Consider the following 1,113,629-nt stretch of genomic DNA (forward strand, 5'->3'; position numbering starts at 1 on the left):
ATCTCTCCATCTGCTTTCTTTTGTCTTTGATGACCTCGCCTGTCCTGGATTTCAGTGGAGCTGTCTTGCTCTGGGTTGGACCGATGGCTTTCTCGATCCCCTCATACATTCTGCGAATGTTGCCTGTGTCGACTGATAACTGGATACTTTCGCATAGTTGTAGCCAGTAGCCATTTGCACAGCATCTGGCTGTCTTCTGTGCGTTGTTCCTAGCTGTCCTCAACGCTTGCAACGTTGCCTGAGTGGGTTGGTGTTTGTGCTTCAACAGCGCAGCACGCTTCTCCTCGATGGTCGCATTGAGCTCATTCGCGCTGGCCTCGAACCAATCCTGTGTCTTGCTCCGCTTCCTCCCGAAGGTCTCCAATGCAGTGCTGTGGATGGTGTCCCTGAGAGAATCCCATCTCTGCTGAACGGCTCCTCCTGGTGGGTCTGCAAGGAGGGCGTCCTCCAGTGACTTGATGAATACCTCCGCTTTGGTTAAGTTTTGGATCCGAGTAGCATTGATACGCTGTTTGCCTAGAGGCTTGACGCAGTGGAGTCTGAGTTTGCAGCAAACCAGGGAGTGATCCGTGTCACAGTCAGCACTTTGAAAGGACCGAGTCATGAGCACGTTTTTCAGGTGGTTGCGTCTTGTGCGGATCAGGTCCAGCTGATGCCAGTGTTTGGAGCGGGGATGTCGCCAGGAAACTTTGGCCTGGAAGTAGGTGTTGGTGACACATAGTCCGTGGAGCACGCAAAGCTCGAGCAGTCGTTGTCCATTGTCATTCAAGTTACCGATCCCATACCGTCCCAGACAGCTTGGCCAGGAGTCGTGGTCGGCACCCACTCTTGCGTTGAAGTCGCCAAGTAGCAGCAACTGTTCCTGTTTCGGGATCGCCTGTATCTGCCTTGAAAGTTGATCATAGAACTCATCTTTTGCGTCTTGTGTGGAATATGGGGTTGGGGCATAAGCGCTAATAAGGTTGACAGGCCCATCGGAGGTGTGCAGCCGCAGTAAGTAGATCCGCTCCGATCCATCCTTGCTGGGTTCCACCATCTTCAGCAGCGAGTTTTTCACAGCAAAGCCAACACCATGCTCTCTGGTCTCGTCCTTGCCTTGCCCCTGCCAGAAGAAGGTGTACTCTCTCTCACGAAGGGTCCCCGATTCTGGAAGCCGTGTCTCTTGGAGCGCTGTGATGCCCACTTGAAGACGAAGCAGTTCGTTGTTAATCACTGCTGTTTTGCGGGTGTCAGTGATCTCGCGAAGGTCGTCTGATAGACCGGTTGTCATAGTCCGTACGATCCAACATCCGAGTCTGAATGCTGGCTTCTTGCCTTGTTTCCTTGTTGTTTGCTTGGTGCAGTGTTTACAAACCGCGATTCAGGATATTGGTATCCCTAAGCCCCACGCACCCAGTGAAGCAGGCGGACTGTGGCAGGACAGCACCTTATTGGCTGGGGGCTGCCCAGCTTGAGGCGGGCGGTAGCTGTCCAGTGAGGCACGATGGCCTCTCCCTCCGTCGAAAGCAACCCCTGACGCCTTGCTCTACGCCAATCGAGCACAGGCTCATAACCGGTAGGCTGCTGCTTTCCGTGTTTTGCCGCCGCGGTGAGGCGACGCTGGAGTGTCCTCTCCAGGGCGCAGGCCTGGGCAAGGTTTTATGAGAGATCGGTAGTTGCCCATGCAGTCTTCCCTCTCCACGCCACCGATGCTGTCCAAGGGAAAGGCAGGGGCTGATACAGCTTGACACCGGCGTCATCGCAGGAGTTGCCAGAACGAGGTTGAATGTAACGTCAGACTGCCTTAGGGACTCCTGCTCCGGATTTGTCCTCAGGGTTTACTCCCGAAGCCTTTCCCATGATTGGGTATGGCCGCAAGGCAGTGGAGGTTTAAAATCAGAGTTTTCCCTCTCTTAGGTGGACTGCCTTCCCAGGCTGACGAGCTCCATCTACCCGAAGCACTGGTTTTAAGGCACCAGGACCTGCCTTCGCCCCTTCTCCTGTCAGTAGAAATAGTTCCGCCGGGCTTGCAGGCTAAGCCACACGAGAAGGCCAGGAGTTGGACTTGGTTGCCAGAGGCTATTTGAGGCGCATGCCGTGAGGAGCACTTCTTAAGCAGTGGGAGCTTGTCCCCACTACCACTCCTCGGCTTGGCAACCTTGGAACCAACTGTAGAGATAAAGAAGCAGGAAGTTGAAAGGGGAGAGAGGCAGAGAGGGACCTGGGATAGGGGGAGGGGGAGGGAATTACCGGAAGTTGGGGAATTCAATGTTCATACCACCAGGCTGGAGGCTACCCAGACGGTAGATGAGGTGTTGCTCCTCCAACCTGAGTTTGGACTCATCATGGCAGTAGAGGAGGCCATGTATGGACATATCTAGATGGGAATGAATAGTGAAATGTAGCCTCAACTGAAAGGACTGTCCAGGGACCTGAATGGTAGTGAGTGAGGAAGTGTAAGGGAGGGAGTAGCACTTGCCTCGCTTGCCAAGAGGGAGATCAGTGGGAGGGATGAATGGACCAAGGAGTCATGTAGAGAGTCTTCCTGAAGGAAAGTGGATGGGAGGAGGAGGAGGGAATTAATTGTAGGATTCTGTTGGAGATGTTGGAAGTTACGGAGGATGGTGTGCTGGATACAGAGTTTGTGGAGTGGTAGGTAAGGCCAAGGGGAGGTCTATCCCGATTATGATGGTGGGGAGGACGGGGTGAAGCCCATAAAGGAGCAAGAAGCCTGCATAGTCGTAGTATTGCTGAACTGAGATAGTGAATAGGGTTGTGCAGGCTGCTTCAATAACTGAATGTTTGAAAAAAAGTAATGTTCTTCAACCTGGTAGTGTGGGACTTAACGCTTCTGACCTTTCTGTCTTACGGTAGCTGGGCTGGATTGGAGATTCTTGCTGATATACGTTGCCTTCGTGAGGCAGTGCTTCATATTTACAGCTGATGGTGGGAAGTGATGTGCCATGATGAATTAGGGAAATCCACTCCTTTGCGGGTTTTTTGTGTTCCTGAGCGTTCACATTGCTGAACCAGACCATGATGTATTTAGTCAGATATTTTCAAGAGTACATCAGTAGAATGAATAAGCTCTACTCGGGTTTCCAACTAGGTACAGGTATCAATTTTAACCGATGTTTATATGATAAACTACCATCTCCGTCAGGGATGATGCCTAGACATGTCTGGTCCAGTGGTATACAGTGGCGCTAAAAGGTTTGTGAAACCTGTGGAATTTTCTCTATTTGTGCATAAATATGACCTAAAATGTGATCAGGTCTTCATGTAAGTCTTAAAACTAGACAAGGAGTAGTCTAGATTTTAACACAAAAAGAACAGTATACTTGTTCATTTATTTATTGAGAAAAATGATCCAATATTACATGTATTTGTTAGAAAAAGTATGTGAACCTCTGGGGTAACATCTTCTACAAAAAGCTATTTGGAGTCAGGTATTCCAATCAATGAGATCAGATTGGAGGTGTGGGTTATAGAGGAGCCCTGCCCTATATTTAAAAAAAAAGACACACAAAGTCAGGTTACTGTCAGAGCTTGCTCTTCTCAAGAAAGATCTGTTTATGTGTGCCATGCCTCAATCAAAGCAACCATCAGAGGACCTTAGAAGAAGAATTGTAGAGATGCATGAAGTTGGAAAAGGCTACAAAAGCATTTCTAAAGATCTGAGTGTTCATCAGTCCACAGTAAGAGAAATTGTCTGCAAATAAGGGAAGCTCAGCATTGTTGCTACTCTCCCAAGGGGTGGGCATCCTGCAAAGGTCACAGCAGGAGCACAATGTGCAGTGCTGAAGGAGGTGAAAAAGAACCCAAGGGTGGCAACAAAAGATATGCAAAAATCTCTGGAACTTGCTAAAGTCTCCATTCTTGTGTCCACTGTAAGAAAAACACTGAACAGGAATGGTGTTCGTGAAAGACGTCACTGAGAAAAACCACTGCTTTCCAACAAAAACATTGCTACTCATCTCAAATTTGCAAAGGACTACTTGGGTATTATACAATGGTTCTGGGACAATTTTCTGTTGCCAGATGAGACAAAAGTTGAACTTTAGGACAGAAATGCACATTGCTATGTTTGGAGGAAAAGGGCACTGCACGCCAACACCAAAACCTCAACCCAACTGTGAAGCATGTTAGAAGTAGCTTCATGGTTTGGGGCTGCTTTACTGCCTCAGGGCCTGGACAGTTTGCAATCGTTAAGGGAACACTGGATACAAAATTGTTTCAAGACATTTTACAGCAGAATGTCAGGGTAGCAGTCTGTCACCTAAAGCTTAATAGAAGTTGGATAATGCAACAAGACAGTAATCTGAAAGACCAGAATAAATCAACAATGGAATAGTTTAAAAAGAAGAAAATTTGTGTTTTGGAATGGTGGAGTCAAAGTCCTGACTTTAATCCTATAGAAATGTCGTGGAAAGACCTGAAGCAAGTAGTTCATGCAAGGAAGCCCACCAACACCCCAGAGTTGAAGCAGTTTTGTCAGGAGGAATGGCCTGAAATTCCACTAAGCCGATTTGCAGGACTGATCAACAGTTACTGGAAACATTTGGTTGATGTTAGTGCTGTACATGGGGGTCATATCAGTTATTGAAAGCAAACATTCACATACTTCTCCCAAGAAATAGATGTGATATTGGATAATATTTCTCAATAAATAACTGAACAGGTATAATGTTTGTTGTGTTATTTATTTAATTGTGTTCTGTTTATCTCGTTTTAGTACTGGGGTGAAGATCTGATCACATTTTAAGTCATGTTTATGGAGAAATAGAGAAGATTTATAGAGAAGATCTCTATTTCTGCATAAATATGACTTAAAATTTCTAGCATCACTGTATATGCCCTCATTGTCCATCCCTCCTGATTGGTTAGCCCTTATCTTTTTCTCTAGCTTTATTTCAATGGCTTCCTTTACTAGGCGGTCCCAAAAGCCACTGGCATGGCACAGTAGTTTTGTGCCATCGAAGTCAATCCTGTGGCTGTAGCGAATGTAGTGTTCTGCTCCTGCCAATTTCTCCATGTACCCCAAACAGACACAACCTCCTGTGCTCCTTGATGCGGGCCTGACTGGATGAGGACTAACCAATCAGGAGCGAGAGATGACGGGAGTGTAAATACCACTGGACTAGGCATGCCTCGGCATCATCCCTGATGAAGATGGCAGAGTCTGTCATCGAAACATCGGTTAAAATCGATACCTCTACCCAGCTGGAAGCCCAAGAAGAATTTATTTGTCGTACATGCCAGGAAAGCATTAGATCCTTTTTCACATCAGTAGAAGCTTGTTAGAGTGTTTGATTACGTGATATGCTTCTAAGAAAGTAGGGATGCTGGTTATGGTAGAGGTGTGAACCCAGAGGGCTGACGGACTTGTTTCCATGCTGATTAGCTCCAAGACTCTATACGGAGCATTACAGTGTTCTGGACCAAAGTTATAGATGAGACCTGGTGGAAGATCTCAGTTTTTGGAGTCGCTCTCTGGCATGTCTGGTTCACATTTGAATCAATGCCAAGCACAGGGAGATGAGGCACTACCTTTATCATTATCGCCCTTTCAGCTGGAGGTGGAAGATGTACGGTGTAATTCAAAGAAGTGATGAATTCTGTTTCCTGATGAATTTCCTGATGAATTTTTATCTTTCAATAAATCTGAAGTGGGTGGTCTGATGTGGCTCATAGTATTTGCAGTGTGTAAGTTAGCCCTTGCATTCCCTGTGATTCAGCAGCAACTACAGTGCTCTGATTGTGGTAGGTTAAGTACAAGTTCTAACATATTTTGGGGCCTGGTTACCAGCAAGGTATATTATTGAAATCCGAGAGAAGTAGGAATTGAGAAGATTTTGTCCATGATGGAAAATAAACTTTTTCTACTTCAGCAGAAGCTGCTGTAGATTGTCCCAAAAGTGGAACTTTTCACTGATTAACTGTTAAGAATGTTATAAACAGACAATATTATGTCCAAACATGAGAAGTTCTACGGATGCTGGAAATCCAAACAACACACACAAAATGCTGGAGGAACTCAGCAGTAAGGGTTGCAGCCCGAAATATCGACTATTTATTCCTTTCCATAGATGATGCCTTCAATATTATGTCTATCCTGCAATATGTTCCCTACTTATTATAGTACAAAGTGAGTCTATTCAGTCCATCAGTCCAATAGTCCAATTCCCCCTTATTTCCCTCATACCTTTCACACATGCCCTTCAACTACACTTACAATCAGTGGCCACTTCAGTAGGTGCACCTGCTTGTTAATGCAAATATCTAATTAGCCAATCACGTGGGATTTTCATGCACAACAATCTCTAGAATCTACAGGGAGCAACAGTTCTGTGGGCAAAAATGCCTTGTTAAGGAGCGAGGTCAGAAGAGAACAGCCCGACTGGTTCAAGCTGACAAGAAGGCGACAGTAACTCAAATAAACGCATATCAACAACTTTGTGCAGAAGAGCATCAACACATCAAACCTTAAAGTGGATAGGGCTACAGCGACTGAAGTCCACAAACATACACAATAGGGTCTTATTAACCTTCTAGCCTGTCCTTAGGTTGTGAGAATGAAACCAGAACGTCTGGGGGGTGGGGGGGGGGGGGGGGGGGAGGGAGGTAGGAATCCACACAAACTTTGGGAAATTGAAACACTGCACAGGTAGCATCCGGGTTCAGGATCATACTCGGGTTCTAGGAATCACAAGGCAGCAGCAGTAACTGCTGTGCCATAATGCAATCCCTCAATAATCGGAGACAAGATGCTGAGGGGGGGGGGTAATTGGATTTGGGGTATGGAATGTACTCCATTTGTTATTGGGGTTGATCCCATCAAAGTTGATTGTATCCTTTGAAGGTAACACCAGTCTTTACTAAGCCTGGAACTTGTCATCCAGGAGATCAATATTAATGGGCAAAAGTGGGCAATCAATCGTCTCTGCAATCGTGGTCCTGCTCTCTGGACACATTTGGGTGGTAAATTCTGTGATTTCTTTGCTGTAAAAGCAAGAGCTGACCAGTTGATTTGCAACTTACTTTTCTTGGCTTCTCCAGAATTCCCGGGAGCACATACTTCCATTCGATGACCTTTCATTGTAAGCACCTTTGATCATCGGCTTTGCTTGCTCCATTCAAAGGAATGCCTATCAGAAAATTTGCTCACCTATTTCATGTGTGTAGAAATTCAGTTGCAAAATGAACTAGATTTTAGTTGGTAAGGATGGTATATTTTGGGGAAATACGGCATTTGCAATTTGTAGCAATGGATGATTTCTCCCATGTTTTCCTGATGCTTGGGTGCAATAGTGCTTTCTACCTTTGTCATATCATAGTTAATTGTGTGTCAACTAGTTAATTAGTTGGTATCCTCAGACTGTCGATCACTTTGCTTAGGAAAGGGCCTCTTTGTATAGTTGCTTCAACACCTCAAGAAGGCAGGGCTTTGAATGCAAATGGCATTTGTTGCACCTGAATCAGTGCAACAAATTGGTTCTCAAGTAAATTTTACTATCATCCAACTGTCCTGAAGACGAGTCTCAGCCCGAAACGTAGACTGTTTACTGTTTTCCACAGATGCTGCCTGACCTGCTGAGTTCATCCAGCATTTTGTATGTGTAGTTTCTCATCTAACTAAATTTTCACTAGAAAAGTGCTTCCGTTCTTCTTCCCCACTCCTTCCTGCTTAGTCAGCATGTTTATCCAGTAAGGAACTGAGCCAGTCAAAGAAGAACTATGTCAGAATCGATGCCCATTTTTACCTTGGGGCATAGACCCATAGAACATTACAGCACAGAAACAGGCCCTTCGGCCCTTCTTGGCTGTGCCGAACCATTTTTCTGCCTAGTCCCACTGACCTGCACCTGGACCATATCCCTCCATACACCTCTCATCCATGTACCTGTCCAAGTTTTTCTTAAATGTTGAAAGTGAGCCCGCATTCACCACTTCATCTGGCAGCTCATTCCACACTCTCACCACTCTCTGTGCGAAGAAGCCCCCCCCCCCCATGTTCCCTTTAAACTTTTCCCCCTTCACCCTTAACCCATGTCCTCTAGATTTTTTTCTCCCCTAGCCTCAGTGGAAAAAGCCTGCTTGCATTCACTCTATCTATACCCATCATAATTTTATACACCTCTATCAAATCACCCCTCATTCTCCTACGCTCCAGGGATTCTATGCATTTGAAATGTTCACCTCTGCCCAAGCTCCACTGAATTGAGATGAGAAAGCTTTTACCTTTAAATGCTCCTTAATGACTACCTCTCCCAACCACGTGGGCAGGTGTGAGAATATTGGGTGAGTTTGTCTGTTATCTAAATAAAACCCAGTGCCAAAGTAGGAACCAGGTTTATTATCACTTTCTTACATGATGCAAAGTTTATTGTTTTGTGGCAGCAATACAGTGCATAAATTAAAAAATACTATAAATTACCAAAAAAATCATGCAAAATAATGAGTTGGTGCTCATGGGTTTATAAACCATTCGAAACCTGTTGATGAAGGGGAAGAAGCTGCTTCTAAATTGTTGAGTGTGTGTTTTCCTTTCCGATGGTAGTATTGTATTGTGAAGAGGGAATGTACTGAATGATGAGGGTCCTTGCATCAATGTGTTGGTCTAGGGATGATCCTTTGAGATGTTGACATCCAGTCATGGGCTAACTTATCCCAATACCCAATAGAAGCGGAAAGATTGGGAAAATTAACCATATCTAGATGACACACACAAAATGCTCAAGGAGCTCAGTAGGTCTGGGAGCATCTATGGAAAAGAGTACAGTCAAAGCTTTGGGCCAAAACCCTTCAGCAGGAATGCTCAAGAGTCTCAGCCTGAAACGTCATCTGTACTCTTTTCCACAGATGTTTCCAGGCCTGCTGAGTTCCTCCAGCATTTTGTGTGTGTTGCTTGGATTTCCAGCATCTATAGATTTTCTCTTGTTTGTACCTAGATGAGAAAGTTGGGATAGGAACTATGTGCAGGAATTTCACAGAACAGCTCGATATTCTCTTAGTGGTCATGAGCATTGTAACACCCTGTTTATTTTAATTAAAATATATCTAAAGGGTGTGCACTCCTAACTGAAAACCCCCCGTAAGTTCAGAACATTTAGTTTCCATGTGGGTACTGTGTGGGTGTTGTGACAAACAAAAGCTGATACAACCTTTGATATAGATGGTAGGCTTTTGCACCTTCCTTCTATTGCTGGGGAATTTTTTTTTTCTTCCATTGATCAACCAATTTCCCCCTCCTTTCTACATTTTCCATAATTATATCTAATGATTCTCCAAGGTCACTGTTAACTAATAATTTTTCAACAGAATTTGCTCATACATGTTTTCTTGTTGCACTCCTATAAGCTTTAACTTCCAGAAATTTGTTTTAACTATCTTATTGTATCATTCTGCTTTAAGTTTCATCATTTTTTGAAGAACCTTCAAAAAGTGGATGATATTGTTACAAAATTTCAAACATAGACTGTGATTTTGTTGCAAAGAGTCTTGCTGTATGTTTACTGGGGTGACTAAATATGCCTTAGTGCATCTTAAAAAATTGAATCAAGACTTGCATTTCTGCTATGCTCAAAAATCTGCATGGAATAGTACCTTATGAGCAGCCACTGGTTAACAGTGACTAACAAAATGGAATTTCAATTTAATTGCATGTCATTCTCTGTTACTGTGATTTGATCTCATCAGTTTTACTGGTGTGAGCTTACTTTCAGGGACTTGCTATGTGTAGAAGTTCGTAGGTCAGCAATCACTGGAAATACTGATGTGTTCTGATGAAGGGTTTCAGCCCGAAACGTGAAACGTTTACTCTTTTCCATAGATGCTGCCTGGCCTCCTGAGTTCCTCCAGCATTTTGTGTGTGTTACTGGAAATACTAGACAGATCAGGTAGCACCTATGGAAAGAAAATAACAAAATCCTTCAGGTAACCTTTGTCAGAACTTGGAAAGAGACATAAAAAATGGTAATTCCCACTTGGATTTCAACTCAAATTATTTCCTTCTCAACTTTGCCCCACTCAAGATCTAAGCTAATTCTTTGTGAATTTTGACTGAAATCCCCGACGCCTCACCATTTGCACTCACCCTTTATATCTTTTCCTGACAAATATCCAGATAATAGTCATGCTTCTCGGTGCCCTGTGCAGATCCATCAAACACACCAAAGGTCTTTCTGGAGCCGGCAGTAACAATCAAGACTCAGCTCGAACATTTCTGCAAAGGATGATTCTCCAGTCAGGAAATCCCAGATCTCTGCTTACCTTATACAATTCCTTCACCGTATGGACTACAGCAGTTTAAAGAAAAAAGTGGCTCACATAGAATCTAGAGGCTATTTGAGCCTATCTAGTGTTTGGTGGATTTGCATGTTCAGACATATCCATAAATTTAACTTCAAGGGACCATACTGTAAAGTCCTCGATGTTATCTTCATTTATTTCTGGAACTCCTGAGTAATTCAGCCACGCTGCGCTGTCGTGTTTCTGATATTTAGAAACATACTGAGAAACCTTTTGCTTGCAATCAACCACTTTCCTCCAGTCACTGCATTGGGGCCTGTTCTTCCACCCACCTCTCAATAGCATCCCAACCGCCTCGTATATTTTGTTTATCATCTCCCATGTTGCGGTCAACTCTCCAAGTCAATTGACCGGTTTGCCGAGAAGGCAATATAGTTGCCAAAATTTGGATGCCATCATACGGGTGCCATTTATATATGTTTCTAATATGTTGAAGTTCAGCCCAGGTCCTTAAACTTTCTTTTTTAGAATGTGCAATTTCTTTGGACTACTTATCAATTTTCTCCTGTTCAGATGGTTGATGAAAAGCCATCAATCTCCATTCATAGGTTTCATCTTCAGTTCTGTGTGTCTTCACTTCCTTGGTCTTTATTGTAGCAAGCAATGACACTGCTGGCAATCCTATTGTTTCATCACTGTCATCCTCACTTGAGTTACTGGAGATCTCTGTAGAGTCCTGGTGACAATTCCTCGGCGTTCAGATGGTGGCGCTGTCTTGGAGGACTGTCCAGCTTAGGGGATGTTTCTCAAGGAGAAGCGCCACTGGTAGGACTGCCCACTTGAGGCCCCTGCTGGGATTTCTGATACTGCTTCAGTACACTGCAAAGCTCTGTACGATGCACTTCGTTTCGATTACACTTGTCAAGTTCTTCCACTCGTTTTGTTAAAGCAAAGATTTTCTACTGTCTCTGTCATACTGTTCTTGTAACTAATCATAGTTCTCCCTTTTCCACTTGTACAGTTAACTTCTTCACTCATTTCAGCAGGTTTTCTAACCGACCACGTGTTCAATTAAACGCACAATCTATTTTTAACCCAGCACGCTTCCTTAACTGTGGTGAGACTGTTAATGCCCAACCTGTCTTTTCCTTTCCCAAAGACATCCTCTTGGATCTTCTCCCATGCCTCTACAAGATTGTGTAGGAGCCACATTTCATTAGACTCAACATTGATGGTATATTGTTTTCAGGATTTTTTCTCGAATTGAAATGTTTTATTCAGGTAAGATCTCATCCCTCGGTTATCTGTTCACACATAACAACTGGAAATTCAGCTCCCTCTTTTTCTGTAGTAGGTTTCACAACTTTGGCCATTGTCTTAACTTAATCTTGTTTAGCACATCATTTTATCGTGAACTGCAATCGAAATACCATTGAATTGCATTGTAATATTATTTATCGCAATTGGAATTTGTAGGATTGCAGCAGAATTAATTTAAGATTGCAATTGGAATTTTCTAGGATTGCAATCGGAATATTACTGCTTTGCAAACAACAAATATTTTCTCATTAGATTGCAATCTAAATGTTTATCTTTAACCACTAGATTACAATTGAAGGTTTCTTAGGTACTCCTAGGCATGAATGTTATCATAGTTGGGGATTTATTTCGTATTTATGCATTTCTTGTGATGTGGGATTTAGTGACAAGACTATATTTAGTTCCTTTCCCTAATTGCCCTTCCAGAGGCAATGAAGAGCTGCCTTCTTGACCATTTGCTCAAGCTGCTGTCTTGGTATTAATGGAAAGGGAGTTCTAGTAACAATGAAAGGCCAGTGTATTCAGGATGGTCAACAACTTAAGGCTGATTTATACTTGTGCATACGGGCTAAGCCGTAGGCCTGATTTTCACTTCTGCATAGGCTCTATACTGTAGCGAGCATGTATTGGTATGCGCCAAAACGCTAGATGGCGGTGGGGTTTCTGTGCCACTGTGTTGAGTTTCTTCGTGAGAGACATGGATGAGGAAATGCATTTCAAAGATTTTTGCATGTCGGCAGGTAGATTTGACGACTTGGTTCATCTATTTTGCATCGGTGTACAGACATGGTGGAGAAGAAGCAATCGGAAATGCGTAGGAGGAAATGGGATGCTACCAAGCGGGTCAATCACAGTTGCAGCGGTCTGCGTCGGCATGACGCGCGTGTTACTTTTGGGGGAGGTGCACGTCACCTTACGGCGTAGGTACGGCATAGGGTACGCGGTACCTATGGGGTAGATGCGACGCAGAAGTATAAATCAAGCTTCAGAGGGGATCCTGAAAGAGGTGATTGAATCTGAAAGTTAAAAGGGCTCTTTTGGCTATATTTATAGAATTTTGAGAGGAATTGGTGGGATAAATTGAAGGAGTATTTTTCCCCTTGCTGCCCTAAATACTAATGGCATAATGAGCAGTAAGTAATTTTTCCACTGGTTGGTGTAGCAAAGGGGCATAGACTAGATTATGCAAAAAGATTTATGTATAGGCAACACACAAAATGCTGGAGGAACTCAGCAGACCTGGCAGCATCGATGGAAAAGAGTACAGTCGATGTTTCGGGCCGAGACCCTTCAGCAGGATTCTAGATGCCGAAGGAACCCAGTCCTGCTGGAGGTCTCGGCCCAAAACATCGACTGTTTACTCTTTCCTAGGTGCTGCCTGGCCTTCTGAGTTCCTCCAGCATTTTGTGAGCGTTGCTTGGATTTCCAGCATTTGCAGATTTTCTCTTGTGAGAAATATGTGCACAGTGGATTCTTGTTAATTGGGTAGCCACATATCTGGGACAACTCTGAAACAGCAAAATCTAATCAAGAAAGTAGCCAGGATTCCCTTCATTTATTTGAGACACTATGCCACTTAATTGGGGCAGGAGACAGTTGCTCAGCAGTTTCTAACTAGTGTCAGTCATATATGCTTGCCTGGTCATTAGACGTAACATCTGCTTCGAGTGACCATTGTAGGAGCAGAACTAGGCCATTTGGTCCATCGAGTCTGCTCTGTTATTTCATCATGGCTGATCGAAATGTCCTCTCAGCCCCAATCTCCTGCCTTCTGCCCATGTCCCTTCATGACCTGACCAATCAAGAAAAATATACATAAAGACTTGGCCTCCACAGCTGCCTGTGGCAACGAATTCCACAGATTCACCACTCTCTGTTTAAAGAAATTCCTCCTCAGCTCCATTCTAAAAAAAGTTAAAGTCTGTCTGGAACCTTATAGGCTACTTATGCCGGTTTCCGTGGCGTGAAGCGACTGAGACTCCCCCACCCCGGATAGGACGCTGGTCTATCCGCGAGGTTAACCCCCAGCATTTTGCCAGTACCCATTTTCAGCTGGGTGGACTGGAGCAATGTGTGGTTAAGTGCCTTGCCCAAGGACATGACACGCTGCCTCGGCTGGGGCTCGAACTCACAACCTTCAGATTGCTAGTCCAACGCCTTAACCACTTGGCCACGTGCCACATTCCATTCTAAAAGGACACCCTTCTATTCTAAGGCTGTGTCCTCCAGCCTTAGATTCTCCCACCATAGAGAAGGGAGAGTAGTGGGAGTGGGAAACATCCTCTCCACATCCACTCTATAAAGGCCTTTCACCATTCGGTAGGTTTGAATGAAGTCATCCGTCAGTCTTCTGAATTCCAGTGAATACAGGCCCAGAGCCATCAAACGCTCTTCATATGACAAGCCTGGAATCATTTTCGTGAACCTCCTTTGAACCTGCTACGGTTTTTAAAGAGCATCAGTTGTGTATGTTTGTGTTCAGAAAAAGACAGTGACATTTATCACTGATAGTGGCAGGAAATAAACAGTGAGACAATTCAGAACTGTTTTGCTCACTGCCGTTTCCAAACATTCAGGCTTGGAGATGCCAGAAATGGCTGGGAGTTAAAATGAGGTGAACTCACTACTTCGACAAGTTAGAATATGAAGATATCGACAGTCATCTTGAATGCAAATGACGATTTGGAGGATACAAATGTCAGCAGCATTCTATGAAGGCAGCCCACTGTCTGTACTGGTGTTTGCATTGATTTTGTTCATTTATAGTCAAAAGAATGTGATGTGGATGAATTCCTCCACCAATAACTATTAGGAACTAAGATACAGTTTTATTGTACTGCAGTAGTATTGGTTGTGTTCTACTTTGTTTTGTATTTCATTTAAATACATAATTTGTTAGTTTGTCTTTTTATAGCTTTTAAACTATTTCCATGAAACTTTGGCTAACGGGAGCAGCCACTTAATTTGGTCAAAATGACCTGGTCCAAATGTTTCCCAATTAATTGGAATCCACTGTATATTTAATTGTTTCATGCCATTAATAAATTCACTGATGTTGACAGAATTTGGAGTACTGTGCTCAGTTCTGGTTGCCTCACTACAGGAAGGATGTGGAAACCATAGAAAGGGTGCTGAGGAGATTTACAAGGATGTTGCCTGGATTGGGGAGTGTGCCTTATGAAAACAGGTTGAGTGAACTCGGCCTTTTCTCCTTGGAGCGATGGAGGGTAAAAGGTGACCTGATAGAGGTGTACAAGATGATGAGAGGCATTGATCGTGTGGATAGTCAGAGGCTTTTTTCCAATGCTGAAATGGCTAGCACAAGAGGACAGTGTTTTAAGGGAAGTAGGTACAGAGGAGATGTCAGGGGTAAGTTTTTTACGCAGAGAGTGGTGAGTGCGTGGAATGGGCTGCCAGCGACGGTGGTGGAGGCGGATACAATAGGGTCTTTTAAGACACTCCTGGATAGGTACATGGAGCTTAGAACAATAGAGGGCTATGGGTAACCCTAGGTAATTTCTAAGGTAAGGACATGTTCGGCACAGCTTTGTGGCCCGAAGGGCCTGTATTGTGCTGTAGGTTTTCTATGTTTCTAATTTCAGAGGGCAATTAGGATTGAGACACGGTATTGTATGGATTGTACGATATTGAGACACATTACCTGGTTGATATATGTATATATAGTTGTGGGCTAAGCGTGGTAAGGGGGCAGGGAAAGGGAAATTTTGTTTGGAAAAATGGGAAGGGAGAGGGGAGGAAGTGGGAAGCACTAGAGAGACATTCCTAATATTCAATAAACCAGTTGTTTGGAATCAAGTGACCTTGTCTGGTATCTCAGAGCTAGCTGGGTGTGTCATACCCTACCCCAGGCACTCCTCCTCTGCCACCTGTCCCACACCCCTCCCACGGCACTCCACCCTCCCCAACACCTTTTGCTCCCGCCAGATTTACAGAGCGCTCCGCTCCACGCTGACAAATCCAGTACTGTGCAACAGTAGCCGCAGTCATACTGAACGGTGAAGCAGTTGTCAGTGGTTGAGTCATCAGCTTCTGCCATTTATTTATTTTTCTTGTTGAGGACTCGGAAGTGAGAAGTAAGATCTGTGTGCGTAGCTATTTTGGTGATTGTTGTGTATTGTGTATTAGTTGGCCAAATATCCTCGTTATGTGTGATAAAATTCTAATTTCTGTTCACTGTGTATTTCTGTTGTGGAAGGTTGAAATAAAAGTCTGAGTTTGCAGAAGGGGATTTTGCTTGAGAGTAAATATTCATAATTTGAACACCCCTTCTTACCACCCAAGAAGGGTTATACCAGTTTTATAATTATCCAGTTCTTTCACAATTTTGTAATGGTAATACCCAAATAATGAACTCTTGTCACAGGACAACTACTTCAGAGATAAGTCCTTAACATTAACAAATTGAAATATATTCGGCTAGGATTTGCTGTCTAGAAATTATTGCTAAGGTAACAGATACACTGTGGGTAAATACTGTGGTTCCTTCGGATAAACATATCTGAAGCTACTCAATTAAGATTTCTACAAGACTCCCAAAGGTTATAAACGCCTGTCATATGGTCTGAGTCCAAGGCCTCCATTGGTCAGAGTTGACCATGGATATTGAGTCCTAGCTTTCTAGATATGCAAGCTTGGGCAGTACGATATGGTGAGCAAACTGTTGCCCATGTAGCAAGCTCCCCCTCTCCACGCATCTGATGAACCCAAAGGAACGGCAGAGACTGATAACAGTTGGGTACCAGCAACGTCGCAGGAGTTGCCAGTCAGTATTGAACTCAATGTTGGACTGCCTTGAAGGCTCCAGCTCCGGACTTTTCCTTTGGGGGTTTACTCCTGAAGCCTTCCCCAATGAGTGGGTATAGCTGCAAGGCAGCGGAGGTTTGAGATCAGAGTTTTCCTTCTCCTAGATGAGCTGCCAACCACAGCTGACAAACCCATCTGCCAGAACTGGTTTTAAGGCGCCAGTAACCCGTCTTTGCCCCTTCTCCTGTCAGTAGAAACAGTTCCACTGGGCTTAGTTGCTAAGCCACATGTGAAGGCCAAGAGCTGGACTTGGTATTTAGACACCCCTATATACAAATAAAGTTCGATAATATTAAATTCTGAAGTGCAATGTAATGCATACGTTTGTTTCTATGAAGGGCAGAACTTATTCCACCTCTCACTCAACTATTAATAATTGTTCTTTGAACATAAAACAGGAATAGGCCCTTGGCCTACAATGTTGTGTTGAACTAATGTAAATTAGTAATCAAATGTGCAACTAAACTAGTCCCACCTGCTGCACAATGTCCATATCCTTCCACACCATGCACACTCACGTGTTGATCTCGGTGCCTGTTCAACGCCTCTGTCGTATTTGCCTGCACCATCACGGCAGGCAGCATATTCCAGGCACCCATCATTGTCTGTGCAAATTGACCTGCCCCACGCATCTCCTTTGAACCTACCCTTGTCCTCTGGTATTAGACAGTTCAACCCTGGGAATAAGGTACTGCCTGTCTACTTTATCTGTGCCTCTCATAATCTTATAAACCTCTATCAGATCAGCTTCCACCCCTCCAGAGAAAACAACCCAAGTTTGTCCACCCTCTCCTTATAGCACGCGCCCTCAATTCCAGGCAACATCCCGGTAAAGCTGTTCTGCACCCTCTCCAAAACCTCGCCATCCTTCTGAAAATGAGATGAACAGAACTGAAGACAATGCTCCAGCTGTGTCCTAGCCAGAGCTTTATGAAGCTCCAATATAATTTCTCGACTCTTGAACTCAGTCTTTTGACAAATGAGGTAAGCATGCCTTGTGATGATATTGGGTTCACCGTCCACAAAGCACTATCTGATAGAGGTATCTATGGGTACCCTCACTACAGAGTGGTTATACTGTATCAAAGACCGGCTTACTTCCCTGTCTAGTCTCTGCGGTGAGGTCTCGCTGCCAATACTCGCTGTTTGAGTCATGGTCCACCCACCCCCCCCCCCCCAACACTTCCTGCTAACAAAGTAGATAAACACAAGTTTATTTTATTTTTATTGATAGTTTATATTTAGACATGGTTTTTAACACAAATTTCACACGGAGGATTTCTGATTTATAAAAGACTTCTGAATTACAAAATATTTATAAACTACAAAGGATTTCCCAAATACAGGTACAACTCTTATGAACTAAACATACCAAAGAGTTACAGATGTCTCAAGTCTCAGAAACCAGAAGTTGGGGAATAACTTTGAGTTCTTCTTCCTGTCATTCTCCTTGTCATTCCTAATAATCCCAGTGTTTTTCCGATACTAACGCTATTCTGCTACTTGTTGGCATAATTTGCATGTGATGTTTTTCTGATACCTTTGCATGGACAGAGTAATTCATGCAGATGGTCTAAAAGCTTCTGGGGACAGAGATCCCAGACACACAAAAATTAATGCTGTAAGCGCTGACTCTCTGAGTACACAAATATCCCAACTGTTGATGGATTAATTATACCTATGACCATGTTTGATGTGCTAATTGACAAAATCAGTCTGGTCTGCAAGCTTTCTTGAACTCAATCACAATGATGCAAATAACCTGGCCTGTGTTGTCTATTTTGATGTAGGCCAATTAGCATAACCCCGTTGTCTTTTATTGATTAAACATGGGCTTACAAGACCTCATTTCTTAGAACAAGAAGCTGGCAAGGAATATTGGTTAGAAGTTTAACTTTGTCACAAAAAACTCTGGTTCCTTTGGGAAGATCATGCTGCTGTGCTAGAAAGCTGAGGTTGGCAATAAGCCTCTCAGGCTCTGGAAAGTAACTATCCATCACAGGCTGATGTTTTCTTTACCATCCAGTCAACCTGTGTCGCCAGTTTCAGAGAGTTAAGGGCTTAGATCCCAAGATCATTCTGTATATCAATGCTGGTACTATATCTTTACACTTGATGTCTTAAAGTGCAACACTATACACTTGTCCAGGTTAAACTCAATCTGCCATTTCAATAGGTACATTTAATGTCGGAGAAATGTATACAATATACATCCTGAAATTCTTTTCCTTTGAAAACACCCACGAAAACAGAGGAGTGCCCCAAAGAATGAATGACAGTTAAATGTTAGAACCCCAAAGCCCCCCCAGCTCCCCCCCACACACAAGCAGCAGCAAAGCAACCCCCCCCCCCCCACCAGCAAAAAAGCATCGGCACCCTCCCTCCACCAAGCACTCAAGCGTGCAGCAAAGCATCAATAAAGACACAGACTTGCAGTACCCCAAAGACTAGTTGACATACCACAGGCTCTCTCTCTCTCCCTCATATGGGGAAAAGAGGTGTCTTCATTTCACAGTGACAAAACAACTTGCTGATTTATGGTTGCTTTGCTTTTTCTGAGCTCTGTGCCCAAAGATCTTGGGTCTCTGGGCACACAGCCACCAGCCAGCTTGCCGCCGTCGATCTTCCATGTACTCCCGCAACTCACCAGGTGACGGCACCAACGTCATGTCCCCTTGCCTCCAGAGCAACGAAAATCCTTGGCTCGCTGGTTTTCTGGGCTGCGTCCTTGGCATATCGAAAAGCGGCTGGTCATGAGGCCCTGAGAGTGGGTCCCATTTCTGTAAAGAACCGAAGTCAGCACGTGACTCCAGGTCAGTGTCTTCAAAAGAACTCAGAAAAGGGGAAAAAAAAGAGATATTAAAATTAGAAATAGAGCTGTTTCCGAAGATGCAAGCAAAGGAGTCTCCTCCCGTATCTGTAGTTGATCTACAATACTGCGCAAAAGTCTTAGGCACATGTAAGAACATTCTGTAAAGGTTTCAAAAGTAACGAAAGTTTCTAAATATGAAAAGTTTTACTATAAAGTACAGTAAACGCTAAAAAAAAATTGAAATTCAATATTTGGTGTGATCATCCTTTGTCTTTAAAACTGCATCAATTCTCTTCGGTACACTCTAGTGCAGTTTTATTAGAAAGTCAGCTGGTAGTTTGTTCCAATCATATTAGAGAACGTACCACAATTCTGCAGACTTAAGCTCTCTCGCTTGCTTCTGTTTGCCAAGATAATCGCAGACAGCCTTGATGATGTTGAGATCAGGACTTTGTGGGGGCTGTATAACCCTCAAGGGTACTCTTTGATTTTAACTAGCTAAACCTTACATAGGTGTCCTTATACTTCTTGATTAAATTCACTATCTTTTTTGATATCCAATGTTCCCTTACCTTGCCATTGTTGTCCTTTCTTTTTCCTGGAACTTACCTGTCCTGTATTCAGTACATTTGGTCTTTAAACACCCTCCATATGTCAAATGTGGACTTTCCCAAAAGACATCAGTTCCCAACTAACTCTTTCTACTTTCTGCTGTCCTGCCCTTGTAACTTGTCCTGCTCCAGCTAAATACTCTCAGACGAGGTCAATATTTATCTTTTTCTGGAGCTATCAGAACACCATAGGAGTTGTGGCCATTGCTCTGTAGCTATTCTCCCACTGAAAGGTCAATCACCTGGCCTGGCTCATTACCTCACACCAAGGTCAATATGGTCCCTCCTCTTGGTGGACTTTCTACTAAGAAACTCCAGGATGGACCTCACAAATCTTGCCCTTCTACCTCACTTGCACTAAGGAGGTCCAAGCTATATTAGGGAAGTTGAAGTCACTCATTACAGCAACTGTGTGGTTTTTTACAAATTTCTCTAGACTGTCTGAACATCTGTTTCTCAATATCCAAGAGACTATTGAGCAGTATGTCATTTAACCTATCAGAGTGTTTATACCTTTCTTATTTTTGAGTTCTATCCATTTCGACTCAGTGGATGGGCCCTCAAATATTGAAACCCTGGAACATTAAGCATCCATTCCCATTCCTCTCTTAACCAATTCTCAGTTATAGCCACATCATTTATCAGTCTTGTGTGCTTCTGATGCCATTCATTGCAAAATTATGTAAGTTTGATTACCCTGTATACTTTCTGACTAAATTGACATACGGAACATCTGTAAAAAAAAAAAGGAACCCATTCATTATTGAGGTGTGACCTACATCTGCTTTGCTCCCCGTTGTTAAGTTTTGTGAGCATGAACAAGCCCGGAATGGTGGGAAATCGCTGTCTTTGCACAGCAGGTGTGTTTTACCCTGGCACAGGATAGTGCTTATATATTTAGTGTTAATGATGTGATCATTGCTAATTGCTTCCTGTTGATTGCTTGCATTTAAAATTTGCATGCAAGGGAAAGAGTCTTAATACATCTTGTTTTCGGTTTTTTGGAGGCAAATTGGAATTTTGTTGAATTTTTGAGTGAATTCTTTTTTCTTATTGTATCTTCTTTTTCTTTCAGTGCAGTCTTTGGCTTTCCTTCATTCTCCGGCTTTCCATATGCTTATTTCATAGTTCTTCATTCCGCACTTTTAAGGAGAAGTCCTGTTGCCCTCATTTCCCAGGTAGTTGCTGTTGCTCCTTTATCAGTAACTTTGTGGCCTGACATCTGTTGAGTTGAAGGATGCGAGGCCAAGTCCAGCCATTTACAGATGCACTTCTTCATCATCATCATGTGCTGTGTCATATGATGTGGGTGATCATGGCCTATGACCATGATTGTTCTTGGCAGATTTTTCTGCAGTGGTTGTTTGCCATTGTCATCTTCTGGGCAGTGTCTTTACGAGATGGGTGACCCCAGCCATTATCAGTACTCTTCAGAGATTGTCTGTCTGTCGTCAGTGGTCACATAACCAGGACTTGTGATATGCACCGCCTCTAATACGACTATCCACCACCTGCTCCCGTGGCTCCACATGGCCCTGACTGGGGCTAAGCAGGTGCTACACCTTGCCCAAGGGTGACCTGCAGGCTAGCGGAGGGAAGGAGTGCATTACACCTCCTTTGGTAGAGAAGTATCTCCACCCCACCACCCAGCTTGCTGCACTTAACTGTTTAGATAAAATTGCAAAATCATTTAATTTATTTTACCATTAGATTGTGTCAGCTTTTCTCAGTACAGTAGGCCTCTTAGCCACATCTACGTTGAGAGTAAAACATTCCAACTCTAGAGTACAAGGGTAAATGAGGCTTCCAGTGGTTAAGGAGTTAAACAGTTTCTTCTGGTTAAATCTTAAAGAGAAGTGTTGCTGTCTGTGCTATCATCCAGATGGAAATCTGGCTTCTTGAACCACAGCATTTTGAATGTTGTATTGGTATCATTAGTTCCACAGTTTTTTTTCCTTAGCTTGACTGAATGTTGGTGTCTCCTTTCTGTAACTGCTCCAACATCAACAAGCACCTCTGAACAATAAACAGATTAAGTGCAAAGTGGGGAGTCTCCATCACCTCTCTGTTTTTTGCCCATTATGCTGATGGTGATTAGGGTAGCAATGAAGGTCCTCTGTCTCACGGTTTCCTTCATCATGTCAGTATCTTCCTCCATCACTTCAATCACATCCAATCACCTTTCCCTGATTACCTTATTTTCACTATGGATGTCCAGAAACTATATACTTCCATCCTCCGTCAGGAAGTCCTTAAGTTCTCTACTTCTTTCTAGACAGCCAACCCGACCAATTCCCCTCCACCTCCACCACCACCACCCTTCTCCATGTGACAGAACTGGTCCTCACCCTCAGCAGTTTCTCCTTTGGCTCCTCCCACTGTCTCCAAGCCAAAGGTGTAGCCATGGGCATCCCCATGGGCATCCGCATGGGCCCCATCTATGCCTACCTTTTCATCAGCTACATGAACAATCCAGTTTCCAAGCCTACACTCCCCAGATCTCTCTCCACTACATTGATGACTGCACTGGTGCTACATTCTGTACCAATTCAATCAATTTTAATCAAATTTAATCAATTTTATCTGCAGCTTCCATCTTGCCCTAAAATTTGCTTGGTTCATCTCTCATACCTCTCTTCCCTTTACTGTTCTCGCTAAATTAATCTCCGGAGGCAGACAATCCATTGACCTCTTTTAAAAGCTTTCTGACAATACCTTTTCCAATCTGACACTTGTAGAAATGCTGTTCCCTTCTCTCGGTTCTGCAGTCTTTGCCACATCTGTTCTCAGGATGAAGCTTTCCATTCTAGAGCATCTGAGACATCCTCACTTTTCACAGAATGGGGTTTCCCTTCCACTTCCCTCACCCCATCCACCCATTGTTCTAACAGGGATACCCTTGTCAACACTGCCTGCCCCTCCACCCATCTTTGCAGCATCCACAAACTTGGCCACAAGGCCATCAACTTTGCCATCCAAATCATTGAAATATAATGTGAAAAGAAGCGGTCCCAACAGCGAGACACCCCTGCAGAACACCCCTAGTCATGGAATGCTTAACAGGAGAGGACAGTAGACCTTATGAGCCTCTGCATCCAACACATCGTTCTCTGTAATTTCCGCCATCTCCAACAGAGGCCAACCATTAGGCTCATCTTTTTCTCTTGCCACCTCTCCATCATCTTCTGCAGGGTTTGCTCTCAACATGACTCGCTTGTCCACTTGTCCCTCCCTACTGATCTCTCTCCTGCCAATTATCACTGTGAGTGCTACTAGTGCCACACCCGCCCCTGCACCTCCACCCCCATTCAAGGCCCTAAACAATCCTGCCAAGTGAGGCAACACTTCCTCTGCAAGCCTGTTGGGGTCATCAGTTGTATCTGGTGGTCCTGGAATGGCCTGCTCGACATCTGGGAGACCGGACTTGGATTAGGAGACAGCTTCGTTGAGCACCTTCACTGCATGCGCCACATAAGGCAGGATCTCCTGGTGGCTACCCGTTCCTCTTTCACTTCCCATTCACTTTGTGACATGTCCGTCCATGGCTTCCTTTACTGCCACAATGAGACCAGACTCTGTCATATTCTGTCTGGTTAGCCTCCAATCTGTTGGCATAAACGTCAATTGTTCTAACTTCTGGTAATTTTATCCCCCCACTACCCCTTCTCTCTTTTTTCATTCCCTTATACTGATTAACCTCTTGCCCCTTCCCTTCTCCTCACCTGCCCATCACCTCTCCTCTAGCTAGCCTTTTCCTTCCCCTGCTTCCATGGTCCACTGTCCTTTCCTGTTGATCATCCATGACTAATGGTGTTCTGCAGGGTGTCTCGCTGTTGGAAACTCTTCTTTTCACGTTATATTTTAATGATTTGGATGATAAAATTGATGGCTTTGCGGCCACGTTTGTGGATGACGCAAAGATGGGTGGAGGGACACGCGGTGTTGAAACAGGGAGTCTGCAGAAGGGACTTGGACAGAATGGGAGAATGGGCAAAGAAGTGGCAGATGGAACATAGTGTAGGGAAGCGAACGGCCATGCACTCTGGTAGAAGGAATAAAGTTGTAGGCTGTTTTCTAAATGGGGAGAAAATTCAAATATCAGAGGTGCAAAGGGACGTGGAAGTCCTTGAGCAGGATTCCCTACAAGTTATCTCGCAGATTGAGTTGGTAGTAAGGAAGGTAATTACAGTGTTAGCATTCATTTTGAGAGTTCTAGAATATCAAAGCAAGGATATAATGATGAGGCTTTGTAGGGCATTAGTCAGACTGCACTTGGAGTATTGAGAGCAGTTTTGAGTTCCTCATCCAAGGAACGGTATGCTGGCATTAGAGAGGGTCCAGAAGAATGATTATGGGAATAAAAGAGTTAACATATGAGGAGTCTCTGGCCTGTACTCGCTGGAGTTTAGAGAAATGACAGAGGGTCTCATTGATACCAATCTAATATTGCAAATTCCAGAGAGATTGAACAGAGAGGTGATGTTTCCTGTAATGGCGGAGTCTTGGACCAGAGGGCACAGCCTCAGATTACAAGGATGTTCCTTTAGGTCAGAAATGAGGAAAGATCTCTTTAGTCTGAGGGTAGTGAATCTGTGGAATTCATTGCCACGGACAGCTGTGGAGGCCATGTCATTGGGTATATTTAAAGCAGGGGCTGGTAGGTTCTTGAGTAGTAAAGGCTTCAAAGTTTAGGAGAAATGGCAGGAGAATGGGGTTGAGACAGATAACAAATCAGCTATGATGGAATGGCAGAGCAGACTCGATGGGCTTGATGGCCTAGTTCTCCTCCTCTTCCTATGTTTTATGGTTGCATGGTCTTAGTTTCCTTTTTCTTCAGCCCTGTACCTTTATCCTCTATCACCACCCAGCTTCCACTCCTTCCTCTCCTCCAACTGCTTATTCTGGCTTTGTCCCTTACCAGCCCTGAGCGTCAATCGTTCACTTCCCTCCGTAGTTGCTGCCTGACTTGCTGAATTCTTTGACACTTTATGTGTATTGCAACAGATTAACTAGGTGCTGCATTTGCCTATGCAATGTCAGGTTTTGAACCTGACAATAAGCTCTTTTTTATTAATTCATGGATGAAACTGAGATTAGAGAGTGCCGTGTTCATATTCTAGGGCATGATTATATTAAGAAGGAGGAAGTGTGTGTATTGAAAAATATTGAGGGTCCAAGGCCTGGTGGATTTATAGAACATAGACTGCTTCAGCACAGGAGCATGTCGTTCAACCCCCAGTGTTGCGCTGAATTAATCAAATACGCAATTAAACTAATCTCTTCCACCTACACTGTCCTTCTATCCCAGGATACTGAGGTAGGCAGGGAAGGAGACATCTGGGGGCTTGACAGTAATCTTTTGGGCTACAACCAAGGTCACAGAAGACTAGAGAATTCCCAGTGTTGTCTATTTGTTTAAGAAATGCACCGTGGAAGACCAGAAATTCTTAGACAAGTGAGCCTTACATCACTGGTGGGGAAGTAAGCGGAGAAAGCTCTTAGGGACTAAACTTACTTGTATTTGAAAAAGCCTGGACATATAGGGGCGCGGCCTTATGCAGAGGAGGTCCTATATTCATAAATTTGGTAAGAGTTTTTTGAGGAAACAACAAAGATGATTGGTGAGAATAGGGCAGTGGACATTGTCAAAAGTCCTTTGTGGTTAGATGGTCCAGAAGATTAAGGCAATGGTGAGTAGGTAAATTGGATCCATAGTTGGTTTGGTCATAGAAGATGTGGGTGGTGGAGTATATAGTGTTGAAGGGGGTTTTCACTGATTGGATGTCTAGGACCACGGCTGGAAAATAATCCATCAGAATATGGATTGGTTTGAAATTTGAATGGGGGAGTGGCAGATCCAGACACTCCAGGTATTTTGGTAGGCCAGATGCAAGGGGGAAGCATACAATAAATGTCAAGACTCGTAGGAACAATGATGTATCGCGGGTTCTAGGAATAAAAGTCCGTAGTTGCATGAAAGAGGGAACACAAATATATAGGATGGTGAAGAAGTCGTACAGCGTATTTGCTGGGACATATAGTACCCAAGTTCGGGAAGTTACGTTACAGCTGTATAAAACTTCGTTGGGGCTGTTTTTGGAGTATTGTGCACAATTTTGGTCTCCATATCTTAGGACGGATGTGCATGTTTTTTCCAAGGATGCAGCAGGCAGGGGTTTTTAACCTGGGGTCCATTGACCCCTCCATTAATGGTAGGGGCCCATGGCATAAAAAAGGTTGGTAACCCCTGCAGTAGAGGTTTTCTGAGTTTTTGCATGGAGTGGATAGGAGAGTATTAGATATGAGGCAAGGTTAGACACAGTTGGATTATTTTCTCTGGAATAATATTAGAAAAATAAGGTGGATGGGTGACCTTAAAAATGCATATAAAATTGTGAGAGATGCTTGGGTAAGCAGTCAGAGTTTAGGGAGGAAAGATAAAATATAGAGCACACATGTCTAAAGTAGGAGGTGGAAAGTTTAAAGGAGATTTGTGAGACAGGGTTTTTTATGTTGTAGGTTCCTGGAGATGGTGAAAGTAGATATATTGCTACCCTTTAAAAGGGATTTAGGTAGACACATGAACAGGCAGTGAACGGAGCTACTGTACACAGGCCGTGTGAAGGAAGATGGGTTTAGATTAGATTGGCATCATGGTAATTGCAGACATTGTGTGTGAAGGGCTTGTTCCTGTGGGCTTTGTCAGCCAGTTTGGCATTTGTAACTCACTCCCAGAGCCCTTGAACTGAATGGCTGTTTCAAAAGTCAGTGAAGAATCAACCAGATTGCTCAACCTGGAGTTGTATATGGGCCAGACCATTTAAGGACTGCAGATTTTCTTCTCCGAAGGACATTGGTGAGCCAGATCTTTCTCATTCAGTGTCACAAGCTGTATTACTGGTTAGTAATTCTTGCCATTTTCTATCTTGCAGGCACTGGAGAGTAGTTGTGCATGTGAAAGTCTAACCAGGCACAAATATTCTTTTCAAAATTATGATAGTTATAATTTAAGGCTTTTATTCCAGTGTAGTCAACAAATATGCCGGGCCACTGATTATTACTCCGCACTTTGGTGACTCATTCAAAGTAAATGAAATAAAGTTGAGATTGCTGGCACTTTGAACGATTCTTTACTGTAAAATCACTTGTGTACTTGGGTTTTCAAAGAACTTTATCCTTTGTTAAGAAAGGTAATGTTGTAGAGGCAGTTGCAGGTGCTAGAATCTTGTGGTGTCGAGCTACATTTGTCATTTACCTTACAACTTGCTGACAGCCACATGTCTTTTTAGTTTTAAAGGCCCTATAAGCAATACGGTAAATAGGAGAGGATGTTTATAACCAAATTTAAGAGTTCAAAGTCATTGCCTGGTTCTTTAGGGATAGATCATGTCATGTAATTTTCCATTGACGTTTATATAGTCTCCTATCCCCAAAAAAAAATCATTTTAAGATTAAATTTCTCATCAAGTATAAACCCAGCAGAAGGTTTACAGATTTGCTATATTGAAAAGTTGGGAGTACTTTATGCTTTGTTATCACATGTAGGTTTTTAAAATATTTTGATTAATTTAAAACAGGGGCCCCCAACCTTTTAGTGCAATGGACCCCTACCATTCACCGAGGGGGTCTGTGGGCCCCAGGTTTGGGAACCCCTGATTTAAATGCGTATTGCTGAATTACTGTGTGAAAACACGGCAAGGCCCTGGAATGGTTCCAGGGAAGAAGGGGTTCCTGCTGTAAGTTTAGAGTGGGGAAGCTGGGCTTGTTCTGCTTGGGAGCAAAAATGATTGCGAAGAAATTTGACAAGATATACCTGATCGTGACAGGTTTGGAATTGGGTATATAGAGGAAAGCTGTTCCCATAGGTTCAAATGCAAGGGCATAGTTTTAAATATTTGGGTATAGGATACCATGATATTTTTTTTTGAGGAAAACTGCTTTCACTCGGAGGGTAACTATGGGGTGGAATACATTGCTTGTAGTGAATTCCTTTCTGAATAAAAGGGGCCTCAGGTTCAACGGTTCATTTTTTTGTCAAAGTATATATGTACAATAGAACTCTGATATTAGTCTTCTCCAGACAGCCATGAAATACAGAAAAAAACTCCACGGGAGTCGTTGTCCATGGGAGTGAATAATTTCCGGGACTGTAACAAGAAAGTGCGTAGGGATGGGGCTTCTCTCCTATGAGGTGGAGTAGAACTGTGGACTGTAACAAGTCTGAGTGTAAAGTGCCACCCACAAATAATTTACCATCTTGTACTATATTCTGTGTTGCTCTGTTTTGTGACTTTAGCTGGGTGTACCACAGGGCTCTGTGACTGGGCTTGACATCTCTACAGAGGCTGGGAAGGTGTTGCTAGATGTGTCCCGCAGCTTGATGTAGACAATGAAGGATGCCTGGCTAGACAGAAATGACTGCAACCTACCCCCACACAAAAAATAAAAATAGAACTGCTTCTAATGATCTGCAGTGCCGGATGAATGAGATCTCCACTGTTGCTTCTGGTGTTTAGCAAAGCCACAGTCCTTGGATTGGGTTTAATAGGCTTGATGTAGAGTGAAGACCTTGTAAAGTTGATGTTTTCTGTCTGGCTGTGTTATGCTGATGAGCCAGTGTTGTAAACAGGGCCATATGTGCTGGATGAGGTCCCTGCACACACAAAAAAAAGCCAGATGTTGTTTGAATTGGAGTTCTTTAGTTAGAGGCAGGGGTCGGATAGGTTGGAGAGTGTGGATGATGGTGGGTGACCCAATAGGAAGCGTATACGTTAAGCGAGGCACAGATAGACGACATGATCAAAGTCTTTTTCACACGGTAGGGATATCAAAACCAAGAAAGCATAGATTAAGTGGGAGAAGAGAGCAGTTTTAAAGGAGTTCTGAGATGTAATTTATTTTTCACAGGGCGTGGTTGATATCTGGAACTTGCTGCCAGAGCGGGTAGTACATTCAGGCACAGTTACCACTTTTAGATTACGGCTAGACAGACTTCAGTAGCTGAGGCATAGAATATGAGTTTCAAAGCGTCGTGTAGATGTGCAGAACTGTGAGAACTGTAAGACTGCCCCGGCTGCTATGCTTCATAGCGATTTGCCCCGCTAGTGCGAGGAACTGTGACCGAGGCTTTGAACCTGTGCTGGCTGCTCTGAAGATCTGAATCTATGGACTCAAATTGGTTCAAAATGCTGTTGCTTGCATGATTTGTGTTTTTTTTCCCCTCCTCTTCCTCTGCGCATTGGATGTTGGTCTTTCATTTTTTCATTGTGTTCTTCCGGGTTTCCTGTTTCCTGGCTGCCTGTAAACAGACAAATCTCAAAGTTGCATACTCTATACATACTTTGATAATAAATGCACTTTGAGTCCTGGAAAGGGTGGCATGGATGTGTTGGGCTGAAGGGGGCCATTTCTGTGTTGTACAACTCTATGACTCTTAGGATTGTTGTCAGAGATGTTGGGAGAAAGGGTGCTGATTGGTGTTGGGATGGGGTTTTTGGAATGAGTACTGGGTGCCTAAGTAGTGGGGAAATGTGAGAATCCATTATTGTGTTGATTATCCAGCTTCCTGTTGAATACTGAACCTGGATGTGCACCCGCCACACTGGACAGGAATAAGTACAGAGCTGTTATTGTGTTTTCTTGCAGATATCTCTTTGTAAATGTTGGCATTTTGCATTGAATCCTAATGGCGGAACACAAACCCGCGGCCAGCTCCATCACAGCGTGTCAATTAAAGCATCAAGCACGATTAAAATTGAGGAGGGTGGGAGTGGAAAACGGTGTTGAGTGCCGTCTGCCTGTGTTTGACCGGTCTCCCTCTCACTCCTGCGGAGGTCAGGTGCTGGAGTCTTGGGTCCAGTGCTGCAAGGTTATGACCTTTAATTTTACCAAGGAAAAGATGGCTGGAGTCACTTAACTCTTTCGTGCAAGGGTGTTTATTGGGGGGGGTGTCAAAAATCAAACAGTGAAAATAATAGCAATGCCTGTTAAAAGTTATCTACAAGAAACACAGTAATAACTCCGTAATTATTGTCCTTTGTGGTGGGAGCACATCAGTTGCAGTATTCAGAAGAAGGCTGGATAAAGAAAGAATGTGACGTGGTGTGAAGTGAGGACAAGGAGTGGGACTAATCTGGTTGTTCTTACATCGAGATGGTGTGGACTTCATTATCCAAATGGCTTCCTGCCATGATGTAAGCAGTCTGTGATTTTCATTTCATTCTCTCGCTCTCTCTCTCCTGATGTTGTCTGACTTGTTCTATTTCTAGGCACTGAAAAGGACATAAAGCATTTCCTCCCAACTTCAAACAGCCTTCACTGTCTGGGAGAATCCAGTCCTCCCTCCTTAAGAAAGAAGCTTGCATTAGTCAGACAGGTTGCACTGACTTGGCTTTTGACTTTAATTTTTGTGGGATGGCAGAACTGCAAGGCGGATCCTGATGATGGGAAACTGGCAAATAAACTTTCTTTCGGTTGCAGAATTTCTCCCTGACACGAGATTTGGAATTCTAAGTTTTAAACTGTGCTCTCTGTGCAGTATGCACAGCAACAGCCTGAGAGCTTGAAATATTGCTTCAAAAATTTGAAATAGATTTTCCGGCTTACTTTATCTGCACAAATCTTCTGTCTTGTACATTTCATTTGGGTCCTCTCTCAAGTCGATGACTATGGATCAAAACTGAGAATTCGGAGAAGATAGGGATTTTTAAAAAAGGTTTGCCTTCTGCAATTTATATCTGGCCCAGACATGCCTTTTATTATTCATTAGCTTTTGCCATCCACCTTTCAAGACTGAATCAGCAATTTCCTTGCTCCTGTATATTATTTCTGGAACTCAGAAGTAAATTTTTGTGTTAACAGTTGTTCCCTGGATATGTTCTATGGACTGAGCTTTCATTGCTGTCGGGTCATTTTAATTCGATAGGTGCCTATCCTTTCTTCCTTCACTAGATTTCAGTGAGCACTGTGTACCGTTCGTACTTGCTTCCTCTTCATCTTGACTGTCTTATCTCCACTCGACTTTGAAAAAAAAAACCCTTGAGAAGAAGTAACCCCTTTTCTTGGAAGCAATGATTCATTATGGGTGCAGTCTGTGGGTGTTTGTAGTCTTCCAGTGCCTTCCCCAGTTGGCTGTCCTTCACATTTGAGTGGGCTGTTACAACAGTGGAGAGTAAGCTGTTCCGAGCTTAACCTTGTCTATATTTGATGACCCAGCATGAATTCCCACGCCCCCACCTCATTTCCATTCCTTTATTATTCCCACTTCCTGTCCTTTCATTGGCTTGTTAGTTGAGTGATTAATATTTCTGCATTTGCCTTTGATTTTGTGGCTGATGGTTAGACTTTATTATATAGAGTAGTTAGCCTAAGGTGTTGTGGTTAAGTCAGAACTAAAAACAGAAAATGCTAGAAAAAAAATACAACAGGTCAGGCAGCATCTGTGGAGAGAGAATGAGAGTTTATATTTCAGATCGAAAACCCTTTGTCAGAACTGGCAAAAAAAAAAGAAATGGTTAAGTTACTTTAACAGTAATGCAGAGGCCTGAATTAACAATCTAACTCAGTTCCCAGCAGTATGGAAGTGGAATTCAGTTAATTAGCCTAAGTTGGACATTTGAGAAATCTCAGTCTTAGTTGTGATTATCATGAAATTGCAAGATTGTTATAAAAATCCTTTTAGGTCACAAGTGTCCTTAGAAGAATGTCTTCTCTTGCCTGGTCTAATGTACTCGAAGTTCAAAGCTTCATTTTATTATTGAAGTTTGTATGGAGAATACAACTCTGAGATTTGTCTTCTCCAGATAGCCACGAAATACAGAAAACCGTAGAAGTAGTTGAAAGAAAAAAATTAATCACCACCCCCGCACTCTATTTGTAATCCCCTGACATGAAAAGAAAAAGAAACAAAAGCTCGCAAACCCCAATCCCTCCCTCGCACAAAAACAAACAAGTCACCCACATGGAGAAACAACAGCAAGAACATCAAACCCCAAACCCCCAGCTCACCAATCGGCAACAAGCAAGAATGGGTGAGAATGCAAAAAGAAAAGATAGAACTGAAAAGAGAGCAATATGAACTACAGTTAGTTTGAACTATAGTCCAACCTGTAAATCTCAGAATTTCAGTAACATCTCTGAAATCATCAGGAACCAGCAGCCCCTCCAGGGGTAATGTTCAAAGTACATTTATTATCAAAGTATGTATACATTATACAACCTTGAGATTTGTCTCCTTATAGGCAGCTACAAAACAAAAAAAACCCTCAAAAGAGCCCGTTTAAAAACAGAGACTTCCAAATGCACCATGTGCAGAGACAAAAAAAAATTGTGCAAGCACTATCAGTAAGCAAATAGCATTCAGAACTGAAGTTTTATGAGAGACACGAAATCAGGCATCACTGCATCTGGAGCAGGCCACATCCTTAGTTCATCACAGAGTCGAGTAAATGTCACAGATCCATGGATATGTGACTCCTGGCTTTAACTGCCCTCTGAAGCACAGGTTTTCCCAACCAAGGATCCAGTTTCATCATGACTATTAGGCTGAAACAGCAGTTCAAGAAGAACAGTACACTATCCCTTCTCCAATACAGTTCAGGAAGAGTAAGAAATTCTGGCCTTGCCAGTGACACTCAGAACACAGGGAGAAAAAAAATAGAAAGAACACTTGGAAAAAAATTTATTAGGGGACTATCTGCACTTGGCTGCACCAAAATCTTGTGCTGACAATTTCAGCAGGCATCATAGAGATCAGGGATGTGGTGGGTGTGGTTCAGTGAAGATCCAGTAATCTATTGTCCTGGATATTTTGATATCCTGACGGTTCAGCATCTGTGGGCTCCAGCTTGTGTCCTTGTGAAACTCACAGGGGCCCCGGTTCCTGTGGTGTCTCTCAGACGCTCTGCTCTGGTTCCCAAGTTCCCCTTGAACTCAACTGGCTCTCTTTCCTGAGTTCCTTTTACTGGTGTCTTGTTTTCCCATGCTCCTTTTTAAGCTTACTGGGTCGACTGGAAAACTCATTGTACTACATCTGAGGGTCTGTTTATGTATCCGATGTACCTACTTATAAGTGAACAACTGGGGGAATTGCCATATACAATGTTTATAGCCAATCAGATACTTACAGTCAAGATGGCACCTGCGTACAACTCTACTTCGGCCAACGTCTTCTGGATAGATCATGAAACCATATATTTTCACTTCTTTTATGTCTTTAACTTTTTTTTTGTCTTGAATGTGATTCTAGAACTGTTAGGGCCTGTGATTTGTAGTTTGGAGACTGAGTGTTCCAGTGTGCTTGGACTTGGACCGTGGACTTTTTACAGTCTCATGGTTTTTTTTTTTTGTAATCCGTGCTTTTCTCCTGATCTTTTTCTTTTTTGTGTGTGTGTGGGGAAGGGGGGATTTGGGGGTCGATGTGCCTGTTCAGCTTTTGTTCATTTTTTTGTGTGCAGGGAAGAGGGAATTGGGGGCTGATGATTGTGCTGCCATCCTCTTCCTTCTTGGTTTTGTGGCTGTCTGGAGAAGAGAAGTTTCAGAGTTGTATGCTTGGAACCTTTCAACCTTTTTGAACCTTTTACTAGAGGACAAAGCTTTAAGATGATATGGGGAAAGTAAAAGGGAAATTTATGAGGCAAGTTTTTAATGAAGAGAGTGGTAGGTATCAGGAATGCACTGAGGGAGAAATGGTGGCAGATATGAGAGCAACGTTTGAGCGGCATTTAGGCAGATACATGAACAGGCAGGGAATGAATGAATATAGACCGTGTATCCATATTCATGGACATACGGAAGGTGGGTTTAGTTTAAACTGGCCTCATGGTGGCCACTGACATTGTGGGCCGAGGGGCCTGTTCTTGTGCTGTACTGTTCTATTTTTAAATAAAATGCAGAATGATTAGAAGCACAAATGCTGGAATTCTGGAGTAAATTATTAGAAATAAAAGTAGATCGAGCAGTTATTTGATAGTCATTGCCCTTAAAGATGAACTGTACCTTGTCTCCCCACAAATACTGTCTAAATGGTTTCTATTACAGTAGATTAATCGAGCGCACAGATGAATTAATGTTGTAGCTGTGGATCCCTCCTCTCCATTACAGTAGCATAGCGGTTAGCATAACGTTTTACAGTAACAGCGACCCGGGGTTCAATTCACACTGCTGCTTGTAAGGAGCTTGTACGTTCTCCCCGTGACTGTGTGTTCCGGTTTCCTCCCACAGTCCAAAGACATACCATTATGGTTAATTAGTCATTGTGAATTGTCTTGTGATTAGGCTAGTGTTAAATGCGGGGGTGGGGGTTGCTGGGCAGCGCATCTTGAAGGGGCGGAAGGGTGCACTCTGTGCTGTATCTCAATAAATAAATAAAATTCATGACTGACCTGAAGTAATGAGGAAAGCAGCTGTTATTTATTCGGTATTCAGACTGCGTTTGGTGGGATCAGACTTTACCAGATCATTACGAACATCTGGCGAGCCTAAAAAGAGACCACTGCTCAGGGACGTTCCCGCCTGACTGATATAATTTTTACTAAAGAACCACAAAAATTATTGGGAAAGCAATGTCAGTTTTCTGGAATTCTTGGGATGCCTCATCCGTCTTTATGCCAGATGAGAGAGATTTCCTGTTCACTCGATTTACAGTTCAGCCTGTTAGGTAACTGTTAGGTAAAGATATTGATTAATCTGTTAAATCTCCTATCGCCCATCCTTCCTCGGCGAAGGAAAATGCCTTATTGTGCCATTTATCAGTCACTTCTCATCAACTTTACCCAGAACTTATAACAGTACGTTTGAGTACTGGATGGGTGATCTGAAGCTGTTGAAGCTACAATAAAGTTCTTTGATTTCTGGCATTGGTCTACCACAGTGTTGTAGTTTCAGAGTGGGAGAGACAAAGGAAACTCTTCATTAACCCTCAGTTGGAAATCTAAATAACTGATGAAATATAGTATTTGGACAGTTTTGTGGTTTGTTATTATCTGATGTACTTAGTGAAATATACAATAAATGATTCTTTTGTCATTTTCCAAATCTCTCTCTGGCTCTTGTTCAACTACGTGCTCAAGGTGTTAGCTGGCACCAATAGTTTTGTCTTGGTGTTTTGAGGTGATCGTAATAATAATAATTTATACCTGTTGCGCAAACAGACGCTCATTTCAGATGCCTTCTGCGCAATTTGACTTCAATGGGATGTGGTACAAAATCATAATTTCTTATTTTCAGAATTCTGGCTTTTCAGGCTTCACTGAGTGATACATTGCGGCAGAAGGTGCCATTCATTGTGTCCTTGCCAGCTCTTTAAAAGAACTATCCATTGTAATAAGAAGACCACGCTCCACTGATTTTATTTGTACCCTGCACAAAAGAAAATGGTTATAGTTATTGACGATCAATCATGAAGCCATAGTCATAAGGTAATATAGCAAGCAAACAGATCCTTTTGACCCAACCCATCCATGCTAACCTAAATGCTCATCTAAGCTAGTCCCATTTGGCCCACATCCCAATTTGCAAATTTTCATTTACTATAATAAATATCTGCTTTGAATGCATTCTAATATTCAGTCCCCCAGAGTTCCCTGTACTAGAGAATTTCAAAGGTTCATGATGTTCTGAGAGGTGAGATTCCTCCTTATCGTCGAGCTAAATGGGCAACCCTTTGCTCTGAAGCTACACGCCCTGTCTGGTAAAATTTCCTCCTGGTATCGAGCTTGTCAAGAGCCGTCTGAATCTAATATGTTTCTGTAAGATTCACCTTCTGAACTTCAATGAGTATAGGCATAATCTGTTCCTCTCCATGCCTTGTGGTGCACTGGGTGGCAACTTTGCCGTCACTTTAGCATTTTTGTATGTTTTTTACGAGGCCGAGTTGCTAGCTCAACACACAACCCAAAAGGGATGGAAAGCTTGCAAGGAGCTGGCCAGATTCAAAGCCGGGACCACTCGCCTCGAGGTCTGGTGCAGGTGCCACTAAACCACTGGCCGGAAATTGGCAAGATCTGCTGGTACTTTGCTCTCTGGTCAACCCCTTCATCTGTGAAATGAATCTAGTGAACTTCTCCAAACTTCCTGCAAGTGCGGGTCTAGCCTTGCTTCAAGATGGAGGCTAAGACCAGTGCACTAATCCAGGTATGCTCCAGGTATCAGTTGCATCAAGACTTTCTCGCTTTTATACTCCACCCCCTTTGCCATAAGCATTCAAAATGTTCAACATCCTTCCTAATTGCTTACCGTGCCTGCTTGCTGACTTTGGGTGCCATATCCCTCTGTACAGCAGCATTCTGTCATGCACACAGAATGCAGGAGGATCTCCTTACCCCGCATCTGCCTCATTGTGACAGTCGAGGAGGCAATGGACAGACGTGGTCGGTGTGGGGATGGGAGGTGTAAGTGAAGTGGGTGGCCTCCATTGCAGCGGAAGGAGTGAAGGTGCCAGACGAAGTGATTCTTCCTATCTGCGTTGGGAGCAACGCCTCATGTTTCTTCTTGATGGTCGTCAACCTGATGCCGGGAACATTGATCTCTCTAACTTCTTGTAGCCACTCCTGTCTGTTTACACCCTCCACACACTTTGCTTCCACTCACTCTGGTGGCCTTCTCGCCCTGTTTAGAGATACAGCACAGTAACAGACCCTTCTGGCCCAGTGAATCCACGCCGCCCAGTTACACCCATGTGACCAATTAGCCTACTAACCCGTATGTCTTAGGAACGTGGGAGGAAACCGTAGCACCCAGAGAAAGCATACACAGGGAGAATATGCAAACCCCTTACAGGCAGGGGGGAAATTGAACCCAGGTCACAGGTGCATTACACTAACTGTTGTAATACCATGCCTTCTCTTCCACTCTCCCGTCCTCGTGACCAGCTCAACACCTCCCTCCAGTTTCCCACCTCCTTCCCTTTATTCCATGGTCTATTGTCGAGGTCTCTTATCAGATTCCTTCCTCAACCGTTCATTTCCCTCCATAGACGCTGCCTGAGCTGCTGAGTTCCCCTCCAGCATTTTGTACGTGTTGCTCAAGATTTCCAGCATCTGCAAGATCTCTCATGTCAGCATTCTGTTATACCCGTGCACCTAAATATTTCTGACTTTCAGTACTTCCTCTTCCAAACTGAAGAACTTCAATATTTCCACACGTTATACTCCTAAAGCAAATTGTTTGCCCTCTCAGTTAAAGAGTTAGCAAAATTACATCCTCTTTACTTTCATACCTATCTTTCTGTTGCCAGAAAATTTGTTTACAGTACTCTCAGCTCTTTAATCTAAGTCTAGTATGGATTGTAGATAGTTGAGTCCCAGCACTGATCCCTGTGACACTCCATAGCTTACTCACTGAAATTTATCTGAACTTTTGTTTTTGCTAACCATGAACAATATAACCCCAGATGTTGTGACTTTTTACCTTATGTGGCATTTTATTGAATGCCTTCTTGAAATAAAAACTCTCATAATTTGTCAGACACATTTTTCCTTTAATAAAATCATGCTTGATTATTTTAACATTCAAGAATAATGAATCAGGTTTTTATTAAATGAAAACTGTGATTTGACCTGCTTCATTCAACAGCAATTTTCTAAAACATCTAAGTACTTTCTTGATAATAGAATCCTGCATTTTCCCAGTGACAGGTTTCAGTTTCAAATAAAAACGAGCAAAGTAACCACTCTGCAGGTCAAACATCAGAGAAAACATGTCTGCTCTGGAACCCTTTGTTAGAACACTCTTTCCTGAGTGTTCCAACCTTTTCTATATTTATTTCCAACAGCTGCAGGGTTTTAAATATTCATGTGTTCTGGTTTGCAGTTTCCAGATTTCCCTCTGTTTTTCTTGCGTAGAGGAGTTGCATTTTTTGCTTTTCCAAAACCCTCGTACCTTTCTGGAGTCCAGGGAATTTCAGAAGATCACAGCCAATGGATCCACCATCCCGGTAGCTATCTACCATCCAAAGAGAAGTCTGCCTAATATGTCTCCCTAGTGATTGTTTAAAGTTACCATTGTCCTCAAATTTTTTGCTATTATTGGAAAGTGGGTACCAAATAATTTTTCAAAGACTCTGCCATGTCCTTATTTTTCATATGTAAACTTAGTCCCTTGGACTCTACGTTTTCCCAGTCTTCTGACCTCCAATAATCTTCATAACATTATACGTCTCATTTTCCAGTGTGATACCATGCCTAGCTTTCTTTGTTATCCACAGATGGATTATCCTTGTTATTTCTTAAATGGAATAAATCTTCATGAAGAATTTAGGATTTTATCATGATTAAATATTTGCTGCTGCACACCCATCGCCTCTCTTTTCCAGTCTACTTCAGCCAACTATGCCTTCATATCTTTATAAATTCCTTTTATTTGCAGATATTATTTTCATCCCCAAGTTTCTTACCCTCACTGGCAAATATGAAATTCTAGCATGTTGCACTTCGTGGCGATCTGCCCCACTAATATGATGAAATGAGGCCGAGGCTTTGGGCCCACTCTTGGGATTCAGATCTAAGGACTCGATTTGGTTCGGAACGCTGTGCTCGCTACTATTGTTTGCACCATCTGTGTTTTCTCTGCACATTGGGCGTTGGTCTTTATTTTTTTTAAATTGGGTTCTTTTGGGTTTCTTGCTTTGTGGCTGCCTGTGAGCAGACAAATTCCAAGGTTGTATAATTTACACATCCTTTGATAATAAATGTTCTTAAATCTTGAATCTTATGATTGCTCTTCCCCACATCGTCCTTTACAATAAGAATGATAATTAACTGGCTCATTATATATATCCAGAAATATTTGATGGTTTGCTTTGTTCCACAACTTATTGTTCTGTCCCAACTGTACTCTCCCTCAGAGCTGCCTTTACATATTTAATGTTTCTAATCTATGCAAAGATTAAAGTTTCCCAGGATTATTGCAATATCTTTCTTGCAAGCCTTCATTATTTTGATTCATATTCTTGCCTCCCATGTCGTCACTGTTTAAGGGATGAAAGGCTTGTACTTAGTAATGAATCCTCTCACTTGCTGTCTTACCCAGACTGATTCCATGCTGAACCAAGATCATTTTTCACTCCTGCACTGGTCTCATCTTACATTAACAGAGCTACCCTGTTTTTGCCTATCTTTTTGAAATGTCATTGCTGAAATAATATGATTTCAGCCATCACCACTGTCAATTACTTTTCTCCAAAATTGGTCAGGTTATTCAAATGGTTCAATTTAATACCGGAGAATGTGTACAGTATGCAACCTGAAATCTTTACTCTTCGCAGAGACATCCACGAAACAAGAAATCCCAAAGAATGGATGATAGGAACATCAGAACCCCAAAGACCCCCTCTCCCCTCCCATGCACAAGCAGCAGAAGCCTCGATCCACCCCTTCCCCCACTTACACTGGCAGAAGCACCCCCGCCCCCCCCCCCCCCCACTATGCAAGTGATAGCAAAAGCTCCCAAAGAGAATTTGATCTAGAGTCCATCTGGAGTGGACTGCAGGAAACTACAGTCCACAACCCAGTACTTTGGTGTCTCAGGCAGGCTCTCTCTCACCAGCGATGCAGAGAGAGATCCCTCCTGCAACAGCAAGAACAGAGACCAGCAGCTTGCTGTTCCGATGTTACAATCTTCTGCGTCGCTTCACCAAGCCACTTGGCTGGGGACCGACAGGTTCTCAATCGCCATTGAAAGAGAGAGAGAGAGAGAGAGAGAGGTATTCATGCAACAGTGAGAATAGGAATAGAATGAGGTGGAGGATAAATGCTGAGGGATTGAAACAGAGGGCAGGGATTCAGATTTCTGAATCATTGGGACCTCTTTTGGGGCAGGTGTGACCTGTACAAAAAGGATGGGTTGCACTTGAATCGCAGAGGGACCAATATCCTAGCGGGGAGGTTTAGTAAGGCTACTGGGGAGAATTTAAACTAGAATTGTTGTGGGGTGGGAACCAAACTGAAGAGACTGGGGAAGAGGCAGCTGGCTCACAAATAGAGAAAGCTAGGAGACAGTGTGTGAGGGAGGATAGGCAGGTGATAGACAAGGGACGCGCTCAGACCGAAGGTTTGAGATGTGTCTATTTTAACGCAAGGAGTATTGAGAACAAAGCGGATGAGCTTAGAGCATGGAGCAGTACTTGGAGATATGATGTGGTGGCCATTACAGAGACTTGGATGGCTCGGGGACAGGAATGGTTACTTCAAGTGCCGGGTTTTAGATGTTTCAGAAAGGACAGTGAGGGAGGCAAAAGAGGTGGAGGCGTGGCACTATTGATCAGAGATAGTGTCATGGCTGCAGAAAAGGTGGACGTCATGGAAGGAATTGTCTATGGAGTCTCTGTGGGTGGAGGTTAGGAAGAGGAAGGGGTCAATAACTTTACTGGGTGTTTTTTATAGGCCACACAATAGTAACAGGGATATCGAGGAGCAGATAGGGAAACAGATCCTGGAAAGGTGTAATAATATCAGTGTTGTCAGATGGGAGATTTTAATTTCCCAAATATCGATTGGCATCTCTCTAGAGCAAGGGGTTTAGATGGGGTGGAGTTTGTTAGGTGTATTCAGGAAGAAGATTTCTTGTAGATAAGCCTACAAGAGGAGAGGCTGTACTTGATTTGGTATTGGGAAATTAACCTGGTCAGGTGTGAGATCTCTGTGTGGGAGAGCATTTTGGAGATAGTGATCACAATTCTATCTCCTTTACCATAGCAGTGGAGAGAGATAGGAAGAGACAAATTAGAAAAGCGTTTAATTGGAGTAAGGGGAATTATGAGGCTATCAGGCAGGAAATTGGAAGCTTAAATTGGAAACAGATGTTCTCAGGGAAAAGTACGGAAGAAATGTAACAAATGTTCAGGGGATATTTGTGTGGAGTTCTGCATAGGTATGTTCCAATGAGACAGGGAAGTTATGTTGGTGTAAAGGAAGTGTGGTGTACAAAGGCTGTAATAAATCTAGTCAAGAAGAAAAGCTTACAAAAGGTTCAGAGAGCTAGGTAATGTTAAAGATCTAGAAGAGTATAAGGCTAACAGGAAGGAGCTTAAGAAGGAAATTAGGAGAGCCAGAAGGGGCCATGAGAAGGCCTTGGCGGGCAGGATTAAGGAAAACCCAAAGGATTCTACAAGTATATGAAGAGCAAGAGGATAAGACGTGAAAGAATAGGACCTATCAAATGTGACAGTGGGAAAGTGTGATGGAACCAGAGGAAATAGCAGAGGTGCATAATGAATACTTTACTTCAATATTCACTATGGAAAAGGATCTTAGTGATTGTAGTGATGACTTGCAGCAGACTGAAAAGCTTGAGCATGTAGATATTAAGAAAGGGGCTGTGCTGGAGCTTTTGGAAAGCATCAAGTTGGATAAGTCGCCGGGACCAGATGAGATGTACCCCAAGCTACTGTGGGAGGCAAGGGAGGAGATTGCTGAGCCTATGGCGATGATCTTTTCATCTTCAATGGGGACGGGAGAGGTTCCAGAGGATTGGAAGATTGCGAAAGTTGTTCCTTTATTCAAGAAAGGGAGTAGAGGTAGCCCAGGAAATTATAGACCAATGAGTCTTACCTGTGGTTGGTAAGTTGATGGAGAAGGTCCTGAGAGGCAGGATTTATGAACATTTGGGGAGGTATACCGTGATTACGAGTAGTCAGCATGTCTTTGTCAAGGGCAGGTTGTGCCTTATGAGCCTGATTGAATTTTTTGAGGATGTGACTAAACACATTGATGAAGGAAGAGTAGTAGATGTAATGTATATGGATTTCAGCAAGGCATTTGATAAGGTACCCCATGCAAGGCTTACTGAGAAAGTAAGGAGGCATGGGATCCAAGGGGACATTGCTTTGTGGATCCAGAACTGGCTTGCCCACAGAAAGAAAAGTGTGGTTATAGAAGGGTCATATTCTGCATGGAGGTCAGTCACCAGTGGAGTACCTCGGATCTGTTCTGGGACCCTTACTCCTCATGATTTTTATAAATAACCTGGATGAGGAAGTGGAGGGATGGGTTAGTAAGTTTGCTGATGACACAAAGGTTGGAGGTGTTATGGATAGTGTGGAGGGCTGTCAGAGGTTACAGTGGACATTGATAGGATGCAAAACTGGCCTGAGAAGTGACAGATGGAGTTCAACCCAGATAAGTGTGAAGTGGTTCATTTTGGTAGGTCAAATATGATGCAGAATATAGTATTAATGGTACGTCTCTTGGCAGTGTGGAGGATCAGAGGGATTTTGGGGTCAGAGTCCATAGGACACTCAAAACAGCTGCACAGGTTAAGAAGGCATACGGTGTATTGGCCTTCAGCGATTGTGGAATTGAATTAAGGAGCTGAGAGGTAATGTTGCAGCTATTTAGGACTCTGCTCAGACCCCACGGAGTACTGTGCTCAGTTCTGGTCGCCTCACTCCAGGAAAGATGTGGAAGCCGTAGAAAGTATGCAGGGGAGATTTACGAGGATGTTGCCTGGATTGGGGAGCATGCCTTATGAGAATAGGTTGAGTGAACTCGGCCTTTTTCTCCTTGGAGCGATGGAGGATGAGAGCTGACCTGATAGAGGTGTACAAGATGATGAGAGGCATTGATCGTGTGGATAGTCAGAGGCTTTTTCCCAGGGCTGAAATGGTTGCCACAAGAGGACACAGGTTTAAGGTGCCGGGAAGTAGATACAGAGGAGATGTCAGGGGTAAGTTTTTTACTCAGAAAGTGGTGAATGCGTGGAATGGGCTCTCAGCACTGGTGGTGGAGGCGGATACAATAGCGTGTTTTAAGAAGTGGTCCCCAACCACCAGGCCACAAAGCATGAGCTACTGGGCCACAAGGAAACGATATGATTTGGCGATATGAAACGATACGAGTCAGCTGCACCTTTCCTCATTTCCTGTCACGCCCACTGTTAAACTTGAGCGCACGCAAGGTCATTACCCACGCAAGGTCATCAGTTGGTTATTAACCTACAACTACTCGATGAGTGAAAAACAAACATCGCTGGAGAGTTTCTTTGGAAGAGGTGGTAGGGGTCATAAAAGGCCTAATGATGGTGATAACGCAGAGACAGCTGAGGCTGAGTTTGGAAAAAAAAAAGAAAGCTTCCTTCAGCAGAAGGTACGAGTTGTACATAAAATATCCAAGCCCCCTGTGTGTGATATGTGGAGACAAGCTGTCTAATGAGGCAATGAAGCCCTCAAAACTGCTTCGGTATCTTGAGTCCAAGCACCCTGCACTTAAAGACAAACCCGTTGAGTTTTGTGAGCGAAAAGACGTGAGCAAGCGGGACAGAAGCAAGTGCTGAGAGCCACCACCTCCACAAACGCTGCTGCTCTGAGAGCATTGTACTTGGTGACTAGCCGTATTGCTAAGGCTAAGAAGTCTTTCACTGCTGGTGAAGAATTGATTCTGCCTGCTGCCGTGAACTGTTGGGAGAAGCTGCAGCTAACAAGATGGCACAGGTTTCTCTTTCGGCTACCACAGTTTCAAGGAGAATCGATGACATAGCGGAGGACATCGATGCACAGCTGTTGGAACGGCTTAACGAGTCACCATGGTATGCCATCCAGGTCAACGCGTCTACCAATGTTGACAACAAGGCAATACTGCTGGCTTATGTGCGATATATATTTCAAGAAGATATGCATGAGGATGTGTAGTGTGTACTGCCGCTGTCAACTAACACAACTGGGGCAGAACTATTCAAGTCTTTGAATGACTACATGTCAGGCAAACTGGACTGGTCATTCTGTGTTGGTATTTGCACAGATGAGGCTGCAGCTATGACTGGACAGCTAACTGGTTTCACTACCCGAGTCAAAGAGGTTGCTCCTGAATGCCAGTCTACACACTGTGTCATACACAGGGAAATGCTGGCTAGCCGAAAATTGTCACCTGATCTTAACAGAGTATTGAGTGACTTTGAAGTTATCAATCACATCAAAGCAAGGCCCTTAACTCACGTCTGTTTGAGCAGCTTTGCGAGGAAATGGATGCAGAACACAAATGCCTTTTCTTACACACTGAAGTCAGGTGGCTATCAAGGGGGAGAGTCCTGGCCAGGGTTTTTGATTTAAGAGAGCCACGACAGAGATTTCTTTCCGGAAAAAAGTCACCTCTGGCAGCACACTTCAGTGACGAGAAATGGATAGCAAAACTCGCTTATCTGTGTGACATCTTCAACCTGCTCAATGAACTCAATTTGTCACTTCAGGGGAGAATGCCAACTGTCTTCAAGTTGGCAGATAAAGTGTCTGCTTTCAAAGCCAAACTGGAACTGTGGGGACGGCAAGTGGACAGGGGCATATTTGACATGTTTCCAACATTAGCTGGGATTTTGGGAGAGACTGAAGCTGCACCGTCCTTCTCACAGCTGGTACGCGATCACCTGTCTTCACTGTCGACAGAATTCGAGCGTTACTTCCCAACCACAAATGCCTCAAGGCGTGCAAAGGAATGGGTCCGTGACCCATTTGTGAATGTCCCCGGTGAATCATCCATGTCAGCGTGGGAAGAAGATCAACTCCTCAAGCTGGTAAATGACAGTGGGCTGAAAAGTATGTTTGACATGACATCTCTGCCAGCATTCTGGATCAAAGCCAAGGCTGAATATCCTGAGATAGCCATGAAAGCACTGAAAATGTTGATTCCATTTCCAACATCGTATCTCTGTGAACCGGGGTTTTCTGCAACGAATGCAATGGAAACTAAAATGCGGAATAGACTGGACATAAGGAACCCCCTTTGAGTATTGCTGTCTCCCATCACCCCTCGATGAGACCATCTTGTTGCAGGGAAACAAGCCTAGGGCTCCCACTGATTCAGCGATATTGGTGCGTTGCAATGATTTTATATGTTCAAATGAGGAAAATATGCACTGTGTGTTTAATATCCAAACATTGCTTAAAATATGATGCTATTGACTTATAAGTGACATCACTATATTCATGCGAGGAAAATATGTGCTGTGTGTTTAATATTAAATTCATTAGATAAACCCTTTTAGAAACGAAATTGAGTGTATTAGCCACTTATAAGTGACTTATAGTTGACTTATCACCTACATTCCAGTTGTGATTAACACCCCCCCCCCCCCGCAAGAATATTGTCAATATTACACTGGTCCACGGTGCAAAAAATGTTGGTGACCCCTGTTTTAAGAGACTTTTGGATAGGTCCATGGAGCTTAGAAAAATAGAGGGCTATGGGTAAGCCTAGTAATTTTGTAAGGTAGGGACATGTTTGGCACAACTTTGTGGGCCAAAGGCCTGTATTGTGCTGTAGGTTTTCTATGTTTCTATGTTTCATCTAGTACAGGGGCCTTCTTCTGACAACAGTGTGCACAACCTGCTTTCTTGATGTTTTGATCTCCCCCAAGGAAATCAACAAGGAGTCGGGCCACCCTCCCAGGCAGCTCCTGGACGATTTGAAACACTAGACCACACAGCTGGTGCAAAAACCCACCACTTGCAGAGAACCGGAGTTTGAACTGTAGATCACGGGCTCCGACAGAATCCCAGTCTCCTTGAAGATAAAGGAAAGACATAGGAAAGGAAAAATAGGCCGTTCCGTGGCAAAAGTTACCTGGGTCTAGAAAAACCTCTGGCACCATCTTTCATAGCACCACCCACTCACCATTAATTTTGTTTATACCAGCAATTCAACTGTTTTTACAAATGCTACATGTAATGCGGTGCTTTGGTAATTTTACACTTCCTTGACTTTCATTTGCAAGTACAACACAAGCTTTGTATGCTCCGTGCCTTCTATTCGCACGTTAATTACATATTACTTGACTCCACACTATTGCCCTGGTCCTTTCTCTTTAAGTTTCCAATCTAAACACTTGCAACAACAATCCCTCTCCCATTGCTACCACCACAACTTCCAAGGTTTTTAATTTAAAACCTTATCTCCAGTTTAGTTATTCAATTCACTCAGACACTGGCCCTAGCCCATTTCAAGTGAAGCTTATCCCAAATGTAACTCCAGTATTGGGGCTAGTGCCCAGTGAATTTAAATCTCCTCCTGCCACATCAGATTATGAGACACACACTCAACTTTCTGATATTAATGGTCCCTACATTAATCTGAATATAACCGAGATGGTAATCCAGAGATTGTAACTTTTGCATTCTGATCTTTACGTAGACACTAACTGTTCTTTCTCCCTCATTGGAACCTTTATCTGAGGCCCACTTGCATATACAATACTTTGCAAAAGGCTTAGGCATTTACATATAACTAGGGTGTGCACAGTGCTGTATTTGTCAATGTGGAGCAGAGAACAAGTTTTTAAGTCGGTTGGGAATGGCGACAATGGAGTCCCGTGGGAGGAGTGTGGGACAGCTGGCCGAGAAGGAGCGCCGTGATGAGGGGGTGGTGTGGGTCCAGATGCTGAAATGTTATGCAAGGCCATTTGATTCCAAACAATTGGTGTATTGATAGTACCGAATATCTCTTTGGTGCTTCCTGCTCCCTCTCCCCTCCCCTTTTTCCCAACCACAATTCCTCTCTCCCTGTCCCCTTCCCACTCTCAGTCCCCAACAGGCCCATATCAGAATCAGGTTTATCATCACTCACATGTCATGAACTTTCTTTGCGGCAGCAATACAGTGCAATACATAAAATTACTACAGTACTGTGAAAAGTCTTAGACACCCTAGCTATGAATATGTGTCAAAGACTTTTGCATAGTACAGTAGGTCAGACATGTTTCAGTAGTGAGAAGGAGTGATCCAGGAACCTATAGGCCAGTGAGCCTCACATCAGTGGTAGGGGCAGGATTTTCTCAACTTTGGAAGAACAGTCAGCATAGCAATATGTGGGGCAATCAGGTATTACAATTTTGACTGTGTTCTTTGAGGAGGTGACAAAGGTGACTGACAAGGGTAGGGCAGTGAATGTTGTGTTAGTGGATTTTGGTAAGGCATTTGTCAAGGTCCCCCATGGTTATTTGATCAGGAAGATTAAGAAGCACAGGATCCACAGTGAATTGATTGTTTGGATCCAGCATTGGCTTTCCCATAGAACAGGAGTTCCCAGCCTTTTTTATGCCATAGTGTCCCTGCCATTTACCGAGGGGTTCGTGGAACCCCTGCCACAGAAGAACAAAGGACAGTGTGGAAGGGTGTTACCCTGGCTGGAGGTTTCCGACTGGTGGTGTGCCACAAGGATCAGTGCTGGGACCTCTGTTGTTTGTGGTATATCTAAAGTGCCTTGGACGAAAACATTGACAGGTTGGCTGGTACGTTTTGCGGTCGACACAGAAACCAGCAGAGCTGTGGACAGCGAAGAAGGCCGCCAAAGGCCACAGCAAGGTTTAGATTAGTTTTAGTTATGGGTGGAGAAATGGCAGGTGGAGTTTAATCAAGCATGAGGCGTTGCACTTTTGTAGAAAGTATATAATTAATGGGAGAACCCTTTGGAGCACTGATAGTCAGAGGGATGTTGGGGTGCAAGTCCACTTCTCCCTGAAGGTGGCAAAGCAAGTAGATAGAGTGGCAAGGAAGACAGAGTCCTGGAAGCTTAAATTTCTTGTTCCTCAAGCACTTACAGGAGGTGTGGATCATAATGGTCTTCTCCAATCCCCATGGGCTAAAGTGGCATCATGTGACTGACTCTGCTATGTCTGTCATATTTACTCCTGATATAATAATTGTTTTCCAGTGGTTATTTGCTTCTTTTAATAATTTAGTCTAGTTAACTATCTTTAAGCTAGAGTGAGAAGAAGCTTCTGTACTCAGCAGCCAATTAGTCTATTGCCCTCCTGTGACGGTAGTCTTCAACTCTTTTCCAAAGTTTTTCAAACTCTGATCTGGGTTGCTACCGCTTCTGTCTTTTATTAATTCCGTTCTGATGTTTCCTTAAAATAAAAACCCTGAATCTCTTGCCACCAATCTCGCTAAAATGTCAGATTCCATTTGTTGTGGACTAGACCCTGTGCTGCTCCCTTCCCATTGTAAGGGCTGTGTGCGAGGTTTAGCTTTGCATCAGCTTTCTCAGCCTGAATCCCCGTGAAAACCTGAAATGAATGGTTGATCACTGGACGACCTCCTGAGTTTGTCCAAAGCGTCACAATTGCTACCCCTTTTCAGTCTCTGGATCTAATGAAATAAATTTATGTACCAGAGTTCTTCAAGGCACCTCAGATTGGTTCCTTGCTGTAACTCAGGAATATGATTAATTTTGTATGTGCAATTCAATAAATTGGTTGTAGTCTGCTCAATTTAGAATATTTGCAAACTATATTTTCACTCCATGTAGGTCAAAATTTCATTTCAATGATGTAAATTCATGAAATGTCTCATTCTCTTCTTACATCTAACTTTGACAATGATATAAAGCCAGAAACCACATTCAACTCTCACATCTGATATTCTTTTGATGCTAAATACCATTTGTAACAACCAAAACTGTGTAGGTGTAGGCAAGGCGAGGGAATCCTGCCAGAAGGAGCGTAGTATCAGATATGACAACTGTTATCTAGATGTTTTTGTTCTGAGGGTTGTAAGGTGGGGTGCCTTTGCTATTTTAAACAAACATGCTTTGCATCCCATTCAGAATTGCATTGTTTGCAAAAAAAAGCTCTTAGATCTTGAGTAAAAGGGAAAAAAGAGGTAAATTCATAGTTAAATTTATGCAGCAAGTCTTTAGAAGCAGCGCAGAAAACTGTCAAAAGGAAGGAGGTAGGATTTAAAAAAAACTTTAAATCAATTAGCGGTGAAAGCACTTTGTTTTTTTCTGTGGTTTTTAGGAACGTTCATGGTGTGCTGAGAGCTATCTCCAGGCTCTCAGCCCATTAATCTTGTCTCCTATCAAAATGGTTGTGCTGGACAGTTGTCGTTCTGTTTAAGGGACCTCCAATCCAGACATCATCATTGCTAAAGATCCCACAAAGAAATGCAAGAGATTTTCCAGACCAGCATTTGTTTCACTCACCACCCACTGGTACGTTCATCTTAGCACCATGTTAGCACATCTTAGCACAACACCCACTGCAGGACGGCAGGAACTTTACCAACACAAGAGTCACTAACCTTACAACTAATTAGTTCCGTGCAGAGCCATTTGAGTAATATGTAAGTTAAAATGTATATTTGGCAAATTTACATATTTTGTAATCATGTAATTAATTCAGTCCCAAAACATTTATTTGCCAAAGGCGAGACAAGCTGTATTGATTCCCTTTGTATGCTCATTGTGCATTGCATAAAGTCATTTAGACAAGGAATGCCAGGAAAACATGTTGGTTTATCACAGCAGACTCTACACAACTGCTGGAAACTCGGTATACAGTGTTGTGATAGTTGACTTGTAAGACACGGTGTCTTAAGGTAATACCATCCTTGTAGCAAGACTTGCTCTCCAAACTAGGATATACCAGCATGCTTCTCTCAATAAAGAGTGAATAACTGTACAACTAGTGAACATGTTGCATGTAAAATGTGTGTGTGAGACGGGTTTTCTCATTCTCTGAGAACTTTTTAGTATTTCCTGTGCATCTGTTCTGTATGCTGGTGACATCAAACGTTCTCCTTGGGATTTCCCAAAGCTCTTTTGGGTTGTGTGTCTTGACCTCTTCTGCTTTTCAAGGGTGATCTCTGTGTGCACGTCTCACACCTCATCTCTCTTGACTGGTATCTGCTTTTGTACTGTTTGACATCTTGGCTTGACACCATGTTGCCCGTGTGAACCGTCCTGCGTTTGCACCCAAGCACTTCTATAATTACTGCAGCTTCTAGATGGAGCACCCTCAACTGGAAAATGCTTTCTGGCCTCTTGAGTTCAACACACTCAAAATGTCTGAGGAACCAAACGGGCCAGGAGATCCCTCATCAGAGGAGGAAAGGAATGGAGCAGAAGCTAGATGGAATATGAGGTGTTGCTCCTCTACCCTGAGAGAGGCCTCATCACGGCAGATGATTGACCGACATGTAGTAACGGGAAGGAAGATCAAAATTAAAATGTTTGCAACTGGGATTTTCCGCTGGTGTCGGATGAAGCAGAGGTGCTCGACAAAGCGGTCACCCAGTTTACATCATGTCTCACCAGTGTAGGGGAGGCTGCATCAAGAGTACTGGATAGAATAGACGATCCCAACAAATTCACAGGTGAAGTGTTGCCACACCTGAAAGGACTGTTTGGGGCTCTGAATGGAGTTGTGGGTGGAGGAGGAACACCTCATATTCTGTCAAGGAAGCTCCAACCTGATAACATGAACATTGATTTCTCCTTCTGGTAATTCTTTTTCTTTTTTTCTTTTCCCCTCCCTCTTCTCTCTTCTTCTATTCCCTACTCGGGCCTCTTACCTCTTCTGCTCATCTGCCTCTCACCTCCCCCGGAGTCCCTCCTTTTTCCTTTTCTCCTATAGTCCACTCTCCTCTCCTATCAGATTTCTTCTTTTCCAGCCCTTATCCTTTACCATTACCTGGCTTCACCTATCATCTTCTAGCTATCCTCCTTCTCCACCCCCCCCCCCACCTTTTTACTCTGGCATCTTCCCCCTTCCTTTCCAGACCCGAAGAAAGGTCTCGACCTGAAACATCGACTGCTTATTAATTTTCAAAGATGCCGCCTGACCTGCTGAGTTCCTCCAGATTTTTGTGTGCGATGTAAAGAAACTTTTTGAACGTAGCCTTCCCACAAGGCACTGTCCACGAACATTGATGGCAACGCAACCTGCAATGCCTTCGAAAGAGACAGCTGGTGGCCCCAGTTCAGACTGTCTTCCAGTGTTTTGTTTGTGCCACCTTCTCCAGAGTGCCCAGCTGTGCTTGCCAGCGCCTTCTTTACAGAAATGCATTGGTAATGTTGAGTAAAGGTGGCAGGCGGAGATACATCTCTACCCAAGGAGGTGTCAGGCACTCCTCCCTCTGATAGCCTGCAGGTCACCCTTAGGCAAGGTGTAGCTCCTGTCACCCCCCCCCCCCCCCCCAACCAAACAGGGTCACGTGAAGCCATGGGAGTAGGTGGTGAATGGTCGTACGAGCAGCCGGTGCATGTCACAAGTCCTGCTTATGCGGCCACTCTGTGCCAGGCAGACAATCTTTGAAGATTGTTGATAATGGCAGGGGCCACCTGTCTTGTAAATACACTGACAATAGCACTTCTGTAGAAAAATTTGCCAGAAACAGGAAGAGCATGATCACCCATGTCATACGACACAGCACAGAATGATGATGAGTAAATGTATGTTATTGATGACCTTGCAGTTTCTTTAGCATTTTTGTCTGTTTTTTTTTTAAGAGGCTGAATTGCTTGACACTCAGCCCAGCATGGATGGAGAGTGTGCAAGGGGCCGGCTAGATTTGAACCTGAAACCACTCGCCTCGAAGTCCAGTGCAATTTCCACTACACCACCATCACTGTCATTGTAATTTAGGTTGCTATGGTTTGAAATCCCTTGCAACATACTCTTCTGCAAATTAAACTGCAGTATGAGGTTATAATGACATACTTAGCAGCACCATGTAACATTGCAAAGATTAGACACAGTTTTCGATGTAAACATTGAGTCGAAACGAAGGAAGTTGCTGGTATCTGGGGGCAGGAGTGGTGACAGAGCAGGCCACAGAAGAAGGTTACCCAGTGCAGAGAGAGGAAATTGATGGTCTGTACTTTGCCTTGAGGGGTCCCAGACCCTGCCTACATGTAACTGTGTGCTTGAAGTAACATGACTACATCAACGAAACTCAGTAATGTGGTTAAGATAATTAGCAATAATGCAACTCTGAAACAAACGTCTGTCATAATTTCAAAATTTTCAATTTCACCTTATTACTCTTTAAAAAAAAAAAATTAAGTTGCAGTATTACCAAAAAGGAGTGCAAGCGATTCTTGAATGTTATATTTATGGTCACAGTTTTTTTTGTTGGAAGCCTGAACTTGCACTTCATAAGACAAAGCCACTTGGTAACCCTAAGGAACAAAGGTTTGAGTGGTCACTGGCAGTGGAGTAGGGTGGTTAGTTGAAGTACCTGTTACAGCATGTGTAACAGTAGTTTGCAGATGCAAAGATTTTGTTCTTTTCCTAGCCCCAAATCTTTTACCCCTTCTTACAGTTTCAGATATTTAGCATCAGACGTCCTGATTTGTCCTGGTTTCAACTATCCTACATTAAAAAGGCGAGACCGTGTGTTGCTTGTCACTTATATTGCATTGGAAAACCTTGTAGTCCTACAGCACAGAAACAGGCCCTTGGGCCCTCCATCTCTATGGCAACTATTCACGGTAATCCTATTTCCCAAAACTGCTTCAAAGTTAGCATACCTTGAAGAGACCTTGCAGTGGAGACACAAGGCACTGCAAATGCTGGTTCTGGAGCAAGAGTCAATCTGCAGGAGGAACTCAACAGGTTCAACAGCATCTGTGGGTGCATATAGTCAACATTTTGGGCTGAAGGCCAAACTGCCAAAGGTGGCCAATTTCCCTTCCTGAAGGACGTTCTTGAGCCAGAAGGGTTTTTAAGCTCCAGTATCATTCTTATAAACATATATTTCAAAGATCTCTTTCTTGGGAGTTGCTCCCTATAACTGAGTACCTGACTCTAGGCCAGGGGTTACCAGCCTTTTTCCTATCATTAACTGAGGCATCTGTGGACCCCAGTTTGGGAACCTTTGCACTACACACAGCCTAACTAAAACTTTGTATGGCCAAAATGTTTCTCTACCTTTTGACTCTGCAGATAAAGGCCAACATTTAATTTCCCTCTGATTTTTATCTGAATGTTCATTAGCTTTAAGTGACATGCTGTATCTACATTTGTAGATACTGTCATAATCAGAATCAGGTTTACGATCATTGGCATATGTTGTGAAATTCATTGTTATGCGGCAGCAGTACATTGCAATGCATTATATTACAACTGTGAATTACACTGTGTGTGTGTATATGTCAAAAAGTTAAACGGGCAAAAAAAAGTAGCAATGTTGTGTTCATGGGTTCAATGTCCATTCAGAAATCTAATTACAGAGGAGAAGAAGCTACTCCTGAATCGTTGAAATTGTGACTTCAGGCTACTGTACCTCCTCCCTGATTGTAGCAACGAGAAGAGGGCATGCCAGGGGTGATGGGGGTCTTTAATGATGGACTCTGCATGTCCTGGATGTTAGTGCCTGTGATGGAGCTGTCTGAGTTTACAATTTTCTGCAGCTTATTTCAATCCTGCGCAGTGCCCTCTCCCCCCACCCACCCTACATACCAGACAGTGATGTAACCAGTCAGAATGCTCTCCATGGTGCATCCCTCTTACCATTAAGAGTATTTCCTTTGATTTATCCCCATAATCATGTCAGAAGATAAGTTAAATTCTGAAGATGGGTTGCATGAACTTGATTAATATTTCTTTTTTTTCTGTCGCATAGAAACTATAGGGTAGCCATTAAAAAGGAAATTAGGAAGTCTACGAGAGGTAATGAAAAATCATAGACAGGCTTATGGCAAACCCAAAGACATATTAAAAGTAAAAACATAACCGGGAAAATGCAGGCCCACTGGGGACAACATGGGCATTCTGTGCGTGGTGCCAGAAAGCATGGGAGAGGTCCTGAATAACTACTTTTCATTGGTGCTCACAAAGGAACCAGACCTTGTCGTTAGAGATGTCTCTAAGGGTAGTGAAGGGTGAAGCTCTCCGTAAATAAAGAGGACACTCTCAATGTCATAGTGGATTAAAAAATAGAGCTGTTTGGTTATGGGAGAAGCTGGAGAAGCTCGGTTGTTCTTCCTGGATGGAGGAGGTAAAGGACATGATTGAGACACAGTGTACTGGAATTGCTTTATTATTGTTATGGGTACAGCGGTTCAGTGAAAAGATTTTGCATACTGTTCATACAGATCAATTCATTGCCCAGTGCATTGAAGTAGCTGAAACAATAACAATACATAAAAACTGTAATGGCCACAGAGGAAGTGTGATGCAAGATCATAATGTGGCAGATAGTGGGGTTAAGGGTACATCTTATCGTTCTAGAGAACCGTTCGATAGTCTCTTAACAGCAGGTTAGAAGCTGCCCTTGAGCCTGGTGGTATGTGCTTTCAGGCTTTTGTGCCTTTTGCCTGATGGGAAAGGGGAATAGAGAATGTCTGGGGTAAGTGGGGTCTTTTCTTCTGCTGGTTTCTTTACTGAGGCAGCGACAAGTATAGATAGAGTCCATGGATGGAACGTTGTGATGAGTATACAGAGGGTAAATTTTGCCCTATATTAAAGGCAGATAAACTAGAGGGCATAGATTTAGGGTAAGGAGGAAGGGATTAGGTATGAATCAGAATCAGGTTTAATATCAGCATATTGTATGCCATGATTTTTTTTTGCAGCAGTACATTACAATACATAATAATTTTTTTAAACTATAAATTACTGTAAGAAATGTATGTAAAGATTAAATTAATTAGTGCAAAAAGAGAGCAAAAAATAGTGAGGTGCAGTAGTGTTCATGGGTTCACTGTCCATTCAGAAATCTGATGGTGGAGGGGACAAAGCTGTTCCTGAAATGTTGAGTGTGTGTCTTCAGGCTCCTGTACCTCCTCCCTCCTGTACGCCTCCTCATCCCCATCTGAAGTTCTGCCAACTATAGTTGTGTCATCAGCAAATTTATAGATGGTATTTGTGCTGTGTCTAGCCACACAGTCGTGGATGTAGAGAGAGTAGAGCAGTGGGCTAAGCATGCATTGTTGATGGTAGCAATGAGAAGAGGGCATGTCCTAGGTGATGGGGTCCTTAATGATGGATGTCACCTTCTTGAGGCACTGCCTTTTAAAGATGTCCTGAATGCTGGGGAGGCTAATGTCTATGATAGAGCTAGCTGAGTTTATACCTTTTTGCAGCATTTTCTGATCCTTTGAAGTGGCCCCTCCTTATCTGATGGTGATTCAACCAGTTAGAATGCCCTTCATGGTACACCTGTAAAAGTTTGCAAGTTTTTGGTGACATGCCAAGTCTCCTCAAGCTCCAAGTGAAATATAGCCACTCTCGTCTTTGTAATTACATCAATATTTTGGACAGGGGATAGGTTTTCAAAGATGTTGATGCCCAGGAGCTTGAAACTGCTCATTCTGTCCACTACTGATCCCGCAATGAGGACTGATGTGCAGTCCCTCTTCCTCTTCCTGATGTCCACAGTCAATTCCTTGGTCTTGCTGATGTTCAGTGCAAGGTTGTTGCAACACCACTCAACCAACTGATCTTTCTCATTCCTGTACGCCTCCTCATCCCCAACTGTAATTCTGCCAACTATAGTTGTGTCATCAGCATACTTATAGATGGCGTTTGAGCTGTGCCTAGCCACACAGTCATGGGTGTAGAGAGAGAAGAGCAGTGGACTAAGCATGCATTGCTGAGGTGCAACAGTGTTGATTGTGGCAAAGTTATTTCCAATCTGCACAGACTGCCGGTGAGTAAGTCAAGGATCCAGTTTCAGAGGGAGCTATAGAGAGAGGCTCAGGAATGGGAGCTTGTTGATTAGAGCTGAGGGTATGATTGTACTGAATGCTGAGATGTAATCAATGAACAGTGGCCTGATGTACGTATTGCTATTGTCCAGGTGATCCAAAGCCGAGTGGGGAGCCAGTGAAATTGCATCCACTGTAGACCTATTGTGCTGATACGAGAATTACAGTGGATCCAGGTCCTTGCTGAGGGAGGAGTTGATTCTGGTCATAACCAACCTCTCAAAGCACTTCATCACAGTAGATGTGAGTGCCACTGGGTGATGAGTCACGGAAGTAGCTCACCCTTTTCTTGTTGGGCACTGGTATGATTGTTGTATAGTCAATCATTGTTGTATGATTTTTCGTATAGTTCCAGATCACTGGTCTTGAATACCACCGTACATCCGGCCCTCAGCAGACTATTAATCTCCTGGTTTATCCACAGCATTTGGTTTTGGCATGAACGCTATATTTTCGAAGGTATACCCTCGTCCACACAGGTTTTAATGAAGTCAGTGACAACTAATGCATATTCATTCAGATTCAAAGGATCAGTCCCTGAATATTATCCAGTCCACTGAAACAAAGCCGTTCTGTAGGTGCTCCAGCTGCTCCCTTGACCATACCTTCTTGGTCCTCACCACTGGTGCTGTGGTCTTTAGTCTCTGCCTATATGCTGGGAGTAGAAGTACAGCCAGGTGATCGGACTTTACAAAGTGTGGGAAGGCGTGGTAAATGTTCTTGCTGGTGGTATAACAGTGGTGAAGTGTTTTGGCTCCTCAGGTGATATGTTGGTGATAGTTGTTCAGAGACTTTTTCAAGCTGGCCTGGTTGAAACCTCCTGCAATGTAGGGAAGTCATGCAGGTGTGCTGTTTTGTGACTACTGATTACAATGTTCAGCTCCTCCAGAGCCTGTCTGACATTAGCCTGAGGTGGAGTGTACACCGCTGCCAAGATGATGGCGATAAACTACCTTGTCAGATAAAATGGATGACAAAACCGAGGTTTGGCTGATTTAAGCGCAGAGCCGGATTGAAAAGGTCAGGGTGTTGGGGCCGAAGGCAAGGGATGGCCGGTGTTTAGCTCACCGCTCGGTAAGGTTTACTCATCTCTCCGCTGAACTGAGGCTGTGGCCTGCAGCTGATGGGTCTTGGATCGGGACTGGGTTCATGGCTGTAGATTCACTTTTGTGAACTTCAGTTCTGAATGTTACATAGAATATAGAATCTACAGCACTTTACAGGCCCTTTGGCCCACAGTGTTGTGCCGATCATGTTATCTACTCTAGAAACTGCCTAAAATTTCCCTACCACATAGCCCTCTGTTTTTCTAAGCTCCATGTATCTATCTAAGAGTCTCTTAAAAGACCCTGTTGTATCTGCCTCTACCACCTTCACTGGCAGTGCATTCCACACATTCACCACTCTCTGTGTGAAAAACTTACCCCTGACATCCCCTCTGTACCTACTTCCAAGCACCTAAAAACTATGCCCCCTCGTGTTAGCCATTTCAGCCCTGGGAAAAATCCTCTATTTGCTTGCTTTTATTGTTTGCACGACTTTTTTTTGCTCTATATTGGGTGTTTGACAGTTCTGCTGAAGGGTCTCGGCCTGAAACGTCGACTGTTCTTTATTCCATAGATGCTACCTGGCCTGCTGAGTTCCTCCAGTATTTTGTGTGTGTTGCTTGACAGTCTTCTTTTTTTAATAGGTTATATGGGATTTCTTTTTTTTTGTGTGTGGCTGCCTGTAAGGAGATGAATCTCAAGGTTATATATAGTATACAGGCTTCAATAATAAACATACTTTGAACTTTGAGCATTGCCTCAGAATAGAAGTGCATCCCTTTAGAACGGAGATGAGGAGGAATTCCTTTTACCAGATGGGGATGAATCTGCAGAATTCATTGCCACAGGTGGCTGTGGTGGCCAAATCTTTGGGTATATTTAAAAACGAAGTTGATAGGTTCTTGACCAGTAAGGGTGTCAAATGTTATGAGGAAAGTGGGATTGAGAAGGATGATAAATCAGCCATGATGGAATGGCAGAACAGACTTGATGGGCCAAATGTCTTAATTCTGCTTCTATATCTTTACAGTCTTATGGTCTTATATTTGCTCCCATTCTGACTTCTGTAAGGATTCCTTTTCTTTTTCCCAGCTCCTCCCAATCATGTCTGCAACTGAAAACTAAGCTGCATTCCTTCATATTCAGTGCTGTTGAACCTGAAACATTAACTGTTTTTCTCTCCACAGATGCCGCCTGACCTTTTGAGTGTTTCCACCATTTTCTATTTTTGTTTCAGGTTCCCAGCATCTGCAGTTATTCTTTTTAAATTTAGGTTTGTACTCCCAATATTTTTGAAGATTGCTGGCTGAGTTAATCAAATCATTTAAAAGTAATACAGGGAATCAGTAGGATAAAAGGAAAACTTATACCTGCTAAAATCTTGAACGGGGCATAATTTAAAAAGTATTAAAAGTTAAAAGTAAATTTTATTATCAAAGTAAATATATGTCACCATATGCAACCCTGAGATTTGTTTTCTTGTGGGCATACTCAGCAAATCTATAAAATAGTAACTATAACAGGATCAATGGGTGCAGAAGACAATCAACAGTGCCAGGAATCAGGAAGTACTTTTCGTGGAAATGGAAGTCAAAGCTCGGAAGTCCATGGATCAATTAAAGAACAGTAGGTTTTTGATTTATTTATTTATTGAGATGCAGCGCGGAGAAGGCCTGTTTGGCCCTTCGAGCAATGCTGCCCAGCAAACCCCTGGTTGAATCCTAACCTAATCATGGGAGAAGTTACAATGACCAATGAACCTACCAACCAGTGCGTATTTAGACTGTGGGAGGAAACCAGAGCACCTGGTGGAAACCCATGCAGTCAGGTGGAGCCCAGTGTAATAAATGGGTGGTGGGGTGAAGATATGTCTCTAACAAAGGAGGTGGAAGGTGCAGGTCACCTTTGGGCAAGGTGGGGCATCTGCTTAACACCCCCTCCCCCCCCCCACGGATCAGGGTCACATGAAGCCATGGGAGCAAGTGGTGGATGGTCGTACGAGCAGCTGGTACATATCACAAGTCCTGGATATGCGACAACCGACGCCAGGCAGACAATCTCTGAAGAGTGTTGATAATGGCTGGGGTCACCCATCTTGTAAAGACACTGCCCAGAAGAAGCCAATGGCAAACCACTTCTGTAGGAAAATTCGCTGAGAACAATCATGGTCAGGAGTAGAGAAAGGAACAACAGACGGAAAGACAGATTCAAGTCAGATGGAAGATCATGATCACCCACATCATACGACATGGCACATAATTAATAATTTTTTCCGCTACTTATTTTAACTTAGCTATTTAATAGACATATATATACTTATTGTAACACAGTTTGTATCTGTATATTTATTTATCATGTATTCCATTGTGCTGCTGCCATAAAGTTAAAGAATTTCACGACATATATAAAACCTGATTCTGATGAGATGGTGACAAAAAAGTGAGACACATTACAATAGCTCGTCAGGCTGGCCCAATAGAGAGGAAAAAAATCTGAGCTGGTGTAACTGATGACCTGCAAACAAGAACTGCTAGCTTTGATACAGACAGGGAAAGTGAGAGACATGCAATTGCAGAAATAGGTATTAATCCAGAAGGCTGCAACATACCTAGAAGATGCTGCACTGATCTTCATGCCCGTGCCGGGCCTTCTGTAACACTGCAGAAGGTCACAGGCCGATGAGTCAGTGTGGGAGTGGGATGGTGAATTAAAGTGACAGGGAGCCAGAAGCTCAGGGTCACCCCTGTCGTTTGAATGCAGATGTTTCACTAAATCAGGGTTCCCAACCTGGGGTCCACGGACCCCTTGGTTATTGGTAGGGGTCCATGCCATAAAAAAAGGTTGGAAACCCCCCTGCACTAAATGATCAAATTCTCTGCCTTTGATTTCTCTTTTGCAGCAGAGAGCACATCGTAAGCATCCGATCCAGTGCACTAGCTTGGAAGAACTGGATGTGAGTACATTCGAAACGGCTGCAGGACAAGGAGTAATTGGTGGCCAAAGGAGAGTGGACTGAGTTGCAAGGGGGGCGGTTTCATTGAAAATCTGAAAGGGGAGAGGAGCAGAATGTATCTCTGGTGGTGGAATCCAGTTGGAGCGGATGGACAATGTGAAGGATTATCCAGTGAATGAGGGGATAAAAAAAAGTACATTCCCCTCTGCGTCCAACTTTTTAGAAGGATGGAGACATTAAAGTCATTCGAGTGCTTTCATTCTGTGATGAGATAAGGTTCAAAAGAGGGTAAGAGAACAAATGTAGAAACCAGGGGTTTCCAAACTTTTTTCTGCATTTTACCCTTACCATTACAGGTTGGGAACCCCTGGTATAAGCAGAGACTGAAAGAAATACTCAGCTGGTCACTCAGTTTTTCTGGAGATGAAAGAAGAATTGATGTGTCAGGTTGATTGCAGAGAAGGGGGAGGGTTAGGCAAAACAAAAAGTCTACTCGTGATATGGGAGAAAGTAAGAGAGACTGAAGTGTATAAATGGTGGTGATGGGTTCTGAAGGTGGTAATGTATCTGGAGAAGGAATAAATAGACGAAAAGGTGATTGAGAATTGGGGCTGAGAGGAAATTAGATTAGCCATGATAAAATGGCAGAGCAGACTCGATGGGCCAAATGGCCTAATTCTGCTCCTATATCTTATGGTCTCATAAGTGCAGAAGGCAGAGGAACAATAAACGAATCCAGGATTTTGTGACTTACAGTTGTGCATTTGTGGAAAATCTGTATGTTGGAAAATGTTCAACAGGTCTGCATCTGCGGAAAGAGACAAAGCTAATGAGTAGATGGTTCAGATTTAATCGTGATTAGTAGTTGTGATAGAATCATTGTAATGACAGAAATATTCAGTCGTCCCAATTAACATCTATGGAAAGAGGGGAGGGGCAGGGGAAGAGTGATAACTTCTCATATTAGTGATCATACTTATGGAAGCCCATCAGCCTAAAACATTCACTCTGGTTCTCTCTCCACTTACCTGCTGAGCATGCTTATTTTTATTTCAGATCAGTAGCACCTGCAATATTTCAATTTTATATAATGTTCTTTTGTCCTGGAAATGAGAATATGTCAGCAAATTTTAGAAGCACAGCTTTTTCAGAAAAAAAACTGAGGAGACCTAGTGGCATATTGTACATTTTTAAGATTTGTGAATGCCTGGATAGGATATAGTTTCCCCTGCTACAAGCCTATTCAAGTGTTCAAAGATTGGAACATGTGGCTTGCTGTAGTCAGTGGTGGCAAAGAATTACGGATAGCAGAGTTCAATCACCAGTAGTTGCATCTCCTGATCAGTGCAGGATTACTCCTTTTAGGATCCAACACATTGTGCTTCCTACTTTTAACTAACTTAACCTACTTTTATCGTGAAACATCATGATAGCATAGTGATTAGCACAACGCTTTACAGTACAGGCGACCTGGGTTCAATTCCTGCCGCTGCCTGTAAGGAGTTTGTACGTTCTTCCCGTGACCGTGTGGGTTTCCTCTGGGTGCAACAACATACTGGTTGGCAGGTTAATTGGTCGTTGTAAGTAATCCTAGGGTTAAGTCGCGGATTGCTGGCCAGCGTGGCGCGAAGGGCTGGAAGGACCTATTCTGCACTGCTTCTCAATAAATAAGTGAAGAAACTTGTCAAGTGTTCCATCAGCACTCATAATCAGGCTGTGTTTCTGCTTCTGAATGCATCTGAAGTGTTGTCATTCTTGTATGTTCTCAGACAAGACGAATGAGAGCGTTGAGATAAGAAATCTCGAGGTGATTAAGAATGTTTGTAAGAAGTCTGTTAATATAAAAGAAGGAGCCTTCATTGTATATCCATATTATTTGGCCTTCTTGCAAGTGATCTGGATACTCTTTGGAATAGAAACCCTTGACTCCTGTTTCTCTCTCCATTCTTTAACCTGCTATACCTGGCTCCTCCATTTCTGGGCAATTAGTCTTTTCCCTCCATAGATGCCACCTGACCTGCTGAGTTCCACCTGCGTTTTATGCACTGCTCCAGAATCCAGCATCTTCAGACTTGGCATCTCCAAAATGTTCATTGGCTCATATGCCACTCACTGTGTAGGCCCTTAACTCTGGGACTCAGACTAACCTCGCCATTCACGTGCTCTAGATTTTGCATGGGGTGCTGCTGTATGGGACGTTGCCGACATTGCAGTTGCTGTATTCACCCGAGTTGTTAGTGCTGACACTGTAAATTGTGACATCCAGTTTTCTGCCACACTTGACATCAAGCACCACCACCAGCGCACGCACACAATGCTCGTAAGAATGCTACTTTTGCTTCTAAGCCTGCTTGCTGTGAAGTTATCTTCTGCTGCAATCAATTGCCATTTGAAATTGAATGTTTACTTCCTTTTGAGAGAAAAATAGCATTTGTAGCTTTCAGAACACATTTGTGTTTCCTATTATATAATGTCTGCACAATAATTTCCTGCATATTTCTGATGTAAAAATCAGAGCACAGAAATAGGAGCATATAGAACATTGCCGACCTCCAAGAGGACCACAACCTCTCGTTGGGTTTGGAGGCTTGCGTCCCTCAATGACCCAGAGAGCTATGCTGGCTGCAGTCAGGGCTTTATGACTTGGCTCTTGGCAGGGTCACCCATGCCAAACAGGTCAAAGGGCAGAGGACAGACTAAGAATGGTCCACTGGTCTACCAGGTTCAGCTCATGGCTAGCCACCTTGACAGGTAAAACAAAACTGTTACGAGAACAGCAGTGGAAAATCTTTCTCCATCCGAGTGCAACGGTATTCCTGAGTCTCCACCCGGGACTTGCGTGACTGACAGTCATGAAAACTGAGAAGAAGCTACTGACCTAACCCTGAACACCGCCAGAGATGGAGGACGTTCATTGCTGCCCTAATTGCCTGCGTGTAACGGGCAGTAAAGGAGCATTGCAGAAGTTGAATAAGTCTGTGAAATATTTTACTTCTTGCTTTGTTTCTCAGGTATAGCATCAGGACTAGTTGAAATGTGGGTTCTTCGATTCAGTAGATGTGAAGTATCGGTCTGGTTTATTCGTAGCATTCTAGCCTCTGAACCAAAGTCTAAAGATTCAAATGCATGTTCTGTGATTGCCCTATTCTTTATGGATTACACAATAAATAAAAACTCTGTTCAAAGGGGGGGAAAGGTGCGCATTTTCAAAGGAGCACAAAGATGTTCTTCCTGGATTCTGGCCACCATTAATCTGTCAATTATTGACAACTTAAAATCAGTTCAACAAATCCTTTGTGACTGCTGTGTTATTTTCAAATTAGCAGCCATGTTTGTCTAAAATATGGTATACCAACCGTATCAACTGATCATATAGGGAATTGATGGTGCAATAAAGGTACTGGGCCGATTGCTGGAGCTCTGTACCATTCTCGTTGACTTCAGGAAGCAGGTTGCATCTGTTGACCTGAAGTGGAGATGGTTGAGAGCTTCAAGATCCAAGGTGAAAACAATAGCTACCAATGTGTCCTGGTCCAGCCATGTGGATGCTACAGCTGATAAGGCATAACTGTGTCTCTTGTTCCTCAGAAGGCTAAAGAAATTCACCATATCCCTATTAACTACAGATGACCATAGAAGGTGTCCTATCCCCTTGGTACGGCAACTGGTACAGCTTGGTACGGCAACTGCTCTGCTTAAGACTGAGAAATTTCATAGAGTTGTAAACACATCTCAGTCCATCGCACAAACCAGCCTCTTTTCAATTGATTCCATCTAAACTTCTTGCTGCCTTTAGGAAAACAGCCAACATAATTGACCAGCCTCCTCATTCCAGTCATTCTCTCTTCTCATCTCTCCATTAGGCAGAAGATAAAAAAAGCTTGAGAGTGTGTACACCAAGGTCAAGGACAGATCCTGTCCCACTGCTGTCAAACTCTTCAATGGACCTCTCATATGCTAAAATATCTCCCAGCCTACCTCACCACTGGCCTTGCACTTTATTTCTCCATCTGCATTGTGCTTTCCTTGTAACCACGGTGTCACCGGGAAGTGGGGAGAAGGGTGGCTGGTGTGCTCCCTCCACTGACAGCAGCATGGCGTGACATCCAGGCAGGAGTTGATGCTACCCCCCCCCCCCATGTTTGCTTGACAGGATACAGGCTCTATTGTGGTCGACTGCGGACTGATGGCGTGCATTTTGGTCTCTCTTATTGTGTGATTCTGATGCCATTTGTGTTTCCTATCTTGTGTGCTGTGTGTGACTTTTGGTACTGTGTTTTGCACCTTGACCTGGAGTAGCACTGTTTCGTTTGGTTGTATCCATGAGAATTCATGTATGGTTGAATGACAATTAAACTTGAAGTGAATTGAATTGATATTCTGTTTTCTTTTAATGACCTCAATATAATTAATTATGTATGGCATGATCTGCATGGATGGTGTGGAGAGCAATGTTTCGCGGTAGATGTAACAATAATAAACCAATACCAATACTAATACCAGAGCTCGAATCCTAGTGTCGTACCTGAGAGAATTGAAAACAAAAAGCTAATCTGAGTAACAGTACCCGTGAAACTCTGAAGCTACTAGTTTGTTATTTTAAAAAAAAAGCATCTAATGTTCTTCAGGGAAAGAAGTCTGCAGATCTCTTTGTTCATCCAGGGCTTCTGGTTCGGGAAGACAATGCATGAATTTGTTTGACAGACTCATCTATGACTAACATTATAAAGTACATGACAACAGCGGCATATTTGTTCAGATCCTCTGATGAGTCCTTGAATGTGGCCCAGTCCACTGACTTGAAGTAATCCCGTAGCTGCTCCTCTCCTTCCCACGACCATCTCTTTGTTGTCCTCACCTCTGGAGCCTTGCTCTTGCCTCTGCCTCTTTGTAGGAAGCAGGAGAACAGCTAGATGATCAGATTTCCCAAAATGTAGTCTAGGGATCAAATGGTAGGCATTCCTAATCGTAGTATAACCGTGGTCGGGTGTCTTGGGACCCCTGGTGCTGCAGGTGATATGTTGATGATAACTGGGCAGAGATTTCTTCAAACAAGCCTGATTGAAGACCCCAGCAATGATTTGAAAGTTGTTAGTGTAGGCTGTTTTTGTGTTTGCTATTCATGGCATTGAATACACTGAGTGCTTGCTGAACATCGGCCTTTGGTGGTGGGTAAATTGCAGTCAGGATCACAGAGGAGAACTCTCTTGCTAAGTGAAACAGACAGCACTTAATCATCAGATGTTCCAGGTTTCGGAGAACAAGACCATTGACTCTGAGCACCATGAAGTGTTTATCATGAAACACAAAGCCCCCCACCTTTAGCCTTCCTCGAATGTTCTGCAGATCGATCCATCTAGAAGATCAAAAACCCTCAGTCATATTCATAAACCCCCACCATATTCATCATGTCATGAGCAAGCAATGTCTCCATGAAACACAGACTACAGCAATCCCTCATTTCCCTCAGATACAGCAATCTTGCCCTTCATTCCTCGGTCTTCTCTAGTGACTGTACGTTTGCCACAGGGTTGAGGAATTTTTACATCCCAACGTTTTAGTCTGGCTCAGAATCCTCCCCTCCTCCCTCTCTTATGGCCATGGCATTGTTCGCTTAAAGGTGCCGTAACTCCATCCTTGAAAGTTAAAACTGCTGATTCCTTCAGAAGATCATGAAATTGCTATTTTGTTTAGACGGCTTCAAAGTACGTTACTTAAAGGGAAATTACAGACTGCAGATCGCAGTGAGAGTAGTTCAGAAGAAGTACATTTAGCAACCTCGTGCGGCACCGACTCTCTGTATTTTCTTCAAAGAATTTAACAGATTTGTCAGGCAAGATTTCCCCTTAAGGAAACCATGCTGCTTGGTCTGTTTTCTCATGTGAATCCAAGTACCCTGAAGCCATAAGACATGGGAGCAGAAATAGGCCAGTTGGCCCATCGAGTCTGATCCAGGCTGATCCATTTTTCCTCTCAGCCCCAATCTCCTGCCTTCCTCCTGTATCCCTTCATGCCCTGACCAATCAAGAATCTATCAAACTCTGCCCTAAATATACATAAAGACTTGGCCTCCATAGCCGTCTGTGGCAACAAATTCCACAGATTCACCACACTCTGGCTAAAGAAATTCCTCCTCATCTCCCTTCTAAAAGAACAACCCTCTATTCTGAGGCTGTGTCTTCTGGTCCTAGACTCTCCCACTGGAGGAAACATCCTCTCCACATCCACTCTATTTGAGGCCTTTCAACATTCAATGGGTTTCAATGAGGTCACCCCTCATGCTTCTAATTTCTAATGAATACAGGCCCAGAGCCGTCAAACACTCTTCAGGTGACAAGCCTTTCAATCCTGGAATCATTTTTGTGAACCTCCTTTGAACCCTCTCCAGTGTCAGCGCATCCTTTCCGAGAGAAGAGGGTCAAAACTGCTCACAGTACTCCAAGTGAGACCTCAACAGTGCTTTATAAAGTTTCAACATTACATCCTTGCTTTTATGTTGTAGTCTTCTTGAAGTGAATGCTAACATTGCACTTGCCTTCCTCACCACTGACTCAACCTGTAAATTAACCTTTAGGGAATCCTGCACAAGGACTCCCACGTACCTTTGACCTCAGAGTTTTGAATTTTCTCTTCATTTAGAAAATAGTCAACCCTTTTATTTCTTCTTCCTAAATGCATGACTCTACACTTCCCAACACTGTATTCCATCTGCCACTTCTTTGCCCATTCTGCTAAACTGTCTACGTCCTTCTGTAGCCTCTCTACTTCCTCAAAGCTACCTGCCCCTCCACCTATCTTTGTATTTTCTGCAAAATTTGGAACAAAGCCATCAATTCCATCATCCAAGTCATTGACATATAAAAAGAAGTGGTCCCAACACAGATCTCAAGTGGAACACCACTTGTTATCGGTAACCAACCAGAAAAGGCTCTTTGCCTCCTGCCAATCAGCCACTGCTTTATCCATGCTAGAATCTTTCCTGTAATACCATGGACTTGTGGCTTGTGAAGTAACCCCATGAGTGGCACCTTGTCAAAGGCCTTCCGAAAATCGAAGTACACAACATCATCCGATCCCCCTTTGTCTTTCCTGCTTGTTATTTCTTCAAAGAATTTCAACAGATTTGCCAGGCAAGATTTACCTAGAGGAAACATTGCAAAAAAAAACTATCATGTGCTTCCAAGTACCCTGAAACCAGATCCTTTACAATTGAATCTAACATCTTCCCAGACACTGAGATCAGACCCAACCCAACTCACTTATAATTTCTTTTCTTCTGCCTCTCTCCTTCTTGAAAAGTGGAGTGACGTTTGTAATTTTCCAGTCTTCCAGAACCATTCCAGAATGTAATGATTCTTGAAAGATCATTGCTAATGTCTCAGCAATCTCTTCAGCCACCTCTTCCAGAACCCTGGTTTGTAGCCCATCTGATCCAGGTGACTTATCTACCTTCAGACCTTTCAGTTTCCCAACAACCTTTTTCCTGGTAATGGTAACTTCACGCACTTCATGACCAGTGTTACCTCTTTGTGTGTGTGTGTGTGTGTGTGTGTGTGTGTGTGTGTGTGTGTGTGTGTGTGTGTGTGTGTGTGTGTGTGTGTGTGTGTGACTGTTTTGCCACACACACTTCTTTTGCTACTAGCACACAAAGAAATTTGAACTGCACACAAAAGTTTGTCACCCTCTATCTTATTGGCATGTAAAGTATATTTCATGATCGTACACAATTACCTTTCCTTCTCTGGTTTCTGATGTAGATAGTGTTGACAATGTGGACTTTGCAATGATTTATACTGTTGTTACTGAAGAAATTATTCAGTCCACACATGTTTTTCTCATTTGGCAAAAAATTGCGCAGCACAAGATTTTTGTGCATGCTGGCCATTACAAATTAAAGAGAACTTTGTTCATGGCCCCTGACACTCTGGAACTTCCAATATACTGCTAGTGTCTTCCACAGTGAAAACTTTTGCAAAATACTTATTCAGTTCATCCACCATTTCCTTATCCCCAATTACTATCTCTCCAGCATTCCTTTCCAGCAGTCTGATGTCCACTCTCGCCCCTCTTTTACACTTTATGTATCTGAAGAAACTTTTGGTATCCTCTTTAATATTATTGGCTAGCCTACTTTCATATTCCCTCCTTTTCTTCTTGATGACATTTTTAGTTGCCTTCTGTTGGTTTTTTAAAACTTCCCCCAATCCTCCAACTTCCCATGAATCTTTGCCCTCTTATACGCCCTCTGCTTGGCTTTTATGTTGGCTTTGACTTCTCTTGTTAGCCGCGGTTGTGTCATCTTGCCTTTAGAATACTGCTTCCTCTTTGGGATGCCTATATCCTGTGCCTTCTGATTGCTTCCCCCAGAAATTCCACCCATTGCTGCTCTGTCATCATCCCTGCCAGTGTTCTCTTCCAATCAATTTTGTCCAAGTTCTCTCTCTGATGCCTCTGTAATTCCATTTACTCCACTGTAATACTGATACATCTGACTTTAGCTTCTTCTTTTCAGATTGCAGAGTGAATTCTGTCATACTATGATCACTTTCCCCTCAGGGTTCTTTCATCTTAAGCTCTCTAATCAATTCCGGTTCATTTCACAGCACCCAATCAGCAGCCTGTCCTTGCTGGGAGTCTCACTGCACGTTGCCTTTGTTTGAAATCCAGCTACTTCATCCTCGGCACTATAATTCTGGTTCCCCCCCCCCCCCCCCCCCACCAGCAAGTTAACTTAAACCCTCCTGAACAGCTCTAGCCAACCTGCGCACAAGGATATTGGATGTCCTCAGGTCCAGGTGCAGCCCATCCTTTTTGTACCTTCACCAGAAGAAATCCCAAAGATCCATAATTCTGAATTGCTGCCCCCTACTGCAGAAGCCACATCCTTAACAATGGACTCTTATGGATTCCTTAACCTGAAGCTACCTATTCAAATCCAATTCATTACACAACACTGAATTCAGAATTGCCTTTCTGCTAGTGGGCTCAACCACAAGCTGCTCCAGAAAGGCATCTAATAAGCATTCTACAAACTCCTTCTCTTGGGATCCAACACCAACTTGATTTTCCCAATCTACCTGACGGTCATAACATTGCCCTTTTTACATGCCTTTTCTATCTCCCGTTATAATTTATATCTAACATCCTGTTTGGAGATCTGTATCTAACACCCATCAGGGTCTTTTTACCCTTGCAGTTTCTGAACTCTACCCACCAGGTTTCTGCACCTCCTGACCTTATTTCACCTCTTTCTAAGAATTTGATTTCAGTATTTTACCTACAGAGCTAGCCCACCTCCTCTGCCTGCCTGTCTGGCCTGACGAAGAGTGTCGGCCCGAAACGTCGACTGTACTTCTTCCTATAGATGCTGCCTGGCCTGCTGCGTTCCACCAGCATTTTGTGTGTGTTGCTTGAATTTCCAGCATCTACAGATTTTCTCGTGCTTGTGTCATTTAAACACGATGTGTCCGAATATTAAGCTCCTGTGATTTTTCTTTCAGCCACGAATCAGTGATGCCCACAATATCATACCTACCATTCTTTAACTGAGCTACGAAATTGTCTAGCTTATTCCATGTGCTACGTGCATTTAAGTATAACACCTTCTGCCCTATATTCAACCATTTTCAATTTTGTCCCCCGTAACACTTTAACTCATCCCACTGACTGCAATTTTGTCCTATCATCTGCCTGTCTTTCCTCACAGTCTCACTACACACTGCCTCTCAAGATTCAAGATTGTTTGATGTCATTTCCGGTACACAAGTGTGAAGGAGAACAAAATAATTGTTACTCTGGATCCAATGCAGCACAAAGAAAAAACACATTAAGACAAAGAATGCGATAATTTAAGAAAACATAATAAATATAAGTACATGAGATAGCTTATACAGTATACATATATTTATTGCATGTATATAAGGAGACACTATGTACTGGAGTGTCTGTAAAGTAGGTGTGGTTGGTGGTGTGGATGGTGAGTTAAGTGGGTGGAGGTGTTGATCAGCCTTACTGCTTGGGGAAAGTACCGTAACTGTTTTTGAGTCTGGTGGTCCTGGTGTGGATGGTACATAGCCTGCTCCCTGATGGGAGTGGGACAAACAGTCCGTGAGCAGTTTGGCGAAGGGGGGGGGGGGGGTCCATAATGATGTCACTGGCCTTTTCCTGGCACCTTTCTGTATGTATGTCCTTGATGGTGGGCAGGCTGGTGCTGGCGATGCGCTGGGCAGCTCTAACTACCCTGCTGTAGAGGCTTCCTGTCCAGCGCACTGCAGTTTCCGTACTACGCAGTGTTGCAGCCTGCTAGATCTGCATCTGTAGAAAGTTGTGAATATTGATGTGCAAAGTCCCAGTGCTCTTTGACAAATATGCTACTTGTAAAACAACCGCTCCATCCTCAGCCCAGTTCTGTTGTAACGCGTCCTTTTCGTACGGGTCATACCTTTCCCAGAAGAGATTCCAATTCTTCAGCCTCCACTCATCTGCCAGGTCATTCTGTTCTTACCCTCACTGGTGCATGGCCCAGGCAGCAATCCAGAGATGACTACCCTGGTGGTTCTTTTCAGCTTTCTACTGAACTCCCTATATACTCTCTTCAGGATCTCCTCCCTTTTCCTATCTATGTTGTTGGTACCAATGTGTACCGTGACTTCTGGTTGTTCCCTCTGCCACATTTAGAATGCAGTGGACTCAATCCGAGATGTCCCTGACCCTGGGTCCTGGGAGGCAATATACCATATGGGTGTCTCAACCACAGAGTCTCCTGCCTGCTTCTCTAACTATGGAATCCCCTATCGTTACTGCGCTCCTCTTCTCCTTCCTTACCTTCTGAGCCACAGAGCCAGACTCAGTGCCAGAGACCTGGTCACTGTGGCTTTCTCCTGGTAGGTCATCGCCACCCCCAACAGTATCAACGCGCTATACTTGCTATTGAGGGGAACCTTCACGGGGTACTCTGCACCGTCTCCCTATTCCCTTTCCCATTCCTGACACTCACCCAGCTACCTCCCTCCTGCATCTGCCTCCTCTGTCCTGCGAATAATGACCGGGGGAGAGTTTCATGGACTAAAAAAAAATGCACCAATGCTGTTTGCAGCCATTTCTGAGCTATGGTTCCTTCATGTAGTCCCTCTGATGAAATAACATTGCTCTCACTTCCCCCCACTGTTATAAAAGGTCCAGAGCATCAATGGATCAATGTGGTTTCTCTAGTGCATCAACCCATACTAGACATCTGGTTTGAGGTTTCAGAAATTACTCTTTGACAAATACATTTAGCTGATCAATATATAAAAATATTTGTCCTTACACAAATTGCGATGACTGTCAGAGATATGCACTAATGAGCACAATCAGCAATCTTTTGTTAACCATGTACTTTAATGCACCTTCTGGCTGGTGAAGCTGCTGTTTCTAAAGAGGTGTTTTCCAGGTGTCCAGTGAATATGCAGAAAGTGTTAGGACCCTGGAACATGCTACTGCTAGTGGTGAAGGCATTTTGATGGAAACATGAATGGGTAAGGAATGGAGGGATACAGATCATGTGCAGGCAGAGGGATTAGTTTGGGTTGGCATCGTGATCAGTATAGACATAATGATCAAAGGGACTTTTCCTGTGCTGCACTGTCCTTTGTTCTATGTTTATTCTTGGTCTTTGTTGACTCAGCGGTGGTGTCTAGAGAGTTCAGCACACCAGTCTTGGTGTGCTGGCCCAGCAATTTATGAGCGCTGCATCTCCTGATGTTAACTGAAAGCCCCGCCTTATTTCATAAGTTGATGTAAAAGATTCCAGGCTCTGTTCTAAAGGAGAACAAGGGAATTAATCCAAGTGACCCCCATCCAATATTTATCTGCCAGTCAACATTTTGAAACAGCATTATCATTCCTTTCTGTGCACAGACTATTCCATTGCATAACAACTGGAGCAGTGTTTCTGAAGCACCACTGTGGCTGTAAAGCACTTGGCAAGTTGAAGGGTGCGGTATAAACGCACACTTCTTTCCATATTCTCAGGAATGCAGCATTTTATTGCAGTGCCAAAAAGGAATTTCAGGCGAGGCTTCTTCCTCCTAATTAGCTTTTTACTTCAGCGACTGCTGCTTAAAATTTGAGGACGGTGTTGACCTTAGTTGTGCTGACAGAGTCTGGCAGAATTTAGTTCTTTGAAGTACTCTTAGAAGCTGGAAAATCCCCTGTGAATTGGAGATGGGGTAGAAGTGGTGATAGCTTTATGGCTTTTCTAACATAGGGACAAGAATAGGGCCCTTTCGACCTGCTCCACAGTTCCATAAGATTTGACTGTTTTGATTTTGACCTCAGCTTCGCTCTCTACTTGATCTCTGTAACCCGTAATTTCTTGTAGATTCCAATAACTGATCTACCTCGGCTTTGGATATCCTTCCCAGCCCCTCACGTAAACAGAGGGGGAAAAAAAAACCCCTCCTCATCTTGGTCTTCAGAGGCTGACCTCTAACCCTGAGTCTAGTTTTCTGCCAGTGGAAACATTGCCATGCTGCCCTGACCACCATAACCCTTCTGTTCTTCCAAGCTGCTCCATCTTTCTTTAAACTCAGGAGTCTTTACTGCACTGTCTTTAAGGCATTGAATACGGAAACCAAAACCGGGTGGTTGTTAAGGTATCCACTATTTATACACCAGCAGTTAGAAAAAGAAGATTAAAAGAACAATGGAACTGTAACGGAGGTACACGATATGCCAGGTGCTGGAATCAGGGGCAAGAAACAGTACGCCAGAGGAACTGCTCAACCTGAGGAGTTCCTGTGTTCCTCTGTAGCAGATTGTTTTAATCTAGTGAAACTGAAGTTTGCAGGAAAAGCAAGAGCTGGTTAGCTGAATCAGCCATCAATCCTTCAGGTCCCATTTTGCTCAGATGGAAGATGAGTCAGTTTCTGGAGTACAGTAGACTCCAGTTAACTGGGCCTTGCGTTAATTGGGGCAGCTGCATATCCGGGATAAGGAACAAAAATAAATCGGTATTGCGAGTGTTCTAATTTGTGTAGTATTTCGCTTAAATACATCTGTTTGTTACTGTTTGTCTTTTTTATATACCTTGTTACGCCCGTGGCCCCCTCCTTTTTGAGAATGGCAGGATCGCTATTGATTCGAGTCAGGAGACCCAGGAAATGAGAGAAAGACATGCAGAATCCACAAAGAGTTTGGAATGTGTCCTGGCCTCCGAAAGGCAGAACCATTGATAACGGCTATTGTCTCTTGGAGACAGACTTGTGTATTGAATCCTGTACGATGCATCGAAGCCCCCAGGCAATGAACCGAGGTGGGGGTTGGTGGAGGAATTGCATCACCCCACCCTGATTGACATCTGAGACCCTGTGAATCAGGATAAAAGAGAGTCTGAGGAACAGCCCCTTCAGACGCACCAGAAGAAACGCTAGAACTCCTGTAACAGCGTAACAGCGAAAGCCGGTGGAACCAGCCCACGTGCGTCCTTTTCCATTTGCCTCAGAATTGGTGGGTCTTGCCACGGAAGCACGGCTTTAGCTAACCTCGAAGGGGAAATCAGTCCCCCAACGACTCTTGAAGGATTGACATCATAAAAGGAATGGGCAAGTTAAACCTCCGTCTTTCTCTCCAACCAAAAAGGCTGCAGCCTACAGCTTGGCTGAACTAAAGTGACTTTTATATTTCCATCGGACAATACATTATCCCCTAGACAACGATAGAGCTATTTCTTATTGATTATTATTATACCCGCGCTTTTAGATTTAGTATTGACGAAGTATATTATCTGTATGTTTGCATTGATATTATTTTGTGTATATTTATCAATAAATACTGTTAAAAATAGTACCATCAGACTTCAGCGGACCTCTCTATCTTTGCTGGTAAGTGACCCAGTTACGGGGTTCGTAACAACCTCTTTGAGTATTTCCAGGAAACTTTGGATAATTGGGCCAAAATGTACTGGTCCTGGTGTGTCCTAATTAACCGGAATTGACTGATCTGGACGTTGTTGGGAGAGTGTAGAAGTCCAAAATCAGAAGTCAGAATGGGCGTGGGTTGGGGAATTCCAGTATCAGGCAGCTGGAAGCACGCGGTCTCACGTGTTCACTGACTGGGGGCATTCTGCAAAGTAGTTGTCCAATCTGCGTTTGTTTTCTAATGAAGAGAGTGCGAGAAACCGCCAAGAAAAGACAGCTTCTAGTACAAATGAAGTAAAGTAATATGTCTTGGTAAAGAAATAGCAGCTTTCCACCGTCCCACACAGGAGGCTGTTGATTAGAGTTACAGCTCATGGAATTGTGGGGATGTTCTAGAGTAGTGGTCACCAACCTTTTTAAGCCCAAGTTCCCTTACCTTGGCCTTAGTGAAAGGCAAGATCTACCTACTAAATCGTTCAGAGAAAAAACAGCTCAGATTGTGCTTCCAACTTGAGGTCCTTTATTTGGGCTAATTGTATTTAATTACATAAAATGCTTTTGTCAAACTTTCAAATTAATTCAACCAAGAAAACACTGTAACTAGCATATCAAACAGGCCGTGCTGGCATCGAGCTCATCCAATAACGCCTTGAATAAGCGGTGCTGAAGCGCTTTTGCTTGAATCAAGTTTATCGGTTTGACCACCAGTGTCGTTACATGAGAAAAGTCCACGACCTTCCCAGCCAAGGCCTGCTGATGAATCCAGGAAGTCGGCAAAATCAGGGTCATTACGGCACAGTGCTATAAAACCAACACACACACACCGCATTGCTAGGGCCCCATCAGTAGTCATTGCCACCAGTTTATGAATGGGGATGTCATTTTCATGGATATTTTTATTAACTCATTGTAAACATCCTCACCTCTCATTCTCTCCTTTAAGTGCAAAAGAGTGAGGAAGTCCTCCTTTGTTGTAAAATCCTGAAAAGCCATTCTGACGAATACAAGCTGAGCTGTCTGCAATACATCCAGTGATTCATCTAACTGTCGTGAAAAATATTCAGTGACAAATCCTTTAACACTTGTCGATCCACGTCCTCTGAGCCTTCAACCCCGATTTCAGCTCCTCAACTTTCCTAGTATTGGTAAACTGTTACTGAGACACTAATATAAGTTTCAGAGGTACGCAAGCTAATGACACCACTGTTTTTGTTTCCCATTTCTTTTACATTTGGGGAACATTGGAATTTAAAGGGGGAGAAGTGTTGTAATGTGAGCATTATAAATATAAATTAATACCAATTAGGATTATGGTAATATAGCAATACTCCCGCTACGAAAACTGTTTGTAAAGAGAGATTGTTTCCGGGGTTGTGGGGTTTTACTTCCGGTCTTTTCTGTGTGGAAAGCTCTGTATGCGAATATCGTTTTACCGTCCTAAATAAAACTGTTCCTTTTGGGCATGAAGTTGTTGAGTGGTCCTTTTTCAAAGTAGAAGTTACTACATATTTGCATCAAAAGGTTTATCAAGCATAATGTATTTGTGTATTTATTTTTCTTTTTTTTTGGGATCTACTGGGAATGTCTCAAAGATCGACCGGTCAATCGCAATTGACTGGTTGGCGACCACCATTCTAGTGCAAATGGAGAGAAAGGGAGCAATAAGTGTGGACCTTCTTTGGTCAGTAGGCTGTTTCTAGTGCCATACCTCAAGGGCTGGTCCTCAGACATCCACAGTCTACAACAACAATTTAGCTGAGGCAATCATGTATAATATATCCAAGTTCGCTGATCAGACAATACCAAGTAGGAACATGAGGATTGATGGGGATGCTAAGAGACGGCAGGAGAATATAGAAAAGCTGAGTGAGTGGACAACAATTTGGAAAATAAAGTATAGTATGATAAAGACAGAGTTAACTGCTTAAGTAGGAAAAAAATTGAGTATTTTTATAGGATGGAAGATAGGAAACATTGATGCTCAAAACCACCAGGATATCCTTCTGCATATTATTTAAAACTATTATGCCAGTGCAGCAGGCTGTTAGGAAGGGCAGGTAAATTTTGATTTTTATTTCTGGAGGACCTGAATATGAGTAAGATTTATACAGAGCCGTGGTGAGACCACACCAAGTATTATTGACAATTTTGGACTCCTTAAAAAGTATGTACTGTCCTACAGGGAGTGCAGTGAAGATTCACAGGGGGTTCCCTAGGTTGACAGATTTGCCATGAGGTGAGATTGTGCAGGCTATTTAGAGGTGATTTAATTGAAATATGAAAAAGTCTTAAAGGATGTAATAGGATAGATATGTGGAGAATGTTTCTCTTAGATAGGGAATCTTGAACTATGGCTCAGTTTCAGAAAGATTTGGCCAGGCAGGGCAGAGGTGAAGGAAAATTTCTTCACTCAAGTAGTGGCTGGATCATTGGAATTTTCTAACCTGGAGGGCTGTGGCGGCTCACTCACTGAGTTCATTCAAAACAGGGATTAATAGATTTCTGAATATATCAAAGGCGTCAGTAGATCTGGGAAAAGACTGGGAAAATGATGCCGGGGTAGAAGATCAGCTACAATCTTATTCAAAGGGCCGAATAGCCTTTTCCCTCTTTTATTTCTAATGTTCTTATGTGCACCTATCTATTAACTTTCTCCTTTTTTTGCACAGAATCCCCAGATCTTTCTTTAGATAGCAGTGTGCAGAACTCTTACACCATCTAAATAAAATAGTGCTTCTCAACTCTACTTGCCAAGTGGTTAACCTCACGTGTGCCCACATTATGTTCCATTTGCCATCTTTTTGCCCACTCAATCTGCCCATATCCCTTTGCAGACTTTTTGTGTCCTCTGCTACTGTTGTGTTGTCTGCAAACTTGAATACATAACAAACACCTCTGATCTCTACACAATTGCATATTTAATTTGCCCTTTTCTATGGCTCTTAATATTTTATGGTGACCAAAATTCTGCCAGTCTCATGGCTTTAATAATTAACATAGCAGCAGTTGCCCTATGTAGAAGGATATTCCAAATTCCTGTAACCCTTTGCTTCATCTTGTAGCTTCATTTCTGAAAAATATGACTCTATAGAGTTTAGATCTCTCAACCAGTGGAAATAGTTTTTTCTTCCTGTTTTGTGATCTGTGCTCAGTCAGTTCCAGGCAGTTAAAGCAATGTGAGCTCCTTGTTATTAATAAGGGGATTACCCTGTTAGCTCAACATAATTTGCATTTAAATACCATTGTACGATCTCCAAGGCTGCATACCAATTTAGGACACAAAAAGAGACGTGGCTTAGCATGTGGCCAACCCCCCACTGAGCAATCCCACTATCGTATCCCGCTCTCCTGATTCCCCGTAACTCATCCGACCAATTTTTCTCATTTGCCCTTTAACTTCCCTTTGACTCTTTTTGCCTCTTATCTATGCTGAGGGTTGATTAATCTACCATCATGCATCTGGAATGTAGGAGGAAATCAGCAACATCTCCTCAGACTGTGAGATCTTCACACAGGTGGCACCCCAGAGCAGAATACAATACAGGTCCACAGAGCCGAGAGCCCTTGCTGAATGCCACCGTGCCACCTCAGAGCAGCACAGTGAACTACAGAGCTCTGTTCTGGCTAGGACTGTTTTTAAGAAAAAGTTTTTTGTGTCAGATAGTATGTGGACTGTATTTTTCTCAATGTCACCTGGTAGGTGTGCGCCATCTTTGGATTGCTTGCTGTCTTAATTGTTTGTCTTCGCTCTAGGTTTGTCTTTTCTCTTTGCAGTTGTCTCATTTGTGCTCATGGGGATTGCTAAACTAAAGACAAAAGAGTTTAGCAATCCCCATGGAGCACAAATGAGACAAGTGTATTTATCACTTTTCTTTAATTTAGGATAATTTAATTAGCACGGTAACGTTAATGTCGGGAATTCCTACATGTTCCAAGGTGTATTTCATGGGGGGGGCATGTCAACCCCTCTTTGTTAGGTCACCGTGGCTCCTTGTCAGCTGAAACTCAGACCCGAGTCCTTCTGTGTATCAGGAGTGATTTCAGTTCATCAACATTCTGTACAGCTTATCTCAGCTCCATTTTTTTCTAGTTAATTTCTGTAAACTTCTATAGTTGTACCATGGAGAGCATTCTGACAGGCTGCATCGCTGTCTGTTATGGAGGGGCTACTGCACAGGACCGAAAGAAGCTGTGGAAGGTTGTAAATTTAGTCGGCTCTATCTTGGGCACTAGCCTACAAAGTACCCAGGACATCTTTAGGGAGCGGTGTCTCAGAAAGGCAGCGTCCATTATTAAGGACCTCCAGCACCCAGTGCATGCCCTTTTCTCACTGTTACCATCAGGTAGGAGGTACAGAAACCTGAAGGCACACACTCAGCGATTCAGGGACAGCTTCTTCCACTCTACCATCCAATTCCTAAATGGACATTAAAGCTTTGGACACTACCTCACTTTTTTTAATATACAGTATTTCTGTTTTAGTACATTTTAAAAAATCTATTCAATATACGTAATTGATTTTCTTGTTTATTTATTATTATGTTTTGTTTATTATTGTTATTTTTTTCTCTACTAGATGATGTATTGCATTGAACTGCTGCTGCTAAGTTAACAAATTTCACGTCACATGCCGGTGATAATAAACCCAAGTCTGATTCTGATAGTAAATCTTTAGTTTTGTTTTAATCCGAAGTCTCTGTGATTGCCGCACTTGAGTTCGCTAGAGACCCTCACACATCCACTCTCTGTGGAGTGTTATGTGGGGGGAGTATGTAATTAATGGCAGGTGTGGGCAGAAGGGATTAGTTTAACTTCCAATCATGTTGTGTTTAGCTACCAGAACTTCTCTCACATCCTTTGCTAATGAATTTCTCCTACTTCCATTGTTAGCCGCCGGCAGTTTGGACCCAAAGACAAAGAAGAAGTGAAAATCATCGAGCACCAGACCCAGTACCTTCGCCTTATGCCTCACCTTGCTGCCTCCCTCGCTCTGACCTTTACAAGCAGGTAGGGGAAAAAATCAAGTTCTGACCAGAAACCAGATGGTTCAAATTGTACAGTCGATGTTTCAGGCCGAGACCCTTCGGCAGGACCGAACCGTTGACTGTACATTTTACCGTAGATGCTGTCTGGCCTGCTGAGTTCCTCCAGCATTTTGTGTGTATTGCTCAGATTTCCAGCATCTGCAGATTTTCTCTTATTGTGTTTAGTCCAATTTCTAGTCGGCCAAGATGGCCTGTTTCCGTGCTGTAATTGTTATACGGTTATATGGTATGAGGACTCCTAACAGGCCCTAATATCCCTGGGTCACCCTTGCTGTTCCATTAGTCCCTTGGTGGTTGACCATACTCAATTGGACCCCGTAAAACAGAGATGTAATTCCATTTCCCCTGCCCAATTTTGATATTTACTGAGCCACTTACAAATATTAAAATTTCAAGACCCACTGACAGTGTAATATTCTAGTCATAGCAGGACAGATCACGAAGCACTCCAATGGGTGATTAGGATGGCTCAGCACATCATTGGGACTCAACTATCGGACCTGGAGACAATCCACAACTCTCGAGGCCCATGGTGCGCTCGTAACGTCATTGAAGACCCATCCCATCCCGGGCACTGTCTATCCAATCTGGTAGGAGATACAGAAACGTCTTAGCCAAGGCAGTAAGGCTGAAAGGTGGAAATATTACTGTAGGAAAGTGAAGTGCACTTTCCTTTTTGAGCATTGATCTGCTGCTGGCTCCTCCGTTGTTATCTTTCCAGTGTCTGGGCTACTCAATGTAAATGGTTTCTTATTTCAAAAATAGACTTTATTCAGGAAACCAGGTATGCAAAGGAAGAAACAGTGCAAGAAAACGCCTTTACATCTGTGGTTGGTGCACTCAGTAGGGTAAAGTTTAAAAGGAGAAGAAGACCGCAAACAAGTATAGCATCATTGCCTCTCGCGTGGCTTCCTAGGGTAATACATCACTTGATTGTTTGAGGGGCTTCCACCACCCATTTTTGCCCTTCCACGTGTAGTAGTGGAAGGAGCCTATACTCTGGTTCCCGACAGAGCTTTAGTTGCATTGAACTCAGTGCATTCCTCAGCACGCCCTCCAGCTGCCTGGACTGAGTGAGCCTGTAGCATTCCCGTACAGACATTTCACTGTGCTGGAAGGCCAATAGGTTTCGGACATCTTTCACCCAGCTGATGACCTCCCAGCAGCACCTGATGTCTGTCCTCGGGAACAGCCCGTAGATCAGAGGGTGCTCCGGAGCTGCTGGCAATGAACTTGGACGTGGGCCCTTGCGTCCACCTCCACACCCTCTTAGCAAATCCAGTCTGCTGAGAGGAGGATGACCGTCTCTTCCCCAACTGCAGCTCTGCTGGGCATACCATGCATTGGTGGGGTGGGGGGTGGCAGTGATATGTCATCTGCTCAGGAAAGCTCTGACTGTGAGGGCACCTGCTCGATACGAACAATGTGAGTGGGACCCAGGGAGCACCGGTGATACCACATTTTTGTGGATCATGACCAGTTCAGTCAGGCCCCCTGTGCCCACCCCATAATAGTTCTGAACTATTTAGCGTCATGAGAATAAGGTATGTCTCTACCAAAGGAGGTGTAAGACACTCCTTCCCTCTGCTGGCTTGCAGGTCACCCTTGGCAAGGTGTAGCACCAACTAAGCACCCCACCGCCCCCCGATCAGGGTCACAGGAAGCCATGGGTTGCTGGTGGCGGACAGCCGTATGAGCAGCTGGTGCACATCACAAGTCCTGGTTATGCGACCACTGATACCAGGCAGACAATCTCTGAGGAGTGTTGATAATGGCTGGGGTCACCCGTCTTGTAAAGACACTGCCCAGAAGAAGGCAATGGCAAACCACTTCTGCAGAAAAAGTAGCCAGGAACAGTCATGGTCATGGAAAGACCATGATCACCCACATCATATGACGTGGCACAGAATGAACACACAAACTATAATACCAAAGGATGACTGTTAACTGTATTAGACCTATTCTTGATCATCATTATGTCAATCAATCAGTAAAACAATACAATGCAATACTTGGAGGGAATTGCTATGGCATTAGCAAGTAGATTTTGGAACAGAGATGTCATAAGGTTTTGTCCTCACATATACCTGTGATCTCAAGTAAATACAACACATAAAAGTCTATGATTGTCAATTGTTCTTTGCAGAGAGCTTAAAAGGTAAAACAGAAAGCTATCAAATAGATTTCATTGGTTTGATTTCTCATCATAGACATTAATAACGTGTGTTCCATATACTACTCTTGGTAAAATGTTTACTAAAAGAGGTGTGTGAACCTTTGAAGGAAAGGGGTTGACCACTAACACCTCACTTTGTTCAGCTGTGTCACGCCACTCCCTCAAGAGTATTTTTTCCCCTCCCTTGATGGAGATGCTCCTGTCGCCTGTTACACCGCTTAGCTGAAAGATTTTCTTACCAATAATTTTTTCTATAAAGCTGGTGACTTGCTGACCAAGAGGAAGGCTTACTGCAATAAGAAAATCATTCCTGCTGCATTACTGTTTCCAGCTGGCAGCCTCTTTAACTATTACACTCATAATTAATAACCTGTTTCATAAATCATTTACCCTTTGAACTAAAGCCTAACATCAGGCCCTAATTCAAAATTCCTAATCTTTAAACTCTGGGTGGTGGGGTGGAGATGTGTCTGTACCAAAAGAGGTGTAAGGCAGTCTTTCCCTCCGCTAGCCTTCAGGTCACCCTTGGGCAAGGTGTAGTACCTGCTTAGCCGCTCCCCACCCCACTGATCAGGGTCACATGAAGCCATGGGAGCAGCCGGTGCGCATCACAAGGCCTGGTTATGCGACCACTGACACTAAGGCAGACAATATCTGAAGAGTATTGATAATGGCTGGGGTCACCCAACTTGTAAAAGACACTGCCCAGAAGAAGGCAATGGCAAACCTCTTCTGTAGAAAAATTTGCCACGAACAATCATGGTCATGGAACGATCATGATCGTCCACGTCATATAACTCGGTACATAATGCTGATGATGAATTTTCAAACTACTTTGAACTCTGCTCTGTAGTGATTATATTTTCCCACATAACACAAAAAAAGTCGATGCTGTAAATCTAAAATTAAAACAGAAAATGCTGGAAATATTCTGAGTCGGGAAACAGCTGATGTTTTAGGTGGATGACCCTCTGTCAGATCTGGGAAGGAAATAAAAGAAGCTAATAAACCTGCAGGGGTCGTCTCTGATGGGGTAAAACTGGAGTGGACCAAGGGTTAAGCTGTAACCAGGGTTGAAAATCGATTTTCCTACTGGTAAAAACATTCCCTACTCCGACCTTTCACCTCTTCTTACCTAGCTATCACCTCTCCCTGGGCCCCCTTCTCCTTCCCATTCTCCCATGGTCCACCCTCCTCTCCTACCAGCTTCCTTCTTATCCAGCCCTTTTTCTTTCCCACCCGTCTACCTGTCTTCACTCATCACCTTCTAGCTTGTCCTCACTCCTCTTCCCCCCCCCCACCCTTTTATTCTGACGTCTTCCCCGTTCCTTTCCAGTCCTAAAGAAGGGTCTTGACCTGAACTGTCGACTGTCTATTAATTTCCACAGAGTTTACAGAGGAATCACTGGTAAAGGTGTTTGTGAACTAGGTAAAGTCTCCAAAGGTCCCCTGGTTTTATAGACCTCATTTGTAACACTGGCTTTTCTTAAAAGTACTCAGATTAAGTGAATTTGCTGCATTGGGAGTTCAGTTCATGGCCATTGGGTCACTGAAGCTGGCAAAAGGCCCTTCAGCCGCAAATGCTTTTACCGACCGTCAAAAAGCCACCCATATTGATCCCATTTTTCTTATAGCATCCTCAGCAACAATTTTCATGCTACTGATCTACATCAGGAGACACGAGAGTCTGCAGGTGCTGGAATCTGGAGCAGCAAGCAATTGGTTGGAGAAATTCAGTGGGTCAGCGGCGTCTGAGGGAGGAGAGGAACTGTTTTAATCCGAAATGCCAATAGCTCCTCTCCTTCCGGAGCTGCTGCTTGACCCACTGAGCTCCTCCAGCAGATTATATGTTGAATCTGCAGAGAGGTTAAGTGAGTGGGCAAGGGTCTGGCATATGGAGTACCATGTTGGTAAATGCGAGGTCAACCACTTGGGAAGGAAAAATAGGAGAGCAGATTGTTATTTAAATGGTAAAAAGATTGCAGCATGCTGCTGTGCAGAGGGACTTGGGAGTGCTTGTGCATGAATCGCTGAAGGTTGGTTTTCAAGAAGGCAAATGGGATGTTGGCCTTCATTGCTAGAGGGATTGAATTTAAGAGCAGGGAGGTTACGCTGCAACTGTACAGGGTACTGGGGACCCCACACCTGGAGTACTGTGTGCAGTTCTGGTCTCCTACCTTGAGGAAGGATATACTGGCTTTGGAGGCAGTGCAGAGGAGGTTCACCAGGTTGATTCCAGGGATGAGGGGTTAGAGTATGAGGAGAGATTGGGTCACCCGGGACTGTACTCACTGGAATTTAGAAGGATGAGAGGAGATCTTACAGAAACATATAAAATTATGAAAGGGGTAGGTAAGATAGGGGCAGGCAAGATTCAGGGGAGTAGATTTAGGAGGAGATATGGAGGAACAGCTTTTCCCAGAGAGTGGTAAATCTGTGGAATCCTCTGCCCAATGAAGCAGTGGAGGCCACCGCAGTAAATATGTTTAAGACAAGGTTGGATAGGTTTCTGCATAGCAGGGGAATCAGGGGTAATGGGGGAAAGGCAGGTAGGTGGAGATGAGTCTGTGGCCAAATCAGCCATGATCTTATTGAATGGCAGAGCAGGCTCAATGGGCCAGATGGCCTATTCCTGCTTCTATTTCATATATTCTTACGTAACCTGCCAATTAGTGTCACTGCACCACCTGTAACACTCACTAGTTCAGGCCTTGGGGTCATTTGGCGTATGAAATAGAAGCAGGGGCAGATCGTTCAGTCCCTCATGCTAGTTCCAATCGGTCATCAAGATCAAGGCTGACTGCTTATCTCTGTGCCACTTTCCTGAGATAAATCCTAGTTCCATAGTATTTAAAAATCTATCAATCTCTTCCTTAAATCAAAATCAAATCAAGTTTAATTATTATTCAGACCATACATGGATACATTTGAATGAGACAGCTTCCCTCTGGGTCCCAGGTGCATAATATACATTCAAAATCAAAATAGCCAGAGAGAGAAGAAAAACACACACATCGTTATGCAAGGAAACCCATCTATAGTCCAAGACTCTGAGCAACAGGCAAATTGATAGTACAGCTCCTGGCAATCCATTCTGTCAATCTACCGGTCAAACACTGGAGGGCAGCTCTAATGGAAGAGGCCAGGCCCCACTGAGCATGGATGACATGCTACACTGCATCTGGTGTCTCCTCACCTGGACTGCAGCAGCAGGCGAACCAGAGGCCTGAGGCCTAGTCCTTGCTGCAACTGATACCACGCCGCTGCCTCATCACCTGTCTCTCCACCAAACAAAGGAAACAGGCCTGAGGCATCTTACGTTGTCAATGTCCAACAAAATATGCTGAGCCTCCCCAGTCCACGTGGGGAGAAAGTTCTAAAGATTCACTACCCTCTGAGTGAAGACATTCTTCTCACATGTGGACCGGATGAAAGAAGTTTTACTTTGAGATTGTGACATAAGCCTTGGAAAACATCAGCAACACATTGGCCCTGTTGGGCCCCTTAAGAATTTTATATACTTTGATGAGATCATCTCTCTTTTTTTAATCTCAATGTCGGCCCATTCTTAGTGCTTCTAAATTTAACTCTGCCACCATTTGCAAGGGTCATGGCTTTACCTTTTCTCTTGTTGTCCTTTCAGTCACATTCTTGGAATTGAGTTGTGCTGCCTTGCAACAAAGAAACTGTGGTCCCTAAAGACATGGCTCTAAATTGCTGTGGTTTTGAAAGCTTCATAAAACATTAACTAACAGGACATGAAAGGTTGGGTTCTTCTTAAACGTTTCTATTATGTTTAATGAGAACACTACAGAGGTGATGGAAACTGAAGTTATTAATACTTCCCATAACGATAGTGAACACTAACACAGTTCCTCAAAATACTTGAAATGTTTTTATTCAACGGTTACTTTTTTATGACCAAACTTCTCCCAGAAAATTTCCCATCTCTGAAAGTGACGTTGCAGGGTAGACAGGGTGGTGAAGAAGACTCTTGGCCCACTGGTCTTCATCAGTCAGGGCACTGAATACAGAAGTTGCGATGTTTTACTGCTGTTGCACAAGACATTGATGAGACCCCATTTGGAATATAGTGTTCAGTTTTGGTCACCCTGCTGTAAGGAATGTGCAATTAAGCTGGAAGGAGTACAGAGGAATTTGCAAGGTTGTTGCCAGACTCAAGGGACTGAGTTATGGAGAGAGACTGAGCAGTTTGGGTCTTTTATCATTGGAGAGTAAAATGAGATCTGATAAAGGTGTACAAAATCATGAGGGATATAGATAGTGTCTTTTTTTCAGGTTTGGAGAATCAAGAACTAGATGACATAGGTTTTCTGAAACGGGGGAAACTTAATAGAAACTGAGAGGCAACTTTTTCACCCAGAAGATGTTCAGTATTTGGAAGGAGCTCCCAAGTGAAACAGTTGAGGCACATACATTAACCACATTCTAAAGGTCAGGTACAGTACTATGCAAAAGAGCAGGGTTTTCAAATCTTTTTTATGCCCTGGACCTCTACTGTTAACCAAGCGGTCTGTGGACCCCACATTGGGAACTCTTGATTTAAAGGGACATGGGGCAAATGGATCGAGCTTAGATGGGAATCTTGGTCAGCATAGAGCAGATGGGCCAAAGGGCACTTTCCATGCTAAATGATTCTATGATAGAATATGATATTCTATGATATCATAGATCATATGACAGATTCATTGATAGAGTCTGTGAGACTCTATTCCAATTTTGTTTTGTTTTCCTGTGTGTCACTTTCTTCTTGTGACTTATTTTCTCTTGAGTGGTGACTTTCAGATTACGTCTGAACTGCCGTCAATTGCACTGATCAGGTCTGTCGGCAAGTGGTAAGGAAGTTCCTTTTGTATCTTCTGCCTGTCACAAGAGGGTTGAAGAGGGAATGACCAGGGTGGGAGCGGTACTTGATTATGCTGGCTGCTTTTCCATGGCAGCAGGAAGAAGAAGGAAGCCACAAATAATTTGCTGGAGGAATTTGACGGGTCAAGGAGCGTCATTGGGAGGAAAGGAACTGTCAAAGTTTCAGATAGGAACCCTGCATCAGGAGGTGATGTGGGGCTGTTTCCTCTCCAGTGAGGAATACTGGAGCTTCCAGCTCATGAATTCCTCACATTAAAACTTCTTATTATCTTCTCAGTCTTCAATCATTATCATCAGGCCAGTTCTGATTATTCTTTGGTAGAGAAGTCAAGGAAGTCGAGCAAACAAGATGCCACCATCAAACAACGATTCCATGGGCAACATCTTTCAGATAGCAAAAACTGTCCAATGATTTCACTTTTTCTGCACCTTCTGCTCATTCTTTTTGTTTTGTTTGTGTTATGGAAGCTGTTGGGAGCCTGTATAACATGCAGTTTGAATCTCTATCGAAGGATCCAGCACTGTGCTATGTCATGGCGATCAGAGACGGGGTGGGGGGGGGGGGGTGGGTGCTGACAAGGCCCGAGAACACAAGCTGACTCGTGGAAAAGATCAGAGATGAGGCGCAGGCTCATGAATGACCTCATCTGGAAGCGGTCAGGAAGATTGTAGCATCGAGGTGAATGCCGAGGGTGTCAGCGATGGCTCGGCGTGTCTGGCCCCTGGTCGGCGTTCAGACTCAGTTCAGCACATTTGGCCCCGAGTAGGCAGTGCTCAGCCCTGGATCGTCAGCATTAGGACCGTGTCAGTGGCCACCCTGTAGGGAGGATTAAGCTTGTGCGGCCACTCTCCTTGTATGCAGAGAAACGATGTTTCCCATTCTCTGAGATTTATGAGATAATTGGACTGTACTTGATATTGGTTTCCCTCAGTATTTCGATGTTGTCTTTCTTGTGGCCGATTGGCGGGCAGGTGATCTGTTAATTTTGTGTGTGTGTGTGGGGGGTGGTGGTTGGAGGTTTGGTGCTACTGTCGCTGTTCTTTTCTGCGGGTGAGGGGGTCGGGGATTGTTACGTGTAGAGGATCGCTGACTGTTTTTGTCGCTGTTTTTTTGCTGCGGGCGAGAGGGGGGATTTTGGGCTCTTTTTCAAGCTGGTTGAGGGGGAGTTGATGTCTTTTCGCTCATCAACACCTGTGCTCTTTCTATGTTTAATAGCTATATAGAGTAGACAAATATCAGAGTTATATGGTACACGCATACTTTGACAGTAAAATGAACTTTGAAGGCTCCCTAAATGGCTCACAACAGTCTTCAGGATGGATCATAGGCCATCGATACCTGTGGGCTGGAATATCTTTCTGTGAGGCACCTTTTGAGAAGAGTCACCTCAGTGGGGTCCTTGAAGGGTTTGGATTGCATCTCCCTGCTCCTTTCCAGTTGTCATTGTACCGGCCACGACCACATTCTGTGACAGCTTGTAACAATCTGGCCACGGTCAGAGTTAAATCCTTGCCCCCACCCCTGGATCTCCTGTTCTGGGGAGTTGGAAATCATTCACAAGTTCAGTGGGTGAGTTGATGAGTCACAGGGCTCGCTCACTCTGTCTACGTAGACTGTGTTCCCTTTCTCAAAAAGCAGACGACTTTGTGGAATGCATTACTGGAAGACTCCGTCAGATATTTTCTTTCCGCTTTGATGCCAATTGATGCTTTGTTCATGCTTGTCGGAAAGTTTGGCCTATTAATTCCATGTAGTTTCCGCAACCTTCTATAAAGCCGTGGGGCTTGTTGTGGCTCTACACACAATGCAGTGTGTGGATTTTATTACAGCACTAGTCTGGGGCTCCAGAATGAATTCACCGTCAGGGTTTGGCAGAGTGAGAAGAGAGTGAACTCATTCCAGTACAGATGGCCAAGGGAGTGGGACCATTCAAAATTAATCTGATAGTGGGAGTCACTGGTGTCGATGGAGAAGGCAGAAGAAGGGGGAGTCTCACACTAGGGGATGTTCACCGACCCCGTTCCGCAACAAGCTGGCGGAGGGAGTGAACACACTGTCAGGAAGCTGAGAGACGGTGCGATTGACCCTAATGGAGCAGAGACAGGGAGCCATTTCATTCGTACGGATTTGACAGACAGAGTGTTTGCTCTGTATGGGAATGGATAGGAGTGACTTTGAACTGAAGGAGCCGATATAGGAGGTGTTTGGGTTGTGAGAGAGCTGATAGAGGGAGTGACTCTGCTGGGAGGCGGCTGATTGAGGGAGAGTGTGCAGTGGGAGGGAGCTGACAGGAAGCGTTTGTACTGCGGAGGATCGGACAGTGAGAGTGTTTGCATTGTGCAGAAGATGATAGAGGAGGTGTAATTCAGGGAGTGATTGCACTGTCGGAGCTGATTGAGGGAGTGTTTACACTGTGAGGGAGCTGATTGAGGGAGTGTTTACACTGTGAGGGAGCTGATTGAGGGAGTGTTTACACTGTGAGGGAGCTGACTGAGGGAGTGTTTGCACTGTGAGGGAGCTGATTGTGGGAGTGTTCGCACTGCGAGGGAGTAGATTGTGGGAGTGTTCGCACTGTGAGGGAGCTGACTGATGGAGTGTTTGCACTGTGAGGGAGCTGATTGAGGGAGTATTTGCACTGTGAGGGAGCTGATTGAGGGAGAATTTGGACTGTGAAGGAGCTAACTGAAGGAGTGTTTGCACTGTGAGGGAGTGTTCGCAGCGTGAGGGAGCTGATTGAGGGAGTGTTTGCAGTGTGAAGGAGTTGACTGAGGGAGTGTTTGCACTGTGAGGGAGTTGATTGAGGGAGTGTTTGCACTGTGAGGAAGCTAATTGAGGGAGTGATTGCACTGAGGGAGCTGATTGAGGGAGTGTTTACACTGTGAGGGAGCTGATTGAGGGAGTGTTTGCAGTGTGAGGGAGCTGATTGAGGGAGTGTTTGCAGTTTGAGTGAGCTGACTGAAGGTGTGTTTGCACTGTCAGGAAGCTAATTGAGGGAGTGATTGCACTGAGGGAGCTGATTGAGGGAGTGCTTGCACTGTGAGGGAGCTGATTGAGGGAGTATTTGGATTGTGAGGGAGCTGATTGTGGGAGTGTTGGCACTGTGAGGGAGTGTTTGCAGTGAGAGACAGCTGATTGAGGGAGTGTTTGCAGTGTGAGGGAGTTGATTGAGGGAGTGTTTGCACTGTGCGGGAGTTGATTGAGGGAGTGTTCGCACTGTGAGGAAGCTAATTGAGGGAGTGTTTGAACTGTGAGGGAACTGATTGTGGGAGTGTTTACACTGTGAGATGGTTGCTTGAGGGAGTGTTTGCAGTGTGAGGGAGCTGATTGAGGGAGTGTTTTCACTGTGCGGGAGCTGACTGAGGGTGTGTTTGCACTGTGAGGAAGCTAATTGAGGGAGTGATTGCACTGAGGGAGCTGATTGAGTGAGTGTTTTCACTGTGAGGGAGCTGACTGAGGGAGTGTTTGCACTGTGAGGAGTTGATTGAGGGAGTGTTTGCACTGTGAGGAAGCTAATTGAGGGAGTGATTGCATTGTGAGGAAGCTGATTGAGGGATTGTTTTCACAGTGAGGGAGCTGATTGAGGGAGTGTTTGCACTGTGAGGTAGCTAATTGAGGGAGTGATTGCACTGAGGGAGCTGAATGAGGGAGTGTTTTCACTGTGGGAGTTGATTGAGGGAGTGTTCGCACTGTGAGGGAGCTGATTGAGGGACTGTTTGCACTGTGAGGAAGCTAATTGAGGGAGTGTTTGAACTGTGAGGGAACTGATTGTGGGAGTGTTTACACAGTGAGATGGTTGATTGAGGGAGTGTTTGCACTGTGAGGGAGCTGATTGAGGGAGTGTTTGCAGTGTGAGGGAGCTGACTGAGGGAGTGTTTGCAGCGTGAGGGTGCTGACTGAGGAAGCGTCTGCAGTGTGAGGGAGCTGACTGAGGGAGTGTTCGCACTGTGAGGGAGCTGACTGAGGGAGTGTTCGCACTGTGAGGGAGCTGACTGAGGGAGTGTTTGCAGTGTGAGGGAGTTGATTGAGGGAGTGTTTGCAGTATGAGGGAGTTGATTGAGCGAGAGTTTGCAGTGTGAGGGAGCTGACTGAGGGAGTGTTCGCACTGTGAGGGAGCTGACTGAGGGAGTGTTTGCAGTGTCAGGGAGCTGATTGTGGGAGTGTTCGCACTGTCAGGGAGTGTTTGCAGTGAGAGACAGCTGATTGAGGGAGTGTTTGCAGTGTGAGGGAGTTGATTTAGGGAGTGTTTGCAGTGTGAGGGAGTTGATTGAGGGAGTGTTTGCACTGTGAGGGAGCTGACTGAGGGAGTGTTTGCAGTGTGAGGGAGTTGATTGAGGGAGTGTTTGCACTGTGTGGGAGTTGATTGAGGGAGTGTTCGCACTGTGAGGGAGCTGATTGAGGGACTGTTTGCACTGTGAGGGAGCTGATTGAGGGAGTGTTTACACTGTGAGGGAGCTGATTGAGGGAGTGTTTACACTGTGAGGGAGCTGACTGAGGGAGTGTTTGCACTGTGAGGGAGCTGATTGTGGGAGTGTTCGCACTGCGAGGGAGTAGATTGTGGGAGTGTTCGCACTGTGAGGGAGCTGACTGATGGAGTGTTTGCACTGTGAGGGAGCTGATTGAGGGAGTATTTGCACTGTGAGGGAGCTGATTGAGGGAGAATTTGGACTGTGAAGGAGCTAACTGAAGGAGTGTTTGCACTGTGAGGGAGTGTTCGCAGCGTGAGGGAGCTGATTGAGGGAGTGTTTGCAGTGTGAAGGAGTTGACTGAGGGAGTGTTTGCACTGTGAGGGAGTTGATTGAGGGAGTGTTTGCACTGTGAGGTAGCTAATTGAGGGAGTGATTGCACTGAGGGAGCTGAATGAGGGAGTGTTTTCACTGTGGGAGTTGATTGAGGGAGTGTTCGCACTGTGAGGGAGCTGATTGAGGGACTGTTTGCACTGTGAGGAAGCTAATTGAGGGAGTGTTTGAACTGTGAGGGAACTGATTGTGGGAGTGTTTACACAGTGAGATGGTTGATTGAGGGAGTGTTTGCACTGTGAGGGAGCTGATTGAGGGAGTGTTTGCAGTGTGAGGGAGCTGACTGAGGGAGTGTTTGCAGCGTGAGGGTGCTGACTGAGGAAGCGTCTGCAGTGTGAGGGAGCTGACTGAGGGAGTGTTCGCACTGTGAGGGAGCTGACTGAGGGAGTGTTCGCACTGTGAGGGAGCTGACTGAGGGAGTGTTTGCACTGTGAGGGAGCTGATTGAGGGAGTGTTTGCAGTGTGAGGGAGCTGACTGAGGGAGTGTTTGCAGCGTGAGGGTGCTGACTGAGGAAGCGTCTGCAGTGTGAGGGAGCTGACTGAGGGAGTATTTGGATTGTGAGGGAGCTGATTGTGGGAGTGTTGGCACTGTGAGGGAGTGTTTGCAGTGAGAGACAGCTGATTGAGGGAGTGTTTGCAGTGTGAGGGAGTTGATTGAGGGAGTGTTTGCACTGTGCGGGAGTTGATTGAGGGAGTGTTCGCACTGTGAGGAAGCTAATTGAGGGAGTGTTTGAACTGTGAGGGAACTGATTGTGGGAGTGTTTACACTGTGAGATGGTTGCTTGAGGGAGTGTTTGCAGTGTGAGGGAGCTGATTGAGGGAGTGTTTTCACTGTGCGGGAGCTGACTGAGGGTGTGTTTGCACTGTGAGGAAGCTAATTGAGGGAGTGATTGCACTGAGGGAGCTGATTGAGTGAGTGTTTTCACTGTGAGGGAGCTGACTGAGGGAGTGTTTGCACTGTGAGGAGTTGATTGAGGGAGTGTTTGCACTGTGAGGAAGCTAATTGAGGGAGTGATTGCATTGTGAGGAAGCTGATTGAGGGATTGTTTTCACAGTGAGGGAGCTGATTGAGGGAGTGTTTGCACTGTGAGGTAGCTAATTGAGGGAGTGATTGCACTGAGGGAGCTGAATGAGGGAGTGTTTTCACTGTGGGAGTTGATTGAGGGAGTGTTCGCACTGTGAGGGAGCTGATTGAGGGACTGTTTGCACTGTGGGAGTTGATTGAGGGAGTGTTCGCACTGTGAGGGAGCTGATTGAGGGACTGTTTGCACTGTGAGGAAGCTAATTGAGGGAGTGTTTGAACTGTGAGGGAGCTGACTGAGGGAGTGTTTGCAGTGTGAGGGAGTTGATTGAGGGAGTGTTTGCACTGTGAGGGAGCTGACTGAGGGAGTGTTTGCAGTGTGAGGGAGTTGATTGAGGGAGTGTTTGCACTGTGTGGGAGTTGATTGAGGGAGTGTTCGCACTGTGAGGGAGCTGATTGAGGGACTGTTTGCACTGTGAGGGAGCTGATTGAGGGAGTGTTTACACTGTGAGGGAGCTGATTGAGGGAGTGTTTACACTGTGAGGGAGCTGACTGAGGGAGTGTTTGCACTGTGAGGGAGCTGATTGTGGGAGTGTTCGCACTGCGAGGGAGTAGATTGTGGGAGTGTTCGCACTGTGAGGGAGCTGACTGATGGAGTGTTTGCACTGTGAGGGAGCTGATTGAGGGAGTATTTGCACTGTGAGGGAGCTGATTGAGGGAGAATTTGGACTGTGAAGGAGCTAACTGAAGGAGTGTTTGCACTGTGAGGGAGTGTTCGCAGCGTGAGGGAGCTGATTGAGGGAGTGTTTGCAGTGTGAAGGAGTTGACTGAGGGAGTGTTTGCACTGTGAGGGAGTTGATTGAGGGAGTGTTTGCACTGTGAGGTAGCTAATTGAGGGAGTGATTGCACTGAGGGAGCTGAATGAGGGAGTGTTTTCACTGTGGGAGTTGATTGAGGGAGTGTTCGCACTGTGAGGGAGCTGATTGAGGGACTGTTTGCACTGTGAGGAAGCTAATTGAGGGAGTGTTTGAACTGTGAGGGAACTGATTGTGGGAGTGTTTACACAGTGAGATGGTTGATTGAGGGAGTGTTTGCACTGTGAGGGAGCTGATTGAGGGAGTGTTTGCAGTGTGAGGGAGCTGACTGAGGGAGTGTTTGCAGCGTGAGGGTGCTGACTGAGGAAGCGTCTGCAGTGTGAGGGAGCTGACTGAGGGAGTGTTCGCACTGTGAGGGAGCTGACTGAGGGAGTGTTCGCACTGTGAGGGAGCTGACTGAGGGAGTGTTTGCACTGTGAGGGAGCTGATTGAGGGAGTGTTTGCAGTGTGAGGGAGCTGACTGAGGGAGTGTTTGCAGCGTGAGGGTGCTGACTGAGGAAGCGTCTGCAGTGTGAGGGAGCTGATTGAGGGAGTATTTGGATTGTGAGGGAGCTGATTGTGGGAGTGTTGGCACTGTGAGGGAGTGTTTGCAGTGAGAGACAGCTGATTGAGGGAGTGTTTGCAGTGTGAGGGAGTTGATTGAGGGAGTGTTTGCACTGTGCGGGAGTTGATTGAGGGAGTGTTCGCACTGTGAGGAAGCTAATTGAGGGAGTGTTTGAACTGTGAGGGAACTGATTGTGGGAGTGTTTACACTGTGAGATGGTTGCTTGAGGGAGTGTTTGCAGTGTGAGGGAGCTGATTGAGGGAGTGTTTTCACTGTGCGGGAGCTGACTGAGGGTGTGTTTGCACTGTGAGGAAGCTAATTGAGGGAGTGATTGCACTGAGGGAGCTGATTGAGTGAGTGTTTTCACTGTGAGGGAGCTGACTGAGGGAGTGTTTGCACTGTGAGGAGTTGATTGAGGGAGTGTTTGCACTGTGAGGAAGCTAATTGAGGGAGTGATTGCATTGTGAGGAAGCTGATTGAGGGATTGTTTTCACAGTGAGGGAGCTGATTGAGGGAGTGTTTGCACTGTGAGGTAGCTAATTGAGGGAGTGATTGCACTGAGGGAGCTGAATGAGGGAGTGTTTTCACTGTGGGAGTTGATTGAGGGAGTGTTCGCACTGTGAGGGAGCTGATTGAGGGACTGTTTGCACTGTGAGGAAGCTAATTGAGGGAGTGTTTGAACTGTGAGGGAACTGATTGTGGGAGTGTTTACACAGTGAGATGGTTGATTGAGGGAGTGTTTGCACTGTGAGGGAGCTGATTGAGGGAGTGTTTGCAGTGTGAGGGAGCTGACTGAGGGAGTGTTTGCAGCGTGAGGGTGCTGACTGAGGAAGCGTCTGCAGTGTGAGGGAGCTGACTGAGGGAGTGTTCGCACTGTGAGGGAGCTGACTGAGGGAGTGTTCGCACTGTGAGGGAGCTGACTGAGGGAGTGTTTGCAGTGTGAGGGAGTTGATTGAGGGAGTGTTTGCAGTATGAGGGAGTTGATTGAGCGAGAGTTTGCAGTGTGAGGGAGCTGACTGAGGGAGTGTTCGCACTGTGAGGGAGCTGACTGAGGGAGTGTTTGCAGTGTCAGGGAGCTGATTGTGGGAGTGTTCGCACTGTCAGGGAGTGTTTGCAGTGAGAGACAGCTGATTGAGGGAGTGTTTGCAGTGTGAGGGAGTTGATTTAGGGAGTGTTTGCAGTGTGAGGGAGTTGATTGAGGGAGTGTTTGCACTGTGAGGGAGCTGACTGAGGGAGTGTTTGCAGTGTGAGGGAGTTGATTGAGGGAGTGTTTGCACTGTGTGGGAGTTGATTGAGGGAGTGTTCGCACTGTGAGGGAGCTGATTGAGGGACTGTTTGCACTGTGAGGGAGCTGATTGAGGGAGTGTTTACACTGTGAGGGAGCTGATTGAGGGAGTGTTTACACTGTGAGGGAGCTGACTGAGGGAGTGTTTGCACTGTGAGGGAGCTGATTGTGGGAGTGTTCGCACTGCGAGGGAGTAGATTGTGGGAGTGTTCGCACTGTGAGGGAGCTGACTGATGGAGTGTTTGCACTGTGAGGGAGCTGATTGAGGGAGTATTTGCACTGTGAGGGAGCTGATTGAGGGAGAATTTGGACTGTGAAGGAGCTAACTGAAGGAGTGTTTGCACTGTGAGGGAGTGTTCGCAGCGTGAGGGAGCTGATTGAGGGAGTGTTTGCAGTGTGAAGGAGTTGACTGAGGGAGTGTTTGCACTGTGAGGGAGTTGATTGAGGGAGTGTTTGCACTGTGAGGAAGCTAATTGAGGGAGTGATTGCACTGAGGGAGCTGATTGAGGGAGTGTTTACACTGTGAGGGAGCTGATTGAGGGAGTGTTTGCAGTGTGAGGGAGCTGATTGAGGGAGTGTTTGCAGTTTGAGTGAGCTGACTGAAGGTGTGTTTGCACTGTCAGGAAGCTAATTGAGGGAGTGATTGCACTGAGGGAGCTGATTGAGGGAGTGCTTGCACTGTGAGGGAGCTGATTGAGGGAGTATTTGGATTGTGAGGGAGCTGATTGTGGGAGTGTTGGCACTGTGAGGGAGTGTTTGCAGTGAGAGACAGCTGATTGAGGGAGTGTTTGCAGTGTGAGGGAGTTGATTGAGGGAGTGTTTGCACTGTGCGGGAGTTGATTGAGGGAGTGTTCGCACTGTGAGGAAGCTAATTGAGGGAGTGTTTGAACTGTGAGGGAACTGATTGTGGGAGTGTTTACACTGTGAGATGGTTGCTTGAGGGAGTGTTTGCAGTGTGAGGGAGCTGATTGAGGGAGTGTTTTCACTGTGCGGGAGCTGACTGAGGGTGTGTTTGCACTGTGAGGAAGCTAATTGAGGGAGTGATTGCACTGAGGGAGCTGATTGAGTGAGTGTTTTCACTGTGAGGGAGCTGACTGAGGGAGTGTTTGCACTGTGAGGAGTTGATTGAGGGAGTGTTTGCACTGTGAGGAAGCTAATTGAGGGAGTGATTGCATTGTGAGGAAGCTGATTGAGGGATTGTTTTCACAGTGAGGGAGCTGATTGAGGGAGTGTTTGCACTGTGAGGTAGCTAATTGAGGGAGTGATTGCACTGAGGGAGCTGAATGAGGGAGTGTTTTCACTGTGGGAGTTGATTGAGGGAGTGTTCGCACTGTGAGGGAGCTGATTGAGGGACTGTTTGCACTGTGAGGAAGCTAATTGAGGGAGTGTTTGAACTGTGAGGGAACTGATTGTGGGAGTGTTTACACAGTGAGATGGTTGATTGAGGGAGTGTTTGCACTGTGAGGGAGCTGATTGAGGGAGTGTTTGCAGTGTGAGGGAGCTGACTGAGGGAGTGTTTGCAGCGTGAGGGTGCTGACTGAGGAAGCGTCTGCAGTGTGAGGGAGCTGACTGAGGGAGTGTTCGCACTGTGAGGGAGCTGACTGAGGGAGTGTTCGCACTGTGAGGGAGCTGACTGAGGGAGTGTTTGCACTGTGAGGGAGCTGATTGAGGGAGTGTTTGCAGTGTGAGGGAGCTGACTGAGGGAGTGTTTGCAGCGTGAGGGTGCTGACTGAGGAAGCGTCTGCAGTGTGAGGGAGCTGACTGAGGGAGTGTTCGCACTGTGAGGGAGCTGACTGAGGGAGTGTTCGCACTGTGAGGGAGCTGACTGAGGGAGTGTTTGCAGTGTGAGGGAGTTGATTGAGGGAGTGTTTGCAGTATGAGGGAGTTGATTGAGCGAGAGTTTGCAGTGTGAGGGAGCTGACTGAGGGAGTGTTCGCACTGTGAGGGAGCTGACTGAGGGAGTGTTTGCAGTGTCAGGGAGCTGATTGTGGGAGTGTTCGCACTGTCAGGGAGTGTTTGCAGTGAGAGACAGCTGATTGAGGGAGTGTTTGCAGTGTGAGGGAGTTGATTTAGGGAGTGTTTGCAGTGTGAGGGAGTTGATTGAGGGAGTGTTTGCACTGTGAGGGAGCTGACTGAGGGAGTGTTTGCAGTGTGAGGGAGTTGATTGAGGGAGTGTTTGCACTGTGTGGGAGTTGATTGAGGGAGTGTTCGCACTGTGAGGGAGCTGATTGAGGGACTGTTTGCACTGTGAGGAAGCTAATTGAGGGAGTGTTTGAACTGTGAGGGAACTGATTGTGGGAGTGTTTACACTGTGAGATGGTTGATTGAGGGAGTGTTTGCACTGTGAGGGAGCTGATTGAGGGAGTGTTTGCAGTGTGAGGGAGCTGACTGAGGGAGTGTTTGCAGCGTGAGGGTGCTGACTGAGGGAGTGTTTGCAGTGTGAGGGAGCTGACTGAGGGAGTGTTCGCACTGTGAGGGAGCTGACTGAGGGAGTGTTCGCACTGTGAGGGAGCTGACTGAGGGAGTGTTTGCAGTGTGAGGGAGTTGATTGAGGGAGTGTTTGCAGTATGAGGGAGTTGATTGAGCGAGAGTTTGCAGTGTGAGGGAGCTGACTGAGGGAGTGTTCGCACTGTGAGGGAGCTGACTGAGGGAGTGTTTGCAGTGTGAGGAAGCTAATTGAGGGAGTGATTGCACTGAGGGAGCTGATTGAGGGAGTGTTTTCACAGTGAGGGAGCTGACTGAGGGTGTGTTTGCACTGTGAGGAAGCTAATTGAGGGAGTGATTGCACTGAGGGAGCTGATTGAGGGAGTGTTTTCACTGTGTGGGAGTTGATTGAGGGAGTGTTCGCACTGTGAGGGAGCTGAATGAGGGAGTGTTTTCACTGTGTGGGAGTTGATTGAGGGAGTGTTCGCAATGTGGGATAGTTGATTGAGGGAGTGTTTGCACTGTGAGGGAGTGATTGCACTGAGGGAGCTGATTGAGGGAGTGTTTTCACTGTGAGGGAGCTGTTTGAGGGAGTATTCGCACTGTGAGGGAGTTGATTGAAGGAGTGCTCGCACTGTGAGGGAGCTGATTGAGGGAGTGTTTGCACTGTGAGGGAGTTGATTGAGGGAGTGTTTGCAATGTGAGGAAGCTAATTGAGGGAGTGATTGCACTGAGGGAGCTGATTGAGGGAGTGTTTTCACTGTGAGGGAGTTGATTGAGGGAGTGTTTGCAATGTGAGGAAGCTAATTGAGGGAGTGTTTGTACTGTGATGGAGCTGACTGAGGGAGTGTTTGCAGTGTGAGGGAGCTGACTGAGGGAGTGTTTGCAGTGAGAGGGAGCTGACTGAGGGAGTGTTCGCACTGTGAGGGAGCTGACTGAGGGAGTGTTTGCAGTCTGAGGGAGTTGATTGATGGTGTGTTTGCACTGTGAGGAAGCTAATTGAGGGAGTGATTGCACTGAGGGAGCTGATTGAGGGAGTGTTTTCGCTGTGAGGGAGCTGATTGTGGGAGTGTTCGCACTGTGAGGGAGCTGATTGAGGGAGTGATTGCACTGAGGGAGCTGATTGAGGGAGTATTTGGACTGTGAGGGAGGGTTTGCAGTGTGAGGGAGTGTTTGCACTGTGAGGGAGTGTTTGCAGTGTGAGGGAGCTGATTGAGGGAGTATTTGGACTGTGAGGGAGCTGATTGAGGGAGTGATTGCACTGAGGGAGCTGATTGTGAGAGTGTTCGCACTGTGAGGGAGCTGACTGAGGGAGTGTTTGCACTGTGAGGGAGCTGATTGAGGAAGTCTTTGCACTGAGATAGTTGATAGAGGGAGTGTTCCCACTGTGAGGGAGCTGACTGAGGGAGTGTTTGCAGTGTCAGGGAGCTGATTGTGGGAGTGTTCGCACTGTGAGGGAGTGTTTGCAGTGAGAGACAGCTGATTGAGGGAGTGTTTGCAGTGTGAGGGAGTTGATTGAGGGAGTGTTTGCACTGTGTGGGAGTTGATTGAGGGAGTGTTCGCACTGTAAGGGAGCTGATTGAGGGACTGTTTGCACTGTGAGGAAGCTAATTGAGGGAGTGTTTGAACTGTGAGGGAACTGATTGTGGGAGTGTTTACACTGTGAGATGGTTGATTGAGGGAGTGTTTGCAGTGTGAGGGAGCTGATTGTGGGAGTGTTTTCACTGTGCGGGAGCTGACTGAGGGTGTGTTTGCACTGTGAGGAAGCTAATTGAGGGAGTGATTGCACTGAGGGAGCTGATTGAGTGAGTGTTTTCACTGTGTGGGAGTTGATTGAGGGAGTGTTCGCACTGTGAGGGAGCTGGTTGAGGGAGTGTTTTCACTGTGTGGGTGTTGATTGAGGGAGTGTTCGCACTGTGAGGGAGCTGATTGAGGGAGTGTTTGAACTGTGAGGGAACTGATTGTGGGAGTGTTTGCAGTGTGAGGGAGCTGACTGAGGGAGTGTTCGCACTGTGAGGGAGCTGATTGAGGGAGTGTTTTCACAGTGAGGGTGCTGACTGAGGGTGTGTTTGCACTGTGAGGAAGCTAATTGAGGGAGTGATTGCATTGTGAGGAAGCTGATTGAGGGAGTGATTGCACTGAGGGAGCTGATTGTGGGAGTGTTCGCACTGTGAGGGAGCTGACTGAGGGAGTGTTTGCACTGTGAGGGAGCTGATTGAGGAAGTCTTTGCACTGAGATAGTTGATAGAGGGAGTGTTCCCACTGTGAGGGAGCTGACTGAGGGAGTGTTTGCAGTGTCAGGGAGCTGATTGTGGGAGTGTTCGCACTGTGAGGGAGTGTTTGCAGTGAGAGACAGCTGATTGAGGGAGTGTTTGCAGTGTGAGGGAGTTGATTGAGGGAGTGTTTGCACTGTGTGGGAGTTGATTGAGGGAGTGTTTGCACTGTGAGGGAGCTGATTGGGGGACTGTTTGCACTGTGAGGAAGCTAATTGAGGGAGTGTTTGAACTGTGAGGGAACTGATTGTGGGAGTGTTTACACTGTGAGATGGTTGATTGAGGGAGTGTTTGCAGTGTGAGGGAGCTGATTGTGGGAGTGTTTTCACTGTGCGGGAGCTGACTGAGGGTGTGTTTGCTCTGTGCGGAAGCTAATTGAGGGAGTGATTGCACTGAGGGAGCTGATTGAGTGAGTGTTTTCACTGTGTGGGAGTTGATTGAGGGAGTGTTCGCACTGTGAGGGAGCTGGTTGAGGGAGTGTTTGCACTGTGAGGTAGCTAATTGAGGGAGTGATTGCACTGAGGGAGCTGAATGAGGGAGTGTTTTCACTGTGTGGGAGTTGATTGAGGGAGTGTTCGCACTGTGAGGGAGCTGATTGAGGGAGTGCTTGAACTGTGAGGGAACTGATTGTGGGAGTGTTTACACTGTGAGATGGTTGATTGAGGGAGTGTTTGCACTGTGAAGGAGCTGATTGAGGGAGTGTTTGCAGTGTGAGGGAGCTGACTGAGGGAGTGTTTGCAGCGTGAGGGTGCTGACTGAGGGAGTGTTTGCAGTGTGAGGGAGCTGACTGAGGGAGTGTTCGCACTGTGAGGGAGCTGACTGAGGGAGTGTTCGCACTGTGAGGGAGCTGACTGAGGGAATGTTTGCAGCGTGAGGGTGCTGACTGAGGGAGTGTTTGCAGTGTGAGGGAGCTGACTGAGGGAGTGTTCGCACTGTGAGGGAGCTGACTGAGGGATTGTTCGCACTATGAGGGAGCTGACTGAGGGAGTGTTTGCAGCGTGAGGGAGTTGATTGAGGGAGTGTTTGCAGTGTGAGGGAGCTGACTGAGGGAGTGTTTGCAGTGAGAGGGAGCTGACTGAGGGAGTGTTTGCAGTGTCAGGGAGCTGATTGTGGGAGTGTTCGCACTGTGAGGGAGTGTTTGCAGTGAGAGACAGCTGATTGAGGGAGTGTTTGCAGTGTGAGGGAGTTGATTGAGGGAGTGTTTGCAGTGTGACGGAGTTGATTGAGGGAGTGTTTGCACTGTGTGGGAGTTGATTGAGGGAGTGTTCGCACTGTGAGGGAGCTGATTGAGGGACTGTTTGCACTGTGAGGAAGCTAATTGAGGGAGTGTTTGAACTGTGAGGGAACTGATTGTGGGAGTGTTTACACTGTGAGATGGTTGATTGAGGGAGTGTTTGCACTGTGAGGGAGCTGATTGAGGGAGTGTTTGCAGTGTGAGGGAGCTGACTGAGGGAGTGTTTGCAGTGTGAGGGTGCTGACTGAGGGAGTGTTTGCAGCGTGAGGGTGCTGACTGAGGAAGCGTCTGCAGTGTGAGGGAGCTGACTGAGGGAGTGTTTGCACTGTGAGGGAGCTGACTGAGGGAGTGTTCGCACTGTGAGGGAGCTGACTGAGGGAGTGTTCGCACTGTGAGGGAGCTGACTGAGGGAGTGTTTGCAGTGTGAGGAAGCTAATTGAGGGAGTGATTGCACTGAGGGAGCTGATTGAGGGAGTGTTTTCACTGTGTGGGAGTTGATTGAGGGAGTGTTCGCACTGTGAGGGAGCTGAATGAGGGAGTGTTTTCACTGTGTGGGAGTTGATTGAGGGAGTGTTCGCAATGTGGGATAGTTGATTGAGGGAGTGTTTGCACTGTGAGGGAGTGATTGCACTGAGGGAGCTGATTGTGGGAGTGTTTTCACTGTGAGAGAGCTGATTGAGGGAGTATTCGCACTGTGAGGGAGTTGATTGAAGGAGTGCTCGCACTGTGAGGGAGCTGATTGAGGGAGTGTTTGCACTGTGAGGGAGTTGATTGAGGGAGTGTTTGCAATGTGAGGAAGCTAATTGAGGGAGTGATTGCACTGAGGGAGCTGATTGAGGGAGTGTTTTCACTGTGAGGGAGTTGATTGAGGGAGTGTTTGCAATGTGAGGAAGCTAATTGAGGGAGTGTTTGTACTGTGATGGAGCTGACTGAGGGAGTGTTTGCAGTGTGAGGGAGCAGACTGAGGGAGTGTTTGCAGAGAGAGGGAGCTGACTGAGGGAGTGTTTGCAGTGAGAGGGAGCTGACTGAGGGAGTGTTCGCACTGTGAGGGAGCTGGTTGAGGGAGTGTTTTCACTGTGTGGGAGTTGATTGAGGGAGTGTTCGCACTGTGAGGGAGCTGATTGAGGGAGTGTTTGAACTGTGAGGGAACTGATTGTGGGAGTGTTTGCAGTGTGAGGGAGCTGACTGAGGGAGTGTTCGCACTGTGAGGGAGCTGATTGAGGGAGTGTTTTCACAGTGAGGGAGCTGACTGAGGGTGTGTTTGCACTGTGAGGAAGCTAATTGAGGGAGTGATTGCATTGTGAGGAAGCTGATTGAGGGAGTGATTGCACTGAGGGAGCTGATTGTGGGGCTGTTCGCACTGTGAGGGAGCTGACTGAGGGAGTGTTTGCACTGTGAGGGAGCTGATTGAGGAAGTCTTTGCACTGAGATAGTTGATAGAGGGAGTGTTCCCACTGTGAGGGAGCTGACTGAGGGAGTGTTTGCAGTGTCAGGGAGCTGATTGTGGGAGTGTTCGCACTGTGAGGGAGTGTTTGCAGTGAGAGACAGCTGATTGAGGGAGTGTTTGCAGTGTGAGGGAGTTGATTGAGGGAGTGTTTGCACTGTGTGGGAGTTGATTGAGGGAGTGTTTGCACTGTGAGGGAGCTGATTGAGGGACTGTTTGCACTGTGAGGAAGCTAATTGAGGGAGTGTTTGAACTGTGAGGGAACTGATTGTGGGAGTGTTTACACTGTGAGATGGTTGATTGAGGGAGTGTTTGCAGTGTGAGGGAGCTAATTGAGGGAGTGTTTGAACTGTGAGGGAACTGATTGTGGGAGTGTTTACACTGTGAGATGGTTGATTGAGGGAGTGTTTGCAGTGTGAGGGAGCTGATTGTGGGAGTGTTTTCACTGTGCGGGAGCTGACTGAGGGTGTGTTTGCTCTGTGTGGAAGCTAATTGAGGGAGTGATTGCACTGAGGGAGCTGATTGAGTGAGTGTTTTCACTGTGTGGGAGTTGATTGAGGGAGTGTTCGCACTGTGAGGGAGCTGGTTGAGGGAGTGTTTGCACTGTGAGGTAGCTAATTGAGGGAGTGATTGCACTGAGGGAGCTGAATGAGGGAGTGTTTTCACTGTGTGGGAGTTGATTGAGGGAGTGTTCGCACTGTGAGGGAGCTGATTGAGGGAGTGCTTGAACTGTGAGGGAACTGATTGTGGGAGTGTTTACACTGTGAGATGGTTGATTGAGGGAGTGTTTGCACTGTGAGGGAGCTGATTGAGGGAGTGTTTGCAGTGTGAGGGAGCTGACTGAGGGAGTGTTTGCAGCGTGAGGGTGCTGACTGAGGGAGTGTTTGCAGTGTGAGGGAGCTGACTGAGGGAGTGTTCGCACTGTGAGGGAGCTGACTGAGGGAGTGTTCGCACTGTGAGGGAGCTGACTGAGGGAGTGTTTGCAGTGTGAGGAGTTGATTGAGGGAGTGTTTGCAGTGTGAGGGAGCTGACTGAGGGAGTGTTCGCACTGTGAGGGAGCTGACTGAGGGAGTGTTTGCAGTGTGAGGGAGTTGATTGAGGGAGTGTTTGCACTGTGAGGAAGCTAATTGAGGGAGCGATTGCACTGAGGGAGCTGATTGAGGGAGTGTTTTCACAGTGAGAGAGCTGACTGAGGGTGTGTTTGCACTGTGAGGAAGCTAATTGAGGGAGTGATTGCATTGTGAGGAAGCTGATTGAGGGAGTGTTTTCACAGTGAGGGAGCTGACTGAGGGTGTGTTTGCACGGTGAGGAAGCTAATTGAGGGAGTGATTGCACTGAGGGAGCTGATTGAGGGAGTGTTTTCACTGTGTGGGAGTTGATTGAGGGAGTGTTCGCACTGTGGGATAGTTGATTGAGGGAGTGTTTGCAATGTGAGGAAGCTAATTGAGGGAGTGTTCGCACTGTGAGGGAGCTGACTGAGGGAGTGTTTGCAGCGTGAGGGTGCTGACTGAGGGAGTGTTTGCAGTGTGAGGGAGCTGACTGAGGGAGTGTTCGCACTGTGAGGGAGCTGACTGAGGGATTGTTCGCACTATGAGGGAGCTGACTGAGGGAATGTTTGCAGTGTGAGGGAGTTGATTGAGGGAGTGTTTGCAGTGTGAGGGAGCTGACTGAGGGAGTGTTCGCACTGTGAGGGAGCTGACTGAGGGAGTGTTTGCAGTGTGAGGGAGTTGATTGAGGGAGTGTTTGCACTGTGAGGAAGCTAATTGAGGGAGTGATTGCACTGAGGGAGCTGATTGAGGGAGTGATTGCACTGAGGGAGCGGAATGAGGGAGTGTTCCCACTGTGAGGGAGCTGACTGAGGGAGTGTTTGCAGCGTGAGGGTGCTGACTGAGGGAGTGTTTGCAGTGTGAGGGAGCTGACTGAGGGAGTGTTCGAACTGTGAGGGAGCTGACTGAGGGATTGTTCGCACTATGAGGGAGCTGACTGAGGGAATGTTTGCAGTGTGAGGGAGTTGATTGAGGGAGTGTTTGCAGTGAGAGGGAGCTGATTGAGGGAGTGTTTGCAGTGTGAGGGAGCTGACTGAGGGAGTGTTTGCAGTGAGAGGGAGCTGACTGAGGGAGTGTTTGCAGTGTCAGGGAGCTGATTGTGGGAGTGTTCGCACTGTGAGGGAGTGTTTGCAGTGAGAGACAGCTGATTGAGGGAGTGTTTGCAGTGAGAGGGAGCTGACTGAGGGAGTGTTTGCAGTGTCAGGGAGCTGATTGTGGGAGTGTTCGCACTGTGAGGGAGTGTTTGCAGTGAGAGACAGCTGATTGAGGGAGTGTTTGCAGTGTGAGGGAGTTGATTGAGGGAGTGTTTGCAGTGTGACGGAGTTGATTGAGGGAGTGTTTGCACTGTGTGGGAGTTGATTGAGGGAGTGTTCGCACTGTGAGGGAGCTGATTGAGGGACTGTTTGCACTGTAAGGAAGCTAATTGAGGGAGTGTTTGAACTGTGAGGGAACTGATTGTGGGAGTGTTTACACTGTGAGATGGTTGATTGAGGGAGTGTTTGCACTGTGAGGGAGCTGATTGAGGGAGTGTTTGCAGTGTGAGGGAGCTGACTGAGGAAGCGTCTGCAGTGTGAGGGAGCTGACTGAGGGAGTGTTCGCACTGTGAGGGAGCTGACTGAGGGAGTGTTCGCACTGTGAGGGAGCTGACTGAGGGAGTGTTTGCAGTGTGAGGGAGTTGATTGAGGGAGTGTTTGCAGTATGAGGGAGTTGATTGAGCGAGAGTTTGCAGTGTGAGGGAGCTGACTGAGGGAGTGTTCGCACTGTGAGGGAGCTGACTGAGGGAGTGTTTGCAGTGTGAGGAAGCTAATTGAGGGAGTGATTGCACTGAGGGAGCTGATTGAGGGAGTGTTTTCACAGTGAGGGAGCTGACTGAGGGTGTGTTTGCACTGTGAGGAAGCTAATTGAGGGAGTGATTGCACTGAGGGAGCTGATTGAGGGAGTGTTTTCACTGTGTGGGAGTTGATTGAGGGAGTGTTCGCACTGTGAGGGAGCTGAATGAGGGAGTGTTTTCACTGTGAGGGAGCTGAATGAGGGAGTGTTTTCACTGTGAGGGAGCTGAATGAGGGAGTGTTTTCACTGTGAGGGAGCTGAATGAGGGAGTGTTTTCACTGTGAGGGAGCTGAATGAGGGAGTGTTTTCACTGTGTGGGAGTTGATTGAGGGATTGTTCGCACTGTGAGGGAGCTGAATGAGGGAGTGTTCGCACTGTGAGGGAGCTGACTGAGGGATTGTTCGCACTGTGAGGGAGCTGACTGAGGGAATGTTTGCAGTGTGAGGGAGCTGACTGAGGGAGTGTTCGCAATGTGGGATAGCTGATTGAGGGAGTGTTTGCACTGTGTGGGAGTTGATTGAGGGAGTGTTCGCACTGTGAGGGAGCTGAATGAGGGAGTGTTTTCACTGTGTGGGAGTTGATTGAGGGAGTGTTCGCAATGTGGGATAGTTGATTGAGGGAGTGTTCGCACTGTGAGGGAGTGATTGCACTGAGGGATCTGATTGAGGGAGTGTTTTCACTGTGAGGGAGCTGATTGAGGGAGTATTCGCACTGTGAGGGAGTTGATTGAAGGTGTCCTCGCACTGTGAGGGAGCTGATTGAGGGAGTGTTTGCACTGTGAGGGAGTTGATTGAGGGAGTGTTTGCAATGTGAGGAAGCTAATTGAGGGAGTGATTGCACTGAGGGAGCTGATTGAGGGAGTGTTTTCACTGTGAGGGAGTTGATTGAGGGAGTGTTTGCAATGTCAGGAAGCTAATTGAGGGAGTGTTTGTACTGTGATGGAGCTGACTGAGGGAGTGTTTGCAGTGTGAGGGAGCTGACTGAGGGAGTGTTTGCAGTGAGAGGGAGCTGACTGAGGGAGTGTTTGCAGTGAGAGGGAGCTGACTGAGGGAGTGTTCGCACTGTGAGGGAGCTGACTGAGGGAGTGTTTGCAGTCTGAGGGAGTTGATTGAGGGTGTGTTTGCACTGTGAGGAAGCTAATTGAGGGAGTGATTGCACTGAGGGAGCTGATTGAGGGAGTGTTTTCGCTGTGAGGGAGCTGATTGTGGGAGTGTTCGCACTGTGAGGGAGCTGATTGAGGGAGTGATTGCACTGTGAGGGAGCTGATTGAGGGAGTGATTGCACTGAGGGAGCTTATTGAGGGAGTATTTGGACTGTGAGGGAGGGTTTGCAGTGTGAGGGAGTGTTTGCACTGTGAGGGAGTGTTTGCAGTGTGAGGGAGCTGATTGAGGGAGTATTTGGACTGTGAGGGAGCTGATTGAGGGAGTGATTGCACTGAGGGAGCTGATTGTGGGAGTGTTCGCACTGTGAGGGAGCTGACTGAGGGAGTGTTTGCACTGTGAGGGAGCTGATTGAGGAAGTCTTTGCACTGAGATAGTTGATAGAGGGAGTGTTCCCACTGTGAGGGAGCTGACTGAGGGAGTGTTTGCAGTGTCAGGGAGCTGATTGTGGGAGTGTTCGCACTGTGAGGGAGTGTTTGCAGTGAGAGACAGCTGATTGAGGGAGTGTTTGCAGTGTGAGGGAGTTGATTGAGGGAGTGTTTGCACTGTGTGGGAGTTGATTGAGGGAGTGTTCGCACTGTGAGGGAGCTGATTGAGGGACTGTTTGCACTGTGAGGAAGCTAATTGAGGGAGTGTTTGAACTGTGAGGGAACTGATTGTGGGAGTGTTTACACTGTGAGATGGTTGATTGAGGGAGTGTTTTCACTGTGCGGGAGCTGACTGAGGGTGTGTTTGCACTGTGAGGAAGCTAATTGAGGGAGTGATTGCACTGAGGGAGCTGATTGAGTGAGTGTTTTCACTGTGTGGGAGTTGATTGAGGGAGTGTTCGCACTGTGAGGGAGCTGGTTGAGGGAGTGTTTTCACTGTGTGGGAGTTGATTGAGGGAGTGTTCGCACTGTGAGGGAGCTGATTGAGGGAGTGTTTGAACTGTGAGGGAACTGATTGTGGGAGTGTTTGCAGTGTGAGGGAGCTGACTGAGGGAGTGTTCGCACTGTGAGGGAGCTGATTGAGGGAGTGTTTTCACAGTGAGGGAGCTGACTGAGGGTGTGTTTGCACTGTGAGGAAGCTAATTGAGGGAGTGATTGCATTGTGAGGAAGCTGATTGAGGGAGTGATTGCACTGAGGGAGCTGATTGTGGGAGTGTTCGCACTGTGAGGGAGCTGACTGAGGGAGTGTTTGCACTGTGAGGGAGCTGATTGAGGAAGTCTTTGCACTGAGATAGTTGATAGAGGGAGTGTTCCCACTGTGAGGGAGCTGACTGAGGGAGTGTTTGCAGTGTCAGGGAGCTGATTGTGGGAGTGTTCGCACTGTGAGGGAGTGTTTGCAGTGAGAGACAGCTGATTGAGGGAGTGTTTGCAGTGTGAGGGAGTTGATTGAGGGAGTGTTTGCACTGTGTGGGAGTTGATTGAGGGAGTGTTTGCACTGTGAGGGAGCTGATTGAGGGACTGTTTGCACTGTGAGGAAGCTAATTGAGGGAGTGTTTGAACTGTGAGGGAACTGATTGTGGGAGTGTTTACACTGTGAGATGGTTGATTGAGGGAGTGTTTGCAGTGTGAGGGAGCTGATTGTGGGAGTGTTTTCACTGTGCGGGAGCTGACTGAGGGTGTGTTTGCTCTGTGTGGAAGCTAATTGAGGGAGTGATTGCACTGAGGGAGCTGATTGAGTGAGTGTTTTCACTGTGTGGGAGTTGATTGAGGGAGTGTTCGCACTGTGAGGGAGCTGGTTGAGGGAGTGTTTGCACTGTGAGGTAGCTAATTGAGGGAGTGATTGCACTGAGGGAGCTGAATGAGGGAGTGTTTTCACTGTGTGGGAGTTGATTGAGGGAGTGTTCGCACTGTGAGGGAGCTGATTGAGGGAGTGCTTGAACTGTGAGGGAACTGATTGTGGGTGTGTTTACACTGTGAGATGGTTGATTGAGGGAGTGTTTGCACTGTGAGGGAGCTGATTGAGGGAGTGTTTGCAGTGTGAGGGAGCTGACTGAGGGAGTGTTTGCAGCGTGAGGGTGCTGACTGAGGGAGTGTTTGCAGTGTGAGGGAGCTGACTGAGGGAGTGTTCGCACTGTGAGGGAGCTGACTGAGGGAGTGTTCGCACTGTGAGGGAGCTGACTGAGGGAGTGTTTGCAGTGTGAGGGAGCTGACTGAGGGAGTGTTTGCAGCGTGAGGGTGCTGACTGAGGGAGTGTTCGCACTGTGAGGGAGCTGACTGAGGGAGTGTTCGCACTGTGAGGGAGCTGACTGAGGGAGTGTTCGCACTGTGAGGGAGCTGACTGAGGGAGTGTTTGCAGTGTGAGGAGTTGATTGAGGGAGTGTTTGCAGTGTGAGGGAGCTGACTGAGGGAGTGTTCGCACTGTGAGGGAGCTGACTGAGGGAGTGTTTGCACTGTGAGGAAGCTAATTGAGGGAGCGATTGCACTGAGGGAGCTGATTGAGGGAGTGTTTTCACAGTGAGAGAGCTGACTGAGGGTGTGTTTGCACTGTGAGGAAGCTAATTGAGGGAGTGATTGCATTGTGAGGAAGCTGATTGAGGGAGTGTTTTCACAGTGAGGGAGCTGACTGAGGGTGTGTTTGCACTGTGAGGAAGCTAATTGAGGGAGTGATTGCACTGAGGGAGCTGATTGAGGGAGTGTTTTCACTGTGTGGGAGTTGATTGAGGGAGTGTTCGCACTGTGGGATAGTTTATTGAGGGAGTGTTTGCAATGTGAGGAAGCTAATTGAGGGAGTGTTCGCACTGTGAGGGAGCTGACTGAGGGAGTGTTTGCAGCGTGAGGGTGCTGACTGAGGGAGTGTTTGCAGTGTGAGGGAGCTGACTGAGGGAGTGTTCGCACTGTGAGGGAGCTGACTGAGGGATTGTTCGCACTATGAGGGAGCTGACTGAGGGAATGTTTGCAGTGTGAGGGAGTTGATTGAGGGAGTGTTTGCAGTGTGAGGGAGCTGACTGAGGGAGTGTTCGCACTGTCAGGGAGCTGACTGAGGGAGTGTTTGCAGTGTGAGGGAGTTGATTGAGGGAGTGTTTGCACTGTGAGGAAGCTAATTGAGGGAGTGATTGCACTGAGGGAGCTGATTGAGGGAGTGATTGCACTGAGGGAGCGGAATGAGGGAGTGTTCCCACTGTGAGGGAGCTGACTGAGGGAGTGTTTGCAGCGTGAGGGTGCTGACTGAGGGAGTGTTTGCAGTGTGAGGGAGCTGACTGAGGGATTGTTTGCACTATGAGGGAGCTGACTGATGGAGTGTTCGCACTGTGAGGGAGCTGACTGAGGGATTGTTCGCCCTATGAGGGAGCTGACTGAGGGAATGTTTGCAGTGTGAGGGAGTTGATTGAGGGAGTGTTTGCAGTGTGAGGGAGCTGACTGAGGGTGTGTTTGCACTGTGAGGAAGCTAATTGAGGGAGTGATTGCACTGAGGGAGCTGATTGAGGGAGTGTTTTCGCTGTGAGGGAGCTGATTGTGGGAGTGTTCGCACTGTGAGGGAGCTGATTGAGGGAGTGATTGCACTGAGGGAGCTGATTGAGGGAGTATTTGGACTGTGAGGGAGTGTTTGCAGTGTGAGGGAGTGTTTGCAGTGTGAGGGAGCTGATTGAGGGAGTATTTGGACTGTGAGGGAGCTGATTGAGGGAGTGATTGCACTGAGGGAGCTGATTGTGGGAGTGTTCGCACTGTGAGGGAGCTGACTGAGGGAGTGTTTGCACTGTGAGGGAGCTGATTGAGGAAGTCTTTGCACTGAGATAGTTGATAGAGGGAGTGTTCCCACTGTGAGGGAGCTGACTGAGGGAGTGTTTGCAGTGTCAGGGAGCTGATTGTGGGAGTGTTCGCACTGTGAGGGAGTGTTTGCAGTGAGAGACAGCTGATTGAGGGAGTGTTTGCAGTGTGAGGGAGTTGATTGAGGGAGTGTTTGCAGTGTGAGGGAGTTGATTGAGGGAGTGTTTGCACTGTGTGGGAGTTGATTGAGGGAGTGTTTGCACTGTGAGGGAGCTGATTGAGGGACTGTTTGCACTGTGAGGAAGCTAATTGAGGGAGCGTTTGAACTGTGAGGGAACTGATTGTGGGAGTGTTTACACTGTGAGATGGTTGATTGAGGGAGTGTTTGCAGTGTGAGGGAGCTGATTGTGGGAGTGTTTTCACTGTGCGGGAGCTGACTGAGGGTGTGTTTGCACTGTGTGGAAGCTAATTGAGGGAGTGATTGCACTGAGGGAGCTGATTGAGTGAGTGTTTTCACTGTGTGGGAGTTGATTGAGGGAGTGTTCGCACTGTGAGGGAGCTGGTTGAGGGAGTGTTCGCACTGTGTGGGAGCTGATTGAGGGAGTGTTTGAACTGTGAGGGAACTGATTGTGGGAGTGTTTACACTGTGAGATGGTTGATTGAGGGAGTGTTTGCACTGTGAGGGAGCTGATTGAGGGAGTGTTTGCAGTGTGAGGGAGCTGACTGAGGGAGTGTTTGCAGCGTGAGGGTGCTGACTGAGGGAGTGTTTGCAGTGTGAGGGAGCTGACTGAGGGAGTGTTCGCACTGTGAGGGAGCTGACTGAGGGAGTGTTCGCACTGTGAGGGAGCTGACTGAGGGAGTGTTTGCAGTGTGAGGGAGTTGATTGAGGGAGTGTTTGCAGTGTGAGGGAGCTGACTGAGGGAGTGTTCGCACTGTGAGGGAGCTGACTGAGGGAGTGTTTGCAGTGTGAGGGAGTTGATTGAGGGAGTGTTTGCACTGTGAGGAAGCTAATTGAGGGAGTGATTGCACTGAGGGAGCTGATTGAGGGAGTGTTTTCACAGTGAGGGAGCTGACTGAGGGTGTGTTTGCACTGTGAGGAAGCTAATTGAGGGAGTGATTGCATTGTGAGGAAGCTGATTGAGGGATTGTTTTCACAGTGAGGGAGCTGACTGAGGGTGTGTTTGCACTGTGAGGAAGCTAATTGAGGGAGTGATTGCACTGAGGGAGCTGATTGAGGGAGTGTTTTCACTGTGTGGGAGTTGATTGAGGGAGTGTTCGCACTGTGGGATAGTTGATTGAGGGAGTGTTTGCAAGGTGAGGAAGCTAATTGAGGGAGTGTTCGCACTGTGAGGGAGCTGACTGAGGGAGTGTTTGCAGCGTGAGGGTGCTGACTGAGGGAGTGATTGCATTGTGAGGAAGCTGATTGAGGGAGTGATTGCACTGAGGGAGCTGATTGTGGGAGTGTTCGCACTGTGAGGGAGCTGACTGAGGGAGTGTTTGCACTGTGAGGGAGCTGATTCAGGAAGTCTTTGCACTGAGATAGTTGATAGAGGGAGTGTTCCCACTGTGAGGGAGCTGACTGAGGGAGTGTTTGCAGTGTCAGGGAGCTGATTGTGGGAGTGTTCGCACTGTGAGGGAGTGTTTGCAGTGAGAGACAGCTGATTGTGGGAGTGTTTGCAGTGTGAGGGAGTTGATTGAGGGAGTGTTTGCACTGTGTGGGAGTTGATTGAGGGAGTGTTTGCACTGTGAGGGAGCTGATTGAGGGACTGTTTGCACTGTGAGGAAGCTAATTGAGGGAGTGTTTGAACTGTGAGGGAACTGATTGTGGGAGTGTTTACACTGTGAGATGGTTGATTGAGGGAGTGTTTGCAGTGTGAGGGAGCTGATTGTGGCAGTGTTTTCACTGTGCGGGAGCTGACTGAGGGTGTGTTTGCTCTGTGTGGAAGCTAATTGAGGGAGTGATTGCACTGAGGGAGCTGATTGAGTGAGTGTTTTCACTGTGTGGGAGTTGATTGAGGGAGTGTTCGCACTGTGAGGGAGCTGGTTGAGGGAGTGTTTGCACTGTGAGGTAGCTAATTGAGGGAGTGATTGCACTGAGGGAGCTGAATGAGGGAGTGTTTTCACTGTGTGGGAGTTGATTGAGGGAGTGTTCGCACTGTGAGGGAGCTGATTGAGGGAGTGCTTGAACTGTGAGGGAACTGATTGTGGGTGTGTTTACACTGTGAGATGGTTGATTGAGGGAGTGTTTGCACTGTGAGGGAGCTGATTGAGGGAGTGTTTGCAGTGTGAGGGAGCTGACTGAGGGAGTGTTTGCAGCGTGAGGGTGCTGACTGAGGGAGTGTTTGCAGTGTGAGGGAGCTGACTGAGGGAGTGTTCGCACTGTGAGGGAGCTGACTGAGGGAGTGTTCGCACTGTGAGGGAGCTGACTGAGGGAGTGTTTGCAGTGTGAGGAGTTGATTGAGGGAGTGTTTGCAGTGTGAGGGAGCTGACTGAGGGAGTGTTCGCACTGTGAGGGAGCTGACTGAGGGAGTGTTTGCACTGTGAGGAAGCTAATTGAGGGAGCGATTGCACTGAGGGAGCTGATTGAGGGAGTGTTTTCACAGTGAGAGAGCTGACTGAGGGTGTGTTTGCACTGTGAGGAAGCTAATTGAGGGAGTGATTGCATTGTGAGGAAGCTGATTGAGGGAGTGTTTTCACAGTGAGGGAGCTGACTGAGGGTGTGTTTGCACTGTGAGGAAGCTAATTGAGGGAGTGATTGCACTGAGGGAGCTGATTGAGGGAGTGTTTTCACTGTGTGGGAGTTGATTGAGGGAGTGTTCGCACTGTGGGATAGTTGATTGAGGGAGTGTTTGCACTGTGGGATAGTTGATTGAGGGAGTGTTTGCAATGTGAGGAAGCTAATTGAGGGAGTGTTCGCACTGTGAGGGAGCTGACTGAGGGAGTGTTTGCAGCGTGAGGGTGCTGACTGAGGGAGTGTTTGCAGTGTGAGGGAGCTGACTGAGGGAGTGTTCGCACTGTGAGGGAGCTGACTGAGGGATTGTTCGCACTATGAGGGAGCTGACTGAGGGAATGTTTGCAGTGTGAGGGAGTTGATTGAGGGAGTGTTTGCAGTGTGAGGGAGCTGACTGAGGGAGTGTTCGCACTGTCATGGAGCTGACTGAGGGAGTGTTTGCAGTGTGAGGGAGTTGATTGAGGGAGTGTTTGCACTGTGAGGAAGCTAATTGAGGGAGTGATTGCACTGAGGGAGCTGATTGAGGGAGTGATTGCACTGAGGGAGCGGAATGAGGGAGTGTTCCCACTGTGAGGGAGCTGACTGAGGGAGTGTTTGCAGCGTGAGGGTGCTGACTGAGGGAGTGTTTGCAGTGTGAGGGCGCTGACTGAGGGAGTGTTCGCACTGTGAGGGAGCTGACTGAGGGATTGTTCGCACTATGAGGGAGCTGACTGAGGGAATGTTTGCAGTGTGAGGGAGTTGATTGAGGGAGTGTTTGCAGTGTGAGGGAGCTGACTGAGGGTGTGTTTGCACTGTGAGGAAGCTAATTGAGGGAGTGATTGCACTGAGGGAGCTGATTGAGGGAGTGTTTTCGCTGTGAGGGAGCTGATTGTGGGAGTGTTCGCACTGTGAGGGAGCTGATTGAGGGAGTGATTGCACTGAGGGAGCTGATTGAGGGAGTATTTGGACTGTGAGGGAGTGTTTGCAGTGTGAGGGAGTGTTTGCACTGTGAGGGAGTGTTTGCAGTGTGAGGGAGCTGATTGAGGGAGTATTTGGACTGTGAGGGAGCTGATTGAGGGAGTGATTGCACTGAGGGAGCTGATTGTGGGAGTGTTCGCACTGTGAGGGAGCTGACTGAGGGAGTGTTTGCACTGTGAGGGAGCTGATTGAGGAAGTCTTTGCACTGAGATAGTTGATAGAGGGAGTGTTCCCACTGTGAGGGAGCTGACTGAGGGAGTGTTTGCAGTGTCAGGGAGCTGATTGTGGGAGTGTTCGCACTGTGAGGGAGTGTTTGCAGTGAGAGACAGCTGATTGAGGGAGTGTTTGCAGTGTGAGGGAGTTGATTGAGGGAGTGTTTGCACTGTGAGGGAGCTGATTGAGGGACTGTTTGCACTGTGAGGAAGCTAATTGAGGGAGCGTTTGAACTGTGAGGGAACTGATTGTGGGAGTGTTTACACTGTGAGATGGTTGATTGAGGGAGTGTTTGCAGTGTGAGGGAGCTGATTGTGGGAGTGTTTGCAAGGTGAGGAAGCTAATTGAGGGAGTGTTCGCACTGTGAGGGAGCTGACTGAGGGAGTGTTTGCAGCGTGAGGGTGCTGACTGAGGGAGTGATTGCATTGTGAGGAAGCTGATTGAGGGAGTGATTGCACTGAGGGAGCTGATTGTGGGAGTGTTCGCACTGTGAGGGAGCTGACTGAGGGAGTGTTTGCACTGTGAGGGAGCTGATTGAGGAAGTCTTTGCACTGAGATAGTTGATAGAGGGAGTGTTCCCACTGTGAGGGAGCTGACTGAGGGAGTGTTTGCAGTGTCAGGGAGCTGATTGTGGGAGTGTTTGCACTGTGAGGGAGTGTTTGCAGTGAGAGACAGCTGATTGAGGGAGTGTTTGCAGTGTGAGGGAGTTGATTGAGGGAGTGTTTGCACTGTGTGGGAGTTGATTGAGGGAGTGTTTGCACTGTGAGGGAGCTGATTGAGGGACTGTTTGCACTGTGAGGAAGCTAATTGAGGGAGTGTTTGAACTGTGAGGGAACTGATTGTGGGAGTGTTTACACTGTGAGATGGTTGATTGAGGGAGTGTTTGCAGTGTGAGGGAGCTGATTGTGGCAGTGTTTTCACTGTGCGGGAGCTGACTGAGGGTGTGTTTGCTCTGTGTGGAAGCTAATTGAGGGAGTGATTGCACTGAGGGAGCTGATTGAGTGAGTGTTTTCACTGTGTGGGAGTTGATTGAGGGAGTGTTCGCACTGTGAGGGAGCTGGTTGAGGGAGTGTTTGCACTGTGAGGTAGCTAATTGAGGGAGTGATTGCACTGAGGGAGCTGAATGAGGGAGTGTTTTCACTGTGTGGGAGTTGATTGAGGGAGTGTTCGCACTGTGAGGGAGCTGATTGAGGGAGTGCTTGAACTGTGAGGGAACTGATTGTGGGTGTGTTTACACTGTGAGATGGTTGATTGAGGGAGTGTTTGCACTGTGAGGGAGCTGATTGAGGGAGTGTTTGCAGTGTGAGGGAGCTGACTGAGGGAGTGTTTGCAGCGTGAGGGTGCTGACTGAGGGAGTGTTTGCAGTGTGAGGGAGCTGACTGAGGGAGTGTTCGCACTGTGAGGGAGCTGACTGAGGGAGTGTTCGCACTGTGAGGGAGCTGACTGAGGGAGTGTTTGCAGTGTGAGGAGTTGATTGAGGGAGTGTTTGCAGTGTGAGGGAGCTGACTGAGGGAGTGTTCGCACTGTGAGGGAGCTGACTGAGGGAGTGTTTGCACTGTGAGGAAGCTAATTGAGGGAGCGATTGCACTGAGGGAGCTGATTGAGGGAGTGTTTTCACAGTGAGAGAGCTGACTGAGGGTGTGTTTGCACTGTGAGGAAGCTAATTGAGGGAGTGATTGCATTGTGAGGAAGCTGATTGAGGGAGTGTTTTCACAGTGAGGGAGCTGACTGAGGGTGTGTTTGCACTGTGAGGAAGCTAATTGAGGGAGTGATTGCACTGAGGGAGCTGATTGAGGGAGTGTTTTCACTGTGTGGGAGTTGATTGAGGGAGTGTTCGCACTGTGGGATAGTTGATTGAGGGAGTGTTTGCACTGTGGGATAGTTGATTGAGGGAGTGTTTGCAATGTGAGGAAGCTAATTGAGGGAGTGTTCGCACTGTGAGGGAGCTGACTGAGGGAGTGTTTGCAGCGTGAGGGTGCTGACTGAGGGAGTGTTTGCAGTGTGAGGGAGCTGACTGAGGGAGTGTTCGCACTGTGAGGGAGCTGACTGAGGGATTGTTCGCACTATGAGGGAGCTGACTGAGGGAATGTTTGCAGTGTGAGGGAGTTGATTGAGGGAGTGTTTGCAGTGTGAGGGAGCTGACTGAGGGAGTGTTCGCACTGTCAGGGAGCTGACTGAGGGAGTGTTTGCAGTGTGAGGGAGTTGATTGAGGGAGTGTTTGCACTGTGAGGAAGCTAATTGAGGGAGTGATTGCACTGAGGGAGCTGATTGAGGGAGTGATTGCACTGAGGGAGCGGAATGAGGGAGTGTTCCCACTGTGAGGGAGCTGACTGAGGGAGTGTTTGCAGCGTGAGGGTGCTGACTGAGGGAGTGTTTGCAGTGTGAGGGCGCTGACTGAGGGAGTGTTCGCACTGTGAGGGAGCTGACTGAGGGATTGTTCGCACTATGAGGGAGCTGACTGAGGGAATGTTTGCAGTGTGAGGGAGTTGATTGAGGGAGTGTTTGCAGTGTGAGGGAGCTGACTGAGGGTGTGTTTGCACTGTGAGGAAGCTAATTGAGGGAGTGATTGCACTGAGGGAGCTGATTGAGGGAGTGTTTTCGCTGTGAGGGAGCTGATTGTGGGAGTGTTCGCACTGTGAGGGAGCTGATTGAGGGAGTGATTGCACTGAGGGAGCTGATTGAGGGAGTATTTGGACTGTGAGGGAGTGTTTGCAGTGTGAGGGAGTGTTTGCACTGTGAGGGAGTGTTTGCAGTGTGAGGGAGCTGATTGAGGGAGTATTTGGACTGTGAGGGAGCTGATTGAGGGAGTGATTGCACTGAGGGAGCTGATTGTGGGAGTGTTCGCACTGTGAGGGAGCTGACTGAGGGAGTGTTTGCACTGTGAGGGAGCTGATTGAGGAAGTCTTTGCACTGAGATAGTTGATAGAGGGAGTGTTCCCACTGTGAGGGAGCTGACTGAGGGAGTGTTTGCAGTGTCAGGGAGCTGATTGTGGGAGTGTTCGCACTGTGAGGGAGTGTTTGCAGTGAGAGACAGCTGATTGAGGGAGTGTTTGCAGTGTGAGGGAGTTGATTGAGGGAGTGTTTGCACTGTGAGGGAGCTGATTGAGGGACTGTTTGCACTGTGAGGAAGCTAATTGAGGGAGCGTTTGAACTGTGAGGGAACTGATTGTGGGAGTGTTTACACTGTGAGATGGTTGATTGAGGGAGTGTTTGCAGTGTGAGGGAGCTGATTGTGGGAGTGTTTTCACTGTGCGGGAGCTGACTGAGGGTGTGTTTGCACTGTGTGGAAGCTAATTGAGGGAGTGATTGCACTGAGGGAGCTGATTGAGTGAGTGTTTTCACTGTGTGGGAGTTGATTGAGGGAGTGTTCGCACTGTGAGGGAGCTGGTTGAGGGAGTGTTCGCACTGTGTGGGAGCTGATTGAGGGAGTGTTTGAACTGTGAGGGAACTGATTGTGGGAGTGTTTACACTGTGAGATGGTTGATTGAGGGAGTGTTTGCACTGTGAGGGAGCTGATTGAGGGAGTGTTTGCAGTGTGAGGGAGCTGACTGAGGGAGTGTTTGCAGCGTGAGGGTGCTGACTGAGGGAGTGTTTGCAGTGTGAGGGAGCTGACTGAGGGAGTGTTCGCACTGTGAGGGAGCTGACTGAGGGAGTGTTCGCACTGTGAGGGAGCTGACTGAGGGAGTGTTTGCAGTGTGAGGGAGTTGATTGAGGGAGTGTTTGCAGTGTGAGGGAGCTGACTGAGGGAGTGTTCGCACTGTGAGGGAGCTGACTGAGGGAGTGTTTGCAGTGTGAGGGAGTTGATTGAGGGAGTGTTTGCACTGTGAGGAAGCTAATTGAGGGAGTGATTGCATTGTGAGGAAGCTGATTGAGGGATTGTTTTCACAGTGAGGGAGCTGACTGAGGGTGTGTTTGCACTGTGAGGAAGCTAATTGAGGGAGTGATTGCACTGAGGGAGCTGATTGAGGGAGTGTTTTCACTGTGTGGGAGTTGATTGAGGGAGTGTTTGCAAGGTGAGGAAGCTAATTGAGGGAGTGTTCGCACTGTGAGGGAGCTGACTGAGGGAGTGTTTGCAGCGTGAGGGTGCTGACTGAGGGAGTGTTTGCAGTGTGAGGGAGCTGACTGAGGGAGTGTTCGCACTGTGAGGGAGCTGACTGAGGGAATGTTTGCAGTGTGAGGGAGATGATTGAGGGAGTGTTTGCAGTGTGAGTGAGCTGACTGAGGGAGTGTTCGCACTGTGAGGGAGCTGACTGAGGGAGTGTTTGCAGTGTGAGGGAGTTGATTGAGGGAGTGTTTGCACTGTGAGGAAGCTAATTGAGGGAGTGATTGCACTGAGGGAGCTGATTGAGGGAGTGATTGCACTGAGGGAGCGGAATGAGGGAGTGTTTTCACTGTGTGGGAGTTGATTGAGGGAGTGTTCGCACTGTGGGATAGTTGATTGAGGGAGTGTTTGCAATGTGAGGAAGCTAATTGAGGGAGTGTTTGCACTGTGAGGGAGCTGACTGAGGGAGTGTTTGCAGCGTGAGGGTGCTGACTGAGGGAGTGTTTGCAGTGTCAGGGAGCTGATTGTGGGAGTGTTCACACTGTGAGGGAGCTGACTGAGGGAGAGTTTGCACTGTGAGGGAGTGTTTGCAGTGTGAGGGAGCTGACTGAGGGAGTGTTCGCACCGTGAGGGAGCTGACTGAGGGAGTGTTTGCAGTGTGAGGGAGTTGATTGAGGGTGTGTTTGCACTGTGAGGAAGATAATTGAGGGAGTGATTGCACTGAGGGAGCTGATTGAGGGAGTGTTTTCACTGTGTGGGAGTTGATTGAGGGAGTGTTCGCACTGTGAGGGAGCTGAATGAGGGAGTGTTTTCACTGTGTGGGAGTTGATTGAGGGAGTGTTCGCACTGTGGGATAGTTGATTGAGGGAGTGTTTGCACTGTGAGGGAGTGATTGCACTGAGGGAGCTGATTGAGGGTGTGTTTGCACTGTGAGGGAGTTGATTGAGGGAGTGTTTGCAATGTGAGGAAGCTAATTGAGGGAGTGATTGCACTGAGGGAGCTGATTGAGGGAGTGTTTTCACTATGAGGGAGTTGATTGAGGGAGTGTTTGCAATGTGAGGAAGCTAATTGAGGGAGTGTTTGTACTGTGATGGAGCTGACTGAGGGAGTGTTTGCAGTGTGAGGGAGCTGACTGAGGGTGTGTTTGCAGTGAGAGGGAGCTGACTGAGGGAGTGTTTGCATTGAGAGGGAGCTGACTGAGGGAGTGTTTTCGCTGTGAGGGAGCTGATTGTGGGAGTGTTCGCACTGTGAGGGAGCTGATTGAGGGAGTGATTGCACTGAGGGAGCTGATTGAGGGAGTATTTGAACTGTGAGGGAGGGTTTGCAGTGTGAGGGAGTGTTTGCACTGTGAGGGAGTGTTTGCAGTGTGAGGGAGCTGATTGAGGGAGTATTTGGACTGTGAGGGAGCTGATTGAGGGAGTGATTGCACTGAGGGAGCTGATTGTGAGAGTGTTCGCACTGTGAGGGAGCTGACTGAGGGAGTGTTTGCACTGTGAGGGAGCTGATTGAGGAAGTCTTTGCACTGAGATAGTTGATAGAGGGAGTGTTCCCACTGTGAGGGAGCTGACTGAGGGAGTGTTTGCAGTGTCAGGGAGCTGATTGTGGGAGTGTTCGCACTCTGAGGGAGTGTTTGCAGTGAGAGACAGCTGATTGAGGGAGTGTTTGCAGTGTGAGGGAGTTGATTGAGGGAGTGTTTGCACTGTGTGGGAGTTGATTGAGGGAGTGTTTGCACTGTGAGGGAGCTGATTGAGGGACTGTTTGCACTGTGAGGAAGCTAATTGAGGGAGTGTTTGAACTGTGAGGGAACTGATTGTGGGAGTGTTTACACTGTGAGATGGTTGATTGAGGGAGTGTTTGCCGTGTGAGGGAGCTGATTGTGGGAGTGTTTTCACTGTGCGGGAGCTGACTGAGGGTGTGTTTGCACTGTGAGGAAGCTAATTGAGGGAGTGATTGCACTGAGGGAGCTGATTGAGTGAGTGTTTTCACTGTGTGGGAGTTGATTGAGGGAGTGTTCGCACTGTGAGGGAGCTGGTTGAGGGAGTGTTTTCACTGTGTGGGAGTTGATTGAGGGAGTGTTCGCACTGTGAGGGAGCTGATTGAGGGAGTGTTTGAACTGTGAGGGAACTGATTGTGGGAGTGTTTGCAGTGTGAGGGAGCTGACTGAGGGAGTGTTTGCAGCGTGAGGGTGCTGACTGAGGGAGTGTTTGCAGTGTGAGGGAGCTGACTGAGGGAGTGTTCGCACTGTGAGGGAGCTGACTGAGGGAGTGTTCGCACTGTGAGGGAGCTGACTGAGGGAGTGTTTGCAGTGTGAGGAGTTGATTGAGGGAGTGTTTGCAGTGTGAGGGAGCTGACTGAGGGAGTGTTCGCACTGTGAGGGAGCTGACTGAGGGAGTGTTTGCACTGTGAGGAAGCTAATTGAGGGAGCGATTGCACTGAGGGAGCTGATTGAGGGAGTGTTTTCACAGTGAGAGAGCTGACTGAGGGTGTGTTTGCACTGTGAGGAAGCTAATTGAGGGAGTGATTGCATTGTGAGGAAGCTGATTGAGGGAGTGTTTTCACAGTGAGGGAGCTGACTGAGGGTGTGTTTGCACTGTGAGGAAGCTAATTGAGGGAGTGATTGCACTGAGGGAGCTGATTGAGGGAGTGTTTTCACTGTGTGGGAGTTGATTGAGGGAGTGTTCGCACTGTGGGATAGTTGATTGAGGGAGTGTTTGCACTGTGGGATAGTTGATTGAGGGAGTGTTTGCAATGTGAGGAAGCTAATTGAGGGAGTGTTCGCACTGTGAGGGAGCTGACTGAGGGAGTGTTTGCAGCGTGAGGGTGCTGACTGAGGGAGTGTTTGCAGTGTGAGGGAGCTGACTGAGGGAGTGTTCGCACTGTGAGGGAGCTGACTGAGGGATTGTTCGCACTATGAGGGAGCTGACTGAGGGAATGTTTGCAGTGTGAGGGAGTTGATTGAGGGAGTGTTTGCAGTGTGAGGGAGCTGACTGAGGGAGTGTTCGCACTGTCAGGGAGCTGACTGAGGGAGTGTTTGCAGTGTGAGGGAGTTGATTGAGGGAGTGTTTGCACTGTGAGGAAGCTAATTGAGGGAGTGATTGCACTGAGGGAGCTGATTGAGGGAGTGATTGCACTGAGGGAGCGGAATGAGGGAGTGTTCCCACTGTGAGGGAGCTGACTGAGGGAGTGTTTGCAGCGTGAGGGTGCTGACTGAGGGAGTGTTTGCAGTGTGAGGGCGCTGACTGAGGGAGTGTTCGCACTGTGAGGGAGCTGACTGAGGGATTGTTCGCACTATGAGGGAGCTGACTGAGGGAATGTTTGCAGTGTGAGGGAGTTGATTGAGGGAGTGTTTGCAGTGTGAGGGAGCTGACTGAGGGTGTGTTTGCACTGTGAGGAAGCTAATTGAGGGAGTGATTGCACTGAGGGAGCTGATTGAGGGAGTGTTTTCGCTGTGAGGGAGCTGATTGTGGGAGTGTTCGCACTGTGAGGGAGCTGATTGAGGGAGTGATTGCACTGAGGGAGCTGATTGAGGGAGTATTTGGACTGTGAGGGAGTGTTTGCAGTGTGAGGGAGTGTTTGCACTGTGAGGGAGTGTTTGCAGTGTGAGGGAGCTGATTGAGGGAGTATTTGGACTGTGAGGGAGCTGATTGAGGGAGTGATTGCACTGAGGGAGCTGATTGTGGGAGTGTTCGCACTGTGAGGGAGCTGACTGAGGGAGTGTTTGCACTGTGAGGGAGCTGATTGAGGAAGTCTTTGCACTGAGATAGTTGATAGAGGGAGTGTTCCCACTGTGAGGGAGCTGACTGAGGGAGTGTTTGCAGTGTCAGGGAGCTGATTGTGGGAGTGTTCGCACTGTGAGGGAGTGTTTGCAGTGAGAGACAGCTGATTGAGGGAGTGTTTGCAGTGTGAGGGAGTTGATTGAGGGAGTGTTTGCACTGTGAGGGAGCTGATTGAGGGACTGTTTGCACTGTGAGGAAGCTAATTGAGGGAGCGTTTGAACTGTGAGGGAACTGATTGTGGGAGTGTTTACACTGTGAGATGGTTGATTGAGGGAGTGTTTGCAGTGTGAGGGAGCTGATTGTGGGAGTGTTTTCACTGTGCGGGAGCTGACTGAGGGTGTGTTTGCACTGTGTGGAAGCTAATTGAGGGAGTGATTGCACTGAGGGAGCTGATTGAGTGAGTGTTTTCACTGTGTGGGAGTTGATTGAGGGAGTGTTCGCACTGTGAGGGAGCTGGTTGAGGGAGTGTTCGCACTGTGTGGGAGCTGATTGAGGGAGTGTTTGAACTGTGAGGGAACTGATTGTGGGAGTGTTTACACTGTGAGATGGTTGATTGAGGGAGTGTTTGCACTGTGAGGGAGCTGATTGAGGGAGTGTTTGCAGTGTGAGGGAGCTGACTGAGGGAGTGTTTGCAGCGTGAGGGTGCTGACTGAGGGAGTGTTTGCAGTGTGAGGGAGCTGACTGAGGGAGTGTTCGCACTGTGAGGGAGCTGACTGAGGGAGTGTTCGCACTGTGAGGGAGCTGACTGAGGGAGTGTTTGCAGTGTGAGGGAGTTGATTGAGGGAGTGTTTGCAGTGTGAGGGAGCTGACTGAGGGAGTGTTCGCACTGTGAGGGAGCTGACTGAGGGAGTGTTTGCAGTGTGAGGGAGTTGATTGAGGGAGTGTTTGCACTGTGAGGAAGCTAATTGAGGGAGTGATTGCATTGTGAGGAAGCTGATTGAGGGATTGTTTTCACAGTGAGGGAGCTGACTGAGGGTGTGTTTGCACTGTGAGGAAGCTAATTGAGGGAGTGATTGCACTGAGGGAGCTGATTGAGGGAGTGTTTTCACTGTGTGGGAGTTGATTGAGGGAGTGTTTGCAAGGTGAGGAAGCTAATTGAGGGAGTGTTCGCACTGTGAGGGAGCTGACTGAGGGAGTGTTTGCAGCGTGAGGGTGCTGACTGAGGGAGTGTTTGCAGTGTGAGGGAGCTGACTGAGGGAGTGTTCGCACTGTGAGGGAGCTGACTGAGGGAATGTTTGCAGTGTGAGGGAGATGATTGAGGGAGTGTTTGCAGTGTGAGTGAGCTGACTGAGGGAGTGTTCGCACTGTGAGGGAGCTGACTGAGGGAGTGTTTGCAGTGTGAGGGAGTTGATTGAGGGAGTGTTTGCACTGTGAGGAAGCTAATTGAGGGAGTGATTGCACTGAGGGAGCTGATTGAGGGAGTGATTGCACTGAGGGAGCGGAATGAGGGAGTGTTTTCACTGTGTGGGAGTTGATTGAGGGAGTGTTCGCACTGTGGGATAGTTGATTGAGGGAGTGTTTGCAATGTGAGGAAGCTAATTGAGGGAGTGTTTGCACTGTGAGGGAGCTGACTGAGGGAGTGTTTGCAGCGTGAGGGTGCTGACTGAGGGAGTGTTTGCAGTGTCAGGGAGCTGATTGTGGGAGTGTTCACACTGTGAGGGAGCTGACTGAGGGAGAGTTTGCACTGTGAGGGAGTGTTTGCAGTGTGAGGGAGCTGACTGAGGGAGTGTTCGCACCGTGAGGGAGCTGACTGAGGGAGTGTTTGCAGTGTGAGGGAGTTGATTGAGGGTGTGTTTGCACTGTGAGGAAGATAATTGAGGGAGTGATTGCACTGAGGGAGCTGATTGAGGGAGTGTTTTCACTGTGTGGGAGTTGATTGAGGGAGTGTTCGCACTGTGAGGGAGCTGAATGAGGGAGTGTTTTCACTGTGTGGGAGTTGATTGAGGGAGTGTTCGCACTGTGGGATAGTTGATTGAGGGAGTGTTTGCACTGTGAGGGAGTGATTGCACTGAGGGAGCTGATTGAGGGTGTGTTTGCACTGTGAGGGAGTTGATTGAGGGAGTGTTTGCAATGTGAGGAAGCTAATTGAGGGAGTGATTGCACTGAGGGAGCTGATTGAGGGAGTGTTTTCACTATGAGGGAGTTGATTGAGGGAGTGTTTGCAATGTGAGGAAGCTAATTGAGGGAGTGTTTGTACTGTGATGGAGCTGACTGAGGGAGTGTTTGCAGTGTGAGGGAGCTGACTGAGGGTGTGTTTGCAGTGAGAGGGAGCTGACTGAGGGAGTGTTTGCATTGAGAGGGAGCTGACTGAGGGAGTGTTTTCGCTGTGAGGGAGCTGATTGTGGGAGTGTTCGCACTGTGAGGGAGCTGATTGAGGGAGTGATTGCACTGAGGGAGCTGATTGAGGGAGTATTTGAACTGTGAGGGAGGGTTTGCAGTGTGAGGGAGTGTTTGCACTGTGAGGGAGTGTTTGCAGTGTGAGGGAGCTGATTGAGGGAGTATTTGGACTGTGAGGGAGCTGATTGAGGGAGTGATTGCACTGAGGGAGCTGATTGTGAGAGTGTTCGCACTGTGAGGGAGCTGACTGAGGGAGTGTTTGCACTGTGAGGGAGCTGATTGAGGAAGTCTTTGCACTGAGATAGTTGATAGAGGGAGTGTTCCCACTGTGAGGGAGCTGACTGAGGGAGTGTTTGCAGTGTCAGGGAGCTGATTGTGGGAGTGTTCGCACTCTGAGGGAGTGTTTGCAGTGAGAGACAGCTGATTGAGGGAGTGTTTGCAGTGTGAGGGAGTTGATTGAGGGAGTGTTTGCACTGTGTGGGAGTTGATTGAGGGAGTGTTTGCACTGTGAGGGAGCTGATTGAGGGACTGTTTGCACTGTGAGGAAGCTAATTGAGGGAGTGTTTGAACTGTGAGGGAACTGATTGTGGGAGTGTTTACACTGTGAGATGGTTGATTGAGGGAGTGTTTGCCGTGTGAGGGAGCTGATTGTGGGAGTGTTTTCACTGTGCGGGAGCTGACTGAGGGTGTGTTTGCACTGTGAGGAAGCTAATTGAGGGAGTGATTGCACTGAGGGAGCTGATTGAGTGAGTGTTTTCACTGTGTGGGAGTTGATTGAGGGAGTGTTCGCACTGTGAGGGAGCTGGTTGAGGGAGTGTTTTCACTGTGTGGGAGTTGATTGAGGGAGTGTTCGCACTGTGAGGGAGCTGATTGAGGGAGTGTTTGAACTGTGAGGGAACTGATTGTGGGAGTGTTTGCAGTGTGAGGGAGCTGACTGAGGGAGTGTTCGCAGTGTGAGGGAGCTGATTGTGGGAGTGTTTTCACAGTGAGGGAGCTGACTGAGGGTGTGTTTGCACTGTGAGGAAGCTAATTGAGGGAGTGATTGCATTGTGAGGAAGCTGATTGAGGGAGTGTTTTCACAGTGAGGGAGCTGACTGAGGGTGTGTTTGCACTGTGAGGAAGCTAATTGAGGGAGTGATTGCACTGAGGGAGCTGATTGAGGGAGTGTTTTCACTGTGTGGGAGTTCATTGAGGGAGTGTTCGCACTGTGGAATAGTTGATTGAGGGAGTGTTTGCAATGTGAGGAAGCTAATTGAGGGAGTGTTCGCACTGTGAGGGAGCTGACTGAGGGAGTGTTTGCAGCGTGATGGTGCTGACTGAGGGAGTGTTTGCAGTGTGAGGGAGCTGACTGAGGGAGTGTTCACACTCTGAGGGAGCTGACTGAGGGATTGTTCGCACTATGAGGGAGCTAATTGAGGGAGTGTTTGCACTGTGATGGAGCTGACTGAGGGAGTGTTTGCAGTGTGAGGGAGCTGACTGAGGGAGTGTTTGCAGTGAGAGGGAGCTGACTGAGGGAGTGTTTGCAGTGAGAGGGAGCTGACTGAGGGAGTGTTCGCACTGTGAGGGAGCTGACTGAGGGAGTGTTTGCAGTCTGAGGGAGTTGATTGAGGGTGTGTTTGCACTGTGAGGAAGCTAATTGAGGGAGTGATTGCACTGAGGGAGCTGATTGAGGGAGTGTTTTTGCTGTGAGGGAGCTGATTGTGGGAGTGTTCGCACTGTGAGGGAGCTGATTGAGGGAGTGATTGCACTGAGGGAGTATTTGGACTGTGAGGGAGGGTTTGCAGTGTGAGGGAGTGTTTGCACTGTGAGGGAGTGTTTGCACTGTGAGGGAGTGTTTGCAGTGTGAGGGAGCTGATTGAGGGAGTATTTGGACTGTGAGGGAGCTGATTGAGGGAGTGATTGCACTGAGGGAGCTGATTGTGGGAGTGTTCGCACTGTGAGGGAGCTGATGGAGGGAGTGTTTGAACTGTGAGGGAACTGATTGTGGGAGTGTTTGGACTGTGAGGGAGCTGATTGAGGGAGTGATTGCACTGAGGGAGCTGTTTGTGGGAGTGTTCGCACTGTGAGGGAGCTGACTGAGGGAGTGTTTGCACTGTGAGGGAGCTGATTGAGGAAGTCTTTGCACTGAGATAGTTGATAGAGGGAGTGTTCCCACTGTGAGGGAGCTGACTGAGGGAGTGTTTGCAGTGTCAGGGAGCTGATTGTGGGAGTGTTCGCACTGTGAGGGAGTGTTTGCAGTGAGAGACAGCTGATTGAGGGAGTGTTTGCAGTGTGAGGGAGTTGATTGAGGGAGTGTTTGCACTGTGTGGGAGTTGATTGAGGGAGTGTTTGCACTGTGAGGGAGCTGATTGAGGGACTGTTTGCACTGTGAGGAAGCTAATTGAGGGAGTGTTTGAACTGTGAGGGAACTGATTGTGGGAGTGTTTACACTGTGAGATGGTTGATTGAGGGAGTGTTTGCAGTGTGAGGGAGCTGATTGTGGGAGTGTTTTCACTGTGTGGGAGCTGACTGAGGGTGTGTTTGCACTGTGTGGAAGCTAATTGAGGGAGTGATTGCACTGAGGGAGCTGATTGAGTGAGTGTTTTCACTGTGTGGGAGTTGATTGAGGGAGTGTTCGCACTGTGAGGGAGCTGGTTGAGGGAGTGTTTGCACTGTGAGGTAGCTAATTGAGGGAGTGATTGCACTGAGGGAGCTGAATGAGGGAGTGTTTTCACTGTGTGGGAGTTGATTGAGGGAGTGTTCGCACTGTGAGGGAGCTGATTGAGGGAGTGTTTGAACTGTGAGGGAACTGATTGTGGGAGTGTTTACACTGTGAGATGGTTGATTGAGGGAGTGTTTGCACTGTGAGGGAGCTGATTGAGGGAGTGTTTGCAGTGTGTGGGAGCTGACTGAGGGAGTGTTTGCAGCGTGAGGGTGCTGACTGAGGGAGTGTTTGCAGTGTGAGGGAGCTGACTGAGGGAGTGTTCGCACTGTGAGGGAGCTGACTGAGGGAGTGTTCGCACTGTGAGGGAGCTGACTGAGGGAGTGTTTGCAGTGTGAGGGAGTTGATTGAGGGAGTGTTTGCAGTGTGAGGGAGCTGACTGAGGGAGTGTTCGCACTGTGAGGGAGCTGACTGAGGGAGTGTTTGCAGTGTGAGGGAGTTGATTGAGGGAGTGTTTGCACTGTGAGGAAGCTAATTGAGGGAGTGATTGCACTGAGGGAGCTGATTGAGGGAGTGTTTTCACAGTGAGGGAGCTGACTGAGGGTGTGTTTGCACTGTGAGGAAGCTAATTGAGGGAGTGATTGCATTGTGAGGAAGCTGATTGAGGGAGTGTTTTCACAGTGAGGGAGCTGACTGAGGGTGTGTTTGCACTGTGAGGAAGCTAATTGAGGGAGTGATTGCACTGAGGGAGCTGATTGAGGGAGTGTTTTCACTGTGTGGGAGTTGATTGAGGGAGTGTTCGCACTGTGGGATAGTTGATTGAGGGAGTGTTTGCAATGTGAGGAAGCTAATTGAGGGAGTGTTTGCACTGTGAGGGAGCTGACTGAGGGAGTGTTTGCAGCGTGAGGGTGCTGACTGAGGGAGTGTTTGCAGTGTCAGGGAGCTGATTGTGGGAGTGTTCACACTGTGAGGGAGCTGACTGAGGGAGAGTTTGCACTGTGAGGGAGTGTTTGCAGTGTGAGGGAGCTGACTGAGGGAGTGTTCGCACCGTGAGGGAGCTGACTGAGGGAGTGTTTGCAGTGTGAGGGAGTTGATTGAGGGTGTGTTTGCACTGTGAGGAAGCTAATTGAGGGAGTGATTGCACTGAGGGAGCTGATTGAGGGAGTGTTTTCACTGTGTGGGAGTTGATTGAGGGAGTGTTCGCACTGTGAGGGAGCTGAATGAGGGAGTGTTTTCACTGTGTGGGAGTTGATTGAGGGAGTGTTCGCACTGTGGGATAGTTGATTGAGGGAGTGTTTGCACTGTGAGGGAGTGATTGCACTGAGGGAGCTGATTGAGGGTGTGTTTGCACTGTGAGGGAGTTGATTGAGGGAGTGTTTGCAATGTGAGGAAGCTAATTGAGGGAGTGATTGCACTGAGGGAGCTGATTGAGGGAGTGTTTTCACTATGAGGGAGTTGATTGAGGGAGTGTTTGCAATGTGAGGAAGCTGACTGAGGGAGTGTTTGCAGTGTGAGGGAGCTGACTGAGGGTGTGTTTGCAGTGAGAGGGAGCTGACTGAGGGAGTGTTTGCATTGAGAGGGAGCTGACTGAGGGAGTGTTCGCACTGTGAGGGAGCTGATTGAGGGAGTGATTGCACTGAGGGAGCTGATTGAGGGAGTATTTGAACTGTGAGGGAGGGTTTGCAGTGTGAGGGAGTGTTTGCACTGTGAGGGAGTGTTTGCAGTGTGAGGGAGCTGATTGAGGATTTGGACTGTGAGGGAGCTGATTGAGGGAGTGATTGCACTGAGGGAGCTGATTGTGGGAGTGTTCGCACTGTGAGGGAGCTGACTGAGGGAGTGTTTGCACTGTGAGGGAGCTGATTGAGGAAGTCTTTGCACTGAGATAGTTGATAGAGGGAGTGTTCCCACTGTGAGGGAGCTGACTGAGGGAGTGTTTGCAGTGTCAGGGAGCTGATTGTGGGAGTGTTCGCACTGTGAGGGAGTGTTTGCAGTGAGAGACAGCTGATTGAGGGAGTGTTTGCAGTGTGAGGGAGTTGATTGAGGGAGTGTTTGCACTGTGTGGGAGTTGATTGAGGGAGTGTTTGCACTGTGAGGGAGCTGATTGAGGGACTGTTTGCACTGTGAGGAAGCTAATTGAGGGAGTGTTTGAACTGTGAGGGAACTGATTGTGGGAGTGTTTACACTGTGAGATGGTTGATTGAGGGAGTGTTTGCAGTGTGAGGGAGCTGATTGTGGGAGTGTTTTCACTGTGCGGGAGCTGACTGAGGGTGTGTTTGCACTGTGAGGAAGCTAATTGAGGGAGTGATTGCACTGAGGGAGCTGATTGAGTGAGTGTTTTCACTGTGTGGGAGTTGATTGAGGGAGTGTTCGCACTGTGAGGGAGCTGGTTGAGGGAGTGTTTTCACTGTGTGGGAGTTGATTGAGGGAGTGTTCGCACTGTGAGGGAGCTGATTGAGGGAGTGTTTGAACTGTGAGGGAACTGATTGTGGGAGTGTTTGCAGTGTGAGGGAGCTGACTGAGGGAGTGTTCGCACTGTGAGGGAGCTGATTGAGGGAGTGTTTTCACAGTGAGGGAGCTGACTGAGGGTGTGTTTGCACTGTGAGGAAGCTAATTGAGGGAGTGATTGCATTGTGAGGAAGCTGATTGAGGGAGTGTTTTCACAGTGAGGGAGCTGACTGAGGGTGTGTTTGCACTGTGAGGAAGCTAATTGAGGGAGTGATTGCACTGAGGGAGCTGATTGAGGGAGTGTTTTCACTGTGTGGGAGTTGATTGAGGGAGTGTTCGCACTGTGGAATAGTTGATTGAGGGAGTGTTTGCAATGTGAGGAAGCTAATTGAGGGAGTGTTCGCACTGTGAGGGAGCTGACTGAGGGAGTGTTTGCAGCGTGAGGGTGCTGACTGAGGGAGTGTTCGCACTGTGAGGGAGCTGGTTGAGGGAGTGTTTTCACTGTGTGGGAGTTGATTGAGGGAGTGTTCGCACTGTGAGGGAGCTGATTGAGGAAGTCTTTGCACTGAGATAGTTGATAGAGGGAGTGTTCCCACTGTGAGGGAGCTGACTGAGGGAGTGTTTGCAGTGTCAGGGAGCTGATTGTGGGAGTGTTCGCACTGTGAGGGAGTGTTTGCAGTGAGAGACAGCTGATTGAGGGAGTGTTTGCAGTGTGAGGGAGTTGATTGAGGGAGTGTTTGCACTGTGTGGGAGTTGATTGAGGGAGTGTTTGCACTGTGAGGGAGCTGATTGAGGGACTGTTTGCACTGTGAGGAAGCTAATTGAGGGAGTGTTTGAACTGTGAGGGAACTGATTGTGGGAGTGTTTACACTGTGAGATGGTTGCTTGAGGGAGTGTTTGCAGTGTGAGGGAGCTGATTGTGGGAGTGTTTTCACTGTGCGGGAGCTGACTGAGGGTGTGTTTGCACTGTGTGGAAGCTAATTGAGGGAGTGATTGCACTGAGGGAGCTGATTGAGGGAGTGTTTTCACTGTGTGGGAGTTGATTGAGGGAGTGTTCGCACTGTGGGATAGTTGATTGAGGGAGTGTTTGCAATGTGAGGAAGCTAATTGAGGGAGTGTTTGCACTGTGAGGGAGCTGACTGAGGGAGTGTTTGCAGCGTGAGGGTGCTGACTGAGGGAGTGTTTGCAGTGTCAGGGAGCTGATTGTGGGAGTGTTCACACTGTGAGGGAGCTGACTGAGGGAGAGTTTGCACTGTGAGGGAGTGTTTGCAGTGTGAGGGAGCTGACTGAGGGAGTGTTCGCACCGTGAGGGAGCTGACTGAGGGAGTGTTTGCAGTGTGAGGGAGTTGATTGAGGGTGTGTTTGCACTGTGAGGAAGCTAATTGAGGGAGTGATTGCACTGAGGGAGCTGATTGAGGGAGTGTTTTCACTGTGTGGGAGTTGATTGAGGGAGTGTTCGCACTGTGAGGGAGCTGAATGAGGGAGTGTTTTCACTGTGTGGGAGTTGATTGAGGGAGTGTTCGCACTGTGGGATAGTTGATTGAGGGAGTGTTTGCACTGTGAGGGAGTGATTGCACTGAGGGAGCTGATTGAGGGTGTGTTTGCACTGTGAGGGAGTTGATTGAGGGAGTGTTTGCAATGTGAGGAAGCTAATTGAGGGAGTGATTGCACTGAGGGAGCTGATTGAGGGAGTGTTTTCACTATGAGGGAGTTGATTGAGGGAGTGTTTGCAATGTGAGGAAGCTGACTGAGGGAGTGTTTGCAGTGTGAGGGAGCTGACTGAGGGTGTGTTTGCAGTGAGAGGGAGCTGACTGAGGGAGTGTTTGCATTGAGAGGGAGCTGACTGAGGGAGTGTTCGCACTGTGAGGGAGCTGATTGAGGGAGTGATTGCACTGAGGGAGCTGATTGAGGGAGTATTTGAACTGTGAGGGAGGGTTTGCAGTGTGAGGGAGTGTTTGCACTGTGAGGGAGTGTTTGCAGTGTGAGGGAGCTGATTGAGGATTTGGACTGTGAGGGAGCTGATTGAGGGAGTGATTGCACTGAGGGAGCTGATTGTGGGAGTGTTCGCACTGTGAGGGAGCTGACTGAGGGAGTGTTTGCACTGTGAGGGAGCTGATTGAGGAAGTCTTTGCACTGAGATAGTTGATAGAGGGAGTGTTCCCACTGTGAGGGAGCTGACTGAGGGAGTGTTTGCAGTGTCAGGGAGCTGATTGTGGGAGTGTTCGCACTGTGAGGGAGTGTTTGCAGTGAGAGACAGCTGATTGAGGGAGTGTTTGCAGTGTGAGGGAGTTGATTGAGGGAGTGTTTGCACTGTGTGGGAGTTGATTGAGGGAGTGTTTGCACTGTGAGGGAGCTGATTGAGGGACTGTTTGCACTGTGAGGAAGCTAATTGAGGGAGTGTTTGAACTGTGAGGGAACTGATTGTGGGAGTGTTTACACTGTGAGATGGTTGATTGAGGGAGTGTTTGCAGTGTGAGGGAGCTGATTGTGGGAGTGTTTTCACTGTGCGGGAGCTGACTGAGGGTGTGTTTGCACTGTGAGGAAGCTAATTGAGGGAGTGATTGCACTGAGGGAGCTGATTGAGTGAGTGTTTTCACTGTGTGGGAGTTGATTGAGGGAGTGTTCGCACTGTGAGGGAGCTGGTTGAGGGAGTGTTTTCACTGTGTGGGAGTTGATTGAGGGAGTGTTCGCACTGTGAGGGAGCTGATTGAGGGAGTGTTTGAACTGTGAGGGAACTGATTGTGGGAGTGTTTGCAGTGTGAGGGAGCTGACTGAGGGAGTGTTCGCACTGTGAGGGAGCTGATTGAGGGAGTGTTTTCACAGTGAGGGAGCTGACTGAGGGTGTGTTTGCACTGTGAGGAAGCTAATTGAGGGAGTGATTGCATTGTGAGGAAGCTGATTGAGGGAGTGTTTTCACAGTGAGGGAGCTGACTGAGGGTGTGTTTGCACTGTGAGGAAGCTAATTGAGGGAGTGATTGCACTGAGGGAGCTGATTGAGGGAGTGTTTTCACTGTGTGGGAGTTGATTGAGGGAGTGTTCGCACTGTGGAATAGTTGATTGAGGGAGTGTTTGCAATGTGAGGAAGCTAATTGAGGGAGTGTTCGCACTGTGAGGGAGCTGACTGAGGGAGTGTTTGCAGCGTGAGGGTGCTGACTGAGGGAGTGTTCGCACTGTGAGGGAGCTGGTTGAGGGAGTGTTTTCACTGTGTGGGAGTTGATTGAGGGAGTGTTCGCACTGTGAGGGAGCTGATTGAGGAAGTCTTTGCACTGAGATAGTTGATAGAGGGAGTGTTCCCACTGTGAGGGAGCTGACTGAGGGAGTGTTTGCAGTGTCAGGGAGCTGATTGTGGGAGTGTTCGCACTGTGAGGGAGTGTTTGCAGTGAGAGACAGCTGATTGAGGGAGTGTTTGCAGTGTGAGGGAGTTGATTGAGGGAGTGTTTGCACTGTGTGGGAGTTGATTGAGGGAGTGTTTGCACTGTGAGGGAGCTGATTGAGGGACTGTTTGCACTGTGAGGAAGCTAATTGAGGGAGTGTTTGAACTGTGAGGGAACTGATTGTGGGAGTGTTTACACTGTGAGATGGTTGCTTGAGGGAGTGTTTGCAGTGTGAGGGAGCTGATTGTGGGAGTGTTTTCACTGTGCGGGAGCTGACTGAGGGTGTGTTTGCACTGTGTGGAAGCTAATTGAGGGAGTGATTGCACTGAGGGAGCTGATTGAGTGAGTGTTTTCACTGTGTGGGAGTTGATTGAGGGAGTGTTCGCACTGTGAGGGAGCTGGTTGAGGGAGTGTTTGCACTGTGAGGTAGCTAATTGAGGGAGTGATTGCACTGAGGGAGCTGAATGAGGGAGTGTTTTCACTGTGTGGGAGTTGATTGAGGGAGTGTTCGCACTGTGAGGGAGCTGATTGAGGGAGTGTTTGAACTGTGAGGGAACTGATTGTGGGAGTGTTTACACTGTGAGATGGTTGATTGAGGGAGTGTTTGCACTGTGAGGGAGCTGATTGAGGGAGTGTTTGCAGTGTCAGGGAGCTGATTGTGGGAGTGTTCGCACTGTGAGGGAGTGTTTGCAGTGAGAGACAGCTGATTGAGGGAGTGTTTGCAGTGTGAGGGAGTTGATTGAGGGAGTGTTTGCACTGTGTGGGAGTTGATTGAGGGAGTGTTTGCACTGTGAGGGAGCTGATTGAGGGACTGTTTGCACTGTGAGGAAGCTAATTGAGGGAGTGTTTGAACTGTGAGGGAACTGATTGTGGGAGTGTTTACACTGTGAGATGGTTGATTGAGGGAGTGTTTGCAGTGTGAGGGAGCTGATTGTGGGAGTGTTTTCACTGTGCGGGAGCTGACTGAGGGTGTGTTTGCACTGTGAGGAAGCTAATTGAGGGAGTGATTGCACTGAGGGAGCTGATTGAGTGAGTGTTTTCACTGTGTGGGAGTTGATTGAGGGAGTGTTCGCACTGTGAGGGAGCTGGTTGAGGGAGTGTTTTCACTGTGTGGGAGTTGATTGAGGGAGTGTTCGCACTGTGAGGGAGCTGATTGAGGGAGTGTTTGAACTGTGAGGGAACTGATTGTGGGAGTGTTTGCAGTGTGAGGGAGCTGACTGAGGGAGTGTTCGCACTGTGAGGGAGCTGATTGAGGGAGTGTTTTCACAGTGAGGGAGCTGACTGAGGGTGTGTTTGCACTGTGAGGAAGCTAATTGAGGGAGTGATTGCATTGTGAGGAAGCTGATTGAGGGAGTGTTTTCACAGTGAGGGAGCTGACTGAGGGTGTGTTTGCACTGTGAGGAAGCTAATTGAGGGAGTGATTGCACTGAGGGAGCTGATTGAGGGAGTGTTTTCACTGTGTGGGAGTTGATTGAGGGAGTGTTCGCACTGTGGGATAGTTGATTGAGGGAGTGTTTGCAATGTGAGGAAGCTAATTGAGGGAGTGTTCGCACTGTGAGGGAGCTGACTGAGGGAGTGTTTGCAGCGTGAGGGTGCTGACTGAGGGAGTGTTTGCAGTGTGAGGGAGCTGACTGAGGGAGTGTTCGCACTGTGAGGGAGCTGGCTGAGGGATTGTTCGCACTATGAGGGAGCTGACTGAGGGAATGTTTGCAGTGTGAGGGAGTTGATTGAGGGAGTGTTTGCAGTGTGAGGGAGCTGACTGAGGGAGTGTTCACATTGTGAGGGAGCTGACTGAGGGAGTGTTTGCAGTGTGAGGGAGTTGATTGAGGGAGTGTTTGCACTGTGAGGAAGCTAATTGAGGGAGCGATTGCACTGAGGGAGCTGATTGAGGGAGTGATTGCACTGAGGGAGCGGAATGAGGGAGTGTTTTCACTGTGTGGGAGTTGATTGAGGGAGTGTTCGCACTGTGAGAGAGTTGATTGAGGGAGTGTTTGCACTGTGAGGGAGCTGATTGAGGGAGTGTTTTCACTGTGTGGGAGTTGATTGAGGGAGTGTTCGCACTGTGAGGGAGCTGATTGAGGGAGTGTTTGCTCTGTGAGGAAGCTAATTGAGGGAGTGATTGCACTGAGGGAGCTGATTGAGGGAGTGTTTGAACTGTGAGGGAGCTGATTGTGGGAGTGTTTAGACTGTGAGATAGTTTGATTGAGGGAGTGTTCGAACTGTGAGGGAGCTGATTGAGGGAGTGTTTACACTGTGAGGGAGTTGATTGAGGGAGTGTTCGCACTGTGAGATATTTAATTGAGGGAGTGTTCGCACTGTGAGATTGTTGATTGAGGGAGTGTTCGCACTGAGATGGTTGATTGAGGGAGTGTTCGCAGTGTGAGGGAGCTGACTGAGGGAGTGTTCGCACTGTGAGATTGTTGATTGAGGGAGTGTTCGCACTGAGATGGTTGATTGAGGGAGTGTTCGCAGTGTGAGGGAGCTGACTGAGGGAGTGTTCGCACTGTGAGATTGTTGATTGAGGGAGTGTTTGCACTGTGAGATAGTTGATTGAGGGAGTGTTCGCACTGAGATGGTTGATTGAGGGAGTGTTCGCAGTGTGAGGGAGCTGATTAAGGGAGTGTTCGCAATGTGAGATTGTTGATTGAGGGAGTGTTCGCACTGTGAGATAGTTGATTGAGGGAGTGTTTGCACTGTGTGGGAGCTGATTAAGGGAGTGTTCGCAATGTGAGATTGTTGATTGAGGGAGTGTTCGCACTGTGAGATAGTTGATTGAGGGAGTGTTTGCACTGTGTGGGAGCTGATTAAGGGAGTGTTCGCAATGTGAGATTGTTGATTGAGGGAGTGTTCGCACTGTGAGATAGTTGATTGAGGGAGTGTTTGCACTGTGTGGGAGCTGATTAAGGGAGTGTTCGCAATGTGAGATTGTTGATTGAGGGAGTGTTCGCACTGTGAGATAGTTGATTGAGGGAGTGTTTGCACTGTGTGGGAGCTGATTAAGGGAGTGTTCGCAATGTGAGATAGTTGATTGAGGGAGTGTTCGCACTGTGAGATAGTTGATTGAGGGAGTGTTTGCACTGTGTGGGAGCTGATTAAGGGAGTGTTCGCAATGTGAGATTGTTGATTGAGGGAGTGTTCGCACTGTGAGATAGTTGATTGAGGGAGTGTTCGCACTGTGAGGGAGCTGATTGAGGGAGTGTTCGCACTGTGAGGGAGCTGATTGAGGGAGTGTTCGCACTGTGAGATAGTTGATTGAGGGAGTGTTCGCACTGTGAGATAGTTGATTGAGGGAGTGTTTGCACTGTGTGGGAGCTGATTAAGGGAGTGTTTGCAATGTGAGATTGTTGATTGAGGGAGTGTTCGCACTGTGAGATAGTTGATTGAGGGAGTGTTCGCACTGTGAGATTGTTGATTGAGGGATTGTTCGCACTGTGAGATAGTTGATTAAGGGAGTGTTCGCACTGTGAGATTGTTGATTGAGGGAGTGTTCGCACTGTGAGATTGTTGATTGAGGGATTGTTCGCACTGTGAGATAGTTGATTAAGGGAGTGTTCGCACTGTGAGATTGTTGATTGAGGGAGTGTTCGCACTGTGAGGGAGCTGATTGAGGGAGTGTTCGCACTGTGAGATTGTTGATTGAGGGAGTGTTCGCACTGTGAGATAGTTGATTGAGGGAGTGTTTGCACTGTGTGGGAGCTGATTAAGGGAGTGTTTGGACTGTGAGGAGCTCAAGCTCATCGTGTATCTCTACCTTCAATGCTGGTGGGGAACATGAACTAAATGCTAACCATTTGCATCCAGCTTCAGCAAGAAGTGTCAGAGAAATGATCCATCTCAATTTCGTTCTGAGACCCACCATCACAGAACCCAACCTTCATCAGGATGTGGACAGAGCTCTGCCTACAGCAGCGCCATGAGTCTGGACAACTTTCCAGTGTAGCACTGAGGACCAGAGCTCTCGCCAGACAGTTTCCATTTATTTACAGCTGAAAACTGTTCCAACTCTACGGAAAATTGAAAGCTGAGAGTACCTTCACGTTTCTGGCTGTTAACACGCTAGGGTCTGAGAGTCATATTGGTTGACATTTTCTTTCTTTGGAAGGTTTAAGGAGTTTCACCTCTCACCAAACACTCTTCACCAACTTCTACAGATGACTGGGTCACATCACAGTCTAGTACGGCAATCCGAGTGCTCAGAAATGTAAGTGGCTGCAGAGAGTACGTCAATTGGTCATTGAAAATAATCCCGTGATTAGGTTTAGGTTAGTAGCTGTTTGCTGGGGCGGCGTTGCTGGGAATCTGGAAGGACCTAACCCGTGCAATGTTACTAAAAAATAAATCAGCAAACAGACAGATAAATAAATAAATAGACAGATAGATAGATAAATAATGACGTCATTGGGTATCTAGGGGAAGATACTCCAGTGGTGAAGTCATATCTTGTACAGAGGAGACTGTCGATGCTTTAGCAGTTCAATCATCCCAGTCTCGGGACATTATTTTAGGAATTCCTTAGCTGAAGAGCAGGAGTGGGGATGCTGGGTGGTAATCGTACCATGTTTACTTCCTTTTGCAACTTTTCAGCAAGTGAAGCCGCCCATGCCAGCAGAGGAAAGAGTTCGATAATGTCCAGGCATTGGTTGATAAATGGTACGTGTCACAAAAGTGGCAGGCAGTGATCATCTCCAACACAAGAGAGACTAACCACCTATCACTGCCCCCCACTATGCCTGTCCTTGAAGGCCCATCGTCGACTGGAACCTCAATACTGTGGCTCCAATGGCAAGTCACTCTACTGTGAGTGCCTCCTCTTCCGAACATCTGCGTGGCACAATTCAGGCGTGTGATGGAATCCTCCGCACTTGCCTGGGTGAGTGCAGCTCCGAGAGATGACAAGAAACTCAAGAGGGCAGCACAATGGCATAGCTGGTGGAGTCAGTGCCTCAGAACACCGGGGAACTTGGCTTCCATCTCCGGACTGTGTGGAGATTGCATGTGCTCCCTGTGACCTCAGTGATTCCTCCCTCTTCCCAAAGTCACGTGGGCTGGCAGGTTAATTTGTCGCAGTAAATTATTCGTAGTGTGTAGGAGATCGGTAGAACCTGGGAAGAGTGTTGTCAGAACGTAGAGAGAATGGAATTAACGTAGTATTAGTGAAAAGGCTGATTTATACTTCTGCAAATGGGCTACGCCGTAGGCCTGAGTTTTACTTCTGCATAGGCTCTACGCCATAGCGAGCATGCGTTGGTGTGCGCCAAAATGCTAGTTGGCGGTGGGGTTTCTATTGCACTGTGTTGAGTTTCTTCGTGAGAGACATGGACGAGGAAATGCATTTCAAACATTTTCGCATGTCGGCAGGTAGATTTGACGATTTTGTTTGTCTATTCCGCATCGGTGTACAGACATGGCAGAGAAAAAGCAACTGGAAATGTGTAGTAGGAAATGTGATCTACCAAGCGGACCAGTCACAGTTGTTGCGGTCTGCGTCGCTGCGATGCCTGAGTTACCTTTTTGGGGAGGTGCATGTCACCCCACAGCATAGGGTATGACATAGGTACGGTGTAGATGTGATGCAGAAGTATAAATCAGGCTTAAATAGGAGGTTGATATTTGACATGGATTTGATGGACTAAAGGTTCTGCTTCTGTCTGTATCTCTGTATAACCCTATGACCATTCAGGATGAAGAACCCACTTGATTGACACCCCACCAACCATCCTAAACTTTCAATTGCTCCACCTCTTGCAAACAATGTTTGCTATTTGTACCACCTGCAAAATGCGGTGCGATTACTCACACAGGTCTCTCTGTCAGCACCTCTGCCAGGAGAGAATAATCGCCAACTCCAGTCCTGCCTCCACCCAACGCCGGGAAGCCACAGATCCAGCTGGAGTGAAAGGCTGATCCTTCATCATGGTTGGATCTTACTCCTGGAACTCCACGTCACTGCCGAGGAACAGCTTCACTGGAAGGATTACAGAGGTTCAGGAAGGCAATTCATTGCCACCCCTCTCAAGGGCAGATAGGCAATAAATGCTGATCCAGCCAGCATGCCTGGATTCTGCAAAATGAGTGATTTAAAAAAAATAATAATTCTGTGCTAATGTTAACAGGTGCTTGTATCAAAATACCTTGAGTATGCATGTACTTCACTTGTTGATATTACCATGTACTTGAGAACGACCCACGGAGATAGGAGTCTGATTTGCCGTAGGACGAGTCATGGTTACAGTGCAATTACTAATGAGGCTGTGGTGTACAGTATTTCAAAGATCTCTGACTGCATGGCTCAGCTTTCATTATCCCTCATTTTGGGTAAATATACTGAATTGATGTAGAACTTGTTGTAAACTCTTAGCAAAATTTCTCTTAATTAATTTCCCTGAACTGGCACCCCTATGGAATGTTGGCAGATTAAGGCCTTGCAGGCCTGGCAAAGTAACGTGACTGTGGTACTTGGCACAAGGTGAGCTGTTTCAATGCCGCGCATGGAGATTATAGAAGTGCACTGTGCAGCTGAATGATCACTGAGAACCAGTACTGCTGCTACATCGCATATGACTTTGGAGCGCAGTTGGAGAGCCTGTTTGTGTTTAGCAACTACAATTAGTAATTTTCATTTGCTTCATCAATTCTGAAATTAATATGTTGCTATTCCTAACAAGTGGTGAGGAGACTTCAGATTAACTTTTCTATTGAGGCCGTACATTAACCATATGAGGAAGATGCCAAAGTCTTAGGCATATATGTATATAAAGCTAGGTTGCCCAAGACTTCTGCACAGTGCCGTATATCACGTGTTTCCATTTTCTGAGTTAATACAAAGCTAAGTACTCTTATCTCTGTTTGGCAACCACCTTCCTATTTTAACCAATATGCAGTACTCTATCTATCTATCAATCCATCAATCAATCAATCAATCAATCAATCAGACTTTTGCACAGTTCTGTATTTCTTACTGATGAAGGCTTATGGGGAAAAGATGAGAACAGGAGACTGAAGTAGATGGTTGATAGTGATGTGTTGAATGGTGGAGCAGGTCTGATAAGCTGATTAGCCTCCTTCTCAAAGTTTAAAGTAATTTTTAGAGCAAAAAACAGTACCACACAGGAACAGGCCTTTTGGCCTACGATATTGTGCTGAACTAGCTAAAAAGCAAATCAAAAGCACCCAAACACGAATTCCTTCTACATACTCCATGTCCGTATCCCTCCATCTTCCTCACCTTCATGTGCCTATCTAAAGTCTCTTAAAAACCTCATCCTTCCTATAGTGGTGCAACCAAACTGGATGGTACTCCAGATGTGGCCTAACTAGAGCTTTATAAAGCTGCAACATTACTTCTTGACTTTTGAACTCACTGCCTCGACTAATAAAAGTAAGCATTGCATTAACCTTAACAAGCTGTGTAGACACTTCGAAGGAACTTGGATCCCAAGATCTCTCTGCTCAGCAACACTGTTAATTAAGGATCTTGCCCTTAACCGTGTACTGTCTCATTGAATTTGCCCCACCAAGGTGCAACACCACAGGTTTATCTTGGTTAAACTCCATCTGTCTTTTCTCTGCCCATATCTGCAATTGGTCTATACTGTGCTGTATTCTTTGTCAGTCTTCTACACTACCCCTAACTCTACCAATCTTGGTATCATCCACAAACATACTAATCCCACACATCTATATTTTTATCCAGGTAATTTATATACTGTACATTACAAACCGCAAAGGTCCCAGCTCAGATCTCTGCAGAACTCCACTAATTTCAGACCTCCAGCTCGAAAAGTCCCTTCAATCACCATCCCTCGTCTTCTCAGCACAAGCCAGTTCTGAATTCAAACAGTCAATTTAGACCCACACATCTTAATCTTCTGGATTAGCCTTCCATGAGGGGCTTTGTTAAACTCCTTACTAAAATCCATGTAGACAGCATCCACTGCCCTACCCTCATCAATCTTTCTCGTCACCTTGTCAAGAAACTCAGTCAAGTTGATAAAGCACGACCTGCCACGCACAAAGCCATGCTGGCTCTCCCTAATTAGGCCATGGGTTTCTAAATGCTCGTATATCCTATCCCTCAGAATTTACTCCAGAATTTTCCTACAACTGATATGAGACTTACTGGTCTATAGTTCCCAGGATTTTCCCTTGTTCACTTCTGAAGTAAAAATACATTTGCTACTTGCCTGTGGCTAGAGAGGGCATGAAGGTACCTCTCCATAGGTATCTTCTTGCTCTTGATATACTCCATGTATAGAATGACTCGGGATTTACCTTAATCCTACAGCATGGACTTTTCATGGTCCCTCCTGGCTTTCCTGATTCCCTTCTTTAATTCTTTATACTCCTTATGTGCTTTGTTTGATCCTAACTTCTGACATTTCACATCCTCTTGCTTTCTCTTCTTGACTAAATTCATCATCTCTCTGGACTTCAAAAGTTCTCTTATTTTTGCATCCCTGTCCATCCTTCTAACAGGGGCATATTTTTCATGTACTCTGTACAGTTGATCTTTAAACACTCTCCACATGCCTGATGTGGACTTGCCAGAGAAAAGGTGTTCCCAATTAATGCTTCTTAGTTCCTGCCCAATGCCCTCATAGTTTGCTCTACTCCAATTTTAAACTCTCCCACAAGGACCATACCTATCCTTATCTATAGCTATCCTGAAAGTGAAGGAGTTGTGCTCACAGTTCCCTAACTGTTCACCCTTTGAAAGGTCAGTCACGTGGCCAGGCTCATTACCCAACACCAGGTCCAGTACGGCCCCTCCTCTCATTGCACCATTCACATATTAATTTCAGAAACCTTCCTGGATACACTTAACAAATTCTGCCCCATCTGAACCTCTTACAGTAAGAAGGTCCTGGTTTATATTAGGGAAGTTGAAATCCCCTGTGATGACAACCCTATGATTTTTACACATTTTCTTAATCTGATTATAATATCTGCTCTTCTTTTATTGTCAAATTACATTTATGTCACCAGATTCAAGCCCGAGAGTCACTTTCTTGTGAGATATAACAGGATCAATGAGAGATCAACCAGAGTGCAGAAGACAACAAACTGTGCAAATGTGAATATAAATAAATAGCAATAAGTAATGACAACTTGAGATAATGAGATAAAGAGTCCTTAAAGTGAGACCATTTCAATGGGAACAAGTTGAGTTGATTGTTGTTATCCGCTTTTATTCAAAGTCTGATGGTTGAGGGGCAGTAACTGTGCTTGAACCTGGTGTTGCGAGTCCTGAGGCCCCTGTACCTTCCTCCTGATGGCAGCAGCGAGAAGAGAGCATGGCCTGAGTGGGTGGGAATCCCTGATGATGGGTGCTGCTTTCCTATGGCAACTTTTCTTGTAGACGTGCTCAGTAGCTGGGAGGACTCATCCAGGATGAAATGCTGTCTGATAAGCTGAAAGCCCTGTCCTCCAATTTTCAATTTTTCAAATCACATCTCTGAGCCCATCAAAGCAATTTGCAAATAAAGGAGACTAGTTCAGTTTACAAGAACTGGAAGAACATGCTGAGCTTCTGTTTGAGTGGGGTAGATAAGGGGTTCAAACCTTCAAGTCAAGTCAAGTCAACTTTTCCTGTCATTTCGACCATAACTGCTGATAGAGTGCATAGTAAAAATGAGACAACATTTTTCAGGAACATGGTGTTACATGACACTGTACAAAAAACTAGACTGAACTACGTAATAAAAAAAAACACAGAGAAAGCTATACTACAGACTTACACTGGACTGCATAAAGTGCACAAAAACAGTGCAGACATTACGATAAATAAAAAACAATAAATAAATAAAAAACAATAAACAAACAAATAAATAAATAAATACACAGACAGATAAATAGACCTTGGTGCTGACATCAAATTATATAGGTGAAGAAAAGGCAGGTTAAATACCAAATAACCCATGTTATCTGTCAGCCCACACCTCAAACAAATTTATTCTCATGGTTAGTCCTGACGAAGGGTCTCGGCCCGAAACGTCGACTGTACTTCTTCCTATAGATGCTGCCTGGCCTACTGCATTCCACCAGCATTTTGTGTGTGTTGCTATTCTCATGTTCATATGGTTTCGAGGATTTTATTATGCATGAATTTACACAAACCTTCCATTATTCTAGTTACAAGACTTCAAAAATACTTTATTAGCTGTGTAAGTGCTCTGGGGCATGGCACTCTGTTGATGCAAGCTTTTCTTCACTTATAGTCTTCAGTATACCTCTTTCTCATCGCTGGATAACTACTTTTTGTGGCACATGTGACACTTTTTCCTTTATCCAGAAGAGATATTTTGTGAACAGATAGAAACTAATTCCCTGATGGGAGAATTCAAGTTAAATAATTTTAAAGCTATTGCCAGGTAATACCGAGAAATACTTCTTCAGAAAAAGAGCAGTCAAATTCTCCAGTCCTGCTGAAGGGTCTTGGCCCAAAATGTCAACTGTACTCCTTTGCATAGGTGTTGCCTGGCCTGCTGAGTTCCTCCAGCATTCTCTGTGTGTTGCTTAGTCAAATTCTTGAGCTCTTTCCTTAAAAGCCTGTTATCGCAAGGTGTCATTCAAAATTTTAAAACTGAAATTAGCTAAATGGGTTAAGGGTGAAAGGTGAAAAGTCTAAGGGGGAACATGAGGGGAAACTTCTTCACTCAGAGAGTCGTGAGAGTGTGGAATGAGCTGCCAGCACAAGTGGTGCTCGTGAGCTTGATTTCAATGTTTAAGAGAAGTCTGGATAGGTACGTGGCTGGTAGAGGTATGGAGGGCTAAGGTCTAGGTGCAGGGTAATGGGACTAGGCAGTTTGAATAGTTTAGCACAGACTAGATGGGCTGGAGGGCCTATTTCTGTGCTGTACTTTTCTATGACTCTATGGTAGAATTTAGTTAGTCAAGGATTTTAAGGATATCAGACCAAAGTCACTGATGGTACCAAACAGTCAAGAACTAATATTTTAGAACAGACCTTTCAATATAAAGTTGTCTCATTGTGTGATGCAGCCTAGTATCTTGATCCTGAATGCTCTTCAAAGTTATTTGTGGCAGGAAGTTTAGTGCCTACAGCCACAGATGACTTTCAAGATGAGCAGATTTTATAATAACAGTGCCAAGAACACCAGAAACTGAACGAGTAACCAGCGCAGGACAGATATCAGAAAGTTCCAACACTGGATTTAAAAAATTTTTTTTTGAATTTCTGAGAAATGAAAATAAAACTATAGTGTGTGAAGAATTCCAGCAGATGACACTTGAAGCCAAACTGGATTTGTGTTTTGGGGTTGCCTGCGAAAAAAAAAGCTTGGGACATGCATTTTAAGATGTGAATTGATTTAAAACCTCTAACATATCCTTGATCGGCACCTGTGCAGCTGATTACAGCTAGGATATTACTGGGAGCTGTTTCAACTGGATGCAGGTGAGAGTCTCACCACTGGTTATTGTCTTCACACCTTGAGTTATACTTGCTGCTTTCCAACCCGACTGAGAGGTTATAATTTACAATTACATCCCCTCAAGCCTGCTGTAACATTTTAATTCATGGCTGCTCGGTGCTGCCTGTTACCCTGATCTAGTGCCCTTAAAACCATGTTAAGGGCACTCAATCAGGGTAGAAGCTCAATTTCCATTTTAATATTTTGAATAACCATAATATCCTTTAAGGAAAGAGTTCCAGATACTAACTACCCTACTTGTGAAGAAATGTTGCTGAGCATCACCCTGCGTTAATTTTCATAGTGATCACACCCACGAGGGATTTTGACATCCAAGTACGGACTTGCAAGTGGCAATGCAGGTAGACAGAGTGGCAAAGAAGGCAGATGGCACACTTACCTTCATCACCAGGAGCATAAAGCATAAGAGTCAGGAAGTCCAACTGCAGTTATATAAAACTTTTTGTTAGCCTCACTTGGAGGTTTGTGTGCAGTTCTGGTCACCTCATTTGAGAGAGGGTTGAGGAGGGAGTTACCAGCGTGCTGCCTGGATTAGGGGATATTAGCTGTAAGGGGAGGATAGACAAACTTGGGTTGTTTTCTCTGGAGCATCAGAGGTTGAGAGAAATTCTGACTGAAATTTATAAAGTTATGAAAGACCTCGGTGTAAAAATGGCGAGGACGTGGATTTAAGGTGAGAGGGGAAAGTTTATTGGGGGTGTGCGGGGCAATTTTTTTTTTGAACAGTGAGTGGTAGGTGCCTGGCACCTGCTGCCAGGGGTGGTAGTGGAAGCAGATATGAAAGTGGTGTACAAAGGGTTTTAATGTAGGCACATGAACATGCAGGGAATGGAGGGTATGGAACATGTGCAAGCAGAAAGGATTAGTTTAATTTGGCATCATGCTGGCCCGAAGGCCTGCTCCTCTTCTGTACTGTTCCACAATTTATGTTCTGAGTTTCCCACACAGAGTCTAGTTTCGATCTAATGTTTGAAGTTCATATATTATTTCCCATTTTTTTTTTATACGACACATAGAGAGAAACCAAGCAGCTGCTCCAGCCTGTGTGGTCTGTTGGAACAGTCATCCGTTGTCTCATCAGCCACCTTCTGATTCACCCATCCAACGTGCACGTCTTTGGAATGTGGGAGCCTCTGGGGAGAGGTCCACATTCTGTGCAACCTCCAAGCAGACTGCGCTTCAGGCCAGGGTTGAAATTCAGTCACAGGAACTGTGAGGCGACAGCACTGCCTGCCGCGGTGCTGACCCTTAGTCACGATCATCCCTTTAGCTTCTCTGATGTGGCTCACCATGAAATGAGATGAATAGAAATTAAAAGACAGTGTTTGCAGTAAAAGGGGGCTGGAACACTTGCATCGTATGGCAACAGACATGCTGGGGCTTACTGGGGCATCACTGCAGGAAAGCCAGGCCTGAGGATTAGATGCTGCAGAGTCTTAACAATCTTATAATGATAAGAGAGATGAAGTGGAGAAGGACTAGTTTAGTTGGGAAGATGATCAAATGTGGATCTTGGAATGCTTTTGGATGTTGTTCTTTTTCATCCCCAGAAGGCCCGAGACTGTTTCAGAGAGGGAGATAGAGACAAGGAAAAGTTCCTTCCTTGAGGTATATCAGTGAATGCACTGGGACTTTACAATATGATAGTGTCGCAATTACTGAAATTATATGCCTTTTCCACATTCACTAATGCCTTGAATTCAAATTCCCTGGCTAACATTGACAGAGTTTCAGTGCACGCTTCTGGGTCTGTAGGCCAGACCTTGAGATACCCGTCCAATCACTTAATGTGTTCCATTTCTGAATCAGAATTAATGTGAATACATAAATGTATTTATTTATTTAGATACAGCAAGGAGTTCGTCTTTCTGGCCCTCTGAGTCACACCACCCAGCAATCCCCGATTTAATCCTAGCCTAATCACGGGACAATTTACAATGACCAATTAACCTACCAACCAGTACATCTTTAGACGGTGGGAGGAAACCCACGCGGTCACGGGGCAGTGGCGGGAATTGAAGCTGGGTCGCCCGTACCGTAAAGCATTGTGCTCACCACTGCACTGCCGTCCCACCCCAAATGATAACAGTAAATTAACTTGACCGTTGTGCTGGTCAACGATTGGTAGAAGGATGCAATAGTTGGAGAAGTGAGTGAAAGAAAACATTGATTCATGGCAGTACATATTTTTACCTTCTTTGCTGTCAAGCTTGAAGCTGATTTTCACTTTCTTACTTTACCCCCATATTCCTTATCACACGTTTCCTTTGCTACCTAAACAGACACTTTTTAAATAAATCAGCTGGGCTTAGTTTGGGCTCAGACAATTGATCTGCTCAACTCCAAATTACTGGCTGTCGTACTGTTGGTCAGTGGACACCATTGAGTTAAAAGCAGTAATCCTTGACCTGAATATATGGTGACACATTTGGACCCAACTGGGGTAGAGAAGTACAACGATTTATAACTCTGAGTGAAAGTATTTTTACCTCACCTCTATCCTACTTCTAGACGACCCATCCAAAGCTAATCTCCAGTGTCTCTACCAAGCTCCTTAAAAATTGTATGTTTCAGTTTGATCACCTGTAATTCCAAAGAATTCCACAGATGAATAAAATATGGGGGGCAAGGAAAGAGAATGCTACATTCAGCGAGGAGCACAAGGCTGTCCGGATGGATGCCAGCAGAACAACCACTGATGGTAATACTAAGTTATCAAAGAACATTTTGAAATAGTCCACAGACACACAAAAAATAAAAAGTAAGACCATAGTTATGGGATAGAATCACAGCCAGAGTGGGAAAGTGGTTGAAGTTTTACTAATTGTGTTTAAATATTTAAAAATAAGATGGTGTGAGTTAGAATCAGAAATTATATGATCACATTATTAAAAAAAATAGCTCTTTATCAACATCAAATCTGGAAGATAATGTCCCCACGCTGAAAATATTGCAACTGCTCAATTTAAAAGGCTGCAGAAAAGAGATAACAAAAGCGTGATTGCACATTTAATAATTCATCAGAGATGGGTATTGTGACTGCAGACTGAAGGTGATAGACGAGGCAGTTTAGAAACAGTAAAAAAAGGGGAGAATAATGGAATCCCTACTAAAAAAAAAACAAACAACGTCTAGAAATCAGAAAATGATTTTGTTTTGTGATAAGGAAAATAAGGCTGTGTTAAATTAACAAAACAGGAATCTAAATGGCATTGAGAATTAAGGCAATGGGGTGTGCAAATGCTCAATGCACACATAAATAAGGCAGAACAGAAGAAACCAAACTAGATTTAAGTGAAAAATAGAGAAATTTGGAATACTTGGTTCAGGACACCATAAAGGATATGGAAGTGCTGGTAAAGGTGCCAAAAGAAAGCAGTAGAGAGGTTGATACTGTAAGGTTACGCGCATGACGAGGATTGGTTGTTCTGAGTTCCTTTTGGAAGGTGAAAGCTGAGGTGTGACCTAAAACCAGGCCTTCAAAATTGTGGAAGGTCTTGTTCGTGTAGATACAGAGCGTAATCACTTGTGGTAAAGAACAAAACTAGAACTCACCATAATGTGATATAAACCAGGCAATCAAATATGCAAATGAGAGAGGAAAAAACAATTCTTAATGCAGAGAGTGGTGAGAGTGTGGGATTTATGGCCAGAAGGAGAAGTAAAGGCAAATACTTTGATGTTTTAATGGGAAACAATGTAGAGCAGACAGGGTTCCAATGGTATCTTTCATAGGCGGTATGAGCAATAACAGCTGTGAGCTCAGGCAAACTTGAATTGTTTAGGACAAACGTGTTGTGTCCTTGAGCAAGGCACTTAACAGCACATTGCTCTGCGACGACACCGGTGCCAAGCTGCATGGGTCCTAGTGCCCTTCCCTTGGGCAACATCAGTGGCATGGAGAGGGGAAGGCTTGCTGCTTGGGCAACTGCCGGTCTCCCATACAACACTGCCCAGGCCTGCGCCCTGGAAAACCTTCCAAGACGCAAATCCATGGTCTCACGAGACTAACGGATGCCTATTACTATTATTAAAGATGGAATTGAGCATTTTTCAGTCATCTGTGATTATTCCCACTTGAGATGGAAGAGTGGTGAGTCTTCACTTAGCTGAAGAAGATTAGACTTATTGTCCTGCCCTAAGGAACTCCTGTAATGAAGTTTTGTTTTTATTATTTATTGGGATACAGTGCTGAAGAAGCCCTTCTGGCCCTTTGAGCCGTGTCACTCAGCAATCCTCCAATTTAATCCTTATGGTGCTGAGATGATTGGCTTACAGCCAAGGTATAACTCTAGTTAGTGCAACTTTTCCTTTGATACCAGTTGTCTTCATTTTTAACCAGGAACGCTTGATACCACCTTAACCTGTTCTTCTCATCTTACCTTTGTTCAGTTGTTTCACACGTGTTTAAGTTGAGGCAGTTTGTGCCGTCAAATCTCAAACTGAGTATTGGTGAGAAGGTTATCAGTAAACCCAAGAAAGCCTGCAGATGCTGGAAATCCAGAACAACACACACAAAATGTTGGAGGGACTCATCAAGTCGGGCAGTGTCTATGGAAAAGAGTAAACAGTTGATATTTCGGGCCGAGACCCTTCATCAGGATTATTGTATGTGTCACTTAGGTTACCAGGACAAGTTGTCTGGAAGCATTGTTGATAACATCTTTCATAATTTCACTGATGATTAAGATGTCCATGTGAAAACATGGGGGATCCCATTTAGATCATTGTTTTTAGCCGATTCAGTCTGGTTACAAACGTTTTCATTCATGTGACTTTTGCAACCACAACTTCCATTTCTATCCGGACTTGAACTTGGGGGAAAAGATCTCAAGGCCCTTCTCAGGTACGTTATCCAACAAAAGATTGATATGGCCATAGAGAAACACGAGACAATTTGCACTCAATTTATTCCAACTTGTTAATGCTTTCACCAATAACGACAGAAAAAAATCTTAAAACTTTGTGGTTATTCAACACTTAGAGGTTACTCTGTGTCTTAATTATCAGATAGTTTACATTTCTCTCTCTGTCTCTGCCTTGATATGAATCAGAAAATGTTGATTCCAACAAGATAGTTACACCTACATGCTTTGGTGAGATGCAGTATCTTTCATTTGAGTCAGAGAACTGTGGGTTTAAGACCCACTCCAGAGATGAATACAAAAATTTAGATGTTGTTCCAGTGGAACTCTATATTGTCTGAGATGCCCGTGTTTGGAGTTCGAAGTTAAACCAAGGCTGGATATATTTTCTCATCTGTCAGAAAAGTCCCATGAGCAGTATTTTGAGGTACCCTGGCCAATATTCATCCCTCATGATTATCATCAAAACACATCATGTGGTTTATCATGTTGTTGTTTACGAAAGGTTGTTGTATATAGAAACAGCAAATTAGAACAGTGACAGCACTTTATTAGCTGTTTTGAAACTTCTGACATTTACAAATCAACATTTTAGTGTAAGTATGAATGTATTATCAAGCAGGAGTTTTCATTACAGCCACTAGTGTCAAACTGGAATTTTGTATTTCTTGGGTAATTGAACTCCATGATACCCAATTTATTAGAAACCTAAACTTATGTAGTGTCTCAAGACCTTGGCATATCCATTGAGGCAAGAATGGTCCATACGGTGATGAGACATTGACTGGAGTTTTTAATCTCAATCTTTAAGTAACAATTTTGGCTTAATTGCTGGGAATGCAGACTGATAAACAGTGCAGCAAGGTCAATGTCTCATCTGATGCCTTTTCAGCACTATCTGGTTAGCTAACGGGGTTTAAATGTAAGGAAATAGCTTGAGTGATGGATGGGGAATGAGTTCGTGTCAATTTAGAAAAGCAAAACTGTGGGGGGGAAAGGGTATTCAGATAAAAATGAGGAAGCAAAAAGGAAATAAAGCCTAAAATAGGTAAGAACAAAACATTTTAACCCTGTGCTGCATTGATTGTTGCGTTTGTCCTTGAGAAGTTAACAAGTGACGAGCAGTTTAAGTGTGTGAAGTATGTTCACTAACATTCTTTTACTTATTGCAATACAGCGTGGAGTAGGCTCTTGTGGCCCTTCGAGCTGCGCCACCCAGTGATCCTCCAATTTTAACCCTTGCCTAATCACAGGACTATTTACGGTGACCAAATAGCCTACCAACTGGTAGGTCTATGGACTGTGGGAGGAAACTGGAGCACCCAGAGGAAGGAGGACAAAACTAGAGCACCCAGAGGAAACCCATGAGGTCACAGGGAAAAGCACTTTGCAGTCAAGAAGCATGCAAAAAAAAATTTTGATAGAAGTCAGGACCTTTGGAGCCATAGCTGACTTTTTACACACAAGATTTTTCCTTCACTAAAACCTGTCACTTTCTTTAAGGACACGCCTTGCCCTTAAAAACTAATGTTTTACTTTGCTCCTGCGATAGTTACTTTTTGGAATTTGGCATTTATTTAGCTCCATGTGTGTCTTCATGATAATTATTGAGGTAATTTTTTTTACATTGAAACATTTAACATAGAGCAGTACAGCACAGTATAGGCCCTTTGACCCAAGATGTTATGCTGTCCTTGTAATCTCTTTTAAGATCAATCTAACACTTCCCTCCCACATAGCCCTCCAATTTTCTTTCATTCATGTGCCTACCTAAGAGCCTCTACTGTATCTGTCCCTACTCCCACCCCTGGCAGCGCGTTCCACACGACTAGCACTTTGTGTGAAAAAACAGCTTACAGAGAAATGGAATTTTATAAATCCAGTTTCTGCTGGTTCAATATTCTTGAAATGGTAGCAAACTCTACTGCTCCAGGGAGGGCAATGTACGCAGATTGGTTCTGTTCAGCTCCAAGTAAAAGGCCAGTGGATCTCCAGAGGAGTTGGGTGTGCCTCCATCTTTCTGATTGAGAGGATGGAGCGCCACTACCGAACCAGACTGGAAAGAGGGAATAGCGTAACAACTCTGTTCCAGTCCTTCTTGGGAGTACACTAATTGAGCATTGGAATAGGGTAAATATGGGTGGTGACCATAGTTGTTTCCAGTGATGGCATGGTAGCTTTGAAAGAACTTAAAAGACCACCTTTCACGACTTCGGGATTCTGCAGGTCTGCGAGCTAATTCAATTATTTTGAAATGTAATCTTTGCTACAATATAATGTGGTTGACAGTTTGCTGCAGTAAGGTACCACAAACAAGACAGTAATAATGAATAAAGTCAGGACATGATGAGACCAGATAAGGCAAAAAAAAGACCCTGTGTGCTCAACTAAAGATGTTTTATTCTCAGTCGTGTGGCAGACTGCCAAAGTATACTAACCTCAGCCAGCAGACACACTATATATTAAAAGTGATTTTCTTTTAGAACAGATCGCTTGTTGTAATGCAAACATCTATTCTCCCTTGGCCTCTCCATTTGTACTGGTTCCCCCCAATGCATTTTCTTTCTTCCTTCCCCAAAGGCAGGCATCTTTGTTGATGCTACACTTTCTTCACTGCCTCACCCAAAACAGCACATTGTAGTATGGGAGGAGTGGTTTTGAGTTTATAAGAGTCAGGGAATTGTTTAGCACAGAAATGGGCCTTTCAGCCCATTCCTTTCATCATGGCCGTCATGCATATCTATACTAATCCCGTTTGCCTTCCTTAGTTCCATATCCTTTTGTGCTTTTTTGTCAAGTAACCACATCCAGATGCCTCTTAAATGTCGTTCTTGTTTCTGTCTTCACCACCTCCAGATACCAGATACTCTTTGTGTGCGATATCTACCCCTCAGATGCCCCATAATCCTGCTCCCTCTCCCCTTAAACCTTTTACCATTTGAAAGGGACTCTGACTGTCTCCCCTGTATACCCCTCATAACTTTACAGATCTCTGTCATGTCACCTTTCAGCCTCTTTTGCTTTTGGGGGAAGTTACACGAATTCCCAGTGGAGCATCTGTGCCAGTCTTGTTCCCTGTTGTTTCTTGAAGCCCTGCAAGTTCCCTCACGCGCTAATCTAGTTACCGTTGTGTAGTCTCTTCCATCTCCCTTTTTGTAGATACTCGTTCATCTTTCCAGCACCCTTAAATACAGTGGATTAGTGGCATACATTTATACTCTGATGGGAAGCTCAAATGCTGTGTCGGTCCGTGGCTGCCTCTTGTGCCTCATGTTCCACCTGGATAGCCTCCAACCTGATGGCATGAATATCAATTCCTGCTTCCAGTAAAAATATTTTCCCTCACCCTCCACCTCTTATTCTATTCCCCACTCTGGCCTCTTACCTCTTCTCACCTGCCTATCACCTCCCCCTGGGTCCCCTCCTCTTTCCCTTTCTCCCATCGTCCACTCTCCTCTCCTGTAAGATTCCTTCATCTCCAGTCCTTTATTTTTCCTACCTGCCTGGCTTCACCTGTCAGCTTCTAGCTATCCTCCTTACCCTCCTCCCCTACCCCCCGCCCCAACTTGTTTTTGTTTCTGGCATCTTCCATCGTCCTTTCCAGTCCTGCAGAAGGACCTCAGCCTGAAATGTCAGTGTGTATTCATTTCCGTAGATGCTGCCTGACCTGCAGGGTTCCTCCAGCATTTTGTGTGTGTTGCTTTGGATTTCCAACATCTGCAGACTTTCTCACGTTTAAGGTAAAGGTTGGGTTTATTTGTCCCATGTACATCGAAACACACAGTGAAATGGGTCGTTTGCGTCAATGACCAGCACAGTCCCTGGTACCAACGTGGCATGCCCACAATTTACCAACCCTGAAGTCCTCGGAATGCGGGAGGAGACCGAGGCATCCGGGGAAAGCTCACGCAGCCATGGCGGGAATGCGCGAACTCCTAACAGACAGCAGCGGGAATTCAGTCCCTATCGGTGGCACTGCAAACCATTGCCCTGACCACTTACACTATCACGCCGCAGTCAGAAGTCTGCGTGGAGTTGAATCCTTACAAGTGTTAAGTGTTTTCTCTCTCTCTAAAGGGCATTGGTCTGCCAGATGGGGTTTTATGACAATCTGGTAATCTTGTGGTTACCATTATAACGTACAGGCGCTTCGCTGCTAGATCTTCCGTTTAAACTATGGGAAGGGGTGAGCAGTAGGGAAGGGGGAGGATATTAAAAATACACTGTAAGTCAGTGCCTGATTTGAGGTTCACGTAAAGGACAGGAAGTTCATGGAAGATGTAAATAATTTGCATCAATTATAATTAAGATACAAATGCAGTAGATGACATGAAAGGATAGAACTGTCACTGTGGAAAAATAGGTATGTTCTTTGAGAATAAAAAAGTATTTTTGTGCTGGCGTTGTCCGTAGTATTAGCACTACACCTCCAGCCAGAAGAACACTGTTTAAGTTTTTGTTCCACAGACATATAGTTGTCATTTTGCATCTTGTAAACAGGGTTTGAGTTCCCCTTTGTTGCCGGAGTAATTCCTATTGTACTTTTGTGGTGACGTCATTGGTTACTTAATACCGAAACACGCAATCTGTTCTTATGGCATCTGGAGTTGTGTGTTTTTTTTTCACAAATTTGCTGCTGTTTCATGGCACTTTTAAAGGAAACCACAATATCTTTTTAAATGCTCTGCCTCGTTAACTGTTGACTTACCAAGTGCTGATTGCAGGCCTTGGACAATATTAGTGTGTAATAGGATCTTGTAGGGGGTAAAACTAAATGTCATATTCTAATTATAATGTGATTAAATTTGTGAAATAGTGAATTTATTTGCCCATTAATTAATTAGTACTGGCCAATGGAAATATTGTCCAGCACGTGGAATTTATGCCTCAGGCATAATTTATGCATTGTCGTTCCTCTCCGCACCTTGTGGCACATCAGGCAGCACTGTCACTGTTTCTTTATCATTTGTCTGTTTCTATGAGGCTGAGTCCCTAACTTGACACTCAACCCAGCACGGATGGAAAGTGTCCAAGGAGCCAGCTGGACTCGAACCCAGGACCACTCACCTCAGCGTCTGGTGCAGATGCCACTATACCACCCGCCAGCTATAGGCATGTGCATTCAATAACCATAGTTACATACCAATGGCAACTTCACATTGTCTAGTCTGATCTTATTAACGTCACCTTTCCTTGTGCACTTCGTTGAGTTGGATGCCATTTATAGTTTGGTTCAGATTAAGTAAATATCAATAAGATTAAAAGAGTGCAGAGAAAATTTGCAAAGATATTGCCAGGACTTGAGGACCTCAGTTATAGGGAAAGGTTTAACAGGTGAGGGCTTTATTCCCTGGAGCGTAGGAGAATGAGGGAAGTTTGATAGAGGTTTATAAAATTATGAGGGGTATAAATAGGGTAAATACAAGCAGAAGGTGGGGTGAGACTGGAACTAGAGGTCATGGATTAAGGGTGAAAGGTGAAATGTTTAAGAAGAATATGAGAGGGATTCTTCTTCATGCAGAAGATTGTGAGAGTGTAAATTGAGCTGCCAGCAGAAGTGGTCGATGCAGGGTCAATTTCAACATTTACGAGAAGTTTGGATAAGTACTGTACGTGGACCGGAGGGGTATGGAGGCCTGCAGTCCCGTTGCAGGTCAATGGGAACAAGCCAGAACAATAGTTTGGCACAGGCTAGATGGGCCAAACGGTTGTGTTTCTGTGCTGTAGTGCTCTACGAGTCTAAACATTTTCATCTCTGAGCCAAAGGTTTGTGGATTCAAACCGCACTACAAAGACATAGCATGTTGACGTGTTGCACTGTTGAAGGGGCATTTTTTTTTTGGGATGTGTCTTTGCCTGAGGTCCGGGTAGCTAGATGCAAAACATTCTGCTCTGCTGGTTCACAGATCAGGTCCTTCTGTTGGAGTGCGTAGTCACCGGGTTCCCTGCCTTCCTTGCTACATTACAACAGTGACAAAACTTTGAGAATATGTTGTGAACTGTAAAGCACATTGGGATTTTCTGATGTCTTGACAAACATCATATAAAAGCAGGTCTTTCCTACCCTTAAATGTCTCGAGTGACTTTGGTTAACTGTGGCAATGTGTCTCATGGTATCCATGAAATAAAACTTAATACTTTGCATACAAATAGTTTCATATTACTTTGAAAGTCATACATTCCACAGTAACAACAGGAAGCAGTCCACTCAAAAATGCAGAAACAAAGAACTTGCCCAAAAATAGAACCTTATTTTGGTCTTGAGAAGTCCCAGTGAACTTCCAATTAATTATCTTTTGAAAAGAAGTCACGCATGAGTTTGCAAAGCCTGAAAATTCAATCAGATGAACTTGAGTTTAGAAAGGAAAGGAAGTGTTAGCAATTTTGCCGTAGAAATGATTGCTTGTTTGCCTTGCAAACGTTGCAATTTGGCAACTTTCAATCTATTTATTTATTTAGAGATACAATGCGGAGTAGGCCTTTATGGCCCTTTGAGCCACGTGACCCCAGCAACCCCCGCCAAACTTGATGAACCTAACCTTATCATGGGACAATTTATAATGACCATGTAACCTCCCCCGGTACGTCTTCGGACTGTGGGAGGAAACTGGAGGACCCGGGGAAAAACCCACGCATTCCACGGGGAGACTCCTTTCAGAATGGTGCCGGAATTGAACTTCAAACTCCAGAACGCCCCAAGCTGTATAACAGCGTCACACTAACTGCAATGCTACCATAGCACCCATATATTGATCATGTTGTCAACACGAAATAAGACAAATATTTCTTTGATTATCAGCACATTGATAAGTAACCTCATTGATCTAATACCTATTTTACCGAATGTTGGGAATCAATGCCAGTGGTAAATGTTTTTTGCCCATCCTTCACTGGCTTGGTGAGCTATTTTCTCTAACCAAGTTAGTCTTTCTGGCAATGGTGTTTGCAGGGCGCTCTTGGGTAGGAGTTGCCAAAATTTAGACCACGGATGATAAAAGAATGTTGTCAAATGCATACGAAGGTTATTTTTCCATTTGTTTCAAGATGTAGAGTCACGGTGACACTAACTATTTAGATTGACAGAGTGGGTGAGTAGAAGAGAAAGGAAGTCAGAATCAGAATTAAGTATAGCAACAAATTTCACGACATATGCCGGTGATATTAAACCTGATTCTGATTCGAACCTCCTTTTCCTTCTACTCACTCACTCGTGACAATCCAAGTCGTGTCACCATGACTTTACATCTTGAAGCAAATGGAAGAATAAGTGAGGGGAAAGTCAGAATTTGGGTCAGGCCAGAATCTAGAGCAGGGTTTCCCAGCCCGGTGTCCACAGACCCATAGGTTAATGGTAGGGGTCCATGCATAAAAGAGGTTGGGAACCCTTGATCTAGAGAGTTTGGGTGTGTGGAATCAGCTGAAAGGGGCCCACCACCAAAACACTGACAAAAAACCATATCCAATTCCTTTTTAGAGGCTGTAATGGAGCCCACCTCAATCACATCTGCAGACAACACATTCAAGATACCTACCTTAATCTGTGTAGAAATGTTCTTGCTAATGTCTCTGTTAATTCTCTTCCCCTTTATTCTATTCCCTTGACCTCTAATCCTTGACTCTTCGGTGAATGGGAACAAGCTACCACCAGCCACTCTTATCAAACTGCTTATCATTATACACGTATCCTCATACTGTACTATGACTTCCTGTGATAGAGTGAATAGGTAATAATACCTGTTATTTATAAGAGTGGCTTCTCTTTAAAGAAAAGTTACTATTTCTGCAATCCTTTTATTTGTCCATCATCCCAGGAGCCATTCTAATAAATCTCTTCTGGCCCATTTCCAATGCTTCTCACATACTTCCAATAATGAAACAACCAGAACTGGATATTGTGCTTCACTTATGGATGGATCAGTGTTTTACAAAGTTTCAGTAAGAAAATTTTTATATGTAGTTTTTTTGGGGTGGTGGGATTGAGGGACACTACATCTCTACCAAAGGAGGTGTAAGGCACTTCTTCCGTCTGCGAGCCTGCAGGTCACCATTGGGCAAGGAGTAACAACTGCCTTGGCCTCCCCCCACCCCACCAATCACTGTCATGTGAAGCCATGGGAGCACATGGTGGATGGTTGTATGAGCAGCTGGTGTATGTCACAAGTTCTGGTATGTGACTACTGATGCCAGGCAAACAATCTCTGAAGAGTATTGACGATGGCTGTGGTCACCCATCTTGTAAGGACACTGTCCAAAAGAAGGGCAGTGTAGAAAAACTTGCCAAGAACAATCATGGCCATGAGACCATGATCACCCAAGTCATATAGCACAGCGCAAAATGATGATACATATGTCTCATTGTAATTTAGAGTTTTTAAAATTATGTATTGCAATGTACTGCTGCCACAAAGCAACAAATTTCACAACATATGTCAGTGATATTAAACCTGATTCTGAGAAATCTGTGTGCCATATTAATAATTTTCTCAATCAGCTCTGCTGCTTCGACTAACTATTGCTCCTGTGTGAGGAGTTTCCTTTTTTCTGGCGTGCCCTTCTAGAAGAGTTTGTTTCAGCCGACATTGCCTCTGCTCATTCTCCCTCACAGTTCTCTGCATTGACATGCCTCTCGTCTGCTCATTCTATCAGCTTTTGTGTCCCCCGCTGCAGTTCACCTCTGTACTTTTCACAGCTCACTGTCACCTGTAAATTTAAAAATTGTGGCTTGCACCTTCAAATCAAGGCTATTATTATAAGTGGGGGAAAAGCAAACACTCTAGCGCCAATTACCCGCAGTCTGAAAAGCAACCATTCGCCTTGACCCTCTGCTGTCTATTAGTTAGTCAACTCCATATTTACATATCAGTTCCTTTTGGCACCACGTGCTTCAAGTTTGCTGATAAACTTGTTTTGTGGTATCTTACACAAAAAAATCTTTCTGGATAAGTAGAAAGACTCTGTAAGCTCTGGCTAGGCAACAGTTAGAGTACTCTGCTGTTTTCACCAATCATTTACTGAGTGCAAATAATATAGATCCAATAGGATCATGCCAAATTCAAAAACAAATTTACAGTTGTTCTTGAAGTCAGTTAATGGCATTGTTGAATAAATATGGTTAATCAAATGCCTATTTATTAGCATTAACCTGCTAATTGTTACCTGTCAGTTTCAGTACCTTGACATAACTCGGCCTTAAAATTCTCTTAAGCTTTCATCATATTCCTGCCGCTGCCTGTAAGGAGTTTGTATGTTCTCCCCGTGACCACATGGGTTTCCTCCAAGTGCTCCAGTTTCCATCCCACAGTCTAAAGATGTACCAGTCGGTGGGTTAGTTGGTCACCGTAAATTATCCCCGTGATTGCTTCTGCTGCTGGGGCCTCCATCGGTCAGAGTTGACCATGGATATTGCATCCTGGGCAGTATGATATGGAGATCACGCTGTTGCCCATGCAGCAAGCTCCCCCTCTACATGCATCTGATGAACACAAAGGAATGGCAGACATTGATGCAGTTTGGCACCAGCAGCGTCGCAGGACTTACCGGTCAGCATTGAACCCAAACCTTTGGTGACTCCAGCTCTGGATTTTTCCCTTGGGGTTTATTCCTGAAACCTTCCCCATGAATGGGTATGACCGCAAGGCAGCGGAGGTTTGAGACCAGAGCTTTCTTCCTCCTGCATGAGCTGCCAACCACGATTGATATGCCCCATCTGCCCGAAGTGACTGCTTTTAAGGCTTCGTCCCTTCTCCTGTCAGTACAAAAGTTTCCGACGGGCTTAGTGGCTAAGCCACACGTGAAGACCAGGAGCTGGACTTGGTTGTCAGAGGCTATTTGAAGCACACGCCATTGGGGGCATTTAATGGCTAGTGAGAGCTTGTCCCCATCTCCACCCCCCAGCTATAACAACCTTAAGGAGCCATGATTAGATTAGGCTTAAATTGGGGTGGCTGGGCGACATGGCTTGAAAGACCTATTCTGTGCTGTCTGTATGTATCATAAAGGAAGGAAGAAAGATATATATTTAAATATCCTGTAAACCAGTGCACCCAAATCTTCCTGTTCATTCACATCACTGTGCCTGCTTCTTTTCAGCATGTCACTGCTGTTTCTTTCACTAAAAGACATAATTATTTCCCCTGTTTTGATATCATCTGAAAATTTCAATACCACTTCCTCTAGGCCCATATCCAAACCATTGAGGTGCACGAAGAACACACTCAAAATTTATGTTGTGCAACAATCCTCAATTCATTGTATCTTTCAGGTAAAATGTGGAGTGCATTTGTATTGGGAATTTTCTCCTTTTGTCTCTCAAGTGTTCTTTCGTAAGTCTTTGAATTCACGTTTAATTAATCAGGGGAGTCCTGCCGCAGGGATTGTGACAATTGGAGACTGGTCCTTTCCTCCCACAAATGCTGCTTGACCTGCTGAGTTCCCCCAGCAAGATTATTTGTTGCTTTAAATAAACCCGTGTTGGAGAAGGAGGTGAACATCCAAAAAAATACTGCAGTTGCTGAAATACTGAAATAAAAACTAGAACTGCTAAAAGCACCCAACAGGTCAGGCAGCAACTGTGGAAAGAGAAACAAGAGTGAAGGGTTCAGGTCTGAAACGTTAGCTATTCTTCTTCCCGCAGATGCTGCCCGACGTGCAGTGTATGTCCAGCATTCTGAGATTTTAGTTCTGGATAAATGGCAATTGTTTGCTGCAAAGTCAGTCTTCAGTGCTGCCTGCCTCGTTGACAATGGTAGCAGCACGTATGTGGTGGCCTAGAACTTTGGATGCATGGAGAAGTAGTTTAGTGTGCTGCACGGCAGAATTTGTGATGCAAGTCGACCATACTTATTTTGGGTAAGTAGGTCACCCCTTTGGGGTCCGGGTCCTTTCTTTGTTTGACATGGTAGCATAGTGGTTCACTCATACTTTACAGTGCAGAGGACCCCGGCTCCCTCTGCTGCCTGTAAGGGGTTTGTATGTTCTCCCGTCTTTCCTCTGGGTATTTCGGTTTCCTCCCACGGTCCAAAGACCGCTGGTAGGTTAATTGAGTCATTGTTAAATGGCCCTGTGATTAGACTTGGACTAAATCGAGGAGTTGCTGGGCCGTGTGGCACCAAGGGCAAGAAGAGCCTATTCTGTGCTGTATCTCAATAACAAAAATATCAATGGAGAGCAGACACTGGGCACAAACAGCAGTATGGAGCAGAATTTAACCGTAACTCGCTTGAGTCTAATTCACCAATCCTGAAGCAGCTTACTGCAGTGATCTTTACTTCTGCCCAAGTGAGCAGGGAGTGGGTTTACCTGGTCAAGTGTCGGGCAGTTCCATTTGCTGCTCTGCCTCCTCTTAAGGCTTTACAAAATGGTAGCTCGGTACGAGTAACCAGGGTTCAGTCCTAGCCTCAAGTGTCGAGGGTGTGAGGAGTTTCACTTTCCTGTTGCTACTGCGTGGGCTTCCCCAGATATTCTGGTTTTCTTCCAAGTCCCAAAGACTTGCAGGTGGCAGGTTAATTCCTCCCGGTGTGCAGCAGAGTTTAGTGGAATCTGGGGGGAGCTGATGAGCTTGTGCTGGGAAATTAAAAATGGGATTGTTGTAGGATTAGTGTAACTGGGTGGTTGATGGATGGCATGGATTTGATAGGCTGGTACCTCTCAACGGTTATTTTACACATATCTCAATGCCAGCCAGCTCCCCCTTTTCTTCCACTTCCCCCATCGTTGCAGGGCTCTCTTGGATTTTACAGCACCACCCCACGCACAGTCCCTGATGTTAGCTTAACCCTAATCTCCAGGTTCTGCTTCTCCAGACTGGTGAACTTTCCCTCCTCCTTCCTTGCCCTCCAGCATCCTCACTTCTCCCCCACAACCCCACCAGCCTCTGTCAAACCTGCCCCTACAATCAGCAGTCCACCGAGTTCCTCTGCCAGCTCCGTAGTGGTGGAGCTCAGCAGAGAAGAGGTCTGCCTGGTGGATTTAGCAGTGCACCTTGTGTCGTGCACAAATCATACATCAGCCCATCAGTGATGGGTGGTTTAACACACTTTTGAGGTGTAAAACCATTTCTACATCTTAAAATTGTGTGAAGTTATGCCAAGTCTCGTGTTACTTCTGGATTGCAGATGCTAGCGATAGAACCTAGATGGTATGTAACATATTGTTCAATCTTTCCTGGTGTCTGCTCTTCCACAGTTCTACCCTTATGTTCTCTCTGCCCCAGCCCATTTCTCTGAACTTCAAACTTCTCCCATGCTGCTGAAACAGATCTGAAACATCAGCTCTGTTTCTTTCTCTCCATGAATGCTTCCTGAGATACTGAATGTGCCCAACATTCTCTGTTTCTATTTTATATTTGACTCCCTGGGGGGAAAAATCTAATTAAGCCCTTATTTATAAGAAATAAACAATGTACCACATTCTCCAGATGGAAGCCTTTGAACCACCCTTTGAAAAATTCAACAATTTTAAGATGAATCAGCTGCTTTACTGTAACTGTAGATAAAGCTTCTGCATTTCTGTTTCATCTCTGTAGTTCCTTAATTTTCTCATATTTTTAAACGTTTTATCAACTGGAAATTCTCAAAAATCTCCCTGTCTTATTCTCAGCCTGAACTGACAGGACCTCACTGAAATGTAACTTGTTACATGTGACTCTAATCGATTACTCAGTGAACTTTATGATTCTCGTTCTTCCGATGCTGGTATTAATTGGTTAGATCAAGGAGCAACTGGAGAAATATAGACATGAGTTTTGGATTTGCAGTAAAACCGCTGTCTAGTCACAGTGAGGGTGAAGTTAGTGACAGGACCCTTAATAGTAATGATGTACAGGGGTGTCCATACCAGCCTGAGAGTGGCAACACAAGTTGCCAGGGTGCTAAAGCTGGCATATGGCATTTTTGCCTTCATTACTCGTGGCATAGAAGATAAGAGTCAGGAAGCCACTTTGCAGGTGTACTAAACTTTGGTAGGCTGCACTCGGAGTATTGCGTGCATTTCTGGCTTCCCCATTACAGGAAGGATGCCGAGGTTCTGGAGAGCATTTAGAAATTTCCAGAGATGCCACCTGGATTGGAGGGTTCTAACTATAAGGAGAGGTTTGAAAAAATGTATTTTTTTTCTCTCTCTTGAGAGGCAGATATAGGAGCAGCCTTAGGCCACTTGGCCCATCAAGCCAGCTCTGCCATTTCATCACGGCTGATCCATTTTTCCTCTCAGCCCCAATCTCCTCCCTTCTCCCTGTATCCCTTCATGTCTTGACCAATAAAGAATCTATCAACCTCTGCCTTAAGTATATTGTACGTAATGACTTGGCCTCCACAGCTGCCTCTGCCACAGATTCACCAACTCTCTGGCTAAAAAAAATAATAATTCCTCCTCATCTTCGTTCTTAAAGGATGCCCCACTATTCTGAGGCTGTGTCCTCTGGTCCTAGGCTCTCCCACCACAGGAAACATCCTCTCCACACCCACTCTATCCAGACCTGTCATCATTCTCTTGCTTTCAATAGTGAATTCCAGTGAATTCAGGCCCAGAGCCATCAAATGCTCTTCATATGATGAGCCATTCAGTCCTGGAATAATTTTCATGAAGCATTTATGTGAGAGTCAGAGGCTGGGCAGAGGCTTGATAGAAGTTTATGAAATTGAGAGAGGTATAGCGTGCACAGAGAGAATATTTTTCTCGGGTAAGAAGTGTCAAGTACTAGAAATGCATTTGAAGTGAGAGTGGTAAAATTTAAAGGAGGTAGTGGAGCACGTTTTTGTTTCTTCACAGAGAGTGCTGGGTGCCTAGAATAAGCTACCATTGGTGGTAGGGGAAATGGTAGGCATTCAAGAAGTCGTAATATAGGCACATGAATATTCAGAGAATGAAGAGATACAGACCGTGTGCAGGCAGAAGGCATTAGTTTATTTTGGCGTTATGTTCGGCATGGACATTGTTGGGCTGTTGGGCTTGTTCCTGTGCTGTACTGTTCTACGTTTTCTGAGTCAGATCTCGTCTTTATTATGTCCTAAGTCGTGACTCACTACATGGCAAGTTTGAGGTGCGTGTAAGTAGATCTTGGGTGGCAGGGTGGAGATGAGTCGCTACCAAAGAAGGTGTAAGGTGCTCTTTCCCTCCGCTAGCTTGCGGGTTACTCTTAGGCAAGGTGAAGCTCCTGTTTAGCCTCCCTCACCACTCACCCCTACTCCCAGCAGATCAGGATCATGTGAAGCCAAGGGAGCAGATGGAGGATAAATGCCTTGTTCATGAGAAAGATCAGAAGAGATTGGTTCGAGGTGACAGGAAGGCGAAAGTTACTCAAATAACCGCTGGTGTTACGACAGCGGTGCGCAGAGGAGCATCTCTGAACGCACAACATGTCGAACCTTGAAGTGGATGGGCTACAGCAGCAGAAGACCACGAACATACACTCAAGGGTCACTTTATTATGTACAAGATGTGCCTAATAAAGTGGCCACTGAGTGTTAAGCAAGTAAGCAAATCTGATATTGAAGTTTGTGGGTGTCATGGAAACCATGAAAGTACGGAATTATCCGATTCCTTTGGAGAAGCAAGTCCATTATCCTTACCCAGTCTAACTTCTGTGTGAATCCTGACCTTCCAGTGTGGTTGGTTTTTATGTGCTGCTTCAGTTCAGAGCAATCAGGGATAGAAAATAAGCTGCTGGCATTGTCAGCGATGCCTAAATCCTTTCAACGTATACATTTAAAGCACTAATATTCCTATGGTTGTAAATTAATCAGTCATTTCTCTGGTTCAATTGCACTGAAACCTGAGCAGACATCTTTTCAAAGTTCAAAGTAAAGTTTATCATCAGAGTATGTACAACCCTGAGGTTCTTTTTCCTGCGGGCATACTCAACAAATTCTATAGAATAGTAACTGTAAACAGGATCAAAAGAAGAGCGGGAGCATAGGACACCCAAGAAATAAATAACCAGACAAAGAGTCCCTGAGGTGAGAGCATCTCACTAGATGAGTGTAGTTATCCTCTTTTTGTTCAAGAGCCTGACGGCTGAGGGGTAGTAACTGCTCTTGAACCTGCTGGTGTGAGACCTGAGGCACTTGTACCTCCTACCTGATGGCAGCTGCGAGAAGAGAGAATGACGTGGGTGGTGAGGATCTCTGATGATGGATACTGCTTTCTTACGATGTGCTCAATGGTTGGGAGGGCTTTACCGGTGATGTACTGGACCAAATCTACCAGCTTTTGTAGAATTTTCTGTTCAAAGGCTGTAAAATGAGTTGCTACTAGATTGGATTTTTATCTAGAGCAGGGGTTCCCAACCTATTTTATGCCATGGACCCATACCGTTAACCGAGGGGTTTATGGACCTCAGGTTGGGAACCCTTTCTTTTGAACGTTTATCCTGTTTTAATTTTGCTCACTAATACTATCGATGCCCTTATCTTTACACCATCATCATGTGTTTTATTTTCGTTTTCAAACCTTCTTTTGTCTTTCCTAGTTATCTAGTCAATCCAGAACTCCTGTGCTATAATTATACAATTCCTCCAGCAGCAGAGTAGGCCATCTGGCCTACTGTCTGCATCATAAAAACTGTTTCCTTGCATTCCATGTGAAGGTTTCACTCAACTCTTGAAATTCATGCATTCTTTAATTAATCAGCAGATGGGCATAACTTCTCTCAAATTCCCTGCATCTAACATATGTATTTATGAGCAGGAAATATGGCCATTTAAAATTTCCATTTTTACCAGCCTTAAAGTTTTGGAGATGATGTTATGAATGTTTATAATTTATTAGCAAAAGATTCCAGTGAATCACTGCACATTCTCAAAGCCTGAGCCTGAATCACATCCATTTTCCTTATAAGAGACCTAGCTGCTGATCCATATGCTACACTTCCATAGTCCCAACACATATCTTACTAAAGACACATACATTCTCTTCAACGCTGAACAACTTGCTCCCCATTCCCTACCAGTGAAACATCTCATCACATTTATTACTTTTTTACATTTCTTCTCAACTTTTCTGATATGGTCTGCCCATGTAAACCGTGAATCAAATACAACTCCCAGAAATTTAAATGATCCAACCCTTTCTAATTCGATCCCATACATCCTTAACTGCTTCCCTACCTTAATTCTTTTCCTGGTGAAACATACAGTTTGAGTTTTTTCTACTGAAAGTCTACATCCCCAATCATAACCCCACTCTACCACTTCATCAACTGTATGGGATACAGAGAGAGATGATGAGAATTAATCTGAGGGAATTGGGGGTGCAGGAATTCACATTAAAAGGGTTACTGGGCATCGGAGAGAGAGCACAGGTCAGGGTACTTTTAGCTTTCTTAAGGGATACAGGGTTTTTTATAGGATATGATGGATAAGCAGGAATAGGGTACTAGGATGGCCAAAGAAGAAAAGTGTAGATTAGGGTGGGTGTGTGTGTGCGAATGGGTGAAGGGACTTAGAATGTAAGTCTATCATCTGATCCACACTCTGGAGCAGAAGGTGGCGGTAATGTACCATTAAGCTGGGTGCCAACTGCCATAAAACAAGAAGGAAGGAATCACGCTTTTGACAGAGGATGCAAATATGTTGCACATTATAATTTGAAGCTCTGTAGTCTGGCATTGTGTGGTCCATCATGTCTTGGTTCAATAGTACAGATCAATATTAATTAACTAATTCTAACCAAGTTCTCATTAAGATTTATTATCGCTGACTGAGATCTCGTAAACATTGTGAAAATAGTGCAAAGGCATAAAGTTACTGTAAATCACTAAATATGTAGATATAATTGTTTGTTATGTACCATGTTGATGATGTGGGCGATCACGGTCTTTCCATGACCATGATTGTTCTTGGCAAATTTTTCTACAGAGGTGGTTTGCTATTGCCTTCTTCTGGGCAGTGTCTTTACAAGATGGGTGACCCCAGCCATTATCGATACTCTTCAGAGATTGTCTGCCTGGCGTCAATGGTCGCATTGTGGTGACCCACTTTCTGCGCAGGCGAACCGGATCACAAATAGCCAGCGCGCGGGGAGAGACTTTGGTAATGCACCTCTGATGTCATTGCCGCCTGGAGAGGGCGGGCGCTAGGGATTAAATGCCAGTGCCGCGAAGTTTGAATAAACTAATCTCGAAACGGCTTACCAACTGCGTGTCGTTATTTCAGCGCTGTGTGTAGCACGTTGCTACATTGGTGACCCTGATGGTCCAAATGGGATTTGGACCAAAGATGACCGACTCTTCATCTGTTCACGCAGTTTCGCTAAAACTGCCGACTTTCTGGACGCTGCGACCACGCGTGTGGTTTAGCCAAGCAGAAGCCCAGTTCCAGATTCGGCAGATATCCTCTGATTCCACACGTTACTACCACGTGGTGAGCGCCCTTGACCAGGAGACGGCCACCCAGGTTGCAGATTTCATACAGTCGCCCCCGGAAGAAGGCAAATATGAAGCATTCAAAGCGCTGCTCATTGGGACCTTTGGCCTCTCACGGTGTGAGCGGGGTGCCCGCCTGCTTCACCTGGACGGTTTGGGAGACAGACTGCCGTCAGCATTGATGAACGAGATGCTGGCCCGGGCTGACGGACACAAGCCCTGCCTCATGTTCGAGCAAGCGTTCCTAGAGCAACTGCCTGAGGACATACATCAGCTGCTGGCCGACGCAGATTTCAACGACCCCCGGAAGGTGGCGGCCCAGGCAGTCGTGCTGTGGAAAGCCAAGAGGGAGAGTGTGGCGTCCGTCGGTCAGATTACCAGGCCACACGCCCAACAGCAGATCAGACCAGGCCTGGCAGGGGGGCGCACACAACACAGAGGCAGGAATGAGGAGGCCAGTGAACAGTGGTGTTTCTACCACCAGCGGTGGGGCACAAAAGCCCGCCGTTGTTGCCCGGCCTGCAAGGGCCAGGGCCAGGGCCAACTGCTACTAATGACTATGGCGGCTGGCCACCAGGACAGCCTCTTTTACGTCTGGGACAAACAGTCGCGACGCCGCTTCTTGGTCGACACCGGAGCGGATATCAGCGTCTTGCCCCTGATGGAGTACGACACCTGCAACAGGAAGCCAGGACCCACCCTGAGGGCCACAAACGGCAGCACGATACGGACCTATGGCACCCGCACAGTGCAGCTGCAGTTCGGCACCAGCCAGTTCACGTGGGACTTCACACTGGCCGCAGTGGCCCAACCACTCCTGGGGGCGGACTTCTTGCGAATTCACAGCCTGCTGGTCGACTTGAAAGGGAAAAGACAGGTACATGTCGAGACTTTCCAGACGTTCTCCCTGGGTGAAGCCAAGTTGCCGGCCCCACACCTGGACTCCATCACACTGTCGGACAACGAATTCACCAGAATCCTGGCGGACTTTCCATCGATTCTGGCACCACAGTTCACGGCAGCCATGCCCAGACACGGGGTACAGCATCACATCCCGACCCAGGGACCACCCCTCCACACCCGCGCATGAAGGCTCCCTCTGGAAAAGCTCCGCCTGGTGAAGGAGGAGTTCAAGAGGATGGAGGAATTGGGGATCGTCCGACAGCCCATGGGCCTCCCCCCTGCACATGGTGCCCAAAGCAGCCGGGGGTTGGAGACCATGCGGCGACTACCGCAGACTGAACAAGGCTACAACACCGGACCGTTACCCCGTGCCGCACATACAGGACTTTGCAGCAAACCTGCACAGGGCAAGAATCTTTTCCAAAGTAGACCTCGTCCAGGGATACCATCAGATCCTGGTGCACCCTGAAGACATCCCCAAAACAGCACTCATCACCCCGTTCGGCTTGTTTGAGTTCCTCCGAATGCCGTTCGGCCTGAAGAATGCCGCACAGACGTTCCAGCGGCAAATGGATGCGGTGGGATGCGACCTGGACTTTGTGTTTATCTATTTGGATGACATCCTTATAGCCAGCAGTTGTCGTCAGGAGATCTGTCCCATCTCCGCCAGCTCTACTCCCGCCTGAGTGATTTCGGCCTCACGATCAACCCGGCCAAATGCCAGTTCGGTCTCGATACCATCGACTTCCTGGGCCACAGGATTACCAAAGACGGGGCAACACCTCTGCCCGCCAAGGTAGACGCGATCCGCCACTTTGCCCGGCCCAACACGGTCAAAGGCCTGCAGGAGTTCGTTGGTATGGTGAACTTCTACCACCGTTTCCTCCCCTCAGCAGCCCATATCATGTGCCCTTTGTATGCCCTGATGTCGGGTAAAGGCAAGGACATTACTTGGGATGAGGAGGCCACGTCTGCTTTCGTTAAAGCCAAGGAAGCCTTGGCAGATGCCGCGATGCTTGTGCACCCCAGAACAGACGGTCTGACCGCCCTCACGGTGGACGCATCCGACACAGCAGTTGGTGGGGTGCTGGAGCAGCTCATCGAGGGGCACTGGCAACCCCTGGCATTCTTCCAGTTGACCACCACCTACGACCACCTGAACTCAAGTACAGTGCTTTCGACCGGGAGCTGTTGGCACTGTATCTGGCAATCCGGCATTTCAGGTACTTCTTGGAAGGCAGGCCGTTCACCGCGTTCACGGACCACAAACCGTTGACCTTCGCGTTCATGAAGGTGTCCGATCCCTGGTCGGCTCGCCAGCAGCGACATCTGTCCTACATCTCCGAGTACACAACGGACATCCAGCATGTCTCGGGAAAGGACAACGTCGTGGCGGACGCACTCTCTAGACCAGCTGTCCAGGCCCTGTCCCTGGGGGTGGACTATGCAGCACTGGGGGAGGCGCAGCAGGCAGACGACGAGATGCCCAGCTACAGGACCGCAGTCTCGGGATTTGCAGCTGCAAGACTTTCTCGTAGGCCCAGGTGAGAGGACCCTCCTGTGCGACGTGGTGCATCGCTACAGCATAACCAGAACTTGAGATATGCACCAACTGCTCACACGACCATTCACCACCTGCTTCCGTGGCTTCTCATGACTCTGATTGCGGGGCTAAATGGGTGCTACCCTTTGCCCAAGGGTGACCTGCAGGTAGTGGAGGGTAGGAGTGCTTTACACCTCCTTTGGTATAGACATATCTCCACCACACCATCCAAAACATGTCATACTAAAATCAATTAAATTCAAATTTAACCAGTTTTAGTCCTGATGCAGGATCCTGAAATGTCGACAAATCCTTCCCTCCTGCGGATGCTTCTCAACCTGCTGACTTCCTCCAGCAGATGGTTTGTTGCTTCAGATTCTAGCTCCTGCAGTCTCTTGCAAATTTAAAATTATCTAATATCTTTTCTAATCTGTACCTGATTAACCTACCAGTGCAACTTTTGCAGTCTCAGCTAACAGCGTTTCTAATTTACCGAACTTTTGAGTTACAAATGGTTTTCAGAAATTGAACCCTTGGACAACCTGTGGAGTGCTGTGTACTTTAGAAAAGAACAGATCTCCCGCTCAGAGGAACATGGTTAGGGCTTTTGTGGTCTAGCACTGGTCAGCTCCCAAGGGTGCTGAATTAGAGTTCCAACCTGTATTATGTGCGGAATCAGATTTATTGTGTTTTGCCCCCTCACAGATATGCAGGAGAGATTCTGGATGAAGATATGTACCAAGGCAGGAACCTGATCAATAATCGCTCATTGCAGGCGTTGGTGGCAGGCCTGAAAGCTTACAGCACCTGGGAAAACCTAGCTTGTTTGCAGGATTGTCGCGAGTGCACTGGTGGTATGGTGAGTAAATAATGATTTTTATCTATCCTCTTCCAAACCATATTATCAAGAAGGTCAGCTCTTGAGACCTGACCTGCAGAAAGAACATTTCAATCAGCAGGTCAGACAGCGTCTGCTCCCTTCTCGCCTCCCTGTTCTCCCACCAGAGGATGGTACTGGAGTCCTGGGTCTCGGGCAAGGTTTAATCGATGTGGTTTATGGATTGGACTCCATAGTTCATGTTCTGATGTGTTTCTGGTTTCTCATCGCTCCTTTTTGCGTTGCTATTTTGTGCGATATTTGATCTGGGCAGACCAACTCTGTGGCCTGCAGATAACGGACGAAACAGTGCTAGATTGAGCTGAACTGATGCTACGTCCACACTAGACTGAATAAGTCCATAACTGAAGCTTTTTCTCTTCGTTTTGACCCTCTGTCCATACTGAAATGGCGTTTTTCTCCCCCGAAAACTGAGCTTTTCTAAAACGCCCTCCAGAGTGTTTAAATTTGAAATCGCCACTTGGGCAGAGTAGTGTGGACGGGGTAACCGGAGATTTCTAGAGATGCTGTCATGACGTGTTGGAACAGATGGTGGCGGCAGTGCGGCATTTCATTGTTTTCCTGAACGCAACCCCCCACACAACCTAACAATTTCAGAACAGACGGCAACGAGACTGAAGCCAGAAGAGTTAGAAATGTACTCACCAAATACTTTGACCCATAACTTACTGAGTAAATAAGTATACTCACCTTGTCCTGTTTTCTGTCCTTGCTTGTATGAAGGTGGTTTACCTATTTATGCAAGTACATCTCTGACAATAGATGTATAATAGCCTACTGTAAAATTGTATGGAAATACAAGATAACACTGATGCAGACATGTTTTATACATTTAACAAGTGCTTTATTAATGCAACAGAGTTAGTCAGTTTTTCAATGTTCATCGTCAGCCGGGTCATATTGCCCGTGAACTCCCTGTCGGTTGCCTCCATACGCTCCAGTATTTGTTTTTTTTTTTAGTTTTAAGTCCTCCTGCGCGAGAGCCAACAGCTGTCCGTCGTTTGGCAATTTCCTTTTAAGTTTTTCTAGTCTGTAACTGCACAAACGTGCACTTTCGCAGTGAGATTCGACACCAAACATGTCGCTTGTTTTCTGTAGACGTGTCCTGCGCATGCCCAGTAGGGGGAGATTCGCCCAAATACCCGCTTTAGTGTGGGCGGAACCATTTTCAAAACGCTTGGTGTGGACGCCTATCGTCTTTACGTGAAACCGGCGTTTTCGGAATTATCCTGTCTAGTGTGGACGTAGCCTGAATATGCCTGAATTTTCCAGCGTCTTTTGTTTTTATTTCAGATCTCCAGCATATGCAGTTTTATTTTGATTTTCAATGTACTTTTCACCACTCGTTTATTTGATGTGCTTCATCCCAATAGTCGAAAGATTTGAGCTCAATTTCTAGGCTTTACTGTATGTTGAAAGAGATCCATTGTTGAGTATATCATATTTAAACTAAGGCCCTATTCATTATCTTTGGCCAATGGAAAAGATTCCATGACGCTGACGAACAAAGCTGGTATCCTCTCTGGTATCCCGAGGCCTCTGAAACAGAGCTGACTGCCAGGAGCCGAATGCCCGCTGACAAATGGAAAAGCTATGGGCATGTGCTTTGCAGATCTGCCTGTGTAAGCCTGCCAACCTGCTCTCAGCAGAATGGCCCTAGTGTGCCAGTGCACTTTGACACTTGCATGCACCACCCATGGAGAAAGATGATAGAAGCTTAAAGCTGATGAAACAATCCCCAAGGCTTTGCCATCTGTCAAAGTGTCAAGAACTGGGAATGTTTCTAATGTCACTGACATTCAGAAACATTCATAAGTCATTAAGGATCAAATAAACCGCATAATTAAATCTTATTTTTAAAAAATTAAATACTAAAAATGGCCTAAAGCACATTAACGATTAAGAACATGAAATGTTAACACAGCTCAATTAGTTTAAAGAATTAAATTAAGTTAAAAAAAACTTACTCATAATAATCATTATTCTGGACTTTGATTCAACAGGCAGGTTCTGTGGGGGTGACTTCAGGGTCACACTTTGCCCTTGAATGATGAGCCTTGCCACTGTGTTTGGGATTTTTGCACTCAAGTGGGATTCCTGTACTTCCTGATGTACTTCTCTTTAGCCGGAGACTGGCAAATCTGTGGAATTCGTTGCCCCTGGCAGCTGTGCGCGCCAAATCTTCATGTATATTTAAGGCAGAGGTTGTTAGGTTCTTGATCGGTCAGGGCATGAAAGGGTACCGGGGGGAAGGCAGGAGATTGGGGCCGAGAGGGAAATGGATCAGCCATGATGAAATAGTGGAGCAGTCTCGATGGGCCAATTCTGCTCCTATATCTCATGGTCTTATGTTTACCGAGGTTAAATGCTGCCATAGTAATGCAAGAACTGCCAGCCTTTCTCAGCAGGTTTTGTCCCATTGTGAAGGTTAGCCGAAAAGATCCCCAAAAAGGAACAATGTGTTCAAGAGATGTAGATCAGTTTTATGGTAAGGTCATGAATCTTTGAACCATATGCAGTAATCCCTAACTTCAACAGACAACACTCACCTGGTGTGCCGCTGACAGTGAAAACAGGATTCTATAATGAGGATTATAATGCGAGCTGTATTATGAATAAACTGCAGGTCTTCCCCAAGTTTATGAGTGCCCCAACTTATATAAAGCCAGTATGTTTGAATGAACATTTTGGAGACCAGCTGCCGTGGAGCTGCAGGCACAGTGCTTTACATTGCAGGTGACCCAGGTTCAATTCCCACCACTGTCTGTAAGGAGTCTGTATGTTCTGCACGTGACCACACGGGTTTCCTCCCACAGTCCAAAGACATACCCATCGGTAGGTTAATTACTCATTGTAAATTGTCCTGTGATTAGGCCAGGGTTAAATCGGGGCATTGCCTGCTGGCTTGGCTCAAAGAGCTGAAAGGGCCTGTTCCGTGCAGCATCTCAGTAAATAAATCAATCAATCTGCTGCCATATGGGAACTGGGCACCGGCTGCAGTTCAAAAGTTCGTGTTAGAATGGATCCCTCCCATAATGTGGAGTGGACCTGTAATAGCAGCACTGGCTATGGCTTTGGGATTTGTAATGCATGAGGTAGGGAGAAGGAAGAGATGGTACTGGGATTGGAAATGAGAATGGAGACTAGTGACCTGAAGAACTGCAGCAGCAAGGGCTGGCATCTTAAGTTTCTGTAAAACCTGGACAGGGAGGCTTGGAGAACAACTGACAGGTTCTCGAGTGACAAAGTCAGGTATAGTATCACTGACGTATGGTGTGAAATTTGTTGTTGTGTGGCACTAGTGGAGTGCAAGTCATAAAAGTTACTGTAAGCTATAATAGCTAAATAAATAGTGCAAAAGAAGATGAGTGGTGTTCATGGACTTTTCAGAGATCTGATGACAGAGGGGCAGAAGCTGATCCTAAAACGTTGAACATGTACTTCTTCCCTGGTGGTAGTAACGAGAAGGGGGCATGCCCCAGATGGTGAAGGTCTTCAATGATGAATGCTGCCTTCTTGAGGCATCACCTTTTGATATGTCCTTGATGGTGGATCTGGCGGAGCCTACAGTCCTCTGCAGCCTCTTTCGATCCTGTGCAGTGGAGCCTCCAGACCAGACGAGATGCAACCAGTCAGAATGCTGTGTAGAAACTTGCTAGAGTCTTTAGTGACATACCAGGTCTACTCAAACTCCTATCAACATACAGCCACAATTGTCAACAGATAAATTGAAATCACCAAGCTAAGGGTATTTGTGGAGTGCAAAGTGGGGTGGGAAGCTGCGGAGATACCTTGCTGACAACGCCTCTATTAACATGGGTGAATAGCAGAGAACAAAAATTTTAATTAGGTGGAGGAACAAGAGGCGTTGCAAGAAGTATCAAGTTGCAAGTGTCGTTCCAAAACTGCGGCCCTCTCGTTTGGGCAAGTGGGGGAACGTGAAGTCAGGCGGAGAGGCTTTTCATTGCCCTGTTAAGGCTGTTTCGGTGTAATGATCGGCAAAGAGCAAGAGCCTTGTTCGCCAATGATCTGGAGAGTCTAGAGCAGGGGTTCCCACCCTGGGGTCCACGGACCCCTCGGTTAACAGTAGGGGTCCATGGCATAAAAAAGGTTGGGAACCCCTGGTCAAGAGGGAGGCAGCAGTGAAGGCTGATCTGCAGGCTTTGTCCACTGACCATCAGAGCTGAGGAATTGGACAAGGGGGTAAAAGAGGGCATATTGCAACAGAAGGAGTGATTGTAAATTGTCAATGATAGGGGAGGGGATGAAGAAGAAAAGGGGATAGAAGTATAGGACAAGGTGTGGGATAGGAAAAAATTAGAATGTATTGTGAGGAAATCTGATTACGTAGGCTTGGTTATATAGAATACATTAGCTGTTAAAGATCGTGGTAGTACATAGAAATCTACAGTACATTTCAGACCCTTCAGCCCACAAAGTTGTGCCCTCCAGGTAACCTACTCTAGAAGCTGCCTAGACTTTCCCTAGCGCATACCCCTCTATCTTTCTGAGCTCTAGGTACCTATCTGAGTCTCCCAGAAGACACTCTTGTATCTGCCTCTACCACCTTCACTGGCAGTGCATTCCACACACCCATCACTCTTTGAGTGAAAAACTTACCTCTGACATCCCCCTTGTACCTGTTACCAAGCACCTTAAAACTACATCCCCTCATGCTAGCCATTTCAGCCCTGGGAAAAAGCCTCTGACTACCCACACGATCAGTGACTCTCATCATCTTATACACCTCTATCAGATCACTTCTCATCCTCCGTTGCTCCAAGGAGAAAAGGCCAAGTTCACCCAACCTATTCTCATAAGGCATGCTCCCCAATCCGGGCAACCTCATTGCAAATCTCCTCTGCACTCTCTATAGCATCCACATTCTTCCTGTAATTGGGAGTAATGGGTATCAGAGGGAAGGTCAGAGGAGAGAAGTCCTTTTAAGAGATACAGAAGAAGTGACATCGAACATCTACGCATTGTTCAACTTCAAAGTCAAAATGCCATGGTGAGTAACGTCCAGAAGCAGTTTGAAGTATTGGAATGTGTTCTGTTGGAAACATCTCAGTGAGATTCACGATCCAGAAGCCTCCAGGGACAGATAAGGTAGAGTTTTGTTGGAAGTCACATTGAGCTGCAGGAGCTGTGGTGAAGTATATTTCAGACCCAGAGTATGATATCCTGATGTGGAATTAGACTGCAACTAGAGCTGAGATCCCAGAGGACCTGGCAGGTCAGCTACACCAATGTAGAATTAAGTGAGCAGCAGAATAGAGACATAACACTTAAAGATAGTGGATATAGCTGACTGCAGATATCTTGCTGTCCATGTCTTCGTAACATGAAATTTTGGGAAAGGATCCAGGACTTTTTGAGTGGGGCCAAGGACCTCAGATTGAAAGTTTAGGGCAAAAGTTATGGGGGCTATGAATAAGTAAGTTTGTTGTGCAGTCTCTGTGTTTAGTGTGGTGTAAATGGAAATTTTCAGAGCTCTCCGAAGAGAATTGGATGGACAGTTTGCAGGGCTATATGGAAGGGGTCAGGATAAAGGCCCCAACTAGATTGCCATACTAGTATCTGGTACAGGCTCGATGGACTAAAAGGGCCAAAGGATTGCAGCAGACGCGAGGTGCACAATAAGCAGCTGAGTGGGGAGCTGACTGCTCAGGAGTCGATTTCCTGGCAAAGAACTGTAACAAAAATAGCTGAATGGTTTTATGAGTAATGGCAAAATCCCCAGTTTGTGGAACAAGGGCCAGAGGTTTGGGATTTGCACTAGGAGTGGGATTCAGTTCAGATGAGTTGCACCTCGAAGAGGGGGCCATGTTTCCGTGATGTGGCTGTGTAGGGGGTGGAATAAAAGGGAGGAACCCCTTTTATCACCATGTTCCCAGCAATATTTTTTCACAAAGCATCTACTCATCTGCAAATATCCTACTTAAAAATCGACGTAGAGGTGGGTGTGCAGATAACCAGTACTGACTCAGACAATCTTTAATAAAAAGTAAATGTTCATAAACCAACAGAATTACCTGATAAAGCAATGAAGCAAATCCAGTAGGAGCTTGTTTTTGGACAATTTGAATTACAGATTTGGTGAGGGAGTGAATAGTACGTTGAGAAAACAGCATGTTCTTTTTTTTGTATATTAAGACCTGTGAAATTTTTCACTGTTGCACGCTTGGATCGCTCCAAGTGCGGAGCCGATTTGGTGAGATCGCGAACGGTTTTGGGCTGCGCCGGGGCCCATGTCCCAGAGCGAGGCACTACCCAGTGCTGGGGCAATTTAAACGCTGGCTCAGATAGACTGGGAAGCTCATGTGTGGAGGGAAAGGGTTGGGCTGGTTTCCCGTCTCTGCGAGTTTTGCAGTGTTCCTGCCCTGCTGAAATGATCAGCCGAGATGGGATCTTGGGCCTTCTACTCCAGTTGCTCCAGATCTAAGGATTCAATCCAGTTTGGAATGCAGCTGTTTCCATTTGATTTTTGCATGATATGCCTGTGTGTTTTTCCTCATTCTCTACCCAGTGGTTACAGTCTTTCTTTTCTTGTTAATTGGGTTCTTTGAGTTTCTTGCTTGGTGGCTGTCTGTAGGCAAACAAATCTCAAGGTTGTTTGCTTTATACACGCTTTAATAATAAATGTACTTTGATTTTGATTTGATTTGAAATAAAAATATCAGATGAAAGCGTTACCAGAAGGTAGTTTGAATGATCCGGTTGGACTGTGACAGCAAAGGATTTGTTTGAATTCAGACTAAAACTACATAAGACATTCGTTCCCCCATTGTGGCATTGTTCTGGCTGGCACACTTCAGGAAGGATGTTATAGCACAAGAGGGGGTGCCAAGGAGGCACTTGAGAATGTTGTCATGCTTGAAGCTGTTTTTTATCTAGTTAATAATTAATAGTTCATATTATCTAGTTAATAATTCATCTATCTGTGCACGCCATTCCTTAATTCAGTTTAAGATAGTACACAGGGCCCACATGTCAAAAGATAAATTGGCGCATATTTTTCCTAATATAAGCCCTATTTGTGACAGATGTAATGCAGAGGTGGCTACTCTAACTCTCATGTTTTGGTCCTGTGTAAGCTTAAATAATTTTTGGAGGGATGTGTTTAGAATACTATCCAAAGTTATAGATGTGGATGTTCAACCCAATTCACTTTTGGCAATTTTTGGGATTATTCCAGAGGAAGCAGGTAGAGTTTCTGCTTCCGCTCAACATGTGATAGCTTTTTCAACTTGACCGGCTAGGAGAGCTATCTTGTTATACTGGAAAGATCTAATCCGCCTACCGTTTTTTATTGGCTCTCCTCCATTATGTCATGTTTAAGTTTGGAGAAAATTAGAAGCCGGACGTTTGATACATCTTTCAATTTTGAGCAAGTCTGGCGACCCTTTATTCAATATTTTCATATGATTTAATTTATTTTTTTAAATTTATTTTTCTTTAGTTTCTTTAGGGAAAATCTTTCCTTATCCGCGAAGGTTTGGAAGTGACTGGAAGGATGTTTTCTCTTTTTTTTCCTTCTAATTTTATCCTCAAATGGACTGCCCAATCTTTCTTTTTTTTTCTTTTTTTTTGTTTCAGTTTAGTTTAGTGGGGTTTTTTTCCTTTTATTAAATAAAATTTCCAATTTTTTTAACAATTTGTTAAGAGTTGTGGTTTCTTGATTATATTATATGTGTATATATATATAACAGCGTAACATTATACTTATCTGATTTTGACAATATATACTTTTTTGCTGTTTATACGTCTTTTGTATTATCTGTTTGCTAAAACTTCTCCTCTGATTTGTATATTTTTTATTGGAAAATCAATAAAAAGATTGAAAAATGAAATGAAGCTGTTTTTTCTTTATAACAAGGGAAACCAAGGAGAAATTAAATTGTGTATTAAACTGAGGAGCTTAGATGGGGCATGTGATAAGGATGCCCCCATGTCGGCTACCCCGCAGAGTGTTATACGGCCAGCTACATCATGGTAGATGCTCAGCTGGAGGGCCAAAAAAGCGCTACAAGGATCAGATGAAGAATGCTTTAAGGAAGTGCAAGATCAGACCCAAGGACCCGGAGGATGTTGCTGCTGACCATAACACTTGGCGACAGTTGTGTAGAGATGGGGTTCGTATTCTGGAGATGGAAAGAACAACCAGAAGACAGCAGAAGAGAGCCAGGAGAAATGCAGCCATGGTTGCTATCACAACCACCACTACCACATGTACATGTCCCACCTGCAATAGAGCTTGTGGGTCCAGGATAGGACTGTATAGTCATCAAAGATCTCACCGTTAAAGGAGTGGACATCGTCATCGGATTTCGATGGACAACCAAAGAGAGAGATGGAATAAATAGGAACAGCAATGATAATGAGGGTAAATTGATTTGTTAATGTTTGTTGAGACATAGAGTTATATAGCACCGAAATGCTATATGCTCCTTTGGCCCACCTTGTCCATGCTAATTGTTTTGCCTGTCTGCAGTACATTAGGTCTGTATCCTGAGATGCCTTTTCTATTCAAGTGGCTGTTTAAATGCCTCTTAAACGTATGGATTATGTCTCCACCACCATCTGTAGTAGTAAGTTCCAGATATCAATCACTTGTATGAAAAATTTTCCCTTCAGGCCTCCTCCCTCTTGACTTAAACCTTTTCCCTCTTGTTTTTGATCAGCTACCTTAGGATAAGGGTGGCAGGGTGAAGGTACGCTTCTACCAAAGGAGGTGTAAGGTGCTCCTTCCCTCTGCTAGCCCAGGTCACCCTTTGGCAAGTTATAGCACCTGCTTAGCCCCCCACCCCACAGTTATGTGAAGCCAAGGGAGCAGCTGGAGGTCGGTCGGGTGAGTCGCCGGTGCATATTGCAAGTCCTGATTATGCAACCACTGATGTCAAGCAGACAGTCTTTGAAGAGTATCGATAATGGCTGGGGTCACCGATCTTGAAAAGACACTGCTCAGAAGAATGTAACGGCAAACCACTTCAGTAGAATATTTGCCAAGAACAATCACAGCTCTGGAAAGATCCGGATGGCCTACATCATACGACAAGGCACATAAAGAACCGAACGAACCATAGGATGAAGACGCTTACTAGCTACCCTATCTATATCTCTCATAATTTTCTCAGACAAACTTCCAGTCTTCTTCAGTCCAGGAAAAATCAACCCAGCCAATCCAGTCCCCCTTATAACAAAGCTCCTCCAAACCAGGCAGTGTCCTGGTGAATCTCTTCCTCGCTCCAATGCAATCCATGCTTCCTAAAATCCAGAATTCTACACAGTGCTCCCATGTGTGCCCTCACCGGCAAAGCTGTAACATGAAGTCCTGCCTTGTTCTGGTCACGTTCTGCCTTTCGTGGGCAGGGCCTACCTGGGCAGTTGTTCACGATGTTGGACTGCAGTCAGTGTTGAAGCTGTTTGATAGAAGCTTGGCTGAAATCAGGTTCCGTGGCTTAGAAAGCAATTCTTCAGGACCGTGGCAGCGATGTTGTTCAGTCTTTTGCTGTATCCAGTGGATTCTGCAATTTCTTGGTATATTGGAGTAAACTGAATTGATTGTAGATTGGCCTTGTGATGATGAAGACTCCAGATTGGCTACAGCGATAAATTGAACTGAACTAGAGTGAACATTCCTAGACTGTTTGAAGGACTCTGCGGTTTGATGTTTAATATTCTGTGTGTTATTCGCTTGTTTTTTGCTGTTTGCACAACTTGTTCTTTTTGTGCACTGGGTGTTTGATTTTTTTTCAAATGCTGTTTCCTTGTTTCACGGCTTCCTGCAGGAGGACGAATCTCAGCGCTGTATACTGCAAACGTACGTCGAATAGAAGTATACAGTGAATCTTTAAAGACTGAAATAGATAAACACTTCGATAATTCTGTCAAGAGATTGCTGCAGTCTGGAGAACAGTTGAAGGCTCGGAACTTGCTTTTCCTTCCCCGCTGTGTTTCTTTAGTCTTTAGCTTTACTTCCTGTGCGAACGTTTTTCAAAATGACAATGCCTTGGCGATCTACTGTGATGTTTTAAGTCCCTAAAAAAAAAAAGGAGGATACTCTTTTCCTGCATTTTATTAAAATAATTTGTTTGGTCTGTTGCTGGATGCTACATGCTCTGGAGTACTAAGGCAGATTGAAGGGGAAATAGGAATTTCAGCAAAGCGATCATAGTGTTGTCAGCTTATTTAGTTGTGGGTATCAGGGGCTGCTACCGTTTACATCTCAGGTGTTGTACCTAAATGATAAAGGTGTGCATTTCAAGGCGTGACTGGACGAAACAGCTCATTTGATGTTACATGAAGAGCCTCGCATTCTTTATTTAGTTCTGTTAAGAGTTTTTTTTTCTAAACTCCAGAAGGCAAGGAATCTAAAAGGGCTGCAGAAAAAGACCTTGCGGCATTGTGTGCATCATTCATTCATGGCAGACTGAGTAAGGGAACAAAGATCCTGGACGTATAATACCAGGAAGAAGTCATGATGAATCTGTACAAAACAGCAGTTTGGCCACAACTGGAGTATTATTGAGAGCAAGCTCCTCACTTACTGTAGTACTTAATAGAAAACCCCAAAGTGCCTTCTGAGTGTCAGCAGTGTGGAAACCTCTGACCTTGTGTGTAAGGAATGGAACTGTTTGTCCTTGCAAATTTTTAAAATTGTGATTAACGTCTATTTTGTTGGGGAAAATATATGGCCAGTCCCACACTCAGAGATTCAGAAACAGTTGCTTCCCGTCCACCATCAGCTTGTTGAATGGTCCGCGATCCCGTGAATGCTACCTGGACATTCATTCTTTTAATTTGTATAATTTATAGTAATTCTATTATTTTGTAATATGTTGCAAAACGACGAATGTGTCATTTGCAATTGTGACTATCAAAAGGGAACTGGGAAATACTTGAAAGAGAAAAAAAGTTTTGGAGCTGTGGGATATGGGATTAGTTGGATTGATAATACATACAGCTGATAAGGACTGTGTAGGCTTAGTAGCCGACTTCCATGCCGAGATTTAACTATTTATGACTTTAACCTTTATTTTATTTCTGCGATTTTCTGGCTTGAATTAGAGCTGCGTGAAGCTTTGGCCAGATTTCCTAAGGATTGGCAATGCACTGAGGGAGATACTTACTATCAGGGGTCATCACACGCAACATGCGCCACTGACGTTCCTTCCAGAAACAATGTAGCAACTATATAACAATCCACAGTCGCACTGTTACTGTTTCTGTCCTTTATCTCGGTAGTTCTCGTGCTTTGTGAAGCTAACAGTTTTATTTCGGGTGGTGGGGTTCGGATTTCTCAGAACTGTTGCAATGTAGCACAGTAGTGTCCTTTCTTTTCCTCATTGATTGAGATACAGCGTGAAAACATGATGCCAAACAAACTAATGTCTTCTCCCTGCACCAGATCTACAGCGGCATGCAAAAGTTTGGGCACCCCTGGTCAAAATTTCTGTTACTGTGATTAGCTAAGCGAGTAAAAGATGACCTGATTTCCAAAAGGCATAAAGTTAAAGATGACACGTTTCTTTTTCCATCTTTTACAGTTTCAAAGTGACAAAAAAGGAAAAGGGCCCGAAACAAAAGTTTGGGCACCCTGCATGGTCAGTACTTAGTAACACCCCCTTTGGCAAGTATCACAGCTTGTAAATGCTTTCTGTAGCCAGCTAAGAGTCTTTCAATTCTTGTTTGGGGGATTTTCACCCATTCTTCCTTGCAAAAGGCTTCTAGTTCTGTGAGATTCTTGGGCCGTCTTGCATGCACTGCTCTTTTGAGGTCTATCCACAGATTTTCGATGATGTTTAGGTTGGGGGACTGTGAGGACCATGGCAAAACCTTCAGCTTGTGCCTCTTGAGGTAGTCCATTGTGGATTTTGAGGTGTGTTTAGGATCATTATCCTGTTGTAGAAGCCATCCTCTCTTCATCTTCAGCTTTTTTACAGACAGTGTGATGTTTGCTTTCAGAATTTGCTGGTATTTAATTGAATTCATTCTTCCCTCTACCAGTGAAATGTTCCCCTGTGCCACTGGCTGCAACACAAGCCCAAAGCATGATCGATCCACCCCCGTGCTTAACAGTTGGAGAGGTGTTCTTTTCATGAAATTCTGCACCCTTTTTCTCTCTAAACGTACCTTTGCTCATTGCGGCCAAGATGTTCTATTTTAACTTCGTCAGTCCATAGAACTTGTTTCCAAAATGCATCAGGCTTGTTTAGATGTTCCTTTGCAAACTTCTGAAGGTCATATTTGTGCAGGTGTCACTGCACAGTAGAACAGTGCACCACCACTCCAGAGTCTGTTAAATCTTCCTGAAGGTCTTTTGCAGTCAAACAGGGGTTTTGATTTGCTTTTCTAGCAATCATACGAGCGGTTCTCTCGGGAAGTTTTCTTGGTCTTCCAGACCTCAACTTGACCCCACTGTTCTTGTTAACTGCCATTTCTTAATTACATTACGAACTGAGGAAACGGCTACCTGAAAACGCTTTGCTATTTTCTTATAGCCTTCTCCTGCTGTGTGGGCATCATTTATTTTAATTTTCAGAGTGTTAGGCAGCTGCTTAGAGGAACCCAGGGCTACTGATTGTTGGGACAAGGTTTGAGGAGTCAGGGTATTTATAAAGCTTTGAAATTTGCATCACCTGGCCTTTCCTAACGATGACTGTGAACAAGTCCATAGTCCTAACAAGCTAATTAAATTCTGAGACCTTGGTAAAAGTTATCTGAGAGCTCAAATCTCTTGGGGTGTCCAAACTTTTGCATGGTGCTCCCTTCCTTTTTTTCATTCTAAAATTGTACAAAACAAAAATAATACACTGATCTTGTTTAAAATGTTAAAAAGAATGTTTCATCTTTAACTTTATGACTTTTGGAGATCAGTTCATCTTCTACTCACTTAACTATTCACAGTAACAGAAATTTTGACCAGGGGTACCCAACTTTTTGTATGCCACTGTGTATCCTTCTGTTTCTTGTTATATATTAATCTAAAAGCCTCTGGAAAGTCTCTATTTTCACTACTGAAGTTTCAAGGCAGGGATCCTCTTGCTGCAAGTTCCCACATCTGGAGGGGTGGGTGGCCCAGCTGTAGGTTTGTGTCTAGCTGCACCAAAGTAAGAAAGAATTTATTTGCAGGTTTGCAAGCTGAGCTGTGCGCTGCCAGAGTTGAGGTGGGGTTTAGCTGGAGGGGAAAGGAAGGTCGTTAGAGGACGAGTGGCAGGAGTGCAAGGAAAGGGTTTTCCAGAACAAGGTAGTAGTTGGCACTCTTGAAGATCAATTTATACTTCTCAAGGAGCAAGGGGAAGTGTTTGATTTTAAGCCATTGCCATTCAATGGATCCCCAGCCCTGTGCATTCGCACTGAGTACGTTTACCGAATTGGAGTCAGTGGTGGAGAATATGAAGATTCACAAATGCAGCACCATTTGCTTGGTGTCTGGTCTGGAGTATTTGGAAGTTTTCGGTTCATATTAAGGTGGGGTGATTGGGCTGTGTTATTTGGAGATACAGTGTGGAATAGCCCCCTCTGGCCCTTCGAGCCAAGCCGCCCCAGCAAGATCAACCCTGATTTAATCCTAACGTAACAGTACAGTTTACAATGCCCAATTAACCGACCCAGTAGGTTTTTGGATTGTATGAGGTGACCGGAGGACCCAAGGAAAGCCCACACTTTCCATGGGGTGGGGGGGGGGCATGTATGGTGACCCCTTCCAGAGGTTGTTGGGAGTGAACTCTGAACTCCCACACCCGAAGCTGCAATCGTGCTGCCCCAACCACCACCCTATCGTGGTGCCCACCCATGCTGTTGCAGAGGTGTTGTCTTTAGCAGCCTGTGAAGGGTGATTTTATATTTTTGTAGAAATCATTAGGATGATGTGCTGAGCGAAAGGTAATTATTAAATGGGGTAGGGGTAACTCTACTGCCCTTTGTAATAGATAGATAGATACTTTATTCATCCCCATGGGGAAATTCAACTTTTTTTCCAATGTCCCATACACTTGTTGTAGCAAAACTAATAACATACAATACTTAACTCAGTAAAAAATATGATATGCATCTAAATCACTATCTCAAAAAGCATTAATAATAGCTTTTAAAAAGTTCTTAAGTCCTGGCGGTTGAATTGTAAAGCCTAATGGCATTGGGGAGTATTGACCTCTTCATCCTGTCTGAGGAGCATTGCATCGACAGTAACCTGTCGCTGAAACTGCTTCTCTGTCTCTGGATGGTGCTATGTAGAGGATGTTCAGATGTTTCCTCAGTCCCGCAACTCATCCAGCTGTGAGTATGGCATCCTGCCACTACTGTATTAGTTAAACACATTGTAAGTTACAAAGTATAAGTTTTTGTGCTTAACTTTCAAAAGTGGTAGACGAACCCACAATGTTCTCACTCAGAGGCGAAAGGGCTGCCCATCGAACCACATGAGGACATTAGCTGCAGGTCCTTAATGTCAAGACAAATGTGAATTATGCACATATGAATTAAGTATTTGAAACTAGTTGGCATCTTTGGAAACAATTCCAACAAGGAGGCTAAAAGTATTCCAAAAAGAGCAAGTTTATTACATAACACTGCACTGTAACTCTACCTTTGTCACTTGGAGAGGACAGAAAATATTTAAAAGAAAAACGGTATTGCAATGTGAATTTCAACACAGTTCCCTGTATCGTGGGAATGTAACCTCTGCACGGTAACTTTAGCAAAGAATTTGGAATAAGACGTTGTCCACTTTTCCTTGCTAGTCAGTAAAAATGCTTGAATTTAAAGCATCGTATGTAGACTCCTTCAAGATCAGCCCAAGTGATGGCTTGGTTGTCATGTTTGGCAAAGCTCATTATCGGTGGGGGACTCAGCCAATGGACTGTGATTCTCTCAGATGTTTCTGCAGGCTAAACTTTCACCTTAATTCCTGTTCATCTTGCGCTGAAATCTGTGGACTCGAGGCTCATACAGCAACAAAGTAAAAGAGATACAGATTAGCATTGTGGCATTGTGCGCTGCCCTTTACTGCACAGTGGAAGGCTGATAACATGGCTTGATCAGTTTCCAGTCTGAACCACATCAAGCAGGGGAGGTGGCTGGTGCAGCCTGTGGTAAGCTCAGGCGAATCAGAAGGAGAGGGAGATGGAGAGAGTGCAGTCAGTGGCAGTGTCCATCATTGCGACAGCCTGGGGATTTTTCTGCATATTCTGAAAGAGCCTCGGGGGAGATAAAGGAGTTCTCTCCTAGAACCCTGGGTAATGAATGTGTTCTGATTTTGCAGAGATCCGTAAATCAATTTCGTCCCCAAGTTGGAAAGTACATAAAACTCGCTCACTGAGGTAACCACACCTCCACAGTAATGTAATGAAGCCAGTCCTACCATTTATGGGAACAAATGTACAAGCGTGTTTGTCGGACTTTTGAATTAAGTAGTAATTTGGGTACTGATTCATATATAGGAGTGTTCATAACTTGAACTTCGTAACCTGGGTACTGCCGGAAAAGACAAACTAGTGGGGGACAATAAACATGTCAACCGGGAAGATCATGGCTGACCTTTAACCTCAGTTTAATTTCCTGCACTAACCCCATGTCCATTGATTCTGTTAATATCTGAAAACCTATCTGTCTTTACAATGAGCATATTTAACAACTTAACAGGCAGAGTACACAAAGGAGAGTCAGGATGTTGTTTAATTGGATTTTGAGAGGGCATTTGACAAAGTGCCACATATGAGCATGATAAACAAGACTAGAACCCATGGGAAGATACTAGCATGGATAGAAGATTGGCTGACTGGCAGGAGGCAAAGAGTACAAATAAAAGTTGGCTGCCGGTGATTAGTGGTATTCTGTAGGGGTCAGTATTAGAACTACTTCTTTTCACGGTATATGTTAATGATCTGGATGACAAAATTGATGGATTTGTGGCCAGATTTGCAGAAGATACGAAGGTGGGTGAAAGATCAAGTAACATTAAGGAATTTGAGTTTGCGGAAGGACATGGACAAATTAGGAGAATGGGCAAAGAAATGGCAGATGGAATATTGTGTGGGGAAGTGTATGGTCATGCACCTTAGTAGAAGGAATAAAGGCACAGAATATTTTCTCAATGGGGAATGAATTCAGAAATCAGAGGTGAAAAGGGACTTGGAAGGATTATTGCAGGATTTCCTAAAGGCTAGCTTGTAGATCGAGCCAGTAGTAAGGAAGGCAAATCCGATGTTAGCTGCTAAGGCTTTATAAGGCTTTGGTTAGGCCACATTTGGAGTATAGTGAGCAGTTTTGGATCCCATATCTACAAAAGGATGTGCTGGCATTGGAGAGGGACAAGAGGGACATGAGAGTGGTCCTGGGAATGAAAGGGTTAACGTATGAGGAGCAATTGATGTCTCTGGGCCTATACTTGCTGGAGTTTTGAAGAATGAGGGGGATCTCATGGAAACCTACCAAATACTGAAACACCTAGAGAGAGTTGTTGTAGAGATGATGTTTCCTATTGTGGGGGAGTTCAGAACCAGAGGGCACAGCCTCAGAATAGAAGTGTGCCTCTTTAGAACAGGGACGAGGAGAAATTTCTTCAACCAGAGGGTGGTTATTCTGTGGAATTCGTTGCCACAGACTACTATGGAGGCCAGGTTATTTGGATGTATTTAAAGCTGTTGATTGATTCTTGATAAGGACATCAAAGGTTACGCGGAGAAGGCAGGAGAATGGATTTGAAAGGGAAAATAGATGAGCCATGATGGAATGACAGAGCAGACTGAATGACCTAATTTTTCTCTTATGTCTTACCTTAGCCACCACAGCCAGCATGGGTAGAGTACACCGTATTCTAAAAGTTTGGCAACCTCTAGCACCCCAGCCAGCAGAAACATCATTACTCCAACAAACAACATAATAATTTTACTTTACAATAGGATCTCCTCTCATTCTTCCAAGCACTCTGAGTATAAACTCAGTGTGCTTAACCACTCCTCTTGGGACAAATTTTATGTCTGAAAGGTGGGTATTGGTTCAGCTCATATATTATTGCTTGGTAGAATCAATGGAACTTTTTTTTAGTTCATTTCATACTGCGAAGATAAAAGCAATGACTTGTGGTTTCTGTCCGTAATTCTTGATACTAGCTAACACTTCAATGTAAAATTTGTTTCCTGCCACTTATGTAACCGTGCCATTAATCCGCTCATTTACTATAAGCATTACTTGATTTGGGTAATAAAGCTAATTCACCGTGGGCAATGCTGATCTATTCCAGTCTTTGGCCATACAGTATGTGTCTGCAGTGCAAAAACAAGTTCACTGACTCAGACTGGAATATGTTCAAAATGAGAGAGAGAGAGGGAGAAGATAAATGGTGAGGGTAAAATACAAGAAGAGAGAACAAATGTTTTGTTAAGTGCATGAAAACCAAGAGAGCGAATCAAATTCTGGTCCACCAGAGAGTTAGGATGGGGAAATCGTTGTGTTGAACAGGGAAATGGCAGAGGAGACATGTTATATTTTGCAAAGACTGCATTCAAAGACTTTACCAGCCCTAAATTAGTAACTGAGACAATGAATTCTGGTTAATTGGGCAATCGGTTAATCAGGGTAGGCACTTAGTTAGGACACCTCTTGAACTAAAACTAATCATGGAAGTAGCCAGGATTCCCTTAGTTTATTTGGGACACTATGCCATTTAATTGGGCTGGAGCAGGAGACTGTTGTCGAGTAGCTTCTAACTAGCATCAGATACATGTGCTTGCGTGACCATTAAATGCTACACCACGCTCAGAGCGAACACTTTTTAAATAGCATCAGTTGAATGTGCTGTTGTTTTTATTTAAGATACGTAATTTTTGTCACTGATAGTTGACGAGAAATAAGTAGTAAGACGATTCAGAACTGCTTTTCTCCCTGCAGTTTCATGCTTCAGGTTTGGAGATGTCAGAAATGGTTGGTAGCAAAAATGGAACTATTTCACTGCTTCAACAAGTTAGGGACTATGAAGAATCTGAAAGTATTGACAATTATTTTGAATGTTACGATAAAAATGAAGACTTGGAGGATGCATTTGTTGATAGCATTATATGAAGGCAATTCATTATCTACACGAGATGTCTACACTGATTTTGGTTCATTTAAAGTCAATCTCAAGAACATGTATTCTAGGTGACTTTCCCTGTCGATAGCTATAAGGAATTAATACACAGTATTACAGTAGTTTTGATAGTGTTCCAATTTGTTCTATATTTTATTTAAATACGTAATTTGTTATTCAGTTAAATGGTAGTTTGTCTTTTTTATACCCTTTTAACTATATCCATGAAACTTTGCTTAACTGGGACAAAATACACTGGTCCTGATGTGTCCCAATTAACCAGAATCCACCGTATTGTGAATATTTGAGAGGCTGCTACTGAACCTCTTGGCAACTCACTGGTAAAAAATGCCATCTAGTAAATAACTGGTTGATTCCTACCTGGGTTTTTTTGTAGATAAATCATTACCAATGTGAACTTAACAGCAGTTTCATGAACCCGCTCTTTGAGTTACAACTTTTTAAGTCACACCTTACCAAACATCTCCTAAAAATGTTGAGCTACTGCATCCACTTTTTTTCCCTTCATTTACTGTTGGTAACATCCTCAAAAACTTGAAGACTCTTTTCCTTTTAGAGAACTGTCTCTACCTGACAGTATCTTGATTTCTCTTAAGTGGACAGCTATCACATCCTCATGAAAGCCCCTTGTCTTGCATCTGCCATACAGAACGGAGGAGGCTGCAGAGATGTGGATTCCGATTAAGTTTCCATTTATTATTTGTATTTATTGCTTTACACCCATGGTCTGAATTCAACTGAGTCACTGGGCAGATCAAATCAATAAAGTATGAACTAAAGGTGACCTCAAAGACCAATGTTTCATTGGGGAAACCTAGCAATTACATGGGTCTTATTCGTCAATTCGTGTGCACATACTGTATGGGTGTGTGTGTGCGTGTGTGATGTTGGTTGAGGGGAAGGGTGGGAGGTGGTTGATGGTAATGTATGTTAAAATAATTTGTAAAAATGGTTTTACTCATTCAGAAGTAATCGCATTTGTCACCCTGATTTGCATTAGAATGCACTGCAGATGAGCTGGGTACTACAGGTTTGACATCATTGATATTGCTACCAATACTGATTTTCCACAATGCACCCTGCCCCCACAACCACATACATTTCTTTCACCTCCAGTACCGCATGCTGATTACAGCTTGGAAATAAAGCCTGACCTGTGTCAACCAAGTACCTGCATTGAACGTAAATAACCACAGTTTCAATGTCTATGGTTTCGTCTTAGTATTGCTAATCATAAAAAAGAAGTATTTCACTGGTGTACTGGGGGGGATGAAATCTTATGTGTGAATTCAGACCCACCACTGTGGTTGAGTTTTAAATGCCTCCCCGTTTGCACTATTCTCATTGGATTTGAATGGAGGAACAATAAAATCCTGTTGGCCACTAGCTTTGGCCTTGCGAATGAAATCCGACACAATGAAGTTGCTTCCGGCAGAATCAACCTTGTAAAGTCTTCCTCACATGTCTCTTCAAGAACACAAGAAACTGGGAGCAAGCCTGGCCCACCATTATCTTGGGTGACCTTTCCCAGGCCTCAGCTATTCTTCTGTGCAAGATTCTCAAAGTTCTCAATAACCTGATCATTCAATAAGTTATCTTCCTGCAGTGAAAATAATTCTTATGATCTACCTTCCAAACTCTCTTGGGCAGATAGTGCCAGAGATTTATCCTCTGTAAGAAGAAATGTCTGCAAACCTTGGTTTTAAAGGATTATTCACTTCTCTTGAAACTATGTCTCCTCATGCTAGTACTCTAACTAGTACTAGTGAAAACTTCTTGACAACTACCCTGAGGATCTCATATAATTCATATGTCAATCACCTCTCATTCTTCTAAACTCTGCCTAAGCCTGTTTAGTTTAGTCTTTCTCATACTTTGGACCAAAATTCTTCACTGTTTTCTAGATGTCTGAAGTGTTAGATCAGGGGTTCCCAGCCTTTATTATGCCATGGACCCCTACCATTAACCCCTATCGCAGATGGTCCCATGAGTGACTTGTGAAATTAGTGTAAGATTTACAGATTTTTAAACTCCAACCCCCCTCCCTTGAAATAAGATGCAACATTCCCTTAACCTTCATAAACAAGAGAAAATCTGCAGATGCTGGAAATCCAAGCAACTCACACAAAATGCTGGAGGAACTCAGCAGGCCAGATAGCGTCTGTGGACAAGAGTAAACAGTCAACATTTCGGTCATGTCCGTAGAATCTGCCTGGCCTGCTGACTTCTTCCAGCACTCGGCGTGTGATGAGCCCACTAACCTTCTCTAATACCCGCTTGTATGCTAGCTTTCAGTGTTTGGTACAGAAAGACCCTGTGAATCCCTTTGTACGGCAGCTTTCTGCTGTTTTCTCCATTTAAATAGTATTCTTTTGCTCTTTAAGAATGAGTGACTTCAAATTTTCCACGTTATACTTCATTTTCCAACCTCTTAGTCACTCACCTATTTTGTCAATGTCTCACTGCCACTCAATGTCACTCTCCTCTCAAAATTCCTCCTCCACTAATTTGACTAACATACATTTACTTCCTTCCTCCAGGTCATTAATATGTACTGTAAAGAGCTTTGTGTTCTGTGTTCTAGATAGATAGATAGATACTTTATTCATCCCCATGGGGAAATTCAACATTTTTTCCAATGTCCCATACACTTGTTGTAGCAAAAACTCCTTACATACAATACTTAACTCAGTAATAATATGATATGCATCTAAATCACTAACTCAAAAAGCATTAATAATAGCTTTAAAAAAAAAAAAAAAAAAGTTCTTAAGTCCTGGCAGTTGAATTGTAAAGCCTAATGGCATTGGGGAGTATTGACCTCTTCATCCTGTCTGAGGAGCATTGCATCGACAGTAACCTGTCGCTGAAACTGCTTCTCTGTCTCTGGATGGTGCTATGTAGAGGATGTTCAAGGTTTTCCATAATTGACCGTAGCCTACTCAGCGCCCTTCGCTCAGCTACCGATGTTAAACTCTCCAGTACTTTGCCCACGACAGAGCCCGCCTTCCTTATCAGCTTATTAAGACGTGAGGCGTCCTTCTTCTTAATGCTTCCTCCCCAACACGCCACCACAAAGAAGAGGGCGCTCTCAACAACTGACCTATAGAACATCATCAGCATCTCACTGCAGACATTGAATGACGCCAACCTTCTAAGGAAGTACAGTCGACTCTGTGCCTTCCTGCACAAGGCATCTGTGTTGGCAGATTTCTATAAGAAATTAGTCTAGTTAGCCATTTCATTACCAGTGTAATTGGCTCAGTGCAATGCTGTGGGCCAAAGGGTCTGTACCTGTGCTGACTCTTTTAATGTTCAATGTAGTCACCTTGCTCCCTCCTGTTGTTTTCTGCCTAGTAACCAGTCCTCTATCCATGCCAAGATGTCGCTATGAGTTGTGATTTAATCTTGCATGAGACACCTTGTCCAAACTTTCTGGAAGTCCAGTTATAATACATCTATTGGGTCCTTCTCTCCACACTGGCCAAAGCTTCCTGAAGCAAAACTGGAATGTTTATCAAATCAGACTTCCCCTTCATGAGGCCTGATGAGATAATGATTTTCTGAATGTGCTGATAATAATCTTTAATAATCAGTTCTCGCATTTTTCCAGCAGTAGATGTCAGGCATATTCAGCTGATAATTAATTCCATTATGATTTCTTCCATTTTTGAATAGGGGTGGCACTTTGCCATTTTCCAGCCCTCTGGCATTTCTCCAGCATCTAAAGATTTTTGGAGGACTATGAACCTGTATCGACAGTGGCCACTTATTTTAGATCCTGGATGCAGTTCATCCAGGCGAAAGAATTTATCGGCCCCGTTGGTTTGCCTAATACATGCAGGCCCATGGTTACATTTGGGTCCCTTATCTAAGAAAGAGTGTGCTGACCTTGGAGAGAGTTCAGAGGAGGTTCACAAAATTGATTCTGGGATTGAAAAGCTTGTCATATGAAAAGCATTTGATGGCTCTAGGCCAATACTTACTGGAATGCTGAAGAATGAGGGGTGACCTAATTGAAAAGTATTGAATGGTGAATGATAGAGTGGATGTGGAGAGGATGTTTCCTATGGTGGGAGAGTCTCAGCCTCAGAGAGGCGTACTTTTAGAACAGAAATGAGGAGGAATTTCTTTAGCCAGATGGTACTGAATCTGTGGAATTCTTTGCCACAGGCCGCTGTGGAGGCCAAGTCTTTATGTATATTTAAGGCAGAGGTTGATAGATTCTTGATTGGTCAGAGCATGAAGGGATACAGGGAGAAGGCAGGAGCCTGGGGCTGAGAGGAAAATTGGATCGGCATGATGAAATGGCAGAGCAGTCCCGATGGGGCCAAATGGTTTATATGGACTCTGCTCTTGGGAACTGTCCATAAATCAGAAATATTGGTGTCTTGCTCTACATACACTTACAATAGTTTATTGCATATACACCCTAACACCACCCATATTTAAACTAATGGAATATACACGTTATCCAATCATTAATTAAAGACTTCATTATTATGAGCACTAGCTTGAAAAATGCTGCAGAAATATATGGGAGAATTTACATAAATCTTGGTGTTCAATAGTAATCTGAAGGGGAGCCTCAGTACCAATTCCCTTATGTGATGGTACTTAGTCATTCTACATTGTTATTCAGTCTTAGTGGTTTAAAACAAAACGAGGACAAAAAAGTATCTTGGCTGGCTGTGACAAGCTGGGCGGCTGAGTGATGAAGGTGAAAGGAATCTGCATAGGCTCTGGGTAAGGCTGAATGGCTGGATAATAATGTGGGAACAATTTGGGAAAGTGTGAACTCATTCACTTTGGCACCTACTAGAGAAAAAAGCAGTGTCATAAACATTTGCAAAAACCCCACAAGTTAAAATCCAGATTTGGTTCAGTAGTTTAAAAACGTATGATTGCAAAAGTGAAAGTCTGTTGATAACACAAAATTAATCCTAGCACTATGTCAGTGATGTAAAGTTGAAACTGAAAACAAATTGAAATTGGAGGGGGGTGGGTGCGCACACAGAAATGAAATGTGCTGCCACTAAACAGGGTTTTGCATAATCCAAGTCAGTTGGACCAGATTTAGGACTGCCGACACCGAAGTGCAGTGTGCTTTCTTTCTAAAAGTGGTGGTGGGGGGAGGGAAGAAGGGAACATTGTTTTTGTTTCCAAATGTTCTGCTGATAAGTTCTGATCTGCTCCAAAGGTCTCATTACCTCATTTTTCATATTTTTGCTGCTCGCTGAGATTAATAAAATGACAGTCAGCAAAATCAAATAAATATCCTTTTGTTGGTGGCCAGCTAACTGCTGCAAGGAGCAATCTGATAAAGGTGTCCTGGGGTGGGGGAGTAGAGCTGACTGCATCATTACGATGGTTCAAGTTAAATTGCCAGCTGGAGAGACGACCTTTTTTTTTCAGATGTATAATCTTGCGGGACCTTTATCAATCAAATCCAAAGATTGGCGTCCCCTATCTTTCGTCAGAAGCTTGGCTCCGATTGCCAGTCTTTTGCTGAACCTGCCGAATTTGTTCTCGTGTGTAAGAGGGTCAGCAGAGACCCTCCGCAGGTACAGGCAGCAGCGACTTGTTAGGAATGATGAATCCTCTTCAAAGTCTCTACGCAGGTTAGGCACGATCTAGCACTCGCTGTGCCAGTGGAACGGTTCGACTCTTAACTTGGTAAATTGGTTTATTACTGCCACCTGTACCAAGGTAAAGTGAAAAGCTTGATTTTGCATGTCATGCAGACAGATCATCTCATCATATCAGTACATAGAGATAGCAGAAGAGAAAAGCAATAAAATAATGCAAAATAGAGTGTTACAGTTACAGAGAAAGTTCGCTGCAGGCAGACAGTAAGGTTAAGGGCCATGATGAGGTAGATTACCGCAAGTTGGCTGAAGAGGCAGGAAAGGGCAGCTTTTGGCCGTGGCTGAGGAGGAAGGACAGAAATTGGGGAACTGACTAACCCCACTGGAAGCTACAGAGAATGGCAGGGAGATGTCTCTGCCTCTGCTCCACCACCAGGAGATGTACCAGAGCTAAGGGAGTGAGACAATGAGCGGTGGTCCCTGGACCTAAGGGCACTGTTGGAGGTGCGGCAGCAAGCAATGCCAAGTAGGAAACAACATCTTCCTGTAAATCTCATTGAGGCCAAGAATCCATCTTATCGTGCGGGTGACTGTTCAAGAGCAGGATAGGCACTGCCCTTGAGCCTAGTGGTGTGCGTTTTCAGGTTTTTTTTAATCTTCTGCCCAATGGGAGGAGCGGAGGAGAAGAGAGAAATGTCTGGGTGGGAAGGGTCTTTGACTTTGTTGGCTGACTTACCAAGGCAGCAAGAATTGTAGATGGAGTTTATGGAAGGGAGGCTGGTTTTCATTCTAGACCGAACTGTATCCTCTACTCTGTGCAGTTTCTTGCTGCCTCAGGTGGAGCAGTTCCCATACCAAGCCGTGAATCGTCCCTGCAGGATGCTTCATCCGATACGTCTATTTGGTGAGGTCACGCCACATGCCGGTGATGATAAAACTGACTCTGATTCAATGGGGACATGCTAAATTTATTTTACCTCCTGAGGAAGTAGAAGCTCTTGTCAACGTAGGCGGTGGAATCCACCTTAGTCGAGCAAAAATGCAGGGAATACTCACCTGATCTATTGAGGCTAATGGAGCAAAATTAGTTTGCGGTCACCAGTGATAAATGTACGCCAGTAGATGTACTTGTTACCCACATTTTAGAAGGACATAGAACATTATGACACTGGAACAGGCATTTTGGCCACGCCATCTCTATCGATCAGATCCCAATCTAAAGTACCCCTATCTGCCTGCACGTGCCTTATGTCCCTCCATTCCCTGCCCGTTTCTATCAAAGTCAGCGGATCCAGCTACGCAGAGCAGAGTGTCGCTGAGACCTGCACCCGAGTGTGCTTTTAACGCCGAGAGCCAGTGGCAGGCTTCTACCCCGATGTTTCAGCTCATAGTCTTTTCAAAGTAAGAAACGTGTAGAGATCTGGCAGGTTTTAATCAACAACACAGGCAGAGGAAGGAGTTGGGGGGCAATGACGGAGCAAAAGGTAGAGATTAATTGAAGACAAAAGGGAAAGTGAAGAAACTGGATGTGGCAGAGCTGTGATTGGCAACAAAAGACCCGTTACCAATAGATCCGGTCTGAAAATGCAGGTGCAATGGCCAGGATGAAATTTACACAAGCTCGTAAACTTCACCCGAGAGCAATAGCTTAATTATGTGATACACCATTTTGTGAATGACAGTTCAACTGTTGTCCAGCGGTTCTGAAGCTGTGGGTGAAAACAATAGTAAATAATAGGCACAGGAGGTGCTGCAGATGCTGGAGATCCAGAACAGTACACACGATGTGCTTTAGGAGCTCAACAGCTCAGGCAGCATCTATGGAAAGGAGCAAGTGGTCAGCCTTTCCGGCCGAGACCCTTCATCAGGGAGGGGAGAAGTCAGAATAAGGAGATGAGAGGAGGGGAAGAAGAAGCAGTACAAGGTGGCAGGTGATAGGTGAAACCGGGAGAGGGGGAGGAGGGTGAAATAACGAGCTGAGGAGTTGATTAGAGGAAGAGATCGGTTACCCTGACAGACACTAACCAGCATTTAGAGCATAATGCCTGGTGATCTGTTCAAGACGTGCTGACTGAGTGATCAGTATTCGTCAGGACAGTGGAGATAGTAGAATAGGGTTGGAGTTAGGCTTCAACTAAGTACGAATGTCATTGAGAACGGGCCCTTCTGCTCAACTCATCCATGCCAACCAAGATGTCCACCTAATCCCATTTAACTATCTAACCAAACTCATCCCATTTGTCCATATCCTTCTAAAGTCTTTCTCTCCATGTGCCTGTTCAAGCTTCCTTTGGATACTGTTTTTGCCCCCACCTCAACCACATCCTCTGGCAGTGTGTTTAGTCTGTACACCACCCTCTCTATGTGAAGCTCCCTCTCAGGTCTGTTTAGATCTTTCCCCTCTCATCTTAACTTATGCCCTCTGGTTTTACTAATTCCCTTTCCTTAGAAAAAAGCCTCTGCCTTCACCTTATCTATGCCCATCATGATTTATATATTTCCATAAAGACGCCCCCCCCCAAAAAAAATCCTCCTCAGTCTCCGGTGTTCCAGTGAATGAAGCCTAGCTTGCCTAACAGTTAGGCCCTTTGGTCCTGGCAACGTTCTCTTTCCAGTTTAATCGCTTATTTACGGGGAAATCAAAACTGTGTCGAGGCTCCTAACCTGGGGTCCACGGACTCCTTGGTTAACGCAGGGGGTCTGTGGCACGAGAAAAGGTAGGGAACCCCTGCCGTACATGATACCCCAGGTGCTGAATTATGACGGCAGCGGAACATCCCAACTCCTGTGCTCAGTGCTTTGACTGATGAAGGCCACATTCCAAGCACCTTCTTTGCCACCCTGTCTACCAGTGGCAGCTCTTTCAGGGAATCGTGTACCTGCACTCCAAGACCTTCCAGTTCTACGGTGCTTCCCAGGGCCTGACCATTCACTGTGAAAGGCCTATCCTGGTTTGAAAGCACACCCAAGTGACAGTTTAACCTTTGTCCAAAAGATGGCACCATTCACAAGAACGCATTCCCTCTTATGTTCAGGCCACCTCCGTTTAACTGACTCACGCAATGGATCTGGGCCAAGACTTAAACATCTTTATTACTTTTGCATTGAGCTATTTAAAACGTATTATCATTCAATAAAAAAGGGTATTTATTTAATTGGAATAACTTGTTTCTTTTGTTAAAGGTCATGCTCTGATAAAATAGATCCATATTTTGTAACATCTTGTGAATAGAGAATTAACCACAGTGAATATGCTTGCAGGTGTCTGATGCCCTCAGTGGTGATGACACACTCTATACGCCTGCTCCTAGGCAATTCTAAAGGTAGCATCCACCAGCACAAGTCAAACACGAGTAATTCTGCAGATGCAACATACACAAAATGCTGTAGGAACTCAGTATCTTTGGAAATGAATAAACTTTTGACATTTTGGGCCGAGACCCTTCTTCAGGACTGGGAAAGGGCCTCAGCCTGAAGCATTGACTGTTCATTCATTTCGATAGATGCTGCCTGACCTGCTGAGTTCCTCCAGCATTCTGAAGGAGAGGCATCATTCTCTCATGAGTGACTGTAATGCAGTGAAACGTCAGAGACTGGCTGGATTAACAAATTGTTAATCAAACAAATGGCTGGGAGCTGTTTTAAATAACTGAGTGGATGGAGTGAGTAATCTTAGAAACGAGAAGGGCTATGTGGTGGGCCAGGGCCAGAAGTAACCTCACGTTACCTTAACCCATCCTAAAGCCCCTCCCTCTCCTTCCTGGCATCAATAAATGGATTATCTGAGTATCCTGAAGCTTCTGCAGCTGGCTAAACATAAAGAGTAACTCAATCCTTAGGTCTCCTTTACCTTCAACTCTCAACAAAACTCATAAAATAGGTTTGTCATCCCTTCTCATTCCCGTGGGATATAGCTTAAACTGTTTTGCTACTATTTCTTTAATCGATTCCTATCTTCTGCCCTAAATTCTGATAAGCTTGAGCTTATCTGCAGCGTTCTTTTCATATGGAAAGGTAATTTGCATCACCTTTCTTGAAACCAATTGCTAGGGTTGCGTTCAACAAAGTGCTAAGCAATGTGCCCTCTAAAGTGGGTGTGTGTGTGTGCGCACACTTATCTTTTGCTACTAGCGCACAAAAGAATCTAACCTGTGCACAAAAGGTTGGACGTTGGCGGAACCTTCCTTGCATAGTGAAAAAAGTTTTAGCCTAATGAATCAAAACAAAAACAAGCTGAGAAACCGTTTGAGTGTTATTTGGATATTCAAAGCTAGAAGGAGGATTTATTAGTCTTGGCAGAGTCCACAAAGAGTGGGTAAATGCCAAAGACAGGAGGGAGAAGAAATGACCAAGCAACTTAAATTGTTCATTTATTTCTTCAACTTTATGTCTCATGTAATTAACCTCCAAAATTTGTGTTGCATGCAATAATTTCCAAATAAAATACCTATCTGGATATTTTGTCAACTAGCTTTGTAATTTCATAAATTTTGTTTGACCATTGCAAACAACTTTGATAACGTGAAAAGTTTGAAAGAAATAAGTGTTGTTGATGTGTATTATTTTATTTCTTTTAGACAATGAACAACAAACTGGAGTTGGTAGCTAATTATCCTCAGAATGTTTACTTACACTTAAAAATTCAGTGCACACATGTTGTCACTGAGCAAAAAAACTGCACGTCACAAGATTTTTGCACACACTGGTCATTCCAAATTAGAGGGAGCATTGGTTCAAAAAAGTGCCAGAAACACTCGGGAAGTCAGGCAGCATTTGTTGGGAGATGAACAGAGTTAAATTTTAAGCTAAACATTTTTGTACTCAGATTCCGTTTGCCTTCCCAATTTGTCTGCTGCATATTAGCTTTCAGTGATCTCTGTCCAGGGGCACTCGGGCATTTTGAATTTCAGCTTGCTCAGCAGAACCTACTCTCTCCTTGGCTGGAAAGAAAAGAGCCATCGGGACCATCACAGCGGCTGCCAAACGGGCTTCCAGAGGGCTGTGGGTCAAGAGGAGTGACCTGCGGACCAGTGTGGCTGAGACACAAACCGGGCCTGAGCAACCCTTTGCTGGGTCACCTCGGTGATGGTGTCTGATGTTGAAAGACCCGGAACAAACACCCTGTGACCCCAGGTTACATCACTGATGATGAAGATTCAAAGTACATTTATTATCAAAGAATGTATAAGTTATACACCCTCAAGGTTTGTTTGCTTACAGGCAGTTGCAAAGCAAGAAACCCGAAAGAACCCAAAAAATGGCCAACCCCCAGTGCACACAGAGAAAGAGGAAAAGAAAGCAAAACAAATCAAGCCAACGATAGAAATGAGCAGCAGCATTCCAAACCAATTTGAGTCCTTGGATCCAAATCCCCGGAGGAGCTCAGAGTAGACCCAGAGCTTCGGTATTTAGTACATCATACTAGCGGGGTAAATGGCCGCAAAGTTTGCAGGCACGAAGCACAGCAGCCGGGGGCAGCCTCACAGCCTCAGTGTCGCGGAGAGAGGAGCCCCCAGCCTACCTGGGCTGGCATTTAAATTGTCCGGACTGTGGATCGTACCTCGCGTTATCTCAGCATTCAATCTCTCGGGTTTTAGAGCAATACTCAGAATTTCTGCCAATATGGATAGCTCCACATTTTTCCACGCTGTTCTCTGTTTGCAGTGCGGTTTCCCACTCACTTAACTTGCCTGTATCCTCTTGAAACTTCTTTACATTCTTGTTACTACTCACAGTCCCACTATGTTTTGTCTGAGGAACAAACTTGAAAGTGGTATATTTGGCCCCTCAAACAGATTGTTGATGTAGATTATGCGTAGCTGGGATCATAACTGATTGTGGTACCCCACTGGTCACAGCCTGCCGCACAAGAAGAAGCTGTTTGTTCCCGCTTCTAATTTTCTCAGAGATTCTTCCTCACCTTGTGACCACCCCTTTATCCTGTAACTTTGCGTGCTTGCTCGGTGGGTGGTGAGTGCTTCCTGCTGAAACACAGTAAGTGGAGGAGGGGGTAGGGGTGATGCTTTGCTACTGCTGTGCATGGGAGTGGGGAGAGGAGGCTTTGGCATTCTGGCATTTTTACTGTCACTTATTCTTTGGGGTTTTCTTCTGTTTTTGTGGATGTTTGCGAAGAGTAAGAATTTCAGTTTGTATAATGTAAATATTCTCTGATATTAAATTAAACCATTGAACTATGCCACCTGGTTCTAGACTCCCCCATCAGGAGAAACACTCTCAAAGCATCCAGTTTATGAAATCCCCTCAGAACACTGTGTGCAATAGTTGTATGGTCTGTCATTTCTCTGACCATAATTCTGCTTAAATTGGCTTTGAATTAAAAGTATCAATAGTGCAATTTAATATCTTCCCAGATATTAAATTGTGTCATTTTAAAGCATCAACTCTGTTTCTCTTTCTGCAGTTGCTGACCAACCTGCTGAGTATTTTCAGCATTTTCTGTTTTTATATCAGATTTGCAATATCTAATCAATTTATCCTTCCGCTGGAAAGCAATTGATGATCTTGCCATTGTCATGGTGTTGTCAATGGGTTCTCAAGTACACAAACTGTTTGCTACAGTGATCCAGCCACTGAAGTATTTAATTGGTTGTCAGATGGTTTGGAGCATTACACTGCTTTGGAAGACAGGATCGTGAATAATAAATGATCATTTCACTCCGTTTTTTGTTAATGAGTATGACTCCAGTCTGCCCCAAACACTTGCTCTCAGAATAAGAATCAGGTTTAATATCACTGGAATATAAATAGATAATTTATTAATCCCAGAGGAATTACAGTGGCACAGTAACATTACAGGTGCACAGATAAACAAATATTAGAAGAGAAGTAAAAAAAAATAAAAAAAATAAGTTACCTCAAACAGTCTAATGGGAGGGGGGTCATCACTTCCCTGCCTATTGGTTGACTCATTACACAGCCTTATGGCCAAGGGTAAGAATGACCTCATATAGCATGCCACCACATAGAAGATTGTACTGGCAACAACAGACTGGTAGAACATGTGAAGGAGAGGCCTGCATACTCCAAAGGACCTCAGTCTCCTCAGGAAGTAGAGACAACTCTGGCCCATCTTGTACACAGCCTCTGTTGGTGTTCCACTCAAGTCTGTCATCCAGGTGCTTGTAGGTCCTCACCACATCCACACCCTCACCATCAATAGTAACAGGGAGCAGTGCGGGCTTAGTCTTCCTAAAGTCCATCACCATCTCCTTTGTCTTACTGATGTTGAGCTGCAGATGATTCAGCTTGCACCAGTTGACAAGGGCCCTGTATTCATCCTCCCACCCTCCCTTTACACACCCAACTATTGCTGAGTCATCTAAGAATTTCTGCAGATTACATGACTCAGTGTTGAATCTAAAGACTGAGGTATACGGGGTAAACAGGAAGCGACCCAATACAGCCCTCTGTGGGGCCCCAGTGCTGCTTATACCCATGTCTGACACACGGCTCTGAAGCCACACAAACTCTGTTCTGCCAGTCAAGTAGTCCATTATCCAGAATACAATGGAAGTCCAATCTGCATTGAACGGAGCATTTCACCCTGCATGGAGGGCTGTATGGTATTGAAGGCACTTAAAAAATCAAAAAATGTGGTCGTCACAGTGCTGTCCTGCTTATCCAAATGGGAGTAGGCTCTGTTCAGCAGGTAGATGACAGCATCATCGACTCCAGCGTGCTCCTGGTAGGCAGACTGCAGGGGATCGAGGGCTCACCTGACCAGGGGTCGGAGGTGAGCTACGACCAGCCTCTCTGGGTCTTCATGATGTGTGAGGTCAGGGCCACTGAACGGTAGTCAGTCATGACTTTCGGTCGGCCCTTCTTGGGTACTGTTGTGAAACGTTGACTTTACAGCAGTAGTACACTGTAATACGTGATGAATATAAAAAATACTGAATTATTACAGTAATTATATCTGTGTGTGTGTCCTTAATGATGGATGTCACCTTCATGAGGCATTGCTCCTTGAAGATGTCTTGGATATTACGGAGGTTAGTACTCATGATGGAGCTAACTAATTTTACAAGTTTCTGCAGCTTATTTTGATCCTGTTTAGTTTCCCCCCCCCCCCCCATACCAGACAGCGATGCTGCCTGTCAGAAAGCTCTCCATGGTACATCAGTTGAAGCTTTTGAGTATTTTAGACCTGATGCACCATCAGTAACTCACTCTGAGACGTAAGAAGCGAGATATCGGCTTTTATTGACTGGAAGAATGAACAACACTACATCCTGGAGAATGAGTCCGGGCTCAGGCCTCAATCGCCTTTATACAGGGGTCTGTGGGAGGAGCCACAGGAGCAGTCAGCAGGGGTCTGTGGGAGGAGCCACAGGAGCAGTCCAGACAGGTATATGTAGTTCACCACAAGACTATAAGACACAGGAGCAGAATTAGGCCATCTGGCCCATCGAGTCTGCTCCACCATTCAATCATGGCTGATCCTTCTTTTCCATCTCCTCCTCAACCCCAGTTCCCAGCCTTCTCCCCATAACCTTTGATACCGTGTCCAATCAAGAACCTATCAATCTCTGCCTTAAATACACCCAAAGCTGGTTTGATGACAAACCAAATCTCCTCAGACTCCTAATAAAATATAGCCGCTGCTTTGCCTTCTTTGTAGCTGCATCAATATGTGCTGAAATTTCCTGCAGGGCGTCACCAAAGTGTTAAGTCTTTATCTGAAGCTGAGACCCATATCAATATGTTGTAATTCTGTAGATGACTCAGTAAACCAATTATCAATTCTGTGATGATTTATCAGGCCCCACAGACTTGGAGAGGAAGCAAGGAATCCTTGATCCCAAGGACGAGGAAGTCTGAAGATGCTGGAAATCTTGAGCAACACAAACAAAACGCAGGAAGAACTCAACAGGTCAGGCAGCATCTATGGAGGGAGATGAACGGTTGATGTTTCGGCCTGAGACCCTTGTCCTGATGAAGGATCTTGGCCTGAAGCATCAAATGCTTATTCCCTCCAAAGATGTTGTTTAATCTGCTGAGTCCCTCTGGCATTTAGTGTATCTCCCATTCATCCCTCACTTCCAGCAGGGGCCAGTAGACATCCATCTTCACTGCTGCAGAGATCAACTCACCTAAAATGAATAGCCCAGGGATCACACCAAGATTTTGTTTGATACTGATCATTGGACAAGCTGATTCTGCTATTAAGAAAGTTCCCAATTTGAGCTTGTTGTGACACAAGAGATTGCATTTGCTGGAATCTGGAGCAATTAACAAAAGCAGGTCAGAAATCATCTCTGGGAGTTGACGTTTGGGTCCAGTAACTTTGCCCTCAGAGCTGCTACCATTTGGACCTTGGGGGCACAAGTGACTACAGATGATGGAAGGAGGAGGAAGAAGCAGAATGCTGGAGGAACTCAATGGTTTTGGGCTTCAATCCAGATGAAGGTTCTTCACCCAAAACATTGACTATTCATCTCTCCCTCACTTCTATTCAGGGCTTCAAACAGTCCTTCCAAGTAAGCAACGCTTCACCTGCGGATCTGCTGGGGCTGTCCGTTGTGTCTGGTGCTGTCGATGCAGCCTCCTCTATGTTGGTGAGACCTATCGCAAGTTAGGGGACTTGCTCCTGTTGAGTGCCTTCACTCCAGCTGGCAAAAGTGGAGCTTCCCAGTGGCCCAGTATTTTAATTCCAATTCCCACTCCCGTTATGACGTGCCAGTCCGTGGCCTCCTCTTGTGGCAAGATGAGGTCACTCTCAGTGTGGAGGAGCAACACTTTATATTTCATCTGGGTAGCCTCCAACCTGATGGCATGAATATCGATTTCTCTTTCCTGTTAAAAAAACATTCCCTCCCACTTCCCACTTCTTTTATTCCTCTCTCTGGCCTCTTCCCTTTTCTCTCCTGCCTATCACCTCCTCTGGGTCCCTTCCTCCTTCCCTTTCTCCAATGGTCCACTCTCTATCCTATCTTATTCCTTCCTCTCCCGTCCTTTACCTTTCCTACCCACCTGGCTTCACCTATCACCATCTAGCTAGTCCTCCACCCCCTTTCCCCCTTCCTTTCCAGTCCTGAAGAAAGGTCTTGGCCTGAAACGTTGACTGTTTGTTCATTTCCATAGTTGCTGCCTAACCTGCTGAGTTCCTCCAGCATTTTGTGTGTTCTTTCCATAGATGCTGGCTCACTCAGGAAGTTCCTCCATCCCTTTGTGTGTTGCTCCAGATTTGAGCATCTGCAGTCTCTTATGAATCCATAGATGTGACTCAATGTCTTTTTCAGGCTTTGGCCATGTTATTTATGCTAGGGGAGTCTTACATCATCCACAAAACAGACTTCACTTAATGCAGTAGAGATTATGCGAAAGGATTTAACTTCAGTGAGAAATGGGTCAAATTTCCTCAGGAGGTTAAGGAGAGATAACATTGAGGAGCTTAATTTTTTTCACTTAAGTATGGCATCTTCTGCCAACTAAATTGAATCCAATTAAACTGGGGATTTGAAGCATTTAACTGTTTTCCCTCCTTTTAATCTCTTTATCAATTCTGACAAAGGATGTTTAACCTGAAACGTTCACTCTGTTTCCTTTATCATGTATGCTACCTAACCCGCTGAATGTTTACAGAGTTATTTTGGATTTCCGGTGTCTGCAGTGTTTTGCAGGATCTACAGTGCTGTGAGATAAATACTGAGTAAGCCTGAGTATTAGACACAAAGTTTCCCTTATTTTCCCAAAGTAATATATATAGCTCATTCATATTAACTTGCGAGGGACGCTGGATGCTTGGGTCGACTTCCAATCAGAGAAAGACTCCTCTAACAATCAGCACGCCTTCAGAGCTGAGCTTTCCTTTGAGGTTTTCTGCTCAGACCAGAGGTTTGACTCCAGAAGTGGGACTTCTCAGGAGGTTAAGGAGAGATCCTCCAGTGGCACTCCAGAAGTGACTGTGCTGCCGGTGAGCGACAGCAAGGAGTCATGGACAGGATGAGCCAACCCAACGTCAGCATCCTCTCCTCAGACAAGCCGCATAGATAGACTGAGCTCTGTCGGGTAGGGCAGAGGAAATAAGACCGCAAGACATGGGAGCAGAATTAGGCCATTCAGCCCATCAGTTCTGCTCCACCATTCCATCATGGCTGATCCCAGATCCCACTCAAACCTACACACCTGCCTTCTCGCCATATCCTTTGATGCCTTGACCAATCAGGAAACTATCAACTTCTGCCTTAAGTATACCCCACAGGCTTGGCCTCCACCACAGCCTGTGGCAGAGCATTCCACAAATTCACTACTCTCTGGTTAAAAAAGATTTCCTCCTTACCTCTGTTCTGAAGGGTCACCCGTCAATTCTGAGGCTGTGCTCTTTAGTTCTGGATACCCCCAAAATTGGAAACATCCTCTCCACATCCACCCTATCTAGTCCTTTCAACATTTGGTAGGTTACAATGAGATCCTCCTGCGTTCTTCTAAAATCCAGTGAGTACAGGCCCCAAGCTGCCAAATGCTCCTCATATGTTAACCCCTTCCTTCCCAGAATCATCCTCGTGAACCTCCTCTGAACTCTCCCCAATGACCAACACATCCTTTCTGAGATATGGGGCCCAAAACTGTTGACAACACTCCAATAAGTAAAGGATCTTTTTGCCTAATTGTTACATTGAGAATATGTAATGTCTCCACTGACTTTGGGGAATCCGCAGTCCAACACTGCCCAGAGTGAACAAAAATAAATTTGCTTCAGGGAAGGCCAAACTTTAAGGAGAACCTAATCAAATAGGGCAACAGAAATGTACTTCGGAGGCCCTCCCCCAGTTACCTATAATTTCCCTCTGTGCATCTACAGTATACCTACACTATCGCCCATAATGGCTACCTATGAGAATCATTCTCATGAACCTTCTATGGGCCGTCTCCAATACCAGCACATATTTTCTGTTATATTATGGGCCCAAAACGGCACACTATACTCCCAAGTGCAGTCTCATCAATGCCTTAAAAAGCTTCAACATGTATATCCATGCTTTTATATTCTAGTTCTCTTGAAATGAATGCTAACATTGCATCTAACATCCTTAGCACTGACTCAAATTGTAAGTTAAACTTACGGAGTCCTTCATGAGACTCTCAAGTCCCTTTGCACCACTGATTCCTGAATTTTCTCCCCGTTTAGAAAATAGTCTACCCTTCTCTTCTTTCTAGCAAAGTGCACGACCATGCACCTTACTACACTGCGTTCCATCTCCACTGCTTTGTCCATTCTCCAAATTTGTCTAAGTTCTTTTCCTTCCTTGAAATTACTTGCCCCCTCCACCTTTCTTTTTATCATCCACCATCTTAGCCACAAAGCCATCAATCCCTTCATCCACATCATTGACATAAGATGTGAATAGAAGCAGTGACAAAACCAAAGTCCACAGAATTCCTTTCATCTCTGGCAGCCCACCAGCAAAGACAAAAGGGTTGCTGCTGAAATAATTATTTGTTCTAAAACCCAACTCCAGAATATGCCCCAACAGTCCCTCCTCTTGGCCCTCCTCGACAAAAAGAGTGTGTGGGATAGCACGGAGAATTTTGAACCTGTTCGTAGGAGCATGTGGAAGTCCAACTGAAGGGAAGGACCACCTCCCAACATAACCACCAATCTGCCCCATCAAACACCACATGTCCCAGCATCTCGGGGTTCCACATTGACAGGAACGGCTACCACACACCCTGGAGAACTGGAGACGAAGTAAGTCAGCCTCAATCCCAAGTGCCTGCCTAAAAGGAAGAGGAGCTAGCTTGCCTACCAGGAGCACATTGGAGTCGACAATCCTGTCATCTACCTGTTAACAGAGCCTACTCTCTGGGCAGTACTGTTTTTTGATTTCTCAAGTGCTTTCAATTCCATACAGCCCTCATTTCTGGGGGGATAAACTCCGTTCAATGCAGTTTGGCACTTCCATTGTATCCTAGGTAATGGACTACCCAACTGACAGGCTACAATTTGTGAGGCTTCAGAGTTGTGTGTCAGATATAAACAGCACTGGGGCCCAATGGGAGACTGTATTGGCTCCCTTCCTATTTACCCTGTATACTTTGGACGTCAGATACAACACTGAGTCATGTCATCTACGCAAATTCTCTGATGACTCAGCAACAGTTGGCTGTGCAAAGGGAGGACAGGAGGATGAATACAGGGCCCTGGTGGAGGACTTTGTCAAATGGTGCAAGCTGAATCATCCGCAGCTCATTATCAGTAAGACAAAGGAGATGATGATGGACTTTAGGAAGACTAAGCCCGCACTGCTCCCTGTTACTATTGATGGTGAGGGTGTGGATGTGGTGAGGACCTACAAGCACCTGGATGACAGACTTGAGTGGAGCACTAACACAGAGACTGTGCACAAGAAGGGCCAGAGTTGTCTCTACTACCTGAGAAGACTGAGATCCTTTGGAGTATGCAGGCCTCTCCTTCACATGTTCTACCAGTCTGTTGTCACCAGTACAATCTTCTATGTGGTTGAATTCAACAAGGGAGATGCCAACAAGCTCAATAAACTGATTAGAAAGGCTGGCTCTGTTTTGGCAGTTAAGCTGGACACACTGGAGGCTGTGATAGAACAAAGGACACTCCAGAAAATCCTGGCAATTCTGGACAATGTTTCTCACCCTCTGCATACCACTGTTGCTGAACAGAGGAGCACTTTTAGTAATAGACTAAGACAACCTTGCTGCTCCAAAGAGAGCTATATGAGGTCATTCTTACCCTCGGCCATTATAATGAGTCAACCTATAGCCAGGGAAGTGATGACCCTCTCCTGTTAGATTGTTAGAAGTAGCTGATTTTTTAAAGTTCTTTCTTACTTATAATATTTGTATAGCTGTGCACTTGTAATGCTATTGTGACAGTGTAATTTCCTTTGGGATCAATAAAGTATCCATCTATCTATAATGTAGCTGCGCAGTTGGTTGTAATGATTTTCTTTCATCAAAGTAGTTTACATGGGAAGTGTAATCCATTTACAATAATTGTGCGGTTTTGGTATAAACGTCAGGTTCAAAACATTCATTGTACTTTTTCCCTGCACAAAGGTCATGGCTTCTGTGCATCTGCTGCTGTAAAACTTAGCATCATATTAAATCATTAAGTGGCCTTGTGGCTCTGACTCATTCTTCTGTGAGTGATTAAAAATTGTCTGCTGTATTAGGCTGCACTTTTCAACTTGTCACCAGCCCCCTGTAACACACAGTAAAAGTAATTGATCCCAGATAGGGTGATTTTCTTTTGCCTGAAAATCACACTGTCCCAAGTTTAGTTTGCAGAGGTGGTAATATGTTAAATCCCTTTTCCAGCTGTAATTAACATAATTATTAGATAGATAGATAGATAGATAGATAGATAGATACTTTATTCATCCCCATGGGGAAATTCAACTTTTTTCCAATGTCCCATACACTTGTTGTAGCAAAACTAATTACATACAATACTTAACTCAGTAAAAAAAAAATGATATGCATCTAAATCACTATCTCAAAAAGCATTAATAATAGCTTTTAAAAAGTTCTTAAGTCCTGGCGGTAGAATTGTAAAGCCTAATGGCATTGGGGAGTATTGACCTCTTCATCCTGTCTGAGGAGCATTGCATCGATAGTAACCTGTCGCTGAAACTGCTTCTCTGTCTCTGGATGGTGCTATGTAGAGGATGTTCAGAGTTATCCATAATTGACCGTAGCCTACTCAGCGCCCTTCGCTCAGCTAAATAGTCTTAACGCTGTCATTAAAAAGGGGCAATATAGGAGTTCACTTAAGGGAGGTGATTGTTGCTGGGAGTGTCTTTGAAATCTCCTATATCAGTAAATATTGATACACTGGTGATAGTGCACATCATTTACAAGGGCCTGATGCCTCTTGACTTCAGGCAGTTAGTGATGGACAGTGATTTGCCTGCTATTTCTAAGTTTTCTGATGAAATAGTAAAAAAAGGCCATTTTGACCGAGCTCACGCCGAGAAATTCAGGAGTCTTGCGGTGGAAGGCTGCTGGCCCATTACCATCACGGCCTCTCAAAGCACTTGAAAGACAAGTCGTCTGCCCTGGAGCTGCCCATTGACCTCGATAGCCTCATCACTCTGGCGCTTCATATTGACAAACGTCTTATGGAACGAACCTTCAGAGCATCAGCCAGACCCCCAGCTCTATTTCCAGAACTATTTCAGGCTGCAGGACCCTCCTCAGTAATGCCTTCATAACCCTTGCAGTTAGGGAGAGCTCCCTTTAACCCCCCCCTTCCCTCCCTCCCCCCCCCCCCCCCCCCCGAGCAGGAGCGTGGGTGGAGAAGCAACTTGTGAGTGGACTGAGGAGCAGCCAACGCATCAAATGCCCTGTACGTCCAGGAAACGGCACCACCAGGTAGAGACGAGGGGCTTTCTGTCTGGTTAACTGCCCCCAGCCTCTCATTCCAGCACCATAGCCCAACTACCCCTCTCTGTCCTTCTCCACACCCCAGCAGCTCTCTGATAGATAGATAGATAGATAGATAGATAGATAGATACTTTATTCATCCCCATGGGGAAATTCAACTTTTTTCCAATGTCCCATACACTTGTTGTAGCAAAACTAATTACATACAATACTTAACTCAGTAAAGAATATGATATACATCTAAATCACTATCTCAAAAAGCATTAATAATAGCTTTTAAAAAGTTCTTAAGTCCTGGCGGTAGAATTGTAAAGCCTAATGGCATTGGGGAGTATTGACCTCTTCATCCTGTCTGAGGAGCATTGCATCGATAGTAACCTGTCGCTGAAACTGCTTCTCTGTCTCTGGATGGTGCTATGTAGAGGATGTTCAGAGTTATCCATAATTGACCGTAGCCTACTCAGCGCCCTTCGCTCAGCTACCGATGTTAAACTCTCGAGTACTTTGCCCACGACAGAGCCCGCCTTCCTTACCAGCTTATTAAGACGTGAGGCGTCCCTCTTCTTAATGCTTCCTCCCCAACACGCCACCACAAAGAAGAGGGCGCTCTCCACAACTGACCTATAGAACATCTTCAGCATCTCACTACAGACATTGAATGACGCCAACCTTCTTAGGAAGTACAGTCGACTCTGTGCCTTCCTGCACAAGGCATCTGTGTTGGCAGTCCAGTCTAGCTTCTCGTCTAACTGTACTCCCAGATACTTGTAGGTCTTAACCTGCTCCACACATTCTCCATTAATGATCACTGGCTCCATATGAGGCCTAGATCTGCACATGGGAAGCTGTGGCGCAGCAGGCACCGGACTCTCTGTGTGCAGCTTGGACTCCCTACTGAGCTTATCTCTCACCCCTCCTGCATTATAACCATTGACAGGTGTCCCGTGGCGCCTAGGGTGGTCAGAGTATGCACACGGCCTGTGCACATGAGCATCGTGAGTCCGTCCAGTTCTTCCTGATCGACTCACCCAACTCGCCTCTCACCTTGGGTTACCCCTGGCTCTCCACCTCACTTCGCCTGGTCATCCAACTCACTGCGGTGTTGGGGACCCAGCTGCCTGCAACCTTGGCTGACTTCCTGGTAAATCAGTGGAGATGGAGGAAACCCTTGACCTCACTGAGCTCCTGTGGGAATACCACGTCCTTGCCATTGCCTTCAGTAAGAGAGAAGCCAGCACCCTGCTGCCTCACAGACCATGCAACTGCGCAATTGACCTTCTCCCGGGCACCACCCCTCCCAAGTTCGTCTGTTCTCCCTCTCCCCTACTGAGACCCAAGTCATGAGCGACTACATCACTTAAGCTTTACAGCACCGCTTTATTTGACCATCCCAGTCAACAACATCCACTGACTCTCCTTTGTCTATCCCACTTGTTATTTCCACAAGGAATTCCAACAGATTTGTCAGGCGAGATTTTCTCTTGAGGAAACCATGCTGACTATGGTCTATTTTATTACGTGCCTCCAAGAACCCTGAAACCTCATTCTTAACAATCGACTCCAACATCTTCCCAACCACTGAATCCAGGCTAACGGGCCTATAATTTCTACCTCCCTCCCTTCCTAAAGAATGGAGTGACATTTGCAATTTTACTGACTTACGGAACCATTACAGAATCCAGTGATTCTTGAAAGATCATTACTAAAGATAATTACTAATTACTAATACAAAGATCTCCGTTTGTGAAAAGGATATTGAGCTGATCGCTGTGAGTATGAGGCCATATTACCTGCCTCGAGAATTCGCAAGCGTCATTGTGGTGAATGTGTATGTCCCACCGCGTGCCGACGCAACGGTAGCGTGTGACGTCATCAGCTCCGCTGTTGCTAGGCTGCAGACACAGCACCCTGAGGCACTGGTGATAATTACAGGGGACTTCAACCATGTGACTTTGGACAAGACACTACCTGCTTTCTCCCAGTACGTGGATTGTTACACCAGGGGTAACAGGACTATTGACCTGCTGTATGCAAACGTACAGGATGCATATAGTGCATCCCCGCTGCCTGCACTGGGGAAAGCTGATCACAACCTGGTTTTGTTACAGCCCAGATATAAATCAATTGTGATGAGGCATCCCACTACCACACGCTCTTTTAGAAAGTGGACTCCTGAAGCTGAACAGGCCCTGAGAGACTGCTTCGGTACTACTAACTGGGATGTACTGCAAGGGGGGCTCTGTGGGGGCGTTGAGGAGGTCACTGAATGCACAACGGACTATATTAATTTTTGTGTGGATGCCGTTGTTCCTGTTAGAACTGTTCGCTGCTATCCCAATAATAAGCCCTGGATCACTAGTCACATCAAAGGCCTCCTAAACCAGAAGAAGAGGGCCTTTAAAGATGGTGATCGGTTGGAGCTTAAAAGAGTTCAGAAGGAACTCAGAGTACAGATTAGGGGGGCAAAGGAGCAGTATAGGAGAAAGTTAGAACAAAAGCTGCAGAAAAAAAGCATGAAGGAGGTGTGGGATGGGATGAAGATCATCACCGGATGTGGTGCAAAGCGGGGGGCAAACATAAGTGGAGATGTGGAGAAAGCGAACCAGCTGAACAACTTCTTCAATAGGTTCGACAGCACAATCTCACCCTCACTGCAGAACTCCACACCAGGCTTACTTCCCTCACAGGAAAATAGCCACTCACAGGAGACCTGGCCCACGCCCAGGTTTACGGCTGCACAGGTGGAAGGTCAACTGAGGAAGATCTGTACCAGCAAGGCGGCTGGACCGGATGGAGTTTCCCCACGATTACTGAGGGCCTGTGCGACTGAACTGGGAGAACCACTACAGCGCATCTTCAACATGAGTCTAGATCAGAGAAGAGTACCCAGACAGTGGAAAACATCCTGTATTGTCCCGGTACCAAAGAAACCACAACCAAAGGAGTTGAATGACTTCAGACCTGTTGCCTTGACGTCGCACGTGATGAAGACCATGGAGCGGCTGATAATACAGAATCTGAGGCCACAAACCAGGCACGCCCGGGATCCGCTTCAGTTTGCGTATAAGGAGAAGGTGGGAGTGGAGGATGCTATCACGTATTTGCTGCACAAATCACTCTCTCACCTAGATGGGGTCAGTTGTGCTGTGAGGATTACATTCCTTGACTTCTCTAGTGCCTTTAACACCATCCAGCCCAAGATCTTAAAGCACAAACTAACGGAGATGGGAGTAGACTCTCACATGGTGGATTGAATAGTGGACTACTTGACAGATAGACCTCAGTATGTGCGGTTGGGAGACTGTAGGTCTGACACGGTGGTCAGCAGCACAGGAGCGCCACAGGGAACCGTACTCTCTCCGGTCCTGTTCACCCTGTACACATCTGACTTCCAATATAACTCGGAGTCCTGCCATGTGCAGAAGTTCGCTGATGACACGGCCATAGTGGGGTGTGTCAGGAATGGACAGGAGAAGGAGTATAGGAAACTGATACAGGACTTTGTGATATGGTGCAACTCAAACTACCTGCGTCTCAATGTCACCAAGACCAAGGAGATGGTGGTGGACTTTAGGAGATCTAGGCCTCATATGGAGCCAGTGATCATTAATGGAGAATGTGTGGAGCAGGTTAAGACCTACAAGTATCTGGGAGTACAGTTGGACGAGAAGCTAGACTGGACTGCCAACACAGATGCCTTGTGCAGGAAGGCACAGAGTCGACTGTACTTCCTTAGAAGGTTGGCGTCATTCAATGTCTGCAGTGAGATGCTGAAGATGTTCTATAGGTCAGTTGTTGAGAGCGCCCTCTTCTTTGTGGTGGCGTGTTGGGGAGGAAGCATTAAGAAGAAGGACGCCTCACGTCTTAATAAGCTGATAAGGAAGGCGGGCTCTGTCGTGGGCAAAGTACTGGAGAGTTTAACATCGGTAGCTGAGCGAAGGGCGCTGAGTAGGCTACGGTCAATTATGGAAAACCCTGAACATCCTCTACATAGCACCATCCAGAGACAGAGAAGCAGTTTCAGCGACAGGTTACTGTCGATGCAATGCTCCTCAGACAGGATGAAGAGGTCAATACTCCCCAATGCCATTAGGCTTTACAATTCAACTGCCAGGACTTAAGAACTTTTTTTTTAAAGCTATTATTAATGCTTTTTGAGTTAGTGATTTAGATGCATATCATATTATTACTGAGTTAAGTATTGTATGTAATGAGTTTTTGCTACAACAAGTGTATGGGACATTGGAAAAAATGTTGAATTTCCCCATGGGGATGAATAAAGTATCTATCTATCTATCTATCTATCTATCTATCTATCTATCTATCTATCTATCTATCTATCTATCTATCTATCTATCTATCTATCTATCTATCTATCTATCTATCTATCTATCTATCTATCTATCTATCTATCTATCTATCTATCTATCTATCTATCTCCCTGATCTCTAGAGCTACCTCTTTCAGAACCCTGGGGTGTAGTCCATGTGGACCAGGTGACATATGTCTTCTCACCTTTCACCTTCCCAAGCATATCCTCCTTAGTAATAGCAACTACCTTCCCTTCTGCCTTCTGATACTCTTGAATTTCTGCTATACTGCTAGTGTCTTCCACAGTGAAGGCTGATGCACAATACTTAACAAATCAATCTGCCATTTCTTTGTCCCCCATTGCTAGACCTGCCCAGCATCATTTTCCAGTGATCCATTATCCATTCTCAACTCTCCATTATTCTTTCTGTCTGAAAAACCTTTGTATCCTCCTTTATATTATTGGCTAGCTCACCTTCATATTTCATCTTTTCACTCCTTATGGGTTCTTCGTTGCTAGTTGTTGATCTCTAAAAGCTTCTGGCGAATTTTTGCTAAATTTGAGAGCTCAGGGCATAGACAGCTGAAGGCATGGCCTCCTGTTTTGGAAGTGAAGCAAGCTGATAAGATGCAAGAAGCCAGAATGGTTGCAACTTTGAAATCTCTGAGAATGGGGAGCTGACGGAGGTTACAGAAATGAGGACTATTTGTTCGTCTAATTGAAAAGTCAGTGCATTTTGCTCTTGCTCAATCAACAATGTTGAGAATGTTAAATTGGACAGTAACAAATGTAGCTTCTTTACTTAAAAAGAGGTGGGTGTTCACAGGATAGCAGGGGGCAGACTGAGGGGCTGGATATAAAAACAGAAATAAGGATTTAAAATTGAGGCCTGACAGACTGGGAGCCTATCCACAGTGCTGAGCAGAGAGGTGATAGGTGAGCTCTGTGCTCAGACACTGGATATGATACCTCACTACTGATTATGTTAACAAAAACATCACCAGTTTTCCTAGCTAAACCCTACTCCCATCTAATATAATCAATCCTTTTTGATTTTTTTCCTAACATCTTAAAACTGATTGGGTAGAAATTCACCCTTGGCCATCTTTGTTACACCTATGATATTACTAGTCAATACATGTTGTATTCTATTTCCAAATACTGGCATTTTCACCACCAGTACACATTTCAAGCCCAGTTGTGATCAAAGCTCATTGACCTGAAATGTCACTTATTTTTCTTCCTCACCAGACCGAACCTGGCCTGCTTGGGTATTTGTAGCATTTCTAACCTTTATTACACATTGTTGTTATGGATAGGACTTTTCATTTGTTCAGGACCAGTGACCTAGATCAATGATCCAGAAGCATGTTCCGATCCATAGCAGTTGGCAAATTGTAGTTCCGTTTATTAAGTATCTGGTATAGGTCTGGTCATAAAACAATAAAATCACAATTTTTGTCTTTTGGGGAAGGAAATCTGTTACCTTCACCTGGTGATGTGATTCCAGTCCAAAAGTAACGTGGTTGAGTCTTAACTGCTTTCTAAAATGAGCGAGCAAGCAACCCTTTTGTACCGGGGACATTTAGCGGAAGATAATGGCCCAGTTTAGTGGGTACGTTGCCCGACCAGAAATGTGAGTTTGAATCCCACCCTCCCAGTGCAGGAAGTCAAATCAAGCACCTAACAGATCTGGAATATTTAGGGAAAGAAATCTTGCCTGAATAATGGTAACAGATTGTCATAAAACTTATTGGTGTTCTTCCAGGATCCTTAGATTGCCCTACACGTGACTCAGACACACTAGTGTGACCGACTGTTAAGACTGCCTTAATTCAGTGCGACAGGAATAAACCCTCAATGCTAGTGTCACCAGTGTCATTTGCATCATGTCATAACTAAACAGACATCCATCCGGGCCATGTTTTCTTCTGACTGCTGCCACCAGGAAGAAGGTACAGGAGCCTCAGGACCTACACCACCAGGTACAGAAACAGTTTTTACCCCTCAACCATCAGGCTCTTGAACCAGAGGGAATAACGTCACTCAGCTTCACTTGCCCCATCACTGAATTGTTTCCACAATCCATGGGCTCACTTTCAAGTATTCTTCATCTCCTGTTCTCAATATTTATTGCTTATTTATTTACTTATTCTCAGCTCCAGCTGGTGAAATCTGATGTACAGGCATAGCTAAACAAGCTCATTTCTCAATTGTTAGGAAATTTTGGACTACTCTAGGGTGTTTAGTATTGTGGCTTTCTGAAGATTTACATAGATATTACTGTGTATGCCCAGTTGTTTAATGCTATTGTGTAGTGCCTTTTGGATTATACCAGTGGTAGATATTACTATCAGGATAATGTATACCCTGATCATGTTCCAAAGCCTTTCAATTTCCTCTTTTAATTCAGCATATTTCTGGTGTTTTTCACGTATTGATTTCTGTTAGTTGTGTGTGTGTTTGGAGTGGCTATCTCTATAAAATAAATTGTTCTTGCTTATTTATTCTGTATTATTGTATCCAGACGGTTATTGTGGATTGTTCAATCTGTAATAACTGATTGGTCATAATGTAGTTTGTGGTATTCTGACTCTAAAACTGGATCAGGTTTGTATTTATAGTAAAGTGTGATTTCATTTATGAGTTTGTATTTTAAAGCAAGCTTTTGATGAATGATGTTTGTTGTTATCTATATACTACTAAAACTCTCATGCTCTGTTTGTGACCTCCAATTAGCGCAGACGGTGCATTACAGCAGCATTATTTTTGGCTAAACCGACTTAAAATGTGCTAACTTACAGAATGCAGGCAAGGTTCAGGGTTATATATTCGTATAAGATTGCTCACTCGCCTAAATCAACAGCCTTGCTTTCAGCCGAGAGCCAGTGTCAGCCATGATGGAAACTGCGATGCAACACCACGACACGTGCGCACGGTCAGCCTCAGCAGCGACACCAACCGGAGCAAAAGGGCAGGGCAGCTCTATTTCGATCGGTCACATATCACCATCAGCATGTGCAGGATTGGGACAGATCTAACTGCCACCCATCAATAAGAGATCATTAAATCTTACTGTAATGACGTACTTTGAGACACCCATCAACCCCTGTGCTGCAGTCGAAGGACAGCGGTGACTATATCACGTCCACTTGGGAGAGCGCCAACCACATCATCAAGAATAATCAGCATCCTGGAGGCTTTGGTGTTACTGCTTCGTATCTTCTATCCAGCATTAGGGTAAAAAAATATATGGTCAGCCTAATTATGCCGCGTGGAAAGAGAAGGGGGACATTATGGTCAAGAGATGATGCCAGACGTCGTCGGGAAGCGGCAAGGAGAGGGAGGGAACAAGACTCGGATGAGGCCAGGGCCGCACGTCTCCAGGATCAGAGACAAAGCAATATAAAACCATAAATAATAATAGGTAAATTATGCCAAGTGGAAATAAGTCCAGGACCAGCCTATTGGCTCAGGGTGTCTGACACTCTGAGGGAGGAGTTGTAAAGTTTGATGGCCACAGGCAGGAATGACTTCCTATGCCACTCAGTGTTACATCTCGATGGAATGAGTCTCTGGCTGAATGCACTCCTGTGCCTAACTAGTACATTATGGAGCGGATGGGAGACATTGTCCAAGATGGCATGCAACCTGGTCAGCATCCTCTTTCCAGACTAAGTGATTTTATAGAGTTGGAAGAAAAAAAGTTTTCCTGATGTTGCATTCATCAGAACTGATGTAAGGATAGAACTGAACTAGTTCAGCTTTAGACGAAGAAATGCTGAGTAACTAAGGAATGAAACTTCTGAATAAAATAACTTTGCTCTTCTTAACATTTACTGGGAGGGGCTGAATGGGTTATTACCATTCCTCGCCTTTATGGTCTTAATTAATTGGAGGAATTTTCTGTTTGTTCGTGGATTTTGTATGAGTGCTATCACAGACTAGAAGCAATATCTGAAACAGAATGATGGAAACATCACCAGATCAGGTGTGTGTGGAAACAAAAGCAATTTTAGTCCCATTTTAATTCCCAGGTTAGATCACGCTTGCTCTTATTTCCTTTGAAATCGGGCCTAAGGGGAATTTGACGCAGGATCTTCCATCTACAATTCGCTTTATCACTGCTGGAGTTTCCTCGGCATTGCTCTTGATCCTGATGGAGTCATTGGTTGTGCAGCAAATATGTTCCTCATTGCCAGCTGGAACTAGAGTTTTGAAGGAGATTTTCAATCTTATAACAGTACAGAAGGAAGTCGTTGAACCTGTTGTTTCCATGGCATGGTCGCTTCATGACTCCTGGTCTGGTCATCCCTCCACCACCCCCACACCCACAACCCCCACAACTGCAGGAGGTATAACGCCTGTCCCTTTGCTCTCCCATCAGCCCCCCTCCCCCCCAAACACTATTCAAGGACTAAATGGCCATTTTAGATGAGACAAGAAATTCAACTGCACCTCTTCCAATCTGGTCCACTGCATTCAATGCTTACAATGTGATCTTTGTGGATTGCTTGCTCTTTGTCCACAACAACTGGTCTGGAGTTTCTGGTTGCATGTCACTTTAACTCTCCTCCTCACTCTGATACTGACCTACTGTCCCTACTCTCCTCTACTGATGCAGAGAGGCCAGACTCAAATTGGAAGAATACCATCTCATATTTCCACTTGGATAGTTCACAACCCAGTGGTATGGATGTCACATTTTCCAATATTAGATGACCCACACCCCCAGTGTTCTCCCACACTCACCCATTCTCCAAGTTTTCCTCTTCCTTTGTTCATGGTTCCTATCCGTTCCCTGCACCTGGTTCCATCTGTCCATCATCCCCACTCTGTCTGTTCCACCAACACACTGGCAATCCTTCCTCTTCCCTCTCAGTCCCGATGTAGGGTCTTGACACAAATCATCGACATATGTCTTGTGCCTCCAGAGACACTGCCTGACCAGCTTAGTTCGTCCAATGATCTGTTTTTAAATTCATAAAGCCCAACCACCTCTCCTTATTTCTCTCAATCCAACATTCTCCTTCGACTTTGTTGTCCCATTAAAGGGCAATTTGCAATGGGATGAACTATCCAGCTCACCTTCAGCATGTAGGGGAAGACTGGACGGACACACACACACACACACACACGCACGCACGCGTATTCTGAATTGGACTGCAGCTGTCATCAGGAACACTTTTTAAGCAGTAGCTTGCTTTCCCGCAGTCAGCACTGTAATCTGTATTCTGTGGGTAATGTAGGCAGCTTTCCCATGGCCCTGACTTATTGCATAAATCACTGTACTGCTTTTAATAATTTTGGTCAAATTAGCTAATGTTGAGTCGGCTACAGTGCACCATGGCAACAATTTCACAACCTAAAGAGGTGAAGCCTCAAATTCTAGACAATAATATTGTTTAAAAATGCCATATTTAAGGGGAATCTTTTATTCAAATTTGGAAACATTCTATATTTCCTTACATTGGCCACCACATGGGTGTAGTCTTGAAAAATGCAAATGAATCAGATATTTCATGAGAGGAATATTGCTGCTTTTACATATTTTTACAATGCCCTTTCACAGTTGCAAAAATAGAAAAAATTGAACCTTTGGTTTCAATGCACATCTTAGTTAAATGTCAAACCATCATCTCCTCATTAAGAAGATTGGTTTTCTGCTTCTAAATTGGTCCTTACCTCATTTGAATTATTTGCTTAGCTATTTGATCATGGGACCCATTCAGTACATAAGTTCATGCTCGCACCTCATCAGAATGACAGAGATGTACAGTCAGCTACTGTCTGGTTGTGGGCGAGGGAGAAGTGTGGTGTAGTAACCATGTGTGCGTCAAGTTGCTGTGCTACAGGTGCTGTAAATATCGAAATTGTTGTCACATCTGCAGAGGTTTCTGTGCAGGAAAAACATCCTTCAAGATTGAAATCAATAAGACAAATCTTTGTCAATACATTTTTGGATTTCTGTTATTTTTGGTCCAAATCTAAAATGGCTGCTTTTTTTTAAACAGAAGACAAGGAGGTTTATAGAAATGTAATTGTTTTCCTCTTTGCCACACTGAGCTTATTGGTGGTAACTCATTTTGTGAAGTTTCAGGGTTGCTTTGAATGTCTGTACATGTTTTTTTTTGTTCATGTTGTGATTGGTTCATTGAGTGACAAAGCTTATTTTATCATGGAAGGGAAAAGGGGAGGCAATGGACAACCAAGGCATATCTGGTTCCCAGTTGAGGTACATATTCAACAAGTATTGGACAATATTCCTTCCCCACCCCCCTCAAGTTAGGGATTGGAAGCATGAATAGGTTCTGTCAAACCAGTTTCACCACTCAGCGCAATATTGACTGATCTTCAAAGTTCAAAGCAAATGTATTATCCAAGTACATAAATGTCACCATATACAACCCTGAGATTCATTTTATTGCAGGCACACTCAATAAATTCAAAATAGAATAATAACCATAATAGAATTAATGAAAGACCGCACCAACTTGGGTGTTCAGCCAGTGTGCAAAAGACAACAAACTGTGCAAATATAAAAAGAATTAAATAATAATAATAATAAATAAGCAATAAATATCGAGAACATGAGATAAAAAGTCCATAGGTTGTGGGAGCATTTCAATGATGGGACAAGTAAAGTTGAGTGAAATTGTTCCTTTCGGTTCAAGAGCCTGATGGTTGAGGGGTAATAACTGTTCCTGAACCTGGTGATGTGGGTTCTGAGGCTCCTGTACCTTCTTCCTGATGGCAGCAGAGAGAGGAGAGCATGGCCTGGGTGATGAGGGTCCCTGCTGATGGACGCTGCTTTCCTGCAACAGTGTTTAATGTAGATGTGCTCAGTGGTGGGGAGGGCTTTACCCATCATGGACTGGGCCATATCCACTGCTTTTTGTAGGATTTTCCGTTGAGGAGAAGTATTGTACGTAGCCTGCAGAACGTTGTTGTGGTTCACTGGCTTGATCTTGTAGCTTACATTGCATTTTTCTGTCTGGAACTGAGTGATACTGGTTAATTCAATGGATTCCATGCCATGTCAAGACTGGATAGGCTTTTGTCCTTGGAGAATAGAAAGCTGAGGGATGCCCTTAGGAATTTATAAAAAATAATGAGAATAGAAAAGTCATAGAAAAGTGAACAGCCTTTTATCCCCCCCAGAGTAGGTAATCTCAAAATAGAGACCTAAGGTGAGAAGGGACAATTTAAAGGGATCTCAGAGCCAACTGTTTCATGCAAATGGCTGTGGGTGTATGGAACAGAGGAAGTTGTCGAGGCAGATACAATTCAGTTTAAAAGATATTGGTTCAGATACATGAATAGCAAAGATTTAGAACAGGGGTTCCCAACCTGGAGTCCTTGCTTAATGGTATTGGTCTATGGCACAAAAAAAGGTTGGGAACCCCTGGTTCAGAGGGATATTGGCCAAACACAGGCAAATGACACTAGCTCAGGTAGGAAACCGGGTTGCTTTGGGCAAGTTTCATTGTCCAACACTAGCTCAGGTAGGAAACTGGGTTGCTTTGGGCAAGTTTCATTTTCCAACACTAGCTCAGGTAGGAAACTTAGCCATTTTGGACAAGTCGGACCAGAGGACTCAAGCACTCCATGATATCTATGCAGACACTGTCACTCTGTGATTTCATGACCCAATGAATCAAAAGAGTGAAAAGGTCTTCTGCTGTTGAATAGCATTCAGTTTTTTGTTTTTTTTTAGTTTTTCAAAACATTTTACAAAATTAAAAACCCCAAATCCCAATGAGGAGCATTAATACAGAGCAAGGTTAGGCATACAATAACAATATGCTACAGAGGAAGAGAATTTAACAAAAAAGCACCTAAATGAAAGACAAGTGAGCTTAGTGTCCTCCCCAAATCCCACAACACAAGAAAAAAAAACAATTCCAGACCAACCACCACACAATATAGAGAGTATAAGTCCGGACAGTCAAACTCCCAGACTGTAAATACACTTAGCAACAGAGGATAATAATGCCTACTACCAGAAAAAAAAGGGAGCTGAAAGCAAGGGACCGAAAAGAAAAAAAAACCCTAGTCAAGAGGAAGGTTATGAAAGTACTCGATAAAAGGCCCCCAGATCTTATGGAACTTTAAATCCGAATTGAGAACTGAATAATGAATTTTTTCGAGGTCCAAGCAGGCCATGATGTCGTTAAGCCATTGCGCATGAGTGGGCGGGGCAACATCTCTTCATCTAAGGAGGATCAAGCGTCTCGCCAGGAGAGAGGCAAAGGATAGTATTCGGCATTTGGTCGGACCCAGACATAAATCTGTCTCGCCCCAAAAACCGAACAGAGCAATTAAGGGGTTAGGTTCTAGGTGCTGATTCAGAATACCCGATAGTGTAGTGAAGACATCTTTCCAGAATTTCTCCAAGCTAGGACAGAGCCAGTACATATGGATGAGAGAGGCCACGCCCCTCTTGCATTTATCACAGAGCAGACTAATGCCAGGGTAGAATCGAGATAGTTTAGATTTAGACATATGGGCTCTATGAACAATCTTAAACTGTAAGAGGCAATGGCAAGCACAAAGGGAGGTTGAGTTAACCGATTTGAGAACTGAGTCCCAGCTCTCCTCGGATAAGGAGATATTTAAATCCTGCTCCCAGGCCATTTTAATTTTATCCACAGGGGCCCGTCGTAAGGCTGCTAGTTTATCTTGGATAATTGAAATTAACCCTTTACCTAGTGGATTAATGGAGAGAAATAGGTCCATAGCATTTTTCGCAGGCATTTCAGGAAAGTTAGGAATTAAAGGAGCAGTAAAGTGTCGGATTTGGAGATATCTGAAAAAGTGAGCATTCAGTTTGTTGGTAGATGATTTACCACTGCTATGCAGTGAAGAATTAATAGCTTTCAGGAGAAGGAGTTCTGTGGAACAATGGATCTTTAAAAGACGATAGACATTTCAGAGATTGTTCAGAAGTTACAATCCTGTGAACTGCATAACCCCCATCAAAGCCATGTGCAGGTTGGGCTCAGCTGCACTTCCTCTTTTCCTTTAGCAACCACCCTTACATTTTATGCGTATTTTGCCTTTGATTTATTTGTGTTCTCGCTGGCATTAAACTTCATTAGAAAATATCAACTGAGTCACGCTTTGCAGCATCTCTCATGGAAAAATCCCGCTGCTAATCTGTCAGAAGGTCTAAGAAGTTGATAACCAGGGCACACTGCTCCATCTGAATGGGTATCACAGTGGTTTCCTGGAAATTGCTTATGTTTCAGTAAAACTTAACGTGACCTTTGAGCAGATACTCTGAGTCAAAGATGTTCTCTTCTGGGAAAACTTGTGGTTCTTGAGGATGGTAGAATATGTGTAGCTGTTTGAAGCCTTAACCTTGTCTATCAGGTTGCACTGAGAAACGATAAAGACACACCAAGCACAAATAGATTTTTTCACAAAATCAGTACAATGTATTGCAGATTTTTGTTGAGTGGAGTCATTTAATAAGCTGGTAAGAAGGCGGGCTCTGTCGTGGGCAAAGTACTGGAGAGTTTAACATCGGTAGCTGAGCGAAGGGCGCTGAGTAGGCTACGGTCAATTATGGATAACTCTGAACATCCTCTACATAGCACCATCCAGAGACAGAGAAGCAGTTTCAGCGACAGGTTAATATCGATGCAATGCTCCTCAGACAGGATGAAGAGGTCAATACTCCCCAACGCCATTAGGCTTTACAATTCTTCCGCCAGGACTTAAGAACTTTTTAAAAGCTATTATTAATGCTTTTTTGAGATAGTGATTTAGATGCATATCATATTTTTTACTGAGTTAAGTATTGTATGTAATTAGTTTTGCTACAACAAGTGTATGGGACATTGGAAAAAAGTTGAATTTCCCCATGGGGATGAATAAAGTATCTATCTATCTATCTATCTATCTATTTCTCCCCATGCATTTTACTTTTTTTTACTGTGAATTTGTCCATGATCAAAACCAAGAAAACTGACTGGACTAAATACTTCCAAATGATTCAGTGTAAACAACACACACTCAAAATGCTGGAGAAACTCAGCAGGCCAGGCAGCATCTCTGGAAAAGAGAAAACAGTCAACGTTTTGGCCGAACCCTAAACTCCTTTCCATAGACGCTGCCTGACCTGCTGATTTCTTCCAGCGTTTTGTGTGCGTTGTTTGGATTTCCAGCATCTGCAGATTTTCTCTTGTTTGTGATTCAATGCAAATGTTGTCCAGCTCCATCTTATCAATATTTCACACTCTTTTGTTACCCTGAAATCTGACAGGAGGTGGACTGAAGTTGACGAACCACAAACCAGTCTGAGACGACCCTAGGCAATTGCATGTAATTCTTATTCCCATTTCAACCAGACAATTTCAGTGTCTGGGGGCTTGTAGGACCTTCTGATGCTCAGAAAGTACTGGAAAGTAACATTTTTAACTGTCAAGAGACGTGGGATTTTGGGGGGGGGGGGGGGAGTGCATCTGATCAAACTCGACCTCACTGAATGATGAAGTGCAGACTTCCAGAATTTCCTACGTAGGTGCATACAACACTGACCTTTTCTACGTCCAGGTTTACATTCTGTTGATCCCCTGTTGAGAGCATTCTGCAAGGTGCTCCATTCTTCAATGGCAATATTTCAACATTGATGAAGCAATGGCTATAAGAAACAGAGGCTGAATAAATAGAGCAAACACGAGGAAATCTACAGATGCTGGAAATTCAAACAATGAATAAATAGAGTTTGCTTTCCTCTGAGGAGAGGAAGCTAAGGGAGGAGTGCTGATTACGTTTATGAGAGCCATAGATTGCATGGATGGTAAGAAATATTTCCCCATTGCAGAGTTGTCGAAGACAAGAAGGCAAAAGATTAAGTTGTGGAGTATTAGTTTTGGAGAGTGTCTGAGGAAGAAATAGTTTCACCCAGAGAGTGATTGGAGCCTGGAGCACACGGCCTGAGAAAGTGGTTGAGGCAGGTACTCTGACAGCATTTAAGAACACTTGAGTTCACAAGGCACGATAGGCCATGGAACAAGTGTTGGGACATCACGTTAGTATGGAGAGGCATTTATGATCAGCATGGACTTGGTGGGCTGCAGGATCTTGGCTGAGCTGAATGAATCTTTGACTAAGCAGGAAAAGACTATTCAGTTCTTCATGCTTGTTCTGTCATTCAACGAGACATGAATGATCATTTCACTTCAGTGCCGCTTTCCTGGAACAACCATTTATCCATTGATTCCCTTAAAATCCAAAGATGTATCTCACTCTGTCTTGAACGTGCATACTCAGTGGCTGATGCTCCACGATTCTCTTAGCTAGTGAGCTGCAAAGATCCAGTAACCTCAGGATGAAGAGCTTCCTTCTCAAATCTGATTGGCCAAGCCCTTGTTTTTAGAATGTTGATGCTTAGCTCTAGTTTCTCATCCAGGGAAAACATGAATTCTGTAAAACTTCAATGAGATCATTTTTCATTCGTCTAAACTCAAGAGCAATGTTTCCTCTAAGGTGCCTTTTGCTACTAGTGCACAAAGGAATTTAAATTGCACACAGAATGTTGGCACCCTTTACCTTGTTTTCATGTTAGGTATATTTCACATTCATACGCAATCACATTTCCTGTTCCACTTTCTGATTTGGACAGTGTTGACAACATGGAGTTTGCGATGATTTCTCTGCAGGTTTTAGAACTGGCTTATTTATACTGTTTTTATTCAAGAAATTATTCAGTGCACACTTGTTGTTGTCTCTGGGCAAAAAAAATTGCACAGAACAAGATTTTGTTCACACTGGTCATTGCAAGTTAGGGGGAATATTGCTCAAGAGGTTACAGGCTAAGTCAGCTAAATCATAAGAAAGGTCCACTCTCTACGTAATCAGTCTGGTGAGCGTCCACTGCACTCCTTCAACTACAAGTAGATCCTTCTTTGGGTAGACAAAGGAGAACGTACAGTTGCAATTCCACCAAGGGGCTAGGTACATGGAGTAAACCTCCACAAGCCTTACAATAGTGGTCGCCAACCCGTCGATTGTGATCGACTGGTCAATCTTTGAGACTTTCCCAGTAGATCCCAAAAAAAAAGAAAAATAAATACACAAATACTGTTGAGAGATTGTTTCCGGGTTGCGGGGTTTTAGTTCCGTTCTTTCTGCGAGTGCGCATGTGTGTAGCTCCCCCACCACGCACTACAGTGTACTTCAGTGGTTCCCAACCACTGAAGAGGGAACAATATGAGTCGTTAAATATTAAACCCGTCCGTGGTGCAAAAAAAGGGTGGTGACCCCTAGTGTACATACATTGTTTCTACTTCCGGGTTATGGGGTTTTACTTCTGGTCTTTTTTTTTTGGCCCAGTGTGCATGCGTGTGACTAATCGATTTAGTAGGGTCGATCTTGCCTTTCACTAAGGCCGAGGTAGGGGATCTTGGGCTTAAAAAGGTTGGTGACCACTACCTTACAATCTGTGAGCCACGGAGAGATGAGGCACCGAAGCAGGCCCTGTGGCCTTCCAAGTCTGAGCCAAACATTCACCACCCATTTACACTAATCCACTAATTTTTTAATTTTCTCTGAATTCCTATTGCATCTTCTACCCACTCACGTATATGATCGGGGTAATTTACACTGGCCACCAACTGGGAACTCTCTGGAACGTGGAAGGAAACCAGAGAACCGGGTGAAAACGCCGTGGAGGTGGGGAGAACGTCCACCGAAGCTCAGGACTATGCCCCTGTCTCCAGCACTTTGAGGCAGAAGCTCCACTGAATGCATGACCATTCCATCTCTATTTTTTTACAATAAAGACGAACATAGTGCTGGCTTCCAAGTTACTTACCGAACTTGCATATTACCATCAAGTGATTGCTATACAGGGTCACTGATGTCCCTCTAAACCCTAACACCTTTCAGTCCCTCAAGTATAAAAAATAGTCCACTTTTCTCTTTTGGCTGATAATGATAAACCCTGGTGTCACATCTGCCAAAATATTTAATATTCAGAAACAATTAACGACTGAATGGGGAGCAAATTCAGAAACCTGAGGTGCAAAGGGACTGGGGGTCCTAGTGCAGGATCCCCTAAAGGTTAACTTGCAATTTGAGTCGGTAGTAAGAAAGGCAAATGCAATGATAGCATTCATTTCGAGAAGCCTGGAATATAGAAACAAGGAACAAGAAATATCGACTGTTTACTCTTTTCCATAGATGCTGCCTGGCCTGCTGAGTTCCTCCAGGATTTTGTGTGTGTTGCGATAAAAGCGAGGAGGTAGTGCTGAGGATTTTTAACGCTTGGAGCATTGTGAGCAGTTTTGGGTCCCATTTGTAAGTAAAGATGTGTGGGCATTGGAGAGGATCAAGAGGAGGTTCATGAGAATGATTCTGGGAATGAAAGGTTTGATGTATGAGGAGCGTTGGATGGTTCTAGGCTTATATTCACTGGAATTTAGAAGAATAGGTGCAGAGGGATCTCATTGAAACCTACTGAATATTGAAAGGCCCAGATATAGTCAATGCAGAGAGGATGTTTCTAAAAGTAGGAGTCTCTATGAACAGAGGGCACAGACTCAGAATAGAAGGGCGTTCCTTTAGAACAGATATAAGAAGGAATTTCTTTAGCCAGAGGGTGGTGAATCTGTGGAATTCACTGCCAGACAGCTGTGGAAGACAAGACCATTGGGTATGTCTAAAATGGAGGCTGACAGGTTCTTGATTAGTAAGGTTATGGGGAGAGGTTGAAGAATGGGGTTGAGGAAAAATAAATCAGCCATGATGGAAAGGGAGAGCAGACTTCTAATTCTGCTCCCGTGTCTTGTGGTCTTAAAAATCACCCCGTGTTCTGTGAAATATAAATATTATATATAAACCAAAGCACAGCATACAATTAGTTCAAAAATGGTCAAATTACTTGATACTCTCTGTCCTTTTGATTGGAAAGGCTCAAGTTCTGCAGGATTTGCTTGTGGAGTTCTGGGAAATGTTTCCGGAATAGAACCGGAAAAAGGCTGTGGATAAACAGTCAGCAAGATTCCTACTTCTGTGTTCACCTATGAGAATCTGAAATTTGGTGGCATTGGTGAGGGGAGATACTGGCATTCCTGTAGGGAACTCCTGGAATTCTGAACCATATCTGAACCACTGATCTCGACAATTTCAATCAATGAACAGCAAAGTGATTTTTTTTAAAATCGGAATTCTACAGGTGTGCACATTTCTCATCACCAAACTATAGGAAGGGTGTGTTTGCACTGGAGAGGTTGCAAAGGAAATTCACAAGGCTGTCTCAAACAAAAATAAGCATTGATAGAAATATTAAAGGTCAGGTTGCATCTGTAGGAAGAGAAACTGAATCAGTGCTTCAGGACAGACGCAAGAGTACTTGTAAAGCAGCAGGGAAGACGGGAGGGGGGTTACCCAGGTTTTACCCTCAGAGAGACATACCCTCGCCCACTCTTTACCAGCTTCTTTTGTCTCCTTTACAGTTCTGATGAGGGGAACTCCAACCTGAAACATTGACTCTATTTCTATCCACACAGATGCCACCTGACCTGCTGAGTATTTCCTGGATTCTGTGTCTTTGTTTTAGATTTTCTGCATCTGCAGTTTATTTTAAATTTCAGTCAGATACTGCCTGGGATTGAGTGCTGTGGTAATGAGGAGAATCTGAATAGGCTGGGGTCTGCTTTCCCTGGATTAGAGGAGCTCAAGGTGCAGCTAAAAGAGGGCCAAAGGCAGGTGTGATAAGTAATAAACAAAATGGATTCTGCAGATGCTGGAAATCCAGAGCAACACACAAAATGCTGGAGAAACTCAGCAAGTCAGGTAGCATCTTTGGAGAAGAATAAGCAGTCAACATTTAGGGCCAAGACGCTCCATCAGTACAGGAAGTGAAAGGGGAAGAAGGCAGAATAAGAAGGTGAGAAGAGGGGAAGGGGTACAAGTTGGCAGATGATGGGTGAAGCCTGGTGAGAGGGAAGTTGAGAGGGTTGAGGAGGGGGAATAGGTGGCAAAGGTAATGGGCTAAAGAAGAACAAATCTGATAGAGGAGAAGGCCGGACCATAGGAGAAAGGAAAGGAGGAGGGGCATCAGAGGGAGTGAAAGGCAAGTGAGTTGAAGAGGAGGAATAAGGGGGAAGCAGATGAGGAATGGAAAAAAGGGAAGGGGGAGAAATTACCGGAAATTAGAGAAAACAATGTGCATTCCATCAGGTTGGAGACTACTCAGACAGAATATGGTATATTGTTCCTCCAACTTGATAGTGGCTTCATCACGGCAGTAGAGGAGGCCTCATTATTCACTGAGTTCCAGAGGTTCATTAAATTGCATGTAATTTAACGATCAATACACATCAATTTATTTATTCTAAGACTGCATTTTATTGAACTAAATGCCAGCCAGTGTATGGGTTTCAAGATCTCCTTAAGCATGGAAGATTGGCATTGGTGTGTTGTCATCCTCTCTTTTGGGAACTAGTTCTTAATCAAGCACCCACAGTACATTTGGCAACAACATTTCAGCAACAAGAATGAAAATAAATCTAAGTAGCTTTCTTTGATTTAAACCTTATTTTTCCAGTTAACAGGAGATATCATGTTGTTTCTGAGGGAGTTGCTGATGCATGATGACTCAGGTAGATAATGGTCAATGCAGAGAAAGAGCTGGTGAAATTTCCAAGACGCAGCAGGTGGGGTTGAGGGTGGTGTTGGTAATTATAGTTCTTATGGTCACAAGAAGGAAGTTCACCAGAAATGGTTCACGCAATGCGGAGTCGCTTGCTTAGGTTTCTTGGGGAGTTTATGTAATGCGCTGTACACATTTTCAACTGATAAGTTGGTATACGTCCTCTCTCCCTAAATTTGTGCTTACATTAAGTTCTGTCTAGTTATGTTTGGATTGATGGAAAATCATGCTCTATTCTGTCTTCTGTATAATTAACTCCAATGCCGCAGAATTTGCTTGCTGTCTGTCTCACCTCTGCTCTGGAATCAAAACCAAAAAGTGTGGGATTATTCAACCTAGGCAACATCTGTGGAGAGAGGAATAGTCTTAATGTCTCTGGTTAACAACCTTACATCAGAGCTGAAACAAGCTGACAATATAACAAGTTCTCCACAAGTTACTGAGCTGTGTCAAATATGCAACTGTTTAACTGTGCCCCTAGGAAAATTCCGCTCCCAGTGTACTTTGAATTGCACTTTCAAAACTCGATTGTCTAGACTTCAATCTGCCATTCACCATTGCTTTTCTGCTCAAACTAATTCTCAGAAAAGCCTCTGACGTCCATCAAGGCCTTTGCTCTCTATCACATCTGTCTCCAACCAACCCCACCCCAAAGAACCGCAGCCTTGAATGTAGAAAAGATGTTCCTCAGCCACAGGTATCCTGTAAGGACAACCTTCTATTAATCACAGACCATCTCCTTAAAATACCCCCTTGTTTAAATCCTCTGCTCTTTTTTAAACTTTGTCCAGATACAGGACTCACACCACCGGCTTCTCACCCCTCAAACAAAAGGGAATAATTTCACTCAACTTCACTTGACCCATCATTAATATGTTCCCACAACCTATGGATTCACTTTAAAGAACTGTTCATCTCATGTTCTCAATATTTATTGCTTATTTATTGATTATTATTATGTATTTATTTTTGTATTTAGATAGATTCGGGTCGTCATCATTAAGGCAGGTCCATTTGCGCCATTTGTAAAGCATTTGTCCAGGAAGTGTTAAGAGGCATACAGGGCAAACACAGGCAAATGAAGTTAGCTCAGTTAGGCGAATTGAACAGCATTAATAAGTTGGGCTGAAGGGCCTTATTCCCTGCTGCGTAGGTGTATGACTCAATGATTGCCAGTGCAGGAACTTAGTCACTACCCTGCAGTATTTCAGTGACAAAGTGGTGAAGTCATGGAGATGGTTGTCATAAGGATCAATGTTGTTTGCTTTAGGTTCTCCACTGTTCCTCCCTTTTCCTTGATCAATTGGTCAAACTTCTCTCAAAAGAAATAACATGACAACCTGCTGGAAACAATTCAGAAGATGCGTAGCTCGGGTGGTCGACGGTTGGGTTGAGTTAATCTCCACTCTTGGCAATTTGCTTGCAAACGTTCCATCACCAGGTGAGGAGATGGCGTCAGTGCCCCGTTGATTGTGGTGTGTCCTCAGAAAGGCCGAGCATTCGGAGCACACACCACAATCAATGGCACACTGGCGGCGCCTCCTCACATGGTGACGAAACGTTTGCGAGTAAATTGCCAAGATGGGAGAGCATCCCAACCCACCCATGAGTACTTATGCATATGCTGTGTAATACAATAGTAAATTTTATGAAGCAAGTAAATTTTTAGAAAGAAATTAAGCAAAATGAAGACTTAAAGTAACAAAATAAATCTTAATTTCTGTACCTGGGTTCCTCCTCGACAAAAGTTTGCTTTTCGAGATTTTTAGATTCATTTTGATTGTGCGTTTTCCAGTAAGATTAGATTATTTACGATAAATGGCCATTGTTTTATTGTTATAAACTCCTGTTATTACTTTCAGGGTTATATGATGGAGAATCGAATTCCAGGACTGAAGTGTGACTCAGATGTTTTTGTAACCTTTGAGGGAGACAATGTCGTCATGCTACAGGTATTTGAACTATTCCTCTACATGAAAAGAAATTAGATTGTACCTCTTTTGCACCAGTAAGATATCAGGTTTCCCAGAAAGATGACAAAACTGGTTAAAAACTATGGCGTTAGTGTGTCTTCAACCTCAAGAGCTGCATTGAACAGTGATCTGTATTGTACACACAATGAAAATGCATAATGTAGTTTTGCCACTTTGATCCAGCAGTCAGAAGGGATTGTCAGCACTTAAAAGCACAATCCACAAAGTAGTTACATGACTTTTATTTCCACACATGGAAAGGTACCATTTCAGCACATCAAATCTGTGCCAGATCACAGAGCAATCCCTTTTCGCCCTGTTTATAATCTATTCTCCCCATGTTCCTATCAACTACCTCCAGATTCAACCGCTCATCGATACACTGGAGCAGAGGTTCTCATTCTGAGGTCAATGGACTCCTTGCTTAATGGTGTTGGTCCATGGCATAAAAAAGGTTGGGAACCCCTGGTCTCGAGGCTAATTAACCTATCAATCTGCACATTTTCTGAGTCCAGGAGGAAACTGGAAAACTCAACAGAAATCCACGTGGTCAGAGGGTGAACTTGCAAACTCTCTGTAGACCACACACAAGGAGAGCTTCCTCATTTCCACCCACCCATTCCTCTGAGCCCTCATCTTCCTCCCATCCCACTTTCCCTGAACACCTCAACGCTCCTCTCTCCTCTGACCCTTCCAGCCGTCCGTCCTCCTCTGAATCCAACTCCACTCCTCCTTGCCTTTACCATCTCCTCTTTGAGGTGGAGTGTTCTCTCCACAGCAAGGGCCTTACTTTCATCTCCCTGCGCCCACACCTCATGAGTTCTGTGCTCACCATGAAGCCAAGTTCTTCTGTCACCTCCTCTTCAAGCCTACTGCTTTGGCCAGGATTCCTCATCCCCAACGGTGACCCCTTCACCACCCTTTGACTCTCCTCCTCTTCTTTGACACCTCTCTTGGCCTTCTGCCCACTCTGGACCTTTTCATCTCTAACTTGAGACATCAACCATCTCAGTTTCCTCTCTCCTGTTCAAATCTCACCCCATATGAATGCATTCCCCTATACTCTCTCCACACCAATCCCAACCTCACCATCAAACCCACTGACAAGAGTGGTGCTGATGTAGGCTGGTCGACTGTCTTCTACCTGACAGGCCAAAGGGCAGCTCTCAGACACTTTCTCTTACTTACCCCTTGTGCAGGACCCCACAAAGGCCATTGTCCCCCCGCGCTATCACCAACCTCATCAACTCTGGAAATCTTCCATCATACTTCCCATACGCAGCTCTGCCCCTTTCCATCTCCTATCGAAGATCTACAAACCCGGGAGACGCATTGTTTCTGCCTGCTCCTGCCGTACCGAACTTCAGTCCACGTAACTCCACTCCATTTTGTCCTCCTTGGTACATTCCCTTCTTCCCTACATGCTTGACATTTCACAAGCTTCAATCACTTTCAGTTCCCTGGCTGTGATTGCCTTATTTTCACTATGGACTCCCAGTCCCTGTACGCTTTCATCCCCCTTCAGGTAAGCTTCAAAGCTCTCAGCTTCTTTCTGGACAACAGACAGAAACAGATCCCCTCCACCACCACTCTCCTCTGTCTGGCGGAACTGGTCCTCACCCTCAAAAAGTTCTTTTTTGGCTTCTCCTACTTTCTCCAAACCCAAGGTGTAGACATGGGCACTCACGTTAGCCCCAGCTATGCCTGCCTTTTTGTCGGCCTCATGGGACAATCCACGTTCCAGGCCTACACTGGTAATTCTCCCCAACTCTTTCTGTGCTACATCAATGACTGAATTGGTGCTGCTTCCTACACCCATGCTGAGTTTGTCAATTTCATCCAACTTCCTTCCACCCTGCCCTCAAACTGGTCCATCTCTGACACCTCCCTCCCCATTTTTGATCTCTTTGTTTCCATCTCTGGAGACATGCTATCTAATGATGTCTTTTACAAGCTACAGTTATCTTGACCATACCTCTTCCCGCCCTGTCACTTGCGAAAATGCTATTTCCTTCTCTCAGTTCCTCCATCTCTGCTGCAGATGTTCTCAGAAGGAGGCTTTCCATTCTAGAACATCTGATATTCTTCATTTTTCAAAGAACAGGGCTTCACTTCCACCACCATTGCCATTGCACTTTCCCCAGCCTCCCACTGCTGTAACAGAGAATCGGGTTCCCCTTGTCCTTAACTACCCCACAATTCTCTTTATCCAGCACATCACTCTCGGTAACTTCTGCCATCTCTGCTGATCCCAGCACAAAGCACATCTATTCTGCCCACCCCTCCACCTTTTCATAGGGATTGCTCTGTACATGACTTCCTTGTCCTCCCATCCTTCCCTGGTGATCTCCTTGTTGGCACATCACTGTGAGCGGAACAAGTGCTGCACCTGCATCTGCTCCTCCTATGTCTAATGGTCTTATGTTACCTCACTACCATTCAAGGCCCTTAACAGTCCTTTCAGGTGAGGTGACTGTATACCTGTGAGTCTGTTGGGGTCATCTATTGTGTTTGGGGCTTTCCTCTACATCAGTGAGACCTGATGTAGATTGGAGGACTACTTTGTCAAGGACCTTCACTCCATCTGCCACTAAAGGCGTGATTTCCCAGCGATCTCCCGTTTGAATGCAACTTTATATTCCCATTCCGACATGTCTTTCCGTGGCTTCCTCTACTGCCTAGATGAAGCCACACTCAGGTTGGAGGAACAACACCTCATATTCCATCAGGGTAGCCTCCAACCTGATAGCATGAACGCTGATTTTTCGAATTTCAAGTAATCTCTCCCCCCTTCCCCCTTCTCTTTTTTTCCATTCCCCTCTTCTTGTAACCCTCTTGCCCCTTCTCCTTACCTGCCCATTACATCCCTTTGGTTCCCCTCCTCCTTCACTTTCTCCCATGGTCTTCTGTCCTCACCTATTAGATTCCTTCTTCTTCAGCCCTTAACCTCTTCCACCAATCCCTCCTGGTTTCATCTATCACCTAACAGCTCATACCTTTCCCTCTCCCCTCATTCTGACTTCAACCCTCTTCCTTTCCAGTCCGAATGAAGGGTTTCCGCCTGTAACATTGACTGGTTATTCCCTTCCACAGATTCTGCCTGACCTGCTTTGTTCTTCCTCCACTTTGTTTACGTTGCCCGAGGTCAGGATTGAACCTAGGTCACTGGGGCTGTGAAGCAGCTTTACCATTATGACACACGGGCAACAGCTCAGCCCGAAACTTTGACTGTTCATTTCCATCCATAGATGCAGCCTAAGTTGCTAAGTTCCTCACCTACTAGGATTCTCACCTGGTCCCTTAATATCACCTCCCTGAGCAAAGAGGCACAGCACCATCTCCACTTCCTCAGGAGATTGAAGAAAGTGATACTCCCCTAACTCCCTCCCCATTGGAAACGCATTTTACAGGAGCAGCATTGAGAGCGTCCTGACAAGTTGCATCGCCATCTGGTACGGGACCAGCCGAGCATCGGACCAGAAGTCCCTACAAAGGACTGTGAGAATGGCCGAGAGGATCATAGAGGTCATCCCTCTTGCATCCATCAGGGACATGTACCAGGAGCACTGCATACGGAGCGCACTTAGTATGATTAAGGATCCCACCCATCCATCCAACATCTTCTTTGTCTTTCTACCATCAGGCAGGAGACTACGGTGCATAAAAACAAGAATAGTCAGGATGAGAAACAGTTTCTTTCCCTAGGCCATTAGGCTTCTGAACTCCCTGCCACATTGCATGAGAAGTGTCACTGGTTAATCAGATCTGTACCTTACAATGTTTAATTTATGCACTTTAGTTTGTTTTTTTTTATGAAATCCGTCTGTAGAATTCATCCTTACTTTCATAAGTTATTGTGTGTTATGTATACTAGCGTGCTTTACACCAATTCAGAGAAACGTCGTCTCGTTCGACAGATTAAGTGTATGTATTTAAATGACAATAAACTTGACTTGATTTGGTGCGTGTAGCACACAGGCTGTTGTGGGGAAGAGAGGGTGCTGGAGGAAAGAGGATTTTGTATTTGTGAGCGTCCTCGCCTCAGGCTAGCTGCTTCCCCAGAATGGCCTGCCAAACAGCCCCAGAGCTCTGCTAGCTGGAGGATCATCACTGAGTCCATGTGTAATATTCACATCCTTCAGAACGCACTTGTTAGAGTGAGCACTTTGGAATACTTCTAAGCATCTTCAGTGAATAATGGCGCAGCCTTGTGAGGTATTACCGTGTCAGCAGTGTGAATGGCACTAAACTGAAGAACGTGTGCTGTGCTTCCTACGATTTTCTGTGGCTGTTAAACAAGTTTGTTTCTTGACTTAGCAGCTCTAACCTATACAGGCAGTCCCTGGGTTACATACGAATTCTGTTCATGAGTCCGTCTTTAAGTCGGATTTGTACGTTAAGTCGGAACAAGTTCATCGGGTATTACTTAGCGTCAGTTAGTCAAACGTTTGTCTTAGTATTGTTACGTATCCCCGTAACTGGGTCACTTACCAGCAAAGATAGAGAGGTCCGCTGAAGTCTGATGGTACTATTTTTAAACGTTTTATTTTTAAAGGGGCACAAAAGTAAGGTTAATACAAACGTTCAGATAATATACGTCGTCAATACTCAATCTAAAGCGCAGGTATAGTAGTAATCAACAATAAGAAGTAGCTCTATCGTTTGTCTAGGGGTTAAACTATTGTCCGATGGAAATATAAAAGTCTCGCCAGTTCATGAAGGCTTTTAGCCGTTTGAGGGACTGCTGGGTGTTCACGGGTTGGAGAGAGAAAATAAACTTGCCAGCCTTCTGAACTCAAAGCATGGAATCGGGAACGGGAGTTCCCCGTTGTCAGTTCGGAATCCTTTTTGGGGTTATTAGCCACTCGATTCCCTAGCTAGGGGATCCAAATCACACGTGGCTCCCGAGCAGCTTCCCGTTCTTACGGGAGCGATGAGCGATGGTCTCCGTCTGGTGCGTCGCTGGAGTACCGCCTCCTGCAGTCTCCTTTTTATCATGACTGGCAGATTTGTAAATGTCAATCAAGGTAGGGTGATACAATCCCCACCCCACATTGCCCGAGGGTGTCCATGTCCCTGATAGCTGGCACGTACTATAGAGTTGTAATTCACACAGGTGCCTCTAAGAACAATGGTCAAATCCGTTGCATTGTCTCTCATTTCCTGGGTCCAAGACCTGAATTAATAGCGATCTTGCGATTCTCGAGGGGGCTGGTCCCGCACCCTTCGGCCCCTCAGAGCTGTGGTACATTCATAACACCCCCTTTCTTCAAAGCATTTTCACCAGCGGTGAAAACAAAGTGGTACAGAGTCTTACAGGATTTTAGAATCTAACACAATACACAAGCTTTCCGTGTCACTACAGAGCTATACAGTCATACATTTAATTCAGCATCTAAACAGGTAACGAGTACAGTGGCACTTCCTTTAATTTTTTTTTCTCTTGTGCCTGACTGAAAGCTGGTAGCATCAGATTTCAACTTAACAGGCAGGTTCCAAGAGGGTTGTCTTTGTTATTCACATGCTTTGTCAAAATCCCGTACAGCCAGTTTTCCTATTTAAAATGGCGCCCCCATTAACCATCACCTTTTTTCCGGTGAGTTTCTACAGGAGGAACTCGAGTAGTTTGGCAGGGTAAACTCCCGTCCGCCTTATTCATAGGAGTTCTCGTATTAACACTGGATCCCAGACCTAATTCATTCCTACTCAATTCTTTAGTTTTAAGCAAGTTGCTATTTTTCTCTTCAGGACCCGTCATGCTATTAGTTTCCAATTTAAGATCTGCAAGCGATCCCGCTTTTTCCAACAGCCTGTCAAGTGCTGCCTGTTCACTCCACATCCTTGAATAACAATAGCGTGTGGGGCCCCGGCAGCTCTCGACTTACTCTGTAAGCGAGCTGCCAGGTTTTAAATTTTTTCATTCGATTTGGGAACTACAAACTTTCCGTTCCCTTCAATAATAATGTTTATCTCCCCATGGTCGAGTTCCACTTTAAGGTTCACCACCCCTTCGTGTACAAACACCGGGGAACCCTCCCTTCCCCCAATTACCAGGGTTAACCCTTTCTTCACTGAACCCAGTCCATCTGACCCACAGGGACTGCATTCCTTTTCAACTGAATCAAATACCTCAGACTTTTTCTGAGCTCCATTACTAGGTTCAGTACCACGTGCATCCACATCTTGGACGCACTCAAACGGGACATCTGCCTCTTCCAGGCTTTCAATACCCATACCCTTTTCAAATTCTAAATTCCCCTGATCCTCCCAGTTCCTCTCTGGGCAACTCCCTTCCGGAGTAAACTCAACCCCGCAGGCTGAAACAACCTCATCTGCCAACCCAGCAGACTTCTTCAAGGTAGTGGCATCCTTTTCATCTAGGACTGCCTTCATCTCATTATCGGGAACACCTTGATAACTCTCAACTTCTTCAAACAGGGCTGCCACCCCCGACAGATCATCCATGTCCAACTCTGGACCTTTTAACAGCTTTTTCCGTTTCTCATCTTTATTTCCTACCTCTAGGACCTTTCTCTTCGCTAAGGGAAGATCTGTCTCCTCTCCCTTACCCCCTTTTACATTACTATTCCTCGTTTTACCACCCTCTAAACCCTCGTGGCACAGGGTCGGTAAAGACGTCTCGGCCAAATCAAAACTGGCCAATTTTAAACTGCTCCCGTTCTCAGCTGCCGTTTTCGACAGGCTGCGAGTGACCACGCATGCGGTATAGCTCGGGGACGCTTTGGGCGGGGCCTCAACATGCACCGGTCGGCGGGTCATCGTCATGGTTGACCAAATCCTACCCCCCCCCCGCTAAATCGTTCCCAAGGAGGACGTCCACGTCAGTTCTCGGGAATTCTGGTGGCAGCCCTATTTCAACTGATCCATACACCAGCTCACAATCCAAAATGACCCTACGTAAGGACACCATTTCTGTCCATTTTCCTATTCCTCTCAGGGCTACCTCGCCCATCTGAGGTCCGAATTGTAATACGTTACGGCTAATTAATGATAGCTCAGCCCCCGTGTCTCTCCAAATCCGTACGGGAATTGGTGGGTCCCCCTCCCTCACAGACACGGTTCCGTGTGACAGATAAATCTCAGACCCCTCGCGCTCTCTGCTTATCTGGGACCCTCTTGCCGATTTTCTGACTACCACTGCACACCCAATAGGGACTGCTGCTTTCCCTTTTTCTGGCTCCTTTCTCGGAGCAAAGCACCTAGATGCAATATGTCCTCCCTTCCCACAATTAAAACAGGTCAAGCCCGGAAATCTCGGACCGCCTGGCCTTTCCCCCTCAACCTTACCACTAGCTCCCAGCGGAACCTCTGCCTCAGCCGGCGGACTTTCTCGGTCGTTCCCACAGTCTCTCGGGGTACTTTTATTCGAGGGAAACTTTGTCTTGTGGGTTAGGGCATATTCATCTGCGAACCTAGCAATTTCTGAGATGGACTTATTCGACTTTTCATTCAAATACATCCGGATCTCCTCTGGAACACACCCTTTTAATTCCTCAATCAGAAATAACTCCCTGATACGCCCATAATCCCCGTCCACCTGTTCCGCGGTGCACCAACGGTCCAAGAGCACACCCTTCTCATGGGCTAGCTCGGTATACGTTTGATTCCACCCTTTCCGTAAATTTCTGAACCTTTGTCTATAAGCTTCAGGTACTAGCTCGTAACTCCGGAGAATGGCCTCCTTTACTTTGGCATAATTCTCCGCTTCCCCTTCCTCGACGGACAATGCCACATATGCTCGTTGTGCCTTCCCTTTTAACACACTTTGTAACAATGCCACCCACTGCTCTTTGGGCCACTTCTGATTTACTGTCACCTTTTCAAAAAGCAAGAAATAACTATCAACATCCGACTCTTCGAATGGAGGTACTACCCTCAACTCCCGACTAACATTAAACCTCTCCTCTCGATCTAACCCTTGAGCTCTTCGCTCTTGCCTTAACTTCTCCATCTCTAAGTCATGTTCCCTCTGTTTCTCTTTCTCCTCATACTCTCTTTGCTTTTCAGCTCGGTCCTTCTCTTTCTCGGCTGCTTCTAGCTCTTTTAGCTGAATTTCATGCTGTCTTTGCCTCTCAGCTTGGTCCTGCTCTTTATCCTTCTCAGCTGCTTCCAGCTGCTTTATTTTAAATTCATGTTCCAACCTTAATTTCTCCAACTCTAGCTGATGCATCCCACTAGCTGGTACTTTTTCAGGGATATTTTCCAATACCTCAGCTTCGAACACATTCTTCCCAATGTAATACCGAGTTATGGCCCCTCGCACCTCCCGCTTTTTCATGGACGACCTCACTTCTGTGAGGTTCAATCCCTTCACCAAATTTAACAAGTCTGATTTGGTGGCCGCCTTTAGCGCCTCCACAGTCGGATTTTTCATAAATTCACCCACGTTCATCTTTGCTGGTTTCCCATCTGGCTACCTGTGTAACCAGATTCAAGTTTGGACTTACAAGCCCGATTCACTGGCCTCCCAATTTGGTGTCAAATCCCGGATGAGCCCCCAAGTTGTTACGTATCCCCGTAACTGGGTCACTTACCAGCAAAGATAGAGAGGTCCGTTGAAGTCTGATGGTACTATTTTTAAATGTTTTATTTTTAAAGGGGCACAAAAGTAAGGTTAATACAAACGTTCAGATAATATACGTCGTCAATACTCAATCTAAAGCGCGGGTATAGTAGTAATCAACAATAAGAAGTAGCTCTATCGTTTGTCTAGGGGTTAAACTATTGTCCGATGGAAATATAAAAGTCTCGCCAGTTCATGAAGGCTTTTAACCGTTTGAGGGACCACTGGGTGTTCACGGGTTGGAGAGAGAAAATAAACTTGCCAGCCTTCTGAACTCAAAGCGTGGAATTGGGAACGGGAGTTCCCCGTTGTCAGTTCGGAATCCTTTTTGGGGTTATTAGCCACTCGATTCCCTAGCTAGGGGATCCAAATCACACGTGGCTCCCAAGCAGCTTCCCGTTCTTACGGGAATGATGAGCGATGGTCTCCGTCTGGTGCGTCGCTGGAGTACCGCCTCCTGCAGTCTCCTTTTTATCATGACTGGCAGATTTGTAAATGTCAATCAAGGTAGGGTGATACAATCCCCACCCCCACATTGCCCGAGGGTGTCCATGTCCCTGATAGCTGGCACGTACTATAGAGTTGTAATTCACACAGGTGCCTCTAAGAACAATGGTCAAATCCGTTGCATTGTCTCTCATTTCCTGGGTCCAAGACCCAAATTAATAGCGATCTTGCGATTCTCCGGAAGGAGGGGGCTGGTCCCGCACCCTTCGGCCCCTCAGAGCTGTGGTATATTCATAACAGTATATAGTATATATTTTACCTTTCTATGCATATTCAAAAACACTTAAGAAATGTATGTATTCCAATAATTAAACCACTGCGTTGCTTAGTAATAATTGTAGCTTTCATCGGGGCAGGGCCTTTCACATGCTCCATTATTCTCACTTTATCCGTTATCCTTTAAAATTGTTCCAATCGTTGACTGACTGTAGCCTAACGCTTTTCCAATGACCGATGGCGTTTCACCTCTTTCCAAACGCTTTATTATTTCCACTTTATTTTCAATCACGATCGCTTCCCGTCAATGGAACAGAAACACTGCGGGCAGTGGGTCCCGACCTGCACCGGCTCCCGAGGTCCGCTGTGTCCTAAAGACCACAGCACTGATTTCCCCAGGTCCTAAACTGCACCTCAGTGAGACAGGTTAAATGGGACAAGTGGGGGCTGTGCTGGGTTTGGGTATTTGATCCTCCACAATATTCCGCATGGGAATTTAAACTGGAGGTGGCAGTGTTTTTTTTTACGAAGTCAAGTTGCGAGCTCGACATCAACCAGGCACGGATGGTACGGGAGTCACTGGATCGACATCAACCCGGCACAGGAGCGGTCTGTCACTAAATCGAACTCAGGAACTTCCATTCTCTGGCCCGGTGCTGATCTGACTGTGACACCAGCCGACCAGAACGGGGGGGGGGGGGGGGGTGGTCAGGGTGAATCTTACTAAGAAAATTTTAAGCCAAATACAAAGTTAAACACTCAACACAGTGTCAACGGCAATGATTTAAAATGGCGGACGGCGTCATGATCCGACTTAAAATGGCAGATGGCGTTCTCCTTCCTCGGTTCGTAAGTACGAGTTGTTCGTAAGTCGGATGTTTGTAACTCGGGGTCTACCTGTACTGCAAGAAGATAAACATGCATAGTACAGGGGATGAACTCTGTAAGTGCATTTTTGTTTCTTAGGAAACATTAGATGCACTAGCAAATATTTTTCAACAAGTGCCAAGCTCAACTTTTTAATTTGTGTGATTTCATGAAGAAACAGTCACCAACATTGCTTTGGACTGTGTAAAATTAAAAGGAGGAGCGTTTCCTGATCCATTTTCTAGCCACAAGCATTTAGTGCAATAAAACTCCAGTTCTGATTTCTAGAAAGAGGTAAATCACAGCAAATATTCTTACTAGTGCTCCTGGGTGCTGTTTTAAGTAACTTCTGCTCTTGTCCGAAAAACTTTTCTCTTGCCCCTGTGCTGGGGTTGCTGTTGGGTTTGAGATGACAGTAGCCCATCATTCAGCTAACCACTCCAGCCTCCTTTGATCCTCTCTCAACTGTGGCTGATTATGTAAACCACAATGGGCGGTTAAAATAATTTGTGGTGAGGATCGTTGCTGTGAAAGTCGTACATTTTCCAAAGAATTTCCTGACAGAGAAGCCATTCATCCATGAACCATTGCATTGTGTTTCAAGTAGGTGCTTTTTAATCAAACAAATATTTTCAATAATCACAAGCATGGACGCACGTAATCTACAGATGCTGGATGGATGCTGGATTTCATTAATGCCACAGTTGCAGTACTAATTTTCTGTCATCTTTCTTTTATCTATTTCAGTCCGCCAGTGACTGGGTCACTACAGAATTACTATATCCTAATTTGCAGGTCAGGATGTTGGTGTACATTAAAGCATGTCGAGAAAGTCATTTCTTTTTTATTTTGGCAGCTTGCTTCTCAATGCCCGCCATGTCGGTGCGAAATTTGTAAACATTGATCTTCAGAGGCGTTTGGGAGGCAGTTGCCGCGAGCAGTTAAGAAAACAAATCGCTTGAGGGCCTCCTTTTGCAACGAAGTCACGATAAATGCAAATTCTGTAGCAACTGTAGAGGAATTTTTTAGTGTAGTGTTATTCTGTCGAGCGGAAGAAGGACACACGATATGTGCCTTGGAAGTAGTGCAGCCTAGCTTGACTCCTAGGCAGGAGGGATACTCATTAAAAATAGTGAATATTACAGTCCTATGCTCACTACCATGGGTGACAAGGTGGAGATACATCTCTATCAAAGGGGATGTAACACGCTTCTTCCCTCTGCTAACCTGCAGGTTCTGTCCTGGGCGAGGAGTAGCACCTGCTTAGCTCCCCCCACCCCCCGTGAAGCCATGGGAGCAGATGGTGGATGGTCGTATGAGCAACTGATGCTTATCACAAGTCCTGGTAATGTGGCACAGATGCCAGGCAGACACTCTCTGAAGAGTATTGATAATGGCTGGGGTCTCTCGTCTTGCTAAGACACTGGCCAGAAGAAAGCAATGGCAAATCAGTTCTGTAGAAAATTTGCCAAGAACAATCATGGTCAAGAGACCATGATCGTCCACATTATGGCATAGCACACGATGATGATGATATTCACTGCTAGTTGGAAGGACGAGAGAGGTTTCTTTGAGGAATTTCACTCTGAAAGGGATTGAAGCGGCTCTCCAGTGATCGGCTCTCTCCTATGGCTTGAGATTCTTGAACAAGGGTACAATGGACCAATATTTAGGCTGCAGATCTTCAAGATTCTTTACCTCAGTTGACCGTGCCTACTCGTTTAGCGGGATAGTTCAAAGAAAGTAGTAAGTTCAACAAGAGTTCTCAGAACCAACATATTCCTGTATGATTTAACGGCTTGGCTAACCAGATTAGGGAACTCTGCTTGATGAGGGATGTTGAAGCTCTGGTCAGGAAAAAGGTGGCATATGTCAGGCTGAGGCAGCTGGGATCAAGTGAATCCCTCGAGGAGTATGTTGGATTAGAGGACACTTAAAGAATTCAGGAGGAGATGAAAGAGAACATGAGAAATCCTTAGGGGATGAGGTAAGTCAAGTCAAGTTAAGACAAGTCAACTTTTATTGTCATTTCGACCATAACTGCTGGTACAGTGCATAGTAAAAATGAGACAACGTTTTTCAGGACCATGGTTTACATGACACAGTACAAAAAACTAGACTGAACTACATAATAAAAAAAAACACAGAGAAAGCTATACTAGACTACAGACCTACACTGGACTGCATGAAGTGCACAAAAACAGTGCAGGCATTACAATAAATAATAAACAGGACAGTAGGGCAAGGTGTCAGTCCAGGCTTTGGGTATTGAGGAGTCTGATAGCTTGGGGGAAGAAACTGTTACACAGTCTGGTCGTGAGAGCCCGAATACTTCGGAGCCTTTTCCCAGACGGCAGGAGGAAGAAGAGTTTGTATGAGGGGTGCGTGGGGTCCTTCGTAATGCTGTTTCCTTTGCGGATGCAGCGTGTAGTGTAAATGTCCGTGATGGCGGGAAGAGAGACCCCGGTGATCTTCTCAGCTGACCTCACTATCCGCTGCAGGGTCTTGCGATCTGAGATGGTGCAATTTCTGAAACAGGCAGTGATGCAGCTGCTCAGGATGCTCTCAATACAACCCCTGTAGAATGTGATGAGGATGGGGAGTGGGAGATGGACTTTCCTCAGCCTTCGCAGAAAGTAGAGACGCTGCTGTGCTTTCTTTGCTATGGAGCTGGTGTTGAGGGACCAGGTGAGATTCTCCGTCAGGTGAACACCAAGAAATTTGGTGCTCTTTACGATCTCTACCGAGGAGCCGTTGATGTTCAGCGGGGAGTGGTCGCTCCCTGCCCTCCTGAAGTCAACAACCATCTCTTTTGTTTTGTTCACATTAAGAGACAGGTTGTTGGCTCTGCACCAGTCCGTTAGCCGCTACACCTCCTCTCTGTAAGCTGACTCGTCGTTCTTGCTGATGAGACCCACCACGGTCGTGTCATCAGTGAACTTGATGATATGGTTCGAGCTGTGTGTTGCAGCACAATTGTGGGTCAGCAGAGTGAACAGCAGTGGACTGAGCACGCTGCCTGGGGAGCCCCCGTGCTCAGTGTGATGGTGTTGGAGATGCTGCTCCCGATCCAGACTGACTGAGGTCTCCCAGTCAGGAAGTCTAGGATCCAGTTGCAGAGGGAGGTGTTCAGGCCCAGTAGGCTCAGCTTTCCAATCAGTTTCTGAGGGATGATTGTGTTGAATGCTGAACTGAAGTCTATGAACAGCATCCGAACGTATGTGCCTTTTTTGTCTGGGTGGGTTAGGGCCAGGTGGAGGGTGGTGGCAATGGCGTCATCTGTTGAGCGGTTGGGATGGTACACAAACTGCAGGGGGTCCAGTGAGGGGGGCAGCAGGGTCTTGATATGCCTCATGACGAGCCTTTCAAAATACTTCATGATGATGGATGTAAGTGTAACGGGACAGTAGTCATCTAGCCAGGACACTGAAGACTTCTTCGGCACGGGGACGATGGTGACGGCCTTGAAGCACGTTGGAATGGTGGCGCTGCTCAGGGAGATGTTGAAGATGTCAGTGAGAACATCTGCTAGCTGGTCTGCACATCCTCTGTGCACTCTACCAGGGATGTTGTCTGGTCCAGCAGCCTTCCGTGGGTTGACCCTGCACAGGGTTCTTCTCACATCGGCCACGGAGAGACACAGCTCCTGGTCATTCGCAGGAGGGTTGGACTTCCTTGCCGCCACGTCATTTTCTGCCTCAAACCGGGCATAGAAGTTATTCAGCGCATTCGAGAGGGAGGCATCACCTGCATAGTCAGGTGATGTTGTCTTGTAATTGGTGATGTCCTGGATGCCCTTCCTCATGCGCCACGTATCGCCGCTGTCCTGGAAGTAACTGTGGATTAGCTGGGCATGTGCCCGCTTTGCCCCTCTGATGGCTCGGGACAGTTTGGCCCTTGCTGTTGTTAAAGCTGCCTTGTCGTCTGCTCTGAAGGCGGAGTCACGGGACCTCAGCAGTGCACGCACCTCTGCGGTCATCCATGGCTTCTGGTTGGCACGTATAGTGATAGTCTTGGACAGAGTAACATCATCAATGCACTTGCTGATGTAGCTGGTCACTGATGCTGTGTACTCCTCTAAGTTGGTAGAGTCGCCATCGGTTGCAGCCTCCCTGAACATGTGCCAGTCAGTGTGCTCAAAGCAGTCTTGAAGAGCAGAGATGGCTCCTGCTGGCAAGGTTTTCACCTGCTTCTGAACTGGTCTGGAGTGCCTGACGAGCGGTCTGTATGCTGGGATTAGCATAACAGAGATGTGGTCTGAGTATCCGAGGTGGGGGCGGGGCTCTGCCCGGTACGCATCGGGAATGTTTGTGTAAACCAGGTCCAATGCGTTCTTCCCCCCTCGTTGCAAAGTCCACATACTGATGGAATTTGGGGAGCACTGACTTAAGGTTCATGTGGTTAAAATCACCGGCGACAATAAACAGACCATCAGGGTGTGCGTTCTGCAGTTCGCTAATAGCCTTGTACAGTTCACAGAGCGACTCCTTAGCATTAGCGCTGGGGGGAATGTAGACACCGAATATAAGGACAGAGGTGAATTCCCGTGGCAAATAAAATGGTCTGCATCAAACTGCTACAAACTCCACTAACGATGAGCAGTGTCTGGAAACCAGCACAGAGTTCTTACACCATTCCGTGTCGATATAAACACAGACACCGCCACCGCGAGCCTTACCGGAGACAGCTGCATCTCTGTCCGAATGAAACAAAGCTAGCCCGTCTAGCTGGATGGCAGCATCTGAAATCTCATCAGTGAGCCACGTCTCTGTGAAGACATACGTGGAGCAAACTCTGTACTCCCGCTGAGTATTACGTTGGAGTCGGATGTAGTCCATTTTGTTGTCCAGGGAGCGGACATTGGAGAGCAGAATGGACGGGAGAGCCGGTCGGCTAGGGTTTGCTTTTAGCCTGGCACGGACCCCTGCCCGTTTACCTTGCTTCTGCTTCCTTGTACATCGCTTTCGACGTCTCCATCTCCGGCTCCCAGCATCAGGCGAGTCCGAGGATTGTAGGCCCGTTCCCCTCAGCAAGCCGAGGTTGCGTAATTCAGCCAGCAGATCTTTGTGAAGGTTTGTTTTTGGGTGATCTCTGTATTGTAGTAGTATCTGGTGATGGTAGATAGCCGCTCTGTTATCCATGTGCCCTAATCGAAAATTGTGTATCAAACTTAACATAGAAAATTAAATTAAAGTAACACCAGGTCTGAAAGGCCGCTGCTGCCGTGCTGCGCCGCCTCATGGGAAAATGAGAATTCTAGAGGATTCTCTAAGTATATTAAAGCAAAAGAGTAACTAGTGAGAGAATAAGTTCCCTGAGGAATCAGTGTGGTTATCCATATGTGGAGCTGCAGAAGATGGCTGAGGTCTTAAATGAATGCTTCTCATCTGTATTACCATTGAGAAATTCATGGAAGCTTGAAAGTTCAGAAAAGAATAGTGTATAGGCATTACGAAATAAGAGGTGTACTGGTCTACAAGCACATACAGTACTGTGGAAAAGTCTGAAGCACACATATATATAAGTGCCTATATATATATATAGCTATGGTGTCTAAGATGTTTGCACAACACTGTAATAATTTTATATATTGCGCTGTACCTTTGCTGCTAAAAGATCATGGCATGTGAGTGATGATAAACCTGATTCAGATATGGGTCTCTATTGTGGACTGAGAGTGGTACGGGGGTAAGGCGAGAGGAATCATGGTTGGGAAAAGGATAAGAGAGAGGAGAGGGAGCAGGAAGCACTGGAGAGATATTTTGTAATGATCAATAAACCAATTGTTTGGAATCAAATGATCTTGCCTGGTGTCTCAGGGCTGGGTGTGTCTGCACCCACACCATCCCTACATCTGGTGCTTCTCTGCCACCCATTCCACACCCCTCCCGCGACACTCCACACTCACCATTCCCAATATCCTTTGCTCCCGCCAGATTTACAAACTCGCTCTCCGCTCCAAGTTGACAATAGCAATACTGTACAAAAGTCTTAGGCACTCAAGCTATAAATATGTGCCTAAGACCTTTGCACAGTACTGTTAGAAGAGGATAAGTCCCTGCAGCCTGACCAATTGTATCCTCAGACGTTGTGGGAAGGAAGGGAGGAAATTGCTTGAGGTTAATGTTGCTCGTTTACTTAAGAAAGACTGCAAGGACAAGAATGGAAGTTTGGGCATGTGTGCCTAATGTCAGTTGTGGGGAAGTTCTGAGAGACAGGATCTATCTGCATTTGGAAACATAAGGACTGATTTGGGATAATTAGCACTGTGCATGGGAAATCACTTCTCGTGAATTTGATCAACACACTCAAAATGCTGGAGGAACTCAGCAGACCAGGCGGCATCTATTGGAAAAAAGTAGTCGATGTTTTGGGCCGAGACTCTTCGGCAGGACTGGCTTGTGAATTTGATTAAGCTTTTTGAAGAGGAAACCCAGGATGATTGATGAGGGCAGGGTAATAGACGTTATCGACAAAGATCTGAACAAGGCTCTGCATGACAGTCTAGTCCGGAAGATGAGGTTCAGGCACTAACCAATTGGATGCAGAAGTTGGCTTGTTGGAAGTGATTAGAGTGTGATAGTGGAGGGTTTTTTTTTTTGAGTTTTGGAGGCTTTTGACCAGCAGTGTGTTACAGGGGCTACTGTTGTTTGTCACGTACACTCAATGGTCACTTTACTAGGTACAGCAATACACCTGTACACCTGTTGGTTAATGAAAACATCTAATCCGTCTATCATGTTGCATTAATCCAACGCATAAAAGCATGCAGACATGGTCAAGAAGTTCAGTTGTTGTTCAGATTAAAAATCAGAATGGGGAAGAAATGTGATTTAAGTGACTGTGGAATGATTGTTGGTGCCAGATGGGGTGGTTTCAGCGTGTCAGAAACTGCTCATCTCCTGGGATTTTCACAAACAGTCTCTACAGTTTACAGAGAATGGTGCAAAAAAAAAACCCAAAATAAAACATTCAGTGAGTGGCAGTTCTGTGGGCAAGAATGCCTTGTTAATGGGAGACGTCAGAGAAGAATGGGCAGGCGGATTCAAGCTGAGAGGAAGGCGACAGTAACTGGATGAACCATACATTGCAACTGTGGTGTTCAGAAGGGCACCTCTGAACTCTCAACACATCAATGCTTGAAGTTGATGGGCTACAGCAGCAGAAGACCATAAACATACACTCAGTTGCCTTTTTATTGGGTACAGGGGGTACCTAATAAAGTGGCCATTGAGTGTATATTCACAATTTGGATGAAAATATAGGTGGAATGGTTGGATGCGGATGATATCAGAATCGATGGTATAGGGGGAAATAAAGGAGATTGCCTAGGGTTACAACAAGATTTAGATCAAAAGGGAAGGTGGGCAAGGAAATGGCAGAGGAATTTCACTCAGACAAATGCAAAGCAATTAAGTTAATCTACAGCAGTATACACACAGTGAATGTTAGGGTTCTGGAGTGTGTTGTAGAACAGACCTGAATGTGGCAAAGAGGTGGTGAAGAGGCCATATTTCATTGATGGAGTCACTGAGTACAAGAGTTAGCGTGTCCTCTCGCGTTAGGCCACATAGAGTATTATTGATACAGGGAAGATGCCATTAAACTAGAGAAAATGAAGTGAAGATTCACAATGAATCTGCCTGGATTGGAGGGGTTGGATAAGTTAGTCTGCTTTCCCTGGACCAATGGAGGCTGACATGTGACGTGATTGTCCTTTCGTTATGTGCCATGTCATATGACATGGGCAATCATGGACTTTCCATGACCATGATTGTTTCTGGTATTTTTCTTTACAGCAGTAGTTTGCTATTACCCTCTTTGGGACAGTGTCTTTTCAAGATGGGTGACCCCAGCCATTATCAATACTCTTCAGGGATTGTCTCTCTGACATCAGTGGTTGCATACCCAGGACTTGTGATGTGCACCAGCAGCTCATACAACCATCCCCCACCTGCTCCTGTGGCTTCATATGACCCTGGTCAGGAGGGGGCAGGGGTAAGCAGGTGCTACACCTTGCCCAAGGGTGGCGTACAGGCTAGCAGAGGGAAGGAGCACCTTACACCTCCTTTGGTAGAGAGGTATCTCCACCCCGCACCTAGTGGAATAATAGAGGTCCATAAAAGTATGAAGGAATGGAAAGGAATGGTAGACATAACCTGTTTTCCATAAGGCCCAGGCAATGTCAAGAAACAATCTTGAATTGTGAATGAGCAGGGGAAAGAGGGATATGGATTAATGCAGGTAAGTGCGATTAGTATCGAGTCCCCACCATAAACATCCTCGATGTTCAAAGTAAATTTATTATGAAAGAAAATATACGTCACCATATACAACCCTCAGATTCATTTTCTTCTGGGCATAAATCCATAATAGAATAATGATCATAATAGAATCAATGAAGGACTTGGCCATTTAATCGGTGTTCAGAAGACAATAAATATTGACAACATGAGATGAAGAGTCCTTGAAAGTGAGTCCATAGGTCATGGGAACAACCTATGGGGCAAGTGAAGTTATCCCCTTTGGTTCAAGAGCCTGATGATTGAGGGGTAGTAACTGTTCTTGAACCTGGTGGTGTGAGTCCTGAGGCTCTTATACCTTCTCCCTGATGACAGCAGCAAGGGGAGAGCATGTCCTGGGTGGTGGGGTCCCTGATGATGGATGCTGCTTTCCTGTGACAGTGCAAATGTCATCATTAACCAGTAATTTGGTGAATCAACCACATAAATATAGTGACTACAAAACAGGGCAGAGGATGTTGAAGGCAAGAAAATATATGCCCAAGTTATTTTCTGTTTACACCATCTCAAACATACAAATTACAGATATTTCTTATGTCAATGACTGAATTATGTTCCTACTTTTCAAAAGGTTATCATTACTTGCAAAGCCTGGAATCATTAATACATTATATTTTTTTCACTAACGTGGTTTATCAGTGTAGTAACCAGATAATTAATTATGGTTTGTCAGAAGTCTTAAATCATTGCATGCCATTGGAATTCTATTCCATGCATATAACAGCAACTTTATCATTATGTGCAACAAATCCAGTTCCCCACCATGACAGTAACAAATGAGATTTTTTTTTAAAGCAGATTAGTATGAACATGGATTAGATTTCTGTTAGTTACCAGTGTTTTGATTAATGTCTTCGGTAAAAGAGCCAACTGGCTATCTGATGTTGGGCAGGTTTGCACTGATTTTTCTGTTTGTCCAATTATCTTCCCTCCCCCCTAAATATGCCGCCATGTTGATTCTGTGTTATGTTCACACAACCATGCAGCAAATCTTGCCACACGTTGGATGCCATGTTAAACTCCACGGCTACCCACTATGAATTTGGTGGGTCGGAGTTCCGGCATTTGGGAGAGTATATGGAGAATTTGGGAGATGGAGGCTTGTTGCACCTCCATTCATCTGTGGATCTATTGACATTGACCACTCGAATTCCTGGCATTCTCCTGGCAGGGAGCCAAGGGGAGAGAGTTAGCGAAAGCTCATGGAGGATCAGCAGCAATCTTAGTGAATGATTGAATAGACTTGATGTGCCAAATGACTTGCTACTCCTCAGTTTTGTTTGTGTATCCAACAAGGAAACCACTGTGCAATCATTTTATTGAACTGGCCTTCAAAATGTTTTAATTTTAGCTGTTCAATTTTGAATCGTTCCCCAATGGACTTCTAGTTTGTCTATTAGTAATGACCTGCTTCTTGAAATATAACTATATTAAAACACAAATTCAACAGGACTTCAATCTGCATGATATCAGTGTCTAGGGTAGAGAAGTGAACTTTGTAACACCAGAATAGTTTCCTGAATTCTTGCTTGATTTCCTAGAAGCCCAAGACAAAATAGGAACCACCTGTTCACTGGCTAATAATATTGAGTAACTTGACAATGGTAAAATTAGCATCTAATCGGTTAGGAGGAACAGAGCTACTAAATTACCTTATTTCATTCTGTACTTTCGCCAGTCCTAGAGGGTTATTTGGAATTCACACAATTTCCCAACCTCTCTTCTATCTCCATCTCCTCTTCGCTTAACCCTCTACTTGAAGGCTCTTTGATAGTATGCAGTGTTAAGCACTCTTGTTACAAGCTAATAGTAGGAAGCATTGACCATCGCAGGACACTTCTTCCCCTCCCCCTCATGGTACCAGGCTCCTCAAGGAACCGACCACAAAATTCACCCACCGTGGCCCTGGAAATAGTATTAACAAAGCAAGAAAGAAGGGAGATACACTGAGACCCAAGCCGGAATCCTGTCAATAGTTCAAAGTTCCATTTCATATCAGAGAATGTTCCAAGGTTCATTTTATTATCAAAGTATGTACACAGAATACAACTCTGTGATTTATCTTCTCCAGATAACCAGAAAATACAGAAATCATAGAAGTAGGTGGAAGAAAGACATCAATCTCTCCCCTACGCGAGAAAAACGATAAGCAAAAACTTGCTAACCCCAAGCCCCGCCAACCCCTGCCTCGCACAAAAAACTGACAGATCACCCAAACCTCAGCCCACCAGTCGGCAACAAGAAAGAAAGTGCAAGAACACAAAAAAAATAGAACTGAAAGAGGCCAATATGAGCTTCAGTTAGTTTGAACGACAGTCCAATCCATAAATTGATAACATCTCCGAGAGCATCTGGGCCCAGTGGCCCTGCCAAGGGCAGTGATTCGAACCAGCAGCCCCTCTGTGGGAAGCGGCTCGAACCAGCAGCTCCTCCGAGGGCAGCAACTCAAACCGGCAGCTCCTCCGAAAGTATCAGGACCCAGTGGCCCCTCCGAGGGAATGTATACAACCTGAAATTCTTGTTCTTCGCAGACATCCACAAAAACCGAAGAGTACAGTTGGCCCTCCTTATCCGCGGATTCCATATGCGCGGATTCAACCAACCGCGGATCGGGAAAACCCGGAAGTTCTCTCTCCAGCACTCGTTGCTTGAGCATGTACAGACTATTTTTTTCTTGCCATTATTCCCTAAACAATACAGTATACCAACTATTTACACAGCATTTCAATCGCGATCGTGATTATTTTTGTGAACAGAAACACTGCGGATTCAGAGCTGCGCCGCCAGATCCTAATGTCCACCGCACGGAGACATGTTAAATAAAGTCCGAGATTCCGCTGGGTCCTAAAGACTACAGCACTGATACATGTTAAATAAGGGACTTGAGCATCCGCGAATTTTGGTATCCACGGGGGGGTCCCAGAACCAATCCCCCGCAGATAAGGAGGGCCGACTGTACCCCAGAGAATGAGTGACAGTAAAAACGTGAGAACCTCAAAGCTTCCTTCCCCCCCCACACACAAGCAGCAGTGAAACATCAACCCTCCCCCTTCCCCACTTACTTCAGCAAAAAGCATCAGCACCCTCCACCCAGCAAGCAAGCCCCCAAGAGAGACCGTGATCTGCAGAACAGAAAAGCTAATCGTTCACCCAAAATTCAACATGCCTCAGGCGCTCTCTCTCCCTAATAAAGGGGCAGAGAGGTGTTACACCGTGAGAGGGGAGACCAACAACTTGCCGATTATGATGTTAAAGTCTGCCTCATCACCATTTGTATACGACATACAGAGCCAGTGTAACAAAGGGAAGAACGGCGGCAGTGAATCCCATCTGATTTCCTGGCATAGCGATAAGTATTACCATCCTACATCCTCACAAATATTTCATTAGAGCTGCAGTATTCTGACTTTCCCACCTTCGGCTCCAAGAGAACAGGGAGTTGATAGGTGAGGTGTCTCAGCTCATTCTTGTTTTCATTTGGCATCAAAACACAATCACTGAATTGCAAAAATAGAACATCGCAGTAAGGTAACATTGCAACAATCCCCCCCCCCCCCCAACCCGGCATGGTTAACGCTTTTCCTTCATTTCCCACACATCTGCTCTGAGTCCTGTCCCCAGAAAGAATAATAGAGTAGGCCCTCATCTTTCCCCCTCCATCCTCCGCATCCAGCACATCACGCTTGCCAGCTCCAGCGTGATACCACCAGCAGACATACCCTCCCTCTCGTCTCCCCCTCCCAAACTTTTTGCTTTCTGTAGAATCACCCTCTTTGTGATTCCTTTAACCGCTCTAATCTTCCCACTCACCCTTGCCCATCCCCCAGCACTTCACCCTGGAGCCCGAGGAGGTGTAATACCTACCCCTTCACCTCCTCCCATCCAGTGACTTAAGCAGCCCACTAGATGAGACGGAGACCTACCAACATGGTCTACTGCATTCAGTACTTGTAATGTTGCTTCCTCTGCATTGATGCAACCAATGTAGACTGAGCAGCCATTTTGTGAAGCAGCAGTCCTTCACCTCAACTGCAATGGTCATATCGAGCTTCTGTTTGCATGCCTTTTTAACTGTTTTCCCCAATGCCACGCCACCTGGCTGCTGCTGCTACAGAAGGGCCTAATGTAAATTGTAAAAATAACACCCTTTTCTGGAATGGAGGTAATATTGAATTGTCCAGTTTCTGATCATCTCCCACCACTCTTCCTTCACACACACTTTCCTATTCACTACTTCTTCTACCCTTGCTTTCGTCATCCTCTCCCCATCTGTCACGTGCTATCTATCGGCCTTTCTGTCGCTATCTGCTTGAGATCTCCTCCTTATCTGGTTCCACTGATCACTCTCCGGCCTCTATCACATTCCCCTCCCCCCGCCCCCAGGCCCCCATGTTGCAATATACTGGCAATCTTTCCTCGTCCCTTTCAGCTCTGATTCAAGGTCTTCAACATCAAGTTCAAGTTCAGTTGTCATTCAGTCTATGAACACAGCCAAACAAAACAGAGCACAAGCACAATAGCAATAAAATACAGTCATACACAAAAAAATATAGACCAAGTCACTGAGTCCATGAACGTTGCAGCAGCCTGCAGTCAATCATAATGCAACTTGTATTCTGCCGAGCGAACACTGGAGGGCAGCATGGATGCCACGCCGCACCGCCTCAGGCACTGACTGTTGCCGCTCTCCTGGGTGGCTGCAAACAGGTAACACCCGGATTGAGGTGTAGTCTGCGGCTGAGCAAACACTGGATGGCAACACTGATGCTTGAATGAATGACACACCACACCACCTCTAGCACTGACTCCGACAGCTATTTCCTGGACGGCTGCAAACAGGCGACGTCACAGCTCGAGGCCTAGTCCTCTATACAACTGAGGCCACACAGCTCTCCTGCCATTGATCCCGCCGATAAAACAGACTTGCAGAATTCCAACATTTCCAATGGCCAGCAGGGTCTTGCGAACAAACAAAAAAAAAGACTAAGGCTATCACACTAGATTGCACACCACCTTCGCTCACCAACTCTGACCCCTCTCTGCAGCAGTCAGCAATATGGTCCACACCAAGTCCAGCTCCCTCGGTCTCTCCACTAAAGAACAACTTGTTGATGGGGTAGACCTGCAGTACTTTAAGTTTTTAATGTCCAATAGGGTCCTGCGATCATAAAAAACATGTTTAAAAAAGACAATAACACCTTTGGTTGGTCCCGTAGAAGCCGCTGCATCTTATTGGAGATGTTTTGGGTCTTGACCGAAAATGCTAACACCTTTTACTTCCATAGATGATGTTTTAATGCTAAGTTCTTGCATTTTCCCATATCTTTTTGTTCCAGATTCCAGCATCTGCTATCTCCTTTGCCCTGCCATATTAGGTGGTGTCCGCCATCTCCTGATAGAGCAACATGAATTCTGCTTACAACAACCTGTTGTATTAATATTACGCAGCTCCAATGTTCATTGCTAGTTTGCTCACGAGGAATCTAAGAGAACTTCTTTCCTTGGAATATTTTCTCACTACTTATTACCCTAAATCTTTGACATCCATGATATTCTCCGTAGTAAACATCGAGGAGAAACAGGCATGAAAAATCTCCGTATGCACATTGAGGTGTACGTGATCAACAACCTGACTGGTTGAACCTCTCACGGGATTCTAGACTCTTTACCTTCACTGAATGAAAATAAATATTTTAAAAAGTCCTGCAGACGCTAGAAATCCAAAATTAAAATTAGAAACAAAAAATCTGGAAATGCTCGGCCAGCATGTCAGGCATCATCTGTGGGAAGAGAAACAGGTACTACCTTCTGCTTAATGACTCTTTATTCTTTTTTTGAGATTGGGACATCTCTGGCAAGACTTGCATTCATTGCCCGTGTTTAATTGCCCTAAGAAGACGTACTGTCTTCCTGAACCAATGGAGTCCTTTAAGTGAAGATACTTTCACATTGCTCTTAACAGTTTGTTCCATGAATTAGACCCGGTGACAATAAAGGAAAGGTGTTATATTTGCAAGTTACGCTGGTGTATGGCTTGATGAAAATGGAGCAAGCAGTACAGGAAGGAGATAGAGAACCTTTTGGCGTGGAGTCATGACGTCAACCTTTCCCTCAGTGTCAGCAAAACAACAAAGCTGGTCATTGTGGAAGAAAGTGGAGTGGTACACAAACTCATCTTTACCTCACCAAGATGTAGGTGCAGTTCAGCACATCATAAAAACTGGCCTTCTCTCCATGGGCTCTGTCTGCTCTCCTTGCTGCCTCATAAAAGCAGCTGATATAATCAGATACACTAACCAACCTGGACGTTCTCTCTTTTCCCCACCCACCCTACAAAAACCTGAATGCACATAGCCCCATGCTCAAAGGAAAGCTTCTGTCCCACCGTTGTAAGACAATTGTACAATAAAATAGACTCTTAAACTCACAAACTTGTCATGGTCTTGCATCTAAGTGCCTGCCTGCACTGCACTCACTTCCTCTAACAGTAGCACTTCATTCTGCTTGTTCCTTGGAATACCTTGAAGTCTTGAGGCGATGAAATGATCTATATGGATGGCTGGTAAAACTCAGTGTTTCACTGTACTTCAGTAAAAGTGACAATAATTTCTTGGTGTTCACCTGACGGAGAATCTCACCTGGTCCCTCAACACCAGCTCCACAGCAAAGAAAGCCCTGCAGCATCTCTGCTTTCTGCGAAGGCTGAGGAAAGTCCATCTCCCACCCCCCATCCTCATCACATTCTACTGGGGTTGTATTGAGAGCATCCTGAGCAGCTGCACCACTGCCTGGTTCGGAAATTGCACCATCTCGGATCGCAAGACCCTGCAGCGGATAGTGAGGTCAGCTGAGAAGATCATCGGGGTCTCTCTTCCCGCCATCACGGACATTTACACTACACGCTGCATCCACAAAGGAAACAGCATTATGAAGGACCCCATGCAGCTGTCATACAATCTCTTCTCCCTCCTGCCGTCTGGGAAAAGGCTCCGAAGCATTCGGGCTCTCACGACCAGACTGTGTAACAGTTTCTTCCCCCAAGCTATCAGACTCCTCAATACCCGAAGCCTGGACTGACACCTTGCCCTATTGTCCTGTTTATTATTTATTGTAATGCCTGCACTGTTTTTGTGCACTTTATGCAGTCCTGTGTAGGTCTGTAGTCTAGTGTAGCTTTCTCCGTGTTGTTTTTTTTGTGTAGTTCAGTCTAGTTTTTGAACTGTGTCATGTAACACCATGGTCCTGAAAAACGTTGTCTCATTTTTACTATGTACTTACTGTACCAGCAGTTATGTCGAAATGATAATAAAAGTGACTTGACTTAAATAAATCAGCTAGCAGCCAATGATCAAGTACCTCATTTTATGAAAATACCTCATACACTTTGGAGGTACTGTGCGTAGGTGCCCTCAAGCTCCAGGATCAACATACCAGCTGTGGTAGGGTAGTACGTACCACATCGTATTCCATTATATTTACATTTTGTTTTCAACTGCCTGGGGCAATGGAATCAGCTATAGATAATCCTGGAGACACAGAAGACGACAGATGCTGGAATCTGGATGAAAAAAAAGACAGACTGCTGGAGGACCTCACTGGGTTGAGCAGCGACTGATAGGGAAAGGAACTGCTGATGTTTTGGGTCAAGGTCCTGCATCCAAACAGGTCCTAGCGACAAACAGCTTGTTTAATGCTCTCGGCAGAACAACCATGCAAGTCCCATTAGCCCACTCAGTGAGTTCCTCCCTCAGATTGTTTCTTACTCCAGATTCAAAATTCTATAATCTTTTGTTTGGTCTATTAACCTGTTTTCTCCATATTCCTACAGAAAATAATCTAACATGAGTCTTTCCAAGTTCCCCTTATGGAGGTACTGACTCTGTTCCAAGATGTTTACAGGAATGCCAGATCCCGACTACTGTCCGAGTAAAAACTGCTCTCTCTCTCACATCATCTTTGTGTGTTCTGTCTAAAATTTTAAATATTGAGCCCCGATCCTTGAATAATCTCTGATGGAACTTTCCCCCACCCTCTATTTACCCATTTTAAATCAGTTATAATCCTCTCTGCCCCTTTCTTATCTCTCAATTTTCTTTGCAGAGCTTCTTCAAACAAGCCTTTTAGCTGAAATTATCATGAAAAAAAGCTTAAATTGGCAGCAGACATTGCTGGACAATCACCCTCTGTTGCAACTAAATTGCTGCTTTTGTTCATGTGCCTTCTTCATTCATATTCACTGAACTCCAGTATCTCTGAAGTAGCAGTTCACACCTTTTGCGAGGATTCTGTTTAAATCTGTGAAGTTTTGAACTTCGGGTTTAATGATTTGCATGCACTGTCACAGAGAGGAGGGAAAAGCCATTGAATATGCAAAACTATAAACCAGAAGAATGCTGTTAAACCACTTCTTAGCTGTATCTAAGCATTATTGTTAGTGTTTTAAATTACCTTAGAATTTTGAAAATTTCTAAAAAAAACTATAAGCAAGAGTAAAACACCAGCTTTTAATTTCCTTCAAGCTCGCAAAGGGAATAATCCCAGTTTCTCTACTCGCTCGACATCACCAGTTGCTTATTCTCGTACCTTTGCAACGTTGATCAAAAACAGCAAATATATCTGGTTTATATTGCTCTTCTAGCAGACTTCTTCCTGCATGTGGTCTGTGAACTTCTACCCGAAACATAGTGCATCTGGAGACACAGTAGATGTGACCTTCACCTCTGATCAACCTTGAGAGAAATGGGGTCAGTGTAGAGAGGCTAAAAGGTCAGCACGCACATAATGGGCTGAAGGGCCTGTTTCTGTGTTGTACAACTCTGACTCCGTGAAATGCACCAACGACGACTCAGTGGCCTCTAATGGAGTCAATGGGGAGCAGCTGCAGTTTGAGGAGTTTTGGTTTGTCATCTAAAACACTCGAAAACTTCTACAGACGTACCATGGAGAGCGTTCTGACAGGCTGCATCACTGTCTAATATGGGGGATGGGGTGGTGCTACTGCACAGGATCGAAAGAAGCTACAGAAAGTTGTAAAATTAGTTAGCTCCGTAATGGGTGCTAGCCTCTGCAGTATCCAGGACATATTCAAGGAGAGGTGCCTCAGAAAGGCGATGTCCATTATTAAGGAACCCCCCCCCCCCACCTCACAGGACATGCCCTTTTCTCATGAGGGGGACAGATTTATTGTGCTGTTACTGTTGTGCTGGTGGTGCACGTTGCGAGTGATTTTGTTGGACGTTTTTATTATGATCGCAAACCCCTCTTTGACATTGGTAATGTAGAATAGATAGATAGATAGATAGATAGATAGATACTTTATTCATCCCCATGGGGAAATTCAACTTTTTTTTTCCAATGTCCCATACACTTGTTGTAGCAAAACTAATTACATACAATACTTAACTCAGTAAAAAAATATGATATGCATCTAAATCACTATCTCAAAAAGCATTAATAATAGCTTTTAAAAAGTTCTTAAGTCCTGGCAGTTGAATTGTAAAGCCTAATGGCATTGGGGAGTATTGACCTCTTCATCCTGTCTGAGGAGCATTGCATCGATAGTAACCTGTCGCTGAAACTGCTTCTCTGTCTCTGGATGGTGCTATGTAGAGGATGTTCAGAGTTTTCCATAATTGACCGTAGCCTACTCAGCGTCCTTCGCTCAGCTACCGATGTTAAACTCTCCAGTACTTTGCCCACGACAGAGCCCGCCTTCCTTACCAGCTTATTAAGACGTGAGGCGTCCCTCTTCTTAATGCTTCCTCCCCAACACACCACCACAAAGAAGAGGGCGCTCTCCACAACTGACCTATAGAACATCTTCAGCATCTCACTACAGACATTGAATGACGCCAACCTTCTAAGGAAGTACAGTCGACTCTGTGCCTTCCTGCACAAGGCATCTGTGTTGGCAGTCCAGTCTAGCTTCTCATCTAACTGTACTCCCAGATACTTGTAGGTCTTAACCTGCTCCACACATTCTCCATTAATGATCACTGGCTCCATATGAGGCCTAGATCTCCTAAAGTCCACCACCATCTCCTTGGTCTTGGTGATATTGAGACGCAGGTAGTTTGAGTTGCACCATATCACAAAGTCCTCTATCAGTTTCCTATACTCCTCCTCCTGTCCATTCCTGACACACCCCACTATGGCCGTGTCATCAGCGAACTTCTGCACATGGCAGGACTCCGAGTTATATTGGAAGTCTGATGTGTACAGGGTGAACAGGACCGAAGAGAGTACGGTTCCCTGCGGCGCTCCTGTGCTGCTGACCACCGTGTCAGACCTACAGTCTCCCAACCGCACATACTGAGGTCTATCTGTCAAGTAGTCCACTATCCAATCCACCATGTGAGAGTCTACTCCCATCTCCGTTAGTTTGTGCCTTAAGATCTTGGGCTGGATGGTGTTAAAGGCACTAGAGAAGTCAAGGAATGTAATCCTCACAGCACAACTGACCCCATCTAGGTGAGAGAGTGATTTGTGCAGCAAATACGTGATAGCATCCTCCACTCCCACCTTCTCCTTATACGCAAACTGAAGAGGATCCTGGGCGTGCCTGGTTTGTGGCCTCAGATTCTGTATTATCAGCCGCTCCATGGTCTTCATCACGTGCGACGTCAAGGCAACAGGTCTGAAGTCATTCAACTCCTTTGGTTGTGGTTTCTTCGGTACCGGGACAATACAGGATGTTTTCCACTGTCTGGGTACTCTTCTCTGCTCCAGGCTCATGTTGAAGATGCGCTGTAGTGGTTCTCCCAGCTCAGTCGCACAGGCCCTCAGTAATCGTGGGGAAACTCCATCCAGTCCAGCCGCCTTGCTGGTACAGATCTTCCTCAGTTGACCTTCCACCTGTGCAGCCGTAATCCTGGGCGTGGGCAAGGACTCCTGTGAGTGGCTATTTTCCTGTGAGGGAAGTAAGCCTGGTGTGGATTTCTGCGGTGAGGATGAGATTGTGCTGTCGAACCTGTTGAAGAAGTTGTTCAGCTGGTTCGCTTTCTCCACATCTCCACTGCGGGTCTGGTTCGCTGGTTCATCGGTGAGACCGACAGCGGGGGAGTCGCATTGCCTCGGTTGTGGTGAGGACTAGGTCCTTGTGCCACGGGGTTGCCTGTTGCAGCCGCTCAGGGGAGGAGATGTCAGAGGCGGTGTGGGAGAGAGCAGAGGCTTCTGTGGGCTCGCTGGAATCTGTACTGGGTTGTGTGCTGGCCCCCCCGCCCCCCCCCCCCACCATCGGTGCTGCATTCCAATGTTTGCTTGGTAGAAGAACAAGCTGGACTTGGGCTATGCTGTTTTTTCCTTCTTTGTGACTATTGTAACCACTTGTGCTATGTACATTGTGCTGTGTGCTGCTGGTAATGTGTATTGCACCTTGGCCCCAGAGGAACACTTTTGTTTGGGTATATACATTCATGGTTGAATGAGCCACTTCTCAGCCCATCCTGTCAATGTCCCGTTGTAACATACAACAACCACCTACACAATTCATAATTCTCCCGACATTCATGTCATTGTGACCTGATCCTTCCACTTCCTCATCCAAGCCATTTCCCAGAACAGAACCCTGCGGTACACCACTGGTCACTGGCCTCCAGACAGAATTATGCTCCATCTATAACCAACCTCTGCCTTCTGTGGGTAAGCCAATTTTGAATCTACACAGTCAAGTTTCCCTGGATCCCACGTTTCCTGACTTTCTGAATGAGCCTATCATGCGAACCAGATCAAGTGCCATACTAATATCTATATACACCACATCCATTGCTCTCCCTCGTTCAGTGTGCTTTGTCACATCCTCAACAAATTCAATCAGGCTCATGAGGCATGACCTGCTCTCATAAAACCATACTGACTATCCCTAATATGGCTATGCTTCTTCAAATGCTCATAAATCTTGTCTCAAAGAATCTTCTCTAATAATTTTCCCACCACTGAAGTAAGATTCCCTGGTCTATAGTTCACAGGATTATCCCTACTTCCTTTCTTGAACAAAGGAATGACATTTTCCACCCTCCTATTATCTGGTACGACTCCTATGGCCAGTGGAGATGCAAAGATCATTGCCAAGGGTACAGAGGTCTCTTCCCTTGCTTCCCACAGTAACCTGGGTATAACCCACCTGGTCCCGGAGACTTATCTGTCCTAATGTTTTTCAAATGTTTCAGCACACCCTCTATCTTAACATTGACGTATTCCAGCATATCAGCCTGTTTTATACTGTCCTCACAAATGTCATGTTCCTTCTCACTGGCCAGTACTGAACCAAAGTATTCCACTATCTCCTCCAATTCCATGCACATTCTTTTTTTTTAATTGGTAAATGGACTTATTATTGACATGGAGAATGAGATGGAGTGAAAAACTTAGTTTTGCTTACCATTCATACAGATCACTTCAAAACAGGTTAATCAAGATAGTACAAATGAAAAATCAATGCCAGAATGCAGAATACATTGTTACAATTACAGAAAAAGTAGACAATAGAAAGTTTAAGGAGAAGGTAAATTGATAGATAGATAGATACTTTATTCATCCCCATGGGGAAATTCAACTTTTTTTCCAATGTCCCATACACTTGTTGTAGCAAAACTAATTACATACAATACTTAACTCAGTAAAAAAAATATGATATGCATCTAAATCACCATCTCAAAAAGAATTAATAATAGCTTTAAAAAGTTCTTAAGTCCTGGCGGTAGAATTGTAAAGCCTAATGGCATTGGGGAGTATTGACCTCTTCATCCTGTCTGAGGAGCATTGCATTGATAGTAACCTGTCGCTGAAACTGCTTCTCTGTCTCTGGATGGTGCTATGTAGAGGATGTTCAGAGTTATCCATAATTGACCGTAGCCTACTCAGCGCCCTTCGCTCAGCTAACGATGTTAAACTCTCCAGTACTTTGCCCACGACAGAGCCCGCCTTCCTTACCAGCTTATTAAGACGTGAGGCGTCCCTCTTCTTAATGCTTCCTCCCCAACATGCCACCACAATGAAGAGGGCGCTCTCCACAACTGACCTATAGAACATCTTCAGCATCTCACTACAGACATTGAATGACGCCAACCTTCTTAGGAAGTACATTCGACTCTGTGCCTTCCTGCACAAGGCATCTGTGTTGGCAGTCCAGTCTAGCTTCTCGTCTAACTGTACTCCCAGATACTTGTAGGTCTTAACCTGCTCCACACATTCTCCATTAATGATCACTGGCTCCATATGAGGCCTAGATCTCCTAAAGTCCACCACCATCTCCTTGGTCTTGGTGATATTGAGACGCAGGTAGTTTGAGTTGCACCATATCACAAAGTCCTCTATCAGTTTCCTATACTCCTCCTCCTGTCCATTCCTGACACACCCCACTATGGCCGTGTCATCAGCGAACTTCTGCACATGGCAGGACTCTGAGTTATATTGGAAGTCTGATGTGTACAGGGTGAACAGGACCGGAGAGAGTACGGTTCCCTGCGGCGCCCCTGTGCTGCTGACCACCGTGTCAGACCTACAGTCTCTCAACCGCACATATTGTACAATTGTAAGGTCATACAAGGGATCTGTTCAAAAAGTCTGATTAATAGTGGGATAGAAGGTGTTCTCGAGATTGATGGTGCATGTTTTCAAGATCTTGAGCCTTCATGGAGATTAAAGAGAGAATGCCTGAGAAGGCTGTGGTCTTTTATTATTTTGACTGCTTTCCAGAAGAAGTGGGAACTATACACAGGCTCCATGGTGGGAAGTTTGATTTTCATGATGACCTGAGCTGGCAACTGTAACTCTTCAATATCTTCTGGATTTGGGCAGAGCAGTTGTCATAGCAAGTCATGATGCATCCAGATAGGATGCACCTCTAGACATTGGTGATGTTCAAAATGGACAAAATGAATTCCTGTAGACTTCTGAAGAAGTCATACTTCCTGTCATACTGTCATATGAGTAGAATGTCATCCTGTCATATGAGTAGAATGCCTTAGGATTTTGCTTAATCATGCTTGACACAATCTTCTCATGCCCCTTTCTAGCTCTCTTAGGTCCATTTTTCAGCTCCTTCCTGACTATCTTGTAATTCTCTAGAGCCCTGTTTGATCCTTGCTTTCTAAACCTTAAGTAAGTTTCTTTCTTCCCCTTGACTAGATGTTCCACTTCTCTTGTCAGCCATGGTTCCTTCACCCTACCATCTTTTTCTGCCTCAATGGGACAAACCTATCTAGGAGCCCATGCAAGTGCTCCCAAAACAACATCCATATTTCTGTTTCACATTTCTCTGTGTACAATCCACTCCCAGTTTATGTTCCTAAGTTCCTGCATGATAGCATGATTATTCCCCCTCCCCCAATGAAGTATTTTTCCATATGATATGTTCCTGTCTGTCCTTCTCAAAGGCTATAGTAAAGGCCAGACTGGAAATTAGATAAGACACTGCTCCGAATTCTGACATAGCAAGAGGTTAGCATGAACACAAGAAATTCTGCAGATGCTGCAAATCTGAAGCAACGCACACAAAATGCTGGAGGACCTCAGCAGGTCAGGCAGCATCCATGGCAATGAACAAGCAGTCGACATATTGGGCTGCGACTCTTCAGGACTGGGAAGGAAGGTGGACAGGAGGCAGGGAGACTCAGAATAAAATGGTCTTGGGAGGGGAAGGAGGATAGTTAGAAAGTGATCGGTGAAGCCAGGCAGGTGGAAAAGGGCTGGAGATGAAGGAATCTGATTGAAGAAAGGGAAGGATAGAGGCACCAGGGGGAGGTGATTGGCAGGTAAGAAGAAGCACGAGGCCAGAGTGAGAGTAGGAGAAGAGGAGACAGGGAGGGGGAGGGAATTTTTTTTACCGGAGGGAGAAATCGATATTCATGCCATCACTTTGGAGGCGACCCAGACAGAATATAAAATACCCTGAGGCACAAGAGGAGGCCATGGATTGACATGTCAGGAATGAGAATCGGAATTAAATTGGAGGTTGGCAAGTTATCAGAGGAACTGATGCAAGATTCTTTTCAAAACCCTCTTAAATAGTGTAATAACTGCACCAAATCATGGGACAATGAAGAAGACTGTGGGTCCCTTTTACTGGGAGAACTCAGAATCCCAGCATGGCCAATAAAAGAAGTGTCTGATTTCAATAACTATCCATCCTCCTACCACTTCTGGCACCTTGTAATCCACCTGCGGCCTCGTACACAGGACACAACTTGGCCTGAACAGACACTCCAGAGCAACAGAGCGGGAGATGTGATAACAAGTCATGAAGGATGGTACCAGGAGCATATGAAGAAGAATCTCTTCAATCTCCACTCCTCACCCCAACCAACATATATCTCATTCCCCCTCAGTTCATCATCAGCAATTTTTTTTGTATGTTGGATTTTCTCCTTTCTCTATATAACTACAATCTCACTCAATGACTTCCCTTTCTTTAATATGTTGTCACTGTTCAAACTTTTGACTGCCTTGCACAGCTTCCTGTTGGAATCCTCCAATCAGATTTTCTGCCCCATTCTAAGCACAGCAACAGGCCTGACAGGAACCAAGGATTTTCTTTCATCGTTGCCATGACAAATTACTCCACCTCATCATTTCACATATTTTTTTCCATGACTTTATGGCATTCCAAGGATGTCATCACTGGTGAAATGTTGTTAACACTTTCCTCACTTCTAAATCATCCTTGCGAAAGGTCTTGGCTGTTGTTTCCCTCCAAAGATGCTGCCTGACCTGCTGAGTTCCTCCTGCATTTTGTGCCCGTTAATACTCTTTAATGTGGGGAATCATTTGTCTAATGTATGTGTAGCAGAGTCCCACAACCACAAAACAAACAATTGTAAGCACATCGGTTTTAATTCTTTTGGGTGAAGGATAGCTCTTGGGTAAAGGAAGGCTCCCTCACTTTGTTAGGATACTGATATGTACCACTTGATAGTACTAATATTGATACCTTCCATCAGTTTTTTCCTAATTGCTGACTCAAATCAGTTGCAGTATTAAGTGAGGTACATTTGCATTGATTTTTATGGTGTGGAAATAAACTAGGGAAACCTATTTTATTGGGTAAATGTTGATGCTGTATTTCTACTGGAATAGTATAGCTGGTGTCTATTCTAGTATCTTCCCCCTTCCTCTCAGTTCTGAAGAAGGGTCTTGGCCCAAAATATCAACTGTTTAATTTCCATAGATGTTGCCTGACCTGCTGAGATCCTCCAGCATTTTGCGTACGTTGCTTTAGCAGAGCTGGAATTGTGATCTGTCTGGGCCGTGTCCACACAGTGCAGCCACGCTGTTGTCAGAGCTCGCAGAAATTGCCGAAACCAGACTTACAATTGGCTTTTGCTATTGTACATCTGGAATATTATCTTCTGTGATAGTGGGATCTTCACAGGGAAGGCAAATGATTAATCAATTGGCAACTCAAACTGAAGACAATTGCGATCATTTCAGCCTAGTAGTTTTTGTAGAACTCTGCTTTCATCACTGGATTTTAAAAGAATGGGGGTGGGGTGGGCTACTAAATACTAAAAAGCTTAAGTAGAGTGGACATGGGGTGGAATTTTCCTATAGTGGGAGAGTCTAGGACCAGAGGGCACAACCTCAGATAAAAGGATATCCGTGTAGAACAGAGTTGAGGAGAAACTTCTTTAGCCAGAGGGTAGTGAATCTGTGGAACTCATTGTCACAGACACCCGTGGAGGCTGTCACTGGGTATATTTAAGTTGAGGTTGCTAGTTTCCTAATTAGTAAGGGCATCAAAGTTTATGGGGAAAAGACAGGAGAATGGGGTTGGGAGGGGAAATAAATCAGCCATGATGAAAAGGAGGAGAAGATCGATGGGTTGAATGGCCTAATTCTGCTCCTATGTTTTATGGTCAAAAGTGACAATGTTCATGGGGTTTCCTTCTGTCACTGGTTGCTTAATTGTACAATGCTATTCATGACTGGATGTGGGAGGACTGCAGACAACGGCCAGTCAGCGATGGCTTTGCTCCATTAACTGCATGTTGAACCAGGGCAAGTGATAGCTTTGTCCAGATGACATCAGATATCCCAGACCTATCACAGCCATCACTGCAAAGAGCAGTCATCAAAGCAAGGGAAATATGCCCGTGGAGGACGACTGGAGGTTATTGTGGGTGATTACTGCCCAAACCAATTGGGAGCTCCGGGACGTGGGATTGGAAGAGGCAAGGCAGTGAAGGGTTGGCTCCAACTCTTGGTTCACTCTCTCAGCCTGGCCATTGAATTAGGGGTGGAACTAGATGGGAGACTTGCCATGGCTCCTGCAAGAGAGCAGAAAGCCTTCCAAAAATGGGAAGTGAACTGTAGTCCATGATCGGACACTATGTCTGGAAGGAAGCCATGGAGACTGAACACATGTTGAACTATGAGTGTGGCAGTCTCACGAGCCGATGGGAGCTTAGGGAGGCCAATGAAGGGGGCAGCTTTGGAAAATCGATCCATAGCGACCAAAATGGTGGTGCTTCTATTAGATGGGGGCAGCTCAATGATGAGAGATGAGACCTGGAGCGGTGGGGCACCGGCAGTGGACATAGCAGAGCCGCAAGACGCTGGTGTATCGTCTTCTTCTGAGTGCAGGTGTGACAGGCAGATACAAATTCATGGACAGCCTGGGACATAGATGGTCTCTTAATAAACTCATGGGTCTGTTGAATTCTTGGATGTCCAGCCCGATGGGAGGAGTGACCCCACTCCTACACTTTGTAGTACACTGTAGCAGGGACAAATAGCTGGTTGGGATGTTCTCTATTCCCCCCCACCCCCACCCCAGGCCTGGGTCCGACTGTTGGGCGGCCCTCACTCTATTCTTTAGATCACTGGAGCAGCAATACACGAGCGAGGAAGAATGGCCTCTGGATTGGCGTTGCCCTCAGGTCAGTCAAACTGATGGGGGAGAATGCCGGCCTTGGTTTTCTTGCTACTGGGATAATAGGTGAGGATGAAATTAAACCATGTGAAAAAGAGAGCCCACTGGAGCCCAGTGTGGAAAGGATGTTTCCCATGGTGGCGAGTCTAGGACAAGAGGACATTGCCTCAGGATAGAGGGGCGTCCATTTAAAGCACAGATGCGGAGAAATTTACTTAGCCAAAGGGTGGTTAATTTGTGGAATTTATTAGCACAGGCAGCTGTAGAGTCCAGGTATTTGTGTGTATTTAAGGCAGAGATTCATAGGTTCTTGATTGGACACGGCATCAAAGGTTATGGAGAGAAGGCCAGGAAGTGGGACTGAGGAGGGGAAAAAATGGATCAGCTAAGATTGAATGGTGGAGCAGACTCAATGGGCCAAATAGCCTAATTCTGCTCCTATGTCTAATGGTATTATGGACCAGAGGGCGCATCCTCCAAATAGAAGGATGTCCCTTTAGAACAAAGGTGAGGAGGAATTTCTATAGGCAGAGGGTGATGAATTTGTGGAATTCATTACCACAGTGGCTGTGGAGGCCCAAGACCTCAGGTGTATTCGAAGCAGAAGTTAATAAGGCTCTTAATTAGTAAGGGTATCAAAGGTTCGAGGGACAAGGCAGGAGAATGGGTTGAGAGTGATAACAAATCAGCCATGATGGAATGGCAGAGCAGACTCGATCGACCAAGTGCCCTAATTTTGTTCCTAAGTCTTATGGTCTTATCAAAGAAAGTTCATGGCAGTGCAAGAGGTGATCTGTTTCTGAGGTAGAATTAAGGTTGTGAAACTGTATGATGGATTTTCAATGTGAAGTCAGGAATTTGTTTCCACGAGGTTTTGGACAGATGCAGGTGGATTAGTGAGGTATATTCCTCACCATTACCTGCTGCAAATCCATGTTGGCAGCTATAACCTAGCAGGTGCCACCAAGCCTTTTGTGATGGACTTTGAAATCCTCCACCTTCAGTAATAAGTCATGGAGTCATACAGAAACAAGCTGTTCAGCCCACTTGGACCATGGTGGCCAAGATGCATCTTCCAAGCTCACCCATGCGCCAGCATTTGGCCCATAACTGTGTACGTTATGTGGAATAGTCTCTTGTGCGCCATGGTAAGGTAGCGGTTAGTGCAAAGCTATCGCAGCTCGGGACATGGGCAGTTTTTGTTTCAATTCCAACATCATCTGTAAGGAGTTTGTACATCTTCTGCATGAACATGTGGGTTTCCTCTGGTGTGCACTGGTTTCCTCACACAGTCCAAAGACCTGCCGGCTGGCAGGTTAATTGTTCATTGGAAGTTGTCCTGTGATTAGGCTCGGATTAACTCGGTTGATTGCTGTGTGGCGTGACACGAAGGGCTCGGAAGGGTCTATTCTGCGCTGTATCTCAATAAAGAAAAAAAATAAATAAGTAGATAGAGAAATTAGGCTAGGGTTAAATCAGCAGGTTGCTGGCAGCACAGCTCGAATGGCCAGAAGGGCTGTATCTGTGCTGTATCTCAAATTGAAAATAAATAGCTCTTCTTCAATAACATTCCACGTATAAAGTTACATTCTGAGCCGTTACTAATTTTAGAGCTTCTTTCTTCCACTGATAAAGACAAAGAGAAAATCTTAAATCTTTGCTGTCAGAACAAAGAACACTACTGTACATGATTGCCAACAATCGCATAAATCAGTGTTAACTTACTTTAACTCTTTAAACCTTAGCAGGTGTCAGTGTTGTTAATAAAATAATGTCATTTAAGGTCATTGACAATTTGATTGCTTTTTTGTTTGTATTGCCTTTTTTTTGCAAATCTCCCCTCTCTCCCCCAATAGGTGTAAATTGCTGAAATGGAAATCTGCTCTTACATCTGAATAGGTGAGCAGTTTAAAGCAAAAGATATAAGCACTTCAAATAGTGACACTTTTTGCACATCAATGGTAATGAATCTTTTCCATCTTGCATTCTGTGCCTGTCTGTCAAACACCACAAAATAGATTGAGGCTACATCTACACTACGCCAGATAAATCTGTAACCGAAGCTTTTTCTCTTCGTTTTCACCCTCTGTCCACACTAAAACGGCGTTTTCTTCCACTGAAAACAGAGCTTTTCAGAAATGCTTTCCAGGGTGGGTATTTTTGAAAACGCTGCTCGGGCAGATCAGTGTGGACGGGGTAACCGGAGACTTTTGAAAACACTGTCAGACGGCAGCGCGCTATTTCATTGTTTTCTTGAACGCAACCTAACAATTTCAGAACAGACGGCAAAGAGACTGAAGCCAGAAGAGTTGGAAATGTACTCACCAAATACTTTGACCTATAACTTACTGAATAAATAAGTATACTCACTTTGCCCTGTTTTCTGTCCTTGCTCGCATGAAGGTGGTTTACCTATTTATGCAAGTACTTCTCTGACAATAGATGTGTAATAGCCTACTGTAAAATTATATGGAAATACAAGATAACACTGATGCAGACATGTTTTATACACTTAACAAGGTGCTTTATTAATGCAACAGAGTTAGTCAGTTTTTCAATATTTGTCGTCAGCCGGGTCAATCTGTCCGTGAACTCTCTGTCGGTTGCCACCGTACGCCCCAGTAGTTGTATTTTTTTAGTTTTAAGTTCTCCTGTGTGAAAGCCAACAGCTGTCCGTCGTTTTAAGTTTTTCTAGTCTGTAACTCCACAAATGCCCACTTTTATGGTGAGATTTGACACCAAACATGTCGCTTGTTTTTGGTAGATGTGTCCTGCGCATGCGCAGGAGGAGGAGATTCGCCGAAATCTCCGTTTCAATGTGGACAGTGATATTTTCAAAAACGCATAGTGTGGACGTCTATCGTTTTTATGCGAAACTGGCGTTTTCAAAATTATCTGGTCTAGTGTGGATGTAGTCTGAAGATCTCCTGATTATAAATTGTGGGCTTGAGTTTCCCCAACAACTAAATTAATCTAACCAAACAGATGAGCCAAACAGGGAGATATCTCGGCTGCTAGACTGGTATCCAGTGGAAATATAAAATCAAATGTTTAGATTGACAATCTCAAAGCAGAGGCTGATATCAGAACAACATTCAGGAGGGTGGACCTTTGCAAGGCACCAGGTCATACGTTTTGTACCTGCCCAGGTATTGAAAGTGCAAGAAATTCTGCAGATGCTGGAAATCCAGAGCAACGTGCACAAGATGCTGGATGAAATCAGCAGGTCAGGCAGCATCTATGGAGATGAATTAAACAGTCGACGTTTCAGGCTAACCTGTGCTTACCAGCTGACTGGAGTGTAGAAGGACATCTTCAATCTCTCTTGCTGTGTTCAGTGGTTCAAGATTCAAGATTGTTTGATGTCATTTCCAGTACACAAGTGTAAAGGAGAACAAAATAATTGTTACTCTGGATCCTATGCCACACAAAAATAAAGCACAATAAGATAAATAACACAATTAATTTTTAAAAAACAACAAAAATTTAAGTACATAAGATAGCTTATATACATATAATGGGTTGATTGTATGTCCATCAAGTGCAGTAGGCACACGAATGTCTGTACATATGGTGATTCTGACAGGAACTAATAAAATAGTGGTGGTGGGTGTGTGCAGGAGCGAGTTAGTAGGTGAAGATGTTGGATCAGCCTTACCTCTTGGGGAAAGTATCTATATTTGAGTCTAGTATTCCAGCCGTGAATGCTACATAGACTCGTCACTGATGAGAGTTGGATAGACAGGGTGGGTGGGATCTTTCATGATGTTACAGGTCCTTTTCCAGCATCTTTCTGAATACACCTATGTCCATCCAAGTTTCTGGGAGTGCGCATAATGGACGATGCCACCTGGTCCCTCAACGCCATCTGTTTGGTCAAGAAAGCACAGCAGCGTTTCCACTTCCTGAGGAAATCGAGGCGAGTGAGGCTGCTTCACTCCAACCCCATTCAAACCAATTTTTACAGGAGTACCACCAAGATGCCGTCAGCAGCTGGATCAGTATCAGGCATGGGAATTGTAAGTTTCTAGGGACTTAAGCATTGCAAGAATTGCTGAGAGCATCATCATCTTCCAGCTGTCAGCGATACTTATCAGAAGCACTGCGTACGCAGGGCCCTTAGCATTGTCAAAGATCTTTCCCATCATCCAACAATCTCTTTGACCTCCCACCAGCAGGCAGGAGGTATGGTATTATTAAAGCAAGAACTGTTGGGATGTGAAATAGCTTCTTCCCCGAGCAGTTAGACGTTTGAATTCTCTGCCAACACCCAACTCTCATCGTGCATGAAGCGCCAGGCATGTTAAATGTTTACTTTTTGACTTGTGTCGCAAATGCACCTTATTATTTGTAATATTACTTTGTGTGTGTGTGTGTGTGTTGTTCAGCTTGTTCTGTTTGGCAGTGTGCATGTGTACAAGTGAATGGCAATAAACTTGAACTTGATGGTGGGTAGGCTGGTGCCAGTGATGCATTGGGTAGTTTTGCTACCCGTTGTGGAGCCCTCCTGTCCGCCGCGGTGCAGTTTCCGTACCGAGCAGTGAAGCAGCTTGTTGGGAAGCTCTCTATTGTGCATAGTCCAGCTCTCTTCAGCCTCCTCCGAAAGTAGAGGCATTGGTGAGCTTTCCTGAGAGTGTAAAATGTGATCTGGGACAATGAGAGGTTGGGTGAGATGTGTTTGTACCTGCTACAAATGAGCAGCTTTTGTTCCAGTGCTCAAGAAGAGCAGGGTGAGCTGTATCTGACTATCACTCAGCAGCATTCACATCTACCGTAATGAAGTGCTTCGAGAGAATTAACCTAGACCCCCTGCAGTTTGTCTACCGGTACAACAGGAATACAGCGGATGCAATCTCTCTGGCGCTCAACTCTGCTTAGGAGCACCTAGACAGCAGTAAGACATACATCAACACACATAAGATTCTGGAGGAACTCAGCAGGCCAGGCAGCACGCTTGGAAAAGAGTAAACAGTCAATGTTTCGGGCCGAGATCAGGACATGAGTCCTGATGAAGGGTTTTGTCCCAAAACGTCGACCGTTTACTCTTTTCCGCAGATGCTGCCTGGCTTGCTGAGTTCCTCCAGCATTTTGTGTGTGCTGCTTGGATTTACAGCATCTGCAGATTTTCTCTTGTTTGTGATAAGACATACACTGGTCCACCTTTCCTTGATTATAGTTTGCCGTTCAGCACCATTATTCCCTCAATACTCTTAACCAAGCTTCAAAGCCCAGGCATCTGTATCTCCCTCGTCAACTGGACCCTCACCTTCCACATTGGGAGACCACAGTCAGTGGAGGTCGATAATAACATCACCTTATCATTGACAACAGGGACGCACCTCAAGGATGTGTGCCGAGCCTACTGATCAACTCTCTCTGCTCTCATGAATGTGTAGCTAGGTATGGATCAAATGGGATCTATAAATTTGCCAATGGCAGAATCTCAGATGCCAATGAGGAGGCATACAGGAGAAGGATAAATCTATTTATCTATTTATGTATTTATTGTTATTTAATTTTCTTTTTGTATTTGCACAGTTTGTTTTCTTTTACTCATTGGCCATTTTTCAATCTTTGTGTGTTATTTTTAATTGATTCTATTGCACTTCTTTGTTCTACTGCAAATGCCTGCAAAAAAATGAATCTCAGGGCGGTAGGTGGTGCATACTTTTAATAATAAATTTACTTTGAACTAAAATGTGGATGAAGTGTTTATTCCTCATCAAGAGGAATCTGGGTTCAAGTCATGAGCATTGTGCGTTGACTATTCACATTATGCAATACTGACTGTCCCAAAGGATGAAGGGAAGTTGGTCAACATTTATAGCGTCACGTCAGACAAATCGTAGTTCAGCTGTACACTTCCAACAACAAGGGAGGGTGAGTGACTCAACCCAAGCTGTTGCCACAAATGATTCTTGGCATTGAATTAAAGTAGGTTTGTGGGAAAACCAGAAAAAGATGAAGTTTCTTTTTCCTGTAATGTTTGCTTAGAATTCCTCCTGAATTCTCATATAGATTGACCTACCTCCTGGGTAAATCTCAGAAGTTACATTATCCTTTAGTAGATAGAAGTTTAAAGCATGGATTCAGGGTGAGCTAAACAATTGGAGACATGATAGGTTTGGCGGAAGGAGACCTAAAGTTGGTGAAAGAAGGGTTGGTTTTAAGATTAGTGGCCTCGGTAGTGACCCTCATGATTGGTGCTTGTTCCAGAGTTGTTTTTCATATATGCAGTATTATCAATTTGGATAAGAACATAAGTGGCATGACAGGTAAGTTTGCAGAGAACATTAAAGTTGGTGGTATGCTGGACAGTAGAAAAGATTGTCTAAGGTTGTCCCATACTGACATAGGGACTCAACCCAAAACGTCGACCATCTGTTTGCCTCCTCAGATGTTGCCTGACTCACTGAGTTCCTCCAACAGTTTGGGTGTGTTTTGCTCAGAACATTTGAATGTTCAGTCTCTTCAGAATAGCAATGTGGGACTTCTGTCCCAGCAGAGTAACTGTACAGGTATCTACTTGCTCAGATGGACATTGAAGATTGAGTTGCACAAATTGAATTGAGAAGATGTATGACTTTCCTCTCCAAGTCAGTGAATCAGGAAGTTTCTGTTTTGCAACATTTCTTAGATGCCCCTCAGCCCTTGAGGCCATTCAACCCTTCAAATGTATTCTACCATTTATTGCAATCTTGCCTGATCCTCTGTTTCAATATTATATTGCTGCCCTCATCTTTTACCCTTTGTTGACTTTTGTGCCTGAGAATATATGTATCTCTTTCTTAAATATATTCAGCGATGTGGTATTTGTAACAAAGAACTTCAGGATTAACTACCGTAGATTCCGGACTACAGAGCGCACCTGATTAAAAGCCGCTGGCTCTAATTTTAGAAATAAAATCAATTTTTTACTTGTAAAGGCCGCACCGGATTTTCGGCCGCAGGTGTCCCACGTTGTAATATGAGATATTTACACAGAAAGATATTACACGTGAGGATTTTTTAACTTTTAATTAAATCCATATGGTAACAAAAACAAATACATATTGCAAATGCTTTTTTTCGAACCGTGCCCGTAACGCGGCTACTTTTAAATATACGTTGCATATACTTCTTTACTGAACAACATTCCAATATCTCCTAATGACTGGTAAAAAATATATATACTGCAGCCTACCAGGAAAAGTTATTGATCGCCTTTAACTTAAAAGCAGCGTTTTGGCTCCGCCGCTCCCCCCCCCCCCCCCGCCGTCCCGTTTATCGCAAACTGGTATCCCACAAGACGCGGCGAAACCGGGTGTGACGTCATAGCATCCCGCGATGTAGTACAGAAAACAAATATAGTTAAAACTCTTCTAACTTTAACTAGAAAATGAATTACTAAGCGAAAATATTATAAACTAAATAACTGCCATAAAGGCAGCACAATGCTTTTCTTCGAGTGTTTTCCATGTTGATGAGGGTGAGTACAAATGACTGATTTACAATAATTTAATTGTGAAAGTGCGCTTGATTTATCGTACAATTTCATTGGACCTCTGTGAACTACTCATCAATTTTATTGGTCTACTGTTACGAGGCAAAATGTTTTCGGCGGCATGAAAAAAATAATACATTAGCCGCTCCGTTTTAAAGGCCGCAAAGTTCAAAGCTGTTCAAAATGTGGGAAAAAAGTAGCGGCTTAAAATCCGGAATCTACGGTAACTGCTTAGTGAAACCATTTCTCCTCATCACAGGCCTGAATAAATTAAAGGATCCTGAGATTGGCCCACTGGTTTTAGACCAGCCTATCCCCACTCTACTCCAATCCAGGAAAAAATATTCGGCCTCATTAACCCTTTCAGCATTTTGTATATTCCGTTGAAATGTGTTTATTGATTGGGATATGGCATGAATAGGTCCTTCCGGCCATGCCACCCAGTAATCTCCCAATTTAACCCTCGCCTGATCACATGGCAATTTACAATGACCAATTAACCTACCAACCAGTATGTCTTTAGACTGTAGGAGGAAACCCGGGTGGGTCATGGGGGGGGGGGGGGGGAGAATGTCCAAACTTCTTACAGGCAGCAGTGGGAGTTGAACCTGGATCACCTGTACAGTAAAGCATTGTGCTAACAACTACATTACTGTGCCCTCCTCTTGTCCCCCTCTACATTCTATTAAATACAGGTCTAGCCAACTCTGTCCCTCCTCATGCAACAGTCCTACCATATGAGGAATTAATCAGGTTAAACTCCCTTTCATTCATTCTCAGGTAAGGAGATGAAAACTGCATCATATATTCTGGGTGTGGTTTCACCAACCTCCTGTTTAATTACTGTAAGAGGCCCCTGGCTGGGATTTAAAACCTTTTGCATTCAATGTCTTCTTAACATCTACGTAGAACTTAACTCCATCCTGAAATTCCGCTGCATCCAATGGTATCCCCTTTTCCTTTCTATGGTTGCATTCTCAATAAGCTCCAGAAGGTTTATGAAAAACGATTTCTCTTGCTTAAACACATATCTACTTAATTAGCTGATATTTTCTGAAACAACACAGGTTCTTTTCTGCAAAGAAACCGAGGTGGTCAGTAACAGGCTGGGGGCATTTTCAGGAAGGAAGGCAGAGGAAGATTGCTAGTATTTTGGGGTCACTTCCAGCTTTATTCAGTTAGTCAGAAGTATTGTGCTTACGACCCGTCCTGGATCAGCTGAAACCCAGGTCACTTTTAGTGTCGGAAACACTTTCAAAAACTCTTTACATCTAATTTTCCCAGAAGGGTTGAGCTTTCTGTTCTTATTTGGGCCCAGAGGTTTTTAGTAGGGACTTTCCTGCATTGTGTGTCCTTAAAGATGGCAAGCTAAAAAAACAATCTTCTGTCCCTCTTCGTGTTCCACCTGCTGGGGCAGTGAGGAGCTGAGTCATACAGTCAGGGAAATTCCCTCCATTCTGAATCACCGGCAAGATACTTCAGTGGGCCAAGGGTTATCCTGGGATAAGGCAGAGAAAGACAACCAGTGTTCCTGCCAAATTCAAGGCAATCAATTCATGAATATTTATAATGCTCCAAGTTCAAATTACATTTACTATCAAAGTATGTATACATTATGCAACCTTAAGATTCACCTCCTTGCAGGCAGCCAGAAAACAAACCCAAAGGAACCCATAAAAAAGGAAAAGCGGTAAACACTCCAGTGACCAGAGTGAAAAAAAACCAAATTGTGCAAACAATAAAAGTTAGTAAATAGCATTCAGAACAACAACGAGTCTATAGACACGAAGCCTGGAGCAGGCCACAGCCTTAGCGTCAGTTCAATGCAGAGCCGATTAAAGTTTGTGGAACAGCTAGCAAAACCAGCCCACCCTCACCTCTAGTCCCGATACCCTGCCTTTTCAATCTAACTGGCATTTAAATTGTCTAAACATCGGGGTGTTCCTCGCACTAGGACCTGGGACCTGTTGCGTCAATGCGCTCTGGGCCTGGACGTTTTGGCCTGTTTCCCACCTTTCCAAATCAGCCTGGTGATCGATCAAACTTCGGTCTCGGTTTAGGCAGACGGGCCTCGAATCTGCCTCTTCGTGCTCCGACTTTCCTCTACTCCGTTCGCCCCAACCTTGCCTAATATTCCATTGTTAGCGGTGATCGTTCCCCATAAACTCTACAACGAAAAGTGTTATTAATAAAGTACTTAGTTGTTTCACCAGCACCATCTTAAACCGGAAAACAGAAAGTGGACCCTGCTTTATTCACAAGGTTTGGGGAACTGAAGTCCACAGCTCATTATCCTGAGTTGGCTGATTAGGTTAAATTTTCATTGGGTTATGGGTTCCACCATTTGTTTACAATGAATGTATCAAATCACATGTCATGGAAGCTGCGCTGATAAATTCACATTTGCTTGTGTTGGCCGAGAGCAGTTTTCAGACGGTAAATTGTCAGTATCAGGCAGAATCTGAGAAAAGTGAAACAGAGTTAAGATTTCATGTCAATGATTTGAAATGACTGTTGTTTCGGATGAGTGATTTCAATTGCTGAACCCCATGTCATGGAATTCACAGACCAAACCTCTTTGACTTCTGCCTCTTTTTTTTTAAAGACATTACTGGATTTATGACCAAGCTTCAGGTCTTCTATTCTAACAAGTCTTTGTGTCGCTTAGTGTCAGATTTTCATATACTTTTGGCCATCTTAAGACTTTTAATGTTACTACAGAAGACAAAATGCTTTTTTGAGCAGATACAATTTGCTATTGTATTTGTTTACAGTGACTTTATCAGTGTTGAACATAGATCTACTTCATTTTTAAGCGAATCAGTGTTGTCCTGTAGCCTTACATTGTAAGCTCAGATGATGTGTTGGGATGGTTCACTTTGAAGGTTATGGCAATGGCCAATCTTAGTGTCTCAGTCTCAGGATTATTCCAGGGCATTGATACTGATCCCTGCAAACCTTACAATTTGCTGCTCACTGCTGCAGTACAGAAGTGACCAAACCTCCACATTCAAGGAGAGATAACCTTTTCTTTAGCCAAATGGAGCAGATAAAACAACCACGGGCAATTACAGTGCTGTGCAAAAATCTGAGGCACATACATATATGGCTAGGGTGCCAAAGCCTCTCGCACAGTACCGTACTTGTCAACGCGGAGCGGACGGAGAGCTTGTAAATCTTGCGGGAGCAAAGGATGTTGGGGATGTTGAGGGTGGAGTGCCGTGGGAGGATTGTGGGTAAGGTGACAGAGGAGGCGTGCCAGGGGCAGGCGTTTTGCGCAGTTGCAGACACACCCAGCCCTGAGACACCAGGCAAGGTAATTTGATTCCAAACAGTAGGTTTTTTGTTTTTCATTTGTTGCCTGTTGCACATTGGACGTTTGTCTTAAATCTATCCCCTCTGGTTTTAGACTCCCCAATCCTGGGAAAAGACTATGAGCTTTCATTATACCTCTATAAGAACAATTCTTCAGCCATTACACTCCAGGGGGAAAAAGGTCCTTCCTACCCAGTCTCTCCTCGTAGCTCAAGCTCCCCAGTCCCAATAGCAGTTAAAAGAAGGAAAGCAAGTATGATGCCAGCTTCCAGCAGTTGATACATATCCCTGTAGGTCATGGCTCCTGAAGCTTCCCCGTTTTTATGGAGTGCTGAAGGGCTTTGTCTAGGCCATCCTTTGAAGTAGTGAATCCCAGACCCTCTGCTACATTCTAAGTGAAGGAAACCTTTCTTCATCTAACCTTTAATATTCTTACAGTTACATTAAACATGATCCCCGATGTGTTCTGCTTCTGGCATGTCACTTCTCAACCTGTTAGAATAGGCCTTACCAAAATCTGGAACTGCCCCTCCATTTTTATCTCTACTCTATCTAATAACAATGGCGAATGAATTACAAGCGATAAAACATATTTGTTCTCCCGATGACGCAACCTTTACTGGCCCAGCTTTATTTACTAACACTATATTCAGAATTGCACACCATATTGTTGAGCTAGCTGTGTACTGGCCGAAAAATGTCCTCCATTAGAGGAAATCTGCACTCACTATGCCAACTATATCCCATTTACTGTTAAGGTCGCTGATATCCCCCATTATTCCTATTCCAGTTTTCTTTTGCTCAGCAAACATTTTCCTGCATTTTGCCCTTGTACTACCTTAGAAAGTCTACAGTTTGGAATTGGAATTGGTTTGCTATTGTCACAAGTAGTGAGATACAGTGGAAAAACTTGTCTTGTGTGCTGTTTGTGCCTTTCCCTTCCACCTAGCTTCACCTCTGTTGGGATCATCTACTGTATCTGGTGTTCGGTGAGATCTGATGTAGATTGGGAGACCACTTCACCGAGCACCTTCGCTCCATCTGCCACAAAAAGCAGGATCTCCCAGTAGCCACCCATTTCAATTCCACTTCCCATTCCTGTTCTGATATGCCAATCCACGGCCTCCTCTACTTCCACTCAGGTTGGTGGAGCAACACCTCCTTCAGTCATTGATTCAGATCAATGTTCAGAACATTGATTTCATGAACTTTTGGTCATTGCCCTCGCCCCCCCCCCACCCCATTTCTGTTTCCCTTTCTTACCATATCTCCTTACCTGCCCATCACCTCCATTTGGAGCTCTTCCCTCTTCCCTTTCTGCCGTGGCCTTCTGTCCTCTCCTATCAGATTCGCCCTTCTCCAGCCTGTATCTCGTTCACCAATAGACTTCCCAGCTCATTACTTCACTCCTCCCCATCACCTTCGACCTAGTACTTCTTCCTCCCCTACCCCATCTGACCTCCCCTCTTCCTCTCCAGTCCTGATGAAGGGTCTTGGCCTGACTGTTAAATCTTTTCCATAGATACTACCTGACCTGCTGAGTTCCTTCAGCATTTTGTGTGTGTTGCTCTGGATTTTCAGCACCTGCAGATCTTCTGATGTTTGTAGCTTCACCTATCACCTTCTGGCTAGTCCTCCTCTCCTCCCCCCTGCCCACCATCTTTTTACTCTGGTATCTTCCGCCCTCTTTCTCAATCCCAAAGAAGGGTCTCAGCTGGAAACGCCAACTGCTTATTCACTTCCATGAATGCTGCCTGACCTGCTGAGTTCCTCCAGCATTTTGTGCATGTTGCTCTGGATTTCCAGCATCTGCAGAATTTCTTGTGTTTATTATTAGTTAAACTGCTGCATTTTATTAAGAATATAGTGGATCCCAATCTGTGTAACAAAGAACAAATTTGAGCTTTAGTATTGTTAGGAGCGCCTTATAAACCATAGCTTCCTCAACTTCACTTCTCAGATCCAATTAGTCAACACCATTTAGTTTAAAGCTTGAGAAGACAAAACATTAGACCTGAGAACCTTGTATTCTCAATTCCCCACCAAAGCCTCTATCAAACCAGACGTTGGCAATGCGGTAAAAAGTGTTAGAGAGAGCACACATCTTGTCTGCTCTCTCTGCACACGTGGGCAGTTTTACCACCGTGACTGGACAGCTCCTAATGCTCTTGGGCACTGCATTTCAAGCCTCTGTCTTTCAGACCAGCAGAAATGTATTGACTCATCTTGGGTCGCCATCTTTCTGTACTCCATAACCCCATTCCCGCATCTCTTCACCCATCACCCTGTAGTGTTTGAATAGAACCGGAAAAGGTGATAACTTGAAATATGTCAGAAGACCTCAAGATGGAAGACTTCTTCAACTCTTTACTAGTGTCTTAGAAGTTTCCAGTGAGCCTAAATAAAGAGCCTGCAGAATAATCCAAAACCGCATGAATCAAAAACCCAGACTCTGGGATAAGGGCAGGTTCTCACTTGTTTCCCTGTAGGCATTACTGAAAAGGTGTTACCAGGATGGAGGGCTTGAGTTATGAGGAGAAAATGGACAGGGAGGGGACTATTCTTCTTGGAGTGTAGGACATTGAGAAGTGACCTTATCGAGCTTTATAAAATTGTGAGGAATGTGGATAAGTTGGATTGTTACTGTCCGTTTCCCTGGGTAGAAGAACGTAAACCTAGCGGGAACAGGATTAAGGTGAGAAGGGAATGATTTGAAAGAGAGCTGAAGGGCAAGCTCTGCACACAGAAGGTGGTGAGTATGTGGAATGAGTTGCCAGAGAAGTAGAGGGATATGGACCAAATGCAGGCAAACAGGGTCAGTACATAAAAAATGGACAAGAGGGGCTAAAGAGCTTTTCGTCATGCTGCATAATTCTATGACATTAGTTTTACCTGTGGAATTTTTGGCCGGCAGAGTAGCATAGTGGTTAGCAAAACGTTTTACAGTACAGGTGACCCAGGTGCAATTCCCGCAACTGCCTGTATGAAGTTAGTACATTCCCCTCTGTGACTGCGTGGGTTTCCTCCGGGTGCTCCGATTTCCTGCCACAGTCCAAAGACGGTACTGGTTGGTAAGTTAATTGGTCATTGTAAGTTACCATTTTCAGACTCAGATTAAACTGAGGGATTGCTGGGCGGTACGACTTGAAGGGATTGAAGGGCCTATTCCGCGCTGTATTTCAAAAAAAATTTAAAAAATTAAAAAGGTTACTGCCAGTCACCCTGCACCTGGAAATGCAGTACAAACCACAGGCACTGGCCTTGTGTTTAGCACTGCTTCATATTAAGGTTATTTCATTTCCTCAAGATGAGATAATTTAACCTAATTTGCAAGTAAAAATGTTGGCATTTCATCCATAGGTGGTGGTCCGTGAACTTTTAGCTCAGTATGCAAGACAGTACGAAGAAAGACCAGTTACTGGATTGCTGAGAAACTGGATTGCAGCCACAACTGATAGCTTACGGACCAGGTACCATTCTATTTAATTACAGGAAAGGAAAGAGATTCATTTTATTTGCATTAGATTTCTATTTAAGTTGAGAAGGGTCTGTTTCAATTGGCATCCAACGGGACATTTTCCTTATGTTCTTCATACTTAACATGAATTTTGAAGAGTAACAAGACCATAAGATATAGGAGCAGAATTAGACCATTTGGCTCATCGAACCTGCTCCACCAGGCAGTGCTCATGACCACAGTTCACTAATGTTATCTATGTGGACTTTGATGAGGTGTTTGACAGTTTCCCATAGGACAAGCTGATTGGTGACATCCATCATTAAGGACCCCCATCACCCAGCCCTGTTCTCATCAAGGAGGAGGTACAGGAGCCTGAAAAACCACACTCAGTGTTTCAGGACTAGCTTTTTCCCCTGTGTCATCAGACTTCTGAATGGATAATGGACCATGAGCACAACCTCACTATTTTTGGCACTACTTGTTTAATTTATTTTTTATATTTATCTCTTACTGTAATTTAAAGTTTTTATTATTAAGTATGCAATGTACTGCTGAAGTGAAACAACAAATTTCATGACATCAGCCGGTGGTATTAATTCTGATTCTGATTTTGAAAGTAAAACCCTGTAGGATCTAAAAATAGTGACTGAGTACAAGAACTATTGTCTTGTGTGTTGTACAAAGGTGACTGTAGGTGTGGATTCTGGGACAAAAGCAGATCATTGGAAAAGCTCAACTTTTACCTCCACAGATGCTGCTTGACCCACTGACTGACAACTTTTGCCTCTGTAGATGCTGTCGAGCTCCTGCTCTCCATCTGCCAAAAGCGGAACTTCCCATTAGCCAAACATTTTAATTCCCATTCCCATCCCAACATGTCAGTCCTTGGCTTCCTCTTATGCCACAATGAAGTCATCATCAGGGTGGAGGAGTAGCACCTTATATTACCTCCCCATCCCTTCTTCTACCCCCACTCTGGCCTCTTCCCTCTTCTCACCTCCCTATCACCTCCCCCTGGTGCCCCTCCTTTTTCCCTGTCTCCAATGGTCCACTCTCCCCTCTTATCAGCACTTCTTCTCCAGCCCTTTATCTTTCCAACCCACCTGGCTTCACCTATCACCTTCCAGCTATCGTCCTTTCCCTCCTCCCACCTTTCCATTCTGGCATCTTCCCCCTTCTTTTCCAGTCCTGAAGAAGAGTCTCGGCCTGAAACATTGCCCATCTATTCATTTCCACAGATGCTGTCTGACTTGCTGAGTTCCAACAGCGTTTTGTGTTGCTGAAGATTATGAGAAGCCCCAGAACTTAGAACATTGGAGGCAGCACAATAGCGTAGCGGTTAGCGTAACACAAATACAGTACAGGTGACCCAGGTTCAATTCCGCTGCTGTCTGTAAGGAGTTTGTATGTTCTGCCCGTGACTGTACGTGTTTCCTTTGGGTGCTCGGGATTCCTTCCGCATTCCAACAATGTATGGGTTAGTAGGTTAATTGGTCACGTGTGTACTCACTGGGTCAGAAGGGCCTGTTACCATGCTGTGTCTCTGAATAAATAAAATAAGGTAAAAATAGAAATTGGACTAGGAGTAGGCTGTTCATTCTGTAGTGCTTGCTCTGCTATTCAATACCTCCATAGGTGATCTTTTTACTCTAGTTTTGCTTTCCTGCGCTAATCCATTAACTCCCTTGGTTAGCAAAAGTCATTTGAAAATACTCAAGAGCTTGAATGTCCCGGCCCATATGAGTAGAGAGTTCCATGAACTGACAACTCACTTTTCAGGTCATTCTTGAGCGGTAGATTCCTTCAGTTGGAAATATGATCCAAGTTCTGGACCCCACTGCCAGGGAGAACTTCAACCCAATGTTGAGCTCTTCGATCCCCAGTAGAATGTTGCCCGTTTCATTGAGGTCAGATTAAGCAGGGAGGCCCATGATAAAGAGATCAGTATCCAGCAGGCACAAATTTAAGGAGACTCTTCAAAGGATTGGAGAAGAACTGACGGAAAATAATTTTCATCCACTGATGAGAGGCTGAATGAAGGTGGAGACAGGAATCCTCATCTAAAGAGTACCTGGTTTGGCACTGTAACACATTAGACTCTACTCCAAGATCTGGCATTCAAGAAAATTCTGAAGACTCCAAACAATTATTTATCTTGTCTGGTGCAGACAGAGTGGGATAAATAAACTTTTCCAGTGGCATAAAATATCCATGTTTCTACAATCAAATTTTGAACGAGAAAGCCATCAGTAATTGAATCGAGGGTACCTCATAACTGTTCTTCATTCTGTCCTCAATTAATGCTCATTTGCTCAAGATAGTTGTTTGGCTTGAATTGGCTTCAGTTGCTTGAACCTGGAATCTGAAGTAAAAACTTATTTGGTTCATCTTTCCTCTCCCCTTCCCCACCTGGTTCCATCTGATAATCATCCCTCCCCTTATCAGGTTCCACCTATCATCTGGCAGCCTCTGTCTTAAACTCAGCCACCCAGTTCCCTCTGTCTATTCTTTTTCCTTCTCTGTTCTTCCACCTATCACCAACAAGCCTCAGTCTGAAATCACCCCTCTTCCACTTCTGCTGCCCATTATCACTCCACAACCCCAAAATGTCCACCTCATCTGGTTCCCCCATCAGCTACCTGTCTCCGCCTCACTCCTCCCTCTCTCTTCTATATATTGGATACCTTCCCTCTACATTCTCAGAGTAATGATTTTCTCATTCACTTTGTGGTTAGTGAACATTTCTGCCAAAGCCAGCATTCATTATCCTCCCCGAGTTGCCCTTCAGAAGATGCGGGTGAACTGCTGGTGAAGGTGCTTGCTGCTGCGTGGAAAGGTTTTAGGCCCCAAGGCTACGAAGGACAAGCAATATATTGCCGATCAAGGTGGTCTGCGAGTCAGTGGGGAACCTGCTCTTGCCTCTCTCGGTGGAAGAGGTTGCATGTTTATGAGAAGCTGTTAAGAGTAGGCTGGGTGAGTTAATGTGATGCCTTTTGTAGATTTCGTAAAATGAAGCCACATTGAGCAAGTAGTGAAGAGAATGAATGTTCTGTGATTTTGTATTGATGCCAGTCGAGATGTCTGCTTTGTCCTGTCTGTGTTAAGTTTCTTGAGGTTTGTTGGAGGTGTGTTAAACAACTGCTAGGTGTACATTTTGCCCCATCTCCAGCATTCTTTCTCTTATTTCTCATATTTTCTTATAGCACAGAAGGAGGCCATTTGGCCTATCTAATCTCTGCTGACTCTCAGAGCAATTCCATCATTGCCATTTCTGCATGGGACTCCCACCACCCACCTGCACCAGCTGCAACTTACTAATTTACCAGCACATCTTTGGGTTATGGGAGGAAGTCCAAGCCCCCAGAGGAAAACAACATAGTTACGGAGGGGGGGGGGGGCTGCTAAATCCACACAGATAACACCTTTCGTCAGGGTTGAACCTGCGTCAGTGGAGTCCGGAGGCAGCGGTACTTAACTCTAGCAGTTCACGCCAAATATGCACCACCCTTTGTGTGTGTGAAGAAGTTGCCCTTTCAAATCTCTCGCCTCTGGTCGTAAACCCATGCCCTCTTGATTTCAGCATCCCCTCCCTAGGAAAAAGATTATGTGCGTTTGACCTGTTTATGTCCCTCATAATTTGATCTACGGGACTGTGCAAAAGTCTTAGGCATGTACTGTATATATAGTTAAAGTGCCTTAGACTTTTGAACAGGACTATAATAATTTTATGTAGCGCACTGTTCTGCTGCAAAAAAACCCCCCCGAATTTCACAACATATGTCAGTGATGATAAACCTGATTCTGATAGAGGTCTGTATTGCAAATTGAAGGGGACAGTGAGAGGGGAATCATGGTTGGGAAAAGGGAAAGGAAATGGGGAGGGAGTGGGAAGCACCAGAGGGACATTCTGTAATGATCAATAAGCCAATTCTTTGGAATCAGATGACCTTGCCTGGTGCCTCAGGGATGGGTGTGTCTGCACCCCCACCACCTTCTGCTCCTGGCATTCATTCTCTGCCACCCTGTCCCATGGCGCTCCACCCTCGCTATTTCCAACATCCTTTGCTCCCGCCAGATTTACAAACTCACTCTCCACTCCACATTGACAAATACAGTACTGTGCAAAGGTCTCAGGCATCCTAGCTGTAAATAAGACTTTTGCACAGTACTGTACCTCTATCTGATCACCCATGTTCTAGTCTATGTAATCTCTCCTTGAAAATCGGGCGCCCAAGTCCAGGCAACATCCTGGAAAGTATTTTCTGCGCTCTTTCTATGTTAAATTTAGGGTGGAATCCCACGGAACAACTAGATATTTTTAAAACCAAGTCAGTTGCTTGGTTATTATCACTATATTAGTGATATATTTATACTTCTGAGGTGTGGGGCAGTCTTTTACCGTCAGATTCAGGAGTTAGAAAAACACTTCCCAACATGCAAGTCAATTCTGGCAACCTTTTTGAAGTTGGTTTGCTGGAATTCAGATTGCTGCTGCCTGTCGTGAACCTTACAAGCGTATGTTTACCAGAAGACAAGTCTATCTATATCGGGATGTTTGCATGCAGAACAAGAAACAGGGTAATGATAGGAACCAGACGGAAGAACTGTGATACTTGTGTGTCACCACAAAAGATCAAAGGTTGAGAATTATCTTTGAAGAGATCTCGGGAGGAGCTGTTTTAGTTAGTTTTCCCTAGAACCTTAAAAATACAATTTAAATATGCTCTGTCTTGATGCCAAGGGAGCAGGAAAACTTCCATACTTCATGGAATCTTCACTCCCATCCCAACAGCTTGAATGCCAGATTTACCATCTGGCTTGTATTTTGCCATTGCAGCCAACCAATCTATGTGTGTGCTTCCATGCTTTTGTTGGATGCAGATTAGATTGTTCCAAGAGGCTGACCTCTCCCATTCCATCCTCAGTCTTATATAAGACAGCTGTCCATTTCCCATGAAAACCAGACTCCCCTCCATAGACTCTGTCTAAGCTATTTGCTACCATCAAAGATCTCACTCACACCAAATATTTTCCCTTCTCCCCCCCCACCATCGGACAGAAATTACAAAAGCCTGAAAGCACATGCATCTCTCCTCTCTCACTTCTAATGCAGGGTTTCACTGTGAAATGTCGGTAATTCCTCTCCCCACCCCGCACCTGCTTAACCCACTGAGTTCCCCTAACAGATAGTTTGTTGCTTCAGATTCCAGAAGTCTATTGTGTCTCCATTGCTAGACTGTGGGGCTGTGGTGGGCTAATAAAGGGAGGAAGGGTGGGACCGTAACGTTTGGATGTTTTAAAACTGAAGGACTGCTTCAGTGGGAGACAATGTAAGTGAGCACCACAGTGGAGAGAGAGACTGAAAGTAAATCGGCAAGTTAATTTATTATTGTCACTTACAACAGTACGTTAAGGTGGTGGGGTGGAGATACGTCTCTACCAAAGGAGGTGTAATGCACTCCTTCCCTCCGCTAGCCTGCAGGTCACCCTTGGGCAAGGTGTAGTACCTACTTAGCCCCCTCCCCCTCCCCTCCCCATCCCAATCAGGGTCACGAGAAGCCATGGGAGCAGGTGGTGGACGGTTACATGAGCTGCTGGTGTACATTACAAATCCTGGTTATGCGACCACCAACCCCAGGCAGGCAATCTCTGAAGAGTATTGATAATGGCCGGGGTCACCTGCCTTGCAGAGGCACTGTCCAAAAGAAGGCAACGGCAAACCACTTCTGTAGAAAAAAATTGCCAAGAACAATCATGGTCATGGATAGAGAAAAGAATAAAAACAACAGATGGAAAGACAGATTGATGACCATGATCGTCATGTCATATGACACGGCATGTAATGATGATGGTAATGTTGAAGTAGTACAAGGGAAAAGTGATAACAGACTGCGGAATGAAGTAAAACAGTTACAGAAAATGTGCACTACAGGCAGACAATTAGGTGTAAGGCCATAACAAGGTAGATTGTGAGGTCAGGAGTAAATCTTGCTGCACTACAGCGGACTGTTCATTAGTCTTGGAACAGCAGCATAAAAGCTGCCTTGGAGTTTGTATAGCCTTCCATCTTATTGTCGTGCCTGCACTGCACTTTCCTCTGGTCTTTCCCTGTTGTCCCACCCATTTCTCTCCTTCTATATGTATCCAGATGTCTTTTGATAGTTGCGATTCAACCTACTTTCACTGCTCATTCAGACAGCACAAACCAGATCATCATAGTTCATTGAAAAGAAAAGCATTCCCTTTCCCCCCCTGCATCACCAAAAACCGACCTCGTTAGATCAGGGAAATGATGATACACTGACAGGAATTTCCACTTTGAAGGGTTGAGAATATAACAGTAGGGAGGCCAGATCTCTCACCATCAGCTGGATTAGCGTTAAACAGTTAACTTCAGTACACCCACATTCACAGCACTGAGTTCAATGTAGCTGTTACAAGAAGGGATGGTCTACCTAAATGTCTGAGAAAACTGATTTTTGAAAGAGATATTTGAGGCACATTAAGATACAAGCACATATTATGTATTGCTTTGCAATCATTTGTTATCTCATTGGTGGTTTGATTATGTTGCCCCCTGGTATCAAGGAAAGCTTCTCTGTGGCTGTTATAAGACAATTGAACAACCGTCTTGTATGATAAGACAGACACTTGAACTCACAATCCACCTTGTCATGGCCGTGTACTATATTATCTCCCCATACTACACTTCCACTGTAACTTCTGAATTCTGTACTGCTTTTCCCTTGTACTACCTCGATGCACCGTCGTAATGAAATGATCCGCTTGGATGGCATGCAAAACAGTCTTTCGCCGTACCTCAATACATGTGACAATAATAAAACCAATTAACCAATTTAACCAGTGTTCCATACGCATGGCTGACTTTAAGTGTGCAGACCCCTGTATGTCCTTCTTGACATTGTGAGAACAATTTGGTAGTCAACCACTTGTGGTGCAGTCTGCAGTATCCTGTATGCAGCAGTGTCGCATAAGACGCTACAAAACAGAAGCAGGCTTAGGCTGTTTAATCCCTCACGTCTGCTCCACGTTTCAATAAAATCATAGCTCTTCTTTTCCCTTTGTGTCACTTTATTGAAATAACAGGAGTACCACTTGTTCACCATACAAAAGGGATTACATTTCAGAACTGACTTAGGACCTTAAGACGTCCCAGATAGTGAAAAATGCTTAAACATGCAATCCATTCCTTCTTTAAAGATCATTGTATCCAAGATCATTGACCCTTCAATAACTGAGGTTTTAGTGCACAGTCAGAAACACTAAATATATATCCCTATACAGACCAACTGATCTAGAATTGGCCATCTGGTTCCTAAAAATTGCTCCACCATTTAGTAAGATTGTAGCTAACTACTTCAGATCTAGTGTATATTCTGTCTGTCTTGACCCTTGGTAAACCACCTTGTTTATCAAGGATCTATCTACCTTACAGGTTTCTGTTTCTGTTTCCAGACGTCACTGCTTCTCCACCTCCATTCTGTGAAGGTTTCTCAGAATCTGTTATAATCAAGTTCTCTCGCAATCTTCTAAACATAAGTGGATATAATATGAAATTGTGTACTTTTTTCTAATAAGACATCTGACTCATTCCAGATATTATTCTACTAAAACTTCTGTTAGTTTACAGGAGCTTAGTTTGACAAAAATGTACAGAACAGGGAGAGGTAGAAAATAATTACACCAACAGCTTTAGAATGAAGTAATAGATTTTTTTTGGAGATACAACATGGAACAGGCCCTGCTCACCCTTTGAGTCACACCACCAGCAAACCGCCAAATTACCCCTTGCCTAATCATGGGACAATTTACAAAGACTAATTAAACTACTAATGGGTGTGTCATCGGACAGTGGGGGAAACCACTGGAAACCAGGTGGAAACGCATGCTCCCAGGAAGAAATACATACACAATTGCTTACAGAAGATCTCAGAAATTCAACTCTAAAGTCCAACACCCCAAGCTGTCATAGCATCACGCCACCATGGCAGCAACCCAAGTAAATTTAAGTAGATAGGTCCGTGATAAGCAAGGTTACTGTAGGTAGATGTGACTGTGAAACTCTTAATTCGAATGTCATATAGGCATATCATGTACTTTTTCTAAACCTCAAGATACTTCCTTCATTGCTGAAATCCCCAGCAGTGATGATTACCTGTGCACTTGTCTCTGCAATTTGGCTTTTACCTTGCATCTCGTGGGATAAAATTATTTACACTTTTTGAATGTTTCTACACTTAATAGTCTGTGAGACTGAACCTTGCCCAATTCTTTGCTCGGAGGTATGAGGGAACTTGAGCATGAGTATGGAAGAGAACTAAAGATCACATTGGCATTGGGCAGCTACCCCAGTGGGTTCCATGACAACAGCATGGGGAGCCTGGTGGGTAGGTTCCACTGAAATTCCGCCTCTAGTAAAGAGAAAGAAAAGAATAAATGGGATGTCAGTGAATCGTTTTCATTAAACTTTATTGACTTCTGGAACTGCATACACTGAAGCATAGAAATATGAGCTAGCTATTTGAATGCTGTTATTGAATTACAAAGCAGTGCATTCTGGAAGTGGCTAATATTTGTAGATCATATTTGCAATTCATTAAACTTTGGAACTGGCCAGATGGACTTCTGTGGATGCTTTTAGACTTTTAGTACTGTGTAGACACACGTTAATTCAGTCAAATTGTTGTTTTGATTTCTTAACTTTTAAAACAAGCAGTGTTACTATTGTTTCAAATGTTGAGACACATTTCACCGTCCATTAATTTCCCAATAGTGTCTTCGCATTCAATACAGACACAGTGGGCAGCCTGAGCTTCTTGCTGAAAGCCCTGAATTATCGGGAGAGAGTGCTTCAACGCAGCTTGGCAGCTAGACTCTACAGCAAGGTAAAGCCAGAATCCAGTGAGATCATTGGTTGATAATAATTTTATTGTTACTCATAAGCTCATTATCCTAATTCCAGTTCAAGCTGAAATTCAAGGTTATTGTCATCGTAGGCATACATAAACAGGGCATAAATGCCATGAAAATGAGCTTCTTGTAGCAGCAGCAGAGAACATTGAAAATATAATTTAACATAAACTTAAATTCAAATAAATTATACATAATGTGCATGTGATAACCACAAAAAAAAAATCGAAACCAGCGGATTGGAGATGAGTTGAAATGAAATGTGCTCCTGAATGGGAAGGTGAATTCCTCTTGTCTGCTTTCTTGTGACCATATATGGAGATGCATGGCAAGATGCTCAGTAGCAAGCTTAGCACGTTCCTCGTTGAACAGAAAACAGTGCTGCTCTGATCTGGAGGGAGGAGACCTAAATCGAAGGAGAGAAAAATGTCAGAGTAATTTCAGTCACTGTGTAGTTAACCAGAATAGTAGAACAGTTTGACTCCATGGATAATGCACAATGCATTAAAACGCATTGAAGATGTTACACAATTCCGTGGGCTCTTAAAATACTCATCATTACTTAAGAAATAGAAGCAGGAAGAAGTCATTTGGCCCATCATGCCTGCTCTGCCTTTCAGAAAAATGTGACTGATATTTTAACTTGGTGTGACTTTCCTGCACTAACCCCAAATCCACTGATTCCCTTAATAGCTAAAGATCCATCAATTGCCAAATTAACCAACCACACCCCTCCAAAAATCCTTAACCTTCTGCATGAAGAAATTACTTCTCACCTCTATCCAGCCTCTTATTTTGAGACCATGACCCCTTGGCTATGGAAACACCAGCCAGGAGAGATCCAACTTTTCTGTCCACTTTGTCAAACCCTATTCTTACATTTCAAAGAGATTATTGTTCTTCTAAATAAAAAAGAATACCCAAATTGTTTAATCTCTGAGTATGCAATCCCAGGTACCAATGTACTGTACCTTTGCCAAGCCCGTCTATCTCAAGCATATCCTTCTATATACAGAGAGACCAGATCTGGTATACAGTATATCTGGATGGTGTCTCACCAGCACCCCGTATATTTAGAGCAAGACATCTCCACTCTCAATCTCAAATCCTCTTGTAATAAAGGAAGCCATACCATCTGTCTATAGGAATAAGTACAGTCGACGTTTCGGGTCGAGACCCTTCGTCAGGATGAAGGCTCTCGGCCCAAAACATCGTCAGTGCTTCTCCCTATAGATGCTGCCTGACCTGCTGCATTCCACCAGCATTTTGTGTGTGTTGCTTGAATTCCCAGCATCTGCAGATTTCCTCGTGTTTGCCATACCATCTGTCTTGCTGCACTGGCATGTGTATTTGTTTGAAAATTGTTTTACAGTGCTAGTTTCTTAATCTTCACAAAGACTCCAAGTTTCTTTTCAATGGTCAAAGCCACTTATTTTCTTTTGCAGAGGTTCACAAATATATTTGGAGTCATACTAACTCAATTATTTTCTCTCCACAGATACTAAGTTATCTGCTAGCTATCTTCAGTATTTTCCTTTTGGGTTCAGGTTTCGACATCAGTCCTGACAAGTTTTTCACAGTTTTAATCTGTCCTTTTTGTGAACTCTATCTATAACTGCCTTCATTAATATGACTCCTAAATGTCACCCAAACAATCCCAACATCACCCTATCAGAGGAATTCCCTTTGTCCTATCCATCCCCCACGATTCCAATTTACAACAGGCTTGTTTTTCCACTTCCCCACTTCTGATGAAGGGCGCTTAACATACAATGTAAAGTTTGTTTCTCTTTCTGGCATTTTCATATTTCTAGTATGATTTGACTTTCAGATATGTTGTACAACCTAATATAAAAGCTAGAATGGTTTAATTCTCCTGAAGAAGGGTCTCAGCCCAAAGCGTCAAGTGTTTATTCATTTCCATAGATGCTGCCTGACCGGCTGAGTTCCTCCAGCATTGTGTGTGTGTGTTGCTTTGGATTTCCAGCATCTGGAGAATTTCTCATATTTATGCTTTAACTGTGTTTTTTTAGTGATTTAACTCTAGTTATTACACTTCCACTGAAAACACTGTAGTTATCAACCTTAATTGGTTAATACATTATTACTGAATTCTTATTGTAGTTAATATATCTATTCTATATTCTGCATTTGTCTATTAATCCTGGAATTGCCATTATGGACTTGTGAAACCTCACACACTTAACCCCTGCAAACCTATAAGTCAGTTGTTAGTTAACTGATGGACCACTGTAGAGAGAAGAGCTGCATTATTTTTAAAGTAGTTGTGACTCACAGATCTGTGTTTCAAAACTACTTACTGTGTTTCTGAACACCACCAATTTTTTCTTCTCCTTCCTAGGTAATCCCTCACTATTGAGGAAGACCCCAGTATCTTGAGGAGTACAAGTCCGTTGGGCGTGATTTTTGTTAATGGGGGAATGATCCTTATGGACTTGACTGCCACTAAGGCTTGACAGAACACAGTCTTGATCTAATGGCAAACAGGCAATAGCAATGAGGATCAACCTCCGTAGGCCAAATTTACCTCGCATCACAGTGTTCCATGCGTGTTGTAGACACCAAAATCATTATAAAATAAAACTTCTCAAACTGCTGTCTGTATCTGGTTATAATGAACCAGCTTTACAAAGACATTTTTATAACTCCCATACTTCACATTCCAGACAGGGGCCTTCCACCCAGCAACACAAGTTATCCAGTTTATGTCGGTAGAATTGCATCCATAGTTGCCAGGGGATGGGGTGAATAGTCCTGATAACTTGAGACACCGGAGACTTGTTTAAATTTGGAGCAAAAGAAATCTGCTGCAAGAACTCAGCGGATGGTGCAGCATTTGTAGGGGAAGGAATTGTTAACATTTCATGTCAATAAGTCTGATCGCAGTCCGAAATATCAACCACTCCCGCAAGTGCTGCTTGATCTGCAGATTTCTTCCAACAAGCTGTCTGTTAGTCCTGATGACTAATCTTAAATCTTCCCTGTCCATTGTCAGCTCTGGCTCTAGCCACTGTGAGTCAAAGGGAATTGCACACGAGCATTTCCACTGACAATTTCACACAGTGATGCAGAAGTGCTACATTGTTAGATGGCTCATTCTTCATGGGAAAGTTTAAATCAAGCTTCATTTGGCATTTAAGGATGGAAATGTAATATTATCAAAAAAAAAGCAAGAATCCCAAGGTTCCTGGCTAATACTTATCCCTCTTCACTAAAACGGATTGAATGGTAAACCTACAGGTGCTGGCAATCCAAAGCCTTTGCTTTAATGGTCATTATCACATTGTTGATGTCTCGTTAACATGCACGACCTGGCTACTTTATTTCCTTCATCAGAGAAGTGTTCTCTAAAAGTCGAAACTCTGAAGTATTTTAAATACTCTGATCGCAAAAGATGTTAAATAAATAAAAGTCCTTTGTTATTATTGAATCAATAATTTATCATTGGAGAATTATGTTACTAAGAAGTTTGAATTTGTAATTTGCACGACTTCAGATGCTGATATTATTCAATCCTAAACGTAGGTGTTAAAGCAGTCAGTAATTCCCAACTGTGTGGTATTGCACATTCTCCCTCTTTTCATCAGGTACTAGGTTAATTGCCTGTCGTAAATGACCCCTAGTGTAGGTAAGAGAATTTGAGGTGGAACTTCTGGTTGTCGCCTCCCCTCACCCTCTGCATTCCCCCATCTCCTTATCCACCCATCACCTCCCACGGGTGCTCCACCTCTTTCTTCCCTTTCTTCTGTGGTCTTCAGCCCTCCCCTATCAGATTCCCTTTTCTCCAGCCCTGAATCTCTTTCAACAATCTACTTCCCAGTTACTTCACCCCTCCCATGCCATGCCCCCCACCTCCGGTTTCACCTATCATCTGCCACTTTGTACTTCTACCTCCCTCCCACCACCTTCTTACTCTGACTTCTCATCTTTTTTCCCAGTCCTGATGAAGGGTCTTGGCCCGAAACATCAACTGTTTGCTCTTTTTCATGGATGCTGCCTGGCCTGTTGAGTTCCTCCTGCATTTTGTGTGGGTTGCTTGGATTTCTTGCATCTGCAGATTTTCTCGTCTTTGAGGTGGAATTGTTAGGCGTGGGGGCAAGTAGGTTACATATGATGGGTGGGATAGGGCATTCATGGGATTGTTTTGTGCGGTGGCATGGACATTGTTTCGAACTGTTTGGGTACAAATTGGCAACCAGTTTTCCCATTGCAAGTTTACATGTACAACAATATGATAATGACTGGATAGTCTTTTTTAATGATTATGCACAAAGAATAAATTTTGGTCAGTACATGAGGAATAATGTCCATCCCTTCTTCAACTCTTCCATGATCTCAGGTCCCAAAGGTTGCTGACTGGATCTCTCCGAGCACTCCCCACCCTCTTTTGCTCATCTACTCCCCTCACCCAACAATGGCTGAGTCACATACAAGATCACCTATTGCCATGATCCCTGACTCACTGGTCCTTATGCACCTCAAGATCTTGATCCTCCGTATCTTCTTCATGCTCTCCCCATGTCCCTGCTCTCCCTGAGTCCCTGCTCTCCCCGTGTCCCTGCTCTCCCCGTGTCCCTGCTCTCCCCGAGTCCCTGCTCTCTCCAAGGCTAGAGTCACAAGCCTATGTTAATGCCAGTGGCCCTGAAGATAATGGACAGAGAACAGTTTGTTTTCAAGCACTTTACAGTTAATTTTTTGTATCATTTTTTGATTGTTCATGTGCTTCTTTTCCTAGGTAGTGAAAAATAAAGAGGAACCCTTCAGTGCATGGAACTCATGCCTCCAGCACGTTACCTGCCTTGCTCTGGCACATATTCATCGAGGTCAGTGGGAAGATCTATTACATTGATGCAATTGTTTCTCATCCTTTGATTTTCAGGCATTTCACCACCCCGGCACACAAACTGCTCAGGGAACTCACCAGGCAACAGAAGATATGTAGGCCTAACCCTGTTTAATCATTTGCCTGAATCTCTGATTCACTCTTTCCATTCCTGAAATATTTTACAGCTCAAGTTAAATGTGAGCCATACTCATGACACAGGGTGTGATATCACTGGATTAGAGTCTCAGAGCTTTGCCCAGTGTTTACAGTTAAACGCAGACTGACCCCTTGCCCCACCAACCTCGGATATCACAGCATTCAAATTCAGATCCCGACTAAGGTTAGTATATTGTCACATGAAATTCCTCGCTCGCTTGAAGCTCGTGGAGTAAATGGTACAAAACAAGAGAACAGGCAGAGGGTAATAGTACAAACTGTTAATAACGGAAGAATGAAGGCTTTGAGAGTGACACAGCTCAACTGGGAAGGGGATGTTTGGTTTTCAAGTCTGACAGCAGTGGGAGAGAAACTCTTCTGGGCTTTCAAGCTCCTGTGTTTCCCCTACAAGGCAGGCAAAGTTCAAAGTACATATGTCACCATATACAATCTTGAGATTCATTTTCTTGTGGGCATACTCAATAAATCCATAATGGAATCAATGAAAGACCACGCCAACTTGGGCATCCAACCAGTGCGCAAAAGACAACAAACTGTGCAAATACAAAAAGAAAGAAATAATAACCATAAGTAAATAAGTAATAACTATTGAGAACATGAGATGAAGAGTCTTTGATAGTGAGTCCATAGGTTGTGGTTACAACCTATGGGGCAAGTATAGTTATCCCCTTTGGTTCAAGAGCCTGATGGTTGAGGGGCATTAACTGTTCCTGAACCTGGTGGTGTGAGTCCTGAGGCTCCTGTAGCTTCTCCCTGACGGCAGCAGCGAGAAGAGAGCACGTCCTGGGTGATGGGAGGGGGTCCCTGATGACGGATGTTGCTTTCCTGCAACAATGCTCCATGTAATTTTGCTCAGTGCTGGAGAGGGCTTTACCTGTGATGGACTGGGCTGTATCCACTACTTCTTACAGAATTTTCCATTCAAGAGCATTGGTGTTTCCAGACCAGGCTGTGATGCAACCAGTCAATATACTCTTCACTGCATGTCATAGAAGTTTGCAAAAGATATCATCCCAAATCTTCACAAATTCCTGAAGGGGTAGAGGCACTGCCATGCTTTCTTTGTTATTGCATTTACGTGCTGGGCACAGGACAGGTCCTCCGAAATAATAAATCCCTCCTTTCTACTGATTCTCTCTCCCCTCCTGTCATCCTAACTGACATTCCAACAGGAGGTGAATCTTGTTACTACTGCAGCATGATGGTTGTAAGGACTGTGAGCTCAGGGAGTGGGGTGTTCATGATGCACCATCAATAACTCACTCTGAGACATAGGAAGCGAGGTATCGGCTTTTATTGACTGGAAGAATGAACAACACTACATCCTGGGGAATGAGGCTGGGCAACAGGCCTCAGTCGCCTTTATACAGGGGTCTGTGGGAGGAGCCACAGGAGCAGTCAGCAGGGTCTGTGGGAGGAGCCACAGGAGCAGTCAGCAGGGTATGTGGGAGGAGCCACAGGAGCAGTCAGCAGGGGTCTGTGGGAGGAGTCAGCAGGGGTCTGTGGGAGGAGCCACAGGAGCAGTCAGCAGGGTCTGTGGGAGGAGCCACAGGAGCAGTCAGCAGGGTCTGTGGGAGGAGCCACAGGAGCAGTCAGCAGGGGTCTGTGGGAGGAGTCACAGGGGCAGTCAGCAGGGTCTGTGGGAGGAGCCACAGGAGCAGTCAGCAGGGTCTGTGGGAGGAGCCACAGGAGCAGTCAGACAGGGGTCTGTGGGAGGAGCCACAGGGGCAGTCAGCAGGGTCTGTGGGAGGAGCCACAGGAGCAGTCAGCAGGGTCTGTGGGAGGAGCCACAGGAGCAGTCAGCAGGGGTCTGTGGGAGGAGCCACAGGAGCAGTCAGCAGGGGTCTGTGGGAGGAGCCACAGGAGCAGTCAGCAGGGGTCTGTGGGAGGAGCCACAGGAGCAGTCAGCAGGGGTCGGTGGGAGGAGCCACAGGAGCAGTCAGCGGGGGGGGGGAGGAGCCACAGGAGCAGTCAGCAGGGGGTCTGTGGGAGGAGCCACAGGAGCAGTCAGCAGGGGTCTGTGGGAGGAGCCACAGGAGCAGTCAGCAGGGGTCAGTGGGAGGAGCCACAGGAGCAGTCAGCAGGGGGTCTGTGGGAGGAGCCACAGGAGCAGTCAGCAGGGGTCTGTGGGAGGAGCCACAGGAGCAGTCAGCAGGGTCTGTGGGAGGAGTCAGCAGGGGTCTGTGGGAGGAGTCAGCAGGGGTCTGTGGGAGGAGTCAGCAGGGGTCTGTGGGAGGAGCCACAGGAGCAGTCAGCGGGGGTCTGTGGGAGGAGCCACAGGAGCAGTCAGCAGGGGTCTGTGGGAGGAGCCACAGGAGCAGTCAGCAGGGGGTCTGTGGGAGGAGCCACAGGAGCAGTCAGCAGGGGTCTGTGGGAGGAGCCACAGGATCAGTCAGCAGGGTCTGTGGGAGGAGCCACAGGAGCTGTCAGCAGGGTCTGTGGGAGGAGCCACAGGATCAGTCAGCAGGGGTCTGTGGGAGGAGCCACAGGAGCAGTCAGCAGGGGTCTGTGGGAGGAGCCACAGGAGCAGTCAGCAGGGGTCTGTGGGAGGAGCCACAGGAGCAGTCAGCAGGGGTCTGTGGGAGGAGCCACAGGAGCAGTCAGCAGGGGGGGGTCTGTGGGAGGAGCCACAGGAGCAGTCAGCAGGGGTCAGTGGGAGGAGCCACAGGAGCAGTCAGCAGGGTCTGTGGGAGGAGCCACAGGAGCAGTCAGCAGGGTCTGTGGGAGGAGCCACAGGAACAGTCAGCAGGGGTCTGTGGGAGGAGCCACAGGAGCTGTCAGCAGGGGTCTGTGGGAGGAGTCAGCGGGGTGTCTGTGGGAGGAGCCACAGGAGCAGTCCAGACAGGTATATGTAGTTCACCACAGTTCAGCAGGAGGGAAGTTCACCCTAGCTCCTGCTGGTGCACTTGCTGATGACTCGTGTTGGCATCTGGCTTCGACTACTTGCTTGGGAATAACTCTGTTTCTGCTGACCCCTAAGGAATCTGAGCACATTCATTCACAACCATCTGTTAATCTAATTGCCTGATTTGCAACAGGACAGAACATTTGATTCATTTTGTATCTTCTCGAGTCATTATGTAGGCCAGTGTCCTGAAGACTATTTGCTTGTTTGTTTAATTTCTAAGTCTTGAAATAGGGTGCTCCATAATAGTCCACACTCTGTGCAAAGGCCTGCAATTATGTTCAGAATTCATTATCGTTGCAAAGCAATTCCACATGTTGTGCTGTGTGTTTTCAAAGCGATGCTGCATAAAACTTTAATGCCAAAGCATGAAGGAGTGTATTTAGGGTTAGTCATGTCCCACTGTCTTCACATATCTGCAACAATTAGAAAGCTATGTCAAAGCTTTATTGAAGTCGAAATGAACACATTTTTAGATTCAGAATAAGATTTAATATCACCAGCATGTGTTGTGAAATTTGTTACCTTTATGGCAGCAGTACAATGAAATACATAATAAATAAATACAGAGAAAAAAACTGAGGTATATTAGTCTATATCTATTAAATAGTTAAAATAAGTGCAAAAAAAAAAGAAATAAAAATTAGTGAGGTAATGTTGATGGGATCAGTGGCCATTTAGAAATTGGATGGTAGAGGGGAAGAAGCTGTTCCTGAATCACTGAGTATGTGCCTTCAGGCTTCTGTACCTCCTTCCCAAAGGTAACATTGTGAAGAGAGCATGTCCTGGGTGGTGTAGATCATTAATGGTGGACGCTGCCTTCCTAAGGCACCACTCCTTGAAGATGTCTTGGATACTATGGAGTCTAGTACTCAAGATGGAGCTGACTAATTTTACAACTTACTTCGATCTTGTGCAGTAGCCCCCCCCATACCAGATGGTGATGCAGCCAGTCAGAATGTTGTCCACAGTGCAGTTGTAGAAGTTTTAAATTGTTTTATTTGACAAACCAAATCTCCTCAAACTCCTAATGAACTACAGTTGCCGTTTTGCCTTCTTTATAACTGCATTGATATGTTGGGAGCAGGTTAAGTCCTCAGAGATATTGGCATCCAGGAACTCGAAATTGCTCACTCTTTCCACTTCTGATCCCTCTCTGAGGATTGGTTTGTGTTCCCTCTTCTTACCCTTCCTGAAATCCACAATCAGCTCTTTGGTCTTGCTGACGTTGAGTGCAAGGTTGTTGCTGCGACACCACTCCACTAACTGGTATATCTCGCACCTAAACACCCTTTCATCACCGTCTGAAATTCTGCCAACAGTGGTTGTATCATCAGCAAATTTATAGATGGTATTTGAGCTGTGCCTAGCCACATAGTCATGGGCATAGAGCGTGTAGAGCAGTGGGCTAGCACGCATCTCTGAGGTGCACCAGAGTTGATTGTCAACGAGGTGAAGATGTTAATTCCAATCTCCACAGGCTGTGGTCTTTCAGTTAGGGAGTTGAGGATCCATTTGCAGAGGGAGATACAGAGGCCTGGATTCTGGAGCTTTCTGATCAGGACTGTAGGAATGATGGTGTTAAATGCTGAGCTATAGTCAATAAACAGCATCCTGACAGAGGTATTTGCATTGTTCCTAATGATCCTGAACAAACTGAGAGAAAAAACTCTCAGTTATGCTTAGGTACGTGGAACAGGAGGAATCCTGGCCTCTGTTAAAATGGCAAATCTCCTCCATCCCCAGCAATAGGTTCAATGGTCTCGGTACTTCGGGTGAACAAGTCAAACATTGACTAGAGTACGCGTTTTTCCTTTGATGAAATTGGGTGTGATTGGATGAGTGTTGGTGCAAAAACAATGCTATCTTCAAAAAGCACAGCAGCATTTATCATTTTAGGTAAAGACCCCACCCCCTCCCACCTCCCACTCTAGGAAGCTTATCTCATGAAAGAATCAGTCTTCAAAATGAAAGAGTCCAGGGAAAAGAACGTTGAGATAAAAAGGCCACCATCAGCATTAATGCACAAAAGCTGTGGTAATGTTTTCTTTCAAGTCTTCATTATCTCACCAATGCCCATGCTATGTTCTGATTTATGAGTGCTTCTGTTTGTAGAATCAGTATTAGTGGACTTCCTCAGGCAGATCCATGCTTGGGTGAATTGTTAATGAATTTAGTTTTCACAAGCAAAAATCTTACTCCTTAGTTGGTGGCCCTGTATTTTTTTTTTTTTTTTGCTTTGTTTTTCTCACTAGTTTCCGTTACTGCTCTTTCTTTGAAGTTGCTGTGATATGGTACTAAACCCCTCTTGCAACTCACCCACACTTGTCAGCCAACAACTGCAAAGTGTATTGTATAGCATCTTTAACAAAGCAATATGTCCCAATGTGCTTCAAAGTTCAAAGTACATTTATTATCAAAGTATGTATACTATATACACTTTTGAGATTCATCTCCCTACAGGCAGCCACAAAACAAAGAAACTCAATAATACCCATTAAAAAATAAGACCATCAAACACCCAATGTGTAGAGAGAAAAACAAATCATGCTAACAATAAAGGTAAGGAAGTAACATTCAGAACTGTGTTTCACAAAAGTGAGCCCACAACTACGAAGCCTGTTATCACTGCAGCCAATTCAGGAGCCCGTTATCTGCAGGCCACAGCCTCAGTTCAGCGCAGAGACGAGTAAGCCTCGTGGAGCAGTGAGCCGAACACCGGCCCGCTCTCACCTCTGGCCCTGACAGCCCGACCTTTACAGTCTGGCCTGGCACTTAAATTGGCCAAACTACATCAGCAAATTGTTGGCACCAAACTGCATTGGAAGGTGTTAAGGTTAGGCACCACATATCCGATCAAAGATGGAGCTTTCCAGGAGCATGTTTAGGGAGGATTGAAGGTAGAGAGGCATTGAGAGGTTAAGAGTCCAGGACTTTTGGAGCAGATGATAGTCTTGCACTTGGTGGATTGGTTAAGTTTGAAAATGGTCAGAGGCCAGAGGTTTAGAAGAGTAGATACTTTAGAGGGCTGAACACCTGGAAGAATTTGCAACGTTACTGAGGAGTGGGGATATGGAGAAATTGGAAAACAAAATGAGAACTCTGAGCACAAGATGTTGCATACTGGATTTCCAGAGTCAGAGACTACAGGCATGATGTGTTAGTAGGTTTTGATGCAAAACTACCCTTAATTATATTCCTTCCTGCCTAACCTGCAACATCCAGCCTCTAAACTGTGAAACGTTTTAATGATGGTGCAAGGTTCAAGGTTCATCTGTGTCGAGAACGTCACTGTGGTTAGCAGCAGTGTGGTTTCAGCTGCAGAGAGTGGTCAGGGAAAAGGAAAGAGTGGGTTGCAAGGGGAGCAGAATTTGTGGCGCTGTCTGGAGATGTAGGGGAGATTTCCCACTATTAGCATCTATGCCCCTCACAATCTTATGCACTTCTATCAAATCAGCTGTTTACTCACCTTCTCTTCAAGGAAAACAAATGCAGGCAAGCCAGTCTCTGCTGATAACTGAAACTTTCAACACCAGTCAACATCCTGTGAATCTCCTCTGCACTCTCTCTGGTGTAATATTTACATGCTACATGCTATCCAGAACTGCACACAATGCTCCAACCCAAACAGTATTATATAAAGTTGTTCTCCAACTCCCTAAATCTTATCTACACTCTGGCAAATGAAGGCATATATCCTCTATGCACCCTCAGCACCTTTTCTATCTGTGCCATCACCTTTGCAAAGCCTTTTTGCCCTCAAATACTCTTACTATTGTTTGCCTATGTTCTAGTTACTTTAATCCATCTCAGTGCAACATTTCACACTTGTCAGGATTAACTTCCATTTTTCATTGCTGTGGTCCTCTTTTACCAACTCATCAAGGTCACCCTGTAGGCTACAATCATCCCCCTCGTGATCAGCAACTGCAACTGTGTTAGACTAATGATATCTGTTATGTTCACATCCAAATAGATAATATACAGAGGAAACAGTAGCAGCCCTAGCAACAATGTCCATGATACATTACTCATCAGAGGCTTCCAATAACAAAAACCCTTTGTCTCCTATTACCCAAGCAATGTTGGATACGGTTTGCCAACTTGTCCTAAATCCCATGGCCTCCAATCTTTTTAAACAGTCTCCCATGTGAGATCTTGTCAGTGACGGTATTGAAGACCTTCTTTAATACACACTGTTATCTTCTAAAAAAATTCAAACTGGTCACATAGATCTTTCCCCCAAAAAAGCCATGCTGACTACCTCCGACTAATCTCTTCCTTTTATTAATCTTTGCCCCAAAATACCCCCCTTGCCTTCCATTTAGGCTGGTCAAAGTTTAAAGTACATTTATTATCATAGTCTGCGTACTACATACAATCTTGAGATCCATCTCCTCACAGGCAGCCACAAAACAAAACAAAGAAACCCAATATAACCCAGTAAAAATGAGTGTCAAGCACTCAGCATGCAGGGGAAAAAAACAAATTGTGCAAACAATAAAAGTAAGCAAGTAACATTCAAAACTGAGGTTTATGAAAGTCAGTTCAAAGCCATGAAGCCAATCACTGCAGCCAGTCCAAGAACCCATTGGTTGCAGGCCACAGCCTCAGTTCAGTGCAGAGATGAGTAAACCTTGTGGAGCAGCGAGCTGAAGACCAGCCCATTCCTCGCTTCAGGCCCTGACACCCTGACCTTTCCAATCAGGCCTAGTGCTTAATTTGACCAGACCGTGGGTCGTTTCTCACTCTTGGACTTGGGCCCTGCCACTTCAACTTGGCCCATACCCGATCTTTTCATTTGGGCCCAGCACTCAAGTTTCAGGCCTTCCTTCACTTTCGGGCCTAGGCCCGGGCCCCACCACTTTGATTCCTAGGGATGTATCCACTTTTAAGCCCACAAAGATATCCACAGTGCCCACACACACTGACCTATCCACCATGTTTTCTCACAAAATGAGAAAATCTGCAGATGCTGGAAATCCAAGGCAACACATGTAAAATGGTAGAGGAACTCAACAGGCCAGGCAGCATCTATGGAAATGGATAACAGTCGACAATTTGGGCCGAGAGTCATTTTGTGCTCCCATTGTTCACTGTTCCCATCCCCCTCCCCCACCTGGTTCCACCTGGCCATTCTCCCTTCCCCATCTGATTCGACTTGCCACCTACCAGTCTCTGCCCCTCTTGCTGCTGATGCAGGGTCTTGAGCCAAAACATAGAATAACATGTTTTCCCTCTGCAGATGTTGTTTGTGCACTGAGTTCTTCCAGCTTATCATTGTTTTGTGTCCAATAATCCTTCCTTCCTACTGGCTCCCTTCTATAAATTCTGTCAATGCATGAACCTCCTTCTTCTTAGTGAGTACAGATGAGATTCATTATTGATAGCAGAAACGGAGATGTTACAACATGGAAGGAAAGCATTCAGCCCATGGTGTCTGTACTGGTAGAGAAAGAGCCCGATCCAAGATTTTGATGGTGGGTCCATAATCCTATAAATTACAGCTCTTCGAGTTCCTGGATTGTCAATATCTCTGAGGCTCTAACGTGGACCTAACACATCAATGCAGCTACAAAGAAGTCGAGATGTTGGCTATATTTCATTAGGAGTTTGAGGAGATTTGGTTTGTCACCAAAGACACTCATCAATTTCTACTGATGTACCGTGGAGAGAATTCTAACTGGCTGCATCACCATCTAGTTGTGGCCTGATGGGTGGGGAGGGGGAGGGAGTCACTGCACAAGATCAAAATAAACTTCAGGAAGTTGTAAACTTAGTCAGCTCCACCATGGATACTAGCCTCCATAGTATTCAGGACATCTTCAAAGAGCAAGGCCTCAAAATCGCGGCATCCATCATTAAGGACCCCTATCACCCAGGCCATGCCTTGTTCTCATTGCTACCATCAGGAAGGAGGTACAGAAGCCTGAAGACATACACACTCAACGATTCAGGAACAGTCTTTTTCCCCTCTGCCATCCAATTTCAGACTGGACCTTGAACCCATGAACACTACCTCACTACTTTTTATTGCTATTTTTGTACCACTTGTTTAATTTAACTAGTTAACATATATTTGCAGTAGTTCATGGGTTTTTTTCTATTATGTACTGCATGTACTGTTGCTGCAAAGACAACAAATTTCACTGCGTATGCTGGTGGAATTAAACCTGGTTTTGATTCTGAGCCACACAACCAAGTACTTCTTAGTTACCGTGTGGCTTTCTGCTTCTGTCACACTTTTAGCCAATGGGTTTAAAATTCTAACCCCTACATGTCCAGTGAAAAGATTTGTTGGCCATCAAACAGATTATTCTGTGGTTAAGAGATAATGTAAAAAGAAAATCAGTAACAGAACGCAGAATATAGTCTATTTCTGCATCTCCCCTCTGAACCTTCTGCCAATGACTTCAAATGTGTGACCTCACTGCCACAGCAAAGAGGTCCTTCCTATTTACTCTGTCTAAACTCTTCACATTTATACACCTCAGTGATCCTCCCCTCAGCCTCCTTGGTCTCAGAGCAGGATATCACAAATAACAGCTCAGCAGAACCGTGGGAAGACAAACAGACTTAATGCTTCAGGTAAATGACCCATCATCTGAACTGGGGAAGTGAGTAAAGAAGATGTTGAAATTTGCAGATATTTCCACGAGTTCAATGCCAAGAGCTTGCTGTAGTATACCGACACAGGGACATGTATTAATCAGATGTTCCTTCCTCCCTCACCATTGAAGCAGGTTTTAATCTTTCTGGTGAATGAATAACACCAATTGTTTACAACATTTTATTTACCTTTTTCCTAGGGACTTTCAAAGGGGTTTTTAACATGAGAACTGGGCCCTGGCTATGCATCTTTTCAACAATCACTCACACGAGCCATTTAAATGTCGCTGAAGGATACAAGCCAACAAAAGGCCCTTTATCCCACTGAGTCTATGCTGACCATCAAGTATGCATTTACACTCATGCTATACTAATTCAATTTTATTCTCCCTAGATTCCCATCAGCTCCCTCTAGATTCTATCAGTAGGGGCAATTCAGAGTGGACAATTCAACCCGGCGACCCGCTTGCTTTTGCAAAGTGGGAGGAAATCAGTGCCCTCGGAGGAAACCTGTGCGGCTGCAGGGAGATAGTGCAAACTCCACAAAGCCAGCACCAGGGAGCAGGATTAAACCCTGGGTCCACTTTTCAAAAATTCATTTATGAGTTGTAGACGTGCCAACATTTATTGTCTACCCTTGAGTCCCCCTGAACGGAGGTGAGAGACGGGGGTGAATTACGTTGGTAAGTGTGGAGTCGTGCACCCCGGACTGGGTAGAACAGCAGATTTCTGTTGGTTTATTTATTTATTGAGATACAGCACAGAACAGGCTCTTCTGGCCCTTTGAGCCACGCAACCCAGCAACCCCTGATTTAACCCTGGCCTAGTCACAGGAACATTTACAGAGACCAATTAACCAGTACGACTTTGGACTGTGGGAGGAAACCAGAGCACCTGGAGGAAACCCACACAGTCACGGGGAGAACATAGTAAAGCTTGATAAAGAATTATTAATGAGCAAGGGAGAGTCTGAAGCAGTTTTCAAGATTATTGTTTTTATATGAAAAGAAGAAAAACAGAAACAAGAATAGACCATTCAGCCCATTGACTCTGCTGTACCATTCATTGAGCCTGTGGCTTTTTTTTAGTTTAATACTACTTCCTAGTGCTAACTCCACATCTCTCGGTTATTTAAAGTCTAAAAAAATCCGTTGATGTCCACTTTGAATATACCGAGCAGTTAAACCTCTACAGCCCTGGGCTGGGTGGAGAATTCCAAAAATTCACCACCCTCATGTGGGGAAGGAAATTCTTCTGCTTTGAATGCCCAATGGTGGACTGCTTATGAAAATGTGAGATCAAAAGGAATAGCAGGGGACAAGTTATTAGACACCCTCCCTCGTGTAGGCTCAGCATTTATAGAGTCATCGAAAAATACAGCACAGAAACAGGCCCCTTGACCCATCTAGTTTGTGCCAAACCATTTAAACTGCTTACTCCCTTCGAACTATATCAGGACTATCGCCCTCCATACCCCTACCATCCATGTACCTATCCAAACTTCTCTTAAATGTTGAAGTCGAGCTTGTATGCACCGCTTGCACAGGTAGCTCGTTCCACACTCTCACCACCCTCTGAGTGAGGAAGCTTCCCTTCATTTTCCCCTTAAACTTTTCATCTCTCACTCTTAACCCATGACCTCTGATTGTAGTCTCACCCAACCCCAGCGGAAAACATACAGTCATACAACATGGAAACAGGCGTTTTGGCCCAGATCCTGCATGCTGACGCAAGTGTCCCGAAGAAGAGTCTCAGCCCAAAAAAGCCGATTGTTTATTTCTTTCCATAAATGCTGCCTGACTTGCTGAGTTATTTTGGGAGTATTGCTCTGGATTTCCAGCACCTGCAGACTATTTTTATGTTTACCACCTAAACCAGTGCTGTTTACCTGCACTTGGCTGATATCCTTCCGTATCTTTTCTATCCATATACTTATTCAAATGTCTTAAATGTTGTTATTGTACCTGCCTCAACTACTTTCTCCAGCAGCTCGTTCTTTATGCACATCGCCTTCTGTGTGAAGAAGTTGCTCCTTGGGTCCCGTTTAAATCTTTCTCTCCCTGAGTCCTGTTTAAATCTTTTCCCCCTCACCTTAATCCAACGTGCTCCAGTTTTTGGCTCCCTTTCCCAGGGAAAAAGCCTGCCCAATCCTCCTATCTTTGCTGCTCCTGATGTCACACCTCAAGAAAGTCTGCCAACCTCTCCCTAAAACTCAGGCCCTCGCATCCTGGCAACATTCCCGTAAATAAGCTAATATTTTTTTTGGATGGCAGCCACTCTATTGATTTTAACTCCCCACAATAATTAAAATGGAGGGGAACGAGACTGCAATTTAAAAGATAACTTGAAGGCTGTTTGCGGATAATTAAATTTGAAATTGGAATCCCCCAACCTGGTCTGTGAAGTTTAAGCTTTATCTGTGAGATACGTTTGGTATACTATTCACTGTGTTTCAGTGGTGACTCTATCAGTGAACCGCAGAATCAAAGGAAGGAGGCAGCACAGAGGAAGGTTATTCAGGTCATTGAGTCCATGTCGGTTCAATGCAAGAGCAAATCGACTGGTCTTCCTCCCACAGCCTCTCCCCGCAACCCTGAGTCTGTATTCCCTATTGAATGCGTTCCCAGTTCTGTGAATGAATCTGCCGTCATTACCACAGCAACAGCTGACCTACTACCAGCCCCACCTTCCCCAATTCCCAGCAATGCATTTCCAATCCTAACTACTTGCTGTGTTAAAATTTCAGCCACATATCACCTTGGTTTCCCCCCCCCCCCCACACATAAGATGCTATTATTACAAGCCTTTTGAACAGTCGGGTATTCACACACCAGCTTTCTGGTTTCTGCATTTCAGAATCAGGTTTAATATCACCAGCATACGTAGTGGAATTATTTATGAGGCAATATATAATAATAAAATTACAGTGAGAAAAAAAAATATAAAGTTAAATTACATAGGTAGTGCAAAAAAAAGTAGATGTGGTGTTCATGGGTTCAGTGTCCATTCATAAATCTGATGGCAGAGGGGAAGAAGCCGTTTCCGAATTGCTGAGTGTGTGTCTTCAGACTCCTGTACCTCCTTCTTGATGGTAGCAATGAGAAGAGGGCATCTAGGTGATGTGGGTGTCCTTAATGATGGATGTCACCTTTTTGAGGCATCGTTCCTTGTCCTGGATGCTGGGGGAGGCTAGTGCTCATGATGGGGGCTAACTGAATTCATAACTTACTGCATTTTATCTCGATCTTGTGCAGTGCCCCTCCCCACCATATTAGACGGGCGATGCAGCCAGTCGGAATGCTCTTCACGGTACATCTGTAGAAATTTGTGAGTGTCTTTGGTGACGTGCCATATCTCCTCAAACTCCCAAGGAAATATAGGTGTGAATATAGGCAGGCATAGTGGTTAGCACCACGCTCTGCAGTACAGACAGACTGGGGTTCAGTTCCCACTGCCGCCTGTAAGGAGTTTGTACGTTCTCCCTGTGACCGCATGGGTTTCCTCCCACAGTCCAGTTGATAGGTTAATTGCTCATTGTACATTGTCCCATGATCAGAGATTCCTGGGTGGTGTGGCTCTAAAGGCCGGAAGCGTCTATTCTGCACTGTGTCTACATAAATAATTTTCCGGGGCACCCTTAAGAAGCCGTCTCATACGAGCAGCTGTGATGTAACACTGTACATGTGAGTCATAGAGTGTAAAAGCATGGAACCACCGAGTCCTTGCTGACCATCAGACACCCCGTCATATACAAACACTGCTCTCGACCATTGTATTCTCCACACGTTCCCTTCGAAGACTGCACCCCCCTTCCCGTATTCTGCCACTCATCCACACACGGGGACAAACTTAGAGTGATCAGTTAACCTCCCACCACACACACAAACACACACACATGCACGCACAGACACGCACACACACATACACACACACATATACACACGCACACGCACACACAGACACACACACGCACACACACAGACACACACGCACACACACATACACACACACACATATACACACGCACACACACACAGACACACACACGCACACACAGACACGCACACACACATACACACACATACACACACACACATATACACACGCAGACACACACAGACACACACGCACACAGTCACGCACACACACAGACACACATGCACACACACACAGACACGCACACACACATACACACGCACACACACAGTCACGCACACACACATGCACATGCACACACAGACACACATGCACACGCACACACAGACACACACATGCACACACACAGACACACATGCACACACACGCACACACAGACACGCATGCACACACGCACACACACTCACACACGCACATACACACACATACACACACACACACAGACACACACACCCGCACACACAGACACACACACTCACACACACACATGCACACACAGACACGCACACACACACACGCAGACACACATGCACGCACACACACATACACATATACACACACACACACACACACACACACACACACACACACACACACACTTATGGGATGTGGAAGGAATTCATGGGTTTCAGTTTCCTCCCTCGTCCCAGATATGTGCGGGTTGGTGTGTTAATTGGCCAGTGTACATTGCAGGTGAGCAGCAGAAACTGAGGGAAGTTGATAAATGTTTGGGAAGGATCAAAAACAAAGTAGATTTGATGTAGGATTGGTGTAAATGGGTGCTTGATGGTGGGTGTTGATTCAGTGGGCTGAAGGGCCTGTTCCTGTGCAGTATCTCACTATGAAACCAGAGCACGTACAGGAAGCCGACACAGTCACACAGGAGAATGCGCAAATTCCACACAGACAGCACCGTAGGAAGGGATTAACCATGGATTGCTGAAACTCTACGGCAGCAGCTTTTCTAGTTGCACCACACTGGAATGTTGAAATGGATGTTTGGTTTCCATGTGAATTACAATGCATGTTATAAACTTCATTGTTATTTCATCATCTATAGCAGCTTCAATGGCGTCAACTCTTTGCAAGCTGTTCTCTGCAAATCTAATGATAAACATTCATAGTTTTTTAAAAACTACAGCGCAGAAACAGGCCATTCGGCCCATCTAGTCTATGCCAAATCATTTAAACTGCCTAGTCCATAACTTTCATTGTAAATATTCTCTTTTAAATCTAGATTCTGTGTCTCTAAGAATTGTTAATAATGTTATTTTCGAAGTATTTTCTCTGTAACACTTTATTCTGCATTTTGTTAATTGCTTTTCCCTCTCTGCGTGTAACATTAATCCATGATTTATCAATTTAAACTGTGCAAGTTAACACCAGTATTACCTCCCACTCCACCTTGTCAAATAGACTCAAGGGTGATATCATCTGAGTGTGCTTAATATTCAGTCTGCAAAATCAATGATAGAGAAATATTGTGAAAGTAATCACCACTTATCAGTTCTTACTTTCAGATGTTAATCAAGCTAAATTCCTTTCCAAAGGTACACAGAGACTACTGGTGAAAATTTAAATTTAAAGAATTAATTCCATAGATGATTATTTAAGGTGTGAAACAATATATTAAGCTCCTGCTTACATAGATCAAAGTAAAAAATTCTCAGCAGAAAAGAATACTTTTGTCTTCAAAGGTCCTGTTACATTTTCGAAAGTACTGAAGAGCATTCTACATTATGTTTCAAAATTGCCATCAGGTGGGGGAACCACAGGCGTTGATGCAAACTTATGTGCTGCTCAGTCTATTGGTGACGCAACGTACAGTGCATGACAATATAAGAATGTTTTCCAAAAACAGACCTTATATACAGATCTTTAATCATCTTCATTCACAATACCAAGCAAATCAATACATTTACTTACAGTACATCCATATGTCCGTTAAACATTGTATTTGTGAAACGTTTGAGAAGCTGTTACTCTGGCCCATTTCTTTAGTGTCCAGTGCCAGCAAGAATACAGAATGTTTGTTGCCTTTGCAAAGATGACTCTGAGCTTCATTGCATTACTCAGCACGTAACCCTGTGCTTGGATTTTTTTTTCTAATTGGCATTAGTCACTTGTTGACATCTTCACTTGCAGACCAACCGTTTCAGGCAGATCAAAGTGCATCTTTCGCCGAGATTACGATCCTCCAGCAGCAGTGTGTGTCCTCAGGAACCACCCAGAGTCTCGTGTTACACAGCTGCTCTTAAATACCACTGCACCTCTTTCCAGACCACCGTGGCAAACGCACGGCCCACAAGGAGGGGGTGACCATTTCATCCGCACCACAGCCACCCAGAAGGCAGTGTGTGGTGGGACTAAGACTAGACTCTGGCTCCTCAAGAAAGATCCGACAGAGAGGGCCATTCTGACCACCACCCAAGTGAGGTCAGGGTGCTTATTTTAGAATGTTCCAGATGATGCCAAATGACTGATGGAACTATCCCACAAGAGCTAACAAGGCCTCCAGGACATTTGGTGCAAACCTGCCCTACTGACTTGTGCTCAAAAGTGTTTCACCACAGGAAGTTCTTAAAGTAAGTGGATAGCTGGTACAGCATCATCCAATATAAGGATATTGTCAATACTTTAGGCTTACTCAAAATACGTTCATTGTAAGCACTATCCAATCTGCAGTGGGTTGATCTGTGAGTGCTAAAATCATTTTTAAAAAAGCATGAACTGCTTACATTAAGTTCCTAACAAATTTAAATGATGTGGGTCAGACAGTATTGTCTGTCACAATTTTCTGTAGGTAGCAGATAACCTTTTCTCTTCTTTTAGCCACCCACACAAGTAAAAAAAAGCTTTAAAAATGTGCATTTGCATGCAACAGTAGTTCTGCTTTTCTTTCAAATTTAGTATAAACATAAATGTTTGCATACAATAAAATGTCAGATATTTAGATTTCAGAATTTTAGATTTTGTGTAATAGTGCTTGGATTAAAAATTAAAGTTTTCCATGGGACTAATCAATTGCAGCTAAATAGGACAATGCACATGTTCAAGACCTGGGTGTAAATCTGCTTCAGCCTGCTAATTCAATGTTGGGTGTAACTTCAGTGAAACTCAGCAACCAGTTTTTGATTGCTGTGTATTTTTTTATATCCCAAACTGCGTAACTTTATTCCACAAGACACTGGCAAAGTTCCTGCATCCAATCGTTGTCGCCAGACAATTCAACAAAATGGGAAATACATTCCAGCGGAAACACTCCTGAGCATTGACATCCTGAAGAATCTCAACTGTGCTGTTAACTTTCCGTCCTAACTAGAACAGAACAAAAAAATCAATAACCTACTTTTTGATATTGCTTCATGATAACTGACATGCCAAAACACTTCACAGCTATTCAAGTGTTCTTAAGTGTAGCAACTGTTGCAATGTAGGAAAATATGGCACCGACTTATGTACACAGCAAAGTCCCACAGAGAACAGTGAGATAAATATCTACTTGGCATTTTGCAGTGACATTGATAAACAAGCTCCTCACTGAACAGAGACTTGCTTACTTCTTTCCTGTCCACCTGAAAGGGTAGATGGGGCCATTTCGGTACAGTGCTGAGAGTGTGCTGCACAGCTGGGGCTCCCTCTTTCCAAGGTGCCCTCCCCACCCTCTGAAAGTTAAGTTTATTGTCATTAAACTATATACATATACTGTGGCATGCAAAAGTTTGGGCACCCCGGTCAAAATTTCTGTTACTGTGAATAGTTAAGTGAGTAGAACATGAGCTGATCTCCAAAAGTCATAAAGTTAAAGAGGAACATTCTTTTCAACATTTTAAGATAAGTGTGTTATTTTTGTTTTGTACAATTTTAGAGTGAAAAAAGGGAAAGGAGCACCATGCAAAAGTTTGGGCACCCCAAAAGATTTGAGCTCTCAGATAACTTTGACCAAGGTCTCAGACCTTAATTAGCTTGTTAGGGCTATGGCTTGTTCACAGTCATCGTTAGGAAAGGCTAGGCTATGCAAATTTCAAAGCTTTATAAATACCCTGACTCCTCAAACCTTGTCCCAGCAATCAGTACCCATGGGCTCCTCTAAGCAGCTGCCTAGCACTCTGAAAATTAAAATAATTGATGCCCACAAAGCAGGAGAAGGCTATAAGAAGATAGCAAAGCATTTTCAGGTAGCCGTTTCCTCAGTTCGTAATGTAACCTAAGAAATGGCAGTTAGCAGGAATGGTGGAAGTCAAGTTGAGGTCTGAAAGATTAAGAAAACTTTCCGAGAGAACTGTTCGCAAGATTGATGGAAAGGTTGCAAAACACCTTCAGGAAGATTTGGCAGACTCTGGAGTGGTGGTGCACTGTTCTACTGTGCAGCGACACCTGCACAAATATGACCTTCAGGGAGAGTTATCAGAAGAAAACCTTCCCTGCATCCTCACCACAAAATTCAGCGTCAGAAGTTTGCAAAGGAACATCTAAACAAGCCTGATGCATTTTTTAAACAAGTCCTGTGGACTGATGAAGTTAAAATTGAACTTTTTGGCTGCAATGAGCAAAGGTATGTTTGGAGAGAAAAAGGGTGCAGAATTTCATGAAAAGAACACCTCTCCAACTGTTAAACACGGGGGTGGATTGATCTTGCTTTGGGCTTGTGTTGCAGCCAGTGGCACGTGGAACATTTCACTGGTAGGGGGAAGAATGAATTCAATTAAATACCAGCAAATTCTGGAATCAAACATCATACCGTCTGTAAAAAAGCTGAAGATGAAAAGAGGATGGCTTCTACAACAGGATAATGATCCTAAAAACACCTCAAAATCCACAAATGACTCGCAAGAAGGTTTTGCCATGGCCCTCACAGTCCCCCGAACTAAACATCATCGAAAATCTGTGGATAGACATCAAAAGAGCAGTACATGCAAGACGACCCAAGAATCTCATAGAACTTGAAGCCTTTTGCAAGGAAGAATGGACGAAAATCCCCCAAACAAGAATTGAAAGACTCTTAGCTGGCTACAAAATGCGTTTACAAGCTGTGATACTTGCCAAAGGGGGTGTTACTAAGTACTGACCATACAGGGTGCCCAAACTTTTGCTTTGGGCCCTTTTCCTTTTTTTGTTATTTTGAAACTGTAAAAGATGGAAATAAAAAAGTAATCTTGCTTAAAATATTAAAGAAATGAGTCATTATTAACTTTATGCCTTTTGGAAATCAGGTCATCTTTTACTCGCTTAACTATTCACAGTAACAGAAATTTTGACCGGGGTGCCCAAACTTCTGCATGCCACTGTATATATATATATATATATATATAAAATGCATTTAACCATATGATGTATATAGAAATGAGACATTTCTTTGACCAGGGTGTAAAGCACAGTAGTACACATAACACACAATAACTTAGAAAGGTAAGAATAAAATCTACAGATGATTTGCACATAAATAACAAACTAAAGTGCATTAATATTAAATATTGTAAGGTACGGTACAGATTAACCAGTGATATTTCGAATGTGATGTGGTAGGGAGTTCAGAAGCCTAATGGCCTGGGGGAAGAAATTGTTTCTCATCCTAACTGCTTTTGCTTTTATACAACGTAGTCTCTTGCCTAATGGTAGAAAGTCAACGAAGAGGCTGGATGGATGGTTGGGATCCTTAATAATTCTAAGGACCCTCCTGATAAGTGTCTCTAACGGATGATAGGGATAGTAGATAACATACATAAAATACAAGGAGAAGAATAACTCCCAAAGAACTGGGGTAAGGTGGAGTGGAAATGGAGAAGATTGGAAATAGAAAGGATCAAATTTCTTTATGCTGTGTGGAAGTTTAGGCAGATAATTGAAAGTGTTGGAGAGAGCGACTTGAGTGAAGTTTACAGCTAGACCAGGCTGCAAACACTCTCAATTACAGGATCTCAGAGGAAAAAAGAATGGAGAGAAAAAAAAATCCCAAAGATATGAAACTCTTTCATCTTTTTTTTTGCTTGGTTGCAGTGACATTAGACCAGTTCTGGAAAGCAGTGGAAGAATGTCCAGTTGCTGAAGACCAGGCTTTACTGAAGAAGGTGAGATTATAAATTGAAGTCTTTCCCCACCCCCTCCCCCTCCAGTGGTACATTGGATGCATCATGCTAATCGCTGCCGTCCATTACTCATCTTTTCAGCTGCTAATAACCGAGCAGGGAGGGACACAAATATCATCACTGAGTAGGTGGGCTGCATAATATCAACCACCCTTGGCTAAGAGCTGGAACCTATTTGCAAGGCTGACAGGAAAGTGGGTGTTGAGTGTTAGTTGGAATTTATTTCAGTTTTAAATAGAATTCAATTAGCTCAACTCAACCCTATCTATCAACAGCACTTATTTAAGCAAACTTATCTGAGTTGGTTTGCTGAGGGGATGCCTAATTACTGAGCAAACCTGGCTTATCAGGGTTGAAGCACAAGAGAAGTTAAAGCTGCACTTGTTTCATGCCAGAATTTGTTGGCCGAGACAAAATAAACTGTGCTTGCTCAGCAATGCAAGGTATTCTCTCTTCAGGCCCCTCTCCCCTCACCCCCCAGCCGGAGCCTCCAGCTCCCCACCTGGGTCCCGTAGAGGTTTGACAGAACGTAGATGGGTAACCATTAAACAGTGGTCGCCGTCACTGACAGTCCCCATCTACAATGGACGACATGAGATGGGTGGCATGATGAAATGAGACATGGGGCCGGAGAGGGGTTATAAGGAGAAACTGGACAGGCTGGGGTCCTTTACCTGTGCGTAAGAGGCTGAGTGGGGACCTTACAGAAGTTTATAATATGATGAGGCGTGTAGATCAGGTGGATGGTCACATTCTTTTTTCCCCAGGGTAGGGCAGTCTAAAACTAGAGGACATGGATTTTAAAGTGAGAGGAGGACAATTTAAAGAGAGGACTCTTTCAGTTTGAGATGATGCTACTGAATCCATGTGACAACTCACTAGTAGTTCAAAAGGCAAGAAATGTGACAAAAAACATTATTGATAGCACCTTTTCTGAAGTAAATTGAGGTAAACTATCACAGCGAACAACGAAGGAGTGAGCGAAGGTGAAGCGAATTCGAGGGATGAGCCACGCTGGTGCATTGCAAAATCGACGCAGGTGGAGTTGGAGTGAGTGATTCGGAGAGGAGGAGTCGTGGCAGAGGAGTTTCAATGCCCCTCCAGCAACTGACCCAGGTGCAAGGTTGGATCGCTCTGGGCTGATTTGGAGAGGTTGAGAATGGCGTTGGCCCGGGCAACGAGGTTGTGGCCCAGAGCGGGTCACTGAGTGGCATGGTCTAGGCCGGGAGCAGTCCTAACACACAGTGCGATCCACTCTTGGGACAAGTTAAACACTGGGCCAAGTAGTCTGGAAAGGCACGGTGTCGAGATCAGAGGTGAGAATTGTGCTGATTTCGCTCACTCTCCTGCAATGTTTACTCCCCGCTCTGCCACGCCAAGGCTGGAAGACTGTTCCAGCTGCTGCGGTTCGTGTCTGTGAGCTTTGCAGCAATTTACCCCACTAATATGATGAACTGAGACCAAAGCTTGGGCCTGCTCCCTGGATTCCGATCTAAGGACTCCATTTGGTTCAGAATGTTGACTCTTGCTTCTATTGTTTCGGCATGATAAGTGTTTTTTCTCCTCTCTTTCTCTGCGCATTGAGTTTTGGTTTTATTTTTTTTAATTGACTTCTTTCGGGTTTCTTGCTTTATGGCTGCCCGTAAGCAGACAAATCTCAAGGTTGATTAATTTATACATTCTTTGATAATAAATGCACTTTGTTGAGGGTCAAGATTCTCACACAGAGCATGGTGGGTATCTGGAACGAACTGCCAGAGGAAGTGATAGAGTCAGGTACAATGTAGTATTTAATAGACACTTACTTGGAAAGTACAAGGACAGAATAGGTTAAGAGGGATATGGGCTAAACGCAGGCAAGTAGGATTAGTTTGGTTGGCATGGATGTGTTTGGGCCAAAATTCCTGTTTCCATGCAGCAGAATTTGATGACTCCATGTCCATCTGCATTTTCTCCTCATGATCTTGACTTGGTGATGTTCCTTCAATCTCAGCAACAGAGAAGAACTTCTACCAAAAGGTGACTCAGTACCAGTTTGAGAATTAAATGGTAGCCTTGCCATTAATGGCCAGGATAAAATATGTGTATTTCCCCCCATCAGATACTGGAACGATTGGTGCACAATGTGCTAAAGGCAAGTCCCACCTAATTGCTTCACAGAAGCTGGTGGTGTGGGAGGACTTCAATGCAACACATACAAATAATTCACCCAACATTAACCCCCTGAGGGTTCAGTTCTGCCAATGTGTGTAAGGAGCTTGTACATTCTCCCCATGACAGTGTAGGTTTCCTCCCATATTCCAAAGATGTGCAAGTTGGTCGGTTAATTGGTCACATGGGTGTAATTTGGCAGCATGGGCTCATGGGCTGGAAGAGATGCAGTGCTGTATCTTTAAATAAAAGATGCAAAGTAGGATGCTTGATTTCAATGAGTGGACTTCACTATTGCCATGAACATTGTTTGATTGTGGGAGAAGAGGAAAGGAAGAAAAATGACATCAGTTTCACATTTATTGCAGAGTTTTGTGCTGTTACCACATTTGCTGTCTGTTCTAGACTCCAGCTAATATCTGCAGGCTGCATTATAAGTGTTCGGCTTTCCCCGCACAGTCACTATTGAGAAAGTGGGCAGATTTTGAAATTGAATGAGTGAACTTGAAACCCTAATTTGCCTTTGGTGTTAAACTTTGTTTTGGTCAATTTCAAATTCTCTTGAATGGTTAGCTTCTTGTCAGCACAATGAAAGCTGGTTAAGATTTCCATTTAAAACTTTAGTTTTATGGAAGAACTGTGAATGCAGGCAAACAGAATTGTACCACAGAGAATTTGTTTCACTAATACTGTAAATTTAGTCATTTAGATTATTAAATGTGGGTGGCAAGGTGGAGATACGAATCTAACAAAAGAGGTGTAAGGCACGCCTTCCTTCCACTAGCCTGCAGGTCACCCTTGGGCAAGGTCTAGCACCCGTTTAGCCCCATGCTTAGGGTCACAGGAAGCCATGGGAGCAGGTGGTGGATGGTCGCATGAGTAGCTGGTACATATCACAAGTCCTGGTTATCCAACCACTGATACCCGGCAGACAATCTCTGAAGAGTATTGATAATGGATGGGATCATCTGTCTCGTAAGACACGGCCTAGAAGAAGCCAATGGCAAACTATCATACACCATGGCATATAATGATGACAAATTTAGATAAACTGATAGTTGGGAATTTGGCAAATGTTGGAAAATAGGACTTTAAAAAGTAGTGAGGTCACAAGATTTGGCAGACTGTTTGTCCTGACCAATACCAGGCAGGAATTGATAAGGGCCCGATTTCCGAATCTCCCGATCCCTGTAGTGTTTAAAAGATGTTTTAGTTTCAACCTTGAAAAGTCCCAACAGCTGAAAGCGGCAATCCCTGGAAAAGAAGAATTACAATCCCTTGACTGAAGAAATATCTCCCTTCTGAGCCCTAACTGGCTGACCTCGTATCCTCCTGATTCCATCCAGTGAGGCAACCTCAAAGTCAGTTGCTCAATGCATCATACATTTCCAAGAGCAATCCTTCATCTTATCACATGGTAGAAGGGGCCTCGGCTGGTAAAAAGATTTTTCAATCAAATTAATGTTTCTTTTGCCCTGTTGCATTACATAAAACACTTACATTACAAGAAGGTTGGACTAAGACTAAGTGCTGGGAATTGCTTCGCAGTTTAGTATCTGTGGTGGGAGGGAAGCAAAGTTAAACTGTTCAGGTTAATGGCCTTTTGTTATTGCTCATGATAAAGGTCATTGGACCAGAAATATTAACTGTTTATCTGCCCACAGATGCAGCTGACCTTCATACTTGTGCACCCAGTTTTCGATTTATACTTGCACTTTGCTTTTGTATTGCTTGGAAGGACAGATAAGCACAATTTACACTATTTCCTTTCTCTTTTGAGGCAGTCCCTTGGGATCAAAGTAGCACACACAAAATGCTGGAGACCCTCAGCAAGCCAGGCAGCATCTATGGAAAAGAGTAAACAGTCCTGTGTGGGTGCCACACAGCTGTGCTGAGGAGATACTTCCCTTGTGACAAGCACAAGCTGGAGGCAAATATGATGAGGCATTGAGGAGGCTCCTGGACGGGCTCGGGAACGTGCATGAAATGGAAGGACATGGATTATATAGAGAGATGAGATTGGATTAGTCAGCACCCAGCAAGCTATATCTTGATGTTTACCCATGCACACTTTCCTGTGTTTTAGAGTGGTGCCTGCTCACTAAGACCTGCGAGGGGCACCAGTCGAAGTCGAGTTTATTGTCAAATGCACAGGTGCAATGAAGTGCTTAGCGTTGCAGGCACAGAGCGTCAGATAAGCAGCGTTCGTAAGAAAAACTAAAACGAGCAATATATTACACAAAATCTTCACAAGAACACAATCAGAACAAAAATAGTCCATTGTGGTGGTTATAGTAGGAGTTTATGGTGTAGCTATACTGTGTTAGTGACAAGGGTTGTGCAGGTTGGTTCAAGAATTGTATGGTTGAAGGGAAGTTGAACCTGATGACGTGGGACTTCAGCATTCTGTACCTACTGCTCGATGGAAGCTGTGAGTAGGTGGTTTGGGCTGTGTGGTGGGGATTTTTGATGGTAGATGCTGCCTTCCTGAGGCAGAACCTCAAGTAGATACCTTCGAAGGTGGGAGGGATGTGCCCGTGTTCTCAAACCCACTTGCTTCCAGAACTCGTCAGTGTCTGCTCTAAACTTGCTGAAATGTGAGATTCATCTCACATCAAGGCAGAATGTGACCAAATGCAGCATCAGATTGCTGTGGTGATATATGGGGGTACTCTGATACTGAGCTCCAGCTGTGCTGGCATCGGTGAGGGTCCATGAGACATTCAAGTTCAGGTTCAGCTTCAAGTTTAGTTGTCATTCAACCATACATACGAATACAGCCAAACAAAGCAGCGTTACTCCAGGGCCAAGATGCAAAAACAAGAAGTACCAATAGTCATACAGCACGTAAAGTTACATAAACAAAATAAAGCACATAATGAAAAATATACAGTTGCAAAAAGAGTTAAACTAGTAATATAATCTGAATCCCTGAGTGTAATGGCCTGTAGGCTGATGTCCTGGATGGATGTTATCCTGGAGCCATGTTCCTGCAAGAACAAGCCCGCAGCAGTTCCTCATCTTGTGCAAGTGCAGCCACAGACGAACGCAATCCATCTTGTCTTTCACCGCGTGAACACTGAAGGGCAGCACTGCTGGGGGTGGCCAGGCCCCCAACCCAGCGCAGAATCCACAGCACACAACCAGTTCCAGCATCTCCTTCCCCGGGTGGCCACAACAGGCGACCGCACGGCATGAGGGCCGTATCCATGCGACAACAGAGGCCACGCAACTCTCTCATTGTTGGTCTTGCAAACGAACCAGTGAATCAGACTCGCAGTATTCTACATTACCAATGTCCAACAGGGTCTTGAAATCATAAAAAAGACATAAAGGTTGAACAATTACGCCTTTGTTTGGACTCAGAGTAGACACTGTGACAAGCGCGGCGCCATCTTACTGAATGAGACTAATCCCTGGAATGACTCAGTTAATTAATGTTTGAAGAGCATTTGACAGCTCCAGGCCTGTATTTGCTAGAGTTTAGAAGAATGAGGGGGATGTTACTGAACCTAGCAAAAATTAAAAAGTCTAGGTAGAGCAGACGTAGAGACAATGTTTCCTAGAGTGGGGAAGACTAGGACCAGAGGGCACAGCCTCAGAATACAAGAACATCCCTTTAGAACAGAGATAAAGAAGGAATTTCTTTAGTCAGAGGTTTGTGAATCTGTGGAATTCATTGCCATTGACAGCTGTGGTGGCTGTGTCATTGGGTATATTTAAAGCAGGGGCTGGTAGGTTCTTAATTAGTCAGGGTGTCAAAGGTTATGGGGAGAAGGCAGGAGAATGGGGTTGAGAGGGGTAAGAAGTCAGCCACAAAGTGATGGCAGAGCAGACTTGATGGGCCGAATGGCCTAATTCTGCTTATGGAAAAGGAAGGGGAGGAGAAAGGAAGGGAAAAGAAAGTGGCGAGAGCGATGCCAACCCCGAAGAAATTTAAATCTTCCCTTCCACAGGAGTTCAGTGAATCCCTCTCTCACTGCTCCCTTTCCCTGATCTCTGCTGCCCTCTGACCCCCTCCCCCCACCTTCTCACTCTGACTTCCCCCCTTCCTTTCCAGTCCGGATGAAGGGTCTCAGCCCAAAATATCGGCTGTTTATTCTTTTCTATAGATGCTGCCCGGCCTGCTGAGTTCCTCTAGCATTTTGTGTGTGTTGCTTTGGATTTCCTTTCCCGTCCTTAAATCAAGGATCACTTGCTTCTTCTCCAATTCTGTGAGGCCTAATCAGTCAACATAAAATTGGTAGTTGGTTTATGATTGTTGCATCTACTGAAGTACAGTGAGAAGTTTTTGTTTAGCATGCTATCTAAACAGATCATTCCATACGTAAGTACAAAAGGAAAAAGAAATGCAGAATGCAGAACTTAAGTGTTGCGGTTCAGAGAACATACAGTGGAGGTAGGCAGATAGGGTATGAGGGTGATGACAATGGAAATTGAGAGATCAAGAGTTTAGTGTATAAGAGGTCCGTTCAAATGTCTGATTTTGCAGTGGGAAAGAGCCTGTCCTTCAGCCTGGTGATGCTGATCTCTGTCTTCTGTATCTTCCGCCCAACTAGTGGAGTGGGAGGAGTCTTTAATTATGTTGGCTGAATTCCCAAGTCAGCAGGAAGTGTTGTTTTGGGGGGGGGGGGGCATTGCTGGTTTGCGTTATGAACGGAGCTGTGTCCATAACTGTCTGCAGTTTCCTGTGGTCTCGGGTAGAGCTGTTGCCATACCATATATCAATCATATTGTGAAAACCTGTGTAGGATGCTTCCTCTGGTGCATTTGTGAAAATTGGTATGAGTCCTTAGGGACAAGCTGAATTTCCTTAGCCTACTGAGGAATTAGAAGTACCGATGTGCTTTTTCGGCTGCAGCATCCAAGTAGGTAGACCAGGATGATTAGTTGGTGATATTTACACTCGGGAGCTGAAATGGGGCTGAGGTGGCTCCTGGAGTGGGCGGGTGTGTAGTTTGTGTGCTGGTACTTTCCTTCCACTGTTCGTGCTGGGCATCTGTGCGCCCCCATTGCATGACCTCCAGGTACGTCAGTATCGTCCCCGATCTCCTCCATTGGGTTTGTTGGAGGTGAGGTGAAAAAGACTGAGAAAAACGTTGGGTTAATGACACAGATTTTCTCCGGGCTTCACTGAGATTGGTTCTGCTTTAGACCCATTGGTTAGTATCATGGCTTGCATGCCAACTCTGGTTAGACCTTCACCACCTTCCTCACAGTGCACCAGTCCCATCTCAATCTGCTTCCCTCTTTACCCCTAACCAACGTTTGGCATCTGTGGCTCTTTAACATAGTCAAGATATGTTTGTTTGTACACAACTGCTAAAATGTCAAAGTCAAATTCAACTCTGTTGTAAATGCAAATGTACGTGTATGCACAGGTGCTATGAAAAACTTGAAGCAGTGTCACATGCACACAGCGTCATATAAGTCGCATTCGCAAGAACGAACATTAATTGTATACATTTTTCATAATTTCATGCTGAGTAAAACAGAATCAGTTTTCCAATACTGGGAAGTTTAGCAAATACAAATCATAGAAACAGTCAGCACAAGAGGTGGCCATTTGTTCAATGTGTTTGTGCTGCCCTTGTAACAAACTATCCTATTAACCCATCTCTTTCCCCACCATTTTTCCACAGCCCCGCAAGTATTTTCTCTTTCATATATGATTCACTTTTAAGAGTTCAATTTTAAATCCGTTTTCACCGTGAGATATTGCTTCAAGGATATAAGAGGTTAATTACCTAGACTTTTGTTGCCTTTCTCTTTTGACTGGTTTGCTTTTATGAGCTTTGCCTTTCAAAGGTTAAATTGCATAGAACTTGATACTGCCACTGACCACAAGCCTGACATCAAATAGTCTCTGAAGTGACTCATTCCTTGCTGCAACTCATTGTCAGATGCAGCTTGATGCTGCCAGAACAAGGTAACATCAATTTTATACACAGCTGTAGAAAGAGATGGTATAGGCAGCCACAAGATAAAAGACCATTCGATCTATGAGGAGATACAATAAAGTTCATCTTGATGCAATGGTAACAAGGGATGTAATCTGCAACAGGGAACATTTAATAGGATAGAGAAATTAAATCTGAAACAGTGCTTCCAGATGTGGTAGAACCCAGAATAAGAACGTTCAGGGAAGTAACAATTCAGATAGCAGGAGGTACTCCCTTAAAGGATGACTGGTATTGAGAATATTATTGGAAATTTCAGAGTTTGAGGAGATTTGGTATGTCACTTAAAACACTCAAAATTTTCTACATTTGTACCGTGGAGAGCATTCTTAGTGGCTGCATCACCGTCTGGTGTGGGGGTGGGGGTGGCTACTGCACAGGACCAAAGTAAGCTGCAGAGAGTGGTTAAATAAGTCTGCTCCATCATGTATACTAGCCTTTATAGTTTCCAAGACATCTTCAAGGAGCGGTGCCTCAAAAAGGCGATGTCCATTATTAAGGACCCCCACCAACCAGGACATGCCTTCTTCTCACTATTAGCATCAGGAAGGAGGTACAGAAGCCTGAAGGCACAGACTCAGTGATTCAGGAGCAGCTTCTTCCCCTCTGCCACCTGATTTCTAAATGGACATTCAACCCAAGAACACTATCTTACTACTTTCATATTTATGTTTCTGCACTACTTATTTAGTTTAACTATTTGATATACAGTGTATATATACATATATACTTACTGTAATTCAGTTTTTTTTCTATTTTATCATGTATTGCTTTGTACTGTTGCTGCAAAGTTAGCAAATTTCACAACATATGCCAGTGATATTAAACCTGATTCTGATTCTGATTCTGAGTAATAAAGTTTCACAAGAGTGTCAGTTTATCACCAGATCTTGAGATGCTAGGGAAACTGAGCTAAAGGTACTTGATTAAAGTAATAGATCTTTAAAAATGCCTTTGAGTATAAAGTTGGTGACAAAATTGAAATACACTGATTTCTTTTACGATGGAGAATATTACAGGGCTAGGAAGGCGCGGTGGCATGTTGGAACGTGAACTCAAGGATTAGACTCCGTAGAAGAAATAAGGAAGATTTGTCTGTCATGAGGTGAGGCTATCTAAGCAATCTATGATTACTAAAACACATTCGAAGTGTAGTTACTGTTCCAAAGTAGCAAACACAATTTGCACACAGCATGATACCTCAAACATGATTCAAATGAATCATGTCATCTGGTTTATATGTATGTTGAGGGTTAGCAGTTGGTCTGGACATATTTGAAATAATGCCATGGTGCTTGTCCTGTTTGCCTGAGAAGGCACTCAGAGAGGACTAACTCCAACAAGGCAGTATTCCCTCAGAATTTTGGAAGGATAGGCAAAAGAAGGAGGCTGTTGATATCTAATGTGATTATTCAGCAATGAGGAACGATATTGGATTCATTATTCATACGTACATGACTGTCCTTTATGGGTGGATTTGGAGAAAAACTCAGTGAAGGGGTATTCTTTGGCCTCTTTACTGGGAGCTCCTCTTCCTTTTTTGCTTTCTAAGATTGGTAGTCGAGACCTCAATCCTATTATTAAACATACATTAAGAATTTGGTTTCAGTTTCATAGATTTTTTGAGTTTAATAACTTTGTTCTTTCTAGTAAAATCCATCTTAACTATTTTCTTAAACCATCAGTCATGGAGGAACTATCACAAACTCCCACATTCCCCTATGATCCTGAGGTCAACATGCGAGCAGCCTTCAGGAGGGTGAGCCCACGAAAAGCATTCGGCCCAGACGCACTACCTGACCAAGTACTAAAGACCTGTGCTGACAACTGGCTGGAGTGTTCAATAGGACTTGCATCTATAGTGATGAAATGCGAGAGGATGGTAATGAAACATATCAACTCTTGCCTGAGAAGCAACTTGGATCTGGTCCAATTTGCCTACCAGACCAACAGGTCCACAGCAAATGTGATCTCATTGGCTCTTCACTCAACCCTGGAACATCCAGACAGTAAAGCTGCATACATCAGGATGTTCTTTATCGACTGTAGCTCAGCATTCAATACCAACATCTCCTCAAAACTAATCAATAAGCTTCAATGCCTCCTTGTGCTATTGTCCTCAACTTCCTCACATGCAGAACCAGTCAGTTCAGATTGGCAAAAACATCTTTTCCATGATATCTATCAGCACAGGTGCACCACAAGGCTGCATGCTTATCCCCCTGTTCTACTTACTTTACACGATGACTATGTGTCTAAGCACAGCTTCAATGCCATATTCAAGTTTGCTGACAACACCATTGTCGTAGACCGAATCGAAGGTGGTGATGAATCAGTGTTTAGGGGGAGATTGAAAATCTGGCTGAGTGGTGCCACAACAATAATCTCTTACTCAATGTCAGCATGGGCCAAGGAGCTGATTATTGAATTCAGGAGGAAACCAGAGGTCTATGAGCCAGTCCTCATCAGAGAATCAGAGGTGGCGAGGGCCAGCAACTTTAAATTTGTCGATGTTATTATTCATCCGTGTTATTAATGCCCTTGAATAGAAAAATCTCCAAAAAAGTAGTGGATATGACCCATTCCATCACAAGTAAAGCCCTCCCTACCACTGACCACATCTCCATGAAGCATTGTCACAGGAAAGCAGCATCCATCATCAGGGACCCCACCGCTCAGCACGTGCTCTTGCTGCTGCCATCAGGAAGAAGCTACAGGAGCCTCAGGACCCATATCACCAGGTTCAGGAACAGTTAATCATCAGGCTCTTGTACCAAAGGGGACAACTTCACTCAACATCACTTGGTCAATCATTGAAATGTTCCCACAACCTACGGACTCACCTTCAAGGACTCTGCTTCTCATGTTCTCGATATTTGTTGCTTATTTATTTATCATTATTATTTCTTTTTGTATTTGCACAGTTTGTTGTATTTTGCACACTGATTGAACGTCCAAGTTGGTGCAGTCTTTCATCGATTCTATTGTGGGTATTATTCTATTATGGATTTATCGAGTATGCCTGCAAGAAAGTGAATCTGAGGATTGTATGTGGTAACATATATGTTCTTTGATAATAAACTTACTTTGAACTTTGAAATGATTAAGTGACAGGCAATAATAATAATGTGATGAAAAAGGAAATTACCTCTTGAATTATTTTTTCCTGAGATGTTCTGAAGTAAATCATTGGAAAGCCAAGTTCTGAAACTGCTGTCCACTCTAAAATTGCTCTCAATTTGGAATCAACACATTCAAGGCGTAGGTCAAAGTTCAGCACAAGAAAAGTCCATAAGGCAGTTGATCATGCCAATTGCAATCTGTAATATATTTTCTGGAAAAAAACAAGATTTGATATGTTTACAGGTTGATAGAATGTGTTGTTTCATCACTGAACAAACTATAATGAAAACAGCCTCTCCATGTCCAATCTATCCAGGCCCTTCAATATACGATAGGTTTCAATTCCAACCACCGTTATCCTTCTAAGCTTCGTTGAATACTGGCTCAGAGACATCAAATGTTCTTCATGTTGAGCCTTTCATTCTTAGTATCGTTCTTATGTTAAAGTCAAAATATGTTTATTATCAAAGTATGTGTCACCTTGAGATTCATTTTCTTGCAGGCATTTACAATTTCCTTGAAATTGAGTCTGTAGGTTCTCTTATCAGTTGCGGTAAGTGAAGTTGGTCACACCAGTTCAGGAGTTTGATGTTTGTAGGGTAATAACTGTTCTTGAACCTGGTGGGGTGGGACCTAAGGCATCTGTGCCTCCCTGGTGATTGTAGTGAAAGGAGATCATAGCCTGGATGGGGGGGGTTCCTCGATGGTGGATGTTGCTTTCGTGTGGCAGCACTCTTTGTAAATTTGCGCAGTGGTGTGGGGACGGTTTTTCCTGTGATGGACTAGGTTGTATCCACCACTTGCTGTAGACTTTAACGTTCCTGGGACCCCCAACCCCAAGACCCTGTCCAGATCCAGCACACCCTTCCTTAGATTGGGCCCAAAATTACCAATAATATTCTAAATACATGCTGACCAATGTCTTATAAAGCCTCAGCAGTCCATCCTTGGCGTACCAAATCTGTCCCAATTATTGAGTAGCTATTTACACTAATCCTTCACCACTCCCATTAATTCTCTCTACATTCCCATGAGCTTCCCTCTCCCCCCCCCCCCCCCATTCTACCCACTTGCCTAAACTCTGGGCAAGTTTCAGTGCCCATTTAGCCTCCTAACTCATTCACCTTCAGGACGTGGGAGGAACCCAGAGCACCCAGAGGAAGCCTGCACGGTCACAGTGCAAGTTGTGAGGTCAGGATTGAACCCAGTTATCTGAAGCTGTGAAGCAGCAACTTTGCTGGTCGCACACTGTGCAGTCTGTTGTGTGCAATGGCAGTCGGATCCTGCGGTAGAGAAAAGGAGGGATTTGTATTTTGGAAAAGTGTTATTAAATGTGTCAGAACACTCTAAACCTGTGATCTGGTATGTACACCATCATCTGAGCTGAGTTTAGGGAAGTGTTGGAAAACCAAACTGGTTTATTAGAAACTACATTGAGAAAGTTACAGACCTTGTCTTTAATGTTAGAAGGAAAGAAATAACTACATTTGAAAGCATTTTTTGTGTCCTTTTCAGAACATCCCAAACCATATCGCAGCCAATGGAGCACACTGAATTGTAGTCACATTTAAAGCCTAACAATCATAATGTTGTGATATAGCAAATCCAGTAAAGTCAGAAAGTCTGGTCTGGTTGGTTGGCATCCATCTGTCTCAAAGAACAATCGGTGGATGATGATCATCATCACAAGCCTGGGTGGAAGGTATGGAGATCCTGAGATGCCCAGTCATCAAGATACCCCTTTTGGCCTCACCAGAGTACTCCAAAGGAAAGCTTGTGAAGCAATAGGTTTGGCACCAGCTTGGCTGCAGGAGCTGACGGAAGGATGTCCAATGAGTCCAGCTGCTTTAGGGGCTGCACTCCAGACTTACTGTCTGGGTTTACTCCCACAGCCTTTATCTCTCCTGAGGCTGCCCACAAGGCAGTGGGGCTACTTACCCATAGCTGGGGATCTGGTTCAGGAGCACCAGGGCGTGTCCACACACCGGTGGGCCTGGGTGCTGTGTCTGCAGGGGCCAGACCTCCTCCCCGTCCTCTGTGGTTCAGCCTGAGTCTGAAAGGAGTTCAGTTTATGTGTGTCACCGGTGAGGAGGCACTACACAAGGCTTGCTGTTGCTATGTACTAGCAGGGAGAAACTTGCACATACTTTTCGCAACACTGCTAGTCAGTGGTGGAAGTTGAAAGTGAGAGCAACAAGTACTACCCACTACATTAGAAAGTAATAATGTGGTAAACTTGTATTCAAGTAGGTGGGGCCCAGACTGCCACCTTCTTTCTTGCCACTCGTTTTGTTCTCATTTTCCTGGCACAGCCTGCCTTTTATTTGGCTGGTAGTGTGCGACTGGAGTCTTCAGTACTTCCTACCCAATGGTAGAAGTGAGAAGGGGGAATGGCCTGAATGGAGGGGGGGGGGGGGGGATGTTCTTTGATGATCGATGCTGCTTTCTCATGGCAGTGCTCAATGTAAATGTACTCAGTGGTGGAGAGGACATTGCCTGTAAAGGACTGGATTGTATCCACACTTTCTGCAGCCTTTTCTGTTCATGGGCATTGGTGCCTCCATACCAGTCAGGATACTCTACATTTTGCATCTTCAGAAGTTTATAAGTTTTTGGTGACGTGCTGAATCCACACAAACTTTTAAGAAAGTAGAGGTGCTGCCGTACCTTCTCTGTAATGGCACTTAAAAGCTGGTCCCAGGACAGATCCTCAATACATTAACACCAAGGAACTTAAAGCTACTGACATTCTCTACCTCCAATCCTCTATTGAGGATTCACTCAAGTACCTCCAGCTTCTTCCTACTATAGTCGATAATCAGCCCTTCGGTTTTGCTGACATTGCGTGAGATGTTGTTTCTGTGGCACCGCTCAATCAGATTTTCAGTCGCCTCCTATATGCCAATTCATCACCACCTTTGATTCAGCCAACAACAATGGTGTTGTCAACAGGTTAAATATGATATTGGAGCTGTCTTAGTATAAGTATAAAATGAATAGAGCATGGGGCTAAGCATGCAGCCCTGTTCTGCACTGTAATAATGGTGAGTTTGGAGAAGATGGTATTGCTAGTCCACACAAACTGGGGTCTACCAGTGATGAAATTGAAGATCCATTTCACAGGAAGGTACTGAGGACCAGGCCCTGGAGCTTATTGATGACTTGTGAGGGGATGATAGTATTGAATGCTGATCAGTAGTCAATGAAGAGCATCCTGATGTATGCATCTTCATTGTGGAAGTGTTTCAGAGCTGAGTAAGAGTCAATGAAATGGCCTTTGCTGTTGTTGGACTTGTGATGGTAAGCAAATTAGAAAGGAACCCGATTGTTCTATAAGGCAGAAGTTGATAAGCTTCATGACCAGCCTCTCAAAGCACTTCAACACAGTGGATGTAATATGATAATTGACGCAGATTATCACGTACTTCGTGGCCAGTGCGACTGATGCAGATGTGAACCTCAGACTACTGAAGGGAGATGTTGATCATGTCAGCACACAGTCAAGCCAGTGGATTAGCACGTCTTCAGCACTCAGTCAGGTATGCTGTCTAGGCCAGATACCTTCTGTGGATTCATCCTCCTGAAGGATGCTGTCACATGGCCTCAAAGACTGAGATCACAGGTTCGTCGGGGGCTGTAGGGTTTGTGAAGGTGCCTCCGTGCTCTGTCAGGCAAAGAGAGCATAAAAGGCATCGAGCTCATCTGGGAAACCTCATTGCCATTTACTCTCGGTAGCCACTTTATTAGGTCATTGTTCGTTAATGCAAATATCTAATTAGCCGATCATGTGGCAGCAACTCAGTGCATAAAAGCATGCAGGTGTGGACAAAAGGTTCAGTTGTTGTTCAGGCTAAACGTCAGAATGGGGAAGAAATGTGATCTAAGTGACTTTGACCGTGGAATGATTGTTGGTGCCGGATGGGGTGGTTTGAGTATCTCAGATATTGCTGGTCTCCTGGGATTTTCATGCACAACAGTCTCTAGAGTTTACAGAGAATGGTGTGAAAAACAAAAAAAAAATCCAGTAAGTGGCATTCCTGTGGGCAAAAACGCCTTGTTAATGAGAAAGGTCAGAGGGTAATGGCCACACTGGTTCAAGATGACAGGAAGGCGACACTAAATGAAATAACCTCGTGTTACGACAGTGGTGTGCGGAAGAGCATCTCTGAACGCACAACATGTCGAACCTTGCAGCGGATGGCCTACAGCAGCAGAAGACCACAAACATACACTCAGGGACCACTCTATTAAGTACCTCCTGTGCCTAATAAAGTGGCCACTGCGTGTTTGTTGTTTGGATTTTCTTCGTAGGAGGTGATGACATTTAAGCCCTGCCACAAGTGTGATTTGCTTAGTCTGGAATTGCCACTTTGCATGTGAGATGGCCTTCTGACAATCGTTTCTGAACCTCTTCTACTTCCCTGGACAGCAAGTTCTGAACACTACTGCTCTAGCCCTCAGCAGGTGGTTCATAAGACCAGACGACACTGGAGCAGAATTAGGCCATTCAGCCCATCAAGTCTACCCCACTATTCATAGAACAGTACAGCACAGGGACAGGCCCTTTGGCCCACAATTCAATCATGACTCATTTACTTTCTCTTTCAAACCAATCTTCCTGCCTTCACCCTGTAGCCTTTGACATTATTTCTAATCAATCTCCACTTCAAGTATACTCGATGACTTTTCTCCACAGTTGTCTGTGGGAATGAATTCCACAGATTCACCACTCTCTGGCTAAAGAAATTCCTCCTCACCAACACCCTCTGACTGAAGAAATTCTTCATCTCTGCTCTAAAGGGACGTCCTTCAATTCTGAGGCTGTGCCGTCTGGTCCTAGGCTCTCTCATTATTGGAAACATCCTCTCCACATCCACTCTGTCAAGGCCTTTTAATGTTTGGTTGGTTTCAATGAGATCTCTCTCTTTCTTCTAACCTCCAGTGAGTACAGGCCCAGAGCCACATGAGACCCCGAGGCACATGAGCCTAGTTAATGCTGAGGCCACACAGCCCCACTCATCACCCAACTTTGCCATTGGTTTCACCAATGAAACAGTGAATGCAGTATTCTACACTACCAACGTCCAACAAGGTTTTGTGATCACAATAAGAACGACTAAGCCAATCAATTCCACCATTTTGCTGGATTGCGCACTGCCTCTGATGCCCTGGATCATGGTACGTGACAAGTCCAGCTCCACTGCTATCAAGCAACACGCTAGTGGGGTACACCTACAGTACTCGATAACCAGCAGTGCCTGGCAATTGTGAAAAAGATGTAAAGGACAAACAATTACACCTTTGTTTGTGTCTGAGTGCACCGCCAACTCACTAGAATGCTAACCTTTTAATTTTTGTCAACCTCCTTGGGACCCTTTCTAATCCAGGTCTTCATGTCGGGAAGACTCTTGTACTTTCCTTAAGTAAGTCCTAAACACTACTGATCTAGATCTCAGCAGATGGTGAATCTCTTGGTTCATAAGACCATATGTGGCGTATTCACTCAGGTCCCCTTATGAGTCCTTTAACAAGGCCCAGTCCACCAACTCAAAGCAGCCCTGTAGCCATTCCTGTCATCGCTCTTTGTTGCCCTTACCCCTGATGACTTGCTCTTTCGTCTCTGTGTGTGTAGGAGGAGGACAGCCAGGTGGTCAGATTTCATAAAGTGCAGTTCAGGGACAAAGTGGTAAGCATTGTTAATGGGAATGTAGCTCTGGTTGATTGCGTTGAGTACTGTGGCACTGCAGGTACTGTGCTGGTGGTAGTTGAGCAGAGATTTCTTCAAGCTAGCCTGACTGAAGTCCCCAGCAAGGATGTGAATAGTTTACGGGTAGGCCATTTCTCATTTGTTAATCATGGCACCCAATACATTGAGTGCCAGCTTGGTGGTATGTAAGCAGCAATCAGGGTGAAGGCAGAGAATTATCTTGGTAAATAGAACGGTTAGCACTTGATCAGTGGATATTCTAGGTTGGGAGAGCAAGAGTGAGACAAGACCGTGATGTCCAAACACCTTGACGAGTTCATCATGAAGAAGACGCTGTGGCCTCTGCCTCCTCCTGAGCCGTTGTTTGAACCATCTGCTGGATTGAGAACCTCAGGCTGGACTGCGATGTCCAGAGACTTAAAACCACGATGAACTTTTTACTTTACTCCAAATTTACTATTTTTGTAGTAGGTTTCAAAAGATAGCCACTCTTCGAATGGCAATATTTCTTTAGTGCAGTGGTTATTACATTTGCCTGAGACACTGAAGTTCCCTGGTTCAAAACCAACCAGAAAGATCCGATATCCTTTGAGGGCAGCACAGTAATGCAACCGTTGGCGTAACATCTTACATTGCCAGCAATCGAAGATGGGGATTTCAATTCTCGCTGCTGTACACTCTCCCCATGATCACATGGGTTTCTCCGGGTTCTCCCGCATTCCAGAGATGTACAGGTTAGGATTAGCAAGTCGTGGTGATGCTACGTTAGCAGCAGGAACTTGGCAACACTTGCACACTGCCCCCACCCCCCAGTACATCCCTGGACTGCATTAGTCATTGAGGCAAATTGCGCATTTTACTGTATGTTTCGATTTTTTGATATACATGTGACAAACAAAGCTAATCTCTAAATTCCTATGTATCCAAATCGTGAAAATTTGCTGCACCTTTTCAGAAAACGATTATTAGCGTGTAGTTATCAGTCATGAGCAAGAACTGCGATGATTTACTTCTTTTTCACCAATGTTCTTACTCACACTGGCCTGTAATCGTGCCATTGATGTATTTCAGTTACATATTAATGTTACCAGCTGAGCCAGCGTTGGGAGGCTGGGTGGAGTTGGGAGGCTAGTTGAACTCTTGAAACTTTTTCACAACAGAAGTCTGACCATAAAAACTTAGATTGTTGCAACAAGGCACAAAGAGAACAAAAGAGCTGATCATTAACTTGAGGAAGCAGGGACAGTGTCCCCACACCCATTTGCTGTGCATCAACGGTGCTAAAGACGAGAAGGTTGAAAGCTTCAAGTTCCTAGGTGTGGACATCAGAAATGGCCTGCCCTGGTCTGAGCACATAGATGTCATGGACAAGAAAGCTCTTCAGTGCCTCTAGTTCCTCAGGAGGCTAAAGAAAATTGACCTGCTGTCATCAAGCCTCACCAGTTTTTATTAATGCACCATAGAAAGCATCCTGTCCAGATACATTATAACTTAGTATAGCAGCTGCTTTGTCCATGACAGCAAGAATCTGCAGAGAGCTGTGGACAGAACATCATGGAAACCACACGTTCCTCTCAGTGCCTTAATAAAGCACCCAACATAATCAAAGACCCCACCCACCCCCAGACATTCTCTCTTCTCCCTCCTCCCATCACCCAGAAGATACAAAAGCCTGAAAGTATATGCCACCAGGCTCAAGGAGAGCTTTTATCCCACTGTAGTAAGACTATTGAATGGTCCTCTGGTACGTTTGCTTGCTTATTTTAATTATTTATTTATCTATCTATCTATTTATTTATTGAGTGAGTTACATCGTGGATTAGGCCCTTCTAGCCCTGTGAGCCCAGCAACTCCCAACTTAACCCTAGGCTAATCAAGGGACAATTTACAATGACCAATTAACCTACCAACCAGTAGCCTTTGGACTATAGGAGAAAACCCAAGCGGTCATGGGGAGAACAGACAAACAGCGGCAGGAGTTGAACTTGGGTTGCTTATACTGTAAAGCTTTGGGCTAACCACTCTGATACTGTGACTCTTGATCTCACAATGTCCCTTGTTATGGCCTTGCGCCTTATTCTGTGCCTGCCCTGCATTTTCCATGCAACTGTAACACTTTGACCTACAGTCTGTTACTTTTTTTCTCTTGCACTACCACAGTGTAATGAAATGATCTGTATGTACATCATGCAAACCAGTTCTTTACTGTACCTCGGTACACGTGACAGTGATAAACCTGTTTGCCAACCTGAAGAATGAGACTACGTCCACTGGAAATCTGCAACTACACACAAAGGAACTGGAAGAACTCAGCGGGACCTATTGACTATGGAACAAAATGGATAATTGAACCGAAATGTCAGCTACCCATTTTCGTCCGGAGATTCTGCCTGAACCGCTAAGTTCCTCCAGCTCCTTTTTGTGTTGTACCATGCTGAAGAAACTGTGAAGATGTCCTGATCCGGTTGTTTTGAATCAGCCCTGATACAGAATCTCAAACCAAAACACGGACTCCACCTTCGCCCCATAGATTCTGCTTGACCTTCTGAGTTCTTCGAACTGTTTGTTCTTTTTTCTAAAACAACTGAGGTATTGCACTGGAAGAACTGCTATTTTATAGATAAGATATTAAACTGAGTAAACTCCCTTTGATATACAGGATCCCTCATCCTGTAAGGAGCAACAGAGAGGTTCTCAGTGTAATCATGTAACAATCAACATAGCTAAAAATTGCGTAGAGTGGAGAAACTGTATGCTGGAACTGAGATGTAATTTTTGGAAATCTAAACTAAAAGAGAAAGCATTGGACCTCCTCTGAGCAAATTGATAACCACAATTCCCACATGACAACGGTGTTACTCTACAAAGATACTTGTTGGCTTTAAACTGTTTTATAAAACATGTAACATAAACCAGAAAAGCCCAAATGTGGGACAAGTAAGCTCATCAAATAACATGAAAAAAGCCTAAAGTGTACTGAAATGCTTTCAAATTAACATGACTTTTGAAAGAGTATGCATGTTTGACATTGCAGAACGACATAATTTGTTTGCCGTATTGCCTATTGTGGCACTGCAGTAGACTGTAATACAGGATTAGCTTCAAAACAGTACCAATTAAACACAGAGAACAAAATATTGATTGGGTTCCTGTGTCTTCATATTAGTCAGAGTTTGACCAAAGTGGTGCAGCAAATGATGTGGGTTCGAGATTCAGTTCGTCTCACAAAATGACAAAGCATTTTGCTATTTAATGCTCTTCTTTGTGTTTGGATTATTTACCAAAAAGAGCATTACCTCAAAGCCATAAAAGACTGTTTCCAAGAGACAGATTTGTATTTATTTATTTGTTCTCTTTCAGTTTTGCCTTTTACATGGAACTAGTCTCCTTTACCAGGAACGAGCCTGGTATCTGGAACACAGATACCTGACGCCAGCAACTAGTGTGCAGATAAGGAACCAGGTGAGCCTAATTCTGATGGGGGGGGGGGGCGGTGGAGTGGGGGGGGGGGGGGTTGGGGAGTGCCATTCACAGCAGATAGCCCAGCAACGCTCTTGCAAAACATTTAAAATGCGCAGAAAAATGAAGAAAGAAATCTGAGTCAGTCCAGAAACTGGCTGGTTAGACTACTCTATTAACTCTGCAATAATCTATGTATGTTTCCTGTTAAATCTTCTAGACACCCTAAACACCTTCATAAATAGGAAGGCCTTTATATCGAATAGACTCGATTACTGCAATGCACTTTTTTACTGGCCTTCCAAAGCAATCTATTGACAAACTTCAACTCATTCAGAACAGCGCTGCTAGACTTCTAACCAAAACCTGGATGAGGGAACCTATCACTCCTGTACGAGATACTCTGCATTGGCTTCCTGTATATTTTAGAATTGTTTTTAACATTCTCTTACTTGTTTTTAAAACTCCTAATGGTCTGGGACTGGAGTACACCACAGAATCATTTTCATTTTACAGTCCTGCTCAAGCTCTCAGATTTTCTTCTGCCAGTCTCTTAACTTAAGCAACCTCCTTTGAAAGATAATTGTCAGGTTAGTTTTCTTGAACTATGCTGCTAAATTGTGGAACTCAATACCTAAAACTATAAGACTCAGCTGACACCTTTAAACACCAGCTCAAAACCTATTTATTTAACCTTACTTTTAACTAACATCTTTTTGTCTTCTTTTTTCATGTTAATTTTTATGTTTACTTTTTTATTTTTGTATTTGTATTTTTATCCCATTGTAAAACATTTTGAAATACATCATCTGTATGAAAAATGCTCCATAAGTAAAGTTATTATTATTACCGTGAAACCACACTAATGACATTTGCAATCCAATTGCAATACAATGAGCTACTGGATTTTAGGGGGGAGTGTGGTTGTGAGGGAAAAAGAGGAGGTCTTCTACAGTAAATCAAATTTTTAGTTAAAGCAGTTAGAAAGAGTCTCCAATTCTTCAAGGAAAGTCTAGACCTCAGCTGTCTGGCCCCATATCTCTCCCTTCAGGCAATCCCTACTCAGCCTGTTGATTTACTGTTATACTGGCAATGCACTTCAGTTTTGTCCTACTCAATCCCTGCCAACTGCCTCTTCCTATCACTGCTTATTTTAGGTAGACAGCTGGCCAGTGGTACGTAGACAAAGAGTCCAGGACTTAAAATAGCTTAGGCAGCATTTAGAACACAGAACTTAGAACAGCACAGAACAGGCCCTTCAGCCCACGATGTTGTGCAACTCTTTAATCTATTCTTTGATCAATCTAGCCTTTCCCTCCCACATAACCCTCCATTTTTCTTTAATCCATTTGCCTATCTACGAGTCTCTTGAAAGTCTCTAACGTATCTGCTTCTACCACCACCCTTGTTCCATGCATCTATTACACACTGTATAAAAAATCTACCTCTGACATCCCCCTCTATACTTTCCTTCAAACATCTTGAAATTACCCCCCCCCCCCCCCCCATATCTGTCCTGGGCTATATCCGCCCTGGGGGAAAAAGTCCCTAGCTATCCACTCTGTCTTACCACCTTTTACAGCAAGTTGTGTTTAGGTGAGTGACTAGACTATGGAAGGAGCTGATAGGAGTTTAGGAAGAATGAAATTAAATTAATATAGGGATGTAAGAATAAAACAGGATTAGTGTAAATAGGTGTTTGATGGTCAGTGTGCATTTGGTGGGTAAAGGCCTGTTTTTGTGTCATACAACTTCATGAAGATTGGGTGGAAATCAAGGTTTTCCAGGTGACACAATTTGCTTTACCGCCATCAAAGAGAGGGTGATAAACTAAGCAAAGCAGCCTGGAGAAGTAGAGAGAAAAGATTCAAAGTGCCTTTATTATCAAAGTATGCGTACAGAATACAACTCAGTGATTCATTCTCCCATAGGCAGCCACAAAACAAAGCAACACCATGGAACCCGTTCAAGGAAACATTAAACACCCCCAACACATGAAAAAAGAACAAATTGCAAAAAGCGAGCGAACAGCACATGGAATATCAAACATCAAACCAGGAGTCCGGTAGCATTCAGTTTAGTTCAGTTCAGCGTGGCGCTGTTAGCCCGCTGCAGGGCAAAGCATCCTTCACAGTGCTCACCCCAGTCAAACCGCTCAGAAACAGTACAATAAAAGCAAGTAACCAGAATCCAGAAACGCATGCAACATGAACCTCGAAGTCCATCCAAAATGAGGAAACGTGGAACAGAGAGAGGCAGTATGCAGCAGTTGCTGGCATTCTGAAATAATGCTGGAAATACCCTATAGATCAGGAGGAGAGAGAAAAGCAACTTTCATAATCTTTAAGGATACGTTTGATTCACATCCAGGAAAGATTAGACTTGTTCAGGATAATCATTATGACTTTGTGCAGGGGGAGTTAGTTCTTACAAATGACTAAATTTTTTGAGGAGGTGACAATAATTTTTGATAAGGTAGGGCAGTGGATGCTGTATAAGTGGACCCCAGTAATGCTTTTGACAAGGTCCCTCATGATCCAAAAGATTAAGGCAGGTGGGATCCATGAAGACTTGCTACATTGAATTCAAAATTAGTTTGACCATTGGAAACAGTGGCAGAGGCTGTTGAAATGTGGTATTCCACAAGGGTTAGTGCTGGGATCTCTCTTGTGATTTGGACTGATTAGACAATAAACCATACGATATAGGAGCAGAATTAGACCATTTAGTTCACCGAGTCTGCTTCGCCATTTCATCGTGGCTGATCCATTTTTTCTCTCGTCTCCAATCTCCTGCCTTCTCCCTGTATCTCTTCATGCCCTGACCAATCAAGAATCTATCAACCTCTGCCTTAAATATACATAAAGACTTGGCCTCTTCAGCTGCCTGTGGTAACGAATTCCACAGGTTTACCACTCTCTGGCTAAAGAAATTCCTCCTTATTTCCATTCTGAAAGGATTCCCTTCTGTTTTGAGGCTCTGCCCTCTGGTCTTAGACACTCCCTCCATAAGAAAGGTCCTTTCCACATCCACTCTATTAAGGCCTTTCACCATTCAGTAGGTGTCAATTAGGTCACCCCTAAATTCCAGTGAATACAGGCCCTGATTACTAAATTTGCAGTAAATCTCCTCAGTGTATAGTGAAAAAGGTTGCCAAAGGATTTATGAGATTATGCTGGAAATGTAGGCAGTGAAATGGTAGGTGGAATTTAATCCAGACGTGTAAGGTGGTGCACTTTGGGAAGTCAAATTTAAGAGAACCATATACAGCAAATGACAGGACTCTTTGTAATATTGATATACAGAGCAATCTTGGGGTACAAGTAGATTGCTTTCTGATAATGGCAATACAGGTTGATTGGGTGTTAAGGAAGGTGAATGGCATACTTGGCTTAAGCATAAAAGTCAGGAAATAGTATTGTAGCTGCAGAAAACATTTGGAGTACTGTTTACAGTTTGTGCCACTGCATTACAGGAAGGATTGTATTGGGTGTAGAAGAGGTTCACTGGGACGTGTGACGTAAAGAGTATCAGCCATAAGATGAGGATGGACAAGCTTGGATTTTTTTTTGGAGTAGCAGAGGCTGTTGGGGGGGCAACTTAATTGAAGTATATAAATTATGAGAGCCACAGGTAGGTTAAGTAGTCAGAATCTTTGTCCTAAGACACTCAAGGGCAGAGATTTAAGGTGAGATGAGGAAAATGTAAAGGAGATTTACATGGGAAGATTTTGTGAGGGCGGGAGATAGGACATTAACATTCAGAGGCATTCAGACAAAATGTGAACAAGCAGGGAATTAAGGATTATGGACCACTTCCAAGCATATATATCCATTTTAAATTAACATCATAGCCAGCACAGACCTTGTGGGCTGAACGACCTTTTCCTGTGCAGTGCTCTTCTAAACTTTATGTATGGCTATGGGTTATTGAATGACATATTACTACAAAAGATGTTTGTTATTTTTGACAGTAAACGCTTTCCAATCTCACAAGATTCTCTTTAGTATTGAATTAAGGGTACAGCTCTTGTGTTGTACTGTATTTTAAGCCACTTTAGTTCAGTTGATATACTAGACTCATAGGGGTTCCCAACCTGGGACCGTGGACCACTCAGTTAATGGTATGTGGGTCCAGGGCTCAAAAAAGTTTTGGAACCACAGTAGAGCAATCAACAACATGCTAGTTGACTCTGAAAGGCATCACTTCTGAATCTAATACCGTCCTAATGCTATTTCCACCTGACATCCACACAAGCAGGTATATTTCTGTAGTCCATCTGAATAATTACCTGGACCCATTATCATCACACTAAATCAACAACACTAACGCTGATTGCAACATGCCAAGTACCAGACAAAAGCAGCCAATGCCAGTCAGGGAGCAGAGCAGTGTAAAGTTCATTAATACCAACAACACAATATATTCACCCATTAGGACGTTTCCCTGAAATACTGTCAAAACTAAATATGCTGCTGAAATTGAAAAGAGGTACTGACAACAGTTTGAAAACAAGTTGTGGTCAGTGACTACGCAGCTTTAATTTCTGAGTAATATCGAAGCTTTGCTTATTTCTGTTTCCTGAAATATATCTCTGGAAATGATGTATGTTTGTGTGCCTGTGTGTAAATGTGTTTCTCTTCTCCCTCATTCTTTATAGCACACAGAGTTGTTTATGTATTAGTGAAACTCACTCTGCAAATGGATTTGCATATATTCTGATTAATTATATCTGAAATGTTTTGTGCACAGCAATTCTACTTAACACATTCATCTGCAAGTTGTGTTACCTGTTTCTTGTATTAGGTGTAATTTTTGACCTTGTATAACTGATGGGTGACCACTGAAAATTTTCTTCACATTGCAGGTTTCTGGTCATTTAGGTGAAAAGTTGACTTTCTGATTTATGCTGCTAATAGACCAGCCTAGGAGCTTGAGGTAGTTTAATTACAAGTAAAGATTTGGGTTCGAACATTTAAACAAGCAAAATAGCCATTGGTAAGCCATTCAAAAATTAGTTGGCAATGTACCAGAAAATCCTCTGGACCAGTGGCCTTATGAGTAGACAAAATGTGGACACCAAGGCTGCTGTAGAAGTTCTCAATGTTTCCTTCCATCAAGTTTGACAAAAAGGGAAATGGGTGTCCAGCTACTAACCATATTCCACTGGCATCCTACTCTGTGAAGATAAAAGTTCGTTTGCAGTGAGTGATAGGATTATCCCAAGTCATTTCCCCACTTCTTCTCAAATGAATCCTATTTGGATTCACTCCAGAATGATGCACCTGCCAGTTGTGGAACTAGACCACCACAGCAATATGACATTGGAGCAGAACCAGGCCATTCGGCCCATCAGTTCTGCTCTACTACTCCATCACAGCTGATTTATTATCCCTCTAATTTGGCATCAGTAGAGAAATGGAGGAGGGAAGGTTAGCAAGGATTATATTTTATAACAATAGTGCTTTTCTTTAGCTGTTTACTAGGCACATACTACCTTGAAAGCTGATGTACAACTTCTTTTGATTCATCTTATAACCAAGCAAAGATAGTAATCAGAACTTTTATTCTTCAAAATGTAAAAGTGAGACATCACCAAGTTTGAAAAGCCCTCAGTTCACTTCTGTCTTTGTTTAGAAAATACCTGTTTTAATTAAGTTTTTTGTTTTAGCTAGAGGCATTGAAACAGGAGCTCCAGTTAACTTATCTCATTACCTTATTAAAAATCTCATTCCTCATCTACCCCGTTCTTTTACCACCCCTTTGAGAGGAGTTAGATCATAGTGCAGGCTCTTGCTCCAGAGCACCGTCTGAAACTCATCACTGGAAGGTTCATTATTGGTGTGTTGATAGGGCTAGGTTCTCTTCTGAGGCAAACCCTTTGGCTTGAGTGTGACTCGCTTCCACAGAGTGAATAATGACTGTCTCTGCATTCCTTGAACATGAGGTGGCCACTGTTAGAAGGTCTAATAACATTGTTTTTAAGGTTCACACGTGACAAACAATGATGTCTTGTATCAGTTGATCTATGTTATGTCTTCACGTGAAATCTCGTGGGAAACTAATCTGAACTTGGGGGTAAGAGGGGAAAGAATTACTATGGGAAACTTTTGATGAAGAGGTTGTTGAATATGTGGGATGACTTGCCAGAGGAAGTGGTTGAGGCAAGTACAATAATATCACTTAAGAAGCATTTGAATAGGTACATAGCGGGGAGGGGCTTGGTGGGATATGGGCTGACCATAGGAAATTGGGACTAGCTGGGTGGCCACTGTAGTTGAGCCAAGGGACCTCTATCTGTTCTGTATTCCTTCATGCTCTCTATGACTCTGTAATGCTGTTGTAATATACATGCCATTTGATAAATATTTCAACTTGAAATTCTCTCTCTCCCTCTCCCTCTCACCCTCTCTCCCTCTCTCTCATGGGAACTAGTTTTTGTTGGACTCTAGATCATGGACTCTGGGTGTTTTGCTGTGCTTGTATGTGGGCAGTGGTGCTGAAGCTCTTTGCTGAGTTAAGCGGGGCAGGGTTGATGCTTTGCTGAGTTAAGCGGGGCAGGGTTGATGCTTTGCTGAGTTAAGCGGGGCAGGGTTGATGCTTTGCTGCTGACAGTACATGGGAGAGGGGAGGGGGAGCTTTGGGGTTCTTAAGTTTTTTCTGTCATTTGTTCTTTGAGGTTTTCTTCTGTTTCGTGGATGTCTGCAGAGAGTAAGAATTTCAAGTTGTATATTGTATACATTCTCTGATACTAAATGAGGTCATTGAATTTAATACTGGTTCCATTTCTCACCTATTTAGTTTTTATTATGTATTGCAATGTACTGCTGCCACATAACAAAAGAATTCATGACATATGCCAGTGATATTAAACCTGATTCTGATTCTACCAGCTTCTATTCCCTTCCCAGCCGTCCTCCCTGTACTGCTATACACTGACAATCTTTCCTCTTCTCTCTCAGTCTGGAGCAGTTTCTCAACCTGAAACATCATCACGGGCATTCTGCCTCCACAGATGCTGCTTGTCTCACTGAGTTCTCCCAGGGTTCTGTTTTCTGTCCCCGATTCCAGTATCTGCAGTCTCTTTTGTCTTCATAACACAATAACATCACCTTCTCCAGTGTGAGGGGTGTAGATAGGGGGTAGATAGCAGATAACTTTCCCCATGTCATTTGTTCGTTATGCGCTGTGTCGTATGACGTGGGTGATCATGGTCTTTCCATGATCATGATTGTTCATAGGAAATGTTTCCATGGAAGTGGTTTTCCATTGCTTTCTTCTTTACAAGACAGGTGACCCCAGGCATTATCAATGCTCTTCAGAGATTGTCTGCCTGGGGTCAGTGGTCACATAACCAGGAATTGTGACATGCACCGGCTGCTCATACGACCATCCACCACCTGCTCCCATGGCTTCAAGTGACCCTGATCGGGGGGCTAAGCAGGTGCCACACCTTACCCGAGGGTGACCTGCAGGCTAGCAGAGGGAAGGAGCACCTTACGCCTCCTTTGAGTAGAGACGTATCTCTACCTGCCACCCATACCCCATATCAGATGTGTGTAAAATCAGAGAGCATGGGTTTAAGTAGGAGGTTTTGAGGTGATCTGATTTGTTTTTTGTCTGGAGGGTGGTTGGAATCTGGAGCACACCGCTAAGTGGGTGGTGGATGCAAGTGCTTGCCTATTGAATCATGAAGGCATAAAAGCCTCTTCTGACCATTGTGGTTCAGAAGACGTGCTGAAAAATGGGATTAGTATAGACGATTACTTGACAGTTGGCATAGGTATGGTGGGCCAAGGACCCTGTTTCTGTGATCGGTGACTCTGAACTGCACTCTGGCGTGTTTTAGATGAAGCAAGCCTCACCAGTTACTAGGTCACGGCCAGTGTTTTTATTATATAGGTGTATCTCTTTTGGAATTGCCCTTTGCTCATGACTTTTTACTGACAAAAACTCCTTGAAACTAATAAATATTTGTTCACTGGCTAACTTAGTGCCAGAGTTTAAAGGTTAAAAGTTGTACAAAGTAATTTTTTTTGTGTGCTACAGAACCCTTCACAAGTGCTCTGCAGTAGTCTAAGGGAGATAATCTCTTCTGATCATTGTGGTTCAGCGTCCTATGCAGCATAATCCTGCACACATTCAGACAGATTTTGTGAATTTTACACAGAAACCCATGACGTTTCTGAAACCTGACCTGCTAAACCTCAAATGGCACAGATCATTGTGCGTAGAGATTTTAGATTGTAGTGTGAAGGTACAGTATTACAAGTAAAGCAGGATAAACATACCCCTGCATATGTATTCCAGGCAGTAAGGAAGAGTCAGTGTGTAATGGAAGGCAGGAGATGAGGGGTAGGATAGAGTGAAAGGGTGGGATGTGAGGTGGGGAAGCAAGACGTGTTTATATGAACTATTTTCAGTCCATTTACAGAGTTACATAAGGATTAGCAATTCACAAATTAATCTTTGCACTGCATCAATTAACGAGATAAAAATTAAAAGTGAAGTGGGAAGTATTTATTTGAGAACGGAATCCCTAAGCCACCGCTACAGAAACTGATCGCTGAGATGATATCGCAGAGCGGAGTCAGTTCTCGTTGGTTTGGTTCCAACTCTCCTCAGGCCAGGTATGTGTTGCAACAGGTCAAGCACTTGCCGTTCTTTCTTACCCCTTAACAATAATGCACATCACTAGCTGTGAAGTCCTTTGGAATGTCGTGAGGTCATGAAAGACGGGCTCTACCTCTGTGTTGCAAAAGTAGAACATGGTGCCAAAACTAATAACCGTGATCATTCTGGAACTGAAGATAGATACATACTTCATTGATCCCAAAAGAAATTACAGTGTCACAGTAGCATTACAAGTGCACAGATATAAATATTAGAAGAGAAGTAGAGAGAATAAGAAATTAGTTACCACAAACAGGAGGTGGTCATCTGGCTAAATATTGACACATTATAGAGCCTAATGGCCAAGGGAAAGAATGACCTCATATAGCGCTCTTTAGAGCAGCACAGTTGTCCTCATCTGTTACTAAAAATGCTCCTCTGTTCAGCCAAGGTGGCATGCAGAGGGTGAGACACATTGTCCAGAATTGCCAGGATTTTCCCTAGGGTCCTTTGTTCTACCACAACCTCCAGTGTGCCCAGTTTGACTCTTATAACAGAACCAGCCTTTCTAATCAGTTTATTGAGCCTGTTGGCATCTCCTGCTTTGATGCCATTGCCCCAGCACACCACTGCATAGGAAATTGTAAATTGTACTGGCAACAACAGACTGGTAGAACATGTGAAGGAGAGGCCTGCTTACTCCAAAGGACCTCAGTCTCCTCAGGAAGTAGAGGCGACTCTGGCTCTTCTTGTATGCAGCCTCTGTGTTAGTGCTCCACTCAAGTCTGTCATCCAGATACTTGTCGGTCTCCATCACATCCATGCCCTCACCACCAATAGTGCTGCATTGTCAGAATTGTAGAGTGAGCAAGCCTAGAAACAGGCCATTTAACCCAGCAATACCAATTAGCACTCATAATAGACTAATCCCATTTAGTTCTTCCCACATTTCCATCAAACTTCTAGATCCTCACCTACACACTAGGGACAACTTACAGTGGCCAATTAAGCTACTTTGGAGTTTGGGACAAAACCAGAGAGCCTGGAAGAAACACAGGGAGAATATGTCATCTCCACACAGACAGCACCTGAGGTCAGGATTAAATCCAGTTTGCTACAGCTGTTTGGCAGTAACTTTACTAGCTGTGCCTCTGTGCTATCTGGAGGTGCATATAAGTGCAGTCTTTGGTTGATGTAAAACACTATTTTGATGAGCAGAATTGTTCTCCATCTTAAGCCGGTCCGTACGATCAAAGTTACTCAAGCAAATTTATTCCTCCGGCAGTGACCAGAGCCCATTGGTGCTGGTCTGCAGGTCTTCCATTTCCCATAATCACCATGGAAAATGGGGAAGAGGAGAATCTCAAACATGAGAAAATCTGCAGACGCCGGAAATACAAAAGCGACTCACACAAAATGCTGGAAGAAATCAGCAGGTTGGGCAGCATCTATGGAAAAGAGTAAAGAGTCAATGTTTCGGGATGAGACACTTCTTCAGCACCCCCACCCACGCATATAAACAGTCCTCCAAACCGAGGATAGGCAGTCTTCAGCCTCCAGCCTCTAGTGGACTCGGACTCAGACTTTCAGCGTTGGGCCTTCAACTTCCCCAGAGGACTCGCAAAGACTCACAAGGGCTCCAGCCAAATGATCCTCAACTTCCAGACTTCTGATTCGAGCTCCGGGCCTCAGTCGTCAGCATTGACCCCAGGACCTGCCAATCACCAAACACTAGGCATCAAATCCAGACTCACCGATTACAGGACCCCAAACACTAGGCCTTGAACTCCGGTCTCACTGATTTGTGAACCCAGAGGGTCATTGGACATTGTTCCACCTGCCAGCATAGAACTCCAACACCAGAACCCACAACTCATCAACCCAGAGTGTATCACTGCGACAGGACCCGAGGAACAATCTGATATTTGGACAATTTTAACGCTGGACTGGATGGATTGAAAAGGCTGGGTGTTGGGACCGGGGGCAAAGGTCAAGCCAGTTCTGTCTGCTGCTTCGCGACGTTTACTCCGCTCTCCGCGGCACTGAGGCTGAGTTTGGGGCCTGCTCTGGGCTTCGCGTCCGCAGGCTCCGCTGTGTGATGAACTGAGGCAGAGGCTGTGAGCCAGTTCCACTGCTCTGGGTTTTGTGCCTGTGGACTCACTTTAGTTCTGAATGCTGTTGCTTGTGTTTATTGTTTGCACGATTTGTGTTTTCTTTCTCTCTCTTTGTGCATTGGGTGTTTATTAGTCTTTTTTATGGTTTCTTTTGGGTTTCTTGTTTTGTGGCTGCCTGTAAGAAAGCTAATCTCCAGGTTGTATAATTTATACATACGTTGACAATAAATCAGAATCAGGTTTAATACCGCCGGCACATGTCATGAAATTTGTTAACTTTGCAGCAGCTGTACAGTGCAGTACATGATAAATATAGAAAAGTCAAATAAATAAGTAAATCAATTGCAGTACCTATATATGTATACTAATGTGGCGATCCAATTACTAGCACACTCGAACCGGCTGACAATTAGCCAGAGCGCAGAGACAAAGGAAGAAAGCCTGAGGGGGTTTCAGTACGTGCCTCTCAAGGTATCTGGTGGGAGAGACAGGCTTTAAAGCAAGACTGTGGAGTTGAAATAAACTTAGTCTTTGGCTGCAGTTTACCGACTCCGTGTCGTTATTTTAGCGCTGCGTGTAGCACACCGCTACAATTGGTGACCCCGACGGTCCAAACGTTTTTGGACCGGAGATGGCAGACGCTGCATTTGTTAATGCGGTTTCCTTGAAGCTGCTAAGCTTCTGGACGCTACAACCTCACCTATGGTTTCAGCAAGCAGAAGCCCAATTCCACGTTCGGCAGATAACCTCAGAGGACACCCGTTACTACTACGTGGTGAGCTCCCTCGACCAGGACACAGCGGCCCAGGTCACGGAGTTCGTACAGTCTCCCCCGGCGGACGGCAAGTACACGGAATTCAAAGCCCTGCTCATAGGGACTTTCGGGCTCTCCCGCCGCGAGCGAGCTGCCCGTTTACTGCACCTGGAAGGCTTGGGAGACAGGCCCCCATCAGCTTTAATGAATGAGATGTTGTCTCTGGCTGACGGACACACACCCTGCCTCATGTTTGAGCAGGCATTCCTGGAGCAGCTGCCCGAGGACATACGCCTGCTGCTGTCCGACGCGGATTTCAGCGACCCCTGGAAAGTGGCAACCCGGGCAGACTTGCTGTGGAACGCCAAGAAGGTGAGTGGGGTGTCCATCGCACAGATCACCGGGCCACGCTCCCAGCAGCAAACCAGTCCAGGCCCGGCCGCAGAGCCCGCTAAACCCAGAGGCCGGGGTGTGGAGCCCAACGAGCAATGGTGTTTCTACCACCAGCGGTGGGGCGCAGAAGCCCGCTGTTGTCGCCCGCCCTGCCAGTTCCCGGGAAACGCCAGGGCCAGCCGTCGCTGATGGCTATGACGGCTGGCCATCGGGATAGCCTCCTGTATGTCTGGGACAAGCAGTCGGGACGCCGGTTTTTGGTCGACACCGGTGCCGAGATCAGCGTCTTACCTCCGACGAGTTACGACACCCGCAGCAGGGCGCCGGGTCCCCCCCTGCGGGCCGCGAACGGCAGCACTATAAGGACTTATGGCACCCGTCAGGTGCAGCTACGGTTCGACCTCAGCCAGTTTACGTGGGACTTCACACTGGCCGACGTAGCCCAACCGCTGCTGGGTGCGGATTTCTTGCGGGCTCACAGCCTACTGGTCGACCTGCCCAGGAAGAGACTGGTTCACACCGAGACCTTTCAGACGTTCTCCCTGGGTGCAGCCCAGTTGCCAGCCCCTCACCTCGGCTCCATCACGCTGTCCGGCAACGACTTCACCAGGGTCCTGGCGGATTTCCCATCGGTTCTGGCACCAGTTCTTGGCTGCAGTTTACCGACTCCGTGTCGTTATTTTAGCGCTGCGTGTAGCACACCGCTACACTAAGTAGTTAGATTTAAAATAGTAAAAAATAGAAATAATAAAAACATGAGTTAGTGTTCACAGTTTCAATGTCCATTTAGGAATCAGGTGGCAGAGGGGAAGAAGCTGTTCCTGAATCACTGAGTGTGTGCCTTCAAGCTTCTGTACCTCCTTCCTGATGGTAACAGTGAGAAATGTACTTTGAACTTTAAACTTTGCTGAGCTGCTCCACTGACAAATGCACCTGCACAATATGGGACTACCAGTTTGATGAGGGATTATCACATGGTTGCAATTTGTGTTCAAAGCCAGCAGTGCATTTCCTGCGTTACAAAGATGATCACATTTCCAAAAGAGAGTACTTTATTGGCTATAGAGCGGTTTAGGGAATCCTGAAGTTGTAGTTGGTGCCAAGCAAGTGCAAACCTTTCCAACCATCTTTGTGGTCACTCACTGCCTGAACACGTGGAATACAAAGTACTAACAAAGGTGCTAAATTATACAAACTAATCCCATTAATCTGTACATGGTCCTTATCCTTCCATTCGCAGACCATTCACGTACCTGTCTAAGTGACACTTGAACATACAGTACTTAATATATCTGCTTCCAGGCGCCTGCCTCTTTCTGTGTAAAAAAACTTGCCTGGCATATCTCCTTGAAATATCCTCATCTCACCTAAACCTTTGCCCTCTACTATGTCTCTGCCCATCTATGCCTCTCATATTTTTATATATTTCTAACAGGTTGTCCCTCAGCTTCTAAGGCTCCACAGAAAACAATCCAGGTTTGTCCAAACTCTTCTTATGGCTAATAGTCTCCAATCCAGGCAAAATCCCATTGAGCCTTTACCATAGCCTCTCCAAAACCTCCACATCCTGCACGCAGTACTCCGAATGCGGCCTGTCCAAATATTTTATACAACTGCTGCATGACATCCGGACCTTTCTACTCAACACCCTGACTGATGAAGACAAATAATTTTCCAGGTAAATGTTATAAAATTTGTTCAGGTGGATGTAAAGAGATATGAGACCACTTAAAATTAGCAGGGGTGTTCTCTCAACAACACACAAAAAATGCCAGAGGAACTCAGCAGGCCAGGCAGCATCTATGGAAAAAAGTACAGTTGACGTTTCGAACCAAGACCCTGCAGCAGGACCCTTCTTCCAGTCTATCGTCTGATCCACACCCTGGAGCAGAAGGTAGCAGTAATGCACCATTAAGCTGAGTGCCAACCTCCGTAAAACAAGAAGAAGAAGAAGACTGTACGCTTTTCTATAGATACTGCCTGGCCTGCTGAGTTCCTCCAGATTTTGTGTGTGTTGCTTGGACTTCCAACATCCGCAGATTTTTTCTTGTTTGTTTTAGGGGTGTTCTCCCAATGTGATTGTCGGCATTTAGCCCACAATTGAATCTTCGCCCTTCTTGCCAATTACAAAAATTAATTACCTAGTCATTTGCTTTGGGCAAATTTCAGCATTTCCGCCAGAAGCTATATGGACCATTAGTTATATAAGTAATTCATAGATTATGAACCCGCCAGGAGGACCACAACTTGGCGTAGGGTTTGGAGGCTTGCGTACCTCAGTGACCTGGAGAGCTATGTTGCCTTGAGTCAGGGCTTTATGCTTTGGCTCTTAGTAGGGTCACCCATGCCAAACAGGTCAAAGGGTAGAGGCCAGACTAAGAGTGGTCCATCGGTCCTCTGGGTTCAGGAATTCAGCTTCAGGGCTAATGACCCTGACAGGTTAAAATAAAATTGTAACAGAAACGGCAATGAAGATGGAGGACCCTCATTACTATCCTAAGACTGTGAAGTACTTTGGATATTCTGACATAAATTCAAGTTTGTTTCTCTATCCCAGATTCAGGACCTCTCTGTGTACGCTGTTCATGCATGGTTTTCAGAACTTATTGACAATTAACCATACACAACTTTGACATAAGGGTGCAGAAAATGGTTTCAGCATCATATTTTTTTTCAAAAGACAATCTTGTGAATACCTTTGCAATAAAATAACCCACTGATATTTGTTCTCTAAACTGACCCTTATACAAAATACTTGGAATTATATACTGTAGAGCAGAGGTTCTCAACCTGCGGTCTATGGACCCCTTGGTTAATGGTGGGTTCATGGCACAGAACAGGTTGGGAGCCCCTGCCGTTAAGCTTCAGCCTGATGCTACTGATGGGGCTGTAGAGATTGCAGATGGAAAATTACAGGCTCCTTTCAAACAAAGATGTAAATTTGGAACTCTATTCTACACCGGCTATTGATGCTTGGTCAATTATTCATTTTAGGAGAGATTTTGTTAAATATAAGCTATTAGGACAATAGGACAAAGGCAGCATATGGAGTTGGATCTCAAGTCCACTGTGAACTTATTGAATGGAAGAACAGGGCTGAGAGAAATTCCTTTTCCCAAATACTTCAAACGCAGTATATCTGTAAACCACCATTCATAGGATTGTATTTATTTTGTACAATTGTGGCACACTGGAGTGCCTTGTTTCGCACAAAATTAACTTGACATCAGAAAGACATAAATTATTTCCTGCAATGTATTCCATGGCAAAAAGCCTGTAGATATTTTTCCACACGTCCCAGCACTTCATTGCCACTGACAAGAGGACCATAAACTAACCATTCCAAGCTTGATGGACTTTATGGCGTAATCTTTTTTAAGGTTATTTTTAACCTAGGAGCACTGTAAAGAAGGGGGAAATTTTCACACTACAGTTATGTAAGAGTAAAAACATTTGTACACAAAATGGTTGAAATGATTCAATTTATTATTGCAATTAGTTCAGTGACTGACTTGCAGTTTACCCTAATTGGCGCCCTTGAGAATATTGTTTTTTTAGAGTTCTGTATCATTTAATTAACTACTGCCATCAAGTAAACTTGCATGTTCCTGCTACCCAATAAGCTCCTATTGACAGCATATAGATTGCAATCTGTGAGTCACTGAAGACTCATTAACCAAGTGGACATTTCTTCATCGTGAATTGCCACTGCAGCCTTTTATTTGCACGCAGCCAGAGTGAAACCACATTTTGAACCTATCTGTATGCTGTACAAAGAAAATGTGTCTCCTTCCACCGGTGAAGTCAGTGCTGTTTAGAAGTAAAGGTTTTAACAGCTGTTCGCAACTGGGTGTCACAAAACAATTATTTAACAAGTAATGGTTGTTGACTCATTAAACAGTGTATCTTGTTTTTTACATATTTATGCACTTGAAACAGAATCCCAACTAGAGGATTGATGGATGCAGGTGGCTCACTAAACTCCTGTATGTTTGTTTTTTCTTTCTCCCACTGGCTTCGGCCTCTGACCCAGTCTAGTTTCAAATCCCATTTTACTGCCTAAGAGGTGAATAGGATTTTCTGGGCAATAAACTTGTTGGTGATGAGAATGTGTCAGCTGTTCACTGTAATTCTCAGTAACGCTGATGAGCACTGATAGACTAAACCCGAACCTGGAGAACAGAACCTTGTCAATAATTGCACTTGCTTCCGGAGTTATAATAATGGCATTTTTGGAACACGGTGACTCATCGAACTGTGTTATCAAAAAAAAATCTAAGCAAGCCTGACCAGAGATACTTTAAGGAGAACTTTTAAAATTGGAACTTTTAAAAGGTTCAGGACTTAGTCACCTGAAACAGAGCACTGCTGATAGTGCAGTGGAAACTGGGGGGCTGGGACGTATGAAGGACCTGAATGGGAAGAATTACACTCTAATTACACAGAAGTTCATTGCAACTGCAGTCAGCAAAGCATAGATCTGATATAAATCAGTGCTTTGGAGAAATCTGGCAAGCAGTCCTTCTGATGGGTTCTCTTTATTCCTCAACTTAAGCGAAAGAATGGAAAGAGCAGAAAATAAGGGTATAACTGCAGTTGTTTAAAAGCTGAACTTAGCCAGTGCAGAGAAAGAAGAGATTTTTTTTAAAAATTGTCTGAATAAAATTGACCTTCTGGGAACCAGAGTGTGTGGGGAAGACGGTCACATTATCTAGAATTATAACAGGAGCTTCCTCCAATTAATTTTCAGCCTAGAGTTAGCAGAGCCCCCGAGAAATGGATGAACAGATTTTAATGCCCTTTCTCCAGCAGGAATTTAAGTAAACAACGCCCCCTTTTAAGCATTTCTGCACTGTTTGGATTCAATGTTCAACATAACTGTAAAGTCTGTAGTGACAAGGAGTCGATTTGCATTGTAAACTGAGCTCAGTAAAATGCAAAAATAACATTTCTATGTCTCAGTTGCTTCCTCACTCTCTCACCTGTTTTAGGTAAATATTATTTTTTAATACTTCAAAAATAAACTTTATTCATAATAGAAATGTACATTATATACAATGCAAGAAACCACAAAACATACTAGCTCCTTAGCACATTATAAATACTGTGTGCTTAATTCAGTTATGCCCCATCAAAAGTTGAAAGGCACTAGAAAAAAACAATCTATAGATTGCCTTTCTTTTTATCAAAGTTCAAAGTAAATGTTATTATCAGAGTACATATACAGTATGTCACCATGTACAACCCTGAGATTCTTTGTCCTGTGGGCATACTCAGCAAATCTATAGAATAGTAGCTATAACAGGATCAATGAAAGATCAAGTAGAGCATAGTAGACAACAAACTGTGCAAATGCAAGTATAAGTAAATAGCAATTAATAATGAGAGCATGAAATAACAAGATAAAAGTCCTTAACTTGAGTTAATTGGTTATGGGAGTATCTCATGTGGCTATCCTCTTTGGTTCAAGAGCCTGATGGTTGATGGGTAGTAACTGTTCTTGAACCTGGTGGTGTGAGTCCTGAGGCTGTTGTACTTTCTACCTGATGGCAGCAGTGAGAAAAGGGCATGGTCTTATGCGAGAGTTCTGTACTTGAAGCCATTTGCGTGCAGTTTTTAGAAGTTACAAGTGAACATCATCAGATATATAAGGTGCTCATTATTAACAGAAGCTTAGGATCAGTTTATGGAAATTGTTGAAGCTTCAGCTTTCTAGGTGCCTTTGATTCTAGGATCTGACTTTCGATGGGAGGTTTAGCAAGTGGCGTTTCCATCGTAGTGCCAAGTCCATGCTCTTCTCACTGTAGAAACTGGGCAGGAGTGAACAAGCTCTGGAATTTGACAAGTGCCACCATCATCTTTTTTTCTGCAGAATGCACTAGGAAAAATAGATCAAGAAGAAAAATATAATCGCAGTTCCAATTATTAATTTCCAATTCCTGTTCCAATTTTCTAATCTTCTGTTCACAAATCCCTTGTCCTTGCAAACATTCAGCAATCTCTTTGCCTTTTTACATCCTTCTCAAACTTCTCAAAGTATGGTGATCAAGCTGGACTCAATGTATTCTAATAAATGTTTCATAAAGATTCAGCATCAATTCTCTAGTTTCAACTAGTTTCAGCATCAATTCTAGTTTCCTGTGCTTATAACTTCTCTGTTTTGTTCTTTATTCTTCTGTTTATATCTCACAGAATTACATTTGCTTTGCTAGATTCTCTCTCAGCATGTCTGGTCACTTTCAAAGATCCATTCTGGTGTTTCTGTCTGTCTTGAAAGCTCCAATTGAACCTCCATATACAGCTTTTGGGAGAAGTGAATTCTAGTTTTGTTCACATTTCAAGATTATCTAGAGCACTACATATTTAAACATTGGATGGTAAGTAAACTACATATTAACTATACGCTTTGGGGAAGATCTGCTGGAGACACAAGATGGCTGCAGATGCTGGAATCTCAAGCAATGAACAATCTGCTGGAGGAACTCAGCAGGTCGAGCAGCATCTGTGGGGGGAGGGGGGGGGAAGAAATTGTTGACGTTTTTAGGCCAAACCTCTGCAACAAGTCCTGCTGTAAGGTTTTGATCCAAAACATCAACGGTTCCCGCCCCTCCACTGAAGCTGCTTGGCCCACTGAGTTTCTCCGGCAGATTGTTTATTGCTTGGGGAATGATTTTCTGCCTGGCATCATCCCTTCTCCTGAGACATGCACATCCCTCCACATTAGTTCAGTTGCCAGGAACTAGCCTGGGTATAAGTCAGCAGCAGCATTTTCCATGCTTCTAACTATCCTAGAGATACACAAGTGTATTCTTCATGGAGTCCAACAGCCCAGTGCATAGACTTTCCAATTCTGAGGCATAGAATCTGTCCACATAGCCTGGGATCATACAGCAGTCGCATTGAAACAAAGTAGATTGTCGGGCTGCTTAAAGAACAGTAAGTAGAACTTTTTTTATTTCATTAAGAGTTTAACTGCTTTTTTTTAATGAATTTGAGGTTTGTGTTCCATTTCTTTTAAATTTTCTTAACATTATTCTGACTTTTTAATGGCTTCCAGGTGTTTCAGAAATTTTGTTAATGTTAAATACTTCTGGTAGCAGCTTTAACACTGGTTAGTGAGGGTGAACTGGACCTCATGAGCTGTGAATCCCTCCTGGTGAGTGCCACTGGATGCTTGCACTGTGAGCAACGTCATGCTAGAAGCAATAGCGTACAAGTCTGGCAACACTGGAGGACAGGAAGATCCTCCCCAGAAAATATGCCTCATAATTGATATGTAACATCAAGCTAATTGTCAAATAAAATCACTTATCTATAGTGTCCTTATATTGATTATAGAACAGGGTTTATTCTCGCAGCCCTGATTTTCCTCAGGCTACGAATGGATAGCAACGAAAATTGGCACACTTTCTTCGACAGGTGGCCATTATTTTTATTGGCCTTTTGTCTTATAGGACGGAGAATACAGCTTGTGCCTTATCTTTGGGGAATTGAAACAAACCTCCTGCCCTGTCACTGGCATGTGCATTTTAAACACTTTAGAACACACCTGTTGTTTCATGATGACTTCATTACATAATGGACTAATGTCATGAGGCAAATCTATTGTGCCTGAGCAGCAGCCAATTTATTGGCATTCACTTCCTTCCAACGGCCAAGACCTTGCATGTGAGTACCAGGAACCTTTATTAATGTAAGCTAAGTATGTTAGCAGAGTACATAGGAAGCAGATGAAGTAAATACTGTTCACAATACTGCAAGATTATAAAACTGATTGTAATAGACTTTTCCAACAAGAAAACAAATCTTACTGTTTTCTTTTACGGCCTTAGTCCAAGATAAGGCAACCAACAAAGTATCATTGCTATAATCATCTGTAATGCATAGAATCAACAGACGAAGAATTATTATAGTCACCTTATAAAGCAGATTGTGAAGTTTGCTACTTGAAGGATACACCACGGGATCTTTTCAAAGTTCAAAGTAAACTTTATTATTAAAGTACATAAATGTCACCGTATACAACCCTGAGATTCATTTTCCTGTGAGCATACTCAGCAAATCTATAGAATAGTAACTATAATGGGAGCAATGAAAGATCAACCAGAGTGCAGAAGACAACAAATTGTGCAAATGCAAATATAAATAACAAGAACATGAAATAACAAAATAAAGAGTCCATAAAATGAGTTTATTGGTTGTGGGAACATCTCAATGATGGGGCAAGTGAGTGTGGTTATCCCCTTTGTTCAAGAGTCTGATGATAACTGTTCTCGAACTTGGCAACACGAGTCCTGAGGCTCTTGTACCTTTTACCTGAAGGCAGCAGCAAGAACAGAGCATGGCCTAGGTGGTGAGGATCTCTGATGATGGATGCTGCTTTCCTACAACAGCATTTTATGTAGATGTGCTCAATGGATGGGAGGATTTTACCCATGATGTACTGAACCAAATCCACTACCTTTTGTAGGATATTCTGTTCAAAGGCATTGGTGTTTCAATAACAGGCTGTGATGCAACCAGTGGATACACTCTCCACTGCACATCTATAGAAGTCTGTAAAAGTTTTAGATATCATGCTGAATCTCTGAGTAAGTTTGTGAAATACATCCACAAACTTACTCAAAATATTAAATATGGAAATAATGTCACAACTCGAAAGGAACTTACTTGTGTACTCTCTCCCAAATTTTAGATGGAAGCATTGAGGTTTATTGAATAGTTTAATAAAACAAATCTTCCGGGACAGTTGTCATCCTGATTTCAAGGTATTTTATTGCTTTTTCTCTGGTTACTTGCGTAATTGGTCTGTTCTGAGATAAGGGAGTCTACAAGCTACTCTCCGAGCCCCATTTCTGTAATTATTAGCTTGTCTACTTCTGGCCCTATTAAGGTAAGTGTGTCTCTGGAGACGTCATGCTGAGTGTACAGACCGAGCAGGTCTGTGTGCCTGAGGCCTCTGGGGCCTGATCAGATAAAGGCACCTCTCCCAAAGGTCTGGTTACACAACAAAGCAGTCTGCATCATAGGCAAATGTGTGCGAATTTTCTCAGTGTGGTTACAGTCCATCACAGTCACATTGCCATTGTACTGCGCAGTTTCTCATTCCAGTTTTCAATATTAGCACCAGAAGTTACTTTTGGATGTATTGGGACTGCAAAGGCAGATGGATGAGTCAGTCTGTATAGTGGAAAGTTAAAACAACTGTACCTTTGAAGCTGGGTGACTGAGATGAAGAAACCCTCTGATCATGTGAGAAAAGCAATGACTAACAAACAGAAGAGTGTATTTAAGACAAGGTAGATGGTTGGGAGAGGGGAGATCCGTTCTAATGGTCCCTGACCTTCTGTAGCCTGAGCTATTTGGCAAAGTCCTTTGAAGTTTAATGGAGCACTGCATTTGTTTTACTGGTGTATTTTAGTTTTCTAAAATAACTGTGCTTCACTCTGTCAGAAACGTAACCAAATGATGACTCAGTTTAAATCACAGGGTGAAAAAAGGCAATTCACTATTATGACCACAAATATTAGAGCAAGAAGACAGTAATATTACATAATATCTGAAATGCATATCAAGTCAACTGGTTTCTTTAAAAATACCATTTCAGATAAAACTTTTCCCAATTGTAATAAAGGCGAGAAGAGTTCTATTACAATGTAGTGAAATCATTAACAGATCATTTTTAAAAATAGTCTTAATTTTATTGTACTTCCTGTGTGTAAATACACCCCAAAGAACGTCATTTTTTTACTCCAGGAAGAAGCAGAGGCACATTTTCACTTCCAAGGGACATATTAGATAATTATTCTCATTTGCAATTGATATTGTTTATCAAGAATCAGAATCAGATTTAATATCATCGGCATATATCGTGAAATTTGTTAAGTTTGTGGCAGTAGAACAATGCAATACATGATAAATATAGAAAAAATAATTACAGTAAGCGTGTGTGTATATATACATATTAGTTCAGCTAAAATTAGAGCAAAAACAGATATTTAAAAAAAAAATGAGGTAGTGTTCATGGGTTGAATGTCCATTTAGAAGTCGGATGGCAGAGGGGAAGAAGCTGTTCCTGAATTGCTGAGTGTGTGCCTTCAGACTTCTGTATCTCCTCCCTGATGGTACCAATGAGAAGAGGGTATGTCCTGAGTGATGGGGTCTTTAATGATGGACTCGGTCTTCCTGAGGCACCACTCCTTGAAGATGTTTTGGATACTATGGAGGCTAGTATCCATGATGGAGCTGACTAATATTACAACTTTCTGGAACTTGCTTCAATCTTGTGCAGTAGCCTCCAACCCCCCCACCCCCCATACCAAACAGTGACACAGTCAGAATGCTCTCCACGGTATATCTATAGAAGTTTTTGAATGTTTCAGGTGACATATCAAATCTCCTCAAACCCCTAATGAAATATTGCCACTGTCTTGCCTTCTTTATAGCTGCATCGATATGCTGGACCAGGTTAGGTCCTCAGAGATATTGACACCTAGGAACTTAAATTGCTCACTCTCTCCACTCCTGATCCCTCTATGAGGATAGATTTGTTTTCCCTTCTCTTAACCTTTTTGAAGTCCACAATCCGTTCTTTAGTCTTGCTTACATTGAAACATAGAAAACCTACAAGACAATACAGGCCCTTTGGCCCACAAAGTTGTGCCGAACATATCCCTACCTTAGAATTTGCTAGGCTTACCTATAGCCCTCTACTTTTCTAAGCTCCATCTACCTATCCAAAAGTCTCTTAAAAGACCCTATCAAATCCAACTCCACCACCGTTGCCGGCAGCCCATTCCACGCACTCACCACTCTCTAAGTAAAAAACTTACCCCTGACATCTCCTCTGTACCTACTCCCCAGCACCTTAAACCTGTGTTCTCTTGTGGCAACCATTTCAGCCCTGGGAAAAAGCCTCTGACTATCCACATGATCAATGCCTCTCATCATCTTATGCACCTCTATCAGGTCAACTCTATCACTCCAAAGAGAAAAGGCTGAGTTCACTCAACCTATTCTCACAAGGCATGCTCCCCAATTCAGGCAACATCCTTGTAAATCTCCTCTGCACCCTTTCTATGGCTTCCACATCCTTCCTGCAGTGAGGCAACCAGAACTGAGCACAGTACTCCAAGTGGGATCTGACCAGGGTCCTATATAACGGCAACATTACCTCTCGGCTCCTAAATTCAATTCCACAATTGATGAAGCCCAATACATCGTACACCTTCTTAACCACAGAGTCAACCTGCACAGCTGCTTTGAGTGTCCTATGGACTCGGACCGCAAGATCCCTCTGATACTCCACACTGCCAAGAGTCTTACCATTAATACTATATTCTGCCATCATATTTGACCTACCAAAATGAACCACTTCATACTTAATTGGGTTGAACTCCATCTGCCACTTCTCAGCCCAGTTTTGCATCCTATCAATGTCCCAATGCAACCTCTGACAGCCCTCCACACTATCCACAACACCTCCAACCTTTGTGTCGTAGCAAGGTTTCATTGCATTGACTCCACTCAACAAGCTGGTATATCTCGCTCCAATACGCCCTCTCAACACCATCTGAGATTCTGCCAGCAATGTTTGTATCATAAAGTATCATCAAGTTTTGTCATAATGTAATCGTTGTATTAAGGTGCCTCACACAACATTTTATGGGCTCCAACTTCATAGTTCCCCTACCCCGTAATGCCCATTGCTACCTCCTCCCCAAGATCGACAAGCCTAACTGCCTCAGTAGGCCCATTATTTCTGCCTGCTCCGGCTGCACTGAACACGTGTGCACATATCTCAATTCGATTTTGTTCCCCCCTTCTCAGCTACATCTCTGACACTTCGCATGCTCTTCATCACTTCGAGAATGTTTAGTTCCCTGACCCGACCATTTTATTTTCACCATGATCATGCAGTACCTGTACACTTCTGCCACCCATCGGGAAGGCATTAATGCTCCCTGTTTCTTTCTTGACAACAGGCCTAACCAGTTTCCCTCTGCCACCACCCTCCCCTGTTTGGCAGAACTGGTGCTTGCCCTCAGCAACTTCTTTTTTGGTTCCTCCCATTTTCTCCAAACCGAAGGTGTAACCATGGCAATCACTTGGGCCCCAGCTTTACCTGCTTTTTTGTCAGCTACATGGAACACTGCCAAAGTCTTTCTATGCTAGGTCAGCAACTGCATTGGTGCTGCTTCCTGCACCCATGCTGAACAGGTCAATTTTATTAACTTTGCCTCTTAGTTCCACACTGCCCTCAAATTTACTCAATCCATCTATAACGCCTCATTCCTTTCTTGCTGTCTCTATCTCCAACTCTGGAGACAGATGCTCTACCAACATCTTTTGCAAACCCACTGACTCCCACATTTACCTTGATTACATTTCTTTGCACCCCATCACTTGTAAGAGTGTATTTCCTTATCTCAGTTCCTGCACCTGCACCACATCTGTTCTCAGTATGAGGGTTTCCACTCCAGGATATCTATCCTCTTATTTTCAGAAAACGAGGCTTCCCTCCCACCACTATCACTGCTACCCTCACCCATATCTCTTCCATTTCCCACCCCAACATTGTCCTCAACTACCATCCCACAAGCCTCTGCATTCAACACATCATGTTTCTCAATTTTTGCCACCTTCAATGGGATCCTACCACCAAGCACGTCTTTCCCTCTCCAACTCTGGTTTCTGCAGGGTCACTCTCCATGTCTCCCTTCTCTATTCGTCCCTCCTCACTGATCTTCTTCTCGGCATTTATCACTGCAAGAAAGACATGGTACACCTCATCTCTCACCATCATTTAGGGCACCAAACAGGTGAGTCAGCACTTCACATGCAAATCTATCAGCATCATCTATTGCCTCCAGTGCTCATGGTGGGGCCTTCTCCACATTGGTGAAACCTGATGCAGATTGGGGGACTGCTTCATTGTGCACCTTTGCTCCATCTGCCACAACAGGCAAGATCTCAATTCCACTTCCCATTCCCCACCAACAAGTCTGTCCACAGCCTCCTCAAGTGCCACGATATGCCAGTTGGAGAAGAAACATGTCATGTTCTATCTTAGTAATCTCCAACCAGACAGCATCAATATCAAATTCTCTTATTTCCGGTAGCCACTTACCCCACTTTGTTTTCCCTTATTCCAGTGGCCCTCTCACCCCATCTCTTCCTCTCCCTTGCCCCCTCCAACTTGCCTATTGCCATGCTCCGGTTCTTCCCCTCCTTCCCTTTATTCCTTGGGCTATTGTCTTCTCCTATCATATTAGTCTTCTTCAGCCCTTTGCCTCTTCCACCTTTCACCTCTCATCTTCTAAGATCATTCCCTTTCACCATACCCACCCCCCACCTATCTTCTCCTCTCACCTGGACCAAATGCATTCCCTGAATTTTTATTCTGGCTTCTGCCCCGTTCCTTTCCAATCCTGATGAGGGGTCTTGGCCCAATATGTCAATTGTTCATTTCCCTCCATAGATGCCACCTGTGTGTCATTCATAAGCTGTGACAAGTCTTAATATTGACTATGCAGTATATAGTATAGTCTTGCTTGATACCGACCTGCACTGAGATGGGGAACAGGAAAACGAGACTGCAGAAGGTGGATGCTCAAATTGTGAATTGTGAGTATTGGTTGAACCAATGTGGCAGAAATTTGTTGAAGGGAAACTTCTGTAGGTGGCCAAATTTGAGCAGGGTCCTTCATAACATGATCTGAATGGTTCATACATGTCCTTTTTTTGTCTCACAAACACTTTTGACTCTTTAGCAGACTCAAAGGTTTTTTGCAAACTCAAAAAAATGACCATATATAATTATTGGTTTTGCTCTCTACAATTCACATGCAATGAAGATCATATCACTTGTTCCTCTGGGTGGATGCTGAGCCACAGGGTGGTTCTGCAGCCATTGAGAGGAGGGAGTTGAGGGGAGTTTATTATGACTTTTCCTGCACCTCTGTAGGTTCCCCACCTGGATTTATGTTGTTTTGTGAAGATCTGTTGTCCCCTGGCATGCTCTCCTCTTCCCACCTGGGCATACTCACACTCCACTCATTCACTTCTTCCCACTAGAGTCACAAAAGGTGATGCGAAGAGCAAACCCTCACTAGTTTCTCTCCCGGCTAGCCAATTGTGGTGGCTTTCAGTACCATTTTAAGTGAAGCTACTTACCTCATTAGTGAACCAGAACTGCATCGAAGCAACTTAAAGAATCATTCATTGATTATCTTGTGTTGATATAACAGGACATAAAATAGTAGCGTAGTTAGTAGAATTCTGTTAACATTCGATGAGGGATATACTGTTCAGATTCATTTTGGGTAGATCTAGTAGGACAAATTACGGAGGGACCTAGACTTAATTATCAATAGCATAATATATGGTTGAATATTATAATTAATTCAGTTTCATTTTGCATTCTCAGACAATTATTTTCCCTCTGAATGTACAGTGGCTATTTTGAAGTGTGATTATGCTTGAAGTTATTGAAGCTTTTAACCCACATTGGTTGGACTCAGATACAATTGGTCCAGGTAAAGATGACAATATCGTTCAAACCCAGGCTACCTCAGACTAAGAGACTGTGTAACAAGCTGCTTCCTGGGATCCCCTTTGCTATCTTTCATGCAAACATTTGGACTTGAACCAATACTTTTGTTCAATAAACAAGCTAAATTTAGATTATATTCTATTGAGATAAGTGGAACATTTCAATACCTTTGCATTTGTCATCAGTAAACACTCAAGCATTATGACTAGATTGATGTGGCAGAAGTAGATATGTAGATCTTATACACTACAGTAACACACACAAAATGCCGGAGGAACTCAGCAAGTCAGGCAGCATCTATGGAAATGAATAAACAGTCGACGTTTCAGTCCAAGACCCTTCTTCAGGACTGGAAAGGAGGGGTGAAGCACTAGAAACTATTTGCACATCTTTAGACCGATACAAGTTCTTCAATATTAAGTTGATGGTGAGGATTTCACAAATCCTGGCCCGTTTCATCTTCAGCTAGGAATAGAAATCAGGCAAAGTTTCTGCTGCTTATAGTCAATAAACTGTGCTGAAAGTATATATTGCTGTGGGACATTGAGCAAGGACTGGTAGGGCTCAATAACAATTGGCTTGCACCTGCAGTCAAATAAGCCATAATATTGATCATAGAGTATCAGAGTTCAGAGACCAACCATTGAATATGATCTCAGCACAGAGTCAATAACCAGTGATATTGGTGAGGAATAAATGTTTGTCACATTGTCTACTCTCCTGGAAAAACAAGAAATTCAGAAACTGTCAACACATCTACAAAACCTTCTGAGAATTTCTCAAAGGACAAAGATACCTTTTAACTCCTAGGTAGCTAAACCTAGATAAAGCGTCTCTTTATTTGTTTGTCTGTGTAAACAGTTCCTTCCCCACTCCCTCCACCCCCCCCCCCCAACTTTATGGAAATCAACAGAATTACCTAACTGCAGCTATTTGTAACAAAGAAGAGAACTAATAGAAAAGTTGCGAGCCTGCCATGTCAGGAGAAAATAATGACCGAACGAAAATGATTCTTCCTTCTCCACAATGTAGTAAATAGCTGCATTTCTTAAATCATTTCAATGCAATATTTGGAGAACCATCTTATAAAAATTATCAGCATTGTTTTTTCCCTGTGGACCCACCCCATCCCCTCAAGGTACAGGATTCTGTCTTTCCCATTTCTGTGTTCTTTGCTCCCATTTTACCGCCTTCCTAAGAATTTTTTTTACAAATCATGTATCCGCAAAACGCATTCCAGCCCAGTGTTTATCAATTTGCTGGGAGCCAATTCCCTCCTTTTGCTTGGGTTCGGATTTTGGTACCGTCGTGGTTTTGAGACAGTTTACTGTTGCAAATTGTAGAAGAAAAACCTTGCATATCTTAAGACACATCAGAGCGTGGATTACTTTGAAGTGCGTTCGCTGTTCTGCGTGCACATTTATCAGAAGTAGTGATTCATTCGTGTTTGTTTTTTTAATCGAAGCAAGAGGCAAACGATACTAAAAACGCTTCCTTTCACGCAAACCATCAACACAAAAAATGCTCGCTGTATGAATAATCTTTAGTAACTAGAGTGCGTTCATTAGATAGCGCATGGTTATTGTATGCATCCACAAACAGTTAACGCTGTAGATGTAAGTTCTGTTTTTATTTATTTCGATAATAAACTTTCGAAATCTTATATAAAGAAGTTGCGTTTTGTTGCTCTTTATAGGAGAAATCAAAGCCTCAAAATAGGTGAATAATTTGATTTATTTTAACTTTGAAAGCAGCAGCCCAACTGAAACAGTTTTGTGTCATTTTTTAAAAAATGCCGACAGTCTGTGGATATTTAGCGGGGTGATAAATCGTGCTTTAAAGGCTTGTCTAGTCTATATTTGGATGGTATTTTATTGTGTTACTGACTGGCTCAGAGATATCCGAAAGGTTTATATACTTCACATTTATACAACATGAATTATCGGACCATTTCACAAGCCCGCGGTTTATAAACTGTCCGACAGTTTTTAAACCCAAGGCGCATCTGGCCGTGTCCTGGCCAGGAAGAAAACTAAATTCAACTTGATTTTTTTTAAATTAAAAAAAAAACTTTTCATAAACGAGAGCTAGAGTTCAAGAACAATACAGATGAAATTTGATGCAACCACAACCTGAATCATTTCGAAACAATCTGCCTACACTATCGATATAAGGCTACAATTTAGTGCAACTTCTATACACACGAATAACAGCGGAGAGGAATGAAATTCTCTCTGCGACGATGGACAGGCGCCGCAACTTTGCTGGATGTTTTAAGCAGAGGTGTTTACTCGGGCTTTCGGTAAACTTTTAAGTTCGCACCGATGTCAAGTAGCACCTTCAGTTCTGGGTTACGCAGAGGCCGAGTGGAAAGGACAATAACAACACAAGGTATGTTTAACGAGTCGGAGTGCATCGCGAGTTAAATCATTCTCCCGGGGACGACTTAGTCAACTGTTGCGGGTGTCTTATGAGAAATTTAGGGGGAAGGAGAAGCAGCCTGTTTAAATCTTTATTAAGGCAAAGAAATTACTTCACAGCGGAAAGATTCACGTTCAGCTCTTTTAGGGCGAAGTGTTTTAATACAGCTTGCAGTTCATATTCATTAGCACTACACTAGCCGGGCGGAACCGCCGGGAGTTAGGTAACTTCGGCTCGCAGTACCGTTTCGAGCGGGTGTCTAGTTTTTTATTATTTTGCTGATAATATCCCAGCTTCGCTCTCCATCTGATATAACTGTTTGTTTGTTTCAGCTAACCGAGCTGTGCAGGTCGGTGAAGGACGACGCTCTGACAGTGCTCTCGGCTTTCAATATCCCCTCGGTGACGGTCCACGCTCCGATAGCCGGAGTAGCCAACCCCCGAGCAACCTGGGCTTTCTATCCCAAACCTCACTTGGATCGCCCCGGCTTCGTCAAAGCCCGCGCCAAACTATAAACCCTGCCGCGGTTGCAGGACCATGCTAACCATGGCATTTAATCTACGCTACTTTCAAGATCACGGAACCAATAACTACTATTGTTTTGTGTTGGGCAAAGTAGCATGAAATTTATTGATTTTCACGGACATTACCGAAAAAAATCGATATATATATTGGGAATGAATATATAGATATATATACGTGTATATACATATCAAAATAAACACATTTTCATTCCAAACGGGTCGGTTGTATTTTTGTTCCCTAGTCTTGTAATCGTGCGGGTTTTGACTTGGCTGGTTCGTGTGGGTGGACAGCGCTACTTTCTCAGTTGATAACTATCTTTTTCAGACCGAAAGTCTCTCTTGAATGTAAACCAAAAAAAAACACCTCCTCTGCGCAAGAACCGATGTATACACACAAGCATTCAGAAGGAAAGACTTTATAGGAATGAGAAGAAGGCTTCAAATAGTTTTTTAAATTCTCTTTTTGAAAATGAAACTTGCGGTTTTGTTCAAATGTATCGATATTTTTTCTTCTTTCGGTGTCTACAAAATTTCAAGGCATCTCGTATGATTGCTATACGCACTGTATTATATTCGTTTAGTGATTTGTTGTTGTTGGTCGGTTCCCCGCTAAGTCCGACTGGCAAGTCATTTCACAGTACCGCATATTGGGAGTAAAAAGGCTCTTATACGTAAGTACTAACCACGGTGCTGGAATTACCGAGTTAAACAAGAGCACAACGAAATCTCGCTATTAATTTTATGTACACAAATATTCTCCACAATAACTAACTTCTAATGTATCGAGTAATTCCCACCGCGCGAATTCTGAGTGGTATATACCTCGTATGCGAAGAAATAAAGCATAATTGCAAACCGTCATTTTCTACAAATATAATGAACAGAATCCCATTCTCTCTTCTAGGGATGAGGGCTTAAAAACAGTGCAGGCGTTTTTTCTCCATATAGTTTTATTTTCATACACGGTAATTGCTAAATGTGCTAACTTTAAATAACTATATTCATTTAGCATTTTCTGACTTTTTGCTCTATTGCTCTTTTTTAAATATATTGCTCAAATTTCCATCCATGGTTAATGTTTTCATATCAGGAGTGTCCGCCGCTCTCGGTTTGAAGGGTTATTTGTGAAAAGATTCTAGTCGAGAGGGGAGATTAGCGGCGGCATTTTGGCTCTCTAGAAATACTTGTGAGTTGACTCGTCGGATCTAATACCTTTGCCTTCAAAGTTCCAATAATGACCAGCATCCTATCTAAAATTCCCCCACCTAAAAAGCCATTTTTTTATTTTAACTTAGCGATGACAAAGTAATGGAAGGAACCCTCCCACCCGATCAACCTACAGGCCATTGCTATTTGATTAATTGCAAACATCCTATGAAGCCAAAGAGCGCATCTTTATTGACCTGACAAAGCGCGGATTTCCCCGCCTGGTTTCAGTCCTATTCGTTTTTTTCCTCCCTGAGATAAATTTGCCGGAGCTCGCCCAGTTTAATAACTCCCGATCGATTTAAATCTAATGGAGTCTTGCGGAAGTACCGATCCAAGGGTCTCCCTAAGTTTAAAATGTCTGGACCTTCCTTGCATCCCTCCTCTCACCGGGGGCTGTGCCTTCTTTCTGACCCTCTCTCCACATTCAAGGTTAAACCTTGCCGCTTTTTTTTAAAGAAACGAGTCAGTCTAAGTCGTTGGGCTTATTAAGCACCCACCCACTCCAAGATTCCCCGCTATCGTACGCTGCCTAGAATTCTTCTGAACTTTTTTTTATTACTACGTGTAGTGTTCTGTTGTCAAACTCATCTCATGGAGGTGTCCCGAACCCATCTACTGTGTTTTCCCATGCGCACGGAAACTACTGGCCCCTGCTTTGCTGTACAATAGTTTAGTAATATCAACGCTAAAATAAAAAAAAAGTCCATAAAATTATATATACATCGATCGTTTCCTGGACTTGCCTCCGTAGGTGGGTGTTGAATTCCTCAACTCACTGCCTTTCCATCTCTCCACCAACAACCCTGCCCCCTTCAACCCAACCCTCCGACATAAATAAATCCAAAACGCCACCAAAATCTCCGTCTCTCTGTCCTGACTTGCACCCTTCTTAAAGGCGGAGCTTGGTTTTAAGTGTATTATATAAATTAGTGCGTACAAGCATATGTGTGTATTATGTTCAGCCTCTCACTGGGCGTGACCGGGGGGGGGGGGGTGGGGGGGAGGCGGCAGAGGGAGGAGGGAGGAGGAAGGAGGAAGGAGGAGAGTCGGCTCATTGGAGCATTGCTGATACCCGAGGCGATCAGTGCGGCACTCGCACACACATACACGCACACGCAGACACCCGCGGCAGCCGCTGTAAAGTGATCTCAAGTCTACGAGCCTTCGTGAGTTTGAAAACAAAGGCGAATGAGAAACTTAAACAAGCAGGTGAGCCCACTTGCAGCCAGATACTTTTATCTATGCATTCGCTTCAGACTGGCGGGGTGAGAAAGAAAATCACTTTCGGTAAAAAAAAATACGACGCCGTACAGAAATAGGATTGTGTGAAAACTGCTGTTAGAATTTGTTCTGATGCATTTCATCCTTTGCGGACTTTGATCATTTAAAAAATAGGGTAATGTTTTGATTGGCGTAATGAGCGCAGCTTTTGGAGAGGGATGGGGGCGGACTTGTGCCTGTTTATTGTCCGGCGACTGCAAAATTCGCTGTACGGCAGAATAACAAAACCACATGTGGTTTACGTAGGCGACAGACCAAAAGTTGGAGAGTCGGGACTCTTTCTTCACACGCACCTATAAGTCTATGTCCATACTACTAGATATAATAACAATTGCACAAAGCCGCTGTAGGCGCAATAACGCCGTTTGACTTTTTAATTGTCTTTTGAACCCACAGTGCGTTTAAACTCTGAATCACTCCCACTTCAAGTAAAATTCTTTTAAGCCTAACTTCCCCGTTTGCTTTTGAACTGCGATTGAAACATTGTCACTAAATCCATTTGTTTTTGTTTGGTTAACTGCGGTGTCCGAGTGTGCGCGTTAACAATGCACATTGAAAAATCAGGACTTACGCTGCCGTACCCAGCGTCATTATTGCCTGGATGAGAGAGAAGTGAGAAAAGGAAATCTGAGTTTGTGTTTTAAGAACTTTGTTAAAATATGGAAATTGACTAATTTTGATTACATGCAATGCGTGAAGCGAGGATAGATTTAGTATAACAATGCGTATCATGTATAGTCATGTTGAGTGCCGGGTTATGGGCGTTGACGCTGTTTGGAGTAAACTGGCTGTAAGTAGCAGCGCCGTAAACTGACTCTCTCTCTCTCTCTCTCTCTTTCGTTGTGTTCGCCCCATGACCGTGTGACTCCCGCGAGCTCGTTTTGCGCATGTGACAGAACGCTGTGTGTAAACAAGCAACAAAAAAAAAGAAATGCGTGCGGCCAATGGCGAGCGCCAGCATCACGCCCGCGGGGTTTGCGCTGCCGGCCGGTGTGGGCGGTGCGCCGAGCGCTGATTGGCCCCGGAGCCGCCATCCAGACCTGTCAATCAAGCGCCGCCTTCGGTCTGCCGGACCCGGCGTGCTGTTTTGGAGAGATTGCGGTCTCCCCGGAGGCGTCTGAAACTCGCAGACCAGACGACTGACGTGTACTGAACTCTGGGATTTAGAGTGTCTCACTTTAGTTTGAATCGTAACCCCTTCCTCTCGAAAACTAAGCCTCAAACAATGTGCACTGTTTGGGACACAGAGCGCAGAACTAATCTCTGCTGTAATAGGAATGGAAAAGGTTGTTACAGTTGCGACGTTATGCGTTACAGAAGGTATGTCGAAGAGATTTCGCGAGGGGTGTGGAGCAGGAACATTGTGTGCGTGTTGCTCGGTTGGAGTCCGGGGACGTGTTTTCATTCGAGCCACCGGAGTGCTCTAGCAGCGCGGGGTCAGAGAGCGGCGCACAGGCCGTCTTTGTTGACAGTGTGGAAGCTGGTGACGCACATGCTGGAGCCGCTGCCAGTTCCCGAAAACGCTGAGCTCAGCGCTTTGGCGAGAACAATGGGATCCGTAGTAAGGAAAAAGCACCCGCCGCTGGTGCTCCCTCGCATCTATTGAGCCGAGATTTCATCAGCACGGCGGGACAGGCGATGTTCCTGCCGGAGGAAGGGATTTCACTTCACAAATGTCTTGAATTGTAGAAAGCGAATAGTTGATACAGCCCCCCCCCCCCCCTCAAATGCCCTGCGGCAGTCAACACTGTTTGAAGTTAGTTAGGTTAATTAATTAAAAGGTGATAAATACTAATGTTACTTAACGCATGTTGCAAGTTAACAGACCATTGCTGCTGATCTGGGCGTGCCTTGTAGCTCCTCAACCACAACAGCTAGGATTTTAATTTTATTCCGTTTTAACTCAAGTTAAGCTTTTCATTTGTTGTGATTTGTGATCCGGTCTGATCCGCGAAGAATCATTCGCGTCAAACGCAGAATAACATACACAGATCTTCAGTGTGCATTTAGAACGAGCTAGGGATAATGTTGCCGGACGCGAGTGGAAGGGAATTCTGCAGTTTTATATTCTGCGAGTAAGTTAAATGACCAGAAGTAGACCAGAGGGATCATTACATGTAAAGATGGCGAATGATGTTCAGGACACGGCTTGTCAGGAGCGGGACATCATATTCTTTTTAATTGCAGACGTCTATATTTGTGGATGGTTTCAAATTTTATTTGGATCTTGCTGACTTTCATTAAGTCTGGAATACTTTTAATACATTTTCTTCATTTCTGGCCTATTTCTGAAGGGCCTGTTCCCGTGCTCCACGTTTTTAAAAAAAACTTTAAAAGTTATTGGGAATAACTATGTAACAATAAAACTACAAGAAACAACACAGCATATATACTTAAAACCACGAAGAAAGCAGGGAAGAGCAGTGGAGCTGGACAACTTCTTGAGCTATCATGTTCTAAGGTTCAGATCTGTGTAAGTCACTAAGTTGTTCAATAGGTGTTTTCACTCTTAAGACCAGGTGGTGCTGGCCGTTAAAGATTTGTGTTTGCCAAGCAACTTTTGAGACCTTATGGTTAAAATATAGTTTAATGGCAATACCCCAAAGCTTGTTTAAGTTTGACCAAACTGACAAATCAGTCACCGAAGGCATTCATCTGAAGCAATCTTGGCAAGTGTACACATTAAACTTGGCATCGGGATCAGCTACAAAATTAGTGCAGAAGCAGTTCTAATTTTCTCCCACCTGCTATGACGCTAATCCCAGCATGTCTAATCCTACCATTTTTTAACCTACCGGTATGTTTAAAGTCAGTACCTAACCTGTTGGCTCTGGTCTCCATGGTAACTACAATTAATGGCTTCTAAAATAAAATGAGAACATGTCTTTTCCAGAAAAAAAAAGGAATGGATGATATTTATAATGCTGCACCTGTTTGCAGACCAGAGTATTTGAAAAGTTCTGATCATAACTGTATGTGATTCTTGAGGATTTTTGAAACAAAAATTGAAAAAAATTATTCTGAATTGTCAAGTTGCTCAGGGAAATTAAGTTGTCGGTTCTTCTCTCTTAATCTGTGTGTGACTCTTAATGGAATCAAAAATGGCCCATTCCGGTCAAAAGATTTAAGATTGTTTAATGTCATTTCCAGTACTCAAGTGTAAAGGAGAACAAAACTCAGGATCTGATGTGTACAAAAAAACGCAATAATATAAAGAACACAATTTAAAAAACACAGTAAATATAAATGCATAACTTAGTTTATGTACACAGACTGATTAAAGTGATAGTGCCTGTATATAGGGTGACACACAGAAAAAAGGTATTGCGGAGGGGTGGGTTAGTGGGTGGAGGTGTTAATCAGCCTTACTGTTTGGGGAAAGTAACTGTTTTTTGAGTCTAATGGTCCCGATGCTGTGTAGCCTCCTCCCTGATGGGAGTGGGCAAGACAGTTCCTGAGCAGGCCGGGTGGGATCCTTCGTCATGTTTGGCAGCTTTCTGGATATAGAGTATATGCCCTTGATGGTGGGTAGGCAGGTGTCGTGATGCAGTGGCCAGATTTGACGACCTGTTACCTGCCCACCACAATGCAGTTTGTGCACCATGGAATGATGCAACTTGGTAGGATGCTTAAGTATAAAGTATTAATTCTTGCTTTCTTTCCTAAAACAGGGGAAGATGCAACCGTGTTCCGAGAAGTGAGTGTTCATCCGACTGTGTCCAAACAACATTCACATTCCAAATATAGCATGTCAAGAGGTGAGCTTTCTGATCAAGGGAATACCCCTACTAGCACACGGTGTGGAAGTGTTGAGTTCTCTTCAAACTTTGTTATGACATGTCCACTCTTTAATTCAAATTTCTTGCGTGGACCACATTCCTCTGTTGCCCCATCACTGCGATACTCCAGTAGGTTGTCAAGTGGATGCTATTCTCTTGACGCGGACATCGGAGAGATGACCAAGCCTATAGGCTGTGACAAGTCCACGCAGACTCCAAGCCCGGCTTGCCAAGCCATCCACCATGCGCAGGTCGCCTTGGCACAGCTACAGCATTTGCAGAATTGTGGTAAGAGATTACTTATTTGGTCTTGCACAGAGAGGCAGGCAGAAATTCTGCTGAACTTAAAATCACTGTTCAGATGAATGTCACCGTTATTTCAAAATATCCTTTGTATTTGCAGTACTGTGTTCCTGAAATAACTTCTTGCAGCAATTAGTGTTTGATTTGACTGACATGATCTAAGTGGATGTTCATTTATAAAACAGGCACTATAAAATAATCTGGTCTTTAAAAGAATACCCAACTAATTTATAGCTACTTGCAAAGTTTAGTTATTGTTTTCAGCTAGAGAGGTGGTTGAGGTTTCAGTGTAGAACTTGGGCACAAGTAATAACTTATCAATTTGTGAGTGTAAAGCGAGGAAACCTGCAGATGCTGGAAATCCCAGCAACACACACAAAATGCTGGAGGAATTCAGCAGGCCAGGCAGAGGCAGCATCTACGGAAAAGAGTAAACAGTTGACGTACATTTTTGATCTTTACATCAATGGAACAGTGAACAAAAGATTTCAGTGTAGTCAAAATCAGAAGTTGGAGGATCTCAGCAGGTCAGGCAGCATCTATGTTGCGGGCTGACACCCTTCATCAGGACCTTTGTTTTTCCTGCCGATGACCGTCAAACAGTGGGGGGAAAAGATTGCAGTGTCGTCAATATCAAGGTGAGGACTGTTTGTGCCATGTAGAAGGTAGCACCATCTCATTCATTCATCTGCACTGCCCGCACCTTTGACTGCTTTTGTCAGTAATTCCTCTGTTGTAGATGATCAGAATCGATCTGTAATTAACATTCACAGTTTTTCAACTATAATTTCAAAGGGAATAGATAATAAAATACTTTGTTTACATAATTGGTTTGCAATTACAAAACATTGTTAAATTATAAGTGAGTTGGAAAAGTTGAAAGAAACGTCTTCAAGGCAACCGTGATTAAATTATAGTAAATAAAGGGTTGGCTGGTTGCAAAGGTCGACCTTTGATTTTTAAAAAAAGTGTCTGAATAATGCCACGTGGGTTTTGTAGGGTCTTAAATTTATTTTGCACAGATCATTTCTACCAGTCACCGCGCTCCCTTTAAATTACTGCTTGAGGCTTTTAATTGTTCATTCCCAACCGACACATTGGTTGTACACACCTGTTTTGCATTTCCATTATAGCTATATTGTGATGTTGGTGCCCAAGGACAAATATAAAGACAATCCGTGAAGTTGTCCAGACTGTTTGGAGTCACTTTTGGAATCACAGCCAATTTCACCAGTAATGAATTTGTCTATTAAAAGACAGGAGGCTGGAAATACATTTATCTGTTTTGCAGGACTCTGAATACTCTTGCGTATTTAAAACTTTGCTTAATGCAAACATCTATATGATTGACGAAATGTGAATGATAGTTTATTATTATGGCATCAGCTGAATGAAGCACTGGACTAAAATGTGCAAATTCTTGCTGAACGGAAATACACTCATCTTTCACCCAGTTATTGAGAAGCATTTAGAGCTTTGTTGCATCATTCTTTGGCTGGAATGAAGACGGGCCTGAAACAACTGACATGCAGGACTAATTTTATCTTGAAGCATGCCTTTTTGGTAATTGGTAAAGGCTGATGCTCTCTGACATCATTTATGCCCTGCCAATGCTGAATATTTGTGGCTGTTTGTATTTAATGCACTGTGTGGCAAAACAAGCACAACAGTGTCTCTTCCACCTCAGGCGACTGAAGAAGTTTGGCACGGGCCCCCAAATCCTCAAGATCTTCTATAGGGACACCATTGAGAGCATCCTCACTGGCTGTAATACTGCCTGGTACAGGAACTGCACCAACCTTGATTGCTGGGCACTGCAGTGAGTAGTCTGTGGACGTGAACTTCCCCCTATTGAGGACATTTACAGCAGCAGGTGCAAAAAGAAGGCCTGGAAGATCATCGGGGACACCCGTCACCCCAACCATGTCTCAGCTGCTTCCACCTGGCTAAAAGTATTGCAGCATTAAAGCCAGGACCAACAGGCTACGGGACAGCTTCTTTGACTTACAAATTCACATAACTGTACATTGCGATGGAGTCATAACATAAAAGATTTTTTACTTCCTCACATTGTGGAATGGCCGTAAGATTTAAATAAATAAATTCAGTTGAAGTTGCATGTTTTGAATTATTTACTTGCCATGTGTCACAGTGTTTTCTGTAATTGTAGTCAGCAAACAGCAAACCAGTCACTTCTTTAATGGTGATGAAGGCAAGTGATGAAGCCTTTCTTTAATTGCATTAATTAGTTTTTACTTTTTTAAACTAATTCAGGCTATTTGATATTTTTCTGATATAATTCAGCCTTCTTCAGGCCATCTGATATTTTTCTCTGGAGATTTATGGATAATATTACTTCGGGCTTTTTAAAGTTTTGGGCATTTTTGACCTCTGGAAACTCCATTAAGTTGTATTAATTAGTCAATAATGAAATAGATCTCCAACCACTAGTCCTGGGCATGAGCTATAATAAAGCTGATACTTAAGAAACTGCAGTTGAAGTCTGGGTTGCCTTACTGGATTTCTGTGTTGTTCCTTTCAGTGCCTTGTGGTGCGTCGAGTGGCAATCTTGCTATTTCTTTAGCATTTTTGTCTGGTTTTTTTTAACAAGGCCGAGTTGTTAGCTTGATGCTTAACCCAGCACGGATGGAAAACATGCAAGGAGCCGGCTGGGTTCAAACCTGGCACCACTCACCCCAAAGTCCGGTGTGGATACCACCACACCATTGGCTGGCTACTGAGTTTCTATGGGCAAAACTAAAGAGAACAGGAGCTGAATATTTGATTGTCTTTTTTAGCCTCGGGTGTTGTCTGTGTGAAGTTAGCACTTTCTTTTTCTCTGTGATTACCTGTTTGCTCCAGGTGCTCCAGATTCCTCTCATATCCCCAAGGCCTACTGGTCTGTGCCGTCTGATGGTAAATGAGCCCCTGGTGTAGTTTAATGGCAGAGAGAGGGGAAAGAAATGAAAGGGAGTTGATGCTCGTGTGAGAAAGGATACGTTGTGAGGGAAATAAGGATGGGGAATAGTGATCAATAGCCATTGGATCGAGTAGCCTCCATTATATGACTGATAGGTTGAAGGAAAACAAACCACTGTGTGAATGGGGTATCATTATTGGCCATGCCTCCCTCATATTATACTTTACTTTAATAGAGATCTTTATCTTATCCTGTCAGCAGACATATATTTAAAAGTATCATGATAAGAAAGCGAAAGAGTGAGTTTTCTACACAGTATGAGATAATACACTTTTCTCAACTTTCTGTGAGTCTATATTTCATCTCTTTCCTGGCATGAGGCTCATGAATAAACCTGTACAACATGTTGCACCATCACAAATAAAGTGCGCGTGTGTGTGTTACTAATTCAGTTTGGATTCCACCAAGAACCTACTTTAGTAATAGTTGCTGCCACAGAAAGACCTATCTGAAAGCCCCAGATTAATTTCACTATTAACCACTTAACCACAGTATTAATTTCTTGAATTGCTAAATCTTCACAATTAAAGCGTTAGCAAGGGCTGGAAAACTGTTAGCATAAGTGCATGGATCAAGTGATAAAAGTTCAACTCCATTCTGCTAGTCGCATTACCCGGTTTCAGCCACAGCTTGTGCTGTTTGGGTTCATTCTGCTATATTTTGATTGCCTTAGAGCTAGCCCGCTAACCATAATTTGAATCTGTCTGCAACAGTCTTCCTTAAAGCAGCTTTCTTGCAAACAGTCGTTCCCAACTTGGGGCCCAAGGACCCCTCGATTCACGGTAAGGGTTCAGAGCATTTTAAAAAAAAAGTTAGGAACCGTGCTTTGATAGGCTAGCTGTGTTCAAGCGAAAATGAATTTGTAAACTAAACTCAAGCCTTTTGCTCAATTGATTAGAAAGATAACCAGTTCTTTGCTTGCGGAGACTGTGCCAGCATCCACCTGCTTTGAGTCAAAGTTCTGAACTGAGCACACACTTTCATCACAGCCGACCACCACAGTGCAATTCAGGTTCTTCTTGTAGTGCACCACAGCAGGTCTTCTTTATCGTCAGTGTTGGGTTGTTCCACTGTATGTATTTTTTCACCACTAGCTACCTCATTCTGACACCTTGAACTATGCCCTATGGGTTACCGTCCCATCCATTACAGCTAATGCGGTGCTATAGCTGTCTCTGCGGAGTACAGTTGGTAATCTTATGCATTCACATAAAATAAAAGATGTTTGGGTTGCTGTCAGTGTGCAGTATGTTCAGGATAACTGTAAATGAGGCTCAGTAGACAAGAGGTGGGATGATTTAATCAGTGGGACTTTTTTTCTGTGGTTGAGTTTTTACCTATCTGATAGTCTGTTTACTTGTTCCTGTTCATCATTACAAAACAGGTGTTGTTTATTTATCCAAGGCAAACTAAAACGATTTTGGGATTTTACTACTACTATTTATTTATTGATTGATTGATCGGTTGGGATACAGTGCTGAGCAGGTCCTTCCAGCCTTTTGAGCCAGACCGCCCAGCAACCCCCGATTTAACCCTCGCCTGATCACGGGACAATGACCAATTAACCTTCCAACTCGAACTGTGAACTGTGGGAGGAAACCCATGGAAAGAACGGATAAACTTCTTGCAGACGGTGGTGGAGAATGAACCTGGGTCACTGATACTTTAAAGCGTGGTGCTAACCACTTTGCTATCGTGACACCCTTGGTGATTTTGCTGTTTTCTACCACACATTGTGAACTTCATTAAAACGGTTAGGAATACAAGAAACATGCCAAAGTAACTACTTTTACAAAACACATCTTTGAAAGCACTTGCTTGTCTTTTATGCCACATAAATTAATAGCAACCACTGTGGCATTATGTAAGTAAGCAGAATTTGTGCTTGCATTCTCTTTTGTCACTCAACAGTATCATGTTTGCAATGGTGCTAAGTGATTGCATGCTGAAGTTGCATCAATATGAGCTGCATACTGTTACATACTTGAATTTTCAGCTGATGTTTTATTTTATTTATTAGTACCTAGGTGACCACTGCCCACTTGGTAAAGTAGGACTATTAACTTGTCAAAATAGCCCAAGGCAGTTGGCAGAAGTTTAATGAGATAAAAACCTGATTCCAAGCCAAGAAAGATTAGCACAGGTGAATAAAGTTGATAAACTAGATTTTAGGAAGAATTTTTAAAAAGGACAGAGTACTGAGGAAGGAGTTCCAGAGTCCTTAGCGGGGCTAAGAAGAGTGTGAGAAGGAGGAATCAAACAAAAGTTCAGCTTCGAAGGGACACATAGGTTACAAGAGTACCAAATTCATAAGCCCATAGGGGGAGTATGTATTGTACATGAGGGGGAGAATTTTAAAATTAGAGTTGGGCGAGGCAATATACACCTCAACACACACTAAATGCTGGAGGAACTCAGCAGGCCAGGCAGCATCCATGGAAAAAAGTACAGTCAACGTTTTGGACCAAGACCCTTCTTCAGGACCTTTGTCACTGTTTACTTTTTGCCATAGATGGTGCCTGGCCTGCTGAGTTCCCCCAGCATTTTGTGTGTGTTGCTTTACATGTCCAGAATCTGCAGATTTTCGAATGTTTGCGATATATACACTGCAGTGCAGGCTATCACCCTGCAGAGGTTAACATGGGGTGGACTGACGCTCGGTGTCAATTTCAGCACCAATTTACAATATAACAGTGTATGTTTTTACCAGGGACTTGTACTGGAATCTGCAATTGGGAATAAATCAAAGGCTTGATTTTACTTCAGCAGAAACCATCAGTTCGAGATAATACATGATGAGCTGGAAAAATCTGACGAAAGGGGATACTTTCCACAGCAATCACTCATCACCCATTCACAGTAGTCTCACTACTCTTTTATGCTTCCTACATTCCCATCAACTCCCCACCCTCTCCAGATTCTACCACTCACTACACCAGGAGCAATTTAAAGTGGCCAGTTAACCTACATCTCTGGGATGTAGGAGAAAATAAGAATACTTGGAGGAAACCCATATGCCCACATGGAGAACAGGCAAACTCCATCCACACAGGTAGCACTGCAGTTCAAGATTGAGTCCAGGCAAAGCTCTACTACCTTTGTCACCGAGTCACCCAAAAGGAGACACTTTAAACTACTTTTCCAGGATTATTACGTGCAGTTACTGGTCTGAATTTTCCTATGGGGAGCTGTGCTTTGACTCTGCAATTAGAGTCCGATATCGCACTGGAGGTCCAGTAGTGAAGCATTAATTTTTTGCAGTGTTTAGCGAGTTGGGAAAGCTTCTGGCTTAACCTGCTTCAGGGCTGAACTGAAGCACAAGAGATTCAAGGCACACCAGCCATGACTGGACGGCAGAGCAGATTTAATGGGTCAAATTCTGCTCCCATATCTCATGATATTCACAGGCAACCAAGGAGAAGAGGCTTTACTGGCTCTCAAAACATTACTCTGGTTTTGCAATTGCAAGGCCCTGTAGGGATTAGGGCATTTTTGATTAGGGTCGGTATTAGCTTACTTGTACAAATTCTTGCAAGGTAATGCACTCAAGATTAGGATTGGATTTTTGTGTGGGTGAGCTGTTAGTTGTTTTAAGGTGATTCCAGTCCAATATCTTGGTAGTGCTTATTTAATGGAAATAAAAATACTTTAGAAGATGTATTATATCAAACTTTGATTTCTGAAATGTTAGTATGGCTACTTGTACAATTGAGGTGATGTTAGAAAGCTTAACACTGCTTTTACTGGATCAAGTAATACTTTAATTCAAAGCTTTCTCTCAAGAATTTGATTGTTCTTTATTCAGATGCTGATCTGTGCACTTAGGCTGATGAAATTTTAAATGACTGTTCTCTTTGGTGTTGCAGGGCAGATGGAAATCCATGAAATATCCCAGCCTGTGGGAATGGACGTCGCACCTGAGGTATTGATCGGTCAAGAGTTGAGGAGGATTGCAGACAGTTTTAATCTCTCTTACCAGGTAATTGATCTAATAACCTCCCGACGCTGTTTATAGCTATCTAGTGATAGGTAACCATGTCCCACCTATCATAGCTAAGTACTACTCTTGAGCGAAGCTTCATCGATATCAGCTTACAGATTTTTTGACATAGGGAGTACTCAGTGAACCACATTAATTCCTATTTGGTAAAATTAAGTACAGTTGCATCAGAGTGTTGTATTTTGCCTCTAAATTTCATTCCAGTGCCTTGTAGTTATATCCTTGCAGAGCATTGACATCACTAAGGAGCCTAGTCATTACTGTAGTGTAGAAAATCTGATAGTCACGTTGTTCAAAGTAAGCTTCTGCTAATGACAACAGTGATTGTGACCAGATAATTTATTTTTGGGATGCTCTGTGAGAGCTTAACATTGACCAGGACAATGTGCTCTGAAGGGAATTACTAACAAACCTATCAGCTTGTGACAAGGGAATAACTGATTCTACTTCTCTTGGTAATGTCTAATGCTGTGTGACCGTGGTAAAAGACTATTATCAAGAGTATTTATTATCTTCGGCTGGAGCTCTGATCTAGCCATGACATCAGACCAGCATCCCTTTCAGTGCCTTTACTTTGATTCAACTAACAATAAACATAGACAGTGCTCCCCATAGTGGGATAGATAGGCCATACTGGCTAGTACAATTGAAATGTTATGTCTATATTGTAAGGGGAATATTAAGGCATTTCCTGTACTATTTTAGAATACCATAGGTCATGGCAGTGCACTTTACAACCAGTGAATTAATTTTAAAGTGCAGTCATCTGTGCAACATTGTAAATATAGTGGTCTATGTACAAACAGGAAGGTGATAGCCATCAGATAGTCTGCTTTTGTGCTGATTAAGTATTAACCAGGACAGCAGGGACAATTGCTTTCGCTTTTTGTCATGGGATTTCAGAAACTCCTTGGACTGCCCAAGCTAACAAATACTCCCCGAGCTGGCTGGTCGCCAGACTTGGAGGCGAGTGGTGCTGGCTTTGAATCTGGTCGGCTCCTGGCATGCTTTCCATCCGTGCTGGTTGAGTGTCAAGCTTGCAACTTGGCCTCGTTTTTTAAAAAAAGAGCAGGCAAAAATGGCTAAAGGAGCAGCAAGGTGCCACATGGCACAGAAAGGAGCAACACTGGGGTGTCATTTTAGAGGTGTGTTAAGTTCTATAGAGTAGGACAAAATTGGTTTCAGTAGCACACAGTGGACTTGTTCTGTTCAGGTTTGATGATAACATCATGATTTTGATCACATTCATTCTGCTTATTTATTTTTGGGGATGTGGGCCTTGCTGATCAGAACAGCATTTATTGCCATCCCTAATGAGTGGAGAGTGATTTGTTGAATTACTGCTGTCCTTCCGTGAAGCTACAACAGAGGCATTGTTAGGTGGTGGTGGGGTGGTCCAGCATTTGGACTCAGTAACAGTGAAGGTCCGACATCAAATTTCCGAATCTTAACTCAGAGGACAACCTGCAAGTTTCCCCTTTGTCTGGTGTCTTAAAAACCCTGCTGGTAAATGCTACAAAGCGTGAGTGTGCTGGAACACCAGGGTTCAAGCAGTATCTGTAGGAGGAATAGAATTGTCAATGTTTCACATTGAAACCTGCAACAAGACCTTAATTCCTCCAGATTCCTGCATATTCAGTCTGTTGTGTCTCATTGTTGGTAACTGCCATTAGTAAGGAAGGTGCCATGGAAATAGCCTGTGTGCGTAACTGTGATGTATTTTGTAGTTGGCACACTTTGCAGGCAAAGTGCATTCTGCATATGGTCACTTCTCTAAAATAACATAAGTGATTGGTTACCCGTTGTATCCGATGATGACAGAAGGACCTGTGCGGGAGAGCTTTTAAAGTGGAAAACCTGTTGCATTGGGGCAGTTCCACTCTCTTGACCCTGGGGGTCCAGTTCCAGAGGGATGAGTAGTCATCACAACTGGGGTCTTCCTTGGTTGCAGTGGATGACCATGACTACTTCTATGCCTTGTCATGCCCCTCACTCTCCACAAAGTGTTGCCGTAGCTGTCTTCGCATGCTAGGACAGGCATGTCCCTATTGCACCAGGGTACGAGGTCCACCAGTTACCCTCGCCTGTCAAAGTGATGTACCGGGCTGCTGTCGCATGCAAACATAAATACTGCTTTTTAAAAATGTAATTATCTAAAGGGTAGGTTTTATTTTAAACTTCTTTCATAATAAGGACTTTCTCCTCTACCTTCTCCTCATTTTAGGTTTCATAATATAGCAGGTCAAAAGCTTATCTAATGGCTTTTATGTACAATTGAGATTTGAATGTCCAGCGTATGGAGGCACCACAGATAAGAGTATCCGAAGAGCTGAGTCCTTTATTAACAATCAGCAAACACATAATAATGCTGAGCTAATGCTCACTAATGCTTAATTATATGTTTACCAATAGGTAATACAGGATCCAGATAAATAATTCAACTCTTTGGAACAATTATTTCATTGGAGCTGAGGGTACATCATGCAAGTATGACAGCTCTGTGGCGGTTGCAGGCTAGCGGCAATTGTTCCCTTTTGATTTTGGATTAGTTTTGCCACTACAGGTTGGATGTTGTAATACTCTCTACGGTGGAAATTGTGGGGCTTGAGATAAAGGGCTGTAACATCTAAGGTTATTAAGAGGGAGGTATATATTTGGGTCTGGTAAATCTTTGGTATTCTCTGGATTTTGAGTAATTAAGTACATTCAGGGGGCTGCCACAATATCACAGCGGTTAGGGCGATGTAATTACAGCTTGCGGTATCAAAGTTTCAAGTTCAATTCCGGGTCCTCTTTAAGGAATCTCTGTACATCTTCCCTGTGGATGTGTGGGTTTTTACCCGGGTGCTCTGGTCTCCTACCATTGTTCAAAGACGTACTGGGAAGGTTAATTGATCATTGTAAATTGTCATGTGGTTAGGTTAGGGTTAAATCGGGGTTGTCGGGGGGTTGCTAGGGTGGAGTGGCTCAAAGGGCCAGAAAGGCCTACTCCGTGCTGTATCTGTAATTAAATAAATAAGATTTTCAGATTATAGGGAATATCGAGTTATTGGGATTGAGCAGGAAAAAAGAATGGAATTGGCCATGATTTCATGAAATGGCCCAGCAGACTTGACAAGAGGGGTTGAATGGCCTTCTGCTGTCTTTTTATTTTTTGTCATGGAACTAAATTATTCAGAACAGAAACTGATAGTGTGCACCAGTGAGTTATCTTGAAGTAAGTCATCTTTTCATGATGGATTACTGTAAGTTGCATTTTGTTTAAGTTTAGCCTCATGAACAAAGTAAAGGTTTCTTTTTCCCAGAAGTTAGTTTGTTCCTTTGTCTGAGCAGAGTGGCCGCAGTTGGCTTTAGGAACATAGTTTAGCAGAGTCAGTTAGTATTGGTGTCTTTTTGTCCAAATCTGCCACCCCTTATTGGACAAAATAAATGTTTGAAAATCAGCTTGTATGGTCAAATGAGCTGCAAGTTTTCTGAAATCAGAGTCAAGTAGAACGTAAACAGGCCCTCGGGTCACTGGAGCTGCGCACTCCTATTTGCACGTCCCATTTGTTGTGTTTATATTCAAAAGTTCATTTAATATCAGAGTACGTGTACATCGTACAGCCTGAAATTCATATTCTTCACAGACATCCACCAAACAAGAAACCCCAAAGAATGACTGGTAGAAAATCGATGCTCCAAAGCACCCCTTCCCTTCCCTTCGCACAAGCAGCACCTCCTCCTACCTTACTCCCCCAACCCCCAATATTTGCACTTACCTACACCAGTTTATAGTGGCCAGTTAACTCACAGTTTGGATAGACATCTTCAGGGTGTAGGAGGAAAATGGAGCATCCAGAGGGAGAGCGTGCAAAGTGGAGGTCAGGATGCTTGAGTTATGAGACTGGTGTGCTGGAATTAATGAGGTTGATCTGAAGAACAGGTATTGAGGCACATGATTTTGGAATTGTTTTGTTGAACAAGTGTTAATAAAACTGGATGCAAAGTTGGATCATACTGTCTTTCAATGAAATTTAACATCTAAATAAAAAATTGTAGGTGGCTCTGAACTAAAGACATATATCACATAAAGCAATTATTTTACCCTCTCTGTTTACAAGAATCACTAAACACCATGAATTAATTATTTTATGCAGTTTTGAAATTGGATATTCCCTTATTCGTAAATAGTGTTCTGATTCGGTCATGAATTTCTGTGAACTGATGCGATTTCTCCAAACACAAGTATATGTTGGTTAACCACATGGGTTGTCCAGCTGTTGTCATTTTACAGTTTGCTTGCAATTTGACAGTGGCTCTGCAACTGGGGAGGGGAGCTTTTAAACCATGGAACAGTTTAAACAAGCAGCAAGCCTGTCAGAGTTTGGACACCTGATTGGACAGTTTAGATTTGCATAACCAATTGTACGATTAGATATTTTCACTCTCAGAGGGAAGTTTTGTGGTGTTAGTATAAGAAGTCACAGGGTTTAAGAAATTGTTGAAAATTGTCCATGGAAGGGGATGTGGAGTTGTCTTTGCTGCAGACAAACAGAGCATGAAGGGAAAGCAGAAGTATAAATGTAAGAAGAGGGTGAAAAAATAGATTTAAACAAAACAAGGAACATATTTCTAAAATGTTAACAAAAGCAAGCAAGATGTATTTTAGAGGTTCTATACTTTGTTGTCTTGTCCTACCCACTAAGTTCTTAATTACCTGTCATACAGTATTAGTGATTAATTCTTGAATACTTGTAGCACTAACCTGCCCAAGCTTGGGTCCATGCGGACCATAGACATGACAGTGCCTTTCAGTTATATTTGGTTTAGTGACATATAAAATAGTTTGGCTTCGTTGCCTTAGAACATAATGACTTTGCGATGCAATTTATTTATGTAGTCGGTTTGGTAACATTTGTACCAGGGATTAGCTGGTGAGCTTGCGATCAAGGATTTGTAACAGAGGCTTGTTTAAGTTTCTAGACAAGGAAAATAATCTCAGCTGCACTCTCTTGTATTGTTATAGAGGAGGGAGCAAGTCATTTAATTTTGCTCTTAGCCATGGAACGATGAAGCACAGCCCGATTTAAGTAGTTTCCGGAGGCTGTGGCAAAATTGCACCCAACATCAAAATAACAGAGGCAGTATGTAAGCAAGCAAGTGCACTATTGTACTGCACTTCCAAATCCAAATCTTGGATCTCAAGGATTTCCCTTTGTGTACTTCCAGCTAGAAGGAAAGGCCAACCTCAAATCTCAAAGGGCATTTGGAGAATCAGATAACCCAGCTGTTTGCTCAGAAGGCTCCAATTTTGGAATAGTTTGCCTGCCAAGCCTCTAGATCAGGGAGGGCTGAACTGGAGACAGTCTAAATTTTAAAAAAAGTGCGCTGTGAGTGATTAAGCAAAAACTAATTTTAAAAAGAAATAATGACTGACACAAACATGAGGAAATCTGCAGATGCTGGAAATTCAAACAACACACACAAAATGCTGGTGGAACACAGCAGGCCAGGCAGCATCTAGAAGGAGAAGCACTGTCGACGTTTCGGGCTGAGACCCTTTGTCAGAGTCTCGGCCCGAAACGTCAACAGTGCTTCTCCTTATAGATGCTGCCTGGCCTGCTGTGTCCCACCAGCATTTTGTGAATGACTGACGCAGTTCAGAACCAACCATATCTGGGCACGTATTTGTTAATGCCTTTGTCATTACTCCCGGCTTAAGACGGCACTGGTGAAACACAGGGACGACTTGCTGGCAGCAAACAAAGCTGGTAACTACTTTATTCATTAAACCTTTTGTCGGAAACGATCACTGCAATCAGTAGCCTGTAACTTCTCTTTTGGAGTTGAGCTTTAAAACAGCCTGTATGACCTGGCATTTCTGTGGTGTGAACTGAAGTCTTGAAGGTGCAGGACGGTTGTAGCCTGGCAGGCCTGAGAGCCAAGAGTGAGTCAAATCTGCTGCAGACTTGGAGGTGATTCAAAGCAGCAGAATGGAGGTGAGGCGGGGCTGGGCCTGACAGTGAAGAACACGTCGATGTTTGATTAATTTAAATGCTGGTTTAGCTTTGTTAGGTCAGGTACAGGCTGAATCAGGGCGCAGGCCTGTGAGCATATTGAAGCGGCAGGGCCCGGGTCTGAGAATGAGGAAAGCCCTGCTATTTGGGTGATTTAAGCGCTGGGCCAGATTGGAAAGGATGGGTATGGGCTTAATCAATGTGTCGGGGCCTGGGCCCCAAGTGTGTATTGAAGAAGTAGGGCTGGTTTCCGACAGCAAGTTTGGCCGATTTAAGCAGCAAGCCAGATTGCAAAGATCAGGTGTTGGAGTTGGAGGTGAAAAACAGGCCTGTGTCAGCTTGCTCATCTGCGAGGTTTACTTGACTGTGCGCTGAACTGAGGATGTGGCCTGCAACTAACAGGTTCCTGGCCCGGCTGCAGTAATGACTGGCTTCATGGCTGTGAACTCACTCTCATGAACTTCAGTTCTGAATGTTATTTGCTTACTTCTATTTGCACAATTAGTGCTTTTTCCCCCTGCACTTTGGATGTTTGATGGTCCTCTTTTAATGGGTTTTATTGGGCTTCTTTGCTTTGTGGCTGTCTGTAAGGAAACAGATCTCAAGGTTGTGTATAGAATACAAATTTTGATGTACTTTGAACTTAAAACTGCTCTGAAAGTTGGAATAGTGGCGAATCATTACACTAATAATGACATTGATGGCCCAGTTTAGGGAATGTCCCAAATTTTAAGTCTTGTCTTAGATTACCAGTAACACCTACTTCCTAAAGTTGAATCGCCTCAAACTGTTCTTGCCTTGATTTAAAGAGGAATTAACACCATTTTTCAAAACAGGTTTAAAGAAACTTAATCAAAGCAAATTGAATATAGATATTTTAAACTGTACATGGCAGAAGAGCATCACAATTTTGAATTGAACAACAGTCAGCAATCTGGCAATTCCTGTCATGCTCATTGCTCACCTTGTTAACAAGCGCTCCTGTCAGTTTTTCAAACTGTTCTTTTTGTTATATGTATTGTACAAACCCCCACAAGATGCTGGATTAAGAGCATTTCAGTCAGTGTTACAGTTAACTTCAGCCTTCTGGAGAACCTTTGAAAAAGGCGTATGGTATATTAGTAATGGCATTGTCTTCTGTGTGTAACCTGTATCTGAGTTTAGTGTTACTTGCATTACAGTTAACTTCTCATGCTACCTTCTCCTGTATGAGTGGTGATTTGTGCTTAAAAGGACCATTGTTATAACTTGGAATTGCCAGTGATCAGATTTTCAAGAGCCATAATGACGGTTTCTTCCGAAGTATAGAGCTGTGCTTTTGTCTTTTTACCCAATAACGCTTTTTTGTGAAGTTTAGCCAACCTGTGGGATGCAAGCAGCATGGTAATGATGAAGTTTTGTGATGGGAATGTCCTTGGTAAAATTTTATTACCACATCATATTCAAGGTAGACTAATACCTTGTTAATTTGCTATAGTTCAACATTTTTTAACATTTTAAAATGTTGATGTATGTATTTTGTCATAAGGTATGACAATTGAGAATGGCAAACCTAAGATTTGGAGGGAGGGTGTGGGGGAGAGAATCTTTTTCTTTCAAAAATAATATTTTTACCAAAGGTGTCTTCCTTTGAAATGATACTAGGTGGTAGTTTCAAGCCAGTGATGAAATCTGATGGGGGGGAAGCATGGGATTGGATGGAGGCATTTGGTGTTCATCTTGCAAAATGGCAGAGGAGAGCAAGATGCGCCGATGGCGATTGGGACTACAGTGAGGCAGGGGTTCGTTGTGAGGGGCTTGTGGGCTATTTATTTGTGATTGGATTTCCCTAAAGGAACCTGGGAAAATGCTCTGTGATCTCTGCATGAGTGGCTTGTATGCACAGAGATGCTGGAAGCAATATTGCAAACTTCATGATTGATTCACGGTACTGCTGTAATAACTGGTATTGTGAAGCTCACAGAAATGATTAACTATACAACAGAATTTCTGGCTGTTGACCTATAGGTAAGAACAACCACTAAAATTGCTCAAAGTTCGTTTCCAGAGTCTTAAGAGTGTCTGTGGAGCTCTCGTTTGGTATTTGTTTGATGTAGCTGAGGCAATAGTGAGGCGAGGCAAAGGAGGGGAGGGGAGGATGAGACCTGCATATAGGAGAATTGGAAAAGATCGAAGCCAGTGAACACATAGTTAAAAATTATTAGCAATGTAGGGTTATAAGGTATTTGAAAAGTTAGTGTACTGTGCCATCACAGAGATTCATGGCTGTCTGCTGATTTTGGAAATTCTTTATATGATGAGTTCAACCCTAGAGGATCGCAAGTTTAATAGTAAATTGTTGCTCAATGTCCACAAGCCCCCTGATGATGCAGTGGAAGATGTAGAGAAGAGATTAAACTTTCCCAGAAGGAGAGATGACTGTTGTACAAACTGTACTTAAAAAAACTTACCAGGGACAGGTCTTGGGTTGGTTAGGGTGAAACAGTTGACTTATTGGGTTAAGACAGAAGGAAGTGCACTGAAGAAAGGAAATATGCTTTTCCAAAAAAAAGGTATTTTTTTCCCCCTTTTACAAGCTCGTCAGGTTTGGTGTATCATGTCAACATGTATTTCATTAAGTTAGTCACTGTCTTATTGTGAACCCTATGGTAAGCTGTATATTTAAATAGAATAATACTTATGTTGTGACTTGAAATGTGGTGAATAGTCTGGAAAAACTAATATGGTTTATAGATGCTTTCATGCATTGTAAAAAGCTGTACCTAAAAGTGGACAAATAGATTTTGCAAAAGTGGTGTAGGATGCTATGATGTAGAATTTGCCGTGTTTAATTCTCAAGTCCCCAATTCCATATTATACTTGTTATATGCTGCAAGAAATGTATGTATTTGTTTTTCTTTGTTGACTTTCCCTGTTCTTTGACCAGACTTCTGTCCATCAAAGTTTCACTGTACTTGTCATTACTTGTCTTGCCGGTGAACAGCAGTTGGCATTTGACTTGGTGGGGCATCAGAATTGAGCCCAACACAAAATACAGAGAGGTAGCAGAACCTTAGCCAGTTTCCTTCTCTTCAGAGTTGTTAAGGCCTATAAACGTGCCTGTAAACCTGCACGTATTGCAGGTTAGCTAAGTCGGTATATGGATGGTGGGGTGGAGATGTAAGGCACTCCTTTGCTCCACTAGCCCGTAGCACCTTTGAGCAAGGTGTAGCACCTGCTTAAGATCACATGAAGCCATGAGAGCAAGTGGTGGATGGTCATATGAGCAGCCGGTGCATGTCACGTCCTGATTATGCAACCACTGTCACCAGGCAGGCAATCTCTGAAGAGTATTGATAATGGCTGGGGTCACCCCTATTGTAAAGGCTCTGCCCAGAAGAAGGCAATGGCATACTGCTTCTGTCGAAAATTTGCCAAGAACAATTACGGTTATGGAAAGAAAAAAGAATGGGAACTTCAGCATGAGGGAGGTCTGTGTTCCCGCACAGATTGGGGCAGATAGAAGACCAGGATCGCCTATGTCATACGACCTGGCACAGCACATGATGATGATGACATCGGTACAGTCAATACCACAAGCTATAAACTAATACCAGGTAGAGTAAACATTCAGATCACTGGTTTTCCTTTTCTATAAAGTAGGAATTCATCTGGGGTAATTGAATCCAGTGCAGTTCCAGAGCCTCCGTTTTCATTCCTGTTACTGAGCAAGAAGAAATTGACTCAATTGTGTCAGCGTAATTTTCAGTCACATTGCCAGTAATCTCAGTTATACAAATCTAGTCCCTCATTCTTGCCAGGTGTAATTGTAATCAGTATGTGTTTGAAATGAGATAAGGCAATGTTCAGAATTAGATAACACCAGAGAACAGCGAATCATTTTGAAAGAGAATCCTAGAACAGAACATTGATAATGGAAGACTATTGGAAATCATGATATCATGGTTTATAATATTGCTTTCTTTTGCAGTGTTAATATGAGGGGAGAAACGTTATTCTGGTTTCATAGGTGTTTACAATTGGAACCATTCTAAAACCAATCCTACTTCCCCAAACGTCTTTTCTCTTAAAATGGTAGAGGTATCTGCCAACATCAGTTCACACTGCAAAGTATTGTATCTTGTCTCATGGTCATAATATTCCACATTGCTGACTAAACTACTTTCCCTATTTACCCTGTTAAGAAGCTTGATTGAATCTGCCCATCAGAATCTGGTTTAACACCAGATGTTGTGAAATTTGTTAGCTTTGCAGTAGCTGTACAGTGCAGTACATGATAAATGTACAAAAATAAAACTATTACAGTAAGATATATAATGTGTGTTAAATAGTTAAGTTTAAATAAGAAGTGCAGAAACAGAAATAAATTATAAAAAATGAGGTTAAAAAGTAGTGTTCATGGGTTCAGTGTCCATTTAGAAATTGGATGGTATAACTGCATACTCCTGTTTCTAGCAAATCTCCACTTTGGCCTCTCCATGGCATCAATGGAAGGCATCTAAGTAAGTGTCCTATGATCCAAAAATGCACCCATGTTCCTAACAATTCATTATATCACTTCAAAGCAATTAGCAGTTGACTCTGTACATCCACATTTTTCTGTTGTTAATTTCCTCCTGTGTTTTTCCTACTAAAATGTATTATATTGCTCAAATTTATACTGAATTGCCTGATCATTCAGAGCTCTCTCCTGTTTGCAAATCACTTACTTTTACATTAGTGGTGTATTTATAGGAAAACCTAATTCAGAATTAGATTCATGTCTATTATCACTGACATATGTCATGAAATTTGTGGTTTTGTAGCAGCAGTACAGTGCAAAACTTCAAAATAAAAACTAAACATTAAATAACTGCGAAAGAGGATTGCTGAGGTGGAGGAGGAGAAAATTTGATGTATACAGACAACTCGTAAAATGGACTACGATTCAGGCAGGAGAGCCAGGAACTGCAAGAGTGTAAAGGGGGAGAAGTGAGTGTAGTTGTTATTACTACAACTGGTTGAGAAGCTGGAAGATCTGAAGGTAGATAAGTCACTTGAACCAGATGGACTAAACATGAAAGGGGTCACTGAAGAAATTATGGAGCCATGAGCAATGATCTTTCAAGAATCACTAGATTCTGGAATAGTTCTGGAGGACTGGAAAATTGCAAATATCACACCACTCTTAAGAAGGGAGGGAGGCAGAAGAAAGAAAATTACAGGCCACTGACTTCAGAGGTTGAGAAGATGTTGAAGTTCATTATTATGGATGAGAATTCGGGGTGCTGGCAGCTACACGATAAAAAATGCCAAAGTCAGCATTGTTTCCTTATGGAGAAATCTTGCCTGACAAATCTGTTGGAATTCTTTGAGGAAATAGCAAAAGCAGGATTGACAAAGGAGAGTCAGTGGATGGTGTTTACTTGGATTTTCATAAGTCCTTTAATGAGGTGCTGCACCTGAGGCTGCTTACCATGGCGACAGCCCATGGTATCTACAGGAAAGATACCCGCATGGATAGAAGATTGGCTGACTGGGAGGAAGCAATGTTGGAATAAAGGAGGCCGATTCTGGTTGGCTGCTCAGGTGGTGTTCCACAGGCATTGGTGTTGGGACTACTTATTTTCACGTCATATGTCAACAATTTGGATTATGGAGTTAATGGCTTTGTGGCTAAGTGTGCAGATACGATACAGAGATGTATAGAGGGGCAGGTACTGTTGAAGCAGGGAGTCTGCAGAGGGACTTGGACAGATTGGGAGGATGGGCAAAGAAGTGGCAGATGGAATACAGTGTCGGGAACAGTATGGTCACGAACTTTGGTAGAAAGAATAAAAGTCGTAGGCTGTTTTCTAAACAGGGAGAAAATCTAAAAATCGGATGCAAAAGCCTCGGGAGTCCTTGTGCTTTACAGAAGTAAAGGTTAATTTGCAGGTTCAGTCGATGGTAAGGAAGGCCAATGCAACGTTAGCATTTGTTTCCAGTGGACGAGAATATAAGAGCAAGAGTGTAATGCTGAGGCTTTATAAGGTATTGGTCAGATTACACTAAGAGCACTGTGAGCAGTTTTGGGTCCCTTATCTAAGAAAAGAGGTGTTTGCACTGAAAAAGTTCCAGAGGAGGTTCACAAGAATAATTCCAGGAATGAAAGGGTTAACGTATGAGTGAGGCACCCCTTCGACTAGGTTTGGATCTCTCCTAAGTGGACATACTTCATTTGGAGCAGGTATGAAAGCAGACTCCTGGGATCTCTCACGAGCTGGGAATGATACTGAGCTGTTCAGATGAAAGAGCCAAGATTGCCCATTTTGGCTGCTTTCCAACAACCTAACTGAAGGTCAGCATTCTTGTCTCTATCTGCTGTTCAAATCCAAGCCAAAGTGTCCCAGTTCCTTGGGTTCAGCTCCTGACAGAAAGATGAATTACGTGCATTTTCTTTACTCTTAGGTGACGGTGGGTAAATAATGGGATTTTTATATTATGATCCCTTACACATCCCTTCCTCACCAGGCCTCCTCTTGTAGTCTAGGAAACAAAAATCAGTGAAAATACTGGCCACACTTGGGTGTTTCGGCAGCCTTTTGTGGCGGGAGAATGAGCTGCTGAACATTTCCCGTCACTTCAGCTTTCCAGCATCTGTAATATTTTGCTTTGTAATTTTAAGTTTGGCAGGATGTTTTTGTTTTATAGTACTTGAATGTTAGTTCCTTCTTTGATATTTGAAGCCTGCTGCATAAGGAAGCTTCAGAGGGCGCTTGTGTTTTCTAAACAGTGTTTTAAATTTTTTTTTGATGTGGTCTTTACTATTTTTCTTCTTTGCACAACCACACACACACATGTGCATACGCATGCATATGCACGACATAACACGGACACACAGACTACCCACCACTATCTCCCTTAGTCATCATGACAGGATGACTAATATTTGTTGATGTTCCTTGTATTACAATTCCTCTTTTTGTTTTGTGTAGTTAGCATTTAATATTAGTCATGATGTTTTACAGTGAGGTATCAGAGGATCTATATCCCATGAAACCTATTATTAAATCTGCAATAGCAAGTAAGACTTCTTCAAATGGGGAAACAGCTGGCCCTGGTGAAAGGAATCATAAAGTTGATGGTTGGCACAAAACCCAAGCAGTTTACTTGTGGTCTTTTATTGAAGGGAACTAGCTGTCCTATTCAGACTAGTTCATGTGATGTGTTTCAAGATGATATAACAGTTTAATGAAGTAGATCAGGACAAGATAACTGTACTTGGGAGACAAGAACAAATGACCACAAATATAAGGCAGTCTCAAGTATATCCAACAGGGAATTCATAAAGAACTTTCTTAACCAAGTGGATGCTGTAAATGGCAAGCTCCTTGACTACAAGTGGCAAATGTGGATAGGATTATTATTGCACAAAGTCAAAGAAACCAGGCTCTTTGGTCCAATATGTCCATCCCAGCCATCAAGTACCTTTCCATGTTAATCCCATTTACCAGCTCTTCATCTGTAGCCTCACAGTGCCTTGGCAATTCACATACTCGTCAAGGTGCTTCCAAAATATAAGAGTACTTCAAGAGATGAATCAATAGAAATGTAAAGCAGAGCATGCCAGCCATTTCAGTCTAATTTGATCCTTTTATAATTCTGCATCATGGCTCTTGTTACGATGCATGAAGGAGAAAGGAATAGTATCTGTTAAAAGTTAGGAAGCACTGCAGATGCTGGGAACTAAAAAGAAAAGCAGAAAATGCTGCAGACACTGAGAAGGTCCGAACATATATAAGGAAAGAGAAATGATGTTTCAAACTAGGATTTTTTTTTGTCAGAAGTGGGAAAGGGAGAAGCAAGTTGATCTTTTGACGTAGGTCTTGACTATTTCAGAATCTTAACTTGTTTCTCTGCGTTTTAGGCTGACTAGCCTGATTCTGCATAATTATGAAAGCTAAGTAATACTGTTCACATGCAGTGTAATACCACGCGTGTCACCAATCTCTTCATCTCAAAGATTTTGTTTTTTTTCCTTCTTGTTTATAATGTAATATTTTTCACTGAATAACAATGGCCCTGGGATTTATGTTAAGTTGCCTTAAACAATGTAAGCACAGTGCTAGTGAAGGGCTACTTCCAGGAAGTTGTAATTTGTTTAAAACATAGAGAGCTTTAGAGGTTATAAGAGCTTCAAACTGCATTCTTAAATGAATGATAACAGAAGCACTGGGGGAGTTTTCATTTGAACTTTCTCATTCTTTGCCATTCTTCATTGTCTTCCTAAATTGTGGCGATCAATGGAAATCACCTCCATACTGTATGCCTGTTTTTCTTTCACTGCCAAGTTTGCATTATGGTGGTGCGTACCATTGCTGATAACTGCATCTCATGCTTGATGACATTTAATTATTTCCCCCTGTGCCCAAGTGATTTCTTTTTGGCTTTTGTACTTTTCAGGTTTTCTACCTGCATGGATTTGTAAAAATAAAATTCAGAACAGCTTTGCTTAATGTTGCAATACATTTGTTGGGAGTTTGAGTGATTGTTGTTATGTGGGAGAGAGAGGATGGGGGTGCATTTAGTCCAAATAAAAACCACAGACACTAAAGATTTTTTGCTTTAAAACAGTAATTTTATATGTTATAACTCATGTTATGTTACAAATTTATTTAAGATGGTCTAATGATGTGGTGGAATGTGATTATAAATAAAGACACATAAGGTAGTTGGCCAGAAATGTAAATGGTTGATAGGTTTAACCCTAATAAAGAGTAACTTGTGCGTGCGTGTGTGTGTGTGTTACGTTTGGAAAAGCACCTTGTCTCCAGTGACAGGATGTATCTTCTCTGGTCATGAGCCAAAACATTCCCAATAATGAAATAAAACCCAAGGAAGTCTGCTTTTTTTTTGTAACGAAAATTAAATGGAAGTTTTTCTTTTGATTCTCAACAAAAGTCTGTAACTGCTACCCTGTGTGCCTGCTGGGTTAGTCTGCATATTCAGAGAATTGCTCAGGTTTAATAACCACTTTGATTTAATGGGATCCACCCTGACTCAGATATTGTAACCAGTACCTTGTACTGTTATTCTGCAAGTGAGTCACTTGGATTCCCCATTTCTGGCCTCGGGCATTATCTTTACTGAGACAAGATATTCACATCCGTGCTGTGTAAGGTTTGAATTATTGGTACCTTCATAGCTTGAGGCTATATCAATGTGCTGTTTGCCTAATTTAAGTTTAATTTTGTCTTGAGGTGAACACTTCCACAACTCTGAAACACAAGAAGCTGCTATAGTTCGATTACAATAAGCATTTTCTTGTAAATTTTGCTTGTGGTTTACTACTGAATCTGCAGCTGAAGAGGAAACCTTTAGAGCCACCCAGTGTCTTATAGGGCTGTACATTCCTAGGAAAATAATTTAGCTGACTGCTGTTGATTAGATACGGAGGCAGGAAAATTAACCAGCATTCATAATTCTACATACTGTGTTCTGGGTCCTCGTGGAAATATACCTCTGTACAGGTGTCAAGTTTTGAATATGGATGTTCATCTCTCCTCACCTTCCTTGTCCAAGTAAACTGCCAGAAATCTTCCAAGCCAACACCAATCACTTGGATAGTAAAGTATTGCTGGTTTATATTTGAAGCTGTGAGCGGAAAATTTATTTTTTTATATATATATTTTTGTTTTGAATGAAATGGGGGGGTGCGAGATAACTCAAAAAAAATTCTTCAAGCTCAATTCATCCCCATTTATTGATGAATACAACAAATAACTTATTTACAAGTTGTAAATATTTATTGACAATGTTCCAATACTATTGATCATTTTGCATAATAGTAAAGGTATGTGCATATGCTAGTAGAACTAAATCATCGACAAAGGCAATATATTTGCCAATCATTGGTTCTGTTTGTTTTGAATATTAACAACCTGTGTATTTGTACAGAAAATGCACAAAACTATCATTAAATCAGGAAGTTGCACTTGTGTTTTTTATATAACATTGTAATGCTTCTGAAATATTTTGGTAATTTCCATAACTTGGCAAAATATTTGACAGCTGGAACAGGTGTAATCCAGTCTCAGACTGTGAGACATATCCGTGAATATAAATAGATAAGCTGGCTGAGACCCAAAAGTCTGACACAACCACACTGCCACCCCCCCCCCCCCCCCCCCCCGTTCTGGAATGGAGAATATGACTCATCTGTGCAGACGTTTAGTCCTCATAAATAAACGTGAGGAATGGTAGACAATGGTGAACACGTTAATTATTTGTTACTGGAGCAAACAGTTTATTCAGGCATCTTCCCCTTCTTTCTGTCCTGAAGAAAGGTTTCAGCTTGAAATGTTGTCTGTTTATTCATTTCTGTAGACGCTGCCTGACCTGCTGAGTTCCTCCAGCATTTTCTTTGTGTTGCTCTGGATTTCCAGGACCTGCAGAATCTCATGTTTGATCTGTCCTTTGCCTCTTCCTGTTTCTCAGTATGTACCAAATAGTTATATTTCTCAGATACTCTGCTGCCTTTCCTTCCAATAGAAGTAAGCCAACTTTGTCCTGTGGCATTGAAACTACTTGATTATCTTGAGAGCAATCGGATTTAAACAATGCCTTCCATTCTTTGTGTACCTCAGAATCGGGTTTGTTATCACTGGCATACATCATGTAGTTTGTTAACTTTGTGGTAGGAGTACAATGCAATGCATGATATATATATATATATATATAGGGAAAATGATTTACAGTGGCGCACCTCAGGGGTGTGTGCTTAGCCCGCTGCTCTACTTTCTATATACTTCAGGCAGGCTAAGACGAAGGAACACATACTAATCCTCATAGAGGGATCAGAAGTGGAGAAAGTGAGCAGCTTCAAGTTCCTGGGTGTCAAGAACTCTTGAGGATCTAACCTGGTCCCAACATATCGATGTAGTTATAAAGAAGGCAAGACAGCGGCTATACTTTATTAGGAGTTTGAAGAGATTTGGCATGTCAACAAATACACTCAAAAACTTCTATAGTTGTACCGTGGAGAGCATTCTGACAGGCTGCATCACTGTCTGGTATGTGGGGGGGCTACTGCACAGGACCGAAAGAAGTTGCAGAAGGTTGTAAATCTAGTCATCTCCATCTTGGGCACTAGCCTACAAAGCACCCAGGACAGCTTCAGGGAGCGGTGTCTCAGAAAGGCAGCGTCCATTATTAAGGACCTCCAGCACCCAGGGCATGCCCTTTTCTCACTGTTACTATCAGGTGGGAGGTACAGAAGCCTGAAGGCACACACTCAGCAATTCAGGAACAGCTTCTTCCCCTCTGCCATCCGATTCCTAAATGGACATTGAATCTTTGGACACTACCTCACTTTTTAAAAAATATACATTATTTCTGTTTTTGCATGTATTTTTAAAAAATCTATTCAATATATATACCGTAATTGATTTATTTGATTATTTAGTATTTTTTATTTTATTATTATTATTTTTCTCTTCTATATTATGTATTGCATTGAACTGCTGCTGCTAAGTTAACAAATTTCACATCACATGCCGGTGATAATAAACCTGATTCTGATTCAGTAAGTGTGTGTGTTTAAGATATGTAGAGCAAAACAGAATTAAAAAAAAAATGTAGTGAGGTAATGTTCAAAGGTTCGATGTCCATTTAGAAATGGGATGGCAGAGGGGAAGAAGCTGCCCCTGAATTGCTGAGTGTGTACCTTCAGGCTTCTGTACGTCCTTCCGAATGGTAACAATGAGAAGAGGGCATGTCCTGAGTGGTGGGGATTCTTAATGATGGAAGCCACTTTTCCGAGGCACCGCTCCTTGAAGATGTCTTGGATACATCGATGCTGGTACCCATGATGGAGCTGACTAATTTTATAACTCTCTGCAGATAACTCCCTGTAATAACCTATTAGTAAACCTTTGACTTGCTTGGTTTCAGATTTCTAATGGAATCTTGTATGTTGAGTGCTCTGGATATGAAGAGAATAATTGGAGTGGTTCCTTACTTACAGAGTTTAGGCTTAACTTTATCTCTGACCATGTGTGTTTCTCTTGAAGTCTGTCACCAAATCAGGGGAAGGTGAATAAGTCTGTAATCAGAATATTTTTTTCAAGACAGAATATAGTGCGCAGAAGGCAGAATTGTCAGTACCTTTAATTTAAAATTGATATGCTGAGAAGAAAAATTGTTGAAAAGATTTTTATTTTCTTTGAGGTAATATTTCCTCTTTCACTGTAAAATAGTAGAATCGCCTGGACTGATTTGTAATTGATGATGTACTGTTAGAAAAACCACAAGACTCAGGCTCTTGAGGTGTAGCAGATTAATAGTTTTGTTTCTGGTCTACAATTCCAGAGGGATGAATTAAGTGATGTGGAAACGTGAGATCAAATCCAGCAGCAACTGGGAATTTTAAATATTCAATTAAGTCCAGAGTAAAAGATTGTATTACAGAAGATGACTATAAAACTAATGGGCTATTAATGAAAATTTGACTCTCTGATGATCTGTAAAGAAGGATGTCTACATTGCTTGTCTTATCTGTCCAAAATATGACTTTCGATTGATATGAAATAGTATAGTATATTTAAGGGCAATCAAAATGGGCAGTAGTACTGGCCTTGCCAATGACACCCACATACGCTGTGTGAATAAAAACAAAATTGTTGATGTTACTCACTGATTGTTACTTCAGAAGTAATTGTTTCTTTGCAATGAGATTGGAGGTGGTGGTGGGTTTGGTCAGTGACCCACAAAAGGCTTGTGGACCTGTTTCATGTGCCATGAGACCGAATAATAAAACTGTTGTTGAAAATGGAGAGTTCAGGGTCATGAATAAACAGACTTCCTTAGTCCTTGTTCCCAGGACAGATAAAGGACTTTAACAATGGATTTGTTTTGTTGCTGTCACTTTACCGTCTGTCCTTTGTTGGAAACAGACAAGAATGAAACATCTGAGAGCCTGAAACTTTTAGTTGAAAACTTTTTGTGGTGAATGAGATATTTTACTCATTTCCTGCACGTCCCATTCAAATTCAGGCTGTGAGTTTATGTCTGTAAGTTGCAAGTTAGACCTGCCAGCAATATTTTCTGGCTCTCTGGCAAGGAAGTGATGGGCTGAATGGCTTCCTTCAGTGCTATAAAATTCTAAGGTTTGGTGTTTGATTTAAGACTGTGCTTTACACTGTGTCCCTGAACAAACTACTTCACTCTATAATTTTTATCAGTTAATAGGAGGAATGGTACTGTTGACTTGCATCCTGTGGCATTTGCATTGCCAACTGCATCAGCAGAGTAAATTTACCAGGTTCATTTAGGAATGCACTACAATTGTAAGAAGATTCTTCTTGACCGCCAACTTTGATGTTGCTGCAGCAAGTACCAAACCTTGCCTCTTGCTTTGCCCCATACCTGTTCCAATCCCAATATACATTTACTATGCTTCTTGTTCTGCCGAAGTCCCGCTCTTTGTTGAAGCACCAGTCCAGAGCTTTGGTGGTATTCTCCCTCCTTCACACTTCCTGCTTCCTCATTGAGGTGGATGATTGATTTTAGTCATGCCACTCGGGACAGCTTGCAGCCTCTGACAGATTCAAGATTGTTCAATGCCCTTTCCAGTACATAAGTGTAAAGGAGAATGAAATAATTGTCAATCTGGATTTGGTGCAGCACCACAAAAATTCACAAAAGATACTGGACACAGTAATATAAAAAACACAATAAATAAATATAGATACATAAGATTGCTTTCATACATAGATAGTATGTCCATATAGTGAGAATAGACTCTACATGAGGTGACTGATGGGAAATAATAGTGGTGGAGTTAGTGAATGTTGCTGCTTGAGGAAAGTAACTGTTTTTGAGGCAGGGATGTTACATAGCCTCCTTCCTGATGGGAGTGGGACCAACAGTCCATGAGCAGGGTGAGTGGGATCCTTCATGATGTTACTGGCCCTTTTCCGGCACCTTTCTGTGTGCATGACCTTGATGGCGGGTAGGCTGGTGCCAGTGAAGCGTTGGGCAGTTTTGACTCCCCGTTGTGGAGCCCTCCTTTCTGCCACAGTGCAGTTTCCTTACCAAGCTGTGATGCATTTTGTCAGGATGTTCTCTATGCATAGCTGTAGCATGATGTGCATCGTCCAGCTCTCTCTCTTGACTGTGTAGGATGCCTTCTGTGACCATGGGAGCTTAGGTGTGATGTACATTCCCAAAGAGTTTGAAACTGAAACCGCTTGCAGTTTCCACTATGTTGCTGATGTAAACTGGGGATGGAGCTGTTGCGAGTTTTCCTTAAGTCAATAACCATCTCCTTTGTCTTCTTGGCATTGAGGAAGAGGTTAATTGCCTGGCACCAGGTCACGAGCTCTTCCACCTCCCTCTGTAGGCCGTCTCATCATTGTTGGTGATGAGCCCCACTGTTGTCCTGTCATCAGTGCCTTGATGTGATTGCCCAGGTGTTTGGCTGTGCAATCAAGTGTGAGCAGAGATAACGGTCAGGAAAACTTAATCCACTCAATCCGAGATAGATGCAGGAGATGGAATACTAACAAAGAAAAAGTGCAACTGCACAATACGAAGAGAATCCAACAGTTTATTTTCAGTAGTAGTAAAATAGAATTTTACCTTTAGATTTGTTGTTCATGAATTATGAATAGATAAGAATTTAGTTTACAATTTAAACAATACCAATAAAAGCAAAGCTTCTCAATTGAGTGAACAGTGCAATATTTCCCCTGACAAGGTGCAAGTGTAATTTAAAAGCTTGTTTTACACCCCATATCTTTGCTGAGCTGGATTTAATGCCTTCAGTTATTTGCCTCATGAGTTCAAAGCAAATTGTCATGTTGGACATTTTCATTGGTTTTTGTATATATTGAAATGCTAATAACTGCTTTAACACCACAGTATACAGGTATTTTATCAGTATGAGCTACAGTTCAGTTGCTCATCTCTGGAATTGACCATATTGACTAAGGACCTGATTTTGGATGATATGTTAAAATGAAGTCTTGTCGTTTCTCCCAAGTGGATGCAAGATGTGCAAGGCAAGGGTTAAAGAGCACAGGTGCTCCCCGGGTTACAGGACACCTGACTCATGCTCCCCTGTGCATATGAAGGAGTATTTGGGAGACCAGATGAGTGGGGACGGATTTGCCAGCTGCTAAGGCACTGCAGTCATCTTCTGCCGAGTTGGAATGTGAGACTTCTGCGTATCCCCCACCCTGAAAGCCATAGCAACTGTGGGCTGGGTCAAGCAGATTCACTCTGAGTCAGTGAGGCTGGCTGATGGTCACTCTTCCTGCACCTGCTCGCTTGCTGTCCCGGCTCCCGACACAGCTGCTAATGTCATCCTCTCCCACACACTGTTTTTGTTCTCATGATGTATGAGCAGTCTTCAGGAATGCATCCCTGCCATAACCTGAGGACTGCCCGCAGTAGAATTAATCCCAGTGAATTGACCAATATTTTGTTCCTTCGCCAGTATTATGTTAAAAATATATCATTATCAGGTGCTTACTGTTTCCTACCCAACACAGTAAGTGTACTTCAAAAGTACTTAATTGACTGTAATCTGCTGTGAAAGATCTTGAGATTGTGGAATGGGCTACAGGATATGCAGTTCTTCCAGTTTCTTCGTGTTTTTTTTCTGTTTAATGTGGATATGTAACTGGAGCCTTGCAAGAGAATTAGGAAGGCCAGGCAGTTTTTAGAGTTGTAAGTGCAGTAAAGAAAGAAATACATAAAATTGTAAAATGTTTATTATTTCCTATGGTAGGAAATCTGAATGATCTTTAAGTACCCTCATTTATTGCTCTGTTTCACTGCAGTTCAATAAATCTGCTTGGCACTTAAAGCTCAAAAGGCAGTCTGGTGCAGTGTGATATTGCCACCTTTGAAAATGAGAACACAAAATAGAAAACAAATAACCTGTTAACACTCTGACAATTTGTTTAAATTCAGATGGAAAATGGGCCTGTTAGGGGTCTTGGTTTCTATGTCCTTGGCATGCTGACTTTGCAGTAGCTGGTAGAACTGCTGCCTAAGCTCCAGTGACCCAGGTTCAGTCCCGACCCAGGTCCAGTTGCTGTCCGTATGGCGCTTGCCTTGTAATGTGGGTTTCCTCTGGGCGTGCCAAAGATTTGCAGGTTGGTAGGTTAATTGAGCACAGTAAACGGCCCCCTTTAGGGATAGAATCTGGAAGGAGCTGATGGGACTATGGGGTAAATGTGGAATGTGTGAAAAGAGGGCAATCCACAGGACTCAGCGGCTGAAAGGCTTGATTCGTGTTGTGGAACTCCATAAGCCCAGTATGAATGTGCTGAAATAAGTGACAAGATAAAATATCTAACATTGAAGCCAGTTCCCTTTTTAAACACCACAGGATTTGGGATTGTGTTTGGATCATGTTGGGTTTGGATTGCCTGTTGTTCATTTAAGTTTTAATTAAAGTTTAAAAGACTAACTTTATTTGTCACATGTAGATCGAAACATACAATGACTTGCATTGTTTGCGTCAGTGACCAACACAGGCTGAGGAATGTGCTGGGGGAAGCTCACATGCTTCCACTGCTAACATGGGTGCCCTCAACTTACTGACCCGTACATCTTTGAAATGTGGAAGGAAATGAGGGTGCCTGGAGGAGACCCGCACGGTCACGGGGAGAAGGTACAAATTCCTTACGAGCAGTGGTGGGAATTGAACCCCAATCACTGGTGCCGTTAAGTGTAACACTAACTGCTACACTACTGTGCCACCTAATTTTATACCCTGTTATATCCCTAATGTGGAACAAATAAAACTTTATCAATCTCTGGCTACTTTCCAGCTGGGATATTTCTGGCCATGGCACCTCAGGAAGAAGAGGACCCAAAATTTAACAGAATAATGGTGGAATTTGATTAAAAAGTGGAGCGGCTGGTGTTGGTTTCCTCAGTGCAAATGGCTAAGGAGACATTTAAGACATTGTTCAGGTTTGAGAGCTGCTTATGGATTGGATAGAGAGGAATTGAATGGCATTAGAATTCATCATGACAGATTTAAAATGATTGCCAAAAAAAGTTGGGGAGAGCTACCCTTTAACCTACAATTCATTTACCAAAAGGGTGGTTAAGGAGTAATGGCAAAGTAACATTGGATAATTACTTAAGTAAATTTATAGCTTTTTTTTAGTGTCTATTATGCTGCTGGCAATTAGGACTGCAATGAAGGTCCTCCATCTCTGTCTGTCCATACCATCACACACAGATGTAGAAAGATTCCTCATCACTGTTTCTGTTACAATTGTTTTTTGACCAGTCAGGGTTGTTAGCCCTGAGCTGAACCTGGAGGACCGGTGGACCACTCTTAGTCTGGCCTCTACCCTTTGACCTGTTTGGCATGGGTGACCCTACCAAGAGCCAAAGCACAAGGCCCTGACTCCAGCCAACATAGCTCTCCGGGTCATTGAGGCACGCAAGCCTCCAAACCCTACGGCAAGGTTGTGGTCCTCTTGGAGGTTAGAGCTCTGTGGAGATGGTGTAGTTGGTGGCTCAGTTAGGGAACTGGAACAGGCTGAATAGTCGACTTCTCTGCAAGAAACGATAGAGCATATTTAAAGTATACTTTACAGCTGCACCACACTATCAAATCATAGCAATATGTCTGCTGTGGATTTAGTATGAGGGTACTTGGAGAACAATGCCGGACTTTTTAAACATTAATGTATTATTTAAAGAGATAAAAATCTGCCATTGTGGTTGGACTGCACATAACTGCTTCCACAGGAATCACGCACACGGAGTATGTTTCCCCTCTGCTTCTGCAGGGGAAAAGCCCAGTTGTTATCACAATCCCTTTGTGCCAAACAAATCTTGCTCACAGCCAATACCACAGAGCCACAAACACCAGCTGCTGTTGCACTCCATGCTCCCTAGCGAGAGATAGAGAAGCTGTCCGTTCCTTCCCCTCCCACACACTGTGATTGCTGAGTTGGCTTTGCAAGATATAATCACATGAAATGGGCAGGTATCATAAAACATAGACATATATTTTAGAATATCGTTATAGAATGTAATTGGTTAGCGCCAATTCTGAAAACTGCTTTAGGACGATTGGATCTCAAGTCGTTATGGATATCTGAACATCCTCTACATAGCACCATCCAGAGACAGAGAAGCAGTTTCAGCGACAGGTTACTATCGATACAATGCTCCTCAGACAGGATGAAGAGGTCAATACTCCCCAATGCCATTAGGCTTTACAATTCTACCGCCAGGACTTAAGAACTTTTTAAAAGCTATTATTAATGCTTTTTGAGATAGTGATTTAGATGCATATCATATTTTTTACTGAGTTAAGTATTGTATGTAATTAGTTTTGCTACAACAAGTGTATGGGACATTGGAAAAAAAGTTGAATTTCCCCATGGGGATGAATAAAGTATCTATCTATCTATCTATCTAATTACATGAGTTAAGGTTAACAGAGTTGAATAAGATTTTGGCCAGTGATTTAGGATTTTGTAACTCGTCTTTCCCTCACCTGAAGTACAGTTGGCCCCCGTTTTTCAAACGTTCACTTTACGACAGCTCGCTGTTACAAAAGACCTACATTAGTACCTGTTTTTGCTAACCAAAGAGGATTTTCACTTTTACGAAAAAAAGACGCCCGTTTTATACGAGTGTTACCCCAAGAAAGTCTACCATGACCGTGAAGCCTTGTGCGTGTGTACGTGCATAGGCATGTACATGCGTTTGTGTGTACGTGCCTTTTTTTTCTCCACATCCATTTTGGCTCGCTGTCTTCCCGATCTTGACAAGTGAAACTACACCGTACATACAATATTTCTATTTTATTTATCATGTCATTCCTGCTTTTACTATATGTTGGTGTTATTTGGTTTGATTTGGTAGGTTATTTTTTGGGTCTGGGAACGCTCAAGAATTTTTCCCATATAAATTAGTGGTAGCTACTTCTTCGCGTTACAACATTTCGGCTTACAAACGATTTCATAGGAACGCACTACCTTCGGATAGCGGGGAAAACCTGTACTATGTACTTCTAATATCTGTGCCAAATGAATGATATACTTCTCTTAGAGGTGGTTTAGCATACTTTTCTTATAAGGAGAGCTTGATTAGTGGAAGGATAGAATTTTACTTGTTGAGTTTAGAACAAAGAAATCTCATTGAAACCCTACAAAGACTCTTGAGGGCAGTGAGTAGGGTAGATGTTGAGGGTTTTTTTAAAACCCCTGTTCGGAGATGAGAATTAAGCTCACAAGGTATGACTAAGATGAGAATATTTCTGTTTGCACAGATGGTTGTGGGCCTTATCATTACGATGCTTGTTATTGTGTGATTTCAAGGCTGAGATGAACAGATGTTTGGAAATCAGGAGATGCTGAGAGTGAGCTGGATTGTTGTAGTGCAGCATTCATGATCTTACTGAACTCAGGAATAAGGACAATTGCCTCTTGCCCTTGCTTTACTTATGCTTATAGCTATTCTCTCAACAGCCTCCACCTCAATACAACAGTATCTTTCAGAGCTATTTAAGTTTTATCCTACATGGACCTTCTGAGATTGGGGAATACAGCATTGCTGGGATTTATTGCCAATCCCTTGCTTTGTTTGAGTTGGTGGTTGAGCCACTTTTAACTGCTGCATATCATAATGCTTTTTGATAGGGAATTCACAATGGAGAGCATTCCAACTGGTATGGAGGGGCCACATTAAGGACTCCTATCACCCAGGACATACCCTCTTCTCATTGCTACAATCAGGGAGGAGGTACAAGAGCCGAAAGACACACGCTCAGTGATTCAGGAACATCTTCTTCCCCTCTATCATCCAGTTTCTGAATGGACTTTGAACCCATGAACACTACTCCACTACTTTTATTTCTATTTTTGCACTACTAATTTAAATTAACTATTATATACATGTATTTACTGTAATTCATTTTTATTTCTATTATTATGTATTGCATTGTGCTGCTGCAGCAAAGTCAACATATTTCATGACACGTGCCAGTGATATTAAATCTGATTCTGACTTGTTCCTATAGGCAGAGCATTTGTGTGTGGCTGTCCAGTCAGCGGTAACCGTACCCCTCACCAGGGTAGTGAGATAGTGAGAGATTTGCCAGTGGTAGTGCTGTTTAATGTTAAGGGTAGGTGTTAAGACTTTGCTTGCTTTGGAGTTAGTAGTTAGTTCTGAGATGCAAGTGTTACTTGCTGCTCACCAGCCCTTGCCAGAAAGTTGTTGAGATGTTGCAGTGTGCGGGCATGGACTGTCTTCATATACCGAAGAAGGAATGGAATTGACCATGGTATAATCATCAATAAGTATCCCCTCTGACTGTAACTCATTGATAAAGTAGCTGACGGTGGTTGGGTGTCAGACCGTCTTCAGCTGTTTCATGCAATAGTGTCCAGTTGTTGAGATTATGAGCTCCAACAGCCATGGTGCTTCTGGTTGAGAATCGAGCTGCAGGCAGCACGGTTTTGGATATATTGGTTTCTAGAGGATAGAAGCACCGCATGAAGAATGTTTGAATTATTGAGTCTGGAAATGACATTGGTCACATTTGAAGAAATGCAAGTTGATGCTTCAATCATTACAGCACAGGCGCACAACAATTTACCAAATCTATGTGTCTGTTTTTTTCATTTATCAATGTTTATTGTCAATGTTGACTCTAGCTACTGGTAGGGGATTGATGTTATAGTCCATCTGATCTAATTTATTTCATGATCAGAATATTACTGGCGACTAATGGTATTTTTTCATTGCATTTCCCTTGTATTCTCTTCTCTCCTACATGCCCATCAGCTTTTTCCCCAATTTTCCTGCCACCCATCTACATTAGGGACAATTGGTGCATCAGCTGGCTTGTCATTGGGATGTGGCGAGGGAATAGGAACACCTGGGTGGAGGCCATGTTGTCACACAGACAGCACTGCAGGGTCGTGGTCACTGCAACTGTGCTGCCAAACAGAATAAGCTTTCTGCAATTAAATCTATTTATTGTCATCCAAATTGCAACAATGGAAAATATTGCAAGCTAGCTGTGCGGAAGAATCTTAGAATAATAAAGGTCGTACGTTACCATCCTGCCCAGTTAGTTCCTGTCACCACAATCCTGCACATGTCAGCTTTCTTCAATACTGTTTTTGAATGCGAGGGAATTATTAATTTTGCCTCTTGTTCTTTGACAATAATGGTAAATGGGTCTCTGATTAAAACTGTCCATTTTGCCCAATCCCTTTTAATCAATTGCCAATTGAAAGATATTATTGAATCTCTTTCATTGCCCATCAGGAAGTGTGCTCCTGATTGTAAGATAAACTGCACCAGACATTTATTTCCTTAACTCAGCTCAACTATTTTTGCATTCGTCTGAAATCTGTTTGTTTTGGTTACAAGCTTTCCATGCATATAGTTTCCCTTTATTTTGCTTTCTTGATAGCCAACATAATTTTATACGTCTATGTGGAATCTCCCCTTCATCTTTACTGATTAGTCCAAGCATCCTTGATACCAGTCTAGTAAATCACCTCTGTACGCTCTTGAGGGTTTGTTATTGTTCCTGAAGTGCGGGGCCTATGTATGCGACACCAAGACAAACAAAAGCTTTTATTCAACAAAAACACAGAAGCACAACTTATTGATTTATACTGCTTCAGTCTCTAAAGCCAAGGATTCCTTATTACTTAGCCTTCAGATTTTGTCCTGCTGTCTTCAGAGATTTAACACAAATCCGAAGTCTCTGATCCTGTAGCTGTTTTAAAACTGTACGATTTAGGTGATCACATTGCTGAAGGAGAAAGAGAGGGCTAGATTGATGTTAGTGCAGATTACAAGGTGGGCTGAATGAAGGACCTGTTCTTTACTGTACTGTTCCATATTCTTTCGGGCAAATCATACTGCACTGGGTTAACTACTTTCACAGTATGTCACAAGACTGAAGTCCTTTGCTCTGCTCTGTATACTAAATTGCTAAGTTTAGTGTCTTCAGCATAATTTGAAATATATCCCCATTCCTAATAGACCCCAGGCAACACAACTAAATACGATAGAGCTGTTTTGTACACATTATTGTTAAATAAATTATAAGGTGGACACTGAGTCATTGTTGGGCCATTGAGTGTCAATGGCACAGTTGTTTGTCAAGCCCTGCACTGAAGTTTAACTTGATATGGTGGTGCTTACTGTTAACTCGGCAATTCCTTTGAATGTAGGACTTAAGATGAGGTTCTGTCTGTTCTTAAAGATTCTCTAATGCTGGGAATAACAGTTTTTCTGGCAGACATTTAACCCGCCATATTTTTTTAAATGGACATCAATTACTCCCCCCTCCAGTAGAAGTTGTGTACAAGATAGTTGCTATATTCACCTTAATAGATGTGAGCATATGCATAATTTATTTTGCATGCAGAGTCCTTGAGCTTGTAAATGGTGTAGGTATAGGAGGCCAGCAGCTTGAGTATTACAGTGGCATGCAGAAGTTTGGGCACCCCTGGTCAAAATTTCTGTTACTGTGAATAGCTAAGCAAGTAAAAGATTACCTGATTTCCAAAATGCATAAAGTTAAAGATGCCACATTTCTTTAATATTTTAAGCAAGATTATTTTTTTCAATTTCCATCTTTTACAATTTCAAAATAACAAAAAAGGAAAAGGGCCCAAAGTAAAAGTTTGGGCACCCTGTATGGTCATTACTTAGTAACACCCCCTTTGGCAAGTATCACAGCTTGTAAACGCTTTCTGTAGCCAGCTAAGAGTCTTTTAATTCTTGTTTGCGGGTTTTTTGCCCATTCTTCCTTGCAAATTCTAGTTCTGTGAGATTCTTGGGCCGTCTTGCATGTACCGTTCTTTTGAGGTCTATCCACAGATTTTCGATGATGTTTAGGTTGGGGGACAGTGAGGGCTATGGCAAAACCTTCAGCTTGCGCCTCTTGAGGTAGTCCGTTTAGGATCATTATCCTGTTGTAGAAGCCATCCTCTTTTCCTCTTCAGCTTTTTTACAGACGGTGTGATGTTTGCTTCCAGAATTTGCTGGTATTTAATTGAATTCATTCTTCCCTCTACCAGTGAAATGTTCCCCGTGCCACTGGCTGCAACACAAGCCCAGAGCATGATCGATCCACCCCCGTGCTTAACAGTTGGAGAGGTGTTCTTTTCATGAAATTCTGCACCCTTTTTTCTCCAATCACACCTTTGCTCATTGGGGCCAAAAAGTTCTATTTTAACTTCATCAGTCCACAGTACTTGTTTCCAAAATGCATCAGGCTTGTTCAGATGTTCTTTTGCAAACTTATGACGCTGAATTTTGTGATGAGGACGCAGGAAAGGTTTTCTTCTGATGACTCTTCCATGAAGGTCATATTTGTGCAGGTGTCACTGCACAGTAGAACAGTGCACCACCACTCCAGAGTCTGCTAAATCTTCCTGAAGGTCTTTTGCAGTCAAACGGGGGTTTTGATTTGCCTTTCCAGCAATCCTACGAGCAGTTCTCTCGGAAAGTTTTCTTGGCTTTCTTGACCTCACCATTCCTGTTAACTGCCATTTCTTAATTACATTACGAACTGAGGAAACAGCTACCTGAAAACGCTTTGCTATCTTCTTATAGCCTTCTCCTGCTTTGTGGGCATCATTTATTTCAATTTTCAGAGTGCTAGGCAGCTGCTTAGAGGAGCCCATGGCTGCTGATTGTTGGGACAAGGTTTGAGGAGTCAGGGTATTTAAAGCTTTGAAATTTGGCCTTTCCTAACAATGACTGTCACAAGCCATAGCCCTAACAAGCTAATTAAGGTCTGAGACCTTGGTAAAAGTTTTCTGAGAGCTCAAATCTCTTGGGGTGCTTGAACTTTTGCATGGTGCTCCTTTCCTTTTTTCACTCTAAAATTGTACAAAATAAAAATAATACACTAATCTTGCTTAAAATGTTGAAAAGAATGTTTCATTTTTAACTTTTGGAGATCAGTTCATCTTCTACTGACTTAACTATTCACAGTAATGGAAATTTTGACCAGGGGTGCCCAAACGTCTGCAGGCCACTGTACTCTTAAATAACCATTGGCTCCAATTATATTGCCTGTCTCGCTAAAACCTTTCTGCCCTGGGGAGGGCTGTCTGTTTCTACACAATTGAACTCTTAATGTAACACTCATCGTACCACATGCAACAAAGAACCCCGACCTCCTCAATCTTTTTTTTCGGAAGACAGGCCAGCCCCCTCACACCAGAACTACTTTTAACCTGAGCATGACAACAAAGTGAAAACTAAAATTAAATTAAATTTAGTAGAACCTGAAAGGATGATACAATTTGCAAGGCACTTCTGTATAACAAAAAAACAGATTGCCAAAAATGGTGACCTGGAAAGTCAAAGTTGAGTTTATTATGTTAACAAGTTCATGTATGTACAAGTGTAATGAAAAACTTTCTTGAAGCAACACATCACAGGAACATAATGTCCTTTAAGCAGAAAAGGGATGAGGTGGTGTTGGTGAGCAAGGTTTGGATTGTGAATGAGGAAAATTAGATACTTTTTCTGTGATTGGGGAGAGTGAGGCGGGGTTGAGTTCCTATGGGCTCTGACTGAAATGGAGACCCCAGCTTGACGTAAGCATTGATCAGTGGGTATGGGGTCAGGTTTTGTGATATGCTGAGATAACCTTGAAGTAAAAAAGATGAGATACGCCTTTAGCATAGCGGGATCTGCTGCTGCACTTTGAAAATGTGGTGGCCCTGGAAATGCCTAGCAGTGGAGCCTCAGGAGTTTGCACTACACACGCTGTGCTTGACCAGACAAGAAATCATGTTCTGATTATGACACGTGCTAAGTTGGTATTTCTGAGTTGGGGTTGGGGTTGGGGTGGACATTGATGTTCAGAAGTGTGTCACACACCAGAAATTCGGTCCCATTTATTCCTCATTTGCTTTTCCCTAGTAGTGTATGATTTATAATCAAGGCTCAGAGAAGTTGCCAAAACTATCTTCTCCCTCGTTCAGAAATTTGCCTGACACATGCTCTTGAGATTTATTTTGACATACTTTGCTTGTTAAATGCATGTATCTGTCATTTCTCAAGTATTTTAGAACAGCAGTACTTTGATATCAGGGTGAAAAGGGAATGAATGCATTTTAAAGGCAGTATGTTCAGAGAAAACCTGAACTCTGTGGTTGGTGACCAAACATTAACAATGAAAATTCTCATTTTTATGATAAAGGGTCTGCCAAAAAACACAGCTGGAAACTGCTGTGCTGAAATTATTGGATTGGTGTCTCAAAGGGAAACTGATTGTATAACATTGTTGGGGAGAAAGTAGTGGGGGTTGTTCATGATTATTTGCCAGAATTGTTGCCCCAATGCCCAGCTACTAACTTCATCCCGACCTCCTGTGACATTGTGAGATATAATACTTATACCAAGCTCATCTGACAAAAACCTTAGTCTTAGTTATAAAACAAGCTGACTTCAAAAGCCATCAAATAAGATGTAAACAAATCCAGTAAACTAATTCCCCATCCTCTATTCCCCACTCTGAACTTTTACCCTCTTCTCACCTGCCTGTTACTTACCTCTGGGACCCACCCTCCCTCCCTTTCTCCTATCAGATTCCTCCTTTTCCAACTCTTGACATTTTCCATCTATCTGGTTTCACCTATCACCTTATAATTAGTCTCCTTTCCCTTTTTATTCTGGTATCTTCCTCCCTTCCTCCTTAGACCTGAAGACGAGTCTCAGCACAAAGCATCAACTTCCATTAATACTGCCTGACCTGTTGTTCTTCCACCAGTTTGTGTGTGTGTTGCTAAGTAAGATGTAAATTATTTCATATCATTGCTGTATTTTTATGCTTATACATTGTTTGATGTTTAATTTCTATTCACTATTTTTAGTTTTAACAAAGGCTCTGGGCCTGTACTCACTGAATTCAGAAGAATGAGGGGTGACCTCATTGAAACTTACCGAACGTTAAGGGCCTTGGTGAGGGAGTCCAGGACCAGAGGACACAGCCTCAGATTAAAAGTTCACCCTTTTCAAACAGAGATGAGGAGGAGGAATTTCTTCAGCCAGAGAGTAGTAATTCTGTGGGATTCGGCACCACAGATGGCTTTGGAGGCCAAGTCATTGGGTACAATTAAGGCAGAGGTTGATAGATTCTTGGTTAGTCAGGGCATGAAGGGATATGGAGAGAAGGCAGGAGAGTGGGGCTGAGAGGGAAAGTAGATCAGCCTTGATGAAATGGTGGAGCAGACTCAATGGACTGAATGAAGTAATTCTTCTTTATCTTATGGTCTAAAAAAATATGGCAAGAGTTGCTTAAATGCTTTGTGTGCTGGTGTCTCTAGTAAGATAACCTTTCAGCTTGGGTCATCCTTGTGTTTGATCCAGCCTATTTCAGGGATTGAACACATAATTTGTGTTGAAACTAGTGGTCCAAAGAGAGGGCTGTACAATGTTTGATGTGCTGTTGAGGTGGACATGAAAAGTTAATTTGCTTTGCTCATTAACATTTAGTCATCCCTCAAACCACATGACTAGGAATGGGTCAGTCTGTATTCTCCTGTCTGCAGTACCTACCATGTTGTACACTAATTGAAAACTGTTTTTGCCTTCATGACAAGGATTCAATGCCAGCAGTAAGCTAATTAGCGCTGAAATTTAGGACATCTGATTTGTGTGAAAAGCACTGCATGAAAGCAAATTAAGTCTCTAATTTCCAACTTTTGAAGTAATGGTTCAAAGATTTATTTACAACCTGAAAATTGCACTCTTCAGACATCCACAAAACAAACCTCAAAGAATGAAAGATAGAAACATCAAAGCCCCCTCCCCAACACTTCGCACAAGCAGCAGCAAAAGCATCAAATCTCCCCCCCCCCCCCACCAACTCGTGCCAGCAGGAGCCCCACCCCACCAAAGAGGCCTTGATCAAGAGTCCTTCCTAGCTGCAGGTCCAGAAGGAAGGCTAATCTCAGGGTTGTATACATACTTGGATAATAAATGTACTTTGAATTAAAATGCATCAGGCCAAAATTAAGCCACAGTTGGTTTGAGATGTCGTTGAATATGCCCATTAGAAATCTCCTTCTGAGGTCTCACTGAAACGTGGGATTGTGAAATGGAGGGACAGGGTTCTTTCTGCTGGGATCTCTAGAACGTGGGGTTGGAAGTCTGTTTATTCAGAAATTAAATAATGTGATATCTTCACTAGGGGTTGAAATTCTCCTATCTTGTACACCTGTAAGTACATGGTCATTGGGTATATTCTAAACTGACATCAACAGATTTTTGCTGAATAAGGGAACTGGGGGGTTATGGGAGCAGTGACATTACTGAATGGTTCAAGTAGCTATTCAGCATACTGTTTTAATTTCTTGTAAATACACTTTCAAAATGCTTAAATAAACTTGATGACTATGAACTGGTAATATTTTAAAGAACTGAGAATACTTAAACGAAAAATAGGTTGACTATTCCTTTGGGGTGAGGGTGGAGAAATTGCAGTGGCTGGGGTAACTTTTCAGAAGTTTAATATTAAAACTTTGACTCCCTTGTGATTGCAGGCACCTAATCGCAGACGTGCGAGGGCCCATCGACCACCTAATAACCAGATCACAAGTATTCGGCACTGGATAAGCATATTGTTCAGGCGGTGAATCAACAGCGTATGAAGTACGCCAACTCAAAAACAAATGACAGATTTGTTCTGACAATTTCAATCTTTGCTTTTTCCCTTTGGAAAATTAAAGCTTTCTGTCTTGACTTGCATACATCCTGGCATCAAACTGCGGTATTCTGATGGGACAGAGTTAAACTGTGGCGCTAAGAGCACGTCATTTTACCGCACTGGAAGGCATCAACCTTTTCGTCTAAGTGACGTTGTGAGAAGGTGGTGGATTAATTTTGAGCACATGCATTGTGCAAATGTTTCCTGCAATTAGTGGAACCTGAGCCAACAAATATCAAGAGTATTCGTACGTTTCCCCCAAAACAATCAAATACAATCTGAATTGTTTTTATAATATACTCTTTTCTTATGTAACTGAAAATGATCCAGCCTTGAGATGCCTAGAAATGTAATAATTGTAAGTTATTTGAACTATTTATTAGACGTAGAAAGTCTTTGTGTTTTTCTACTTTGTTTCCCCATTCCCTCTTTTCTCCACCATATTCCTACTTCACCACTTCTGCTGCAGTTTTTAGTGATTTGTTTCTGCTTGTAATTTAATTTCTTGTATTTTCAAACATTATGTTCGATGACCCAGTCTAAATGTAGCAAAATGTTAAACAATTCCCTACCCCCTGGCTTTTACCCGTCCTTCAGCCTGCAAAAACGTACTTGTTTTTTTTTTGCCCTGCATTTTAATTTTATTTTCCTTCCTTGCACTGATGACTTGCCAAATATCTGAAGGGGAATTAACATTTTTAACTGTGCAATAATGTTGTACGTACCTGCATCTTCGGAAAGTATGTTTAACAATGAAGTCAGGGTTTTCTTACAATAAATTGAATTTTCGATATAGCTTTGCATTTAATCCTCTGTAGTTTTATTAGCATCAGACACTGGTGTGAACAATACTAGCAGAGTTCGGGGCCTTCAGCACTCATTTGCACTAAGCTGTGTCAAGGCAATGGGGAAAATGTATGAATGGACCAAGAACAACTATCTATAATAATTTGATTCTTATTTCTATTTTGTATCAAAAAGCTTCTGTTTTCAGCCACAGGGGAAAAAAATTCTTCCATTTCCTAGACTCTAAAAATTTTATCCTGCAAGAAGAGTAATAATCCAAAAGCAGAAAGTTTGCAGATGCTAAAAAGCTAAAGTAGAAACATTTTGGAAACACTCAGAAGATCAGTCAGCATCTGCCAAGAGGGGGAAGAACAAGACTACTACTGTCTCTGGTTGACCTTTCATCAGATGTGATACATGCTATTTGCACATGCTGCTGTTTAATTAATGACTAATATGCCCCACCACTTGTGTTTTTTCCCCTAAGACATAGGAACAAAGTCAGCCAATTTGGCCCATTGAGTCTACTTTATCTTTCCATCATGGCTGCTTTAATATCACTCTCAACTCCATTTGCTTGCCTTATCCCCTTAACCTTTCACTCCCTGATTTACCAGGAACCTGTCAACCTCTGCCTTTAAATATATCCGATGACCTGGCCTCCACAGCTGCTTCTGGCAACATCCCAGATTCACTACCCTCTGTCTAAAGAAATTTCTCCTCATCTGTGTTTTAAATGGATGTCCCCCTATACTGAGGTCATGCCCTCTAGTCCTAGATTCATAATCCTTACCAATCTCATTTGCATTTGTAGGCAGAGACTGGCCAATTCTGCTACCAAAAGAGGTTCCTAGATCACCAATTTGGCTGCATTTTTCATTTATACTCTCCTATACTTGCAGCAGACAATGCAGTTTCTTTGCGTTAGTCTCACTAACGCCTTTTAAACATTTCTTGCCCATCCCTCAACCTTTGGTCCTCAACTCATTTGTCTTAATACAAGCCAGTAAGCTTGTAGAAGCTTTAAAGCACGTGGGCAAGGCAGTCACACCCATTATGCAGTGTCAATACTGTTTCTGACTATAACACAAACCTTCGATCTTCCAGCCTTTTGGAATTCCAACAGCCTCACAGATAAACCTACTTGCATCCTGTCCACAGATTTTCAGACTGCAGTTCCTAATTTCATCTCACTTCAGAAAATATACCTTATTGTCTACCTGTACTGCACTTCCTCTAACTGTAACACTTACATCGTTACTGTTTCCCTTGCACTACTGCTATGCATTGGTGCAATGGAATTTTCTATATGGATGGCATACAAAATAAATATAATGTTTAAATCAATTTACATACACACACATTGTTCAGAGATCTTAATGTTAAACTTTGATTTAATTTTCTATATTATGGAGCACTTGCTCAATATGTACTTGTGGCAACATTAACTTCCCATTCCATCTCAATCAATAGTCTCTATAAACTTGGCTGAACTGCCCTCATCTTTCATGGTGGACGTTGAAGGTCCAGAACCAATCCCTGGATATAGTACTTATTACTTCCAAGCACAGTATTTACCTTCCTTTATTTTCAATCAAACTCTTCTGTTGCAGTCAAACACCAAACCATTGCTGAGTACCACTGCCCATTCTGTGCAGAATCATGTTCGTTAATAATGCCTTATATGAGACTTTGTTATGTTTCTCCAGGAATTGCACTCAGATTTTGGTAAGATAACTTTGTGGAACAAGTAGCTGTTCCTAGATCTTAACCATCAATAGATTACATATGACACATTGCCTATCTAACAGATTTACAGAACAGTACAGCATAGGAACAGGCCCTTTGATCCGCAATGTGGGGCTGAACCAGCTAAAAAGTAAATCAAAAACAAATACCCCTCCCCTACAAAATGTCCATATCCCTCCATCTCCCTCCCATTCATGTGCCTATCTAAACACCTCTTAAAAGCCTCTGATGTATTTGCCTCCACCACCATATCATCTAAAGAAGAGATGACTTCAGGAAGGACATTTACTTCTGAAAGATGATGGATGTGTTGATAGCTCTAGATCAGGGGTTCCCAACCTGGGGTCTGCGGACCCCCTGGTTAATGGTAGGGTTCCATGGCATAAAGAAAAAGGTTAGGATCCCCCGCTCTTGAGGATGTTTTTCTTTCCATGGTCAATTGTTCCAAGTGGAATACTGTCATCCACATATTATTTACTTGAAAGTGGGTTTCAGTGTATTTTTGAACAAAACCATTATTCACTAAAAGCTTCAAAGTTAAGTTGGGAACTGAATAATTGTGCACAACTTGTGACCAAATGTACTTTTTATTGCAGACATCATGTGAGTCTTATTTCTGTTTATTTTAAGGTGCATAACCTTTAATATCTTAGATTGTCTATACAAAAACTATTTTAAACTGCAAAGGGAAACAAAAACATGACAGCTTGAAACTGAATTGGGTTAAATTTCATCCGAGTGGGTGGAAAGTACTTTCAGTTCCAAATCAATGTTTTTGAATGCATTACACTGTGGTTGTACTAAAGAATGCAATAAGGATTTGAAATATGGATTTACTCCCAAGTATTCAGTGATGCATTTATTGCAATAGTGTCTTGTTAAATGTACATTGTGTACTGTTGCACTTGCACAACCAACAAAGTTGGCATTTTGATAGTTCCCTGGAGGAAAAAGTTCAGAATAAATTGTTGATAAGAATAATGCACCTCACTGAGGGTGTATTTAGAGTACTGCAATCTCAAGTTATTGATCTGCTGAATACATCCCCAGCTATGTGTTGAGTTTTCATGATCACATGGATATCACCCATCAAAAATCAAAACTACAGTTCATTTTGGGTTTATTTTGTCCTAATGACGTGTACTCAGATTATGTGTACCTTGAGAAGCCGTGCGTAAAAATGTCTCTGGAGTCCTCTTGGAGATAATATTGTCCTGATGAAAGGCAGTGTCTTTCTCCATAAATGTTGCTTGACCTGCTACAGATTTTCAGCTTTTTATGATTTATGACATCTGGCTTTAATGGCTCAGCTCCAGTTCAGAAGTAGGCAAGACTTCTTTTTTGAATATTGGCTTTAAAACAAAATCCCAAGCTTAGTTGCCCAATTCTTGGTTCCTGTAGACAGAAGTTTAGCTTTCTGAATCGATATTCCAAAAAGTCTCATTCACGTCCACCTTGCATAAGAGACAAACCTACTTCCTTCTGTGCCTTCCTTTATCGGCAATGTAATTTTATCACAAATATCAGTTTGGTGTCATTTTAAGTCAGAATCTGCCATTTCTATATTGATGCAGTCTACAGAGTTGAAATTGAGGTCAGAGTTGCCTATTTGCTCTTTAGAAAACAATTATGGTGTAAAGGCCTGGGAAATTGATTGGTTAAAGAGATACAGGGCTGGAGAAGGGGAAGTCTGATAGGAGAGAACAGAAGACCCTGGAAGAACGAAAAGGGAGCAGCACAAGTGGGAGGTGATAGGTGGGCAAGGAGACAAGTTGAGAGAAGGAATGGGGAGGGGTATTACCGGAAGTTTGAGAAATTGATGTTCATGTCATCAGGTTGGAGGCTACCCAGACAGAATACGAGGTGGTGTTCCTCCAACCTAAGTGTGGCCTCATCATGACAGTGGAGGAAGCCATGGATAGACATCCTGGAATGGGAATGGGAAGTGGAATTAAAGTGAGTGGCCACTGGGAGATCCCGCTTTTTCTGCAGTCTCCCAATCTATGTTGGGTCTCACCGATACACAAGAGGCCACACTGAGAGCACCGGACATAGTATATGACCCCAACTGGCTCATGGGTGAAGTGTTGCCTCACCTGGAAGGACTGTTTGGGGCCCTGAATGGTAGAGAGGGTGGAGTTATAGGGGCAGATGTATCCTTGCAAGTGGAACAAATGCTAAGATCAGTGGGGAGGGACAAATGGAATCACTCCGATCCTTGCAGTAAGCAGGAAGTGGAGGTATGGGAAGGGAAAGATGTGCTTGGTGGTGGGATCCTGTTGGAGATGGCAGAAGTTGCGGAGAATTATGCGCTGGACGTGGAGGCTGGAGGGGTGGTAGGTGAGGGCAAGATGAATCCTATCTGTGAGGGTGGCAGGAGGATAGGGTAAACACAGACGTGCACGAAGTCGAAGCGATGCAGTTGAGGGCAGCCTTGATGATGGAGGAAGGGAAGGCCCTTTCTTTGAAGGAGGAGGACATCTTTGTTCTGGAATGAAAAGCCTCAACCTGGGAGTAGATGCAGCAGAGACGTAGGAATGTAAGTTACAGCCTGCAGGAAGAGCACACAGGTTCATTTGTTGCTCCAGATTCTAGCATCTGCAGTCATTGTGTCTCCATAAATGTAAATTATTCTTGGTCAGGGAAGCCTGAACAATCGCCACTAGTCATTACAGGAACACTACAACAAAACAATTCTAACCTATGATTTACCCTCCCAATCAGAGGAAAGGGAAGCATGCTTCAATGTTTCTCATCTCCAAATGCCAGTTGGAGCTTTGCGGTCAGTAGCAGGGTTTACATATCCAAGCTCAACTGTCTAACAACCAAATTTTGGCTCTAATAGTCTTAACAATTTGACTGTTTTATGGAGAACCTCACTGACTGGATAACTTGTGAGGATCTCAAATGAAACTTTGTATAATTGTTTGTGAGCACAGGGGTAGGGGTGATGGTTGAACCCATTGCAGACGTCAAAACTTTGGCTTATGGTCTCCGTGGGCTGTAGTAGACATAGATATTCCTCTGGATTTGGTCCGTACAACAGTAGAATTTCCACTGCTATCTCCAACACTCCACTGAGAAGTGAGAAGCTGGCAAGTGATAGGTGGTAAAGGGCTGAAAAAAAATCCAATGGATGTGGACCATGGGAGAAAGGGAAGGAAGAGGGGCATAAGAGAGTGAGGAGAAGAGGTAAGGGGGAAGACAGAATGGGGAATGGAAGTAGATGGGGGAGAATTTACCGCAAGTTAGAGAAATTAATGTTTATACTGTCAGGTTGGAGGCTACCCAGATGACATGAGGTGTTGCTCCTCCAACTTGAGAGTGGCCTCATTGTGGCAGACCATGGACTGACATGTAAGAATGGAAAAAGAGAGTGTAATTAAAATTGTTGGCACTGGGAAATCCTGCTCATTGCGGATGGAGTGAAGGTGCTTGACAAAACAGTCCCCCAATCTACGTCGGGTCTACTGATACAGAGGAGACCGTACAGGGAGCACCGGATATGGTAGATGACCTGACAGACTAACAGGTGAAATACTAACTCATGTGGAAGGACTGTTTGGGGCCCTGAATGGAGGAGAGGGAGGAGGTGAATGGGCAGGTGTAGCATGACTTCCACTTATAGGGATAAGTACCAGGAAGGAGATCAATGGGGAGGGATGAATGGATGAAGGAATCACAGAGAGAGCGATCCCTGTGAAAAGCCATGAGTATGGGGGGGGGGGGGGGGGAGAGGGTAAAGATGTTTAATGGTAGGATCCCTTTGAAGATGAGAAGATAGAGGCAAAAAGATCGAGAAAGGGGAGAGGAGTGTCATAAACGGATCAAGTGAATTGACGGCAGGGTGGAAGTTGGAGACAGTTGATTAAATTGACAGGCTCAGCATGGGTGCTTGAAGCAGCACCAATGCTGTCAATGTAGTGCAGGAGGAGTTGAGAGTGTTATCCTTCTCACATAGCCAACGAGAAGGCAGGGATAGCTGGGGTCCGTGTGGATGCCCGTGGCTGCACTTTAGATTTGGAGAAAGCGGGAGAGGCTGAAAGAAATCGTTGAGTGTGAGGACCAGTTTTGCCGATGGAGGAACGTGTAGTGAAAGAAGCGGAGAGTTTTAAGACTTTTTGATGGGTATAGGGACTGGACATCTAGCGTGAAAATGAGACGATCAGGGACCTGGCAAAGTTGAAGAGATAGAGAACACATGAAGTGTCATGGATGTAGGTGGGAAGAGGGAGTTGAGGTGTACGGATACATCAGTCAGACGGGAGCAGGCAGAAGCAATGGGGTACCTGGACAGTCAGGTTTGTGGATCTTGGGGAGGAGATAGAAAGTAGCAGTAGGGGGTAAGGGAACTATGAGGTTGGTGGCTATGAATTGGAGATCTTGTGAGTTGATGAGATTGGTGGTGGTGTGGGACACAGTGGCTTGTTTGTCCTGCGTGCGGTTCTCTTCAAGGGGTGAGTAAGAGGAGGTATCTGAGAGCTGCTGCCTGACCTCAGCAAGGGAGAGGTCAAACCACCAGGCTACAGGAGCACCCTCCTTATCTGCAGGTATGATGGTGAGGTTAGGATTAGTGTGAAGAGAGTGAAGTGCAGTCAGTTCAAAGAGTTAGACATCAGCAGTTTCAACTTCAGCACTCCTCTCTCCTACTTGAACCTTACCCCTCACCTCCATTCAGGTTCCCAAACAGTTCTTCCAGGTGAGACAACACTTCACCTGCGAGTCTGTCAGGGTCATCTACTGTATCTGTGTACTTCCAGTTCACTGAGTCCTGATATAGATTGGGGGACTGCTTTGTCAAGCATCTTCACTCCATCCACAACAAGCAGGATTTCCCGGTAGCCATCCATTTTAATTCCAATCCCCATTTCCACTCTGGACATGTCAGAACATTATAGAACAGAAACAGGCCCTTCAACACATCTAGTCGTCCATGGCCTCCTCTACTACCACAATAAGGCCACTCTCAAGTTTGAGGAGCAACACTTCCTATTCCATCTGGTTAGCTTCCAACCTGATGGCATAAACATTGATTTCTCTAACTTCTGGCAATTTCTCCCTTCCCCTTCTCTCTTCTTCCTTTCCCCATTGTCTATCTTCTTACCTCTTCTCCTGTCATCTCCCTCTGATACCCCACCATGGTCCACTCTCCTCTCCTCTAGCCCTTTTCCACCCATCACCTCTCAGTTTCTCACTTCAGCTCCCCTCCCCCACCCACCTACCTCGCCCCTCACAGAGTAACACCCAAACAATACTGGAGGAACTCAAGCAGGTCATGCAGCATCTATGGAAAGGAACAAGTTGACTTTTAAGTGCCAAGACTCTTCATCAGGCCCTCCTCACCTGTCTTCACCTATCTCTTTCTAGCTTATACTCCTCCTCCTCCCCCCATCATCTTATTTTGGATTGTGCCCCCTTCCTTTGCAGTCTGTTAAAGGGTTTTGGCCCAAAACATCAACTCTTTGTTCATCTCTATGGATACTTACTGACTTGCTGAGTTCCTCCAGCATTTTGTATGTATTCCTAATGCTTCAGATTCTCCAGCAATGGCCCAGATAATGTAAAGCTTTTAACACAAAAGCAAGTCCCAACTTGGTCAAGTTTTCATCGGACATTAAATACCAAGCAAATATCTCAAACCAACAGTGTTGTCTGCTTGTTGTTACTAAATTTTTAGAATTTTCCTGCATAAGTACATCATGTAGATGAAAATGCTGGCCAGAATTTCATCTATTTTCTGTTTGGAAATGGTCCTCAAAGTCCAATGATTTAGATAACGCCTAATCCACTGTGAGATAGCATGGTGGAAAGTGTGCTTTATGGCCTGGTATGGGAACTGCAATGCCTTTAAGTGGAAAATCCTACGTAAGGTAGAGGATTTGGCCCAGTATATAACCCTCCCAACCATTGAGACATTACTGTAGAAAAGCATTTAAGGACTCTTCTATCTCGTTATTTCATGTTTGTAATTTATTGCTATTTATTTATTATCTGCACTTGCACAGTTAGTTTGCAGTTTACACTTCCTGATGTTTACAGTTACTGTTATATAGATTTGCTAAGTATGCCCACAGGAAAAGAATCTTGGGGTTATAACCAAATTTCTCTTAAAACATTGAAATCAAAATTGTGTCCGTCACTTGCACTGGCAGCTCATTCCACACTCTCACCACCCTCTGAGTGAAGAAATTTCCCCTCATGTTCCTCTTAAATATTTCACCCTTCACCCTTAACCTATGACCTCTAGTTTCACCCAACCTCAGTGGAAAAAGTCTGCTTGCATGTATCCTATCTATAACCCTCATAACTTTGTATACCTCTATCAAATTTCCCCTCAATCTTCTTCATTCTAGGTGATAAAGTTTAACTTATTCAACCTTTCCTTTGAACTTAGGCCCTCCTGTGCTGGCAACATCCTTGTAATTTTCTCTGTACTCTTTCAATATTATTCATATCCTTCCTGCAGGTAGGTGACCAAAACTGCGCACAATACTACAAATTAGTCCTCACCAATGTCTTTGGCTGTTTTGTAGTTTCTAACAATAGTTTCTATGGAAGAGGAGCTGGGTGAACCTTTATTTTTGCTTTAAACTTTGAGATATTATAGTAATTTAAGTTGTTCCTAACTCAGGATTTCCTAGTCATCATCCTTAAAATCTCATAGCTTGAATTGCTTTGAGCAGGCTGTCAACACAAGGACAACAATGATTCAGTGTGGTCCACCACCAACTCTGAACCAAACCACCAGTGTCAAATTCAATATTTTCTACTTGGTTTCATTATTAGTTCCTGTTATTTAGTTTTGCAATACATTCTAACAATAGGCTTGACATTTGAAATTGCTACATGAATTAGTGGAGTTTTATGCAATAATTAGTCTTCTCTACTCACATGCTTGGTGGAAACTAACATTTATAATTCATCTGCACTCCAATTAAGATCTTCAAGTACCTAGGTAAGATACTATGTTCCACCTGGTGTCTCACAAGTGCTTTGGAGATCTTTAATACAACTCAATGGTGGCAGAGTGGTGCAACTGGTAGAGCAGCTGCCTCACAGTTCCATTCACTTGGGTTCAATCCTCACCCTCTGTTTATGAATGAAGAATTTGGCTGTTACTCCTGTAACCCCGTGAATTTTGCCCATGTGCTCTGCTGTTGCCTCACATGCTAAAAACATACTGATTGGTAGGTTAATTAGCAAATACTAGGACATGTTGAGTACCCCTTATCTGAAATTCCAAGATCAGAAACCACCAAAATTCAAAATGTCGTTGAGTGCTGATGTGACACCACAAATTGAAAATTCCTGGGAAGGTTCCCCGGCAATGTGCAGGTCTCTGAAGAGACCTCACATACATAATGAAGAGAAGTTTATGAAAAATAGAAAAACAATGCAAAATTGAAAAATGAAGATCTCGATTCCTCAGCGTCGGAGTGAAAATATGCTGCTTAACGGTTTGCTGATCATGAAATAAACAAAGATATGGACTTGTTTTCAAAATGCATCATGCTTGTTTAGATTTTAACTGATGAAGTTAAAATAGAACTATTTGGTTGCAAAAGTATGTTTGGAGAAAAAAGGGTGCAGAATTTCATGAAAAGAATACCTCCCCAAATGTTAAGCATGAGAGTGGATCAATCATGCTTTGGGCTTGTGTTGCAACCAGTGGCACAGGGGAACATTTCACTGGTAGAGGGAAGAATGAATTCAATTAAATACCAGCAAATTCTGGAAGCAAACATCACACCGTCTGTTAAAAAGCTGAAGATGAAAAGAGGATAGATTCTACAACAGGATAATGATCCTAAACACACCTCAAAATCCACAATGGACTTCCTCAAGAGGCACAAGCTGAAGGTTTTGCCATGGCCCTCACAGTCCCCCAACCTAAACATCATCGAAAACCTGTGGATAGACCTCAAAAGAGCAGTGCATGCAAGACGGCCCAAGAATCTCACTGAACTAGAAGCCTTTTGCAAGGAAGAGTGGGTGAAAGTGCCCCAAACAAGAATTAAAAGACTCTTAGCTGGCTACAGAAAGTGTTTATAAGCTGTGATACTTGCCAAAGGGCAAGTACTGACTATGCAGGGTACCCAAACTTTTGCTTTGGGCCCTTTTACTTTTTTGTTGTTTTGAAACTGCAAAATATGTAAATAAAAAAGTAATCCTGCTTAAAACATTAAAGGAATGTGTCATCTTTAACTTTATGCCTTGTGGAAATCAGGTCATCTTTTACTTGCTTAGCTATTCACAGTAAGAGAAATTTTGACCAGGTGTGCCCAAACTTTTGCATGCCACTGTATGTGAAGAACAAGTGTAAGACAAGGATACAAAGACTGCTTTACCAGTAGCACATAAATTCAGAGTTGGAAATTATGATAATCCTAAACTATCTCATTCTAGTTCAAAAATCAGAAAAAATCCAAAAATTGAAATACTTCTGGGCTCAAGCATTTTGGAAATAAGTGCGCATGTGTGTGTTGTGGGGGGGGGGGGGTGCACAGTTGATTGCCATGTGAAAGAGAATAGGTTGTAGGAAAATAAATGGAGGTATTGGATTTTGAACTCTTCCCTCAAATTTCGTCTTGAAGCACAGCTGTCCCAAGGAGAACATTTGAAATGGGAAAGATTGAAATAATTAAATCTTTTTAACCTAAGTAGCTGAGAGGAGAATGAGAGGAGACATGATAACCATATAACCATATAACAATTACAGCACTGAAACAGCCCATCTCGGCCCTTCTAGTCCCTGCCGAACGCTTACTCTCACCCAGTCCCACTGACCCGCACTCAGCCCATAACCCTCCATTCCTTTCCTGTCCATATACCTATCCAATTTTACTTTAAGTGACAATACTGAACCTGCCTCTACCACTTCTACTGGAAGCTCGTTCCACAGAGCTACCACTCTCTGAGTAAAGAAATTCCCCCTCGTGTTACCCTTAAACTGTTGCCCCCAACTCTCAACTCATGTCCTCTTGTTTGTATCTCCCCTACTCTCAATGGAAAAATCCTATCCATGTCAACTCTATCTATCCTCCTCAAAATTTTAAATACCTCTATCAAGTCCCCCCTCAACCTTCTACGCTCCAAAGAATAAAGACCTAACTTGTTCAACCTTTCCCTGTAACTTAGGTGCTGGAACCCAGGTAACATTCTAGTAAATGATAGAAGTGTTCAAAATCATTGAGGGTATAAGTAAGGTGGATTCTTCAAAACTAATCCAGCAGTGAGGAGGACCCAGGGTCATAGGTGGAGACTGGTTAAAGGGAGATTTCAGACTAACATCAGGAAGCATTTCTTTACACAGCGAGTTGTGGACACATGGAACAAACTACCTAGTTGTGCAGTTGAGAGTAGTACTGTAGAGACTTTCAAATCCAAACTCGATTGTTATTTCAATACACTATGTGAATAGGAATTTGGGAAACTTTGTTGGGCCAAATGGCCTGTTCTTGTAAAAAAGCTTTCTAATGTTTTAATGTTCTCTGAGAGTCAGCATAGACTAGATGGACTAAAAGACCTCACATGAAGTGAGAAGCATAACATTGAAAGTTCCTTGCTTCTGTATTCTGCCAAGGACCCCAATATTCTTCATAATAATATTCTTATGAATAGTTTTAGAAGAAAGACTATAACAACACAGACAAAATGGTATGACTCTCAAGGAGGCACAAGACTAAGGGTTTAAGATTGAGCAGATAATTACAACTCAAAGAACAGAGGGGATGAAAGGAAATGGTGCTCAAATTTTTTAAAAAGGATTCATTAAAGCCCAGTGAGAGCAAATTTTGGGCAGACAGATGACATAAGTAATAGAGTCTGCATCTCTGAGTTCCAATGAGCTCAATCCTGACCTTTGGTGCTGTCAGTGCAGTTTACATATTTTCCCTATCATACCTGGGTTTCCCAAGTTGCTCTGTTTTCCTCCCACATTCCACACACTGGCAGGTTGGTAGGTTAATTCAGCCACTAGAAATTATCCATAGTGTATACGTGAGTGTAGAATCTAGCAGAGAGGGAATGGGAGGAAAATAATCCACAGGTAAAAGTTACGCAGTGAGGAAAAATGGCCGCCTATATTGTAAGGAAAAATTGAATTTCTAAGCCGCACAAGGATAACAAGGCCTGAGAGAAAATGCAAATGTGCAAAATACTAGTGTGGTATCAGGACAAGAAGTGGAGAGACTGGTTATTCCCCTTGGAGCAGCTGTGCTTAGGAAGACATTTAAGATGGGAGCTCAAAATCAAAAGGGTATGAGAATAATAACAATATTAGGAAATGCTTAATCTGACGGAAGAAGCAAACACAGTAGCAATTTCCAAAAGGAACTGGATCAATAACTAAAGAGGGTTGCAATGAACTGAATAATAAAGACAATGTCTCTCCTTCTTCATGGTTCAATAACTTAAATTTTAAAACTTTTTCTTTTGGAGGACAAGAGGAACACAATCCTCTGACCTGAATATTTCCACTCTCTCTTTTCACTACTTTCAAATACCTCATCAAAACATGACCTTTGATCATCGCTAACTCCTTTGCCATAACCTGGTGTCCATTGAAATGTTTCCCGCTCAGGGAATGCTGCTTGCGGTAAACAGGGTGGCTCGAGCAGGCAATACATAATGTGAACACAGCTTTACAGTAAGGATTCAGCCTGCAGCATGAAGAGGAAGAGGAAGATTTGCCACAAAATTGGATCCTTTTATCCAGGTTTCTTTTAATGTGTAGTCTTTCATTGATTCTGTTATGGTTATTATTCTATAGATCTATTGAGTATGCACACAAGAAAATGAATCTGGCTTGTATATAATGAAATATATAATAAATTTACTTCGAACTTTGAGCATAAAAGCAATCTCCACTGGTTTGATCATGGTGATCTTTTCCAGGAAGAGTGGAATCCATTGAGAAATAGGCTGGGGGCTTCTGCACTTGAAACCCACTTAGTGCAAGTGACATTTTCCCAGCACCTTTTGCACAGATAACACTGTCATCACCTGCACAGTAGCCCTCCATGATTATCAGAGTTAATTGGTGCATTAAAGTACCAGCTACAACTTTCATTTAATGAAATGCACAGAAAATAAAAACAAGGAGCAAATCTGCAGCAAATTGGCAAAGAGACATGAACTAAAGGATGTCATTATGTGATACTGACTTAACATCTTCTGGACTTGCTTCATTCATGATCAGAAACATTACTGTCTGTTCCCTTTAGGGGTTCCAAACTTTTGTTTCATACCATTATTAAGCAAGAGGTCCACGGAGCCCAGGTTGGAAACCCCTGGATGGTCTATGCCACAATGTCTGTCAGGCTCAAACTCTCAATCTACCCCATCACGGTCCTTGCACTTTGTCTACCAGCACAGCACCTTTTCCCGGAACTGTAGCACTGCCTTCTGCATATTACATAGAATCATAGAAACCTACAGCACACTACAGGCCCTTCGGTCCACAATGTAGTGCCTATTCTATGTCACCTACTCTAGAAACTGCTGTTCACTCTGCTGACCCACGACTGTGCTGCAACACACAACTCGAACCACATCATCAAGTTCGCCGATGACACGACCGTGGTGGGTCTCATCAGCAAGACCAACGAGTCAGCTTACAGAGAGGAGGTGCAGCGGCTAACGGACTGGTGCAGAGCCAACAATCTGTCTCTGAATGTGAACAAAACAAAAGAGATGGTTGTTGACTTCAGGAGGGCACGGAGCGACCACTCCCCGCTGAACATCAACGGCTCCTTGGTAGAGACCGTTAAGAGCATCAAATTTCTTAGTGTTCACCTGGCGGAGAATCTCACCTGGTCCCTCAATACCAGCTCCATAGCAAAGAAAGCCCAGTAGCGTCTCTACTTGCTGCGAAGGCTGAGGAAAGCCCATCTCCCACACCCTCATCCTCATCACATTCTACAGGGGTTGTATTGAGAGCATCCTGAGCAGCTGCATCACTGCCTGGTTCAGAACTTACACCGCCTCAGATCGCAAGACCCTGCAGTGGATAGTGAGGTCAGCTGAGAAGATCATCGGGGTCTCTCTTCCCACCATCATAGGCATTTACACTACACACTGCTTCCGCAAAGCAAACAGCATTATAAAGGACCCCACGCACCCCTCATACCCCTCCTGTCGTCTGGGAAAAGGCACCGAAGCATTCTGGCTCTCACGATCAGACTATGTAACAGTTTCTTCCCCCAAGCTATCAGACTCCTCAATACCCAGAGCCTGGACTGACACCTTACTGCCCTATTGTCCTGTTTATTATTTATTGTAATGCCTGCACTGTTTTGTGCACTTTATGCAGTCCTGGGTAGGTCTGTAGTCTACTTAGTTGTTTTTTTTTGTTTTTTACGTAGTTCAGTCTAGTTTTTGTACTGTGTCATGTAACACCATGGTCCTGAAAAACGTTGTCTCATTTTTACTATGTACTGTACCAGCAGTTATGGTCGAAATGACAATAAAAGTGACTTGACTTGACTTGACTTGAGAATTACCCTACCACATAGCCCTCTATTTTTCTAAGCTCCATGTACCTATCTGCCTCCACTACTATCGCCAGCAGTGCATTCCACACATCCACCACTCTCTGTGTGAAAAACTTACCCCTGACATCCCCTTTGTACCTATTTCCAAGCACCTTAAAACTATGCCCCTTTGTGTTAGCCATTTCAGCCCTGGGAAAAAGCCTCTGGCTATCCACACAATGAATGCCATGAATTATTTTGGTTTTACTACCTTGATGTGCTTAGTACACAATGGCATTGTCTTCCTGGGTGACATGCAAATAAAAGCTTAACATTGTATTCAGTACGCAGGTCAATAATACAAACCAACCTGTCTGTGTCTGACAATAGTATGGGATCGCTCACGGATCACTGGAATTACACTGCATGCAAACACTGGAAATTACTCTTTGACACCCTCCTCCAAGAATGGTAATACAGATAAACCTGGGAAAGTGTTGTGGGGCTAATGTGGATGGTGCAGAAAACAACAGGACATTGACAGGAGCAGAGCTGAGTTGAGAAGTGGCAGATGGAGTCCAACCTCAAAAAGTGTGAGATTATTCACTTTGGAAGGATAAACTTGAAGACAGAAATACAGGGTTAACAGCAGGATTCTTAACAGTATGGAGGAACAGAGAGCTCTTAGAGTTCACGTCCAAAGATCGTTCAAAGTTACAGCACAAGTAGACAGGGTGGTTAAGGAGTACAGTATTTTGGTCTTCATTAGTTGGGAATTAAAGAGCCACGAGGTAATGTTCCAGTGCTATAAAACTCTGGTTAGGTCACACTTGGAGTTTTGTGTTCAGTTCTGCTCATTATCGAAAAAAGATATGGAAGCTTTCAGAGAGGGCGCAGAGGAGATTTGCCAGGATAATGGCTAGATTAAACAGCAGATCTTATCAAGATAGGTTGAGCGAGCTAGGGCTTTTTTCTTTGGAGAGAAAGAGGATGAGAAAAAAAGACTTGATAGTTGTGTAACAAATACAAAATGCCGGAGGAATTCAGCAGGCCAGGCAGCATCTATGGAAAAAAGTACAGGCAACGTTTTGGGCCAGAACCCTTTGGCAGGACTGGAGTAGATATTAAAGGTGGGGGAAGGGACAGAAAAACACTAGGTGATAGGTGAAACCTGGTGGGGGAGCGATGAAGTAAAGAGCTAGGAAGTTAATTGGTGAAAGAGATGGAAGGCCTTGGAAGAAAGAAAGACAGGGGAGGGGAGGAGCACCAGAGGGAGGTGATGGGAGGCAAGAAGGTAAGGCAAGAGAGGGAAGAGGGGATGGGGAATGGTGAAGGGAGAGGGTGGCATTATGGGAAATTTGAGAAATTGATGTTCACGTCATCAGGTTGGAAGCTACCCAAACGAAATATAAGGTGTTGTTCCTCCAACCTAAATGTGGCCTCATCACAACAGTGAAGGAGGCTAGACATGTACAAGATTATACAAGGCATGGATCAGGTGAACAGCCGGAGACTTTTTCTAGGGTGGAAGTGCAGATGATAGGATGACATACAAGGGGGAATAACTTCAAGGTGTTGAAAGAAAGAATAGGAGAGGTGTCTGAGGTGTTTTTTTTACACACAGAAAGTGGTAGATGCATGCAATGTGCTACCAGGGGTGCTGGTAGAGGCAGAAACATTTGGGACATTTAAGAGGCTCTTAGATAAGCGCATGGATGAAAGAAAACTGGAGGGCAATGTGGAAGGGAAGGGTGGATTGATCCTGAAAATTAAAGGGTCGGCAAAACACTGTGGGTGAAAGGGACTGTACTGTGTGGTATTGTTCCATGCTCCACATTTTTTTCTCAGTTCTATAGCAAGCTTTTCTGCAGTTGCTCTGTGCTACCAGGTGAAAGGCTCTTTAAGGTCTGAAAATTGAGATCTAGATGATGGTCAACACAGCAGATGAAAACCGTATAGAAACTCTCAGTGGGAACTGCATTGGCCCTTTTCAAAATGCCACTGAGCCCCTATTGATAGCTTTAATTTTATAATCTTTTTCCAGGAAAATTCATGCAGATCAGAAAAATTGGTGTTTGATGTTTCAATTCCAATGTAATACTGTATCCATTAATTTAATATGAAATCAAAAGAATGGTGCACAGCTCTCCCTCCCTAACTTCAGCTGTTATATGGGACTTGGTTTCCCCTTGACTGTCCATGTAAATGCAGGACAGAGAGTGAGTTAAGTATTATCTCTGTGCATATATCTACTTCAGATCTAAAGCAGAAGTTGCAGGTTTCTATTTTCATCTATGCACATCTCATTTCACCTCATTATTCCCCAATGTAATGTTCATCCTTCTTTGACAAGTATCATTAGAGTGTTCGGGTATATACCAAATATTAATTTCACTAACAACCAGTCTCCAGACCTGCATGTGGATTATAGATTGAATTTAAAATGCAGCCCTGAACAATAGTGCACTGGAGCTGCAGACTGGAGTTGATTAAAAACCAAACAATGCCGATTAATATTCATTTTGGGTGTCTAGAGTGTGGGTACAAAGAAGGAGGAGGTATATGAAAACTATATGTAATTCAAAGGAGGTATTGTAGAAACACTGTAATGGTCCTGCTGTTACCGTTGACCTTTAGCATATAAAATGTCATGTAATATTGGGTTGAATGGGCCCCTTCTTACAAGAGTGTTTCAATATGATCCCCCACTGCTCTTTTTGTTAAACAAATCATTTCTATATAACATGAGTTCAGTGCCTCTCCATGAGTTCATTCATGCCACAAACAGATTGTCTCTAGTCATTTTTACCTCTCTGCTTATTACTTGTTTATTGCTTACATAACTATGGAATAATTTAAGTTCCCTTTTTATTTTTGCTGCCAACCATTTCTGTCACTCTCTTTGTTCTACATATTTCTACTTTTTAAGCCTCTCTCTGAACTTTCTATAAATACACATTTCCCATTTGTGTTGACACCTTACAATTAACACATGTCCCCTTTCTGCTTTTGTAGACTATCTGTAGCCAGCTAGAGAATGCTACGCTTTGATTTCCCTATCTTTTTCTTTTGTGGGGAAAAACAGCAAGATGATATCTGAAACAGGCAGTTCTTGGGCCTCCTATTATTCAATGACAGATTAGAACATTGAACACAGAACATAGAACAGTACAGCAATGGGTAGGACTACAACTAGAGTTCATGGGTTAAAGGTGAAAGGTGGACAGTTTAAGGGGAACGAGGGGAAACTGCTTCACTCAGAGGGTGATGAGAGTGTGGAATGAACTGCCAACACAAGTGGTGCATGCAAGTTTGATTTCAATGTTTACAAGAAGTTTGGATATGTACATGGGTGGTAGGGGCATGGAGGTCTGTGACCTGGGTTCAGCTCAATGGGAGTAGGCAATTTAAATGGCTCGGCATGAACTAGATGGGCTGAAGAGCCTGTTTCTGTGCTGTACTTTTTTATGACTCTAGGATACTGTACCAAACAAAACTAGTAATTAAATGCGTATCTAAACTAATTGATTCTTCCATATCCTTCTCCAGTTATTTTGCCTTTTGCCCTGGCATCCATCACTGTGTAAAAAGCTTGACCTGCACAACCCCTTTGAAATATCCCTGTGAATCTTTGATTCCAATTTATCAAAGCAAAATTTGTTCTTACCATAATGAAATTGGCTTCACGCTCGAAGATTATTTTTACTGTCGTACACAACTTCATATGGCTAACTATTTAACCCATACTTTCTGAACACTTTCTTTGTCTGGAATGATTTAAATGATTTTCTTGCTCAAGTATTACCCATTCCTCCTGATCTCTTTTGACCTTTTTCAGTACCTTGCTCATCCGCTTTCCAAATTAGTTTAAACCCCTCCTCCCTCACTATTCTCAACAGCATAGAAACTTTCCCTCAGGGAGATTTATCCTAATTATTGAAATGCAGAAATAAAAACAAAACATGCTGGAAACATCTATCGGGTCAACCAGTCTCTGTGGCAATGTTAATGTTCCTGAAACATAAACTGTTTCTTTTTTCATGGTTTCTGCCTGACCTACTGAGCATTTGCAGCATTTTCTCCTTTCACTTAAAATTTCACCATCTGCAGTCTTGATTTCCATTGAAATGCAATTCATCAGGTGTGAAAAAGTCTCACCTCCCTTGGGAGTGTTCCAATGCCTCAGGGATCTGAAGTCCTCCTGCTCCATCTATCCAGCCACACATTTATTTGCACTATTTTCCTATTTCTCTGCTTGCCAGCAACGATACTAACATTGGAGGGATTTGGGTATTCATGCCTTAGTGATTTTACTTTTTAATGTTTACAGGACCACACACATTTCTCTATTATTTGTGCCAAAATATACTGCAGCTATTGACTGACTCCCCATTTACAAAAATACTTTGAACTCTTTTTCAGTGAGATTGTTTATCCAGCCACTGAAGAAACAATACACTATAGGCACTCCTGATGACAATGACAGAAAAGCCTAAGCTATGTTCTGCACTGCGTGCTTTCAACATGCTGTTCCCACCACCCTTCCAAAATGTTGACAACAGATTTGCCAGCGGCACACTCTGAATGCTTCTGCTTTGCCTCCCTTGTAGTTGGTCACCCAGTGGCTGAATGGAGGTCTCAGTGTGTGGGAGAGGGTGCAGAGAAGATTGGCTAGGACGTTCCTTGGGATGGCACGTTGCAATTAGGAGAGGTTGGATGGGATCTTAATGGAAACAAAGAGACTGAGGGGGTGGGCTTGCGGGATGACGGTGGAATCTGATGAGGGTGCACAGAAAGGGTAGATGGAAACCTCCCTCATCTCAGAGTTGTCTCGCCTAGTGAACACATTTAGATTTAGAGGGGATCTGAAGAAAAAACTTCTCACAAGGTGGTCAAAATCTGGAACAATCTGCCTGAGAGTTGGTAGATGGAGGTATTCTTGGAACATTTAAAAATTATCTAGATAAATACTTGAATCAACAATGAATAAAAAGCTACATACAGACCAACTGCTGATCAATGGGATCCATAAATGAGTTCTTGATGGTTAGCATGGGCATGGTGGGCCGAAGAGCCTGTTTCTTCACCATATGACTATTTTGCAAGGTGCACTTGGGCAAAATGAGGCAGCCCAGTGGAAAAGAATACCCCTAGCAACTCAACTCTTGCTTAGAAGAACCACTGTGAAGTATAAATATCATCATGTCACTTTGTCTACAACAAATACTTGTTGGGACTCCTCCAGCCACCAACATTTGTTTGATATAGTGAACATTCTAGCTTGCCAACTGTTAGGGTAAGTAATCAATTAACTTGCTGTCCCATCAATGACAGCTATTCTCTGATAGTTCACACAATTAGGCATCCTTTACTAGCTCTGAAGGTGCATATATGTGGACTTTTCAGAAGGATCTGATTCCATGGCAATTGAAGCTAATTATTTTTTCATACTTAAAAAAATAAGAACACACTTCCAAGTACCATTAGAAACGGGCATGAATGCTGACCCTACCATGAGTAAGTAATGAAGTCCATCCTTTGCCTTCAGTTGCCAGATATAATACTTGTATGAGGTTCTGGATAGGTTTCTCCCATTGTGGCAGAGAAAGGATGATAGAGTGAAGGAACCATGGTTGACAAGAGATCTAGAATATTTAGTCAGAAGGAAGAAAGAAGCTGACTTCAGGTTTAGGAAGCAAGGATCAGACAGGGCTCTAGAGAATTACAAGGTAGCCAGGATGGAGCTGAAGAATTTACTTAAGAGAGTTGGAAGAGGGGCATCAGAAAGTCTTGGTGAGTAGGATTACAGAAAACTCTAAGGCTTTGTACACATATGCGAAGAAAAGGAGAGTGACTAGAGTGAGAGTAGGACTGATCATGAATGGAAGAGGAATTGTGCCTGGAGATGGAGGAAGTAAGGGAGGTGCATAATGAATAGTTTGCTTCAATATTCACGAGCGAGAGGGATCTTGAAGTTTATGAGGACAACATAAAACAAGTTGACTTGCTAGAACATGTCAACATTGAGAAAGAGAATGTGTTTTTGAAAAACATTAGGATAGATAAGTCCCTGTGGCTGTATGGGTTATAATCCCAGGTTACTATAGAAAGGGAGGGAAGAGATTCTTGTTCCTTTGGTGATGATCTTTACATCCTCATTGGATACAGGAGTTGTACCAGATGATTGGAGGATGCTAAATGTTATTCCTTTGTTCAAGAAAGGGAGTAGGGATAACCCGGAAATTATAGACCAGTGAGTTTTACTTCAGTGGTGGGTAAGTTATTGGAGTGGATTTTTAGAGATGGGATTTATGAAAATTTGGAGAAGCATAGTCCAATTAGGGATAGTCAGCATGACTTTGTGAAGCGCAGATCATGCCTCATGAGCTCGATTGAATTCTTTGAGGATGTGACAAAGCACATTGATGAAGGTAGAGTAGTTGATGTGGTGTATATGGATTTTAGAAAAACATTTGACCAAGTTCCCAATGGTAGGCTCATTCAGAAAGTTGGGAGGGGTGGGATGCAGGGAAACCTGGCTGCATGGATTCAGATAAAAACACAAAATGCTGGCAGAACTCAACAGGCCAGACAGCATCTATGGAAGGAGGTAGTGCTGAAGGGTTCACTCCTGATGAAGGGTTTCGGCCCAAAACGTCGTCACTACCTCCTCCCATAGATGCTGTCTGGCCTGCTGAGTTCTGCCAGCATTTTGTGTTTTTATTTATTTCCAGCATCTGCAGATTCACTCGTGTTGCATGGATTCAGAACTGGTTTGCTCATAGAAGGCAGAAGATGGTTGTAGAGGGAGCATATTTTGTGTAGTGATTGGTGATCAGTGGTGTTCTTCAGGGATTTGACCTGGGACTCCTGCTCTTTGAGATTTTAATAAATGTCTTGGATGTGAAAGTGGAAGGGTGAGTTAGTAAGTTTGCAGCTGACATGAAGGTTGGTAGTGTTGTGGATAGTGTAGAAGATCGTACATTACAATGGGACATTGACATGATACAGAGTTGGGCTGAAAAGTGGCAAATGGAGTTCAACCCAGAAAAGCATGAAGTGATTCACTTTGGAAGTTTGAATTTGAAGGGAGAATACAGAGTTACTGGCAGGATTCTTAGCAGTGTGGAGGAGCAGAGGAGCTAGGGGTAAATATCCATAGATCTCTCAAAGTTGTCCTGCAAATTGACAGCTTTGCAACTTCTGTTAAGGCAGGGGTGTCAAACTCATTTTAGGTCACGGGCCGGATTGAGCAAAATGCAGCTTTATGCGGGCCGGATCAGTCGGACGGGTGCGAACGCAGCTTTCGTTGCCTCCGTTTTTTCAGCCTGCTCTCATGTGTCTCAGTCTCTGCTATAACTACAAAGTGTTTCACTTTACAAATTCCGTTTCTTATGAAGAAGACTGCCGAATAAACACTAAAAACCCTGAAAACCTGGTACCTGAATAAACTCAGCATTAGCCATATCATACGCCATAGGCGCTTCGATTACTGGGGCCAGCTTTAATGGTAATTAGATATTATCTCGCGGGCCAAAGATAATACCACTGCGGGCCCGATTTGGCCCGCGGGCCTTGAGTTTGACATATATGTGTTAAGGTATATGGTGCGTTGGCCTTCATTAGTTGGGGATTGGTTTCAAGAGCCACAAAGTAATATTGCAGCTCTATAACACCCTGGTTAGACCACACTAGGATTATTGTGTTGAGGTCTGGTCGCCTCATTATAGGAAAGATGTGGAAGCTTTTGAGAGCATGCAAAGGAAATTTACCAAGATGTTGCCTGGAACAGAAAGCATGTCTTATGAGGATAAGCTGAATTAATTTATTCCTTTTTGGAGTGAAGCAGGATGAGAAATGTCCTGATAGAAGAGTACAAGATGATAAAAAGCATGGATCAAGTAAATAGCTAGTCTTTTTTCCAAGACGGTAGCAGTTAACATAAGGAGGCATAATTTTAAAGTGATTAAAGGCAAGTATGGGGGGATTTCAGAGGCAAGTTTTTTTTTAACACAGAGTGGTGGATACGTGGAACATCCTGCCAGGGGTGGTAGAAGAGGGACCTTTTATAAGCTTTTACATAGACACTTGGATGATAGGAAGATAGAGGGCTTATGTGGGAGGGAAGGATTAGATTGATCTTAAAGTTGGCATGACATTATGAGAGCCTATATTGCACTGTGTTCTATGCTCTATATTCTATGTCAGCTCAAACAGCAGATGCTTTGCCACAGTCATCTTCGACTCTCCTCAGTTAGATGACAGCATTCATTCAGAAGTCCAACTCAGAACCCTGTCCAGTTACCACAGCTTTTTGGAAATGGTTTCAGGGCAAGGGCAGCTGTGATACATTGCCTCCTCACCATTCCTGTGATTTAGACACTGCCTAACATGTTGACAAATATTAGAAACCTGTTAAGTTATTGCACCTCAATTAAAAAGAGGAAGAAAACAATATTGGCTAAGGATTCTGGAGCTGTGACCAGCTTACCAAACATGATGTAGGGCAGTCAAACAAAGGTGAGTGTGTCAGCGAATCACTGCTATCAAAATCTGTTTCTATTTAACTGTGTAAAGATTGCTTTAAATAGCCACTTCCTAATTTGCACTCAGCCTTACTCATTGAAATACTACTGTTCTGACTGGGAGGACTGTCTACATTGATGATATCCTGATAAAGTGTCATGTACTGTAAAAAACCATCACTGGACAAATCCCTGTCAACATCTCACACACAGTCTTGCATATTTGACCGTCACTTCGGCAAACAGAAGACAGCAGAGATGTGGAAATCTCTCAAGCATTTGGTTATTTTCACAAGAAACACCTCCACTTTCCTTCATCTTTTTCAACTTCAAACCACATTATAGAAAAGAAAATATAGAGTTGCTAATAAATTCACCTATAAAGGGAGACAGAGACCAACATAATGGATGTTTCCGATCAGCTCATAACTTCTGCACCAGTGGAGTGCAAAGGATCTGTCAGCATCCAACTTTTTTTTAAACCAAATTCCATCCAATCTTGAGAAACCATTCTTTCTCATTTTCCTGTCCTCTTCTATTGAGAACGTTGGTATATTTTTGGGTACAATATGTTACTCCAGTTGCTATCATTTGCAAGCATGCTAGAAAGCAGAGGGGAGGAGGGTTTTGGAGGACACTAGCCCTGCTATCCTGCTAGTCTAAGTACACATAGGGATGACTGGATACTGTCATGAAGTGGACTTCTGCCAGTGCACCACTGGGTAACTGGGAAAGGCTAAAGCTGATTGCAGCAAAGCAACTACTGTATTAGTTGACATCCACCATTCAGCACAGAAGGTGGACCTCATTGATATATTGCCTTCCCCACCATTGAGTTACAAGGAGAGCTGTCGCAGGAAAGTAGCTTCCATCATCAAAGACCCTCCACCACCAGGTTCAGGAATCGTTATTACCCCTCAACCATCAGGCTCTTGACCCAGAGGGGATAACTTCACACACCCCAACAGTGAACTGATTCCACAATCTATGGACTCACTTTTAAGGACTCTAGAACTCGTGTTCTTCAAGTTCATTTATTTGTACTTACACAATTTGTTGCCTTTTTGCACATTGGCTGTTTGGCTCTCTTGGTCATGTGCAGCTTTCCATCGATCCTATTGTGCTTCTTTCTATTTACTGTGAATGCCCGCAAGAAAATGGATCTCAGGATAGTGAATGTTGATATATATGTTCTTTGATAATAAATTTACTTTGAACTTTGAATGTTTTCCTTCTTCCTTGAACTGATGTTGTTTTCATTCTGGAGGTATTTCCCCCAACAACATTAGATTGCAGTTTAAGTGGACAGCAGTGAGCTGCTTTTGAATGCTCAAGTCAGGACGTTGGTGGAACTGGCGAATTGTGGTGTTCACAGAAACCTGCCACTCTTCTTGTTCTGGTGGCTTTAGGAAGGCTATCACAGAAGCCTCTCTGAGTTTCATGCAATGCATCCTTTCAACACCCAGTCTACAAAACATCTGAGCTATGAATAACTTAATGTTCATTTAAGTTTATGTTAATTTATGTTTCAAATGTATCATGCTCCTGCAGCAGAATGCTTATTCTCATTGGCATTTACATCCTGGATATGTGTAACCTATGACAACAAACTTAAACCTGAAGCAGTAAAAGTTTAAAAAAAAATACTGCTGAAATAAAAGCAGAAAACCCTGGAAACACTCAACAGCAAGACAAACAGTTAACATTTCGGGTCCCAGTGAACTACTTCTTCCACAGATGCTGCCTGATCTGCTGAACATTTCCTCTATTTCGTTTTTATTTGTCAGCAGCCCATTACAGTAAAGCAACAATGAAAATTAACAATGGGTTCTCTCTTCGCATTCAGAGTGACCCATCTGCTTCGATGCACAGTGATGATATCAACCATCTTAAATATCCTTATTCACCACCCCCCTCCCTAAACCTCAGCAAAGAACACTGCACAACAGCTGGCCAATTAAATTTGCCAGCTGCTGCAGCCATAACAACTGCAGGTTAGGCCAAGAAACATATTGTCACTGGCTGTCAAGGTGAACACGGCAACATACTTTCACACATTAGACTCCTGGTGCAATCGAGCAAGATGGCTTACATAGTGACGTAGTCCACAAAACCCTAGTGACCCAGGTTCAACCTGAGCTCTGTTGTATTCCAGCTTACTCCCACACCCCGAAGAAGTGTGGGCTCGCAAGCTAATTGACTACTGTAAGCACCCTGGATGCTTTGGTGGGTGAGTGGGTGAACACTTGAATGTGTCAAGAGCAAAATGGGATTTATGTAAGGTTAGTGTGAATGGTCGGTGTGAACTCAGTGCGACAAAGGACCTGTGCTGTATAACTTTATGATTCTATGGCCAGTGTCCTGCAGTTTGCTATCGCTGTTACATAAAGGAGGTCACTGAAGCTTGTATTCATAAGCAGCTGATTTACATTTTGTTCCTGCTGACCGAAGCCCAACTGAAGGAGACACGATACTGCTTAGTTGGCATTTCAGCTTTCTACTGATTGGATATGACTGCTGCTCCATAATATCATACGATGTAGCAGTATTCTACTGTGGAGAGCATTCTAACCGGCTGCATTGCCATATGGTATGGTGGAGGGTGGGCGGTGGGGGGAGAGGCAACTGCACAGGAGAGGCAACTAAGCAGCACAAAGTAAGCTCCGTCATTGGCACTAGCCTCCTCAGCATCTAGGACATCTTCAAGGAGCGATGCCTCAAAAAAGGTGGCATCCATGATTAAGGACCCCCATCACCCAGGACATGCCCTCTTCTTATTTTTACCTTCAGGGAGGAGGTACAGGAGCCTGAAGGCATGCATTCAGTGGTTCAGGAACAGATTCTTCCCCTCCGCCATCTGATTTCTGAATGGACACTGAGCTCATGAACACTACTTCACTACTTCTTTTTCTCCTTTTGCACTACTTATTTAGCTTAGCTTCTTGAAATATTTACTTTGTACTGTAATCTGCAATTTTTATTATGTATTGCAATGTACTGCTACAACAAATTTCATGACATATACCAGTGATGTTAAGCAACACACACAAAATGCTGGAGGAACTCAGCAGGCCAGGCAGTGTCTATGAAAAAGAGAAAACAGTCAACATTTTGGGCTGAGGCCCTGAAACCTGACTCTGATTCTGACACCTCATCCCTTAACAGAACTGAAAGATATTTCACTTCCACTACGTTCAGTTGGTCTGTGACCATTAGCAGTCAGTGATGAAAGTCGATGATAAGTTTTCTTCCACATGGTCCCCAGTTCCATGTGCAGCAAACCAATAGATCACATGGCCTAGGTACCGATGGCTTTGAAGTACATAAACAAATAAATTAGGTGTGGTTGTGAGTCATTTCACCCCTCAAGCATGGTCTGCTGTTCAATAAGATTATGGTTTATCTGATTATCTTCCCCATGTGCTGTTCCTTATCGTGGTGGGGAGGTTTGTGTGCCTTAATGATCCTGTGAGCTATACCAGCTGGGACTTCAGTCCCTGGTAGGTTCAACCTTGCTAGGCAGATTCCAGGTGAAGGGCCAGACGAATACAGCACCTGGTCCTCCAGGTTGGGGGTTGGGTGTAGGGCCAGCAACCCTACCCTGTAAAATCTTTACCGCTACAGAAACCGAAACAAGGAAATTTATTGATGCCGGTGAGAGGAGTGATGCAGAACTGGGAACAGAAATTATGATGGACGGAGATCAAAGCCACCAGGACATCTTCGGACTGACAGCTAATCTTCTTTCACCCAAAGAAACTATCCATAGTAGATGCTGCAATATTCGAACTTCACGACGTATCAAGAAGATCTTCTGGCCTGAGAAGATCAGAAACCAAGACTTGCTTAACACCTTGCAATACGGAATCAATCTCAGTTTGTGTGAAAAGAAGACGATGGAGATGGCTGGGCCATATAATGAGAATGCCAAATGATCGAAGTAGGGGCAGGCCCAAAATGACTTGGTGAAGATCTGTGGAAGCAGAACTGAAAGAAGTAGGCACAAACTGGGTAACAGCGAGCAGCAGAGCGAAAGACCGGCAGAAATGGAAGAACCCTATTAGGTTCTTCTACCCTAATAGAAGAACCTGGGCACTAAGGATTCAGACGACAACGGCATTATCTGATTATAACCACAACTCCTCATCCCCTTCTACACATAGCAAGTCTTCAGTTCCTTTTGGAGGCAGATCATGCATCTGTCTCAAAAATATTCAAATTCTCAACTTTACTGTCCTTTCAGGAAGAGAGTTCCAAGGCACTCAGTAGAATCAGCCAGGATCTTCCAGGCCAGATCTCCTCTCCAAACCAATGCCTCTATTTCCTCAGAAGGCCTAGGAATTTTGGTTTATCCTTATGACTTTTACCAATTTTTATACATGCACCATCAGTGCCTCTCTCCCTGTTGCTCGCGGCTCCCGATGTTAGCCCCTGTGTTCAAATGGTCTCTCTCTTCCTTCATGCTTTTGGAGGGTGGTACTGAAGTTCGGGCTCTGTGGTTTGTGGACCGGACTGCAGCTCCTTTTCCTGTCACTATCGAGCTATTTCGGGCAACTTTGAATCGGGGCAGCCTGTAGTCTGAGCTGCACTGAATACAGACTCTTTCGAATTTGTGCTTTTATATCCTGTGTTTTCACTTGTCCTTTCTTGTTGCTGTTTGCGTGATTAGTTTTCTGCATGTGTGGGGGTGGGGGTGGGGAGTGGTTTGATGCTTTGCTTTGAACGGGTTCCACGGTTTTCTTTGTTTTGTGGCTGTCTGTGGAGAACATGAATCCCAGGGTTGTATATTGCATACACAGCTTGAGAATAAATATACTTTGAATCCTTTGGATAGAAAACATCTCATATGGATGCATTACAGTTTGGTATGGCAACTGCTTTGCTCCAGACCACAAGGAATTGCAGCGATTTGGGAATGCTATCCAGGCCATCATACTAAACCAGCCTCCCCTTCACTGATTCCATCTACATTTCTTACTACCTCATGAAAGCAACCAACATAACCAAGAATCCCACCCACTGCTGGCATTCTTTCTCCTCCCCTCTCCCATCAGGCAGAAAGTACAAAAGCCTGAGAGTACATACCACCAAGGACAAATTCTATTCTGCTGTTAGCAGACTCTTGAATGGACCTCGCTTATACTAAAAGGTGAACACTTCACCTCTCAATCCACCTTGTCGTGTCCTTTGCACTTCCTTTATCTTCCCGTACCTCGGTTTCTCTGTAATTGTAACGTTATGTTCTGCATTCTGCTATTTTTATGACCTACATGTATGCCAAACATTTCCTCAGCCCCCCACCACCAAATGCACAAAACAAAAAAGTGTTTGTGTAACATTTAGAAACAGAAAATGTGAGAAATACTAAGCAAGAGAGGTGGCATCTGTGGCGAAGAAAGTATTCTAAGCTGATGACCTTTCACTGGAACAAGGAAATGATAGAAAACAAACGCATTTTGAATTGGCGAAGGGCGTGGTGGAAGGTGTCACTAACAAAGGGAATCTCTGTGGCAGGGCAAGGACTGGGAGAGATTGATCAATTGACACAAGTGGTGGTGATGCCTGCTGAGAGAGACTGATGTGAGAATCAGAATCAGGCTTAATATCACTGACATATGTCTTAAAATCTGTTGTCTTTGTGCCAGCATTCAATGCAAAACATAATAATTAAAAAAAAACAAGCCATGAATTACAGTAAGTATATATATTAAATATATATATATATATATATATATATACACACACATACATACATATAAAATAATTAAATTAAATAATTAGTGAAAAAATAAAAAAATGATGAGGTAGTGTTCATGGGTTTAATGTCCATTCAGAATTTGGATGGCAGAGAGGAAGAAGCTCTTTCTGAATTATTAAGTGCGTGCCTTTGGGCTTCTGTACCTCCTCCCTGATGGTAACAGTGAGAACAAAGCATGCCCTGGGTGTTGGGGGTCCTTATTGCTGATCTGTCTTGATGAGATGCAGCTGAATGTGAAGCAAGGGAAGCAGAAAGAACATTGATGCTGGAACTATGAGACACTGAACACTGAAGGTGCTGGAAAACACATTTCTTGTTAGACAGAAGGATGATTGAAGATCAACATTAAGATAGGAGATAAGCATTTCTAGATGTATAGTTCTTTGCCTTATTGAAAGGCTGTTATGCTGATGAATTTCTTGGCCAAAAGTAGACCCATAGTTTATTTTCCATGTATTTTTTTTAAATGGAACAGAAAGAGGCGTTTTGGCCCATTAAATCAATGCTGGTTCTCACAGCAATCCCAGTACCCTAACTTATTTCCTCTCACACCCCCATCATCTAACCTTAGATTTCCCTGCGAACCACCTTCAGTAGGATAATTTACAGTGGTCAATAAACTTATCAGCAAACAGTACTGTGGAAAAGTCTTTGATATCTGAGAGAGAGAGGGAGGAGGGAGAGGGAGAGGGAGAGGGAGAGGGAGAGGGAGAGGGAGAGGGAGAGGGAGAGGGAGAGGGAGAGGGAGAGAGAGAGAGAGAGAGAGAGAGAGAGAGAGAGAGAGAGAGAGAGAGAGAGAGAGAGAGAGAGAGAGAGAGAGAGAGAGAGAGAGAGAGAGAGAGAGAGAGAGAGAGAGAGAGAGAGAGAGAGAGAGAGAGAGAGAGAGAGGAAGAGGGAGGGGGAGAGGGAGGGTGAGGGGGAGAGGGAGGGGGAGGGGGAGAGGGGAGGGGGAGGGGGAGGGGGAGGGGGAGAGGGAGAGGGAGAGGGAGAGGGAGGGAGGAGAGAGAGGGAGGAGAGAGAGAGAGAGTCTAAGACTCTATAGGATTGAATTTGAATTGAAGGGGTTAGGATTGAATTGACATCACTAAAACTGTGTGGCAGCAACAGTAAACACTACCCTTCTATGCCATGTCACCCAGGGTCCCATGGCATTGTTTTATAGGACAATATTCCCATTTCATTAAAGGTGCTGTCAAGGCACACAGAAACACAAGCATGGGCTATTGAATCCTTGAGTCTGATCCCGCTCCTTGTCCACTTTCCCATCCAACCACCATACTCCAGGTCCCTTAGTGAGGTAAGCAGCATCCATGGGAAGAAAAAAATTGTCAATGTTTTGAGTCGAACCCCTCCCGTGGGGCTGGTGATTGTGTGCTGCTCCAGATTCCAGCATCTGCAGTCTCCCCAATTCCCTAAATGCTCACAACCTATTATCTTAGCACTGCAAATACTCAATGACATGTACATCTGCAGTCCACAAATAAGTGGTAGAAGAAAAGTAAAGAAGTCCACACAGCTACAAACTTCTTACTTACTTACTGCCCATTACGTCACTGGTGTTTAGGGCAGATCTTCCATTGATAAAAGGATTCTTCATTGCTGTTCCTGTAACATTTTTCTTTGACCAGTCAGGGTCTGAGCTGAGCTGAACCCCTGGACCTGGAGGTCCGATGGACCACTCTTAGTCTAGATTCTACCATTTGACCTGTCAAGAGCCAAAGCATGAAGCCCTGACTCTCCAGGTCATTGAGCCTCCAAACTATGACAAAGTTGTAGTTCTTTTGGAGGTACAGCCTTCTGCATATTGAAAACTCTTCACAACATAGTCCTGGCTAATCCCTTATTAACAGCAAAGCACCCCTCCTTCTACAATATTCTGCTTGCTCCCACCATATGGCTTTGGGTTTCTCAAAAGCATCCCAAATGCTCCTATAACAATTTGAATGGTCATGTCCAGTGATCCCCAGGAGTCCTTGAGGATGCTTTTGCTTATTCTCGGTCTGTCTGGTAATTTTGTCCCTTGACAGGTCAGAATAAGGTATCATTTTCAGAACTGTGACAGCCTAGACTACCAAGAGCTGGCATTTCAGGACACTGCAAAAGTACCACCAATATCTTGTCAAAATCCTCCAAATCCTCAAAAACAATTGCTTTCTTTATCCACTGAGGGATAATTCAATCTCATTCACTACATTTCAAGAATAATATTCTGAGATTGAGGAAACTAGGGGAATGTGTGGTTAATGCAGGAAAATTGGGATGACAGGGTAGAGATACCCTGTAGGTCACCCTTGAGCAATGGTAGCATCTGCTTAGCAACCCCCCCCCCCCCCCACACCACCCAATCAGGGTCACATGAAGCCATGGGAGCAGGCGGTGGATGGTCGTACGAGCAGCTTGGTGCCTATCACAAGTCCTGGTTATGTGACCACTGATGCCAGGCAGACAATCTCTGAAGAGTATTGATAATGGATGGGGTCACCTGGCTTGTAACTGCCCAGAAGAAGGCAATGGCACCACTTCTGTAGAAAAATTTCCCAAGACCAATCATGGTCATGGAAAGACCATGGTCGTCCACTTCACATGACACAATACACAACGAACAAACAAGGAGGAAAATTGCATTGAATTAAAAGGTCAGTCATGTGCCAAGGCCAAATGGCCAACTCCAGCTTCTGTTGCATACTTTGCAACATCCCTGTGAAGACAGATGGAGATACACACACACACACACACACACACACACACACACACACACATCCCCCCCCCCACCAACCTACCTTTTAATCTTAAGAGCCAGAGTCCTGAGGATCTATATGCACTGATTAATTATTATATTTCGATCTGACTTTAACCATCCGTTCAGATTGCAGCATCATGTTACCGCAACTTGTGTGTAGTAACATTTTCCTAAAGTTGTTGTCACAGGATACAAAATGTCATGCATCTCACCTTCAGTCCAACTTAGTAAATTCAACCCTTTTATGTTGGAATGTTTCATATTCCAACACATGAAGAGGACTTGTTTTTGCTATTTTACTAAATTTTAATTGAATTGATCTGCAGTTTGAAATTGGAAAATGTTAAGGTACTTCATCTATATGTTCGTCACACAGATAGAACCATCCTCATTACAAAGAGAGCTTCACAGACATTAGTGTGAACAAGCTTGGTTGTACTGCATATGTGGGGGGGGGGGGGGGTTCCCGACCAGGGATCCCGGACCCATTGGTTAATGGTAGGGGTCCATGGCATAAAAAAGGTTGGGAACCCTTGCTTTACCGGGAAATTCACAGACTATTTATTGTATATCATGAGATGAAGCAAATGAGTCCATGGTGTTCTTTATCAACTCTCAAATCATACCCAAAGCAGTGGTACTGCACAATGCAACCCTCAGCATATTTAGCAGGTGGGGCGATATGGTTCCAGAGCAAAAGCTTTGTGGCTTCACTGCTTTAGGGACCTGGGCTGGATTCTGACCTCTGCTGTTGCATAAATGATGTTTACATCTCTTCTCTGACTATGTAGGTAACCTTTCACATCCCAAAGACATGTTTGTAAATTATCTGGCTGCTTTAACAGACAGACAGACAGACAGACATAAATTATTCTATGATGTAATGCCACAAAAGTTAAAGTGGACTGTTTAATGCATGTGTGAGAGAGTTCAAGATCCAGGAGTACTTGGAAATAAGGAGAGGGTGGTGGGACTAATCCTCCAAGAGGTCCACAACCTAGCCGTGGTTTGGAGGCTTGCGTGCTTCAATGACCCAGAGAGCTATGTTGGCTAGAGTCAAGCCTTTATGTTTTTGCTCTTGGCAGGGTCTCCCATGCCAAACAGGTCCAAGGGTAGAGGCCAGACTAAGAGAGGTCCACTGGGTCTCCAGTTTCAGGGGTTTAGCTTAGAGCTAACAACCCTGACTGGTAAAACAAAATAGTCATGGAAAGAGTAATGAAGAATCCCTTCTATATCTGAGCAAAACGATATTCCTGCCACCTAGAACGAGTGAGCAGCAGTAGTGAAAGCCAAGGAACTATGCGAAGAGGGAAACCTTCTGAGATGTCGGACCTTCATTGCTGCCCTAAACACTAACAGCATAGTGGGTAGTCGGTAGGGTGGGACTATTCCTAATGGCATTTTTCAGTGAGCCAGCATAGACCCACTGGACTAAACATTACCATGTGTCATTTTAAGGATAAGTAATGAGGTTTAATTTATACAGCACTCCTCAATCACCCAAGATGCCCTAACGCAATTAACAATTTAATTTGTTTGGAAATGTTGTCATTATTTATAGCCAAATGGAGCACAGCAGATTCCCAGAAAGTGCTATTAAATAAATCTATTTTGATTACATTGCTTCAGGAATAAATATTGGGCCAGGGTAACTCCCTTGTTTGACTTTTGAGTGTAGCTGTGAAGCCTGTCTCCTTCTCTTGGATAGGTCAACAAGATTTTGGCTTATACGATAGGGTCTTTTTATAGACTTCTGGATAGGTACATGAACCTGAGAAAAATAGAGGACTATGGGTAACCCTAGGTAATTTCTAAAGAACGTGTTTAACACAGCATTGTGAGCTGAAGGGTCTGTATTGTGCTGTAGGTTTTCTGTTTCTAATCTCTCATCTGAAGGAAAAGTCCTGTGATATTGTTGCATCCCTCTCTGTCAATCAAAGAGTGCAGCAATCATTCATGCCAACTAGTATCAGTCCCCCTCCGCAACTTTTTCAAGTCTACAGCAATTTGAAAATGATCTCTGAAACTACATTTATCACCCTCTCAAGGCAGCACATCCCACATCACAAACCTGATGGGTTTCAAAGACTATCTGTGGTGCTTTAAGTGAGGGCATCAACTGGCCAACATAAGAATATATAGCACCAGGTTCAAGGAGAGCTCTTGTGCAACAAAGACAAACTCCTGAACTCTCAAACTACCTTGCCATGGCCCTTGCTCCTTATATGCCTACCTGCAATACATTTTTCTCTGTAAATGGAACAGTGTATTTTGCATTCTGTTATTCTTTTCCTTTCGTACTACAGTAGATTTTGGTTAATTGGGGTAGCCCCATATCTGAGACAACTCTTAAAGAACAAAAATTAATCGAGAAAATAGCCAGGATTCCCTTGGTCTATTTGGGATACTATGCCACTTAATTGGGAGGAGCAACTTGCCCAACAATTCCTAACTGGTGTCAGTCACGTACATTTGTGTGCCTGTTAAACACTACACCGACCTTGCAGCAAACAGCTTTTAAATTGTGTCAGTTACGTGATTTTGTGTTCAATAACAATGATTTTTGTCACTGATAGTTGGTGAGAAATAAACTGTAATTCAGAACTGTTTTGCTCACTGCAGTTTCAAGCATTCAGGCTTGGAGATGCCAGAAACGGCCAGGTATGAGAATAAAGCAATTTCACTCCTTCAAGAAAATAGGACCTACAAAGAATTTGAAGGCATCGACAATCATCTTGAATGTTACAATACAAATGAAGATTTGGAGGATGCAATCATTGACAGCATTGTTTGAAGGCAGCCCGTTTTCTGCATTAGGCGCATGTACCAATTTTGTTCATTTACAGATAATCAAAAAAACACGTCAGTGTACACTAGATGAATTCCCCTGTTGATAACTATTAGGAACTAATACTCAGTTTTATGGTAGTATTGGTCGTTTTCTAATTTGTTCTGTATTTCATTTAAATACATATGGTAATTTGTTACTCAGTTACGTAAATGGTATTTTGTCTTTTTTAATACCTTTTTAACTATTTCCATGAAACTTCTGCTAATCAGGGCCACCTGATTAATTGGGCCAAAGTGTACTGGTTCCAATGTGTCCCAATTAGCTGGAATCCACTGAACTTTAATGTACTTAGGTATGGAATGATCTGACTGGATGGCATGCAAAGAACAAAAGAGGCATATGGCATGCCTGCAAGGCAATGAGCTAAAGAGTCAGGAAGTTATGCTGACTCTCGTTTCGTTTGATCTGGAGTATTACATTCACATCTGGTTACCCCATTGTAGGAAGGATGCGGAGATTTCCGAGAGAGGAACAAAAGATGTTTCCTAAAATGGAGCCTGGATTAAAGGGCATGTGCGACATGGAGTGGTTGGACAGATTTGGGTTGTTTTCCCTAGTGTGGTGGAGGCTGAAGGGAGACCTGGTAGAAGTTAATAAAATTATAAGAGGCAAAGATAGAGAAGACACCCTCTGTCTACTATCTGCAGTTCTTTGAAAACTTTCTTCAGCTTTTTCCCCTACCCTGTGCAGTAGCCCCTCCATACCAGATGGTGACGTAACCAGTTAGAATGCTCTCCACAGTACATCTGCAGAAATTTGTGAGTGTCTTTGGTGACATACCGAATCTCCTCAAACTCCAAAAGAAATATAGGAATCAGATGACCTGCTTTTAGGCATCTGCCTTCTTTTTCAAAGTTATGCCATTTTGCATTCACCTAAAAGAGCAAAGAGGGTTTTGATTAAGATGGAAGTGTAACATTCCCTCCGTACTGCACCAGAGTGTCAGCCTAGATTTTGATGCTCAAATTTCTGGAAAGGATCTTTGGAGTAAAATAAGATAATTGCTGATTGATGACCAAGAGGCTGAGTTGAGTTAAGGTACATTATGCTTGAAAGTGTTACAGATGAATGAGGAGACTTTTTCTTTAAAAAGAGTTCTGGTGCATACTCTTAGGCTGTTGCAAGTGAGGCTATTTCATTCAATGCACCTTGTTTACATGCCTGCAAATAAAAATAGGCTTTGTCACCGAGGGAGTTAATCATTGCTGTACCTAGCAACCACACCCAGGAATAAATGAGTTCATGATAGCATTAGTCACTATACCAGTACTTCCAGTTGTTTCAGACACAGTATAAATACAAACTGTATGCAGCAAACATATTCAAGTATCAGATACTCATCACAGGTAAAAGACATGCATCTTGTGTACACAGTTCACTGAACAGTCTAGACGGCTCATTCATTATATTGTACCGTTTATCATTGGTACATGCGATCTTTGCCAAAAGGCACATGTGGAATTTCTGACTTCAAGACAACATTTAACCAGTAGCTCTCAAAACATTTTGCCCAGATATCAACCAGAGATGATCAAAAGCAACACACGCACAAAATGCTGGAGGAACTCAGCAGGTCAGGCAGCATCCATGGAAATGAAAGAACAGTCGACGTTTTGGGCCGAGACTCTTCTTCAGAGCTGGAAAGGAAGGGGGGAGACTCCAGAATGAAAAGGTGGGGGAGGGGAAAGCTAGAAGGTGGGTGAGAAAGATAAAGGGCTGGAGAGAAGGGGATCAAGTAGGAGAGGAGAGTGGACCATAGGAGAATGGGAAGGAGGAGGTGATAGGCAGGCGAGAAGAGGTCAGAGGCTAGAGCTGGGAATAGAAAAGATCAGAGGCTAGAGTGGGGAATAGAAGAGGAGGGGAAGGGGAGGGACCCCTCTTGTGTCACAATGAGGCCACCTTCAGGGTGGAGGAGCAACACTGTCTGGGGGTTGCCTCCAACCTGATGGCATGAATATCGATTTCTCCTTCCAGTAAAATAAAAATTCCTCCCCCTCCCCTCTTCAGCTTCTTAACTCTTCTATTACCCCTGCCTATTACCTCCCTGTGTCCCCTCCTCCTTCTCTTTCTCCTATTGTCCATTCTCCTCTCCTATCAGATGCCTTCCTCTTCAGCCCTTGACCTTTCACATATCACCTTCTAGCTATCCTCCTTCCCCTCCCCCCACCTTTTTATTCTGGCGCCTTTCCAACTCTGAAGAAGGTCCAAAACGTTGACTGTTTGTTCAGTTCCATGGATCTCCGGCCTGCAGAGTTCCTCCAGCATTTTGTGTGTGTTGCCCTGGATTTCCAGCATCTGTAGACTTTCTCAAGTTTAAGAAATTATCAACACATACAGCATCAGCAGCACAAACAATAAACAAAGTCAATCACTTAATTGCCTTTCTCCCCTCAACTCTTACATATTAGTTGCTATAGATTGGAACACAATGGAATTCAGGAAACCTAAGATTAAAGTAAAATGCAAGAAATTCTCAGTTTCTGTGGAGAGAGAAGCAGAGTTAACATTTCAAGTCAGTATCTTTCATCAGAATTGGGAATAGTTAGAGACACAAGGGCTTTTAACTGAGCAGTGACTGAGAAACAGGTAGAACAGAGACAGAAACAAAAATAGAGGCCTGTGACAGGATGTATGGAGAAACATGTGAATGACCAGGTCTCCATTTATCTTGGGCGCACTTGCCACCAAAGACCTTGCTCTGCTGGTACCATTCCGTAGCTGAAATGAAATAAGCACCCCACCTTTAAAAATAAATAAAGTACAGGCATCTTCCACTCTTCAGTTTGAAGTCTGGCACCTGGAACATCAGGGTTCTTATGGTCGGCCCCAATAGCAACCGATCTCTATTCCTCCATGATAATAGCCCAGGAACTGTGACTGTCATAACTCTGAGATCACTTTTTGGAAGGCCAGGTTGGAAGAGAAACACCATCTTCACAAGGTGAGCTTTGTCATGAAGAATATGCTTTTGTGACACTTCCACTGGAGTAGGAGAATGATTCTCCTGCTCTTTCACTGTGTTATTGGCGGTCATTCTCCAATTCTGTGAGCTGCAGATGAAGCCAAGGAAGAACTTTATTCTGACCTTGAACAATCCCTAGCTCGAGAGTGTGACCAACTTGTAACATGACAAGTGCCGGTGACCATAGTCAGATCCGTTTGGGCACTCCCATCATCTTGTTTCTAAACTCTGATAGGTAATCACATTTTGCACATCATAATACTAGATATCCTATTAGGCAACAAGACAGGATAGGTGACAGAAGCTTGTGTAGGGGAACACACTGCATCTAGTGGTCATAATACCATCAGTTCCAAGGCAGTTATGTAAAAGGATAGGTCTGGTCCTTGGTTTGAAATTCTAAATTGGAGAGAGGCCAATTGTGATGGTTTCAGAAAGGAACCAGCAAGTGTGGATTGGGTCAAGTTGTTACTGGAAAAGGTGTACTTGGTAAGTGGGAGGCTTTCAAAAATGAAATTCTGCTAGTACAGAGTTTGTATGTTCCTGTCAGAATAAAAGGCACAGCAGGTTCAAGTAACCTTGGTTTTGGAGAGATATTGAAGCCCTGGTTAGGGAAAAGGAAGAGTTGCGTAGCAGGATTAGGCAGGCAGAAACAAATCAGATACTTGAGGAGTACAAGGAATGTAAGAAACAATTCAGAATGAAATCACGAGGTCATGAGATTGCGAAGTCACGAGGTCACGAAGGCATGTGATTGCCCTAGCAGAAAACGTGAAGGAGAATCCTAAGGGCTTTTACAGATATGTTAAGAGCAAAAGGTTTGCAAGGAACAAAATTGGTCCTCTAGTAGTGATCTATGTGTGAAGCTAAAACACATGGGGGGAGATCTTAAACAGAATTTTTGAGCCTTTATTTACTCGGGAAACGGAGACAGAGTCTATAGAAATGAGGCAAAGCAGCAGCGAGGTCCTGGTCCCTATACAGGTTACAGAGGTGAAAGTGTTTGCTGCCTTGAGGCAAATTAGGGTGGACAAATCCCCAGGGCCTTACAATATGTTAAAACACTTTTAGCCACAGGTGAGGTGCCACAGGATAGCTAATGTTGCTCTGTTGTTTAAGAAAGGCTCTAAGAATAAGCCAGAAAATTATAAACCGATGAGCCTGACACCAATAATGGAAAAGTTACTCTAAGGACCTGGATATATAAGTATTTCATCAGACAGGGACTGATTTGGGATCAGCAACATGGCTTTGGTCATGTCTAACCTGTCTTATACAGTTGATAGCTGATGAAGGCAAGGTGGTGAATGTTATCTACAAGGACTTTAGCAAGGCATTTGACAAAGTCTCACATGGGATATTGGTCAAGAAGGTTCAGACGATTGGCATTCAAGATGAGGTGATAAATTGGATTTGATACTGGCTTTGCGGAAGATGCCAGAGAATATGGTTGCTTCTCTGACTTGGAGGCCTGTGACTGGTGGTGTGCCACAGGGATTGGTGCTTGGTCCATTATTGTTTGTCATCTATATCAGTGATCTGGTTGTTTATTCAGTAAACTGGATGAGCAAATGTGCGGATGACACCAAGACTGGGGGCTGTGGTGGAACTGTGAGCAGAATCTCGACCAGTTGGAAAAATGGGCTGCAAAGTGACAGATGTAATTAAACGCAGACAAGTGTGAGGACCAATCAGGACAGGTCTTACATCATGCACAAAAGAGAACTGAGGAGTGCTGTAGATAGGGATCTGGGAATACGGATCCATAACTTCTTGAAAGTGGTGTCACAGGTAGATAGGGTCAAATTCTTCAGAAATATCAAGACTATCCACAGCCCAAATACCCAAGGGACAATCTCTCTCAGAGCCAAGGAAGACAAGGGCTTATGAAGGATACACAACAGTGAGAAGACACTAGATGAAGAGCTTTAAATACCTCCATAACCACTACCATGTTCTAATACAGTATACTGTCTTAACTTGTTTTCAAAAGAAAGACCATATATTAACTGGAAATGAAGGAGACCTCCAGAGCTACCTAATCCAAAGGAGATCCAAAGGAGATGTGAGTTGGTAACAGCTTTGTGATTCCCATTCAGTGCCTTCAACACCCATCTCTTGCTTCTTTATTCGTTGTTTATGATTACTCTTTTGTCCTTTATTCTTTTCTTTGTTAAATCACCTGTTCTGATCTACCTTCTGCTTCACCACATTTCTTGCTTTGTACCACCTTAAATCTGTTAACTATTGAATCTTTTTTTAGCTTTGATTAAAGATCAATGACTTGAAACATTAATTTCATTTCTCTCTCCACAGTTGCTGCTTGTCTTGCTGAGTATTTCAAGCAATTTCATTTTTTAAGTAATCAATTTGATCAAAATAACTTGATGCCACTTAAATCTGTTGGCAAAGGGGATTATGTTTTTTTTAAAGAAAAGCTTAACAATAAACTCTTCTAAAATTACTTATTTCAATATTTTTGCAATTCCTTTGAATGTCACTACTGACAATATATGACCTTGATAAACATTAACAACCCTTCATAAACAAAACAACATCAACATCAATGCTTGGAAAGTAAAAAACTGAGTACTGTAGTTTACAAAAAACAGTTTCTAGATAAAATACAACACTGCTGTCGGAGTGTTCAGATTCAAACTGTACAACCATATCTAAGCCAGAGTCCCTATATTCAGATCCAATGCTACACAACACACTTCAACTGCACTCTCCAGATTATGAATTACCAATCTACAGGTCAGGCAGCAAGTCACATTTACATCACAAATCAACCACATACTCAAACTGATTTTCTCTTAAAGCTTTACAATTCTTTTTAAATAAAATGAAATTTAGCATATATGAAGTAAAATACAAAATAACTGGAAAACAGTGTACTTCAATGACAAACTCTAAATATACACTTTCTGAACATTTTCCTATGTTGTTTTATTAGGCATTCATGGAATAAACCTCTAAAGTATGAATACCATTGCAACAATCTTTGGGCAGCATTAACAATCATTCTCCTCACCTTAGAACTTTAACTTCACAATCTTGATTCCAGGCCCACTTGGCATATCTTTGGCCGAATCTGTAAAAACAAATTGAAATTATGATGTCAGTGTGGAACACCTGACAGAAGACCTTATTTCCTCTTTCTGTGCATAATAGCATAAGACACAGAAGCAAATTAGCCTTTCAGCCAATTGAATCTGCTCCACCATTCTATCATTGCTTAATTATTATCCCTCTCAACTCCATTGTCCTGATTTCTCCCTGTAACTTTTGACACCCTTACTAATTAAGAACCTATCAAACTATGCTTTAAATATACCCAATGACTTGGCCTCCACAGAAATCTGTGGCAATGAATCCCACAGATTCACCACACTTTGGCTAAAAATTCTTCCTCACTTCTGTTCTAAATTGACATCCTTGCATTCTGAGGCTGTGCCCGCTGATCCTAGACTCGTCCACTATGGAGAACATCCTCTCGACATCCGCTCTACCTAGGCCTTTCAATATCCGAAAGGTTTCAATGAGATCCCCCCCTTATTCCTTCTTCTCGAACAAATCTCATAGCATTAGTTATCTATGGTACCTGATTTGGAAAAGGAGATACATAGATTGATAACAGAAAGGGATGTTTAATTCTAAATGTTAATTGATTTAAACTTTGTCTTTTTAAGTACAGAGAGGGCAATATTTCAGAAGTGTTTAATTTTGTACACAGTGACAAAATTCTCCTTTAAGTATTTATTTTCTGTAAGATGCAAGAATTGTACCACAGTTCTAAATTCAACAATGCAGTTGAATCTTAAATAGTATCTGAAGTGACCTAGAGAGCCACTGGGATTTGCAGAGATGATACTTGTTCTTTGTTGTATTAAGTGAGTAGTAATGCCTGCATGTGGATCTCAGTAAGGTCAATGGCAACAAACCTCAGAAGCAGAGTTCATATTATGGAGAACATCATAGATTTAGAACTGCGAAGAAGCAAACAATCTCAACTCAAAGACTAATTTTAAAAAGACTCATCAGCAGCTCCTCAGAATGATGATGGGTGAACCATAAATGGTAGCCTCAAAATAAGGTAAAGGCCAAGCAGAAACTAGATAGCCCTACAAAATGGGTCAAGTTACATGGCTGGCCTGTGTCTGTTGACTAGTGCCCTTACAGTTCATGTTCTCGCCTCATTATTGTGATAGTGATGTACAGCCAGCACTGACCATGCTGCTCACTGCATGAACACATTTTCAATTTCATGAGTGGCCAGCACTGACTAAAGCCACGCTAACATCACTGAAAGGCCATCTGCTTAACATGTGACAGATGGTGAAAGTCATCCCATCCAAAGGTTGGGTGGATGACTACAAATTATTGCATGAAATCCTTAATTTTCAGACATGCCTCTCAAGTACTTGGTTGACAAGGTAGAATGGAACTCAAAGTCAATGCCAAGTGCAAGATGCAAGGTCATCAATGCAGTATCAGAAATACATTGGTGGCAAGGTTATCAGTGCAGAAATTACTGAGTCCCATTGCCCAAGAACCTGCTGTCCAACCTCAAACACCACTCTATGCCTCACAGCCATCACTGACCAAGCAACAAACTCCATTGATCATGGCCAACCTCAATCTAACTCCACCAAGGTCATATCTACTCAAAGCCTGAAACACGCACTGGACCACTTGCACACACAGTCAGCTATGTGCAAAACATAGACACCCATCCTTCTCACTCCCAGGAGAAGGTGACTCCTGCAATGATTCCCCACTGGTCCGCAATATGGTGGGCTCAACTGACTGCCAATGTAAATAGTGGTGGGTTCAATCTCGTGACCCTCAGCTCAGTGGCTCGGTGCCAAGGAATTCCTATTCTGCAGTGGTGGTGGTGCTTACTTCCAAATCACCTTCTTACACCCATATTTGCTCCTCATCCTACAACCTTTCTGATTTTTAAGCTGTGGGTGATGCCACTATGCAGTTCTTGCTCGCTCCCTTACTTCACAGTAAAAGTACTGGAGTTGTCAAATAAGACAGGAAAGTTTTCTCCCATCAGTTGACTTCACTTTTGCAACCTTGGCTGTACCACTTGTTCCCCATTAGACTGGGTGCTTTGAGTATTGTATTGAGTAATCCGGGTCTGGATTGAGTACTTTCTGGGTGCTGCACATAATTTAGGTGTAAATGGAGTGAATCCGAAAGGTTCAGAGGAAAGTCCCTTGTCACTGAGTTGAGTCCTTAACACAGGCAGGAGGCACGGTAAATCATTCACCACAGGGAAGCAGGCCATCTTACAAAGACCTCAATGGCTGCTTTGACCAATTCTGAACTCGGGGTGGACTGCCCTCTACCTGCATTGCGCAGGTAGATGACAAAAACAGAGACAGCAGAGACACAAGAGATTGCGGATGACATTATAGACTACAGAGGCATCACTTACTTGTGGATGATGGAGGAAAGAAAATTTAACCTTCATCATGAACTTGCCTTGACAGTGTGTAGCAGATATGACAGCATCCCAAAGAATGGTCTCTGTAGGTGTTGTTCTTTAAAAATAAAACTGGCTCTCCTAACCATAGCCCATCTCTCTTTCACTCACTCTTACAACAGTCTGACTTGGGTTTTTAAGCTTTATCCTCCTGGTCACACAATAGGCTCTACAGAACAGCGGAACAGTCACAAGCCTTTTACTTGTAAGCACCACTGTGGTTCACCTCAAGTCCACCTGTGGTTTTACATGTCAAGCACAGTGGTGGGTGCAGCAGGTAGAGATGCTGCCCCACAACTCCAATGCCTGGATTTGATCCTGACTTCGGGTGTGGTCTGTGTTGCCCTCAGTTCACACTGGTAAGTTAATTGTGCCCCTGTAAATTGCCCTTAGTGTGTAGATAATTGGGAGAATCGAAGGAATGTTAGGAATGCAGGGCCTTGACCCAAAAGACCAACAATTTCTTGCCCCCCCTCCACAGATTCTGGCCAACCCGCTGTGTTCTTCTAGCAGTTTGTTTTTGCAACATTGGATTGGTGTAGAATTATTGTAAAAGGGAGTTTGATGGTTGGCACAGACACAGTGGATTGAAAGCCTTGGTTCCATGTTGTATAACTCAATGACTCAGCACAATTCTGTAAAGCCCACCAACTTGTAAACACAAAGGGAGGGACTGGAAGGGAGGTGGAGTGAGGTAGAGAGGGTTGGAAGGGGGTGGAGGAGGGAGGAGGGCGGTAGAGGGTGGTGGATGGGGTAGACAGGGGTAAGGACGTAGAGGGCAGAGGGGATGGGAGGGGGATGGAACATGAGTGTCAGCACGAGTGAGAGTTCATTCCTGAACTGGAAGACCATGTTTATTGCGCCTCTAAATCAAATCAGTGTTGCATTAGGTTTGACATCACCAGCCACTTACTCATCATTACTTTTTCGGTATCCAAAGAAAAGTAATTATGGAACATAAACAATGTTGGAATTATGTTTTTGTATTTCACAAATGATTTTATTTTTGCAAAAAGGCACCTGCAATTCATGGATGTCACTCAGGCACCTCTGTGTTATGAGCAAACTCCCAAACCCTCATGGCATGTTAAAATTATATGACCCAGAGTTACTACAAATAGGGAAATGATTTTTTAAAAGCAGATCATATAACAAAAACAAGTTGTTCGATGCTTGAAACATGACTCAAGATCTGTATTTCCTCTCTGCTCCTTTCCTGTTTTGAACAAATGGGAACTCCAGTCAAATTGTTTGACGTTTTGAGGACTAATACAAGATTACATAAAACATTATGATTTTCAACCAGTGTCATCAATTACACTCCCACTACTTACTAAATGCTCCCAATGGCATGCATCTCAAAAAGCGTCTGACAACCAAGTCCAGCGCCTGGTCATCACGTAATAGCTTAGCTACTAAGCCCAGCAGAATCATTTTTTCTGGCAGGAGAAGGAGCAAAGACAGGTCACTGGCACCCTAACACCAGTTGCGCTGGGCAGATAGGGCTTGTCAGCCAGGTTGGCAGTGCACCCAGGAGAAGAAAAACTCTGATCTCAAACCTCTGCTGCTTTGCGTCTGTACCCACTCAAGGGGAAGGCTTTGGGAGTAAATCCAATGAAAATTCTGGAGCTGGAGTCCCTAAGGCAGTCCATCGCTGAGTTCAGCCCTGACTGGCAACTCCTGCAACACCGCTGGTATGAAACTATATCAGTCTCAGCAGTTCTTTTGGATTCATCAGTTGTGTGGAGAGGTGGAGTCTGCTGTTTGGGCAACAGCTTGCTCTCCATATCTTACTGCCCTGACTTGTGTATCTTCTGACATTGCTGCCACTACCTATTAAATGCTCCCAATTCAGTTAGATGACTTAGATTTTTCTTTTGCAATGGTCTCTATTCCAGTTTCCTTTGAACGCGCTCCCACTATGCTACGTTTCATCATGTACCTTCTTAAATGCTTCCATTACTTTCCCCACTCCCCCAATTATTTCAGCAAGAACAAGTACTGCTACCCATTCATTTCTGGCTCCCATCTGTCCAAGGAGGAAGATTAGACTCAGGAATGTCAACTGAAATTGGTACATTCTGATAATCTATCACCTTCAGGACTATAACGATGATGCTGATCAGGCAGACTTAGCAGTCAAGGTACAGGAGCTGAATTAGACCAATCAGATAAGTAAATTCTATCACATGGGTAATGATTTTTTAGATGTCCCTAACGTATCATAGCTGCCTCCACCACCAACCCTAGTAGTGTGCTCCAAGCACTGACCACTCTCTATATAAAATGCTTAACTCAGACATCCCCCCCCCTATTCTTTCCTCCGATCACTTTAAAATTATGTCCCCTTGTGTTAGCCATTTATACCTTGGGAGAAGTCCATTAAAACCTGTGTCTCTTATCATATTGTATACCTCTATCATCATCTCACATCCCCCTTAGCTCCAAAGGGAAAGACCTTAGCTTGGTCAACCTGTCCTCATAAGGCATTGTCTCTAAAACCTTCTCTGCACCTTCTTTAAAGCTTCCATATACTTCCTATAATGAGACCACCAGAAATGAACACAGTATTTCAAGTGTGTTCTAATAGGGTTTTATAGAGCTGCAACATTACATTGTGAAGGCCAATGCATCATTTGCCTTCTCAACAAACCTATCAGCTTTTTTATTTACTTATTGAGATACAACACGGAAAAGGCCTTTCTGGCCCTGTGAGCCATGCCGTTCAGCAACCCCTGATTTAACCTGAGCCTAATCATGGGAAAATTTACAGTGACCTATTAGCTTATCAACCGGTAAGTCTTTGGACTGTGGAGGAAACCCATGCTGTCATGACAGGAACGTATTAACTCCTTACAGGGAGCAGTGGGAATTGAAACCAGGTCACCTGTACGGTAAAGCATTGTGCAAACCGCTACGCTAACATGCCGCCCTTGTGCAGCAACTTTGAGGGATCCATGAATGTGGACCCCAGAATCCCTCGTTCCTCCACACTGTTAAGAATCCTGCTGTAAACCCTGGATTCTGCCTTCAAATTTGACCTTCCAAAGTGAATCATTTCACACTTTCTAGGCTGAGTTGCATCTGCCACTTCTCAGCCCAGCTCTGCATCCTATTAATGTCCCATTGTTACTGACAACAGAAGGTTCCCAACCTCTTTTATGCCCTGGACCAACACCATTAAGCAAAGGGTCTGTGGACCCAGGCTGGGAACCCGGTTCTACACTATCCACAACACCACCGACCTTCATGTCATCTGCAGACTTACTAATCCACCCTTTCAGTTCCTCATCCAATTCATTTATATATTTAAAGAATCATAAGGAGTAGGGATCCCAGAAATGATCCCTGTGGAACACCACTGGTCACCAACCTCTAGGCAGAATATGGTGCATCTACAACCACCTTCAGAGGGCAAGCAAATTTTGAATCCACACAGCCTGGATCCATGCCTCCTGACTTTCTCAATGAAGTTACCATGGGGAATCTTTTCAAACACCTTATTAAAATCCAAGTCCACTGGATCCACTACTCTACCTCCATCAACGTGCTTTGTCACTTTCTCAAAGAATTCAATCAGGCTCGTGAGGCATGATGTGCCCCTCGCAAAGCCCTGCTGACTACTTGCTTTCTTTACTGTCAACTCAACCTGCGAGGTAACTTTAAGGAAATCCTGAATGTGGGTTTCCAAGTCCCTTTGCACCTCCATTATCTGATTTTTTCCCCCACGTAAAAAGTAGCCTGCGCCTTTATTCTTCCTACCAAAGTGCATACCACCACACTTCCCTATGCTATATTCCATCAGTCACTTTTTTTGCCCACTCTCCCAACCTGCCCAAGTCCATCCTCGGATTCTCTCCCTCTGAGGCACCATCTGTCCCTCCACTTAATCAGCTGTCTGCAGATTTGCTCAAAGTGCCGTCAGTTCGTTCATCCAGATATTAACGCATAAAGCAAAAAGTTGCAGTCCTAATGGCAACTCACGCGGAACAGCACTGTCAACAGCAGCTAACCTGAAAACCTGCCAGTCAGTCAATTTCCCATTCATTGTAGAGCCTTGTCTTTAGCACCACAGGCTTGACCAAGGCATGTTTATTGTCAAGTGCATAAGTTTGGTGAAGTACAGGTCCACTGCACATCATCACAGACATATAGATTTAGTCAGGAGATAATAAAAATTATACAACAGTGAAGAAAAAGACTCCCATAAAGTAATTAAACAGCATAATTAATCAATTAACTATGTAGCCGATAATCTATTAACCATATAATGTAGCTACTAACTATAACATCTGCTGTTTTAATTAATAGAGTTGTCCATTAATGCTTCATTAACAATACTAGAGCAGTATAAATTAGCAGAATGGAAAACAAAGGGTTGATCAAAGCTTCAAGTCTTCCTTACAACACACTACACAAATCAAGAAGCTTAATATTCTTGTATGTCATATCTACCACATCTTAATCTCTTTGCTCTACACATTCCTCTTAACCTAAGTAACACACATAAAATGTTACAGGAACTTAGTGGTTTAGGTTCAATCTGAAGAAAGGAATTAACAGTTGACATTTTGGGCTGAGACTTTTCATCATGAGGTATGCCAGTGCTGAAGAGGTTGCAATCGCCTCTCCAATGGGAGTTCTACAAAGCCCACTTTTACTGCCCATACCACCCCTATCCCATGATCTCTGCCGCTCATCGACTCTTTTTCCCTAAGTCCTAATGAAAAATCTCAGCCTGAGACATTGACTGATAATTCCCCTCCTTGGAGGCTGCCTGACCTGCTGGGTTCCTCCAGCAATTTTCTCATTCTCAGTTCTGACAAAGGGTTGCAGAACTGAAATGTTGACTGTCGCTTCCTCCAGAGATGCTGCCTGACTTGTTGACTTTAAGCAGCATTTTCTGTTTTTCTCTCAAATTTCAGATTTCTATCTTCAGTTTTGATTTTCAGTATTTTTTATCTCAGCTTCCTCAACCAAGCCAAATGGTTGCATTGCTGGACACCTGCTTGAGTTTGTGCGTATAATTTGTACACAGGCATCCTTCAATCATTGCTCAACACCACCTTCTCAAGGATAAAGGAGTATAGAAATAAATGCTGGGTTTGCTAGTATCTGCATATCATACAAAATTAATTTTAAAAGAAGTCATCAATCAATAAGGAAGGCCCTTTATTCCAAGAGTTTAAGTATAAGAGTAGAGATATTTGCTCCAAAAATGGGATCCAAGTACTGAGATCCAGGTGATACCTCACTTAGAATACAGGCCAAATCTCTCTACCTAAGAAAGAATATGCCTTGAATATGTCAAAGCGAATTGAGCAAAGGTCCTGCAGATTGAGTCATTTGATGGTGTATTTGTTTTAAAGGCAGGAATGATACATTCTTCTGAGTTTATAAGAATGAGATGTCAGCTTAATGAAATGAATATAATTGTTAAAGGGCAGCTGCAGGGAAGAAGCGTTCCCTAAGTAAGTTTAGAACTGAAGATACAGTTTGAGAATAAGAGATAGATGGCTGTTTAATGAAGAAGTTAGAAGAAATTTCTTCAGTAAATGAAAACCAATATGAAGTAGTTTCTTCACGCAGAGGTTAGTAATCTCCAACATTATGTGCCAAAGAGAGCTTTGAAGGCTCATTTGATTATATATGTACTATGGAGATCAAATGATTTTTAACTATTAAGATAATCAAGGGATGTGGGATTGGTACAGAAAGATAACACTGAGAAAGGGAGTCAGCCAGGGTAGGTATGAGGGCCAGTGGTACAATTCTTGTTTTACTTTTATGTTTGACCATTCAGGCTAATTATCTGACCCCCCCCCCCCCCCCAGCCTCTCTCTCCCTCTCACTTGCTGCTGACGGAGGAAGGTGTCTACTTTTGACCAATTGCTCTCTCACTCTTGCTTGCTGCTGCCGGAGGAAGATGCCTGCATTTGACCAGTCTCTTTTTCGCCCTTGCTGCCTGACGAAGGTGCCCGTGTTTGACTGATCTCTCTCTGTCCCTCTCGCTTTATGTTGCTGGACGATGGTGGCATACTCTTGGGCCTTGGCCAAGGTTTAATTGACACAGTTTCTGCTTTGCACTCTAGTTAAGGTTATGATGGGTTTCTGGTCTCTGGCTACTCCTTTTTTTTAATTGCTATTTTGTGCAATTTTGATTGGTTTACGGCCAACAAGCACCAGAATGCTAAATTGAACTGAACTAAACCGAACATTCCTAGATTGTTTCAACGACTTTGTGGTTTGATGTTTTATATTTTGTGCTTTTCATTCATTTTCTGTCGTTAGTGCAATTTGTTATTTTTTTTGCATTGGGTGTTTGATGTTTTTTATGAACAGGTTCCATGGTGTTTCTTTGCTCTCTGGCTTGACTGTGGGGAGGATAAATCTTAGGGTTGTATACTGCACACATACTTTGATAATAAAGGTACATGGAACATAGAAATTTACCTCGATTCTTTGCGGGGGAACTAGAGACAACAAGGCGGCACAAAGTTTTTTGACTTTTGAGAGATACAAGTAAATAAAAGAAAGCCTGCAAGTATTTCTTTGAGCAAGCTAGGTCAAGTTTGTTAATGAAATAATGTAGTTGGGTTGATGTTGTATTTATGGACTTCCAAACTAATTTGACAGAGTATTTAGATATCAATGTGGGAAACATTAAAATCCATGCACTGGAGAAAACACAGTATATTAGAGAATTGCTATTTCTTGGACAGTGCCATATCTACTGGCATTTCATACGGGATGGTATGGGGCTCGTTATTATTTATAATATAGATAAGTCAACACGATGGGATAAGTTGAAGGTCTTTTGGCTTTTACAAAATTTGATAATGTGAACAGCAAAGAGGAATAACAAGGTGATTGGTAAATTAGGCAGCGGAAATTTAACCTAGAGGTTAAAAATCACACACTTTGGTGTGCAATTTAATTAACTGGAGAGACATTATAAACCAAACTGTGCATATCTGAAGGGGCTACAGGAACAGGATGATTAAGAAATGCAAATATATAAGTAGAGAAGACTATTAACAGACATATGCAAGTCATGTGCATATTTATTAATAGAAAATTTGTTCACAAGAATAAAGAATTCATTTAAATATTTATGAAACACTCCCTAGGCTTTAGTTGGGGAACAATCTCTTCAATTCTGGGCACCATATTTAAGAAAGAACATCAAGGTCTTGGAGAGGTTTACTACAATTGTATAGGGAATGACGGGAATTGATGCAGTTACATATGAAGATGAACTTTGACTGAGCTGTTCAAAATTGTGAATTGCAGTGAATGAGAAAATATTTCCAGTATTTGTGGAGTTATACTCCAAAGTTCACAGAATTAGGGTTACAGGCAACATAGGATTATTTTTTACGAGTTATTTGTAATCTGGAATGCACTTCCTGAAGAAAATTCAATAAAGGTATTCAAGCAAAACATAAATGTGAGGGTAATTGATGTGGCCTCTGTCAGTCAGGATCAGCCATGGATATTGTGTCCTAGCTGTCTATGTGATATGCAAGCCTAGGCAGTACAACATAGAGAGCAAGCTGTTACCCATGGAAACAGCTCCCCTCTACTCATCTGATGAGCCCAAAGGAACAGCAGAGATGAATACAGTTTGGCACCAGCAGCATTACAGGAGTTGCCAGTCAATGCTGAACTCAACATAGGACTGCCTTAGGGACTCCAGCTCTGGAACTGTCCCTCAGGGTTTTCTCCCGAAGCCTTCCAGATGAGTGGGTATAGCTGCAAGGCAGTGGAGATTTGAGATCAGAATTTTCCTTTTCTTAGGTGAGCTGCCAACCATGGCTGATGAGCCCCATCTGCCTGAAGTGACTGGTTTTAAGGCAACGATAACCCTCCTTCGCCCCTTCTCCTGTCAAGAGAAACTGTTCCACTCGGCTTAGGAGCTAAGCCACACATGATGGTCAGGAGCTGGACTTGGTTGCCAGAGGCTATTTGAAGTGCACGCCAATGGGGGCATTTAATAGGTAGTGGGAGCTTGTCCCTATTATCAGCCCTGGTTATAACAACCATAAGGAACCAGGAAAAAAATTACATGTACAGAAATGACAGACCAAGTGACCTCCTTCTGTGCTGTACCTTGAGCACTGTTCTAAGATGTTTTGCCTGAAGTCAAGCTCGAAACCTGTGAGAGGCAGTTTCTACTTGTTGTGACATTTGTGGGACTGACAGCTGATGTGCTGAAAAAAAAAATCAATAACATAAACATACCACATCAAACGTAGCAGAGCTGATAGCTTACTCAAAGCTAGCACTCTCTGTACTTTTTGACAGATCAAGGGCTTTATGTTTATTCTTATCGTCACATTCTCACTTCTCTACCTGCAATGGCCCAACTTTCCAATCATGTTCAACTGTTTCAATCAAGGTTGTGGTGTTTTACCAGGCATGGAGAAAAATAAATGTACCAGGACTGTGCATCACTACCTAAATTAAAAAGAGAATAAACGCTGAAAATTCTTAGCAGGACAGACAGCACCTGTAATTTTAAGATTCTGAGAAATTGGGGAAGTGGAGAACAGAAGGTTAAATGCAAGAGATTCTACAGCTGCTGAAATTCAAAGCAACACAAAAAATGCTGGAGTAACTCAGCAAGTCAGGCAGCATCTATGGAGGGGAATAAACAGTTGATGCTTCAGAGAACCTCCCTCAGGATGAGAAAGGAAGGGGGAAGTGTGTATTTCATATTTCAGTAGTATTTGAATAATATTGTAAATATATTGCTTGAGTCAAACAATATTCTTTGGATGCTTGGTGGGTGGTGGCACTGACGCTATTTGCTGGGGTGAGGGGGAGGTTGATGCTTCGCTGCTGCTTGTGCAGGGGAGGTGGGAAGAGGGGGCTTTGGGGTTTTAATCTTTTTCTGTTGTTCGTCTTTTGGTGTTCTGTTTTTTCGCAGATGTTCACAAAGACTAAAATTTTCAGGTTATATACTGTATACATTCTCTGCTAATAAACAGAGCCATTTGAACCATTTGAGTAAGTATTCTTGTTCTTTAAATAATTCATTACAATTTATATGTATAAATACATGAATTGCATACATCATCACGCTACCTGTGACACGTGCGCACCTCACTTAAAGTACAGAATAAAGTTTGACTCACACATTTTGAACTCCTGTGTCTTCCTTTGAATTAGCTTAATGTTTTGAAGTTACAAAACAAAACATGAAGGAACCAGAATAAGAAGGTGAGGGAGGGGAAGGAGTATAAGCTGGCAGGTGATAGGTGAAATCAGGTGAGGAGGAAGTTGGGTGGGTGAGGGAAGGAGGATGAAGTGAGAAGCTTGGGAGGTGATAGGTGGAAGGGGAAGAGGCTGAGAATAAGGAATGTGATAAAAGAGGAGAGTGGACCATGGGAGAAAGGTAAGGAAAGTGGGAGGTGATGGGCAGGTGAGGAGAAGAGAGGGGTAAAAAGGGGAGTCAGAATGGGGAATGCAGAAAGGAGAAGGGGGCTGGGAGAAATTACCGTAAGTTAGAGAAATCATGTCCTTATAGTCAGGTTTGAGGCTACCCAGCAGGAAACTGAAGTGTTGCTCCTCCAACATCATCGTGGCAATAGAGGAGGCAATGAAGTGACATGTCAGAATAGGAATGAGAAATAGAATTAAAATGGGAAAAAAATAAGGTTTGTGACTGAACAAGACATAATTAAACATGGTAAAAGTGGGACAAGCAAATTGGACCAGAGGAGGTATAAATGGGATAAGCAAAATTGTTAGGGGAAATTCCTGAACAATGAGGGAAAGCTTCAAGTTGGTGTTTTCAGTGTTTTGTCAATTCAAACTTGCCTTTCGTCTTGGCATCTCTCCTGCGTTTACAGATCAGTTCATTCCCCATTATCAGGAAGAACTTTTAATTTGGTCAAATATTCTTATCAAGGACAATCTGAAAGGAAAAATCTAAGAGAGGCTTAAGACATTAAACTACTTGACTTAGAGAACACAGAGAAAGAAATACATTTGTTTGGATTTTGTTTCTGGATTCTCAGCTGAAAGGAAGCCTTCACTTCATTGGATACTAGCAGCATTAAGTCAGGTGATTTGATAGCAATGAGCTGCAAGAGGCACCAGACATTTATACTGACTGATGGAAAACTGTATTCCTGGGTTATAAATGAGAGGAAAAAAAACATTTTACTGTCTTGAAAGGCCATTGTTTCCTTGAAAGTTTTCCTAGCCTGTAAGCTCTAGTTTCATGAGGTATTGCTTTGAGGTCCACAATTGGACTCAAAGGTTCATGAACGAAGGGAAAATTGTCTGGCAGTCTTGGCCCATACTGCAGTCTCTTTTCTGCCCATTCATCCAAAATAGGATCAGTATGCCTAACATATGAGTCAGGAATTGTTAAATTATACAAATCAAATTTATTTCTCTGACTTCTTGATAGTTGCCTCTTACAATGACAATTGAATTAACCAAAGCAATGATCACTATCAGTTTGTCAATAAGTCTTCCAAATATTTTATGAGAGATGGTGAAGAGATTTGGGAAACAAAGGTTTAGAACTGCATTTCTCTCATAAGCTCACACCCTCCGAAAATTCAGGCAGAGAGCAATAAGAGTTTCTTATCTAGTCTTGTCAGTTTCCCACCAAGCAGGTTAACATCACCCCACAAAAAATGTTGGAGGAACTCAGCAGGTCATGCAACATCTATGGAGAGGAATAAACAATTGACATTTTGGGTTGAGACCCTTCATCAGGACTGGAAAGGAAGAGGGAAGAAGCCAGAATAAGAAGCTGTGGAGGTGGGAAAGGAGTGCAAGTTGGAAGACTGCATTGCTGTCCACTTAGTTGAGAGCCTTCGTTCTGTCTATAACAGACAGGATTTCCTGGTAGATACCATTTTAATTCCACTCTCCAGTCCCATTCTGACATGTAGGTTCATGGGCTCCTCTATAACTATATAACATATAACCATATAACAATTATAGCACCGAGACAGGCCATCTCGGCCCTTGTAGTCCGTACCGAACGCTTACTCTCACCTAGTCCCACCTACCTGCACTCAGCCCATAACCCTCCATTCCTTTCCTGTCCATATACCTATCCAATTTTATTTAAATGACAAAATTGAACCTGCCTCTACCACTTCTACTGGAAGCTCGTTCCACACAGCTACCACTCTCTGAGTAAAGAAGTTCCCCCTCGTGTTACCCCTAAAGTTTTGCCCCTTAACTCTCAACTCATGTCCTCTTGTTTGAATCTCCCCTACTCTCAATGGAAAAAGCCGATCCACGTCAACTCTATCTATCCCCCTCATAATTTTAAATACCTCTATCAAGTCTCCTCTCAACCTTCTACGCTCCAAAGAATAAAGACCTAACTTGTTCAACCTTTCTCTGTAACTTAGGTGCTGAAACCCAGGTAACATGCTAGTAAATCTCCTCTCTACTCTCTCTATTTTGTTGACATCTTTCCTATAATTCGATGACCAGAACTATACACAATACTCCAAATTTGGCCTCACCAATGCCTTGTACAATTTTAACATTACATCTCAACTCCTATACTCAATGCCCTGATTTATAAAGGCCAGCATACCAAAAGCTTTTTTCACCACCCTATCCACATGAGATTCCACCTTCAGGGAACTATGCACCGTTATTCCTAGATCACTCTGTTCTACTGCATTCCTCAATGCCTTACTGCTATGATGAGAGCACTCTCAGGTTGGAGATGCAACATCTCATATTCCATCTATATAGGCTCTAACCTGATGGCATGGCCATTGATTTCTCCAACTTCTAGTAATTACTCTCTCCCTTTCTTTCTTTTTCCATTCCCCATTCTGGCTTCCCTCTTATACTTTCTCTTCTCTTCACCACTCCCCTCCCCTTGGTGCCTCTCTTCCTTCCCTTTCTCTCATGGTCCACTCTCCTCTCCTATCAAATTCCTTCTTCTTTAGCCCTTTACCTTTTCCACCCATCACCTCCCAGCTTCTCACTTCATCCCACTTCCCCCACCCCTCAAACTGGTTCAGCTTTTACCTTCCAACTCTTACTCATTCCCTTCTTCCTCACCTTCTTACAGTGGCTTCTTCCCCCTTCCTTTCCAGTCCTCTCCATAGATGCTGCCTGACTTGCTGAGTTCCTCCAGCATTTTGCGTATGTTATTCTGAATTTCCAGCATCTTCGGAATCCCTTGTGTTTAACATCACCCCAATAGCCAACAGTGCTGCCTGCTTCTGGGCGTGAGGAGATTCTGATGATGGCTGGTTCTTGTACAGCAATATCAAGGACTAATGAAGGAAGATTTTGAACCCCCCCCCCCCCCAAAGAGCCAAGAATTGTAAGGGGTGGAGCCTTGAAATAGAAAAAGTGCAAGTCAAAGGAAGAGCAACTTTCTAAAACTCAAAACTTTAATGCTCAATATTTGTGTCAGCAAACAACATTCCTTCATATGGTGTTATCCCCTGTATTTTCTCAATAAAGTGATGTCCTACACTATGGCCTTGTGTGAACAGTGTAAAAATAAACAGGTCAACCAGCTTACAAAAACAACTATATAGGGTTTAAAATTCCATACATAGAAGTTAATAGGAAACTCTATACAGAAATTGGTCAATTACATTCAAGCCTGTTCTGTTTTCTTAACTAGAACTGTCTACTTATCTCAAATTGCAAAATAAATCTACATGAATCAGAACGGAGAGCACACTTTACCAAAGTGATTAAGGAAATTATTGAAAGTGCTTGAATCCGAGTGGATGGCCGTGCCAAATAGAAGACAATAGTCAAGGGATGATACTAGATGAACAATCTAATTGTCTAGCTTGATAATCATGAGAGTATAAATTGTAACATCGTTCAGGCAACTCTTACCAAATTTGTTGAGGTAGAGGCCCAAGACTAGCTCAATCACCCATTCTCAGCACCAAACAGATCAGTGGAACAAGTAAAGAGACAAAAAGTTAACTCACTCTTCAAGTGTCACCGTCCTTTTCCTTCTCCCTAACCCAAGAGTGTTCACATGAATTGTACAACTGTAATTGCTGCTCTGGTGAAGTTAGCTGATACTGATGCCTCTCTGTATGCCTTAATCATCCTTCACATTTCATCCACCTAACCAATGGAACAACTCCAGTAGAACCTTCACAATGTGCATTTAAGCTCTTCAGATAGACATCTTTTCCAGAAAACAACAAGGTTATTTAAATCCTTGGTTAGATCCAAATTCTAAGATCACTATAACACGCTTAGCTGTAAATGGAAACCACAACTGGTTTGGGGCATGGCATGGCAAAATGGTAAAATAGCAGTGATCTATTCTATCAATTACTAACCTCAAATCTTCAAGCAGACACTAATGTATCTTCTGTTTCTTCCTGGGGGAGGGTGATGGTATTGGGGGGGTGCATTTCTGGAGTGGGTTGGGATTATAGGCGGGTGTGTTGTGGTAAGGTCAGAAACAAAGTATAAAAATGGAGTACTCTGGACACTGTTGATGCTACAACCAGGACCAAAAATAAAACAACCCCCTGAAAGTCCTGATGCAGCATCTTGACACAAAATGTGTACTACCCCTCTGTCTCCACAGATACTGCTTGTCCTGCAGTTTTAAAAAAATATATAAATTCCATTGTTCCAGTTGAATCTTACATGCTCTTAGAGCAGGAGTTCCCAACTTGGGTTCCAAGGACCCCTTGGTTAATGGTAGGGGCTCATGGCATTGGACACCCCTGTCCTAGATATTACACGATGATCAACTCTTGCAAAACCTTGGAGCAGTTTGTAAGCCGGAGCTCTCCAGACCATGGAATATATTTTTGGTTGGCGTCTACATCCAGTGATATGGATATCCCTGGAGCAGAGGTATTGGTATTGGTTTATTATTGCCTCATACAGTAGAAAAGTTTTTGCCATCCAGGCCGATCATGCAAGACATAATTGCATTGAAATAGTAAAAAAGAAAACAGAATGCAGAATATAAGGAGACAATGTGAAAGTGCAATGCAGATAGTCAAGTAATGTGCAAAGGCCACAGCAAAGTAGATTGGGAGATTAAGGGATTAAGAATTCATTTTTCAGTATACGAGCAGTGATTGATAGTTTGTGGCCTAAGGTAGAAGGAGTCAATTTTAGAAAACCTAGCACATTTATTTTTCAAAATAGTCCCCTCCCACATTTACATAGTTAGTCCAGTGGTCGTGGAGCATACGGATCTTGGACCTCCAAGAAGTGTCCACAGCAGGGGTGATTGATATATTCATGGCCTAAGGCAGAAGGAGATGAGTTATACAGCTCTCGTTATATGCACATGCAGTTCAACTCTTTGAGTGATTATGCAGAAAGTTTGAAGTTAATAACTCATCTCCTTCTACCTTAGGCCACAAACTTATCAATCACCCCCCCTCCCCCATATGAGAGGTCATTCAAGTGTCTGATAACAATGAGACAGAAGCTGTCCTCGAGTGGGTGATACGTGTTCTCAGGCTTTTGTATCTTTTTCCTGATGGGTAAGGGGGAAAGAGGGATTGACCGGTGTGCAAATGGTTCTTGATTATGTTGGCTGTTTATTCAAGGCAATTGGAAGTGTAGACAGAATCGATGGAGGGAATGTGGGTTTGTGTGATAGACTAGTCTGTGATCACAACTGCAAGAAATTGTACAGAATAACCACAAAGTCTACTGAATATTGGAAGGATAAAATGATGAACTTTTTCACAAGACCCTACATGAAGTTCTCAAGGAGAAGTTCTAGAGGAGAGGACAGAGATTAAGTAACAAAACAATACACAAAAACCTACACGGTCAATAAACATACAGTTTTTCCCATGTTTAGGTGTTGCAAAACCGAGGCACCAAACTTACATGGATATCATTACAAATTTCAGCAAGATTAGTAAACAAAACAGCCAATATAGTCAAACACTGACAGAACTTGGCCACCATTTGGCTCTCACAGCCCTTATTTTACCCAATTCCTATCTTCAAAAATAAACAAAATTTGCTGTTATCCCTTGCAGTTAAATATAAACTTGAACCAGCCAGCTACACAATTGTATTTCATTTCCCTTTTGTTATGTGAGTCATCAGGTCAGCCGATTCCAATCCAACAAGACTCGATAATGATCTTCAGGAAATAAGACAAGTTTCAGGCACCAGACAGAAAGCAGTTGTTATAGCAACATACCTACGAAATTCACAGCAAAGTATCATTTTCACCTTAATTAATTCTTTATCCCACACTTAAAGTCTTTGTTAGGTTTAAAAATATTAATTGCATGAAGTATATATGTATGCTGTCAGTTTAGAAAAGAATTTTTTTTGTATATTCACCACTATACTATCATTCATTTGTTATTTGCCATATCCTATGACGTGGGTGATCATGGTCTTTCCATGACCATGATTGTTCTTGGCAATTTTTTTTTTACAGAAGTGGTTTGCTATTGCCTTCTTCTGGGCAGTGTCTTTACAAGACAGGTGACCCTAGCCATTATCAATACTTTGCAGAGTTTGTCTGCCTGGTGTCAGTGGCCACATAACCAGGACTTGTGATATGCACCAGCTGCTCATACAACCATCCACCACTTGCTCCCATGGCTTCATGTCACCATGATTTGGGGGGTGGGGGGGGGGACTAAGCAGGTGCTACACCTTGCCCAAGGGTGACTTGCAGGCTAGTGGAGGGAAATTGTGCCTTATACCTCCTTTGGTAGAGATGTATCACCTCCCACCATGGTATAACCATATTAAATAATATTTCAATAGTTGGGCTGATAATTGCCTTGATTGTCTCATGCAAGTGCATGGCATAACAATCTCCCAGTGGAGAGTCTTTCCACTGAGCAGGACATTGGCACAGCAGTAGTGATCCAGGTTCAGTCCTAATCTCCATTATTTTTTGTGTCTCCTTGTTATCGCATCTGTTTCCCTGGGTGCTCTGGGTTCCCAAAGAGGTGCAGGTCGATAGGTTAATTGATCACTGTAAGTTGTGCCTAGTGTGTAGGTGAGTGGTAGAGCACTGGGGAGAGTTGATGTGAATGTGGAGAGAATAAATGAATTACGATAGCATTCATATAAAAGAAAATGATGGTTGACAGTTGCCTCAAATGTGGTGGGCCTGGCTTCTACATTGTATCTCTTGATGACTCAATGCTTCCTCTTTATAATAGCATTAATGTCACCACGTCCTTTACCATAAACAACTGGGAGTAACCAATGCCCAGAATCTCCATGGACAAGGTCAGAAAAGTATGCAACATCAGCAATAATAAGCCAGCTGGTGGTGTAGTGGCATCACCATCAGACTTCGAGGCAAGTGGTCCCAAGTGCGAATCTGGCTGGTTCCTTGCACACTTTCCATCCATGCAGGGCTGAATGTCAAGCTAGCAAGTCAGCCTCACAAATAGGCTGTCAAATGCTACAGAGATAGCAAAAATGCCACCCGATGTACCATAAGGTGCAAAAAAGAACAACCGTAAGCAACAATAAGAGGTCAGAAGCTGTGTATCTTCCTCTTTGTGCTATACTTCCCAACCCTCCACATTTTACCACTTATAAGACAACAGTGTGTACTTGCACGGATGAGTGGAGCTCCAACAATACTAAAAGGTTTGGTACTAACCCAAAGTAACTCCTGACTGATTCTCATTCACACCCACCATCAACATGGCTGCAACCTGTAACTTTCATTATAATTCACTGAGGCAATGCACCAAGGACAAGCTTTAAGAATTGTCTTAAGGAAAGGTAGAGAGGTTTAGATCCTAGAGGGCCAAAGCAGTGACAGGATAGTTTGGTGAGACAAGGAGGAGTGAAAGGAAGAAAGCAGAATGGACAAAGTTGGGCAAGATAGAGCTCCTAGACCAGGGGTTCCCAATCTTGTTTTATGCCATGGACCCCTACCATTAACCAAAGGGTCCATGGACCCCAGGCTGGAGTCCCTACCCTCGACCATGAGAGAACTGGAGGAGAACACAGAGATAAGAAGGGAAGACACAACGGACAAAACTTAACAGCAGGTCAAGAGTGCTGAAACTCCAAATTGATTCTACTGTGTAGGTGAGTGTAGAATCTGGGGGAGGAGAGTTGACAAGACTACAGTGAGAATAAAAATTGGATTAAGGTAGGATTAATGTAAATGGGTGATTGATGGCCATCATGGACTAGATGGCTCCAAGGGCCTGTTTCCATGCTGTATCTCTCTATAAAATGCCCAAGGCTGGCAAACAATGTAGCATGATCAGCAAAAGGAGAATGGCAACTCTACCTTCCCCAACGTAAAGATTAGGTATGTGTTAACTATTGTATTTATGTTAATTATGTATTTAAATTCTCTGTAATATTGTAAGTACATTGTTTGTTCATTGAAATAATTCATTACAAGTAATATAAAAGTAATTGAATGACATACATCATCATGCCACCATGCCATATGGATACACCTCATTAAAGTATAAAACAAAACAAAGACATGCATTCTGGACTCCCCGTGTTTTTCCTTAAAGTAGTTTTATGTTTTGGAGTTACAAAACATAACAGTGGCAACCATGAAGTTTTAAATGAACCTGAAATTACTACCTTCCTGTTGAAGTGCAGCAAGACATTTAAGTTTTTTAAAAAAGCATACAATGTTTTCTTCACAAGAGGAGTAGATGCTTGAGTTTTTTTTAAAAAAGGAAGGAAATGGACAAAATTCAAGGGTTCATAAACAGTGAGTACTGGTGATTATTATGATTATATAATAATCATAAATTTAAAAAAGCAGAAACAGCTGGCTGCATCAGAAAGATAGATGCATTTGATTATAGAATGGATCACTGGCTCTTGTACAGTATACTCTATACAGTATGCCTAGTATTTTAAAGCAAATGAAAAAGCCAATGAGAAATCAGTGCCAGTTTTGCTGAGTGCATTGGGATTAAAGGCAGACAGTTTGCTTAGAAGTTCAACTGCTCCAACTAGAATCAAAAGGAAGCAGATTCCATTTCAGCATATGTGACTGAATTGAAGCAAGGCTTTGAGTTGTCAGTTTAGTGAGTTGCACCGAGAGATCATTTAATTTGTGAAATCTTACTAAAAAGCATTCAAAAACAGCTCCTAACTGAAGCACAACTTACATTTAAAAGAGCAGTTGAAATCACTGTTTCAATGGGAACTCCAGACAGTGACATAGTGAGTTGCAGACAGGAATGAAAGTGAGTGCAAAGAAAATTGCAGCATCTAAACAGAGGCCCGCCTGGCCAAACAAATTATCTTACTATTGTGCCAAGGGCTTACATACACCACACCAATGCAGGTTCAAAGGCAAAACTTACAGAAAATACAACAAAGTAGGACACATACATACTAAGAGCATGTTGGTCACACAAAAACAAATGGACTGCAATGGAAAGAGCAAAAGGTAAAAAGTCAAGTTGTAGTTTCAAAAAGAGAACGAATCAACATGCTGTTGATGAAAAATCTGACAATGATGAGAGTGACACAGGACTGAGTAGCCTTAAGATTTAAAATGTGAAAACTAACAATGCACAAGCAATATGGCTTACAGCAGAAGTGAACAGCAAATTAATTAAAATGTAATTAGCCACTGGCTCAGCTATTTCATTCATTCCACAAAAAGTGTTTGAGAGGCATTTCAAAGATACTGAACAGAAGCCTGCAGATATCCAACTAAGAATTTATATTGGAGAAAATAAACTTTTTGTGGAAATAACATTCATAACAGTGAGATACAACAACCAAAAAGCAACAGTGGATTTGTATGTGGTAAAAACAGGAAGGCTAGCATTGTGGGGTCATGATTGGCTGAAACAACTACAACTTGAATGGAGATCCTGCCACCATTTACATGCCACATCCCCTGCAATAGTGTCAACTGAAGGTGAATTTAAAAAGATACTGGACGATGTCACAGCAGTGTTCAAGGATGGCATTGGAAAACTTAAACATATCAAGTGTAAAATAGTGTTAAATGAAATGCCACACCCAAGACTTGCAAAACCTGTCTGGTTCCTTATACCATCCGAGATAATGTAGCCAGTGAGCTAGATCACATGGAAGCTGAAGCAATTCCTTTCAAATTTGAGTGGAGCACAGGGATAATGCCAATTTGTGTCAGTAGCCAAGCAGAAGAGGTCTGTCAGGATCTGTGGTGATATTAAGGTCACCATCAACCCAGCACTGCTCAAGATAGAGGATATCTTTGCAAATTTTTCTGGAGGAAAACACTTCAGCAATGTGGACGTAGCTGAGACCAACCTACTGATGGAGATGGAAAAAGAGTCCAAAGTGTTTCTCACCATCAACACTCACAAAGGGTGAGTGTCACTGTAAAAATGTTATTTTTGGAGTAGCACCTGCACCTGCACTCTGGCAGAAAGCCATGGACCCGGTGCTGCAAGGCTGCCCAGGCACTCAGTGTTAACCTGGAATGACATCATTGTTACTGGTGAGGATACAAAGAACATCCCCAGAACCTCAAGCCAGTGCTAAAAAGATCAGAAGATTATAGGCTCAGAGCACGACATGACAAATGTGAATTCTTTAAACAAGCGTCACTTGCTGTGGTTACAGCATTGATGCACAACGATGATACAAGTGTGCTGAGAAAATTCAAGCGGTGGATGCCCCAAGACCAAAGGGCATGGCACAGTCGTGGTCTTTTTTAGGATTTGTCAATTGCTACAACAGATTACTGTTAAACCTGGTTACTTATGCTCCACCCCTTGAACTCATTAAAACAGATCAGGAAGAAATGACAATGGACAAAGCAGTGTGAATTTACTTTTGAAAAGATAAATGAACTGGTGACATCAGACACTGTGATCACAAATTAGGATCCACATTGTCTGGTGAAGCTTGCCTGAAATACCTTGCCTTATGGTGTAGGTGCAGTCATGTCACATGTTATGAGTCATGGAAGTGAACGCCCCCTAGCCTTTCCATCATGTCCCTTACTGCTGCAGAGAAAAGCTACACACAGATTAACAGGGAGACCTTGAATCTGGTTTGAGGTGTAAAATGTTTCAACCAGTTCTTGTATGGGAGAAGGTTTACCCTCATTACTGATCATCAACCGCTCGTATTCATTTTCAATCCACAGAATGACTTCCACTAATAGCAGGAGCATTAATGCAGAGATGGGCTCTGTTTCTTGGAAGACACAATTATAAGAATAAGTTCAAAAGGATGAATAACCATGGGAATGCTGATGGATTGTCCCATTTACCCTTGGAAAAGGGAATACCTGAAAAATTTACGAAGAAGAACAGAATTGGACCACTCTCCTACACAGAGGAGATTCCGTCTGATATTATCTGGAGATGGCCCATCGATCCATTGAGGACAGCAGGGTCAATTGTTAGAGAAGGAGAGCTGTCAGAGTTTCAGAGACAACTCCTGCAAGCACCATGGAGGAAGCCCCAGAACCTGAGATTGTTTCACAGCCACAAGTCTCACCTGCCAAGCAGAGTGACTCCCCTTGTCAGGAAAGACTATTCCACAAAAGTAAGAAATCCTCCACAATGATTAAATCTTTAGGCCTGAATGGAACAATTTAAAATTTGCAATGCTGTCGATGTCTAGATAGTAGTTGTATTATATCATACACTGTGTATACGTATATATTATGTAAGTGGGATGCATTCTATATTGCATTGGAGTTTATAACTAAGCAGAGTATTTAATATTTCAGTAATACTCGAGTGATATTGTAAATAAATTGTTTGATTAAGCTTTCTTTTTCATTGAACTAATTCTTTACTTATATGTAAAAATACATGAATGGCATATGTATTTACCCCACCACATCACCTGTGCGTGCCTTGCTCAAGTAAAAAACAAAAATAAGAAGCACATTCTGGACTCTCGCTGTGTTTGTGTTTCTTTAAGTTAGTTTTATGTTTTGGAGGTACAAACCATAACATATCAACCAGTGAAAATGTGATTGTGAAGCAACAGAAGACTAGATTTTCTCTTCCACCCCTCCTCTCAACTGTATCATTTCCACTAAGCACTCCCAGATAACAACTAACTGAAATGCACTCTCTGTTTATGAAGTCAATTGGAAACTAGACATGTTGGCTTCCCACCTGCCTGCTTGCAGTTTGCATAACTCTGACAAAGGACATAGTCAAAGCAGAAGGACAATAATGAAAAACAATACAACTGGCTTATGTCACCACGGCAGTAAATACTCTGCTACCAATCCAGGGAAGTTGGAATTATTAAAATATGCAGGTTTTATTTAATTAGTTTGCAAATAACAAGCTGCATCGTCAGTGAGGTGATGAATTTCCGTCTATCTTTAACAGTTGCATCTCAACTCAGACAGCAGGCACTGAATGCTGGCTAAGCTCACAGACAGACAATGCACTTGAAATGAAGCACCAATGGTTACTATGTAAGCAGGATTCTGTCTGTCCATAAATATTTTCATCACTATGAGCACAGCCGTTTCTCCCTGCCGTTACACTGCTCAGTGGGATTTGTTGACCTTTGTTCGGCTACTTTGGAAATACGTCTTTTTATAATAGTTCCTTTCCTGCTGCTGCTCACAAACACATCTTCCTTCTATTCACTTCTTCAGAATATGTTATTTGTTGCTTACCACTTCAAATTCTAACCAATCATTCTACCTTTGCTCTGAAGGAGTGTCGGAGCAGTGAGAAATACCAGCATCTTATTATTCACGCAATATGCTCTGGAATAAGAAGTAAGTGAATCATACTTCTATATTTCCTTCTGGGAAATGAGCAAATTCACTCACGGGTTTCCTCACCTCAGTTTGATATTCCAACATGCGTCAGAGATAAGCCTAACGTAATCGTGCCTGTTATCTGCGTATAATCAACTGGAAAACTCCCACGTTAGCTGGTCTCCACACGTTCAAAATTAATCTGCGAAATATATAGGAAAACCAATAAAACAGCTGGGGGGAATACTTCAGTATGGCAAATGGGTTGATGAAATGAAGACACAAAGTGATAGCAGAAATCAGAAGTTTTGATGGGTTTTATGTGTGAATTATGTTCATTTAAGTTGATGCAGTTTATGTTTTCATGTTTTTAACGTACTGTGCTGTTGCAGCAAATAACAAACTTTCATGATTTTCATACCCTGGATATCTATGCCCATGTCATTAAACTTGAAATTGAACCTGAGCAGGCAAACTATTGTTTTTGTTTTGCCAAGGAACTAATAATTGGGAATGCGCATTTAAGCAATGAATACAAAAATAGTTGTTTTATGGACTGAGTTATAGAGCTGTGTTGAAGGGATAGTGAAAGGAGAGGCAGTGTAAGTTCAACCAGGTTAAGGCTTGAAGGGGGAATACTTCAGAGTTACTGGGAATGGGAAAGAAGCAAATAGGTCAAATCTTTCAAAGACACAGCACAAACTGTTTTCTTTTTGTGGTATATGATTTACTCAAGGGGGATACCCCAGCATCTCCAGTTCCAGGGGAAAAAAATAACAGTGTCAGCCTTCCAGAGAACTATGATGACCCACTCACAGCAGTCTGATTTTCAAGAATTTTGGCTCATTCAAGTCATGTTGCTCAGTTTTAAAATTTCATTCTTCCCCACTGACCACACTCTTTCAGAAATGCTTCACTCAGTGGATCAATGGAAAGGGGAATGAGGAAAGAAAATGAACTTGTTCAACATGATCTTCCTGAATAGTGGGGATGACATATCCCTCAAGTACCTACAAAGCGTGCTGCCTCAAGAAGGCACCATGCATCATCAAAGATCCCCACCACCCAGGCAATACCATCTTTTCACAGCTACCACAGGGCAGGAGGTACAGAAGCCTGAGGTCCCTAGGTGTACAAACAGTTACTATTTTTGTTCATGAATCAGCTGACACAACCTAATCATTACACCATGACCTGCTTTGCACTAACATGGACTTTGCTTTCTCTATTCTAATTGTGTTCTTTCTTGAAAAATTGTGTATAATTTATGTTTTTCTTGAGAATGATGTTTTTGTGATGCTGTGATACTGCTGTGAGATGGTTTATCATAGCATCTGTGCATACACGTACTTGTGAATATGAAAATAAGCTGAACTTTGACTTTGAAAGAAGGCTCAGATGTGAAGGCCCATGTGATCTACTACCACTCCTACATTATCCATTAAGCGAGACTTTGGAAGACTGCCCCTTTATTTTTTAAAGCTATGGTGTAGAAAGAAAAAGAGCTGATTTAAAGTAATTGGCCTAAATGCTAAATGCTTGTCTTCCTCTGTGGATGCTGCCTGACCTTCTGAGTATTCCTATCAGTTGTCCCCTTTACTTCAGGACTCTAGTATGCACTTTTGAACTAAAACTCTGGTTATACTTTCAAAATTAATTTCAAAATGTTACTAGCATTTCTGGTACATTCATAAAACAACTATTTTAAGATCCATCAATTTTAAGTTGCATTGCAAAATTTGAGTACTAGATACAAAAACAGTTTTGAGTCTGATCTTATTTTAGAAATAAAAACTTAAGGTGGTTTTCATCAGTAATGTACAGATTCTGAAAGGTAATTAAAGATTTTTATACATTTGCTATTATAGTTTATTTTGTGTAACTAACATCATTTCAAAGCCACACAAGCATTCGTCATTTTCAGGGAAATCACTGATCCTCTCAACAGACTCATTAAAATATTAGTCATTAAAGAGAACCAGCTAATCTGTTCTCTGAAGTTAGTAACTATTTCATTATGTCATTTCCAATGTTTTACACACCTTCAAGAGGACTACAACTTTGTTGTGGTTTGGAGGCTTGCATGCCTCAATGAACCAGAGATCCACGTTGGCTAGACTCAAGGCTTTATGCATTGGTTCTTGGTAGGGTCACCCATGCCTAACAAGTTAAAGGGTAGAGGACAGGCTAAGAGTGGTCCACCAGTTCTGCAGGTTCAGGACACCAGCTCAGAGCTAACAACCTTGATTGGTAAAACACAATTGTTATGGAAACAGCAATGAAGAATCTTTCTATATCTGAGTGCAATGGTATTCCTGAGTCTCCACCTGGGACTTGCATAACTGAAAGTGGTGAAAACTGAGAGGAAGCTATTGACATGATGAAGGATGCCCTGAACACCACCAGAGGTGGAGGGCCTTCATTGCTGCACTAAACGCCAGGCAGTAAGTAATATTTCACACAATGTAGTCTATAATCCCAACTTGAATATTTATTCCTACAATTATTTTGAGCCCTAGGCTCTGCTTGAGGGAGTTCAACATTGCCCAATGATAGCTGGTGAACTGCCAATGTACACAATCATTTTCCATATGGACTATTACACAAATTGACTTAATCTAGTGACCCAAAACATGACAGCAAATTAAAAACTGCAGCAGAATAAAAAGAACCATCATTTTAGAAAAACACCCCAGTAGAATTAGCAAACAGCACAAATTAAAACATTCCTAAAGTGAATTCAATGTGGCTCAGAAGATATTCTTTGTTCATTAGAATATTTTTTCATCAGTATGGTTTAAAGTAAAACTTTAAAAAAAACTTTGTATTCTAAAGAACCTGCAAGTAATGCTTGCTAATCACTAGTTCAAAACCAGCTTTCTACTTTCAGGAATTACAATATAATTACAACTAGTCTTCTCTCTGGTTTAACACACACACTAAAAGCATCTTCAAAAACCTGTCCTACTCTGACTTAATGAAGACATCTAGAATACTTGCAGCATGGAGATCAGGCTGCAAGGCCTCCAGGATTTCCACTGGGGATCACTTCCTACGACATACCCTTGTTTAGATGTTCCCCAATTAATGGCTGCCCTGGACCTCAGCTCTGAAATTCCCTCTGCTCCTCCCTTAAGATCTAGTTCATTTGGCACCAAGTTCAATTCAGTTGGGTACCGATGAAGCACCTTGTGATGTTTAGTCACATAAAGCTGGTAATATAAATGCACGTGGGTTTGCACTGGATGTTTCCTTCAGATGCACGTCGCCAAACTTCAATATGAACATGATGGGAACACAAAAACAGAATTCGTCAAAGAGTCAACAATTTTTTGCCAGTATTATGCTCCCAGAATTTTTCTCCCAACTACTTTCACCCAACATTGTCATTGGGTTCTTTTAAACTAGAGGCTCCCAACCTTTTTTATGGCATGGACCCCTAACATCAACCCAGTTTTTGTTCCGCTTCCATGGAACACCAATGCATCCTTCCCTCGACCATTCATTCCACCTGTTAGCAACTTCCTCTCCTGATGCAGGGTTTTGACCTGAAATGTCAACAGTTCCTTCCCTTGGCCCCCCACCCCTGACAGTGGCTGCATGACCACTGAGCTCCTCCAGCAGATTGCTTGTTGCTCCAAATTCCAGTATCTGCCGTCTCTTGTCTGCTCACCCTTCATTTTACAATTTTTTCTTACATTCTTTGTCTACTCATTACTTCATATTCATTAGATTGGGTTATATTTGTTACCTGTTAACAACCCCTAACTTTGCATACCCTAACAATAGAAACATTTTCTTTACTACTACTCATCAAAGCTGTTCAGTTTTTTTCCCCTCATAGGAAACACCTGTCATTAGTTTTTCCTATAGGTTCTTGGAAGATGTATTTTAAAATCAAACCATAATATAGAGCAGAATTAGGCCAATTTGTCCTTTGACCTGCTCCACCATTTGATCATGGCTGATTTATTTTCCCTCTCAACCCCATTTTCCTGCCATCTCCCTGTAAATTCTTGCTAATCAAGAATGTATCAACATTTGCTTTACATATACCTAATAACCTGGCTGCCACAGCCATCTGTGGCAATAAACTCCTCAGGTACACCACCCTCTGGCTAAAGAAATTCCTCCTTCTCTCGGTGTTAAAGGGATCTCCTGCTATTCGGAGGCTGTGCCCTCAGGTCCTAGACACTCCCACTATTGGGAAAATCCTCTCCATGTCTACTCTATCAAAGCCTTTCAATATTTGGTAGATTTTAATGAGACCCCACTCATTCTTCGCCAGTGTGTCTGTATTCTTTTTGTAATAGACCTACAATGTGCACAATACTTCTAGCAGGGTCTACATCATTGTAACATAACTTCACTATTCCTTAATCTGTTATTAAACTGCTGAACAATTTTTAATGGACTGTGCCTTCAGATGAATAATTGCAGTAAAGTATATAAAGCAATGCCTTGGTATTTCTCCCACTGATTATCTCTAACTAAAGTAGTTCCTCAAAGGTTAACAATATTAAGCAAAACATAATTCAAACTGGTTGCATAATCCTGGCCTCTTAACCTTTTAAAAAACGGCTGCATCACTGTTGATATTTGTTTACAATTCTGTAACTAGTGCCAGATAATGACAAAATCTTTCACAGCTTTCTGTCGGCTGTGAGCATTAAGAGTCAGCATGTATGTGTGTGGTTGGTATCATAAACACACAAAAGTTGGTGCACAGCAATACATTTTTGAAGAACTGTGGTAATAGGTTTACCCTTTCAGCCAGGGGTGACCAACTTTTATTAAGCCATGGACCCCTACCGTTAACTGAGGGGTCCGTGGATCCCAGGTTGGGAACCCCTGTTTTTGACAGAAGAGACTATAGATGCTGGAATCTGGAACAATGGTATGAACACTGAATTTTCCAATTTTAATTAACCCTTATTTCCTGTGTTCCCCTCTCATTCCCTTCCAATCCATCTCAGGTTCTCCCACTTTCATTCTCTTCCCCATTCCATCCTCCTTATCACTCAATGTCATCTCTTAGCTCTCCCCTGGTTCTATACAAGTACAAACCACAAACTTCACCTGCCAGACCCCATTTGGCCTTCACCTCTCCCATAATGATCACTTTCACTTTCCTAACATGTCACATTCCAACACAAGTAGCCTTTGCATTCCTACTTATCACCCTCCAGCAGCTATCTCCAAATTCGCCCTCCGCTTCACCTCAGCCCCACCTGCTTCCTTCTACCTGTCGCCCACCTGACTCTGTCTCCCTCTACCCCCACCTCATTTCTATCTGCTTATTCTTCACCCCTTCTTGGTCTACTTCAGCAACAGGCTCTCGCTTCACCCCTTCTTCTCTCTTCTTTATACTGGCTATCTTCCTTCTCTACTCTCTGTGCTGATGCAGGGGTTTTGACCTGAAACTTTGACATTTTCTACCCCTCCCCACCTCCCACCAACAGACACTGCCCAACCCAGTGAGTTCCACCAGCAGTTTTTCTTTATTGTCGGGTTTACCTAAAAGTTCAAAAGTTCAAAGTAAATGTTATTATCAAAGTATATATATGTCACCACATACAACCTTGAGATTCATTTTCCTGTGGGCATACTCAGCAAGTCTACAGAATTGTAACCATAACAGGACCAATGAACATCAGTCAGAGTGCAGAAAACAATAAACTGTGCAAATGTAATTATAAATAAATAACAATAAATAATGAGAACATGAGATAATGAGATAAGAGTCCTTAAAATGAGATCATTGTTTGTGGAAACAGCTCAATGATGGGGCAAGTGAGTTTAGTTATCTCTTTTTATTCAAGAGCTTGATGATTGAGGGGTAGTAACTGTTCTTGAACCTGGTGGTCCGAGTCCTGAGGCTCCTGTACCTTCTACCTGATGGAGGCAGTGAGAAAAGAACATGGCCTGGGTGGTGGGGATCTCTGGTAATGGATGCTGCTTTCCCAAGACAGCATTTCATGTGGATGTGCTCAGTGGCTGGGAAGGCTTTACCCATGATGCACTGGGCTGAGTCCATTACCTTTTATAGGATTTTCCCTTCAAAGGCATTGGTGTTTCTATACCAGGCCATGATGCAGCCAGTAAACACATTCTCCACTACACATCTAAAGAAGTATATCAAAGTTTTAGATGTCATGCCAAATCTCCGCAGACTACTAAGAAAGTAGAGGAACTGCATGTTTTCCTCGCAATTCCTCTACTTAAAAGTCCAGGAGTGAATGCTGTTTGAATTATAGACTGGTCTTAAACCCAGTACTGCAAATGTCTATACTACAGCTGTATGAACGAGTGCGGTTACAAATTGACAGCGCTAACTGTGACAAGCAGGTATTTAACTGGCATAGCTTTGGCAACAGGAAATGGCAGAATGACAGCTGAAAATGTCACCACGCTGCTCGAAGTTGGGTCAGAGTAAAGGGTACGTTGTTTTGCATCCTGTCCACACTTTATGATTGAAGCAAGAATGATCATACTATGCAAACAGAAAAAGCTGGGAATGCACAAGGAAGGAAAACTAATGGATTGGGTTAATGGTCTTACACAGTGAAAGCTCATCAGCCCACAACTTTGGTTCAACTGAGCTGACCATCAGCAGCAAGCAGTCTTCAGGAGGAGTACCAGAGTATCCTTCTATTCCCAGTGCCTTAGACAGGAAGCAAGGTAGTGGGTAGAGCCACATGCCCTCAGAGCTGTCAAGGTTTTGTAAAGTGCTTTATATGTGTATTGCTAAGATTGCAGTAAGAAATAAAACCTAAATAACTTACAAAATCAATTAGACATATAAAGAAATGATTTGAAATGTTAAAATAAGCTAAGTTAATAAATTAATCATGGTTTTCTTCAGGCCAGCAAAACCCATTCAAGTGAAGTGGGGCTCTGATGTAATGCAGAGGAATGCTGGGAGATCTCTGTCCAATTGGTCATGGTCACTGGATTCCAAATAGAGGCCAGCAACAGACAATACGAGTCAGCTTGTCCCAGATTTACACTGCGCCTGAGTACATCCAAGGCATATTTACCTGGTACTGTGCCTTTGGATCTTGTCTTCTACTGTGCAGTGTAGCATGGCTCATACTGGCTTGGAATATCAACACGTCTGTTTATTGTGGCAATCAACACTCAGTTCGAAGCATGGTACACACAATCCTGCATTAGCTAACCAAGTGGCAAGGTGCCTTAAGGGAATAGCAACTCTACCAACCTTCAAGCAAAATTTACATTTCACAGTATCATGCACATATCACACTTGGGAACAGCTGAACTTGCAGACAGCATAACTAAATCAATTAACACAGGCTGTTTTCTAGGCTTCTCTGTTTTTATTTCAGATTTACTTCATCTGCAGCGGTTCAGCTTTAATTTCATATGACGAATACAGCTGGCAAAAGGCAATACATTTTATAGTCTAAATTGACATCTCCCTTCTGAATGAATACAAGATGCATCTTAACAGCAGGGTTTAAATCTCTTTTTACTGTTTGTCCTAAGGAAGTCTCCTTCACAGCTAAATAACTGGTTATTGCAGTCAGACATCCTGGGGCAGGTTCCTGAGCAATATACACTTATTGTTCCTGTCCAACTTAAAAGGGAGAGAGACAGCTTTTTCTCAGGAATGGAACCCTTACGTTGCCTTGGACTGCCTGTACTTTGCAATACCTCCACAAGGTATTGAAGCTTATGTCAATTGTGTATCACCTTTCGGACAGCTTTAATTAGCACCAAGTAACTTCTCACTAAAGCAAGCTACTGTGGATGCGAGAAATGCAAAGTATAAGCAGAAAATTCCTGGAAATAGTCACCAAATCAGACAACGTCCGTGATGAGAAGAAACAGAATCCTGATCCGGAACAGCTCTGATGCAAGGTCAAATACCTTAAACATGATCTTGATTCATTGTTGCTCTCAACCGGCTGAGTCCTTCAATGTGAGCCCTCCATTGGTTGAGGTTGATGTTGCGTCCTAGTTGTCTGCATGATATGCAATGTGATCTGGAGAGCAAGCTGTTGCTCGTGCAACAGGCTCCCCCTCTCCATGCAGGAACGGTAGAGACTGATACAGTTTGGCACCAGCAGTGTCGCAGTTGTCAGTCAGACCGTAGGACTGCCTTCGGGACTCCAGCTCTGGATTTTTCCTCGGGGTTTACTCCCGAAGCCTTCCTCATGAGTGGGTATGGCTGCAAGGCAGCGGAGGCTTGAGCTCCGAGTTTTCCTCCTCCTGGATGAGCTGCCAACCACAGCCGACGTGCCCCATCCGTCTGAAAGAGTTCTTCAATAATTTCTGCCTGAAGTTTAACAAGTTCTTCCCTACTGTTGAATTCCTCATAGAAATTGCTGAGAACGGTGGGAATAATGCAGAAAACATAAAGTGGAATAATAAGGAATGAAAGAGAAAAGAGAAAAAGAAAGAAGAAAGAAAGAAAAAGAGTGAAGGAAGGATAGAAAATGAAAAAAGGTGCAGTTAACGAGTGGCACATAAATTGTCACCTCAGCATGCCGGTACAGCAATTGAAGTTATTTTGAACTGCAGCTACTATTGTAATGACTATGAAAGGGTGACAGTAAGGTCATGCTCGAGAAAGAAACGTTCAAAGGCTCTTTTCAAGGGAGAGAAACCACAAAATAGAAACACCAAATGTAAAAATAGTGTTCTTCATTATATGACTATCTTGCACACAGCATCCACATCAGCTCGTTATTAAAATTCTTACCAGAGAAAGAGCCACTGGAAGTTTGAGCACAAAATCTAGGCTGAGACTCATGTAGCAACACACACAGAACGCTGGAGGAACTCAGGTCAGGCAGCATCTATAGATATGAATAAACAGTTGACGTTTCAGGCCTAGAGCCTTCTTCAGGACTGGAAAGGAAGAGGGAAGACGCCAGAATTAAAAGATGTGGGGCAGAGAAGGAGGATAGTGAGAAGTGGGTGGAAAAGTGACTGGAGAGGAAGGAATCTGATAAGGCAGTGGATAAAGAGAAGGAGGAGGGGCACCAAGGGGAGGTGATAGACAGGTGGGAAGAGGCAAGAGGCCAGAGTGGGGAGTAGAAAAAGGTGTGGGGGGGGGGGGTATTGAGGGGAAATTTTTTTACCGGAAGGAGAAATCAATATTCATGCCATCAAGATGGAGGCTAACCAGATAGAATATATGATGTTGTTCCTACAGCGAGCATGGCCTCATAGTGGCACAAGAGGAGGCCATGGACTCACTGACTTGTCGGAACAGAGATGGGAATTAAAATGTTTGAACAGTGGGAAGTTCTGCTTCATATGGATGGAGTGGAGGTGCCCGATGAAGTGCTCCTCCAATTTACGACGGGTTTCACCAATATGGAGGAGGCCCTATCGGGATCACTGGACACAATAGATGATCCCAGCAGATTTGCAGGTGAAGGGTTGCCTCACCTGAAAGGACTACTCAGGGCCCTGAATGGAGGTGAGGAAGGAGGTGAATGGGGACGTGTAGCACTTGTGCCGCATGCAGAGACTCTTGTACTATGCTTCTGAGGTCTAGTGATCCCTTAGAACACATGCCTTTATTGACCGTAGGATATAGAACCTAGAACCGTATAAATCAACAGTTGTGCCACAGCTTGACAGCACCATGTACTGGTGTGGTCACAGCACAAGCTCCACATAATAGCACTGGGGATGGTGCAGAGGAGATTTACAAGGTTACTAAGACTGAATGATTATATTTATAGGTCAACAGCAGATGCCATTGCATCTCAACTCTGGAATATCTGGACAGTGAAGATGCATATTTCAGGATGTTCTTCAGTGACTCTGTCTTTGCATTCAAACCCATCATCCCCTCAACACTAAACAATAAACTCCAAGTCCTAGGCCTCAGTACCTCCTTGGCAAATGGATCCTTGATTTCTGCACTCACGGATCCTAGTCAGTATGGATTGGCAACAACATCTCTTCCACAATCTCCATCAACACAGGTGCACCGCGAGGCGGTGTCCTTAGCCCTCTGCTCTACTCGCTTTATACTTTTGATTGTGTGGCTAGGTACAGCTCCAATGCTACATTTAAGTTTGCTGCTGACACCGCTGTTGTTGGCTGAAACAATGGTGGTGACTAATCAGCATATGGGAGGGAGATTTAAAGCCTAACTGAGTGATGCCATAACAACAACCTCTTAATCAATCTCAGCAAGACCAAAGAGCTGATTATTGACTGCAGGGGGAGGAAACCGGAGGTTATTGAGCCAGTACTCACCAGGGGATCAGAAATGGAGAGGGTCAGTAACTTTAAATTCCTCGGCGTTAACATTACACAGGACCTGTCCTTGGTCCAGTATGCACCTGTCATCACAAAGAAGGTACAACAGCAGCTCTACTTTCTTAAAAGTTTATGCAGATTCCACATGTCATTGAAAACTCTGATGAACTTCTATAGATGTGCAGTGGCTGGTATGGGGACACTTAATACATTTGAATGGGAAAAACATAAAAACTAGTGGATTCAGCCCAGTCCATCAGAGGTAAAGGCCTCCACATCACTGAGCACGTTTACAAGGAGCGTTGTCTCAAGAAAGCATATTCTATCATCAAGGACCCCCACCATCCATGCCATGCTTTCTTCTCATTGCTGCCATCAGGAAGGAACTACAGGAGCCTCAAGTTACCACCAGGTTCAAGAACAGTTATTACTCATCAACTACAGTATAAGGCTCTTGAACCAGAGGGGTAACTTCACTCATCCCAACATTGAACTGATTCCACAATCTATGGACAAACAAGAGAAAATCTGCGGATGCCGGAAATTGGAACAAAATGCACAAAGTTCTGGAGAAACTCAGCAGGCAGGTAGCATTTATAGAAAAAAAGTACAGTCGACGTTTCAGCCAAAACCCCTCGGCAGGAAGGGTTTCAGCCTGAAACATTGACTGCACTTTTTTCCATTGATGCTGCCTGGCCTGCTGAGTTCCTCCAGCATTTTGTGTATGTTGCCCACAATCTATGGACTCACTCCCAAGGATTCTACAACTCAAGTTCAATATTTATTGCTTATTTATTACTTTTTTCTTTTTTAATATTTGCACAGTCTGTTGTCTTTTGCACATTGGTTGTTTGTCTGTCTTTGTTGTGCATTTTTTCTTTGACTCTATTGTGTTTCTTTGTACCTATTGTGAATGCCTGCAAGAATATGAACCTTAGGGTTGTATATGGTGACATATACAGTACGTACTTGGATAACAAATGTACTTTCTACTTTGAACTTCGTTATGTGGAGGCGTTACTAGAGTGGGATTGTTTTCTTTGAAAAAAAGGGAGGCTGAGAGGTGTGATTGAGTTGTATAAAATGACATGATAGCATGGCAGGATGAACCAAGTGAAGGCTATTTCACTTAGCAGAGTCATTGGAAGGATTACTGGATTAATTCATTAAAAGAAGAACAAAAAGGGTATCTGAGAAACTCTTTCTAATGAGTAGTGATGGGATTGAGCTCAATGCATGAGTAGATGGTAAAGTCCCTCACCATGTTTTAAAAATTACCACAACGAGCACTTGGAATTGCTGTATTCTGCAGCCTGTGTATGAGGATAGCCTGATAGCGGGTTAGCTCGACACTATTATAGCCCAGGGCATCGGAGTTCAAGAGTTCAACTGTGAAGTCATCTGTAAGGAGTCTCTGTGTCCAGCCTGTAGAATGTGTGGGTTTTCTCTGCGTGCTCTTGTGTCCTCCCACAGTACAAAGACATACCATTTAGAAGGGGAATTGGTCATTATAAATTGTCCTGAAATTTGTCTGGGGTTAAATGAGAGGTAGCTGGGCAGCGTGGCTCAAAGTGTCAGAGGGTCATATTCTGCACTGTAACTCAATAAATCAGACGTCCCACCTCTCCCAGAAGTTCCAGGAGTCTCCCACATATTGATAGTGGCTCCCTGACACCCGCAAATTATATACAATATCTCGGAAATTGATTTTTTTGAGAGCAAGCAAGCGGTGGGGGGGGGGGGAAGAGAAGGGAAGGGGGGAGGGGGAGAAGGGGAGAATGGGTAGGGAGAGAGGGAGGGAGGGAGAGGAAGGGGGAGGGGAGGGGGGGAGAGAGAGAATGAATCCTGATTGGTCTCTCTTCGTGCTAAGTAGACCTATCAGTTTTCTCTGTGGGCGGGCTTTACAGTCAACCTCTCTCTCTTTCATTGTCCGTCAGTTCAGTTTAGTGTCCTGCAGCGCCATGGCAGAGTGATCCAAAAAAAGAAAATATAAAACGTACTTCACCCAAATAATGGCAGTGTTCTTTCATAATCAAATGTTCTGTATACGTACAGCCTTGGAGGTCAACCAGGGGTGGGGGGATACGGGGTTGCGGGGGGCAGGGGGTGGTGGTGCTACCCCCCTGAAATGAGTTTTTGCAGGGTGGGATGTCTGATAAATATACATCAAATAGCATTTTTGCCCAACACATATAATAATTCACTTTCTATGCTGTAAATGTCGATTATTTCTATGATCTGTCCTCTCAGTGCAGATAAAAGATCACATGGCTTTCAAAGAAAAGCAGAGGATCTATTAATTATGCTAGGTCTCCATTTGTTCCTCAAACAATGAACCTGATTATATGTTATAATTTATACCCATTTTTGGGATTGAATTGCAAACACATTTTCTACAGTACAACAGTGACCAGAAGTCACTTTTTTATTTAGTAAGAACTTTAAGACCTTATAGAATCAGACAGACTTATGAAATAGAGAATGACCATTCGATCCATCATGTTCATGCAGGTTATTAGTGGACTACTTAGGCTCACTAATCAAATCTCCTTTGGTTTGTTTTACCTGGATTTTGGAAGATCGATGCTTCCTTACAGCCTTAAACCACTTCAAACCAACCTTAGTAGAAATGATCAAAAGGTTGGTGGGTTTTTAAGTAGGGCCAAAGGAATCATGGGAAATAAAATGGAAGAGGTCTTGCTGAAGAAACTACACAGATCACTGGGTATGAACAGCAGATGGCATGGCTTCCAAATATTAGTAATTAGTTAACCAGTTTATTATCATATGTAACCAGAGAGAGTGAAAAGCTTTATTTTGCATGCTATCTAGACAGATCATTCTGAAGTCAAATTTGACTTTTTTTGACCTATGCACTAAGAGATTTAAGTCTGGCTGTAATGAAAAATTTACTTGCAAAAGCATCTCAGGCAGATTGCATTACAGATGCATTTCCAGGAAAAAAAACATAGTTATAACAAAATATACATTAAAGGACACAATTCAAACAAACAAAATTCCAGCATGGTCATAATGTTGGTACACTGAGGTAGTGATTAAGGTTGTGCAGGTTAGTCCAAGAACCAGGTAGTTGAAGGGAAGTAGCTGTTCTTGAACCTGGTGTGTGAGACTTCAGACTTCCGTACAATGGAAGCTGTGACATCAAAATAGTAAAAATGGAAGATAATAATGTAAAAGTGAATATAATGCTACAGTTTCATGGGAAGTGCAGTGCAGATAGACAGATAAGGTCTAAGGGCCATTATAGTACAGTAGATTGGGAGATCAAGAGTTCATTTTTATTGTACAAAATTCTTTTAACAGTGAAACAAAAAGAAGGGTAAAAGCACAAAATGCAGAGTGAGATGATGGAGGATCTGAAAGAGAGAAAGCTGAAGGTTATGGGGTGGGAGTGCAAAGGTTAAGTAAAAAAGCAATATGAAGACTTTTAAACACAAGGATGGAGATTTTTAATGAGAAGAGGGAGGAGGGGGAAAGCAGGCTTGTTTGTTATACTGTATATATTCTCTAAGAAATATGTATTGGTTAACATTTTCCTCCCTCCCTAATAGCCTATTAAACTCAAGTGATTTCTAGACAATTTCAGAGAAAAACTGAGAATCACTGGGCACCCGAGCTCATACTGATTAGAGTGGATGAAGGCAGTGATACCCCTTTCAGAAAGAGCCATCACTGAATTAGTTGGGCTTTATTAACAATTAGTCAATTAGTTTTACAATCATATGCCACAATGGAGGTTGAACTTGTGATGTCAAACCAAATGCCTACAAGCTATCAGCACAACAGTATTTCCTCACAAGGTTGGCATTTTGGGTGATAAGGGAGCAAACTGCAGTGGTGGAAGTGAGATAAAGCTTAAAACAACTGAAAATGTTAAATTAGCTAATGATCTAAGTACCACCAAATTAGCAAGCAAACCTCTTTACAAAATCCTAGCTAGCCTGCATGGAGTACGTGCGTAGTTTCAGTTGCCATGCTATAGAAAGCATATGGTTGTGCTGGAGAGAGTTCAGAGGAGATTCACCAGGATGTTGCCTGGGGTTGGACGGTATTAGCTATGGGGAAAGATTGGATAGAGTGGCCTTGCATTCTCTGGAGAAAAGGATAGAAGTATGCAAATTTGTGAAAGGTATTGATAGCATGGCTAGTCAAAATTTTATCACCACGGTAGGGGTATCTGTTATGTCTTGTAACTTCAAAATATTAAACTAATTCAAAGGAAGACATGGGAGATCAAAATGTGGGTACATGGAACTTAGTAAAATAGAGGGTTATAGATAAGCCTTGTAGTTTCTAAGGTAGGGACATGTTCGGCACAACTTTGTGGGCCGAAGGACCTGTACTGTGTTGTAGGTCTTGTGTTTCTATAACCCTTAATGAATTATTTAAACAATTTATTTAATCAAGCTATATATATATATATATATATATAAACAAGATTACTCAAATATTACTTAAATATTAAATACACAACAGTATTAAAAACAAGAGGGCATAGGTATAAGATGAGATGAAAATGTTTGAAAGATCTATGAAGTAATTTTATTTGTGTACGCAGAAAGTGCTTGATATCTGGAATGGTTTGCCAGAGAAGGTGTTTGCATCAGATATAATTACTATGTTTAATGGGCATTTAATCAGTTACTGAAAAAGGCATAGAGGGATAAGAGATAATGTAAGCAGATGGCATTAGTGTAGATGCGTATAGGCTGGCAATGCACTGGGGAGTGATTGTGATTCAGTGCTGCACAATTCTAGGACTCTGTAAGGGTTTCTGAGCCAATGCTACTCCCCAAGGATCAATCAAAGGTGAGCCATAAATCTGTCCTGAGTATCAGCTGGGTAAGCAGAGGAAAAGCTAGACACACTTGGACTATTCAGCCAGGCAAAAGGGTATCTGGGAAAACTTGATAAAGCTACAGTACACAATGATGGAGAAGGTTAACTGGAATGCTAATTTAATGAGGCTAAAAACAGACAGGAAAATTCGTTAAAGATAATTTTTGGATAGGCATGAAGAAGTTCTTTTTTTCTCAAGATAGTTATCTCATGGAATAAGAGCTCGTGCAGAGTACAAAAGATAGAAAATGAAGATTTTATATAAAGTAGTGGTATGGATTAGGGTGGAGGGCAGTTGAGTGGGAAAATACTGTGGTACAATAGAATTAACTTTTTAAAATATTTATTTATTGGGATACAGTGTGGAATAGGCCCTTCCAGCCTTTTGAGCCATGCTACCCAGCAACCCTCCAATTAACCCTAGCCTAGTCTAATTTACAATGACCAATCAATCTACCAACCAGTAATCTTTGGACTGTGGGAGGTAACCGGAGAACCCAGAGGAAACCTACGGGGTCATGGGGAGAACGTACAAACACCTTACAGGCAGCGGTGGGAATTGAACCCCAGTCGCCTGTACTGTAAAGTGTGGCGCTAACCAGTGAGTAATGGGTTAAAATAAAAGTTCAAAGTAAAATATATTATCAGAGTACATACATGGCACCACATACAACCCTGAGTTTTTTTTGTGGGCATACTTAGCAAATCTATACAACAGTAACTGTAAATAGGATCTGCAAACTATAGATTGTAAAATGTAAACAAACTGTGCAAATGCAGATAATAAATAAATAGCAATAAATAACGAGCATGAAATAACAAGATAAAAGAGTCTGTAACTAAGTGTAATTATCCCCTTTTCTTCAAGAGCCTGATGGTTGAGTGGTGGTGACTGTTCTTGAACCTGGTGGTGAGAGTCCTGAGGTACCAGAACCTTCTACCTAATGACAGCAGCAAGAAAAGTGCATGGCCTGGGTGGTGGGGATCTTTGATGATGGACGCTGCTTTCTATGGCAACGTTTCATGTAGATGTGCTCAGTGGTTGGGAGGGCTTTACCTGTGATGAACTGGACTGAATCCACTACCTTTTGTAGGATTGTCCGCTTGAAGGCATTGGTGTTTCCATACCAGGCTGTGATGCAGCCAATTAGCACACTTTCCACCACATATCTATAGAAGTTTGCCAAGGCTTTTGATAACATGCCAAATCTCCACAGACTCCAGAGGATGTAGAGGCATTGGCATGCTTTCTTTGCAATTATATTTATATGATGGGTCCAGATCAGGCCCTCTGAGATAGTGGCAGCCAGGAATTTAAAGTTACTGACCCTCTCCACCTCTGATCCTCCAATGATTACTGGCTCACGGACCTCTGGTTTCCCTTTTCTGAAGTCTACAATTAGTTTCTTGGTCTTATTGACGTTGAGTGAGAGGTTGTTGTTATTACACCACTCAGTCAAGTTTTCAATCTCCCTCCTGTATGCTGAATCATCAACACCTTTGATACAACCCACAACAGTGGTGTCATCAGCAAACTTGTACATGGCATTGGAGCTGTACATATCCACACAGGTCAAATTAGGCTAAAATAGGTTGAATTTGTCAGCATCCAAGCACCAGGTTAATCTGGCATAAGTAATTTTCATTTATTGGCATTCCACTTGTTTTTTTCTTCCTCCAGTCTCAGCATTTTCAGTGCCCTTTGCAAGTCTAAGATAGACAGTGGCTTTGTCAGGATCCGTCCAAATCATTTTGCAACAATTAAACGTCCAGAAATGTTATGTAATCTTTGAAGAAAATGAGGATGAAAAGGTTCCTAACACATACATGCTTAAAAGCTTAATTAAAGCGACCAAGAAGTGCTTTACCTCCAATCTCTTGTCAGTAGACAGAAGGCACATCTACCCACTCAGAGTGGAGCTGGATGCAGATGAAAGGACTTTGTGTTCTTTCACTGTCTCCCCATTGGCGACTCAACAATAACCCACAAACCCAGTCCCCATGACTACTATCCCCCCCCCCTTTCTTCAAAAATTATAGAAAATCTCTAAATGTTTAATTTATTCCCATCCAGGTTGTTTTGAGCCTCTCTCCTACTGATGGGATTCACGTCCATTTCAGGGAAAAGCACAGGAAACATTAGCAGCTGTGTTTATGTGTGCTGAACCTTTTTGAGGATACTTTAAAAAGACTTGCTTCACTTGTCTGGAGGCAACAAAAAGCCACATCCTCTCTGCTACCCACCCGCTGTTTCCACCTCTGGAGGGTGGAAATGTGCCTTTATCAATACAGTATGGACAATAATGAAGTCATCCAGCAGCACAGCATATTGGAATCTTTAGATATCCCTTGTTTTGAGTTACCACTAAAAGTATTTTTCTGCCAGCCCACTGTAATGTGTCCCTTTGGCAGCAGGCTAGGGATATGAATCTAGAACATCATGGTGGTGGTAATATTGTAATGGGACACTTCATTTCATCAGTAAACAGTGCTCAAACGTATTCTATCACCATTCCTCTATCACACCCAAATCCAATTTGGAGCCTCTCTCAATTTAATTGTGCATCTTATTCAGGTATAAAGGAAAAATATTTTGAGGTGTTATGACATTCCTATAATGGCAGCAACTGCCACACCAGGAGCAGGCAGAGAGGCTAATACACAGAAACAACTGATAGGGCGCCAGATTATATTCCTGTCCCAACACATTGTGGGTCACATTACACTCATTGTGATTTATAATTTGTCTCAAAAAGTGAAACTTTAGCAATGGATCCTTGTGTGGGGCAGCTGCAAATGAGCATAAATCTAATTGTGTGTCAATCATTTTGTAAGTCAATCGCTTGATAAATTTAAGTTATTGCTTTGGGCTTTGGGATAATTAATCAGAAAAGCAGCATGTGCATTTCTTATTAAAATGACTTTTCTCTCAGATTAACTAACTCTCCCATTGAAGGGATAATTGTTTCAAAACTCCCGAAGTCAGGAAATGCATCTATAAGCTTGGAAGAGGTGTGTCAAGCACTCTCCAGCAGGATGATTCTGGACGGCCAACAAGAAGCAACAGCAAATCAAATTTTGAAACCGCCTCCAGTCCAGAGACACTGTAACATCCTCAGTGTGGTTTCAACTGAGATTAGACTTTGAACCTAATGTTAATGACTCAAAGTTGCCTCACAGAGTAATCACATGAATTTATTTTTAAAGATGGAGTACTTTCTACGCACCTTTCACTTGGTTCCCCATAACACATAATAACAAACATGAATAAGACTACAGGTTAGTTGACTTTCTGGTTGACCATCATTTGGCCTATTTCCACCAACACTGTTTCTTAAGGTATAATGCTCAATAGTTAGTTTCATCCCTTATTTGTCTGTTCCAGTCAGTCCAGTCCAATGAAATCCAATTCCCCCTATCTGAGAACAAGTTTGTCTCTATCTGAGACAATATCCCTAGTGTCTGTTAAGGCATATTCTGGAGTTAGGGTGTATAGCAAATATTAATTTCACCAGCAATTTATCTTCAGATTTGAATGTGGATTGCAGATTGGATTTAAAATGCAGCCCTAACAATTAGAATTCAGGTGCCTGCATATGCATGAATGCAGCCTAGAGTCAGTGGAGATTAACATTTATTTTGGATTTCTGGAATGTGGGTGCAAAGAAGGGGGTGCTTATGTAACTCTAAGGAAGTACTGAAGATGCGCTGTAACTATAGAATTGTCCTGTTATTACGTTTGACCTTTAGCATCTCAAAATGTCTTGTAATATTGGGTTGAGCAGGCCTCTTCTTCCAAGAGTGTCTTAATATGACATCTGTAGCTTGTTTTTGTTGAATAAACACTTTGTTTTCCACTAGCTTCAGTATCTCTCTGGTGACTTTGTTCACAGATACTACAATATCCACCAGCTATCTGATAATGGCCCAAATTGATGACACATTCCACTGCCCAACAGCCTACCACAGTTAAGAGCTAATACCAAATGGAGGTTGATTCATCCACCTGCAATCTCCACACATTCATGTTCATGTGAGATGGAACTAGAGGACAAGCTCCCTGTCCCTTTACACTCTGGGCAGGTAGTACAATCTTAGCAGCGATTAGGTCTGAGATGGTGTAATACAGAGGTGTCATCCCTGACAGAAAATGAAACTGGACAAGGAGCTTTGTCTTTCAGCAAACAGTCAAGGAATTTAGCATTTTGTAAGTGACCTTAAAATGCATTAACACTGAAATAATCAATTTGAAATTAAAATGGTTAACTCAAAGCACTTAATTTCATGCAGAAACAATAATAAAAACTAAAGTCAAAGCATTACAATTTTAAATTTTGCCTCCTACTTTCCTGACATGGAATCCAAATGGAAATCAACTGAGTTTCTAATCCTCCTTCAGATCTGACCTGGCATAAAATTAGAGGGACAAGTTCCAGCAGGGTCAAGTTCTGACATTGGACTCCACACTGTGACAGTTTTAGCACCATGTGTCACTTAGCAAGTCATGGATTTCTGCGTTCAACGGTACGTGTAAACAAGGCTGAGATATCCTGAAATTCAAAGCCTCACCCCATTGATGCCTATTAACAAACTGGCATAAGAAGCAAATTACAAAACACAGCCACACTAAACAACTTCAAATACATTTTTCTTTTTGGTTTGGGCAAGAATAATATGTGCAGAATTTAGCTGTCTTTTAAACAGAAACTAATTTAATATATTTACAAATTAGATTTATTGGCTATGTCTATAGATATTTCATCATCTAACCACACAGTTGCAACAAAGAACTTTCCTTTAGCAGCAGTTCAGTAGTGTCACACCAGCTTTGCACAGCTCCTCCGATAGCACCTTATTTTGCATGGGTCCAGCAGACAAAAATATTAAAAGATATTTTAGCAGAGTTACCAACTTTCCATGACAAGTTATAATTTAGGAAGTTCTAAAACTGCTGACTTAACAGTTCCATTAGTACACGACACATTTATCATTAAGCTTTGTGCAGGCAGAACAAAAGGCATCCACATGTGCCAATGCCGAGATGACTCTAGTATTCCTGGTTTAGTTTCAGGTTTCCAGCATCTGCAGCATAGTATCACCTGCTTCTTTTATACCTGCAATATACTAAGTGCCACATCCAGGCCCTCCTCCTCTGCCTAAACATTTATAACTTAAAAATTTTGGGCATTGAGAAAAGACATTATATGAAAAGTAGAATGGCTACAGAGCCAAGCTCTGTCTCTCCTGATAAAAATGTCAAGAGTTTATGTTGCAACTTTTTAAAACTCTGGTTAGGTCACATCTAGACTATTGCATACAGTTTTGTTTGCCCCACTATTGGAAGGATGTTGAAGCTTTGGAGAGGGTGCAGGTGAGGATTACTGCCTGGTTTAGAGAGCATGTCCTATCATGAGAGGTCGGACAAACTTGGATTGTTTTCTGTGGAGCGGCAGAGGCTGAGGGGAGATCTGATAGAGGTTTATAAAATTATGAGATATAGATAGAGTAGCCAGGGAGTATTTGTTTCCCAGGGTAGAAATGTCTAATACATTGAAGGTGAGAGGGAGTAGGTTCAAGGGGGATGTGAGGGGTAAGGTTTTATTTTAACTCAGAGAGTGGTGGATGCCTGAAAAGCACTGCACGGTATGGTGGGAGAGGCAAATACATTAGAGACTCTGAAGAGATTTTTAAGCAGGGTCTTGAATGTGAGGAAGATGGAGGGATATCGACACTGTAGGAAGGAGGGATTAGTTTTTGGGGTTTTTTGATTTACTCTTTAGCTGGTTTGGCACAACTGTCGGCTGAAGGGTCTGTTCCTGTGCTGTACTGTTCTATGTTCAGTGCTGATGAGGAGGTGAAGGAGAGAAAGCTACAGCATAATTTGAGCCATGGTATCTATAACATTGCCTGCTTTGGTTTCTGCCAGAGCTTCTCTGCTACTGACACCCTCTCATTACATCCAGATTCCATTGGTCAAGGCACTAAAATTACCCATAGCATGCAGTTGAGTGGTAGCATGTGGGAGGAGCTGCTGGGAATACACGAAGAAAAAAAATAGAATTAGAGTAACTAGGTGCTCAATGGTGAGCATAGGCTTGTAGGCCGAAGGCTATTTTCAATGCTGTTTAATTCTACTTTCCATCCTTATTTTCCTTAATTAGTATCAAGTTTGGCTCACCCATTAATACTCTATTCTCAGGGTTACACTGGCTCACGTTAAGTACTGGCCCCATGGTTAATATTGTTTTTCCACCTCCATGAGGCCTCTTCCAACCCACATGCTAATTTTGGCCTAATTTTAACTGCTTCACTATTGACTGCCTGACTGAGGCCACACACACCCTCAAAACTGAAAACAGAACAAACATGCAGATGCTAAAAATCTGGAATTAACATGGAAAATGCTGGTGACACTCAGGTAGCATCCATAGAGAGTGACAATGAGTTAACACTTCAGGTCATATAAATGGCATCTATGTAGTTGACATGGCACTGTTTCTTTTCTCAAGCTCCAAAATTTGCTCATTAAACTGCTTCATCTCTTTCTACCTCACTCCTCCTTTAAGAAGACCCTTAAGAAGTAGCACTGTGAACATGGATCACTCTCTCTCAAATAGCCATACACAGTTGTTTCAAATTATGTTTGATAATACCACTGTAAAGAGGCATGTGGCATTTCATTGCATTAAATGCACAAGTTGCACGTGTTAATGCATATCATAATCTGCACTTAATGTCTTTTTACTCTCTTACATTAACTACTGAGGAAGGAAAGGAAATGAGGTTGCCTATATACAAAAGAAATTACACTCTGCTATCGAATAAATTATGTCTATCCACTTGAAGTTCTGCATTTGACTGGTTTCTACTTCTCTAACTTCCAAATATATAGAAGATATACAGAACTATGATGTGCTAAAATTAAATACTATAATTTAACTTTGAGAGGGATAAAAAAATCTTCAAAGTTCAAAGTAAATTTGTTATCAAAGGACAGATACGTTACCATATCTTACTTTGACAGTCATTTTCTTGCAGGTATTTACAGAGTAAAAAAAGAAATACGACAAATTAAAAAAAGAACTATCCATAGCAGACCAAGACAGACAAACCACCAAATGTGCAAAAGAAGACAAACTGTGCAAATAATAACCAAGACCGTGAGTCATAAAGAATCTTTGAAAGTGAGTCTATAGGTCACAGAATCAGTTCACAGTAATGAGGACAGAAGTTACCCATACCGGATCAGTAGCCTGACGGTTGAAGGGTAGTAACTATTCCTGAACCTGATGGAACGAGACTTAAGGCTTCTGTACCTTCTGCCTGGTGGTAGCAACGAGAAGAAGGTATGGCCTGGATGATGAGTGTCTTTGATTATAGATGCTGCTTTTTTGTATCAGTGCTCCATGTAAATGTACTCAATGGTGGGGAGTGCTTTGCATGTGTTGGACTAGGAAAGCTGTGTGCACCACTTTCTGAAGCCTTATCCATTCTTGGGCATTGGTGTTTCCACACCAGGCAGTCTTGCAACCAGTTATAATACTCTCTCCTGTGCATCAACAAATCACATGTGAAACCGGAGGAGCCAACACACTTGACTACTGTTATACCATCATCAAGAACACTTACTGTATCATTCCATGCCTGCACTTTGGAAAGTCCAGCCACCTGGCTGTACTTCTATAGTGGTGTACAAGCAAAGACCAAAAAAGGTACGGTCAAGGGAGGTGGAGGAGCACTTACAGGACTGTTTTCAATCAGTGGAAAACATTCAGACATTCATCTTAGAATCTGAGTGAGTATGTCAAAGTTCACCAAAATCATCAAGACCTGCGTGGATGAGTTGTGCCTTTGAGAACATACTGGACATTCCCACACCAAAATCCGTGAATGAACCATGAAGTTTGTAGTCTGCTGAGGGCTATATTTGTGGTATTCAAGACTGGTGATCCAGAACTATACAAGACATCCAGACACCTTATATTCTTGTCTTGGTAGCCTCCAACCTGATGGTATGAATATCAATTTCTCGAACTTTCGAAAATGGCCTCCCCCCACTTCACCATTCCCCATTTCCTTTTCCCTCTCTCTCACCTTATCTCACAACCTGCCCATTACCTCCCTCTACTGCTTCTCCCCCTTTTCTTTCTTCCATGGCCTTCTGTCCTCTGTGATCAGATTTCTGCCTACTCCAGCCCTTTATCTCTTTCACCAATTAACTTCCTAACTCTTTACTTCATCCCGCCCCAACCCCACCTTCTAACTCTGACTGCACTTCTTTTTCCTCCCGTCCAAAACATTGACTACACTCTTGTCCATAGATGTTGCCTGGCCTGCTAAGTTCCTCCAGCAGTTTGGGTATGTTGCTTGGATTTCCAGCATCTGCAGATTTTCTCTTGTTTGTGATCGGACTACCTTTTACGCACGCTCTGAAAGGGAGAATAAAACTACCCCTGTGCGAATCCCTGCAGAATCTGGTGACCCTGTGATCCTTGTCTTGGAGGCTAACGTTAGAACATCTTTCATGAGGGTGAACCCACACAAGGTGTCAAACCCTGACAGTGTACCCTGAAAACGTGTGCCAATCAACTGGCAGGAGTGTTCAAGGACATCTTCCATCTCCCTGCTGCAATTGAAGGTTCCCACCTGCTTCAAAAGGGTGGCAATCATACCAGTGCCCAAGAAGAGTAGGGTGAACTGCCTCAATGGCTATTACCCAATTGCACTCACATCAACTGTGAGGAAGTGTTTTGAGAGGTTGGCCATGGCCAGAATCAACTCCTACCTAAGCAAGGACATGGACCTGCTGCAATCTGCATATCTACTGCGGATGCTATCTCACTAGCATTTAATCACCTGGACAACAGAATAGATCACCAATATCAGGCTGCTGTTTATTGATCATGGCACAGTGTTGAACATAATCACACCCTCAATACTAATCAACAAGCTCCAAAACCTCAGCCTCAGCACCTCCCTCTGCAACTGGATCCCTGACTTCCTCATTGGGAGACCAGCAGTCAGTGTGGATCAGAAATTACACCTTTTCCTTGCCGACAATCAACGCAGACTCACGTCAATGATGGGCGCTTAGCCCACTGCACTACTCTCTGTACTCCCATGACCATGTAGCTAGGCACAGTTCAAAAGCCAACTAGAAATTTACCGATGACACAACTGTTGTGGCAGACTTGCAGATGGCGACAAGGAGGAGAATAGGACTGAGACTGAATGGTGGCTGAATGGTGTCAAAACAACCTTGCACTTAATGTCAGTAAGATCAAGGAACTGATTGTGGACTTCAGGAAGGGGAAGTCGAGGGAACACACACCAGTCCGCATTGAGGGATCAGCAGTGGAAAGAGTGAGCAGCTTCAACTTCTTGGGTGTCTACATCTCTGAAAATCTATCCTGGGCCCATCATATTGATGCAATTACAAAGGCTGCATAACAGCGGCTATATTTTCTTAGGAGTTTGAGGAGATTTGGTATGTCACCAAAGACTCTCACAAATTTCTGCAGATGTACTGTGAAGAGCAGTGCAATTGGTCGTATCACCATCTGGTACGAAGGGGCCACTGCACAGGATCAGATAAAGCTGCAGAAAATTGTAAACTCAGCCAGCTCCATTATGGGTACTAGCCTCCCCACCATTGAGGACAGCTTCAAATAGATGAAAACCCCCACATTCCACAGAGAGGAGGTAGACACTTTACCAGTGACATCAGAATTAAATTGCAAACTCCAATGCACTGATCCTACGATACTGAAATACACACACACACACACACTATATGTACAGTGTGTGTGTGTTGGCACAGAGATATATGGTATGGTTGAGTATCTCCAAAACTGTTGATCTCCTGGGATTTTCATGAACAAGTTTTTAAGGTTTACAGAGAATGGTGAAAATAACCCCAAAAATACATCCTGTGAGCAAAAACACCTTGTTAATGAGAAGGGTTAAAGAACGGTCAGACTGGTTCAAGTTGATAGGAAGGTGACATTAACTCAAATAACCACACATTACAACAGTGGTGTGCAGAAGAGCATGTCTGAGCGCACAACACATTAAAGAAGCGGAAGACTACAAACATACACTCAGTGACCCTTTGAAGGGGTACCTAATAAAGTGGCCAGTGAATACAGTGTATAATGTGCAGGGTATGGGGAAAATTCTGGTTAAGAGGTTATCATAACCCCATATTAATTTTGTGCATTTAGTAAACATACGAATTAGATCACAGCTGCAGTCATTGACTCTCCCTCAGATCTTGTCTTTGACCTGAAACATTAATTTTGATTCTCTTCCCACAGACGGGCTTCACCTGTTGAGTATTTACAGTATCTTTTGACTTAGTTTTAGATATCCCATATATGAGGGATTTAAGAAAAAAATTAATTTTTAGATCTTGGTTACCATGTGCATAAAAAGCTTCTAAATTTATTGGTACTGAAACACAACTACCTATTTATTGTTTTTCCTTCAACCCTCCTTCACTTAAACACGAAGCATATTCTGGATTTACTGTGAGGGTACAGTCCACTATATGAAAGCACTCACTAAATATCCCCACTAGTGTACATTTCTATGATTTTCTGATGATTTTATAATCTGCAAAGTAGTGACTAGGTTTGGGGGGGGGAGGGGAAATCAGTGGAGGCAAAAGTAAGTACAAATTAAAATTGAGAAGGGAACCACAGTGGAAACAGGAGAATTACACTGGTGGATATACAGCAGAACACATGGGAATCAATAGATCAGAATGACAGACAGCAAGGCTCAAGGGATCAGGTTTTTGATTGTAAAATCTGGTAACTAGAGAAGTTAAACTGATTCCTCAGGTCATATGGAATGAAGAATGGCAGTTTGAGAGCCAGGTGGCGTGACTCAACTACATTCACCAGAATTATTGATGTTAGAAGATGCCAACTTTCCCATTACGTTAGGGTAATGCTGAGAGATGAGTGGAGGAGTAGAAATAGGTCTCTACCAAGGAGCTATAAGGCGCTCCTTCCCTCTGCTGGCTTGCAGGTCACCCTTGCACAAGGTGTGGCACCTGCTTAGCACCCCCTCCCCCAATCAGGGTCATGTGAAGCCATGGGAGCAGGTGGTGGATGGTCGTATGAGCAGCTGGTGCATATCACAAGTCCTGGTTATGTGACCACTGACGCCAGGCAGACAATCTCTAAAGAGCATTGATAATGGCTGGGGTCACCCGTCTTGTAGAGACGCTGCTAGAAGGCGGCAATGGCAAGCCACTTCTGTAGAAAAATTTGCTAGAACAATCATGGTTAGGAAAGACCATGATTGCCCACATCATACGACATGGCACATAACAAATGAACCAACACTGAGAGTACGAGATTTGAACAGGGCTACACACTGTGTACATGCAAAGGCAGTGAGAGCTCAATTCACAGGGCTCTGCAGATGCATGGGGAAGGTGGTTGTATTTTCCTTCATAATTATAGAAACAAAATGGTTTGGTGGCTGAAGTAGACGAGGGTAGAATTAAGTCACAGTCCAGAAAATTGAAATTTCAGTCCCTGATCTTTATTGAGCTGGTTAGGAGTGAACTAATATAATGTGCCACATTATTTCTACTATTAATTGGCCAGCAATGTGGTATTAATATATATTTTAATATCTCTGGTCTGAAGTTTCTTGGTTCCTGCACGTAAGCTCTACGAACAAGTGCCCTGTTCAGTGCAGAACATGAAATTTCTTCGCTTCAGCCACCCCTCCACCACTTTATACTAGTTATCTTCCCTCTATCTTTCAGTCCAGATGAAGGGTCTCAACCCGAAATGTTGACTGTCCATTTCCCTTCATAGATGTTGCCTGACCCACTGAGTTCCTCCAGCATATCAGGTGTTGATGCAGATTCCACTATCCCCAGCCTTTTGTGTCTCCATTAGGTCTGTAGAGAATTTGTTAAACTTTGCACACTTGGTTTCAGCTCCATCTAGTTCACCATCATTACCATGTGCTATGTCGTATGACGTGGGCAATCATGGTCTTTAACCAAAATTGTTCTTGGCAAATTTTTCTACAAAAGAAGTTTGCCATTACCATCTTCTGGGCAGTGTCTTTAGAAATCAGGTGACCCTAGCTATTATCAATACTCTTCAGAGATTGTCTGCTTGGCGTCAATGGTCGCATAACCAGAACTTGTGATATGCACCAGCAGGTTGTATCACCATCCAGCACCTGCTCCCATGGCTTCATGTGACCCTGATTGGGGTTTGGTGGTGGGGAGGGGTCTAAGCAGGTGCTACACCTTGCCCAAGGATGTCCTGCAGGCTAGCAGAGGGAAAGAGCACCTTACACTTCCTTCAGTAGAGACGTTTCTTCACCCTGCCAACCAGTTGAATGGGGAAAATGAACCATAGTTGTCCATCTTCAGAGATGCATAAATACATACATACACATAACAGCATAAGAAAGCAAGAATAGCAGTAAGCCACTCGGTCCCTGAAGTCTGCCCCAGCATTCAATAGGATCACAACTATTATTTCCCAGTCCACATCTGCTCTCCATACACTTTGATAGCTTGTTCTTTCAAAGTGCATCTACACTCTTCAATACTCTATTATCCAGCTTCCACATTCCTTTGGGTTAGAAAATTCCAGAGATGCATCTCAGTCGACAAGAAGGCCTCCTAATTTTGTAACTATGTCCCCTCATTCAAGACTTTCCCATTAGTGGAAACATCTCAACACCTATCACGTCATGCCACTTAATATTTCAATAAGAAACATTCTTCTAAACCCCAAAGAAAAGAGAGATTGCTCAATACAGATACTACAGCACAAGGAGACAAAAACAAAAGGACAGACTGTAAAAGGCTTCACAGAAACACAGGGTAGAGATTCTGCGGCATGACATGAGAGGAACATACTTAGAATGGAGAGTGCACTCAGTAGAAACTGCTGCAAGGTATAGAGAAACAGAAATAGCTGGAGGTTCAAATCCATAATCCCTTTTACGTGTAAACACAGTCAGATAAAAGGAAACTAAATTGTTCTAAGTATGTCATGTTCAAAAACTGAATTGGAGTAATTTCACCTGCCCTGATATCTTTACAGGCAATGATTCCAAGAAGTTTGAATTGTTAAGAGAGAGCTTATGGAAGAAGTAGGGACAGGGAGTTCAAGACCAGACTGAGGTCACTGAATCAAGTTCAAATTTGGGCATTTCCACTGTTAGAGACTCTGGAAGATTCACAACGACAGCAACCAGTGGAAAATTGAACTTGAGAAGAGAAAGTTGAGAGACCATCTTTGAGACAAACAAGGTTAGATTTAATAGAAGCAACACACACAAAATGCTGGTGGAACGCAGCAGGCCAGGCAGCATCTAAAGGGAGAAACGCTGTCAACGTTTCTTACCATCTTTCCTTTCAGTTAATCCTGATGAAGGGTCTCGGCCCGAAACGTCAACAGTGCTTCTCCCTATAGATGCTGCCTGGCCTGCTGCGTTTCTCCAGCATTTTGTGTGTTGCCTGAATTTCCAGCATCTGCAGATTTCCTTGTGTTTAGATTTAATAGAAGATCATTAAGGGTTTAATAATTGAAAATATCATACCTCTTTCAATCTATGTTAATGACTCAGAGGGTGGATGCACTGTCACCGAATGACACTCCACCCCGGGGAAAAAAGACAATCAAACAAACCACTCCATTATCCCTCCCTCACCTGCCTTCCTCCTTTGGGGAGACATACTGTTTAGTAAATATTTAATCATGATTTAGAAGCAAATACACAATGATAACTACAACTAAAGTAAGGAAGAAACAATGCAAAAATAACAATTAAAATTACGAACTGTGGAATATGTCACATGCTGAAGATTCATGTTTAATTAACAAAGCTAACAAATTGTGAATATAAATAATTCTAAAAACAACTATATCATGAGCCCCCAACCTTTTTTTTGCTGTGGACTAATATCATTAAGCAAGCAGTCCTTGGACCCCAGATTGGGAACCCCTGTTTTAAATGACTACTCTCAAAAACACAAGAATATAGGTGTCCCTCAAGCCAGCCCCCTTCACTGAATGATTTTGGCTTATTTATTCCATGCCTCAAATTTTCTATGGCTGATCCCCATAATCCTTAATCCCCCAATCTATCACAAATATAATCTACCTCTACGTTTAATACTTTGATGAGCTACTTTCTGGGCAAGAAACCACCACAGATCTATCAGATTCTGCATTAAGAATTTATATATACCTCGCTCTTAAATGACCTGTACCCTGATACCGAAACCATATCCATCCATTCAAAACTCTCTTACCAATGTGCCTTAGTGTCTTATCTTGGTGTCTACCTTGTGCTCCCTTAGGCTCTTATATGTTTCAATAATATCACTGCTCATCCTTGTAATTTTCAAGAATATAGACTTAACAAATATGATAGGATTAAAGTAGAACACAAGAGGAGGCCCTTAGGTCAATGGCAGCTCCCAGTAATGCAATCCCATTGTTACTTTCCTGGGACATTGTAATTTGCTGATCGATTCTCTATTGGTTCTTTAGACATTGACACCAGCCAATCAGATCTTGCTGAAGATGTGACAGGAACCCAGAGTACCTGGGATGGGGAGCCAATGCAGTCACAAGGAGAACATCCAAACTCCACAAAGTCAGCATTAAGGCCAAGACTAAACCTTGGTCACAGAAGCTATCCACCCTGAATTGTGTTTAGTTCATGGAAAAGTTATGGGAGATGACTTTGTTATATAGATGTTACATTTATAATTACATAATTACTTATGACTATAATGTTTAATTTATTCAATGATAGATTAGACATTGAAACTAAATAAACAGTTATTTATCAAGTTGTACTATTGTTTGATGATTGGGATCTCAGATAAGTACAGATTCCAAACTAACAATAACAAAAAAATAATGTAATGTGGTAAATGTAGTGCATTATTTAAACTGCACAAAGATAGAATCAAAAGTTCTGTAAGTGCAATAGAAAATACGCCTGAAATATATGCCGACATTCACAGGTTAAAAGCATGTTACAAAGGTGAAGACTTCAGATGTTGTACGAAATGAAAACAACAACTTGAAGTCCAAGTCCCTAGTCAACAAAAGACATTCAACATGCATTATACACTTGTAGGATATCTGCTTCACTTTTACAAAAGAACCCCACTTGTTTTCCCTGCCTTGCGGTAAAATGTCTGTCCTTTACCTGCTCTCACTGCCCATGATCTCACGCAGAATATTCACAATTTGCATCAGAATCAGGTTTAATATCACTGGCTTAATTTCAGGTTTAATATCACATTGGGAAATGTGTTGACTTTGTGGCAGCAGTAAAATTAAATACATGTTGTAGAAAATAACTAAACTACTGTAAGTATATATATTAAATAGTTAGTGCAAAAATAGAAATAAAAGAGCAGTGTGGTAGTGCTCATGGGTTCAGTCCATTCAGAAATCAGATGGTGGAGGGTAGAGCTGTTCCTGAATCGCTGAGTGTGTGCCTTCAGGCTTCTGTACCTCCTTCCTAATGGTAGCATGAGAAGAAGGCATGATGGGGGCCCCTAATGATGGACGCCACCTTTATGAGGCATCACTCCTTGAAGATGTGGATATGTCGGAAGCTGGTGCCCATGATGGAGCTAAGTTTACAACTTCCTGCAGCTTACTCCTCCCCCACCCCATCACACCAGACAGTGATACAACCGGGAAGAATGCTCTCCACGGTACATCTCGGAACTCACTGTTTAATGAATCGAGTACAGTGAGCTGTGATCATCATCCCAAACCACAGTGAACAGACAGCTGCAACACTTCCTTTTAGCAATGAAAGCTGTGAAGCAAAGATACTCTCAGTGCACCTTGTTCTATCACCAGCAAAGACTACAGAGAAAATAACTACTTGCTGTAAAACTGCTTTGCTCATGAAACACAAGTTGTTTGCCCAATAAGAAGAGGTTCTTAGGAGCAAAGTGAAAGGCAATAGGGGCCTCAACATGTGAAAAACACGGAATGTTTATGATAACTTTTGGGACCTTTAGGATATTGTTCTTTGCAGGCAATGTTGCAAGATAAAATACAAAAGCTAATTTATGTGCAGCATGGTCCCACAAACAGAATTAAGATAATGACTAGATAATTTGTTTTAATGATGCTGACTGAGGATAAATGGTAGACACAAGAAATCCCCAGGCATGAGATCTTTTACAATTACTTGAGAGGCAGCCAAGGCAGTTTAAACCCCAGAGAGAAGCTGTGAGTCTTGTAGATAACAAAATCAGATGACGGATCATGAACTTCAACTGCATTGCAGAAAATTCTGCTCATTCTCTGGTTATGTTGGTACACAAGTATTAGGGAAACACACAAGATAATAAATTAATTGATGCTTTGGATAAAGTGAGGCCACGGCACTTGTCAGAGAAAACATGACTGATCTTAATTAAATATTTAAGATCACGTGGGATTCAGCATTATTGAAATCTTATAATGGTGTGACAGCAATCTTCATTTATACAAAACATTTAACAGAAATAAAATGCTTCGGGGATATCTTAAAAAAAGGAGACTGATGTCAAGTCACCTGTGATATGAATTAACTACAGATTTTGCCAAAGAAATTGGTTTCAAAGTGTCCTAAAGGAAGGAGATCTAGTGAAGTGGACAGGTTCAGATAGGAAATTTCAGAGCCAAGAATTAAATTAGGGACATATAATTTACTTATTTATTGAGATACAGAGCAGAATAGTTCCTTCTAGCCCTTAAAGCCACACCATCTAGCAATCCCCTGATTTAATCTTAGCCTAATCACAGGACAATTTACAATGACCAATTAACCTACCAACCAGTAGGTCTTTGGACTGTGGGAGGAAATCGGAGCACCTGGAGGAATCCCACGCAGTCAGGTGGAGAACTTACAAACTCCTTATAGGTTGCACTGGGAATTGAACCCGGGTTGTTGATAATGCATGGTACTGTGCTAACCACTATGCTACCAGCCACCATAATGGTCCTGTATTAATAGCACAGATATTCTGGCGATTAACAGGGTGTGAGAAGGATGTTCATTTGGAGAGCAGAAAGCTTGGGGAAGGATCTAAAAACAATGATGGGAATATTAAAACGCTTAGCATAATTTTGCAGGACCAGTTTAAGGCAGCAAGCAAAAGGGTGGTGGGTACCTGGGATTGGATATGAGTTAGAACATAGATGAACTTGACCTTTCAGAGTAGAGCGAGATAGGCTGAAGGGGTGGAGGAGAACTTCAACAGAGATGAACAAAGGGTGGCCTTATCACAGAGGTGGCCCCATCAGAAACTCAAAAGAAGGTCAAATAACATTAAGCTTGCAAACCGTCTGGTTTAGTGTCAGACAGATGTCAGGGAGAGGGATGGATGAATGGAAGGAGAATGGAGCTTGTGATGAGACTCCAACATTTGCCTTTGGTATTCTCTGTTTTTAATTACAAGACATTTCTAGTTATTTGATCTTGGACGATGGCCAATGGTCTGATTGCTTAGTGACAAAGGAGGGGTCATAAAAGGGATGGCTGAGGAAAAAGCATTTCTTTGAAAACTGATAGTATGTTTTTTGAATTGTTGTCGTTGTGTGGCATGAAGCAGGTGAGATGTCAAGACAAGATTCCTGGGGGATATCAGAGGTAACACTGTAGGCACAAGAAATGATCCGACTGTTGGTAATCAGAAACTCTATCCAAAATACAGCACTTCAAAAAGGAAAGGTGGGTGACCAGCTTACATATACACAACTTCAGAGAGAATGTATGTAATTACATGAAAACAGATATTATCAGCTATAGCAACAAATTGCTGGAGGAATTCACTTTGTCAGGCAGCATCTGTGGAGGGAAATGGGCTTTTGATTTTTTTCAACTCTAGACCCTTCATCTGGACAGAATTAGGGGTCCAAGACAATTATCAAGCTATTTTTAGTCCCGTATTTTGTTGTGTACCAATTGGTAGCCATGTTTCAAAAGCACTTGATGATTGTAAAGCTCCTGGGGATATCGTGAATGGGATGACAAAGGCTCTATACAAATGAAACTCTTCCCTTTAGACAATGAAGTGGAGATGCAAGTGGAAAGTAGCCACAGAGGAAAAACAGTAAGTGAGAATTGGCGTTCTTCAAAGCATTCAATCTGCTTTTGGTCTTGCAGCAATGTGCCATAAGACTGGCAAAAAAATATCAGTTACACTTTGTATATGTTCAAAGGAAACTACAGATGATCAGCAAATTTTGATTGTGCCAACAATACCCAAGTGTTGTGCGTAAGTAATGGAAAGTCATCAAAGAATTAATCAGTATTGTCTACTGTCCTGTTTTTAAACCAGGAACAAAGCATAATTAGACTTAAAGTAAATGTAGATAGACTTTAAAAAAACATTCTTTGATAATTAATGTTGACTTTAACTTGACTTTTGCTTGAGGGAGCAATAAAAGGAGAGATAGTGAAATTGGTAGCCATGCTACTGTTATGAAGGATGAACAACTCTGATGGGCAGAAGGGTGCAGAGTGGCCCATGCCCCTCCCCCCTTTTTGGAGAATTGCAAATTGCTACCATTTTGATGCTGCTAACAAGGAAGTAAGAGAGACAAAAGGAACTCTGCCAGGGCAGTTGTTATTGATAACAGCTCATGAAAGAGAATGAGAGAGAGAGACACATAGCTCAAAGGTACACAAGGTGGAACGTCTCCTACTGACAAAAGAGGAGATTTACTGCTATTGTCTTTTGGAGAAGGATTGTTTACTTGGTACTGTTCTATTCATTGAAATCCCTCAGGGGACAGCCAGAGTGGGCTGGTTTGATGGGTTAAGTCATTCAAACCTGATTGACACCTGAGACCCCGTGAGTGGGGATAAAATTGAGGTCTGGGGTGACACCCCTGAGACGCACCAGGAGAAACGCTAGTGAGCAGCAGAAACCCACAAGACAGTGTGAGACATCGGAGACCGAACGAAGGGTCGGTAAATTTTAACTCACAGTGTTTATAGCGAGACCAGCGGGGGCTTGTGTGTGTGTCCACCCTTGCCTGGGTGACGAGCCCACCACGGAAGAACGGTCTAGCTAAAGGACAGAGGGGTCACACTTGATTGGCCACAACAACGACACGTCGATGGATCGAAATCGTAAAGGAAGGTTAGATAGATAGATAGATAGATAGATAGATAGATACTTTATTCATCCCCATGGGGAAATTCAACATTTTTTCCAATGTCCCATACACTTGTTGTAGCAAAACTAATTACATACAATACTTAACTCAGTAAAAATATGATATGCATCTAAATCACTCTCTCAAAAAGCATTAATAATAGCTTTTAAAAAGTTCTTAAGTAGTTTACTTAAATACATTGAGTCCTAACCCCGGCACTTTAACATATCTTACTCCTGGCGGTTGAATTGTAAAGCCTAATGGCATTGGGGAGTATTGACCTCTTCATCCTGTCTGAGGAGCATTGCAAAGACCATTGCTGTTACTGTTTGCGCGCTCTTTTTCTCTCGTCTCTCTCTCTCTCCAACAATTGCAACACATCGACCGACAACTACTGCAGCCTGCATGAACTGAACTGAACTTTATATTTCCATCTGACAATTCATTATCCTCTAGACAATGATAGAGCTTGTTTTATTATTGATTATTATTATACCCGCACCTTTAGGTTTAGTATTGCTAACGTATATTATCTGTATATTTGCATTGATATTGTTTGGTATATTTTTACAAATAAATACTGTTGAAAATAGCATCACCAGACTCCAACGGACACTTCTATCTTTGCTGGTAAGACACCCAGTTACGGGGTACGTAACACTACCAAATACTTCAATAGTTGTAAAACTCTTTGGGATACGATGAACAGGAAGCTGAAGCCCTGTAAAAATGCAAGTCATCTTCTTTATTTCTCTCTATTCACTGGAATTCAGAAGAATGAGGAATGACCTCATTGAAATCTACCAAATGTTGAAAGGCCTTGATAGAGTGGTTGCGGTGGTTTCCTATGTTGGGGGAGTCTAACCAGAGGGCACAGCCTCAGAATACAGGATCTTCCTTTTAGAACAGAGATGAGGAGGAATTGCTTCAGTCAGAGAGTGGTGAATATGTGGAATTCGTTGTCACAGGTGCCAGTGCAGGCACTCCAGTGAGTGTGCCAGCTTCCTTTCAAAGCAACATGCATTGGTAGGTTATCTGACCACCATAAATTGACCTTCATGTGTGGGCGAGTGGGGTAAACCTGGGGCTAATTCCAAGGAAATGTGGACAGAATAAAATGGGTGCTTTTTGTAAGCCCAAAGGACCTGTTCCTATTTAATCATTGCTGTATGAGAAGGAAAAGACTATACAGGATATCAGGAGAGACGGTGATGTATATTTGCAACAAACAGGAACACTGCCGCTTTGTGTGTGTGTGTGTGTGTGTGTGTGTGTGTGTGTGTGTGTGTGTGTGTGTGTGTGTGTGTGTGTGTGTGTGTGTGTGTGTGTGTGTGTGTGTGTGTGTATGAGAGAGAGAGAGAGAGAGAGAGAGAGAGAGAGACCTGTGAATATGAACAAATGAGGGATGCATTTGATTTTTCATAACTTTTGTAAGATCCTGTGCACCACTCTATTTCTCAATCTATTATTACAGCTGCATACCAACAAATAATGAAATCAGTTTCCTTAAATAAAACATAGGAGAAAAGCAACCCAAAACCACAGAATTGAAACAAAAGAATTACCCCACACTTTAGTAAATGGGAAAAATTGAACATGAGCATACTGGCCTGTTGGGAACAGACAGATGATGCATTAGAGAAAAAAAACACCCAAGTACGAAATAAAGGGAGTGAGTGGAGAATAAGTACATTGCAACATTTCTAATATTTGTTTACTGATCATATAGCTGAACTTAATACTAAGGTTGGAAGCATTTGGCTGACTTAAGTTGGCAGATAATCTGAGAAGTTCAGATGCTTTGCACCTCTGTCCCCAGAAGTTTCTGGCAGCTTACAAAGTTAATAGGAACCAGATGTGCGTGATTCAAAGCCCGTCTGAGAGATGAGTCTCCCGACTAGACTGGAGGACACAGGGGGATAACCAGATTGGTAAGAACTAGCTTCAGAGTCAAATTGATTCAAACATCCAGCCAAGCAGCAGAACCACATAAGACTGTCATTGTGTGGTTACTTACCTGCGTCAGCAGGAATTGGACCAGAAGATGAGTGGAAGCCCAACAAAGATGGAAGGAAAGATTTATATTTACATAATGCATTACTTGATCTCAAAACAATTAATGATCAATATCTTACTTTTTTATATATATAATTTTGGGAAATTTTTGGGATTTCATGTGGATAGGGTGGTGAAGAAAGCTTTTGGTATGCTGGCCTTTATAAATCGAACCATTGAGTATAGGAGTTGGGATGTAATGTTAAAATTGTACAAGGCATTTGTGAGGCTGAATTTGGAGTATTGTGTACAGTTCTGGTCACCGAATTATAGGAAAGATGTCAACAAAATAGAGAAAGTACAGAGATTTACTAGAATGTTATCTGGGTTTCAGCACTTAAGTTACAGGGAAAGGTTGGACAAGTTAGGTCTTTATTCTTTGGAGCGTAGAAGGTTGAGGGGGCGATTTGATAGAGGTATTTAAAATTATGAGGGGGATAGATAGAGTTGACATGGATAGGCTTTTTCTATTGAGAGTAGGGGAGATTCAAACAAGAGGACATGATTTGAGAGTTGGGGTCAAAAGTTTAAGGGTAACACGAGGTAACACGAATTTCTTTACTCAGAGAGTGGTAGCTGTGTGGAACGAGCTTCCAGTAGAAGTGGTAGAGGCAGGTTCGGTACTGTCATTTAAAGTAAAATTGGATAGGTACATGGACAGGAAAGGAATGGAGGGTTATGGGCTGAGTGCGGGCCAGTGGGACTAGGTGAGAGTAAATGTTCGGCACGGACTAGAAGGGCCGAGATGGCCTGTTTCCGTGCTGTAATTGTTATATGGTTATCTCAACACTGCTGGCAAGGTCAGCATTTATTGTGCATCACTAATATCCAAGGTGAGCCACCTTCTTGCAGTCTTTCTAGTGAAGATATTGCCACACTGCTGTTAGGTGGGAGAGTTCAACATTTAAGCCTAGTGATCATGAAGGGGCAGCAATATACTTCCAAGTCAACTTGGGGACTGGTGGTGAAAGTTGAGAGTCGGGCTTATGCCATCACAGGGTCTTGATCTGAAATGTCAACTGTTTATTCATTTCCATGGATGCTGCTTGACCTAAGTTTCTACAGCATTTTATGTATATTGCTATGGATTTCCAGTGTCTGCAGGCTTTCTTGTATTTATGCCGTCAGAGTAGTCTGGGTATACAACCATGGGGCATTTTGCCTTGGATACCATGCTATTGGACCTGACCCTGATCTGTCAAGGTGTGGTGGCTGTCTGTGCCCATGTTAAATGAAGTCATGCACTAAGGGAATAACCTCTCGGGAGAACATCTTACTCAACTCAAGATCGCACTACAACCACACACTGTCGCCACTCTGTGTTGGAAGTGGAGAAAAAGAACGTAGAGCGAGATGGATGCTGTGATATCAGAAACACTGTCGTCAAGTAATGCACAATAAATTTTTCATTAATATTAATATAATGATGACAAGAAAATCTATTTTTAGATGTTGGTCAAGGAGTAAATATTGGTCTATACAGCAGTGAGATCTACCCTATTCTTCTTTGAAATTGGACCAGAGGGTCTTTTGTATCCACCTGACAGGTCATTGATTTACTGACTCACCTGAAACTGATACTGTGCAGAGCTCTCTCAGTGCTGTGCTACAGCATCAGTCTAAATTGTGAGCTCAAGTCCGAAGAATGGAATTTGATGTAGCAACTATTCAGAACCGGAGATAAGGGTTCTAACACCAGTACCGATTTTAGTACATAGAGAGAATATTAATGGATAGAGAGACTTTGTATTGGACATTACCATGATCGGAGTGCATAGAAAATTATGGTACTGTATAGGTTATGTCGGAAATTCATGGAGTAATTTAGCATAGAAATAGCCACCTCAGCTCATCTTGCTGTGTTCCTCCAGCAGATTGTTTGTTACTACATGGTAGAGGTTGCCCATTATGTCCAACAATGACAGGAAACCTGTGTGGGAGAGCTTTTAAAGTGGAAAAGCCATTACACTGGGGAAGTTCCACTCTCTTGACCTCAGAAGTCCGAGTCCAGTGGTACCAACAGCGTCACAAACTGGACTCTTCCTTGGTTGCAGTGGATGACCATGACGTCTTCTGGGCCTTGTCACATGCTTCACTCTCCACAGGAAGCTGCAGTATCAGCTTCCTGGCCATTGGATCTCACTGTTGATCTCATCTGTGCAGTCTGCCGGAGTTGGCTCTACATCAGGGGTTCCACAGACCTCTCAGTTAATGGTAGGGGTCCAAGGTATAAAAACATGGGGAACCCCTACTCCACATGATAAGTTAGTTCAAATGGCACTTTTAATTAACCAGCCTCATAGGGACTCTGGTCCCTTTTACATTACAGCTGCTAAAGATCTGCAACTTGGCTAGGCGATGGAAGAATAGAAAGGAGGCAGTGATGATGAAGAAACCGCATCATTCATTGTCAGAGCAAAGCGATGGACACAATTCAGAGATTGATGTACAGTCCGAACAATTTGCTCGGAGTCGCATGGCATGGGTGGCCGCAGACGTGGCAGGATGCCAAGACAGTGTAGTATTCTGCTCAAATTTTGATGAGTAGACGAGCAGAACTGAGACAGAAAATGACCCTAACAAACACACAGTTTTCCAAAGAAGGTTCACTGATGTCTGGGAGCAGGGAAATCTAGACATCAGGAACAATTCTTGCAGCACTGTTAAAACCTGAGACAACTATAAACACTTAGAGAATCATAGCAGCAGCCAGAGAAAACTCCACTAGCAACTAAACAAAAAGTGGTTGATGGTCTTTTTAAATAGCACTGACAGTGGGTGCTTTGCTGTTGCTGATTGCAAGGCTGACAGGGTTGCTGAAGAGGTTCATGTAGAATGTCAAACTTCTCACCTGGATCAAGATATCAGCCTGAGATATTGACTATCCATTTCCCCTCAGCAAATGCTGCCTGACCCATTGGCTCATATTTGCTACAGATTCCAGCATCCACAGCCTCGTGTCTTCACCACGATATCACCTGTATTACAATAAACAATGCACTGCTGGAGGCTGAAGGGAAACTCAGTGGAAGTTTATAAGGTTATCAGAGTAGACCAGGGGTTTCCAACCTGTGGTCCATGGACCCCTTGCTTAATGGTATTGGTCCAGGGCGTAAAAAAAATTTGGGAAACCCTGGATTAGACAGTCTGAAGCATCTGCAAATATCTCGTCTTTATAGTCTGAATCTTTTTCCGCAAGGTTGAAATGTCTAACACCACGGAGCTTTCATCTGAGGTGAGAAGGGGAACGTTTGAAGGAGTTGTGTGCGGCAAATTTATTTTTACGCAGAGAGAGGTGGGTGGTTTGCTATGGATGGTGGTGTAGGTAGAAATGACAGAGGTGTTTAAAATGCTCTTAGAAAAGCACACAAATAGGTAGGGAATAGAGGGATTATGCATCATGGGCTGGCAGAAGAATTAGTTTAGTTAGATATCAATTGCTAAGTATTGGTTAGGCACAAGATAGTGGGCTGAAAGGCCTGTTCCTGTGAACACAGCAGGCCAAGCAGCATCTGGGGAAGCAGAAGGATGATCAACATTTCAGGTTGAGACGTTGTTTTCAGGAACCTTGCACAGACAAGGAAGGGCAGAAGGGACTGTTTCTATACTGTTCTATTTTCAAATTGGACATTAAAATCAAACAATTGCAGATACTGGAAATCTGAATCTTAAAAAAGAAAACAAACTGATCCAAAAGCTGCACAGTTATCACCTCAGTTCATATTAGAATTATGCCCTTTTGGGCACACTATCTACTAATGTAGAGTCAGTCAACAGGATTATAATGTATTTATGACCGCGTCTCCTTTTTCAGCTCCTTCTCATGCTGCCTTTAATTCTTCCTATTTTAAAATGCTTTGATATGATTTCCCCCACAGAAAAAGCCTGTAAATAATGCAATACTCGTTTAAATTTGGCATTGTTGAGATTCCAGAAGCCCTGGATAGTCTTGTCATCACCAAATCAGCAGGCATTTTCAAATTTTTCCCCTTGCAGTTCCATTCACACTGTTGCTTTATTGAATTACATTTCAAGAATGCTTTGCAGTTGCTAATTTTGACAAGTTCCAGTTGCTTTACTTCACAAGGCAATACAAAGGCAGTGTGTCCTTCAATTGCAAGCTGGATGATAATTATGACCGGTCCTAAATTATCCAGTGGCTGTTCTGTTGCCTAGAGTCAAAACAAGATCACAATATCTCAGAGACAATTTAGTGATACATGTCATTAGGAAGCTTCAGGTTTTCAGAGGACTCATTGTGTGGCAATTAACCCTATTAGGCAGTAACAGTGACCATATTTTTTATGTTACGACTAGTTAATAATTGTTGACTCTCATCTGGTTAAAGCAGGAAGGCTGTTTGTCTCCTTGGTCACCCTATATTTTAACCTGGTTGCTTTTCCCAGAGACACATAATCAGGATAAATAACCCTGAAAGATTACCAATGGGTTTCCAAGAATTTATGGTTACTCTCCAGGACACTGCATTGAGAAATTTAGGAGATAAATGACACTTCTCTACCTTTGTTGAATGTTTTCATTGGTTGTAAAAATACTTGAGGTGGAAATATCTGATAGACCACTAACAATCCAGGATCACATAGCTGAACAATAAAAAGCCAATTGGTTTTCAGTTGCTGTTTGTGAAGGCAGTGTCCCGCAGAGTAATCATAAATTCTTGGAAACCCATTGCAACCAAAAGCAGGGGCTGTGGGTCAGGCAAACGGTCATTTGACAAACCGTCCAGAAATATGCCCAAAGAGATATGGCAAAAGTTCTATGTCCTTGACTTGTTATTCAAATTAGAAGGAATACGATAGCAGTTCGAAGTGCAAAATTCTTTTCTGGAGAGTGTACTGTGACATTAATTACACCTTTGTCATCTATAATGACAAAATTGAGCAGTTACTGCCTCCTAGTCTCTGAGCAGGGCTGATCAAACTGATACTTGCACATTGAGTCATCTGATCAACCATGCAGATTAAGATCTACAACTCTCCAGTCACTCCAATGTTGCAATGACGATCTCCCATTAAAAACAGGAAAGCCTTACAAAGATACCATTTCCTTGTGCCAAAATACAGGCACTAACTTATTAGAAGCTAGTCCATAAAATAATTGGAGCATTAGCTCAGCAATAAATTTCTCTTTGTGTAAGTGGGAATAAATATAATAAATTACAATGTTATTTTTGGAGGTGACTGCACACGACTGCAAATGTTATTAAAACTATCAGAAACATAGCAACGATAGCACAGTGTTTAGCACACCACTTTACTGTATCAGTGACGCAGGTTCAATTCCTGCCGCTGCCTGCGTGGAGTTTGTACGTTCTTCCCATTACCGTGTGGGTCTCCTCCGGTGCTCCGGTTTCCTTCAAGTTGGTAGGTTGATTAGTTATTGCAAATTGTCCTGTGATTAGGCTAGGATGAAATCAGGGTATTGCTGGGTGGTGCTGTGTGAGGGGTGGGAAGGGCCTGTTCTGCGCTGCAACTCAATAAACTAAAAGAAAATTAAAATAAATGGTCATTCGGACTCTTATAGCTCTTTCACTCATCAATGAGATATGCCCTCTTCTGTGCAATAACATCCAATTGCCTCAGCTTTGTTTCCCATGTTCTCCTTAGTTATTAAAAATGCATCAACCTTGTGACTTAAAAATTAATAGCTCAGGTGTTTATGTTTTAGAATCACAGAGATATACAGCATAGAAAAAAAAGCCCTTTGGTCCTTCAAGTCTGGGCCATTCATCAGCCACATACTTTTACTAATTCTACATGAATCCTCTTTAGTATTCTCCCCACATTTTCATTACTCCCTCCCATCATGCTTTATGATTCTCCTGTCATAGACTCAACTACATACAAGAAACAATTTACAGTGACCAATAAGCCTACCAACCCACAAGTATTTGGAATATGGTTGGAAACTGGAACACCTGGAGGAAATCCATGCAGCCAGCCAGTAAAAATATGGAACACACACAACACGCTGGAGGAACTTGGCAGGTTGGGCAGCATCGGTGGAAACGAGCAGTCAACGTTTTGGGCCGAGACCCTTCGTCGGGACTGAAGAGGGAGGGGGCAGGGGCCCTATAAAGAAGGTGGGGGGAGGGTGGGAAGGAGAAGGCTGGTGGGTGTCTGGTTAAAAACCAATCAGAGTAAAGATCAAGGGTGGGGGAGGGGAAGCAGGAAAGGGATAGGCAGGAAAGGTGAAGGAGGAATGTAAGATGAAAGCACTGTGTAGTAGAAGGAGGCAGAATCATGAGAGAGGTGATAAGCAGCTGGAGGAGGCAGAGTGAAACTGGGATGGGGGAAGGGAGGGGGAGGGAATTACCGGAAGTTGGAGAATTCAATGTTCATGCCAAGGGGCTGGAGACTACCCAGACGGTATATGAGGTGTTGCTCCAACCTGAGTAAAAATATGGAAACTCTTCACAAAGACAGCCCTGGAGGACAGGATTGAAACTGGGATAGAAGTAACATGTGGCTGCAGCTCTACCAGTTGGGCCATTTTGGTGCTGGAAGGAAGTGATTCTACCAGCAGCACCACTGAGCTACCAAGAGGAGCACTAATGCTAGCACTTTTAATTTGAAGAGGTCTGATGTTGTTCTGTCTTCTAGTTCTGAACTCACTCACCAATAGAAAATTTTCTCTGTTTACCCAAATATTTCCCCTTTCACTATCCTAAAAATTTCAACGAAATTAACTTTTAAATTCCTTTGAATAAAAGGTTTAATTCATATAATCACTCCTTGTAATTTAACTCAGGGAGCCCAGGAAACATTTTAAAAGACCTCAACTACACTTCCTTCAAAGGATCCTTTCTAAAGCAACACACACAAAATGCAGGAGGTACTCAAAAGGCCAGGCATCTATGGAAAAGAGTGAACAGTTGACATTTCAGGTTGAGACCTTTCATCAGGATTCCCAGTATCTGCAGATTTTCTCGTGTTAAGGATCCTTTCCACATTGCGCTGCCCGATCTGTGCACTGCACCCCGGATGTGGTCCGACAAGGTGTTCCACAGCTGCAGCCAACGTACCGTATAACTTCATTCTTCCCAGTTTTGGTCACCAAAAGAAAATACTGATCCCTTTCTGAGATTCAAAATTGATTATCCCAGCATTAGAGATATATTGTCCACAGTTTGTCCACTCATCTCTTGCAATTTATATTCTATCTTCTGTATCAAAATACTAACCTTTCCCTAGAGCAGGGATTCCCAATCATTTTTATGCCATTGACCCCTACCATTAACTGAGGAGTCCGTGGACCCCAGGTTGGGAACCCCTGCTCTAGAGAGTATTCACTGAGATGAGAGCTATCCTCCATGTGGAAGGTGGGGTTTATTGCAGATTAAAACCAATTTACTTCAATAATAAAGGTTGTTTAACAAGTAACAAACCACAACAATTTTTTTTTGCAAAAGAAGTCCTGTGAGGGTTGACTAATCAGTGGTAAAATACTGTATAGGCATAAAATCAGTTTGTCACTGGCAGCAGTGAGGTCACCAAGCTTGATTGATGGCAGAACTAGGCATTGTCATTGGATACAACCTTTATCTGTAACTTGCCATTGGGTGTTAGTGATTTTACAAGGACTTTTCATCCTTTATGGTCCTGCACTCTTCCCCAGGTTTTAGTCACAGCAGCAAAATCCTCATTTCTTTCTGCAGTCCAAAACAGGCGATCCTGCAGTCAGCTGGACTGTAATCCATCTGCCACTGTTTGCCCACTTAATTCTACAAAGTTTACACGTGTCGAAGTTACATAATAGGCCAGCTATCTTTCAGGCATCAGTAAACAAGAATATTGCTGAAGTCATCACCAGAAGCAGTGAATTTTAGGTACACAGCTACTCCAGTAACTTTTACTTTGGGAAAGCAACACAAATTTTCAATGGAACACCGATTCTTGAAAGTGGTAACAAAATATTGTAAGGCATGGAATTACAAGACTTCAATGTGTTGTTATAAGAACATGATGCAAAACAGGACAATAAGTGAATGATGAATAATAAAACTAAAATTCAAAATAGACATTTCAGCTACAATTCAATATTTTAGTCCTAGATTTCTCTTTCACTTGTCTCTATATCTCACTTACATTTTTATAGATATACACTGTCTGAGATACCAAAGTGCTGGTCTATGCACTGTAGTTTTGATGGACTCCGGATCAAGGACTCTTTCAGGGGGTTCTGGTGTTGCTTGTGAGGTGGGGGTGGTGCTTCTGCTGATGCAGTGGGGGGGGGGGGTCGATGCTTTTGCTGCTGTTTGTGCAAAGGGAGGAGGAGGGGACTTCTAGGCTTCAGGCTTCCATCATTCATTCTATGTGGTTTCTTGTTTCATGGATGTCTGTGAAGAGTATGAAATTTTAAAACTGTATACATACTCTGATATTAAATGAACTTTTGGTTGCATAACAGGCTGGTACAGAGTCTCCAATGCACAGGATCACAAGAGGCTGCAGAGAGATGTAGACTCAACCAGCTCCATTATGGGTACACCTTCCCCACTGCCAAGGACATCTTCCAGCCTCCAGTGGCTGCATTTATTGGCAAGGGCATTCACCCCCACACCCTCCTCAGAACATGCCCTCTTCTCATTACTACCATCAGGGAGAAGGTGCGTGAACTTGAAGTGAACTCAATAATTTAGGAACAGCATCTTTCTCTTTGCCGTTAAGTTTCTGAATGGTCCATGAACTCATGAACACAACTTCAATATTCCTTTCTTTGTGCTATTTATTTATACATTCTGTAATTTACACTTTATAACATCATTGCACTGGGCTGCTGCTGCAAAACAACAAATTTCATATCATAAAAGTCAGTGATAATAAACCTGATTCTGATTTTTATGGAATCCTCCCAACCGCTTCAGTAGTTATGGCAGCATGCAACCGCTTTAAAACATGGGGACAAGAAATAGTTTAGTTTCTCAGTGATCAAATTGACGGTGCAGCATTAAGGCTGATTAGCCAGGTGGGGAAAGTCACGCAGTGGTTTCCATTAAAATATCTGTGCAGAAAGATTTGCTCAGGCACAGCAAACTGTGAACAGTAAAACAGTTGCTGAACATAATGTACAGAGCTATTTACCGCATCCCACCAAAATAACAAAAGATGTGAGATGGGTGAGGTTACTGCTGGAAATATTTATAAGGCCTGGCAGTGCCAATAGAGTCAATGAAGTGTAATCAACCCATGTTAACCACCCTGGATGAGATCAGATAAACCAAAATAAGATTAGGATTTAACCCAAGATCGTCCTGGTGCAAATTGTCTCAAAGCAAATCAGCAGTAGTGGAACAATGAAAGAGCAGTTTCTTGCCTTCTCTCATCAGATTTCTCAACTATTTGTTGTCATGTGACAACCAGAGAGAAGGGCCGGTAGATATGAAAGTTTCCTTTTTCAACAAAATGAAACAGTACTGGCATCATATTGAGACCCCTTTTGGAGGAAAAGAGGCCTGCTTGACCCAGCACTACACAACATTTTATATGCTAAAGACCAAAGGACAATTCAGGACAATTCCATATTTACAATGCATCCACAATGCTTCCTTTGAACGACGCACAACCCTCACACCCCCCTCTTCGCACCCACACTACAGAAACCCAAATGAATCCAAATAATGAATTTAAATCAGCATTGTCTGGTCTTCCAATTAACTGTGGTTCATGGTTCTCAGGAACTCATTGTTCAGAGCTGGATTTTAAATTTAATTTACTGTCTACTTTCACATTTGACGATTGGTGCCTGAAGTCAGTTGTTGAAGTTATTTGCTATATGTGCTAACCCCAAAAATCCCCTAACTCTGTCCATGAACACCTCTTTGTCCTAGCTTTTATTTTGCATGGTTTATTTACTTTTGTACCCTATATTAGTAATTTAATGTCTTTGCACAGTACTGCTGTTGCAACTGAATACATTTCACATCATATAAGTCACTGCTAACAAATCTGCTTGATTCAGGTAGAAAATGCAGTATTAAGTAATGATAAACCAACATGAAATATAGGTTATAAGAGCTTCTTCAAATCTGTGCAAGGAAATGACAGAAAGTCAACCTAGATGTTTTAAGGAACAAGAACACGGTAGAAACATTTAAGGATTATTTTGTGTTCATCTTCACAGTACAGAATTACCACAGGTTTTGGGAAATATATGCCCTAATGGGAGAGTAGAAGAAAACAATACTAATAAAAGTAAGGTTTTGGAGAAATAAGTGAGAGCAGAAATCAACAGATCCACTGGATCTCTTGGTCTAGCTTTTATGAAAACAGGTACAGAAATACATCGATTGTCCAGAATTTCCTAGATTCTGGTCATGTCTCAAAGGAGTGGAAAGTAGTACATGGAGACACTACAGTAAGAAATGAAACCCTCATAAAAACAGAAGAAATGGGAGCAGAGTAGGCCACCTGGCCTGTCAAGCCTGCCCCACCACTCAATAAGATAATGTCTGATCTGGCCAGTGTCTCTCATCCACCAACCTGATATCTCCAGATTCTACTGATTCACTCTCTGGGGAAAAGCAGTTCCTCCTCATCTTGGGCCTATTTTGTTTCCTAATATAGTTTCCTGTTTTTTTCTCTCCTCAATACAAGGAGAGAGAAAACAGGAAACTCTAGGCCAGATAGCTTGCAGCTGCAGTAACCAACTTGGAAAATTTCACAAAATGTACCGTACTCGGGCACATATATAAATAGCTATGGTGCCTAAGACTTCTGCACAATACTGTAGTAATTTTATCTATTGCACTGTACTGCTGCAAAAAAAAAAACCATGAGATATGTGAGTGCAGATAAACCTGATTTTGAATTGGGTCTCTATAGCAGACTGAGAGTGGGAAGGGGGTAGGGAGAGGCAAGTGAGCATCAGGGAGACATTCGGTAATGATCAATAAACCAATTGCTTGGAATCAAATGACCTTGTCTGGTGTCTCAGGACAGGGTGTGTCTGCACCCCCACCACCCCACCCCCCCACCCCCCCTGCCCCTAGCACTCCTCCTCTGTCAACACCCTCACCATTCCCAACATCTTTTGCTCTTGCCAGATTTATTTTCTTTTTATTTATATATATAAGAATTCTGCACAGTACTGCATGAACATTTTCAGAATTCTTTACCACTTCCAGAAATTCTTTTCCTCAGCTGTATCAGTTCATCTTTCCTACTATAGCAAATTACTGCTGTTGCAATCCTTTATTGATCATGTTTGCAGGCAACAGGAGGCCATTCTTTGATGGATTTGCCCAACACACATACATACATACACACACACACACATATAATACACTTTACTAGTAGCAAGACATGCAATACACTGAATCAATTGACACGCTATTTAACACTTAAATGCTCTCTGATATCCAAGTTGATTTTGTTTGGTCACCAGCGTGGGGTCTTAATATTGTTATCAGCTGATGTTTAGTCAAGTTTAATAAATTTCTTTCAGATATTATAATTGTTTTACATATGATGGAATTCACCCTACAGTTTGACAGGAAGAAGATAAAGTCAGATATATCATTATTTCAGTGAAGTAAAGGGAGTTACGGCAACAAGAGAGTTGCTGGTCAAAGTTGGAAGGGGACACTAACAGAGATGACGGCAGAAGAGCAATATCTGGAGTTTCTGGGGGCAGGATACTTACATCCCAAAGATAAAGCGGTACTCTAAAGGGAGGATACCACAACCATGGCTGACAAGGGAAATCAAAGATATCATAAAAGCAAAAGAGCGGGCATATAATGCAGCAAGAATTAGTGGGAAGTTAGAGTATTGGGAATCTTTTAAAAATAAACAATGGAACTAAAAAGCCATAAGGAGGGGAAAAATGAAATATAAACATAATCTAGCTATTAATATAAAAGAGGATATCAAAATATTTTTTCAGAGTAAAAGAGAGGCGAGAATGGATATTGGACAATTGGAGAATAATGCCAGAAACGTAGTAATGGGGGGGGGGGGGCAAAGAAATTGCAGATGAACTGAATAAGTATTTAACATCAATTTTCACTGTGGAAGACACCAGAAGTATGTCAAACATTTGAGAGTGTCAGGGAGCAACAGTGAGTGTAGTTGCTATTACTAAGGACAAAGTGCTTGGGAAGCTGAAAGTTCTGAAGGTAGATAAAGTCACCTGGATTAGATGGACTGCACTCCAGGATTCTGAGAAAAAAGTGGTTGAGGAGATTGTGGAGGCAATAGAAATGATCTTTCAAGAATCACTGGATTCTGGAATGATTCGGAAGGACTGGAAATTTGCAGATGTCACTCCATTCTTTAAGAAAGGAGGGAAGCAAAGAAAGGAAATTATAGGCCAGTTAGCCTGACTTCAATGGTTGGGAAGATGTTGGAAGTCATTATTAAGGATGAGGTTTCGAGGTACCTGGAGGCAAATAATAAAATAAGCAAAAGTCAGCATGGTTTCCTTAAGGGAAAACCTTGCCTGACAAACCTAGTGGAATTCTTTGAGAAAATAACAGGTAGAATAGAAAAAGATGCTATTTACTTGGATTTTCAGAAGGCCTTTGACATGACACTGCTTAATAAAAGAGAAGCCCATGGTATTATAGGAAAGATACAAACATAGGTATTGGCTGACTGGCAGGAGTTAAAGAGTGGGAATAAAGGGGGTGTACTTTGATTGGCTGCTGGTGACTAGTGGCAGGCCACAGGGGTCAGTGTCGGGACCACTTATTTTCATATTATATATCAATAATTTGGAAGACTGAATTGATAGCTTTCTGGGCAAGTTTGCAGATGATACCAATATAGGTGGAAAGGCATGTCATATTGAGGAAGCAGAAAGTCTGCAGAAGGACTTAAAAAGGTTGGGATAATGGGCAAAAAAGTGACAGTTGGAAAGTGCATAGATACACACTTTTAGTAGAAGGAATAAAGGTACAGACTATTTCTTTAAATGGGGAGAAAATTCAAAAACCATGTCTTAAGGTCTTACATCCATTATATTTCTTTCTATTTCCATTCCTAATCCATTGCATAAATTTTCATCAAGATGGTTTGGAAGCAGACTAGTTAATTCACTGGATTTGTCCCAGGAGTCTTGAATCATTGATCTGAGTTTGAATCCCAACAGAGAAACTTTGCAGGTTAACTTCACATAATCTGAAATGAACAGCCCATATCTGTACTGATGACAACAAACCTACCAGGTTGCTGTAAACTCTCATCTAGTTCTCTATCTTTTTCAAGGAAATCTGCCACCTTTACCCGGTCTACTTGCTAACCAAAAGACATCAACTCAACTCCGTTTAAGATAAATAGGGGTGGGTCAATAAGTAGCAGCCTTTTTCAGGCTTATGGTCTTTATTTATTCTCGTTGCTTTTTTGTGTGGGGGAGAGCTTTGGGGGGTCAATGTTCTTGTTGCATTTTGTGAGGGGGGAGCTTGCTGTTTCCCTTTGAACAGACTTCCATGCTTTTTCTTTGTTTCGTGGCTATCTAGAGAAGAAGTATCTCAGAGTTGTATATTGCATACATACTTTGATAATAAAATGAACCTTTGAACATAAGAGCGAATAAGAGCAGCATGAAAGAGAAGAGCAAGATAACAGCCAAAGTGGTTTATAAAATATTTTGGGAAGTTTTGAACCACTCATTTTCTCTTTTCTTTTCGTGTTGTCTGATTGCCGCCCATGCACATGTAGTTTTCGGAATTTCATGAATGTGATTTTCACTCTTGTTCACTGCCTGCTGTTCAGCTGAGATTTAATGCTTTACGAACATGAAGTTTGAACATAAAAAGTGGCACATTTAAATATAAACAAAGTGCAAAACCTGTGGAAAGGATGCAATGTTTTGAAGAAACACGAGCATATTTCATATGAAGTAAGTTCACATTAGATAAATTAGCAGGCTACAGACATTGCAATTTTAAAATCTTAAATCAAGTTAATTAAAGTTCATTGTCATTTAACTATATACATGTATATATACATATATAACCACCTCATGTATACAGAAACAAAACATTTCTCCGAACCAGGGTGTAAAGCATAGTAATACACACATCACACACTATACACAATAACTTATGAAGGTAAGGATATAAACTACAGATAAATCATACATAAACAACAAACTAAAGTGCATAAATTAAATACTGTAAGGTACAGAACAAATTAACCAATGACACGTTGAATACGATGTGGCAGGGAGTTCTGAAGCCTAGGGGAAGAGACCGCTGAAGTCAAAGAAAATGTTGGATGAATGGGTGGGATCCTTAAGAATACAAATGGCCCTGCATATGCAGTGCTCCTTATAAATATCCTGCTAAATGGTATTCAACATGAAAGTTATTTTCTTTCAATGTATTACCACCGCCCAACCCTCTGCACCCTGATGCAAACTCTATCACCAATTGTCACCAAAACTGTAAACTGTAACTGATAAATTTACATTAGATGCTTTGGAAAGATGGGTAGATGTATGAAATAAGGGATAATTTAAAGATAACCTGCTTGAGGGGGAGGGTGGGTGGGGGAGAAGAGAGATTGTGAAGTTAATGAGATTTCAAATGGTGACAGTTTTACAACCTACCCAACTTTGTCATCCATTAAAGTAAAATATTCAATTTTCACTTTGAAGTTGCCGTGTTGCGAAATAAGGCTCAGTTTGATTCCCTCAGTTTCACTCTGGAATGGACATGTTAAAATTACCCTTGTGATAGTTAATAGGAAAGTGGTCAGATCAAAACGCATCAACAAAGGCATTCCGATGAAACAGCTCAGCCAGAAGGGCTTGGTGTAGGCTTTGGCAAATTTCCAGCTATCATTGAAAGAAAAATGATGACCAATGTTCGCTGCAAATTTAGAAACATGTTAAGGTGCTCCTAGGTGAGATATTCATCACCGCCTAAGCTGAAGGCAAAGATTTATCTTGGCTTTACTTCCTGGTAGTTGAGTAGTTAAATGGAATAAACCCTGTCACTTATCTTTCTAAATTACATCTTTTGACACTTCTCTAATTGATTTCTGGCTAGTTGAAACCCCACAGTCCAACAATTTTGCCTGCCACATTTATATCACCAGACAGCAATAACTACAGACGACAGCCTGGACTTCATACCACAAAAGGTTTAATTGCTGTATTCATGACTATTTTCAAAGGTCTCTTAAAGCAATCATCAGAATGAGCTATTGAGTGGACAAAGTGAATTACAGGCGTTGATTGCATTATTGAGTATTTATTAAAATATTTGTGTGCACACTTGATACATCGTGATATGGTGTTCCTGAGTCTTTGCAGGCGTACTTGGGGAAAAACTGAGGATAGTGCCAACAAAAAGCTCACCTTTTAGACCAGAGGTTCCCAACCTGGAGTTCACTGACCACCTCGGTTAATGGTAGGAGCGCATGGCATTAAAAAGTTGGGAAGATCTGTTTTCGACACTGCCTCTTACTATAACAACTATAAAATCTAGGGGAATTAAGGAGGATACTACTTGAAAGGTATTCAGTCTTGGGACACAAGTTTCCAGAAGGTAAGCATCTGTTTCAGTATCTTTTTCCATTCATTGTCCGAAGATGTTGAAAATAACCAAATATTTAAATTAACGAACATGAAAATAAGTTATTTATAAACAAAGTTACAGAGACATATAAACCATGTGTCTGTTGTCTGCCAACCATAGAAGTCAGCAAGCTCTAGATTTAGAAGTCAATCAACAATACTAAGAGTTGTGGTTACCTTAGCATTCTAAGAGTGGAACAAAACAATCTTATTTAAAATACATCTCCTTTAAAGAGATCACAACTAAACACCATTGTTTTACCTTACACACATTTATTTTGGCTTTAGTCTCAAAATACCTTAGTCATAAAATTGCTCTTGGGCAGGAGGAAGCATTTGATCAATTGAGTCCACCTAAAACATTAGGGGTATTCAAGAGCCTCTTGGACAGGCACATGGATGAAAGAAAAATAAAGGGTTATGGGGTAGTGTGGGTTTAGTACGGTACTTTTTTTTTAAAGGAATGTATGGGTTGGCACAACATCAAGGGCTGAAGGGCCTGTACTGTGCTGTAGTATTCTAGTATCTCATGTCTAGAGGTTTGCAGTCTATTCCACATTGCTGCTCTTTCCCAAAGTCCCGCAAATTATCTTCCCTCACCAGTTTATCCAATTCCTTGAATAACTGTACTGCCACCACCCTTAACTGTGAGCTCCAGATCATATCTGCTCTCTGTGTAAAAACAACTATGCTCACATTTCCACCCTCATCACAAAACCCACAATCCACCTCACATGTGCCTTCCGTTTCAGCCGTGTCTCCTGGTTCCCATCATAATTTAGTCACTTCCATCTAATCTTCTCTCAACTATCTTTATTCCATTAGAAAGAGCCTCAGTATCTACAATCTCATTTTGGAGGGGGAGTCTTTCATCCCCAGAATCTTTGTAGTAACCTTGAAACTTCAGTTTAAAATACTGCTGCAAGGAAGTAACATACGACAGGTGATTGATATGTTTACGGCCTAAGGTAGACAGAGTCAATTTTAGAAAGCCTAGCACATTTATTTTTCAACATAGTCCCCTCCTACGTTTACACACTTAGTCCAGCGGTCGTGGAGCATATGGATCTTGGACCTCCAGATCCAAGGACCTTCAGAAAGTTTGAAGTTAATAACTCATCTCCTTCTACCTTAGGCCACCCTAATGCTGTGGACACTTTCTGGACGTCCAAGATCCATATGCTCCACGACCGCTGGACTAAGTGTGTAAATGTAGGAGGGGACGATGTTGAAAAATAAACGTGCTAGGTTTTCTAAAATCGACTCATTCTACCTTAGGCCACAAACTTATCAATCACCCCTCGTATATCCTCCATGGTGAAGACCAATGAAAAATACCTATTCAATTCAGCTCCCTTCTCAACACGCACAAAATGTTGGAGGAACTTAAAAGGTCAGGCAGCATCTATGGAAAAGAGTAAACAATTGGCTTTTCAGACCGAGACCTTTCATCAGGACTAGTCAGACTAAGAAGATGGGAGGAGGGGTAGAAGGAGTACAAGGTGGTAGGTGATAGATGAAACCGGGAGAGGGGGAGGGGGTGAAGTAAAGAGCTAGGAAGTTGAGTGGTGAAGGAGATAAAGGGCTGGAGAAGGGGGAATCTGATAGGAGAGGACAGAAGACCATGGAAGAAAGGGAATGGGTAGGATCATCAGAGGGAGGTGATGGGCAGGTAAAAAGATAGAGTGAGAGAGGGTAACTGGAATGGGAATGGTGAATTTCTCCCACTGGGCACCTTTGCCCTTGTTTCATGACTTCAGGATATCCTGAGCACTTCACAACCCCAGAATTACTTTTCAAGGTGTCGTTAGAGAATGTGAAATCTGACAGCAAACAATGTCAAAGAAAAATAAAACAAAGTGCTGGAGGAGCCTCAGTGAGTCGAGCAGCATCTGCGGAGGAAAATGGACCTTTTGGGTCGAGACCCTTCATCTGAAACATCAATTGCTCATTTCCCTTCTGACATGCACAAAGCACAAGGCTGGAATTTGAACCCACAGCCTTTGGAACCAGAAGTGACAATACTATCGCAGAGCCACATCTGACACGAACAGATGGACAGACCTAGATTCTTGGAAAAATCATTTGGCTTCTCAGCAATGCAATCAATGGAGCTGTAAGCATGCAATGGGATTCTCACCCAGAGGAGCAGAATAATCCAACAGTACAAAAATTTCAGTGGGAAGGCAGACATAGAGCAAAATTGCAGACATTGCTGGTGAAGTTGGCAACAGTACTGCAGGAATTGTGAGAAGATTGAAAATTTGTTAAAAAAAAGGATCAGGAAAAGCTAAGAAAGATTACCTAATTCTGAGCAGTGCGAACAAATTCGTGGAGAACAGATTACCTGTATAATTAATGTGCACACCCAACAATTTGTCAGATCTTGCATCATATCTAATTAACTGTTAAGGCAGATACAATTTGTTCCACGTGAATAAATATTCCAGAGTATAGATATATTCACTGGGCATTATCTCGTATTAAGTCAAGGCTCTGATCAGGAGCTCATTTAGTAATGCTCAGTTTCCTCAGTGGCATTAGAATCTTCAGAGACCACTCTACCTATCACTCTCCTGCCTGGAACTTGATTTGTATATCAAGGTCAAATCTATCCTGACAAGAGGGGCACATGAAGATTGCTACCATCTTGCTACATAGGCAGCAAGATAAAAATGCCCTCTCTCTGGAAGAAAGTTTTCCAAACACTAGTCATGCAGCATTTCAGTATATCCTGCTTTGTTGCATTCAGCTTGCACAACAACTGTATGCTAGATTTCTGCAGCTAGGACAGCAGAACAAGGGACATCCAATAAAGAGGAAGAAATGCACTCAGAACTAATCGTCATAGGGTTGTACTGCACAGAGACAGGGCCTTCGTCCCACAACGTCCATGCCGACCTTTGACTGATCTCTGCTAATTTAATTCGTCTGCATTGGGACTGTGCCCTTCTGCACCTTGTCTCATTAAGTCTCTAGCAAAACGCCTCCTAAACACAGAGATTGCATCTGATTTCGTCACTTCTCCTGGCAGTACATTCTAGAAATCAATCGCAAGACTTTCTTGTTCTCTCTTCTGGCATTTCAGATTTCATGCCTTTGTATTCACAGCTCTGGACACCCACCATTATCACCTCGCTGGCACAAACAGTAAATCCAAACACAAAGCAGTCTTCAGATGCTGGAAATCCAAAGCAATACACACAGAATGCTGGAGGAAATCAGCAGGTCAGGCAGCATCAATGGGAAAGAGTAAACAGTCGACATTTCGTGCTGAGACCCTTCTTCAGAACAGAGGAAGGAAGGGGGAAGGCACCAGAATAAAAAGGTGGGGGGGGGGGAAGAGGAAGGAGGCTAGCTGGAAGGTGAAGTCAAGTGGGTGGATAAGGTCAAGGGCTGGAGAAGAAAGAATCTGATATGAGAGGAGAGTGGACAACAGGAGAAAGGAAAGGAGGAAAGGACCTGGGAGAAGTAATAGGCAGGTGAGAAGTGAAGGATCAGATTGGGGAATAGAGGGAACTAGTGTTACTGAGTTTCTCCTGGTCTCCTGCCTTTCACTGACTTTCTATACACTCTCCATGCAATCCCTCCACCCCCATCTGCCCTATGCCTACCTCCACCTTCTCTCCACCCCATCTTTATATCGAAGTGTGCCCAACTCTTAACGTAAACTCTCTTTCTCTTTCCACAGAAACTGCGTAACTTTGAGGCATTCCAGAATGATTTTCAGTCAAAAAGCTTGTGGGAGGTGGGACTGGAATCAGAGCAAAGGGTAAAGTTAAAATGCACACACTTGCAGTTGCCAAATTGCAGTTCATTATTTAAACAAGTGAGAGTCAAAGAGGAGTCTGCATGAGGCCTGAACGGCCAAGACAACTAAGTCAACAGAGTGAAGAATATCAAGCAAAGCAGAAAGCTTGAGGTACTCAGCAGGTCAGGCAGAATCCATGGAGGGAAATGGACAGTCATCGTCTCATCTAGATTGACCAGAGGTCTTGACCTGAAATGTTGACTGTCCATTCCTCTCCTCCATAGATGCTGCATGATGTTCTGAGTTTCTTCTGCTTTTTGTGTGTTGCTCAACTCATCCGTGTGACGCATGCAGCTCGTGTGTTCACTGATGAGTGAGATAAGTTCCGCTTAGTTCCGGCCAAGATGGCTCAGACTCAGTTGTTTTTCTTTAAGTTTGTAGGGATGGTTTGAGGCACAGAGAGGGGAGTTAGGAGTCAGGGTAGGGTTTAGGGACAGGGATGTGGAGGAGACAGAGGTCAGGCCTCTGCTCTGTGTTTGTAGGTCAGCGATATGGACTGGCAACTAGGGATATCCGCAGTCCAGGCCTCCAGTGCACGTCCGAAAGGCCAGCAATATGGACATGGGATGAAGGACCCTCAGGGTCCAGACCACTGTTGCGTGCTCAAAGGCCAGCGATGCAGACGGGGGATAAAGGACGTCAGGCTGTCCCAGGTCAGTGACGTCCATGCAAGCATGAGGGCTGGACAGTTGGGACACTCAGAGTTGGAGCCTGGAGTTTAGGGTACCAAAGATCAATGCCTGAAGTTCCATTGGAGGCCTGTCCTGGAGCTGGAGGCCAGTCTGTATGGGTGCATATAAGTTGGAAGAGAGGAAGAGGGCTTGTTTTGTTGTTGTTGTTGTTGTTTTGTTGCTCATTGTGTTCTATTTTGTTGTGTTCTGTGTTGTTCTAAGAAACATTGTGGCCATGCTACATTAGCACCAAAAAATGTGGTGACACTTGCGGGCTGCAACTCAGCATATGTTGGTTGCTAATGCAAACAACGCATTTCACAGTATATATCGATGTACATTTGACAAGTAAATTCAAATCTGGTGTCCGAGGTTCTGTCCCTACTAGTTACGGGTGGTTTATGAATAGAGGATACTGCATCAATTGCACAGGTCTGATTAATAAACATGGGGGTTGACTTTCTCGTTGTTTATGCCAGTTGCTGCCAGCTTTTTGCTGCTGCATTTCTGAGCATTGTTCAACAGTGTAAAGTTACTGCACCTCGCGCGCGTACTCACACACAGAAAAAAATCGTTGATTGAGTGCTCACATTCACGTGGTGACAATGGCTGTTTTGTGGAAACTGCCAACAGAAAATCAACAGTTCCTTAGATTACTGTTATCTTTGTCACCGAATCTTGGAACAGGCTGCCAAAGTCGACATCAGGCTTGGAAATTGAATCCTTTGAGTTTATATGCAGCAGCAGAGCCCTGCAGTAACACTGCGGGAAACTAGAACCTTTCAGCAGACAGGGTTTCAACCTCTTCCACTTTCTGTAATGTTATACCCGGTTGCTCATTAATGCTCTTTATATTGATGTAGCTTTACTAATATTACAAAATGAATTGGATAGTTATCAGAGCTTAAGCTGGATTTTTTGAGTGGTTTTAGATTTACACTCATTTACTAGCTTAACCCTCAACTGTTAGAAAGCTACAGGGTCAAGATGAGGAATTCCCTGCCTGACAGCAACATGAGTGAATGTCCACCACATGGATCGAATGGTTCAAGATCAAAGTCAAACTTTGTATCCTTCTCAACAGCAATGAGGATTGGACAGTAAATATTGGCAATGCCCAGATTCTGGGGAAGAACTAGGGTCAAAGACGGTTTTCAAAACAAACCTTTTTTTTAAAAAAATGAGGTTATAGTTGAGGATGGTAATGCCAATGCAATAGCAAAACTTGCAGTACTAAAGCCATGCAAAAACTGGCAGCAACGCCCTTGTAATGATATTAACTTTGCACAACCATTCTAATCACTGAAAATTATTTTTTGTTCAGCTTCATTCCCTGAGTACATTTTGCCATTACTTTACAATCTAACCAAAAGAGGAAACTAAAGTAGGAAAATCTCCTATTGAGTTTACATGACAATAACTACATACAAGAAGACACGTGAACTTGGAAGATATTATAGCCCATGGAGGGACAGCAGTGTAAACTTTCAGTTTAATCAGTTGACTCCTCGGGCTAAATTATAATTATCAGGAATCTGAGAAGAATTGATCAATTTTTAAGATATTTATGTAAAGTTGATTATTTTCAGAGGAGAATTCTGTTGACAATAGATTTTTAGCAAGAATAGGGTAAAAAAAATACAGAAAGGCCTTTCAGAAATTGTTAGGAATGAAGAGTAATAATGTTTATAATTACTTTCTACATGTCAAGTTCCACGAAGAAAATTGATGAATAAAGATCTCAAATTGAAAATTCCAAAGGTAAAAGATATGGAGAAAAGGTAGTGTTTGTTTATTTAAGCTGCAAAATCAATCATTATCTCTTTGATTAACAAGTCAGGTCAAATGGGGTAAATGATCCAATATTCTATGCCTTTTTTTCTGTGTACAAATCCCAATTCATATTGTGCCAGATGAGATATTTATAACAGGACAATTATTGATACCAATGCCCTTGATAACAAGGTTGAAAATTACCAAATACTGCTCAAACACCATTATATGCTAACATTAGAGCAGCAGAGGGGTGAGTCTGCCAGTGATGTGGTGATCTTAAGGTTACAATTACAACTTACAAAAGTAAAGTACTTAAATTAATGGAAATCTGTAATGAAGACATAGAGGTTCAGCAGGTCAGATAGGATTTGTGGAAAGCATTTTCTATGCCTCATATTAGAAATCTAATATAGCAAAATCATTTGCAACACACACAAAATGCTGGAGGAACTCAGCAGGTAGAGCTTCTATGCAAAAGAGTAAATAGTCAATGTTTTGGCCAGAGACCCTTCTTCAGGACTGCAAATGAAGGGGGAAGACACCAGAATAAAAAGGTGGAGGGAAGGTGGGGAAGCCAGCTGGAAGGTGATAGGTGAAGCCAAGTGGGTGGGAAAGGTTAAGTGCAGGTGGAAAGGGAAAGAGGAGGGGATACCAGGGTAAGTAACAGGCAGATGAGGAAAAAGTGAGTGTCAGAGTGGTGAATAGAGGAAGGGTGAGGTGGGGGGGGTTGGAATTTGTTCACTGGGAAGGAGAAATCAATATTCAGGTTGGAGGGTACAGACGGAATACAAGATGTTGCTCCTCCACCCTGAGGGTGGATTTAATGTGATCACAGGAGTGTTGATGAACAAAATTCAAAACTGAACCACATTGAAGAGATATTAAATGGCCAAAACTTGTTCTCAAACCCTTCCCCGGGATCCTTTCCCCATCCAATGTACTACAGTCTTACAAACTTTCGAGGTGTAGGCTCAGTTCAGACCATGATGTTAAATACTCCCCTGTGGGCCACCTGTGCCTTTAGCTATCAAGGCTTTAAGATCTTACATTACTTCCATAAACCTACCTCTTCCTTTCATGATCTTCCTTAAACCTATTTCTTTCGCTAAGGGCTGGAGTGCTGAAGCAAGCCATTGCTTCTTTGTTGCAAGGCTCCTTTATCCTCGTTGAGAGGTCAGCAGTTGAAAGGGTGAGAAGCTTTAGGTTCCTGGGCGTCACCTCATCACCTGCCCATCACCTTTACATTCCCCACCTCCCTCTCTCTATTCCATGGTCTATTCTCCTCTTCTATCAGATTCATCCTTCTTTAGCTCTTTGCCTCTTCCACCGATCACTTTTGTACTATTTATTTATCATGACTTGCAGTAATTTCCATGTCTTGTACTGTACTGCAGCTACAAAATAACAAAATTCCACACATGTCACGGACAATAAGCCTGATTCTGATTCATTTGCAAGGATGACGTCATACTGGAGCTGGAATAAAGAGCAGCCACACCTGTGCTTAGTCATCCATTAGTTACAAGGCCCTGTAAACAGCCAGTTATTAGAAGCCTCCTGTCCCACCAGCAGAGGAAAAACTGCAGGTGAAAGACCAAATACAGAGTTTTGGAAAAGGAGAGAATCGTCAAGTGTTTGGAAAGTAACAAACAAAAGATGCTGAAGGAACTCAGCAGGTCAAGCAGCAGCTATGGAGGAAAATGAGCACCTGTAGAGGGCCTGAATGTAGATAAGCCCCCTGGTCCTGATGGGATGCATCCCAGGGTGCTGAGGGAATTGGTGAAGGTTATAATAGATGCATTGGTAATCTTTTGTCAAAACTCCCTAGACTCTGGGCAGATCCCGGTGGATTGGAAGATAGCAAATGTCACGTCACTTTTTAAAAAAGGATGTAGGCAAAAGACAGGCAACTATAGGCCAGTTAGCTTCACATCTGTAGTCAGGAAAATGCTTGAAGTTGTCATTAAGGGAGAAATAGCAAAACATTTAGAAAGGAGTGGTTCCATTGGACAGACTCAGCATGGATTCAGAAAGGGCAGGTCCTGTTTGACAAACTTACTGGAGTTCTTTGAGGACATAATGAGTGCAGTGGATAGAGGGGAACAGGTGGATGTCATATACTTGGATTTCCAGAAGGCGCTCGATAAGGTGCTGCACAAGAGACTTGTAAGTAAGATACGGATGCATGGAGTCAGAGGAAGTGTATTGACATGGATAGTGGATAGATTAACCAATAGAAGGCAGAGAGCTGGTATAAATGGGTGTTTCTCTGGTTGGCAGTCTGTGGTGAGTGGGGTCCCGCAGGGGTCGGTGCTGGGCCAGCAGTTGTTTACCATTTACATTGATGATTTGGAAGGGGGACTGAGCGTAGCGTAGCAAAATTTGCTGATGACGCTAAGCTGAGTGGAAAAGCAAATTGTACAGTGGATGTGGAGAGTCTGCAGAGGGATATAGATAGGTTAAGTGAGTGGGTGGGCCAAGGTCTGACAGATGGAATACAACACCGATAAATGCGAGATCATCCACTTTGGAAGGAATAATGGAAGAGCAGATTATTATTTAAATGGTGAAAGATTGCAGCATGCTGTTTTGCAAAGGGACTTGGGAGTGCTTGTTCATGAATCGTGAGAAGTTGGCTTGCAGGCACAACAGGCTATTAAGAAGGCAAACGGACTGTTGGCCTTTATTGCTAGAGGGATTGAATTCAAGAGCAGGGAGGTCACGCTACAACTATACAGGGGACTGGTGAGGCCACACCTGGAGTACTGTGTGTAGTTCCGGTCTCCGTACTTGAGGAAGGATATACTGGCTTTGGAGGCAGTGCAGAAGAGGTTCACCAGGTTGATTCCAGGGATGAAGGGGTTAACCTATGAGGAGAGATTGAGTCACCTGGGACTATACTCTCTGGAATTCAGAAGAATGAGAGGGGATCTTATAGAAACATTAAAATGTTGAAAGGGATAGATAAGATAGAAGTAGGAAAGTTGTTTCCATTGGTAGGTGAGACTAGAACAAGGGGACATTGCCTCAAGATTCGGGGAGAAGATTTAGGATGGAGATGAGGAGAAACTTTTTTCCTAGAGAGTGGTGGATCTGTGGAATTCTCTGCCCAGGGAAGCAGTTGAGGCTTCTTCACTAAATATATTTCAGATACAGTTAGATAGATTTTTACATAGTAAGGGAATTAAGGGTTATGGGGAAAAGGCAGGTAGATGGAGCTGAGTTTACGGACAGATCAGCCATGATCTTATTGAATGGCTGGGTAGGCTTGATGGGCCGGATGGCCTACTCTTATCCTATTTTTTATGTTCTCATGAACAGTTAATGTTCTGAGACAAGGATCTTCAACTGGACTGTAGAGGAGGGCAGAGGCCAGAATAAGGGGGTTTGGGGAGGGAGATAAGCATGGGCTGGCAAGTGATAAGTGAGTCTAGGTGATTGGGGGAGGGAAAGGAAGGGGATGATGTGAGAAAGCTGGGAGGTGACAGGTATAAGATTTAATGCACTATTGGAGGAGGCATTCAATAGGACAATGGGCCATGGAACAAAGGGAAGGAGATGGGGAACCAAAGTACGGAGGGTGAAGGTAATGGGCAGTGGAGGGGAAAGAGAAGGGATAATGGGGCCAAAGGGATAAGAGAAAACAAAGGGAACAGGGGAATGGAGAGCAGTGCTCCCACAAGGTGATATGGAAAAATCAATATTCATGCCAACAGGTTGAAGGATACGAAGACTTCTGGCCTTAATGGGGCAGTAGAAAAGTCTGCAGTCAGACATGTTGGTGTGGGAATAGGAAGTGGAATTAAAATGGCTGTGGCCACCAGGAGATCCTGGCTATAGTGGCAACCAGGATCCCCTCCTTGCTTTCCCTTATCCATTTTCCTCTTCCATCTATCATCGCCCAGTTTCTCACATCATTTTCTTTCCTCCCTTTTCCAAATCCTCCTGTCTTCCCCTCTCAACAAGATTTACCTATCACCTGCCAGTTCATGCTACTCCCTTCCCAGTACCCTTTATTCTGGTATCCGCCCTCCTCCCTTCCAGCCCTGATGAAGGGTCTCAGCCTGAAATGTCGACTGTTCATCCTCTCTATAGAAGCTGTCTGTCCTGCCGAGTCTCTCCAGCATCTTACGTTTGTTGCTCCGGATTTCCAGTATACGCAGTCTCTTACGTCTCAAGTATTTGAGAAGGGCAGAGACTGCATTGCCAATAAAGGTAACTCTCCCAGTTGTGGCCAAGTATATTCACATTTAAACAAATTATCTCGTGGCTGTTGTTTATGGGACTGAAACATTTCCCATTTTATGACAGTGACAATGCTTCAGAAAAGAACACATTGAATTTGGAGTCCTCTAGTCATGAAAGTGGGTGATGGAGTGGAGATACATCTCTACCAAAGGACATGTGAGGAGCTCCTTCCCTCCACCAGCCTGCAAATCACCCTTGGGGAAGGTGTGGCACCTGCTTAGCACCGCCCACCCCCCCACCCCCGATCAGGGTCACATGAAGCCATGGGAGCAGGCGGTGGATGGTCATATGAGCAGTTGGTGCATATCTCAGGTCTTGGTTATGCAACCACTGACACCAGGCAGACAATCTCTGAAGCGTATTGGTAAAGACAAACCACTTCTGAAGAAAAACTCACCAAGAACTATCACAGTTGCGGAAAGACCATGATCACCTGTGTCATACAATACGGCACATAATGATGATGATGAGTTGTGAAAGAGGTTTTGATAATGCATTTCAAAAAATACTATGTAGTAAATCTGGATATTCCTTAAGAAATTAACGAATTATTCTGTCAGGACTGGAATTCCGGTTTAAGATGCACTTCTGTTTTAAGATGTGCCGCTACTTAACACCTGTGATGGCTCACTGGTAGCTCGAAATGTAAGTAGTTCAACTAAAAACATTATTAATAGCACTTTGTTTGAAGTAAATTGTGGTAAACTATCACTGTGGCATAGGAGTGAAGGCAAAGCAAATTTACAGGATGTGCCCTGCCGGTCCACTGCAAAATTGACGCACTTGGAGTTGGGGTCATGCTGGTTGGAGTGAATGATTTGGAGAGGCGAAGATGAGACAGGAGCTCCAATGCCTAACTAACTAACCTGGGGCATGATGGCGGATTGCTCTAAATGCTGAGCCAGTTTGGAGAGGTCAAGAACAGCTCCTTCAGCAGCGAAATCCAGGTCTGAAACCAATCAATGGGCAGTGTGTTCAAGGCCCGGAGTGATTCGCTGTGGCATGGCGTGTGTCCTAATATGAGGTACAATCTACAGTTTGGACAATATAAATGCAGCCCATATAGACTGGAAAGGCAGGGTGCCAAGAGTCAGACAAGGTTGGATTGCTCAGGGCTCTGAGCCAATTTGGAGAGCTTAAGAATAACTCCTTCGGCAGCAAAATCTAGGCCCAGAGCCATTTGCTGGCGGTGGGGCCCAGGTCCTAATCCGAGGTTTGGACAATTTAAATGCCAGCTCAGATACTCTGGGGGCTTCCCTCTCCACGACGCTAAGGCTGTGAGACTGACCTGGCTGCAGTGCTTCATGTCTGTGAACTTCATGACAATCTGCCCTGCTAATATGATGAAGTGAATACCGAGGCTTTGGGCCTACTCCAGGCTGCTCTGGAGCTCTGGGCCTACTCCAGGCTGCTGCAGGGATTTGGATATAAGGACTCAATTTGGTTTGGAATACTGTTGTTGCCACTTGGTTTCATTGTTTACATGATTTGTTTAGTGTTTTTTTGTCCTCTCTTTTTCTGTGGGAACTGGGGGTTGGTCTTATTTTTAATTGAATTCTTTCAGGTTCCTTACTTTGCGACTGCCTGTAAGCAAACAAATCTTAAGGTTGTATAATTTATACATTCTTTGATAATGAATGTACTTTGAAATTCCTCCTGTGCCGTGCAACATTTCATGCTCTGTGTGGTCAAACTTCAGCAGGGTGGGTGATAGTGCTCAGTGCATTTTTGTGGTTCCACTTACTCCCTTAATGGCAGCAGGGCCCAAAAGAAGGTGGTGCCTGAACGCCTTCCGCTGTATTCAAAAGTGTGCAGTATACATCTGAATACCACCTTGGGGTTGCTCGTGATGAAAGGGAGGCTTGTTTTGGTAAAGTACATGATGGATATGCTTCAGCTCTGACCACATGATGAATATCAAAAAAATTGCAAATGCTGGAAATCTTAGATTTTAAAAAAAGTGCTGAAAACAATCAGTGGGTCAGGCAGCATCCATGAAAAGAGAAATGGTTTACAATGAACTAGAACTGGACGTAAAACACTTTATTGCGATACATTTTGGAACAGGCCCTTACGGCCCTTTGATCCACGTCACCAAGCAATCCACCTGACTTAACCCGAGCCTTATCACAGGACAATTTACAATGACCAATTAATCTACCACCTAGTATGTCTTTAGACTGTGGGAGGAATCCAGAACACCCGGAGGAAACCCATGTGGTCAAGGTGAGAACACACAACTCCTCACAGAGAGCAGCGGGCATTGAACCCAGATCGCTTCTACTGTAAAGCATTGTGCTAAGCACTATGCTACTTCTTGTGAAGGAATTTACTAACTTATTTGAAACTACAGCACTCCCTCATTGCTATATTATTGTGTTGGATAGATTTTTGTGTACAAGTCCACAAAGTGGAATTTGAATCCTGAAGTGTGTTTAAAGTGAGCCACAGCTGATGTCGAGCATAAATTACATAGGCGTTTCAGTAGAGGAAACTGGAGCATCGATCTCTTCATGACAGCATAACAGCAGCACAATATACCTCAATTTTACATTACTGTATACAATGCTTATAATAGTATTCTGTTTTAAGAATAAATGGGTTGGCAGAGAGGTGGGGGAGCAATAAAGACTGAATTATTTCAGATAGCACCACACAAAGAGGCATTGGTTAACTGTGTCTTTGCTGAGTTTCTGAAAGAAACACACAGTTGATCTCACACCAATGTGGTGCCTTCATATCTCTGAAGATCTTCATTAAGTTTTTATTGAATCCATGTTTGAAACTCATGATTAAAACTCTGCCTTTAGTACTAAATCTGTGGTGAGATGCTAAAGATGTTCTATAGGTCAGTTGTGGAGAGCGCCCTCTTCTTCGTGGTGGCGTGTTGGGGAGGAAGCATTAAGAAGAGGGACGCCTCACGTCTTAATAAGCTGGTAAGGAAGGCGGGCTCTGTCGTGGGCAAAGTACTGGAGAGTTTAACATTGGTAGCTGAGCGAAGGGCGCTGAGTAGGCTACGGTCAATTATGGAAAACTCTGAACATCCTCTACATAGCACCATCCAGAGACAGAGAAGCAGTTTCAGCGACAGGTTACTGTCGATGCAATGCTCCTCAGACAGGATGAAGAGGTCAATATTCCCCAATGCCATTAGGCTTTACAATTCTACCGCCAGGACTTAAGAACTTTTTAAAAGCTATTATTAATGCTTTGAGATAGTGATTTAGATGCATATCATATTTTTTTTTACTGAGTTAAGTATTGTATGTAATTAGTTTTGCTACAACAAGTGTATGGGACATTGGAAAAAAGTTGGAATTTCCCCATGGGGATGAATAAAGTATCTATCTATCTATCTATCTAAATCTTCCTTCAGGCAGCAACTAACAACATTTAGTGACAATACATGTTAAAATATTTGGGCAGACTCTGGTGGCACATGGGTTTGGACTTTACAGTCACTACTGAAGTGGAAACGCTGGCTGTTAACGTCAAAGAAGTTCCCCATAAACATCTAATGATTTCTGTGGTAAGAAGTTCCTCTTTTCCAATGTCTGCTGCTGGTAGGTGTCAAATCCTAGCGGTTTGGAATGGTGTTGTCATCAAAAATAATAAAAAAAAACAAAAAAAAGTGATGGGAAAAGTCAGCAGGTCTGGTAGCCTAAATCGACTGGCTACTGTTAATTTCTCTGAGTACGGAGAAGAGGGGCTGAATCTGAAAAGTTGATGTAGATGTGAGGAAAATGAAATAGGATTAGTGTAGGTTTAATATAACTAGGGACATGAGGGTTTGCATGGACTAGGGGACTGAAGGGCTTGTCTCTGTACTGTATGACGATGTTTCACATGCCCATAGATTAGCTTCTTATTTACAGTGTCTCTGTTTCTGAGGTGAATTGTTAGACCATAATATACAGGACCAGAATTTGGCCATTTGTTCCATTGAGTCTGGTCTGTCCTTTCATGATGGCTGATCTCAGCCCCAAACTCTTCTCCCATACCTCTACGTGCCCTGACTAATCAAGAATCTATCAACCTCTGCCTTAACTTTACCCATTTTGCCTGAGATATTTGCAATTTAGCAGTGGAATATTTCTGGCAAAAGTAATTGCATGACCACACTTACCGACATTTACTAAAGAATTCGTGCTAAGAACCTGTGGTTAAGGCCTACCATTCATCACAAGATACAAGAAACAGGAGATGTTGTAATCTGGAATGAAAAGAAAACAGCTCCTCGAGGAACTAAATGGGCCAAGCAGCATTTGTGGTGGAAAATGGACATTCAATCTGGACTAGAAGGTAGAAAGCAGAAAGGCAGTGTAACTCCCACTGCTTCTCTCCCATCCCCTTGCTTAGTGATGATACTGTTTAATGACTGTGAAGTTCTAAACTCAAAGACCTTCAACGCTTTCCAATATAAATAGCCACAAGTACCCTCACTGAAGTTCAAAGTAAACTTATTATCGAAGTATACATATGCACGTCATCATATACAACCCTGCGATTCATTTTCTTGTGGACATACTCAATAAATCCATAATGGAATCAATGAAAGACCACGCCAACTCTGGCTTTCAACCACTTTGTAAAAGACAACAAATTGTGCAAATACAAAAGGGAAGAAATAATGATAATAAATAAATAAGCAGTAAATATTGAGAACATGAGATGAAGAGTCTTTGAAAGTGAGTCCACAGGTTGTGGGAACATTTCAATAATGGGGCAAGTGAAGTTATTTCCTTTGGCTCAAGAGCTTGATGAGGGTGAGGGGTAGTAACTATTCCTTAGCCTGCTGCAGTGGGTCCTAAGGCTCCTGTACCTTCTTCCTGATGGCAGCAATGAGAAGAGAGCATGATCTGGGTGGAAGGGATCCTTGACGATGGATGCTACTTTCCTGTGACAGCATTCCATGCAGATGTGTTCAGCTGTGGGGAGGGCTTTACCTGTGATAGGCTGGGCTGTATCCACTATTTTTTGTCATGGATGTTATATTATAACTGCTGAATCTTCAAAGACTAGTTCACTTCCCTGTTTATTCTCCTCGGTAAGTTTAGCTGCCAATAGCCACTATATGTGCAGTGGGATCCCCCTCCCTAACAAGGAGAAGATACCTCCAGTTAACAAACTAGTTTAAACATTTCATTTATTTTTAGTGATACAGGTCCACAATTCCTTATCCAAAATTCTGAAATCCGAAAAGCTCCGAAAACTGAAGTTTTTTTGGTGGAGTGTGGAGCGTGTTGTAACAAGGCTTGTTTGGCTCGCCGACAGCTGACGTCACTCAGGCCGCCAGACGTCATTTGTGGCTCGGCGCTCATACTGGTTACATGTGCATTTGCTGTTTGCTGATATTTTGTGTTCACTGTGAAGATGTCAAAAAGAGCTGCAGATACCCCTATGGGTAACAATGAGAAAAAGAGAAGGAAGCATCTATGAATAACGCAGAAAGTGGAGTTACTGCAGAAGCTTGATCACGGTGTGTCTGTGTGGCGTCTTACTGAAGAATATGGTGTCGGAACTACCACTGTATATGATTTAAAGAAACAGTCACACACTAGGTGAAGTTGGCAGTGATTGGAAAAAGCCAACATCCGAGATGTCTGAAAGCTGTACGCAGTTTACCTGTGCATTATTATGTAAACAAGAAAGCATGGATAACCCGAGAAATGTCTTCTGACTGGTTCAGTAACCACTTTGTACCAGTGGCACGAGTTCACTGCAGGCAAGCTGGACTGGAAGAAAGCTGTAAAATCTTATTGTTCCTGGACAACTGCTCCACACATCCCCCTGCCGAACTTCTTGTGTAAAGTACCGGTAATGTTTTCGCAATTTACTTGCCCCCCAATGTGACATCTATATTACAGCCTTGTGACCAAGGAATTTTACGCTCCATGAAGAGCAAGTATAAAGACTATTTTTTGAATTGTATGCTTTCTGCAGTCAATAGGAGCAGGAATCCAAGCCTTCCTGAAAGAGTCCAATGTTAAGGATGCCATTTACACAGTTGCTAATGCTTGGAATGATGTTGATAAATTAACATTAACAAATGCTTGGCACAGACTTTGGCCTACAATGATGTTTGATGTAAATGAACCTACAGATGAAGACTTTGAAGGATTTAATGTCACTAATGAGAAGATGATGATATCAAACCTCGTAATTTACGCTAAAATGTTATCGAATAAAAGCTTAACTAAGTTAGAGGAAGCTGACATCGAAAAAATGCTGAATACTGACAACCTGTTGTGCATTCCTTGAGTGATGGGGAAATTGCTGAAATGGTGTTAAATACAGATAAGCATGAAGATAGCAGTGATGATGATGACATAGAGAACAACGGTGAAAAAGTCCCATAGAGATATGGTGAAAATGTGTGATCAATTAATTGCTGGCCTTGAACAACATGCATTTATCAATGAGCAAGATACTATGGCAGTTTACTCAGTTAAAGAGAGATTGCTTAGACACAAACCTATGTTAATGAGACAGATGACAGTTGAAGAAGTCTTTAAAAACGCCGTCTGTTATAGTGCTGCTTCATAACTTGAGAATCCTGTTCCTGGCCCATCAGGTACCAGTAGAGTATTTAGCTTTGTTTGCCAGAAGTAATGCAACTTAACCAGAGGTACTTGTATGTATTTAGCTTAGTTTGAACCTGTATATGTCCTAGAGTATTTATGTTCTACATTTATTCTAATAAGTCATTTACCATGTGTTTGATTCAGTTCATTTGAAGCTGTATACTTTTATGTTTTATTGAATGTTTTTGTTGGAAATAAAATGTACTAGTGTATTTACGGTCTATAATTATCTCTCTATTTCATTTATCAGTATATTACTCTATAAATACACTGTAATAATATTTGTAAAAGAGCGTGGATCAGGAAAATCCAGAAGTTCTCTCTCCAGCACTCATTATTTAAGCACGTACAGATTTTTTCTTGTCATTATTCCCTAAACAATACAGTATAACAACTATTTACATAGCATTTACATTGTTTTAGGTATTATAAGTAATCTAGAGTATACGGGAGGACGAGCGTAGGTCCGGAGCTCCCCCAGGTCCTAAAATCCACCCGCACTGAGACAGGTTAATTATCAATATAATTATCAATTTTCTGAAATCCGAAAAATTCTGAATTCCGAAATGCAATTGGCCCCAAGGATTTCAGATAAGGGACTGTGGACCTGTGCACGCTTAAATCCAAACAACATTTAAAACTCGGAGATTTCTATCTTTTAAAAGTTACAAACCATTTTGAAAACACAAAGGATTTCCAAAACTCAGGTACAGTTACTACAAGTTTAAAAGACAAACCAACGACACAAACAAATCATCCCTCACAGACATCGAAGACAGAGGAAAGGATTCTAGTCACCCTGTCTTCTTAATCATTCTTCCTGATGACCTCTAACCATTCCTAATAAGGCTGAACTGCTCCCGACATATACATGTTTTTTTTGCCGCTTGGATGACTTAGAACACGTGTGATATTTCCGCAGATGCTCCTTTTACACACATGGTCTAAAAGCTTCTGGGACACAGTTCCCAGGTACCCATAATCAGTGATAGGAAGCTGACGCCTTAAGTGCACAAACCTTCCCACATCAGCCATTTGATATGCTAACTGATACTATCCATCTGGTCTGCAAGCTTCCTTGAACTAAACAACTCAGCCAGCGTTGCCGGTTTGAAACAAGAACGATTAAATAACCAACTGTATTACAGTGCACCTCTTGAGAAGTCAGTCCAGGTGCCTTGATTCATATTTAGCAAGTTGTTCAAAGAGTGTAGACATAAGCCACAGGCATTCATGGTGGATCAAAAGATGCCTTACCTCTAGAGCACAGTAAGTATGCAATGAGCAAACAAAAGTGAAATCAACTCATAGCTCAAGTACGACACTGACTTTTTAAATATATATTTGACACATTGGATATTCCTAGATATTAGTGACCTCAATATTGCAGGAGTAATCATTACAATACATACAGTGATCTGTAGATGAGAAACCGCAGCTGTTCACCTCTGGTACCTTGGCTTAAAATTCAGCCCATTCTGATGAGCTAAGTACCTGCTCCTGATTATATATTAGCATCAAGCTGCATTTGATATAACACTATTCTACAAGTTCCCTCTAGAATGGCTGGCTTGGAAAATGGAACAATCATGGCAGATTGTGTGAGAGTGAGAGAGAGAGTGAGAGAGAGAGAGAGAGATGTTTTGATCACCAGGCAAATCACTGTGGCAGAGCAGATTCACCTTTACTGAGCATCTAATTACGGTACATCAACCAAGATAAAAATGCTCGAGATTGATGTTGAATACCTTACACTCCCCAGAACTAACTTGCTGTACCTTAAATGCACTGAAATTCACCGTGTAAACATGCAGAAGTTTTATTGTACACGTTATGTTTGTGCCAAAAAGACCAAAGTTGTAAGCTGAACTACTTTAAGTATTTTAAGAAACTGCTTACAGGATGCGATTATTCTTAGAGACTCCTGTGAAACCAGTATAAGGGCTGTAAGAAACAATCACAGCATTGTAAAACCCCTGGTATACTCCCTCAGAAAACTTACTTTCAGATCTGTAATGCTGTGCCCTAGTCACACAAGTTGTGAAAACAGTTCATTTGGTGCTGATTCACAGCTCTCATCACAAATCAAAGAAGATGCTGCAAACATAACGCACGTGTAGAGCCAGTTATTGGGTACATCAAATCTGACAAGGCTAGGTGCAAAAGTTGAAGGGTTGGGCTTTTCAGTAACCCCGTCTAAGCTGGCATGAGTTGAAGCAGAACGTTGGGACCAGCAGCTATTATAATTCAACTTCTTTAGACAAGTAGGCTTGACACTTCAGGATGACACATCAAACTGCAAGCAAATAATTCAAAGCAAGACAATTCTAATTTGGGCTTTATTTGCTGCACCTCACACTTCAAGCATTAACTTGCATGCTTATTTCCAGTAAATATCCTTGGATTTCCACTCGACGTATATGAGTTAGAGATATTTAGTACTCAAAAACTCCCTACCGTCCTCAATTTAATTTCTCTCCTGACAATTATTGGTCATGTCCTTGGCAGCTAAAATAGAACTAGTGGTGAATTTGATTGGTATGGCTCTGCTTTTGAATTTTACAAAATAAAAACAAGATGCTGGAGGAACTATCAGTGGTTAGGCAGCATCCATGGAGGGAAAAGGACAGTCAGCGATTCTGGACTGAAAGATGGAAGAGAAGTAGTCAGTGAGAAGAGGTGGAGCAAAAGCTAGCAATCAGGAGAATGAGGGGTGATTTGGCAATGGTGATGATAGGGTTGACAATGATGGATAGCAGAGGAAGATGGTGCATGGAATCAAGTAAGGGAGTTGGAGAGGCCAAGTGGGAACAGTGGGGGGAGGGTAAGCTACACAGTGGGGGGAGTGGGAGTGGGGTGCAAGAGTGGGGGGGCGAGAGCGGGGGGCGAGTGGGCAAGAGTGCAGGTGTGAGGGAGCGCGGGTGTGAGGGCGTGGGGGAGTGTGGCCATGAGGGAGCGGAGGTGTGAGGGCATGAGTGAGCGTGGGAGTGTGGGTGTGAGGGAGTGATGGTGTGAGGGCGTCAGGGAGCGTGGAAGTGAGGGTGTGGGGGAGCGTGGGCGTGAGGGTGTGGGGGAGCGTGGGGGTGAGGGGGAGCGTGGGGGAGTGGGGAGTGAGGGCGTGAGGGAGCGTGGGTGTGAGGACGTGGGGGAGCGTGGGAGTGAGGGTGTGGGGAAGCGTGGGTGTGAGGGCGTGGGGGTGTGGGCGTGAGGGCGTGGGGGAGCGTGGGCGTGAGGGAGCATGGGTGTGAGGGTGTGGGGGAGCGGGGAGTGAGGGCGTGAGGGTGTGGGGGAGCGTGGGTGTGAGGACGTGGGGGAGTGTGGTCATGAGGGTGTGGGGGAGCGTGGGTGTGAGGACGTGGGGAAGCGGGGAGTGAGGGCGTGAGGGTGTGGGGGAGTGTGGTCATGAGGGTGTGGGGGAGCGTGGGCGTGAGGACGTGGGGGAGTGTGGTCATTAGGGTGTGGGGGAGCGGGAAGTGAGGGCCTGGGGGAGTGTGGGCATGAGGGTGTGGGGGAGTGTGGTCATGAGGGTGTGGGGGAGCGGGAAGTGAGGGCCTGGGGGAGTGTGGGCATGAGGGTGTGGGGGAGTGTGGGCATGAGGGCGTGGGGGAGCATGGGCATGAGGGTGTGGGGGTGCGGGGAGTGAGGGTGTGGGGGAGCGTGGGTATGAGGGTGTGGGGGTGCGGGGAGTGAGGGCGTGGGGGAGCGTGGGCATGAGGGTGTGGGGGTGCGGGGAGTGAGGGCCTGGGGGAGTGTGGGCATGAGGGTGTGGGGGTGCGGGGAGTGAGGGTGTGGGGGAGTGTGGGCATGAGGGTGTGGGGGTGCGGGGAGTGAGGGCCTGGGGGAGTGTGGGCATGAGGGTGTGGGGGTGCGGGGAGTGAGGGTGTGGGGGAGTGTGGGCATGAGGGTGTGGGGGTGCGGGGAGTGAGGGCGTGGGGGGAGCGTGGGCATGAGGGTGTGGGGGTGCGGGGAGTGAGGGCGTGGGAGTGCGGGGAGTGAGGGCGTGGGGGAGCGTGGGCATGAGGGTGTGGGGGTGCGGGGAGTGAGGGCGTGGGAGTGCGGGGAGTGAGGGCCTGGGGGAGCGTGGGCATGAGGGTGTGGGGGTGCGGGGAGTGAGGGCATGGGGGAGCGTGGGCTTGAGGTTGTGGGGGTGCGGGGAGTGAGGGCCTGGGGGAGTGTGGGCATGAGGGCCTGGGGGAGTGTGGGCATGAGGGCGTGGAATTGCTTCTAATTCCAACACCTGTACTCTCTCGTGTCTCTATTTTGAACTTCACATTTTTTATTTACACCATTAAAAGAGACGGGGCACTTGGCTCCACCAGATCCTCTTTAAATTATCTAGGTTACCGAGGAGCCTTTTCCATGTTGCTTCTCTCAGAAATGCCCAGAAAGCCAAACAAAACAGATAGATCACCTGAGACCATTAGAACACTAGATATAATGTGTTTGCCACGCAACTGAGCAGAGTGCGAGTTCACAAGATTTTTGAATGATGAAATGAAGTTAATTTTTCTCCCCCACAGACAAGCTAAATAAAACTTACTTTGTAGAATCAGCTCAAGCTTCATTTAGTTAGCTTAGCAAACTGGGGGAAAAAATTACAAAGCTCAAGCATCTGAAGATTTAAATTTCAATTGTTAATCTGGAGCAGCAAATGAACAATTGCATAACTTTGTGTCTTCCAAAAGGCTAAATGCCTATTATTCTAAGTGTCATTCTCAGCTTGAGATGTACTATGTCACACCTCTCAAGCAGGGCTGCTTGCAAAAACTGGTCAGATTTCAATGATACCTGTACTTTTTCTTGCTGCAGCATCATTAAATTTTAGTTTTTGCCATTTTCTGCTGTTGATTTAAAATCATGGACAATACTGACCAAAATAATTGCCTTTTACCAAAGACAGAAGTAAACAGTATCTGATACAGAAGATGGGTTTCGGCCCGAAACATCAATTGTTTATTCATTTCCACTGATGCTCCCTTATCTGCTGAGTTCCTCCAGCACTTAGTATGTGCATCTCTGATAAAGACATTTTTTTAAAAAATTGTGCAGAAGTACTAAAGTATACCCTCGAGCCTACAGAGATGATTTTGCATGAGCAATGTATGCATGAAGTCAGAATCAGAATCAAAGTTAATATCACCGGCGTATGTCATGAAATTTGTTGACTTTGCTGCAGTAGTACAGCACATAGTGCAAAAATAAAAATAAATAAAGTAGTGAGGTAGTGTTCATGGGTTAAATATTAATTCAGAAATCTGTTGGCAAAGAGAAAGAACCTTTTCCCGAGTCATTCAGTGTGTGCCTTCAGGTTCCTGTATCTCCTTCCTGATGGTAGCTATGAGCAGAGTGCATGACCTGGGTGATGGGGGTCCTTAATGATGGATGCTGCATTTTTGAGGTAATGCTCCTTGAAAATGTCCTGGATACTAGGAAGGCTAGTGCCCATGATGGAGTTGACTAAGTTTACAATTTTGCAGCTTATTTTGATCCTGTGCAGTATCACACCGCCCTCCCCACCCCCCCCCCACCCAGTACCAGGCAATGTAGCCAGTTAAAATGCTCTCCACAGTACATCTGCAGAAGTCTGAGTGTGTCTTTGGTGACATACCAAATCTCCTCAAACCCCTAGTGAAATATAGTCACTGTCATGCCTTCTTCGTAGCTGCATCGATATATTGGGCCAAGGATAGATCCTTAGAGATGATGACACCCAGGAACTTGAAATTGCTCACTCCTTCCATTTCTGATCCCTTATGAGGGAGGACTGGTGCACGTTCCCGCATCTTGCTCTTTCTGAAGACAACGATTACTTCTTTGGTCTTACTGACATTGAATGCAAGGTCGCTGCTGCGATACCAGTCAACTAGCGGATACATCGCGCTCCTGTACACCCTCTTGTCACCATCTGAAATTTTGCCAACAACAGTTGTGTTGTCAGCAAATTTATAGATGGCCTTTGACCTGAGCATTTCTGAAATCTGTTGATTAACAGTTTATAGCAACATCACTTGTCTGAATCAATGTTCAGCAGAGCAACAACTGCACTGGGTTATTACACTGGGCAGGAACTGGCTCCAGTGCATTCACATGTCAGAAGGTAATTCGGTTCTATTTCCCCTGAATGAACAGCAGTGGCCAGTAGTGTTTGGCCAGCACTATGAACAGAATTGATAACAAAGCTCCTGTCCCCACAAGGCAAGAGCTCAAACTTAAATGAGTAAAAAAAAAAGTTTCTATCTCACCAATAACTTTCTCACTCTTTCAATTTCTACTCATCTCAAGATTCTTGTCTGAGTAGTTCACAGTATAAAGTACTCATCTTCGAGAAAGTAAAAAAAATTGGCTTTTGATTATTTCCAAAACAAATTATTCAAACAAGTATGTGTAGACAATCAGCTGTTACCTTGAGCAGCAATAAGTAATGCGCAAGCAAGGGGGATCTTCAGTGGTAAGGCCAACTGTTATTTGCATAACTAGTGCACGGGAGGAATAATCAGCACTGTTGGATCTAGATTATACTAGTCATTAAAGCAAATAGTTGCAAAATAATTATCTACTCAAGAATTAAAGTGCTAAAGAGAAACTCACACCAAGCTATGACCCAATAATCTGTTGTATATATCTGGGGATAGCAAGAACTTCAGCTGCTGTAAGTGGTCCACTGAACGGTCAATCAGCTGTGCATAAAAAGACACCACTCACATATGTTGTGCAACTGACGTTGGACTAGAAAGGTCTCTGGATCACCACCACACAGAAGTACAGTACACCATGTTCGGTAAACAGCACGATCCTGCTTCCTGTTTCAAGTAATTCTGAAACATAAACAAAAGACAAAAAAACTGACCAATATAGCATCTAAAAAAAGTCATGCACATTATTTTAAGCAATAACAGATATCATAATTCACACAGCAAGGCAAATGGTTGGGCATTTAGAAACCAGGAGCATTGCTTTTTTTTTTAAAAAAAGTGTTTACAATGCTACAATATATTGATGGTTCTTATTTGTCAAGTGGAACTTTTAAAAAACATATAGGACTCTGTTGTAATCAAGATAAAAGAGGGTGAATTCATGATGATGCATAGAGCATAACAGCAGAATACAGGCCTTTCAGTTCACAATGTTGTGCCGATTTTTAAAATCTACTCTGTCAATCTAATCTTTCCCTCCTACATGGCCTTCCATTTATCTTTCACCCATTTTATCTACACATGTGCCTATCTAAGAGGTACTTAAATGTCCCTATGTATCTTCCTCCACTACCAATCTGGCAGGATGTTCCACAAACCCACCACACTGTGCAAATAATTTATCTCTTACATCCACCCCCCTCCTCAATACTTTTCTTCAATCACCTTAAAATTATGCCCCTTGTATTAGCCATAATGTTGGCTAATGCTGTTAGCAAACTTGCTGAATTCTGGCACAGAAGGCTGTACAGTCCAAGTATCTGAGTATATAGACAACACAGAAACTGACGGATTTCTTGACAAAGCATCTCTTGCTCTGCAAAATCATTGACTTGAAAATACCTATTTATCTCTCTTTGGAATGCTACAATTGAATCTGCCTCCAAAATTAACTCTGGAATTCCTTTCCAGATCCTTAATATTAGCTGTTTAAAAACTGTTTTTTCTGTGCCATTTTCCAGTTTTTGTCAAGCACCACAATTATGTGTCCCCTAATTCTTGATCTCTCTGCCAGTAAGGAAACACTTTCTCTATCAATTGTTTGTACCCTTCATAATTTAAAATATCTTTTCCAGGTTACCTCACAACCTTCTCCATTCCAAAGGGGGCAACCTGAGACAACTAAAACCCATTATCTCTGGAAACATGGTCAATCTTTTCTGCATTCTCTCTAAAGCCCCTTACCTCATTACTAAAAGCAGGTGTCAAGAATTAGATACAGTTCTCTAGATGTGGCTGAACAAATGTATGATGTCATTTTGGTTAGAGATTTCATCAAAGAAAAAATATATTTTTCTAGCGTATTCCTTTCTCACTGGCATTTAAATGTTAACCTGTAACTTAACTGTGCTTTTCAAAGCAATTAAAAACTGCTGCAAAATGGCCAAAAAATTATTTCAATTTAAATTTGAATAATCAAATGAATAGCTCCAAATATTTGGGATCATTTGAACAATTCTCCAGAAATGTAATTAATAATATGTACTGAAGTGGTAGAAATGTATTCCAAAGCAAAATAATGACACAAACCAATTTGCAATCCCCCCTCTCTCTCTCTTTCTCTCTCTCTCTCTCTATATATATATATCATGATAGTCTGCTGCCTCAGATATTTGACATTTGTCTACTACAGGAAACACATCATGAATAATCTTTCTGAAAAAACACTGAGCATTTTGCACTCTGTTCAATTAGAAAAGTTATATTTTTAAATTGCACCCTTTTTCATTAAAACTTTTTTTTCTGTCCTAAATTTGGTTGAGTGTTGGTTTTGTATGCCGAATTGACAAGGAAATAACAGGCTCAGCTGACAAACCACGGTCAAAGAAAACAACTTGCGTCAGAAATCATCTGTAGCGCATAGATTTTAAAACCCAGCTAGTGTACAAATGCACACTTCTGAAAACTTTCAAATCTAACCACTATTAAAATTTGTGCGTCTACATTTGTCTTGTCCTCAGAGAGCTATGTTGGTTTAGCTGAGAAAACTACCCACACACAACAGTGATATTTTCCATTTTTCTGCAATTCGTTTACAGTGCAGGAGCAGCAACTTACATGTGGTTTTCTCTATTGGGAACGAAAATGACTGAGCTAAATCATACTAAATGCTAGTAATGGAAAAAACAGAACGTGGCAACAAAGGCAACATTCAACATAAAACATGTTAATAGCTTAATACTAAAATTAATATGAATGATATTTTGATTCGTTTCCATCTGACTTTTTCCCAAGCATATTAAAGAAGTAGTGGTGCACTCTGTTTTGCAGTGGTTATTTCAAATGCACAATTAATATTGCAGGTTTTTATTTCAATTGTAATTAAATTGTAAAAACGGAACCTAGAGGTTTAGTTGAAGCTTCTCCAAAAATCAACTTAATTTTAATTAACAAATTATATGGGGTTTCTTTAAAAACAAGAGAGACCAGATAAGTCTCATTTTTGCAATGCACAGTTTAATCAAAAAGCAACGATAATTTGTTTTTTTTTGTTTGGTTAAAGGAGGAGGATGATGGCTGGAGACTGCCAATAAACTAGATCAGTTTGTGAGATTTTCCTTACGTTTAATGTAGGCAGTGAAACAAAGCTATACCTATCAAAATTTCCCTGCGGGTGATTACACAGAATAATCAGCAAAGCCATCAAGTTTCAGTTTGACTTATTTATATATGTATATTGTATACAAACGTACACATACACTTGACTACATAAAGTAGAACATAACCTTACTTTGTCCCACATTCTAATTGCTGCTTACTTAATGCTCCATCGGTGGCTTATCCTAAATGCGAACTTACAAGCTAGATGATTAGCCATTTTAAAGCATGCTACTTTTAAAGTATCGAGTACAATATTAGTGTATCTGAATGGACTAATCTCATCATACTCAGCTGAAAATCTAAATAAACTGATTTAATTGTATGAAAACTTTACAGAAAGTTAATACCATAACATTCTGATTGATTTGTTTTCTTTGTGAGTAATCCATGTCCCAAACACACACAATCAAAGAGTTTGGTGGTGGTCTGTCTTTGCACTTGCTATTTTTTAAATGTTTTTGTGTGCTTTGTTATCAGTCTTGTTTATCAGTACTTGTGGCCAGATCTTATGCTTTGTAGAGAGCTTTTTTTGTTCGCAGAGAACTATTACACATAGGCTAAACGAGTTCTGCGAACAGCCTGATCCTGTGCTTAGTAAGTCGTAGCCAATTTCAAGAAAACAATTTTCATCGAGTAACTACCAACATTTCATTCCACACAGCTTTCAACCTGTGACTTCATATTAGTTTTCACCCTTATCAATAAAGCAGATCAAAGAAGTCTACTCTGACCTTCACAGAAATTATTTCTACATTTACAAGGCTCAACAGGTTGCAGAAGAGCAGTAATATTTACAGCACATACACCCACAATTATACAGATTATAATGTATACAAAAATTCGAGCTCTTGCACATCACTTTAGTCTAGCTGGAAGAAGGCTGCAGTGCATTTTACATAAGTCGCTCAACCTGATATTCTAAAAAATAATTTGTGTCTTTTTTGGCATGTTAAATTCAGGAGTAACACAGCATGTAAACTGTAAAAGTGTCTCTAATTCAAATTGTGGTTAGAGATGTCAATGTCTTAGTACCGATATAGAATGCTGAAACTGCTTAAAATATGTTTCCACCTTTTTACCCAATATAGTTTAGCTAATGTGCCCACACAGTGCATGAATGAAGGAGTTTAGAGTCATGACACATTCTGAAACTACCGACTATATAGCTTTTATTCTTCATTAAATTTTTGCACTCAAAATATCAAATGTATCTGTTCCTCAAAAGCCGGATACCCCTAAGGTGGGCCATTGTGAGCACAACATGTAGGTCTCCACATTTTCCAAAAAGCAACATTCTTGAATATGATTTCTAAAATATAATTAATATTCAAGCACCCGAATTAAAACAGCCAACTATACCTATGTGTATTCATATAGAAAAAATGGTGCTATTATAATTAAATCTTTATACTGAGAAGAAAACCTTGAAATAAATTCTGTTTACGACATACAGCTAAGCTATTTACAACCACTAAGAAATTGAAATGGAGTACTGTAGAGCTAAACCAATTCAGCAGTCAGACACAACAACTTTTTGTGAAACAGTTAGACAAAGAATGCAATAACAAGTTGTCAATAAGGGCAATCTTTATCTTTTGACAACAGCATGGACACTACAATACTTCAAAATTACAACTTATAAAAAAAAAGTTATACTACACCCACACCATCTACCCAATACAATGATTTGATGTTTCAATTTGTATATTGAGATGGAAAAACCTGCAGATTATTGGTGCATGAGAAAACTTAAATGTTTTAATTCAACCGCAACAAGTAATAGATTGTATGCATTCACTGGTATTGAACAAATAAAGAACAGGTGCCATATAGCTGTCTGATATCCAAATACGTGGAAAGTTTACTACAGAAAAATTCTAACAAGGTCTCAATAAATTGGAAGTATATCAGCTCACTATTAATGCCTTTAAAAATCATTCCTTTCATTAGGCTGAGTTCAATTAACCATTTAGAGGGTGGACATGATCTTGGTTTTACTAAAGTAGGTAGTCAACTGCATATATTTGTTTTCTACATGAGAGCTTTACATTCCTTATTGAAAATGTATTCCACCATCATGAAAAGGAAACTATTTAAGAATATTGAAATTTCAACTATAAAAATTAAGGGTTTATTGCTGATACTAACATACAAAATTGTAATAATTTTCTGTAGCAATGTAAATAAAATTCATTATTCTACAGAGTTAGGTAAGTCCTTGATTGTAGCGTACTTTACATATAAAATGTAATGGAGCAGTCCTTTCTGTAAAAATGACTACATTGTAATGATTCTGGATTTTTTAACATTTTTTTAGTTGAACAGTTCTCTGATGACTGGTGGAGAAATTACCACAGAAATACTGTACGTCTTAATTTAAATGAAATGAAAGAGTTTCAAAAATTACAATGGAAGCAAGATGCAATAGGTTAAAAAATTATGAAGGTAAAATTTGAGGATAAAATTGAGAGGATTAAAATTGAGAAAATAAAAATTGAGAGGATAAAATCTGACATAGTCAGTCATGTCCAAGAGTTGCATTTTCAACCAGCCTACCTTTGTGTCATATTTCAAGCTTCAGAAAACATACTAATTTCACCAAAAAATATCAATCATCACACCCACTGAAAAAATATGAAGAGCAGTTCAGGTTGAAGATGGTTTTGCAGTTTTACCAAGCCCACACATGATAAATTTATGAAACTTTAAGCTTCTGTGCGATGCAGTTAATATGACACAAAACAGTTTCGCAATGACAATAATTAGGTCATTGTTGTTGGGTGTTTTTCCAAACTGATTTCACATTAAAATGCCATGGCATTTCCTTGTTTTAGTTTCTTTGATACCATAGCATTGAAGCAGATGCGGCTGTTAAAGTTTTAAGTTACAGATAGCCTACGGCTGCTATCAATCATCAAACCTCCCTACATTTAGGGACTAATTTTAGTTTCAGCAAAAAGCACAATTTGTGGGTTTTTAATTACCGTGTAAAAAGCAAAAAACCTTTCACCTTTGTCCCTTTGGTGAAGAACAGAAAAGTGCAACTCAAATGGTTACCAAATACATCGCAAATATAAATCCAGCCTCTCCACATGAGACTACCTGCTATACAACAGACCATTTTTATCCACAGCCTTTCTTTGTCACAGTAATTGCTTGGCAAAATTAGACTCACTGATTTTGAAAAATAAGCAAATAAGTAAATAAAAATCAATTTTATTTTTTTAAAGAGAAGTGCCATGCTTTGGAAATTTGTTTTAATCGTACAATTTGCAAGAAGAAAGGAAGTAAGCTGAAGCACACAATAAATTTTCCTTATCATCATTACTCTCAGAGTGAAATAAAATTCCTAACCACATAATTTATGCAGTATTGAAAAAAACTTCCCTTCCAAAAAAAACACATATGCTTTAGTTACAAATCGTATTTAGTAAAAATCAAATAGTATTAAGTGTTCTACTGATAGAAAATGTTAGAGACTGCAATTTGAATTGCCGTTAATTCAGTTATCAGCTTTCAGTCGCAATGACCTTTCAAGGGATACCTAAACTAGTAGTTGCTACACCCAATGATTAAAAGGACTAATTGGTATTATCTTGCATCTATTTCAGTTTCATAGTAACAACTTGAAATACATTGCAAAGATATGCAAAACAAGTAATTACAATTTTAAGACTGGTGTCTTGATAATTCTGCCTGGTTTGCATTGCTGTTAAATTCTGTTTAAGGTAGGTAGATTGACGTCTTAGAGTGGGTTTGGGTTGAAGGCAGTGTTGGGGTGGGGGGTTCACAGTGCTGGAGAAAATGCTTCAACTGAGTGAAAGTTGAGCTGTAAATAAAGCAATGCAAAAATATCCACAGATACCCACGTATTGAAGCAACTTAACCATCAGAAAATTAAGAAAATTTTCCCCATTCCTGATGAAGGGACTCGGCCCAAAAATAACGACTGTTTATTCTTTTCCATAGATGCTGCCTGGCCTGCTGAGGTCCTACAGCAATTTGTGTGTTGTTTATCAGAAATATAAATTTGATGATACCTGCAAATACTGCAGCAAATTTGTATTCTAAATTCTTATTTCTACAAAAATTCTAGGGGAGTCTAGAAGGGGAGTCTAGAATAAGGAAAATATCTGTGAATTTGATATTAATTTTTCAGACAGTTTGGTACCCAATACTTTTGAATCCCACAATGTCTGTGTCTCCATTGCCTGGCAGAATTATTATCCTTTGATTGCAGCAGTTCTTCTTGAATACAAGTTTCTCATTTACCTTGAGTCATTTAAAAGTTTGTTTAGAAATTCACCTCATTACACACAGTTCCCACGAGAACTTCCCAAGTGAGCTCCCTTAATTGCTACTTCCCAGGTGACATGCCAGATATATTTAGTGAGCCAGCAAGATAAATATTATTAAAGTCTAAGAAACACACTCTGCTGCACGGCAGTAACCATGCACGCAACAGACAAATCCTGCAATTTGTTATCTACCATAAAATAAAATTTGCCACACAATAAATGATACTGTAAAGGTCATATAATACTAGGTGATTTCACATTGAAGCAAATGCTAACCTTACAGCCACAATCGAAGGCAAGTAAATGTTATAGGTACTTTAGTTTTCAGTGCTTGCGTGGTTATTTGTGACTCATTGCACAGTGTCTGATAACCTTTATTCATTTAGTTATCACTCATCTCTCAGTACTATTTTCAATAGAAAATTTAAGAAAAATAAAAAAAAATCTAGTTGTGTTTGTTTAAAATTGAGCTTGATGCAAGGTGGTTTCAAGTGCTCATGATGTAACCTATTGAGTGTCAAGTGTGCAAAACAGGATAGGAATTTGAAAAAAAACATGCACCTAAGACTTACTGCTTTTAGCTGTTAAGACAGCAGTGCAGATGACAAATGTTTTCTGCATGGAGTCACATTCACAGCTGCAGAAATTAAAGTGTACACTGCTTTCTTTAATTCGATTCATGCCAGGCAAAATATGCAGTGAACTAATAAAATTTTAATGCTTTTAAGGAAAATTATTTTCTTCTCATAAATAACCAGAATAGCCAATAATGCCTAATTACATATATGTTGCAAGGGTTGTATACAAGTCGCTATGTTCATGTATAGATGGTCAGTGTTGGCAGGACCTTTGACTAAGATAAGCCTGGATTGTTCATGACCAGAGATTAAGTAACTGGTTGGCAGTCCACTTATGAGCCATCTCAAGAGTTTTTTTTAATCCCCATTCCCCAAGCTTCATGAACTGAGGCTAAATCCAGTATATCCGAGAGTTATCCCCTGACAGCCAATGTGTCCTCCTAGCTGCTTCTTACTGGCAGTGAAAGAAGCCTGACAACAAGGTGTTTGCTTTCTTCACTTGGGTGAAGAAAGACAGCATCAAAACTTGCTTTAAAAATGAAAAGGGAAGATAAAACTTCCACTTTCACAAGAAATTGGCTCATGTGCACACCTCCCCCTCCCCGAGTGACAAGTTGATTCAAATATTCAATTGAAGGTGATTTAGACCTTTAAATATACACAAATTGCCATGATCTAGAATGTTAGAAGAGGAAGCAGAAACTGTTGCAACTTTCTAAAGGGAATTATATAAATATCTGTAAAAGCAAAACTTACACAGGGGATTGGAGAAAACACTGGGAAGTTGGACAAATCTTGCTTCAAGAATTAGCACAGGCGCATGACCTCCTGTGTAGTAGGATTTAATGATTCTGTGTAAATGTTTTTCCAAACCTTCATTGAGCTATTCAAATATGTATATTTATAAGACCAAGAGCACTGCAAAAGTTTGGTTCTTTATGAAATGTGCTGTGAAATCATGACGCTTATGAAATGCACAGTAAAAGAATATTGTACAGGTACAAAGCAGTTGAGAATGAGATTGTACAAAAAAAAATTCAACAGTCCCAAAGCTTTGTCCGTCCACAGATTCAACAAATTGTGATCTGTACAGGAAATGCCAAGAGATAAGCAAGATGGATGATGGAGGAGGGGATTGAGGTGGGTGACTGGTGAGGACCTAAAGGGGAAAAAAAATCAGGTTACACTCGAGTTCTTCAAATAGATATTTAGCTCCACCTGGCTGACACATACCACAGTCTAACCCAAATGGCACGCCACATCACATTAAAAATAGAATTGTAATGGTTTCCCCCAATAGAAATATGAGAATACTTATCATAGAGTATAATAAAATATTTGGCCAAACAGGACCAGAAGCTGAATGAACTACGTCTGAAGTAGCTGTCTTAAGTCTCAGCAGGTTTAATGTCAAGAGCTTAGGGAGTTTAATACCATAACTCAAGGCAATTTTTCCCCACCTTTCCAGGAATGTCAGCAAAAAGCTTACATTTCACTGGTACTTTAAAAATTATCACAAGACATCTCTCAAGTCAATCAGAAAAAACTGGCATTGCATTAAGTGAAACTCAAAAAGTTGATCAAGGAGGTGAAGTGAGATTTAAGTAATACCTTAAAGGAGAGAAAGTGATGCAAGGTAAAATGGTTTGGATTAGCAGCTCCAGACCCCATCGGAAGCACAGATGTCAATGGTCGGTTAAAAATGCATTACAGGAGAGGCCAGAATTTCAGGAGCGCAGATTTCTCCAGGATTGTAAGGCTGGGTAAGGTTATGAAGGATAAAAGAGCCCGAGTTCATAAAAAGGTTTGGGCAGAAGGACATGCTGCTGCAGATTTGTAGATTATGGGTGATGTAAATCATGGATTTTTGCGCATGTGAGATCCAGGTAACAGGGAGTACTGCCAATCGAGCAAGTTGACGGTAATTTGGTACAGTGGTTCCAAGAACTATGTTGCAGAAACAGACATTCATGTGGTTCTGACAGAAGGGCTCAGAGAGTTATGTTATGTGGTAGAGACTCCAGGGATTTCACTCCCAGTGGGGGCAATGTATAAGTAAGTGAGGGATAACACAGACAGTGAATGTAATCCAGAAAAAGAACACTCCACAAAGTGAAAAAAACTAAGACAAGTGTGCATTTACTTATTTCTAATCAACCACTAAACTTAAATTAATTAAACTATTACATTTACATTTCCTTCTTACTCCAAAACAAAGAGTGAATAGAACAACCACCGTGAGACCATTTAGCGACTTTCTATTGACCTAGTAAGAAAATACAAGCTTCATTTTTCCTGGGACAGAGTTAAAACACCAAATCCCCCCCATAATGCATACTTTCAGAGATTTATGAAAAATTTGTTGTAAGAGATAGTTTTACTTAATTCTTCAGTACAAAAACTATTAACCTATGTCACGTACTGCCTGCCATACAGTTTGGTCAGAACTATAGCTCTAACAGGGAAAACTTGACGCAAAGCTACTGCGTAAACTTTGTAACTAGCATTGGATAATTATCTCTCGCCCATTTAGTGTGTTTCACGATCACTTTCTAAGTCACATTTTCAAGCATAATTCAGATAGATAATGGAAGCAAGGAGTGTATCACTATGTTAGTGTATCACTGGTTACTTAATGAATTTAATTTGGTTTGAAGCTTGGAAGTAATCTTCCTTTACACTAGAGAAGAAAGGAACAGAAGTTTACAGCAATAGACACAACTTGCTTGAGGAATTGCGCAGACCAGTAAACAGCTGATGTTTTGGACCAAGACCCTTCACCAGTTCTGATGAAAGGTCCCAGCCTGAAATGTCAACTGTTTATTCTTTTCTATAGATGCTGCCTGGCCTGCTGAGTTCCTCAAGCAATTTGTGTCTATTGCTTTGATTTCCAGCATCAGCAGGTTTCTCTCGTTTGAAGTTTACAGCAAGGCTCATTGCTCCAGATCACGTTCACACATACATGCTCTTTTTATGTAATTGTTATTAATTTTGAGTAAAGCTTCAGCACTAACTGGATGTCATTTTTCAAAAGATTTATTTCTGGTTGGCTGAACAAATTTCTAACCTGCTGAATTGTCCTTGACAATCACATTGTTCCAACTTAACCCAAAAAGGTTTAAGTGTAAAAGTACGAAGGTGGAGCAAGGATATTAAAAAAGCATTTTATAAATATCCCACAAAGTAAAGCAGTCGCATTCCTGTACCATCAAGTAATGGGAGATCCCCATTCTCCCATGCTCAGCCTTTTCATAGCACAACCTAATTACTAATTTTTTTTTCCTTTTAAGTATTACTGCAGGTTATTTGCACAGACTTCCCTCCATGGTTTTCTTTCGAAAACAAACAACAATTTAAGGCATAGGAAGAGAACTCTGCACAAGAGCTTAAACGGAAATAGATAGCATGTGAATTATTTTAATAGCAAATGAAAATAGTTTACATATGTGCCTTATTTTGAAAGTCATATTTTAAAATTAAGAGCCAACCTAATAGTTACAAGGTATCAACTTTAGAGCAGGTATTATATAAAGGACATGGGTTACTTGCAAATTAGGTAGTACAGAGTCTTCTGGAGAGGAATGCTCACAATTTGGTAGAACTTCACATTAAGTTTGAAAGTGGTGTGGTTAAACCTGAAACTAGGGCCTTAAATTTAAACAAAGTCAGTAATGGAGGTATGAGTGGTGAGCTGACCGAAACGGATTAGGAAATTAGATTAAAAGAAACAATGGTAGATAAATAATGAAAGTGTTTAACAAAATACTTCTTAGTTCCAACGAACCTATATCTCTTTGAGTAACAAAATTTCTATTGCAAAAGCAACATTGCTGTGACTCACTATGGTTTATGCTGGTTCCGATGTGAAGACAAGAAATAGTAGGCCACAGGGATCTATCTGTACATGGCTCTAGTTAGCAGTTCACAATCTGTATCAGTGATCTGCATGAGGGAATCAAGTGTGATATATACAGGTTTGCTGATGATACTAACTTGGGTGGCAATGAGCTGCAAGAAGGATGCAGAGAGGTTTCAGGAGGAAGTGAGTGGGAGAGAACGTGGCAAATGGAAAATAATGTGGGAAAAATAAGGTCATCAATTTTGATCAAGAAAAAAGAAATGTACGTTTTAAAAAGCAAGAGCAAGAATAGTGCTGGGATGCAGAGGGTATAGATTTACACAAATTAAACATTCAGGTACAACAAAGCAAAGCAGTATAGAATATAGAAAGGCACAGCTGAGGAACAGACCCTTTGGCCCAGGGTGTTGTGCTTAACTAACTAATTAAGCTAATGGCATCTGATATCACCTTCTGTCCACACATGGTCCATATCAATGGCTCAGTGGTTCCATTTAATATCAGAGAATATATACAATATACAACTTCAAATGCTTACCTCCACAGACATCCTTGAAAAGAAAACCCATAAAGAATGACAGCAAAAAATTTGAGAACCCCAAAGCCTCCTGCCCCCTCCCACACACAAGCAGCAGCAAAGCAGCATTACCCTCCCCTCCTCCCGCTTATTCTAACACAAAGCATCAGCACTCCCACCACCCACCATACAAACAACGGCAAAGCCCCCGAAGAGAGATCGTGGTCTATAGTCCTTCAAAAACAGTTCCAACAGTTCTACATCCCTCAGGCTCTCTCTCTCTCTCTCTCTCTCTCTCTCTCTCTCCCTCTCTCTCTCTCTCTCACTAATATATTCTTGCACGTAGACATCTAAAATGCTTCCATCATATTAGTTTCCACCACCACTCCTGGCAGTGCAGTATGTAGATCTTTATTATAAGATGATTTAAAGTACAGGAGCCGAGACACCCTGCTATAATTATAGAGATGCTGGTTGGACTGCACCTGGAATATTATGTCTGCTCTTCTTATCCATGTCTGATAGAAAGAATGCCATGAAGGGTCAACAGACTGGTGGCTGGGATGGGAGGTTGTGGTTAGTGGGTTGGATCTGTGTGCTTTTGCGTTTATAATAATGTGAAGTAATTTGAATGAAAATATACAAAATCCTTACAGGATTTGATATTGTAGATACAAGATGGCATCTCCTCTCAATGCACTGCCTTGAAACAGTCTCAAAATGAAGGGTCAGCCATTTAGATGAGATGAGAACAACTTTCTTAAGCCTTGGAGTTCTCTGCTCAAGAGGACAGTCGAGGCTTGGTCTTTGATTATATTTAAGGCACAGACTGATAGATATTTTAATTTTAGGGACTCAGAGGCTATGGTGTTAGTGCAGGAAGCTGGTGAGGAAAAAGATCAGCATGATGTTGAGAAGTGGAGCAGGCTTACGGGTTCAGTGGCCTACTCCTGGTTCTTCATTCTCAAGACAAAGGTAGCTTAAAAAAATCAGCAAAGAATGAGAAGGCAGAATACAAGAGAACAGCAAACATGCAAAAAAACAGATGCTGGAGCTTCGAAAAGTAGACTATTAAAGGCGGATACAGGAGGAAGTTATGCAATATAATCCAGAAATGTTATTAACTAAGAATATCCTAAATTTATAACTCTGAAGCATCACTTTGATGTTGAGTATTGTTATTAAAGGCTGGAGATATTTTAATGTTTCCCTCGTGTGCAGTTTGGTTTACACTTGGAATTTCAGCAGTAAGGTGCTAGATAATTAATCCATGGTAGGAACCATAACCAAAATTTGAGTATCTAAGTTGTCACTTGCCAAAATAATTCAAATTGAATATCTCTTTAGTTGTTTAAAATATCTAAATAAATCAGTTTTTTTTTTAAATTTAAAAGTAAGCTTTGAAAGTAGGATACTGAGATATGACCCAGAAAAAGTGCAAAAATAGAACTTATATTCATAACAGTTGTGATAAACCATATAAAAGATAAATGCTGAGAAGATAATTTTTTAATGTAAAGATGAACTTATGTAGAGAAAACCAGTGGAAAGCCTTACTTTAAATAAAACTATTACACAGTTGTGGGTGTGTTTGGAAAGAAAACTGCATATTTGTTCCAGTTAGAATTGTTGCATAGGATAGATATTTAATAGCCTAAACCCTTAGATTCTACACTGGAAAGTATAGAACTCATCTTTCACATTACACAACATTCATATTGGCAGCCCTGAGTTACCCAGGTTTGAATTTTGAACAGTTCACCACTATTTCACCATCTATCACTATTAGTAAGAGTTACAGCGACACAATCCAACAAGGAGGTAGAATACAAGTAACAAGAACAGGAACAGCAAGCAAAATCTAACATAGGTCGCCCATTGGGAAATTGACAAGAGTGCACATGCAACTGCTTTTATAGCCTGACCATTTTACTTTGCAGTGAAGTCTTGTTCAGTACTTATCCAAGGTACTTGCCCAGTGGGGCCAACCAAATCCTCAGTTTCGTTACCCCGTTATGTACCTACTTTCTAATGAAGGGCAAGCAAGGACTAATTGTCAGACTTACTGCTTTCTGTAAATAACCAGACATTATAAACAATATTGGTTTACACCTATGAACTGTTGCAGGGGCTTCCTGGACCCCTCGATTAATGGTAGGGCATGAAAAAGGTTGGGAACCCCTGAGCTATTGTGTTGGCTATGATTGGTTATTCTATGCTGAATCACCAATGGTCAACCATTCAAACCAAATTAATTGTCAGAATTTAGCATGCACTCTGTGGAAGATGGAATCAGGAGAATCAGCTGCTTTGGGAAGCTAAAACCTTCAAAGGGGTTGAGGAGGCCAAACTAAAATTTATAACGTACTTTGATTTAGAATAGAATTTCTAATATTTATAAATGATGGTAGTTTATGTAGACTTGGTTTTTAAATGCTACCATTTGAATAACATTACAATATTTTTGAATGTTAGAGATATTTAAAAACTATTACTTTGACAGTCAGCTATCCTAGATGGTAAAGCAATGCCATCTCCATTGCTACAGCTTTGCATCTGTGGCAAAATAAAATCCTGAAAGTAGGTACCACTAACGTCAAGAACAAGAACACTGTAATCGGACTACTGAGCAGTCCCTGAGATCCATAATATAGCAATAAGGGATAAAATAACACAATCTTCCCCCTTATGACTTTGGCCCCTTATTGTATGCCTGCAATGTAACTCTAATACTTAATTCTGCACTCTGTTATTGTTTCACCTTCTGCTACCTCAAAGCCAGTTTAATGAATTGATCTGTATGAAGAGCATACAAAGGCAAGTTTTTCACTGAGCTTTAGTAAATGTGGCAATCGTAAACCAATTTACCATCTGTCAAGACATCCAAAGGTGGACTGCCCACATGATTCCACATGATCTGATCACTTCACTGGTTAAGAGTGGAGAGGAGAGCATGCCTACTTGATCCATGCCCAACAATATATGCAGAGTATTGAAGAAATTACGTCCTAGAGTCAGATCAGGCAGGATTTAAATTCATAAAACATTGGTCCAAAACTCAGTACCGTGAGAAATGATGGGATGTGTCTGATGAGCTCAAATAATCAAGGGACAGACAGCAGTTACTTCTCAATCAGTGGCTTCATTGGAGCTTAGCCATCTGTCACATCCTGATGGAACCTTACCATGTGTTGAGTGTCAAAAGGATTTTATCCTCAAGATTACGTTAGGTTCGAAATGAATGAACTTATTCTGGTTGGGTTTGGATTGGCCAGGCTGGGTTTGGACTTCATCTAAATAATGACGTATACCATCCTTCAAGATTTTTCTCTACCAGCTTGGCTGTCACCAGCTTGTATTCTGTTTGTCCACTTCCTGTTTTATAAATAGTAACGCCATATTTGCAGTCTACCATTTCTCTGTCACCAGGGAGGACTGAAAAAAGGCCAGACCAGCAGTAACTAACAACAAAATGAACAAACCTCGAATTTCTGCGTGGACCGTTGTTTCGATCTACTATGTAAATACAGCAGCTCACAGCATTTAATCCATTTCAACAGAAACTCAACAAGAAGATGCTACTTTGTCATTAACAAAGGAGAGCAACAAAAATTAAGACTGCAAAGTTCAAACGTCTGCACTCAACTTCAAATCTCTCCTCGTCTGAAGTTAATCTTGTAAATTATTTATAATTTGTAAAATTTTGTAAAATTATTTATAACAGTATCACGGGACACCTCATTAGCCAGTTAATTTGACTCCAATTTTGTGATCTATTATGAATATTATTGCACACATTTCTTAAATGCGTGTTAGTCATCCAAAACAATGCTGGCCTGTAGTGATCCTCAACCTACATCACTGAAACTGATAAGATATTACCAATTTGTAGGTTGTAAAATAGCTGCTGAGTTTCACACATTACAGCAGTGAGCACACTTGAAATTTAATTCACTGAATGTAAAGTGTGTCATTGTGCCCTTAATTCATGAAATATGCTGTATAAATACAAGTCCTCTTTCTTTATGTTGTAAGGAATCGTTGGATATATTGGAGAGCAAACTTCAGCATAATTATTTACTCCTTGCTGTGTCTCGAGAAAAAAATACTATTTATTGTCTCATTTTCTTCAGAGAATGCCGTATTTCCCACTGATTAAGAACGAAATCAGTGAAAAGGATCTGAAATATATTGTGGTGCATCTATGAATCATCAAAGAGACGCAAATAGACTTAAATCTAACCGATCCACTCCACAGGGTTACAATAGATGTTCATAAAATATTGCATTTAATGTGCATCACCCTTAATTAATTTGAAGTATCCTTTTGAACAGCTTCTCTGTCTAATATGCCTCAAGTTTCCCAGGAAATTTGGGGTACAGCATTTTGGCATGTTACTGGGCTAGCAATGTACGGGCATGGACTAATGACCTGGACAAGAATTCCAAGCCCACCATGGCAAGTTATGAATTTAATTTTCATTAATTAAATAATTAGGACTGTAAAGCCTTCATCAACAATTAGGATAATAAAAGGAGTGGATTATTTTAAATGTTCTTGAAAGTAAGAAATCTGCCACCCTCAATAATCTGTCCTATGTGTGGTTCCAGATTCACAACAAAGCTATTGCCTCGTAACTGCTTGCTTACTTGTCCACCGCCACACTCAGCACAAGAGTCATTAGAAGCGTATAGAAAGTGATGGGGTAACCAGCAATGCCTACTCATCCAAAATGAATTTACAAAAAAACAAGCATCAAACAGCTGAGCAAATCATCGTCACTCACCAACTTTAACCATATCTGTTAATCAGTGGTCCTTAGCATTGCCGCTAATACGCAGTGGCTCATATCAGAAATGTTTTGAAGTATCTACCTAATCATTTTAAAATTCAAACACTATTTTAGATTTTGTTAGGAAACAAGAACTAAGATAAACAATAATAAAGTAAATAGCCAGAACATCTACTTTTATTTCCTTAGGACATATTTAGCTGGGGGGGATAAACACCAACTGGGTTACCAGGGAGGACTTGTCTGCTCTTTTTTGGAAAAATGAGGATAATTGCCTCATTTGAGAAGTGGCAACTCCAATGACACAGCAACTAGATGGTGTGAGCAAGCCTCCAGAGCCAGGATTAGCGATTGTAATCTTTTGAACTTGCACTTTCACAAAGTTCACTACATTTGGAGCAGAATAATCAGAATCAGAATCTGAATAATCAGTTGCCAAAAGATCGATGATCAGAGAGAAAATATTTAATACAGATATTCATTATTTGACCATTGTGTCCGCACTACACAGCCTCATCCCACCATCTAGCATTCAGTCTGTGACCTTGCAGATCAATCCAAGTACATTTGAAATACGTGCAAGTTTCTGTTTCTATCATCTTTTTGTGCAGTGAATGCCAGCCTCCTACGACTATAGGTGAAAATACACTTTCTCATCTTAGCTCTTCTCTATCTCCTCTATTCCACAGAAGACAAGCCCAATTTGTCCACACTATTGTCACAGTTACGATTTTCCGGTTCTGGTAACATCCCTTTAAACATCATCTGCACCCTCACCAGCGCAATCGAATATTTCCTGTTATGTGGTGACCAGAACTGTATGAAGTACTCAAGCTGTGGTCTAACTTGTGTTGTAAACATCCAGCACAACTCTGCTGCATGTTTTTTTTTCCTTTGCTTTGGATATAAAAGAAATAACCTCGTATGTCTTTTTAAATCCTGTTATTCACAGATTCATAAACAAAGCTGATGTTCTCCAAGGCCCCTGTTACTCCCCACTTTCGATGTCCTTCCTTTCACAGGTATTCCACAAAGATGTGAAAGTTCAATCTATTCTTACTATAATGATTAATACTCCACTCTCTGCTCATCGCACCATGCATTCTCCGTTTATGAAATTTCAGTTAATGAACCACTTTCCAGGAAGCCAGCCTGCTTCTTAGTGGCACGTACCTCCATGGATGCATTACCTCATTCCATTTCTGAATTCCATTTCTCACTGTTCCAAACCACCTGGACCTTCCTAAATTCTAAAGCTTTAAAGGTCTATATTATATTTATATTTTATGTCCTATATTCTAAAGGTTATCTCATTACAGGAACGATATAGATGCTGTAGAGAGAATGCAGAGGAGATTTACGAGGATGTTGCCTGGATTGGAAAGCATGCCTCATGAGAATATGTTGAGTGAACTTGGCCTTCTCTCCTTGGAGCAACGGAGGATGAGAAGTGACTTGATAGAGGTGTATAAGATTATGAGAGGCATTGATCGTGTGGATGGCCAGAGGCTTTTTCCCTAGGGCTGAAATGGCTAACACGAGGGGACAGTTTTAAGGTGTTTGGAAGTAGGTACAAGGTCAGACGTAAGATTTTCACACAGAGTGTGGTGGGTGCGTGGAATGCACTGCCAGTGACGGTAGTAGAGGTGGATGCAATAGGGTCTTTTAAGAGACTCTTAGATAGGCACATAGAGCTTAGAAAAATAGAGGGTTATGCAGCAGGGAAATACCAGACAGCTTCTAGAGTAGGTTACAGGGTCGGTACAACATTGTGGGCTGAAAGGCCTGTAACGTGCTGTAGATTTTCTACGTTCTATTCCACTGTCAAGCACACTGCTGATTTTTTTTTTTAATATGCAGACTTGTTTCTCATGGCCACTGCAATTAAAAAGAAATCTTGGCGTCATAGCAGCACAGAAAGAGGTCTTTTGCCCCAGCATCACATCAGGTCTCTGGAAGATCAATTAAGCCAATCTTATTTCCTACTCTTTCTTTGAAGCCCTACAAATTATTTTTCAGCAAGCACTGAGTTCCAGTTAGAAATTTGTGATCAAGTCTATTTGACTCTTAGAGATGGAGCTGTACCTCTTAATCCAGACAAAATCTCTCCTTATTTTCTCTTCACTTTGAACCCTTCAAATCTTCTGCTGACGGGAACACTAATGGGATAACTTCACTTGCCCCATCACTGAAATGTTCCCACAACCAATGGACTCACTTTAAAGGACTCTTCATCTCTGGTTGGTTGGATTCATGGAAAATAGATACACTGTGTTTAAATTACCTTGCAACACACACAAAATGCTGGAAGAACTCAGCAAGTCAGGCAGCATCTATGGAAAAGAGTAAACAGTCGATGCAGGTTTAAATTACTTTGTTAGCTGGAAGTATCATTTTCTTGGTAGAAAGGGAGGGCCTACTGCTCAAAGAGTGGGTATTGGCAGCTAAACCTGCCATGAAGAATAAACAGGGAAGTAAACTAGTTTTTGAAGATTGGACAATTATAATATAACATCCACTACAAAAATTAGTGGGTACCGTCCAGTCCATCAGGGGTAAAGGCCTCCCCACCACTAAGCACATCTACCCAGGAAAGCAGCATCCATCAACAGGGACCTTCACCACACAGGTCATGCTCACTTCTTGCTGCGGCCATCAGCAAAAAGGTACAGGAGCCTCAGGACTCACCATCACCAGGTTCAGGAACAGTTACCACCTCTCAACCATCAGTCTCTTGAACCAAAGAGGATAACTTCACTTGCCCCATCATTAAAATGTTCCCACAACCTGTGGATTCACTTTCAAGGACTCTTCATCTCATGTTCTTGATATTGAATATCCAGGAAAGGAAAGGAGTTGGGTTGTTTGAAGTTCTTGGTTGAGAGTAGATACAAAACTAAAGGTGGGGGTGTGGGGAGTAGTGTATTGATCGGAGCCTTGAGTTATGGGATGTAGTCCAGTAGTTAACAAAGGAGACAAGGAAGTGTAGAATTAAAGTTGGCATGAAGGGCAGAAGATTGCTAAATGCGAAGGGTCATCAGCAGATTGTGTTGGGGTGGGGGATGGTTTCAGAGAATGTGTGGAGTTTGCCAAGAGTGCAAGTATAGTGAGTGACCTCAAACTGCGTGGTATTAGGGTGCTGATGGCTGGAACCGGATCACCAGAAGGTTGATTGGTGCTGTCTCAGAACTGAGAGGGGTAGAACTACGACCAGAGAAAGTGCAGACTAGTGCTGGAGAAGTGGGGTAGGCAAAGTGGGCAGTGGGTGGTTTGGACCTCAGCAAGCTTGCAGAGGTAAGGAGATTGGAGAAGGTTCTGGTAGAAGCACCTTCACTTCATAAGCAGAGTTGGTGAACTTCTCAAGTGCTGAATCCAGAACTTATAGCTGGGTTTCCTAGATACCTATAAAGAGGCTGGTGATATTAAAACCAGATGGTGTTCAAGGTCTCATTAATATATATGATCAGTAAGTTGGCGCCCATGAAAAGACCATTGTATTCCTTCACCCTTCCATCCCAATAAACCCCTCCCACTCTAATTTGTCCCAACTAATCCTGACACAAACATACCCGAAGACTCAACCCTTTTGCATACACAGTCCATATTATCCAGACATAGGGAGAAAGTTAAATTTAATTGCATAATAAAATTACTTAGTTCTATTCACATGTTGTAAACTTTCCAAGGATAGTAACATGGCTGTTTCAAACTTTTTAACCTCACCAATCCCTGTTAAAATGGTGGAAAATGTGAGTCATATCAATGTGTTAACCATTGACACTCTCATATTGCATGCATTCATCTGCAGTCTTGCTGCTCAGAGGAGGGAACTATATATTGCAAGTACAAAATGATATTTGTAATATAATACTCAGACAAATGCAAACACTAAGAAATTGCCCACGCATTTGTCTACATTCTCTGCACAGATTAGTGAAAGTATGTAACCTTACAAAAGGCTAAATATAAGAGAGATGGGAAACAATACATAAGAGAGCAGGCAGCAGAATGTGGTTTGCAAATCAATGTTCTCAAACTGTACATAAGAGAATCATTTATGCAAGTCGAGCATATATCCCGTGCAGGCATAAATCCATTTGTGACAAACAGCCGTGAAACTCACAACATGCCAGACACTGGCTCATATCTCACACAAGTCAAGAGGTCATGCAGTAGAACGACTCGGCAGTCATTGTCTGCACAAGATCTATTTAAAACAATTTCCATTCCCTTTGTTTTATCAGTAGCAAATTAATGCAAAGGGAGTGAACACTGCTCTTTGTCCGTAACCAAGAGACTTTCAGTTTAAAATGATGCTGGTGAATCTCAGCGACTTCTGGCAGGTGACTAACGAGATGAAGAAAATAACAAAATACTTTGTTAATCACACTTTTTCTGGCAAACGATCATCGCAAGTAATAGTCTTAACTTCCCTTTGGATTTGGAGGCAATTTGGTATGGCAGAACCAAGGTGAGCCAGTGGGCCTGTCACCGAGAGCAAGGAACACCTGAGGCTTGATCAATTTAGGTGCTGAGCCGAATTGGAAGGGTCGGATACAGGCCGAATCATGGCAGTGGGGTGCAGGCCCCAGAGTGTACTGAGGCGATTGAACCAGAAGTTTGGATGAAGATTTAAGCATTGAGCTGAGTGGAAAGGTCACGTACAGGCCAAATCGAGGCAGCGGGGTGCAGGCCCCAGAGTGTACTGAGGCGACTGAATCTAATGTTTGGACGTTAATTTTGGTGCAGGGCCAGGGTGTCAGGGCCTGAGGCAAGGGATGGGGAAGTTCAGCTCACTCCTCTGCAGCATTTATTTGGCTCTGCGCTGAACTATGGGTCTCCGACTCTCTTTGTGGACTTCAGTTCAGAACGCCATTTGCATGATTTGTTTCTTTTGTCTCTGCACGCTGGGCATTCGACGGTCATTTTTTATATGGGTTCTTTTGGGTTTCTTTGTTTCATTGCTGCCTGTTAGGAGACAAGTTTCAAATACGTCTAATATAGACAATACTTTGATAATAAATATACTTTGGAATAAATAACCAAAATGGTCAATTTATCAGCTTATATTAGAAGTTTTAGAATTTACAATTGATATTGGCACAATATGCCAGACAGGAGTTGCTCTTTATGGATTTCGCTGTAACACATAAAAAAATCATTCATGCAGTGACTCATCACAACAAAATGCTCAAAGGACTTCATATGCTTTGAAGACTACTGCTCTTCAGGGAACTACAACCGGCAGCCTACCCCAGCAAAGTCTCAGAAACAGCAGGGAATTAAACGTAGTTTAAACAAGAACATCCAACACTACTTTCCAATCAGTGCTGTGGATTAGTACCTTGAGGGCAAGCTGTTTTTTTTTCTGTTCTGCAATTTACTAGATAGGCTGCTAATTGAAGCGGATGAAAATGGTATAGCTTTGCAGAGGTAAAATTTACAGGTGCCTCCTGGAACCTGCTAAAAAGAGCAGTTAGCACAGAGTTAAGATCCAAAGTCATTAGAAGCAATGATATGCCACAGTGCGCACATTCACAGCAAGTGGGCTGTTTAACCCATCGAGACTACTCTGCTATCAGCTGCAATGGTTACTCCACCCAGTGAGACTGTGCTTACTCTTTCAAAGGAGAAAAATAAACAACTAGTGCCATAAAAAAAAGTTTGAACATTGCGGCAGTCCACGGCCTACTCTACTGTTGTGATGAGGCCACACTCAGGCTGGAGGAGCAACTCCTTATATTCCGTCTGGGTACCTGATGTCATGAACATCGATTTCCCAAATTTCTGGTAACGCCTACGGCCTTCACCATTCCCTTTTCCCTCTCCTTACCTATCCATTATCTCCCTCTGGTGCTCCTCCCCCTTTTCTTTCTTCCATGGCATCCTGTCCTTTCCTATCAGATTCCCCCTTCTCCAGCCCTGCATCTCTTTCAACTTTCCAGCTCTTTACTTCACCCTTCCAAGTTTCACCTATCACATTTCCATGGATGCTGCCTGATCTGCTGAGTTCCTCCAGCATGTTGTGCATGTTGCTTCACCTATCACCTTGTCTTTCTTCCTCCCCTCCCCCATCTTTACACTCTGACTCATCATTCTTTTTCTCTGGTCCTAATGAAAGGTCTCTGTAGAAAATGTCCTTTGAAGGCTGAAGACTATACTCTTTTCCATAGCTTCTGCCTGGCCTGCTGAATTCCTCCAGCATTTTGTGTGCATTGCTTGGATCTCCAGCATCTGCAGATTTTCTCTTGTTTATGCTTGAACTTCAAAGTGTCTTTTGTACAAGTGTCAAAATGCTCTTTAGATTGCTAAACTTAAAATCATTGACACACAAAGTGATGTGTGTCGTCTGCCCGAGGCAAGGTCTTGAAAGCCAAAAATCTACATCTATCAATTGTGAACATTTTTTCAATTATGTTCCAGTAATATATTTGAGCTGAAGAGAAGTTGGGGGCCAAAGCTCAAGTCATTTGATAGTCGCCAACATCACATTATGTCTGGTGGTCAAAAAAGTTAGGAAGACATTTACATTTCTGACAGAATCCATTGAACAAAAATACATTGGAATAACAGGAAACAAATATGCTCCATTTCACAACACGAAAACATTTAATAAGGCTACCAGAACTAGAGAAAATAAAAGATTCTTAAACAGAAGGGGCTAGCTAAATTATTTTTTCCTGCTTCCTTGGTTCAATATATCGTACACATGGAATACATCCCAAGCTTTTTCCTCTGTTTAACATGCTACCAATATACTGAGTGTCTCAACACACTGTGCATTCTAAATGTTTCCCTTATAAATTATCATGACTATGTTTATTGATATAATTTAAAAATCATTATCAGTCCTTGCAATTTCCCCATCACAACATCAACTATAGTTACTTGTTTCCTCCATACATACACCAGCAAAGCTTCTGACCAGTATTCTCTGTAATTAGCTTTGAACTATCTGTATACTTCCCTTTCCTTCAACAAAAGGTCTCTCACTTTCATCTCCTCCCTTGATTTTTCATCCACCTTCTGTTTAGTCTAAATGCACATCTTGCCATCACTCTCCCTGATCGAATGAGGGACTTTGGTATGGTCTACCAAATATACAGGACCCTTTGAAGCTTTGGGAGCAGAAGATACTGTCACATGCTGAGTGGGGGGTGTGGGAACCAAATTCAGTGGTCATAAATACATGACCATCATTAACATAATCTCCTTTAACCAGAATATGTTGACATTGTGGATTTAACATGGAGTGCTGAGATGAATAGGTCATTAATGAGTCATGAAAGGCACAGGGGAAGAAACAAAGAACTGACAGCAAGCAGATGGAAAGAGGTTTTGAGCCACATAAATGGGCAGATTTACCTCACTCCTCCAGACTCTGTGTTCAACTCCTGAGTAAAAACAGATGCAAACAATTTATTTAAGATCTCCTCCATCTCTTTTGGCTCCACACATGGATTACCATTCTGACCTTCCAGAGGACCAATTTTGTCTCTTGCAATCCTTTTGCTCTTAACATATCTGTAGAATCTCTGAGCATTCTCCTTCTCCTTGTTTACTAGAGCAACCTCATGCCTTCTTTTAATATTGATGGACTGACAAAGGCAGATGGAAGGAGGTTATGAACCATATAAACAGGAAGAGATGAGATGGACCTTATGGACTGTTTCATTGCTGTAAATTATATATATTGCAAAGTGGAAAGAAGAGAAATGTAAATAATAAGTATACAATACAAAAGACAATGAGAAAATACAAATGACTGAGTGTTAACTAAGTTGCTAAGATGTTAACTAAGCTTGCCTTACACCTGTACGGTAAGCCTAAATTACTTAGGGAGCACGAAGTTCCAGTTTCAATATCCAGTCTCTAATTTTCTATAGGTAATTGTTATTGAGAAAGTTTTGCTTTTGGACTCGACAAAAAATAGATTGCATTCAGCTGACCTGGGGTCATTTGAATTTTTCATGCTATATTAAAAACATGATATAGCCAAATGAAATCTTTCAGAAAAAAAAATGAAGGAGAAGTAGCTTAGGAGATGGGAGACCTGATGGTTTTGGTCCTGTAATATTGAACTCTTACTTCCTGGCCACGCAGTTAAGTTTCAAAATGTTATCCTTTAGGCTTTGAAGGTCTACCAGAAGAGTTTGACATGCTGCCACTATAAAAACAGAAAGAGCCACAGAGATGGGAGCAGAGGAAAGAATTTGACAGGTTCTTTCCAGTACCCTTAGTGTACCATGGTAGTGTACTGGTTAGCACAATGCTATTATAACTCAGGGTGTTGGAGTTCAAAGTTCAGTTACGGTGCCATCTGTAAGAAGTTTGTACGTCCTTCCTATGAGCAGTGGGCAAATTGTCCAGGTCTTTGATTAGGTAGGAGTTGATTCTGGCCATGACCAACCTCTCAAAGCACTTCATCACAGTAGATGTGAGTGCCACTAGGCAACAGTCATTGAGGCAGCTCACCCTGCTTTTGTTGAAACAAAGAACTGACAGCAAGGTACAATTGTCACCCTTTTGAAGCAGGTGGCAACCTCTGACTGCAACAGTGAGAGAATGAAGATGCCCTTGAACACTCCCAGCAGTTGGTTGGCACAGGTTTTCAGTGCCCTACTAGGTACACCATCAGGGTCTGCTACCATGCAAAGTCTCACACTCTTGAAAGATGTTCTGACATTGACATCTGAGAGAGATCACAGGGTTACCATACGCTGCAGGGTTTCGTGCAGGTGTAATTTTATTCTCCCTTTCAAAATGTGCATAAAAGGCATTGAGCTCACCTCGGAGTGAAGTATCACACCCATTTATGATGTTAGGTTCCACTTTGCAGCAAGTAATTGTCTGCAAACCCTGTCAATGCTGATGTGCATCTGGTTCCATTTCCAGCTTCAATTGGAGAATTGCTTTCTCGCTCTTAAAATAGCCTTCTGGTTCACTGGTTCTGACTGCCTCAGGTCTAGCCCTCAGCAGACTCTGATTCTCCTGGTTCATCCACAGGTTTTGGTTTGGGTATGTCCGGTATGTTTTCAAAGGCATACACTCATGCACATAGGTCTTGATGAACTCAGTGACGACCGAGGTGTATTCATTCAGATTTGAAGATGAATCCCTAAATATTGCACATTCCACCGACTCAAAGCAGTCCTGTAAGCACTGCTCCGCCTTCCTTGACCATACCTTCCTGGTCCTCACCAGTCATATGGCAGTCTTTAACCTCTGTCTATATACTGGAAGTAGAAGTACATCCAGGTGATCAGACTTGTCAAAGTGTGAATAATGTGTGGAAAGTGTGTTCAAAAGGTAGAATCTGGGATGAGGTGGGGAAGGAGGGGAAGTGTGTGGGGAGAATTTTAAATAATGAGATTAACATTGGACCAGTGTAAATGGGTGATTGCCGGTCAGTATAGACTCAGTGGGATGAAGGAATAATTTCTGTGCTGTACCTCTCTAGTACTCTGTGACAGCTCCCATGAGGCACAGACCAACCTTCCAAATCAGCTAGAAACTTCACACGCTATTTGCAGAGCTGGTTACCTGGCCAGTAGTCACAATCTGACAGGAATGGAAAGCCTCCTACAAGAGGTTGCCAACTGACTCCATGTGCTCAGTTATCTCCTGCATTTGTTACCCAACTCATTGTGCATCCACTTCCATGTTGTTATGACTGCAACCCAATAGGTTGCATGGGTGTGCGTGGGTAAGACATCAAAGGGTCTCTGCAATCTGCAAGGGTGCAGAGTGCAGTTGGAAAGGGTGGGGCTGGGTGGATGGGGTAATTAACATTGTATGCATGCATGCACACACACAAGACAACTTTCTGTTGCTCTTCAACTTGTATTGGCTTCTCTTGCAAAAACCGTGAAATTTCATCAGTTGTTCCTTCGAGCAGGAATTCTGTACTTGCCAAACTCTTCCAACAGCAAACCTTGGTGCACCGGAGTTTTCTTGTCACCCTTTCCTCTGTGAAACTAGTGGAATGCCCTGCCCTCGGCTCCTTTGTGGTGTGCACAATGCCAATGTAAAATCCAATTTCATTGCATTAGAACATCTTACACAGGCAGGCTGAAGCATTTTAAGTCTGATTACTGTCGGTTCCTAAGGTTGTCATAGCCGGGGGTGACAGTGGGGATAAGCTCCCACTAACTATAAAGTGCTCCAAGTGGCTGTGCCTCTACAGCCTCTGACAACCAAGTCCAACTCTTGGTCTTCACATGTAACTTAGCTACTAGGCCCAGCAGAACTGTTTCTACTGACAAGAAAAGGGGCAAAGGCAGGCCACTGGCGCCTTAAAACCAGTTGCTTCGAGCAGGTGGGGCTCGTCAGACTTGGACGACAGTCCACTTAGGAGAAGGAAAACTCTGATTTTAAACCTCCGCTGCCTTGCGGCCAGACTCGCCCACGGGAAAGGCTTTGGGACAAAACCTCAAGGAAGAAATCCAGAGCCGGGGTCCCTAAGGCATTTTGAAGTTATTTACAACTTCACTCTGGCAACCTCTGACTGCAGCCAAGCTCTATCGGCGCTTGTCTTTCCCTTGGACTGCATAAGTAACATGGAGAGGGGCAACAGCCAGTTCTTCAAATCTTCCCACCCAGGATTGCGCCATGGACAGGACACAGTCCACCAGAGGCACAAACCCATGCTCCCCTGGGATCGACGGCTGCCTACTGTACTATACTGTACTGTCAGAATATAGGAAATAAAATTATGAAATTAGTCAGCAGGGGATATCCTTGGGTTTCAAGAGTGTAGCTTGTGCAATGCAACGGTGTTGAGGGATACAGCAAGAATACGGGTAGATGGTGGAATTAATCTCAGAGGAAAGAATATGTACACTAACTTGACTTTCACCTAACTCAAAAGTTCCTATGTTCATGCTACTTAATTGCAAAATTTGTTTTGCAAAGAAAACATATTTTAAGTGCAGTTGATTCTCTCAATTGTTTGTTTTTCCTTATACAAGGAAAAATCGTGACTATTCTCACTCAGTTTATGCATAACTGTATCACCAACACCCCATTTCAACACATTCATACTTTGGTCGCGGCAAGTCATAAATGCCAAGAATTATACCATACAAGCTGCTTTGACTGCATTCCAGCACGCCAACAATAGAAGAGCATTGAGAAATATGGTTACAAAGACACAATAAATTTCATGTAAAATACATCAATTTTCACCTTGTGAACCACCCAATTTTACGCAAGAACACCAGTTATAATGTACTGGGGGTTAAATAGACGATTACAATCAAGGTCAATGAAGGAGAAGTGACAGTGGAATTTTTGACTTTCTCATTTGTTGCACTCTTCTTGGTTCTTGTCTAAATACAAAAAAAAAAGCATACCCCTTACTGCAACCACCCTTTCCCTGGGCTCCAGCTCCCTGCTAGAGATGTGAAAAAAAGAGAGGTTCACCTATCTTCTACACTCAGCCCAAAACAGCAGTTACTGTTATTCATGGCTGCAAAGCAATGAAAAGAATAAGGCATCTTGCATCATGAGTAGAACTCAAAGACTCACTCAGTGAGCTATACCAAGCTATGAAGTGGATTATGCTGACCCTATGAGCTCTGGCAATTCTGACTGTGTCTGTGTCTGAGTTGACACATTTTCCCAGTGAATGCATGGGTTTCCTCTGGTGTCTTTACCCGTCCCAAAGACCAGCAGGTTGGTAGGTAAATTGGTTGATATAAATTACCCCTTGTAAAATCTGACAAAAAAATAAAATAGGATTAGTGTAAATGGGTGTTTTGATAATCAGCAGAAACACAGTTGGCTAACAAACCAGTTCCATGCTTAATGATTCTACGCTAACACTTTCTTAATGTCTAGTCGTTTTAAGAGTGAAAGTCACCTCTATCCTGAAAACCACTAAGATTAAATTAGCTATATCATTTAGAAATACAATAGTTATTTCCAGTTCTGAAATGATTAAAAAATCAGTTCCCCAGTTCATTATTAGAGTCGTCTTCCCCAAACTAGAATACATAGTCTTATGTGGTTTATGACACTTGGTCAGGTAGAGTGCATCACCTGTTCGAGATTTGTTCTCTAGTGACAATTCACATAGATCACACAAATGTGGGAATTAAAAGCCATGCTTAAACCAAGGCCCTTGATGTCTGCTCTTGATGTCTACTAGTGCAATCACTGAGGAATAGTTCAATTTGGAGGAATTGATTGGGTAGCAGAGGACAAAGGAGAGGGATTAAAATAGTTCAAATTAAAAACAGAATTTTTTCTTGACTGCGGAAGGACAGACAGGAAATGTATATCAATTATGAAAGATATTGGATCTACTTTTTCCCCACAATGGGGCATGTTGGTATTACTGGCAAGACCAGCATGCACCTGTAATTGCCCTTGAGGTGGTGGTGGCAGTGTGTCACTTTCTTGAATTGTTGCCATCCTCATGGAGATGGTATTCTAAAGAGGTTATTGGGTGGGAACTTGCAGGATTCAGACGCAGCAAAATTGCTATGTAGTTCCAAGAGAGAGGAGTGGACACAGCCCAGTCCATCTCAGGCACAGTCGTCCCCAAAATTGACAGCATCTAGATAAGGCACTGACTCAAGAAGGCAGCATCTATATTCAAGAATACCCACCATCTGGATCAGGGCCTCTACTTGCTGCTACCGCAAGGCAAGAGGTACAGAATCATAAACACGAGGAAGTCTGCAGATGCTGAAAATCCAAAGCAATGCACGCAAAATGCTGGAGCAACCTGACCTTCAGCAGGCCAGGCACTATCTATGACAATGAATAAGGTCTGGTCAGATTCAGGACAGCTACCTTTCAGCAATTACCAGATTCTTGAATTAACTTACACAACCAAAATTCTATCTCAGCAACAGAACACTATGGACCACCTCTTGCATTACCATGAATTTCTTCTGATAAGACATTGGAGCACAAGTAGGCCATTCAGCCTATTGAGACTGCTCTGACATTACATTATGGCTGATTATCCCTCTCAACCCCATTCTCTGCCTCTCCCCGTAACTTTGATGTCATGACTAATCGAGAACCTAATAATCCCCGCTTTAAAACTATCCATTCTTTACTTCCTATCAGTCAACCAATCTTCTATCCATGCTCGTTTCTTTCCTATGGGCTCTAATCTTGTTAAGCTGCCTCATGTGTGGCACCTTGTCACAGGCCTTCTGAAAATCCAAGTAAATAACATCTACTGACTCTCCTTTGTCTCTCCCGCCTGTTATTTCCTCCAAAAATTCCAACAAATTTATCAGACGAGATTTCCTGTTAAGGAAACTATGCTAACTTTGGCCTATTTTTATCATGCGTCTCCAAGTGCCCCGAAACCTCATCCTTATGAATGGACTCCAACATTTTCCCAGCCACTGAAGTCAGGCTAACTGGCTTACAATCTCCTTTTTTTCCCTGCCTCCCTCCTTGAAGAGTGGAGTGACATTTGCAATTTTTCAGTCCTCCAGAACTATTCCAGAATCTAGTGATTCTTGAAAGATCAATCTCTTCAGCTCCCTTCTTCAGAACCCTGGGTTGTAATCCATCTGGTCCCTGTCACATATCTACCTTCAGACCTTCCAGCTTCCCAAGCACCCTCTCCTTCGTAATATCAACATTCACTTCTGCCCTGGGCATATGTGACTTGAGCTTCTCCCTTTCAAACAGAAGGGTGAATTCTATCATCTTATGATCATCGCCTTGTAAGTGTTCCTTTAGTTTAAGCTCCCTGATCAAATTTGATTCATTACACAATACCCAATCCAGAATTTCTCCTAGTGGGCTCAACCACAAGTTGCTCAAAAAAGCCATCTTGCAGACATTTCACAAATGCCATCCCTTGGGATCCAGCACCAACCTACTTTTCCCAATCCACCTGCATATTGAAATCCCCAAATACTATCATAACATTGGCCTTTTAACATACCTTTTCTATTTCCAATTGTAATTTGTACCACATCCTGGCTACTATTCAGAAGCCTGTATATAATTCCCATCAGGATATTTTTAGCCTTGCAGTTTCTTAACTCTATCCACAAGGACTCTACATCTTCTGATCCTATGTCACCTCTTTCTAAGGATTTGATTTCATTTTTTAACCAACAGAAGCACCCCACCCCCTCTGCCTACCTGCCTGTCATTTTGATACAAGGTGCATCTATGGATGTTAAGCTCCTTTCAGCCATGACTCAGCGATGCCCACAACAGCATACCTCCCAATCTCTAACTGCACTACAGGATCACTTCCTCAGCTATCTTATTCCCTATACTATGTGCATTCAAATACAACTCCTTCAGTCTTCTATTCGTCATCCTTTTAGAGTTTGCTCCCATGTTACACTTCATCTCATCCCACTGACTGTAATTTTGCCCACATCATCTACCTGTCCTTCCTCACAATTTCAATACACACTGCATCTACTTGCATACCAACTGCCCCATCACTCCAGTTCCCACTCCCCTGCTAAATTAGTTTAAACCTTCCCAACAACTCTCACAAACCTGCCCGCAAGGATATTGGTCCTTCTTGGGTTCAGGTGTAACCTCATCCTCTAACTAGACATACTGCAGGTTTCCAGATTCAGATCAGTTTGGTATTTTCAGACAAATGGCATTTCTGGCATCCTTATGTTGGACTTTCAGCACTTCCTCCACATTGACGATTTTACATCTGCGTCTACAGCTCCTTGTTTCTCTCTCTCCACCTTCTTTCATCTTGTACCATGATTTCTTTGTCATTCAGTCTCACTTTCCTTCAGCATTCCTATTATTTTTCCCTTTTCCCCTTTCTTTACTCTGCATTTTATCTCTTTTATCCATTTTCAGAGTTTTCAGAGGTCACTGACCTTAAGTATAGACTCTGTAGAACACAACCGGGCTTTTGCTTTTATCAGCCAGGAATAGAGCCATCTGGTGTACAGGCAGAGGAATAGACTGAACATACTGTATGTAAAGATACAAGATGATTCAGCAGTAGTCTTCATAATATAAACAGTAAGTTTCTCAAGGGGTGAGATATTGATAAGGTGAGTGCTGTAAGGTGGAATACGCAAGATGAAAATTCTCTAGAAGGGGATATGGTCTAGCCATTTGGGACAGAATGGAGGGGGAATTTCTTCAAGCAAACCCAATAAATCCTCAGAATTCCCTACCTCAGAGAGTTATGCATGTTAAGCCATTGAGTGCATTGAAGGGTAAGGTAGACAGGAATCAAGGGATATGGAAACTGGGGACAAGGAAATGAACTTAAGGCACAGAACCACCCAATATCTTATTCAAAAGTGGAACAAGCTCGAAGTGCCTACTTCTGCTCTTTTTTTGTTTCCATTCTTGTGTTTTGGCTAGAGATGGGGGAGAAATGTCCTTAACACCTACTTTTTTTTATATAAACACATAACACGCATCTGCATATTATCACACTTTTTTTTTTAGTTACAATCGAAGTTTTACAAAACATTAAACTTCAGCCAGTTAAGATCAACCCAAGGAGACAACTGAACAAACTGAGTTGCCAGAACCAATAAATCAGCCCTTTCTGATAATACAAACCTGAGCTCCATTCTCCGTCTGTATTTGACCACAGGTTATGCACCAAAGGATAATCATAATCGCAATGAAGTCTGATCATGGCACAAAGGAGGTGCATGGCATTGAAGTAGTGACATCAGAGTATATGGCTACAATATGCACTCTGGCAAGTTTGGGATTTAGTGCAATTAACCTGATCATTTTTTGGCCAGCATCAGAACAAATACAGAGGCTTCAGCCATTCCTATTTGATCCAGCATGTCCAGCACTCTATACTTTGAAAAGTGGTAAATATATCTAATCAGTGAAATGAAGAATTATTATCAAGAAGCCCAACAGGATGATGAAGATGTTCCAGCTGGATTACATACACACACATATTGTCCTTGTGTAGGATTCTCTAAAGGTAACTTAGAGGTTGAGCCTATGGTAAAGGCTGCAAATGGAATGTTCGCATTAATTTCGAGAACACTATTATTTAATACCAAGGATGCATTGCTGAGGCTTTATAAGGCACTGGTAAGGTCTCACTTGGAGTATTGTGAGCACTTTTAGGCCCCTTTTCTAAGAAAAGATTTGCTAGCATTGGAGAGGGTCCAAGGAGATTCACAACAATGATTCTGGGAATGAAAGGGTTAACACGTGAGGTGGATTTGATGGCTCCAGGTCTGTACTCACTGGAGTTTAGAAGAACGTGGGGGGGGGGGGGGGGGCAGGGGGAACCTCATTGAAACCTATCAAATATTGAAAGGCTTAGATAGAGTGGAAATGCAGAGTATGTTTCGTATAGTGAGTATAGGACTAGAAAGCACAGCTTCCAATCAGAGGGACACCAATCCAGAACAGAGATGAGGAGGAACTTATTTTGCCAGAGGGTTGTGAATCTGTGAAATTCATTGCCACAGAAGACTGTGGAGGTCAAGACATTAAGTATATTTAAATGTTCTTGCGTAGTCAGGATGTCAAAGGTTACTGGGAGAAGGCAAGAGAATGGGGCTGAGAAGCATAAATAATCAATTGATGGAATGGCAGAGCAGATGCGATGGGCTAAATGTCCTAATTCTACTCCTACTCTATGTTTTCTGGTTTTATGGTCTAATCTGGTACTGCATGCTTGAAAGGGTAATGAAGCAAGATTCAATAGAAAGCTTCAGCAGGTAATTATATAAATTACCAAGCGGGAGAATTGACAGGTCCATATGAAAGGGAGAAGATGACAATTAGTTTGCTCTGCTAGACATAGCACAGGAATGATGGTTGTATATGGTCCCATTCTCTGTTGAAAGGCTCTATAAAAATTTCCAGTGGAATTAAAAATGGATTTGCACAGCATGGGAGAGAAGCCAGCCATAATTTATGTCAGCAAGGACACTCACCCAACATCATCTGATCAGTTTCAAAGTTTTCTCTGCCTCCTGAGTTTTTGAGGGAAAATATTTGGAATATGAATTTCTATCAGTGCAGGGAAGGGATCTATGGCAACTAGGCTTTATTTTTAAGAGTAATAATTATTACTCTGTTAGCAATTGAATCCTTTATGGAGAAAACTGCAAGCACCACACAAACACAGTACTTTAGATTAGTGAGTCACGTGATCAGGGACTCACTGTGAGAACAATAGACAAAATGGATAAACTATACTACACCACTATTGGCATGATACCATTGCTCTTACAAACATACAACATTCTGATTCAATACAAATTACAAATTAAGTGAAAATAATATTGCCCAAAAGTGATTACTAATGATGACTTAGCCATTCTTATTGACTGCACAAAGAATACAAACTTTCTACCGCACTACAACTTCAGAAGAGGTGCAGGCACAGCTCTGCTGCTGGCAGACCTTCTGTCTCATAGCTCCAATGACCTACAGCATTGTGCAAAAGTCTTGCCTAGGGCGCCTAAGACTTTTGCACAGTACAGTATTTGTCAACACGGAGCGGAGAGCGAATTTGTTAATCTGGTGGGAGCAAAGGATGTTGGGAATGGCGAGGGTGGAGTGCCATGGGAGGGGTGTGGGACAGGTGGCAGAGAAGGAGTGTCAGGGGCCGGGGGGAGGGGGGGGGTATGGCATAGGTGCAGACACACCCAGCCCTGAGACACCAGGCAAGGTCATTTGACTCCAAACAATTGGTTTATTGATAATTACAGAAGGTTTCTCTGGTGCCTCTCACTCCCTTCCCCTTTTCCCAACCATGGTTCCCCTCTTCTTGCCCCCTTCCCATTCAGTCTGCAATAGAGACCCACATCAGAATCAGGTTTATCGTCACTCACATATGTCATAAAATTTGCTTTCTTGAAGCAACAATGCAGTACAAGACATAAAATTACTCAAGTACTGTGTCTTAGGCGCCCTAGCTATATATATATATGAGCTCAGACTTCTGCACAGTACTATAATTCAATACTGATCTCCACAGCTGTTTGCATGGAGTTTGCAGATTCATCTTGTGACCATGTTGCTTCCTCTGTGCTCTGGCTTCCTCCCACATCTCACAATAAAAGTGGTTTAGCAGGCTAATTGGCCACTGTAAATGGTACCTGGTGTGCAGATGGGTAGTAGAATTTGGACAAAGCTCATAAGCAAAACATTGTGGGATCGGAGGTGGAGAGGGTCAGTACCTTTAAATTTCTTGACATTATCATATCAGAGGATCTGTCCTGGGAACAGCATGTAACTGCCATCACAAAGAAGGCACAACAGCACCTCTACTTTTCTTTTCAAAGTTTACGTAGATTCTACATATCATCTTAAACACTGACAACCTTCTACAGATGTGCAGTGGAGAGCATCCTCACTGATTGCATCATGGCCTGGGTTGGAAACACTAATGCCCAGGAATGCAGAAGTTTGCACAAAGTCATGGATAAAACCCAGTCTATTACATGCAAAACTTTCCCTGTTACTGAGCACGTTTACATGAATCGTTGGCACAAGAAAGCAGCATCCATCACTAAGGAACCCCACCATCCAGGCCATGCTCTCTTCCTGCTGCTACCATCGGGCAAGAGGTACAGGAGGCATAGGTCCTACAGCTCCCAGTTCAGGAACAGTTGTTCCCCTACAAAACATCAGGCACCTGATGCCTGATGTGAATAACTTCACTCACCCCAGTTCTGAATTGATTCCACACACTACAGCTCTCTGGCACTGGGTCTGGCTTCGTGGCTTCGAAGGGGGAGGAGGAAGAAAAGGAGTGCAGTGGTGAGAGGGAATTCAAGTGAGCAGAGCAGACAGCTGATTCTATGGATGCGAATGAGACAACTGGACATGCTGCCTCACAGATGTCAGGATCAGGTCCACAGCATTCTAAAAGGGGAGGATAAGCAGCCAGAAGTCTTGGTACATATTGAAAGGAAAAGGGATGAGGTCCTGAAGAGGGAATATAGGGACCTTGGTAGGAAGCTGAAAAGCAGGACCTTAAGGGTAGCAACATCTGGATTGCTGCTTATGCCATGTGTCATTGAGGCTAATAATAGAATAATTTGGCAGATGAACGTGTGGCTAAGGAATTGGTGCAAGGGGAAGGGTTTCATATATCTGGATCATTGCAACGTCTTCTGTGATGAGATGATAATGATATGATCTGCACAAAAGGGGTAGGTTACATCTGAACTTGAAGGGGACCAATGCCCTTGTGGATAGGTTTGCTACAGCTGTTGGGGAGGGGGGTGGTGGTATTACAGTAGTTTGGCAGGGCATTGGAAACCAGAGTAATAGGTCAGCAGAGGGGGCAGTTAGTGTACAGGTAGCTGCAGTGTGCCAAGAGCTTGTGGGAAGGATATGCAGTTGATAGGGCAAAACTGCAGTCAATGAGATAGGTTGGAGTGTGTCTATTTGTCAGAGCATGGCTCAGTACATGGAATTACGATGTTGTAGCCATTACAGAACCTTCGTTGGGCTGGAGTGGCTGTTAGATATACCGAGCTTCAGATGTTTCAAAAGGAACAGAGGGGGAGGTTAAGGAGGTGGAGGAGTGGCACTGCAAATCAGGCAGAGCATCACAGCTGCAGAGGGGCAGGTCATACCTCATGAGGCTGATTGAGGATGTGACAAAGCACATTGATGAAGGATGTAGCATACATAGATTTTAGTAAGGTATTTGATGAGGTCCCCCATTGCAGGCTCATTCAGAAAGTTATGAAGCATGCGATCCATGGAAACTTGGCTGTGTGGAGATAGCATTGCCTTGCCCAGAGAATGGAGAGGGCAGCAGTAGATGGAATGTATTCTGTCTGGAGGCCAGTGATCAGTTGTGTTCTGCAGCAATTTGTCCTGCTCTTTGCCATTTTTATAAATGACTTGGATGAGGAAGTGGGTTCGTAAGTTTACAGATGACACAGGGGGTGGAGGAGTTGTGGATATTGTGGAGAGTTGCTGTAGGATGCAATGGGACATTGACTGGATGCAAAACTGGACTGAGAGGTGGCAGATGAAATTTAACACAGAAAAGCCTAAAGTGATTCATTTCAGAAGGTCGAATTTGAAGGCAGAATACATTTAATGGCTGCAGATGGCTTTGTTGCCAAGTTTGCAGATGATATGAAGATTGGTGAAAGGGCAGGTAGTGTTGAGGAAACAGGTAGGATGCAGAAGGACTTAGACAGATTAGGAGAATGGGCAAGAAAGTGGCAAACAGAATACAATGCTGGAAAATCCATGTTCATGCACTTTGGTAGTAGAAATAAATGTGTGGACTATTTTCTGAACAGGGAGAAAATCCAGGAATCTGAGATGCAGAGGGACTTGGGAGCCCTTGTGTAGAACACCCTGAAGGTTGACTTGCAGGTTGAGTCGGTGGTGAGGAAGGCAAATACCATGCATTCATTTTAAGAGGTCTTGAATACAAGAGCAGGGACGTGATGCTGAGACTTTATAGGGCACTGGCAAGGCCTCAGCTTGAGTATTGTGAAGAGTTTTGGGCCCCTCATCTTAGAAAATATGTGCTGGCATTGGAAAGGGTCCGGAGGAGGTTCACAAGGATGATTCCAGGAATGAAAGGGTATGAAAGGGTATTCCTGATTCCAGGAATGAAATACGAGGAATGTTTGATGGCTCTGAGTCTGCACTTGCTAAAAATCAGAAGGATGAGGGGGGATCTCATTGAAACCTGTCAAATGTTGAAAGGCCTAGACATAGTACGCGTGAAAAGGATGTTTCCCATGGTGGGAGAGTCTAGGACAAGAAGGCACAGCACCTTTACAAAACAGAGATGCAGAGTAATTTCTTTAGTGAAAGGGCGGTGAATTTGTGATATTTGTTGCCACATGCAGCTGTGGAGACCAGGTCATTGGGTGTATTTAAGGCAGAGATTGATAGATTCTTGATTGAACATAGCATCAAAGGTTACGGGGAGAAGGCCGGGAACAGGAGTTGAGGAGGAGATAAAAAAAAGGATCAGCCATGATTGAATGGCAGAACAGATTTGATGGGCCAGGTGGCCTAATTCTGCTCCTATGTCTTACGGCAGGATCCTCGACTGTGTGAAAGAATAGAGAAATCTTGGGATACATATCCATAGATCCCTCAAGAAGGCATATGGTGCGTTGGACTTCATTAGTCAGGGGATTGAGTTTAAGAGCTGCGAGGTACTGTTGGAGCTCAATAAAACTCGGCTGAGGCCACACTTGGGAGTATTGTGTTCAGTTTTGGTTGCCTCATTTTAGGAAGGATCTGGAAGCTTTAGAGAAAACATAGAGAAAATTTACTAAGATGCTGCTGGACTAGACAGCATGTCTTATGAAGATAGGTTGAGTGAGCTAGGGCTTTTCTCTTTAGAGCAAAGGAAGATGAGAGCCGACTTGATGGAGGGGTACAAGAGGATTACAGACATAGAAAGAGTGGCTGGCCAGAGATTTTTTCCCAAGGCGGAAGTAGTTAGTATGATGGAACATAATTTTATGGTAATTGGAGAAAATTTCAAAGGGGGATATCAGAAGTAAGTTCTTTGCACAGAGAATGCTGAGTGCGTGGAATCCTCTGCCAGGAATGGTGGTAGAGGCAGATACATTAAGGGCATTTAAGAAAATCTTAGATAGGATAATGGATGACAGACTATGGAGGGCTACGTAGAAGCAAAGGTCTAGATTAATATTAACATTAAAAAGTCAGTACATCATCATATGAGCCAAAGTGCCAGTACTGTGCTATGAAGTTCTATGCTCCATGTTCTATATAACCTACATACTACTCCCAAGGACTCTACAACTCATGTTATCAATATTACTTATTTTTTAATTGCAGAATTTATCTTCTTTTGCACATTGGTTGCTTGTCAGTCTTTATGTATAGTTTTTCATACACTCAACTGGAAAATTTTCTTGCAGGTCATTTTGCTGTAAATGCCTGCAAGAAAATGAATCTCAAGGTAGTATGTGGTAATATACAAGTACTTTAATAAAATATTTAATTTGACTTTGATCTGAGGGTACAATCTGTGTAAAAATGGAGTGCTCGTTGATTGGCGTGGGCTCAGTGAGTCAAAGGGCCAGCTTCCAAGCTACATCACTGTGACTCAATGCTCTGCTACTTCTGGTGGTTTGATGGCCTGATTTAAATATTGTTTGCCCCCTGGCTAAGAGGATCTGTGACACAAAATACTATGCTTTATTACTCTCAATGTGATGGTTCAGATTGAGTTTATCTGACCCACCCCAGATTCCTTTTCATTGCTTTACCAAAATCTATCAATCATTCTCTTATCAGCCAATTAAATATTTGCTTGAAAAAGGAAGTCAGGATGTATTTGAGTAGTTCAAATCCTACTTACTGGTATCATCATCAGTCCAAGTTGGTAAGTGGGATATTAAAGTATTAAAGCAATAGTTTGTTTATTCATACCAGTTGTTCAAAACTTTATAAAGCACTGACGAGGCCTCACTGGGATAGTATCAGCAGACTTTGGCCCCTTATCTTAGAGAGGATGTGCTGAAACTGGAAAGGGTTCAAAGGAGGTTCACTAAATGATTCTAGGATTGAATAGCTTGTCACATGAAGAGCGTTTGATGGCTCTGGGCCTGTATTCACTACAATTCAGAAGAATAAGAGGTGACCAAATCGAATTCTATCGAATGGTGAGAGGCCTTGATAGTGTGGATGTGGAGAGGATGTTTCCAATGGTGGGAGAGTCTAAGACCAGAGAACATAGCCTCAGAATAGAGGGGTGTCCCTTTAGAACAGGGATGAGGAAGAATTTCCTGAGCCAGAGAATGGTGACTCTGTGGAATTCTTTGCCACAGGCAGCCGTCAGGTAATCATTACGTATATTTAAGGCAGAGGTTGATGGATTCTTGATTGACCAAGGGATGAAGGGATACGGGGGGGGGGGGGGTGAGGGAGGAGGGTGGAAGGCAGGAGATTGGGGCTGAGACGAAAATTGGATCAGCCACGATGAAATGGCGGAGCAGACTCAATGGCCTAATTCTGCTCTTCTGCCCTGTGGTCTTAAAACACATTGTAGACATTTCATATTCTAAATCTTATTTGGTCAACAATAAGATACAAGGCCTTGCACCAGACAGCATCGTAAACCTTTTTCTTTAAATTTCTACTTTTAATCCCTTTCTTTCAGGCATATTCCTTCTCTAGACAATTCTCACTTCTTATCATTTTTAAAAGCATTATAGTCCTATTATGTATTTCTATTCTTGTCCAGCTCAGTAGACTAATGGAAAGAAAAATGCATAGTTATAATCTGTCAGGAAAACTGCAGGAGCTTTATTGAGGAGTGTTTGTGTGCAGTCCCATAAACAATAATTTTCCTGCATCATTGCAGTAACGTTACATTTTAAAAGTCTTACGTGTTAATGAAATGAATTATTGTAGGTGGCAGTCAAAGCCTAAAATACTTTAGGGGAGATTAGATAAACACAGACTAAAAGTTTAGAAAAGATAGGGGGAAGGTATATTGCTCTGATGTGGTGGAGTAACTCTATATTTGAGTATGTGGCCAAATAATCTCCAAAATGGAGACAGAAGATTGAAGAGGTTGGGATATGGAATACTCCAGGTGAAAACTATTGGCATAAATGTCAACTGTGTTTCTCTGCACCCACTGTGTTCATTCAGCATTCTATTTGCTGCTCTTTCAAAATGAAAATTCGTACAAGTAAAATTAAGCAGTTAGTGGATACAATATTGAAAATTGTTCTTGACATTCCATCTTCAATTCCATATCAGAACCAAAGTGGGCAATTTGGTTGAGATGACAGTGTTATTTACCTGCCTAGAAATTGAATAGCTCCTATAACAGGATTTTAATAGGTTGCTTCACAATGAGTCAGCTAGTGCTTAGATCAAAAATTAATTATTGCACAATCATCGGCCACTCAAGGCCAAAGGCATTGCATCACGATCAATGGATTTTGTGTGCAGCTCCACGACTGGGTTTAAATTATGGGATGATTAGGAACCAGATTATGAAGACCTGTGGAGAAAATGGTAGAAGGACAGAGCTCCAACAGTTTAATATCATCAACTGGGACTGGAAGTGAGGTTGCATTCATGGGGATCTGTCTCCCACCTCCAAGGGACAGCTATTTTGACAAGTAAACAGATTTAAAGAGCTGGGCTCCCAGTGCCTGACTTCAAGACCTGGTTCCTGCTCAGAAAATTCTCCTTTAAGTTGTGGCAAAGCAAACTTCCCAAGCATTATGCAGGTCTACTTCTGCACAGCTGAGGCATGACACACCTGTGATCAACTGCAGAAAATAAATCAAGAATCTGAATGAATTATTGATTTTGTGGAGCAAGTCCAGGATTTTGGATTTTTTAAAAAAAGATACAACACATTTAACAGGCCTGTGCCAACCAATTGGACTCATGTTATTAATTAACTTACTAACCCATATGTCTTTGTGATGTGAGAGGAAACCAATGCGGTCAAGGGAAGAACGTACAAACTCCTTACCGGCCGTGGAGGGAACTAAACCCTGGTGCTGGCGTTGCAAAGCACTATGCTAACCATAATGCTACCTTACCCACCTGAGACTGTAATCATTTTAAAAATTTACATTTTATCACTTTGCTACGAGCTTCAATTTTTAAAGCACTGAGCTCTCTGGCTAAAAGAAAACTCAGCAGAGGGAGATGGGATATAATCAGCCAACTGCTCTTGTCTGCCATCTGGTGATTTCTTTTGGAGATACACCCGCATGGATACTATCTGAGAGGTCTTGTTGTACCAGGGCATTATATTAATAAGCTGACATTAACACCCAGACCCACACAAACAGGTCTCTGGCGTTTATCAGCAAGAGCAATTGTAACTGTAGAACAATACAGCTGCAGTGACTTCACCTTCAGTCAGATGGGATGACATTATTGAATACAGTGGTTGTTGCTAAATGGGATTATGTGAGGCAAGTAACTTACATGCATTTTTAAAGAGATTATATTTATATTGACACTGAGAGGAGGAAGGAAGAGGATGGTATATTGATAGCACGTCAAGAAACATTCCTTGTGTAGCATAGCATCGATCTTGCAAAGACATTGACAGATTTTAGACTTGTAAATTGCTGCTCTGTTGCAAAGTGAGAAGAGCTCACGTGAATAATTAATACAAAGGTAAAGAACATGCATCCATTAGGCTATCTACGGGGGACTTTAGATGGGGAAGTGAGAATGCAGTTCAAATTGTAGACAGAGGGCAAGCATTGAGAGGAACGTGATTTTTCTCAAAATGCCTCTGCGCAATTCTTCTGTTTTTCTCTCTCTCTCTCTCTCCATACTTGGAGCTGCCTCCAGTGTCCAACATACTAGCTTTGTCTCGGATTTCGGATCCTCAAGTTCAAATTTAATTGCCATTCAGCTATGCACATGAATACAGCTAAATGAAATAGCATTTCTCTGGGACCAAGGTGCAAAATACAGTCACACACAGCATATATAATTAACAATTTTGCCCAAGTCCCTGAGTGTCATGCCCTGCTGATTGATGGTACATTCATGTTGTCCTGGAGTCATGTTTTTGCAAAAACAAGCCCGCAGCAGGTCCTCACACCAGGCAGTGCACCTGCAGATGAATGCAATGTAGCTTATCTTCCACTAAGTGAACACTGGAAAGCAATACCAACAGACGGGGCCAGCCCCCAACCCAGTAGTGCACAGCCAGCTCCAGTGTCTCCTTCCTTAGTGGCGTCAACAGGCGACCCTGAGGCATGAAGGCCTGGTCTGCGCCACAACTGAGATTACGCAGCTCCCAGGCCATCAGTCTTCCAATGAGCCAGTGAACTGGACTCGCAGAATTCTAACATTACCAATGTCCAACAGGGTCTTGAGATCACAACAAAATTGTCCAAGACAATGATCTACACTGTCTGTTGGACCACGCACCATCCCTGACAACTTCTTCTGAAGGTGAAACTGGCTGCAACACGGCAACCAACAAGTCCAGCTGCATCACTACTGAGCAACTCGCTACTGGGGTGGGACTGTAGTACTTGATGTTCTTGATAACCAGAGCAGTGTCTTGCCATCATGAAAAAGATGTAAAGGACAAACAATTACACCATTAGTTGGACCCAGAGAGGCCTTTGCGTCTGACTACACCACCATCTTACCAGAAGCCCAGAACTTACACACCAGAGAATGTGATATGTACTTGGGCATCAATGAATCAAGAACTTAGTAAAATAGCAGGAGTCAACTACCTGCCCCTCACAATCCTTTCAGCATGATCATGGTTGATCTACCACAGATCTCAATTCCTCTTGTATTTCAGATCCTCATAACTGTCAACTCCCTGATCTTACAAAAATGGGTTTTCCTCCACAACTTATTTATTTATTGAGATAGTGTGGAATTGGCCCTTCCAACCCTTTGAGACACGCTGCCCAACAATCATTTATCCTAATCACGGGAGAATTTACAATGAGCAATTAACCTACCAGCTGAGGAAACTGGAGCACCCAGAGGGCACAGGTAGAACATACAAACTCCTTACAGGCAGCCGCGGGAATTGAACCCAGGTCGCATGTACCGGAAAGTGTTGTGCTAGCCACGATGCCACCATGCTGCTCAAGGTAGAGACTTCCAGAGATTCACTACCCTCTGCAAAAAGAAATTTCTATGTACTTCAGTCTTAAATGAGCAGCCTCTTATGTTGAACCCATGCCCCGTCATTGAAGACTCTCCCAGCAGTGAAAATATTTACCCCGCCAACCCTCTGTTAGGATCTTATACTTTTCAACAAGACCATCTGCATTTTTCTAAACTCCAAAGAGTTTTTCTATTTCCCTGCACCTTAACTAATAGCCCACGGGCTGTAACTAGAATTGTACATCAAAGAACTATGACAAACATTTGTCACAAAATAGTTCAGAAAGGACACTAAGGAAAGACTACTATTTGGACAAATACCGTTCCATTATAAGTCTGAACTAATTAGTAATAATAAAGAACCAAGAGCCAAGAATATTAACTCAAAGCACGTTGACAGTCTTCCTGTACATTTCCAGGTTTTTATTGAGGATTTTTTTTTCAGGGGAAACACAAATAAATGGCAAATAATTTGAAGAAATTTCTGAGGGACAATGCTTTTAGGAGATATTTCAAAATTTGGTGTCTGGCTGTTGGAAGACCTTTGAAAACTTACTGAGAAATGAGACATGAGAAATATTACTGCCTTGCCACTAAGACAGGGGCAGGGCAGCATCAGACATTATTTTGGTAAAAGTAACCTGTAGCATGGTGTAGATGACTTTAGGCTCTTGGCTGAGAGTTTCTGCTATTTTGATTATCATCCAGCTGGCTGCAGGTGGCGTTTAAGGACTATATGGGGGTGGGGGATCAGCTTGGGATTCAGACTGACGTAGGAAGACAAGTCCCCACCTACGTAGTCCCAGTTTCAGTTTCCACATTTTGCAAATAAACATTGTAAATGTCTTGATGGTGCGTACATGACACAAGCCTGCAGGCCACAACATCTATCGAATACTAACATTTTCACTTTAGAACTTGTGGGTTTTTTTTGCAGTGGCTGCAGCCCAGTGGCACCATTTCCATTGAGACCAAAGGTGCAGATTCAAGCCCCCAATCCAGCCACTCAACCAGCCAAGCAAGGGTAACAGTGTAATGCATTACCAGAGAAGTGCTGCATTCTCAGAGGTGATGTCCATTGATGAAACACTAAACCAAGGTCCTCTCAGCTAGAAAAGGATCCCATGGAATCATTTGTACAAAAGCTTTGACAGTATTCTGGCGAATAGTTACCCCTAAACCAATATCACATGAACTGTTACCTGGAACAAGAGAAAATCTGAAGATGCTGGAAATCTGGGCAACACACACAAAACGCTGGAGGAACTCAGCAGGCCAGGCAGCATCTATGGAACAAAGTACAGCCGACGTTTCGGGCCGAAACCCTTCGGCAGGAACTCATCTGCTTACGGGAGTTTTTTCAACTCATTAGCTGCTGGGTTTCCTACCTCCTTTTGAAATGTATGAAGATAGATGAAAGTAATCATCTTGTACAAAAGGATTTTTTCTCTCTTCCTTCTCCCTTCCAGTTACTAATACCTCAAAAATTAACACCTCCTATGTAAACTACCAAAACTGAAAAATAGTGTATCCTGGATGGGTAATTGGATTGTCCTGAAATAAAGCTAAGATTAAATAGGGGGATTACTATGCGGTGTGGCTGAAAAGGTCGAAAGAGTCTATTCCACGCTGTATCTCAATAAATAAATAAATCATCTAAGTATGTATGCAGTATCCAACCCTGAGACTACTCATCTCTACTGACAACCACAAAACAAAGGAAAACAAAGGAAACCAAAGAAAAAACATCAACCTCCACACACACAAAAAACAAATCGGGCCAACAACAAGAACATCAACCTTAATTATCCTATGAACTGCACAGCAACTTTGAGACCCAATTAGATTATCCCATTTTACATACTATAGCTGACAAATCTGCACACATCATACACACTGCCTCAGTCCACCATTTGAGACTGTTCAGCAGAGGAGTCTATGAACATTTCAAGACCAACTGAACAAATGTTGCAAACTAAATTCATGCAAACACAGAAAACCTACAGCACAATACAGGCCCTTCGGCCCACAATGCTGTACTGAACATGTACTTACTTTAGAAATTACCTAATTGACCTCTATTTTTCTAAGCTCCATGTACCTATCCAGGAGTCTCTTAAAAGATCCTATTGTATCCTCCTTCACCACTGTCGCCAGCAGCCCATTCCACGCACTCACCAATCACTGATTAAAAAAACTCACCCAATATCTCCTCTGTACCTATTTCCAAGCACCTTAAAACTATGCCCTCTAATGTTAGCCATTTCAGCCCTGGGAAAAAGCCTCTGACTATCCACGCAATCAATACCTCTCATCACCTTGTACACCTCTATCAAGTCACCTCTCATCCTCTGTTGCTCCAAGGAGAAAAATTCAGACATGAAGCTACAAATTATTGTTCTATTTTGCTACACTTTAATAATTACAAATCAGTGAGTTCATGTGAGTTGAGAGAACAGAATGTGAAAATGGGGTGGGCTTGGTTCTGAGAATGGTGGGTAAGAGGCTATGTGTAAACAAAAATCAAATACATTACTGTTGTGTGTATTGAGTGGTGTAGGCTGACTGCACTTGCACATTGAGAGGGAACTGTATGTGTGACTGAGTGCCCAGCTAATATCTCTGGATGTAACAGAAATGCAGTTGATTTTGACGTGGGACCATACCAATGCAACTAAAGTGAAGTTAATCAATGCTGAATCCAGGCAGAGGTATGTCAACGGAATAAAAATTCAGCCTATTTTTCAGTTTAGAAAGAGATCATTCAGCCTATCATATTCATGCTGGTTGAAAAGCAGCTACCCACCTCTCACACTGGGTCCAAAGTCTTGTAGGTACACACCCATGTGCATCTTAAATTAGATAAGCCTCTCACCCTCTGAGCAGAGTCATCTCCCCCATTACCCTCCCCCCACCCCCAATTATCTAAAGTCTTTACATTGTTTTTTTTTTGCTTCTTTTCCTGACAGTTAACAGGAAGGACCTACTGTATTTCCCTAACTGGGCCTCTAACATTTTATCCTTTATGGAGGTATCCTGCCCAGCTTCTGTTGTTCCAGACAAAACAATGCTCGCCTCTCCAATATTTTCTCACACTTCAAATTTTCCTGTTGTGGCACCATCCCCAGAATTCCTCTGTGCCCTCTTAAGTATCTGTCATGCAGTGACCAGAACAAGCAGTATTTTTCCAGGACAAATGTAGAACATGCCATGGCATTCATTTTGAACATAGCAAGTGTGTTATTGCTGGTGCTCTGGCCTATCTTTATCCCTCAAACAATACAACTAAAACAGATGTGTTGCACATGTTTACTCTGCACAACCAAGTTGCTGCCACACTGACAACATATCAAAATCGATTCATTAATTTAATTTGGGATGATCTGAAATCACGTAAGGCGTAGTATAAGCATAGATCTTTCTTTCTGATTCCTTGTTCCAATGTCATCCAGAAGAAGAGCGAAGACACAATAATGACTCAGGTTTTGAATAGATGGTGGGCAAACTGACATAAAAACCACATTCTGCAGAAAGGCAACCCGCATTACTTGGGTGTCATAAGTAAGAAGCTAGTCTCCTTCTCCCAACTTGGCTGCATAGAAAATTGACAGGAAATTAGTCAGCCTTAAACCCACAGGGCCAAAAGCAGGATCACTCTCCCAGGATATCTCACATTCCAGATGGCTGAAAGTGGTGGAGTTTTGACAAGGGAAAGGAAATCCACAATGACTCAGTATGAATCGTACTCAGAACCAAGTTTGAATTGTAAAGGGGGTCCAATACTATCATCATGGGCCATGGGGCTCGGGTGATAATGTCTCCGCTGGCTGAGGAGTTTAGAATTAGGGATGTCTCAGAGTATTTATCCACGATATGAGGAGATGTTTTCTCAGAGGATGGTGAACCTTGGGAATTCTCTTCTGTAGAGATTCAGTCAGAGTTCATTCAAAACAGAGATCAATAGATTTCTGAAGATTAATAGAATCATGGGGTGTGGGAATAGTCCTGGAAAATGGATCTGAGAGTGGAGAATAATCATGACCTTGATGAATGGTGGAATAGATCTGAAAATACAGGTAGTCAACACCCAGTCCTATTTTATATGTTATTACGTAAGATGTCCTTGTCACTCATGCAAAGTTCATGTTAAGGCAGGATGCTGGTGTCTTTCCTTTAATTGTTGCGGGCGACTCTTTCCAAGAAATGTCTAGAATGGGGATCCATTAATACCATTTCATGTTAGTCTACCCAAAACATCAACCATTATTTTCATTTTTCACAATGGTGACAGATCAGCAGTTCCAAAATTTTAATTTCAGACATTCTTTCCCACACTTTAAGTCTTTGTATCAGGGGTCCATTAAAACAGAGTGAATATAGGAATGACTGAGTCATCCTGCCTTAACAGTCTGTCTAATGAAAGGTCAGAACATCTCAATAACGGCAAGCTGGAAAATGGCATAAATGGGAATCTGATGCACCATCAACCACAAGAAACAATAACAATGTTTCATGAGACTCTATTAAACTACAAACATATTTCTAGATGAACTGACTTGCTCTGGAATTGTAACCAGAAAGAGAGCAGCACAGACTACAGACAGTAGCACAGCTATGTTATTATAAGTATTTAAGGTGAATGAGCTATGTTCTTACATAGGTGTCCTGGCCCCTTTGTCTCAAGCAGAGTTAATTGAAACACAGCCCTTCAAACAATTTCCATGGAGAATCTTACTGTAGTCGGCCAACAAGTTGGTGCCGGAAGGGAGGAATATGCCATGTAGACTGGACAGCTGCCACAACACAATTTGCTTGTGGAATGAAAATGACTCCTGAACTCACAACAGCAGAAAGTAGAGCTCTGCTGAGAAACTGAGAAAAATTAGGCTGACAGTCAAGACTCAAATATAGTTGATGGCAAAGCCAAGACAAAGAAAACAGTAAGAAAGTTAGCAACAGGATGATAATTAGAGTGTGAATCATATCCATAACCAGGATACGAACAAAGCCACCTTTCTGGAGTTGAAAGCTGAACCGTATGACTAAGGCACAAATTCCTGAAGATAAGAACATCAAGGCAGTAATCGACAGACAGGACAGACCAGAACACACACCAGGAAGGGTAAACCACATCTGACTGCTGGGATACAATGCAACTGGGGACATCAAAACATAGTTTATCTCATACACACAATCTATTATCTGACTTCTAGCTGTATAAAATGCATATGGACAAACAAGTTTGGAGAAGGAAGTCCTGATGAAGGTTCTTGGCCTGAAACATTAACTCCTTATTCCTTTCCATAGATGTTGCCAGCATTTTGTGTGCATTACTCAGGAGAAGAAAGAAGTTGGCCCCTTAAGCATACTCTGCCATTCAGTAAAATAATGGCCGATCTTAATGCAACCCTAGCTCCACGTTCCTGCCAATCCCAGAAAACCTTTCACATCCTTGGTTATCAAGAATCCACCACAGCTTTAACAAAAAAGTAAAATCTCTGCTTCCACCATTCTTTGGTGAAGCCAGCTACAGTCATAGATTCATACAAAATAGAAAAACAGGCCCTTTGGCCTAACTCGGTCATGCCATCCACAGTGTCTGTCTAAGCTAGTCGCATTTGACTGCATTTGGTCTATATCTCTTTAAACTTTTCCTACCCACAGACCAGTTTAAATGTCTTTTAAACATTCCAATTATACCCACCTCTAAGCTTCCTTTAGTAGCTCATTTCATACACCCACTACCCTGTGTGTGGAAAGGTTTCCCTTCAGGTTCCTTTTACATAGAAACATAGAAAATAGGTGCAGGAGTAGGCCACTCGGCCCTTCGAGCCTGCACCGCCATTCAGTATGATCATGGCTGATCATTCAACTCAGAACCCTGTTCCTGCCTTCTCTCCATACCCCCGATCCCTTTAGCCACAAGGGCCATATCTAACTCCCTCTTAAATATAGCCAATGAACTGGCCTCAACTGTTTCCTGTGGCAGAGAATTCCACAGATTCACCACTCTCCGCGTGAAGAAGTTTCTCCTCATCTCGGTCCTAAAAGGCTTTCCCTTTATCCTTAAACTGTGACCCCTCATTCTGGACTTCCCCAACATCGGGAACAATCTTCCTGCATCTAGCCTGTCCAATACCTTTAGAATTTTATACGTTTCAATAAGATCCCCCCTCAATCTTCTAAATTCCAGCGAGTATAAGCCCAGTCTATCCAGCCTTTCTTCATATGAAAGTCCTGCCATCCCAGGAATCAATCTGGTGAACCTTCTTTGTACTCCCTCTATGGCAAGAATGTCTTTCCTCAGATTAGGGGACCAAAACTGCACACAAGGCTCCAGTTGTGGTCTCACCAAGGCCTTGTACAACTGCAGTAGAACCTCCCTGCTCCTGTACTCAAATCCTCTTGCTATGAATGTCAACATACCATTCGCCTTTTTCACCGCCTGCTGTACCTGCATGCCCACTACCTTTTACCTTAAATCTGTATTCTCTAGTTTTAGACTCTCCTAAGCTGGGGTAAAAAAGACTGTGACCATCTACGCTCTTCAAAAACTCAGAAGATCAGAGCCATAACCCACATTTAACAAAAAGTCTGATGAACCACATCAAGCCATGTCATAACCCTCATAGAAGGTTACATGGAAACATGCCCTATAGCACAACGGATCCATTATCAACCAAGATTCTCTTCTAAGATAGTCCCATTTACACACATCCCTCTGAACCTTTACCACCCATGTACTTGTCCAAGTGCCTTTTAAATGTTGTCAATGTATCTGCCTCAACCACTTCCTCTGGCAGTTCATTTCATATACTGATTATCCTGTGGGTGAAAAGTTTGCCCCTGTCAGGTTCCAATTAAATCTTTCCTCTCTCATCTTAAACCTATGCCCTCTGGACCTTTATTCCCTAGCCCCAAGAAAAAGACAGTGCACATTTACCCTATCAACATCCCACTTCATGCAGATCTTGTGCACCTCTGTAAGATCACCCTTCATTTTCCTACGTTTTAGTCAATTAAGTCCCAACCTGTTCAACCTCTTTCCATAACCTAGTCCCAAGTCCTGACAAAATGCTCATCAATCTTTTCTGCATCCTTTCCAGCTCAATCAACTTTCCCCTAGCTTAACATATACAAGCCACATCTGGTGTAATGAACCATTCTTCACAACCTTTCAGTAACTTTCAGTAACTGCTAGCATTGCTAAAAGATAAAAATGAAATAGCTTGGACTACGGGAAAAAAGTAAATTCTTAGTTCACATGATTTTTTTTTGGCTGTATGTTCCAGATTGGATCTTGATACAAACAAGTTTAACACACTAGCAGAAACCTACCTCTAGCAAAAATAACATTATTGGTGTAAAATGTATTGCGGGTGTAATTCTGCTCCTGCCATACTGAACGTTACTATTACTTAGAAATTGAATATGTCTTTGCTTGACTTCTAGAACAGATGTCTGCAAAGCTTTATTTTTCTTGTCTGCCTCTGAGTCACCATTTCTTACTTTCAGTCCTGCGCAGAGCGAGATTACCAATTACACCCACAGATGACGGATCCCCATACTTACTGCAAATGTCGCCACAGTCAGCTGATGGGGTAGTTATTGAAAATGAGGCATGCACTATATTTAAAACCTGACTGAGCCTCCATACTTGAAGAAAGAATCTCAAGATGAATAGTGGTGGCACGAGGTGACAAGATGTGCATCGACCTCTGACCATTTCGTCAGCTGCCTGACCAGCCTACACTTGTATGCAACAAATAAAATGGCACATCTGCTGGAGATGAAGAGTGGAAAGATGCAGCTCAGGGCTGGGAGATAAGGTGGCTGCTACAGTGGGCACGAAGTGACAGCAAGAAGAAGAAAGAACTTATCACAGAGGATAACATTATTCAGTTCACCAGAGTTACCCAAGGCAATCCTGCTTCCCTCACACTTTCATTCACATTGCTCCTCAGGTGCTCATTTAACTCTTCCGTGTGAGTGTGCTGACAGGTGCACTACAACAGCCACTGATTAAAATATATTGCACATTTCAATCATCCTTTGCTACAGAAAGAGAAATTCTTGCAATATCTCAAGAAAATAATGTTGCAAGGCTAAAAAAAAAAACCCAATACGCAACATATATGCATTTGACTTGAAAACCCAGAGTCTTACACAGCAGTTACAGGCTTTCCAGCATTGCATTGCATTGTAAAACAACATCTAGGCCAACATAAAAGAATCTTATATTTTCATTATTGGTTCAAGACTGGAGCAAAGAGGAAATCAATCATCAAAGACGATACTTGCACTAATGTTTATATTTTATCATGACACAAGGAGGCTATTTGTACCATCAAGTCTATTGTACTTCTTAATGGCAGAGGTTCCAATCATAGATTTTTTTTAAAAAATTAGTAACTCTGCAGGCATCTGCTTCTTCACCATCCCTTAACACACTGAATTCACAAACTGGCTGATTCCACAGCTAACCAATGTGCTCTTCTTCAGTCTTCATGCCACAGCCACACTGTTCGTGGCAGAGGAGGACATTCAACCCAACAAGTCTATGACAGCCCTCTGTAGATCACTTCTGCTTCCAATACCATTGGACAACATCCCAGATCATTAAAATTTGTTGCATAAAAGAGCAGCTATTCCACACAAAGCCCAGTTTCTTATGCCTGAAACTGCCTTCTTTGGTCTTTATACCATAGGAACAGCTCTGTCAACCTTATATAAATCTTGGACACTTTTATCCCAACTTACCCTAACTTTATTTTTACTCCAAGAGCGACTACAGCTTCTGCAAACTCATTGAGTCCTGAGGTCATTCTTCTCTGAAATGTCTCCATGTCCTTTGCACCCTTTGCAAAGTGTGATGACCAGAAGCAGGTAATGTGCTCTAACTGTGATATAACCGGAGCTTTATAAAAGTTTAGCACAACTTCTGCTTTTCTATTCAATGCCTCCATTTATGAAACTCTTTATCCCACAACTTTGCAAAGTGCAATCTCAAAATGTTCTCTCACCTTCAAAGATCACTGAAGTCTCTGCTCTCTGCTACTGTCCTCTCTTCAGAATTATGCTGTAGCTCTGTAATGTCTTTCCACCCACCAGCTGGTACTTTTGTTGAGGATTATCACAATCAAGTATCGCCTGCCACCCACATAGAGGTTACTGGGAAGTGATCAGTGGCTTGAAGAAACTCACAGGTTTACAGACATGGTGACTGATGATGATAATTTTAGCATTATATTCACTGAAGTCAGCATTTCCCTCTGTATTTATTGATCATAGTTTAAAAAATAGGGACAAATTTCCTGTGCCTCATGCCTCTTTCCCTGAACCAACCCCAACCTTCTGAAACGACATGTTCTATCGTATACATCAGACTCAGAATCAAATTTAATATCACCAGCAAATGTCATGAAATTTGTTGCAATGTGGCAACAGTACAATGCAATAATAAGTTTAGTCCATCATCATCGATGAAGACCATTTTTACTTTTTACAAGGTCGAGTTGCTGGCTTGACGCTCAACCCAGCACCGATGGAAAGCGTGCACAAGAGCCGGCCAGATTCGAACTCGGGACCTCTCGTCCCGAAGTCCAGCACTGATGCCACTAAGCCACCAGCCAGCTTATTGATGATGATAATGTCGAGACTGGCACTTGATTTGGATTTAAGTGAGGGAGAGTTACGGCAGCCTCACTCTCTCTTCCTAATTCCCATCTGGATCCAGTGGCAAGACACTGCTGAAGATGGGACTAGGTGCAGTGGATGACCAGGACATCATCTGTGTCTTGTCGTGCTCTACGCATTCCACAATGCTTGCAGAGACATCCTTCTTGACCGTTGGACCTTCCATTGGTTTCAGCCGCTCAATCCGCCGGAATCTGTCTTCACATGCTGGGATAGACAACTCCCTATCTCACCGAGGGTTTGAGACCCGTTAGTCTCCATAGCCCATGGATTTGCACCTTGGTAAGTTTTCAGGGCGCAAGCCTGGGCAAGGTTTTTTTTAATGGAAGACCGGCAGTTGCCCATGCTGCAAGTCTCCCCTCTCCATACCACCGATGTTGTCCAAGGGAAGGGCATTAGGACCCATACAGCTTGGCACCGGTGTCGTCGCAGAGCAATGTGTGGTTAAGTGCCTTGCTCAAGGACACACACACTGCCTCAACCAAGGCTCGAACTAGCGACCTTCAGGTCACTAGATGAACGCTTTAACCACTTGGCCATGCGCCTCACCTCATACATAGTAATTAAAAACACAAATTAAAGTATATATACATTTAAAAGTTAAATTAAATAAACAGAGCCAAAAGAGAGGAAAAAAAGTAAGGAGGCGGTGTTCATGGGTTTAACATCCACTCAGAAATCTGATGGCAGAGAGGAAGAAGCTCTTTCTGAATGGTTGAATGTGTACCTTCAGGCTCCTGATGGTAGCAATGAGATTCACAAGTAGCAGTCTTTAATTCAGTTATAGAAGAGAAACACGATCAAAGGAAGCCAGGGCATTCAATTGTTAGAGGTAATGTAAAGCAAGATAAAATTATAGAAAACCTACACCACAATTAATTACTTGAATCCTTGATTCCTCCTGCATAATGAAGCAGCAGATCTAAAAAATTCTGTTTTTAAATGCACACCAACTATATCCAATTGCATGAAGGCATCCAATTCTTTGCAATTCTGCAAATAACAAAAATCTACTTCAATTTAATACAAAATACTGGCTTAACCACAGTCTACAAACATCAAAGGACAGAAAATCATTTGGAAACAAAAATAGGATGATTATTAAACCTTCTACTGATTTTATTATTGTAACCTGCATTGTTTATACTGAGATGCAAGCTTATCTATGCAACTGAAAATAAGACAAATTGCCTAGTACAAACCTGCATAAGGATCATATCCAAGCCAAACATTGTTATAAACAATATTTTGACATTAACTTAATTTGCTGTAACAAAAGACATTGGAGAAAATTGATTTCTATTTTCTTTCTGATTCAAAGTCCAACCAGTGCTCAGGCTTTTGAGTCATTAGTGAATTACATTTAACCCCACTCACCAGGAGTACAGCTTAAGTTTGCAAGTATTGAGTCACATAATTACTATAATTAGCTTGAGTTTTTGTAAATATGGTAGGAGTTAAGCCAAGAAACTGCACTTACTGCAAATGATTTTGGAAATAAAGAACATCCCTTATGTTAGTGCAATCCATCAAGTTCATGTGTCCCCTTTCTAGGGCTAGCTAGAAAACTGCAAGAACATTGCTAAATATCCGAGTCATTAAAATATATAGCTTTACAGTAGTAATTTTCCATTTTATCATCTGCAAAAATTGGAGTGAATTAAAGATAACAGAGTTTTCAGCTGCTGAAGGCGTTAATCAAATAATAGCTTGCTTGCTTCAGATGCAGCAATTCTATATTGTTTGAGCTTGAACTGATTAAAAACTGAGGGATAACGCTACACCAAGGCAAACCATTTTAAAAAATTATTTTCACCGATCAAAGTCTGTTTCAACAAAACTGTTGTACAGGCAGAATTTAAATTTTAAAATGCTCTTAGACCTATCCAGTTTATTCAGGGAATGCACTGATCAGGGTCATGATGACAGTAAGAAAGTGCAAACAGTAAAACTGAAGCTGGAAATAGTGGGAAAGATAACAAAAGTTTGTACTTTCAAGAAAGAAAATTTTAAAATTTTCAAAACTTTGTTAAAATGCTAATTACCTTAACTGACTTCCACTTGGTTTCAATTTATCTGAAAATATTCACTCACCTGCTTAAAATAGTTAATTTAGTCAGAAAACAAAATTTTCCCCAGAACTCTCAAATTAAATCAAAAATAGAAAATGCAAAAGTCAAACTATTACATAATATGAACGAGGAAAGACTGTTTTAAATGTAATCAATTATTACTGTCACTTACTTACTTAAGCCCATCACCTACATATAGAAGCTATAGATCTCAGTCAGCATTTCCCCACATTTTATGGCATGGACCCTTACCGTTAACCATAAGGGTCCATGGGTCCCAGGCTGGGGACTCTTGAATTTTCAGTAGAGGTGGATGAATTAACAGGGCAGATATTACGCTGATGACACAGGAAGGGAATCTCAATACTTCAATAATTGCCATGCAGTCAATTCCTCACTTAGTTCTGGCATCAAAGGAAAGCACCAACAAATATTTCTTACCATAACATTTTCTGATACTGTAGTGCCTCAATACGTGAAGCTGCATGTTATTTCATGCAATAGACTCATTATCAGAATCAGGTTTAATATCACTGGCATATGTCATTAAATTTGTTAACTTTATGCCCACAGTACAATGAAATACATGATAAATATAATTAAAATAAATGAAATTAAATATGTATATAATAGTTAAGTTAAAGCAACTAGTGCAAAATGAAACAGAAATTAAAAATTAGTGAGGTAGTGTTCATAGGTTCAAAGTCCATTTAGAAATCAGATGGCAGAGGGGAAGAATCTGTTCCTGAATCACTGAGTGTGTGCCTTCATGATTCGGTACTTCTTTCCCAATGGTAACAATGAGAAGAGAGCATGTCCTGGGTGGTGAGGGTCCTTAATAATGGAGCTGCTTCCTAAGGCACTGCTCTTTGAAGATGTCTTGGATACAGTACTAGAGAGGCTAGTTACCATGTTGGAACTGACTAATTTTATAAGTTACAAGCTGACTGGCCTGTGAGTTCTTCCCATGTTCTGTGTGTTTCTGGGATTTTACGGTACTGTATTGTCACAAACACAAAATTGTTGCTTTGAAACCAGCAGGAAGGTAGAAATGGATTGCTTTTTGGGGGGAAAAAACAAGGTTCGCATTCCAGTGTTTGGAATGTCACAAACAATGAATTGTAATTGCTCATCTTGTATTAAGATTTGTCCATTATAAAATTGGTTTTGATTTGCTATAATATGGACTGTGCTCTTCAATAATTTGATTTGTCAAGGTATGGAAATTTGTTCTCAACTGGATTAACCAATTGGTAATTCACAAGTGATTATCAGCAAATTAAGGCCATCAGCCTCACATGCCACCAACCAGTGGAAGCTTTCAGCTGCCTTTTACTGCCTCACATTGTGGTCAGCTCAGCACAAGCGAGTGTCAATGGAACAAGACAGGACACTTTATCCTGGAAGGCCTTCTTGTCAAATTACAATAGCTTGCCATGAATTGGCACTGGATGATTCTCAAACAGAGAAGGATGAATCACCTTTCAGTGATTCCTGACAGATAATTCTAAAAAAATAGTAGTAGATGACACCAAAAGGAAATAGTAAACGTCTATTGGAAAGAAACCTATCCATGAAGCACAGGTGACGAGTTAGATAGAGAATTCCTGCATAAGCACAGCTTCAACAATATTCAAGGAGCTTGCCACCATCCTAGACAAATTAACCAACTTAATCAGCTGACCATCTTAAATGATAATTCTCTGATACCAGCACATGCACAAAGTGTTACTTGCCTGGGCTCCTTCTGCAGCATCTCCCGAGCCCATAGAAGCCAAGTCCTTCAGGTACATGGGATTGTCATCTTTGCAGGTTCCAGAATGGTGACCACTCTGACTTGTAAATATATTTATCACTTTTTTTTATTTGGCAATAAATGGGGCTTCCCAATGATGCTCAGATCCCCGATAATAGGTAAGTTAAAAAAAGTGGCAATAAAGTACTGAAAGTTGAATAAAAGCAGGAAGGATTGAGAAAAGTAATTCAGCTGAATTTTTTGGGAAAAATAAAATTAAGTTTTGACTGGATTGGATGATTAAGAGTACTTGAGATACTAACTTGCCCTCTATATTTTTAGAAGCTGGGAGATCAAATTATTTTGTAGCCTTTGTGATTTTACAAAAGAAGGTGTACTTAATTTTAATAACTCCAGTCAAAAAGTTTAGCCTTTTACTGCACTACCTACTTTATGGTAGCAATGAGAAGAGGGCATGCCCTGGGTGATGGGAGTCATTAATGACGGATGCCACCTTTTTGAGGCATCATCTTTTGAAGGTGCATTCGATGCTGAGGAGGCTAGTGCCTATAATGGAGCTGACTAAGTTTACAGCTTTCCATCAACAGGCACAAAATGCTGGAGGAACTCAGCAGGCCAGGCAACATCTATGGAAAAGAGTACAGACGACAGCTTGGGCCGAGACCCTCCATTAGGACTGCCCTCTTCTCATTACTATCATAAAGGACGTGGTGCCATTAAATTTATGAATGGACAATGAACACATAAACCCTTCTTCAATATTTTTCCCTCTTTTTACACTAATTAATTCTTTGGTCTTACTGACATTGAGTGCAAAATTATTGCTGTAACACCACTCAATTAGCTGATCTAACTCACTCCTGTACACCTCCTGTCACCATCTAAAATTCTTCCATCAATATTTGTGTCACTTTGTGTCATCCTCAAATTTACGGATAGCTTTTGAGCTATGCCTAGCCATACAGTCATGGGTGTAGAGAGAGTAGAGCAGTGGGCTAAGCACGCACCCTTGAGGTATTATTTTCTGTCTGCACAGACTGTGGTTCAGAGTGAGGATGTCAAGGACCCATTTGAAGAGGGAGGAACAGAGGTCAGGTTTAAAACTTTTTGATTAAAACTGAGGGCATGGTTGTGTTTAACGTTGAGCTGTACTCAATAAACAGCAGCCTAACATAAGTATTACTATTGGCCAGGTGATCCAAGGCCAAGTGGAAAGCCAGTAAGATTGCTTTTTTATTAACCTATTGTGGTGATAGGCATATTGCAGCAGGTCCAGATCCTTGCTGAGGGAGGAATTAGTTCTCACCATAAACAACTTTTCAAAGCACTTCATCACAGTAGATGTGAGTGCCACTGGGTGACCGTCGTTGAGGCACTTCACCTTGCTTTTCTTGGGTACTGGTATGATTGTCACCCTTTTGAAGCAGGTGGCAACCTCCAACTGCAGCAATGAGATTGAAGATGTCCTTGAACACTCCTGCTAGTTGATTGGCACAGGTTTCTGGAGCCATACCAGATACACCATCAGGACCTAATGACTTTCAACCCTCTTGAAAGACATTCTGACATCATCCTCCAAGACAGAGGTCACAGGGTCACCAGGTGCTGCAGGGATTCGCATAGCTGTAGCTTTCCTCTCCCTTTCAAAGCATGCATAAAAGGTACTGAGCTCATTTGGTTGTAAAGCATCACACCCATTCATGGTGGTACATTTTGCTTTGTAGGAAGTAATGACCTGCAAACCCTACCAGTGCTGATATGCATCTGATTCTATTTCTAATCTCAGATGGAATTGTTTTCCCACTCTTAAGGTAGCCTTCCATAGGCCATACCTGGACTTCTTGTATAGTTCTGGAACACTGGTCTTGAATGCCACAGATCTCACCCTCAGCAGACTACAAATCTCCTGCTTCATCTACAGCTTTGATGTGGGTATGTCCAGTATATTCTCGAAGGTACACCCTCAGTCACACAGGTTTCGATAAAGTTGGTGACAACTGTAGCATATTCATTCAGACATGAAGACAATCCTCAAATATTGTTCACTCCACCAACTGGACAATATTCAGGGACTTGGCCCTCACCACTGGTAATTGAGCCATGGAATATAATACATGACCTAAAGTGAAACATGCTCTTATTATAATAGCTATCAAAGTAGTGTTGATCTTAAATTTCCCAAAATGAATCAAACAATGTTCACTTTACAAATTAAATGTCAAATCGAGCGTCTGACTTTTATCTTATTGATAAATTTGTCAAACTCAGATTTAGAAAAGCTTCTTTAAAAAAGATTTTATGTTGAGCTTACTAAATCAGGCTGCTTTACTAATTTACAAACTTGCCTTATTACCCATTTAAGGATATACTGAAAAGGTCTTTCAAAAAAAATTAAAGCAGTGTCATAAAAAGCGAAATGGGCCATGACCTAAGATTATTGAAGCTGCAGAAGAGCAGAGTACTTGCTATTTTCATTTTGTTGCACAAGGTAGATAACACATGGACACAGAAATAGGAAGAAAATACATTCTTCTTGCTTTCAAGAGAAGGCACCTAGAAAACTAAAGTGTTTAAAATATGGTGGAGCTGGGTCTGCTGTTTCAACGGCGTCTGCTAACTGCAGCATCGGGATTGCTCAGAATAGGTTTGTTGTTCAAAATTTTTAAAAAAACACGCACATCTGCCAGTATGTCCCATCAAAAGAAGTGGTGGCTGAAACATGATACATCAGATGAGAAGAAGAGACTTACCAAAGAGAATCAAGTGTAGAGCAATGCAGGAGTGGCAATCAAACGAATTGAAACAAGTGAACTCCACTGTTTTTAAACGGGCCAACTAAGACACCTCATTTGGTGTAAGACCACAACAGTAAATTATCTCTCAGGCAACAGTTGAACAACTCCAATATTCTTCTGAATAAAATCAGTACAGATTGTAAGCTGCTGAGGCAATTCTGCTGTAGTAATGATTCATTATAGACTCATCAATATACTGTATATTGCATTCATATGGTGGCTGCTTTCTCATCACAGACTCAGCGATAATACTATAACTGCATCCACTGTTCTCTCTAAACTGCGCGAGTGCGCAGCCACGCAGCAACTGAGATGCTCCTGTGCGCATAGTCTTAGTTGCCATGCAGCTGGAATAAAGAGAGACAAGAAAAGTTTACAAAATATGAGAGACTTTCTTTGTTGTTTTGCATTTCATTATACCGATCAATTAATAAAATCAAAAGTACGTGATATTTTTCAATTTTCATTCTAAATACTCATAGTATGTGTAATACAAAAGAAAACTAAGCACTGAACAGTTTTCAGACCGTGTAGAAATTTCCGGCTCAGAGCAATTGTTCGTGCAGCTGTAAAAAAAAACTGGAGGGAATGCTGATTGCATCATGTTGTGGCTGCATTCCTGAATCCGATCAGGCAGTGACTCTGGGTGCACTCTTCAGAATTGTCTCTTTGCAGTCTTGCATTTGAAAAGAACTTGCAGTTACATACTCAAAATGAGATTTCGAAAGAGTGTAATTGTTTGAAAAATGTTTATGTTCAGTCATGTACTTCTTAAATGTGGTCATTATTGCAGCTAATTGCACTAAACAAATATCATTCAACCCTACAAGTATCATTGTGACTTCCTTAATGACTTTGTTGAAAGGATGAATATAAATCAGACACAGTGGATCACTTGTTTTCTAAATGTTGCAAGGCAGTTTTTCTGTCCACCCAAGAAGTAGACTGATCTTCACTTTAACAGCATTTGGTCTCCCAAGTTGACATTGAAGTGTCCAGATCATGGCTGGTTGACTTATGTGCATCTGATACTTCTATTTTAAAAGTAAATCCACTTAGCTCTTGAATTTAGGTTTTAATTAAAACTGGTTATAGCTATGTCACTCTTTTCAGTGAAAACAGTGAGATTTGACATTATCAACCATATTTCTTCTGCGCAATTCACAACTTTTGAGATTACAAAATAGCACTTTGGTAATCATCTCTATCTTTAAGCCTGGCAATTGTCTGAAATTCATCCAAATGGTTTGCATTAGTGTGTTATATTTGATCTCAAACTGAATTTTAGCCATGTGTTAATGTTTCACTGAGACTACCTATTTTTATCAAAGTAACAATAACCAATTCTGCTTTGTTTCATTCACAGAGGAAGCTTGGTTTCCAATATATGCTCACCACTCTCGATAAAGAGGTAATTCAATACAGCTGCCCTTGTTCTAATCTGTACAATCCTTGATCACTCATCACTCCTGTGCTTACTAACTGACACTGGTCCAAGATTAAGCAATGATTCGATTTTAAAACTCTTATCTGCATTTCCCAAATCTGCCTCCCCTTCCATTTCCAAAATCACTTCTAGCACTCTGAAACATCAACTATTCCCCTTACAACTGGCAGTGGTGGCATCCGTCGGTCTTGAGAGACCATGGATCTCCGCCTGGAGTTTCCAGGGCGTAGGCCTGGGCAGGGTTGTATGGGAGACCAGCAGTTGCCCAAGCTGCAGGCCTTCCCCTCTCCACGCCACCGATGTTGTCCAAGGGAAGGGCACTAGGACCCATGCAGCTTGGCACCGGTGACGTCGCAGAGCAATGTGTTGTTAAGTGCCTTGCTCAAGGACACAAACACACTGCCTCAAGCTGAGGCTCGAACCAGTGACCTTCAGGTTACTAGTCTGATGCCTTGCCCACTAGGCCACGCGCCTTACAACTAATCACTTATTTATCTTCACTGTCCTTTGAAGTTGTGGTATACAAAAATTTTTACAAAACAATCAATGTACTTGAATTTTGTGTTTTTTTGTGGGTTCAGTAACAGCAATAAATCATCACCAAGAAGAATTGTACAATTCCTCTGATGTAATGAAGTTCATATAACTATAATTGATCTATAATTCAGGACTGAACCTGACTATCATTAATGAGACCTCCCTGGGGCATGGCAAGTTTCTAGTAGTGGTGCAGCTGGAATAGCAGGGCATTTTCCATGTAAGTACCTCCACAACAAAGCAGATTCAAGGACCTTTAAATGGTCAGAGGAAGACAAGCAACTTGAAGCGATTGTGATGCCACATTAAAGTAGGAATAGAAATACAAATAAAATGACAAAGACTGGATTAAAAGTAAGAAGAAAATGAGGCGACATCTTTCATCTTCAATAATGACCAATACTACTTAAGGGAAGTATGACAGTAAATGAAATAATCCCAGTGCAAAAGTGGTTGGCTCTCCATTGCTATTACTCAGCACAAGGCTGCCTAGCCTAAAATAGTTAAGACTTAATTTCCTGTAGCAAATTTCGCTCTAATCACATTGAGCAACTGTGACATCTTCACTTCATTCAATATGTTTCAATGCTGAGGAAAGCAATGCTTTACTGTGGCTTGTTTCCCAGCAGCATTGGTTCACATGTTTGTCAGCTCTGGGGATCGCCCATCCACTGCCACCAACCTCACAGTTCCCACACCCTGCACTTCCCGTTTCTACCTCTTACCCAAGATCCACAAACCTGCCTGTCCAGGTAGACATATTGTCTCAGCTTGCTCCTGCCCCACCGAACTCATTTCTGCATACGTCAACACTGTTTTATCCCCCCTTGTTCAATCCCTTCCCACCTATGTTCGTGACACTTCTCACGCTTTGAATTTTTTCAATGATTTTAAGCTCCCTTGCCCCCACCACCTTATTTTCACTATGGACGTCCAGTCCCCATATACCTCCATCCCCCACCAGGAAGGTCTCAAAGTTCTCCACTTCATTTTGGATTCCAGACCTAACCAATTTCCCTCTACCACCACTCTCCTCCGTCTAGCGGAATTAGTTCTCTCAATAACTTTCTCCTTTGGCTCCTCCCACTTCCTCCAAACCAAGGGTGCAGCCATGGGCACCCGCATGGGTCCCAGTTATGCCTGCCTTTTCGTTAGCTTTGTGGAACAGTCCATGTTCCAAGCCTATACGGGTATCCGTCCCCCTCTTTTCCTTCGCTACATTGACAACTGCATTGGCGCTGCCTCCTGCACGCATGCTGAGCTCGTTGACTTCATTAACTTTGCCTCCAACTTTCACTATGCCCTCAAATTTACCTGATCCATTTCTGACACCTCCCTCCCCTTTCTTGATCTTTCTGTCTCCATCTCTGGAGACAGCTTATCTACTGCTATCTACTATAATCCTACAGACTCTCACAGCTACCTGGACTATTCCTCTTCCCACCCTGTCTCTTGCAAGAATGCTATCCCCTTCTCACAATTCCTCCACCTCTGCCGCATCTGCTCGCAGGATGAGGCTTTTCATTCCAGGACAAAGGAGATATCTTCCTTTTTTAAACTGTTATGAATGTGAAGCAACTCTGAGGGACCGAAGGGTACAAAGTCACCCCCTCCTTTTTGAGAATCGCAAGATCGCTATTAATTCGGGTCTGGGACCCAGGAAATGAGAGAGAGACATGCAGAATCCACAAGGTTTGGAATGTGTCCTGGCCTCAGCGGAACGGAACCACTGATAATGGCCATTGTCTCTTGGAGACGGAATTGTGTATTGAGTACTGTACTATTCATTGAAAACCCTCAGGGGACAACCAGAGTGGTCTGGTTGAGGGATTGCATCATCCCAACCTGATTGACATCTGAGACCCCGTGAGTAAGGATAAAAGAGGGTCTGGGGAACAACCCCTTTAGACGCACCAGGAGAAACGCTAGAAATCCCGTGACAGCGTTTTATAGCAAAAGTCAGTGGGGCTCGTGTGCGTCCTCCCTTGCCTGGGTGGTGGGCTCACCACGGAAGAACAGTTTAGCTAAAGGAGAGGCCTCAAGTGAACGGCCACGACACGAGACTCCTGACGAATCGAAATCATTAAGGAAAGCCGGTAAGTTTTTTTCCAAATCTCTCTCTCTCTCCAACAAATTGCAGCACAGCGGTCCCCAACGGCTGCAGCCTGCATGAACTGAGTGAACTTTATATTTCCATCGGACAATACATTATCCCCTAGACAACGATAGAGCTTATTTCTTATTGATTATTATTATACCCGCACTTTTAGATTTAGTATTGACGACGTATATAATCTGTATATTTGCATTGATATTAATTTTGTGTATTTTTACTAATAAATACTGTTAAAAATAGTATCATCAGACTTCAATGGACGTCTCCATCTTTGCTGGGAAGTTACCCAGTTATGGGGTTCGTAACAAAACAAAGGGGCTTCCCTTCTTCTGCCATCAACTCTGCTCTCAAACACATCTCTCCCATTTCCCACACATCTGCCCTCACCCCATCCGCCCACCACCCCACTCGGGATAGGGTTCCCCTTGTCCTCACCTACCACCCCACCAGCCTCCGGGTCCAACGTATAATTCTCCGTAACTTCCGCCACCTCCAATGGGATCCCACTACCAAGCACATCTTTTCCTCCACCCCACCTCGCTTTTTGCAGGGATCACTCCCTACGCGACTCCCTTGTCCATTCGTCGTCCCCCCCATCCCTTCCCACCAATCTCCCTCCTGGCTGGGTAGCCTCCAACTTGATGGTATGAACATTGACTTCTCTAACTTCCGTTATACCCCATCCTTGATATATTTAGTTTTCCCCCCCCCTCCTTTTTTCCTCTCTTTCTGCCCATCGCTCTCCCTATTCTCCATCTCCCTCTGGTGCTCCCCTCCCTCTTTCTTTCTCCCTAGGCCTCCCGTCCCATGATCCTTTCCCTTCTCCAGCTCTGTATCCCTTTTGCCAATCACCTTTCCAGCTCTTAGCTTCATCCCACCCCCTCCGGTCTTCTCCTATCATTTCGCATTTTCCCCTCCCCCTCCTACTTTCAAATCTCTTACTATCGTTCCTTTCAGTTAGTCCTGACGAAGGGTCTCTGCCCGAAACGTCAACAGTGCTTCTCCCTATAGATGCTGCCTGGCCTGCTGCGTTCCACAAGCATTTTGTGTGTGTTGCTTGAATTTCCAGCATCTGCAGATTTCCTCGTGTTTGGTTCACAGGTCACCCCTTTTGATCTATTCAACACCGGATGGTTCGCCTGGGTGAGGGTGTCTGAGGTTAAAGGACATGAAACACCAAATGACCCCAGGTTGCATCATTGATAATGTGCCCCAGCATACCTCTTAGGCTGTATCTCAACAACAACACTTACAACTCACGTAGAGACTTCTGCATTCAACCTCTCAGCCCTCCTCACCTGAGGTACCTTTACACATATTCACACAAAATACCAAACACTAATAACCATCAACTTGCTCATTGCTTTTACAGTTTACAGTAGAAGTACAAAGAACTTAAGAACAAGAAGTAGGAGTGCTCAACAAGGCCATGACAGAACAATCACCTTAGTGCTCCTTCCCTGCATGAGCTCCATGTCCCTCGATCTCTTTAGTTTCCAAAAAATATATTCATCTCTGGTTCACATTGTATTATGAAATTTAATATAAGCTAAATTTCTTTGCAAATGAGAGGCAGTAAATTGGCCCATTGAGTTCATCCAGCTCTCAGAATCCTATTCTTCCACTTACTTCTCCATGATCTGTTCTCTCTTTGGCCTGTACTGTGCTGTACATTCTCTGTTCTACAGTCCTTTATGCCTATTAACTCTCCCCTGATGCTCCTAACACTAACCTATGCTAGGTATTATTAAACTACCAATAAGCAAGTTTTTGGGATGAGAGACAATATTCAGTCCTCATTCAGAACTGTAGGCTAGGATTTTTGTCGCAAAATCTTTGCTGACTACTCCTATGGCACATGCATTTACTTTATTTTTAGGTCAGGTGATCAAATCCGCAATAGTCTGGATGCAGTCTTCCTAATGCCCCACACAAATACAATTAATTGTTTAAAAACTCACACCATCTATGATGCTTTAAAACAAGGGTTCCCAACCTTTTTATGCCATGAACCCCCAACCATTAACAGAGGGGTCCATGGACCCCAGGTTGGGAACCCCTGGTTTAAATGATATAAAATGATTCAGATGAATATGCAGGTGGTTTGATTGGTAAGTTTGAAAATGACATGAAAGTTGATGGAGCATGGAAGGTTGACAAAGGATACAGCAGGATATAGACCTACTGGAAATCTTGAGTGGAGAAATGGCAGATAAAATATAATTGGCATGTGTCTGAGGTGATGCATTGTGCAGGAGAAAAACAATAGGATGTTTGGAGCAGAGGAATCTCAGTGTGCAAGTTCATAGCTTAAGAGAAGTGGCAAAACATGTGGATATGGTGATGCAGAAGGTGTACCACATGCTTGCCTTCATTGGTTAGGGCACTGAGAATAATAGTCACGCGGCAGGTGTATGAAACAGGTTCGGCAACATCTGTAGTGTTATGTGCAGTTCTGGTTTCCACACGATAGGACACACATTGAGGCTTTGAAGAGAGTACAGAAGAGGCTCAACATCACATCACCTGGATTGCTTGATGGAGAGGTTGGACAAGTTTGGATAATTTACCCTGGAGCGTAGGAGGTTAAAGGGGGGGGGGGGGGGAAGATCAGATGCTAGTACATAATAAAATTATGAGAGGCCCAGGTAGGGTAGATAGTCAGATTCATTTTCCTACCAGAGTGGAAATGGTCTAATACTAGAAGGCATTTAAGATGAAAGGGAGAAAGTTTAAAGATGATGAGTAAGGTGAAGTTTTACACAGAGAGTTGTAAAGTGTCTGCTATGCACTGCCTGGGGAAGTGGTAGAAGCAGATACGTTAAAGATTCATTTAAATAAACCTATGAACAGGCAGGGAATTGTACAGATACAGACCATGTGCTGGCAGGTGGCATTAGCTGGACTGGCATCATGGTTAGCACAGACATGGTGGGCCAAAGAGCCAACTCTTATGCTGTACTGTTCTATGTTCTATTCAATGGAAAAACAGTTATCACTGATGAACTGAGGACTCCCACATGCATGGGCAGCTTGGTTTCACATTGCAATGATGGTGAATGCTGACAGTCTAGCTGCCAGCTATCACTGCAGCTGCATAATTTGGGTTTTCGGTTATTCCTCCCATCAGCTTTTAGGAAAATGAGAGAACAGTGTCACTTTCAAAAAGCAAAAACCAGAGAGAAATGCTCCTTGTGCTGCTTCACTGGCTTGTGCTGCTTCACAGAACTCCCCAACCATTCCAGCTTTAATAACCCTATGCAGCAGATGGAATTACTGCCTCCAACGACTCGGCTTCAATGTTGTCTCCAAGGAGATTGCATGTTCTCCCCCTGACCTCATGGGTTTCCTTTGAGTGCTCTGGTTTCCTCCCACATCCCCACCTCACCTCCTTCCCCCAAAAGAATGGTGCCTGCTGGTAGGTTAGTTTACTAGTGTAAGATTGCCCCCAGTGCAAGGATTCCCAACCTGGGGTCCATGGATCCCTTGGTTAATAGTGGGGGGGTCCACGCCATAAAAGAGGTTGGGAACCCTTGCCCTAGTGTATGGGTGAACAGAGGAATCTGGAATGGAAGGGAAAATATAATGTATTTATTTATTTAGAGGTACAGGCCCTTCCAGCCCAACAAGACGCACTGCCCAACAACCTACCTATTTAATCATAGCCTGAACACAGGAGAACTTACAATGACCAATTAACCTACCAAACAGTAGGTCTTTGGACCGTGGGAGGAAACCAGAGCACCTAGAGGAAACCCACTTGCTCATGTGAAGGACGTACAAGCTTCTTACAGACGGCACTGGAATTGAACTCTGAACTCCAATGCTCCGAGCTATAATAGTGTCGCACTAACTGACACGCTACATTAGCGCTCTAGATAGGATAGGATTAATGTAAAAAAAGCAGTGCCCCACCCGCTCACACTCATTGGCTTAGAGACATTATGTCCTGCTTAGACATTGAAAAGATTCATTACTCACTTCTTAATTCAGACATAAAGTTTCATAAGGTGTGTGGACCTTTTCTTGAATATTTTCATAATTCCTTTCCAGATTAAAGGTTTATCCCTTTTTTTGTACTACAATCCCTTACTTACAGGTTCTTTTTCTGGTTAAGTTTTACGGTTTTTTTTTATGTGAAATACATTATAGTTTAGGTAGTAGGCATTATACTTCTTTCATATTTACAGCTTTGTGGTGACAAAAGCTCTGATTAACTTTTCTTTACATTGTAATGGTTGGCTTGGAGTTTTGTAGTGGGAGGGTGGGAAGGATACTAACTTCATATGATTTCATTTTGGGTGCTTTTTCTGTTTTGTTATGAAAAGTATATTAGACATGCTTGTAGAAACTCATAAAAAATAAAAAACAGTGCATGATGGACCATATGACTGAGTGGGCTAATAGACCTGCTTTCATGCAGAGTCTCTCTCTTGACTATAACTGACAGCAACAAGGCACGGCCATGAAACAGTATTTTGCTTCTCTCCATCTGGACATTATGCCTAAGCAATTAACTACACGTTTTGTTAACGCACACACTCTGTTCACTTGTTCTGGTTCAGGTGATGATGGCTCCCAAGTTAAAAAACTTCAAAGTTCAAAGTAAATTTATTATCAAAGTACATATATGTCACCATATACAAGCCTTAGATTCTTTTTCTTTCAAAATAGAATAATAACCATAATATAATCAGTGGAAGACTACACCAACTTAGGTGTTCAACCAATGTGCAAAAGACAAACTGTGCAAATACAAAAATAAATAAGTAATAATAAAAAATAAATAAGGAATAAATATCGAGAATGTGAGATGAAGTGTCCTTGAAAACAAGTCCGTAGGTTGTGGGACCATTTAATGATGGGGCAAGTGAAGTTGAGTGAAGTTATCCCCTTTGTTTAAAGAGCCTTACAGGTTGAGGGGCAATAACTGTTCCTGCAACTGGTGGTGAGTCATGAGGCTTCTGTACCTTCTTCGTGATGGCAGCAGTGAGAAGAGCGTGTGGCCTGGGTGGTGAGCATCCTTGATGCTGCTTTCTTGTGACAATATTTCATGTAGTTGTGCTTAATGGTGGGGAGGACTTTACCCATGATGGGCCGTATTCTGTACATTTTGTAGGATCTTCCATTCAAAGGCATTGGTGCTTCCATACCAGGATGCGATGCAGCCAGTCAATATACTCTCCACCACACATATATAGAGGTTTGTCAAAGTTTTAGATGTCATACTGAATCTACGCAAACTCCCAAGTGGAAGCACTATTCAAGCAGCATCTTACATACCAAGGCTACAATAAAAAAAAAGAAAATCTAATTTTGCCCTTCAGAATATCATTTGTTTGTGAATTTCCCTCTACGTAGATATAAACAGAATAATCTAGTGCTTTTTCCACTTCATTTCAAGCTTAATTACCAGAAAAATACCATTTGTTCTTCAGCTTTCAAATAGCAGCATTTCTCTTTTTAGGCAAATTTGGACAAAGTAGGTAGAACTTTCTTAGACAGCAGTTTCAGTCACCTTTTATAATTTCTGTTGTTTCTTGGGGATGTTTTTGCATTACATGATTTGGGGAATCAAATGAAGTCAAAACCAGAAATTTCATAGCTGAATGAGTCAAAGTAATCTAATATGCTTGAGATCAAATTTTCACAATGTGTGTCTATATCTGTGTGCATGTTTATATGTGTGATCACACATCTGTGTATACCGTCATACGTGCCCACAAGTCTGCACTCACTAACACACTAGGGCAGGGATTCCCAACCATATTTATGCCATGAACCAATACCATTAAGGGGTCTGTGGAGACCAGGTTGGGAACCCCTGCACTAGGCAATTTACCAAGCTCTAAGACTTTGGGACATGGGAAAAAAACCAGAGTCACAGGGAGAGCATACAAATTCCACACAGACAGTATCTATGGTCAGCATTGGTACCGTGAGCAACAGTTTGTCTCACTGTTCCACTGTGCAGCAATTGAGACTTACCAAGAAAAATTTCACCAGAAGCCAAGTATGGCAAGGCTTCTGGTTTAAGATGGTGTTAGTAAAGATTGGTGACAGCTTACTGATGGTTCATAAAGCAAAAAATACAACTAAATACTTTATTAATAACACTTTTTCTATGGTAAATTATCACCACAAACAAAGAAGAGGCAAGTGAAGGAGAGGCTGACTCAAGGGTTGGGGCATGTGGGCGCGATGCAAAGTCGGAGCGTGGCATGTTTGGGGAGAAGTGGTTGCAGCAAAGTCAAGGCATGTTCGAGACGGAGTCAGAGGAGCCAGAGAATTGGAGAAAAGTCAGAGCAGAGGAGTTTTGGAGCCCATCCGTCTAAACTGGGAGCGAGGTTGGATCTATCTAAGGCCGATTTGGAAAGGTCTAGTACGAGCCAGAAGGTGTCAGTGGGGTCCAGGCCCAGAGTGCATCACTGCAGCAGGGCCCAGGTCCTAGTGCGTGGGACCATCCACTGTTTGGACAATTTAAACACCAGCCCAGATGGACTGATCAGGCAGGGTGTTGGGACTGGAGGCAAGGATTGGGGGGATTCTGCTCGCTCTTCCACAACATTTGATCTCTCCGCTGCACTGGGACTATGAGACTGCTCCGGGCTTCGTGCTTGCAAACTTTGCGGCTACTTGCCCCGCTGTGTGATGAACTGACAAGGCTCTCGGCCTGCTCCCGTTGCTCCAGGCTTCGTGCCTTTCATTCTTAATGTTGTTGCTTGCTTTTATTATTTGCATGATTTGTGTTTTTTTTCTCTCTGCGCAATGGGTGTTGGTCTTTCTTTTTTAAATTGGGTTCTTTTGGGCTTCTTGTCTTGTGGCTGCTTGTAAGCAGACGAATTGCAAGGTTACATAATTTATATATACTTTAATAATAAAAGTACTTTGAACTTTGAGTAGATGACAAAAAACTTGGTCAAACTAACAAAAGTTAAACACCAGCACCATGTAGTATACTCTCTCTGTGGATTCTTAATTTCCTTTGAAGTTCACCTCCAGTGTTTTCAAAGACATGGAGCTCAAATACAATAGACAGTAGGTGCAGGAGTAGGCCATTCGGCCCTTCTAGCCAGCACCGCCATTCACTGTGATCATGGCTGATCATACACAATCAGTACCCCGTTCCTGTCTTCTCCCCATATCCCTTGACCCCGCTATCTATAAGAGCTCTATCTAACTCTCTCTTGAATGCATCCAGAGACTTGGCCTCCACTGCCTTCTGGGGCAGAGCATTCCACATATCCACCACTCTCTGGGTGAAAAAGTTTTTCCACATCTCTGTTCTAAATGGCCTACCCCTTATTCTTAAACTGTGGCCTCTAGTTCTGGACTCACCCATCAGCGGGAACATGCTTCCTGCCTCCAGTGTGTCCAATCCCTTAATAATCTTATATGTTTCAATCAGATCCCCTCTCATCCTTCTAAATTCCAGTGTATACAAGCCCAGTCGTTCCAATCTTTCAACATATGACAGTCCTGCCATTCCGGGAATTAACCTTGTGAACCTACGCTGCACTCCCTCAATAGCAAGAATGTCCTTCCTTGGACAAGTTGTGTCCTATTTTACAAAGCTTCCACACAGACTGTTTCACAAGACCTTTCTATGACCAATGTTGGAACTCACAGCACTCAGTCACATGGCACAGTCCCTAAAGAAGCAACAGATCTAGAATAATAATTACTGTTCTCAACTAATATTCCATATATGACTGATAGAAAAAGAGCAGACAAGCATCTTTGTACTGGTCCCTGCTGTTTAGAGATGGAATTCTGGCACTTCAACTCCACGCAGAAAGCACAAGCACCAATCATGGAACCCAGTGTGAGTCTGGGAATCTGTTTGCCACCTTTTGAAGGGATCCATGCGGACATCCTTAATTTTATGGGATGTGCAAGTGTATTCAGAAGCTCATAAAAACTGAGGATTACTTGGACGGTGCTTGCTTATGGGATGATCAGATTCAGAGATGAACAATCTTAAAAAGAGATTGTCCAGGCAGCTCCATTGTCAGCTCTTGCCAAGTACAACGACATTGCAAAGATTTGATTTTCTAAGGGCAGGCCACAAGCTGTCATCTGTTTCCAAAGAATACGAGATTTAATTTTCACTTCAATAATCAATATTCTGTAGGTGTCACAGGAAGACATGGGAAAATTACTATGTACTTGCAAAAGGAAATGTTGTGCTATGACTTGCTTAACCACTGTTGTTCCATCATGTATCACAAGCAATGGTGCGCTTTCTAAAAGAGTGGTTGAAGCTAATTAAATAAAAACTTACGAGAGGGAACTGGATAACTACTTGAGGCCTCATCACTCAGCCTCAGTTGGGGGAAAGAGCAAGGGGATGGGAGTAATTGGAGAGATGGTCCAGAGAGACACACAGAGATGTAATAAACGCAGATGCAATGAGCTGTATGGCCTACCTATATTGTATGACTAATTCCAGAGCTCTCCCTTTCAGCCGCAGATTCACAATAGCAAACTACAATTACATTAGATGAGTATTTACGGGATGCTGTCTTGTATATTTCACTTTCATGAAAGATTATCTTTATACATTAAATTTCACTAAGAATGCTAAAGGAAGGAGTTGCACCTTTTTGTTGATTGACTGACCTCAGTTTTTCTGCTGTCCTACAGAGTGATGGGCAGAAAGGGGCATCTCATCCATCAGTCAGTCTTTCTGCTCAGTCCAAAACCTTAAGTTGAACTCCTACATATAATGCAACCTGTTATATTATTCCCCCAATGATCCCAAACTGTAATAAGATGCCTTTAGGCATCTTAATATCTTGCCAATCCACATTTTTTGGTCTACAAATGTGTAGCTATTGCAAAGTGGAACTGAGAAACTCAAGTCATTACTGAAGTTGCACCCTGGCCAAAGTGAGAGTTCTTTGAAATATAACCGGAATCAATGCGGCATTCTGGTCAGTGGTCAGAACCAGACACTGTTGTGTAGAAGGTCATTTCTGCGCATCCATGCATGGATAGGGACCTGGCCATGATTATAACCGTTTTAATAGCTTGTTGGGAGAACTTACAATGCAATAAACACTTCACAAATAGACAGCAAATCATAAACACAAGAAAGTCTACAGATGCGAGAAATACAAAGCAACACACACACACACACACACACACACACACACACACACACACACACACACACACACACACACACACACACACACACACACACACACACACACACACACACACACACACACACACACACACACACACACAAAATGCTGGAGGAACCCAGCAGTATCTATGAAAATGAATAAACAGTCGACATTTTGGGCTGAGACCCTTCTTCGGGACTGCAAAGGAAGAGGGAAGATGCCAGCATTGAACATTGGTGGGGTAAGAGGCTAGCTGAAGCTGTTAGGTGAAGCTGGGTGGATGGGAAAGGTCAATGGCTGGAGGAAAAAGGAATCTGATAGGAGAGGAGAGTGGACAATTCAAGAAAGGGAAGGAGGAGTGGACCCAGGGGTAAGGAATAGGCAGGTGAGAAGAGGTAAAAGGTCAGAGTGGGGATCAGAAGAAGAGGGAAGGGAGGAATTGGGGGGAAAATCTTTTTACTTTTGTACAGTACTGTACATAGAGAAGTAATGAAAACTATGAATACAGGGAAATGGGTTGATGTACCTAGGTTTTTAGAAGAAATTTAAAAGCTGATTGTATCAAAGGCTGTTCCAGCAAGTAAACCATCCGATAGGAGGAGGTAAAATGTTGGCTGACTGACAGCAGACAGAGCGGATATCAATGAGTCTTTGTCCAGGTAGCAAGCTGTTACAGGTAGACGGGGCTGAGTGATGAGGCTCAACTTTTGCAATTTATATAAATGACTTGGATGAAGCAACCAAAGGTATGGTTACATGAGTGGGCAAAGATCCGACAAATGAAGTAGCATATGAGAAAATGTGAAATTCTCCATTTTGCCAGGAAGGATTAAAAAAAAAATCTAAATAATGTGAGATTGCAGAGTTCTGAGATGTAAAGAGATATGGTGCAGCTTTGGTAAAATGCTGGTATGCAGGTGCAGTTAGTAATTAGGAGGTTAAACACACACAAGACACAACAGATTCTCAGTGGGCCAAGCAGCATCTAAGGAGGAAAATGGACAGTCAACATTTCAAGCTGAAGATGCTTCATCTGAATATTGTGTAGAGGGGAGATAGCCAATATAAAAGAGTAGGGGGAGGAGCAGATCAAGAACTAGTGAATGCAGATGCTAGAAATCAAACTAAAACAGAAAATGTTGAGAACACTCAGGTTAGGAAGCATCTTATTAAAGAGACAGAGTTAACATTTCGATTTGATCGTCCTTTGTCACATTTGTTGATTTTAATTAACTTGCTTTAGGTTCTGATGATCCCATGGAATAAATTAGTACATACAACACGGAAACAGGCCATTTAGCCCATCAACTTTTTCTTCCTGTTAAGTACACTGATAAGATTCAGTTCAACCACTTCCTGTGTTTCCAAGTTCTACACATTAACCTCCTTTAGGGCAAAAAAGATGCTGCATTTCCTACTTGCATCATGCAATAAATCTGCATGATGGGGCAGCAGGTAGTACTGCTGCTGCAGAGTTCAGTGAACTAGTTTCAGTCCTGACCCCCAGTGCTCCCTTTGTGGAGTTTTCCTTTTTTGACCACATAAGTTTCTCTCAAATGCTTCAGTTTCCTTCCACATCTCAGATACTTGCAGGTAAGTCAATTGGCTGCGGTAGTGTAGAGAGGAATACAAGGAGACATATTAAAAAGAATCCAATGAATGGAAAAAAGTGGGGAACTAGAAGTGAGCTGTATGCTCTGGGAACTAGTGTACATTTATTGAGGTAAAGGGAAAAGTTCAGGTTTAGACATAGCAAAAAGGAATAAAGGCAACACACACAAAATGCTGGTGGAACGCAACAGGCCAGGCAGCATCTATAGGGAGAAGCGCTGTCGACGTTTCGGGCCGAGACCCTTCGTCAGGACCTCTGTCAAGGAATAAAGGCTTTTGTTTTCCCTCCACCTCCTCCCTCTCCAAGTCCAGGTTGCAGCAAGTGGTCCACTCTGCAGAGAAGATCATTAGCTGTCAGCTAACACCATCAAAAGACGTGTTCATTGCCAGAGTGAAGAAGAGCTGGAAAAATTCCTGCTGACTCCACCCATCCTAGCAGTCATGTATTCACCAAATTTCTATCAGAGAGATGCTACAGGTCCATCACCACCAGGACTCCACATCATCTCCAAAGCTTCTTTCCTTGAGCTATCAAGGTCTCAACAAAACTCACGCAGGTGTAATACCCTCACTGTCCCTGCAAAACATCCAGTAAATGGTCCTTCCTGCTCTCCCTGTTCTGTTGATAACTACTGAGTTTGTACACATCTTCACATTTATTTGTTTGATTATCAACATTTGCACATGTGGCCATTCTACTAATTGTTGATTGCTCTTAGCTGTTCACACTATTGCCTTGTAAACTGCTGATTTTATTGTGTTGTTTGTGATTGCATTGTCTTAGTTTATGCTTGGCACAGAACCACAATCAATTCCGGCATGTTTCATATTCTGCCAATAGAGTAATTCTGATTCCGATGCAATCTAGTACCTTGTTTCCAGAAATAGGAACAGCCTATCAATAGTGATAAACACAAGAGATGCTGCAGATGCTGGAAATCTTAAGCAACATACATAAGCTTCTGGAAGACCTCTTTCTGTGTCAGTGAATCTAACACGTTTTATGAATGTCCATTGCCAGTCAGGTCAGGCAACATCTATGAAGGGGAATAAAGTGTTCATGTTTCAGACTGAGATTCTTCATCAGGACTGGAAAGGAAAGGAAAAGAAGCCAGAATAAGGAGTCTGGGGGATGGGAAGTAGTACAAGCTGGCAGGTGATAGGAGAGACCAGGTGAGGGGGAAGGGGTGGGGAAGGATGAAGTAAGAAACTGGGAGGTAATAGTTGAAAGAAGTGATACCTTTGAGGTCCATGTCATGCATTTAGTTGATAATGGTCTGAAGGCACAGATCTCCACTTAATCAGAATTTTTCATAACCCCCGGATTTGCCAGTATAGTCCATTTGAGATATAGTTACATCCGATGTAAGAAATGAATAGCCACTTTACTTCAATGAAGGAGCAATGTAATAATGACCATATCATCTTATTCAGATCTATTGGTTAAGGGATAAATGTTCTATGTGATGTGAAATGGGGAAGAAGCCTTAATGCTTTATCTGAACTAAGACAGCAGTAGACTCCTTCAGTGCTGCACTGAAATGATCATCTGGATTATCTCTTGGATTCTCAGTTTGTGTTGCTTACGACATACTGGTCAGGAGAAAGAATTCTTGTATTCCTTTCTCTAAAACAAATACAGCTGCTACGAGAGAAAAAATTCCGGCCAAGGGTTGTGGCACAGAATAATTTGCACTAAGTGTTCTCAATAGTCTTCGCAATGTATTTTGGAGCAAGAGAACTGGCCCAGAGGGTAACCTCAGCAGTAAGGATCCTTGTTCTCACTGTACTCATTTGACTGATTTTAGCAAATGCATCTGCATGCTGCTACTTCAGATGTCTGTAGACCTGTGATTTGTAAACTTCTAGATTTCTTGATTTAAAGCACTACACACATTAGTTTGTGAATACTAATCTCAAGCTCTTGCACAGATCAAAAACCGATAGAAACAGAGATAAAACCTATTAAACATTACAGAACATGGCCACTATTCAATTTTCTATGTCAGTGAATCAAACTGGTTTTATCAATGCCCATTGCTGGACTTGGCTTGTTCAGGCAATATAATTCCACTGAGTTCCAAAAGAAACACATGCAGGTGTTAAGGGGACAGCAGTTAATGCACTTATCTCGCTGCTTGTGGTTAGGATCTGTCATGCTTCCAATGCAGTCTGGTTTTCAAATGATAATAAAATGCCAAAATAACTCTTGTGAAATGAAGCAGTGTAAACTCCAGCACACCTGCTTCCTCAAGTAGCCTGAAGAACTGTGTCACAAAATGAAGCCTGACTGCTCCAATACATACAAAAAGAGCAACAGTTGCCTCAGGTTTGAGTTGAGAGGCATTCTCCTTGCCAACAGCACAGCAAAGCACTGAGCTCAGTTTCAGTGCTAAACCAATTGCTCATGGGAGCCAAGAGTAAGCAGGCAGCACTTAGCCAAGGCTTCTTTAGCAGCATCCCCATCTCCACAACCTCACAACCTACAGCGTATAGAAGAACTTTTGCAGCAGATGTATGGGAACCTGCCAACTCCAACTGTGCAAATCACGTAACACCATAAGTTGGAATTATATTACTGAGTTAGTTATATGGAACAGAAACAGACCCCCTGAAAGGCATGGTTAGAACAGATGTAGAGAGAATGTTTCCATTACCAGCAGAGTTTAAGATCAGAGTGCAGAGCTCAAAATAATAGGATGCCCATTTAAAACTGAGATGAGGAGGAACTTCTTCAGCCAGAGGGTGGTGAATCGGTGGAATTCATTGCTACAGAAGCCAAGTCATTGGGTGTATTTAAGGCAGAGATTGATAGGTCCTTGCTGGCACGGAGTTAAGGGTTATGAGGAGAAATCAAGAGAATGGGTTTGAAAAATATGAACCATGATTGAATGGTGGAGTAGATTTGATGGACAGAATGGCCTAATTCTACTCCTCTTTCTTATGGTCTTTGGCCCATTATATGCATGGTGACTACTGTACTTACTGTTTCTATACCAGATCCATTTACTCACATTTGACCTGTCATTTTCTATTACTTGGCATTTCAAGCTCATATCTAAACACTTCTCCACCGTTCTGAGAGTCTCTGTCTCCATCACCTCCTCAGGCAGTATATTCCAAGTTCCAACCACTCTATGGTGTTAAAAAAAAATCAGTTTCAGATCCCTTCTAAATCTCCTAATAACTATGTCCATTTCTTTCAGACATTCCCACCTTGGTAATAAAGATTCCTACTTGATCTATCCCCATCGTATCTTTGTATACCATCACTTTTTGAAATGCAGTTATTACAACATGCACAATCAGCTATCTGGAAGCAACCCCTGGGATGTTAATTGAGGGGAAGTTAATGAACATTTTCTCTAAAACACTAAGAGTTCTAACAACGCTATGGTGCTATCTCACAGAAGAGTAGGAGTTCAACCCTGGATGGCCAGTGACAAACACATTAGATGTGAGACACCAGTAATAACCATTATGCCGCCAGTATTTTAATGGAATGCCAGTATAGTTTATAAAAATAAGAACACTAGAAAATGAAGGCCACCTAGTCCCTACACTGGTGCACCACACAATGAATTCAAGATTCATCATCCAGCTCTGCACCTGCTCTTGCTCAATCCCCATACGAGGTCAAGTGCCTGAGGAGTCCTTGAACTTTCAGTTTTAGAGACACAAGTTGATCATTTCACTGAAGTTATCACAGAGTGGCAGCTGCCTGGAATGCATTGCTAGCGTTGGTGGTGGAAGTAGATGGAACAGCATTCAAAATTGGCATAGAAATATGTAGGGAATGGAGGGATAGAGATAATGTAAGGGCAGAAGGGATGAGTTTAACTTGGCATCACAGTCAACAAAGGCATTGTGGGCCAAAAGCCTTTTCCTGTGCTGTACTCTTCGATGCTTCATCTCTGCCTTAAATGAAAAAGCCCATTTGAGATTGTTCTGGGCAGCCTACACCAAGCCTGTCTAGCCCTAGAAGAATTCTGCGCAGTTTAGTGAAATTGCCTCCTGATCTCTGAAACTCAGTCTGATTAACCTCTGTCCACAAGACAACACTGTCATCTTATCCTTTCGACAATGTAACACCACGACAAAGCACAATCTCCAATATTGGACAAGTGTGCTTTTCAACTACAGTAACATAAAGAGTGAGATGAAAAAGGATTAGTTATTCTGTTGCCAACCCCAGTAGAAAGAAGACATACCTAGGCCTTATTCTTATTGAAGGTGGGAGGGAAGATCAGAGTGGTGGAAAGACTACAGGTTAGAAGGGAAACTGGGACAATTTGCGATGGAGATGTAATAGGGGTAGGTCATAAGTGTCTGGTCCAGATTAACATTGGGACCTTCAGAAGATATTATCTGTTCATGGGGCTAAAGAGAGAAGTGGGGTGAAGAAGTTAGACCAGGTGCATATGGGTTAGTAAGGTGGTGTAGTAGCGCCCGCACTGGACTTCGAGATGAGTGGTCCCGATTTCAAATCCAGGTGGCCCCTTGCACACTTTCCATCCATGCTGGGTCGAGCTAGCAACTCAGCCTTGTAAAAAAAAAATACAAAGGCTAAAGAAATGGCAAGTTTGCCACACAATGCATGGAGAGGACAATAAATATGGATTAGTGACTACTCAAATTCCCCATCCCTCTTCTTCTGAAACAAGACAAACGAATTGTAAAGATAATGTTTCTGTGACATTGAATTTTCCTAGATAAATATTAGACATGTCAGAACCCAACAAGTCTACTGCTATTCGCTGTTCAAAAATGAGTCAAATCAACAAGGTATAGGGTTCAAATGTTTGGAGTAGCTTTCTGCCACAAGTAGACACCACACTGTTTGCATATTAGTACAGAAGTGCATACCCTGCCATAATAGACTGGTGCTGTCAATGTGCAAACTGTATGTTGGAGCTTGTACATTCTCCCTGGAACTGCATGGAGAATACCTCTGGGTATTCTGGGTTCCTCCACATCCTAAACATGTGTGGGTTTGTAGATTAACCAGCCACCTTAAATTGGTCTGTGTGCCTAGGAGAGTGGTAGAATCTGATGAAAGCTGATGAGAATGAGGGGAGTTACTTCTTTAAAAATGGGATTAATACAGGATTACTTTCAATTGGTAATTGATGATCAGTAGGAGGGACTCAGTGGGCAAAGGACCTATCTCTGAGCTCTATCTGACACTCTATATCTTTATCAAATAGCAGAGCCTGGAGTGATATTTCAAACCTGCCATAATATGACCAGCCAGCTGGAAACAGGCTAAAGTACCCCTTGGGAATCCTTCCGAGTGTATTTTCCCACTCAATATATATGTGCTGCTAGCTTCTTCTCAATAGCCTAGTTGTCATTTACCTTAAAATGAAATATACCTTCAATCCAACAAACACTAATCTTGTTGCTGCTTGGGAAGACAAAACCATTGTACCAATGAATAAATTCACTTCTTTTTACAAAACATTCTTCAAACAACATAATAAAATATTACTTAAACTGTAAAAGCAATGATCATGTTTGAAAAGTCAGATTAATTTTACACTGATATGAAGAGCATGTTTCATTTTTAATGAGTTATTACATACCCATCTTACGTCAAAGTACAGTAGTACAGTAGACCAACATTTACGATATGCTCATGACCAGTATCCAATATGCCCCTCTATAAAGTTGACCTCAGTGGAACAGTTTAAGCAGCAGTACCCAGAATCTATTTGCCACGTAAGATTCAACATTGTCTGATTAATACTGCATCCTCAGCAGTAGTTCTGTCAACACAGTGCCAAACTCACTGATTAGTTTCTTAACAACAAAGCACTTGTGGTACTGGTGACTCAAATGAAACAAGATGGCCCACGCAGAACAAATGACTAGACTGAGAAGACAGTGCAGAACACCCAGCATATTTTTCCACCATAAAAGAAATTAAACAAAAATATCTGCATCATTAAGTACACATGTCAAAATGATCAAATTAGTATGCTCACTTCTCTAAGTGCAGAGAAACACAAATGTATTTCAATGGTGACATATCAGAACAACTAAGAATTTTCGGACATGGACAACATGCTAGATATTTTATGTTCTGTATCGGTGTATTCGTTTTCCAATGCAGTAACAGTGATGGCATAGAAGAGAACAAAATGTAGCTCAATGACTTGATATGCTGAATTAACCCTTTCCCCTTCTTTACTCTGGAGCTCTGAATCTCAAACTTGCTGTTGTGCAATTAGCTGATCCTCGCAGCAGATAACGTTAGAGATGTTGCATGGTGCTCAGTAACTACCCCATTCCAGAATTGAGGGACGAGGGGAGAACGCCCGAACTTGCAACCAAACATATGCTTTCTAAAAGACAACTGGATAGGCTCACTGAGTTATGCAAACTCTTACTTGGAGTCCAGCATGGAGAACAAAAAGAGGGACTTCATACCTCTCAAAGCACAATGAATGTTTAATTACATTAAAGACAGATCATCAGTAACCACCACGTAACTATAATAAAACAGACTTAATTACATTGTCATCAGCAAGCACTACAATCAGCTTTTTAAATGTGCTGAACATATTTGAAACAAGAATTCAGGCTCAAATTGCATAACTAGCAAGAAAAGTGAAGATAAACTGTCTCAATGCACAGCACACCAGCACACAGTTCAGGATAAAACTTTCAGATGTATATGTAAGCCCTTTGCACTAAGTGACGTTCAAAAGCTTTCTCAGTCATCACTGTACAAAGCAATTTTAAAACGTCCAAAAAAAATGACTGCATGAATGAAAAACTCCAGAATGAGACCATAAGACATATCAAACTACTTCCAACCAATCAATCTACTGCAGAACATTTTAAGTCATTCACAAAATGCTTACCCAAAGTCCATGGTGGTTCTCATCAACTGCACAATTGGGTTTCATTTTAGGCAAACACTAACAACAGTGCCTACACATAAGAACAACCTCTCCCCCTTAGGTCCACTAATGCCCAGATGAGTCGGCGAAGCAGTCTTGATGTTCATTGTATGCTGACTCACTAACCACAGCTTCCTTTAGTTACATTTTCTAAATTCCTCTATATGACTGGTCAATTTCTCAGGGTCATGGTATCTGGAGTACTTCAATTCCTGGAAGAGGAATCTTGACTGATACTATGAGTGGGAAGAGAACTCTTTAGTCATATAAACGACCCACCCACTGCCACCCAACCAAGATGTGATACCTGTTGGGGGGAATACCCAAAGAAAGCAATAATGAACTACATTGTCCTTATACAGAAGTACAAAGACAGCTTATAAAAGCAAAAAAATATAACATCCTTTTGCTTTTGATTGTGACATTAATGTATCACAGACTAAGAACTAACCATGATATTCTGCAAAAATAGTTCATATTTTTTAGCAATCATTTCCCAGAGAAATACAGAATTTTGCAATTATTTCTGCAGGGTTCCTTTAAAAAACAGCTTCAGTTTAAAATATGTTCTGTATATGTATTTAATATCAATACACACTGTATTTAATAAAAACATCTCTGCACAAATTGCTGAAGAATAAAGAGCACATTTCAACAGAGTTTGGGGACACTCTCAAAACAAAGTATAGTGACAAGAAGGCAAGTCTTTTTCTGGAGTTGAAAGCATTCACCACTGTCTCAGATGATGAAATCCTTGGTCAAGTGTAAAATCTAAATGGGATGGTTCTCACACTTTCAGCATGTGCAAGTTCTTTGAAAGGAATGTACCCCAAGCCACCACTTTTACCACATTGGTTATTATGCTGATTTCTGACCATTTTGTCAGCATGGCTTGACTATCCTAGCACTGATCTACTTAACCAGCAACTATTATAAGTTCTCTGTGCACTGCAGAAAGTTCCACTTGTGACTTTCATTGCCTTGCAATAATTCTCACTTAGAACCCCAACAAGGTGTAACGCATCTGCAAACACAGCCACATAGAAACATTATTGAAAGAGAATTTGTCCAAGGCAGCTTGCTCTAGGTAAAGTAGCACAGACAAGGAGTCATAGCCTAGTTTTTGGGTTTTCAAGGTATAGTTTCATGCTTGATACCATGTTCCCACAGTGGCCCACCAACAGAACCCACTGAACTCTGTTTAGTAGATCCTGAGCCATAAACTGTCACAGGGCTCATCACCCACACTAGCATTCTACAGTGGGAAACAACTGGCAAGTGGCTAACAAATGTACAACCTCACCCACTTGTTATGGCTTGGGCCCAGTGATATAAGTGAGCACCTTCAGTAACATCAAGCTCACCTTGAACATTTTCCTGAATATTCCCAACAAACTAAATCTTCTCAAAACAAGAGTCATTATATTTCTGTCTGTTAAAAGAGTACTGTGTTTTATTCTTAGAACAAGAGATCTTCACAGGCATCATCATTGAAAAAAAAACAGCATCGCTCATTTGACTTCCAAGGCCAATCTACCCAACCAAATCCCTCTTCAGACACTTTTTACCAACCTCACCATAACCAGCAGCCACCTTTCTGTTGCCCTCTTCTTTACTGAATCCATTCAATGACTTCTCTGTGTGCGTTACTCTGGGAACATGGGGTCAATCATGAAACCAATTCATGAAAACTCAAAACAGAACAGAATAAAAGAGCCCAGAAACAGAGCATTTGGCTCACTGTCAAAATGCTGGAAGATCTCTGCCAGGACAGGCAGCATCGATGGAAAAGGGTAAGCAGCAGAGATCACGGAGGAGGAGCAGTGACAGAGGATTTCATTGAACTTCTGCCAAAGGGAAGGTTTAAACTTTTTCAGGGAAGGCATTCCTGGAAGAGACTTCGCAGTGCAGTCGTCCAATTACAACCAAGAGAAAATCAGTCCTGATGAAGGGTCTCATCCCAAAACATTGGCTTTACTCTTTTCCATGGATGCTGCCTGGCCTGCTGAGTTACTCCAGCATTTTGTGTGTGTTTCTTGGATTTCCAGCATCTGCAGATTTTCTTTTGTTTGTGATTTGGCTCACCATGTCTACACCAACCAAAATCCCTCCCTCATGGGCCGTATCCCTCCTGGCTATTAGGTGTCTTCTAAATGCCTTTTCCTAACGTATCTGTTTCTTCCTTTCTCCTGGCAGCATGTACCAGGCATCTATCACTGTAAAAAAAACACTTTGTGCAGATCTTCTTCCAGTCGGCAAAGGTTCAAGGTGAGAAGTTTTCCCCTTCTCGCCTTAAACATATGCCTTCCAATATTTGATATTTTCCATGGTGGTGAAGAAGACTGAGAATCTATCCTTTCTACAGCTTTCATATTATCAGGTCACCCTTCAGCTTTTGATGCTCCAGAGAAAACAATCCCAGTTTGTCCAATCTTTCCTGATAGTTAAAACATTTCAATCCAAACCATATTCTGGTGAACCTCTTCTGCATTTTCTCCAAGACTTCCACATTGTTTAATTCCTGGTCTGTGCTAAATTTCTGACAGTGACTGAGGGATAAATTGAAAATTGGTCACTGATTCATATTCCTGTGAGTTTCAGTGGAAATCAAGTATATATGAATGAAGCCATGAATGAGCCAAACAACGTTCTTTATTTCTTTTGGATAGCTGGAGGAACTCAGCAGGTCAGCAAGCATCTGCGGAGGGGAATGGACAGTCAACGTTTTGGATTCAGACCAAACATCGGAGAGCAATAGAATAACACAGCACAGAAACAGGCCCTTCAGCCCAAATGGTCCATGCCACCACAACGTCCTCCCCACTAGTCCCAGTTGCCCATGATTCTCATAATCCTCCATGCTGCTCCCATGAATGTACTTGTCCAAATATCTCTTAGATGTTGCAACTAGATTGCCTCAAACACTTCTTCTGGCAGCTTATTCCAGGTACTCAATATCCTCTGTGTTAAGAAGTTACCTCTAAGTCTCTGTTAAATCTCTCCCTTTATAACCTCTATCTGTGCAATCTTGCTTTGGACTCTCTAACCCTGGAGAAAAAGCTTCATCTCTTTTCTAAAGGACTATCCTGGTATGCTGAGGCTGTGCCCTTTGGTCCCAGACTCTACGTAAATAATGAACATCAGACTTTTCATCACTGACCCCAGAGTACCGCTCAAGTCACAGGCCAGTAGTCAGAAAAACGAACTTGCTTCAACCTCTGCTTCCTATCATTGAGCCAATTTTGAATCCACCTGACTAGCTCCTACTGAATCCCTTGTGACCTAACCTTCAAGATCAGCCTGCCATTCAGGACCTTGTCAATGTCCCTACTAAAATTCATACAGACAGCACCCCCTGCCCTTCCTTCATTCATCCCCTAAGTTACTTCTTCAAGGAACTCCAAAAGGTTTATCAGATATGACTTCACACTCAAAAGTCATGCTGACTATTCCTTTTCAAGCATTGATCATTCAAACGATGGTAAGTGTTGTACCTCAGAATTCCTTTCAGTAACTTCCCTACAACTGAAATCAGGCTCACCAACCTGTTGCTCCCTGATCTTCCCTTGCTACTCCTCTTAGACATTTAAATAACATTAGCTACTCGCCAGTCTTCTACTTTCCAGGTCTGTTTTTGAGCTGCATTACTCTATGACTCTAGCATTTGGTCAGAACCCAAAACGTCAACAGTCCATTCCCCAACCTCCCTCCCTACAGATGCTGCCTGATTCCTGACTTCCTCCCACTGCTTTTTGCTTCATCTTTCTTTTCACTATGTTGATGCTTGTTGGCTCGTGTGGAGTTAAATTTCATTTCTTGCTCATCAACTGCAAGCCGTATGACTGTCATTGGTGAACCAATGCTTCACCTCAAAACCCTTTTCCTTTGTAATAATCTCCCTAACTGCCAGAGTAAACACTGCACAGCCATTCCTATAAGGCCACCTCAGCAATGGCCCTTGCACTGAAAGGAAGGGAAATGGTAATGTTTGATGCAAAGGTTTTAATTAACAATGTTTGTTTTTGCACTCCCTGAACTGCCAAAAACAATCGAATACACATCCATTATCCCCAGCTGTGATCAGGATATTCCTGCCAATTGGCAATGGGTGCAGTGTTTTACAAAGAACTATAAAGAATGTCTTAACAACATTTTAATATCACTGGATTAGTTCTCATCTAGCTACTATCGCGGGAAGAACTGCGTTGATCCATTCAGTCATGCATATCGAACTTCTGGACCTGCCTTAACCTCGGGTCTCACTAAGTGACAGATGCTGTGCATTTCATCACCGCATGCTCCAGCTGGACCACACATGGTGTCTCTCTGATGGTGCCAGTCTTGCTGGGACTCCCCAGCACCACAAGGGGAAAATCTCCTCTCCAATCATGTTAGACCACATCTGGTGTTACACCAGAGCATCTCTGTATTACATTGCGGAATCCCAACTTGGAAGGGAGATGAGATTTTAAAAAGTTACACCTCAGGTGTTTTAATGAAGTTCAATTTTGGTTCCTAAATTTATATATAATAATCTTCATAATTTTCATTTAAAAGTCTCTGGAGAAGTTTGAAAATTAGCTAATGAAGTCATCAAAAAGCTAATATTGCTGGAGATCTGAAATAAAATAGGAAACACAAGATGTGGATACCACACAGCGCATCATAGAAACCAGATTCTGTCCACACTTCTTGCTGCCTCAGTAAAGCAACCAACATGATCAAATACACCACCAACGCTGGACACTTTCGCACCCCCCTTCAATCAGGCAAAAAATAGAAAAGAAAGCGCATCCCACCAGGCTCGAGGACAAATACTATCCTGCTGTACTAATCTATTTAATAGTCTCCTAATACGATAAGGCTTGCTCTTGAACTCACAATCTACCTTGTTATGACCTTGAAACTTATTAAGTGCAGAGCCGGCAGCACTTTCTCCGTAACTCTTCACTCTATTATTGGTTTATCCTGTGCCACCTCAGTGCACTGATATATTGAAATAATCTAATAGATGGCAAGCTTTTCCACTATGCCTCAGTACAGTGCACCTGGATGACCAACTTTAGTGAAGCACCACAGGCTGTGTACAAGAAGGGCCAGAATCGCTTGTACTTTCTGAGGAGACTGAGGTCGTTTTGAGTAAGCAGGCCTCTCCTTCACATGCTCTACCAGTCTGTTGTTGCCAGTACAATCTTCTATGCGGTGGTGTGCTGGGGCAATGGCTTCAACATAGGAGATACCAACAGGCTCAATAAACTGATAAGAAAGGCTGGTTCTGTTATAGGAGTTAAACCAGACACACTGAAGGCTGTGGTAGAACAAAGGGGACCCTAAAGAAAATCCTGACAATTCTGGCATATGTGTCTCACCCTCTGAATGCCACCTTGGTTGAACAGAGGAGTGCTTTTAGTAAAAGACTAAGACAACAGTGCTGCTCCAAAGAGTGCTATATGAGGTCATTCTTACCCTCTGCCATTAGGCTCTATAATGAGTCAACCTATAGTCGGGGAAGTGATGAATCCTCCTGTGAGACTATTTGTTGTAATTTTGTTTTATTCTTTCTACTTCTCTTCTAATACTTATATCTGTGCATTTGTAATGTTACTGTGATTTCTTTTGGGATCAATAAAGTATCTATCTATCTACATATGATAAGAATAAACCAATTTACCAATTTAGAGTGCAGATGCTGGAATGTGTAGCAACAAAGGATAAATTCCCACAGCTACTGTTCGACCTGCTGACCTCCCCAGATGATCGCTGCTGCAGAAAATGCCGGAGACACTCAAATTGCATCAAAATCGAGCTAACATTTGAGGTCTGGGATCCTGCTGTCAAAACCAAAACTGGTAATTGAAACACTTAGATAATTTAACCAAATATTTAAATTTCACCAGGGGCTTTTACAGAAGTTAAGGTCCATCACCCTTTCTTCTGCTGAAGCCTAGGGACCGGTTCTCTATTCTACACTGAGGTCTTTCCAAAATAGCTAAGGTTCACCTAACCATCAATTAGTACATAGGTAGAGCACAGGTAGCAAGTCCAGGAGATTGCTGTAACTAGTTCATTAAAATAGTTCAAAGCACATTTATTATCAAAGTATGTATACATTATACAAACTTGCAATTCAGCTCCTTATATGTAGTCACAAAACAAGAACCTATAAAAGAAAACCAACAAACACCCAATGTGAATGTGACAGAGAGAAAAGGAGCACATTGTGCAAACAATAAAAGGAAGCAAGTCACATTTAGAACAAATGGGAGTGCTCAGATATGAAGCCTGGAGCAGGCCCATGGCCTCAGCGCATCGAAGAGTGGAGTAAACATCACGGAGCAGGGAACAGAACTGGCCCAACCCTTGCCTCTGGAACTGACACATGCCGTCTTTAATCCATCTGAAATGGTCAGTTACTTTGTACACAACAAATAAATAAATTGTTGGAGGAACAAGCATTGGCCAGGCTACCAACAGAATTTCTATTAGTAGCACTACACCAAGCAGTAAGCAACAATTCACTCCATTATTTATGTTGCAGTCTTCAAAAGAGAAATTCCCTCCTAAAGGCTGCTTTATACTTGTGCGTACCGATTTTCACTTCTCACTCTACGCCATAACGAGCATGCGTTGGTGTGCGCCAAAACGTTAGTTGGCAGTGGGGTTTCTATGCTACTATGTTGAGTTTCTTCATGAAAGACATGGACGAGGAAATGCTTTTCAAACATTTTCGCATGTTGGCAGGTAGATTTGATGATTTGGTTCATCCATTTCACATCAGTGTACAGACATGGCGGAGAAGAAGCAACCGGAAATGCGATGCTACCAAGCGGACCAATCACAGTTGTTGTGGTCTGTGTCACCGCAACACTTGAGTTACTTTTCTGGGGAGGTGCACGTCACCCTACAGCGTAGGTACAGTGTAGGGTATGCAGTACCTACGGCATAGATGCGGCGCACAAGTTTAAACCAGCCTTAAGTCCTCTCCCTATAGCCTTCTGAGCTTTTGCACTTCTAACCATTTATCATAACAGGGGCTAAATCTCCATTACTGGAGTACTTACACCAGCTGACCAAAGCAATCTTTTTTGTTTCTCTCTTTCCATTAGCTTGTTCTTTGGGGACCAGGGCTTTACTGGCACCACAAGATATTGCCTGTCCCTATTTTGGCCTGGACTGGATAGCTGGTTTGCCCATCTCAGAGGGGAGATTAAACCCCACCAGATTATGCGGATTTAATGGATAGAAGGCCGCCCTCATTTCTTCACGGCCATTGTTTCCGTGCCAACTACTGGTAATGAAGTTTTTGGCCTGCCCTGAAGATGCAGTCTAGCATGTGGAATACTTTAGATGTCCTCATGATATTGTGGACATCTCAGACACTGAAATGACCAGAGTCTTTGGTCTAAGTTCAAAGTTCAAATCTTTTATCAAAGCACATGTCTGTCACCATATACAACTCCAAGATTCAATTTTTTTGGCAGGGAATCACAGTAAATACAAGAAACGCAATAAAATCACACTTTCAAGATATTACCAATGCTTTGCAAAGGCCAAAGTTTTGCAGAAAGTCTTTCGACATTTATCACTACCTATAAATTGGTGGCAGGGTGGAGATACGTCTCTACCAAAGGAGGTGAAGGCGCTGTGCTAGCCTTGGGCAAGGTGTAAAATATGTTTAGCACCCCCCATCCCCTCACTGCACTCAAGGTCACGTGAAGCCATAGGAGCATGTCCTAGTTATGCGACCACTGATGCCAAACAGACAAATTCTGAAGAGTATTAATAATGACTGGGGTCACTTGTCTTGTAAAGACACTGTCCAGAAGAAAGCAAAGTCAAACCACTTCTGTAGAAAAAAATTGCCAAGAACAATCATGGTCATGAAACCATGATCACCTATGACAGATGACACCACACAATACAATGATAAACTGATAGAATTACACCAATTCTTGAAAGTGTCAGCCTGCAGAATTACAGCAACAAAAGCATGTATAGTTACTTAAATGGTGGTGGAAGCTGCTTAGTATTATTGAAGATTTATTTGAATGTGTGTTTAATAAAGTGCGTTAGCTGAGGCAAAGACATCCAAAATGAGAGCAGTGGGTATTGTCGGTCACTGATTAAATTACCTATGAAAAGTCACACTTGTTCCTCAATCGTACTTTATTTAATTATACATACAAAGGATAGCACGGCTTCTGTCGCCATATTGTTCTTAAGTTTGACCCAAGAAATACAATTGATATACAGAATTCACAAGCAGCTACAGATATTGACCATCTGGTAAACTATGCATGTTCAAACTCCTTTTTTGCGTGATCAACTTTCACAATACAGGTGTTGAAAGTCAATAGAAACTACAAGCTAATAACCCATGCTACTTTGAAGTGAGTAAAGTAATTGTCCCCTGGTTGGTGTGCCACGCATCCTTCAAATACATACTTCCTCATCTTCTCTTCACATGTCACATGGCTCCTGTCACCGACTGTGCAAAGGGAAGCTATGCTGTTCAAAGACCTTTCTTCAAGTACTTCTCTTGCCTGGGCTGACTTGCACACTATCCATAAACTATCCTTGCCTGGATATTACCTTAACGCTTGCCTTGCTGCAACTGGCATAATATCAAATCTCCAATGCATGATGTTTAATATCGCTATCTGCCCCCTCTGTGTAGTCCTTCATGGATGACCTAACAATCTTATTAACACAGCCTCCTGTGCAATTCATGCCATACTTGTGCTTGGATGCTACATATGTCATTTAGGACCTGCAAGAACTCTCACAAAAAAAACCGCAAAACAAAATCACATGGTGCCTCAAAAACAATCTAAATTTACAATGTAAAGTCTTTTCTAGTTTAGTTCTTCAACAGAAATTTAAGATACTGGAAACATTGAAATAGAGGATCACCTACCACTGAAGCCCCTATTCTAACCATGAACCACCCACATTAAAGCCTCCACATTCCATAATCTGGGGATTATTTCAGTCCCTCTGGTAGTTGTGCTATTGTAGATCCAATAAAGGAAGCCCTTTATGTGCATCAAGTATTCAAGATCAACTCAATTGTGCAAAAAGCTATCGGTATTGTATGCAAATGAATCTAATGATAGGGATTGTCGCACAAAATGTGTTGACTCACATGCAGTTTGACATGCATTTCAAAATGGAGATCAATACATAACCCTCAACAGGAGAGAAGCAAATCCCAAGGCAAGCTGCACACAAGCAAAACAAAACACTTCACTACTAACAAAGGGCCAAATATGTTATTACATACAGGTGAAGGAACAGGGTAAATGTGAGAGTATTGCAGTGGGTGAACATCAGGTCAATGGGGATCACATAAAACAAATGAGCTATGAAGAGGGGCTTAGCACAGTCGAAATGGAAATACCAAACTAGAAAACAGCCAGTTTTCAGATAGACTGAAAGCAAAGACTGACCTAGACACAGTAATTTTGTAAGGGTGTCATGTGGAGATGCTTAGAGAGAATCCAAGGCTAGAATCCTGGAAAAGAGGCAAATTAGAAAAAGACCTATCTGCTTCTATGTAAAGTTGAAAGCTCAACTTCCAAGGATGCACAAAGCATTATCAGCATACTCTAACATGTCTGCTGAGTTTTACGTAACTTTGGTTCTTGTGTACATTCACAATAGCTTGCTCTCCATTCCCAAGAGAAGTTTTTTTAGAGATGGGTTTGCCTTCTTTTGATATTTCTTCTTCAGTAAGCCAATTGATTACTGTTAGAATGATGGGTCATAAAAAGAGCTTTTGGCACATCGATTTTCATAAATTAGGGTATTGACTACAGGAGCTGGGATGTTATGTTGAAGTTGTAAAAGACTTTGGTGAAACCAAATTGTGTGCAGTTCTGTCACCTACCTGGAGGAAAGCTATCAATAAGCTTGAAAGAGTACAAAGAAAATTTACAAGGACAGTGCCAGGACACGAAGACCTGAGTTTTCAGGAAAGGTTGATTAGATTAACAACCCCTCCCCTTCCCAGAGTATAGGAGAATAAGGGGAGATTTGATAGAGATATACAAAATTATGAGGGGCTTTTCCATGGAGGTTGGGTGAAACAAGAACTAGAGGTTAAGAGTGAAAGGTGAAATATTTAAAGTGAATTTCACTCAGGGTGGTGAGAGTATAGAATGAGCTGCCAGTGGGTTTGAGTGTAACATTTAACAGAAGCTTGGATAAGTATATAGATGGGAGGGATATGGTCCATGTGCTGCTTGATGGGACAAGGCAGTATGACAATTTGACAAGGAATAGATGGGCTGAAGGGCCTGATTTGGTGCAGTAGTGCTCCCAGACTCTATGACTTGAAGAGCAGGGTGAGGTGCTTCAATGACAATCAATCAGGTACATAAACATTTACCATAAAGTGCTTCTAGAGGTCAGTTATGACCAGAGTCAATTCCTGCCTAAGCAAGGACGTGGACCCATAGCGATTTGCCTACTGTCACAATAGGCCTATAGCAGATACAACCTCAATGGTTCTCTACTCTGCTTTGGAACACATAGACAAAGGTAGACAGGCTGCGCAGGTTGATGGGGTGGTAAAGAAGTAGTATGACTCATTTACCTTCAGTAATCAAGGTAGGATGGAGGTACTTCCATTGCCCAATCACAAACGTGGGTTTTATCACTGGAAAAGCTCTTACTCCTATATCAGTGGCTACATTGCTAACATTTTACTGAGTGCAGCTATCATTTATCTTGAACTTCAAAATCTTCAATCTTACAGTACTCTTGACACTTGCAAACCTCTCGAACGTGCATGTATCTCAGTCTGCATGCACAAAAATGCCACTTCTCTGATTTTAGTAAATTCTGCAACCCTCAATCCTTTTGATCATAATTTAGTAACACTGTTAGCTGTCTCACTCTAGAATTTGCCCTTTCAATTTGATCAACATGCCAGACCTTCAGGAAGACACTTTCTATTACAGGTTACATCATCCTTTTTTACTAATTGCTGTCAAGTTTTAAGGTATATACTGTCTGACTGATATAAAAGGTTATTTATCTGATCTTCTCAATGAGCTGTTAACATGAATGAGCAGATAATCATGTTTCATTGTCTGATTGTGACCTCTCATGTACAGTCCCATTCTCATCCATTGTTGAACCCACTACATCAATTTCATCATCCATCTTTAAACCCCTCCCTTCTATTTCTCACCTACATACTCAAAAACATCATATCCATAAAGACAATGCCCTTTCTTCACCTTCTCTTTAACTATACCTAAATTATTAGGACACTTTTCAGACTAAATATTGGGAAGATTGTATTTTTTTCTTAACAAACTCCTTTCCTAGTTACTCACTGCCATCACATTGGGGTGAAATTCCATTCCAGGGAAGAACCAAAAAATCCATACTGATTGGTCTAGAACTAATGTAGTGCAACAGAGTAAGGAGACAATGTGTCTGAAAACATTTTTGAGACCTGGGTGCCATAAGTAAAGCTAGAATTTGTTGTCTATCCATGAAACTGATGTTTTTATTAAACACAAGTCTTGCTCAAAGACAATAGAGACTGCAGACAATGGAATCTGAAACTAAGCTAAAACAGAACACTGGAAGAACTCAGTGGGTCAGGTAACATTCACGGAAGCAAAAGGTGTTTGTTGTTATTTCAAGTCAAGACATTGAATCAGGACTGAGAAGAGGAGAAAAGGTAGCCATTTAGCAGTATAAGGGAGGGCTGCAACAGAGGCTGGTAAATGATAAGTGGAACCAGATGGGAAGAGATGATGGGCAAAGTGAATAAAGAGAAAAAAGCTAGGTGCACAGGTGAGTGCACGTGGGAGAAAAACACCAGGACTGTGGGTTATATGAAATTGGAAAATTCAATATCCATACCATTGGGTTGTAAGCTACCCAAAGGAAATATGAGGTGTAGTTCTTCCAATTTATGTTTGGCCTCTATATAGCAGTGGAGCAGACAAACTGGTGTGGAAGTGGGAAGGAGAGTTAAAATGCAGATGCACATCAAAGAATCCACAGTACTGCTTCACTAAATATAACAGGACAGTGGGAATCCTGCCCACTATCTGGTCAATTGCCATTGCAATTTGTAGACTCACATTGTTTGCAAATTGGCTGCTGCAGTTTGTATGGTATAACAATGATTTCACTTCACTGGCAGATTCTTTGGGATATTGGCACTACAGAAATACAAGTTGCTTGTCCAATCCTTTACTTAAAAAGTAGCTACTACAATATAAAATATATCTAAGAATGTGAGGTGCTATATAATGTATACAGAATAAATCCAAAGATCCTTAGAATATATAGGACAGGACTCATGAAGTCTGTGATGACCATGATGGCAATTTAAACCAGTCCCATCTGTGTGCACATGGCCAATATTCCCTGATCCCCTGCATGCCACAGTAGCGCACGGGTCGACACAACACTATTATAGCTTGGAGCGTTCTGGAGTTCGGAAGGGCCTGTTCCATGCAGTTTGGGAATAAAATGTTCACGTGTCTGTCTAAGTGCCTCGTAAATGTTGCTATCATACCTGCTTCCACCACCATCCCCGGCGGTGCAGTCCAGACACCTCCCACTCTGTACAAAAGAAACCTGCTTCACAGTGGCACGGTAGCATAGTGATTAGCACAACGCTTTATAGTACAGGAGACCCGGGTTCAATTCCTGCCGCTTACTCTGTAAAGAGTTTGTACGTTCTCCCCGTGACTGTCGGGGTGCTTCGGTTTCCTTCCACAGTCCAAAGATTGGTAGATAGGTTGGTAGGTTGGTTGGTCATTATTAATTGTCCCAAGCCTAGGTTCAGATTAAATTGGGGGATTGCTGGGTGACATGGCTCAAAGGGCTGGTAGAGCCTATTCTAAAGCGCATCTTAATAAACAAGTAAATAATAAATCTCTTAAACACTATTCTCCTTTGCCTCTCATACCTTTCAGTGATATAACTATTCTCATGCGCTTTGATTGAAAATACCTATATTACACACAGAAAAACAAATAACTATTGAATGGAGGCCAGTGACTTTCAGTAAAGGTTACAGTAATTTTACTGGAACTATCCATTTAGAGACTGAATTCAAATTTTAGTCATCGGTATTTTGGCAAATTTGGTTATTACTCATACCTGTCAACCAAGCCTCCGATTTGAAAAGAAAAATATTTTTTTAAAAGTCTGTTTCAATTTCAAAAGTAAAACCTCATTGCCCGCAGAACATCTGCCACTGAATGAGGTGCGGTGGGGTACGCTGCCTGCCACCATTACTTAATTAGCATTCACATATGCAACACAACAGCCAAACGTCAAGGGCTACTTTCTGAGCAGGTTATATTTCTAAGTAATGAAAATTCACCGAAGAGTGCAGTCTAGAATTTACAGGCTCGGCACAATCCTGATTTTAAAAAAGACAATAAATGGTCATTTTCCCACTAAGATATCCGGTTATGTGGAACCACTTCAAATGTGATTACTGCATTAGAAAGACACCTTTATCAAAGGAAGGTCCACAGAAATCAATATATATCTTCCTGTCTTGCCATCTACATAATTGGAATAATAATCAGGTGTACTACTTTCAACAGAATTAAAGACTTACCTATGCATTAGCCCCTCCTTCCCCCATTATTCTTTCAGGACCAGGACGTTGTCTACAAAAGTGACATCTTCAGTTGTACTTTGTCTTGGTCTGCAGAGAAAAAAAAACTTGAATTTAATGCACCATCTGAATGTATTGCAAATTGGATGATGAACTCTCACTCTCATTTTGAGTCATAGGGATTAGCTATAACAATCCTTGAGCCCATCTGTCGCACAGCTGTGAGTGAGAGGTGGTACCACGTGTTGCTGGCCAACATGCCGTGTCTGTCTACAGAACATAGGCAGATTCTTGTACAATTCTGGTGTAGCTATTGCATTCCTTAACTACTGAGTGCTTGGCATGACCTGGTCACTGAATGTACTGAAGGCTGGTAAAGATTATACAGTATTCAAGAGATGAATCAAATATTTATGGAGGTCAGGCAGGAAAGTAGAATCAGTGCGAAGATTAGGTTAACCATTTCTTTTTGAATGATTTAGGAAGTCTGATATGCCATTTGTTTTATTCTCATCGAAACCTTTGCAGACCTAGTGCATTACAATCTGTATGAATGATTGAGATTTTACAGAACATTTGTTCAACTTAACACTATAAAAGTTCAAAGCAATGTTAATTGGGGTGGTGAAGAGAAAGAGTTCTTTGTGCAAACAGCAACTGATACACAGTATACTGTAATGTAAAACAAAACATATACAGCATTTTACACCTTTAACATAACTGCTTCTGCATCTGCTTCTATTCCTGTACTATAATGTGACAATAAACTTCTTATGGGTAATCAATTCCTAGGTTGCAGATTGTTTGCACCTTTCTGTGAAAAGACTTTCTTAAATTATAAAGCTGTAATTATTGAAATTTTTCCAAATGAACCAGCTTTTTAAAAATTGTATTAACCACATTTTACTCGCAATTGTCCCAATAATATAAAGTTAATCAAACTCACTTTTCATGAACTGAATATGTACCTTCAACCAAAACACACTTGCCTTAAAATTGCACTGTGTCAACACAAAACAAATGAAATCTGAGCTGGAGCACACCGCATTTGTATACACTTGCGGGTTGAATAATATCAGGTCGGGAAATTTGACAGGGCCCTCATTGTCATGAGTCACCCTTGTGACCCCAATCTATTTCCATACAGGGGGCATATGCAATGGTGCCATTCTCATCCAATGCTACTTTTCTGAGGGGGGCTCAAATCACATCCCAGTACTCTGATCTGAATCCTACAAAGCTTACATGAGAGGCCAAAAATTAAATGACTTGCTTAAATATTTGGCACGATCCACTATTATGCTCACTGACATTTCAAGAAACCATGCCTAACACCTTGATCCTGTCCTTTTACTGCTAACTCCCACCCCACAGTACTGTTATCTAAAATCTCCCATACCATTTAAACAACAACCTAGCAGTTCTGTTCCACTGCACCCTCATATTTACAGCACACTCTCAGACTGCACTAGAATTTCTGACTTCTTTTTATTTTCCCTTGTTTAATGTACTGCTTCCATGGGTGGTGGGTACCTTCTGGAACTCCTGCCTATCCAGTATGGAAAAGACAACAAACCATGCAAATACAAAAAAGAAAGAAAGAATAATAAGTAGGCGCTTCAGATCCCTCCAGACTAAGACTAATAGGCACTGGAGAAGTTTTTTCCCTACTGCGGTCACTAAGCTGAACAGTTAACTGCTGGTTAACTGTCGGCTAACTATTACTTGGATTGCACTACCTGTATGTATAACCTATATTTTCATTTATATTTATCATTATTATTGTTATGAGCAGAGAGACAACATCTGCCGGAAGTAAATTCCTTGTATGTGCATAGGTACTTGGCGATTAAAGTCTGATTCTGATTCTGATAAATGAGCAGTAAATTTTGAGAACATGAGATGAAGAGTCTTTGTAAGTGAATCCGTAGGTTGCGGGAACAGTTCAATGATGGGGTGAGTGAAGTTATCCCCACTGGTTCAAGAGATTGATGGTTGAGGGGTAGTAACTGTTATTGAACCTGGCAATGTGAGTCTGGAGGCTCCTGATGGCAGTAGTGAAAGCAGAACATGATATGGATGGCGGGAGTCCCGTATGATGGATACTGCTTTCCTGCATCAATGCTCTGTGTAGACGTCCTCAATGGTGGAGAGGACTTTACCCAAGATGGACTAGGACATAGCCACTACATTTTGTAGGGAAGTAGTCCTGAAGAATGATCTCAACCTGAAACATTAACTACCTACTCTTTTCCATAGATGTTGCCTGACCTGCTGAGTTCCTCCAGCATTTTGTGTGTGTGTGTGTTGCTTTGGATTTCCAGCATCTGCAGACTTTCTCATGTTTGTGACATTTTGTAGGATTTTCTGGTGAAGGGCATACCAGAGTGTGATGCAGCCAGTCAATATACTCTCTACCACACATCTATTGAATTTTGTCAAAGATTTAGATGTCAGGCCAAATCTTCACAAACTCCAAAGGAAGTGGGGGCACTGCCATGCTTTCTTCACAATTGCACAGGGCCTAAGACAGGTCCTTTGAAATTATAACACCAAAGAATTTAAAGTTGCCAACCCTCTCTACCTCTGATCTTCCAATGAAGACTGGCTCATGGATCTCTGGTTTCCTCCTCCTGAAGTCAATAAGCAGCTCCTTGCTTTTGCTGATATTGAGTAAGAGGTTGTTGTTGTGGCACCGCTCTACCAGATTTTCAATCTCCTTCCTAAATGCTGATTCATCATCAGCTTTGGTTTGGCCTTTAACAGTGGGGCCGATAGAAAAGTTAAATTTAGCATTGGAATTGTGCTTAGCCACACACAGTCATAAGTGTTAGACAAGTAGAGCACAGCATTGAGGTGTACCTGTACTGATGGAGACTGTGGAGGAGATGTTGTTGTCAATCCAAACTGATTGGTGGCTGCAAGTGAAGAAATTGAGGATTCAGTTTCAGGAGGTAATTTTCAACATCCTTAAGAGCCTTCCATGTGATTTTCTCCGGTCCCACTAGAAGTTCTTCGAATTGCCTGTCATTGATGATCTGCTTGATTTGTGGACCAACAAAGGTTCCTTCCTTAATCTTGGCATCAGTTTTTCCGATGAATTGTGAATTGAAATAACAAATACAGGTGATTTTTTTTAAAATGGGCACAATAGGGAAATTTCATGGTGACTTTCAAGATCAACAGCCAAAAATCCATAAGATGTCTCCAAAAGTATTTAGGAAGCAATATATTTGTTGTCCAGTTTAGTCATTGAGGCAGTTGCCTCGTTATCCTTATCCTCAGGCACTGAGAAAAATTGAAACCTGCTTGAAGCAGGTGGGTTCCTCAGACTGCTGAAGCAAGAGGTTAAAGATCTCAGTAAATTTGAGGAAGGACATTCTTGCTATTGAGTATGCGCAGCGTAGGTTCACAAGGTTAATTCCCAGGAGGGCGGGACTGTCATATGTTGAAAGATTGGAGCGACTGGGCTTGTATACACTGGAATTTAGAAGGATGAGAGGGGATCTGATTGAAACATATAATATTATTAAGGGATTGGACGCGCTAGAGGCAGGAAACATGTTCCCGATGTTGGGGGAGTCCAGAACCAGAGGCCACAGTTTAAGAATAAGGGGTAGGCCATTTAGAATGGAGTTCAGGAAAAAAAATTTCACCCAAAGAGTTGTGGATCTATCAAATGTTCTGCCTCAGAAGGCAGTGGAGGCCAATTCTCGGGATGCTTTCAAGAAAGAGTTAGATAGAGCTCTTAAAGATAGCGGAGTCAAGGGATATGGGGAGAAGGCAGGAATGGGGTGCTGATTGTGGATGATCAGCCATGATCACATTGAATGGCAGTGCTGGCTCAAAGAGCCGAATGGCCTACTCCTGCACCTACTGTCTATTGTCTATCTAACCAATATTTACAAGCATATCTCAGAAATATAGGCCTGTCGACTCTTCCAGCACATGAACAATGCAAACTGATCATGACCCAGTCTACATCTGGCATCCGTTTTTTTGTTCTTCCTGCAGGAACTCTTCATTACTTGCAGATGTTAGTTCATCTCTAATAATCCATCTAATACACACCCTTGTAATGTCAAATCAGCTGATTGAGTAAAACTTATGCACTATATAATTATCACCCAGCTGTGAAAAATTGGTTTAACCTTATACAAACACTTCAAGAGTAATTCTCTTCAATATCACCTAGTAAAAGTAATATTGGATTATGTGGAAGTTGTATTCCAGTAATTTGTTCCAATAAAACTCTTAAATTTGTCCAAAAAGGTTGAATTTTAGAACAAGACCAAGTAGAATGTAAAAAAGTACCAATTTCTTGGTTACATCAGAAACACTGATCAGATAAATTTGGATTTATTTATTTTTTGTGGTGTAATATATAATTGATGTAAAAAATTATATTGCACTAATCTTAATCGTCATTTATTGTATTTGTCATAGTCTTGACCAATTTTTTCTTCAATTTTAATATTCAAATCCCTTTATTGAAGGGATAAAACCGATATCCAAATTGAATAAATATCAGAAAGAATTTATAAAAATTGCATTGGCCGTAGCCAAAAAGGCTATTGCAGTTACTTGGAAATCGGATACATATTTAAGTATAGATTGTTGGAAGAAAGAAATTTATGGCTGTATTCCACTTGAAAAAATTACTTATAATTTAAGAGATAAATATGAAACATTTTTGAAAATTTGGCACCTTTATTTACAAAAGATAGGATTAAATATATAGGTGCTCCGAAGATGAAATAATTGGTTACTTGGGGAAAGAAATAAATATATATACTAAAGTTATTACGAACTCCATGGACCATGTGGGGATCCTCCAATATCCAGGCATTCCTTTTTTTTTCTTTCTTTCTTTCTTCTTTTTTTTCTATAGGGATGTTAGGGGGGAGGGGTCAAGGGGAGGGGGGATGGGTAACATACATTTTCTTTTTCATACACTTTTATTCTGTAACTACTTGAAAACACAATTAAAAAAAAGTTTTTAAAAAAAGAGTAATTCTCTGTATATCTGAGAACTCTTAATTTGAAAGCAAATGCTGCTCAGAGTACAGAAACTATCCAAAAGTCTAATATACCAGCAGGCTCAAGAAAAGCTTCTACCCCATTGTTTGAATATTGAATGGTTCCCTCGTATGATAAATTAGACTCTTCCAACAAATTTCTCAATGATCCATGAACAATATCTTGTTACTCCTCTATTGCCCTTTTTTATTCTAACATAGTGATTCTTTTGTGATTTGCACTGTACAAATCGGCAAATTTCATGACATCAGTACGTTAGTGATAACAAATCTGATTCCTGGCCTCAGTACTGCAAAAGTCCTAGGCATATCTATATAGCTAGGGTGCTGAAAACATTTGCACAGTACTTTAGTAATTTCATGGATTGCATTGTACTGCTGCCACAAAAAAATCATGACAGATGCGAGGGATGATAACCTGATTCTGATGTGGGTCTTTGTTGTGGACTGAGAGCCGGAAGTGGGTAGGGAGAAGGGAATCATGGTTAGGAAAAGGGGAAGAGAGATGGGAGGGAATGGGGAGCACCAGAGAGACAAATATTAAAATTTATTTGGATATATATATTATATATGGAAAAGAAATATAAATATATATAAATATATTAACATTTAGAAAATGAGGCAATGCCTTGAAAACGTATTCAGCCCCCACAACTATTTTCACATTTTACTCTTTCATTTTCTAAATTTTAAATATATTGAAGTAGGATTTTTTGAGCTAATCAACAAAATATAGTCAAATAAAATAATCCAAAACTTGTGAAAAATTTATGAAAAGTTAAAACCTAAAAATTTTGAGGCTGAAAGGTATTCATCCCCTTTGTACATAAATACAAAGGTGCAATACTGTATATTACCTTACCAACTCAACCAATTTGTTGATGCAGAAAATTGGAAGATTTTTTGAATGAATTCATAAGGATAAATACCCCCTCTCTCTGTAAGAGCCAACAACATGGTAGATTTTCAACAGGTCAAACCAAAAAGACAAAAGAGCATTCAAGACAAGTCAGGGAAATGATAATAGAGAAGCACAAATTTGGGGAAGGGTACAAAACCATCTCAAAGGCAGTGAACATACCTCAGAGCTTCGTGTGGTCCATTGTAGAAAAACTGGAAAAAATATGAAACCACAGCCACACTGCCTAGGTCGGGCTGCCCCTCTTAAACTTAATTCCCAAAGAAAAATGGCACTTGTAAGAGAGGCTACTGTGATGCCAACAGTCACTCTGAGTGAGCTGAAGTCAATGGCTGCAACTGGAGATGAAGTTCATGGCTCTACAATCTCCAAGGCCTTGCACAAAAAGGCTATTTATGCAAAAGTGGCAAGGAAGATGCCCTGGTTTTTAAAAAAATGCATATCCTTGCCCCTCAAGACTTTGCAAAGCACCACCAGAAGATACTGTAAAGATGTGCAAGAAGGTCTTATGGTCTGATGAGAGTAAAGTGAACATTTTTGGCCTCAACACTAAATGGTACATGTGGCGTAAACGAAGTACTGCACATCAGCCAGGTAACACCATCCCTACTGTAAAATTTTGGAGGTAGCATCATGCTATGGGGATGCTTTCCAGTAGCAGTAACTGGAAATCAGATTAGTATTGATGGGAAGATGAATGCTGCTAAATACAGAGAGATCCTGGATAAAATCCTGCTATCTTCTGCTAGAAAGCTTAAGCTGGGGAAGAAGGTCATCTTTCAGCAGGACAATGACACAAAACAACCGGAGCAACCATAGAGTGACTTCAGATAAAAAAATTTGATGTTCTTGAGTGGCCCAGTCAGAGTCCTGACCTTAATCTAATCGAGTATCTCTGGCAAAGCCTCAAGATTGCTATCTACTGTCACTCTCTAACTAACTGGGCACGGCTTGAGCAATTTTACAAGGAAGAATGAGCAAATCTTGCTCCATCACATTATGCAAAAAGACTGTAACAGCTGCGAGAGGCATTTCAGCTAAGTATGGAGCAAAATGGGCTGAACGCTTTTGAAATGCTGACATTTCAGTTTTTGAATTTTTAGCTTTTCACACTTTACAATTTTCCCTGTTTTGTGGGCTCAGCTGTGGGGGGAAATAAAAAGAGCGTGTGACTCACAAACCCAATTTCTCAATTAAATTGATCAAAATCTCTGGTTGTAAAACTCATTTATGTGAACAGAAGGGTTGTGGCCTGAATACCTTTACAAGGCATTGTATTATGCAGTTGAACATTGGGACAGTGAAATACATAATCATGGAAGGAGTGCATCACTGAGTATCCTTCCCCTTTAAATGAAAGTGACGAAGCTCAAGGATTTTTTAATGTTCAACAATCCAACAACAAAATATTAAGTTTACCGTTTCCATATCAGATAACAATCCAGAATGAGAGCTCATTATTATTAAAGAAAGCAATTTTCCAATATAACAACAGGCATAAAGTGAACCATTGCAGAGTTCAAGATTTATGCAGTTGCACTCAGCACCTATGACAGAATGGCAATTTCTTCTTTACTCATGTCTCTATCTCTGGGAATGAGTCCAAAGCTCACCAGTCCAGGAACTTTGTAAGACTTGCCTTTAGTAAAGACAAATACAGAAGGTAAAGCAAGAACAAAAAGAAATTGGGTTATGGAGGGAATGGGGTTGTTGCCATAGGAGGGGGTGGGGAAGAAGAAGAGAAGCAGAATTAGAATCCGGTTTAATCTCACCAGCATATGTTGTGAGACTTGTTAACCTAGCTGCAGCAGTAGAATGCAATACATGATAAATACAGAGAAAAAAATCAATTACAGTTAGCATATGTATATTAAATAGTTAAAATAAAAATAACGCAAAAACAGAAATAGTAATATAAAAGTGAGGTAGCATTCATGGGTTCATTGTCCATTTAGAAATCAAATGGCAGAGGGGAAGAAGCTGTTCCTAAATCATCTTTAGGCTTCAGTACCTCCCCTTCCTGATGGTAACAATGAGAAGAGGGCATGTCCTGAGTGAATGGTAGTCCTTAATAATGGATGCTGCCTTTCTGAGGCACCACTCTGTGGTAACTTCTACTTTACAAAAAGACCACTCGACAACTTGATGGCCAAAAGAGCATCTTTATCGGGGACGGCAAATGATATTTACAATACAGAGGCTTCCAGGTACCTCGTGCGGCATGGGTGGAAGAACTATATACAATGCATACTAGGAGTAAAAAGAGCGGAAGGAAAGACCCTGCCAACCCCGGATCCCGCCTCTTGCTACCAACAGCTCCATGATTAGTATTAATTTACTTTTAATAATACTCACATTACAACACACTCCTTGACAATGTCTTGGATACTATGGAGGCCAGTACCCATGATGGAGCTGATTAATTTTACAACTTACTGTAGCTTCTTTTGATCCTGTTCAGTAGTGCCCCCCACCCCATACCAAATGGTAGACAGTCAGAATACTCTCCATGGTACATCTGTAGAAGTTTTCAAGTGTTTTAGATGACAAACAAAATCTCCTCAAACTCCTAATGAAATATAGCTACTGCTTGCCTTCTTTACAGCTGCATAAATATGTTGGGACCAGGTTAGATCCTCAGAGACCTTGACACTGAGGAACTTGAATTTGCTCACTCTCTCCACTTTTGATTTATCTATGAGGATTCGTTGATGTTTCCTCACCTTACCTTTCCTGAAGTCCACAATCAGCTCTTCGGTCTTACTGACATTGAGTGCCAGGTTGTTGCTGTGGCACCACTCAACCAGTTGATATATCTTGCTCGTGTATGCCCTGTCGTCTCCATCTGAGATTCTACCAACAATGGTTGTATCATCAGCAAATTTATAGATGGCATTTGAGCTATGCCTAGCAACACAGTCATGGGTATAGAGTAGAGCAGTGGGCTAAGCACACATCCCTGAGGTGAGCCAGTGTTGAACATCAGCAAGGAGGAGTTATTAATATCAATCCACACAGATTGTGGTCTTCTGGTTAGGAAGACCAGGATCCAATTGTAGAGGGAGATACAAAGGCCCATATTCGGTAGCTTTACAATCAAGACTGTAAGAATGATGGTGTTAAACCCTAAGCCATAGTCAATGAATAGCATCCTGAAATAGGTGTTTGTATTGTCCAGGTGATCCAAGGCTATGTGAAGAGCTATTGAGATTACGTTTGCTGTAGACCTACTGTGGTGATAGGCAAGTTGCAGTGGGTCCAGGTCTGAGCTGAAGCAGGAGCTGATTCTAGCCATAACCAACCATCACTGTAAATGTGAGTGCCATTGGATGATAGTTGTTAAGGCAGATCACATTACTCTTCTTGGGCACTGGTATTACTATTGCCCTTTTGAAGCAGGTAGGAACTTCAAACTGTGGCACTACAAGATTGAAAACATCTTTGATTAAAAAGTTTTTATAGGCACTTTTTCGACTTTGAGGACTGTTGGAATCTAATGTACTGTAATTGATTTGGCTGTTACATTTTATTTTACAACACTGCCAGCTGACCACAACTACATAATCCTTTCAATACAATGACTGAAGTCACTGAAATGAAATATCACAATAAAGGACTAGTTCTGGACTGTGGGTTTCAGTGGTAATGAATTCCATCAACCTCCAACACAAGAATGATTGGTGTGATGTTCCAAGGTACCTCATAGCCAAGGAAGCATAGTCATTTTTGTAAAGTCATCACCATTATTTGTTCACAGCAAGCTCCCACAAAGAGCAAAACTACTTTAATAGTTTTGATTAAAGATAGGTATCTCCATATCACAAAATTGTTCTTTGAAATAGTATGAAGGACTTCGTTATCTCATCATGAGAGATAGATCTCGGTTCAAGATTTCACTGTAAAAGCAATACTATCTCAATAATACTAAAAAAAACCTGACACGTTGGGCTACATTTTTGTGCACCAGACTAGAGTCGGTCTCTTCCCCATAATCTTCCAATTCAGAGACAGGACTGCTACTAACAGACACAGTTAAACCACAGAACCAGAATTAATATCAGTTTACTGAAAGATTCATGGCTTGAAAAGCAATTTCAGGTAAGTAACATGTTTCAAGATAAACCTTAAAAGAAAACCTCTTTGACAGAAGATCACAGTGATAACATAATCTTATCTATCCACAATTATGTTGAAAAATACGACATTTGCCAATTAAGTTGAACATTCGTTAGATTAAATTATACAACCTGAGAATGCATTACAATTCTGGACAGCTTTACACATCAAGAGTCAGAGCACCCTTCTTAACTAAATCTAACATATACTTCATTCTTATTTTCCCTTTAAATATGTGGATGTTTGTTGACAGAGTGGTTTCAAGTTTCCTATTATAACTTCTCACTGGTTAAGTAATTCTTCTGAGCTTCTTATTAGATTTATTATTAATACTCTTGTGGGTCATTAGCTCAGGCCTTCCCTGAAAGTGCATACACTTTCCTCTAAATTTACTTGATGAAACTCTTACCTTGTTGTCTCGACTGGCCATTTTTAAGACCACTAGAAAATGAGGTCATAAATAGGCTCCCATAAGGGGCGAAGATAGGGTGAATCCACAGTCTTTCTCCCCAGGGAGAGGGAAAACTAAAAACAAGAGGGAGGGGGTTTAAGATGAGAAGGAAAAGTTTTAAAGAGATGTGTGGAGCAACTTCTTCATGCAGAGCGTGGTGTGTAGCAGGAATGAACTGTCAGTGAAAATGGTTGAAGCAGGTACAATAAAAGCATTGAAAATATATTTGGATAAATTCATAGACAGGACGGATTTATAAGGATCTGGGCCAAACATGGCACAATGGAATTAGCTCAGAGGGCACCATGGTCAGCATAGATGAGATGCACAGAAGGTGCTTGATTCCATCCTGTATTTTTCTACAACTATACTAGTCTGGTCAATATTCTCTGACTGTATTCACTCCTGGCATCATGCTGTGCAAATATTCATACACCTTCTTCAATACCTATATATTCACTTCATATACTACACAACGCTCCATATGTGGTTTAACCATGGCATGCAGATGATATAAAATTTGATTGCTTTTGGAGGTAGGTGTGAGAAAGTCTGCAGGCGAATGTATGTGCAAGTGCGGTGTGTCTGCAAGTGCCTGGGTGCACACACATTTTAACCATGCATACAAGAGATGACAATTAAGCTGAACTGTGGTCCCACATGTACATATCCTTGGTGTAACCAATTTAACAAAAGATCGCTATATCATTGCTAAGATTCAATTTCTAGGTATCGACTCTGATTCTCTTTTCACAGATACTGCCTGATTCAGGCATTTCCAGCACTTGGCTTTAATTACAAAAATACTAACCACATCTAGGATGCATATATTAACAGCGTTTCTAATGTGACAAAAATTCCAAAAGCCCCCACTACACTGCTAACATTAGAAACATTGTGAAAAAGCAAAACCAATTTTTCTGATTTTCTAATTCTTCGATTCTGAAGTCAGCCACATTTTACTTCCTGTCTGATCAGAAACAGTAGCTCATTATCAAGAATATGCATTTATTTGTCATCTTTCACACAGAAAAATAAAATCCCAACCTGTTGAGAAGAAACACAATGATTTGACAATATATACAGAACAAAAGGAGAGATGAAGGCAGCTAATGACAAGCCTGGTCAAAGACAGACCTGAAGAGGAGGTCCCACTGAAGAAGGTGCAGAGATGCTGAAGTGGAAATAAATGGCTATCAAAATTGACAGAAAATATAAAGATGCAGATTATTTCTATTAAGTGGCAAGAGATTTATAAGTGTTTTGTGGGATCTAGATATCTTTGTACATACATTGCTAAAAGTGAGTATGTAGGCCCATCAATAAATTAAGGTGGCAAGTGGTAGCTTGGGCTTAATTGCAAGAGGGTTTGAGTATAAGAGTAGAGATGCCCTTCTCCAATTTTATACAGCCTGGGTGAGACTGAAATTAGAATAGTGTAGTTCCAGTCACTCCACTGAAGGAGAGATTCATGCCATGCAGTGAAGGTTCACCAGACTGATCCTTGTTTGATGAAGTAGACTAGGCTTTATATTCTCTAGAATGCAAGGTTACCTTATTTAAATGTATATGTTTTTTGAAGGAACCTGATCAGGTAAATGCAGAATTGATGCTTCCTCTAGCTGTGAGGTCTAGAACTATCTCAAATAAGGGCATAGATGGGGAGAAGAGCAGAGTCAGAATCGGTTTATTATCACCTGCATGTGTCATGAAATTTGTTAACTTAGCAGCAGCAGTTCAATGCAATACATAATATAGAAAATAATAAGTAAATTAATTACAGTATACATATATTGAATACATTAAAATCATGCAAAAAACAGAAATAATCTGTTAAAAAGTGAGGCAGTGTTCATGGGTTCAATATCCAGTTAGGGATCGGATGGCAGAAGGCACTGAGGCAGAAAATTACCCATGATCTTACTAAAGAGGACAGCAGGCAAAAGGATTAAGTAGCCTATTTCTGTTCTAATTTCTATTGTTATACTTTAGAGGGTGAAAAGATTTCTTGAAGAGTTGTATTGGAATTGAAAATTATAAAATTGAAGGAACAAAAGTCCATTGAGAAGTATGAGTGGGTGGATGAGAATTCTAAATTTGAAGCAGTGGATGTTTGCCTTCGGGGGTGTTGGATAAATTTCTCCAGAGGAAAGATTAAAGACACCAATGCTCTCAAAAACAAAACAAAACAAACAAAAGTTATGGAGGGTAATAAGCAGAGAGGTGACAATGAAAGGAGAAAGGTTGAAATAGCAAATCGGCTGACATAGAAGGCCAGTTGGGTGTTCTAAACAGCTGATCTGAGTGAGAAAATTGAATGTGAGGTTCCATACCCACCTCAGGGTTTAAAGAAGATTCTGAAATTGCAAAGAATCTGACTAAACCACAGACTGTGAACAGCACAGGGGATGGAATCAATGTCTGACAATGTAAACGTTGCATAGGTAGTTTCCTTCTTTCAAATGTTCCACTGGAGGAAACCAAAGCTAAGATGAGGATAAGGAAACTGGCAATACAGAGGCAGAAAGGAGAGGAGAGATAATTAAGTATTGGGTCTATGCAGTGTTGATGCACATCTGGAAGCTCACCAGCCATTCAAGCTAAACACACAGGAGAGCAAAAGTTGCAGATTGGACACCACTTCCAAAATTCAGTACCACAGAAATGACTGGAGTCTTTGACCAATGCATTTCGGAGTTAAGAGAAGCCATTACTGGTGATGCTCTGACAGAATACTATCTAATCACTCATCTGGCACTGCAGGAGCACGATGCTGGGTAAGAATTGTGTACCAAAACACCAAAGCCAGCAGATAGTGCACGATCAGGAGAATAAGAACACAGCAGAGTTCCCATCTCAGCAAGTGGATTAAATTACATTTGATTTGGATGTCAAATCCACATATTTTAAAATAATATTAATATGCAATATTAGTAATAAAATCCATCTTCCTTCCAAAAAGTTTCGTTGTTAGCCTTTCCTTATAGTTTTCCATTCAACTTCCTGAATTACTTGAGTAAATATGGTTTATATATAGGAAAACTCGGCAGGGTGTAAAACACCAGTGAGGTCTACTTGGCTGTATGTGGATGTTGTAAAATCATGCATAATCACAGAAAGTTGTTAGAAACACTCAGCAGGTCAGGCAGCATCTGTGGAAAATAAACAGGGCTAACATTTCAGATCAAGAACCCTTCTTCATTAATATTACCTCTGTTTCTCCCTCCAGATGTGTCTGATCCACTCAGTGTTTCCAGCATTATCTACTAATTGCAGATTTCCAGCATCAGCAGGTTTTTTTGATTTTCATAAAATCACATAGCATGTAAGGTCATTACGCTAGCAATCAATCAAACTAAGTGCAAATTATATGTGAAACATTAATAAACAATAATTAATAAAGGATTTATCATTCCCATGGTGTTCAAAGTTCTGTTCTCCCTGTCATTTCACACCTTAGCATAACTCAGTTTGCATTTGACTTAACTTTTAGCTTTCAGCATTTGTTTTGTTCCCTCTTTCTACTCTTTTTCCTATTGTTTATTCTATAACACTAAACCACAAACTACAAGTTCTCACAACCCCCTTAACCCCACACCTCCACCCCACCTAGTCTCTTAGAACTTTATCCAAAACGTGCCTCTGAACAACCAAAAAAGCTGCTCGATATCCAAGACATTCTGCCATACTTGGGCTGGCAATTTCTGAAAATAAATATTTAGATGAACATGTTTGTGGAGGGTCCCACTAAAGGTGGGACTTCTCTTAAAAATAAGTATAGCTGACTTGGCAGAACATACCACAATTCTGATTCATAATGGGGGTCCAAAACTAATCATAAGGGCAAAACACATAAAATAGACAATACACTGCACTTAGCTGCAATGTCAAATTTACTTTTTTGTAACTAATTTTATTATATTGCTCACATCTTTATATAGAAATGTGGGCACTTTATATCCCAATTACACTATTTTCACACATTTTCATAGCTGCTTTAGATAAGTAAAATAGAGGAAAACTATTTCCGTTAGTGGATGGTTCAAGAACAAGTGGGCGAGATTTAAGAGTTCTGAGCAAAAAATACTAGGGGTGTGCGAGAAAAAAACTTAATAAATGTACTGAATGATTATGATCTGAAACCTACTGCTTGTAAAAGCAAGGCTTTTGAAAGAAAATTGGAGAGGGACTTCAGGGAAGATAATTTGCAGGGTTTCAGGGAAAGTACGTGACCAGAAATGATGGGATTGCTCTACCGCAGGTGGTCACATGTCCGAAGGGGCATCAGGGGAAATAGAAGTTGTCAGGGGTTGTTCAAGATTCCTGGGGTGGGGGGTGGGGCGCGGTAAGCGGAACACTAACATGAGGCACAAGACCTGACTGCCTGTTAGTAGCGCAGACGCTTCCAAAATTAAAAAAAGGATGCGGCACTGGAACACAGGAAGAACCATAGCTCTACAGGCAGTGAATACTCGTTGCTACAACATGTCTGAAACTCAGCAATCTCATCCAATCTTACCAACCAAACAGACATTATTGGAGATGCATAAATTAGCAACCAGGGTGCCGCTTGACTCACGGCACAAAGTAGTTCATGCAATTTAACAGTTGATAAATCAATTATACCCTCAAAAACTTTCTCTACAAATCTATGGAAAATGGGTTACACAACAATACACAGCTGGTGGGAAACAAACGGTGAAACAGAGCCTATCAGTGAACCTGCCATCTCCGAGGATTCCTCTTGAGGTGTTCAATGCAACTTCAGTTTCATATGTGCAGTCAAGAACCACCTTTGGGGATTATGAGACCTTACATGATTGGTCAATTGGGCTAATTGGAATAGTATAAAGGTAGCTTGCTGAACATCAGCTCTATCCTAATAAACATTCAGATTCCAATCTAAACCCTTGTCAACATATTTTTCACTGTTGTGATCATCTTCATCTTTGCCTCGCTGTTCCTTGCATGCCACTACCATCGCTCCATCCGTGTCAACTTACTGCCATGGTCAACATCCAGTAGGCATTCCCAGTTTGTGTTAATTTTTGATTTCAATTTAGTGACATTAATGATGGATAAATACAAACGCCTCTATGAGTCTAAAGGTGGTGGAGCCTTAAATTCTAATCCTGCTAAGAAACAGAAACTACATTGTATTGAGTCAATATAATGTTACACACCTGGAGTATGACTTTATTCCATTCCCATTATATCAGCGACGCCCCATGTGTTTTATTTGTAATACTGTACTGTCTAATGAAGCCATGAAACCATCAGGATTGCAGGAACATTTTCGTAAAAGGCACCCTGAAAAGGCTATTTATGGTATTACTCAGTTCCAGAAGATGAAAGAAGCATTTGAAAAGCATTGCACACTCAAGTCACTTGCCAAGCGAAAAATGACTTTGAGAGTGGTCTCTTTCCTTCTTATAACATTTCCAAAATGATAGCAAAGTGTAGCAATCTCATACAATTGCTGAACGATTAATAACACCTGCTGCATCAGAAGTGCTCACCACTCCTCTCAAAATGGATACGGTACCAGTATTTTAAAATCAATTCCACTGAGTAATAACTGTAGCTCAGCATATTGACAAAATGAGTGAAGACACTGAGTATCAACTATGCACAGAGCTACAAAAAAAGCAGAATCTGGGATATGACTGGATGAGTGAATAGTGTGAGTCAAAGAGGCATTGCTAATGGCATATATATGGATTATCAAAAAATGGAAAAATTTATGAAGAGATTCTCTTTTGCAAAAAGTTAAAAACATCAGAGAATCAATTTACAGCGAGCTCAAGATGTATATTGAGGATAAAGGTATTCCAATTGGGAACATAATTTCTTGTGCAACAGATGCAGCACCATATATGACAGTTGTCATGCTGGTTTAGTGGCATTGAAGAAAAAAAAATTCCAAGTCTATTTGCAATTCATTGCGTAATTCATCAACAACATCTTGCAGCCAGCAACTATTTTCAGGCATGACTCTCGTAATATCTGCTATCAACAATATTAAAGCTCATCCATTAAATAGCAGAATATTTTGCCAGTTATGCCAAGTTAATGATTAAGTGTTTGAATGCTTACTTCTTCACACTGAAATGCGTTGGCCATCAAAAGGCTGCTACTTAAAATATTTCTTTGATCTTTTTGACACTGTGGTTGAATTTTTGCTCAAAGTTGACAAGAGCTTGGGAAACAACATTGAACTTCTACGTGGAGATGTGGCATACCTTGCTGATCTGTATGACAAAATGAACATTCTAACTTTGAAACTGCAGGGTGAGAATTTCAACTTAATCCAGGAAAAAAGTGCAGTCTACTCTTAATGGAAAACTGTAAATAAGTAAGCAAAAGACTGGGAGAAGAATGTTCTCACAACTTCCCTGCATGAAAAGTGGCACCGTCTTTCATAGATAGTGATTTGCAAGAGTACTGCTTACACCTGCAGTCACTGAAGAAGGATTTTTAAGAATCGATTCAAGGAGTTGAATGATCTTTAAATTCCAGACTGGGTAATTAACCCAGTTCTTTTCAAGGTGGAAGAGGAGGAAGAGAGATTTCAATACGAAATAATCAAAATTCATAATGATGAAGAAGCAAAATTGCTTTTCAAAAATTTTACAAAGTTTCCTGGTTTTTGGAGAAGAGGCAAACTGCTCTTCATTGCATTTCCATCCTCCTACCTTGTTGAAAGAGGGTTCAGTGCAGTGAGCCACATACCCACAAAAAAACAGAAGCTACTTGGACATTGTTACACATGGGAACTTGAGGCTTTTGCTGTAACAGCTTTAACCAGATATTTCAACTCTTGCTAAAAGTCATCAAACTCAAGGTCCCATTGATTTTAAAGTTGGTATACAGTGCACAGGTACTGTGTAACCTAGGTTTAAAGACAAAGTTAAATTTAAAGAGAATAATTTCTCTCACGTTAGCATATGGTAGATAAGTTTTTACACTATGGGAGCACCAGAAAGCATATTGTGCCTAAAAGGGGCATTGGTAAGTACGAAGGTGCTTTAGGGGGCTAAAACAGGTTGGGAAACACTGCTCTCCACAATGCTGCTCAAAAAAAGGCTGTCAAAATCATTCAATTAATTTCTTCCCCAGAAGGAAGCAAAAATAGATCCATGGGTGCAAAATGCCTCCTCCAATTTCCTTTACCTCAAAGCCCAAGCCTGGCACATATCAATTTATAAAGTTTCACTGGTTAATACTGGATGGCATAGGAGAGTACAGTTGTTGATGCGAGACTTGATATAATGATCAACTCAGAAAGCACAAATCTTGCTCAAATCTCGTCTATCAAATACTCTTTCCCTGGACATGTGCATATTTTGCCCTGGTTTGGAGCAGAATGGTTAACTCCACATTTGCAACGCTGTACACATTGATTCATTGTACAGAATTGAATGGATTCTTTTACATGAGGTGCTGAATGCAAGGGTGTTTATTGACAGCTCTCATTGTCTCAGTTGTGCAGAGTGTTGACCTTTAAACACAAGTAACAAGAAACAAGAAGTTTGCACGTCATCTAAAACTTTGATAAACTTCTATAGATGCACAGTGGAGAGTATCCGGACTGGTTACATCACAGCCTGGCGTAGAAATACCAATGCCCAGGAACAGCAAAACCTACAAAAAATGGTGGAAACAGTCCTGTCCATCACAGGAAAAACCCACCCAAGCATTCAGCACATCTACAAGGAGCGCTGCCACACAAAAGCAGCATCTATCATCAAGGACACCCCCCCACCCCCAATCCAGGACATGCTCTCTTCTCACAGCTGCCATCAGGAAGTAGCTACAGTAGTCTTGGGTCCCACTCCACCAGGTTCAGAAGCAGTTATTACCCTTCAACCATCAGCTCTTGAACCAGTGTGGATAATTGCACTCAGCTCAACAATGAAGTGATAACTAAAGAGTTACTTTTAAGGACTTTAATATTTCTCAGTACTGTCTTTTTTTATTATATTTTTGGATTTGCACAGTTTGTCTTCTTTTGCAGTTAGTCTCTGTGTGCAGTGTTTCATTGATTCTATTGTATTTCTTTGTTCTACTGTGAATGCCTGCAAGAAAATGAATCTCAGAGTAGTCATGTAGTAACATATGCACTTTAATAATAAATTTTAAACTTTGAACTTCTGAAAATCATCCATGCAGGTTTAAGAAGCCAAATGGCCCCCTCAACTTTCCTTTTGTTATCTTCCTATATCTAATGTGCTGCCCTTGCATTGGCCCCAAGCATATCTTTGAGCTAAATGGACACATCAGCAAACTTCAACACGTTCTAGATAATATACCCACTTATTGTTCTGCATATAATTTAACATGACCCTGTCTCAAACATTATCCCTCAACTATTAACTTCATCACTCTGAGGCAGCTGCTTCTGATCACCTACATCTGCCTCCATAATGTCACCCATCTGTGGCATTCATTTCCTTCTCTTAGACAGCACTAAAAATGTCAGGTGGATAACTTTTATCTCCATCCTATCGCAGACATTTCTTTTGTTCTCTTTGGTCCTCCTTTCTTTTTATCTTAAAACAAGCTTGTTTTCTTTCTTTTGCAGCTCTGATAAGGGGTCATTGACCTGAAATGCTAAGTGTTTCACTTTCCGCAGAAGTTGCCTGACCTTTTGAGAATAATCAGTATTTACTCCTTTTTATATCTAGTCAGAATATTCCAGATGACATCCAATCAAGGTCTTAGAGAAGGAATAATTTTTTCTGCTCTGCACCTGAGGAACGAGAACTGTTTGCTTGTCATTTCTACTGAATGCCCTTCACCCCTTCTCTTTCTGCAACCATGAAACTACGTAAAACTTCATGCAGCTCCTGTAACTCTTGCAGATATTTGAACTTGAATTATGGAAAAACATTTTTAAAAACTACACAGGATTATTTCAAGAGCAATAAGAAATCAACAAGCAACTAAACTGTAAGTAAATACCAGCTTGTTGCAGACAATATTTAGACCATTAGACATAGCAGCAGATATTAAGCCATTTGACCCATCGAGTCTTCTCCGCCAATTCATGATGGCTGATCCATTTCCCTCTTAACCCATCCTCCAGCTTTCTCCCCATAGCCATTCATCCTGACAAATCAAGAACCTATCAATGTCCACCATGCTGCCTGTGACAATGAATTTCACAGATTCACCACCCTCTGGCTAAAGAAATTCCTCATCTCTGTTCTAAATGGCCCTCTCTCTATTTTGAGGCTGTGCCCTCTGGTCCTAGAATCCCACATGAAAGGAAACACCCTCTTCACATCCATTCCATCTAGGTCTTTCAACTTTCGATAGGTTTCAATGAGATAATGCCACCCCCCCCCCCCCCCACCCCAACAACCTTTCTTCTAAATTCCAGTGAGTAAAAGCCCAGAGCCTTTAATCTTTTCATTCCTGGACTCATTCTCGTGAACATCTTCTGGACCCTCTCCAATGTCAGCACATCCTTTCTTAAACAAGGGGCCTAAAACTGCCCATAATACTCCAACTGAGATCCCATCAGTATTTTTTTTAAAAGCCTCAGCATTACATCCTTGCTTTTATATTCTAGTCCTCTTGAAATGAATACTAACATTGCATTTGCCTTCCTCGTCACTGACTCAACCTACAAATTAACCTTTAGGGAATCCTGCTCAGGGACTCCCAAATCCATTTGCACCTTGGAGTTGTTTTTAATTTTCTGTTTAGAAATTGGAACAAAACCTCTAGCCCCCAAAGTAAGGTTTGTTAACCCAACTGCTCTTCCATATTAATTAAAAAATGAATATAGTCCCAATGCCAATGATGTCAGAGGGAAGTGCACTACAAAATGTAGTAATGGGCTGTAAAAATCAAGGTGATCCTATAATTATTCTGAGCCTCTGTTAACCTAAACTTTTTAATCCATGCCAACTATACATAGAGGGGGAGTGAGTTTCCACACTGGGCTGCAGTGTTGGGATAAGACTAAGGGTTGATCTCAACTTCCGCATCTAAAATGACAAAGCTAGTAAAATCAGATCAACTCAAGCGGAGAGATAAAACATATTAGGCACAAATAATCAATCTTCAACACAGATTTAAAAACAAATTAAATACCCAACATTAAATGATGGACTCGGTAAGATTTTCACCTCAAAGACAAGGATTTATATTTTTTTTTAAAGTGAAGGGATATAATCTGAAAAGATGCCAGCATGAAGTTGGTTGACAGCACTGCCAATCCTCATTTATTGTTACTCCAGGGCATGAAAGCAAGTTTTGTTCTCTAGCAGTATTATTCCAGACTATTAATAACATTGGACAATTACTACAGTATCTACAATTCTCACATTCATGTATGGAAGGTAGTAATAAATGCCAGAAATTGGTCTAATGAACATGGACTGTAATCTGATACCTCAGTCCAATGTCCATTATTCTAAAATAATTTTCACTTGTATGATGATTATGGAGGAGGAGGAGGAGGAGGAAGTGGAAAGGTAATTGCCAGCTTACTCCAACCTCATTTTTATTGGAACGCCCTGTGGGAAAGTTCCTTTTATTTCTCCCCTGCCTACCGTACACAAGCCCAGATATGCTAGCACATTAATGCTTTGTCTCTCATTCTCGGGGTGTAATCTCTTCCAGGTAGCTAATATACTTGCTTATTATGACACAGAATGATGCCATTCAGATATCATTCATCAGTTCCCAGGGAGCAATCCCATTAGTTGCAATCTTCCTTTATTTCCCTGGACCTTGAAAATCCATTCTCTGTCACATATTTACATATTCATTATATTAATGGGGAGTCAATATTTAAAATTGCAATATTAGCTTCATTCAATCAGAACAAATGCAAGAAATCAGCCAGCATTTATCAGACTTTGGGGATGAAATATTTCACATGAACAAAAGAAATTGCTATTCACACAGTCCTCAAAAAATGCCTTCAAACATCTTTTTTTTTAAAAAATGGGAGAAGTGACAGGAAGCACATTCACTGTCAATCCTTAATTGTCCTTGAGGACGCATCAGCGAGAAACCTTCTTGAATTGTTGCGATCTGTGTGGTCAAAATAGTTTCGTACTGTCATTGGGCATGGCGTTCCTCGATTGAGATTTGGAAACTCTTGCGGTATTTCTTAGTCAGGATGGTGTGGGGCTTGGAAAGGAATTCTCAGTGATGCTGCAGCCCTCGTCCGTCAGGATCACGGGTGTCACAGGTTCGAGATTGCTGTCCAGTGGACTCTTAGAAACTGTAGTACATAGCGTGGCTGGTGCACAAGCAGCAACAGTGTACTGGTAAAGATCAACTTTTCAATAAAGCAGAAGTAACTTTGGTAAGACCAGTAACTATTAACCAGCTTCCCTTCCCACAGATCACAGCAAAAGAAGCTGCTATAATACCACAAACGCAGACAGAGTGGCAACCAGCATGACCCAAAAATAAAGCTCTACAAGAACTATGTATCATCAGTGGCATCAGATTGGCATCCCCTGCTCTGTATAAGCAAGAAACTCTGCTGTCTCTCACACTTCTAGCGCACATCAACTCATAACAAGATAAAACCTGTAGGCGGGAGAAGCAGGTTTCTATGCCGGTATGATTCAATTTTTAATTTTGAAACTGAATCTGCATATCATTCAATCTGAAGCCAAACATTTGGCGGATTTATAATCCAAGGGTGACATGGGACATCGAGGATGTTGATTTCATATATGTCAAAATGAAATGCCCCCAGATTCTGTCTGATATTACTTTTAAAGAGAACCATTTTAACTGAGTAAGATAAAATAAACATCACAGACAAAATATTTTATTTTCATCACAAATGGCACATTGTTGATGAACTCATAATAAATAGCCATGATACAGTTTTACTGACAGATAACATCAGTCTGCTTTACATCAGTGATTACAAATTGCCCATGCTTTACTTGGAAAATTGTCTGGATTGCGGTCCTTTTCAGCTGGCTAATAGCACTGCACAGTGCAGTGACTTCTTGACCTCTGTGCCTGCACTTTGCAGTCTGGAAGCACAGGTCTGACCTTCTCCTGTGCTTGTTTCTGCATGAAATGGAGTGGGAAAACTCTGTCATGCTGAATGGAGAAGCCTGTTACACTTTATACCCAGACCCAGAGCCTTACACTAGCCGTGGCTTGTTTATCTAGCATGAGCCCATCCATTTGGCAGGTTGGCAGTGTGGCTCCAGTTCTGATTCCTCTGATTTCTGTTAGATCCACAGGGCTACAAAAGTTTAATGCAGCCATTGGGTTCTTCTGGGATTGAGTGCAGATACAACTGGATCAAACATAATCTGAATTAAAGTATTTATAATCAGATAACGGAAAAAAAATCTTGCTCATTAGATCAGCTCTTTGCAACACTGACCATCTTATTTCACCATGACCACCATTTCATCATGGCTGATCCAATTTTCTTCTTCGCCCCAATCTCCTGCCTTCACCCCACCCCCGCCACCATGTACCTTCATGCCCTGACCAATCAAGAATCTATCAACCTTTGCCTTAAATATACATAGACTCTGCCTCCACAGCTGCCACTGGCAACAAATTACATAGATTCACCACTCTCTGGCTAAAGAAATAGTGAGACCTTTCCCTCCAAGGTGGGAATATCATACAGCTTTAAGCCGAGAAGGGGAAAACTTTGAAAGAGATTGCTGGGTAAGTTTTAGATACAGGAGATTCTGCAGATGCTGGAAATCTTGAGCAACACACACACACACACACACACACATACAAAATACTGGAGGAGCTCAGCAGATCAGGCAGCATCAATAGTGGGGAATAAATAGTCAACATTTCAAGCCAAGACCTTTCATTAGAGCCAGCAGTTCCTTCGTGTTGCGATACGAATTTTGTTTCTACACAGAGAGTACTAAATGGCTGGAGTGGCAGCCAGGTTGACTGTGGACGTCGACAGGATAGTCGCATTTCAAAGGCATTTAGACGGGCACATGAACACAGAAGGAATGAAAGGATATTGATGCTGAGATACATCCTGCAATGCGCTGAGACCACAATCTTTAGGCCCCGGCTTGTATCTCAGCTGCATTGGTCCACGGTCACATCTCTTAATCCAGAGCCGTCTGGAGGCATGCATAGCAGCCTCTGGGATGGTTCTTCTCTCTGTAGCCCCCATCATACCAAGGAGAGGGGAAAAATAATGTGAGGCAGAGAAGCTTAGTTTAATTTGGCATTGTGGTGTGAAGGGCCTGTTCCTGCACCATACTGTTCTATGCGGCATAAATAATTATTGAACAGAGAAATACAATTAAAACTGATCTGTTTGACAAAATATAAGTATTAATGAGGTTGTGTAGGAAGTGAGAGTCTTTCATGAAGAGAGCTTGTTCTTAAACTACAGGAAGTTAGAGAGTTTTAAAGTTGTGCTAGTTTCAATAAATTAACTAAAAGAATGCTTATATTGTCAAGCAGATTAAAAAACACAGATTAAATATAAATAGAGAGCCAAGGTGGAGGAAATTTATTTGTATCCTACAATTAGATATATGATATAAAATGGGCCACCTGACAAGGCAGTGGAACTAGATTCAGCCACAAAATACACAACTAAATTTATAAATAATTGAAACTAAAAAGTCTACAAGGATTGAGGGAACTGCTGTAGAGAAGTGGCATAGGCATGATGGAAGAGTTGTCTCCTCCACTTTATTTCATCCATGTTTGGTCTTGAATTTGGGCTCACGAATCATGGTCCTACAATGCTGGCAAAATCAGAGAGGTTGCTGATAATAATTTTGCTCTCTGTTGTTTAAATCTCCACTCTCTAAATGCAGCCACACAGCATCTAATGAAAAGTGAAGTGTGCCTGCCATTACTGCTATCCAAGTGGAGTATACCTGTCAGCATTGCTATCTTGGTGAATACCCAGAAGTGTTTAAGTATTTATAAGACACGGGAATACTTGTAAACACATCTTCTATCTTCACAAAAGCTGCCAACCTTACTCAAGGTAAGCAATATTTCACAAGTTAGCAGCTAATATTTCAACTTCACTGTTACTTTGGTGTTTTCTACCCTCCATATAGATTGGTTTGTTGGCCAGAAAGAACTGCAATCTACAAACGGTAGTGGAAACAGAAGGAGCAAAAGTCTTTGTGCTTGCCAGGAATGGAGGTGGCCATTTTGTGAGGCTATCCTTATAGCTGCTACTTTGTGAACTGTTGGGTGAATTGATTCTTGTCCGGGATAACTTAATCAGAGCAGCTGAATGTGGGCACGAGGAGTTCCTGCTAATGATCTGTAAAATCTGAGATCATTCTCAGATAGACAACTGTTCATTAAGTAAAACGGCAGGTTTGCTGAAGGAACAGCCTGTGATCTGGCCGGCTGGGCCCAGTGTTTGAGTGACCTGGTTAGACTGGTTCAAACTAAGGAAAAACACAAAGGAGATCACCTACAGCCAGAAAGTAATCCTGCCTGTAGCCCTAGGCTACATTCAACAAGACCTGACGCATGTCAGATGACCTCAATCCAATGAAATTGAAACATTATAGACTGATCTGGTAAGGAATAAGAATGGAGGGTTTTGGGAGCTCCAGGGACTAGCCATCGTGGATATGGAGGACCCCATGTTGGACACACAGAGATTATATCCAGACCACAAGGAATGCCTGGCTCGTATAGGCTCTTTTCCTGGGTATTTCTTTTCTATTCTTTGACTGTTCTTGGACTGTAATCAGAAACTTAGTAGGTGTGCAACCAGGTAGTCGGTTGTGCAACTTCATGTTTTTGCAGACTGAGCCAATAAAGGTACCTCTCAATAAATACAGATTCTCCCTATGCCTAACTGATCATTATTACTAAGGGGTAATCCTTGTAGCAGATTGTTTAGACAAAACAAGAAATCACACAGCAGTTGGCTCATAACCTTACTAAAATTATAGACATGGTAAGAATGATCTACTTAAAGTATTTCTACAGAAGTACCAGTGGAAGAATAAACAATGTCTGTACAGTCTGATCAGAAGACATAAAAAGGCCATTCAGACAACTAAGATAATTTATCCCAGGGGTTCCCAACCTTTTATTATGCCATGGACTAACACCATTAAGGGGGCTGTGGACCCCAGGTTGGAAACCCCCTGATCAATATGGAATTTCTTTCATCCAAATGATTTCACCATCTTGTTCCAACATTTAAGTAAAGACACTTCTCCCATATTGATTTTAACTTTCATGAATTTATTGTTTTTCTTGGGAGAAAATAATTCTGGCTTTACAGTATTTCATACTCAAGGAACATTTCCTCCTTATATAGGTTAGCTGCTCTAACCTACATAATACTATTCTCAGTCCTCCTGTCTTTTTCTATAGCATTACCAATGTGTACATTTATTCTAAGTGTTTTGAATGAAATATGTAAATACAGTATTTCAAGTCCTGTCTAATATATTTCTGTTCCTGAGAACTAGGTTTACCAACATTCATGTTTTAAAGAAAGCACTTCTGCAAGCAGTGAAGTCATTAAAACAATGTCTGCAATTCCTCAGGCAGCTTTTCAAAGTCTCGCTGCGCTAATTTTACTCCAAGTCAATAATGGATTTTTTTCCACCCAACAGAGACAGCAATAACCAAGGGACATACAGTGCCTATAAAAAGTTTTCATCTTTTATTGTTTTACAACATTGAATCACAGTGGATTTAATTTGTCTTTTTTGACACTGATTAATAGAAAAAGACTGTGTTTTTGTCAAAGTCATGACAAAGTGAAAACAGATCTCTACAAAGTGATTTAAATGAATTACAAATATAAAACACAAAATAATCGATTGCATAAGTATTCAATCTCTATAACATAATACACCAAATCAGCACAGGTGCAGCCAATTGGTTTTCTAGATAACATAATTAATTAAATGGATATCTATTTTTGGAGACCGGTGTGCAGTCAATGTGTGTCAATTGATTATAGTAAAAATACACCTGTATCTGGAAGGTCCAACTGCTAGTGAGTCAGTATCCTGGCAAAAACTAGACCATGAAGACAAAAGAACACTCCAAGCAACTCCGCAAAAAGGTCTCGAGATGGATTCTAGAACATTTCCAAGTCACTGAATATCCCTTGGAGTACAGTTAAGTCAATAATTAAGAATGGAAAGAATATGGCACAGCTGTAAATCTGCCTAGAGCAGACTATCTTCAAAAACTGAGTGACTGTGCAAGGAGGGGAATAGCGAGGGAGGCTACCAAGAGACTAATGACAACCCTGAAGGAGTTAAAAGCTTCAGTGGCTGAGATGGGAGTGACAGCGCATACTACAACTGTTGTCTGGTGCTTCACCAATCGCAGCTTTATGGGAGAAAAGAGAAAACCACTGTTGAAAAAAAACACATGAAATCTCAGCTAGAGTTTAAACATTAAAACATAAGAAATAGGAGCAGGAGTAGGCATCTGGCCTGTTGAGCCTGCTCTGCCTGCCATTCAATAAGATCATGGCTGATCTGGCTATGAACTCATCTCCACCTACCTGCCTTTTTGTCATAACCCTTAATTCCCCTATGATGGAAAAATCTATCCAACCTTGTCTTAAATATAGTTACTGAGGAAGCCTCCACTGCTTCATTGGGCAGAGAATTCCATGGATTCACCACTCTCTTGGAAAAGCAGTTCCTCTTTTATCTAAATCTACTCCCCCTGAATCATGAGGCTGTGTCCCCTCGCTGTACTCTCACCTACCAGTGGAAACAACTTCCCTGCTTCTACCTTATCTTCCCCTTTCATCATTTTATATGTTTCTATAAGATCTCCTCCCATCCTTCTGAATTCTCAGGCGACTCAATCTCTCCTCACAGTCTAACCACCTCATCTCTGGCATCAACCTGGTGAACGTCCTCTGCATTGCCTCCAAAGCCAGTATATCCTCCCTCAAGTAAGGAAACAAGAACTGCACACAGTACTCCAGGTTCTGCTTTTAATTTAGTCCCTAAGCTGCACAAATTCCCTCAGCAGAACCTCTTTCCTCATTCTACCTATGTCATTGGTACCCACATGGCCCATGACAACTGGATCTTTCTCCTCCCACTGTAAATTCCTCTGAAGGTCAGATAAGATGTCCTGAATCTGGGCACCAGGCAGGCAACACAGCCTTCAGGATACTCTTATCCTTGCAACAGAGAACTCTGTCTTTTCCCCCACTATACTATCCCCTATTACCACTACATTTCTCTTCTCTCCCCCCTCTTGAATGGCTCCCTGAACTACAGTGCCACAGTTAGGTTGCTCATCCTTCCTACAGCCCCCACTCTCGTCCACACAGGGAGCAAGAATCTCAGACCTGTTGGACAGGCTCAAGGGTTGAGGCTCCTCCAGCATTGTCTCTTGGATGCCACTACCTGCTTCACTCGCAGTCACACCCTCTTGTCCCTGACCACAGACTGAATTTAAGGCAGCTAATCTAATGGGTGTGACTCCCCCCTGAAACAGAGTATCCAGGTAACTCTCCCCCTCCCTGACGTGCCACAGTGTTTGAAGCTCAGATTCCAGGTCATCATCTTTGAGCCTGAGTTCCTCGAGCAGCTGACACTTGCTGCAGATGTGGTCACCAGGAACCACAATGGGGTTCACCAGTTCCCACACCATGTAACTACAGCACATCACCTAATCCTTCATCATCCCTACATTATATAATTAGCTGTACTTTAGAGACTTTTTATTCAATCACTACAAAAGCCCTACCTGCTACTTACCTCTGCCTCCTCAAGCTCCCAAGCCTACACTGGTCCCAAGCCACTCACACAATGGCCACTCTGCTTTGCTTTTATTAGCTCCTACTAATGAATCACAAATTGATTGGTCCGTTGCTGATGTGTCTAGTCCTGTGAAACACTCCTGTTTTAAACTCTTCTCCTCAAGTTGTTCTAAGCTCTCTTTGCAAATTGATTGGTCCATTGCTGATGTGTCTAGTCCTGTGAAACACTCATTTTTAAAACTCTTCTCCTCAAGCTGTTCAAAGCTCTCTTTGGAAATTGATTGGTCAGCCACTGAGCCCCATGGAAGACTCTTTTTTTAAACACTTCGCCCTGACCTGTGTGAAGCTCTCACTCTCTGCAAATTGTTTGGCTGCTGCTGAACACTATGACTAAACTATATATATGGCGTGAGCTAACCAAACCACATAATCAAAAACACACCATCCCTAACGTGAAGCATGGTGGTGGCAGCGGGGATGCTTCACTGCAGCAGGCCCCGGAATGCTTGTGAAGATGGAGGGTAAAATGGATGCAGCAAAATATAGGGAAATACTGATGCAGTCTGCAAGAGAACGGCGACTTGGGAGATTTGTTTTCCAGCAAGACAATGACCCCAAGCATAAACCCAAAGCTACACAGGAATGACTTAAAAACAACAAAGTTAATGTTGAGGAGTGGCCAAGTCAGAGTCCAGACCTCAATCTGATTGAGAATTTGTGGCTGGACTTGAAAAGGCCAGAGCTTGACCAGTTTAGTAAAGAAGAATGGGGGAATGTGCAAAGCTTATAGAGACCTTTCCACACAGACTCAAGGCTGTAATCATTGCATCTACTAAGTACTGACTTGAAGGGTGTGAGAAATTATGCAATTATTTTGTGTTTAATAATCGTAATAAATTCAGACCAATTTGAAAAATTCTGTTTTTACTTTGGCATGGTTTTTACATGATCAGTGCCAAAAAAGCCAAATTAAATCTACTGTGATTCAATGTTGTTGTAAAACAATGAAACACGAAAACTTCCAAGAAGTGGGGGGGCGGGGGCAGGTTGAATGCTTTTTATTTGCACTTTAAATTGAAAATAATTAGAGAGATTACAGCAGCAATGAGGTGAAATTTTCATCAAGGATAGTGTGATCTTTGTACACGCTACCTGATAGGATGCAGGAATCTTGATTGCATTTATAAGTACCTGTATGAACAGTTGAAGAGACAAATCTTAAGAGCTTGGTAAGCTGGACTAGGCTGGAAAGTTCATCTTTAGAGATGGTTGAATTGCATGATCTCTTTCTGTGTCATAAAATCTATGTTTATCTATGTTGCATTTTTCTTCCAATTTAAAACACCCCACTTGATCAATAAAAACATTGATTACATTCTAAGCAATGCTGAAAATCAGTAACAGCACAGATATAATCAAAGCAATTCAATTTGTACTGGCAGCATGCAACTACAGTACGTCCTATGCTTTGAACATGCTGAACCAAAGAAATGTCTTGCTGCACGGAAAAACTGAGGTTAGGACACTCCAACTGGCTTTGCTAGCACTGTGTTCGGAAGTCACCCAATTGTGATGGCCATCGACCACCTTTCCTTGCAACATTTCATCATTTTATGGTATATCTAGTTAATTAGAAAGATACCACTAACAACAAGTAACAGACTAGTTTTAATCATCTGTTTCATTCCAAAATTTCTGCAGCCCAGTTGTACTATTGACTAAAATTACATCAAAAGCCTTGCAACATTTTTAAAATAACCCATACTTCCAGAGTCTCAGAAGCATATTCAATTTTGTCCATGTGTACACTAGCAAAATCTTTCATGCTGTGGTAGCATGAGGTTCATTGTCTGCAAAATGCTGAACTCAAAAGGATATTTAAAACCCTATCAAATACATTGTAGGTATCAACAGGAACCCTCATTATAGGGTGGCTATACTATAAAGTCTAGTTTACTTCTCTGTCTCAAACAAGAGAAAATCTCAGATGCTGGAAATCCAAGCAACACACACAAAATGCTGGAGGAACTCAGCAGGCTGGGCAGCATCTATGGAAAACAGTACAGTCGACGTTTTGGGCCGAAACCCTTCAGCAGGACTGATTTCCATGGCAAGGTTTAGCAGCCAATACCCACTGCCTGAGTGGTGGGCTCCCCCTTCTCGGCCAAGGAGGAGATACTTCCAACAAATAAAGGAGTCTAAAAAAAGTCTATTTTATTTTTAATCATGTTTAAGTTTAGACAAACAGTTCTTTACATGCATTTACAACCCTCAGAGGATTTCTTACTTACAAAAGACTTGTGAATTACAAAATATTTCTAAACTACAAAGGATTTCCCAGCACGGGTACAATTCTTATGAACTAAACATACCAATCAGCTGTAGATGAATAAATTGTCCATCGCAGAAACTGAAGGTTGAGGATTGAATTCTAGTTCTTTCTGTCATTCTTAATAATCCCCAATGCTTCCTAACCAATGTATTAGTACTGTTTTGCTACTAGTTGACATAATTTGCATGTTGTTTCTCTGATACCTTTGCTGCGACAAAATAATTCATACAGTTGGTCTAAAATCTTCTGGGGACAGAGATCCCAGACACCCAAATTTAATGCGCGAGGGCCAGTTTTCTGAGTACACAAATATCCCAAAAATTGATTGATTATACCTGTGACCATGTTGATATGCTAAACACAAAATATGATCTGCAAACTTCCTTGACCTAAATCACAATGGTGCAAATAACTTAGCTGTAGTTGCTTGGTTTGATGTAGGCCAATTAACATAACCCCATTGTCTCATGGTCACTTTACTTTGCAAATCATATCTCATAACAGCTAGCCTTCCTGCTGTGGGTCAGCTGCCAGTACTTTAAAACACTACTTGTAAAGCTGTACTTTTAAGTTCAGACTGATTATTGCTTGCAATTTACATTAAGAACTAGCGAGTAGTTATTGTTTTCAAAATGAAGATGAGCAAAGAATATTCCACAGAAGCTTAAGTCTGTCACTAATAATGCTAATCTTTTGTAAAGGTCATGCTGCTGTGCTAGAAAGCTGAGGTTCGCAATGAGCCTCAAAGGATCTGGAAAGTGAATATCCATCACAATGCAAACACAACGTAGACATTCACATGATGCATTGATCCAATTTCATTACAGCAGATGCTGGGAAAATATGCTGAGAATATATCAAAAGTATCAGAATTACAGAACAGTCAGGTACAGGCAGGTTGTAGTTGAGGCCACTAGGGGAAAGGCTATTCTGGATTGGGTGTTTTGTAATGAATCGGATTTGATTAGAGAGCTTAAGTTAAAGGAACCCTGAGGAAGCAGTGATCATAATATGATAGCATTCACCCTGCAATTTGAGAGGGAGAAGCTAAAGTCAGATGTATTAGTATTAGAGTGACGGGAATTATAGAGACATGAGAGAGAAGCTGGACAAAGTTGATTGGAAGGGGACACTAGCAGGGATGACAACAGAGCAGCAGGCTGGAGTTTCAGGGAGCAATTTAGAAGGTGCAGCCTAGTAGTATTCTAATCCCAAAGTAGTATTCTAATGACAGGATAACAGAGCTGTGACTGATAAGGGAACTCAAAACCAACATAATAGAGTGCATATAATAGAGCAAAAATTAGTGGGAAGATAAGAGGATTGAAAAGCTTTTTAAAAACAAAAGGTAACTAATAAAAGCCATAAAGGGGGAAAAGGTGAAATATGAAGGTAAGCTAGCTATGAAAATTAAATAGAATACCAAAGTTTTTTTCAGATATGTAGAGTAAAAGAGGAGAAAGTAGATATCAGACTGCTGGAAAATGATGGTAGAGAGGTTGTAAAGGGGTCAGGGAAATGGCAGAAGAGCTAAATAAGTATTTTGCATCCATCTGCACTTTGGAAGACACTAGTAGTATACTGGAAATTGAAGAGTGTCAGGGGTCAGAAATGAGTGTAGTTGCTTTTACTAGTGAGAAGGTGCTTGGCAAGCTGAAAGGATTGAAGGTAGACAAGTCTCCTGGACCAAATGGACTGCACCCCAGGGTTCTGAAAGAGGAAGCCAAAGAGATTGTGGATGCATTAGTCACTAGATTCTGGCACTGTTCCAGAGGACTGGAAAATTGCAAATGTCACTCCACTCTTCAAAAAAGGAGTGAGGCAGAAGGAGGGTAATTATAGGCCAGTTAGCTTGACATTAGTGGTTAGAAAGATGTTGAAGTCCATTATTAAGGACGAGATTTTGGGGTACTCAGAGGCACATGACACAAAAGCTAAAAGTCAACATAGTTTACTTAAGAAAAAAATCTTGCCTGACAAATCTGTTAGAATCCTTTGAGGAAAGAACAAGCAAGACAAAGGAGAATTGGTAGATGTTGGGTATTTGGATTTTTAGAAGGCCTTTGACAAGGTGTCGCACATGAGGCTGCCTACAGGAAGGATACTAGCATGGATAGATGATTGGCTGATTGGCGGGAGGTAAAGAGTGGGAATAAAGGGGACCTTTTCTGGTTGCCTGCCGGTGACTAGTGGTGTTCCACAGGGGTCGGTGTAGAGACCACTTCTTCTGACATTATATGTCAATCAACTGGATGATGAAGTTGATGGCTTTGTGGCCAAGTTTGCAGACATTACGAAGATAGATGGAAAGGCAGATAGTGTTGTGGAGATAGGGAGGCTGCAGAAGGATTTAGTTTAGGAGAAGGGGTAAATAAGTGGCAGATGTATTATAGTGTCAGGAAGTGTATGCTCATGAACTTCGGCAGAAAGAATAAAAATGCATTTTCCAAACAGGCAAAAAACTCAAAAATCCAAGGTGCAAAGGGAATTGAGTGTCCTTGTGCAGGATTCCCTAACGTTTAACTTGCAGGTTGAGTCGGTGTGAAGAAGGCAAATGCAATGCGAACATTCATTTCATAAGAACTGGAATATAAAAGCAAGGATGTAATGCTGAGGCTCTAGTAAGGCCCGGATGAGGCCTCAACTGGAGTATTGCAATCGGTTTTGGGCCCCCTATCAAAGAAAGGATGTGCTGACATTGGAGAGGGTGCAGAGGAGGTTCATGAGAATGATTCCAGGAATGAAAGGGTTATCTCATGAGGATCATTTGATGGCTCTAGGCCTGCACTCACTGGAATTTAGAAGAATAAGAGGGAATCTCATTGAAACCTATAAAAATGTTGAAACGGCTAGACAGAGTGGCAGTGAAGATGAAATTTCATATGGTGGGGGCGTTTAGGACCAGAAGGTACAGCTTAGTATAGAGGGACATCCATTTGGAATGGAGAGGAGGAAGAATTTCTTTAGCAGAGGGTGGTGAATCTGGAATTCATTGCTACAAGTGGCTGTGGAGGCCAGGATATTGGGTGTATTTAACGCAGAGGTTGATAGGTTCTCGACTAATCTGGGCATGAAAGGTTACGGGGAGAAGGCAGGAGAATGAGGTTGAGAGGGACAGCAGATTAACCATGATGAAATTGTGGAGCAGACTCAATGGGCCAAATGGCCTACTTCTGCTCCTCTCTCTAATAGTGATTACTTAAGTAATTTCCCTCATTTTGCAATGGGAGTATTTGATTAAACTGCATTCATAGGCCCATTGCCTACTTCCCTGCTTTTCAAATACACATCCATTTTCTTTCGGTAGGATATTGTAGTTTCTAATATCAATCACTACTCCTAGTATATAGTAGATGCTATTTTTTTCTTTCCAGTGATAATTTGAAACTGATGTTAATTGGTACGTGATTTATCAGCAAATGGAATCAGCTTTTCCCTATCAAACTTTTGAAAAGTCATTCACAATTTTCAACCTTGTAATAGATCTCAAATTTTCCTCCTTCAATAAAAGAATTCTCCTGTTCTTGTACCAAATGACAAAGAACAGCAAAGATTAGCATTGGTTTGACTGTGAAGGTCACCAACCAAAACCACTCACACAATTAAATTCTTGCTGACTCATCATTGCAAGGAGCAGGTACAACAGTAGGTACATAAGATACCAAGGAAGCAGGCTGTCTGACTGCTCCACCATCCAATAAGATCATCATTGATCTTTCACCACTCTCTTCTCCACTCCCCCACCGAGTGGAAGATACAATAGCTAGAAGATATGTATCACCAGACTCAAGGACAGCTTCTACCCTCCTGTTATGACACTACTGAACAACTCCCTGGAATGATAAGATGGATTCTTGGCCTCACAATCTACCTTGTTATATGACCTTGCACCTTACTGCCTATTGTGCTGCACTTTCTCTGTAGCGGTTAGACTTTATTCTGCATTGTTACTTGTTTTAGCTTGTACTACCTCAATGTGCCATATCATGAATAATCTGCATGAAGAGTTTGAAAGACAAGCTTTTCACTGTACTTAAATATACTACAAATGACAATAATAAACCAATTTCAGTAACATCCCTCAGTGCCTATCATATTGAAGCTAATGCAGTCTTGAATGTGCTCATCTACTGATCCTTACAAGTCCACTTGGGCAGAGGACTCCGAAGGTTCTTCAATCTCTGGGGAAAGAAATTTCTTCCCATTTGATTCCTGAGTGGCTATCATCTACCGTAGATTCCGGACTACAGAGCGCACCTGATTAAAAGCCGCTGGCTCTAATTTTAGAAATAAAATCAATTTTTTACTTGTAAAGGCCGCACCGGATTTTAGGCCGCACCGGATTTTCGGCCGCAGGTGTCCCACGTTGTAATATGAGATATTTACACAGAAAGATATTACACGTGAGGATTTTTTAACTTTTAATTAAATCCATATGGTAACAAAAACAAATACATATTGCAAATGCTTTTTTTCGAACCGTGCCCGTAACGCGGCTACTTTTAAATATACGTTGCGTATACTTCTTTACTGAACAACATTCCAATATCTCCTAACAACTGGTAAAAAATATATATACTGCAGCCTACCAGGAAAAGTTATTGATCGCCTTTAACTTAAAAGCAGCGTTTTCGCTCCGCCGCTCGACCCCCCTCCTTTCCGTTTATCGCAAACGGCATTTTTCCCACAAGACGCGGCGAAACCGGGTGTGACGTCATAGCATCCCGCGATGTAGTACAGAAAACAAATATAGTTAAAACTCTTCTAACTTTAACTAGAAAATGAATTACTAAGCGAAAATATTATAAACTAAATAACTGCCATAAGGCAGCACAATGCTTCGAGTGTTTTCCATGTTGATGAGGGTGAGTACAAATGACTGATTTACAATAATTTAATTGTGAAAGTGCGCTTGATTTATCATACAATTTCATTGGACCTCTGTGAACTACTCATCAATTTTATTGGTCTACTGTTATTAGGCAAAATGTTTACGAGGCGGCATGAAAAAAATCATGTATTAGCCGCTCCGTATTAAAGACCGCAAAGTTCAAAGCTGTTCAAAATGTGGGAAAAAAGTAGCGGCTTAAAATCCGGAATCTACGGTAATTTAGAGAGTTGAGACCCCTAGATTGAAGCAACCCAGGCACAGGAGGTCAAATTTACATCTATCCTGACAAGCCCCAGAAGAAATGTACATTTTTTATTGAGACAATTTTCATCACATTTCCAGGCTGCTGAAGGAAGAAAGGAGAGTTGGACAAAAAAAATGTGCCTTGGGTAGACTGCTGAACTCATTTGTAATTCACACATCTTCTGTCAATCTTTTACATATTGTACACAACTTAGTTGGAGTGACAGGAGATTGAAGAAAAAATTTAGGAGGTACTTGTTCAGCACACAGAGATTGCTAAAACCTACAATTCTCACCCTTAGAAATTAAGACGGACAATTTGTTAGGAATAGGTATTAAGGGGTATAGTTAAAGGCAGATAAGCCAAAAAGGGATATTCATGTTAGAACCAACCTGATAGGCACAGTAGCCTTGAGGGACCAGACCAGTTTCTGGTTTTCCTGTGATCCTGTTCGAATTTCTTTCACATGACGCATTAGACCAAGGCCTTTCCTCACATGGATGCAAGAGCTCTCATGGTACCATTTAGAAGAGGAGCTGGGGTGTACTAACAGTGTCCTAGCCTACACTATTCCTCATAATAATTATCTGATCATTAATACATTGCTGTTTGAAGTATCGGATGGCTACATCATCATTCTGTGCCATTGTTACTGGCTTCGTTCAGGTGGACCAAGATGCCTATTTAAGCCAGTTCCAGTTGCCTGCATTTGACCCCCTTCCATTGAAGTCCTTCCATGTACCTGTCCAAATATCTTTTAAATATTGTTATTGAACCTTCCTTAGCCACTTCATCTGGCAGCTCATTCCATATATGTAGTAATGTTTTGAAAGTACTCAATTATTCACTTAAAAAGTGATTTTAAGCAGACTGAAGTTGTGAAAGGCGCAATGTAAATGCAAGCAATTAGAACACGTTAGACTTCTGCATTGTTTTGAAAGAAATGCAATGATTTGGAATTTCTGCTCCACTGGCATAGAAAGAAAACCAGAGAAAATAAATTAAGAAATTTGTTTCTGAGGTCAGGGTTTATTTTATGACTGGGCACATGGGCATATTTTTATTTTATTGAGATACAGCACAGATTAAGCCTTCCGATCCTTCAAGCCGCGCCATTCAGTAACCTCCAGTTATGCTTAGTCTAATCATATGACAATTTACAATGACTAATTAACGTAACAACCGGTACATCACTGAACTGTGGGAGGAAACCGGAGCACCCAGAGGAAACCCACACAGTCACGGGGAGAAAGTTAAAAACTCCTTACAGGCATCGGGCAGGAATTGAACCCGGGTCACTGGTACTGTAAAGCGTTGTGCTAACCATTATGCTGCCTTAACTGTGTTGGGTGAAGCTTTGATGTGCAGGTTCAGCAGAGAGATCAATACCTGAAGTTTGGAATGTAAATACAGAAGGGAGGTTCAAAGCAACTGATTATAGCCACATGGATCAACCGGATCATCTATCAATAATACAATTTAATTTATAATGCTAACTCATTCGTCAGAATGTTAAAAAACCAGGAGGTCAGAAAGCAATCCTAGTTAGAGAAACAGTTGGTATTTCAAGACAAGATAGTTCACCTTAACGATATAACATTTTTTGTTTTTTTTATTTCAATGTTGTTATTCACTGGGAATCAAGCCACTCCACTCTCCTCTCTTTATTAGGCAAAGTCACACTCCAAGTCAGGATATTAACCACATTGTCTTGACTCCAGATTAGGGTACTCAGGTTGTGCAAACTTCTGTCCCAGTACCACAATGGAATGTCAGTATAAATTTCTAAAGAAGTGAGAACAGCAGAACTGAGACTAAGCTGGCATAGTGTTATTCAGCATTATTAACATAAACAGATATGACAAAATGGCTCAGAAATTGTTATTCGTTAGGCTAACTGAGACTAGCAATAGCTGGCACAGAATAAATGCAGCTGACAATGATTTATTCTAATGGAAGGTCATTTGATTTCCCCTTTCCATTGAAGCTGCCTGGCCCAATGACTAGTTTCAGCGCCATGCTAACACAGTGGTTACCATGGCCGTATCACAGTTCGGGACGTCAGAGCTCAAACCTGGCATCCTCTGCCAGGAGCTCGTACATCCTCCCTGTGGAATACCTTGATTTTCTCCAGGTGCTCTAGCTTCCTCCCACCGTCCACAGACGTACCAGTTAGCATTGTAAATTGTTTCATGATTAGGGTAGGGTTAAGTTGGGGGTTGCTGAACTATGTGGTTTGAAGGGCTGGAATGGCCTATTCTGCACCGTATTGTCAAATAAATAAATACATACATACATATATACATAAATAAATAAATGTGTTTTAAATGCGAGATCAGTAACAAAATACTCAAGCAAAACTGAGCAAGACTTGATCTAGTCATTTACTCAGTGTGCCATTCAAATACTAATGAAGTCAGGATGCCAGATGTACTTTTCTATGTATAATTATAATTGCTCTTCCTTTTCTAATGACTCAATACTTCCATTTCTAGACAGGAAAAATCTGGCTCAACTGAACAATCTGTTCCAGATAGTGTGACAACTGATTAAGCATGTAGAAGACATCTTCCTTCAAACTATGTTCTCAAGGGTACTCCTCTTAACCTTTTCATGACAGTCTACAAAATTCATGGAAAAATACAGAATAAAATTTAAACTTTAAAACAGAGTCAGTATGTTCTTATTATGTTCCAGCTCTTTCTTTCGAACACCAATGTACAAGCATCAGGAGTTATAGCAATTCAATGTGAAGATTATGATACAGCCAATAGTTAACTTTACAATTAAATATAATTTTCTGATTTTGGGGTAGTGCTATAACAGAAAGTACATGAATGTGTAGGAGGAGAACAAGTCATGGACTAAAAGGAAATGAATCAGTGAGGAAGAAGCATTCTTTATGGGAAAAATGCATAGTTGTTCTATCAGAAAAGTCTCCTTATGAATAACATCACAGAACAACCATGAACAGTTGTCTGTTCAGGCTGTTGAATAAAGCACATTAACCACATGAAAAAAATCTGATCAAGTAGTAATATTTCAGCTCTCAAGACACAGTGTCATTTCCACTTAAAGGTCTAAAGCAACTTGAGGTGAAAATTTTCCAATCAATTAGCAAATTATATTCTTCCATGTGCTCATTTCACATATTCCTCAATGTATTTAAAGCAATCTGTATGTTGCACAGCTTTGCAAGTGTTTTAATTGAAGTCTTTAAGAATATTGAGGGAAGCCCATGGACTGCAAGGAGAGAGAAACTGTTTTTGTTGTTTGGAGAACCTGTGAAAAGTGAAGCTTGGAAACACTCGCACAACACAGGATGGGACAAGTCTTTTTGCACCTTTCCACAAACAGAAATTGATGATAGGCCAATTGTTGAATCTTGGGTTGTAAGTTATGAGGCAAAGGGATGGATCTGGAGTTAGAAGTGAAACGTCGACCATAAGAGAGTAGAGGAAACATATAGTCCGTTTCTGTTCCGATATTTCTGTAGTTTCTATGAACATAAGAATGCCTCTGTTGTACAATATGGTGAAAGCAGTTCCAATCTTAAAAGTCTATTTTAAGAAATTCTTATTACCGTAGATTCCGGATTTTAAGCCGCTACTTTTTTCCCACATTTTGAACAGCTTTGAACTTTGCGGCCAATAATCCGAAGCGGCGAATGCATGGTTTTTTTTCATGCCGCCTCGTAAACATTTTGCCTCGTAATTGTACGATAAATCAAGCGCACTTTCACAATTAAATTATTGTAAATCAGTCATTTGTACTCACCCTCATCAACATGGAAAACACTCGAAGCATTGTGCTGACTATTTAGTTTAAACTATATTTGTTTTCTGTACTACATCGCGGGATGCTATGACGTCACACCCGGTTTCGCGGTGTCTTGTGGGAAAATGCCGGTTTGCGATGAAACGGAAAGGAGGGGGGAGCGCATTACGCGAGCGGCTTTGGATCCGAGCGAACGCTGCTTTTAAGTTAAAGGTATCAATAACTTTTCCTGGTAGGCTGCAATATATATATTTTTTTACCAGTCGTTAGGAGATATTGGAATGTTGTTCAGTAAAGAAGTATACGCAACGTATATTTAAAAGTAGCCGCGTACGGGCACGGTTCGAAAAAAAGCATTTGCAATATGTATTTGTTTTTGTTACCATATGGATTTAATTAAAAGTTAAAAAAATCCTCACGTGTAATATCTTTCTGTGTAAATATCTCATATTACAACGTGGGACACCTGCGGCCGAAAATCCGGTGCGGCCTTTACAATTAAAAAAATGATTTTATTTCTAAAATTAGAGCCAGCGGCTTAAAATCAGGTGCGCTCTGTAGTCCGGAATCTACGGTATATACAAATGAGTTGCTTTAGTAAATTCATATGATGATTTGGACATTGATTGAAGTTCTATACAGAGATGAATCCTTCAATAGATAATGATACTTGCTTTTTGGAATTTATTCCCACACAGGACACACTCTCCACAGAAGCTCAGCGAGAAAGACCTGGAACCATCCTTTTGTCACACAGGTCAAGACTGTCAAGAAGTTAAGTCCACACACCATCAATAGAATTACACGGCCTCGAAAAAGCTTTACATAGTACCAGCAGTTATCAACTGCATATTATTGTTCAGCAGTTACTGAAGTGATCCAAAAGTGCATTTTCCTCCAGGGAAGTGTAATGGAAGGTCTTTATTTTTTTCCAAAACTATAATTTCTAACAATATCATTTAAAAATGATTTTTTAAAATGTAAAGTTCGGATTCTAACAATATCATTTAAAATTGCTTGGTAAGTTTCTTTAAGATACTTTTGAAATCTGAACAAATGTAATTCTCACTTACTCATCCAGTGAAACAATGAAGTTCTAATTATTAGTGTCCTAACTGAATTGTATTTTGATCCTCTTCCTTCTCACTGCATCAATTATGTTACAGAATTAACATCAGGACTGGAAATAGTTCTTAAAAGGCAGAGTCAAATATAATTTTAATCCATAATGGATTTACAATGCCTGTATCTCAGCAAAGGTGTCGAATTTAACTGAATACACCAGTACATCATTCAAACTACTGTTTCACAAGTGGAAACCTTGATATTACAAGGATGACTTAACTTTTTGTGGAGAGACTCCAATTTGCATTCAATCAAATTTTTCAGCACTGTGATCAGATATGGATATCTGACTGATTGCTTTCCTCTCTGGTTGGGGATGACAATTAAATTCAACAAATTTAACACTGTGTATTCTTTCAACTTTAAACTGAATACACATGCATGACATCAGTGTGCAACAATGAACATTTAACAGGAGGAAGCGCCTAAAGGGATTAGTAATCTGATTTCTTCATTGTTTACTGAGGAAGGAATGTTGGTCTTCCACAGTAGTTAGCACTTGCATGAAGAAGCTGAAGATTTAATTTGGAAGATGATATATCAACAATATTAAACTTCTTTCTTTCAGAAAGGGTTGTTAGGTCCTGAAACTGTGAAGTGAAATTTAAAATCATGAACTCTTGTTTCAAAATAATATAAACTAGGGTTCTTGGTAAGAATTTCTGGATATTGATGGAATATTTGCTGGAAGTGAATTATCTGGAGTTTAGCTTCTTTGCAGGTGATAGTACAGATGATTTTTTTTAAATCTCATGCAATTAGAATCAAAGCATTAGATGCCAAAGCAGGATGTTAACAGTTTCAAGTAGTTCAAAATGAATGATTCATGCAGTACGTACATAGATCTGGTCAGTTAATAAGTTAAGGGCTATAGTACATCTGATACCATAACTTTGGTTATCAAGTGATGACAGCAACTTTATGCTTCATGAGAAAATAGGATGATGATAGCTGCTCATCAGGTAAATGCTCTTAAGAATGAATTGTTATGCAGATATGCTGACTGTTAGAGAGAAGACCAGATGACTCTGCCATCTAAGGAAGCCCTTGGTGTTGGGGAAAACTATGCTCCAGTCTCAGAATTCAACCCGAGAATGCAATATTACACAGTGACCAGAGATGGATTACACTAACCTCCATTAAAAAGAGAATTACATCACAGAGATGGGCTTGATTTAATTTGGTCGTCATCCATCAAAATAATGGAGAACAAAACAACTAGGGCATCCATTTATCGAAAAGTCTTCCACACCTACCTAGGTTAAAACAAAAAAAAAGTTAGAAATGCTGGGCTTTCTTTGAGAAACAAAGAAATTTCAAATACACTAACAGTAGCTTTACAAAACCATCTGAGCCAAACCACGAAGAGCCAATTTCCAGAATCAGAATTAGTATCACGGGCATATGTTGTGAAATTTGTTGCTTTACAGCAGCAGTACATTGCAATACATATTAAAAACTACAAATTACGATATGCAGCATTGTGCAAAAGTCTTAGACATACATACATAGATAGGGTGCCTAAGACTTTTACACTGAACTGTATTAGTCAACATGGAGTGGAGAGTCAATTGTAAATCTGGCAAGAACAAAAGATGATGGAAATGGAGAGGTGGAGCACAGCAGGAGGGGTGTACAAGTGGCAGAGAGGAGTGCCAGGGTGCAGACACACCCATCCCTGAGACACCAGGCAAGGTAATTTGAATCCAAACAATTGCAATTGTCTTATTGATCATTACAGAATGTCTCTCTGGTGCCTCCCACTCCCTCCCCCTTTTCACAACCACGATTCCCCTCTCACTGTCCCTTTTTTAAATACACACACACACACAGAAATAAAAAACAATCAGGGTAACGACTCAAAGTCCTTGACATCCACAAGCCAGCAGTTCTTAAATTTGACCAACACAGAAAATCTGCACCGAGCCCAGGTCTAGGCACTTTAGCCAGGACGGAGTTCCATATGTAACTTCACCCACCGAAGCAGAGCGTCGTCACCAGTTGTGTCCCGCAAGTCTGGATCTTGCTACCGTTGCTGGCCTCCAGCAAGGTTTCATCGCTCTTTGCCATCTCATCAATAGGCAATGCTGGCAGCACACTCACTTGAGCACCCTGAAGCATCACCCTGAACAGTAAATGACCCTGGCAGCTGAAACCCAAGGTGTTCACAGACCTCTGATGTCCCAATGCACTGGCAATGTCGAAGCTGCAAAGGGGTCAGTGCTTCCTCACGTTCCTACCAAAGCGAGCATGGAAAAAGCACAGGCCCGGCATCATCTGTTTCGCAGCCAAAGGCATCCCTATGTTGGAGGCCTTGCTGATGATGCACCATCAATAACTCACGCCGAGACTTAGGAAGTGAGATATCGGCTTTTATTGACTGAAGAACACTACATCCTGGGGAAATGAGGGAGAGCAGCAGGCCACAGTCGCCTTTATACAGGGGTCTGTGGGAGGAGCCACAGGGGTAGTCAGCAGGGTCTTGGGAGGAGCCACAGGAGCAGTCAGACAGGTATATCTAGTTCACCACAGCTGACCTGGCTTATTGAGGTAGAGAAAGGAAGAGGAATGCTGCATTTCTGCCTGGAAGACCATCAGCTATCTTAGCAAGCTCCCTATAGCCCACCACTGGTGCATTAGCAAGGGATCTGTGAACTTGATCAGGCATTTGCTGCATAAATAGTTCTTTAAAAATAAAACAAGGATGGTGATATCCCTGGAGAGACAGCATGTGGTCCATTAACTCTGAAGGCCTAGCATCGCTGAGACTGGACAAGGAGAGCAACTGTTTGGTGTGCTCAGACTCTGTTAGTCCAAAAGTCTGCAACAAGTGAGTTTTCAGCAATCTGTATTCATCATATTCAGGCGGGTGCTCAAGCAGACTCATCACTCTCGCAGCTGTGGAGTTGCTGAGCAATGCTACTACATAGAAATATTTGGTGTAGTAGGCAAAAGTTTCTCAAAGTACGAACTGGGCCTCAGCTTGTCCAAACCAAGCAACTGCATTTTGCTTCCAAAGCTCCAGAAGTTTCAAAATGACTGCATTGGTCAACATATTCAATAACTCTGGAATCCTCCTAAAGCATCGAGGTCACCAATGTAGGTTTTCACAAATAAAAGAAAGTGATGTGTTTTATGTGTAACGAAACCTGTGACACATTTTATTGAACTCAAAAAACTTAACACAAAAGCATGGTAAATGGTCTTTACGTAACAACATCATCATGACAGACCAGGTTCTTAAAGCAAAACCCCAAATTAATGCCAGTGGTTGTGAATAATGTAAATTTCTCCTAACTACTTTACCCTCAAGGACCTGAATTGTAATGCTGTCTGTCCTGACAATCTCCAACATTTTCTGGGCTTTTCTTCATTTTGAATCTCCAGTATCTCCAGCTTTTATAACTTATTACTAGTGCAAAAACGGTAGGATATTCTATTTTAGTAATGTTGATTGAGAGATCTTTGTTGTCTAGGATGCTAGAACAACTCCCTCATTTTTCTCATTTTTCTTCAAAAAGTGCCAAGGATTTTTTCTTTTGTATTTCACCCAAAAGGAGAATAAGGCATCTCCTCTGACACTTCTTCTAGTTTTTTGTGTGTGTTCTTCTCCATCACATGATAATAAAATATAACATCTCAGATGCAGGGAGTCTCAACGCCACCAACCACACATTGGCAAGTCAAGAAGTTATACATGCAATATGCTGAAAATTGTGACTACAGTACACTTAAAATGCAGTGACATTTGCCAATACCTGCTCAGGAGCATAGGTTTTTGAAAGGAAACTGAAACCACTGGAGCTCAAGGCAAATGAGTACCGAAAGCATTAAAGGGTAAAATTTGTTGAAATTATTGCTGGTGCTTCAAACCTGAAAAAGATGTTATCTGAAGTTAAGATAAAGAAAGAAATGCTAACACTGGGAAATCAACTAAATAAGACAAATTTAAACTACATGGCACATCAATGATAGAATCTTTCAATTACCCAGGAACCTTAAAGTGGTTGATCAACTTAAACAGCAATTCACAACAAAAAAAAAAGCAAATAACATTTCCCACTAAGCCACATAATGGACCATTGAGCAAAAGGAGGAAAATAAGGTCGAAGGCCAGAAAGGTTTGGGCCATTTAAGAATTTCAGGACTAGAAAGCCAAAAGTACAGTCACGAAGAATTCTAGTTAGTCTTCTAAACCATGGAAGGGACTCTGAGGAAACTAATAGGCTAAAACACTATTGAGCAATGTAGCAAAGGCCAAATAGCCTAGAGATGCTATTTCTTGTTATATTCTCATTGTTCCTGTACTGAGGAGGCAATTACGAATCCATCACATATGTATGTTTGGAGTTACATATAACGCTGAGTGGGTAAACAGAACAGATTTCATGATGAATGTTAGTGAAACAGAAGGATTTTTTAAAAAGGGAAATCCAGTTGCTTCATGGTTGCAGTTATCAACTAGCTTCATTGATTTCAACATTTCAACAATTCCCAGCTCCCACTGTGGGGCTCAAATATATCTGTGTCCAGACCAAATGGTCCACAACTCCGGTTACTATTAATTTAGCTTAACCACAACACTACCTCACCCTAACAAGGAATGCCATTATAAAGACTAAGTGGCTAGTCTGTTATTGGAGATAATTATTGTCTGGTTCGCCAGTGGAACAAGTGTTACTTGCCACGAATCAGCAGATGTCTGAATGCCGTCTAGGTCTCACTTATTGCAGACAAGTTACTCATCATTTGCTGAGAAGTTATGAAAGGAGATACTAACATTTAACAGGTAACTGTGGTTATAAGATAGAGGTGTTAACTGCATTTTTAATATTTCACAGTATCACAGAATATTTCACTGTGTTCTACATGAAGGAATGATAAAGCAACTTGAATAATATTTCTCAGGCCTTTATTTTTAAATATGCTGTGATTACTTTGCTATAATAATAGTCAATGAAGAAAACCATTGGAAGTGAAGAAAATAATATAATACTTAATAGGGACGATTTTATAAACCCAGGAAGTAATCTTATTTTGATTCATTGTTCTATTTTTCTAGAGATTCTTTGAGGTGTAATATTGTAGGTTTCTGAAGTTTGTGCCATAAACTATTTGCTAATGATTACTCTTGGGAGCTTTGGCCCCATTTCAAGATTTTCGATTGTTTAATGTCATTTCCTGTACACAGGTGTCAGGAGAACAAAGTAATTGCTACCCCGGATCTAATGCAGCACAAGAACAAGCACAAAAGACAAGGAATACAATAATAAGCAGAATGATAATAAAAACACAATAAATATAAATATTTAAGATACATAGATTGATTGTTTGTCCATAAAGTGACACTAGGCTGTATATAAGGTGATTGATGGGAAATAATAAAGTACTGGAGGATTTGTCAGTCTAGATCATGAAAGCCACTGGACTAAACTTTTTCATGCAGCTTAGATTGTTCCCTTAAATTACAAAATATGAGTGATTTGTAAGTACTGCACTGAGCTGGAAGAGGGATTCTTTGCATACCAACACAGAATCCTACAAGCTAATGCTGCACCTGTTATGTTTTCATAACTTCAAAACATTAAACTAATTTAAAAGAAAGACAATGGAGTCTAAAATACCAGTCTAACTTCATTTTTACTTTACGTGAGGCTTGCACATGTCATGTGATAGTATGATGATGCATGCAATTCACATATTTATACATATAACCAATAATGAATTAGTTGAACAAACAAGAATGCTTAATCAAAAATTTTATAATATAAATAAATTTTGATTAAGCATTCTTGTTCGTTAAATTTTCACACACTCTTCCCTATGTTCCTGGACTCTTAATTTGTTGTCCTTCATTTATTCCATTCTTGTCATGTTAGTATTAATTTTTGCACTATAACCTTTGCACCATTGCACATTGCTGTATTTAGCATTGTCCTTATTACCACCATGTACATTGTTCATTCTATGAGCTTCATGCAATCAAAGATTCTCATTGCACCCTGGTGTATATAATAGTCAGAAATATAGTTGGTTTCCAATAAGTTGGGCCATCGGTTAATTGGGGCAGCCACTTATTTGGGCCAACTCTTAAAGAACAAAATTGAATCATGAAAATAGCTGGGATTTCCTTTGTTTATTTGGGACAATATGCCATTTAATTGAGAAAGGAGACTGGAAACAGTTTCTAATTCCCATCAGTCATGTAATTTTGAACAATGCTTAGAGCATTTTCTAAAAAGTGTCAGTTCCATATGTTTGTGTTCAAAAAGGAGTGTTTTTTGTCACTGATAGTTGGTGAGAAATAATGAGACAATTCAGAACAGTTTTACTCACTCTGGTTTCAAGCATTCAGGCTTGGAGATGCCAGAAATAGCCGGAAGTGAAAATGAAATAATTTCACTACTTCAATGAAGAATCTGAAGGTATGGGCAATCATCTTGAATGTTACAATGAAAAAGAAGATTTGGAGGATGTAATCATCAGAAGGACTGTTGAAGACAGTCCATTATCTGCACTGATTTTGATCATTTACAATACAAAAAAAAATCAAAGGAACACGGCAGTGTATATTGGCTTAATTCTTCCATCGATAACGTAATACAGTTTTATAATGCAGTACTAGTATTGGTAGTGTTCTAATTTGTTTTTTTAAAAATTTAGTTTGAATACATAACTTGTAACTCAGATAAAGAGTAGTGTGTCTTTTTTTCATACCCATTTAACAATTTCCATGAAACTTCAGCTAATTGGAGCAGCTGCATAATTGGGTCAAAATGTACAAGTTCCAATGTGCCCCAATTAACTGAAATTCACTGAATTTGTTCTGAGATTGTTTTCTTTCCAAAAGCAAACAACTTTCTTGCCTGCTATGCCATAAATACTGAGGAGGAAAGGCATAGACCACAAGACCTGAGAGATAAAACAGAAGGCGAGAACATGAAGCAGGTGTTGCTCTGTCCATATTTGAACTGAGGACGACCCAAAAAGAGTAGCATTACTGGGCTGGAAACGCAGGAGGATAAGGTTAACCTTGAAGTCTGCAGCCAGATCGAGCTGGTGATGGCTAATACTTAACCTGCAGCTAACACCAAATCACAAACCACAGGTCTCACCACACTGCTGCTTGTGGAACCATACTAGGCTTAAATTGGTGCCCTGTGTTCCCAACATTAGCAAAGTGGGTTTTTTTGTATTTTGGAGAATCAGCACAGTAACAGGCCCTTCCAGCCCAACGAGCCCTCACAGCCCAATTTCACCTATGTGACTAATTAATCTACTAACCCACGTCTTTGGACTGTGGGAAGAAGCTGAAGCACTTGGAAGAACCCCACATCGTCACTGAGGGAACCAGACAGCAGCAGAAATGAACCTTGATCACTGGCACTATAAAAACACGACACTAACCACTACATTACCATGATGCCCAAGTACTACTTTATTAAATAATTAGTTGGCTGCAAAGTGCTTCAGTTTATATACATGAACTGAGCTTGTACAAATACATCTTGGACTTATGATGCAGTGGCTGTTCACATCCACTTTACGCGCAGAGTTACATAGAATCAATCTTCATTCAAATATTTCTAATCCAACACATACAACTTCCTAAGGGGTACATAACTGCTTTACCTCAGCACATTGCAGCTCATTTACCAGTGACAGCATAATAAGCTGTTATTGCACTGGGTTGGGTCTTCATTCATTTGAAGACCACAAGCCTACTCAAATTCAACATCTGCAAATGATTAAAAAAGGAAGAGCGCTCAGTTGATCTAATATATCTTGCAGATTGACTAATAAATTGTAGGAGGTTTCTTTAGATTAGTGATGAAGATAGTGCTTCAGGCACAGTTTTCAGTTCTTATTTCTAAGCTTAGTCTGAATTCCTCTGAGGGTTCTGAAAGTGGGTATCAACTATGGCTCAGTTGGTAGAAGACTTATTCCTGTGTCATATACTTGAAGGTCTGGGTCTCATGGTTTGAGAAGGGTGTTGAATGTCAACCTTGCTATCTGTTGAGTCCTTCCTGCTGTTGATCTGTGCATCTTCAGGAGAGCACTAGGCTTTGCAAAACGAAAAGGCTGCTGTCGCATCAGTGACACTTGCTGAGTGATGTCATGCTCTGCCTACTCTTCATACTACTCACAGCTATAAACTGTAAATTTGTGAACTGGTTTATAATCTCACCCACCCACCCACCCACCCCTCCATAGCCCCCACCCCCACTACTTTATCATTTCCTGACAGAGTCACCCTTTTTTTTCAGATGCTTCATAAATGCACAGTCAATGTGTATAAGCCACTTTATGTATTTATATGTACTTCAAAAAAATTATGTTATCTTACTGAGCTTTTTTTTGGTCCAGCATTGGACCCAGATTATTTCATTCTCCTTTACGCCCGTGTACTGGAAATGTCATTAAACAATCTTGGATCTTGATGTACCAAGGTACTTTTCTTTTGCATGCCGACTATACAGATCATTTCATCATATCAGTACACTGAGGTAGTGTAAGGAAAAGCAATAACAGAATGAAGAATATAGCTTTACAGCAACAGAAAATTACAGTATAGACTGACAATAATATTTCTCGTAGCTCATCAAATTTATGCTGGGTCAGAGCATCCCATCAATCCACTTCCCCACTTATTTCCTGGGAAACCCACTCACTCCCTCATATCCTTTCTAACAGACCATCTATCTACTAACAGTAACTCAGTAATCTGCTTTTGCACTATTTAATTTTAACTTATGGCAATGGTTATATCTCACAACAAACAGTTGTGTCAGTTACATGTGCTTGTGTTATGTTATTCCTTTGGGCAGATGGACGCTGATTCAAAAAGCATTGGTAATTGATCATTTTTAAATTTTTTCTTAAAAATAGTTTCTGGGACCCTGCCAAGATGCCATGCCATGAGAAGATTTGACACAAGCCGAAAAAAATTATCCTACTGCACCAAATCAAAAGCTGTCTACCGAATACCACTCATCATCAGCTAGCAGAGTGCTGAAATCTACAATTGGACGCTTGACATATCAGCAACATAAACTGCGAGAAGAATGGGCATTTCGCAAGAGATAACAGGGAACATCCTAAAAAAGGGCCTCAATACCCATTTGTGCAGCCTGATCCTGAATTTCCTCACTTGTAGACCCCAGTTAGTTTGGATTGGCAAGAACATCTGCTCCACAATCTTCATCAGCACAGGTGCACCACAGGGATGCCCACCTTAGCCCACCGCTCCACTCACTTTACACCTATGACTGTGTTGTTAAGTACGGCTCCAAAACCATACACAAGTTTACTGATGACACCACTGTTGTGGTCTGTATCACAGGTGGTAACGAATCAGCATACAGGAGGGAGATCGAAAATTGGCTGAGTGAGGTAAATAACAACAACCTCTCACTCAATGTCAATAAGACCAAGGAATTGATTGTAGACTTCAAGAGAGGGAAACCAGAGAGGTCTATGAGCCAGTATTCAGAGGATCAGAGGTGGATAGGGTCAGTAACTTTAAATTCCTGGGTATTACAGCATGGCTAAAGTCTTCCCAACCATTGAGTACATCTTTATAAAATGTTGCCATAGAAAAGCAGCATTCATCAACAAAAGTTTTCACCACCAGGCCATGCACTTTTCTCACTGCTGCCATTAATAGAGGTACAAGAACCTCAGGACTCATATCACCAGGTTCAGGAACGGTTACTACCCCTCAACAATTAGTCTCTTGAACAAAAGGGGATAACTGCACTCATTCTATTTCTGATGTTCCCACCACTGATGGTATCACTTTAAAGATTCATCTTATTATTTCAGATTCTTGTTAAGATTCTTTTATCTTGTTCGTTATTGTTATTTATTGATATTTGTGCTTGCAAATATAAATACATCCTGTTTATAGTTACTGTCTGATAGATTCGCTAAGTACACCTGCAGAAAAAAAACCTCAGGGTTGTATGTGGTGACATAAATGTACTCTGATGATAAATTTTACTTTGAACTTTGAACAAAAGCGTAACGGTACGGATCCAAATGTTAAAGAAGCCCTCTATCAATGGTTTTCCATTGTGACTGGATGATGGAGACATAAGAACCATATTAAGTTCAAGAATTTGGAGAAGGAAGTCTGAGAATCAGAGCAGGAGTGCTGCGGGAGCCATTTTGATTTTTTCTCCTCATCGGGGTTAAGCAAGGCGGGACTGCGCAGGCGTGTGACGCCGGGCAGTGAAGCGCGGAGGATTTAAAAGGACAGAAATCCTGATTCAGGTTTAATTTGCAGAAGGAAGTCTGAGAATCGGAGCGGGAGTGCTGCAGGAGCCATTTTGATTTTTTTCTTCTTATTGGGATTAAGAGAGGCGGGACTGCGCAGGCGTGTGATGTCGGGCAGTGAAGCATGGAAGATTTAAAAGGAACACAGCCTTATACCTCGGGCAGCGGAGTGGGCTAGGAGCAGAGTGAAGGCTTAAGGGCTTGGGCTCAATGGGCTTAGGCGGAAACGGGCAAGGCAAGGTAGGTTTAGTTTTCAATTTTTCCTGTTATTTGAGGAAAGGGGGAATTATGAGTGTGAGGGCAACTTGTTCTCGGTGTCAGACGTGGGAGGTACTGGAGTCTCCTAGCCACCCGGATGTCCATATCTGCGCCAGGTGTGCTGAGCTGCAGCTCCTAAGGAACCATGTTAGGGAACTGGAGCTGCAGCTCGATGACCTTCGTCTGGTCAGGGAGAGTGAGGAGTTAATAGAGAGGAGTTACAGGCAAGTGGTCACACCGGGGCCACGGGAGGCAGACAAGTGGGTCACGGTTAGGAGAGGGAAGGGGAAGAGTCAGGTACTAGAGAGAACCCCACTGCCTGTACCCCCTGACAATAAGTACTCCTGTTTGAGTACTGTTGGGGGGGGACAGCCTACCTGGGGGAAGCAGCAGTGGCCGTGCCTCTGGCACAGAGTCCGGCCCTGTAGCTCAGAAGGGTAGGGAAAGGAAGAGGAAGGCAGTAGTAATAGGGGACTCGATAGTTAGGGGGTCAGATAGGCGATTCTGTGGATGCAGTCAGGAGACCCGGATGGTAGTTTGCCTCCCTGGTGCCAGGGTCCGAGATGTTTCTGATCGTGTCCAAGATATCCTGAAGTGGGAGGGTGAGGAACCACAGGTCGTGGTACATACAGGTACCAATGACATAGGTAGGAAAAAGGAAGAGGTTCTGAAAGGAGAATATAGGGAGTTAGGAAGAAGGACCGCAACGGTAGTAATCTCAGGATTATTGCCTGTGCCACACAACAGTGAGAGTAGGAATGGAATGAGGTGGAGGATAAATGCGTGGCTGAGGGATTGGAGCAGGGGGCAGTGATTCAAGTTTCTGGATCATTGGGACCTCTTTTGAGGCAGGTGTGACCTGTACAAAAACGACAGGTTGCACTTGAATCCTAGGGGGACCAATATCCTGGCGGGGAGATTTGCTAAGGCTACTGGGGAGACTTTAAGAATGGTTGGGGGGTGGGAATCAAATTGAAGAGTCTAGGAGAGAGGAGGTTAGTTCACAAATAGAGAAAGCTTGTAGACAGTGCATGAAGGAGGATAGGCAGGTGATAGAGAAGGGGAGCACTCAGACCGATGATGTAGGGGAGAATAAAGAAAAAGAAGATAATAAAGTTATTTGCACTGTTACGGATAAACAGAGAGTAAGAAGTGGAGAATTTCTTAAATGCATTTATTTTAATGCTAGAAGCATTGTAAGAAAGGTGGATGAGCTTAGAACATGGATTGATACCTGGAAATATGATGTTGTAGCTATTAATGAAACATGGTTGCAGGAGGGGTGTGATTGGCAACTAATTGCTCCTGGATTTCATTGCTTCAGGTATGATAGAATCGGAGGGGCAAGAGGGGGAGGTGTTGCATTGTTTGTCAGAGAAAATATTACAGTGGTGCTTTGGCAGGATAGATTAGAGGGCTCATCTAGGGAGCCTATTCAGATGGAATTGAGGAATGGGTAAGGTGTAGTAACACTTATAGGGGTCTACTATAGACCACCTAATGGGGAGCGAGAATTGGAGGAGCAAATTTGTAAGGAGATAGCATATACTTGTAGTAAGCACAAGGTTGTGATTGTGGGAGATTTTAATTTCCCACACATAGACTGGGAAGCCCATTCTGTAAAAGGGATGCATGGTTTGGAGTTTGTAAAATGTGTGCAGGATAGTTTTTTGCAGCAATACATAGAAGTACCAACTAGAGAAGGGGCAGTGTTGGATCTTCTGTTAGGGAATGAAATAGGTCAGGTGACGGAGGTATGTGTTGGGGAGCACTTCGGTTCCAGTGATCACAATGCCATTAGTTTCAATATAATTATGGAGAAGGATAGGTCTGGACCCAGGGTTGAGATTTTTGATTGGAGGAAGGCTAACTGAGGAGATGCGAAAGGATTTAGAAGGAATGGATTGGGACAATTTGTTTTATGGGAAGGATGTAATAGAGAAATGGAGGTCATTTAAAGGTGAAATTTTGAGGGTACAGAATCTTTATGTTCCTGTTAGGTTGAAAGGAAAGGTTAACAGTTTGAGAGAGCCATGGTTTTCAAGGGATATTGGAAACTTGGTTCGGAAAAAGAGAGAGATCTACAATAAATATAAACAGCATGGAGTAAATGAGGTGTTCAAGGAATATAAAGAACATAAAAAGAATCTTAAGAAAGAAATTAGAAAAGCTAAAAGAAGATATGAGGTTGCTTTGGCTAGTAAGGTGAAATTGTTCAAAATCTCCCCCATCTCTTTTGGCTCCACACATAGCTGTCCACTCTGATTCTCTAAGGGACCAATTTTATCCCTCACTACCCTTTTGCTATTAATATAACCGTAGAGACCCTTTGGATTTATATTCCCTAGGACCTTGAGGGAAATTAGTGTAGGAATAGCAGGGGCTCTGACAGAAATATTTCAAATGTCATTAGAAACGGGGATGGTGCCGGAGGATTGGCGTATTGCTCATGTGGTTCCATTGTTTAAAAAGGGTTCTAAGAGTAAACCTAGCAATTATTGGCCTGTAAGTTTGACATCAGTGGTGGGTAAATTAATGGAAAATATTCTTAGAGATGGTATATACAATTATCTGGATAGACAAGGTCTGATTAGGAATAGTCAACATGGATTTGTGCATGGGAGGTCATGTTTGACAAATCTTATTGAATTTTTTGAAGAGGTTACTAGGAAAGTTGACGAGGGTAAAGCAGTGGATGTTGTCTATATGGACATCAGTAAGGCCTTTGACAAGGTTCCACACAGAAGGTTAGTTAGGAAGGCTCAATCATTAGGTATTAATATTGAAGTAGTAAAATGGATTCAACAGTGGCTGGATGGGAGATGCCAGAGAGTAGTGGTGGATAACTGTTTGTCAGGTTGGAGGCCGGTGACTAGTGGTGTGCCTTAGAGATCTGTACTGGGTCCAATGTTGTTTGTCATATACATTAATGATCTGGATGATGTGGTGGTAAATTGGATTAGTAGGTATGCAGATGTTACTAAGATAGGTGGCGTTGTGGATAATGAAGTAGGTTTTCAAAGCTTGCAGAGAGATTTAGGCCAGTTAGGAGAGTGGGCTGAAAGATGGCAGATGGAGTTTAATGCTGATAAGTGTGAGGTGCTACATTTTGGTAGGAATAATCAAAATAGGACATACATGGTAAATGGTAGGGCATTGAGGAATGCAGTAGAACAGAGTGATCTAGGAATAATGGTGCATAGTTCCCTGAAAGTGGAATCTCATGTGGATAGGGTGGTGAAGAAAGCTTTTGGTATGCTGGCCTTTATAAATCAGAGCATTGAGTATAGGAGTTGGGATGTAATGTTAAAATTGTACAAGGCATTGGTGAGGCCAAATTTGGATTATTGTGTACAGTTCTGGTCACCGAATTATAGGAAAGATGTCAACAAAATAGAGAGAGTACAGAGATTTACTAGAATGTTACCTAGGTTTCAGCACCTAAGTTACAGAGAAAGGTTGAACAAGTTAGGTCTTTATTCTTTGGAGAGTAGAAGGTTGAGGGGGGACTTGATAGAGGTATTTAAAATTATGAGGAAGATGGATAGAGTTGACGTGGATAGGCTTTTTCCATTGAGAGTAGGGGAGATTCAAACAAGAGGACATGAGTTGAGAGTTAGGGGGCAAAAGCTCAGGAGTAACACGAGGGGGAACTTCTTTACTCAGAGAGTGGTAGCTGTGTGGAACGAGCTTCCAGTAGAAGTGGTAGAGGCAGGTTCGATATTGTCATTAAAAAAAAAATTTAAAAAAGGAATGGAGGGTTATGGGCTGAGTGCAGGTCGATGGGACTAGGTGAGCGTAAGCGTTCGGCATGGACTAGAAGGGCCGAGATGGCATGTTTCTGTGCTGTAATTGTTATATAGCTAAAGCACATAGCGAGAAAGGTAGTGCTGATGTTGTAAGTGCAGAAACATAGAACTCTACAAAAACTCCCTGCCTTGCTTCAAACATTTTGTACAGTTGATATCTACGTGCAGATGAAACAGACCTTTTTCTTTAAATCATGCCACACTGAATGGTTCCCTTTGCTACAAACACTCACCACCATCAGGTTCCAACAAAGCAATGGATCACATAACTGTGCTGTTCAAATATTTCAGGAACTGATAAAAAAAATAAATTGTTGGTTATCTGGAAAAGCGTTAAACCTTGATGCTTTCAGGGGCTAAGAATAGATAATCTACCAATTGAATACTATGTTAATAAGAATGTGTGGATGCATTTTGAATTTTTTAAGAAATGGCTAATGAGTTGAAGTTTGCAGCTACGGCAGAAATCAAGCAAAATTCTTCTGCATATTGACAATTGAGCAGCACACCCGGATATTAAATGTCTGAGAAACATCCAGCTGGAATTTCTGCCTGCCAATACAACATCCTTGCTGCAGCCAATGGATATGGAAATCATAAAGAAAATTAATTACATTGCATCATGGAAACTGGCAAATTACATTCTTCAAGCAATTGAAGAAAACCTGCTGACATCATCTTCAACAGCCTAGGAAATGAGTGGAACGGTTAACCTTTTACAAGCAGTATAGTTGGTCAGTGATAGCTGGTGAGAAGTAAGCAGCAAGACAATTCAGAACTGTTTACTCCTTGTGGTTTCAAACATTCAGGCTTGGAGACACCGGAAACAGCCAGGAGTGAAAATGAAACGACTTCACTACCTCATCAAGGTAGGAACTAAACAGAATTTGAAAGTATCAATATTCATCCTGAATGTTAAAATGAAAGCGAAGATTTGAGGGATGCAATCATTGAAAGCATTGTATCAAAACACCAAGGCGGGGAATATGAAAACGTGGCAAGTGATGAGGTTGACACAACCGAACCTGAGCTAGTGGGATGCTAGGAAATTTAATTGTTGGATTATGATATTACTTCATCTAGAAAGGCAGTGAAGGTAGTCCAGTATCTGCACTGGGAATCTGCATTGATGTTGTTCATTTACAGCCAGTCAGAAGAACACGCCAGCATATACTTGATGAATTTCTCCATCGGTAACCATTACGAAATAATACACAGCTTTATAGTACTATAGTGATATTGGCAGTGCTCTACGTAGTTCTGCTTTTCATTTAAATACATAATTTGTTACTCAGTTAAATGATAGTTTGTCTTTATTTTTTATATACCTTTTAAACTATTTCCATGAAATTTGGGATAATTGGGGCAGCCATTCAATTGGGCCAAAATGTAATGGTGCTCATGTGTCCCAATTAACTGGAATCTACTGCATTTCCATCCTGGTAATATGAATGTTCTCCAAAACATCTCCACTTATTTTCCTTACCCTGATTTTCTCTTCCAGAAATCAAGGACAAATAGTGTTCTTCTGGGGTTCGAGACATAGGCAACCCTGCTGATCGTAAAGGGGACCTCTCTCTTATAAATCACTAAGAAATACAGTGGTTTTTATAACAGCTTGCTGATGAGATTGCTATTCAAATGTGTATTCATTACAAACTATTCTGGCAGTAACTGGCCACTGTTCGTTCTCCAAAAATTAACATAATTAACAAAAACTAAATTGTAGACGTTGGAAATCCAAAATATAAAAAAGAAAGAACTACAAGAAAAACTCAGCAAGTCAAGCACCATTTGTGGACAAAGCAGAAACCAACTTTTAAAGTCTGGAATCCTTCATCAGAATTTTTAAAAGTGAGATTAAATTAACCTAGGTAATAGGGAAGATAGGAGAGGGTGGTGTGTGGGAACAAAAGAAATGCTTCTGATTGGGTGAAATAACATCATTTAAGGGACAGTTAAAATGAGATTAAGCTTCTTTGTCTGTACTGGCCAAAATTAAGATACAAAACATTAATTAATTAGACTACAATTAAATGATGAACTGAAACAAATTATTAGAAGATATTAGGAAAATCTAGGTGGTTCATTATTACACACCCTTCAATGATTTTACTGCTAGAAGAGGAACCTTTCTACAGTGACACAAACCATGCATTTTAAAAAATTATTTTGCGGTCCTTCTCGCTCTCTAGAGTTCAACATAAAAATGTGACATTTTCCATGCAAAAAAGTTTTTCCAAAGATAAATTTTCTGAGGTTTGCTTGTGGTCTGTTGCTTGTGTGTCATTTGCAAATGAAGGGTCTCTTGCAGCCCTTCTCTAATGTTTTGGACCAGAGTCTGAATGTTTAAATCACAATCAAGACCTGAACAGAAAATCCAGGACAGCACATGGGAGTACATTGCTGTGGGGGTGTAGCATTGGGAAAACATCAGGTCCAAAGCCCTGTATATTCTCTCAATAGGGCATGAACAATCCTACTGTTGGAGGTAAAGTAGAACATTTCTCCAATGTTTTGGCCAGTATTTATAGTCAATAGCATTAAACCAGAGTTATATGGTGACTGTCACATTGTTTACACAAATTGGTGCCAGCTTCCCCACATTAAAATGATGGCTACACTTTTTTTAAAAAAATGCACTTGGCTGCAAAGCTCTAAGGACGGGCTGTGGTTTGACAGGAGCTATAAATCTATGAGAATCAGCATGAATTCAACAACTCAATCAGCATTCAATTTCTTCCTCCTCATTCTTGTTAATTTTGTGTTTACTTCACCTTTTTCTCCAACATACCTTTTGTTACTCACTCGCCTTTAGCACCCTTTTTCAGACAGCACCACTCAAACTCTCCAGCATCCACTCTATTACAGGCATTCTTTTTCATTCTCTGCCCCCTTCTCCTCTTTATGCAGCTTATTTACTTCTAACCTGAACACAGCTTTGATAAAGGGAGATTGACCTGATATTAAACATGAGGAAATCTGCAGATGCTGGAAGTTCAAGCAACACACACACACAAAATGCTGGTGGAACACAGTAGGCCAGGCAGCATCTATAGGGAGAAGCACTGTCAATGTTTTGGGCAGAGACCCTTCGTCAGGACTAACTGAAAGGAAAGACAGTAAGAGATCTGAAAGTAGGAGGGGGAGGGGGAAAATGCGAAATGATAGAAGACAGGAGGGGGTGGGACCCGAAATTATGTCAATTGTGCTTCACTCTCTCTCCACAGATGATATCTAACCTGCTGAGTGTTTTCAGCATTTTTTTTCGTTTTTGTATAAATCCCAGACCTAGTCAATAAGACTTAGAAGCAGAATTAGGTCATTTGGCCCATCAAGTCTGCTCCACCATTCCATCATGGCTGATTTATTATTCCTCTCAATCCCATTCTTCTGCCTTCTCTCCATAACTTTTGACATCCTGATTAATCAAGAACCAGTCAACCTCTGTGTTAAATACATTCAATGACTTGGACTCCACAGGTATTCATGACAATGAACTCTACAGATTCACAAAATACTAAGTAAATATATTATCAGAGCGCATTCATGTCACCATATGTTAATTATTAATTACTCTCACCATCCAGAAAGTACCCTCTTCTAATTACTGCCAAAGAGGTGGTACAGGAGTTTTAAAGTTCAAAGTTCAAAATTTATTATCAGAGTACATATATGTCATCATATATAACCTTGAGATTTATTTTCCTGTGGGCACACTCAGTAAATCCATAATAGAATAATAACAAATAGAATCAATATAAGACTGCGCCAACTTAGGTGTTCAACCAGTGTGGAAAAGACAACAAATTGTGCAAATACAAAAAGAAATGATAATAATAAATAAATAAGCAACTAAGCAATAAATATCGAGAGCATGACATCAAGAGTCCTTGAAAGTCAGTACATAGGCTGTGAGAATAGTTCAGAGGTGGGGCAAGTGAAGTTACCATCTTTGGTTCAAGAGCCTGATGGATGAGGGGTAATAGCTGTTTATGAACCTGGTGGTGCAAGTCCTGAGGCTCCTGTACCTTCCTCCTGATGGGAGCAACAAAAAGAGAGATTGGTCTGGGTGGTGGGGGTCCTTGATGATGGATGCTGCTTTCCTGCAATGGTACTCTATTTAGATATGCTCAATGGTGGGGGAAGGCTTTACCTGTGATGGACTGGGCCACATCCACTACTTTTTGTAAGATTTTCCATTCAAGGGCATTGGTATTTCCATACCAGACCTTGATGCAATCAGTTAATATACTCTTCGGCAACACACATCTATAGTAGTTTGTCGAAGTTCCTGATGTCATGCTGAATCTTTGCAAACTCCTAAGCAGGAGAGGTGCTACCATGCTTTCTTCATAATGGCACTTACATGCTGGACCCAGGACAGATCTTCTGAAATGATAACACTGAGAAATTTAAAGTCGCTGATCCTTTCCACCTCTGATTCTCCATTGACGACTGGTTCCTTATCTCCGGTTTCCTCCTCCTGAAGTCGATGGTCATCTCCTTGCTCTTGCTGACATTGAGTGAGGTTGCTTATTGTGCTACCATTCAGCCACGTTTTCAGTCTCCCTCCTACATGCAGATTCATCACCACCTTTGATTCAGCTAACGGCAGTGGTATCATCAGCAAACTTAAATATGGCATTGGAGCTGTGTTTACCAACAGTATAAACTAAAAAGCAAGTCGAGCGGGGGGGCAAAGCACACAGCCTATTGGTTCACCTGTGCTGATGAAGATTGTGGAGGAGATGTTTTTGTCAGTCTACCAACTAGAAGCAATCTCGTTGGCATTCCTCTGCCTTCCACGATTACCTCTTTGGTGTCCTTTATCTCTGGAGTCTATCTCTTTAACCTCTGCTTGTATTCAGGTAGGAAAAGGACAGCCACGTGATCAGATTTCCTGAAATGTGGTCCAGACATGAAATGGTAGGCATTCCTAATCGTAGCATTGCAGTGGTTGAGTGTGGTGAGGCTCCTGGTTCTACAAGTTATATGTTGATGATAGCTGAGAAGAGATTTCTTCAAACAACCTGACTGAAGTCCCGATTAATATTTGAAAGGTGTCAGGGTAGGCTGTTACTTGCTTGGCGATGGCAGCATTCAATATCTTGAGTATCTGATTAACATCAGGTAAAATATGGTCAGGATCACAGAGGAGAGCTCTCCTGACAAGTAGAGTGGTTGGCGCTTTATCGTTAGATGTTCCAGATCGGGTGAACAAGACCACTACACTCAAACACCACAAAGAGTTTATCATGAAACACAGACCCACTCCTCCCATTAACTTCACCTTCTTACAATCCTCTGGCTAAAGATCTACCACTCATCTCTGTTCTAAATAGATATCCCTCTGGGCCTAGATTCCTCCACTATAGGGAACATCCTCTCTGTGCCCACTTTATCTAGACCTTTCAATATTTGACAGGTTTCACTGAGATCCCCTTCATTTTTCTAAACTCCAGTGAGTACAAGCCCAGAGCCATCAAATGTTTCTCATATGTTATCCCTTTCATTCCCAGGATCCCACTTTTTAACTTCCTCCAGACCCTCTGCAATGCTAACACGTCTGTTCTTAGATAACTGGCCTAAAACTGCTCACAATACTCCAAGTGTGGTCTGACCAATGCCGTATCAAGCCTCAGCATTATACCCTTGCTCCTATAGTCTCAGCCTCTCAAAATGAATGCCAATATTGCCTTTGCTTTCCTTGTCACTGACTAAGCTTGCAAGTTAACCTTTAGGAAATTCTTTGCACCTCCGATTTTTGAATTCTTTTCACCCTATTTAGAAAATAGTCTATGCCTTTACTCCATCTACAAAAATGCATGACCATATATTTCCTTACATTATATTCCATCTGTCAATTCTTTGTCTATTCTCCCCATCTATCTAAATCCTTCTGCGGACTCCCTGCTTCCTCAACACTACCTGTCCCCAAACCCGTTCTTTGATCATCTGCAAACTTGGCCACAAACCCATAAATTTTGTCATCCAAATCATACATCACAGACATTTATCACAAACATAAAACTTGAAAAGAAATGGTCCCCACACTGACCACTGCGGAACACCACCTATCACCAGCAGCCAACCAGAAAATACCCCCCTTATTCCAAATCTTCGCCTCCTGCCAATTTTCTATCCATGCTAGTATCTTTCCTGTAATACCATGAGCTCTCATCTTGTTAAGAAGCCACATGTGGGTGTCTTGTCAAAGACATTCTGAAAATCCAAGTAAACAACATTCACTGACTGTCCTTTGTCTATCCTGCCTATTATTTCCTCAAAGAATTCAAAAGATTAGCACAGGAATGTGGAGCTCAGTGAAAAGATCAGCTATGATTCCACCGAATGGCAGAGTAAAGAGCTGGTCCAAAGAGACAAATAGTTAACTCCTTCTTTTGCATCTCAAGGTTAACAAGCATGACTAACCTCCCAAAGTGATTTGTTGCTGCATAGGTCTAGTCTATAATGCCATTCAAATAAAATAAATACACTCCTTCCTGGTCTCAGCATTGAAGTTGGAACATGACAGCTTAACTTGACGTAAGCCTTTGTTCATCTACTTAAAAACATCAACACCATCATACATCTTGACACAGCTATTTTTGAATGGCAGCAATGCTTCGGTTAACAATTAAAAGCCTCTCTCATGAATACTTTTTAGCCTTGGCTTAGAACACCTTGATCAGTATGCCAATTATTTGGCAGCCACTTTTTCCAGATCAAGTTATAAATTAGAATCAGAATCAAGTTTATTGTCACTGACGTATGTCGTGAACTTTGTTGCTTTGTGGCAGCGGAACAGTGCAAGACAGGCAAAGTTACCATAAGTTGAAATAAATAAATGAATGGTCAAAAGAAGAATAGTGAGGTAGTGTGAATGGACAATTTAAAGTCAGGTGACAGAGGGGAAGAAGCTGTTCCTAAAATGTTGAGTATGCATCTTCAAGCACCTACAGAAAAATAGCAAAATAAAGAAAATCTACAAAAAGTAGTGCATGTGGCCCAGTCCATCATGGGTAAAGCCCCCCCCCCCCCACTATTGCGCACATCTACATGAAGTGATGTCAAAGGAAAGCATCATCCATCATCAAGGATCCTCACCATACAGGACATGCATTCTTCTCACTCTTGACATCAGGGAGGTGGTACAGGAGCCTCAGGAATCACACCACCAGGATCAGGAACAGTTATTACCACTCAACCATCAGGATCCTGAACCAAAGGGAATAACTTCAATTGCCCCATTACTGAAATGTTCCCACTACCTATGGACTCATTTTCAAGGACTCTATCTCATTTTCTTGATTTATTATTTACTTATTATTAATTTATGTTTGTATTTGCAGTTTGTTGTCTTTCGCACACTGGTTGAAAGCCCAAATTGGTGCCGTCTTTCATTGATTCTGTTAATTATTATTCTATTATGGACTTATTGAGTATGCTGGCAGGAAATTGAATCACAAGGTTGTATATGGTGGCATACACTGTATGTACTCTGAAAGTTCAAAGTTCAATTTTTTTAAAAATCAAGCTCCTGTACCTTCTTTTTGGTGGCAGTATTTGGAAGAGACTACATTCTGGGTGTTGAGAGTCATTAATGATAGATACCACTTCTTGAGGAACCACTTTTGGAAGATGCCCTCAATGGTGGGAGGATTGTGCCTGTTCATGACGTTGGCTAAGTTTACAACCCTCTGAAGCATCTTTCAATCCTGTGCATTGAAGCCCCCATAGCAGGCAGCAATGCAACCAGACAGCATGCTCTCCACTGTATATCTGTAGAAATTTGCTAGTGTCTTTGGTGACGTACCAGATCTCCTCTAACTCCTAACGAAGTATAGTCAAATTCTTCGTGATTACATCAGTGCATGCATGATAGGATTTTACACCAAAGGTGAGCACTTTTGGAAGCCTTTTGTTAGTAATTGAAGATAGCAAACTACATTCGTTTGTTGATCTACAGCACAGTTAAAATGAAACTGTCAAGAGGGGGATAAAAGCACTATTGCATGCAAATCAGAAGAACCATAAAGAGGGGTAGAGTATGATGTGGAATATAACCGGGGGTGTCAAAGCAAATTAACTGAGTCTGGGAGATTTGCAAGAGGAATGGAGACCAAGTCATTTGGCTTAAGCTTGATACAAGTTGAGCAAAAGTAGGAGCAGTACTCAAAACCACACCTGTGCTGATGTGATAGCAACATTATAAATGTTTCTTAAAAACACAAATACATTTGCAAAAGGCATTAAGTTCGATTTAATGCTGGCAGAGTTTATTGAATCAAGTCAGTTTGCAAAATTAAAGGTGAAGTTTAGCTCAAAGGCTGGGAGCTTGCAAGCCTCTGACCATTATATGTTACTTGGTAAAAGTGGACTCATTATCCAGTCCTTCTCTGCAATAGCTTGGGCCGCATTTTGAGATTTGGTTTTAAATTGTTGAGAAAATAATTCTTACCTCTGAGGTTCTGGGAAATTATTTGGTCACACCCTTGGACTGTACCAAGGGATGGCAGCACCGTCAGAGATGCTGCCTTACGTTGAGTCATATGGCATGGAAATGGACCCATCTGGTTTAGGGCATTGAGGGTTAAGGATTCCCATCAAAGTTAGTCCTATTTGGCCCATATCCTTCTGAACCTTTCCTATCCATGTACCTGTCCAAGAAACTTATAGATATTGTTAATGTACAGTACCTGGCACTTCGTCAGGCAGCTCATTCCACATATCAACCACTCTGTGAAAAATTGTTCCTCAGGTTCCTACTGTCTTCCCTCTTGCCTTTCTACACCTCTAGTTCCTGATTTACCAACCTTGAGAGGAGAAAAGACAGTGTGCAGTGAACCTATCTTTGCCCCTTATAAGATGATAAACAAGGCCCACCCTGACCTCTTATGTGGATCTGAAAGATCTTATCGCACTATTGCCAAGAGCAGGGGCATTATACCAGGTGTATTTGTCAAACCTTAGTCTTCAAACAACATGAGTAAAATGGGTCGTCCAATCATTATTGTGCTGTGTTTCCCTCTGTATAGACAATATCTAGTTAGGTGGACATTTCTAATCTGTTCAGATTTCCAGCTTCTGAATTTTATTGTTTGATTTTGGCACTCCTTTTGTACAAGTTTGCTGTGTGCAATTCAGAAATAACTAACTGGCAGTAAACTCTGAGCCATTCTTCATTAGAAAGGACATGAGCAGAATATCACAACCTAATTTTATTAACTGACTTCTAAAGCAAAAGCATGTGGCTTTGTTGCTCAGGGAATTGTATTTGCATGCAAGTCTTTATCCTCTCAGATGGTTCATAGAAATGGTAATGTGGCCCATTCCATGGCTAACAAATATCTGGCCAGTTCCACTCAAGGTATTCCCTGTTCTACCTCCACTTGAATAATTATAAAGCTATATTTATTCTGTCATTTTCGTACTCGTCCTACTTTTGAGTTTTCCACCCACTGAAAATGAACTTTCTTTCTTTATTCTATTAAGTGTTAGTAACGATCTGCTCAGCATCTCAGTAACATCTCTGACACTAGAGGATAGCCAGATATTTACATTGCAATGTTTTATTAAATAAAATATTCAAGAGACTAGCAGAAATTCTTTATTGCATGCTCACTTCCACAAAGACCTGGTTTAAGCTATAACTGAAAGAGTATTTAGTCCCTAAAACTCCTCATGACACCATCAAACATTACATTGATACACACACTGACCCCAAGAGAGATCGACTACATGTGGAAGGAATGTACAAAAGTTTTAGCAAGGGTGTAACTGGAGTACTGTATACAGTTTTAATCTTATTTAAGGAGGATAGACCTTAGAGGTAAAATGGCTAAGACTCATCAGATTCATAGTACGAGTGGGCAAGATTCTGGACCAAAGTAGAGCCTGGAGATAAGGTCATAAATGAATACTCCTCATTTTAGAGGCAGGCAATGTTGGTAAAGAGTACACAGAGGGGAAAAGTGGCATTGTAGAATGAAGGGGAACTACTAGCAATCTCAATGGTCTTAAATATGGTTAAGTCCCTTCATATTGGTGAGACACATTCAAGCCTATGACAGAGGCCAGAGAGAAATTGTTCTGACAGAAATTTTCAAATCTTTTGTGGCCAAAAAGGAAACACCATATTATGATGGTACCTTTATTCAAATACAACAGGAATAAGCAGGTAGTTACAAACCAGTAAATAACATTACAGTAGGGAACTTATTGGGAAAAAAATCTGAAGAACAGGATTAGTCTGCACTCGGCAAGATGGGGATTAATGAAGGATATCACCAAGGCTTGGTTAAGGAGAGGTCCTGTCTGTCTAATTTAATCTAATTTTTTCAGGGAGATTACCAAGTGCATTGTTTGAGCTAATTTACATGGACCTCAGTAAGGCGTTTGACAAGGTCCAAAAGATGGGACACCATGGGAATTAAAGAGCAAAATGGAAAATTGAATTTGAAATTAGTTTGGCCATAGGAGCCAGCGGTTGGAGTTTAAGGGCTGTTTTTTTGAAGAGAAGCCTGTGAGCAGTTCCACAGGGACCCTTACACTATTAATGGTCTTCATGTGAATGTAGGAGGCATGACGGAAGTACATACGATGAAGAGGCAAAATAGGTTAGAACGATCCATCTTTCTTCAGGATGGAAATATCAAATATTAGAGCATTGATTTAAGTGAGGAGGGACAAGTTTAAAGGACAATAACAAGGCAAGTTTTGCTTTTTATACACAAAGGCCTGTAGGCTTCTGAAACGTGCTGTCGGGGAAGTGACAGATGTTGATATGACAGCAAAGATTAAATAGTATTTAGATAGACATAGGAATGGAAGGATGCAGACCACATGCAAGAAGATGGGATCAGTCTAATTTGGCACCCTGGATGGCGCAGACAAAGTGGGCTGAAGAATCTTTGCATTGCTCTATGATCTATAGTCCATTATTAAGTTTCAGATGGTACGAAACTTGGCAGTGTTGGTGCTGGTGAGAGGGTAATCTTGGGAAATTGGTTTGTTGTCACAGCTGCTGAGGTACAAGGAAAAATTTGCCTTTATTACAACAGAGCCTTGAGGTAGTATAAAATTAGCAAATAGTTACAGTTCCAAAGTGCTGTCAGGTAGACAGTACAGAGTGGATTGAGAGTTCATAAGTCTGCTCTATCAAACTGGGGGAAGCTTTCAAGAACAGGATAGAACCTGTCCTCCAACCTTGTGATACGTGCTTTCAGGTTTTTGTATTTTCTGTCCTATGGAGGGGTTGAGAAGAGACAATGATCAGGGAGGGTGGAGTCTTTCATTGTGTTGGCTGTTTTACTGAGGCAAAAAGATCTGTAGACAGAAACCATGGAGGGGAAGCTGGATTCCATGATATGTTGAGGTGTACCTACATTTTCTGCAGCACATAACAGTCATGGGCAGAGCAGTTACCATACCAAACTATGACATACACATACATAATAAATGACAGAACTCTAGGAAGTTTTGAGAAACAAAGGAAATCTTGGTACATCTTTCTAATGATTCCTGAAGGCAGAAACACAAGTATTAAAAAGGCTTATGATACACTTATCTGAATTGGAAATAATCAGCAATTCAGATGGCAACTGTCCAGAGAAAAAAAACTGAGTTATTGTTATAGATCAATTTTAAGAACTTGGTAATTCTGATACTTACTAAAAAGGTTGTTTAATTTTTTTCGGTTCCAATGAATAGAGTCAGAAGATAATCCTGTTGCTCATGCTTATAATGTGGTTCATCAAATCAGAAAAAACATGCTAAAGACTGGTCAGAATGGGAATGGTACAAAGAATTAAAATGACTTTTAAGTTTAGCGTCATTGCTGCAGACTGAATCGTGCAGCTCTCAAAGTTATCACCCAATTTGCATTTGGTTCTCCACTGTAGAGAAGACCACGTAAAGAATGCTGAGTGTAGTGCAGGACTGCCCAACACACCACCAGCACCAGCCTACCTGCATTCACGGGCATACATACAGAAAGGTGCCAGAAAGAGACCAGCGATATCATGAACGATCCCACCCACCCCGCTCATGGATTGCTTTCCCATTCCCATCAGGACCACCAGTTGTTTTCTCCAAGCTGCAAGGCTGATCAACAGCTACACCCTTTCACAACCTCACCCCGCTATCACTAATTTATTACAAATACTCCTGTGCCTAGCGTCACTTTCTGGATACACGAACAATGTATATAAGCTATCCTATGTTTTTATTTTTGTGCTCCTTATCATGCTGTGTTTTATTTTTGGTGCTGCATCATATCTGGAGTAACAATTATTTAGTTCTCCTTTGCAATTGTGTACTGGAAATGACACAAAACAATCTTGCATCTTGAATTTTGAACTGAAGCCGTAACTGAATCACACCATCTGCAATGAAGGCTTGAGTCAATGAATGGTGGAAAGGGATAATTTTCTTTATTTTAGACAGAGACAGATGGGTGCCTGGAACACACTGCCTGGGCTAGTGGAATGCAGACATGATAGTGGCATTTGAAAGGCATCTAGAAACACAGGGAATGTAAGGATATGGATCACATGCAGGCAGATGGGATTATTTTCACTTGACATCATGGTTGGCATAGGTATTATGGGCTGAAGGGCCTGTTCCTGTGCTGTACTGTTCTATGTTCTATTAGTCAATCGAGAAATTATTGGTATAGATAAGGTGGATGATAACAGTCTTTCCCAAGGTCAGAGTGTCCAAAACTAGGGGACATGGGCTTATGGTGAGACAGGAAAGATTTAAGAGAGACCCAAGGGACAACCTCTTCACCGAGTGTGCTGAAGATATGGAACAATTTGCTGGAGAAAGTTGATGAGGTTGGTACAACAGTATCATTTAAGAAGCACTTGATAGGTACATGGAGGGGTAGTGCCTGGAGGAATATGGGAAACCGAGGACTAGTTAAGTAGACACCACGGTCAGCATGGACTGGTTGGTCTGTATCTGTGCTGGACTGCTCTGTGACTATAACATTAACCAGCAGATGCTGCACCTCCTTCAGATGTATGAAATGCTCAGAGAATGGGAGCTGATATTGGTCAAGTTGGAAAAATGAATGAGACCATTACTGAAGAAATGCTTTCTTTAAAATTCTTAAGTGGGCTGCTGGAATGGAACATCTGTCGGTCACTCTGGTAGATGGTCTTACGGTGCACTGGAAGGTAATTGAATGATTTTGCTCTTTACACAGCACAAGGTCAAAAAGAAAGTTCTCTCCCTTTGAATCTGGAAGTATGAAGATGGTTTCGGTTGGTTTTATAATTTCTAAATTACAGCTGTCACATCCCAAAAGGTACAGGTACGTGGCCAATGTACCTGTTAGCAAGCCAGCTATTAGTTTCTGGGAGGGATGGTGAGAGGCGAGTGAAAGAAGGAAAATTTACCATTTTCTTCTTCCAAAAACAAGACAAATTGCCCTGCTCTGCGCTTGGTATAAAAATTGCTTTGACTATAGCAACACTCATAGCAAATTATATTATCACATGCAAAACATCAGTTTCTTTCAAGGAAAAGAGCTATGAAGTATTACAGTGGTAAAACCATTTATTGAAAACTGTTCAATTAGTGCTAAGCCCTTGTAAGATTAAGAGTATAGTTGCATGTCAGGATAGCGCAACAGGGTCAGGCTTCGGGGGGGTAGTAACAAGCAGCTGCAGATCCCAGAGTTGGCTCTCCGCCAAAATGGTGGGCTTGGCAATGGTTCAACAGAGAGAGAGGCTTGGTTTTTGATGCGCTTTAGAGAAAATTAGATCAAAAGTGCTACTTCAACCAGCAGCGGATTCGCTGAGTCAGCTGTGTTACCAATGAACTTAATCTTGCCGGGACGATTCCTTTTAAGTAAGAGTTCAAAACAACTCATGTCATAGTGAGGTCGATAAATGCACAAAGGGACATAAAAGAAAATCAAAGGGATCAAAAAGGATCAGTCAAGTAGATACCTACCTAAAATACTGTGTTAAAATAAAATAAATGAAGGCAGTGTTAAGCACAGCAAGACAACAGTTTGTCCCGTAAAACGGCATAAGGCTTGTTGCTGAACTCAACTGGAATGACTAGGAGTGCATTAGGTTTAGGGCTTGCTTCATGTTGTGAGATAGGAAAGCATACAGACAGGCAACGTGTCAATTACCCCAAGTTTCCACACATCTCCTTGTTTGTTGCTTGGATTTCTAGAGGCAACTTATCTCAAGAAATAGAAAGAAGAGGTGACTCGGTCTCTCATGCTTGATCTATAGGATGTATAAGCACTCACACCTCTTCAATTTCAGTTGAATTGATTTCAACACACTTGTGATTTTGCTTCTCATTAATCTTTCCATTTACTCAAATTACTGACAAGTTACTCAAGTTACCAGCAGGGCCAATGCTTACTGTTTGTCCTTTTGCTCTCTGGTTAATGCGGCTGAAAACAGTTTCCAAAACTAGATCTAGTGTTACCCAGTTGGTTAAATAAAGTGGGTAATTCAGCCCATTACACACACGTACCAGAGCTTGCTTCAAATGAGCCTTACTTCATATAACACTGAAATAAAGTGCTATTTCTTTCTTCCTCCTGAGCTACTGTAGTGTCTACCTAAACTTATCTGAGCAATTTTCTTTAATTAGTCACCACACCAGCATATTCATGGTCTACCTCTTTGCCAGAAAGATTTTGTGTGTTCTACCTTATGATAAAGAAGAATCTTGAGTTTCCAGTGGATTTGTCAATGAACAACTTATATTTAAAACCCCAACCTTGAACTCATCTGATTGTTCTTTCATCCAATCATATTCAGCAATGTCAGGAATGCCTTGAGAGCCAGCAAAAATTTGATGGGCCAGATGTTGTAAGATCTACTTATTTATTTTTGAGTACCCATCCTATGAAATTCATCAAAATGAAAGAAGATAGCACATTTATCAGTGGGTTATAAATGCTGGCCTTGCTGATACCATCTCTGTGGAGAATAAATGGTGAGCTCTTCACAGCAATATGCACAGTCCATTTTCACTGCCCTCGCAATGTGTACATGAAAAAAAAAACTATATAGTGAATTAAACACTTTCTTTAAAATCATCCCAACTGGAAGCTCCTTCAGGGTTTTTAAATGAGATTTTACTTGTGAAAAAATATTGCTGTTTCAAGGGCAAATAAAGAGTGGATGGAGATGGAAGTCTTTCTATCGTGTGCTTCTAGTCAAAATCCAAATTAACCCGTGCAGGGAAATGATGTTTAATTAAAAAAAGAACAGCTTATGTACAGGAAGTGGTATTTGTTCAAAATGAACTGCATACAAAACAAACAGCACCTCTAAAGGCCAGAACCCTCCTCGCCTGACAACCATAAGATGTCAAACTTAACTGCTGAAACTAAAAGTCAAATGATCATTTCATTAAGTCATTGAATAAAGAAGGATAGTCTCAGAGACTGGTCTTGAAAATAGTCTTACTACACAGTCTAACAGTTCTCACCTTGAAAATGTTGGCCTTGATGACCATACTTGCTTGTGGTACTGTCTAAAGAGCAGAGGGTAACGTAGTACTTACCCATAATGACAATTGGGTGAGAGTTACCTCTGAAGTGAGCTTTGCTTTGCCCCAGATGAATCCAACTTCACAATGTCAAGCAGCATCTGTTGCCTTCAGTCCCAAACTCCTCCTCTCTGCCAAGCAACAGTAGAATCTCAGCAGAAGAGCCAAGTGGGGGAATCTTGTCAGCTATGTCTTTAAAGCTATGAATGACCTCATGCAGCTTCAGGAACTGAGATGTCATCCCTGTTGTTGGGAATATGGTTGCACTCTATGAGGGTTGGCAAGGGTAAGCAGACCTCCCCTCCTGTTGGCTCCATGTCAAATCCATGGCTGTTTTTCTGGTAACTTCTGATGTTCCAGAAGATGTTTTTAGTGTACAGGGAAGAGAAACTTTGAATACTGAATGTGTCAAAGAATGTCGATTTTACCAATGACACATTGCTCGGATCATCTAATATCACACGTCTTTTTTTTTGTGCTCAGGATGTCACTCTGGGTAGATACTAACAGAACATGTTTTAGAGCAGGATTTGCCTTGGAAGCCTCTGTGCATGAGGAAGTAGCTACTGTATATCTGAAAGATACTCAGCGGGCTCTCCGCTGTGCTCTGCTGTGGGTGTGCTGCAACCAGTAGTAGCCCAAAGTGCTGACCTGAATAAAGTGCTGATATCACACTCAGTGCTGTGTACGAAGCACAAAGTTTGAAACGTATTGAGTGCTCCTTTAGAAAGCACCTCCACTTTGCAGTCAGTGTGTGTTGCTCCAGCCTGCAATTAGTTTTTCTCTGAATCCTCTGTATTTCCTTCAGAGCTGAGGATTCTTATGGACTGGGTATTGTCTATTAGAGTTCATGATAGTTTTCTACTTCAGTTTTGTTGACTGTGACAGGAGTTATGGCTTTCCATGCTTTTGTTGGAGACCTCTCTTTGAATGATGTGTAACTGGAAGTTGAGATCATAAAACTAGGGTCAGTTCGCATTTCTTTGTTGTGGCAGACAAAAACCACAGGGATTGAAAATGGCGGATAGTGGGCATGATGCTTTGTTTTATACTTGAACCCTTCAGTTATCTATTGTCTCGTTCTTGCATGCTGTTTTGTTGTTTCTCCACTACTGGATTTATTCTTCTTGCAGTGTCCAAGAAACTCAGCCCACGTAGGTAACCCTAGCTTTCTTGTGGCTTTCAGTTCTGGCAACAGATCTGCAAACTCCAGTAGCTTCTGCGGTTTTTTGGGTGAGAGCTTGGGACAGTTAGTCTGCGGAAGAGAGATTCTTTGATTGCCTCTGGAGAGCCATAGCATTTGTCCATCCTCTGCCACGCATTTATAAACCCATAGCTGCATTACTGACGAGCACTGCCCTAACCCTTGGCGTATGTTGCAATGACTCCCCATCAAGCCACATACAGAGAAAATCTAACTCTTCCCTAGGTTTGAAACTCGGTTGTTCTACAGCATTGAGAAAGCTTGACTTCCCAGACAGATAACTGGCAGACTGGTTGTCGAACACTTAGTTCTGCTGTGACTATGTGTTGACGAGCTAGACATCAAAGCAAACCTAATGTACGTACAGCTCCTGAATAAGTGCACTGTGGGGACAGGTTTGCCAAACGTGTCCAGGGATGGATGGAAGTTCAGTCCATACCTGTGCAGATAGGGTTGTTTCAATAGCAACTCAAGACTGAGATTTGTGCTGTGATGGAACTACAGAAGGGGGTCTTTGCTCCTGTGGACCTTGGCTGTCAATACCGGGATGATGTGAAAGGCATGTTGGATGCACGGTGTGGACAGCTTCTCCTTGTAAAGCTGGTGCACTGCCATTTTTATAGCCAAAATGCTTTTGGACATATTCTTTAGTAAGCTTATTTAGCTGTTGTGATAGCAGAGCATGAGTGACCCTGGTGCAGACTCACCACTGTCTACGTCAGCCACTGTTTCATACACCTTTGCTAAGGCAGCCTCAGCTACATGCTCTTCCTTGAGTGTACTTAATATGGCCTCTACCCACATTCTCTGCTCATCTATACAAGTTTTCTCCATTTCCATCTCAACTTTGTGCTCAGCATAAGCCACTCTCATTCTTGCTACTTAAGCTCTGCTGTGAGTTCATGCTGCGGTGATGCTCATTATGGATTCATTTGAGCATTGTGACAATACAATCAATATGCCACATTCTGATCTGAATTCCAAGTCTCAGCGATTGACAATGCTTGGATCAGAAGCTGACGTTGTCGTGTATGGCGTTTAGACGCCTTCAGTCTGCCAGCGATTCCTTTGAAGACAAGTCATCTTTTCACTCTACTGCCCTTGCAGTGCATATATGCAAAACTATGCAGTGAGTTGAACACCTTCTCATAAATCACCCAAAGTGGAAGCTTCCTTCAGGGTTTTTACTTATGAAAAGATATTGCTGTTTCAAGAGCTAATAAAGAAGGGATGGAGATAGATGTCTTTCCACCATGTGCTTCAAAATGAAATCCAGATGAACCCGCACAGAAAATGATATAAAAACACTTTACATAAAGGTAGTGATGTCCTTACAAAACGAATAGTACCTCTAGAATCCAGAGCACAATCTGTCAGCAATGTCTGCTGTACCAGTACAGTCCTTTCCAGTAGGTACAGAAATGAGAAACAAGTCTAGTCCTGTGACCAGCTAGCTTACCACTAATAAACCAATGCACGCCTGACTAATGAAAAGAATTTTGGCATTAACAAGATGATTCTTCCAGGTTTTGATTTTATTCATACGGTGATAAGCGTCACTTTCGTTTAAAGAGTGAAATGATATCATGCACTGCACTAAAGCAAATCATTCATTGAAAGTCATCTTGCGTGGGCTTTCCATACATGACCATCAAGTTAGAAACCCAAACTGTTTTGACTGCTCAGCTGAAACTCTTACCAGCAAGTCCAGTGATATCATCCTACAATATGCTTTGCTTTCACAATTTGCTTAATCCTGCCATTAACAGATTGAACACATCTCTTAAAGCATTTTGAGGCAGTAAGCTACTACACCAATGGGAAATTTTTAGCCCAGTTCACCACATCACCACACACAGATCAAAAAATTAAAACAGACTGCGAAATGAAGGAGGTGATAAGAAATTGATACAACATAGATAGGGATAAATTAGTCTCAGATGTCTGATATGAACATCCTTACTTTCCAGTGCCAACAGAAAATAATTGGTAAAGTGCAGTACGACCAAGCACAGCCATGAGCTCTGAGCAAGGTTAAATTTAACCAAAAGAAGAAAATCATTATTAATTATCCTTGAACATCTACAAAATGCTCATATTTTCTTACACAGGCATTGCTCTGTTAACATAAACACACTACAACAATGCCTTGGAGGTATTTACAATACTCCATACTGACAATATAAAACAATATCCAGGAGGAATTATGGACTAAAATAAATTCTTACGTTGAGTAGATGTGTCCAAAATGGCAAATCCATCTTGTGATTTATAGTATCGCTCATATCTTACAACCAGCACCTTACATGTTTACTTCACTTCCTCCTTGGAACCTTCCATTTCAGCACAAATCCTGCTTCACTCTTCTCATTCGGTGTGGCAATGACATTTACCTTTCCAGCATGATTCTGCTTTGGGTTTCTGGTTCACTACTTCTCAGGTCAATTATTCTCACTACTGAGCACCTTCTTGTTGGGAAATGATTGTAGAATCAGAATGCATTAGCTAAATATCCAATGCTAGACCTGTTCACGAAGCATGTGCCCAAACACAAGGTCTAGTCAAGGGCCATATTCAGGGATTCATCTTCAGATCTGAATGAACATGTGATGGCTGTTATCAACTTCATCAAGATCTGTGTGGATGTTACCAAAGTTTGTACTTTGGGAAGTTACCAAGTTTTTCTAAAACAGAAGCCCTGGATGAATCTGGATATTCATAGTCTGCCTGGCTAGATCTGTGGCGCTTAAGGTCAGTGATCTAGAACCTACAAGAAATCCAGGTACAACCTATGAATGGCCATTGTGAGAAAAAAAGGTCAACCTCATGTAAAATTACAGAAACAATTGGATGCACAACAGCTGTGGCTGGGTTTTAATGCCATTACATCCAGTAAGACGAAATCTATCAGCTAAAACAGCAGTGATGCATCACTACCTGGTGAGCGCAACAACTTTTATGCAAAGCTTTGAAAGGGAGAAAGTGTTGAGGAGAAGAGAACATGATCTGGGTGGTGGGGATCTCTGAGGATGGATGCTGCTTCATGTATGATTAATGGTGTTAATCATACTGGTGCCCAAGAAGAGAAGGATGAGCTGTCTCGATGACCATCTCCTGGTAGCACTCATATCTACTCTGGTGAAGTGCTTTGAGAGGCTAGAATTAACTCCTTCTTCAGGAATGGACCCACAGCAATTTGTCCATCATCACAACGAGTCTACAGTGGATACAATCTCACTGGATCTCCACTCTGCTTTAGTGTACCTAAACAACATGCAGGCAGCTGTTCATCATTTACAGCTGGCCACTCAACACCATCGCCCCCTCAGTACTTATCAGCCTGCAACATCTGAAGAGCAAAGATGCATATGCATATCAGGATGCTCTTTATCAACTACAACTCTGCATTCAATATCCCCTCAAAACTAATAAATGAGCTTCAACATCTTGGCCACAATACCTCCCTATCTATCTGAATCCTCAATTTTCTCACTTGCACACCCCAGTCAGCTTGAATTAGCCACAACTCCTCCACAATCTCCATCAGCAGAGGTGCACCACAAGGCTGTATGCTCAGCTCCCTGCTCTAATTGCATTATGCTTATGACAGCTCCAAAGGAATATTCGAGTTTGCTGACAACATCACTCTCATAGGCCAAATCAAAGGTGGAAATGAATCAACATATAGGAGGGAGATGGAAAATTTGGCTGAGTGGTACCATGACAACAACTTCTCACTCAAATGATGATGTACAGTGTTTGGCTTACCCCAAACATAGCATTTAGACTAATGGCCAAAAAAGCTTAATGTTGGTTTCATCAGTCTACAGAACCTTCTTCCTGCTGATTTCAGTCTCCCACATGCCTTCTGACAAACTCTAGTTGAGATTTCATGTGAGTTTTCTTCAACAGTGGCTTTCTCTTTGCCACCCTCCCTTAAAGCTGCGACTGGTGAAGCACCCAGGCAACAGTTGTTGTATGTGCAGTCTCACCCACCTCAGTCACTGAAGCTTGTAACTCCTCCAGAGTTGTCATAGGTCTCTTGCTGGCCTCCCACACTAGTCCCTTTCTTGCATGATCACTCAGTTTTTGAGGATGGCCTGCTCTAGGCAGATTTACAGCTGTGCCATATTCTTTCCATTTCTTAATGATTGATTTAACTGTACTCCAAGGGATATCCAGTCACTTGGAAATCTTCTTGTATCCATTTTCTGACTTGTACTTTTTCATAACCTTTTCATGGAGTTGCTTCAAGTGTTCTTTTGTCTTCATGGTGTAGCTTTGTCTGGATACTAACTCACCAGCAGTTACAGATACAGTTGTATTCTTACTACAATCAATTGAAACACCTCGACTGCACACCGTGATCTCCATTTAATTATGTGACATCCAAAACCAGTGATGATTTGGTGCGTCATATTAAAGGGGGAGTGGATATTTACACAATCAATTATTTGTGCTTTATATTTGTAATTCATTTAGATCACTTTGCAGAGATCTGTTTTCACTTTGACATGGAAGAGTCTTTTTCTGTTCATCAGTGTCAAAAAAAGCCAAATTAAATCCACCGTGACTCAATGTTCTAAAGCAATAAAACATGAAAACTTCCCAGGAAGCGGGGTGAATACTTCTTACAGACACCGAATATGTACTTTGATAATAAATTTAACTTCGAACAAGTCTCAAAACGTGTGCTTGTGTACTCTTCCTTCCATTGAATACTTGACTTCCTTTTCATGAGACCCGCAGTCAGTGCAGATCAATAACAACATCTCCTCACTGACAATCAACCCAAGCTGACCTCAAGGATACTTGCTTGGCCCATTGCTTTACTCCCTCTACAGCAGGGGTTCCCAACCTGGTGTCCACTGACCGCTCGGTTAATGGTAGGGGTCCATATCATAAAAAAGGTTGGGATCACATGCTCTACAGTCACGACTGTGTGGATAGGCACACCTCAGGTGCCTTCTATAATTTTGCCAATGACAACACTGTTGACAGAATCTCAGGTGGCAATAAGGAGACATACAGTAATTTTTTTTTACACTAGCGCCGCAGAACAATCAATTTCACAACGTATGTCAGTGATTAAAAAAATCTGATTCTGATTTCAGCTCCGTCTTCACCTACTTGAAGTGCTGACAGGTCTCACAGTGCTTCAGATTTGAAATCCTGAACGCTGTTAATAAAGTGCTCCGGGCTCGGTTTTACTCCTTCACTGCTGGGTGACAGAGCATTGCATCAGGTAGTGCCGCTACCTCAATTCCTGCAGCTCTGGTTCAAACCTGATGACTGGCGCTCTCTGTATGGAGGTTGCACTTTCTCCCCGTGACTGCGTGAACTTCCCCGTAGCGTGCTCCAAACTCCTGCCATAACCCCAAAAGGATGCTGTGGTGAATGGGCCTACGGCAAATTGCCCCCCAGGGGTGGGTAGGAGAATCAAGAAAGTGTTGATGGGCATGTGTGAGAGAACAGGTTAGAGGGAAGGTGAATGGGATTGAAGCATAGACATGCTAGTCACTTTCTGTTCAATAGGACAATAAAAGAAATAAAGTTATCTGTTCTGTTTCCTGACATCATGAGAATCTAACTTCCATTCATTATTAATAAGAAGCCAAAGGTGCACCATTTCTTAACCTCCAGGACACTTCATAAAATCATCAACTCAGTTTTGGGTCACTGTCTTCCCAGCACTACAACCCACACACTAATCCTGCTACCTACTTCAAAATCCACTGCAGGTGTTGCAATATTAAAGGCTAGATACCCACCAATTATTTTATTGTTATTATTGTCATGGTCCTGCAGTGTATGCCAGAATAAAGCACGGTTACGCATCCAACAAAGCTAATGATTAAACAACTTCACTCAGGTCCAATTCAGTCTCCATCTGAAAAATACATGAATTTCCACCTTTAACCAGTAAATTCCTATTCTGGGAACGTCTGCTGTATTCAAATGGAAAAGTACAGCACAGAAACAGGCCCTTTGGCCCATCTAGTCTGGGTCAAAAATTTAAATGCCTACTCTCATCAATCTACATGGAGACTATAGCCCTCCAAATAACCTACTCCTATGTACAATTCATATGTCTGAGCATAGTATATCAATTAATAGTCCAAAGACAGAGGCAAAAAAGCTTTCTTCAAAACAATACTCAAGTATTAAGACCAGTCTGAAAAAAGTGTTAAATATAACATAAAACATAGAAATTTACAGCACATTACAGGCCCTTTGCCCCAATGTTGTGCCGACCATGTAACCTACTCTAAAAACTGCCTAGAATTACCCTACTACATAGCCCTCTAATCTTCTAAGTTCCACGTACCCATCTAAGTGTCTCTTAAAAGACTCTATAATATCTGCTGTTAAATGCTGAGAATGAACATAATTTAATTTCAACTTCAACTATTCAATATCCATGTTGATTTACTTACAGTTAACAAAAAACCTATTAGTAATCCTCATTTCAACATACCTACAATGGATTTTAATCAATGAATACCCTAAGTGAACGAGCTGCCCATTGGTAAGCAAGTGACATGCACGATTATCATTCTGTTAAGTACTGCATCCAATTACTATGATTGCGAACACAGAATGAGCATCTACTAAATGAGATACTCCACCATTTTTAGAAGCTAGTTTTTCATAGTTTTTCCTTCTCCAAGTTCCTCCCTGTTTCAGGGGTAGGTAATAGTAGCCAGTGACACCCACCACCCTAGTTACTGAGGTCAGAGGTCCGTGCGAGGTCTGGAGGTGGAGGCCTTGGTTTTTGATGCAGTGCAAAACCAGGTCCCCAAGTAATCCTACTTCTGCAACTGAGCTAAAATGACACAATAAGAAACCAACATATACAGATGGACAGGAGGTCACTAACACATGGTTACACCCTGTGCAAAGTTGCGAGAAGAGCTCAGAAGGTCACACAGCACCTGTGGAGAGAAATAGACAGCTGACATTACAGAAGTCTCTGGATAGCTCCTGTATACACCTTTCAGGCAGCCATTTCAAACTGGTCAACTGTGGGAAAACATGACCAAAATTTCACAAATCCATGTAAGACCATAAGATACAGGAGCAGAAGTAGGCCGTTTGGCCCATCGAGTCTGCTCTGCCATTCAATCATGGGCTGATCCAATTCTTCCAGTCATCCCACTCCCCTTGCCTTCTCCCCATACCCTTTGATGCCCTGGCTTATCAAGAATCTATCTATCTCTGCCTTAAATGCACCCAATAACTTGGCCTCCACAGCCGCTCGTGGCAACAAATTCCCCAGATTTACCACACTCTGACGAAAGTAATTTCATCGCATCTCCATTCTAAATGGACGTCCTTCAAGCCTGAAGTCATGCCCTCTTGTCCTAGACTCCCCAACCATTCAAAGTAATCTGGTCAGGCCTTTTAAAATTTGGAACGTTTCTATGAGATCCCCCCTTATTCTCACGCATTCCAGGGAATACAGCCCAAGAGCTGCCGGACGTTCCTCAGACAGTAACTCTTTCATTCCTGAAATCATTCTTGTGAATCCTCTCTGAACCCTCTCCAACGTCAGTATATCCTTTCTAAAATAAGGAGCCCAAAACTGCACACAATATTCCAAGTGTGGTCTCATGAGTACCTTATAGATCCTCCACATCACATCCCTGCTCTTATATTTTATACCTCTAGAAATGAATGCCAACATTGCATTCACCTTCTTCCCCACCGACTCAACCTGGAGGATAACCTTTAGGGTATCCTGCACAAGGACTCCCAAGTCCTTTTGCCTCTCTGCATTTTGAATTCTCTCCCCATCTAAATAATAGTCTGCCCGTTTGTTTCTTCCACCAAAGTGCATGACCATAAACTTTCCAACATTGTATTTCATTTGCCAGTTCTTTGCCCATTCCCCTAAACTATCTAAGTCTTTCTGCAGGTTCTCTACTTCCTCAACACCACCCGCTCCTCCACCTATCTTTGTATCATCGGCAAATTTAGCCACAAATCCATTAATCCCATAGTCCAAATTATTGACATACATCATAAAAAAAACAGGGCTCCCAACACCGACCCCTGTGGAACTCCACAGGTAACCAGCAGCCAGCCAGAATAGGATCCCTTTATTCCCACTCTCTGTTTTCTGCCGATGAGCCAATGCTCCACCCATGCTAGTAACTTCCCTGTAATTCCATGGGCTCTTACCTTGCTAAGCACCTTCATGTGTGGTACCTTGTCAGAGGCCTTCTGAAAATCCAAGTACACCACATCTATTATATCTCCTTTGCCTACCCTGCTTATAATTTCCTCAAAAAACTGCAGTAGGTTAGTCAAGCAGGATTTTCCTTTCAGGAAACCGTGCTGGCTTTGGCCTATCTTGTCATGTGCCTCCAGGTATTCTCTCATCCCTAATAATCGATTCCAACAACCTCCCAACCATTGATGTCAGGCTAACAGGTCTATAGTTCTCTTTCTGCTGCCTCCCACCCTTCTTAAACAGTAGAATAACATTTGCAATTTCCCAGTCATTCGGTAAAAGGACAGAATCTATCGACTCTTGAAAGATCATTGTTAATGCCTCCACAATCTCTCTAGCTTCTTCCTTCAGAGCCTGAGGATCCATTCCATCAGGTCCAGGAGATTTATCCACCTTCAGACCATTAAGCTTCCTGAGCACCTCCTCAGTCATAATTTTCACTGCACATAATGAGGGGTGATAGATAAGTTTGTGGCCTAAAGTAGGAGTCAATTTTAGAAAACATAGCACATTTATTTTTCAACATAGACCCCTCCTACACTTACACACTTAATCCAGCGGAGCATATAGATCTTGGACTTCCAGGAAGTATCCACAGCAGGGATGATTGATTGATTGATAAGTTTGTGGCCTAGGGTGGAAGGAGATGAGTTATACAGCTCTCGTTACATCCACATGCAGTTCAACTCTGAGTGATTATGCAGAAAGTTTGAAGTTAATATCTCATCGGGTGATTGATAAGTTCATGGCCTAAGGTAGAAAGAGATGAGTTATTAACTTCAAACTTTGCTGCTCTGCTGCCCTTCCTGCTCACGTCCCTTTCCAGTCACCTTTGGCCTGTTCCCCTCTCATGCCATTGTAATTTCCTTTATTCCACTGAAATACTGACACATTGGAATTTAGTTTCTCCTTCTCAAATTTCAAAGTAAACTTGATCATATTGTGATCACTGTTCCCCAAGGGTTCCTTGATCTTAAACTCTCTTATCACCTCCGTATCATTGCACAACATCCAATCCAGCACAGGTGATCCCCCAGTGGGCTTAACAACAAGCTGTTCCAAAAAGCCATCCTGTAAACATTTTACAAATTCTCTCTCGAAGTCCAATACTGGCCTGGTTTTCCCAATCCACTTTCATGTTAAAATCCCCAATGATTATCATGACATTGCCCTTCTGACAAGTCTTTTCTATCTCCTGCTGTAATATGTAATCCACATCCTAGCTGCTGAATGTACTTCGCTCAGCTTCTCTGCTAAATCACATTGTCCACATTGACAACTGTAAAAAAAAGACATATGATACTAAACTGCAGGTCATAATTCTGTATAATGAATTATCATCTTAAAGTGAATAGAAATTTTTTATCCTCTGTTATCCCATATGACCACAAAGTTAAACAATATTATCTAGTTACCTACAAAATGATATTCAGCAAAAAAATGTTGAAAAGCAATGAAAACAAAACTAACCCTGACAACTGTAGGGATTTGCATTCATGATCATTTAACTTGCAAATCCCAAAGCTGCTGTCAGTGATTTTGCTCTCCCCTTGAATTCAGTCTTTTCCATCAGAGCCAAGACAGTGCAGTTGAAATGTTAACTTCAAATATTTACACACTTTTCCTCAATGTAAAATATCCTGGAAATCCCAGTCTTTCCAAGGATGTATGCCTTTAAATGCATTCCAAACCATAATTACTGCTTACAACACCAGCTCAAAAAATCTAATTGTAAAGATACATTTTAAAACACTGTATTTTTAACAGGTCCATTTATTATATTTTGCTTTCTGTGTTGAACTAGAATACCTCAATATTTATTCAGTGCTCTATAGAATGCTAGTAATGCAACTTTTGCTTCCTGAACACTGTAGCTGAGTGATCACTATCCAGATAACGCAACATCACAATTACTAGAAGCTAAAGAACCTCGAAACCAGGGGTTCTTAACCTGGAGTTCTGAACCAGGAGTCTGTGAACGTGGATGGGAAAACTGACATCTTTAGTTTCACTAACCCCTTTTTGAAATTTAGCATTTCGTTCAATGATGAACGTAGGCAACAAACCACAGTTGTATTGGCTGTACCTGTGACTTTGTCACCAATAGAAATCTCAGACAATTTCATATCACATTAGTGTTGTTACAAATATCACAACCTATTGTTTATGGCAAGTTCATTACGACTTTGATATTTCAATATAATCTGTTTATTTTGTAATCCTATGCATTTTATTTTACATATTTAACTATATTATTCCATCAGCTTCACTGGACTGCCAAAGGGGTCCATGGCATAATAAAGGTTAAGAACCCCTGCTCTAAACTGACAGACAGTTGCGGTCATCAGAAGGAGAAGGTACACCCAAAACAATGTGCTAATTTATTACAAGGAGCCTTTTTGAATGCCAGTTATTAGCATCAATTTTTCACCCTTGACTATAAATCTTGGGAAAATATTTCTAATGTCAAATATGAGTGCTATTTTCCCCCTTTATTGAAATTCTTTGCACCTTCAAGTCTAAATCAGGGTTTATATACCTGAGACAGGAGACTGAGGATGCTGGAATTTAGAGTAAAATAAAGCACGATGCTGGAGGGACACAGTGGGTTGGGAAGCATCTCCTTATACATCTCGGGTGAGGAGTTTAGATTAAAAACGTCAACTGTCTGTTTTGCTCCACAGAAGCTGCACAGAACCCATTGAGTTCTTCCAGCAGATTGTTTTCTTGCATTATATTCCTATGGCCCTCTCAAATCAGAATTCAGTTTAACCAGTTTGTCATATTGCCTGCCTTGACAGCCAATACAACAAGGTCACCAAACAAGTTCTACAGTGTCCAAATAATTAATTCATCACTTACACACTTTGACTCCTTTTCCTATTGACAGGCTTCCAAGCACAAGTTATTTTTGTCTTTATTGTTACAAATAAGAAAATTTAAACTAGACATATAATGTTTCCAATGTCCAGTTACTTCCAGTACCATTAAGATTTATATCATAAGTCCATGTTTTTATAATTTTCATTAATTTTGCACAAGAAGTCATCTTCATCAAACTTGATCGTAAAGGCCAAGAACACTTGGGAAATATTAAAGCCTGACATCCACTTGTTAACATTAGGCAGGGATCGCAAGTGTAATATTTACTAAAACCACTAAAAGGGTGGAATTCATCCACTTTCACACACTTGGTGGCGCATTAAAGTTCTGAATATTTACTTCTGGATGTGGGTTTCAAAGATTTATGCAGAATCAAATTTGAGGAACGAGATTGAATCTGCATACATTGCCCAAGAGGCTGAGATATTTTCACGTTTTGTTTGGAACCATGGCTTTACATGGAGCCACAGAAGGCAATCTTCACCTTGATCGGTAGTTACTCATGCCCAAGAAAATGCTATCAAGTAAAAACAAATTGGACATTCAGCCTTCATTCCTTGTTTTCACAAAGTCAAGTAACTTCAACTCCAGAAGCTTTATTTGCAAAATGACAATCTTCACACTATGCTTGAAACAAATTAATCAGCAAAGATCTTGTACTGAGTAACACCAATAAAATTCATGAGGTACTGGCAACTATAATGATGTAAATGAATACTATTGAGGCACCAGCAGCTTAAAGGTGGTTAATATAATGAAAAAAGGCATTAAGGAGATACAAAGTTCAAGTTCAAAGTAAATGTATTATCAATATACCACATGTTACCATATACTAATTTGAGATTCAATATCTTGCAGGAATTTACAGGGGAAAAACACTGGAATTTGACAAAAAACTATATACAAAGACTGAAAAGCGCTGATGTGCAAAAGACTAATTGTGCAATTTAAAAATAATACTGAGAGCATGAGTTGTAAAGGACCCTTGATAGAGAGTTTGTAGGTCATAGAACCAGAGAAGTTGTAAATAGTTATCCATGCCATCAGGAACCTAATGGATGTAAGTTAATAACTGTTCCTAAACTGTTCCAAACTTCTGAGAAAGTAGAAATGTTCTTGTTTTCATTGTGAGTACAGTTATGTGCTGGTCTCAGGGCAAACCCTCTAATATATTACCACCAATGAACTTAAAACTACTGACCCTCTTCACCTCCATTTCCCTGTTGAGGATTGGCTCATGGACCTGCAGCTTCTTCTTCTTGTAGCCAACAACTAGCTCCATTAGTCTTTCATCTATTTCATGTAGAATGTCAGCAATACGTTCAAGGATTATTGAATCACAGAAAGATGCTCGACAACTGTGGCAGGGCTTGAATACCATCACCGCCTACAGAGCAAAAACAAGCTTCATTAATGGTTTCACTCCAAGATGAGCTCAATGTCTTTTATGCTCACTTTGACTAACCAAACATGGAGCCGCCTACACAAACTCCCACAGCCCCGAACAACCCTTTGATTTCAGTCTCTGAGGCCAACATGAGAGCATCCATCAGGAGGGGTAATCCACGGAAAGCATCTGGCCCAGGTGGTGAACCTGGCTGAGAACTGAAGACTTGTGCTATCAACTGGCTGGAGTGTTTACAGACATCATCAACAGCTTGCTTCAGCAGTCTCAGGTATCCACCTACCTCAAGCAGGCATTAATCACACCAGTACCGAAGAGTAGCATGGTAACCTGCCTCTGCGACCATCATTCAGAAGCAAGTACATCCACCTTTTGGGAATCCTGCACAGGCCTATCAACTCCCTTTGCACTTCTGATATTTGAATGTTCTGCCCATTTAGAAAATAGTCTATGCCTTCAGTCATTCTACCAAAGTGCATGACCACACATCCCTACACTACATTTCATCTGCCACTTCTTTGCCCATTCTCCCAATCTGTCCAAGTCCTTCTGCAGACTCCCTGCTTCCTCAATACTACCTGTCCCTCCATCTACCTTCACATTGCCTGCAAACTTAGCTACAAAGACATCAATTCAGTCATCCAAATCATTGACATAACACAAAAAGCTGTCCCATTACCGACCCGTAGTCACTGGCAGCCAACCAAAATAGGCCTCCTTTATTCACACTCTTTGCTTCCTGCAGTCAGTCAACCTTCTATCCATGCTAGTATCTTTCCTGTTCTACCATGAGCTCTTATCTTGTTAAAGTGACACACAAGGCTGCATCAGAAAGGCCTTCTGAAAATCCAAATAAACACCCACTGACTCCCCTTTGTCTATTCCACCTGTTATTTCCTCAAAGAATTCAAAAGATTTGTCAAGCAAGATTTCTCCTTGAGGAAACCACACTGACTTTGGCCTAGTTTATCATGTGCCTCCACGTACCCCAAAACCCCAAATAAAGGACTCCAACAGCTTACAAACCAATAAAAATAGCCTAACTGGCCTATAATTTCCTTTATTCTGCCTCCCTTCTTCTTAAAGAGTGGAGTGACATTTGTAAATTTCCAGTCCTCCAGTACCATTCCAGAATCTATTGATTCTTGAAAGATCATTATCATTGTCTCCACAATTTCTTCAACTACCTCTTTCAGAACACTGAGGTGCAGTCCAATCTGATCCAGGTGACTAATCAGACCTTTTAGCTTCCCAAATACCTTATTCTTAGTAATAGCAACTACACTCATTTCTGCTTCTGATGGTCAATTTTCGGGCATGCTGCTAGCTTCTTCCACAGTGGCAAACTACTTATTCAGTTCCTCTACCATGTCTTTGTTCCCCATCTCTCCACTGGCATTTTCCATTAGTCCAATATACACTTTTACTCTATATATACTGTACCTGAAAAAACTTTTGGTACCTTCTTTATATTATTGGTCAGCTGACCTTCATATCTCATCTTTTCTCTCCTTATGGTTTTATATCAGAGGATCTAATATAAAATCTGATCAATTGATAGATCAGAGGTTCTGTCCTGGGATTGGCATGTAAAGCTCCACACATGTCACCAAAAATTTTGATAAATTTCTACAGACGCTCAGCCAAGAATATCCTAAACCAGAGGTGTCAAACTCATTTTAGGTCACGGGCCGGATTGAGCAAAAAGCAGCTTCATGTGGGCCGGATCAGTCGGACACGTGCGAACGCAGCTTTCGTTGCCTCCGTTTTTTCAGCCTGCTCTCATGTGTCTCAGTCTCTGCTATAACTACAAAGTGTTTCACTTTACAAATTCCGTTTCTTATGAAGAAGACTGCCGAATAAACACTAAAAACCCTGAAAACCTGGTACCTGAATAAACTCAGCATTAGCCATATCATACGCCATAGGCGCTTCGATTACTGGGGCCAGCTTTAATAGTAATTAGATATTATCTCGCGGGCCAAAGATAATTCCACTGTGGGCCTTGAGTTTGACATATATGTCCTAAACTGTTGCAGCACAGCCTGGTATGGAAATACCTATGCCCAGGAATGGAAAAGGCTAGAGCAAGTCATGGATGCAGAAAAAGCCCTCCACACCATATAGTATATCTATATGGAATGCTGCCACAAGCAATTAATATCCAGGCCATGCCTTCTCCTTGCTGTATCTATCAAGAAGGAGGGACAAAAGCCTTAGGTCCCATACCACCAGGTTCAGAAAGTTATTATACTACAACCATCAGGTTCCTGAACTGACATGGAAAATTTCATTCACCACTGCTCTAAACTGATTCTATGAGCTTTAGACTCACTTTCGAAATCTCTACAACTCATATTCTTAGTACTGTACTATTTTTATTTGCACAGATTGTCTTTTTTTGCCACATTTGTTGTTTTTCAGTCCTTGTCTGGTCATGTATAGCTTTTTATAAAAATCTATTGTTTCTCTTTTTCCTGTAAATTTCTACAGAAAATGAATCTCAAGGTTGTAAATGGTAATATATGCTTATTTTGATAATACATTTAATTAGAATTTTGAAATGTAACCAAATTAAAATTAACATTGATTAGAATAGGAAGAAAGGAGAGAAAAAGGCAATGATAAACACATGTAAATCTGCAAATGCAAAAGGAACTCAGCAGGTCTGGCAGTATATATAGAGATGAACAAACGGTCGATGTTTTGGTCCAAGACCTGAAACATCAACTATTTGTTCATTTCCATTGATGCGTCCTGACCTGCTGAGCTCCTCCAGCACGTGTGTGTGTGTGTGTGTGTGTGTGTGTGTGTGTGTGTGTGTGTGTGTGTGTGTGTGTGTGTGTGTGTGTGTGTGTGTGTGTGTGTGTGTGTGTGTGTGTGTGTGTGTGTGTGTGTGTGTGTGTGTGTGTGTGTGTGTTGACTAAGGCAATGATCAGCTTTGATATTTGGTTTATAAGAGGCATCACATCAGGTTGAGGGAGATAGAGAGCATGGAAAGGACTGAGCTCAGTGCTGGAACCACTTCTGCTTCTCACTGCCAAAGTGAAGAGGCCGTTCAGAAATTCCAGACTGACCCAAAAATTAGTAAGATAGCAGAATAAAAATAGCAGAGATAAATCCTGAGGGGTATAAGGCAATGAAAGAAAGGAAATGAAATTATAACTGGATGACAGCAGAGACAGTACTTTTAATCTTGAAAACTCTCCTGGCCCAGTAATCCCAATTAATGCTGAGAAGCAATTAATGTCAAAGGAATGCAACACCACACCAAAAATGCAATGAAATGCAAAAAACAAAACTCCGTAGTCAAACTTTATAATCCCTGGTTGGAATGCGTCCCAACGAAAGCTGTGGTTGTCAAGACACACTGGAGGAATTCAAGCACTAGAATTCATGCAACCCCTCATGACCAAGATCTACTTTGCTCAGGAAGCCCGGTGTAAATGATCCTATCAGCCAAGCATGGAGGCATCTGAGAGATCATCTTAATACTTAAGCAACAACAAATAAGGAATTTAAAGGCTTGTTCCTGAACCCGAGTCAATATTCACCTCATCCTAACTAAAATGGATGACCATACGGCCATCACATTCTTTTTTAGTGAAGCTCACTGTGCACCTCATTTCCTTCAGTACAACAGTGACATTTTAAAATTATTTTGCTGCCTGCAAAGTGCATTAATTCACATTTTTTAAAATCACAACAAAGAAACATTTGTTCAAAACACATCAGAAAATTTTTTCACCCTAAAGCTGATCAATGCAGGGCAGGGACTTCTCAGAATAGTAGTGATCATGACAACCCTGGAATCTGTTGCAAAAGAATTAACTGTAGTAATGCAGACAACTGAACAGTCTCTGGTGAGAGACTAGAAGTAAATATAATTGCTTCTCTCATCTCGACACTCTGGTGCCATCTGGCTTCATGAAACTCCACCTAACCACCGGCAATGACCACAAGGCAAACAAAACCTGACCACTCCTGTAGAGGACTGTCAAAAAAGTTCCATACAACATTGGTAACCAAAGAGAAAATCAAAGTGACTTTAATTTGCCTTCAAGTTTTTGTGTTTATTTCTCAAAACAGCCAACTTAACTTCAATTTCCCTTTTCATCTGCAAATTGGTCATTGTTTATATATATGTGGGGAGGGGGTGGAGGGATGTCAATTCTGTTGGCAAAGCAAGGAATATGGAGTGCAGACTATATTCTCAGCAATACCCATATGACGGACAGTAGCCTCAAAAGTAAACAAAGCAACAGACATGACATTATCTCACGCCTTTGTAATTAAAACCAAATTGCAGGCTGGCATTTTTTCCAATTGGGGTTCTTTTGGGAAGTATTTTGAAACGAAAGAAAATAAACAGCTTTAACTACAAGCATAACAATGAAATGAAATCACAGTACAACCAAATGTAATAGCAAGCCCCAGGTAGATGATTCAGAACATAGAAAAGGCTTTTCTGATTAAAGAAGTATAGTTATAGCGTACACTGAAACCATTAAACATTTGAGAAATATTTCCAAACTTTTATTACATGTGGATCAGTCTCCAAACCTAGATTTAATTACTACATGAATGTCTAATAGTTATGGTTTTCCATTGAGCAGTCTGTATGCTACAACAAATAATCCATCTGTTCAATGGAGAATGAGACTTTTCTCCTGTAAGCAACTACAGCAAAATGGTTAAATTACAGTATAGCAACGCAGATTTCTCCTTCTGTTAACAAAATTCCTCCCCCCCCCATTCCTCACTCTGACCTTTTACCTCTTCTCATCCGCCTATCACCTCTCCTGAGTCCCCTCCTCCTTCCCTTTTTCCTATGGTCCACTCACCTCTCCTATTAGATTCCATCACCAGCCTTTTACTTTTTCCTCACCAATCTGGCTTCACCCATCACCTTCCAGCTATCCTCCTCCCCCCTCTCCACCATTTATTCTGGCGTCTTCCCCCCCTCCCCTTCTCAGTCTTGAAGGAGTGTCTCGGCCCAAAATGTTGACTATTTATTCATTTCCACAGATGCTGCCTGACCTACTGAGTTCCTCCAGCACTGTGTTTGCGTTGCTTTGTATTTCCAGCATCTGCAGACTTCCTTGTGTTTATAGTTTTGCAGAGGCCTGGATTGTTGAACCAAAGGCAAGAAAGCTGATAGCTAAAATACAGTAAATTCTTTTTCAATCTTTTTATTAATATCAACATGATAAGATTAGTACATAGATAATGGGATTACAAACTTACAAAATTAAAATGAACATAAAAGGATACACAAGCAATAAGTACAATATAGTTAAGTCTTCCCAAATCATGAATGATATAAATGTCATATAAATGAAACAAAAAAAAAACTAGGTAAATCATGTTGGGGAAAAAAACAGAAAAGAGAAAAAGAAAAAAATATTAGCCAGCAATGAGAGTTAAGCAGAGGATACCATTTATAGCAAATTAAATTAATTTACTGGAGGAAATCAGCACGTTGCTTGTTAAGTCTCCCCTCTCACTGTGAAATGGGGACACCTCTTTTTCCTTTAAAAGGAAGGAAGAGCACTTGCGGTATGTCAAATGACCGGGTGAACGAGTAGTCTTTGTCTTTATTGATGCTTTGCTGTATGCTTGAATGCTCAGTGGGGGTCCTTGCTTTAATCACTGTGCCCAAGGGCTATGGGGGATCTGTGGGTTAGTATACTCAAGAGACATTGATAGTTTTTTTTGGGGGGGGGGGCATCAATGCAATGGAGGAATACAAAGCTAGTGCAGGAATGTGGTACTAGCATAGATCAGCCACAGTCCTTCTGAAGAGCAGAGTAAGCACAATTCCCAACTAGCCTTCTCCTGCTTTTCTCTTTCATGTTCCTGCTCACTGCAGCTATCATATTTAAGTTAATGTAAGATAATATTTTCTTAAATATGTTGCTAGATTCCATACATTAAAATACATCTTTCTTAGTTTGGATTCCTTTTCATTTCTCGTTTTCCTTTTTTTCTCTGTCAGCCCACGTTCAGGAACTTAATTTCGATGCTACAGCTCTGAATTTAATCCACCTACTCCAGTACATTTAACCCATGATTCAACCTACATGCTATTTTTATCCAATCTTCTACAGCATTATGTTGACTTCTCTCCTCTGGCTCAATCAGACCCTATGCCACCCTGACCCAAAGATGTTGTTTCAAGCTCCAACTAGGTACAGATTACAGGGTCTCAGCCCGAAACACCAACTGTTTATTGCCCTTCATAGATGCTGCCTGATTTGCAGAATTCCTCCTTCATTTGTACATGTTGGTTAAGATTTTCAGCATTTGCGAATTTCTTGCGTTTAGAGTTAATCAAACATTACTCTATAACACAAAAGGGTCACTAACAGGCAGTGACATTGGGAGTCTCCGAGAACAGGATTCTGTCTTGTTCAACAAAGGAAACTTGAGTTTAGCTCTTTACAAGTGTAAACTAATCCCCTCACTCACAGCTGACTTAATGACATACTTTTAAATTTATCTTTTACACATTTAATTATTACTCTATTTCATCCCCAGGGCGGTCTTATTTTGCCAGTGGAAGAATTGTTCACTGGGATAATTGCTGGGGTGATAAACAAAGGGACCATTAATAGCCTTTGATGCAAAACTTTATGTTTTGTGTGTTGTAAGGAAGTAGCTGGGAATGATATATTCACAGGTTTGACGTCATCAGGGTCATGTTTTAAACTTTGTTTACTATTGTAATCTAATTTAGCTTCAAAATAGACTATTTTATTTTTACTTCCTGATTTGTTTATTGGTTTCATTAAACAAGACAAAAGGCTTGGAACTGTATGAACAGATGGTAGTTGGTACTGCCAGAACGTCCTGCATATAGTAACACTGACACCCATCTTTCACTCACTGCAATGCAGGACTATCAGCTACTGAGCACCAGTTTGCATAACTGCTACTAGTCATGCGTCATGCAAACCTCCAATGTGTTTATAATACATGTTGACTTCAAAACAGTAAGTAACCAGAATTCACAAAGCCACTCACATTTTTGTGTGATCTCTTCCCAAAATGTCTTCAAGTTTCCAAAAAACTAACCATGTGTGTGTAAATAATCTTACTCTTTTCATGTTATTGAAGGTTTATTTAAAAGCATGAAATTGTCATTCAATTTTCAAGATTACTCAGCAGCCTTCCTAACCTGCAGACAGCCACATCTGAATTCAGGGTGTCCAGACAGACATGCTCACTCAAATCTGGAGGTCTTACATTTCTGGCACCAAACAGCATACCAAGTACGTTCGATTATACCAGACTTGGAGGCCTACTTCTGATCACCAGCACGGTGGCCTCCCTGTTAGTTTCCCCTGCCCTCCTTTAAAAGTGCTTTAAAAGGGATGGGGGGGGAAGGGGAGGAAGGGTGGCATTACTGGTCAGGGATACTATTACAGCTGCAGAAAGAGTGGGTAATGTAGCAGGATCCTCTTTTGAGTCAGTATGGGTGGAAGTCAGGAACAGGAAGGGAGCAGTTACTCTACTGGGGGTATTCTATAGGCCCTCTGGTAGCAGCAGAGATACCGAGGAGCAGATTGGGAGGCAGATTTTGGAAAGGTGCAAAAATAACAGGGTTGTTATCATGGGTGACTTTAACTTCCCTAATATTGATTGGCACTTGATTAGTTCCAAGGGTTTAGATGGGGCAGAGTTTGTTAAGTGTGTCCAGGATGGATTCTTGTCACAGTATGTTGACAAGCTGACTAGGGGGAATGCCATACTAGATCTAGTATTAGGTAACGAACCGGGTCAGGTCACAGATCTGTCAGTGGGTGTGCATCTGGGGAACAGTGATCACAGCTCCCTGACCTTTAGCATTATCATGGAAAAGGATAGAATCAGAGAGGTCAGGAAAATTTTTAATTGGGGAAGGGCAAATTATGAGGCTATAAGGCTAGAACTTGCGGGTGTGAATTGGGATGATGTTTTTGCAGGGAAATGTACTATGGACATGTGGTCAATGTTTAGGGATATCTTGCAGGATGTCAGGGATAAATTTGTCCCGGTGAGGAAGATAAAGAATGGTAGGGTGAAGGAACCATGGGTGACAAGTGAAGTGGAAAATCTAGTCAGGTGGAAGAAGGCAACATACACGAGGTTTAGGAAGCAAGGATCAGATGGGTCTATTGAGGAATATAGGGTAGCAAGAAAGGAGCTTAAGAAGGGGCTGAGAAAAGCAAGAAGGGGGCATGAGAAGGCCTTGGCGAGTAGGGTAAATGAAAACCCCAAGGCATTCTTCAATTATGTGAAGAACAAAAGGATGACAGGAGTGAAGGTAGGACCGATTACAGATAAAAGTGGGAAGATGTGCCTGGAGGCTGTGGAAGTGAGCAAGGTCCTCGATGAATACTTCTCTTCGGTATTCACCACTGAGAGGGAACTTGATGATGGTGAGCACAATATGAGTGAGGTTGATGTTCTGGAGCATGTTGATATTAAGGGAGAGGAGGTGTTGGAGTTGTTAAAATACATTAGGACGGATAAGTCCCCGGGGCCTGACGGAATATTCCCCAGGCTGCTCCACGAGGCAAGGGAAGAGATTGCTGAACCTCTGGCTAGGATCTTTATGTCCTCGTTGTCCACGGGAATGGTACCGGAGGATTGGAGGGAGGCGCATGTTGTCCCATTGTTCAAAAAAGGTAGTAGGGATAGTCCAGGTAATTATAGACCAGTGAGCCTTACGTCTGTGGTGGGAAAGCTGTTGGAAAAGATTCTTAGAGATAGGATCTATGGGCATTTAGAGAATCATGGTCTGATCAAGGACAGTCAACAAGGCTTTGTGAAGGGCAGATCGTGCCTAACAAGCCTGATAGAGTTCTTTGAGGAGGTGACCAGGCATATAGATGAGGGTAGTGCAGTGGATGTGATCTACATGGATTTTAGTAAGGCATTTGACAAGGTTCCACACAGTAGGCTTATTCAGAAAGTCAGAAGGCATGGGATCCAGGGAAGTTTGGCCAGGTGGATTCAGAATTGGCTTGCCTGTAGAAGGCAGAGGGTCATGGTGGAGGGAGTACATTCAGATTGGAGGGTTGTGACTAGTGGTGTCCCACAAGGATCTGTTCTGGGACCTCTACTTTTTGTGATTGTTATTAACGACCTGGATGTGGGGGTAGAAGGGTGGGTTGGCAAGTTTGCAGACAACACAAAGGTTGGTGGTGTTGTAGATAATGTAGAGGATTGTCAAAGATTGCAGAGAGACATTGATAGGATGCAGAAGTGGACTGAGAAGTGGCAGATGGAGTTCAACCCAGAGAAGAGTGAGGAGGTACACTTTGGAAGGACAAACTCCAAGGCAGAGTACAAAGTAAATGGCAGGATACATGGAAGTGTGGAGGAGCAGAGGGATCTAGGGGTACATGTCCACAGATCCCGGAAAGTTGCCTCACAGGTAGATAGGGTAGTTAAGAAAGCTTATGGGGTGTTAGCTTTCATAAGTCGAGGGACAGAGTTTAAGAGTCACAATGTAATGATGCAGCTGCATAAAACTCTAGTTAGGCCACACTTGGAGTACTGTGTCTATTTCTGGTCGCTTCACTATAGGAAGGATGTGGAAGCATTGGAAAGGGTACAGAGGAGATTTACCAGGATGCTGCCTGGTTTAGAGAGTATGGATTATGATCAGAGATTAAGGGAGCTAGGGCTTTACTCCTTGGAGAGAAGGAGGATGAGAGGAGACATGATAGAGGTATACAAGATATTAAGAGGAATAGACAGAGTGGCCAGCCAGCGCCTCTTCCCCAGGGCACCACTGCTCAGTACAAGAGGACATGGCTTTAAGGTAAGGGGTGGAATATTCAAGGGGGATATTAGAGGAAGGTTTTTTACTCAGAGAGTGGTTGGTGCGTGGAATGCACTGCCTGAGTCAGTGGTGGAGGCAGATACACTAGTGAAGTTTAAGAGACTACTAGACAGGTATATGGAGGAATTTAAGGTGGGGGGTTATATGGGAGGCAGGGTTTGAAGGTCGGCACAACATTGTGGGCCAAAGGGCCTGTAACGTGCTGTACTATTCTATGTTCTATGTTCCTCCCAGCTCCTGTTAGTGCCCAGGTTTGACTAAATGAGCACGAAAAGTAACCCTGTACAGCTCCACTGAAAAGCTCTAGAAACATTTAGCTGCACTTTTCTTTTCATGAGCATATCTCCGGCATTAGGTCAGATAGCTTCCGATTGATTGCCTTTCGTAAAGCTATTGTCACAAAATATTAGCCTTATTTTTCTCTCTCCACAGATGCAACCTGACCTGCTGGGTATTTCTAGCATCCTCTGCTTCTATTTCAGCTATCTTGCACCTGCAAAACCATTGCCAACAGAGCCACAGTTGACATTTTTGTCTGAGGAATACTATTTTTATTCACATTTTCATCAGCGTTTATTTTGGGAACTACTTGTGATAGCTTTGGGTTTGCAGACTGCAAAGTTTTAAATTTAAACGACGACCTTAAACCCCAGCTGATATAGATTATTACGGGTACCCACACTAAAGGGAGGTTCTACAGTAACTATCCAATCTTTGAAGACCAGATCATTTTCCATCTTTATCATCCATGGTGAGCTTAGCTGCCAACACTTACTATTTGAGTGGTACCCCCTTCCCCTCAACAAGGAGCAGATACTTCTAGCTAACAAAGTAGTATAAACACTAATTTTAGTGATACATGCTTAAATCCAGATGAAATTCTTAAAACTCATTTAAAACTCAGAGGCTTTCTATCTTACAAAAGATTGCCAAATTACAAACCATTTCCAAAACACAAAGGATTTCCAAGACATCGGTACAATTCCTATAAGCTAAAAAGACATACCAATAAGTCACAGACGAACGAAATGTCTGTCGCAGAAATCAAAGGCAGAGGAATGGATTCTAGTCTCCAGTCTTTCTGTTATTCTTCTTGATGATTTTGGACCATTCCTAATAACCCTGCTATTCTTTAGATCAGGGGTTCCCAACCTTTTCTTATGCCATGGACCCCTATCAATAACTGAGGGGTTCACAGACCCGAGGTTGGGAATCTCTGCTTTAGCTTGATACTGTTTCTCTGCCACAAAAATATATTTTTTCCATATATATTATTAAATAAAAGGCCCAAAAGCTTATAGAGACAGAATTCCCAGTTATCCACAATTAATGTTGTGAAGATGACTGTCTAGGCACACAAATCTTCTAACTATTAACATATCAGCTATTTGATGTGCTAAGTAACAGTATCAATCTGGTCTGCAAGCTTTCTTTAACTAAATAATTTAGCCAGTGTTATTTAGTTTGAAACAACCCCAATTAAATAATCCCATTGTCTTACTTTTCAACACTTGAGCAATTAGCCTAGATGCTATGAACCAGCACCTGTGTTCTACAGACAGTGTACTTGTTTGCAAAGCAATCTTTTTAACTTCAAACTGATTAGATAGATAGATAGATAGATAGATAGATAGATAGATAGATAGATAGATAGATAGATAGATAGATAGATAGATAGATAGATAGATAGATAGATAGATAGATAGATAGATAGATAGATAGATAGATAGATAGATAGATAGATAGATACTTTATTCATCCCCATGGGGAAATTCAACTTTTTTTCCAATGTCCCATACACTTGTTGTAGCAAAACTAATTACATACAATACTTAACTCAGTAAAAAAAAATATGATATGCATCTAAATCACTATCTCAAAAAGCATTAATAATAGCTTTTAAAAAGTTCTTAAGTCCTGGCAGTTGAATTGTAAAGCCTAATGGCATTGGGGAGTATTGACCTCTTCATCCTGTCTGAGGAGCATTGCATCGATAGTAACCTGTCGCTGAAACTGCTTCTCTGTCTCTGGATGGTGCTATGTAGAGGATGTTCAGAGTTATCCATAATTGACCGTAGCCTACTCAGCGCCCTTCGCTCAGCTACCGATGTTAAACTCTCCAGTACTTTGCCCACGACAGAGCCCGCCTTCCTTACCAGCTTATTAAGACGTGAGGCGTCCCTCTTCTTAATGCTTCCTCCCCAACACGCCACCACAAAGAAGAGGGCGCTCTCCACAACTGACCTATAGAACATCTTCAGCATCTCACTACAGACATTGAATGACGCCAACCTTCTTAGGAAGTACAGTCGACTCTGTGCCTTCCTGCACAAGGCATCTGTGTTGGCAGTCCAGTCTAGCTTCTCGTCTAACTGTACTCCCAGATACTTGTAGGTCTTAACCTGCTCCACACATTCTCCATTAATGATCACTGGCTCCATATGAGGCCTAGATCTCCTAAAGTCCACCACCATCTCCTTGGTCTTGGTGATATTGAGACGCAGGTAGTTTGAGTTGCACCATATCACAAAGTCCTGTATCAGTTTCCTATACTCCTCCTCCTGTCCATTCCTGACACACCCCACTATGGCCGTGTCATCAGCGAACTTCTGCACATGGCAGGACTCTGAGTTATATTGGAAGTCTGATGTGTACAGGGTGAACAGGACTGGAGAGAGTACGGTTCCCTGCGGCGCTCCTGTGCTGCTTACCACCGTGTCAGACCTACAGTCTCCCAACCGCACATACTGAGGTCTATCTGTCAAGTAGTCCACTTAATTAATGCTTTACATGTACATTAACTGAAGACTGGTGCACATTTACAACAAGAGGCAGGACAAAAAATATTGGTTGGAAGTTTATCTGACTGAAAAACAACCCTGTGACCTCTAGAAGCTTTGGCTGCTACATTAGGGAACTGAGCTTGGCAAAAAAGAAAGGCTCCCTGCCTTTAGGCAGTGAACATGCATCACATACTAAGCTACTTGTCTTTGTTAGTTATGCTGTTCTTTAAACACTCAGTATTATCATTTTACGGATTCACATTTTACCCATTCCTTAGTAATTTTAACAGCTCTGATGTTCTTAAATTTGTGCTTTTTAAAATACCACACATACATCTAGAAAACTGGCTACTTGGAGGAATGAAGAAAGCTAATGGATCCATATCACAGGTATGTTCAGGGGAGAAGTGGTAAAGAAATAGACATGGCTAAACAACTTGTCCTGGTGCAACATATCATGAATTTGTACTTAGTCGATAAGGAAATCACTTAGGTGACAAGCCATTGTTCTTGTACCAGTTTTTGTGATCTAGCAAGTCAACTGCCATTTGGGTAGGGACTAACTATACAAAGTTATTAAACAATCTCCATTTCTTTCAAATTAAAACAATTCAGATGAACAACAGAAAACTTCAGAATTATAAGTCTATCTTTTACATAACCAAATATCTTTTTATACATCTGTATATTAATAATGACCTTTGCAGAGCCTAAAAATGTTGGTATTTCTGATTAAAGACTGCTGCTATCAAGTTTCACAAATATGCAAATATGAAAGATACATCTCAGTTCTGAAAAGCTCCAAAAATAAGTATGATAAACCAATGTAAACAGATGTCTATAGCAATAAACAGCAGTTTAGCACTTACATCATTCCTGATATGAAGCTGAATATTTTTGTTTATTTCATTTTTATTAAAGTTAAGCTACTAAATTCAAACTGCACTGCAAAATCCACATCTGCTACGATGTGGCATATTTCAGCATCCCGATCTACCAATGCAATTGAAGCAACTGACTGCAATTAAATTACTGTACAAATGGGACAAACACAAATGCTGGCTTTGCCAACAACACCCACAAACCATGATGAATAGAAAATTAAAATTAATTTATTAACCAAGTGAGAGGGAAATAATTTAAGGAGAGGTAAATGACATAATAACTTGAGTGGCATTTTTTTAAAAAAGCACATTCACACCCAGAAGGTGGTCTGTACATAGAATAAGCAAAAGAAGTGGTTGACGCAGAATGCATTAACAGCATTTAGAAAGCAATTGGGCATGTACACTAATACAAAAGGTTCAGAGCAGGGGTTCTAACCTTTCTTATGCCATGGACCCTTACTATTAACCAAGGTGTCTGAGGACCCCAGATTGAGAACCTCTGGTTTAGAAGGATATCGGCCAAACATGAGACAATGTGACTAACTCCCATCTTGGTCTGCATGGATCATTTGAGCTGAAGGACCTGCTTCCATGCTGTATGACTCTAGTTATGTCATCTTTCAGGAAAAAAGCAGATGGCATTACAACAGGCAGGAATAACTTGCCTGTCTTTTATCTGAAGTGACGTTTTGCAGATAGAAACAGCCAGCTACAAAAGGTAGGATGTAGGTCTAGACATTCCTTCCCATAAATCCAAACAAAATCCTGCGGTGTAGTTAAAAACTCTTGTGACTGAACAATATTGAACATATTTGAGGGTGTCTTAAACCTAATGGGAAGTTTGATTCTGACTTCTCGATCTAACTTTTATTTGTCCTGGCACTACCTTTCGTGCAGTTTGACAAATAACATCAACTCCAGTGCAACTCATATAATACTTCAGCTGTGCAGTTTTCAGCCCGGCAGTTCTTATTTATTCACAGAACACAAGGTTCTAATAATCCCATTTCCCTTGGAATTGTGCTACTTAAAAAAGACCCAAACTCAACCTCATCCCAGCTTTCATCAAGACCTGTCACCTCCTGCACCTTTCTATGTTGCTTGGGGAAGTCAAGGCCACACAGTCACTCTCAGTTTCCTAGTCTCAGGACCAATCCAGTCTGCTGCTAAGATATAAATGGAGGTTAAAAAAAACCCAATAAAATTGTCAAGAGAGGGCATATAATACAGCAACAATTAGTGGGAAGTTAAAAGATTGAGAAGCTTGTAAGAACCAAAATCAGGCAACTAAAAAGCCATACAGAGAGAAAACAAATGAAATATGAAGTTAAATTAGCCAATAATATAAGAGTATACTAAAAATATTTTTAGATATATAATGAGTTTAAGAGAGATGAGAGTGGATATCGGACCACTGGAAAATTACACCAGAGAGGTAGCAATGGAAAACAAAGAAAGGACAGACAAACTTAGTAAATATTTTGCATCAGTCTTCACTGTGGAAGACACCAGTAGAATGCCAGAAATTTGACTGTTGGGACAGAAGTGAGTGTAATTGCTATTACTAAGGACAATGTGCATGGGAAGCTGAAAGGTCTGAAGGTAGACAAGTCATCTGGACCAGATGGACACACCCCAGGATTCCTTAAGAGGTGTCAGAGAAGATTATGAATGAATTAGCAATGATCTCTTAAGAATCACTAGATTCTGAAGAGCTGGAAAATTACAAATGTCACTCCACTCTTTAAGAAAGGAGGGAGGTAGAAGAAATGAAATTATAGGCCAGTTAGCCTGACTTCGGTGGTTGGGAAGATGTTGGAATCCATTATTAAGGATGAGGTTTTGGGATACTTGGACAAATAAAAGGCCAAAGTCAGCATGGTTTCCTTAAGGAGAAATCTTGCCCAACAAATCTGTTGGAATTCTTTGAGAAAATAAAGGCAGGATAGACAAAGGGAGACAGTGGATGTTGTTTACTTAGATTTTCAGAAGGCCTTTAACTGAGGGTCACACAAGAGGCTGCTTAACAAGAGCCCATCGTATTAGAGGAAAGATACTAGCACGGATAGAAAATTGCCTCCTGCCAGTCAGCCAAAGAGTAGGAATAAGGAAGGCCTATACTGGTTGGCTTCTGATGCCCAGTGGTGTACTGCAGTGACCAGTATTGGGATAATTTCTTTTCACATTATATGTCAATGATCTGGATTACAGAATTGATGGCTTTGTGGCCAGGTTTGCAGACAATAAGAAGATAGGCAAAGGGGCAGGTAGTGTTGAAGAAGCAGAGAAACTGCAGAAGGAGTTTAACAGATGGGAGAATGTGCAAAGAAGTGGCAGATGGAATATAGTGTAGGGAAGTGCATGTTCATGCACTTTGGTAGAACAAATAAAAGCATAGGTTATTTTTTTAATTAGGGAGAAAATTCAAAAATTAGAGATGCAAATAGACTTGGGAGTCTTTGTGCAGGATTCCTTAAAGGTTAACTTACAGGTCAAGTCAGTGGTATGGAAAGCAAATGCAATATTAGCATTCATTTCAAGAGGACTATAATATAGGAGCATGGATGTAAAGCTTTGTAAGGCATTGGTTAGACTGCACTTGGAATACTGTGAAAGGCAGTCTTGGGCCCTTCATCTAAAAAAATGTTCTGGCATTGCAGTGAGTTCAGAGGAGGTTCATGAGAATGATTATGGGAATGAAAGGATTAATGTATAAGGAATGTTTGATGGCCTGCGGCCTATATTCACTGGAGTTTAAGAGAATGAGGGGAATCTCATTGAAAACTATTGATCAGAAGATAGTGGGACAGTCTAGGACCAGAGGGGTATCCATTTATAACTGAGACGAGGAGGAATTTCTTTAGCCAGAGTGTGGTGGATCTGTAGAAATCATTGGCATAGTCAACTGTGGAGGCCAGGTCATTGAGTAAGTTTAAAGCGGGGGTTGATAGGTTCTTGATTAGTTAGATATCAAAAGGTTATGGGAAGAAAGCAGGAGAATGGGGTTGAGAGGTATAATAATCAAGCCATGATGGATGACTGATCAGACTCAATTAGCTAAATGGCTTAATTCTGCTCCTAATTCTGTTTTCTGGCCTTTTGGGTAAATATCTTCACAATTTTTCCTCACAGTTGATACCCTCTTGAGAAAGTGGTTGAAGAAAGCACCTTTTTAATTGCATGCTGATCTATAACTTAACTGGGCATCGATCACTTTTTACTAATCCAGTAGCTGAGTCCATTTGTTATGTTTTTGCTGACATGCTGAATTTTAATAGTTCTCTAACCATGCTCGAGTTCCTCCTTTTGCTAGTTGCGGACCAATGTTCAGATGCCAATAAGCTAGGTCAGCTGACCTACACGTGTGTTGCTTAGGTTAATACTAGAAATTCCAGAAGCAAAGATTTTTGACATAAACTTGGTATTTGGAAGTGGTTGAAAGAATTACTACATTTCTGTTATGTTGTGCAAGGTGGCATAAGGATATAGAACTGAGTAAGTAAACCAATTGTAACAGTTTATTGGCTTCTGGCACAATTTGAAGTGACTGCTTGTTCATTTATATACAAGCTAACTATACTTTGCAAGTTCCTTTGTAGTTGAAATAATGAAAACAAACTTATTCTAATCAATTAGGTTACTTGTTTGCAAACTAATAACCCGAAGAGCAAAGTGTGTAGAACAGCCACGTGATATATCACCTTTAGGACTTTTCAGAGCTCATCTCTACTTAATCACTTTGAAATGCAAGAAAGAATAAAACTGATACATATACTAACTTTGTAACCATAAGACTTCCAGAAATTCTTTACTGTCAACAATGTGCTTTTATTACACAAGAGAATGCAGATATAAGGATCTGGAGCAACAATGATCTACTGGAAGATGTCAATGGATTGAGCAATGTCTATGGGAAGGAAAGGAACTGGTGATGTTTTGGGTCAGAACCGTGCATCAGGGCAGTGAAGAGATGAGATGGCCAGTATAACGATGAGAAACAACTGAGGAGTTTCAGTTCAACCTCAATATTGCTCTGGGAAGGTCAGCCTACATTTTGTGCTTTAAGATTTGGAGTGAATTGAATTGACTTTATTTCTTGCATCCTTTACATACATGAGTAGTAAAAATCTTTATGTTATGTCTCCGTCTGAATGTGCAATATGCAATATAGTAATTTGTAATACATAGTATGTACAATAAGACATACAACTGAACCGTCAATATAGCTTAGAAATATTATTGTGTCAGCACAAATTAATCAGTCTGATGGCCTGGTGGAAGAAGCTGTCCTGGAGCCTGTTAGTCCTGGCTTTAATGCTGTGGTACTGTTTCCCAGATGGTAGCAGCTGGAACAGTTTATGGTTGGGGTGACTTGGCTCTCCAGTGATCCTCCGGGCCCTTTTTATACACCTGTTACTGTAAATATCCTGAATAGTGGGAAGTTCACATCCACAGATGAACTGGGCTGTCCGCACCACTCTCTGCAGAGTCCTTTGATTGAGGAAGTACAGTTCCCATACCAAGCAGTGATGCAGCCAGTCAGGAGGCCTCTGTAGGAAGTTCTTAGGATTTGGGGACTCAGGCCAAACTTTCTCAGCCATCTGAGGTGAAAGAGGTGCTGTTGTGCTTTATTCCACCACACAGCCGGTACGTACAGGCCAAGTGAGATCCTTTGTGATGTGTATACCGAGGAAATTAAAGCTGTTTACCCTCTCAACCCCAGATCCACTGATGTCCATAGGGGTTAGCCAGTCTCCATTCCTTCTGTAATCCACAACTAACTCCTTTGTTTTTGTGACATTGAGAGAGAGGTTGTTTTCTTGACACCACTGTGTCAGAGAGATGACTTCTTCCCTGTAGGCTGCTTTGTTATTATTTGAGATAAGACCAATGTAGTATCAAAAGCAAATTTAATTAGCAGATTGGAGCTGTGGGTGGCAACACAGTCATGGGTGTGCAGAGAGTGAAGGCAGGTGCTTAGGACTCAGCTCTGAAGGGCTCCTGTGTTGAGGGTCAAAGGGTTGGAGGTGAGGAAGCCCACTCTCACCACCTGCTGGTGATCTGACAGGAAGTCCAGGATCCAGCTGCCTTGCAGTCTGAGGTCTCTGAGCTTCTTGTCAAGCCTGGAGAGAATTATAGTGTTGAATGCTGAACTGTAGTCCAAGAACAGCATTCTCACATAGGTATCCATCCTCTCCAGATATGCAAGGACAGTGCGTAGAGCTGTGGCTATTGCGTCATCTGCCAATCGATTGTGTCGATACACAAATTGTAGGGGATCTAGTGTGAGTGCTAGCAAGCTGCAGATGTAGTCCTTGACCAGCCTCTCAAAGTATTGAGTCAGCAGTCTTGAACCTGCAACATTCCAACTTAGCTAACAATGCTATCAACTGACACTGGTGAAGGAAAGTGGTCAGAAATGTTGAGGTTAAATGGTTGGGCAGGAGAAATTGTCTTCAGACTTGTCTGTTTAGGGCAATAAGTTTAATGTTTCTTTTCAAAACCAGCAGGTTAGATGGTACAATGACTCTCTTATCGCACCTCAACCAAGTGGCAGAATAGAGTTAAATTTCCACACATCTCACGTAAGCAAGTATACTACTAACTGAGCCAAGCTATCTTTCCCATTCCAAGAGTGGGACACATGTTGCAAAGAACAAAAACACACATTAAACAGTTGAGTTTTCAACAACAAGGAACAGCTTCTTGCCCTCTTCCATCAAGTTTCTTCATGGACAATGAACCCATGCACACTACCTCAATTTTTATTTAATTTCTTTGCTCTCTTTTTGCATTACTTATTTTTTAAATACATTTCTTATTGTAATTTAGTTTTATTATAATACATTGCGATGTACTATTGCCACAAAACAACAAATTTCATGACGTACACCAGTGTATTAAACCTGATTCTGATTTATTCTGTTAGTGACTGGTAGAGTCTGACGAGAATATACTTAAGTATACTTAAGATATGTATTTAAACCAATAATGTGCACCTTAGAGCCTCAACTGTTTAAAATTTTATCAAATATTACACAGTCATGAGAGGGCAATATGATGTCAGCTGAGCAAATATTAAATTAACTAAATCTTCAAAAGGGTGTGTATGGGAGTTATATATTTGGAATAATTCGAGTCACCTGTGATGGAACTTGTAATTGCTTCAATAAATTGGTCCTGAATACGAGTCCTGAAGGAGAGTCTCGGCCCAAAATGTCAACTGTTTATTTATTTCCATAGATGCTGTATGACCTGCTGAATTCTTTCAGCATTTTATATGTTGCTTTTGATAAATTAGGATATCAGAAGGAATTGCCCCATTTTATTGCCTTTTGTTCTTCAATTGTCATAATTTGTTAATTATTCAGTTGATCTCTGATCCCTTAACAAGAGCAGAAATCACAGACACAGTGTTTAATAAATGTACACATAACTTTGTAACAATCATACAGCACTGTGCCAAAGTCTTAGTCTTAGGGTGCCCAAGACTTTTGCACAGTACTTGTCAATGTGGAGTGGACAGCAAGTCTGTAAATCTGGCTGGAGCAAAGGGATATTGGGAATGGCGAGATGGAGCACCACAGTGGGGGTGTGGGACAGGTGGCAGAAGAGTGCCAGGGGTTGGGGTGGAGGGGGGAGTGGCACAAGTGCAGACACACCCAGCCCAGGGACACCAGGCAAGGTAACTTGATGTCAAACAATTGGTCTATTGATCATTAGAGAATGTCTTGCTGGTGCTTTCCACTCCCTCACCTCTCCCTCCCCCTTTTCCCAACCATAATTCCCCTCTACTTGCCCCCTTCCCAACCTTAGTCCGCAATTGAGACCCATATCAGAATCAGGTTTATCATCACTCAGATAATACTATGGAATGGATTTCTTTTTGCTGCAGCAGTGCACAAAATTACTACAGTACTGTGCAAAAGTTTTGAGCACCCTACCTATATACATGTGCCTAAGCTTTTGCAGTTTTCAATAGAGGAGGCAGGGCGAAGTTAAGATGGTGCTAAACAGCAACTCCTTTGCTTGCATCCTCAGAAAAAGCTCTATTTTCATCTTTAATATCTTTATTTTTCTCTTTCAGGGTTCTTTTGAAGACCCTGACCTGGAGTTACACACTGAATTTGGTTCTTTGCGGGAATGGGATCTGTTCTTGGGGTTTCAGGACTGGCCATTGCTTGGCATGGTAAGGGTTCGGCCTGAGAGTCTGGCTGAGAATTCGGAAGCCCAAGATCTCAGGGCTCTGGAGACGGGTGGATCGAGGGTCGGTGTCATGACAGGAGAACTGTGTGTCATCGGGAGAGTCAGGATATCAGCTATGGGGCCGAAGACTCGGGATCTCTGCGACCTTCAGACACAGAGCTCAAAAAAAGCAACATAACAGACTTTTTAACATTGTAAACCAGTGAGTTGTTATGTCTCCCCGTTCGCTGGGAAAATGGAGACACCTTTTTCTCCATTATTAGGGAGACAGAGAATCTGCAGTACATCAGATGCCAGGTGTAATGTGAGGGCTTTGGAGTAACTGCACATCTGTGTCTTTGCTATTGCTTTGCTCATGCTCCAGTGCTTGGTGATGGTGCCAATGCTTGCTTCTTTTTGCCGGTGGGAGGAGAGGGGTTAGGTTGCTCGCTGCCGCTTCCGTACAGGAGGGGGAGAGCTGAGGGGGACTTTGGGGGTTTCTTATGTTTATCTATCGTTCATTCTTTGGGGCACTTCTGTTGTTGTGGATGTATGCGAAGAAAAAGCATTTTAGGATGTATATTGTATACATTTCTCTGACATTAAATTGGACCTTTGAACATAGAAATCCGCAGCACATTACAGGCCCGTCAGTCCACAATGTTGTAACAACCGTTTAATCTACTATAGAAACTGCCTAGAATTACCCTACTGCATAGCCCTTTATTTGACCTCCTTAAGCATCGTAACTGTTTTATGATCCTTTCGATGTGACACTTCTGTTGGTGTGAGGCAGAGTATTTGGGTTTTAAGTCAAACATTTAAGTAATCATGTTTGAAACACAAATAGAAACAGGAAATACTGAAAATACTCAAACAGGAGAAAGATTATCAACCTGAAATATTAATCACAGATGCTGATTATTTCTGCTATTTCCAGCAGATTTACATTTTTTTTGCTTTTTCATCCAAGCTGTTAAACTACCCTTGCAAATAATGCATTAATAATTACAAAAGGAACAATTCTGTTTCTGTACATATTCACCTATGTTCAATGTACTTTCTGCTTTATTATATGAGATGCCATTGAAGGAGACATGAGAGATAGCAGATGGTGGATATTTGGAGCACCATACAAAACCCTGGAGGAAGCAACATCAGTGCAGAGATAAGGATAGTCAAAATTTTGGGTTGATACCTTTCAACAGAATTCCATCCAGCTCTTTGCAAGACGCACTAACAAATTGTTTGACTGTGCATATGTGCACAATTGTGCTTTAAAAGAAGCTCAGTAACTTCTATGTACTGTACTCCAACAAATGCTGGAGTATAAAGGAGTTTCTGAGCTTTGGAGAACTACAGTAATTACATGCACAGTAAACCTGAGCCAGCCAAACATTAGTATTTAATAAATTCAAGAGGCAAAGTCCCCTCTATGATCCAGCCCAAAGAGTTTTGTTTTGCAAATAATCATGGCATTTTCAGAATTTCCCTTTTTTAAAAAAAACATTACAAAGCGTGAAAGTTTAATTTTTGTACAATGAATTGTCCAATTTGAGATTCACAATATATTTGAAATAAAAATATAAATTATAACAAAGTATTCATTTTCACTCAGTTTAAAATGTCTAAGTTCAGGATAGTGTAGTTTGAAGCAAATAGTTTTATTGCTTTTATAGCCTCCTGCATCAGTTCAGCACTGCGATTACTGTATCTGAATTTCTGAAATGGATTACGAAGTTGCAATCTTCTAACCATTGAGATGAATATTACCATGTTTTAAGGAGTGTTTGAGGGCACACAATGTATTTGAAGTAAAATATGAATCACATATTACAATGGAAAACAATCCACTATGATACAATACAATGATGCTTTTGAAACCAGTGAAAATATCTAAGAATACCTTTGCTGCAAAGAGTAAATCTTTGATCTCTGGTCTGTACAGAATAAGTTGATCACTGTTTAGGCTGTGGTTATGATGCTGTTGCAATTTCCCACCATCAGGAGAAAATTTAAGTTTAATTAAAAAAATTTAACTAAGTGTTAACAGAAGAATTAAGCTTATTTTTGGTGAACAATGTTTCAATGAAGTTTTTTTCATCTGTCAAGTGCTGAATGTGAGAGAAGTTGTCAGGATAATTATAGATTAACCTGTCAATTGGAATAGTGACAATCGATTGGATTACTTGTTTCCTACTCTGCCCTATTTATTCTCCACTGCTGTTGGCAAAATGAAGCTGAATGTAAAACTAGTGGTGTGATATTGATTCAATTTTCTTTAAAAATTCTTTATAATATACATAAACTTGCAAAGGATTTATGAAGAGACAATTATAGGCAATCTTAACAGGGAGGTCGGTGCACTCTACAATGAGTTATCTTTACTGGGTTTTCAAACGCTAAATGTGGCAGATCCAGAAATGTGAAGTAGATGGAAAATGCTGAAAAGCCCTATGTTGGTCACATGCTATCGGTAGAGAGGGTGATGACCTTTCATTTAGTCAGTGTGAGTAAGAAGCAACATCACTGAAATCTAAGTTAAATCCAGAAGGATGATTGCATTTGGGAATGCAATAAAACACCAATAATCCAGTATTTCATTGTTTGGCAATCCTAATGGATCAATCTCTGGCTGATTCATTCAAACAATAAGTCTTTGTCATCTATGAGCTTCTTATCCACACACTTGTGAGGTTGGCTGTGTGTTTCTGGGAGTGTGGGATGGCCATGCATTTGGGGTCAGAAGCATCAGTGGTCCTGGATGTGTGACTAGAGCTGGGTCCAGAGCCTTGGCTAGCTTCCAGAATGCTTGCATATGTCACTTCATTAGATCATAAGATAAAGGAGCAGAAGCAGGCCATTTAGCCCATTGAGTCTGCTCTGCCATTTAATCATGGGCTGATCCAATTCTTCCAGTCATCCCCACTCCCCTGCCTCCTCCCCATACCCTTTGATGCCCTGGCTAATCAAGAACCTATCTTTCTGCCTTAAATGCACCCAATGACTTGGTGTCCACAGCCGCTCGTGGCAACAAATTACACAGATTTACCACCAACTAACTAAAGTAATTTCTCTGCATCTCTGTTCTAAATGGATGTCCTTCAATCCTGAAGTCGTGCTCTCTTGTCCTAGACTTCCCTGCCACAGGAAATAACTTTGCCATAAATAATCTGTCCAGCCCTTTTAACATTCGGGTTGACACTTCACAAACCAGCTGAAAAGCATGGGCAAAAACTCACTGGAGTCTGTATCTTGCACTCTCATTAAACTCCCTAGACTCACTAGAAAATGTATTATGAGTGTGTAACTTTTAAAATTAAAAGCAACACAAGTAAATCACCAAGTGGTCCAGAAAAGTTGCTTAAACAACACCAAAGTCATAGATCAGGATCAGGTTTATTACCACCTGAACGTGTTATGAAATTTGTTAACTTATTAGCAGCAATACAATGCAATACATGATAACATAGAAAGAAAGAGTAAAAGTAAATAAGTTAAAGTATACCTGTATATTAAATAGATGAAAAGTAGTGCAAAAACAGAAATAATACATTCTAAAAAGTGAGGTAGTATTCCTGAGTTTAATGCCCACTTAGGCATTGTATGGCGGAGAAAAAGAAGCTGTTCCTGAACCACAGAGTGTGCCTTCAGGATTCTATACCTCCTCCTTGACGGTACAATAAGAAGAGGGCATGTCCTGGGTGATTGGGGTCTTTGATAATGGATGCCGCCTTTCTGAGGCACCACTCCTCAGATCTCCAAGATGATGTCTTGGATACTACAGAGGCTAGTACCCAAGATGCAGCTACAGTCATCCCTCCTTATCCTCGAGTTCTGCATGCACGGATTCAACCAACCGCGGATCAGGAAAACCCAGAAGTTCTCTCTCCAGCACTCGTTGTTTGAGCATTGTTCGCCTCACGTCTCGTGTACAGACTTTTTGTTCTTGTCGTTATTCCTAAACAATACAGTATAACAACTACTTACATAGCATTTACATTGTATTGGGTATTATAAGTAATCTAGAGATGATTTAAAGTATACGGGAGGATGTGCGTATGTTATATGCAAATACTTTGCCATTTTATATAAGTGACTTGAGCATCAGCATTTTTTTGGTATCCGCCGGGGGTCCCGGAACCAATCCCCAGCGGACAAGGAAGGCTGACTGTATATAATTTTGCAACTTATTGTAGCTTCTTTCAATCTTGTGCAGTAGCACCCCCCCCCGCCCCCCAACCATACTGGACAGTGGTGCAGCCTGTCAGAATGCTCTCCGCAGTACATCTGTAGAAGTTTGAGTGTTTTAGATGACATAACAAATCTCTTCAGCCTCCTAATGAAATATAGTCGCTGTCTTACATTCTTTACTGCTACATCAATATGTTGTGTCCACGTTAGGTCCTCAGGAGATCTTGACACCCAGGAACTTGAAATTGCTCACTCTCCCCACTTCTGATCCCTCTATAAGGATTGGTTCGTGTTCCCTCGTCTTACCCTTCCTAAAGCCTACAATCAGCTCTTTCATCGTGCTGACATTGAATGCAAGGTTGTTGCCCTGACACCATTCCACAAGCTGGTATATCTCACTCCTGGATGCCCCCTCGTCTCCATCTGAGATTCTACCAACAATAGTTTTATTATCAAATTTATAGATGGTATTTGAGCTATAACTGGGCACACACCCCTGAGGTGTGCCGGTCTTGCTTGTCAGCGAGGAGAATATATTAACACTAATCCACACAGATTGTGGTCTTCTGGTTAGGAAGTTAAAGATCCAATTGCAGAGGGAAGTACATAGACCTAGGTTCTGTAGCTTATCAATCAGGACTCTGGGAATGATGGTGTTAAATGCTAAGCTATAGTCAATGAACAACATCCTGGCATAGGTATTTGTATTGTCCAGCTGATCCAAGTCCTGACAATGCTGTATTTTCCTTTAATGCTGTACTTGACTTCCCTGGTCAGCCACAGTTGCCTCATCCCCTCTTCAGAAATCTTCATCTTTGGGATGCATCTGAATTGCGCCCAGAAACTCCAGCTACTGCGGCTCATGCTCTCATCTCTGGTAGTGTCCCCTTCCAATCAACTTTGGCCAGCTCCTCTCTCACATCTCTGTAAATTCTCTTTACTCTGCTTTAATATTGATACATCTGACTTTATCTTCTCCCTCTCAAACTGCAAGGTGAATTCTTTCATATTACGATCACTTCCTCCTAGGGGCTCCTTTACCTTAAACTCCCTAATCAAATCTGGTTCATTATGCAACACCCAGTCGAAAATTGCCTTCCAAGGAAGGATGAATTAATATTTGGTCATGGCTTATTATGGGTACATACCCATGGGTAGTATTCATTAGGCAATGATCAAATGTAGAAATCCTGTTTGGTTATGTTCATTCCAACCCAGTGATGACAAATATGGTGCATGATTAATGTAAAAGCTGACATTGTAGAACCACAGAGGATAGATGCCCATTAGATCCACCGTGCCCCCGCCAGCTCTGATCCAAGAGATTAGCTAACACATTGACACCTTCCCCCTATCCCCCAGCCCCCACTGCCTACACTGTTCGTCACTGGATAAAGATCAACAAGAACAGCATGATGTAAAGTTTTCTTTAACCAACATCCTAGGGTAAAGTGTCATTTAATTGTCCGCGGGAGAGCTCTTACTATATTTGAGTTGATATCCAGATTATTTTAAAGTTTGAAATCTGGAACAAAATGAAAGGTGCCACCGACCTGAGGAATCTTATTAACTGGAGGAGCATTAGGCTGCAGCTGATGGTACATCTCACATTTAGACCAACTTGTTAAAAGGTTTCCAAGGACAACAGTAACTATGATTACCAGAACACCACAGAAGGAACATTCACTTTGAAGTTTAAGCTGGCTCTGCCAATTTAGCCTCTCTGCTTAAATACAGGAGCTATGGGGAAAACTGAAAGGAAGCTAGTGGTGGGGGGCAGTGGGGGCGGTGCGGTTGGAGGTGGAAGGGGGGGAAAATGTGGTCACAGTGAAACTCAAATGTTATGAGTCAGGGCAGACATGGAAATTATGCAGTGTTATCTCTATAATTGCACTACATTGCTGGTAAGTGTTAAATGTCAATAGAAACCATGAACGACCCAGCAAATCAGCTGAAGTGTACTCTACGCAAATACTAATGCACTGAGTCCTTTGCAAGTCATGTTGTTTTTGTCTTTTATCAAAACCTCTGGATCATCTCGGTTACGAATGACTCTAATACGATTTATAAACCACGCAGATATAAATCCAAAACTGACAATTCTCTATTACCTAAACATGCCCTAAAAGCATTACATGAAAGAGGTTCACTTAGTAAACCCCTGAAGTGAATGTTTATAGATGCACTTAATATAGAGTTACAATTGGGGGGAATAATACTGGGATTTGGGGAGTTAACACCAGGTGAGTTGACCAAATATTTAATATTATGCACAGCAAACATTCCACTAGGCTATTGGGAGTATTCAGGAGAGCAAGACCAGGTCAGGTACTGAAATATTACAATCACACCTTTCATTCTGTTAATCAGGTGAAAGGCATGTTGAACAGGCAACTCAATCTCCAATACAAAATGTTCAATTGCTTATTTCATTGATTGCATGTAAATACATCAAGTAGGGGGGAGGTTGGGGTTGTACAATGTAATGATATACAGAAGAATATCCGTAAACAAGTGTTACGCTAATTCAGACTGGGAGCAGTTGATCTTGGGCCACACTAATGTGCCCTGTAATTACATTTCTGTTTCTTTTTGTGGGATAGCTGCCACTAACAGTTTCTCACAATTAGCAATTTCTAAAGAGATCTAACACAGCATTCTAGAAATCTGTCACTACAGAGCCATCAAAAGACTCCCCACTGTTAACCAACATCACCAATGGCCAATTTGCTGCCAGGGATCTTTCAACCAAGACTAACTCCAGGATTATGGTCAATAATAGTGTGCATCACTTCACAGCATCAAACTGTTGTGAAAGCATACCTTTGTTTTCACATCTTCATGCTTATTAACTACTCACAGAACACAGACCTCAATTTAGCTTTCAGTTTTTCGAATAGCTTCCATTACATGTTATTAGTAAATTAACTGTTCAAAATTCCAACAATAGAATTAAACGTCAATATATCCCCTTTCAGGTGACTTTGTTTGAACTAAATCTGTGACACATTTTACAATCATTCTATCCTCATCCATCTACTTCAGATCCGATCCTACCCTACCTTTATCTTCTGCAAGCTCTACCACCTTCCAAGGACCCTTGAGCTCTTCCACCATTCTGAATTTTCACCAGCCCCCACCATTTATTTCTACCTTGTATATTGACCACTCTTCTTCAATCATATTTTCATGCCAACTCTTTGGTCAAGTTTTTGGCTATTCACCCTCATACCTTCCATGACAAATTTCCTGCGGATGCATCTCGTTATCAAGATAATATGCAAATTTAACAGCACAGCAGTAGAATTACTGCCTCGCAGGTTCAGAGCTGACCCAAGTGCCTCTTGTTTGGACTCCGTGCATTCTCCCTGTGACTGAATGAGTTTATTCTGCCTACTTCAGTTTCCACACATGCACCAAAGGCATACTGGTTTGTAGGGTTTTTGTAGCACTGTAAAGAACCCACAGTGTGTAGGTAAGTGGTATAAACCAGTATGATTCGATGAGAATATGGGTACAATAAAAACAGGAATTAACGTGGGATTAGTATAAATTGGTAGTCGATGGCCTGCATTGACTCAGTGGGCCAAAGGGCCTGTTTCCATGTCTTATCTCACAATGACTCTATATGCAAGATGTTTTCTTACTGATAGTAGGATTACAGCAAATTGTCTAAACTCACTGAAACCATAAATCTTAGCTGTGCCAACCATGTTTTGAAAGCCCTCATATAGTCAGAAGTTTGGGCTGGTTGACCTCTGACTCCAATTTCAGTCTGTACAACTCTAACCTGGGAGCGCAGTGCACCACTGATTTAATGCACAAGTACACAGACTGAAATCTCACAAGTCATTAAACTGTGGCATGATGTAATCTTCCTGTTGAACACAAAAGATCCTGTGCTACTTTTTGAAGATCTAAAACTTACTCCCGAATTAAATCACAAATATAATTTATCTGGTCCCTTGATTATGGGGCTTGCTGTGTTCAGATTGATTGTCATACTTAATGTATTATAACAGTGACTTCTCTACAAAAAAATTTTTGTGATGCCTTGATATTATAGGGATTTGTAAAGTGCCACATAAATGCTGGCCGTTCTTTTCTTCCTCTTTCCTTAAAGGATATGACGCAGTCTATAGCAGATTATTAAAACAGGTATTACCCAGCCTACAACAGGAAGTGGACTAGGCCCTTTGGTTCTACATGACAATTTGAGCCTCAAAATATATTCACCGTCTTTGATTTATACCTGCAGCACAAAGACTTCCCATCTCGGCTGTTGGTCCAAACATCCACAGCAGCTGTATAATACATCTGTTGATTTCACTAAAAGTTTGGATTTACCTTAAATATTATGCCCACTTGTTCTTGATATAATGAAATATCAAAGGAAGCAATTTCACCATCTATCTTACTGAAACTATCATATTCAACACCTCAGTAAACTCAGCCCAAGATGTTCATACAACTTACATTAATGATTTGTCCCCAAAACAGTATCTTTCTAGAGTACCCAATATTGAAATCAGTCTACCGCCACAGATATAATTTCTTGCAACATAGGATAAAGCTATTCGGCCCATTAAATCTACAGAACTATATTAATCCCATTACCCTATCATAATAAAGAGTGGGAGATGAGGCGGGCGAGGAGGAGGTCTGAATCTATCTGTGCGTGTTTGGGAGATCTGTCTTGAAAAACAGCATAAAAACAGCTATTCAGGCTGCTTGGCTAAGGTTGAGCAGACTCATCATAGAATTTGAACTCCAAGATGCATAGATTTACTTTGTTAGGTGTGTCCAGGGTGGATTCCTGTCTCATTATGTAGACAGGTGACTAGAGGAGAGGGAATACTGGATCTGGTACTAGGCGATGAACCAGGTCAGGTGTCAGATCTGTGTTTTGGAGACAGTGACCACAATTCCCTAACCTTCACTGTAGCCTTCGACAGTAGACAGTATGGGAACATATTTAATTGGGGGGGGGGAGAATTATGATGGAATTAGGCAGGAACTTGAGCATAAACTGGCAACAGATGTACTCAGGGAAATGCACAACAGAAACGTGGAGGTTGTTTAGAGGGCACTTACAGGGGCTTCAGGGTAGGTTTATTCTACTGAAGTAGGGAAAGGAAGGTAGGGTGAAGGAACTATGGTTGACAGAGAATGCGACATCTAGTCAACAGGAAGAAGGAAGCATACTTAAGGGTGAGGAAGCAAGGATCAGACAGGCAGCCAGGAAGGAGCTAAATAATAGACTTAGGAAAGCTAGAAGGGGGCATAAGGTGGCCTTAGTGAGTAGGATTAAGAAGATAACCACGAGGCATTCTACTTCAATTTGAAGATGAGGAGGAGAGCCAGAGTAAGGGTAGGTCTGATCAGCAGTGGCAGAGGAAACATGTGTCTCGAGTCAGTAGAGGTAGGGGAGGTCCTTAATAAATACTTTGCTTTGGTATTCACCAGTGAGAGGGACTTTGACACTTGTGACGACAAGGTAAAACAAGCTGATATACTTAGGCATGCAGAGGTTAAGAATGAGCTGGAACTTCTGAAAAGCATTAGGATAGCTAAGTTCCTGGGACCTGAAGGGATACACCTAGGTTACTATGGGAAACAAAGCAAGAGATTGCAGCATCTTCAGCAATAATCTTTCCATCTTCACTGGCTACAAGAGTAGTACTAGATGATTGGAAGGTGGCAAATGTTATTCCTTTGTTCAAGGATAGGAATAAAGCTGGGAATTATAGAGCACGAGTCTTACTTTAATGGTGGGCAGATTATTTTGAAAAATGCCTTGGAGGCAGGATTTACAAGCATTTGGAGAAGTATAGTTCGATTAGGGATCATCAGTATGGATTTGAGAGAGGCATTCATATCAGATGAGCTTGATTGAAATCTCTGACGATGTGACAAAGCACACTGAAGGTAGAACAGTAAGTATAGTGTATATGAATTTTAGTAAAATATTTAATAAGGTACATACAGGAAGTCAGGAGGCATGGGATCCAGGAAAACCTGGCTGTATGGATACAGAATCAGCTTTCCCATCGAAGGAACAGGGTGGTAGTAGATGGAGTATATTCTCCCTGGAATGTGGTAACCAGTGGTGTTCTACAGGGATGTGTTCTGGGACCCTTGCTCCTTATGATTTTTATAAATGACTTGGATGAAGAAGTGGAGGAATGAAACAGCAAGCTTGCAGATGGCACAAAGGTTGTGGAGTTCTGGATAGTGGGAAGGGTTGTTGTAGGTTGCAGTGGGACAGTGACAGGATGCAGAGCTGGGCTAAAAGTGGCAAATAGAGTTTCAACCATAAAAATGTGAAATTATTCAGTTTGGAAGGTCAAATTTGAAGGCACAATACAGGGTTAACGGCAGGATTCTTGGCAGTGTGGAGAAACAGAGGAATCTTGGGGTCCACATCCATAGATTCCTCAAAGCTGCCATGCAATTTGATAGGGGTATTAAGAAGGCTATCGGTGTGTTGGCCAAAATTAGTCGGGGGATTGACTTCAAGAGCCACGAGGTAATGCTGCAGCTCTACAAAGCCCTGCTCAGACTACACTTGGAGTATTGTGTTCAGTTCTGGTCACCTCATTATAGGAAGAATGTGCAAGCTTTAGAGAGAGAGAGTGCATAGGAGATTTACCAGGATGCTGCCTGGACTAGAAAGCATGTTTTATGAAGGTAGATTGAGCGAGCTAGGGAGGATGAGAGAAGACTTTGCAGAGGTGTATACGATGGTAAGAGGACAGTGGAGACTTTTTCCAAGGGTGGAAATTGCTAATACAAGGGGGATAATTTTAAGGTGATTGGAGCAATGTACAGGGGGAAGCATCAGAGTGAAGTTCTTTACATAGAGTGTTGGGTGGATAGAACACACTTCTGCAGGTGGTGGTTGAAGTAGAAACATTCAGGCCATTTGTGAAATTTTTGGATAGGCACATGAATGATAGAAAAATGGAGGGCTGTGTAGGAGGCAAGGATTAAATTAATCTTAGAAAAGATTTGAAGGTTGGCACAACATCGTGGGCCAATAGGCCTGCACTCAATCAGCTGATTGGTCATTTCGGAAACTCAACTGCGATGTGGGGATAAGCTGATTTAAAAGTATATAAAAGTATATAAAGGCCACACATTTGGAGGACACACCACAATCAACAGCACACTGATGATGTCTCCTTGCACGGTGAAGAAACTTTTGCAAGTAGATTGCCAAGACTGGAGAACAACTCAACTTAACCAACCACAGAATGCATTGTTTGGAACTTCCCCACCCGAGCCAAGGGATAATCTTAAAACAAGAGCTGGGTCATTGAGAAAGTAAAATCATTCACACAAGGGGTAGGTAAAATCTGGGACTCTTTCCACAGAAGTTGGGGATACCGGAATAACTGAGATTCAATCTATTAGATGCAAGCATCAAAAAATAAACTACAGCTTTAAGACAGGCTAGCTGAGTTTGATATCCAAACAGTCCAGCACTAACACTGACAAAATAGGCTTGATGGGCTGAATGGCCTACTTGTAACTGGCTTGATTCAATGGCCTTTTGTAACTACCACGGAAATCATATTTGAGCACTCCTTCCATCTACAAAATCGAGTCCTGTCTTGGCGTACCTGATAATGTCAGCAGTTCAGCAATTGACTGTGCATATTGAAATAAACTTCCTCCAATGGTAAGATAGCTTACATTTAGGAGATTTCAGAACATTGGCAAAATAGTGCAAATAGAGTGGAGGAGGTAATTTTTCTGTCAAAGTGAGCGATGACTACCTGGAATCCACTCACTAGCAGTAGTTGAAACAGATTCAAAAGCATTTCAGGAGGGTACTGCATATTGAAATAGAAAACACTTTAATCTATGGAGAAATAGAAGGGTGAGTGAGTTTACTTGGGTAGCTCTTTCACAGTGTCAGCACTGGCGATATGGGATAAGGTATCTTCTGTGGTGCTGGGTTCTTTCCTGCTCAAGTTCTGATGATGAAGTTGACAGGACAAGGAAAAGAATTAAACAGCCATTCAGATTATGGCTGTCAGGGAGAGTAGATGTATTGTTTTGAATGGATATGTTAATGGAAACAAAAAAATGTGTTTTGCAACTACAAAGGAGACCATGAATAAAGGAGAGAAGCAGTTTGAATTATGTAGGTGGAAGGCTAACGCAACAGATAAAAAGCATATCCACTTCCATATTCCAGTTATAAACAAGACAGTTGTACAAAAGCAACACTGCAAAAATATCAGAACTGTTGCTCTCAGCAGCAGAGTCACAGCTTCAATCCTGGCATTGGGTGCTGTCTGCGTGGAGTTTACACGTTCTCCGTGACAACAGCTCCTTCTGTGTGCTCCGGTTTCATATCCCACCGAAGTGTGGGTTGGTAGGTTAATTGGCCACTGTAAGACACTCCTCATGTGTTGGCGAGTAGTAGACTCTGAGAATGAAGAGTTGCACAGCTAGCAAAGCTGCTGTCTCGTGGTACCAAAGGCCCAGTTTTAATCTTGGCCTCAAGCACTGTTGTCGTGGAGCTTACAAGCTCTTCCTGTGACCCTGTGGGTTTCCTCCAGGACTCCAGTACCTCCACCTTCTAAAGACCTGTGGGTTGGTAGGTTAATTGTTTACTGTAAGGTATCCTAGAATATAGGTGAATGGTAGAATGTGGGAGAATAAAACAAAATGGGTATAATGTAGAATTAATGTAAATGAGTGTTTGGTGGTCAGCATAGACTCTATGGACTGAAGGGCGGCAATTCTCGACTTAAACTTACCACTCTCATAAAGATGGAGTGTTGTGCTGACAAGTCTTTCAATCATACTTATCACACCATGGATTGAGACCATTCAGCCTTTGGGTCAAAGTCAGCTTCCAGCAGAGCGATCTCATTCCATCTCCGCACCCACCTTCTGCAATATTGCCCTCAGAGCTGGGGAATCAAGAGCCGAAGTGAGTAGGTTGAAGGTGAAAGGAGAGAGGTTTAATAGGAATCTAATGGCATTTTTTTCCACCCAGAGGGTTGCCCTTATATGAATGAGCTGCCAAAGGAAATGGGCGAGGCAGATACCACACATTAACAACTTTATTTAAAAAGCATTTGGACAAGAGCATGGATGGAAACGTTTGGTAGGTAATGTGTCAAGTGTGAGCAAATAGGACTAGAATTTTGGTCAGCATGGAGCAGTTGGGCAGAAGGGCTTGTTTCCACACTGTATGACCCTTGGACTCTTAAAAAAAATAAAGTTAAATTAAATACAAATGCAGCCTCTGTAAGGATTGGTAAAACAACAGATAGCAATGATGCAGATTAATCCTTTATGATCATTGATGTTCACCTCCACCCAAGCATTCTAACTTATCTTAAAAATTCCTGTTTGTGCAAATACGATTTTTTTTTTAAAAAATCATCTATTTGAGATGTCAATAAAATACTGAACGAGTCCACCGTATAATATGTATGTGGCCCACAGGTTGAGCAAAGAGATAGTCAGCAAAGAGGCTTGAGCTGCAAATGTTCTTTTTAAAATCAATGCTGACATGTTCCAAAGGTTTCTGCCGGTTGAAGGTGGTGAACATAACCAGTTTATTAAAAAACATCAAAATACATTTCATTCCATTATTACTATGTTAAAACAGCAATTATACTTCAAAGGTAATTCAGTGGCTGTAAAATATTGCAGGATATGTCGACATTAGGAAAAGAAATAAATAAATCCAAAATGTGTGTTGATCTTAAGAAACCATTTTTCTAATAACATCTTTACAATGCAGTTTAGTGTTAAGGTCAGTTTCACAAATAAATTGTGCATACTCAACTATATTTCTGCAAGTTGAACTTCAAAACAAATCTCACTGCTAAAACGCAGCTATAGGGAAATTGGCTGGGTGAGTGAGCTTATTTAAGCAAATCATTCAAAGTGACAGTAGTGGAATAAATGGGTCAAGTACCTTCTGTGCTGTTGGATTTTTTCTGTTCATGGTTTGAAGATCAGGTTAACAAGACAAGAAGAAGAATTAACAAGCCATTCAGATTTCGGTTATCACGGAGAATCTATGTATTGTTTCAAATGGAGAAGTTAACAGAAAGAGTGGTGACCATCAACAGAAATAATGTGCCAAGGTGACAGGGACACATAAAATCCACAACAAATGAGATAGGCAGGTGGAAGGCAAACCAAACAGGCAGAAAGCAAGTCTGTCTCCACATTTCATTTGTAAATCATACAGTTTCACCACTAATGCTCGAGTCACTGCAGTCTAACATTAACCAGACCAATTGATTTCTTAATCATGCCGCAAATGAAAATATTACTTTTATTGCAACTTTAACTTGCATTGGGTGAAAATTACAGTGTACCTATTGTAACTTGTATTTATCCCTTTATTCCCTGCATGGTGGGAAAAGTAATGGTAAAGAGGTTTTCTAAACACAAAACCGGAAAAGAATCAACCTAAAAAATGAAATTTTCATTCAAGGGGAGGACAAGTTAATAAAGTAATTTTGTGCAGATGAGAATGGGACTGCAGAGATACAAGGTTGGCAGTGTTTTCAGGTGTGGATGTTGGGAACTGCGGAAGTTGCTGATATAAGGAACACGCTCAGGTGACTTCAAGCACGCAGCTTAATGGACAAATCATTGAGATATTCCTAGAAGATTAGGCCAAGGAAAGACCATTAAGACTCAAGAGTATTAAGAGCAAAAGAGTAGCCAGGGAGTGAGGAGGTCTCCTTAAGGATCAGTCTGGTAATCCTCTGTTGCTTGACATATGCAGTGATGATTTGGATGAAAGTATAGATGCTACAATTAGTAAATCAGCAGATGATACCAAAATTGGTAGTCTAGCGGACAGCAAAGATTGCCTCAGGTTAAAACAAGCTTGAGTTCAACTATGAAAATGGACACGAGAATGGCAAATGCAATTTAACACAGACAATTGTGAAGTGACATATTTTGGGAAGTTAAACCAGGACAGGACATAAATAGTGGATGCCATGGTACTGGAGAGTGTTGCTGACAAATTGAAAAATGTTATTCTTGTCACTTAATTTTTAATGAATTGTTAAAGTAATGTTCATCTGACAATAACTTCTCTGCATGAGAATTTCATAAAGTACAACTTAACAATACACACATTGCTTGGAACTCGCTCTTCAACATCAGTTACAGGAGATTATCAGATGCGAGTTGCGGTGATCTATTGTGCCCATGTAGTATTAGACTCGGAAAGGATCTGTCTGCTCCAGATCCCATTCCCTGAGCTTTCCCATATTCTTCATCAGTGAATCAAATACCAATTCTGGGCCTGTTTTCCTAACAATTATTACTTACATTCTTGAAACAGCTTAAATCAGCTTCAAAATCCAGTATATAGCAAAGTATTCCATATTTTAATAGTATTTCCAAAAGAGCATCTTTTCCAGCCTACTCTTTTTCATTTAGTCTATCTTAAATTTAGTTCAGCATCCTCTGGAACTGGAGGAGTTCCCCAGGAACCCCTCCCATTAATTAAAGGGGCCATCGACTGGAAAGTAGAAAATAACTCACTATTTACTTTTAAACCATCACTTAATCTTGAAGATCTGTACTACGCTCCTTTAAGCTTCTCTTCTCTAGCAAAACAAGACCAATAAACATAAGCCAGAGGAGCTCAGTAGATAACGCAGCATCTGTGGAGGGGAATAGCAGTTGACGTTTCAGCCCAATACTCTTCATCAGGACAGGAAGGGAAAGGACAGAGCCAAAATAAGGGGGAAGAAGAGGTACAGCTGGCAGGAGATGGGCGAGACCTGGAGAGGGAAAGGTGGATGGGTGGGTGGGAGGAGGTTGATATGAGAAGCTGGCAGATGACAAAGTGGAAAAGGTAAAGGGCTGAAGTATGAATCTGATAGGAGAGGACAGTGGAATAAACGGGATCTCCTGGTGGCCACCCACGTCAATTTGACTTCTCAATCCCACACTAATGTGTCTGTCCAAGGCCGCCTCTCCTCCTTGATGAGACTAAACACAAGGGGCAGAAGTAACATTTCATAGTCTGCCAGGGTAGTTTCCAAGCTGATTGTAAGAATGTTGATTTCTCTAACAGGTATCTGCTCCCCTTCCCCACTGTTTTTGCTTGCTTCCCGTCTCACCCTTTCTCTTCTCATCTCCCACTCTCATGACCTGCCCATCACCTCTTCCCTTTATCCCACTGCCCTCTCTTATCAGATTCCTTTCTCTTCAGCCCTTTACCTCTTCCACTTATCACCTACCAGCTTCTCACATCAATCATCCCTCACCCATCGACCCAACTGACCCTTCTCTATCACCTGCTAGCTTGTACTCCTTCCCCTCCCGCCCCCACCTTCTCATTCTGACTTCTGCCTCCTTCCCTTCCACTCCTAAGGAAGAGCCTCAGCCTGAAATGTCAACAGTTTATCTTTCTCCATAGATGCTGCCTGACCTTCTGAGCTCCCATAGTCTTCACTGTGTTCAAATTTTCCAGCACCTGCAGAATCTCTTGTGTCTCCAACTTTACTGGAGTGGTATTATGGAGACTGCTTGTTGTGGGAAGGGCCAGTTGAGCAACCTCCTTGTGCAACTGCTGTTCATGGTAATTCAACAGTTCAAGCACTGGATCATCAGAGGCCTGCTGCTCCTGACTGCCCAGCCCTCTTTCAAGACCACATTCTTGCTCGAGTGTCTCCAAAGAGAGAGCATTAATACAATTAAGAACTTTCTCAACTGATGGATCCCTCAAGAGATTGGAGTGTATTCAGGTGATGAAGATCATACTTACATTTTACTTTTATTTTGTGCAATAAGATTATCTTTTCAGAAAGAAGGCTTTCATAAAAGCTTTCAAACTATATCACCTAAAACAACATGAGTCAAATAGAGGAACGATTCCTCAGAATTTTCCCAAAAATAAAAACAAAAAAAAAATTGTGCAACCTGCTCTCAAAAAAAATTTGAGCTCTAATTTAAAACCATTAACACCTCTACAAAATAATGACTGCTGCATGATTTAAACGTGGATGTTTTAACATTTTCCAAGCGCAATTTCAAAAGTGATATATTTCCATGCAAAACAAACACATAGGCACACAAACTTTAAAGATGACTACTATATTAGTAATTTTGCCACACATGCTGCAGGTACCTGGCTCTTTATTTAAGTAACTTCAGGAACTAGATATCAATATTCAACTCTTAAACCATCAAAGCAACCACAAGTGGCCCAAGTCTCAGTGGTTCTCCCTGACAACATGCTTACTTTCCTCTGAAACTGTCAACCACCTGCAGTTCTCCAGAAGTGCTGATAAGCAATCCTTTTCTCTCTGCAATTACAAGAACACCATCGTGCATGCATACACAGCCCAGATGGCCACTTCTTCCTCATGGGGCACAAGGGCAGGAAGTGGGTTACATGGGTGGAGTGGTACATAGAGTACTAATGAGCAAAAGGAAAGGGCAAATCTAAAGTCTTGGCAGTTGATCTCTTTGACAGGAATGATTGAAAATACAAAAGTGGAAAACACACAAGAATGGAATGAGGTAAAAAGAATTTAAAAAGCATTAAAAAAAATAGAATAATAGAGAACTTGTGACACAAGCTGTTCTGCCTCCTTACAATAAGGAACAAAGAACAATTAGTGGTAGCTGCTCTGTATGTGGAAGCCATTTCAGAGTTCAAAGTAAATTTACTAACCAAGTCCATATACATTACCATATTGATCCGTTTTCTTGAGGACATAAACAACAAATCCAATACCCAGAAAAGAATCAATGAAATACCACACTCAACAGGGTAGACAACTAGTGTGCAAAAGACAAAGCTGTGCAAATGTAAAAGAAAAACATAAATAAATAAGCAATAAATATTGAGAACATGAGAAGGGTCTTTGGAAGTGAGTCCAACGGTTGTGCTGGAGTCCATAGTTCAGTGATGTGGCAAGTGAAGTTACCTTCTGTGGTTCAAGAGCCTGATGCCTGAGGGGTAATAACTGTTCCTGAACCTGGTAGTGTGTGTCCTGAGGCTCCTGTACCTTTTTCCTGATGGCAGCAGGAAGAAAAGAGCATGACCTGACTGGTGGGAGTCCCTAATGATGGATTCTGCTTTCATGTGACAACATTCTGTGCAGATGGGCTCAGTGGTGGGGAAGGCTTTACCCGTGATGGACTGGGCTGTATCCACTACTTCCTGTGGGATTTTTTGTTCAAGAGCTTTGGCATTTCCACACCAACCTGTGATGCAGCCAGTTAACATACTCTCCACTACACATCTATAGAAGTTTGTCAAAGTTCTAGATGTCATGCAGAAACTTTGTAAACTTCTAAGTAGAGACATTACTGTGTTTTCTTCATAACTCTGAAATGATAATGCCAAGGAATTTAAAGCTGCTAACCCTCTCCACTTTTGGCACCCCAATGAGGACTGGCTCATGGACCTCCAGTTTCCAAATCCTTAAATCAATAACCAGTCCCATGGTCTTGTTGATATTGGGTGAGTGGTTTTTGTCATGGCACCACTCATCCAGATTTTCGATCTCCCTCCTATATGCTGATTCATCACCACATTAGATTTGGCCTACGACAGTGGTGTAATCGGCAAATTTAAATATGACATTGGAGCTGTGCTTTGCCATGCAATCGTAAGTGTAAAACAAGTAAAGCAGAGGGCTATGCACACAACCTCGTGGTGCACCTGTGGTGATGGAGATTGTGGAGGAGATGTTGTTGCCAATCCAAGCTGACTGGTGTCTGCAAGTGAGCAAAATCAAGGATCAGTTGCACAAGGAGGTATTGACACCAAAGTCTTGAAGCTTATTGATCAGTTTTGAGGAGATGATATTATTGAATGCCAAGCTGTAATCAATGGAGAGTATCCTGATATATGAATCTTCGCTGTCCAGATGTTCCAGGGTTGAGTGAAGAGCCAATGAGATGGCATCTGTTGTGGACCTTTTGTGCCAGTTGGCAGATTAGAGTGGATCCAAGTCATTCCTCAAACAGGAGTTGATAGGTTTCATCACCAACCTCTCAAAACACTTCATCACTGTGGATGTAAGTGCTACCGGACAATAGTCATTGAGGCAGGTTACCACATGAAGTCTGCTTGAAGCAGGTGGATACCTCAGACTGCCAAAGTGAGAGGTTAAAGATCTCAATGAACACTCCAGCCAGTTGATTAGCGCAGGTCTTTAGTACTCATCCAGTCTAGACTGAGTACCTGGCCGCTTTCTGTGGGTTCACCCACCTGCTGGTGAAAATGGACAGGCAAAAAAAAACAGAACTTTGCGGTCTATGCAGTTTATTCTTTGAATTCATATATTTTTGATAACAACTCGGTCCAGTTACACATGAGTACCACACAAGACAACTCTGGACTTCTTTCACCCTCAGAACATATACCCACACTCGGCAGCCTTAACGATCTATAAAGTTGCAAAACCAACACTGTTTCATCTACAAAGGGAGGCAACCAGTGATGTTAATAATCTTAACACATCATCTTTTCAATTGTTTCCTCCTACAATTCAAGAATGAAGCAAGAAGACCACAAGCAAATTCTTTCAAAACAAATGTCCAATTTACAGTATGTGGGTTGTTTAAACTTGCTCTGCGTTTTCTTCATCACCACTTCAGTAGAGCAGAGTACAAAGATAGCAGCAGTGGTATTTCTATATATGTATGAAGATAGACACAAGCATTTCAAACTGTTTGTTATATAAAACTACCAATCCTTTATCTAAACTGAAGCTTCAGGCTCTTGGCTTTTATAGGGAGTACTTTTCACCATATGAAACACTTCACAGGTTTGCAATTATGTTATTGCTGATCAAGCAGTCTATTAAGAAAATAAACACTGGAGGTGGTAATTCAGGCTCTTGTATCTAATTTGTGATTTAAAAGATCATAATTGATCATTTAACTAATTTTCCTGCATTAACCACATATCCTATGATTCCTTTAGTATCAAAAAATCTATCAATTGTTGCCTCGAGGATTCTCAGTGACTGATCTTCCACTGCCTTTTTATGTGGAGAACGCCAAAGGATTCACAATACTTTGAAAATGTTTCTTCTCATCTCTGCTTTCACTGAGTGACTTAATTTCCACCTACTTCAAAAGGTCAATCGTACCGTTGTCCAAGAAGTGCAGGGTGAGCTGCCTTAAAAACTATCACCCAGTTGCATTCAGATCTACTGTGATGAACTGCTCTGAGAGGTTGATCATGGCTACAATTAACTCTTGCCTGACGCAAGGTCCTGGATCAGTTGCAATTTACCTACTACCACAATAAGTCTGCAGTGTATGCAATCTCACAGGCTTTCCATTCAGTCTTTGAGTGCCTAGACAATAGCAATACCCATGTCAGGTTGCTGTTAATTGATTACAGGTCAGCATTCAACATCATCATCACTTTAGTATGAATCAATAAGCTTCAAAAACCGGGCCTCTGTACCCGACTCTGCAAATGGATCCTTGACCTCCACATTAAGACCACAGTCAGTGCAGATTGGAAATAAGATCTATTGTGGGCCCAACAGATTGATACAATTGCAAATACGGCATGGCAGTGACTACCTTTCATTAGGAGTTTGTGGAGATTTCGTTTGTCACCAAAGTCTGTAGCAAATTTCTACAGATGTATCATGGAGAACATTATAACTGTTTGGTATGGAGGGGTCACTGCACAGGATCTGAAAACTCAGGTTGTGAACTCAACCAGCTCCATTATTGGCACTTGCCTCCCCACCAGCTTGAACATCTTCAAAAGGTAATACCTCAAAAAGGCAGTGTCCATTATTAAGAACCCCCCCCCCCAAATCGCCTAGCTTGCGCCCTATTCCCATTACTACCATCAGAGAGGAGGTACAGTATCCTGAGGACAATCAGTTTTTCCAGGAACCGTTTCTTCCCCTCCCCCATCAGACTTCTGAACAGACAATGAACCCATGAATACTACCTCTTCTTTGCACTATTTATATATATATATATACACATATACACACACACACACACACAAACATACACATACACAAAACAGTGGCCACTTAATTAGGTACACCTGTTCATTAATGAAAATATTTATTCAGCCAATCATGTATCAGCAACTTCACTGCTGAACAAACCCATCTTTCTACGAATCAATGTTATGAACCTTCACTGCTCCACATCAATAATAACCTTTCTCATACAGGATGATCAAGCACATACACACAATATTCCAGGTATGATCCCATCAGCATTCTCCTGGGAACAAACCCCATCTTCCTAGGAATCAGCCTTGTAAAACTTCACTGCTCTTCCTTTAACACCATAATAACAACCTTCCTTATATAGGATGATCATACATGTACACACAATATTGTAGGTGTGGTCTCATCAGGGCCACATATAACTAGAGCAAGATGTCTTTACTTGCTTACCTCAATCCTCTAGGAATAAAAACAATCATACAATTTGGCTTTGTGCATTAATTTTTTAAGTGATTCGCAAAGAAGGTTATCCTCTGAACACAAAACACCATTCAGTCCCTCAGCATTTAATGAAAGTATATTGTCTTTTTATATATACACATCAAAAGAGGTAAGTTCACAATTTTTATATTATGTTCAATCTACCATATCATGACTACTTATTTAATCTGTATATACCCCTGCCTCACACTATCATCCATCTTCAGTGATCTCAGATCTATTACACTTGATCACAATCTAACTCTTTGGAATACCTAATGAATGGATGGAGTCTCACAGAACAGTACAGTGGAAGTACAGAACACAAATTTGTTCTTTGGCCTTCCTTGTCTGTGATGACCATACCAATCTAACTGATTCCATCTGCCTACACAAGGGCCATATCGTGCTATTCACTGCCTGTTCATCTGCCTCAAACATTACTGCTTCTACCACCTACCCTACCAGGTTCTAGTCCACTGTGTGTGTAAAAAAAAACACTAACATGTAAATCTCCTCTTCTCACCATAACGCCACGGCCTTCAAACAGAGGATCTCTTTATCATCGATGGTGACCACAGTTATTCTCAGTTGATGATAACTATTTAGATGATTGGAATCAAGAACAAGCTATCCAAGTTTGCTGATAATAGACTGTGTGGGCTGTTGAGAATGAGGCTAGAGACAGATTAAGTAATGCGTGAAGAAAGAACATTACATGGAAAGCAATGAAGCCATCCACTTTGGCGTGAAGATAAAAAGTTTCTAAGTAGAGCATGTTGGTGTTCAAGAGACCTCAATGTATATCTACATAAATTGCTGAAAGCTAACATCTTCTTTCCATCCTCTCTGCCAGCTTCACCTCTCCTGGTCTCCAGCCTCTCTCAATCCGCCTCTTTTGTACTTTTCGCTCATTGGCAGCTCAAATTTTGTTTTACATCTCACTTTTCCTTGTACTGATGTATGACCATTTATCTGAAAAGTTATCTCAGCTTCTGTCTCCCTGATGATGCCTGACACACTGAGGGTTTTCACAGGCTTTTCTATTTTAATTTCTGATTTTCAGTATTTGCCCATGGGTTCCTATTTGTTTCTTCTTTTCCTGGAGATACTTTACAAGACAAGGCTAATACTGGCATGGAGTGTAGAAGCACCTTTCTCAGTTCAGTGACTGATAACGGATGTGAGATTAGGAATAGGACAGGGAAATTGAAGTTCAGGGTCACCCTTTTCGCTGAATGGAGGTATCCTGCAAAACAATTTGTGTTTGGTTTCCCAATACAGAGAGGCCACATTGTGAGCAGCATATCCAATGGACAAAATTTACTAGTGATATAAGTGAATTGCTGCTTCATCTAAAAGGACCATTTGTATCCCTGGATAAGGAGAACAGAGAAGGAGAAAAAGATTAGTCCAAAAATAAAATACTGAAGATGCTGGAAATGGGAAACAAAGTGGGTGTGCTGAAATTATTAGCAGGTGAAAAAGCATCAGTGGAGAAAGAAATATAGTTTACACTTTGGTAAAAGAAATTTCAAGAACATTATTATGTCACATGGTGCTTTACAGCCAACTGTGCCCTCTGATCCTAGACTCTTCTACTAATGGAAACATCCTGTCCATGTCACTCTATACAGCCTTTGAGCATCCAGAAAGTTTCAATGAGATCCCTTTATCCTTCTGAACTCTGGTGAGTACAAAGTTCAAAGTACATTATCAAAATATGTACACCATATATAACCTTAAGATTCATCTTCTTGCAGACAGCCACAGAACAAAGAAACAAACAGAATCCATGAAAAACCCCACACAATGAAAACTGTCAGACATCCATTGTGTGAAAAAAGAACAAATCTTGCAAACAAAAAAACAGTAAACAAATAATACACAGAACATGAACTGCAGTGCTCAGATGAAAACTTCAGATCAGCAACTTGCAGTGGTATAATGCCTTCACCTCAAGTCAAAATCCTCTAGTTACTAAGACTCCTTTAGCAAAACTTTATTCTTATTGATCTTTTCAAAGCTCCTCATTCTTTCATTGTTGTGAACCACCTCTACATCATCATCCTTCTTTAGATAACCCTCACCCTGACCCAAAATTGCTCACAATATTCCATATGCAGTCTGGCCACCACAATTATTCTGACATTACATGAAGAACAAGTATTAACCATATTATCAAGTACAATGTTAGGAAATCTCATTTGCTCTTCCAGTAATTTTAATGTCTCATTAAAAGGACAGGGAGGAACAAAGTTTCAGGAAACACTCACACCCATTAGATTAACTGTTTTCAATTTCTGTCAGGGACAAAAGGGTGTGACTGTGAATGAGTCAGGTAGGGGGATCTAGCAGGTGGTGCTCAAGAAGACTCAGCCTTTGAGCTTCTCTAAAAGGTCAGAAACTTTTGTTCCCTGCCTGGGAGAGTGGGCACCATAGAAAGGATAAGCTACCCAACCATGGCTGAGAGCCATTGATGAAGGGGTGTGGATGAAGAATTCTTTGAGGAAATAAAAAGCAGGATAGACAAAGGTGAGTCAGTGGATGTTGTTTACTTGGATTTTCAGAAGGTGCTGCACACGAGGCCTCTAAACAAGATAGGAGTCCATCATATTATAGGGAAGGTACTAGCAAGAACAGAAGATGGGCTGGCTGGCATAAGAATGGGAATAAAAGGGCCTTTTTCTGCTTGTCTGGTGGTAATTAGTAGCATTTTTCTTCTGTTATATGTAAATGATCTGGATGACAGTATTGATGGCTTTATGACCAAGTGAGTGGAGGGCACAAAGATAGGCAGAGTTACAGGCAGTTTAGAGAAAACAGGAAGTCTGCAGGAGGAGACTTGGGCGAATTGGGAGAATGGACAAAGAAATGACAGATGGAATACTGCATAGGGAAGTGCACAATCATGTGTTTTGGAAGAAGGAATAAAGGTGTAGACAATTTTCTAAACGGGAAGCAAATTCAGAAATCAAAACTGCAAAGGGACTTAGCAGTCTTAGTGCAGGATCAAAATATGGTTCAATCTTATAATGTGCGACTTGATAAATTTGTAATTCAAAGTAGAAGTAGTACTCTAGTACAAGTAACTTTAGTGCACAGGAATATTTGGAGGATCTTATCAAGCTAAAAAAGCTAATAAACATTTAAAAAAACTAATAAACACCAGGAAAACGGTCACCTTTAGTGAAGATGTAATGATGAACTGGGCTCACAGCACAAGAAGCTCATTAGGATTTGAGGGGACATGATGCAGATACCATGACATAAAACTTAGTACAAGCTCAAACCTTGCATAAAACTCATTCTACAGGGCAGCAATGATCTCTGCCTGCCTCTATTTTTCTGAGATATGTTTTACTTCCTGCAAGCAAATCAAGAATACAAAATAAGAGCACAATTAGGCAGCCAGGTCTTAAAGGCCTGTCCTGTCATTCAATATTATGACTGATCTATGCTGGGGCCTCAGTCCCTCTTCAGTGCCAGTTCCCTATAGACCTCAATACTCCAAGTTTTCAAACATTTATGTCCATTTTAAATACATCTTAGATCTGATCTCTACCACTCTCTGGGCCAGAGAATTCTAGAGGTATCTCAAGGCATTACAAAAATACTAATACTGCCTGCAAAAAAAAAATCCTCCAAATTTTGTGAAGGGATCAGGGATGGGAACCAACATCAACATCTTGTCCAAACCAACATTCCCTTCACTGAGACTCTGGTTCTTCTCAGTCAAGTAGGTAGACTTGACAATAGAACACTTTATTCTAAGTTCTGTCCGGGAAGGAGATCACCAGGTGAAGGTTCAAGACTCAAAGCTTCATCGAAGAAATGTAACATCCATATCAATACCTGGGAGTCACTGGTAGTGATCAAGCAAAGTGGAGAAGGAGCATTAGGGATGACATTTTGTAATTTAAAGGCATATTGAGAGCACAAAGACCATGTGTAAACCACAGAACAGCACCCCCCTTAGAAACTACCCACTCACCAACCCCACCAGCCTTTTCATGTCTCTTCTGCAGAACAGTTGCAGTCTCAGTTTAGCTTCATTATCCACTCCAGAACTCATAAAACTCGAATGGAAGTGGCTACTCTCAATTCCACGGAGTTACACAAAAGGACAAGGTGGGGAAATAACGATTTGTAAAACTGGATTTTATTCACTAGAGTGGGATTGTGAGTGCAATAATAGATGGATGAGATTATAGAAGCTGGCTGTTTGCCATTGTTGAGATATCTAGAATCAGGGGTAGTGCAAGAGAACTAGAACAGATAGCAACAGAATTATCTCAAGAGACCATGGAATTTGCTTGCAGTAGCTACTGAGGCAAACTATGAAAAATTTCAAGATTAGGTTGGATGGATTAAGGGAAAGAATTTGAAGATTCTGAGAACTGTGTGGAAAACATGATTAGAAGTTTTCTATTCAAAGAAAAATATTAAATAACAAAATTGATGGCTTGAGCTAAATGGCAATAGCTATGCTGGAGATTCTATTTAAAGCTTCAATTAACCTTCACACATCACAAAATTCTAGTCTTCAATTCACCCAAAATTTGCATACACTGCAGAGATAGCCTTGTAGACTGCAAAGATAACCTTGTAGACTGAGGTTATAGCATTTCCTATCAATGAGATGCCCATCTTTTCTACTGAATCAATGTAGCCAGAGGTTCCTCCAGGGTAATTGTATCCCAGATAGCATCAAAAGCTGCCAAAACTGAGCCGTAAATTAACAAGGGGAGGGCAGGGAAAAATCAGAGCACCTTGTTATGTAGGGTGGTAGAGTTTGTTTTCACTGCTTGCAGTAGCCAGGACTGAGCTCACCCAGGCTGGAAAGAAGTGTGTGGGTTAAGGTTTGTTAAGGTAATGGTTAAGGTTTAAGGTAATGGAAGCTGTGAACACCACCAGTGGTGGAGAACTTTCATCACTGCCCTAAATGCCAGCAGTGTAACAGGCAAAAGAAGAAAAAAATGGGGTAATGGATAAAAGCCAGACTTCCAGATGCCGGTACATGTCCAGCAGCATTAACTGAGTGCTTACTTCAGAACAGATTGTTCAATTTGTGCACTGAGCTACCCACTACTTAACATAAAAAATGGTCAAGTTTCAAAGCCAAAGATGTAATCACCATCCTGAGGACAGTGAACATTGAAGGAAAGTTAAAATTACGAAGCAAGAGCAAAAATGCACAGACAATTGTTATTGCAGTTATCCATGTCATTAAAACATAAACATGGAAAATACATTTCAAAGACCAAGTTCAAATTCATCACTTTGACCTTTCACTACCAGCTGTGGCTTCAAGATTACAAGATGTATACATATTGGTATAAGCATGCTGTAAATACCATTATGAAATAACAGCAAACATTACCCAACAAAAATCTATACTGAAGATATCAGATTTCAAAATTCCACCACAAAATGAGGAAATTAATAATGAATTAATAATAGCACGTCACTTACTTTTTGTTGCGTCATTATCATCTGTTCATTGCTATCTCACCCAAGATGGTAGGTCTAAACCCTACTCCAGCATTTGGCCATCAGGCCTCAACCGTTACTAGAATGTAGGTTCAAGAAAGCATCAGTGTCCAAAGTAAGAAGAGATGTAAACCAAGGTCCTGTCTCTCTCTGCTGTTCGAATAGACTTCTAAAAACAATCTTACTGAACAGACAGAAAACTCCCCAGCATTCCTCCCTCAATAACACAAAATAAGTAATTCTTATTGCAAAGCATGTGATATACAGCATACAAACATATCACATGACATTACAGAAGTTGTCACTTCAATCACGGCCTTTTGAAGTTATATCCTCAGACAAAGAATAAGTCACGTGAAATCCAATAGGCCACATAATAATCCTTTTACTCAATATGATCATGGTTAATCATGTATCTCATCAACTATCCTTCCCAAATAAGATTCCCAAGATTCTGAAGTCCAATAATTTCACCCTTAAATACACTATGTCTGAACTCTAAGAATCCCAAGAATCTGGAACCCTCCGAGTGAAACTTGATCTTCATCCTGATATCAACATCAAACATGTATCTTATTTAAGAATGAACTGTCTGCCATTAGTTTTTTACCTAACAGTCTGTCAACAGACATTATATCACTGTTCTTTCATTTTTGCTGGAACTTCCTTCCGAAGAGCATTGTGGGAACACCTACATCTCAAGCACTGCAGTGATTCAAGAAGGCAACTTGAGTCAGGCAGTTAAATACTAGCTCTGTTTGCAGAGCCCACATCCTTTGAATGATTTGTTTTAAAAAAGGACCTCCAAATGAGGATAGCTTATGTATGGTCAATCTTTACACTGTAGCTGTGCAAAATGCAAACTATATTAATGATTGCTTATTAAGTTCAACTATGGTGCACAATAATTGCATACATTGCAAAGATGCAGTGATTACCAAGGATACCATTTTGAGGCTGGATAATTGTACGAACATTGACTGAGTGAACCCTCAACTCATTCCGAAATGGTTGAACCTTACCCTCAGACTATACAGCTAGTACAAGAAAGTTCAGCCCTTTAAAACGATCTCTTGGCATCTACCCTGTTTACCTCTTGAAGTCTTATACTTCTCATTGAGATCTCTACTTTCTTCTGTCAATATGGGTCAATCTTGTTCACTTGCTCCTCAAGACAACCCCTTGCTCCAATTTTATCTGGTCTTCAAAGAACAATCAATTCAGGTTTTGGTAATCATATTATGACTCTTAAACACAATATCTTGACAGCTAAACATTTCCATAGCAATACAAACAGCATACTTCTTGTTGCTTTACACCTAATCTGAACCATATAATGAAGGAATTAACATTTTAGGAAACCTGTAGCACTTCATATAAAAGTACTGGTTGACGGGATTAAATTGATCATTGGTCTTGTGAAGGTCATGGAAGAAGATGTTGCCTTCCTCAGGGGTCAGGTAACCATCGGCAGTGCAAAGAATTTAATTGGAGTGCAAACGCAAGCTCAGAGGTCTCCAAGAATTAGATATCTTCACATCAGAGAGCTGTAGATGGAAGACTAAGATCAACCAATTTTTCAAGACTAAAAATCAACCAATTGGTGGACACCAAGTTAATCACAGTCTATGAGGACTGGCGTGAAGTGGAGGATTTGAAAAAAAATGTGTTTAGTTTAAAATATATACTGGAGCAATTAATGGACCTGACAGGGTGTACCAGTTTCAAAGGCTGCGGCTACAGAAATAATGGACAAACGGCTGCCATCTGGAATCTGTGGAATTTTTGGAAGATAGTGTCCCACAGCAGGAAATGCAATGCCGTGACTTTAAAATGTGACCAAATTCAACAGCAAGGCTCTGTCCAGAAGCAGGTAGCAGCAAGCATGGCTCTTCCAAAATAATAACAAGATTGGGCAACGATCTTATTATTATGTAAAGGAAAATCATGTTTTATGAAACACCTGAAATGTCAACTCTTTATTCCTTTCCACTGGTGTTGCCTGACCTGCTGAGTTCCTCCAGCATTTTGTGTGTTACTCTTTAAACTGTAGACCCTTTAAGTTTGTATCTAGCAGGACAGATAAAAAAGCAACATTGATAAGGGTGTACTTGGGCTATGGGGAGGCCTTTGTTAAGGAGTCACACAAAAATCAGAATATACTGTAACAATTAGGGGATTGATTAGCAGACAGAAAACAGTAATTAATCTATGGAACTTTGGGTTCTGGAAGTAGTACAGTATTACTAAGAAGCTTCAAGGCAGATCATTAGTCTTTAAAGGCATTGACAAATCAATGTATAGGTTTGTGCAGACAAGTGGCACTGAATTAAAGCCTAGCTATCATTTAGAATGGTCTAAGGCTGTATGATCTAATCCTCATGCTATTTCATAATATCTTTAATAGCTATCCCACTCTCCATTCGATGGAAACGATGGTTCAACGTCAGGAAGCGAGAAAGGAAGTGAGCTACAGTATTTCTCTTTCAGAATGAGCAAAGCAGAGATTACATCAAACAGAATCTAAATTAAATCTCACGGGATCGATATAAAAAAAACTTTTGAAGCAGCAGGCTGAATGGAATCCTGATTATCTCACATTAGTCACAGTAGGGGATATTCAGTCAAAAACAGGGCTTACTGAAAAAACATTCACTGCTTCTTTAATTATATGTTCAACACCTTTTTGTAAGTGAATTACAATTTCAAATGAGTTGCTAACCTGCAGCTGGATGACAAAGAGAAAATCTGCAGATCCTGGAAATCAAAGTAATACATACAAAATGCTGGAGGAAATTCAGCAGGCCAGGCAGCATCTATGAAAAAGAGCAAACAGTCAACTTTTCTGGCCAAAACTCTTCATCAGGACTGGTTCGAGCCTGATGGTTGAGGGGTAATAACTGTTCCTGAACCTGGTGGTGAGTCCTGAGGTTCTGTACCTTCTTCCTATTGGCAACAGCAAGAACAGAACATGACCTGGATGGTGGGGGTCCCTGAGGATGGATGCGGTTTTCCTGTGACAATGCTGAGGAGATGGTTTCCAGACTGTAGAATTCCATGAATATTTGGCAATAAGAAAGGACAACACCCTAAGGCATCATGGCTGCAAACTACAAGCAATAGTTCTGTAGGGCTGTATGAAAACATTGTGGTAGTGGTAAGAAAGAACATACAATCAGATTTGGTTAATATATTGTTACAGTGAGTTCTTGGATGTGTCCCTGAGAGACAACAAAGAAACAAGCCTGGACATGCCCAGCCTGAGTGACGTGCATTACTTTAAATAAAAGTTGTTTACTCTTTATAGCAAACCTCTCCACTTTTTATTGATTGCAGAGAAATTCCTACAGGATGGCAACAGGTGGGTGATAGCTTAAAGTAACTCTTGCTTTCTTTTCATGGAAATCATGGAGCCATTCATAATACTTACAAGTTAATTGAAATTCATAAGAACATAGGAAGAGTGCAATAACATAGGAATATACTGTATTACCCAAACCTTTGATCCTGCTTTGTCAATGAATAAGAACATGACTAAACTTCTATCTTACTACCATTTTCCAGAACTATCCCTCATCTTCCTTAATATCCAGAAATCTACCAAACCCTTTTGAATTAATACATTGATGAAGTCCCACAACTCTTTGGAGTAAAGAATTCTAAGCATTCACTACACATCTTTCTCCATTTTTCTAACCTTCAGTATGGCCTAAGCAATCTCTGTTCTGGCTCCAGAGGTGATAGATTATAAAAATAATCAATCTACTGAAAATGCTCGAAACACTCAACAGGTCAGCAGCACCGATGGACAATGAAAACTTGGTTAATGGTTTAGGCCAAAGCAAACTGAATATTATATCAAAAGGCAAGACAGGTTTGGAAGGGTCAGTTGGCAATACCCGTGCCCTCATTTTCTTGTGGCATAAGATGATAACCACGTGCCATCTTAATCATTAGTTACATTTGCACGTTTGTCTTCACTTACTTACACCAAGATCCCTGTGAGCATCAACAATCCTTCACCATATAATACATACCCTGACACTTGCACCAAAGTAGACAACTTTACATTTCAGTTTCCTGCCGTGCTTCAGCCCACCCACTCACATTTTCCATGTTAGCCTTAAACCCTGCTACATCCTTCTCTACAATCAAATCCCAACAATTTTAGAATTTGGAAATGTGGCAACTTAGCCAAATTGCTGATATAGAACATCAAGGGTTGGGACCCACGCACTAATCTCTGCAGAATCCCACCTTACTGACCCATGAACAGTCTATATAATCCCTGTTTTTCCTTTGTTTGATAACTAATTCTCTATCCAACTCATTTATTACCCTGAAAGTCCAGGAGTTAAGACCTTGTTGGTCAACTGGGTGTTAGTGAACACTTTCAGAAAATACAATTACACCACACTTAGTTCTCCCTTACACATTTAACTAGTCACTTCCTCTAAGAGCTCCGCAAACTTACTCTTTGTTAAATTTGTATCGAGTCTACTCACTCCTATTATTTTTTTCAAGGTATTATTACACCCTTCAATAGAGATTGCAGTATCTTCCCTCTTACTAATATCAGGCTAACAGGCTGGTAGCTTCCTATCTATTTTCATCTTCCCTTCTTAAATAAGGAGTTAACATTTGCTACTCTCCAGGCCCTGAACTTATTTCATAATCTATAGAACTTTTGAAAGTGTAAACCAGAGTGTCCATCATCCCTAAGGTCACTTGATTCAAAATTTCAGGATGGTCACCTTGGCTTCCTGGGACTTGTCAGCTTTCAAGTATCTGTCAAAATAATACCAAAGTTACTTTTAAAGTCCCTATTGAAGTAATGTCTCTGGATCTGTACTTGGAGTTCAGAATGATGAGGACAGAGGTTATTCAAATCTAATAGCTACTGAAATGCCTGTATAGAGTGAGGATGGAAGATGTTTTCATTTGTAAGAGAGTATAGGATCTGGGGGCACAACCTCAGAATAAAGGGATGACCCTTTAAAACTGAAGTGAGAAAGAATTTCTTCAGTGAAGAATCAATGGAGGATGTTACCATGGAGGCCGTGTTATTAGATGTATTTTTTTCAAGAGATTGACAAGTTCAAGTGACTGTCTTGGATATTTTTCTTGTGATCGCAAGACCCTATTGGACATTGGTAATGTAGAATACTGCAAGCCTGTTTTACTGGTGAGACTGATGGCAGGGAAGCTTTGTGGCCTCATTTGTTGGGTGGACCAGACCCTCATGCTGTGGGGTCACCTGTTGTAGCCAGAGACACCAGAGGCAGGGAGGCTGAGAACAGAGGTACGGTGGGCACGCTGGAGTCCATACTGAATTAGGGTCTGGCTCTTGCCATTGGTGCTGTTGCCAGTGTTGACTTGGGGGAAGACAAGTTGGATTGTGTTCATTTGTGGCTGCATAGAGACATAAAGAACCTACAACACAATACAGGCCCTTCGGCCCACAAAGCTGTTCTGAACATGTCCTTACATTAGAAATTACTCATAGCCCTCTATTTTCTTTAAACTCCAGGTACCTATCCAGGAGTCTCTTAAAAGACCCTATCCGCCTTCACCACAGTTGCCAGCAGCCCATTCCACGCACTCACCACTCTGCATAAAAAGCTTAACCCCTGACATCTCCTCTGTACCTACTTCCAAGCACCTTAAAACTGTGCCCTCTCATGCTAGTCACTTCAGCCCTGGGAAAATGCCTCTCATCATCTTATACATCTCTATCAGGTCACCTCTCACTAGCACATGATGAAGAACTGCTGCAGGCTTATTCTTGCAGACAGCATTGCACACACCAAACTTCAGGCCATGCTACTGAGGGACTAATATTATTTTGTGACTATGTTATTGTTAATATATTTCCTGTGTACTCTGTTACATTTGACTGTATGTACCGTGTTTTGCACTTTGGCCCTGGAAGAATGCTGTTTTGTTTGTATGTTTGAATGACAATTAAATTTGAACTTCCTGATTGATGTGTGGGTGGGGGGGGGGGGGGTTAAGGGTATACAGGGAGAAGATGGATGAATTGGGTTGCAAAAACATTGATTGAATGGTGGAACAGACATGATGGGCTGAATGGCCTAATTCTACTCTATATTTTATGGTCTTATTCACATTGGACTCAATTCTCTAATATATGGCAGGCTTTGTGTGTATTCTTCTGCAAATATAATCAACCATAGCACTAGCGCATATAGTGGTTGAGGTGCTCCTTGCCCTCATTAGCTGAGGTATAGAATATGAGAGTAGGGAAACACTAGTACAACTTTATAAAAGTTTCTTTAGGCCTTAGGCAGAGTCTTGTTTGCAGTTCTGGTCACTGACCACACTACAGGATGGCTCTGGAGAGGGTGCAGAGGAGATTTACCTGAAAAGGCCTCAGGATGAAGAGTTTCAATTATGAGGAGAGATTGGGTAGGCTAGGTTTGTTTATTTTAGAGCAGAGATAGCTGAGTGGGGACCTGAGGTATACACAATTATGAAGCACTTCCATTGACTAAATAGTGGGAAACTTTTCCCTATATCAGAGGGTATAGGTTTAAAGTAAGGGGCGGCAGGTTTAAAAGGCATCTCAGGAAGAACATTTTTCCACCAAGAAATAAATCTGGAACACACTTAAGTGGGTGACGGAGGCAGAGCATCTCAGAATATCTTAGAAGCATCTAGTAAATTACTGAATCACCAAGTCAGAGGTGGTTAAGGATCAAGTGCTGCAACACGAGTTAGCAGAGATGGGCACAGGGTGATCGATGTGGACTGGTGGGCCAGCGAGTGCATTCCTCACTGCATGACTCTAAGATTCATGATAAATTAACAGCTGAATTTTCTTTCTCTTCCATTTCTAATTCCCCATTATTCAGCCTCCTGTCTATGGCTATAATTGATCCATATTTCACTAGTCTTTTACTTGAAAGACTACAAAAGCTTTTACAATCCAAGCTTCTTAACAGTACATTCATATTTCTTTGCCTTTCCTTGTATTTCTCAGTCTTTCTTTGCCACGTTCAAGGTGCTCCCAATCCTTATGCCATTTGCTATTTCTGTCAACTTAAGAATTTTCCTTTGATTTCATTATCTTTTATTTCTCCAGTCAATAACAAAATTCTATTGGATTCTTTTGTACTTTAAAAAAAATAAGCTTTCTTTCCTAAATTATGTAGTTATATACTAACCATTGCCTGTTCATTATCAATGTGTTCTCCTAATCAACCATAATCAACTCTCATGTTGCAAAAGTATTCTTTAGTTAGGTTAAGACCATAGTTTGTACTGAAGTACATAAACTGTAATGTCATTCTGTCACATAATGGCAATTCTCTTTTAAAGGTCCCTTAATAACAAATGAGATTTAGACTCTTACCATGATTGGCTCTTCAAAATATTGATTGAGGAAAGCAACTTGTACACATTCCATGACTATACCATCCACCTTATTATAGCAAATTTAATTCTATGTTGGTTAAAGTGTTGCATGATTACTGCATTATCCTTGAACATACACCTTAATTCCTTGACTTTTCCACACCCAGTATTACAACTGCTAACGATGGCCTATAAACAACTCCTACCGCTCTTACTTGCTCTTTGCTATTTCTTAGCTAAACTGATATAATCTATGTGCTACCTATCAAGCCAAATATCATTTCTCATGATTGCACTGATCTCCCCCCTTGTTGCTAGTGCTACACCACCTCCTTTTCCTTGTTATCTCTCCATCCCGAATGTGAATATTTCACTCTCAGCTTCAGTCAACCCATAACCATGTTTCTATACTGGTGATGAGATCACAACCATTTATCTCTATTTGTGCTATTAATTATTCACTTTGCTGTAAATGTAGGAATTCAAATATAGTGTCTTAATCTGATCGCTACATTTTTCCGTACATTGAACCATTTGCTGCTTGACTTTTTAATTTTTAACATCTATTTATTTTACTATTTTGAGTACTTTTTTTTTTAAATTTCCCCTTCCTCTTTTTCTTCCCTTCTTCCAGAAATCCCTTTGTGATTACCTCCAGACCAGGGGTTTCCAACCTTTTTTAAGCCACGGACCCCTACCATTAACTGAGGGGTCCATGGACCCTAGGTTGGGGACCCCTGCTCTAGACAGATATTGTTTGCGGGGTGGAAAGTGGTAATTGCTAGTGCAATTGAGGATGGCTTAAATTACCTTAATCTGTGAATTGAAATCATTCCTAATAGGACCAGCAAGTTTCTCCACGAGGATATCCATTCCTATTCTGCTGAAGTACAACCTAAGGTCGGATCACTTTGGGAAGTGCTCCCCAGCATCAAAACATTGGTAATGTTGGCGAGCAGTGGAGGATATTTGAGTCAACAAGATAAGCCTACTCTGTGGCAATGGAAGCCGGAGCAATAGATTCACACAAGAGGATGACCAGAGCCTGGAATGGGCTGCCTGTAGAGTTGGTGGAAGCAGATGCTGTGACAACATCTGAGCATTGAGACAACTATCTGAATTGCCAACACAGAGAAGGTTATGGACCTAACACAGGTAAATGAGATTAATGATGATAAGTACCATATCCAGGATAGACAGGATGAGATGAATGGCCCGTTTCTGTGGAGGCAAATAGACAGTTGATTTTTCAGGCCAAGACCTGCATAGACTAAACCAAAGAGGTGGAGGTCAATACAAGTTGATTCCTGAACTGAAACCCATGCACAAGACAATGCCTCTGGGAGATACAATTTTAACAGGAACTAGCATGACGAGACTTGTTTTGTTGCTGTCTCACAGAGTCCCACCCAGGAACTCTGTAACAAGTACCAAATCTGATCATTCAACCTAAATACCACTGCAGTATTTGCTCAGTAATGTCACTCCTCATTATAACCGTGACACCCAAAAACCACTTACTTTAGTGCATGGCACAAAATACTCATCATGTGATAGTTATGTTAGAGAAACCCAATACACTTTGCACAAAACCTCTATTCAATACAGTAACCTAACCCTCAATTTCAATTCTGTGCTTTTTCCATCCCACTCCTACTCTGATCCCACTTTGTAAAAAAAAGCCTCTGGCGCCACTTCATTGATAGCCAAATAATTAAAAAAAAAATCAAGGAACAGCATCTTCTGGAGCTGCATCACAGCTCCACAGCCTCAGGCTCAATGCTACCCTCAGATGCCATCTCTGTGCAGTACCACCATCACTGTGGGTTTCTCCATTCACCTCCCTACCCCAAGATGTGCCATTGGTTAATAAACAACTAAGTTACAGTGTGGTACAAGTTAATAGCAAAATCAAAAATGGAAACCAATGAGAGAATGGTAGAATTAAAAGACCATAACACAATAAGACATAGAAGCAGAATTAGGCCATTTGGCCCATCGAGTCTGCTCCCCATTTCATTGTGGTTGATCCAATTTTCCTCTCAGCCCCAGTCTCCTGCCTTCTTCCCATATCCCTTCGTACCCTGACCAATCAAGAATCTATTAACCTCTACCTTGAATACACAAACATACATAAAGATGGCCTCCACAGCTGCCTGTGGTAAAGAATTCCACGGATTCACCACTCTCCCCATCTACTCTGTCAAGGCCTTACACCATGCAATAGGTTTCAATGAGGTCACCCCTCATTCTTTTGAACTCTAGTGAATGCAGGCCCAGAGCCATCAAACATTCTTCATATGACAAACCACTCAGTCCTGGAATCATTTGTGAACCTCCTTTGAACCCTCTCCAGTTTCAGCACATCCTTTCTAAGACAAGTGGCCCAAAACTGTTCAAAATACTCCAAGTGAGGCCTCACTATTGCTTCATAAAGACTCAACATTACATCCTTGCATTTATATTCTAGTCCTCTTGAAATGAATGCTAACACCACATTTGCCTTCCTCACCACAGACTCAAACCTGCAAAATAATCTTTAGGGAATCCTGCCCAAGGACTCCCAAGTCCCTTTGCACCTCAGATTTTTGAATTTTCTCTCCATTTACAAATAGTCGGCCCTTTCATTTCATCTAACAAACTGCATGACCATACACTCCCCAACAATGTACTCCATCTGCCACTGCCTAATCTGTTCAAGTCCTTCTGTAGCCTCCTCAAAATTACCTGCCCCTTCACCTAGCTTCATGTCATCTGCAATCCTTCCAGCAAAGCCACCAATTCCACCATCCAAATCACTGACATGCAATGTAAAAAGAAGCAGTCCTAACACAGACCCCTACGGGACACCACTAGTCACCAGCAGCCAACCAGAAAAGGCTCCCTTTATTCTCACTCTTTGTCTCCTGCCAATCAGCCACTGCTTAATCATGTCAGAATCTTCCCTGTAATACCAAAGGCTTGTAGCTTGTTAAGCAGCCCCATGTGTGGCACCTTGTCAAAGGCCTTCTGAAAATCAAAGTAGGTAACATCAACCAATTCTCCTTTGTCTATCCTGCTTGTTATTTCTTCAACTAATTCCAACAGATTTGTTGGATTCCAACAGGCAAGATTTTCCCTTGAGAAAACCATGCTAAGTACAGCCTATTTTATCATGTGCCTTCAAGTACCCAGTCACCTCATTGTTAATAATCAAATCCAACATCTTCCCAAACACTGAGGTCCTGACCCTGGAACTTCCACATACTGTTAGGGGTTTCCACAGTGAAGACTGATGCAAAATACTTCTTCAGCTCATCTGCCATTTCCTTGTCCCCCATTACTACCTCTCCAGCTCTGTTTCCCAGTGGTCTAAATATCTATTCTCTCCTTTCTTTTACACTTTGAATCTGAAATTAAAAACTTTTGTATCCTCTTTAATATAATTGGCCAGCTTACTTTCGTATTCCATTTTTTTCTTCTTAATTACTTTTTTTAGTCACCTCCTGTTGGGTTTCAAAAGCTTCCTAGTCCTCTAACTTCCCACGAATATTTGCTCTACATGATTTCACTTTGGCTTTTATGTTTTCTATGACTTCTCTCATCAGCCACAGTTGCATCATCCTGCCTTTAGTATACCTCTTCTGCTTTGAGATGTATACGTGCTGTGCCTTCTGAATTGTTTCCCGAAACTCCAGCCATTGCTGCTCTGCCGTCATCCCTGCTAGAGTTCTTTTCTAATCAATCCTGGCCAACTCCTCTCTCATGTGTCTATAATTCCCTTTACTCCACTGTAATACTCATACATTTGAGTTCAGCTTCTCCTTCAAGTTCAGGACAATTTTGATCATATTATGATCACTAATCCCTAAGGGTTCTCTTACTTTAAGCTCTCTAATCAACTCCGGTTTATTACACAATACCCAATCCAGAATGGATTACTCCATACTGGGTCAACCATGAGCTGTTCTAAAAGCCATTGTGTAGGCATTCTAGAAATCCTCCCATTTGGAATCCAGCACCAACCTGACTTTCCCCAATCTACCTACAGATTGAAATCCCATGTCACTATTATAACATTGCCCTTTTGGCAGGCATTTCTATCTCCCATTGTAATTTGTAGGCCACATCCTTACTACTGTTTGGGGGTTTGTATACAACTCTCTTCAGGGTCCTTTTACCCTTGCAATTCCTTAGCTCTATCCACAATGATTCTCCGGAAAAGCAAGTTATTTTGTAGATTAATCTAAATGATTGCCCTTGTTCAGGAATGACAGATAGTTGCAGGTGCAGGGCTGTATAAAGCTGGAACATTTACTCATCTTGATTACATGTTAAACATTGGCAGGAACAAAAAAAACACTAAGAATCAGATTTCCAACGTTCAATGCAATCCTTTCACCACCTCTAGGAAGATGATCGTGAATTATTGTGCTGAACCATAGGAAATTTACAAGAGCAAATAAATTGCAATAAAAGTTGTAACATAGGGTAAACAAAACTCCACATAAACAGACAAGATGAAAGCAGACAACCAAGTGGCTTAGAAGCCACACTTGATCCATGTTTACTCAACAAATACAGACAAAACCACAACTTGTATTAAAGTTCAAAGTAAATTTATTATCCAAGTACATATATGTCACCATATACAACTCAGATTCATCTTCTTGGAGGCATACTCAATAAATCCAATATCCATAATAGAATCAATATAGAACCTCATTAAAAGGGTGGGCAATCAGTGTGCAAAAGGCAACAAACTGTGAAAATACAAAAAGGAAAATAAATAATATTATAAATAAGCAATAGAGAACTATTCAATAAATAGAAATAGACAGTAGAGTCCTTGAAAGTGAGTCCATAGTAAGTGAGAACAGTTCAATGATAGGGCAAGTAAAGTTATTGATCCCCTTTGGTTCAAGAGCTTGATGGTTGAGGAGAAATAACTGTCCCTGAACCTGGTGGTGAGAGTCCTGGGGCTCCTGTACCTTCTCCTGATGGCAGCAACAAGAAAAGAGGATGACCTGGGTGGTGGTGGTCCCTGATGATGGATGCTGCTTCCCTGCAACGATGTTTTGTGTAGATGTGCTCAATGGTGAGGAAGCTTTACCCATGATGGACTGGGCCATATCCACTACTCTTTGTATGATTTTCCATTCTAGGCCATTGGTCATACTAGCCTGTGATGCAGCCAGTCAATATACTCTCCACCATACATCTACAGAAATTTGTCAAAATTTTAGATGTCACGCCAAATCTTCACAAGCTTCTCAGGAAGTAAAATAAGGAAGTAAAGAAAATCTAGCTAAGTTTTTTAAAAATACAGAAGTGTTATTTATTTATTGAGGATACAGCGCAGGATAGGCCTTTCTGGCCGTTTAAGACACGCCACCCAGCAATCCCCCAATTTAATCATGGGACAACTTACAATGATCAATTCACCTACCAACCAGTATGTTCATGGACTGTGGGAGGAAACCAGAGCACAAAGAGGAAGCTCCCGCAGTTTACAGGAAGTGGGGGGATTGTACCCAACAAAACAGCACATGTAATGTTTCTCCATTATAATACTGAATAACATCCATATAATAAGCTGCCAACACCAAATGACAGAATGGAGCTTGAACAGATCGTTTGTGAACCTGCTGCTTCCAACAGTCATTTCACTGCAAAATATATTGTTACTAATAAAACAATCAAACACCCTTACCGTAACTTGTAAGAGTATGCATAGAGATAAATTTATGCCTTGCCTGTAAAACAAATTAATACCTGATTTGTTTATTCATGGCAAATTCTGTATTTACTTTTAGCCCTAAATTCCCTCAAACTTCTACCCATTTCAAACACAAGTTCAGAGTCAACCTGGTAAAGGTGACGTATTTCCTTTTCCAAGGGTTGTAATGACAACCCTTCGCTGTTACCAACAGCATCTAAGCATTAGTGGGAACAAAGATCACACTCATAATCCAAGGATGCAGTAGCTTCTTCAAAATTCTAAGCTCTTGACTTGGTTTTTAGGTTGACAGAGGGGAAAAAAATGACATCACTCATGGCTGTGTCTTCCAATAGGCAGGGCAGAGTTTAAGCACCATTCCTGCTCCACACAAGATCAGTCATTGTGCAAGGATCCTGATTGGGGGTTACCAGCCTGTAAAATTAACTCTACCCTCCTTCCTTCTCAGACGCTGCCCGAACGGCTGAGTGTTTTCATAAGTAGAAATTGCTGGAAGTACTTGTCAGGTCAGACAGCATATGTGGAAAGAAAAACAGTTAATCTTTCAGGTCAGACCTCCTTTGTCAAAAGGTCTGTTAACTCTGCAGAGGCCCACGTGTTCTGAAGCAAATGGAAGATTGTGGTTATTGTGCATAATTATTCATTTCATAGGAGAAAAATCACTTGGCCTATCAAGTCTATGCTGCTTCCCATTAATACTAATCACCCACTATTTCCTTGTAACGTAACCACAATTCCAATGGCCATAGAACCTACCAGAACATCTTTGGGATGCAGTAAGAAATTGAAGCAGTCAGAGGAAACCTAGTGATAACAGCAAAATCCATACAGGCAGCAGCCAAGGTTTGTTACCGTTATAGAAAAGGTATAGTGTAGGCAGACAATGAAGTGCAAAGGTAGATTGTGAAATCAAGAATCTATCTTATCAAAGGGACCATTCAATAGTCTTCTCACAGTGGGACTGTGGTGAACTACATATACCTGTCTGGACACGCCCCCTGATGACTGCTCCTGTGGCTCCTCCCACAGACCCCTGTATAAAGGTGATGGAGGTCTGAGCCCGGCCTCTCTGTCTCCAGGATGTAGTATAGTGGTCACTCACTGCTTGTTCCTTCTTCCAGTCAATAAAAGCCGATATCTCGCCTTTACGTCTCAGAGTGAGTTATTGATGGTGCATCAGGGACAGTGAGAAAGAACCTGTCCTTGAGCCCGGTGGTATGTACGTGCTTTCAGACTTTTGTTTTCTGCCTGATTGAGGGGAGGGGAAAGAGAAGAGAGAATGTTGAGATGGGTGTGGTCTTTGACTATATGCTGGATGCTTTACCAAAGCAGCAAGTGTAGATAGAGTCAATGGAACAGTAGATTACTTGAAATTGAAAAATTCAGTGTTCATACCATTAGTTGCAGGTTTATTCATTTGTTATGTGCCGTGTGGCGATCATGGTCTTTCCATGACCAGGATTGCAAATTTTTCTACAGAAGTGTCTTTACAAGATGGGTGACCCCAACCATTATCAATACACTATGTGGTCACATAACTAGGACTTGTGATACGCACCAGATGCTCCTACAACTATTCACCACTGGCTCCTATGGCTTCATGTGACCCTGATCAGAGGGGGGAGAAGGGGATTAGGAGGTGCTACACCTTGCCCAACGGTGATCAGCAGACAAGCAGAGGGAAGGAGTGCCTTACACCTCCTTTGGTAATGCTGTACCTCCACCGCTCAAGGACAACTTAGCTGCTGGCTACTCAAGTGAAACATGACGAGTTGTTCTAGTTTGCACTTAGCCCCACTGAGGAAGCGAAGGAGGCCAAGGACAGGCAGGCTGGAATAAGAGGAACTGAAACAGCATGCAACCAAGTTCAAGTTTAATTGTCATTCAACTATACACATGTATACTGCTAAATGAAACATTGTTCCTCCAGGGCCAAGGTGCAAAATAGACTATATACAGTCATAAATCATTATGATAGCATATACAGTCACAAAATAACATTAGTACAAGTCCCTGAGTGGTATGGCCTGAAAATTGATAGTGCATGGATGTTGTCCAAGAGCCACTTTTCCACAAGACCAAGCACCGAGCAGTTTCTCATCTCACACTGAATCAGCTGCAGATGAAACCAATCCAGCTGGTCTTCCATGGAGGGAACATTGGAGAACACCATCAAAAGGAGAGCCCGCCTACAGTGGCTAGCCCCCAACCCAGTAGAGATTCCAACCGGGCTTCTGTTCTCTCCCACACTGCCTCCTCCCCTGAGCAGCTTTAACAGGTGATGCCACTGCATGATGGCCTGGAGAGCACGACCAGAGAGGCCACACAACTCCTCTGTCATTGGTCTCGACGATGAACTGGACATAAAGCATTTTTCATTACCGTTGTCCAACAGAGTCTTGCAATCACAACAAAAAACACATTTAGGTCAAAAATTTGTACCATTTGCTGGACCCAGGGAGGCTGCTGCTATCGAGCGTGCCACCATCTTACTGGAAACACAAAACTGTTGTTACAGAGGGAGCACTGGTGCTCCACAAAGCCATTGCCTAGTCTACGTTCGGTCTCACCGATATAGACGAGGCCACAGAAAATGCAATGGATGAAGCTGAAGGAGGTCCACGTAAACCTCTGTCTCACCTGGAAGGGCAGTTTAAGTCCCTGGATAGTGGGGGAAGGAGTGTGGGGACAAGTGCTGCATTACCTATGTTTAGCAGGGAAAGTGCTGGGGACAGAGATGGGTTGCAGGGGAGGAATAAGCCATTAAGGGAGCATCGGAAAGTGTTTTTTGTTGAAAGCTGAGATAAAAGGTAGGGTGTTGAAGGATGATATGCTGGATGTAAGTAACCATCTTCAGCTGCTCCAACTACAACTTCCTTGCATCACAAGGTTGGAAGTGAGAATGCTTCCTCTCATTGTATAATACTCAAGTGCATTCACAACTCCTCATCAAATTAACTCACCTTTGTCTCCATACAACAAAACCTACACACATATCAACAGTACTGTAGTAATTTTATGTATTGCACTGTACTGCTGCCGCAAGAAAAAGAAATTTCATAACATGTGAGTGATGAAAAACCTTTCTGATATGGGTTGCTAGGGAGAAGGGAATCATGGTTGGGAAAAGGGAAATGGAGTGGGAAAGCACTAGAGAGACATTCTGTAATGATCAATAAACCAATTGTTTGGAATCAAATGATCTTACCTAGTGTCTCAGGGCTAAATATGTTTGCACCCGCACCACCCCTCACCCTCAGCACTCCTTGCATGCCACCTGTCCCACACCCTCACCATTCCCAATATCCTTTGCTCCTGCCACATTTACAAACTCTCTCTCTCTCCACTCCAAGTTTGCAAAGGTCTCAGGCACCACAGCACAGTATTGTATGTCAAAAAACTTAAAAAATTAAACTGATCACCAATTCTAGACTTCAGAAGCAATCTTACTGAATATGCTGTGTTAAACATTTTGTATTTTATATATTTTAATACTAGTGAAAGTACTGATGAGTATAAAATGCAGTGGCATGCAAAAGTTTGGGCACCTCGGTCAAAATTTCTGTTATTGTGAATAGTTAAGTGAGTAGAAGATGAACTGATCTCCAAAAGTCATAAAGTTAAAGATGAAACATTCTTTTCAACATTTGAAGCAAGATTAGTTTTTTTTTATTAAACACAATTTTCACAATTTTAGAGTGAAAAAAGGGAAAGGAGCACCATGCAAAAGTTTGGGCACCCCAAGAGATTTGAGCTCTTAGATAACTTTTACCAAGGTCTCAGACCTTAATTAGCTTGTTAGGGCTATGGCTTGTTCACAGTCATCGTTAGGAAAGGCCAGGTGATGCAAATTTCAAAGCTTTATAAATACCCTGACTCCTCAAACCTTGTCCCAACGATCAGCAGCCATTGGCTCCTCTAAGCAGCTGCTTAGCACTCTGAAAATTAAAGTAAATAATGCCCACAAAGCAGGAGAAGGCTATAAGAAGATAGCAAACTATTTTCAGGCAGCCATTTCCTCAGTTTGTAATGTAATTATGAAATGGCAGTTAACAGGAACGGTGGAGGTCAAGCTGAGGTCTGAAAAACCAAGAAAACTTTCCGAGAGAACTGCTCATAGGATTCCTAGAAAGGCAAATCAAAACCCCCGTTTGACTGCAAAAGACCTTCAGGAAGATTTAGCAGACTCTGGAGTGGTGGTGCACTGTTCTACTGTGCAGCAACACCTGCACAAATATGACCTTCATGAAAGAGTCACCAGAAGAAAACCTTTTTGCTTCCTCATCACCAAATTCAGCATTAAAAGTTTGCAAAGGACCATCTAAACAAGCCTGATGCATTTTGGAAACAAGTCCTGTGAACTGATGAAGTTAAAATAGAACTTTTTGGCCACAATGAGCAAAGGTATGTTTGGAGAAAAACAGGGTGCAGAATTTCATGAAAAGAACACCTCTCCAATTGTTAAGCACAGGGGTGGATTGACATGCTTTGGGCTTGTGTTGCAGCCAGTGGCAAGGGGAACATTTCACTGGTAGAGGGAAGAATGAATTCAATTAAATACCAGCAAATTCTGGAAGCAAACATCACACCATCTGTAAAAAAGCTGAAGATGAAAAGAGGATGGCTTCTACAACAGGATAATGATCCTAAACACACCTCAAAATCCATAATGGACTACCTCGAGAGGGGCAAGCTGAAGGTTTTGCCATGGCCCTCACAGTCCCCCAACCTAAACATCATTGAAAATCTGTGGATAGACCTCAAAAGAGCAGTGCATGCAAGATGGCATAAGAATCTCACAGAACTAGAAGCCTTTTGCAAGGAAGAATGGGCAAAAATCCCCCAAACAAGAATTGAAAGACTCTTAGCTGGCTACAAAATGCGTTTACAAGCTGTGATACTTGCCAAAGGGGGTGTTACTAAGTACTGACCATGCAGGGTGCCCAAACTTTTCCTTCGGGCCCTTTTCCTTTTTTTGTTATTTTGAAACTGTAAAAGATGGAAATAAAAAAAAGTAATCTTGCTTTTTTAAATGCAAGATTAAATGTGTCATCTTTAACTTTATGCCTTTTGGAAATCAGGTCATCTTTTACTCACTTAGCTATTCACAGTAACAGAAATTTTGACCAGGGGTGCCCAACCTTTTTGTATGCCACCAGCTGTTATTTGGCAGAAAAGAGGATGCCAGAAGAACTCAGCGAGTCAAGCTGCATCTGTGGCAATATTTTTACATATTCATTTTGATTTTTCAGGCAGAACGCTGAGCAAAAGGAACAGAATGTGGGAGGAACTCAGCAGGCTGGGGAGCATCTATGAAGGGAAATATACAGTCGATGCATTGGGTAGAGGTCTTTTATCTGGAGTGAAAGATAAATCAGTGAATATTTCATAAAGATCCAAAGGGAGGCAGAAAAAATGTCTTCAAAGATGAATTATTACCCTTCCCATCCCCACAGATGAAATGTTTCCTATCAAATCTCACCATAGTAATCTAATACTGCCACCAAGTGCTAGACAGTGACATTACAACACCATCCAAGTCAGTTTGAAGCTCGTGAAGAGTAGAACTTAGCTTGCCACTTTCTATCTCCCACAACCCCCACCCCTAGTAATCCCTGTCCGCGTGTGGAGGACTAGTTGCCACTGAACACTGCTCCGCCAGAATAGAAGGTATGAAGAAACAGACACACACAGAATGCTGGGGGAGCTCAGCAGGTCAGGCAGCATCTATGGGAATAAAGAAACAATTGACTTTTCAGGTTGAAACCCTTCTTCAGGACTGGAAAGGAAGGGAAAAGATGCCAGAGTAAAAAGGTGGGGGGGGGGGGGGGAGGGAAGAAGGCTAGTTGGAAGGTGATAGGTGAAGCCAGGTAGAGGTGGGAAGGGGTAAAGGGCCGGAGAGGAAGATATCTGATAGGAATGGAGAGTGGACCATAGGAGCAAGAGGAGGAAGGGACCCAAGGGAAAGTGATTGGCAGGAGAGAAGATGAGAAGATATAAAAGGTCAGAGTGGGGAAATAGAGGAACAGGGGAGGTGGAGAGATTATTTTTTACCTGAAGGAGAAATTGATATTCATGCCCTCACACGGGAGGCTACCCAGACAGACCGAGGAAGGGTTTTGGCCTGAAATATCTGACTGTTTACTCTTTTCCATAGATATTGCCTGACCTGTTGAGTTCCTCCAGCATTTTGTGTGTATTACTTTGACTTCAAGCATCTGCAAATTTTCTCGTTAGTGTTTGAGATGTAGGTTTAAATGAAAGACATTGCATTATGTTGTCTCTTTCAGGATGTCCTGAAGCACTTTAAAGCCAATAATTTACTTCTGAAGTGGCAATTTAGTGGTAATTCAAGCTCGTCAAGCAACGTGCTAATGATTAGGTACTGTCGCAGACAGGGATAAATTTTGCTGGGATATAATTTCTCTTCCTTTCTTTGCAATGGCTCATGATACGAAGATGGGTTCTCAGTTTCACAACATATTGGGCACCCCACAGATTGGTCATGTCGCACCACTGGTGCTTTTTTCTCATTCAAGTGTCTGGAATGCGATGTAAACCCACAACTTGCCGACTCAGAAGCCAAATGTTTTCTGAGCCACAAGTGATTCAGCAGAAAAGAAAATGTTAAAACGTTACTAAAACAGCCAGAGATGAAGATCAGAAGAAATAAGAGTCAAGGAATTTCCCTTCTCCAAAAGGATAAAAAGAACTTTCTATTTCATTACTCAACTCCTTATTACTTCACGTATACCACACATCCAATTCACCCCCAAGAACACTGCCCTCATGTTTGTTACAACTGTAGCAGCTATCTGAAAGACAAGTAAACAGATTCCAAAACATCACATCACATCCATAAAGGATCCAGAGGGTTAAGGTACATGGGATCTATAGTGCCTTAGCAAATTGGATTCAGTATGGAATTGGTTGAAGGTATTTCTCTGACTAGAGGTTTGCAATCAGTGGTGTTCCATAGGAAATCAAAGCTTGAACTTGAGTCATTTGTATGATTTGAACCAAAGTGTAGTTGGCCTGATTAATAAGTTTGCAGATGCAAAAATTGGTGGAGATTGTGCATAGTGGACAAGAATATAGATCAGCTGCAGGTATGGGCAGAGAAATGGCAGATGGAGTTTAATCCAGGCAAGTGAAAGGTGCTGCATTTTGAGGAAGGGTCAAATGTGGGTAAAATGTATAGAAAGTGACAGAACCCTTAGGAGCAATGATGCACAGAGGGATGTTAAGGTGCAAGTTCATAGCTTTCTGAAAGTGGCAAAACAAGTAGATAACTGGGAAAGGCAACGTGTGGCATGCTTGCCCTCATCATTCAGGGTATTCAGTATAAATGTCAGGATGTTATTTTACAGCTGCGGTTAGGTGATGTTTGATGTAACTTTTAGTTCTGGTCACTGTACTGCAGGAAGGATGAAGAGAATATAGTTGAGGTTCATCAGAATGAACCGTGTAACAATCTCAAAGCAGTATGGCAGAAGGATCTTGGAAGTGATATTGAAGATAATGAGTGGTCAAATAGTTTATCAAATTTGGGTAGACATATTAGGGAAGCAAGAGGTAAATTTATTCAGTATAAGATAGTACACAGATATTATTGGACACCAACTGGACTCTACAAAATGGGGATTGTTGATAATCATTTATGCTGCAAATGTAAAAATGAGGTGGGCACATATTTTCACATGATTTGGGAGTGTTCCATAGTTCGTCCATTTTGGTGTAAAGTTCTTGATTTGTTGGGGAATGGGTTGGGTCCTACACTGCCCTTATGCCCACTGCTTTGTCTCCTGGGTGATAGGACAATGATACCTAATGTAAACAATGACAAATTTACTATTTAAAGGTGGGTCTCATCACAGCTGCAAGAATTATATTGCAAAACTGGAAAAATCCCAGATGTCCCACTGTGAGGGAATGGACTAAGGAAATGGTTAAGATTTCATCATATGAACACATGTTGGGAAGAATTAACAGTGAGGGAGAAGTGCAAGATGCGTGGGATCAATTCTGGTTGTATGTTAATTTAAACTTAAATTAGAAGTTTTTTTTCTGTTTCTTAGTTTTATATGTTTTCCTGTCGTGGGATGGCTGTGTAAATATGCTGTACTGTATCTGCTCTATGATATGCTGTGCTGCTTTGGAAAATAAGAATAATAATAAAATTTTGAATTACAAAAAAAATGTTGCCTGAATAAGAGTGTATTAGTTAGAAATACAAGTTGTACACGCTTGGATTAGTTTCTCTTAAGCATTAGAGACAGTGGGTGGGGGGGGGGGGAAGGATGAGAAGAAAGAGGGAGACATAATCATATATAAAATTATAAGAGCCACAGATAGGTTAGATAGAGCTTCTTCTTCCATTCCCTCCCTCTCCCCCTCCCCAAGATGTAAATGCCAAATACTAGAGGGCAAAGAGTTAAGGTGAGAAGTGGAAAGTTTTAAAAATATCCACAGCAATTTTTTTTATATATACAGTGATAGGTGCCTGGAAGACACTCCAGGGAGGTGACGGAAGCAGATAAGATAGCAGCACTTGAGATACATTTAGACATGCATATGAACAGAAAGGTAATGGAGAGATAAGGGTCTTGAGAGTCCTCATGGACGATTCCCTTCCCTTACGGTAAGGAAGGCAAATGCAATGTTAGCATTCATTGTGAGGACTAGAATACAAAAGCAAGGATCTAATGCTGAGGCTTAATAAGGTATTGGTCAGACCAAAACTGGAGTATTGTGAGCAGTTTTGGGCCCCTTATCTAAGAAAAGATGTGTTGACAAGGAAAGGTTCACAAGAATGATTTCAGGAATGAAAGAGTTAATGTCTGAGGATCATTTGATGGCTCTGGGCCTGTACTCACTGCAGCCCAAAAGAACTGGGGTGGGGGAATCATCTCATTGAAATCTACTGAATATTGAAAAGGTCTAGATACATTGGATGTGGAGAGGTTGTTTCTAAAAGTCTGGGAGTCTGAGACCAGAGGGCACAACCTCAGAATAGAGGGACATCCATTTAGAACAGAGATGAGGAGAAATTTCTTTAGCCAGTGTGGTGAACTAGATATACCTGTCTGACTGCTCCTGTGGCTCCTCCCACAGACCCTGCTGACTGCTCCTGTGGCTCCTCCCACAGACCCCTGTATAAAGGCGACTGTGGTCTGCTGCTCTCCCTCATTTTCCCAGGATGTAGTGTTGTTCTTCAGTCAATAAAAGCCGATATCTCACTTCCTAAGTCTCAGCGTGAGTTATTGATGGTGCATCAGCCAGGGGTAGTAAATCTATGGAATTCATTGCCACAGATGGTTGTGGAAGCCGTCTGCAGCAATGAATATTGGCTATATTTAAGTGGATGTTGATAGGATCTTTATTAATCAGGGCATTGGGGAGAATTGGGGTGGAGGGGGATTATAAATCAGCCATTATGGAGAGGCAGAGCAGACTTGATAGACTGAATGGCCTAATTCTGCTCCTATATCTATGATCTTATGAAAATTACCTGCATGGCTAGCATGCAAAACAAAGTTTTTCAAGTATCCAAGTACTTTATCATCTTAAAGTGAAGGTAATGCCACAATTAAATTCCTTGTGTGCATACCAGCTCTCAGCTCTCCCTTCTTCATCCAAATAAAGAAATATTTCTCTCCCCAGCTGCCCATTATTTTACAGGTTATAAAATGCCCTTCACTGTTAAATTGATTTCATATCTTGAGGAAACGCCTTTTCTTGTACATCAGCCACAGGGTGGAGCTACAGACCACAGGAAAATCATATTTACATAACATTAGAAATAGGAACATGAGTAGGCCATCTGCCCTTTGAACCTGTGCCACAATTCAATAAGATGATGGGTCCACCTACACCTGCCTTTTTCCATAATCCTTGGTTACCCTGATAATACAAAAATCCTTGTGTCTTAAATAGATTAAATGAGGTAGCCTCTCCTGCTTCCCTGGCAGAGAGTTCCAGATTCACTACTCTGAGAAAAGCAGTTTCTCCTCATCTGTCCTAAATCTATTCCCCTGAATCTTCAGACTATGTCTCTTAAATCTAGTCTCACTTATCAGTAGAAGCAACATTCCTGCTTCTATCTTACGTATTCCTGTCATAATTTTATGTTTTGATAACAGCCCCTCTCATTCTTCTGAATTTCAAAGAACATGGTCCCAGAAGTCTCACTCACTTCTCATATGTTAACCCCCTATTTCAGGAATCAACCTCATGAATCTCCTCTGCATTGCTTCCAAAGCCAGTACTGTATATTACTTCTCTAGTAAAGAGACCAGAACTGCACAATGCCCTGTACAATTGCAGCATAACCTCCCTGTTCTTAAATTCAATCCCTATAGCAGTGAAAGTCAACATTCCATTTGCCTTCTTGACAGACTACTATACCTGCAAACCAAACTTTAGCAATCCATGCATCAGCATTCACAAATCCCTTTGCACAACATGCTGCAATGTTTCCCTATTTAAATATTAATCTGATCTATTTTTCTTCTAAAATAGGTTATCTCACATCTACCAACATTGCAGTCCATCTGCTAGACCCTTAACCATTCCCTGAACTCAACAATATCTCTCTGCAGATTCACATCCTCTGCACAATTTGCTTTTCCCCTCAGTTTAGTGTCATCAGCAAACTTAGATACGCTACACTCATTCCCTCCTTCCAAATTGTTAATGCACATCGTGAAGAGTTGTGGGCCCTTACAGTACTTGGACACAAATAAAAGAATTGTCTAAATGCACAGAATAACGGGGAGAGGGGGAGAGGGGGAGAGGGGGAGAGGGGGAGAGGGGGAGAGGGGGGAGAGGGGGAGAGGGGGAGAGGGGGAGAGGGGGGAGAGGGGGAGAGGGGGAGAGAAGGGGTCTTTGACTTGAAATGTTAACTGTTTTTCTTTCTGCACATGAAAACCTCTCCTCTGTATTCAGCATGAAGGATGTTGCAGTTGGTGAATTCAGGGAGAAAACAGTGGAATTCTAAAACAATTTACCACTGGAAAAGGGGAAGAGAATCAGATGTCATAGAGTTTGAATAAATCCCCCAGGGCCAGATGAGAGCTGTCCTAGCTGCTACGAGAAGCAAGATAAGAGATTGCTGGGGCCCTGACAGAGATTTTTAAGATCTTCAGTGGCTGCAGATGAGATGCCAGATAACCAGAGGAGAACAGATGTGAAACCTTTGTTCAAGAAGGGACACAGAGTGAAGCCAAGTAATTACAGACTGGTGAGCCTAAAGGTACTGGTAGGGTAATCGAGTGACCAGGTGGAGATACTGTGGAAGGCCACACAAGCAGCAATTGACCACCATACTACATCCTGGAGACTGAGGGCAGGGCTCAGTCCCCAATCGCCTTTATACCGGGGTCTGTGGGAGGAGCCACAGGAGCAGTCAGCGGGGGGGGGGGGGGGGGGGGGTGTCCAGACAGGTATATGTAGTTCACCACAGATACATCTCTACCAAAGGAGGTGTAAGGCACTCCTTCCCTCCACTATCCTGCAGGTCACCCTTGGGTAATGCGAAACAGCTGCGTAGCCCCCCGATCAGGGTCACGGGAAGCCATGGGGTGCAGGTGGTGGATGATCGCATGAGCAGCTGGTGCATATCACGTCCCAGTAATGTGACCACTGACCCAGACAGTCTCTGAAGAGTATTGATAATGGCTGGGATCACCCATCTTAGAAATCCCACATCATACTACACAGTGCAATGATGATGATGATGAGGCAAATCAATGATGGAAAAAAAAATCTGGAGGTACAGGAGACACAAAAAAAAATTCATGAAGCATAGTCCTCGTGGATTTAAGGGGAGATACTGTGACCTTCAGAAGATGACAAAGAGTATCAATGAAGGTAGTGTAGTTGATAGAGCCTACATTGAGTTGAACAAGGCCTTTGAAAAGAGACTCCATGGGAGACGGGTCCGAAAGATTAATCAATGGGAACTATTGGATCTGAACTTGATAATTGGCAAAGGATGAGTTGAGAGCTGATTTTAGTGATTGAAACTGTGTAGTGTATTGGGAGGATCGCTGCTAAGACCTTTCTTCTTATATACAGACTGGATGTAAATGCAAAGTGATGCAATAACTTTGCAAGTTACATTAACATTAGTGGTAGAGGGGTCTGAGAAACTGCAGTGAACTTTGTAGATGGTGTACACTGTAGTGCCAGTGTGGTGCAAAGCATGGATGTGTAGGGTGGGTGTGATGGGATGCTCATGAAGTTGGCACCTTTCCCTTTGGTCATTCTTCAGCTCTCCCCAACCTTCTCTCCCACTTGGTCTAACATGCTTTCTCTCCTAATTTCTGTCAAAGGGTATACAACCTGGCACACTGACTTATTTAACTAACTAACGCACGCTGTCAACTGATGGGCAAGTCTGAGGACTGACTATTGACAGTAGCTCGCTGGAGTCGATTAGTCCTGCTTATAATGAACAGGACATTCTTGGTAATTTTCTACGTTATACAAGGACTGTTGGCAAAAGATGCAGCTCATTCTTCAGTGCAGTTTCCAATACGACAGCTAAGATGTTGTGTGGTCCCATGACCTTTGCATATATCTAGCTCTGTTAGCTGTTCTGTGATTTCTGAATGCTTCAGCCTTTTCTTTAACACGTATATGTTGTGCCCCATCACATTGACGATGGGGATGTTTTTGCTTCCTGATCAATTGCTGTTGAACACTTTGCTGTTTAATTGCCCTCTACCAATCATGACTAGATCTGGTAGGAGTGCAGAACTTTGATCCAGTCCAGTGCTTGTGGTGTCATTTTGTTCTGTGGACTGCATACATGACCTTTGTCAGACTGGAATCTCATTTTTAGGTGCACCTGGTTCTGCTCCCAGCACTCTTATTGAAGATGGGCTGGCTGATCCCTCATCAAGACTCCCCAGATCTGAGGAAGATGGCACGAGCAAACAACACAACCAAGGGCGACATCCTTCAGACGGTCCACAAAATGACTACTTCCACATGTACCACAGATACTGTTAGAACCAGCGATCTACATTTTAGTGGTGATCTGACACTTTGCTGTTTCCAAGGGGGGCTCTGTGAGGTTTTGTGTGAAGCATGCAGCTTAAGGACCAAGCAGCCTGGGGACAGGGCACGAGCCCATGATCAACCATTTCTCATCACTGAAAGCACTGAGTAAGATTGAAATCATGGAGACGAGAGTGGAAAGTGAGTGGGTGTCCAGCGCCATCTATCAGCCTGTCACTCCAGAGGAAGGGACTGCATGTAACGATCTCTCTCTCTCTCTCTCTCTCACACAGAGGAAGGCCTGTGTTTGAGTGGTGTCTCGCTCCCTCTCACTTGACGCTGCCGCAGTCCTGCGTCTTGGGCAAGATTTAATCGATGTGGCTTGTGGATTGAACTCTGTAGTTCATGCCATGATGCGTTTCTGGTCGCTCCATTTTTTTGTTGCCAGTTTGTGAGATTTTAAACTGGGGTACACTGGCTCCGTGGCCTGAAGTTAACAAATGACATGGCGCTAGATTGAACGGAACTGAATATGCCTGGACTGGCTGGATGATTTGTGGTTTGGTGTTTTATATTCTGTGTTTTTCATTGGTTTTTTTTGCATGTGTTGGGGGATTGATGTTTTTCTTTGAATGGGTTCCATGGCTTTTCTTTCTTTATATCATGGCTGTTTGTAGGAAGACAAATCTCAGGGTTGTCTAATGCATACGTACTTTAAAATAATCTTAGAATGAAGAATATGCAGAGCCATGAGGTTATAGATTGTGGTGGCTTATATTCAATTGCTGGGTCTATACCTTTTAGTATGACTATAGAACCACACAACACAATGGAAGATGTCCATAATGCAAAGACAGGAAATGGTCTTCACAGAGATTATAAATTCTACGAATGTCATCGGGGAGAGCAGATGCATTCACCACAGGGCAGATAGGAAATGACAACTTCAAACAGGCTCATCTCTCCTATTGACTCACTCACTACTTCTCTCAGATCAGTTCTGCCTCTACATCTAAAAAGCTGGAGAAACTCAGCAGGTTGCTCAGCTTTTAGTTTGTTGCTCCAAATTCCAGCACCTGGGGGCTCGTATATGGAATCCACATCTTCCAGAACTCAGACTACTCGGTCAGTGGTGGTGCTAACAAGCCACAGATTTGTGTGGAAGGCTTAGCAAGGCCAAATTTGTTGTACAGGCAGTCCCCGGGTTACGAACGAGTTCCGTTCCCAAGTCCGTCTTTAAGTCGGATTTGTATGCAAGTCAGAACAGGTACATCCAGTATTATTTGGCATCAGTTAGTCAAACGTTAGTTTTGGTATATAGTATATATTTTACCTTTCTATGCATATAGAACACTTAAGAAACACTTCCAAATACACTAAAACATCTTAAACATAATAATACAGTATATAATACCGTAATAATAAAAGTAACTACATACTGTTGCATCGATGTCTTGCATACCGGAAAGGGCATTCATGAGGTAACGGCACGGTAAACTTTGGTGAACCTCTCTGTATTAGGATCTTGCTTCTCTAACTTTGCCATCCCTGCTTCAATGAGACAAAAGGCTTCAGCTAACTCTTCCGTCACAAACTTTTTTGGTTCCGAAGTTCCTAGGTCCCAGTCTTCTTCCGCAAATGCTCTCAACTGCTGCTCTAGTTCCATAAGGTCTTCATTGGTCAGTTCTTCGGCATAGGAGTTGATTAACTCCATGATACCATTTTCACTGATGTCCAACTGCAGGTCATTACCAATATCATAGAACATAGAAAACCTACAGCACAATACAGGTCCTTCGGCCCACAAAATTGTCCCGAACATGTCACAACCTTAGGAATTACTAGGCTTAGCCATAGCCCTCTATTTTTCTAAGCTCCATGTACCTATCCAAAAGTCTCTTAAAAGACCCTATCGTATTCGCCTCTACCACCGTTGCTGGCAGCACATTCCACGCACTCACCGCTCTCCAAGTAAAAAAAAAAAACTTACCCCTGACATCTCCTCTGTACCTACTCCCCAGCACCTTAAATCTATGTCTTTTTGTGGTAACCATTTCAGTCCTGGAAAAAAGCCTCTGATCATCCACACGATCGATGCCACTCATCATCTTATACACCTCTATCAGGTCACATCTCATCCTCTGTCGCTCCAAGGAGAAAAGGCTGAGTTCACTCAACCTATTCTCATAAAACATGCTCCCCAATCCAGACAATATCCTTGTAAATCTCCTCTGCACCCTTTCTATGGCTTCCACATCCTTCCTGCAGTGAGGCGACCAGAACTGAGCACAGTACTCCAAGTGGGGTCTGATCAGGGTCTTATATAGCTACAACATTACCTCTTAGCTCCTAAACTCAATTCCACGATTGATGAAGGCCAATACACCATATGCCACCTTAACTACAGAGTCAACCTGCGCAGCTGCTTTGAGCATCCTATGGACTTGGATCCCAAGATCCCTCTGATCCTCCAGACTGCCAAGAGTCTTACCATTAATACTATATTCTGCCATCATATTTGACCTACCAAAATGAACCACTTCACACTTACTTGGGTTGAACTCCATCTGCCACTTCTCAGGCCAGTTTTACATCCCATCAATGTCCACTGTAACCTCTGACAGCCCTCCACACTATCCATAACACCTCCAACCTTTGTGTCATCAGCAAACTTACTAACCCATCCCTCCACTTCCTCATCCAGGTTATTTATAAAAATCATGAAGAGTAAGGGTCCCAGAACAGATCCCTGAGGCACTCCACTGGTGACCGACCTCCATGCAGAATATGACCTGTCTACAACCACTCTTTGCCATCTGTGGGCAAGCCAGTTCTGGATACACAAAGCAATGTCCCCTTGGATCCCATGCCTCCTTACTTTCTCAATAAGCCCTGAATGGGGTACCTTGTCAAGTGCCTTGCTGAAATCCATATACACTACATCTACTGCTCTTTCTTCAATGTGTTTAGTCACATCCTCAAAAAAAATTCAATCAGGCTCATAAGGCATGACCTGCCCTTGACAAAGCCATGCTGACTATTCCTATTCATATTATACCTCTCCAAATGTTCATAAATCCTGCCTCTCAGGATCTTCTCCATCAACTTACCAAGCACTGAAGTAAGACTCACTGGTCTATAATTTCCTGGGCTATCTCTACTCCCTTTCTTGGATAAAGGAACAGCATCAGCAACCCTCCAATCCTCCGGAACCTCTCCCATCTCCATTGATGATGCAAAGATCATCGCCAGAGGCTCAGCAATCTCCTTGCTCACCTCCCACAGTAGCTTGGGGTACATCTTCGACACATACGTTCGGATGCTGTTCATAGACTTCAGTTCAGCATTCAACACAATCATCCCTCAGAAACTGATTGGAAAGCTGAGCCTACTGGGCCTAAGCACCTCCCTCTGCAACTGGATCCTAGACTTCCTGACTGGGAGACCTCAGTCAGTCTGGATCGGGAGCAACTTCTCCAACACCATCACACTGAGCACGGGGGCTCCCCAGGGTTGCGTGCTCAGTCCACTGCTGTTCACTCTGCTGACCCACAACTGCGCTGCAACACACAGCTCGAACCATATCATCAAGTTCACCGATGACACGACCGTGGTGGGTCTCATCAGCGAGAACGACGAGTCAGCTTACAGAGAGGAGGTGCAGCGGCTAACGGACTGGTGCAGAGCCAACAACCTGCCTCTTAATGTGAACAAAAGAGATGGTTGTTGACTTCAGGAGGGCACGGAGCGACCACTCCCCACTGAACATTGACGGCTCCTCAGTAGAGATCGTAAAGAGCACCAAATTTCTTGGTGTTCACCTGATGGAGAATCTCACCTGGTCCCTCAACACCAGCTCCACAGCAAAGAAAGCCCAGCAGCATCTCTACTTTTTGCGAAGGCTGAGGAAAGTCCATCTTCCACCCACCATCCTCATCACATTCTACAGGGGTTGTACTGAGAGCATCCTGAGCAGCTGCATCACTGCCTGGTTCGGAAATTGCAACATCTCAGATCGCAAGACCCTGCAGCGGATAGTGAGGTCAGCTGAGAAGATCATCGGAGTCTCTCTTCCTGCCATCACGGACATTTACACTGCACGCTGCATCCGCAAAGGAAACAGCATTATGAAGGACCCCATGCACCCCTCATTCAATCTTTTCGCCCTCCTGCTGTTTGGGAAAAGGCTCCAAAGCATTCGGGCTCTCACGACCAGACTATGTAACAGTTTCTTCCCCCAAGCTATCAGACTCCTCAATACCCGAAGCCTGGACTGACACCTTGCCCTACTGTCCTGTTTATTATTTACTGTAAATGCCTGCACTTTTTTTGTGCACTTTAAGCAGTTCTGTGTAGGTCTGTCATCTAGTATAGCTTTCTCTGTGTTGTTTTTTTACGTAGTTCAGTCTAGTTTTTTTGTACTGTGTCATGTAACACCATGGTCCTGAAAAACGTTGTCTCATTTTTACTATGCACTGTACCAGCAATTATGGTTGAAATGACAATAAAAGTGACTTGACTTGATCTCATCTGGCCCCGGCAACTTATCCAACTTGATGATTTCCAAAAGCTCCAGCACATCCTCTTTCTTAATATCTACATGCTCAAGCTTTTCAGTCTGTTGCAAGTCATCACTACAATCACCAAGATCCATTTCCATAGTGAATACTGAAGCAAAGTATTCATTAAGTACCTCTTCTATTTCCTCTGGTTCCATACACACTTTCCCACTGTCACACTTGATAGGACCTATTCTTTCACATCTTATCCTCCTGCTCTTCACATACTTGGAGAATGCCTTGGGGTTTTCTTTAATCCTGCCCACCAAGGCCTTCTCATGGCCCCTTCTGGTTCTCTTAATTTCATTCTTAAACTCCTTCCTGTTAGCCTTATAATCTTCTAGATCTCTAACATTACCTAGCTCTCTGAACCTTTTGTAAGCTTTTCTTGTTGACTAGATTTATTACAGCATTTGTACACCACAGTTCCTGTACATCACCATAACTTCCCTGTCTCATTCTACCTATGCAGAACTCAACACAAATATTCCCTGAACATTTGCCACATTTCTTATGTACTTTTCCCTGAGAACATCTGTTTCCAATTTAAGCTTCCAATTTCCTGCCTGATAGCCTCATAACTCCCCTTACTCCAATTAAACACTTTTCTAACTTGTCTGTTCCTATCTCTCTCCAATGCTATGGTAAAGGAGATAGTGATAATAATTCTATCTCCAAAATGTTCTCCCACTGAGAGATCTGACATCTGACCAGGTTCATTTCCCAATACAAAGTCAACTACAGCCTCTCCTTTTGTAGGCTTATCTACATATTGTGTCAAGAAACCTTCCTGAACACACCTAACAAACTCCACTCCATCTAAGCCCTTTGCGCTGGGAGATGCCAATTGATATTTGGGAAATTAAAATCTCCCATCACGAAACTCTGTTATTATTACACCTTTCCAGGATCTGCTTCCCTATCTGCTCCTCGATATCCCTGTTACTATTGAGCGGCCTATAAAAAACACCCAGTAAAGTTATTAACACCTTCCTGTTCCTAACCTCCACCCACAGAGACTCCATAGACAATTCCTTCCATGACGTCCACCTTTTCTGCAGCCATGACACTATCTCTGATCAACAGTGCCACGCCCCCACCTCTTTTACCTCCCTCCCTGTCCTTTCTGAAACATCTAAAACCCGGCACTTGAAGTAACCATTCCTGTCCCTGAGCCATCCAAGTCTCTGTAATGGCCAGCACATCATATCTCCAAGTACTGATCCACACTCTAATCTCACCGCTTTGTTCACAACACTCCTTGCGTTAAAATAGACACATCTCAAGCCTTCGGGCTGAACATGTCCCTTCTCTATCACCTGCCTATCCTCCCTCACACACTGTTTCCTGGCTTTCTCCGTTTGTGAGCCAGCCATTTCTTTCCCAGTCTCTTCAGTTTGGTTCCCACCCCACAATAATTCCAGTTTAATCTCTCCCCAGTAGCCTTAGCAAACCTCCCCGCCAGGATATTAGTCCCACTGGGATTTAAGTGCAAACCATTCTTTTTGTACCTGTTACACCTGCCCCAAAAGAGGTCCCAGTGATCCAGAAATCTGAATCCCTGCCCTCTGCTCCAAACCCTCAGCTATGCATTTATCCTCCATCTCATTCCATTCCTATACTCACTGTCACGTGGCACAGGCAGTAATCACGAGATCACTACCTTTGCAGTCCTGCTTCTCAACTTCCTTCCTAACTCCCTGTAGTCTGTTTTCAGGACCTCTTCCCTTTTCCTACTCGTGTCGTTGGTACCAATATGTACCACAAACTCTGGCTGTTCTCCCTCCCACTGCAGGATATCTTGGATGGGATCTGAAACATCCCGGACCCTGGCACCTGGGAGGCAAACTACCATCCGAGTTTCTTTCCTGCATCCACAGGATCGCCTGTCTAACCCCCTGACTATAGAGTCCCCTGTCACTGCTGCCTTCCTCTTCTTTTCCCTACCCTTCAAGCCAGAGGGCCAGACTCTGTGCCAGAGGCACGGCCACTGTTGCTTCCCCCAGGTAGGCTGTCCCCCCCCCCACCCCAACAGGAGTACTTACTGTCAAGGGGTACAGCCACAGGGGTACTCTCTCGTACCTGACTCTTCCCCTTCCCCTCCTGTCTGTCTCCCCCCCCAGTGTGACCACCTCCCTGTAACTCCTCTCTATCACCTCCTCACTCTCCCTGACCAGGCGAAGGTCATCGAGCTGCAACTCCAGTTCCCTAATGTGGTCCCTCAGGAGCTGCAGCTCAACACGCCTGGTGCAGATATGGCCGTCCGGGAGGCTGGGAGACTCCAGGACCCCCCACATCTGACACCGAGCACAGAACACCAGCCACACACACATACTACTTCCTTTCCGCAATTAACACAGTTAAACCTACCTCACCTCGTCCCGTTACCGTCTAAGCCGGTTGACCCAACGCCCTATCACTCTGCCGCCTCACTCCGCTGCCCGTTGGATATGGCGGTCTTCTTTTTAAAGTTTTCGCGCTCTACTGGATGACATCACGCGCTTGCGCAGTCCTGCCTCTCTTTTACCCCATATAGTAAAAACTACCTTCGCTCCTGAAATCAGCCATTCACCCGAAATCAACTATAGCTTGCCTGGCTTCGGCAATGTCGACAGCTGTAAACCCCTGAAAAGCATCCGCGAATTGGGGGCTCAATTTGTTCCACACTCCTTTCATATTTGACTGCTTCACTTCATCCCAAAAATCAGCACTATTTTTGATGGCATCATAGATGTTATAATCCCTCCAGAACTCCCTTAGGCTCATCACATCTTCTTGGGTAGCCCTGACTGCTTGTGAGAAGGTCTGCCGTAAATAATAGGCCTTAAAGGAGCCTATGACTCCCTGATCCATGGGCTGAAGTAGCGATGTGGTGTTGGGGGCTAAAAATACGACCTTTACATTGGGGTGAATGTCGTCTAAAGTACTTGGATGTCCGGGTGCATTGTCAAGCACAAGGAGAATCTTGAAAGGAATTTTCTTGGCCAAACAATAAAGTTCAACAGCAGGAACAAAATGGTTCAAGAATCAACCTTCAAAAATGGCAATTGTAACCCAAGCCTTTGAATTTGCCTTCCTAATAACGGGAAGAGATGCCATAATGATACGCTATATTATGGCGAAGTGCCCTCGGATTTAGGGAGCGATACACAAGCAAAGGCTTGAGCTTGAAATCCACGGATGCGTTACCCCCAAGCAATAACGTTAGTCTATCCTTCGATGCCTTATGCCCTGGTGCACTTTTTTCCTCTTTCGAAATGTAGGTCCTTTCAGGCATTTTTTCCCCCCAAAATAAGCCAATCTTGTCTACATTAAATATTTGGTCCGGCAAACAACCTCCCTCCTCAATAATTGTTTTAAACATGTCAGGAAAATCCCTCCCAGCATTTCCATCGGCACTCGCTGCTTCACCTTGCACTTTAATATCATGTAAATTTGCCCTCACTTAGAAACGATTGGACCCCTACTCGCAACAAATTCTTCATCACAATCACCTTCACTTGCTGTATGTGCAGCTTTTAAATCATTGAAAAGACTTGGAGCCTTTTCTTGCAGTAAAGTAAGGCTAACTGGAATATTAGGCTGATTTTGATGGTCTAACCAAATTATCAATAGCCTTTCCATTTTAATAATCAAACCACTGTGTTGCTTAGTAATAACCGTAGCTTTTATCAGGCCAGTGCCTTTCACATGCTCCATTATTCTCACTTTATCCTTTAAAATTGTTCCGATCATTGACCGACTATAGCCTAACGCTTTTCCAATGACCGATGGCATTTCACCTCTTTCCGATCGCTTTATTATTTTCACCTTATTTTCAATCGTGATCGTTTTCCTTTTCTTTGATCCATCACCAGCACGTGCATTGGATTTATGCTTCAGAAACATGGTAAATAAGAGAAAAAATTAAGCCAAATACAAAGTTACACGGTCAACACAGTGTTAATGACGACGTGATCAGATTTAAAATGGTGGACGGTGTTCTCCTTCCACAAGGCGACGAACTGCTGAAGCCGCGCAATGTTTTCATGAGCGTCACAACGTAGCGTGTGTGTTTGTTATTATGAACAATTGTATTTAACTTGAATTTTCAATATAATAGGTTTTATGGCAGGCCGTTCGTAAGTACAAGTTATTCGTTAAGTCGGACATTTGTAACTCGGGGACCGCCTGATCAAATTCAGGATTTTTTCTTTTTTTGATTTAGTATAGCAGATAGCCTTGAATAGAACTAAAAATCTATCAAGGAAGTACCAACAAGGTATGATGCTTGAAACAAATGAAGACACAGTACTGGTTCAGAGACAGCGAGAACAAAGGAGGGATTGAAATATCCAAAGGGTTCTATTGCAGGAAAAAAAGCAACATTCATGGCAGAATTCAACATCTTGAATTAACTAAAACTCAAAAATTGACTGAAACTCAAGGTAAAAGAGATAAAACGATTTACTGGAGAAAAGAAAAATAAACTATTTCCTTAAAAGGGCAAATCTCAAGCAAAGGAATACAGAAAGGCATAATTTTAAATGCTCTGGAATGAAGTCAAAAAGAGGTTTCTTCACAGAGAGTGCTGGATATACAAAAGCTTATCCAATCAACCTTCATCTTAAAACTATAGTATGCTTGCATCAGCAATTCAAGAAATGTGGATGTATCTGAATGCAGTTTGAAACCATGAGTCAAAAGCTATATGGTGTACAACAATGCCTCTCAAACAAAATCTCAGGTGTCATCAAGACAGGCTACAAAATAAAAGAAAATTGGATTGGTAACAGAAACAAGAGCTACAGTATTGTGAAAGATTTCTTGAACATTGTACATTGAGTTTCGCCAAGAGTTGGTTCCAGAACAAACAGCTTTTCTTAATGATACATCATTCAGATGTGGGTACAGAGGACATACTGTAATTTCCAAATTTAACCTTGAAATAAACAGTGAACTATGAGGGGGATTGTACTGTCAGAAAGCATGTGGAAAGAGGACCTTGAGTTCAAGACACATCACAGGGTCGCATTGCAATGCATTTGGCCAACCCTGCCCATACTGACCCTTTTGTACTAATCCCATCTCCCAGAACTTGGCTCATGGCCTTCTGTGTCCAGGCGATTCAAGTGCTCATCTAGTTGTTTGTGATTTAATTTTTGCCACTCGCTGTGTCGTACATGGACAACGCTCAAATTGAGCCTTAAGACATCATTGCCTTGTCCACTGAAGCATACAAGATGAGCATTTCAATTATGCCCCCTTTGACCCTCAATCTTTATTTGCGTGCCATAAGAAGTGTTCTGTCTGGGTGCATCACAGCTTGGTATGGTAACTGGTCTATCCATCACAGCATGAAATGACAGACAGTTGAGGACACAGCTCAGCACATTACAGAAACCAGCCTCCCTTCTGTCAGGCAGAAGTCACAAAAGCCTGGGTGCATGTACCACCAGCTGCAAGGTCAGCTTCTATCCTGCTGTTAGAAGACTTTTGAACAGATCCCTAGTATCATAAATGGACTTCTGATCTCAGAACTTGCCTTGTAATTGCCTTTCACCTTATTGCCTACAAGAAATGCACTTTCTCTGTAATACCTTATTCTGGACGACACCAACAGTATCCCAGAAATTCGAGTGTCAAGGAGCAGAAATGAGTGTAGTCACTATTACTAAGGATATGGTGCTTGGGAAGCTGAAAAGTCTGAAGGTAGACCTGGACCAGGTGGACTATATACCAGAGTTCTGAAAAGGAAGCTGAAGAGATTGTGGAGTAGTGGAACAGACAAGAGAAAATCTGCTGATGCTGGAAATCTGAGCAACACACACAAAATGCTGGAGGAACTCAACAGGCCAGGTAGCATCAATGGAAAAAAGCACAGTCAACGTTTTGGGCTGAGACCCTTCGGCAGGACTGCAGAAAAAAAGCTGAGGAGTAGATTTGTAAGGTGGGGGAAGGGGAGTGAGTAACACAAGGTGATCAGTCAGGACTATTGGATGGCTCTGAGCCTGTACTCACTAAATTTAGAATAATGAGGGGGAATCTCAGGCTACGTCCACACTATGCTGGATAAATCCATAACCGAAGCTTTTTCTCTTCATTTTTACCCTCCATCCACACTAAAACCGTATTTTCATCCCCCGAAACCGGAGCTTTTCAGAAACGCTTTCCAGGGTGGGTATTTTTGAAAAAGCCGCTCGAGCAGATCAGTGTGGACGGGGTAACCAGAAACTTCTGAAAATGCTGTCAGACGGCAGCGCGTTATTTCATTGTTTTCTTGAACGCAACCTAACAATTTCAAAACAGACGGCAATGAAACTGACGCCAGAAGAGTTAGAAATGTACTCACCAAATACTTTGACCCATAACTTACTGAATAAATAAGTATACTCACTTTGCCCTGTTTTCTGTCCTTGCTCGTATGAAGGTGGTTTACCTATTTATGCAAGTACTTCTCTGACAACAGATGTGTAACAGCCTAATGTAACATTGTATGGAAATACAAGATAACACTGATGCAGACATGTTTTATACATTTAACAAGGTGCTTTATTAATGCAACAGAGTTAGTCAGTTTTTCAATGTTCGTCGTCAGCCGGGTCATACAGTCCATGAACACCCTGTCGGTTGCCTCCGTACACTCTAGTATTTGTTTTTTTAAAAACTTTTAAGTTCTCCTGCATGAGAACCAACAGCTGCCCGTCATTTTAAGTTTTTCTAGTCTATAACTGCACAAACGCCCACTTTCACAGCGAGATTCAACACCAAACATGCTGCTTGTTTTCGGTAGATGTGTCCTGCGCATGCGCAGTAGGAGGAGATTCGCCGAAATCTCCGTTTCAATGTGGACGGAGATATTTTTAAAAACGCATAGTGTGGATGCCTATCGTTTTTCCGCAAAACCGGCATTTTTATAATTATCCAGTCTAGTGTGGATGTAGCCTCATTGAAACCTATTGAATACTGAAAGGCCTACATAGAGTGGATAAGGACAGGATGTTTCCTATTGTGGGAAAGTCTAAGACCAGAGGGCACAGCTAAAGAATACAAGGATGCCCCTTTAGATGGGGAGGAATTTCTTTAGCCATTGGGAATATTTAAAGTGGAGGTTGATAGGTTCTTGATTAGTCAGGTTTTCAAAGGTCATGGGAAGAAGGTAGTAAGGAATTGAGAGTGATAATAAATCAGGCATGATGGAATGGTGGAGCAGACTTGATTGGCCAAATGGCCTAAATCTTCTACTGTGTCTTATGTTCTATTATTATTGTTTTCCCTTGTATTACCTCTGTTGTAACGGCATGCAAAACAAAGTTTTCCACTGTATTTTGGTTTAACAATAAACTAATTTATCAATTTGGTCATCTGATGATGGGCAGTTTCCCATTAGTTCTGCAAATCTGCTCGTCACTGACCACATTGCTCCCCTACACTAACAGTTCGAGTTGAGACCCTAGGAAACCTCTTAGGAATCAACTCTGAATGGAAGCAGACATCAACGATTGAATGTACCTTGAAGAAATGCAACTATCCCACTGACTTGCAGGAGGTTTGGGCCAAAGATGTTCAAAATGGAGATGGAATCGTGGGTTGATATTAAGAACCAGAAGGCTGTGAATCAGGGCACACAGAAGCCTGGCATACTTGGTAGAAAAAGACCTGACTTCACAAATGACCCATCTTGGTACAGAGTTTCAATCATTTCTTCCCTCCCACAGATACTGCTCGACCCACTGAATTCTGCATGCATGTTATTTATTACCATGTCAGCCACCTGCTCCATAATGGCTAAGACTTCAGTTCCCATTGACTCATTAATTGCAAAATAGAAAACCACAAAACTGGATTGTGAACTAGTCATTTCAATCCAGAGAGACTGGCGAAGCAGTAGTAGACTTCAAGAGACATGGACAGGAATGGATATGGCAAATAAAACTTAATGCAGACACAGTCATGGTAGGAAGGATGAGAAGAGGCAATTAAACTAGCAGGTACAGGGTACAAGAACAGAGATCTAAGAATTAACACGAGAGACAGCAGATGCTAGAACCTGAAGTAAAAATCTGCTAGAGGAACTCAGCAGGACAAGCAGCGTCTGCAGGGGAGGTGGGAGTTGGGGGGGGGGGTGTTGCTGGAAGAGGGAAAGAGTTGCTGTTTCTGGCTAAACCCTGCATTAGGACTGACACAAGAATGTGTGTGCAGGACAAGTCAAAAAATAATTATAAAAGTAGGATTTTGGTTTTGAAACATAAATCTATAGAATTGGTAATGTATTGGTTAGCACAATGCTTTATAGTACAAGTGACCCAGGTTCAATTCCCAACACTGCCTGTAAGGAGTTCATACATTCTCCCTGTGATAGCGTGGGTTTCCTCCCACAGTCCAAAGTCGTACTGGTTGGTAGGTTAAATGGTCATCGTTAATTGTCCTGTGATTAGGCTAGGGTTAAAAAAATTGGAGGTTTACTGGGTGGTGCAACTCACAGGGTCAAAATGGACTACTCTGTGCTGTATATCAATAAATACGTAGGTAAATAAGGAAATCAATTAACTTTTATAAAATAGTGACTCAGTAAAGCAGCTAACATTATCAAAGACCCCACCTACCCAGAACATCCATTCTTCTCCCCTTCCACTGGGCAAAAGATACAAAAGCCTAAAAGCACATACCACGAAATTCAAAGACAGCTTCTATACTGCTGATACAAGACTGTTGAATGCACCTCTTGTATGACAAGATGGACTCTTGACCTCACGACCTACCTCACCATGCCCTCACGTGATATTGTCTGCCGGCACTGCATTTTCGCTGTCACTGGAACATCACATTCTGCATTGTTATTGTTTTTGTCCTAGTACCAACTCGATCCGCTGATGTGACAAAGTGATCTATGTGCATGGCATGCAAAACTTCTCACTGTACCTCAGGACATGTGAGAACAATAAACCCATTTACCATCGGGTTGCTAAATTAGTCACTGTAAATTTTCCTGGTGTGCAGGCAAGTGGTAGAACAAGAGAGAATCAATAGGAGTTAGTATAGACCAGATGGGCTGAAAGGTCTGTTTCTGTACTTTTCTTTGATTCTATGAGTTTGGGAATAATATTAAATGCAATAAATGCAGAAGTACCAAAATGAGTATGCATAGACTCAATGGGCCGAAGTGTCTATTTACATACTGTATCCCTATGGCTCCATTTGCTTGCTCACAAATAATATTGTGAAGCCACGAGATGTGAAAATAAGAGGATAATAACAGAAAGCAGATGGTTTGAGAATATACTATTACCAGATGTTGTGACTGAACAGATGTGGTAGGCTTTTAATTTTCTAATTCTGTGATTGTATTGAACAGAAGCACAAATAATATCCACACTTGAGCAGGAATCTAAATTAACACAGCAGCTTGAAGCCTGAAATGAAAACAGAAAATCCTGGCAAAACCTGTGGAAAGATAAAAATAAGGTTAAAAGCTTATAGATTTAGTAGTGTAAGGTTCCCCCCCCCCCATTGATTCAGTTAACTTCAGCAGCACCATGAAGCATCACTGACATGTTCTCTCCCTACCGTTGCTGCCTGACCTGCTCTTTGTTTCCAACAGGTTTCTGTTTCTTAAAATCTTAATGCACATTGGTTTTCCTGTTACTTTATTTATTGTTTGAGATACATAACATAACATAAGAACATAAGAGATAGGAGCAGGAGTAGGCCAATCGGCCCCTCAAGCCTGCTCCGCCATTCAACAAGATCATGGCTGATCCAATCTTAACTCTAGTTTTCACCGAATCCCACAAGGCAACAGTGCCAACCAACAGGGCACCATGCCGCCCATTTTATTTTATTATTCATCCCGCCCAAACCCATGTGATCACCTGGGGAAAAAAAACCGAGTTGCCAATTGAGGAGAAAAAAATCTGGAAAATTCCTCTCCGACCCATCCAGGCTATCGAAAACTGGTCCAGGAGATCACATGGCTGATCTAAACCTAGCCTCATGTCCACTTACCTGCTCGCTCACCGTATCCCCTAATGCCATTTTTATCCAGGAAAATGTCTATCTCTGTTTTGAATTTATTGAGTGTAGTAGCTTCCACAGCTCTCTGGGGCAGTAAATTCCACAGCCCCACTACCCTCTGAGTGAAGAAATTTCTCCGCATCTCAGTCCTGGAATTAGCATGGATTAGGTCCTTCAAGCCACACTGTCCAGCAATCTCCCCCTGATTGAACCCTAGCCTAAATCACAGGACAATTTACAATGACCAATGAATCTATTAACCGGTATCTGGACTGTGGGAGAAAACTTCTGTGATCACAGGGAGAGCATATAGGCGGCAGTGGGAATTGAACCCAGGTCGCCCATACTGTAAAGTGCCACCTCAAGCAAACAGGCATCAAATGCGGATAGAATTCAACTAGTCAAGCAGCATGGGTGAAAGAGAAGCCAATCGATGTGACATTCCTGTTTGTGTTTCAGATTCCAGCATCCACAAGTTTCATTTGATTTTCCCCACACTTCTCAAATCCTGTGTACAACATCAAGCAAAGTTTGTTTATTGATGCAAGTGGTGGAAGCAGTTGGAGAATGAGGTCCTGATGTTGCATCTCAATCTGAAACATCAACAATTCCTTTTGCCCTGTAGAAGCTGCTCAACCCCACTGATCCTCCAAGTTTCTGATTTTTTTGCTTGAAACAAGGTTGAAATCACACCAGGGGGCGCCAAATACCCACTGTGCAGCTATAGTCAACACAACATTTTAAAATATTAACCAGTAGCCATAACTACAATAATGTAAAATACTCCATTTCTTAAAATTTCAAATTTGCTTCATCATTATAGCATATCTTGCTGAAAGAAAAAATGCTCTAAAATCTGCAGGAAGTTCCTTATTTATTACATACATAAGTGTTTTACTTCCTATCTTTGGTTCTACTCTAAGCTGAGTAACTATTGCAATAGTGAGCACGTTTGCAAAAATGCAGAAGCTAGCATTTCTGATTTCCCTCTTCTTCAGCAGCCATGTTTGGTGGGTGTATAAAAACTGTGAGAAAACAGACAATTTCACTTATCCACTTTCAATACTTAGATCCACTTGATTTCAACCCAACCTCAAAAATCAAAAGAAATGATATCTCAGTCAGTAACCTGCTTGCTAATACAGATTCTGGACTAAGAGGATTAGCAGTTTGTTTTTAGGGTTACTCAATTTTTGAATGCAACTTTAATATAATAAATGCTTTATTTAAATAAAACTTGTGCTATGGAACTATTACAGTTAAGAAGATAATTTTACCTTGGATCAATTTAAACCTGCCAACAGTACTAATGAAAATGAAAGTACCGGTAATTGATTAGAGGGTTGAAATTTGCATAACCATCTTCAGCACTGCCGGTGCAATTCCTTGACAAGTCACTTTAATGTGAAGCAAAGTTTTTCTGCCACAGATTTACAAAGTGGAATACAATTCTTTGAATGCATTAAAATACCGCCCCCTTCCCTGCTTCCCACACCCCTCCCTCCCAGCCCTCCCACTAGAGCTCTAGGCTGCCCAGCAACAGATTAAGGCAACTAACTGAGCAAGTGACCAGGCCCAGGTCAGTCACAAATATAAAAAAATGAATCAGTCCCTGGTTACTCTCCTCTTCTCCTTTCCTTTTTCTTCTCCATCCCCACCTACCACACCAAATCTGACACCTCTGCCTCATAATACTTTCTCTAAACAGCCTTTTCCAACCTCTGCCCAGATTTCCCTCAATCATCTTTCCTGCCCCCGTCCATCAACTTACTCATCACTTCAGCAACATTGAACTGAATTACTGACACTCACCAGTCCTTCTCTAGTGTTCAGATTTCTTTTTAAAATACAGGTGACTTTTTAAAATTTGTTTAAATGCTCCTTACAGGAAATTAAAATATTTTTAAAAATATTATTCATGGTTTATGTTAGGCATTTCTTCTATTCTGTGTAGAGCAACAGTAGGTTGCATCACTATGCCAACCATTCTAATGGCATGCTTCCCCCACATCGTGTTTACAATGTGAGGAATGCATTGCAGAGCCAAGACAATGAACATGAGAATTATTCATTTTGCTTCACCTTTTGCCTGGTGATTCATTACGAGGAAGTTCAAGCATATTTGATACACAGCTTCAAGCGTCCCCAGTTCAACGCACAAAACTCCAGCTACCTTCCTGTCCCAGAAATTTTAAACTGGATTAGTGCCCTTCGAGATTGCCTGGCTTTCAAGTTGGATGCATTCAGACCAGTGCCCAAGAACATGTCGGAGAGGCTGGTGACACCAGCTGTCTCCTGTGACCCTGCTGATATTAGTCAGCACTTATCTCTAACCTCTGAAAAGCATTTTAGGAAATGAAAAAGACTGAAAGAAAATCTGGCCTTTAAAACTTCCTGCTTTATTATTAATTTATATACATTCACTGGTCACTTTGTTAGGTACCTCCTGGACCTAATTAAAGTGGCCACTGAGTATATGTTCATGGTCTTTTGCTGTTGTAGCCCGTCCATTTCCGTGTTTGATGTGTTGTGCATTCAGAGATGCTCTTCTGCACACCACTGTTGTAATGTGGGGTTATGAGCTAACGGTGCCTTCCTGTCAGTTTGAACAAATTGGCCATTCTCCAGAGTGGCTCCTGGACCCCAGGTTGGAAACCCCTGCTCCAGAGATTGTTCCAAGGAGATCAGCAGATCCAAGATAGTCAAACAACCTCATCTGGCACCAACAATAATTACACCGTCAAAGTCACTTAGATCTCATTTCATCCCCATTCTGATGTTTGGTCTGAACAAATCACCATGTCTGCATGCTTATATGCCTTTGAGTTGCTGTCACATGATTGGCTGATTAAATATTTGTATTAAAGTTTCAGTGTACAAAGTAGCCACTGAGTACATAAAAGAGTTGCAAATAATTTGCTCTGATGGTTGAGAGATCTTCCAGATGAAGCCACAAAGATCAGCATTTATTGTCCATTCCTCAGCCTGAAGAGCAAGGTGGTTTCACAATGGTGAGAACCAATGCTGTTTGAGTCATGTATCTCTGTAGATGGATGCGGAATCCCAGGATTATAACCAAGCAATATTGAAGGAGCAGAAAATCCTACAGTCTATGAAGAGCAGTCTGCGATCAAGAGGAATGTTGTATTTTCCCCATTCAGGAATGGCTTCCTTTGTAAACACTACATAAAAAGATTAATTCATAGGATGTATCTTAGGGAAAAGGCTGTAAAACAGACAACATGGACTGATCTCTCTCCTGCTCTCATTCATGGCTGGTACATCCTGAAAAAAGATTTCACTCTGCACTGTTATAATATTATTGAGTAAACCCCCACAGAATGTCAATCTCAGGATCGGATAACATGCACAATGCTCCTCATGAGAAGAGCACCAGACGAGGAGATGGCTGGGTGTTTACTGGAAGCAAGTCCTTTTGGGGAACTTCCATAATCTTGGGAAAATCATGTGAAGGATAATCATGTGAAAAGTCGGCATCTGAAACTGACTGACTTGAACAGATAGAAAAACAAGCTTAAAGCTCCATCCTTTCCCTTCCTATAACATGCATTTTATGTCTCGCAGCACTCCTCCAGGGTATAGCCTTCAACCATTCAGCTGAACGCCACAATCATATCTGCTTCAACCACGACCCCAGGCATCTACCACTGTTTGAAACAAAATTAGCCTTGCATGTCTTAAACTTTCACCTCTCACCTTTTATGTACGCTCTTTCTTATTTAACACTTCTGTCCTTGGGGGGGGCGGGGTGGAGGGGAAAGCTTGTCTGTCTTTCATAATCTTATAAACTTCTGTCAGGTCTCCGACACTCCAGAGAAAACAACCCAAGTCTATCTAAGTCACAAGAGATGCTGGAAATCTTGAGTCACACATACAAAACGCTGGAGGGCCTCAGCAGGTCAGGTGACAACTGTGGAGGTTGAAGAACAGTCAACGTTTCGAGCCGAAACTTCACCATTCAGATGAAAAATCTCAGCCCGAAACATTGACTATTCATTTCCCTCCATAAATGCAGCATGACCTGTAGAGTTCCTCCAGCAGTTATATGTGTGTTAGCCAAGCTTGTATACTAAAATCCAGGCAGCATTCCAGTTAATCTCTTCACCCTTTTCAAAAACTCAACATACGCCAAGTATGATCTAGCTGCAACACGACTTCCTGACTCATACTCAATGCACTGTCCAATGCTCTCTCTACCACCTTATCTATTTATATGACCATTTTCAGTGAGTGATGAACCTATAAATCCTTCAGAAATATACTAAATTTGTAAAATGTGTTTTGTAAACATTAATTCTTTGTCTTGTTACCAACTACTCAAATGTATTTAAATATACAAGTGGTTCATTGTTTTCCCATATTCAAAGATCTGATTCTTTTTTTAAAAAGTGCACAGGTGGCTATATTGCAGTGGCAACACACCAAGGTCCAGTCACTTCATGCTTATCCAGAGATGACTTTGCATTTTGACAGCCCAGTACAATATAGCCACTAGACCTTAAAATGTAACTTCACACCAAAGTTTTCTCAAAATAAACCCTGTGAATGCACCAGTCCTCTGGGTGAAACTCAACGATTCACACTCACAAATTGAACGGCAAAATTATAAAAGCTCCAACATTAGGGGAACAAAATCAGAATGTCAGCAGTCACACTCTCACTCTATTGCTTCCTTAGCCCATCTACCCTAATCCAGTCTGACAGCTATTGCCACAATTTATCTCCTCATAACAAAGAAACTTCTGACTTGAATGTAAATTTTCTTTATAATAAGTAAGGCCTCCAAATGGGGAGTGCCTTTTTATTTAAAAAAATATCTCATAATGAAAGGGATTTGATACATCTGAATAGTTTTGTATGATCTATTTTTAATGCACATTTTAAAACTTTTATGAATGCAGCACCCTAGGCAACCACTTCCTCTCCAAAATGAAAGCGGAGCAACTGGTTAGTTAGCTAAGTTTACGGGAAAAAAAAGTTATTTTTATAAAAAGATAGTGGGGGGGGGGGTGGGTTTACTCTGTGCTATTTGCTTTAAGTTTAAAAAAAATAAGTTTGGCAGTTATAGTGTTCAACTGAGTACTTTCACAAACGACAGGCTGTGGAGGGTTGGTTGTAATTGTGTCCAGTGCGTGGTGCAGTAGGCGTGACTGAAACTCAGGTACCCTTAATGAAAACTGATGCTCAAAAAAAAAGGGGAAGTGCTGATTGCCGGTAGCCAGCATGGGGCTGCCCAGCCCATGAGTGACTCTGCGTTTTCTCACCCATTCATAAAGGCATTTGCAGAACAGGATTGAGTGCCTGCTGCAGTTTGGGACATTTCTGGCCAGGGCTAATTTCAAAAGAAAAACCCTTGAACTGATGAACCGCCAGATTCACGCAGCTCACCAACAGCATCCTCCTGCTCGCTGACGCTGACAACAGATGCGCTTTATTGAACCTTACTGTGGGAATGACTTCTGCGAGGCTTTCAACTAGTATGGAGTGAAGTCAAAACAAACCTTTTGAAATCACATTCGGTGCTTCCCATTATCAAAGGTTGCCTACCAGAGAGAATTCATTTGCCAGATTCATTGGGGAGGACCACAATTCGTATTGCTTTTTCCAAAACACCAATAAACACAACTGAATGTATTATGGCAAGTCTGCTCCATGGATAACTGAGGAACAGAAAGAGAAGTCAAACCAACTGCCCCAAACTGAACCTACACTTTAAGTGTACCACTAAATTATTTCTTCAGCAGTTTCCTTCCTCAAAATTCAATATATTGCCACACAGATGTCAGGGATGTTTATAGCAGTACTGCCAACATACTGTTGGAAGAATATCATTGGCCACTCTGTATTGTAGATGAGGAGTTCCCAAAATTTATTTTTATGTCATGGACCCCTACTTTTAAGCAAAATGATAAAGAAATGTTTTATGTTGTCTCAGGAGCCTAGAATTTCAGGATAGAATTTTTTTTTTAAACTTACAGCAACTAAATGGTTAGAAAATACATCATGAGCAGAGAATGGATCTTCCTGTGCATTCTGGCCAGAAGGTGGCCGGTTACACCAATCCCGTTTTATCCTCCCCACATTTCCATCAACAACACACGACAATTTTCAATTAATCAAAGTTGAACAGCTTTGTGATGTGGTAGGAACGTAGTAGTCACAAGGAGAGCATGCAAACTCCACACAGACAGCACTAGAGGTCAGGATCAAACTGAGGCAGTAAGGCAGCAGCTCTACAAACTGTGCTTCCCCATCTAGCAGAAGGCGGCAGTAAACGTTTGGAACACAGACACAACAATGTTAAAAATTTATATCAGAAGTCAATTATATTTTTGATTCACAAAAAATCTTACGTGACAACTGTGGTATGTAGAGATAGCTCATAGATCACCTGTGATCTTTTCAACAGCAGTACTGCCTCAAAGTCTGAATGGTCTTATTTAAATAAATTTAAACTCTGGAGAACAGAACACAGGTGTGTGGAAGCTGGACTGTAGGTGGAGCAATCCAGCAGTGATACGAACCTTATAAAGGCAGCTGTACATGGATTTTACATTAATGCCATTATAGAACAGGATCCAGAGCAAACATGTATAAAACAAAAATTATGATGAGATTTGCTGGAATTAATAATGACTGAAGTAGGCACGCGAGCCATTAACTGCAACTCGGCCTTCTTTATTGACCACAAAACTCTTTACTAAGGGGCCAACTGAATAGAATTGATCATGCTTGTGACTGCATACATCTGTAAGCAATTTGGGCTTCCATGTGTGTACAGATAATTAATGTTGGTAAGGATCATTCGTTGAAAAGCAGTAAATGTCCCTTTAAGAACTGAGTGCACTATGTGGCGTTTCCTTGACACATGACTTTGAGAATGATTGCCATCATTTAAAAAGGATTTTCTGCTCTTAGCTTTAATCTGACTTTGCATTTGTAGGTGAAGTACCCCACAGACGCTACAGTTAGTCTTGCAAAACTTGCAATTCAGCATTTTCTGAAAACACTTGTGACAAAGACGTACAATATCTGCACATTCTTTGTCTAATATTAATATTCTTTGCAGCTGATAATGTATTTAAGGATAAACAGGTCAAAGATTGACACACAAGGGTAAATGAGTATGTATTACCACGCAGAGGCAATAGATTATTACAATGCTGTATCTCACAGCAGGAAATCTCTTGACTTTGGGGCTTAGTACGGTTGCTCAAATACCGAGGCAATTTCTTTCCTTTCCACTGATGCACGTAGAATCAAAAGAAAACTTCAGTGGTCATGAACGTCCAGGTGCAAGATCCAAGCCCACATTGTAACGTGTGTCCAAGCTTGAATTACCGGCTTTAATGCTGACTAGCTTTATCATTGTGATGCATGCTTAAGAGTGAGCAAGTGATCAGTCCTCTGCTCTTTAGTAACCTTTTAATTAGTGTCAGTGATGCCTAGCAACAGGCTGGACTAATGTTGCTCAAGAGGTCAAATAAAACCATAAGATACACAAGCAGAGTTAGGCCATCAGGTCTGCTCCACCATGGCTGACTTATTACCCCTCTCAACCACATTGTCCTGCCTTCTCCCAGTAACATGGCCAAACTTCCCTCAATATACTACAGCCCACCTACAACCCTTTGCAATAAAACTCCAACATTTTCAACCACACTTGAAGGGTCAAATCACCACCCAGTTTGTACATAAAACCAATTGAAATAACTGTGTTGTGCTGCAAGCCAAGGTTGTGTGGTCTGAACTTTATATGAAACATCCCTCAAGGAATATACAAAGCTTTCCAGTCATGCAAAGAATGTAACCAAGGAATTATATAAATGCGATGTAATTCATCCGGTTTAGTATGTATAGTGATAGTTAGAAACATTTGCAATTACTTTTTTTTCTTTTTGGCTTGGTATCCTTAAGTGCTTTTAGGAGACAAAACAGCAGATTATTGCCATTATTATAATCTGAAAAGCAACAGCTATCATCAACACACTCCAATTTGGCTTCAAATGACAAGAAATATTTATACTAAGCGTTCGTTTCAGGTTTGCACAGAACAACTTTACCGATAGCTACTCTGCTCTCTGTTGCAATTTAACTAGAAAGATGTTGGGCAGCTTTTTGCCTCAGGTTATCTTAACCAATTAAAACGTGCTAGATTTTTTTTTAAATTCTTTGAATTTTTGAAAAAGAAACAGGAAGCTTTGTTACAACTTCGCTGCTCTCACTGCACCACACACACTTCCTCTACAGAAACTCAACCAGCACTGTGAGAAATGATTCCTTCAATAACTCAATGATTAAAAAGTTAATTATCGAGGTTGGATTCTCACAGAAATTTGGCAGGTTACGGTTTATGTGTATGGGCCAGAGAAATGCAGACCACTTACCTCTACTGCTCGAAGCAACAACGTGAAAAGTGATTTTAAATGAAATTAGTACTAATAATTACCCAACTAACAATACATTGCATTTTATACACTGGCGCAAAATTCCTTTTCATTTTATACGACTCAAGATAGAAACACAATTTCTGGTCCAGGCAAGAGGGAATATTGTCACTTACCTTTGAAGAAACTTTCTCCCCCCCTGACATGTTCTTGGAATCGATGTTCCCCATTTACGTCCCGTCCCTTCAGTGACAGCTGCTCTCCTCTCAGCAACTCGTACAAGTTGAACGAACCCCCTCATTTCGTTCTTCCCCTCCCTCCCATTCGTCTCCTTTTCCTCACAAGAAATGTCTTTCTGTCCCCCCCCTCACAGTCTCAGTCCGTTCTGTGTTACAGGCTGGTCTCTGAGCAGCAGTTGCCTGTACACCGTCAGGCAGTTACAGGCTCCTGGCGGCCACGCCCCCTGTCGGCGCGGGCACGCGCTCTCCTCCGAACCGCCTCCCCCCCCCCCCACCACCACCCCGTGCGCGCGCGGAGGGTAGGCGCGCACTGCGATGGTGGTGGGTGTGGCCGAATGGCAACTGGCAGTGGGGTTGCCATTGCCTTCGAAGGACTTGGGGTGTCCAGTACACTCACCCCAGTCAACAACTTATGAGTAGCACCCTATAGCCCAAAAGTGGACCCCTGGTCCATCTACACCAGTCACACTTGACTGCATTCTTCCATCTCCTGCTTATTTAACTGTCTTTAAATGTAGTTTTAAAATCTGATTCCAGAACCTTCTCTGGTATTGTGTTCCAGGGTACCAACCATGTTAAAAAAATATATACACATAAGAACCCTTTATTTATTGGGGTACAGTGCAGAATGGGCCCTTCCAGCTTCGTCGTCTAGAAATCCCTGATTTAACCCTAGCCTAACGATGGAGCAATTCACAATGACCAATTAAACTACTAATGGGTACGTCTTTGGACTGTGGGAGGAAACCAGAGCACCTGGAGGAGATCCACAAGGTCATGGGGAGAACGTACAAACTCATTACAGGCAGCGGCGGGAATCGAACCCAGGTCACCTGTACTGTAAAGTGTTGTACTAACCACTATCTACCAGGGAAGACAGCCCCAGTTGATTGAACTTCTGCGCATAACGAAATCCCTCCAATTTGAGCAACATCCTGGTGAATCTCCCTGGCACTCTCCAGTGCAACACATTGTTCCTATAGCGTGGCCAACAGCACTGCACACACGCTATTCTAAGTGCAGACTAACCAGAATTTTGTGAAGTTGCAAGCCACTCTCTACAGGTAACCGATGTGTCCACTTGAGATGGCCAGCTACAACAGAGTTGTATCATTGCTGTACAACGCAAGCACGATGCGGCAACTCATGTCTGAGTTATAACTTTGTCACTTCTCTCGCAATTTTTGTCAGGACTCAAGTCTCACAAAAATACACTGCTGATGCTCCGCAGGGAAGTCACACAGCACAGAAACAGGCCCTTCAGCCCAACCTGTCCATGCTGACCAAAATGTCTATCCAACTTTGTCCCACTTGCCTGCATTAGTTCCAGATTCCTCTTCACCTTCTCCGTCCATGTATCCGGAAAAAGCTCCTTTAAACACGGCACGGTAGCATAGCGGCTAGCATAACACTTTACAGCGCCAGCGACCTGTGTTCAATTCCTGCCACTGCCTGTGAAGAGTCCGTGCTTTCACCCCACACCAGGGGCTCCTATTTCCTCCCGCGTTCCAAAGGCGTATAGGTCAGTAAGTTGCGGGCATGTTGTGCTGGCACCAGAAGCATGGCAGCACTTGTGGACAGCTCCCAGCACATCCTCGCACTGTGTTGGTGGTTTTGACGTGAACAATGCATTTCCCTGTATGTTCCGCTGTTTTGATGTTCATTTGATAAACAAAGCTAATCTTTATTATCTTTAACACTGCAATTGCGCCCACCTCTCCAGCTTCCTCTGGCAGCTCATTCTATGTACCTACCACCCTCTGCTGCTCACCAGGTCCCTTTCTCTTCTCACTATAAACCGATGCCCTCTAGCTTTAGACTCCTCCAGCTTGTGAAAAAGACTGTAACTGTTTACCTTATCTATGCCCTGCATGATTTCATATACTAAGGTCACCCCTCAGCCGTCTACGCTCGAAGGCAAAAAAAAATCAAAGCCTATCTGGTCTCCTTTTACAACACAAGTCCTCCAGCCTCGGTAATATCAATAACAGCACTTCACTGGCTGTTACAAATGCAAGAGGTACTGCAGATGCTGGAAATCTTGAACAACACACACAAAATGTTGGAGGATCTCAAAAAGTCAGGCAGCATCTATGAAGGGGAATAAACTTTATTCCATAGACACTGCCTGACTTGCTGAATTCTTCTAGCATTTTCTGTGTGTCACTGGCCATTACAAGTACTTTGGGGATGATCTGAACATGCAAAACATGCTTTGAAAATGTTAGTACATCTTTATTGGTACTATTCACTCAAATGTACTGTTGGAATTCATTGATTTGCATGAATGGTATGCAAGACATGTTTTTACTGTTCCTCCATACATGTGAAGTTAATAAAACATTTTTACCAATTTAATGCTATTGATTCACACTTTGCCAATGATGCCCAGATCCAAACAAAACCGATTCTTAAAAATTGCACAGGTGTCAATATTGCAGTGGCAACTCACTCAGTCGCTCAGGCACCACTTCACCTGCGAGTTAGCTGGGGGTGATATACTGTATCCGGTGCTCCCGATGTGGCCATTTATACATTGGGGAGACCCGCCGCAGACTGGGAGACTGCTTCGCCGAACACCGGCGCTCAGTCCTCCAGCAGTGGCGGGATCTCCCTGTGGCCACACACTTCAATTCCACAGACCACTCCCACTCCAACATGTCTGTCCATGGCCTCCTCTATCGTCAAGATGAGGCCACACGCAGGTCGATGGAGCAATACCTTATCTCCCGCCTAGGTAGCCTCCTTCCTGCCGGCATGAACATCCAACTCACAGACCTCTGTTGATACCCCTGCCCCCCACCCTTACTCCCATCCCTATCTATTATTTTAGTCTGGTTCTCTTTCTCTCTCTTTTTCCCCCCTCACTATAATCTCTCCCCCCAGCCCTACCTTTCTTTCTCATAATTCTCCACCTTCCCCCTAGCCCATTTCCCTCCAGCCTATCACTTCCCAGCTCTCTACTTTATCCCTCCCCCACTTCTTATCCCCCCTCGACCATCCCATGTTACTTCACTCCTGATGAAGGGTTTCGGCCCGAAACATCGTTATTACCTCCTCCGATAGGTGCTGTCTGGCCTGCTGAGTTCTGCCAGCATTTTGTGTTTTTTATACCCAATCAAAGGAACACTTTCTGCCTGCACTTGGTCCATGTTTCTCCATTCTCTGCAAATCCTTGTGCCCACCTAAGAATCTCTTAAACATCACTGTTACCATCAGGAAGGAAGCACAGAAACCTGAAGGCACACACTCAGCGACTCATGAACAGCTTCTTCCCCTCTGCCATCCGATTTCTGAATGGACGTTGAAACCATGAACACTATCTCACTACTTTTTAAATTTATGTTTTTGCACCTGTTTAATTTAACTATTTAATATCTATATACATCCTGACTTTGAAAGATATTGCTGGTTTCTTAGCATCTCTGGAACTCCCTCCCCAACAATGCTGGGGGCGCTTTCACTGGAAAAGGCTGTAGTGGTTCAAGAAGGGGGCTGACCTTCTCAAGGGCAATGAGGGACGTGCAATAAATGCTGACCATGCCAGATCCTGATAAATTTGCTTAAACTAGTTTGGCATGGAGATGGGAACCTGAGTGATAGTGCTGAAGGTGAGGTAGTTGGTTTGCAAACAGAGGCAAAGTGTTGTAAAACTCCTAGCAAGGACGATAGGGCAAAATTACAGTCAACAGAATGAGTTGCAATGTATAAAAGTTGGACAAAATTGATAAGTGTGAATAGAGGATTGAAGATGTTATATTGGAATGTCTGCAGTATATGGAATAAGGTAGATGAACTTGTAGCACAGTTACAGATTGGCATATATGATGTTGTAGGGATCACTGAATCATGGCTGAAAAAGATTATAGGTAGGACCTTAATGCCCAAAGGATACACATTGTATTGAAAGGACAGGCAGGAAGGCAGAGGGGGTGGCATTACTCGGATGGTAAAAAATGAAATCAAATCATTAGAAATAATTTGATGGAAGTTGTTGAATCATTGTGGATAGAGCTAAGGAACTGCAAGAGTCAAAATAACCTGATAGGAGTCAAAAGCAGACACCCGCCACACCCCGGCCAAACAGTAGTAAGGATGTGGTCTACAAATTACAATGGGGATAAAAAAATGTGCATGCTAAAAAGGTAATGTTACGACAGTCGGAGGGATTTCAACATGCAGCTAGATTGGTAAAATCAGGTTGGTGCTGGATTCCAAGATGGGGGATTTCTAGAATGCCAAAGAGATGGCTTTTTAGAGCAGCTTGTGACTGAGTCCACCAGGGGATCAGTTAATCTGGAGTGGGTGTTGTGCAGTGAACTGGTATTGCTGAAGATAAAAGAACCCTTAGGGCCAAGTGATCATAATATGATTGAATTCATCCTGAAATTTGAGGAGAAGCTAACGTCAGATGTATTATTATTACAGTGGAGTAATGGGAATTACAGAGGCATGACTGAGGAGTTGGTCAAAATTGACTGGAAAATAACACTGGCAGGGATGAGGGCGAACAGCAATGGCTGGAATTTCCGGAAGCAAATTGGAAGGCACAGCATATATAGGAAGAAGTATTCCCTAATATGGACAGGCTCATGGACCTCTGGTTTCCTCCTCCTGTAGTCAATAATCAGTTCTTTGATTTTGCTGACATTGAATGAGAGGTTGTTGTTGTGGCACCATTCAACTAGACTTTCAGTCTCCCTCCAATATGCTGATTCATCACCACCTTTGATTTAGCCAACAACAGTAGTGTTGTCAGCAAACTTAAACATGGCATTGAAGAACCCTTCCATGATTCGTATGCACCTTCTCCAACCTGGTCTATTACATCCAGTGCTCCTGATGACCAAGTATAGCTGAGGTAACCATTTTGTGGAGCACCTGCTCTATCCATTACAGCCATCTTCAGCTTTCAGATGCAACATTTTGGCTCCATTTCCCATTCCTACACTGAACTGTCTGTCCTTGGCCTTGTCCATTGCCTCGGTGATGCCAAGTGCAAATTAGAACAACAACTCTTCATGCTTCTGTTGGCTAGCCTATAGTCCAAAGGTATAAACACTGCTTTTTCCATTTTCAGGTAATTCACTACCCCTGGGTTCCTTTCCCATTTCCACTGATCCACCGAGGATCTTGCTGCCTTTGCTCACATTTTCCATCTTCCTCTATCACACCCCACTCTGCAACCCCACATTCCCTTCTCCCCCCCACCCACAGGTTGCCTATTATTAACTCTCCCCCACTTGGTTTAGAACGTAGAACATACAACACTACAGCACAGTACAGTACAGGCCCTTCAGCCCATGACGTTGAGCTGACCGACTAAGATCAAACTAACCCTTCCCTCCTATGTAGCCCTTTATTTTTCTATCATCCATGTACCTATCTAAAAGTTTTTTTTAAATGTCACGACCACCACACCCAGCAGGGCATCCCACACACCCACACCCTCTGTGTAAAAAACATACCTCAGACGTCCCCTCTATACTTTCCCCCAGTGATCTTAAAATTATACCTCCTTACGTTAGACTTTCTGTCCTGGGAAAAGGTTTCTGGCTATCCTTTCGCTCTTTACCTATTATCATCTTGCACACCTCTATCAAGTCACCTCTCCTCCTCCTTCACTCCAAAGGGTAAAACACTAGCTTGCTCAACCTCTCCTCGTAAAACATGTTCTCTAATTCAGGCAGCATTCTGGTAAATGACCTCTGCGCCTTTCTAAAGCTTCCATATGTTTCTTATAATAAGGCAACCAGAGTGAACACAATATTTCAAGTGTGGTCTAACCAGGATTTTATGGAACTGCAACATTACCTCTCGGCCCTTGAACTCAATCTCTTGACTAATGAAGGCGAACACACTGTACACCTTCTTTTCAGCCCTATTTCTTCTTATCAAGTCTATCATCTTGCGCTGCAACTTTGAGTGATCTATTGACATGGATCCCAAGATCCTCTATTCCTTCATACAGCTTAGAATCCTGCCACAAACCCTGTATTCTACCTTCAAATCCAACCTTCCAAAATGATTAGTTTTCTGGGTTTCATTTTCCCATTACCCAAACACTCATCCAGCTTGGTTTCACTCTCCTATATGCTCCCCCTCCTCTATCTACTTCCATCTGCCAGTTGGGCGACCGCTTCATCAAGCACCTCTGCTCCATCTGCAAAAAGCAGAACTTCCTCCAAACGTTTTAGTTCCGACTCCCATTTCTGTTCCAGTAGGTCGGTCTATGGCGTCCTCTTGGGCCACTATAAGGCCACCCTCAGCATGGAGGAACAACTCTGTATATTCCTTCATATACAGAATTGGGTAACCTTCATCCTGATGGCATGAATATTGGTTTCTCCTTCAGGTAAAATAAATTCCCTCCCCCTTCCCTTTTCTTCTATTCCCTACTCTAACTCTTACCTCTTCTTATCTGCCCATCACCTCCCTCTGGGTCCCTCCTCTTCCCTTTCTCTTGTTGTCTACTCTCCTCTCCTATCAGATTTCTCCCTCACCAGCCCTTTACCTTTCCTGCACACCTGGCTTCATCTATCACCTTCTAGCTATCCTCCTTCCCCTCCCCTCACCTTTTTTATTCTTGTGCCATCCCCCTTCCTTTCCAGTCCTGAAGAAAGGTCTCAGCCCGAAATGTTGTCTGTACTTTGTCCATAGATGCTGCCTGGCCTGCTGAGTTGTTGTGTGTTGCTTGGATTTCCAGCATCTGCAGGTTTCCTCTTGTTTGTGATTAGTTCACTTCCTTATCTGTTCCATTCAACACTCCTCCCTCTCCATCTGCCCATCACTGTCATCCTCTGCACCCCCTTCCTCCCCGGTCTGGTTCTACCTATCACCTATCAGCCGCTGTCTCACTCCTCCCTCTCACCTCTTTAACACTGGCTTCCTTCCCTCTACACTTACAGTCCTGACACAGGGTCGTGATTCAAAACATCGACCAGCCTTCTGCCTCCACAGATGCTGCTCGGCCTGCTGAGTTCTTTTAACAATTTGTCTGCTTTGTATCATGGGTGTTCGTTCACGCTCCTCTGGATCTTTAAAACCCATTGGAGAATGCCCTTCCACCTCCAAGAGAGATCTGCCACTCCCAGTCACTACTTTCAGTGCACCTCCATTTATCCTATATGATGGAAATTACACTGAGCTCATAGATTGGGGGCTGGCTGGTAGCGTGGTGGCATCAGCGTTGGACTTCGGAGCGAAGGCTCCCGAGTTCAAATCCAGCCGGCTCCCTTGCACGCTTTCCATCCGTGCTGGGTTGAGTGTCGAGCTAGCAGCTCAGCCTCGTAAAAACAAGAAAGCCTGCTAAAAAAATGCCATCATGACGACATCCCGATGACTCCACTCAGAGTTAAGGGCTTTCTTCTTCATAGATTGGGGTATATGCATCACAGATTATAGTTTCTCATTGGTTCATAGAGGGGGTAAACAAATAACGCATCCTAGCGTATATTACTTTAGTGCTTGGCTTGCTGTATAGAATAGCCTCACTTCCAACAAGTTACCCCCAAGAGTGGACGGAATCTTCAGAATTCAGACCGCCCTCGTGGGAAGTTTGTTGAAAGGCTTGCAGTGATATTCTGGAACACATGGTCATTACCACAGTTGCCTCAGCCACCTATCAGCATAGGCACACTTCTTGACAGAATTCACCACCACCTTTACGTAAGTCATCAGCACAATATCGGTCAATTAAGGAAGAGGGTTTTTTGAAGATGAAGACCTTAGACCTGGCATAGAATTCATAGCCTATTGGGCAATGTGACTTTCCCCCCCTCCCACCCTCTTTTGTACCCCTTAGACCTGGAACCTCTGGAGTATACATTGGAAAGTCAAATAGTGTCTTGGAAAAATCTTCCAAAATTTCCACAGTAGGGTAAATCAATCAAAGCCAGCATAATCTCCCAGGCCCTAGTTAGCAACATCATATAGGCCACATTGTTTGCCGACAACAGACTCCTGAAGCATGGATTACATTCTATAAAACCATAAGATACAGTACAGGAGAAGAGTTAGGCCATTTGGGCCGTTGAGTCTGCTCTGTCATTTAATCATAGCTGAATTTTTCTCTCTACCCCATTCTGTCCACCTTCTCCTTGGAACCCTTAACCCCCAATCAAGAACCCAACAATCTCTAGAGACAGAAAAGCCTGCAGAATCTGGAAGTTGGAACAACAATCTGCTGGAGGAACTCAGCGGGTCAAGCGTTATCTATGGGAGGAAAAGAATTGTCAACATTTTGAGTCAAAAACCCTGTATCAAGATCAATTTCATAATCTACACTTTAAGTGCACCCAATGACTTGACCTCCACAGATTCGCCACTCCCTGGCTGAAAAATTACTTCTCATCTGAGTTTTGAGGCTATGCCCTCAGATCCTAGACTCTCCTACGAATGAAAGCATCCTCTCTAGCCTTTCAGTATTCTGTAGATTTCAATGAGATCCCCCCTTATCCTTCTGAACATCATTGAGTTCAGGCTCAGAGGTATCAAACCAGAGGTATATGGAGCCCAAATTTGCTTACAATATTCCAAATGCAATCTGGCAATGGCCCCTAAAGTCTCGACAGTACATCCTTGCTTTTATATTCAAATCCATTCCAAGCTCTATCGGAAGGACAAAGAAAAAGATTCAGGATTTTCTCAGTTTCCCAGAAAGAATGCACCATTCCCACATATTTCTGGGAAGCTCTAGTCCAGGAAATTCTGTGGCCACAGAAAAGATGCCAAGATGGTGTTTTGAATCCCAAGTGCCAGGGTTAAGGATGTCTCTGTGTGGCTGTGGAAAATTCTCAAGGGGGAGAGCAAAGTGTCAGTGGTTATTGGTATAAACAAGCTAGGTAGAACAAGGGTTGAGGCTCCAATGAGTATAGGGAGTTAGGTAAAAAGTTAAGAAACAGGACCTCGAGTGCAGTGATCTCCAGATTACTCCTGGTGCCACATGCTAACAGGGTCAGAAATAGGCCAGATGAGTTTATGGCTGAGAAGCTGGTGCAGGGGAAAGGATTCAGGTTCTTTAAACATTGGGATCTCTTCTGGGGTAGACGGACAAAAGGGTCAGGTTGCACTGGAACCCAAAGAGGGACCAATATTCTTGCAGGGAAGTTTGTTAGTGCTACACAAGAAGTTTTAAATTTGATTGGAAGGGAGGTGGGACTGAGCAGAAAACAAGGCATGAGACAGAGCAGCATCTCGTAATCAGGATAGCCGGGGTATAGGAAAGGCAGGGGAAGGAATACCCAGTTAAACTGCATTAATCTCAATGCATGACGATCAATACTGGCACATCTCAGGGGTGTGCTTAGCCCACTGCTCTACTCTCTATATACACATGACTGTGTGGCTAGGCATAGCACAATTACCATCCATAAATTTGTTGATGATACAACCATTGCTGGTAGAATCTGAGGTGGTGATGAAAGGGCGTACAGGAGTGAGATATGCCAGCTAGTGGAATGGTGTCGCAGCAACAACCTGGCGCTCAACGTCAGTAAGACGAAAGAGCTGATTGCGGACTTCAGGAAGGGTAAGATGAAGGAACACATCCCAATCCTCACAGAGGAATCAGAAGTGGAGAGAGTGAGCAGCTTCAAGTTACTGAGTGTCAAGATCTCTGAGGATCTAACCTCGTCCCAACATATTGATGTAGTCATAAAGAAGGCAAAACAGTGGCTATACTTCATTAGGAGTTTGAAGAGATTTTGCATGTCAACAAGTACACTCAAATTCTTCTATAGTTGTATCGTGGAGAGCATTCTGACAGGCTGCGTCACTGTCTGGTATGTGGGAGGCTACTGCACAGGACCGAAAGAAGCTGAAGAGGGTTGTAAATCTAGTCATCTTGGCTACTAGCCTACAAAGCACCCTGGACGTCTTCAGGGAGCGGTGTCTCAGAGAGGCAGCGTCCATTATTAAGGACCTCCAGCACCCAGGGCATGCCCTTTTCTCACTGTTACCATCAGGTAGGAGATACAGAATCCTGAAGGCACACACTCAGCGGTTCAGGAACAGCTTCTTCCACTCTACCATTCGATTCCTAAATGGACATTGAACCCTTGGATACTACCTCAGCTTTTTTAAAATATACAGTATTTATGTTTTTGCATGGTTTTTAATCTATTCAATATATGTATACTGTAACTTATTTATTTTTCTCTTCTGTATTACGTATTGCATTGAACTGCTGCTACTCAGTTCACAAATTTCACATCACACGCCGGTGATAATAAACCTGATTCTGATTCTGATTAACAGATTAGGTGGATGAACTTGGAAAGTGAACTGGCTGTGCGAATTGGGATGTAATTCAGACCCAGATTCAGTTATCTACCACACGTACATTGAAGCATACAATGAAACGCGTTGTTTTCGTTTAACAACCAATGCAACCTGAGGACGTGAGTATCTGTTGTAGCCCTAAACATGACTGATGGAAGGGCAACTCTGGCAGTGCGCTGTTCCAGGATACAGATACCACAGGAGTGACAGAGGTGACAGGTACGTGAGGAGAAGGTATTGCCCTTGATAAGGGAAAAAGTAACAGCAGCGCTTAGAGTTGACATTCTTGAGGTATTGTCCAGTGAAGTCATATGGGGAATTCTTAGAAAGAACTTAGAAACAAGAAGGGGAAGTTCACAGAGGAGCTGTGTAATAGACCTCCCCAGTAGTCAGTGACAACATGAGGAGCAGGTGTGTAGAGAAATTGTTCATAGTTGTAAGAATAATAGGGTTGCATTAGTGGGAGATTTTAGAGAGTTAAGGGTCTGGATTGGGTGGAACTTGGTTAAAGAGACTAGGAAAACTTTTTGAGACAATACTTAGAGGGCTCTACTCCAAAGGGTGCAATACTGGACCTCCTCTCAGGGTAAGTAACTGAAGTGGCCGACAGGGAGCACTTCGGCTCCGGTGGTCATAGTTCTATTTGTTTCAAGATAGTGATGCCACAGGTCCACAGGTTAGGGTCCTAAACTGGAGAAATAGGCAGAGTGTAGTATAGGTCAATTGGGCGAACTTGTTTGTGGGGGAAGGGAACCAGTTACAAGCAGGACACTTCTGAAAATAAGATATCAAGACTCCAGGAGCACTATGTTCTTGTTAGAGTGAAGGGTAAGTCAGCTGAGCTGAAGAAACCTCGGCTAAGGAGGGAGATTGACTTAGCCTTCACCCTAACAAGAACATGGTGCTCCTGGACTCTTGATATCTGGTTAAGGAAAAGAAGGAATCATACACTGGGTTTAGGAAGTTGGGGATGGGTGAATCAAGAATACTGTTAAGGAAGGCAAAGAGAGGGTCTGAGATGGATCTGGCCAGTAATCGCCAGGTAAGGTATAGATATATTAAAAGCCTTAGAGATCAGGAGTTCTCAGAATGAAGGCTGGTGACTGGCCTCATCCAAGTTCTACGTTATTGCTATAAATGACTTGGATGTGAATTCACAAGGCTCGATCAGTAAGTTTGCAGACAACATGAAATTAGGAAGTGCTGTTGATAGTAAAGGCTGTTGTAGAATACAGTGGGATCAGTTGGGGAAGTGGCCAAGGTATGGCAAATGGATTTCAATAGGAATAAATGTGAGGTGATGTACTTTAGAAAGTCAAGGCTACATAGGGCTTGTACTACGAATGGCAGGACATTAGGGAGTGTGTTGAAATGGAGGGACCTAGGAGCTCAGGCTACCGTAATTGAATGTGGTGCCACTGGCAGACAGAGTTGCGAGAAATGAGTGTCGCACACTGACCTTCGTCAGTCAGGGCACTGGGTCGGGACATTATGTTGCAGTTGCATAAGTTGTTGATGAGGCCGCACTTGGAGTACTGTGTACACAGTTTGGTCACACTGTTTTAGGAAGGGTATGGTTAAATTGGAAAGAGTACAGAAAATATTTACAACCATGCTGCCTCGACTAGAGGGCCTGATAGGCAAGCTAGGTCCTTATTCCTTGGAACCTTTATTCCTTGAATATGAAGGGCAACTTTTTAGAAATGGTTAAAGTTATAGGAGGCACAGAGAAAGAGGATGGCAACAGTCTTTTTTCCCAAGGTTAGGGGAAACTAGAGGGCAGAGATGTGGGGTGAGATTGAAAGCTTTAAAAGTGCCAAGAGCATTTTCAGTTTCAGATGCAGGTTAATTTATTTATCGCATGTATATCGAAACATACAGTGAAATGTGTAGTTTGCATTAGCAACCAACACAACCTAAGGATGTGCTGAGTGCAGCCCACAAGCATTGCCACACATTCCGGAGCCAACATAGCAAGCCCAATACGCTTGGCTCAACAGCAGAGAACACAACAAACATTAAAATAACACCAGCAAAGCAGGCCTCATTACTCCCACCAACACACACACACACACACACACACACACACACACACACACACACACACACACACACACACACACACACACACACACACACACACACACACACACACACACACACACACACACACACACACACACACACACACACACACACAAAATCCCCCAACCCACCACTGATCTGCAACCTCCTACAGACTTGCAGATTCAGACATTGGGCCTTTGACACGCTCAGTGGATTCGCAGTCTCAGGGCTCCAGCCAACGGGCTTTGATCTTCGGTATCGACACCAGGACTCACTGATGAAGACCCGGGCTCCAGGCTTCGAACTCTGATCTTGCCGATTTGCGTCCCAGTGGAGTCACCCGCCCTTGTGCTGCCCGCCTGAATGAATCTTTGAGCCTGCAACCCACTAAGGACTCGGTGAGCTGAAGGAACTACTAGACCTTGTCCTGGATGGTAAGCCAGCCTGATATCCTAGTACAAATGTCCTTCGTCACACATCAATATTGCTGGCCTTCAAATTCAGAGTGCAGATTGGAGGTCTGGACTCTAGCCGAGCTCCAGCACATCTCTGTCCTTAAACCCTAACCTGACCCTCGCAGTTGATAAAGGTACCTCTACGACCTTAAAAAATACCTAAAAATCAGCCAAGTCTAAGCCATGAACTTGATGGAGACTGCAGTCTGCCACGATCTTGACCAGAGCATGGTAAGTATATGGAATGAGCTGTCAGTGGGAGTGGTCGAGGTAGGTACAACATTGTCATTTAAGAAGCACTTGGACGGATGGAGCTCAGAGGGATGTAAAGGCAGGAAATTGTGACTAGCTGGGTGGGCACGGTGGTCAGCATGGACTTGTTGGGCCAAATGGCCTGTATTTGTGTTGTCTTGCTCTATATCTCCATGGTCATTAAAAGTGGAGGATGAGCATTGATAATCCTGAGGTAACGCACAGAAGCCATGAGTAAATGGCAGAAAAAGTAGACCGGTTCACCATTTGCCTCCCTCATCAGGCAACACGTTTCCCATCTGAATCAGTCATTCCCACACTGACCTCAAAAACCAAGTCAGAACCCACAAAACCAGAGTGGAACTAAGTCATCCCCAATGCCTCGGAAAATTGGCAGCCACATTCTCTGTATTCATTCCAAGAATTCTGGCTGCATGAGTCAACAGCTTGACATAATGGCAAGCGCATTATGTATTCTATCCTTTTTTCAATGTTTAGTTTCTCATTCAGTGCTTCTTCCCCTACTCCACGCTCTCCCCCTTCACTCTAAGTCATTCTATTCAATGTAGGATATACATCATTACCTCATTATTGTGAGAACTCCCCGTCTATTGTCATCCTGGAAGAAACTTCACCATAAATTGATGGCTGCTCTTGTGAGCAACACCCACATTCTTTTTGCGTTTGTCTCTGTGATCGAAGAATACCAGCCATTCTTGTCCACACCAAATTGCCCTTGAGAAGTAGGTGGAGAGACGCTGTATTAAAATACTTTTGTCTGAATGATGAAAGCACCCTCACAGTGCCACTGGGATCCCACGATGACGAAGGCATTCAGGAAGGGAGTATGATAGCAAGGCATTCCAGTCTTTGAATAGAGGTCACAGGTTTGGGAGGAAATGTCGCAAAAGCTTCGGTGAATTCTTTCATTGTATTTTGCAGATACCTTTTCTAAACATACCGAGGATTCCTTAAATGTGTTTATGTCATAAAGGACATGACTCAGTTCTTGAACCAATCTGCACAGCCCTAATCAATACTTCAGTAGAACAACACTATGAGAATTTTAATCACTTTGCACTACAATAGGCTTGGGGTTTTTTTTTGTTCTAATTATGTTCTTTCTTGTAAAATTGTGTATTCTTCTTATTAAACCCATCGCCCCTGCTGGGGTATAGGCCACCGATAGCAGCTTGCCAGAGGCCTCTGTCCTGGGCCAGTCTTTCAAGTTGTCCCCAGGTGTAGCCCATCTTCGAAGAACCTTCAGGGATGAATGCTCCAGAGCTTCTGTTATCATTTCTATAATTCTTGGTATTTATGGGATGGGGTTGCTAGCCCCATGCTCAACACCACAACCCCCCTCCCTTCGCTTCACAGCCGGCATTGGAACAGTCCACGACAGAGTTAAAATTGTGTATAATTTAAGGTTGAATTATGTTTTCCTTGTGAGTGCTGCATCACTAACGTTATGGGCCTGTGATGCCACTGCAAGTTCATTTTATCCTGCATACATGTAATTGTGCATTTGACAATAAACTCAGTTTTGACCTTGGCTTTGAAAAGAGAGCTGTCTCATTTTACTTTCATGTTATGATCCATGGAACTGTCATCAGGTCCATGTCGGCCGCCAGGAGATCAAATTCATCAGTTCCCTCTTCTTTATCTGTGACCCTACAACCTGTTATCCTCTCACCTGCCCATCAAATTCCTTTTAATTCTTTTGACAATTGCTTACACGTATTTTCTACGGCAGTTGTTAAAGATGTGCTGTTGAAGAACTCACATGCCTTTGGGGCACGGGAGGAAAATGGAGCACATGGTAGAAATCCATGTGATGGCAGGGAGAACGTGATAGCTCCAGAGGTCAGGAGTGAATCAGGCTCACTGGAACTTTGAGGCACCACCACCATGTCCCACACTCCCTTATAAGAAATTCAGTACATGGATCCTAACATAAATAATGCAGAGACTTGAACTTCATCTCAATCATGGGACATTTTTCAATAACTTTTCAAATTAGTTTGAAATGTAGACCAACTTGTTTAGATGATACTATAAGCAAAAGTATTAAGGGATCCATAAGACCATAAGATATTAGAGCAGAATTAGGCCATTCGACCCATTGAGTCTGCTCTGCCGTTTCATCATGGCTCGCCCATTTCCTTCTGAACCCCATTCGCTTATCTTCTCCCCATAAGCTTTCACGTCCTGACTAACCTTTAACCTCTCAAACTCCAACCTGAAATGTCAACAAATCTTCCCACATCTCTCGTAAAGATGCTGCTTGTTTCACTGAATCTCCCAGCAGTTTGTCTGCTATAAACTTTAATGAGCTCTGTACTGTACTAGCAGAAGTAGGAAGGATGAAGTTTACCGTGGGTTTTTTTTCAAGGTTCAAAGTATATCTATTATAGAAGTATGTCTATGTTACCATATACAGTACTGTGCAAAAGTCTTGGGCACATATATAGAGCTAGGCTGGCTAAGAATTTTGCATAATATTGTACTTGTAAACATGGAGTGGAGAACAGGTTTGTAAATCTGGATGCTGGGAGTGGTGAGGGTGGAGCACCACGGGATGGGTGTGGGGCAGTTGACAGAGAAGGAATGTCAGGGGTGTGGGTTGGCATGTGTGCAGACTCACCCAACCCTGAGACACCAGGCAAGCTCATTTGATTCCAAACAATTGGTTTATTGATCACTACAGAATGTCTCTCTGGTGCTTACTGCTCCCTCTCCTCTCCCTTCCCCTTTTTTCAACCAAAATTTCCCCCTTCCCTGCCCCCTTCCAGCTCTCAGTCCACAATAGAGATCTCAATGTCAGCAAGACCAAAGAGCTGATCGTGGGTACCATTCTCCATAGTATCCAAGTCATCTTCAAGGAGCAGTGCCTTAGGAAGGTGACATCCATCATTAAGGATCCACACCACCCAGGATATGCCCTCTTCACACTATTACTGTCAGGAAGGAGGTACAGAAGCCTGAAGGCACACACTCAGTGATTCAGGAACAGCTTCTTCCCCTCTGCCATCTGATTTCTAAATGGACATTGAACCCTTGGACACTCCCTCACTACATGTTTATTGCTTTTATTTTGCTCTACTTCTTTTAACTTAACTATTTAATAGGCATATATTAGATTAGATTCAACTTTATTGTCACTGTGCCGAGTACAGATACAAAGCCAATGAAATGCAGTTAGCATCTAACCAGAAATGCAAAAGAATAGCGAGGTTTACAAAACAACTGTGAATAAAAAGCGCTGCAGCACACAAATATAAAAGTACTGAGACAGCACAATATGGGTGCAATACTGCTTAGCGCTGTGAATTTAGCACTGTGAATTGAGGTTCGACAGAGTCACAGCCTCAGGGAAGAAACTCTTCCTGTGCCTGCTGGTGCAGGAGTGGAGGCTCCTGTAGCACCTACTGGATGCAAGGAGAGTAAAAAGTCCATGGTTAGGGTAAACTGCATCCTTAATAATGCTTCTCACCCTGCCCAGCAGCGTATATGGAAGGTGTTCTCAACTGTGGGCAATTGGGTGCCGATAGTCCACTGGGCAGTTTTCACCACACGATGGAGTGCTTTGTGGTCCGATACGGGACAATTGCTGTACCACACTGAGATGCAGTTGGTGAGTATGCTCTCAATGGTACAGCGGTTAAAATCCATCAGTATCCTGGGACAGAGGTGAGCTTTCTTGATGCTCTGCAGGAAATAAAGATGCTGTTGCACCTTTTTGATCAGGATGGAGGAGACCAGGTGAGATCCTTGGAAATGTGGACACCAAGGAAATTGAAGTTTGATACGCGCTCCACTGCAGCTACATTGATGTAGATGGGGACATGAGTGTGGCTCCTAGCATGCCTTAAGTCCACAATGATCTCCTTGGTCTTCTGGGTGTTAAGGGCCAGGTTGTTGTTGGCACACCACATGGCCAGGTGCTGGACCTCGTCCCTGTAAGCCATCTCGTCATCCCCTCTGATCAGGCCAACCACAGTGGTGCTGTCTGCGAACTTGATTATGGAGTTAGAACCATGTCCAGGAATGCAGTCATAGGTGAAACAGGAGTACAGAAGAGGGCTCAGCACACAGCCTTGAGGCACGCCAGTATTCAAGGTGAGAATGGAGGAGGAGAGGTTGTCTAATTTAACAGATTGGGGTTTGTTAGTCCAAGGTCCAATTGCAGAGGGATAAGCTGATACCAAGCTGGCGAAGTTTGGCAATCAGCTTGGAGGGGATCACAGTATTGAATGCCGAATTAAAGTCAACAATCAGCATTCTGACATAAGAGTTGGGGCTGTCCAGATGGGTCAGGGCAGAGGGAAATGCGGTGGAGATGGCGTCCTCTGTTGACCTGTTGGTGTGATAGGCAAATTGATGGGGGTCCAGGGTAGCGGGCAGACAAGATTTCAGATGTGATAGAACCAGTCTCTCAAAGCACTTTGCAATGATGGGGGTGAGAGCAACTGGGCGGAAGTATATACTTAATGTAATTCAGTTTATTTTTCTCTATGTTTATCATATGTTTCTTTGTACTGCTGCCATGAAGTTAGCAAATTTCACAACATATGCTGATGATACTAAATCTGATTCTGATTCTGATTCTAATATCAGAATCAGGTTTATCATCACTAACATATGTCATAAAATTTGCTTTTTTTCAGCAGCAGTACAGTGCAATACATAAAATTACTACAGTACTGTGCAAAAGCCTTAGGCACGCTAGCAATGTACGCACCTAAGACTTTGCACAGTACCGTACAAACCTGAGATTTACTTTCTTGATGGCATTCAAAATGATCAATGAAAGTCCACACACCCAACAAGACAGACAAACAACTAGTGTGCAAAAGGCAACTGCAAACACAAAAAGAAAGAAAATAAAAATAATAAACAAACAAATAAGTAAGCAATAAATATCAAGAACACAAGATGAAGAGTCCTTGAAAGTGAGTCCATGGGTTCAGTGATGGGGTGAGTAAAGTTGAGTAAATTAATCTCCTCTGATTTAAGAGCCTGATGTCTGAGGGGTAATAACTGTTTCTGCACCTGGCGGTGTAGGTCCTGAGGCTTATGTGCCTCCTTCCTGATGGCAGCAGCATGAAGAGAGAATGGTCTGGGTGGTGGGTGTCGCTGGTGATGGATGCTTCTTTTCGGTGACAGCGTATTGTCACCTAAAACTTTGACAGACTTCAGCGGATGTGCGATGGAGATTATATTGACTGGTCGCATCATGGCCTGGAATGGAAACGCCAATGCCCTTGAACAGAAAAACCTACAAAAAGTTGTGGATACAGCCTGAACAGTTATTACCCCTCAACCATCAGGCTCTCACACCGAAGGGGATAACTTCACTCAATTTCACTTACCCCATCATTGAAATGTTCCCACAAACTATGGACTCATTTTCAAGGACACCTTATCTCATGTTCTCTATATTTATTGATTATTTACTTATTGTTACTATTTTGTATTTGCATAGTTTGTTGTCTTTTGCACATTGGTTGAACTCCCAAGTTTCTGTGGTCTTTCATTGATTCTGTTATGGCTAGTATTCTTTCAATTTATTGAGTATGCCTACAAGAAAAAGAATCTCAGGATTGTATATAGTGACATAGATGTACTTTGATAATAAATTTACTTTGAACTGCTACCTTGACGTACTATTGTTGTGAAATGCTATTTGTGGATGGCATGCAAATCAAAGTTTTTCACTGTACCTTGGTACATGGGCCAATAATAAACTATTTAAAAATATCACCAAGTGTAGGCTGGAGATTCGAGCATCAGTTCAGAGTTAATAGACCTGTGGGAGAGAAAGGGTGACAGGGAGATAAGAGTGGGAATGAAATGCAGATGGTGGAATCTGGAGCTAAAAGCATGCTGGTAAAGAAACTCAGCAAATCAGGCTGCATCTTTGGAGAATAATGGACCGTCAACATTTTAGATCATGGTCCTTCACCTGGACTGAGATAGGTGGGATGATCTGAGAGCCACCATGGTCTCGATGGGATGAATGGATTCTTTATTGGTGGTGAGAAAAATCATGAATAGATGCTAAAATCAGGGAGAGCAAATGAACAAAGATAGTTGAAAGGGAGATCAATGGCTTTCTGAGTATAAGAAACTTTCCAGCTCACACTGCAGTCAGCAGGGTTAACAGTGGCTTGCTTCATCCAAAATTGGCATTTCTTTGAAATGAAAGCCAGGAGGTCTTCCGTTGGTCGGAGTCAACCACAAACATTGCATCCTAGCTGTCTATGTGATACACAAGCCAGGGCAGTACAATATGGAGGGAAAGCTGTCTATGTGATACACAAGCCAGGGCAGTACAATATGGAGGGAAAGCTGTCTATGTGATACACAAGCCAGGGCAGTACAATATGGAGGGAAAGCTGTCTATGTGATACACAAGCCAGGGCAGTACAATATGGAGGGAAAGCTGTCTATGTGATACACAAGCCAGGGCAGTACAATATGGAGGGAAAGCTGTTGCCCTTGCTGCAGGCTCCCTCTCTTCATGCAGCTGATGAATTCAAGGGAACCAGCAGAGACTGATACAGTTTGGCACCAGAAGCTTTGGAGGAGTTGCTAGTCAGCGTTGAACTCAACATAGGACTACCTTAGGAACTCCAGCTCTATATTTTTTTTCTCTCAGCGTTGACTCCCAAAGCCTTTCCCATGAGTGGGTATAGCTGCAAGACAGTGGAGATTTGAGATCAGAGTTTTCCTTCTCCTAGGTAAGCTGCCAACCACGGCTGATGAGGCCCATCTGCCCAAAGCGACTGGTTTTAAGGCAGGAGTACCACCCTCCCCCCAGCCCCTTCTCCTGTTAGTAGAAACAGTTCTGCTGGGATTGGCAGCTAAGCCACACATAAAGGCCAGGAGTTGGACTTGGTTGTCAGAAACTATTTGAGATGCATGCCATTGGCAGCACTTAATAGATAGTGGGAGCTTATCCCCACGGCCATCCCCAGCTTTGACAGCCTTAAGGAACCAAGACAGGAGAACATTTTTTTTCAGTAACAAACAACCGTCAATTCACATTTCCTAGTATTGCATGCTATAAAGCTGAATAGTTACAGCAGGCATGAAATTAGAAACAAAATCCTCCTGTTTTTCATTAAAGAATGGTCCCCACAGAAAAGAAGTGTTTGCAGAGGATTTTCAAATAAGGAAAATATTTTGCACACAACAAGAGCTCAAGGAACTGGGAGGTTCTTGCCAGCTGCGAGTTAATCAGAAACGATGGATTGAGTCTGGGTTTTGTTCTTGTTTGTTTATTTCTTGGGTTCTGGGCACCACGGTAAGACCAGCATTCATTGCCCATTCATAATGGCTGAACTGCTACAGTCTTTCTGGTGAAGGTGCTTCCTCAGCATTGCCGGGGAAGGACTGCCAGAATTCAGATAATGAAGAAACAGCAACATATGTCCAAGTCAGGATGGTGTGTTACTGTGTGCCCAGGTGATGGAAGTCGGGAGATTATGTTGAAGTAGCTGGCGTAACAATTTGTAGATGGCGCACACTGAAGCTGGGGGGTGGTGGAGGGAACAAATCCATATGGAGATCAATGAGATGCCGATTTAACAGGCTGCTTTGTCTTCGATGGTGTTGTGTTTCTTCACATGCTGTTCTCATCCAGGAAAGTGGAGAGCATTCCACTATCTTATTTGAGCCTTGCAGATGGAAGGGCCTTGGATTGTCAGGAGTTGAGTCCCTCACTCCAGGAGGCCCAGCCTCTTTTAGCAAAGTATCTGTATGGTTGGTCCAGTTGAGTTTCTGATCAATGTGGAAGCCTCCAGAGTAATGAAAGTGGTAAGCTCAGCAATGGTGATGCCACTGAATGTCATGGGAAGGTGCTTAGGTTATCTTGGAGATAAGACGGGGCAGGGGAAATTACCCAATCCCGTCTTTTCTATTGTGACTTTAGAAAAGGAGCTCGTATGTACTGGGCTTGTCCTAGTCTAGAGAAATTCTGGAGAGAAGTTCTTTTATCTTTATCCCATATTCTTTATTGCCAATTGGAACCTAACCCTCTGATTGCCCTTTTTAGTACCTTGGGTGAGGTAGACATGCATTTGAGTCTGACTAAACGTCCAACACTATCTTTTGCCTCTCCTTTGGCTAGACACTTAGTTCTTCTCAGGTGGAGAGATGTTGCCCCACCCACTCATGCTCAATGGCTTCGTGATATTACGTCCTGTTCAGACCTTGAAAAGATTCATTTCTCAATTCGGACATAAAGTTTCATAAGGTGTGGGGACCTTTTCTCGAATACTTTCATAACTCCTCTTTAGATTGAGTTTATTCTTTTTTTCTGTAACATCATCCCTTACTTTCAGCTGTTTTTTCCTGTAAATTTTACGCTTTTTTATGGGAATTACATTATAGTTTTGGTAGGAGGCATTATACTTATTAAAAATATATTTACAGCCCGGTGGGGTCAAACGCTCCGATTAATTTTTCTTTTACATATTGGAATGGTTGGCCTGGAGTTTCATAGTGGGAGGGTGGGGAGGATACTAACTTTATATGATTTTATTTTGGGTGCTTTTTACTTATTGTTATGAACTGTAGATGCGATACGCTTGTTTTGCACTGTATTAATCTTCATTTTGTTGATTTTTTTTGTAGTTGTACTGTAAAAACTCATTAAAAAAAAGAAAAGGAGCTGGAATTAGATCCACCAAGAAATTCGATCTGCTCTTCCACAGTTAAATCTCACAGAAATGCCATTGTAGGTGGGATTTCACGCAGGAATATCTGAAGTATTAGTTCAGTTACTTGAGATATGGCATAGCGGCAGTATCTGAAAGACAGTTGGCTTTCTCCTCTTCCTCCTCTTGCCAGTCCTCAATGGGAGTGGGCTGCAAATCCCAATACAGCTGGCAGGTCTCTGGAACCTCCACCCGGCCATTGCCACGAATCACACCTGCTATTACCCGGCAATTAGCACAAGCAATCTTTATACAAGTAAATTGGGAGCAAAGTGAGGTTCCAAGCAAATCTCATTGCAGAGTCTAAGTTTGGACTTCCTTCTGTACCGAGCAGGATTATGCTTACAAAATGATACACTGATAACTGATCATCTCATATAGTTGGATTTTAAAATATGTGTAAAGGGTATGTTAAAAATAGACTGTTAATGCTGAGAGATTTCCCTTAATTGGACTTCCACTGCAAACTGCAAATTCAGTCATTAAGTGAGATCAAGACTGAGATGGATTCACAAGGGGATCAAAGGAAATGGGGCTGGGAAAGGAGTGTGGGAGTTTAAAACATAGAACACTGCACATAGAACTTTATGCGCTGAAGATGATGCCAAGTTATTCTAAATTTCTTCTGCCTGCAAATGATCCATATCCCTCCATTCCCTCTTATATTCACTTGTCTATCCAACAGCCTTGTAAATACCACTGTCGTAGCTGCTTCCAGCACTACCCCTGCCAGCATGTTCCAGGTCAACACCCCACCACTCTGTATTAAAAATCTGCCCCACACATCTCCTTTAAGCTCCCCCCCCCCCACCACCTTAAATTCCTGTCTTCTAGTACATGACATTTCCATCCTGGGGAGAAGGATTTTGATTGCCTGTCCTATCGATGCCTCTCATAAGTTTATAAACTTCTGTCTATGTTGCCCCTCAGTGTCCGATGGTCCAAAAAAAACCAACGCAAAGTTGTCCAGCCTCTTCCCTACAGCTCATTGCTCTAATCCAGAAAGCATCCTGGTAAATGTTCTCTGCACCATATCCAAGCCTTCATACCCTTCCTGCAATGTGCAAATAGAACTGCACGCAGTAGGTGGAAGATCAGCCACGATCGTAATGAAGTGGCTCGACATGCTGCTACTTCATTTGTGTCACAGAGACAAACAATACAGAAACAGGCCCTTCAGCCCACTGAGTCCATGCTGACAACCAACCACCCATTTAGACTCAGTGCATTAAGGTATTGTGCAGAGAAACTCAGGAGAGATGTTACCCAAGGCTGCATTCTCCATGAGTGGTTAGTCTGTGGTCACAGGCAGGAAATGAAATATAGCTTGGGGGAAATCTCCAGGGTACAGCAACATCAAAGCTATGAGTAATCCAGTGAATTTCATTATTCCATGCTATAGTTTGAATATTTGAATTCAATTTCAGTGAAAGCCAAGAAACAGAAAACTGTTATAATTATTCAGGGGAGTTGTTGTATAACCAATCACTTGTCAAAGGAAACAGAGACCATGAAAGAATGAAAGACTTGTTAAAAGTTATTTGTTAACAGTTTCATAACTACAGGGTGGATTCACAACTCATGTAAGAAAGGAGTTGGACCAACATCCTTTTGCAGGATGTTTCCTCTTGTCAGAGAATCTTGAACTAAGAGCCACTTCGTAGAGTCATAGAAACATAGAAAACCTGCAGCACAATACAGGCCCTTCGGCCCACAAAGTTGTGCCGAACACGTCCTTACCTTAGAAATTACTAGGTTTACCCATAGCCCTCTATTTTACTAAGCTCCACATACCTATCCAAAAGTCTCTTAAAAGTCTCTCCTATTGTTTCCGCCTCCACCACTGTTGCCGGCAGCCCATTCCACGCAATCATCACTTTCTGAGTAAAAAACTTACTCCAGTCATCTCCTCTGTACCTACTCCCCAGCACCTTAAACCTGTGTGCTCTTGTGGCAACCATTTCAGCCCTGGGAAAAAGCCTCTGACTATCCACACGATCAATGCCTCTCATCATCTTATACACCTCTATCAGGTCACCTCTCATCCTCCGTCGATCCAAGGAGAAAAGGCCGAGTTCACTCAACCTATTCTCATAAGGCATGCTCCCCAATCCAGGCAACATCCTTGTAAATCTTCTCTGCACCCTTTCTATGGCTTCCACATCCTTCCTGTAGTGAAGCGACCAGAACTGAGCACAGTACTCCAAGTGGGGTCTGACCAGGGTCCTATATAGCTGCAACATTACCTCTTGGCTCCTAAATTCAATTCCATGATCAATGAAGGCGAATACACCGTATGCCTTCTCAACCACAGAGTCAACCTGCGCAGCTGCTTTGAGTGTCCTATGGACTCGGACCCCAAGATCCCTCTAAGTCATAGAGCCTTACACCATAGAAGCACAGTCTTTGGTCCAACACACCCAAGCCAGCTGTGTTTCCCAGAGAGCTAGTTTAGAGCGCTGAACTTTCCACCCATATCCCTCTAAACCTCTTCTTATCCATGCACTTATCGGGACAGTGTTTTAACGTTGCTAATGCACCCACCTCAACCACAATTTCTGGAAGCTCATTCCAAATAGGCAACACTCTTTGCTTGAAGAAGCTACCCATTAGACCCTGGATTTCCTCAGTTGCAGACACCAGTCAGCTCAGATCGGCAACAACATCTTCACAATCACAAAACGGTGTTTTTGAATATTTGTAAGACAGATTGAGATATGTTCCAGATAAGCTTGGGGGAGGGTGGTTTGTAAAGTTTCCATGTGTAGATGGGAAAACAGTTGAGTTTACCATCAGATGAACCACGTTCTTCCTGAATGGAGGAAAAGTCTTGAAAGGCTAGATTTAGCCACTCCTGCTGCTAATCCACAGATTTCATATGCATATAGCATTCAAGAAGATGTTTGAATTTATTATCATATATAGCTAGAGTATAAATGCTTTATGCAGCAGCAACAGTACATTATAAACATGACCAACATAAATTAATATAAATTACACATAATTTACACAACAAACTAAACAGAAACATATTAGTGTAAGTTGAGAGAAATATATTCTGAGATAGAATTACAGTTTCTCAGTTCACTTCAAGAACCTGATGGCAGAGAGGAAGAAGCTTAAACTTTGAGGTCTTCATGCTCCTCTACCTCCTGCCTGACGGCAACAACGAGAAGAGAGTATGGTCTGAATGGCGGGGTCCTTAACTGTCAATGTCACCTTCCTGAGACATTGTCTTGTGGATGTCCTTGAAGGTGGGGGGAGCTGTATCCACGATGGCACTGGCTGAGTCTGCTGCTTTCTGTAGCCCCTTGTGTCCCTGTGCTTTGGAGTTCTCACACCACACTATGATGCAACCAGTTCACTGTACGTCTATAGAAGATGACGCCAACATTCAGATTTGCCTGATTTGTAACATAGGATTTGCACTACATAACTGTTAGACAATGAGTATCCCCAGTAGGAGAGAATCCAACCAAATGTACTTAACGTTCAACAACATCATGATCGTTAAGTACCCACCATTGATATTCTAGAGGGTCACTACTAAGCAGAAGCACAATCGGATCAGTTACACAAAATACTGTAACTACAAGAACAGGTTGGGGATGGGTGTACCGTGGCTAAAGAAAAAAACCTTCACAATTCCTGATGCTCCAAAGACTTTTTGAAAATTGCAAGGTCCAAAGTCAGGAATGCGAGAGAGTATCTTCCACTTCATGGATGAGGACTGCTCCAACAATAAGAAGTTACCCAGGAGAAACAATTCAATTGAAACTTCTTGTCCCCCCTGAACATTCATTTCTCCATCTCTAAATCTGTCTTGATTACATTGTAAACCATCTTCAACAACACCTCTGTGACTTCTTCCACCAAGGAGATCAAGAGAAGAAAATCCTGGAACTGCCTAGCTTACATAACTCTGGCTGTTCAAGAAGGCAGCTCACCACAGTGTTTTTCAATGGAAATAAGGAAAGTGCTTTAACACTTGCCAAACCATCAACCCCCACTTCCTGTTAATGTATTTTTAAAAACAGCTTTCCTTATCGTTCAAATCTGTTTCAAATAATTGACTTTGATAGAAATTGGTAGAAACTTAGGCCACATATAAAACCAGAACTCTGTTGGAGTAAATGGCAAGATGGCTATTTTCAAAGAGTAAAACATGAAGTATAAGTTATGCAGAGACAAGAAATAGGTGACTATCTCCAACATTTGCTGCTTTAATTTTATTTCTCATAAGAGGTCTTCAACCTGAAACATTAACTCTGCTTATCTTTCCACAGATGCTTATGACCTGCTGAGGTGCTTCAAAACTTTCTGTTTTTATGTCAACTGCTCAACGTCTGCGCTCTTTTGATTTTTGATTCATGCTTATCAATATGTAAAACCGTTAACATAGCAAAACGTCAGATGTCAATTTGATATTGAGCCATGTATTAGGAGAGGTGACCAAACGTATCTAGAAAATGTCACTGTGTGTGAGTGTCTGAGAAGAAGATACAGAGGTTGAGATGTTCCAGGGATGGACAGGTCAGAGTGTAGAAGGTGCAATGCATAAATCTTGCCGTGGTGCCATAAGAACAACCTCTAACTGAATGTTAGCAAGACCAAGGAGCTGATTATTGACTTCAGGAGGAGGAAACCAGAAGTCCATGAGCCAGTCCTCATTGGAGGATCAGAAGTGGAGAAGGTCAGCAACTTTGAATTCCTCAGTCAGTGTTACTATTTCAGAGGACCTTTCCTGCCCCAGCACGTAACTGCAATTAGATAGATACTTCGTTGATCCCAAAGGAAATTACAGTGTCACAGTAGCATTATAAATGCACAGATATACAAATATTAGAAAAGAAGAAAGAAAGAATAAAAAACAAATGACCTCAAACAGTCTAACAGTATACCCTCCACTGTAGATCGATAGAAATTTGTCAAAGATTTAGATGACATAGCGAATCTTTGCAAACTTCTAGGAAAGTAGAGATGCCTTCTTTGTGATAGCACTTACATGCGGGCCCCAGGACAGAGCCTCTAAAATGATCTTAAAGTTACTGACCCTCTACGCCTCCAATCCTCTGATGCGAACTGGCTCATGGTCCTCTAGTTTCCTTCTCCTGTCATCATTAATCGGCTCCCTGGTCTTGTTTGTGCTGGGTGAGAGGTTGTTGTTGTGGCACCATTCAACCAGATTTTCAATCTCCCTCCTATATGTTGATTCATCACCGCCCTTGATTTGGTCCCACAGTGGTGTTGTCCGCAAACTTAAATATGGCACTGGAGCTGTACTCAGCCTGCTAGTCATAAGTATGGAGTGAGTAGATCAGGGGGCTAAGCACACAGCCTTGTGATGCACATGTGCTGGTGCTGATTGTGGAGGAGATAGTGGTGTTAAGAGGTTCTTCTGTAGGCACATGAATATGCAGGGAACACAGGGATATGGATTGTGTGCAAGCAGAAGGGATTAGTTTAACTTCACGCCATTATCTTAATTAATTATGCACTACACATGGGCTGAAGGGCCAGTTCATGTGCTATACTGTTCTCTTTCAGAAATTATCACTTCTGCTTATCAAGATAAAATATGCAAAGTGAGGAATGCTGTAGTCCTAATTTTTTTTAATTATACACTTAACACGAAACGATACATAGTCAGTATGATGCTTTCTCTCAGCCTAAGCGGACTGGCTCCAATTGTCAGGACACGTGCAGGATTTTAAACTTAGCACTTCAGAGAGAGGCCCATGTATTATAAGTACCCATACACACACACATTCTCAATGTTCTCAGCAATTACTGGATAGGCCAAAGCCTAGCTTTCTCTACTCTACTCCACGCACACGGCCTTCAGCTTCTGTCAGTGCTTCCCAATCAGGTCCGATGAAGAGCTTGAAGAAGCAACAAGGTTTTCAAAGGGAGTCACTGATTGGAGTACTGCACAGCCGAAACAGGAGCATTCCTACGCAGGTCCGACAAAGATTTTTGACGGGATACCCAGTCTCTATAAAAGAGAGGTACCGCCTAGTGAGTGGTCATCATTGGAGCAGTCTGAGGCAAAGTAGGAAGGCTTTGGCTCTACAGGGCTTTGGCAAGAACAGGCGGAGTCTAGGTAAGTTCATTCCTTATTCATTATTCAATCCTAGAGAGAATAGTGGGTATGTCTACAGAACCGGTCTTTGGCTCTGGACATCGGATATAGGATTTCCGGGAGAGTCTCAGCTTCCCCGATGGCCACATCTGTGCCAGGTGCATAGAGACTGTGTTATGAAACTGAAGCTGCAGCTCGATGACCTTGGCTTGTTAGACAAAGTGAGGCAGTGACAGACAGGAAGGTAGTCGCCCCAAGGCTACAGGAGACAAATAAATGGGTGACTGTCAGAAGGAAGGGGGGCGTCAGATACTGGAGATCACCCTTGTGCCCGTCTCCCTCAACAATATGTACTCCATTTTGAGTACTGTTGTGGAGGGAATGACCTACCTGGGGAAAGCAACAGAGGCCATGCCTCTGGTACGGAGTCTGGCCCTATGGCTCAGAAGGGTAGGGAACTGAAGAGGATGGCAGCAGTTATAGGGAACTCTATAGCGAGGGGGGCAGATAGGCAATTCAATGGGTGAAAAAAGGAAACACGGATGGTGGTTTGGCTCCCAAGTGCCAGGGCTCGAGATGTTTCCGGACGTGTCCACAATATCCTGAAAAGGGAGGGTGAGCAGCCAGAAGTTGTGGTACCTATTGGTAACAACGACATAGCAAGAAAAGGGAGGAGGTCCTGTGGTGTGTCTCTGTTGGTAAGAGATGGAGTTTCATCTTTAGAAAGAGGTGACATAAGGTCAGAGAATGTTGAATCTTTGTGGGTGGAGTTAAGAAATTGCAAGGGTGAAAAAAACATATACAAATCATATATAGGCCTCCAAATAGTAGCCAAGATGTAAGGTTGAGATTGCAAAGGAAGCTGGAAAAGGCATGTAATAAGGGTAATGACACAACTGTAATGGGGACTTCAATATGCAAGCGGATTGGAAAAATCAAGTTGGTGTCGGATCCCAAGAGAGGGAATTTGTTGAATGCCTGTGAGATGGGTTTTTAGAGCAGCTTGTACTTGAGTCTACTCGAGGAAAGGCTATCTTAGATGGGGTGTTGTGTAATAACCCAGATCTTATTAGGCAGCTTAACATAAAGGAACCCTGACAAGGCAGTGATCATAATATGATTGAATTCATACTGTAGTTTGAGAGGGAGAAGCATAACTCACATGTATCAGTATCGCAATGGAATAAAGGGAATTACAGAGGCATGAGAGAGGAGCTTGTCCAGGTGGATTGAAGGAGGATACTGGCAGGGATGACGGCAGAGCAGAGATGGCTGAAGGTTCCGGGAATAGTTCACAAGGCGCAGGATAGATAGGTCCCACAGAGGAAGAAGTTCTCAAATGGCAGGGGTAGGCAACCGTGGCTGACAAAGGAAGTTAAGGACTCAATAAAAGCCTAAAGAAAGGGCAAAAGTGAGTGGGAAGTTGGATGATTGGGGAGCTTTTAAAATCCAAAAAAAGTCACTAAAAAGTCAAAGTCATAAAAAGGGAAGAGATGAAAGATGCGGGCTAACTAGCCAATAATATAAAGCAGGATGCCAAAAGTTTTTCCAGTTATATGAAGAATAAAAGGGAGGTGAGAGTTGATAATGGACCACTGGATAATGATGCCGATGAGGTAGCAATGGGAGACAAAAAAATGGCAGATGAACTTAATGGGTACTTTGCATCTGTCTTCACTGTGGAAGACACTAGCAGTGTGCCAGAGGTCCGTGAGTGTCAGGGAGCAGGAGTGACTGCCATTCCTATTACAAAGGAAGAAGTGCTAGGCAAACTCAAAGGTCTTAAGACGGGTAAGTCACCTGGGCCAGATGGACAGAGTCCTGAGAAAGGTAGCTGAAGAGCTAATGGATGCATTGGTCATGATCTTTCAAGAATCACCTGATGCTAGCATGGCTCTGGAAGATTGCAAACGTCACTCGGCTCTTTAAGAAGGGAGGAAGGCAAAAGAAAGGAAATTATAGGCCAGTTAGCCTAACCTCAATGGTTGGGAAAGTGTTGGAGTCTATTATGAGATTTTGGGGTACTTGGAGTCTAATGATAAAATAAGTCAAAGTCAGATTGTTTCTATAAAGGGAAATTTTGCTTAGCAAATCTGTTAGAGTTCTTCGAGGAAGTAACAGGCAGGGTGGACAAAGAAAAGGCAGTGGATGTTATTTACTTGGATTTTCAGAAGGCTTTTGATAAGGTGCCACACATGAGGCTGCTTAACAAGATAAAATCGTATGGTGTTACAGGAAAGATACTGGCATGGATAGCAGAATGGCTGACAGGCAGGAGTCAGCAAGTGGGAATAAAAGGGGCCTTTTCTGGTTGGCTGCTGGTGACTAGTGGTGTTCCTCAGGGGTCAGTATTGGGACTGCTGCTTCTCACATTGTTTGTCAGTGATTTAGATAATGGAATTGATGGCTTTGTGGCAAAGTTTATGGATGATACGGAGATAGGTGGAGGGGTAGGTAGTGTTGAGGAAGCAATACGATTGCAGCTGGACATAGACAAATTGGAAGGATGAGCAAAGTAAATCTCAGATGGAATACAGTGTTGGGAAATGTATGATAATGCATTTTTGTAAAAGGAACAACAGTACAGACTACTATCTAAATAGGGAGAAGGTTCAAACATCAGAGGTGCAAAGAGACTTAGTAGTCTTTGTGTAAGACTCCCAGAAGGTTAATTTACAGGTTGAGTCTGTGGTAAAGAAAGCAAATGCAATGTTAGCATTTATTTAAAGGGGAATAGAATATAAAAGCAAGAAGAAAATGCTGAGCCATTATAAAACACTAGTCAGGCAGCACTTGAAGTATTGTCAATAGTTTTGGGCCCCATATCTCAGAAAGAATATGTTATCATTGAACAGAGTTCGGAGGAGGTTCATGAAGGTGATTCCGGGAATGAAGCTGCGTTTGGCAGCTGTGGGCCTGTACTCACTGGATTTTAGAAGAATGCGGGGGGGGGATCTCATTCAAACCTATTGAATGTTGAAAGGTCTAGATAGGGTGGATATGCAGAAGTATTTCCTGTGGTGGAGGGTATCCAAAACTAGGGGGAACAGCCTCAAAATTGAGGGGTGTCCCTTTAGACCAGAGGTAAGGAGGAATTTTTTTAGCCAGAATGTAGGAAATCTGTAGAAAGCTCTGCCACAGGCCGTGGTGGAGGCCAAGTCCATGGGTATACTTAAGGCTGAAGTTGATAGCACCAAAGAATATTGTGAGTAAGGTAGGTGTATGGGGTTGAGTGAGATCCAGGATCAGCCATAGTGGACAGGCGGAGCAGACTCGTTGGGCTGACTGGCCTAATTCTGCTCCTATGCCTTATGGTCTTATGGACCCGAAGCTCAGCCCACAGCTGAGGGACTGTCCATGTGGAAATACTGCAACTGATTTCCTATGAGACCTGAATTTTTGGAGGCACTTAAATTTAATCACAGGCTCTCATGGACCACCAACTGTATTAAAAGTCATCAAAATAAAACTTAATTAATATATAATCAATACCCTCATTCAACAACGAGTATATCTTTTGAAATGTTTGACAAACATCCTTGGGACATATTTTATCACGTATCTTCTTTGTGCCATCCACTACACATGAAACTAATGTAATTTAAAAAACTATCGCAAACGTTTATCATTTTACTGCGATTCAGCCAAAGAGACGTTTTGCATTTGAAAGTGAGTCATGCATGGAATGGCATTATGTAAAGTGCATGTGCAAACAGTGCAGGAATTCATCAATAAGGAACTGGCAGCAGGATGTGTAAAATATGATTGTATGCATAGTCAACATGGCTTTATGTAATTTTTCCTTTGCGGAGACAAGGAACATGTGATAAGGTCTGACAAGAGAAAATCTGCAGATGCTGGAAATCAAAGTAATGCACACAAAATGCTGGGGGAACTCAGCAAGCCAGGCAGCACCTATGGAAAAGAGTAAACAGCCGACATTTGGGCTGAGACCGCTTTGTCCTGATGAAGGGTCTCACTCCCCAATGTCAACTGTCCACTCTTTGGGCTGAGTTCCTCCAGCATTTTGTGCGTGTTACACGGGATAAGATGCCAGGCCACGTGACACTCGTGCCCCCTGCAGTCACCTCATGAATGAGTGCTCCAGTGACTCTGGGGTCTTGTTGCTGTGACCACTCAGTGAGGCGTGGGGAGCCACTGCCTCCCAGCTCCAGAGTCCAGCATTTGACCCCGACATCCTGGTCTTTCTACGTGAGATCTGCATGTTTTTCTGTGTGGGTTTCCTCCTTTTAATGCTCTGGTTTTCTCATGTCCCAAAGACGTGTGGGTTAGTTGGTAAAATGGCCGCTGTAAATTGCCTCTGATGTGTTGCAGAGCGGGAGAATATGGCGGGAATGTGGGGAGAATAAAATGGGATAAAGATTAGTGCAAATGGGTGGTCTTGATGGTCAGTGCAAATTCAGAGGGGCTGAGGAACCTGTTTCCAAGTTGTCTGTCTGACTCTGTGGGCTGTGAGTGGCTTTGAGGCCTTCGGCTGTGTAAACTGACAAATACTGCCCTGGTGACCTTCTCCTCCTGCCACAAAGTTCTTTCTTTGCTTCAGAATATCCCAAATGTTTGCAAAAAGCTGCCTGATATTTTTAGCACTAATAAACAAGCGTCCAAAGAATTGCTCTGAAAGACATGTGATTTTACATTGGCCTTGGGTGTGCATTCCCAAATAGCTGCTTCCTTGTATAGACATAATAAGTTTGAGAATGAGGCTCCTCATAGAATTTGCATTTCTTTGTTGTGGTACTCTTTCCTGTGTAGCCAAAGAACACACCTGAAAGAAGCAAAATGATAAAACATCCCACCTCAAGACAGGCTCACAACTAATGGTTAACAGACCTGTGCCTGTAGACTCACCTTAAACACAAATACCTCAGGTTGAGCAAAATCCATTGTGACAGGCGATGCAGGTTATTTTGACATTAACTGTGTTGTCTTGTTTACAGACGATCATGATGCTCCCATCACACAAGTAGTGAGACTAAAAGTACACACAAGGCAAGGACACAAGTCATAAAGAAGAAACATCGTATTTACTCATGGTGTGATTGAAAATATATTTAGAATAATCAGCCACCACTCAAGTAACTGGTCTTAATTTACCCACTCCAGTCACTTCACTTCTTTCAAGATTCAAGATTGTTTATTGTCATTCTTCATGAGTGTAAAGGAGCACCAATGCAACATAAAAAACACAATTAGCATGAAGAACACAATAAAAAATACACAAATATAATAACAACCCTAAAGAACAAAATGCACAAGTAACTGTTTTATACATAGACTGATTGTATGTACATTAAGTGTCGCTAGGTGATGTCATGGTGGTGGTTTACCATTCATCCATCTGGTATTCAAAAGTTTATTTGTCCCTAGCTCAACCACAAAGCATAGAAAGCATGTGTCCACTTCCTGTTCACTGACTTCATTTTCAGAACTTAGACATTTAGAACAATCTCAAAGATTTAATCTTCCATTCACACCTTTTTCTTCGCCAGTCCAAACCGTAGGAAATGTTTGCAGCCACATACGTGCCTAAGATATTTGCACAGTACTGTATATTATGTCTTTCCAGTTATCAAATAACACTCAATACAACTGAGCCAGTACAAAGCTAAGTAGTCTTTTTACTGTTTCCCAACCACCTTCTTACTTGAGCTAATATACCATACTATGCATAAGTCTTAGGCACCCTAGCTATATAGATGTGCCTAAGACTTTTGCACAGTACTGTAATTCTGCTCAGAATTCAAATCACTCGCCCCAAGACTTTCAATGATTTTAACTATCTGATTGTTTTGTATCTTTCTCCCTTATAACAGGCAGCATCCAGTGAACCTATGCTGTGTATTTTGCCCTTTCTCCTCACTAAGTCTTCACCTTTCTTCATATGGCCTGTACCACACTTTCAGTACAGGAAAGAACATTCCTTTTTGCCCACCTACTTACACACCAAGACTGAATCTTTCTCTGTCTTGCCCATTTAACTGTCTGTCTAAATGCTTAGACCATAAGACATGGGAGCAGAAATAGGCCATTCAGCCCATCAAGTCTGCTCTGCCATCCCACCATGGCTGATCCCGGATCCCACTCAGCCCCGTACATCTACCTTCTCGCCATATCCTTTGATGCCCTGACCAATCAGGAAATAATGCACTCAGACCAATGGTTTGAGATGTTTCTATTTTAATGCGAGGAGTATTATGAATAAAGCGGATGAGCTTAGAGCGTGGATCAGCACTTGGAGCTGTGATGTTGTGGCCATTACAGAGACTTGGATGGCTCAGGGACAGGAATGGCTACTTCAAGTGCCAAGCTTTAGATGTTTCAGAAAGGACAGAGAGGGAGGCAAAAGAGGTGGGGGTGTGGCACTGTTAATCAGAGACAGAGTCACGGCTGCAGAAAAGGAGGAAGTCGTGGAGGGATCGTCTATATAGGCTCTGTGGGTGGAAGTTAGGAATAGAAGGGGGTCAATATCTCTACTGGGTGTTTCTTATAGACCACCCAATAGTAACAGGGCGCAGATAGGGAGACAGATTCTGGAAAGGAGTAATAATAACAGGGTTGTTGTGGTGGAAGATTTTAATTTCCCAAATATTGATTGGCTTCTCCCTAGAGTGAGGGTTTTAGATGGGGTAGAGTTTGTTAGGTGTGTTCAGGAAGTTTTCTTGACACAATATGTAGATAAGCTTACAAGAAGAGAGGCTGTACTTGAGCTGGAATTGGAAAATGAACCTGGTCAGGTGTCAGGTCTTTCAGTGGGAGAGCATTCTGGAGATAGTGATCACAACTATCTCCTTTACCATAGCATTGGAGAGAGATAGGAATAGACAAGTTAGGAAAGCGTTTAATTGGAGTAAGGGGAAATATGAGGCTATCAGGCAGGAACTTGGAAGCATAACTTGGGAAGAGATGTTCTCAGGGAAATGTGTGGCAGGAATGTGGCAACTGTTCAGGGGATATATGCGTGGAGTTCTCCATAGGTACATTCCAATGAGACAGGGAAAAGATGATAGGGTACAGGAACCGTGGTGTACAAAGGCTGTTGTAAATCTAGTCAAGAAGAAAAGAAAAGCTTATGAAAGGTTCAAAAAACTAGGTAATGATAGAGATCTAGAAGATTATAAGGCTTAAGAATGAAATTAGGAGAGCCAGAAGAAGGCCTTGGTGGACAGGATTAAGGAAAACCCCAAGGCATTCTGCAAGTATGTGAAGAGCAAGGGGATAAGACTTGAGGGAATAGATCAATCAAGTGTGACAGTAGAAAAGTGTGATGGAACCAGAGGATATAGCGGAGGTACTTAATGAATACTTTACTTCAGTATTCACTATGGAAAAGGACCTTGGCGGTTGTAGGGATGATTTGCAGTGGACTGGAAAGCTTGGGCAGTATAGATATTAAAGAAGAGGATGTACTGGAGCTTTTGGAAAGCATCAAGTTGGATAAGTCACCAGGACTGGGCGGGATGTACCCCAAGCTACTGTGGAAAGCGAGGGAAGAGATTGCTGAGCCCCTGGCGATGATCTTTGCATCATCAATGAGGATGGGAGAGGTTCCGGGGGATTGGAGGGTTGCGGATGTTGTTCCGTTATTCAAGAAAGCGAGTAGAGATAGCCCAGGAAATTATAGGCTAGTGAGTCTTACTTCAGTGGTTGGTAAGCTGATGGAGAAGATCTTGAGAGGCAGGATTTATGAACATTTGGAGAGGCCTGATATGATTAGGAATAGTCAGCATGGCTTTGTTTAAGGCAGGTCGTGCCTTATGAGCCTGATTGAATTTTTTGCGGATGTGACAAAACACATTGATGAAAGTAGAGCAGTGGATTTAGTGTATATGAATTTCAGCAAGGCATTTGATAAGGTACCCCATGCAAGGCTTATTGAGAAAGTAAGGAGGCATGGGATCCAAGGGGACATTGCTTTGCCCATAGAAGGCGAAGAGTGGTTGTAGATGAGTCATATTCTACATGGAGGCCAGTGACCAGTGGTGTGCCTCAGGGATCTGTTCTGTGACCCCTACTCTATGTGATTTTTATAAATGACCTGGATGAGGAAGTGGAGGGATGGGTTAGTAAATTTGCTGATGACACAATGTTTGGAGGTGTTGTGGATAGTGTGGAGGCTGTCAGAGGTTACAACGGGACAGGATGCAAAACTGGGCTGAGAAGTGGCAGAAAGAGTTCAACCCAGGTAGGTTCATTTTGGTAGGTCAAATATGATGGCAAAATATAGTATTAATGGTAAGACTCTTGGCAGTGTGGAGGATCAGAGGGATCTTGGGGTCCAAGTCCATAGGACGCTCAAAGCTGCTATGCAGGTTGACTCTGTGGTTAAGAAGGCATACGGTGCATTGGCCTTCATCGATTGTGGGATTCAGTTTAAGAGCCGAGAGGTAATGTTGCAGCTATGTAGGACCCTAGTCAGACCCCACTTGGAGTACTGTGTTCAATTTTGGTCGCCTCACTACAGGAAGGATGTGGAAACCATAGGAAAAGTGCAGAGGAGATTTACAAGGAAGTTGCCTGGATTGGGAAGCATGCCTTACGAGAATAAGTTGAGTGAACTCGGCCTTTTCTCCTTGGAGCGACGGAAGATGAGAGGTGACCTGACAGAGGTGTACAAGAGAGGCATTGATTGTGTGGATAATTAGAGGCTTTTCCCCAGGGCTGAAATGGCTAGCACGAGAGGGCACAGTTTTAAGGTGCTAGGAAGTAGGTACAGAGGAGATGTCAGGGTAAGTTTTTTACGCAGAGAGTGGTGAGTGCGTGGAATGGGCTGTCGGCAGCGGTGGTGGAGGCAGAAACGATGGGGTCTTTTAAGAGACTCCTGGGTGGCTACATGGAGCTTAGAAAAATAGAGGGCTATGGGTAAAGCCTAGGTAGTTCTAAGGTAGGGACATGTTCGGCACAGCTTTGTGGGCTGAAAGGCCTGTATTGTGCTGTAGGTTTTCTATGTTTCTAAGATCAATTTCCATCTTAAATATACCCACAACCCTGGCCTCCACTGCAGCCTGTGGCAGAGCATTCCACAGATTCACTACTCTGGCTAAAAATATTCCACTTTACCTTTGTTCTAAAAGGTCACCCCTCAATTTTGAGGCTGTGCCCTCTAGTTCTGGATACTCCCACCATAGGAAACATCCCCTCCACACCCATCCTATCTAGTCCATTCAACATTCGGCAGGTTTCAATGAGATCCCAATGCATTCTTCTAAATTCCAGTGAGTGTAGGCCTAAAGCTGTCAAACACTACTCATATGTTAATCCCTTCATTCCTAGAATCAACCCCGTGAACCTCCTCTGGACTCTGTCCAATAACAACACTTCCTTTCTGAGATATGGGGCCCAAAACTGTTGACAATACTCCAAGTGCAGCCTGACTAGTGCCTTATGAAGGCTCAGCATTATCTCCTTGCTTTTATATTCTATTCCCCATGAAATATTGAATTGAATTGAAATGACTTTATTACTTATATCCTTCACATGCATGAGAAGTAAAAATCTTTGTCACATCTCAGTCTAACTGTGCAATGTGCAATTTACAAATATTTGTAATAAACAATATGTACAACAGGACAGTCAATATAGCATAGAAATACAATTGTGTCAGTGTGAATTAATCAGTCTGATGGCCCGCTGGAAGAAGCTGTCCCAGAGCTTTCTGGTCCTGGCTTTTATGCTATGTTACCGTTTCCTGGATGGTGGCAGCTGGAACAGTTTGTGGTTGGGGTCACTCAGGTCCCCAATGATCCTTTGGGCCCTTTTCTCACACCTGTCTTTGTAAATGTCCTGAATAGTGAGAAGTTCAAGCCCACAGAAGTGCTGGGCTGTCCGCACCACTCTCTGCAGAGCCCTGCGATTGAGGGAAGTACATTTCCCATACCAGACAGTGATACAGCCAGTCAGGAAGCTCTCAATTGTGCCCCTGTATAAAGTCCTTATGGAGACCCATATCAAACTTCTTCAACCGTCTGAGGTAAAAGAGGTGCTGTTGTGCTTTTTTCACCACACAGCCGGTACGTACAGACCACATGAGATCCTCAGTGATGTGTACGCTGAGGAATTTAAAGCTGTTCACCCTCTCAACCCCAGATCCATTGATATCAATAGGGGTTAGCTTGTCTCCATTCCTCATGTAGTCCACAACCAGCTCCTTTGTTTTTGCAACATAAATGCCAACAATGCACTTCCCTTCTTCGCTACAGATTCAACCTGTAAATTAACCTTCTGGGAGTCTTGCAAGAGGATTCTTAAATCCCTCTGCACCTCTGATGTTTTACCCTTCCCCCCATTTAGATAATAGTCCACACTATTTTTCCCTTTACCAAAATGCATTATTGTACATTTCTCAACATTTTATTCCATCTGCCACTTTTCTGCCCATTCTTCCAAGTTTTCTAAGTCCTGCTGCACTCGCATTGTTTTCTCAGCACTACCTACCCCTCTACTCATCTTTGTATCATCTGTAAACTTTGCCACAGACCCATCAATTTCCATTATCCAAATCACTGACAATATGAAAAGTAGCAGTCGCAATACTGACCCCTGGGTAACACCACTAGTCACTGGCAGGAAAGGCCCCCTTTATTCCCACTCACTGCCTCCCGCTTGCCATTCTTCTATTCATGACAGTATCTTTTCTGTAACGCCACAGGATCTTCTCTTGTTAAGCAGCTTCAAGTGTGGCACCTTATCAAATCCCTTCTGAAAATCCAAGAAGATGACATACTTTGTCCACCCTGCTTGTTACTTCCTCAAAGAACTCCAACAGATTTGTCATGCAAAATTTTCCTTGACAGAAACCATGCTGACTTTGATTTATTTTATCATTAATCTCCAAGTACCCCAAAACCTCATCCTTTATAATAGACTCCAACATTTTGCCAACCACTGACGTTAAGCTAACCGGCCTATAATTTCCAGCCTCTTATCTTCCTCTTTTCTTAAAGAGTGGAGTGAGATTTGCAATCTTCCAGTCCTCTGGGACCATGCCAGAATCAAGTGATTCTTGAAAGATCATGACCAATACATGTGTTATCTCTTCAGGAACCTCCTTCAGGCTGGGATGTAGTCCATCTGACTTATCCACCTTCAGACCTTTGAGTTTGCCGAGCATTTTTTCCTTTATAATAGCAGCGGCATTCACTCCTGCTCCCTGACACTCACAGTCCTCTGGCACACTGTTAGTATCTTCCACAGTGAAGACTGATGCAAAGCGCCCATTAAGTTCATCTGCCATTTCTGTGTCTCCCAGTACTATCTCACCAGCATCATTTTCCAGTGGTCCAATATCAAACTCTCACCTCCCTTTTACTCATTACATAACTGAAAAAACTTTTGGTATCCTGCTTTACATTATTGGCTAGTTTGTCCTCATATTTCATTATTTCCCTTCTTATAACCTTTTTAGTTGCCTTTTGTTAGATTTTAAAAGCTTCACAATCATCCAACTTCCCACTCAGTTTTGTTACCTTCTATGTCTTTTCCTTGGTTTTTATGCAGTTCTTAACTTACCTTGTGAACCATGCTTGCCCTCCCCTGAAATTTGAGAACTACTTCCTCTGTGGGACATATCTATCCTGCACCTTGTGAACAATGATCCCTCTAATCTTTATTAGTCAGTGTGCGCAAAAATCTTACGTTGTGCAAATTTTTTTCCTGTGACAGAAGTATGTGCGCACTGAATGCACAGATGGCACAGTTTATGTAGGTTTACAAAATACTTGACATAAAACTGCACAGAATAACAACAAAATAACTTACATATTTAAGTCAGAGTTATTTTTTCTCTCTCCTGTCTTTGGCATTTACCCATTCTTTGTAAATTCAATCTGCACTCAACCGTAACATGCATAGCACTCCTGTAACAGGTAATGACGGGCTTTGTTGCCTGAGCTTTTGTACACCATCCAAATGTGATTTACTTGCCAACTGACACTTCAAAAAGTCAAGTTTCCAAATATCATCCCACTTCTCTCCACTAGCAAATTCTCCAGCATCTTTCGCATCACGACAATACAAACAGATAACTCCAGTTTCCAAATCATACATAATTATTTCTCGTAGCTGCACGTTCATGACCTCATGAGCTTTCAGTGTAGCAGTCTCTACTATTTTGTTAAGCTATTCAATTTTATCAAATTTGCAGTTCTTCTTCACTTCTTTTGAATTTGACATAGTGAATCAATACTTTTTTCAATAAAAACTTAGTAAGCTATCTACAGGATTTGAAACAGATCTTTGTAAACTTTATGATATGAACGCTGTCCGTCAAAGATGGCTGCCGCCGTGATGCAGCTGTACAAACCGGAACAGGAAAGGCGAGGTGACGTAAATTAGTGACGTGCATTGTGGTATTTGAAAAACCAACTAACTAGTTTAACAGAAACATTTAGCTAAAAGATTATTTTCAATAAGTATAATTATTAATTACTACATTATTTTAGGTAACTAACCTTTTGTGCACACATTAATTTCCTTTGTGCCTTGGTTGAAAAACGTGTGTGCGTGCACACACACACGCACAGCTTAGAAGGAATATAGTTTGTGAACTATTCCCAGAAACTTCAGCCATCTCTGCTCTGCTATCAAGCCCTCCAATATCTGCCTCCAATCCAACTAGACAAGCTCCTCTCTCGTGCCTCTGTAATTCCCATTATTCCCTTCTGATACAGATACATGCGAGTTATGCTTCTCCCTCTCAAATTGCAGTATGAATTCAATCATATTATGATCACTGTTCTCCTAAGGGTTCCTTTACGTTAAGCTCCCTACTGTGATTGGGTTATTACACAACACCCAATCTAAGATAGTCTTTCCCCAAGTAGGCTCAAGTACAAGCTGCTCAAAAAAGCCATCTTGTAGGCATTCAACAAATTCCCTCTCTTGCAATCCGACATCAATCTGATTGTCCCAATCCCCTTGCATATTGAAGTCCCCCATTACAATTGTGACATTACCCTTATTACATGCCCTTTCCAACTCCCTTTGCAATCTCAACCCCACATCTTGGCTACTATTTGGAGGCCTATTATTCCCATATTGTTATTTTTTACTTTACAGTTTCCTAACTCCACCCGCAAAGATTCAGCATTCTCTGACCCTATGTCTCCACTTTCTAAAGGTGTAATTCCCTCTCTTACCTACAGAGCCATACCACCGCCCATGCCTTCCTGCCTGTCCCTTCAATACAAATCTTTGGGACTTTCTTTTCATTTTATGACACCCAGCTCTGCCTCCAGGAGAATTTATCCCCTATGTTCTAGGTTGTGTATCCCTGGAACTCTCTGCCTATAAGATCTGTATGTGCTCTGTGGTTAAGTGTATCTGGACACTAAAAGAGTCAAAGTATTGGAGATTGCTCAAAGCACAGGATCAGCCTTGATCTTCATTGTTGAGTAAAGGGGCACGGTACTGTGGTCACTAAGTTACTGGACTAGCAGCTGGCTTCCGGACCACGAATCCATGAGTCTGACTCCCACTGTGGCAGATGGAGAAAAATTTGTAGTTTCAAAAGGCTTACCCTTCATCCTTTATTATATGGAAAGAGCTATGTCTGCTCCTGCTTTTAGCTCTTAAGTTTAGCGGAAATTGATTCTCATATTTCTATTCTAAAGTACATATTCAGCACAGCATTGTGGGCTGAAGGGCCTGTATGTTTCTATTTCTTGACATCACTCTAATAACTGCACTACAATGCAAAACCTTCTTCCCTCCCATATTTGCCTCTGTAATTTGTTAGTGTTTGAGTGTACGAAATAACAAAACTATTCATTCATAATCATTAATTTGCATATAATTTATAAAAGAGATACTGATATACGATTGGAACTGCATTATGCTTGACATATGACTCTATCTTTCAAATGTGGTGATCAGGCAATGTAAACCTTAACCAAAAGGCACTGAAGGTCCATTCAGTTTCCTGCAGAAGAACTTTAGATAAGGTTGTCATAAATAACTCCATTGAGCTCTGAATAGGGCACAAACACTGCCCCAAAATGATCAAGTACGCCCAGCTCAAGTCACTTTGTGAATGTTTGCAGTAGCTCACTGACAATGAACATTAACAAAGAGAAAGTCACAGCAAGAAATGGACCTTTGGACGATCAAACCCATTCCTTGCAGAACCCATTTATGATCAGTATATTATGTGGCATACTATCTGTTTCAATGAATAATACTTCCTTACCTAACTTCCTCTAAAATTAAAATCAATATAGTCTGTTTCCTTGTAAAGGTCAAGACAGTCAAATTAAAGGCAGGGTCATGACATGGTTTCTTACCTTCGGTTGTTCTGAATATCCTATCAAAGTCATGGTCACGGATATTGTCACACAAGTACAGGTGCATTGAAAAACTTGCTTGCAGCTGTATCAAGGACAGATAGCACCATATAAGAATATTCACAAGAGCAATGTAAATTAAACATAAATTATATACAATTTTTTTTACAAGAACACAATTTGAACAAAAATATCTTTTTCAGTGCAGTGATGAAAGAGATCATAGTGCTGGCTAAACTGTAGTGATCAGGATTTTTCCGGTTGGTTCATGAATTGAATAATTTAAGTCATGTAGCTGTTCTTGAACCTGGTGGTGAGGAACTTCAGACTTCTGTACTTCCTGCCTGATGGTAGCTGTAAAAAGATGGTATGGCCCAGATAATGGGGATCTTTGATGTTACCTTCTTACAATTTTGATCCATTTGTTCTGACAAGAGAATGCAATATCTGCACCTAATCATCTCCAATGCTCCGTTCTGGTATGGATGTGCTTTGAAGACAATTATGCCAAGCGGTGAATAAACCCAGGGAAGTACAGATCAGTGAGTTTCATGTCCATCATAGCTGTAGTCACATAAAGCCATATTAAAGATAAAATTATAGTAAATTTGGACAAAATATCACTGGAAGCCAAAATGGATTGGGCTTTGCATTCTGATTTCGACTGAGTGGGTATAAAATCAGAAAATGCATGAAATGTGCAGTAGATTAGGTAGCATCAGTGGATGCTTCATGTCGATGACTATACATCAGCTGACCTGAAAGACGGTCAGCCTTCATGAATCGCTGCAGCCCAGGGGCTGATAATGGCCCCATGATATTTTTGGGAAGAGTGCCCCATGATTTGACTCAATGACAATGCTGCAATAGTAAAGTACTCAATGATTTATAGTGTTTTCTTCAAATTTTATTTTATTTGGAGACAGATTAATTTATAAAGATCAACTGTCATGATTGGCCAGAAGTTCGTGACTGCTAATCTGGTAAATGCCAATTATTTGCATCTTGAATATCCATCATTCTGCAATGCACATGTTCCTATTTAGCCTCAATCTGATAAGAACATCTATGCCTTTTTGAATTGCAACTATTGCATTCTGCACCATCATGTGAATGTAATATGCTTCTTTTCAATTTCCTCCCCTCTCTGATTGGATGAGCACTAGCACCTACCCCCACCAACCTGCAAACCACACCCGGTGGTTTAAGTCCTGATGCATGGCTTCAACATACTCATCTCTCCGATAGCCACAGCAGATCGTCTGTCGCTCCAGATTCCAGCATCAGTAGCCTCTTGTGCCTCCAGCGATGGTTCTGCACACATGCACAGAGACAACTTGTTTGGCTGCCTTTTGTTTAGCCAGTGTAGTGAAATTAAATGGTGACAGTCAATTTCAACAAGACAAGCTTTCAAAACCAATGTGTTATTGTGCTTGGGACATTCTATTTATACATCACTAATGATCAGAGGAGGGAAGAGAAGAAAGGTATTTCCTGAAATAATCTTTGGGGAATTTTCTACATCCAACTAGGAGGAGTCTTGGCTTGACAAATGTAGATTAGTATAGTGGAGGAATAGACCCTATGTCCCATATTGGCTGTCCTGAGCACGGTGCCAAACAATATATCCCCTTCTCTCTGCGCATGACCCACGCTCCTCCACTCTCCGCACATTCATCTGTTTATCTGAAACCTCATTTAATCACCACCCCTGGCAATGCATTCCTGGCACCTTTCACTCTGTGTGAAAAAACCTACCGTGCACATACCCTTAAGCATCCCCCCCCCCCCCACCTTAAAGCTAAACCCTCTAGAATTTGACATTTCCACCTTGCGAAAAAGATTCTGGTTCAGAAACTTGGGTCAGGTCTCCCCTCGGCCTCTCATGCTCCCGAGAATGCAATCCAAGTTTGTCCAACCTTTCCTTATAGCTAATGCTCCAATGCTATGGGCCTGTGATAATGCGGTAAGTACATTTTTGACTGCACCTGTGTATACATAGCGCATATAACAATAAACTCAGCAACTTCCTTCTAATCCTCTAATCCAGGCTGCATCCTGATAAATTCCTTTTAAACCTCTCCAAAGATTCCAGCATCCTTCCTGTGATGGGACAACCAAAAATACTCACAGTATTCCAAGTGCAGCCTAGCCAAAGTTTTATACTCTTAACCAATTAAGCTGAACGGCTGCTCCTCTTGGCACTTCTTCACCGTCAGTGCCCACTTGGACATGTGCTCAGATCTGAGGACTGGAACTTCAAATCATAACTTTTCAAGCCAGGTATCAAATGCTCTGCTTTTAAGCCATAACTGGCACCTAAGATCCAAACAGGCAAATCCGGCATGTGAAATTAGCCCCAGGCCGGTTGACGACAATCGGCAGGGAGTGTCATGCTGCTGCATTCACTTTCTTTGATGAGATGTGAAACTCAGATGTCTCAGCTGGACTTTGCAGATTGCACGGTACTACTCTGAAGATCACTAGGGGAGATACGAATATATTTTGGCAAGTATTTATCTCGCATACTGTACTCAGTGAACCATGCCCTCTCTCTTTCTTCTGTTGCTGGTGGGGAGCTTGCTGCCGATTCGCGAGTCGGAGAGCTCGGAAAACAGCGAGTCGTCCGTTTTTGTTGGGAGAGAGCCTGTGGCACGTCAAATTGGAAATTAATTTTTCCGTACTGCAGATCGTGGTCTCTTTTGGGGGGGGGGGGGTTTGCTATTGCTTGCTTGGTGGGTGCTGGTGCTTTTTTGCTGAAGTAAGTGGGGGAGGGTTGATGCTTTGCTCTTTCTTGTCCGAGGGAGGAGGGAGAAGGGGGCTTTGGGGTTCTAATGTTTTAATGTCATTCATTCTTCGGGGTACTCCTGTTTCCATGGATTTCGGTGAAGACCAAGAATTTCAGGTAGTATTTTGTATACATTCTCTGCTATTAAATGGAACTATTGAAGAGTTAGTATCACTAGTACATTTCTGTGAAGGATTGACCTACATAGATTGGCCACTATGCAACAGTGACTACATTCCCATTGATGCTTCACTGGTTGTAGAACTGTTAGGGGGTGTCCTGAGAAGGCGGAAGGTGGCAAATTAATCAATATGCATCCAAGTGAGTTTCTAACCACGAGTGCTCTTGCTACATTCAAAGGTAACATGGGTTATTTAGTATGCACTTCCAGTGTTTTTCCATTTTCTTGTTCAAGGGGAACTTAGTTATAAAGTAATAAAGCATGGAAACAGGCCGTTTGAACCAACACATCCATGCCCAGCTAAGCTTGCACTATTTGCCAGTGTTTGGCCCATTGCCATCTAACCCTTTCCTTGTCATGTCTCTTGTTGTTTTGGTATCTGCTTCAGCTACTTTCTGTGGCAGCTCGTTCCATATACTGTATGCAAATTCTCATGACAAGTGGCTCTTCAGCTTGTTTTTAAATCTTTCCCCTCTTACCTTAAATCTATACACTCTAGCATTTAGTTCCCTTTCCTTACGAAAAACTGTGCACGCTCCCCGTATCTATGCCAAACTCTTCGATTCTTTTGAGACAAGAACCTAAAGTCTCACACCACCAGGTTTGGGAATAGTTACCACCCCTCAACCAACAGGCTCTTGAACCAAAGGGGATAACTTCACTTGCCCAATCATTGAAAGTTTCCTACAACCAATGGACTCGCTTTCAAGGACTCTTCATCTCATGTTCTCAATCTTTATTGCTTATTTATTCATTATTATTATTTCTTTTGTTTTGTATTTGCAGATTGTTGTCTTCTGCACTGTGGCTGAACACCCAAGCTGGACGGTCTTTCATTGATTCTGTTATGGTTATCATTCTATAGATTTTGTAGGAGCCACGCATCTGTTTTCTATCTGTATTGTATTGTGTTGCATGTTTATTATGTTTATTATGGTATTTAGTCACATGGGTGGGGGCGTGGTAGAAGTGAAGAATTTTAATTACGTGTTCATGTTTGAACCAGGAAGTAGGTCGGTAGGTGATATCTTTTTGTTAACTGTTTAATTTTGTTTAACTGTTTACATTTAACTTCACTTAATTTCACTAGTTTTAGTTTCATTAGCTTTATAACTTCAAGATTGTTTCTCTAGGAAGGAACAAATTCATTTCGTCAACTTTGAACATTATTATCATTGGAATCTATGGAAGGCGCACCAACAAGGATTAACACCCACTCCTGCCGTGCCTAGTCTCTAAGTGGTGTTGATTTGTTCGAGTAGTTGCTACAGATTTATTGAATATGCCCACAAGAGTATGGATCTCAGGGTTGTATATGGTGACATACATGTACTTTGGTAATAAATTTGTTTTGAACTTTGAAGAAGTTTTCCAGACCTGTTTGCCTAACCATCTTCTGAATACCATAACCTCCGAATCAGTTCTCTTTTCTTTAGCATCTCCAAGAAACCTGCATGGATACCTGGTTGCAGGAAATCATAAAGTTGTACAGCACTGAAACAGCAAGGTTCATTGCCTAACCATGACTGCCTCATGGGACCAGCTGGGATATTTTTCAATCTGTCCTTTCCAGAGGTTAACCAAGCAAATTTTGCAATAAGGGAAAACAGCACAAGCAAATGCAAAAGTAGACGTCTTTATTCACAGACAATCCATGTTTAGTCAACAGATACACACCTATGACTTGATGTTAATACACAGTAACGTGGCAGAGTCTGATCATGTGCTTTAGTTTGAGAACAATCAACTCCATTACCAGACTGAAGAGATTCCATTAGCAGTCCTACTGGTTTTCGAGCTGTTGATGAGGATCAGTGGAAATCAAACTAGCATTGCCTGCGGATTACCGAGAATCACTAGAGCTAACCGCAACAGCGCCTGCACGGGTAAACGTAGCTGGCTGAATTTCAGCAGGAGTTCTGAAAAACTTGAAGTACCTAAAAGGTTAAACAAAAATGCAGCGTGAGAGTGAAAAGGCCTACAGTAATTTCAAATCACCACAAAGTAGTCAGCATAATTTGAAAACAAATGCAGTAAGATGTGTGGACTTCCCCCTCATAATGAGATCTTTAATTAAAGCTCCATCCCTTGAGATATAAGATTCTGGAGGATCTTTCGGAAAGAGCGTGGAATTCTTCCAGCACCCAGCTAACATTATTCCCTTGGTAACTGTCATAAAAGAACAAGTTAATGAGTTGCAGACCGCATTGGGAGTTTGTGGTATCCTGATGCGTAATAGGAATAAATGTGCAGCAAGTTGAAAGTAGCCATGAGTGCTCTATGTAGGATCTCTCAGTGTGGGAGCTTCCTTGTCTATTCCACAGTTCCTAAAATCACAGGGCAGAATGGCACAAAAGGTAGCATCTAGCTCCTTGAGCGTTCAAAGGAAAATCTAGATGTTCTTGTTTTCCCCATATTCCATCACTTTTGAAGGCAGCTATTTTACCTGTACCTATTATGCAGTCAATCACTTGCTTTGTTGAAAAGATTTCCCCATGTTACTCCTGGTCATTCCACCAATCATCATAAAATATACGCCCTTGAAAATCCTCCTAACAGCCCCTCAAGAGACCATTTCAATGTTTAGGCAGTCCCTCTAAACTCTTCAGGATTTCAAAAGTTTAAAAAACCTCTCATGATTCAAAACAGAATTGCAAACTGTTCTTTTTTAAAATTTTCCAGCTTTATTTTTAGTATAATTTCATGATTTCAAAATAGTTCTTCAATGTGTCTTTATGCATTTTTCAATTGGCAAACGGATCTAGAAATCAGAACATCACCAGCAGAGAGTATTTGTCCCAGCATTCCTCTGTCAGATTATTGGAAAACCTACCTAACAAATCCTCACTCACTCCTCAATGGGAGTTCCCCTTCAGGTATTAACCCAATTTCCTGATGATTGCCCCTACTTAATCTAGTTTTAGACAGTGCATCCAGATCCAGATCAGACTAAGAACAAATTATGTCCTTACCTTCAATCCCCGTAGACGTGATTTGTTGGTGTGTTGGCACTGAATGATAGACCAAGAAACATGCTAGCATGGCAATCTGTGATTCCTCTACAGGCTGATTACTCAGGTAGGAACGTAACAGCACGTCTCCCGATGCTAAAAATGGTAGTTTGGAAAAGAAAAGCACAAAGATACTCAAATCATTTTCATCCACATGAAGACAGTGACATTCTGTGAGCTGCGACTAGGCCCTGTTTCAGCCCTCCCCTCTTTCTACTGGCCAACTTCCCCGTCCACTTTCAGTCCTGGTGCAGAGCTTTGACCTGAAACATTGAGGAATCATCACTTCATTGGTGATTTCTCTTCTTCCCCCAGCACCAACCCCCCAACACACATAAAAGCTGCTCTGTGTGTAGAGCTCCTCCAGCAATTTATTATTTGCTCTAGATTCCAGCATTTGCAATCTCGTGTCTTCAGTAACTGATTTTCATGGTACTTATCTTTCGAGTATCACCAGTTTGCTATTTGTTGATACACTCGGGTTTACTCCTCTAATGAACTAATGCTTTAGACATCAGAACGTTTCTTCCCCACATCTACGTGGAACAGTTAATTTGCCTTTTTGGCTCCTGATCTCTCATTGTGCCACTTTCTAGAAGATAGAACTGCACAGCACAAAAAAAGGCCCCTCCGCCCACAATGCCAGTTAAAACTAGACCTCATCAGCCTGGACGTGATCTATTTCCTTCATATTTATATGTCTGCCTAAAAGCCTCTTAAATGTCACTGCCATATCTGCTCCACCACCACCACCAGCTGACAGTGCATTCCCAGCACCCACCAATCTCTCCATACAAAATATGATCCACACATCTCCGTTGAACTTGTATCCTCTTACATTAAATGCACGTCCTCTAGTATTCGACGTTTCTGCCCCGGTAAAAAAAAAGGATTATGACTTGTCTTATATTTGCCTCTCGAAATTTTATAGACTTCTACCAGGTCTCATTGATCAATATAGAGCAATGTCAGTAATTCTTGGGGCACCTTCCAGACCAGGGGTTTCCAATCTTTTTATGCCATGGACCAATACCATTAAATAAGGGGTCTGTGGACTTCAGGTTGGGAACCCCTGGCCTAGACTAATTCCTTTTAAAATTAATCGAGTTGCTCGACTACCTTAAAGCCCATTGAGGTGCAGAGCTTATCATTAGCTGCAGGTCATGCTTATCTCCCGGTAATTGACTCCAACAGGATCCAGATGTGCGTGAGCATATCTAAAGGTTGGTACCCTCCCAAGCAGTGACCATAAGCAAAGAAAATATTTTAAGCCACAAGCAGTGAATATAAAATGTGGAATTGTAGACACTTGTAGGCATTTGGTAGCAGTGGTAGGTTTGACTACCTGAACAACATTATTTAACCAATAGTATTCTTGAAAAATAAAATAGACAATCATTCCTGGAAACAGCTCACCAAGAGGTGCTGGTATTGGTTTATTATTGTTACATATTCCAGGACACAGTGACATGATTTGGTTTTACGTGCCCTTCAGCCAAATCAACACATTGAGGAAAAAAGAAAAAAACGAATGCAGAATATAATGTTACAGTTTCAGAGCGAGTGCAGTGTAGGTGGTCAAATATAACAGCAAGCGGTAAAATGTGGCAGATCAGGAGATCAGAAGAGCAAGAGTTCACTGTTTACGAGTCTGATAATAGTGGGATCCCAGTCCCGCTGAAGGGTCTCGGCCTGAAACTTGACTGTACTTCTTTCCTGGCCTGCTGAGCTCCTCTTATCATTTTGTGCGTGTTACAGTGGGATAGAACTGCCTTTGAGTTTGGCAATTGTGTTCTGAGTTTGTCTAAGACAAAATTCATGATGCCTGGTCATTTCTCAACCCCTTTTCAAAAGCTATTTAAAGACTTTTCTTGATTATCACGCTTTCCCTGTTCTAATTCTATCAGAAATATACTTTCAAAACTACGTTATAATTGATGTTGTGGGGTAACCATTAGCAAGGGTCCTCCCCAACTAACAACACAAGGAGCACACTAGAATCCATGCATTTTACTTAATGGTTAAATCTTTTATGTGGCACTGTTATCAAACGCCTTCAACATCTTCCAGTTTGTCTCTATCCACTGTGCCCACTATATCCTCAAAAAACTGCAGGAAGTTTGTTAAGCAGGATCTGCCCTCATGAATCCATGCTTGTTCCAACTGCTTCTAACCAACCGTCCTGCTATTTCTTCCTAAATGATAGCTTTAAGCATTTTCCTGGCTACAGACATCGAACTAACTGGAATATAGTTATCTGCCTTTTACCTATATCTTTTTTTAAACAGTGGCATAACATTTGCTGTTTTTCAACCTGAAAGGATCTTCCAGTCCAGAGAGTTTTGGTAAAGTATTACAAATGCATCTACCATAACTTCCACCATTTCTTTTAGGTAAACAGTACACAACTCACTGTCCCAATGACAAGACCTTGGTGGTGGCGGCATATACATTAATCGCATAGCCTGAGGGAAAAAGCATTTATCCAGTCTGGCAGTCCTTATCCTGATGCCCCTGTACCTCCTTCCCGATGACAGTGGGTCAAAGAGATGGTGGGATGGCTAGAGTTCCTTAAGAATACTTCAGGTTCTTCATCTACAACGCTCCCGATTAATGTCACATGTCGCAGGGTGGGAAACCTGATCATCCTCTCAGAGGTTTTTGCTATCCTCTGTAGGGTCTTGCGGACCAATGCCTTGCAGATCCCGTACCATGCAATGAGGCAGCCAACAGCACACTCTCGATGGTGCTCCTGTAGGGAGTTGTGAGAATGGAGGCAGGGAGCCTTGCATGCCTCAATCTCCTCATAGATGCTGCTGTGCCTTTTGACTAATGAGGTAGTGTTGTGGATCCAGGTTAGATTGTCCGATATGTGCACACCAAGAGACTTTGTGCTCTTCACCCTCTTCATGGCAGAGCCATTGAGGTGCAATGGAGAGCGATTGACTTGCGCCTACCTAAAGACTACAATAATCTCTTTTGCCTTGTCCATATTGGGACTCAGATTGTTCTTCTCACACCATTTGACAACACTCCCTACATCCTTTCTGTATGCTGACTCATCAATGTTGCTGATGAGGCCAACCAGCAGCAAACTTAATAACGTGGTTTGAGACGGATCTGGCAGTGCAGTCTTGAGTCAGCAGCGTGAATAGCAACAGGCTGAGCACGCAGCCCTGTGGGGCACCAGTGCTCAGTGTGATGCATCTTGAGATGTTGCTATCAACTCGGACTGACTTTCTGTCAAGACGTCCAAGGTCAGTTACAGAAAGAGGTGCTGTGTCCCAATGAGGACAGTTTACCCACTTGCTGGAAGGTGGGATTTTATACGATTCATTACCAGCCACTCAAAGCGCCACTCGGCGGTAATTGTTTCTGCCAGTTCCCGTTGCTCTCTTGGGCACCAGAATGATGGTGGCAGCCTTGAAGCCTGCAGAGACAGTGGGTTGTCTTGAAGAGATATTAAAGATGTCTGTTAAGATCTCTATTAGCCGGGATGCACTGACCCTCAGCACCCGACCAGATACGCTGTCCGGCCTGCAGTTTTGCGTGGGTTTACCCTGGCTAGCCCCCTCCTCACCTCGGCTGTGGCCAGACAGGGTGACTGTTCCTCAGGGGTACAGGGAGCTTTCCTCGATGCCACATCACTCACTGCGTCAAATCATGCATAGAAGCATTTAATCTATCAGGAAGGGAGGCACCGCTGTTGTCGAAGGTGCAGAAGTCGTGGGTTCCACGCCATCGGGCCTGTGGGCGGGTTCCATTCACCTCAGCGCAGAAAGTGCTCCGCAGCTGCGAAGGACTCATTTTCGGGGACCCTGCAGTTTACGGTCCTTGTGTTTTGTTTACTTTTTTTCATCAAGGCGCCACGGCGCTGACCTGACTCTGCAGCTGTGACCTGTAACCACCGGCACAGCGCTGAGGACCCACTCTCGAAGACTCTGCGGTTAATGTTATTTCTTTACTTTTTATTGTTTGTTCTCTTTATCATACATTGGGGGTTTGATGGTCTTGTGTGGGGTTTTTCCTTCGCTGTGTTTCTTTGTTTTGCAGCTGCCTGCAAGATGAACCTCATGGTTGCATACTGCATACATACTTTGATAATAAAGGTACATTGAACTTTGAATTAATTTGTTACATCCCTTCAGTGTAGTGTTTAATCTCGGTAACATCCTCAGTGCATTTTGCTATGTAGCCGGTCTCCGATCCCTCAGAGTTCACCTTTATGGAGCATGTGGAGGGTCAGAACCAGTCTCATAAAGTTCAAAGTAAATTTATTATCAAAGTATATACATGTCACAATATACAATGAGATTCATTTTCTTGTGGACATACTCAAGAAATAGAATAATGACCATAATAGAATCAATGAAAGGCCAACCAACCAACTTAGGCGTTTAACCACTGTGCAAAACGTGAAAATAAAAATGAAATAAATACTATTAATAATAAACAAATAAGCAATAAATATTGAGAAAATCAGATGGAAAGTCCTTGAAAGTGAGTCCATAGGTTGTGGAAACATTTCAATGATGGGGCAAGTGAAGTTATTCCCTTTGGTTCAACAGCCTGATGAGTGAGGGGTAATAAGTGCTCCATAGGGGATTCCACAGTGAGGGGAACAGACAGGAGCTTCTGTCAGCCAGATAGAGATACCTGCATGGTCTGTTCCCTCCCATGTGCCAGGGTATGGGATGTCTCGGATCGAGTGCAGAGTATTCTGAAGGGAGAGGCTGAACAGCCAGAAGTCTTGGTACACATTGGTACCAATGACACAGGTAGAAAAAGGGAGGAGGTCCTGAAGAGAGAATTCAGGGAGTTTGGTAGGAAGCTGAAAAGCAGGAACTCCAGGGTAGTAATTTCAGGATTGCTGCCTGTGCCACGTGCTAATGGGCGCAAGAATAGCATGATCAGGTATATTAATGTGTGGCTGAGAGACTGGTGCAAGGGGCAGGGCTTTGGGTTCCTGAATCACTGGGGCCTCTCCTGGGGGAAGTATGACCTGTACAAAAAGGACAGGTTACACCTGAACCCAAAGGGGTCCAATATCCTAGCGGGCAGGTTCAATAGAGCTGTTAGGGAGGGTTTAATCTAATTTGGCAGGGGGATGGGAACCGGAGTGATAGGGCTGAGGAAGGGGAAAACAGAAATAAATCAAAGGAGCGTGCAGCAGAGATGGTAGAAAGGACAAGCAGGAGATGAAGAATAACCACAGCCAGTGGGATGAGTTACAGGGTACAGAGGCATAGTGCAGTTAAAACAGAAAGCAGCAATTACTGGACCAAAAATTTCATATTTGAATGCACACAACATTAGAAATAAAATGGACGATCTTGAAATTCTGCTACAGACTGGCAAGTATGACATTGTGGCCATCTCTGAAACATGGCTGAAGGGTGGCATCCATTGGGAGCTGAACGTCCAAGGATAGGTTAGTAGGCAGAGGGGGTGGTGTGGCCCTGTGTATAAGAAATAATATTAAATCATTAGAAAGGGGTGACATAGGAACAAAAAGTCTATACTTTTTAAAAGTCTCCAAGGATTGAATTAAGAAATGACAAGGGTAAAAAGTCCCTAATGACAGTTGCATACAGGCTTCCAAACAGCAGCCGGGATGTGGATTACAAATTACAGCAGGAGATAGAAAAGGCTTGTCAGAAGGGCAATGTCATGATAATTATTGGGATTTTAACATGAAAGTGGATCGGGAAAACCAGGCCAATAGTGGACCTCAAGAGAGAGAATTTGTAGCAGGTCTAAGGGATGGCTTTTTAGAACAGCTTGTTGTTGAGCCCACTAGGGGATTGGCTATGCCAGATTGGGTGTTGTGCAACGATCCGGAGGTAATAAGAGAGCTAAGGTTAAGGAACGCTTAGAGAACAGTGATCACAGTATGATTGTGTTCACTTTGAAATTTGAGAGGGAGAAGCTGAATTCCAATGTGCGAGTATTTCAGTGGAATAAGGGAAATTACAACGGCATGAGAGGGAAACTGGCCAAGGTTGATGGAAAGAGACACCAGCAGGAAGGACAGCAGAGCAGCAATGGCTGGAGTTTCTGCAAAAATGAGGGAAGTGCCAAACAGATCTATTCCAAATAAAAAGGAATTTTCGAATGGAAGGACACCTCTGTGGCTGACAAGTGAAGTCAGAGCCAAAGAAAACGCGAAAGAGAGGGCATCCAAGGAAGTTAAAGCTGGTGGGAAAATAGAGGATCGGGAAACTTCTAAAAACTTGCAGAAGGAAACTAAGAAGGTCATTAGGAAGGAAAAGATGAATTATGAAAGGAAGCTGGTGACTAATATCAAAGAAAATACTAAAAGGTTTTTTAAGTATATAAAGGGTAAAAGAGAGTTGAGGATAGATAGAGGACCAATACAAAATGATGCTGGAGATGTTGTAATTAGAGGTGCAGAGATGGCAGAGGAACTCAATGCATATTTTGCATCAGTCTTCACAGTGGAAGACATCTGCAGTATACCGGACATTCAAGAGTGTAAAGGAGGTGAAGTATGTGCAGTGAAAATTACGACTGAGGAGGTGCTCAGGAAGCTTAATGGTCTGAGGGTGGATAAATCTCCAGGGCCTGATGGAATGCACCCTCTGGTTTTGAAGGAAGTAGCTGGAGAGATTGCAGAGGCATTAACAATGATCTTTCAAAAATTGATAGATTCTGGCATTGTACCGGATGACTGGGAAATTGCAAATGTTACTCTGCTGTTTAAGAAGGGTGGGAGGCAGCAGAAAGAGAACTATAGACCAGTTAGCCTGACATCAGTGGTTGGGAGGTTGTTGGAATCGATTATTAGGAATGAGATTACAGAATACCTGGAGGCACATGACAAGATAGGCCAAAGCCAGCATGGTTTCCTGAATGGAAAATCCTGCGTGACAAACCTACTGCATTTTTTTGAGGAAAATATAAGCAGGGTAGGCAAAGGAGATGCAGTAGATCTGGTGTACTTGGATCTTCAGAAGGCCTTTGACAAGGTACCACACATGAAGGTGCTTAGCAAGATAAAAGCCCATGGAATTACAGGGGAGTTACTGACATGGGTGGAGCATTGGCTGATCGGCAGAAAACAGAGAGTGGGAATAAAGGGATCCTATTCTGGCTGGCTGCCGGTTATCAGTGGAGTTCCACAGGGGTCGGTGCTGGGAGCGCTTTTTTTTATGATGTACGTCAATAATTTGGACGATGGAATTAATGGATTTGTGGCTAAATTTGCCAATGATACAAAGATAGATGAAGGAGAGGGTAGTGTTGAGGAAGCAGAAAGACTTAGATAGTTTAGAAGAATGGGCAAAGAAATGGCAAATGAAATACAATGTTGGAAAGTGTATGGTCATGCACTTTGGTGTAAGAAATAAACAGGGAGACTATTATTTAGATGAAGAGAGAATTCAAAATGCAGAGGTGCAAAGGGACTTGGGAGTCCTTGTGCAGGATACCCAAAGGTTAACCTCCAGGTTGAGTCAATGGTGAAGAAGGCGAATGCAATGTTGGCATTCATTTCTAGAGGTATAGAATATAAGAGCAGGGATGTGATGTTGACGTAAGGCCCTCGTGAGACCACACTTGGAGTACTGTGTGCAGTTTTGGGCTCCTTATTTTAGAAAGGATATACTGACATTGGGGAGGGTTCAGAGAAGATTCACGAGAATGATTCCAGGAATGAATGGGTTACTGTATGAGGAATGTCTAGTAGCTCTTGGGCTGTACTCCCTGGAGTTTAGGAGAATGAGGGGTGAACTCATTGAAACATTCCGAATACTAAAAGGCCTGAACAGATTAGATATGGCAAAGTTATTTTCCATGGTAGGGGAGTCTAGGCCAAGAGGGCACGACTTCAGGATCGAAGCTCGCCAATTTAGAACAGAGATGCGGAGAAATTACTTTAGTCAGAGGGTGGTAAATCTGTGGAATTTGTTGCCACGAGTGGCTGAAGAGGCCAAATCATTGGGTGCATTTAAGGCAGAGATAGATAGGTTCTCGATTAGCCAGGGCATCAAAGGGTATGGGGTGAAAAGAATGGGAGTGGGGATGACTGGATCAGCCCATGATTGAATAGTGGAGCAGACTCAATGGGCTGAATGGCCCGCGTCTGCTCCTATATCTTATGGTTCCTGAACCTGGTGGTGTGGGTCCTGAGGCTCCTGTACCTTCTGCCTGATGGCAGCAGTGAGAAGAGAGTATGGCCTGGGTGGTGGGGGATCCTGATGAAGGAAGCGGCTTTCCTGCAACAATGCTCCACGGAAATGCTTTACCTGTGATGGACTGGGCTGTATCCACTGTAGAAGCCAAACACATAAGCCAAAAATATGAAACTAAAACCAATTGGTGGTGAGCTAGGGCATGACCTATTTCCTGTCACAGTTAGCAGGATGACTGGCGACAGGAAGTGCTGCTGAGGTTGCATTGCTACTGTCAAGTTGAGGGGAGAGGTTGTACTACTTGATGATGTCATTGTCTCTGCCTTCAGAAAGCCTGTTCCAATTCATTATAGAATCTAATGAGAAACTCATGAATAATTGAATCCTCGTCAGGGGAAAATATTCAAAACTGATTAAAAATGGTGCAGTTTGTGGTGAAAATGATTAAAATGGTCAAAGTTAACAAATTAAATGATTAGAAATCAAAAGCTTCCGAACACTAATAATTGCACTCAAGGTTGTGTAAAAATATAATTTGAACTCTGAAGTCCGGAAGGTTCCGAGCTGTAATAGCTTTACAATAACCACTATGCAGCCATGGCGCCATTCTCATAAGGAGTCAAGTTCATATGAAACTTGACTCCTTATGAGAAGTCACTGCTCATCTTATCCAGCCTATCAAGTCATACAGTGATGAATGACAAAGTCTGCAGTTAGTAACAATATATAAAAGTGTGTGTGATAAAAGCAGGAAGCTTCATTGCAACATGACAGATACAAAATGTATGAACTTGGCTAACTTAACCTCTTGTTTCTATTGAGTCAAACAACAGACAAGGCATAGAAACATAGAAGATAGGTGCAGGAGTAAGCCATTCGGCCCTTCGAGCCTGCACCGCCATTCAGTATGATCATGGCTGATCATCCAACTCAGAACCCTGTACCTGCTTTCTCTCCACTGGTGTTGGTTTGCAGTATGACTTGATTTCATTATTCATCTGCATTAAATATTATATTTATAACAATTATCGGCCATTTTATGGTTTTTAATACCATAAGCACCAATGACAACCGTTCAGATGCTTTCTCTCTTCTACTCGCCGCCTGCTCAATGGACATTGGATCTTCCACAATCCACACCCAGCAACTACAGAGTTAAATTCTTGGATGTTGGGGAATTAATTCCCTGAGCCCTATTCTGTCTTTAACCAAAGCCCAAGTATACTCATTTGCCTTTGAGGACCAAGACAGGAAGTAAAGAGCTGGCAGTGACCTGTGATGACTCTTTGATAAAGCAAGCGAGCGTACCTTAAATAAATCTAAGAATGCTAAATCTCAGTTGTCGAGGCACATGTAACAGGGTGAATGGATTCACAATACGTGAAAGGATGCAATATGAATGCCATATGAAGACATGGCTACAGGGGTGACCCAAGGATGGGAACCAAAATCTGAGTATATTCAACAGTGGTAATGGAAAAGCAAATGGGAGCAATGCTAGTCAATGTAATGGAGAGGTTATAAGTTCAGACAATGAAGATGTGGCACCCAACTTGGTGGAGATATGAAGTAGCTGGGGTGGAAGTTGATGCTCTCAGTTGTCTATAGGTCTCCAAACAGTCACAGTAACACAGAGTGTGGCATCAAACTCGAAAGTATGTAGCAAGGGGACGACAGTAGTCTGGATGCATTTAGTAATATATTGACTATTCAATCCAAATTAGCAAAAATAGTTTGGACAGGAGTACATAGAGACCATTTTTGGACTAGCATTTTGAGCAGATAAAGAGGTAACACGACTACCTACACTGGGTGTTATATAAAAGAAAAGGTAAGTTAATAACCTTGCTGCTTTAAGGAAGAGTGATCACAACATGACAGAATCCTCACTGAGACTGAAGGAGTTCAGTTCATCTCTTGGGTCCCGAGTCTAAACAAAGGGAACTATGAAGATATGAGGAGTAAGAGTCTATAACAAGTTGAGGAGCTGGATAGGCAATGACTAATACTTAAAGGAACTACAATGGTAATCTGTTCATGCCTGAAGTAAAATTATAAAAGAAAAAGTGACCCAACTATTGAATGAAAAGCCATGGAATCTGACAATGGTTCTATCAACAAAGGATGTAACTCATCCTGCTGCTTCTGGGATGGATCTCTGAGACTGTTTCAGTGGTTTCATACCAATCAACCAGCCTCTTGTCACCTTGCAATTTTTTCTTTGAACATATTTATCCAACTCCTCCTTGAAGGCCACAATGGATTCTGTCTCCACCGCTGTTCATTCAAGATTCTCACATTCTGTTGCACGAGAAAAGTTTTTCCTCATTTCATAGTAATTATTTTCTGCTTTCGTAAATACCTGTGACCTCTAGCATCCACCAATAGGAACAGCTTCCCACTATCTACTCTGTCCATTCCCATTTCAATCAGATCTTCCTTCAGCAGTCCCTCTTCAGAAGAAAAAGTCCCCATCTCTCCAACTAATCCCAGGAACACTCTTGTAAGTCTAGTCTAGACCCTCTCCAATGCCTCCGTATATTAACTATACTGTGGTAACCAGCAAGAGATACAATGCTTTAACAGAGCCCAAATCAGTGTTGCTCTGCCAATCACTTTGAATTTGTCTCTCCTCATTACTTGCCTTTGAGCCCTTTGGCTGAAGCCATTCATAATCTATCAACACCCCTGCCACAGGAATGTACGGAAACAGGAGCAGGAATAGGCTATTTGGCCCTCTGAGCCTGTTCCATCATTCAACAGCTTCATGGATGATCATCTGCATCGATACCATATTCCCATCCTCTCCCTATCTACATCCAGAAATTTATTTATCCACTTCTCCAATATATTCAACAACATGACCTCTACAGCCCTCAAAGGCAGTAAATTTGAACAGGCTCACCACCCTTTCATGAAGAAATTCCTTCTCCTAAATCTTTCACCCTAAAACTTATTACTGGAACCCAAGGCAAGAAATATATCCTTGCAACACTTAGTCAGTTTAATTCCATCAGAATGATCTGAATATCCATGAGATCCCTTCTCTTTCTTCTAAGCATCAGTAAGTACAAATCTAGCTGAAAATGTTTCCTCATACTGAAATTCCACTACCTCAGGAATCTGTCTGGCTAACCTTTGCTACAATCCCTCCATGGTAAGTATGTCTTTTCTTAGGTAAGGAGACCAAATCTACAGAATTGGCTGAGGACTGTAAATCCTGCATGTCAAGCAGCAGTGAGTAAACCTCCTCTGCATTCTTTCTAAAGTGATAAAAGCCATTCTAAAGCGATTAAAACCATCCTTAAGTGTGGTGTCCAGAATTGAACTCATTACTCCAGCTAAGCCCCAAACAGCAGGTTATGGAAAACAAAGGGTCCCTCATGACCCAGTTGGCTTGTTGGTACGGCTGCACTTGGACTACCGTGTACAATTTTGGCCACCATGTTATAAAAAAGACCTGGGTTCAACTGAAAAGAGTGCAGAGAAGATTTACAAGGATGTTGCCAGAACTAAACAGACTGAGTTACAGGGAGAGGCTGGCCAAGCTGGGTCTTTTGTCTTGGAATTTAGTAAAATAACGGGTGGCCTCACAGAAATGTTTAAAATTATGAGAGGCATAGATGGGATGGATGGTAACAGTTTTTTCTCTAGGGTAAGGGGAGTCCAAAACTAGGGGACATATGTTTAAAGGGAGTAGTGAAAGATTTAAAAGGGACCTGAGGGCAACTTTTTCACACATAGTGTGGTGAGTATATGGAGACAGTTACCAGAGTCTGAAGCAAGTACAATAGTATAATTTAAGAAGCACTTGGATGTGTAATGGAGGATTTGGCCTGAATGTAGGGAGTAGCTGTTGGGCTCTGTGGTTGGCAGGTTAGATTGAAGGGCCTGTATCAATCCTGGATTGTTCTATTGACATAACTTTTGGGTTCGACACATTGTGTGCGGATAAGATCGGCACGATGGTGGCATACATGGTAGCAGTGGCTACTCAGGGTCCAACCAAAAGTGCAATTATTCATCCTTTACTTCGTTTTTACGATTGCAAGGCACCGCTGATTATTACGGACATCAAATACTGCAGGTCTAACTCATGAGTGAGGTTGCTCGATGGCGGAGAAGTTGGACCTGGGACGGTTTGCAGTCTAACAAACAGAGCGAGTGATTGTCTCGGTCATTCTTCTTGTGATCACAAGACCTTGTTGGGAGTTTGGTTATGTAAGCTACTGCAAGTTCAGTTCACTAGCTCACTGGCGGAGATGCGTAGTCTGGATTGCAGCACGGACTAGAATTGCAGGCTGAGGGGTCACCCAGGGAGGAGATGCTGGAAGCGGTGTGGGAGAGAGAGCAGAGGCCTTGGAGATTGTACTGAGGGAAGCTACAATCCAAAATCAGTGAAAGTTATGCCACTCCTTCATAAACTGCAATTTCAGGCCTGGCTGCAGTAATGTGTTCCCTTCTGGATAGCACACTGTGGGACGGATTTTATCACATTACAGAGACAGCAGAGGAGACTGACTGTATGCTCTCAGGCATGCAGGATTTACCATCCTTAGCCAGTTCTGTAGCTTTGATCTCCTTACTTAGTGCCTAAGTAATGGCATGCCTTCATAGTGGAAGAACTTGATAATGGATTCCATTGAAATAGAAAGTGCAAGCACAGATCTTATTCAGAGTGAGTCACCATAAAGAAAAACACATAGAAACATATATTGTGTTCCATACTATCAGAATTCTAATACCACATTAACTCATTTGGTCTCACCCTATCAGAGAACACTTTGGCCAAACATGGCCTCCTCTACTGCCATGATGAGACCAAACTCAGGTTGGAGGAGCAACACCTCATATACCGTCTGGGTAGTCTCCAGCCCCTTGGTATGAACATCGAATTCTCCAACTTCCGGTAATTCCCTCCCTCTCCCTTCCCCCATCCCACTTTCACTCTGCCTCCTCCTCCAGCTGCCTATCTCCTCTCTCATGATTCTGCCTTCTTCTACTACCCATACCCTTACATTCCTTCTTCACCTTTCCTGCCTATCCCCTCCCTGCTTCCCCTCCCCCACCCCTTGATCTTTCCTCTGATTGGTTTTTCACCTGGCACCTTCCCCCCTCCCCCCACCTTCTTTATAGAGCCCCTGCCCCCTCCCTCTTCAGTCCTGACAAAGGGTCTCGGCCCGAAACGTTGACTGCTCCTTTCCACGGATGCTGCCCGACCTGCTGAGTTCCTCCAGCTTGTTGTACGTGTTGATCTGACCACAGCATCTGCAGTGTACTTTGTGTTTACTTTGGCCAAACCTTCCTTCACCATTACTGAAAACTAAAATATTTTCTCTGTTTCCAGTTCTGATGAAGGGTCTCAGACACAAACCATTAACTTCGTTCATCTTTCCACAGACAATGCCCAATCTACTGAGTGTTGCTAGCATTTTCCATCTTAATTATAAAAGGCCGAGTTTTTCAGCATACCGATCCCTCTATATCTGGATTTTAAAACAATTTACACAAAACAGTATGGCACGTGAATTTGCAGTTTGAATTTTAAATTAATAAAATAAAGCTAGTTTTTGCACAGGTTGGAAAATTTTTGTTTTCGGGATTATAAACTGAGTTTTGTTTTCTCAAACAAAAACAGTTCTGAATAAAATGTCAAAAAATAGAGATTTATATCACTGGGCAAATTAAGCATCAAGGATAAACAAGAAATTGAACTGGATTTATGCATTATGGGAACTTGTTTTGAAGTAATGAAAGGTAAACACAACAGCTTATGCAGATGCTGGAAATCCAGAACAAACACACACACACAATGCTGGAGGAACTCAGCAGATCAGGCAGCATTAATGGAAATGACAGAAGAGTCAATGTTTTGGGCAGAGACCCTTCAGGACTGGAAAGGAAGGGGAAAAACGCCAGAAGTAAAAAAAAGTGGGGGGGAGGGGAAGGAGGACTAGCTAGAATGTGATAGGTGAGGCTATGTGGTTGGGAAAGGTAAAGGGCTGGGGAGGAAGGAATTTGATAGGAGAGGAGAGTGGACCATGGGAGAAAGGGCAGGAAGGGGGACACCAGGGGGAGGTGATAGGTAGGCGAAGAGAAGAAGGAAGAGGCCAGTGTGGAGAATAGAAGAAGAGGGGAAGGGGGGGGGGGGGGGAACAAAAAAAAATTACCAAAAGGAGAAATCGAAGTTCAAGCCATCAAATTGGAGGCTACCTAGACGGAATATGAAATGCCGCTCCTCCACTCTGAGAGTGGTCTCATTGTGACAGAAAGAGCTGACGTGCTGGGACAGGAACGAGGATAGGAATTAAAATGGTTGGCCACTGGGAAATCCCACTTTTGACAGACGGAGCAGAGGTGTTCAACAAAACGGTCCCCCAATTTACGTTGGGTCTCACAAATGTAGAGGAGGCTGCATTGGGAGCACCAGATACAAAAGACGACCCCAACAGTTACACAGGTGAAATGCAGCCTCACCTGGAAGGACTGTTTGGGGTCCTGAATGGAGGTGAGGGAGGAGGAGAATGGGCAGGTGTTGCATTTCTGTCGCCTGCAGGTGGGAAATTAAAGGGCAGAGACGAATGGACAATGGATAATGAAATGTATATTTATTTTTGACTCTGGCGTCTTGATTTGCTGATTTGCTTATGAAGCTCAATGTACATTTTGGAGCACCTTACTTGGAATTTCCATGTAGTTAGTGAACTGCCAGGTTGGCAATGTGAGCAACAACGTGAGCAACATGCAGGCAAAATGACAGCAGCAACAATATTATAACACTTAAGAGTTCCTCTTTAGTTTCGACAAAAATAGGAGAAGTTAGACACAGGCATGACCAAAAATTGAAGTTTTACTTCTTAATTTACTGACTGCCCTGATGCGTAGAGTGATATGTGCTTAGCTTTCACAGGCCCTTGCTGTTCTCCTTCATTCGTTCAGTTAATGAAATCAAAAGCAGGGTTCAATCAGGTTAATAGCATAAATAAACCAACATAAACCATAGGACTTCCTGTGTCAATTTATTTCTGCTGCCCTCCTCTTCCAGATAAGAATATCTGGGGCACCATGATAGTGCAGTGGTTTCCCCAATGCTTTATAGTACTAGCAACCCAGGTTCAATTCCTGTCGCTGCCTATAAGGAGTTTGCACGTCCTCCCCAGTTTCCACTGGGTGTTCCAATTTCCTCCCACAGTCCAAAGACGTACCGGTTGGTAGATTAATTGATCATTGTAAATTGTTCCATGGTTAGGCTAGGGTTAAATAGTGGGCTGCTAGGCATCACAGCTCAAAGGCCAGAATGGCCCACTCTACACTGTATCTCAATAAATAAATTAATATGGTCACACTCCAATGTTTTGCCAAAATAGTACTGCTCTTGGTTGCGACCTTACTGTTGGCAAACTATTGGAAAATTGAAAGCTGTGGCTGGTCCGATCATCAACTGTTATCATTCATTGGTACCTTGTGGCAGGGCCAATGAGATAATGGTTAGGATAAGCGTTTGTTTCCTGCCTGCCCAGGAATATAAGACTTTATTGTGGCATGACCTGTTCCAGCTTACTTCCAAGGCTGATATAAATTTAGCAAAATGTTAACAATGAGAGGAGCAGGACGGAAGTTTCAGGGCCAGACAGTTTTATCGGAACCACGAAGGAAAATAAATGAGCTTTAAATTGCAAAGAATTTAGGGGAGAAAAGAAAAGGACAAAATAAATAACTCTGAAATGGTGAGAGTACGGTTACAGCGATGGAGCCATCTGGTTGACAGGTTTAAAGGAAGGTTAGATGGACAGTAAACAAACAAAGGAAGGTGCAAAAGCTGTGAAATGCGGGTTGGCACTATGGGAAATGTCCCACAAACCAGGCAGTGTCAGTGGAGAGAGGAAGATTATTATTGATGGCCAGTTCTGAAACAAGCAGATAAAGTGGACAATCAGAAATGATTGAAGTCAAGATTAAGTCACAATATATCCAAACAGAAAATGAGGTGGTTCCTTAAGCTTCTTTTGAACTTTGTTGAAATAGTTCAGGAGGCCACAGTCAGAAATGTCAGAGTTAAGCCTTCAAGGGACAGAGAAGAACACACAATACCAATCCAGTTGCCCCCCCACCAAAATAACCAAGCCCCTACCAGTCTGTAAGACACTGTCAAATAGCAGAGTTATTCGATTTCCTTTTTCCACATCTCACCCACCCAATTTTTTTTTTTGTAAAATTCAAGGTGGCTCTAAAATAACCATATTTTCTATTCTGGAAGTAAAATATACAAAGGTTAACTTTAAAGTGACTCATCATCCCAAGCCAAAATAGTCAGGAGTGTCACACTTTTTACAAAACAACTGCACTTACTTACCATGGAGCCACTGATCCAGGGTGCTATCTAGCGAACTCTTCATTGCAAGCAGGAACTCGGAGTTGATCAGAAGTCCCCTGCTGCTGTTTTTAAAGTAGTCCTGGAGTGAACTGGAGTTATAGAACTGTTGCACTAGTTTTATCTGCCACAACTCAAAGGTTTCCGACATCTCTTTTCGCTCTAATCGCCTGACAGCCTGAAACGGGAAGAGTATTTATATTAAATGTCACCCTATGCACTCACATTTAAGTGATTATACAATGCAAATTATTAGATTCTAAAGGCACTAATTCAGAAAATGCAGAGCAGTCACTGAAATATGTTTCTTCCATTTGGATACATCTTATGATTTAAATGGTGCGCAAATGTAGGACAGATCTATCCCCTTATTCTAGACATACTTGGTAAGCATCAATGGAACAACTCTGGAAAAGCTTCCAAACATCGGCTCACTTGATGTGCCTGCGAATCACATTTTTGACTTTATGGTGGAAGGAATGTCATCGATGAGTCATCTGAAGATGGTCGAGCACAGAAGAAGATTATGTAAATCAATTTGCAGTGATATTCTAGGGCACAACTTATTGATTCCGACAACCACAGCCATTCGCTTTATCTGAGGAATGATTCTAACCAGTAGAAGGTCTCTCCCTGATTCCGATTGACTTCTTGAGTCATTTGATAGACTATCACTCCAACCCTCGAGGTGAAATTTGGCTCTGCCACTTGTATCTGGATCTAGACATCAGCATGTCTGGGACTGATCCTGATGGAACTCAAACAGGTGACTGAATTTGTCCTGCCTTTTAGACAACTGGACACTGAGAAAATGTTTGCTTTGGACTGGTAGATGATGGTACGTCTACTAGCTACAATGCAACAGTTTAGCAGCAGGACAGCTTCACAACCACATTGGGATGCTGCCTGCTTTCCAGGGTCCTTGATGTCTCGAGGAATGAATCAACTTGGCTGATCAGTTTCTGTAACAATGGGAAACTCAGGGGGAGGGTAAAATGGACCACTCAGCAGGCAAGTCCAGATGCAGGTAGTTCACTTTAGCTTTATCATTTGCATTTACACCCTTCCAGAGAATGGAAATGTTCACTTAAATCCATCAGCAAGAAGCAGAGTTCTGATTTCCTGTGAAAGTTTAGCAGTGATTCAGGTGCTCCTTCCTCAGTTAACATAGACGAGCTCCATGTTCTGGTTGGGAGGTCATTTCTGAGCTTTTCCTGCTCTGGTCTTCTACACTCATCACTAAACCAGGACTCTTTACTGGATTGACAGTAATGGCAGACTGAGGAGACATGCTGGTCATGAAGTTACAGAACGTGGTAGAACACAATTCCGTACTTCATGATGCTCAGCTTTGAAATAGCAGATCTACTCATTTGGCCCAAAGGGAGTGTCACACCGGTGGTGGAGGATGCTTTCAAAGGGAATATGGGACTTAGTCAACACAAAGACAAGTAGTGATCGTACTTCGAAACGTCATGTGTAGAAGGTAACAATCAATTGGGCTGCTATCTACTGGATAGCACTGAGCTCCTTGAGGTGAGGAAGGACATTAACAATCAACAGGTTTCCTTGGCTCTGTGTGACCTTGTGCCATGACACTCACTTACTCAATTATTCTCCTGTGCCACCTTTTGTAATCTGTCCAGCTGGTGGAACTAGATGCATCCAATATGGGGGCAAGTGGGATATTGACTGAAAGCAATAATCCTGTAATTAAGTCAACCCATACATGATAAGTCTGTGAGTCATTTCATCCACTTCTGGTGCATGAGGATGACTGCACCACATCGAGAGAGCTGGGTCTGTATCTACTGTATGTAGGTCTGTTGCCAGCTGGTTCATCTGATCATTCCACAGTTGCTAGACAAAGTAGCCAACTGTTTCAGAAGTCACTTCAAAGCTGGAGCCAGAATCAGGCTGAACTAGATAAAGCATCCAGATTGACAAGACATTAATGGCACAGATGGGTTTTTGATCACTCCAGACTATTTAATAATTGAATTTAAATTCATCAGCTGCTATGGCAGAACTTAACCCAGGCCTTTAAAAAAAAAGTAGGCCCATATTAAACAAACAACATTAAGAGACACAAGGGGAAAATAATGAGTATTTAAGTTTTGCTACAGACCATTACTTTGAATAGCAGAAAGGAACAGGGAACCAAATAGCTTCCCATTCTGGTGTTCCTTCTGTGAATTCAAAGACAGGGTAATGCATAAAGTTTTGGGTAGCTCCATTACAGAAATACAGAGGATTCCAGTTAATTGGGGCACATTGGGACAAGTACATTTTGGCCCAATTAAGCAGCTACCCCAATTGGCTGAAGTTTCATGGAAATAGTTAAAAAGTTATATAAAAAAAAGACAAACTACCATTTAACTGAGGAGCAAGTTATTTATTTAAATAAAAGACAGAACAAATTAGAACACTATCAACACTACTAGAGTACTATAAATGTGTATTAGTTACACTACCGTGTTCTTCTGATTGACTATAAATGAACAAAATCAGCACAAACACCCAGTATAGAAAATTAACTGCCTTCACAATGCTTTTGACAAATGCATCCTCCAAATCTTCATTATCATTGTAACATTCAAGATGAATGTTGATAACTTCAAATTCTTCATTGAAGTAGTGAAATGGTTTCATTTTCACTTCTGGCCATTTCTGGCATCTCCAAGCTTGAATGCTTGAAACCGCAGTGAGTAAAACAGTTCTGAATTGTCTTACTTCTCATTTCTCGCTGACTATCAGTGTCAAAAGTCAGTGTTTTGAACACAAACACACACAACTGATGCTATTTAAAAACCATTAGTGTAGTGTCTAATGGCCACACGTGCATGCAACTGAGGCTAGTTACAGACTGTTCGGTAACAGTTCCCTGACCCAATTAAGCAGCAATGTGTCCTAAATAAAGGAAGGGAATCACAGCTATTTTCTTGATTAGTTTTTAGTTGTTCCAAATAAGCAGTTGTGCCGATTAACTGATAGCCCAATTAACCAGAATCCACTATAAATAAAAGCAATAAATAGAGCACATGATGTATAATTTCATCAGAATGAAAATAAGGACGTTCTAAAGAGATTCTTGAAAAACTGGAGTATCTAGACCAGGGGTGTCAAACTCATTTTAGGTCACGGGCCGGATTGAGCAAAATGCAGCTTCATGCGGGCCGGATCAGTCGGACATGTGTGAACGCAGCTTTCGTTGCCTCTGTTTTTTCAGCCTGCTCTCATGTGTCTCCGTCTCTGCTATAACTACAAAGTGTTTCACTTTACAAATTCCGTTTCTTATGAAGAAGACTGCCGAATAAACACTAAAAACCCTGAAAACCTGGTACCTGAATAAACTCAGCATTAGCCATATCATACGCCATAGGCGTTTCGATTACTGGGGCCAGCTTTAATAGTAATTAGATATTATCTCGCGGGCCAAAGATAATTCCACCACGGGCCGGATTTGGTCCGCGGGCCTTGAGTTTGACATATATGATCTAGACCAAAGATTCAATGCAGGATTTAACATTGTATGTGAGAAGGTAGATAAGACTATTCCCTCTCCCTGGGGAAGGCGATAAGAGGTTATTAATTTAAAACCAGGGAGAGCGGGATCGTGAGAAGCATCATTAAGGGGAGAGATAGAATACAGAATGTTCTAGTCTAATGAGCATCTTTTAAGAGATTAGCGGGTGAAGTTACAGGGGGAACATGGAGAGCTGTGCAAAAAGTAGCGGATTTACATCACAAAGAGCTGATAGACACAATGAAAGCTTAATATTTGGAAATGCAAGTTCCTCAACTGTATTGAGAAGAAAACAATGAAAATTATAGAAGATAACTAATTACCTGGTCAATGGCCATATACGTGGGCAGCATTTCGGGCTTCTCCTGAGTAACACACTCGTACAGGATCGATGAAAGTAAGTCCAGCACTTCCTGTTTCTGAAGAGACACAACAGATTTATTGATTAAAACTACATTATTAACAATACAAAAGATACACTATAACAGTAAGCAATATGATATATTCTGCAATTTCTAATGGATAAATAATATCAGCTCCCTCACAGTGGACGTTAAGTATACTTCAGCAAGAATATAATGCATTAAAAAATCTGATTTGGCTTGTCATAAATTTGAATATTTGACATCTTTAGCATTGATATTTGGTCCAATTGGTTGCAAATTAAGGGGACAATAGCCTGAGCTAACCGTAGGACTGAGGTGGTAGGACAGTTGTGCTGGGTGTACGACTTAACGTGAGTTTTAAATCCCCGCTTTCCATATCTTCAGCTGCAAATCAAAGGGTGGATATCACATGGAATTCTTAAAGAAAAGTTCTCACCTCCTTTCTGACTTAAAAGAAAATTAAAGTAGAATCCAATTAATGGTTCCTTTGATGAAAAAAACAGAAGTGACGCAGAATTAAATCCTAGAGCTTGAAGGTTTCCATACCAGCAAGTTATAGCTGTACCTGAACATTTCACTGGCGCTGCCCTACCCAGAGACTTTGAGCTACTGAAAATTACAATTACTTTGTGATCTTTACGGAAACAAATGCAACTGTTCCAGCAGCAGAGCCATTTCGACCAGAAATTTCTCTCACCCCACCTCCTGCTCCTCCCCCAGCCTGATGGTCAGCTGATCTCAGACCTGCCTTCAGGTTTGCTTTACTTTCAGTTAAACCAAGTGCACAATAAATAATTACCGTAACTGTTTACCATGAGAATCACCAAAATGATTCCTTCTTGACCAACTCATTTGAGGTAAATCAAGAATCTAGGGACTCAGCACTGACAGGAAACCCAACCACATGGCCACAAATGTAGTTCAGTCACCGAGTGATTTTTTTAAATAAATTTTTTTAATTGAATTTTCAAATGGTTACAGAAGGAAAAAAAATTATCACCCCCTTCCCCCCTCCCCCCTAACATATCCCTGTAGAAAGAGAAAAAAAGAAAGAAAGAAAGAATGCCTGGATATCGGAAGATCCTCACATGTTCCATGGAGCTCATAATAGCTTTAGTATATATATTTATTTCTTTCCCAAAATAACCAATAATTTTATCTTCGGAGGACCTATATATTTAATCCTATCTTTTGTAAATAAGGGTGTCAAATATTCAGAAATACTCCATATTTATCTCTTAAATTATAAGTAATTTTTTCAACTGGAATGCAGCTAAAAGCTATATCTATTTTCATTTTCTTAATGTATGTTAAAATTCTTTTTCTTTTTACCGGTCCATTAGGTCCATTAACATTAAAACTTTAAAAATTCAGTAAATTAGTCATTATTTTTAACAGGGTTACTCCAGTCTATAGTAATACCTAACTTTTCAACTTTCGTAGTACCTTGGGGAATCTTTTTAAAATTCTCCGTGTTGCTATGTGTCTCCCCCCCGATTGTACAGGCAAAGAAAGAAATATTAAAGAAAAAAGATTATAAAGAGAAAAAAAAAAAATACCTTCCTACTAATGTTGTGAATAAAAAAAAAACACATTACCCCCCTCCGTTGTACGGGTCATGGCAATCGCCATGATTACACACGTGAATCCCGTAGCAATCGGTCCGAAGTTCCCCCAGCTCCCCCGTAACATAAAAAAGTATATAAAGAGAAGAAAAAATAATATCACTACTCTCGATTAATATTTCTCAAATTTTTACCTTTCTCCCCCTGTATCATATAATTAAGAATATATTTAAATATTCTTCTGTCCTTAAACATTCATCAACTCCATTCACTGTCCCTGTCTTCATCTTTAATCCATTTCACTTTTAAATCTTTGGCTGTGGTTAGCGAATATTTGGGAGTTCTTGTGCAAATTCTTCCGCATCCCGATAATCAGTAAAAGATCTTCTTTTTCCATCATCCAAAAAAATTATCAGGGTTGCTGGGTGGCGCAATATAAATTTATAACCCTTTTCCCACAAAACTTTTTTCACTGGGTTAAATTCCTTCTTCCTCTTCAAAAGGTCATAACTTATATCAGAATAGAAAAGAACTGTTTTCCCTTCTATCATCAATGGCCCATTTCTCTTTCTGGCACGTTGGGCAGCCACCTTCAAGATCTTTTCTTTATCTTGATATCTTAAGCATTTTATCGATTGATCGTGGATTTTGATCAACTTGAGGTCTTGATCTTAAGGCTCTGTGAGCCCTTTCAATTTCAATTAACTGGGTTCCTTCTTCCATTTCCAAAATTTCCGGAATCCATTTTTGAAAAAAATTTATTGGATCCTTTCCCTCTATACCTTCTTTAAGTCCAACAATCTTAATATTATTTCGTCTGCTAAAATTTTCAAGTACATCTACTTTTTCCAACAACCATTTTCTTTCTGATGTCCAGGCAGAAATATTATCTTCCATTTTATTCACTCTATCAATGGTGTCTCCCATTGTTTCTTCCAAGTTTTTAATTTTCTTGTCCATTTTGTCCTGTCTTTTCATCATTTTATCAAACATAATCTTCATATTTTTATTATCTTTTTTATTACTTTTAATGCTTTTAATTCATGCATTATTTGCATCAAAGGTTTTTTTGTGTCTCTAATATCACCTCCAACCTCTTCCTGTTGCTCTTCTTTGTTTGTCTCTTTATCTTCATCTGATTTATCCAGAGAATCTGATTCCACCTCATATTCACTTTCACTTTCAGTTCCGATCAAAGAAATTTCAAGACAGGGCGCCAGCCAATGTTTGACTCCATTTCACTGGTTAAAGCATCCATTAATCACTGATTAAACTGATTTGTAGTTTGGGTTGCTCGTGTTTGCGCATGCCCCTTCCTTCACGCATGCGCAATTCCTGTTGCTCTTTTTTTTTGAAACGGTTAATGTTGCCACAGTTTCCCGTTCTGTATCGCTGGAGGCAAAATGCACTTGAGCCCGATGCTCTTTCATGGTGGCCGGCCTTGATTCTTTTCCAACTTATGTTATCTTCAAAGTAGTGCTTCTGTTTAGGAGACATATCTTAAGACAATCCTGAGTAGTTTATAAGTAATTCTTAAAAAGTATTTACTAACTTTTCTTCACTTAAGCATTATTTTACTGTTTTTTTACGGGAGAGCTGGATTTCCACATCGCAATCCTACGTCATCACATGATGTCCCCAGTCACCAAGTGATTGACCTCATCCTTCCCACCATCCACAAAGCACGGCTGGTGGATAATCAAGTCAAGTCAACTTTTATTGACATATCGACCACAACTGCTGATACAGTGCATAGTAAAAATGAGACAATGTTTTTCAGGACCATGGTGTTACATGACACAGTACAAAAACTAGACTGAACTACGTAATAAAAAAACACAGAGAAAGCTACACTAGACGACAGACCTGCACAGGACTGCATAAAGTGCACAAAAACAGTGCAGGCATTACAATAAATAATATACAGGACAGTAGGGCAAGGTGTCAATCCAGGCTTCGGGTACTGAGGAGTCTGATAGCTTGGGGGAAGAAACTGTTACATAGTCTGGTCGTGAGAGCCTGAATGCTTCGGAGCCTTTTCCCAGACAGCAGGAGGGAGAAAAGATTGTATGGGGGTGCATGGGGTCCTTCATAATGCTGTTTCCTTTGTGGATGCAGCGTGTAGTGTAAATGCCCGTGATGGCAGGAAGACAGACCCCGATGATCTTCTCAGCTGACCTCACTATCCGCTGCAAGGTCTTGCGATCCGAGATGGTGCAATTTCCGAACCAGGCAGTGATGCAGCTGCTCAGGATGATCTCAATACAACCCCTGTAGAATGTGATGAGGATGGGGGGGTGGAAGATGGACTTTCCTCAGCCTTCGCAAAAAGTAGAGACGCTGCTGGGCTTTCTTTGCTATGGAGCTGATGTTGAGGGACCTGGTGAGAATATCTGGATGCCTACAGGTCCTAGAAATGCAAAGAAGCCCAAACCAAACGACTTGATTGGTAGCTAATTTTCTATTCTAAATATTATTTTGCTTCAATTTCCCACATTCATTTTGGTGCAGAACACATAACTATCTCAAAACACAATCATTGCTTGTTGATATGTTATACAACAGTGACCACGGGGTTCACTGCTTCAAATTAACAAGGCTTCTCCCAGTTCACAACTTTTATTATGTCCTTCTACAAGATGGGCACCATGGTAGCGTAGCAGTTAGCGTGACGTTATTACAGCTCCGGGCATTCTGGAGACCAGGGTTCAATTCCCAGCGGCATCTGTAAAGAGCTTCTGCATATCCTCACCATGAAATACATGCGTTTTCCCTGGGTGCTCCAGTTTCCCCCCATAGTCCGAAGATATGCCAGCTAGGTTAAGTGATCATAGTAAATTGTCCCATGATTAGGTTAGGATTAATTGAGGCTGTGGAGTTGCTGGCACAGATTGGCTCGAAGAGACAGAATGGCATACACCATGTTGTATCACTAAATAAACAGATAGTTAGATATATAAAGACGGTATCAAGAAAAATATGTCCTGTGGATTCTCCTATAAGTGATACAGCATCTTGATTCAATAGATATTATTACTATTTCAATGTTGCTGTGGAGACCATCCTGGAATACCCTCCTAAGGCTTGGGAGAATATTCACCACAATAAATTATACAGATGGAGGCTCAACACTTTCTTAAGGGCTTGTAAGGACAGGTAATAAATTTTGGCTTTGCCATCGCCATCTGCATTCAATGAATAATTAAAGTAAAATCAAATCATGTTCTCTTCCTCATCCTATTGCAGTTCAAATGGTTTACTGGCTATAACTTATTACTTTGTGGAGCGTTTGCCAAAATAGTAGAAAGCAAGGTCCGGAGGCAAAAAAACGAGATAGACTTTCCAGCAATTAAGGAACAAACAACATGTAATTTTGAAGCAGAATAAAAAAGATTGTGCAGGTCTGGTAAACAATCCTTACCTCGCCATCTTTCTTTGAATGTTTGCAGAAGTACTCTGCAAATGATAGCAGAGCTGGGTCAGAGGTAAAAGCAGAAACAGCTTCTGGCTGTAAAGAAAGCACAGCAACATGTTAACATCCTGTTCAAAAGAAAAATTAGCCTTGGGCAACTTTTTCCTGCAAATTTTATTAGCTTGTGCACAATCCAATTCCAACACATCAGAGTTTACCATAAGGGAGCAGTCCTTTGGTTATACCTTGATAGAAAGGAACTCAGGGTTTCGATGGGTGAACGTCTGAGCTAAAAGACTGCGAAACCCTTTTGGATCCTCTGAGTAGGAGAGATGTCCAGCCCGCAGCTTGACGTAAAGAAAACCATCTTTTGACAGGATTGACCTAAAAGAGAATCGCGAGCAAATTACTAAATGTAAACTACATGAATCTGCATGTTAATTTACTTAGTAAATGAAAAGGGTAGGGTAAAGTATTATATACTCACTGCAAACTTTGAGTTCCTTTAGAGAGATCCATCATAATCTCCCAGTACTTGGGACCTTTCACTTTGATCTGCAAAGAGTAAACCAGTTATCTATTTTATCCTGACATTACTCATTTCTTTTAATATGATCTGTTAGAATTAATACTTTCTGCTGAGATTTCAGAAGGACCAGAGATTTGACGCAGTGCCAATGCAGCTGGATGCCAAGCTTACTGTGTGGGTTTCCTCCTTCAAAAGCAATTTTAATATCTTTTCAGCAGATCTGTAAGATAAAAAGTCACTTTCCCTACTACTACAAGGTTCATTTACAATAGGTGAACATTGTTAAATTTGCCTTCCCACCCCCAGTGCATTCTCTTCTGAAGCCAAGGATAAGAAAAGACTTTGCCTGGTCTTGCTGACATGCAAACCGGCAGCCATATACATAACACTGACACAAATGAACGAAGAGAGAGAATTTTTGGTGATTATTTATAATTGTTTTTGCGTACTTCAATGCATATTTGATCTGAATAGCAGTCAGTAAAAAATAGAAAATCACAGAGAAATATTTAAAGTTCTCATTAGAAAGTTATAGATTAACGCTGCCAAGAGGCTTCTTACCAAAGGAAGAACTTTACCTCTTTCAGTAAGTGTAATTCAGGAAGAAGGCTCGGCGCCATGAGGTTGACTGTCATTTCCTCACTCCACTGAGAAGCCTAGATTAAAATTAAAGATCCAAACGTTCTAGTAAAATAGCTGAACGGTACTTTTGAAGTAACACTCCCTCCTCATGTATGAGGGTTAGATGGCCTCTACCAATGGGATTGTTAATTACCAGTATATGCAGTTTTTCTATGGGAACGATGACCGAGGTTTGATGTTTAACTCTATGGGTGAATGCAAGCATAAGCTCACATTGCACATCACTCTGTGCCCAACTGGAAAACAGTATGACAATCTGGTGATATACATCCTCTGCCAACTACAAGCACACAATAAAACATAAAACAGGGGCAGGAGTAGGCTAAACAACCTTTCTAGCTTGCCCTGCCATATAATGTGATTACGTTGGGCTCACCTGCTCCTCTATGCCATTTCTCCATACCTCTTGATTCTATAATCTACCAAATAGGTATACACCTCCATGTTAAATACGTCTAGTGATCCAGCTTCCAGCACCCACCAGGACAGAGAATTCCAGAGATTCACCGCCCTCTGAGTGGAAAAAAAAATCTCCTTACCTCAGTTTTAAACAACCAGCCCCTTGTCTTGTTGTTATGTCCCCTTGTTTGAGACACTTCCACTTGTGAAAACATCTCAGTATCTACCCTGTCAAGCCCTTCAAACCTTAAATGCTTGAGTAAGATCAGCTCTCTATTCTTCTCTCTTGAAAGGACAAGCTTCTAAGGAAAAAGCCCGAAGATTCCCCTTTGTACTGCCTCCAATTTTACTATATTTTTGGGTAATGAGACCAACTCTGCATGTAATATTCCAGACGGGGCCTCACTAACATCCTATATATTTGCAGTGAAACCTCTCTATTTTTAAATTCCAACGATTTTGTAATGAAAAATGCAGGTTGCCTTAACTACTTTTTGGACCTGCATGCTGTTTTTTTTTGTGATTCATGCACTAGAACAACTAGATTCCTCTGCACCACTAACTTTCAGTCTCTTGCTTTAGATGATAATCTGCTGTTTGATTTCTCTCACTCACTGAAGTGCATAACCTCACACTTCTCCCCATAAATCTCCATTTGCCAATCATCCACCCACCGTACCTATTGATATTCAGTTGCAGAATTACAGTATTCTTACCAGAACACGCCTGCCACGTAATTTTGTATCAACAAATTCTGAACCTTACTTTTTCTCCGTCCAGGTGAACAGTATAAATGGCCAAGAATTGCAGCCCAAGATCTGATATCTGGGGTAATTTTCTAGTTACCCCCTTCCAGTCTGAAAAGAACCCATTTATCCCAACTCTCACTTTTCCATGAGACAGTCCATTCTAATGCACCCCTTCTGACACCAGGGGCTTTTAAATTTATAACACCAGGACACAATATTAACTTTGATTCAAAAACAATGCTTTTTCTTATACCAAGTTGACTCCTACTGACTGGAGCTTGTCAAAGGTATGACAAAGACATATTTTGATCTGGATTTTTTTTATTATTAACATCCTGTTAAAACACAGAACTCTGCAGCACACTACAAGCCTACCAGCCAATGATATTGTGCCAACCTTTTATCCTGCTCCAAGATCAAGCTAACCCTTCCCTTCCACATAGTCCCCCTCGCCCCATATATATGCCTAAGAGTTTCTTAAGTGTCCCTAATGTATCTGCCTTTACTACCACATCTGGCAGGGTGTTCTGTGCACCCACCACTCTCTGCGTAAAATCTTACCTCTAACATCTCCCTAGTACTTACTTCCAATCACCTTAAAATGATGCTCCCTCACTTGAGCCATTTCCTCCCTGGGTAAATGTCTCTGACTGTCCAATCTAAGAATGCCTCTCATCATCTCGTACACCTCTATCAAGTTGCCTCTCATCTTCCCTCACGCCGAAGAGAAATGACTTAGCTTGCTCAACTCATCCATGTAAGACAGTTCCTCAGGACTGAGAGTGACTTGTGTCCACACAAACTTTGATAAAGAGCCCATCCCTTAAACACCCTCTCCATGCACTTGATAATTTCTTGCTGTGATAGAGCCTCAGTTTCAGTAATCTTGTACTAAGCATGCAGATGACAGCACTTGCCAAACATAGCTGATGCATGTATTAAGTGGCTTAACGCTGGGGATGTGAGCTTGGGAGAGGCACTGATGCCGTCTTGAGTAACTTGCCAGCGGATTTGAATGATTTCCTTGAGACAATGTTATTGCTAACTCTCCAGCGCTTTCTGGTGTCTACTATTGATGGCTTAAGTCTGTTAAACTCCGAGCTCTATATCATTATAACCTTGTGGTGTCTGTACTGATACAGGAACATTCCTCTTTTGCAGTATTTCTTCATTGCTAAGATAGAAGGAACTGTGAGCATAGTTCAAGCAATTTTGAAGCATCAGCCTCAATCATCAGCAGAATACAGGGTGAGCATGCATAATACAGTACTGAGAAAGGTACCAACTATAAAAAAATACATTTTTTCAGCAACATTCTGAAGTCTCCAGTTTGGCTACTACAATTTTTTATTCCTTCCTGTCACAATGATATTTTGCCAGAGTTCACAGAATAGCATTGGGAACAATGCTCAGATGAGATAGTAATAACTAACCAAAATGAAAACACATTATTCTTTCATTCTTTCCTATCTGGGATCTCTGGAAGCAATTTGGAAAGCACAGGATATATACACACCCCAAAGAGGGAAAAGTATTCTAAAGGAAAGATGACACAACTGTGGCTAACAAGAGCAGTCAAACCAACGTAAAAGCAAAAAAAGAGGGCATATTATAGAGAAAAAAGTAGTAGCAAGTTAGGTTTAGGAAGTTTTTAAAAACCAACAGAAGGTAACTAAAAAAGTAATTAAGAAGGTAAAGGTGAACTATGAAAGTAGGGTAGCCAATAATATTAAAGAGGATACCAAAAGTTTCTTCAGATACATTGAGTTTAAAAGAGAGGCGAGAGTGGATATTGGCCCTCTGGAAAACTATGCTGGAGAGGTGGTAATGGGGGACGAGGAACTGGTGGACAAACTGAATAAGTATTTTACATCAGTCTTCACTGTGGAAGATGCAAGCAGTATGGTGGAAGTTCCAGGTGTCAAGAGGCATGAAGTGTGTGAAGTTACCATTACTAGGGAGAAGGTTCTTAGGAAACTGAAAGGTCTGAAGGTAGATAAGTCACCTGGATCAGATGGTGTAGACCTCAGAGTTCAGAAAGAGGTGGCTGAAGAGATTGTGGAGGCATTAGTAATGATCTTTCAAGTATCACTAGATTCTGGAATGGTTCTGGAAGACTGGAAAATTGCAAATGGCACTGCACTCTTCAACAAGTGAGAGAGGCCGAAGAAAGCAAACTATAGGCCAGTTAGTCTGACCTCGGTGGTTGGGACAACCTTGGAGAAGGTTATTAAGGATGAGGTCTCAGGGTACTTGGAGGCACATGATAAAATAGACTGCAGTCGGCATGGTATACTCAAGGGAAAATCTTGCTTGACAAGTCTATTGGAATTATTTGAAGAAGTAACAAGCTGTATAGGCAAAGGAGAATCGCTTGATGTAAAAAAAAAAATCACACAGCAATATAGCATGGAAAACAAGCCCTTTGGCCCAAATTGCCCATGCCAACCAAGTTGACCAACTGAGCTAATCCCATTTGCCTTCATTTTGCCCATATCCCTCTAACCTAACCACTCAAATAGCTATCCACGTACACATTCAAATGCCTTTTAAATATCATGACTGTACCTGCCTCTACCGCTTCCTCTGGCAGGTCGTTCCGTGCACGTACTACTCTCAGTGTGAAAAAACTGTCCTCAGATCCCTTTTAAATCTTATCCCTCGCACTTTAAACCTGTGCCCTCTAGATCTGGACTGCCCTACTCAAGGGAAAAGATCATTGCTACCCTCCTTATCTATTCCTCCTTCTTGGGCCCTTAGCTCCCAGTAGAGCACAGGCCATTAATGACCCCCGTCTCCATCGTCCAAAGTCGATGGTATGGTTGTAGTTCATCAATGTTTCTGTAATACATTGCACTCACTGTTCAGGGGATTGGCCTAGACAGCTCTCACCTTATCTATGCCACTCCTGATTTTATGAACCTCTGTGAGGTCGCCCTTCAGCTTCCTCAGCCCAAGGGGGAAGCATCCTAACCTATTCAGTTTCTCCTGACAACTCAAATCTAGCAACGTGCCCATAAATCATCTTTGTGTCCTTTCCAGTTTAAGACATCCTTCTGGCAGGAAGAACAGAACTGGTAATTAACAACTAATTGATCACTGGGATAGGAATCCTGAAATCCACCTTCCTTTAAAGACCTGGGTATTGAAAGAAATGAGTCAAGGGATCTTGGAGTCCAAGTCCACAGTTTTCTGAAGGTGGTGACATAAGCACATAGAATGGTAAGACAAGTATTGACCTACTTCAATGGTTGGGGTACTGAATATAAGAGTCAGGAAGTTACATTGGGGCTGTATTGTGTACAGCTCTGGTTCCTCCATTAAAGGAAGGATGTGGAAGTTTTAAAAAGCACTTAAGAGGTTTAACAGGCCAGGATGAGAGGGTATTAGCTATAAAAGGAGGTTGAACAAGCTTGGATTGTTTTATTCAGAGTGTCAGAAGCTGAAGGGAAGCTTATAAAATTATAAGGGCCAAAGGCAGGATACTAAGGGCCATTGTCTTAAGGTGAGAGGGAGAAAGTTTAAAAGAGGTGTGCAAGCCAAGTCTTTTTGAGAGTGGCAGGTACCTGGAATGTGCTGTCAGGGGTGGTGGCTGAACCAGGCAGGAGAGGCATTTAAAGAGGCTTTTTGATAGATGTGTGAAATATGCATGGAATGCAGGTATATGCATTGTGTGCAAGCAGAAGGGATTAGTTTAACTTGGTATTTTGTTCAGCACAGACGTGGGCTGGTGGGCCTGTTACTGTGCTGTTCTATGGTTGGAAAAGGTACAAACAAAAAGTTTACCTGATTTGTTGGTACCTTTATACACACGTGTGCTGGGTGGCAAAGTAAATCCAGACAGAAACAATCATGCTATTTTACTTTTGTAGCCTCTACTTTTGGAATCTCTTATGTGGAGACATCCTCTCTATTGAAGCCATTCATAGTATTTAATGGTCTCTCTTATGTCACCTCCCAACATCCTCTTGTTTGCAAATGTTAAGCCAGTAAATTGATATTGTGAGCCAGATTCCAAGGAGATTAAGGAACTGTCTGTTTGTGACTATTAGCAGATCACCATAGTATCGTCAGATCAAGCACAATTCAATTTGCTGGAAAACTGTGGTTCTTGGCTTCTGTTTCCCAAAGGAAATCTGTGCTTACCCCCACAGGAAGCGTCTCACATGAGAACAATGCATGGGAACCACAACCCATACTTGGACGCAAGCTTAGAGTTCCCAGAGCAAGGGCTGGCAAGATGAAGTGGTGTGTTATTTTTTTCATTTAAAAAAAATTCAGAAATTCTTGCATAAGAAAGCATTCAGAGGGACAGATGTCCTTCATTTTGATGGTCAGGGGGAGCATGATTTGAACCTATCCATGCTAAAGAGGAGAGGCTGTTTCTTAAAGAAAAGAGCAGGACATCATAAGTTGGAGATGTCTGTGATCTCTTATATGGATTCCCCTTCCATCTGCTTAGATTAATAAAGATCTGCACTGAAGGTATTTGTGCCCTTGGTAGCTCCGCTTTCTCGGAGGGACATAGAAGTCATTCAGTCTTCAACATGATGGTACAACTTAGTGAAATCTGTTTCAAGTAGGATCACACTACTTGGTTCAACTGGAGTTTAGGCTGTTCAGCCTGATACAGGCCATAATATCAGCAGTGCTGCCCCACAGCTTCCGTGACCTAGGTTCAATCTTGGCCTCAAGTGCTGTCTTTGTGGAGTTTGCATGGTCTCCATGTGACCACAAGGCTCTCCTCCAGGTGCTCTAGTTCACCTCCCCACCAACTAAAAACGTGCGAGCTGATAGGTTAATTAGCCACTGTAAATTGCTCCTGGTATACAGGAAAGTGGAAGCATCTGGGAGGGTCCTGATGGGAACGTGGGAGAATAAAAAGAGAATTGGTTTAAAGATGGTTGACAGTTGATGCAAACTCAATGGGCTGGAGGGCCTGTGATCAAGCTGTTTAACTCTATATTCTTCTGAAGGAAAGTCACTGTTATCACATTCATGTAAAATGCTTGAACATATGAGCCCTAAAACCTTTAAATTGGCTTGTTCATGCGTCATGTGTACGTATCGAATGTGGAAAGTTAATGCACTGCCCAGCTTTCCAACTAGCCTACTGTCTGCTGTAACCTAGACAACATTTTCATGTCATTCAGAAAGCAATCAATTATTGTGTCATCTCCTATGTTCACATCCAAGTTGTTAAAATATATCACAAACAAAGGGTTCCTTTGCTGACTCTTGTGATACACCACTGGCTACAGACTTCCAATCGGGAAAGCTTCTTTCCACCACCACCCTCTCACTCCTATCACCAATCCAGTTAGCCAGCTTGCCTTGGATTCCATGTGCCTTAAGCTTCTGAATCAGCCTACTTGTGCGACCTTGTCAACCGCTTTACTGAAGTCCATATAGGCAATCTCAACTGTCATCCATTCGTCCATCTTCTTAGTTGTCTCCTCAAAATAATGAATCACATTTGTGAAGTAAGATCTCCCCGGCTCAAAGCCATGCTGACTATCCCTGATCAGCCCCTGCTTTTCAAAATGTACATACGTCCAATAATTTCTAAGGTAAGCCTCAGTGGCCTGTAGTTCCTTGGTTTATCTCCAATACCCTTCTTAAATAAAGTAACATTAGATACCCTCCAATTTTCTAGCTACTGAAGATACATCAGTTTCTGTCAGAGTTGCACCTATCTCATTCCTAGCCTCCATAACAAAGCTGGATAGATGACAATATTCCATAACATCTAATGGCTCCTTCTTAGTACCAACACTCTAGATTATCTATGTACCACTTCACAAACTCATTTTCTGCCATGTCCTTCTCCTTGGTGAATACAGTTGAGAATTATTCTGGTGGAACCTTGCCTCTATACCCTGGCTCCACTTACAGATTACTCTTTGGGCCCTCAGGGAACCTACTCTTCCCTTGGCTACTCTCTTGCTCCAGATAGAAAGTTACCAGCATTCACTTTAATCTTACTTGCCAAGTGTAAGATTCAAAATTAAGATGTGCGTTTCTGACAGGTCCGGGTTAAAGTCAAAGGACAAATGTGATTTAATTATGTCTAGGGACAACTGTGATTTAATTATGTTTAGGGACAAATGTGATTTAATTATGTCTGGGTTAAAGTCTGTAAACAAGTGTGATCTAATTATGAATGCAGAAGCCTTGACAAAATTAACTGTTTGTGGAATCATTGAAGTCCTGAGATATGGACTATTGTTTTACAGAAACGTGTAAAAAAACAACTCCAAATATGGAATGGAGTCAGGGAGGGGGGTGGTAAGGAAGAAGGATAAAACCTGCTGCCCTGTAAGGTTCAGGGTTCCCTTCTCTGAGGGGGCCCAGTTCTGCAGAACTGTTAATAAACTTTGTTTCCTTGAATTTGTCTTGAAGCCATTATTCGGGAGCGTGGCTCGTTTCTGACACCAAGGATACTTCATGGCCCCATTTTTCTATACTAATTGCTTAAGTTCTTCTTTGCACACTCTATTCTGCAAGAAACTCACTCAATCCCGGTTGCCTATACTTGCCATATGTTTTCTTTTTTTCACCCTTCAATGTTTATCACGCAAGGTCCTTTAATCTTGTACCCTTATCAGAACATTATGGCTCTGACTAACTGTTTTAAAAAGATTCCCACTTGTCAGCTGTAATTTAAACCACAAGCATTTGCTCCCAGTCTTCTTTTGCCAGATCCTCCATTGTGCTATTGAAATTCGTCTTCCCCCAGTTCAACTTGAGGGCCAATGATATCCCTTTTTATAACCACCATAATACTTACAGGGTCATAGTCATTGTTCTGAAGGTGTTCCCCAGACAACACCTCCGCTACCTGACCAGTTTCCGGTTGAAAACAGCCTGTCTCTAGAAGGACTACAGATTCTACCCCATCTGAGTCCCTTGCAGTCAGTCAACATTGGGAAAGTCAAAGTCCTCCACTGCTAAAACCCTAGTGTTCTTATAACTTCCTGCCATTTGCTTACATATCCGTTCCTGTTATACTGGTTGACTGCTGGGAGGCCTGTCCCGTAAACCCAGCAACATGATTGCCCCTGTCTTATTCCTAAATTCTGTCTGCATGACTTCACTGGACGTCCAGGATATCCTCTCTAAGGAATGCCATTGTAACCAGAAGCACAGCCTCCTCCCCCAGCTCCTTTACATTCCCCTCTGTGCATCTGAAACATCCACAGCCTTTTAAACTGCCGATCCTGAACCTTCCTGCAATCACACCTGGAGGACTCTAACGACATCATAGCTCCAAGTGTTGGTCCATATTCTAAGCTCATCTAACTCATCAGAGAGGTTCCCTGGCATTAAAGTGAACGCCATCTACTTTCAGGTTGGATTTGCTTGATATAGGATGGTCTGCATCCTAGGGTACTAAAGGAGGTGGCTCTGGAAATTGCGGATGCATTGGTAATTATTTTCCAATGTTCCTTAGATTCAGGATCAGTTCCTGAGGATTGGAGAATGGCTAATATTATCCCACTTTTTAAGAAAGGAGGGAGGGAGAAAACAGAGAACTATCATCCTGTCAGCCTAACATCAGTAGTGAGGAAGATGCTAGAGTCCATTATTAAAGATGAAATAGTGGTATATCTAGATAGCAGTAATAGGATTGGGCCAAGCCAGCCTGGATTTACCAAGGGCAAATCATGCTTGACTAATCTATTGGAGTTTTTCGAGGATGTAACCAGGAAGTTAGACAAGGGAGATCCAGTGGACGTAGTGTACCTCGATTTTCAGAAGGCATTTGATAAGGTCCCACATAGGAGATTGGTGGGTAAAATCAGAGCTCATGGCATTGGGGGGAAGATATTGACATGGATAGAAAACTGGTTGGCAGATAGAAAGCAAAGGGTAATGGTGAATGGGTGTTTCTCGGAATGGCAGGTGGTGACTAGTGGGGTGCCACAGGGCTCGGTATTGGGACCACAGCTGTTTACGATTTACATCAACGATTTAGATGAAGGCATCGAGAATAACATCAGCAAGTTTGCTGATGATACTAAGCTGGGTGGCAGTGTGACATGTGATGAGGATGTTAGGAGAATTCAGGGTGACTTGGATAGGCTGAGTGAGTGGGCAGATACTTGGCAGATGACGTTTAATGTGAATAAGTGTGAGGTTATCCACTTTGGGAGTAAGAACAGGAAGGCAGATTATTATCTGAACTGTGTAGAGTTAGGTAAGGGAGAAATACAAAGAGATCTAGGAGTCCTTGTTCATCAGTCACTGAAGGTGAATGAGCAAGTGCAGCAGGCAGTGAAGAAGGCTAATGGAATGTTGGCCTTTATTACAAAGGGAATTGAGTACAAGAGCAAGGAAATCCTTTTGCATTTGTACAGGGCCCTGGTGAGACCACACCTGGAGTATTGTGTACAACTTTGGTCTCCAGGGTTAAGGAAGGACATCCTGGCTGTAGAGGAAGTGCAGTGTAGATTCACAAGGTTAATTCCTGGGATGTCCGGACTGTCTTATGCAGAGAGGTTAGAGAGACTAGGCTTGTACATGCTGGAATTAAGGAGATTGAGAGGGGATCTGATTGAAACATATAAGATTATTAAGGGATTGGACAAGATAGAGGCAGGAAATATGTTCCAGATGCTGGGAGAGTCCAGTACCAGAGGGCATGGTTTGAGAATAAGGGGTAGGTCATTTAGGACAGAGTTAAGGAAAAACTTCTTCTCCCAGAGAGTTGTGGGGGTCTGGAATGCACTGCCTCGGAAGGCAGTGGAGGCCAATTCTCTGGATGCTTTCAAGAAGGAGCTAGATAGGTATCTTATGGATAAGGGTATGAGGGGATATGGGGACAAGGCAGGAACCGGGTATTGATAGTAGATGATCAGCCATGATCTCAGAATGGCGGTGCAGGCTCGAAGGGCCGAATGATTTACTTCTGCACCTATTGTCTATTTTTCTTCACATGCAGTGCACTACACTACTACTCTACTCCCCACTGCCAACTTAGCTTAAACCTTCCCGAATAGTGCGAGCAAACTCCCTTGCAAGGGTATTGGTCAACTATTCAGTGCTGCTTTGAATGTAAACACAGCCAACTGCAGCTCACATACCTTATAGGTAACCTTGATGAGGGCATAACACGGTGTGTTTGTATCCACATCAACCGGTACCAGGAGTCGCGGCTCAGCAGCGAGCACATACAAATGCCTCAGAGCTTGAAGGTGATACCTGGAAGGAGAAAATAAAACACTGCTGACGCCATTATTTCACTGGTGAATTGCTCTCCCCTCCTCTAGACCCCAAGACCTCTAACTGATTCCTGACGTTTGGTGCGTCTAGAATTAGCAAGCCTTTCAATGAGAAACAATAGTTGGTCTGAAACTCCAAGAATCAATTAATAGAAAGAATTAGTCAAATAAGGGAATGGTGCTCTTCTGGGAGTTTGTATATCAACTGACGCAAGCTTCGAGATACAAATCAGTGCACTTACTCAATGTCCCTTTTGCTCCACCTGTTACTCATGGCGGGGAGTGCATGGCATCCTTGGTTTACAGCCATTGCTCAGGTGGAACCCCACCCAAAGCCTTAGTAACGGCATTCACCTGCTTTTTAATTTTAACCACCTTCTCCTTTCCCATCTCCTCTTTTCCTTAACACCATTCCCGAGACATCATGGTAGGTAATGAGCAAGAGGAAGTCTACAGATGCTGGAAATCTGAGCAACACACACAAAATGCTGGAGGAACTCAGCAGGCCAGGCAGCATCTGTGGAAAAGAGTACAGTCGACGTTTTGGGCCAAGACCCTTCCGCAGGTTATGTATAACTTATGCTATTTTAAGTTTTTGTTAACTTATGCTTGTCCTCATCTTGCACTGTGCTGCGAAAGGTGTGACAGCTGTTTGGTTAATTGTAAAATGGCAGAGATTTTTATACCTTCCTTAGCCGTGGGTGAGGTAATGGAAGAACGGAAGGTAAGCTACCGCTGTGCATTTATTCAAGAAGGGCTTTCAGGACAAACCAGGGAACTACAGGATAGTGAGTCTAACATCAGGGGTGAGAAGGTTGCTGGTGAGGATTCTGAGGCAAGGATGGAATTGGGACAGGTTTCGCTTTGTCACAAGTTTGAGTTTTTTGAAGTTCACAAGGGCAGGGTGCCCTGCCATTTAGAGTGTATGGTTTAACTTCTCAAAATGCATCACTTTACATTTGCCCATGTTAAATTCCACCTGTCATTCCTACGTCCGCTTTTCTTTATTGGCAAGCAGGTAAATGCAGGCAAATAGGTCTGGCTCAGGAAGGGATTACAGTCACAGAGTCATGCAGCACAAATACAGGAATTTCAGCCCAACCAGCCTATGCCAACCACAGTGCTCATAAAGCCAGTCCGAATTCTAGCCCACATCCCTCCAACAGCTTCTTAAACTATTGTACCTGCCTCAACCACTTCCTATGGCAGCTCATTCCATATACTCACCACCATCTCTGTGAAAATCTTGCCCTTCTTAAACCTCGTGCCTCTCAACTCAAAATCCATGCCCCCTAATTTTGGACTCTGCTGCCCTGGGGAAAACACTGGTATCACGCACCTTATAGATGCCTCTCATCATTTTAAATACTTCTAATATGGCTGTCCTTCATTCTCTTATGTTCCAAGGAATAAAGACCTGGCCTGGCCAACCTCTCTCTCCCTATAACTCAGGCACAGGCCCTATAACTTTTGTTGGCACGGATGAACTAGTTCCTGTGCTGAATAATCCAAAATTGGTCCAAATCTGCAGGTGAGTGGTAGAACCTGTAGGGAGCTGATAGAAATATTGGGAGTAAAAGAATGAGATTAGTGCAAATAAGTGTTTGAAATGGACAGTGGGTTCCATGCATTGAGGACATCTTCAAAAGGTGGTGCCTTAAGAAAGTGGCGTTCAAGATGAAGGACCCTCACCACCTGGGACATGACCTCTTCTCAGTACTGCCATCAGGGAGGAGATACAGGAGTCTGAAGGCACACATTCAATGTCTTAGGAACAGCTTATTCTCTGCCCTCAGATTTTGAACAGTCCACGAACTCACGAACAACACCCCACTCACTATTCCTCTTCTGCGCTATTTATTTATTTAAAATTTTATTTATTTGTTTGATACAGCATGAAACAGACCTTTCTGGCCCAACGAACGGTGCCACCCAGCAACCCGCCTATCTAACACGAGCCGCAGCACAGGACAATTTACAATGACCAATTAAACTGCTAAACGGCACGTCTTTGGCACGCGGGAGGTAACTGGAGCCCCAACAGTCATGGGGAGAACGCTCCTTAAAGACAGTGCCGGATCCGAACTCCGAACCTTGACGCCCGAGCTGTAATAGCACCGTGCTAACCGCGCTGCCCCAAATTAAAGTAACTTAAAGTAACTTTTCTGTCTTTCACTGTACTGCTGCTACCAAACGAATTTGTAAACGTACGCCAGTGATAATACACCCGATTCTGATTTAGTTCGACCCACGACTCCGTGACTCTGTTACGAACTGGCACCAGTTGAGGTTCACTTGTATTAACGAGCACTTACCTATTGTCAGTGCTGTGTGCGGGAAAGCGAGGATAAAGAGCACAAAGCAGAGCTGCAATTGCAGAATTTGATGTGCACATGGAATATCTGTAAAAGATGTAAATCGTCATATAAAATTAAAGAAAAAAACAATGAAAACTGTTGTTGGAAGACTCATCTCTTAAAAGAAAATAACTTACTAAAAGCCACAAGTTTTACCACCTTCAGTCATTTAGGAAAACATGTGGGTAGAAATTTACATCATTGTTGTGATAGCATGGACCATCTCCAGATCAGTGCATTCTGCTAAGTTGCAAGAAAAGATGGGTCTAGAGTAAGGTGGGGTTGGGTGTTTAGAGAAGAGGTTTCTGCGAAAGGTGGGGTGGGTGTTTGATGTGCATCAGGTTGACGGAATGATCGGAACAGTGGGTGACTGAGGAGGTGGATGTGAGGATGGAAGTGTAGATCGACGGCAGAGTGATGAGTGATCTGTGAACCGGGTTGAGAGGGGTAAGTGAGCAAGCCAGATCAGGTTTGTTGCAGTTAAAATTAGACGTAGAGGATGGGCGGGGCAAGGCACGAATGAGACAGGAGGTGAATAAGTGATGTGAGGTGCGATTCAAAGAGAAGATTGAATGCTCAAGATGGATGGGAGGGTGAATCAGGTGGAGCATTTTTAGAGAGTCAAACCAGAGGATGAAGGGTGGATGACCAAATGGAGAAGTTGGACAAGATGACTGAGTGAGGGTGGAGATGAGGAAGTAAATAATATTGATGCTCGAGGTGGAGCAGAGCTGAGGTGTGCATAACAATGAATCCCTGATACTGCATTGTGCCACGTACCTCACAGTCGTCACCACCTGACAGACAAACAGTAGATATTGTGCCCTTTTGTAAACTCCTACTTGGCAACTTAGCAAAGACTAATGCTTTATCAATCTTTAACTTGTATTATCTTCACAGCTTCTTCTTCAAGTCAGCAATTCCTGCCAAGCCGCATTTTAATGTGTGATGGCAACCTCTGGCCATATTGCCCATGGCTATTCACGGCAGTGAACGCTCATGGGCTATTTGACTGTTAACAGCACCACAGCTGAACAAAATACCCACCCCCTCTGTTGTCCACAGCCGACAATTTTACATTTGGGAGTCAAAGGAGAAGAGAGATGCCGGGCAGGAAAGCTGGAAAAAGAATACTGTCTCCTGTGTACACCAACAACTTGCTTCTTACAAAGATGAGATGTTTGACATGCATTTTCTCTGGTAGTTGTTGTCAAATCCGCTGTGAATTCTAGTACTTGCAGCTTTTGTCCTTAACAAGCTTGTGAGATAATGCTGAACTTGGCTTGAACGATGAGGGATGGCTCTTGGGATTTTCTCTACTCAAAAAACTAGCGGCTAATTTGTAAATCTGATAGTTTACATGATCTTCAATTTTGTTTAAAAAAAATCTTATAAGCTGGCCTTTCACCTCCGAGGTTTGAGTTCAACATTGAATACTGACAACTGCAATATGATCTATGTATCCCGAACATCTGTGAAACATCTAGCTACTGTCTGTCCAGTTCCCAGTGATCCAGAGAGCAAAACTGCCCCTAATTGGTAATCTTAGCTTCACATTTAGGAATTGGATGGCTACTGTGGCCCATGGGAAAATGCTTGAGCTGGGAAATACTCCTCTGGGATTGGGAAGTTTCTTAGGTGTGTCACTGTGGGAGCTTCTTGACTTTTTTAAAAAGCAATTAACTTCTGTTTCTCTCTCTGACCTGCTGAATGCTTACCATTAGTTTCTGTTTTAATTATAGATTTGAAGTATTTTGTTTTGAACTTAGCTCTACATCTCCAAATTGACCTTCCCTTTCAACCAACCTCCCTATCCGGGACTAAACAGGAAGACTATATAAACTCCCTGTAACAAAAGGCCTCCCACTGAACATAACCCGGGTGATGTGCTGTGCAAGTGAAAACAATTCAAGTTTACCTTCCCCCTCCTAAGAAGAGGAGGCCCAGGGCCATGTGCGTGGCCATGTGGAAACCGTAATTCATCTCTCCTCCTGTTCTTTTGTGCATAAATCGACACAGCTGGAGGACCTTCAGGTTCCCAGTGCCTGCCATCACCAAGGCCAGGGACAGCAGAACCACACTCAGACAGGTTTCAAGGTTGTGGTGGCCAGCCTGTAAAATGTAAGGGAAACTGCCTGAAAGGCCTGTCAGCTTGTTCCCTCTTCCACCACCATTCATCTCAACTTCTGCTATTTATATACAGAAGTAGAACTAGGCCTTACATCATCTTGAGCCTCCTCTGTTATTGAATGGGATAGTAGTCAATCTGATCTAGGCTTTTTTACTTATTACACAGAAAACCCATTGGTTCCCAGTTGAGTAATCCAACCCCATTCCATTTTCCCCTTTATCCCTGCCCCTCTTCAACGTAGCTTCTCTCGCGCCAATATCCCTTTACGGTTCTTTTTGTCACCTGCAGGAGTAAAGTGACCCATCACCAAGCCTTTGCAGTGTGGGAAGAAACTGGAGACCCTGAAAAAAACAAACAAACAAACACACACACACATAAACACACACACACACACACACACACACACACACACACACACACACACACACACACACACACCCCCCCCCCCCCCCCCCCCCCCCCAAAGACACAAACTTGCTGCCTGTTCCCCACCGTGCTCGATCCTCTTACATTCCAACATTGTTGAACACACTCAGTAACTCAGCCTCCACAATTCATTCTTGGGTTCAAGGGCTGTCGAGTCTGAGGATTCACACCCACTTAGACACAAATTCGTCTCATGTGCGTGTCACTTTATTCTGAAACTCTGACCTCACTTTCAGATTCTCCCATCCTGTCAGATTCCCTGAATCTTCTATGTTTTAGTTAAATTACTAATTTTAGTAAATTCCAGTTGTAGGCCCAACCTGCTAAAACTTGTTTATCCGGGGAACTACACTTATGAACTGTCCCTGAACTGCCTCCCTCGCAAGGCTCTTAATGAAGGAGAACAAACCAGTGTGTATTCCAGAAGTTCTCTCCCTAACACCCTGTTCAAATGTAGCATCACCTTCCTTCTTTAATAAATCATTCCCTTTGCAAAAGACCAACATTATATTTATATTCTTAATTATTTTGTACATCTAAAAAGCTTATTTTGTGCAAATCAGTCAATCTGTGCTGCAACGTTGAGGTCTCCCATTTTAATGATTTCATATTCTTTACCTCTTTCTTCCGAACCAGGTAACTCTACACTCCCTTACATTCTGTCCACCTGCCAATCACAGAATCCCACAGTTAGGGCTGTAAGTTACTCATTTCCTTTCTGAAGTACTCTTCAGGAACAGGGTGGTAGGGAAGACAACTTGTTAAGGGATCCCTGAAACAGATGATTGAAAGATCAGGATAGCAATGACAATTTGTCAGTAACTGCCAATAATTTAAGGGGCAAAAGTTTAGGGGTAACACGAGGGGGAACTTCTTTACTCAGAGAGTGGTAGTTGCGTGGAACGAACTTCCAGTAGAAGTGGTAGAGGCAGGTTCGATTTTGTCATTTAAAAAAAAATTGGACAGGTGTATGGACAGGAAAGGAATGGAGGGTTATGGGCTGAGTGCAGGTCGGTGGGACTAGATAAGAGTAAGCGTTCGGCATGGACTAGAAGGGCCGAGAAGGCCTGTTTCCATGCTGTAATTGTTATATGGTTATAACTGTTTTTGCACTGCACTGGGCGATCGAACTGACCAAAAGACATAGGAGCCGAATTCAACTATTTTGGCCCTCGAATCTGCTCCACTGTTTGATCACCGCTGATTTACTTTCCCTCTACACTCCATTCTCCTGCCTTCTCCTCGTAACCTTTGACACCTTTACTAATCAACAACCTATCAACTTCCACTTTAACTATACTCAATATCTTGGCTACCACAGCCATCTGTGCCAATGAATCTTACAGATTCTTCACCCTCTGATGCACCATTTTTTACTGATACTCTACATGAGTTTGTTGACTTGTACGTGTGAGGACTGGGCATCAAGCTGTGATGTCAAGGTGGGCGAGGGGGGGTTGTCAGGTCTTCTTTATTCTGTGGATGTGTTCTTGTGTGTTGCTGTTGGTATTGTGTCTTCACACCTTGACCTTGTAAGTAATGCTGTCTTGTTTTGACTGTATTCATGAATACCTGAACTACAATTAAACTTGATTTGAATTGAACTAAAAGTAAATCCATGAGACTCTACTCTTCAATGTACATTGGCAAGCGAGCATTAATTGTATTAAAGATTTCTGAAGATTTGCAGCCTTCATAGTAAACAAACTCTTCAGGATCTAACAAAATTGCACCATCTCAGATCGCAAGATCCTGCAGTGGATAGTGAGGTCAACTGAGAAGATCATCTCTTCCCGCCATCATGGACATTTACACTACACGCTGCATCCGCAAAGGAAACAGCATTATGAAGGACCCCATGCACCCCTCATACAATCTCTTCTCCCTCCTGCTGTCTGGGAAAAGGCTCCGAAGCATTCGGGCTCTCACGACCAGACTACGTAACAGTTTCTTCCCCCAAGCTATCAGACTCCTCAATACCTGAAGCCTGGACTGACACCTTGCCCTACTGTCCTGTTCATTATTTATTGTAATGCCTGCACTGTTTTTGTGCACTTTATGCAGTCCTGTGTAGGTCTGTACTCTAGTGTAGCTTTCTCTGCTTTTTTTAATTACGTAGTTCAGTCTAGTTTTTTTTACTGTGTCATGTAACACCATGGTCCTGAAAAATGTTGTCTCATTTTTACTATGTACTGTACCAGTAGTTATGGTCGAAATGACAATAAAAGTTGACTTGACTTGACTTGACATGATTAACCTTATTCTAAGATTCGGTTTCATAGCTCTGGGTTAACCAGAATCATTCTCAGCTGACGGCCTTTAGCAGGAAAAAACCAAGGCAAGGTTTAATAGTGCAATAAAACCATGGCAGCTGTTGATAAAGTAAATAAGGAGAAACTGTTTCCACTAACAGCAGGGTCATTCCGCAGAGAACACATACTTAATGTGGTTCATGCTTTCAAATCTTCAGACTGAAGCATTCCAAAGAAAGAACTGCACCTTGTCACCTCTGGGACTGAGTTTGGGTGCAGCCTGGTTTATGCTTCCAATACAGGATTCATCAGGCCAATCACAGCAGAGCAATCCCTTTCGTCCTATTCCCCCATCCTCATTTCCATGACGTCTTGCAACTTAGCTTCCCTCATGTGTCCAATGATTGATTTGACCACGAAAGGGCAATTTACGGTTGGCTTTTAAACTGAGAATTAATGGTTAAAATGGTTTAAAAAAATCTTCTGTGAAATGGTTGCTGAATTTAATTGGCATAAACATGGAACATAGAAATTTACAGCACGTTACAGGCCCTTCGGCCCACAATGTTGTGCCGACCATGTACCCTACTCTAGAGACTGCCTAAAATTTCCCTAGCGCATAGCCCTCTATTTTTCTAAACCCCATGTACCTTAGAGGCTCTTAAAAGACCCTATTGTATCTGCTTCCACCACCGCAGCTGGCAGTACATTCCACGCACCCACCACTCTCTGTGTGGAAAACTTACCCCCGACATCCCCTTGCTACCTATTTCCAAGCACCTTAAAACTATGCCCCCTCATGTCAGCCATTTCAGCCCCGGGGAAAAGCCTCTGGCTATCCACACGTTCAATGCCCCTCATCATCTTATACACCTCTATCAGGTCACCTCTCATCCTCTGTCGCTCCGAGGAGAAAAGGCCGAGTTCACTCAACCTATTCTCATAAGGTACACCCTCCAAACCAGGCAACATCCTTGTAAATCTCCTCTGCACTCTCTCTATAGTTTCCATGTAGTATAAACCTGGAGGGAAAATCTCAACCCAGGCAAGATAATGAACCTGAACTTCCATGATTACGTGAAAATAAAGTACTATCACGATCTTAAGCGTAAAACAATAAATTTATCAAGTCTTAGGTGTGTGTGTTTGGGTGGGAGGAGAGAGGACTTACCAGTGCTGCCATTGGTGAAGAGACAGACTCCAGAAACATTTTCACATATTTGTACTAGATAACAAACAAAACAGTTAATATTACAGACATTTTAAATACGCTACTTGTAATCATCAGCCAACAACTACAAAGTGACAAAGGCTCGAGATTAATTCTTCCCCTTTTTTATTGAAAAGCTTTTAACAATATAGTATCACCCACCAAACAATTGAAAGCCGCTGTGTTTGAAGATCCTGCAAATCGTAGGCCCATTGCCATACAGGCACCAGCAATAATGTTGATGTGAGCTTGGCTGCAAACAAGAACGAGAATAGTGTACAAACGGTAATTGAAAGGAATACGGCCATTTAATCACATACAGTTAGCCGACTTTACGTTGCAAATGATGGGAGGGACTGTTCATCATCCTTATCTGAAATTTGCCCCAGTACAACAGACAGGCTACAGCATCTGGCCAGGTGAGAGGAGGAGGGATTTTACATGAGATGGAGGGTGAGTTTTGGGCGCCTGTTTTCAAATTTGCTTCAGGTCAGTGGGCGGATGCTGTGACTGATATGTAGATAGACAGTCAGCCAAGGGAGCACGGTTAACCCGCAAACTGATAAATCAGTTACTGGATAATCAAGAGTTGACTGCATATTTTGTTAGAGTGAACTTTACTTTTGGCAGGGTGCTCTGAAGTGCTAAGAACAGTTCTGAAACATCTTGCTGGCTAGCTCAAAGGAAAGAATTTTACTCCCCCCTATTCTGTAGCAACTTGCAGCTCTTCCCACAGTGGTGCTGACGGTAGTACAGCTGCCTCTCAGCCCCAGCCACAATGGGCTTGTGGAGTGGAGTTTGCAGGTTTTCTCCGTGACCATTTGGGTTTCAGCAGGAACTGTTCTTTCCTCTCATATGCCAAGGACATGTTCAGACTGGCCATGTAAATTATCTGCTGTTTAGGTGGCTGGTGGGAGAATCAGCGGATGGGTAGTGGGTAGAAATGTTGTTATTACAGGGAAATAAAGGGGGAGGGGGAATGGGATTGCTCTAATACCTGGTATAGACTCAATGGGTCAAATAGCTTCCTTCTGTGTCAGAAGAAGTGAATCACAACACCTGTTATGCTTGGTGTATTCACAGAATGTGATACACTGCATGTCGTAATCTCCAATGGTTAGATGCAGCAAGGAAAGGCTCCAACCATCTGGTTCATCCTGACAGACAATGTATGAAGGTAGCTCGACTGTTCAATTATCCCCAGTACATCCGGTTATGGAAAGGAATGGGTGAAAGAAATGGAAAGAAATCAGTGCCCAAGTGGGTATGTGAAATGCCTTGCTTCTGAATCTGGGAAGATGCTACTTTAAGCTGCGTGTTTCCTGCTTCACCCTACTGGAGGTGTGCCACTGTGCCTCACATTCACACATTCATACTGTATGTAACCTTGGAGAGAGGGGAAAAAACTGACGTCAGGAAAACAGGATGGAGGATATCCAGTTTAAAGATTTTTTTTGCAAAAGCACGGATAATTATTATGGGTGATAATAGGTCAATGGGCACTTTAAATTTTTGTTCAGATATCTTCACAAACTTAAAAATAAACTGTGTACAGGCAGTCCCCAGGTAACATAAGGGTTCAGTTCCTGAGAGCAGTCTGTAAAGAGATTTTCCTCAGTCAGGAATGTCCGTTTCCTGTAGTAACCCATAACAGATTGCTCTACACATACAGTATTTGTTATAACTTTATCATTTTATTATTGAACAATCAATCACCCTACCACTTCCCATAATTCAACTAATGGAATATATACTGCATCCAGAATGCCATGAAAAATTGTATTATTTAGCTTGAAAATAATTTTTAAAATGTATGAAAGAGTTTGTATGGAGACAAATCTCCATAGATTAGGTCATTTGTAAACCTCCAGGAGCTCTGTACAGAATATAACTAAGTTGATATTTGCTTACAGTTCAGTTTGCATCTTTTCAAGCTTAAAAGGAATTCCACAAAGAAGAAATTTAATTGTGGTTTTCATCACAACTTGCCTACAAGACGTACAAACTGTAAATATTTTTAAGATTCATTCAAGGTCTGTTCATATTGTTGCAAAGTATGGAGTTATTGCCTATATTCTCAACTGTCCCACAGATCTGATGGCTTGACAGAATATTTCACAGGGGCAGCTCTGAGTTAATAACACCGCTATAGCTGGAATCACATAAAAATAGGGATGGTAGATTTTTGCAAATACACACATGACCAAGATAGGCTTTTGTAATTACTATTACCTCTATATCATTACTTGTATTCAATTTACTCATTGCTGTGCTGAGCATCAAACTGATGTCTTCAGATCAATAATTATAATATGCAGGGAATAGTGGAATATGGAGAGGAATTAGTTTAATTCAGCAACATGTTCAGCACAGACATTGTGGGCTGAATGGCCTGTTCCTGTGCTGTACGGTTCATTAACCTTTATGCTGTTACACCTCATGATGTGAATAATAGTAATAAATACTTTGATGCACACTTATGCCCGAAACTGAAAATAATGTGGGCTTTGGATTTAACATATCAAATTTGCAGTGCCTTCTTCAAAACAAAATCTTTCATCTTGTAGTCAGTTCACAATGCCAGTTGACATTTCTCTACTCTGTTTTTTTACACCATGACTTCCACTACTGTAAACCATTTTCCGATACATTCAGGTCAGACTGACGTAGTTTAATCATATCAGAAACTCTCTCCTCCAAGTAATCTGACCGAACCTCAGCTCCATCCGCCCCTGCAGAACCACCTCAAGAAATGGAACTTAACTACGTCCCAACAATCTTTCAATGATCTACTTACAGGTGTACTAAAAATATTCAGCTGACACTGAAGATGGTTATCAAGATTTACAAAGGAATCTTGATAAAGCTGGATAAGTAGGCTAAGGAATGGCACATAGAGATTAATTTAGTTAAGTGTCAGAAGACCAATGAGGGTAGAAATTCCAGAGTGAATAATTTTGCAGGGAAATGCGACAGAACAGTGGCGCTTAGGAGCACAAGCGCATGGTTCCCTGAAAGTGGTGTCACAGGGAGCGAGGGTGATGAAAAAAGCTTTTGGCACGCTGGCCTTCATCAGTTAGAACACTGAGTATAGAAGATAGGACGTTGGATTGCTATTCTACAAGATGTTGGTAACGCTGCATTTGGAATACTATGTTCAGTCACCTGGCTAGAGGAAAGTTGGAAAGAATGCAGAGCACTTTTTGAGGATGTTGCCAGGCCTCAAGGGACTGGGTTACAGAGAGAAGTTGAGCAAGATGGGTCTTCGTTTACTGAAGAATGAGGAGTGATCTTCCTGCTTGACAAACTTACTGGAACTCTTTGAGGATATAATGAGCGCAGTGGATGGAGGAGAACAGATATTATTTACTTCGATTTCCAGAAGCTGTTCGATAAGGTGCCGCATAAGACTTATCCATAAGATAAGGATGCATAGAGATGTACTAGCATGAGCTTTACAATTCAACTGCCAGGACTTAAGAACTTTTTTAAAGCTATTATTAATGCTTTTTGAGTTAGTGATTTAGATGCATATCATATTATTACTGAGTTAAGTATTGTATGTAATGAGTTTTTGCTACAACAAGTGTATGGGACATTGGAAAAAATGTTGAATTTCCCCATGGGGATGAATAAAGTATCTATCTATCTATCTATCTAGAGGATTGGCTAACTAACAGAAAGCAGAGAGTTGGGATACATGGGTGTTTCTCTGGTTGGCAATCAGTGGTGAGTGGTGTGCCGCAGGGGTCAGTGCTGGGTCTGCAACTGTTCATGATATACATTGACGATCTGGAAGAGGTGACAGAGCGTAGTGTATCTAAGTTTGCTGATGACACCAAATTGAGTGGAAAAGCAAAATGTGCAGAAGATACGGAGAATCCGTAGAGAGATACAGACAGGTTAAGTGAGTGGGCAAGGGTCTGGCAGAGGGAGTACAATGTTGGTAAATGCCAGGTCATCCACTTTGGAAGTAAAAATGGGAGTGCAGATTATTTAAATGGTAAAAAAATTGCAGCATGCTGCTTTGCGGAGGGACTTGGGAGTGCTTGTGCATGAATCACAAAAGGTTGGTTTGCAGGTGCAGCAGGCTGTCAAGAGGGCAAATGGAATGTTGTCTACATTGTTAGAGGGATTGAATTTAAGAGCATGGATACTGCAGCTGTACAGGGTACTGGTGAGGCCACAACTGGAATCCTGTGTGCAGTTCTGATCTCTTTACTTGGGGAAGGATATACTGGCTTTGAAGGCAGTGCAGAGGAGGTTCACCAGGTTGATTCCAGAGATGAAGTGGTCAGACTATGAGGAGAGATTGAGTCGCCTGGGAATTCAGAAGGATGAGAGGAGATCTTATAGAAACATATAAAATTGTGAAGGGGATAGATAAGATAGAAGCAGGAAAGTTGTTTCCACTGGTCGATGAGACTAGAACTAGGGGACATAGCCTCAGGATTCAGGGAAGTAGATTTAGGATGGAGAAGAGGAACTGCTTTTCCCAGAGAGTGGTGAATCTGTGGAATTCTCTACCCAATGAAGCAGGGAAGGCTACCTCAGTAAATATAATTAAAACAAGGTTGGATAGATTTTTGCATAGTAGGGGAATGAAGGGTTATGGGGAAAAGGCAAGTAGGTGGAGATATGTTCATGGCCAGATCAGCCATGATCTTATTGAATGGCGGAGCAGGCTCGATGGGCCAGATGGCCTACCCCTGCTCCTACGAGAAGTGATTGAAAAGTTCGTGTCCTCAGGTAGAAGGAGTCAATTTTAGAAAACTTAGCACATTTATTTTTCAACATTGTCCCCTCCTACATTTACACACTTAGTCCAGCGGTCGTGGAGCATATGGATCTTGGACCTCCAGGTGTCCACAGATGGGTGATTGATAAGTTCATGGCCTAAGGTGGAAGAAGATGAGTTATACAGCTCTCGTTACATGCACATGCAGGTCAACTCTTTGACTGATTATGCAGAAAGTCTGAAGTTAATAACTCATCGGGGTGATTGATAAGTTTGTGGCTTAAGGTAGAAGGAGATGAGTTATTAACTTCAAACTTTCTGCATAATCACCCAAAGAGTTGAACTGCATGTGCATATAACAAGAGCTGTATAACTCATCTCCTTCTACCTTAGGCCATGACCTTATCAATCACCCCTGCTGTGGACACTTTCTGGAGGTCCAAGACCCGTATGCTCCATGACTGCTGGACTAAGTGTGTAAATGTAGGAGGGGACTATGTTGAAAAATAAATGTGCTAGGTTTTCTAAAATTGACTCCTTCTACCTCAGGCCACGAACTTATCAATCACCCCTCGTATTTCTTATGTTCTTATGATATATAAAACCATGAGGGTGAATGTATACAGTCCTTTTCTGAACGTTGGTGAATCAAGAGCTAGAGGTTAAGGTGAGGGGGTGAAATTTAACAGGAATCTGAGAAGCAGTTTTTTTCATCCAGAGGATGGTGTGCATATTGGAATGACTCCCTGGGGCAGTTACAATTAACAACATTTAAAAGTTATTTGGACAGTTACAAGTAGTGGACAGGAAAGGCAAAAAGGGATATGGGCTATGGGACTATTCTAGCGATATGAGCAGATTGCAAAATAGTTCCAGCAGGTCTCTGAAGAGTAAATGGGCCTTCCTTTGGACATCCAAAAGACATGACCTTTGAAAATATAGCACTCTGTCAGTATTGCAGAAATGACAAAGTGTTCAATGATTGAAATGTTACATGTTCAGTACAAGTTTAGTTACTAAAGTGGAATCAAATGGTCTGGACCATGGTTTCAGCCTAAAATTTTCCACACACATAGGATACTTAAATGCAAATAAATACATTAATGACCATGAGCATGAAGCTATCAGAATGCCATTAAAAGCTGTCTGATTCACTGACGTCTTCAGGCAATGAAATTTGCCACCCTTACAATAGTCTGGTCTGTATGTGATTCCAGATACCACCAGTGAGGTTGACTCTTAGCTTGGTTCAGGAACAATTAGAGGTGGATAGTAATGTCAACATGGGCCAATAAAGAAAAAACACCTAAAGGTAAGCTTACCGCATGGTTTGTAAGTCAACATCTTCTGGTGTTTGCCCATCTACTATATTTAACGATGTATTGTTCTGCCTTACAATCTACAAATAAAACAAATTAAAGGCACAACAATGAAGAATTAATTCAAGACATAAATAAAGCACTGTCATCCCACAACACAATTTCAATTTAGCACAATCATTGAACTAGGAAGACCCATTCTGCTGTCTGCTCAATCAGCTGGCTAGGAATTTACATTTTGATATGCTAAACAGTACTTTTCTGAACAGTAGTATATTCTGAGATCGAATCAATGTTGAAAAAAACAAACACTTAATAAAATCAGATTTTGAAGAAAGTCTTTGAAATTCTGCCCATTCCAATTGAACATCACAAGTCTCTAAAAGTTTAAATTTATTATCAAAGTACATTTATAGCCAGTGGTGCAGTGGCATCAGCACCGGACTTCAAGATGAGTGATCCCTGCATCGAACCCAGCTGGCTCCTTGCATGCTTTCCATCCGTGCTGGATTGAGCACCAAGCTAGCAACTCACCTATTTAAAATAAAATGGCAGATAAAATGGATCTCACTTGACCACTGGATGTTGAAGGTCAGATGAGAAGGACCGAGACAGAACTGCCAGATCTGTAAACCATGATGAATTAAGCATGAAGCATACTCCGCCTCCTCTAGCTTAAAGATACTCAGCTGTTCTGTCCACGCGGTGGATGATGAAGCCCTCGGGCTGCAGTGCTATAACAAAATGGAGGGGGCGAGCCACGTTTCTGTGGAACAAAGTACTCAGTAGACTGATGCCCCTCTGGCACTGCAATCTTGCTCAGAGGTCTTCAATTTTATTGTCCAGACACTATACATTCGCCAGCAGATAGTAGGGAGTGGGGGTCTAAAGACCCTGCATTACAATCTTACTTGCAGCCCAGCACACTTTTTGCATTTCCCTTTTCTTAAAGGGGAACTGCACTCATGATCTGAGTCTGCAGTCTGTTGTCCACTGATTTTGAGGATTGATAGATTATGTTAAACGTCTTAAAACAATGTTGCTTACTGAAGTACACATGGCCGCGACTGTGGGAGCCCAAAAGAGGAATATTTGATGATTCCCATTAGAGCTGCACACGAAGAGTCACCGCTTTCTGGCGCCATCTTGAGCCAACAGGGAGAGGGATGGAGCATGTAAGGAAGGGAGGGGTGGACAGAGCGGGTGTAGGAAAGTAGGACGGAAGAGAAAGGGGCAAAAATGGGGGAATAGAAAAAGATGGGAAAGTAGAGAGAGAGAGAAAAAGGTAGTGAGGGAGCAAGAAGGACAAGAGAAAAATGAAAAGCGCTAAAAAAAAAGAAAAAGCTTTAGATTGAGGAAGTAAATCTCCCAGCAAAACAAAAACAGCTGCCAGCAAACAGAAGAAGCTGCAAGTGTGGGCACAATTAGAATGAGAATCAGAATTAGCAGCACTGAATTATCTAACATGAAATCTGCTGCTCTGCGTGCAGTAGTGCAATATTCAAAATTAAATGAATAGTCACAAATAAAGAATAATAAGGTAGTTCATGAACTGTTCAGAAATATGATGGCGGAGGGGAAGAGGCATGGATGGTGAGAGCTCTTAGTAATGGATGCTACCTTCTTGAAGCACCACCTCTTGAGGATGACCTTGATGGTGGGGAGGGTTGTGTCTGTCTACAACCCTTTGTAGTTTCCTGTGCTCCTACGCATTGGAGCTTCCAAACCAAGCTACAATGCAACTAGCCAGAATGCTCTCCATCAGACATCCATAAACATTTCTAAGTCTTTGGAGACATACTGATTCTTCTCAAGCTCTTAAAGAAGTAGAGCCGCTGGTGTGCTTTCTTCATGACTACATCAATGTGCTCGGCCCAGGAAAGATCCTCCGAGATGCTGGTGCCCAGGAACTTGAAGATGCTCACCCTTTCTAACACTGACCTCTCTGATGTGTGTTCTCAAAACTTCCCCTTCCTACAGTCCACAATTGATTCCTTGATTTTGCTGATGGAAGGTGGTTGTTGTGACACCACTGAACCAACTGATCTATCTCACTCTCGCATGCCTGCTCGGATAGGCACATGGATAGAAAAGTTCAAGAGGGAAACGGGCCAAACACAGGCAAATGAGAATTGCGGAGACATCTTGGTCGGCATTGATGAGTTGGAATGAAGGGCCTGATTCCATGCTGTAAAACTCCATGACAATGACTCTGACTCCATAACTGGTGACGGCCAGTGGCTGTTATAATAATCTTTCTCATTGTGGGTTGGTTTAGGGTGCTTCAGAATGACAAGAGTCAAGGGAACAGACAGGAAAGGTGACGACCATACTAAGCATGACTTCAGTGAATGGCCGATCTGATTGAAGCAGCCGTTCTGACTACCGCACCTATTGCTCTTACAGCAGGGAAATGGAAAGAAAATGAGAGTGCACTCGAGAAAGTAGTTGAAAGTGAAAGAAAGAAAAATGCAGAGAGAATTTAAGTGCTTGAGAAAAGGGATAAAGACCAAAAGTAACTTAGGAAAGTTAAAAGGACAAAATACTTAACAGACATTGCTTTATGTTCATGCTTTATTTAAAGCACATTAAGTGTGATGCCAAGTAAGCACTACTTGTTAAGATAAACCTCAGAAGAAAATGTAAGTATCAAACCAAAGAAATGTATCTTAAACAGGATGGACATAAGCAATAAGAACAAGCCATCTTGAGCTTGATCCACCATTCAATACTGTTAAGGCTTATATAATCTTTGCCCTAAATCCACTCTATTGCCTGTTTGCCCAAGATTCTAATATTAACTAAAATATTTTCTATCAACTGTTTTAACATATTCAATTCCTTCAACCTCTACAGTTCTCTTGGATTAGAAATTCCGAAGATTCATGACCTCATGAAGAGGAATTTCTCATTACCATCTTCAATAAATGAGTCGGTATTCAGAAACTGTCCCTTTACTTCTCGGTTCCATTTTGAACATCTATCTTGCCAAGTCTCTTGTAATCTATTCAGACAATGCACAGAATTCAGCAAGATCAATTTAATTCTGTACAAGTGCAGGGGGGGGGGGAGAGAGAGACAGGGGGAGAAGAGAGAGGGAGAGAGAGAGAGAGGGGGAGAGAGAGAGGGGAAGAGAGAGCAGGAGGGAGGGAGAGGGAGAGAGGGGGAGGGGGAGAGGGAGAGAGGGGGAGGGGGAGAGGGAGAGAGGGGGAGGAGAGAGAGAGAACACGAGAGAGAGAGAGAGAGAGAGAGAACGAGAACACCAATATTTTTCATTCATCAGTAAGATCACCAGAAAGAAACAATGGGGGCGGGGAAGATGAAATATTCTCCAGGATGTTCTACACCTTGAACAAAAGAAGTGATACTCAACAACATCACAGCAAAGGTAGACAGCAGCCTGGAGATCTAAACCATCCTTTCATGATCGAGTACTTGACTCAAATCACACAATAGAGAGATCACATCTGATAATTATGCTGTATTCCTCTTTACACATCCAAACTAGTGAAGAGCTTGCGCTTCTGTAACAATCTTCAGGACATCAGAATATTCCATAGTTATTTACCAGTAACACAGAACCTTTCAGTGTAGCCAGCCCATGACATCTCTTGCAGAATTTGACAGAGTGTGCTTTAAAGGCTTCTTTTAAATCTTTTCTTTTAAAGTTAATAGGCATCAGAGTGAAAGCATTCAAATGTCTGCAGTCACATTTCACACAAAGGAAGATGGCTGTGATTGTTGAAGGTTAATCAACCCAGGCCCATGATTTCACTCCAGGAGTTCTGGATAGTTTCCTCAGCTCCTTCATCAACACCCCTCCTTCCTTCATAATGACAGAGTAGTAGGGCACGTAATCTGATGAGCGTAGAATGTTCAACTCTATTCCTAACTCCTCAGCAAAAGAAGCAGCCTATACCTACAAGCAGCAAGTCCCAGACAATACTGAGGCTTGGGCTGATAAGTACTGAGTAACATTCTCGCCAAAAATGTGCCAACCAATGCCCATCTCCTACAGGACAAAATCTAATTATCTGTTCTTGGCATTCAATGTTATTATCAGCACCATGTACCCCCACTATTAATACCCTCCGACAAATTCTGCCCTGATATCTCAGAACTAAAGTTTGTCTTGTAACACTCCTATGAAGGACCTTAAGACATTCTCCTGTTAAATGTGCTTCAAACTTGTAAGATGTTTATTGAGTTTGTTAACGGGTAGGGTGTACTAAGCATTTATTCTTTCCACAACTGGTACACGGTGGCAGCAATATATACATTATACAAAATGCAGTTAGTAACTTGGACTGATAGCACCTTCAAATTCCGCCAGTTTTGCCACTTAAAAGATTACGGGCAGCAAATGGACAGTAACGCCAACACCTACAGGTTTCCAGTCCTAGTGAAGGATCTCGGCCTGAAGCGTTGTCTTTTTGCTCTGTCCTGCCTGGCCTGCTAAGTTCTTCCAGCAACCTGTGTGTGGTGCTTAGATTTCCTCCCAAGTTGGACACCTTCTTGACATGGCAACACATCACTGCTTCCTCACTGCCATTGGGCCCAACTACTGGAACTTCTTACATAACATACCATGGGAATACCACAACCAGAAGGACTGCAGTGGTTCAAGAACATGGCTCATCAACACCACCTCAAGGGCAACTGTGACAACGAACGCTGGCCTTGTTGGTGACAATCTATTCAAAAAACTGAAAATGTTTCCAGTTCATGGTAGGAAGCTTGGTCGTGGAGATGAGCTTTAAGGAGCATCTGAATGAAAGGGAACAAATTTGATAGCTTAGGTCCTTGGCAGCTGAAGATGGAGCCACCAAGGATAGAGCCACTAAATACAAGGCGTTAGAATCACGTAGTTGCAGGTCTGCAGGAGGACTCAGTCAAACATCTGAAATTAATTGCATTTGGAACAATTCCAAATTCTTGATTTAGTTATCTGCACTACATCAATATGAACCTGGGGATTTACAGAGATGATATGAACTGCATGACTTGCCACCCATGGAGGGATGTTTATATTACTCATATAAACACACAGGCACACAAATCACTAGGAGATTAACCATAAACAAGCCTCAAAACAGCTCCTCAGTTCGAACAGTTTGACAGCTTTTTTTTTTAACTATTTGATCCTCAGGTCTAAAGCTCTCAACTTGAATGCAACTCAGTCATAACCAGAGGTCCTGACCCAAGTTAGATTCATTAATTCAGTACTCTGTGAATTGGGGGGGAAAAAGAGAAAATGTTGGAAACAGTGTGTTGGATTCAGCGTTTACAGGGAGAGAAACAGCAGTGTTTCAGTGACCTTGCACAGAACCGGGTGAAGTTTCAACACGAGGAAAAGGAAGAGGATGGGGAACAACAGGGAAGGCTCATCAAGTCAAGTCAAGTCACTTTTATTGTCATTTCGACCATAACTGCTGGTACAGTACATAGTAAAAATGAGACAATGTTTTTCAGGACCATGGTGTTACATGACACAGCACAAAAACTAGACTGAACTACATAAAAAACAACACAGAGCAAAATAAACACACACAACTACTACACTAGACCACCGACCTACACAGGACTGCATAAAGTGCACAAAACAGTGCAGGCATTACAATAAATAATAAACAGGACAGTAGGGCAGGGTGTCAGTCCAAGCTCTGGGTATTGAGGAGTCTGATAGCTTGGGGGAAGAAACTGTTACATAGTCTGGTCGTGAGAGCCCGAATGCTTCGGTGCCTTTTCCCAGTCAGCAGGAGGGAGAAGAGTTTGTATGAGGGGTGCGTGGGGTCCTTCATAATGCTGTTTGCTTTGCAGATGCAGCGTGTAGTGTAAATGTCCGTGATGGCAGGAAGAGAGACCCCGATGATCTTCTCAGCTGACCTCACTATCCACTGCAGGGTCTTGCGATCCGAGATGGTGCAATTTCCGAACCAGGCAGTGATGCAGCTGCTCAGGATGCTCTCAATGCAACCCCTGTAGAATGTGATGAGGATGGGGGGTGGGAGATGGACTTCCCTCAGCCTTCACAGAAAGTAGAGACGCTGCTGGGCTTTCTTTGCTAGGGAGCTGCCTAGGTGAGATTCTCCACCAGGTGAACACCAAGAAATTTGGTGCTCTTAACAATCTCTGCCGAGGAGCTGTGATCACGTGGAAAGCAGAAAATTTTAAATGACAAATGGAATGATGGTTCAAAGCAGCAGAAGATGATCATTTGGACAAGAAACAGAGGTTAAATCTGGAAAAATGTAATAGGGAACTGAAGAATCATTACCTGCAATTGTTATGCTCAGCCCCGTGCCCACAGGAATGCAACGTTTCTGGTTGGAAGATAAACTAATCTTTGAGCTAAATGTTAACGGTGTCCTAGTTCAAAAACAGAATGACTGAAACAGGAATGGGGCAGACAGTGCACAGGAAAGAGCCAAGAGAAGGGAAGGACTTGTTGACAATAGCCGAGGTGTGAGCCAAGGGGATGCAGGGAATGATCTTTTTGTAGTGATAAAGCAGAAGGCACAGTTTGCCTGGTGGAAGCATCGTAACCAAGGGTGAAGGAAACAATGGAATTAGAATTGGTTTTGGCATCGGTTTATTATTGTCACATGTACCAAGATACAGTGAAAATCTTGTCTTGAATATTGTTCATACAGATCAAATCATTACACAGTGCATTCAGGTAAAATAATGTAAAACAATAACCTGCAGAATAAAGTGTAAAAGCTACAAAGAAAGAGAAGTGCAGGTTAATAATAAGCTGCAAGATCTTAACAAGGTATACTGTGAGGTCAAGAGCCCATTTTATATATAAGAGGTTTGTTCAAAGACTGAAAATGGCAGGATAGAAGCTGTCCTTGAGCCTGGTGGCACGTGCTTTCAGGTCTGCCTGATGGAAAAGGGGAGAAGAGATCAAGTCCGGGGTGGGTGTGGCCTTTCATTACACTGGCTGCTTTACTGAGGCAGTGGGAAGTACAGACAGTCCCTAGAGGGGAGGCTGGCTTTTGTAATGGGCTGAGCTGTGCCCATAACTGTGTGCGGTTCCTTGTGGTCACGTGCAGGGCAGTTGCCATTCCAAGCTGTTATGCATCCAGATAGAATTATTTCTATGGTGCGTCAATAGGGACTTGCCAAATTTCTTTAGCCTCCTGAAAAGTAGAGGCATTGATGAGCTTTCCTCCAGTGACATCAACAGGGTTGGGCCAGGACCGGTTATTGGTGATGTTCACTCCTACAAACTTTCCTGCAAGGGTACGGCTTCCCCTCCAGTTCAGTTGCAAACTGTACTGCTTGTGCGTATTCTACCTTCCCTGAAAGAGAGCCCAATGATCCAAAAACCTGAAGCCCTCACTCTTCCACCATCTGCTTCGCCACGTGTTAAACTGCATTACCATCCTATTTCTAGCCTCACTTGCACATGGCATGGGTAGCAATCTTGAGATCATCACCTTGGAGGTCCTGTCCTTTAACTTAGCACCTAACTCCCTGAACTCCCTTTACAGGACCTTGTTACTCTTCCTTGCTGACAGCTCCCCCTCCCCCTTAAGAATGCTATGAACTCGTTTTGAAATGTCCCTGATCTTAGTACCTGGGAGGCAACACACCAACCAAGCAACACGCACAAAATGCTGGAGGAACTCAGCAGGCCGGGCAGCATTTATGAAAAAGAGAAAACAGTCGCTGTTTCAGGCCGAGATTCTTCATTAGTTATCATGGGTCCTGAAGAAGGATTTCGGTCCAAAACGTTGACTGTTTATTCTTATCCATAGATGGTACCTGGCCTGCTGAATTCCTCCAGCATTTTGTGTGTGTTGCTTGGATTCCCAACCTCTGCAGATTTTCTCGTCATTATGCTATTACCAACTGAGAATCTTGTTCTCAGCCACAGAATCTTCTGTCTGTTCCCCTAATCAATGAATCCCCTATCATCACTGCTCGCCCCTTCTCTTCTCCTTCCCTTCTCAGTCAAATACTGAGGTACAGTGAAAAACTTTGTTTTGCACCTCATTCATACAGATTATTTCATTGCAACAGTACATTGAGATAGCACAAGGGAAAACAATAACAGATTGTGCAGTGCAGGCAGACAATAAGGTACAAGGTCATAACAATGACCCTCAGAACAATGTCAGAAATCTAGTGGCAGCGGGGAAGAAGCTGTTCCTAAATTGTTGAGCACGGCTCTTCAAGTTCCTGTTCCTTCTACCTCTTTAGAAATTTGATGGCGGAGGAAAAGCAGCCGTTCCTGCATTGTAGATTGCGGATCTATATGCTACTGCGCCTCCTCCCCGTTGGCAGTAACGAGAACAGGGCATGATCTGGATAGTAAGGGTCTTTAAGAATGGATACTATCCTCTTGAAGATGTCCCCATTGGTGGGGAGAGTTGTATCTGTGATGGTGCTGTTGCATCTATAATCCTCTGCAATATCCTGTGATCCTACGCATTGGATGCCCTACTGCAGGCTGTCATACAACAGTCAGAGCACTGTCTATCATATAGCCATAGAAATTTGTAAGAATCTTTGGTGACATTCCAAATTTCTTCAAGCACCTAATGAAGTAGAGCCTCTGGCATGCTTTCGTCATGACCGCATTGATATGTTGGGCCCAGAATAGACCCTTTGAGATGCTGACACTCAGGATCTTGAAGCTGCTCAACCTCCCCTCAGTGAGTACTGGTATATGCTCTGCGGCAACTAGGCTTCATAAGTTCCACAGAGACAAGCTGAGCTGCAAACAATGATCAAAATATTGCTGTTATGCCAAAATTTAGTAAAGATGTGCCCAATGAAGCACATTCACACCAAGATAACAACAGTGAATGAGGAAGATTTTCAAGTCTTTTTTTCATTGAGATAACAACAGAAATATTCTCTCAATTCACCTCCAACTAATAGTGAAAACGTTTTAACAGTCAGTTAATAGGAGGTCCGACTGCACATTGCAGAAGCATAGTTGCAGTTTGTATCATCACGGTTTAGAATGTCACATTAAAACACACTGTCCATCATCATTTACTGGATGACTGTTCAGATGTTTGTGGGCCACACTGTGAAACAAACCGCAAAGGTACCTCAGATGGACAACGTACTTCAGTTGCAAAAATAAAATGATTCATGCACACTGAATTGAACTTGCAGGCAGGGAGAACTGAGCAATAACAGTCACAGCTTTCAGCACATTTTGTAGAATCTCTTGCTCTAGACTATCAATTATCACAGGGGAGTCAGATGTTGACAATGTCTAGTTAGAGAGGCAAGAAAAGCACATATTAATAAACTGAACAAATCATTCCTTCAGATGAAAGGTTTCAGAATAAAATGTTCAGTCAATTTATCTCTTTCACTCTCTCATGAGGCTTTCTTGATTCCGATGAGGTGCACAGTTTACTTTTAGTTCAGTATCAATGAAATCGCTTACTCAAGGGGCTTGATTTTTTGTGACCTAGCTATTGGTGAAGTTGCTGACACATGCAACCGTTTAAGAGTAAACTGAATACCAATTCATAGCACTACTATATACAGAATTTGGGGAGCATGTTACCTAAGTTTGTTAGCTCTTCGAGAAGCTACATTGCAACTTATCTTGAGACTTAACACAAGTACAATGAACAATTTAAAGGACAGCCAAATGATAACCCACAGAGCACGTTATATCCTGTCTACTCTCATGAATTTTAAGCAGGCTTGATCACATTATTGCAGGCAAACCATCTTTGACATTAATGGTATAAATTAATATAAAAGAGGTCTCTTTTTTTCCAATTTTTCAGTTGGATATTTCAAAAACTTCAAATAATATATTTAAAAAAAAATCTTGTCCTGTTTCTTTTCTTTTTCAATCCCATCTTCCTTTTCCTTTCGAATTTGCTTTTTATACATTATTTAACATTGATTTATGTAGGGACTATCTTGGATAGACATTTTGGTTGATAAGGACCACTTACTGAGCTTTGTAACTATGACTCTGTAACCCACAATAAAATAAAACACAGACCTCATGAAATACTCAGCAGACTAGATAGCATTTGCGGAGAGAGAAACAGAACTTTGACTGCAGTCAATGATCTTTCACGAATTCTGATGTAAAGTCAGTTACTTGAAACTTCATTCTTTTTTATCGCTCTTCTCAAAGGCTGCTTGACCTGCTCAGTACTTCCAGGATTTCCCGATTTCCGCTACCTTTGCTTTGCTTTTTGATGTCTGCCACTTTAAAGGGTTAAAAAAATTCTGCTCTGCTGATGGGGGAGAAATTCAACATTGGACCAGAGCATTAAATATATAACAGCATTTCCTAACATTCTAATGGAATCAAATTTTGGATTTGAATATAGTATACAGATCAAATATTATATCTTTTGCTACTTTTCAGAAGGCAAAGTTCTAAGCAGAGCAGTTTGATGCACCCTTCTCACAGAGCACAGATCACCTATGGAGGACAATGAAATGGGATTTCTAATCCCAGGTTCAGTGTAAAAGCGATATTAAATATTTGGATGTATGTAAGATTAACATTGTTTGGTGGTGTTCATTCATTAATAGCCACAAAATTCAGGCCAAACATTTCTACTTTGCACTCTCATACTTTATGAGAATTTTATTGGCTTCACATGACCTCTTCTCAGCTTTCTTCCTCCTCAGTGAAGACCACTCAAAGATGTGACCAGATCCCTCCTTGTTTTTAGGCTGATATATGAAGTTATTGTCAATCTATCTTGCTCCTTACCCTCCCCAACACCCATTCCCAATGGTATATGTTATTATTCACCAATTAATCAAGAACATAACACGTCCCAGGTGTCTACAGACTTCCTAAATCATGACCCCCTAAAGGAACACTACAAAAAAACACAATCGCAGCTAGGAACTTAACACCATAATAGTTCCAGTAAAAATAATGAACACATTGACCACTGGAAGTGGGACAACATTTTGGCGTTGTGGTAAATAACATGTCATGAAGCTGCAAGGTAATGACCATCACGAACAACAGCGAGTCCAACCCACCCCCCATTCCCACCACCGATACACAATTGTTGGATCTCCCAACATCAATATCACTACCGACCAGAAAAGCAAATGGACAAGCTATATAAATATAGTGGCTATCAGAGCAGATCAGTGGCTGGACGGCCTCATCGTCCTGCAACTCAAATCCTTTCCACCATTTATAAGGCACAAGTCAGGAGTACGATGGAGTACTCTCTATACCAGGGTGGGGGCAGCTCTAACTTCACTAAGGAAACTTAACACCATCCAGGGTTATGCAGCCAGCTTGATAGAGTTATTTTATTATTTATTTATTGAGAAACAGCGCAGAATAGGCCCTTTGAGCCAGGTCGCCCAGCAAACACCGATTTAACCCTAGCTTAATCAAGGGACAATTTACAATGACCGATCAACCTACCAACTGGTAGGACTGTGGGAGGAAAGCCCACGCAATCATGGGGCGAGCGTACTAACTCCACACTCTAAAGGTTTGTTCACTCTGAGTCTCAAGTCATTATAACTTGGAAAAATACCACAGGTTCTTCACCATCGCTAAGTTTAAACACTGGAACTCCCACATTAACACCCCTGTGTGAGCACCTTTGCCATAAGAAATGTAACAGTTGAAGGTGCTCAGCTCACTACCACTTCTCAAGGGTACAACTTCACCAGTGAAGTCCAGATTCCAAAAATCGGATAATTAAGAAAAGATTTACTCCAGTGACGTGATCAATCAGTTAAGAAGTCAACAGAATAGCACCGGATACATGTTGTAACATCATGACTTGCTCCCATTTGTAACCTTCCAGAGCAATACAAAATCCAATGTGAGTAGCTTACATCTTCATGTACTGCTTAGCTGTATGTGAGTGTCATTTATATAATGCATTCAAATCAGTGGTTGCCAATTCTGCACTGGGCAACCAATATGAAAAATGTTATCTGAATGCAAATTCCCTCTTTTAAAAAAGAACAAAAATACCTTACAGAGCTGCATGTCTAATATTTCTGGTGCCCTGTATTTAAAGTAGCTACAATGGGAACTCTTAAGAAAATGCGACATTAAACTGGAAATCTTTATTGAGCTCACAATGGCAGGGATTTGAGGAGATATAAAAAATCCCTGCAAAGTTTCTGGAATAAGTAAGTGAAAGTGTATAAAAATAAATATTAAATGATAGGAAGTACTTACTGGGGGTACGTTGCTATTAATCCATGCTGGACTTGGCTTTATTTCATCCCACATAATTAATCCTCTCGCCAAAGTCTAAAGAAAGAATCAAGAACAATGCCGTGTTTAGCAAACAATGGGATATTAAAATATGATCCAATGACAATTACTGTATTTCTATGAATAATAGATTATGAACCACTGATGGTATTTTGTTCATTTCCTCCCTCCTGTATAGGAGGTATTAAAAGCTACCAGGTTAAAAATCTCAAATTTCTCAGTGTCAAATTTCATCTGTTAAAAGACTGCTGTGTATCACCTCATGTGCAAAACTGCTCAAGGCTGCTGGTTTAATACATGCTGTTCATGGCTTGCAGTGGGGTATACTGCTAAAGAGGAAGTAGGATAAAGAACCAAATCTGATTTCAAAGAGACCATCATGCCTGATAAGCAACAGAATTAGTAACATATTTTGTAAATGGATGAAATGCACAGGATGTAATTAATCTATACAGGGGCTTATAGCCTCTCATGTGGTGTCATTAAGTAACAGAGTTACACATAATAGAAACAGGCCCTTTGGCCCAACTCATCCATCCTGAGATGCCTACCTTAGTAGGTCCCATTTGTGTTGGTCCATATCCCTCTACCTAGTTTTCAATCCCTCAAAATATTTCCAAATCAAAGAAACTGAAAACATTTCCTTTAAATAGATATTAGATATCACTCTACATACCCACCACCATTTGTGCGAAAAATTTGATCCTCACATCCCCTTTAAATCGTTCCCCACTCACCTTAAACCTATGTCCTCAAGTTTTAGAACCCCCCCCCCCAACCTGGGGAAAAGATTGTGACTATTCACCCTATCTATACACTTTATGATTTTATAAACCTTTAAGGTGACCCCTCAGATCCATTCGCTCCAGGGGAAACTCTTCAGCTTATCTACTCTCTGTTATAGTTTAAGACCTGCAGTCCCAGTAACAAAGGTCCTGTGAAAGGCTTTCTTAGAGAATATCAAAACTATTTTCACCACAGGTGCTCATGCATTTTGTGATATTGATTCCATCTCTTTCACAGCAGCTTAGCAAGCTATTTTCCCCACATGAATATTCAATGACATTTTGAGGTTACCTTGTCAGGATAATATGCATCTTCAATGGGAGTTTGCTCATGGTGGCTTTATCATCCACTTACTGTCTTTGTCCCATTTAGCATTAGAAGTTGCGGATTTGGGACGTGCAGTTGAATGAACTTTTGGGGGAGCACCGCAGCGCTCCATTGGTGAGGGAATGGATGCTGAGTGTGGTAGATAAGGTATGAATCAATAGGCTGCTTTGCCTTGAATTGAACTGTGATCTTGAGTGCTGTTGGAGCTGCACTTATTCAAACAGGTGGGGATATGCAAATCCACTCCCAATATGAATTACAGACAACAAAATAATTTTAGTTCGAGATGAGTTCATCACATGATATTCAGCTTCGGAATTTCCCTTGTTGCCAAAATATGTATGTGGCTGGTCCAAGTAAGTTGCTGGTCAATGGTGGCCTCCATTCTACTGGTTGTAGGCAACCTACTAGTGGTAATGTTAGTTAAAACAAAAACAGGTGATTGAAGAATCTCCTGTTGGAATTGGTCATTGCTTGGCTCTTTGTTGAAATGACTGTTACTTGCTACCCCAGCCACCATGTTCTGAATCTTTCTCATTTTGTACCTCTCCATCAAATCTTCCCCAAACTTCCTTTACTTCAAGGTGAATAATTCCAGCTGCTCCTTTCCAACTTTGCGGCTGAAATCTCTCATGCCTCAAATCAATTTAGTGAATCTTTCCTGTACTCTCAGGACCTGCATAACCTTTCTAAAACTAATTGTGCTAGCCTTGCTTTAAAGGTTTGGTAAAATCTCCAAGCATGGAATTAGGTGAGCACCCACTGAATTAAATGTTAACAATGAAAAAATACAGGTGGAATTAACTGCAGCTCTTTGAACAGGGTGGTGAATTGGTGGTGTAGCGGTTAGCCACAACGCTATTACAGCTCGGGGCGTCGGAGCTTGAGGTTCAACCCGGCATCCTCTGTACGTTCTCCCCAGGGAATGTGAGTTTTCCCTGGGCGCTCCGGTTTCCTCCCACAGGATTGGTTAATTGGACATTGTAAACTGTCCCACGATTAGGTTAGGGTTAAGTCTAGTTTGTTGGGGTTGCTGAGGCAGCATGGTTTGAAGGGCTGGAAGGGTCAACACTGCAGCCTATCGCTAAATAAGTAAAAATACAGTGCTCAGTTGAGTGCATCAGCCAGTGGGACCTGGCTCCAAAGAAATTTATTTGAAAATCTGCAATATCAGCATCCTCTCCCCAGGTTCGAAAGAAATTTATATTGAAAATCTGCAACATCCCCACCCTTGGGTCCTAATTACGCTCTATTGGGCAGTTGACATCATCCTCAATCTCAGCACCAGACATGTAAAGCCTTCAAGGGAAAATGCAGCACCGATTCTTTGGCAATTCTTAACTCTAACAACCTGTTTCATCAACCTTTCTTCCAACTTCCACCCTGCCCTTACATCCAATTGTTCTATTTCTGATGCCTCTCTACCTTTTCTCGAACTCTGATGATAAATTGTTTACCGATATATTTTATATACCCGCCGATTCTAACGGTTATCAGGACGATACCTCTTCTCACCCTGTCTCGTGTAGAAACATTATTCCCTTTTCTCAGTTTCTTTGCCTCCACCACATCTGTTCCCAGGATGAGGCTTTCCTTCCCAGGACATCAGAGATGTCCTTCTTCTTCAAAGCACAGGACTTCCCTTCCTCCACCACAGATTCTCCCCTCACCCACATCTCCTCTATTTCCCAGACATCTGTGCTCACGCCATCTTCACACTACTTTAACAGGGATAGAGTTCCCCTTGTCCTCGTGATGTCCTGATGAGCCTCTGCATCCAACACATCATTCTCCACAACTTGCACCATCTTTACCACCAAACTCATCTTTGCCCTCTGCCCAATTTTTGCTTTCCACAGTGATCCCTACCTCCGTGATTCCCTTGCTGTCATGTGCAGAGCAGTTGCCTTACCGAGTCATTATGTATCCAGACAGAATAACTTCTATGGTGCATTGCTAGAAGTTAGTTAAGGTTGACGGGGACATACCAGATTTCTTTAGCCTCATGAAGTAGTAGAGGAATTGGTGCATTTTCTTGGCCATGACATCAATGTGATTGGACCAAGAAAGCCTATAGGTGATATAATCTGATACAGGTTTATAAGATTACGAGTGGCATATTATAGAATGGTATCTTTCTTCCAGGGTTAAAATACTAGACGGGATGCATTTAAAGTGAGAAGGAGCAAGTTTAACGATGTTCAGGACAAGTTTATTTTACACCAAAGGGAGGGTGTTTGGAGCATGGTACCAGGGTGCTGGTGAAGCCACTATGACTGAGGCATACAAGAGACTTGTAGACAGACACATAAATGTGCAGGGAATAGATGGATATGGACACTGTGTAGACAGAAGAAATTAGCTTAGTTAAGCATTTAATTCCTGGTGTGTCACCACATCGTGATCCGAAGGGCTTGTTCCTGTGCTGGACTACGTTCCACGGATGAGACAGCATGGATAAATGAATTTGTGAACAGAAACTCTACTTAGACAGTGAGGCATTCACATTTAATTTCAGGATTAGTGTCCAATTCAAAAAGTATGACATTTGAGTGAAGGAACAGGAATGAAGTCAGAACAGTTAAAATATTTTTTCTATGGGGGTGGAATTCAAACCTACGGGGGTGGAATTCATCGTATGTTGACTTGTACATTGTACGCTTTTAAACCATATCTTTTCTCTTGCTGATGACATTACTCACATCAGCGGAATCTCAGATGGTGACGAAGAGGCATACTGGGTAGATCAGCTGGTTGGACGGTGTTAATAGACCGTCAGGAGCAGGCCATTCGGCCCTTCGAGCCAGCACCGCCATTCAATGTGATCATCCACAATCAGTACTCCGTTCCTGCCTTCTCCCCATATCCCTTGACTCCACTATCTTTAAGAGCTCTATCTAACTCTTTCTTGAAAGCATCCAGAGAATTGGCCTCCACTGCCTTCTGAGGCAGAGCATTCCATAGATCCACAACTCACTGGGTGAAAAAGTTTTTCCTGAACTCTGTTCTAAATGGCCTACCCCTTATTCTTAAACTGTGGCCTCTGGTTCTGGACTCCCCCAACATCGGGAACATGTTTCCTGCCTCTAGCATGTCCAATCCCTTAATAATCTTACATGTTTCAATCAGATCCCCTCTCATCCTTCTACAAAGTAAATTCCAATGTATACAAGCCCAGTCGCTCCAATCTTTCAACATATGATAGTCCCGCCATCCCGGGAATTAACCTCGTGAACCTACGCTGCACTCCCTCAATAGCAAGAATGTCCTTCCTCAAATTTGGAGACCAAAACTGCACACAATACTCCAGGTGTGGTCTCACCAGGGCCCTGTACAACTGCAGAAGGACCTCTTTGCTCCTATACTCAACTCCCCTTGTTATGAAGGCCAACATGCCATCAGCTTTCCTCACTGCCTGCTGTACCTGTTTGCTCACTTTCAGTGACTGAAATTGGTGTTGCCACAACAACCTTGCACTCAACAACAGCAAGACCAGGGAACTGATTGTAGACTTCAGGAAAGGGAAGTCAGGAGAAAGCAGACAAGACCTAATTGAGGGGTCAGTGGTGGAAAGGTGAGTAGCTTCAAGTTCCGAGGCGTCAACATCTCAGAGGCTCTGTCCTGGAACGAACACATTGATACAGTCATGAAGATGGCACCCAGTGACTATCTTTCATTCGGAGTTTAAAAAGCGTTAGTTTGTCACTAAAGACTATAGCAAACTTCTATAGACTTTGACAGGTATTGCTTGGTATGGAGGGTCCATTGCATAGAATTAAAAGAGGCTGCATAGGGTTGCAAACTCAGCCAACCCCACTACTGGGGACATGTTCAAAGGAGGTGCCTGAGGAAGGGGGCATCCATCATTAAGGACCCTCACCCTCCAGGACATGCCCTCTCCTCATTACCACCACTGGGAAGGTGTCATAGGAGCCTGAAGACCCATACTTAACATTTTAGGAACAGTTTCTTCCGTTCTGACATCATATTTCTGAACCGTCCTTGAACAGTAACTCACTGTTCCTCTTTTGCACTAATTATTTATATATATTTATGTAACTTATAGTAACTTCTATGCCTTGCAATGTACTGTTGCCACAAAACAAAGTTCATGATATGTCAGTGATAACAAACCTGATTCTGATCATGTAAAGAAAAGCATCAGGTATGCTTTATCTTTCCACCTGTTCACTTAATAGAAGAAATGACAGCTCCTTGCATCAGTATCTCGTGGTTCCTCAGTTCTATTGCACTATCATTTAAGAGATGCATAATTCTGTACTTTTTTTTAGTAAATGGAGTCACCCGTTCTACAAATTCTCTCACCACCTTCTGCATTCTTCCTCACATGCTTCACTTTACGCCAGACAATATGGTATCAGTAACAAACTTCAAATCACATTCCTCAAGTTTTTTATGTCTGAATTATTCATATCACTTCAGAACAAATCACTCCAAAAAAATTCTGACAAGCCCAAGCACATCCTTTTGCCCCAGCTGCCTCAGCTAATTTTCTTTAACATCTTGTCCAATTTAAGCATAACTAAATACACCCTTTTGAAATCCATTCCGTACATAATGTCCTCGGCCCTTTATCTGCACACCATGTTCAATCTTTCTCTGCACATTTCTAGTAAATACAAAGCTTGTCTATGTTGATTTCATTCTAACAAACAAGGACATTTCTCCAGTTCAGTTTAGGCAAACAGCATTATCACAAGAATTCACTTCACATAACTTGTTCAAGTTTATTTACTTACTCGCATTAGAAGAAATTCTGGCTTCACAAAGTCCAACAAGTACTGAGTGTCTGGGACTCGAAGCCAGTCAGCAATCGATCTATGCAACATAGAAGATGAGTTAGCTATTCAACATTGCCTGTCATGGATACAAGAGTCATTTTTCAAAAGTATGAAAGGTTTACCATAGAAGAATGTGCCACAGATATCAGAGGATGATATAAAGTATAAATCACTGTAATAAATCATAAAGTGCTGGAAATGATCAGCAAACTGAGCAGTATCTTTCAACAGGGAAACAGAGCAAAAAAATTTCAGGTTCATCTAGAAATGTGATCAACTCAAAATGTTTACTTTGCTTCTCTTTCCAGATAGCGTTGACCTACTGGCTATTGTACCATTTTATAATCTAATGACTATTCCATAAGAAAGAAGAGCAGAATTAGGCCATTTGGCCTATCAAGTCTGCTCTGCTATTCAATGACAGGTGGAGGTAGTGATTGTGTGGATGGCCAGAGGCTTTATCCCGGGGCTGAAATGGCTAACATGAGGGGGCAGAGTTTTAAGGTGCTTTGAAGTAGGTACAAGGGAAATGTCACAGGTTAAGTTTTTCACACAAGAGTGGTGGGTGCATGGAATGCACTGCCAGCGACAATGGTAGAGGTGGATACAATAGGGTTGTTTAAGAGACTTGTAGATGGTACATGGAGCTTAGAAAAATAGAGGTCTATGTGGTAAGGAAATTAGGTAGTTTCTAGCATAGGTTGTGGGCCAAAGGGCCTGTAACATGCTGTACATTTGTATGTTCTATATTCAATCATGGCTGATCTTTTCTTCTGCTCCTCAACCCGACTCCCTGGCCTTCTCCCCGTAACCTTTGATGCCATATCCAATCAAAAACCTATTAAGCTCTGCCTTAAATATACCCAGTAACTCGGCCTCCACAGTTGCCTGTGGTAATAAATTCCACAAATTCACCACCCTCTCGCTAAAGAAATTTCTCCACATCTCTGTTTTAAATGGACGTCCCTCTATCCTCTGGCTGTGTCCTCCTTTCCTAGACTCCCCCACCTTGGGAAACATCCTTTCCACATCTACTCTGTCTAGGCCTTTCAACATTCAAAAGGTTTCAATGAGAAACCCCTCATCCTCCTAAATTCCAGCGAGTAAAGACCTAGAGCCATCAAATGTTCCGCGGATGATAACCCTTTCATTCCTGGAATCGTCCAAGGGCACTTAGCTTGGTAAGCAGTCTCATGTGTGGCACCTTGTCAAAGGCCTTCTGGAAGTCCAAATAAACAACATCCACTGCATCCCCTTTACCTATCCCTCTTGTAATCTCCTCAAAGAATTCCAACAGGTTTGTAAGGCAAGATTTTCCCTTCAGGAAACCATGCTGACTTTGTCCCATCTAGTCTTGTGTCACCAACTACTTCATAACCTCATCCCTAACTATTGACTCCAACATCTTTCCAACCACTGAGGTCAGGATAACTGGTCTATAATTTCCTTTCTTAAAGAGTGGAGTGACATTTGCAATTTTCTAGTCCTCTGGCACCATGCCAGAGTCCAATATTCTTAAAAGATCATTACTAATGCCTCCACAATTTCTACTGCTACCTCTTTCAGAAACATAGGGGTGCAGATCATCTGGCCCAGGTCCAGGTGTACCCTTTGGTCTTTCAGCTTTTTGAGCACCTTCTCCCTTGTAATAGCAACTGCACTCACTTCTCTTCCCTCGCATCATTCAACATCTGGCACACTGCTAGTGTCTTCCACAGTGAAGATTGGTGCATAATATTTATTTAGTTCATCTGCCACCTCCTTGTCCCCCGTTATTATTTCTCTGGCCGCAATTTTTAGCAGTCCTATTTCCACTCTCATCTCTCATTTATTTTATACAGACTTGAAAAAGCTTTTACTCTCCATTTTGATATTGTTTGCTAGCTTGCTTTCATATTTTAACTTTTCCCTCCTAATAATTCTTCTAGTTGCTCTCTGTAGGGTTATAAAAGCTTCCCAATCCTCTGTCTTCCGACAAATTTTTACTTGTTATATGCCCTTTCTATTGCTTTTACATTAGCTTTGACTTCCATTGTTCAGTCACAGTAGTATTATTTTGCCGTTCATAACTCATGAACCCGTGCTGACCACTCCATGAGTAATGGAAAGAAAAAAGGGAGCTAAACCAGAAATCTCCCATCTGTAATGGAGAGAAACTCAAAATGAGATACCACACATTCCTCACCCATCTAAAAATCTTCCTATCTTCCCACACTTTGACTAAAATAGAACATCTGCTTAAAGCCATACACTGCTTGAAACTTCACTATTCATTCTTAAGAACAGTCTCACATTCAGATGCAGCATTATTTGCCTTGTTATTGGTTAGGACCTTTCATTTAGTCTCACACAGGCTTACTTTACTGTGCACATATTTCTCCTTCACAGTTTCAGGTGCCTAAGAGGAAGAAGTGGAACAGTCAACTAACTAGCTCTAATCCGAAGCTCCCATCCATCAGCAGCTGCCTCTGTAGTAACAAGGAACAGGAGGACCACCTACTGAGAATTTTGTTTTAAATTCCACTTTTTGGGATGTGGGCATAACAGATAATGCAACATTAACTGCCCATCCTTAACAGCTCTTGAGAAGGTGGTGGAGTGGAGCTGCCACCTTGAACTGTAATTGTTGTCCTCTTGAAGCTACTAAAGGAACTATTGGATGGAGAGTTCTGGGATTTAAATGGATCAGTGGAGAGGGAACAGAGGTGTGTGTGTGTGTGCGTGTGTGCGTGTGTGTTTCTCTGTGTGTGTGTGTGTGTGTGTGTGTGTGCATGTGTGTGTCTGTGTGTGTGTGTGCGTGTGAGTGTTTCTGTGTGTGTGTGTGTGTGTGTGTGTGTGTGTGTGTGTGTGTGTGTGTGTGTGTGTGTGTGTGTGTGTGTGTGTGTGTGTGTGTGTGTGTGTGTATCATGAAGGGTCATTGGTGTGCACATGCTGCACTTGCAACATTTGTCCTACTTGGGTTTGAGAATTACTGACAGGGATTTAGTCAGTGCTGAGTTTATTGCCACATGTACAAGAAAATTCACACACAGATGTAATAATAAACTTACTTGTGGCAGCAACACAGGCACATCGCACCAGACAAGCAATGCTCACATTAAAATAACATATTAAGCATAAATTAAACACAATTTTTACAAGGAAACACAACTGAATCAAAAAAGCACTTTTTAGTGCAAGTTGGTCTTTATGTTGCTGAACTGTGCTGGTGAGGGATTTGCCGGCTGGTTCAAGTACTGGAAGGTTGAAGGGAAGTAGCTGTTCTTGAACCTAGTGGTGTGGGACTTCAGTCTTCTGTACCTCCTGCCAGATGGAAGCCATGAAAAGATGGCATGGCCCATATGGTGGGGATCTTTTATGATAGACATTACCTTCTTGAGGCTGTCTCTCCTGTATATACTACCAATGGTGGGGAGGGTTGTGCCCAGGATGGGCAGAGTCCATTACACACTGCAGCTTCTTATGAAAGTACTGTACCAGGCCATGAAGCAAGCAGCCAGTTTACTTTCAATTGTGTATCTGTAGACATTTGTTAAGAGTGTTTTTTGACAAGCTGAACCTCCTCAAACTATGCAAGGACACTTTCCTTATGATTGGATCCATGCGCTGCATCCATGTGTCGGGCCCAGGGCAGGTTATCTAATATGTAAACACCCAAGAACTTAAAGCTGCTGAATCTTTCCACTGCCAGTTCTCCAATGTTGACTGGGACATGTTAGCACTCCTTCCATTCGCTAAACTCAGAAATCAGCTCTCTAGTTAATGATGTTGTATGGGAGATTGTTCTGTGCAATTATTCAGCTAGATACCCATCTCACTCTGGTAAGCTGAATTCTTACCACCTCAGATTTGTCCAACAAAAGTACTGTTCTGGGCAAACGTGAAGATCCCATTGGAGCTGTGGCTAGCCACACAGTTATATGTGCACAGGTTGAAGAATGGGCATTAAGCACTCAACCTTGAAGTGTATCTGTGCTGACTTGTACAGAGCAGAGGTTACCAATCCTCACTGTCTGCGGTATGCCAATGAACAAATTGAGTATTCCATAACAACGGGAGGTACAGAGGCCCAGGCCTTTAAGCTTGATGAGGTTTGATGGGATGATTGTGTTGCATGCCAAGTTGTAGTCAATGAAAAGCAGCCTAATGTACAAGAAGTCCTGACTTCTCCCCTTTCTTTCTAATCCTGATGAAGAGTCTCAGCCCGAATTGTCGACTGTTTACTCTTTTCCATAGATGGTGTGTGTGTGTGTGTGTGCGTGCGTGTGTGCGTGCGTGCGTGCGTGTGTTGCTTTGCATTTCTGGCATCTACAGATTTTCTTGTGTTTCTAATATATGGAAAGTTCTTGTTGTCCAGCTGGTTCAGAGCAGAGCGAAGAGCCAGAAAAATCATCTCTACTGTTGACCTGTTGTGGTGGAGAGCTAATTAGAGTAGATCCAGGTCACCTCTAAGGTAGCAGCTGATTTGCACCATAACCAAGCTCTCAAAGCACTTTATTACAGTTGGTTCACGTGCCAGTGGATGGTACGATTGATGCAAATCACCATGTTCTTCTTGGGCTCCAGTACGATAGATACCTTTTTGAAGCAGGTGGAAACCACTCACTGCAGAAGCAAGAGGTTGAGTTTGTCCATAAATATTGAAGTAGATGAGTAGTTCCAGTTCTTGTGTCGAAGTACTTGACATTCAGGGGTGCCAAAAACAGGAATGAGGAGGTGGAATGAGAGAATATAAAGCCTGCTGCTGCTTTGGTTAGTTTCAGCAACCGTGGATTCAGATGTATCTTGAACTTACGGAGTAATCTTAGCAATAAAATTTGAAGGTGTATAAAGTCTAATCATGAAATGCTGTATCTTTCTCTGCCCAAGTTTCAGACTCCACTATAAAGCTGGGAACTGCAGGGTAAAATTTGCAAATGTACTACTCTTTAACCATCCCAAAGCTAATGTAACTAGAACTGACAGCTACTTAAAAGGAAATTGTAAATTTCATTACTGTGCTAAGTTTATTTTATACTAGAGTTAAATCTTAACATCCAGCTTTTGCCAGATAAAGTAGGTTTAATGAGTCAGTTTAAATTAACAACTCAATGCACAGGTACAGTACATAACTAGGGCAAACTGTAATATCAGACAAAAGAATTAGATAGAGTTCTTAAAGATAGCGGAGTCAAGGGATATGGGGAGAAGGCAGGGATGGGGTACTGATTGTGGATGATCAGCCACGATCGCATTGAATGGTGGTGCTGGCTCAAAGGGCCGAATGGCCTACTCTTGCACCTATTGTCTATTGTCAAATTTTACTGATAATAACATTCAGTAAAACACTGTTTGTTCTGACCTTTTACAGGTTCTGAAATTATTTGTAAAACTGGCAAGTGAAACAGAGCTGGGAGGTGGTGTGAATTGTGAGGAGGATGTAGAAAGACTTTGGGGACATAGAAAGGCTAGGCAAATTGATTAGGACATGGCAGATAAAATATACTGCAGAAAGAGGTCACTTTTGCCAAACTACTTGATATATTTTTAATATATTTTAAACAGCCAGAGACTGAAATGTTGGTGTTCAGAGGGAGCTGGTAAGCAAATCAGCAAAAGCTAATAAGCAGGTTTAGCAAGCAATTACAGAGGCAACTAGAAGATTAGCCTTTAACACAAGAGTATTTGAGTAGAACTGAAAGACATCTTACTGCAATTACATCGGCCTTAATGAGAACACACCTGGAATGTTTGTGAAGGAAAGATGGAATGTAACTAAGATTCTCAAATTGAGCCCTCAAGATGCTGAGATTCTTGGAAGAGGAGAGGATATCAATATATTCTCTTGTTACGAAGGATGGTAAGTGATCTCACTGAACTATATACAGTTCTTACAGGACAACAGAAAAGGCTCAGAGATGATACTTCCCCAGCTGAAAAGAGCAGAACCAGAGGTTACAGTCCCAAAATAAGGGATCAGATGAGAAGATATTCTTTCATGCGGAGGACCATGGAGACTCAATCACTGAGTACATTCAAGACAGAGACCTGGAGGTTTGGAAAACTGAGGCAATCGATAAATTTGGGATGAGTGCATGGAGAAGGTGTTGAGCAAAATGGATTCGCTAATTGAGAGGAACTAGGAATGGGTAATTAAAAAAAGAACTCAAGTAATCACAGTGGAAGGCTTGTACTGTGGATTCCCTGCCAACTGATCGAATGTTTCAATATCAAAGGAATCAATAGGAAAGATAGAGAAAAATTAATTTCGCTGGTCGTAGGGTTAATGACCATGGATCAAAGCTGAAAATGGGAGTTTGGTCATTCACGAGTTCAGAATCATACAAAGAATGATAAAACTTTGGAACTCACACTCTTTTTCCATTTAGTGGCCCTCTACAAGCATAAGAATTAAAAGCAGGAGCAGACCACATACCTACTGCATTGTTTAATAAAATCAAAGCTTCAATGTTGCATTCCCACCTTGCCAAGCTTTATCTCCCAACCTTTACCTCCCTTGCATATCAAGCTTCCATCTAACTTCAAAACATTCAAAAATTCTTGCTTCAAACAAGTGTTCCAAAGCTCCTCATCCCTGTCTTAATTGTGCAATTGTTATTTCTAAACAGTCACCCCTACTTCTAGATTTTCTCACAAGAGTAAATGTTTTCTACATAGCCACCCTTTCACGACTCTGAAGATTATTACATGTTTCAGTAGAGATCATACAGCATGGAATCAGGCCCTTCAATTAAAACTTGTCCATGCTGACCGAGTTGCCTTTTTAACCCAGTCTCATTTGCCTACACTTGACCCATTTTCTCCCTAAAAACTTTACAATCTCTGAATCTGTTCAAATTTCTTTTAAACCTATTTGAATACACCTCTACCACTTCCTCTACTGGTTTTGTTCCATATATCCATCACACACTATGTGAAAAACTGCTTCCCCCCCCCCCCCCCCCCCCCTCAGGTCCCCTTTAAATCTTTCCCTTCTCACTGCAAAAATATACTAACTGGTTCTAGACATAACCATCCTTGGAAAAAGACACTTGACAACCCGTCTCATCTATGGCCCTCATAATTTTATAATCCTAAATTCACCTCTTAGTCTCCCTTGTGCCTTGGAAAACAGGCCCCGGAACGATCCAGTCTCGCCTTATAACTCGAGCTCACCAGTCCCAGCATCATTGTGAATCATATCTGCATGCTCTTGCAGGGGTTCTCAATCTTTTATGCGCCATGGACCCCTACCATTATATCTGTGGATGACTCCAGACTGGGAACCCCTGCTCTATAGGTTAACCATTCTCCCTACAACATGGTGACCAAAACTGCACAACCCTCCCTCACCAATGTCCTATGCAGCTTAACATGATAATCAGACACCTCCCTGAATGACTCATCTGATGAAGGCAAGCAGGTTACTCATCTTCTTCACCACATTATCGACTTGCGCTGTCACTTCCAGTGGACTATGTAACTGTACTTCCAGGCCCTTCCGTTCTACAACATCTTTCATGACTCTGTCATTTACCGTGCAAGTCCTGCCCTGCTTTAACTTCCCAAAATGCATCATGTTTGTTCTTCTGAACTCCAGTGAATACGTATTTCTGAACGCTGTTTGTTTTAAGACTTGGACTGAGCAATTTATGTTAAACAAGTCTTTTCTTTTTACAGGGTTAGGGCTAAGAAAGGTAGAAAGAGAAAGGTCACCACTCAGCCATGAATTAAATGAATGAAATGGTACAAAGCGTTAAATGGGCAACTCTTGGTCTTATATTCCACTGCATTTTGAAGTCAAATACTCTGGAATACACCAGGCATTAGATTTTACAGCCTACATCAGGAGAAATTATACAGGGAAACAAAGAAATGGTGAACAAATTAAATGATATTTTATTTCTGTTGTCAGGGACAAAAAGCATATTTCAAAAAGCAAAGGGATGACGGATGTAACAAAATCATTGATCTCTGTAAAGGAGTAGGTGGGAAAATTAAAACTATAGACAAATGCTGGGAATATTAAATACAAAAGGAACATGCTGAAATATGTCAGGCAGCAACAGTGGAGAGAGGAACGGAGTAGATAATTTAGGTCAAAAACCCTTTGTCAGAATCGGGACAGGTGTTGCTGTTGGAATGAGAAGTGGGAACTGGGCGTCATTTAGTATTTGGGTGAGTCAGAAAAACATCCACTTTAAAGTAGCTGTGACATGGAATCTACTGGCTGAACAAATAGCAAAATCACATTAATTATAAATTTTAAGAGAACAGCATTAAATACTCAAAAGGAAGAGTTTCCCAGATCTATTAGGAAAGAACAGGGACATTAAACAACTGCTTCAAAGAATTGCATGAGTATTGTGGTAAAGTCCAATTACAGTCCCTAGCTTAGCTGCAGTATGTTACCTCTCGTATACCACACCTGTTGTTTGTTTTCAGATAGAGTAAGGCTAGTGCCAGGGTGGCTCCAGGACATGTGACATCCACATTCACAGTGTCCCCTTCCTGTCAAAGAGCAGAATTACAATCAGAAAGAAATAACAATGAAATCAAATGCTACTTCCAGTACAGCAGTCCACATCTCCAAAAGTGGAGAAGCAGACAAACGTTCAAAATCTTAAAGATAATAAGCGCTCGAAGGTTTAAAAAGAATCCATGTCTTGTTGTGAGGATCATGCTAAACATCAATGAGGTCAGCTGCAATTAGATTGTTTGTTTATTGGGATACAGCACGGATTAGGCCCTTCCGGCCCTTTGCTACGCCACCCAACAATCCCCCGATTTAACCCTAGCCTTATCATCAAACAATTTAGAATGACCGTGGAAGGAAACTGGAGCACTCGGAGGAAACGCACGCAGTCCCGGGGAGAACGTACAAACTCCTTAACCGGCAGCAGCAGGGATTAAATCCAAGTCTTTGTGGTAACCACTAAGCTTAATTGTAAATTAGGCTTTAAGACCTTTAAACCAGTGACATTTTTAATGGAATGGATGCAGAACAAATTCACAAAGATAACTCAAAATGAGTTCTTAGTAACAAAGTAAGAATAAAAGGGCAGGGAACCTGTCCATAAAGACAAAAAAAGTTCAGAGAAGGCGGACCAGGAGTTTCTGGATATGTGGGAATGAATGATCATTAATAAAAGATCAAGGCAGTTGGGGGGGGGGGGGGGTGGCTGGTTAGAATGAAATATTTAAAAATTTATTTTTACAAGCATTTCTTGTAGGCAGAATACCTGCCAGAAATAGTGGCAGACACACTCTTTAAGGAAGTAGACAGAAAATTGAAATAAAACAAGTATTGAGAAAGAACAGGAGAATTTCCCAGACAGAATAAATGGACAGCAATTTTCGGAGAGTCAGTATACATACGCATGATGTGTTGAATTGCCTCCATCTGAAATTCATTGCTTTATGCTATGCAATATTTACTCATTTCACATATAAACCCTCGAAGCAGCACAGCTAGGAGAGCTGTTCCTTCACAGCACCAGAGATATGGGTTCAGTCCTGACCTTGCCTGCTATTTTGTGTGGGGTTTGTATGTTCGCCCCTTGTTTGCTTTGGTTTCCTCCTCTACCCAAAGTCGTGCAGCTTGTGAGCTTAATTGTCATTCGTGTGTTACTGAGTGCTAGAATTTGGGCGGGGGGGGGGGGGCGAGAATGTAGAGAGAACGAAATAGATGATGGATGGCTGGCACAGAGCTGGTGGGCTGAAGGGTGTGTTGCCATGTTGTATGTCTCTAAGACTCTAAATCTGCCATTTGGGCTCTGTAACATTTGTCCAATAGCATCCACAACAACTTATGAGCAAAACAGAATTACAGACCTTAATTTGATAACTGGGTGATTTGTGCTTTTCTCTGAGGATTCCAGACTGGGCACGCCTGTGGCCTCCTACCATGTACTGGTATAGCTGGTCCGGGACATTCAGGTCAGACATCCCAATGAGATTACTCCCATGCTGCAAGACAAGGCATCATTACTTCAAAGATATGCAATTGTCAGTTCAGAAAATTGCTTTCTGCCCAGCTACAGACCACATGTAATCTGCACCATCAAGAATTCTGCTGCAACCGAAAAGATAAATTGATCCCCTAAGATAATCAAATGAAACCAGTAAGCCCACGATCTTTACGGAACAATACTGCTTGCTTACCCTTCTCATGCTCGAGGCAAGTTATGCAAAACGACAGCACTTCATTGCCCTTGTCTGTCCATGAAAATTCGATCAAGTTATTGTAACTTCTATCCCAATATTCAGTCTCAACTCGACGGCTGTTCAATTCTTGTTGGAAGGTGACATCAGCAGAGGATGAACTAATTTCTTTCAGATCTTCACATGGCCATTGGGAAGGTGCAGGTTCACTTTCAAATTCTGCCTCAATGCTCTGCAGCTTTAGTTCAATTCACTGCACCGTGGTCACAATTACATCACGTGCATCTCTCAACTTGTTGCCTTTTCTATACTCTCTCCGCAATGAAGACATTCAGCTCTGTAAGCCTTAGCTGAAGTGCTACCAACAGTCTTGCTTCATTGCTGAACTCTTTCCAAAAGATGACTTTGAAGTCAGAATGGTAAAATACGAATGTATGAAAAGGTCAACATTATTATTCCTTGCCACTTTATTAGAAATCTCCAACAAATTCAAGCCAGTATTCATGGTTTCATACTGATGAAAATTGCATAGGAATCCATTTTGTTTTCCAATTTTGCTAATTTCATTTGCCAGACAGATAAATATAAAAGACATATGCAGGAGAAATTATCTATAATAATATCTATTTAGAAGTTTAATTTTCTCAGATCTTTGAATATTAACAATTCTTGAACTAAATATCATAAATTACCTGCTAAATCAGGGGTTCCCAACCTGGGGCCCACAGATCCCTCAGTTAATGGTATAGGCCCAAGGCATAAAAATGTTGGGAACCACTGTTCTAAATGGTACATGAGTACTGTGAGAATTATTTTCAATAACAGCATCCAATTCAGAATGCATTAAATAGAGATCTACAGATTTCATTGCCAGAGAGAGCAAGTCTTTAGGTGTATTTAAGGCAGAGAATGATAGGCTCTTCATTGGAATATGGCTCAGGTGTTACAGGTAGAAGGCAGGAGAACGAGATTGAAAATTAATCAGCTATGATTGAATGGTAGTGCCAACTCAATAGGTCGAAAGGTCTTTATTACATTTCACATCATGGTGGACAGGAAAACCTTTAAGGGCTCATAGCGAAATTACTGAATGAGCAATTGCAAACAAACGTGAAGATTACACTAAAAGAGGATTAAGAAACTGTGCATGATAATAATAGAGAAGATAATAGCATGGGATCATAAACAGAGGTAGATGGCAGAAGCTGGGGTTAATCATGAGGGGTAGGGACGTCAAAAATCATTAAGGGCTTAAATTAAATACATAAGGAAACTGCAGCCTCTGAAAAGAACAGATTTAAGATGATTGAGAAAAGAAGCTGAAGCAACATGCACAAAACCTTTTTATGTAATGAGGGATTAAAAGTTTGAAGTTAGGGCAGGAGAAACAGTATTTTCCCAAATGGGTTTGGACAATTATTTGAGGGAGAAACGAAAATTGTAAGGATTAAAAAAAAAACTTACATGCAGAAAAAACAATGATACCATTTACAAGTCAGGAGTGTAGTGGAATAGTCTCCACTTGCCTGGTTGAGTACCAGCTTCCATAAAAGACTCTGGTAGAATAGGGCCGCAACTACCATTCAGAATAATCATCGTTTCCACCACTAGCTGATGTATGTTCTGTTGGGAAAAAGACACTTATAGGTATTGATAGTACATACTCAATTATGTATTGAGTACAGAGCTGGGACATTATGTTGAAGTTATACAGTATAAAACGTAGCTGAGGTCTAGTTTGGGGTGTTGTGTGCAGTTTTGATCGCCTACCTACAGGAAAGATGCCAATAAGATTGAAAGAGTGCAGAGAGAAAATTTACAAGGATGTTGTCAGGATGTAAGAACATGAGTTTTAGGGAAAGATTGAACAGGTTAGGACTTTATTCCTTGGACCATAGAAGAATGAGGGGAGATTTGACAGCGGCATACAATATTATGAGGGGTATAGATATGGTATATGCAAGCAGCATTTTTTTCCACTGAAGGTGAGTGAGACTAGAACTAAAGTTCATGGATTAAGAGTGAACGGTGAATTGTTTAAAGGGAACATGCAGGGGAATTCCTTCACTTTGAAGGTGAAGCGGACGTGGTGGATGCGGGTTCAATTTCATCATTTAAGAGAAATGTGGATAAATGCATGGATGAGAGGGGTATGGTCCAGATGCAGGTCAATGGGACTAGGCAGATAAATCGATTGGCACAGACTAGATGGGCTGAAGGGCCTATTTCTGTGCTGTAGTGTCTATGACTTGGACAATCCACTTCCTACAAGTTCTCCTCTGGGGTGCACACCTGCCTGATTTAAAAACTGACTCAGTGGCCTCTTTGTCTGGTACCTCCATTACCTACAAAAGTGGCCGTGGAGTGGATGTCCAAGGCTTCTGCTGCTGTAGCCCATCCACTTCAAGGCTTGACGTGTGGTGCACTCAGAGATGCTCTTCTGCACACCACTGAGTTACTGTCGCCTTCCTGTCAGCTTGAAACATTCCAGCCATTCTCCTCCGATTTCTCTCTTGAACACATTTTCGCCCACAGAACCGCCGCTCACTGGATTTTTTTTTTGTTTTTCACCATTCTCTGTAAGCTCTGTAGACTGCTGTGTGTGAAAATCCCAGGAGATCAACAGTTTCTGAGATACTCAAACCACCCATCATTCCACAGTCAAAGTCACTTAGATCACATATCTTCTCCATTCTGATGTTTGGTCTGCACAACAACTGCACCTCCTGACCATGCCTGCATGCTTTTCTGCATTGGGTTGCTGCGAACTGATTGGCTGATTAGATATTTGCATTAATGAGCTGGTGTATAGGTGCATCTAATAAAGTGGCCTTCATAACTACAAGGCCTGAATCCTGAAATTCCCTCCACAATGACACCTTCTCAAAGTCAATTAGGGATGGGCAATAAATGCTGGTCTTGTCAACAGTAGCCTGAACTGACAGAATAATAAGGAGTATTAATTGCATACCTCTTTGAAAGAACTAGCACAGACTCAATGGGATGAATGAAGCTGTACTAATTTTTGATTCCAGCATAGAAAATTTAAAGAGATCTCAGTGACAGAACTTTACAAACTGTCAATAAGCCTTAACAAATGAATTCTGGTCACTCAGCAGCACAGCTGGAATGATTTGAGGATACAGTGTTGTTCTATCAGGATTGTGTATTTGAGGAATGGCTGGAAAAATTCAAATGATGCTCCTATGACCAGAGAAAGTAAATTGGTAGTTTTAAGTTCTTAGGTTTAGACAGAGCAGTTCTATTGCCTCGAGCAAGTACATCAATAATTAGAGGTCCTGGATTTAAAATAATTGCCAAAAGAATTAAAGGTAAGACAATAAGAAATGTTTATTTTTACTAATAAAATTGACCGTGTCTAAAATGATCTACTTGAAAAGGCTGATTTAATAAATATTTTTTATAGAAATTAGACATACATCAATGAATACGGGGAGGCTAAGACAGGACTGATTTGTCGCTCCACCCCACAAGCCATGTACTCTAATAACTCAGCACTTTGAAGACAGAAGTATAACTCACCCCGAGACAGACCATTCCAAGCGCAAGGCCAGCAGCCAGCGAGTATGATTCCCTGTCCGTACAATTCTCCATCTCGGGGCCCGGAGGGCGACCTAACTCATGGAAATAAGACCACAAGAAATAACCACTTAAAAAGAAAATGATGGGTCTGCCACAAAGTCATGCACAAAGACAAAAGTTGGATTTGTTTCCAAATTTGAGTTGAGGAGGTCCTTATAGAAAGTTAGCTAAGCTGAAGTGCTTGCCACATTTCACTTTCCTTGCAGATGCGACCTAACGTTCTTTCCCCCTGCAGATGAGTTTTTCTAGCCTAGGAGTTCCCAACATGGGCTCCATGTACCTTTTGCTTACTGGCATTGATCGCATGCCCATAAAGGGACACTAGCCACAGGAATGTCGGTACATAAGGTGACTCTGACAGGAAATGGTAAAATAGAGGTGGTGAGGGTGTGGCAGATGGATTAGTCGGTGGTGGTTTTGATCAGTCTTATTGTTTGGGTACAAGGTGAACCAAGCTGAGTGCAGAATGAAATGTTACAGCTACAGAGAAAGTGCATTGCAAGTATACTACAAGGTGCAAGTTACAGCGGGACAGATTGAGATCAGGAGTCTACCTTATGGGACCATTCAAAGGTTGTATTACAGCTGGACAGAAAACGTCTTTGACCCTAGTAGTATATTTTTACTGTGCCATAGTCTGTTTTTTTTTATCAATTATGCTATTGTTTGCACTGTTGTAACTATATGTTGTAATTATGTGGTCTTATGTAGCTTTAGTTTTTGGTCTTGTTTTTGTCTGGTGGATTTGGAGCTCCTTTCCAGGGAACACGCTAGACGGTAGCGTGATATTAATACGCTGCAGCCTCTCCGGACTCTGGATTGGGGATTGCCAAACATTAAGTGGATTTTCTGGTGTAGTCTGTTTTATCATGTGCTTTTGTGATATCATTCTGGGGGAATGTTGTCTCATTTTTTAACTGCATTGTATTTGTGGTTTCAAAATGACAATAAACTGAATCTGAATCTGATATGCTTTTAGTCTTCTGTAGCTTCTACCCAATGGGAAGGGAGAGAAGGACTGGGTGGGCAGGATCTTTGATTATCTTGGCTGCTTTACCAAGGCAGTGACAAGTGCAGAAGGGATCCGTGGAGGGAAGGCTGGTTTCTGTGACGTGCTGATCTGTGTCCACAACTCTCTTCAGTTTTGTGTGACCTTGAACCGACTAGATGCCATACCTAACCACGATCTATCTGGACAGGATGCTCTCTATGGTGTATCAATAAAAAATTGGTCAAATGGGAATTTCCAAATTTCTTTAGCCGACTGAGGCAGTAGAGGTGTTCAGCTATGGCATCAATGAGGTGGACCAGGACAGGCTATTAAAAATGCTCAGTCCTAAAAACGTGAAGCTTTCGACCCTCTCAACTTCAGCATCGATGAAGTAAACAGGAGAAGGTGCACTGTCTACCTTTCTGAGCACAATGGTCAGTTTGTTTGTTTTGCTGACATTCGAGGGAAAAGCTGTTGCCATGACACCACGTCACTGCGCTGTTTATCTCCTTTCTGTACTCTGACTCATCACTGAAACATAGCTCACTATGGGGGCATCATCTGCATCATTACGGGGTGCTGGAGTTGAGAATAACTGTGGCAGAGGTGTTACAGATTGCTGTCTTTTGGTCAGAAAGTCAGGTATTCAGTTGCCAAAGGAGGTGGGGATTTGGAGATGTGTTTGCTTGGAATCATAGTATCAAACACAGAGTTAATGTCAATGAGCAATGGTCTAACGCATTTGTCTTTATTGGTAGGGGAACTGCAGTGGGTAAAGATTGCCTGGGAGGCTTGATTTAATGTGTGCCTTGATTAGCCTCTCAAAGCATATTAATCTAACACAACGTATCTCTATTCAAGGTTGGGTTTGGATTGTTCTCCATTTGCAAACGTTTCATCACCACACAAGGAAATATCATTTGTGAGCTGTTCATTTGTGGCATGCCCTCCAAATACTAGGCTTTTACACACTTATCAGTCAACTGATTGGTCGTCATTATGGAAACTCAATTGTGATGTTGTGAGGGGGAGTCTCATCACTGACTGGCAGTGTGGCAAACTTCGTGCATTGTCTGGAATTTTGCCCGCGTTAGCTTAAACCTGACATCGGTGGTGGGGAAAATGCTAGAGTCGGTTATCAAAGATGTGATAACAGCACATTTGGAAAGCGGTGAAATCATCGGACAAAGTCAGCATGGATTTGTGAAAGGAAAATCATGTCTGACGAATCTTACAGAATTTTTTGAGGATGTAACTAGTAGAGTTGATAGGGGAGAACCAGTGGATGTGGTATATTTGGATTTTCAAAAGGCTTTTGACAAGATCCCACACAGGAGATTAGTGTGCAAACTTAAAGCACACAGTATTGGGGGTATGCTATTGATGTGGATAGAGAATTGGTTGGCAGACAGGAAGCAAAGAGTGGGAATAAACGGGACCTTTTCAGAATGGCAGGCAGTGACTAGTGGGGTCCCGCAAGGCTCAGTGCTGGGACCCCAGTTGTTTACAATATATATTAACGATTTAGATGAGGGAATTAAATTCAGCATCTCCAAGTTTGCGGATGACATGAAGCTGGGTGGCGGTGTTAGCAGTGAGGAGGATGCTAAGAGGATGCAAGGTGACTTGGATAGGTTAGGTGAGTGGGCAAATTCATGGCAGATGCAATTTAATGTGGATAAATGTGAGGTTATCCACCTTGGTGGCAAGAACAGGAAAACAGATTATTATCTGAATGGTGACCGATTGGGAAAAGGGGAGGTGCAACGAGACCTGGGTGTCATTGTACACCAGTCATTGCAAGTGGGCATGCAGGTACAGCAGGCGGTGAAAAAGGTGAATGGTATGTTGGCATTCATAGCAAGAGGATTCGAGGACAGGAGCAGGGAGGTTCTGCTGCAGTTGTACAAGGCCTTGGTGAGACCACAACTGGAGCCTTGTGCGCAGTTTTGGTCCCCTAATCTGAAAAAAGACATTCTTGCCATAGAGGGAGTACAAAGAAGGTTCACCAAGGGATGGAAAGGGGCAGAGTCCCCCGCCAGGCAACAGCAGTCCAGCCTGACTTACCCAACAGAGGCAAGGGATAGGAAGGGAACTAGGTCCAGGGTGACTGCCAGACTTACTCAAAGAACTCATCTTTAACAAGGGGAATTCCAAGCCAGGGCAACCAGAGGAACAGAATAGACTCCTCCTCCGTCCCAGAGCCCCCTATATACACCGCCAGCCGATGGGCATCAGGTGCGCCTCCTTGAGCCCCAGCAAGCCACGATGATCCACAGGTGTGACTAATTGGGCTCAAGGGTGATGGCAGGACTTCCATATGAAGAAAGACTAGATCGACTAGGCTTATACTCGCTGGAATTTAGAAGATTGAGGGGGGGGATCTTATTGAAACGTATAAAATTCTAAAGGGATTGGACAGGCTGGATGCAGGAAGATTGTTTCCGATGCTGGGGAAGTCCAGAACGAGGGGTCACAGTTTAAGGATAAAAGGGGAAGCCTTTCAGGACCAAGATGAGGAAAAACTTCTTCACGCAGAGAGCGGTAAATCTGTGGAATTCTCTGCCACAGGAAACAGTTGAGGTCGGTTCATTGGCTATATTTAAGAGGAAGTTAGATATGGCCCTTGTGGCTAAAGGGATCAGGGGGTATGGAGAGAAAACAGGTACAGGGTTCTGAGTTGGATGATCAGCCATGATCATACTGAATGGCAGTGCAGGCTCGAAGGGCCGAATGGTCTACTCCTGCACCTATTTTCTATGTTTCTATAAATGGGATCGAGGTCTACACGTCTGCTTATAGACTTGTTAACATTAAACCGCGCTTCTATGAACTCTCTTGCATGCCACACATTTGCTGGCGCTGTGACTTTCACTGATGCCCAGTTGAGTTTCCATAATGACAACCAATCAACTGACTGAGAAGTATATAAAAGCCAAGCATTCAGAGGACACACCACAAGTGAACAGTGCACTAAAGATGTTTCCTTGTATGGTGACAAAACGGTTGCAAATGGATTGCCAAGATCAGAGAACAACTCAACCCAACCATCAACAATCCAAGCTACATATTTTCCAAGTTATTTCCAATCTTTATTTAACTTGCCACAACAGTTTAACACTGCAAAGATGTTCTCGAGAATGGAAATTTTGCTCTACCATATAAATGATATAATCCTCTGTTATTTCCAAAAAAATACTCTGTTTGCTAAAGGTTAAAAGGAATCAGTAAACAAGGCCACTACAAAGCTAACTAAAAAAAAACATACTTTGGAGCGGAAGATGCACAACTTATCATTAAATGAGCTCAACCATCCAAATCTGGCCCATCTTAATGAAATAATGATCTCACTTCCGAACTTGACTCACCATCTGTTGGGAAGCCCAAGATACCAAAAGTGGAGAAGCACAAATAAATGGGGGGAGATTAAGGGTTAGTGATTAGTGGGACAGGAAGAGCTAAGGTCAAGGATGGATTTGAAAGTAAGAGATTTTAAGGCTAGGATGCTATTTAATTGGGAGTCAGTCGAGGGAGGTGGCAGGTTAAGAAGCAGATTAGAATATAGGTGCAGAAATTTGTATAACCTCATGTTTACATTAGCTAAAATGCTGAAGAGATCTGTAGTGATATGTTAATGGGATTTAAAATAAAGCAGATACTTCCCCCGGTGGTCTGGTTCCTCACATATCCTAAAGTCATGCTGGCTGGTTGATTAATCAAAGGGAAGCTAATGGACATAACAGACACAGAGAAAGAGAGAAAGAAAGAGAGAATGAGAGAGAGAGAAAGAGAGAGAGAAAGGGAGAATGAGAGAGAATATGTGAGAGAGAGAATGAGAGTGTGAGAGAGAATACATGAGAGAGAGAATGAGAGGGTGAGAGAGAATGAGGGGTGAGAGAGTGAGAGGGTGAGAGAGTGTGGGGGTGAGAGAGTGAGAGGGTGACAGTGAGTGAGAGAGAGAGAGAGAGAGAGAGTGTGTGTGTGTCTCTGTGCGTGTGTGTGTGTTCAGGGAATAAGAATGATGGGAGTGCTCTGAGAGGTGACATAGACTTGATGGGCTTATTGGCCTCCTCCTGTGCTTCAGAGTAAGATGTGAAAATATTGCAACTTAGTTTCTTACAAAAGAGTGTATCAACACTCCCATGCAAAAATTAGAACCACCCAAGGTTGTCTCATATTACAACTTAGAAAGTTATTGACTTCTCCACAAACTAATTGGCAGCTTAATCCAGTGCCAAGATTAGGAGGCTGGCTCCCAGTTCATTGAAGTGACTCAAAGCAAGCAAGTCTCTGGCTGTAAGGACACCCAGAGAGGACCCTTTCCCAGACGCATAGGAAGGTAAATGCTAGCACACTGTGAATTTTTTAAAACTGCAAATGGTTTAAATAAAAAGCAAAACACAAAAACTAATACATTTCCATGAACTGAATTAAATCAGTAAGACCTCATGGACAGATGCTCCTTCCCATTGATTTGAATGGGGCTGCTGTGCTTGCAGCAGGTCGAACCTTGCACATGCTCAGTGGATACGTGTGCTGCCCTGTTCTGAGGTCAGAGTGGAGAGCACTATTTCAGTCTGTGGCTGACAGTCCCAAGAATCTGCCAAGTGTGTAAAAGCTGCAGATCTAAGCAGGTCACTAGGCATTTCAGCAAGCCACCTGTCCCCAAAATTTATGTTGCTCTGCTCACGTTTGAAGAATAGATGGTGCCCCTTAACCTCTCAGTGTAAAGGATATCTTGCCATAAAATGAAGTACACTCACTACACTTTGTGAATGACAGCTTGGATTATGAACATCTCAGGAGGTTTGTGCTCTACCGACAAGCAATATCAACTGAAGACAACTGCCATTACTCTTCATTTACCTATTTTTTTTCAGTCCAAAGTTGAAGAAATCTCACCTATTTCTGCCAGAAGGACTTCAGCAATATGCCTGTGGGCAGTACCTTGATACACAAGCCCAACACCCATTACAGCGGCAACCTGCAAGTTGTGGGGGACGTCCAACTCGGTTGAGGTTGGAGGTAGCAGAGCAGGAATGTGAATGCTCAGAAGCCGTGTGACCGAAATATCCATCGTGCCGAGTTTTGCAGCTGAAATTCCAAGCAGCAGTCCAATGCTGGTCATCTCATGGCCCTGCCAAAAACACAAGGAAAAACGTCTTATTTTAAGGCTGGAAAGAATGCTGCAAAGGTTTACCAAAGTAAATTCATTATCAAAGTACATATAGGTCACCATATACAACCCTGCGATTCATTGCCTTGTGGGCAAACTCAATAAATCCACAGAATAATAACCTTAACAGAATCAATGAAAGATCGTATCAACTTGGCAGTTCAATCTTAAATAATGAACTATTGTTACATAGTTTGCATAATGTTAGACAACACATTTCCTTGCAAGTCAAACCACACCAGGAATACAGTGAGCAGTTTGTGGGTATCACACCTTAGGAACAAGGAACTTTGGAGGGAATGCAGTTTTTATGTAGATTTGTCAGAATTTTTAAATTATATATGCACAGGCATTGGTACCAGGGCAGATATCTTTGCCCAAATGTTACACGACCTCACGCAATGGATGGGGGAAGCTGCCACTTTCTTTCACAAACATCATGCAGTTCCAGATCAGTTAGTAATTATAAATCTGTAATTCGTGAATTTCCAGTAACCAGTTGAAATCAAGAGACAACGAAAGGATGGCGGACCTTGGTGGTGACAATTTGGCACAACAATCCCACCAATACTGGTCCTTTTCAAGTTACGATGCCTGACTTATGTATAGCCCGAGTGTTTGGAAGACCACCAGGTTAAATTTGCCAGCGGCTGTGGCCATCTTCTGCAGTGAAGGACTCTGAGGTAATAACTAAACGCTTGAGCGAAACACACTGATATTACCAATTATTGCCCTTGGTTGGCCCTTGTTTTTCTTTAAATACATTCCCCGGCAGCTGCATTTCCAACTTGCAAACTGTTCCAAGATACGAATATTTCTCAGGATTGAAACCTGGGGAGAATCTGTACCTGCTTTTGGTTTTATTATTTGTTCTAATGATGTGGTCAAGGCTGGCCTTGCCTCCATTAGTAGTCATCCCAAAGAACATGTCTATCAGCTTCCTGTTATAACTATACTCAAGCCTGTAAACTAATGGTCTTCCTCACTGAATACTGCTGAGTTACCAAATCTAAGACATTAAAAGGAATGGAGACCCAGGCTATCCCCTATAGACATCAATGGATCTGGGGTTGAAAGGATGAACAGCTTAAACCTCGGCATAAACATCACTGAGGATCTCACGTGGTCTGTACACTCCCGTCGTGTGGTGAAAAAGGCACAACAGCGCCTCTTTCACCAGAGGAGGTTGAAGAAGTTTGGAATGGCCCCCCAAATTATAAGAACTTTCTATAGGGGCACGATTGAGAGCATCCTGACTGACTGCATCACTGCCTGGTATGGGAACTGCACTTCCCTCAATCACAGGACTCTGCAGAGAGTGGTGCGGACAACCCAGCACATCTGTAGATGTGAACTTCCCACTATTCAGGGCATTTACAAAGACAGGTGTGTAAAAAGGGCCTGAAGGATCATTGGAGACCTGAGTCACCCCAACCACAAACCGTTCCAGCTGCTACCATCCGGGGAATGGTACCGCAGCATAAAAGCCAGGACCAACAGGCTCCGGGACAGCTTCTTCCACCAGGCCATCAGACTGATTAATTCATGCTGAGGCAACTGTATTTCTATGTTATACTGACGATCCTGTTGTACATAATATTTATTATAAATTACTATAATTATACATTGCACATTTGAACGGAGACGTAACATAAAGATTTTTACCCCTCATGTATACGAAGGATGTAAGTAATAAAGTTGATTCAGTTCAACTTACCGAGAGAATGGCAACAAATGTACAAGTGGAACTTATGAAAACGTAGAGGCCCTCAGCATTAAATAATGACCCTTCAAGTTGAAAATCAGGTCACTACATCACACCCATCACAATCAGCTGCCCACAGGGCAACGAGAGACAGCAAACTGCCAACATCAGGCAGCAGTGGGCGAGTGGCTGAGGGTTCTTCTGACATTTTCTGGAAGAGCTACCAAAGGTCTGGACTAGCCTTCGAGCAAAGTTGCTGGTAGGACTGGGGACTGCTAAAGCGAGAGGGGTTGCAAGTTGGAGTGGCTCTGAGGAGAGCATGCAAGGGAGGCAAAGGAATGGGCTAACCTGTATAATGTCGTGGACCAATACTATTAAGAAGGGGTCTGCAGACCCCAGGTTGGGAACCTCTGGCAGCAGAATGGGAATGGGGAATTCTGGAGGAGACAGCTTGGAGAAGAGCTCAAACAGTACGTACAGGCAGGGAGGAGGAAGTGAAAGGAAGGATCAGGTGGGGCTCTTTGAGTGAGGGGCACAAAATAAACGGCGTGGACATGCAGAGTCATGTGTAATTAAAACAAATAGTTGGAGGAACTCGGCAGGTCGCACTGCATTTATGAAGGAGGGATGGCTGACGTTTCAAGTTGGAACTGCAACATTCCCCAACCTATCAACCGTCCCTGTGCCTCCACGGATTCTACCTAGTTCCTCCTGCAGGTTGTTTCATTTTGCATTTGCAGCCTCTCGTGTCCTCATGCATGTGGTGGGGCGGGTGGTGGTGTTGTGGGGGGCATGAAAGAGCATCTGCACTTCCATAGAATGTGAGCATGTTGATGCATGCGTATCTGTGTGCCTGCAGCACAGCCCTGTCTATAATCATCTTGGACCTTCTTACTACTTTGTAAGTGGATGCTGGCATGTATAGGGTACACCACATCAAAGGAAATCACACACAGGCATCTTGCATTCCTTACAGTTCTAGCGTGAGTTGGTGACGGCATTCTATGTGATTGGGAAATGTGGTAAATTTAACTGCGTTAGCACAACTGAAGTATTATGTGCCAATTTATCACTGCCACATGTACTAAAGTACAGTGAAAATCTTTGTTCTGCATGCCTTTCTTACAGTCATTTCATTACAACAGTGCATTGAGGTAGAACAAGGGAAATCAGTAACAATGCAGAATAAAGGGTTGTAGAGAAAGTGCAGTGCTGGCAGGGAGAGGAAAAATAGTTTCAAAACAATGGTATGCATGCCAACAAGCTCACAAAGGTAATGTTCGTCAGCAGTGCAAATAAAGCACTTGTTAATATCTCCTGCATTTTCAGATGGAATTTAAATCACTTGAGATGGTGTAATGTATACGAACTGCCTACGGTCTTCCACCAAAGTCATTTGTAAACTTCATTGCTGTGTCTGTTTCAATTTCATAGTTACTGGCACAGTTCAATGGGTTACACTTTTGCTTTGTGTTGGAAGGTTGTGGGTTCAAGTTCTGCTTCAGAAACTTCATGCAAAGATCTAGCATGACTCATTAGGGCAGCAGCGAGGGGCATTGTCCTGCCAGAGACATTGTCTTTCACATCAACACTCCTTCCGATCTCTTTGGTGAGTTTAAAACATGTGGAACAACTCTGAAAATGATAGGACAGTTATCCCATATCCAAGTCAATATTTAGTCCACAATACAAAATACAAGTGTAATGTTCTGGTTAAGATATCTACTGCTATGCTGTGAGGTACTTTATATTAGCAGTTTTCTGTAAAAGCAGTGTGCTTTGGCTAAGATAAGGACCCATTTATCCAACTTAGGAATGTGAATCAGCCAATCAGAATTTGTGGGATGGATTGTGGGATGTGAGAGAAGGTTCTAGAGAGCTGTGGGGAAGAGTTTTCTGAAGGACAGTAGGCTGGTTGGGGTCTTTTGGTGGGAGCTGCAGAGCGGGGCACAGGCACAAGGGAAGATGTCGCAGGGTGCTGTTGGAAGGAGAGTCCCCGTTACAATAAGTGCTTTGTGCTAACGAACTGCTCCAAGGAGGAAGGGCCAGTACTCCTGAGAGAGACAGCCAGTTTATTCAAGATGGTCTTTGAGGGGAGTTCAGAATGTGGTGAGTGCTTTCACGCAGATTGTGGGTCCAGCACCTGACTAAGAGTTACACCCCCAAATACTCCAGTATGAGCTCCAATGTTTATGTGCACATTGGACTGGTTTAACTGTAAAGGGCCCTTTTATTTTTATTTTTCTGTAACTGTTTGTTAAAATTGAAAATTTGGTAAATATACTTGATAATTTTATGCTGGTGTACAATCTGTCATTTCTGGACTACCGATAACTGGGTATGGACAGTATTTACACAGCATTTGCTACAGCCTATGTTCTTTAATTGGAACATCCTAACCTTCTTGTCTGGTTGAACCCCAAACCATACTGACCCTAGACGTATATTGTTTATGAAAGGTGGCCTTCTCGCCTCTGAGTCACGTGGCTGAGTAAGGGAATGGGACAAGCCTGTGTACGAGCCCTGGTGAGAGGGTTATACAAATTTATCTGGTCATTATAACACTGTTATTTGACAGAGCTTGCTGTGTATTAACTGGCTGCTGTCGCAACAGTGGTTCTTGGGTGGAAAAAATATTCTGCAATACTGAAAGGTACCTGATAAATATTGAAATCACTTCAGGCGATGTAATATACATGAACTGCCTACAGTCTTCCTTGACAGTCATTCATAAACTTGATTATTCTGTGCTTGTTTCAATTTCATGGTTACTGACACAGTTCACTCTTTCTTATTCTTTTCACATTTATACCAGCATAGGATTGTCTTTGTGAAAAGAATATATCATCTGAGAAAAAATTCCCAGCGTGTCTGGAAGGAAAAATGATAACCAATGCTCAAAGACTTTTATTACGCAAATTGTGGTTGATGCTACGCTGAACAAGAAAACACAACTTAACAAATTTGAGATTGCTAACAAAGAACCACAGCTAATATAGGTGCTGGAGGAAATGAATGATACTTGAACACTGATGTCCACAGTAAACGTGAAACCATACCCAATTGTTACATTTCCTTGTTCACTTTCAGAGCAGAGCGTGCAGATTCTCAAAACCTCACGATTTGTGCAACTAGCTGCCTTAACTTGGGCAGTGTAGGGTGTCCAGGTGTGGAATCAGGGGAGAAGCATTATAGTTGCACATTTGGAATATTCTTTTAAAACAATAATTGTTGCTGGTTGGGGATCAATTATTAATTTTACATAATATTGACAGGGGAAGATCTCTTCTTTGGCTTCCAGCCGGGTACAACTATCGATTGCAACTGACATTTTGATGACAAACTCTGCCATCTTCATAAGGGATGATGCCTGGGCATGTCTTGTTCGGTGGCATGTATACCCTCAATCCCACCACCATAGTCTGTCCCTCCTGATTGGTTAGTCCTCATCCAATCAGGTTTCCACTCTCCCATGTTGCTTACAATCAAATTCCAGACCTTCGTCTTTGTTAACATTCTTTTTCTCTAGTTTTATTTCAACGGCTTCCCTGACCAGGTGGTCCTAAAAACCATTGGTGCGGCACAGTAGTTCTGTGCCATTGAAGCCAATCCTACGGCCATTGTGAATGCCGTGTTCTGCTACCATTGATTTCTCTGGGTAACCCAAACGGGTACACCTCCTGTGCTCCTTGATGCGGGTTTCCACTGTGTCTGGCCAATATCCGCAGCTCCGCATTCACAGGGAATCCTGTAAACGCAAGCCAACCTGAGTCCCAGGTCATCTGTGACCTACATAAGCGGTGACTTGACCTTCCTTATGGGTTTGTGGATGGTATTAATCAAGTACTTCTTCAGGATCCCATACGGGACAAATGGCGGAAACCTGCATCAAGAAGCACAGGTGGTTGTATCCGTATGGGTTACCCAGAGAAATCGACAGCAGCAGTACGCTGCACTCGCAATGGCCACAGGATTGACTTCAATGATACTAAAGCTTTTGGGGACTGCCTGGTAATGGAAACCGTTGAAATAAAACTAGAGGGAAAAATATTTAACAAAGGCAAATGTCTCGCTCCAAGTAAGAACTGTAAACAAGAAAAAAGGTGGGAGAGTGAAACCTAACTGGATGAGGACGAACCAATTAGAAAAGACGGACTATGGGGGTATAAATACCACCGGACTAGATGAGCCTAGGCATCATCCCTGAAGAAGATAGCAGAGTTATAACATAATCGGTACCTGTACCTGGCTGGAAACCCGAGTAGAGTTTATTGGTCACACATGCCAGGAAAACACGAGATCCTTTTTCAATATTGATGGGCTTCAGCTAGCCAAAGAATGTGGGCAAAGTATAGAACAGGAGGTTGTTTGGCCCTTTGTCCATGCTAGTTCTGCACAAGAGTGATTGAACTAGTCACACTACTGCCTTCTCCTTCTAGTCCCATATAACTTCTCATCCAGTCCAAGCTGAATGCCACAACTGAATCTGCTGCAAGTACACATTCCATCAGTGAATTCCGATCCTAATCAAGATGAGCGTAACAAAGCTTTTCCTCTGAAGTTTAATGTACATCTATTATCAAAGTATCTATACATTATACAACCTTGAGATTCGTTGCCTTACAGGCAGCCACAAGACAAGAAACCCAAGGGAACCCATCAAAAAATATGACTGATGAACACCAAATGTGCAGACAGCAAAAACAAAACACCACCGTGCAAACAATTAAAGGAGAAAAGTAGTATTTAGAACAAAAGTGAGTCCTCAGACACAAAGCCCGGAGCAGCCAGATCAGGCCCACAGCCTCAGCCTCGGTTCAGCATAGTGAAGTAAAACACAGAATAGTACAGCACGAGAACAGGCCCTTTGGCCCATAATGCTGTGCCAAATTAATTAAACAAGTAATTAAGTGTGTAACTAAACTAATCCCTTCTGCCTGCACAATGTCCATGTGTGTGGGTCGGGGCAGGGAGGGCTGTAGAGTGTAGAAGCAGGGAAAGAATTGTCAATGTTTTGGGCTGAAAGGAAAATAGTTAAGGCAGGTACAATGACAACATTTAAAAGACATTTGGTTAATTACATGGATAGGAAAGGCTTAGAGTAGGGGTTCCCAACCTTTTTTATGTCATGGACCCCTACCATTAACTGAGGAGACCGTGGGCCGCAGGTTGGGAACTCCTGGTTTAGAGGGATACAAACTAAACATGGGCAAAAGGGATTAGCTTTCAGGTACACACCTTTGCCGGCATGGACAAGTTGGGCCAAAGGTCGGGTTTCCATGCTGTATGAGTCTTTGACCCTAAAGAATTTCAAGGCATCATAATTTGAACAAAAATACTTCAAGGTAAGAAAAGGACAGAGACAGGAGTACATGGGTCAATGTGTAGGAACTGGCAGATTGGGAGTGGGATGAAGAATTAAAGCAACAAACAACATGAAGCTCATGATGGCCTTTGATATCAGAATGGAAATGCTCTGTAAAGCAGTCACCCAATCTGCTTTTTGTTTCTCCAATGCAGAGAAGGCCAAATTGTGAGCAGCGAATGTAATGTGGTAAATTGGAGTCAGAACAAAATAAAACCACTGCTTCAACTGGAAGAAATGTTTGAGTGGGAATGGAAGCGGTAACAGGGCAGTTGCTAAACTGATGACACACGAGCTGGTGGGGAGACTACAGAACACTGATCCGAATCGGTGTCACAAAGACGACAGGATTGACTTTCCAGATGGATAAATTAAGGCAAGCCGAGGAATTTTTCTCATCCGTAATCATCTTGCAATTGGTTTCAAAAATACACAGACGCTGGCCAGTATGTCGGCTTTCATTTTCCTCATCACGGTAGAGGGACAAGAAAATCTGCAGACACTGTAAATCCAAGCAACACACATAAAATACTGGAGGAACTCAGTAGGCCAGGCAGATTTTTTGAGGGGCCTGTTGCCTGGGCTGCTGAGTTCCTCCAGCATCTTGTGTGTGCTGCGTGGAAAAGGGACGTTTACTTTCTTTCTGGTCCAAAGCTTGGTTACGTTTTTAATTAAATTATACATTTCTAATTTGAGATGGCAAAAAATTTCAGAACCAAACCCCTAAAAAGACACAAATTCAGCTGTCTTCATTCCTTTATATAGGTTGCGAAAACTTCTATTTTTAGATAAGGGTAAAACAAAGTGGGAAAAAAACTGAAGTAGCATTTCATGATTGCTATATTAAAAAAGTAACTGAAGACCACTAAAACAAAAATAGAAGCTACTACAGGATAATGTTAAATGAAACAAGTTTTAAAGAAGGGTTGACTGTGTTGGTTCAGCTCAAATCGGCAAAAGAAATAAAACTAAACCACAAATCAGAGGGCCAGACAGAAGTCGGCACAGGTACATTTACTGAATCAGCTGAGGGACAATCCAGCAATTTATAGATTTTTAAGCACACTTTAACTTTGTCCCCTTTCACTTGCTTGTCAACCTAACCCCATTTTTCTGGTAATTTTCTCCTTTCCTTTTACAAGGGTTCAGTATCCTGTAGGGAAAAGGATTGAGATGGGTTTGGTATCTCCCCCCCACCTCCATGCCTTCCAGCTCCGATCATCGACTGTATACAAGAGTGCGCACAAATCCTCCCCACCATTAAGGTTGGTTTTCTATGGGCTAAGCGACCGTGAGAGGTGTGAGAGCTGAGCATTGTCCTTCCTGTTCTCTCCATGGTTGCTAAATGGTCCCCGGTCAAAACTCAGGCATCTTGGACAAATATTAGAAAATACAAGAGAGCAGTGCAGGAACAAGCCCTTCGACCCACCACGCCTGCACCGACCATGATGACAAACTAACTCATCCCATCAGCCTGAACAAGATCAGTATCCTCCTGTTCCTTCTTTGCCTGTGACTGTCTAAACGTCTTTTAAATGTTGCTATCATATCTGCCTCCAACTCCTGTGTTAATGCGTCGCAGACACCTACCACTCTTTGTATACAAATACAAAGTATACTGCAGATGCTGTGGTCAGATCAACACGTACAAACAAGCTGGATGAACTCAGCAGGTCGGGCAGCATCCGTTGAAATGAGCAGTCAACGTTTCGGGACTGACGAAGGGTCTCGGCCCGAAACGTTGACTGCTCATTTCAACCTTTGCGTACAAATACCTGAATTGCAAATCTCCTTTGAACCTTCCCCCATTCACTTTACCCAAACTCTTGCCCTCTAGTATTTGATATTTCCGTCCTGGAAAAAAAAGACTCTGACTATCTACCCTATCTATGCTTTTCATTTTTTTTTTAACATAATTTCATAAATTCGCCCATTTGCCACTGAAACTCCAAAAAGAAAACAAAGATTATCCAACCTCGCCTTCTAGTGAATAGTCTTCAATCCAGAATAGTTACTAATATTTCATGATGCCCGAATGGAATTAACATTCTCAATATCAGTTCTCCACATGTTATTAACGGAGTCAGCAGAATCCAGACGTGGAAAAAAAAGTCCATTAACCTTCATTGTGCGCTGATCATGTTAATCAAGGCCTCACAGGTTCTGATCATACTTTAAGGCACCAGCTTGCAAATATCTGAGATAACACTATTTTACAAAGATATTAACTCCTTGACTAAGAGGAATTAAATACCAATGACAGGATTTATTTACCTCATTATAGACTTAATTGCTTCATCCAGTTTAAGTTTTAAATACTGTGGAATTGTAAGATGCACAATACTTTTTGTATGCTGAACGCCTAACCTCAGGTAAACTGCTCCCCCTTTATCCCTTTTCCCCCTCTTCCTGATCTATCCAATTTCTCCTACATTCACCGCAGACCCCATCACACTCTTTCTTTCCCTTCCTCCACCCAGTTCATCTGCCCAGCACCCACTCACTCCCACTGGATCCTCTCCTCCTCTTGTATCCATCTGCCCAGCCCCCTCCCTTAGCTGATTCCATACTCTACCTTTCTTTCTGAAGAGATTTCATCATATGTAGCTCTTTTGTTGCCTCCACCTATCACCTCCCGGCCTCTGTCTTTAATTCCACTTGCCCTGCCACCTACTCTTTGCCTATCAACCCACTTCATCTGGATTTACCTTTAATTTTCCTGCCACATTTACCTCTGCCTATCAACCCGCCTCGCCTGGATTTACCTGTCATTTCCTGCCACATTTACCTCTGCCTATCAACCCGCCTCGCCTGGATTTACCTGTCATTTCCTGCCACATTTACCTCTGCCTATCAACCCGCCTCGCCTGGATTTACCTGTCATTTCCTGCCACATTTACCTCTGCCAATCAACCCCCCTCACCTGGATTTATTTGTCGTTTTCCTGCCACCTACTCTTTGCCTATCAACCCTCTTCACCTGGATTTACCTGTCACCTATCCTCTGCCTATCAACCCTTCTTTACCTGGAATTACCTGTTATTCGCTATCTCTTGCTCCACATCTTCCTTCACCCCTTTACATGAGCTACCTTCCCTCTGCTTTTCAGTCCAGATGAAGGGTCTTGACCTGAAATGTCAATTGTCCATTTCCCTCTCTGGGAAAATTGTTCCCTGCCACAGGGAATTTCAAACCAAGGACAGGATTTATTTAACTATTTTACAGGCAGTCCCCAGGTTACGAATGAGTTCCGTTCCCGAGTCCTCCTTTAAGTCAGATTTGTACGTAAGTCGGAACAAGTACATCCGGCATTATTCAGCGTCAATTAGTCAAACGTTTGTCTTAGTATACAGTATATATTTTACCTTTCTATGCATATAAACCACTTAAGAAACGTGTGTATTCCAATAACTAAACTACTGCGTTGCTTAGTAATATTTGTAGCTTTCATCGAGGCAGGGCCTTTCACATGCTCCATTATTCTCACTTTATCCATTATCCTTTAAAATTGTTCCGATTGTTGACCAACTGTAGCATAACGCTTTTCCAATGACCGATGACGTTTCACCTCTTTCCAAACGCTTTATTATTTCCATTTTATTTTCAATCACAATCACTTCCCGTCAATGGAATAGAAACACTGCGGGCAGCGGGTCCCGAGCTCCACTGGGTCCTAAGGTCCACTGCACTGAATTCCCCGGGTCCTAAAGTCCACCGCACTGAGACAGGTTAAATGGGACAAGTGGGGGCTGTGCTGGGTTTGGGTATTTGATCCACAATATTCTGCGTGGGAATTTAAACTGGCGGTGGCAGTGTTTTTTTTACGAGGTCGAGTTGCGAGCTCGACATCAACCCGGCACGGATGGTACAGGAGTCACTGGATTGGCATCAACCTGGCACGGGACTGGTCTGTCACTGGATCGAACTCGGGAAACTCCGTTCTCGAGCCCGGTGCTGATCTCACTGTGCCACCAGCCGACCGGAATGGGGGGCGGGGGGGGGGGGGGGTGTGGGGTCAGGATGAATCTTGCTAAGAAAAATTTAAGCCAAATACAAAGTTACACACTCAACACAGTGTCAACGGCAATGACTTAAAACGGTGGACAACGTTCACCTTCCTCAGTTCATAAGTACGAGCTGTCCGTAAGTCGGACATTCGTAACTCAGGGACTAACTGTATTATCTTCCTGCTTCAATCCGTCTTAAGTATTTTGGAGCTGCTATTACAAGCTATATTTTCTGAGCGCTGAACACCTACCTTACTGAGGTAGTCGTGAATGTTCATTGTGGTCAGTTTGCTCAGGTGTCCATTGAGGCCCAGTGCCATCAGCAAGCCAGCGTACTCGTTTGTCAGCTCCGTGTTCTTCTGCCGGTTGTACACGATCCAAGCAGAGTCTATCTGGGAAGCCGGGGCAATCTTCAGTCCAGCAGCAACCCCATTATGAAAGCTGGCCCAACTGGCCATGTTGGGGGGCACGTCGATGTTGCCACTGTTCAGGTCAACAGTCGTGTTTCGAGGAGGAGCTCGGCCTAATAAATTGGAAACAATGATGCATATTGCCAATTAGACCAACAAACAGCAAGGCAACTCGATTTAACATTTCTGTATTCATGTAGCGCAGATCAGCCACAACTTCCAAATTTTTGACACCCTGATATAATACTGTAATGAAAAACTCTCCAACACTGAAGAAACTTGGCAGCACCCATGACAGAGCAGCGCACTTGATTAGCATCCTGTCCATCACAAACAGTCAATTCCTGCACCACTGGTGCACAGTAGCCACAATGTGTATCATGCACAAAATTCGTAAAAGTTAATTATCTGTCTGTTCCGACATCACCCGCAACCCCTACCATTGAAGATAAGGGCAGAAGATGCACGGGAACACCACTGCCAGCAGTTTCTCTTCCGAACTGTGCACCATCCTGACTTTGAAGTAAACTCAGTACCCAATTTTATTAGGTACACCTACTCATTAATGCAAATATCTAATCGGCCAATCACGTAGCATCCAGACATGATCATGAGATTCAGTTGTTATATTCATCGGAAGAGGAGTAAAAGTGATCTGAGTGGCTTTGGTCGTGGAATGATTGTTGGTGCCAGATGCAATGGTTTGAGTATTCCAAACACTGCTGATCTCCTGGGATTTTCACGCACAACAGTCTAGAGTTTACAGAGAATGGTGTGATGAACAATAGCATCCAGAAAACTGCAGTTCTGTGGACAAAAGTTCCTTGTGTACGAGAGAGGTCAGAGGAGAATAAATTCCACAGATTACCCACCGTCTAGCTAAATAAATTCCACCTTATCTCTGTTGTAAATGGACGTCCCTCTGTTCTGAGGCTGTGTTTCTGGTCCTAGACTCCCCCAATGTAGGAAACATTCTCTCCACATCCACTCAATCTTGGCTTTTCAATATTCGTTAAGTTTCAATGAGACCCCTCTCATTCTTCTAAACTTCAGTGAGTGCAGGCCCAAAGCCATCAGATGCCCCTCACACATTAACCCTTTCACTCATGGAATCATTCTTGTTAACCCCCTCTGGACCATCCTGAATGTCAGCACAGTAGATGAGGGGCCCAAAACTTCCTTTATATTTGATCTGCTTTCTTCTTACGGCTTTTTTAGTTGCCTTGTGTTGGTTTTTAAAAAAATTCCCAACCCTCTAAGTTCCCACTAATTTTTGCTTTATTATATGCCCCCTCTTTTGTTTTCATGACATCTTTGACTTCCCTTGTCAGCCATTGTGGTGTCATTCTTCCTTTAAAATACTTCTTCATACTTGGGACGTATCTAACCTGCGCCTTCGGAACAGCTCCCAGAAACTCCAGCCACTGCTGTTCTGCCACCACTGCTGCTGGTGTCCCCTTCCAGTCAATCTTGGCCAGCTCCTCTCACATGCCTCTGTAATTCTCTTTACTCCACTTAATACTGATACATCTGACTTTAGCTTCTCACTCTCCAACTGCATGGTGAATTCTATCATATTATGATCATTGTCTCCTCAGGGTTCCTTTACCTTAAGCTCCCTAATCAAATCTGGTTCATTACACAATGCCCAATCCAGAATAGCTGATCTCCAAGTGGGCTCAACCATGAGCTGCTCTGAAAAAAAATCTCTTAAAACAATCTACAATTTCCATCTCCCGGGATCCAGCATCAGCCTGATTTTCCCAATCTATCTAAATAATGAAATCCCCCTTGATTATCGTAACATTGCCCTTTTTGCATGCCTTTTCTATCTCCCATTTGTAATTTGTAGCCCACATCTGGCTACTGTTCAGAGGCCTGTATGTAACTCCCATCAGGGTCTTTTTACCCTTGCAGTTTCTTAACTCTACCTACAAGGACTCTACATCTTCCAATATTATGGCACTGCTTTCTAAAGATTTGATTTCATTTTTTACCAACAGAGCCACCCCATGCCCTCTGCCTACCTGCCCATATTTTCGATAGAATATACATCCTTAGATGATAAGCTCCGAACTATGATCTTTCAGCCATGACTCAGTGATGCCCATAACATCATACCTGATAAATATCATCTGCCTTATTCTGTATACTGTGTGCATTCAAATATAATATCTTCAGTCCTGCATTCATCACCCATTTAAAACAGAGATGCGGAGAAATTTCTTTAGCCAGAGGGTGGTGAATTTGATACCACAGGCAGCGATGGCGACCAGGTCGTTGGATGTATTTAAGGCAGAGCTTGATAGGTTCTTGATTGGACATGGCATCAAAGGTTACGGAGAGTGGGGCTGAGGAGGGGAGAAAAGGATCAGCCATGACTGAATGGCGGAGCAGACTTGATGGGCCAAATGGCCTAATTCCACTCCTATATCTTATGGGCTTATCTCTGACCCTGGCAACTGGGAGGCAACATACCATCCAGGTGTTTCTTTCACAACCACAGAAACCCGTCTGCTCTTCTAACTGTGGAAGACCCTATCACTCCTGCACTCCTCTTCTCCTCCCTTCCCTTCAGACTCAGACTCAGTGTCTAAAGTGGTATACTTATTACTGAAGGGAACGGCTACAAGGATACTCAGCCCTGTCTGCCTGTTCCCTTTCCCCCTCCTGACAGTCACACAGGTACCTGCCTCCTCCAACTAGCTCACATCTATCATCTCCTCATTCTCCCACACAAGTCGAAGGTCATACAGCTGCAGCTCCAGTTCCTTAACACGGTCTCGAAGGAGCTGCAGCTCGATGCACTTCATGCAGATGTAGTTATCAAGGAGACTGGAGGTCTCCTAGAGTCCCCACATCTCACACAAAGAACATGCCAATAATCCTGGATCCATTCCCACTGCATAGCCATGTACTAACAGACAAAGAAGGAGAGGAAAGAAATTAGAAACCTACTTACAGCCTCTGCCTGTTCTCATGCAAGCCTGCTGAGCCAAAGCCTGACCACTTTAACACTGTCCACTCCAACAATGGCCACTCTGCTTACACATTGTTTCTTTTTTTGCTGGTCTTTGCTAGGTGCCTAATAGATTGTGAGGATTACAGGCTGTTGAAAAGTCCCAAAAAGTCCTGGACCCTTTTTTAAACCTCGTATTGCCTTAGCCAAAAGATCAACTACTCACGATGATTGTAGTCCGCCGAAAAGGGCAGAATTGGGCAGAGTTCAGGCCAGCTACGTATGTCTGCAACCTGCCTAATGGCTCTGAGGAGGTTGGACTGTGATCAAATAAACCAAGAGTCCATGAGATTGTGATCTGTCCAGTACACTGTCAACTACTGGAATTATATCAGCCAAGTTGTTCTCATTTGACCTAGAACCCTCTGTCCTACTATTCCTTCCTTCTTAAAACTATCTTGTTTAACCTCTCTTTTCCAGTTCTGACCTAAAATATTAACATTTTTTCCCCCCACAAAGACGCTGGCTAACTTGCTGAGTGTTTCCATCTTTTTCTGTCTTTATCTTAGATAATTGTAGCAGTTCAGAAAACTCACCAGTACAAAGTGTGCAAAGATTCTTAATTATACTTCAATTATATTTAACGTAAGTATATACAGTGACAGAATGTGCTTTATATTATCTAAGTACAACATGAACAGCTAGAATCAACATGGAACACATTAAATATCTGAAGTACACCACTAGTATAATTATATTAGCTCTTTGCTCTACAAATTTTGGAAGCCAGAAAGGAATCATACCCAAAATGATGCAATGAAAGAAAAGACTGATAAGTTGTAACAAGGCAATATGTAATAACCCTAATCAAATCCCTGGAATCTACAGCACAAATTGTCTTTAATTTAGCATAAACATCACAAGACCATCTATCACAAAAATTGATAATACAGTCGGCCCTCCTTATCCGCGGGGAATTGGTTCCGGGACCCCCCACAGATACCAAAATTCGCGGTTGCTCAAGTCCCTTATCAAACCTATCTCAATGCGGTGGATCTTAGGACCCATTGGGACCCCAGACCTTATTTAACCCGTCTCAGTGCGGTGGACATTAGGACCCAGCAGCAGAACTCTGAATCCGCAGTGTTTCTGTTCACGAAAATAATCACAATCGCGATTGAAAATAAATTGGAAACAATAAAGTGATTGGAAAGAGGTGAAACGCCATCGGTCATTGGAAAAGCGTTAGGCTACAGTCGGTCAACAATCAGAACAATTTTAAAGGATAAAGTGAGAATAATGGAGCATGTGAAGGCCCTGCTCCGATGAAAGCTACAATTATTACTAAGCAACGCAGTGGTTTAATTATTGGGTTTTAGGTTTTTGATCCTCATCAACCCGGCACGGTGGAGAGCGCATTCGGAAGCGGTCTGTCACTGGATCAAACTCGGGAAGAAGTTCCCGAGCCCGGCGCTGAAACATACGTTCTGTTTTATATGCATAGAAAGGTAAAATATATACTATACACTAAGACAAACGTTTGACTAACTGACGTTAAATAATAACGGATGTACCTGTTCCGACTGACTTAGTAAGAGAACTTCTGATTTTTTTAAATCCCGATCCACGATAACCCACGCGCATCCTCCCGTATACTTTAAATCATCTCTAGATTACTTATAATACCTAATACAATGTAAATGCTATGTAAAATAATTGTTATACTGTTTAGGGAATAATGACAAGAAAAAAAGTCTGTACATTCTTGAACAACAAGTGCTGGAAGAGCACTTCTGGGTTTTCGCGATTCGTGGATGGTTGAATTCGTGCATACGTAATTCACGGATAAGGAGGGCCGACTGTATGAGAATTGGAAAATTCTAAATAGTGCAAAAAAACTTGATATTTGAGCAAGAGGTAGAAGAAAGTGACAAAATCAGGCAAAGTTTTACTGCAATAGATTTAAACTTTGTACTCTGACAACACTCGGTCATTGTGTAAACTGTGACCAATCTTTCAGGATGGTCAGACTCAGTACAACAGATATAATACACCAAACTCTGCAGTAACTGCTCTTCACATAATGGCATAGATGCTGAGAGCAGAAACTATTCATTTAGGACGTCTGACTTGGTTATAGCACTCTTTGTGCTTCTTGCTTTAATCTGGATTGGCCGCAATCCCAGATTGTTGAAAACCACGGTCACCCATTTGGTTGGAGTCCTTGTTAAACTGAGCCAACAGCTGCTGACTGTGGTCTAATGATTCTCTTGACAAGTGATTGTGAAAATGGTGGCTTCATGACTCACTGCTGCAGCTTGACCGTGTGATCCAGGGTGACAATCAGAGCAATGCTGGTGCTCAAGGGAATCCAGCAGCTTTTAGACGAGGCACTTCATCGCTATTCTATCTCTCTTCTCGGATGGCATAAAGCCATGAGATACAGGAAGAGAATGAGGCCATTTGGCACACTGTGTCTCCTCTGCCACTTAAACATACCGTAGATTCCGGATTATAAGCCGCTACTTTTTTCCCACATTTTGAACAGCTTTGAACTCTGCGGCCTATAATCCAGAGTGGCTAATACATGGTTTTTTTTCATGCCGCCTCGTAAACATTTTGCCTCGTAACAGTAGACCAATAAAATTGATGAGTAGTTCACAGAGGTCCAATGAAATTGTACGATAAATCAAGCGCACTTTCACAATTAAATTATTGTAAATCAGTCATTTGTACTCACCCTCATCAACATGGAAAATACTCGAAGAAAAGCAAGACCCGAGCGCGTCAGACCCGATTAGACCCGATCGCATTGCGCAAGCGCGTCAGACCCGATTAGACCCGATCGCAATGCGCAAGCGCGTCAGACCCGATTAGACCCGATCGCATTGCGCAAGCGCGTCAGACCCGATTAGACCCGATCGCAATGCGCAAGCGCGTCAGACCCAATTAGACCCGATCGCATTGCGCAAGCGCGTCAGACCCGATCGCAATGCGCAAGCGCGTCAGACCCGATTAGACCCGATCGCATTGCGCAAGCGCGTCAGACCCGATTAGACCCGATCGCAATGCGCAAGCGCGTCAGACCCGATCGCATTGCGCAAGCGCGTCAGACCCGATTAGACCCGAGCGAAAACGCTGCTTTTAAGTTAAAGTCGATCAATAACTTTTCCTGGTAGGCTGCAGTATATATATTTTTACCAGTCGCTAGGAGATATTGGAATGTTGTTCGTGCTGTTCAGTAAAAAAGTATATGCAACGTAATTTGTGTTACCGATACGTATGTATATTTAAAAGTAGCGGTGCGGCCTTTACAATTAAAAAATTGATTTTATTTCTAAAATTAGAGCCTGCGGCTTTTAATCAGGTGCGCTCTGTAGTCCGGAATCTACGGTAACTGACTATTTTTCAACCATCTTCTTCTGACTTTTCACTGTAAACCTTAACCCCTTAATCAATGAAGAGCCTATCAATCTCTGCCTTAAACACCCCAGTAAACTGACCTCCTCAGCCCTCTGCAGCAACACATTCCACAAATTCAACACCCTCTGGTTGAAAACATTCCTCCTCATCTCACTTCCTAAGAAATATCTCGTATTCTGAGTCTGTCTCCTTGAACTTTAGACTCTCCTATGTCTCATAAAAGATGTCTGATTTTCTAGCTAATATTTATCCCCCATGCAGTACAATTCGTCATAACTTTGGTCACATACCTGAATGGCATTGGTGCTCCAGTTTCAACAGCACTTAAAAAACAAGAAAACAGAGGCATGACTAGGCCACAGAATCGCTCAAACTTGCCCTCCCATTCAAAATGACCATGGTCTTAGGCCTTATCTCCTCCTCTGTGCCAGATCCCTGCATCCCTCAAATCCATAATCTTTCAAAAATCTATCTACTTCCTCATTAAGTTCCCCCAATGATTCAGCCTACACAGGTCAGAGAATTCTAGAGTGTCATTACAATCTGCAAAAGGTGGTGTAAATGACAGTATCCTAACTTCATCCTTTAATTAGAAATTCACCAACAGGACCCCAAAAGTATCTTACATATTTCTGTAGGATTACCTAAAGACCATACGATATAGGAGAAGAATTAGGCCATTTGGCCTATCGAGACTACTCCCACAGTTCATCATGGCTTATCCAATTTTCCTCTCAGCCCCAGTTTCCTGCCTTCTCCCCTTATCCCTTCATGTCCTGACCAATCAAAAATCTATCAATCTCTGCCTTAAATATACATAAAGACTTGGCCTTCACAGCTGCCTGTGGCAAAGAATTCCACAGATTCACCACTCACTGGCTAAAGAAACTCCTCTTCATCTCTGTTCGAAAAGGACGCCCCTCTATTCTGAGGCTGTGTCCTCTGGTCTTAGACTCTCCCACCAAATGAAACATTCTCTCTACATCCACTCTATTAAGGCCTTTCACCATTCAATAGGTTTTAATGAGGTCCCCCTCATTCTGCTGAATGCTTGTATATACAGGCCCAGAGCCATCCAATGCTCTTCAGATTACGAGCCATTCAATCCTGGAATAATTTCCTTGAACCCCCTTTGAACCCTCTCCAGTTTCAGCATATCCGTTCTCAGTCAGGGGCACAAACCTGCTCACAATACTCTAAGTCAGGCCTTAACAGTGCTTTTCATTGTTTCAACATTACATACTTGATTTTAGATTCTAGTCCTTTTCAAATGAATGCTAACATTGCATTTGCCTTCCTCACCACAGACTCAACCTGGAAACTAACCTTTAGGAAATCCTGCACAAGGACTTCCAAGGCCCTTTGCACCTCAGCTTTTTGTATTTCCTATCCATTTAGAAAATTGTCAACCCTTTCACTTCTCCTAGCAAATTGCATGACCATACACTTTCTGACACCGTATTCCATCTGCCATTTCTTTACCCATTCTCTTAATCTGTCTAAGTCCTCCTCTACTTCCTCAAAACTACCTGCCCCTCCACCAAACCTCATATCATCGGCAAACTTTGCAACAAGGCCATCAATTCCATCATCTACATCACTGACATATCACGTAAAAAGAATCAGTCCCAGCACAGACCCTTGTGGAAAACCACTAGTTACTGGCAGCTAGTCAGAAAAGGCTCCCTTTATTCCCACTCTTTGCCTCCTGCCAATCAACCACTGCACCCTGAAATCACATCCGTAACCATCAACTCCAACACCTTCCTGACCACTGAGGTTCAGATTAACTGGTCTATACAGTACTTTCCTTTCTTCTGCCTCTCTCCGTCGTTGAAGAGTGGAGTGACATTTGAAATTTTCAGTCTTCTGGAACCATTCTAGAATCTAGTGATTCTTGAAAGATCATTACTAATTCCTCCACAATTTCTTCAGCCACCTCTTTCAGAACTCTGGTGTGCACCATCTGGTCCAGGTGACTTACCTACTTCCAGTTTCCCAAGAACCTTCTCTCTAGTTATGGTAACTTCACACACTTCACGCACCTTGGCACCTGAAATTTCCACCATCCTGCTACGGACTTCCGCAATGAATATCACCAAGACCAAGGAGATGGTGGTGGACTTTAGGAGATCTAGGCCTCATATGGAGCCAGTGATCATTAATGGAGAATGTGTGGAGCAGGTTAAGACCTACAAGTATCTGGGAGTACAGTTAGACGAGAAGCTAGACTGGACTGCCAACACAGATGCCTTGTGCAGGAAGGCACAGAGTCGACTGTACTTCCTAAGAAGGTTGGCGTCATTCAATGTCTGTAGTGAGATGCTGAAGATGTTCTATAGGTCAGTTGTGGAGAGCGCCCTCTTCTTTGTGGTGGCGTGTTGGGGAGGAAGCATTAAGAAGAGGGACGCCTCACGTCTTAATAAGCTGGTAAGGAAGGCGGGCTCTGTCGTGGGCAAAGTACTGGAGAGTTTAACATCGGTAGCTGAGCGAAGGGCGATGAGTAGGCTACGGTCAATTATGGATAACTCTGAATATCCTCTACATAGCACCATCCAGAGACAGAGAAGCAGTTTCAGCGACAGGTTACTATCGATGCAATGCTCCTCAGACAGGATGAAGAGGTCAATACTCCCCAATGCCATTAGGCTTTACAATTCTACCGCCAGGACTTAAGAACTTTTTAAAAGCTATTATTAATGCTTTTTGAGATAGTGATTTAGATGTATATCATATTTTTTACTGAGTTAAGTATTGTATGTAATTAGTTTTGCTACAACAAGTGTATGGGACATTGGAAAAAAGTTGAATTTCCCCATGGGGATGAATAAAGTATCTATCTATCATCTATCTATGAAGACTGACGGAAAATGCTTATTCAGTTCATCCTCTATTTTGTGGTTCCCTCATTACTATGTCCTCCGGCACTGTTTTCCAGCGGTCTGATATCCACTCCCATCTCTCTTTTACACTTTATGGGTCTGAAGAAACTTTCGGTATCCTCTTTAACATTATATGCCAGCTTACTTTCATATTCCATCTTTACCTTCTTAATGGTTTTTTTAGTTGCCTTCTGTCGCTTTTAAAAAAGCTTCCCAATCTTCTAACTTCCCATTAATTTTTGCTCTATTTTATGCCCTCTCTTTAGCTTTTATGTAGGCTTTACTACGGTTGTGTTATCCTTCTTATAGAATACTTCTTCCTCTTTAGGATGTATATATTCTGTGCCTTCTGAATTGCTTCCAGAAATTCCAGCCATTGCTGCTCTGCCATCATCCCTGCCAGTGCTCATTTCCAATCGATTCTGGCCAACTCCTCTGTCATGCCTCTGTAATTCGCTTTACTCCACAGTAATACTGATACATTTGACTTCAGCTTCTTCTTCTCCTCAAACTTCAGGGTGAATTTGATCATATTATGATCACTTACTCCTAAGGGTTCCTTTACCTTAAGCTGTCTAATCAATTCTGATTCATTGCACCACACCCATTCCGGAACTTCTGATCTTGTAGTGGGCTCAACCACGAGCTGCTCTAAAAAGCCATCTTGTGGGCACTCCAGAAATTCCCCTTCTGGAATCCAGCACCAACCTGATTTTCCCAATCTACCTGCATACTGAAGTCCCCCATGACTACTGTAACATTGCCCACAACAGAATGCTCACCCTCTCATCTCAAGAATTAATTGAGTGAATCTCGTTTGGACTGGCTCTAATGCCAGTACCACATCAGTGAATTAAAAATAAAAGTGTGTTGTTGTCTGTGAAGTCTGTGATGTCCTGAGCAAGTGGATGGAACTGCACAAACACAACTTCTCTCTCGTGCTGTTGGACTATGATTGTGACCATTGCTGGACCATCACTATTACTCACTTCAGTAAGTTGCAATGCTTGGGAAGGGAAGTCACATAAACCACAAAACACATTAAGGTCAAACACACACGAAACGCAGGAGGAACCCGGGCAGCGTCTATGAGGAAAATGAACAGTCGCTGTTTCGTGCGAAGATCTTTCACAAGGTTCTGTTCCCTCTCTTCCAAACTCACATACTTCGCAGGATTTGCCTGAATTATATAAAAAGTCATGTTCTGGAAGGGATGGTGATGTTTCAAACAGCACTGGTGAAGAGCCAGAAAGCAAAACCAGAGCCACGCTTTAGGGAATACTTTGAGCTGGTGGACTGGCCCATGTTGAAGTATTCGCCAGTGGACCTAAATGAATATCCGACATTCATCACTGACTTCATAAGGACAGGTATGGATGAATGTGTACCTATATAAGTATCCTGAGTCCTCCCCTATCAGAAGCCCTAGACGAACCAGGAAATTAGCAATCTGCTGAGGGCTAGATCTGTGGCACTTTGGCCTGGCAACCTAGAGTCGTATAAGAAATCCAGGTATGACCTCCAGAATGTCACTGCAAGCACAAAGAGGTGATTTTGGACTATACTTCAATCACAGATGGGACACTTGACATCTGTGGCAGGGCCTGCACAATGTAACTTCCAGGTAGCATAAGTGGCAACAACTCATCACTCCCACATGAGCTCAATGCCTTTCAGGCATGCTTTGATAGGGAGAACTATGAAATACTCATCCAAGTCCCCACATCTCTGGATGAATCTATAATTTCAGTCTCCAAGGCCGACATCTGAGCATCCTTCAAGAGGGTGAATAATTTAAAGGCGTCTGGTCCTGGCCGAGTGCTATAGATCTGTATGGACCACCTGGCTGGAGTATCTATAGACTTAGTCAGCCTCTTGCCTCTATAGTCTGAGGTTTCCACCTGCTTCAACAGGTATCTATTGTACAGGTGAGAAGAGAAGTGATCTGCCTCAATGACTACCATCTGGTAGTGCTTACATCAACTGTATGAAGTGCTCCGAGAGATTGGTTATGGTGCAGGTCAACCCCTGCCTCAGAGATGACCTAAATCCACTCCAATTTGCCTACTGCCACAACAGGTCAAAATGTGATTTCTTCATTCTGCTAGGGACCATCTGGTCAACTCATACGTCAGGCTGCTATTCATAGACTACAGTTTGGCATCCAACATAATCATCCCATCAAAACTCATCATCATGCACCAAGACCCAGGACTTTTGGATATTTGACTTCATCATCATTTGACCTCAGCCAGTGAGGGCTGGTAACAACATCTCCTCCTCACGAACAATGAGCACAGATGCGTGCTTCGACACACTCACCATTATGTGGGTTAGCACAGCTCCAATGCCATCTTCAAATTCGCGGATGACACTGCCACTGTTGGATGAATGACAGGTGGTGGTGAGTCGACCTACCCGAGCGAGGTGGGTTACTCAGTTGAGGGTAAATCAAGCTCTTGCTGAACGTCAGCAAAACTACAGAACTGACTGTTAACTTCAGAAGGGGAAAGGTGGTCAAAAATGCACCAGCTTACATTGGGGGGATTAAAAGTCGAGAGTCATCGGCTTTAAGTTCTTGGGCGTTAACGTATGAGATGACATATGGAAAGCACACCAAAGTTTTTACCTTCTTAAGAGGTTAAGGAGGCTTGGCTTGGCATTGAAACTTCGACAGATGCACCGTTGGAAGTATCATGGGTGGCTGCATGAAGCCCTGGTACAACATTTCGAATGTTACTGGAGCAGAAGAGAGTAGTGACCTCCTGCGCAGTACATCACAAGCACATCCCTCCCCACCCCTGGTCGGACCCACAGGAGGTGCCGCCACAAGGCAACATCTGGGCCGCTCCGCACCTCTGCAGCCACGATTGGGCAGGTGGTAAGGAAACCATAAGTCCCACATCACCAGCATCGAGAACAGCTACTTCTGTTCGACCACTTTGTTCTTGATCCAGCCATTAAAGCACTAATCATAATTACATACACACCAGAGAGATTCTGCAGGTGTTGGAACTCTTGAGCAACACAGAAAAAAATGCTGGAACTGAGCAAGTCAGGCAGCGCTGATGGAGGGAAATAAACAGTTGATGCTTCGGGCCGGAACCCTTCATCAGCATTGTAAAGGAAGGAGGCAGTAACCAGAATAACAAGATGGAGTGAGGAATTTTATCAACACTATAACTACCCTGATCACTTTGCACTAAAATGGACTTTGTATTTTTTTTTTGTTAATGGTGCTTTTTCTTAGAAAAATAGCGTACAATTTATGTTCTGCTTGTGAATGCTGCTCATATGATGGTAAGTGCCTCTGATTCTGTTCCAACCGAGTATTTAATTGCACACTTAAATACAAGTCCTTGTGCATATGACGATAACAATATCTTTCATTATCACTTCACACCACAAGACACTACTTCAATGTGAAGAAGCATGTTAACCTTATGCATAGGAAGCTCCCACAAGCTGAAAATGGCATCGACCAGATAAATTTGGGGGGGGGGGGGGTATTATTAAAAAGAAAAAATAGTCTAAGGATTATTCCCTGCTATTCCTTGAGATATTTTCAGAGGAACTGGTTCTCCTAACAGGATAGAGGTTTTGAATTATGTAGGACCTTTAAAGATTATGCTTCTCCTCAAAATATTTAATCTCTTTACTCCAGACCTGGTACCAATGCCCAGGTGCTTCACTCTCCCTCCCATCCACAGACATATTTACCACATTCATCAGTCCTGCCAGCTATTTCATGCAATGTTATAGAGGCATAGAGCACTACAGCACTAAAACATGTCCTTCAGCCCATGGAGTCTGTGTCTAGTCCCACTGATCAGCACCCAGACCGGAGTTCTCCATACCCCTCCCGTCCACGTACCTATCTAAATTTATCATTCATGCTACAATTGAAACTGCGTCCACCATTTCCACTGGCAGCTTATTTTCCACACTTGAATCAACCTCAGAGTGAAGAAGTTCCCCCTCATGTTCAATAAGACAAAGGAGCAGAAGTCGGCCATTTGGCCCATCGAGTCTGCTCTGCCATTTTATCATGAGCTGATCCATTCTCCAATTTAGTCTCACTCCCCCGCCTTCTCACCATAACCTTTGATGCCCTGGCTACTCAGATACCTATCAATCTCTGCCCTAAATACAGCTAATGACTTGGCCTCTACTGCTGCCCATGGCAACAAATTCCACAGATTCACCATCCTCTGGCTAAAAAGATTTCTTCGCATCTCTGTTCTGAATGGGCACCGTACAATCCTCAAGTCATGTCCTCTTGTACTAGACTCCCCCACCATGGGAAACAACTTTGCCACATCCACTCTGTCCATGCCTTTCAACATTCGAAATGTTTCTATGAGGTCCCCCCTCATTCTTCTAAACTCCAGGGAGTACAGTCCAAGAGCAGTCAAATGTTCCTCATATGTTAACCCTCTCATTCCCGGAATCATTCTAGTGAATCTTCTCTGAACCCTCTCCAAAGTCAGCACATACTTTCTTAAATAAGGAGCCCAAAACTGCACAAAAGAGTACACCAAGTGAGCTCTTTAGGTTCCCTTTAGGTACTCCACAATTCACCATTAACCTATTAACTCTAGTTGTCTCACCCAACGTCAGTGCCAAAACACTTGCTTTTCTATTACCCTATTCATACCCCTCATATCTCTATCCTCTCACTTTCCCGCAAGGAATAAAATCCTGAACTATTCAAATTCTCCCTATAACTCAAGTCCTCAAGTCCTGTCAAAATCCCAGTAAATCTTCCCTGTACTCGTTCAATCTTATTGATGTAGTTTCTGTAGGTAGGTGACCAGAACTGTACACAAATATTCCAAATTTGGTCTCATCAATGCCTGCACAACTTCAATATAACATCCCAACTCTTGTACTCAAACCTTTGATTTATGAAAGGCCATTGTGCCAACTGCTCTCTTTGTGACCTTATCTACCAGTGGCAATACCTTCAAGGAATTATGGATCTCTCAATGGCCTATCATTCACTGTGTTCGTCCACCCAAAGTGCAACATCTCACACTTGTCTGCATTAAATTCCATCTGCTAATTTTCCAACTGGTCCAGATCCAGCTGCAGGCTTTGACAGCTTTCTTCGTTGTCCACTACGCCCCCAATGTTGGTGTCATCTGCAAATTTGCTGATCCAGTCAGCACATGGTCATTTATATTAATAATCTGGATGATAAACAATAATGGACCCAGCATCAATGCCTGTGGCACACCACCAGTCACTGGTCTCCAGTCAGAGAGGCAGCCATTTACCACCACGCTCTGGCTTATTTTGCTAAGCCAATGTCGAATTCGGTTTACTGCTTCACTCTGAATGCCAAGCATCTGCTTGTTCTGGACCGGCCTCCTATGCTTGATCTTATCAAAGCCTTGCTGAAGTCCACGTGCATAACATTCACTGTCTTTCCTTCATCAACCTCCTCGAAAACCTCTATATTAGATTGGTTATGCATAACCTACCACACACAAAGCCACGTTGACTATCCCTGATCAGGCCCTGTCTGTGAAATGTTGTCCCTCTAGCATTTTCTGTGTGTTGCTCTGTCTATTCAAATACATCCTGTCCCTTAGAATACCTTCCAATAATTTACACACTACTGATGCTCGGCTTGCTAGCCTACAACTTCTCAGTTTATTCCTAGAACCTTTATTGATCAATGGAACAGCAATAGCTATCCTCCTGTCCTCTGGCACCTCACCTGTGCTTAGGGACATTTAAATACCTAGGCCAGGGTCCCTGCAATTTCTACACTATATTTCTGAAATACTTTTCTCAAAAAGGGAAATAATTAAGTAATTCAAATTGATTGCAGCTACTTTCATTGCAATTCTGAAGTACAATGCCAGATCCATTTATTAAAAACACTATCACACTTCTTTTGAACTCGCTTATGAGAAAAAGAGCTAATAACAATGGTATTGCAAGCATTTGCTTTGCACACTTCAGAGACCACAGAAGGAAGTTTGCACATTTATCATAAATTAAATTGCAGTTTTCGAAGATTGCTCTAATTGCTAAGCTATGTCCTTCCTGCTCTCTCGTACCATGAAACTTTGGTCACTGGGCCATTGTGGTATTAAATCTTACATGAATCTTCACTGTCCTTCAATAACCCACTTGGCTTTTAGAAGGGCACAAAGCATCACAGCTCTGCGAATTTCAGCATTCAGCTTTAATCGACAGTCACACATTTATCTCTATTTAAAGCTGGGGTTGATAAGCAGTGATTAGAAGCAGGAAACTGATTTCACCCTCAGCAAACTGCAGTGACACTTAACCGGATTAGCTGCTGCTGCACAAACTGAGGGTCAGCTTAGTTAACTGCTGTGAAGACGTTCAAAATATCTATCCTGGCATGAACCTAGAGCTAGTCCTTAATTCCTTTATACTTCATGTTATAGATGCTTTTATAAACTGCTTTGATTAATCTTTTTGTTCCATTGTACCTTATGCAAGTTCTATAAAATTAACTCTTATTTGCCTAATTTCAAGGGTGAATAGGCAACTTTACCAAATTTCTCATACAAGACCTGCCTGCTAATTTAAGGGCTTGGCAACAACTTACATGTTTATTGGGTTGATCGCCTAGCCTAGGGGATAACTCGCAAGTGTTACATCACCAGTCGAGGTGACATCATCAGTGTGCCTCACGCTGATTGTAGAGGAGCGCTGTTTCTGTGCAGTGCACGAATCATTGTGAGTGGCTCATTGTTCCTTGGGTGTTTGCAGAACACTTGGCCCGGATCCCGCAGGCGCATAGGTTCGTAAATTGCATCCAGTTCAATATGCTTGTTAACAGAGTCTTCTGTTGAGAACCAAGCTTCCAAGAATTCTCTTGATTTCTTATTTTGCGCTTCCACCAGTACATTTATAGTTCCCAGGTGAACTTGTCCTTGGTCTTCATGTACTGAGATGAGTGACAGAGGATTGTGTCTTCTTATGGCTAGCGGATATCCATGCAGTCTCATAGATAGTTTGCTCCCCACATGTCCTCAACAGTGTTTGGGGCAATCTCCTCATTGCAGAGAACAAATGGTAAGATACTAAATCCAACGTAGAGACTACCTCAAACACTATGTAAGACAGACAGGAAGAAAAATATCCATGAGGCATACGAACCAACCCAAGCTACCAATCTTCTCTTTCATTTCAATCAACTCACATTTACATAGTGCCCTTAATGAAACAAAACATCACCACCGATTTCACAAAAGCATCATCAAAGAGAAATTGATCCAGAATCAGAAAGATATATTGAGATAGGTGGTGAAAATATTAGTCAGAGCACCAGGTTCTGAGTATCTTACCACAAGAGTAAGATGTAGAAAGATTTAAGATAAATCTCCAAAACTTGGGGTCGAGGCAACTGATGATCTGGGCGGCAAGATTTCAGAAATGAAAATCAGGTAGATGCAAGAAGTCGGACTGAAAGAATGTCAAGATCTCAGAGGATTGTAGATGATTATAGAAATGGGATGGGGTGGATTTCATGAAAGCATTTCAATGTAACATTTGGAATTTTAAACTCAAACCAGTGTTAGACTGGGAACCAACATTGATCATTGAGCCAAAATAAAAACAGAATATGCTGGAAACACTCAGCAGATCAGGCAACATCTGTGGTTAGAGATGCAGAGTCATTGGGTCAAAAACCCTTCATCAAAACTTAAGTATATAGAAAACAGGGAGACATAAGAGACTCCAAATGCTGGAATCTGCAGCAACAAACCAAACTCCTCCAGGAACTCTGTGGATTGGACAGCATCTAGGAAGGCATATGGATTGGGAGGGAAAACTTTGACTGTCTATTTCCCTCCACAGATGCTCTTTTGCCCACTGAGTTCTTCCATCTACTTGTGTATTGTGTAGACAAAACAAGTCAGTTTTAAGTTACAGATGGGATGGGGTAGGATGATGTGGACAAAAGGAATAGCTTTGATAGGATGAGTTGCCATGGAAATAAGCTGCTGAGGAAGAACAGGAGATGTTAGGAACACTCAGTTAACACAGCATCTGTGGAAAGAGCCGGAATTAATGTTCCGTGTCAATAAACACAGGAGTGGTCTGTGAGTGGGATCACTGGCCTTCTCATCATTGCATTCAGGTCTTGTGCATGAAATGACCAGAACAAAATCCCCAGTGACCAAAATATAGCTTGACTTAAACATTTCAAGGGATCAGTTTGATGATGCAGATTGTAATCAGCTGAACTGAACAATAATATTGCTCCTTAACGTTTAACTGTAATCACTCACTTAAACATAGACCTAATCATAGTTCATCTGATTAAACATTGTTGGTATTCGGTTGCAGACTTTAAAGAGGAAAGGCTTTCTCTGCAGCCTCCCCACACTACGTCCTGAGATGAGATTGCCCAAACCTTTTCGTAGAAACATCTCCACCCTGCAGTGAGGGCTACTTTCAGTATTAGTCCAGTCTAAATCCTGATGAAGTACCGCTTTCTGTGAAGTGGCAAATGGGTTTCCAGACCACAATCAGTTACAGTATGCAGGACTAGCTGACTGCTAGAAAGAACTTCAATTTGACAATGAGGGTAACAATTTGAAAAGCATTGCACTTTGAAAGTGTTTACTTGAAAATACATACCGGTAAGATTCAACTTTGGAATAGGAAGTGGCTCCGTTGGTACTGGATGGTAGGAGAAGAGAGTGAACATCCCTCTTCCTGGAGGGAGTGCCATAGTTCGTTGACAGAGCTGTAACAACCTGTAAAAAAACAACTAGATTAGACAATCTATGATAGTGGGAAACAAACAGCAGGATTTAACAAGATATTGAATATACAGGGCACGATGACATCATCATAGAACATACTCATAGATTCATTCAGAATTTTCTGCCAGACAGGGCATCAGAACAACCAGTTGACATTGGTATTTATTGTTCCTCATTAATCATCCTCCTAACATTTGGGGCACCAAATCCTACTTACATCTTTGTTAGAGACACTAGAGACTGCAGATGCTGGAATCTGGAACAAAGAAACCATCTGTTCGACCTGCTGAGTTCCTCCTGCTCCATCTTTATCAGTAATTATACCTTTATTTCTTAATTAGGCTCAGGCTTAAAGTTTCCACATTCCCCGCATCCTCTGGAGGTGCCAGGTTAATGTTGCTCGGGATGGTGGTGGAAGCAGACAAGCTGGTGTTTAAAAGGCATTTCAGCACATTAACAGGCAGGAAATGGAAGGATATAGATCACATGTAGGCAGGTAGTTTGATATAATTTGGCATTGTAGTCAGCACAGACATTGTGGCTGAAATGAAATCATCTTCCTGTGATCTACTGTTATACATTTTACATAAGATTTTCATGATTTGTTTATTTAATGTATTATTTATTGTTCTTAACGTGAACAAAAGCAGGGACCTGATTGTGGACTTCAGGAAGGGGAATTTGGAAGAACACACATCAGTTCTCATCGAGGGGTCAGCAATGGAAAGGGTGAGTAGGATGAGTTTCCTGGGTGTCACATCTCAGAGGATCAACCCAGGGCCCAACATATCGATGCAATCACAAATAAGGCACACCAGCAACTTCACTTGTGAGGAGTCTGAGGAGATTTGGTCTCTCGCTGAAGACTCCAGCAAGTTTCCACAGACACACGGCAGAGAGGATTCTGACTGGTCGCATCACAGCCCGGTAAGGAAGCTGCAACGCACAGGATCATAAGAGGCTGCAGAGGGTTGTAGACTCAGCTAGTTCCATCACAGGCACAGCCTCCCTACCATCTATGGCATCTTCAAGAGATTCTCTTGCTCCGATTCTGATTCAGTAACTGTTTGTTTATGGCCCCTGGATTTTGATACCCCAATACAGCAACAAATCAGTTCTGAGAAAGGGTCTTTGACCAGGCACATTCACGGTTTCTCATTCCACTAGTGCTCTCTGATCTGTTTTTATTTCAAATTTCCAGTGTCCACAGTATTCTCCAAGCCAGTGATTTACTCAGGCAGATTCTACCTTCGAATTGGCCTAATTTAATCTTTAGTTATCAAAATACCAGGGCAACTGTGATAAGGAGTATCACGGTGCATTACATCATTCTTGCAAAGGATTATCAGCCTCACTTTCTGAACTTAGAACTTCTCATCTCACCTTCACTGTACTTTATATCTTCTTCTTAGTAAGTCCCTTAGGACTGAGAAAATGTTTCCACTGTAGAGCTGTGGGTTTTGAGGTGGCTGATGAAGACAGCATGAGAACCACAGATTCTTCCATGACAAGGCAGGAAGTGCTTGACGGGGTAGCCAAGAGGTTGGATTATAGGGGAGCTGTGCTCCTTCCACCATTTAACTCAGGACTGCTGACCAGTGCATGGTCTTGAGGTTCTCAGTACCATCTGTTCCTCATTTTGAGTGATAAGACCATAAGACATAAGAGCAGAATTAGGCTATTCAGCCCATCGAGTCTGCTCTGCCATTCCATCATGGCTGATCCTGGATCCCACTCAACCTCATACACCTGCCTTCTCACCATACCTGTTGATGCCTTGACAGATCAGGAAACCATCAACTTCGGCGTTAAATATACCCACGGACTTGGCCTCACTGCAGTCTGTGGCGGAGTATTCCACAGCTTTACTACCCTCTGGCTAAAAAAATTTCTCCTTACCTCTGTTCTAAAGGGTCACCTCTCAATTTTGAGGCTGTGCCCTCTAGTTCTGGATACTCCCACCACAAGAAATATCCTCCCTACATTCACCCTATCTAGTCCTTTCAACATTTGGCAGGTTTCAATGAGATCCCCCCAACATTCTTCTAAAATCCAGTGAGTACAGGCCTAAAGATGCCAAATGCTCCTCATATGTTAACCCCTTCATTCCTAGAATCATCCTCGTGAACCTCCTCTAGATTCTCTCCAATGACAACACATCCTTTCTGAGATGTGGGGCCTAAAATTGTTGACAATACTCCAAGTGTGGCCTGACTAGTGTCTTATAAAGACTCAACATCATCTCCTTGAATATTCTATTCCCTTGAAGTAAGTGCTAACATTGCATTTGCCTTCTTCACCACAGACTCAACCTATAAATCAACCTTCTGAGGACTCCTAAGTCCCCCTGCACCTCTGATATTTGAAACTTCTCCCCATTTAGATAATAGCCCACTGTTGCTCCTTTTACCAAAATGCATTATCATACATTTCCCAACACAGCATTCTATCTGTCACTTTTTTGCCCATTCTTCCAATGTGTCTGTCTTGCTGCAATTACATTGCTTCCTCAACATTGCCTACCCCTCCACCTATCATCATATCATCCGCAAATTTTGCCACAAAGCCATCAATTCCATGATCCAAATCACTGACAAACAATGTGAAAAGTAGCAGTCCCAATACTGACCCCTGAGAAACACCACTAGGCACTGGCAGCCAACCAGAAATGGCCCTTTTTATTCCCACTCGCTGCCTCCTGCCTGTGAGCCATTCCTCTATTCATGCCCATATCTTTCCTGTAATGCCAAAGGATTGGTCACAAACTGCAATTTTTTTCTCCAAGGAGGCTGTGACTTAGAATTCTTTTCCTCTTTCCACCTGGTCATCTCTTCCTGTGAGAGAACTTGGATCAAAATTTCAGTTTCAGGAGACAGAACATGCATATACTAACATACCCTATCAAAGGCGTTGACAGAGAGTAATCAGGGCCTCAGTGCTGAAGATGTTGGCTAGCAAGGAGACACAGTGCTGTTGATAGTTCAGGTCTCAGAAGCTTATGGAAGGACAATGTCACTGCTACCCACCAGGCCATGAAGTCTTGACCTTTGAACACTTTTTTCCTCAACTGACCAAATGCCCAAAGACAATGAGCACAATAAGGCATATAGAGCACATCTTCTCATACACTTCAGTGAATGAGTCTCCATTGGTTTCAAACTTGAACTCTGAATGTACACTGCCTTTTGATCAACTGGTGGAGACAAACCCAGGAAACATATCTTTAGGTGGTGGTGTGTGGAGAAAGGAACGCAGGAAGAGAAGTGAAGCATTTTGTTCCTCAGGCCTATTCTGCCACTCTGTCACTGTTGAGTTACTTCTCAATCCTATTTCATTCCAATGATAATCCTGACCAAATTATAAAAAAACAAATTTTAATTGGACATGGCTTCAAAAGTAGACAGAGAGTAGCTACACAAATGATACACAACATTGGTGCAAAAGCACATGACAATGTAAAAAACAATGCAATGTGAAAGACGAGTTTCGTTTTCTTGAAATGGTTCCATCGGAACACAGATGTTATCCTGAGGGATGGGGGCAGAAGCAAAGAGATAAGAAAATACCAAATTATCCACCAGGAATGTTTTGGAGTCAAAATTAAGAGAACAGAAGGGCAGGCCAGCAATTTCCTGTTTACTGGAATTCAACAAACGGCCAGAGTGAGGTGTGTATTATGTCAGAGCCCTGCCCAAACCACAGAAAGTAAATAGATCAGTCAAAACAAGGTTCAGACTAAAATTACATTGACTTCAAAGAATCAATCAGAAAATGAGCCACACAGGTACCTATCTGATCATCTAAGCCAAGGGTTCCCAAATGGGGGTCCTTGGAGCCCTCAGTTAAATGGTAGGGGTCCATGGGATAAAAAAGGTTGGGAACCCCTGATCTATGCCAAGATGTCTGCTCCTGATTTCTATAGGAAGTCCCGTGTCACAAGTGGAATCGGTGCTGAATAGCCTGCTTAGTGTTTAGCTAAACAGCATTTTCTAGAGCTGCAACACAATAGCACTGAAAGCTCAGAACCTGGCAGAAACCCTTGCCCTCCGTGTTGCCTCATGAACCAATGCCCTTATTACCATCCCCGTAGCAACGGTTTGCCCCAAAGCTGATGTGGAAGTGCTGACTGCGAGGTGCCCAGGCTTAGCATTGTGAAGGGTCTTGGCTGCTCTTGTTCCACATGCTGACAGACCAACCAGCCCCTGGTCCATTTCATCACCTCCTATGAAATATGATGGAGGCCGCTTTCTACTCCATTATTTGGAATGCACAGCTTTCCCCAGCCTTGAGAATTCCTTACGGTACAAGGTCAATGGTGATCAAGCTGACTCCCACCCTGGCAGCCTGGCACCAGGCCGTGACCCTTGTTGCCCCCCTCAACCTTCTGCAGGGCAATGGCATCCATGTCAAGAATGGTATCCAGTCACTTGTGGGTGTGAACCTGGTGGACATCAGGCCTTGGTTCTGCGCTATATCACTGTATGACACTCTGTACATGAGTCAGGGGATGAGAGAGGAAGCCTGTGGGAAACCCATACAGTCACAAGGAGGTTCTGTGATCTCCACAGGACTGGATTGGCTCAGTATTGCTGCATGTACTGAGATAAGAGTGAAAATCTTCTATTTACGTGCCATCCAGGTAGATCTTGATAGTAAAAAAAACAAACAGAATTCAGAAAAAAAAGCGCAATGCAGGTGGGCAAATGAAGTGCAAGGGCCTTGACAATGTTGACTGGGAGATCATGGATTCATAATCAAGCCTCGTGTGCTAGCAGCGCTAACCGCTACACCACTGTTCTGTGGGGCTTTCTTTACCTGGTTTCCTTTTCCTCAATGAACTCGTGGTCACTCACTTCCGGCATCTGCACAACGTTAACCCGCACGGGATGTGTGCTTTGAAGGAGGCGGCGGACTTCCTGAACACGCAGATCTTCATTCCAGATTAAGGACATCAGATCCTGATTCATGTCATTCATTCCGTCTTCCTCCTCCTCAGGTTCATTTCCAGAAGCTCCATCGGATACGAGCAGGTGTCCGATCGCCTGCAAACAAAACCAGAATCAGCTGTGCCTCCCACAAATTTCAACAAAGGTAAGTTTCCAGGCCCACAGTGGCACAAGAGATTACAGAGGATTAAGCTGATCTGTGCTAATCAGATGGATTTCTTTCATCACTGGTACGGGACTGTGGCAAATTCACAATTAGCCTCAGTGGGTTTGGTTAAGTGACAAATACCATGGCTCTTGTTCCAAATGAATTTTCAGTCATGCCTGCTCTACGGGCACAAAGCAGGACCACGTATTGTTTGGCAATACAGGATAATGTCAGTGGAGCAAGGTGATACTTTCCAGCCCTGACAACAAATCTCCAACTTCCCCAAATAACTAAAAAGCTATTGATTTCTGTCTTGAATATGGTCAGTAACTTTGGTAGAGTGCCAAATATTTATTGCCCTCTGAGTGCAGAATTTTCACCTCAATTCTGTCCCAATTGGTCCGACCCTTTACTCTGAGACTATGAATCCTGGCTCCAATATCCCGCACATTTTCAGCACTATGTGTATTTCTCTTATTTGTACATTTCATCTTCTTTTGTACATTAGTCGTTTGGCAGACTTTGTTTATGTATAGTTTTTTCCCCCCACCAATTCTCTTTCATTTCTTTACTTTCCTGCAAGAAGTTAAATCTCAAGGTAGTACATGGTACTTTAATAATCAATTTACTTTGACATTGAACAGGGCAGCTGGGAATGCAAAAGCTTCTCCACGGATCCTGTCAAATCCCTTCAGAATTCTATATATTTCATTAACTTCACCTCATTCTTCAGAACTCAACAGGGTACAGACCTAGCGTGCTTTGTCTCTCTTTAACCTCAGTTCAGCCCCATCTATTCCCAATCCCAGGCGTACCAAAACTAAGGTAGGGAGATCAAAATAGTTAAAAGTATTTCAAGTCACCCTCAATCCTGAAGGACTGCCTAAAAATATACATTTTTCCATGTGGGATATTATGAGGCCTCTGAATAATTGAATCAAGACATTTCGTATATCAAATTTTAACTGCAATGAATCTTGTTTCCTAATTGCTTGCTGAATCTGCATCTAAACTTTCAGATACGAATGTAAGATCTAAGAGTAGGAATAGGCTATACACTTCTCCAGGCTCATCTGATCCTGGCATTGTCCACGTAACCTTTAGCTCTTCTGCAGACCTAAACTTCTATTTCCTGAACGACATAATTTCCGCAGCTCTCTGGAACACATCATTTTCAAAGACTCACAATCCTCTTAAAAAAATGAATCCTCCTCACTTCCCTCTTAAATGATTTGGCCTATAATAAAATATGAGACTGCCTCTGTGAATCGTACAGACAACTGAGTATAGAACTGTACCCTGGCCAGTAATTAGTACTTTCATGGACAGAAAGGGAATTTAAAAAAAAGAGGGGAATACAGAAAGTGGGAAAAGATGATAGGTGACCAGTGGGAGCTGCAAATCTGCACCATAAATTGAGTGGCACAAGATGATAAGACTGTAACAAGCTTTTTTATGCAAATAACTTCTACATTGGCAGTTTGCACATATACCAGTGCAGTGTTTCCGTTATTTCAGGTATTATTGCTTCGGAGTGATCAACTGTTCCATTCACAGTGGCTGAAAACATCAATGTTAACCTGTTATATTTTGATACAGTCACTGTCTCCAACAGAACAGCAAGGGATGTTGATTTTTCCATGCATTAGATAGATACCTTATTGATCCCAAAGGAAATTACAGTGTCACGGTAGCATTACAAGTGTACAGATATATAAACATTACAAGTAAAAAGAAAGAATAAAAAATAAGTTACTTTAAAAATAAGATGTACAAGATTTACAAATCAAGGATTACTAGATTACAAGATTTAGGGTCCATCTGCTATTCTCGGTAGGCACTTTCAAATCACGTGTTTATGTGGATGAATGTTAATGGCCTGAAGCATTATGTGTGTGCATGCGTGTGTGTGTGTATATATATATATATATATATATATATATATATATATCTCCCTCACTCACTCTCTCCTGCCTCTTCTCATTACATTGAACTCTCTTCTTGCCACCTTGATCTCATCAAATCCAGGACTCCATCTATACCACAACTTATTTGCCAAATTAAAATCTCTTGCACCTCAGATTCTACTAGTATTTTAGATATTTCCATTTCCGGCTGCTTTGCCGGAAATACCACCAATTCGTATATGAACTTTTGCATAACTTCAACATCTGGGTCTTAGAGGCATGCTATTAAAGTTGAACACGACAGGCTACCACTCCTACAGCTCAGGTTCCTGGATAACTTAGAATGAACCTACAGATTTTGTCTTGTGTAGTTTTCCTTCGTGTGCCTGTTTGGAAAGATCCTGGCGTCCAATTAGTGAACATGCAGCTTCAGACCAATCCGAGGAAGGCTGCTCCCGGCAGTGATAAATAGCATCCCGTATAGGGAGTGCTACCCCAAAGGGAACAGATTCCAAATCCTTCAAGGTAAACCCTAGAAAAGTAATATAACAGGGGGATATTAATGCAGGATAATGTTCCTTCACAAAATTGCGAATAATTAAACAACTGGTTTATAGCACACCTCCAGTTCCCTTTGAAGCCTAACCGACTGCAGTATTTTTCATTTGAGGGATTGGTGAAACTCAGCACCTCCCCCAATGTACCACAGAAAGTGACAGGGGGGGCCACACCTAAAGGCTCAGCCAGCTTCTTCATTGGTAAATTGAGCAACACAGAGAGGCAACACCCTAATTTAAACCCTGTTTGCCGCTAAAACCAGAAGTCTCAACTTCATGCACTGGAAACGGGGGTGGGAAGTATTTGCAAATTAGTGTAGATCTGGCAGAATGGAAATGGGGGAATAACTGTGGGTGTGACCAGCACTCTGTTTACATGTGAGCAATTCTGCTATGTGAGGAAGCCCCGTACCAACTAAATTGTCCTGGAAGGCATCAATGTCTTCAGGAGAAGAAATAGTAGGCCTAGTTAAAGCAAACTCAGTATGAGGCAAATTATAAACATAAATAAATCCATATTTTATGGGTTTTTTAATTATTGCTCGAAAAGGGACAGAAATAGATTTAATATCCACATTATAAATGATATACCCAAAAAGGAAATTGTTCTAGTGCTATGAGGTGTGAACATGATTAGTTTCAATGAGCAAGCACAGGCAAAAAGGATCAAAGAGCCTTCTCTTGTGCTGCATGGTTCTGTCATTTCGGCCAACCAACTCCCAAGATTTCTCTCCGCATTCCCCAAACAAGGTGACAAGGTGGAAGCAAACAGGTAAATTAGTAGAAATGGCATTGACAAAAATTGGATGCTGGCTCTAATTGTCCGACTACTGCCCTGCACTTCTGCCACGGGAGGGAACAACGGTCACTGTCCCAGCCCATCCTGGTGAGCAGCACAAATTGGCCACAGCTGATCCGATAAGCAAAGTAAAATATCGGTCTTGGAAGCTCACCTAGGTTTGTCAGTGAAACCACCAGTTTTGCAGCCAAGGTGGTGGATAAGCTGCATGGATTCAAACTGAGCCTGAGAGGAGACAGAACAAGAGAAATGTAAGATAAGGCAAGAGCTCTGCATTAGCCTGCAGTAAAACAAGCAGAAGAAAACACAGGTCAGATACCTTTTATTGTCTCCCTCCACTTGCTGCTTTCTTTGCCCTGCAGAACAATTGAGAATAAATGTGTCAGTGCTTAGCCTCGCTCCAATTCGTGGGTAAAGAAAAATAAAATGCAGGCATACAGTACATGATGCAGGGAAACTATTCATTAACCCATGCCTCATTGTATATATGGAAAGGAAAGGAATGGATGAAAGGAAGGGAAGAGGGTCAAAAGTAAACAATATTACATTGACATATATTTTTTAACTGTTCCAAACACTACAAAATATGTTGCACTGTAATCACTCTCCCTAGCATAAAAATATAGGATACCATTGTGCTTAAACCAAGGTGACATGAATATTAATCAGATAACAGAGAGTGGTGATGATCAGCAGGTAAACATTAAACTGAACCCAGGTATGCTTTCTTGTTGCCTTTAAAATTGTTCCAGGGAACCTGAAGTCAACACAGTGCAAGAAAATGTACTGTCCTTATGGCTCGTCTTCTTGTTAGCAACTCTTACAGAACTTCTATCTTACACAGATCATTCAAACTTAAATGCTTGCAATTTCTTTTCCCCTCACTTTTGCTTTTGTAGGACAGAATGAAGTGATGGCCCTGAACTCATCAATGTGCTGAAACTGGAGAGGGTTCAAAGGAGGTTCACGAAAATGATTCCAGGATTGAACAGCTTGTCATATGAAGAGCGTTAGATGGCTCTGGGCCTGTATTCACTAGAACTCAGAAGAACGAAGGGTGACCTCATTGAAACCTATCGAATGGTGAAAGGCCTTGATAGAGTGGATGTGAAGAAAATGTTTTCTATGGTGGGAGAATCTAAGACCAGAGGACATAGCCTCAGAATAGAGGGGCTTACTTTTAGAATGGAGATGAGGAGGAATTTCTTTAGCCAGAGAGACTTTGGACTTTGTTGCCCCAGGCAGCTGTGGAGGCCAAGTCTTCACTTATATTTAAGGCAGAGGTTGATAGATTCTTGATTGGTCAGGGTATGATTGGGTACGGGGAGAAGACAGGAAATTGTGGTTGAGAGGAAAACTAGATAAGCCATGATGAAATAGTACAGCAGACTTGATGGGCCAAATGGTCTAATTCTGGTTCTTTATCTTGTGGTCTTATATACAGTACTTTATAAGTAGCTAGCTTGGTGAATTTCTCTAAACAGTTAGGTTACTCTGTTGAATTCATAGTTTCCAATTTATACTTCTAAATTACTATTCATTTGGGAGTGTAATCAAAGCTGAAATTCATACTGCTGGAACACAGCACTGAAGTGATTAACTTAAAAGCAGAATGTATATTCTCTGCACATGACATCTTAAGAGGTAACTCCACCATGAATTCCCTTTTTTTGGTTCACATTCCTTACTGTTCTTGCAGGCTTTAATAATAAGTGGATTTCAAGAAACATTCTTTGCCACAAGAATGTCTGAGCATAGTTTCAACACAACTAATTATCTTATAACTGTGTCTAACATACTCATTTCTAGTTCTTAAAGTGGTTACTCCCATGTGCAAATACTCAGAATTGGACTTTGAGGCTCAGCAGCCCAACTCATCAACTGTCCTTTGCTTTCTGCCGTGTAAACACTTTGCCCAATCACAGTGAGCTGCAGAAGAAAACGGATTAAGGTTGGATGGGGGTGGGGGAGTTAGCAGAATAACTAAAAATAGTCTATGTTAGGGCATATTCTGGAGAAAGAGAAGAATTTCACACAGTGTCTGAAGGCAATCACCCCAGACTGAATGGGAGTGAAAACAAATAAGCTGGGCCTTTACAGTGGTCATTCCAGCGATTGAAAGGACAAGCCAAGAGTGTGGGTGACACTGGGGTGAGGTCCCTGCAGCCATTCAAACAGAGGTGACCCTAAACTCTTCTGTACATCAACCAAAGAGACTGGGAGACAGGTCAGTTTATTTTAAGACCTACTGTTATGGTATGAACTTTTGCCTGTGACCATGAACAAGATTACCTTGCCGATGTCCCCAGGCTACACAGTAACTACCAACAGCCATGCTTCATAGTTTCAAGTTATCAGAGACTGAAAGGCCAAAGGTAAGGAATGTAAATTGCGATGAGCCAGCAGGGAGGGAGGCAACAGACACATGAACGACAAAGCTGCATTTTAAAGACTGTTCGACATTGAGAGGACAGAAGTATCCCGAAAGAGGATGTGATCAAAATTCTGGAAAGTTTCATTGCCGTCTCTGATTCGTCTTGTAGACAGCCAGTTAGGGGTGATGGCATACATGTAGACGCATACAGGGGCGTTACAAGTTGATAATTGGGGAAGGGATTAGAAGCATTTTTGCTGCCCTACTTAATTAGATCCTCAAAGTTCGGTCTTCCTGGGACAGATTTCTGTCCGGGGCCAAAAGGGGAGTATGTTAGGGAGTATTCTGGAGTTAAGTGAATGTAGCAAATATTAATTCAAGCAAGAACCAATAAATTACAAACAATAAATTGAAGTTACACTGGCACACAGTCTAAGAGATTGTGCATGAATTAGCCAAATGTTAAGACAATGGAGTTGTGTTAATAGCCCTCTATCAACTATGGGTTTAAGGAATTTGCAACATTGGAAATGTAGCCTGCAACTAGCTTGTCCCAGCCAAGCTATATGAACATTCAGAGGTGTATCCCACTGTAATTCAAAAGAAGCACTGTTAATCCAAAGTATTGAAATAAACAATGTCATTGTAACTTTTGAAACTGTATTATGACCATAAGATATAGGAGCAGAATCCAGCCATTTGGCCCATCGAGTCTGCTCTGCCTTTCATCACCGCTAATCTGTTTCCCTCTCAGTCCAATCTCCTGTCTTCTCCCTGCATCCCTTCATGATCTTAAGAGTATAAAAATGTGTACTTTTGGGGTTTGTGAGCCTCTACCAAGAGTATCTCCAGAGAAATGTTTGCCTGTTGCGATGAACAAAGACTTCCAATATCTCTAGCTTCAGTGTCTCTCCGGTGACACCAATCACATTTGGGCACTTGACCAGGATACACTTGTGACCCACTGTGTGGCTAGCGATTTAAGCAGTCTAAGGGGGTGAGCACTTTTAAAAGTTGCACCCACGCTTAGATCTGTTCAGCTCAACGACGAGCACGGGATCATAAAGTATCAAAGAGCATGACAGGGAGCTGAAGTGCTGGATATAAGAGAGTGTAGTGTGTATGCATTATGCTTGTGCAAGGGACCGGCTATCACTAAGGTTTGGGTAGCTTGGTGAGACAGAGCCAGAAGGTGTGAAAGGTGGTCGCTGTCTGTTCAGGACTCCAGAGAGATGCATGTATACTCTTTCAGGAGACTGTGTAGTAGTATACCAGTCTGCAAGTGTGATTATGTGCTTTGAGAATAAGTTCTAAACTTGATGGGGGTAACAGACCCTTATATGGAAAGGAATATAACAGGCATCATGAGTTCAGCAGCACGCAAGTGGAAGATTGTAAACTCTGTGGTTTTAAGTATGTACTGTCTAATTTTTTTAACCAACATTTATATTTTGCTTAATATGGGAATTATTGTGGAAATATCTGAGGAGAGGTTACTGCATCTTTTGGGATGGCACCTGTTGAGTTCAGGTCGACCCCAAACTAGCCCTTTACCCTGATCATTACCATTCACAAGCTCTTCAGCCCTGGGGAGAAGCAGAGCATTTTGGCTGGGCTGCCCTCCCTTAAAGTCGCTTGTAGGAAATCAGAATTCTGGCACAAACTTGAGGAAGCGATTGAAATTCACCAGATCTACCCAAAAGATATACAGGTATTGGTGAAAGTGAAAAGGCCTAGCTATATATATGTGGGATAAGTTGTATGGCTCTGGGAGAGCGGGATGATACATAGGAAACTAATGGGAATACCAGTAATGAGCAATTCCACCTCGTTAAGGGGGAAGTGAGGCAGCTACTGGAGGGAGATGGGAGTAACAGTGGAATGATAATGTCAGTGGTTCACAGAGCTGATGAGACTGCCATGGATATGCAGAGCATAAATATCGAACAGATGAGGAATTTTAAAACGCAAACATGAGGAAATCTGCAGATGCTGGAAATTCAGGCAACACACACAAAATGCTGGTGGAACGCAGCAGACCAGTCAGCATCTATAGGAAGAAGTACAGTCGATGTTTCAGGCTGAGACCCTTCGACCTGAGTCCTGATGAAGGGACTTGGCCCAAAACATCGACTGTATTCTCCCTATAGATGCTGCCTGGCCTGCTGCGTTCCACCAGCATTTTGTGTGTGTAACATATGAGGAATACTTGGACAATCCAGAGGGGGATGACCCAGTTTTCCTGAAAATGCTGAAGGAAGTTCTGGGCTCAGCCCATCAGGAAGTTTTAGATTTGGGGACAGCAGTAGGATATACCTACCCCACCACAGTATCATAGGCTGGAAAGGGAGACCAGAGGATGGGGAAGAGAAGTTACTAAGTGGCTTCAGTGGATGCAGCTGCTCGATGACACAGAGGACTTGCTTTCTGTGCCAGCAACTGGGGCACCAAGCAAGGAACTGCCGGGCTAGACAGAGAATGGTACAGGAGATGATACGTTACAGGCGTAGCCTATTGGGTCATAGTTGGAGGCAGTGTCCTAAAAAGAGGGAAAGGTGTGAGTCACCCACCAAAACAGGCAGAAATGACACCAGTGTTCTTTCTGTCTGACTAGATTATAGAGCTGGTGAGGTCACCCAAACGGCTGGTGACAGCCCCCATTGCCAGTACTCATGGATGTAGGTATACAAGGTCTGTTGCAGGGTCAGCAATGCGAGACATTAGTAGGCAGAGTATCACCGGTGCCGATGACTAATCTACCCTTGCTCATGACTAGAGAGGTGATTTATGTTACCGGTGCAGGGAGTGGAACGATGAAAACAGAGAGCAGTGACCCTCAGGTTTTTGAGTTAAAGGGAGTGAAGCTTCCTGTAGATTTTTGGGTGTGCCCTAACAATGAAGGAACTGTCCTGTAAAAGGTACACCAAGCAAGACAGGTGCTATCACAGATTCAGGAAAAGGAGAGATAACATAGACAGGACTGGGACAGCAAACATTTGACCCACAGAACAGACAACAAGGCCCACAGGGACAGGAGACAATGTATGGGAATCATGTCAGGAGGTCCCAGGGGACAAACACAGTCAGGAAGTGTTAACAGCCGTACGGCTACCTGCAGAAGGAGCAGCAAGTAAAGACCCACCAGAAGGGAGAGCAAGATGCAGAAAAGAGTCATGGAGATAACAGCAACAGAAAGAACAAAACACCACAGAAATAGAACATGTGGAGGAAGAACCTACTGGAGCCAATTTGGAAAGATCATACGGAGTCTTGAAGTACATTTGTAACCAGGCTAACACTTTGAGAGACTGAGAGAAAGAGCAGCAACAGATTGATGAGAGGAGAAAGCCACAAAGAGAAAAGATTGCCATCCCACAGACAGGTCATAGCAAGGAAACTGCCTGAAAAGGCAGGGCTTGCTCCCAGGTGGATGGGACCACAGGTGGAGCTTCTGACAAATGACACCTGTGCTCGTGTACAGACCCAGCGAGGCAGCCAGTGGAAACACTGGACCCAGGTTAAACCATATGACTCACCTTGTCACCCTCACAGACAGAACAAGGGATCAAGTCCACCCAATAATTGTGCCATTACAGAAAGTTCAAGTGATGAACACCAGCCTGCTGTTTCACATCTGACCATGCCTGATGGAAGCAGACAGGCAGATGAAAGAGTACAGAAACGCTAATGCAGAAGACAGGGAGAGCGTGTCAGGAAACTGTGAATAAAGTGTTAAGGAATAACAGTAACTATACTTTGCAATGTATGCTGGTTCTGGGATGCAGATGATTAGTAGTATAGATCAGAATAGAAACATATTGGGGAAAATAGCTGGGGGGGGGGGAGGGGGGGGTCCGAGCTCGGCAGAGACATCAAGTTCCACAACCGTGATGGCGAGGCAGACTGAGAAAGAGAAGAAATTGCACACAGAGTCTGAAGGCACCCACCCCAGCCTGAATGGGAGTGAAAGTAAATGAGCCGTGCTTTCTCAGTGGTTGGGTTAGCGGTTGAAAGGTCAAACCAGAAGGGGTGCCACTGGGGTAAAGTCCCCGCAGCCTTTCAAAAACAGAGGACCTCAAACCCTTCTGTACATCAAGCAAAGGTGCCGAGAGACTTGTTTTCAGATTATCCTGACAATCCACTGTCATGGCATGGAGTGTGAGCCACCTTGCTGATACCCCTCGCCCAGAGAGTAACCACTGACAACCATGTCTGATAGTTTCCTTTATCAGAGACTGAAGGGGCAAAAATAAGGATATGTAGCAGGGAAGGAGGCAACAAGTGCATGAATGGCAAAGCTGCATTTTAAAGACTGGTTGACATTGAGAGGACCAAAGTATGCAAGAAGAAGATGTAGTAAGGTGATGTAATTGATGGAAACACACATAATTCACAGCCACCAACAATGAGCTGGGTTTTCTTTTAAGAGGCTGGTTTAAGTGATGATGTAAGTGCGTAAAGTATTTTTTTACTGCACTTTGTGTTCAGAGTTTGGAGTACAATAAATGAGTGATTATGGCTTTTCTTAAACATACCATGCTCCCCACACAGTTTTTGTTGGCGAAAATGTGCAACGTGAGCAAACTTCTGGAAGTTTTATTGCCATCTCTGCTTCATTTTGTAGACAGCCATTTGGGGATGAGGACGTGATAGGTTTGTAAGTGTGGAAGGGATCGGGAGTGTGTGGCATTTTTGCTGCCTTACTTAATTATGTCCTCCTTAAAGTTTGGCCTTCCTGGGACAGGTTTCTGTCCAGGGGAAACAGGAGTGTATGTGAGGGAGTATTCTGGAGTTATGTGAATATAGCAGATATTAATTCAAGCAAGAACTAGTCTTCAGCTCTTACGTAAATTGCAAGAGGTAAATTGAAATTATACTGACCCATAGACTACGAGATTGCACATGCTTGTGTTAATTGCCCTGCATCAACTACAGGCTTAAGGCTGTAAATGTAACAAGTTCAGGAAGCCTGCAATTACAGTTTGTCCTAGTCAAGTCAAGTCAAGTCAACTTTTATTGTCATTTCGACCATAACTGCTGGTACAGTGCATAGTAAAAATGAGACAACGTTTTTCAGGACCATGGTTTACATGACAATACAAAAACTAGACTGAACTACGTAATAAAAAAACACAGAGAAAGCTACACTAGACTACAGACCTACACTGGACTGCATAAAGTGCACAAAAACAGTGCAGGCATTACAATAAATAATAAACAGGACAGTAGGGCAAGGTGTCAGTCCAGGCTTCGGGTATTGAGGAGTCTGATAGCTTGGGGGAAGAAACTGTTACATAGTCTGGTCGTGAGAGCCCGAATGCTTCAGAACCATTTCCCAGACAGCAGGAGGGAGAAGAGATTGTATGAGGGGTGCATGGGGTCCTTCATAATGCTGTTTCCTTTGTGGATGCAGCGTATAGTGTAAATGTCCATGATGGTGGGAAGAGAGACCCCGATGATCTTCTCAGTTGACCTCACTATCCACTGCAGGGTCTTGCGATCCGAGATGGTGCAATTTCTGAACCAGGCAGTGATGCAGCTGCTCAGGATGCTCTCAATACAACCCCTGTAGAATGTGATGAGGATGGGGGTTGGGAGATGGACTTTCCTCAGCCTTCGCAAAAAGTAGAGACGCTACTGGGCTTTCTTTGCTATGGAGCTGGTGTTGAGGGACCAGGTGAGATTCTCCATCAAGTGAACACCAAGAAATTCGGTGCTCTTTACGATCTCTACTGAGGAGCCAACGATGTTCAGCGGGAAGTGGTCGCTCCGTGCCCTCCTGAAGTCAACAACCATCTCTTTTGTTTTGTTCACATTAAGAGACATGTTGTTGGTTCTGCACCAGTCCGTTAGCCGCTGCACCTCCTCTCTGTAAGGTGACTCGTCGTTCTTGCTGATGAGACCCACCACGGTCGTGTCATCGGCGAACTTGATGATGTGGTTCGAGCTGTGTGTTGCAGCACAGTCGTGGGTCAGCAGAGTGAACAGCAGTGGACTGAGCACACAGCCCTGGGGGGCCCCCGTACTCAGTGTGGTGGTGTTGGGAGATGCTGCTCCCGATCCGGACCGACTGAGGTCTCCCAGTCAGGAAGTCTACGATCCAGTTGCAGAGGGAGGTGTTCAGGCCCAATAGGCTCAGCTTTCCAATCAGTTTCTGAGGGATGATTGTGTTGAATGCTGAACTGAAGTCTATGAACAGCATCCGAACGTATGTGCCTTTTTTGTCTGGGTGGGTTAGGGCCAGGTGGAGGGTGGTGGCAATGGCGTCATCTGTTGAGCGGTTGGGACGGTACACAAACTGCAGGGGGTCCAGTGAGGGGGGCAGCAGGGTCTTGATATGCCTCATGACGAGCCTTTCAAAATACTTCATGATGATGGATGTAAGTGTAACGGGACAGTAGTCATCTAGCCAGGACACTGAAGACTTCTTCGGCACGGGGACGATGGTGGCGGCCTTGAAGCACGTTGGAATGGTGGCGCTGCTCCGGGAGATGTTGAAGATGTCAGTGAGAACATCTGCTAGCTGGTCTGCACATCCTCTGAGCACTCTACCAGGGATGTTGTCTGGTCCAGCAGCCTTCCGTGGGTTGACCCTGCACAGGGTTCTTCTCACGTCGGCCACGGAGAGACACAGCACATGGTCATTCGCAGGAGGGTTGGACTTTCTCGCTGCCACATCATTTTCCGCCTCAAACTGAGCGTAGAAGTTATTCAGCGCATTTGGGAGGGAGGCAGTACCTGCACAGTCAGGTGATGTTGTCTTGTAATTGGTGATGTCCTGGATGCCCTTCCTCATGCGCCGTGTGTTACCGCTGTCCTGGAAGTAACTGTGGATTAGCTGGGCATGTGCCCGCTTTGCCCCTCTGATGGCTCGGGACAGTTTGGCCTTTGCTGTTGTTAAAGCTGCCTTGTCGCCTGATCTGAAGGCGGAGTCACGGGACCTCAGCAGCACACGCACCTCTGCGTTCATCCATGGCTTCTGGTTGGCATGTATAGTGATAGTCTTGGACAGAGTAACATCATCAGTGCACTTGCTGATGTAGCTGGTCACTGATGCTGTGTACTCCTCTAAGTTGGTAGAGTCGCCATCGGTTGCAGCCTCCCTGAACAAGTGCCAGTCAGTGTGCTCAAAGCAGTCTTGAAGAGCAGAGATGGCTCCTGCTGGCCAGGTTTTCACCTGCTTCTGAACTGGTCTGGAGCGCCTGACGAGCGGTCTGTATGCTGGGATTAGCATAACAGAGATGTGGTCTGAGTAACCGAGGTGGGGGCGGGGCTCTGCCCGGTACGCGTCGGGAATGCTTGTGTAAACCAGGTCCAATGCGTTCTCCCCCTTCGTTGCAAAGACCACATACTGATGGAATTTGGGGAGCACTGACTTAAGGTTCGCGTGGTTAAAATCACCGGCGACAATAAACAGACCATCAGGGTGTGCGTTCTGCAGTTCGCTAATAGCCCGGTACAGTTCACAGAGCGCCTCCTTAGCATTAGCACTGGGGGGAATGTTGACACCGAATATAAGGACAGAGGTGAATTCCCGTGGCAAATAAAATGGTCTGCATCGAACTGCCACAAACTCCACTAACGATGAGCAGTAAATTGAAATTATACTGACCCACAGACTATGAGATTGCACATGCTTGTGTTAATTGCCCTGCATCAACTACAGGCTTAAAGCTGTAAATGTAACAAGTTCAGGAAGCCTGCAATTACAGTTTGTCCTGGCAAAGTTATTTGAACATTCAGAAGTGTCGCTAATTGTAATATGTAATTCAAAGGAAGCATTGTCAACTTCATCTACAGACTTTGTCACAAACTGTGCTTTATTTGTCTGGGACCAAAAGCAAGGACCAAGCCAATGCTTTGACTGATATATGTGACAAATGAGATTGGAAAGGTCAGGTAGGGGCCGAATTGAGGTGGTGGGAACCAAGCCCAAGTGTGAGGAATGACCCAGTGTTTGGCTGATTTAAGCGCTGGGCCAGATTAAGGGTGTCGGGGATGGGGCCAAGAGACCAGCCAATGTTCAGCTCACTGCTTGGCAAAGGTTTACTTGTCTCTGCAATGAACTAAGGCTGTGAAATCACTTTTGTGAACGCTATTTGCTTACTTCTTATCATTTACACAATTTGTTCTTTTTTGTTTGCAAACTGTGTGTTTGACAGTCTGCATTTTTAATGGGTTCTATTGGGTTTCGTTGTTCTATGGCTGCCTCTGAGGAGGCAAATCTCAAAGTTGTATACAGCACACGTACTTTGACAGTAAACGCACCTTGAACTTTGAAATGATTATGTTCCAAATGTGAAAGAAAACTGAATTTCTGTTTGATCAGTACCTGCTGAGATTCTGGATAAATACGTAGATGGCTCGTGGGAGAATGCCGTTTCATCACCAAGTACATACAACGCAAAACTCTGCAACACAAAAATAATGGATAAATTAGCAGAAGAGCTGCTCCATACATCACATCCGCCAATTACTTGCTCTACCAAAGATCCATCCAGTGCTTCCCGAAATCAACAAAAAGCATCTTCTACCATTACATCCTTGGTCAAGCTATATTCACCACATGTAGTTATGTTTAAATCATCTACTTCACTTTTTGCTCTCTGTCTTCAGTTCCATACTCTCTAACTGTAGAACAGTGCTCATTCAAAAAGTCACTGAGCTGAGATAATGTCTCAGTTTCTCACTCCACTGGCGCTATCGACCTGCTGAGTGTTCTTCACATACTTTCTGTTTTATTTCTGATTTTCAGAATCTGCAAGACTTTGCTTTATGAGGTACCCAACTATCTCCATTTTGGCTAGTTTCAGAGTGGCTACTACATGCATCAGAAATGTCATTCCATGTCAGTCCAGATTTGCGATTATACAATAACTTATTCTACTGAATTTAATATATTTAATATGCATGCACTCTATTCACTTCGTATTTCTGGAGAAATTACCCTAGTTTTACTGAAATGCCTACAATACTCCAAGTGTGGCCTGCCTAATCATTCATACATCTGCAACATAACATCCCCACTTATACCACATTGCAAGTCTACTGATCCACAGCTAACATGACTATTTCTTCAGCCCACCCTGTTTCCTGTAAAGACTCTACTCCATTCTTCCTGCTCTTGCTTCTCTGTCGTATTTGCTCTGATGATGAGACTTGCAGTATAGGTGCCTCTGAAATGTCTTCTTTCTTTCTGAACTCGTAGCTTCCCCTCTGCTATTGCCCTTGACCATACCCCATTCACATCTTGCACCTCTGCTCTCAGCCCCTTTCCTGTGAGACAAAACAAGAACAGAATTTCCCTGGTCCTCACCTTCTACCCCACATACAATGAATCACTCTCCACAATTTCCACCACCGTCACCTGACTTAACTTCTTTCCTCCCATTTCAGCATTTCCACTCATTTCATTACTCTCCCTCGTCTACCCTGCTGTTTCACTAACCAAGTCCCTTCTTGCACCACTTTCCATTGCAACTGCAGGTGATGCAACACTTGCGATTTCTCCTGCTCCCTTCTCACCATCCAGGAGCACAAACAGTCATTCCAGGTGAAGTGCTGATTCACTTGAACACCTTCCAATCTAGTGTACACTTAGTGTTCACAATGTGGCCTCCCTCACAATGCAGAAGTCAAATGCGGATTGAAACAATTAAATTCCAGGACGTATGTGTTCAGCCTCGCAGGAATGATCAGACTCCTCAGATGCGGCCTGACCTATTGAGTATTATCTGCACTTGCTGGTTCTTCTTCAGAGTTCTAGCTTTTATTTTTGATTTTCACTTCTACTCGATGCCTCAGCCCATAACGACAAGTAGGCAGAATACCTTCTTCATCATCCCATCCACCAGCATCATTGTTCTCAGGAAACGATAAACATGTACCCCACGGTCCCTTGTACATCAACGTTTCTGAGCTGTCAGCCATTTACTGTGCATGTCCTGTTAGCCTGAGCTATCCCAAAACCTATCACCTCACAGTTGTCTGAATTAAGTTCCACCTGCCACTGTTCTGTTTAACAGTCTAACTGATCGATGTCCTGCTGTGTCTTTTCACTATCTTCTTCGCGATTTGCTTCTCCACTAGTTTTTGTGTCATCAGCAAACTTATTAATAAGACCATATGATACAGGAGCAGAATTAGGCCATTTGACCCATTCAGTCTACTTCACCATTCATCATGGCTGATCCACTTCCCTCTCAGCCCCCATTTCCTGCCTTCTCTCCATCATCCCTCATGCCCTGACCAATCAAAAACCTACCAACTCTGCCTTAAGTATACCCAAAAACTTGGTCTCCACAGCCGCTTGTGGCAAAGAATTCAACAGATTCACCACCCTGTAGCTGAAGAAATTCCTACTCATCTCCGTTCCAAATGGACACCCCTCTATTCTGAGTCTGTGGCAGTTGACTCCCCCACCAGAGGAAGCATCCACTCTATTAAGGCCTTTCACCGTTCGATAGGTTTCAATGAGATACCCCCTCATTCTTCGGAATTCCAGTGAGTACAGGCCCAGACTCATCAAACATTCCTCATATGGCAGCCCTTTCATTCCCAGAATAATTGCTCTGAACCCTCCCCACTGTTAGCACATCCTTTCTTAGGATAAGAGGCCTAAAACTTCTCACAATACTCCACATGAGGCCTTACCAGTGCCTTGTAAAGACTCAACACTACATTCTTGCTTTTATATTCTAGTCCTCTTAAAATGAATGCTAACATTACGTTTGCCTTCCTCACCACCAATGCAACCTGCAAATTAACCTTTAGCGAATCCTGCAGGAGGACTTCCAAGTCCCTTTCCATATATATATAAAACAGTTAAGAATAGTCCCAGCATTGATCTGAGATACACCACTGGCTACAGACATCCCGACATAAGATCACCTCTCAACTACTACAAAGTCAATTTTGGATTAAAAATATGGAGCAACTTACAAGCAGGCTAAGAAGGCATCTTACCTGCACTACTAATTTTGTTCTCTCACAGATGCCAGGCAGGTATGGAAAAGGAGATACTACATCACTGTTCAGGCAAGAACTTAGCCAGTGATAGATGCTTGGAGGTTCCATTGTGAGGAAAGGTGGCTGGTTCATGAGTCTCATTTGTGCTGCATTGAAGAAGAAGAAAAGATTTGGATCTGAATGACTTTGTAATACCCTAAGGTTCAAATGTTTTCCTTTAACACTCATCATCTGGTGACAACAGAGAAATGCAGAGAATTTACATTTAAATTGTTTTAAAATTTGCTTTCTAATGACCAAAATAACAGTTTCATCTGCACTATCCAGTGATCAGTGAATAAGAGCATAGCATGGTCAAGCGCCAAGATACAGTACTGTGTAAAAATTTAGACATATATAGCAATTTTATATATTGCACCATACTGCTGCTGCAGAAAAAAAACAAATATCATGACATATACAAGTGCTAATAAACCTCATTCTGACTTGGGTCTCTATTGTGGACTGAGAGTGGGAAGAGGGCAGGGAGAGGGGAATCATGGTTGGGAAAAGGGGAGGAGTAGGAAGCACCACAGACACATTCTGTAATGATCAATAAACCCATCGTTTGGTCTCAGGACCGGGTGTATCTGCATCTGTGCCACACTTTGCCCCTGCCACTCCTCTGCCCCACACTCCTCCTGCGATGCTCTACCCTCGCCATTCCCAACATCTTTTGCTCCCGTCAGATTTTAAAACTTGCTCTCTGCTCCACATGGACAAACACAGTACTATGCAAAAGTCTTAGGCACCCAAGCTGTACCTCTGTACCCACGACTTTTGCAAGGTACTGTAGGATGACCAGGAAGTCACATGTGGCTAGGCATAGCTCAAATACCATCTATAAATTCGCTGACCATTTTTGGTAGTATCTCAGGTGGTGACGGGAGGGCATACAGGAGTGAGATATGCCAATTAGTGGAATGGTGCCGCAGCAACAACCTGGCACTCAACGTCAGTAAGGCGAAGGAGCTGATTGTGGACTTCAAGAAGGGTAAGATGAAGGAACACGTACCAATCCTCATAGAGGGATCAGAAGTGGAGAGAGTGAGCAGCTTCAAGTTCCTGGGTGTCAAGATCTCTAAGGATCTAACCTGGTCCCAACATATCGATGTAGTTATAGAGAAGGCAAGACTGTGGCTATACTTTATTAAGAATTTGAAGTGATTTGGCAAGTCAACAAATGCACTCAAAAATTTATACTTGTACCATGGAGAGCATTCTGGCAGGCTGCATCACTGTCTAGTATGGAGGGGCTACTGCACAGGACCAAAGGAAGCTGCAGAAGATTGTAAATCTAGTCAGCTCCATCTTGAGCACTAGCCTACAAAGTACCCAGGACATCTTCAGGGAGTGGTGTCTCAGAAAGGCAGCGTTTATTGTTAAGGACCTCCAGCACCCAGGGCAAGCCCTTTTCTCACTGTTACCATCAGGTAGGAGGTACAGAAGCCTGAAGGCACATACTCAGCGATTCAGGAACAGCTTCTTCCCCTCTGCCATCCGATTCCTGAATGGACACTGAAGCTTTGGAAACTACTTCACTTTTTAAAAAAAAATATACTGTATTTCTGTTTTTGCACATTTAAAAAATCTATTCAATATACGTAATTGATTTACTTGTTTATTATTATGTTTTATTTTACTTTTCTCTCTCTGCTAGATTATGTATTGCATTGGACTGCTACTGTTAAGTTAACAAATTTCACGTCACATGCCGGTGATAATAAACTTGATTCTGATTCTGAAGTCTCAGGTTTCAGGCTTGGTTAGGTTAAATTAGCCCAAGGTCAAGAAAAGCTCTGCAAGAAACTGTAATTAAATCCCATCAAGTACATGCAAATTCAGAAGCATCAGTGAAAATGACTATTATCATTGGTTATTACCGAGCTTTGCAAAGGTCAGAGATATTGTATGATAGTCTTGTTTCTGTTATTAAGTAACATTCATACCAGAGCTGTGCGTAAGAAATAAAAGGGTGAGGAGAGGATCAAGCTTTATAGTGCGGCTCCTGAAATAAAACATCTACATGCTCTCGTATTCAGGGCCACATACAACCAGCAGTTTCTTCAACAAAGCTACAAATCAACAAAAACACCAAATAATCAGTATCTGAAAAAAGCAAGGGGAGAGGTGAAAATATTAAATAGAATAGATCTTCCCCAAAGATGGCCTTCCTGTCAAAATGGTGCTGAGATGCAAAATTTGTCGAGGTGATAACTTTACTTATTCATTGTTTTAGGTTCACATGGATGGTTGGGGGGACAGCACAGGGAGTTGGGGGCGAGGGACGAGGTGATTTCGACATCAGGGGAGGAACAGCTCAGAGTGCTGCGTGATAGAAGGCCAGTGATCCCCGTGATTGACAGGCCCCACAGACGAGGGCTGGTGCCGCCCCCAGGTTGGCGAGCCGCAGGATCAGAAGTCTATGCAAGACTGGAGTTTGAGGCCTGGATCAGCGTGTCCTGAAGCTTCAGGCACAAAGGTCAAAGTCTGAAGTCGGCGAAGTGAAGGTGTGATTACAGAAGCCCCTGGGTCAATGTGTCTGAAGTCGGAGGCCCGATGTCTATGAGTGTGGGACAGGGACTGAAGGTTAGAGGCCTGGAGGCATTCTGTCCTGGGACTGGAGCCCATCTGTGTGTGGACGTGTAGGTGGTTTGGTGGCAGAAAGGAAGGAGGCTTGTTTTATTGTTGTTTTGTTGCTGTTGTGTTGTTATTTTTGCTTCTTGAACATTGTGGGCATGCCATGTAGGCACTAGAATGAGTGGTCATTCATGTTGGTCATTAATGCAAACAACGCATCCACTGTATGTTTTGATGTATACATGATAGCTAAATAAGTGAATCTGAAAGGCCTCTCAAACAACAGTAATCAGAGGATGGACGCGAACCAAGAGCCGGAAACCTTTGAACAATTCAAACTTCAGAAGCAAGATCTCTTTCTCCAGAGTAGAGTACTTTCTCTACCCCCTACTTTGTGCAAGCAATTCTTCCCGGTATCCACCAAGGCACTCTGCACACAAATTAGTTCAGCATTTCTAGCTCATTTCCTTCAGGTCTCCCTGCAGGACTACTTGCACCTTCAATCTCTGAACCTTCATTAATGTCCAAGTACATTATATTCTCATATATTATTCCTTCATGTACAAGGAGGAAATCTGGCCCACTGATTCTATGCCTATCTTCAGAGAAATCCAAGCAAACCCATCTCCCCCATTTGCTGCCTCTCTCATGCCCAGCAACTCCAATCTGACTTTTCCTACTATCTACCCCTATATACTAGGGGTAATTTACTGTCACCAATTTACCATAGTGCCTGGGGAAAATCCAAGAAGCCATGAACAAGATCTGCAAACTCCACAACCCTGAGGAGTAAACCTGGATCACTGGAGGTGGGCAAGTAGCACCATCCACTGTGGTACTGCGACCTTTGACCCACGTCATCAACATCACTGCCAAACAGGGTTTGCAACCTGGGGTTAATGGACCCTTATTTAGTGGAATTCGTCCGTGGAATGAAAAAAGGTTGGAGACCCCTGCTGTGGAAGTGAACTGCACGATATTTTTTCTCCTTGATAAAAGGTATTGAATTACAACATTGAGAGCAAGATGAAACAGAACTTTAACAAATGGTCAAACAGCAGCAAGGAGACAGCGTGACATCCACTAACAGGCAGTAAATACATTTATCCTATATTTAATTGGAAGAATCGCCGCTTCTCAATACAATGCCTGATGTTTCCACTTAAGCGCTTGGCACTCATGCACATGTTTATCAACCTGCTACACCGTTTTTCACATCTAAAGGCCTCACAGCGTGAACCTCAGCAGGAAATCCAGACCTGAACTGGTCAGCTAAATCTTAAGCAGAAAAGGGCTCAGTAAAATTCTTTGTGACCCAATTAAGCCAAAGCTCCTCATCTGAACCAGCAGTCAAAGACCTTGAAGATCTGCAAGTGCCTCTGATATTAAGGACAATCCAGAGGTTGGAGTTTTGCAACAGCTGTGGAATATAATTTCAGTTAATAAACAGGAGTGAGAAAAAAAATCAACTGTTTTCAATAATGGGTTGCCGTAAAACCCCGTACAGTTCTCCGATGTCCTTCACCGGAGGACGCATGCCACCTTCACTTGATCTGGCTTACATGGCACCATAGACCCAACCCAATTTGCTGATGCACACCACCTTCCCACGGGCAATTTAGGGTGAGGAATAATAGCCTACCAACAGAATGATATTAAAAAAAAGCTACAGAAATTGTTTTATTTTTAATGATTAAATATTAATGCATTGCAGAATAAAATTAAAATATGAAATATAATTGCAAAAAAATTAACATACTTAAACAGACTAAACAAAAGTTGTCAATGACCTTTGAACGTATGGGCTCATGGTTCCTCCGGCGGGTACAACAGCAAGGAAATTTCCCCGTGACAGGCACTGGGAAATGGGAACAGGTGTGCATTCTGTTTCCGGAATCTGAGGCAAAGTCCAACTCTCAGTCAGGAATTCCTCATGAACTCGTGCAGAAGCTTGTGACCTCAGCATGTCTCTCAGCGAGTCCAGGACACTCACAACTACACAATTGAAAGATCCTCAGGAGTGTCTGCTTTTCTGCAGGTATCTGAAGCCTTTAAGATCAGTTCATCCTCCCTGGTCCCCACACATCCAGAGTTATACAATCAATGCAGGGCCAGGACAGATCACATACATGTAATTGTTGAATGTGAAATCAGTATTACCTTGATCAATTTTACAACTTTGCTTCAGGTTTTTCACCAGGAAAGGGTAATCTCGCCAATAGAAATCCATGTAGGCATTCAGTTTCAAATCTCTGATGGAGAAATCAGCCAACATTTAAATGTACTCTGCAGCATCTCTTCTGTAAAGAGGACAGTGTTACTTTAACGCAGTGGTTCAAAGAACTTAAACAGCTGTCACGGCTTAAAGTTTTCTGTGTTTATGAAGTTTTTACTTCCAAGGTCCAAATGGCTTTATAATATTTAACAGATTTTGGGGGGGAAAATCATGATATCACATCCTTATTCTTGGACAGAATTTACACTGATGTTCATAATGATAATTAAAAGTATGCTTGGAAGAGCAATTTAGTACAAACCTGAAGTTAGTTAAAGTTGTGTCTTCTGAAGCCCTACTTAAAAATATCTCAATTTCGCCAACCAGATCGCATCCAGGTTAATGTTAAAGCTTTAATTTTAAGTCATATTATGTCAGAAATTGGACAATATCAAAGCAAAATGAAGGAAGACATGAAGCTGCAGAAATATGTTTTTTTTTGGGAAGACTGATGAAAATATTGTGGAAGTGCACAGTAACAAATGAGGAAGTGTTGCGAAAAGCCAGAATAAGAAGAGAGCTGACATCAATCAGGAAACAGCAGCTGGAATTTCTGGAAAACGCACCGAGGAAAGAAAAGCTCGAACATCTTGCAGTGACGGAAAAAACTGATGGAATGGAAGAAAGATGTTGCGGGCAACAGCATTTGATATTCATAAGCTACATCAAGGGACAAACAGGCAGAAGCTCTGAAGAGGTTATCAGAACTTCTCAGATTAAAGACAAATGGAAGACCATGATCACCCACGTCATACGACATGGTACGTAATGATGATGATCAGTGAGAGAAATAAAAAGCAGAAGTGTGAAAATTGTACTGATACAACTGATAATTTATTTCAATGGACCAAACTATGACTGACCAACTGGGGGATTTCACCAGTGTACATTCTTGTTGAGGCATAGGCACAGGTAGTAAAGGCAAGAAACTACAGCATTTATTCTGAAACCCAATATTGGTCAAAGTGAAGAGACAAAGAAATATTGAATATATAAAGTCACTTAATTCACAAACTGTCTTTTCTTGTAAACAATTAACATTTGACTGAGGAAATGTGCACATCAACACACAACAGCTGGATAAGATATTGACCAATTACATTGCCAACATTTCCAGGAATTAAAAGTCAAAGAGGTTCAAATGCTGAAAATCAGAATCAAACACAAAAAAGTCTGGAAACGCTCAAAAGGTCAGTCAGCATCCGTAAAAGACAGAAACAGAGTCAATGTTTCAAGTCAAAGAGTCTCTCTCTTTACACAGATGCTGCCTGGCCTGCTGAGTGTTTACAGCAGTTTTTGCCTTTATTTATAGCACATACTTTGGAGCCAGTAATAATGACACAAAGGAGACCCAAAAATATTCCAAGTTCTGGGAACGCTTGGTTATGTTGACTGGACTGGTCCATTAAGCCCATATGGTTGAAGCTTTAACCCAAGCTTAAAAAAGTAAGTTCACAGTCCCATCGCAGACTGGAGGGAGTTCCGCACAGTTGAAGGAACACATCACTCCGATGGAACACTAACCCATCTCTGTTTCATCGACCTGAATTTAAACTACCAACACTGACAAGGAGTAGCCCTCCATGCTATTTTTGGTGTGTTGTGCAAACAGCGACTCTGCATAATATAGATGCATAGATAACACTTCAGAAACTTTTTTGTTAAAAGGTTTTTAAACAGTTTTCAGAGTAAAAGGCTATTCAGTGGTCTTAGAGAATTATGAAGGTTTGGGAAAGGCTTGAGGAAGTTAGGAATTTAAGACTGGAATAGTCATAACAAGGTGTATTTGGTTCACACCTTACTGCAGTAACACGTCAAAATGTGTCATAGGAGAAAACTAGACTCCGTGCCAGAATTTTGGATCATTGATCCAAGAAGCATGAATATGAATGGCAGTTGGGAAATTTAAATGTGAATAATTAAATGAAATCTGGAAATTTAGAATACAAACTATTCTCAGTAATGGCAAATACAGCACCACTATATGGTTATAAAAACTCAGCAGGTTCATTATTGTCCTCCAGTGGAGGAAATCTGCTGTCTTTAGCTGGTCTGGCCAGTATGTAAAGTCTGAGCCACCAATCTGGCTAACTCTTAAATGCCTTCTCATTTAAGGGGGCAATGACATCCTGTAAAGGAAGTTCAGGAGACACTAAAATGTCTTCAGAAGTCAGGGTTTGAACAAAAATAGAGGAAAATGTGCACAGGAGGTTCAGAGCTGAAAAAAGACCTGTCAGTCTGTGAGCTAAGGAAATTGAAGAGTGCAGAAAGTGCAATGGCAATCTAGCGATCACCAAAAGAGGGAATAAGAAGAGGTTACACAAGTAACGAAAAGCTGTTGTAACCAGAACTGTAAACTAACTCTATCTGTGGATTGGCCATGTTTTGTAAAAGACTTCCCTGTTCCATGACCAAGTCAATGAGAGGTGAAAGACGAGGAAAAGGGCCTGAGCGGGCAACTGCTTCACGTAGAGGATGGTGTGCATATGGAAGGAGCTGGCAAAGAAAGTGGTTGAGGCTGGCATAGTAACTTTTAACAGACATTCGGATGTGCATGGATACAAGGGGTTGAGAGGGATATGGGTCAAACACGGGCAAAAGGGACAAGTTTGGTGAATGACATGGATGAATTGGGCAGAAGGGCCTGTTTCCATGCTGAAGTACTCACTGACACTACAGAAACAGCAGAGCAGAGAGGATTTTAAAGCAACTGAGAGTGTAAAGGGTCACAGGTTCTAACTAGTGATTGCTAATTTTACAAAAGGTTGCAGGAAGGCTTTTATTCAAAGATAACAGATTGCTGCAATGTAGAACTTTAGGATATTTCCAGTGACTGAACAAAGATGGATCAAATTAGCCTTCCACGATTTTAAATATTTTGTAACCATTGTTACATAATACTCCAACATAAAAAGCCCATCCCGTGCAGGACACGTGGGGAGTTTTGATTCAGTTGCAGTTCATCCAGTGTCAAGAATGAGCTCAGGTGACAAACATTAATGTACAAAGTTCTTACGGGCTTGACAGCGTATATGCACAGCTGATGTATCCCCTGCCTGGGTTTACAACAATGAAAATTGACAAAAAAAAGTCTCATAAATAGTGCTGCATGGACTAGATGGGCTGTATTTTCCATGACTTCTATGACTCTAAAGACTGATTGTTCACCACAGACTGGAGAAAAATTCTTCACCCAGGAGGCCTTCAACACCTCTACTTGAGGCACAGAGATTTAATCACTGAATTCATTCCAGAGACTGATGGATATTTAAGGACTCAAAGGATATGTGCTTAGTGCAGTGAAGTTACTGAGGTATTATGGAGTGACAAGAGACGGCAGATGCTGGAATACGGAACAGGCAATCTGCTGGAGGAACTCAGCAGATTGAGCAGCATTGGTGGAGCAGGTGTTGTCAACATTATGGACTGAGGTGTTGGATCAGCCTTATATCGTAATGTATGGCTGCCTAGGAACGAGGCGTTAAATGGACACCCTCTGCTGTTATGCACTTGCAACTCATTTTGGTACAAATGAGGCTCCCTGTGAGCTCGAGGGCAGTCTCTTCCTGCACCAGTGTCAAAGTACAGACAGTGTAAAGGGTAAACAGGTGCCTTCTTTAAAGGGGATGGCTTGTTACCTTGCCAGCTGGTGCAGGAGCACGACAAGTGAACGTGCTCCCTCCCGCATCAGATTGTCCAGCTTCAGTTCCTCGTAAATCAGGTGCAGCACAAACAGAATGGCAGGAATGTGGCCAAAAAGAAGAGTCGTTGAATCTAGACCAAGATTGGGAAATGTCTCTTCCTTGGGATGCAACACCATCAGGGGTTCTAGATGAAGAGCTCCAGCCAAAAGGTGAGACTCAAAATTCCGATGATAGTCACTCGATAGGAGGTACTCCCAATCCTGAAATGAAGACGTTCATGTGTAAATCACAAGGATCGGCAAGTTTCTTACCCTGATAGTACAAATGATGAAACAATTCCGCCCAAACCCTGTTCTAACAAGAGATAACAGCTCAAATGCTTACTTGAATAAATCTTGTATCACAGAGAGGTAAAGTATGGAGAAAGACCCTTCGGCCCACTGAATCCATGCTGACCATCAAGCAAACATTTACAATAATCTTACGTGCTCCCCACATTCTCAGCAACTCTTCCCAGATTCCACCACTCACTCACACACTCCAACAACTTACAGAGGGCAAGTAACCTACCAGTCCGCCAGCTTGGTGTTCTGTGGTTGCCCTCCACTCCGTGACCCAGTGGTCTTTGAACACGAGTTAAATGGAATGTGTATAGGCGGCTACGTGCTCATGTATACAGGCCTGCCATCTGAGCTGGGTGTCATATGTGTGTGCATCCACTTTATGGATGAGCATCAAGATTCAGGCAGTGAGGCCTAGTTTCTAATCACACTGGGGCCCCATATCTCTGGAATGAATCCCATGTAGCAATGACCACCCTCTTTTAAAGATGTCACACACAGGGGTAACTCCAACTCTGCAATGAAGCTTCAGACACTGACAGACAATCCCATTGTAACAGACCTGATTCTCACCCTTATGTTGTAGCTCAGGGTCTCATGGCATCTTGACGTTAACGTTGCACCAATGAGTGAAACATTACAGCAAGTGATGATCAGCTCAAGGAACAGGGTGGTTGGTATAGCTTCTGGAAGGGGACAAACTGTTAAAGGAACACTAAGGAATCAGCATCACCATCGAGAATGAGACAGTCCAGTGTCTCAGCAACTCCACCCGTGCTTCATTCAATCAGGGAACCAACAAGTACGTCTTCAGTGTACGTGCCCGGACTATGCAAGCTTTAGTTGAGATCACTGAGAATGTCTAAACCAGGGGTTCCCAACATTTATTATGTCATGGACCAACAGCACTAAGCAAAGGGTCCATAGGCCCCTGGTTGGGAACCCCTTCTCTAGACCAATTTGGAAAAACCCAGATCCACATTGTAAACAGTATTGATTCTCCTGGATGACATGACTGCTTTGTTGGGAAGGGATATAGCTCCCAAAGCAAGGAAGATCAATGAGGAAGAAGCATAGGAAACCAACTCCAAAAGGGTCCTTCTCATTGTAAAATGCTGGGAATACAGCTTTGTTACAGCGAGCACCGTGTGTTGGCCGCATCAGACACACGATATCGTGATCTTCCAAACTCACAACTAGAAGGACAAGGCCTGGAGAAGCCTGTGGACATCACTACTGGAAGCTTCCCTCAAAACCTGACAGCATTCTGACCTGGAAATATATCATTGTTCCTTCATCGCTATTGGGTCAAAATTCTGGAACTTGCTCCCCAATAGTGTTGCGGGTATACAGTACTTACACCTCAAAGAATGTAGTGATTTAAGAAGATCTCCTCAAGGCCAGCAAGGCACAGGCAATTAAATGTTGGCTCAGCCTGCAAAGCCCACAGCCTTTGAATGAATGAAGAAAAAGGCAACATATTGTCCAATTGCTGGCACGTTCTTGTTTATAATTGTGAAAGCAAGGGACCACAAGGGTGTCCACATCAACCTGCCGTGGTCATGGTAGTCGCTGATGGTTGCAGGATATACCTCTGCCTAATGTGCTGCATTATCACCATTATTTGACCACACAACATCAGCATCAATTGGAGCAAGAGCTTTAATGCTGAAACCTTCAAGAACCCCGCAGAAGCAGCCTGCTTTGGACAATACCTCACAGGTACCTGCCAACTCCCAGCCTCCAAGTTGTATGCACAGTTTATGGGCTGTCTTGAAATCGTTCACCAAAACATGTGAGGGGATGGCTGTGACATTTGAAACCCACAAGAGCAATATGCTGCCCCAGCAGCACCAGACTGACCTCCGACAATAACAGGTTATGGTGAAACCCTGAAAAGTGCACACAGCTTCCAAAATTTTGGGATTCACCTCTTGGTGAAAAGAAATATCAATAATGAATTTCATGACCACCTTCACCAAGCCAGCAGCATTTGGTCAACTCAAAAAAGAGTATTTGGAGATCAAGACCCTGGACCTAAAATGTAGGTCATAGTTCACATTGCTCCCTCTTGTGCTTCCTAGATCTGGAGAACCTACAGCAAGCATCTCAAGGCAACAGAAAAATACCAAAACCGCATTTGCAAGATCTTACAAATTCACTAGAAGTCTAAGTGAACCAATGTTTGTGTTCTCTCCAAGGCCAACAACCCCTGCACTAACCTACAAGGGCAGACCATTTTATTGACATTGTCTGACACTAGACTCCTGAAACACGCAATTCAGAGTACTGTTGTAAGAGGAGATTACTAGGTGACAGAGAAAAAGATTCAAGGATGTACTCAAAGCTTTCATGAAGAAATGCCACATCTCCACTGATTTTAGGGAACTTCTGGCCAATGACTACGCAAAATGAAGATAATTAATTATGGAGCTTTTACATGCAGATGATGTACTGAAAGTGCTTCACAATGGGATAATAGTACAAACATGAAAATAAAAGACAAAAAGATGTTAGTTAAACGCAAGGTTAAGTAAATGAGTTTTGAGCTGGTGTTTAAAAATATCAACTGAGTCAGCATCCCTTATAGTTTTAGGTATTGAATTCCACAGTTTAGGAGCGAAGATCAAAAAAGCTGACCTGCCAATTACCTTTTGAGGGAGATTGTTTAAATTTAACAGACCAGTGGAAGATGACCTGAGAGCTTGAGCAGGATATGAAAACGATTCTGTGATTTACTCTGGTCCCAGATCATCAAGAGCTTTAAAAATAAGTAAGAGAATTTCAAAATCAATCCTAAAAAAAACAGGAAGCCAATGCAGAGTAGCTAGTACGGGAGTGATACGTTCCCTCATCCTGGTTTGGTTAAAAGTCTACTAGTGCCATTCTGAATGAGTTGAAGTTTGTCAATAAATTACTTTGTTAGGTCAGAATAAAGTACATTGCAGTAGTCTAGTCTATTCGATATAAAGGCATGAATTAATTTTTCAGCATCATTCTGTGACAGAAACAAATGTATCTTTGCAATATTTCTGAAGAGCAGAAATGCTGCTCTGGTCAGTTTCTTTATATTGGATTTAAAATTCAAAACTGAATTGAGGATAACATGCAGACTAGTCGATTCTGGTTTTACATGGTGAGCCAAGTTTCCAAGTTTATTTCTTTTGGCTTTGGGACCAACCAGAAGTATTTCAGTTTTATCTTCATTCAGTTTGAGGAAGTTATTGCTCATCCATTTGTTTGGATAAGCGAGCTATCTTAGCTTGAGGCAATAAATCAGGAGCATCTTGGAGCATTTGGGATGGGGTTGAGAAGCTTGAGGTAATCCATCAGGAGTACACAGGGAGCTACAGGAGCTCACACCCTCACAAACTATCCACCTACCCACCTCATCAGCCTGCTGACTCAAAAGCCACCTCAGAATCCACAAAACCAGAGCAAGTCCACCCGAACTCTGAGGAGCCTGAGAACTACGTGGTTCATGAGGGGCTGCACATGACAAGGTGAACGGAACAGAAGGATGAGAACTGAAAGCAGAATGAGCACTAACAATGCCAAGAGTGATCCAACAAGGAAATGGGTTTTGAAAAATATATGGTCGTGCAAAGTGTTTTAGAATACATATTTTTTGATGCAATTATGGCTAAATGAGCATTAAGTAGGCTAAGCTATTGGGTTTCACCTTTATTTATCTCAGTCACGATTTGCTCCTGGAAGGTAGTTTTTATGGCCTAGTCCAACCTTCATTGGCATTCATTTATTACATGAACCTGGCACAAATACTCTTACACTTACACCAGTTATTTCATAAATAACAGGACAAGAAAGACTTTTGCTTCCTGAATACTGTTGTGTGTATCGCATGGATTTTGGGCTGCTGATCATGAAAATCACCATGAAATTTCCCTCTCACCCACCGTTTTTTTAAAAAATCACCCATATTTGTTATTTCAATTCATAATTCAAGTCACTGAACTGATGCAAGATTAAAGAAGGCATTTTTGTTGGTCCACAAATCAAACAAGTCATCACTGACAGGCAATTCGAAGAGCTTCTAGTGAGTTTGGAGAAAAATCGCATGGAAGGGTTACCAGAATGCTGCTGAATATTTTCAACTACATGCAGCTGGTTGACAACACGCTTCAAGTATACAAATCCATGAAGTGCAACATGTCACTAAAGATGCATTTTCTGCATTCCCATTTAGAATTCCTCCCTTGACACAAATCTTGACGCTGTCAGTGATGAGCACGGTGAAAGGTTTCACCAGGTCATGGAGAAATGATATCAGGGCACCTGGAATCCATCAGTGCTGGCTAATTATTGTTGAAGACTTCAGAAGGAAGTCTCAGACACTGAGTACAAATGAAAGTTGTCAACAAAACATGTTTTAGCTTAGTTGAGCTATTGTTTCTCCAAATTCCTACGTGATACAAGTAGTCTGAAATTATATTTGTGTTCAGCTTCAAATGGTCTGTCATAAACAAAATTAATTTCTGAGGAAGCCACACTTGCAAAAAAATTTGCTGTCCAGTGTAACCAGACTTATTGTTAATGTGGTAGGGTCTGAGCTCCACAATACTGCACCCATCCACTACAAACAATTCAATGCAATGAAACTCTCTCCCTCACTAAAAAAAAAACAAATTTCCAGATTGCTTCCTTATTAAATAGTCTGCAGAACAACTTCCTTACCTCATCTGAGCCAACTTCTGAAGGCCTGGCTTTTTTGGCAGCGATCACAGGCGACAGCGAGCCTTCTAAATCAAGCTGTGTGAATTAACAGACATTTTATCTGTCACATCTTAGAAAATCACAACTGTTTAAACTAAATTGTGACAGTCATCCATATTCCTAAAACGTGCAGCACTTTGAAATATTTAAAATAATGCGCTGCACAAAAATATGTGCCAGAAACATTTTGTGGGCCTGACCATATATGTACATTTGTTCAAAGCCTGTGCAATTGTATATGAAAACCTCTTCAGATAAGCTGTTAATATTCAGCCTATTTTATCTCATAAACAATCACATATTAGATACAGTGGATTTCGGTTAATGGGGTCAGTGGTCAATTAAGGTAGCCGCTTATTTGGACAACTCTAAACTAAATTGAGAAAATAGCCAGGATTCCCTTTGATTATATGGGGCAATGTGCTGCTTAACTGGGGTAGGAGACTGTTGCCAGACGTTTTTGAACAGTCGTGTGGCCATTAGACACTACATCGCACTGAGACCAAACAGGTTTTAAATGGCGTTTATGTTCAAAAAGTAGTGATTTAGTTGGTCAGAAATAAAGAGCTAGACAATTTAGAACTGTTTTGCTCACTGTGCTTTCAAGCATTTAGGCTTGGAGATGCCAGAAATGGCCAGGAGTGAAAATCAAATGATTTCACCATTTCAACAAGCTAGAAACTATGAAGAACTTGAAGGTATTTACAATCATCTTGAATGTTATCATCGGCCCCCACCAGATACTCAGCTCTCACCCATGGCTCCAAGTAGCTGTTTGCCTGTGATAGTGGTCACACCCCAGTACTCCGCTTCGACAGGTGGGCTAAACCAGGTGAGGGTAGTCGCAGGTCTCATACGTCAGAGAGATAGGGATATGCCTACCCTAGCATGCGAAGTCAGCTCCGGGGGACGGGGTAGATGAAATCTATAGTGAGATCCAACAGCCAGGAAGGCAGTTCTGCAACGCAGCGTGGAGAGCCAAGGGGGTGACAAGGCACAGAAGAAATCATGGTCATCCAATATATTGAAGACCCCGGTTGTGACTGCTACTTGTCCCACTGGATCTGGAATTCTGAGGTTGAGAGAGTGGAACTGCCCCAGTGCAACTCTCCCGCACAGGTTTCCTGTCATCGTCTGATTCGGTGAACAACCACCTATTTTCGTTACTCAGTTAAATGGTAGTTTGCATTATTGTGCAGCTTTTTAACTAGTTCCATGAAACTTTGGTTAATTGGAGGAGCTGTTTAATTGAGCCAACATGTACTGATCCCAATGTGTCCCAATTAACCAGAGTTCACTGTGTATACGTCACAGCAGAATGAGTAACATACTGTTATGTGTGACTGCTTTCCGGTAGAATTATTCACTTCAACACACTTCCATGTACAGTTGGCCCTCCGTATCCATGGGGGATAGGTTCCAGGACCCCCCCCCCCTTACAGATACCAAATTCCACGGATGCTCAAGTCCCTTTAATGGCATAGTATTTGCATACAACCTACGCACATCCTCCCGTATACCTTAAATCACCTCTAGATTACTTATAATACCTAATACAATGTAAATAGTTGTTATACTGTATTGTTTAGGGAATAATGACAAGAAAAAAAAAATGACATTTTCAGTACAGACGCAACCATTGTAGCTCTTCTGGGAACACTGATGCTGCCTCGGATTCTCCCTTGATCTTTAAGTTCTTGAGGCTCTAGCACTTTACATAGCTAGCCAGCCGTCCCTTACTAGTCTTAAACTCCTTCCTCTCACTCACAACACAAGAGGTGAACGAACAAGACTCAAGGTGAACAATCTCAAACAACGAGTAATACTTCCAATCAGCTCTAGATTACAGTACTTTACGCTCCCTCTTGGCCTTTGAAGAATTGCTTTGACCACTTAATTGCTTTTTAAGAGCCATTTTTTCACAGAAACAAAGGGTGCACACAACACAAGTAGCAACCGAACAAGACGTGAGGCAAACAATGCTCAAACGACGAGTGCTGGAGAGAGAACTTCCTGGGTTTTTTTCTCGATCCCAATCCGCGGTTGGTTGAATCCGCAGATGCGGAACCCGCGAATATGGACATCCATATATCTTTTTTTAATTTTTCATATCATTATTCAAAACACAGCTAAAAGCTTCTGTAGATTCTGCTCCCAATGCTGTTTTGCATGGATCATTTATTGCTTTAACAACCCAAAAGAAACTTTGCCCTGCCAAAGAGCTTATGACCAAATACTTAATAGCTTTTCTTAACTGCCAGGTTGGGTAGGACTACAACTAGAGGATTAAGGGTGTAAGGTGAAAAGTTTAAGGGGAACATGAGGGGAAGCTTCACGCAGGGGGTCATGAGTGTGTGGAACAAGGAGCTAGCGCAGGTGGTGTAGGCAAACTCGAATTCAATGTTTAAGAGAAGTTTGACAAAGTACCTGGATGGTAGGGGTATGGAGAACTAAGGCCCCAGTGCAGGTTGATGGAAGTAAGCTGATTACATGGCTTGGCAAGGACTAGATGGGCTGAAGGGCCTGTTTCTGTGCTGTACTTTTCAAGCACTCTACAAAAAAGCTATGCTATTCCTCAACTATATTAATTAACGATTGACTTTACGCACTTTCAGCTTTACCCCTCAGAGGTGTGGGCATGTTAACTTTCCTGAGTAACAAGCTGCTACCTACAGTAGCCTATCTTAACGCCGCATGGCTGGGCCTCACTTAGACCCTTCTGTACTCTTAGGGAAGTTCCACTTCTCCACTCCCTTTGATCAAAACAAAAGCACCAACGCGATAGTGCCACTGGTTGGCATAACATGGTTAAACACTCGGTGAGTATTCATGTACATCTCTCAGAAAACTACTAAACTGTTCCTCCATGGGACCAAATGCTGACCATGATTAGCCGGGCAAACAGAGTGGCCGCCCTGTGGATAGTAAGATCCAACCAGCAAGCACATCCACCTTCAGACACTCTGCAGACAGTTTGTGCTGTTTCAGGTCAGAAGGTGGGTGGAGTGCCTGTGTCAGTCAGCAATGGGGAACCTCCCATAAACTCGCTGGCTTCATGGCCGGCGGATGGCAGCGGAACCTTTGCATTCTCTCATCGGCACGTGTCTCCTCTTCCAGTAACGCAAGCCCCAGGCAGAATTTTCAGTACACCTGGAGCTCAGAGTGCTAAGAGGCCACAGACTGAGGGACTATCCAGGAAGAAATAGGGTCTCTGGCTCAATCTATAAGTCGGTGGAGATGCAATGGGAGGAATACAACCATTTCTGAGGAAAATCATTGCCTTCTTCAACCCATTAACCAGATGGTTGTGTATATAGTGGAATTCTGTTGACAACCCAGGCCATGTCCAATCAAAGGATTTCCTTTTGTCCCATTTTTCCCATGAGTTATCTCTTTCCCAATTAGATGTGGCATATCTGACCTGAAATCATAACCACACTTTTCTCTTTCTGCAGAAACAGACTTGTCTCTGAGTATTTCCAGCATTTTCTCATTGCACTTCGGATTTCCAACATCTTATCCGTTTCAAACTACAACAAATGCTTGAACTGCTGAAATTTGGCCAGTGCTCTGAATTCCAAACATAAGGACAACTCTTTCTGCTGGTGAAAGAAATACCTCCCCATGTCTGAACCTGTGCCCATCTGCTCAGAGATTAAATTACTTTTTTATGCCTCCTTTCAGATACCTTGAACAGTCCCTTCTGAAGCCAGGTAAGGCTTTATGGATCGACAGTGAATCACTTACTTTGGAGGTTCGATATCAGTTAAGCAATTCTTCAAGGCACAGAATGAGCCTATTTGCAAAAAAATTAAAAATTATGTGTATTGGAAATCTGAAATAAAAATACAAAATATATAGCAAACACCCAGAAGGTCAGGCAGTATCATTGGGAAGAGAAACAGAGTTAATATATCAAGTTGGAGACCCATTGTCAAAGGTAGGCATTATTTGCTGATGCAGCAATGATTGTGTATTTAAAAACAGATCCGACCAATTCATGACAGTATACTTTATTATGAATTTGTAAAGGCTAATTGGAGATTGTGCAAAATCCACACAGTCAGTACCAGAAATGAGGATTGAACCACGATCACTGGATGTAAGAGGCAGCATCACTGCCTGCCGTGTCACTGTGACACCAGATTAAAGAAAATGAAAAAAAGAAAAACGGCCAAATAAAAAATTATGCAGTTTGCTGTAGTTAATTAACCTGCATATTTTGTTTGAAAACATTCACCAGAAGTTACTGTTCTGATGCTAATCATCAGAGAAAAATAAAGTCCACACACATATTTACACCATTACATATCAAAGTATTGAAAATGAGACAGGAGCCATAAATTCGCTCTGAGACGGGATATCCTGTTGCTAAAATTGTAAACATGCTTTGTTATATGGACGATACCTTCTTCATGTTCTTTCAGAATAAAGCTATTCATAGAAAATGTTATTTGTTGACTGTGACCTTTATTGTCAAATTTAGGCTATGTTTTAAATATCCCCACTAAAAGTTCTATTTTGATACAGCAATGGTGTATAGAATTCCCTCCCCAGAGGGATTTAATGCTTTTGTTTCTTAAAACTGAATCCCAAAATGTACTCATTTAATAAATTATTTTGGTTCTAAAACTGGACAAAAATAACTTTATTGCCCTGACGACTGGAAATCTGGCATTTTGTGCGTGTTGTTGAACAGCATGGAGAATTCCCTGGGATAAACTGGAAGCCGGGAAGGTTCAATGCACATTGCGAAAAAAGACTTTGAGTATTGAGTCAAAGAGTGATGGAGAGGTACAGCACAGAAACATGACCTTTGGCCAATCTGCTCCATGCCGAACCATTTAAACTGTTTACTCCTATCGACCTGCACCGGGACCACAGCTCTCCATACCCCTACTATCCATGTACCATGTTGAAATCGAGCTTGCATGCACCGCTTATGCCGGCAGCATTTTCACACTTCCACGCCCTCTGAGTGAGGAAGTTTCATGTCAAATTCTCCTTAAACTTTGCACCTTTCACCCTTAAACAAAGACATTTGTTTGCAGTCCCACTCAACCTCAGTGGAAAAAGTCTATTTGCATTTACCCTGTCTGTGTTGTAAGGGATAAAGTCCTAACCTATTAGACCTTTCTTTATAACTCAGGTCCTCCAGACCCGGCAAAATTGTGGTAAATTTTCTCTGTACTCTTTCAGTCTTATTTACTCGATGAACATTAGGCCAGATTAAATAGCCAATTTGGGTTCCATCAATATTACTTTGCTAAGACAGCAGGAGACTTGAACAGATATTCTCATATGTCATAGAATGAGGCCATTTTGTTCATTTTGCTGGCTCTCAGAGCAATCCTATTAACCCCATTCCTTCCCTTCTTTTTAAATCTTTTTATTGATTTTAAACAAACATAAATGAAACAATGAGTACAAAGAGCTTGAGAGTACATAATTAATAGGTTAAGGTATAAATACAAATAGATAATAATCCATATATAATAACCTCCCAAACTCGGTGGTTACAAAAAATGGAGACAATTTTTAAAAATTTTTAAAAAAAACCCAACCAACATGGGCCATTGCATTATATCAAATATACACAGTAACGTCAATAAGTCCGCACCTCCATCCAAATAATTAAAGATGATAAGAGTAAGGTTTAGGAAAAGTCAGTTTAACTGATATGAAAATGTTGAATAAATGGTCTCCAAGTTTCTTCAAATTTAACTGAAGGGTCGAAGACAACACTTCTAATTTTTTCTAAACTCAAACAAGAAATAGTTTGAGAAAACCACTGAAATGTAGTTGGAGGATTAATTTATTTCCAGTTCAATAGGATAGATCTTCTAGCCATTAATGTGACAAATGCAATCATCCGCCGGGCTGAGGGGGATAAACAACTATTATCCACCATTGGTAAACCGAAAATTGCAGTAATAGGATGCAGTTGCAATTTGATGTTCAGAACTGTTGAACTAATACCAAAAATATCTTTCCAATAATATTGCAAACAGGGGCAAGACCAAAACATGTGGGTCAATGAAGCGACTTCAGAATGACATCTGTCACAGGTTGGATTAACATAAGAATAAAATTGAGCGAGTTTATCCTTGGACATGTGAGCCCTATGTACAACCTTAAATTGTATTAGGGCATGAATGGCACAAATGGAAGAAGAATTAGCCAATTGTAAAATTTTCTCCCACTGCTCTGTGGGTATAAGACAGTGAAGTTCTTTTTCCCATTCCTTCTTAATTTTTTCTGATACTCCTGGCTGTATTTTGATGATCATATTAGAAATGATGGCTATTACACCCTTCTGGCAAGGATTCAGAGCTAAAATTTTTTCTGTAATATCCATTGGACATAATTTCGGAAAAGACAGTAACATATCATTCAAGAAATTTCTAACTTGCAAGTAGCTAAAAAAATGAGTTTTAGGCAAATTATATTTATTGGACTGCTGTTCAAAGGACATAAAACTATTATCTAAAAATAGATCACGAAAACATGTTATACCTATTGTTTTCCATAACACAAAGGCTTGGTCCATAAAAGAGGGCTGAATAAAAAAGTTAGATATAATAGGGCTTGATAAGATTATTCAAGCCGAAGAATTTACGAAATTGAAACCATATTCATAATGTATGTTTAACTATAGGATTAGTTATTTGTTTATTCAATTTAGATAAAGCAAAAGGAAGTGAAGGTCCTAAAATAGAAAACAATGAAAGGTCTTGTACAGATTTACACTCCAAATTTACCCATTGTAGGCAAGATGCTATAATCGATTCTTGTGTCCAAAATATTAAATATCGAATATTAACTGCCCAATAGTAAAATCTTAGGTTTGGCAAAGCTAAACTGCCTTCCTTCTTAGGTTTCTGTGAATATTTTTTACTTAATCTAGGATTTTTATTCTGCTACACATACAAGGATATTTTGGAGTCAATAATATCAAAAAAAGATTTAGGAATAAAAATTGGTAATGCTTGAAATAGATATAAAATTTTGGGTAAAACTATCATCTTAATAGCATTAATTCAACCAACCAATGACAAAGATAATGGGGACCACCTGGTAATAAGTTGCTTGATTTGGACAATTAAAGGTAAAAAGTTAACTTTAAATAAATCCTTATGTTTCTCGGTAATTTTAATACCCAAATAAGTAAAATGATCTGTAACAACTTTAAATGGTAAGTGTTTATAGATTGAAACTTGCGTATTTAATGGAAATAATTCATTCTTATTAAAACTCAGTTTGTAGTGAGAAAAGCTACTAAACTGAGCAAGCAAGGATAAAGTAACAGGAACAGATCTCTCAGGGTTAGATATGTATAGTAACAAATCATCAGCATATAATAATAACTTCTAAGTCCCTTCCTTACGGGTAATAACAAAAATATTAGGTGATTCACGAATGGCAATGGCTAAAGGTTCCAAAGCAGTATCAAATAATAGAGGATTTAAAGGACAGCCTTACCTCGTACCACGGGACAACTGAAAAAAAGATCTCTGATTATTGGTAAGAACTGAAACCAAAGGTTTATAATATATTAATTTAATCCATGATATAAATTTCAGGTTAAAATTAAAATTCTGCAGCGTATTAAATAAATATGGCCATTCAACCCTATTGAACGCTTTTTCAGTATCTAAGGAAATGACAAATTCTGGTATTTTAGGTGAAGGAGTATAAATTATATTAATTAATTTTCTAATGTTAAAGGATGAATAACAATTTTTAATAAATCCGGTCTGGTCTTCAGAGATAATTTGAGGTAATATATTTTCTAGTCTAGTGGTTAAAAATTTGGTAAAAATCTTGGAATCTGTATTCAGCAAGGATATAGGCCGATAGGATGCACATTCAGTAGGGTCTTTATCTTTTTTAAGAATTAGAGAAATGGAGACATCACAGAAATATTGTGGTAATTTACCTACAGTTAACGCATCTTTAAAAATTTTACAAAGCCAAGGAGAGAGTATAGAAGAAAAGGATTTTAAAAATTCAGCAGTATAACTGTCTGGACCAGGGGCTTTACCTGAATTCATTGAAAAAATAGCCTCTTTTATTTCGATTTCCGTAATAGGTGCGTCTAGAAATACACAATCTTCTGCTGTTAATTTTGGGATATTCAATTTTCTTAAAAATTTATCCATTATGGAAGAATCCTCAACAAATTCTGATTGATATAAAGAGTTATAAAAATCTTGAAAGGCTTTATTCATCTCTTTATGATCGATCGTCAAAGTGCCATCTTGTTTACGAATCTTAATGATTTGTCGTTTAACCGAAGCAGTTTTCAATTGATTAGCCAATAATTTCCCAGATTTATCTCCATGTACATAAAACTGAGTTCTGGATTTAATTAACTGATTTTCAATCGAGGAGGATAATAACAAACTATGTTCCATTTGAAGTTCAACTCTCTTTTTATAAAGTTCTTTACTGGGGGTCACTGAATAAATCTTATCAATTTATTTAATTTTATCGACCAATGTAAGTATTTCAGTATTAGTTCGTTTCCTAACTCCAGCAGAGTATGAAATAATTTGTCCACGAATAAATGCGTTAAAAGTGTCCCATAATATTCCACTAGAGATCTCTTCTGTAGAGTTTGTTGAAAAAAAAAACAAATCAATTTGTTGTTTAATAAAGTTGAGAAAGTCTGAATCCTGAAGTAAAGTAGCGTTGAACCCTTTGGCATTTGAGGATGAATCCATTGTCTTAATAGACAGCTTCAAAGGTGCATGGTCAGAGATGGCAATGGAATCATATTTACAATCAATAACATCCACAAATAAACGATGATCAATAAAGAAATAGTCAATTCTTGAGTAATTATGATAAACATGAGAAAAGTATGAAAATCCTTTGTCATTGGGGCGTAAGAATCGACAAACTTCAGAAATTCCAGAATCAACCATAAAGGAGTTAATAAGAGAGGCTGATTTATTTGGAAGAACCTGAGTAGACTTTAGATCTATCCATCGAGGGATTTAAGCAACAGTTAAAATCCCCACCCATTATCAACAGGTACTCATTGAAATTAGGAAAAGATGTAAATAAACACTTAAAAAATTCAGGAGAATCAGTATTTGGGAGTATAAACGTGAACTAAAACAACTTCTTGATTAAAAAGTAAACCAGTGAGAAGCAAAAATCTACCTTGTGGGTCCAAAATTGTTTCATAGTGTATAAAAAAGGTTGATGAATCTATAAAAATGGAAACGCCTCTTACTTTGGCTTGGGAATTCGAATGATACTGTTGGCCCTTCCAAAACCTTAAAAAAGTTGACTATCCTCCTTCCTCACAAGTCTCTTGTACAAAGATAATATTAGCATTCATTCTGTGGAATACTTTAAATATTTTTTCTGTTTAATCGGATGATTTAAACCGTTAGTATTCCAAGAAACAAAATTAATAATCTTATCCATACTGTCAATATTTATCGTAGTTAACACATAAGGTTAAAAAGAAGATGAACTCATGAATCCGGAAGAGGAAATCAAGTTCAAAGGTTCTGTCTTCGAGACCGGTTTTCAAGATCAGTAAGTTTAGATTTATAACGATCCAGCAGTTGAGAAGTCAAAGATTGCTGTTGTTCCAGAGTTTCAATTTTGCGATCTCTCTGGCGAGTGGCATCTTCAAGAGCTAAAATTCTTGCTTCTTGTTGTTGAGAATCCAGTGTGACTGAAGTTTTGCGTTGACTGTCTTTAAAGTTTCATCGAGCATAGAAAGCTTTGGGGTTAGTTTATTCTCCAGTTTCTCTAGTCTCTTGTCCATAAGTTTCACAATTGCTTCCAAAGTTAACGCATCTTTCGCCAGTTTCGATTCTTTAGGTTCTCGTGGTTTAGACATTTTAACGAGTTGAAAAATAATTCAAACAGTTGAAAAAAAATTCTTAAGTATCAAACCCTTTAGAATAGGTATAGATAGGTCAATTAGGGGGTGATTGTAGGTAGAAAAAAAAGTAAAAGGATTGGAGTGAAGTCAAAAACATTCTCACTCCATAAGTGCCATCTTGAGACCTCCAACCCCATTCCTTACTGAATTCTCTGTAACCTGTTGTCATACATGCATCCATTAACAACCCACTAATTCTCATAGACCAAGTGTTGTAGTTCGGAGTAGACATCGGCCAGGACACCAGTGGAAGTGCCAATGCTCTTCTGCAAAATGGTGAACCAGAACTGACAGCACAGGAGGAGGTGGAGGAGTGGAGAGGAGGAACACAAATACCTCTGGATTTTATCTGAGACAGTAAGCAGAACACCTGGCAAATTTACAGAGTCAACCTGAAATTATTAACATATAGGCTAATACAGCTGGAATGAGTTAAAACATGTTCCCAGTGCCTTCAGCAACGTTATGCTGCCCAAGTGAGCCAAAGGCATGAAGTCATATCTTGAGCAAATGCTATTCTTTATAATGAAAATAAAACTCAACTGCAAAAGATTATGTTATATGATCGGCCTCTCCTGTCTTGGGATATTTTACTGTGTTGAAAGTGAAATATAAAAATGTTACTAGAAATTCAGAATAAAGCCCAAACTCCAGAGGAAATCAACTCAATCCAAAAGAGCTATAATGGTGCCAAATAGCACAAGGAACATATGTCAACACATTCCAGATGCAGTAGCAATCATGTTGCTTCACTCCCCTTCAGTGTCCAATGTTCTTTGAAGAAAACAAACTCTGTCAACGATATACTTAGACATCCACTTAACACCGAGGACATGAGCAACAAATATTCTGCTGGAGGAACTCAGCAGGTTGAGCAGCATCTGTGGAGAGGCGGGGGGAAGAATTGTTGATGTTTAAGATTGAAACCTTGCATCGAGACACATGACGACATGACACATCACAACACATGCTTTTGTTCCAAAACATCCTTTTGGAACTGATGCAGGATTTTGATCCAAAACATCCTTTTCCTACACAGCTGGTGGTTGACGAGCTGAGTTCTTCCAGATGTTTGTTTCTTGCTTCAGATTCAAGCAGCTCCAGACTCTTCCATCAACACGGAAGAGATGGCTGACAACGTTCAACAGGGTTTGAGCACCATGCCACAATTTAATTGTTAAGACTCGATGATCACGGTGCTAACAAAGCTTAGAACCGGCAATGCACAACAAGCCACTCTTCTTTGGAGCTGAGCAATAACAAACACAGAAAATTTGGAAGAGAGAAATGATCAAGATAGCCAAAGTCTACATCAATACCTCTTGGAATTACGCAACCTATGTAATATAGAGGAAACAATCAGAATGTGTGCAAACCTCCCTAAGAGGTTTACAAGCCTGAAAGACCTCCAAGAAAACATTGTCAAGTTGGAACGTGAAGCTGGATTTGATGATGTGTATCAGGACAATGCATCACATGGCGAAGAATTCACAAATGAGATCGGTTACAGCTTGAATAACAAAAGTCACAAAAGGAGAAGGCAGAAACAAAATCAGCAACACCACTGATAAGAAACAGCTCACCACAAAAAGACTACGACAGACATTCTACCACTTGAGAAAGCAAAAGTTCAAAGTATGCTTATTATCAAAAACAGTATAAATTATACAATCTTGAGATTTGTCTACCTACAGGCAGCCGCAACGCAAGGAACCCGAAAGAACCCAATGAAAAAATAAAGACTGACCCACAATGCGCAGAGAGAAAGGAAAAAAAAACAAATCATGCAAAACAACAGAAGCGAGCAGCAACAACAACAGTCGGCCCTCCTTATCTGCAGGGGATTGGTTCAGGGACCCCTCGCGGATACCAAAAAACGCGGATGCTCAAGTCCCTTATTCAACCTGGCTCAATGAGGTGGACCTTAGGACCCAGCGGAACCCCAGACCTTATTTAACCTGTCACAGTGCGGTGGACATTAGGACCTGACGGTTGAGCTCTGAATCCGCAGTGTTTCTCTTCACAAAAATAATCACGATCACGATTGAAAATAAGGTGGAAATAATAAAGCGATCGGAAAGAGGTGAAACGCCATCGGTCACTGGAAAAGCATTAGGCTATGTCGGTCAACGATCAGAACAATTTTAAAGGATAAAGTGAGAAAGGCTCTGCCCCGATAAAAGTTACAATTATTACTAAGCAACGCAGTGGTTTAATTATTGGGTTTTGGGTTTTTGATTTTTGATCCTCCACATCAACCCAGCACAGTGGAGAGCGCACTTGGGAGCGATCTGCCACTGGATCAAACTCGGCACTGAAACATACGCTCTTGAGTGTTTTATATGCATGGAAAGGTAAAATATATACTATATACTAAGACAAACGTTTAACTAACTGACGCTAAATAATACCAGATGTACCTGTTCCGACTTACTTAGTAAGAGAACTTCTGATTTTTTTGATACCAATCCACGATAACCTACGCACATCCTCCTGTATACTTTAGATCATCTCTAGATTACTTACAATACCTAATACAATGTAAATGCTATGTAAAATAGTTGTTATACTGCATTGTTTAGGGAATAATGACAAGAAAAAAAAGTGTACATGCTCGAACAAGTGCTGGAAGAGCACTTCCGGGTTTTCGTGATTCGCGGTTGGTCGAATTCGCGCATGCGGAATTCGCGGATAAGGAGGGCCGACTGTATTCCGAACCAAATTGATTCCATAGATCCAAATCCCCGGAGCTGCCAGTAGATCCAAAGCCTCGGTATTCAGTTCATCATAATAGTGGGGTAAATCAGAGCAAAGTTCACAGACACAAAGCACTGCAGCCTCATGGACAGAGGAGACCCCAGTCTATCAAGATGACAATCTCAACAAACTACAACATTAGCTGCTGCCTCATGATAGAAAATTGGTGGCTTACAAGCTCATTGAAACCTTTAAACCTTATAAATCAGTCATGCAGGAACAATCGTAAGGAAAAAGCCTTTCCTTCCACATCACTCTTTCAATCAAATTCTCCAGCACCACCATCAACCAAACACCACTACCAATCCTGCCACTTACTTTCCCTGCCACCAACTCAAACGGCAAAGCCAGCGCAGATTAGGAACATGAGTAGGCCACTCAGTCCCTCAAGGCCGCTCCTCTATATATTGCTAATCTAACTATAAAATCAACTCCACCTTCTCAACAACTTGTGACCTTTCAACGCTTTGCATACCAAGAATCTTGCTTCAAAGAAGATTCTGCTTCTATCACCCTTTACCAACAGGTGTTCAAAGGTCTCATGACTGCTGAGAAAAAAAGCCATATTTTTCTCCCTTATCTTGCCTAGGTGACCTCAAATTAAAGATTCTTCCACAAGATAATGTTATCTCCCTGTTAAGGCTCTCAGGATCTACATCAAAGAACAAACTGCTGCACCAATGCAGGCTCTCAACAATTATTTCCCACCCCACAGATTCTGCTCAACCTCCTAAGTCCTCTAGCAGTTGGCCTTTTTTTTCGCTTGAGATCCCAGCTTTTGGCATCTCATGTCTTCACCTTCACAATCTTAAATATCTAAAGGGGTGTTCATGTATATTTAATTATCTTAATTTAACAAATGAAATTATAGTTCAGACTCTTTTGTGTTTGTATAGCTTTAAGTACTTAGATTGTTTTTAAAGACTGAAATTGTTGAGCTCTGGAATGCAACCAGAGCTATTACACTCTAACAGAAGTGTATAAAGGGATTTACGATTTACATATTCTTGCTCACTGGTTCCTGGAATATAAAACCACTGTGAGTTAAGGTATATATAATATTTTTGCAAAATCATTCCATCAGAGATGTGCATGCAATACCATTCAATTGCTTTCTTTAATTTCGAGAATAAAAAGTTCCACCATAAATCAAAGAATATATATTGAAAGTCTCCATTCTGCAATAAAGAGTGTAGAATGGAAGCAATTTAGCAAAAGGGGACTGTCTCCTTCAGGAATACATACTTCAAAGAGGTCTCCCTCGACAAGTCTTAAAATTCTTTTTGTTGAACTTTGAAAGTATATTGTAGACCAGGGGTCGGCAACCTTTTTGCCTCTGTGGGCCGGATTGCGTATTAATGAGCAGACGGTGGGCCAGATAAATGCCATAATAAACTTGAAATATGGGAATTATCCATTTAAATACAACTAGTTATGTTTTGTCTCAAATTAATGAATAACGCATGCTAGAAAATTATTTGTGCTTAAGGTTGCCTACCCCTGTTGTAGACCAAAATGTTTTATAGCACTTATAAAGTGTATCAGTTCAGATTCCCCAAACACACAATGATTCAAAGCAAGCTTGCTGCATCTTGGAAGCATTTTTTAATAACTTTCTGTAACTGTAGCAATATCAATCATCAAATCATGCTTTTTTAAAAACTTTTCCCACTTCTCCCTACAATATGAAACCTGTTTGCATTGCCAAGGATAACTTACATTGCGTGTCCATGCCAGTCTGTCTGTGCTGTAGCCCATCATATTCATGAGGCAGGTCACAAATAGATTCCACTCTGAATGATAGTTTGGACCTCCAGGAGCATTGTAAGTGTTGTACCACTTAATCAAAACCTGTACCGCAATCTCTCTCGGGAGGATGTACTTTATAGCTTGCAAGCACTTCTTCACTATTAAAAGTTAAACAAAAACAAAGAATCTGCTTACAATCATCCCTTCTGCAATGAAAAGAAATGCCCGTGACCATACTTAATTCATCAAGCATAATTAAAGATCTTTGTGAATTTTACACTTAATTGTATTTAAATATGTTGCAGAATGTCATGATTTTCTTCCACTTACCCAGCTGAGAGTTTGTTATTTCTGGCATCGAGATCCGAATTAAATTACCATTACTCATTTCCTGAAGAGAAAGGAAACAAGATACTTACTGTCATTGAGTGAAGATGCAGGCAAGGTTCCATTTATAAATGAAAATTCATTTAATAGCCAGTTTAAAAGTCCTACATGACCATTATGTGACATATCAGCCAACCTTAGGAAGGCTGGTAAGCAGAGTAGCCAGGGCAAGGGCAAGACTCACACAGGCATCATAACAAGGCAGTCTTCAGAGAAGAAGTCATCACCCTGACACAGTGGTGTCAAGAAAACAACTACTCCCTCACTGTCACAAAAACAAAAGAGCTGGTTGTAGATTACAAGAGGAAAGGAGACAGGCTAGCCCCTATTGACATCAATGGAGTTGAGAGGGTGAACAGCATTAAGTTCCTCGGCAAACACATCACCGAGGATCTCACGTGGTCTGTACGTACCGGATGTGTGGTGAAAAAAGCACAACAGTGTCTGTTTCACCTCAGACGGTTGAAGAAGTTTGGTGTGGGTCCCCAAATCCTAAGAACTTTCTATAAGGCCACAGTTGAGAGCATCCTGACTGGCTGCATCACTGCCTGGTATGGGAACTGTACTTCCCTCAATCGTAGGACCCTGCAGAGAGTGGTGCGGACAGCCCAGCACATCTGTAGATGTGTACTTCCCACTATTCAGGATATTTACAAAGACAGGTGTGTAAAAAGGGCCTGAAGGATCATTGGGGACCCGAGTCAACCCAACCACAAACTGTTCCAGCTGCTACCATCCGGGAAATGGTACCGCAGCATAAAAGCCAGGACCAACAGGCTCTGGGACAGCTTCTTCCACCAGGCCATCAGACTGAATAATTGATGCTGATACAATTGTACTTCTATGTTGCATTGACTGTCCTGTCCTACATACTATTTATTACAAACTATTAATTGCACATTTAGACTGAGACATAAAGATTTTTATTCATTGTGTATGTGAAGGATGTAAGTAATAAAGTCAATTCAATTCAATTTTGTGGGTCGCTTCAGCACTTAAGAGATCTGAATGCAATGTTTTGACGAACAGCTGGGAAATTACTCCCACTTCACTAAAATTACTTATATATTACTGGAGAGTTTAACATCGGTAGCTGAGCGAAGGGCGCTGAGTAGGCTACGGTCAATTATGGAAAACCCTGAACATCCTCTACATAGCACCATCCAGAGACAGAGAAGCAGTTTCAGCGACAGGTTACTGTCGATGCAATGCTCCTCAGACAGGATGAAGAGGTCAATACTCCCCAATGCCATTAGGCTTTACAATTCAACTGCCAGGACTTAAGAACTTTTTAAAGCTATTATTAATGCTTTTTGAGCTAGTGATTTAGATGCATATCATATTATTATGAGTTAAGTATTGTATTGTATGTAATGAGTTTTTGCTACAACAAGTGTACGGGACATTGGAAAAAATGCTGAATTTCCCCATGGGGATGAATAAAGTATCTATCTATCTATCTATCTATCTATTCATTGTATAGCTCAACACATAACAACAACGTCTGCATGCCAGGTTTCAACACCTCAAAAATAGTATTGTATTGGCTGTAAATTGCTTCAGTGGAAATGAGGAGCATTTTATAATGCTTCTTTCAACATTCTCTAAAGGAAAAATAGGTCTCCTTTACTTAAAGTGCAATTTTCACCTGCCCAGTCATTCCAGGCAGACTGCTCCAATGTAAAACCACATTGTTATGAGTGAATAAGGGCTCCAACAACCAATGTCCTGTGCCAATGGGAACCAATTCTTATCCAGTGTAGCTGCACAATATCACTGATTTATTAGAAAATACTAAGCAGGGCCATGCCTCACAAACATTGCAGACACCCCAGAAATTCCAGATGATAGTGCTTCCAACAAAGCAAGCTCATAGCACGAACTTACCAGGGTAACTCTGTTCTGGACAGGATCCCGAAGAGAGTGAACATACGTTCCCACCTGGTGGAAAGTGCAATCGTCCATGTAGGTCGAGTCCTGGATCTTACTGGAATCACTCAGCTCTGGGACTGGAGAAGGCCACACAGTCTTAAAATAAAACACCAAACACCAATTGATAATAACTCAAAATCAAAATACAGGACATCTGAAATAAAAATAGCCAAATATGCTATATTGGCTATATAGTCATCGGATAGAACTCGGCAGCTTCGGCAATACCTGCGGAGAGGGTAACAGAGTTAACATCACAACTCGATGACTTATCATCACAACACCTGGTCACCGAACTGAAACATTAACTCTTTCCTCAAAACCTGTTCCCTGATCCACTAAATATTTCCAGCCTGTTCTAGATTACGCCGGGTAACAATTATTTCCTCACATAACTCTGCTTGCCTTAAACATTAGATTGTAAAATACTCAACACACCTCAAAGGAAAGTATTTTGCTTCAAGTATTCTGAATAATTACACTCCAGCCAGAAACAGTCCAATTCTAAAATATGACTACAGTAAAATGCAGCCTTTGAAATATCAACAGAGCTTTTTTAAAAATTTTACTATTAAAGTGACAAAAGCCAATATTATGCAGATTTTAAAATCAAAGTACCATCAATATAAAAAAAAGTCAGTATTACACTGGAGGTTATTGTATAGTTTCCCAATCCTCTAGCACTCTGAAGCAAATTTGGTTTCATCCATCTAGAGGTACAGTCCACAGTTTCTGCTGGGAGTGATGGCTGCATATGATATTATAAAAAATACTACCTCATTAAAAATCATGAAATAGAAAATGCAAGGAAGTCTACAGGTGCTGGGAATCCAGAGCAACATACACAAAATGCTGGAGGAACTCTCAATAGGTCAGGCAGCATCTATGGAAGTAAATAAACAGTCGACGTTTCAGGCCCAGACCCTTCTTCAGGATCAGAAAGGAGGGCAAAAACGACAGAATATAGCTGGAAGGTGATAGATAAAGCCAGGAAGGTAGGAAAGATAAAGGGCTGGAGAGGAAGGAATCCGATAGGAGAGGAGAGTGGACCATAGGAGAAAGGGAAGGAAGAGGGGACCCAGGGGGAGGTGACAAGCAGGTGAGAAGAGTTAAGAAGTCAAATTGGGGACTAGAGGAAGAGGGAAGGGAGGAGGGAATATCTTTTTAAACCGGAAGAAATTGATATTTATGCCATCAGGTTAGAAGATACCTAGGATGTGTTGTTGCTCCTCCACCCTGAAGGTGAACACCGAAAACACCATTATTTAGGTGAAGCCAATAAAAGGAAGTGGAAAGGAGTCTGTCCTAGTGAGGAAATTGAAAAACATGGTATAAACAGTAAAAAGCCATTGCTACACGTTTGGAATATGTGAATTGCAAACTGGACAGTGCAAACTGCTCCCTAAGCAAGAAAATATTACCATTTTCTGTAATGGAATTCCTCCTGGATTGATACATCGAAGGACAGCTCCACTAACCTATATTTAGTGAATAAAATGGCATTGCTTCCTACCTCATCCAGTGCACCAGGATGCCTGCTTGAAGGTCTAGCTGGAGTACTAACACTGCCCAGTGGAGTGCTAGGTCGTGGCATCGGGTTGGACACTGATAATGAAGGAGCTGGAAGTCCAGCAATAAACACTTTTCCAACCTTTAAAAAGAAATAGAAACGCACACCTAAAACAATCACAATAATTTATAAACAGGTGTTCCACAAATTGAAAATTCAAACAGCAAGAAACTTGGCGAGGAAGACAAAATGTCTGCAATAAAGTGAACTAATTACAGGGTGCACATTAACATTGCTTTACAGAAAGAGCCCAAGTCCTGAAATACTTAAGAAGGGAAAACTACTCCAAACAAGTTTCACTGACTCTTAAATCTAATTCATTTGTCCATTATGAGAAATAATAGTCAACAGCCAATAGTTGAGTTTGTTGTCATATGCACAAGTGTATATATATACAAATAAAACCATACTTACAGAGACACATGTCCTCAGTACTGATGAGATCAAATCCAACCTTACCGACTCCTTCCCTGAAGGTGCCCTGTATCTGTTCTCAATTTGCTTTGTATTCTGTGTTGCTTGTTTATTATATTTATTTTGGTAACTCGGGGTGTAGTAAAAGCGAAGGGAATAAGTTACATATTTGTGCTTACTATGAAGCAGTTTGTACCTCAGGACCGGTGGAGGTCATATCTTTGCTGACCACTTAATATCACTAAATAAAGCTTAATTGTATGTTTACTAATTGCTAATGAAGGATTGAAATAAGGAATTCGACTCTTGGAACAATCATTTCATTGGAGCTGAGGGTGCGTCATACAAGTATAACACCCTCACGGCGGTTGCAGGCTAGTGGCGATTGTTTTGATTTTGGATTAGTTTTTGCTGCGACATTCCCAAATCACTCTTACTTAGTGCCAACCACAAATTTAGCAAAGGTGTTTACCATACTAAAAGCTTGTCTGTTACTTTAAGCTGTGAACAATCATGGCCCCAGCAGTGATTTTTGTAGAACTTCACTTCTTGCATTCTGCCATTCCAAGCAGCTGTATCTGACTTTTACCATGGAGACGGGCTGCTATCCTGACACTGATCTATTCTGTAGTACTCCAGCAAAGGCTTTACAGAATTCTGCAGTAATGTCAGTTGCTTATAGCAGCTTTACCTGATCTCTTACTTCTTCCAAGGATTCAGTGAAGTTGGTCGCTAAATGCTTCCCCAGTTTCTCCATTACCTTTCTCCATCAATATTAAGCTTGTGCATTCAATGTTAGCAAGACCAAAGAGCTGATTGTGGATTTCAGGAAGGGTAAAACGAGGAAACACATACCAATCCTCATAGAGGGATCAGAAGTGGAGAGAGTGAGCAATTTCAAGTTCCTGGGTGTGTCAATATCTCTGAGGACCTAGCCTGGAATGCAACATATTGATGCAGCTATCAGGAAGACAAGATGGTGGCTAGATTACGTTAGGAGTTTGAGATTTGGTTTGTCTACTAAAACACTCAAATACTTCTACAAATGTACCATGGCGAGCATTCTGACTGGCTGCATCACTGTTTGGTATGGCACTATGCTCCCATGCCATGGAACATATTGAGGTCACTGCAGATGTTTTAAAAGCTCTAATCCTGCTTATTATCTCAGGAGTTACTCTCCCTACTACTAACAAGGCAAATATTTATTTCTTGCACAGATTTGACACAAGTTATCACAAAAGATTGCGTCCAAATTCAAACACCAATCTAAATTGCCATAAATACTTCAGGAAATGTCACGAGCATGCATTACAATGTAAAACCATTGCAAAAACATACCCGAATAACACCAGTGTACAGCACCAGATTGCCACTGCTTTCCAGGACTACCATCGTCTCGATACTCTGTTTATAACACAAAATGAAAACAACATTAAAACAGTTTGAAGATGCATACTTAATACTTGCATTTTGTTTAAGTGAATCTATTTTTGTAAAAAAATTCATGGTTACAAGTTTCCTAACAAGTCAAGAATGGCATTACACTTCTCCACATAAACATAAACTTGAGATCGGGAAGTAACAGCTTCAAGTGCCATCTTAACACTTATTATTGACAGGAAGGCAAAGACATACAAGCTATAGTCAGCATTGCTTTGAACATGGTAAACGATGTTCACAAATTTATTGCATTTTTTGAAGAGGTTGCCAAGAGATATAATGACGGCAGAATGGTAGACACTGTCTATATGGACCATAATAAATCTTTTGCCAAGGTCCTGCAAGGATGGAAGGTTAAGGTTACACGGGTTTCAGGATCAGCTTGCAAATTGCACACAAAATTGGCTTTGTGAACAATGTCAGAGGGTAGTAATGGAGAGCTGTTCACAACGGTAACCTGAGACCAGCACTGCATCCACTGTTTGTGATCACAGACTTCCAGCGTCTGCAGTTTTATTTCACTGCTTTTTAGATGCTGACTATATTAGCTGCTCTGTCAATGGATAGACAGGCAGAAAATCTGAAACGGTCAGTGTAAAAAAAAAATAGGTTGTTGTCTAAATGTTCTCAGATTCCGCAATAAATCAAGTCACTTCAACAATGTCAACAAAATAATTCATCTTGCCTACAACCACTTTCTAACTACATTTAATATTTACTGTGGTCACAAGTTCTGTTACCCATTTCATTTCAGGTAATGATTCTCAATATTTAAATCCATTTTCTTTATTGCAGAATCATCTTCTTTTTAGGCAAACTCTTCTCCACCAATTCTCTGAGTGGTAAGGTGGCTGATTCTCTGTTAGAGGTGATGCCAGATTGGGCGGAGGGTGCTGTAGCACGGTAGGTGAGATGCTCATTCCACTATTTTGCTCCTTGTTCTTATGCTTTCAAAGAAAGATTTAAGTCGTTCAGTGACCTCCCGGTGCTTCTTGTTTGGCTACCATGGTCTAGGGATTCTTGTCTGACAATGACAATGTTATTTTTTTCATGGAGGTTTTGTCACCATCCACAAATCATCTGCAGCTTTAATTATTTATTTTTTAAAAATCACTTTGTTCAGTAAGTATGACAGTCCAAACCACCAGCAACAAATAACGAAGCAAACAACAGTCTGCCGGAAGAACTTAGCGGGTCAACAGCACATGTGGAGGTGAAGCAGTGGTTCAGGTCAAGACTCTGCATCACAACTGAGCGTAGAGAGGGATGACAGCCAGAAAAAGAGAATGGAGGGAGGAGTGAGACAGGTAACTGTTAGAACCAAATGGGGAGGGAGGCTGATGGGCAGATGGGATCAGTGGGAAGGGGTAGGTGGCAATGTAGAGACAGTGGCTGGAGGAGTGATAGGTGGAATCAAAATGAAGAGTTAAGCAGATGGAATCAGGTGGGAGAAGGAGAGGGGGCACTTTACAAATAGAAGTTGGAAGTGGAACTGATAAGGGAGGATAACAGGCGGTTGGGAACCCAACGGAGGAAGACAATGAATCTAGGCAATTGGGGGGGGTGGGGGAATGAAAAAGGTAAACAAAGGAAGACTGGACTTGGGTGGACAAGAAGGAGTGAGAAAGGACCATACGAGGTTGAGTTACCCAGAATTTAAATGTATAGTGTTCATTCTATTGGGTTGTAGGTTATCCAAGTAGAATATGAAGTGATATTCTTTGGTGTTCATAAGATGGAAGTCCTATAGCTTTCACTTTCTAATGTGCCTCTAATGGCACTTGATAGATTAGTAAAAGACTGTGTGGTTTTAAAATTATACAAGATTAAAGAAAGGAATCTCCTCTAGTCGAGTTAATAGCAGAGTTTCAGCTTGTAAAGCGTGCTTCAGTATAAGTGCAGTGAGGGATATTAGCAAGAAGGAGTTGCAACAGGAGCACAGCCCCCTCAGTACTCATTAATCAATGCATGAAGTTTACATGGTCTTTTGCAACTGTGTGTGTCTCCCCTTGGTGCTCGAGCTTCCACCCATGCCCCTAGCGTAGGTGGTGTACACTATACTAAAGGGCATGTGACGGAAAATGGGTGAAAAGGAAATCAGTGGGGGAGAGGGATTCATGTGATTGCTCTGAAAATTGAATCCTCTTGTGGCCTTTCTCTATGCAAAAAGACTATTGGATCAAAAGATAGTAGGAAGCCATGTTGGAGGCTGCACTTGGGGGTACTGTGGTACTGTGGTACTTGGGGGTACTGTGTGTAGGAAAGATACAGAGTCTGTGGAAAGGATGTAGGTTTACCAGGATGCTGCCTGGATTATAAGGAAAGACTACAAGCTATAAGGAAAAGTCGGGAAAACTTGGATTGTTCTCTTCAGAGCATTGGAAGCTGAGGGAAGACCTGATGGAGATTTTTTAAATTATGAGAGGCATAGATAGAATAAATAGTCAGAATCTATTCCCCAGGGTAGAAATGTCAAAAACCAGAGAACATGCTTTTCAGGTTGGGGGGTAGAGTTTAAGGGTGGCAAGAGGGGCATAATTTCATTCACAAAGTGTGGTAGGTGCCTGGAATGAGTTACAAAGTCAAGTTTAAGAGGTTTTTTAACGGACACATGAACATATGGGGAATGGCGGGATATGGATGATGCATAGGAAGAGGACATTTAGCATAAAGTGGCATGTAGATTATGGGCAAATGGCCTGTCTAATTCTATGTTACATGTAGGAGCAGAATTAGGCCATTCAGCCCATTGAGTCTGCTCTGCTGTGGCTGATCTTTTCTTCCCACCCTCACCCTCCGGATGAAGAAACTCCTCCGCATCTCAGTTTTAAGCAGACACCCCTTTATTTTTGGAGCTCTGCCCTCAGATCCTAGATTCCCCTACTAATGAAAACATCCTCTCCTCATCTACACTGTTCAGGCCTTATCAGTGTCTGTTATGCTTCAAAGAGCTCCCCCTCTTGTCCTTCTGAACTTTATCGAGTGAGTATAGGCCCAGAAACATCAAATGCTCCTCTTATGTTAAATCTTTCATTCCTGGGATCATCTTGATGAGCCTCCTCTGGAATCTCTCGTGGATAAGAACATCCATCCTCAGATAAATACCATTCCAAAATGGTTACATTTAAATTCTTATGCATACTCCATACTACAGTGCAGAGGGAAAAGATACAAGATAGCTGGAGAGAGATTCCAACTATTCTGGATGGATGACTGGATGACTCACTCATAAACAAAATTCCTGTAAATGGTGGGGATTGTAACGCTAATCCCTTTCAAAGGAACATTTGGAGAAAACACTGTCAATGGAACTATGATTACCCATCACATCTGCAATAATGTTGCATACGTTGCACATTCTGTATGGAATGCAGCAAGGCTTAATTCGCAGCTCACCTCCAGAGGGGCAGCGTCCTTTGCTTGTATGACAGTCACAGTTCCAAAAATCAACTGAGTCATGTCATTGCTCTCTTCAAATTTCACACACCTATTGAGGATTTAAGCAGATACGTCAGTCTAAAGGTTGCCAGGCAACCAACGTTTCCGAATAGTGAACAAGCAATCAGGTGCCTGGCCCAGTGTTTTAAGTGGGAAAGCAATACAGCAAACATAAAAATTGAAACCATACAATATTTAAATCACATCAAATTTTCAGTTATAATAGGTGACCCATGGAAGGATCACGGATGTGCCAGTAGATCTCCTACAACAAGCTTCTTCCATTGATACTTTTTGGTAGTTTCACTCAACAACTCTGCACATCAGTCATAAGAGTCACTGAAGAGAAGGTAATGATTGGAGATTATGCACTTACACAGTTGTTGAATAAATATACCAATAATGTTCATTTTAAGATTCGATAAAGATATAAATTATGCCATAATCACTCAGCAACAGAAGTACAGTGCACGTCGTCATTTATTCAAATCCCAAAATTAAATTATACAAAACACATGGTAGCTGCTTAATTATGGTTTGATATAAAAATGTGAATATTCAGCAAATCCAGCAGCATTTTACTTAGCCCACTGCTCTGATCGCTCTACACCCATGACTGTGTGGCTAGGCACAGCACAAGTGTCGTGTATAAATTTGCTGATGACACAACTATTGTTGGCAGAATTTCAGAAGGCATACAGGAACGAGACAGACCAGCCGGTTGAGTGGCGTTGCAGCAACGACCTTGCACTCAATATCAGCAAGACCAAAGAATTGATTGTGGACTTCAGAAAGGGTAAGATGAGGGAACACACATCCCCTCAGCGAGGGATCAGAAGTGGAAACAACTTCAAGATCCTGGGTGTCAACATCTCTGAGGATCTATCCAGGGCCCAACGTATCGATGCTGTTACAAGAAGGCAGGACTGTGGCTGTATTTCATTAAGAGTTTGAGGAGATCTAGTATGTCACCAAAGACACTCGCAAATTTCTACAGATGTACGGTGGAGAGCATTCTAACTGGCTGCATCGCCGTCTGATGTGGGAGGGGTGCACTGGATCGAAATAAGCTATAGAAAATTGTAAACTCAGTCAGCTCCATCATGGGCACTGGGCTTCCAAGCATCCAAGACATCTTCAAGGAGCGATGCCTCAAAAAGATGGCATTCATCATTAAGGACCCCCACCACCCAGGACATGCCCTCTTCTCATTGGTATCATCAGGGAGGAGATACAGGAGCCTGAAAGCAGACATTCAACGATTCAGGAATAGCTTCTTCCTCTCTGCCATGACATTTCTGAATGGACATTGAACCCATGAATCCTACCTCACTACCCTTTTTAAAAACCTCTTTTTGCAGTATTTAGCGAATTTAACTTTAATTTACAGTTTTTATTGTGTATTGCAATGCACTGCTGCTGCATAACAACAAGTTTCGCGACGTGGGTATGCCAGTGATACTAAACCTAATTCTGATTCAGATCTGCAGAGACAGAGAAAGCTAACATTTCAGTTCAATGACCTTTCATCACAACTAATCAGAGATCGTCAACCCGGAAAAGTAATTCTGCTCCCCTTATCACAGACGGCTCCCTGAATGATTTGAGATCTTCAGTATTTTACTTCAAGGTTGTTCTTTCATATAAATTACTTCTTTAGTCATCCAGGAGATTAACCAGAATACCAAGGTCTTGTCATTTTGACCAGCATATCAGTGAATACACTCACCGTAGCTGATGGCGAGACTCCACCAAGTAACACAAGAATTTCTGACCGCAGAGATCACTGGTAATAAATACTTTTGTGGCCTGAGAATTCTTTTCCCTGTGAAAGCAGAAATTAACACAAATATCATGTAAGGCATTACCTGGTGTTGTTATTGAGGTTATTGCCTTACATTCCAATGAAATTTTCACCCAAAAACCTTTATCACTAATTATTTTACAAACATGTTTAAATATCAATATGAGACTATTTAACCAAGGCAGGAAAACAGAAACATAAGAAATACTGCCGATGCAACACACACAGAATGCTGGAGGAACTCAGCAAGTCAGGCAGAATCTATGGAAGTGAATAAACAGTTAACGTTTAGGGCCAAGACCTCCCATCAGAACTTGGCCAGAAACATCAACTATCTATTCTTCTCCACAGAAGCTGCCTGATTTACTGAGTTACTCCAGGTGTGTGTGCGTGTGTGTGCATTTGTTTGTTTTGCAGGAAAATGGAATTCAGATAAATGGACATAACCTAAATGAACGACAAAATGTATTTGTGGGGCAAATTTTAGTATTAAAGTAGGTCCAATCCATGCCTTGTAGACTTAATTTATTAAACTATCATTAACTTTTAGCCTTGATTTATACAGTACACATCTTCTGTCTGAAGCAGTGTATCACGTTATCCCCTTTCTTTCAATTTTCTCTCCTCTCTCTCTCGAGGCTCTTAATAATACCATAAGCTTTGTACCACCTCTCTAAATTATTATTCGTCAAGCTTGTGCATAATTTTTCAGACACCACAAGGTTCGACAGTGGAGCCAATGTGTCTTTTCCCCAACTTTGATGCATGTGCTTGGGCAAGGACACTTGAGAAGAATTTGGGAGCACTCAAGCCTATTTATTCATCCACCACGCCTAAAGTCATCAAAGGTAACGAACGCTCAAGCTGCGTTCAGACATGAATTAGCCTCAAATAATCAACAGCTCATCAAATAAATGTGGTTAGATTTAATATATGTGCTGCTGATTTGACTCCAGAATCAAATCCTTAATATTTACTCCAGATGGGAGGATTACTTTTCAGTACTATGGTTGTGATTAACACTGCACCACTTTCACAGAAGTGCCTTTAACTTACTTTCAACTATTCACACCAAAAATAAACATATACCACCAGCCCCACGTGGAAGTAAAGCAACGCTGAGATCTTCCTATACCAAAAGGCAGGAAAATAGATTGACTTCAACATCAGATGTGACCAAATGGAATGGAGGTACAGAGGCAAAGCAAGAAGTCCTGCGGCTTCACAGCTCCCACAAAGCAGGCTGGATCACACCCTGTGACGCAGCCTCTGTGGAGTTTACATGCTCTTCTCATGATTGCGTAGGTTTCCCTCTGGTGCTTCAATTTCTTCCCAAATTCCAAAAACCTGCTGGTTAGCGTGTTAAACGGTTCCTATCAAATATCCACAGTGTAGGCAAGTGGAAGGAAGACAGGGAGGGGGACGGCTTGGAGAATTCATAAGCATGCATGTCAACAAATATTACAGGGAAATAAGCTGGGGAATGGAGTTAATGGGATTCTGATGGGAGCCAGCCAGAATGGACTCGATGGGCCAAATGGTCTTCTTTGCTGTTGTTAGGAAATACGAGAAGCTAATATAGGAGAACGTGAGGTGACTTTCACTCCTGCAGAGACTAACATAATCCCACTCGGCACCAATCTCAAATCAAAAGCAGGACTGGCTGGCTTACTAAACCAAAAAATCAATGCTACTGAGCATTTCAAAAGTGGTTTCCTCAGTGAAATGTTTTTATCAAGTCTGCAGAGAAAATTAAAGGGCTGATGAAAAGTTGAGAGTCAGAACTGTTGGGATTCAAAATTAAAACCTCAAATGAAATCTAAATGATCTACAAACCCCAGAACGTGCTTGAGATATATTAACATAATGCATCCACATCAATGTTACCATTTTCATGGAAACAACCATATCTTCTTTTGCTATTTGGATCATCCATCAAAGCACTACATGACCCCTTTCTTTCATTAGCAAATTAGGTTCTCCAACATGTGACAGTCAGATGTTTAACAGGAGAAAATTAACTGAAAGCATGCTTCTCCCCACTCTCTGCTCTGACTTTGCATAATTCAGTCAAACACTCATTTCAGGATATAGCAATGTTTTATAACTGAATTACAAATGTGTGCTTGCAATCCTTTTAAACAGTCACAAAATATCTGCCTCCTTTCTGATATTGAGCTAAAACTCCTAAATGAAGATTGAAAACATTACGGAAGCTATGTTTTTGGCTCATAGATATAACAAATTCCACGTATACAGCTCACCAAAAACGTTACAGAGAAAAAGAAAACTACTTAAAAGCAACAAAGGAGGAGGCGCACACACACACACACAGATGACTTAAATGTGGCTACTTGTTACTGAGGAACTTGCACATTCCTCAGAGTAACCCCAGAACAACACCTATGAGATAATAGCAACACACTCAAAATGCTGGAGGAACTCAGCAGGTCAGGCAGCATCGATACCAAAATGTTTTCCATTGATGCTGCCTGGCCTGCTGAGTTCCTCCAGCATTTTGTGTGTGTGTTGCTCGGATTTCCAGCATCTGCAGATATTCTCTTGTTTGTGTTCTATGAGCTAATAGTCTTTAATGGGTATAAGTGATTAGTGGTAAACACAAGAGAATCTGCAGATGGGGAAAATCCAGAGCAAAACGCCGGAGGAACTCAGCAAGTCAGGCAACATCAAAGGTTAATGGATAAACAGCCAATATTTCAAGGCAAGATCTATCATCAGGACTGGAAAGGAAGGGGGGGGGGTGATGTCAGGATAAGAAGGTGGGGGGGGGGGAAGGAGAACATGGTAGAAGATGATAGGTGAAGCCAGGTAGGTGGGGGAGGGGAAGTGCAAGAAGAAGCTGGGAGGGGATAGGTGGAAAAGATAAAGAACTGGGAAGAAAGGAATCTGATAAGAGAGGAGAGTGGATCATGGGACAAAGGGAATGAGGATGAACACCAGGGGGAAGGTGAGGAGAAGTAGTAAGAGGCCAGAGTAAAGAATTGAAGGGGGAGGGGAGAAAAAGAAATCATCAGAAGAAATCGATATTCATGCCATCAGGTTGGAGGCTACCTAGACGGAATGAGGTGTTGCTCTTACATCATGAGAGTGGCCACATTGTGGCAGAAGAGGAGGCCACGGGAAGGGGGATAGGAATTTAAATAGTTGGCTACCATAAAACTCAGCTGTTCACAGATGGGAAGAGAGGCGCGACAAAGCATTCCCCCGATCTACGTGGGGTCTCACCAATATAGAAGAGGCTGCAGTGGAAGCACCAGAAACAGTAGACAACCCCAAAAGATTCACAGGTAAAGCATTGGCTCACCTGGTTTGGAGCCCTGAATGGAGGTGAGGGAGGAGGTGAACGAACAGGTGTAGCACTTTGGCCACTCGCAGGGATAAGTGCTGGGAAGGAGATTAGTGAAGAGGAATGAATGACAACGGAATCGAGGAGGGGGCGATCCCAGCAGAGAGCGGAGAGTGGTGGGGGGGGAAACGCAAGAAGCTTGATGGTATGGTCTTGCAGATGTAGAGGCTTATGGATAGGACAAGAGGAAATCTATCCCAGTTAAGGAGGCAGAAAGATGGGATGAGAAATTTAGGAGATGCTGGTGAGAGTAGCATTAATGGTGGAGGAAGGGAAACCCCATTCTTTGAAGGAGGAAGACATCTCTGAAGGCCTGGATAGGAAAGACTCATCCTTGGAACAGTGTGATGGAGAGAAAGCAAATGAGAAAAGGAAATAGTACTTTTACAGGGTGGGAAGACAAATAGACAAGATAGCTGTGGGAATCAGTAGGTTTTTTTTTACCACTAGACAGTTTGTCTCCAGAGGTGGAGACAGAGAGATCGAGAAAGGGGAGGGAGGTGTCAGAAATGGACCAAGTGAATTTAAGGGCAGGGTGGAAGTTGGAGGCGAAGTTGATGAAACTGACAAGCTCAGCATGGGTGCATAAAGCAGCACCAATGCAGTTGTCAAGGTAGCGCAAAAAGTCTTGAAGAGCAATACCAGTGAAATCTGGGAACGTGGACTGTTGCACATTGCGAACGAAAATAGAGGCATAACTGGGGCCCACATGAATGCCCATTGTCTACACCTTGAGTTTGAGGAAAGTGGGAGGAGCTGAAACAGAAATGGTTGAGGATGCAGACCAGTTCTGCCAGATAGAGGAGGGTGGTGGTGGAGAGCAGCTGCTCAGAGCTGTCGTCGAGAGAGAAGCGAATGAGTTTGCTGAATGTCCACAAGATCGCTTTTTAAAACAGTTTGTCGTTGAGCCTACTAGGGGATCAGATATACTGGACTGAGTATTATGTAATGAACCAGAGGTGATTAGGGAATTTAAGGTAAAACAACCCTTAGGAGGCGGTGATGACAATACGGTTGAGTTCAACTTGAAATTTAACAGGGAGAAAGTCTGATGTAGCAATATTTTAGTGGAGTAAAGGAAATTACAGTGGCATAAGAGAGGAGTTGGCCACCATAAATTGGAAGGAGCTGCTAGCAGGGATGACAGCAGAGCAGCAATGGTGTGAGTTTCTGGGGAAAAAGAGGAAGGTGCAGGATAGATGTATTTCAAAAACAAAAAAAAATTCAAATGGCAAAATAGTACAACCATGGCTGACAAGGGAAGTCAAAGCTAATGTAAAAGCAAAAGAAAGGGCCTAACAGGACACAAAAATTAGTGGTAAAACAGAGGATTGGAAAGCTTTTAAAAATCTACAGAGAGCAATTAGAAGAATCGTTAGGAGGGAAAAGATGAAATATGAAGGCAAGCTAGCAAACAGTATCAAAGCTGACAGTGAAAACTTTTCAAGTATGTAAAAAATAAAAGAGAGATGAGAGTGGATAGAGGACCAGTAGAAGATGACCAGAAGAACTGCTCCCTAGGGTTCTGAAAGAGGTAGCAGTAGAGACAGCAGAGGCATTAGCAATGATCTTTCAAAAATCATTGGACTCTGGCATGGTGCCAGAGGACTGGAAAATTACAAATGTCACTCCACCCCTGAAGAAAGGAGAAAGACAGCAGAAAGGAAATTATAGACCAGTTAGCCTGACCCCAGTGGTTGGGAAGACGTTACAGTCAATTGTTAAGGTTGAGGTTATGGAGTACTTGGTGACACAGGACAAGTTAGGACAACGCCAGCATGGATTCCTTAAGGGAGAATCGTGCCTGACAAACTGTTTGAATTCTTTCAGATTAAAAGTAGGATAGATAATGGGGATGCAATGGATGTTGTATATTTGGACTTTTGGAAGGCCTTTGACAAGGGGCCACACATGAAGCTGCTTACCAAGTTAAGAGCCCATGGTATTACAGGAAAGGTACTGGCATGGTTAGAGCATTAGGTGATTGGTAGGAGGCGGTGACTAGTGGTATTCCGCAGGGGTCGGTGTTGGGACGGCTTCGTTTTACGCTGTATGTCAATAATTTAGATGATGGAATAGATGGCTTCATTGCCAAGTTTGCAGCTGATACAAAGACTGGTGGAAGGGCAGGTCGTCGTCATCGTGGCTATCCCTCGAGGTCGAGGATGATGTTCTTCGTTCCGTGGATCTATTTGTGGGCTCTCAAGTGGCCTATGAGTCCAATCTTGGCTTTGAAAGTTCTTCCGCATTCAGCACAGGTAGTTCCAGATGGCAGATCGGGCTTTGGTTGTTGCTGCCTCTCTTTCCATTTTCTTCTCTTTTCTTCTAATTCTGCACATCTGTTGGCTTCAAAAGTTGCTGTTCCTTCTCGGATGATGGTTTGCCAGAGTTTCCTGTCCTTGGCATTGGTTTCCCAATTGTTGATGTTACATTTCTTCATGTTGGCTTTTAAGACGTCTTTGAATCTCTTCTGTTGTCTGCCTCTTTTACACTTGCCTTCTTTAAGCTGGGAGTAGAAGATCTTTTTCGGCAGACGTTTCTTTCATCCGAATAACGTGACCGCTCCATCTGAGTTGGTTCTTGATGACGTAGGCTTGTTGTTTTTGCTTCACATAGCATGCTGATGTTGGTTCTTCTATCTTCCCAGCTGATATTTAAGATGTTTCGAAGACAGTGTTGATGGAACTTTTCAAGTGCCTTCAGATGTCGTCGGTATGTTGTCCAGGTTTCTGATGCATACAGGAGCGTCGGGATTACCACAGCTTTGTACATTAGCATCTTGGTGTCTGTTCAGATGTCACAATCATGAAAGACTCTTGTTCGGAGACGTCCAAAAGCTGTTCCGGTGCACTTAAGACGATGTTGGATCTCGTCATTAAGGTCGACATTGGAGGAGAGGTGACTTCCACGATACGAAAAGTAGTCCATGTTTTCCAGGGTTGTTTCGCCAAGTTCAATTGATGGTTCTATCCAATTTGTCTCAATTGGTGATGGTTGGCAGATGATCTCAGTCTTCTTGGAATTGATGGTAAGTCCAAGTTTCGTGCATGCACAGTTGAAGGCAGTCTGAATCTGGTGTAGGTGGCCTTCTGAGAGAGCTGCAACACAGTTGTCGTCTGTGTTGCAATAGTGGAAGGGCAGGAAGTGTTGAGGAAACAGGCAGGCTGCAGAAGGAGTTAGAGAAATTAGGAGAATGGGCAAGAAAGTGGCAAATGAAACACAGTAATGGAGAATGCATGGTCGTGTACTTTGGTAGAAGAAATAAGTGTGCAGACTATTTTCTAAACGGGGAGAAAATCCAAAAATATGAGATGTAAAAGGGACTTGGGAGTCTTTGTACAGAACTCCCTAAAGGTTCATTTGCAGGTAGAGTCGATGGTGAGGAAGGCAAATGCAATGTTAGCTTTCATTTCAGATAGTCTAGAATACAAAAGCAGGGATGTGATGCTGAGGCTTTATAAGGCACTAGTCAGGCCTCACCTAGAGTACTGTGAACAGTTTTGGGCTCCTTATATAAGAATAGATGTACTGGCATTGGAGAGAGTTCAGAGGAAGTTCACAAGGATGATTCTGGGAATGAAAGGGTTATCATACGAGGTACGTTTGATAGCTCTACGTCTGTACTTGGAATTTAAAGGACGAGGGGGGATCTCACTGAAACCTTTCCAATGTTGAAAGGCCTAGACAGAGTAGATGTGGAACGGATGATTCCCATGGTGGGAGAGTCTGGAACAAGAGGCACAGCCTCAAGACAGAGGGGTGTCCATTTCAAACAGAGATAGGAAGAAATTTCTTTAGACAGAGGGAGGTGAATTTGAGGTACTTATTACCACAGGTGGCTGTGGAGACCAGGTCATTGTGTGTATTTAAGGCAGAGCTTGAGAGGCTCTTGATTGAACATGGCATTAAAGGTTAAGGGGAGAAGGCTGGAGAATGGGACTAAGGAGGGGGAAAAGCCATAATTGAATGGCGGAGCAGAGTCAATGGGCCAAATGGCCTAATTCTATTCTTATGCCTTATGGCTTTAAGGCCTTAATTGGGGATAGAAGTGTATGTGGACTGGACATCAATGGTGAAAATGAGGCAATCATGGCCGGGGAATTGAAAGCTGTTGAGGAGATTGAGAGCACGTGAAGTGTCGTGATATAAGTGGCAAGGGACTGAGACGAGGGGGATAAAATGGAATCCATACTTGTGTACTTGAGTTCATGGGGGCAGGAGCAGGCAGAAGCAATGGGCCTACTCAGTCAGGTTTGTGAATCTTTAGTAGGAGGTAGAAATGAGCCGCGTGGGGTAAAGGAAATATGAGGTTGGTGTCATTGGATTGGAGATCTCCAGAGGAGAAAGGAATGCTGAAGTGAACCTGGTTGATGTCTCATTGGCTATTAGAGATTAAAAGATCAAGAGCAGGCAGAGATCCAGAGTGGGGGGGGGGGGGGGGGGTCCAAGAAGAGGAGGAGAGTTGGAGACAGGAGAAAGGAACATCATTGTAGGGTTCAGAGTCCTTGCCAAAGAAGTGGACTTGGAGACAGAGGTGGCAGAAGAGTTCGGTGTTGTGGCTGGCATGGAACTCACTGTGATGCAGGCACAGGGGGGGCAAAGGTGAAGCCTCAGAGAGAGAAAGGTTGAAGTGAATGGTGAAGACCTGGCAAGGATCAGGCGAGGGAAGAGAATTGGTGTTGTCAGAGTAAAGGGGAGTGTTAGGGTGTTCAGGGAAATTGGGGTGGACGACGATGGAGGCACTCTGATAGTTTCCAACAGGTGACAGAGGAGTTTGAGAGACCCGACATTGGGGAATAGTGATGGGGGAAGCGAAGCCAGGACACAGCAGCAACATGAGAGGCCTCAAGTCTCGGTCCAGAGGTAGAAAAGGCCGCATAATTCACAGTCTTAATGCATCTGACGTTGTTGGAATCAGAGTTGGTGACAGTGTTATCCATTGTCTGGAGGCATTAGGGCTATTGGAAGCAGAATTGGAGGTGGCGGGATCTGCAGTTTGGAGACCGTGGGATCCACGGTCTGGAGACATCCGATTTAATCAAGGACCGAGTGGGAGGCGGAAAAGGCCGCAGCTCAGTGCATCGGAACTGGAGTTGGAAATTGTAAGATCTGTCTCTAAAGTGATTAGCAGTAGCAACTTTGCCCCATGGTCAGAAGGTTGTGCATTTAAGTCCCATTATAGAAACTAAAGTACAAAAGATTCAAACCAACTCTCCCTCGTTATTTCTCGGTAATGCTGCACTCTCAAAGGTGCTATCATTCACTTAAGAAGATAAAATTATTCCTTGTGTGGTATGTCAGCTGGACATATAAAGAACCGAAAGCACCAAAGGCAGGCAGAGACATCATTCCTGATGTAGGATCTACATTAATTCCTCAGCTGACATTACTAAAACAGATGACCAGTTTATTGACACAATGGAGCTTCTACAAACTTCTTTGCACCAAATTGGACTCTCAGTTCCTATTGACGGGAATTCGATTTTACCTCACTGTCTGTCAAGTGCTCGACAACAAGTGAGCTGTTTTAACTTTTGATGGTACACCACACAAAACAGCTCAGGTTGTTACAGAAAACTATAAAATCTACAGATTGTGGAGGTGAAAGCTCCTATTAAATGCAGCTATGACTTGTGTTGGCTATTATTTGTCAACTAAGCACACTTAGTTTCAACTTCTAGTGCAAACAGCACAGCGCAAAAGCAAGGCAGCCCAGTTAGTGAAGGACTACAGGTGTGACAAACTATCAGAAATATCATGTTCCCACTTGAACTGTAGACACATTGCAAACTGACATGTGGTCATAGTATAGATATCCCATTGTAATCCAAAAGAAAAATCAGTAAGTTCACCAGAGCTTTGTCCAACAATTGTCCCACAGCCTCATCTACTAGAGCTGGTAACTTACCTCATCACTACATGTAGAATCTTGTTAAACACAAAGTCACTGTCCATTAATCGTGTCTCTGAATATTAGAAATAATTTGCATTTTGTTTACAAAATGCAAAAACCTGCCTGATCATTCAAGAACAAATTCTCCCCCGCTGTATTCAAATTTCTAAACCTATCAACTCTTTCAGATGTCATTCCTGGTGGTGCTGCTGTGTTATCTACAGTGCCTATAAAAAGAATTCACCACCCCTTGGAAGTTTTCATGTTTTATTGTTTTACACTTAATCACAGCTAACTTAATTTGGCTCTTTTCACATTGATCAACAGAAGAGACTTTTTCGTGTCAAAGTGAAAACAAATTTCTCCAAATTATTCTAAATTTATTACAGTTATTAAACACAAAATAATTGATTGCATAATTACTACTCAAGTCAGTATTTAGCAGATACACCTTTGGCAGCAATTACAGCATTGACTCTGTGTGGATAGACAAATCTGGACACTGCAAGCTTTTCCCTATTCTTCTTTACAAAACTGATCAAGCTCTGCAATCTGACACATTGCATGGGGATTATCAGTGAACAGCCCTTTTTAAGTCCCGCCACAAATTCTCAATTGGTCTGGAATCTGACAAGGCCACTTCAGAACACTAACTTTGTTGTTTTTAAGCCATTCCTGCGTAGCTTTGGCTTTATGCTGGGGCCTTTGTATTGCTGGAAAACAAATCTTCTCCCAAGTCACAGTTCACTTGCAGACTGCATCAAGTTTTCCTCCAGGATTTCCCTGTATTTTGCTGCATTCATTTTACCCTCTGCCTCCATAAGCTTTCCAGGGCCTGCTGCAGTGAAGTATCCCCACAGTATGATGCAGCTACCACCATATTTCACAATAGGGATGGTGTGCTTTTGATGACATCTGGTGTTTGGCTTACTCCAAACAGAGCTTTTAGAATAAAGGGCAAAGAAGCTCAACTTTGGTTTCATCAGACCTTAGAACTTTCTTCCAGCTGACTTCAGTTTCCCCACTTGCCTTCATGCAAACTAGTCCAGATTTCATTTTTTTCCCCCCAATGCTGGCTTTCTCTTTGCCACTCTCCCATAAAGCTGTAACTGGCAGAGCACCCAGGTAACAGTTATTGCATGTGCAGTCTCTCCCATCTCAGCCACTGAAGCTTGTAACCTCTCCAGACTTGTCTTAGGTCTCTTGGTGGCCTCCCTCACTAGTCCCCTTCTTGCATGATCACTCAGTTTTTGAGGACGGCCTGCTCTAGGCAGATTTACACCTGTGCCATATTCTTTCCATTACTTGATGATTGACTTAACTGTACTCCAAGGGATATAAAGTGACTTGGAAATGTTCTTGTATCCATCTCCTGAATTGTGCTTTTCAATAATCTTTTTGCAGAGTTGCTTGGAGTGTTCTTTTGTCTTCGTGGTGTGGTTTTTGCCAGGATACTGACTCACCAGCAGTTGGGCCTTCGAGATACAGGTGTATTTTTACTACAATCAATTGAAACACCTTGACTGCGCATGGTAATCTCCATTTAAATAATTATTTGACTTCTAAAGGCAATTGGCTGCACCAGTTAAGATATGGTGTGTCATAATAAAGGGGCTGAACACTTATGTAATCAATTATTTTTGCGTTTTATATCTTTAATTAATTTCAATCACTTTGCAAAGATCTGTTTTCACTTTGACATGAAAGAGTCTTTTTCTGTTGATCAGCATCAAAAAAAAAATCCAAATTAAATCCACTGTGATTCAATGTTGTAAAACAATGAGACATGAAAACTTCCGGGGGGTGGGGGAGTGTATACTTTTTGTAGGCTCTGCATTTCTATCTTCTCTGTTACTGGCACTTCAGCATTTCTCTTTGTACTACCTCAGTCTGCACTACCACACTTTACACTTTTCCATAGTTCTGCACTCATTGCTGTATATTGTATCCATTATTGCTACACTGTGGGCTTCACACTCCATTGCACCTGGATGCAATGACACTCGTCTGAATCTGAAAATGGCGAGGCACTGAAAAGCAATCCTGAATTGATTTTGGACTCTTGAAGAAAAGCTCACCGCCAGTAAGAAAAATCTCTTCACTGACCTTGAGCTGACAACATTTTCTGTCCACAGATGCTCAAGGCACAACTCTGGAATGACCGGCTCTGTCTCAGATACAAGCAGCGAATCACTGAGAGTGCTGTTTGGGGAGTGGGAATTCCGGCCTCGCTTCGGAGAAGGGGTGTAGGTTGATAGGTTGAATCGCTGAATGCCAGAGAAAGCTGAAGCTCCCAGCGAAGGGGAATGAGATCGGCTGGAAAAAAAGAAAATATCTTACAAAATTTGCAGACAGCAGCAACAGATAATAGTCTACAGGAGACACAAAACCCAGCAGTTGAATACCACAAGATGGAGGAGCAGAATTATGCCATTCGGCCCATCAAGTCTGCTCCGCCATTTCATCATGGCTGATCCATTTATCCTCTCGGCCCCAAACTCTTGCCTTCTCCCCTTACGACTTCATGCCCTAACCAATTAAGAACGTATCAACCTCTGTCTTAAATACACATAAAGACCCTGGCCTCCACAGCCATTAAGAGTTGTCTAAAAGTCATTAATGTATTATTTTTGCCCACCTAACATACACTCTCCACCAATAAAGGAGAGGGGGACATAAAGACAGATTGCCATTAGAAAATTGACTACTTTTACGATCAGGTCAGAGTGTAAATATCAACAAAGATATATTGTTGGCACCGGAAACAAGTACTGGAAGTGACCACCTTTTAGGAAATCGCATACTGGGAAATCCTAGGGAGTCAAGCAGAGCAGCAAGAGTTGTTTAGGCAGTACGAAGGAGAAGAGCAAAGAAATGGTTACGAAATCTTTCTTTCTTTCTTTTTAAATCTTTTTATTGATTTTAAACAAACATAAATGAAACATTGAGTACAAACAGCTTGAGAGTACATAATTAATAGGTTAGGATATAAATACAAATAGATAATAATCCATATATAATAACCTCCCAAACTCATAGTGGTTACAAAAAGCGGAGAAAATAAAAATTAAACCCACAGAAAAGAAGAAAAACCCAACCAACATGGGCCATTGCAATATATCAAATATACACAGTAGCGTCAATAAGTCCGCACCTCCATCCAAATAATTAAAGATGATAAGAGTAAGGTTTAGGAAAAGTCAGTTTAGCTCATATGAAAATGTTGAATAAATGGTCTCCAAGTTTCTTCAAATTTAACTGAAGGGTCAAAGACAACACTCTTATTTTTTCTAAAACAAGAAATAATTTGAGAAAACCACTGAAATACAGTTGGAGGATTAATTTCTTTCCAGTTCAATAGGATAGATCTTCTAGCCATTAATGTAACAAATGCAATCATCCACCAGGCTGAGGGGGATAAACAACTATTATCCACCACTGGTAAACCGAAAATTGCAGTAATAAGATGCAGTTGCAATTTGATGTTCAGAACTGTTGAAATAATACCGAAAATATCTTTCCAATAATATTGCAAACAGGGGCAAGACCAAAACATGTGGGTCAATGAAGCAACTTCAGAATGACATCTGTCACCGGTTGGATTAACATGAGAATAAAATCGAGCGAGTTTATCCTTGGACATGTGAGCCCTATGTATAACCTTAAATTGTATTAGGGCATGTTTAGCACAAATAGAAGAAGAATTAACTAATTGTAAAATTTTCTCCCACTGCTCTGTGGGTATAAGACAGTGAAGTTCTTTTTCCCATTCCTTCTTAATTTTTTCTGATAGTCCTGGCTGTATTTTCATGATCATGTTATAAATGATGGCTACTAAACGCTTCTGGCAAGGATTCAGAACTAAATTTTTTTCCGTAATATCCATTGGACATAATTTCGGAAAAGACTGAAACATATTATTCAAGAAATTTCTAACTTGCAGGTATCTAAAAAATGAGTTTTAGGCAAATTATATTTATTGGACAGCTGATCAAAGGACATAAAACTATTATCTAAAAATAGATCACAAAAACATGTAATACCTTTTGTTTTCCATAACACAAAGGCTTGGTCCATAAAAGAGGGCTGGAAAAAAAAGTTAGATATAATAGGGCTTGATAAGATAAACTTATTCAAGCCGAAGAATTTACGAAATTGAAACCATATTCATAATGTATGTTTAACTATAGGATTAGTTATTTGTTTATTCAATTTAGATAAAGCAAAAGGAAGCGAAGATCCTAAAATAGAAAACAATGAAAAGTCTTGTACAGATTCACACTCCAATATTTACCCATTGTGGGCAAGGTACTATAATCAATTCTTGTGTCCAAAATATTAAATAGCGAATGTTAACTGCTCAGTAGTAAAATCTTAGGTTTGGCAAAGACAAACCGCCTTCCTTCTTGGGCTTCTGTGAATATTTTTTACTTAATCTAGGATTTTTATAATGCCACACATACAAGGATATTTTGGAGTCAATAATATCAAAAAAAGATTTAGGAATAGAAATTGGTAATGCTTGAAATAGATATAAAAATTTGGGTAAAACTATCATCTTAATAGCATTAATTCAACCAACCAATGACAAAGATAATGGGGATCATCTGGTAATAAGTTGCTTGATTTGGACAATTAAAGGTAAAAAGTTAACTTTAAATAAATCCTTATGTTTCTCGGTAATTTTAATACCCAAATAAGTAAAATGATCTCTAACACCTTTAAATGGTAAGTGTTTATAGATTGAAACTTGCATATTTAATGGAAATAATTCACTCTTATTAAAATTCAGTTTGTAGCCAGAAAAGCTACTAAACTGAGCAAGCAAGGATAAAATAACAGGAATAGATCTCTCAGGGTCAGATATGTATAGTAACAAATCATCAGCATATAATGATAACTTATAAGTCCCTTCCTTACGGGTAATAACAAAAATATTAGGTGATTCACGAATGGCAATGGCTAAAGGTTCCAAAGCAGTATCAAATAATAGAGGATTTAAAGGACAGCCTTGCCTCGTACCACGGGACAACTGAAAGAAAGGAGATCTCTGATTATTGGTAAGAACCAAAGCCAAAGGTTTATAATATATTAATTTAATCCATGATATAAATTTCAGGTTAAAATTAAAATTCTGCAGCGTATTAAATAAATATGGCCATTCAACCCTATCGAACGCTTTTTCAGCATCTAAGGAAATGACAAATTCTGGTATTTTAGGTGAAGGAGTATAAATTATATTAATTAATTTTCTAATGTTAAAGGATGAATAACAATTTTTAATAAATCCGGTCTGGTCTTCAGAGATAATTTGAGGTATTATATTTTCTAGTCTAGTGGCTAAAATTTTGGTAAAAATCTTGGAACCTGTATTCAGCAAGGATATAGGCCGATAGGATGCACATTCAGTAGGATCTTTATCTTTTTTAAGAATTAGACAAATGGAGGCATCACAGAAATATTGTGGTAGTTTACCTACAGTTAATGCATCTTTAAAAATTTTACAAAGCCAAGTAGAGAATATAGAAGAAAAGGATTTAAAAAATTCCGCAGTATAACCATCCAGACCAGGGGCTTTACCTGAATTCATTGAAAAAATAGCCTCTTTTATTTCGATTTCCGTAATAGGTGCGTCTAGAAATACACAATCTTCTGCTGTTAATTTTGGGATATTCAATTTTCTTAAAAATTCATCCATTATGGAAGAATCCTCAACAAATTCTGATTGATATAAAGAGTTATAAAAATCTTGAAAGGCTTTATTTATCTCTTTATGATCAATCATCAAAGTGCCATCTCGTTTATGAATCTTAATGATTTGCCATTTAACCGAAGCAGTTTTCAATTGATTAGCCAATAATTTCCCAGATTTATCTCCATGTACATAAAACTGAGTTCTGGATTTAATTAACTGATTTTCAATCGAGGAGGATAATAACAAACTATGCTCCATTTGAAGTTCAACTCTCTTTTTATAAAGTTCTTTACTAGGGGGTCACTGAATAAGTCTTATCAATTTCTTTAATTTTATCGACCAATGTAAGTAGTTCAGTATTAGTTCATTTCCTAATTCCAGCAGAGTATGAAATAATTTGTCCACAAATAAATGCTTTAAAAGTATCCCATAATATTCCACTAGAGATCTCTTCTGTAGAGTTTGTCGAAAAAAACAAATCAATTTGCTGTTTAATAAAGTTGAGAAAGTCTGAATCCTGAAGTAAAGTAGAGTTGAACCGCCAAGATTTGGCATTTGAGGATGAATCCATTGTCTTAATAGATAGCTTCAGAGGTACAAGGTCCGAGATGGTAATGGAATCATATTTACAATCAATAACATCCGTAAGTAAACGATGATCAATAAAGAAATAGTCAATTCTTAAGTAATTATGATAAACATGAGAAAAGTATGAAAATTCTTTGTCATTGGGGTGTAAGAATCGCCAAATTTCAGAAATTCCAGTATCAACCATAAAGGAGTTAATAAGAGAGAACGATTTATTCAGAAGAACCTGAGTAGATTTAGATCTATCCATCGAGGGATTTAAGCAACAGTTAAAATCCCCACCCATTATCAACAGGTACTCATTGAAATTAGAAAAAGATGTAAATAAACACTTAAAAAATTCAGGAGAATCAGTATTTGGAGCATAAACATTAACTAAAACAACTTTTTGACTAAAAAGTAAACCAGTGAGAAGCAAAAATCTACCTTGTGAGTCTGAAATTGTTTCATAGTGTATAAAAGAGGTTGAGGAATCTATAAAAATGGAAACGCCTCTTACTTTGGCTTGGGAATTCGAATGATACTGTTGGCCTTTCCAAAACCTAAAAACATGTTGACTATCCTCCTTCCTCAAATGAGTCTCTTGTACAAAGATAATATTAGCATTCATTCTGTGGAATACTTTAAATATTTTTTTCCGTTTAATCGGATGATTTAAACCGTTAGTATTCCAAGAAGCAAAATGAATAATCTTATCCATATTGCCAATATTTATTGTAGTTAACACATAAAGTTAAAAAGAAGATGAACTCATGAATCCGGAAGAGGAAATCAAGTTCAAAGAGGAACCGGAAGTTACGACACTCCAGCCATTTTGGTAGTTTCAAGTCAGCCCATGAAGTGAAAACTAAGCAGAAAGCAAATGCAAAACAGAAGCCCCCTCCCCCCACCCCCAGAACCCCAGAAAAAATCCAGTAAGAGGCAAGCAGGCAATCTAATACTAATTTTATCCCGATGTCTCAAGACGGCAACTCAAACGAAAAAGTAAAAAGTAAAAAGCAGACACAAATCACCCATATTCAAAAAAAGGGGTTAGTCATTCCCTAATAGCAGATCCAGTATTGCACATTCTCTCATTGGGAGTTCTATATACAGATGAAGGAACATTTCCTCTAGACCTTTGACTGTATGGGATTCCCGGTCAAAATGTGGAAAGTTAAAATCACCTACTATAATAACCTTATGCTTCTTGAAACAGTCCACAATCTCTCTGCAAATTTGTTCCTCTAAATATCTCGGACTGTTGGGTTGTTTGTAATAAAGCCCCATTAATGTGGTCATACAATTCTTATTTCTCAGTTCTACCCATAGAGCCTCACTAGTCAAGTTCTCCAGTCTGCCCTGACAGAGTACTGCTGTGACATTTTCCCTGGCTAGTAATGCCACCCCTCCTTCTTTAATCCCTCCCGCTCTATCATGCCTAAAACAACAGAACCCCAGAATATTGAGCTGCCAGTCCTGCCGTTCCGGCCAGCAAGTCTCACTAATGGATACAACGTCATAATTCCAGGTATTGATCCATGCCCTGACTCATCCGCCCTTCCTAGGATACTTCTTGCATTGAAATATACACATCTCAGGACACTAGTCGTACCACGCTTAACCTCTTGATTCCTGACTTAGTCTGAGGTCTTACCAACATCTGCCTCCACAACCTCTCCACTAACTGTTCCAACTCTATGGTCAACCCCTGCAACTCTCGCTTATACACCACCATGCAGCATTAACAAATCTTCCCACAAGGATAACAGTCTCCCTCCTGCTCAGGTATAAACCATCCCTTCCGTACAGGTCTCACCTTCCCTGGAAGAGAGCCCAAGGATCAAAAAATCTTAAGCCCTCCCTCCTAAACCAGCTCCTTAACCATGTGTTAAACTCTGTAATCTTCCTATTTCTGGCCTCACTATCACATGGCACAGGAAGCAATCCTGAGATCACAATCCTGGAGGTCCTGCCCTTTAACTTAGTACCTAACTCCCTATGCAGAACCTCGTCACTCATCCAACCCATGTCACTGGTACCTACAAGGACCACGACCTCAGGCTGTTCACCGTCCCACTTAAGAATGCTGCAGACTCGATCCGAGATGTCCCTGACCATGGCACCCGAGAGGCAACATACCATCCGGGAACCTCATTCTCACCCCGAGAGTCTCCTGTCTGTTCTCCTAACTAAAGAATCCCCTATCACCACAGCGTGTCTCTTCCCCCCTTCCCTTCCGAGTCAGGAGAGCCAGACAGCCAACCACTGTGACTTTCCTCTATTAGGTCAACACCCCCCAACCCACCTTCCCCACCAACAGTATCCAAAGTGATGTACCTATTGTTGCAGGGGATGGCCACAGGGGTACCCTGCAATGGCTCCTTAACCCCCTTTCCCTTTCTGACTGTCACCCAGTTTCCCATGCCCTGCACTTTGGGTGTAACTACCTCACTATATGTCCTATCCTTCACCCCTTCAGCCTCCCGAACGATCCAGAGTTCATCCAGTTCCAGCTCCAGTTCCCTAATGCAGATTGTTAGAAGCTCATTTGGATGAACCTTGCAGCTTTAATCGTCAGGGATACCGGAGGTCTCTCTGCCTTCCCACATCCCACAAGAGGAGCATTCAATTATCCTGCCTGGCATCTCTACTGTCCTAAATGAACAAAAATAATGAAGGGAAGGGGGAAAAAAAAACTTAACCAAGAGCTTTTCTTTTCTTTGCTTTCTCTGACTGAAGCCTCTCTTTGCTGAAACCTTGAAGAGCTGAAGCCTTCAAGAGGTAAAGCCTCACGATCACCACTCTGACTCTGTCCACTCAGATGATGGCCGCCGTGTTTGCCCCTGCCTTCCTTTCATTTTCAATCTCAAACGCGGATCGGTCAGAGCTCAATTACGCTGCTTCAATCCGCTGCCTTTTTCCACTCAGGCACTGCTCTCAAACTTCTGATGCCTGGGTTGGTCAATGTTCAAAGCTCAATTACTTAAATGAACCAGCTAGCAAGATACCTACCACAGGCACATAAACTCAGCAAAATGGGAAGTGAAACAAGACAAATAGTAATTGAGAATATGACCTAACAAAAGCAGCAGGCAGTGGTGAAAGAAAACACTCTCAAATAACGTGAATACAAACACATTTTGGAACTGCTGCTGCAAAAGTTAGCTGTTTGGCAACAGAGTCTGTGCTGTGTCCCGATGAAGCAATCCCATCAGTTCAATATTGCAACCTGTACCTATACACTGCACGCTTGGTGCGTAGGACTGAGATCGAGTGCATCGTGTCCTTTGTGTGAATGAGATGAAATCCTGAACAGAGGATGGAAGTGGATACAGCTTTTCTCCCCCCACTTCACTCAAACATTTTAATAAAAATGTAAATATTACAATACAAATCAAGCAAATTCCAACCGAGTAACAGTTTTGCCATTCTACTTATAAAAAGTCCCAGAAAATTTGGAAATTACATTGCAATGACCAGCTGTCAAAGCAGCATGATCTGAAAAAAGTCTCTGCTCGGGATACCACTCCTTCAACAAATGTTCCCATGTAGATGGGTATAACTTATTAACCTTGGTATCTTCCTGGTTTCATTATCACGGCCTTAGTGGGCACATACTGGGCGGTGGTGGTCTCATTCCTGGTGCTTTTGGTTAATTACCCTGAGGTTGCTATGAGCCCAGCTACATAAAGGTGGTATTAAGTGGAGCAGTGGATGACAAATGGTTGCACGTGTGCGTCTGTGTGGAAGCATGAAAGAAAGGAGTGGAAACGCATGCAAGGGGAAAGAAAGCACAGGCCGTGGGTCAAAGACAAGGACCATTAGCAGCCACAGCTGTTGACAAATTTAAGATACTTAAAAGTAAACACACACAAAATATACTTCATTATAAACAGATACAATGTCAAGATAATCCCTAACTCAATACAAATATATTTATTAAACCAAATCCCAATGAATAACTAAAGGCAGCTGCCCAATATCACTTATGTCTCCAGGCTGACCAAGGATTATAAGAATCAGAGAGGAAACTGGGATTGACGCTTAACACTGGAGTAGCCATGACTGTACTGAATGAAGTCACGGGCTTTGGGGCAAGATTTGGTCTTAAGTCAAAACCAAAACAATTTGCCGTGTTTTGTCACATCACATTCCCGACCAGGTCGGTGCAAAAGGTGCGTCACCCGTCCCATCATTCCCTTGCGTTTGCAACACTTCACGCAGTTACTAGGTAATTGCTCACCTCAGTGCCGCCATATTTGAAATGGAAGGAGAATGGGAGCGCGAGTGTGTGCCCGGAGAGGCTGTGGATCTATTCTGGCTGGGGAAGGAGGAAATATTTTGGAATGGAGACGCCACTGGTGACTCCCCCTTTGAGACACTTCTGAGGTGAGCAGTCAGGGAGCTGCTGGTGGCTATGTGTTGAGGAGTCCCCGCTGTACCGGGATGCCGTAGAACTGTGTTCTGTTCCTGTTCAGTGGGAGAAAACACAAGAATTACTGCCAGGTATTAAGAGATACTACAAGTAGATAATCAGACAAAAACTGTGGTCATCTTATTGGCACATGTTACATCTACTCAGAGTGCCATGACTAATAAATGTTTGCTACTGACAGAACTTGCTCCACTGTCCACAATGTCCAGCTCATGGGATACTGCTATAAAGTTGGGACACATTCTAATACGCATTAACCCGATCTTTTTTGAGGGTTACTTCAGCTTGGAGGATTGTTCCAGAGATTTGTAGTTAATAACAACATTTAAACAGACATTTCAATAAGCACATGGACAGGAAAAGTTTACAACAGAGGTTCCCAACCTGGGGTCCGCGGACCCCTTGCTTAATGGTGTTGCTCCCTGGCATAATAAGGGTTGGGAACCCCTGGTTTAGAGGAGCATGGGCTAAATGCAGGCAAGTGGGACCTTAGGTGTGTACTTTGATCAACATGGACAAATTAGGCCAAAGGACCTGCTTGTGTACTCTAATAAACTATGATTTCTTCTGGATGCTTAAAACGAAGTGATTTGGCAGAGTTAGGCCTAAATGCTGGATCAAGAAGGCAAAACAATTTGCGAGATATAATTTACAACATCCTCAGGCTTCGTTCATACCTATCTATCTCTGAACAGCTGCCTTGTTAGGTACTTAAGAAGGCTCTTTAAGAGTCACCGCTGTGCATCTCGTACGTGTGAGCGAGACTGGGTAAGAGCATAGATTTCCACTCCTGAGGAAATTATAGATCCAGATAACAAGTCACCAGTTCCTTAATCACCCCTTATGAGACCAGATGTGTATTACAAGTTTATCGAACAAGAGTCATCGAATCATACAGGCTCTTTGGCCCAACTCATTTCGCTGGCTAAGGTGACTATCTGAAGAGTCCCATTTGCCTGTGTGTGGCCCAAATCCTCCTCAACCTTTCCTATCCATATACCTGCTGAAATGACTTTTGTATGTACCTGCCTCTACCACCTCCACTGGCAGTTTGCCCCATATACTCAACACCACCTGTGTGAAAAACATGCCCCTTCAGATCTCCTTTAAATCTTTTTCCTCTCACCTGAAACCTTTGCCCTCTAGTTTTAGACGGTAGGCAGAAAGAATGTGACCATCGACCGTAACAACGCCCTTGTGATTTTATAAATCTATACAAGTTCGCACCTTAGTTTCCTTTGCTCCAGTAAGAACAGCTGCAGCCTATCCAGTCGCTCCTTATAACTCCAGCCCTCCAGTCTGAGCAAAATCCTTGTGGGCCTTTTCTGCATCATCTCTAGCTTATTCACATCCTTCTTTTAGCAAGGCACGCAGGAATGCAGACCGATACTCCAAGGGAACTCTTACCAACATTTTGTACAGCTGTAACATGATATCCTGACTCTTGTAGTTAATACACCACCCTCTCTACCTGTATCATCACTTTTGGGGAATTATGTCTTGTACCCGAAGGTCTCACTGTTCTAAAACACTCCGCAGAACCCGACTACTGACTGTGTATGCCTATATTGGCAATTGTTTTGCAAAACACTTAAGTTCAGCCCACAATGGCCACACCATTCTCACATTGAGCTGTCCATACTGCAGGGATGAAACCTAACATGAACTGGAGGAGCAACTCCTTACATTCTGCCTGGGTGGTCTACCACCCACTGGTATGAATATTGAGTTTACTCATTTTTGGTAAATCTGTCCCAAATCCATTTTTTTCTTTTATTCCCCTCTCCCACCCTTGCCCCTCCTCAACCATTCCTTCTTCTGATCCACCCATCCACTGACTTTTGTCCTCCTCCCTGGTCCCCCTTCAGCCAGCTTTGTCCTCAGACACCTGATTCCATCCACCCACTGCACATACTGGTTCCCCACCCCCCACCAAACCCTGCCATAACTACCTGTCATCTTACACCTTTCACCACAGTCCACTATTCGCCTCAGAATCCTTTTGTGCCATTCCCTTTCCCCCCTCGATACTGGCCATCTTGTTTCTCCGTCTTCCATCCTGATGCAAGGTTTTGATCTGGAATATTGACAGTTTCTTTTCTCCCACCGATGCTTCTCGACCCACTGAGTTTCTCCGACAGTTTGGGTTACTGTGTACATCCTACCCTGTTTTAACGTCCCAAAATGCATCGCTCTACAGATGCCTGAGCTAATCCCATCAACCATTCCCTTACCCACTTTCTCAGATCCTGTGGTAACCTTCAGCAACTTTCTTTACTCTCCACTGTACAGCCTAATATTGTCAAAACTTACTAATCATGCCATCTACATTCTCATCAAAATTGTTTATTTGTCCAAAACACAGAACCCAGCGTCAATCCCTGCTGCAAACCATTAATCACAGGGCTCCAGTGTGAGAAAAAGCCTTCCCCTGCCACCCACCGACTCCTACCACTAAGCCAAGTTTGTATCCAATTGACTAGCTCACTCTGGACCCCATGTAACCTAAACTTCTGCACCAGCCTGCCATGTGGGACCCTGTCAAAAGCTTTGCAAAGTCCAGATAGATAATGTCTATTGCCCTGCCTTCACCAATCCTCTTGCATATCTCTTCAAACACATCAATTAAATTCAAGGGCCAAGACTTCCCATACACAAAGGCAAGCTGATCATCCCAATCACCCTTACGAAGTTCAGACAGAATTACTTGAACTTAAATTCTCCAATGACACTGATCATGCCTCCAGATGGACTGTACAAGCCCATGGGTACTCAAGTTGATGCGTTAACTCTGCCTGATATTCCATGAAAATTGTTCATTGACATTACTCTTCTCAGCCAATAACTCAGAGGCCATGTGGCTGTGAAGACTTGGGAAGAGAGATTTATTGTTATAATGTTACAGCCATCATCAGTATGATATTTCTTGCAAAATAAGCCGTCTGATTTCCAACCAAATTCTCCTCCATCCTCCTTATTAAAACATGCTTGATCACCTGTTCATTCTGTCTTTGATTTAACATCACACATCTCTATGCAGCTTTTTGGAATATCCCTTCTATTCTATCCAATTTTACAATTAAATTTCAATAAACAGTGTGTTCCAAATCCCAAGAAAATGGCAAAGATATTTCCAGAGCTACTGCTCTTAAACGAGATCACACGGAGAAAAGAAAATAAAACTCCAAGGAACAGGTACCTCTGTTTTGATTTTACGTAATGCCCATACTGTATGCAAACACTGTACTGTGTCGTAAGTCAAGATGATTGAAGGTGCCGTATTGGAGAAAACTATTTTCAGGGTATAGTCAGCAACATACTGTACTCTTGGCACACTGGTCACACTTCCTGAAAGGGAGATAATAATACCTTAATTTTGTCACAAAATAATCCTTTAGAGAAATGTCACCAAGCAACGTAACTATAAATATTATCCAAAACATAACTGGTATTGAATTCAAAGACTGCATCCTAAAACAGGTTCAGAATCCCAGCTTTTAGGGGTACCAGCATGATTATTAAAAAATCAAATGTTATTTTGTGAACAGCAGCTGAGCACCCATTAACTGCACTTTTTTGCAATATTAATATTTTACTTCTAAGCATATCGTATTTATATTTTGATTGCATACTACACTACATTGAAAATTTTAGCTATCTTTAAAGGTAATTTCCAACTTTTGTTAATCTTATCTGTCTCTGTTTATAAATTGTTTAATATTCCCAAAGTTACAAATAACTTGACAGACGCAAAAAAAAGTTACACGTTTATTCATGAATACAATAAACGAATTGGAAAAAAATCCAAATCAAGAGAACCAGCTCACCCCATTAAACAATGTTATCAATTTGTATTATAAGTAAAAGATTGCACTAACTAACCGATCAGTTCGATATTGTGCCTGATAAGCATCACCACAAATAGAAGTGTGAATTAAGTTTTAACACTCATACAAAATAACATTATTTGCCAAAGCTGAGATCAGGGAGGTGGCATCATTGTACTCAGAATAGGAGAGATTACAGGTGAGATACTCATGATAAGATAAAAGATAGAAGAAATAGTTTCACTAAAGGAGTCTCGGTAACCAGAGGACATTGATTTACGGAAGAGAAACTTACTATAACACTAAATTGTTTGACTTGACTGTTTCAGCTGACATGCAGTTACAGATGAACCTGCTGCCTACTAGGTACTACCCAAGAATAGCCAAATCCATCTCTTACCATGGTAACTGTCTGAAAATGAAACAGACTGCAAGCTTGGATATCATACCTAACCCTAAACTTTGACCTAATAGTCATGTCATCACTTCAACAACCTCAGCAACTCTGCTAAACTCTCAAACAGAAAATTTTTAAAAATTAACGGACCTCCCCACCACTACCCTCCTCTGTCTGGTGGAACTGGTCCTCATCCTCACCAATTCCTCTTTCAGCTCTTCCCCTTTCTCCAGACCCAAAGTGTAATCATGAGCCCCAGCTCCACCTATCTACGTGCAACAGTCCATGTCCCATGCTTACCTTAGTAACACTGCCCAATTCTTTGAGCTACACTGACAACTGCATGAGTACTGCTTCATACTTCCATGCTGAGTTTGTCAATTTCATCAACTTTGCCTCAAACTTCTGCCCTTAAATTCACTTGGTCCATTTCTGATACCTTTCTCACCCTTACTCGATCTCTCTGTCTCCATCTCTAGAAACAGACTATCTACCAGTATCTTTTATAAATCTACTAACTCTCACAGCTATCTTAACTGTACCTCTCCCAACCTGTCACGTGTAAAAATGCCATTCCCTTTTCTCAGTTCCTCAGTCTCTGATGCACCTGTTCCCAGGTTGAGGCTGCCCTTTCCAGGCCATCAGAGCTGACGTCCTTCTTCACAGAACAGGGTTTCCCTTCCTCTACCATTAACGCTGCCCTCACCATCATTTCTTCCATTTCTTGGACATAAGCCCTCATGCCATCTTCACTGCCTTAACTAAGGAGAAGTTCTTCTTGTCCTTTCCTATCACCCCACGAGCCGCCGCATACAGGACATCATTCTCTGCGACTTCCACCATCTTCAACAGGATGCTGCTAAATGCTGATTTGTCACCACTTTTGATTCGGCCAACAACAGTGGTGTCATCGGCAAACTTAAACACAGCACTGGAACTCAGCCTAAAAGCCAACACGTACAAAGTGATTAGAGCAACGGGCTATGCACACAGCCCTGTGGTGCACCTATGCTGACGGAGATTGTGGAGGAGTTATCATCGCCAACCTGAACTGACCGTGGTGTACAAATGAGAAAATCAAGGATCCAGTTGCGCAAGGAGTACTAAAGACCTGAGCTGATCAACCGGCTGGAGTGTTCAGTGATACCTTTAACCTCTCGCTTTGGCAGTCTGAGGCACCCACCTGCTTCAGGCAGTCTTCAGTTATACTGATACCCCAGAAGTACATGGCAAACTTTTCACAATGTCTCTCATCCAGAGGCACCTACATCCACTGTGATGAAGAGCTTTGAGAGGTTGGTGATGAAACATATCAACTCCTGCCTGAGAAGTAACTTGAGTCTGCTCCAATTTGCCGACCGTCACAACAGATGCCACTTCATTGACTTTCAAAGGTTCATTTTATTGCCAAAAGTGTGCAGGTACAACACAACTCTGATATTTCTCTTCTCCAGATAGCCACGAAATACAGCCCTTAAGAGAATTTCACTCAACCCTGAAAAATCTTTCAGCAAAGATGCATATGTGCTCTTCATTAACTACAGCTCAGTATTCAACACTATCTCCCCCTCAAAACCAATCAATAAGCTTCAAGACCTAGGCCTTGATACCTCCTTGTGCAACTGGAAAACAAAACACCATGTTTACAATTTTGTCATTTCTTCTTTTAAAGACGTGAGGTATTTCACAACACAAATTTTCTTGAAACACAGGACAGATCACCCACTGAGCCAATCAGGTAAAATAACTTGGTACAAGTTGGGAGTCCTCACCTCCTGGTTTACAAACAACAGGTGCGATTTCATCCAGCGGGTGCAGCATGCTGAACATCGTAGGCAATGGCTCCCTGCAACCAGTTACACAACATGTCATCAGAATTAATACTGCAACAAGACTCACCCCGATATGTGGGAAACTTACTTATTAATGCACAGGAGGCTGTAGCTACTAATAATGGAGGGATGTTATACGGAGAGATTTTACAAAGCAGGTTTATTTACACTACAATATGAGGCTGAAAAGTGACCATACGGAGATTTATACAATAATGAGAGACATATGTAAAAGTATTTTGCACAGTGCTATAATTACCAACTTGGAGCAGAGAGCGGATTCCCAAATCTGGCGGGAGCAAAGGATGTTGGGAATGGCGAGGGTGGAGCACTGCGGGAGGGGTATGGAACAGGCGGCGGGAAGGGTGGGGGGAGGAGGAGAAAGGTGCAGATATACCCAGCCCTGAGACACCAGGCAAGGTCATTTGATTTCAAATGATCATTATGATGATGATTATTACAGAATGTCTCTCTGGTGTTTCCCACTCCCTCCTGTCTCCCTTCCTCTTTACCCGACCATGATTCCCCTCTCCCTGCCCCCTTCCCACTGTCAGTCCACAATAGAGACTCATATCAGAATTAGGTTTATCATCACTCACACATGTCATGAAGTTTGTTTTTTTTGAAACAGGACAGTGCAATACATTAAATTACTACCATACTGTGCAAAAGTATAAAAGGCAGAAATCTCTTAAACAGCATTCAGGCAATATAGACCATAAGACACGGGAGCAGAATAAGGCCATTCGGCCCGAGTCTGCTCTGCTGTTCCATCATGGCTGATGTATTATCCCTCTCAATCCCATTCTCCTGTCTTCTCCCTGTAACCTTTGATGCCCTGACCAATAAAAAACCTTTTATCAACCTCTGCTTTAAAAATCCTCAGTGACTTGGCCTCCATAGCTATCCATGGCAATGAATTCCACAGATTTACCACCCTCCAGCTGAAGAAATTCCTCACCTCTGTTCTAAATCTAGGTCTCCCTCATTCTGAGTCTGTGCCCTCTTGTCCCACATCCTCTCCACATCTACTTTATCTATCTACGCCTTCTGACATTCAGTAGATTTCAACGAGATGTCCCTTCATTCTTCTAAACACCCAGGCCCAGAGCCAACAAACCCACCTCAGACATTAACCCTTTCATTCCCAGAATAATTCTTGTGAACCTCCTCTGGACCCTCTCCAATGCCAGAACATCTATCTTAGATAAGGGACCTATATCCACAATACTCCAAGTGTGGTCTGACCAATGCCTTATAAAGCCTCAGCATTACATCTTTGTTCTTATATACTAGTCCTCTCAAAATGAATGTGAAAACAAGTAGCAAGTCTAACAATAGAGGGGGCTATTCTGGAATTAGTTTTAGTATGGCTCCCTACCACACTACAAGGACATAACTGCGCTGGAGAGGATGCATAAGAGATTCACCAAGAAGTTGCCTGTGATGAACTATGAGGAGAGACTGCAGAGAATGAAGGAAGAAGCTGAGGGAGAATGAGAAAGGGGAATTCAAAATTATGAGCGACATAGACAGGACTGAAAGCAGGACGATTTTCTCAAAAGATGTATAAAGCAACTGACATAGAGCAAAGTCAGAGGCTTAGATGGAACCTGAGACTGAATTTTTCACCAGGTGGTTGGAATATGGTTTCCACTGTCTGGGCAACTAGTGGAGTCAGGCACTCTAAAGACATTTAAGGAACATTCAGTTAATCACTTGAATCAGCAAGGCATAGTGGACGACCGACCAAACGCTTCTAAATGGGATGAGTGCAGACTGGTATTCGAAGGTTTTTATCAGCCATTTTCTGTGCTGCACGACTCTGTGAGTGAAGCTGGGGAGGTAGAAGGAAGAATGGGAGAGCAACTTTGAAACAGTGTTTATTAGTTAGAATTAGCATTCTTATGGGAAAGGACAAAGATTTTAAAAAATGAGGAAAGGTTCCCAAATGGGTTCGAACCACTTCAATTAGGTAATAGATTTAGTAAAGATTGTCTGGAATCAGTAGTTTGACAGTAAATCAATCTCAAACCAATGAGAGGCATTTTTATTTAATCACTCAGGATTAGGTATCACTGGCGAGGTCACATTATTGTTCATCCCTTGAGGAGCTGCAGGTAAGACACCTACACCTGAGGGACCAAACCATCTCAGAGGGCAGTTGAGTCAACCACTTGGAGTGGGTCTACATTAGACTGGACAAGAATAATAGATTTTCTCCCATGAAGGATACTAGCTAAATAGTTGTTTTTCTGTGACAATCTTGACTTTATGACGCCCTTTATAGTCTTCATTACTAATTCAAATTGTTTTGCTCCAAATGCCACGTTATCAACTGAATTTAATTTCCACAGCTCCCACACTGGGATTTAAACTCGGGTGTTCCTGTGACTAAAAGGCTCCTTGACAACTAATTGGGCAAGTCACTAAAATGATTAAAAATGTAGACAGGATGCTTATCTTTATTAGCTGAGGAATACAAAAAGAGCACGGAGGTGAGGCTGTGACTGCACACTATATTAGGCCAAAGCCATTAGTTAGCTTGAATGTTGCATACAACTGTGGTCACTATAACATTGGAAAGATGTATTGGAGATGAGAGGGTGCACAGAAGGATACTGCTGGAATGGGAAAGTTGAATCTTTGAGAAAAGATTGGATAAACTGGGATTGTTTTCTTTGGAACAGTGGAGGAGAGACGGAATTAAATATCTGTAATTATGAAGGACCTAGATCAAGTGAGTATTAGGAAACACCTATCTCCCAAAACCAAAAACCCAGGGAATATAGAACTAAGATATTTGGTAGAAGGATGAAAGAGACAATGAGGGTTTTTCTTCACCCGCACCCAGAGAAGGTGGGGATTTGAAACTGACATTTTAAAATGTCCTGGAGGTGATTGCAGGGCCGTGGACCAAGAACTGGGAGGTAACATTGAACTAGGCAGCCTTTTGTCAACAGGCAAAGGATCAATGAGCCATCTGACCTCCATCTGTGTTATAAATGTTCTGCAAGCCTAAAAGTTATTCCTAAATTAGCCTGTGTGTAACTTATTCAATTCAGAATACGTCTTGGTCAGAGGTAAGGTGGGAAAATACAGGAGCTAGAGATAGCCTGTGACCTTAGCTCCCTTAGGTTGATAAGTTACAATAGTCAACAAGGCAAAACTATCTGAAACCTTTCTCATCCTTTGGGGAAAAAATGACATCCCTTTCCCTTTCAACCATTTTTTCACTTCCGGTTCTATTGGTATAACACTGCACTGACATCATAGGCAGGTCCAAGTTAACATCTATCCTTCCAAATATAGAAAGGAGGAAGCAAGAGTATGATCCAATGAGCCATTTCCATCCAAACTCAAGCTTGCGAAAATTAGTTTAAATCAGGGGTAAACTTGCAAGAGCAATTTAATGGAAACAATCCTGAATCTTGGTGCATGTGCTTATGCATTTTTCACGTGCCTACCTTAGAGGGCTTGACGGTATTTCTTGAACGGGATTACTACGTTCGAACATTAGCCCATAAGCAGTTGCCCACACAACTGCAACCTAACAGGAGACAGCAAAATATTACTTTAATACTTCATTCTTTCACATCCCCTTCCTCCCCTATGTGCTGATGCCACATTATTGAACCCTTAATACGATTACTTCCGTTATTGTTACTTTCGTGTTTCTTTTTGCACTGCCTCGGTTTGCACCATTCCGTTGCTGTTGCACTCACTGCCGTTTTTAATTTTATATTTACCATTACTATGAATACTGTCTACCCTGTGAGCTTCGTGTGGGCAAGGAATCTCATTCCACGCTAGCTTATTTCACAATAAACTAATCTGAAATCTTAACTACTCATTTGCAAATCAAAACGAGAAGTCAAGGGGAAAATACAAGAGTTAGAAATACACAATTTTATTTCTTTCAATGAGTGTAAACCACAACTCAACACTTATAAAACCAGCGCATGACTTTTTTCCTTAATGAAGTGGACCACACTTGCTACACCATCCCCTCTCTCTTTAGTAATGAGAGAATACCTGCATTAGATACTTCTGTATCAGACTTCCCAGAGCATTAAAAAACTTAATGTGAAAGAGATATCTTAAAATAGTTGCTATTGAGATGAATAAATTAGTCATTTCCTTACAGATGAACAGCTAAGTTACATAGTTCTAGTGATGCTGGTTGATGACAAAATGTTGCCCAAGAAACGCTTACAAATATTTACTACCTGGAAAGGTAATGGGGCGATGTAGTCTTTCCCGTCCACAGTGTGCACATTTACACTGGATTTCTGTACTATGCACACACACTTTTCCCTCTTCTCTTGAGCTGCAGGAGAAAGAGTTTTAATTAGAGCTCATGAGTAAGTACAGAGAGTGGTGCAAATTAGAAATGAAATGTGTCCTTAACCACGATAGTGCTATTTGATTGTGCACTTTAGTCAAACACTTTTTGTGCATACGGACGGACTGGTAGCTCTCAAAACTCAATAACAAATCAAAGAGATTCTCAAGGAGATCGACCTTTGAGATTCTCAAGGAGATCGGTTTTTGAATTTAGATTGAGAAATGCATAGCACCGTTGGATCCAGCAGTGAGAAATTTTGAAATTCCAAGTGCAAAAATCCTGGTCAAAAGTTAACAAAATTGCCAATGAGATGGCCTGGTTGGGGTCAGCATACATATCAAGCATCATATCACAGGTTAACTGAAACCATGCTGTCCAGACCTAGGTTAACCCTGCTGAGCCTCTGGTGTAGCAGAGTGTGATTATCTCAAAAAAAAGAGGAAATAATCAAGTCCCAAGGATCTCTTTGCTTTTCATAATGACTCAAGGATGGGTGAGTGATCACAATCCGTTACAAGTGTACAGATATTTTGAGTACACTTCCTCCCACCCCACTATTTGTATGGGTTCAAACACATCTTCCCACTACCTCTGTGCTTGTCATGTTTATTCAGATTTTGAACTCTTCCGTATCAGGGCTTCTGAGATGTCTGCCATTTTTGCTCGCTGGTGGCTCCCCTTCCATCACTGTTGACAGGTTGCTGAACTACACCTGATCCATTCCCTTCATTCCTGCTCACACCTCCTCTCTTCCCACTTCAGCAAGGATAAGGTTCCCTGTGCCCTCATCTCCTACATATTAAGCTCCACATTCAACACGTTATCCTCTGTAATTTTCACAACCTATAACAGGATGCCATCACCATGTTGTCTCTCCCCCCCCCCACCCCCCGCCCAGCCCATCCCTTTTCTTCCAGCATTCTGAAGGGGTTCTGCATCTCCTTCATTCCCTCACCCACATATACATCTCCCTCCTCATAACATATTCCCAGCAGATGCAAAACCTACCCATACAGCTCTTCCCCTCCCATCATCCAGGAACCCAACACTCATTTCAGGCGTCAGACACTGTCTTCTTCATCCACTTTAACGTGTTACATTCAGTGGTCACAAACCAAGCCGGATATATTGGGTGATCATTTTACAAAACACATCTACCAGACTCCAGATGCGCACTGTAATTCTATGCTCCATTTCTCCCCGACCTTTCTGCCTTTGATCTTTACACTGTTTCAATGAAGCCCAAGTCATCTCAAGGAAAAGCTTTTCTAGGGCAGAAAAGTCTCAAGATTTATTAATCTCAAACTGAGCAAACTTCTTCAAGTTGTGCTGAATGGCCAACCTCATATTTTGAGCTGCGACCCCTGGTTCCAGATGTTCCTCTCTACTCAGAGAAAGATCTCCAGTTTCTCGGGCATTGCAGTAATTGTCACCACGGGATTCAAAACTTTATGTCTTGTGAATTGATTAAGGAAACTCAAATTGCCAAAGCAGCCCGAAGGTTGATGGTTCAGTAATTTTTCCCATTGTACAATGTAAGTTTGCCTTTTTCCTTCCCAAATATTCAGGCTATACATCAATTGCAACAGACGGTATGCAGAAGCAGATTATAATGGAGGTTGGATATAGCATGGGTGGTGGGGTGGAGATATGTCTCTACTGAAGGAGGTGTAAGACGGGCCTTCCCTCCGTTAGCCTACAGGCCAACCTCGGGCAAGGTGCAGCACTGTATAGTCCCCCCCCACCATCAATCACAGTCAAGTGAAGCCATGGGAGCAGATGGTCATATGAGTAGCTGGTGCATATCACAAGTCCTGGTTATGTGACCACTAACACCAGGCAGACAATCTCTGAACAGTATTGACAATGACCTGTCTTATAAAGACACTGCCCAGAAGAAGTCAATGGTAAACCCACTTTGGTCGAAAAATTTGCCAACAACAATCGTGGTCGTGGATAAGACTACGATTGCCCACGTCATAGGACACGGCACAAAATGATGATGATGGATACAGCAGGAAATGCAAGGCAGGGTCAGTTAAAATCGATGATTGTTGTATCAGATAGTTATGACAGACGTGAACATTATCTAATGAACTCCCAGCTTATCCAGCAAATGAAAGACCTGAGAAAGTTAGCAACATAATTACCTTCTGTGCTTTCCATCTTGTCCTGAGGTATGCTGAAGTCACACCAAAGTGCCTACGTTAAGACAGAGAGAAACCTGTTCATAAACTGCGTAATTTAAAAAAAAAATTTTGCTTTCTGGATTAATGGTTCAAAGGCACATAACCAATGCAGTAATGCTGATTTGAAGCACAAAACATACTGCTGCAGGAACTCAGCAGTTCAGGCAGCATCTGTAGAGAGAAATGGACTGTTGGCATTTTGGGTCAAGACCCTTCAATTGGACCTGTCATGAATGCCAGTGAAGAGATGGGAGACACAATAAAACGTTTCCACCAACTATAACAGAGAATGGTTTATAACTGCATGTGGGACATACAATCTCTCGCTATAGTACTAATCCCTCTTCTGTGGCATTGCATGGGGTCAGTGCAAAGTGGAATCCACAGCTGAATTCAGAGTTACATAGTGATATAGCACAGGAACAGGTTCTTTGGCCGAACCTGTATATACCAACCATGGTGCCCATCAAGCTAGTTTCATATGCCAACTTTTGACTGATATCCCTCCTCAACACTCCCATCCATGTACCTATCCAAAGGCCCTTTGATGTATTTCAAATGATATGCTTGTGGAAAACAAGGACACCAAAACATAATAAAAGGGTTTCAACCCAAAATATCGACAATTCCTTACCACCACCGCCCCCTCACCACAGATACTGCATAACCCGAGTTCGTTCAGTAGACTGCCTGTTGCTCCAGATTTCAGTATTTGCACTCCTGTGTGAACATATTAAGAACAGGACTGGAAGAAGGGATAGGCTATCGAGCTTGCTCCATCTTTCTATGACCACCTCAATGAGTACCTATCCACAGTAATACCATTATCCAGTACTCAACCCAAAGCTTACAGTGCCTTGGCACTTCAAGTGCTTATCCAGATATACATGGTGAAGAACACCTGCCCACACATTACCCTTAAGCAGTGATTCTCAATGGAAAAAAAAGTCTTCCTCAAAGTTCCTGTACCCCTTATTTTCAAATTATGCCCCCTGGTTTACTTACAAATCTGCTCAAGAGAAAAATTTCTCACGAATACACTGCCTATGCCATTCACAATTTTGTATACCTCAAAGAGGACTCTTCAGTCTTTACCCCTCCAAAATAAAAACCTAGTCGCACACACAAAATGCCGGTGGAACTCAGCAGGCCAGGCAGCATCTATAGGAAGAAGCACTGTCGACGTTTTGGGCCGAGATCCTTCGTCAGGACTCATCCCAAAAGTCCTGACGAAGGGTCTCGGCCTGAAACATCGACTGTACTTCTCCCTATAGATGCTGCCTGGCCTGCTGCGTTCCATCAGCATTTTGTGTGTGTTGCTTAAATTTCCAGCATCTGCAGATTTCCTCATGTTTGCGTTTTTAAGAACCTAGTCGGCCCAGTCTCTCCTCATAACTGGAATACTCTATCCATGTAAAATCCTGGTGAATCTCCTCTGCATCCTCTCCAGTGCACCCTTGTCCGTTTTATAATGTAATGACCACAGGGGTACATAGCATTCCATCTATAATCCAACTAATGATTTATAATATTGTACCATAACCTCCCTGCTCTCATACTCTATGCCTTAATTATTAAGTATCCCATATGCCTTCTTCAGAACCTACCTACCTTTGTTCTTGTCTCTGGGATCCTGGTTCATAAACGACAAGGTCCCTTCTGTTCCTTGTTACTTCCTAGAGTCCAACCATTCTTTCTACATATCCTCGCCTTATTATTCCTGCCAAAACGTTGTTCAAGACACTATCATTTCCCAGCCTATCCTCTTCACTATGAACACTATTGAACTTTGTGTCAACTACTAAACGTACCTCATCAGAGCTACATGGGTTGACCTCTAGTCATCTCTGTTCTTTTCTGTGGCTAGAATTTGAAAACCTCCATCATGGTCCCAGCATTCTCTTCCTTTCCTCGCATAGCATCTGGGACACACCTCATCAAGCTTTAAGGATTTATCCAGCATTATGTCTGCTATTACCTCCTTCTTCAAGACAGCAATTTATCATGGAATTGTACAGTCCCCTCTCCTTGAACTCTCCAACCACAACATCATTCTCAATAGTCTGAACAGGGAGGAGGTATTCATTCAGACCCTCACTTATTATCCTCTAGATTGCCTCTTTGGCACCAGATACATCCTACTCTCCCCTTAATACTGGAATATTCCTTCACCTAGCTTATTAGTGTTATTTCTTCCTTCTTTGCCCTCTAAAAAACATTTTAAACACCATGCAACACAGCTCCCTCGTGACTTGTGTTTGCACCCTTCCCATTTACGCCCTCTGCCGTCCCGCGCCTTTGCCCTTTTATCATTTAACCTCTCGTCTTTATTCCCCACTAAAGAGCTTACATTTCTGATGAAAGGTCATCAGCGTGAAATACGACTCTGTTTCTCTTCACAGGTGCTGCCAGACCTGCGGGGACTTCACATTTTCAGCATCTGCAATATTTGGCTTTTGGGCAGACCTCCCCTCTTCTTCCGATTTTCTGAACATTACCATTTATTTTCCTTTGAATTTTGCAAACGATTTTGTGCCGAGTCAAAGGGGAAGGTTCTGATTGAACCGACTTTTTTTTTTGGAAAATAATGGGATTTCTTACTCCCCTCCGTGGGAAGTTGTACACACTGCACAGAATAATTCAGAAGGTCAAATCTTGTTTTGTTTCTCTACAGAAGGACAGATGAATGGGAAGCATTCGGGGATAGATCATATGAACAGCAAACTTATGAATCATGCAGAAATACTGAGGCAACACTGAATTACAGGCTGGTAAATGGCACCACATACACTAGGCAATGACCGCTTCCAACAATTGCAGTCTAACTGTCTAGCTAGTCTCTTGTAGTGACAAACATTACCATTGCAGAACCATGCACAATATACCATTATATACAGCATTGTTAATGTTAATATTAAAGTTAATAATATGAACAAATCAGCATTCTGTGGTAAGTGATTCATCTTCTGACTAGTCAAGTGAATACAGCTGCAACAATCTGATAAAAATAAAGCATGCCCACACAAAGCAGTAGATTGCCTGGCACTCTATGAAACACTCAAACTTCAAATCTTCAGTCTTTCTTTTGGTTCACCATGGGTGTAAGGTGCAATACAGTAACTCATCATGCTTTTTTGACGGCACCTCCCAACGGATTGCGTTTGTCTGCAGACGCACTAGTGTGTGATGAGGACTGCTGCGTGCTTGTCCTTGCAGAAAACCGTCTCCAGGACAACATCCCGTGCACCTTCAATCTACAGCACAATACACTTAGGGACTTGGGCTATATAATTTCTTTTGGGCACCGTATGTTTTTCAGCTATTGTAATTACATGTGCCTTGTGCTGTGTGTGACCTCATACACTGTGTATTGCACCTTGGCCCCGGAGGAACACTGTCTCGCTTGGCTGTATTCGTGTGTGTGGATGAATGATGTTTAAACCTGAACTTGAAGCCCACACTTTCTACCAGCAAGGAGGACAATGGGAGCAGATCTTTGGTAACACCACCACCTGCTGGCTTCTTTCCTATTGACACAACAACCTGACTTAAAAGTAAATCCCTTTCCTTTAGCGTTGCTGGCTCACGATACTGGAGGAAAGAGATTTACACGACTCCTTGTCCAATCCCATTAGCCATTGCCACAAGAACCTTGGAGTTCACGATGCCCACAGACCATGAATAAATTCTATATTAAAAAAAGAGTTAAAAATCAAAGCACCATTTCTAAAATGTGAAGAAGCTTCATAGACAGATAGCTTCATTGATGTGCAGACAGCAGCTATACTTCATTAGGAATGTGAAGAGTTTGGCATGACAACAAATCCACTCAAAAGCGTCTATAGTTGTACCATGGAGAGCATTCTGACAGGCTGCATCACTGTCTGGTATGGAGGGGCTACTGCACAGGACCGAAAGAAGCTGCAAAAGATTGTAAATCTAGTCAGCTCCATTTTGGGTACTAGCTTACCAAGTACCCAGGACATCTTCAGGGAGCGGTGTCTCAGAAAGGCAGCGTCCATTATTAAGGACCTCCAGCACCCAGTGCATGCCCTTTTCTCACTGTTACCACCAGGTCGGAGGTACAGAAGCCTGAAGGCACACACTCAGCGATTCAGGAACAGCTTCTTCCCCTCTGCCATCCGGTTCTTAAATGAACATCTTTGGACAGTACCTCACTTTTTTTAAAAAATATACAGTATTTCTGTTTTTGCACATTTTTTAAAAATCTATTCAATATATGTAATTGATTGATTTTTTTTATTACAATTTTTATTTTATTTATTATATTTTTCTTCACGGCTAGATTATGTATTGCATTGAACTGCTGCTGCTAAGTTAACAAATTTCACGTCACATGCCGGTGATAATAAACCTGATTCTGATTCAACAACATCACTCAGGTTCCCATCCTCCTGCCAAACAAGTTTAAACAAATTTGTCAGGATCTGGCATGGTCAGCATTTATTGCACGTCCCTCGTTGCCCTTGAGAAGGTCAGCCACCTTCTTGAAGCACTACTGCCTTTTCCAGTGAAAGCACCCCCAGCATTCTAAACCATTGCCTTCACAGGCTGAAAAAACTTCAGTGTGGCACAGGACATAGCTGTTGGTGTAACGCTGCTAAGGCAGCAGCGACCCAGGTTCAATTCTACTCCTGTCTGGGGGACGTCACGTGATGACGTAGGATCGAGACGCTGGAACCCGGCTCTCCCGTAAAAAGTTAATTCTACTCCTGTCTGTAAGGAGTGTTTATGTTCACCCCGTGACTGTGTGTGTTTCCACCAGACCAAACACCTAACTGATTAGTAGGTTAATTGGTCACATGGGTGTAACTGGGCAGCAGAGGCTCATTGGGCCGGAAGGGCCTGTTACTGCGACAGATAGGCAGATAAACTCTTAACGGTATCAACAGAAACAGAATGTTTTCCTCTGAGTCAGGGGTTGCCAACCTGGGGTCCACAGGCCCCTCGGTTAATGATATGGTTCCATGGCATTAGGACCTGCTTCGGTCCTAGTTGTGCAAAGGGAAAATGTCTCTTAATCATTTCAAAATGATAAATAAACACAATGAAAATGAAAAGTGACTGTAAAAAGGTAACTCTGATGTCATCTAGATTAAAAAGCACAGATCTGACCTGTGGTTTACATGAAACAAATATAGATTATTATCTAACCTGCAGGACTGGGCTGTCCACTGTGAATGCCTTATAAACTGAAGAAGCGTGGCTTTTACTTCCTCGGCTCCAGATGACCATGTTTCCAGCCACGTAAAGCTCTTCGTCGTAGTCCAGCTCTTCACCAACATCACAACAGCCTTTCCTCAGGTGCCAGCTTTCCTGCAATACGACCAGTTACATCAATATTGACTGGAACACCGAAAGGCAACCTGCCAGTGAAGCAGCATGCTGTATCAATGCAAGATGGCAAATAGACTACGAAATGTGGTTGAACAGGAGCTTTCAATTCCAATTTAAAATATTTTTTAGTATTTAAATTACAGTGCAACAGTAAGTTCAAATTAGCTACATATACATAGATATATCAATGAGAGTTCTTTTTAATACTAATCTAAAAAGTTTCTACCAATTTCTCTGATGGTTTGGTGGCTTTATCCAGAAATATATCAACCTCAAAGGCAGGGGTTCCCAACCTGGGGTCCACGGACCCCTTGCTTAATGGTGTTGGTGTGTGGCATTAAAAAGGTTGGGAAACCCTGGACTAAAGACAGGAAGATATAAGTTCATTGTGAGAACAGAATTGGTATGGTAATGATCAGTTTCTCTGAGATTCATACCATAAAAAAGATATATTTATTCCGGAGGAAGTATAGATTTATTGGAACGAAAAGCAAAAAAAAACTGCAGATGATGGAAATCTGAGAATGCTCACATCTTTTCATCAGAACCTTCCAAGCGGACAATTATCGTGATGAAAGGTCAATGACCTGGAACATTAACTCTGTTTGTCCTCCCTCCACACATGCTGCTTGACCTGCTGAGTACTTCCAGTATTTTCTTTGCTTTCAACCAGAATGGTATTTGGGTGTCCAAGACTTAAATTACAGAAAGATCTTCAAATAATGGTTGAATTCTCTACTAAGTGCAGCAACAATTTGTCAAAATTTTTAAAACAGCAAGGATGAGATGAATGGAATGTACTTCCTCTCATTGTAGAATGCAAATCTGGGTGAGTCATTTTATAATTGGGGGGAGGGGGATCTGTGTGGCTCTCAGTTACCTAGCTGGTGTGATCATCACTCCTGCTATCTGGATTATTTTAATATGCCACTATACCTCTTTAAATGTTTTGAAAAATCACCCTTACGATACACTGGGGTGGACACCTTACTTTAGGGTGTACTCATGATTCCTCATAAAGCTTCCAAAGATATACCTTTTGTTTCTCATGGATTGTAACCTCCCTCAGTGATCCCACCAATCCTGCATCACCATCAGAGGACCATAGTTCTGACGCAGGCTGCAGCTGCCGAAGCTGAAGATTTGTGGCATTAGGGTGGCGCCTGCAGTGGTCACGGCCAAAAGGAACAAACTCCTGCATTTCCCCTGCTGCGATCATCGTTACCCTCTCTTCATAGACGTTCGACATGGGTTCCAGATATCAGCATTATTTCTGACAGGAGAAAAGCAATAGTTTACAAATTCAGCGTACGCCCTCTGCCAAAACTGAATCAGGTCACACATTTGCTGCAGGACCAGGACCTGATCAAAACATCTAATACAAAAGGCAACACACAAATCTGAAAAAGGAAAAATAAAAAAATAAAAACAGGAGACAGAGCACTGACAAGAAGAGATAGAGTTTACAGACTAGATCTTTAATCCTATTGTCCAATGGCTCTTCTCTCTACTGTTAAGAGGCACATTCAGTAAACATTCATGCACCTTACCAAATGTCCAACGGAGATCGGTCACCCATCTCACGGGCCTCCTCAGCACACAAGGGAAGCAGGTCAAGTTAATCACATTTTCTTTGTAAGAGACAAGGTTGATAGGTGCATAGGAGGCTGCAAACCCTCCTGTACAAAGCATCACGCAACTTGAATTTATCAGCCGCCAAGAGTATGGAGTTGTGCTTAGTTATTCATCCTCGGAGTGGCTCTCTGGTTCACTTTAGTGATATGTTAACAGAATCCTGGAGTAGGTCGGAAACCATAAAGCAACACTATGCCTTTATAATCTGGGACTGATGCCACAGTGAAAACAGGGCAGGGAGGTAGCAATGAAACTTGCATGCAGAGGGTATGAGAGGAGGAGTGGTTGCCATGGATTAAATGAAAAGGAGAGGAAGGTGGAATGAGGTGGCAAAGTAACGATGGTGAAGCAGAAGGTTGATTCAGTAGGTGATAAAGCTGAAGAGGTCGGGCAGCGGGATTAAAGTGGCGAGGAGTGAATGCATGGATGGGGTGAATTGATGATGGGGTTTTTCCAACGTTTTAGGAACAACTTCTTCCCTTCCACTACAGTGTCAGATTTCTGCAGGGTCATGAGTCCATGAACACTGCTTCACTGTTCCTCTTTCGCATTTTACGAGGGGTGATTGATAAGTTTGTGGCCTAAGGTAGACAGAGATGAGTTATTAACTTCAAACTTACTGCATAATCACTCAAAGAGTTGACCTGCATGTGCATGTAACGAGAGCTGTATAACTCGTCTCCTTCTACCTTAGGCCATGAACTTCCAATCACCCCTGCTGTGGACTCTTTCTGGAGGTCCAAGATCCGTATGCTCCACGACCGCTGGACTAAGTGTGTAAATGTAGGAAGGGACGATGTTGAAAAATAAATGTGCTAGGTTTTCTAAAATTGACTCCTTCTACCTTAGGCCACGGACTTATCAATCACCCCTCGTAATTTACTTATTTGGTGTTAAGTAATGGAAATGTTTAATAGAAACGTTTGGTGTAAGTAATGGAAATCTTGCACTGCACTGCTGCTGTAAAACAACAAATTTCATGATGTATGTCAGTGAAATAAACGTATGGTTTAATGTAAACTCAATTCCAGCTAGTCCTTTTACAGTATGGAAGTCCCAGTCAATATGTGGAAACTTAAAAGCACCTACCACCGCAACCTTATTTTTCTTTCAACTGTCTGCTCTCTCCACAAATTTGTTCCTGTAAATCCTGCTGAACTCCACCTTGACAGTCCCAAAGCCAGCTGCGAAAGGAGGGGGGTTGGGCCTGGGGCTAGCAACCCCACCACATAAAAAACCATTGCTACAGAAATACCAACACAAGCTCCAAAGGTCTCATCCTTGGGAGAGGAGGAATACACCAAGATGGGCTGCACTTGGAGACCACCGTGAAAGACTGGCCCAGGACAGAGGACTCTGGTGAGCTATTGTCAGCAGCCTATGCCCCAGTAGACGTGGACTTAATAAGAAATCACCCTGACTGTTGGGAGGGCCGTAATATAATCCTATTGACATGATCATCTCCTTTCTTACTTCTCAGTTCCACCCATATAGACTGGGGAGATGAACCCTCCAGTCTGCCCTGTGTCAGACATTTTCCTTGATGAGTAATGCTATCTTTAACCCCCACCCCGTCATGTCCAAAACAACAGTACCTTAGAACATTAAGATGGCAGATTGATTCTCTTGTAACCAAGTCTCACTAATGGCTACAATATCATAATTGAGAATAATATCATTAATTGAGAATAACATCAGCAAGTTTGCTGATGATACTAAGCTGGGTGGCAATGCGACATGTGATGAGGATGTTAGGAGAATTCAGGGTGACTTGGATAGGCTGGGTGAGTGGGCAGATACTTGGCAGATGACGTTCAATGTGAATAAGTGTGAGGTTATCCAATTTGGGAGTAAGAACAGGAAGGCAGATTATTATCTGAACGGTATAGAGTTGGGTAAGGGAGAAATACAAAGAGATCTAGGAGTCCTTGTTCATCAGTCACTGAAGGTGAATGAGCAAGTGCAGCAGGCAGTGAAAAAGGTTAATGGAATGTTGGCCTTTATTACAAAGGGAATTGAGTACAAGAGCAAGGAAATCCTCTTGCATTTGTACAGGGCCCTGGTGAGACCACACCTGGAGTATTGTGTACAGTTTTGGTCTCCAGGGTTAAGGAAGGACATCCTGGCTGTAGAGGAAGTGCAGCGTAGATTCACGAGGTTAATTCCTGGGATGTCAGGACTGTCTTACGCAGAGAGGTTAGACAGACTGGGCTTGTACACGCCGGAATTAAGGAGATTGAGAGGGGATCTGATTGCAACATATAAGATTATTAAGGGATTGGACAAGATAGAGGCAGGAAATATGTTCCAGATGCTGGGAGAGTCCAGTACCAGAGGGCATGGTTTGAGAATAAGGGGTAGGTCATTTAGGACAGAGGTAAGGAAAAACTTCCTTCTCCCAGAGAGTTGTGGGGGTCTGGAACGCACTGCCTCGGAAGGTAGTGGAGGCCAATTCTCTGGATGCTTTCAAGAAGGAGCTAGATAGGTATCTTATGGATAGGGGAATCAAGGGATATGGGGACAAGGCAGGAACCAGGTATTGATAGTCGATGACCTGCCATGATCTCAAAATGGCGGTGCAGGCTCGAAGGGACGAATGATCTACTTCTGCACCTATTGTCTATAATTCCACATGCTGATCCATGCCCTACATCTGCCTTTCCTACAATACTCCTTGCATTGAAACATACAACTCAGAACATTAGTCCCAGAATGCTCAACCCTTCCGTTACTGTCTTTGTCTGGAGGCATAACATCTACTTTCCCCACAACTATTCGACTAGTACCCCCGGCGCTCTGGTTCCCATTTCCCTGCAACTCTACTTTAACCCTAGAGCAGGACCGGCAAACATTCCCACAAGGATATTGTTCCCCTCTAATTCAGGTGCACACTATCCTACATTCCCAAATTCCCTGGAAGTGAGCCCAATGATCCAAAAATCTGAAGCTCTCCCTCCTGCACCATGTGTTAAACAGTAATAACGTCCTATTTCTAGCCTCACGAGCACATAGTACAGATAGCAATCCTGAGTTCACAATCTATCCTTTAACTTAACACCTAACTCCCTGAATTCACTTTACAGGACCTTATCACCCTTCCGTGCTGTCATTTCAACCAACGTAGACCACGACTTTTGGCTGCTCACACTCTCTCTCACTCGGGAATGTTGTGGACTTGATTGGCGATATCCCTGACATTGAGATCCAAGAGGCAATGTACCAACCAAGAATCTCATTCTCGTCTACAGAACCTCCCGACTGCTCCCCTAACCAATGAATCACTTACCACTATGGCTAACCTCTTCTCCACCCCTGCTCCCCTTCCGTCTGAGTCAGAACCAGACCTGGCTGCTGTGACTTACCTCTGTGAGGTCACTTCCGCGACCCTCCCACCGCCGAAACAATATACAGTGGATCCTGGTTAATTGGTCCATCGGTTAAGCGGGAAAGCCGTTCATTTGGGGCCACTCTTAAGGAACAAAAACTAAATTGGGCAAATCGCCAGGATTCCCTTGATTTGGGACACCACGCTGCTTAAATGGGACGGGAGATTGTTACCGAGCATTTTTAATTAGCGTCTGTAGCGTGCACTTGCGTGCCTATTAGACACTATACTATGCTTGCAGCAGTTCTTAAATAGCTTCAGTTGCGTTTATTTGAGCTCAAAAAGCACTGCTTTTTGTCACTCATAGTTGGTGAGAAATAAGCAATAAGACAGTTCAGAGTAAGACAATTTGAAACTGCTCACTGCAGTTTCAAGCATTCAGGGTAGCAGATGCCGGAATTGGCCAGGAGTGAAAATGTAACGATTTCACTACTTCAACAAGTTAGGAATTAAGAAAAGGTATCAAAAATCACCTTGAATGTTACAATGAAAAGGAAGATTTGGAGGATTCAATCTTCAAAAGCATTGTATGAAGACAGTCCATTATCTGCACTAGGTGTCTGCGCTGATTTTGTTCATTTACAGTCAATCAGAAGAACACGACAAAGGAATTCCTCTGTCAATAAGCATTAGGAACTAATACACAGTTTTAGAACATTGTGGAGATATTGGTAGTGTTCAAATTTTTTTCTAATTTAAATATATAAATTGTTACTCAGTTAAATAGTTTGTCTTTTTTATATCTTTTAACTATTTGCATGAAATTCGGCTAATTGGGGCAGCCGACTGGGCCAAAATGTACTGGTCCTGGTGTGTCCCAATTAACTGGAATCCATTGTTCTGGTTATTGAGGAGAACAATATCTTGCACTGGCTGCCTAGCCCTTTCCCTCTCCTGACGGTCACCCAATTATCTCTGGTCTGCACCTAAGATGTGACTTGCTCCCTATATCTCCTGTCAGTCAACTCCACCATCTAACAAATGATCTGAAGGTCATCCAGCTACAATTCCCTGATGCGTTCTGTAAAAAGCTGCAGCTGGATGCACTTCTTTGTAGGTGCAGTTGCCGGGGGTACCAAAGGTCTCCCTGTGTTCCCACGTTCTACAAGAGGATCACTCCACTGTCCGAACTGTCATTCCCACCACCGTAGCAGAGTAATTAACTGTGCGATCAGCGAGCAGCATTTGGGGATACCCTTGAGAATGGAGGTGGTGGGGGATAGAGTTTGGGAATTGGTAATGTTGGTTGGGGAGTGTTGGGCAGAGTGTTATTTATGAGGTGTAGAAGGTGTTGACAAATTGTGTACTGATCGAGACTGTGATGGGAGAATGAGGGGACTGACGTGTGATGGGACTGACAGCTGATGGTGTAGGGTAATGTAATGGGTGACAGATAATACATATTGTTCGTAATAGATAAATACTTTATAGATCCTAAAGGAAATTACAAGTGCATAGATATACAAATATTAGAAGAGAAATAAGAATTAAAAAAAAGTTACCTCAAAACAGTCTAACGGGGGGGGTGGGGGGGGTGTCATCACTTCCCTGGCTATAATTTGACTCATTATAGAGCCTAATGGCCGAGGGTAAGAATGACCTCGTATAGCGCTCTTTGGAGCAGCGCGGTTGTTTTAGTCTATTACCAACTGTGCTCCCCTGTTCAGCTAAGGTGGTAACTGCTCTACATAACTCACAAACACTGCTATTGAGTTGTTGTGTTCACCTTAAGAGACGGTGTCTGATGTGAAGACATTGGTGACAGTTGTTTTTTGTTTGTTCATAATGGAGGCAAAGAGCTGTGGCTTTTGTTCAGCAAACGACTCTCATACGTCTTATCCACAAGATCTTCCATTTGTGACCTGGACGCTCTCAGACCATTTCAGAGTTACTCGACAACATGTTGACCGATGTAGATGCTTTGAAGCTACCACAAGCTACCGTGTGGTTTGCACAGGCGGAGGCCCAGTCCACACCGTGGACAACACCAAACTTTATCGCGTTGTAGCATCGCTAAGTAGTTGCACGGCAGCCAGTGGTGAGTCTACTAGAAGACCCGCCAGCACGTGATAAATACATCACTCTGAAAACTCACCTATTACAGAGTTTTGACTGAGTGCGCCAAGCAGCTGCTCTCCCTGCCTGGCCTGAGTGACGCTAGGCCTTCAGAACTAATGGACCACGTGCTGCTTTTCATTCAACCATTCTTGTTTTACTTTTAAAAGAACGCTTTATGCAACAAATGTCTGATCAAGTTTGCACAGCCCTTGCTAATGCACCGTTAAAAGACTATAGGGAGCTTGGGAAATGGCCGACAGTCTACCCTCAGCCAGACAGAGGTGCATCGTTCCTCCTCCTTTCCGTTTCAATAAGGCCTGTCAGCAGAGACTCCAGCAGACTCACGCCCGTGGCTCCGAACCAGGCACCAAGAGGCACTGACCACCACGCAGCTTCAACAATGCCAGCGCACCGGGACATCAGAGGTCTGTGAGTGTCATGGGTTCCGTTTACCAGGGCCGTCCAGTGTTCAGTACAGGGCCAAGCTTCCTGTGTGATGCAGGCATGCAGGTGAGTGAGCTGCCAGCATCGGCCGTCGATGATAGGGCAGAGAGCGGCAGACCCTCCCTGGGGGCTGCCGAGGGTAGGAGGATCTAGACTTATGGGACACGACGCATGACTCCCTGCTTCGGTGGACAACACTACACATGGGACTCTGCCTTGGCGAAAGCTGCGAGACCTCTGCTTGCAAAGATTTCCCGAGCACCGAAGGACTGTTAGTAGATCCTAAGAACTGCCGGCCCGTGAACACAACGGACTCTGGGTTGTGACTTCGGACGCCCCCCGTTATCTCCCCGTGATAATTCGGTCTAGCGCATGCACCACAACATGTTAATTCACTGGCCTGCAGAGCGAGCCCCCAAACCTCACCAAGCCCACATTTTCCACTACAATCACAAAGCATGGGGCCATGCACCACACCTCCAAACCGGCTCGCTGATTCACACCCTTCCACGTAGACTGGACTCAGAACAGCTGACCGGCGCCAAGGCCCAGTTTGCTGACGTGGAAATGCTTGGCATTGTACGCAGATCAAGCAGCCCTTTGCCTTCACCCCTCCACACAGCCTCCGAGCCCGATGGTTGCCGTCGACGCAGCCATTACTGCTGCATTAACAAGGTCATCAGCCCCACACATTCAAGACTTTTCGACTGGAAAGATAATTTTCCTGAAGTGTATCTATTCAGAGGTCAGCATCAGATGCCTGTGTGCACTGAAGACATTACTGAAACTGCTGTTACAACCCCGTTCGGCCTATTTAAGTTGCTGCATATGCCACTTGGACCGAAAAATGCAGCACAGACTTCCCAGCCACTCTGTGTTAAAAGACTTCGATTTTCTTTTTGTTTACATAGATGATATACATAGAAACATAGAAAATAGGTGCAGGAGTAGGCCATTTGACCCTTCGAGCCTGCACCGCCATTCAGTATGATCATGGCTGATCATCCAACTCAGAACCCTGTACCTGCTTTCTCTCCATACCCCCTGATCCCTTTAGCCACAAGGGCCATATCTAACTTCCTCTTAAATATAGCTAATGAACCGGCCTCAACTGTTTCCTGTGGCAGAGAATTCCACAGATTCACCACTCTCTGTGTGAAGAAGTTTTTCCTCATCTTGGTCCTAAAAGGCTTCCCCTTTATCCTTAAACTGTGACCCCTCGCTCTGGACTTCCCCAACATCAGAAACAATCTTCCTGCATCTAGCCTGTCCAATCCCTTTAGAATTTCATACGTATAAGATTCCCCCTCAATCTTCTAAATTCCAGTGAGTATAAGCCTAGTCGATCCAGTCTTTCTTCATATGAAAGTCCTGCCATCCCAGGAATTAATCTGGTGAACCTTCTCTGTACTCCCTCTATGGCAAGAATGTCTTTCCTCAGATTAGGGGACCAAAACTGCACACAATATTCTAGGTGCGATCTCACCAAGGCCTTGTACAACTGCAGTAGAACCTCCCTGCTCCTGTACTCAAATCCTTTTGCTATGAATGCCAACATACCATTTGCCTTTTTCACCGCCTGCTGTACCTGCATGCCCACCTTCAATGACTGGTGTACAATGACACCCAGGTCTTGTTGCATCTCCCCTTTTCCTAATCAGCCACCGTTCAGATAATAATCTGTTTTCCTGTCCTTACAACCAAAGTGGATAACCTCACATTTATCTACATTAAATTGCATCTGCCATGAATTTGCCCACTCACCTAACCTATCCAAGTCACCCTGCATCCTCTTAGCATCCTCCTCACAGCTAACACCGCCACCCAGCTTCGTGTCATCTGCAAACTTGGAGATGCTGCATTTAATTCCCTCGTCTAAATCATTAATATATATTGTGAACAACTGGGGTCCCAGCACCGAGCCTTGCAGTACCCCACTAGTCACGGCCTGCCATTCTGAAAAGGTCCCGTTTACTCCCACTCTTTGCTTCCTGTCTGCCAACCAATTCTCTATCCACATCGATACCATACCCCCAATACCATGTGCTTTAAGTTTGCACACTAATCTCCTGTGTGGGACCTTGTCAAAAGCCTTTTGAAAATCTAAATATGCCACATCCACTGGCTCTCCTCTATCCACTCTACTAGTCACATCTTCAAAAAATTCTATAAGATTCGTGTCACCAGTGCATCCAAAACCAAACACACCATATTGTCGCAGACCTTTCAAGCGCTTAATCCAGCATGGGCTGATTATTAATCCCGCCAAGCGCCAGTTTGGGTTCTCATCTATTGACTTTCTCGGCTACTGCATCTCTGCAGAACCTGCGACACCCCTGCAGTCAAATGTTGTCGCCATTATGGACTTTCCACTTTCCCAAGAGTTTTTGAGTATGGTGCATTTCTGTCACCATTTCATTCCGCAAGCCTCTGAACTTAGCTCCCTTTTATAGTACCCTTAGAGGCAGCACCCCAATCGCATCCTTGAGTTGTTGGCGGACAAGACCAGAACATTTGACAACAACAAACAAGGTCCTGTGAACGTGAACCTACGAGCACACCTGTTCTGCAACACACCTATGACCACGAGCTTCTCGGTCTCCATCGGGCAGCCCGCCATTTTCATCTTCTACTGGAAAGTCAAGCATTTCACAACGCTTGTTAACTAGCAGCCGACTTAGCTACTGAACCAGAGATCCAGGCCCACAGGACAGCAATCAAGGGCCTGCAGGCAGCTGGCGTCTAGTCTGGGAATGCACAAGTTTCTCTCCTGTGCAATGTCTCAACCGATCAACCTCACCCCATGGTGCCTGCTAACTAGAGACATACCTTTTTTTAATTCCATTCACACCCAGGTGGGAACACTTCACAGAAACTGGTTGCTCAACTTTAAAGTTTGTGTGGAACGGCCTGAGGAAAGACGTGCAAGACTGTATGGTGTGTCAGCAGGCGAAAGTTAACCGTCACGTCTGGGCATCAGCACCGCCTGTCGAGGTCCTTGAGCGACCGTTTGACCACATAAATGTGGAGCTGACTAGTCCTCTCCCCCACCTCCACGCATCTCCCTTCCGTGGTAGACCGTACTACCAGGTGGCTAGAGGTCATCCCTCTCACGTCGACAACACCTACAGTCGCGGCTCAGACGTAAATCAACACTTGGATCACTCAGTATCGCACTCCAACTGATATTTCTTCTGACCACAGCCCCCAATTCATGTCAGACTTCGGGCCCAGAACCCTAGTGTTAAATTGCAATACACCATGGCATATCACCCACAGTCCAATAGCCTGTGTGAGTGGTTTCACTGTTCGTTAAATGCTGCTCTGGGGACCTCCCTGACAGACGAATATTGGCACGATCATGTCCCGTGGGTCCAGCTGTGGCTCAAAATGGCTTCAAAAGAGGACCTGCAGACCTCTGCAGCTGAGGTGGTGTACCGGCTGCTACTATGGGTGCCAGGTTTTATTTATGTCACAACCACCAGCAGCATTCTGTCCTCCTCATCCCATCATCCACTCTTAGGTTCCAGTTGACCTACATTCTGCATTGTTCACTTTTGTCCACAATGATGCACACCAACACCCCCTTACGATGGCCTGTTCCATGTTTTGAAACAAATGAAAAAACTTTTATTGTAGATAGCAAGGGTGAACTGGAATATATTTCTGTAGTTTGCCTTAAACTGGCCAAGACATGGATGGTTCCACTTCAATACCCCCAACATCATGACATGACCCTGTTTATGTCAGCACACTCCTGGCTGAGCCAGGGGCATCTGCTGTTACTCCAAGGCACATAGTACGAGCTCCAGACAGACTCTCAATGCCGGTTTTGGTAAATTCTGGGGGCCAGGGGAGAGGACTGTGTAGAGTAATGTAACAGTGACAGATGACACATATTGTGCATAATAGAAACTGTTCTACATAGTTCACTAACACCGTCACTGAGTTGTTGTGTTCACTTCAAGAGACGGCGTCTGACATAAAAACGTCAATGTAAGGCGACTAATTTTGTTTTTTAATCGCAATGGAAGTAAAGTGTCCCGGCTTTATTAAGTATATAAAACGACTCTCACATGTTTTATTCATAAAATCCCACGCCGAGTTATGCCGGGTGTGGATGGAAGTATTTGTTAGGAGTGGAAAGAGTCGGGGGGGGGGGGGGGCGGGGAGGTGGGAGCAGGGACTGGTTTATAGAGGAAAAGAATAGTCTTGGGTTTGGGGTGCGGAACAGGGGAACTCCAGGGGTGCCTGCGGGAGAAATCTGGGGATTTTCGCGGGGTAGGAGAAGGGTGATGGACGCAGGGGTCCCCAGAGATTTAGGGGACTTTGGGACAGGGGAAAGAGAGTCTGCAGGGGAGGAGGGGTTCAGGGGAGATTCTGGGGTGGAGATTGGGGGCAGGGAAGGTCACGGGATTACAGGATAGGGGAGGTAATGCGGGGTGGGGCGAATCTGCTCTCCGGAACACCCGACCTTCGTGCTCCGTTGAGCTAAAAACCATTGAAACCAACCTGTTAAAACAACAAGTGAAACTTGAACAGCCGTCTCTCCCTCTCCCCCACTCTCGCTGTCTCTCTCCCACCGCTCGAATTCGCGGGAAGTTCTTCCACCAAAGGGAAAATTTCACAAAAGATCCGAGGCGCAAACTCGGATGGGCGCCGCCATCTTGGTCTCCCGTCAGTCACCGCACAAGCACATCCGGGTTTCGCTGCCGGGAACCGAGCGCCCTCTGTCGGCCGGCGCTGGAGAGAGCAATGGAGGAGGACAGATCCCACCCTGCGAAAACTCATCTCAGGGAGGTACCCCCACCACCCCGCCCCCCGCAAACCCATATCCCTCCCGGTCGACCTCCAAGGGCGTATTTATACGGGACATTTGATTATGAAAGAGCACAACAATTTATTTGATCACATATTATATTATCATGGAGTCGTTTTTTTTAAATTCTATTACAACTTCAAGCAAGTCTGCAGGGAGTTTGGCCTCATCACGTAGGATATCAATAGAGTTGCTCCTTAGCAGCTAGCCAGCTAGTTTAAATAACATTAGCCATGCTAATGAACGAATGACACCTGTTAAACTCACCTCAACATATTTTTTGCAGTCATTTAACCCACCACGGGCAATAGAAAAGTCACTGTTGCAAACAGTGCAGTGAACAACACTGTCGTTATTTTTGGGGTACACTTTAGTGTAGTCTGGGGGTGAAGTACATTTTATATTTTTTTTGGAACACTCTGCCATGGCGCTGCAGGACACTAAACTGAACTGATGGATAGTGAAAGAGAGAGAGAGGTCGACTGTAAAGCCCATCCCCAGAGAAAACTGATAGGTCTACTTAGCACAAAGAGAGACCAATCAGGATTCTCTCTTTTTCTCTCTCTCTCTCTTTTTTCTCTCCCTCTCCCTCTCCCAAATCGATTTCTGGGATATTGTATATAATTTGCAGGTGTCAAGGAGCCGCTATCAAGATGCAGGAGGTTCCCAGAACTTCCGGGAGAGGTGGGATGTCTGGAAAAGGCAGATGAACTTACAGGATGAAGAGGTCAATACTCCCCAATGCCATTAGGCTTTACAATTCTACCGCCAGGACTTAAGAACTTTTTAAAAGCTATTATTAATGCTTTTTGAGATGGTGATTTAGATGCATATCATATTTTTTTTTACTGAGTTAAGTATTGTATGTAATTAGTTCTGCTACAACAAGTGTATGGGACATTGGAAAAAAAAAGTTGAATTTCCCCATGGGGATGAATAAAGTATCTATCTATCTTATGTTAGGCTTCACTATGGAAAACACGAGCTGTATGGCAGAAATTCGAGTGTCGGGGGGCAGAAGTGAGTGTTGTTGCTATCACTAAGGAGAAGGTAGATAAGTCACCCAGACAGATGGACAACACCCCTAGGTTCTGAAAGCGGTGGCTGAAGAGATTGTGGACGCATTACTAAGGATCTTCAAATAATCACCATTTCTGGAATGGTTCTGGAGGACTGGACAATTGCAAATATCGCTCCAGTCTTTGAGGAAGGAGGAACGCAAAAGACAAGAAATTATAGGCCAGTTAGCTTGACTTCGGTGGTCAATAAGATGTTGGAGTCAATTATTAAGGATGAGGTTTCGGGGTACTTGGAGGCAGGTGATAAAATAGGCCAAAGTCAACATGGTTTCCTTAAGCGAAGATTTTACCTGACAAATCTGTTGGAATGCTTTGAGGAAATAACAGGCAGGATAGATGAAGGAGAGTCAGTGGATGTTGTTTACTTGGATTTTCACAAGGTGTCGCACATGAGGCAGCTTAACAAGATAAGTGCCCGTGGTATTGCCACAGGACACCAGCATGGACAGAATATTGGCTGACTGGCAGGAGGCAGAATAAAGGGGGCCAATTCTGGTTGGCTGCCCGAGACAAGTGGTCAGAGAATAAAAGGGTTAACATATGCAGAGCGTTTGATAGCTGTGGGCCTGTACTCACTGAAGTTTATAAGAATGGGGGTGTGGGGAATCTCAAAGAAGCCTACTGAATATCGATAGGCCTGGAAAGAGTGGCTACAGAGAGGATGTTTCCTACAGTGAGTGAGTCTGGGACTAGAGGGCACAGTCTCAGAATAGAGGGGTGCCCTTTAGAACAAAGATTAGGAGGGACTTCTTTAGCCAGAGGCTGCTGAATCTGTGGAATTCATTGCCATGGATGGCTGTGGAGGCCAAGTCATTGGGTATACTTAAAGGTTTTTGACTAGTCAGGGGGTCAAAGGTTAAGAGGGAAAGCAGGAGGATGGGGTTGAGAGAGATAATAAATCAGCCATGATGGAATAGCAGAGCAGATTCAATGGGCCTAACTCTGTTCCTTTGTCTTATGGGAGAAATGACATCAATGTTCAACTGTTAAGTAGATAATCCAAATGTAAAAAGCAGTGTAAATATCATTCGAACTTGTCCTTAATAAAACTTTCAAAGATTAGCTTTATTTGTCATGTGTACATTGAACCATTGAACGATACAGTGAAATGCATTGTTTGCATTAAATCAAATCAATGAGGATTGTGCGGGGTAGCTACAAGTGTCAGTATGCTTCTGAAACCAGCAGAGGGTGCCTGCCACTCACTAACCCCAATCATGCGTCTTTGAAACGTGGGAGTAAACAGGAACGCCCAGAGGAGACCCATGCAGTCACAGTGAGAACATAAAAACTCCTTACAAAAAGCGGCAGAGATCGAACCCCGATCTTAAAACTGACGCTGTAAAGCAATGTTCTAACCCTTAGGCTACCCTGCCATCCCAAAAAAAAGCATATCACAACAACTCTAAATTTCCACTTCTCTCCTTTACCAACACTAGGGCTTCTTTCCTTCCTCGTTGTATAGATATAGATTAGGAAATCTTCAAGCAGAGCCAACGTGATATGATTATGAGGCGCTCTGGTTTGGATTTGCCAAATGTGTAGAGGACATCTGGGACACAAGGGCTTTGTAAATTGGACTGTATCCATCTTCCAAGTCAAGACTATGCAATGTCGTACAGGGAAGAGCAAAATGCACTCGGTCTCTGACCACAGCTACTGGTACAGAGAATTAGAGCTAAGCATTGAAAGTGAGCTATCTTGAAGAGGTCTGCCCTCCGACATTTTGAGCAGCCGTCGCTACCCTCAGGGTCTCGACTATGCTCTAGCTTCCTGGCTCCTCACACTTGTCAGGCATGTCAACTGAGCACAGATGCAACAAGAGCCAACAAGCAGGTAGATACAAACATACAAAGATCCCGGCCACTTCTGCCTGTCCTGCCATTCAATAAGGATTTGGCTGATCTGCCTCCAGCTTCAGTCCTGAATTCCCCCTCCTTTCAATACTTACTTAACTAAAATCCAACTCACTGCATCTTAAAAATATTCGAAGATGTGTTTTTAGTAGGGGAAAGTCCCATGGATTCTGTTTTGACCTTTTTATCAATACATATGCAAATTTATTTCTCATTCCCTTCTATTCTCTTCCCTTTCTCTGACCCTCCTCCTCTCACTTCTCACCTTCCCCGGTCTCTTGTCCCAGAACCTGCGTGCAGATGGCACCAACGAACAACGTGACCAAGGGTGACATCCTTCAGACGGCTCACAAAGCTACTTCTTTCACGTCTTCTTTTTCTTTCAAATGTGGTTCTGCTGCTGTTGGAATCTAATTGACAGACTGGTACCGTGTTACCAGATTGATTGAGTGATCTGGCGCTCTGCTGTCTCCAAATGTTAGTTGAGGCCAAATTCAGGTTGGAGGAGCAACACCTCATATACCATCTGGATAGCCTCCAGCCCCTTGGTATGAACATTGAATTCTCCAACTTCTGGTAATTCCCTCTCTCTCCCTTCCCCCATCCCACTTCCACTCTGCCTCCTCCTCCAGCTGCCTATCACCTCTCTCATGATTCTGCCTTCTTCTACTACCCATAGTGCTTTCCCCTTACATTCCTGCTTCACCTTTTCTGCCTATCCCCTCCCCCACCCCTTGATCTTTCCTCTGATTGGTTTTTCACCTGGCGCCTTCCCCCCCCCAACCTTCTTTATAGGGCCCCTGCCCCCTCCCTCGTCAGTCCTGACGAAGGGTCTCGGCCCGAAACGTTGACTGCTCCTTTCAACGGATGCTGCCCGACCTGCTGAGTTCCTCCAGCTTGTTTGTACATGTTACTTTGACAATAAATGTACTTCGAGTCTTTGAATCTTGGAACCATGTCCCGGTTTCAGCTGCTCCAACAAAGACCTTCCTGAGAATGTTCCTGTTGATTGCACTCAGGAAATGAAGCAACCCATGCCTGCCTGCATGCTGGTAAGTGGGAAGTGACATTGCCCTACAGAAGTGTCGGACAGCGACCATCTCCAAGAATAGAGAGTCTAACCATCTACCTTGGAATTCAATGATATTACCATAATTCAGCCCCATGCTGTCAACATCATGGCAGTTACTATTGACCAGACCGCAGATGGGCAACGTACATAAGTACCATGGTTACAAGGGCAGGTCAAACGTTATGTATTTTACTTCCTGACAGCCCAAAACCAGGTTCAAGTTCACTGTCATGGGCATATATTCCCAGGGGATAAATGATGTGAAAATGAGGTCTTTGAGCAGCAACACAGTACATTACCAGCATGACAAAAAAAGAATCACATAAGCTTAAATTAACATAAATTGTACAGAACTTAGCAACTAAACATTAGCATTAGCACAAGTTGAGGGAAATACACACATATAGTCTGGTAGAATCAGTGTTTTTCATCTTGGATCAGGAACCTGATGGCAGTGGGGAAGAAGCTGTTGTCAAACCGGAAGTTGTAGATCTTCAGGCTCCTGTGCTTCTTGGCTGACGGCAGCAATGGGAAAAGGGGATGGCCCTGATGGTGGGGGTCCTTAATGATGGGTCATCTTCCTCTCACCTTCCCATTGTCTTTCTGATAGAAGCCAAGAGTAGGATAGTGTAATGAAACATTCTTAATTAGCCAGGATGACTACGTCTCCAATAAGGCTAAAGAAATTCAACATCATCTCGTTCGGTTGGTATCTCAGCTCGCTGCCCTGAGCATCCTCTCCCTCTACTGCTAATGCACAGTTGCCGAACTGTGACCCGTCTGTCAAGTGTCCTTCCTGCTGCAACTTCCAAACCCTCAACTTCTGCCAGCAGGAAGGGTGGTCTGGGGGAAAGAACACCCAAGTTCTATACTATTTTGATCTGGAAATATATCACTGTTTCTTTATCATCACCGAGTCTAGATACAGTCATGCAGCTTGATAACAAGACTTTTGGCCCGTCGGTCCATGCCAAACAAGACGCTCATCATTGAGAGGGGGATCATTTGTTTGGATCCCCCTCTGAACCATTTCCAATCATGTGTCTGTCCAGCCGTCTTTTAACAGAAGTTGTTATTGTACCTGCCTCATCTGGCAGAATTTTCCACACTCAGACCTCCTTCGGGCTGACCGTGGTAGACTGCCCCTCTGGTTCCTATTACGACTTTCCGTTCTCACCTTAAGCCTGTGCCTTCATGAACCCCCAACCTTGGGTGCGTTTCCCTTATGATTTTATACAGCATTATAAGATCACCCTTCAGTAAGACCCTTAACAGTGTTGCTGAACAGAGAGATCTTAGGGTCCAAGTTCATGTTGTCCCTTGAAAGTGGCTACACCGGTCAGTAGGGTGGCTCAGAAGGCTTATGGAACGGAATGCTTGCTTTTATTAGTCGAGGCACTGAGTTCAAAGCCGAGAGGTTATCTTGCAACTTTATAGAACTCTGGTTAGGCCTCATCTAGAGTATTGCATAGAGTTCTGGTCACCCTGTTGTAGGAAGGAGGTTGAAGCTTTGGAGTGGGTGTAGAAGAGGTTTACCAGGTCTCTGGTTTAGAGGGCATGTGCTATAAGGAGAGGCTGGACTAACTTGTGCTGTTCCCTGTGGCGAGGCGGAGCCACTGTTAGAAGTTTATAAGATTATGAGATGCATAGATCTTCTTCTGGCTATCCATCCCATAGGATGACGATGGTTCTTTCAGTCAGTTAGTGGGGTCTGATAGATACCCCACTCCTCAGAAAGGAACAGCGTGTGGGTGAATGGATTTTAGGTGAGTAAGGGGTTGCACAGGTCCAGACCCACCCTCCCGACATCCCCTCCCGGATCCAGCGGCATGGGTGCAGAGATAGAGTAGTTAGCAAGTATCTTTATCCCGGGGTAGAAATGTCTAACACCAGAGGCCATGGATTGAAGGTGAAGGGGGATGTGAGGGGTAAGTTTTTAACACAGAGTAGTGGATGCCTGGAATGCACTGCCTGCTATGGTTATGGAGGCAAATACACAAGAGGCCTGTAAGAGAGGATTGAATATGAGTAAGATGGAGGGATATGGACATTGCGTAGGTAGGAGGGATTAGCTTTGGGTTTTTTTTATTTACTCTCCAGCTGGTTCAGCACAACATTGTGAGCTAAAGGGCCTGTTCCTGAGCTGTACTGTTCTACGTGTCCTGCACTCCAAAGAATAAACTCTGAGGCTGCCTACCCTCTCCCTCTAACCCAGTCTTATCAAATCCTGGCACCATCTTTGCAAATCATTTTTGCATTCTTTCCAGCTTAATATTATTTTTCCTGTAGCAGGGCAAACATACCTGAACACAGCACTCCAAGTCCTGAACCTCCTTCCCCCACACGACTGAGAGAGCACCTCCTCCAAAAGGACTGCGGTGGCTCACCACCACCTTCTCAAAGATTAATGAGGGAAGTGATACCTGATCCCAAAAACACGATAAGTAGTAATTATGACTTCTTCAACCCCAGTCAATTATACCCACCTGACAGGGCGAAAGAAGTCTGAATGGATAACAAGGGAGGCAGGCAACCACTGCTTGGGTTTTCACAATGGAATGCAGTGTTCACAGAGTCCAGGCTTTGGTGAGTAGGGGGAGCTTGTGTGTATTATCTTACTAAATTTATCCAAAGTTGGTAGTCAAGGCTGGTTTGCAGTTAAACTCTTGCAGGCTGCTCTTTTAGCTGACGCTTGTCATTTCAGGAAAGAGGACCTCGCCTTGTGTTGCAAACGTGACATTTTGAATTCCCACGCTGCGAGGTTCAGTCGCCTCAGCAGCTCGTGACTGTGGACTCACTTCTGGCTGCGGTTTGATGTTTAACGTCCTCGGCACTGACCGCTCTTTACTATTTACGTGATTTGACCGAGGCACTTCAGCACGGAACTGGGTCTGCGGCTGGTGGCCTGCAGACACTGAAGTGAGCGACTCAGCGGCCGAGGGCCACCGGCTCCACTCCCCTGGGCAGTGCACAGCCGCGGACTCACTTTCGGGGACTTTGATGCTTAACGCTCTGTTTGCTCACCTTGTGGTGTCCGTGCACTTTGTTCGTTTTTTCACACATCTGATCGTCTTGTTGTGTAAGGTTTTTCTTTATATGGGTTCTAGGGTGTTCCTTTGTTTTGTGGCTGCCTGCAAGAAGACAAATCTCATGGTTGTATAAAGTATACATACTTAGGAAATAAATGTACTTTGAACTTTGAAGTCCATTAAGTTCGCTGCCATCACTAGAGCTGCTGGAGGAGATTAAAAAAGAGGAGGGGTGGAGCTTTGGTGTTTTAATTCTGGAAGTTAAAAGTAAAGGTGGGGAGTTCATAGTGTGCCTAATATGATTTCACCATTAGGTACTGAAGTAATTTAAGAGTTATCAATGAGAGGGGAATTTGGCCCTGTAGTATAGTCTTCCTTTACATTTTGGGGAATGTCGGGGACACTTCTAGTGACCAAGTGTACAGAAAGTTTGTCCAGCTGCAGCACCGGTGACTGTATTGTGGTCGGAGCCGAGGGGGTGGTAGATCGTTTGCAAGATTAGTGAGCAAACTTACTGGCTGCGCACACTGTGAGCCGATGGGTGACCACTAGGAGGCGCAGTAAGCACAGGCAAGAAGTGAAGGAGCCCTTGTGGCCATTCTCCTTTCAGACAGATGCCCTTTTGGGGTCAGCTTCCCGGGAGGAAGAAGCAACGGACCAGGCTGCAAAAGCTTAGGATGGCTCTGGTCATGGGGAGCAGACAGGTGTCTCTATGGCTGCAAATGGGATTCTTGAACAGTATGATTTTTTTTACTGATGTTCCAAGTTAGGGATGTGTTGAACAGGCAAAAAGCGTTCAAAAATGAGAGTCCTCCATAGGACTGAAAGGAGTTGTCCCAAGTACAGAATTTCATTACTTTAAGCTGATTAGCTACTGTTGTTTGAGGGAATAAATGCTTAGACGTAAGAGATGTGGTAAGCTGCTTCAATGACTATTGCCCGCTAGCACTTACATACCCCATGATGAAGCGCTTTGAGAGGTTTGTCATGAAACATATCAACTTCTGCCTGAGCAACAACCTGCATCCTCACCAGCTGAACAGCAGACTCCATTTCATTGCCTCCTCACTCAGCTCTAGGATATTTGGACAACGAAG

The 1,113,629-nt window shown here is 42.5% G+C and overlaps 3 protein-coding genes and 1 long non-coding RNA gene across 7 annotated transcripts; 2 read left to right on the top strand and 2 right to left on the bottom strand.

The window, feature by feature from the left end:
* The first annotated feature begins 44,519 nt into the window (after positions 1-44,519).
* Positions 44,520-363,469, top strand: LOC140733105 (acyl-coenzyme A oxidase-like protein). The gene is made up of 10 exons (XM_073055961.1): positions 44,520-44,590; positions 77,996-78,112; positions 168,183-168,336; positions 229,277-229,366; positions 279,892-280,001; positions 288,786-288,897; positions 293,679-293,766; positions 313,393-313,463; positions 333,783-333,884; positions 363,063-363,469. Exons 1-10 carry the CDS (start codon positions 44,532-44,534, stop codon positions 363,243-363,245), a joined length of 1,086 nt encoding a protein of 361 aa, XP_072912062.1. The 5' UTR covers positions 44,520-44,531; the 3' UTR covers positions 363,246-363,469.
* On the bottom strand, positions 288,465-827,551 carry LOC140733106 (uncharacterized). Of its 3 annotated transcripts, XR_012100226.1 has the most exons (7): positions 827,383-827,551; positions 687,849-687,970; positions 646,093-646,182; positions 551,211-551,323; positions 451,387-451,446; positions 324,741-324,926; positions 288,465-289,328 (listed from the first exon to the last, which is right to left on the bottom strand). It is a non-coding gene; the product is annotated as an uncharacterized lncRNA (long non-coding RNA). The 3 variants fall into 3 exon arrangements; XR_012100225.1 differs by lacking the exon at positions 687,849-687,970; XR_012100227.1 differs by lacking the exons at positions 324,741-324,926; positions 687,849-687,970.
* Positions 363,277-411,303, top strand: LOC140733753 (uncharacterized). Its single transcript, XM_073057492.1, has 5 exons — positions 363,277-363,345; positions 365,426-365,672; positions 369,416-369,502; positions 376,673-376,785; positions 410,345-411,303. The coding sequence occupies exons 1-5, from the start codon at positions 363,277-363,279 to the stop codon at positions 410,435-410,437; spliced, it is 609 nt and encodes a 202-aa protein (XP_072913593.1). The 3' UTR covers positions 410,438-411,303.
* Positions 827,552-874,191: 46,640 nt separating the features above from the next.
* On the bottom strand, positions 874,192-1,105,368 carry anapc1 (anaphase promoting complex subunit 1). Of its 2 annotated transcripts, XM_073055962.1 has the most exons (48): positions 1,105,190-1,105,368; positions 1,094,192-1,094,428; positions 1,092,973-1,093,134; positions 1,087,759-1,087,810; positions 1,085,490-1,085,590; positions 1,084,728-1,084,810; positions 1,081,201-1,081,274; positions 1,078,404-1,078,552; positions 1,075,013-1,075,239; positions 1,066,611-1,066,820; positions 1,055,170-1,055,265; positions 1,053,399-1,053,489; positions 1,049,901-1,049,966; positions 1,048,089-1,048,226; positions 1,046,531-1,046,671; positions 1,044,587-1,044,647; positions 1,044,227-1,044,414; positions 1,029,802-1,029,876; positions 1,024,760-1,025,025; positions 1,021,007-1,021,098; positions 1,016,225-1,016,373; positions 1,013,592-1,013,670; positions 1,003,205-1,003,241; positions 1,003,040-1,003,110; positions 1,001,883-1,002,061; positions 999,344-999,570; positions 994,401-994,519; positions 976,344-976,615; positions 964,743-964,977; positions 958,790-958,881; positions 954,917-955,051; positions 953,511-953,593; positions 945,062-945,140; positions 939,150-939,224; positions 926,975-927,051; positions 921,077-921,167; positions 920,876-920,929; positions 916,814-917,007; positions 914,854-914,940; positions 912,401-912,518; positions 902,103-902,180; positions 901,483-901,550; positions 901,241-901,379; positions 901,005-901,091; positions 895,956-896,051; positions 892,089-892,284; positions 875,544-875,678; positions 874,192-874,508 (listed from the first exon to the last, which is right to left on the bottom strand). In XM_073055962.1, the coding sequence occupies exons 2-48, from the start codon at positions 1,094,402-1,094,404 to the stop codon at positions 874,393-874,395; spliced, it is 5,853 nt and encodes a 1,950-aa protein (XP_072912063.1). In that variant the 5' UTR covers positions 1,094,405-1,094,428; positions 1,105,190-1,105,368; the 3' UTR covers positions 874,192-874,392. The 2 variants fall into 2 exon arrangements, with proteins under 2 accessions (XP_072912063.1, XP_072912064.1); XM_073055963.1 differs by lacking the exon at positions 1,029,802-1,029,876.
* Between the last annotated feature and the right edge of the window lie 8,261 nt (positions 1,105,369-1,113,629).

The sequence above is a fragment of the Hemitrygon akajei genome, chromosome 9, assembly GCF_048418815.1.
Source record: "Hemitrygon akajei chromosome 9, sHemAka1.3, whole genome shotgun sequence".
NCBI lineage: Eukaryota > Metazoa > Chordata > Chondrichthyes > Myliobatiformes > Dasyatidae > Hemitrygon > Hemitrygon akajei.

Bases quoted from the DNA above. Each gene is read 5' to 3' on its own strand.
- LOC140733105 (XM_073055961.1), top strand. From the start codon at position 44,532: ATGAGACCATCTTGTTGCAGGGAAACAAGCCTAGGGCTCCCACTGATT. The intron at 44,591-77,995 runs GTGCGTTGCAAT...TTCCATTGTTAG, and splicing joins CCACTGATTCAGCGATATTG to CCGCCGGCAGTTTGGACCCA. The intron at 78,113-168,182 runs GTAGGGGAAAAA...GCCCCCTCACAG, and splicing joins GCTCTGACCTTTACAAGCAG to ATATGCAGGAGAGATTCTGG.
- LOC140733753 (XM_073057492.1), top strand. From the start codon at position 363,277: ATGGCATTTAATCTACGCTACTTTCAAGATCACGGAACCAATAACTAC. The intron at 363,346-365,425 runs GTAGCATGAAAT...TATTATGTTCAG, and splicing joins ATTGTTTTGTGTTGGGCAAA to CCTCTCACTGGGCGTGACCG. The intron at 365,673-369,415 runs GTGAGCCCACTT...TTCCTAAAACAG, and splicing joins TGAGAAACTTAAACAAGCAG to GGGAAGATGCAACCGTGTTC.
- anapc1 (XM_073055962.1), bottom strand. From the start codon at position 1,094,404: ATGTCGAACGTCTATGAAGAGAGGGTAACGATGATCGCAGCAGGGGAA. The intron at 1,048,227-1,049,900 runs GTATGTTTTTGC...TTCTTTTTAAAG, and splicing joins TGTACACTGGTGTTATTCGG to GTTGGAAAAGTGTTTATTGC. The intron at 976,616-994,400 runs GTATGTATTTTC...CCAATTTATTAG, and splicing joins TCCAAAGTTGAATCTTACCG to GCCGAGCTCCTCCTCGAAAC.